The sequence below is a fragment of the Triturus cristatus genome, chromosome 8, assembly GCF_964204655.1.
Source record: "Triturus cristatus chromosome 8, aTriCri1.1, whole genome shotgun sequence".
NCBI lineage: Eukaryota > Metazoa > Chordata > Amphibia > Caudata > Salamandridae > Triturus > Triturus cristatus.
In genome coordinates this window covers 1455787393-1456679497 of record NC_140591.1, presented here as the reverse complement: position 1 = coordinate 1456679497, position 892105 = coordinate 1455787393, and the positions used below count along the sequence as shown (strand labels likewise).

Genomic DNA, 892105 nt, shown 5'->3' with positions numbered 1-892105 from the left:
GAGGCCAGCAGGCCTCGATGGATCGTTAAGGCAGCTCACCTCTCCTACACGGCACACCAGCACCCACCATCCTGCGGTCCTGGTTGCATGCTGCGGCCTAGGGTTGCTGGCTATGGCCCCGACCGCCTCCCTACTGCTGCACCTGTTTTATGGCCTATGACTGGCTTTAGGTCCTGATTCAGGGGCCGTGCAGTGTACCGATTGATCCTCCTGCAGGCCACAGGAAGCCTTAACAACTGCCCATGCTGCCTGCTGGGAACTGTGAGCGCATCCACCCCTTCGGTCTCCCCATCTTCCTGTGGAAGATTCGGGGTACTGTGAAGACCTGCAGCTGCTCCCAAACAGTGGTGGGTTGCGACCGCAGCCGCTTCTTCTGGGTCCTGGGTACGCAGCTCCCATGTGGTCTCTGCCCGGGCCCCTTGAAGGCCCATTAGATTCCCTTTCGCTTTGGTCCCCCAGCTTGCTGACCTCTACTGTGCTGGGCCTCCTGCCATTGGGTGTTGCTTGTCCCCACGCTTGATGTCCTGGCTGGCCCCCAGGGTAGTTCTCCATCAAATAACCACACCTTTGGGACCTGGCTTACTGGCCTCTTTGCCCCGGGCTTTTCTTGGACAAGTGGCAACCGCATAGACTTACAGTACCGTTTTGGCTGAAGAGACCCTGGGCTACACACCAGGTGCTGGTTTGATTGCCTGCGCCCCATCCTGTGGGCTTCACCCCGCTAGTTGTTCACCAATCCTAGATCTGCAGCAGGCCTGAAATAATAACTGGGGCTTCCCTAGGCGCTGACATTGCCCCCACTCATCAGCCCTGCCTGACTACTGTGCCGTCCCGTCAGGAGCCCCATTAGACGTGGTGCACAATGACCCAAAACATCACAAGTTATTATTTGAGAAGTGCAAAACCACTGACGTGCCTAAGTCCGTGCCTGGTATGGAGGCAGGTGCGGTTGGGGGTCCCAACACCGGACAACTGTCCTGCACCAATGCCATTATGGCGGCGCTCTGGGCTGGATTCCACACCATAGATGCCAGTTTTGACTCCCTTGCAGGCCACCTGGATCATATGACTGAACATTTGGACTGGCCAATCACTCGCTAGGACAAAGCAGAGGAGCACATTTCTGGTTTAGAGGAAGTGGCCGCCACAACAGCTAAGAGACTAGAGAAGCTGTAACTCTACCTTAAGACAGTAGCCATCAAGAATGAAGACCGCGAGGCCCACGGGCGCCACAATAATCTCCCCTTACTGGATATTGTGGAGTCCACCGACACCGGCCATTTAGACATGTTTGTGGAACACTTACTCTCTGAGCTCTTTGGTCGCCAGGCTTTCACCTCCACCTTTGTCGTGGAGAGAGCCCGCTGATCCATCGGCCAGCGCCCTTCCCCTGGCGTAGCACCGCACCCTATACCAAATAGGCTTTTGAACTTCAGAGACCGCAACACTGCCCTGAGCCTTTCACGTGAACAGGGTCCACTTCAGTACTAGGGATCTGCGATCTCCCTCTTTCCCGACTTCATGATTGCGGTGCAGGAGGCTCGCCATAAATTAATTGATGCTAAATCAGTGCGGAAGTTTGGCTTGCACTTTGGAATGCTCTACCTGGCCCACTTGCCGGTGGATGTTAATGGTAAACCACACTTTTTTGACAACCCAGCGAACACGCCCTCATATTCTGCAAACAATATGCCAAGGAACATTTGCACTCTAGACACGGCATGCCCGAGTGCTCCCCTCCTGATCCTCACGCAGCACCAAGCATTTACTTGTTCCCAAAGGACTGAGACGCACAGCCAGTGCTTGCTCTCGGTTAGGATTTTCCTCGGATGGACCTCAGGAGCTGATGGTCTGAGATGTCCAGTGGATGTCTGCTCTGCTGTTGCCCGGATTTCACTCCACTGGTGACAATGGTTGACCCTTCTCCATTCTCACTCCTACCAAATCATCCTAAAAGCGGGGCCTGCCTGAAGTACCGTTGCACCCCCCCCCCCCCCCCCCGAGGTGTATACCTCTGGCAACCAAGTGGGGTTATGCTCTGTTTGGGAATTTTTCATTGGGATTCGCCAGGCCTGTTTCTGCCTGGTGTGGGTGGGAGGGTGTTGGGGTTGGGCTATGGGTTGGTTGGTTGTTTTTGTGTTTCTACATCCTTTAATCAGAGGACAATGTGCCTTCACATTGTTGTCACATGCTAAGATCAGTCATAGGGTGGTGACGAGTAATACTGCGAGATCCACAGCAAGCATCTCACTACTTTCGTGCAACATTAGAGACCTCAACAGTCCCCTCAAGGGGAAACAAGTGCTGCAGTACCTAGCCCACCATGGCGCACACACAGCCTTCTTACACAAGATGCACCTTCCCCCTGGGACTTCTCAAACCTTTGCTTCCTTATGGGGCCCTCACCAATACTTTTTGAGCTATAGCACATGCTCGCGTGGAGCCTGTACACTAAAACATATACTCCACTTCCACCCCACCAATTTCCTCAGTGAGATTGGTAGATATGTCCTAGTAGCTGGCATCATGTCAGGGCTGTGTGTACTGCTAGCTAACATTTCACCCCCAACATCATCACCCCTGACTTTTGCCAGTCACTCATGTCCCTGATAGGAGCGTAGACGCGGATCACATCATACTGGGTGGTGATTTTAAAAAGCTCCTTGATCTTCAACTATACACCACTGCAACCATGACATCGAGTAAGCCCCACTCACTATGCATCCTCTGCAACCGCTGTGGCACTTGCATGCTCCACGAGCCCTGGCGCCTACTCCGACCCTCTGCCCCTGCACATGAGTTTTACTCTGCACCCCACAATATGTGGACCCGCATTGACTAGTGGCTCATATCCATCCTCCTTACCCCGTGGCTGGGTGCAGTCTTGCACCTTGTGTGGACACGCTCTGATCACTCCCCGGCCCAGATGACCTTACACATTCCAGTCAGGGGAGGGTGGTTTGGAGCGGCAATGACGATTCCCAAGCATGGCATTGCGCGACGAGGTTTTCCAGTCTGAGCTTCATTCTGAAGTTGTGGAAAACTTTGAGCTTAAAGTGGGCTCGGTCACAGCACAGGACACCCTGTGGGAGGCCTTTAAGGCCTATATTCGTGGCATCTATATTTCTAAACATTCTAGGGTGCTCCATGACATACGTCAGAGCCTGGTTTGCTTGGAAACTGAATTGATGGAACAAGACCAGGCTGATGCCCTGCAGCAACACACAGGGCCGGACTGGCCGTAGCGGGCACCGGGCATTTCCCCGGTGGGCTGCCAGAGTTAGGGGCCAGTTTTGGGCCCCTAGGCGCCGTTTTTGTTACAGGGCCGTTTTTGCAGCATAGTTGCAATATCGGCTGCTGTAACAATCGGCCTCAACTGGCCCTGGCGAACAGCTCGGCCGCACCCCCAACCCCTGGGGGGTCGGCTGAGTACTTTGCCAGCCGGTTTTCATTCCCAGTCCGGCCCTGGCAACAAGAGCCGCAATTACTTAGGCGCACTACTCTGTTAGCTGAATCTCATGATCTCGCTGATCATGAGGCAAACTTCTTGGGGCAGTTGCTAGGGCTCGCAGCTATGGTGAGGGAGAACGACCTGGCCGCACTTTGGCTAGCTTGCTTCGCCCACCCATGGGTGCCTCTTATGTCCCAGAAATGCAACTAGCAAATGGAACCCAGGTGATTACCTATGACGAGGATCAAGCCACATGGCTCAGGATTACACAAACCTTCACACCTCCTGTCCGGCTGTGAACACTACTAACCTAACATCGTATCTTGCAGAGATAGTTATGGTTTGGCTTATGAACGCCCAGCAACAGTTTCTGCTGTTTTCGTGTGAGGAGATAGTGTAAGAAATTGATTGACTTGATGGGTCTAAGGCTCTCGGCCTGGATGGACTTACTGGGGTCTTTAATAAAACCTTTAAGCACCTTCTGGCTCCCCACTTCCTCGCCATGTATGCGGAATCTCTTGGACAAGGTGTACAAGTCTTCCAACTAGAGGCCCCATTTCTAACAGTCTAATCCTGCGAACCCAAGGTAAGCTTCGACAACACTTGGGCCAGTGAAACTTGCCATGGGCTTGCAGTACCGAGCTTTAAGTTTCTCCTGAATCTGCATACTAAGTATGAATCCCGGCCCCTAAACATATATAAATATTTGTTGGGTTGTGTTCTCCCAGTCTATGTACAGTGGGGGTGGCTAGGTGCAGGGCCTCGTCAGAGACCAGGCCCTGTGGCCATCCTACACTGTGTATGGCCATCAGAGGTGGTCCGTGGGAGTTGCTTGTCCACATGGGGGGTGGCTGCTTACAGCCAACCCCTGCTGTGCACGGTTAGTTGTATGTGCCATGTTGGTTACATGATCTGGTCAGAGGCCAGGGCCTGTGGATAATACCTGCTGTGTAGTTCGTCTCGCTCACTTTGCTACTTTTATGCATTATCACACGCCCTCTCAGTGTCATTCACCCATTCACTCCCTATCCATCATTTGTACTCTGTCACTTGCTCTCACTCACATACAAGAAACAACATTTTTAAATCTTTTTTTAAAACCTTAAACCATTGTGCTAACAAAAAAATTTCACTTGAACAATAAGAAAACAATGTACATATCTTCTGGTGGAGAAACACTTGATTTGTGCTTTCTCTTCTACTTTGCTCTTGGAAAGGGACGACCTTGTGACACCGCAGGAAATGCAGTTCCACAATGCAAAGCGGGGATCAACGTGCTCTATCAGGACACTTTCAGGCAGCCTCTATCCAGGAGGGATGTCGCGTTTCGTCTTTGAAGATGATGTACTTGCCTCTTCAGCGTCACACTCCTTCTTTTTACCATTACAACTTAATACATAGGCATGAAGGCTCCTTTACCGTCACCAATTTACAAATATTACATTGGAGGTTTACTAGTTTAGGACTTTTGTCTTTTATCAATGATTGAGTTTTATGCTATCAGAAAATGATTGGTCCCCTGACAAAGGGTTCAGATGGTTGGGTGTTACAATTTAGAGTACATAAATATCCTCCTACAAATATATTATAACCATAATATCGGCTAGTATAATTGCATGACGGTAAAAAATATATAGGTAAGTATACATTTACTCAGATAATGTCCTTTCACGTTTCCAGGCAGGGTTTACTGATACAATTAGCACAATAAATCAAGTACTCAAGTTTCCTATATTGCTAGATAAATATATCACCCTAAAATAACAAGTCATATCTGTATTTTTTGTCGACCTCAAAACTGTGCTTGACAGTATTCCTGAACCCTCTCTTCAGCAATCCTGCAGTGAACAGATGTCCCTTTGGGTTTGTTAAATCTTATCATTCAGTTGTACTAGCAGAAATATGCAAAGATAAGATGGGGACAGAATGTAGGGATAACAAAACACTTTCAAGTAAGCCAGGGTGTTTAGTGAGCATGTTTGTAGATTCTTACCTCTTCCAACAGTCTTGTGGGACATTTAGACAATTGTAATTGTATTTATATAGCACTTACTGCCCCTGACAAGGAGTTGAAGTGCTTTTCAGGGACTAGGACGCTACTCCGGAACCCAAAAAGGATTAGTGGTGGGTTAGTATAGGGAAATGTGTTCATGTAGCAGTGCACATGTGAGTCTGTTAGTTGGATTCAAAAGGATAATGGAGGGATAGAAGAGGGAAGGGTCTAGAAGGCTTTATTTGGGAGATCATAGTAGTAAGACCCCTGAAGAGGCGTCAAGGTGCTCTTTGACTAGTAGCGCGCTATCCGGAACCCAAAGAGGATTAGTGATGGTTTAGTATAGCGAAATATCTATTAGTTTGAGCGGTGGACATGTGAGTTTGTTAATTGGATTGAATAGGATAATGGAGGGATAGAAGAGGGAAGAGTCTAGAAAGTGTTGTTTGGAATATCAGGGAAGTAAGATGTGGCTTGGGATGAGTAAAAGGAGAGATGGAGGAGGGAAGTGTGTCCACAAAGGGAATAGCGAAATAATAGTAGTAAAATGAGGTTTGTGATACTGAAGGAAGAATTTAGAAAGGGTTGCTTGGGAGATCATTGTAGTAAAATGAGGTTCTGGGTGATCCAAGGAGGGATAGAGTAGGGAATAGTCTAGAAAGATTTATTTTGGTTATCATAGTAGTAGAATGAGGTTTGGGAGGAGTCAGAGTGGGGGTAGAGGATATATCGAGAGAGGTACAGGGTGAAGGAGTGTAGTGCATTGGAGAGAGTCAAAGGTGTTTTTTCTTTTTTTTTTTTGTGTTGCCAACTTGTGTTGCCTTGTATCAACATCCCAGAAAATGCAGCCCCTGGTTGTGTTGATTAGGTTCAATTACTCTATCTTTATCCCTGTTGTAATGCCTTTTTTCTTTGTTGCTCTGCCAAGTTGCTCCGGTTTACGTCACATGGTCGCATGCCCCAAGAATGTATGGCTCACAAACTCCTCTGCTAATTTCAGGATTTTGCCCAGTGCATATTTCACGATAGAAGCATTACTACATAGGAATGAGACACTGCTACTTGCACATACACTTTCGCATGGCAGTCCCAGCATGCATCTACGCACACTCACACACATTACACATCGATTTCCCTTTCTTCCCCACACACACAATGTCGCCTGACACTTCTCTTCCTAACTCTTGCTCCCACACACAACACATGTGAGTCACTTCTCTCTTTCACTATGCATGAAAGTTTCTACTCAAGTACCTAAAAATGTCAGTGCTTGCACACGCTCGCACGCACACACACAGACACCTATGCATATCCACTGCCTCGCACCCACACACAACAAAGCCCATGCATATAGACACACACAAACACACAATACATGACAGTCCCTTACATACAAACACATACACCTGCTTTACATGGCACATGCTAAGCTCACATATATGCGCTATATAAATACAATATACACCAAATCACCAAATGAGTATTTTCAGAAAATCAAAAGATTTCCCTCCCCCCAATGACATCAAGCATGCAATACAAGCCCTAGTGATACTCAGGTTGGATTTTGGTAGTACAACACTAGCTGGACTAACCAGATCCAAACCTGCTCCTCTAAGGGCCTCGCTCAATTCTGCCGCTAGACTCATCACTCGGGCAAAAAGATACAACCACGTCACCCCGGATTTCAAATCCCTTAACTGGCTTACGAAAAAAGAATCCAACTAAAAATTGCCTACATGACTCATGAAGCCCTCCATCACTATACCCCCAACTATCTTGCTCAGAAGCTTGAGCTCTCTGGCGGTTCCAGCACATCCAGAAGCTCCAACACCTTTCTTCTGAAACCTCAAAGATTCCACAAGAAGAAGACCTACCACCGTGCCTTCTCTGGGATTGCCCCAAGAATCTGGAACCCACTACCTCCCAAAATCAGAACGAATCCCTCAATCATATCATTTAAGAAAGAAGTCAAGGAACTCCTTATGAACAAACTTCTTCCCTAGATCCCATGACTAGTCTCTTCAGGCGCTCACATGATTACTTATCTCCAGCTACTTTGTTGTGCTTTCCGTGCAGTAATGTCTCTACTCCCGTGCTCCTCCACACTGCCTGGTACTTGCAGGGGTCTGAACTATGACAATATGTTGTTTTTAATGACGGAACTATGATACTCGGTTGTTAGTGAATTTTGAATTTTTACTGAATGTGATATTACTATTTTTTACTGCTCTGCTCGCTGTAGCTCTCTAAAGCGCTCTGATACCTGCAAGGGTCATGTTCGCGCTATATAAAATGATTAAAATAAATGAACAATACATACACAGCGATGTATAGCAGGCCTCCAAACAGACATACCTATAACTTAGTCATTACATACTCACACATTGCAGCACACACACATCTATATATATCGGAATCCATGCTTGCACATAAGTAGCTGCACATAAAGACAGCATTCACACCAAAAGCAACACCTCAAAAATGGAGTGGTTGTCTCAACATACGTGTTATAGATAGCAGTTATTTTTATCTCTTTCTCTCACACAATACCTGGCAGACCTGTGACTTTCATATATACACACATTTATACATGGGAGTTCAGGCGCACACCCAAGCAAAGCAGTCAGCCCATGCATACATGCACACCTATGTGGTGATATCTACACACATTAACATGAGATTAGTACAAGCTTTACATGGCACCTCCTACAGATGTAAACACGTGTGGCAGGCCCAGCACAAACGCATACCTGATCATAACAACCTTCGTACTGAAATCACACACCCAACTTCAATACAGCAGTTCCTGTTAAGTCTCTCTCTGACACACACCTACATGTCAGTTCACGCACAAACACACCTATACATGACAGCTTTACCCACTACACCTGTACTCTACAGTCTATGAACACACTCACGCAACTATGCCTATACATGACATTCCATTCTCACACCAACTCCTATATATCACGGTGCCTAAAAGTACACACCATGAAATTTTCAGACAATGCTCACACATCCACACACACCTATGCATGACAGTCCCAAGCTACCAATCTAAACATGACAACTGAGCAAGCACACACACAAATCGCCCAAATTTGAAAGCGGGAGTCGAGGGGGTTAGAAGCAGCGGTACTCGCAATGGGCGCGGACACACCTGCAGCCCCTGTTCTCCCCTCTGCAGCCTCCTGATTGCCCCTGCAGTCTCCAGCCCTCCCCTCTGCAGGTCTACCTTCCCTGCTTTTGCATTCAGCTCTCACAATGGTTGAATTGTTTATCTGTTTCACCATTCTCACAATACTGGTTACTAAGCTCTGGTTTATTCTACTCATAATTGCAGCACACGTATTTCACACAACAATCCAATTGCTTCAACAAATGTTTAAAATGCTAATTTGTGTATTTGTTATGTTTTCCTTTGGGCATGCCTGAGTTAACATCGAAAGGGTAAATCTATTTCTACGATTTTTGGGGGGAATCAGGGTCGTCATGTTCTGAGGTTGCAGACACCATCTGGTAATTTGTAAGGTTTAGAGGTCCAGATGGCACACTGTGAGCTAGCCCGGAAATTGGTCAACACATTCTGATGGTATTAGTGGACCCAGTCCCCATAGTTTTAATGCTTATGTTGCCCAAACATAAAGTCTTACTGAATTAGTAGGAACCGTACAACACATACACCGCATGTTCCCAACTGTGGCCCCCGAGTGCCCTTCCTGACCTGCCTCAGAGGCAGACTTCTATCACATGGTGAGGTCCTGCTTCGGTATAGGATGCTTCTGGTTGATGATATTGGAGATGTTGTCAGACACATTGGAATGCCCAATGCCCGATGACTCTTTAATGTGCCTCCTAGGGATTTCCACACGGGTAAGAGCAGATGCGCCCTATGATTTATAGACCTTGCGCATGTGCTAAAAAAACACTGCATTGCCATGACCTGGAAGTCTCCGGAAGATCCACCCATGCAGGCATGGCTATGGAATCTGCTTAAAAGGGCAACGGTGGAGGTCACAACGTAGCACACATTGCCAAGACAGCGAGGGGGACCATCTACAAAGGAATGCCCGGGAATCGTAGTTCTAATGCTGGTAGCTAAGACACACAATAAGACCATGAGAACCATCACAGCCAATAGATACAATAGAACACGTATATAACATCGCAGGAGCCACCCCTCCCACTCATGTAATGCACATGGGTTGTGTGTCCTCTAAATCCTGCCGCCTGGTGTCTCTGGACTTCCCACCCCCCCTCGACTACCAGGTTGTAAATACATGCCTGAAAAGTCCTCATACTCACACTAGTCATCACATCTACCGCCCAGCTCCCTTAATTAACTACAGAGCGCAATGATGTCCTGTTGCTGGTTCTCCAAAAAGGGACAGAAGGGGTCAAAGTGCCTCCACTGAAACATGATTAGGAAGTTTAAGCCCCAGTTGGGCGTTTTTATGTTTATTCTCTTTACTGTTTCTCCTTTTTTACATTCTCCCATGACACACAGATCTAGATAACTGACATGTGGGCACAGAATCTGCAAAATTAGGCTATACGTTGCTTAAAAATGCACTATTTAACCCCAAAGTCTTCAAATTTTTCTTGGGTGGACAATCCTCCCGTAACCCTCCAAAAAAGAGGTCTGGTCACTTGCTTCTTTTGCTCCCTACAATTTAGGGAATTATGCCCCATCACTTTCAACGATCATGTCTGCCCCCTAATATAGGTGGTATCTAAAATAGACATTTGCTTGTGGTATGTTGTTACACTAATCTTGCAGTTGTTATGGAACTTCTGTGACGTTAATTAATGTGATATCATCAGGAATACGGTCATGTGACCACTTCCTGGGAACACTCAGGGCCAAAACTAATGTATCACTTATGATGTCATTAAGGTCAAAGGATGTGTGATGTCACTTTAACTGCCCCTGGCATTTTGGTGAATCGACATCCATGCATTGATATAAGAGAGGCTACTTCTATAAGTACTTCTAATAAGTCTTTACCGAACCATACACCATGCTGCTTTCCATGGCAGTCAAAAATGATCTTTTCAGAGAAAATGTTCAGGAATTAAGGGTTTTATTGCATTTTACACATGCTCTTGAATTGTTGAAATAAGCAAAATGTGTGTATGTCAGCAACAGAGCAAGGAATTGATGAGGCACCCGACAACAAACCTATGAGTATAACAATTAGCAGCCAAATGGTTTGTCCAGAAAACACTGCCTCTCAACAGTGACAATGTGAAACCCAGGTTTAAGAGACCTATTTTAGAAGGCGAAAGAGAACAGGCCCTTCTTTTGATACTAGCAAGGTGAATAAAACAGTGCAAGCCATCATAAAAAAGAGATTACCTGAGTGACGACTGAATATGAGCAATTTATTACATCAATGAGTTCATAAGATTTGATTTCTGCCCTGTGCACATGAGAGCAATGAGACCGTACAACAATATGCATTTCACAAATACTGGGAGAAGTGTCTGGGTACAACTGAGGAGGAGCGATGGCAGAAACCTTGGCAACACAATATGCTTGCTATATAAATATTTCCTATAAGTACCGGCAACGAGACTAATGACCCAAAATTTTCAAAGAGCAAATTGACAAAGCAAACGAGGATAAACGTACATCAAATGCAAATGTCCTACATTTCCCTACTTCTTAGAGAGGGAACAGCAAGAGATATAAGAAGTATAGGGGAAAGGGATACCTTGAAAAAGTACACACAAGATCTAAGGGAGAAAGCCCTAAAGGAGCAGGTACCACTCCCTATCAATATAGAAAGTAACACAAAGTATGTTCTCTCAAGAAATGTGCGTCATAAAGACATCCACTAGAAATCGCCAAAGGTATCGGTGTCATGCGGGGGAAGGAAAAAAGTCATTTTCTTTAAGGACGAGAACCCTCACTCACCCGAATGTGACATGCTTCATCATAGAGCTCACTCCTCACACCCGGGCCATAAGGTCCCAGGTGTGGGCTACAACTCTTCACAGTGAAAATGAAGAGGAGCTGAGGTGTTTTCAGTGAGAGAGGCCGACAAACTCTGTGAGTAAGGGGCAGAGTGCAAATGAAAAATGTGAAGATATTAAAACTGTCTAAAAATAGCGAACTTATGACTCCATGCGAGTGCAGCACACTCCCGTTATGTACAAAATGTGCTAAATTGCTTTGCAAAATTCTGTCTTTCAGCTGGATTTCTGATTGTTGTCATAAACTAAGTTCTTGGTGTATAATACACAAAAAAGATTCAGAAAAAGCTGCATGTCAACAACTGCTTGCTTAACAGGGTTACAGACATAGATCACGTGGGTGTCCGCTTAAGCTCGATTACTACCTGAAAGAATGTAGAAAATGTTAAATCTTGTTAACACAGCGAGCTGGGACTACTGCTAGGTTTGTTAGGAAATTAATGGGTTGAGCTATTGTCCGAGCCCAAGAAGTGCGTAAGGCCTAGGTGGTCTATGGTCTCCTATGGTTCCGAACTTTGGGGTTCCTCAAATGTTTGCACTCTCAAGAACACTAAGAGCTGATTTTTGAAAGAACTTTTATGCTTACCAATAACTACCCCAGGATACCTCTATTATTAGACATGGGCAGCAGGGATATGGATTCCATCATAAAGCTGAAATTCCTGCTTCACAGGGTAAGAATGTGGGGTACTGGTGATACACAACACTTTCAAATTGAAAAATTGCAGAGATCAACCGAGTCATTCCATTATTCAAGCATGTCCCCTTTTTTAAAAATGTTTTAGACCTCATACAACTTCAAGACGCCGAGGTCTTGTATATCACATTTAGATTTGGTATTTAACCATTAGCGACTTTTACTTGGACATGGCCAACAGCTTCAACATTGTTAAATGCAAAGCCCACTTTCTCTACCTAGTTGAACAAGTCCCATAAAGAAACTGCTGATTTAAGTGCTGAGAAATAATGGAATTCACACTTACCACAATGCCCTTAGAATCTACCAAATAAGACCTCAATGGGAATGTTTTTACTGATTTCAGATGATGCCACTCAGCATATCAGATTATCTGGACATGCGAATTAAAGAGTTGGCTGTACAATTCAAGCAATTATTGTAATGTCAGAGTTAAATTGTTTTAGCAGGGTATATTAAGGAGATTACACATCTGTGTGTTTCCACGCCACCAAGAATGTACGTATAGTTTTTTGCTTTGGTTAGAGTCAACACACATCTAACACTGACAATACTTTGGTAAGAAATGGATTCTTGGCCTTTGGGTATGAGCAATGAAAGTTTCAGGTTGTGGTTAAATTGTCCACTTGACAACAGGAGGCATTTACTAACCAGTGGGCGATTTCTATTTTAAAGAAAAAGATGCACTTTATAATAGATTGTTGAATAATTGAAATTTTCAAAGTATTATATTTTTACTTAGACTTGCAACCTGTACTACTTTTGGGGTTACATGCTGTGTTTTTATGAAAATGTTATCGATTAAGTATCCAAAATAATCGTATTCGTATGGTATCTACATATTAACTATTCTTAACTCCTCATCTACGTACTTTAAAGATGAGGAACTTACCTCGATGTTGTATAAATAGATCTGTAGTTCACACTAGTAAATCCATACTCGTCTTCACAATATTTTGACTATGATATTTCTGTAGAACAATATTTAAAACCGTGCTAGATACACTGGTAGAATACTACTTAAATAGCCCTCTATGCATTAGGGTGGGTTAAGGATGTAAATATTTGATCCGAAAAATGCTTATAATGAATGTTCAGACTGAAGATATGATGATGTATTAATTGAATAATAAACTGAAGATGTACAATGTTTTTCAATTGAACAGTGGGATGAAATGTTGTACTTTGAAAGTAGCTTAATATATTTTTTCAAATAATTAGTTCTTTGAATGGTGGCAAAGTGGACACATATTGATTTGGGTTATTGCATATGCTCTATTAAGTAAATGTAAAACATACCATGTGTATTTGTAAAGAGCATGTTCACCTAGAAGGGTATCTTGGCGCTGAATAACAGATGTTTATTGTTACCCAACTCAATGGTACTCATTTAATCAGGGTCAGAAGGATGAAAGAATGAGTGGACCCGTGGGGATTTGAACCTGTGACCATGAGTTCAAACACAGGCCCCTACAGTGGATGCCTAGTCCTCTAAGTCAACAGACCCAGTTGGGTCTGGAATACCTGAAGAAGCTGGAAGAAACAGAATCTTCTACATTGCCATATATAGTTTTTTCTTTTGAAGCATAAACTATCTATTTTTCATAATTATCTTCTGTTTGTTAGACAAGGCTGTAAGGACTGTAATGCTAATCATATAATACATGGGAGCCTGCAATCCCGGTATACAAGCTCATCTCTAATTTCCTTATTACGGGTGACTTGTGCTGCCTCTAGTCTCTTGTAATAAAGAAATGACGTAGTCGTTTACCTGTAATAAGTTTTTTCAGTCACAATACCTGGTATCAGAGAAAGCAGTAAGGTGTAAGGCAGGTCACAGCATAATTACAATCACAGTTTAAAAAAAGGAAAACTGGAGCTGCTGTTCCTTCTTCTGGTATGCTTTTCTAAAATGAAGTGTTCCACTGAAGGGATAAATTTATGTCAATGTCTTTATTATTTTCCACACCATACATCATAACCGGAAAGAGAGAATCTCTGCATACTTCCATACAGCATTTTTATTAGTCTGACTTGTGTGAATCTGAGCCTAGTATCTTTTTGCAAAAATTACTAACTGCTTTTTGGTGTGTTTAATTTCGCAGTACAGATTCTGCTTTTATTTTGTGTGTCTGCAATGAATATGAACGAGCAACACAATAAAGATCTAAGTGATTTGAGGGAAGGGAGATTGAATGGCCATGCATTATAAGACATAAAGGGGCACATGAATCAAGCTTTTTACCGGTTGCAAACGGGCCGATTTGCAGAAAAGCCATTTCCTATGCATCAACCCAAAATGCATTCGCAAAATAGGTAATCGCAATTTTTCTGATTACTTACTTTGAGAATGCATTTAGGGAATTGCAATTTGCGATTGCCTAAATGCAATGCAAGAAGCATTTTCAAAATGCAACTTTGCATTAAGGAATCGCAAATTAATATCAACTTCGAGTTGATGTTAATTTGCAAATCCTTAAAAAAATGCACAAAATTGCATTTTTCTAAGAGCCATGTGGCACATGCACATCTGCACACTTACCTTTTTTGGGGGTGCGTGAGGGGGGCCTTAGATACACTAGCACCCTTGCAATTGCATTCGCAATTTGTGATTACCTATTTGGTACTCGCAAATTGCGAATACTTTCCCATTCATTCCTATGGGCCTATAGGAATGAATGGGAAAGCATTCCCTAATAGCGAATCGTAATTTGCGATTCGCTATTAGGGAATGTGTAGGAATCGCTATTTTTGCAAAACCTACATGCATAAGGAACTGTGACTCCTAAATAGAGATACCTTAAAAATCGCTATTAAGGAATCGCAATTCCTTATCTTTTATTTTGTTTCTAAATATCTTTATTGACATCTGGAGCAGAAAAATAGGATGCATTCTCTTCGACAGGTTATGAAACTGTACATCATAAGAAGATCAATAAATGAAAGACAAAAGGGAAGGAAGGAGAGACAAGTAAAACAGGCCCAGCAGTGCACAAAATGTATACATACAGTGCTGTGTACCTTATACTAGCAAGACTTAGCATATTATTGCTTTCCACTATCTCTTCCTCTACTATAACATACTGTTTTAACTGATGTCATTTTTACAACAAACCTTTTATTTAAAACTAAACTATCCCCCCTCCTTACCCATACCACCCCCCTCATCCATGTCCGTGTGTGCAACTTCCTCTTTTATATCTATCTTAATACGGCATTCCTCCTATTACCATCATGGGTTGTCTTCTCTTAAGTAGGGGACACCCTATTGTCTTGCGGTCTCTCAGGCTCTAAGTTATTAGGCTGGGAGCTAGAAGGTGTTCTGTCCATCTGCATATCTCTTAGCATTACCCTCCATGCCTGTAAGTCATCTTCCACTGTTTCATCACGTCTGATCCGCTGCATTCGGACCATCTCGACTGTGGCCCATTCATTTACATTCCGTACCCACCCTGTCACATTTGGTGGGTCATGACTTAGCCACGAGATAACTACCCGTCGCTTTGCCACACCAATCCCAAAACCATGAATTTCCTACTAAGATTCTTATTTTTTGGTCGGGGCAGCAAACTCAACAGGACCGTACGTATCTCCTGAGATAGCACCCACCCTGTCGCCTACTGTAGTATAGTCAAAACCTCGGTCCAATGAGGACCAATGGCCGTGCAAGCCCATCAAATTTGTATAAAATCTGCTTCTGCGGCCCATCATCTAGGACACCACCCTGAGCGGTCCGGATATATCCTGTTTAATCTTTTGGGTGTAGGATATACTTGGCGAACAAAATTATATTGTCAGTTTAACCCCTTCCCCGCACATGACGGAACGGTTCCGTCATGACACGACCGTTGTCGGCCGCTCCGCCCACGCGGCGCTGTTTCCCCGCCTGTGCGGGGGGACAACGCAACTGGGCGGAGTCATGACGGAACCGTTCCGTCATGAGCACAGCTCAACTGTGGCTCATGACGGAGCGGCTCCGTCATGAGCACAGCGCCACCGCGCTGCCCCCCCCCGCACCCCCCAGCGCCGCGGCGGAATTCCCGCCGCGGCGAAGGGGTTAAACTGGTTATTTGAGCTCACCTGCTTTACCCCCTCATGAATTTTGATCCAGTCCTTCGGTGTTATGGGATCTTTCACTATTGCAGCTCACCTTTCCTGTACAGGGAGTGTCAGAACCATTTTATCTCCACGAATTGCCCGATACAAGTGTGATATAAATCTCCGTTCTTGGGCCATGTATAACAAAACCTGCAGCACATTAGCCGCGGCAGGCTCCTCGGGTAAGGAGGGCCATATCTCCCTAGCCACCTGAGCTATTTTCTCTTATTGCAGATGATGGAGCAGGTCGTACAAAATGTTGTATACCTCCCCCATTTCTGCATGAAAATACTAATTAAATAATCTATTAATTATAATATTATTAAGTGAGTTTGCATGTTTACTAATCAACATTTATTAACATAGAATTACATGTGGGATTTGCAATTGCATGGCTAAAATAACTTCTTATAACTAAAATACGTACGCATATTAACAATAGTAATTGTGATAATTAGAAAGCTGCATGATATATGTTGCTTTTGTGACGTTTTGTAATGTTGCCCAGAAGGAAGATCGAATTGGTGAATATAAATGCTTTAAATGTTGCTATACGCTAGATAAATACAAGCACATAAAGGGATTAGTAAGGGGAAATCATTAGATTTATTATTTGTTTATATTAATTACTCTTTTGTTTGTTTCGCTTAAATTAGCATTTGGGCCTAAAACAAAGATGGCTGCCGAGACACCACGAGAAGTGGCCATTTTCTCATGTGGCGCGGAATGAACAGCGCCTGCGCGAGAGTTTCCATTATCCTCGCAGTGACCTCTAAACATAGTACCCCAGCAAGGATGGTACATTGGACGTCATCCAAGAAAGGAGAACAATGACTTTTACATAGAGAACTGGAACATCTCGATACATTTTGCCGGTGACTTCACCCCTTGAACTGTACTGAAAATCCTGGGAACCGATCGGACGTTCTAAACCAACCAATCAGAACCAACCTTTATTCGTTACTTTTATGTAAAATTTTCCTTCTAAAACAAGACTAGTAGGACAGGAAATACTACGTAGCTGCTTTTTCCAATTTTCCCATCTATCACTTTGACGGACTGATTGACGAACTGACGCCTGCCTCTTCGATGACCTAGATGCTGCCCGATGACTGCGAACTTTCCAAAATCTACGGGCTATGCTAAATGCTTGCACGGCTTCTGGTCCTTTGATATTTTGGGACTGTAGCGTGTTGAGCTAAGGACTTTAGCTTATCCAGATTAGGTAAATATGATCCGCGATTTATATGAATTAATCAAGAAATTCTGAACTTTATCGAGACAAATGCAAATATAAATTTCCTATAATAATTTTAAGATAAACTATTATTGATTAACAAGAAAATGAGTTTGTGGTCTTTCTATTAAGGAGGAAAGGATTCTGAATCTTAAAATGTGTTTTAGCTGGTTCTAAAATCACCATCAACCAATCCAACTAAATTGGTCCATTGGCTGAAGTGGGAGGAGTGTCTTGATGTTTTGGGATTGAGGATCTGTAGGAAAAAGGGCGTTAATGTATATTTATAAATTACTTTTCCTTCCCTATAGGTTATAAGGTACTTCCCCCACATGTCCAGCGCTTGAATTACTCATCCCTCCTGTGTGTGCAGACTCCTGAGAAAGACGTATGTTGGTGTTATGGGCCCCACCAGCGAATGTGTGTATGAATGAATCTGTGTGACGTCGGGTCTGTGACGCAGGGAAGGTATTGGTAACAGGTTTTTCCCCATTTCCCCGGTCTCGCGCTGGATCACAGAAACTGCCCATTGATCAGATCAAAGGTGTCTACCGCCTGTTCTCGTGTAATATATTGTTTATTACTATATAGGTCCTGCATCGTTAGACATCCCTCCCCCCCCCCCCCCCTTCTACACACTGACATAGAAGATGAAATATTGGCGAATGGCTGCACTACCCATAGGGGCATGTCTGGGGCATACAACGCTCTGCGCCCTCCTAACTGTCAGTTACCATATTTCCTTGATGTGTCATATTATGTAGGGGCATGTCTGGGGTAGTCTCTTCCCCATCATCAATAATTCAGGTAATGACCAGTCACCAAAAGTCCCCGCCAGCAGTCTCTTCTCCCAATTTTCGGCTTTGTCCAGCCAGTGCACAGCATGTTGCAGCTGCGATGCCATATAATAGAACTCTAGGCATGAAACCTCCAGACCTCCGGCTTGCCATGTTCTCTGCAGTGTGGCCAGACTCACCCTCCTACATTTAGCTCCCCATAATAGCTCTACCAGTAGGCTGTCTAGGGTTTTTAAAAAATTCAGGGTATTCTATAAAGGGAGTGCTGCATCGCATAGAGGCAGCGCAGTAGAATGATCATTTTTATACTGGCCATCCTTCCCATAAGTGATAGAGGCAGTCCCTGCCAAAAGCGCACTGAGCCTTGTATTCCCTTAATTACTTTCCCTATATTAAGTGCCAGATATTGCTCCTCTGTCTTAGCCAGTTTCATCCCTAGGTATCTGGGTTCAGTCCACACCCACGGGAGTCCCACCTCTGGGAGTGCTCCATCCGAGTGCGAAGCCAGCCTTCCCATTGGGATCAATTTTGATTTCTCAGGATTTGTCTGTAATACAGAGACCCTCCCGAAGCCTCGGAGAACGTCCGAGGGTATCGGAATCGCTGCCTCAGGCTGTCGGAGGTATGCAAGAGTGTCATCCGCATACATGGACACCGCGTAGTCAGTCGCTCTCAAATGCAGCCAAATCCCTCCTCAAAGCTGCCGCCAACAGCTCCATTGCTGTTTCAAACAGGAGTGGCGATAACGGGCAGCCTTGTCCGGTATCACGTTGCAACATAAAGCCCCTTGAAACCAACCTTCCCACACATATTCTAACATGAGGGGCGGAGTACAGCAACCGTTTCCATTTAACCCTTTCGCTGCGCATGACGGAGCGGTTCTGTCATGCGCATCAGTCGCGCTGTGCGGATGACGGAACCGCTCCGTCATGGCCCCGCCCGCGCAACGAACCTTCAGCACGGCGCTGTATTCCGCGCCGCGCTGAAGTGGTTAAGAAATTGTACCCCATCCCCATTATTCACAGAACCTCCCACATGTATGTCTACCCCACCGAATCAAATGCCTGTTCTATATCTAGTAACGCCAGGGCATAACCTTCTTTGTCTAGAGATGGGGAGTTCCACACATGGGCGAGCCTTCGTAGATTTTGGGTGATTCTATGCTTAGGGATGAAGCTCGCTTGATCAGAACAAATTAAGAGGTGAATATATGGCTGCAGTGTGGCCGCCAGGGACCCACTCAGGATTTTTACGTCTATATTCAGGAGGGAGATTGGTCTGTATGAGCCTGGTAGTTGGGGGTCTCCCTCTACCTTGGGTATCATGACTACTAGGGCTTTCCTCATTGAAGTTGGAAATGTTTGTTTCTGAAACACTTGGTTCGACACCTCCAGCAGATAGTCTACCAATACGGACGCACATTTTTAATAAAATTTGGACGGTAATCCGTCACTTCCGGGACTTTTAGATTGCTTTAGAGTTTGTATGGCTCCCATTACTTCTTTTTTGGTTATCTCATCTTCCAGCAACTGACTAGCATCTCTTTCCAGGCGGGGTAAATCCAGGGCAGCCATGAACTCAATCATCCTAGCCGGAGTGGGGCGCCCCGAGTACGCCCCGGCCAGGTGGTCTGCCAAAATGTCAAGAATTTGTTATTGGCTATACACTATATTCCCATCCTTGGACAGCATCTGCACTATGGGGGAACCCAACGTTTCAGTATTAATCAGCTTGGCGGGCAGAGCCCCAGATCGGTCCCCTTCAACATGCAGGCGCTGTCGTGTGCAATATAATAACATTTTTCTAGCATGTGTAATATCTTCAGCAGCTGCTCTCGTACCGTTCACCACTCATTCAGACGTTGGGGGGCCGTCGGGAGCAACGCCTCTATCTCGTCTAGTTTCCCTTCCTGAACCTTAATGTCCCTTTCGAGCTGCTGGCGGACACTGTAGGTTGTGTTAATGCAGATCCCTTGTATCACTACCTTCGTAGCCTCCCACTCCATTGCTCTCGAGGACGCTGAACCCCAGTTTGTTTCAAAATACCTAGAGTTCCTCTCCTGTCTTGGCAGTAAAAGGTGGCTCCGTGAGTGCTTCGGTCTGGAGCCTCCAGGTCAGGATCACAGACCTCTGCCTCCCATGTAAGGATAACAGTAGGGGGGAATGGTCTGAGACATATCTTGGACTATACGTTATTCCTCCCACCCTAGAGACTAAATCCTTAGATACAAAAAATTGATCTAGCCTGCTAAATGTATCAAGGGTGGAACTCCTAAATATTTCTCCCCAAACGTGGACGGACCACTACCTAATATCTTTCACAGTACGGTCAGTTCTTCCCACCGCTCAATCCAACACCGTTGTGCAGTATCGAAAAGGGAGAAACTGGTCCAATTTAACAAGGACAGGCGCTCTCCTGCCAACGCCCTCGGTGAGCCTTTTTCAGAGCTTAGGTACAGTGGAGGATAATTATAACACCTACCAGAAGTACGTCACAGCTGCATTAGACGAAGTGCTCCCCATAAAAAGACTCCAAATCAGAAACAAAATTTCAGCGCCTTGGTACACAGAAGATCTGAGGCAGCTCAGACTTCAATGCAAGAAGGCAGAAAGAACATGGAGAAAGAGCTATCTGGATAAGGATAGGGCCACCTTTAAGATAACCTTGAGGAGGTACAAGTCGCGCATCTTGGAAAGCAAGGCCAATTTCTATGCTCAATCCATCCTGCAAGCCCCAAATAGAATTACGGAGCTCTTCAGAATTGCTAGAACCATCTCTGCCCCATCCTGTCTGGAGAATAGAGTCGAAGCTTCACAAAATTTGTGCGACGAGATTGCCACCCATTTTAAAGACAAAGTGGCCAAGATTGTCGTCCGCTTTAAGGACAACGAGGTGACGACCCAGAACCCGGGTAACAAGACATCTAAGGGGACCCTGGACCACCAACACTCCTTGGTTTCCTTTCCTGTTATGTCGGCCTCTATTTTCGACTCCCTGGTCAGGGGCATCTCCTCCGGCTCACCCCTCGACCCTCTTCCCCAGAAAGTGTGGAAGACCTATGGTCATCTCACCTTTCCCTGGCTGCGCCAGATCTGCAACCAATCATTGGAAACAGGATCGGTTCCAGAAAGCTGGAAGCAGGCTGTGGTGTCCCCTCTTATTAAGAAGCCCTCTTTAGACCCAACTAACCCGGCTAACTTTCGGCCCATCTCCCTCCTTCCCTTCCCAATCAAGATCTTGGAAAGGGTCGTGAGTAGATCCCTTTCGGAATTTCTGGAAGAGTATCAGTTACTAGATAAGGACCAGTTTGGTTTTCGCCCTGGTCATGGGACGGAGTCGGCCCTGGTCACAATGCTGGACAACATGCGAATGCGGGCTGACACCGGGAGCACCGCGGTTTTAGTGCTCCTGGATATGTCAGCCGCATTCGACACAGTGAGTCACACTATCCTGCTGGCAAGACTGAGGGATCTGGGTGTAAAGGGCCGAGCACTGCAGTGGCTCCGCTCTTATCTGACAGGGAGGCAGCAGGTGGTGACACTGGGGTCGTTTACCTCTGAGAAATCCCACGTGGCCTATGGAGTACCACAGGGTTCCAGCATCAGCCCCATTCTCTTTAATATTTACCTGCAACCACTGTTTGCAATTATCAAAGCGTTTGGGGTTGAGCTGATAAACTACGCAGATGACACACAATTGGTATTTTCGATGGAGGGAAAACAGGAGGTATCACTGGAGCAATTTCAAAACTGCATGAGCCTGACAACAGATTGGCTGCGAAGTAACTCCCTGCAGTTTAACGGTGACAAGACTGAGGTGTTGTTCTACTCACCACTAAACCAGATCCACCATCTGCAGTCGGAGTTTAGGCTTGCTCCAGATGAGGCTCCACTGGTTCCATCAAATACCATTCGTAATCTAGGCGTCTTGTTCGATAATGATCTGCAATTGAACTCGCAGGCGAACAAGACTGCCAGTGTGTGCTTCGGACTAATACGGGTACTCTGCAGGATTCTTCCATTCTTGCCAGGGGATATGCGCGCTCTGATTGTAAGGAGCACAGTACTCAGCAGAATGGATTACTGTAACTCTCTGTATCTGGGCGCCCCCCAGTATATTTTGCTGGGATTACAGAGTACAGTCGGCTGCAGCAAAGTTGGCGCTAAATCGCAGACGCGACGCCTCTTCCACTCAGGCGCTGCGCGAGCTCCACTGGCTGCCAGTCAGAGAAAGGATCCTTTTTAAATCTCTCTGTCTGATTCACAAAGCAGCACATGGGAGGGGTCCAATTCCCCTGCAGGAGAGATTCTCACGCTATCTCCCCCCGAGACAGCTGCGTTCTTCCAACGCTAATTTGCTGTCACAACCCAGATTCAAACGTGTCAGGCTGGGGGGGAGGGCATTTAGCGTGGCTGGTGCTCGGATATGGAACGAGCTCCCTCCGAGGATCAGGCAGCTAGACTCCTTAATGGAATTCAGAAAGAGTCTTAAGACCTGGCTCTTTCCAGTAGCCTGATTGCCTACGTCGTTGCCTATTCCTCTCAGCTTAATTTCATCAACTGTTTTGTCAAGCGCCAGGATACCCGTAGGGTGATAGTGCGCTATATAAGAGCATATACAATACAATACAATACAATACAATACAATCTGTCGCACGGGTATGACAAGAGAAGATCCTACTGTTTGGGTATCTAATCCTCCATATATCTACCAGTTCCAAACCCCTCATAACATCCTCCAGGGCCCTAGTCATACCTGGCTAAGTGTTTGCCCGTGGGGGCACCCGGTCCAGTGTCCCATCCAGCACACAGTTGACATCTCCCAGCATGATTACACCATCCCCCAGGTATGGGATCGCTGCGGCCAGCACCTCAGGGAAAAAACCTGGAGTGTCTAAATTAGGAGCATATACATTAATAAAGCAAATCTCTTGACCATCAAGTCTGCCATACAGGATCACATAGCGCCACTCAGGGTCAATCACATGGTGCACGTGTTGGGAGGGGGTCCCCGGGGCCACCCAAATAAGAACCCCTTGGGCAAATCCCGAGTATGAAGTGGCGTACAGCTGCCCTCTCCCTCTACGTCTTATGTAGGGTATCGTGTCACCCCAAATGAGTTTCCTGAAGACCTGCTGCAAAGATTTCATATTGTCTTAAATAAGCATACACCCTTCTCTGTTTTTCAAGCATTGCCATACCCTGTATATTCCAGGTAAGCAGTTTCATCACAGTGGGAGCCATGACCATGTGTGATTTGTCTTACTTTGGTTCCCCATCTATCCCTCTCATATCGCGATTGGTCGCATATCACTAAGCTACACCCCAGACATGGATCCCTTGAATCCTCCCATAACCAACAAATAACAAACATAACTGGTTGTTCACCCCAGCTTTCCCCCACCCTCTGGGCAGTGAAGTGGGTCTGTCCCTCCCAACTTCGCAGAGAGTGAGCATCCCCCTCGCCCGACCCAAACCCACCCGGATTTCTCAAACAAAATATTTATCCACTGCAATGTAAGCCACAATTGTACGCTATTTGGTTCTAGATCTTCTAATAGGCAGTGGCCATGACCCAGTAAATAAGTGCATTGCAAGTGACTAGGCACTCAACAGGTGCGAGAGCAAAACCTCTAGCCCCCCGATCTAGCCCCCAGTCTCTGCTGAGGGGCGTGGTCCTACCCAGTCACAGGGTATACCTATATTACTATTCCCCACACAAAGTAAATGAAGAGACACATCTATAGTATGCCCCCCCCCTATTTTCCACTTATCTGATTGTGTTGATCGTCAAACCTGTACCTTCTCCATATAACTTGGGCTTAAGAAACATTCGTATCGGGCACAATGTCCGATGATGTCATATCTGAGTCCGATAGTCCCTCCGCCACTTGCAAGGTGCCATCGGCACACATCTTGACCCTTCCAGACGAGCTGGTGTCCTTTTGTCGTTTCCCTCTCGACCGTCGTCGCTGTCTCCCAGTAGGGTCCGTCGAATCCGTTCCTTTCCCCGAGTTAGTCTGCGAGTTCCAACAGTCACCGTTCCCCCCCCTAGTGTGTCCATCCACTCAGAGGCTTCTGCCACCGAAAAGAAGAACAGGGGCTTTGCCTTGGTGTTCAATCCGGAGTTTGGCCGGGAAAAGTAGATTGTATTTCATTACGGCTTTTCTCATCCATTTCTTAACCATCAGGATGGTGCGCCTCTGGCCCTGCACCCGCTATGTATAGTCCAGATAAATTGCAATCGGGCGGCCCTCTAATTGCATGATGCCCTTTGTGCGAGTAGCCTGCAGTATTCTGTCCCGGTCACTGTAGTTAAAGAACCGGGCTATGATGGCTCTCGGCAGAGCCGCAGGTCTCGGCGGGGACACCAACACCCTGTAAGCCCTTTCGATGTTGAAAAACTTGGAGGTTCTCCCAGGAACAAGTACCTTCGTGATCCAGTCCTCCAAAAATAACTCCATGGAAGGTCCCTCTACTCGCTCCGGGAGTCCCACAAAGAGTAGGTTATTCCTTCTCGAGCGCCACTCCTGATCCTCAACCCGGTCGTCAAGTTTGATCGTTTTCCTTTGTAGCTCTATGACCATTTTACAAAGTAATTTCACCTCCGTCAGGAACGTTTCCACATGTTCTTCCGTTGTGGTGACTCTGTCGGAGACCTTGCTCAGGTCACATTGAAGAAGATTGACATCTATCGCCACCACATCAATCCTTGTCACCATGTCATCCCTGATGGTCAGTATAGCAGCTAGAATATTGACTAATGAGGGGTCTCGATGGTCCTCCGCCGGGCCCCTCCCCTTTGTGGCGCCCCCCTCCCATTGTGGCATCCCCCCGTAGGTCCTGTTGGTTGGTTCCCTGAGGTAGGGTCTGTGCGTAATTTAGAATTTTGTTGGCTTGGGACCGGTTAGCCTTTCCCTTAGCCATATTTACTTCTTCCTCCTTGGTGACCTTAGGATACTGATAGCGTGATCAGCAATCAGCACTCCGAGTCCTTATTGCCCCCTACCTTTGTAACTGTCTTCGTTCGTGCGTTGCCTCTACGGGGCCCCAGTGTCTTGATGTCACTAGATTCCGCCGACCGGGCCCCTCCCCCTTTAACAAAATAGTGCAGTCCAGTGGGGCTGGTGAAATCAGCCCCCTTTGGTAGCAAGCCGTCCTGCTCCTCACCACGGGTTCTCAAATGATCACAGAATGCTAGCCAAAAGGGCGGGGCGAAACTCACCTCCATCTCAAAGCCCACAGTTCAGCTGGCTGCTCGAGCTCAGTCCTCCCAGAAGCAACATTTAATAGGGTGGGGTATTCCCAACAAGGATGGGGACCCCCTGCTCCCCTGCCAGTCTTTGGGTATGCCGGTCCAGCCCTTGTTTCTCTCAACGGCCTCAAACTCCCGGCAGGCCTTTAACTACACTCGGCGCACCCCCGGTTCCGGCAAGCCCACAGCCGGTCCTCCATTTATTTCCAGGCCTGCAGTTTTAAGATCGGCCTCTCCCGATGGGGGGACCCGCCCCGGCCAGCAACTCGCCCTCTTCCTCCCGGGTCGGCCCTGGCACGGCGAGCGTCGGAGTCTGATTCTGCCCGTCTCCCTCAGGGCTCCACAAGGCCGCAGTTGTCCAGCCCCACTATCAAGTGCCGTCATCTCGAAATCCGCACTCCGCCCACCGGGTGTCTGCACAGTCATCCCGGAGCTCCACACAACACCGGCGGGGTCTCCAGTCGCGAGGGCGCCCGTGGCAGCCAAGATGGCTGGCTCGTTCTTGCTGCGCCATATTCCGCCGTCCTCTGCACCTCGCCACTGGTTCCGTGCCGCATTTCCCGTGCCAGGTAATACCTCCTGGCTGGACCGGTGTTTATGGGGTCGGTGCAGAGCTGCACCGCAGGATTTTTACGGATCTCCCCGTGTTCCAGTGGAAGCACCGTACAGGCACATCCTATGCGGCCATCTTGCTAGCCATGCCCCCCACAATTCCTTATCTTGATGCATGCGCCCCAAAGTATCCTCTGCCGTACATTATAAGAATATTGCAAGTCACCATGAAGTTCCATGTCTTAATAAATGAACTTGACTTTGTTCCTCTATATCATCATGGAACTCCTTGGTGACTTGCAATATTCTCATAATGTATTGCAGTGAGTACTTTATCCCATATATAACCTGCATCAGTGATGCAGCATTCCATGTAATACAATGCTGCAGTTTGGTCTAGTATTTTCCGCGCATCTCTGTTCCTTATCCAGAACAGCCAGTACCATGTCTCTTACGTCAAGTACCATTGGGTGGGACACTGCTGCAATCTGCTTCTTTGTTGTTGCAATTGACTGCTATGCAGGTACTTCCAGGTCCCATCTAGGTGTGCTGAAAGTTGCATTCTTTGCATTCTCCCAGTCCCCTCGCATATATACAGTGCAAGTGCCATTGATGTGTGTCCAAGCCGCACGAGACAATGGCTTTCTGGCCATTTCACAGCGCCTTGGTAGCTTTTCCTAGCTATTGCACTTTTGTGTATACTCTTCACCCCGCCATGTACAGCACCTTTACCTCGTTTTTTTGCCCTTTTGCCTCATTGTTGTTGCTTCGTTTATTCATCTGTTCTCGAATCTTCTTTTGAGAAATTGAGGATGTTTTTTATTTTAATATAATTGTTTTCCTAAACTGCTTTCGCTGGATACAGTGTTGAATATGACAAGATTTTTCTACCATTTCGTGCCTTTATTATGTTAATTTTGGCAACACCACTTAGTGAGACTTTTTTATCCCAGACATGTTTCTTTTTCATGCTTTTGCCATTTAGTCTCCATATATGAACCTTTTCTTTCAGTTTAGTTTCTCGTGCCGTTGTCCTTTTTGTTGTTACCCCTTTTTCATTGGCATTTGTTCATTTTCACATATAGTTTTTTTCACTCAATTGTTTCACGCTTTATCACAACCATGTTTTTTTGCACTTATTGTCACTCCTTTTGCTTTGTGGTGTTTTGATCCAAATTCTTATTGTTTCCCAGCCCTGAAGAGTCACAGTTGTTTTACTGTTGACGAAACACGTGTCGGCTGGCGCTCTTTGTATTGATGAAAGACAACATTTTGAATTAAAAAAACATCTTTCCATTGCTTTTTGAACCCTGTTATCTTTGCTATGATCTAATTTAATTATATTGTCACGTGTGCACACGATTTGCTTATAATAGCTTTTCCTAGCTCTTTGCCAGAAATCGTCCCTTCTAGGGCCTTTGTTTATTAAACACCCAGCTTCACATCTATTGCTGGCAAGTTACAGTTCTTTTTTTTTTTCTTCATACTCTTGGCTGTTTTATACACAATAAACTCTGAAATGTTTGGCGAAGTTTTCGCAAAGCTGGAGGAACAGATAGCTTTCTCTGACTCAGGTTTCATACACTTTTTGCACCATTCTACTGACTACTGCAGATAAGATAACTGCACCTGCTGACCTTTGCAAAAAGGACACCTGAACTAACTGGCAGGTTCAAAACGTGTTTTGCACCTCTGTCGGTGTGTATGAGGTTTCTGAAGTGATTTGTCAGTGAAAGTGGCAATGTTCTCTACGTGTAAGCAAACGACACACAGATGATGGATAGAATGCAGAGCAAATCAAACATTCACCCCTAGTCAATAGATCTGGGTTAAATCCATTGTTCTTTTGCTCACCATGCCACTCCAGTTTGGAGTTGGCAGGGTATGCCCAGACCTGGGTCCCTTGCTCACTTTGCCACTGGATTCAAGCTAGCCTGACTGATGAGGGGTGTTACCCCGAAACCAGTCCCAGGATGGTTGTTTCCGTTCCAGGGAAGACCGGGCTTGGCAGTTCAGGCTGGACTGTTCCCATGAGGCACAGGGTCATGACTGATTTGCATATAGCTGTGTCTGAACTGGGGTGGCGAACTGAGCTAAAGAACGATGATGGATTCAACCCAGATCTGTGACTGGGGGTGAGTGTCTGAAAAGTTTCAGCGCTCCGTCCATCATCTCCTTGTGTTTGCAATGTTCTCTACCTGTAGCCATCCTGTAGTCTGTGTACTTTGGGGGCACTGTTATATGGTTTCTTATCACCAACATATGCTGTGAAGTGTGTTTAATAAATCAGTGGCTACAGTGAAGCCTAGCAGTGAGGGCAGCCGCGATTTTCACTATAGTCTTTTCTGTCAGTCAGGCTCACCTGGCTCGCAACCGGAACCTAACGCTCCTGGCACTGACTGCGGTGTTAATTTATTTTACTATGAGGTCAAATGAGGAGGAGGCTGTGCTGAGCAGTGGGCACCTGCAGAGTGAGTGAGTGCTGGGGCACCAACACACAAAAGGCAGAGGGAAGGTGTGTGCAGTTCACTCTTCTTTAATGCTCCGACAGACTTATTTGTGCACGGCGATTTTAGTTCACTGCACAGATCTAACCCAGTCTACCCCGGTGTTAATAACCAACCACTGACTATCTGCAGCTCTGCACATGGCATCACCGTGAGTGAGAATTGGTTTGTTTATTAGTGCTGCAGGTGCAGTCTTGAGGCGCTGCATCAAGACAAAGAACGGCCAGAGCTCAGCTGTGTGTGGCGAACAGAGACCCTGACAGCATTGCACACAAAAGGGGCGAGATGAGGAGAAGTGTCAGTAAAGGGCAGAGACCTTGACGTGAGAGCACTTACGGACGGCTAAGGAGAGATGTGTTGGGGATGTTGTGTGCTATTAGAATCACAACACAGACACTAGTTGTATGGTTAGTTATCTTGCCACGAGCATGTGCACCCGGGCCTTTTTATTAGCAGGGTCACGTCACTCGTGACGCCTGTGATGGGTGGGTTCGGGGTGCATGTGTGTCCAGCCGTCGAGGGAGGGGCTGGCAAACTAAGTGCCTGCTGAGACACTAAAATGAGTCCAGCTCCACACTACAGGTGACGGGGGCCTTGACATCATGTGGGGCATGCAAGCGTGGTCTGAGATTTATGTGAGAGGGCAACATTTTCACATCAGAGCATAAAAGGCGGGCTGAGGCATGATGTGTTAAGAGGGGGCAGGCACTTTGTCATCAAAGCAGACATAAAGAGAAGAAGTAGAGATGTGTGTGAGAAGGACAGAGACCTCGAAATTAAAGCATGGGGTGTTATTAGCCCAGACCCTTAACTCCAGAGAAAACAAAGGGGCCTGAGATGTGTGTGAGCGAGACAGAGTCCTTGACATCAAAACTGGCAATTGGGGCCGAAAAGATTATCGGGGCAGAGACCTGGACATCAAACAGGCGCAGGTGGACGGAGTCGCTCTGAGGAGACATGTCCATGACCAGTGTTTTAAATGGAAAGATACAATTGCAGGTACTCACTATTTGGAGTACCTTCTTGCTCCCCAGAAATGTTGGTACTCTCTCATTATGCAGCAGTGCTTAGAAGTGCAGGTACTCTCCCTTTCAAATTCAAGAAGTGCAGGTACTTGCCCATTTAAAGCACTGACTGGTACGGATATATATGTGTTTCAGTTTATATGCAGGAATGTAGAAAATAAACATCGCAGGTTCACTTTGATGTAGGCATTATTTTTCGCAATAAAATGAGAAACAATATACATTTTCACTGTCAAATCTACAGATTTCGAAGTGTTTTCCCGGCAATTTTCCTTTTCTCCTGTGGACATTTGAACACATTCCTGCACATTTTACATATAACCGAGATTTGGAATGTCGTTATCTATCGGCGACAAATTACAAATCATGCTTTGATTTTTTTCATCTGCTGAAGAGCCCAAAAATGTTAGTTTAACTGCAATGATCGTCTGTTTTCTTTTCCTCAATAAAATTATATGCCTTTAAAAACCAAGTACGCGAGAATTTGCTGTTTGCAAAATAGTCACTAGATGGCGCTGTACACTAACTTTACACTACATTTATGCACGTGTGACCAGCTAAGTGCAATTGGAAAGGTTGTATTATTTATACGCCGCTTCAGTTCACGCTCTTCAGGAGAACATTTGTGGAGGGACAGCATCAGGGCTTTAAGTGGGCCAAGTCCTCCCGGTGCTCAGCACCCACAGTTCCTTAAAACAGGGGCTGAGGTGCTGAGATGGGTCCCCTCCGGGCTCTCATTTTTTGCCCTTAAATCTGCAGCACTACCACCCTTCACTGCCTTTGATGTCACTTCAGAGAGAGTCGTTAGTTCTTTCAGTCTCATCATTTCAGAACTGAAGCATTTTCAATATTATATACAACGAAGCCATAGTTGTTGCTTACTTATCTTATGCAACTAACAACCATCGACAAAGCCAATAGTTCTTCCTGGCTTGTTGTAGCTGTAATGTTACTTGTTGTATCATACATCTGGATGCAATGACAAACAGCAAAATACCCGTCGGGCATCACACTATGCTAAACACAGATTTATAGCTTATGTGTTTTTAAGCCACATCCTTCGTGACACCAGCCACGCCCCTTTGAGAACCCTCCAGTTTTTGCATCCCACTTAAAGCCCCGGATAGCATCCTACATCTTTGGGGGGGATTGCTTGGGTGGAAGTGTTCGCGGCTGCCATATGTCCCTGGGGCTACGCCGGCTACCACGTTTCCTATCTGCTTGCGTGTGACATTTTCAGGTTTGAAGTACACCAATGTGTGACATTTCCAGGTCTCATGTGTTAAACTTCGAGGACAAGTTCATCAACAATTTGCAAAAGAAATTCATCCTTAGACCTTTACAGTTTGATGTCAAAATGTCCCTTCTGAAACTAGACGACAGTATCTGTTGCATCACAATTCTTGTCTTGCATATAACAGAAAAGCTAAAGTATAAATATGAGAACACTCAAACATCACATTGCATCCTGGAACTTGTAGTTTCATTTTCTTAGAGTTTTGAGTTTAAATGTTCTCGTGTGCGAAAAGGGACGCTGGCTAAACCGCTATCACCCAGGGATGGCTGAAGATGTCAAACATGCAAACTGTGATCAGCTGAGCCACTCACATGGCATGTTAGAGAAACCAGATGAGCTCCTGGCTGTGCCAAGGCCACCCCTGGTCTCAGATGCAGGCTGTGGGCCAGCTCAGCTCTGATGGCGCCCAGCTGGAAGTGATGATGAAGAAGAGCCCGTCAGCAGTTCTCTGCTCCTTCGCAAAGAGCCCACGAGCAGCATTGGGGCACCGTGTTCGGAAACAGACTATTATGTCTCCTGCACGTTTTGTTTTTTCAGAGCTGGACTCACAGATGCAAACAATCATAATGCATTGGCTACTGAAAGCGGGGATTGGGCTCAATGTGCCCCATCACCATGAGAACCGCCTCTCCTAACATTACAGGCAGCAGCTAAGTGCTGGCAGATTCAGAGCTGTAAAGTTATCAACACATGCATGGTCTGTAGTGTCGCGGTCTAGTTGACGCGCACTACGTAACGGCGGAAATGCGCGTAGCGGCCATATTGGACGCTACTGCGCATGCGCGAGTTAGCGCGAGGCGAGAGAAGCGATCGGAGCCTGTTGCCCGGCGCTCTCTCGGATGTGAGATAGCAAGTACTGTAATAAAGGTACTTATGCACTAGTCCTGGCTCTTGCATATTATTGGGGGTAACCAAGCACATTACATGGTCGAGTGTCTTCTCTCCTCAGGCACTCCAGAGACCAGTTGCAGCCTCTGAAGAGCAGTTTCATTTGCGTGATAATTGAGTACAGTGCGATGATGCAAGGGCATTGTTGAATCCGCGTTACAGTGACCCCTGATGAGTGACACTTGACAGGGCTGTGTCCTATGTTAGTCAGGCCCGGTTCTAACAGGTGGGCCGGGTGGGCCAGGCCCACCCAAACAGGAGCCTTGGCCCTCGCAGTGAGGGCTTGAAGGCAGGGGCGCAACGCCATTTGGCCCAAAGTGCTTCAACCCCGCCCCCACTCTTCCCCTCAAACCCCCCCCCACCCCCCCCCCACCCCCCGCTGTGTGTCAGCCCAGGCTGAGGCAGCTTCCTGGGCGCGCTCACACACAGACAGTTTGAGATTATCTCAGCCGCACCCGAGTACTTCACAGGTCTTTAAAAGACCATTTACATGTGAATGAGGCTTTGTTTATTTTTTCATTCCTTCATCTCCACATGGCGAAAGGGACAAATCCTTTCTTTGACAATGGTAACCTTTGCCTACTGTCCTGCTGCATGGATTTTTCTTTTTCTGTGCAGCGCAGGAGAAAAGAAGTTTGTTTATTCCTATTCACCTTTCCTGTCCCGTGCAGCAGCTTATCACATCAGGCTGTGACACAAAGTTTGACTAATGGAGTAAGTAAGAGAATGTGTTACTATTTGTTTTTCGGTTAAAAATGTGCACAGGAGCAGCAGGACACATACTTCGTGTGTGCTTCATTTAAACAATTTTTATCATTATCATGGCCGATGCAGGACAACAATAAGACAATACAAAATGCCCAGATAACGCTGGTGATTAATGATCCTGCTTGAGAGCAATCATTTGTCTGTTAGTAGTTTTTAAATGTAGATGAACTGTAGTTTATGTGGAAGCTCAGTGGGTTACTGCCTTTGTCACAGAGATCCTGTTGTTACTTGCAGTTCAGAAGTTACAATCCTAACAGGACAGTGACCAATGAACTGTCATCAAAGAGTTGCATACAAACATGAATGGTATAGTTAGAACTTCGCTTTTTTTTGTTTTGTGATATAGTTAGAACTTCCTCAGTCTTTCATTATTCTAATGTTGCTAAAATGAGTATGTTTGGGCAGATATAAATTTTTATCAGTAAAGCTGACCCCATGGAATACTCTTTAAATCCTAAGGTTGTGTTTCCCCAGACCAAACCCTCTGAAAATATTCTGCCCACCAGTATGGATGACGTGATTCATACACCTTGTAATTCTCATTGGCTTATGTGACATTCCCTGTAGACTGATTTACATACTTGTATGATTCATTGTCTCTGTATAATGTGTGCGTGGTGTAAAGTACTGACACACTACACTGATATGAGTTGTGCTATACAACAAATGAAATGCATATGAGAGGGGGGCTACGTAAAGATGAGGGACACTGTTGGAGGGTGGCAGTGAGGGAATCCGAGGAGGAGGTAGTGGGAGGGGCTATGGAGCGATGAGGGGCACTGTTGGAGGGTGGCAGTGAGGGAATCCGAGGAAGAGGTCATGGGGTGGATGGGGGAGCTAGGGAGAGACAAGGGGTACTGGTGGAGGGTGGTAGTGAGGGAGTCTGAGGAGGAGGTCATGAGGGGAGGGGCTACAGAGAGATGAGGGGCACTGGTGGAGGGTGGTAGTAAAGGTATTTACGGAGAAAGAGGTTATTGCTGCGGCGCAAAAAAGACTTTCGCATCAGCGCCAAACCCGGCCTTGTCATGGCCTTTCTGTTTTTGTTTATTTAATTAGCAGTTGGGCCATAAGGGCTACTGTGGAACATACTTTAAAGTGCATGCTAATTATATTTACTGCTATATTCAATGTTTTAAGTTTGAAGGTGATTTTACTAATGTTTTTACCGGGAAAAATGAAAGTGGAAGATGGTGTCTGATACGGGGCTGGGGCCCAAGGTCAACTGTGAGATAAGGTGCACTGGAGATGAGTAGTGGATAATCAAGCCTGTAAGGGAGTGCGTTGCAGAGTCTAGGGTCAGGCGGAGGTAGTAATGAAGAGGGATTCTCCCTGAAGGCTCGCACACAGGGGGCCAGAGAAGTGTCAGTTGCCTGATACTCCCACCTCAGAAACCTCCTCTTCCCATCAAAGGAATATTACATAGAAAAAACACTTTTTGAGAGTGATAATATTTAGAAAGAGATTTGGAAAAGAGTGTGTTTTACTGGGCCTTGTAAGACTAAGAAGAGATGAAGGAGGGCCCTGAAGCAGGCCTGCCTAGACATATATGCGACACATCGAGCCCGCAGTGGCCCACCCAAATGCACCCTTGGCCCACCCATATAAAAATTCCTGGAGCCGGGCTTGATGTTAGTAGTGTTTTGATGTGTGTGTGGACCAAAGTTATGTTCTTATCATGGTTTGTTCTCTGCACCCAGACTCGTGAAGTGAAATAAGTGAGAGATAGGATGCTTATCTTGATACTTTGCTCTTGTATGGACTGAGAATCATGTGTGGATGAAGTGTGGCCGGTATGTGTTGTCGTCATGTATGTACAGCTCCAATTGAGTATTTGGGCTAAACATGAGGGTGCGGAGAGAGAGAATGAGTGACAGCTGCACAGATGGTCGCTCCAACCATTCACAGTCTGACTGGTTCTAGTTTCCGGTGGGTCTTATCCTGAGACCTGTCTTGCCCGTCTCCTCCTAGTGATTGTCTTTGTTGGCTGTCCCCTAGTTGTGGGATCATATGGCACAGGGCCGGCATTAGGGTGGTGTGACCGGTCCCTCTGCCCCGGGCGTCAAGCTAGGGGAGGCGCCATGTGTGCTCATAAATCGGCTCCATTCGCATCGCCCAAAAGCTTGCAGTGCGCACCGTTCTCCCTCTTTCATTTCTGCCACGTGGGTCCTCGTGGAAATAAAAGAAGGACAACTGTGTTCAAGCGTGCCATCACAGATTACGTAGATTTACTGCCAGACCCCGCCGTTACTGCTCTGCATTCTCAGAACAAATGCTGTCCGTGAGTCAAAGAAAGTTGTGTTCCTTTTCGTGGATTAGCAGAGGTACAGAAAGTGAACTTCTTTCTTGGTATTGCATTAAAGTTCAGTTTGCTCACATTAATTGTTCCACCAAAGTGTTTTACGTGATGTTCACCTGTTTCAGTTAGAAAATTTGCAATTGGAATTCAGCTCGAAAAAAGCCATATTGTAAGTAACATTTTACATAGTACGGCATTTAAAAGCTATACAGACAGCAACATTCAACTTGGTGAAGTGTTTCAGATTTGCTGCATGCTGTAAAAGGTTAGACCTATGAATTAAAGTCACACAGAACAGGAAGATTGCAATTATATAAGTGAACTAAAAACATTAACTTTTCTGTCTTGATGAATGGTATGGTGACATCAAGTTTTGCCTTCCTTACTTTCAAAAACAGTTCAATAAATATGAACTACCAAACACCAATGGCATTTTGCTTCCTAAAGTTCTTTTTTTGCTAGCCTCAAGACAGGAGAACATGCCTGCTGCAAAGAACCATACAATGCAGAGTCCTGAATTGTATTTAAGGTAGATAGCTCAGTGTGTTACTGCTTTTGTCACAGATCATTTTGTTACTTGCAGTTCATAGGTTCAATCAATCAATCAATCAGGGGTTTATATATATAGTAGCGTACTACTCACCCGTGAGGGTCTCAATGCACTGGGGGGAGGGGGGGGAGCTCCAGATCAGTCAAAATTGAGGTCCTTCCTGAAGGTGTGTAGGGTTGGAGAGCGTCTGATGTTCACGTGGAGCTCGTTCCAGGTCTTGGCTGTGATGTAGGAGAAGGCTCTCCCGCCTGTTCCACTTCTGCGTATGCGGGGGACCTCTGCCAGGGTGAGGTCGGTGGAGCGGAGGTTCCTCTTGGGTACATGGAAGGATAGTCTCTCGTTGAGGTATTTGGGTCTGATGTTACAATCCTAATAAAGCACAGTGACCAATGGACTGTCGTCGAAGAGCTGCATGGTATAGGTTAGAACATTGTTTTTTCCACCAGTCTTTTATTATCCTAATGTTGCTAAAAAGGGTTCGTTTTGGTAGAAATATATTCTTATTAGTGAAGCCAACCCCAACCACTGTGCCATGTTTTAAATCTCTAGACATAATGATCTTAAAATATACTGTTTACTGGTATGGATCACATGTGATTCCTACATCTTGTAATCCTCATTGTGTTATGCAACGTTTCCTATAGTCTGAATTCCTCACATATGATTCATTGTCTCTATATAATGTGTGTGTGTGATGTATGGGTCTCTGCCAAGGCGAGGTCAGCGGAGCGGAGGTTTAATTTTGGGTACGTGGAAAGAGACTCTTTTATTGAGGTATTTGGGTCCGATGTTGTGGAGGGATTTGTAGGTGTGGGTGAGTAGCTTGAAGGTTACTCTCCTCTCGATGGGAAGCCAGTGGAGCTCTCACAGGTGCTGGGTCATTTTGCTCATGTCGTGGGGTGCCGAGGACGAGTCTGGCTGCGGTGTTCTGGATGGTCTGGAGTTTGTGTAGCAGGAATTTGTTGATTTATTGAGTTGGTTTTCCCATATCTCTTTGGACTTAAGATAGACAAGATGTGCTGTTTAACTGCATCTCCTGATGAAACGTAGAGCTCGATGCGACGAATTCCAGAACACAAGTGCTCTCATTATTGCTACCCTACAAATAAGCCGAGGCCGCACTAACATGGAATAGTTATTTACCGCATTTCGGTTTTTGACATTTCGTAAATACTGCATTTTAGTTCATGCTCTTTATCTTTAGAGAGGTACAAAAGGGGGTGGTGATGGATGTAGCATCAGAACCAATCAAACACTCACACCCAGTCAACAGATCTGGGTTTGATCCATCACCGTTCTTTAGCCCACTCTGCCACCCCAGTTCAGACATGGCCATATGCAAATCAGTCTGACCCTGTGCCTCATGGGAACAGTCCAGCCCGAACTGCATTTTAGTTCACGCTCTTTATCTTTAGAGAAACACACAAAGGGTCTATTGTAAGACTACGTTTCCCATGATGCCCCGTCTTTTTGTAGTTTGTGGGTGCAAACGTCATCATATCGCGCCTAACCGAGGCTAATGCATGACAGCTGTGGTAACCTGGCTTACTTAAACAAGGCATGCCCCTGACGTCGGTACCTCCGTTTCCAGCTCAGAAGCCATCAGGGGTACCGACGGACAGGTTAGTAAAGCGCTCTAGCCATGTATTTCCTAATTTCTAGAAATGCAAAAAGCGCATATGCTTGTTACCACGTTTTACTTACTGATATGCTATGGAGGGCTTAGTTCACACTACAGTCGGCACACACACCGAAATAGATCCTTGCGGTTCTGTATAATAAGTGCCGCTTCCCGCTTTCCTGTGATGGCAGCAAAGTGGGTGTCTGCCATAAACGCATGCACAAAGTGGTCTCTGTTCAAATGACTCACTGGAGTTATTCCTGCTAAAAGGGTAGATACTTTGATTAGAGCGATATTTTAGCATTGGCTATAGAATAGAGATATACATGAGAAACGCCATGCCACGTGCATTGAGTGCACCACTTTCACTCTAGTGTGTGTTTATTCTGGTAGAGCGCTCTAAAAGTACTTAAAGTTAGGGAGCGTCACAAAATGCTCATTTTGGTGGACCCGCATATTTTCCACTAAATGAAACATACAACCAGACCACGCTAGCAATGAAGGTATGGTCTTCTTCTTTTAAATCAGTGTTATGACACTGAGACAATTAAGAAATCTCTTTGGCTCCGTTGGAAACCAGCAAAATTATCAGTGTATACAGATAGGAACACTACATTATTGAAAGAAATGGATGTGATTTACTGTTATTTGTGGCTGTTTTATAGTTCTGTCCAGAGTCACTCAATGCAGGTTCTGTATAAATTAGAGGGTAATGATGGGACAGATTAGGGTGGATGCTCTTTTTCATTATCATCATTTTTAGGCTTTTCCCTCTTGTTCGCAGAGCGGGGCCTCAATTCCTGAGCTGTTGCCAGGTGAGGTGAGGTCCATTCCTCGTAAGATACGGGTAAGCACAATTTTTTTAATAGCTCATCACACAATATATGTGATATACGATAAAAGATGGTTACAGTGCCACCACTTTTCTGCAGTGTTAATGTGGCATAAGCATTTGACTTAATGTTCTGTTTTCCTAGTACCACTCTTTTGTTTCAGGTGCTAACCGCATCCTGTAAATTATGGAGGATCTTCACACCTGAGCATCAGGTTACTTGGTTGTATTTGTTCCAACCTTGTGCATTTTCATTCACTATCTTCTTGTATTATTTTTCACTATGCAGTAGCAAACCTTTAAAATGGTCCTGAAGAAGGCCAAGGACAAACTGATATTCCTGAAGGCTGAAACATGTAGACCAGAACCACTAACATTCAAGCAGTTATTTTGTTAAAACTGCTTTTGCACTGTTTTTAATTTGGATAGCAGAAGATGCCTATTAAACTCTTTTCTTCTACTATCCAATTTTATCATCACTATTCACTTTCATGCACTGCGTCCGCCATTCTCATACACATAATATCTATTCACATCTGTAGGATCTGATACCAGCTCCCTATATTTACCACACTATATTTAAAACATCTGTGAGCTCCCTTCTCTTAGAGATAAGGTTGTAGCCCGTGGTTACACCATTGTGCAACCAAGAGGAGATCCCAGATGATGAAGCATGTTACTTCGGTGAGTGATGGGAATCCGTCCTTTTTTAAGGATTTTCCTTTCCCAAGGATTTTCCTTTTTTAAGGTAGTGTCCTCTGACAATAGGAACACACCTCTTTAGGTCTTTGTTTACTATATGGTCTGTCTAGACCTATTAGACCCATGGATAGTTAATTTGTTTTCTGAGAATTTAAAGTAGCCTCTCTCTTTTCCACATTTCCAATGATTTCTTTTCAATTGTTTCTCATCCCATTCAACTGCTTACAAAAACACGAATTAAGGAATTCAACTTTCACAATGTTTTTCTTCTATTTAGGCTTAGTCTTTAGAAACTTCGTCTTTGCATGTTTTCCATTTTCTCAGAACATTCTTTTTTCCCTCAGAGTTAGTCAATCTCACATTTATTCAAATTCTTTTTCAACTCAGTTCCGTGTCCGAGCAGCATTTCACCAATATTCTACTGTCCTCAATGCATGCATTGACAAGCTTCGAGATATTTTCTGTGTGTTTTTACTTCTTGACCAGCTTACTAACTAACCGTGTCTATTCTTTTCCTTAGGATCTCCAAAAGGGTCAGGAATCTGACCCAAGTGCTGGAGTCCCATGACCCATGTCCAGAAGAGCTCTCAGCCCATGCTAGATCTTCAGGAAACAGGAGGAGCAGGTAAGCATCAACCTCCAGGGCTTTAAGTGGGATGAAGATCGGGGGGTCTCTCAAAGGGTCGTGGCCAATGTAATTAAGGGCGTGGCTTAAACACACTTAAGCTAAAATCTATGCTTAGCATAGTGTGCCTCCCCGACTTGTATTTTTCCGTTTGTCATTGCATCCATATATATGATACAATAAGTAACATTATACCTACAACAAGTCAGGACTATTGGCTCTGTAAATGGTTGTTAGTTGCATAAGATAAACAAGCAGCAATTATGGCTTGTATATAATATTGAAAAAGTTTCCACTTAAGGCCCTGGTGACACTACAACAATGTTGCTGCTCCTGAGTTTCAAAAAAGAGAAGGGAAATCCAGAGAGAAAATGACTCTCTGTAAAGGAATTTCCCTTCTTCGGCAACGCTCACCTGGCATGACGTCATGCCGTAACTTCTCCACTAGTGAGAAGTGATCAGTGTAAGCTCACGCACATCGATGTGCCTGCTGTCACTGCAGTCCAGGAAAAAAACCAGACCGCCTGTGCCAGGGCAACAAACAGAGCTTAATAGAGACCTGTTTTGAGGCCCCCTTTAAAAAACTGCCGGTGCTCCGCACCAGTGAGACCTGGCCCACTTAAAGCCCTGCCAACCTCACAAGAAACCTCCTTGAGTTATCAAATAAAGACTGGCTTAAATAGCTTTCCCTCTGGAAGATTAGGATGACTAAACGTCTGTAAATTTCAGACTGTCCGTAATTTGGACCTCACGTCCGTTGTCTGCGAGGATCCCTTTTACGGACGCCTTTTGTCTGTAATTATGGCCATTACAAGGAGCAACACTGCTCCCCTGCGAGAAGCCTCAGCCCCCTGATGGGGCCGCGTCACACTCCTCCTAGAGCACAAGAGCAGCCCCACCCTGCCCATTGTAATTCTGTATGCCGGCTAATTGCCACATACAGAATGACAATGGGCCAGTCTGGGCTGGTAAAGCATGTGGTGGCCTCCTCCCACCTCAGTATACAGCAGGGCATTCATTCTGTTAGATGGATAAAAGGTAAAACACCAATGCTGCAACGTGAGAAAACAGTTTATATAAAGAAGCATGTGAAACAAGTTAAAAAGAACGGGTTATAGTTCTTTCACTGTCATCATTTTAGAACTGACTCATTTTCAATATTATATTCAACAAAGCCATGGTTGCTGCTTTTTTATTTTAACTAACAACCATTGACAAAGCCAATAGTCCTAGCTTGTTGTTGATGTAATGATACTTGCTGTATTATATATCTGAATGCAATGACAGAAACAACATAATACCAGTCGGGCGGAACACTATGCTAAGCACATATTTTTAGCCTAGGTGTTTTAAACCATGCCCTTAATTACATCGAACACCCCCAGTTTTTTTACCCCACTTAAAGCCCTGGAAACAACACCATGTCACAGTCACCTCACGTCCTGGCACTGTGCATCATGCATGACTTCTAAGTTTTCAGATTGCCTATGTGCAGGGGCATAGTGAACCCTCACCCACCCCTTGCTTTAGGAACTACAGCGAGGTGGAGTTCTTGATGGGCCTCTTCTGTCTGCAACTCTGCAGACAAAGCCTCAGTGCATAATGTGAAAAGGTGGGTGAGTAAAGACGTGAAGGAGTGTGTGAATGGCTGGATGGATTAGTGAAAGGATGAATGACATTGTGAATGGATAGATAATGAAAGAAATGATGGATGGATGAGTGAGTGGAAGGATGGATGAGAGAAAAAGTAAATGGATGGATGTATGGGTGGAAGGGTAGATGGATGGATGGGTGAGTGAAAGGATGGATGGATGGGTGAAAGGGTAGATGATTGGCGAGTGAATGGGTGGATGGGTGAGTGAAAGGATGGATGGATGGATTGATGAATTGATAAGTGAAAGGGTGAATGGATGGATGGATGAGTGAAAGGGTGGATGTAAGGATTGATGGAGTGAAAGGGGGGTAGATGAAAAAAGGATGGATAGATGAGTGAAGAAGTGAAAGGATGGATGGATGAGTGAAAGGATGGAGGAGTAATAGGGTCAATGGATGGATTCATGAATGGATGAGTAGATGGGTGGGTGGAATGATGGATGAATAAGTGAAAGGGGTATGGACAGAGAAAGGGAGGATGAATGGCTGAAAGGGTGAATGGGTGGAATGATAAGTGACTGGGTGGATGAATGAGTAGGTGAAAGGGTAAATGGCTGGATGGATGAGTGAATAGATGTATGGATGGAAGAGTGGATGGATGAGTGTACGGATGGATGGAGGGATAGATGAGTGAAATGATGGATGAAAGGATGCGTGGTGGATAGGTTTGCAAATGGTTGAATATGTTTGGATATTGATGGGTACACAGATGGAAAGACAGAATGAATGGTGAAAGACTGAATGTCTCAATATAATGTGTGTGTGATGTAACACACTCCGACACCCTGCCCTACATACTTATTATGAGTAACACTGTAAAAGAAATTAAATACACATGAGAGATGGTCTATGTGAAGATGAGGGGCACCATTGGAGTGTGGCAAGGCCGGACTGGGCATCAGGTGTTTCCCTGGGTGGCTGGAAAGGGGAGGCGTTTTTGTTAGTGGGGGCTGGCACTGCAAAGTTCCTTGTATATCCAGTAGTTTTCAATCGATAATAAAAGCGGCCTCACTTATATTCAGGTGTGGTTCATCATTGTCTGGTGACTAATGTACCTGCTGGAGCTAGATGCCAGTTTTGAATCGTCTAAGGTAGCAAGCTGCGGGCATACTGAAAAAGTTTGAAGTGCACGATTATCTCGACCTAATATAAACTTATTTTGACTTGTACTTGTGTGGTTGTCTATACATATTTACTTAGTTATATACTATTGCACAACCTCCTCTGACGTGTCTGTAAAACTTACCTTTTGTCCTGAATTTTGACCTCCTATCCTGAATTTTTGTCCTGAATGCTGACCCTTTGTCCTGAATTTTTACACTCACCGTCCTGAATTTTCACCCATGCCAGTTGGTCACCCTATCCAAGATGTGAGGCGTCCCTGTAACAGTGCGAGGTCTCCTTGTGCAAGGAAGGGTGGAAATAAGGCTTAGGAAGCCTGTTATTCAGTAGTTAGATATGGTGATGTATTGATAATAACTCTTATTTTTGTATGCCTCTGTTAGGTGTTGACTCTCTTCCTTTTCTCTACCAGGTTATTTTGATGCGGTGCCAACCGGCAATGCCCGCAGAAGAACACAACAAAAAGACCCAGGTCAATGCCAAGTCTGGAAATGAAGGTTTCCAAACCTTCAATCTAACTAAAAAAAACTTGAAAGAATGTCCTGCTTTGGGGTTGATGATGTCTATTGTCCTTTCCAAGATAAGGAAGCATTACGGAAAAGGGGGAGGAGGGTCCTGCTGGTGGACATATTTGTGATACAACGGTCTTTGCACTTCAGCCCTAACAATTTCTCATTTTTGTCTTCAGCCTTTCTCTCATTCTCTTGTTTGTCGGTGGGTGACTTTACTCGTGATTGGCCATCATTATTTCCACATTAAAAACATAATTGTACACATCTGCTCACTTGAGTTTCCCAACATTTGCTTGGTCTCTTAGGTTTAAAACCATATCTCCCATATTACTACTATGGGCCTTAAGACTTTATTATATAGATTAAGTAGGAAAATATAGTGTCCAAAATAAGAAACAAACTATCACATCCCCTTTTGCTCCCTCCTCCTTTGCTCCCGACCCACCCAGACACACCCAGGTAGTCACAGCCCTCCAGGACTGTGGTGCGCTAATTGACGGCCATCGGTGGTGTCCACCAGTCTTTGGTACACGGATCGTCGTCATCCTTTCCTTACTCCTCTACGCTAGTGTCGGTGCCTCTATCCTGTTCGGGGTCCTCGATGTGGGTTCGTTCCTGTGTTTTGGGTACATCTTACCTCTCTTGGTTCTCCCTCGCATCTTCTTCACAGGTGTCTCTCTCCTCCTGTAACACAGTCCTTTTTCAATGTTGCCTCCTATGTTTTGTCATTCGTTCTCCCCAACTCTCCCTGTGAAAATCCTTTCTCCCTCTTCACTACCTCCTGACCTTGTTCTTTTTTTCTTTCTAGGTTCGTGTGCTGCGAAGCTGTCGGGGTGTGAGGAGCGGCTATCCAGTGTTCAGGTAAGTCATTAACTTTGTTGTCACTCTATGCACTCCCATGCTCCTAACCCATGAGGTTCTCCAGTAGACTATTCTTCATGTCATTGCCGCGTCTACAGTGACTATGTTCCTTCACTTGACACCTTGTGCAACCACCGGGGTTCAAGGAGATGAGCAGTTCTGGTTCTGGGGCAAGCACAAGAAACTGCCAAGCTCTTCATTCATTAACCACTTCTAGGTTTTCTCCCACCACCTTACATTGCCTTAAGTTTCAGTTGAATGGCCCGTTGTGTGTGGGAGTATTTACACCATCGCATGCATCGCATGTGGGTGAATCATGCAATCTGAACTGGAAGGAAATTATTGAATAGCAAATGGAATCTCAAGATTAATGTTATGGGCCAGACCTTTCACTAGTGAAAGGGATAGATAGTTCAATGCATGCCAGTGTGAATGTGGTAGATATGAAGAGAAAACACATGTGGAAAGGCAAGGACAAAGGTGGCAACTAATCAGATGTGGATCAAAAGCACATATTGGAAGCAATCCAGCTTAGCCAATAGTTGAGAAGTTCTGAAATGCATGACAATTTTGTATTTTTACAGGGTGTGTAGGGCACCTGTGAGAGTAAGCCATATTAAAGAGTAAATAAATGATGTGAGTGAAGAGGTATCAAAGTTTATTTTGACAGAGGATATCAAGGGCAATGCCGGAGCGTTGGCACAGAAAAAGGGATTCTTTTGTGAGGTGCAAATAGATATTATGAACGTCATCATGATTGCGGATTCAGGTTACCCGTAATTATCATATACATTCAAAACCTTTTGTTCAAATGACAGCTCTGAAACGGGAAACTAACTTTACAACGCAGTCAGCACAATGCACTACATTTACAACGCAGTCATTACAATGCAACATCCTTTACATTCCATGCCATTACAACGCAGCCATTACAACGCATGTCACTATAACGCATGTCACTACAACGCATGCCATTACAACGCATTATAAGGTAAGTAATGGGGAATTGTAATTTTTAACCCTACACTATCCAACACTTACCCTACTGCTGCACTCACTGTAGTGGGAATAGTAATTTTTACCTCTACACTATCCAACACTTAAGTAATACGTGTTGTAATGGTATGTGTTGTAATGTAATGCGTTGTAGTGACATGCGTTGTAAATGCAGTTTCTGAAAATGCGTTGTAAAATCATGTGTTGTAATGGATGTTGCGGTGTAAAAACTGCATTGTAAAGGCATGCGTTGTAAATGTTTGCATTGTAACGTCATACATTCCTCTGAAACCATTAGTTATTAAAGCTGTAGCATTTGGGGACAATCCCATCAACATTTTGACAGGTATAATATAAAAATATAATATATAGATGTCCTATAAAAATCCATGAGGCTGTTGAGGGCCCATAGATAAACCCATAAAGGGATGAGTTGATCAGGGCAGTTTGCATTGAGGCCTGGCACTAATACTCCAGTGATGTTGGTGGAGCAAAACAATCCATCTTTGGATAACATTTTTAAACATTTTAGGGCTATTTTCTCTGACAAAATCAGCTGTGTTACAGGGGTTGAGAATAAGATTATGTTGGGAAAAGGTTACTAACTCCATCTCACACAAGATAAGAAATGTGGTGGTCAGTATGAGAGGTGATTTGAGGGCATTATTGGATGATTTATGTGCACAGGAGATTATAAAGCCTGATGATGATGATGCGTCGTGGGGTTCTGCTTATGTCATAGCAAGGAAGAAAGGGGGCAAATAAAATTGTGCATAGATTTGCGCTCACTTAACAAAAATATTTTAGCTCAATTCCAACCGCTCCTCAATATTCTGGAAATGTTAGCAATGATGGGTGATGCTAATTTATTTAAACCATAGATCTTAAGGCAGCGTACCATCAAGTACCTCTTGAAGTCGACTCTCAAATCTTGCCAAATTTGTTACTCCATTTGTGGCTTATAAATATTTGTAGATGCCATTTGCACTTGTATCTATGGCAAGTTCAATAAAAAAATGTATGTCCTCACCGTTTAATACTGCTCAGGCCTACAGGCTTTCCAGGCCGATATTTTGATATATATATATATTTTTTTTTTTATATCAGTTGAGTATTTGGGAAAATAAATTTTGTAAGAAGGGAAAATGTCGAAGTGTGATTTGGTAAAAGCAATAATCAAGGCACCTGGTCTCACTGACAAGGATGAATTGAGGTACATCATAGGAATGGGTGTTTAAAATTTGAGGTTTGTGAAAGGGTATATACACTTAACTGTACAATTGAAGAGAATGCTAAAGAAAAGAGAAGTTAATTTGGGATGAAATAGCTCAACAAACTATTCAACAAGTGAAGGATCTGACTGACTGCATCTGTGCTTAAATACATTTCAGGACACAAATGTGTGGTTACTGTTGATGCAAGTGCTGTGACGATTGGTGCTGTATTGAACCAGTTTCCGAAAGGCAGCAAAAATACCACTGTCTTTTCATCCAGGACTTTAGGCAAAACTGAGCAGAATTATAGTACTATCAAGAGAGATGCCTCAGCCCTTATTTAGGGCATTCAAAAATGTAAAACATTAAAAAACTACAAATTTAGTGATTGTGATACAAAATATGAACATAGAAAGGGTGATAATGGATTTTAGTCACAATATAAATCATCTGTTGGTGGTGCGATACTAAATTTAGGAACTGTGATAAGATTTAAGGCGATTTCATGGTATGAAAAATAATGATCCTCTGCTCGGACTTACTGAGCCATGTTGGAGAAATTATGATTTTCTCAAGAAAATGATGTTGTGTTCTAAAAGCCTAAAAGAGGGAGCGTTTTCTATAAGTTCACAAGTATCTTCTACAGCCATTTGAAAAAAAACCTGATCAGCAGAATAAATTGAACATTCAACTGCAGCAGCACTACGTAGCCAAAACATACAACGCTACGCTTAACCACAATCTTAGTACAGACCCAGAGGCGTCTAACAAAGACTTACATTTTACAGCAAAACGAATCTCTAACACCTTGTCAAGAATCATCTTGATGGGAGCTCCTGGACCAAATCGCATCCCAGCTCAACTTCTTTAGAATGACATAGATCTATGGTCTTCCATTCTCCTCCCACTATACCACACATGTTCAGCTAATAGGCACATCCCCGAAAGTTGGAGCGGCTCAATACTACATCCAATATTTAAGAAGGGTGATAGAGCGGATCATGGCAATTACCGCCTTATTCACTGCTTGATATCGAAGCCAAGGGTTATGCCTCACTCCTCCTGAAAGACTTGGAGTCCTGGGTGGAAGAAAACAAACGGATCCCGTTATGTCAAACCGGCTTTAGAACAAACTCATCAATGACAGATAATATCATGGCCATATCCTTTTTAATTGAATAAACCCAAAGCCATAACCTTCATTACGTATACGCTTGTTTTATTGATTATTCCTCCACCTTTGATTCAGTGGACAGGAACAAATTTTGGCTGAAATGACAGAACTGGGGCTTTGCAAATAACCTGCTGCGGACAATACTGTCGATATGCACCTCGACTTAGGTGAAGATGAAGCTTTCTGAAACAGTCACAAGAGGGAAAATACAGACAGATAGTGGATTATAGAAAGGGTGCATCCTGGCACCCCTTTTATTTAATCTGTACACAGTTAACATGTTTTCGGTCTTACAACATGCAAATCTAATTCGACCAAAAATTGGGGCATCTACGATTACATTATTACAATATGCTGATGATATGGTGTTATTGGACAAAATGACTGTCAATGAGGCAAAGACAAAAGGTGTTGTCTTCGAACGACCAAAAAAGAAAGCAAATACTGTTTGGAGTCTGGGCACCCTAAAAGTCCAAAGGACACTGTTTTATATTATAATTATTTGGGTATGTTGCTGACAGCAAAGGGAGGAACCAAAACTAACTTAGGCCATCTTAAAACCAAGGGCCCGATTACGATCTCGCCAGGAAAGCCCTCCGTACGACTCGGATCCAGAGGGCTTTCCGAGCAACTCCGGGAGTCCGAAAAAGCGAGTACGATACAGCCGCATGCTTACTGACTCGGTTCGCTTAGACTCCCATTAAACACTATGGGAGCCTGTGTCCAGGAACGATTCGGTCGACGCGTACGCGATCTCCGCATCGTACTTGGTCATTCGGACCTGTGTATGATTTGGTTGGAAACAAGGGCTACGAATTGGATCCGGCAAAGCCAAATCCGATTCGGAGGCCTTCGGAACGGCATCGTAATCGGGCCCGAAGTCGGCACTGATCACTACGAGATTCAGCCAACTCAACACCATCTTAGAGAGCCCATAGAAAGCACCAATCAGACAGGTTCTCAAGGCCTTCCTTTTACCAGCACTTAACTGCAACCACGAGGTCTTTCCAGACAAACTCACCAAAACCATTGACAAATTGCAACTCCAAGTACACAAGAGAATCTTTAGATTCCCAAACCACACAAGAGGTTACATGATCAGATTAGAACTGGGTTTGGAGGCGCCAATGTGGTCTAATATGGGAGTGTTCCTAAAATTCTACCATAGGATTATTAAGTGTCCACCGAACACCTTGAAATCTATCCTCCAACAGATCTTCATCCTAAAGATGAACCTTTGGTCGAATTATCGAAACAAATCAGTGGACATACTCCAAATAGATCTGACAGTGCTAAACAATAAACTGCTTTCACATTTGTCCCTTGAAAAAATCCATGAAAGGCAGATGAAAACGCAGTCAATGCTATCTGATTTGGCAAAATTAAAATCAAAGAGTACCCCGGTATTTGCAGCAGTGGCCACTTCATACGACACCGACGAACGGCTGTATCTGAGACCACAGCCACACCTTCAGTGCACGATTGGAAAGACATGTTTAAAAAACAGTCATGGCTGCAAGGTTGATGTGCCTACAGACTAAAGAGATGAACCCAAAATGGCACTCCCTTTCCATGATAGCTAAGGGCAGACTTTGCGGATACCAAAAGGAAACGTTTAACCACCTTTTGTGCTGCTGCCCTGTGCTCTTGAATACCCATTGCACCCTGCTCCAAATTTGGTTTTTCACATAGTGGAACCGTGTGACTTGGCAAAATTTGGCAAATACAACAGCCTTTTACAAGTATTACTTAAAGACACTGACAAGTCTGATCACCGCCCTAACTAAGATCACAGAGAACAATTGAATTTCAACATTTTGTATGATTGGCTTTTAATATATGTTTGGGTGGACCTTTTAAATGCTGTTTTACTAGCCGTTCTCCCAGTACATGATCAGACAACAATTCATTTTATGGCTTCTAGATCGCATGCACTTTAAGCGCTGTTTTGTCTTAAACTACCTTGCACTGGTTCGAGCAGACATTCATCCTCAGGTATTATCTATGACTCTCAAACTTTCACAGGACTTATTTCAAATTGATTTATTTTTGTGGAATGTATCTAATGTGGCCTAGTATGTGCAATATCTCTGAGCCTATTTATGCACGTGAAAGCTACTTTCACAGTCTTCATTCTCATCAGACAAAACCTGATCTACATTTAAGCTTTTGTATGTACATTGTAATGATTTTAATGAATTCTGCAATAAAGGAACTGAATGACTGACTGACCTACAGCAGGTTGTCAGTCCATTCCCCAGTGTTCTACTGCAGCTTCAACACAAGTTCCAATGAATAACCAGAATGCTAATCATTGCATATTCATGACAAAATTGAAGCCTGCCCAAATGCCATGTTGCTGGTAAAGGAGCTGTAGAATGAAAATCATTTTATATAGATTATACTGCAGTAAATTAACACAATGGAGGGGTTCATTTTGTCATAGAAACAATGGTCATTGCTCTAGAACATTGAAATGATAACACGTTTATAAATTCTCAAATATCTACCTCATCCTTGCCAGAACAAAGTCTTGCAGGCTGAGTGAAACATACTTCAAGAGCAATCTCTGAGAAGATTCCCTAGTGTTCTACTGTAGCTTTACCACAGAGTTAGAATGAACCACAAGAGTGTCAACCTTCTATATTAATTACAAAATGGAAGCCCTGTTGCTGAATGGGAGATGTTGAATTTAATGAATTTCATATAGATCAGGCTGAAGTAAATGGGACATGAAGTGTTAATTCAGATAGGAAACTATCTGGTTACTAATATGTGAGGGATAAGTATAGATGTTTAAACATTCATGGAGTAATGCATAACTACATTGTGAACGAGTAGTTAATAGGATAGGGTAAAATCCTACCTAAGCGCAGTATTCCCTGTCCACATCTCTTTCCTCAGATTATCACCCTCTCTGTTGCTTAATATCTCCTCAATTGTACAATAGTATCATTTTAATAGGCACATACGTTTTTTGAGTTTTAATCTTCAATATAAATGTATGGCAGTAGTCTTTTTTTTAACATATTTGAAATTAATAGATTTGTGTTACTTTGGCTAGTGACACCCTTCAGATGAGTTGCTACTTGGTAATTTAGTTTCGTTTTTGTTTGACTTTTTCCTCAGTAGTTTCATATCCCTGCATGAGTGTAATGGCTTTGAAATCATTTGTATTGTGAGTTAAATATAAGGAATCCATAAAACACGTAAGAAATATAGATTTATGGTGTATAAAAAAGTTGCAGTGTGTACTTCATAATTGACTATATTCAAAGGTATTTAATTTACGTATTTCCAAAATTAATGAGGTAGAACAAAAAGAACAATAAGGCCCCTATTTTGAAACACTGTCCAAACTGTCATGGACTATGCAAGATTTGGAACACTTTAAAATATATATTAAGAACAAATGCAAAATAAATATACTGAATTGTATTTGACCATCTTGCAGCAGGAGAGACAAGAACCAATCTTATCTACATATTTTGCTGTCATGTCCAGGAGCATTTCTCTCACAGACAGGTTGTGTGAGCTTGGTGAACACTCTAGTTGTTTATAAGAACTCTGTATTCTTCATAGGAAGCTGTTAGGGGAGCCGATGTAGTGATATGTGGGTTCATACTATAATGGAGCTTGTCTTGGACACTAGCTATGAATCTCCTGGGTATATATTGACTGGATACAAGCAAATCAAAATGCAGCACTTTGGTAGTGTACAGCTGTGTGATGTACAATATTCAATTTCGATCTCTTTTTTCGCCTCCTGTTGGAAGATCTGGTTGTGATCTCAAAGAATGCCAGCGTTGCTGTTTCGCCTGCACTTCACATACCACAATATGATTGTTCACACGAAGGAGGAGCAAGGCATGGCACAGATGGGGCATTTTGGAGAAAATGACTGTTATCATACATGAAAGGACTATCGCCCATTCTCTCTCGGGCGGGCACATCCATGTTAATCTAGAAGCACCAGATAATTATGAAAGGAAGATAAGTTGGGAACCTATGGACTATATGTTAGTCAGGGGTGTTAGCGCTGTTCTTCTCACCTCATATTCAACACTTGTAATGCAAGAGATCCCTGATAACGAATACTCCATAAAATATACTTTAGAGAGCTACCAATAAATAATTTAATGGATGCTTTCGATATTACTGTAAAACAATTCATAACATGTCTCCCTGCCCTTAGCCTACCCATTGAGGTCTGTTGCTCAATATACTATTGTCCGAGAGGGCAACATGGCATCTTTTTTAATGACCCAGGGCAAATTGAGTGGCAGTGGTGGTATCTGGAGAGCTAGGTCAACCCTCACGATAGGTACTGTTTTTGATTGGGAGGAGTCTGAAAATTTAAGAAGAGATGATAGTCTGGGTCTGGTTGGTTAGGAGACTAATGTGTCCACTGTAGGGGCCTGTGTTTGACCTCGTGGTCATAGGTTCAAATCCCAGCGGGTCCACTCATCCTTCTGAGGTAGATAAAATGAGTACCATTGAGTTAAGTAACAATAAATATGTTATTCAGCGCCAAGATATCGTTGCGGTGTACATGCGCTTTACAAATACACATTATGTTATGTTATTTACTACTGACATGAGATTAAAGCGGGTTTCTAGAGATGTGGAAGTCCATAGTGTGCTTCTGTTTTCTTTTACTGAGGGCATATTTAGTGAGAAAACTGTGAGCGATCTATTGTGGTCACCTAACCTTTTTTTCACAGGGATGGCTGCTACTCCAACAGTTGAACAGATTCTGTGGGTGCTGGGTATCCCTTTAGAGGTATGCCCGTTTATGTGCCATTCTGGTTAAATAGGCATGTATAATCAATTCATTTCACAACTCAATGGATTTCCCTGTGTCTCTTTTTCAAAAACCTTGGATGTCTAAAATTCCTTGATGCAAAACTCAGGCCCATCAACAATTACATCACAGTTTGAGCAAGATAAGTGAGGCCTGAGTGAGCTGATCGTGTCATCAGTTTGACATTTTTCTATCCTATCAGGTATTCCAACCCACACACGCGGGCATACGGATATTTTGAAGAGTGGGAGAATGCACAGCTGTATAATATTTCTTATTAATACTTGTTTTGTATCGTTTTACAAGCAGAATTATGAGTGGACCTTCAAAAGATGTTTTCTAAACGTGGACTCATCATGGCGAGTATTATTGTTTAGAGTGGCGGGATCCAATGAACGGCCCTGTCCCTGAACCCTTATGTCAACGCATCAATGTAACAAGACTTACACTGTTGCAAACAGGGGAAAAAACACAGGCCAGGGTGAGAGAGAAACACTGGATTGGAGTCTACCTCTAATGGATTTATCTCAGGTACGGGTAAGTATCGGAACTTCAGTGACCGTGGACTCCACTCAGACATTGGTAGGTGATGGACACCAGGACGATAGAACCAGCTATGAGAAGCAGTACCCATGAACTGTATACCATGTACCCTCAACCGTGAGAGCAGCATTAGGAGGGGTTAAATGTGGTTTGTAAGTTTCATCAGCGGAGGTCATTATCCCATATATCTGACCCACCTAAATACCAGAAAAAGACCCCAGGATGGCAAGAAAACCAACTGAACCGGAGCTCAGAAGGCAGAAGTTGAGTGTATACAAAGAGGTTTCTTGATATGACAAACTCAGAAACTGAGAGAAACTGCCGGGTCTGGGGGTGCAGTGGACAAATGCATCCACTGTAGGGGCCTGTGTTTGACCTCATGGTCACAGGTTCTAATCCCGGCGGGTCCACTCAGCCTTTCATCCATCTGAGGTCGATAAAATGAGTACCATTGAGTTGGGCAACAATATACATCTGTTATTCAGCGCCTTGAGACTTTCGGGTGATACGTGCGCTACACAAAAGTACATGTTATGTTATGTTAGAGGAGAACAGTGGATAATCCTAAGCACCAGAGAACAAAAAACAGGGATAACAACAAAGTGGGTTTACTCAATGTTGGGTGCGAGCTAGAACAAAGTGTTGTGAGCCACAACAACCCTACGACACATTGCCAGGCGTCTGCTCTTTATTGATTTTGCCTTTAATACTTGTTCCTCCTAATCTTACCTGGAAGTGCATCATAAACCAGTGAGGTAAAACTAAATTGTGTGAAGTAGTATGTATATATTTTGAGCATCCGTAGGCTTGTTCTCCAGAGTTTACAAGCACTTTTAGCCCTACGCGTAATCCTGTGTTTATGCTATTAGGCAAGCGTGACATATGGCACTATGCACTCCGATTTTGCAAAGTGGATAAGCAACCTCTTCCTCAGTGGAAAAACAATCTTGTATTCTTTTTTAAAATATATAGCCTGCCAAACACTAACATTTATTTTATTTCCAGTGGCACATACATGCAACCATGATAGTTGGGGCTCTGCCATAACAGAAAATTAGCTGTCCCACAGAGGACATGGAGCTATGATGCACTAAATCCTGCAGTGATAAAATTAAGCTCCAGACCCTCAGAGTGACAGCACAAACTAAGTAGAAACGATACAGATGTACTGGGTTGAGTAACCCATCACAGAGAGCAGTTTCTGCGTTTGCCAGGTGGGTGTGATAAGGCTCGCCTCTATTGGAGAACTTGTGACTCAAATGACCCTCTTACAGATATACACTAAAGGTCAGCTAGCCAATGGCAGTGCCCCTTGTCACACTACGTGTGATTGACACTACAGGGTCTGCAAAATTTACAATCACCGTTCGGCTATTAGAGATGACATTAGGAACAACAGAAGGGAAACATTTGTGAAATCTTACTTAAATAGTATTATTTTCTATTGTATTTATGGCGTGCTAATAGGGTAGAGGGAGTAGAAAGATGGTGTTTTTGGTAGACCTGGTGGCTGGGTCTGGATGTATATGGATAGGCTCACGTTAGGCATATATAGCCTTCTATGATTAATTTGTTAATGGCATCTCTGAGAGGTTTGTTATAGCATCCACACAATCAGACCTTTTATGGTCAGGATAGTCCACCACCACAGGTTTTTGTGTCGTTTGGGTGAGTTTGTGAAAAGTAGGTTCCTACAAGGTTTAGCACTTTAAACCACACAGATAGGTTTTCCCGATTAGTCAACTACCCGAAGGGCATATGGGGAGCTTTAGGACATATTTCCTAAATGGAGCCATTTAGGACCAGGAGAGAGTTGGATAAACTGGGGAAGTGTGGAGTTTTAATAAAATCCTAGGGGAAAATTGATGTGTTAATGAAATGTGAGGAGGTAGCATAGCTGATATGTAGAATAAGTGAAGTGTAAGGAGGCAGGAATCATAGTGGGGAAAGAGAAGCAAAGGAAAAATAATACAAGATAAAGAGAAGAGTGCAGATGCAAGGTACTCCAAGTGAAAACTACTCAAACTAGTGGAGTGGGAGGATAACATGCATGTGCATAATTTAGAGAAGGTACAGTAAGTAAGAGCGTAAAACATTCCAAAATTGGGGGCTCACCCGTTAATGATATGGGGCAGTTAGTGTCGCAGAAGCGACAATCAACCGTATTTGGAGAGAATTACAAATTGTTCTACAGAGGCAGAAAATATGTTACATGTATAGGAGCACAGGTCCATTATGCAATCTGGTTTTTACACAAAACAGAGGCGAACTAGGGAAATAATGTTTATTTAGCATCATTTCAAGGGAAGCCCAAAGGGGTTGAGCTCAAATGGTTGTTTTAAAGTATAGATGTAGCAAGGCAGATTTGGATGGGAACAAAATAAACAGGAGCGCACAAATCAAAATGGTAAACAAAGGGGTAACAAATAAAATGTAATTTTACCCATAAAAGTTTTAGTAATAACTACAGGCATTATGCGCTTGAGCAGAAAAACAGAAATAGGATTTACACTAAGGTGAGAGCAGCTAAGTAGGACTAATAAGTTATAAGGCAGCTGCATGTAGTTCTGAGGTTACTTATACTTAATGTCCCGGCCAAAAACAAAAATGACCACGGAGGGTGGCTCACGGCCCCATCCCCCCCCTTTTTGAATGACCCAACAGTGTCTTGCTTTACTGGTCACCTTGTGTTACATCATTCTTCTCCACAATGCATTTGAATATGTAGAATTTTTCAGTGCTTAATTTGTAAAAAAAATGAGTGCCCGGGCTCTTGTACGGAGGGCACAGCAGCTTAAGCCATCCATTGCCCCTGCCAGCACTGCCAAAGTAAGTGCCTACACAACACCTAACCATCGCACTTTTACAAGTTTGAGAATTGATACTATTCCAGGCCCCCAAAGCTATAAGAATGGCTTAGGAGGCAGGTATTATTCACTGTAAAAGTAAATTGAATCAACAGACATCTGCTGTTGTACTCCCACCTAAATTAGGCGGACAGCTCATGCCCAAGCTAAGATAGCCGTCCTTAAAATACAAGTGATTTGGGAGTTCCCTAATTTAGAAACTTGGGACGGCCTCATTTTCAGGTTGGCCTGATGAATCAGCATTCCTGTTTGCCTGAAAACAGTCATTTGGGATTGGGCTAGAAATGGAAGATATGAGGACTAATGGTGGATTTGGGGATCTAAGGGCTACTACGCCCTGTCTTTCCCTGAAAATCATGTTTGATTTTTGTGAACTTTTGTTGACAAGGTAAGTATTTTTCTTATTTCACCTAGGTTACTATAACTGCTGTTGTTTTCTGAATTTTTTCGTGGCGAGACATTTGGTTTCTGATCAATTTCTATTGATAGGACTTAGATTCTACTCCTCGCATACTGGGTTTTTGGTCAGTGATGGTTAACACAGCATCCCTAAAGTTTTACTTTTATGGATAGTGGTTTAGGGATCTCTACCAGCCAAGGTCAACTACACTGAATTCATCACCTATACCTTGCTTCCTTATCAGCATTATTCAGCATCCATATCTTCTACTGGACAGATTTAGTAGCCTGAAATATCATTCAAAGGTGAGTTCTTTCTTTCCTACAGAGGGTCTTCCAACCATCATGAGAAGAGGATATATCCCATCGCAGTATGTATATGTTCTCATGCAAAGAACCCAGTTGCAGGGTCCTGGGGTCTTGAATCAATTCTAAGCTACTCAGAAATCAGTAGAACATCCGTCCTTTAATGCTAGGGCAGGCGGTTTGGGTATCATAAACTTTTTTAATAATATTTTTATTTCTACAGATGGATAGAAGTTATAATGGTGCTACAGACACACCTGAGGGAGGACATGACAAGGACAGAGGGTTCAATGAGGGAAGAAGAAAGAGGTGTTGGAGGGAGGCAACATGAAGATAATCACACTGAAGACAGAACTAGACAAGTATGAGAGGGATACACTCTAAAGAGGAACAGAAGCAAGTGAGGGATATAAGAGAGAAAGAAAATAGGTGAAAGCAAGAGAGATACAATTACGATCCACTCATACTTGGGGCCTCATGACAATGGCGGGTGGACTGCAACTGACAGGCCGTATGTGGCAGTCCACTTGACATCCAGGCCATCGGCCCGACTGTTGGATTACAATACCGGTGGTCGGAGCTCAGCGGTCGGGGGAAAAGACCGCCGCCTCCGACAAGATCAATCGGGGCGGCGGACAGAATCCTATCCCTACAGTAGATGTGGTGCCTGCGCATGCTCTACCATTGGGATTAGGATGTCCCTTTCTGACTGCCTTTCCCTAGCGGTCCACCCACAGATGGTGCCCATCAGAAAGTGTATGTGCACAAAGTGCTGTTTACCAGTGCGGCTTGTGCTGTGACCTTTTTCCTGGGCCGCAATACGTTCCACAGTAGTAAAAAGCACTTTCCGACCTGCTGGTGGTCTAATCCAAATTGGGTTGGTGGGACCGCTGACTCAATGTCGGACGGTCTCCTAACGAAAACAATGACAGTCAGCGTTCTGACCGACTGCCATCATTATCATGCCCTTAATGTTAGGTTTAACCTCCGAGGCGATGTACATATATTTGATGTCATGTGACATAAAATAATTTTATCATTTATGGAGATGACCAGTGCCTCATCTTGCATTGACGGGCAGAAGGCTCCGTAAATTGTACATTAAATGGGAGGAGTCAGTCCATCATATCATCATGGAATGCCCTTTGCTGCCAGACCCAAGGTGGAAGCTTATCTTCTTGCTCTTGAAAGTGTGGACTAACCTCTAGCGGAATTTGGCACATAAGCTTTGATGTACTATAATTTCTTATATCTCGGGTGGATTGCCTTAGAGTAGTTAAATATTTATCAATCACCTTTCAAACATGTAGCAGCATCAGTGAGTAATGTGATTGGTTTAGGAGATATAAGCATAACCCAAGAGTTAAAAGGTCCACGGAAGGGCTGTTGGTGTAATTTTGTTTGCTAATCTTGGTAGGAATGACATGGAATAATGATGTTGCCAAATATTAGCAAACGCAATATCATGAATGTTAACATTGCAACTGTCGTGTGCCTGCTTTATATATTAAACAATATAGAATTTTAATGTATATGAGGTGGTGAGAGCTACTGGAGCGAGGAACAGGGTAAATGGAGGTGCACGCTGGATGAAGATGGAAGAAGGAGAGAGCCAGGGTTAGAATGAGAGTCCGGGACACAGAGGGAAAACTACAACGTGTAATAAAAAGAGACTAAAGAGAGGATAAATTCCAGGAGACTAAGACATTGGCGAGAAGGAGGGGTGTACGAAGACTACACTGGAGATAGGAATAGAAGAAAGAGACACATTTGAAACAAGCATTGGCATAGCCAATTGGTCTCGCCTTTGGGACCTTATAAGTGTTTAGCCATGTAACAGTTGCATAACTAAATACTTATAAGGTCCCAAATGCGAGACCTATTGGCTATGCAAAGCACGGCCGCGAAAGTGAATCTGATCGCGATCACGATCACGATCAAACATCAAAGCGGCCGTGCGCCGTGAAAGTATTCGCGGTAAAGCACGGCGCGCGCGCACATGCACTGTAGCTCCATGCTGGCCTGGTAGCACTTTTTGGAGCCCTCTCAATAAGTCTCGCCAGACCAGCGCATGCGCTGGGTCAGGCGAGACCTAAAAAGATGTAAAAAGTGAGGAGGAAAAGAGCAGTGAAAATACTGTGGAGAGAAGAGGAGACAGAGAAATGCAATATAATTATGGCAGGGAGTCAGACTTACACACATAACCCAACATTAATTCCAGCAAGTTATCACACTCCTCCATCATGCTTTTATGGATTTTTATCCCCAGAATGTGAAATAACCATGTAAACCTGGAAATACTGGGTTCAAATCTACATGGTTTTGCACAATTTTCGAGTCCATGACACTCCCAGTCTCCAACAATTCTGAATAAGTGGTAAAAGGGAGCAGGGGGCCTTTTGCTGGTGAGGGGGTGTGATGGAGCAAGGTTTCGTAAAGAAGAAACTTGCTCGCAAGCAATACTCTCAAATAACATGTAACACTTTAATCAACCTGTTTGTAAATACTAATAATCGCATTACACATGTTATACAGTATCTAGGGGACGCTTGTCTATGTGTATTAACAAGTAACCTGAATGTCACTAAAATGGCTGACAAAACGCGGGAATTTCACTGCGCATGCGTCTACTGCATCTACGTAGTATGGCGTTTTCTATTCTTGGAGGGAAACTTTTGCAGCTATGCAATAGCTTTTAAAATGGCTGCTTGAAACTCACATGTTAATGCGCATGCTTTGCGTAAACTCAAACTTGCAAGTTCTACTAATTGCTAATGCAAAATATATAAATAAGTAAATGGGATTAGAGTAGTGATAAGTGGTATACAGTGAATTCATTTATCTTCATATTCTAACATGTTTTTCTCTGACTTTATTATTAGTTCGTAATTGGGCCTCAGAAGGGGATTGAAATCCCCACCCCATGTGATCTGTGCGCATGCTCCCTGAATCCTGCCCGGAACCATGATGACATCTTCGAAACCCAGCCAAAGTCAAGCTAGGAACGATCCTATGGGAACTTAACCCATCGACCCGGACAAGAGCAACAATTTTAACAAAATATATAAATTGTATTGATCGTAATATGAAATGCGGGTGGGAATAAAGCTTTGGGAAAGTAAATTAAGGGGTGGAAACATAGAAAAATGGTCTTAAGAAAATATTACATTTGGTATGGTGTGATGAACTCACCTCCTTGCCCTGTCCAATAAGAATAGGGGAGAACACGAATATTGAAACATTTGGGGGTGGTACACGAACACAGAGCAGTATAATTGAGGTAAAGTTAGTTAGTTAGTTAGTCAGAGCGAGATCCTGTCTGTCAGATGCAGATCTAGACCCGACACGTATGCTGCCACAGACGCTGTCCGAGATGCTGTCTCAGACTCTGCAGATGCCAGAGACCCTGCTCGAGAGACTGAAATACTGATTGATAATCCAATCATCTAGAAGGGGAGTTGCGGAAGAGAAATTCGAGGAGAGTAGAGCCAGAGAGAGGTGCGACGCTGGCGCTGCACTTAGGAGAAGTCACTTTCCCGGTCCTGAACCTGTCCTGAACTCTGTCTTCCACCTGCCCTGGTGGAATCCACCTGACCCTTTCCAAGAAGTTGGGTTCATCTATCACCCTAGGTAAATAAAATTCTGTGAAAACTGTCCTTGTACCTGCTCTCTCTTTTCTCCCTTTACAGGTACTGTCATCATAATATGTTATTGAGACTTAATATTGAACTAAACTTGATTTTGTTTCCTAAATGAAGCTCGATGTTAATATGTATTTGGTCTTTGACTCACAAAATTATTGACTAGATATAACTTTTAAAACTCTTTGAGTCTGTGGTTATTGAAGAAAACCTTGAATGTTATTCTTTTCCTATACAACTAGCTACTAGATTCATTGACCAGAAGAAATGTATTGAAGTAGTTTGGAATGGTAAGATTTGGGTGAAGATTGCAAAATCTTGCAGGTAAACCAAAATTGACTCCGGCGGTACTACTAACTTATTGTGTGAATATTTATGGGCCCAGGTGAATATCTGTGGTGTGTGAGTAACCCGAGCTGGTAATCTGCTGGATCAGGTGTCAAAGGGCAAGGCGGGCTGTGGGCTGGGTGGAAAGAACGTCTCATCCTCTCCTCTGTGCTGTAGGAGGGAGTTTGTGCTTGGACCCTCCTGGACCTACCCATGAGTTTACGAGATGACATTTCAAACTGGTGAAGTTGGGCCACGTATTCCCAATCCCAGTATTCTCAGGTGCAGGAACACCGGGCCAAATGTGATCAGCTGGAGCAGTAACCCCTCCACCCTCCGGTATAATGCACAGGCCGACAGCCATCTCCACCTTAGCTTAGTGGCTAGGCACGGTGAGCAAAAGGAAAACTTCTGAACATACCCACAACACTCATGGCGGAACAATCGGGAAGAAAAATGTTGTAGAAATGCTTGAGGCCACCATTACTGCCATATTTTTGCTCACCTATGCTTTTAAAAAGGGGGGCCGGCCTTATGCAAAAGTGTTCTCACTCCGAAAAGAGCAGTCTACTCTGAACTGTATGTCCTCATACACTCTATATGGTGAACAAACTTCAACAGACATGCTTCTGACTAGTTGGACCTCGTCAGTGTGGTGTATCTTGAGTCAGTAGGCAGGGCCTGACAGGGGAACCAAAAACACCCCTAATAAAAAAGGGTAAAACCAGCCCAGCTTGCTTAATTTCCTCATGCACACTCTTTCTTTCTGTAGTGTCATGTGAGTTAGCAATGAGGAAACACTTGTGGCTCCTGATGGACTCTGTAGAACTGTGACATAAGCATTGGAGAGTAATGAAGTGAATGTAGGTTTAGAATGTTGAATTCATGGTTACACGCAGTAGAATAAAAACGTGTTATACTAAGCTCTGTGTGTGGCGTAGTCATTGGCGAGTACCCAGGCTGGGGAGGACGCAACACTTCCCATCTATTCTCTCTCTTTGCCCCTCTCTCTTCTCTATCTCTGATTGCTTTCTCTCTACCTTCTTCCTCGCTTCCACTTTCTCTTGAAGCCTTTGTGGTTGCTGCAATTAACCTTGGGGCCTAGAGAAAGAGACAGAGGCACCAGGAGCGGTCCTGGACTTTCAAAACTGGCATCCAAAGGCTCCAGCCCAATGGGGGAATGACTGGTGGAATAAAAGGCCTGTGTGACTGTGACCATAGGTGCTGGAAGTAGGGGTGCTGCAGCTCCCTCAAAGTAACCATGCTGAAGTTCAGAAGATGAATGAGCAATAAAGAAGCCTTTAATTTTGCTTTTATCTTGTTACATTTGCCTGTATCCAAATACAGAGGTCAAATGTCAGGCTATGTCTTCTGACAAATTGCTGCTTATTCTTTTAACATGGAGATTGGTGTTTACTTTTCTTTCTCTGACTGCAGAGCTGGACGAATTTGCAAAGTGAACTATGTGACAATCTTTCTGGGGTACAGGGAATGTAAAAGCAAAGGCTGTATGATGTTTTCTAACACACAAAATGTAAATATCTGCAAATGAACTGTACAAATATTTCAAACATAAATCAGCAGTTGGCAAAGTACAAATAATTCTTTTTTTTTTTGTAATTCTGAAGTGTGATGGAAACAAAGAGTTTAAATGGATCAAACCAAATTAAGCCACTTTACTTGGTGATGTGCAAATGGTAAATAACTGAAGAAACATGATTTCCACTCATCCTTTGTGCACTATTTGTTTTATCAGTAAAAGTGCACACCAGTGCAGATTTTGTGGCCATTTCAATGGAAACTGTGCTGTATGTAAGTAAGTGTACTACCACGCCATATTCTAGTAATATTTTGCAACAGTGTATTCCAAAATGCACCACTGGCTACATACCACACCTTTATTGTTCTCCTGCTGAATGGGCGTGGCTCAGTAGCTACACTTGTTCTTTGTGAAACGCTTGTATTTTTCACAATACCTATGACTTCAGTGATATAACATTAATGGCAGCACCCACACTTTGAACATTGTTCCAGCACCACTGGCTGTGACAGCGCACAGAGTTCAAATCAGGACATTCACAATTCACCGAGGGAGACTATTGTCGCTCACGTGATCTCCTGTTCCAGAGGCTGCCAGGCCACAGGTGCTGCGGCATCATCTGCAGGTTCCAAAGACTCTTCCACCCGCCAACAGACCTGGCCCTTCCGCTCCCAAATTTGCATGTCCACACAAGGAGGAGGAGGAGGTACGTTTATCTTAACCTGAACGGGTTATAATGTTTGCACATTCAAATATTGTTCTCAACTATGATGTATCTCTCATTATTTCTGTTTATCTCCCTCATGCCTGACATTCTTCTCCACCTGTGCTCTTCCTGTTCTTGCCTGCATCCTCCCTCTTTGAGCAGTCATTGTAGAGACAATCTTATCTGTCCCAGCCTTTCTCTTCTCTGCCCTACTTATTTCTTAACTTCTTGCCAACACTGAATAATGACTTGTCCATGAAGAGCTAGGGAAACACATGAATGGTCATTTGACAGAATATGGTTTGGGAAAACTGAATCGAAGATCTCTCAGTGATATACCACCAAGAAGCACACTCCGTGGAGTTGGTAAAGCTAGTTAGATAGTGGAAAGTGACCCTGACTTCTTTGTGTCTATGATTCAGAAGGATCTGTTAAATACTATTCATATAGTTATTACCACAGAGATTTAATCACTATCATAGCACACAATAGGCAGAGGATGACATTTAGAAATATGAATCAAGAGAAGATAATCCCAGAATTCCTTGAGATTTGTCTGTCAATCCTAGATGTTGTATTAGATGCGACTATGGTTCCCTAGGAAATTTAAAAAGATGACTGCAAATGATTGAAAGAGTCCTAAAGCTAGTTTTAGCAAGATCCAGCTCTCATAATAAACGTCTAAAATGCAAGAGCCAAAATGGTAGTATGATTTGGATTGCTGCGAAATTAGGATTAGGCTTTCCAACTTCATGAAAAGTTATTTTAAGGAAGATAGGTCTCAAAGAATGTTACGCTTAACTTTAGTTTGAAAAATACTGGGGAAAGCTGTAAGAGGCTCCAGAGAGTGTCAGACCCCATTCACTGGGCAAGGAGGGGTTATATGGCCTCAACTGTGGGGTTGCCGTTTATCTATGATGTCCAAGGATTTGTCCTACAATGGCTCTGCAAACTGGGCCACGCACAGCTCCTTCATCAGTTGCCTTGCAGTGGTAGCTATGGCAAAGTAGGTAGGGGTGGCATGCTAAGAACTCAGCAGTCACCCAGCAGCACAATAACTGATTGTCCAGCCAGGTGCTTTAATTTATAAAACAAAAGTACTTTATTAGACATAAAAACTAATACTACACAGGTTATAGCATACAGGCACAGTTTATTGGACTACGTACTGGGCTACTGCACCTCTATTGTCTCTGTACCTCTCTCCCCATGGATTCCTCTCTTCCTCTAAACCAGGCATTTCTCCCTTCTTGGTAAGAATGTCTCTATTAGCATGAATCAAGGTACAGGTGCTGATTACTCCCCTCTTCTATGTTTAGTGCACTCAGTTTGTCACAGTTCTCAATAGTCTTTGGTATCTAAACCACAATGAGGCTCTCTCTCTGAAGTTCAGGGATGAGGAATGCAGCCAGATGGTGAATATGTGCCATCCGGTGTGCAGACATAATATCGTGTTTTTAATATCGACTGGCAGAAATATCGAGTCAGAAATATTGTGAGTCAGAAATATCGACAGCAAGAATATTGTGGTCAAGAATATCGACTTAAGGTAAAAATATTGAAGTGTTTAATATCATTTACAAAGATATCGTTGTTAAAAATATCGATTTTTTTAATTAATGTTATGTATTTTAGTATATATTTTGAATTATGTTATATATGTTTTTGAATAAGAATTGTTTATATTTTTTTATATATGTTAATGTTGATTGATTTTTGTATAGCGCTAATCACCGGCAGGTCTCTAAGCGGTTTTGAGAGAGTTGCCAGAGGTCATAAACGGGTGCATGGCCGCACAGTGACGTAAGTTAAACAGTGTCCAGGGCCTCCCTGAACAGGAACGTTTTGAGCTGTTTCCTGAAGGGGAGGAGTGTGGGTTCCTTGCGCAGGTATTCAGGCAGTTGGTTCCATAGTTGTGGGAGCAAGACAGAAAAGGCTCTGCCCCCTTTGGATGCGGTATTGCATCCTGGGGTGACCAGGTGGCAGGCCTCAGAAGACCACAATATGCAGCCCGGAACATAGTTCTTCAGGTATTCTTTAATGTAGACAGGGACTTTGCCATAGATTGTTTTATGGGCAATGCGGATACCCTTAAATTTTGCTCTTTGCTTGATGGGAAGCCAGTGCAATTTGCACAGCAGAGGGGAGGCATGAGACCCTCTTAGCAGCCTAAAGATCAGCATGGCTGCATCATTCTGTACAACCTGTAGTTTATTAATACGTTTTTGCGGAAGGCCGATGTATAAGGCATTGCTGTAGTCTAGTCTGGAGACAATTGTGGCCGATACAATCATTTGTATAGAGGCAGTTGAAAGGAGGGGGACACGTTTCTGTAGCTGTATAATGAGCCCTATGCAGGTTCCGATCACTGTGGTGACTTGGTTGGCCATGGAGAGTTCTGAGTCAATCTTTATGCCTAGGCTTTTCACGGCATGTGCTGGTGGCACCCAACTCCTGTGGCCAGAAACGGTCGCTCCAGGGGTTGTCTTTTGTGGGGATTACAAGTACTTCCGTTTTATCAGGGTTGATTTTTAGTGAGTTGGCAGTCAGTCATCCAATTCACTGTGAATCTAAGGATGTTTTGCGCCACCTCCTGGGCATAGGTGGAATTGTCAAGAGGATGAGCTGGGTGTCGTCCGCATAGTTGAAAACACGGCAGTCCATGTGGGCTAGGGCTATCACCAGAGGCTGTAGGTAGATGTTGAAGAGGAGCGGGGACAATGCGGAGCCTTGAGGGATGCCGCAGGTGAGGGTGCCTCTGTCTGATACCCGCTCCCCTAACTGGATCCTCTGGGACCACTTTGACAGGAAGGATTCCAACCACTGGTGTGCCGGCCCATGAATGTCCAGGTCTGTTAGTCGATCCAGCAGCCGAGTGTGGTTGACCGTATCGAACGCCGCTGTTAGGTCTTATAAAATCAGGACGCTCGGTTGTTTATTGTCGGCCATAATTCTGAGGTCATCAAGAACAGATAACATCACCAGTTCTGTGCTGTGATGGGCTCTAAACCCAGCTTGTCGCTTCTGGAGTAGTTGGTGTTCCTCCAGGAAGGATGAAAGTGTCTTGAGAACGTGTTATTCTACCACTTTCGCCAGGAAGTGGAGCTGGGAAATGGGCCTATAGTTCTTGAGACTAGTGGCATCTGCTCCAGGTTTCTTTAGCAGGGTGGTGACTCTGGCCTCCTTCAGGTTGGAAGGTAGGTAGCCAGTCTCCAAGGAGTTGCTCAGTAAAGCGAGGAGCTGCTTTTCCAGCCCAGGAAGAGCCATTCGGAAAATCTTCGGCGGGCAAGGGTCTGCAGGAGAGCCCGACTTTAATGCGATTCATCAGTTGTGTCAGTGATGTAAAGTCCAGTTTGGGGAAGGTGGTAAGTTGCTTGCAGGGAAGAGGGGGGGCGGAATCTGGACTAGGGAGCTTTGATTGATGGGGGTATTATCAATCTCGGAGAGGATGTCCCTGACCTTTTGAAGGAAGTAGGTCTGGAATGTATTGCAGTCTAAGGGTGCGGCTGCGGATTTCACCTCAGACTTTTGTCTGAGTTCTTTCAGTATTCTGAAAGTCTCTTTCTGGTTGTTAGGCGCGTCTGTAATTCTCGCCTCGTAGTATTCAGCTTTCCTGACCGTGATGGATTTTTTATACGAGGTAAGTAGGGTTTTATAGGTTGTCGTAAGCCTTCCGCCACCGCCTCTCGGCGTGGCAGAGGCTTTGCTTCAATTCCCTCAGAGTCTCATTAAACCAGGGGGCCCCTTTCCCTTTGTCTCTCACTCTATTTCTTCGCTCCGGTGCCACTTTGTCTATGGCTTCGCTCCCCTGGTCGAGATTCCCTGATTTGAATTTAGGGGGGGGGGGGGGGGTGCCTGAGTAGGGTGTGTTACATTTTTAGTTGTTATTAAAAAAAAATTTTAATTTTGCGGTTTTTAGTTCCATAGTGGGTTGTGGGTTTATAGGGGAATAGGGTGGGAAGTAATTTAACTATATTAAATTAATTGATTATATTTTATTTATTTAATTCAGATGTTATAGTGTTAAATGTGTAACGTAATTTATTATTCATTAATTAATAATCGGTTGTTAATTAATATTAATTAATTAATTGGTAATTCATTATTTAGGTGTGTGTTTTGGTATTTATAGGTATAAAGGGTGGGAAGTATTTTTTTTAATTGAATTAGTAATTGGTTGTTAATTAAAATTAATTAATTAATTGGCAATTAATTATGGTAATTGCGTAATTAATTTTAGGTGTGTTGAGTTTTATAGGGTTAAAGGCTGGCAAGTAAATTGTATTGATCATTATTTGTTAACTGATATTAATTAATTTAATTAAAAATTAATTATGGCAACTGTGTAATTAATTTTAGGTGTGTGTTGTGGTGTTTCTAGGGGTAAAGGGCGGGAAGTCATTTGTGTTTAATTAACGTATAGTTGTTAATGTTAATTAAGAAGACAACCATAATGGAATTTTGTAAAGGATGTGTTGTGGTGTTAGCTGATGTGGCATCTGTTTTCCACCACTAAGTGTGCTTAAAAAACAATTGGTACATTTTCTACAGAACAGTGCACAGGCTCCCAGTCCTGACTTAATACAAGCTGTATTTGTGTACAACCATGTTCTGGGGTTTTGACTTGATAATTCCCAGCCAAAATGTCTCAGTTATGTGGTGAAATATTAAAATTCTCTGAGTTTTCTGGAAAGGCACAAAAGAAAGTCCATCTTACCAATATCCTTTATGAGTCACAACTTACATTAACTTCATCAGAAGGTATGTTATTGAAATCTTGAATGTAATGTGGTACTTTGTTGAGTATAAAATCAACAAAGATTTGAAGTCAACAAAGAAAATCTCCATCTAAGTATCTGTTTAAGTGATCTGTGGCACCTCCCTTCTGAGTCTGTTTTGTCCCTGATAGGAATATTTCTGGTAAGTACACGCTGGAAACAAAGGTTTGGCAGCATCATTTTGAATGTCTTTTGTACAGAGCTACAAGTCCTTCTTCACCATAGATATGGGGGAGATGTATCTTGGATTAGTAATAAAGGCAAATGAGAGGATCTTGAGTACTAAAATAATTCTGAATCACCTCCCGCTATTACCTAATCAAAAATAGTAGCAGAGTAGAAAGGAAGGCATCCTTGCTGCTCTTTGCCCTTGTGGACTGAATTATATTGAGGATAGAAAATAGGGGATAATGACCACCTATTACTTGTTTGCTCTTTGTAGAAAGTAAGGAGGACCTACTAATCCTGCTAATGAGGGGAGAGAGTATTCAGATTTATAAATTACCTGTACGTTACCACCTACCGATAACTGAGGCTGGGAGTTCTTTCTAAGTTATGCACATGCATTGGATGGCACTCAGGGAATATGCGTGCAAACATCAATTGGAAAAGATTTGCTTAAAGTGGCTGTATTTGTTTTACATGAGCCGGTGGTACCCCTGTTGGATTGTCAAATAAATTATGGATGCTATAAATGTTACACTATTAGAACGTTGAGAGCTTCACTGAAAACAGTGAAGCAGCTCAGGGCCTATAATACCTGGTACGGGCCTTCAGCTTCAGTATACCAATGCTTGTCTTTTTGTTTCTCCCTATTTATTTTAGGGGATTCTACTTTCAGTGGGTGTAAAATTCTAAAATCATTATGGCCTTCTGCACCTGGGCTAAACCAGCTGTTAAAGGTCCTTCCTCTCATTATAGGCCCTTGCCTCCACCTCAAGCCTATAACTCAGGTTCAGGGTCTTTAACCATCATTATAGCCCTCTGCAGTGGGCTACAGTAGAACACTAGAATATTGAGAACTCCTCTGGGCCAATAATAGATGGTATAGAATTGTGACCCACCATTCCAGTGTCCAATCTCTGTTTCTCCCTGTTGAATTTGGATCAATGTACCATCCTCTGACTGGAGTATACTATGAGCATGAGAACCTTTCTGCTTTGAGCAATAATTAAGCAATATTATCCAACAAGGGGCGAGGCACTCAGAGGGCAGAAGGAGAAGCCTATTTCCTTCTCCACCATGCTCAATAATTACCTGGGAGTGTTTGCCTCTTGGGTAATTTTGCTATTGTAAATCAGACCTGTGAAATTTATAGAGATTTTGTGGTAGATAGTGTGTTTTTTAAGATCGTATTTAGGTTGAAAGTTATGAGAGGCATGCCTGTTGAACTTTTTGTTGAAAAGGCTCCATAATTTCTGAAATGCATAGTACTGCAATGTCTGGTTTTGAAACTCAATTCAATTTCATATCTTTATTCGAATTTTTCAAATCCATAAAAGCAATCACATATATACAATCCCAAAAAGTAATTATAATTCTAAATATATATTTAAACAACACACATTGCAGGGTTACATATTATTTGGCCACAAGATTATTTCAAGGGTTTTCCATTGTTTTGCGTACATGGGTTACAACTCTCAAGAAAGTGCTAACAAGAAAAATCAATTCATCAGTATGCAGGGTGAGCAACATCACATAAGACTGCTCCAGGGAAAGTGGTCTTTGTTTCTTAAAATCTGGGAGTAAAAACCATTTAATATATTTAAGATAAAATTTACAACAAAAGAAGAAATGTAAATCATTTTGTAAACTCACTCCATCACATGGGCATAACATACTTTCGGATTTCGATGAAAAATAACCTAATGGAAAACATAATAAAAATCTAACAGCACCTGCCCTTAGACGGAGCAGTAGTGATCTTTCCCAATTTGTCATTGGTAGAGTGAGATACAAAGGAATTGGTTGTCTATACAGGTCTTTGTTCAAATAAGCCTGGACAGTTGATTTAGTTAATTCCGCTTCCAATCTCATATTACTATAAAGTGCATACAGTGCAAACTTAGTTTCATTGTTTTGAAACTCATAAAAAGAAGCATATACATTTCAGCCAGAATATTTACTGGTGGTGCTATAATTATTTAAGTCTTTGTTGCAAATTCTGTAATGAGATAACCCTGTGAAAAATGCTGATGCTCTGCTGGTATTTGATGAAGCATATTTGAGAGAAAACATTTGTTCTCGTGATTTTCGCATTAAAATCACAGTTAGGGGTCTAGAAGCTAAATTGAGGATGCACGTTCTATAAATCCAAAAAATCTTCCTCATCCATCTGATTAAAAAAAAGTCTGACATGATGAGCAAACCAGGTTCTTCAATCAGCATCAGAAGCCTGTCAGGTGGTTCCCCAGTGTTTGACTTGATGATTCATCACAGAAGCCCAATGAAAATCTTGAATGCTAACATTACATTGATGACAAATGTGAGTCGCTATTGCTAGAATGAATAGGAACTGTGCAGTAAATGAAATGTGATTTAATTATGTCATGAAAATTATGGTTAGTTTATCAGAAAACTAAAATGAGGACACAGTGGGGCTAATTTACAAGCCCTTTGCACTGCCGGTACGCCACTTTCACCATGTTTGAAGTGATGCACCTGTGGCTCGTAAATAAACCCCGGTGTCTATAAATCAAACATCTTCTCAGGCAAGTCAGAAAAAGCCTAACGCAGTGAAACCTACTTCCAACAGCAGCAGCAGTCTGTCAGTTGACGCCCCTCGGCTCCAAGTTAACTTTACCATTGAGTTCTAATGAGCAACTAGAATGCTAACATTTTATATTTCTGACAAAAGGGATGCCATGTTACTGGAATCGAATCTGTTGAATTTAAAGCCTTTCCTATAAAGCAGGTTGAAGTAAATGAACAATGGGTGGTAATGCAGATATGAAAGCAGCTGTTTCAAAAATATATGAGGAGGAGGAAGGGATTTTAGTAATTGATGGCTTGATATTAAAGAGGCAAAAAATAGTTAATGAGGGCGATCCCTACCTAGGTTCAACATTCCCTTTCCACACCTGCTTCCTCAAACTATACATCATAGGTATTGCTTAATACTGCACTAACATTTATCCAAGCATATTTCTATTCGGTTTTAAGACAACAGATATAATCACAGGATTCTTGCAGAAGTCTGCAGCTACAGAGAAACACAGAATATGACTGAAAGCCTACACCCTCTTGAACCCCCTCTTCTACCTACCCATGCATGGACACCTCCAGGTGTCAAGATACAGAACGGCGCACCCACTAACTTTCTGGGATGTGCTGAAGTTCTTGCAGGAATTATGTGGATCCCAGAGCCACCTACCAAACCCCTTCTTTTTCCGCAGCCTCCCAATGAACAGAGGACGAAGGGGTTAGGATGGGGAAATGTGATCAGGGATTAGGGAAGGGGCAAATGTACGAATAAGGAGAACCAAAAAGTTCCAAGAATGGTATTTTAACACTCTGTTTCCCTGATTTCCTCTTAAACTATAAAAGTGCTTTGATCTCTGATATATCCCGAACTTGAACTACTTTGTCTCTATTATGTCCCTACCTTGTTCTATTCTGTCTCTGAATTATTCAAACGTGTTTGTCTTCACAGAATTCTCCCTCTAAAGTTTTGTTGATTTTGTATAACTTGCTCAATTAGCTGAAAAATATCCTAACAAAATAAATATTTGGCAGCACTTGTACAATAATTGCTTTAGAAAAGTGACACATATATACATATGATAGAAGCTTTTGACAGGTATTTGTACTAAGTAGTAAGCATGACCATTCGAGTCATTATAGCTTTCTATATGACTTTTTCACTCAATTAATTGTTATGTTTATTTATGAAATCCAATTGTTTACTGGTGTTTGAAACTCTGTTCTGTCCGTCAGTGCATTGCATATTTGCTTTATTTGAACTTTTGATAAATCATGTTGGCCATCTCATTTTTCAATACACATTGGCAGATTGTATGTACATTTGTGTTTACAAATGTGAATCAGGTTATCATGACAAATTGTGGTCGGCCCAATAGGGAGTAACCTTTAAATAGAGCTGAAGATGTGGCCCAATCAACTAATGATAGGTTATGGTTATTATTATTATTATTATTGTTCTTCTGCACCACAATCCAGTTGCCTATATGTAGAGAGTTACATGTCACCAACTACGCTGCTAACTCTATGATTTGTGTATTTTTTCAATTGATGAGACTTTATTCCGGTCCATATGTTTTTGTAACTTCAAGTGCATGAATTAGCACTATGCTGTTTATGATGTCTTAGGCTGGTTCCAAAATGTAATTGTAATAACGACACAAAATAGCAAATGTGAGTATTTCTTCAGTTTTTATAGTAGTGCCGTATCTCTCCAGTCAGGTGATGGTTGGTGTTTTTCTTTAAATTCACCGTTATGCACGTAACGCGGTCAAGTGATCAAGGGCCGAGTGGCCCGAAACGCGTCATGAGCTGTGCATATATCGTCGATTAAATAAATACGAAATGTGAGCATTGGCGATTCAAGTTGTCCGTTCCTATTTGTGTGCGTGATTGCACATTTGGAGAGTTTTCGAAGATTTCAGGAGGAAGTTGGCTTGCTTCCTAGCAACGGACCCCTCACCCGGAAGTTGGCTGGTCGTATCTACAAGCTACAAAGTATTCCGCTCTTGTAAGAGCTCCACGGACCAGCCCCCTGCTTAACCGCCATATCGTGCATGCCCTATCGAAGAGAGTGTCAGAAAGTCGGAGGACCGATCGAGACTCCATCGTACTCGCAGTAAGTTCACGAGGTATTCTATAGCAGGTGGGAAGGTGCCACGAATGCTAACATAGTGTTGGAGGAAGGAATCCACCACACTAACGAATTGTATTGTCCATAACGATATAACGATATAACGATATAACGATATAACGATATAACGATATAATTGGTCCAGCCCTACAAAGCCCCTCGTTCTCTCCGCTCTGATCATCAGCATCTCCTCCAGGTTGGCAGAGTGAAAAAGGCAAGAACCGGTGGCAGAAGATTTTCTATAAATGTGGCCTCTCTGTGGAACGCATTGCCCCTACAGCTGCGCTCGGAAGCTAGTCTCCTTCGGTTCCGTAAACTTCTAAAAACTTTTCTGTTTGCTGTGTAATCCCCTCTTCTTGGCGGTAGCAGCATGTGCTGGCAAGCGCTGGGATGCCGTTCGGTAACCAGGCGCTATATAAAACTCGGTAATAATAATAATAATAATAACTCTAGTGCCATGTCTGAAGACGCGTTACGTGAGCGTGAAAAAGCAGCTGAGGAATTATAACCAACTTACCTAAAGTTCCTGAGAAAGCTAATTTTAATGCATACAAAGAAAAAAATCAAAGCAAGGATGATGTGAGAACTTTACTCAGAGCGCTGGAAAAAAATAGTAAAAGTGAACTAACAAAATGGTGGGAAGTAAAGTAATTGGAAAAATATCATGAAGCAGGCAGGATCCCACGTGGGTTACGTATAATGCTTGCCCCAAGTTTCAACAGTCCCAACCCACTACTATTAAAGGAATGGGCAGAGATAAATTTGGAGGCTTCCATGCGTCTGGTATTTCTACTTATACAATATGCCCGCATAGATCGGGATGCCAATTTAAAAGAAACAGAACGTCTTAATTCAGAATTAACTATAATTCAAAATACATCTAATAAAGACATCATCGACAAAGGTATTGAATAAATGAAAAATCGCCTCTCCAAACAAGAAGAAGTCATTAAGAATAGAAAGGCGTTCAAATTTGCGCGTGACAAGAGAGATTATGAACTTGGACAAGTGTCCACATTTGCGCACAAGTATGATTATTTGAGAAAATCCAAAATTAGCGGTAAGGAGCCTAACAACAAAACGCCTCCGGTCTCAGTAGGAAACACCAATGCCTCCACATCTGACCTTAGTACCTATCTGAGTGATTCCGATTCCAACCTCAGCGGCGACTCCACAACAACCAATAGAGAAGATTTAGGCCATTTAACATATGCTGAAGAGATTGATTTTTTAGCAGAAGACCGGAAAAAATCACTGCGATCACGGAATGTCAATACACAAATAAACAGAAAAGAAACTACCGCAGACGAGAGAGGCGCAAATGCAACAAGAGGCAGAGGAAGGGGGCAGCATAAAAAGAGATGGCAACAACGTTAGCATCAGCTGAACAAACTATTGTTAATCTAACTGATGTCGAGCTTAGTAGTGCGGAAAAACAACTACTAGCTCTTGGTCTCAGCTACTGTCCCGAAAGCAATTTCAACTATAGTGAAACTAGAGTCGATGTTTTTAAATTTATCAGGAAGCTGAAACTAACCAAGTACTATACCATCAAAAAACAATTTAATAAAAATGATGATAAAAAAGAAAATGAAAAAGAAAAAAATGTTCCAATGACAAGTCAAAGAGAAGCAAATGAACCAGATCCATCAATGAATCTTGGACAATCCAGCCTATCCAATAGTAATACTGTGAATCTTATGGCAGGTGATGTGCAAGTTATGAAAACTCTTCATTTATTTAGTACCAATCATGATGACCACAATGATGTGTACATCAACACTCAAGAACTGGCAGAGGCAGAAGGCATCAATATTTCTCTTCCAGGTCAAAGTCCATTCAAACCTACTTCTATTTTTGTTCCCATCATGCCCCGTGACGCGGTTGATATTTTTCATGACCGAATTACGGAAGAATTAAAGAAAATACATAGAACACGAAATAAACAGAAGACAAACCGAGCCAATTCCAAATATCAACCACAGTCATACTTTCAACTTATGAAACAACTCAACAATAATCATGAGGTCATCATAAATAAAAGTGACAAAGGGGGCAATATAGTGCTATGGGGCAAAAAAGAATACAAACTGGAAGTCTACCGCCATTTAAATGACAAAGACTGTTATCGAAGAATCAGTGCAACTGAGTTTATGAAAATCAACAAAAACTATAAAGACGATCGCACGATGTGGAAAAGAGATAACATGATCAGTAAAGATGAATTCAATTTCCTTTATAATGCATACCCTGTTTTTCCAACTATTTATTTTATACCTAAAGTACATAAAGGCATAAATCCTGTACAGGGTAGACCAATTATCTCGGCCATCAAAAGTACTTTTGAAAATACTTCACGTTACATTGACTATTATTTACAGGACTTTGTCATTAAACTGCCCACCTATTTATGTGATAGCAAAGATTTTTTATGTAAATTAAATAATCAAGTTTGGTCATTAGAGTATCGGTTCATAACTTTGGACATTGCTGCTTTGTATACCAGTATTAGGCACACAGATGGAATTCAAGCTATAGAATACTACCTCAACAAGAGACCTGTTGAATTTTATTCACACAATAAGGTGGTAATATCTATGATACGTTGGTGCCTTTTTAATAATGTTTTCACATTTGATGGAGGATTATTCCAACAACTACAAGGAGTGGCGATGGGAGCATGCTTCTCCCCTAGTTACGCGTGTCTTCACATGGGCTGGTGGGAGGAGCATGTCCTACGGAAAGAAAATGGGGAAATTTGGAGCAAACATATAATTCGATGGTGGCGCTACATCGATGATATTTTTGTCATCTGGCATGGTACCCAAGAGGAGGCTGAGGATTTTGTTAGCAAAATCAATGTTAACACTAGAAATTTGCAATTCACTGCCAACATTGATAATTCTGTTTGCAATTTTCTGGATATCACAGTTTACATTGATCAAAATCATATTGAAACATGCTTATATCGCAAGCCCTCAGCCGGCAACAGTATTCTGCATGCCAACAGTTTCCATCCTGCCCATACTATCACTAGCCTCCCCTATGGCGAATACTTACGTATACGCCGAGCATGTAGCAATTCTTTGGATCTGATTCATCACCAGGATGAAGCAACTTTAAGGTTTCTAGAAAGAGGTTACAATCCAGGGAAATTAAAATCAGCTAGAGACAAGGCTAACAGTAAAGAGAGATTATCTCTATTAAGTAACACCGAACATTCATTGAGTACATCTCTTGAAACCCCGACAGACGACCTGAAATCCAACAGAGTTACATGCAGGTTAATTACCACATACAGTAAACAGGCTAATGACATCAAGTCCATTATTAATAATCAATGGCCCATTGTTTTGACCAACGTAGCATTGAAGCAGGTACTTCCAATCAGGCCCACCATCACTTTCCGCAAAGCTCACTCTATGTATAATGACTTAGTCAGAACTAGTCCTGAATTAACATCTAAAAGCAGTTGGTTATCTCCAAAAATGGGGTTTTACAGGTGCAGCTCTTGCCACGTCTGCCAAATTTGGCAAGAATACAACCAGTTATACCACTGCCTTCTCTGCGGAAAGTTACCCAATAAAAGGGCACTTTACCTGTCGAACCGAGTATGCAGTCTACATGTTGCCATGCACCTGTGGACTTCAATATATCGGCAGCACGAAGTTGCCAGTGCATGCTCGAATTCTTCAGCACTTGCGAGCCATAGTCCATTCCCGATCCCGCATATCCAGTTGCCAGACACTTTAAAACTGAGCATGCCAACAATCTTAATTGTCTACATTACTGTGTTCTTGATTCCGTACCTAACAATAAGAGAGGAGGAAATCGTGAGAAACGATTGCGACAACTTGAATCATGTTATATCATCGATCTTGATACTAAATATCCTCAAGGTCTGAACACAGGTGAAGATATGCATAATTTTCTCTGACAAGTCTCTGGCTAATTTCCATTTGCAGGGTGCTGGAAATGCATATTTTCTATGTTACTGGCTGTGCATATAATCTGTGGTAGTAGTAATATTACAGACTCTTTCTGTTGGGCTCTATCTTCTGTAAGAGTCATATGTTTACATGTTACAGAATAGCCAAAATGTCAAACTCCCTAAAACTTTGACTCATCACATTTATGTGCAGTTTCTTTTTGGTGACCAGTCATAGACATTGCTTCATATTCAGACTATTACTAACATATTCAATGACTTCTGTACATAGTAGTAAATACTCTTTTCTTTTAAGGGGGATCCCTCATGTCAGTGTCAGTCTTTGGTTTACTTTCTTATCATTATTGCCGTATAGTAGGCAGTCTCTTTCCTTTCAGGAACAGGTTGTCCAATAGGCTGATGTATTGTAATTTTTTCTAACACATTGTACCTTTAATTCGATTTCTATTGCACCTTAGCATTTAGCACTTTAATTATACGGCACTTCAATCATGCTATTCTGTTTATGCAGGCAAAGTTTCTTTAAGGTCAATTAACATATTTTCCTTATCCAAGAGAGGTGTTCATGCATATATTACAAATGCACTATTTATCATTGTGACAGAAATACAAATAATTTTACCAGTATAGCAATTTGGGGACTCATGATAGAAGCTTTTGACAGGTATTTGTACTAAGTAGTAAGCGTGACCATTTGAGTCATTATAGCTTTCTATATGACTTTTTCACTCAATTAATTGTTAAGTTTATTTATGAAATCCAATTGTTTACTGGGGTTTGAAACTCTGTTCTGTCCGGCAGTGCATTGCATATTTGCTTTATTTGAACTTTTGATAAATCATGTTGGCCATCTCATTTTTCAATACACATTGGCAGATTGTATGTACATTTGTGTTTACAAATGTGAATCCGGTTATCATGACAAATTGTCGGCCCAATAGGGAGTAACCTTTAAATAGCGCTGAAAATGTGGCCCAATCAACTAATGATAGGTTATGGTTATTATTATTATTATTATTATTGTTATTCTGCACCACAATTTTTATGTATAGAGTTACATGTCACCAACTACGATGCTAACTCTATGATTTGTGTATTTTTTCAATTGATGAGACTTTATTCCGGTGCATATGTTTTTGTAACTTCAAGTGCATGAATTAGCACTATGTTGTTTATGATGTCTTAGGCTGGTTCCAAAATGTAATTGTATTAATGACACAAAATAGCAAATGTGAGTATTTCTTCAGTTTTTATAGTAGTGCCGTATCTCTCCAGTCAGGTGATGGTTGTTGTTTTTCTTTAAATTCACCATTATGCACGTAACGCGGTCATGTGAGCAAGGGCCGAGTGGCCCGAAACGCGTCATGAGCTCTGCACATATCGTCGATTACGAAATACGAAATTTGAGCATTGGCGATTCAAGTTTTTCGTTCCTATTTGTGTGCGTGATTGCACATTTGGAGAGTTTTCGAATATATATATATATATATATATATATATATATATATATATATATATATATATGGATCCAAGTTTCGCACGAAGCAGAAATTGAAAGTGCACTCACTCTGGATTTGCTTGTGTAATTTCTTTTATTTGTGCAAAAGGGCCATTGCCATGCCCAACGCGTTTCGATCCATTCCTCGGACCTTGATCACGAGATAATCAATTTCCTCATTGAGGCATCATTTATTTCTACATTAGCAGTTATTTCCTGTTAGCATTACATGCTGGTGCATGTAGTTTGGCACTAATATTAAGTGACAAAGTGCATGATTAAATACATAAAGTGCTCCAGTGCTCAGTGTGCAAAATAGTGCAAATGGGTTTTATAAAACAATTTCATTTTGTATGATCTTGAGGCGTTATTTTAAAGATGTAATTGGTAAATATTTAAATTACATATCTTATGTTAGAGAAATTTTGATCGAATTTTTTTTTTTTTTTTTTTTTTTGGTTTCCTCATATACCGTTATGGAATTCTTGAAGGGAGCTTAGGCAACTCAAACTGAAAAGGTCAATCCTACCCGGCCCTGATGTTAAGCGACCAAGTTCAGAAGGAGCCATGCCTGATCCCTCAAGTTGCCACTGCTTTCCCAATCCACTCCTTTTCACGCCGTAACTGGCTCCCTGCGTTACTAGGGAGATTTAGGAACCGACAGGCCCCAGGATAAATCATAGGAACACCAAATTACCTTTACCTGTCTTGCCATGCCACCAGGGGCTTCCAATTTTTATCAAAACTTGTGGGATCACATGCCATATATGACTTACTGGTGAGAATAACATGTTTAAGGCAGTTTGAAAAGGAAGGAGGTATTGGATCCTTCCAGGCTCTGCATATTTCGCGCCTGGCAAGGAGTATGACGTAGAAAATAAACCTTGTGTTGAGATCGTCAGTATTATAAGCTACTCCTAGTCCGGAAAAAATAGTGCTAGTTGCTATTACCATTGGTATCTGGAGAACATCCCCCAGAAAGCCCTGTACTGAATCCCAATAATTTTTTATTTCTGGACAAACAGCCAGCATATGCACATCATCTGCGGCCAGGAGTCTACATCTTGGGCAATGATATTCTAGATTAGCGAATTTCATAAGTTTCTTTGGGGATATATATGCCCTATACATAGTGTACAAATGGTTCCGCTTTAATGTGGCCGGCTTCACCACAGCCTGCAAGATAGTAAATGAATCGATCCAAATATCCACCGAGTCAGCACTCTCTGATACTAGTATATTATTCCATAGCTTTTGTATCTCTGATTCAGAGATGTTCTCGGCTTCTAGCATAGCTGTGTACCAGTATGAAATTTGATTTTTCCACTTATTCTTCCTGTATACTAGATCAAATTTTGGATTAGGGTTATTGAGATTCCAGGGCTTAGTTAACCACCATCTGGACAGCTGATGATATTTAAACCTAGTAAGTGTACCCCCAGTAAGACCAGATATTGCCATCCCAGCTAAGAAGCTGCGAATCAACCTGGAGATCTCCCCAACACTCAATCCCCGCTGCCCTAAGAGGGTGAGATAGTAAGTCATCGAGGCAGGCCGGTGTTCTGGAGATTCCCAGATTGGAGCCTGCACTGAGTAATAGGGAATATCAAGCTTCTGCCTTACAAAAACCCAATTTCTAATAGCTGTCCCCAAGATCTTTAGTCTTATTTTTTTAAAAAATTTTGGGTCTCCAAACTTAAAAAGAAAATGTGATTGGCCCTGTGGTACATCTCGTAGCAGCGCTTGAAATAATAAACCTAACGATGTTGCCTCTATCTCCCCCGCCAGGGGTCTAAAGTTTTTAAAATGGAAAGCATGGCAATACACCAATAGATCAGGGAAGGCTAAACCTCCTGTTTTTAAAGTTCTCCTGAGCTTCTTCAATGATACCCTTGGCGATTTTGAATTCCAGATAAAGGAACCCAGTTTCCCTTGCAGCTTTTTGATGGATGCAGTATTAAAAGATAAGGGGATGGAATTGAATAGGAAAGTAAGTTTAGGAAGGATGATCATCTTAATTAGATTGACCCTCCCAAAGATGTTTAAGGGGAGTGATGACCATCTTTGCAGTAGAGCACAAACCTCTTTAGATACCTTATCCATGTTAGTTTTAGTGATGTCCTCCATTTTATGGGTCAAAAGGACCCCCAGGTACCTCATTTTTAACTTGGCTCCCACCGTACTAACCTCTTGGTTCCACTCCATGATTTCAGTTTTATCTTTATTAATGGAATAACCGGAGACCTCCCCGAATTCTTCAGCTAAAGCTATCATTCTAGGCAAGGCGACCCCTGGGTTTGAAGTGAACATAAGAAGTTCATCTGCATATAATGCAAATTTTAATTCTAAATCAGAAATCCTAAAGGGTTTAAATGCTAAGTCAGATCTGAGTAAACAAACAAAGGCCTCAATATACAAATCAAACAATAAAGGTGACAGCGGACAACCCTGCCTGGTCCCACGAGCAATTGGTACCCAGTTGGTTAAGAGACCGTTGATTAATATCTTTGCCCGTGGGGAGCAGTAAAGAGACCTCATAGCAGTTATGAACTTGTTTGGAAAGCCAAAGGCATCCAGAACCCTCCATAAATATAGCCAATCTACCTGATCAAATGCCTTGGCGGCGTCCACTGCCGCCAGGGTCAAAGGAAACCTCTTGCTGATGACGACATCTATCGCTGCGATAACCTGAAATGTCAGTTCATTTAGTTGTCTATCTGGGATGAAGCCCCTTTGATCCTGATGGATGATTGTCTTTACCGTTTTGGCCAGTCTGGCTGCGAGCACGCCGGCAAAAACCTTGTAGTCTGTATTTAACAGTGAGACTGGCCTATAGGATTCGATCTTTAGTGGATCCTTATTTGGTTTCAGGATTAAGGTTACAGTAGCCTCTGCCCATGAATCGGGAGCATTCCCCCCCTCTGCAAAGATTTTATTGCACAGAGTTGTAAGGACAGGCACTATTTGGTCTGTAATTATCCTATAAATTTCCACAGGGAGACCATCGGGCCCAGCTGCCTTACCATTAGCCATTCTCATCAGCTGAGCTCTGACCTCACCTTCCTTTATATCCGACGCAAGAAAGCTATAGTTCTCTTCAGCCAGACATGGAAGCTGTATCCTACTTCGCCAGTTTTCTAATAGCAGAGGGGATTGGTTTATTTTAGCAGTGTACAGCGTTTTGAAGAAAGATTCGGCCGCCTCCCTAATTTGCTCATCATCGCTTGTAACAATACCCGAGCTTCCCCGGGTTAGACTAGTGATCAAATTTCTATTTCTGTCCATCCGAGAATTCCAGGCAAGAAGGCGACCACATTTCTCCCCATATGAAAAATTTTGAAGTTTGCTGGCGTCCCATCTACCTTTGAGGACCTTATCCAAGCCCGCTTGATAGTCTGCTCGCAGGCCATCTAGTTCCTTTTGCAGGAGAGGTTTCATGCTGGATTGATTGGCTGAGGCTACTTGGAGTTCCAGCTCTTTCGATTTGATTTTACGAAGCTCTTCTTCCTTCTTCTCTTTACTCATCCTGTTCTTCACGATTGACAAAGAGGTCAACATACCACGCAAAAAAGCTTTAAATGTTTCCCAGACCACTTGTTGGGTGGCTGAGCCTGTGTTATTATTAAAGAAGTCCTCAGTCAAAATTATCAGTTCCATTTTTGTCCCATCCTCTAGTAGCATAGATCTATCTAGAGTCCATCTCCTTTGTATTTCTTTTACTTTGAAAATAATGATTAACTCCACTGTTGAGTGGTCCGACAGGATAGCTGGGGTATATTCGGTAGTGTCAACGGACGCAAGTAACACCTGATCAATAAGGAAAAAATCTATTCTGGAATGGTGGCCATGTCTACGGCTATAGAAAGAGAAGTCCCTCTTTATGCTGTTTCTAACTCTCCAGACATCCATAAGGTTATAATCTTTAACTAAGTTTTTGAGCTCTCTCCGGGATTTCACTGGGGGTGTAAATTTAACCCTCGATGTTCGATCCAGCTTGTCATCCAAAATCAAATTGAAATCGCCCCCTAAGATAACTGGCCCTGTGTAATCTAAAAGAGTTGTTCTAAGCTTCAGGAGTGCCCCTGGAAGATCTTGATTAGGGCCATAATATACAGCACATACAAAAGGAATACTCTGACATTGTAGAGACGCCACCAGCCACCTTCCTGACTGATCAGTATCATATTTCACAACCTTAATCCCTGCATTAGCTCTGATCAATATTGCTACCCCTCTAGTGCTACCATTCTGGTCTGAACATAGGACTTCTTGTATCCACCTAGCCCTTCCCAGTCCGGACTCACACTCCCTTCTCTCTAAATGGGTCTCTTCCAATAAAAAAAACCTGAGCCCCTGTCTTAAATAAATATTCCTTAACCCTTAAGAGTTTCCTCCTGTCTCTTAGGCCATTCACATTCCAGCTAATAAACTTAATTTTGTTATTCATATTAACCATTCCACCTACCACCACAAGCCCTGCTCCCTTCCATATCCAGTATATTCATTAATGTGTATATGAGAATTTTTTTTACTCCTTTTACCCCTGCCACCCTACAAGCCACCCACCCCCCCTGAGGAACCGCTCCCATACCTACTCTGGCGATCTTGTCGCCTGTGTGGGCTCCCGTGGTCTGACCTAGATCCCTCCCGTCAGTTACTTAAAAAAGAAAAAGAACAAAAAAAAAAAACGGACTCCTATATATGAGCCGGGTACCTTACCATGTCTTCTGATTAGTGAGAAAAAAGAAAAAAAAAACTTATCCCTTCTTTTTTTTTTTTTCTTTTTTTCTTTCTTCCTCTCTCCTCTCTTCCTTTCCCTTTCCCTTCTTCCATCTTTTCTTTCCTTCCCCTCCTTCCTTCCCTTTTTCTTTTTCTTTTCCCTTCCTCTCCTTCTTTTCTTTTCCTCTCCTCTTCCCTTTTCTTTCCTTTCTTTTTTTCCCTTCCCCCTCTCCCCTCTTTTCTTTCCTTCCCCCTTTTCTCTCTTTTTTCCCTTTTTTTTTTTTTCTTCCCTCCCCCTTTTCCCCTTTTCCTTCTTCCTTCCCATCCTCCCCATGCAGTGTATCTGAAAACAACAAGAAAAATCATTATAAATATATGTATATATATATATTTTTTTTTTTTCTTTTATTCATTCTTTTTTTTTTTCCTTCTTTTCCTTTTCTTCCTTCCTTCCTATCCCTTTTCTGCTCTCTTCGTTTTCCTTTCCCTCCCCTCTCTTATATATATTTTCTATTTGTTATATTTTGAGTACTCCTTATCCTCTGTTTCCCCTCTGTTCCCCCTCCTAAATGCTCCAAGTAACCATCTGCTGCCCCGTCTCATCAAACTTCATGCTTCTCTACATTTAGATCTTTTATTTTCGTTTAGTTCCCATTAGGGAGTTCTACTAAGGATTCTCTCTTATTAAAGTTATGAAGGAGTCAACTTCATGTGGGGATAGAAAGTTATGGGTCTTATTCTTCCACACAACTTTTAGGAATGCAGGGAATTTCATTTGAACCTGGGCGCCCAGGCTCCTCAGGTCGGGCATTCTATTTTCCAGATCCCACTGCCTTTGTGCTTTAGCCTTTCCTACATCTGACCTAATCAGATATTTGATAGTCTATCTGGAGGGTTGTATCAGATAGTGCTCTACTCAATATTAGCTCCTTTACTGTATAGGTGAGGAAATTCACCAGGATTTTCCTGGGTGCCTTCCTCTCCTTGTGAAGCCTATAAGGTCTCTGTGAGCTCTTTGAATTTCGGCCTCAAGGTCTATGTCCGGCCTGTCTTTTAGTACCCCATCTCTAAGCAGGTTGCAAATAAATAATTTAACATCCCCTTTCTCGACTCCCTCAGGAATCTTTAGAAATTTGAGATTGTTCCTTCTCGAATGTATCTCGAGTCTCTCAATATCCATTTGGAGATTTTTGTTTTGCAGTCTGAGAGCCTCTAGGTCCCTCTCGTGTCGCTGGGAGGCCCCTGTAAGCAGGGACACATCTTCTTCCAATACGCCAGTTTGCTTAGACACTTCATCCAACTTCGCCTCCAAATTAGCACATTGTTCGTGAATGCTTTTCTGATTTGCCTCAGAAATTGCAAATTTGGATAACAAATCCTCCCTCATATTTAGTAATAAGGACTCTAATTGAGAGAGCCTGGGACCAACAGAGGTATCCATAGTCAACTGCGGGGGTTCCCCATCTACTGGTGGAATCTCTTGTGTTTCTAAGTCACTATCTAAGACAGAATATCTGTTATTTAGAGGTAAACCCCCTTGGGCCGTGGCAGCAACAGCAGTGGGTTGTGCAATAGAAATTGAGCCCCTCGATGGTTGGGCCGGGAGTTGTATCGCATTCGGAACACTCTTTAATGTTGACTTTGATGCAGACTTAGATAGAGAAGATAGAGGAGGTGAGCTGCCCCCCTTAGAGTCCATGGCCTGCTCCAAAAGGTTTACCTCGGAGGGGCAAATTCTTAGGAAGCCTCTGTTTAGGCTCGCCAGCCCCCCCTTTTGAGCTTTTCGCCTTCTTTTCCTTCTTCCGCCCCTTAGGTGTGGAGGCGACAGTCCCAGACCCTGTCCCTGTTTCAGACCAGGCGCCTACCGCCTGGAAACCCACCTTATGGAGCTCCGAGTTTGACCTGAGCTGGTACCTGTTCCTGGCGCCCCCTGCTCTGGGAGCAGCTGGGGCTTTAGAAGCCGGGGGTTTGGTTCCTGATTCTTTGCTGCTTCTCTCTGGTGAAGGAGTGAAATCCCCTAATGATTCAGGGTGAGCTGTGTGTAATGGGCTAGAAAATTGAGAGATGTCCGAGCTCATTCCCTTCCGTGACTCCGGTTGCAGGAATGCAGGGGCTGGCTTCACGTACGGAGGTTCAATAGATAGTTCAATAGCCAGTTCGTCTAACTGTTGTCTGATATCAGAATACCCGCCCCCCCCCAATCTTAGTGGTCCTTAAAGAACATGCTCCAGAAAACTTGCGGGAGAAATTTTGATCAAATTTATATATTTTTTATATTATTCAGTAGTCCAGCAAACATTTTATAAAAGTTTAAAATTATTCACTCTATTGAGTTTTAATGTCCATTCTCTTTCTTGTTTTTGCTCTATATTGAAGGTTAATTTACAATTTGTTGACTTCAAATGAGTGCAATTGATCCCATACCCAATACTGGGATACAGTTATTCAAGTTATTTCATATTTGATTGTTGGCACTCAAGTGTGCCCAATCATTCACTCTTCTTCTGTCAGAATTCATGCTCTCTAGTGAGCTTAATTATTCTCTTTTACTTGTCTTTTTTCTCTGGTTTCACTGTAATCATAATTGCTGAGTCACTGGAAATGTTTCCATAAATGTACATAAAGTTCCTCATCCTGGTTAATGCCCATTGGATTCAATGTTCTTATTGATAAAATATATTGGATTCCTTCTGTCGTAATATCTTTTCCCGGTTGCCTCCTCTCTCAGACACGGGTACTTGTTCAATGGCATAAAATCTTAGATCCTCCCATTTGCTGTTGTGAAACTTCTCCATATGTTTTGCAATAGCATTGCTACAATCATTGTTTTTTATCGCGTTATTGTTTTCTAAAATTCTCTTTTTTATTTCACATGTTGTACTTCCAATATATTTGAGGTTACAAGGAAATTCCACTACGTAAATCACAAATTTGCTCTTACATGTTATGTTTTGTTTTATTTTCCAGTTTGTGCCATTGCTCAATTCCACCTCTTTTTGTGCACAGCAATTTTACGAGCGTTGCATTGTTTGCATGGCCAGAAACCTTCCACTTTTGTCCATGTGATGCATTGTTTATTTTTGAAATGGCTGTGATTTCACTAATCCCCTGGGTTTCGTGCCCGCCTGTATGTGATATTTGGATGGTCCCCAATTATTGCTGGTAGTGTGGAATCTAGTTGTAATATTCCCCAATGTTTTTTGATTATCTGAGTTAGCTTATTTGTCTCTGCAGTATATGTCGTTATTAATCTTATTTTTTGCTGTTTTTCATTGTTCTCTACTTTTTTGATCCTTGTAAGATTTGAGCGCTTTTCTACTCTCTGGAAAACACTCTCAATGATCTTTTTTGGAAATTTCCTCTTCCTAAAACGTGTTTGGGCTTCTTGGCTATGTTTCTCAAATCCTGCATCTGATTAGAAATTTCTTCATAATCTTACAAATTTGCCGTAAGGAATACTCCATTTTAAATTGCTTTGATGAAAGCTTTCTGCATGCAAGTTTCCATTTGTGGCAGTTTCTTTGTGATGTAATGTTGTTTTTAATATATTATCATCCACATAAATTTCAGTGTCTAAGAAGGTTATTGATTTTGAACTGATTTTATATGTAAATTTCAAATTAGCTGTGTTGTTATTCAGTATTTGGAAGTACTCCGCATATTCTTCATTTTTGCCATCCCAAATGATGAAGAGGTCATCTATGAAGCGTAACCATAGTATTGTTTTGTCTACAAATTTGTCATTTTCTGGTGTCCACGCAATTTTTTGTTCATACCACCCCATTACAAGATTTGCATAATTCAGTAAAAAGGGAAAAACCCTGTTGTTGACATTTGAGATGACCATGTCATGAGTGGTGTAATATGTGACGTCATCAGCAGTGCAATTTCTTTGGTTTTGTACGACTGAAATGTGCAACTAACTAGTTTTTTTAAATACTATTTTCTAACTATAACGTCCCTGAAACCTATGGTGTGTTCAGTGAATTTCAAAGGTATTTTAAAGGCTAATTTCTAACTATAACATCTCTGAAACCCATGGTTTTTTCAGTGAATTTCAAAGTTTTTTTAAGTGCTAATTTCTAACTATGCCTACATAGGTAGGACATATGCAGAAAGAGGAAGAAAGGCGCAGAAATAAGCAAGAGAAATGCAGAAAGAGGCGACAGAAGTCCAGAAAGGTGCAGAAAGAAGCAAGAGATATGCAGAAAGAACCAACAGAGGTGCAGAAAGAGGCCTTGTTGCAAAGTCATCCTGTGCCCCCAACTTTATGCTGACTGGTACTGATGGTAACTGACTCTGACTAACCAGGCCTGGAGCCAGTGCTATGCTAAAAGACACTTAGAATTAGGCCTGGGCGGTAAATTTCGTTCCTCTTGCGGAATTTGGGTAATTTCGTGTTCAGCAGAGAACGCGGAATTGCCAAAAATTCCACGATCCATGGCTTCGTGGAATTTTTTGCTTGTTTGCGCTTTCAAAATGCGTGTTCACTGGAGATTTCCCCCCCAAGCACACAAACAGCGTTCGCGGAAATGAAAAAAGCATTGTGAACGGGCGGAACAAGCAATTCCGCGTGTTCGTGGAATTTCTGCGTGCTCGCGGAGATTTTTTACCGTTTCGAGGAGCTTTGCGTAGCACGACTACTCAAATTCCGCTCACCCCTACTTATAATACAGTGAAAACACCTACATACACTAGGGCACACTATGGGTTGGGGTATCCCTGTGATTGGCATGACCTCCCCTGTAAGGTCTAGTACATAATAGTTTTTAAACATGGGGGGTTGGGCCTAAGACTGCACCCAAGCTAGGCCTCAGCAATAGTTTTAAACAACAGGGTGTTTGGGCTCAAACACCCTGTTGTTTAAAACTAGTGCATAATATGGCAGGGGGATTAAAACTACCTCTAAGTCAGAGGTGCAGAAAGAACAAGAGCAGTGCAGAAAGAGGCAAGAAAAGTGCAGAAAGAAGCAAAAGAGGTGCAGAAAGAGGCAAGAAAACTGCAGAAATTGGCAAGAGAGGTGCAGGAAGAGGCAAAAGGGGTACATAAAGAGGTAAGAGGGGCGCAGAAAGAAGCAAGGGAAGTGCAGAAAGAAGCAACAGAGGTGCTTAAAGAGGCAAAAGGGGTACAGAAAGAAGCAACAGAGGTGCCAAAAGAGATGAGAGGTGCAGAAACAGGCAAGAAAGGTACAGAAAGACGAAACAGGGGTGCAGAAAGAGGTAAGAGTGATACAGAAATTTTCAAGGGAGGTGCAGAAAGAAGCAAGAGCAGTGCAGAAAGAAGCAGGAGAAGTGCAGAAAGCAGCAAGAGAGGTGGAGAAATAGGGAGGAGGGGTGCAGAAAGAGGCATGAGGGATGCAGAAATTTCCAAAAGAGGTGCAGAAAGAAGCAAGAGCAGTGCAGAAAGAACTAACAGAGGCAAGAGAGGTGCATACAGATGTAGGAGATATGCACAAATTGGCAAGAGGGGTACAGAAAGAGGCAGGAGGGGTGCAGAAAGTGGCAAGAGAAGTGCAGAAAGAAGCACAGAGGTACAGAAGAAGCAAGAGAAGTGCAGAAAGAGGCAGGAAAGGTGCAGAAAGAGGGAACAAGGGTGCGAAAAGAGGCAAGAGCAGTGCAGAAAGAGGCAAGAGCAGTGCAGAAAAAAGAAAGTGAGGTGCAAAAAGAAGCAAGAGGAGTACAGAAAAAAAGTTGGAGAGGTTCACAAAGAGGCAAGACAAACGCGTTTCGGCGCTCCTGCCTTTCTCAATGAGACATTGAGAAAGACCGGAGTGCCGAAACGCATTTGTCAGTCAGGGTGATATGCTATGAATTGTTCGAGAGTCCGTCACGCGTGCTTGGAGCACCCGCCATGCTGTGAGCGGTAGCCGTGACAGGATTGGGAAACAAAATATATATATATATATATATATATATATATATATATATATATATATATATATATATATATATATATATATATATATGTTACTCTCTAGTTAGAGCTCTTTGGAGGGAGCTTAAAAACTTGCTAGAGAAATAGACATTTGAGCTAAGCCGATTCAGAGTGTCGGGTGGTCCATATAAAGTAGCTGCTGGCAGAATAGGGGTAGAGCTGAGCACAGACCCACTTGCAACTGAATAAGCTGTGTTTTGCCTTCAAACAAAGGGCTTATCACCTCCACATTGTTACTGCAGCCAGCTCTTGGAGTCAGGGCAGGGGAGTCAGGAAATTCCATGCACTTTGAAGAACCTTTCCAGAAGCTTCTCCTGTCTTCCAGAGGAAAGGCATCCGGGTATAAAATAGGACCTTTGGAACCACTCTTCAGTTCACTCCTGGAGCTGTGGAAGAGTCTCAGAGGACTGCTTGCTGCTGTGACCTGCTGAGCACTCTGCAAGACTGCTTTGCTATACCTAGAAGGACTGCTATGCTGTCTTGAGCCTGCCTTGAATCCTCACAGACTAGCCCTGCATCCAACCTGAACCCTAGACCACCAGAGTGACTCCAAGGGCTAGTTTGCTGGCTTCCCATTCAAGAGCCACAGGTTGCCCTGGGCATAGTGAGCATAGCGGGGCTACGCGGAGGGCCACAGAGTTCAGAACTAACTCCATGGAACTCGGCTCTACTACGCCACTCGCCTCCACCCCCTCATTAACAATTAATTATAAATTACATAAAAGTAAAGAAAAACCACTTACTTGGACTGTGGCGTCCCCGGGCTGCCCTCCTCCTCTTCTTCGCCGTCTCTGCAAAAACTGCGCATGCACGCGCGCCCACACATGACATTTCTTGCGAGAACGCCGCTATCCAGGTAAGTTGTTTTTCTCTACTTTTACGTCATTTACAATTAATTGTTAATAGGGAGGGTGGAGACGGGGGCTAGTCAACTCCGCTCCGCGGCGGAGTGTGCAGTGGTTAGCCGCCTTTGCGTTCTCCGTGGAATGTGGAGGAGGCCAATCTCCACGCATTCCGCGGGCGGAGCAGGCGTCTGCACCCGGGCTGAGCCACAGGGACACAAAAGGATTCCACAATCTTGAACCCGCATCTGGTCCCAGCCTGAGAAAGTCCCGAACCCCTAAGTGGTATCCCACCAGTCCTGGACTCTTGGTTCCGGTGCTACATGCGCCCAGATGGCCCAAATCCAAAATTGAGGACTTAAGAACGTTTTGGCTAAAAACTGCTCTGAGAACAAGGAGGATAAAGGGACCAACCTGCTCGCCTATCTGCCTGAGGTGCATCACCAGTCTGATTGACTTTTCGGCTTCTACTGCTATGTTCTTCTGCGCAGCAGCAAATCCTGTTCAGCGGTTCTTCGAAAAAGGGGTATTCAAGCCCCTGAAACTGTCTTGAGCTCAGCGTTCTGCCTCATCCCGCTGGGGATTATCGACTTCCAAAAAAGAGACTAAGTCCGAACATAAAAATCTTCACTGCTGCTTTGCCTCAAGGCTCCCCTACGACTATGCTCTCTCCTTGGACACTGCCTGGAGCCTAGCCTCATTGAACTTTACTTTCCCAGGAAATTTTTCTCAAAATTTCTTCAAAGACTGCAGATAAGCACTAACCGGCCCCAATTCACTTCTTGTAACTGAATCACACTCCATCGTGGTCAGCTATATTTTTCAACTTTGACCCGGTCTTGCGCGATTAGATGTCCATGGTTGGCACTTTGATCTTTTAGGTGCTAGTTTTTACTAAAAACGTTTAAAAAACTCATAACTCTGATTCTACTGTTTGGATTTGTGTTGTTTTGGTGTCAAATAGGTTATAAAAATGTACTCTATTTTTCTAAATTGGTGTGGAATTTTTCTTGTGTTGTATTTTGACTTTATTACTGTTTGTGTGCTGCATAAATACTTTACACATTGTCTCTAAGTTAAACCTGACTGCTTTTGTGCCAAGTTACTTGGGGTTAAAAACATATTAATTTACTGACTTTTTGTGGTCCACCCTGCAAGGGATTGTGGCTGGTGCTTAACCAGGGCTCACACCCCAGTCAACCAACAGCCCAATTTCTCACATCCACCTAAATAGAAAGATATTATGGATACAAAAGAAGGCTATTGTGTAATCCTAGAACTGAGTAGGCATTTGCTGTACAATTGTTATGCTGTTGGCACTTTATTTGAGATGCTTTCACTAAAGATATGATGGGCCCTATTTATGAGGTTTTGCCGTAGGGCAGCGCCGCAGGCTTTCCTGCTCCACTGGCCTACGGCAAAAGAAAAGGGCAGGAATGCGTCGTACCTATTAGATATTATAATATAAGTGCTACAGTGGTTCAGGTTTCTAGTTTAAGGAAAAGAACATTTATAACTTAAAATATGCATTTTGAAAAATCAAATAACAAAGTACCCTCAAACAGTTATCAAAAATTATATATTTTTTAATTAATGAAAAATTAGAATATACATAATTACACAGGGTGCTCACAGGGTTACAGAAACAAAACTAGCAAAGGACAAACTATAGTGTAAACAAAAATGGCAAAAGAGGGACTATTATATACAACAGCAAGCTTTGTGGGATCACAAAGACACGATACACGTAATGCTTCCTCTTATTTTTTTTGCCAGAAAGGCGTCAACGACGTTTCGACCTTATTAATTTGACAGGTCATCATCAGGACAAAAACAGATAGAGCATAACCATCAATTGTTGAGGCTAAAAAGGGAATAAATATCGTAGATAAAGGTACCAAAAAGGGTAAATATTTTGGTTATAATCAATACATGAAGGTGTAATTCCTATTAATATTATTAGAGTGACAGAACCCCAAAGCCAAGAAAGGAGTCCTGTACCTAAATTAGATAGAAAAGAAAAAAAGAAATCAAAAATTGTGTAATTTATGTAAAGAGAAATGATTTTTTTTAACATGCAATATACCAAAGGGTGTACTGGAGCAAGAACATCACCCAAAAGAGTGAATCTCCATGCATACTCAATTTGAGAAGGAAAAGTTACCGGAATTGATTCCATCCTAAACGTCACTAGACGCAAGTTATGCGCACGCTCAATTTCGAAGTATCTGTAACATGACATCAAAATTAGATAGAACTGACCATTACTTTATGTACAGACTCTATACAAGTTCAGAAAGATCCTTAGTCACTTACAATATACTCAAGACCACGGAAAATTTAAGGTGGCTTGAGGGCTACCTTCCTGCACAAAAACAATCACAAGAGGCTTTTTACTCTTTCTATCTGTGCTACAGAATGCAGCACGCATAGAAAAAGGAAAAACAAGGATAAATAAAGCTATTCCTCCACGTTGTGCCTCCCTTACGCCTCCCCTAGGGAGGCAAAATTTTGGCGTTGCCTCAGATTTACGATTTCTCGTAAATCTGGGGCAGTGTCAAAAAGCCATGGATGTTGCTAGGAACGCCCACAGCCACACCCATTGCACGCCACTTTAACACAGAAAACTGCGTTAAAGGGAACCATATTTATGAGGCAGCATTAGGCCAAAAAAAGTGGCTTTTTGCTGCTCGTAAATATGTAGCAGGCTCCTGTGCCTCTGGAGCTTCACAAAAAGTGATGCACCGGCGGTGCAAGGGTCCTCATAAATGAGGCCCGATATATTTTGAGCTTTTGTCTATTTTTCATGTTTTTTTCACCAAAATAAAATATTTGAACTTAACCTTTTTCTATGCTTCCACTACTATTTCCTCAACTCTTTATTCCCTTTACTTATTCTCATCTTTTGTTCCTTTCTTTAAAACTCAGCTCGCCTCAGCAAGGAAGTGGCATGGGTGTCTGCTGATCTTGCCCACTTATCATTCTTGATATCATTCTGCCTTAACTTGTGGTAAACATCAACACTACAAAACTTTATAGTTTATCTTTCTTGCAACCCTCTTCATGTTTCCTCTTTTCTTAATCAACTTGTGTCTCATCCCACTATAATACTACTACCTTCTCTTTCATAACCAGGTCGCAGTTTGCTGCTTTCTTTCTTCCAAGATTGATATGCTCTGTTCTTCCCCTCCATCTTTTCCAACATCCATTCATTTTAGAACTTTGCTTCCATTTTTCATGGCAATTTTTAAATATCAGCAAAAAGATTATTCAATAATTTGTAAGTGTCATAAAGATACAGGATGACAACAATACAGCAAACTAGAATTATGTATTTGTTTTCACGGCACAAATACTCCTAAAAAAAATGTGTCTCAAGAAATGAAATAAATAGGGATAGATATAGATTTTCATTTAATTTGTTAATAAAAAATATAAATTCAACCACTTCCAGACAGCACTTCAGTCTCAGGAGACTTAGCACTGTATTGTAAACCAGTTCTTACATGACTTATGTAAGTGCTTTAAGACTAATACATTCATTTTGTACATTTCATAGCAATGTTGCCAATGAGGATGTCAAACATTAGCAGGATATTAAAGTCCTTTTTAGATTTTGCTCAGAATTTTTTAACGGTTGTATGTCAGAATATCATACGAAAATATTGGGGCCTAGTCACAAATTGCATTTTGGAGTACGTTTAGTAGTGCTACAATAATAATACTAAAGTATTACAAAATGTTATTCCCCCAAACCTAAAAGTGTAAATGTCCAGCTCCATCTCTCCATTTTTAATGGAAGATCCTCATCGTAAGTTTACTAATTTGTAGTAAATGTGTCAGGAACCAGGGTGAGTGACTGGAAAAGGGCCATATTTACTGCTAAATGCGAGGTGTTCAGGGAGAAGTAAGGCGGGGTTTAGGTAGGGTTGGAGAAGGGACATGCACCCACCCACAACTGAGAAAGCACAATTGCTGTGGGGAACTTTTCAGAAGCTGTCGCAGTTGCTGGGACACCGGCTGCTGCCTTTGGGCTTCCCTGGCCACGAGTCCTGCATCCCGACAGTGAGCTGGACACCGGGGACATCTTAAGGATTTTGGGGGCCCTGGGCCAAATGGATTTTGGGGGGGCCCCTATTCAGAACAACTTTGAATTTATGATCTAGTTTCAGCTCTTTCATGCCCTCTTTGGCCAGGTCACTGACAGTGCACAGGCAGACTGGTCCAAATTCTAAATGTGTTGACATTTAATATTCAGGGATAGTGAGGTGTGTATTCAGTAATGTAACACAGCAGCAGTTTACTAATATTACTGCAAATAATCTCTGATGCCCTCCAATTTCTCCTATGCGCAGTGCTGTTTTGTTCTAAAATAAACTTTTTTTATGGACGTTACATAAAACAAACATATTTGTCTACAAAATGTCTGTAATAGACTCTCACACATTACCATAGTCAAAATAAATTAAAGGAAAATGCTATTTAAAACATTCTGTTTAGGAATGATTCAAGATCATCAGGAGAAGACTATCTCCAGAACAGGGCTGGCTCTATCAGGGGCCCCCCTTAAAGGCTGGGGCCCTGGGCCAGAGCCCACTTTGCCCATGCCTTAAAACGTCTCTACTGGACACCGCACTGCTGTCTGACAGGAGTACAATGGGAATGCTCAGACTGCCGAGGCTAGTAGTGAGGCACCTCTCTGCGGGTAGCCACGTGGCAGCTTTGAAAGCGGAGACTATACAGTTGTCGGCCGGGGCCCCGGGACTGAGTGGGCAAGGCTGCAGGTCTAGGCCCAGAAAAAATACAGGGTTAGAGCCGGACCTGGAGTGTTGCGCTTTCCCGGGGGGGAGCCAGCCAGAGCATGGCCAGGCGGGCACGACCCATGCACTGCGGACCCCGTGGGAACCTGTAACGAGTGCGTGCGTCACACTGATATCGTGTGGCAGACTTTTTGCAGAGACAAGAGTGGGCTGCCCATAGGGGACACACCAGAATGCCAGCGATGGAGGGCACCTGGACAGTAAGGCGGGATGGGCTACGGTGCTAGGCCCTTGCACATGTACATTGAGGCACCCGCTGACTGGGAAGTCACCCAGAAGTCTAGTGCTGTTGCCTCCTGCTCTGTTGACTCTGGGTGGATCGGGGCCCTCATCTCCTCATTTCTTTGGCCCAGAACTGTGAATTTCCTCCTTTTTCTGGATCTCTTGGGAGGCGAGGGCTGCCCGTGAGGTTTCCTCTGAATTGCTTGAGACTTTGCGACGTTGTGGAGTCCTGTGTGCTGCCCCTGCTTGACATTAATGTGTGGGGGGTAGTTGCCTCTCTCCCCCCAGGGACATACTGTTTCTGGTCTTTTAATTATTGCTTCATCCCACATGATACTGCTGTTTTCTTCATAGCTATTGGCTGTGAATACCCACATGAGCCTACAGAATATTCCTGGCCCCCCGTGGTTGACTCTGAGGGTCGCGCCCATACATCGCCAGAGGGGTGCTCTGTTGGCTACTCTTTGGCAGAGCTCTTCCGAGGCTGAGAAAAGGCTCCCTGCTGGTGCCAGTTGCCAGGGTGGATATTCGTCCTTGAGTAAGAATGACCACGTTGCCCCACCCACACTGTTTAGATGGACAGGTACTGGTGCATCCTGTCCAGTAGACTTTTGGGCATCTCCTGGTTCACCTCTCCTCACTCCCTAGGCACATGCCTGCGCATTCCTTTTCTCATGTGATTCTCCTGTTAGGAGGGGGCTGCCTGTGAGGTTCATCTACTGGAGCATTGTGAATTGATGTTCTTGGGAAGAACTTCTATAAGAGAACCCGGCTGAATGCTGCATGATGAGGGTAGTTGTCTTCCTCCTCACCGGGGGACACTGCATAGGACTTGAACCTCTGTGGTACTGTGGTTCTTCTACTATCCACAGACCGTGGGCCTCCCTGGGACCCTAGCATACTCTTAGCTTCTGTGGGGGACATTAGCGGCCGAGTCCCTACAGTGGTGAGAGGTGTGCTGCTCGTCTTTTGGTGTTGGGCCCCTCCCAGGGTCAATAGTGGGAGCCTTGCCTTGGAGCTCCCCGCTGATGCTAGCCACCAGAATGACCTCCTTGTTCACAGGTAGGAGCAGCTCCTCTTTCCCCACTTTCATTAATACAATGGGCAAAACTAAGGGCAAGGAGGTAGGCCTGTCCCTGCATCCTCAGGGGACCTCTGTGACAGACAGCGCACCTGCAGGAACCGACTCCGATAATGTGCCTCCAGTGCTGCAGCAGACACTGGATAAATTCCTGGTGGCAATTGCAGACTCGAAAGCCTCACTACAGTTGCAGAAAGGGTCTATTGTGGAGGAGGTGGGCTTCTTTAGGGTTGATCATCACAAACTCATGGACTGAGTTAAAGAAACAGAATAAGCAGTGGGAGAACCTGAACCGGCCCAGCGATTGTTGCAAACTCAGCTGACAGACCTGTGAAGATACTGAAACAGAGCAGAAGGCTGTAATAGAAGGAATAACGTGCGCATTGTGGGCCTAACTGAGGGTGCTGACATGGTCGCATACTTGAAGGAATGGATGAAAGTTCAGGTGGCTCCATCGGAACTCTCCCTTCTTTGCATTGGATCGTGCACACCGGTCCCGGTGTGGCCGCCTGGCCCTGGGCATCCCCCTTGGCAAGTGGTGGCCCGGTTGTTGCAATTTAGGGACGTGACATCCTATTGCAAAGAGCATGCATGTCAGGCCCCTTTCCCAAAGACAATGCAGCTTTGTCTTTGTTTCCGGAGTTCACCTTGGCTGTACAGGTCAAAATAGTGTCTTTCCTTGAAATCAAATGTGAATTGAGGGATCTTTGATATGAAGGTCATTAATAAAGTATATTTTAAAAAAAATGTGAATTGAGGGATGCCGGAATCCAGTATTCCTTGCTATTTCCAGCCAAACTGCAGGTAGTACTGGATGGAGTGACGCACATGTTTCTGACCCCAACTGACTCATGGGAGTGGTTCGACAAATACAAGATGGAGGGCTCTGCTACCAGGGCGCCTGTGTGGACACCTCCTCCCTACAGACGTTTGAAACTGAGAAGACGTGGTAGATCGACCACAGTGAATGGCCTAATGAGAGCCTTGATGGCAGCATTGGACATCGCACTTGGCCAGCAGTCAGACCCGGACGTGGGATCCACCTTTGACACAATTCTATAGACTCTGCCTCGGATGCCCCTGCCATGGACACATTGAATTTGCCCTCAGTCACACCTCGATCTGCAGATGTCTTGATTTGAAACCTGCTGTGGCTGGTGGAAAGGGAGTTATGGTTGGGGATGTTGCGCTGACCCTTGTTATTTTTTATTTATTTTTTTGTCCTCATTTATGCGATAATTAAGGTTAAGGTAGACAAGGTCCTTTAACGTGGTTTCTTTCAAGGGAATGGAGACCGCCCTATATCCGTATCAGAGTTTGGATCAAGTCATAAAACCCTCAAACTCTTTTGGCTCATCAGTCACCGCACCACCGCACTGATTTACCGGAATTTGATATATCGCATTGGGTGTAATAATTGGACATTCCTCCCTACCCTACCTCATATTTTTGTCCCAAAGTTCCCAGTACCTTGTTCTTTTCCCTATTCTTCGTGAATTATCCAGTGTCCTGACCTTTCTTACGGAGTGAATCCATTCTAACGCTATAAGTAGAGTGGTGAGAATCCAATTTACGCATATCTCGCGTCTGGCTAATAAAATTAAAGTAAATAATAAAGATTTCTGTTTTTTATTTAATACAGTAGTAACAGTGTGGCTCACTGGTTAGAGTAGGAAGACCTGGAAGCAGAGGTCAGCCCGGGACCAGGGTTCAATTCCCGGCTCGGCTGGGTCTTGAGTCCATAAATTGTCCATGGACTCGATAATTCTCGCTCCAGTGCATACTCGATTCATGGGTTCACACTCTGTGACTCTGGGCAATAGCTTGCTTAATCTCCACAATGGCCCCTCGCGGCGGGATGCCTGGCTTTCACCTTGTGGATGCCCTGCTGGGTTATCTCACAGGGAAATACCAGGACGGGTTCCCTAAGCAAGCGCTTAGAGACCGGTTGGTGATTTGCGCTATATAAATATCTGCACATTTACATTTACTATCCAACATGCCAAAAATAATAATAAGTGAGCTTACCTCAAAATCCGTTTCTAAAGCTTTTTCAATAATCTTACCCACTTCTTTCCAAAAAATTCCCAGTTGAGGACACTGGTAAAACATGTGGATGTGGTTCGCCTTCGCGCTGACCCTTGTTATGTGTTTTACTTGTGTATTGGAAGGTTTATTGTTCACTGTATGTTTTTGATATGGCTATTCTGCCTGTGGTTTATTGAACTGAGTGGTGCCTGGAGGGTTTGTCAGGTTGGGGACTACGGCTGTGCCTGGATGCTTGGTGTCCCTGAGGAGAGCAGTATCGAATGGTATTGCTGCTTGATGTGTTGTGTTGTGGAGGGCGCTAACATTCTATTTCTCTCTGCCACCCCCAACACATAGAGAATGGCATATGTGTTTCAGCAGCATGTTTGTTTGTGGTGGTGCCTACTGGTAGTGCTGACTAGCACCTGGTGTTGATCTGATTAGCTCTCCCCCCTACATGGGCTTTTATCCACTGGTTGTTGGATAATGTGCTTGTGGGGTATGTTTCTTCACTTTGTTCTGTCTTTGTTTGGACGGCTGACCGTTGTCAGTCTGCCCTGGGGTCGGGGAGTTTGGGGTTTTTACTGTTCTGTGGGTTCCGAGACTGGGTTTGCTGTCTGCTTGGGGGGTGGAAGGGTTGGAACCTGGGGAGGTTATTTTAGATTTACACATGCTACATGACCAGACCCATGACTCATACAGAAATTAAGTTACTTACCTGAAAAATTAGGGGCATGGATACTTCTGCAAGGCAGCACAAAATATATATGTGTCTTAAACGATGGCAATGCTTATAGCTGTCCTGCAGGAGACACATCTCACTGCTGAGGGGCACATCGCCTTCAGCGGCGCTAGAGGGGCCAGGTGTTCGCCACAGGCTATTCCGCCAACTCAAGGGGTGCCATGATATGGGTTAAGGCCAGTGTGTCCTTTGCCGCTCAGCAGACCCATGTTGATAGGGATGGTCGATATGTACTGGTGGATGGGAGGCTAGATGGGAGACCTTTGACTCTGAGCAGCATTTATGCCTCCAACCAGGACCAATTGAAGTCCCTCACCCAACTGTCTACCCAGCTGGACTCTCTGACCAATCGGACCACGATTCTTTTGGTGGGGGGGGGAATACAACTTTGTTGCAGACACCTCCCTGGCACGTTCCACCTCTCCATTGCCGGGGGCCTTTGCTCAAAGAGTAGTGAAGGGTTTCGGGATTGGACTGTGGGCTGTGATTTGGAGGATGTGTGGAGAGTGCAACACGCTGGGGACAGGGATTACTCTATCTATTTGAGCCTCTATGCTCTTCATGTCTACCTGGATAAGATCCTATGCTCCGCGCCTCTCTGTCCTCTCTACTACGACACTGAATACCTGGGTCGCACCATTTCCAACCACAATCCACTCCTTACAGGCATACGTTTGGGTGCCCCTCGGCCAGAGATGGCCAGATATACTCACATGGTGGCTTTGCCTAACAGTTTTAGAAGACAACACCTATGGTGATGGCCTCCAGGAAGCCATCTCACACTATTTTGAGCATAATGCGGACAAGGTCTTGAACTGCCTTGTTGAATGGGAAGCATTTAAAGTGGTCATCCATGGGCACTGCATGGGGCATAGGGTTATCTGTGGGAGTTCGGCAGGAACTAGACTGTGAACTGGTGCTGTTAGATGGGACCATACATGATTTGGGAAATCAAATTGATGCTGATCCAAATGCGCTGAGACAATTGGCTGAAGCCCAAGAATGGTATAGTCTTGCTGGAGAAACTCAGGTTTCACAATTACATTGCTGGGGCTTATGAAGAGGAAGGTAAGGCAAGCAGACTACTGACCTGCCTCGTCCGTCCTAAGTCGTGTGGGCACCCTATAGTGTTGTGATGGCCCCCACCAGGCAACAGGTTTATTCTCAGGTGGAGATCAATGGAGCTTCCCATGATTATTATACACAGCTGGGAAATGCCCAGGTGCCTTGAGCTGGGATATTGAAGCCTCTCTTGCTCCGCTACAGTTGATGACGCTACCTCCCCCTGCCCTTGAAGGCTTAGGTGGTTCTATTACACCCCAGGAAGTGAGAGGTGCGATCAGGTACATGGCCCACAGCAAGACACCAGGCCCTGATGGGTTCCTGTTGGAGTTTTAATTAGTCTTTGCTACATCGCTGGCCCCATGGTTGGTAGTTGCGTACAATACGGCCCTGAATGCTGCAGAGCTTTAGGCTACTACGAGTGATGCAGTGGACATCCCTCTCCCCAAGATGGCTGTGTGGGATACACCCACCACGGCGTACCGCCCTTTAACCATGCTGAACATGGACTTTGAATATTGAGTAAAATCTTAGCTGTGTGCCTGCTGGCTCACAAGCACATACTGATTCATTCCGACCAGTGTGGATTCATCCCCCAGTGTAGTACATCTCTTAATCTCCATCAACTTTATTCAGTGTTGTTTGCTGCCTGTCCAGTGGAGAAACATAGGGCTGGAGAAGGCATTTGACACTGTTGGTTGGGAATATCTCATTGCAGTCATGACTAAGATGTAGTTGGGGTCACGTTGGGTGTTCTGGGTAGCGCTTTTATATACTAAGCTCACCATCAGGGTACATACAGGCCAGGTTATTTCGGCCTTATATGACATTTGTAGGTGGACTAGACAGGGATGCCTTTTGTCCCCACTCCTGTTTGCCCTTGCTATAGACCAGTGGCAGCGTTCTGTTGGGCTTGGGGACAGGGGTGAGGTATCCGGGTGGGAGACACCGAACACTTGATCTCCCTGTATGCCGATGACTTCTTAATATATGTTTCCAATATGGTCACGAATGTTCCATTTATGCTCCAATTGCTGCATGGCTTTGGTGAGCTTTCGGGCCTCAAGGTGAATCTGGCTCAGACCTGTTTTTCCAGTGACTTTCAATGTGCCGAGGCATGGTTCTACGTTTCAATATCTGGGTATACAAGTCTACCATACTTTAGAAGACCTGCGGGAGGGCAATCTTGGAGTGGTGGTCCATTCCCTTGAGGGGCATGCAACCTTGTGGTGATCCATTCGACTTCCTATTATGGCACAAACAGCGCTAGCAAAGATGATCATGCTGCCTCATTTCTTGTATTTTTACCAATCTGCTAATTTGGTTACCTCCCTCCTGGTTTAAACCATTAGACACACTGTTGTGGGTCCTTTTCTGGGATGGGGGCCGCAGAAGACCTTGACCCTGGACACATTCCAACAACCTACTTTAGAGGGGGCCTAGCAGCTCCAGACTTCGAGCTTTATTACCTGGCAGCTCAACTTAAATGGATTGCTTACTGATTGGCCTGTGTGAACCTGGCTGAACTGGGCTGCAAAGGTGGCTTGTCTGATGAGGTTGTGTTACTGGCCCGCTTGCTGTGACATATGTCTGGGAGGAGCGTGGATGAAACACTATGAGAGATAACGCTCCAGTGTTTGAAGCTGTGTGTGACTCGGGACCACCTACTCTATACCCCCTCGTTACCTCTGGTGGGACTCCCCCATGATGACCCCTGTACACTCCTCACCATAGCTCAGTTGGCAAGTTGGCCAGTGGTGGGGCTGGTTATGGTAGTGGACTGTTATGAAGCAGATAAGTTGATACCTCTGGAAGTACTGTTTATGATGAGGGGCCTGTCTCCTGGACACTTTCCCGTCTGTGAGAGTCTGGTTATGGCCTGTGGAACGCTATGGGGCAGTGGTGGGACTCAGCTTCAGCCGCATCCAGTTTTGCAGTTGTTGCTCACATTGGGTAATGGCCGCCACTTGGTTAGGTGGTTCTATGGAGATCTGAAGGGCCTGGTTCGGATACCTCCGTCTGTGCTCTGAGTCAAATGGGAGAACACACATGGTAGTGTTTTGTCGGGCAGGGATTGGGCTCGGGTGCTCGCTTCGCCGCAGAAAGTGTGCCGCAATACTCGTTTTAAGGTGATCCAATTTAATTATTTTTACTAGACTTATTTGACCCTGAAGAGATTGACGTCTATTTACGGGGGCCCACCTCTGAGATGTCCACATTGAGCATTTGAGAACACGGATTTCTGTCATATGACGTCCTGCTCCACTCTGCAGGTGTTCTGGACTGCAGTAATACAGAGGGGGAATTGGACACTACACCTGAACTTAATCTGCAAGCTAGAGGGTTGCTTGCTGGGTCTGTTACCATGCCCTGGACTCAAGAAAGTGTGCAATAGATTAGTGGATTTGGCATTTATTTTAGCTAAAAGGATTATTGAAATGCCATGGAAGGTGTCTGCTGGGCCGGGGTGGCAAGATGGGAATCAGCAGTTAGGGACTGGGCGACAGTTGAAGACCAGGCTCTGCGTAGGGAGGAAGTGCCGGGCATTTGTAGATGCCCTATTGCACCTGCGTGGGCGGAGGTGCTAGCAGCATTGGATGATCCAGGAGAACTAGCAGGATCTTCCATGGAAGTCTCGCTATCTTAGATTGGAGATGAGACATGTCTAGTGGTACCTTCTTAAGGGGATGGACTTGCCGGCTTAATGGAGGGACTAAGATGCTTTGGATCTCTGAGGGGTTGTTTGGGCAGTGACTCAGCTGTGTCTGTGTGTGTTACGGCATGCCCTGAATGTATGAGTGGTGTGCCTGAGGTTTCCCCGTGGGGTAGCCCACCCCATACCATCCCGGGTAATTAACATAACCTGTGTATTTTTAAAGCGCACGTTCACCCAGAAGGGTATCTTGGTGCTGAATAACAGATTTTATTGTTCCCCAACTCAATAGTACTTATTTTATTGACCTCAGAAAGATGAAAGGCTGAGTGATTCTGCCGGGATTTGAACCTGTGACCATGAGGCTGAACACCGGCCCCTACAGTGGGCACATTAGTCCACTAAGCCACCAGGCCATTCTTGCCCCTCACGCCCTATTATTCATCCTCATGTTTCAGATCTTCTTGATTCAGCCACTCTGGACTCCCTGTTCATTTACTTTTTTTGTTATGTATGATTTTTTTTGTTTTTCTTGATTTAAAGTATTATTATGGCTTATTATGCGCTGTCAGCCATAGTGCTGTCTTTCTGTCATGTTCCTACTTGACTTTCCTTATTTTATTATTTTGTAACTGTTTATTGTCGTTTTCTTTTTTAATTATACATGTTACAATGCAGATATATACTGTTAACAGTAGAACCAGTTGAGATCAAATCCCAGATTGCACATTGCGCGAAGTCGGTGGGTATGTTCACAGTGACTATATTGGCTGTAATCATATATCAAGTTAGTGTCTAGTCAATACACTGTTATACATCCGCATTTAGTGCTACTCACTGGATCACTACATACACCATGCAGATCTGCCCCTTACAGTTCAACAAATGACCCTCCTAAGCATTGCGCAAATGTCTCCTTCCAACATTGTCGTATGGCTCCTTCTGGGATATAACTGAAGAAGGCTGTAACTATAGATTAATGATCATCTAATTAACAGAGAAAAATAACCAAAAAGGGAGGAAGAGAGTTTAGTAGGGAACGCTAAAGAACTGCACTTACTCATATATCTCCTTAGTTTCAGCTCATTTGCATCATCACAATAATGGATTATGGTATCTTAGCCATTGTGCATAGGTAATACGTGTATGATTGTACATAATGATAACAAGTCATTCCACAACCCGCTATATATCCAACTCAATCTGTATGAGGAACAATCAGAGGGACTTCCGAGGCCAGTGCTATTTGTAATGCCGTTAGGAACGTACCCCAGGCCCCCGAAATGGGATATTTACGCAACCCTAGCGTATCCTCCCTTAGCAATGAGACCGCTTCGGCCTAATTTAACATAGAGTTGGCCCACGCTGTAAGAGGGGGTCCACTGCTTTCCAGCAGTGCGTAATAAGCCTCTTAGCCACCACCAAGCCCAGGTCTAAGAATTTATAGGTTGCCCTTTGCTCCTTTTTCCTTGGAAATAAACCCGTTATACAGGCCTCCCACGTGTTCAGTAGCAGTCTGCCCGTGCTGGTGGTCAAGAAATCAACCACACCCTGCCAATAACTCAATATTCTGGGACATGACCACAACATATGTAGTAGATCAGCATCTACCAAACTACAGCATGGACAGCATACATCCTTTTTTCTGAAATACCTGTTAATGAATGAGTCTGAACTTAGCATTTCTGGGGATCTGCCCAGGACTGTCCAACAACCTGCCCCATTCTTTGTGTGTAGGGTCTAGACAGGTCTAATTCCCATTTGTGATGAAGAGGTGTTAAATCAATGCCAGTATGTGAATGGATGGAGTCAGTAAACCATTTTATTAGATGACGTCCCGTACCCAATACGTGAATATATTGCAGTAAAAGATGTGTTGGGGGTTCCTGTGTAATATCACCCCAATGGCGCTTCAAGTTACTTATCTAGGAGCCATGATTGAGAAATTGCCCCGGGGGATGCCTTCTTCTTCAATAAAACAGAGGAATGGCCTTAGCTCACTCCTTACAAATAAGTCCCCTAGAGTATGTATATTTGCATCACGCCAGGCTGCACAAGGCACTTCACGGTGGTGGTGCCGATGACATCCCAAAAATTTTCCTACCTTATACCACCTCTCGTGCTCTTAGATCCGCAAACTTGGGCCTAATCCAGACTGCAAAAATTAGGCGATCTAGATGGGGTGGCAGGACTTTATCGAACTGTGAGGCAAAGCTATGGAATCGATTGCCAGTGGCCATGAGATTTCAATCTAACTGGCAACTCTTTAGGAAGGATTTGAAAACATGGCTGTTTACTTCCACCTAGTTCCCATGGTAACACAGGCTGCACTCCCTTTCACATACACTAGCGGTAAGACGCCATGGAAATCGAGCACTCTACAAACATATATCCTATCCTATCCTATAAGCGACGTTGCAGTAACTCTGCTTCCCCCTCTAGGCATTCCCAGAATCGGCATTACGGGTGCATAGGATATGACATGCCTGGTACGATAAAGATATTATAATACAACAAGGGCACCCAAGTTAGGTCGACCAGGGACCCTGGGAATCAATTATTTCAGACAACAACGGTCCCTAGAAGGTTCACGATAGGAAACCAACGGAATTAATATAGACTCAGTCAGTACTATATTAAGTGGACTTGTCCAGCCGGACAGAGGTTAAACATTAATACATAAAGTGGGACACGAGCCTGTGTCCTATTTAACCAACCAAGAACAATACAAGACAAAACAACAGGGGACTCAGGCAAAGCTCAAGGTTTGTTATAAAGGAACAATAAATATTTTCAAAGAACAAATTGCGTTGAACACCTTTACAATATTCAAATGAATTATTTAAGACGTATAAGGTGTTTTTAGAGTGTCAACGGCGTTTCGATCCATTGGGAGAATATAAGGATCATCATCAGGACAACGAGTATTATGCCTGTACAGTAGAGCCTTAATAACCAGTATGAAGGAGAAAGGGGAATAGTCCGGAGGCAGGAATAGGCGCAGCGTCAATTAACAGCTGCGGCGGAGGACGGATGCTTCGATCGGGGCAGAGAAATGAGAGCCGTGTGTGCGTACTCGGGGGCACGATGGCCGATTTGTATTGTCACAGGCTGGATAGCAGAAACTGCATTGACGGACTCAGCATTTTTCTCCTTCATACCGGTTATTAAGGCTCTACTGTACAGGCATAATACTCGTTGTCCTGATGAACGAAACTCAGCTTGACGTGCTATTGTAATGTGTACGGTAATGCCTGTTCATTTACTGGAAAATTATTAATAAGCATTTTTTTTTTTTAAATAGTGCCCTTGAGAGACATTCAGTTCCTGTTTAGTCATGAACTTGCTTCTTTGTTTTCCAGCTCTTTATGTACAAGGATGTTGTGCTGTCATCTGCAGTTACTGCCTGTAAACCTTTCACTGCTCAGCCCTTGCTTCTCATTATTCATATGTGGCCTCTTCCTCTCTCTCTCCATCCATGAGAAAAATATCAAAAGACTGGAGGCTGCTATTTTATAACAGAGATCAACAAGGACCACCTGTGTTACCAGTGGTGGCTCCTCCACTAAGGCGGAGGAGCGTCGCCCCACTGCTTTTCAGCAGTGAAGTAAAAGAAACAGAAAATGATAATAACTTGCGTTATTATCATTTTATGTTTACTCCTGCTGCCGCTTTGCGGGCGGGGTGGAGCTGCTCCCATGACATAAGATCAGGGAAGGAGTGGTTTACCCACTCCTAAGTGCCTATGACTATTTGGCCGGCTCTCTCTGCATTACAGCCTGCATGGAGAACATGCCCAGGCCCCCATTCCCTGACTGAACATGGAACTACGGCTCTCAGACCAATCTCAACGCTGCATTGCAGCGTTGTGATTGGCTCAGGGGAGCCTGGGTGCCCAGGTGCCTCCTGCCTGCTGCTTCCTGCATCAGGACCGGAATACAGGAAGAAGAGGACAGAGGAGAGGCAGCAGCTAGCCGGCCGGCCTTCAAAGGTAAGTGTCTTTTTTTTTTAAAAAAAAAATTCATCCAGTTCCTGTCCCCACCTCACTACCTGGGGCTGGTAGCAGCCGCTACTGTGTGCTACCTTGTTCTCCCTCTTTGTTCTGTTTTTCTGGGCAATGCTGACCTTCAGCGAGAACTGCATTGATGCTGTCACTGAAGAACCAGCATGCGACTCTACCTCTGCTGAGAGTGAAGGATTACTTCAAAAGGAATGGGGAACAGCAGAGAGGAGGCTGGATCTAGGGCACCCCTAGGGCACAATGGGTGAGGGCTTGAGTCTGTTAGTGTATACAAGTCTGAAAGCGACAATCTATAGGAAGAAGCAGAGAATATATTCTTGAACGTTGGGACAGCCGGGGTTCAACGAGCTGCCAGAGGTGCCCAAATGAAGAAAAAGTTGAAAGGCAATCAGCATCCATTTTAACAAAGTTCATAAAATGAACCTGTATGAGAGCATAAAGAACACCTAGGAAGGAAGGATGCATGTTTGAGCAAATGCAGATGGATTTAGGGTCAATTTAGCGGAGGCGTAATACTAGTGTGTTGAGCTTGGAGATGACTGCAGTGCTTTATTTGTGCAGGTGGAGAGCACCACTCATTTATGGGCACCATGGCTTTTTTAATATTATCAGAATTTGGCCGTGGGCAAGAAAGAGAAAGGTAGAAAAGGCGAAAAGAAGGAAGAGACATATAGGAAAAAAGTGACAAAAAAGAATGCAGAATTGAAGGGTGGAGGTGGGGACTCTGGTACCAAGGTTTGTCATGAGCTTGACAAATTAGAGATCACATACGGCAAGGCAGCAGGAACTGAATTTAAACCCAAGTCTACATTTTTACCCAACATGCCCCACGATAATATCAACACCTTCCAGGAGATGGTCGGGACTGAGCTATTGAAATATAGACAAAAGAACTGGGCGTAGAAGATGGGAAAATTCTAACATAATCTAAGTTTATAGCAGAAAAAGGCCATGAAATACTTGGCAGCGGACAATAATGTGATTTTTCGACCTGCTGATAAAGGGGGCAACATTGTCATTTTAACTAAAAAAATGTATGTGAATGAAGCTATGCAACAGCTCAGTGACACCAGTGCGTACGTAGTCACTAATAGAGTAGAATACAACAATAATATCATCAGAATCTTGGGCAAGCTGGAAGATTGTAGAGACAAGGACCTTTTAGAATGGGAAGAATATTGCTTCCTTAAAGAGGATCATCCAATACTTCCAGTGATGTACCTACTCCCAAAGGTACACAAAAACAAAAAGAATCCCCTGGGTAGACCCATAGTCTCCTCCAGAGGAAGTGTCTTGGAGAACATATCCCGCTATGTTGATCACTTTCTTAGGGACTTTGTGATAACACTGCCCTCATATGTAAGGGACACAAAAGATTTCCTCAGTAAAATCAACACTTTGGACTGGCAGGAGGAGTACCTCCTCATGACCATGGATGTTAATTCGCTGTACACAGTGATTGATCATGAACAGGGAGTGCCTGCGTGTGCTAAATTCCTGAATCGTAGATCCATCAGATACTTGGAACACACGCGGATGCTGCTTGACTTGATCAAGTACTGTTTGACCAACAACTTTTTTCCGTTCAACGATCACGTGTACAGACAAGCCCTTGGTATTGCCATGGGCACGTGCTGTTCTCCTAGCTTTGCCAACCTATTTATGGGAGCATGGGAAGAGGAAATAAAGAATGACACCAACTTACACAACGACCTGGCCAATGTCATCTTATGGCTTAGGTACATAGATGACCTTTCGTAGTATGGAATGGCAGCGAACAGGGAGCTCTGGAGTTTGTAAGTAAACTCAACAACAATTCCTACAACCTCAAACTCACCAGTGTGATCAGTAGGAAGGAGGTAGAGTATCTGGACACTAAAGTGGAGATTATCTCCAACAACTTCCACACAAGGTTATTGAGAAAGTGCACAGTGGGCAACACATTGCTACATGCAATGAGTAGCCACCCAGACAATCTCAAGTGGAGCATCCCCTATTGGGAATTGCTCTGAGTAAAACGCAATTGTAGCTCGGAGAATGCCTTGACCATCGAACAAGAAACTATGATTGCTAGATTTGAGGAAACAGGCTATCCCAAATGGTTTCTCAAAAGAGCTGTGGACAGGATAAAAGATATTGACAGAGACACTATTATTGGGGACAAAACCAACAGTGGTGAAGTTAACGTAGGCAGCAGTGAAACCAGAGTCATACTTACATACAATGGCAATTCGGATTGTATTCGCAAAACCATTGCACGTAACTGGGACATTCTTAAAAAGGATCCTGCCATAGGAGACTTCATTCCAGTGAGGCCCAGCATAACCTACAGAAGGGGACGAAACTTACGAGATCTGCTAGTGCATATTGGCCTCACTGACATGGAACAGACCAGGGGGTGAATCTGCAGAGTTTCTTTCCATGCGGCCACAACAAGGTCTGTGGCAGCAGCTGCATGAAAAAAGATTTTTTAATACTAGTACCAACAGTATGATCCCGATCAAGCAGTTCCTCACGTGCAGCACTAATTTTGTAGTGTATGTACTAGAATATCCATGCAAGTTGAGATACGTAGGGAGCACGATACACATGGCCAAAAAAAGAGTCCTGGAGCATATGAGAGCCATAATAAACAGGGATCATCAGTAACCCATTGCCAGACATTATGAGAAACACCACTTCTCAGACAGCTCCAAACTGATAGTTTATGCAACAGAACAGGTGATCAACAACAGGAGAGGTGGCAATCGGACACTCAAACTTAGACAACATGAGTTTAGGAACATCATAGGTATGGGCACATGCTACCCCAATGGGCACAACATGGATGAGGAATTGGCTGTGCATTTGCAAGAACTATAGGTCCTGATATTTATTAGACTTTCGAGGGATGTTAGGCGTTCGGTTTTAAGGTATCAGTATCTGAAACTGTGACTGAAACTGAAATGTCTTTGTCTTACAATTTTAAGTCCTCGTGTTTCCACGTTAACTTTTTAATTGCATTGTACGTGGTGAGTACTCATTTTAACTATGCTAATTTTCCCTCCTTTTCTCTACACATGACTTACTCACAATTTGCCCTTTTCTTGTATCTCTTTCAGGAGGCAAGGAAGGGATCCAACTCCTGTACCTGTCACTACGGGGTCCCTACCCTTTTTTTTCGTGACATCCTCGCGTTGCATCTCAGCTCCCAGATAAGACAACTTTGCATGTTGCTATTTGTATTTGATTGTGTATAGTGTGCACTAGGATGAGGTTGCATATAGGGGTATATAGTACTTATTGTTCTTACAGAAGCACAGATGTGCTGTTCACTTCCTTTTCTGGGATATGGGATTTTTTTTGTATACTGCCAACTTGCTGAATGTGTATACCTGAAGATCAAACTAGGTAATTGACCGTTTTTGAAAAGGTGCCCATTATGGATGATAAGTCAGCCACTAAGGCGGATAATGTATTTCACGGATGGGAGAAAGATTAACACACATTTTCTAGCATTGGGCATACATAGGGCACTCCACCGCTATGATGAATCTACTTGATAGACCATGGAGGACCAGGCTTGAACACCTTAGGCAAGGATTCCCAGCCTACAGTTACGGTGAGGCACCACATGTACCAGGAGGCACCACTTCGGGTTTCCAAGACATGGAATGTATACACACGAACGCACACTGCAAGGCATATACAGGTATTGCCAGTTGTATGCCCTGCACAATCTGCTGTGATGCGGGCTGCAGAACCAAGGTTAGAGCACACGTACGACGCCGCACACACGCACTGCCACTTTGGAGGTGCCTGATTAGTGTCCTTAGGCCACCGTACTCCCAGCTGCAGATGGTATCTTTCATTTGTATTCCTCCTGTTTAATTTGGCAATTATGCACACAAACTGATCACTTTTGTACAATGCTGTATTGCAAACACTTTGTTAACCATACTTACATTTTACTGTTCCAATATGGCGGGTATGTTACGTTCTTGTAATGCATACATGTGTGCTTAAGTCCTATGTCTATGTTTACCCAGGAAGTACATGTAAGAAAGCAAAAGCTTTACTCCGGTGTGTGATCAAGACCGTTGAGGTCGAAACGCGTCACAGAGGATTTATGATGTCCAATAAATCCCTTTACTTTAATTGGGACGTTTCTGGAGTTTGTGGTCTGAGAGCGCGTTATACTGGGTGCTCTACATGATTGGATTGCCGATATTTCTCCACCGGCGAACGCGCCATCCCCCATGGGCTTAGGTTTCCAGAAGGAATTCTTTTTGTCTGGAATATATATAAATATGTATATATTTATTCACATTAATATTTAACATAAAATATGTGTACTGGCTTTTTAGTTTCATAAACTTTATTACTTTTCCCTATTCTTTACCACAGGGAGAACATTATTTTTCAGAAGTTTAAAGAAGAAAGAAATATACACATTAAGTAAAACAAAAATATAATCATTAATAATTATTACATTTGAAGTACAGAGTTAATTAAATGTGATTTAATTGCGTTTTAAAAACTATTTTAAGTTTAAGTTAATTTATAGATTCAAAAAAGTTGTTTAAATACTTTATAATTAAATAATAAAGATAATATAGATAGATAGATAGATAGATAGATAGATAGATAGATAGATAGATAGATAGATAGATAGATAGATAGATAGACAGACAGACAGACAGACAGACAGACAGACAGACAGGCAGACAGGCAGACAGGCAGACAGGCAGACAGGCAGACAGGCAGGCAGACAGGCAGATAGACGGACAGATAGATAGATTTTAACATTAAATTATATTTATATATATTTTAAACTATGTTAAATAATTTAATTTAATTTAACATTATTTCCCATGGGGTGTGTTTTTAAAGTCCCGGTCTATATTATTTTCTATGGGAGGATGTTGCAGAACCAGTGGTTGGACATGTGTGGTGCTGAAATTACCAATGTTTCTTTTTTCCAGTAATAAATTGCACGCAATAATATGGCTCCAACCCCTTTTTGTGGGATGGAGACAAGTAAGTGTTCACTATTGAGTAACTTTGCCCGCCCTCAGGTTTCGTAAACAGCCAAAAGTAGCAAAGTTATTGAAAAGTGGAAGAGTAAACTTACACATGTAGATTACTCACAAGCGTAAGTTACTTTAGTGAATAGTCCCATTTCTTTTACACAAATAGCGTGTCCAAAATATTGCTTACAGAAATGTAGTCTCATTGGGTGCAGATTTTCTATTATTAACTCCGATGGGGCCTTATTTTTCTAACAATACCAAGGACTCAATACTTATGTCGAACAATATTCTGACAACCATATTCCGATGGCATTAGTATTACCCACATCAAGGGTACTCATGTTATTCCTAATAAAAAGTAAGGTAGTCAAAGCATGTCTGATCAAATGTGCTCTCTTTGTTGGAAACAGATAGCAAAGCAAGAGCAGATATGACACATTTCATTTTTCCATAAAATACAAGGATTAAAATGGTTCTCTGGACTAAAGGGAGCCTGCCTCTGTTTTGTGTGGATGTGTAATTGGCTGGCTGGAATATCGTGTTCACGGAATCTCAAATGCTATTAATGCCCTAGAGAGAGATTCAATTCCTGTTTAGTTGTGAACTTGCCTCTTTGTTCTCCAGCTCTTTATGCACAGGGGTGCTATGCTGTTATCTGTCATTGCTGCCTAAAACCCTTTCACTGCTCTCCTCTTGCTTCTCATTATTGATATGTGGCTTCTCCCTCTCCCCATTCTCCATGAAAATATCAAAAGGCTGGAGCCCGCCATTTTACAGCAGAGATCCATGAGGGAGTCGGTGTTACCTTCCCGCCACCTTTGTTCTGTTTGCCAGGCAACAGCTGACCTTCAGTGAGGACTGCACTGATGTTGTCCCTGAAGCATCGACACGTGACTGTACCTCTGCTGGAAGTGAAAGATGACTTCAAAGGGACCGTATTGAGCTACAGCCGAGTGGCGGCTACATCTAGGGCACCCTTACCACTGAGGACGAGGGCTTGAATCTGTCAGCCTGTACAAGTCCAGAATCAAAAATATTGTGATCACATGGGTTCAACAGGTGCAAGTGGTTGCCAAATGAAGGAGGAGTTGAATAGCAGTCATTAGCCATGTTAACAAAGTTTGTAAAAATAATCTTTATAAGAACACAAATAACATCTTGGAGGGAAGGAAACATGTCTGAGCAAATGCACGTGTTTACAGTGCATTTAGCTGCGGCATAAGACCAGTGTGTTCAATTTGGGGAGACAGTGCTTCGTTTGTGCCGGTGGAGAGCACCGCTTATTTTTGGGACTGCGCTTAATATTTTTTCCCATCAGACTTTGGCACTGGGCAAGAAAGAGAAAGGTAGAAAAGGAGAAAAGATGTAAGAGGAAGATAAGTAAAAAATGACGAAATGAGAACGCAAGAATCAAACGGAACCTGCATGAGTGAAGGGGTTGTAGGAAGAAAAACATATGATGTGACAAAGTGCGTCTCTTTCAATGGTCACCTACATTGTTTTTAGTTTGATGCTGCTGGTTTGTTTGACTCTATGCACTGAGACACTATTAATCAGATCACAGTGCATGTGCTCTGACCCCTAATACATGTCAACATTGTCTAGCTCCTAATTGGCATATTTAACTTTCCTACAAGGCCATAGATTATGGTGCCCAAAATACACCCATGTCATGGAAATCAAAATGTCGCCTATGGACTACAACAATACTGTGCCATCTATTATTATGACCAGGCAAACAAGACTCAAGGCCTACCACTGTAGCCTGGCAGGTGCAGTAACATGAAACTGACCTGTTAAAATAAACTTTTTTTGACAGGAGAAAACCTTGCTTTTAAATATTAATAGGCCACCCCTGTCTAGTTCTTGTAGCCCACAAGGCTGGGTGCATAGTGTTTAAAAGTAGGACATGTAGAAATTGAAAGTTAGAATGTCTTTACAGTGACCAGTGCTGGAAAGCTATTTTCACAGTAACAAGGCTGATTGGCCTACAGAGAAACAATGGAAAGTAAATATATTTTCTGTTATCTCTGGATTGGGACCAGCTAGAAATATGATCAAACCACCATTTTTAGTATTTATTAAAAGCCCAACTCAATGGTGAAGTAATAAACATTAAGGAACTTTTGGAAAGTTACCTTTTCCCTGCCTGGAGCGCCAGAAGCTAATGTGCATTGACTATCCAGCAATTGCCAAATGGGTGCTTAGCCCTGAAGAGGTGTCAAAACTGCTCCAACAGCAGAAGCAATGACTTGGGTGTGGGGTGGTGTTTTCTCTTCCCCTGGCAGGAAGGCCTGTTGAGACGTAGCCAGGAACTTAATTTACTTCCAATGGGCCATCCTTGGCACAACCAAATGTTAGGTGACACCTGGAAAAGTCCCAGCTATCCTCCCAGTCATGCAGGCACCAAACCCAGTTGGGGAAGAGCTGCTTCCAGAACTGGTTTGAATTTACCAAGGAGGAGGGCACTGCTATTTATCCTGGCCACCGGCTTAGGTGGGCACACAGGCTCTGCACAAGAGGAGTAGGGTTTCTCCGTCTTGGATTTTGGGAGTGAAGATAACTGTAGAATTGTTTACAATAGGGCATGAGGAACTTAGCATATGATACAGTTGCAGCCTTGCCCCACTAAAGGACCGAATCTGAAGGTAAAAATCTTGACGAGTGAAGATGCCGAAAGTACACAACAGGTGAGAGGACTTTCTTTGGAGTGAAATCTGAATTTCTCTCATTCTGAGCTCTTCCTAACAAAATAAATGGCTTCAGCCATACCTCGGCCAATGCCTATCCAACTTCGAGAAGACTTCTTCTGATACATCTTGCTGCCTTGCTGAAGGCTTTTGATTTCTGCAAAAAAGATTAATTCCCAAGGTTAAACCTCTGGCCAGGCCAAATCTGTGTAGTATATTTGTTCCGGGCTCCATCAAGGGTAGCCTCAAATCATGCCTAATTCCCAGCCTATCACGACCATACACTACCATTATCGCTTTGTGCTTGTTCGTGCTATTTTAAAACTTTAAAAGTTTATATCTCCAGTTCCCCATATTGTATTTTCATCATTCTGGTGTCATTTTCTTTATTAGATTTTACTCTATTGTTGTAAACTATAGTGCCATTTTTATTGTGTTGTGCTTTTGATTTCCTAACTGTTTTGCTACTTCTAAATGCTTTTCACATTTTCTCTAAGTTAAGCCTGTTTGCTCTGTGTCGCTGCCACTAGGGGGTGAGCTCAGGTTTAAATGACTGAAACCTTTGACTAGACCTAATATGATAGTGACTTTATTACTTGTGGTGAACACTAATCCACTCCAACCAATAAACCACTTTCTCACATATAAGATGGAATAAAAATAGGTAGCCTTGGATACAGCCTTTACCGACGCTAGCAGAGGGCTTCAGGCCCTGGAGAACCCAAGATAATATAGTTTAAAGATTTGCATGTTATCTTTTGTGTACACAGGGCCTTATTCAGCATTAGACTGCTTCGCGTATCTTGAGAAGCATGGTCACAAAAGCGTTTGCTCATCTTTCATAACTTTTTGTAAGTTGTTCAATGTCCACTGCAAATGTCAATAAAAATATTTTAATCTTAAAAATATCAATTATAAAAGCAGCTACAGTCTTAAATTTGGTCATATAAGCAATAAAACAACTGTGATAATTTGGGAGAAAAACACAGAAATGTGTTTGTTGCTTTATTCCACAACGGATGGGGCAAGAGGGGTGGGATAAGCCAGAAGTGCAATACCACAAAGTGATATATATATATATATAGAGAAGTATGAAGTAGGGGTCATGGACTTACTGGTTGTGCTAACTTAGAATAGCTGAACGAAGGTGGGGACACAATCCCTACACCATTAATCTGACTAAACTTCACACTGAAAGGAGAAGGTACAAAAATAAAGGTATTTAAAGCAAAAACCTCTTGCTTCAGATCTCATTTAAATCAATTCAGGAGCTGTCCTAGAACACTATTTAACATTATCTGTTTTTAAACATTTTATTAAAGGTTTTTGGATTATAGCAAGCCATGCTGAGTGCTATAAGTCATAGAGCAACTTCAACAGCATTGCAGTGTGAGACACATATATGTTCAATCAAGAAACACAATAATATTTAAATAGTATATGTTTCCTCTAGATATCAGTAAAACTCCCACACGTTTTACAAATATCAGTACACAAATTAGGAAGTCAAGGGGTTCTAACAAGGGGTGGGTAGATTAGGTTCCAAGAATGTGATTTCCCATCTTCCAACTCTTCTTGCAGGTTTTCATCCTTTCTTACAATTTTAATTCTGATTTCTTCTGCTAGAGTCCACTCAGCTACTTCTTTAAGCCAATGTTCTATCGATGGCCTTTTAGGAGTTAACCAATACATTACAATATGGCTCTTAGCCAATAGTAAAGTCAGTGCACAAATGTACTCTTGATTTTATATTTTGAACTAATTACATCTATGCTCAGCAAGCATCACTGTCGTAGCATGTGTATCCCGACCCCTACACGAGTTTCATATCTATCTATTATTTGAAGCCATTATTCTGTTATATGTGGACAATCCCATACTAAGTGGAGTGCATGATCTCTTGCTCATTACATTTAGGGAAGCCAGTTTCCCTCACATGGTCAATGATGTGCAGCATTGCTGGTGTTATATAAGTTGTGTGTACATAGTTAAAATGTAAAAGGTGAAATTACATATTGCTCGATGCTTCTCATCAGGGGGTACTACACCACCCATGTAAAGAAACTGATTCTCTAGGAAGATATTGAACTAGAGGTTTCACTTCATGTCATTTAGAATACACAGTATTGGAATACAAAACCCTGATGTAGTCCTAAAGGGGCGAAACGCGTTGGCTGGGCTAATTGAAAAAAGAGTCGTTTTGGAAAAAAGAATAAAAGTTGAATCCTGAAAAGCAATTGCAAGACTCCTGAAAATTGAATTTTGTTGAATGGTCTTATATAGGATATGTTTCTGGACTTTTGATGGCTTTAATCTTGGCTGAAAAATGTATTAACAAAGTATGCGCTCCTTTTCAATATTTTTGTTGGATGTTTAATAATTGTGGCTTCTAAGCAGTGGAGCCACGAAAAGTACAGCGCATGAGTTGTCAAGATATCTATGAAAATACACTAGTGCAACGCTAAGGCCCACACTGCTGGTGTTTATTATTTTTTTCTTTTGTGGTCATAAAGTTTATTTATTAGCATTTTATTTTTCAGCAGCCCATCCCAAACTAAGTGTCAGGACGGGCCAGCACTGCCGAGTGTGAGCAGCAGGGAGCTGTGCACATTCTAATGTGCATGTCTCTTTGGCCATCTGTCTTGGGGCGGCTAGCCAGACATGCACATTTTAAAGTTCTCTAACCTAGCTGTCTTGGACAGCTGGGTTAAAGAAACTGCAGGCCTCCAGTGCTCTTAGGAGTGCTGGGAGAGCCTGCTCTATCCAATCCCGGTGCTGCATCCATGCTGTGAGAGCAGCACCAGGATTGGGTAGTGCAGTTTCCTGCATTGGGAGATTCCTGGAAGACATCTGAGGGAGGAGGACGTTGAGCTGTGAAGGTAAGTGGATTCATTTCTTTTTTTCTATCCGCCTCACCATTATCGAGACAAGCCAGCCACCACTGTCTTGTACATCTCCTCAGACCTGTCTCCCCATCTGGCATAAGGGGTAGAACTGGAGAAACTGCCTAATATCTCCTTTAAAGGTCTCCACTGCATCCGCCAAGGACTTCAGAGCCTCGATTTCCAACAATTACCCTACATTGTCACGCTCTCCATTTTGACATGTCCAGCCTATCATGCAATTGGGCAAACTCGGGCAATGAGCAAATCAGCAGATCTCTTGCGTATGGCATCCATTTGTCCCATCTAACACTGATCAGCACCATATCTCTTACCAATCTGGGTACCATCAATGGCAATTTGGTCTTTGTAAAGAGACATTTCGACGGATCATCTCTTGACAGCAACCCACCTAGTAGTTCTGCATCTATACTTTGTTCTGGTTCAAACCAACCTGATATGAACTGCAGTTGAGCTGCCATGTAGTGCTTACTCTTCTAGGTCTGGAACCCTCATCATAAGTACATATTAAAGTATCCATCTTAACTCTACTCCTCTTATGACCCCCAATCGATGCATTTAAAGCAGATCTAAATTGGCCCAGGTATACTGAGGGTATACCATGCATGCAGCAGTGAAATAAATACAAACGTCTAGGTACTATTACCATTTTTGCTATGGATATACACCCTGCCATTGATAAAGGGAGCGAAGCCCACAAATCTAATAACTTCTGCAGGCCTACAATCATTTTGACCGCATTCAGCTTGTACCACTTACTCTCTGTCTGGGTCACTATTACTCCCAGACAGGGCACGAGTCGGGGGTACACGGCGTCCACCCACTATTTTCACAGAGTGGACGCCGTCCCCCCTGCTAAGAAGTTGGGCCCCACAGAAATATGTTGAACTTGTCCCGGTGTAATTCTGAAACACCGGGACACGTTTAGCAGCTCCTGCACATTGTTGATTTCGATTCAGGGCCGGACTGGCCGTAGCTGGCACCAGGCGTTTCCCCGGTGGGCCGCCAGGTAAGGTGCTGGTTTTGGGCCCTTGAGGGCCGTGTTTGTTACCGGGGCGGAAATATCGGCCCCCTATAACAAAATCGGCTGAAACTGGTCCGAGCAAACAGCTCGGCCGCACCCCCTTGCCCCACAGGGGGGCCGGCCGAGCAGTTAGCCAGGGCCAGTTTTGGTTCCCAATCCGGCCCTGTTTTGATTCCGGGCAGCAACGTGCAAGCAGTGAGAGGCTTTTTTTTTCCTCCAGCTGGGCAACGAGCAATACAGAAGTTAAGGGGCCATCAGGCCTCCTTTTGATCGAGTATGGGACTGGAGGCGTCCTGGAACCTCACAAAATTACAATGTATTAACTGCAAGTAACACAAGGATCTCTGTGTTCATAGCAGTAATCCCCTTACCTATCAACATAAAATAAAAATCTGTGATCTGCATGTTACATGATATGCTTTGCAGGAGACTATTTTAAAAAAAATGTATTTTATTGCATTTTCAGTTTGCATATGTTATAACAAAAACATATCAGAGCATCTTTTGCAGTGAGGTCACTTCCTGTGACGCCACGTTGAATGCCACGCGTCGTGACGTCATGTGCTTTGATAACATGAGTCCTGATGTTACTTGCATACTGCCTGACTTGGTCAGTCCCCCTTCTTTTGTTTTTAGGACTTGTGCTCTGCTCCCAGATATGAAATGGCACAGTTTCCCACAGTACATCAGTAGTGATAGCACCTGTAAATAACCATTTTAGTGGAAAACGTGCTGTCTGAAAATGACAGTGCTCAACCACACGATGCTTCAGTTACATTAAAAAAAATTACCTGTCCTGCCCGATGTCCATTAAAGCTAGGTTGTCGCGAAAGTTCATCGTTCTAAGAATAGGGTCGCGATTTAAAAAAAGTTTGGGTAGCCCTGTGCTATGGTTCCATACACCACAATGCGCACCATGATCAGAGCGAGCAAGGTCACTTACGGGCCGCTACAACCATCCAGGAATGTAAAACAGAGGTGCAGGTCTCGCTCACCTACATGCTTCCGGTGTGTTTCAAAGCACCCGCTGGAGCCCTCGGGCGGTGTGGGGTGCTGAGCCCCCTTTCTAATGTTGTGGAGCAGGCAATCTGCGATGCATGGACCCGGGATAGGGCCACACGCACTCCCTGCCCGCTTCAATTCCCCTGCGAGGCACAGGTGAAAGGCGCCGCGGTGCTTTCCTCAGCCTCCTCCTGGTATCTCTGCACCCGGATGAGTCCCCGGGGGCGCGCGACCTCGGGCCGCCTTTCACCGCGGCAACAATCTGCTATGCTCGGGCGATCACCCTGTTACGGCCTAGCCCCAGCTTCATCAGGGAGAGAGGGGGTCCCTCTTCTAGTTCAGATTACAATTTATATACATCTGTGGTGAATCCCCATATCTAAATGTGCTGGGACAGGTTCGTGTTCTTAATGCAGCCTGTGTCTTGCGAGTTTCTCTAGCCTGGCAATTAACAGATGTCAGCAGGATTATTAGCTGTGCTGCAGAGAGCCACAGAAAAACGCAAACTCACCGCTGTTTAGCCAAGCCACGCCCAAACTAATTGACTTTATCAAGCAACAAACTGGTACTACAACGAAATTGCTTGTCCCCACCTCAAAAGAATGGCGAGAGACACTATCTCAATTCTTTGCAGATAAAATTTAAAAGATCGAACTATCGCTGCTGAGAAATTCAGTAGATGGTTCAACGCTCTTTCCAACTCAAAGAGCAATGTAAACTGGAGCGAGTTCAGGTAAGTCAACCAACTGAGCATATCAAGACAACAGCCAATAGGAGTCACGCACTTCTCAGATTAAATCCCCTCCACCTTAATTAAAGATTTTAGCAATTGCATTTCCCCTTATTGGATGCAGTTGATCAACTCATCTGGTCCGTGGAAAAGTTCTGAGCTGTCTGAAAACAGGTCTAGTTACCGTACTCATGAAAAAACAGGAGCTGACCCGAAAGTCTTGAACAATTTCCACCCAGGTACTTATTTCACATTCCTAGCGAAACTTCTGGAAATCTGTGTTTCTATTCAACTCTGATAAATCATGGATGGTCGCAACCGGCGAGAAAATCTTCATTTAGTTTTTGGAAGTGAATCCGGGCCATTACGGATCATGGACGAATCTCTATGCCTCCTGGACAAGGACGATTCTTGCCTACTCACCCTATCTGCTGCGTTCATCGTGGTCAATCCCAACATCATAAATGATCTCATGGAGAGAAAGGGCATACATTGATAAATTGAAGTGTCTTTAGCTGGTTCTCCTCAGACAAGAACAACCGGTCTTAACAAGTTAAACTGAACAGGACCCTATTTTATCGGCTCCCGTTGTCCAAGGGGTCCCTCCTCCTTACCTCCCCTCCTCATAGTCCGACCCCTGTCCAAGACAGGCTGGATTCACAAAATGTTCTTAAAAGCAACCTCAAAATCGGTGAATGCACCAAATCTCTCAGGACCACGCTCAACATGTCTGAACCTTCAAGTGCATATAAAAGCCACGACAAAGAGTGCGCTGCACCAGCTCAGCCTTCTCAGAAAGGTCAAACCTTTCATTCCAGAGTCAATTTTTTTAAACATGGGATAATCCCTGGTTATCTCTTGACTTGACTATGGTAATGCACTACTTACTCGAATCCCCTCAATGCACCTGTTTCCAATGAAGGCAACGGTTAATGCTGCAGTGAGACAGATCTCAGGATTGAAACGCTTCGATCACAATACTCAACGGGTCAACTCTTTCATCTGGCTCCTGATTGCAACTAGAATAATATTCAAGGCGGCCTTCATTACACACAAAGCCTTCCCTTGTGGCACCGCGGAACACCTGGTTCAGAACCTCACCCTGTCTGTGGGTAGGCGTTCTCCTCATACTGCTTGAACCTCGGAGGTTCAAGAAACAAAGAACTTTCTACCAATCCTCCTCTGGAGGTGCACCAAGAATATGGGCCTCGATCACTGCAGAGATGCACCCAATGTATTCTATTCCTAGTGATATTGTATAGCGCGCTGACACCCTTGTGGTGTTGTACTTAGTTTCTAAGACCACTAATGAATTAAATTAATATAAATTGGGCTTGTGATTGTATCTTTTCCCCTTAGAATGGTGCTCTTTGGAAGTGGCCCCATTCAGCCATTGTGATGATGAATCGGTCATAAATAAAACACAATCAATAAGACACGAGGGAGGAGGTCTATCCAGCATACTGTTGTATCATTTATGGGGGAAAATGTATTGTTATGTAAGTATCGGGCAACATCTGAAAGACTGGGGTGTTTAATGTATCATATATATTCGTTCTATTTTTGTCACCTCAACTATGTCACTTTGGTCACTGCAGATTGTTTGAGCTATTTTATATTGCGTATATGTTGGTTGTCACCATTCTACCTCTTATGAATAGATTTTTCATTAATACATGAAAGAAGTTGGCTATACTAAAGTAGTAACAAGCATTTGCAATGCAATAGGTCTCGCATTTACGCAAGTTTGAGCTATTGCCATTGTAAATGACAATGCCTTTTATTTATGTGTTGGTTTTTAAAACATAAACAAAAGGCATTGTAATTTACGATGCTAATAGCTTAAACTCTCGCAAATGCGACACCGAAGTCAGGCAAAGCACTGAAACCTGGAGCTGGCCTGGCTACCACTGCCTCCGCTCTTGGGCGCATCCCTCCCTTGTGGCTCCTTCTCCCAGCCCGCTCTGCCGTTGCTAATGACCACTGCTGCCTTCCATGATTTCACCCAAAGCAAAAAGTCGGCGGCATCCCTCCCAGCAACATTGTAAAAAAGCATCACATGGTTATTTTACGATGTTGCTGGGAGCGATGCCGCCGACACGTTGGTTTGGTTGAAATCATAGATGGGAGAAAGCCATGCGACTGCCATGATTTTATATTGGAAAAAACAAAAACAAGTTGGGCGAGCTGCGCACAACAAAATGCGCAGGCAACTTGATTTAATGTAAAAATAAATTAAAAATGAGTTAAGCGAGCTGCGCGCCCGTCCCGCGAGTGGTGGGGGTGACCCCATTGTGTAAGTGAAAGCACGCATAGCGCACTGCAAATACAAACAAAAAGCGGCTCCCATTGCTAAAGCTTGCATCTCACCAGTGGTGTTTACATTAATTAAGCAAAGAGTTCTTGCTAAGGACTAATACAAGCTATACAGTAAGGACACAGTAAAAGGTTAAGTCCTGATGGGAGGTTACTAATGAAGACAAGGCGGTACTAAGGAGGGACTAACAAGCCTATTAACCCCTTCAGTGCCACGCCCTTTCCCCCTCCTGTGCCGGGCGTTGCACTAGTGGGTGGGGTTCATGACGAGATAGTCTCGTCATGGGCACAGCGCAACCGTGCTCCATGACGAGACTATCTCGTCATGGGCACTGAGGAGGTTAACGAATCAGAAGCCAGTGTTTACGAAGGACAATGACACAAGCCAATGATAAATATGGGCAGAGAGTGGGCAAGGCTTCAAATCCATACTCCAATACAGCATGCCTCACAGAGCAGCGCATGCGCTGCCCAGGCTCGACCTAAAGACTACCTGATCATTATGGTGCATACAACACCGACTCATTGATTGGTATACATACTTACTGTCTTTTCAGTACCTTAGTTACTGAAGATTATTAAATAGCTCCTTTGGAAACATACTCTTATGCTTGAGAATAGATTCCCTGTTCCCACTGGAAATACTGAGTTTTCCCTATGAATACCTTTTTTACACTACAACACTCAGGGGTCCCTCTTAAACATGGATTGCCACATAACAAAATAAACACGCACTGGCAAAACCATAGAGTCTAGCCTATAACTGAAAGTGCTTATTCAGGCACTCAATACACCATTCTACATTCACTCTGCTACTCATCCTTGCACTCATGCATCCATTCATCCACCTATTGAATTATCCTTGCATTCGTGCACTCTCTCATCCACAATATAACACATGCACAAACTCAACAAGCATATGCAAAATAAATTAAAAGGTGAAAAGTATAAAAAACATGTTGCTGCCCAAACGTGCCGGGTATATTCTTAATTAAAATTAAACAACATTCTTGCCGTCTTAAAGTGGTTTTGTACATAGTGTAGAGTTATTTTCAGGTTCCAATATGGTCAGCGTGTTTAGATGCTTGTCACCATAAACAACTCTGGTTTACTGTATTGAGCATAAACCACAAGGCAGCCACCAGGCGTAGATCACAAAATTACAAATAGATACAAAATTACAATTGGCAAAACTATATACTATCCCATCTAGTAAATCAACAGGGATTATAAAATTGCAAATCCTCTACTGCCAGGGTTTGTCACAGGGGGTAACCAACACCAAAACAATTGCCTAGGATGGTTATCTGTGAGACTCCATATCAATCAATCAATCATCCATTTGTATAGCGCGCTACTCACCCATACAAAGACCTGTCTTCAGGCCTAATAAATGATACAAAAACATCCATTTTAAATAGTAGGAAGTATAATACTTCCTCCTATTTAATATGGATGTTTTTGCATCTTTCTACTGGTTTGCAGTTTGTTGACACCATAAAGATAAAAGACTGGTGTAGCCCTGCTGGGATTTCAACTCGTGTCCTGCAGATTATAGACCGCACATGTGGATAAGAAGGGTCACCTTCTGGGCTGCCCCTGTGAGAACAATGATGGTAACCTGTTCCCCAAAAACAAACACGGGGTCACGCGAGCTCAATTGCTATCATGGCTGACCGGAACCTCTGACCTCTTGCCCTGTGACAGGTACCCTTCATGGGGCGTGCTGTCTGTGCCCGCAGGGAGCACCCATGTTGCTTTGTAGTCTTTTAATAGACCTGCTCAGGTCAGAGCCATTGTGGCGAATGTAGGACTAGGCCTGATGCCAGCTTTGATTGTAAAGACTCGCCCTGCTAGGAGGTGGCAGGTCATCTCGCGGGGCGGAGGGCTACGCCCCTCCCTCTGATGTCAGGCTGAATACACACATCTCGGCTCCGATAATCTCCTCCCCTCCCCTTAAGAGGGATCAGCGCGTTTGAATGGGGAGGCGGTCGCATTGTATCCAAGGCAGCCGGTGACAGAGCGAGGGAGGCAGCAGGCGCCTCAGGGCAGTGACAGCTTTCATTCCAGGACAGTGACAGCTCTTTCTGACCCCCTGGGGCAGGGGCACCCTTCACCTTCTGGACCAGGATATTCCCTCTGCCCCCTGGACTTCCTCAGATTTTCAGCCAAGGAGGCCCCCATGGATTATTAAAGGTAAGTGACCACCACCTTTATTGCTGTGAATGTCCAGTTATTATGCAGCCGGTTTCTAGGCGCTGACAATATGGGCCAATAAAAGAACAAAGGCGCAGGGGTGTGGGGCAGTTTCGCCCAAGACCACACTGCGTTTAGGCAAGGTGGTCGGCGATGTGGCCGCCGGACCACGTCTCCTTCTAAGCTCTGTCTGGCTCGCATGGTTCTTCTGCGGATTTGCCTAAAGCCTCTTAGCGCCGGCCTGGTACGGAGCATGCAGGGAGGTGGTTTCTCGGAGCAGGGTGCCTGTTTCTCTGAGCCACGAACAAAGTGAACTTTGTGTCTTAATTGGCATTTTTGGCATTCGTTTCACGGATATTCCCACGTCTTTACGTGGAAAGGAGTTTAGCATTTTTGGGAGAAAATCGGAAAGTTGAGGAGAGAATTGACTGAGTCATCTTGCAGTTATTAAACAGCACTGAGACAATAATATTGACATGTTTAGTATCCGACCGAGGGCATCTTTTCCCCGGGGTGGTACATTGAAGCACCGGGATGATTTCAGGTCTGACACAGGCTGGCGGCTTTGATTGAAATTGGTGTGGGGGAAATGTGCGCTTTGTGATGCTTGGTGGGTTAATGCGCAAGCTGCAGAGGTCCGCGTGCAAACCAGGGGCAGGTTCTAAACCGTTAACCGTGTGAACCTCCTAATATTCTGAAATTATTAAGAGTTCCATTGAGTTGAGTAAGAGCACCTGTTATTTAGAGTGCTGTGGAGTCGCGGAACGAGCTGTATGCGCTCGAACAATGCAAACGTGTCTTCCTGGTGCCTTTCCATGTCTGCGGGCTGAAACGCAGCCCTTGACTTTTAATATTGATCCACGATTTTTCGCAGTAGGTTACTTTAGTTTTACCTAAAACTCAAGAGCAAGACAATGACGCCAGTAATAAAGCGTAAAATGTGCCGAGCATCACACATTGTGTCAGCCGGGAATGCAAGACTTCCAGCTCAGCTTCCCAATAATGACACTTTGCCAGTTTTATTTCTTCAGCTTGTATTTGTGAAGCGTCAATGCGCTGCTTTTCCAGAGTGAACTCAGGAGCAGCTAACAGTGACTAAAAAGGGGGATACCTTTTTATCTGTTCTGCATATAGTATCTTTAGCATACAATTTTTTAAGGTTTTAAGTACCAATGTCTTGAAATGAACTGTGCTTTTATGACTCTTAGCTGTCAAATAAGGTATCTTTTGACTTTGACTTTTGACTAAAAAGTGTGCTGAAGATGACAAGAAAGCCACATGTCTATCTCCTCTCCTTAGCAATAACAATTTACTCATTTTATTTACGTATTTTACAAAGCACCGACATGCCACCTTACAGCCACTTCAAAGCGCTTAAGTGTCATTTGTACTTCATTGGACCGACCACCCTTATAGGTCTCGTCTTATCGTCCCCTTCAAGATGTGTTGCTGTGAAGAACTATTGCCCCTGGGGTCCGAGCCACAAGCTTAAAGTTTAGGAATATTTTACAAGTCGCTCTTTGGAATTCAGAGTGAAATCGTTGGCTTCTTGGACAATATGTGTAGACAATTGTGCTATAAAGTGATCTATTTGACCACATGGAAACATTGGACACTATGTGTTCAAGGTTTTTCTCCTTTGCAGAGTCTAAGCTGTGCGAAGAGGCAAGTAAGGAGAGGGCTGTGAGCGTGTGTTCCTCCTTTCCAAATACACATATATACACCCGTCAGTAGGTTAATTCTTTTTTAAAGGTAGCACAGTACAAGTAGGTTGGAGTGAAAGTAGTTCTTTTTATTTTTCACTGACTTGAGTTCATTTCACTCATTATAATTTTTTCATAGTCAACATTATGAGAGAAAGAGAAAGAACAGCCGACACGTGTTTCGCCCCGTGTGGCTGTTCCAGCGAGACAAGTTATCAGCATCAGTTTCATACATTTTTAAAAACTTGTAGCGTGACATTGTTAAAAACCATCCAAATTTGAAAAACGGTTCAATATAATATCTTGTTTAGTCACCGGGTAAATCCGCTACAATTTTTGAAAATGTATGAAACTGATGCTGATAACGTGTCTCACTGGAACAATATAAATAGCCTTGAGAAAGCCCTGGCCTTACTCGCCACACGGGGCGAAACACGTGTCGGCTGTTCTTTCTCTTTCTCTCATAATGTTGACTATGAAAAAATGATAATGAGTGAAATGGACTCAATTCAGTGAAAAATAAAAAGAACTACTTTCACTCCAACCTACTTGTACTGTGCTACCTTCAAAAAAGAATTAACCTACTGACGGGTGTATATATGTGTGTTTGGAAAGGAGGAACACACGCTCACAGCCCTCTCCTTACTTGCTCCTTTTGAGGTTGAAAAGCTCCAGAGCCTTGAGAAAAACTCCTCCAAAACTCTAGGGATTCATATCCAGACGCAGGATCTCTGGAGCGTTCTCTTTTTTTCATAAGCGAAGAGGCAAGTGTTGCAGAAAAGAAGACAAATATGCAGTGCACCCAAGCAAGCTTGCGTTTCGCAAATCTCTTTCATTGTCCCCACAGTGATTCCGCCGCACAGGGGTTGCACAGGGTGCACCACACTGGCGCCCCTCCACCTATGGAATAGATGCTGCACCAAGGCAAGGATTGCTCAGCGTTTGTTGTGCACACATTCAAAACCTTTTCGAATTGGTTAGCACCTGTGTGCACAGGGACATCTTGAGGATTTTGGGGGCCTGGGCCAAACGTATTGGGGGGGGGAGGGGCCCTGTTCAGGACAGTTTTGAATTTATGATCCAATGTTAGCTTTTTCATGCCCTCTTTGGCCAGGTCACTGACCGTGCACAGACACACTAGTCCAAATCCTAAATGTGTTTACATCTAATATTGGAACATAGTGATGTGTTTTCAATATTGTAACACAGCAGCAGCTCAGGAATATTGCTGCAAATAATCTCTGTGATACCCTCCCATTCCTCATATGCGAGGTCCTGCTTTGATCGAAAAGAAACTTTTTTTTATAGTTGCTGCATGCAACATAAACACAACAGTTCTCTGCAAAATGTTTGCAGTAGACTCCCACCCATCACCCACAGTGGGCATACATGCCAACATTTTAGGACAGCGACGTGGGAGATTTAAAATAAAAAATCGGGAGAATGAAACTTCCCCAGTGACTTCTATTGTAGAAAATGCAATGTTCAGGCGGGAGACAGTTAAAATAAAGCCCTTTTTGGCTTGAAAAATCGGTAGTCTCTCGCCTGAATTGGGTCTATTGGCATGTATGCCCACATTAAAAATAAATGAAAGGAAACGGTATTTAAAATAATCTGTTTGTCATCAGGGCAAGACTCAGCAGGACTCTATCAGGGGGTCCCCAGAGAGCCTGGGACCCATGGTCACTTTGCCCGTGCCTTAAAAAGTATCTGCGTGTGCATGTCCAGAGCATAGTTACTTAGGCTGCGACTGGTCTGCTCCAAATAACAGTGACATACTAGGTAAGCTCCTCAATATGTGGAAAAACCAAAAATCAAAACAAGCAGCAGGGCTGAGTGACAGCAGCAGATCAGGATGCTGATGCGGAATATCATGTAAGTGGGAATAGTGTCAGAATCCCTAATCCGCTCACTCATCCTCCTCTACATTCCTCTCAGTGACTTAAGCAACCGCTCCACAGATCTGCCTGTAACCTACAAGTCACTCATGCCTAACTGCACATGTGTGAGCATTGAAAGCTTGTACTAGTCGGCCCTGCTGAGTTTGGTCTGCAGGGAATGGGGGATGCACTTGCTGCCTTCTGAGAGACAGGGAAGCTTGCTTTGCTAGGTCATGCTGTATCTCTTCCATAAGGAAGCAAAGCTTGCACTGCAGCGGCCTGCTGTGTACCTGTCCTGCGATGGGGGAAGCTTGCGCTGCTGTTTCCCAAGATGCACCTCTCCTTTGAAAATGGGAAGCTTGCATGGTTCCTGGCCATTCTATAAAGAAGGGGTCTTTCCACTGCTGTTGCCCCATGTTATGAAAAAACAAACAGACCATACTTTGAATGCACTTGCATAAACTGCCTAGGACAGTCAGTCAGTTAAGTCTTTATTCGTCCCAGACTCAACAGGCCATAAAAGTACATGCATCATCAATAAATATATTAGCAATATTAAAACAGTAGTAACACCTTAAAAACTGCCCACATATTGAAAATAGGAAGCAATACAATATCATACCTAGAGTGCACAGACGCCACGTATATAGAGTACGTGCATTGTCAGTAATCATCAATATATACACAACAGTAGTAAGGCTTAAATAAAACCAAGTGCCGTGTGCTTTACACTGATGCCCCATCACAAGGACGGGGTGCTATGGCGGGTGGACGATTTTTCATTTCAGGGAAGGCAAGAAGGTCATGGGCTATGCCCCGTCTTAGTCTAGTTAACACAAAGCGATGCTGAGTGTTAGTTACCCATGCCAGATACTGTTGACATCCCTCAGACAGACCATATGATATATAGGTGACCACAGCGGGGTTATTGAATTCTTCTAGCAATCGGATCTCCTTTCTGTGAATAAAAAAGGCAGTTTTCACTGCACTTTTCTCAAACTTGTAACAGCCAATGGGGTTAGACCGGATTGATACAGCAAACACAAATGTAAACAGACCACTGATGTAAGACAGCCAGGGTATTTTCATGGACTGCTCGAGGGCTAGGCAGTCAGATATAATAAACGTAGTGAAATGTGTTTCTTCTTTCGCCCAAATAGACTGCCAAAGCAAAAGGCGTTTTGAGGTTAATATATCCTCTAGGAAGTGCCACCCAGACTCCTCTTGTAATATGAAGGATGATGCTGATGTGGGTGCGCACAACAGACGTTGGATGGACTCTTCCATCTGCAGGGGTTGGCCCTATGTATAACCCAACAGACCTCCCCCAAAGTTAGGACAGTCAGACGCTTCAGTGGGACCTGGGGCAAAAAGTAGTTGCCGGACCTGACCAAGACACCTTGGTTTTAATCGCGGCTTTCCAGCTTGGCCAAACGGTGTGACTCTAGGCAATTACTTTTCTTCACTTTACCTACTTTTCAGTTATAATCACATTTGAGAGCACTGTGAAATAATTCGGGCAAGGATGCGCACTGTACAAAAACCTCTGTTCAATATAGTTTAAAGGACCATATTGATGTCCGCCTGTAATAACAATAAATGGCTTTTTTAGGAGGTGCAAGACAGCCAGCCTGCCTCTTCAGTCACTAATACAATTGTCTTCAGGGCAGAAGGGGGAAAGAATGTGGTAAACATTCAGGATTTGAATTGCACAGTGTCTAATCAAGAAACCTGGTTTCATTTCCGGCTTACGAGCTAGACCAAACCGTGACACGCTAGGCAATTATTTTTCTTCACTTTGTTGAGTTTTTCATAATTATCACACACACGAGCACCTTGAAATGATTTAGTTCAAGATTTGTGCTTTCTATAAATCTTTCTTGTCTGTGTTCTTTTTTTTGTGTTCAAAATATTTTATTGAAATTTTATAATGAACAGCAACAACATAGACATACAAAAATTATCAAATTCATTCCAATAGAACAGAAAGTGGTCATATTCTTATAAACTTAAAAGGAGAGGGGGGAGGGAAACATCTAATAACAAATTATTGAGTAAACAATAATTAGAGCTACTATGACATATTATCTAGTATAAAAATCGTAAAAAGCATTACAATACATAAACATACCCCTAAGATGCAAAATAGAAATCAACAGGAATCCAAAAAGAGTGATAGGAAATAGGATTATGATTAACCCTAGACAAAGATAATTGAGCACCTCTTCTTGTAAAGATAACCCAAGACCACCAAGCATGAACTGATAACTTAGAAACATCTTTCCAACAAAAGGTAATAGATTTTAACGCAGCAGAAATCAAAAAATCAAAAAGCCTACATTCAAGAGAACTTAGAGATTGTGATAATGTAACTGATTTGCAAATTAACATTTTATATGATAAGTCTTCATGTATATTTAACAATTTCTTAATAAAATCCCAAACTTCTGTCCAGAATTTTGCAATTAAAGGGCAATCAAAAAGCATATGTCGTAACGAACCAGGATGCAATTTACAATGCCAACAAGTGTCAGACTGAAGGAGTTTAGCCTGGAATAAACGTATTGGAGTCCATAAAGAATTAAATAAAATATAGGAATTGGTTTGATAAAGTGAGACAGGTAACCAACCAGAAATACTTCTAATCCATATATTTTCCCATGAGTCATTAGACAATGTAAGTGAAAGTTCATTATTCCAGAAGGTTGCAATCATCGTTATGTTACTTCCTAACGTATTAGATAATTTTTTATATAAAATGGAAACACCATTAGCTTTCAGCGATATAGTTTGGATATATACGGATAGATCAGCTGTAATACTAGTCGGGATAGCTTGTGGAAAGGAATCTAAAATTGAATTAATTAAATATTCATATTTAATACGATCAGATTGGGTTAAACCAAACCTTGTTTGTAGATCCTCAAACGGTATAAAGGTATTGTTGGAATAAATGTCTTTAAGATAAAAAATACCCGCTTTGATCCACGAAAACCAAAATCTAATGTTCCTATTTAGTTTAATGATATTGCTATACCATAATGATAATTCCACAGTGTTATACATGGGGTATAGAAAAATAGAATCTAAATCATTAAAAACCAATTTAGTGGATTTGAGAACGATAGATTTATGAAAAACTGAGGAGGTGTTAGACATAGTTAACAGCGTTGGTAATGGGAACGGCTTCACCATAGATTTTTCAATTAGGAGCCAAGAAGGTGGATTATGTAAAGGGAGATGACTAAACCATATGGCACTTTGTTTTAAAATAAAAGCTTTGTGATAAAGAAAAAAATCTGGGATACCAAATCCAGCATTACATTTAGACATTTTTAATTTTTTGTAACTAATGCGAGGTGATTTGTTATTCCAAAGAAATTTGGAGAGAAGTTTATCAATATCTTTATAAAATTTTAATGGGAACTGAGAGGGAATCATGGAAAGAGTATAAAATATTTTTGGAGCAATATTCATTTTAATAGATTCCAGTCTACCCCACCATGAAAGATGCAGCAATGCCCATTTAGACGTTTTATCTTTAATATAATCTAAGACAAAATTACAGTTTAAAGTCATTGTAGATTTTATAGATGAGGAAAATAAAATACCAAGATATTTTAATTTAGTCTTTTGCCAAACAATTTCATTCATAGGTATCATATCAGGAGTACAATAAATGTTTAAAGGGAAAAATTCAGTTTTATTAGTGTTTAATTTATAGCCAGACACCATAGAATATTTTGTTATAATCTCTAATAAAGAAGGAAATGAGGATAAGGGGTCACTAATAAATAAAAGTACATCATCAGCATACGCTAAAGTTTTAATAATAATCTCATTAATAATAATTCCTTTAATGTTATCACATTTTCTTATAGATGTAAGGAAAGGTTCAATGCCAATTAAAAACAGTAGCGGAGAAAGGGGACATCCTTGTCTAGTACCTCTAAAAAGGGAAAATTGATTTGAAATTTGGCCATTAATAAATAGACGAGCAGTAGGAGCACAATATAGAGCTGAAATCATACGAATAAAATTATCGCCAAAGTTAAAAGATGATAAAGCATGGAATAAAAATTGCCAAGGCAATTTATCAAAGGCTTTTTCAGCATCCAGAGCCATAATTCCTGAAGGAGTAGTTAACGTAAGACCCTGTTCAATGACATGTAATAAAGTTCTTGAATTATTTGCAGAGTGTCTATTCTTCATAAAACCAGATTGATCCGAATGTATAATAGAGTCTAGTACAGGGGATAATCGTGTGGCTAATATTTTGGCATATAATTTACAGTCTTGATTAATTAAAGAGATAGGGCGATAATTAGATACAAGGGTGGGGTCTTTATCAGGTTTGGGAAGAACGATAATTAAAGCTTCAGTAAAGGATCCTGAAGTAATTCCCGTAGAGCCAAATGTTGTGAAAAGTTGAAATAATAAGGGTAAAAGATGGGATTGAAAGTCTTTATAAAACTCCGCCGGGATACCATCAGGACCCGGAGATTTATTTTTTTTTAAGAGATTTTATAGCGGTTAAAATTTCCTCCTTAGTAATTGGAGAGTCAAGCCCCATTTTATCTGATGGAGAAATTTTAGGTAAACCACATGAAGATAAAAAAGAATCAACTAAAGATTCATTATGAAACTCAGGTTTATCATATAACTTAGAGTAAAAATCCAAAAATTCATTCACAATATCTTTATGAGATAAAGCAATTTTACCATTGGATCTATGAATAGAAGTAATTTGAGTTTTATCCTTTTTGATACGTAAGTAATTCGCTAACAATCTTCCCGATCTGTTTGCATTAAAACTAAATTTAGCTTTGGCCTTAGAAATCTGAACACCAGCTCTATTACTAAGAATTGTATTAAATTCATATCGAAGCTTTTGCAACTTACTTCTATATTGAGGGTCATTAGACGAAAGAAAAAGTCGTTCATATTCCGCTATTTGCTTTTCTAGCTTTTTAATATTTGCATTAAAGGTCTTATTTTCGTGAGCCATAATAGAAATAGTAACCCCTCTAATATAAGCTTTAAAAGCATCCCATCTATTAACCAATGAAGTAGTACCTTCCGGGTTAAATTGAAAAAAATCATGAATGGCAGAGAGGAGCTTTGGTTTATTAAGTTCATTGAGAGCTATACCAGAATTCATTCTCCATCTAGGCTGGTTAGTAAAGGTTGAATTTAAATTTAAAATACAAGAAACCATAGCATGGTCAGAGACATCAATGTTGCCAATCCTGGGGTTACTAACACAATTGATCAGCTGTTTCGAAACTAATATGTAATCGATCCTAGAATGAGAATTATGTGGGTTAGAAAAAAAAGTAAAACATTTTTCTGTAGGGAAGTGTAACCGCCAAATATCAACTAACTTAGTGGTTTGAAGAAATAATTTAAAAGCAAAATAAACCTTAGGGGGGTGGAATTTAGTACGAGATATTCTATCTAATAAAGGATCAGATATGACATTAAAATCACCTGCAACAATTAAAGGTACATTACCAATTTTTACAACCTCCGTTGAAAGAGTAGCCCAAAAAACAGGGTCATCTGCAGTAGGGCCATAAACATTTAATAAAAATAAGACAGAATCATGAACTTTAACCTTAACAATTAAATATCTCCCATCCGTATCTATAATTTTGCTCAAAACTTGGCAATGTGCTTTTTTCGCACATAATATAGCTACACCATTTTTCTTGCCATTAGCAGGAGAAGAAACAATATTATCAACCCATTTTTTCTTCATATAATTTAAAATTTTATCATCTATATGAGTTTCTTGTAAAAAACAAAAATCAGCTTTGCAACTACCCAGATAATCCAAAATTTTTGTACGTTTCACAGGATGGCGTAAACCTTTAACATTCAGTGACACTACTTTAATATTAGCCATGACAAAATAAAAAGAGAGAAGGGTTAGAAAGAAGAAGGTCAGAAAAAGACACAAATGTTAAGAAGAAAGTAGCTCCAAAACACACAAAAGGGAATGGAAGAAATAAAACATAGCAAAAAAGACAAACAAAACACATAAATATGAAGATTGGGACGCACACACGCTCTACAAGCATGGCCAGGAACCGCTGGAGCCCAGAATATTATGAGTTATATAAATCTGTCAAAGAAGATCATACATGAAAGAATCAAGTGATAGGACCCTGAGTGTCCATAGTTTGCTGTACTTGCTGATCCAGAAATTGTCGTAAATCTTCAGGACGCTGAAAGGATTTTGAAAAATTATCTTTCCAAATGCGCATAGTTGAAGGGTCAAAAAGGCCATATTGGTATCCAAGGCTTCTCAATCGTGGGCGAAGATCAGTAAATCCCTTTCGTGTTGCAACAGTTTCCTTGGCAAAATCTTGATGAATAAAGATTTTGTGACCATTGACCAACAATGAAGGAATTTCTCTAGCTGCTTTTCTGATCAGAACCAAATGATGATGACGGAGAACTTTAAATATCATTTGTCTAGGCTTGGTATGTTGAGGATTGCGACGTGAAGGAATTCTATGAGCCTTATCGATTTCAAATTTTTCTGGAAATTTGACATTTAAAAGACCAGGAAGTAAGTTCTCTAAGTATAGTCGACAGTTAGATCCCTCAACTTCTTCTGGTAAATTAAATATGCGAAGGTTATATTGTCTATTGCGATTTTCCATGTCCAAAAGTTGTGAGCACAGAGGTGATATTTTCGCCACAAGTGGAGTAAAAGCGTCGACTTTAACTTTATTGTCTTGTATTTTAATTGAGTTGTCTGAGATTTTCATCGACATACTCGCCATTTCCTTTCGTACATTTTTTATTTCAGTCGCAATAGTTTCTGTATTCGCACGAAGAGCCTGAATTTCCTCCAAAATTAAAGAAAGCGAGGGTTCAGATGACTCCACCACCTTTGATTTTATTGGGGGCGGTGAAATCTGCTGTTTTCTTTTATTTTTATTATCCATTTTTGAGAAAAGATAATAAAATTTGATTAAAAATGAATAGATTATGAGTAAAAAAAAAGCGAAAAGAAGCAAAGCAATCCTCCAAAATACTGGTGCAGCAGCTAAACTGGACTAGGGGTGTGGCTAGGCCCAAGCCAGGCCCTCTCCTAAAGTATGCTCCGCCCCCCTGACAGACTAACCAGGCAGTCCCTCAATGCAGAGCTCGGAGCAGGAACCAGGAAGCCAGAAACACGACTTCCCACTATGAAAACGGCCTGAAATCGCTTCACAATGCTGGTAAGCCTGTACTGACAGCAGCGACCTCCTTTAAAACAAAATTTTGACAGAAATTCGGCGTTTTATGTCGAAAAACGGGCGAAAACGCGGAGGAGCTCACCGGGTGGCGGCCATCTTGATTCGCGCGCTCGCACGTCCTTCTTGTCTGTGTTCTAATATACCATAATGTTGCTCCACAGCTTCATAGAGAAGAAGCAAAACAACAAACTTGCCTCTTGAGTCATTAATAAAACCGTCGGGGCAGAAAGATGTGGTTCACTAATTTTAATAAAGGCAGTGCAGTGGCATGATCTAAATTTTAATCTATATGTGGGACCACTGGCAACATACAGCGTATCTTGCCCCAGCAACAATACGAAAGATGTACCCCACGGCCTCTGCGGCGTGTCCGCGATGTCAGACACCTGACGCTGATTTCCTTCATATGATGTGGTACTGTCCACGGCTGCGGGGGTTTTGGTCAGAGGTTATTCGAGGGCTGGCGGTGTTGACGGGGCGTACCCCATGGAACACCATTGAGGCCTGTCTTTTAGGGCTATTCCCCCTCCCAAAAAAAGCAAAGTTGATACGCAAATTTGCAGGGTTAGGTCTGATATTGGCAAAACGTATGATAACAAAACGCTGGAAGTCTACCCTGGCGCCGCGAGTAGCCGCCTGGGGTGAGGAGATGGGCGGTGGCGGAACGGGAGGCCTTATACCAAGAGGAATATAGGGGTCAGAGGAAACGACCGATTTCACTGGACTGGGCACATCTAGTAGAACAATTCAAGGCGATGGAAGAATTGGATCCCGAGGTATCGCACTATGGTCTGCGAGAGAGTGGGTCGGATGGGTAGGAACTAATGGACTCATGTTAGTCCGTACCCTGCCTGGGTGCCTTCCTAGTGCTCCCCCCTCCCAGGCTGGGTTTCATATCCTCTCCCTCCCTCTTTTGTCTTTTCTTCCTCTTACTCCACTCCGTGTCCCCCCCTCTTCCCCCTCTCCCCCCCTCTTTCCCCCCTCATACAGGCCCCTTGTTGGGGCTCTTAGACCTGGCACACACCGGACGAAGGTACATCAGCGGGGTGAGTCTGCCATAGAGCGGCACAAGGGTTTATGGTTTTGTTGGGGTAGGGTGGGGGGAGGGTTATTGTGGGCTGGGGTTGAAATGGGTATTGCACTAGATTGCATTTATTGGAATTGTTACTAGCTTCCCCGGGATAGCAGTTTGTTCATTTCTGCTATAAGAAATGTTGTATTCTCTGTGAGCTGCTGGTATTCTTCGATTGTTGGGGTACAACATGTGAACATGATGTCTTCCAAATGACTTTTGGTAATGTTTCCAACACGCTTACTACTGGTACTATGTAATTGTAAATCATATGTGATACTCAATAAAAAAAATATTTAAAAAAAAAAAAAATGTGGGACCACTGGCAAAATTAGTGGAAAATAATAATGTTACCATTGTGTCTTACGCTGATGATACTCAGTTGATTGTGACACTATCCCAAAGCAGTGAACAGGCAGCGCCCAACTTTGCCAGGTGTTTAGAAGGGGTAGCAGAATGGATGTCCAATCACAGCCTAAAGCTGAACAGAGATAAAACAGAGGTAATGATAGTGGACAAAGCACCAAATATATGGTCCTCTGCATGGTGGCTGGAAACACTAGGTCAAGTACCTACTTCCAAAACAGAGGAAAAAAAATTGGGAGTATGGTTCGACCCTAAATTGTCCTTCGACGCCCAAATACGGAAAGTAGTGGGTAAATGTTTTGGTACTTTAAAAATTCTGAGAAAAATTCTGGACCTGCTCCCACCCAAGGAAAAGAAACCCATAATACATGCCCTGGTAACTTCCCAACTGAACTATGGGAATGTTCTCTATTTGGGAGCACCAAAAAAAGGGCTAGCCAAATTACAGCGGGTTCAAAATGCAGCAGCCTGGCTGGTTCTGAGTCTCCCCAGAAGAGCTTCGACAAAGAAAGCCCTGGCAGACTTACTTGGCTCCCGGTGGAGAAAAGAGTATTATTCAAGTCAATGTGCTATTGTCATTAGGCCTGGGCGAAGCACTACGCTACGCTCGCGTAGTTTGCGAAGTTCGCGCTACTTCGCACTACGCGAACTGCACGTAGCACAGTGCGAACACGCGTAGCGTAGTGTTGCGTAGTGCTGCGGTCATTTTTTGCTTGCTCGCGGTCCTCAACGTCAAGTTGGCGACCGCGAGCAAGCAAAATGACATCCCGGCGAGACTTTTTCCTTGTTCGCGATCGCGAGCATGGAAAATAAACCTCCCGGCGAGATTCCCAACGCGAGGAGGTCAGATTTCTCATTGCGAGGGGTCGCGTATGCTCGCGACCGCTCGCGATGAGAAACTACCAGTTCGCGTTGAGAAAGCTGCCGCTCGAGTAAAAATCTACTTGAGCAGCAGAAAACTACAGCTCGCACTGTGCAAGATGCCATTTTCAATGATTGCACAGTGCCGGTTGCTTGTCCGCACTGTGCAATCATTGAAAACAACATCTTGCACAGTGCGAACATGTTACTACGCAGTTCGCGAAGTGCTACGCGTAGCTCGCGTAGTGCGAACTTCACTTTGCGTAGCTTCGCGAAGTGCTACTTCGCGAACTACGCCCACCCTTAATTGTCATAACATTTTAGCAAAAAAAGGACGCAATACTTGCACCCTTTAATAACACAATGTATTCCTGTCCAGAATCTGTGATCTAAAGGAAGGGCATTGGTGACTGTTCCGAGAATACATAGTGCAAGAATGGGGGCGCGGTCCTTCAGATACCTTGCGGCCAAGTCCTGGAACAGGCACCCGGAAGCCCTCAGAATGGAACCATGTGAAGTGAAATTCCGAAAAAACCTAAAAACGTGGCTTTTCACACCTCGATTCTAATGGAAAGTGTTTGGGGTTTTTGTGCAACTTAGGGATGTTCCTCTGTATGTCTCATACTAGTAAGCCCGTCTAGCGTGGGGACGTGCCAGTGGCGTAACCACACGCTTTAGAAATGGATGAATTAAATTAAATAAATCCAACATTTTAATTTAAAAGTTTGTACCTCAGCTATATAACAGGGTTGCAAACAGTTACAGGGCAATGCCAGATTCATGCTGCATACTATAATTATAGTGTTCTGCCCCGTCGTACATGCCTCACCAATAGTGGACATTTGTCCCCCCCGTCCCCATTCTGATGCTGTTTCATAATTTTTGATGTGAGATACCCATAGTACTGAGGAAGACACCTGACTCCAGAGGGAACGATACTCAAGCGCCGAAACATGTTGATAGAAAACAGAATCCAGGTTGTTGCTCGACCCTTCGGTTTTGAATCTTGTGATAGGGAGACACCAGTAAAAAACATTTTAGCTCACCCAGATTTCATTTTAATGCAAGTCTGACAGTTTAACAAAGAGAACCATAACTAGGATTGGAGTACGTACAACCAGCACAGTATAATACTCTCAGATGTTCCACAATGCGAGCTGTTGAAACCACTGACAAAGCATACGACACTCAACACTTAGAAGGTGAGGGTTCATCATCTGATGTGACTACATAATGTATGGTAACCCCACAAGATATTTGTCAGTTTCTTCCAGGAGTTTTTTTCTCTTTGTATGTTTTGCCTGTTTACGGAAAGCAACAACCATTAGCACCTTTCACTCCCTCTTTTGGAACAGAGCAAACGTTAGGGGAGCGCGCCATTAGGGCACGGACCCCCGGGGTCCCAGCAACGCCCCTGTGCTTCCTTGGTGGCCAGATTGGCCCTCGCCTTCGGCAGGTATCTCTTCCGGGGTAGGAATGATGTGACGTCATTTCCGACCGGTGCCGGTGCTTGGGGGGAGGGGAGGAGAGTTTGGGAGCTTATTTAGGGCGAATCACCCGGGCACTTGTCCTCTTTTTCCCTCCAGCGCCTGCCCCGTATGCAGCTGACCCCTGCAAATCTCCCACCCTCCCATCCCTTAGAGCTAAGGTTTACTGTAGGTGTACGACGTGCTATGTGTAGTGGCGGTAAGGTGGCCACATAGATTGCCTTGCATTGTTAAAGGGCGTCCTCCTGCATACTCCCTAGGCCAGCACTGAGGGGGAGAGACGGTAAGCTCACCCCGGAGGGAATGGATACACCGGCGGGGGGGCAAGGGCGCCAGGTTACAATCTCGGGCATGGGGCTGTGGTCCCTGGTTATACCCTATCAGCCCCTCACCCATGGGCAGCCTGGTGGTGGAGTGGTGGGTCCCTAGATTGTGGACAAAGACCAGATGGCACGTGCCCACCTCTCAAGAACGTAGGTGGGTTGCACCTGCGTAGTTCTCAACTGGTGGGTGTGAGCCAGAAGGCCCCTTAGTGCTGGAGGAATAGATAACATCTTCTCAAATCTGACATAACTGCTGATGAATTATGATATTCATATGTAAATATTAATGTGGTTATGAAAGAAGTTTTTTGTAGGTTTTTTATAGTGTTGAATTATAGTCTTATTACTTATGAATTGTCGTGTTTATTTGTGATGTGTGTAATAAACATGGCCTCTTTTTACTCACAGCACTGTTTACTGAATCATTGATTTGTGGGTATGATGGGAGCGGGGCTGGGAGCAACGTGGGGGGTCCGGGTCCTATGTGTGTTCGCTACCTGTGTTGTGCCTGCCCTATGTGTGTGAGAGAACTTTATGATGTTACTTCTGCTACTGCCACATGTCCTTTACTTGTTCATTGTGTTGGGGAATACTGTGCTCCTACTTTCCATGTTGTACATTTATTGTGTTGTGAAGGTCTGTATAAAACTTTCCACTACACAAATGACTAAAAGATTTGCACTGCCAGCGCTTGTTTTAATGCACGATGTGAGTGAACCATTACACAATATGTAATCAATGTACCTTTAGTTCTACATGAGAAATAAGCACTTTTTGAGATGGACTAGACTACTTCGTAAACACTTAAATCATAGCTGGCAAGTTGCTCCATTTCATGTTTAATACTTTCAGCCAATTCTGCCATTTTAGCCAACAGCACTTTGCATGCTGGGATTTTGAGTACATAATGAATGATGAAAAGCAAAACTATAAGCCCCACATTGCAACGTGCTGTTGACTGAAACGCCATGAATGACTGATGGTACCATAAGTTGTAGTGGCACACAGCAGGCTTAAAATAAAATGTAGCTCTTGACTGGGAGGGCAGTGATAGCATTGCAAACCGGAGCATATCCCTGCGAATGGGCCAATATCAGGGCCACTTGAAGTATGCGATTGTGTAGCTGCTGCATAATCTGCAGATATAACCCCCCCCCCAAAAAAAAAAATTCTAGCTCAAGCGGTTCAAAAGATATTAAAAAGGCAGCAACACGTGTTGCCACGCAGTGGAAGGCCCATGGCAAGGTTGACTGGTCACCTTTCTCTTGTTTATTGCTATGTCTGAGCGTCAAACTGATACTAATGCGGTGCAACCTATTGCCAGACAGGGCTAACAAGTGTAAGAATGGCAAAATAATAAAATATTACTATTAGAAAATGTGTTGAACTATGCTGCATAATTTGTCTTTTCTTGCCGCACAATTTGCCCCTCCCCCACCACCACATAATTCCAGTCGCCCTGGCTATCGTCACTGGAAAATCGGCATGTTAAAAAGGATGTTTTTTACCAGATCAATGCCAGCAGCAGCAGCTCGATGTGCCCGAAGACACACCCAGGGAACAGAATGTGCTGAAGCCCCTCCTGGGGGGGGGGGGGGGGGGCTTTGTAGTGAATTAGGGCAGAGCCGCTGCTTCACCAATGAGATGCGGCCGCCCGTGTACAAGTGCAGCACGTGCTGCAGGCGCAGCCTCGCGAGGGACGCCAATGGGGAGGGGTTGTGGCCTTATGGTCAGAGCGGCCGACTTTGACCGTCATAAAAAATCGACATGTTAACCACACCCCATGCAATGGAACCATCTCACAGTCCAAGCTGCCCACGAGGGACACTTTCCGCTGGGTAAATAGCATCTCTGGCCATCCGGTGGACCAGATGGGAGTCCCATGCATGAGGACGCAGATTTCTAATTCGTGAAGTACCTATTGGTGTGGCATCACTACCCATGTCTCTTAGGATTGCGTTGACAGATCTTTGTGGCTGTAGGGATGGGTGGATACTTTCCTTTGCACACCTTCATCCCTGCATTTGCTACTGGTTGCAAGTATTTACAGAGGGAATCTTGTCTCATGAGTGTATATATATATAATATATATGTTTTGCAGTTTTATATAGTGCCAACTCGACCCAAAGGTGTTGGAGCGCTTTGCATGAGCACTAGTTATGTTACACAAGGACACATTCATTTTTGGTAGAAACGGGGAGATTGAGTGACTTGCCCAGAATCACAGGATGTTGAGCTTATGCTGAGACTCAAACCTGGTTCCCCAATTCCAAAGTAGGCAGCTCTGGTCGTTACGCCACACCCTCTGTTGAGCCAGTCATTTCTGCGAGTGCCATTGATTAGCTCCTTTACGGTTGGATCTAAAAGCCACCTTCATCACAAAGGGCTGTTTCGCAGCTACATACCTAGGGGCAGATTTACAAGCCCCTTGCGCCACTTTTGCGTCACTTTTCCCATGTTAAAAGTGACGCAAAAGTGGCGCAAGGGGCTTGTAAATCTGCCCCACTATAGTCTGTCTATCCCCCAAACAACCGCAGGCCCTAGTAACTCTATGGTCTCCAGCTTTACCCAAGCAGTGCCCCCAGTCCTTCTGTCATTCGTAAGCCACGGGCTTTTTGAAGTGCTACGTTGTCCAGGAGAATGCTGAACAGGCATTTCTTGCAGTGCGAAGCGCACAGTCTCAGTTTTAACGAGAGCGTGCTTTACAAGTAGCAGTCATTCATTCACTCATAAATGTGTGTGTGGCAAAGTGAAGCACTTCACTCATGTCTTCAGCAACAGCTTTACCAAGAAAATTACTTTTTAACTAACAGCATTTTACATAATGGGGCTTCATGCTGGAGCTTGTATAACCAGTCGTACCCCGTGACAGCCAAACTACAAGTCCCAGCATGCAAAGTTCTTTTGGCTGTGAAATGAGGACTGGATGAAGGTTTTTCTGTGACGTGACCAGGTGTCCACCTTGGAAGGGACAGTGTTGCATGGGAGCTGGGGAACCTCTTGGGCGGGGGTTCCGGGTTGCACCCCCACAAGTGATAAGGGAGGCAGGAATGGACAGTGCGGATTCTCTCGCTCCTCACTATGTGGTCAGATGAAGCACACACGCAGGGCAGCTGTTCATCGGGTGGTAAATAAAAGGCTCTTGTTGTTCTGTGCATCTGGCATGGATCACCGGACGAGCAGGTAACCTGAATTCACCTGCCGGAGGGAGCCAGGTATATGTTACTATTTGGCGAACGCCCTCCTTGTAATAACACATTTGCTCCTTCCTAATGTCTGAGGCGAACCAGAGCCAAATTGTGACTGAGGTTCTTGCTGCGAAGGGATGTTTCCCAGTAGTTTAGTTTGCATTACCCTTTTGGGGCAGCGCTGAAACTGATTTGCACGCAATTGTTCCTGGTCCATTCTGGCTCAGATGAACCCGAAACACTGGACTGGAAACACTCCGAATAACCACCAGCAGTGCAAACGAATGCAAGCATTTCATCCATCCCCTTTGTGTTCGCAAAGATATACAAAAGGGTGGGGCTGAGGCTACACGCCTGCATGCACCCCAAATAAGAGGATATATGGGGTGAGTGATGCAGATCAAAATGTACTTTAATTGTATGTCTCTTTGCAGTGGTGTTGTTGGGGTGAGCAGCCTTGATGTAGCAGGCGAGAGGCCTGTTGCTTCTGGTTGGGACTTGTGTTGGCAGAATGGGCTGGGGTGGCGTTCCAGGTCCTGCTGAAGGCGGACTCAGGTGTTGCTGTTCATCACATTGCCGCTCTGCCATGCTCATCCGTAACCCTCCTCCATCGGGCCATTATTTTCATGCTTCGGTCTTACGTCGTCAACAGTGGCATAGCAAGGGTAGGTGGACCGCAACTCCCCCCCCTTACATGTGGTGTAGCTACGCCACTGGTCGTCAAACCTTTATCAGTTATAATACCATCTTGGGGTGTACATGTGCCTGTGGCCAGGGCTTTAAGTGGGGAGAAAAAACTGGGCGGTCTCCCAAAGGGGCGTGGCCAATGTAATCCAGGTCATGGCCTAAAAACATGTAAACTAAAAATCTGTGTTTAGCATATTGTGCCGCCAGACTTATATTTTTCTGTTTCTGTCATTGCATCCAGATATATGATATCCAACAATTAGCAAACATCATACCTACAAGAAGTCAGGACTATTGGCCTTGCCAATGGTTTTTAGTTGCATAAGATAAATAAGCAGCAACTATGGCTTTTTATATGATAATGAAAAAGCTTCCGTTTAAGCCCTGGTGACACAACCTACATGTTGCTGCTCCTGAGTTTCAAAAAGAGAAGGGAATTCAAGAGAGAAAATGACGCTCTTTAAAGGATTATTTCCTTCCCCTACAACACACACCTGGCATGACGTCATGGCGTAACTTCTCCACCAATGAGAAGTGAGCAGTCTGAGCACGCGCACATCGATGTGCCTGCTGTCACTGCGGTCCAGAAAAAAACGGACCTTCTGTGCCAGGGCAACAAACAGAGCCCGATAGAGACCCTTTTCAAGGCCCCGTTTAAAAAAACTGCGGTGCTCAGCACCGGTGAGACCCGGCCCACTTAAAGCCCTGCGCGTGGCTTAGTTCAAGGCCATGTGGAAGTAGCAGGGTTTGCACCAAGAGGATTCATAGCCATGCATGTACCACAAACACACACATCACACAAAGAACTGCACAGCACAGAAAGAAATGTCTCTGTCAGATGAAATAGCAGCTACTCCAGCTGAGCGTCCCCATTTATTGAGTAAACACAACTGGGGGAATAATATTATGATTTGGAAGCTCTGACTCGAGTGAGAAACGCATTGGACCTGAGGCACAAGGGTTACTTACACTTTTGAGTAATTTACAATTTTGATTAAGTTTACTACTTTTTGGCTATTCACAAAATCCGAGTGAAAATGTTCTACAAAAGTGTAACTTACATGTCTCCACCAAACTGAAGGGCCTGGGGGACATATATGAGTAATTTACACTTTGGAGTAAATGTACTATTTTTGGCTATTCATAAAATCTGAGCACTAGTTACACTTTTGGGTACATTTATAGTCGAATTGTGTGAATAGCCAAAACGTATTAAAGTTGCTGAAACGTGTGAGTTACCTTTGAGCATCAGGCCCATTATGTGTTACTAAGAACCATAGGGTGCATGTGATACTGTATGGCTGTCTTTTAAATACGTACAGATTTAATATAGTTAAAAAGGATTACTATTAAAAAAAAGCATGTGACCCTGAGGGGGTCTCATCCTTTTCAATATAAGTACACCATTTTACTGACCCAGGAGGATGGAAGTCTGACTCTACCTAACCTGGACTCTCCCCAGGGGTTGTATATCAGAATATCTCAGTGGCGGCTCCTCCACCAAGGCGGAGGAGTGTCGTCCCACTGCTCTTTGAGCAGTGCAAAAAATGAAAATAAAATGATTAGAGCATGACGTCATCATTTTATTTTTCAGTGCGGACTCAGAGACAGATTAGGGCAGGGCGGGGCTCGGCTGGCCAGAGCAGAGGGAGGAGTAGTTTGCACTCTCTAAGTGCGCATGGCGCTTTGGCCATCTCTCTTGGGCCGGCCAAACAGTCATGCACACTTTGCATGTTCTCCACTGGCTGTAATGCAGCCTGGGTAGAGAACATGCACAGCTTCCCAGATCCTGTTTGAGCGCCGAACCACAGCACCCAGACCAATCACCACGCTGATCTCATTGTGACAGCAGCGTTGTGATTGGTTGGGATAGTCTGGGTGCCTCAGTTCCATGCTGTCAGTGCGAGGGATGAGGACGGAGGCGAGGCGGCGACGGCGTTATTCACAGGTAAGTATTTTTTCTTTTTTTTTCACCTCCCCCCACCCCACCACCCCACCCCCGTTACGTGGTAGTTGCCACTGGAATATCGTTACAACAAACAAATGATGGACGGAATGCTGACAATGCAAACATTCTCCCCCAGTCAAGAGATCTGGGTTAAATCCATCGTTCTTTTGCCCACTACACCACTCCAGTTTAGACATGGCCATATGCAAATCAGTCTTGACCCTGTGCCTCATGGGAACAGTCCAGCCCGAACTGCCAAGCCATGTCTTCCCTGGACCGGAATCAAGCATCCTAGGACCGGTTTCTGGCTATCAGCCGTCATCAGCCAGGATAGCTTGACTCCAGTGGCGTAGTGAGCACGGGTCCCACGTCTTGGAATACCCATCCCACTTAGAGCGAAAAGCGTTACAACAAACAAATGATGGACGGAATGCTGACAATGCAAACATTCTCCCCCAGTCAAGAGATCTGGGTTAAATCCATCGTTCTTTTGCCCAATACACCACTCCAGTTTAGACATGGCCATATGCAAATCAGTCTTGACCCTGTGCCTCATGGGAACAGTCCAGCCCGAACTGCCAAGCCATGTCTTCCCTGGACCGGAATCAAGCATCCTAGGACCGGTTTCTGGCTATCAGCCGTCATCAGCCAGGATAGCTTGACTCCAGTGGCGTAGTGAGCACGGGTCCCACGTCTTGGAATACCCATCCCACTTAGAGCGAAAAGCGTTACAACAAACAAATCATGGATGGAATGCTGACAATGTTCAACACTCCGTCCATCATTTACTTTGGTTTTTGCTTTGTTCGCCATAAGTTGGCAGGGTATGCTCAGACGTGAGTCCCTTGCTCACTTTGCCACTGGATTCAAGCAAGCCTGGCTGAAGACGGCTGAAATGCCAGAAACTGGTCCTAGGAAGCTTGTTTCCGGTCCAGGGAAGACATAGCTTGGCAGTTCGGGCTGGACTGTTCCCATGAGGCACAGGGTCAGACTGATTTGCATATGGCCATGTCTGAACTGGGGTGGCAGAGTGGGCTAAAGAATGGTGATGGATTAAACCCAGATCAGTTGACTGGGGGTGAGTGCTTGCAATGTTCAACACTCCGTCCATCATTTACTTTGGTTTTTGCTTTGTTCGCCATAAGTTGGCAGGGTATGCTCAGACGTGAGTCCCTTGCTCACTTTGCCACTGGATTCAAGCAAGCCTGGCTGAAGACGGCTGAAATGCCAGAAACCAGTCCTAGGAAGCTTGTTTCCGATCCAGGGAAGACATGGCTTGGCAGGTCGGGCTGGACTGTTCCCATGAGGCACAGGGTCAGACTGATTTGCATATGGCCATGTCTGAACTGGGGTGGCTGAGTGGGCTAAAGAATGGTGATGGATTAAACCCAGATCAGTTGACTGGGGGTGAGTGCTTGCAATGTTCAACACTCCGTCCATCATTTACTTTGGTTTTTACTGGAATATCGTAGCCAGAAATACAGTATAACATAAATATCATGTCCGAATTTTCATTTACATTATTAACTCCAATGGGAAACATTTTTGTAAATAATGAGGACACAGTATTCTGATTCCGCTGTTCTGGTACCAAACCCTTATGAGTGCAATGCCGTTTTTGCTCAGTGGCTACTGTGATGTCCACCACTCAAATACATCTTGAGCTTTCTTTGCTTACCTTGCCCCCAAACTGTGGAACTCCTTACCCCTAACTCTTAGGATGCATGACAACCTACTCAGCTTCAGGAAACAACTCAAGACTTATCTGTTTGCTTGAGATTATTGTATAAAGTCTGGGAGACCTCCCAGTTCTGCGAAGCCCGTCGGGTCGGCACGTGCTTGATAAATTCCTAGAATTAAATTGAATTGAGCTCGGCTCAGGTGTTGCAGAGTTCTTGGGACAAACATAAAAAGGAAAGGTGCTTTGCACTTACTAAAGGCATATTATCAAGGACGGCGTTAAAATTATAAGCGGTTTCGCTGCAGAAAACTGCCGCTAAAGCGGCGATAATGGGCTCGATAATATGCCCTTGAGAATTCCCATAGAAGCCCATGTTGACACCAGAACATGGACTTCTATTGGAATTCTCAAAGGCATATTATCAAGCACATTATCGCCGCTTAAGCGGCAGCTTTCTGCAGCTAAACCGGCGATAATTTTAACGCTGTCCTTGATAATTTTTCCCTTAACTCTTCCATTGTACTTCGCAATAAACATTCAGTAGCACCTGCACGAAATGGGTTGCGGATGTGAATACAATGATTAGTCTCAATAACCAACAATAACTAATAACCACTGGATTAACTACCCGCGCGAACCGTCGGGCTGGGCTACATTAGCGACTTTCACCTGTGTCGTGTAAAGTGACCCCGGCTATGAGTTGACCTCTGTTAATCACCTTAAATAATTCACCTCGAATGGATATTGAGTGTCGGCTTTCGCCAAATGGAGCGTAAAAACTGGAAACCGGATAGTACAGTCAGGGCCACCTGATCCCTGCCAAGGAATCTTCCCCTGGAGAACCAGGGCTGAGGTGAGATGAGAGTGCAAGTTGGCCCTGCGGTTCGGAGCGATCCATGCTCCACTGGGATCTACTTGTGAATAGTGAACTTTGAAATGTTCGACAGCATTTCAGCGTACCTTAGGGAGCCGTGCCAATGGTGGTTCACCCTCACATGCCCTTTCTCTTAAAAATATTGGAACTCCATAGATTAACTTACAACATGAACAGGGACACGCTGCACAAAGCAAGGCCGTGGCCGTGTAAGGAGAGCGCCTCGAGGTTTCTTTCAGCGCTCCCACACATTGGAAATGCTGAATATTGCATGGGTTCCCTGACTTCATGAAACAAAGTCCTTGGTCGAGAAATGCCCTTCGCTGTTATTCGCGATATGTCCTCTCTCATTCTGATGACAGTACCAGCAAGACACTCAAAAGTACCACCAAGCCTGGACCAGTGGCCAATTTGTCAAAAATATATACATGAGCGGAGGCCAAGGTTTCTCTTAGGAGCCCGTTGGTGAATGGTGAGGATGCTAAATCCCAAGGGCCATATTTATTATAATGTTCGGCCGACCTTGCACCACGCAAGAGGCCACCAGGACGACGCAACACTAAAGTCAGATTTATCAAGCCACGAAGGCCACCTGGTCTTCATCTCACCTTGTGTCTCTTTATTGCACAAACCCTATAATTCATGCCTTTGTCTTCTTCCTCTGTAAGGTTTTCACTCATGACTAACTCATCCCTTTGTCACAGTTTCATCTTTATCTGCCATCCTTCAGTTTCTCTGCCTTTCTTCCTTATATGCCTCTTGCTCCAGGTCTTGCTGTGGGTCAAATTCTGATGATGAACGAGTTCCTGGTCCCAAAAACGAGTAGCAGCTACCCCATGCAAGCACCGGCACAAATTAAGGACTGGTGTGGGCGCATTACTGGTGATTGGACCGTCAGTGTTAAGAGGAAGTCATTTCGAGAGCCAACGAAAGGCAGACAAAGCCCTACTCTGTGTATTTCATTTTAGAAAAAAAGTCCCTCTGCTCTCTTGAAAACAAAGAATGGGTGGGTTTTCCAGTGCGCTCTCTGACAACAACCCTGGGGCTGAACCACAAAAAAATAGGAAAAGTACTGGTGGAAATCTTCTCCTACGCACCCGCATCATTTCCCTAGTTTCTCGAATCTGTAGGTGTCCAGGCATGACTGCGTTAATGATCGAAATTACCTTTGTGAATAGAGCTCTAGGTGTGTTGTCTGGCTGTCCTGTCATGCATCAGTAATCACACGGCGTACACATGACACCCAGCGGTACACATTACAGCGCATTGCACACGCATCCAGCACTCACAGTGATGCCGCATAATTGAGTGCCATTCTGCTGTTTGCAAGAGTAAACGCCACTAATCCTTTGCAACACACCCTACAATACATTCTGGAAAGAAAACCGCACACTCAACCACCAAACAACAGATATGCCACACCATTGCACATCAGCACGATCACAGTATCTCCACCACTAAACCACACCACAAACTACCCTAGAACAGAACACATTCAAACAAAACTCGAAACATACATCCGGCACCCCCAAATATGAAATAAAACAGCTATTTCTGAACCTCAAAGAACTCGCTGCCATCAATTGTTTTCCACATGTACGTGTGCTGGTAATGGGCGCGCGTACCAGCCGAGAAGCTGAGTAATTTACGACTACCTTCCTTTCACACCCACAACTCCTTGACGAACTTCCACCCACAACTCATTAAGATGACGCACTCGCCTAACAGAGAACACTTCTCTTCACACTACTGACAGCACTTTTCACACGCCAAGTCAGGTTTGGTCCACGATGGAGACCCGAGTCCAGATCCGTTTGGAAAGTCCACCCCAGACTACAGAGAAGATTGCAGCGACGGAACAAGGGCAGACTCTGTACTTGAAGGAGAATGACACCACAAAGCATTGTTTTTAGGTGCATTAGTCCCTCTAGTTTAATGGAAGTGAGAAAAGACTACACACCCCAGAACTCTTTTTTTTTTTTGTAAATATATTTATTGGCATTTATGATCATACATTCTTATATTGACATAATTAAAATCTAGAAATAACAGTTATCAGTCACAGTTATTTTTCTGCTCATTTGGGCAGTGGGTATATAGATAATAGTAGTTTGGGCGTATAATATACTCCAGAGGACATGCGCAGTGCATTCTATTTCTACGTGCAATTAACAGCAAAGTTGTATCTCCCTCTTGCATCTTATATCCTTAATTATTCACTCCTGGGGCCAATCATGAGGTCCGCTGTGATGTGTTCATTTTAATCAATGCCGTTCGTCATCGTATTATGTATGCATTAACTTAATAAGTGAACTTAAACAGCTAAAATAGGGCCAGCCTGTGCATGCGGGTGTCTCTGTCATTACCTCCATCAACGGTGGAGGATAGACTCTCAGTAGGGGGGGCCCCGGGAGACCCCAGAACTCATCAGGTTATACATTGAAAACATGAATCTGGATTCATGGTTTCCTTCCATCATAGAGCGATTTGACAACCAGACAAGCCACAGAGAGAGCCCAAGGGTGGGGACTAAATCCACTGTGTGTCGTGATTCATGTTGTCACAATTAATTGTTATCAGCACTTATTTTGTCCATTTTTGTCAGAATCCTGCTGCTAGTGCTGGCGAGTGTCAGGTTTGCTGAATTCCAAGGCTGTCTTGTCTGGTTTCCTTGTCATGTTTATTTTTTGTAAACAAAATTTTATTGTGATTTTACATCCTTACGAACAACATAGTTCCAGGCTTAAAAAACACGTTTCACAAAAATCGACAGATGTTGTACATTAATTTCTGTTCGAATGCAGTTGTTTCCTCATCATGCCTCTTTCATCCACCTCCCTACAGTTCTTGCCCCTTTATCTGACTCTTGCATGTTCCTTTCAGCCCTTCATTCTCTCATCAAGTTATTGTTTTCCTTTATTTCGCTTCCTCATTTTTTCTTTTTTTTCTGCCATGCTCCCTATTGCTTTGGGTCTGCCCCCCCCCCCCCCCCCAATCCTCCTCACACCCATCAGTTTCACCCAACTGGTCCATTGACAGATTCCCCTCAGTGCTGTAGAGTACTTCTAGACTGCTGGAGAACCTACAGATATTACAAAAGTAATTCTACATGCGCTCCAGGTTCAGAAGGAATCTACCATGGGGTGTTCAGTTTACGCCCAAGATCTTCAGAGTAGCCATAGCAGATCTACAGGCTGTGTAAAATAAATCTAGATCTTCATAGCAGCCATAGCAGATCTACAGGGTGTGTAAATTCATTCTAGATCTCCAGAGCATCCATATCAGATCTACAGGGTATGTAAAATAAATCTAGATCTTCATAGCAGCCATACCAGATCTACAGTCTGTGTAAATTCATTATAGATCTCCAGAGCATCCATATCAGATCTACAGGGCATGTAAATTAATTTCAGAGCTTCAGAGCATCCATTCCAGGTCTACATGCTATGTAAATTATGTACAGATCTTCAGACTAGCCATACCAGATCTACAGGCTATGGAGATTAATTCCAGATCTTCAGAGCATCCATACCAGATCTACATACTACGCAAATTAATTCCAAATCTCCAGAGCATGCATACCAGATCTACAGGCTATGTAAATTAATTCTAGATCTTCAGAGTGACCATACCAGAACTACAGACTATGTAAATTAATTCCAGATCTTCATAGTAGCCATACCAGATCTACAGGCTATGTACATTAATTATAGGTCTCCAGAGCATCCATACCAGATCTACAGGGTATGTAAATTAATTCCAGATCCTCAGAGTAGCCATAGCAGATCTACATACTACGTACATTAAGTCCAGATCTTCAGAGCATCCATTCAAGATCTATAAGCTACGTAAATTATTTACATATCTTCAGACTAGCCATACCAGATCTACAAGCTATGTAAAATAATTCCAGATCTTCATAGTAGCCATACCAGATCTACAGGCTACGTAAATTAATTATAGATCTCCAGAGCATCCATACCATATTTACAGGGTATGTACATTAATTCCAGATCCTCAGAGTAGCCATAGCAGATCTACATACATTAAGTCCAGATCTTCAGAGCATCCATACCCGATCTACAGGCTATGTAAAATAAATCTAGATCTTCATAGCAGCCATACCAGATCTACATGCTACGTAATTTAATTCCAGATCTTCATAGTAGCCATACCAGATCTACAGTCTATGCAAAATAATCCCAGATCTTCATAGTGGCCATACCAGATCTACAGGCTATGTCAATTAATTCCAGATCTTCAGAGCATTCATACCAGATCTACATGCTACATACATTAATTCCAGATATTCAGAGCATCCATACCAGATCTACAGGCTATGTAAATTAATTCCAAATCTCAGAGCATCCATACCAGATCTACAGGCTATGTAAATTAATTCCAGATCTTCAGAGTGGCCATACCAGATCTACAGGGTATGTAAATTAATTCCAGATCTTCAGAGCATCCATACCAGATCTACAGGGTATGTAAATTAGTTCCAGATCTTCAGAGTAGCCATTCCAGATCTACATACTATGTAAAATAATCCCAGATCTTCATAGTAGCCATACCAGATCTACAGGCTATGTACATTAATTATAGATTTTCAGAGTTGCCATACCAGATCTACAAGGTATGTAAATTAATTCCAGATCTTCAGAGCATTCATACCAAATCTGCATGCTACATACATTAATTTCAGCTATTGAGAGCATCCATACCAGATCTACAGGCTATGTTAATTAATTCCAAATCTTCAGAGCATCCATACCAGATCTACAGGCTATGTAAATTAATTCCAGATCTTCAGAGTGGCCATACCAGATCTACAGGGTATGTAAATTGATTCCAGATCTTCAGAGCATCCATACCAGATCTACATGCCACATACATTAATTCCAGATCTTCAGAGCATCCATACTAGATCTACAGTGTATGTAAATTAGTTCCAGATCTTCAGAGTAGCCATTCCAGATCTACATACTATGTAAATTAATTCCAGATCTTCAGAGTAGCCATACCAGCCCTTCAGGACCTACGTTGACTACGTATTAAGGTTTGATATGCTCAATGCCCGTAGTGTCATCATAGGGAAGAGTTCGTTGGCCCTTTGTAAAATACACTGCCACCTCAATGTATCCTGTGGTGCTTTATAGCAAGTGTTATTCTTACCCAACTAAATTACATTCATCAGCGTTAGAAATGGGAAAGACTGAGTTGGCCCGCATGGCTTTAAAACGAGTGCCCGTAATATAGACCACGGTTTCTGCTGCTCGCAATTAACTCTCTCGCCTGTCCTACCGGCCAAGAGGCATGTTTTGTCATAAAAATACATTCTGGCTGGTTAATTAATTCAGCATTATCTTGTCCCTTCCTCTAGTATTCAATTTTCACTTTCTCTCCATTTTATGGATTTGCCTGTGTCTCGTGGGACTCATTGCTTTTGTTACAGATGTGCCTGTGCCTTCCTTCTCTGACATTTCCACTCATTGGTGAAGCTATTGCTTGCAGCTGTCATTTCCTCGGTGTTACTGCTGTGGAGCATTGTCTGGAAGGGGGGTGTCATGCTAAATGGAGGCTGTGGGGCCGCCTTAACATATTCATCACATTGAACCTTAACTTTGAATGGAATCAATCAGCCAATGGCACTGCGGTGTTTGACTGGCAAAGTGAATTATAAGCCAAAGCTTGTTTTTATGTCTACCTAGACACCACCAGCTGTCGCTAGACCTGTTGTTACCACATCTTTAAAACATACATAGAGTGGAAATGGCTCTCACTTCATGCCATTAGCTGTTTGTTGTGTCACTCCACCTCCATCAGAATGAAAGGGGGGATAATTTACATATCAAAGGTACACTGAATCACAAAACATTAAGAGCTAGATTGACTAAAATTGTTGGTGGTCACACACCTTCTGGTTCGCTAAATCCGAGGGTTTGTGACTCCTGAAAGGTTATTTCTTATGTACTTCACCCATTATAGGAGTCAGTGAAATTGTTCTGCCTCCTATAATCGGTTTAGAAATGGTTGCTAATTAGGTATTTAAAAGGGATATGTTTTAGGCATTCCTTCACATACCAAATTGGTACCATGTGTATCAATGGTTTGCAAACGGATGCTTGATAAAAATAGTTTTCAATTTTGAAATGCAATGACAGGGATGGTGCTCTACTGTCCCTTGTAGGCCACCGTTTCTGTCTTTGTAGCCAATCATAGGGAGTTGCAAATTGCAACTTACCTAATCCATATTTCCCTTTGCAGGTCATTTTGTGACAGCCTACGATTCGGTATTTTGGGAACCGACCTATTAATACATAGGCCAGTTTGCAATATGAGAAACTGGAGGCAAACGTAGAATCACAATTTGCGACCACTTTTTGCAACTAGAACCGTAACACAGCTGGCCATGGATTCCTTATCTCGTAGATACATTGCATACTGAAAGCATTCATTTTTTTATTTTTTTTACTTCAGCGCAGTAGACTTTGTAATATTGTGGTCAAGACTTAAAATGCAAGCTACACCTTGCAATACTTGTTAATATGCCTGGCTTGGCCCTGCATATGTATATATGACCTGTTACTACTTCATTAATAGTTTTTTAATGCTTTAGTCAGGGGTCAAAATTGAAGCCCGACTCATTGGCATTGGCTTTGCCAATGGTTGATACTCCTAGATGTTCCTGCACCTAGGAGAGGACATTTTAACAAATCTCTCAGGATTCCCAGGGCTGATCAGCCTAGGTCGACAGCTGGAAGCTGGTTATTGGGAATTGGTTTAATCCCACAGCATGCTTAATAGAAACATTCGGCCTCCTCCTTATTGGTCCATATGTCTGGGTCATGTGACCCCAGTCAAGATGCAGGGTCAATTAATACAATAAACACTAGGGCACATTTAGAAAGACAATTGATAACTGCATATGTTTACAATGTTTTTAAATTCCAGGACAAGCTTTCAGAGACAATATAGAAAAGTTCATATATGGAGAGAAAAAAGATTCCAGGAAGCAGAAAAGCTGGGCAACAATTGAACAAAATTAGATTTACCAAATCTATGGCATGCTGCTGCCCTATCAGAAACAATGGGAGCGGGGAGAGTCCTCCTGCACCACACTGTCTTTTTCTGAGACTGAAATGTCAGTCACTAAGAATGAAAATGGAAGTTGTCTGGGTGGAAGTTTCAAAAGGGCAGTGATGCCTCCTCATGAACACTAGAAAGAGCAATGGTCCAATGTTCAAAAAAAGCATTAGGCTTGAATAATGGAGTGAGGACAGCAGGAAAACACATGCCTGGCGGCTTTGCTCTTGTGCTAGAGCAGAGACCTGCCAAGGAACAGAATACGAGTTGAAGCGTTATCACCCCTGATAAATAACGATACCATGGGGTACGTTGCTTATTGGGTCCGATAAATAACACCTATTACGATTTTATGGGGAATAACATGCAGATTTTGGTGTTTCAAGCAGCAAAATCCCCTTTATACCGCAAATACTGTATATTTTCTCCTGTTAAATTTCGGCAGGTTTGACTGGACTACATTTAATGAAGGTTGAGTTATTGAACGTATCCAATAATTCTCGGATGTGTTAAATACCTTCAAACTCGTAATTCTGACCCACATGTGAACAGGTATTAACTCATGGGTCGGAATATTTCAATAAGAGAAACTCGTAATGAGCCCCCAGGTGCTCTCTCTCACCATCACGTGAAGTGTGCTAGTGTGGCCAGGGTGTAGGGACTTTGGTTCATCCGACTGGTGCTCATTCACTTTTGGGAGCACGAGAGGGGAATTCCGTAATTACCCCCTGCTTAAAATCTCGGCTCCCTCGCTTAGCAGGGGTAGGTAGAAAATGAGCATTTTAAAGACTGTGGTTTTGCGCAGGTTGCTAACTTCGACTGTTCTTCCTGTACTTTTCTCTCTGCTAAAATAATATGGCAAAATACAAAAAAATGTAAGTGGGAAAAATAGGGTATAAATTAATCAAGAAAACGGAAATCAGCAGGTAAAGCAAGATAGGACAAGCATTTGCAAAGCAAATAGGCTTTGCCTTTTAATAATGTTAGCCTTTGTTAAGGCTTTCTGGAGATGCTACTGTGCATCGGAAAAAGGAAAAAAATGCTTTCTTGCCGATGTGGAACAGTATTAGCAAAAAACCAAAAAAAACACTATAGCATGATGGTGCGTACACGCACATGCATCACCAAACATGCATTTGTGTCACATGACTACTTGTGTGTCACATGACGTGCATCATCAATGACATTTAATGTGATATTCAAGATGGCGGAAGACAATCCTGGAGAGGTAGATTAAAAAATCACTTACCTTTTTATAATTTAAGCACTGCCACCAACTGTGTTCAGTCCTATTGCTGACTTAAGAGCAAGGGGTGTGGATGTGAGGTCTGAGTGTGGCATCTCCTACAGATATCCAAGGGGGGGGGGGCGCAGTGAGCAGGAAAGGAGTGAGTCACTCTGATACCTCATTTGAGACACACACACACTGCTGTGTTTCTGAGCACTGAGCATGTGTGTTATTAAAACAGCTTACCAATGAAATGTTGGTTTAAGAAGCTTGTAACACTCCCTCTTTTATCACTACCTGAGGGCTATTGATCAGGAAGCAGTCTGGAAATGACATAATTCTTGAATTTAAGAAACATTACAAAGGGCCACATGATGCCAATAGTACACAAAGGGTCACAGTGTTAGTGTGGCACAGGGTCTGTGGACAGGGGATGCATTCAGATGTGGTATTTTCATGACATCATCAGAATGTGGCCTCTTATCTGCTCTCTCCGCACTGCCCATGCTTTGATTGGGTGTAAGGTTCTTGGCAGGAGTAGCCCAGCCTCAACCATTTGTTTTGCTGACTCATCTTTTAGGTTGACAATGGGATGCTGGCCAAATAAGTGAAGTTTCCATGAATGGGAGGGGCGGAGGAAGCAGGGCCACTTGCCTTCCACTCGCTGAGCAATCCCCTCCATCTCCCCTCTGCAGAATACAGGGGTCCGAAAGGTCTTGAAAGCTTACATATATACCCACAGCATTGATATATCATCCGCGGTGCTGCAGTAGTGCAGAGTACCCACTTTTGTCCTGGTCCAACACTGCCTTTGAGACTTTCTGCCTGTTATTGTATAGTTACACATCTGTTTATTGAAAGACTGTGTGTAGTGGAGAATCTACTATAATAGTGACTTATTAAGTTCAGTATTGGGCACCATGCTCACTTTGAACACAAAAGCACATTTGAGCAACTTTCACGCATGTGAAGTTCTAAGTAACAGCCCCCTTCAGCAATACGTGGAAGCACGGCAGCGTTTTTCAGCCTCTTGGATGGTTGCTGCCGGCACCATGTGCTATAGGTATTGCCATGGTGGGAGGCTATCATAAATAGAAGTGATAGCCAAGGCTGAATAAGGAGTACAGCAAATGCCAGTGGTTGCTTGCAGGTTTGTTTAGGGACAATGGAGAGTCAGCAGTAGCAGCCAATGTGGATTATGACAATGCAATATGGCCGCCTTAGCAAAACCCAACACACTCCATGTGGTGTCCTTCCATTTGCCTTGCCAGCCTCCCCTTCCTTAACTCAAAATTACCTACGTTTGTGTTTAAGGTAGGTACATGTTAGACCACAGTGGACCCTGCCTTTAACACTTTCCACCACCCATGTTCGTGTCTCTTGGTGATCATGGGACCCATATTAGTATACAACTGGGACATCAGAAGGGGGAAAAAAGTAATCCCCTGGAGACCATGCCAACTCCGTCTACACCCAGATCCTTTTTTCCCCATTCAGCTGCAGAGGTCTACATGCCCTATTTTCCCCTAATGTTAAAGATGCTTTCAATTTTTGTTTAGAGTGGAGGTCTGTTTCTGTTAGCCAGCAATAACACTGAACCCCCTTTTCTTGTCACTCACCAAATCTGGCTGTGATAAGTCAGACATTTAATGTGCCAATACTGCTTTTTTTGTGGAGTTTTATATCGCACAAACTCAACCCGAAGTTATACATCAGCACCAGTTGTGTTTCAGACAGGTGCATTCATTTTTTTGTTACGCACAGGGAGATTAAGTGATTTGCCCAGAATCACAGGATGTTGAGTGTCCCTGCCGAGACTTGAACCCGATTCCCCAGCTTCGAGGCTGACCGCTCCAGCCGTGAGGCCACATCCTCTTCCCTTTAAATGTAAGAGGGATCCAAAGCAAAGTTGGTCAGAGCATGGTGCATTTTGCACTTCACTTAAAAAAAAAGTTGATCATAAAAAGTTTTTTTATTGACGCCAGGACGTTGAGGTTTTCCCTCAGAAGAGTGTATACAGTGCTACTTCAGTGCAGAAAGAATAACTCATGACCCTAACTATTCCTTACCATTGCTGGTCGACATGTTGTTCGTTATGTTGCATTGGGGATTACAAGTTGTATCAGGCAGACCCTTAGGCTAATGGGTGATGAGAGAGGAACCTTGAGCGATGGCAACATTACTGGTGCGGTAAATTGAGATCTACGGAGTTGATCCTGTATTCCATCAGATTATTGTGCAGATATGATGCTGTCCGCCTCTTAAGGCTGAAGACAAACCTAACCATCAGAGCTGCTCAGGAAGCCCACTGTCGATGCTGCCGGAGTAATCCAGATACAGCTCCAACGCGACTGTCTATGAGCAGATGATAGAGTTTCAAGGAAGCTCAAAGGGATGGTCATTAATCTGTAGCACAGGTGAAACGGCTTCCACTATGATACATGTGTGATATATGTCTACATATGTGATAGATGTATATACATAAATGTGTGTGTATATGATATATGTTTTATTGTCTGTACCCTTATACTTCTGCATGGAATGTACCCCAGACCACTTTCAGGAGGTATTTGCAAACTTCATGGTTAAATCTGCCTACTGTGGGGTAGAGAGGGCGGAGGGTTGGGGCATTAGGGAGGGAACGCGGGAAGTTCGGATTTCTCCTGATATATACATTGAGGATTGAGTCCTTTATTTTTCTCTGTTGTTGGTTTCACTGCACTGATGGAAAAATTTAATAAAAATATTTATAAAAAAAAAAAAAAAAAAATCTGCCTACTGTGGAGTAGCGTGCAGGCTTCTCTAGAAGACTACCAACTGGAGAAGCATGTAGGACAGGGCAGGTTTCCCTGGTGGAAATCCCAAGCGACCACGTAACAATTTTGCAGGAAATGTGGTCCAGTGGTCCACTGGCCCAGTGGCTGATTCAGGACTCAAAAAACCCAGGTTCTAGTCCTGGTCTTGGCATGTGCCCGAAGAATTGGGCAAATCACTTAATCACTTTGTGGATAAAGTTCTAAATGTATGTAATGCAATCTAAATGTGTGACTATACAATGCAAATAATTGTATAGTGTGCTGTATATTACTATGCTAAGTACACTTTCCAAACCTCTCCCCACTTCTACGTCAAAGAGATGTACCTTTTTCCAACAGACCACAACTGTGTGCTTCGATCCTCAAGGTTGATTGATATAGGCTTCATTGTCGCCCATGTCTTATCACTAAGCCACCATGGAGGACGCAGACCCTTCAATCAGTCAACTAAGTTCAGCAAATGTTTGGCTAGAACTCTTTTTTTCTGAAGTTTAATAACGCATTACATCTCACCTGTTCAACTAGCTCCATCTTCTGTCTAGTCACCCCTGACAAGACCAGCACCTAGAAACTTGTCCACATTGAGGGCGCTATATAAGTGGCATTAGGCCAACTCAAATCTGCTTTTTGTTTCTGTGTATCTAACACGACGTATCGCTGCAAGGGTGGCATTTAGCCCTACAAAGAATCCTTGCCACCCAGCAGGGACCTACAAACAAATCAACAATTGGGTGATTAGCTGCGCTTTATAAATCCTGATTGATTGATTGAATAAATGTAAGGTAACAGGCTTAGGGTGACGAGAGAGACAAAGAGGGTCGAGGCTGGGAGTCTGTATTTAGTAACTTCCTGGCCCACAGTGAGACCAGCCGTGGTCCGTGCAGGTAACAGCGATGGGAAGGTGGGGCCGCATGGGGGGGATTTCGAGGGATGATGCTGAGGGAAAATTAATTATTTATTTCATTCTCCCTCAGTATCGTCCCTCGTAATCCCCCCAACCCGGCCCCACCGCTGTTACCTGCACGGACCGCAGCTGAGTGAGACAGAGATATGGACAGACATTCCTGGCCACTTGGTTACCAGCTGATCCTGGCAATTTAATAAGCTAGACTCTTGGCTGAACCCAGCACAGCCACCTCGGAGCATCCTGCATCAAAGCACCCGCAGTGGGTACCATTGGCAACGGCAGAGGCTTTTTTAATTACATTTCTGCATCGCTTTTCGTTACAGACGATGTTGCATAAGTGTGTGTAGAAACAAGTTTATGGGATAACATGTGATCTTAAAGGTACACATTGCTTATCATAATTAGCTGCCAGAAGAGTAAATGAAGGCAGAAATTTAAATACTGTGCTATCTACCCCACTGCAAAATGTGTTTTTATTCCGTCAAAACAAAGTGCGCAGCAGTGCTTAATTTGTAAAAACAAAAATAAGTGCCACTGCTCTGGTTAGGAGACCTCTGCAGCTTGCATCACCCATTGACAATGCCAGCATTGCCAATGACAGTCCATACACAACTACTAACCAGCACATTTCTACCAGTGTGACTATTCCGCCTATTCCAGGCCCCCAAAGTCATCAAAATAACTTGGGAGGCAGGTATTAGTTGTTTTTAATGCATACTGGCTTAATAAACAACTGCTACTCTGCTCATCTCTAAATTATACAAACTTGCTCTCCTCATTTCTAAATTATACAAACAGCACCACCATGTGGCAGCTCTCATAAGTGGCGGTGTCGACAATTAAGTGCAGGTGCCGACAATTAAGTGCAGGTGCCGAGAATCTGAAACCAGCGGCACAAATTAAGCACTGCCTAACAGACAGCTTGGTAAGATTGGGTTTACCAAGAACTTACGGGAGGCTACTGCCTGCACGTTGCTTAGCATTGGCTTTATTTTCAATGCAATTTGCTTGCTTCATATGTGATGGCTTTCCTTGTGCCATCTAGTCCACCTTGATTTTGCCTCTCCCCTAGAGCACAGTCTTCATTTTCGTTAAGCCCTCCCTGAGAGTGCATATATTTTGCAGCTCTGTCTCTTGAGTGCTTACCCTAAAATGGCCATCCCCTGGTGCTTCATGTTGTTCACTCTCACACGTGTACTCCTCGCTCTCAACCTCTTGTGTACTTCTCTTCCCGTCCCTTGAATCCGTGTTGCCCTCTTTCATGGTTGCGTTTTCCCTGCCCCGTGTTGCTCTCATCCTTGTATTCTATTCATCCTCGCACTCTTTCATGAACTTCTCCCCGCCCCATGTTGCTCTCTCCCTCAGGCACTACTTTACTCCTCCTTCATCCCCAGCAGCTCTGCCACCCACTCCTGCATTGCTTCCCCACATCCGTATTTGTTTTCTTTATGCTAAAAAATTCTTAATTGTTTTATTTAACAATCCAAGTGGCATCCGCCATCTTGGATTGGTAAATAAAAAAGTAAAGTAAATGGCACCCAAATCATCTGCTGGCACGCACATGCATTATGACACATATGTCATCATGTATGCATGCACCAGCAGAATGATGGGTCCGCCATCAGCGGTCTTGTCATTGCGTCTCTTTTTGTCAGTGCATTTTAATTTTTCCATGATGTTGTAGAGCATTGCCAAAAGGTATTGGTGAAGTCAATACCAAAGCTTTGTAAATGCTTGTTATTCACTGCTGTGGTAAATAGTGGAGAGCACTCACACTCCGAGGGAGGGAGAGAGAGCTAAACAAGAAACAAGCCTTCATCCAAGGTCGCCTGCTGGCTGAAAAAAATGTAAATCTTTGCAATTGGTTAATCTGTATATGTGAAGGATGCTTGGACACTGGTATTGGCTTTAATTGATGGAAGATGTGTTCTTTTTAAGAGGTACTGTAGGGGTGTTACTAGCCGAGCTGTGGAGTGCCTGCTTTTAATAGACAGTTATGAAAAATGTTTGCACTAGGTACAGTCTGCATATTACTAAAAACTATATTTTGGGAGCACTTTTTTTAATCTTAAACCTAAATTTTTGAGTGCGTTTTGTGGCAGCCTATTGTATCCTGTGTGTAATGTAAGTAATCATGACTTACATATTTAAGGTGCTTCCTGTCACAGGCTGGGACCTCGTAGCACCAAAAATACACACCTCACTATTTCCCATTGCACCAACCAGGATTCAGTGCTGTGGTCTGTGGTTACACAGACATCTGCAGTGATCACATTAACTAACAGATGTGTCCCACTGATACGTTTAACTTGCATTTATTTCTCATTTAAGGTGTATTATTTTATATGTACTTATCTGAAGGCGAAAGACCAATAAAATAGTTAAAGGCTATTTGGTTATTTTTAGCAATATCTTATCCCGTCCCCACGCTCACTGACTCCGACCCCCATTGCACTCAGTATCATAGTTCACATACTTTTTTAATGCACTTCGCTGATAGCAGATATTGCTTCAGGTCAATAGATCTTGCTTGTTCATTTATGCAGGTAAATGTTGCAAATGCTGCTGCTATTTTATCAGCAAAATGCAGCCTGTCCTTGCTTTTGGAGGTTGTTAGCGAATGGTGATATCTTCTCACTGTCTGACCTGCAAGCTTATGTCTTTCACTCACTGGAAACAGCATGAGAAGCTTTGCTTTGTCCCAAGGGGTTAGTCGCTGCAGTGACTGTTAGTTCAAGCAGCTAATCTCTGGCATGACGGGTTATTGTCCACTTTTAGGTCTGGCTTGAAAGCTTTACAGGGTCCCGACGTATTGTTTCAAGTTATTTAACATATTCGTAGAAATGGCTTTGCCTCCACCCAAGTGGGTGTTAAGATCTCACCTCATGCTATTGGCTATTTTGTGTATCATTCCGTCTTCCAGGAAGTGATTCAATTGGAAGGCGTCACGGACTAAATAACATTTAAAAAGTGAACTTGATCATCACGCTGTTTGCAACATTCACTGCTTCATCTCTCCTCTTATAAGCATTCCATACAGCAAGCAATCTTTTTACTACTTTATTCCACCATTTGCAAAGTCAATAGGGCGTTTAATGGAGTATGTAACATTTGTATGTGCAGCACATGAAAATTGCACTTGTGAATGCATTGGCACATTAAAGTCAGACCTATTGGCTTTGTCAGTTGTTGTTGCTACTGGAGCAGTGGCTGGGGGTGGTGTTAGTCCCCATTTTTGCTGTGCCCTTTCTGCCAATTAGATGAAGGAGCTTTTAGAACTGGATGTTCCGGTTGGCAGAGGTATGCACCCTGTCCAAGCAGCAACCACCACTCTAGTTAGTGTAAGCTAGATAAGCACTAAAAGATAACCTGTGCTCACCCTATGGTAGCTTGGCACAGAGCAGTCAGGCTTATCTATAGAGGCAATGATTAAAGTATTTGTACAAAACACACACACACACACAAAGATACTAACAGAATGAAAACACCAAAAAATACTCCACACAGGGTTAGCAAAAGAGCTTATTTTTTAATGAGAAAAACAAGACCAAAATGACAAACATCCAATAGATAGAACTGGAGTTATGATTCTATAAAGAATAAATACAATAATAGTGCTTAAAATCATAGAACGCCAACCAGGACATCTGGTCGTACTAAATCGGGATTATTCCAAAGTTAAGGCGGACCACGATGGAGGGCAGATCAGCTACAGGACGCACGCAGGTCCAGCTGAAAAAGTACCTTGGATTGAGGAAACATCGATGTCGAAGACTCGAGGTGAAGAGCAAAGGAGGCTATGCGTTGGCGTTGATCGCAATGATGGAGGCGATGCATCAATTCTAATCCACACAGACAATGAAGGCTTTGTTGACGGTCCACTTTAATTTGCAGGCCTACTCTGGTTCTACTTATTGGCTATCACTCACTGGATAGACCTTTTAAGTACTACAGAAAGTCCTGTGAAGATTTTCTGGTTTATACCTATTTTGCACCCCTAAATTCAATTTAGGTGCAAACAAAATGCTGGCACTCAGTCTGTAGAATATTAGGAATTCCAATAAAAGACTAAGCCAAGCTTCAATAACACAATATGTACATCACCCCGAGGAGCAATCCAAAGAATGTGAAATACATGTGTGTGTGTTAAATGTTTAAGAGATATTTGTAGTCTATGAAAAACTCATCTTTAAAGCAACATTGCCTTTCTATTATTATAGCATTCGAAGCACTTGCTTGGAGTCATTGGCATTAAGCGTGTGTCCTTTCATAATTGCAAATGTGCACACACACTAACACCGTCTGTTTGTGGCTTTATCCTGGAATCCAAATAACAACATCCTGGGATCAATGAACCAGATAAGTGAGGCACTTATAAGAAGGATAGCAAATGCAGTTTCATCCATATTTCTTGTCTGGGATTACTGATAAAAAAAAACTTCCATATGGGCGAGCCAACTGATTATTTTCCAAAGTGATTCAGCCATCATTAACAGCAGTACAACTTCATTTACTATGTCAGTTACATATTTGCTGTTTGCGTTGCTTTCAATGATCTGATCAGTTGTGGCATCCAGCCTATGGGCGTTCTTGTTTTCCTTGCATAATGCCCTGACACACTGTGATTTGCAGCCCTTCAGGGCCATGGCTTCCAGGAACCTGCTCCCTTCTTCTTATGCAGAGAAGGAGCTCTCGTGAATGGCTGAGCACGTGACCCCGCCAAGACCGGTTTCATTGCAATACTTCATTAAATGGAGCCAGTCAGGTTACATCTAAGACAGAGACAATCATTTGTGACACCAGTGTGTGCCCTCGGCAAAAATCTTAACAGTGTCTAATATCAGATACGTGAAAAATCCTCTGGCAAAACGAACAGGGATAGCAAAACCTGTCTGTTAATAGGAGTCTAGAGTAGAGTTTTTTTAATCATCAATCAATAGATACTTAATTCGGTTAGATAAAAAACCCACAAGTACATCACATGCATAAAAGCAAAGAAAAAAAAGTACATACGTTTTTTAATACCTGTTCATACTCCCTTCTCCGAGAGGCTCACTATATCGCATGTGATATATTGTAACGCAAAAAATAATTGCGGTCCTCACGTCATCTACCAGTACATCATCAAGGAGCGTAGACGCGGAGTTGGAAATTGACAATGTAATAAATGCAATATTTTTTGCAGATCGATGACATTGACCTCAATACAACCTCCTTTCCTATCAAAGCAAGATTTCAATTAACACTTATGAGGTGCCTGATAATAGGATCATTAATTCTCATCATAATACAGAACAGTGACAATATTTTGAGAACAAAACATATTGCAATTCGAATGAGAATCAGAGAATAATGTAAAGCTAACTTTGAGACTATTGCCGGTGAAAAAGATAAGGTATATCAACCAAGCTCACTGTTTTTCTATAGTTTTGCATGATAAATGTCTGTGAGGACAGTGTTTCATAATTAGTGGTGCCCAAAAATATGAACTCCTTTAGAGTAGTAGTAATATTAGTCTTTGTACATCCATCGGCTGCTTCTTTGATTTTGAAATGCTACACTGCTTTGTAGGGTATGCGTCTGGGACAGGAGAGTACAGCCCTGCATTTTTATATCAGTATATACTTTGTAAATAGGATCAGTATTTATATAGATAATGGTAAATGTCTGCCATTATAAAAGTGAAAAATGGACCAATTCCCATTGATGCTAAATGTGCACTGTTGAGCTGCTGGAAATATGTACTTTTGTTGCTATTAATCACAACATAACGTGACATTTACAATAGAGTGGTGATATTTTGCATGCTTGTTAATAGTACAGCTTTCTGGAAGCAGTTGTTTGTTACTGTGAAATGCGCGCCAGCTGTGTATGAGAAATAAGTGTATTTGACGAACAAAACTAACCAACTTCAATGAAGATATACTGACTATACTTATTTTTTTATGTTGTTGGTGCATCTGAACCACTTTGTAAACTTGAGGGCTCACCTGACAGTAAAAGGGAGGCACCTCTATGGATTCCCAAAGTGTATTGATGGAAAAGTTGAATCAGTCTCAACCACCGGTCATTTCTCTGTATACATTTCATTCCATTCCATTGTTTTTAGCTTGTCGGCACCAGTACATTGAGCAACAATATCCAAGATTATTATATCCCACCTCCAAAAGGGACAGTGGATTCAAATTTGCAAGTCCAGGTGTTGTTGAGCGTGTCCCATCGGTGCTACAATCGTGCTCGAGATGGACCTGACGTACGGTTCGCGACCACTGCACGAATCATGGAGATGTGAGTAGGACTTGCGGAGGAGCCATCAGTATTGGTTTATTCACCACTGCGCTGTCCTCAGAACGGTTCTGGGGAAATGAGTGGTGGGCGTAGGGGGCTTGGAAGAAAGCGCCGCCATTTGCAAGAGTTTTATGTGAAGCCTGAAGGACACCATGAAGGGATGGGGCTTCAGGCCTTTCTCTCAAATCCATCATGGTCACCTACCAGCCGCGGTCGGTAGTAGGAGTAGCTGCAGGGCGGTGATGTGGGGAGGGGGGTAGTAAACTATGGATTACGGAGGTTTACAGGTAAGCTAACATATAAATTGATAAAACGAATTTCGTTGCGATCACTGCATCGCATTTGGGGATGCAGTGCACGCAACGAAATTCGTTTTATTAATTTATATGTTAATTTACCTGTAATCCTCCGTAATCCATAGTTTACTACCCCCCCCACCCTGCCCCTCCCCCTCCCCACATCACCGCCCTGCAGCTACTCCTACTACCGACCGCGGCTGTCACCTACCAATATTTTTCAGATGGTTTTCCAGTTCGTTATGGGCCCTTTTTCTTCTGGTGGGATTCAGGGATAACTTCCCATCTCTGTAGTATTTCAAGCCCTGTGATCATTGATTCCTTGTATTGCAATGCTTCCGGGTAGTTATTGGTTGCTTCCTGCTTTCTTCCAGCTATTTCTTTCCCTTTAAATCTCTGATTTCTTCTTTTCCGTTTTTTCAAGGGATTTTCATTTGTCTTCTCATTTACATAGCCTCTACCTTGGGCCTTTTCCTCCAGTCTTTTCTCTTGATTTTCATTACTGTGCTACTTTGATCAGAAATCCCTTTCTAGAAGGTTTTTGTGGCAGTGGCTGTTTCCTCCAATTTTGCAAAGTCTTTAACGAGACTCTCTCCAACTCCAACTCTGGGGCAGATTTACAAGCCCCTTGCATCAAGCCACTGTTGCGTCACTTTTTGTGACCCAGCAGCAGCGTAAAAATGCAGCCCATTTACAACGTGATTCATCTAGGGAGATGTGTCACGTTGTGAAGCCCTCCGTCACATTATACGTTATAAGGTGACCACCACGCTGCGCTAGGCTCACACGTACAGCGTACAGCGCTTTGTCGTTGCTTGCACTTGCAATTTTTAAACCTCCTGATTTTGTATTTGATTTGCTTTATTTTCGTATCCCTGTTTTTATGATAGCCGCGCCCCCCCCCCTGGCCCTCTCACGCACTATAAAATCTTACCTGCACCGCACTTTGCGGGTCCGGGCTCACGGGGTCACGTGACGCGCCGCCGCCATCTTGGATAGGTCTATTCACCCTTCCTGGGGTCGGGGGTTAGCGCTCCAGCGATGCTGCACCGCCACGCTGCCTATTTAAGGTGAGCTTGAACGTGGGTCAGCCTGTTTAAGGTGACCACCACGCTGCGCTAGGCTCACACGTACAGCGTACAGCGTACAGCGCTTTGTCGTTGCTTGCACTTGCAATTTTTAAATCTCCTGATTTTGTATTTGATTTGCTTTATTTTCGTATCCCTGTTTTTATGATAGCCGCGCCCCCCCCCCCCTGGCCCTCTCACGCACTATAAAATCTTACCTGCACCGCACTTTGCGGGTCCGGGCTCACGGGGTCACGTGACGCGCCGCCGCCATCTTGGATAGGTCTATTCACCCTTCCTTCGGTCGGGGGTTAGCGCTCCAGCGCTGCTGCACCGCCACGCTGCCTATTTAAAACTCGCATTTGCGCGCAGCGGTGACGCGCAGCGGTCGCGCCGGAGTCAAGCCAGAGTCCTGCCCGTCAGCGTCCCGGAGGCGCTCGGGGCGGCGGGACAGGCTCGGTCACCTAGCATGTGCCATACAGGCCCACTCACGTTGCGTTATACTGCTGAGGAGCTCCGCGCTCTCCTCACTGCTTCCAGTGGCTGCTGTACTGTCTTTCCTGGGCGTCACCGCGGTAAGTCCATCTGTCCCGGTTGCGGATGGCGTCCCTCCCGTACTTTGTCTTGTTCCCCTGGCAATAACATCGCCAGTGTGGGATATCTCTGCATGCTACTAAACACCAGATCGGCGTGCAGACATGCACAAGACGTCTTTGAGCTTCTTGACACGGCTAAGCCACTGTGTCTTATGCTCACCGAGACATGGTGGGGAGAACTTTCGAATCCAGACGTCGCCATGGCAATTCCGCCTGACTATAACGTCTTCAGGAAGGACAGAGCGAAGGGAAGGGGTGGTGGAGTGGCACTGGTGGTGAAGAAAGGCACGGCTTGTACTATCTTGCCAGTGGAGGATATTCGTGGCTCGGAGTCCCTCGCTTTTTCTATCACTTTGGCTCCGCATCAATCAGTCAAGGGATTATTGGTTTATAGACCGCCGGGCCCACCTGGAAGGTTCTTTGAAGATCTTGACTCCGTTTTACTGGGACTGGCCCTGAAAGCAGAACACTGTATCGTGGCCGGAGATTTCAACTTCCGGATGGATGATCCATCCGACGCGGCCGCTATTAAAATCTCAGAGGCTATGGCACCGCTGGGATTGTTCCCTTATCTGCAGGGGCCGGCGCATGACAAGGGGCACACTCTGGACCAGGTTTTCTCGACTTCCCCTTTGGAGGTCCTAGAGATTATCCCGGTACTATGGTCCGACCATTCGCTGGCCAAATTTTCGATCAAAGGCACAGTTAAATCGGCTGTTGCCGCCCCACAGCAGCATGGTCGTACCCATAGGGCGTTCCATCGAGTGACCCCTGAGATGCTGGCTCAGGTTGCCCTAGATCACCCCTGCCCCCTCTCTGGCGACCTGACGAAGGATTTGGAGTCCTTGCAGGCATGGCTTTCTGACAGGCTCAACGATCTTGCCCCGGAACTGGCCCCCCGTCTTACTCCCAAACGAGTTTCCGCCCCTTGGTTCACCGCAGCACTGTCGGTTAGGCGGCAGCAGTGCAAGGTTGCTGAAAGAGCCTGGCGGGTAAAATATGACTCGGATGCTAAGTTGACCTATAAGAGCGCGGTTAAGGAGTATCACCGGGACATTCGCCTGGGTAAGAAAGCCTACCTGGCAGGGAGGATAGAAGCTGCCTCCAACTCCTGTAAGGAGATTTTCTCTATAGTTAGAGAATTTATTTCTCCACGGACTAACATCTTGGAGGAGAGACCATCTGATTCCTGGGCCTCTGATCTTGCTAGTTTTTTTACTAGCAAGATCCAACTTATACAGGATTCTTTTCCATCGGCTGTACCCGTGGAGCGAATTAATTCTGAGGCCATCCGATCGCTTCCGGCTGCGCCAGGCTTGACGCTGGGCGTATTTCCACCTATATCTGCGCCCGCCTCTCTAGCACTTCTGGGCAACTTGAAATCGGGCTCGCCCCTGGACCCATGCCCTGCTAAAATTTTAGAGAAATTGGCCGAGGTGGTTAATCCATTGGCCAACCCGCTATTGAATCTCTCGCTGAGCCAGGGAGTGGTTCCGCAGGCTTGGAAGCAGGCAATGGTCATCCCGCTGCTCAAAAAGCCTGGTCTGGATCCAAAGGCCCCAGTTAACTACCGGCCTATCTCTCTGCTGCCGGCTCTTTCGAAAGTTGTTGAAAAGCATGTGCAGACGGTGCTGTCCAATTTTCTAGAGTCGAATGAGATTCTGCATGCCACCCAGTCGGGTTTTCGCCCAAATCTCAGCACGGAGACTGCGCTCCTCGAGGTCTCAGAAACCATTAAAGGGGTTTTGGATACTGGGGGCAAAGCCATGCTGGTGATGCTGGACTTGTCGGCGGCTTTTGACACCGTCCCCCACGATGGTCTTCTCACAAGACTCTATGAGATTGGACTACGGGGGACGGTGTTTAGCTGGTTTTCCTCCTTTCTAGCGGGCCGCCGGCAAACTGTCTGGGCCTCGCCAGATTCCGCCGTGATGCCGCCTTTGGGAGTCGGGGTCCCTCAGGGCTCTATTTTGAGCCCGACCCTCTTTAATATCTTCATGACCCCTCTGGCGGCATTGGCGGAGTCGTTTGGGGCCCGGATTGTATCCTATGCAGACGACACCCAGCTCCTCTTCTCGTGCAAGAGAGGAGGAGACTTTGATGGGGAGAGTATCCGGGATTGCCTTGAGGCTGTGTTTCAATGGTTTCAACTGAACAGCCTCAAGTGCAATTCCGATAAGTCCGAGGTACTTTTCTTTGGGTGTGAAACGGAGCCAGATTGGCAGGCTTGGTGGCCTACCAATATGTTCCCCCAAACTTGTTCATCCCAAATGGCTAAGAACTTGGGGGTCAAGATGGACAAGGGGTTGACTATGAAGTCCCAGATCCTGGGAGTGTCGGGCACTTGTTTCGGCCTCCTTAGGATGCTACGGAGGTTTCTTCCCCTCTTATCGGAGGAGCACAGGAAGCTGACTGTGCAGGCCCTGATAGGCTCCAGGCTTGATTATTCAAACGCTCTGTACCTGGGCCTGCCAGAGTACCTGCTACAGCGGCTCCAAATTGTGCAGAATGCTGCGGCGAGAGCGATTTTTGGACTGAATAGACGCGCTAGTACTGCGGGTTTGCTCCAGACCCTGCACTGGCACCCAATCCGCAAGCGGATCGCCTTTAAGGCTCTGACCCTGACATACAAGGCCCTCCACGCGACGGGAGCAAAGTACCTCCAAAGGAGACTTGCCTTCTACCGACCGGCTCGCTCTCTGAGATCAGAATCCCTGTTTTTGGCGATCGTCCCGCGAGTGAAGAGAGCGCGCCTGGGAGGTCGCTCCTTTGGACTACAGGCGCCACAGATGTGGAACTCTCTGCCTCTTACACTTCGGGGAGCCACCAGCCTACTAGCTTTTAGAAAGGACCTCAAAACCTGGTGGTTCACCCAGTAGGTCCTGTTTTGCTTATTGTTTTTTTTTTTTTTTTTCGGTCTGTGACATTTTCTCTTTTAATGTGTTATGTTAGTAAACTGCAGCCTACCTTTAATAAAAGCGCCGGGACACTCTTTTTGAGTAGCCGTGCGCTCTATAAAAGCCATTTTAACATAACATAACATACCTGCATCAGGTATAATATATGCAGTGTGGGCGTTCCAACGCAAAAAGGCCACGTAGAAGTGACGCAGTGAAATCTAAAAGATTTCACTGCGCCACTTTTAGGATGCCACTGCGTTAAATTCTTACGCCTGCTTGAAGCAGGCAAATGGAGTGACGCAGCACAATGAGGATAGGCCTCCCACTGCATTGCTGGAGTTGTGTCGTGCTTGCGACGCGACTCCAGCAATGCGTGACTTTTGCATAAACAGATGCATCAGAATTTCTGACGCATCTGTCAATCCTTGCGCCATGGTGCGTCGTATTGTAAATACGGCGCATCCAAAGTGGCGCAAGGGTTTTTCAGGATGGCACAGGGAAAGTGACGCATCTTTACAGATGCATTACTTTCTTGTAAATCTGCCCCTCTGTGTTTAAGCAATGGCTGCCAGAGTGGCCACCAAAAGAGACTGCCCGAGCTTCAAACCTAAGAGCTTCAAATTCAAAGAATGGGCACTGTGTCCAGCACTCAAAGTGTCCGTTGTGAACAGGAGCTCAAGCAGCGCAGACACGTTTCGACTTTATTGGACCTCAAGAGCGAGGGGTGCTTGATCTCTTTAGAACAGAGAGTCCTATGCAGACCTTTTTCTTGATACTGCTTTAACTATGTAGTGATTATATCCCCTTTCTATGCAAACCAATGCTAGTGCTTTGCAACTACAGTCTGATTACTTATCAGAACCTATTTATATGGTCCTCTCTCTAAGTGGACGATAACCTGAATTGTACTTTTAACCTTACTGTATGTTCCCAGATTATTCTCTTCCCTGAGATAAACCTTTTGATAAGTTTCAATGTCTTGATTTCTCCTTGTTATTTCCTCTTTACGTGTGTACTGCAGCTTGTACCACACATGCAGATAGGAAAATGCTTCATAGAATAATTGTTGTGCAGGGAGGTATCCCTTCCTATACTAAAACTTACCTGACCACAATACAGGCACCCTTGTCGCTTGATGCAAAAGTGCTTGCATCTGCACTAGGCAGCCACAAGCGCGCCAGCACTAGAGAGTGCAGAACTGCACCATATCTTTCACACAATTCGGCATTGTAAGATCACTTACGTCACTGCGTCAAATGTAGAAAATATATCCCTTGTTGTTTCAGTTCACTCCTATTATGGTGCTATCTCCAGGAGTCGTATGATAGTTGATGTCGCAAAGTTACTGGTGTGGGGTGTGTGCATTGGCCAGGCAATCAACGCTCTTGCTGTGTGGCATCAGCTCAGATGAGCTGTGATTCTATTGGGTACACATTTTTTGGTCTAGCATCAGCCATGATCTTTTGATTTTGCTAAAACTAAATTTATAATGTACTTACATACAGGAGTTTTCAGCCAGCCCTTCACATTTTTCTTCCACCCTCTATAGCCTAGGTCATGGGCCAATTAGTTAGCCCAGTGGCTAACTTCACTGTGCGTGACAACATTCTGCCCTTTCACAAGGAGCACAACCACACATAAAGTAGTTACCTTCAGTACCATTGACTACTATGGTAACGCATGCTTTATGTGACCTAACAATATTTTGTTTTACCCAATTTATTTTATGTCTGCAAGGGCACAGGAGCTTCACTAATAATGCAATTTTACAAAAGCATCACAGAACAAAACAAGCACTGACAAAAGCCAAAAGGCTGGCACCCAACACTAAACCTATTGGATATACAAAGAGGATGACAATGGTAAAGAAAAGGTGTCAGCACATACACAATTTCAGGGAAGTTCAATAATCACATGTACAGTAGGTGTGCTCAATGGGAGCAAAGACACTATGTCATCCTATAGTGTCATGTACAGGGGAAAAAGACCCATCTTTACAGACTAATTCAAAAATGTCCAGAGCAGCACCAAAGAAGACAATATGAAGGTCCGTCAATCTAACGGGTCCGTTCAGGTAAGTTCAGTAGCAATCAGCAAAAGGTGCACATAGACAGATGGTTGGTTCCATTCATTTTTATTCCAAACGGATACACACGCTATTGAGGAGGCCGCAGTCTGGCTACACTTGGTGCTCGTTACTTATCAAGGTCCCGACCACAAGTAAATCTACCATACCGCAGACTTCACACGACTCTTTGTTGGGTCAGAGAGTTACTTATCTCTGCAGTTCCATACACTGTGGGTGCTACTATTGGGATTGAATTTCTGCTACCATTTGATGACTCTTCATGACGGACTATTTACCTTGCAAAAAGTTGTCGAATACAACAAAACACGTGTCGGCTGTAATTAACTGGTCATATGGAATAAAAATTAATGGAACCAACCATCTGTCTATGTGTACCTTTTGCTGATTGCTACTAAAATTACCTGAATGGACCCGTTAGAGTGATGGACCTTCATATTGTCTTCTTTGGTGCTGCTATTATGGACATTTTTTAACTATACCTATTGGCTTTGCCAAAGCTTACTTTTATTGTTTTTGAGCATCTAGCTCAGATTGTTTAGATGCAAAGATCGGATGGAGGATTTGGAGCTTTTCTTAATCTGCTGTTCTACGAAATAGATGAGGGGCCGCCTTTCTTGTACACAGAAGCAGCAGTCTCCTTGAATGCTGTTGCCTTCTGATCTGGTATTTACATGTGGATCCTGTCATACATGTTGCATGGTATAGTCCCCAAGGCTGTGTTCCATTGGATTGATCATGCCGGGCTCCTCGGCTCAGACACTGAATCCTCTTGTTCTCCTGATGTATGGTGGCTGTTCTTGTGATGATGACCAGCATTATGGCTGTGTCTTGGAGGCTCCCCATGTACAGGTGGTACTCATCGGAGTTTGGGTACTGTGATGAGTTTGACATGCAGATGCAGGTTATGGTGTGCCTATATGTATGCTATGTCAGTTGTTTTGCTTGTGCATCCGCTGTTTGTGAAATTCTTGGATGTGTGACCAAATGCATCTTGGGATTTGGATGAACGTCTCCTTTACTACATTGTGCAAAGTCAACGTCTATCTTGTGCCTTTTCCCATGAGTTTGTGCCCTGGTTACCCAAGCTAGGCCACCCATGCCCTGCTTTACATGGTTTTGTCATACTGAGGGGCAGCTTGAGGTCAACCTTCGAACTGGGGAACTAGGTCTGAATCCCAGCCTTCACTTAGCATCCTGTAGTGTGGGGTAAATCGCTTCCTCTCCCCATGTCTAAAATAGTGTATAACAGGACACAAACCCACTGGAAAAGACAAGAGACAGATGTTGGGTTGCAGGATTATCACCTCATTGAAAACCAATTTAAGTGACACAGATACTGTGTTTCAAGGTTGCATTTAATTTTCCTTTCATGATTGCCACAAAAATACCCATAGTGGGACCTCAGAGCCTCCTTGTTGTCCACTTTTTTTGTGCTGCTGAATGTAGTCAGTTAAGCCATTGGGGCAGATTTATGTTCCCTGGCGCATCCCTGCAAATCAGCATGGATGCGCCAGGGAAGATGCGTCACGAAAGTTTACCCTTGCGCCACAATAGATGCGCTGCATTTACAATGCAGCACATCGTGGCGCAAGGATAAACAGATGCGTGACGCATCTGATGGCGGAAGGTTTGCGCATTGCTGGAGTTGCGTCGCAAGCGCGACGCAGCTCCAGCAAGGCTCGGGGGTGCCCTATTGTTACAATGCTGCGTCAAACCTTACGCCTGCTTCAAGAAGGCGCAGGGTTTTGACGCAGCATGGCCAGAAAAGTGACTGAGTGAAATCTTGTAGATTTCACTCAGCCACTTTTCAGAGGTGTTCCTGCGCCGGAACGCCCCCCCTGTGCAGGTATGCCCACATGTGGCGCAGGCTTTACAACGTGACGCATCTCCCTAGATGTGTCACGTTGTAAATGGGGCGCAACATGGCGCAGGGTTTACGCCGCCGCTGCGTCACAAACGTGACGCAACGGCGGCGTAAAAGTGGCACAAGTCCGTTATAAATCTGCCCCATTGTGTGTCTCACGGCCACTGCAAAATTGTGGTCCTTTTTCTATGTCTGTTGTGTGTGGCAGCGTTTGATTTTCAAATTGTCGTCCCCTGGGGCAGTCCACTAACATCTTGCGCAACACAGCACAGCAAGGCAACATTCTGTGCTGGGATACATGAAAGAGAGACATCAGAAATGCAGCAGACATGTGCTATAGTTTTGTAAATATGGTACATATTTAGAAAGATGTGTTGGAAATGACCCTTTCTGCAGGGTCGTCCAGAACCTTTGTGTCTTCCTCCTCCCCTTTTTGTTGAACTCATTTTTGTTGGCGTTAGGACTCTGGGCAATTTACCACTGCTGACCAGTGTTAAAGTGCTCTTTTTTCCCTAAACATGAATTTATTGGCATATACCTCATTGGCGTATTTAGTTTACTTGTAAGTCCCTTGTAGAGTTGTATACCATATACCCAGGGCCTATAAATTAAATGCTACCAGTGGGCCTGCAGCACTTATTGTGCCACCCACTTAAGTAGGACTCTAAACATGTCCCAGGCCTGCCATTGTAGCCTGAAGGCAGTATCACACCACCATTTCGACTGTGCATTTAAAACCCCTTGCCAAGACTTAAACTTCCCTTTTATTACATATGAGTCACCCCTAAGGTATGCCCTAGGTAGCCCAATTGGCAGAGTGCTGTGTAAGTAAAAGGTAGGACATGTACTTTTAAGTTTTATGTGTCCTGGTAGTGGAAAGCTCCCAAACTCGTTTTTCATAACTGTGAGGCCTACCCTTCCCATAGGCTAACATTGGGGATTCCTTATTACATTTATTAAGCTATAATTCCTAATTGAGAGGGAGTTGATCTGTTGTGCTTGGTACCTATGGACTCGTAATGATAAATCCACTTTAATGGCAAAGTCTGATTTATTATTACAATTTTGAAAATGCCACTTTAGAAAATTGGACTTTTCTTGCTCTTAGCCCTGTCTCTGATACATGCCTGGGAACTGTTTTTTTTTGTATTTCCCCATGACAGCCACACACAATGGGAGCTGAGGTATGACTTAATGGGCCGTCCTGCGAGGATTGGAGGGAGGAGCTGTGTACAGCCTCACACTTACACCTGAACAGACTTTGTCATGTCCCCACACAAAGGGCTGCATACAACTCTGTAGTGAGTCTAAGCCCAGGGCAGGAAGGAAGGACCTCTGTGCACTTCAAAGACCCTTTCTGAAGTCTCCCCCACTTCAAAGTCACCACTCGGTAAAATAATTGGACCTCAGACAATACTTCTGGACCTGGGGATACTCTGCCAGGAAGAAGGACTGCTGTGCTGCAGAAGGACTGCCACTCTGCTGGACTGCTGCTCTGGAAGAGCTGCTTTCTTGCTGTGCTGACCTGCTGCCCTTCTGGTCTGGATGAGAAGGACTGGATCTGTATGACTTGAACCCCCAGAACCCAAAGTGAATCAAAGGGCCAGCATCCTGATCTGAAATTTCAGGGCCATAACAGACTTCCAACTACACTGTTTCTGCACCTGGACTCTGCCATCTGAGAGTTTACCCTGCCAAGTTGTGCCACCCCAGTCCTGAACCCTTGGAAGTGGCCCTAAGGTGCTTGCTCAACAAAACCGGTGCATTATCGCCACTGCAGATACAGAACTGGCACGTCACTATCTTTGCGTGACCAACTCCGATGCATCCTTTGATACTGCATGGATCGAAACAGGCACATCACCCCTGTTGCGAGGACCAGAACCGATGCATCGCTGCTTTGGGGCGGCTCGGAGACTCCGTTCCGACTTCGGAACCACCACTGCACAATGGTCTTCAAGTAAAGTCCTTGCATCTCTGTCAAAAACAACATCAACGTGAAAGCTGAAACTCTGCATCACATCGGAGCCGACGCATCGTCGCTGTTGTGCGGCAAGGACCAGTGGATCACCGCTGAAGGTGTGGATTGACATCGGCGCTTCGCTCCTCTGCGCTCCATACTAAGGTACGTTTGCTCAGCGGGCCTAACCTGGTCCTTGTCGCCTTCCCGCACTCCATCGTGGTCGGCCTCAACTTTTGACTTTTGACGATCCAGTGCGACCAGATATCCCTTGTTGGCGCTTTGTGCTTTTTGGCTCTATTTTCATATAATTCTTCTAAAATCAACACCTCTGATTCTACGTATTGGATTTTTGTTGTTTTGCTGTCAAATAATGTATTCAAATCTAATCTTGTTTTCTAAGTAGGTTTGGATTTTTTCTTGTGTAGTGTTTTCACTTTATTGCTGTTTGTGTGCTGCATAATACTTTACACATTGCCTCTAAGTTAATCCTGACTACTTGTGTGCCAAGCTACCCAGGGTTGGGCACATGTTAATTTAGTGACTTTTGGTGGTTCACCCTGCAAGGGATTGTGGCTGTTGCTTGTTCAGAGTTCCCACCCCAGTCAACCAACAACCCAATTTCCCACAATATGGCATATTTCTGCTGCCTCCCTGCGCTGGCACACTGTGCTACCTAGCAACAACCAAGCACCCTTACACCATGGTGCAAGTGGGCCTGCATTACGAGCAGGATTGTTTTTGTGCCAGAAAGAACACCTTCCTGCACAAAAATAATCCTTAAAGGCATTTTCTTTTCTCTATGTGTAATACGGAATGCATCACACATATCAAAAGTTAGCAAGGAGAAATACAATTCTTTCTCCTTGTTACGCCTGGGTCTGGGAGGTGTACCATTTTTATGCATTCCTAGGTTTATAACTCTTTGTAAATCTAGAAATGTACCAAAATTCATGGGTGGATGCATGGGAACACCCACACTCCACCCATGGAACGCGCCCCGTAGCAAGGTAATGCAAAGGAACATAATGCGCTGCCTTGCGTTACCTTGGGTTTACTAAACCATCTGGCTTTGCATGGCTTAGTAACGGTGATGCAAGTCATGTGTAAATCTAGCCCATCAATGTCCTTCTATAAAAGTTTCTTTATACATATGAAAGCAAAAAACCTAAAGAGCAGGACATTACACAGGAGTAATGTGTGTCAGTGATCGTAGATATGGGATGCCTTCGGGTAGCCATGCGCTTTAGAAATGCAGATTAATTCATTCATGTGCTGTCCAAAAGGTTTTAAATTCGGAAAGCGTTTTCATGGGCAGATCACATGTATTTCTTGGGCAGATGAACATTGTTGACTCCTTTCACTGAGCAGGTCAAAAAAGAAAATGTTCATTTTCAAATGCAACAGACCAGCAGCTTCCATGAGCACAACCATAAGAAACAATGACCCGTCCGGGTTCGCTGGCAGCGCTGGAGTGTGATGAGGGATTCTGAAATTACACCTGTGCAGAGGTGGGTTAGGTTGTTTTCGTTAAATGATCCTCTGCCCAATGTTCCTTTGAAAGATACAATAACCGCTGGATGCACTGATCACAAAGGGAATTACTCATCCCTTTACGGCAGGCGGGATCGGATTCCGCTGTGACGCATTATTGCATGCTGGTCTATGGCGGAACATGACAGGTAGGACCTGTCGTGTTGCAGCACCATTGTGTGGTCCGCGCCCCCAGACTCGGCCAAGTGAATGCGATCAGGCTTTAAAAAATTTATGCTGACTTTCTTAAGATTTTCAATTCAATCCAGCTTCTGCTATTCATTCTAGCGGACCCTGTAGAAAGGGGCTTCCCACTTTTCACCTGCACCAACTAGTGTGGCCACCCAGCTCCATGTCATCAAGGCAGCTGGCGGCATATTTACAAGGGGATTGCGCAACCGGAACGTCACTTTTTTGATGTTCCGATGACGCAAAGCCCTGCACCATATTTACAATGTGGCGTAAAGCCACTTTGTGTGGCTTGATACTGCTTTGTAAATATGGTACTCCTTCAGGCAGGTATCTGCTTGAAAGGGGCTTTCAATGGATGTTGCTGTGAGCGTTCCACCACAACGCCCATTGCTTTTTGCGCCAAAAATGAAGGTGTTAGAATGGCACAATGAGGAAAAATACTTTTGCTTCTCCTTGTTTTTGCTTTTTTTGCACTCTGCAGCACACATAGAAAGAGCAACATGCCATTACTGACTGTTTATCTGCAGGAAGGTGTCCCTTCCTGCACATAAACAGCCATTAAATAATGGTGATTTGCTATTTGTATGTGTGCTGCAGAATGCAGCACACATAGAAGAAACAGATCATCATTATTGATTGTTTATATGCAGTGTTTATGTGCAGGAAGGCATACCTTCCTGCACATAAACAATCACTCCCTGCAACGCAAGCACCCTTGCACTATGGCACAAGGGTGTCTGCATTGGCGCTAGGCAGCTAGTTTTAGCGCCAGCGCTAGGGAAAACATAGGGGTGAGCCATATTGCTGTAAATACAGCACATCCCTGCATTTTGGAAATGGCGGAGTGTGACACTGCAAAATTTGCAACAGCTCAGCGCTCCGTCATTTCCGTGTAAATATGGCCCCAGGTTTCCGGGCACATGCCCGGATTGTGAAGGTGGTCAATACATCATTGACAGAGGTCCAGTGCTTGAGGCAACGTGTGGGCAGTTTTTTCCCCTACGTTGTATAGGCATGATGTGATAGTCTGGGGCCCTTGATAGCTCAGTAGTGCAGGCAGTCACCGTCAGTGAGTCACATGTCGCACCACTGACTCTGCCCTAGCCCTGCTCACCTTGCACACTCTCACCCCTCTTACGTGACTTTTATTTCCTCCTCATGCTATTTTTTATTTTTTTCCCATTTCTTGAAGCTTCCCTTGCCAAATAGCCTTTCTGGCTCAGGTGTCCCTCGCCTGGATGTCATCTGAATCCTTCTCACTGCCCTGCAGTTTCCTAACGCCCATCTTTCTCCTTCCTACCCTGCCCTGTGTCATCCTTTCTAATGTCTCTCTCCTCTCCCTGTGCCTGATGCCATGTGCTGGAGAAGTCACTCAGTCGCAGCGTGGCTTGTGTTTGGCCTCAGGGACGTAGGACGTTCAGCCGGACTCACACATTCAGGGACACACCCACCTCTAGTTTTAAACTTCTGCAATCTATTGAAAGTGTCATCTTTTTACATATCTGTGTTGTAATTGTTACGTAACATCAAAGATAACACTTAAATAGTGTGCTATGCTGCTTCATCTGCCAAGGACTGAGGCGGACCAGGTGGGCATTATATGGTTACTTTATCCAGTGTTCTATGAAAATACAAACTTATTGAAAGACAGTTGTGCTTGGAGCCTTTCCCGGGCTTTAGCTCCTATTTTATTCCAATTGGATGATCAAGTAACTTCCTTTCTACACTTAACTTTCCAAGAATGGTGATTAAAACTGCAGTCAAGGCTAACTTCAGGAAGTCGTAGGGGTATTGGACTGAGCTACAGTATGGCACAAGTAATGGTACTGAAGAAACGTAATGTCCAGTCAGAGCTTTGTCTCTTCACGACAAAAGGGGCCCGATTTGGAAGATGGTGACTGGGTGAGACCCTGAAAATGTCCTTGTGGCTCCTAGTGCACCCGAATAAACTTCTCGTGAAGGGTTCATAGGTACAATGTGTCCTGCACAGGGGTAATGTGACACTGGCTGTGCTGGGGTGGCTGTCAGAAGATATTATGAAGGTAAGATGAAGTTTTCTGGAAGAGCTACGAGGTTGGAGAAGGAGTAAGAAGAGGCGAAGAGAAAAAGCAGAAATAATGTCTGAGAGAAGGAAACGGATGGTGAAGACCTAAGAGGGAAATTGAAGTAGGAATATTGGTGGGACGGAAAGGAGTGAATGGCCGAAGAGAGAATAAGGGAAGAAGCGTGAAGGGAGAAAAACAAAGTGGAAGCAAAAGAGGTGAAAGGCGTGAAAAAAAAAAAGACATGAACATTACAAAAAGAAAAAAAAAGTTTCTAAAGGAAGTAAAGGGATGGGAGGCTGGGCACCTAGACGAGGTGAGTGGAGCTAACAGGGAGAAGGCTGAGAAATGTGAAAAGTTAGCATGAAAGGTGGAGGGCTTCAATGGACACATGGGAGAATCATAAGTGTGGGGGCAGATTAGGGGAGGGGGAGTAATGAAACAGGCTGAGACGAGAGGTTGGAAGTAAAACTGGTGAATGAAGGCTTCTTTTACTACATATTTAGACACACATTAAATTCCAGCACTAGCCAAGTAATTAATTGCAAAAGGTCATGATCCCCAAATGTGGGTCTATTTTTTTCTGGGGTCCCTGGGGGGCTTTTTTGATCCCAACCTGCGCTACCCAGGCCCGGGCTTGTCTGTTACCAATCATTGTTGTCAGATGTGTCGGTTCAGTTTTCTCAATGTAAGCAGACACGAACACACGAGGCTGCCGATTGCAAACCCAGACTAGGAAACATGTCCTAATGAGATGGGCGCAGGTGGCACCTCCAGCGCCCAGGGTGGTGGATGCTCCCGAGGGTCTGGTAGAAATCCCAGTTGACCAGATACAAATGGATTCCACTAGACTCAACTGCTGGCAAATGGGACTTTGGACGCGTAATGAACGTACACATTTACAATTTGTTAAAATTCGGGACTGCTTTTTAATGTTTAATTAGGTCTGCTGCCTTTTTAAAATGTGCTTAACTAAAGAACATTTCTTGTTTTTTCTGCTTGACGTACATAGTTTTATACCTAATCCCCACTCTAACACTATAGAATCCATCTGTGACCGGTCAGTTGGACATGCCAGCAGAGGCAGTGCCCCAGGGCATATTTGAGGCCACATTTCCATTCCTGCTGGCAGACGCGTGCACGCCGACCCTCCCCACAGAGGTTCGTTGGTTACAGAGGCACTGAGGCTCGCCCCCGCCCCCGCCCCCCCTGCTGCCGAGGAGAGCCCAGCCGATCAGTCACCTGTCACACAGAGCAAACTGCTGTAAACCCTAAAGTGCTGCATTATTGATTTCAGTGCCACGGAATACAAGGCACACTATATCACACGCACACATGAGCGTGAACTATAACCCTAGAAAGAAGACTGCAAAATTGAACAGCTCCTGAGTATTTATAGGTCCCTCTGGAAAGGACAGCACTGATAGAGTCTCTATTAGCACCGGGTCAGAGGTCATTAAGGCTTTCAGTGTCCAGGTGCAGACACGAAGTTAATGACGCAGGCACCACACGAACGTGCCACTCGCTTCGGGCCTCGCAGGAGGTTTGGAAAGCGCTATACAAATACAAATGTATTACAATACCTGACATTATGCCCGCAAGATCATGGCTCAGTAAGTTAACGCTCCATGCTGACATCTGCAGTGATCTGGCGATCGCCAGCCTGAATCCAAGCATGGCAGACTCAGAGTTACATCTTTTCGACCTTCTAACAGTTAGGGTGACCAACTGGCATTGGTGCAAATTCAGGACGGTGAGTGTAAAAATTCAGGACAAAGAGTCAAAATTCAGGACACAAATTCAGGACAGGAGGTCAAAATTCAGGACAAAACTTCAGGACAATAGGTAAGTATTACAGACACATCAGAGGAGGTCGCGCAATAGTATATATGTAAGCCCAGCCATATTCAACCATTTGCAAACCTATCCATCATGTATCCTTCCATCATTTCACTCATCCATCCATTATACATCCATCCACCCTTTCACCCTATCCATCTGTACACTCATCCATCCACTCTTCTACCCATCCATCCATTCACTCATCCATCCAGCCATTTACCCTTTCACCCATCCAGCCATCCTTTCACTTACTCATCCATCCACCCAGTCACTCATCCTTCCACCCATCCACCCTTTGTCATCCATCCATCCTCCCTTTCTCTCTCCATCGAACCTTTCACTTAGCCATCCTTCCTTCCATCCATCCACCCACCCATCCATCTACTCATCCACTCATGAATCCATCCATTGACCCTATCACTCATCCATCCTTTCTCTCATCCATTTAGCCTTTCACTCCTTCACTCATCTATTCATCCTTTTGTCTACCTACCTACCCTCCCTTTCACTCACTCATCCATCCTTACATCCACCCTTTCATTCATCCGTCCATCCATTCACCCTTCCACTTATCAATTCATCAATCCATCCATCATTTCACTGATCCATCCACCCACTCACTCACTCATCAACCACCTTTTCACTCATCCATCCTTTCACTCATCCATCCACCGTTTTACCCATCCAGCTACCCTTCCACCCATACATCCAGCTATTTACCTTTTTTCTCATCCATCCTTCCAGTCACTCAATCCATCCATCCTCTCTCATTATCCATCTATTCAATCTTTCATTCATCCATTCACCCTTTCACTAATTCATCCAGCCATCCCTTCACTTACTCACTCGCTCACCTTTTCATATTAATTTTGTGCTGAGCCTTTTTGAGAAGAGGCCCATAAAGAACTTCACCCTCACTGCAGGAGCCATTCCAGGACTGGGACAGAAGCCACCCAGGGCGGAGACAGGATCCACCACAGGGGGGGGGGGGGGCAGGAGCCATCACAGGCGGAGGGGGAGACAGGAGCCACCACATGGGGGGAGAGGTGCCATCACTGGGGGGGAACATGATCCACCAGGGTGGGCATGCAGTATTCTAGTATCATCTTGGTCTCTTCCTGAGTGGGGTAGGGCTCCTCACCCCCTCCTGGACAAGACAATGAGACGACAGTCTCTCTTTCTAAAATGTTAGTTTTGCCACCCCCCACTGTGATGTACAATACTTAAAGGAGATACTCCAAGAGAACTGATTTAACTGATTGTCCTCCATACTTTGTTAATCAGTGTCTTTGCGATTGTGCTATTTCTTTATTTTATTACATTGTAGACTGCATGTTTGAAGAACCGAGGTTTGCTTACAATTTAGTAACAGCAATTAAGCTCTGTGAAGAGAACCACGTGCTGCCTGGTGTAATCAGGGCCGGTTCTACGATTTTTGGGGCCCTGGGCAGGAAGGGAATGCGTGAGGCCCCTCTAAATTGCAGAGACATGACGCATTCAGGGCTGTTTGCATCTGAATAGATGCCCCTGAAGCTGCAGCCCCTCCCTCTCAGTCACCTTCAAACACCTCTTAACAGCTCATCAAGGGCTGAAGGTGTGAGGGTTGCCATTCCGCTGTGCCTCTCCAATGCTGCTGGGTATCTGAGCTTTGGTACTGCATCCGACCTCAACAGCATCGGAGTCAAGCAGAGAGGTGGGTGGAAGCTGTGCCGGCTTTAGGGTGGTGCGATCGGTGCCCGGTTAAAATTACAGACAAATGGCGTCCGTTAAAGAATCCTTCACGGACAACGGACAGACAGCCGAAATTACGGACTGTCCGTGAAATTTACGGACAGTTGGTCACCCTACTAACAGTAGAATCCGTCATTAACCCCGCGAAAGAGCAGTATGAATCACTATATAAAAAATGAATTATTATGCAGCCATTGTGATTGACCTAAATGTCTTTGAGTGTGGAAAAGTCCTCAATATGCACAGCTTTGTTATAATATGGTTATTGACCTTGCACAAATTGTATTTCAGAAGCACACCTTTTGATACTCATTCATTCTTTGTTTTTTTAGGTCTCGCATGAGCCAGCGCATGTGCTGCCACAGCGAGACATTTAGTAAGTGGCTTTTAAAAATGCTGGCACACACTTTTGCTGGCCAAGCGCTTGCGGCTACGCGCGTGAGCACGCGCTCAGCCGCCAGCTTCAACGCCCGATCAGGCGCCACCTGGCTTTCCTTTATGGCTTTCCTTTACCGCGTGCACCACTCGCAGGCTCACCTCCTGCTCCCCCTCACAGTTAACCGCCCCTCCCCCGCCACAGCTGCTGCTTTCACTGTCCACTCGCATGCTTTTTTTTTCTTCATTTTAGAGCGCGCGTGTGCACACAACTCCCAGGATTGTTTTTTTTTTAACTTGCAGCGCAAGGCGTGCTCGCTTGTGTTCTTTCTTCCCACTTCTCATTTCTCATTCTGTTCCTATTCCCGATTTATCTCTCTCTACTTCCCTGGCTTACTTTGTGTCTCGTTCTTTCTTCTCTTCACTCTCTCTATCCTGTTTTTTCGTTCTTTCGTTCTTCTGACAATCTCTCTCTCGTCTCCATTCTTTCTTTTCTCACACTGTGCTGCAATATATCTCCTCTCATTTCCTCTCTCTGTCTCGCTTTCTGCCTCACTCTCCATCTCTTCTTCCCCATTCTCCCCCCTCCTTCTTTCTCTCCCTTTCCCTCCTTCGTTATTTGTCCACCCTTTCTTTCTGTGTTCTATGACTTGGTTACCCAGACCCTAACAGTAACCAGTGGAGGGGCAGATATTAGACACCAGAAGCCGACAGGAGGCTGAGACCTTTTTAAACCGCTCCTAAGAGGTCAGTCAGATCAGCGCGCGCTTTCGCAATTTTTAGCCTGCAGGTCTCTTATTCAAATACCAGACAAGAACGACTTATTCTATAATCGTTATGAGGTTGGTAAATTCAATCCCGTTCACCTGGGTTACAAGAGCGCGTACTATTCACAGTGCCATGAAATAGCAAAATACGTCTTCACTATTAACGATGCCGGTTAAAGTCGAGGGCGTTGCCTCCTTTCCTGGGAGATATTTAACTTTATGTAGTCAAGTCTCTGAGAATTAGGACTAGGGTTTTGTGCTTCCTGCTAATACATGGGCCCGGACTTACAAAGAAGTCACTTTTGTGACGCAGTGCACTTCGGACCTGTGCCCACGCACCTTTATAAAGGATGGCAGATTGCCACACTGCTTTGCAGCACTTTATCACACGAGTGCCCAGGCCCCACCTTAGGAAACGTGGGCCTTCATTTTATGAACTGACACAAAGCCATGTTATGACTATCTCAAGGGATTCATTTGAAGTTTGGATGGCATAATGTGCGCAGCAGGCATCATATGCACTAGGTGAGCTTTTCTTTGTTATTGTGAACTTCCTTTCTGTTCTCTTTGTTTCTCTGGAACACCACATTCTTTCAAATGCTTTTAGGGTGACGATACACAGTGCTAGTGCCTTCCGAGAAAGAAAAAGTCACTAACCTTGTGAGGAGATCAAGTGCCAAATTGAGTGTGTTCTTTCATCTATTAAAGATTTTGGGGCATCATTCACAAATGTGAACCTCTGAGGCAATGGGTTTGGGGTAGCACGTCAGCGATCCAAGGTTTGGAAGTGCTGGCCTGGCTGCATTATCTAGTTGCTGGACCATATGTGTCAATATAATGCTGTTCCACTTCCATGTGCACGTCTGATCTGTAGAAATATCTCTTTTCATAAACTAATAAACCTAGTTTATAAAATCTCTGCAGGCATAAACCTTCAATTTTCTGAGTTGTATGACAATTTGGCTGATGTTCTAGAAGTACCTGAACATTTTGTGCAACTTTTGGGATTTGCACATGTGCATTTCATAATTCTGGAAAATCCATGTGGTGTTTCACCAATTTTTTTTTATAATTTCTTTCCCATGGAAAACATTTTTCTATGTGAAATATTATGAAACGGGGTTTTCATGACCTCTTCCCACACTTTCCGTACTGCCTACTCTTGTATCAAGTATTGCAAAGGTTTGCAGTTATACGCAAAGCGTAGTCTTCATCGCTGTTCATTCTATATGCATTGCACACATCTATGACATTCGGGTGAGATCACCTACTTCCCCTCCCTAGGGTGTCGCTTTCAAGTGCAGAAAATCCTCAGATCTCGCACATTGTCTGCATTTATAGCTGCACATGTGAGTACCCACAGATCCTGACATATCAGTCATTCTGATTTTACTTGCACAAGTGCTACATTTCCCTCACATATTATGTGCAGAAAAACATTTGTGAAGTGAGTCATCTGTCTCCCAGGCATTCTGTGTCCCCATGTGTGAACTGCTGCAATGCCCTTAGTGTCCCAGTCAGGTCTCCATGGCTCAGTGGACTAACGCATCCACTGCAGGGATCTGTGTTTGATGTCATGATCACTGACTTGTACAAGTCTGCAGGACCATTGAGTTCCATTGAGTTTGGAAACCATAAACATGTTTTATCTCTCAGAAGTACTAGGATATGCCTCTTTGTGAACATATTCTCTGCAAGTAGACTGGTTATATTACTTTATCAAGCAGAAGAATCAAACTTCTTAGCTCTGCACAGTCACACAGCGTATCATTGGCCAAAAAGTCTCAACACAGCAGTGCTGGCACTTATAACAAGCATTGGCATAGCCAATAGGTCTCGCCTTTGGGACCTTATAAGTGTTTAGCCATGCAACAATTGATGTTGTAGCAACAAGAATATTGTGCTGCATAACTAGGTCCCAAAAGCGAGACCTATTGGCTATGCCAATGCTTGTCCTTATTTGTCAAGCCTATTGGACTTGTAATTTGCTTCTTTGTGTTCCAGAAAGCTTATAGTCATGGCACCGCTGGCATCTGAAGGAGTCTTTGTGACTTCGAAAGTGTGTGCATTGTAACATCTGTGCATTGTATTCTCACTTACTGCGAGTACATGCAGCAAAGCCTCAACTGTCAGTTATCAGAAGACCTAGTCCAAGATTTACAAAGATTTTGCATCACTTTTTTGATGCAGACCCGAAGCAAAATCCATTTTGGTATTTTACAAAGCAACACAAATGTTAATCTGTGTTGCTTAGTTTTAAAAAAACGTATTTACACTACCTTGTGTTACTTTTCATCAAGGAGACGTTTTATGGGTGGTGCATGGGTGTTCCCATACATTGCACATGAATTTTGGTGCAAAACTATATTTACAAAGAGTTGTAGATGTAGGTTTGCACCAGAATGGTGTGTCGCCTGAGGATGGGGTAGCAAGGAGAAATATCCTTATTTTACGTCATTATTTCCTGTTTGAATGTGTGCTGCAGAAATATGCAAAGAGGACAAAGCTTACAAGGATATTTTCTGAGTAGTAAAGTATTCCTTCCTGCACATAAACTATCCTGACCGTAATGCAGGCATCTTTGCACTATGGCGCAAGGAGGAAGGGTGCCTGCGTTGGCATTAGGCAACCCAAAGTGCACCAGTGTAGAAAGAGAGCAGGAATGTGGCGCAGTTCTGCGCTCTCCCTTTCATGAAACGTAGTGCAGCTACTTCCCTTGCTGTTGTGGGAAATGTTTCTAACTCCTACCCCTACTGTGTACAATTCCAATACAGTGGGCTTTTGGTCATTCCATTGACTACAATTCATTGGCATGTTTGCATCTTATCCAGTGGTTTTCCCCACTCTTCTTGGGTTATTCCTTTCCCTGGTGCACAGCATATTTACCATCCATCCTCTGCTTGCCTTCAGGAAACTAGGGGCCAGATGTACGAAAGCTTTTTACATTTCTTAACAGGTCGATAGGAATGCCAACCCATTAAGAAATGTAAAACAGCCTCGTCATATGTACAAAGGCAAAAAACTGGTCGCAATTTGCTTTTTCTGCAATGTAGAAATAGCAAATTGAGACAGCGAATTAGGAAACGCAAATAGAGATTACCTATTTGCGATTACTAAAGCACATGTACAAAACATTCCCTAAATGTAAGTTGAGCATTTAGGAAATGCTATTACCATTGACTCAAAGTAGACGGCAACTATGTACAAAAGTAAAAAATGCCTCTAGTGCAAATGTGAACTTACATGTGCACTATGAATTCGGGGTGCCTCCACGAGGGGCCTAATCCCAGAGGCACCCTTGGGTTTGGATTTCCTAAATTGTGATTTCCTATTAGGAAATCACAATTTAGGAAATACAAACATTTTCTTATTTGGCCCTACAGAACTGATATTTAGGAAATGCAAAATAAGAATTTCATACATCTGGCCCTAAGTTTGTTTGTTCGCTTTTACCACTCTTTGGGTCCATGCTCATTGCCCCTTGAACCCCCACCCCTCTGCACACTCCCTTTTGCTCTTCCAATTCCTAACTCGTTCATTGCTTAATGCACCCCACCTTGTTATGCTTGACTTTTTCTAAACACCCCTCTTCCCCATTCCACCCTTACCCTTTCCTGCTCACCGCAGACTCTCATTGCAATGTTTACTTACTAACCCTTCCTTACCACACTTTCCACTCCTCCATTTCACATGCACCTCTCCTAGTTCCATGTTTAGGAAAGAAAGGAAATGGCTTTCACTTTTTAGGAGGGCTGCTACAATTTGCTACTGGGTTTCTCCATTCTGTAGAGACACTTTCTCACATCTTTTATTTGATTTTATTTCACTTACCACTCCAAGGTTGGTGTCCGCCATCTTTAAACACTGAATTAAAAACAAAAAACAAAATGACCACCACAGCATGACATATGCATGCACATGCATGGTAATGCATGCATGTGTATACGCCATCACACTGGAGCCTCCGTAGCATCTTGAAGAATAGGCATGGATGCGTGTTTATTCAAGCACGCTTACAGATCCATGCACTTGTTTTTTCTTCATAGCTGAATAGCATCAGCAATATGAATAACCATTTTTTCCATTTTACCAATGTTGAACAGCATCGACAAAAAGCATTGGTCTCTGTCAAAGTGAACCCGCATTGACAAAGCCAATAGGTCACCACTCACTTTTATAAGGCGAGACAGGTTGGGTTTGCCAATGCTTATTTCTTTTTCTTTCAGCACTCTACGGGAGAGCATGTGTTTTTCTGCTCTCCCTTCTTTGTGCTGCTTTCACTCTCAGATCCCCCACGCTCTCTTTGGTTTTTTAGTTCAACGGCTTCTCTCTCACCCCATCCACACTGCTCACAAATTGCTCCCCAAAGGCTGCAATGAGTTGTATCTGCTTGTTCATTGCACATCTGCTACTCCCCATCCTGTTTTATAAACATTATTATTATCATATTTTAAATTTACTATTTGAAAATGGGTATCTGCTATATTGGAACAGTAAATTAAAAGCAGTACAAAAGGCCATTGTAGCATCATGACAAATGGATGAATGTGCATATTTTGTCAAGCAGAGGCCGGTCATTTTGCCTTTATTTTTAGGTCTCGCATGGCGTTAGCAGTGCGCATTACGCTGCTCTCGCCATGCGAGGGCTTCTTAGAATCAATACGGTTTCAGAAATCGTGTCTCAGCTCCGCCTGCAATTTTCATTCGTGCGCGTCATTTGTCGTCATGGATTATGCTAAACATAGTGTAATGATTGCACCAGAGGCATTTTAATCCCTCCTGGTTGGCACCCGCCCACCGGGATTGGATCTTTTACTTGCGGCGGGAGACAGTGTCTCTTAATTAGCCACTAAGCACTTTTTTTTGGTATTACCGCGTTTATCTTCAACAAATGGCTGACCAATTTAAACAATGGGTTTAAATTGCATTGTGACGCTGCAGAGGCAAACATTTTTTTTTTAAAGTGTACTTTTGTTTGGATGTTAATTGCTGCAATGTCCCTTCCCTGCAACCCATTCTGGCTTTAAAGTGCAAGCAGTCCGGCACACCACGCTTCAGCAGTGGGGCATAATGCTTTTGTGCAATAACGGCGAACACTTCTTGTTTTTATTTTCGGATCGCCATGCATGCTTTCACTTTCACAATGCCGGACCGCGCACACCACTCGCGGGGCCCTACCCTTGAGCGGTAATGGCGCCCGCTTCATGTTAACATAAGGTGCCATGCCTGCTTAAGTGTGAAACACGCCTGGTATGCTTGCTTTACCATAGAGCCGTGATGCATTGTTTAGTTGCCCCAAGCATGCCTGCTTTTTATGCACTTTTCCTTCGCGTCACTTGCCAGCTGGAGCCTGCCCTAAGCTCGGGCTTGTGTTACACACCCTTCCCTGAAACAGCAGCCATACCACTTCCTAATTACAAGTCCAGCATTTGATTAGCAGACACCGTAGCGGGCTGCCATGGACAAGGCGAAGGACTCGCACGAGGTGCAAACTCAGCCATTAAGCAGCCTCTCTCCTTTAACTCGGTACAAAGGCGAGGCGCAATACTCCCTTGGGCAGGGCAGCGGCCTTGCCTGTAAACTACTCCCTGCTCAGGAACACGCAGACATAGCACTGCAACTGCGTCCTTGGTGCTCCTGACCCGGACACCTAATTTCATGCGGCGCTTTTCAACTGCAAATATCAAGGGCCGGCTTCCTCACTGCACATGTAATGCAGCTGTATATAGTACCCATCGAAAGCCAGGCTTCGTCACTGCAGATGGGTGCCTGCTGCATGCCTGCGTCTGCAAACAGCTAATTTCAGATGGTGTCTCTTTCGATTCATATGGGCATCTGCTGTAAGTACACCGCCAGTCTCAAGCGGCACGCTTGCCAACTTTGTGAGACCAAAAATAGGATTTGTCAGGTTTTAAAACTACTAACTAGCATATGGATGAAATCACTGAAAATTACACTTGTTGGTCAGAGGATGACGTAACATGAATTCACTCTGTGTTTTTATTTAACTCAATATCTCTGCCCAAAACGTCCCCAAAAACAGAAACGGGGAGAGACTGTGGTGTAACGGCCAAAGCTGCCTACTTTGAAGTTGGGCATCGACTCAACATACTGTGATTCTGGGCAAATTACTTAATCTTCCCCTTGCCTACCAAAAATTAATGTGTACTTGTTTATTTTGAAACTGGGTCCCACGACGCAAGAAATCGCCATGGCCTATACATAAAGCTCGGCGTTCCTGGTATTTGAGGACGAGCGGGCGGCAGAGAAGTAACAGGACTCTATCTTTTATTCTTGCCCAGAGAAGACAAGGACGTCCGCCATCTTTGTCAGACACACCTGAAGGTAGGCTCTCAATCAAGCAGGTTATGTCACCAGGAGCCAATATTCACACTTTGTTTAGTCTGCCATTTAATTTTCATAAAGGCTTGCAGTTGTGTTAAGGTAATTTCATTACCCGGCCCCTGACAGTGCATGAAAGTTTTTCAGTAGGGGAGTCTGTTTGTGGGGCATTCACTGCCCACACTTGATTACCTAATGGGAAGTTGGTTTCAAGAGCGCTGTGGTGGGCCCAGCCAATATGTTTACCTTAACATATTATGGTAATTACATTATGCACACTTCTGCAGTGCTTTTAAAAGCAGCTGTGTTAGGCCTCACGCTGCATGTTTCTTTTTCCACAAGAGGAGCAATCCTAGTTCCGTTCCGTAGGTGCAAACATGTGTGAATATTACCAGTGCTGAAATTCCCCAGAACATTTCACAATTATTGCTCAGGCATAAGTACTGTGCCGAGGGGGCCCCCTGCAGCTGGGCCCCCCCGCACCGCAGGGGATGCGGGGGCCTGTGTTACACCCCTGCTGCAGTCAGGACTTTCACAATTACACAGGAAGGGGCGGGAATAGGGAGCTGTTACTAAGTGCGTGAACGTTTGTTTACGAGTTTTATTTATTTTTTTAAATAAAAAATGTTCTACTTTTAAAATTGCTCAGTTTCAGGTTAGAAGCTTTGTGACACCTGCCTTAGTACAGGGGAATTCAGAAATTGTGTCCAGTAAATGAAGACTAAAACACACATGTTTGAAACCAGGATCTTATTTTGAGCAGCAGCTCCTACATTTTTGACATCTGTGCCCCCCTCCACTGAATCAGTACTTCAAGGCGGGACCCCTCAAGCCAGGGACCCCCACCTAAGCAATCTCTTTGATTTCATTGTCAAAACAGTACAAAACATACGGAAACAAGTATACGTCAAACAATTACACAAGTTCCAAAATATTTTATTTAAATAACAAACAATACAAAAATTAGAGCTTTCATTTTTAATGGGAATCTTTTCAATATTTGCTTTTATTTTTAAAAGAAAGGATATGCAAAATTTTTGCATATCGCGTTGTCTTTTTTGCTCTTCATGCATGCTCATTTTGTCGGCGCTCGCCAGTACTTCATTTAAGGCTACCAAAGCATCCACCTTAGGCCCTGTTTGTTGCAATTGTGCTGCTCTAGCAAATCAAGCTAAAGATACCAACTTAACGTTTAGCCTCCGATTTCTAACTCCTTCACATTTACCTAACATTTCCAAATTTTATATGTTAATTATTTTTTGATAGGGCCGTTCAGTTGTACATAATGTCTTCTTGGTTATAAAATTGCTTATAACACTTTTTTAAAATAACTTTTTAACATGCTGCACAGCAGCGACGCTGCTCTACAACATAGCTTAAGGACATTGGCAAAGCCAATAGCTCTGTATCATTTATAAGGTCCCAAAGGCGAGACCTATTGGCTATGCCAGTGCTTGTTTCTTTTTGCTAATGATGTTCAACAACAACAATAAGCACTAGCAAAGCCAAAGCTTCAGCAAATGCCATTTGCGGAACGACTATTAGGTTTGCAACTGCTTGTTTAGACTGGTCTAGGGAAGCATGACGCTGTTTTCCTGTAAATTGTGGATACACTTTACACATGTGACCTAGGTGAGGAAATATGTTTTTGCTTCAGGCAAGATTGCACGTCCCATTAAACACTGCTGTAGAATTATTTCTCGAATGACCTGTGGCTATCAGTGCAAAGGTCTTCTAGAAGTGTCTTTTTTCTGGGTAAGAACCAGAAGGTACCAAACAATCCAAAAAAGAGCCTACATCAGATTTTTCCATCGTTTGCTGAATGGACGGCACTTCACGCCAAGCAGAACGCGAGCCTGGTGCCTTCTAGCATCGCAGATCTCTCCTAATCTCTCTGGCTGTTCTCTAGGTTTGGACTAGACTAGGGCACACCAAAAACAGATCAAGGCTCATATTTCCATCTACTCAAAAATAGGACTTTGTTGGATGTACTGATGAACTGGTTAGTTTGATACTGAAAACATTTTCACAGCCACCTTTGAGTTGTAACTTCTTCAGTTTTCTACCAGAAAACAGCAGTTCTAACTTTTGGCGTTGGGGCAGGACACAGGTTCCCTCCGACTGGATATTTGCAGGTGTCCCTGTTGTTTGGTTATAATCTTCTGGAGACTGAAAATGGAGACCACCTGTCTGTTTTAGGTTTTTTTGTGGAGTTTTTACACCAGCATTTAGTACTTTTCTAAAAGCTTGCAATCTTGTCAGATAGTGAACGTGTGAGGTTTGTCAGATGAAACGACTGGCCTACGCGCCTACCATTACACCATTTGGACAAGCCAAGAAGCCAGTATTAAACCTCCGGTGTCCTGCGCCCAGAGTCATCATAAATATATTAAGTTGTGTCTCATTGTCAAATGTCTTATTTCCATATTTAAGAAAGCAGGTGAATCCTGTGCTTCTAGCCTATCTCGCGCGAATGAATAGTAGTCTGTAGACATATCTCTAGCCACGGAGGTACATATACACACATGACAGTACCACACAGAATTGGGAATAGATTTTTTTTAAATATGTAAAGTATCAAAGCTGCTGAGCTATCGGGACACAATCAGTATTGGAAACATAACTAATGAGCTGTAGCCTTGTGACTGCTTCCGCTCTGCCCCTACCGCTGTGACCAGTGTTAAGAATGTGGCACACCCCATCTGGACTTTGTACCTTCAACCAAACCTGAAAAATGGAGCAGAGGTGTAGTCTCGTAGAAGGCTGTTACGTATTTACGTTTTTAGAAGCACAGGGCAGGCGCGAGCAGTACGTGTCTGCAATAATCCACATTCCACAATGATAGCAATTGCCGCGCGCCGGAAACAATGTCATGAACCATCCTGCAGTGGGGACTTTATAATACTTTAATATAAATACAATTCTACAACCTCTGGCGAGGGTGCAGATTGTTAATGAATGAATACGTTCGTACATTTTCTCCACAAAACAACTAATCAATCAAAAGACTATATATGTCTAAGAGTGTGTATGTGCGTGCGCACACGTGCACAAATATGCACAGAATCTTGATAATTGGCATGCACTTTTACAGCACGTGCAGGACACCAAAGTAGCGTCTACTATGGGAGGAAAGTGTAAATCAAAGAAGGTGCTTAGTCAAAACTGAAATGGGTACGAAAAATCGTATACGAAATGGCTACCTGATCTGTGGCAAAATTGAAATAAGCATTGGAAATGCAATAGGTCTCGCATTTGGTTGAGTGAGCTAGCTATTACTATTAGCATTGTAAATGATAAAGGGCCACATGCATCATTGTAAATTGCAGTCGCAAAGGGGCAGATTAGCAAAATCATCCTCGACTCCTCCCTCTCCATGTCCAAGCAAGTCAACGCCGTCTCCTCCTCCTGCTACAACACCCTACGCATGCTCCGCCGGATCTACAAATGGATCCCGACCGAAACAAGAAGAACAGTGACACAGGCCTTCGTCAGCAGCAGACTGGACTACGGCAACGCACTCTACGCAGGAATCCCAGCCAAACACTAACGGCGACTACAACGCATCCAAAACGCCTCCGCCCGACTGATCGTCAATGCCCCCCGCCGCAGCCACATCACCCCTGTCTTGAGAGACCTGCACTGACTCCCCATCGACAAGAGGATCACTTTCAAGCTCCTCACCCACGCACACAAAGCACTCCACAACGCCGGACCAGCCTACCTGAACAGCAGACTCAGCTTCTACACCGCCAGCTGCGCTCCGCCAACCTCGCCCTCGCAGATGTCCCCCGCATCCAACTTACGACCGCCGGCGGCAGATCCTTCTCTTACCTCGCCGCCAAAACCTGGAACACCCTCCCAACCCACCTACGACAGACCCAAGACCTACTCGCCTTCAGAAGACTCCTCAAGACCTGGCTCTTCGAGCATTAGCGGCACACAACCCCCCCCCCCCTCACCCCTCAGCGCCTTGAGACCCTCACAGGTAAGTAGCACGCTTTACAAGTACCCTGATTGATTGATTGATTGATTGATTGATTATGTGGAATGTATTTTATTTTATGTTGTGGAGTGGTATGTGGAGGAGTTTAATTATGTGGTGTGCTGTTAAATTTTGTGGCATGACGTGAAATTTTGTGGTGTGGATTGGAAGTATGTGTTGTGGTGTGTAAATATGTTTTTGAGTTTTCTTATTTAGTGTTGAATTATGTGGTGTGGATTGGAAATGTGTTTAGTTGAATTTTGTGGCGTGGAATTGTATTGATAGCTCTGCCTTTCTGGTGAGGAAAAAACAAATAGATAGGAGCTATGCCCCAGATCTGTGTATTTGGGTTTAAAGAAAAAAAAAGCATTGGTAAATGCATTAGGCTTACATACACTTTGGTAACCAGGTCAGAAAAGCAACAATAGGCGCTCTGCACTTCGTCTGGGGAAAAAACCCCAAGAATATCTTCAAATGTTGCTCAAAGGAAAAATGAGTTGGTCACCAAACAACCCTAATTATGTCCCTCAGAGGGGTATCAACAAACTGATCCGAGCACTCAAGTAGTAAGTAAAAGTCAATATTCAATGCAACAGCAACTGATGAAAAGTCCCCTTTAATCCAATTCATCTGTTCGAGCCAAAGGAGATGTAATCCATAAATCTGTGCATAAAAGACTAGTTGAAGTTCACTCAGCCAATAAATTCCAATCAATAGTAGAATTGTACAGCCAGCATAGAACAGTTCCGCCAACACGTTTTTCGTCAATAGGCATGTGATACCTCGACTTCTTCAGGGCGGTGAACATTTAAATAAGGAATATCAAAACCAAGTATACAAAACCAAAATTGGCAATAACCTTCACCCACCACAGGTGCCAGGGCTGAAGAAGAAAAAGAGAGAAGAAAAATAAAAAGCACAGAAGAAAACGAAGAAGAAAAATTGAAAAGCAAAAATATAAAGTGGACACTGATAGTAACAATAAATAAACAACATGGGTCATTAGAACCCATCGTGCAGCAACACATTCGAATTAAACATGATAGACAAATGATAGTAAAATCAAAGTAAGTATTGATGCAATGTAGGCATGGAACATGTGTGACGAGTCTCTGCAATATATACTCTTTCCGTGACAGTCTGACACATGGTAGAACCATACTCCCCAGCACGCAAGTGTATTTGTGCCACAAGTGCCAGGCATCATATTTAGTAGAATGATGAAATAGGAAAAGTATCGATGCAAGAGTGTCCATAGTAACCCGCTCCGTAAAACATAAAACGCATGCTCTGGATGCCAGTTAGGTGACATTTCAGGAAAAACATAAATAAACACACCCACTGTGTATATCAGGGTCCTTTCCATGAAAAACATGCAGAAACATTCTGTATAAATAGAATACTTTTTATGTAAAATTTGCATAAACATTGACCTTTGTAAATTGGATGCATTTTCCTGGAAAAGCCTGAGAGATGAGCAATGCAGTGTGACCAGATATTTGTGGTGAACTGCATCTTGCCTATTTTTACACAACTTAATTGGCTTCCAATCAAGTGCTATTAGATTAGCTCAGCCGCTGCTCTTGGGCTGTCGGGCAGACCATGGCTGTGTAGTGCTGGTCATACAGTTCATCGCTCGGTCTTGCAGCTGTGTGAACTCTTGTCCCTGTTTGTCCACCTCAAGGATTACACCCGGAAAGGGAAGTGACATGTTGGACCTGGGATTAATGGGTCCTTTTGCTCAGATGTTCCCTCCTTCCGGGAAGTTTAATGCAAATATTTACCACCAGCTATAACCAGGTGCTAAATAAATGTGGGGAGGCCATGGGGGATTGTCGACAGAGGGCAGGTGGCGGGAAGTGCCTCTGCCTTGATTCCCCTGCTTTTCTAGGTGTGGCACTGATGGGTGGAAAAGCCCCATAAGGACTGGAATGCTGGGTCCCAGTGACCACAAGAGGTGTTCTTTGTTTGGCGTTGAGTTGGAAAATGCCCCACTTTTGGACTAAGAATGTCCCACGGTTGATTTTTCAAATCCTAGCAGTAACGGGGAGCACAGATTTGTGGACAATCCTATTCTTTTTTGTTTTAAAATGTAATTTTGGTGGAATTACAGCATGGTAGGATTTACACACCTGCAGATTAAGTTGTGATGCCATTTCTTCAGAACCAATATGTGCCTGGTATACAATTCCCATGTTTTGTCACATATAAGGCAACATTGATGTTTCTATGGGATTGAACATTAAAAACTGATTGAATCTAGATTTCGGTGTCTGTAGAAAAAACAAGGCATCTCTTGCAACTCAAGACATATGTTTTTCTTGCATATCAATACATTTTTATCGGAACACCTTTGCTCCCTTCTCTTTGTGACAAAATTAGTTGATGAATCATTTTAATGAGTTTTTATATTCTTTGCTTTACTGACTATTTAATGTGTTAGTAAATAAATAGTTTTCACGTCTTGTTTATTGGTGAGAAATTGGGTATTCAAATACTTAAATGAGGTGCACCTTGCGTATGTCACTGTGTGGGTGTGTGTGTATATATATATATATATATATATATATATTACCTACTGGCGGTCGCCAGTAGGTAGTTATAGTTAGGACCCTGTTTCCATAGGAAATCCGCAACATTCTATTTGGAATAACTTTGGCGCCGGTCGACGAATCCTCGTGAAATTTTCAAAACTAATGGGGCGCTACGCTCCGCTCCTACCCTGAAAGTCTCGGGGGGGATTCGTCAAGCGGGGGCTGAGAAAAAAGGGGGGTCCCAAAACGCGTTTTCCCCATGCATTTTTCCATAGGACCTTTAGACACAGCTACAGCCCGAACGGCTGAACAGAATTACTTGTAATTTGGCAGAGAGGTAGTCCGCAGGTCAAGGAAGTGCCTTTTGTAGGTCTGGTGTAAATCTGTTTAGTAGTTCCTGAGAAAATAGCATTTAAATCAATATATATATCTGTGGCAGCGCTCCGTGCGCTTACCGTGCGCTTACGGTAAGCTTACAGTACGCGTACGGTGCCGTGCGCGAGCGCGATTCTGATTGGTTGTTAGATCAAAGTAAACATTCGAATCGGTCGAAACCAGGAAGTATCGGCCGCCATTTTCTGTCTGTCGCACTGAAAAAAAAAGGTTGATAACATGAAAAGGGGGCAACGAAGAGAGTTGCAGACCCCCTAGCGTTCGTCAGGGGGTTCACGAAGGACCAAAAAGTATGAAAAATAAATTTAATAATTTTTTTAAAAAATCGCGGGGTGCGCGTACGGTAAGCTTACCGTACGCGTACGGTAAAAAAAAATTAAAAAAATTAACAATCACATTTAATATATAAATCTAAGGACCCCCAAGGGAGAAAAAAACAATTGATATTTTGAAAAAAATGGCGAGGCGTGCACGGTACGAAATGCGCAATGTGGGTGCTCGGTGCGCGAAGCGCACCGAGCGCCCATAGCGCGCGCTTGGTGCGCGAAGCGCACAGTGCGCGCAAAAATTAAAAATAAATACATAACTTAGCATTTAAAAAACCGTACAAATTCACAGAAAAAACCATAGGTTTCACACACGTTATAGTTAGGAATTAGCATTTAAAAAACCTTGCAAATTCACTGAAAAAACCATAGGTTTCACACATGTTATAGTTAGCTGTACATTTCACTCGTAAAAAACCAATGAAATTCCACGTTATAGTTAGTGCAGGCAACTATAACTCACGCGACCGCAATCCTCTGTTGATGCTAATACTGTATCTTTAGCTATACATATATTACAAATATTTATTTTTCATAAAGACACATATGTCATCAGTGATGTAATATCTGACATCATCAGCAGAGGATTGCGGTCGCGTGAGTTATAGTTACCTGCACTAACTATAACGTGGAATTTCATTGGTTTTTTACGAGTGAAATGTACAGCTAACTATACCATGTGTGAAACCTATGGTTTTTTCAGTGAATATATATATATATATATATATATATATATATATGGACAATTACGTTGTTTGCTTTTGGTCACAAAACAATGTGTCTAATTAATTGCAAAGAGAGGGCAGAGGGCAGTGGCCATAGATGAAATGGCATTCTTGTATTTAAATGGAGTTTCACAAATCTCCTTTCATCTTTCATTTATTCAACCATTTTAAAAAGCATTGGCAAAGCCACTGGATCTACATTTTTGGGGACGGAGGGTTTGCTACTAGCAGGGCGATTGCGTTTCCTCAGCTGTACTTCTTGGGTTTCATGTATATGTAAGCTTTTGCTAAACAGACTGCATTAGCCTTGGTAAGCTGTATCCTCACAGAACAGTGTCATGAAAAGGAGTCAGAAGTTGAAGTTGGTGCTGTCAGTGGTGAACTTAAAAGGCATCAAAAGTCAAATATAGCAAAATAGATGCTTTTGCTGAAACTGTCTCCCAACGCAATCAGCTTGGTCATTGGAAGGAATTTTGATGAAACCCTGCACAGTAAAAAATGTGCCACCAAAAAACAGTGAATGAAAGTGTAGTATTTAAATGCTATGAGCAGGAAGCTGGAAATTGAACCAAAGGCTGGTTCACTACGGAATCAAAGTCAAGTTGCAGGACAAAGTGAGGTGCCTTAACAGTGAGTGGTTGTGTTGTTTATAAATGCATCACTGTGCATTGGAGTACAAGGACATTTTCAGAAAGGAAAGGGGATTTTCTGAAAGGTAGTGGAAAAGTGCTACATAAAATAGAGTGGTTAGAATTATTAGTTTTATACAGTACTGCAGATACATGCGTGTTTATATTAACAAAATGTGAGATTTTTACAATTTAAAAGTGGAATGTACCTAATATGTCTGAATTTGTAGTGGGAGTTTGTTTTCTTTTTCTGCCGGTGTAGGAGTTTTTTTTCCAGATGTGGTGTAGCCAGACCACATCAATAGGTCTCATTTAACACTTAGCAAGATGACAACACCCATCACATCCTGGTACAGGGCACCGGCCATCATCCTGCCCCAATCTGTTGCTAGTATCGCTAAGACATATTACACGTTGTATGCCACCTTCCAAACCCATTAGTCTCTCTTTTGCTGAGCGGGATTGTAGGCGAAATGTAGCGTCAGTCAATCGCTTACCACCATTATTAGCCAGCGACATATTTCACTTAGCGAATGGGAATTTGTGGAGTACTCCCCCCAAGAATTGATGTTTGAAAACTGTACCTACTGATGCCTTTTAAAACACAAATTTGAAGATACATTCGCTAGAATACCCTTAGGGTGTTTACTTTTTTTCTGAAGAGGAATGCAGTTAAATAATCCAGTGCTTCAGCGCCGGGTCATGCACAAGTGCTGTGGAGTACCGTTTAGGTCGAGCCTGCGAGCCATGCTGTATTGAGTTAGGGATGTGAAGCCCCACCCACTCTCCAACCATATTTTTCATTGGCTTGTGTCATTGTCCTTTGTAAATGCTAGCTTCTGATTCCTTAATTGCTTATTCCTTAATTGGGGAGGGGCAGGGTGGTGGGTTGTAAAATGCGGCATACGGCCGATTTCAGGTAAGTTACGGAAAAAAATAATAATAATTTCGTTGAGCGCGCTACATTGCCAAATGTAACTTACTTGAAATCGGCCGTATGCCACATTTTACAACCCTGCCCCTCCCCCGCTCCACGTCACTGCCCCGCTAACACGCCCTATACGGGCCGTGGCTGTTAGTACCGCCTTGTCTTCATTTGAGCTCTCCCATGGCTGCTGGCCCTTTTACTTGTGTTGCGGCAAGGTATGTTTGAATTTGTCTGTAAGCACTATTTTCTTTAATAGGTTTTGCCCTACTGCAGGCATGATATGGTTTCCTTACATTCAGCGCGCCATGAGCGCTTTCACTTTCAAAGCAGCCAGGACAATGGCATGCGCTTGTTTGCAGTGCCATAGGTCTCGCATTTACAAGAGTTTGAGCTATTGGCATTGTAAATGTCAATAGCTTAAAACTCTCGCAATACGAGACCTATGGCATTGCAAATATTTATTTTTATTGTCAAAGCCCCCATGCCACACTTTCACATGCATGAAGGTCTTGTCTAAGGAAAGGTGCGCAGCCGCTATTAAAATGAAACCGCAGCATGGGGGCTTTTACCAAAAAAAAAGGCATTTGTTTGTTTTTAGGTCTCGCTGAGCCAGCACACATGCGCTACTCAGAGAACATTTAGTATACAGGTTTTCAAAGTGCTACCCACATGATTTTGCAGGCCTGAAGCTTGAGTTCACGATGGCGTGCACGTGCACAGCTGCTGCTCGCACTTCCTCCTCCCTTCTCCCCCTCCCTTTTCGTCAGCTTTAATCGGGCTCCTCTGCTGCTGGCATTCCTCCCTCCCTTCTCGCCCAGCATTTCTTGTCACCTCGGCTTGCACTCACCCTTCCTTTTTCCCCTTTCGGCCGCTTTCGGCCGCTTTGATGTTCTCAGTGAGCCGCGTGGCCAATGCTTGTGTTGTTATAGTGTCTGGAGCTCTGGGCCACTGTACGAATCGGGATGTGGTGTCTGGAACGAATATTGTGCACCCAAAACTCCATGAATGCAGTCGTCATATGTAGACATTTTCAGAGCACACACGCGATGTTCGCCGTTTCCAACCACATTTGAGATTATATTTTACTTCTTAAATAATTAATTTATCAACTGTCCACTTGCTGATTTGTTCAAATGTAAGATGTGAAGTGTGATAATAATAATACTAAAATAGCACACGCTAATGTTTAACATAGCACTTCATATCAGAGGCACTGTTTGTAAGAGCCCTCAATGAAAGGTGTTAGCTTTGCACATATTAAAGCTACTTTATTTCCTACAGTCGGAAGGACGGAAGACAGAGTCCAAAGTCTCAAAGTTGTGACCTGCGTGTTATGGGATCAATGGTTTAACTCACTGAGCCATGGAGCTGCCTTACAAACCACTTAATAGGAAGTGTTAACCAATGAGAAGCCATTTTACGAGCCTTACAATAACTAATGATTGAATTGCCTTGCAGGATAAATTCACATGTTTGCAGCAAGTGCACAACCCGGACTCAACTTGTGTAACATAAGACACTGTAATTAACACTGTCTGCTGGTGCCACCACACTATCCTGCATAAAATACTCGCTGGTGAACCAAGTGTTAGATGCAGTGCTTTGCAATGGGTAGTTTATGCTTCTGACTTCCTTTATGACTCAGTGAGCAGGGATTATGCACAGATCTCTCCAGCAGTCCATTACTTACATGAGCATCCTTACCAGCCTCACGCACATCCTATGGCGTACTGGACACGCACACAGATGCTTGCAGAATGTTCCCTCGCTATTAAGTATTATTTGACCAATTATCACAGGTAGAATACATTTTCTCTCCACATTTTCCTTATGAACGTTATCCTTATCAATTTATTTCGCCCACGGTTTGTGTAATTAATGCATATGTGCTGGCAGACCAGGCACACACTGTCATTGGCTCTGCCCACCCTAACCCCCCCACTCCACTCCCACCCTCACTCAATTTCTGAGTTCCAGCTGCTTACTGTTTCCATATTCCACACTGCATAAACACGAATCACACAACACATTCACTTTAAATAGCCCACGCCTACTGCCTTTGTCAATGCTTATTGGTGGTAGCCATGCAGATCTCCAACAGTAAAGTTTTACAAAAAAAGCACGACTAACACAAATGAAGTACTGTCAAAGCAAAAAGGCTGGAAGCCACCGCTAGACCTGGTAGCTTTGCGGGTTGTTGTTGCTTTTCAAAGCTTTAAGTGGGCCGGGTCCCTCCGGGTCTCTCAGACCCGGCAGTGATTAAAAACACTGATCTAGTTCTGACACATGAAAGTAAAGCACGTTACAGTAATCCACATCAGCAGTTTAGTTCCCCTTTAGATTTCACATGTTTCATTTACTCTTGCATTCCCTGAGAGTGTTAGCTATTTTCACAAAGTGTTTCATACAAAGCAGTTTTTTGTGTTAAGCCACACCCCGAATTCTACAAGCCACGCCCATTTTGGAGACATTTTTTCTCCTACTTAAACCCCTGCTGGTTTTGCTTTTATGGACCAAATAGAAGTCCAGACCAGCAGCTTTGTTACACGGCAGCCCACTGCTTCTGCAACAGTACAGACCCATGTCTGTGTGACAGGCAGTGAGTTTAACAGCTCTTCTAATTGGCTGCTACCATCCAATCAGAATGGTCCTAACAAAGTGTGCTTTTCTAATAAGTAGAAGAGTGGCCCATCAGATTGCTGAACGAAGGCCACATTGAATGGTCACCTTTGCAACCAGTAAGAATAGTTCCATATTTAAGGGCCATTCTGATTGGGTGTCGGGTGCCAGTCAGAATATCCTGTGTAGACAATGTCTCTGTGACTGTGCCACTGTGTTTGTGGTCCAGGAAGGCCATACAACCACAGCATCACTCAGGGCTACCAAAGCATCAATCAGCGCCACCACAGCATTACTCAGCGCCACCACAGCATCACTCAGGGCCACCACAGCATCACTCAGCGCCACCACAGCATCACTCAGCGCCACCAAAGCATCACTCAGCACCACCACAGCATCACTCAGGGTCACCACAGCATCACTCAGGGCCACCACAGCATCACTCAGCATCACTCAGGGTCACCTCAACATCACTCAGCACCACCTCAGCCTGCTCTCAGAATCTGGCATCTGTTGATTCTCCCCTAGAGTCTGGCCACTGCTAGTTTTATAATACAGGTACTAGTTCCCAACCTTCACCCTCCGATTGTTTATGCCCCCTCAAAAAAAAGCTTTAACAAACAACCATTGGAATAGGCAGAAACAAGTTGCCAGCATTGCAAGAACAAAAGAAAACTGAGGACATTTTTTATTGTAAATACTTTTTTTATTATGGTCGTTCAGTTGTACATAATGCCATCTTGGTCATATATAAGGTAACAAAAATGCTTCTGACACTTTTTTATGAAAACTTTTCAGCATGCTGCACAGCAGCCACACTTCTCTACAGCACAGCTTAAAGACATTGGCAAAGTCAATATCTCTGGCTAAACACTTATAAGGCCCCAAAGGCGAGACCTATGGGCTATGCCAATAGGCCTTGCTTTTGGGACATTATAAGTGTTTAGCCTTGCAACAGTTGATGTTGCACCAGGGATATTGTGTTGCAGAATTAAATACTTATAAGGTCCCAAAGGCGAGACCTATTGGCTATGCCAATGCTTGTTTATTTTGCAAAAGTCACCATGCCGTGGTTTCACTTTAATAGTGGCCGCGCCCCTTTTGTTAGACACAGCTATATTTTTTTAAAAAAGGGGCGCGGACTTCATGCACATAAAAGTGCAGCATGAGGGCTTTAATAACAAAAAAAATATTTGCAATGCCATAGGTCTCGCATTTGCGAGAGTTTAAGCTGTCGGCATTTACAATGCCTAATGTGTTCTGCCCATTGGGGCAATAGGACTTTGCTCCTCACCCCTATCATGGCCCGGGCTGCTGTGGCTTCCCGAACAGACACAGCTCTTAAGCTGATGTGTGCTGTGCTACTCTGGAGAACGGGCCGCAATGAAAACTTCTTAAACAAAGTATTTTGCAGTTCACCCAGAGGCTGAAGTGCGTTAAAAACTCACAGGGACTGTGATACTGAGCCAAACGGCGGCAGGGTCAGTGAGTTTCAGGGTAGAGCTAGAGAAGTGACTAAAAAGAGCCAGATATCCTGCCACTAATTTATGTACCTTTCACCTTCAGGTAAATACATGTAAAATATGTGGCAAAAGAAAAATAAACGCAAATCAAAGTAAGTGATGGGAAATGCATTCTTTTTCGTAACCATCATTGCAGATGTCTGCCTGTGTAACCAGACAGTCAAAGAACTGAATCCTGGTTGGTGCACTGGGAAATAGTGACGTGTATTTACAGTGCGACAAATCCCAGCCAGTGACTGAAGGCACTGTGAATATGTAAGTCATTACTTTAAAATGGTATTACACACAGTATTAGAAAGACTTCAGCAAAATATGCAGAGGGATTTAGAGTTTAAGATAAGTGTGGCAAAAATATATTTGTTAGACCTGGCATCTTTGGCGTGGTTTCCCCTGACTTTTTGCCTCTACCTCCTGTATTGTTGACGCTGTGCTGGATTTCATTTTTGCTGGTTTAGATGCTTTGGGCACTTTGCCACTGCTGATCAGTGTCAAAGTGCAAGTGCTCCCTAGGTAAATTGTTATATTGATTGGTTATCCCTGATTGGCATATTTGTTTCACCTGTCAGCCCCTAGTAAAGTGCACTGAGTGTGCCAGGGCTGGTGATTCAAACGCTACTAGTGGGCCTGCAGCACTGATTGTGCCACCCACAGGAGTAGCCCTAAAATGGTGTCACAGGCCTGCCACCGCAGTGCCTGGGTGCAGTTGCTAACTGCCATGCTGACCTGACCAGTGTCCACACTGGCCAGGCCTAACCCTTCCCTTTCTGTACACATTGGACACCCTTATGGAAGGCCCTAGGTAACCCACTGGGCAGGGTGCAGTGTATGTGAAAGGTAGAGCATGTATTGGGGTAGGTGACATGCTCTGGTAGTGAATTACAGCCATTTTCGTTTTTCACTATTGAAAGGCTATCTTACCCATAGGCTATAATGGGGAATGCTGAGTATAATGTTTACCTGCATATGTTCCCATAGGAGCAAGATAGAAAGCTAAAGTTTGGTATCCCTGAATTCAGAATTTAATAACACATCTTTTAGGAAGGATGTTTTTTAAATCCTGTGTGTGAAAACAGCACTTTTAGAAGGTGGCTGTATTCCTTTTCTGCCCTTTCTGTGTGCCTTGTCTTGTTTGTGAATTGACTATCTGGTTTGTGGGTGACAGGGACAGGGGTGGCTCCCAGAGGCTGGATGAGTCAGCCCAGGGCTGAATAGGGAAATTTCTCCTGTAGATGGGTGGGAGGAGTAGCACCTGGGCCTGAATAGGGCTGTGCCTGCCTTCCACAATGCTGGCTCCACCCCCTGCTGGGCGGCTGACGACCCTGCCCCTCTCTCTCAAAGGAAAGAAGAAACCAAGTAAACAGAGTGCTCCAGGACTGGCCAGAACTGCTTCTGACTAGGCCAAGACCCCTCTGCCTACAGAGGACAAAGGATTTTGGGGTATAAGTATTGGGACCCAGACTACAGAAAATTAGATCATCCTGGAATCAAGAAGGAACCTCTGCCAATGAGAAAGCTGGAAGACTGAAGAGGAAGGACTGTCCTGCTGTATGTTTGTGGGCTGACCTGTAGTTGCTTTGCTGCCAAGGAGAAGGGAAGAACTTTGCTGTTGCTGTGTCCCCTTGCTTGAAGAGATCTCCAAGGGCCTGAGAAGAGCTGGCCTCCTGTTAAGAAGTCCCAGGAACAAAAGGACTTCACCCCCAGCTCCCCCCTGAGCTCTGCTGAGTGAGTTCTGCCCTTCCTAGAGTGCTTGATCCAATTGTGGGGCCTCAGGAAGTTGTGCCTGCTGTTGGGAAGCTGACCAAGAAGAAAGAAGCAAAGGATCTACACTTTTTCATGCACAGCCGGCTTAGCGAGAAAATTTTCGGCGCTCCTCTTGTTAGCGGGCAGAATTTTATCGCTGCGAACATCGTCGCAGAGCCTGTGCCGCTGAGCCGGATCATCGCTGGTGAAATCGTCGCCCCGCTCGTTACCGGGCCGAATTTTGTCGCTGCGAACATCGACGCAGAGCCAGCCCAGATCCTCGCTCCGCTTGTTAGCGGGCAGAATTTTATCGCTGCGAACATCGTCGCAGAGCCTGTTGCCGCTGAGCCAGATCAACGCTGGTGAAATCGTCGCCCCGCTCGTTAGCGGGCTGAGTTTTATCGCTGCAAACATCGTCGCAGAGCCAGCCAAGATCCCCGCTCCGCTCGTTAGCGGGCAGAATTGTATCGCTGTGAGATCGTCGCAGAGCCTGCTGCCGCTGGGTGAGATCATCGCGGAGCCAGCCAAAATCATCGCACCGCTCGTTAGCGGGCAGAATTTTATCGCTGCAAATATCGTCGCAGAGCCAACCCAGATCATCGCTGGTGAAATTGTCGCCCCGCTCGTTAGCGGGCCGAATTTTGTCGCATCGTGCCTTAGCGAGTAAATTTGTACCGGAAAAGCTACGCCTTGGTATCCATACAAGTATCGCCTCACTCCCCATACAGACCGGATTCGTCGCCCACGCCCGCTGCATACAGCGGGGTTGTCGCATCACCTCCCCAAGGTCTCAGGACTGACGCTGTTGCTTGTTTTTCGACGCCTGAGCGCTGCTAAGAACTTTTATCGCATCACCAGGTACTGTTGTCTAAAATTGATGCTAAGGTGAATGATTTTGTCGCTAACCTAAGAACTCTTTTTGAAACCATATTCTTGAACTTTGTATGTTGGATTTTTGTCGTTTTGGTCTTGTGTAGTTTATATAAAAGTAGTTTATTTATCTACACTGGTGTGGAGTCCATTTGTGTTTTTTTCACTGTGTTACTGTGAGTGTTGGTACAAATACTTTACATATTGCCTTTGATAAGCCTGTCTGCTCGTGCCAAGCTACCAAGGGGGTGAGCAGGGTTTATCTAAAGAGTGTATCCCCCTTACCCTGACTAGAAGCAAGGGTCCCTATTTGGACAGTGGTACCTACCTCTGCCAACTAGAGACCCCCAGATCTAACAATATTCATAGTAATGTGCTATGACATTGTACCTAGCGCTAACATTTTTAAATGTTTCCATTAGAACAAAATGCTTCAGACTGATAACACCCTTAAATTGCCTCTCAAAAAAAGAAAGAAAAAGAAATCTTTGTTACCATGAAGCCTTAAATGACTCCAACAATTAAAGCCATATACTAGATCACAAGAAGCCTTTAGGATTATTATTTATATAAAACTTTTTATTTGGGACAAGGTGAATACACGTTAGACAACATTCACACATGTGTATGTGCGGTTTTGTACCGGCATGAACTTGACAATACATCTGAAATCACATGATAGTTACAAACCATTTACATTGGGGCCGCTAATACCCGGCCATCCCGGATCAGCATCCCACCCAGGCTCCAGGGGATCACATATTCCTCCCCTGTAGTTATTCCATTTTCCCCTATTCTGCCTCCATTTGGTGGGACATCCCCTGGATTCATACACAGTTTTCTCCGTTGCCATACACCAGTCCGTGTCCTTTGGCCATTCAGCCAATGTTGGTGGTTCCCTCGCCCTCCACCGTCTAGTGATATTCCTCTTGGCAATTACCATCCCAAGTGTCACACATATCCTTTCTTTGGTGCGTAGGTCAGTAGGGCGAAGCCTTTAGGTTTATTGATTAACCAATTGCACACATTCATATTCCTTTGCGGCAGCATGCATCCGGGCAAGAAGGCTGGGTTCTTCTTTCACTGTCTGCTTCTCCCTTGGCTACATAGAACAGGTAGAGATGGGCAAGCCAACAAATGAACATGAAGAGCCAAGCCAAGTATTTCTTTAACATGCAGGAATCTTTCACCTTAGGACATCAGACTATGTCACTGTATTGAGAGCCATTTATTAAAAGTAATAATGGGTTTTTAAACATGAACTTGGAAATATTAATGTCCGCCCAACCTGCCAAGATGGTAATGCCACTAGTGAAATAAGAGGCAAGTCAGTTTTTATGTGTACACCATATGTGGACTAAATTCTGATTATGCATGGACCACGTTTTTGAAGGTAATCTCATGTGTTAGAAAGAGAAAAAGGAGGCTCGTTGAAATAAATTATTTGCCTAGAATCACACAGTTTGGTCAAGCAGGGAAGTTGTGATTGATCCCTGGTTTTCTGGTTTCACATTGTGAATTTCAGCCTCTAGATCGGCATCTTTATCTTCTTTTTTACATCAAAGGTCACTACTTATTTTTATTAATTCTTTCTGCATAAGGTTAGACTGTGGGTGGCAGAAAGAAGCCACAGTGAAGCTTGGCTCCCTTTGGGCTCGAGGATCAAACGGAACCTAGAGCTGAGGCAGAGCCATACATCTTACTCAAGCCCGGCTCTAGCTTTGAGTGGCTCATCCACCCCTAAAAGTAGGAGACCCCTCCCTTCCCTTTCAGTTTGCGGCACCTGAAGGTAAGCATAATTCGTTTTAGAATGGTTGTTTTTCATGTGATACTGTTTTACTGTTATAGTAAAGTTAAATATGATTAGGGAAGCTGTTTCCAATAGATTCCACCCACTTCAAACACTTAGGTAATCCAAAAGCCATTTATACGTATTTTGTTTTATATTTTCTCGTACCCCCATGGTGTCATGTGCTCGTTGCTTAATCAGCCCACTTTCAAGGTGCCCATAAAAGCATGAACCCAATTTAAAAACTATGTGAAGTGGAATTCTATTCCTTATAATTATAAGAGGTTCCGTGTTCCTGTACTTGGATTTATTTGGTGGGGAAACAAAGAACCCTATTTTACTAGCTGGAAAATGCAACTGTTCAAAACACTTGAGGGCTGCATTGTAGTCAGAAACTTTCTATAACCCCTGCCAGAAACTCGGACAAGGCACGGATGAGGGCCCGCAAAGCCAACATTCTCTGATCCTTACCTTCACCCTCCTAACCCTCTCACTCAATCCCTGCCTTAAAAGAGCCCAGTGCACACTCTAACAGCTGCCCCTTGCACCCTTTTACCACCTTCTCAGAGTAGGTGGTAAATGTGTGTGTTAACCCCACAGAAAAAGGAATATCATGCGGAATCCAGCCTGGGAATCTGGTCCGCACATTACTATTAGGTTGCTTTTCAACAGTACTGGTAGCTACTAGTGCGGATTTTACAACCCACCAGTACTGTTCTGTCAGTACTAGCAGCACCCCTAATTTTCTTTGCAACAATGCTCAGTGCGCTTACAAGAATGTCAACTCAAGGATTCAGTAACTGATTTGTACCCTTAGACTCATGCTAAGGTGGGAGCTGTGCTGACTAACAAGTTGGGTGTACCTGCATTTAAAAACAAGCATTATAAATGCAATAGGTCTCAAAAAATGTTGAGTTTGAGCTATTGGCATAGCTCAACGGCTACCGGGCAGAAATTGCCACTTTGTAGGTGCCGAACAGACCATTGGTCTGTGTAACGGCCTGAAAGCCTAAAACGTTGATAGCCTATTAAATAAAAAGGCGGATCAGGATGACCAGGAGGAACCGCAGATGTATTGGGATGGCCAACGCAAGCAAATAATGAGTGAAATCTCCTGGGCGTGACCCAAGCACGCAAAGGGCGGAGAATCAGACCCAATGCACCAATAAAAGCCCCATATTTCTAACTGGCACAACAATGAACAAATGGCAATTCATGGGCATGTCAAAAGCCGATAGAGGAGATACCAACAGGTCTTGCAGACAGCGCATGTACGCTGCCTAGGCTCAACCTAAACAGTGTTGCCCATGAAGGCACTGTGGCCTTAAACATTTTGTGGTCCCATGAGGTCAAGTTCTGCCCTGCCTCACTCCAGAGGAAGAGACTTCTGCAAGGCCGCTATCTTGGGCGTGGCCAGGCTATAAAAGCGGACTCGATCCTCCTCCTCTTAACATCCGTACTGCAGGGTTCAGCTCTCCTCCCCCTCAAATCTGGTAGGATTAGGAACTCAGCCGTCCGGGGTAGGAGAGTTTACTTACCTTATTAGAGCTGTAAACCATGAATATCTAGGTTTAACCTCTCTCCAACAGTTGCAGGTTCAATTCCCTGGAGTTCCCTTTGCAACCCCCTTTCCCTTTGTCTTATTGTGGTTTGCCATCGAGTTCATCCATGGCTACCACCTCAAGGGATGGCCAGCACCGTGTACCAATCCGCTTCCGGCTTAAGTATACCAGGGTTGTGACTTATATGAAGGCATAGAGGGCTGCTTAAAGTGCCCAGGGATAGATAAATAGGGCTGAACAGCCTTTCAGTTATCAGGATTCACTACATCTGCAAACACACAGCAGGGGTACTTCAACACACTTAAATCTCAACAAAAGACAGAGAATGCAAGAATCTATCAGAATGTAATAGAGAGAGGAAGTCAAATGTTATTGTCATTTCTACAGTATTTTCCCAATCTTTGAGCACAGATACTATTGAAAAAATGCTTTTTAAAATTTTCCTAATGCTTTAAACCCAATGAAAAATCAAGCTCCATTTAAAAAAACAGAAACTGAATGGAAATATGTTGTATTCTATCATGAGCTTCCATCAGTGATTATAATTAATGTCCCAGCCATCCGTTCATATTGCTTTTTCCTTCCACAAAGTCTGGTTTGGTGAAATTGAATGCACTCTCAAGCCTCGTAACTGCGTGAATCCCCAAGTTTACACCTCCAAAGTGTAGCTCCCTTCAACTGCGTGCACTTTGTTAGCCCTATATTCTCTTTGGTTCGAACTGCATATACACATACCTCTCCATCGATGGCAGACATTGGCTTGTGCAGTCTCCACTGTCCTCACACGTTTCTCTTACACACATGATTAAGCTCAACTACATGCTTGTTTATGACAGTTTCAGCCATATCCACACACCAGAACACTTCAAATGATTGTACTACTGAATATCCACACCAACAATACAGAGGGACAAAATATCGAAAAGGAACTGCATATAGAGAAGTATAGATTCACTATTGTTAACTCCACATCTAAGTAACATGAAGATATATTTACCGAGTAGGTACATGTATGTGGAATTAGGTATTGAAAATCTAGACTTTCATACCGATCCATATTTTATTTGCAATTTGCTGTTCTTAATATTCTGCCTCATCGATATTGAGGTTTCAACATTTAGGTGGCACACCCTTCAAACATAGGCCAGACTACACATGCATGCCAGCACGCGCGGGCACACACACACACACACACACACACACAACTTTTCACTAACTCATTTTTTCTTCAAATTCATGCAGAGGCATAGCAATGAAACATATTACAAGCACATCTCTCGGTCTGACGCATTACATCAAAAATCTCTTCAAATAGTAACACACATTGTTTCATCTGGGGCACTTCACGGAGTAGCCTCTTTGGTGCCTCCTTAGGAGTATGAAACACTATATAAATTCAACTACAATATGATACAATATACTCAAGCCCTACAACCCTGCAAGTCCTTGATAATGGCAATACACAGCTAAGCAAAACTCTATTGACAGAACCTATCCCTGCCTTCTATAAACATACAGACTTTACTTAGACCCTGATTCAAATTTGTATTTTAAATTCTGACTCGTGTACCAATGCATCTTTTGCACACAGATCAGGGTTGTGTACTCATTACCACACTCTGCAGTTTTCTCCTGACAAATTTCACCAGGTAAAGCCTGAGGAAATCAATTAAGATAAAATGCTACAGCATAAATATTCCTCATGTTAGGCTTAAGGTGGGGAATGCAAGAGAAGTTAGTTGTGCTACCCAATACATGCCCCACACCAAACGATTGGCAATTACTGTGTGCATTAATTGCCACCTCAATTCTATATAACTTGGAACATTGGCCTTAGTCACCAAATATGTCTTTGGGCTTTTATCTTAATGCTATGCACATAGGTACATAGCTTAGAGAATATTAGTTTATTTTGGGGTTACCAAGTCCATCTAGCTTGCCCAATTTTCTACCTGCTGTAATTTCATAACCTCTAATAAATCTCCAAGTCTGTCTTTGCCCTGACAATACAATTAAATAGCTTAAACAGAGGGTAGGGGTGTGTGTTTTGTGTGTGATGGCACCCATCTATTCTCTGCATTTTACTGTAGTCACCAGCTTTGTATTTGCTCTGTGATAACATTACAGAGGATAGACAAATAGATAATCAAGATCATGCATAGGCATTGATTATGCATAAAGATCATCAGACCCTCCTGACATGCCAAATGCCCTGCCTACTATGACCTTGTTGACCTTGCTTAGGGGTACATTTAGAACCTGATGGACAGTCTGCAGATCTGTCAGGGTTAAATCATTGGCCTCCGCCTCTCAGGCAGAGGAGCGCCCACCCTATTTAGAGATCCCCACCTCCCTGGATAGGATTTCTGTGCTGTGAGGGCAGCTGTCATGGTAGCACCCATTTCAGAGCACTGCAGGCTTGCTGAGCAGTCACCATTTTTTATGCACCCTCTCGGCAAACTTCTTAGTATTGAGAAGATAAACTCTCAAAGATGGAATGTGGCAAACTTCTTAGTATTGAGAAGGTAAACTCTCAAAGATGGAATGTGGCAAACTTCTTAGTATTGAGAAGATAAACTCTCAAAGATGGAATGTGGCAAACTTCTTAGTATTGAGAAGGTAAACTCTCAAAGATGGAATGTGGTAAACTTCTTAGTATTGAGAAGATAAACTCTCAAAGATGGAATGTGGCAAACTTCTTAGCATTGAGAAGGTAAACTCTCAAAGATGGAATGTGGCAAACTTCTTAGCATTGAGAAGGTAAACTCTCAAAGATGGAATGTGGCAAACTTCTTAGCATTGAGAAGGTAAACTCTCAAAGATGGAATGTGGCAAACTTCTTAGCATTGAGAAGGTAAACTCTCAAAGATGGAATGTGGCAAACTTCTTAGTATTGAGAAGGTAAACTCTCAAAGATGGAATCTGCCAAACTTCTTAGTATTGAGAAGATAAACTCTCAAAGATGGAATGTGTTTTCTCAATACAAAACACAAATGGCCTGATGCACAGGGAGCTTTGGGGCCCATTCTACATTTTTGCTGCTGATATCCACCATGCCATTGCTCTGTTACGTTCCTTCTCTTTTGTTGCTTCCTGTATTTGAAATGCACACTTCTTTGCCTGTGTAAGATGGAGGTCATTCTATGTTTAGGAAAGCTCTTGAAATGCATCTTCTAGAGCTATTATCGTCATATCTCTTCTGATGTTGTTAGTTCAGTGCCAAGATGTGCTAGAGCAACTCAACTCATATCCTGCATGCATATGCTTTCTGTATATTTAGTTGGTTCCTTTAAGCACTAAATGCAGAGGCAGTGGCAATTATAAGGCAATTTTATAAGGAACTGAGCAGAAATGTTGTTTTGTGACTCTTGTCCTTTGGGGATGGAGCACTGTTGCCTAAGGTTGAATGAGAGAAATCTCAGATAAGTGAAGTCTAAACATAAAATGTATGTCTAACCAGACTCCTGCCCCTGCCGCCTAAAGCAAACACCTCTAGGATCAGTTTCTCAGAGTGCATTGTAAGACTGATGTTGAATTTTATTCAAAGTATGGCTTATGGATTTTTTCTTCAGAAAGGAGTATATGTGGAGGCCGGGCACCACCACTTCCTTGTGTGGGAATTGCATTACTATGTGTTGCCTCATCGAACTGGTGTAGTTTGGTAGCGAAATGCTTATGAAGCCTAGTTCTGCTGTAAAACTAGGCCTGGGTCTGTAAAAAGCAGCATAACTTTGAGATTGGGTGTAATTGGCTACAAATGCAAACGCATTGCACAATGAAAACACTACTTTGTGCACTACATATTCTAGTGTTGCAATAACAAACTGGTAACCATGTTGTGTGCTTGGTGTCTCTGTTGTGCTCCATTCAGGGTTGTCCCTTTCTCTACCCAGGCCAAGCTAATTGTTATAATTAGTATAGACATTTAGGAACAGCTACTATCGAGAATTTGGCCATTCTTCTCGAAGGAGTTTTGGAGAAATTTGTGACGCATTTTTATAATGCACGTTGCACCTTCAGGATTTAGAAACATAGGGGCAGATTTACAAGAAAGTGATGCATCTGTAGAGAAGCGTCACTTTCCCTGCGCCACCCTGAGAAACCCTTGCCTCACCATAGATGCGCCATATTTACAATACGGCACACCATGGCGCAAGGATTGACAGATGCGTCGGAAATTCTGACGCATCTGTTGGGGCAAAAGTCACGTATTGCTGCAGTCGTGTCACAAGCATGACGCAACTCCAGCATGCATTTTGAGGTCTATTCCCACTGCACTACATCACTCTTACGCCTGCTTCAAGTAGGTAAACGGTTTTGTAGATTTCACTGAGTCATTTTTGCGAGGTTTTCCTGCGTGGGAACTCCGACCCTGCATATATTATACCTTACACAGGTATAATGTGATGCAGGATTTTACAACCTGATGCATCTCCCTAGATGCGTCATGTTGTAAATTGGCCGTATTTTTTATGCCGCCGCTGCATCACAAAAGTGACGCAACGGTGGCGCAAAGGTGTCGCAACGGGCTTGTAAATCTGCCCTCATAGACATTTTTGTGGATTTGACACTTTATGTGCTGATGTCTTCAAAACAGAATTGAAAGCATGGTTGTTATTGCTATGACATGTGCTATTACGAGGCACAGATTTGTTTCTGTTGGAGGGACTTCTTTGCAGCACATTTACAATCACACACAGATTCTATACATTCTAGAGTTTGAAGGAACACTTGTATCCTTTGTTCATGCCATCTTATTTGAAAACTGCTCATTGTGAGGGTCTAACTACAACTATTTTAATTCGATTTAGGAATGGCATATGTTTCGCTCAGGATAAACAGACTAAAAAGATATATTTGGGAAACAGTCAGGCAGCAGTGTCTTTTAAAAAAAATGAAATATAAAATATTTCATGAGTTCACTGTCATTTTACAGAGGGAATTGTTAAAAAGGGCTGTCGTCTTGAAACTGTTTAGCAAGTCCTTTGTTTTGAAATCTGTAAAAGATGCATTTTAATTGCGAAGCACTCTTTCCCCTTATTTAAAGATCTCTGTCACTAGTCTATGAACATTGTCAAATCCACGAAAACATGTCTGTTTTAATATTTGATTAGTATGTTTCAAATGCGCAATTTATCATTCTATCTCCTGTTACTGGATATAAGGATAGCTTCGCCCCATTGTTTGAAGTATAGACTCCCCCCTCAAATGGGGGAAATATCCATTACAACACAGTCATTACAACACACCACCTTTATAACGCAACTGTTACAACGCAACTGCCTTTACATTGCCTGTCATTGCAATGCATTATAAGGTAAGTAATGGAGTTTTTTTTTTTTAGGGTGGGTATGGGTTTTGGGGTACATGGGACTAATATTTTTTACTGCTACACTATGCAACACTTTCCCTACTGTTACACTCACTAGAGTGGGAATAGTAATTTTTACCCCTACACTATCCAACACTCACCCTACTGTTGCACTCACTGAAGTAGGAATAGTAATTTGTACGCCTACACTATCCAACACTTACCTCTCTGTTGCCCTAAAAGTATTATGCGTTGTAATGTTATGCATTGTAATGGTATGCGTTGTAATCAAATGCGTTGTAATGGTAGTTTAAAAAAACGCATTGTAATGGCATGCATTGTAAAAGCATGCATTGTTATTGTTTGCGTTGTACCATCATATATTCCTCAAATGGTTGACCTGTTAACGCTCTACCACTGAAGGTTGTGTCTAGCGGCACCCCTGATTCTATTGAACCCCTAATCTAGCACACATGGTAGCAGTGATTTGCAGGTTAAATCATTGCAGTCAGCGCCCATGGTGGCATGGAGTCAGGCATGGACCTACCAGAGTTTTTCCCTGTGCCCCATATGGCCAGTCCAGCCCCTGGCTCTGTTAATACGTAGTTGGGACCCATTTAGAACGACCACCTCCCTGTAAATCAATACAGATTGGATTTTTCTTGTGTTAAATTAATGCATTCTGGGTGTTGTCATCTTCTTTTTAACTGCTTAGATTACTACTCCTGAAAACAATGGTCTGTAGGTGAAACGTTCAAGACTGGAGCCAGTGTTCGCAGTGACCTGCAGTGAGGTGGTCACTATAGACACGTTAGTGAGTTGCGTGGAATGTAACAGGGCTGTATGCTGCCTTCGAGCGGTGCATGTTTCACATTCGTCCTGGCCAGCAGTTAATGAGTCTTGAAAGGGATTACCTCTTCGTGGAATCCCTGAACCTCATGACCAATAATGTGACTTAAATCAGGACACAATGCACGGCCTATCCAACAGGAAACCGTGTGAACCAAAGAAATCCAAGGCAACAGCAGACTCCGTGCCCTCTGGACCGTACGCCTCTGTACCTTTACTGCAAGGAACCTCTTCATAACAACTGCCTGGCTCGAGGCCCACAAGCAAGCACAGGAAGATTCAGAAATACGATTTACTCCAGACTACGCTATAGCTTGTTTCACAAAGGACCTCCGCACTCATAGAGGAGGCCCTGCAGTAATGGGGGAGTCTCTGCACTTGGGGCGGAATCCCTGCGATGAAAATTCTCATTGGGGAGATTCCGCCACGAGTGCATGACTCCCCCACGACTGCGGGGCCTCCGCCACGAGTGCAGTGTCTCCCCCATGACTGCGGGGCCTCCGCCACGAGTGCAGAGACTCCCCCACGACAGCAGGGCCTCCGCCACGAGTGCAGAGACTCCCCCATGACTGTGGGGCCTCCGCCACGAGTGCAGAGACTCCCCCATGACTGCGGGTCCTCCGCCACGAGTGCAAGACTCGGCCTCCGCCACGAGTGCAGAGGGTCCCCCATGACTGTGGGGCCTCCACCACAAGTTCAAGACTCCTCCACAACTGCAGGGCCTCTGCCAAAAGGGCAGAGACTCCCCCATGACTGCGGGGCCTCCTCCACAAGTGAGAGACTCCGCCACGACAGCAGGGTCTCCGCCACAAGTGCAGAGACTCCTCCATGACTGTGGGGCCTCCGTCAGGAATGCAGAGACTCCCCCACGATTGCGGGGCCTCCATCACGAGTGCGAGACTTCCCCACGACTGCTGGTCCTCCGCCACGAGTGCAGAGACTTCCTCATGACTGCAGGGCCTCCATCTCGAGTGCGAGAGAAGAGAAATATTATTGTATGTTCTATTCTCTATGCCGGCATGGTAGAAGAGAAAAACAAGTAAATTAAATTATTACATCAGTTCTAAGAAAATCAAGGTTAGATAAGGGTAATTTATGGCCAGTGTGTCAGAAGAGGCAGGAAATGGACATACTAGATGTGACTAGTAGCCTTCACCTGCTGTCGCATTCCATATTTGTATGAGTAATTATTTTTTCCTTAAGACCCTTCGCAGAGTTGTCCTTAACCAGTGCTTAATTTGAGCCGGTGCTTTCCAGTACACGGCATTGGCACTTAATCATCAACACTGGCGCTTTTCATGAGCACCAGTTAAGGACACATTCATTTACAGGGAGATTAAGTAATTAGCCCAGAATCATTACTAGACTTGAACCTGGTTCCCCTGATTCTGAAATATGCAGCTCTGGCCATTATGCCACATCCCCCCATACTTTCATGGTTAGTGGTTGTTTCTGGTTTAGGCGGTGCTAACAGGAGAAATGGATTGGTGCAAGCTGCCTCCTGACAAGAGCCCCGTCACTTATATTTTTTTTTACAAATGAACCGCTGTCTTAACTTTTGCTGAAATTAATATCTTACTAGACACTAGAGGCGATACTAACTTATTTGGTGCTGGGGACAAAAGGGCTCCAGGCCATTTACAATTTTGCGAATGTAGTGTAGTGCCAAGACACATTTAATCATTGGCCTCTCCTTGGACAAATCACTTCTACTGGGTTATTGAAGAGTATGGCCTTCAAGTTCACCCAATCCTGGCATTCTTTGGAATGATCACCTGTCGGTAACAAAGCATTCCACTCTGCATTCCTTTTCCTCACTTGACAATTTTGTTATAATCATGCATTTTAGTACAGACATACTTTAAAGCCAACATGTCACATTTCCAGATCACTTTGCGCACCGTAGAGCATATGTTCACCAAGTGGTTTTCATTTCACTAATCAGCTTATCCACTGTATTAGTCCACTGAGGTCAAATGAAAGAAATACTTCAACTCCCAGAATGCAATGATATGTTAAACGAAACATTACGTTTATGTATATCCCAAAATCTAGCAGTCCATGCTGCACAGTGCATTCTCTACACTAAACTACGTGGCATATCTCATTTAAATGTTTTTTGTATTTTGCTTCAACGCAGATGACATTTTTGATTTGTCATTGTGGGTTATCAAACATTTTGCTCAGTCTTTGCTTCCTTTCAGAGCAGAGAATGAGTTGGGTGCAGTAATGGAACACAAGGGAGGGGAGAGAGCTTTGAAATGCATAGCTATGCCCCATGGTTGGGCTAGTGCATAGCTTCTTGCCATGGTGACCCTGGTTGGGCTGGTGCATAGATTCTGGCCATGGTGACCATGGTTGGGCTGGTGCATAGCTTCTTGCCATGGTGACCATGGTTGGGCTAGTGCATAGCTTCTTGCCATGGTGACCCTGGTTGGGCTGGTGCATAGCTTCTGGCCATGGTGACCATGGTTGGGCTGGTGCATAGCTTCTTGCCATGGTGACCATGGTTGGGCTGGTGCATAGCTTCTGGCCATGGTTTGGGTAGTGCATTGATATGAACAGTCAGAATTCGGTTTCTAGAAATCTGACCAATGAAAACAGCAGGAGTAATTTGAAGCCACCGGTGCAAAGTGAAACTAATATGTACAATCAAGCTCTTGCTAAACCAACACCAACCCCAGCGATCTCATACATCTCACCAGGCCCCTTATTATTAATACATGTCAAGAGAGTTTGAATATGAATGAAGCAAGTGACGTTCATGAGACAAAACGTAGTTATTATCCTTCAGAAAGATGTGGTATAAGGACGCTTCAAGCACCTTTATAAAGCCAAATTTACAATCCTAAACATTCTCAGTGCCCTTCAATTCCACCTGTTGTAGATTCACAATTTGGGCTACTAGGTTGCAGTCAGGGGCTTAGCTTAGTCAGTGAATTCTAAAATTTCCCAACTAAAAAAAAGCAGTGGGCTGCAGGCCGCCGGGGTGAGATGACCAAGATTCGGGATGGGCTGTTTCCATGAGGAACAGAGTAATGATTTGCCCTCGGTGGGGCTCTGTCTAGAGTGGCATGATGGGTGAAAAACGATGGGTTGGAATGCTACTCCGCGCAATCGCCACTGGTTAGACTATTTCCAAGCAGTCAACCTTTTGGTTGTTTGGTTACCAGTGACGGCCCGTGTAGGGCGTTTTACTGGGGCAGTGACGTGGCGCAGAGGAGGGGCAGGGTGGGGGGGTTGCAAAATGCGGCAAACGGCCGATTTCAGGTAAGTTACGAAAAAAATTAATAAAACGAATTTCGTTGCGCGCGCTGCATCGCATTTGGTGATGCAGCGTGCGCAACGAAATTCGTTTTATTAATTGTTTTCGTAACTTACCTGAACTCGGCCGTATGTCGCATTTTGCAACCCCCCACCCTGCCCCTCTGCGCCACGTCACCGCCCCGGTAAAACGCCCTACACGGGCCGTCACTGATTGTTACTAGTAGAAACCTGGAAATCGGAGACTGGTGCAACTTTCCAAGCCCACTACTGCCAATGTTTGTGAATTCCAAAAAGTAGTAAATTTACACCCCTTCAAGAAGTACTTCTGTGGGTACAGATTTACTACTTTTTTAGTAATCCAATCACTATACATATATTTACGCTCCAAAAAATGAACAAATTAAAAGTACTTGAGAGAATAGCAAGGCATGACACAGGCATAGCACACCCGACTCATAGATTCCAGACCAAACTATCAAGCCAAATTTGCATTTAGGGGGTTTCACACTCCAACCATCCCTCTGAAGCTACGACCCCCCTGGTTGTTCTTCCTGGGAATTCATGACTATGGCCAAGTACAAGACAACGTCCTCAAACCTCTGCCCTGGGATCCCTTATTTTAAATGTATTTGCATTGCACACATGTCTCTGCTACAAGAAGCGTTGATAGTAGAGTTGTGAAATCAGTGCATGTAGGCGGGGCTCCATATTTCCAGTCTTCACCCCTTACAAATCAATTTATCAAGTGACTAACAATCCATGTAATAAACCGGAGTCGAAAATAGAGGTGGGTGCGCCAGCAAATTAGTAGAGCAAGCCGAGTCAAGGGGCTGGCTTGTCTCTAAGGGCCTTATTTATGAAGGCCTTGCGCCACCAGTAGGTCACTTTTTCCCATTCTAAAAGTGATGCACCGGCGGTGCAAGGCCTTCATAAATAAGGCCCTAAGTGTCTGTGCTTGAGCCAAGCCATGAAAACGTTGCTACGTAGATAAAGTAAAATTATGCACAGTCTCTTCCAAATTCTAAAGAATGTATTTTTTGAAGATGCGGAAGCGTTTCACCTTAGAGGGAAACATCGTTTACATCGCATTCAGTACAACGCGATGCTCTTACATCGCGGTCGTTACAACGAACGCATGTAACCACGCGATGCCATTACAACGCAAGTCTTTACATCGACTTGCGCTAGTTGCCGTGCTAACATTACAAATAGTGTAGTTTACTATCCCAACACCTTCCCTACTGTTGAGTGGACTGGAGTTGGAATAGTAAATTACGCTTTTCTAATGTTAGCACGCCATCTAGCGCAAGTCGATGTAAAGACTTGCGTTGTAATGGTATAGCGTAGTAACATCGCAGTCGTTATAACGACCGCGATGTAACTGCACGCGTTGTAATGACTTGCGTTGTTACGTCATACATCCCACCTTAGAACATCAGATTATATCACTGCGTAGACAGACATTTATTAAACGTGATTTTGTTTTTAAACATAAACCTAGAAACATCAATGTCTCGCCCCTCACCGACATCGCCATTAGTAAACTAAGAGGCAAGTCAGTATTCATGCAAACCCTAAACCTGGCTTAGATTCTCATTATAGATGGGGCAACATTATTGTCTATTAAATCAAGCGTAAGAGATGCTTATACAGCACACATCCTGAACTCAAGTATTAAAAAGTGCACTCATTTGTGATAATAAAGAAATGGGAGGCTTTGTGAAATACATTTTTGTTGAGGATTTTGTTGGACAAGCAGGGACTCCAGTATTTATTCCAGTTTTTCTGGTTTCACATTTTAAATGCAGCCACCAGCTTTATATCCACCTATCTCCATCTCCATCTCTCTCTCCTGTTTCAAATGAAAGGTCACTATTTTGTGTCTTATTCTTGGAACATGTTGAAAAAATCGGACAATGCAGCAGTGGCGTTGCAAGAGGTGGGTGGGGGTGTGGTCCGCCCCTGGCGGCATGAGTTTTGGGGGCAGCGGCCTCCCCCCGCTCTTACCTGCAGCTGTCGCGAGGCAGTCGCTGAGGTAATTGACAGCACCCCCCTCCTGCTCTTACACACGGCCGCAGGGTGGCATAGGTCCAGCTACACCACGGTCCCGGTCCAGCCACCAGGCTAAGGATGCAGCTAGAAACATCCCTCCTGACACTACGCCCCTGATTGTCATTTAGCCCCTCATTCATATCAGCCAGACTCCCCGAAAATCACTGCACACTGTAATATTGCATCTGGTATTACATGGTCCCGGATAATTGCTAATGCTACAAAAGTTAATTACTGCCCTTAGAGGCCCCTATGGAATGTGGCATAACATGAGGAAATCAGTGTTAACGCCTTGATCTGGAGCATTTGTGCCCCGGAAACTGATGCAGTACTGCTGCATGTGGTAATACCACAGAACTCATAATATCATTTTTGGGCTGAAACTCTGCCTTCTGCCCAAAATGATAATAAGGCCATAAGTTTGCAATGAGCTCCTAACTAACCAAACTTGAGACCATGGCAGAGCATTTCATTACACATTCCTGCCTGCAGACCAGCAGAGGCCGGTAATTTTACCTGGGAGGGGGGCGGCGGAACAACACTCGTGTACATACACACTCACTCACATTCATGCATTCACATACGCACACAAACCCATATACAATACTCACTCACAAATACACATATATTCATACATACACACATGCACTAAACATACAAAACGCCTGAAACTTACCTTGACTGCCTCAGAGGTCCCAGGAGGGTTGGGACTGCTGCCTTCGCGCATTGGCAGACCTCACTTGTCATAGAGTGGGAGGGGGTCAGTGAGTCTGCTGACCCCACGCCACTCTGTGACGAGGTGTCACAAATTGACACTTGGCTCTAGGCACTTCAGGGCTGAAAACTGAAGCACCCTGGTCTGAATCAATCAGTGACGCTCCGCCAAGGGGGAGGGCCTCGAGGCAATGTTGCCAGGCTGAGGAGATCACAACTACATGGCTGTGAAATCCTCAGCCCAGCAGAGTTCACCTCAGGCAGCTGGGAGCATGAGCATGTAGTGCATGTCTACCTCCTGGCTGCCTGACCAGAACCAGAAGAGTGTCTGTCAGGCTGACCTTTGTGCAGCCTGACAGACACTCTTCTTGCCTGGGAAAAGGTGAGGGGCGTGGCCCCTCAGTCCATACTGACTGGCCTCTGCTGCTGCAGACATTGGTTTGCCAAGTAATGTTTAACTAATTTTCCCTCATTTGGGCACATTTGATGTTTAACAGCAAGTGTTCATTGTGTGTTCAATTGTTATATGTTGGGGGAGGGTGGTTTCTTTCACACCCATTCCTGTCGAGTCAGGTTTTGCATTACCTTTCCCTCTGTTGAACCCGAGCCTATCATCGATGCTTGAACTACAGATATCTCTTCTTCCAGCTGGCACAGTCTATTTTGCAGCCAGGTGAAGGTGGATTGCCTCTTTACAAGCATTTTGGATCACTATGTGGTATGGGGCATGCATAACCACAAAAATTCTCATAAATCTCCCAGTGATGGACATTTTTAATTGTGTGACTCCATGTGGAGAACTGACTTGTTACTGGAAAATTATAATTCTCTAGTCCTAGAGATAGTGTTTTCGTCTTTCTCTTTTTGAGTTCTCTTAGCAACCGCATTTCTTTTATTTGACATTACAAGTCCTGTGCGAACACAACTTCATCGTTTTCTGTAACTTTGTGTAGCTCATGGTACAAGAGTCTCTCTAGTACTATAGAGTTTGTACTCCTTCTGATACTTCAGTCCTTATAATTAGTTCTGTGCCTCAGTATGGAATTTTTCTGCCTTAATAAAATACCAAGTCGTTATGGTTAGGTCAGAGTTTCCATAGGAAAGGCATTTTTGTTTCTTTAAGAACTTTGGGTGCCATTTGACAAATCTTCAAAAAGCTTTCCATACAAAAGTTCATCCACATTGACTCCTTCATGGATTATTTTGTATTGGTCCATCAAGCGGAGGTCAAGAAAATAGGGGCAGTAGGGGAGTCCCAAAAGTGTGCTTTCCCATTTTACTTCCCACTGGACAATTTTCTCTCAGATAGAGAAAAATACCTCAACATAATTACACTAAATCTGGCAAAAAGTTAGAAATTACTCATAAATTGTTTGTCATTTGGTGCAAATTTGCTCAGCTGTTTTCAAGCAAGAGCTTTCAGGTTGGGCATGAAGAGATTAAAAAGTTAGTTATATCTGGACTGTCTGCTCTATGGGGGTTCTGCAGTATTGAAAATGAAAAACAAAAATATGGCTTTCTGATTGGCTGAGGGAGCATTTTCTCCCATCGTACATTTCGGTTCTGCAGTACAGGAAACAGAGTATAAGCGGGAAGAAAAGTGCACCCTGACCCCCAGGCACTTGTGAAGGACCCGGGGGATCATGACAAGGGACAAAATGTAATTTTTGTTGTGCTTTGGGTACTGCGTTATTACCGCCGGATCAAGTGTGGCTCCTCCGTGTTGTACAATGCTACTCCTGTGGATCCATAGCTGAAGCTTCGAACTCCATAGTACCAGGTACCATGTAAGTTTCCTTGGTGAAACCTGCTTAGTACTGTGGTACCACAGGTTGAAGCTTGAGCAGTGGGTATGCAGGAGTACCGCAATACCCGTAAAAAAAAAATAATAATAATAAATACAAATGTGGGTTGGCACTAGCAGATGGTTGGACATCCGCAGGGTGTTGGCTGACTGTAGCGGGGTTGGACACAGGGCTGGAAATAAGCCAGACACTGGGCCAAACCCTAAGTGCGCATATCCAAAGGCTGTTCCCAGTGGGGGTTGGGCACCTGCTGGGTGTTGCCCCATAGACAACCCTCTGTTGTTTAGTAAAATATGCTAGATCACATCCTGAGGTGGGCACAGTGGCATGCAACCTTAGAGCCATGCTCACAATGCCATTGTGAGATAATCCACCTCTAAGTGAGACACCTTTACTTTTTACATTATTCAACAATCTGCAATGACTCGAAATATTCAGTGGAATTCTAGAAATAAACAACCACTCCTTATAAATGCCCATACTACATAGGATTTGTCTATAGCACTGTATTACAAGTATTTAACATGGGCATGTGATATCCACTAGTGGATAATTTGTTGTCAACACAAACTTTGGCCTTTTTCTATGATTTTTTTAAAACAAAACCTACGTTTAAACTTTCCTCTTCACCCCGTATCAGATGCGCTCAGCTTTTACCATCTTTAAAATGGAGTAACAATTGCACCCCAAACTTTAGTGATTTATAAATGGTGCATCATATAACTTTACACATGCACAATCAGACTTGCCTCCAAGGCTTCCACTATTTCTACACTGTGGACCCACAAATGTACACTCAGTAACTCTATGATGTCTATGACAATGGTGCTATCAGTGGTTTTATCAATGTCTCTGGGCCCCATAAGACTTTTTGCCCCCACGGGGAATGGATGGGGGTTTCTCCCAGAGGGCAGAAAGCGCACTAGTCACGAGGGTTTCTCAGGGTATAGCATTTTTGGGGGGAGGGTAGCAGCCCCCTGAGCATAGGCCTGTGCTCTCACCCCACCCTGGGCCCAAATCGTCTCTCTGCCTCTCCTTGGGGGGGGGGGGGGGGGGTGGAAACGGCTGGTCCCTTCCGACTTGTCCCCCAGGGAACAGAAAGCCCACTAGGTTGATTTTCAACATTTTTGTGGGGGATACTGGCCCCAATGGCATGGCCTGTGCTCCAGCTGCCCAGGGTCCTATTAGTCTTTCGCCCCCTGGGGTGGTAGATGAGGGCAATCATCCTCAATCTGCCCCCTCTGAAGGGCTGACAGCCCACTAGACACCAGGGATAGTCGTTGAATGGTGTCTCTTTTTGGGAGGGGAAGGGAACCCTTGGCATGAGCCTATGCTCCCACCCGCTATGTACAGAGAGAACACCCAGGGGTAGGGACATCATACAGTGTTGGGAAGTTATGCCTCGATTGGCTAAAAACCTCAACACTTTCACAGGTGAAACAAGATTTATTCTTACTTTCAGAGGATGTGATCCTACGGAATTTTTTATTAAGTCCCAGAAAGCCACGTCAAAAACATTTCTTATATGCTGTCTATAATGACATCTGGAAAATCTCCCAAGAAGAAGCAGCGGAGAGACTACAAGAAATAGATAGGATTAATTTGGAAAAAGCATTTGCCGTACTTGGCAATGGTATGACTATGTTGACTTCCAGGATATATTCAATGGGCAACATTGTATCTTCTGCTATCGTTATACTAGAACAGGATCTGTCCATACTACAGCACGGGCAATCACAATTGTGTTCTATTATATTATTGAGCTGGACACTGCAATCTTTGCACGCAGGCTATGTGCCTTGGCGTTTCATCAACAGTAGGTCTCTGTTTTCTGCGTACAATCTAACAGAAAAACAGATGCAAATGGCACGAAGGGAGCAAAATATACAATTCTGCTTATTGAAAAACTGGACAGATTAGCTTTCACAGCGGCAGAATTACCATCCACGGAATGGTTAATCCATGACCATATAACTCTACCGGTTACAACTTTCCAGTTTCAATATTGCCTAGAACAACAGCAGGCAGGCATCTATGAAGAAATGGGTAGGGAATTCATCAGGGGAATCTTGGGAATTACCGTACAGATTTTGATGCAGTAGTGGGGTTCTAGAAGTGTTTCTGAGCGGTGTAAACTGTGAGAATTCTTTGAGTGGATCTTTCATAAGCCAGGATATAATGCTGCATCGCGCTTGTAATGATTCAGTAGCTAATTTGTCCTTTCACTTGAGGGGTGCCCCAGCAGCCGTGATTACACCAGTGTTCAGGCTACTTTTGAATGGGAGTTACCTGATGCTGAACAATCAAGGTTGTAGTGGGATGCTTCCAAGCATCGCATATCCAATAACCCTGAGCTCCAGGGTTACTTGCTGTATGCAAGTATTGTTTCCACCAACACAGACAGTCAGGGAGGCAATGTTATGGTCTTCACTAAATGTTTTTTTAATACGGTTTGATGCTTTGAGCAGAATGAAAGCCATGCTTCTACAGAAGACCGTGCCCTTAACTTCCGCTCAAGAGACTTTTGATCTCCAAATCGCAAAGGTCCTCAGCTGAGATACAGGCACTCAAACGTACGAACTGCCCCTTCCATTTTGCAGAAATGGTAAATCGTATCTTTAACATGTTTGATACAAAGGGCATCGTCCACCTATTTAAGACCATAGGTTCAGGTCTAATAAGCACCTTTCAGACAGTACACAGAGTGATACCAAACTTTATGCACCCAGTAATCTGAAGCATTTTTGGAGGACTTCCACTGATCCTGTTTCTAATAGCAGGTATCCTGATTGTATTTTTTCTGCTACGCAATGGACGTCCCAGTCACCAAGGAGATGGAAACACTACTCCTGGAGAGAAAATACCGTTATCACATGGTACAACATCTGGGCACGCCTCGCTCGAGAGAACTAAGTGCATCTTGGTTCTTTTCATTTAGGCCAGTCTGGATGGACTGCATCTTACCTGTCCTCCGATGCCTGTTCTGCAGAGAAGAATGCGTGTTGGATCTCTGTCTGACACCTCCATCATGTGCACAACCGGACGTCAATGCTTTACTGGACCCGATAACGGCCCATGTTCTGCAGTGTCCCCGGCGTACTCCCATGTTGATGGCGGCATTCCTAGAGCCACCACAGGTAGTAACGGCTCCTGTTGGTATGGACACCGGCTCCTCCTCTGACCCAGGCCTTGGATGGCACACAGGTTGCCCCAGCAACCGCTGCGGACAGTACAGAACATCATCTGTGCTCAATTGATATAATTTGCGAGGTGTTACAGGGACAGTCATCTGCAGAGGCAGGCAACAATAATGTTGCGTCTACCAGCCAGGACACATAAACATTTGACTCATTTGACTCGTCGTGTGCTGGGAGAAATTTGACCTTTTTTAAAAACAAACTAAAATTGGAACTCCAAAACAAAATTGACAATGCTTTTGGGCATGCATAACTTTTAATGCTTGTATGTAGTTCGAACTATACCTACGGACATATTAGAGCTATTTTTTTTTTTACTTTTAAAAACTGTTTTTTAACAACGCTATTGTTTTTACTGAAGTTATTTGCGTACCAGTGCCTAGTTAGTCTAGTAGTACATTTAGAATTTAACTATGTCGTCCAGTCGGATGAGGAGTGGGTGTTATATTCTATATAGGTACCCTAATATAGGCCCATGTAACAGCGTAAACCTTCATCTATATTCTTCCCTACATCTAGTACATAACAGGTTTATAGGGACTGACCCTTTACCTAGATACGACACTGCATTCAGAACGCAGGTTTTCCCTAGTTTGAAATCTCATACATTCTGCATGAGGATTCTTGGAAGCGCAGCAGGACTCTCATCTCCTGTATAATATCTATGTACAAAGTTCATGCTCGAAGTCATCCTTAGTCCGACACAGTGATACAGCGAGGTTGGACCCCTGGGAGACCTATGGGTATATATACATCACATCTTGCTAAGATAGACAGAGTAGACCGAGAATTCCCACCCGACACACTGACCAGAGACGCTGAGGTTCCTGCATGCAGACACTCCAGCTCGCAGTGGTCTAAAACATCCCTCGTGGGGTGTCCAACTCGAGACCAGGACAGGGTCCCGCAGTCTCTCACTTCAGGCAATGGGGTAGACTTTATCCTAAAGGGATTCTTGGCTCAACACCTACACCCATGCTAGGTACACTTAGGTACATCTAGTTAGGGAGGCATCTTAGGAGTACGTATCTTTTTATTATCGTGTATTTTATATACTTGTATGTATTCATGATTACTGCAAGATGGTAAAGCTTTACCATCCGTTTACTTTTATAGTACTGCTAATCGTTTATATCTTTTACTGTCTAACGGTTCTTGCAGCTCATCTATTTTACACCAGAATAACAACTGTTCAATAAAGACTTCTTGAAAATGCCCAGCCTGTTTATTCTGTGTATTTCTCTAACATAGACTAAGTAAGCACGAGTGACTGAGCGTAAGGTAGTATATTGTTTCCACGATCCTGAGGGATCATGGTTGTCATGTTCGATGGTTGCCAAAAACTATTCCCTCCTTGGTAAGAGGAGATTATAGGGGCACTGTAAGCTAGCTGATACAGAAGGCCAATATACCCGGTGGGGGTGTTCAGAATCAGTCTGACACCAATACTACAGTGTTTGCTGTCGGAACGCGCAGATCCTATATAGTTTTATAGGAACTACACAACACTATTTTCTTAAAGACCTTCAGACAAGACACTCACTTGGTCCTAAAGTAGGTTGGCAGTGGTTTCTTTACTTGCTAGCACATCTCACATTTATATTAGACCCTCTATAAATTTCCCTTCATCAGCTCCACATAGAGTGCAACCTAATCCGGAATTAATATAATAATTATTTTGTCAAATTTCAAAGCCACTAATTGTATATATGGACATAGCTATTTGAAGGTACTCGTGGTACTGTCTTGCATGCAATGCATTATGGGTAGGGTGGATTTACCTATCTTCTGCAGGGTGCAGTACCATATGTGACCAAAGGTTTATGATGCTCACTAGGGACCTCTAGGAGCAGTTTGCGGTACTGCACCTAGACAAGCACTGCTGGTGCCTTGCTCACCAGGAACCTCTAGGAGCAGCTTGTGGTACTGCACCTAGACATGCAGTGCTGGTGCCTTGCTCACTAGAGACCTCTAGGAGCAGCTTGCGGTACTGCAACTAGAAAAGCAGTGCTTGTACCTTGCTCACTATGGACCTCTAGAAGCAGCTTGCGGTACTGCACCAAAACATGCAGTGCTGGTGTCTTGCTCACTAGGGAAGTCTAGGAGCAGCTTGCGATACTGCACTGAGACATACAATGCTGGTTCCAGGCTCACTATGCAAACATTTGCAATGCACTAGGTCTCGCATTGCTGAAAGTATGAACTATTGGTGTTACATTATTATTTGCAACGTCAATACCTCAAACTATCAGTAATGCGAGACCTATTGCATTGCAACTGCTTGTTGAAACAAGTGGGTGAACGCTGGGTGGTCGGAATTTTGTGGATCCCTGCAAATTCTGGATGTTTACATCACAGAAATGCATGGAAAATGTGTGATATTAGGGTAAGTTTTAGGTTTGCAAGGCATTGTGGGTAAAACACCATCATGGGATTCACACAAGGCACACCACTCTGGACTCCCATCGGTATCTAATTTTCAGAAATGTCTGGGTTTGGTAGGTTTCCCTGGTTGGCCCAAATATTCCAGCAATTCCAGAACTTTCCTCCACAGAAATGTGAGGAAAATGGGCGTTTTTAGATAAAGTTTGAGGTTTGCAAGGTCTTCTGGGTAAACAAAGCCTTGTGAGAGCCATGCAAGTCTAACCATCCTAGGGCCCAAATTCCACAGCCACCAACATTGCAGAAAAAGGTTGTTTCTGGGTGGAAGAGTTCTATCTGTCCATGTTGCATTTCGGGCCGTTTCATGTCACGGACACTATGCCCACCCACACAACTGAGGTCCTATTTGTATCGGGATACTTGGGGGAACACTGGATGGTAGGAAATGTGTGGCTCCCCCTAGATTCCAGAACTTTTCAAGACAGAAATTTGAGAACAAATTGTGTTTTTAGACAAAGTTTGAGGTTTGCAAAAGGTTCTGGGTAAAAAACTTGGTGAGAGCCATGCTAGTCTGCCACCTTGGACTCCCTGGGGTGTCAGTTTCCAGACATGTGCAGGTTTGGATGGTTTCCCTGAGTGCCGGCTGAGCTAGGACACAAACCTCTGCAGTCACCAACACTGCAGAAAAGGGTTGTTTTTTAGATGGAAAGATGTTATCTGTCTATGCAGCATTTTGGGCTTTTTCCTGTCACAGGCAATAGGCCCACCCACACAAGGGAGGTAACATTTTTATCGGGAGACAAACAGGAGCGCTGGGTGGTAGGAAATGTGTGACTCCCCACAGATTTCAGAACTTTCACTCACAGAAATGTGAGCAAATCGTGTGTTTTTAGGCAAAGCTTAAGGTTTGCAAGGGCTTATAGGTAAAATACCTTGTTAAACACACACACAGGTCACACCACCCTGGACACCTCAGGTATCTAGTTTTCAGAAATGTCTTGGTATGGTGTGTTTTCTTGGGTGGCGGCTGAGCTAGATCCCAAAATCCGCAGTTACCCACGTTGTAAAAAAGCATAGTCTGCTGGGTCCAATATGATATCTCTACGTCGAGTTTTGGGGTGTATTGTTCAATCAGTACTTATAATCACGCAGTCAGTACTTGTAAAGCGCGGCTTATCACCCATGAGGGTATTCATGTGCTGGGTTGCTGGGCTTAGTCGAAGTGACAGGTCTTGAGTCACTCCCTGAAGTCAGTCAGCGAGGGTGATGTTCAGAGATGGAGGGGGAGGGCGTTCTAGGACCTTTCGGTGAGGTGGGAGAAGGAGCTGCCTCCAATGTGGCTATTGCAGATGCACGGTGTCTGTGCGAGGAAGGCTGAGTGAAGGTTTCTGGATGGTTGGTGGAAGTTCAGTGGGTGGTTCATGTATGCTGGTCCTTGGTCATGGCGGGGTTTGTACGCGTGTGTCAGTAACTTGAATTGGCATCTTTTTTGGATGAGGAGACAGTGGACGTATCTCAGGTGGTGGGTGATGTGGGTTTGTTTGGGCAGGTTGAGGATCGGTCAGGCCGCTGAGTTCTGTATTGTCTGGAGCCTTCTCTTGAGCTCGGTGGTGGTTCCTGCATACAGTGCATTGCCGTAGTCCAGCCGGCTGGTGATTGAGGCTTGCGTGACAGTTTTTCTTGTGTTGATGGAGAGCCATTTGAAGATTCTTCCACGCAAGTGGGGAGTTTCGAAGCAGGCGGAGGAGACTGTATCGATCTGTCATTTCATGGTGCGATTACTGTCCAGGATAAAGCCGAGGTTGCTGGCATTGGTGTAGGCATTGGTGTAGGAGTGGGTCCAAGTTCGGCAGGCCATCAAGTGTCGTTCCAGCACTTCGGTCTTGTCAGTTTTGAGCTTCAAACCGTTGTCCTTCATCCAGTCTGTGACATTCTTCATGCAGTTGTGGAAGTTGGTCTTAGGGGTGGTTGGGTCTGCTGAGAGTGAGAGGATGAGCTGGGTGTCGTCGGCATAGGATATGATGTTAAGATCATGGGTTCTGACAATGTTGGCTAGAGGCTTCATGAAGGTGTTGAAGAGGGTGGGGCTGAGGGATGAACCTTGAGGAATGCCAAAGATGGTGCTCATGGGTTCCAAAGTGAAGGGAGGTAAGTAGATTCTCTCTGTTCGTCCCTTGAGCAATGATGCAATCCACTTGAGTGCGTTTCTCCCTTGATCCCAATCTGGTACAGTCTCTTGATGAGTGTGTGGTGGGATACTGTGTCGAAAGCTGAAGAGAGGTTGAGGAGGATCAGGGTAGCCGATTCTTCCCTGTCGATGCCATCATTGGCGGCGTTCAGGACGGTCTCGATGGTGCTGTTGGTGCGGAAACTGGATTGGGAGGTGTCTCGCAGTTTGTTTTTCTGTAGGTGTTCGGTGAGCTTCTGGTTGATGGCCTTCTCTAGGACTTTGGCGGGAAAGGGAGCAGCGAGATGGGGCATTGGTTCTGAAGTTCGTTTGGGTTGGTCGAGGATTTCATGAGGAGAGGTCCGACTTCTGCATGTTTCCATGCATTGAGAAAGGTGGCTGTGGCGATGGATGCATTGAGGATGGTGGTGAGTTGATGGTTGATCTTGTTACATGTTGGGTTGAAGATGCGGTGGGTGAAGGGATCTGTGGGTGCTCCAAAGAGAATGGAATTCATGATGGCTGTGGTATTCAGTGTGGTGAGCTGTTCCCATGTGGTCAGCTGCTGAGCAGGGGAGGATTCCTTTGGGATGAGGAGGTTGAGTAGGTTGGTGGGTTGGGGCTCAACGTTCCTGTAGATGGTGGATATCTTGTTGTGGAATTGATTCACTAGAGCGTTGCAGAGTTCCTGTAAAGGAGGAATCGTGTTCTCATGGCTGTTGTGCAGGAGAACTCTCTGACGATGCTGAAGTTCATTGGTGTGGTTGGCACTTGCCTCGATACGGACTGCAAGGATGTCTTTTTTTGCATCTTTGAGTCATTGCTGGTATTTGTTAAGGGCTGACTTGAATGTGGCTTGGTCTGTAGCGTGTTTGTTGGTATGCCATCATATCTCCAGTTGTTTGCAGCTGTGTTTGATAGTACTGATTTCAGGTGCCTACCAGTTGGCTTGTTTGGTGGATCTGTGAGTTTTATATGTTTTGATGGGGGCGACTAGGCCGGCGGCATTGGTTATTCAGGTGTTGAAGCTCTGGACTGCTTTTTCCAAGTTGGTTGCCGCATCAGGCTGGGTGGCGTTGAGAGTGTCCATCCTTTGGGTCTGTGCCACTGTGCTTCAACTGCAGAAGGAGGTGTTGGGGAGGGGGTTGGAGACAGTGCACCTGTGATGGTGCAGTGGGCGAAGGAGTGCTCGGTCCAGGTGAGTTGAAAGGTACACAGTGTTCGTAGGGCCATCTGACCGACCACACTCATTGTCACTGCGACGCACGATTGGTCAAGATTAGAGGCCTGAGTTGTATTTTTTCCTTCAATTCCCCCACCCCCTTAATTCACATTAGTCTTAGCAGAGTGGCTGAAGATCATGGTCCTGATGGATGCCTGGAACTTATATGTCATTTAGGGCAGAAACATGTTGACTACACCACAGGGTACACATCCATAACCCCTGTTTCACTTTGGTGTTATCCTCTATCCTGTAGGACAGATTAATAAAGTTGAAGTACCTACAGAGTCAGATTTAAATCACGCTGCTTTTTTGTTGCACTCTGCCCCTCAAGACACTTGTGAGGTATTAATATCTTACGTGCTTGATATACAAAACATTCCTGCTCCATCCCCGAGGGGAAGGTGTAGCCCACGCTGGGTACTTTGCGGTCCCGGTGTGTTGGAGGATCCCAATGATGAAGCATGTCACCCTCGGGTGAGTGAGGGTTTTTGTCCTAACACTTTCTGCGCCCATCCTTGCCACTACTCTTTATATTTTACCATATGAATCGCTCTATACTCGTTACACAATGAAAAACCATTGTAAGGTCGTTGGTTCCGGGTACCTTGGGTTCTTGGTGAGCCTACAAGCTCTATATATCCCCGCAACCAGAAGAGTCTAGTATATATATGGGAAACAACCTTTACAATGTGGTTGTTACATTGCGTAACCTTTACAACGCGGTTGTTACAATGACCGCGTTGTTAGAACGCGATACCTTTACAACACAAGTCATTACATTGACTTGCTCTAGATGGCGCTCCAACCTAAGGAATAGTATGAGTTACTATTCCAACACCTTCCCTACTGTTGCGCTGGGTGGAGTTGGAATACTAAATTATACTATTCCTAAGGTTGGAGCGCCATCTAGTGCAAGTCGATCTAATGACTTGAGTTGTAAAGGTATCGCATTCTAACAACGCAGTCATTGTAACGACCACGTTGTAATGGAATGCGATATAAAAGCATGCATTGTAGCATGCTATATTCGGATATAGCAGCGTATTGCTTTTGTAAAACGCCCATCTTGATAAGAAGTAACAAATGAGAATGTTGTCAGAAATGGCTGACTTTTCCTACTCATTTTTCATTTCTTTTTATTTCAACAGTTAGGTTTTTTTGAGGAAACCTTCAGGGATCTACACAAATTACCCCTTCTTGAATTCAGAGTTTTATCTACTTATTAGAAATGTATAGCTGTCCGTCTGTCATTACCCATGGGTTGCACACAAGATTCCACCACAAACTGGAAGTAGGTTGAATGAACAAACATTAGAAAAAAGGGGCTACCTCTTCAAAAAATGCCAAAACTGTGGTAAAAATTGATGTTTGATACAGCTCTGCATGTTCCTGAAAGTGGTGAAGATGGTGATTTTTAGCACAACAAACCTTTCATTGATGCTATTTTAGAAAGAAAACAAACACTTTTTTGCGAAGCACTTTTTTCCCATTCCCCCTCCCACCCCCAAAAACATTTGAGGGGAATCAACAAACCCTGGGTACCGTTAGTATCCACATAATGTTGGGAAAAAAGAATGCTAATTATGCGCAGATACTTTATGTGGAAATAAAGTTATGGAGGCTAAAGTTCAAACTGTCCCATATAGCCAAAAAAGGGCTTAGCCCAGGGGTGGAAAAGGCTCAGCAGTTAAGGGTGCAAACTACAACTGTTGAATTTCAGTTTTTAAATGTTTGTTTAATTTCATTTTAACACCTCACTATAATGTCACTTTAATCTTTGTCTCTTTTCAGTGAAATTCTGTGTATTTTTAATGTAAGTGAAGATCTTATTACCGTACCTAGCTATAACATCAGTTTAACCTTTGGTTAATCTAGCAAACATAGATGGAAGATTTTTGTTTAAATTTAAAATAGAACTCCATCCTAAAACACCAGTTAAGGGGGCTTTGGGGTCCTTCTCGTATTACAAAAACAGAATATGCAACTATGCAAACTAGTGACTTAAGGTTTAAACCATGTAAAATGTGGGTGTTAAGCAACATAATATTTTGATATCTCTCTTTAGGAAAGTGAATTCAAAAAGGGCCAAGTCTTACATCTGTGACATGTGGGTAACACTGTGTGTTCAGGGATAATTTACATGCAAAGATTAAATACTCTTTAAATGTTATTTACGTTGTTTGAAATGTGTGATTAAGTTGTGAGTAGCCTGTATATCTTAAAATAAGGGGCAGAATGTAGGATTTATTATTATAACTACTATGACACTTCTTAACTGTTATGTTATACAATGAAGTCTACATAGGTTTATACTCACTATTGAGATTGAGTGTATTATTGAAGCACAAGTTTATTGGTAATGTTGGCAATAATGTCATTAAGGCTATTTAATTAATTGAAGTTCCCACATTTGTATTGTGATTTTATATATACGATGCAATATAGTTCTAAAGCGAGCGTATTATCTATGTGTGCAGTACCATGTTAGCCTATGTCGATGATACACACCTTTTGCCCATATTAGATCAGTCCGCTGCCAGCTCTTTGGATTGGCTATGAGACTGCCTGGTAGGGATCCAGTGCTGGATTTCAGACATCTTACTTAAACTAAACAGCGATAAACTGAGATATTAATTAGAGGTGCGGAAAGGGAGACCTGGTTCTCTGACTTCTGGCCGCAGCAGCTACCAACCCCATCCCTCATGTCAATAGAGGCGGTCAATCATCTGGTTGTGATTTCTTTTTTTTTTTTTTTTTTTTTGAAACCGTTTATTACAAAATTCAAAAAATATACAGAGATGGGCCTACAACCTTCAGGCCGGCCGCTAGCAAGCAAGAGGAGCATTGGATACAAACAATAGCGCCCATGCCGCAGCGAAGGGAAATGCACAGGAGTTAGAAGCGGTGGTAGCCACACCATCCGAGCACACATAACGGTTTCATTTTAATATAAATAACAACACAAGAACAAATCCACAAGGCAACCCACAATCGGAAACAGCAACATGTGCTCCCCTAGCGGGGGGGGACCCTACCAATCCATAGGAGTAGCAAGGGGGGAAAAAGGGCAAGACTGGGATTAGGTGGACTCAGTGCCCGAGACCGGGGAGATAGACCGGCTAAGGGGATGGGGCCGGTGACGGATCGGGCAATAACGGCGGGGTACAGATTCCCCCGCGGTAGGCGTTCCAGGGGCCCCATACGTTCACCCATGTCCCAGGCTTACCTCTCGCAACATACACCACTTTTTCCCGAAACATGCACCAATCCATGTTATCCTTCCATGCCGAGACAGTCGGGGACCTCTGGGAACCCCACAGTTGAGCTATGTCGCGTTTGACCACCATATATCCCAGAGTCACCCACCGCGTCTGTGGTACCGAGTAATCGGTTGGCTCCCACACGTTCAACAGGCATCTCCTCGCTTCGGGCAGCAGCGACACACGCGTAACCACCCGCTGGACCTCATGCACACCACGCCAGAATCGCTCCACCTCCGGGCATTCCCACAAAATATGGAAAAAGGTCCCCAAAGAACCACACCCACGCTTACACAGCCCGTCCACAGCATATCCCATACGCAGTAGCCTTGGCCCCGTGACATAGACCCTATGGAGTACCTTGAGCTGGACGAAGCGAAGGCGGGCCGGTATGGCCACCTCTTTCGGGGAGGCCACCGCCGATACCCAGTCCTCGTCATCCAGCTCCAATCCATCGGCCACCCATGCCTCACGAAGGTTAGTCAGCAGTCCCGAGCGGTCATTGATAAGTTTTTTATAGATCAATGAAATCGTGCTGTCCGGTACAAGTCCATCGAGCACTCTATCCTCCAGAGGGGAATACTCCGGGATGGAGGCAACGTCCGGGAATACGGAGCATAGCGCATGATGGATCTGCGTATACCGAAAGTACTCCCTGTCCTGCAACTGGAATTCTGTCCGTAGCATCTCGAACGTTTTGAATCCCCCCCTCGTCCAGAGATCACTCACCCTGCTGATGCCTATCATGTCCCACTTTTCAAAGCCCTTCGAGGTCCACAGGGAGCCCAACTGCTCAGATGCGTATAGCGGCGACGCCCGGGTCAAACGACCTTTCCACCCCATCGCCACATTAGCCGCGTGCCACACTCGTACCATGACACGAGTGGGGCCCGTCAGACGTGCGTCAAGCGAGCCGGAGTACAGCGCTCGGTTATAATCACCACCCGGCAGTAAAATCTTATCCATTTCAAAGGCCGGGTTTAGAGCAGGCCCGTACAGGCCGTGATTAATCGCAGCCAGCTGGGAGGCCCAATAATACCGTTTGATATCCGGGAGGGCGATCCCCCCGTCATACCACGGGAGCGTCAGCTTCGCCAAGGCGATACGCGGTCTACCCTCCCAGAGCAGTCGGCGCTGCAAACTCTCCACCTCGCGAAAGTAGCGCGCCGGGACGACATCCATTGTGTTCTGCAGAGCGTACAGGAAACGCGGCAGCGACATCATCTTAAACAATGCCGCCCGGCCGAGCGGCGAGAGCGGCAAGCGCCTCCAACGCGCAAAATCCTCCTTCAGGCGCTGAAGGGGGGGAAGCAAGTTCTGACTATATCGGGCCTCCGCGTCCAGGGTAATGAAGACACCCAGGTACCGAAATCCCTGCGGGGCGATCTGGATAGGACAGCCCCGCGGAAGGATAGGGTCCTCCCCAGAGAGAACATAGACGCACGATTTAGCCCAGTTGATGATAAGGCCGGAGTTAAGGCCAAATGAATGCAATACATCAACCAGCACTATCAGTGATTTACGTGGGGAAGCCAGGTACAGGAGGATATCGTCAGCATATAGAGATACGCGGTCCTCATACTCGGGGGTCCAGCGGAGACCACGAATAGAAGGTTCCCACCGCAGCCACTCCGCCAGGGGCTCCAAAGCGAGCGCGAAAAGGAGCAGCGATAACGGGCAGCCCTGCCGCGTGCCCCTGCCCAGCTCGAACGAGGCCGACACTCTACCGTTGACCACGACCTGCGCCAGCGGGCCAGAGTACAACAATTTTACCCAACTGATGAATCCTGGGCCAAACCCAAACTTCGCGAGCGTCGCCCAAATATAGGGCCATTCAAGCGTGTCAAACGCCATAGTGGCGTCCAAGGACGCCAAAATGGCCGGCTCTCGTATGAACGGGACACGTGCGAGCACCCCATGCAAACGCCGCAGGTTAAGCGCTGTATTGCGATGAGGGATGAAGCCGGACTGGTCCTGGTGAATCAAGTCACACACTACGCCGACCAGCCGATTGGCCAACACCTTGGCGAGGATTTTGGGCTCTGCATTCAATAACGAAATAGGCCGATAGGATGTGACCCGGTCCCGTGGCCTCCCCTCCTTATGGATAACCACGATAGTAGCTAGACGCTGGTCTAGCGGGAGGGAACCCGCCGAGTGGGCCGCGAGGAACATAGCACGGAGATGTGGCGCCAGCGTATCCGGTCGCAACTTATACAACTCGATGGGAAGACCATTAGGGCCCATGGCCTTGCCGGAAGCGACCGATCGTATGGCGAGGGCAATTTCTTCGGAAGTTGTAGCAGCGTCCAACGACACTCTGTCCTCCTCCGAAAGGGAAGGCAGCGCGATATCCCTGAGCAGGGCGTGGGAATCCTCTTCAGAGCGGGAGGACACCGGGGAATACACCCCACGGAAATAGTCTGCAAAGCAGGCGACAATTTCTTCTGGTTCAGTGACACTCACACCATTCTGTTTCTCAATCAACTGGACCACTCGACTCGCTCTCTCCTTTTTGTCCAACCATGCAATCAATTTACCAGCCTTGTCACCCACATCATACAATCTCCCCTGTTGCTCTCTACTGAGGCCCCTGGCCGCCTCCGTGACGAGGGCCTTATAAGCCGATTGCTTGAGTCGAAGAACATGTAATTTGTCATCCGTCACCCCATATTCTAGATCACCCCCCAACTCGGTTATCTCCGCTTCAATACGAGTCACCTCCTCCCGCTCGCGCCTCCGGGAGTGGGAAATAAGGGACAACGCCTCTCCCCTGAGTACCGCCTTGAACGCCTCCCACAATGAGATCGCTGATGACACAGACCCCACATTCTCGTCAAAGTAGCGCTTAAGGGATTTAACCAGCTCTGCGCGAATGGTGGGGTCACGCAGGTACCAGGGATTAATCGGGACCACCCTACCCTCTCCCCTCGGAAGAATATCAAAGTGCAACAAGAGTGGAGAGTGGTCCGAAATACCCCGTGCCAAGTGGCGCACCTCCCCTATCCTCCCAACGTGCGCGGCCGGAACCAGGACATAATCTAGCCGTGAGAGACTACCATGAGCCCCTGAATGGAAGGTGTACTGCAGCTGCGTGGGATGTTTCAAACGCCAACAATCCACCAGCCCCAAGGTATCCAAGAGGCCAGACAACCAAGCCTGGGCACGGGGGAGATCCCTAGGGGGGTGACGATCCACAGTTCCGCAAACCACAGCATTAAAGTCCCCCCCACCACTAGAATCCCCTCCGGAAGGCCAAGGAGGAGGCGCCCCAGATCCGCAAAGGTGGTTGTCTGCAGCCCCGGCGGGACATAGACAGACACAAAAACGGCCACTCTGCCCTCCATTCTACCCACCAAAACCGTGTAACGTCCCCTGTCGTCATGGCGCACCTCATCAATCTCCAACGGGAGCGAGTTCTTAACCATAATGCCCACACCCCTTGAACCAGACGTGAAGCCCGAATGGGCCACAAGGCGGTAGCCCCGTCTATTCATGGCACAAAAGGAGTTGCCAATGAGGTGTGTCTCCTGCAGAAAAACTATATCGGGCGAGATTCACTTCAAGAACTGCAGGACCACACCTCGTTTTATCCTGTCCCCCAATCCATTAACATTCCAGGACAGCAAGCTCAGTCCCCTACCCCCCATCATAAACAGAAGCCATCACCCGTCCCCCAGAGAGCACTTTAGAAATGATACAACGATGTTTTTGCCTTGTGGTAGAAACGAACAACACCCCACCCCAACCCACCCACCCCAACAAAACTTCCCCCCTCCCTGCACCCCTGCATGAGCCCAGACAGCCCCCCCAACTTGCAGTGTGCCTGTCGCCCCTGTATAGTGAAACTAGCTAGATCCCCTAGAGGAGGAAAGAGAACCCCTTCTAGACCCCACACAACCTCCAAAAGAGGGGAAAGAACAAAGACAGAAGCTTTGGTCGAAAGTGGCATCATAATCGTCCAGAGTGAGGTCCAATATCCACCCCTCAGTCCCGATCCAGTGGGCCGTCTCCTCCCGCCGCCCCCCCCCCACCGTCCCGAGCACTACCCCCAGACAGAGTGTCCAGCCAGTCTCCGGCCGCCTCGGGACGATCAAAAAAGTGCGTACGACCATCCACCTCTACCCGCAGCTTGGCCGGGAAGAGCACGGCGTATTTTAAGTTCATGTCCCGGAGCCGGCGCTTAACACCCAGGAAACTCAGTCTCTGTTTCTGGACCGCTTGAGTGAAATCGGGATAAAAGTTCACCTCCATATTTTCCAGCTTCATCGGCCCTTGCAGTCTGGAGGCTTGCAAGATCGCGTCCCTGTCCCGAAAGTTAAAAATCCGGGCAATAAGAGGCCGCGGAGGGGCTCCGACCTTCGGCCTTCCCCCGGGAACTCTGTGGGCACTCTCCACTGCAAAGAATTTACTCAGTCCCCTAGGCTGGAGATGGGTAACGATCAGGTCCTCCACAAAAAGATCCGCCGCCGCTTCCTCCCGTCCCTCGGGTACTCCGATGATGCGGATGTTATTCCTCCGGGCCCGACTCTCGGAATCTTCCAGGCGCCGATCCATAAGCACACTCGCCTGACGAAGTCGGCGCACCTCCGTTTGGAGGGCCGCCACCTCAGTCGTGAGGCCCGACGCGGTGTGGGCCAAAGAATCGACCCGGTCGTTGGTTTTAGAGAGATCAGCCCTCACCAGGTTGACATCCACTAGGATCGCGTCGATTTTATGGGCTAAGGTGTCAAACTGCTGGCCCACCGAGGCCTTCATCTCAGCAATGGCGCCCATGACGTCTTGCAGAGTCAACTCTGTGGGCAAATCCGGGGCATCCGGAGGGCACTCAGAGGACTTGTGCGGTCCACCGGGAGATCCCTTCGGGAGGGTGTAGCGGTCCATGATGTTGGCCTGATGTGCGGTGCCACGCCGGGTCGACTTGGCCTTCGACCGATCGCCATCTTGTTTCGTGGCCATCGTCGCGGGTCTCACCCCCTCACCAGCCATGCAGTAAAAGGCAAGCAATCAAGGCCACGGGGTCCGGGGGGTCACCCCAGGACAGCGGAGCGGGCCACAGCAGGCAGGCAGGCTGGGTCACCCAGCGAGGCCACCCCAACACCAAGAGCGCCGCGATCCCACTTGCAAAGACGGCAAGGGGGCGCGAAAGTGAAAGTGAAAGTGCGGGGTACGCGACTCGCCAGGCCCAGCCCGCCGTTGTTGTTCACTTTGCCACCGGGTCGCCCCCAAACGCGAGTCCGGGGTCAGGAGGAAAGAAGGCCGCAAACTTCAATCGGTGCTCACTCCGGCACCCGAGGTCCGATTCGAGAACGGGAAATGGGTACCACCTCGGCTCAGGCTCACCGACACAGTCCCCTCAACCGATGCAGGATGAAGACAGGATAAACGTAGGAGGTCGCGGAGGTCCTCGGGAGCCTCGCACCTACGCGGCCATCTTGGTTGCGCGCTAGGCTCCTCCTCTCCTGGTTGTGATTTCTATCTCAATTTCAGAAAGTTGGGGCTGTCTGGTTCTTCCTCTCACTCCCACTGAAAGGTTTGGGGTGGTGGTAGGTGTGTGTCCTTTCCCACCTTGACTATTGATATTCGCTCTTTCGAAGACTCCCAAACCAAGCCATTTCTAGGATGCAGAATTTGGTAGTGAGACTCATTCAGGGTCTCAGAAAATGCGCTCACGCCTTTCAAGCAAGGAAGGCAGTGCAATGGCTCTCTGTTAAAGAAAGGTTTTATCTTAAGTTTTTCTGTCTAATCCATGCAGCCTTCCTTTAGGCCGGCCCAGTCCTTCTATCCCACATGATGATCCACTAGCAGCCCGCTGCCAACCCCCAACCAGCGGTTGACCTCTGGTGTCCCTCAGCTGCTCTGGGTGCCCCAGTTCAAACGGGCACACTGTGGTGGTGGGGTCTTCCCTACTCTGGGACCCAGAATTTGGAACGATCTCCTGATGCAGGTGATTTCCATTTCTAGTGCCTTCAAATATGTGGTTATGACTTCCCTCTTCTCTAAGATCTACGCTTGATTTGTGTTCAAGCCTGGGTCTTGTTTTACTCTTTTAGCTTGGTGTTGGTGTTTTTTAATTTTCACAGATTTTGTTGTTGTTTTAGGAGCTGATTTAGAGTTTGGCGAAGGGGGGACTTCGTCCTACAGGCAACGGAGTACCCTCTCGGCCAAACTGAAGGTCTGTCCGTCTGATTAACAGATGGGTGGACCTTAAGTAAGTCAGAGACTACTCCAGCTCCGTCGCTGACATACTCCGCTAATGGCCTGATGGAGTAAGGGCCTTCTGAGGTTTGGCAATTCGGCCACCCACCCAATTTAGAGGACATAGTTGAATGGCCAATTTTCCCAGTCTGTCATTGTCTGAGTAAAACCTGACCGTAAGAGTTAGTGAAAACGGCAGGATGACCCCCACACCATGGGAGACAACTCCCATGGTGTGTGGGTAATTCGTTTTTTCGTTTAAAAAATAATATCTCACTTTTGGATTTTGTTTTGATAATAGTTTGATGGGATAAAGTAATCTGTCAAACTTTTAATACATTGACAGGAACTGTCGTCACTGCGGTTCCTGCTAAAGTTAAGAGATGTCTGCTGGGCCGTCAGACATCTCTAAAGTCGAAGCATTTTACTCCGTCGCTTTGAAGGAGTAATTGCCATACTTCAAACTATAAATCAGGCCCTTAGTCTATCTGTCTTCATTCCTAGTGCGAAGATCTTCCACTGTATTCGTGCTTAGTAAATAATATTAGTAATACAAATAATAATAATTCTACATTGGAGGAGTTAAAATATGTAAGGTTTTCTTAAATAGGTTAATAACAAATAAAGGGTAAGTCATGAATCAGGAAGTACTTTTCCAGATGGGACAGATGTGAAGGACACCCTGACCGACCGCTTGGTTCAATCTTCAAAAGTCACTGTGGCAGGATGAGAGACTTGGGGCCAAATGTACGACCCATTTTTGCATGCGCAAACAGGTTTGCGGCCCATTTGCGCATGCAAAAATACCAATGGGCCATATACAAACCCTATTTAGTGAGTCACAATTTATTTGCGACTCGCTAAATTGGATTTGCAACTCGCTATTAGGAAGGTACGTCCCAAGGGCGTCCCTTCCTAAAAGCGATTCGCTACCCTATGTAAGAATGTTTTGCAATTTACCGCCCTCTTCAAGAGGGCGGTAAAGCAGGGAAGGGGCCCCCAGGGAACCCCTTCCCCTTTGTGAATGCATGGGGAAATATTTTTAGGGGCAGGCATTGGTCCCAGGGACCACTACCTTTTTTTAAATGCTTTAAATGCTTTCCTTTAAGAAAAATGGGCTGCATTTAAAAAAAAGAAATCTTTATTTAAAAGCAGTCCCAGACATGGAGGTCTGCTGAGCCGAGCAGGCCACCATACCTGGGAGGGCCAGCCATTCCCAATGCAAATCGCGAGTGCCTCATAAATAGTGATGAGGCATGCAATTTGCGACCCCATTGGGAATCGCAAAGTGTCTTTAACACTGTTTTACATTGGCCTTAGCGACTTGCAAATTGCGACTCGCAATATGTTGCAATTTGCGAGTCTCTAATGCCAATGGTCGTACATCTGGCCCTTGGTCGCCCAATTAGGCAGGAGTGTGTGCCCTCCTGGTGCAACATGCACCCACAACGAGGGACTAGTCCAATATTACAGTGCAGTGACTGGGACTGTGACCCAGAGCATATGTGTCGCTGTTATACAATGCAAAACTAGGAGGGGGAAACGTAGCACTGTACATCAACACTGGGTTGGAGGATGATTTCAGGTCACGTATAGGAAATGGAAATATTACATGCTCATGTTACACATTGGTAAACTATAGAATCACATCACATTACACATTTTCTAAATATATGATGCATTCCTAGATAATAGCAATTCAGCATTTTGACCTGAATCACACAATTTTTGGGGGAGTACCATAGCTAGTATTAGATCTGAGCACCCATGTTACAGACGTGCCCCAGGGCCACAACGGACATTTGTACTTGTTTTTTGGCAACACTGGGGAAAATACACGTTACAGAAGGTACTACTGGTGTTTGTGCAGCTCCTTCTTTAAAACCAGTCATGTGGGCACAATTTCTTCTTACCTGCTTGTTAATAGAAATTATTTCTTTTTGCCCTGCACCAGCTCCATATTACAAATGCAGGCACAGGAGCAAACAGCCTCTCAGGAGGCCCACCTGACTGCGCTACAGAGGACATAGTGCACAGTTAGTGACCCCCAGTACTGCCTCTTGGGGGGGCATGAGGAGTTGGCCTAACGGCTAGAGCGGTTGACCTCAAATTTGGGGAACTGGGTTTGAGTCCCGGCAACGACGCTCAACATCCTGTGATTCTGGGCAAATCACGTAATCTCCCCTTGCCTAACAAAAAATGAATGTGTCCTCATGTAACGTAACTGGTGCTATGTAAAGCGCTCTGATACCCGATACCTTCGGGTCAAGTTCACGCTATATAAAACTTCGTAAAATTAAAAATAAGGGTGCTGTCACACTCCAAAATGAGACAGTCTGATTTTAGTGAGAAATGTCACCCTGATGTGCAACCAGTGCCCTGTTTTTCACTGCTGAGCAATCCCTTGAGCCGATGGTAGTTTGCACCTAAGGGTGTGGAGGGGTGTGGGTGTGCACATTTTACATGCAATATGGTCTAGAGTCCCAGTCCGCGATTGGTGCACCTAGTGATGGTAGGCTCAGCATAGAACGAATCCATGAACCTTATGTAATACGGCCCTATTCTAAAGACTTCAAGTAAGGCATTTTTAATGCTAAACACCTATTCACCATATCCCCCATCTCCTTTGGGTTACTGTCACCAGTTCCTTTACTGACCATAACTGTCTGCATGACATAAAACACTGTAAATTCACACAGAATCCTTATATTCACCGACTTTTACAGATCCCGTGCTAGTATGCCCTACTATGTTATTGTGCCATCTAAACACCCTACTCACGCCCTGGACTTGTCTCAATGGGGATGCTTTCCTGTTTTCTACCCTTACTGCTGTTTGCACAAAATGTTGTTTATACGAATGTTACCTTCATATATCTTGTTCGCTAACTCACAGTTGTCTTAATGTAAAGCGCTCTGATATCCGCAAGGATCTTGTTCGCACTCTATAAAACTCTCAAACAGAAGAGCTTTGCTTACAGTATGTACAGTCAAGAACTACACTGACATCAGACAGTTCTGCAAATAAATAACTCCCATATTTAATATTTTAACACTCTTCCTTATGTACAGTATTTCCTGGATCATGAGTTTTGAAAGATAAAAGGACCTCCAAATGCATGTAATCCGGTTATTGTAAGTAACCTCGGAGTTCCATGACCTTATAAAGGCATCCTGCCTACTAGGCTAGTAGGGATCCCTGTGCTGTAAGAGGATCACTGCAATCAAGTGGGACCACAGTAGAAACAGAGGGTCAAGGGGAAAGGCAGTGTACCTAAGAGCCTTAACCGACCTCATCTGCAGACTCTTCCCTGAGCGGCGACACTTGCACGTGACCCGAGAGAAGATCAAGGGGAGGGATAAAACCTTTCACACGCATGGGACAAGCATGCACGCGAAGGACGATGGATCCTTAAGCATTACTCGTGCCTGCTCACAGCTGGTCAGAGAAGGATGACAAAGGAATTTATTCTGATCAGCAAAAGAAGTCCCCTCTCTCTGGATAGAAATCATGGCTGACTCAGACAGCATGGTGGAATGTCCAAGACATCATGGTGGGAAGCCGTGTCTGGTGGCTCATTGGACTAATGTCTCCACTGCAGGTGCCTGAGTTCGACCTCATGGTCACAGGTTCAAATCCCGGTGGGTCCACTCAGCCTTTCATCCATCTGAGGTTGATAAAAGGAGTACCATTGAGTTGGGTAACAATAAACATCTGTTATTCAGCGCCAAGATATCCTGTTAGGGGTGAACCTGCGTTTTACAAATACACATGTTATGTTAATTCCCTGACATCGTGGTGGGAAGAAGATGAGTTCTGCTACCTGCACCCCATCCTGTAAAGGTACCCTGGGTTTCCAGGAGCTCGAAGCACAGTCCTGCTCCTACATGATCAACCTGCAAAATAACCATCATCTTTGTCACCAAGTATGGTTCTCTCAGTCAAAGTGTTACCAGTCATTGCCTTGACTTGCCAGTGCTCACCCAATCGCGGCTCTTTGAAGGCAGTAACTGGTCTCTGGCACTCTTGTCCTGGAGGATCAGAGCATCCTAATAAAAGAGGGGCAGATGTGAACCAAATATAACCAAATATATCTAATGCATCTACAAGTCTCTCCCCCCAGGATAATAATAAAGACTATCACACAAATGCTCTAAGTGTCTCACATTTGCTCTCGACTGCTGCACCACAAGCCGCAACTATGCACTGATGGGTGTCTCTAAGAACCCCTATCAGGTAATGGTAGTGACGTGGTTGCTTTCGATTGCAGTCTATATGCACATGTTCTATACACCTTGCGTGGCCATGATTTCATATTGATCTTTTCATGTTACATTTGGAACATGTGTCATGTATTTATGTATTATTTACAAGACTTATAAAGCGCATGGCTACCCACATAGGGTTTCACTGCACTATTCAAGTTCAAATGAACATCTGCCCACATGCTCCCAAATATTTCCCGCCTACTGGAAACATGGGTGGATTGGGAAGTCCTTGTTACTACACAAGCATCATAGTTTTGACACCTTAAGAGGAAAAAACAACATAAAGCATAGCTTATCATTTATTAGAAAGTAATATTAGAGCTTTTTAGCCATCCACTGATTTATAGTCCCCTGTCCCTAAGCTTACACCCTCTTCTGGGCTGCACTCCCAAGCATCTGCTTAATTTCCTCAGTCTTTTCATGACCATGGGTGGCAGCACATGCTAGCAAGATGTCCTTTCAGATGCCTTAAATCATAGGCACTATTATTGATGTTATTTTGTCTGGAGTTTTTATAATGTGCTGTAACCTGAGAGACAGACACCTAAGAAAGCGGGAGGAAGGAATAAAGGGAAAGTATGGGTGCTGCACATAGAGTTCAGAATGCTTCTGATGTGCTGTCATTGATTCTTCTAAAAACATCTCTCTGGTTGTTACAATGGAAAGGCCCTGAAGAAGGAGATTAGATCAGTGGACATTGGTTGTTCACCTAGGGCTGGTTGGCTAGGTTTAGGCGCAGGACAGTTTTGACACCTGCTCGGTGTGTCACCACCAAGTCTGGCCGACAGATCTGTTTTCTTACAGGACTAATGGGACTATTCCATCACACACAGTGGCGATGATAGGACAGAACTGCACCACAGCGCAGCCTCAATATGCCACAAAGTGCCACATGGTCATTGGCTGTGGGGCATACTCACATCATTCATACTCCGTATGACCGTGTGGGGAACTGGCATCATGTCAGTGCCACTTAGCCGGGTTGGGAGGTACAGGTGTCAGAACGTGAGCAGAAGCAGATTAGACAGAGAAATGTGTCTTTCTGCTTTGGTGTGTGTGTGACAGAAAGAGAGCGTGAGCGAGACAGACATTGTGTCAGGTGTCCCTCCAAACTAGCACTGTCCCGCTTTTATCACCACCTGACCCTCTACGTATGTAAATGCCATTTCTGTGTTAAGAGAACTGCACTGTACAATTGTTTCACCCAACTGAGCTATTTACCTCTCATATAGGGTCCCTGTAAGTTGGCACAGAAGTTAAATGTCATATATGGGCTGCAGTGTGCATTTACACTACCCACATATGTGACCGAAAGGCACGGCTTGAGAGCACTATTGTACTCCTGCTGGGCTGCACTTTAAAAGTCCCGCCCTGATTGCCTCAGTGCGCACAGGACTTCCAGACGGAGCAGCGGCCCGTCCCTCCAGTGCGACCGACTGAAGCGGTCTTCTTTTGAAGTTCGGATGCACCAACTACGTGGGTTTCAATTGTTTCCCGGCAGACTCGTCCCGGGTGTCTTCACCTATGCCGCAGCCCTTAAATTAATACCGACTCACCTGCCGAGTACTTACCTGGGGTTAACACTTCGGCCTCCTTGCTGCGGCTTCTCTCAATTCTAGACGCCACTTGCAGCATCCAACGCTGATACTTTTACAGCTGCTATTAATTACTGAGCACCGGCCTCTGCCCGGGGTCCTAATTTTTCTTGCTTACCAACCTTCCTCTCCTGATGATCCTCTCAAATCAGTGAGATCGAAACGCCGTCGACACCCTACAACACGACACTGCTGTGATTGTTCAACAATTTCACTTAGGAGTTCCTACCTCTGTTGTCAATGCGATGTATATATTTTAAAAGTCACCCTCACTCATCACATCACGCTTGCTGTCACTTTTTGTGAGCACTTGAACTATACTTTCATATTGTTGATCAAATAAATACTGTGTGTTCCATAAACTCCCTTTGAGCCCCTGTCAAATAACAACCTTGTTGCTCCCTCTGGCATTAATTACCCTTGATGCCCACTGAATATAGGCATACTGATTAACACCAACTCTAATGCAATCCTTCTCATCTATTTTGGACCTCATAGGCCATTTAGGAACCATTGTTTTCTAAAAACATTATAGTCACCCGAGGTTCTAGTATTGGGGTTCCCATGTTTATCTTATTACGCCCTTTAAAAGTAGAGCATGGTCACGCGGCAACGGAAAGTGCCTTTGCCAAGTAGAAAAACTCTGTTTGTGTAGTAGGATAATCATACCTTAAGTGTGCCTTGTAAGCCAATGTGCCTCCAACAGGAGGGAAAAACATTTCCAACACTGTCAGAGGGGAGAACTCTTTGTCTCCGTAGGAGAGTGGACAGAGGGAGGGACATGGCTCCTGCAGCTAGTAGCAGGCCAGGGCTATAACGACTGAGGTACTATATGAAAGCTTGCAGTAAACTGAAAAAGGAACTGCTAAAAAATGAAATAGGAATTCTGTGAGAAAGCAACCATGATAGGATGACTAGAATTGTGCCATCTCAGGTTAGTGCACAGGATAAGCTGGCACCTTGCTGCCACCTCCTCAGAACATTGCTAGACCATGGGAAGAAACATCTGTAAGAAAAGAAGATTCAGCTTCTGCTGGCACCCAGGGACTTTAACTGGTCTCCAGGGGTCAATTGTTTAGCCTCCCGGGGCCTTATTACGGAAGTGCCCCAGGGGCGCAACAGGCGTTAGCGCCTGCTTTGCATGCCCCCGGGCACTTTGGTATTACAGAAGGGGCCGCAGACGCTTGTGCGACCCCTTTTGTAATACAGATAGTGCTGGCACACATATAACACCAGAGGGTGTCCTCTCATTTCCATGTGGGCGTGGCCCCATGCAAATGAGGGAATCCCTTTGCCTCTGCGCCCGCACAGTATTAGAGATGGATGGATTGGATTATCGCAGTGTAAATAATTGTTTTTTAAAACAAATGTGAATTGCTTTTTATTATGTGCATGTCATTTAATAAAAATTGTGGTCAGTATGAATATAGGAAAATCATATTAGTTCCTACTCAACAGCAGTTTTCCTTCATTGTTGCATCACACGGTCGTGGAACATTAGACACTGTGCATCAACATCATTCTTCCCTCATTCAAACATATTTCTGTGGGGTTGTTATCCCTGTGGTCACCCGTTCTTATCCATCAGCAGAAGTGATTTGTGACTCTGCCCCTGCCCTATTAGCCCCTTTGAAGCAGAAGAGTTTACTCGTAACCTTTCCTTATTTTCATTTATAGTGCAAAGCAGTCTCTGCTAGATGCATTTCAGTAATGCCCATAGATTTGAAGGGACCTTTAACTCTTCATTGTTCCTATGGGCATTTTTGGTTTGGGAATTGTATTGTGTTGTGTCCTTAACTTTAATGTTGTTTGTTACTGCTTGAGCTTAACACACATTTCTCTGGGAAACTGCCTACTGATAGTGCCACAGATACCAGGGCTTGAGCAGAGATTAATTTAGAACTGTGTTATTGCGTAACCAGATTTGTGTTTATTAAGTTGGTAGGGTTTGGGAGTGACCCTGCAGAGAGGGCCAGGTCCAACAGAGGAGAATACCAACAATGTCCCCTTTAATGTTGCAAGATTGATCTTGTGACTGCTTCAGATGGGAAAAGACCTGGAAGTCATCATTACCGCACAGCTGGTCATGTCGCATAGTGAACCCTGGCAGCAGCTCTCACCTTTGAATTTGCCTTTCTGGTTGCCTAGTGCCCTCAGTCATCCTTGCCTTCACTCATTAGAATCAATAGTTACCTCAGCCCTGCCACTCATTAACTAAGCTGTGGAGAAGTGTGGCTCAACATTAGAGAGGCAGACCCTGATGCAGAGGTCTAGCCTGGGACCAGGGTTCAATTCCCCGCCTCGGCGGGTCTTGGGCTAAAAAATTCCATGGACCTGATAATTCTCGCCTCGGTGCCTATTCCAATCATGGAGTCCCACTTTGCAACTCTGGACAATAGCTTGCTTAATCTCCACAACGGCCCCCACAACGCTAAGGATGCCTGGCCTCCACCTTGGGGGTGCCCAGGAGTGGACGCCTCACAGGGAAAGCCAGGATGGGTTCCACAGCGGTATTTGTACAAGCGCCTTGAGACCCTTGCGGGTGAATAGTGCGCTATACAAGTATCAAATTTACATTTACAAAACCTGGCTCCTAGTTGAATGCCTGTTTTGTGTGTCAACACACAAATTCTTGTACACGGGGGAAGACACGTGCTTCCTGTGCTTTCGTGCCAATGTTGCTCTTCCTCTTGTCTTATTTGAGTGCTCTTCAACCGCCCTTTCATAACTTGGTCTGCTGCTGTAACATAACATAACATACCATACCATACCATAACATAACATAACATAACATGACATGTATTCGTGAAGCGTACGTTCACCCAGTAGGGTATCTTGGTGCTGAATAACAGATGTTTATTGTTACCCAACACAGTGGTACTCATTTTACCAGTCATGATGTTAGACACGTGATGCAGATGGGGCTCCGTGTTATTTCTGTTTGCTGCACTGTCCAGTGTGTTGCTAATTAGCCAAGATGCATGCAGGTGGTGTGGCTTTAGGGGACTACCTGCTCATTGACTTTTCCAATATCTTGATTTCTGCATTTAAGATATGTGAGTGTCTCGTTGTTTTTTTGTCCACCATTGTTGATGATGTGCTGTTTAGCCGAGCTGCAGAAACTGTTGTTGTAGCAGAAGTTCAGGTACTGCCAGGCCTGACTCCAATCATGATTACGTACATGGAGTGGCCATGAATGTAATACAGGAACTCAACTGGATAGGCGTGTGGGAGTGTCACATAGTATCCTGAAAGGTGGTGTAGACCAGTAAGAGTTCTAAATATAGCCAGAAATGGGGAAACTGCATACCATAAAATATTTCAGGGGTAATAATAAATAAAGAACAAAGGTTTGCAGGCTCATGAGCATGACAAACTGCAGACTCCTGCTGCCCAGGAATGCAAGCATGCGTCCTCTTACACTCCAGTGCTCAGCAGTCCCTGCAGCGCCAAGGCCCCTTTCACCTTTGGTCCCAGTGCCACCTGCAGCTCTTGGCTGCTCCTACTATCCTTGCAGCTCACAGCATCCATGCAAATATTGAGCTGTTGTTACAGCTCCTGGCTCCCTGGCAGCTCCTGGACTTTAGACTCACATTTGCTCCCAACACTCCCATACTTCCAGGGCTGAGAGCTTCCTGTAGCTCCTGGGATCCTTGCAGTGCCAAGGCTGAGGTCCCCCTTTAGCTCATGGCTTCCCTGCATCTTCTGGCCTTCCACTATCTCCCCTTAGCTTTTCAGCTCCCTGCAACGCATGGCCTCCATGTAGCTCCTGGCTCACACCACTGCTAACAGCCCACTTCCATTTCGCACCCTCCCTAGAGCTCCTGCTTTTCCTGCAGCTCCTGGTTGTGTCTGAAATCTCTGGTGCCCCCTAAAGTTCTCAGTCTCCCTCCACGTTTAGACCTCCTTGTGATGCTGGCCTTCCTGCTACTCCTAGCCTCCCTACAGGTCCTAGGTACGGTTCTCACCTCTCCTGCACCTGCAGATATTGGCCTCTTTGCTTCTCCTGACTCCCTCTGCAGGGCAGTTTTTGATCCCAAAGAAGCGCCTGGGCAGAGGGCTCTGCTCTCCACCTTGTTTCCCTGACTCTCTTGGGCACGTGATCCCCGTTCCACCTCTGCCTGTTCCTGTCCTCTTATCAGGCCTCGTTTTCTTAGCAGGTAACAGCCCTCTTCCTCCACATGCCCCCCACCCCATCACTCTCATATATTGCCACTGCAGCTTCAGGCTTCCCTTTCGCTTCTCCCTGCAGCTCGAGCCTCCAGACCTCTCTGCAGCTCGCGCCTCCAGACCTCTCTGCAGCTCGCGCCTCCAGACCTCCCTGCAGCTCGCGCCTCCAGACCTCCCTGCAGCTCGCGCCTCCAGACCTCCCTGCAGCTCGCGCCTCCAGACCTCCCTGCAGCTCGAGCCTCCAGACCTCCCTGCAGCTCGAGCCTCCAGACCTCCCTGCAGCTCGCGCCTCCAGACCTCCCTGCAGCTCGCGCCTCCAGACCTCCCTGCAGCTCGAGCCTCCAGACCTCCCTGCAGCTCGAGCCTCCAGACCTCCCTGCAGCTCGAGCCTCCAGACCTCCCTGCAGCTCGCGCCTCCAGACCTCCCTGCAGCTCGCGCCTCCAGACCTCCCTGCAGCTCGCGCCTCCAGACCTCCCTGCAGCTCGTGGGATGGGGGTCACCCACAGCTCCTTCCCTCACTATACTCATACAGGCACATGCATCATCATAGGGTTTTGCGATTCTTTAATTGCGATTATTAAGGAATCGCAATTAAGGAATAGCAAAACCCTATGCATGTAGGAATCTCTAAAGAAATAGCGATTCACACAAATTCCTTAATTGCGACTCGCAAATTGCGAGTCGCAATTAAGGAATGTCTGCCCATTCATTCCTATGGGCCTCCATGCCCATAGGAATTAATTGGAGATTGCGGGAGCAATTTGCGAGTACCAGTAGGTACTCGCAAATTGGTCCCGCAATTTCGATGGTGCAAGGTTGTCAAAATGACACCCTATTGCACCCGTGTATGTTAACTCTGCACAAATGTTGCATACACACATGCTCTAAGGGCATGTGTGTGCGCAACATGAAACTTAGAAAAATGCAAATAAGTGCATTTTTCTAAGTTTTCGCAAATTACCATGAAGTCCAGCTTCATGGTAATTTGCTCCCGCTAATAGCGAAATCGCTATTTTTTAAACTGTAATGCATTGCATTTAAGGAATCTCAATTAGGGATTCCTTAAATGCAATCGCTATCTAAGGAATCGCTATTTTGAGATTCCTTAAATAGCGATTTTTGCATTTGGGATGATGCATCCCAAAAGCAATAATACCGGTCGCAAAGGGGCAGATTCTGAGAATCTGCCCGTTTGCGACCGGTTTTGTGCTTGATGCATGTGCCTGATAGATCCCAGTCTCACCAATCTTACCACTTCAGGATTTAGCCTTTCAACAGCTCCCCCTTAATGCTGCGTGTGACTTTCCTGGATCTCTGGGGTCACCGTGACCTTTGTCTCATGACCGCAGGTCCTGGCTGCCGATCATCTTTTGATCTTTTGTAGCTTGGCTGTCAGTTTCTGGCCCAGGGTCTGCTGCTCACCTATAAATCCTCTGGAGGTGCTGCTCTTCGTTCACCTCCTGGCCTCCCTAAAACTCCTAGCCTCCCCTAGCTCCTGCTCAGAGACCCCTGCAGATACAGTGTCTCCTCGCACACACGCTTTGCAGAGGTCTCATGTCACTCTATGCCAAGCCTGAGGAGCACTTCTTGTGATGGTTTCTGCTTTGCATTCTGGGAACTGCAGTTCTGCTTACCCATCATAAATGCAGGACTACAAGAATCAGGACTCAAAGTTTAAAACGTGGACTGGATCTGCTAATTATGCCTGACATTGGAAGGACAGATGTTGTCCTGCGGCTCTTGGGCCCCATTCCTTTGCTGCTCTGTCCATCCTAGGTACCCTGTGTGCACTTCAGTCTGAAGCGAGACCAGTCCTCCTGTTGTGCTGCTTTTATCTCTTCTAGTGGCCCGGGTTCTCACTCTGGTGCTCAGTGACTCAGGGCTGTGCTGTGTGGCCCCACAACAGAGAATAGAATAAAGAAGAAGCCTGCTTCACAGCGCTAACTCTCTTCATGGCGCTCGCATGTAATTAGGCAGGTAAGAAAGTGCACGCCACTGAGTGACGACCCATAACTAGGCACTGGGACCAGCTTCCAGAGTGACTGACACCCAGTCACAGCAGGGGCTCTCATGTGGCCCAGCCACCAAGGGTTACACATGCTAATTGGCTGCAGAACTGTGTGCGTCATGCTGTCCTCTCTTCTGCATCTGCTCACTTATTGGACAGTTGACAACACATATTGCTTCACTGAGTGTAATCTTGTCTCATAGGCCAGCCTGACACTGTGTAAGGCAGCTTGTCATTGTGCCTAAATACACTGGGAGGACAGGGAAGAGTCCCTTGTGCTGGTACCTCCAAGTGAGAACCTGCCCTCATCAAGGTCGACTCTAGGGTGGTGCGATTGGTGCCAGCGCACCGGGCGCTGACTTAGAGGGGCGCCTCGTTTTCAAGTTTTAAAAGCACCTGATCCCGTGTTCCATGCCTCCAGCAATTTCCAGGCAACAATAAAAATGTCAAGATAACTCTGATACATTTTCTTCCTGGAGAGAGATCAGAGTTTTGTCTAGTTGAGGTTTTGACTGTTCATAAAATAGCACAGAGGGTTAATATGCCTGCTGCGAAGAACGTGTACCATGCAGATCACACAGTGCATATAATGTAAATAGGTCAGTGGGTTACTGCTTTTTTAAGAGACATCCTTTTGTTAATTGCACTTTCTAAGTTAATATCCTAACATAGAACAGTGAGCTACTAACTGTCATCAAATAACGTCATGTACACTGCAGAGCATAGATTTGAGCATAGATTAATGTTGCAAAAAGGATTCATTTGGGTAGAAATCGATTCTTATTATTAAAGAGAACCCCCAACTATGGTGTTCCGTTTTAAATTCTGAGTTTGTGCTTCTCCAGACCAAGCACTCTTAAACTATACTGCCTACCAGTACGGATGGCAGGTCACTCCTACACCTTGTAGTCCTCTGGCTTATGTAACATTTCCTGTACACTGATTTACAAACGTATGATTGATTGTCTCGGTGTAATGTGTGTGTGATGCAAAGTGCTTTGACATCCTACCCTGGTATGAATGGCGCTATGTAACTAATTAAATGCATCGGAGAGAAAGTGGATATGGAGACTTGAGGGGCACTGTTAAAAGGTGGTGGTGAAGAAGGAATCCGTGGTGGAGGTGGTCACTGGAGGGTGCCGGCAAACGTCGCATCGGGTGCCACCAGCGCAAAAGCAAGGCCTTGTCGTGAAAAATCCAATATCTAGGGGACCAACATCACTAACATTAAAGAGAGAAGCTAGGTGGACCTCCCTGAACCCTGAAACAACTCGCCATAACTCTGAGATCCTGTCCCTTTACTAGTTGCAAGTATATTGCATAGCCAGTTGTCGTTGTGTGTGTGTTAGAAATGGGACAGTGTGCTTTCCCTCTGTTTGCCTTTGGGTGCTTGGAATCTTCCTTACAAAGTATCTGAGTTGTAGCGGGAGGACTGCGATCCTTCATTTTACAGAATTGGGACAGAGATTAGTTAGTAATCGAGAACAGTAAGTATTTGAAAACAATGTTTTTTATTTGTTTAAAAAAAAATCTTTTTATTGACGTTATATTAGTAAGCACATAAATTCTCTGGTTAAGCAGCAGCATTTCCGACAGCAAAAATAACATCAGAGCATGCTTCACTAGTAACACCTTCTCCCCTCCTACTTCCTGCATGGACAGCATTTGGAGACAATGTTGAACTATTCTAATGTACAGTGGCGGTTCCTCCGCTAAGGCGGAGGAGCGTCGCCCCACAGCTTTTCATCAGCTAAAGAAAGAGAAAATAAAATTATAATATCTTGCGTTATTTGATATTTTGAGGGGGTATTTATAAAGCGCAACGTTCGCTCCGGAGGGAGCATCATGGCGCTGAAAAACCTGGATGCCCGGTCAAAGGTAGGTGCGAGGGAGGCTAGATGGCGGCTTTAGTCCAGTCGTCGGGGAGGTTGAAGATCCAAGTTTTGAGAAGTTTTCTGAAAGGCTTCTCTAAGGTCTGTTGTCTCAGGTGTTTAGGCATGCTGTTCCAAGCTTTGATGGCCAGGGAACTTAAAGTTTTTCCACCTTTTGACTTCAAGGTGTACCTGGCGGAGGACATGAGATTGTCATGGGCAGAACGAAGGGAGCGACTCGGGTTGTAGTGTGGAAAGCGTCTGGTTAAGTATTTAGGACCAGTGTTGTTAAAAGCCCGAAAGGCAACAGTAAGAATTTTGAAAAGTATTCTTTTATGGAAGGGTAGCCAATGCAGTGTTTTTAGGGCTGCAGAGATTGAGGATTTGCGGGGTAATTTTAGGACCAGGCGGGCAGCAGTATGGAGGACGCTTTGGAGTTTGGTCAGAGTGGATTTTTTGGTCCCAGCCAGGAGGCCGTTACAGTAGTCAATGCGCGAGATTACGAGGGCTACTGTTACAGTTTTCCTGGCCTCAAGAGGGAGAAAGTCGAAGAACTTTCTGAAAGATTTAATTATACCGAAGCATCTGCCGGCAACCGTCCTGGCGTGTTGGTCGAATGATAGATCTGCGTCAAATACTACACCAAGGTTTGTAGCTGTTGTGACAGTTTGAGGAGGGGCAACAGAGTTATCCGGCCACCAGAGGGCTGGGCAGAAGGAGGTGTTCTTTCCGATGGGGAGGATCTCTGTTTTACCAGAGTTACATCGGAGGTGGTTAGTGTCCATCCACTGGAAGACCGCAGTTAAGCAGTTTTTAAGATTAAGCTCAGCTTTATTTGAGTTGTCCTCAAGGGGTACGATCAACTGAGTATCATTGGCATACAAGGTGACGGGTATGCCGAAAGATTCAATCAAGGTAATGAGGGGAATGAGGTAAATATTAAAAATGAGGGGACTCAGGATGGACCCTTGGGGTACTCCAGAGGAGACCTTTTTCTCCTTAGATTGAAAAGGACCAAGGGCGACGGTTTGGGACCTATCGCTGAGGAATGATCCTATCCATGATAGGGCTGTGTCTGAGATCCCTATAGCCATCAGTCTGTTGATCAAGATAGAGTGTGATATGGTGTCGAACGCTGCCGTGAGGTCGAGAAGTATCAGAATGGCTTTCTTTCTCTGATCTTGCAGCGTTTTAATTGTGTCAGTCAGTTCGATCAGAGCTGTTTCAGTTGAGTGTTTAGGGCGGAAACCAGATTGTTGAGGGTGAAGTATATTATGGGTTTCCAGGTAGATTTTGAGTTCTTTATAAACTAACTGTTCAGTAATTTTTCCCAAGGCAGGGAGAAGGGTGATTGGGCGGAAATTGGTCAAGTCCACTGGGGATTTGTTAGTCTTCTTCATGAGTGGTTTGACAACACCCTTTTTCCATATGCGAGGGTCAGATCCGGAGCTGAGTGACAAGTTGACTATGTCATTGATGGTAGGGTTCACCACATCTATGATTTGGTCGAGAATCTTGGGGGGGCAGGGGTCAGAAGGGGAGCCGGATTTGCAAGATAGGATGGCTTCTCTGGTTTGGGCCAGGGTGACCGGTGTGAAATATTTGAGACTGCCAACTGAGGAATCAAGTAGGTCTGGACTAGGAGGCCCTTGAGGGGTTTGCGGAGGGGGAAAATTTCTTTGGATAGAAGCGATTTTTTTCGTCGAAGTATTCTGAAATCTTGTCACATAGATCTTGGGATGGGGGGATTTCGGGTTGAAGGGCCTTGGGCTGAGTAAAAGATTTTACTATAGAGAACAGAGTTTTTTGTTTCTGACTAGCTTCCTTGATGGCTTTTACGTAGAAGATTCTCTTGGCCGATTTAATGTTAGAGTGGTAATTTTTCCTCTGTTGGATATAGGCAAGATGGTCGTCATTGTCGTAAGTTCGGCGCCATTTGCGCTCCGCTTTCCTGCATAATAGGTGAGCGGTAGCTAAGTCAGGGGTGAACCAGGGGGCGTTGTTTTTTGTTTTCTTATGAGTTTTTCCCGATCGATTAGTGGGATTCCGGTTTTTAATTTCTTGTGTAATCCAGTTGTGGAAGAGGTCAGCATCCCTTTCTATGTTACCCGATAGAGCGGGGAACTGGGAATGAAGGGTAGGATTGAGAGTAAAGTTTTCCTGGACAGTTTTCCAGTTGACAGAATTGTCACAGTGAGGATTTGTTTTATTGATAGTTTGAGGGTGGCTCTTTGTGATGTGGAATGGGATCAGGCTATGATCTGTCCATATCTGGGGGAGAGGGGGCAGGGTAGTGAGAGAAGTGAAATTAGTGCAGACACCATCGAGAGTGTGTCCTAATAAATGGGTGGGAGAAGTGACACTTTGTTGAAGATGGAAGATTTCAAGTGTCTGTAGAAGGTTATTAGTTTGTGAGTCAGATGAAGACTCGAGGTGCAGATTAAAGTCTCCTAGGAGAGTGAAATGTGGATAACGAAGTAGGAAGTGTCCCAGAGAGTCGCTGAGGGAGTGAAGAAATTTGGAAGCATTACCGGGTGGGCGATAAATCAGACCACCTGAGAAGGAAAAGGATTGGCTGAGTTTGATGGAGAAGCCCATACCTTCTGTGTCAGTTAGGGGGTCTAAACTGAACGTATGACAGTTGAAGGTATTTTTCAGAATAATTGCAACGCCTCCGCCCCTTCCTTTCGGTCTATCTTGTCTATGAAAGGAATAGCCCTGGGGGAGTGCAGTGGCTATATCTGGGTTGCTGTCTTCAGTGAGCCAGGTTTCTGTAATCAGGAGACAGTCCAGGTCGGAGTCTATGATGAGGTCGTGAATATCTTGGCTATGTTTACACATAGACCGAGCGTTTATCAAACCACCTTTGAAGGGTGGCTGGGGGTCCTTGGTGCCGGGAAGGGGGGGGGATGACTGGGCTGGAGCGATGGGGAGTGACCAGCGGCATTGGATGCAGCAAGCCGAGCCGGATATCTTTGATAGGTCAAGTTTGCAAGAGCAGTCCAGGTTACCTCGTAGAAGGTGGAGATCGTTAGGGAGGTACCTGATAGGTGCGGTGATTAGGGCAGAGTTTCCTGCGCCTGTCGCGGTCTTGGCGCGGACGGGCGCAGACGGGCTTGCCCTAGGCGCGCCTTCGGCGCGCAAACGGCGCTCCCGCTTATTGTTATTTTATTTTCTCCTACTTCTGCAGCTTTGCATGAGGGGATGGGGGCAGGGGAGGAGTGGTAGCACCCTCCTAAGTGCGCAATGACTGCTTGGCCGTCCTTCTCAGGCCCGCCAAACAGTCATGCGCACTTTGCATGTTCTCCATGCAGGCTGCATTACAGACTGCATTGAGAACATGCCTAGGCTCCCAGTCAGCGGCTGAGTGCCAAAATACGGCGCTCAGACAAATCATAACGCTGCTAAGGCAGCGTTGTGTTTGGCTGACTGGGAGCCTGGGTGTGCTTCCTGTTCAGGCCAGTGAGGGAGGACTATGGAGGAGAAACGCGGCGAGGAAGCAACGAGAAGGTATGTTTTTTATTTTATTTTTAAATACCTGCTTCCCATGCACCCTACCCCTCTCCTGCCCCTGCCAGCACCACCCGACCTCCGATCCGTGTTGGCCGCCGCTGCTAAAGTATATGCATTGCCGTTGTGTTGTGTGTTCGCTTTTACGATTGTGGCACTATTCACAATCATTTACTTATCTCAAACAATATATAGCGTGCACAGCATATGTTGCTACATTATCATTTTCATTGTGTGTTGTATTTTGTGTACTTGCCACTGTTCTGATTTATATTTCGCACTGTAAACATATTTATATCTTTTGAGCTATTATTGAACTGTGTTGTGTACTCGCATCTCTGGCTGGACATTCACACCTTCATTGAAACTGTAAGAATTGTGTAGCACTGTATCTAGACACGCCTTACACCACATTCCTTGACTGCTTTACCTATATCTCTCCTGGGAGGTGAGGACCCTGAGGGGTGGAGGTGGGTGTAATTCCCGGGTGGCAAGCCTGCAGATATCTTATTTCTGTCTGTGGAGCAGAACTGGGACTGATTTGCTGCTCTAAGACAGGAAAAAAACCAAAAAGCACAGTTACTTCTAGAAACACTATGAGGGGCAGACAATGTATGTACCTTAATGCAGTAGTATTAAGCTAAATACATTGCCCGGTTAATGCATTAAGGTAAATGCAATGACCGGACCCCTGACAGTGCACTTCAAAGCAACCTCACAGTAGAGAAGTCTTTGCACCACGCTTGTCCACAGGGTCCTCTTGGCAGGTAAGCAGGCTCCACACACAAGCTCCCAGTAGCGGTCAGTGTGTTGATAGAGTGGCGGGGCAGTGGGGTGGGGGTTCAGGAGACGGACGGATGGACGTATGAGAAAAATTTTACAAAACTAAAAATAACACTTAGCTGCCACATCACCGCATCGTGCCCCTCTCTTCTGCAGGCACAGGCTCCCAGTGTCCACTGCGACCAATCCTGATGCTGCTTCCTTGCTGCTGAAAGCGGCGTTAGGATTGGCCTGAGTGCCAATGATTTGAGCTCCCAGTTAGACTGGGAGCCTGTGCCGTCTCTATCCAACCCGGCAACGCAGCTGGGGTTGGAGAGAGCTTCAGTGCGCATGAAGGTTTAGCCGGCTTGAGATGGCGGCCAGACTGTTATGCGCACTGAATAGCAGTGCAACCACTCCCCCACCAGCATGTCATCACCCAGGCTCCGCCCCCAGGCCCTGGCTCTGACAGAAAAAGTGAATTGATAATAAAAAGGTTTATTATAATTTTATTTTTTCATTTTTTTGGCTTCTGGCATGTGGGGTGACGCTCCTCCACCATAATTGAGGAGCCAGTGCTACAAGCTCCCCTTCTGGGAAGGCTCTGTTGAAAAACACTACCAGTGTCTGGCCAGTGTAATTAAATGTAAATGTGCGGCCTATGGCACAGGTGGCAGAAGAAATCCTTGTTTCTTGCACTTTCAATGCCCGGAACGAGGAATTCTTGTTTTGCGGGACAGTCTGCCTGCCTTCCTCCTTTTTTCAGTGCAGGACAGGCAAATGCAGAAACGGCGTAATTGCCGCAGTCTCGCATCCACTTCCTGTGGATTGAAAAATGAGAACATTGCCTACCCGTACTTAAGAAGACAACTACGTGTCGGCAAACCAAGGAACTTGAGTCCTAGTCACTGGGCAACATGGCACTCCCACTTTTGATTGTCCTTGGTTGCCCTTGCAACTGATTGGCTGGAGAAAAACAATGACATCAGAAGTGGGAGGGGCCTCTGGAGTGGAACCGATTTTCATTTAGAAGACATTTTTTGCAGATGGCACGGTCTGGTTGTTTTTAGGGTTGATGCACCTCAAAGAGAAAAGTCTGGCCCAATTGATGGGGTGGGGATAGAATGCAGTGTCACGGAAAGTTCCACTCAGGCACTTTATTAGTATGCAATGGCACAAGCTGAACCACTCTTCTAAACGGGGAGGTCTGATTTACCAGAGGCCGATCTGTATTAAATATGTGCTATTTGTCACTCTTGACCTTTTCAGACCGACTGCCATATTTAGACCAAGTCTATAAAATTGAACCTCTGGTCATTTGTGTTTTATTTCATTCTGCTGACCACTGGCCTTTAATTTCCGACCTATCGGCGTGTAATGAAAATAAAATAAATTGAAGATGACTCGTTGAGCGAGCTAGTTTAATTATCTGTGGATGTAAACACATTAACCTCTTTATATAAGTGGATTAGAGCGTGCAGTCTGCAGGGAAGCGTAATGACATTAACCTAAAGTTCTGCCTGTTGCTTGCAGGCCTCTAATGACCATTTTGCTGAGTTATCTTTTTTTCATTACAGACTTCTTTGTAATTTTGCATAGTTGTATTACCATCGGATTTAGTACAATTGAAAATTCAAGTCTACCGAAACACAGACATCAAGAACATGAGCACAGATTTTAAGTAAAAACAAAGTGAACGTAAACAACATTTTTATATTTTGGCCTCAGAGTGATTTAAAGGCAAGCTTACACTAAATGAAGTAAGAGGCTCTTGAAATGAAATATTCCAGATTTCTGCATTCGAAAAAGGTGGATGGGAAGGTAACAGCCGTGGCCCGTGGAGGGTGTTCCGTGGGGCGGAAAGGCGGGGCGGGGGGTACTAAACACCGGAATATGGATAATTGGAGGTAAGTAAACAATTAAATAAATAAAACACATTTCGTAGCGCGCGATGCATCGCAATTTGCGATGCAGGGCGCGCTACGAAATTCGTACCCCCACGCTGCCCATCCCCCGCCCCGCCTTTCGCCCCACGGAACTCCCTCCACGGGGCGCGGCTGGAAGATAATGAGGGGGAGGGGTGGACTTGGGATGGGTGGGGCTCCAAGGAGTGGTAAATGGTCATCCACCCACAAAGCTTTCAGGTCCTCCCACCCCATGTGCAGACAAAGGGAACTGTGTTTCCACTGGTGAGGCTCCACCACGTCTGCCGAGTTCTTCCTGTCCTGGTCACGAATGAGTAGGAAAAAATAACAATGAACCCCACAAACCGGGAACCCCCACCCCCCACGCATCAGGGAAATGCATTTTAGTTTCCAAAGAAAAACTTCCAGTTTGGCTGCTTTGTCTTTGAAGACTTTCAAACATATTGCCTGAGCTGTCATCTTGCCATAAGAACCCTGCGGGTAACAATCCTGTCAAAGGTCTTGTCCCGCCCCAAATGTCCTGCCAAAGGCACGTCATGAGCCAGACCCAATAGGAAGGCCCGGAAGCGCTGGGGTACGACCAGCACACAGGCTGACCCAGGCTCTGCAACCTTAGGCTCACTGTATAGGAGACCGTTCTCCCAGTAGATCCAGTGTGATCCAGACTGCTCACCAGCTGCCTGGTGTGCAGCCTGCTGCCGCAAACCCTCTAGAAAAGGGCATTCCTTCGGCTCCCTGCAGAATTCTTCTCTGTTGGGACCACCTTCTTGCTGCCAATGGGTCAGCTCAGATAAGTCCCCCAGTTCAGCCACTTGCTCCCCTGTAGGTGCTGGGGCGTCTCCCTCAAGGTCAGCCTCCTCCCGGATTGTGGGAACCTCAGGGGAGGGTTTCCTGCGCCCCTTGCCCTTTCTGTTGGCAGGCACCTTGGCCACTGTTTCAGGCTCCCTGTCCTTCTGATCACCCTTCCTGGCTGCCATGGACCGAGTGGTCACAAATGTCCACTCTGGCAACCCAAGCATCTCCAAGTGAGACCTAAGCTCCACATCCTTCCACAAGGAGTGTCTGCTAGGTAACGACCTGGAGCAATCTATAGGCATGGTAGGGCTCACAACCACCCTCAAGGGGCCTGAGGCCCCTCCCCCATTCGAAGGGAACCTGCACCACCTTACACTGGCACTCTGAGTTGTCAACTGCAACTACTTGGGGGAATGCCCCAGGAACTACTTGCTCCTCAGAGACCAGGTGGCACCAAACCGAGGTCACACTGGCTCCAGTATCTCTGAGAGCCTTTACACTCCTCCCATTGATGGTTACTCAGGCGCTGTACTTCTTAGTGTTTGCAGGCACCTCGTTTCCTGGGACCATCTCACTATCCCCAAGTGAGACAAGGGTCATTTCTGCGGCGTCCCCACCCTCTTCTGGGTACCCCTCCTCCCAAGCGCTACACTAGCCAACACCTTGGACTGCCCACCGGTGGGTGACTGTGCCTTTTTGGGGCACTTGGGATCCCAGGTCAAGTGACCCACCTGATCACAGGCATAGCACTTGTGGGGACCGGCCTCTGCAGGCTTCCCTGAAGAGACCCCCGGTTTTTTATCTACTGTGGGATGGGAGCATTTACCCTGGGCATTAGTTTGTGGCCCTTTAGAGAATTCCTGTGCTTAACCCTTGCCCCTCCACTCTTCTGCTGGGGACCCTCCCAACTTTGGTGGAGTCTCCCCCATACACCTTCTTGTGGACCCTGGTACTCAACCAGCGGTCCGCCTCCATAGCAAGCTTCCTGGGGTCAGTCAGCTTACTATCGGTCAAGTGCTGGCACAGCGCTGCAAAACATAGACTAGACAAATGCTCCCACGCAATCAAATTGTAGAGCCCTTGAAAATCTGTCACATTACTGCCCTTCACCCAACAATTCAGTGACCTACAAAAACAATCTACACATTCAAACCAAGTGTTTGCATCAATTGTCCTACTGGACCTAAACTGATCCCTGTACTTGTCAGGAGTGAGACCATACCTGGTGAGAAGGGCCTCCTTCATGTCAGCGTAGGTAAGGCTCTGCCCCTTACCCAAAGCCACTAAAGTGTCTCTCCACTCTTCTGGGAAAAGTGGCCACAATCCTGCTCCCCAATTCTTTTCAGGGACCCCATTCATGTGTATAGATGCCTCGTAACCCTGAAACCACCTTTGTATGTCAACCCACTTTCTTAATTCCTTTCCTACATACTAGGGGATGTGTATAATACTATCCGAGTGTACTGAGGAATTGCTGCCACCATCTGTGCTGGACCTACTCCTCTGATCCAGCTCCTTTACTCTAAGCTCATGGTCCAACATTATTCTTTTCTCCTCCATTGCTAGCTTGAGCTTCTTCACCTCCATTGTATCTCGCTTGGCTTCCCGCCTGTCCTTCAGCTTGGGGACAAGCCACTGCTGGCTGACCTGGGGGGTGCCCCCCTCCCAAATCACATCAACCCTGGAAGTAAGCTCCTCCACCTCCATACCTAGATCTCCAGATTGCTCACTAGCATGTATGGCTGCTAGCCATGCTCTCTGTGCCTTTTGTAGCTCCTATTTTCTCGCGAGGCCTCTGATTTGGACTTAAGGGTTTTTACAAATAGCCTTCAACTCCTTTAAGTTGTAGGTTTTCAACCTTTCCTCCTCAAAGGCTTCTGCCAGAGATACCACTAATGATGCAATTGACTCAGGCATGATGCAATGGAAAGGTCAAGTTTCCAACAAATGGCAAGGTAAAAAAATAGACCAAGAAAAAACTGTATGTGGTACTTAATTGTCTGCAATATGGTAGTAGTGTACACCAATCACTGTAGGTCAAGTGCAAACGCAAGTCCTATCCCACCACTGACATCCAATGGTAGAAATAGGGTGTGGGACGGCAGACTGGACAAACAGACGCGGAGGCTGTATATAATGAGCCAGTTGGTGTTTTTTTATTAACAAGGTAGGAAGAGTGCCTGTCGGTGCGGGTTTCAGGGAGTCTTGGTGAGGTCTTCGGGTCTCCTCTTGTTCCGCTGTGTCTGGGCTGTCCCCTTCGGTGGATGGTGTTTCTGGGATGGGCTGCATGGTTCTCCCAGGGAGGCTCATGTGAGAGACAAAAAACAAACAAAAAGCCGTCAGGGACTTTGACCTGTCTCGCCCATAGGCGACCGTAGGTCCGTCACCACACCCGGTTGGTGTTTAGGGAATGTGCAGGGCGTATCTCTTACTTGCTAGTGCCGGGGCTCATGAGGAAAAGGGGAGGGGGTTGTATAGGAGGATTGCCTAGACGTTACTGTGCCAGGCAGCAGTTAGAAGAAGATCAGACCCGACCACCAGAGCCTTCCTTTGTTACATGGGTGTGCTCTCTTAGGAGGGTTGTAATTTGAGGAAGGGGCAAAAACCAAAGGAAGAAGACCGAAACAAGAGAGAGAAAACAAACAATGTCCCTTTAACCACCCTCTACCCCGTTACCCCTCTCCAAACCACCCGCCGCCCTGTCCCGTTTTCCCCGTATCTCAGCCACTCACCGGCCCGCCGCAACTCTCCCGAGTTATGGCCACTCTCCAGTCTCCTCCTGTGGGGTCCACCAGTCCTCGCACCGCGTCTCGTCCTGGGCTTCTTCTTCTTTGCGACTCCGCTTCTTCTCGCTCTCTCCGCGCCGCTCCTTCTCTGCTCCGCACCTTTTCCTCTCCACGTCGCTCCTTCCCCGCTCCGCTTCCTTCTTCCTCCTCTCCACACCGCTCCTTCTCTGCTCCGCTCCTTTCTTCCTCCACTCCGGCACATGTGCGTCCGCTTGTAGTCTCGGTGCCCCTTTTCACCTGTGACGGAGAAGTACATCCGGGTTTAGTTCCTCCCACTTCCGCGTTTGTCATGGATGCGTCACGGCCCGGCCTGGTCCGAGCGCGAGGGAGCGGGCCTGTGTCCGGAACGTTGCGGCCATGCTGCGGGAGTCCGCAAGGCTGTTCTCCCCGGATAAGGTCCGTTCCCTGGTTTGTTGGGATGGTGCGGGTAGGGGCATGTCCGGGGCCCCCTCACATCCCTTTTCCCTTGCTGTCCTTCTAGAGGGGGGGTTTTCGCTGGGATAACGGGAAAGGAAGTCTGCATTTGGTTGTTCGGTTCCTTTCTTATGTTGGGTATGAAATCTATAGGGTTGCAACGCCAGGAACCAGCGTAATACCCTTTCATTGTTTCCTTTGTTGTGGGCTAACCATTCCAAAGGGGCATGGTCCGTGTATAATGTGAACTCTCGACCCTCGAGGTAATATTTTAATGAGTCGATCGCCCATTTAATGGCAAGGGCTTCTTTTTCGATCACGGCGTAGTTCCGTTCACTGGGGTACAGCTTTCTGCTTATAGATAAGATGGGTTTTTCTTCTCCCTGGCGGTTTTTCTGGGACAACACTGCCCCCAGACCCTGATCAGAGGCATCTGTCTGGAGGATAAAAGGTAAGGCATAGTCGGGACTGTCTAACACTGTCCCAGAGGTCAGGGAGGCTTTTAATGCGTTGAATGCCTGCACTACCTCGGGGCTGGGGTCCCTCAATCTGACTTCGGTCTTCACGGACTTCTGCAAGAGATCGGTGAGTGGGGCTGCTATCCGGGAGAACTGAGGTATGAACCTCCTGTAATACCCCAACAATCGCAAAAATGCTCTAAGGGCATTGGCAGAACGTGGAAAGGGTACTTGCGATATGGCGGTCAGTTTCTTATCCTGGGGTCATATCATTCCCTCTCCCAATAGGTAGCCTAGGTATTTCACGGTCTGGGCGGCCAGATGACTTTTGGCCGGATTGATTTTAAAGCCGTGTCTACCCAAGGTTTGGACTACGCTAAAAAGATGTGTCAGATGCTGGTCCCACGTCTCACTGTAGATGATGATATTGTCTATGTATGCCCCAGCATAGCACTCATGGGGGCGCAGGATGAGGTTCATGGCCCGTTGAAACGTAGCTGGGGCTCCGTGCAATCCGAAGGGCAACATCACAAACTGGTAGAGGCCGTCCGGAGTAGAAAACGCCGTTTTCTCTCGGTCTTGGACTCTCAGGGGTATTTGCCAGTACCCTTTGCATAAATCGAGGGTGCTTATGTATTTGGCCTTCCCTATCCTTTCTATCATTTCGTCAACCCGAGGGAGGGGATATGTGTCAAATTCGGACACTTTATTGACCTCCCGGAAGTCAATGCAAAAGCGTACCGAGCCATCTGGCTTCGGCATGAGAACGATGGGCAAATTCCACTCTCTTACAGAGGGTTCTGTGACACCCATCTGTATCATTTGTTGGACTTCGTTTTGTTTTGTCTGCGGGCCTCTGGTATACGGTACGGCCGCAGACGCACTATGCTGCCGGGACTTGTTTTGATGGCATGTTCTACCACTGAGGTTTTTCCAGGAGTGAGGAAAACACGTTCTGCAAAGGTAGCAAGGAATCAATCAGAGCGGCAGTGTTACGGGAGGGTAAGTCACCGTCAATACACTGGCAGTACAAGGGGTCTTGGTCCCTTCCGGTGGTGGCCAGGACGGGAAGGGGTCTCTCCCATTTCTTTAACAGATTAATGTGATAGACCTGGGAGGTACCTTTTTTTTTGTCTAACTTGATCTTGTAGGTGACGGGGGTTACTTTTTCTAGTACCACATAGGGTCCTTGCCACTGACCCAATAATTTGTGATCAGAAGACGTCATCATTAGGAGCACCTTGTCTCCGACAGTGAAGGACCTGTCCTTCGTTTTCTTGTCATATTGAGCTTTTTATGCCTCCTGTGCTTTTTCCATATTGTTCCGGACAATGGTTCGTATCTGCCCCAGATGGGTTCTCAGATTAGTGGCATATTCAATCAGGGGGGTAGTACTGTTCGGTTCTGTTTCCCATGCCTTGCGAGCCATGTCTAACAAGGAACTAGGTTGGTGACCGTATAACAGTTCAAAGGGGGAGAAACCTGTGCTCTTCTGGGTTTGGCATCTGATTGCGTACAATGCTAGGGGCAATAGGTCTTCCCACCGTTTGGTTTTGAGGTCAAGGAGTTTTTTTAGGGTGGTCTTCAGTGTGGCGTTGTAACGCTCGACGAGACCGTCCGTTTGGGGGCGATAGGCCACCGTCCTTATTTGTTTGATCCCTAACTGCTTGCACACCTGTTTCATTAGTTTGGACATGAATGGGGTCCCCTGATCTGTTAGGATCTCTTTCGGGAACCCCACCCGGGAAAAAACAGAAATCATGGCTGTAGCTATGGCAGTGGCATTCGGGTGTCGTAAAGCGATGGCCTCCGGAAAACATGTAGCATAATCCACAAGGACCAGCACATACCGACATCCACTACGAGAGGGTAACAGGGGGCCTATGATGTCCATCCCTATCCTGCGGAACGATTCTTCAATAACGGGTAGGGGTTTCAAGGGAGCTCGGGGGGGGGGCCTATGCCTGCTATTTTTTTGGCAAACGGGGCATTCATGACAATGCACCTTCACTTTCTTATAGATGCCAGGCCAGTAGAACTGCTTGGTTATTATTTGCTCCGTTTTTTCCTCACCAAAATGCCCACCCAGGAGATGACTATGTGCTAGATAGAGGACCTTATCCTGAAAAAGGGAAGGGACCAATAACTGAGGGTTGCTGTTCCAGTAGAGCAGACCGTTTTTGACAAAGCAATAAGGACATACGTGTAATGGGTCTTCTTGGTTCAGGGCTTTGCTCCAGGCTTCCTGTAAAACCGGATCTTCCCGCTGGGCTGTGTGGAAGTGGTGGTCGTTTTCCCACGGGTTTTCCATTGGGGCAGCTGGGAATGCATGCACGATCTTCCCTTTGTCCCTTCGTTTTTGATTTCTTGTTTTCCTGGGTTTGGAAGGGGGCCAGTCAGGATTCTCCTCTTGCGCGAAGGGTGCTATGTCCAACCATTCTCTGTCGGGGTTCGGGGCTTCTTGCAGTAAGGCAGGCAGATGGGGATAATCATTTCCAAGGATGATCTGTTCCGTTAGGCGCCGGCTGAGGCCCACTTTTAAAGCAGAGCCTGGATCCGCGGTGGTTTGTACACGTACATGGAAAGTGGGATACGTCTTTGTATCCCCGTGAACGCATTGTATGTTTACAGTCCCCTCCACTGGTCCGATCTGGGCCCCTAAATCATGGGGCCGCACCACGCTCTGTCGGCAGCCAGTATTGGCAAGTGCTGTCATCAGTTGTCTGTTTACGGATACTTCACAGCGATAAGGAGGAGGCTGGGCGGTCTGGGAGAGGCAATAATAGTTCCTTGCCATGCTGATCTCCATCGGTTTCTCCTTCTGCGTGCAGAAACGGGCTATGTGACCAAGCCCTCCGCAACTGTAACACTGTGGTCCGGGGGTAGGGGTTCTCACTAGGGGGGGACCCGGGGTTCGGAAAACAGGGGGTCCGGGGATCACTGTCACGGGATCAGGTTTTCGGGTCAGTGAAGGCCGGGAAGGGCGATGAGCCCCGCTCACGCCGGATTTCCATGTAGTCTCTTTGCGTCCCTTTTGTACTTCATGCGCTCTGCTGTAGGCACTAGCGATTTCTACAGCAGTATCCAGTGTGAGGTGCGCATGTTGTCTTACCCATCTCTGTATGGGTGGATGGAGGGAAGCGAGGTATTGCTCCAGGTAGACTTTGGCCATAATGTCCTCCTTTGTGGCAGTGGCGGGCTTCAGCCATCGGTCAGCCATGTCTCGTACTCGGAAGTATAAGGCCCTAGGGGTTTCTTGGGGTCCTTCCCTTATTTGCCGGAGTCTCATCCTATAGGTCTCATCGTCAACCCCTAAGCGTTCCATGATACATTGCTTTATTTCGGCGTAGGGGGTCGTACCCAGGATATTAGCTGCTTGGTGGATGCCTACAATTCTCCAGACAGTAGGGGCCCTAAGTATTGACCCCACTTATCCGCCGACCATGCTGCGGCCAAGGCCATTTGTTCGAAATTGTTGAAAAAGTACTCCGGGTCTTCTCCGGTTACATATTTTTGCAAAATCACTGAGGGAAGAGAACTCGGCCCTCATTGTTGTCATAGGACGTCTACGATTTTCCCCATGGCGGTATCATGGGTCTGGCCCTGCTCCGTGAGTGCCTGTTGCAGCTTCCCCCGATCTTCTTCTACAACGGCGAGGAATTTTTCCATGGCTTTCCCCAGGTTCTCTTGGCTCTCGGCCATTCGGGCGATTGCAGCCTCCATGTCCCCGGTTCATCCCACTTCTGACACCACTTGTGGGATGGCAGACCAGACAAACAGACGCGGAGTCTGTATATAATGAGCCAGTTGGTGTTTTTTTATTAACAAGGAAGGAAGAGGGCCTGTCGGTGCGGGTTTCAGGGAGTCTTGGTGAGGTCTTCGGGTCTCCTCTTGTTCTGCTGTGTCTGGGCTGTCCCCTTCGGTGGATGGTGTTTCTGGGATGGGCTGCGTGGTTCTCCCAGGGAGGCTCATGTGAGAGACAAAAAACAAACAAGAAGCAAGGAGGAGCCAAGATGGCGACCGGGACGGCAGCGTAGACTCCCGGCTCCGTGAACCTCCGCATCCCGCACGGATATCCTGCCTGAGATCCTCAACCTGTGCTACGTGGTCGTGTTTCTGAAGGAGAGGGGCTCCCGACTGTGTGACTCCGAGGTTTCTAGCCGTGCTATCGCCGGAGAAAACTGCATCTGAACTTTGCGGCCTGTGCGGCCCTGGAGCCGGGACATCGAGTGGACGCCGTGGCCGGGTGGCAGTGCGACAACAGCGGCTGGTGGTGACTGGGTGGAGTCGGCCCACCGGAGCGGTGCCAAACTCAGCCTACATTTCGGCGTGGTCACTTCTACTGCCCAGTGTCGCTGACCGAGTGCATGACCGGGGGTGTAAATCTTGGATCCTCCGGTGACTGCCCCTGCCTTGCTGGTGAGCTGCCCGGCCGCCGTCCGTGTCCTGCCCCGATCATTGCGGACCGCCCCCGGATTTCTACGGGAGCTGGTCCGTGGTGGGGACGACTGTTGCCCGCGACCACGGATAGCTTTTTGCCTGCCCCCGGAACCCGGTCACCCGCGACGTGGACATCGCGACGCTTGTCCCGGGGTCCCGGCCCCGGTGAGGGTCGGGCATACTTGGCGGCCATCTTGGGTCGATGAAGCCTACCATCCTGTCCGCTGGGCCGCAGCGGGCCTGTGAGCGTACGATTTTTGGGAGTGTGGCGGCGAGATCACAGAGAGCTGAGCTGGGGTACGGCGATCTCCTGGAGGCTCTTGGTACTCTTCACTCCTCCTTGGTTCATGGTTTCGTGATCTTGGGGAGTAAGCTCGATGGTGTGGCGTCGGAGTTGGGGCCGTGGCGGCCCGCCTGTCCGCACGAACACAGAGTCTACCCACACTGCGCACAGGAGGACGCTGTGGCGGCCACCCCTGAGGTTAGTACACGACTGGACGCCCCGGCCAGTATGCTACAGTGTGTTCGACCTTTTGAGGGCTTGATCTGTCCCGGAGGCGTTGGACCTGAGTGGGATGTGGCGGCCTCATCCCGTACATGCCCTCCTGCGACCCAGAGACAACTCCAGCAACTAATGTCTGCTTCGGCTGCTTCTGCCTTCCTGAACCTTGCGTGCAGTGCAGATCCTAGGGCAGCACTGGGAAGCCTGTTTCCTCACGCGGCGGACTGTGTTGATGCTCAGAGACTTCCACCCCACTTGTGTGCGTCGCTTCTCTGTCGTTGTTGGACATTCCTCTGCCTAGGAACATTGGATATGGTGCTGGGTCGAGGGGTTGGCATGGGCAGAATTCCAAAGAGTGGCCAGGGATGAGACTGGCCCCTCGGGGGTGGTCGCCTGGTGGACGGGCGGGCTTGGGGTGGTGTGCTCTCCTGACATGGCCACTGGCACAATAGGTGCATAATGTTCCCCATCGTGGTTTGAGAAGATTGTTTTTGTGCCGTTCCTTGTTCACCTTAGGGGAACCTTATCGTGCGGGAGGGAGAAGCCGGGGGTCTGTTATGAAGGCACTCCTCCAGTTCATAAATACTTTCTCTACCCCCCCGTCTGGTGGGGGTCCTTTCCTACTTCTTTTTCCCTATTCTCCTATATTTCGGGTCTGGTTCCAGGGCGACAGGCACACTGCTGGGGGGGGGGGGGCCGTACTCATTTGCAGAGGTGCAGGGTGGGGGGTGGGGGGAGGGGATTCTGTATTTTTTTATCCTTTTTCCATGGCCTCCTTTTTCTTCTCTGATTCTTTTTGTTTTTCTTTTTCTGGGATCAGCGTGATACACCTCCTTTTGCTATGCCTCGTTGCCGTTCCATGTGTTCACAACTTCCGGGGTGTTCTTGGGGAGTTCTGGCGGGGGACTGCGGGCGCAACGGTATACTATGTTTTTCCCCATCCTGATGTTCTTGTGTTTGCGCCATTGACCGAATAGATTGCTGTAAATCGCTAACGTTCATTGCTCTGCATATCCGTGATCGTTGTTTTCAAAATTGCTTGTCACCTGATCCTTCTGCCTTGTTTCATCATAAAATGAAAACCTCTTTCTCCTGGTGCCCTACTTACGCTGTTCACAGTATTAACAGTACGATATTGCTCCCCGAAGTGCTGCCTGTGTTTATACTTGTCGTTATTGCTCTGATTGCTTAGCGGCCGGCCCTGGGGGGTTGTAGGCCCATACTTGTTCTTATTGAACTGTCAATAAAGGTTTTCAAAAAACAAAAAAAAAAAAAAAAAACAAGAAGCCATCAGGGACTCTGACCTGTCTCGCCCATAGGCGACCATAGGTCCGTCACCACACCCGGTTGGTGTTTAGGGAATGTGCAGGGCGTATCTCTTACTTGCTAGTGCCGGGGCTCGTGAGGAAAAGGGGAGGTGGTTGTATAGGAGGATTGCCTAGACGTTACTGTGCCAGGCAGCAGTTAGAAGAAGATCAGACCCGACCACCAGAGCCTTCCTTTGTTACATGGGTGTGCTCTCTTAGGAGGGTTGTAATTTGAGGAAGGGGCAAAAACCAAAGGAAGAAGACCGAAACAAGAGAGAGAGAGAGAAAACAAACAATGTCCCTTTAACCACCCTCCACCCCGTTACCCCTCTTCAAACCACCCGCCGCCCTGTCCCGTTTTCTCCGTATCTCAGCCACTCACCGGCCCCCCGCAGCTCTCCCGAGTTGCGGCCGCTCTCCAGCCTCCTACTGTGGGGTCCACCAGTCCTCAAACCACGTCTCGTCCTGGGCTTCTTCTTCTTCGCTATTCCGCCTCTCCTCGCTCTCTCCGCGCTGCTCCTTCTCTGCTCCGCTCCACGCCTTTTCCTCTCCACGCCGCTCCTTCTCTGCTCCGCTCCTTTCTTCCTCCACTCCGGCACATGTGCGTCCACTTGTAGTCTCGGTGCCCCTTTTCACTTGTGACGGAGAAGTACATCCGGGTTTAGTCCCTCCCACTTCCGCGTTTGTCATGGATGCGTCATGGACCGGCCTGGTCCGAGCGCGAGGGGGCGGGGCCAGTGTCCGGAACGTTGTGGCCATGCTGCGGGAGTCCGAGAGGCTGTTCTCCCCGGGTAAGGTCAGTTCCCTGGTTTGTTGGAATGGTGCGGGTAGGGGCATGTCTGGGGCCCCCTCACAGGGGGTCGCCAGTTGGCAGGTTGTTACCCTGTCAGGATAAGAGGGATACACTACTGAAATAACCCCTGTTCACACCCTTGGTAGCTTGACAAGAGCAGTCAGGCTTATCTGAGAGGCAGTGTGTGAAGCATTTGCACATAACCAAAAGTAATACAGTGAAAACACTACAAAAAGACATCACACCAGTTTTAGAAAAATAACCAATATTTCTCTGTGTAAAACAAGACAAAAATGATAAAAATCCACCTTACAGTTCTCAGCAATATCAATAATCAAAAATAGACTTAAAATACATGTCCTTGTAGTCGATGGCTCCGTCCGGGGCTATCACGGCGCCGTGAACAACAACTCCAAACTGTTCTGGCGGGAGACGTCCTTTACATTGCATGCAATACATCATATGCCATTATAACGAGTTGGCCGTTACTACAACTGCATTGTTGCATCGCAAACCATTACAACGCAAGTCGTTACAACGACTTGCTGAAGGGGGGAGAAGGTGTTGGATTTAAAATCCAACACCTGCCCTACTGTTGCACAGACTGGAGTTGGAATAGTAAATTATACTATTCCAACATCTAGCGCCCCCTACAACAAGTCGTTGTAACCACCTGCTTTGTAATGGTATGCAATGTAACAACGCGGTCATGTAACGACTGCATTGTAAGGACATGCGATGTATCGCATGTGTTGTAACGTGGCATATTCAGTTCTGGCTGACCGCAGCTTCGCAGGCCAGCTACGGCGTCAGGGAGACCCGCAAAATAGTACCTTTAGAAATGCAGTGTGTCGGGCACCTCTTGTTGGGCTCCGAAGAGCCGGAGTTGGCAGGTGTCGGTTCCGGAGGTCAGTGCAGGAGTCATCGGGCCGCTGAAGTCACATGCATTGCAGATCGAACTCCTTGTGGTTAAAGTCGGGAGCGCTGGCGTTGGCAGGAGTTGGTATTGCAGTGCAAAGTGCAGCGGTGCAGCGGTGCGGTGTGCGGTGCCCTCACGTCGTGGTGCAGACAGCGGCTTGGTGAAAATCGTCCAGCGGCGTCGGTGAGACCAGGGTTGCGGTGTGAAGTGATGCAGTGCTGGTCGCGGTGCTGGCAGGTCATGGTGCAAGTGGCATCGTCGTCGTTGCTGAAGTGTTGTCATTGGATGATGAACCAGAATTGATGGCGCCGGCAGACCAAGGCTACAGTATGGGATGAGTGTGGTGTGTTGTGTAACTTACGAGCAGTGCCCTTGAACCATGGTGCAAGCAGCGGTGTCAATGTCGGGGTGGAGCGTCGTCATCGGGGATACCAGGGCAGCGTCGTTAAGCGAGGTGGTACTAAGTGCAGTGCACATAGGTGGCGGCGCAACCAGCGGCTCGTTGGCGGCATCGAACTGCGGCGTCGGTGAGACCAGGGTTGAAGTGCGGCGGTGCCCTCTGCGGTGCCTTCAGAACACGGAGCAAGGAGCATCGTCGGTGACGGCATAGGGTTGCTTTTTCTTCTGTTGCAGCACAAAACACACTGTGCTGATAGCGGAGGAACTTGAAGTCTTTGCTGTTCCTTAGACTTCTTGAGCAGGGGGCAAGCTCCACCTCAAGCCCTTGGAGAAAACCAAACAAAGAAGTTGCAGAAAGTTCAGTCCAGTCCTTACTTTACCCAAGACAGAAGCAGCTACTGTAGGCTAACACAGCAAAACACACAGCAAAGAGGTAGGTCCGCCTCACAGCTTCTCCAGTTCTTCTCATGGCAGGTTTCTGAGTCCAAAAGAGTTCTAAAATCCTGGGGTCTGTGCCCCAATATTTATACTACAACCCAGCAGAGGCACACAGGATGGCTAAGCAAGAAAATGCCTACTTTCTAAAAGTGGCATTTTCAACCACACAATATAAAAATCCTCTTTACTAAACGATGCATTTTTACATTCTGAGTTCAGGCATACTAAACTCCATTTCTCTATCTTGTCCCAATGGGAAGTGATACTTGTAAGATGTTACAAAATATCTCCCATTCAATCCTATGGGACAGATAGCCTTTCAATAGTGTAAAACGAAATTCACTGTATTTTACAATCAGGACATGTAACACACACCAGTGCATGTCCCACCTTTCACCTACACTACACTCTTCCCATAGGGGTACCTTGGGCCTATCTTAGCGGTGGCTTCAATGTAATAAAAGTGAAGGTTAGGGCTTGGCAAGTTGGTGCACTTGCCAAGCCGACATGGCAGTAAAAACTACGAGCAGACACTGCAGTGGCAGGTCTGAGATAGCTTTACAGGGCTACTTCTGTGGGTGGCGCAACCAGTGCTGCAAGCACACTAGAAGCATTTGATTTACAGGCCCTGGCACTCTCAATGCACCTTACTAGGGACTTACCAGTAAATCAAACACACCAATCATGGAAACACCAATCCATACATAATTTACGGTAGGAGTACTTGGGGCCCGATTCACAGCACTAACTTAAGACAAAATCCTAAACTTACTACCATTTTGGTATTCACAGAAGGCACTTACTCATTTTGGTATTCACAGAAGACACTTACTTATTTCGGTATTCACAGAAGTTAGGAGTCCTAACTTTAGGACTCCTAAATGCCTTCTGTGAATACCGAAAGTCTTAAAGTTAGAATTTTTCTCAGTTTAGGAGTAGTAAAGTTAGGACTCCTAACTATACTACTCCTAAACTGAGAAAAATCCTACCTTTAAGACTTTCAGTATTCACAGAAGGCATTTAGGAGTCCTAAAGTTAGGAGTCCTAACTTTACTACTCCTAAACTGAGAAAAATCCTAACTTTAAGACTTTCGGTATTCACAGAAGGCATTTAGGAGTCCTAAAGTTAGGAGTCCTAACTTTACTACTCCTAAACTGAGAAAAATCCTAACTGCAAGACTTTCGGTATTCACAGAAGGCATTTAGTAGTCCTAAAGTTAGGACTCCTAACTTCTGTGAATACCGAAATGAGTAAGTGCCTTCTGTGAATACCAAAATGAGTAAGTGCCTTCTGTGAATACCAAAATGGTAGTAAGTTTAGGATTATGTCTTAAGTTAGTTCTGTGAATCAGGCCCTTGCACTTTAACACTGAACAGCAGTGAGAAAGTGTGCAGAGACACGTAACCAGCAAAAACAGAGTCAAAACCAGGAGGTCAGAAAGCAAAAAGACTGGGGAAACACACCAAAAGATGCCAGGTCTAACATTGATTCACAAACTCATTACAATGGCACATATGTGACTGTTGCTCTGTGCACTGTACAAAGAGGCCAAGGATTGAATGAGCACGTGGTCAGCGTGCTTTTATGACACAGTGACAGGCAACGTGAGAAACCCACACTCCATCCTCAACTCCAGAGAGATTTCAAATGTGCCCCATCATGAGCACCCTTACACACCCTGAAATCACCCAGACACCTGTGGTCAAATCTGATTACAACGTTCACTGAACAAGACTCAGAAATACAGCAACAAGAAAAGGGAAATACTAATAGAAAATAGGGATACATATATGATGCAACATGAAGTAAATAAAATATGAAATGACTGAGATTGGTGCCAAGATACACTCAAACCTTCTCTTATGATCTGATGAATGAAACCTATATCTGAAGCTAACTGTATAAATTATTTCATTTTATTTGTTGTGAAAGCACAGTCCAAATAGTGTTATCTGTGGTTTTTTTTTATAGCTACAGTGTGTCCTTGCTCTGTGAACTGCAGGGTTTTCATTTTATGCAGTCTCTTCACCTAGGATCAATCTAATGGAGTTTGTTTGATATAATTTAATAAATATATTCTTAATTCGTAGTCACTTGCTCGAGGAGTGCAGGGTCCTCAGTGCAGGGTCGCACTCTGGATCATTTCACCATAGATCAATAAAGAAAGACCTTGGTTCACATACAGCAATGTCCCTTGTCAGATATTCAGAAAGATCCCAAAAAAGAGGACTGTGACCCTGATGACCATGCATTTCATTTGCAAAAAGCAGTCTCAAATTGATCAAACTGACATATATACTAATATGGTTTGCAAAACTAGGATTTGGAGTGGGTGGCAATTTTACCTACCTCATTAACTCGTTCAGTGCTCATGACGAGCTCAGCTCTTCATGAGGCACAGTGGAGCTGTGCTCATGATGAGCTGAGCTCGTCAGAACAGCGGCGCCGCCCCCCCCCCCTCCCCCCCGCACTGCGGCAGAATTACCCCCACAGGGAAGGGGTTTCATGAATGAGGTAGGTGACAAATTGTGGCTCACTCCAATTGGAAGCCATCAGAGGGATGGTGGCCTGCTAGGGTCAACAGAGCACCATGGCTGTGATTGCCTTTCAATAATGTCAACTTTGTTTTTAAACTACAACACGCTTTCTTTAACGGAAATGGTGCTATGTATAAAAATATATTTGTGTTTTAAAGTTTATTCAAGAGGTGGCAGTGGTTCTCTGGATCACAACTGGTGACTTCCAAACGAATTGTTCTTTGCAAATGGGTTGCATTGCCTTTGAGGATCTGGTAACTTTTCAGTGGCTTCAGACTGGATTTGCAGTTACAAACCATTGATGCATTACATACCAAATTGCAGTTTGAAAGGGACACCCTAAGCACACCCCTTCCAAATTGCAATTCAGCATCCGTTTCAAAACCAATTTTTCGATTTGGCAAACCTTTACTGAATCTCAAAATGGGTTTGGTACATACAAAAAGGCAATTTTGCGGTTGCAACCTCTAATTTCGCAAATAAAATGGGCTTAGTACACCTGGCCTCAAGTTTCCTAATTCAGATTTCTCTCTCATCTGTTTTTCTCCTTCAAACTTCACCTGGTTAAGCTACTTTTGTCTGCCAGCTACTTTCCAAACAGCTGCAAGACACTAGCATGGAAGAGCTTTGGAGTGGAGGAGGGGGGCGTGCACGCATGCAACAAAAATGCACAAAATGAAAAGACAGGAAGAAGCGAGGGTTGAAGAGAAGGATGAATGGATGGATGGATGGATGGAGAGGCGGAAGGAGGGACGGATAAGAAAGATGAATGCATGCAGTGGCGGCTACTCCGCTAAGGCGGAGGAGCGTTGCCTCACTGGTTTGTAGCAGTGAAATAAAGGGAAAATAAAATGATAGTCAATCGCGTTATTATCATTTTATTTTGTCCCACTGCTGCAGCTTTGCGGGCTGCTCTGCTCCCAGAGCAGGCAGGGGGGGCAGTGGTAGCAACCACCTAAGTGCGCAATGACTGCTTGGGCCGACCAAACAGTCATGCGCACTTCGCTTGTTTTCCATGCAGGCTGCATTACAGCCTGGAGAACATGCCCAGGTTCCCAGTCAGCGTCCGAGCTCCAGAGCTCAGACCAATCACAGCACTGCTAAGGCAGTGAGGTGATTGGCTGACTGGGAACCTGTGCTTCCTGTTCGGGCCAAGTAAGGGACTACGGAGGAGAGGCGTGGCAAGGAAGCGGCGACAAGGTGCATTTTTTCTTTTATTTTTTAATACCTGCTTGTTCCTGCATCCTCCCCACCCTCTACCTCCGATCCATGCCAGCCGCCGCTGAATGCATGGGCAGCAAGATGGAGAGATGGAAGGATGGATGAGAGATAGAAGTGTGGATGGATAAATGAATGAATGGATCGCTCAAATGAGAAGCAAGACTGGATGGAAGGGTTGGAGAAATAATGATTTAGAGAAGGAAAGGGAATACGGACGAAGAGAAAAAGGGATGGGTGGGTGGGTGACATGGAAGGAAAGATGGCCACATTTATTGAAAACTCAGATATACAAAACCACCATTTGGCCAGAGTGTTTTTAGAATTCACTCGGACAGGAACCGAAGTGTTTCTGGACTCGCTCACCTCACGTGCTCACTCCATGGCATTCTGGATATGGTTCTAAGTGGGGGTGCTTTCGTTTTCTGGCTACTCCCTCGGTCCCGAAGCCTTGAAGATAACTCGCTGTGTCTACAATTGTTGCATTTTGTCGTCTGCGGCTCGCACTGTGTGAACTGTTTGAAAACAAGTGCGTCCCAGGCACCTGCCTCAGGAATGACACAGCATCCTCACGAAAACACATTTTGTACATTTTTCTGATCTACACTTTGTGCTGAGCCGCACACTTTCACCACTCACATTGTTGTGCTGGTAGCCCTGCCTCCCTCCCCCACGCCTCCGCGCGAACAGAGGCGGTTTGGAATCAGGTAGAATTTAAACTTAAAAGGAAGGCCTGTGTATAACGTGGCTAAATTCAGGATCAAATAGTTTATGACGTTGCACATTTTCAATGTAAGCATGAGCGCCTTATGTATACATTCTAACCAGGCCGTCGGTTGCCCTTCATTGTGACACAAATATTCATGAATTTAGCACGCGGTGTACATCTAAACGATCATTGTGGTCTCCATGTTATATTAAAAATATTTTATGTACTTGCCCACCAGCGCCTGCACCTATAATGGTGTTAGCGCTTGTCTATGCCAGTTACTTCAGCATTAGTTCACACTACACAGGTTAATAAACTTGTGATATATCTGATTCAGTTTATTATTTATGTTGGATTAATTAAAATCATTACACTTTCTTTATTTGTATATTCTCATTTATCATCTATGTATTTTTCTACTTACTTACACTTATTTATTTATTATTACCCTTATTTTTCCCTCCCCTATTTATGTTTATGTATATATTCCCCTATTCAATTATTCACCCATTTCTTTACATCTCATTGTTTCACTGATATTCATATATTGAAATATGTATACTTATTATCTTGTTATATCTTGTCCTTTTTTCTTAACATCTTCTTTATATTATATAAGGTCCCTTATGTGATTTTATTATCTTCATTTGTTGAGATAATACTCTATATACTTAAACCGTTAATTGATAATTATATGTATTTATATTTACATATTCATTACCAAATTTCTCAATAAAGAATTTCGGGAAAAAAAAATCGTTACACGTATGACGCCGTGCAGTACAATTATGCATAATCGCAATCGCCGGCCATTGATGAAAACTTTTAAGAGGATGTAAAATACAATCAAGGGTATTGCTAAGAGGAGCACGATGCCCTGTAAACAGCAGTTAAAACTATTTAAGTATAAAAAGGATTTTAAAAAATGAGCCTGAAAGGTTTTAACAGTGTTGTGCAGTGGAAGTAGCATCCAAGGTTGTGGGGGGGTGAGAGAATGTGCAAAATGCAGACTGGTTAGTCTGGTGCGGTTTTGGAGCTCAAGGTGCTTAGCAAGTGGGTGATTGAGGGGGAGGCGGGGTCTGATTTACTGCCCTGGCCCCCACTGAGAGAGGCTCACAAGGTTGTTGCAGGGGGTGGAAAGTACACAACAGCCATTTTGTGGTGCACAAAACCGCCGGGACTTAGGGCCATATTAGCAACAACTAGCGATAATTATCGCAAACCGCGCTTAGCGTGATTTTTTTTTATCACCTCCTATCGCTGGATTCTATTGTGGAGATAACGTAGTATTACCAACGTTTATCTCCAAGGGGATAAAAAATCCAGCGATAGCGGCGATTCCCTTATTTAACGTGAGATTAGAATAGGCAGGTGGGGACTTAGCCGTAGAATCCACCTCCCATTGACTATTATGGCTAAGTCAGGTTTTTACCAGGTGTAAAATCCTGGCGTTAATCGCGGTTAGCGTTTTTTTTTATCGCACCGCGGGTAGTGCTAGTAGGCAATAGCTGTGTTAGTGACTGCTTTCAGTTGCTACCAGTTTGGGTACGCCCACTTTGCATGTCAGTAGTGATAAATATCGCTGACATGCAAAGCGGGCCCCAAACCTGTCACTATCGCCTGGAAGCTGTCGCTAACTGCTGTTAGCGACAGCTTGGTAATTGGGCGATAAAAAAATCGCCACTTTATCGGCAAAAAGTGCCGATAAAGCGGCGATCTAGCCCTTGCTAATATGCCCCCTGGAGAGTTTAGCATGCGGCCCTTGCTGTAGTCGGTGGTGACTGGCTGCAAATCCAGCAGGGTTGGATTGGGGTCAAAATAGGCCCTTTCCGTAAAACACTACTTCGGCTGAGTTTTATGAAAAGAAAGGGGGGTTTATGATAGAGGCATGTTTTCTTAACTTCAATTAGATAAAAAATATAATGCACAGATTAGTTCCCACTGGTGAAAGACACCTGAAAACTAGTGAGGCCACTTCTGCTCAGGCCCTCTGCCCCCGCTCAATAAGCATACATTAATGGGCCGGCCCAGCGAGAGCGAAGGAGTGACACCTCTGCCCAATGATAAAACGGAGGTAATGGACGCCCATCTGCCTCCATCAAGGTCACTCGGGCACCCACTGGGCCGCTGGCGGCATCTGAACAACACAGACACCGCCCCCCCCCCTCCCAGGCTGCCCAAAAAAGCAGCCCACAGCTGGAACTCGGATACCAGCCCCTCGGCCAATGCCGAATGCCCACCTTACCAATCCGACCCTGAACTCCAGGGATGTATGTAGAGAGTATAGTGCGTTACCAAAGGCTAGAGTCACCCTGTAGGGCCATTAAGAAGTGCGAGAAAGATCCCCAGTCTAGCAAGGGTTCTTGGCATATTGTCGGAAAAGCACAGATCCAAGGCCACTGTGCACCATCTAATGCCATTGGCCCGGAACACAGAAAGAAGCAGCCGATGGCGATCATCAGTAAGCTTTGGGCAGCAACACAGCAAATGGAGCCAAGATTCTTTGCAATGTTTACATAGCCTGCATGAGTTTGCCTCTGCGTGCCGGGTCCAGGCTGGGTTAAAGTCTGTGATTTGCAAAGCAATGAGCCTCATGTAAAGAATTGGTCTACATGCTTGGACGGCTGAAAGTGCCTTTCGAAAGTAGGGCTGAGCCTGTCCCGAGATGTGGGATGATGACGAGTGACTCGTGGTAGAGCTGGAGCGTAGACTTTCAATGTCCCGCTCAAAAAAGATTTGCATTACCTGCCTGTTCACAACTTTCTTCTATATAGAGTATGGAATTTCTTTGGTGTGGAGGACGGCAGCCACAATGTTCAAACTGCTGATTGGCATTCTTAATGGGGTTTGCCATTGGGAGCCCTCTCCTTAAAAGATTGATTTGAGGTGGTGTTTGAGGGAGGACTCTGGGGCCCGCAGGGCACTAAGGTAATATTTTATTAGGTCCCCCTGACACACAAAGTCTTCCTCCCGATATATACACAATTGGCACGCCCCATCAGTGCATATCTGTTAGCATGGTTAGAGGGTTTTTCTTATAGGGATACCATCAATATTCTGTAGGATCTGTATAGGATCCCGTATTCATTAATATAGCTGCGCACTTATAGGCAAGATAGCAGGTCTTACTATAAATTCATTGTTTTTTCCCCCAATTTTCTTCTTTTATTGGTCTGATGGTGGTGCAAATTGATGTCTTTTTCCACCAGTAAGGAACATCTATTGACCTGCAGGAGAACATCAGTGCTAACAGTTACACATCCGTTCTCATAAATATGCAGCACTCTTTTGCTAAATGTTTATCGACCTACTCACACCAACTTTCATTTGATGTGATGCCTGAGGGAATATTTTCTCTGCCACCTATAGGATAGTTCCTATACTGTACTAGAGAGGTAAAAAATGAAAAGGTTTCTCATACATTGGTAGAGAACTCTCCACGAATCAGGGGTTGTTTTTTTGTATTCTCAAAAATAAAACCTAACACGGGGGCGGTTGTGTTTTTTTGGAAAGCCACAAGTCTCGACACACCTGCAGCCAAAACACCATCAAGTGGAGGTGAAGAAGATCTAGAAATTTAAAGCAAGGCATCTGGCCTTTTCCATTCATACACCCAGCTCATGGAGCAACATCAGTTTCCTTCAGGACTACCCCAACCCTGGTCCAATTTAGGAAAGAGTTGAAAGGCACACCACTTTAAAAAAACAATATAAAATGTGAGAGTGGCAGTCCACCTCCACACCCCAAGGACAACTTTGTCTCCAGTCGCTGTTTGACTGTATCTGTGCCTTTTAACCTGTACAGCAATCTGCTGCCTTTTGACTTGGTTCACACTACATAAACACAACATCATACATACATCCATTAAAGTATTTTCCCAGGACAATGTCACTCTTCTACTGTGTGTGTAACAGGAGAGTTTCCCAAGTGGTAACGGCGTCAAAATGTGGTCCATAAAAACAGCCAATGGAATTGTTCATTCCTTGCACCTTCCTTCCACAACAACTCATCTTCCTTTCCAATCAACAAGAGGTTTATCTACATTGTGCTGGTGTTGCGGACTTCCTGTAGAGCACGGATGGCTCTCTAGCAATAATGGTCCAGACTGGACGGGACACTTCACACTCTGCTCACCGGGGTCCAGTCGTCAAGATCCCTGCCGGGCCTCACTCCCTCCAGGCGCTCTCCTGCTCCTGTCAGGGCGCACTAGTCGTGGCAGGCAGAGGGCTGGTGCTCCAGGCACATTGCAAGTGTTCTTGGTTCCTGGGTGAACACCCCTCATCCAGATGGGAGATGGGCAGACCTAGAGCCCCAGTCCTGGTCCTAACAGCAAGTCTAAGTCCGTCACAAGCATGATGGATAACCTGTCAACCATATTACAAGTGCCATTGGATATATTGAACTTGCAGTACGTTGGACGGGATATCCATCATGTTTGTGGTGGTGTAACCCGTCTGCCAACCTCCAAATCAGGACCTTCGTGATCTTCCCTCTCCTGATGAGACACTGCTGTGCAGCAAAGTATGGGACACATGCTTCCACCTTTTTAGTCCAATCACAAACAAATTGGTGATTTAGTGTCTGGCCTTTGGAATTTGTTTTGGGGATGTCAGAGCCTTTGAAATGGTCTTACATTTGCACAGCCTATTCTGCTACAGCAAGAGTAGATACAATTTCAAGCGACCACAACAAAGGCCAAGAGAGTAACCGGGGATCACGCCTGGCTGTCAGCCTCCACTGATATATTCCCTATTATTGTTCAAAGGACTAAGCCTTACAGTCTATCAAATTCCCTACTAGTACCAGCCTTATCAGTCCCACCATCCCACTGACAATGAGCCTAGGCTGCACTGATCAGTAACTCTTCCTGGACTCAAAGAGCCCTTTGATGTGCACAGCGGACACACTGTTCATCTCCCTTCAGTCTGTGTGTCCCACCCCAGCCCTTAGGAATTTCAGCAGATCTCCTGCAGGTGGTTGCAGTCCTAATCTCTCCAGCCTCTTCAGATCCTGGGCTTTCAAAATGGAACCCAAAGGCCTCCATGTTATTTACCATTCACAGGCACACACATGAAACACAGCACGCACATGCAAGTATCATGCGCTGTCTGGCTCTACAAGCACTCAGTGCTTGCAAGGGTGAGTTAAGTACATAGCCATGGGACTTTACACGAGTGTGCCCTATTCCAGTGAATCAGGTAATAAGGCATTTTCACATTACAAATGATTCTACCAAACAGAAACACTGGTATGCTGCCACCACCGTACTCATGTCACTTAACTCCCGGTAAGGACATTAGCCCCCTAACTTCACAAGGGTAATGCTTGATGTGCCCCTCCCAGCCTAAACAGACTGTGTCACCCATGAGACAGGCCTAGGTCATGATGCACATGCATGATCCGTGTTCGCCCATAACCAAAATTGAGTACCTGGGATTCAGATATCATCACAGCTGGGGCACTCAGGGCAGGGGAACACGCCCATCACCATGCAGGGGATTTTTCCTTCCCAATACTAAAATTATCTGAAGCGTATTATGCTTCTAATGGTATTATTTGAGGTTGAAGTTTACATGAAAGAAGCTGTGATGTGTCTGCAAGCAGGCAGGCACCATTTTTTTCTCCTGATTTTTCTCCTTCTTGAGATGCGGGTCCAGCAAGACCTTCCACTGAAATTGTGAGTGACTGTTTTCGATTGTCGCAACAGAGGATTCGTAATTCTATAAATTTGGTTGATAGTGAATGGAGGATCACTCGGGAAGAGAATTGTTTGAGAATTCAGTCAGGCACAACAAAGGTCTGCCCGGATATCAGTTGAAGCCCCAGTAGTCATTTATCACTGACCCGCATTATATAAATAAGACATAGAAATGTGGGAGTTTGTGTCTCTGATGAGGCCTGCCTCATTTTCTGGCTATGGACATTGCCGTAAGATATTGACTAGCTAAGATCCAATTTAAATATCGCATTTTGCTATGCCACATTTATCTAATTTACAATGTATTGTGGGCTGTCTGTACCTTTGGAAGTAGCAGTGAATTGATAAATATGCCGTTTTCCACTCTATCCTATGGTATCCCTTAAGTTGTCAAGGAAGGACATATACTTCTCACTCAACCTCTTTCTTGTGTTTTGGTTAAGGTAAAAAAAAAAAGTTGTGAGTCGTGGGGTTTGAGGACACTTGGTTATACCTTTCAGCTGACTGAGTATGTACAACAAAATGTACAATATGTATTCTCATCTTGACATTTTATATTGTTTCAAACTTTCTGCTACTTCTGGTGACAGCTGAGGACTTTTCTGTGTTTCTAATTCTTTCCAGAGGACTCCTTTATGTTGGGTTGTACTAATTAAATTGAATGTATACTCATTTACTTTGAAACCTCTTCAAAGTTTTTACATTTGTCATTTTTTTTATACCTTGCAGGTTTTCCAGGGACAGCTACTGATGTCATTTCTGGCTGATAATAATAAGAATGGTCATCCTGCAACAGGTAGGCTGAGATTTGGAATGATATGGCATACAGCTTACGGAGGAGGGGTGACGTGCTTCTAGAGCTGTGAGGATAGCATGCTGTTCTGATCACGGTCAATAATGCACTAACTCATGCAATCTTGAATAGATGAATCCATTGCTAAATGTCAATGCTCTGTGTTGTAAATTGAATCTTGTGTGTGCAAGGACCCGTGCGGAATAAATTCAATGCGCAAAGCGGGATGTCGTCACATGGCAGCTGTATGGCCTGCTGAATTTTATTCACCATGAGATAGTGGTCCAGTGAACCTTGAGACCCAGAAATGGCAAAAACAGAAATGTCAGGGCTGAGAGAAGGAGGCACTGCAATGCTTTTACTCTTGTGGGTATTCTCGCGTGCCAGGAGCTGTAAGCAGGAATAATGCCGGCGCCTATGCACATAGGTGTGATCCTATGCATTGTGTTCTGTTCCTCTAATACAGGGAGTTGCTGCTGCCTAGTAGCCAGTGCATCTAGAAACAGTTAGTGAGTCAGCTGTTGCTAGCAGTAACAACCCCTTTACACTTACATCTGATGTTAATATAGACAGTTCAGTACAAAATGTAATACTGACCCTCAAAGTAGCACTTTTTGTGTTGATCCTTCATTACAGCAGCGAAAAAAGTTTCTTGTGGACCTGCATTAGGTTCTGTATTAGTGAGACAAGAAGGAATATTACCCAAATCTATAGCACAGTGCGTCATACCTATTTACAGGATGACAAAGGCATGCACATATTCTTTCCATCATTACATGGCAGCCCGAAAGTGTGTTTCTTTATAGGTCCACATTCATGCTCTCATTAATGCTCCTGACTACATCTACTTCTCACATAGACGCAGATGCCTATTTTGCAAGCTGATCTGAATAAAGGGGGAGTTGACACTGTGATGCGGCTGCTCGAATCTGCAGTGTAGGGGTCCCAGAGCACTGCTGTTATTAGGGGCTGTGCTGTGAAGACCCAGGCGTGATAATGTTGTGAAAAGAAGTCATCTCAGGGTTTGTATGCAGGACTACCATGTGGTCTGCGATGAGTGGTCCATAGCCCAGAAAACCTCCAGTGATGCTAAATATTTGCCCGTGTTCTGATGAACATAACGTGGTTTGTTTTCAGAGATGGGGGTGCACCGCTTTTCCAGCCCACCACATTTTTTTGTCGGAATTAGGGCATCTCCTCAGGGCTGTTTAGTTGTCATCTTCGTCATATTTACCACTATGGTATTGTAATTGCATCTATATAGCGCTTACTACCCCTGATGAGGCGTCAAAGCGCTTTTCAGCGAGTAGCACGCTCCTCCGGAACCCAAAAAGGATTAGTGGTGAATTAGTATAGGGAAATATGAAATTAATTTGAGCGGTGGACATGTGAGTCCTTTATATGGATTGAAAAAGGATAGTGGAGGGATAGAAGAGGGAAGGGTTTGCATTTATATAGCGCTTGCTGCCCCTGCTGAGGCATTAACTTACTTTTCGGCGAGTAGCAAGCTACTCTGGAACCCAAACAGGATTAGTAGTGAATTAGCATAGGGAAATATTCTTGAGATAGAGTGATGAGAACTAAAGAGAGGAGGTTCATCAAGAAGTAGTGACTGAAGGCATATTCTAAACTCAAAAGCTTCTGTATTATCAAACAACATTCAATACAAAAACATGCATATTAGACATACAGCTCTCATCTTATATCACTTTTACGTAGAGGTGGCTAGCCATTGAAAGCTCCAGCCAGCCTCCAGCCAGATGCATGGCGCTGTTTCAGCTCTAGGTCCTCTCTGACACTCGAGCCCAAAATGAGCCAAGCTTTCATTTAGCTTCTACCTGCCACCCACGCTGTAACCTCATGCTCCAAGAATAAAAACAAAGTGGTGACCATAAATATAAATACAAATACATGTGAAAAAATATATAAAAATAGTACTATAATGTGTACTATTTTTAAACATTTTTCACATTCATTTATATTTATTTATATTTCTAATTATTTTATTAAAAATATAAATATAAATGAATGTGAGAAAATATATAAAAATAGTACATAGAGTACAATTTGCATGTTTTCATGTTGATTTATATTGAGTTATATTTTTATTATTGTTGATAATTTAATCTAATTTAATGTAACATTATTCCCTATGGAGATATAGTTTAACTCCCTACCTCCATTTTTTCAATGGGAGGGTGTTGTAATACCAGTGGTTGGCCATTGGTACTGCTGAACTTACTAAAAAAGTTTAGATCACTTTGAAAGTTACTACACAAGTGCAGTGTGTGAATACCAACTTACTCAAAAGTTTAAACTTACTCAAAAGGGGGGTTTGTGAATCAGGACGTTTTAATATGCTCTGTTTGTCTTTGAATATTTGCTAAAAACTAAAGGGAAGATTTACAAGCCCCTTGCGCCACTTTTGCGTCATTTTTAACATGGAAAAAGTGATGCAAAGAGGCGCAAGGGGCTAGTAAATAAGCCCCCAACTTTTTTTCAAATTTTTATTTCAAGCGCATGACGATTGTTTCGTAGTAAACTTTCCATACATTATGTTAAGTAGTGCATGTCATAGCCATGGATAAAATGTTTCTGAAAATGTACCATAAATAACTTCTGACAGAAAATGTTCAATAATTCTGTGCCCTAAAGTACGTACCGGGTTCTGGAAGAAAAGGACAACACTGCAGTGTTCGTGCATTGCCCGCCCGTTTCCACCCAGTGATTTCGAAGAAAGGCGCGTGTTTTCCCCAGCGGAGGCCAGGTCGAGCCAAACTTATCAGCTGCGTCCGGAAATAAATTGGTTTTGACACCTCCTTTTTAATAAACAAAGATTAGCCGGGCTTTCGGGTTCTCATCTGAGGGGTGGATTCAGAGCATCTGTCGGCGTCGTTGTGTGTGGCTGTGCTCGGTTGTGTGTGGGACTTGAAGGTGCTCCGTCGGTGACTGTGTTCTTATTTCTTGGGTGGTGTTGACTACTCTCTGTACGTTCTGTGGACCCCAAGTATTGCAGCTGAACCCCTTTCGATGTCCAGAAAAGCTAAGGCAGAAGGAGGGAGCCTGAGTGGAGCGTCTAAGACAGCAAACAATGCTGCCAGCCAATAGGATGCAGCCACTACAGACCGAGAAAGGAATGCCGAGCAAACACCTTCAGTCCTCCTGGGCCCAGGTACTGTAAAATGCTCGCTTTGACGAGGAGTAAGCAGATGCCAGGCAGAGTGTAGTCACTTTTCTGGGATGCCATGCATGGACTTAACCCTCACATGCAGGGCACAAGTCCTAAACAAGCATTTTCAATGCAATAGGTCTCGCATTTACGCGAGTTTGAGCTATTGACATTGCAAATAACAATGCCTTTTATTTTTGTTTTAGTTCTGAAAACATGCCAATAGCTTAAACTTGCGTAAATGCGAGACCTATTGTTTTGCAAATGCTTGTTAGATCTTGCCTACCTCACAGTGCAAGCTGTTCTTGTGGGAAAGACGTACTTAAGTGAGCTTACAACAACCCACCCATTACTTACCATTGATTGGTTTCTTTGTCACTGTCATCTGCTTGTTACTCGATGGCTCCGGGTATTCGTGCGCTTTATAAGATATTTCATTCATTCGTTCATTCATCATTACTTTGCTACCTTGTGTTCGTCCCTCTTGACGAATGAAACACTATGTCCACTAACATTCTAAAAGAATAAGCACAATTAATGGCCGTTCACTTCATTTTTCTTCTCTCTCTAAGGCTCTTTCCCCCTCACGCCTCTCACATCCCTATCTATCACCACCATTCGTATCCCTCTAACTCAGGAGTGTCCAAAGTGGGTCCAGAAGTACTGGTTCCATGACGGATTATTAGGCTATTCAGTGATTATGTAAATAAGTTCCATTTATGTTGATTGCAGGTATGTTTAACTTACATGGATATCCCATAATGCTGGATTGCAATATTGGAAAACTTCCCTCTCCCACCATTATTTCTTCTCTCCTCCCTTTGCTTCCTTTCTGACTTCAACGGTTTCTTATCTCTGCTCATTCTGTTTCTCTCCAGCTGTAAGTCACTTCCGTCCTCCCCTGTGTTCAGTTCTGCGCATAGCTCGGCTGGCCGATTGCGCAGCGTGGTATCGATGCCATCACGTACGCCGGTTCACGCTCTTCAATAATTCATCCTCATCTCCCAGGCCAGGCCTGCCCTTCCTACCATCAGGAGGTGCGTACAGGTGCCGCAGGGGGCCGCACGGCGCTTCTACGGAGACGGAGATGCCGAGATGGTGCAGGTATCATCCATAAACAATGGGAAATGCGGAAGGGATCCCGGGGGGTTGGGCAGGCAACCGAGCGGGCTGATGCCATATGACGGCTACAAATACATTACATGCGGACATGAGCGCACATTAGCGAAGAGAACACAGCATTTGAGGTGTCGGGCGTACGGACTCGCGTCAGTGGGGGGGCATCTTTGAGAACAAGGGTACTGACCTCTGACCTCTCACAGTGTATCATAGGACAGCTGCTTAATATGACTTTTACAGATGTCTACTATCCCATGCCACCGTTGAACAAGCTGTCTCCGCGTGCACATCTGTCCGCGCAGGCACAGCGAGCAGGAGACAGGGAGGGACAGGAGATGTGCACGCGTACACATGACCCGTACGCGTGCACATCTCCTGTCCCCCTTTGGCCAAGAAACCAACGACAATAGATCTTGCCAAGGCGAGCAGCGCATGCGCTGCGTCGCTAGGCTAGACCTAAAAAGGAAGTGGGGGGACTAACCAGGTTAGGCAGTATACAAGTGAAATCATGACGTGTGCCATCACAGCGCATGATGTCACGACGTGTGACATTGCACGTGACCTCACAGGAAGTGAACTCACTGGAAATGACATCCCAAGAAGTTACATCAGATATTAAGACCTCTCACATATGTTTATCAGGTATATCCTGAGTACAACATCTGGGCTTCAACTTACATTTCTTTCTTTAAACCCTACCACAAAGAATTGGCAACAAGGAGACGCATGGCGGTAGATCTGTTTTGCTTAATTGGTTGCAAAGTCAACATTTTAAAATAATCGATTGGGTTAAGGCATCTGCTGTGAAGATTCCCAGTAAATCTCAGGGAATAGTAATGATGGTGAGATAACTCTGGTAGTTATTGCACTTGCTGGAGAAATCTGTGTTTTGTGAAGTCCCAGATTTGAATTAAGTAGTAGAGAATGTTAATGTGTCTCCTGCAAAGCACATCATCTAACAAGCAGATGGCACATTTTTATTTTATGTAGATAGTAAAGTGGATTACTGCTTTTAACACAGAGATAGATCCTTTTGTTACCTGCAGTTCATAAATTGTAATCCTTCTAAAAGACCACAGTGAGGTATGAAGGACATGTAAATCCTACACCATGTAACCCTCACTGTCTCATGTAACTCATCTTGTACATTGATTTACACATTTACATGATTTATTGTCAATGTATAATGTGCATGTTATGTAAAGAGCTCTCTCACACCCGGCATTGGGTTGCATAGCACTATAAAAGAAAGAAAATAGTGCTATTGAAATTGTTATTTGTGTGAATACTGGGACAGGCCAACACACCTGACATTCTTATAGTGCATGCATCTATTATATACAGGGACTGCACAAAGGAAAAAGCTGCCTCTCAAGTACTTGTTAATAGATAACAAGCTGTGTGCCTTTTTTTCCCCTCCTTGGCATTTACATTTCAGTGTGAGGTTCCAGGCCACCTCCAGTCAGGATATTCAAACAAATGGAGGCCTGATGGCCCCTTAACTTTGGCCCAGCTGGAGATGGAAAAAAGACCCCTCCCCGCCTGCAAGTTGCCGCTGGGAATCGAAAGCAGACAAAGTGGAGGCGCTACCAATTGTGTCCCAGTGTTTGAAAATTACACCAGGGCAAGTTCAGCATATTTCTGTGGGGCCCAACTTCTTGGTAGGGGGGACTGCGTCCACCCTGTGAAAAAAGTGGGTGTATGCCATGTACCTGCGTGTACGCCCTACTTGTGCACTTCACATGCCCTTAGGCCAACACTGCCTTGTTTGCTACCGCCGTAGCACCCTGGGCACAAGTCAAGGGTACACGTGGGTAGACGGCGTCCACCCACTATTTCCACAGGGTGGACTCTGTCCACCCTGCCAAGACGTTGGGCTCCGCAAAAATATGCTGAACAGGTCCCGGTGTAATTTTCTGACACCAGGACACGTTCAGCCACGCCTGCATGTTGTCTGCTTTCGTTCAGAGCAGCAAGGTACAGGCAACTAGGGGGCTTTGTTGTTTTATATTCCAGCTAGGCCCCCCCAAAAAGGCGACGATAAGGGGCCATCAGGCCTCCATTTGTTGGAGAATCCTGGCTGGGAGCCAACTATGCCTCACACCTACATGCAAATGGAATAGAAGGGAGGCAAAGGCACACAGGTTGCTATTACTTCACAAGTACTTAAGAGAGGCATGGTTTATTCAATCCCTGCATATAAGAGATATGCATGCACTGTAAGATGTGCCGGTCGGTCCCAGTATTTGCACAAATAACAAGTTAAATGCCACTATTTTGTTTTATTTCTTTTATAGCACTTTTCATCACATACACATATTATACATTGACAATAAATCATATAAGTGTGTAAATCAATGTACAGAATGTGTTACATAAGACAGTGAGGGTTACTAGGTTTAGGAGTCATATGCCCTTCATAGCTCACTGTGCTATATTAGAAGGATAACAACTTACAACTTATGTACTGCAAGCAACAAAAGGATCTCTGTGTTAAAAGCAGTAACCCACTTACCTAGCTACGTAAAATAACAAGCATTGGCAAAGCCAATAGGTCTCGATAATGCCCAAGCTATTGCCGCTGTCAATGTGAATGTTTTTTAGCCATGTTGTCTAGCAGCACATCTGGTGTTCAGCATGAAAGTTACTGGAAAAAAACACGCTATGACGCAGCCAGCACCAGCCCATCAAAGCTTTTTTTTGGTGTCAGGACGGGCAGGACAATGAACTCAACATGAGGGCAAAGAAAAGGTCCCTGCGCAGTATAGCTGAGAACTTAAACAAAATGTGTCCTAGTGTACTGTCATTCTTTTGTGTTTTTTGCAGTTTTATAAAGCCTGAACTTGACCAGAAGGTATTGGAGTGCTTTACCAGAGCATGATTTACATTACACAAGGACACATTCATTTTTGGTAGGCACAATGATATTAGGTGATTTTCCCAGAATATCAGGATGATGTTCTGATGCTGAGACTCAAACCTAGTTCCCCAGCTGCAAAGTCGGTGGCTCTGGTTGTTATGCCACATCCTCTCTGAATTAATGCTATGAGGCTCGAGAGGGGAAAGAAGCATCAGGGATGGGGCAGGTGGGAGGGGGGAAAGAAGCAACAGGGATGGGGTGGGTGGGAGGGGGGAAGAAGCAGCAGGGATGGGGCAGGTGGGAGGGGTAAGAAGCAACAGGGATGGGACGGGTGGGAGGGGGAAAGAAACAAAAGGGATGGGGCAGGTGGGAGGGGTAAGAAGCAACAGGGATGGGACGGGTGGGAGGGGGGAAAGAAGCAACAGGGATGGGGTGGGTGGGAGGGGGGAAGAAGCAGCAGGGGTGGGGCAGGTGGGAGGGGTAAGAAGCAACAGGGATGGGACGGGTGGGAAGGGGAAAGAAACAAAAGGGATGGGGTGGGTGGGAGGGGGAAAGAAGCAACAGGGATGGAAGTTTACAACTCTGCTCGGTAAAGAAAGCCTGAATGATGAATAGTGGGTGACTTCAAATCTTGTCGCATTCTGCATTTGTTTACTATAAAGGAAAATTCTCTGGATAGTTTACTGTATGACTGAGGTTATTCTTTCCGCTTGAGTGACTCAGTAGCAGGAATGCTGCTGTGTCATATTTCCTACTAGATTAGGCCTTGATAGCAACATACGCTTTGAGAGTTCAGTGAACATTGGACCTCGTGAAAACCACATCTCTGCATTTACACATTATCAAAACTTTTTGGAATGCTTTGTTGGGTTCTGATAAAGACATGCTGGAAACTTTCCGTGTGGTTTTATCAGTTTTAAAAAGTGAATGCAAGCAATTTGTGAGTTCCTGGCAGGAGCGATATGCTTGTAAGGAAACTGGGACTTACAAAGAAAAATTATGGCTCCAAAGTTCAGGAATTGAAAATATAAAGCGAAAATATAAGCTATTAAACACGCAGGCAGCGTGCCGAAGCACCCAATGCTGCTTTACTATAGCCATGCAGATCACAATTATATTGGATTGAGCAACAAAATCACAAAAACCACACCATTTTGTTTGGAAAATAGAAACATGCATAACAAACTATATACAGAAAAATAGCAAAAACAGAAAAAACTGATTTCAAGACCATGACTCGAACCTGGTTCCCCAGCTCATAGCAACAGGGTTGTGGAGGGTGGGGGAAGAGAGGAAGCAATTGGACCTCACAGGAGACTGAGTGAGTAAAAACACGAGCACTCTCATATGGAGTGCTTCCAGACAAATAAAAAAGTAGCTCCAAAAATGGGAGCAGTGGATGGACACAAGTAGTTGGTCCATGCTCTAGGGGAGGGCCAAACACAAGAAGAGGCGTGATGCATGCATTCCACAGACAAATTGAAACAATGGATGCAAGAGCGACGTTGAAGCAAACAAATGGTAAGACTATTGTCAGGCTGTAGCACACTGATTGTAAACAACATGCCTGGAAGAGACAGAGCATGCACTGTCTAGCGGAGACCTAAAAATCTGTCATCTTCATGGTACATGATGTGCTTTGCAGGAAGCACATTAACCCTCAATGGTACTCTGATTCAAAACTCTAACTAGACAAAACTCAGATCTCTGTAGCAAATGTGTTAAGTCCAGAGTCATATTCCCATTATTATACTTCTCTGAGATTTACTGGGCGCATAAAGATCCCTGTAGCAGATGCCTCAACTCTATCTGACATTTTAAAATGCAGAACTTGCAACCAATTAAGCAGAACAGATGTACTGCCACGTTTCTTCTTGTTGCAATTTCGTTGTGGCAGAGTTTAAAAAATATAAGTGTGTAATTTGAGGGTCTAATTTTGCATCAGGGTTGCGTCACTTTTTGACCCGAAAGCAAAATCTAATTTGTTAAATCTCATAATTCACTCAAATGTACTCATGATAGGCCTGCTAAACATGTGTGAGCTGTTAAGATCTGATGTCACTTCTTGTGATGTCAATTCCTGTGAGATAATGTGTTGTGATGCCACTGCCTGTGATGTAACTTCCTGTAGTGTTACAGGCTGTGATGTCAGACGCTGTGATGTCACGTGCCATGATGCCACTTTTATATTGCCTAACTTGGTTAGTCCTCCCCACTTCTTTTTTAGGACTTCTACCCTTATGGCACCTATCCTATGCCTTTCACCTAGAAGGTCTCAGCTCCAGTGCCTGTCTGCCCTAGGTTCTCAGGTACAAAAATGTGACTTTCTGTGCCTCAGTCTAGCAAAGTCGTCTGCGTGACGTTGACACATGGGTTCATCACATTTTGAAGTGAGGCATTGGTCATAACACTACTGTGCCACTCCTAGCATTTGTCTAGTGGGACATCACCTGATGTTATGCTACAATATTTTCTAAAGCACCTCTCTACCATGCATCTGATCCTAGAGCACTTTCAGAATCTGGCCAACTTTTACCGTCCTGTGAGTCTCTTTTGTTGTGTTTTGTTGTGTTTTAAGTTGCTTAAGGGGTCATCATATTAGATGGTGGCTGGCGACGCCTACATTCTAATTTAATATTTTGATTTGATTCATTTTTTATCGAGGCCAGCTAAATTATGTTGTGGACCTAGATAGACTAGAGCTTTACGTGTAGTCAAGTGTCTGCCAATGGACTTTGCTTTTAGTTTCGTCTTGCTTGCCTTCACTTTTCGTCTTAGGGTGGATGCTCAGTTTATAAGCATCTTTGTCATTTGAGTAGCTTTGATTCAATGTTGTGATCAGGCGGGTGTGTTATATTAAAGTGACTTTGGGTATGGTATATTTCAGTGGCTTTCTAATGGTTATGAGGTGGATTTACGAATGGATATGTATGATATCTGAAGAAGGTTTGCAATTGGGATTGGTCACGCTTAATGGCATAGAATTCTACACACTTTAGACTGACTTTTTGCCTGAACGTGAAAAGTCCTGGAAGAGGTGACTTTTCCAGCCAGCACTTCAGTTCTTAAATGTTTTGAAGTTGTGAATGCTCCTTTCCTCTATGAATGCAAAATTTGCATATCTCCTTCCTGTGTTTCATATTTGTACAAAAAAAGATCGTCTACCTTTTCAATCAGTAAGTAGTGTGTTTTAAAGCAAAATGGTGTATGGGTAGGCGATAGAACATTGTTACTGCTCCATTTTATAATGTGTTTTAAAAGCAAAGGTTTTATCATCTAATCATTTTAAATTCAATAATAACAATTTTTGTATTTGTTGATCTCAGTTGAGGTCTGAATCAAATAAAATGTACTGATTTACTTATTGTAAAGATTGTCTACCTCTGAAGGGTGGTGAGCCCCAACCAAGCCTGAAAGGAATGTTACTCTATTCTCCTGGCTGAGAGCAGTGCGCGGAGTCATTCTCTACTGCTCCACCATCTAACCAGCGATTGTACGCTGACAATGGGATTTTTTTCAATTTACCTCATGCTGTGGCAAGAGTTTGAACAAGAGAGAAAACCAGATTAATGTGTCCATAAAACGCACAGTTCAGAAGATCAGCGAATGACTTTCTAAAATAGAAAAGTGTAACATGTTCTCACTCTAATCTTTATTCAGATAAATTAAATCGTTCCAATTAATATTACAATAATTAACATTATATTACCATAATGCTGTTTAAAATGTGTTTCTGTAAAAGTCTTTAACTCTCTTTCTTGAAACTTACAGAACTAATGTCAATGAAACAAGTTTGTGAGATAAGTTTATCGTATCCAAATTGTTTTTAATATTGGCCATTTATATATTGATGGGAAACTTTCTTCGAAGTTCTGCGAGATCCTCACCCCCGGTGTAGTGTGTTAAATTTCTTTGACGGAGCAGGGACCATGTTGTGTCTGATTCATTAAACTCTTTTGCATCAATGCATGATGAATATGTGCACCACGGAAAATGTGCATTCTCAAAGCCAGCCAATCCAAGAGGAGTAAGGAAGGATGTGGACTGTCCTCGCAGAAGCTTGCGCTACCTGGAATCCATTCTGAAAGTTTTCCCTCTGAGAAGGTGCGAGTTACTCCTGTACTGTTCCTGCTTTACGCCGAAGTCTCCTGGCTTACTTCTGAATTCCAGACATAAGTCCCTGAGCTAAGTCCCAGAATTCTGGCACAAGAGTAAGCGAGAGCAAATTTATTGTGAATTGTGTTCAATGTGTGCATCTTGCACACTAACATTGTGCACAGGCGCCTGAAGGTAGGAGGATGTACCAGCCACTGTTTGCCAGTGCAAAAGAGGGGGAGCCCTTGGGAATGGGCAGTCACAGGCAATGCGAATTGGGGAAACTTTCATACTGGAAGCCAAGTTCACAGACGTTTGCACTAGTTACAAAAAATTAGCAAATCCTTTGCTCTTGTTTTCTGTTGTGGCAAATGCCCGTGCTGAAACAGAGTACATCCCTGGTATTTGACAATGCCACTCTGTGTTTACCATCTATTTATTTTCTCTTCCAAATACCAGGAGAGTGTAATGGATGAACGCACGTTGTCAAACGCAAGAAAACACATGTATTTTTACCCCATAGAATATTAGCGATGTGCACGTAAGAGCTACCTAACCTGAGGAGAAAATACACACTTTTGCGAATCACATACGTATTATACACTTTCAACAATTAACACGTCGCCTAGGGCGCTCTGCTCTGCCTTAAGCACATTCTGCACACTGCAGATCACACGCATCATTTGTAAACTCTGTAAATGAGTTCAGTTTATTTGCTGTTTCATGTCGCACCTGTCACTTCCTAGTTTACTGCCTTATATTTCTGCCTCCAAGGCAAAGTTTTTTAATAATTTTTTCTCGTGTTCTCATATATAACTAAGGCTCCCTGTTTTCCGTTTTTACTGATTTTTAATGATTTTCTGTTTGTATTCATCTGTAAATGTGGATAAAAATGGAAATTGGGGGCTTTTGAGTGATTCTAAATACACTTTGCCATAACTGCCAGGCCAATAACTGTGTGGATTGATAGGTAAAGGGGTTAAAAAAAAGGAATTTTAGTAGCGACTTGAACAGCAGTAGATGTGCACATGGCTGATACTGAAATGTGCATATTTTCATATAAATGCATTGATATATCTTATCTTCTGCAGCAGGTGTTCACATTACTGAAACCTGGCAGGCATTCAAGCATGTCTGTATGTTTATTGGTTAAATAAATGGGGAAATATACCAGTTTCAGCCTTATTTTTTTTCACAAAGCCCATAATAAATATGGATAAATACAGATAAAGTTGACAAAAATAAATATGGATAAATACAAACAGAAATGTCAAAAAAATAAATACCATAAAACCGGGAGCCCTATATATAACCCACAAAGATGTTATATGAACAATACTCATGCTCATGTAAGCACTTATATGTTGTTTACTACAAGTTGGAGATAATAATTGTACTCACGGTTTGTCTTTTCTGATTGCTTATTTGTGCTATTTTTCCCCAAAATGCTGCCATGAAATGCTGTGGGTGTTGCTACAAATGGCACCAATGAGGAATATAGCAAACACAACAAGATGATGGAAGGAGTGCTGAAACTTTTCAACCACTCACCCCCAGTCAAGAGATCTGGGTCCAATCCACCCCAGTTCCGACCCAGCCATATGCAATGTCCGAACTGACAGGCGAGGTCCTCCATGGATTGGAAACAAGTATCCTAGGACTGGGACTGAGGAGTCGGTGTATCAGAAGTTTGCAACTGTGCCTGTCAGCAGTTCATATGTCAGTGATAGGCACACCTGTAATTTGAGGAGGAAAGTTGATCTGCCTGGTCCTGCTGCGGTGTTCAAGGTGGTGATTTCCTGCTGTTCCAGAGCATTTAGGACTATATCTGTAGATAAAATTGCTTTTATTTATAAAATTCTTTCCTTCTTTTGATTCAAAGAAAAAGGAAGGTAACTAGTTTTATCAGGTAACACAAGTTTACTGAAGAGAGACTGCCTGTTGGTGAGTTGGCACAAGTATGTTATATTTATTTGCATACATTTGTGGTTTCTTTTTTTTTGCAGAATATTACAGAACCACGGTTTTTCTCAATGAAAGTAGGAGAAGCACAGGTTGAGTGGTCTAAATAGAAAAAAGATTTTTTGAATTACATTTGTGTTTTTCCGAATAGTTTAACTATGTATAAGGTTGTCCTTTTGATGCATTGTTTGGGGTACAAGGACGAGAGGTGTTTTGAGGCATTACAGGAGTTAAGTGCAGAAGATGCACGGGGCTTGAATGAACTGGAAATTTGTATTATGAAATTGGATACACATTATTTACGGAAAATAAGTATAATACTCATGCGCTTTCATTTCGGAAAAAGAGTGCTAGGAGAAAATGCGACTGTGAGGAATATGTGGCTAGTTTGCGTAAATCAGCATCTACGTGTAAATTTGGAGCATTATGTGAGCGCTGGAAATTGGGTTACTGGTTGAGGGGTGTGAAACCCTACTCAATCAGCAACCACATTTTCTGCCAATGCGTAAAGTATTTATGCAGCACTTGAAACAATAATAAAGTGAAAACACAACACATGAAAAAAAAACACCAATTTAGAAAAAAATAAAATAATAATATTTGACAAAAAAATAATAATAATTCAATCTGTAGAACCAGAGATATGCAACTTAAAGATTTCAGGTAAGCAAAGTGCCTCAAAGAACAGCGTACCACTCGTGACTATCTGGTGGCGCAAGACCGGGTGAAAGTCACAAGTTCAGGCTGACGCGAAGGACTGCAGGCCGGATACAGGGATCAGATCAGTCCTCTGAACAAGTAACATTCAAAGGTTCAGCGCGAAGAGTTCCTTTCATGGTGGCAGGGCTCGCCAGGACCAGGGAGAGTGTTACGGATGGTCATCGCTGTAGTGCGAAAATTCTCTCGTGCATCTTGGACGGTCGTGACTGGATCTTCATGTTAGCGTCTCTGCAGGCTCACAATACTATAGCACATAGTGCACATATTGTGCAGCCAGGCGTCACGGGCGGTCGCTGTGGCACGAAGAGTCAAGTTCACTGGAGCTTCATGTTAGTGGTGCAGGCAGCAAGATCCTGCCACGAACAGGCCCATTCACGGTCGTGAAGAGCCCAAAACTTCACGATTTTTCCTTTCCCTGAGTTGGGAACTCAACTGAGGCAACACAAAGGGTCCAGGACCTGAGGGGCACCTCTTGGGGGTCAGGAACTGCTTAGGCAGGTCCAGTTGCAGGTCCAGAAAACAGACCACCTGGGCAGATGCAGGGAAGCCTTTGGAGCTTATGTCTCTGAAGCTCAGAACAGGAGGTCGGTAAGTTGATCCTTAGAGTCACTTCAGCCTGGGATGAAGGGTGCATGTCCAGTGTTCCCTCTCAGCAAGAAGGTCAGCAGGGCAGCAGAGTCACAGGGCAAGTCAACAGTCCTTCTGGCAGCAAAGCAGCACAGCATTCCTTCTTCTGTTGTATTCACAGATCCAGAGGTGTACTGAAGAGCTGAGTCTGAGGGTCCATTATTTATATATGATGCCCCCTTTGAAGTAGGAGAAATTTTTGGAGAATTCCCTTAGAAGTCCTTGAAGTTTCCTGCCTTCCCTGATCTGGCTCCAAGCTGGCTGCATGATCAATGCAGGGATGACAAGTCCTTTGTGTGAAGGCAGGGCACAGCCTATTCAGTTGCAAGTGGGAATTTTCCCAGCTCTGCTCCCATCCTGCCAGTCGATGGGCTGTCCAGGCACCCCTACTCCCTCTGCGAGAATTCCAACTGTCAACTACACCCAGTCATGTGATCCAGGAATAGGCTGCCGGCACCAAATAGTTATGGAAGGAGAATGCCTACTTTTTAAAAGTGGCATTTTTAAAATTGTAGCTTAAAATCCAATTTCACCATTAAAGATTATTTTTATTACAATTTCTCAGACACTAAACATAATATTCTTATCTGCTCTCAATTGAAAGTTACCACTTAATAAATGTAATAAGGCAACCCAATGTTATCAGTTAGGGGAGGTAGGCCTTACTGTAGTGAAAAACAAATTTAAGAGTATTTGATGACCAGAACATGTAAAAGCTAAAAGTAACATTTTAAATACACTGCACCATTCCCTATGGGCTGTTCAGGGCCTACCCTAGGGGTGACTTATATGTATTAAAAAGAAGGTTAGGTCCTGAAAAAAGGTTTATTTTGCCAGGTCGAAATTGCAGTTTTAAAACTACACACACAGGTTGCAATGGCAGCCCTGAGACATGGTTAAAGGGCTACTTAAGTGCGTGGCACAATGAGTGCTGCAGGCAGACTAGCACTTTTTCATTTACAAACCATGAAGTACCACTTTACTAGGGACTTACACGTAAATGAAATGTGCCAATTGGTTGTAAGCCAATTCCATCATGTTTAAAGGAGCGACCACATGGACTTTAGCGCTCGTTATCAGTGGCACAGTGTGGAGAGTCCTAAAAGCCAACAAAAACGGGTTCAGAAAACAGGACGTTGAAGGTATAAAAGCATATGTTGGCAAGTGTTTCAGAAATGCGAAAGGATTCTGGAGCTAAAGCTTAGGCACAGCTGAATATGGTGAGTAGTGATAAGGAAAAAAAATAAAGAAGAGGGAAAGAATAAAAATGGTGATGGAACTTTCAAAGGTATATGTTTTTGGGTGTGGACTACAGGGTCACAAGGCCAATTTAAAATATTGCCCAGCTCAAAAGACCACTTGTGATAAATTTGGGCAAAGAGGACATGCTGCGATATTTTGTAAGTCCTTTGCTCCACCAAGGAAAACTTATGAGTTAAGTGATAGTTGTGGTGAAATTGTGATGCAGTTATCTAGCACTTCGTGTGTCAATCCTTGTGAGATGGTGAAATTGAATGGCGTAGAAGTATGCATGTTTTTTGTTTCAAGTTCCCGTCTTACCATAATATCTCATAATACATTCTGATATTTGAATGAAAGTGTGGAAAACTTACAAGCACTGAATGTGAGGCCAGGTGGATCTGGGTAGGAGATTTCCATGCACAGATATTTTTATGGCAACCTTAAATTTAAAGATAGTGTCAAAGGAGAATATTTCTGTATCTGAAAAAGGAGATAACATTTTAGGATGGCCTGTGCAGAAGGATTTAGGGGTATATTTGGATCCCAATATGAAACCACTGGTGCAAGTTCGAGACGTACGAATTGATTGTATGAATGATGTTGGTGAGTTTCCGGAACTTTTCAGAAATGCAATAGGATGTTTAAAGACTTGGGTATACAAAAGCATGCACAGAAATGGTGCTGAACCTATTGTTGCTAAGGTAAGGAGTTTACCAGTTGAGGGTGGGCAAGATTTGGTGAGAGGTGAATTAGAAAAATTAGTGGAACAAGGTGTGATTGAATCAATTGAGCAGTTGTCATCAATTGTAGTGGCAATCAAGGCACATTTTGAGATTTGTCTTTGTGTTGACTTGAGGACATTCAATAAGGTGATAGTTGCTGATCATCATCCTATACCTAATTTGACAGAGTGTATATGGTAGGTGGTGCCAAGCATTATTCTGCTCTTGTTCTGGCCTCTTCCTACCATCAGGTACATGAGGAGTCACAGAAACGTACAGCTTTTATCATGCCACTTGACACATATAAGTTTAAACATATGAATTTTGGATTGGTAAACACGTCCTCAGTTTTCCAAAGGATAATGAAGGATTTATTGAAAGTCATTGATGATGCAAGATGTTTTCAGAAACATTTACTGGTGTGTGGGAATACATGGGAATAGCATAACAAAAGGCTGAGAAGGGTTTTGTCTTGTTTCCAAGGAAAGGGATTAACCCAAAAAGTGAAAAAATGCAAGTTTGAGGTAAGTGAGATATGTTACTTGGGACACATGTTATCTGCAGAAGGACTAAGTCCAAAGAATGAGATGGTAGACACAATTAGTAAGATTCCTTCCCCTGTGAACAAGGAGGAATTATTGTCTTATTTTGGCATGTTAGAATTCTATAATCACTTTTTTCCAGATCTGTCTATGAAAACTCATGCACTGAGATTCTTGCTTAGAAACGGTGTGCCATGTCAGTTGTCAAATGTGTGTCAATCAGACTTTTGGAGATGAATAGGTGTTTACAGACTGCTCCCAATCGTCAAGCTTTTGTCCTGTGACAGATTACGATAAGAGGAGTCTGATGATTACCTGATTAAGTCTGGAAATATATTTTTCGCACAATCGTGAGATTTAGGTTCTGGAGAAAATAGAACCGATTGTGTTGACAAGACTACCTCGGAGTGTATTTCCTGTATGGAATAGGTGGACACTTTCTTTTTGATGAATTGCGTGGAAAGGAATTTATGAATTATTGTTTATATTTTGTAATTTGTATAGGAATGGTGTATGTCCTTCATGTAATTTGTATATAATTGTTGTATGTGTGTGTGTATATGTATGTATATAGCATTTCGGAAACCAGCTTAAAAATTATGATGAAGTGATTTCAGATTACAATAATTAAAGTGTGCAATCTTGTGCTTTGTGGTATGTGATTGTTTCTTGTTTAAACAAAATAAAATGAATGACAGGACAATGGACTGATTATAGAGGAATTCATAGTCCCCTATTGAAGAGTGTTTATATATATTTTTACCTCCTTGCCATTTTTGAATTTACTATTTTGTTCTGGTTAGGGCTACTTACGTCATCACTGATGTAAGGGTGTTGGTGCTCTTCTTATGCAGAGGAATTAAAAGACAAGATGTAACCATTGCGCTTGCAAACCGTTCATTAAGACAGCAGTAAGTGTGTTATTCTGTGATTGAGAGGGAGGCTCTTGCTGTGCATTGTTCCTTGAAGGAATGTAGGTTTTTTTGTGGGGTGGCATGTTTGTAGTGAAAACCGATCATAAGCCTTTTCGAGAAATATTCATTAACAGAGAAATTGATTTGGTTTCTTCAAGGATTCGTCAATGGCTTATAGACTTGCAGGAATTCTCATTTGAGGTGGAATATATTCCTGGGGTACATAATAATGCAGAAAGTTGTCTCAGTGAATTTGCATTGAACATGATAAATTGGTTTAGGATGAAGAGGAATTGCTAATGGAAATTAATGTTTTTGTTGAGACAGACGGTGTTAATAAGTGGAATAAAGAAAAAGATGAGAAGATGAGACTGTATTGAATGTACATGAGGAATTAAGTATGTGAGATGGGTTACTTTTCAGAGGTACTCTTTTAGTACCTTCACAATCTTCTGTGCCACACTTCCCAGGCCGATTCAATCAGACGAGCCAGGACCCCCGGCCTGCCGCCCGATCTTCCGAATGAGTTAACTTCGGTTGAAGAGCCTTTTTTGCCTACTACCCACACTAAGGGATTAGAAGCGCCTGGATTATAGACAGCACTTCGCATGAAATTAGATGCAACTGTGGAGCCTCGAAGGCTACGTGATTAGTGATTCAACTGCTCTCGCATGCAACATAGGCCCTTCACCACCACAGAATACCTAACTGGAACCCCATCCTGAGATTTATGCTGGATGCTTACCAACTCCATAGGCCCAGACCAATTTGAATTTCTATTATACTAAGGCCGTCACCTTCTATCTAAGTCCTGATGAAGACCCGCACTGACCTATCAGTAGTGCAGTACCAGGGTTGAAACGTCGACTATTATATGGACCATTACATAGAATCTGCGCCAAAAGGAACTCTTCCATCACGCAGCTTTACTATTGAACCCTCTGGCCATTTTCGAATATTTTCGATTTTAAACTATTGTACATATCACGCACATTGTCACTGAGCACTTACTATTCACTGTGTCACTTTTATTATTACACTATTGCTTGACGGCCTTTCATGAAATATCGATGCATATATATATGAATGACGTAATTTATATATAAAGAATTTGATTTACATATGAATTGTTTTGTGTGTTGCTTACAGTAGAAAATCGTATATTATCTGAATGACGCTTGACTATGCCCAATGCGTAAAGTAATTTTTTCACCCAACGGAACCACTGTTTACCTTATAACACTTCCCAGAGGTGGCACAGATGTTCTTCCCAACTGGCACTGAACACTGCGATGTCATCCAGGTAGGCGGCACTGAAATCTTCCAGTCCAGCCAAGACCTGGTTGACCAACCTCTGAAAGGTGGCAGGGGCATTCTTCATCCCAAAGCGCATAACCCGGAATTGGTAGTGCCCATCTGGTGTGGAGAATGCGGACCTCTCTCTTGCCCCATCAGTTAAGGTGATCTGCCAGTACCCAGATGTTAAGTCAAACGTACTGAGGTACCGGGCAGCCCCTAACCGATCAAGGAGCTCATCAGCTCTTGGGATGGGGTGCGTGTCAGTCCTGGTGACTGAATTGAGCCCTCGGTAGTCCACACAGAACCGGAGTTCTGGCGTGGCACCTGGTGCGGCAACCTTTGGGACCAAGACCACTGGGGTGGCCCAAGGACTGTTTGAGGACTCAATCACCCCTAATGCTAGCATGTTGGAGACCTCCTCCTTGATGCAAGCTCTGACCCTGTCAGTCACACTGTAAGTTTTATGTTTTACAGGAGGACTGTCCCCAGTATCTACATCATAGAAACACCACTCAGTGACACCCAGAGTCAGGGAGAACAAATCAGGAAACTGTCCCAACAATTGGCGACAGTCATCTTGCTGCTCAGGGGTCAGGGCGGCAGAGAGGTTCACACCGTCCACTGTCCCATCTTGCACTTTTGCAGACAGGAGGTCAGGGAGAGTCTCAGTCTCCTCCTCCATTCCATCATCTGTCGCTAGGAGCATGCCCACTTCAGAGCTCTCCAAGTGGGGCTTCAGGTGGTTTACATGCAGGACCCACAAAGGGTTCCTAGGAGACCGCAAGTACACCAAGTAGGTGACATTACTATTGCGCTCCACCACCTCAAATGGTCCGGTCCACTTATCCTGGAGCGCACAAGGCTCCACGGGGGCATGACCCACACTTTCTGTCCAGGCTGAAACTCGATCACAGTGGCATTCTGATCATACCACTGTTTCATCTCCTCCTGGCTGGCTTCCAGATTCGCCTGAGCGAGTTGTCTGAAACGCCTGGTTTGGTTTCTGTAGGTCAGCATGAAGCTATGTACATCCTGGGGAGGTTTACTGTAAGCTTTCTCCCAGCCTTCCTTTACCATACTCAGAGGTCCTCTTACAGGGTGACCATACAGCAGTTCAAAGTGACCGAACCCTAGGGACTCTGTTGCACCCTTCTGTAAGCAAACAGAAGGCATGGCAAGAGGGCGTCCCACTTACGCCTCATAGGTTCCTCAAGACCCATAATTATGCCCTTTAGGGTCCGGTTGAATCTCTCAATCAGCCCATTACCTTAGGGGTGGTAAGGAGTGGTGAACTTGTAGGTTACACCGCACTCCTGCCACAGGTACTTCATATACTTAGATATGAAGTTGGTATCACGGTCTGACACCACCTCTCTGGGGAGCCCCACATGGGAGAAAATCCCTATCAATGCACGTCCACCACGGGGGCTGTCACAGTCCGGAGAGGAATGGCTTCTTGGTACCGGGTGGCATGGTCCACAAAGACCAGGATGAACCTGTTGCCCATGGCTGTCTTGGGATCCAGAGGCCCCACAATGTCAATGCCCACCCTTTCAAAGGGGGTGCTGACAACAGGGAACGGTTGGAGAGGAGCCTTGTGCTTCCTTCCACTCTTACCACTTGCCTGGAAAGTCTCACAGGTCGTGCAATGAGTATCTGAACTCTTGCGCATTTGGGGCCATTAAAAGTGGGTGACAAGCCGTTCAAAGGCCTTGTCTTTCCCCAAATGTCCTGCTAAAGGCACATCATGAGCCAGACCCAGTAGGAAGGCTCTGAAGCGCTGGGGTACCACCAGCACATGGGCTGACCCAGGCTCAGCAACCTTAGGCTCGCTATACAGGAGACCATTCTCCTAGTAGATCCAATGTGATCCAGACTGATCACCTGCTGCCTGGTTTGTGGCCTGTTGCCGCAAACCCACAAGAGAAGGGCACTTCTGCTCCTCGCAGAACCCTTCCCTGGAGGGGCCTCCTTCCTGCTGCCAGTGGATCAGCTCAGGCAGGTCCCCCAGTTCAGCTCCTTGCTGCCCTGTAGGTTCCAGGGCATCCCCCTCAAGGTCTGCCTCCTCTTGGACCATGGCAACTTCGGGGGCCGGTTTCCCACGCCCCCTGCCTCTTCTCTTTAAGGCAGGCACCTGGGCCACTCTTTCAGGCTCCAGGTCCTCTTGAATACCCTTACTGGCTGCCTTGGACCAAGTGGTCACACACGCCCACTCAGGCAGACCCAACATCTCCAAATGAGACCTTCTCTCCACCTTAGCCCAAGGGGAGCTTTCCAAATCATTGCCTAGCAGACAGTCAACCGGCATGGCTGGCCTCACAACTACTTGAAAGGTACCTGAGACCCCCCCACTCAAAGGAAACCTGGACCACCTTGCAGTGGCTCTCTGAGTTGTCAGCAGCAACTACAGGGTAAAATGCATGGGGGGTCACCTGCTCCTCAGACACCAGCCAACAACTGCCAGCTGTCACACTGGCTCCAGTGTCTCTCAGAGCCTCCCCCCTATGGCCATTGATGGTCACCCACTGCCTGTATTTCTTAGTGTTATCATGCAGCTGGATCCTAGGGACCATCTCACTGTCTCTTAAAGAGACTAGGGGCATCTCTGCGTGACCCCACCCACCTTGGGCACCCAACTCCTCCCCCAGGGCTACACTAGCCAACTGCCGGGGTAGTGCACCAGTGGGTGCGGCATTCACTTTCATGGGACACTTAGGATCCCAGAAGCAGTGGCCCACCCAACCACATTTATAATATTTCCTGGGCCCCTTCTGCACAGGCTTATCTGTCGGGCCCCTGGCTTCTTCTCAAGGGGAGGCTGGGAACCCTTCCCTTGGTTCCCTTGGGGATTACTTTGGGGCCCTTTCTGGAACTCCCTCTGTTTACCCTTGTCCACCCCCACTCTTCTGCTGGGGATCCTGCCCACCTTTGGCGAAGTCACACACATGACCCTTGTGGACCCGGGTACTAACCCAGCGGTCCGCCTCCTCAGCAAGCTTCCTAGGGGTAGTCAGCTTACTATCAATCAGGTGCTAGCGTAGCTCTGGAAAATAATTACTGGACAAGTGCTCCCATGCAATCAAATCATAGAGCGCCTAAAAATCATTCACTTTGCTACCCTTCACCCAACCATCCAATGCTCTGCAAAAAAAAGACACATATTCTACCCAAGTACTTGACTCCAGTTTCTTACAATTTCTAAACCTTTGTCTATAAAGCTCTGGAGTCAACCCATACCTGGTCATTAAGGCTTCCTTCATGTGGACATAGGAATTCTGGTCCTCAGAGGGCAAGTCTATCAAGGTGTCCCGCCCATCACTGAGAAAGCGCCCCCACAACCCCACTCCCCAATCCTTCTCAGGGACCCGGTGGGAGGACATGGCCACTTCATAGGCCTTAAACCATTGACCAATATTTTCATGCTTGTGGAACTCCTTAATTACATCTTTGGGGATTTATACTCTTGATTCTACAGGCACTGATGGTGCGCTGCCACCAGAGGGAGTAATATCTAAGCTCTTTGCTTTCAGCTCCAACTCCCCAAACATTCTTTCATGCTCTAAATCAGGGGTCTCCAACCTTTTCTGTAGTGAGAGCTACTTATGATCAGTGAAAATCATCATGAGCTACTAAAGGCCGAGCAACTCGCACATTGTTCCCAGAGTCCCCATCACACCCGCTTCATTGACTAAAGGGCCTCTACAGAGAAAGAGATACACATTCAGTGTATGCAATGCACAACATGAAACCAGAAAACCTGGCATCAGTCCTGGCGTTCCTCTTTAATAAATATTTGGATCCTGAGCTCTGCAGTCACCAGCTCAGTAGACTACAATCGTAAGAAATAATAGGGCTCTGCCGAGCTGTGCAAAGCTGCCAGCATGCAGAAAACCAACTGCACGTATGTCTCTCATAACTTGTCATCCACCACACTACTATGTCCCATAACACAGTAAATGCACCTCAGTGGTCATCACGCATGACATGGAAACATGTCCCATATAGGTTCACAAAACAATGACAACGCCATTCCAATCACATAGCTTACATGGCCTAGCTTGCAGAGCATGTAGGTGAGAGCTTCAGTGCGCCACTAAGGGGTAGTACATGCCATATAAATGTTGCAGTACAATTATTTTGTTACACCATGCCTTCTTGTTTTTTTATTATCAGGCCTGATGGCACCTTGATATGCTTGAATTTAGGGTGTGCACTATACAAAAATCTCTCCTGACAAACTCATGATGCTCCATGTAGTTATAACCTATGCAAGACGTATGGAACACAACTTGCCTCTTACTTCATTAAAATAGCATTGTCATCATGAATGGTGAGAGACCATGACTGTTTCAATGTTTAAAAATGATCACTTCCAAAATTGCCTTTTAAGGCACTGATATAATTTGATGTTCTTATTAAGGGGTTCTACATGTTGGAGAAAAGTTGTGATTTGTTTTTCAAAAGATGGCATTTTTGTATGACTTCTGTGTCACTTTTTGCAATATTTACAATTGTATGTTTGCGCAAAGAAGGGGTTATTACACGTAAGCTTGGCTCATGTCTCAGCTTTCACTGTTTATTGGCTGTACTTACAACTGAAAAATACAGCCACTGTATGAGTGAGGTACTTCTTATTTTAATGAGATCAGTTCAAAATGCCGTGTTAAGCCTTATGTTCATTGTGCGTTAAAATGAACACTTCATTTTAAATATCTCCCATTATTTAATTAAATTGAAGCAGCGTTTTACAGGGGTTCTTAAAAAATAAATAAATAAAGTACCTCCTGCAAGTTGTTCTTATGCATACATTGGATCCAGGAACTTAATTTTACGTTTCTCTCATTATTCCATTGAAATGTAATTAAAGGAAACGTAAAATGATATTCCTGTCTCCTGTTTGTGGCCAGAAGCAACTTGAATGTACTTTATTTAAAAAGGAAAGATCCCTGTAAAACGCTGCTTTAACTTAATGTTAAAATAAATCAGCGTTTAAAACAGATTTTTACTGACAAAATAAAGTATCTTTGCATTTTGATGCCCAGAATAAAGCCTTTCACGGGCATCTTTTTCTAAAACAAAACGTTTCTCTCTTCCACAAACCTGAGGCTGGCAGTCTGGTTGGGCCGCGCAAGTTATGCAGGATCAAAGTGCGGTGCTGGGCAGCAGAAGGCAGGTGTCGTGGTCCCCCATGGGCAGTTTAACACTGCTCATGCTGGGCCACAATCACTCGCTTCGCCTCACCCCTTCCCAGCTAAAGCTCAATAGCCAATGGGAGCAGTTGGTTCGTGAGACAGCAGGCAGGAATGCATATGAGGCTAAAAAGGCCTAAAAATATACAAAATGACCATGACAGGGTACAAAAGTGGGCACTGAGTCTCGAGCTCCAGACTGGTTGTCAGCGAGCTACCGGTAGCTCGCGATCGACTGGTTGGAGACCGATGCTCTAAATGCATTCTCTTTTCTTCCAAAGCTAACTTCTTATTTTCTAATTCCATCTGACCACCCATTTTGAGCTTGGCTAGCTCCAGTTTATGCATTCTATCCCTTTCCCTGTCCTCCAGCTCTCTTGGGGACAGGCCCTTTGAAAAAACACTGCTGCCTGCCCTGGAAGGTGCTTTCTCCCCGGTCAGGCCCACACCCCTCTAGCTGCCCATCTGTATTCTCTACCTCCTCCCTAGGCCCTTCAGGATGCTCAGGAGTATTTCTAGCTTCCATGCAGGCCCTCAGCACCTTGGCACAGTGTAGGTATCAACCCTCTCTTCTTCAAATTGTAGATCGGTAGATGCGTTGCATGCTGTTTTGCTCATGGTAACAAGAATTGTCAGTTCTTTAGCAAAAATAGAAGTCCCAAGGAAACAATTCTACCAAAATGTATGTGGTTGCGTAAGGGTCTGCACTCACTAGTAGTGTACACCAATCACTGTATATGAGTCACAAATGCAAGTCCAGAATCCTCACCGCTGACCACCAATGTTAGAAATAGGGGTCTCTAGTTGGCAGAGGTTGGTACCTTTGACCAAGTAGGGGCCCTTGCTTCTAGTCAGGGTAATGGGGCTACACTCCTAAAATAACCCCTGCTCACCCCCTTGGTAGCTTGGCACGAGCAGGCAGGCTTATCTCAGAGGCAGTGTGTAGAGCATTTGTGAACACATACAGTAATACAGTGGAAACACTACAAATGGACACCACAACAGTTTAGAAAAATAAGTAATCTTTATCTATACTTAACACAAGACCAAACAACAAAAATCCACAATACAGTATTCAAAAATATGACTTTCAAATGGTAGAAATAGCTTAAATCAATGTAGATGGTAAATGCGACACTTTACTCTCAAAGTACCTCAGATGCGTAACGCAATATAAACAAAAGGGTCGCAGGGAAGGCGATGCGTCAGTTCCTTGCTTTGGAGGAGGCAGCGCACCTGTTCCTTACTGCAGTGCAGGGGAGGTGATGTGTCTGTTCCTTACCGGAGAGGAGGGGAAGCGTCTGTTTCTTACTGCGTCCCGGCTACGATGCGACAAGATGGCACCTCGATGCGATGCAACAATCCGGTGCGATGCAACAAGATGGTGTCTTTGATGCGATGCGACAACTTGGATGCGATGCAGCAATCCGGTGCGATGCAACAAGGTGGTGTCTTTGATGCGATGCGACAACTTGGATGCGATGCGTGCACGCCCGATGGCTGTGCAGCGAAATCGGGGGTTTCTTGAGCTGCGACAGGTCCTGCGATGCACTTCTCCGGTGATGTGACGGCCACATCTGCGGCGGCGTCATGCTTCTCCGGCGATGTGACGCGCTTTTTCGGCGATGCGACAGCAAACAGCTGCGGCGGCGGCTTGCTTCTTTGGCGATGCGACGGCAACAGCTGCGGTGGCGACACGCTTCTTCCTCGTTGTGTCCCGCTACCAGCTCCCAGCGACACGCAGTCTCTAGAGGTCCTAACACAACAGCAGGCACCTCTCTGCAGGTAGAATTACCAGCAAGGAAATTCAGGGGGAGCTGGTGGTGAAGTCTTTGTGTCCCTGAGACTTCAGAACAGGAGGCAAGTTCAGCTTCAAGCCCTTGGAGATCTTCCTCAAGATGATTAAAGTACACACACATTTCCTTTTCTCCTTTCCTTGGCAATAAGTAACCACTGCAGGCCAACCCCAAACAGTTACCAGCGCAGAGGCAGTCTCCTCCTTCATCTTCCTTGGTTTCTCTCCTTGGCAAAGGTTTGTCTTGATTCCCAGAAGTAATCTAAAGTTCTGGGCCCTAATATTTATACTCCAAAATCCTTTGTTCTCTGAAGGCAGAGAGTGTCTGTACCCTGCCCAAACCAGTTCTGTCCTCCCTGGTGCAGCTCCCTGGCAGAAGGGGGAGACAGCATTGTTGAAAGCAGACCTGGCTCAGGTAGCTAAAAAGAAATCTCCTTCCCCTACTCTCTATTCTATGTTTGCTCAGGCAAGTGAAAGGAAATCTCCTCCCCCTACTCTTTATTCAAGCCCAGTCCTCTTCAGCCCAGCCCTGACTCATCAGACTGCTGGCGCCAAAGCCCTCTCCAGCCCCCTGTCACCCACAAACCAGACATGTAATGCAGAAACCTAGCAGAGGCATACTGGATGGTTAGGCAAGAAAATACCTACTTTCTAAAAGTGGTATTTTCAAACACAGAATGTAAAAATCACCCACACTAAAAGATGTATTTTAACATTCTGAGTTCAGGCATACTAAACTTTATTTTCAAATCTTGTTCCTAGGGTCAGTTAGGATTATAAGATGTTATAATCAAACTGCCCATTCTGGCCTATGGGAACAGATAGCCTTGCAATAGTGAAAAACGAAATTGGCTGTAATTCACTATCAGGACATGCCACACACATCTTGGCATGTCCTACCTTTCACATACAATGCACCCTTCCCATAGGTGTACCTTGGGCCTACCTTAGGGGTGACTAACATGTAGAAAAGGGAAGGTTTAGGGACAGGCAAGTGGGTGCACTTGCCAAGTCGACATGGCAGTCCCAGACTGCACACAGGCTCTGCAGTGGCAGGCCTGAGCCATAATTTACAAGCTGCTTCTGTGGGTGGCACAATCAGTGCTGCAATCCCACCAGCAGCATTTGATTTACAGGCCCTGGGCACTCATGGTGCACTTTACGAGGGTCTGACAAGTAAATCAAACAAGCCAATCATGGAGTCACTTTGGCACTGAACAGCAGTGGCAAAGTGCCCAAAGCATCTAGACCAGCAAAAACATAGAAGGCAACAGCAAAAAAATGGAATGGAGACCCACGCCAATGCCACCAGGTCTAACAGTACTTATCCATCTTCTGCGTTTTCTCGTATACTCATCTAATAATTACTCATGTCTTAGCCACAGCCAACTCCAGTGCCTTTGGCCTATAGCTGATCTCATTTCCCTTAGGGCCAAAGGACAGACCTAGCAAATGCACCTTTGGTCATATGGTATCAGCATGCTAATGCATGCCCCAGGCTCCCAAAAGCCGCACAGCTACATTAATTTAAACTAGGACAATCCCAAAATAAATGGGAAAACAATCATCTCTGTCAGAACCACTTTCAGAGGGCATTGGGGCAATCAGGAGCTACTGGGCCCAACCATAGGAGTTGAGCTCTTTTAATCCTGATGTACCCCTTCAGCTTTACACCTGATTCTCAGTGGTAGCGTGGGTTGAGTAGTCCAAGGCTTCTCAGGGAACGGGGGTTAAGCGGCTGAGGGGTACATGCAGGGGGTGAACACAGGCTCACAACTCAAAATATGTTCAATAGCAGCAATAAATGATTATAAGCATTTGCTTTTAGGGAAAAATTAGTATTTTCTAGCGGTAGGCGTATTCCCATTCACGATTGGCAAATTCAGGTCAGGCCTAACTAGTAGTTCGGATTCTAAAAGGTCAAGAGTGTTCCATCGCCCGAGGCGCTATTGGAAGGACAGGTTTCCCTGGGTACTTCCAGTCCTATGATTAGACTTACCTGCTCCTGCAGGAATCACACGACCGGAGCCTACTGGACCTCCCTCCCGCCAGTGCTCTCCTCTCCCTCACAGAGCACACTGGTCTTGGTAAGTAGGTGTTCCAGGCTCCAGGGGAAGATGCTCTTGAATTTTCCTGGAAGATATGCCTTCACCCAGCTTGTAGACTGGCAAACTTTAGCCCCCCGCCCTGCTAACATGCAGAAGTCTTAAACAGGGTCTCCCCCTCTCACAATCCACTTGGCTGCTTTGCAGTTGACAATTGTGTGAGCCTAGAGCTCCCCTTCTTATAGTCCATTTCCAGACACCAAATGTTATTTAGGGTTTGATTCCTTGATGTTTGTGTTGGGGCTCTGCTCCCTTTTGAAGAGCCCTCCCTGTCCTTCCTCCTGAAAGCAGTCTGTCGCAGCAGGAGTCAAGTCAAGTCAAGTCAGAGAATTTATATAGCGCACTACATACCCAGAGGGTCTCAAGGCGCTTAGAAAGGGGAGGAGGATTACTCGTCAAATATCCACGTTTTAAGTTGTTTTCTGAATGCCAGGTGGTTCTGGGTGAGGCGAAGGTAAGCGGGGAGTGAGTTCCATGTTTTAGCAGCCAGGTATGAGAAGGATCTGCCTCCCATGGTGGTCCTGTTGATGCGAGGTACAGTGGCGAGGGCTTGGTTGGAAGAACGTAGTTGGCGGGAGGGGGTGTAGAAGGACAGTCGTGAGTTGAGGCATTCTGGTCCGATGTCGTAGAGTGATTTGTGTGCGTGAGTTAGCAGTCGGAAAGTGATTCTCTTATTGACGGGTAGCCAGTGGAGGTCTTTCAGGTGACTGGAGATGTGTTCGTTGCGCGGGATGTCTAATATGATCCTGGCTGAGGCGTTTTGGATTCGTTGGAGTTTCTTCTGGAGTTTAGCGGTAGTACCTGCGTAGAGGGTGTTTCCATAGTCCAGTCGGCTCGTGACTAGAGCATGGGTGGCTGTTTTCCTTGTTTCGGTGGGGATCCAGCGAAATGTTTTTCTGAGCATGCGAAGAATGTTGAAGCAGGATGAGGATACGGCGCTGACTTGTCTGTTCATTGAGAGTGAAGAATCCAGGATGACGCCTAGGTTCCGTGCGTGGTCTGTCGGGATGGGTGCTTTTCCAAGGGCTTCCGGCCACCAGGAGTCGTCCCATGCAGAGGGGGATGTACCTAAGATGAGGACTTCTGTTTTGTCTGAGTTCAGTTTCAGACGGCTTTGTTTCATCCATTCGGCAACTTCTTTCATTCCTTCGTGTAGGTTAGTTTTGGCGGTGCTGGGGTCATTGGTGAGAGAAAGGATTAGTTGAGTGTCATCCGCGTAAGAGATGATGTTGAGGTTGTGTTGGCGGGCGATGGCCGCGAGGGGGCTCATGTAGACGTTGAAGAGGGTGGGGCTGAGTGATGATCCTTGTGGTACGCCACAGATGACTTCAGTGGCCTCGGACTTGAATGGTGGGAGGCGGACTCTCTGGGTTCTTCCGGAGAGGAAAGAGGTGATCCATTCAAGTGCTTTTCCTTGTATTCCGATGTTATTGAGGCGTTGTAACAGGGTGCTGTGGCAGACTGTGTCGAATGCTGCAGAGAGGTCGAGGAGGATGAGGGCGACTGTGTCTCCATTGTCCAATAGAGTTCGAATGTCGTCTGTTGCTGCGATTAGGGCGGTCTCAGTGCTGTGTTTTGCTCGGAAGCCAGATTGTGAGGAGTCGAGGGATTTGTTGGCTTCGAGGAAGGCGGCGAGCTGGTTGTTGACGGCTTTCTCGATGACTTTGGCCGGGAATGGAAGGAGCGAAATGGGGCGGTAGTTTTTGAGTTCGGTGGGGTCCGCTGTGGGTTTTTTCAGAAGGGCGGTGAGTTCAGCGTGTTTCCAGTTTTCCGGGAAGGTGGCGGAGTTGAAGGAGCAGTTGATGACGTCTCGGAGGTGCGGTGCTATGACGGAGTCTGCTTTGTTGAAGATGTGGTGAGGACATGGGTCTGTGGGGGATCCTGAGTGGATGGAATTCATCAGGCGGATTGTGTCCTCAGTGGAGATTGGGTTCCAGTCGTTGAGGGTGTTTACGGGGGGAGAATGTTCAGCAAATGGTTGGGTGGGTTGGTCTCCGGGTTGGTTGTCGAAGCTGTTGTGAATGTCTGCAATCTTGTTGTGGAAGAATGAGGCTAGGGAGTCGCAGAGGGCTTGAGAGGGGGTGATGTCGTTGGAGTTGGCTGAGGGGTTGGAGAATTCTTTGACGATGTTGAAAAGTTCCTTGCTGTTGTGGGCGTTGTTGTCAAGTCGATCCTTGAATGCTGTTTTCTTGGCCTTTCGGATTAGTTGGTGGTGTGTGCGGGTGGCGTTTTTGAAGGCGTCCTTGGTGCTAGTGGATGGGTCTTTTTTCCAGGCCTTTTCAAGGGAGCGGCAGAGTTTCTTGGACTTCTTAAGATCATCGTTGAACCATGAGGCCTTCTTGCTGCCAGGTTTGCTTTGACGTTTTTTCAGTGGTGCTAGGGTGTCGGCGGTGTTGGATAGCCATAGGGTGAAGTTGGCGGCGGCTTGGTTTGGGTTAGAAGAGTGGGCTGGGGTGTTTAGAAGGAGCGATGCGGAGATCTGGTCGGTGGTGATTTTGTTCCAGTTTCTTTGCAGAGTTGGTTGGAGGTGGTTGGTGGGTTTTGGCTTGTTGTAGGTGAAGTGAACGCAGCTGTGGTCAGTCCAGAGGAGATCCGTAGTGTGGCTGAAGGAGACATGGTTGCTGGAGGTGAAGATGGGGTCGAGTGTGTGCCCTGCGATGTGGGTGGGGGAAGTGACTAGTTGTTTAAGTCCGAGGTTGGCGAGGTTGTCCAGCAGGGTGGTGGAGTTGCGGTCGTTGGTCTTTTCAAGGTGAAAGTTGAGGTCTCCCAGAAGGATGTAGTCTTTGGAGGGGAGCGCGTGTGGAGTGATGAAGTCTGTGATGTCTTTACTGAATTTTGCGCGGGGTCCTGGTGGTCTGTAGAGGAGGGTGCCTCTGAGTGTGGTCTTGGGGTCGATGTGGATCTGGAAGTGAAGGTGTTCGGAGTTGGCGAGGTTGGCGTCAGAGCTGGTTGAGATGCGGATAGATTTCTTATGGACGATGGCGATGCCTCCTCCTGTGTGGCTGGTACGGTCCTTGCGTGTGATCTTATATTCTTCAGGGATGGCAATGGTGATGTCTGGGGCGGAGGAAGCGTTCATCCATGTTTCTGTTAGGAAGGCGACGTCTGGAGAGATGGTGTCTAGTAGGTTCCATAGGTCAATGGTGTGCCTGTGGACCGAGCGGGTGTTGAGAAGGATGCATTGTAGGCGGTTGGGGTCGGGAATCTGTGGTGTGGTCGTAGCGGAGATGTTGTCGGTGCCGCTGAATTTGCAGGAGTAGCAGGAGAAAGGTCCATGAGTGTGTCCAGGAGCGGCTTGGACGCAGTTGGGGGCGCGACCGGGGTTGAGGGCTAGGAGGGTGGCGGCATCGTAGGTGATGCGGGAGGGCAGCGCAGCGCGAGGGGCAGGGGGTCTGGCGCTGGGCGCGGTCCAGGCGCGGACGGGCGTAGACGGGCTTACCTTTGGCGCACCTTCGGCGCGGGTTGGGCGCGGGCGCTGCGCGTAAACGCTGCGCGCGGGAACTACTGTCATATATGGAGAGTGGAGGGGGAGGGGCTATGGCGGCTCAGCTGGGAGGCGTGGCGGGCTCAAGGGACGGAGCACAACAACAACAACAAGCTCAAAATGGAGGGGAGGGCAGAGCAGGGCGCCGGGGGCTCCCACAAACAATGCACAGGTCTACTTAAAATGAGCGAGTAATGGCAAAGAAATGCACACGCTTTAAAATCCCCAAACAGTGCAGCTTTGAAATAACGATACCACGTTGCACAGAGAGCGCAGGCAGGGGAGCGATCACTCGAGGAGGAAGCGACGAGTGAATCACAGCGCTGCGTGGTCAGAGGACGCGCTTTAATGCTAGTGGGAGGGCGGCTCAGCTGGGAGGCGTGGCGGGCTCAAGGGACGGAGCACAACAACAACAACAAGCTCAAAATGGAGGGGAGGGCAGAGCAGGGCGCCGGGGGCTCACACAAACAATGCACAGGTCTACTTAAAATGAGCGAGTAATGGCAAAGAAATGCACACGCTTTAAAATCGCCAAACAGTGCAGCTTTGAAATAACGATACCACGTTGCACAGAGAGCGCAGGCAGGGGAGCGATCACTCGAGGAGGAAGCAACGAGTGAATCCAAATCTGATAGTTCCCCAACACAGGCCAATCAAGTGATTAGAGGTTCACACCTGGATGTCAGCGACAAAAAGTTCACCTCAGGGCCCCTTCTCTTATCAGCCCCATCTCCTTCCTGAGATGTGCCCAGGTCCCATTCCTGTGTCCTCTCCCTGAATCAAAGAGCACCCTTTGATGTGTACTGAAGAGCCTGGCTCTTCTTCCTCCAGTGTTGTGTCCCATCCAGCTCACAGCAAACCAGCAATCCACAAATCATCCTGAGAGGGATTCATCTACCTTCACATGTTCCTCCAGGCAGTCCTGGGTCTCCTGAAATGGATCCTAGAGTCCTCTGTGTATTACGCTATTTACAAGCACACATATCCTACACACATGTATCCACATGCACACTGCACAGCGCCAAATACTAACTTGATGTAGGCTAAGGATGAATTAAGCACTCAGCAATGGAACTTTACATGAGTGAGCCTGTAAGCCTCACTCCAGTGACACAGGAAAAAAGCCCTAATCCCTAGTAAAGGCAGTAGCATTTCACCACCATGAGGGTAGCGCTTAGGGCACCCCTCCCGATTCAACAAGACTTCAGTCCGTGAGACAGGTGTCTATGTCTTGGTCCACACGTATGATCCATGTTTACCCATGAAAACAAAAATCGCACCAGAGATCCAGAAATTTTGCAGATGGGGCACTCAGGGCAGGAGTGTACGTACATCACCATGTGAGGGACTTTTTCGTCCCAACAATCCTTCTGACCACCGCATTTAGAAGTTGTATCCGTATCCATCTAATGCATTATGACTGGGGTTACAGACATATATGTGCTGGTACAAGTTTCATAACATAACTTTACACTAGGCATTATTTATTCTATACATTAACATGAATACGTTCTTTGACACATTCCCTGTGTGTGATTTCTACTGTGGGGCTTTGTCCCGTTGATCCCTCTATGGTAGTGTTTTCCCCCAATATCGGTGCAAAGAGCTTCACATGGAGGCCTGCACCATCCCTTCTCACCAAATCCATCATGGTCACCAGAGAGGTTGCCTCCTGGGAAACCTCAGGGATGAACTCCATCTGTTCCCAACAACTACTGTACAGTAGTCACTGACCACAATCAGGCCCAAACTCAGTGGCAGCTGCCTCGGAACGGGGTGCTGGATGAAAAAATTATACAAAATAAATGTACCTGTTGCCATCGTAACCACCGCCACTGCCGCCTCTCCTCCTTCCGCAGACCCGGAAGCACCTAGGCTCCCTGCCTCTTCCAGCCAATCACGATGCAGCATCAGCGTTGTGATTGTTCTGAGCGGCCAAACAGGGAGCCTGGGCATGTTCTCCACCGGGCTGTGCAACACAGAGGGCTGGCCAAACCATCTTGCACACTTAGCGGAGTGCAAACCACTCCTCACTCTGCTCTGATGGCGAGGAGCCTAGCCCGCCTCACCCGACCTGGCTTCGAGACCCGCAAAGAAAAAGACAATGATAATAACTCTTGTTATTATCATTTTCTTTTTTTGCGCTGCTCGCTGAGCAGTGGGGTGAGGCTCCACCGCCTTAGCGGAGGAGCCGCCACTACCCAAAGTCTCTTGGGTCTCAGTGAAGTACCTGAAGTTCCTGTTTAGGAAAAGATCTCCAGTTCTTGTACGCTAGCCAACCTTCTCCGATGGACATTCCTGATGTAGGATTTACTGAACACATAGAACCCTACCATGGTGGCGTCCACACTGAGACACAGCAGACACTTTCAAAAGGTTTTTAATCTCACATTTATGAATCCAAGTCTTCTTTGGACTATGATTTACCCATGTGCACATTGGTGAACATTCCAGTTGACCTATTACAGATGGTTTTTATTGGTTTCATTTGAGGCACATGGCTGATGCAAATAGCACAGTGAAAGACAGATGATCTTTAAACGCACGTCTTTAAATCCTACGTATGAGAAACCGCTGAATAAATTACAATTTTACAAACCCACCAGAGCGATGGTTTCACATTATGTATGCAGAAATCTCGAGATGAAACATACCTATGGGATTTCCGAGACATTGATGAGATAGGCATGGTTAAATGATTACAGACAAGACGATTAACTGGCCAGTCACTCTCTACTACCAGTGCCATTTTTTTAAGCCTACAAAAGTGGGTTTCGATGAAGAATATGGTTGAGGCTTTGCGGATTGCTACTCTTCACCATGATTATAAAGCACAGTTGTATTTTTATTTTATGAGGTTTTATGTTTTATTGACTGAAAAGATTTCAAGTGCACAATTAAAATATCGCAGCAGACAAGCACAGCCGTTTCAAGGCCTGGATAATTGATATCTTCTTTCGAAGAGATGTGTGGATTGGAAGATAACGGGAAAGTAATATCCTACTGAAAGGTCCAATATGGCGCCATAAGCCATCTGGAGGGCACATTAGCATTTAGATGGAAACGTGACACCAGCGAAGAGCAGGGAGCCATCCATTAATCCCCGTTCTCGCAATGGCTGACATTTTAACCGTGACTAATAACACCAAACTTTGGGGCCTTTCAACCAGATTTATGGGGCACTAAAATCAGTAGAGTGGCCATGAAAAGATGAACCGGCAGACGAGAAAAATGCCTCCGCCAGAATCTTCACGGAGCAGCAGCAGCAGCTAGGAAGCACACGTTGTTGGTTACATAATAAGGGGCGGGGCGCCATGTTGGTTTGGGAATCAAAAGACTGAGGGCCATATGTATGAACACATTTTCCCATAGACACAGAATGGGTAAATCCCTTTGATACATCTGGCCCTGAGTAGTTAATTTACCCCAAAAATGCAGAGGCACAAACCTTTTGTTAATAGCCTGTCATTAGGTCGGGTCTGGTGGCTCAGTGGACTAGTGCGTCTGCTACAGGGGCCTGTGTTCGACCTCATGGTCACAGGTTCAAATCCCGGCGGGTCCACTCAGCCTTTCATCCATCTGAGGTCGATAAAATGAGTACCATTGAGTTGGGTAACAATAAACATCTGTTATTCAGCGCCAAGATACCCGTAGTGGTGAACGTGTGCTTTACAAATACACATGTTATGTTTATTAGGCCTGCTAAATGCCTCAGTTGCCAAATAGCAAGGGTGGTTGGTTTCTTTCAATCTCTGGCTGTGTGCTATTTCCAATTAGTGCCCGACTTTGGGGCAAGGCCCTGTGACGCCAGTGTTTGGGGTATCAAACATGGTGTATCAGGCAATGGAGCTGAACTAGCAGTATTGGGGTGCTACATTGCCTTCAGCTAGGGTAACGAGATTAGGGACAGTCTTGCAGTTTCTTTCCTCTGTCTCTGCAAATTTCTTTCAATTTTCAACCTGCCCCAGTTTTGAAAGAGCGTCGCCAAAACTCAGGCGAAGATGCGTCTTCATGCAATCCTCTTCAGAGCTGGTTTAAAGATCTCACAAAAGAGCAATTTTACTGACAAATGTAATGCCCAGTAAAGGTAAAATTGCATTTAATAGTCCTCGTGGCCTTTTCCACATTTGTTTGTGCTGTTAGTTAAGCCAATTGTGCCCCGCTGTCACCGCCAAATTGTAGACCCACTTTTATGTCTATGATGACATGCCCTGGTTTTTGGATTGAAGCACTTAAGGTTTCTGATTAATGCTTTGAATTGTGTGATTTCAAATAATGCTCTCCGCTCCCTGCACTCAGACAATGGTTCCGGCATTACTAGTGTGAACGGTATGCGCTACCCAGGGACTTTGATAATAGGACATGACTGCGGTTCATCATGACTCATCTTCCTCGTCCATTTCTCATATTCAGTTGAATGTTGTTGTTAAACAATACCAGCCTCATTACATAAGGGGCTGATGAAATGCAGCCAGTGGTAACCAGCAATCACTGCTGGTGATAGATACTTTCCATTACAGAAAGAGAAAATACTGTTCAGTAGTCAAATGTGCTTCGCCGGGTTACTAATGCTGGTAAAATAACAACCAGGAGTAAATGCATTACCACCAGTGGGGACTGGATTATTACCAACCTTTCGCATCACAGACCAAATTAACTGCCCAAAAATGACTACTTTACTACCCAAACTATAATAAACTAAGAGCTGATCTTCAAGTGGTAGAACTCGTCAGAAGCTTGTCCAGCATGCAGCTTTGGTTATTGGTAACCACTAAACACTAAGACAGTGCTAACAGAATGTCTTGTCCTGCAGGCGCCATTCCCAGTCCCTGGAACTGGAATCTAATTTTGGGGGCTGGTCGTTTTGCCCCCCATTGGTCAGTTGTTCCCACAGGCATTTGTTCAGCTGCTACTAACATATCCACCACTCAAATTACTTTCATATTTTCACTATACTACTTCACCACTAATCCATTATGGGTTCCGGAGTAGCGTGCTACTCGCCGAAAAAGCGATTCAACACCCCACCAGGGGTAGTAAGCGCTCTATAAATACAATTACAATACAATACATGCATGAGAATGCATTCAGCTGACAGCATTTCCTACTACTGATGCTTACAATTCAGACAGTGAGTCGAAAGCGTGCATTCCTACTTAGCAAATAAAGAATACAGTCTGCGTGAGAAGAATGCCAGGAATGTGCAATAACCTCAGAATCTGGTGGCATTTCACCTAATTGCCACCACCAACGCCTGTTCGCAAGTGCATGCCTCTTAAAACAAATACACATTAGGTTATATATGACAAGGCCGTGTACTGCTCAACACCCACTGTATTTAACATCAGTAATTTAATAGCAGACACCCAGAACAGAGCCTTGTTCATAATGGCCCACGCCTACTATGAAAATGACTCTGGAGGGCAGGGTTCCCCTTATCACAGGTCTGTGTTAATGTTTTGCAGAGTGTCTTTTCAAAATAGTCCACAGATGAGGAACACAGGGCCTGATGTCAGCCTCTGTGGAGGTGCCCAAACCAGGGACTCTGCTTCATTAAGAACTATGTAAGTAGCAGTCTTACAGCTGTACCACAAGTAGCCTCAAAAGAGAACCGTAGGGCAACAAATGGCGTAATAATTGTTATTAGTGTCTAAAAGCCTTGCACAGGAGCAGCCCAACAAGTCACAAGTCGTGTGTTTCTTTCACGCTTGTGTGAACAGGCTAGCAGGTGAGAAGAGAACTACATATCTATAAGGGTTTGTCATCCGTAATGCTCATTGGGTAAATAAACTGCTGTTTTCACACTCGATTTATGAGTAATACCATCCATGAAGCTGTGGAAGATACCACGATGTGATTACTTATCATACTACCCTTAACACTGTGAACGAGTCAACTATGCATATACTAATATTTATTGGTTTGAGTACATATTTGCTGGAAACTTGCAATTTTGGCTGGCTATAGAACTAGAGGTAAAGTGTTTGGGCTCCTCCTTTCAACATGGTAACATTGGTATACTTCTGATTGGCGCATTTAATTTCCTCACAAGTCCCTAGTATATGGTACCGAGTGTACACAGGGCCTGTAAATTAAATGGTACCAGAGGACTGCAGCACTCATTGTGCCATCTACTGCAGTGGCACTGTAAAGCCAGTGGCGTAACATTAGCCCCCACAGCCCCCGCTGTGCGTGGAAGCCCCCGAGCTCCAGGGTGCCCTCTCTGGCACTGTGCACGGGTGGCGGGCCCCTGGCCTGAGAGCTCCTGGCTGGTCTGGGGGCCCTTCTTGTACTTTGCAAGGAGGTCCCTCAAGTTTCGTTACGCTAATGTGTGGAGCCTATTTTAAGGCCTACCATTGAAGCCTTGCAGTGCAGTTTTACAAGCAGATTTGACGTGTCAAAAACCTTTTAACAGGCTTAACCTTTCCTTTTAAATATTAATAAGTCACCCCTAAGTGTGCCTTATTGCCCTCACGGAAGGGTGCATGGCATTTAAAACTTGGATATGTAAAAGTGTAATGTTAAACATGTCTTTAAGGTGAAAAAGCACTAAAAGCTACTTACAGTATAGCAGGGCTGGCTGTTCATAAAGGCATTCATGCTTGACAGGTCAGTTGGGGATTTTCATATGGCACTTGGGAGTGCTTTAAAGAGGTCTCCCCTGTCACAGGCAAATGTTACCTGACGCTTGGGTAGGATCTTTTCATTGTTCCCCAAGCTTAATAGGCCCCATTCACAGCAGACCTCTTTTTGCTTTTTATAAATTACAGTGTCATGTTTGACAGACCTGCTGGGGTTATATATAACATTTGGGGCACACTTTAAAGGAGGGAAACAGAGTACCAAAAAAAATGGGTCTATCATTGTCTAGTTGCTGAAATGTCAGCGTTGTTCTGCCAGACTTCTGTCTCTGAGTTTGTTGGGGGTACAGGAACTGCCTAAAAGTGGATTTGATATTAGATGTGGGAGGAAACTGGTATTACCATAATACACTTCACACTCACACCCCCAGCCTTCAGAACAAGTTTACTGTGCCGAAGACTTTGTGGCAACCCCAGGGGTCATTCTCACCCACTAGCTAATGTCAGGCATAAATGTAGCATCTCCAGGCACCCACTTTGGATCACTCCTGAAACTGAGGAAGATCAGAAGAGGATTGAACCTCCTGTCTGCAACCTGGGAAGAGCCCTGGAAGACTGGATCTGCTCTCTCCCTCTCTTTTACCCAGGACAAAAGGTGGACACCGAGGGTCATAATGCTGACTTCCTGTTCAAACTACAGGGATTGCTGGCTGGAGGAGTCTGCATATCAGTCCCAAGTTGGGGGCTGCCCAAAGGCTAGTGCAAATTATGCAAGAACTCAAAGAAAGATGCTGCAAAAGTTTAGCCCAATTTTGACCAATAATCCTTAATAAATCATCGCAAATTGATGCATCCATGCACTTGTTTATTCATGTTGTAGACAGTTCTTAGAAAGATAAATTCATTTTTTATTTCTCTTGATTAAATAACAACTTGTATGTATGTCCAATACATTAAAATATGCCTCAAATCCCAATGCATTTCTGGTCGAACCTTCATGAGGGGAATGCTGGTAGCTTCCATCAAGAAACTTCAATGGAAGAAACTGACAGAACTGAATTGCTCTTACTTAGAACTGTGAGTTTCTAAGTGTCTCCCCTGAGGTCAGGGGACTCAAGAAGTGCGCTTCTGTGGTGTATTGGGACTAAAACCAGAAGGTAAAGTCTTTGATCATGGCAAACCTGATTGGTGTATCTGACCCACAGTCCATCATAGGCAGAATCAATTTGCGTCTTGGTCCTGTTCTACCACGACCGTTGACTATCATTGGCGCTATGTGCTTCTTGGTGCTATTTCTACTGAAAACATAAAAAAATCATATCTCCAATTCTCCTTCTTGTATTTTTTTCATTTGTGTGTCATTTTGTTTTTTAAATGTTACTCTATTTTTCTAATTCATTTTGGGATTTATATTACTGTTTTAGTACTGCATAAATACTTTACTCGTTGCCTCTAAGTTCATCCTGTCAGCTCTGGACCATAGCTACCCGAGGGTTGTGCTGGGGTTTGTTCAGTGGCTTGTTCAGTGGCTTTAGTGCCCTCACCCTGACAAGGATTGTGGTTATTACCTGAGGTGGGTACCTACCACCTGTTGGACTTGGCCCTTTTTGCAGGGTCATCACTGAACTTTATGCCTTCCTACTAGCCTTTTTTTTCTAACATGGTGTTGGTGGTTTTAGGGCTCTGGGCACTTTGGCACTGGTGAGCAGTGCAAAGTGTGTGTGCTCACTGCCCTTAATAGGCTAGCATTGGGAACACCCCCCCCCCTTTATGGGATAACACCTAAATGGAACAAAATAAGTATGTCATGTTTGGTATGTTTGGAACGGAAATAATAAATGCTGTGCAATGGTGTGCGCAGATTTATTTTCACTATTTTAGGACTGCCACTTTTAGAAGTAGTGATGTGTATTGCATGTCTGGTTCTAGAAGTGATGGGGGCTGGGGAGGTGTGGTGGCTCCAGGGAGGGCAGGGTGAGTCAGCACTGGGCTGAATAGAAGGTCTGCAATTGGAGTAGTGGGAGGAGAAGTCCCCTGTCCCTGAATAGGTCTGTGCCTGCCCTGCACAATGCTGGCTCTGCCCCCCTGTGGTGTGTCTGATTACCAAGCCCCAGCTCACAAAGGGAGGAGTGAAGCCTAGTAAGCAAAGTATTCTACACTCCCCCAAACCCAGTTGGGACTGGTTTCCCCAAAGACCCTCCCAGCAGCTCCTGCCCCCTTCTAGTAGCAGGGCAGAAGGGTGTATAAATACAGGGGCTGTGACCCCATGAGGGTGTGATGTTTTGTGCTTACTTAGAGGGGACACTCTGCCAGGAGGAACCGCCGCGAGACCCAGCTGCTGGCCCCTGAGGGTCCCTGCGTGCTGGCCCCTGTGCCCAACTTGGCCCCTCTGCCTTCTACAGGACCAGGAAGGGACTTTTGTTGGAGTGAAGACTGCTGCGCCAGGAGCATTGCCACACTGCTGGATTTGACTGTTTCCAGGAACTGCTGACCACTTCTGCTGAACTGCCCTACTGCCTGCTGATCTTGCCCAACATTGCCTGACTGCACTCCTGGCTTCTAGCACCTCATGAGAGCTGTATTCTAATTACCCAAGGGAATCCCGGCGTATGGGATTCCCCCTGGGCTGCCTGCGGAAGAGCAGGAGCCCACCCCGCATGTGGTGCATTTATGTTAATTTAATTCTAAAACTGGAGCGGGTGCCCACCCCGCGTTAGTGCCGCATTTATGTTTATTTAATTGACCGGAAGCCCACCCCGCAATTGTGCATTGTTGATGGGCCGCCGCTCACGAGCAACGACCCGGAGAAGAGTAGCACCGGAAAGCGTAAGTCAGGCACCCGCTCCTGGCTGTGGGTGGGGCCGCCATATGCCGCCGGGAGCCTCGCGGGCTCCACATCGATGTCCCGGGTCCCAGGAGAGGGCCGGGTGAAGTGAGGAGACGGCCCGTTGCTGGTGCCCAAGGAGTCCCCGCAGGAAACCTGGTGAGTGGGGGCTAAGCCCCGAGGCACCGGGAGGGCCCGCGCTGGTCTCTATCTGCACGGCTGCATCGCAGAAGCGGGCAGCTGCAACATCTGGGGGCATTTCCGATTTGAGAGTGCCGGAGGGGGACTCCAACGTGCCGGTACTTCCTGGCCTTTTTCTTTATACAGCTGCACCGCCAGTTGGCGGGCAGCCGCAATGTGGGTGCCATGCTTTGCTGTTGAGAGTCCCAGAGTGGGGCTCACCAGGCTCGGTAGTGCCAGTGTCTGCTTTCTCCAGCTGCGCTGCAGAGGCGGGCAGCTGCACCATGGGGGCAATTACTTTTGGTGCCATTCTTCTGTTTCTTGAGCACAGCTGCGTCTCAGAAGCGGGCAGCTGCAACGTGGGCCCCCAATCGGCACCTTGTTAGTGCCAGTGCTTGTTTCTACAGCTGCGCCACGAGAGCATGGGCAGCTGCAATGACTGACTGGGGTAATTTCAGTAGATATGATGTGTGCACTACTGTCCTTATGCCTAATGTAATCATGCTAAGGTGGTTATGCAGGATGTAATTTATGCCTGATCTAAGGTGGTTTATACCTAATGAGATACTCATGTGATTATGCCTAATGTCATACTATGATGCTTAGGTTATGCCTGATCTAAATGTGATTTATGCCTATCGCAGTATAAGGCTGGGTTCACTATTTCACCAGTAGCTACTGGCTGTTATACATTTCTTACTGGTGATTTTACATTTACTGTTTATGCTTTGTGATGGTTCTGGCAGCGGCCCGCTTGGCGCTGCCTTGACATAATCCCCTATAAATAATGACCTGGTGCCTGTAGGCATAGTATATATATCTGTGATTGTGATTCTAATGTGTTTTACATAATACAAAGGCTATTTTTATATAACTTTGTGTGGATTCTCTTTGTAGTGTGGCTAGTGTGTCGCCGCTGTGTGTGTGTTGTGCAAACGCTTTACACATTGCCTCTGGGATAAGCCTGACTGCTCGTGCCAAGCTACCAAGGGGGCGAGCAGGGGTGATCTTAAGTGTGTAACTCCCTTGCCCTGACTAGAACGGGGATTTCTGCCTGGCTTTGGCGCATGCCCTAGCCAACCGGGAATCCCCGTTTCTAACACCACCTCAACTAATAACCCAGTTTCTTACAATATCTAACTACAGTGTGGTTTTAGGTGCTGTCACTTATGGAGATAAATATTGTGAGGCAATAAGCATTGCATTAAACATGTGAGTTATGGCTTGCATGTCCCCCCAAGCTGAGGGAGCTGACAATGATATCCACAGAAATCCCACAGCCTGCCCACACTGCAGATGCCCTCCTTGCCCAATCTGCCCTTCTCCCAGGATGATTTATACCAGTGGCTTGTAGCAAGTGGTAAAACGTATAGTTTAAAAAAATATATATATATCTTTATTTATTTTTTCCAGTGTTTCTTGAATAATGCAGCAAACATTGCATTAAGGCACAGAATGTTCACCTAACAATAAAGACTAAATAGTAAAAGGAGGCGCACACACACCCACACTCACCCGATCAAGCACAAGGGGCAATTGCATGACATTTCCATATACAGAGAAATCACAGTAATGACTACAGTAACCCTCACACACAAAGCAGCATATCACTATTATGTCAAGGGAGTTGCAGCTTCCAATGAAAAATGAATATCATAGCATCTCAACCACCCTCCCTACACCTTGTGGAATTTGCGCGGGCACCCCTGCTTTTGTGCGTGACCTGGTTGACCGCCATATATAGGCCCATTCCGCTCTTCCATTCCAGCAATGCAGGGGCTTCAGGTGCCCCCCCAATACAATGCCACATCTCACTTGGCCACCACGAACCCCAAATTAGAGAAAAGTACATCTCACTTTTAAACTTACCAGATCCAGCGAAGCCTGCATTAAAGGACTTAGCGATTTAGGCCTGGCAGGTGGTAGGGATTATTCTAGCTTCAGTGAAGAGGAAATATAAGATTTTATTAAAGACAATGAGTTATTTATAATATGCAGATCCCTTTATTACTGACCTTGCATCAGCAATGAGAGGTGACACAGCAACGGTAAAGTGGTGTCACCCGCATTAAATGACAGTTGGTGCAGAACCAAGTGTCATCTCAATAGAAGAGAAACCAGAGTGAAAGGTGTTGAGAACCCAAGAAAGTACCAGTCAATCCAAACCCTAACTGACTGGAGGGCGAGAGTCAGGAGGTACCCACAGGAGATGAAAGGCACTGCAGGTCTGGAGGAAACTCTGACTTTAGGCCAAAATGGAAAAGGAAGGATATACCACTACCGTAACAATAATAGAGGCAGCAAACCTGTATTTAACAATAACAAGTAGAGCTGAGACCAACCACAGGGAGAGAAATGAGGGTTATTATACCTGCATCATTATCTTTAATAACATTTTAGATTTCCTTTTCACTGAAGCTCCGAAAATCCCAATTTTATCACAAGGCAATGATTCGGTGCGATGTGCAAGTGTAAAGCCGAGAAAGAACCTGGACCGCCATGTGGGATTCTAAAGCGTGCAGCACAAGACCAACCAGCAGCCCCCAGGATGTCTTCGAGTCTTGAGTCAACAAAGAATGGCTTTGAAGCCATAGCCCACAAGTAGAGTGGGATCCAAACATGGTGCCTTGACCAAAGAGCCGAAACCATTGTGTGAGTTCTTAAAGGAAAGAAGAAGATGGCTCGAGGGGCGCAGATGGGGCTTGCAGGAGATGCACTCCAGAAGACAGGAAACTATACCAAAAGCTGTAAGATCTGGAAAATAAAAGTAAAGGACAGATCATGACGGCGTCTTGGTACATGCTGAAATGTAGAACAGTGCTTTGTTCGCTGAAAAATGGGTCCCCAAAGGAAGAGGGCGCTGACATTACACTCCCTCCTGCAAGAGAGCAGACATAATAAGGATACCAGCTTAAGTGATAGGCAGTGGCGGCTGGCATGTACCGAGGGTGGGCGGCAGGGGGCACAACAACCAAACAAATAATAAAAGAAACGTACCTTGTTCCTTTCTTCCCAGCGCAACGTCCTCCTCTCTCCGGCGTCTTCTGGAAGCAGGAAACTGCACTAACCAATCCTGGCGCTCCTTTCACAGCAGGAAAGCAGTGCCAGGATTGGAGAGCGGGCTCTCCCTGTGCTCCTAAGAGCTTTTGAGGACTGTGTGTTCTCTAACGCTGGTGTCCAAGACAGCTGGGTTAGAGAACTTTAAAATGCGCATGTCTGCCAGGCCGGACCAAGATGGCCAACCAAAGGGACATGCGCATTTTAAAGTGCTCAGCTTCCTGCTGCTGCAAGTCATCAGCGCTGGCCCAGCTCAGTCCTGACACTTAGTTCCAGAGGAGTGTCTGAAAACTAAAACGGTAATAAATTAATTTTATTACCGTTTTATTTTTCAGCTCTGGGGCTTGTGGGGCGACGCTCCTCCGCTCAGGTGGAGGGGCCGCCACTGGAGATAGGACTTTCAAGAAGAGCAGAATTGGGAATTTGTATGAAAGAAAGGAAAAGGCAGCACAGTCTGTGTTTTACAGCACCATTTCATATGAAACACTGACTGCTACGATTCGCTTTACCCGAAAGCTCCTGCACCTTTGTTTCAAATAAATGACCATTGCACAAAGGCGGGTAAGAGGGAGAAGTGGTGCCTCGTCCTAAGCCCTGGAATGAACTTGAAGAGACTAAGCTCAGTTAAGTATTCCAAAAACGGAGGGAGAAATCTAAATGGGAACAGATTTGTGTGGGATTCTCATGAGAAGAGAGAACAAAACCCTAGAGATGTTGTAAATGGAAGGGAAACAAACACAAAAGTTGAAAAAGTTGAGGCTTGCCAGAGCAAGCATCAAGGCAGATGTTACAACTGTCAACCCAAATATGTTAGAAAAACCAAGAGAGTTCCTTTTGGGAAATAAAAGTGCCAGGCTTATTCTTCAGTCCATCCTTTCTCTCACAAATTGCTTCAATTCAAACTTTCATAAATCAATGAGGCTTTCCTTTTTAGCATTATCAAATCTATCATGCCTCTCCTTCTGACACTGCCCTCTCTCTGTGTCTAAAATATGCAAGTGGGTGGAACAACAACATACAGTTAAGGGCTTTTAAAAATATATCTTCTGCTTCTATGGTAAGGGTCACACCAAGGAAGCAGTGCATCCTATGTGGCAGATCTCTATGGTGTTAAATGCCAGTTCAGAGTAAGCTAAACTGCTTTTGTACACAGGTTGGTAGTTCTCTTTGGGACAATTACAATGATGGAATCTCAAGCACACATCACACTGTGCCCCAGTTTTAGTTTATTTGCTGCCATTTCTGAAATCCATACCCACTCAATAGGCTTGCTTATTTTAAGAGAGACGTAGAAGAGAATGAAGGAACAATATGGCACAATGACTTCCATAACTGCTTCCACAGGTTAAAAGCAACGAGTGGAGAATCAAATACAAGTTAAACCCTTGTGGCTAAACCAAGGAAGGAAAAACTAGGCATTTTAGGAAAGTCCTGTCCTATTTTAAACTTGGTGGCAGCACATGCAAGAGTCATTTTTACAAACAAATGAAGGTTGTGTAAGGAAACTGAAGAATGTTTATAGTATTTATTCAACAGCACCAATGCAGGCAAATTCTATGAACTTGGGACTGTGATCTCATTATTTGCATACTGAGGATTCATTGGGTTAGGCATATTGACGTCACAGAAGAGCTTATTTCAGGACTAAGGAAGCCAAATAAGTTTGGCAACAGTGTGGATTCTCATCTGCTCATTGGATCTGCAAACATGTGATGTCTTTGCTCCAAGGCAGCTCAGGTAACCGAGGCATCAGAGTATGTCACAAAGGTGCTGAGACAGGTCATAGAGCTCCCTCTAGGCAGCAGGCTGAATTAGTATACTGTATGCTGATTGGTTCTGCCAATGTATGATTTCACAGAAGCAATGCTGCAAAGCATTCCGGGTTACTACGGCAACGGGCAAGAATGGCAACAGAGCGAGTCAGAAAGAAACAAACAGAGGGCAGGGACAGGAGAAAGAAAAGGACACTTGTCAGCTCAACAACATCTGGTAAAGAAGTATGGGAGGGGTACGAAGATAAGCCTTACCTAGTATGGAGGATACCTCCAGCGTATTTTTCCAGGGAGGTGGAAGCAATCCGTGAGCAAAGTAAGCCATATGGGGAGATAGGAGCCTATCCCAGGAGTTCAGATGCCTCACTTCAGAAGGGTCATACATCAGCAAATTCAGAAAGAAGGCTTTGAAAGTGGTGTGTATGGACGTGGAAGCAGGGACACCCAGAGAACCTTGGGGGACATCTCCACCACCAGGTAAAGCACCAGGTACATTGTCATCATCTTCAGGTGAGACACATGAGGAGAACTTATCCTCCGAGTCATCAGTCACATCCTCTTCAGCCTCCCGCATATGGGCCGCGGGGCGGTAGTCCTTGGGCATTGTGTTCAATGCAGCACCATGATCTTTTCCTGAAATGTTTAACAGTGGATGAAGCCCCCTGTAGCCCAGGGAAGGCATTGATCAGCTCACTACTGTATTATACATTCCTTTAGTATTGGTGGTTTGCTCACTTTGATTGAACTCTGCGCTGTATCACTACTGTGCACTTAATGCCATTATGTTGAGCTTTATACATACCAGTACAATGACAAAACTACCTAACGGTGAGAGTTTACTGTGTGTGTGTGTATGTATGTATGTGTCTGGTATTTATATAGCAAAAACCTATTTGAAGGACATTGGAGCACTGCACAGTGTCCACAAGATAGATGCAGTCAATGTGAAATTAGAGGGGTAGCTGGTTTCCAAGAGCACAAGTGGACAGTTTTTGCAACATGATGCGCTCTTTACTGAGGTACGTCTTAAGCACTTTCCTAAGTTGTAGCAAAGGTTAGTGCCATCCTGATAGATATGGGGATGCTGTTCCAGATCCTGGTGCCTAAATGGAGAATGTTGTGCACTACTTCAACTCCATTCCGAAGGTGTACTGGCCACGTCTCGGCAGCGAGCCATTGGAGATGGTGCTCTTGTCTGCCAGACTGCCAGAGCTGCCTATTGCATCACCTTTACAGAAACAGGTGGCTGAAGAAGTGATGCATGCTGACAATGGCAGCCAGTGGAGTTCCATTATGGTCAAGGTGATGTGGCATATGTCGTCAGACTCTTAATGAGGGGCGTTGGTGTCTGTAGGATGCTCTCAAGGGGTGCCAGGGAGTAGGGCATCCCATCACCCAGATGTAAGAGTAGGAGGAGTTGAACTGCTGTTCTGAAGTCACTTTCATGAAGAAATAGATTCAGTTTCATAGAGAGAGAGCTGGAACCAGGCTGCCTTAGTTTTCCTGGTGATGTGTCCCCTGAGGGTTTGATGAGTGAATCTGACAGACTCAGCATTGAGTGAAAGTTGGGACTCAAATCCTTCCATGTTTATGTAGCTGAGCCAAGTTTGAAGTAGTTGTTGTTTGTGAGGAACAGTAGGAATTCTGTTTTGGTGGGGTTACTCTTCAGGTAGGTACTGGACATTTTAGTCTGGAGGAGGTGCACGCTGAATTTGCAGAGTTGGATATCTTGAGCAGAGAAGACCTCCAAATACAATTGTCTTCCATCGGCAAATTGGTGAATTTTGATGTAATCTGTAAATAAAGCATCCTTTGGATTCCATGTTGAGGTTAAAAATTACTGGGGACAAGAAAGAATCCTGAGAAACTCTGCCGGTGATGGGGATCTTTCAGAAGCTTGTGCTAGTTCTATAGGTAGCAGGAGAACCAATGAGGGAGGCTCCCTGTGAATCATATGTGAGGCTTCTGAGTGTGGATGAGGGTGGAGTGGTCAACATAGTGAAGAGAAGCTCAGCGGGTTGGTAAGATGAGACAGGGGTCCTCTTTAGCTGCGGTCAGGAGGACATCATCTATGATTTAAAAGGTAGCGGTCTCTCTGTTGCAGCGTGATCTGAAGATGTATTAATAGCCATTCTGGATATTGTTAATGTTTATGTGTTCTTGAATTATGCATAGACTGCTTTTTCAGTGACATTGCTGATGAAAGGTGGATGGGAGATGGGCTGGTAACTGGCAAGGTCAGGAGGATCTAATGTGGGTTTCTTCGAGAGTGGAAGGATGTGGCTTCTCTTGAGAGCTTCAGGGAGCTTGAGTGAGGGAAGGTTTCATGATAGTGAGTATGGGCCAGATAGCTTCACCAGTGAGTGCTTTGATGAAGGATGGGGGACTGACATTGATTTCAAAGATGACTTTGACAGAGTTGAGGATGTTGGCATGGTCTGTGATAGAGATAGGTTAGGAGGATGGCCATTCTGGGATGTAGCAGGAAGAGAAGTGTGTGTCAGAGATGAAGCATGTTTGGTGTTATGATGTTCTTGATTTCTTTATTGTGGCATTGCACTTTTCTATGTACACTAATTATTAACTGCACATCCTCTAATTAATAGCGAAATTTAAAATGTTGAAAGCTATGCTCCAATCGAATTATTGTATCTTTAGCCATGCTCATAAAGCAGTTGTGGAGTTTCTCTGCTGAGGAAACCAGCTTTTAACTTGGTTAGAAAGAGAAGACGGGGTGGTGATCCCATCCTGCGATGCCACCCTATATTACTGCACCAGCTGCAACATCATACAGTGCTGAGATTGTTTCTATGAACTACCAACATACAATTGTTTTTGATGTAACGCTTCTGCTACAGTCACGTGGCACTCCTAATAATGGTTGCTCCCCTCATTCAGGTAAATAGTGTTCATTTTATTTACCCATAAAAATAGTTATATGAGAATATTGTATACAAAAATGTTGCCTGACATAAATAATGTGATCAAGTATCGTTTAATAAAATATCATCCCATTGTGTATGGATTTTCTCTTGTTCACTCCAATTGAATGATATTTTAGTAAACAATTTGTAGGACTAGATATTTATGTCGGACAATATTCTGACTCCTATATTCTGGTGCCAGAATGACACACGATTTAGTCCTCCGCGCCAGAACACACACCTGCAATGTGCAGATTGCACATTCATTTCTCCACTAGACACATTAACCCACGGAATTATCAAAAGGACTGCTATTAAGGTGCTTTATTAATTTATAAATAATGTTCATTTACATGTGTTTAAGTTAGCATAAACTAGACTGCTAAATTAATTTAATGTGCCTTTGCTTATTTGCACTGTCGTCTATTTTAAAGTTGCGGAAGAAACTATGGCTTTTTTTAAAGTTGCACAAACAAGTTTCCGATGTGCATGTTTTCACCTCTTCTGTGTTTTTCCTTTTGCCGAAATGGCCAATATGGGATTCTGTTGTACCTGCTCCTGTTGTACCTGCTGCGGTACAACAGTTTCCTTTCCTGGAGTGTTTTCTTGTGCTGTATCTATCTGTGTTCCTTAGGAACAAGCCATGCTGAGTATGTTGCAATAATGAAGGCTGTTGTTGCCCGAGCCACAACCGTATTTTCTATTCGTTTAGTTTGCTTCAGAAGTCCAATGTCATTTCTATATGTGTACGGTAAAGGGGATTCGTATTTATTCATGAGTTAGGCATAACTTGAAGCTGCCTGTTTTAAGTTACACAATTAATACGATGTTGATTTGTTTATATCATGTATCTTTGCTCGGAGAAGCCCTCTAATGCCACTTCTTGCTATGGCGAAAGCGTTGTTTCCCACTTCTCTGAAACTATATAAAATGCATTTTCTGTATGTGTGCCAGAGCTTTCCCTGTGTCCATGCCGAGCAGTCCCCATGTGAGACTGTTTTCGGACTTTATTATTAGGCTTTTGCTTTGAACTGACGGTCTATCTGCTGATTTATCTGTTTCATTTACTTACAAACCGAGTAGGTTTATGCTAATTAATGACTGAACTATATTTTGAATATGGCTAATTACCTTATATTAGAACATCTCTCAATTGGTTCATATTCATGCATTATTGGTGCCGATTTGAATCCGACTAACCACTTTTTGCCTGCTGAAAAACCTTGATAATTTAGACTTTTAATATTGTCCTGTGATGGTTTTCTTCATGTGTACTCGGTCCCCTGTCCCTTGCAGCTCACACAGCATCAATTCTGCCTATCGGCCCTTTAATTTTATTGGTGCAAAGAGCCGACACCTACCTTATAGTTCGCGAGTATAAGGTACACCAATGAAATGTTCTCCAATTGATGAAGACAGCTAATTGTTTATACTCAGCTGGCTGTTTTAAAAGCTTGAACATTAAAAAATGAGCACCAACTTTAGATCAGATCATTGACAGAAGAGGTGCACCAGACAAATTTAGGGGCATATTATCAAGCACGGCGTTAAAATTATCGCCGCTTAAGCGGCGATAATGGGCTTGATAATATGCCACAGAGAATTCCAATAGAAGCCCAGGTTGACACCAGAACATGGGCTTCTATGGGAATTCTCTGCGGCATATTATCAAGCCCATTATCGCCACTTTAGCGGCAGTTTTCTGCCGCTAAAGCGGCAATAATTTTAACGCCATTTCTTGATAATATGCCCCTCTGTACCTCAGACAGGGAGATCTTGCATGATGTAATAGAAAATCACAACTTGGTCGATGTCTGATGCTTATCCGATCCCTCAGATAGAGACTGCACATTCCTATGGCAAATTCATGGTACATCGTCTCCGAGAGGTTACTTCCTATTACAGTGTACAATCATTTGATTTCATTTTAACCCTGAGATATTACCCCGGGGCAGTGCTTAATTCGTAAAAATAATAAGTGCTAAGGCTGTCGTCAGGAGGCCACTGCAACTTGCGCCACACATTGCCCCTGCTATGCTGCCAATGATAATGGCACCGGAAATTTGCCCGTGGGTTTATTGATTCTTTTGCCGATTGAACTTGATATGCGCCTAGGCCATATTTCTGACTCCCCCACTGTACTACTCGAGGATGCCAGAATCAAGTATAAACTAACAGATGAAAAACGCATTGTCGACTCACATGTCCCCTATATAGACAGGAGAATGATAATTGATAGATTGAGCACAAACCCTCTGAGGCAGCAAGAAATGGAATCTGGTGGGGTTTGAGGGACTCCTCTGTAGCAAAAACAATCTTCCACGGAAGGACTTCAATTGGAAAATGCTGTTGCAGTGCTGTTGCAGCCACGATGGTGGAATACAGTGCTAGTCCCACAATCCTTCTTTGCCACTGATTAGAAGCTAAGAAATGTGCTCTTAATTCTCATTTTACAAGGCGGTGAAGAAGTCCCTATTGAAAATCGAGTGGAAACATTATAAACAGGAAGAAAATGGGCAGAATGCTGGCTTATCAGTTAAAACAGAGGGAATCTGTTTTATATTGATTCTTCATGTAATATGGCTGACAGTTGTCATTAGTCCTTCCTTAGTGTTCTTATCTCCTTAGCCTCCCAGAATACCTGTGAGTGTTCTAACTTGTACCAGAGTGTTCTACTCTTGTCAGTTGATGGTCTGGTCAGCTGGCTAGGTGTAACGCTCTGCTGTGCTATCTTAATAAATCTATCTTGTAACTTGAAGACGTGTCCTGCTGCCTACTTAATCTACTTACAACATTTTGGCGACGATTTGGCTGACCAGACCAAGGAGGAAGCACAGCGCAGCACGAGCAACACCTCGCAACAAGAACCCAAGATTGCGTGCCACCCAACTGCAGCAAGAAACGAGGAATAAGAAACAAGGAACCTGCTATATTCCAGAGACAAGAAACTCGCTGTATGAAAGAAGTCTTCAACCGCAATAAGAAGAAACCGATAGAATCACCAAGAAAATTAGAAATCAGCCACAGTTATTTAAAAAAAAAAAAGAAAAGGAATAGAAAGTAAAACTAACTTTAAGGACTTTGCCACACTGCTTCATGAGGGGTGACTTTCCGGTAGATGTATGATGTTACAACGCATGCTTTTACAACGCATGCTGTTACAACGAAATTTTTACTACGCAAATGCAGTGACAACGCAAGTCTTTACAACGCAAGTCTTTACATCGACTTGCACTAGATGGCGTGCTAACATTAAAAAAGTGTAATTTACTATTCTAACTCCAGTCCACGTAACAGTAGGGAAGGTGTTTGGATAGTAAACTACACTATTTTTAATGTTAGCACGCCATCTAGTGCAAGTCGGTGTAAAGACTTGCGTTGTAATGGCATGCGTTGTCAATGCATTTGCGTTGTAATAGTTTCGTTGTAATGGCAGTGCGTTGTAAAAGTTGCGTTGTAAAGGTTGTTCCCCCTTTCCGGTGCAAGTGCCAAGAGACGTTCTGCTCAATCACAGGTGAGCGATCCTACTTTACATTGACTGCCTTGCAGTTGTTGCGCAGAGACATCCTTCTGCTGAGCGGTCATCTGTGCTCTGATGACATCGGAGTATCTTCGCGGGTTCTAGCGGAGAGGCAGCGTCTGTGCGTTGTCCCATTTACCGGCGTCTAGCTGGAGAGGAGAGCAACGGGAAACGTCACGACGCGACGTCAGTCAGCCATCTTGCTGTTTCGTTCCCATGGTTACGGGAACAACGCAACGCTGCGTACTGCCCGCAATGAGCTCTGTGCTATCAGGAGCAGCGACAGCATAGTTGAGGTAGCGAAAATGGCAACGTCTACCAGCCGTTTTAGAGGCAGTTTATATGTTTTGAAGCGTCACGACTCAAGCCTGCCCAAGCTCGAAGAAAAGAACTGACATTTTGCTAGGCAATCTCAAGGTAAAAGAAGCCCAAGCGGTATCTATGGGATGAGCTACCAGCCGTTTTAGAGACAGTTTGGGATGCGCGTGCATTTTGGGACAGATGCCATTTATTTACTGCATTGATAATATTTGAGATCGCTAGCCTCCTACCACATGCACAATCACAAAAAAAAAAAGGGACATGTTCCGTAAAGTACTTTCGTCATATAGTGTCAGTGACAATTTGCGTTTACACACCACTAACTGTATCTTAGCTACTTGGATATATGAACCACAATTGAGAGGATATTGCGTGCACTCGTAGGTGTATTAAAGCCAGTAACAGTGTGAAATTCTGGACAACGGTGCCATCTTGTGGACTTTTGAAGTATTTAATGTGTGGTTCCTTTTCATGAAACCAGCAATAGGAAGGTTACAATTTGAACCTGCATTTGAAAACCGGGACAATTCTAAAGCATTTTGTGTGAAAGTGAGAAGGTCCCGGAACAAGGACAGAGTCCAGAACCGGCAAAGTCAAAAACCGGAAGCAGTAGAAGGTCTCACAACTAGAAGCTATCACAAAGAACTAAAAAAAAAAAAATAGAAATAGAAGGTCTCACAACTAGAAGCTACACAAAGAACTAAAAAAAAAAAAAAAAATTACTGAGACCAGAGAAGAAGACCAAGTAGAACATCCCAATATGGTCCTATGAATAGAAGCTTGTCAACATGTCACAGAACCACGACCGGCAGTAAAGAAAGGCTCAGGACCGGCACAAAACAAGTTTCAGAACTAAGTCTTTTAGAATCTGAAATGGGCAAAGCACCATTAACAGGGGCAATCGCCCCACAACTAGCATCTGCTCGACACAGAGAGCTCTAGAGCAGGGTGAAGAGTTCAATTAATTGAAAGTGAGCCCATAAGCGAGCTGTCCCAAGCTGTCCCAGAAGTAGGATTGGACAAAGGCTGTTCAAGAGGGGACAAAGGTCGTGCAAGAGGGGACAAAGGTCGTCCCACAACAAAGAGCGGACACATTTTTTTTTTTTTTAAATCGTCCAAGAGAGCACAATGCTTATGACTGGTATGGCGACCAGAAGCAGGTCAGAGGACCCAGAACAGGGTCTAACGTTCCACATCTGGAAGTTGGTCAGGAAGCTCTTAACTTTAACTGAGAACCAGGAGGGGACAAATGTCTACGGTTTGGACAGTGGGTCCAGAACCGGGAAGTGTACTTTGGGAAGAAAAAGATTCCACAAGCCAATCCAGAGAAAACTAAGGACTGAGGGAGTGAGCCTCGGACCAGGAGCGGGTGAGGACAAAGCTAGTCCCAGGACCGGTAGAACCAGGAACCGGGAGAGGACAATGGTAGTTCCAGGACCGGCAGAACCAGGAACCGGGAGAGGACAAAGGATGTCCCAGGACCGGAAGGAGACAAAGATCCCAAAAGAAAGAAAAAAAACAAGAGTACAAAGGTTCCAACCTATCTGGAGGGGGACAATGGATGTCCCACAATCAGTACCGGGAGTGGACTAATGGAAGTCCCAGGACCGGCAGAACTAGAAGGGGACAACGGATGTCCCAGAATCAGCACCGGGATAGGGAAAAATGTGTCCCAGGACCAGGAGAGTTCACGACCGAGATTCGTGACGACAAGAGTTCCAGTACCACGACAGAAAATCGTGACAGGGGGTTCTCTGAACCGGGACAAACGTTCTGCGACTAGAACCGGGCCTATAGCCCACAGTACTGAGACAGTTTGTCCACAGAGAAATTAAATTCGAAGGAACCACATCTAGAGGCACATAACCCAGGAGAAAGAACCAGAACCAATACACCTGTTCCAGAACTTCATCTTGGACTGTAAGAGAACTGGCTCCAAACCGTGCATTGCTAGGAAGCAGCGTCTCGAGGAAGCCTCTCATTGTTGCCAAGGAGCACTGCGTTGGCACAGCAACCCTTCTAGAGCACATCATCATGCAACATGAAATTACACAAAGCGACGCCAGGCAGCCATTTTGTTGCTTCTTATCAAAAGGGTTAGCGGAACACAATGCAAACGAGCGTCATCGTGCCTGTCTCTAATTTCTATGTTGTGAAGCAGGAACGAATTTGGTAAGCGAACTCTTGCTTTAAACGGACTCCCTGAATATACGTTACAAAATATAAGAGTGACAAAAGCGCAAGCACTGCCTTTCTGATGCCTGTGTACTTTGGGAAGAAAAGATTCCGCAAGTTGCGCTATGGGCTTGTAAGAGTCTGACGCTTTCAGTGTTGCCATGGAGTTTCACATTTAAAAAAAAAACACTTTTACCTGCTTTCTGCACACGTTTGTCAAGGGATCTGACTTCATATTTAGATCATATACTAAAGTGTTCAGTCCTGGTTCAAATCAATGGTATAGTTCTTGGAGGTTGAACAACAATGAATTGGATGGTGTGTGCACTGGTAAGTGTATTTAAAGTCTGTAACTGTGTGAAACTCTTGACAAGAGTGTCACCTTGTGGACTATGAGGTATTTTATTTTCATGAAATCTGTGTTATCGCACACACAGGGAAATAGAGAGACTTGCTGCAGGTGTATGACTTTGTATTACTCAAAGACTGCCACGTTGATAAATTCTGACTTAACAACCAGAAAATGTAGAGGCTATCATGCCAGTAAACACAGCAATTTAAGATGTGGTCATAAGGGTGTTGGAGTGACCTAGTGCCATTGAAGTTAAAAAAAAAAAAAACACTTAGCACCGAGTAAACTAAACCAGAAATGAGATGGAAACACTCAGTACCAGCGAATTAAAAGCAAGAACATTTCTGACAGCCCATATTGGGGGCAAAAAGCTTAAGATCAGCTTGGAGACACCAGAACCAGATACAGATGTGGGAAAAGACTGGTTCCAGAACCATGACTGTCTCAGTACCAAGATGGAGAGCCTGGACAGAAAGTCCCAAAACGGGGACAAAGATCCCAGTGCTTAACACCATGAGCGGACACATGTCCCAGAATCAGAACAGAGAGAGCCTGGACAGAAAGTTAAAAACAAAAAAAAAATGGGGACAAATGTCTCAGTGCTAACACCAAGGATGGACAAATTTCCCAGGACTAGAACTAAATGGGGGCTCACAACCTTGGTAATGGGCCCTGAACTAGACAAAGACAAAGCTAGTCACAACTAAGACTATGTGTCCATCTTTTGAAGAGAGAAAACTTCAAGCTAAAATTTAATCTCATAACATCACATGTGATACTGCACTTAGAAATCTTGAAGAGTACCTAAGTCTGGAGTTCTCAAAGAGTATCTAAGACTGTAGTATCTGTAAAGCACGGAGGTGTATTTTGAACTGTTCTTCTTTAACTTGGAGCGGAAAGTGTTGGTGGACGGAAACGGATTTGAGAGAGTGGACTGTCTATTCCTGATTTTGTCAGTCTAAGGGGAGTAGGTAGTGGTGATGCATTTTAGTTGTTTTGAGTGTTGTGTCTCATCTCACACTTCACTGTTACAATCTTTGCCCCAAAATACTCTTTTGCCTTTGAACTAAAAATAGTTCAAGAAGTCGTAGACCTCCTATCTGTCTTAATGATTATTGTTGTTGTCTCCCATACTTTAAGCTTCATTTTTGTGATTTGTTTATTTATTTATTTTTTCTGTAAAGGAGGTAGATATGTTGTATATTGATTCTTCATGTAATTTGGCTGACAGTTGTCATTAGTCCTTCCTTAGTGTTCTTATCTCCTTAGCCTCCCAGAATACCTGTGAGTGTTCTAACTTGTACCAGAGTGTTCTACTCTTGTCAGTTGATGGTCTGGTCAGCTGGCTAGGTGTAACGCTCTGCTGTGCTATCTTAATAAATCTATCTTGTAACTTGAAGACGTGTCCTGCTGCCTACTTAATCTACTTACAACAGAATCCCAGTTAGACATACTAGCGACACCTGATGAATAGGGTAATCCCCTAATGCAGACCGAGGATATAATGGAGACCTTTGCTTCCTTCTCTGATCACCTTCTAATGATCTGACCTCAGAGAAAGAGTTCTTAAGGTCTGTCCATCTTCTTCCCTCTTTTAAAAAGGATGGGCGGAACTTGCACAGATGTGAACTTACTTTAGAGGAGATTAACAGTGCTATCGCGAACCTGCTGGCGTATATAGGTCGAGGGGAAGATGGCTTCCCTGATGAATTCTTTAAAGCCTTGAAAACTCTGTTAAGCTGGATTCTATATAATGTCTTTAAGGAAGCAGATACTACAGGGTCCTTAGGCCTTGTATTCAATAAAGTCATCATAATTATTCTCCCAAAGGAAGGGAAAGATCCCTGGAATGTGGAAGCTAAAAGCCTTTATCTCTCATAAGCGTCATCAAACAGACTGCATAAGGTCATGCCCACACTGATTCACTATTCTCAAGTAGTATTTGTCATTGGCTGGTCTTTCAAGAACCCTTTAAGAAAGCTTGTGCACTAACTGTGGGACTCCAAGGAGTCACATGAAGATGCATTAGCCATCTCGCTTGACGCCAAAAAGACCTTTGATCAGGTAGAATTGGGGTATCTGCTTCCAGTACTGGAAACATATGACCTAGCTTGGAATTCATCCCCAATGTTAGGGGTTTATATCAGACAACAACAGGAAAAATCTACTGTGGGGGTTTTCTGTCCCTCACTATTCACTTAAATAGCGGCACAAGTTAGGGGTGCTCATCATCCCACCCTTTTGTTCCTCTTGGACTAGGAACCCCTAGAAAGAGCCATAAGAACTTTATCACAGATTTGAGGGTTGCCATTCGGAATGGGTCCTCTTCTTTGATATCATGTCTTAAATCTAGAGGTTGGTCATCTTTTGTTAGAGCTGGGAACAATTGAACCTTAGAATCCTGTGATTTGATTTTGAACACTAAATATTTTTTTTATGGAGATGACTTCCTCATGAACAATGCAGACCCTAGTCTGTAGGAGCAAAAACCACACCCCAAAAGTTTGGACACCCCAAATTTACCTCATTCAGTTCTCCCACAGTTTGATATATCGGAGATGGTGTTAAACCTCAATTTCATGAGCAATATGTCCACGGGTGAAGGTACCTCCCCAAACATCAAGGGTAGCGGAGTAAAACAACTCAATAAGTAATGGGGTCCACTCAGTAACTGAGTTCTAAATCAAATAAAAGTCAAAGGGTTTTATTATAAAGTTCAAAAATAGGCAGTACAAAGTTAATGCCATGAGTGCTCTCAGAAGCAGAGTTATAAAGTGTAGGGAAAAACCCAAAAATATTTTAAGTCCCAAATAAGCAGCAAAATCATTTGATGGATGCACAGCTTCCGTAGTCGAATAGGAGTCTCCTCTGGGTCACCTCCAGATTGAGGGGTATTTATACCTAATTCTTGCACAGGATATCAGCAAAACTGCGACATCATTGTGGTGTGAGCAAAAGTATAATTTCTTTAGCAAATCAGAACACAGGAGTAATGCATGTCATTACCATATCACCTAAGCACCATCCCGATTCTTAAGAAAAATATTCAACACCCTTTATGGTAATGTTATCTGGAGATGTTTGAACAAATATGAAACATTGGCAATGAGACTTTCACTCAGTGAATAAATCCAGTGAAGAAATGAATGAGATAGATACTTGTTGTAAACTTACCTCCACACCATGGGAACTTTCTACGTGAGCAAAACAGTACAGTCATACAAATAAATAAACACAGGTAATCTCATTTTGTGTGTGTGATGCAGAGTTTGTGAGGAGAGGATATTTACGGGAGGGAAAGAAAGAGTGAGTGACAGGGACGGAACCCATCTTTTCCAAAATGGCGTTTTTTTACAGAATTATGGCATACATAAAACACATGAATAAACACACACCTACAAATCATAAGAAATGTGTTTAATTTGCAATTATACTGATTCAGTTTGTAGATGTGGAATCACACATAAAAGGCATTAATTGTCACTATTAATACACAAATACAGAAACTCAAAAACTGTTTCGTGAGTCCTCGCCTTGATGTTCCTGTTATACTCCTTCTCCCAGTTCTGTGGGAATAAGGTAACCTTGCAAAAGCGTCAGGTGATGCCTGTGCCCCACTCCATATCCAAAGCTAGTATAGCAGGCTGAAATCTAAAGTGGGTGCCAAAGGGTATGCCTTGGGTTATCTGGGAATTCTTCTCAGGAGAGGGCTGACCCACAGAGTCAAAGATAGTTTCTACCTGTTGATAGGTAAATCCTGACTGGGTTTTGAGAAGTGGTTGCGACTTGAGTTAGCTTTCTGAGATAAAGTGCAAGTGATAAGCATGGTTGTTGCACTGAGTTTCAATTGTGTCCCTGGGATGCTGCCAGGAAAGGTCCATCAACATCATGTTCTCAGAAAGCAACATGACACCCCAGGATTGACGGTAGAAGGCGCTCCTGTGCACTGGCTGCGTGTTAGACACAGCCAGACTTGCACTGCTAGACCAACTGGTAGCCTCTGAGGGCCTGAAGCTTTACTGTGAACTCCCATCTGAGATCAAACACAGAGCAGAAGCAGTGGATGGGACTTGGAACTGTGAAGCTGGCTCTCTATTGGCTACAATATGGAGGGCCTTCTGGGATGTGGAGGGCATTACCATATCTCCATCAGCACACGCGGCCCCCCTCCACAATACGAAGCGGCTCCTCTAAACACCCAAGAAGATGGTTGGCAGCATTGGCAGAATGAAGACGGGAATTCTCAGACACCGGAAAGGATCTTCTCCGGCGACCTACACAGGCCAGGCGAGGTCAGCCGAGGACAGCCGGCTGCAGGGGCAAGAAAAACGACCTGGAGGCAGATGCCGGTTTGTAAGCAGGTAGGGGAGCCATGGCTTAGCCCCTCATCCGTAGTGTCTTGATGACGAGCATGCCTGCCTGTCTCTGCAGTTTTTGGGGATCTCATACTCTTTAATGTCTGACCTGCTCTAGTCGGAAGAGGTCAGTGTTTTACACCACTATTCCTATACGATGATATTGTATGGGGGTGCGCCCTCCCTGGGAGCAGAGGGCTAAAGGGAGACGGTACTTCCGGGATGCAGAATACACAAAAGAACCCCACTGCGTAATGGGGCTGGCGTTGGTTGATGAGGCACTTCCGTCACCCCTGGTTATCGGCTCTGCAGCTGTGGCTGGTATGTCTGTCAGGTTAAGGGATTACAGCTATTAGTAATGCTCAGTATTTTGCTTCTTGGAGCCATTTGAGCAAGAGTATTTTCTGTAATAGTTTCCAGGGTCGGGCTGGAAAAGAAAATAGGCCCGGGCACCAAAATAAAAGCCCCCCCCAATCATTAATTAGATCGCTTAAAAAGTGGGCCATGTTTGCTAACTGGGGCAGTTATTAACCTGTAAAGACAGGCCTTAGAAGTGTTTTTGCAAGGCATGAAAGACTGCGTGGATGTCAGCTTGCTGAAGGCAAAGATTGCTTCAATTTCTGGGAAATCAACAGAGTAAACCGGCCCAGCAGACCATGAACTAGGCCCACAAACAGCAAAAAACCGTTCCACACACTGACCCCTCAGACCAACCCATCGGCCACTGCCTGATTGCCCTATGGCCAGTCCTACCCTGTCACTTTCCTACAGTTTTTGCTGCATACATCAATTCACTGGATATGTCAATGTCCCCAAATAAAAGCATGTTTCTTCTATAAAAACACTAAAAAATGTATGCCCAAAAAATTAAGCACTAAAAAATGTTAGGCATTATTATATGTATGACATGTTCAGCAGACACGCCTATTATGAGAAAAAGAATTCATGCTTATATTTTTCGTGAAGTACAGCATACAAACCACAAGAGGGCAACAAAAGGCAATAAACCAGACTAACCGCATCATTCATATTAATATGGTGAATTCCTTTTAACAGACGACTTGTGGCCTTATTAAAGTCTGGCCGATGAATTCTCGTTTATAAAGGTAACTCGTTACTGCACATATCGGGATTACGGGGCATATTATCAAAACAGGCGATAAAATTATCGCCCCTTTAGCGACAGAAAACTGCCACTAAAACGATATGCTCTATGGAATCCCAATTGAAGCTCGGGTTAGATGTCCTTCACATCTAACATGGGCTTCAATTGGAATTCCATAGAGCATATTATCAAGCCCATTATCGCCGTTTTACCGGCAGTTTTCGGCCGCTACAGCGGCGATAATGTTATCGCCTGTCTTGATAATATGCCCCTATGAGTTTTGAGTTAACACTCGAAAGTGAAACCTGTCGATATTTATCGGGGTAAAATGCCTGTTAAGTTGCGTATTTTGGTGCGGGAAGCCCCGAAACGCACGTTTTTTCCCAAAAAGTTGTGATAGGCAATATTTGTCTCACATGATAATTAATACTGAAAATCTCGATGCCATAGGTGCAATAACCATCTCATACGATAACAGCCAACTCGTAACGAGGGCCTATGTTTATATGTGTGTATATATGCTTTGCATAGTTTCTCGAAAATCCAAAACCTACCATTTTGTCTTGCACGTTATACTTATATTCATCAGACTATGTTTAATGAAATGTTATGCACATTTTAACTGTTGAGCTAAAGTGTGTGTTTTTATTTTCACCATTTAGTTTTAATAATGCAAGATATATTCCAACCATTAACAAAGCCATTAGGTGTGACCTCTGTATAAGACATGCACACATAAAGACACACAGCATTCATGTACACAATAACACTTACGTGCAAATACGAAGACATCACATCGTATTTACATGCATTCCTGTACAAACACTGGACCAAAAATAGCCTGCCTGACACAATAGTTCACCATAGTTTTTAAAATGCTCAAAGTCGCAATATGTAAATGAAGTTGATATATTTCATATTTCTTAATTGAGCAATTCATTCATATCAGGTTATAGATATTCTGGTCTTCGTATTTCAGCTCTCAGTATGCGCCGACGCGTTTCGGTGAAGACCACAATTTCAGTCAGATCTTCCTCAGGGCACAAAAAATGTAAAATATTTCTGAAAAGTATCCATACATATAAAAGTGGAGGGATTGTTACTTTGGTCCTTGTTATGCTTAAAATGATCACTACTTTTCGTTTTATTGTTGCCTGGAGTACGTATTCAGAGGAAGGATGAATGTGATGTGAATAATATGCTTCTGGTTTAATTATGAGTGTGACTGTGATGGTGGGGTAAAGCATATGGAGGTCCTCAGAGTGAAAGTATGATATTTTTCATTGCTTATGTAAGCATTTAGCCTGTATCTTATCAGATACTATGTGCATTTGCATTTATTGTGAGTGATTTTTATTATACATTGAAGATTATGAAATCAAATGACATCCATTGCTTTATGATTGGAGTATTATGAGGCGTATGTTTTGAATCACATGGCTCTATTGTGACTTTGAGCACTTTCAAAACTATGGCGAGATATTCTGCCTAACTATTGTATCAGGCAGGTTAATTTTGGTTTAGTGTATGGCCTTTTCACCCCTGCTGTCCTGCCTTTGCATTGATGAATGCAGGGACCCTCTTTTTATTGTAAAGAATGCATCCCTGTCAGAACAGCACACGTAAAGCATCTCTTGACATAGACCAGGGAACAAGGAGGGAATGTTAAACACAGACCTACAGGGACATATAGACACAAACCACTAACTTGTATTCACAGTCATACACTGAGAAAAGTATTATTTTGTGTTGGTTACACGTATAATACTTTATAATGCCCTAAAAATGCCTCCTAGTACATGATATGACATCAGAGAGGTAAGCAGAGAGAAAGAGAGAGAGAGAATGTAGAAAATGCCTTATAAATAGAATCATCCTCCCCTAAATGTTGTAGTATCAGTAAGAGATCTGTGGAGTCTGGCTGGCAAGAAAGGAACAGAAGAGGAAAACAGGAAGCAGGAAAGGGAAGAATTGATCAAGTGAGGGCAGGAGGTTTAAATCAAGGAGTGTGAGGGATGGCAGGGCAAGCATGGGAGAGGCAGGCACCGATAACCACAACCCATCACGCAGACACTGACACACGCAGACAAAGTACAAACAGGCATGAATACAGTCTCATACTGCAAAAACAATCAGACATTGCACACTCAGGCACGTAGAGAGGAACAGGGAGACGAACCGACAGAAGGGGCGATGTATGAATGCAGGGTTCATGTCTGACGAATATTTAGATCATTTGATGATGAAATCAGATTTGAGGAAGAGGAAAGATTGTTGGCAGTTTGTAATCAATTCTTGTAATCTTCCTAGAGACATTGCTTCTACTGGGTGATGGAATGCTTCAGTCCATGCATATTCAGTGACTGGAATGATCACCTGTCTCTGTAACAATGCAATGCTCTCTTCCTAGTTCACCCTGTGCCTTTTTTCTGCAAGCATGCATAACTATCATTGCAACATAATTGTTAATTTATTTATAAATAACACAACAGAAGTAGGTTCATGAGGTCACTATCCTCTGTCAACACAAACGAATATGCATCCCGTCCCTGAGTTTCCCTCTGACAAACTATTATGTACCCAGTCCCTGGCTTTTCCTTTAGTAAATGCTTTGGTTATTGAATAAAATGAAAACTGCAACTCCCAGAATGCACTGATTTGTTTAATGATAGTCCACTGACCAAGAAGATGGTGCTCAGCATACACTGAGCAAGTAATCTGTATATTTAAAAGGCCTGCTGCCTAGTTTCTATGTTTTTTACACTTCTTAGTATCCAGCCGATGGTGGCTTGGCAACGGTTGTGCCGAGAGCTACCAGAGATGATGAGGTAGTTTGCAAGATAAGCGGGAGTGCTTGTCATGAAGACTTTGTAAATGATGCCGGTGTTTTTGAAGATAGTGCGAGCTGGCAAGAGGAGCAAATGGAGTTCCATCAAGATGGGTGTGATGTGATGCTATTTCTTCAGGACCTGTGGAGTCTGGGAGGCCAAGGAGGCATTACGACCACATCGTTGCGAGAGTCTGCAGGCTTGAGCAGCTGTTCTGAAGTTCCTTTCCAAAAGAAACAGTTTCACATTCGCTATAAGAGATCGCTGATACCAGGACAACTTTGCTTTTTGGCAATGTTTTTCTTGAGGTGAGACTGGTGTCCAAGTTGAATCTTAGTTAACGTTGGGGTTCAAAGCTGTCAGTGTTCATGCCATTGAGCCAGATTTGTACCATTTCTTGCTTTTTATTCTTAGCAAATAATAGGACTTCTGTCTCCGTTAGGTTGTGCTTCAGTTGGGCAATGGACATCCAGGTCTGGGTGAGGTGCATGTAGTGTTTGAGGCATTGGATGTCTGGAGGTGAGGAGACTTTCAGGTAGAGTTGTGCATCTTCGGCGTATTGGTGAATTTTGAAGCTGTTATCTGTGAGTAGGGTGCAAGGGGCTCCTTGTAGAGGCTGAAGATTACAGGATAGATTATGGAACGTTAGGGGACTCCACAGATGATAGAGATCTTCTGGCATCTGTAGATGCTCAGGTGAACAAAGTGGTGTTGACAGGAAAGTTTAGAAGACAATCGGTGAAGGACATAGCCAGGGAATCCCATTGAGGAATCCAGGGTGTGGATGAGGGTTGAATGGAAACTGTGTTGAAGGCAGCTGAGAGGTCCAGCAATATCAGGAGGCAGGGCTCATCTTGATCTGTGGTCAGGAGAACGTCATCTGTGATTTGTAAGGCTACAGGCTCTATGCTGCTGCAAGAGCCTAAGCCAGACTGGTAGTAATGCAGGATATTGTTAGCACTAATTTGTTCTTGAAGTTGAGCGTAGCACTGTTTTTCAGTGATCTGGCTGATAAGGTGTAGGTCAGTGAAGGACTGGTAACTGGCGAGGTCATCAGGTTCTAATGTAGGTTTCTTTAGGACTGGGAGAATCTGGCCTGTCTTGAGAACTTCTGAGAAGATGCCTTGAGTGAGAGAGGCAATGACAGTGGAGAGTCTGGGTGAGATAGCTTCCCCAGTGAGAGCTTTGCTAAAAGACAACATTAAGACATCATCTAGTTAGGAAAAGACTTTGAGGGAGTTGAGTATATCAGCATGATCTGTGAGAGACAGGACTTTGGAGCATGACCATTGTGGGGTTCTATGAGAAGGGGTGGGTGTAAGGGGATAAGGAGGCTTGGTGTTGTCGATGTGCTATCAGATCTTCTTTCCTTTCAAAGAATAAGAGGTTAATGCCATTGCACATGTCTGTGGAGTGTGGGGTAGGTGGGTCAGTGCTTAATTGTCTTGAAAAGTGTTCTGGTTCTGTTGGTGGCTTCATTGATGGTGAAAGATCACAAGACAGAGTAGCGGACGCCACAAGAACCCAAACGTAGCGTTGCAGGCAATGTTGTGAATGTTTCTGACTTCTTTATACTGACATTGTCCGGCATAGCCACACACTACCATGGGACCTTTGTTTCTTAAAGGGTTAGCAACCCAAAACTGCTTCATGCCCAACTTGCAATTTTTTTTCCCCAAACACCACCAGCCTGTCCTCTAAAATGACCAAGACAAAACCCCCATTTTCCTTCTTAGTATTCCCATTATCTACTGTGATTACACAGCTTCTATTTAGGTATTCATCCTGTCTATCCTTGATCTATGTTTCTTTCTTTTTGTAAATGTGTTATGAGCACACGTCCTTTCTTGCCTAAACCCAGGTGCAGATTCGAGTGTGTGCTTTGTGCCTGTTTCCTAGTACTGTGATTCCTGACACCCATCTTGATAGGCAATCTTTATCAAGCCTAGGTAAATCATTTTCAGTATTTCAGTGATTTGCTTTTGTGTCCAGTCATTCTATAGTTGTTTACATTTCAGACGAGTCTGTATGGTCTTGGATGTGAATTTTTTGTCTTCATAGCTCGGCTGTTTAATGAGAGAAGTCTAGCCTGGATTTGTGTTTGAGCTTGGCTGTCAGATGCTGGATTTCAGGATGCCTAAACTTTCTCCCTTGGATCAAGCATGGATTACTGACCAGGGTTACAGAACCATTGCCTCCAGTTCTAGTAACCACTCAAAATATTTGATGTGCTCAAACTTTGTTCCATCTTCATGAGACGCTAGAGGTATTCAGCTCATCTAGATTATAGATACTCTGAACTATGAGACAGGCGAAGTCCATACTCCACTCGGGTGTTTCTAGTTGGACTTGGGACAGCTGGTGGACGGGTCTCCTCTCCACTTCAGCCGTTCCACTTCTCTCCTCATCACTTCTCACAGGTTCATCTGAAGTGTCCGTGGTTCAGTGTCGTGCAGCTCATGCTCTTTCACTGGCTTCACCAACATCATGATGTCCCAGTGTGGACCTTTGGTGGATTCTTCAGTGAGTTTCTTTTCCTGGATTCATGGACTGGTTCTGATGTCTCTGCAATGTGCTACAATTAATTCACTTGCTCATGCTGTTAGCCTAATTTACAGCACTGAGCCCTGCATTGGTAGGTCATTTTTGGTATCTGAATAGGTCCAACATGCTGATGTGTGTGGGATGCTTCTGTATTGATCTGGTACTACAGAGGTGGTGGACTCGACTCTGTGATACTTCGGTCTTTCAGTCTGGTTCCATGTCCAGTTCACATCCATGCGCAGGTGAGGCCTGGTGAATAATAACTAAATGCCCTCTGTAGTCTGCGGGTGGTGCTTGGACCCACCAGCAGACATCCTGCACAGACAGGTCACACTCGTTTGTATGAGGACCATCGTGAGAAGATGATTCCACTTGGGATCCATCAGTCAATATTGACACTATGATGATCCATCTATTCTGCTACATGTGCTGAATTCCTGCTCTGCTGGAGACTTAGGGCCTGAATAGTGACATAGATCTCACTGAGCCCTCGACAGCTCTGGGGCACAGGTCCCTTGGGCAATTCCAAGTAGTGGTTCAATCTGGGCAAACCACTTCACTCCAGGCACAGGACCCGAGAGACCCCAGCACTCTCAGTGGTACGCAGAGTTTACCGAACTCCTGCAGGAGGAGTCTGGTCACTCCACAGTATGTCCCTGAAAGGCGACAGAGTCACCCCTGGTGTCGTGCGATCAGTAATTATATCACACACTGGATAAAGGTAATTCACACAGCAGGTCACCAATCTGGAAAACACCTGGGAGCAACTAAGGATATTCCCTACTAAACAGCTCCCTCCGAATATCTAACATACGTGATTCCAGCACCTATAATCTGTGTAAGACCACCATCTCAATATTCCAACAAACACTCACCCTCGGGTGCTATATTCTGGCGACGAGGTTTGGTGCCAAACTTTGGCAGAATCACAGGAACTGGGTGAGGTATGAGTAGTGAAGACTTTTCATTAAGACAAAGAAATTAAGTGCCTGCATGTGGATAACCAGGCCCAGAAGTCACCATTGCTCACAAATAAAGACAGTGCTTTAAGGCTGTGTGCCATGCCAGAGGCGCAACTAGAGCCAAATTTCGGGGGGGGCTGAGCAAAAATTTCGGGGGGGGCTGAACTTTAAGCAATAGGCAGAGTGGAGCTACAGGGGCTCTTAGAAGGGGTGAAACAACAGCGAGGCCTCATTGACATGCAAATGGTCTTTTAAAGACCTGTGAAGTGCTCGGGTGCGGCTGCTTTTTTGCCCGGGAAGGTGTCTCATCCCGGGCTGCCACACACGACGGGAGGGGGGGGGGGGGGCTGAAGCCCTTTGAGTCCAATGGGTGTTGCGCGCCTGTGCCATGCTCAGAGACTTAAATGCTGCATCCTCCCTGGATAGAAGACTATGCCTCTGTGCGTGGCTGTGTGCTAGTTGGGGTGAGGCCCTTTGCTTGGCTATGGATCTCAGGTCCCACTGTAGACTTCTCCAGTGGACTGCTAGAGCCAGCTGCAGCATCAAGGGTGCTACTGACTTGCTATTCTGCTGGGATGCTGATGGGTCCAGTTCCATTTCCCATCCCACATACTTTCAGAGCTAGCTCAGGCCGCAGAAAGAGACCGAGGGCAGGTTGACCATTGGGAGTCTTACCACTCACTGGTGCCTCTGGAGCACGTACGTGTTTAGTAGTGCACAAATTACTTTTGAAGAATTTTATGAAATTTGACGGAAATTTCACAAAATTACTCTTTTCATATGAAATGTGGCTGAACAGACACACGACATACGAGTAGGAGACAAGTTTGAGTAGGAAATGTCTCTCAGTAAGACATTTTCTGAACGAATCAGTCTCCGTCACATGGAAATTACGAGAAATGACGTAATGCTAAATTTTGAGAAAATTGGGCAATTTTGAGAAATGTTTTCCAGGAATTATTTTCAAGTTTTGTGATTGTAATTAAAATGTTGCCAAGGCCTAGTATTGCCCTGTTCTTCGGACTCTAAGGGGACTGCCTCATGATCATTTGTGGACCCATTCCAGGCTTGAAGCCCTCTGACAGGTTCTCTCTGAACCCACTACACCCAGTAGGGCTACTGGATTGGAGCCTAAAGACTGAGTCTGACCTGATGGCGGTCGCGAGTGCTGAAGGAGCGTCCAAACACACAGAGACAGGTGTGTGCAAAGAACAGCCAATCAGACGCCACTCTCCCACTCCCCCACAAGTCCAGTCCCTTTCACAATACCTCCACCATCTCCTGAGTCCCTCTCTGTGCCCTTGGGTTCTCGAAGCCTGTGCACAGCAAGAGACTAGAGGCCAAATTTACCAACCGTTTGCACAAGCGCACCATCATGCAAAGCGGTGCAAAGTGTTGATAAAGTATTTACTTTCCTGAGTGCAAAACGTTTTACACTTTAAAATAGCCTTTAAAATAATGCTAATAGTGATTTGCACTACTTTGCGTCAAGGGAGCAAGCATCCCATGAGTGACCATGGGCGCTCCCTTATTACCACTCATGGTTTTTGATGCAAAGCCCTGTCTTCTAACATTGTTACACAGGGCTTTCTTTGAATTTTTCCTAATTTTTAACATATTGAATGTGTGCTGCACTCTAGAGCACACTACCAATGTGTGAAAAGTTTAAAAGTTTGTCTAGGCATAGTATTTAGTGCAGAAAGGGTAGGACAAACCTGTGCTAGACATCACGCGCACACCTTTGCACTATGGTGCAAGCCAGCCTGCGCCATATCGTAATAGAAATGGCTATGCGCTGTTTTCCTCCCATAGAGCAATGCAGCCCAGCAACCTTGGTTGTTGCTGTTCCCTTCTTATTTTTATTAGCTCGTTCCTTGAGTTTCCAGATCACACCATATATACTCTGATGAACGGAATGGAATCCCTACATAGAGAATTTTCAGAATGCTCACAATGGCAGCCCCAGGCAGCTGAGCGCTGTTTTACAGATGGATCTGAGGATCGGTGGACGAAAAAATCTGCACCATGGACCTGTGTTTAACCCCATATTATTCACATATGCAAATCCAAGTAGGTCACCTCGCCATTCATCCTTCCGAGGTCGATAACATTTTTAACATTGAATTGGGTCAACATAAATATCTGTAATGTGGTAGTAGCACAGGAATGAATGTGTTCTCTATAAATACGCCTGTAATGGATGCCCATCGTGACCCCAATCCTTTAACCCGATGAAAACATAGGGCTTTTAGGATGTTTTTCGCATCCACCTTGCACACTTACTGCACCATTTAATCACTAACGTGATGAAAGTAATACGATGTGTAAACTAATGTAAACATATGTGAATAGCCAGAATGCATGACCTTGGTAGATGGGGATCATATTCCCAATGACAATTGTGCCCCCTGCCCCCGGATCCCCCAAATTGTCACCACTAACTTAAACTTTTTACTGCATAAAGTTTGCAGTACTGGAGAATGTACCCACACTTGTAAGTGGAGTTTACTGATGGAAAAATATGCATACCCTGATTAATGAGCATTTGGGTTTTCAACATCGCAGTCCCATGATGCTGTAAGTGGTTCTTGCGACTTAAAGATGAATAAGGGACACATTACTCCGTGAAGATACACATGAATTTCAGTATAATCCTTTCCGCCCCATTCCTCCTCATTTATATGCATCCAATACCCTTATCGTATTTGTTTTGTGAATTTAACCTAATATCACAAAGCATCATTCATGCACGTTCCTCTTCTGCAAGGTGCAATTAGTGGTGTTCTGCACATCACTCCTTTGTGACAGGCCAGTGTCGCCCACACTCCACACACTTTTGGTATGTGTCATTCTAGCGACTATGTTTTATTTAATCGTTAGGCGGATGAGGGATGTCTGCCAAAAAAACTGGGCATGAACCGTCTGTCTGCCCTAGTTTCAGTGCATACCTGGCTGGCACTCTAAAAATGGGGGCGAGCATTCCCCAATGCATGGCAGATATCCCGCATCCAGCACCCTCTAAATAACCCCATGTACCTCATTTCTCCGCGTATTCTACACTCCACTGAATGAAGTGAACCACGTTTACATCCACCTGAGAACAGAGCTTCGCTAAATAGTAGAGTAGTCCTTCTTCTGTGTTGATGTTCATTATAAGGAGGCGCGAGGGAGGGGCTGTGTTTGCAGTTGCCATGGTGTCCATGTTACAGTATGATATCACGCTTCATTCATCAATGAATTATTGAAGGCCTACTTGGCAGCCATCATTGTGTGGGTGACAGCAAGTACAGAAGCCAAGGTATGGTGTTGCTGCGGTTCACAGCTGTTGTGGAGAGGCTATCAGAGCATCGCAGTGACGTCACTCACGGGCCAGGGGGATGGGGCGTCTGGCGGGGATTCCCTCGGTCGTGTACAATCACCAAGGCCAGGATCCAGTTAGTCAGGGCTGCTAGAATACTAACAGTGTGTAGTAACCAACTACAAATAGTGCAGAAATACCCTCTGGCGCCAGACTGCTGACAGGGTCTCTCTTTATTGTATTAAGTAAAAGAGAAACATCTACAAATTTTGACTGTACAGCCTCCTGTGCAAAACACCGGGTAACACTTATCAACAAATGTGGTAGGGTTGCGATGGTCTACTCAGAAGAACAACGTAGCACAAGAGATACCGGAGAGTAAAATTACTTCGTCATCTCCGTCCTCGTGCCATTCCCCATGCAATGAGGAGGCTTTGTCTCTACCCCATACCAAATCCCGTCTAAATGTCAAGGCCATCATGGGGTCATCACTTCCTGTGTTTTGTCTGTGCCTGCTTTGCATTGAGGTCGATTCACAAAAATGCCAGGGGTAGCAGAAGTGACATCACATGCCCTTCGTCCCCAGTAACATCACAGGAAGTGACATCATATGGCCTTTGATATCTTCCCAGCAGTGAGGCCATGTGACCTTTGACCCTGATGATGTCACAGGAAGTACATCACTAAAGGTCTATGTTAGAACTGGGGTCACCAATTCCGACACGGTAGCTTGGCGCGAGGTAGGAAGGCACCCGAAGGCAATGTGTAAAGCACTGGTGCAGCACTCACCCACACGGACTCAGCCACGCGCACACAATGAAGGACACCACAACAGGTTGTTTAGTAAAACACAAGATTCTTTATCTATTTCAAATAGCGAGGGATCAATTAATTTCGGGAATAATGCAGTTACTTAGCAAGGCAGCAGTAAATTCCTCTGGGTATCTACATTCATTAATCATAGAACAACAACCATTTCATTCAGTCACGTAGGTCAGTGAATAGTAGGGCAACCATTAATTCATCACGAGGAATAAATCAGTGCATTTCTGGGCAACAGCCAATTCATCCTGACAAGTAAAACAGTGTATTCCAGTAGATCAAACAATTCATCAAGCCACAAGAATCAGGGACTGGCAGGGCAACAATTAATACATTGGGATTAAGACGGGCAGGAACTCACTTAGGAGCACAACACTCTTAGCCTTCTCAGGCCACAAACAGTTCAATGTGACGCCATCACGGGTGCAATTCCCTTTTGGGGGACTGAATGGAACAAATCAAGGCAATTTGGGGTGCTCCTAGGGCTTACACCAGGGGTCAGTTCATCCCAGCCAGGTAGCGGGGAATCACTGGTAGTTCCCAGGATCACAGGCACTTCATTTGGTTGGCCAGAGGCGTGTCCCACGTGCCGGCCACTTCAGGCCCCAGGCCGGAGTAGGAGCAGTACATAACCCTCCCCCTCAGGGGCCGTCTCAGCTGCCCCCTAGCCCCAGCAGCGGAGCAGACAGCCGGGGTGGGGCCTCCGGGCCCGGGGACAAGTACCTGGTGGAGAGGGGCACACACGGGGCTGCCTCTGCGCTTGCGGGCCTCCCCGCAGCAGCCCCGCCCCTCCTAGGGGTTACCTGGTGTATCCGGGGCCGCGATCGGCCCTCGCGCTGTCGTCCGGCTCGGGGGGAAGCCCTCGCTCGGTGTTGCGGCCGCCACCGGGTTCCGTCCTCATTTCTGGGCCCGGCAGCCAATCCGGTCGTGGCCTTTCGGGGGCACGACTTCACCCGCCAATGGGAGTGCGAGTTGGGCGGGGGTGCGGTCGGTGACGCGGCCGGCACCCCCGTCACGTGGTCAGGCCCAGCACGGCCTCCTCCTCAATCGCGGCAGCACTCCTAGGCCTCGAGGGCCACCGCGGGGTCCTCGCGCAGTGCCGGGCCACGGCGGTGTTGATCAGTGCAGCACGTTCTAGGGGCCCGACACTGGAACTCAGGTACCCGGGGCAGCGGCGGTGCCTTGAGGGCTCGCAGCGCCTGGCAGACTCGGCGCTCAGTGTACAGTGTTCGCAGGGGCGTAGCGCCTGGAGTGTATAGCGCTCACACAGCACAGCGCTCGACAGGCACCACTGTCTCCAGGCACCACGTGCAGGCAGGGGGGGCACAATTCCGGCAGTATAGCGCTAGGCAGGCACAGCGCGGGGTCCCGGTCAGCTCTTCCTCAAAGTGCCCAGTTCTGGTAGCCCAGCACGTAGGGGTCTCAGCGCTTTACCTGCAGGTTGTAGATGGCCCACCGCGACAGTCCCGGTCAGCGCTTGTCTCAAGGTGGAAGGTAGATGGTAAGCTCCCCTGGCAGGCTTATTGGCGAAGAAGGGGGATGAGTTGGCAGGCATCAGAGGCAGGGTAGGTTCCTGCAGCACACTGGAGATTGTCCCCTGGGTTGCCCCCTCACCAGGCAAGATCAGTAGGCAGGCAGAGTCCCTCAGCTAACTTGGGTACAGCAGGGCCTAGACTCAGTCAGTGCCCAGTAGTGTAGGTATCTCCCCTAGGCCCAACCGCCTACGCTCCGGCAGAGGTTCCCCCCAGGTCCAGTGGTGCCCCAACTGACTAGTCAGGTTTCCCTCCTTTCCTCTTATACCCCCAGGTCAGGTGACCCTCCTGTAAAGGCGGCAAAGCATAATCCCTCCCAGGGCTGGAAGGTTCCAGGAGCTTCCACATAATAGTCTATGGGACAAAAAGGCGGGATGGAAAAAGATACTGTATCAGAATGTCCCAGACTGCTCCTAATCACTAGTGTGTGTATGCAATGGCCACTCCACAGTAGCAGGGGCCTGTGGCAGCCATGTTGTTAGGAGAGAGCACCTGCACCTCAGCACTGTTTAGCAGTGTTCAGGCGCCCAGAGACCTAGGGCCAACAAAAAGATGGCGGCAAAAATGAGGCAGCAAGGGAAAAAAACGGGGTAGACCACCCTAGGGCTGACAGGTCTAACATGCGTCCCCCCCCCAGCCGAAAGTGGGGAGAGCTACCCAGCCTCTAGGGAGTTCTCTTCACTAAGGCGGAAGAACCGGGAGAGACCGTCAGCGTTGGCGTGGGCTACTCCGCGTCGATGTTCCACCCGAAAGTCCATCCCCTGTAGGGAAATGGTCCACCTCAACAATTTGGGGTTTTCGCCTCTCATTTGCATGAGCCAGCGAAGGGGTTGGTGGTCGGTCTGAATGAGGAAGTGAGAGCCAAAAAGATATGGCCTCAGCTTCTTCAGGGCCCAGACCACAGCAAACGCTTCGCGTTCGATGGTACTCCACTGCTGTTCCCGGGGGAGTAGTCGTCGGGAAATAAAGGCCACTGGCTGGTCTTGGCCTTCCTCATTCAGCTGAGAGAGCACAGCTCCAATGCCATGCTCAGAGGCGTCTGTCTGCACGATGAATTCCTTATTGAAATCCGGGGTCCATAGCACTGGGGCGGTACACAACACGTGCTTCAGGGCCTCAAAGGCCTCTTGACAGGCAGCCGTCTAAATGACTCTACGGGGTTTCTTTCTCGATGTCAACTCAGTCAGAGGGGCCACGATAGTTCCATACCCCTTGACGAACCAGCGGTAATAACCCGCGAGGCCGCGAAAAGCCCGGACCTCCGTTTGGGTTTTGGGGGGCTCCCAGGCCAGGATGGTCTCAATTTTGGACTGGAGGGGTTGCACCTTACCCCCGCCCACCAGGTGTCCCAGGTAGACGACAGATCCCTGTCCGATCTGGCACTTGCTAGCCTTGATGATTAGGCCAGCCCGTTGCAGAGCCTGTAGCACCTCCTGGAGGTGCTCCAGATGGTCCTCCCAGCTTCTGCTGAAGACAGCTATGTCGTCCAGGTAGGCAGCTGAGAAGGCCTCTAGGCCAGAAAGCACCTGGTTAACCAACCGCTGGAAAGTGGCCTGAGCATTCTTGAACACGAAGGGCATCACCCGAAATTGAAAGTGGCCCTCTGGGGTGGAGAACGCAGTCTTCTCCTTTGCTCCCTCGGCCATGGCAATCTGCCAGTATCCGGATGTCAGATCGATGGTACTTAGGTACCGAGCTGCTCCCAGCCGGTCAATCAGCTCATCCGCCTTAGGGATCGGGTGAGCATCCGTCTTGGTCACGGAGTTCAAGCCACGATAATCCACACAGAACCGAAGTTCCGGTGTGGTGCCCGGTAGGGTCGCTTTCGGCACCAACACCACCGGACTAGCCCAAGGGCTGCTGGAGGGCTCAATTACCCCCAGCTCCAACATCTTGGCCACCTCACCCTGGATGCTACACTTGACCTTGTCGGACAGCCGATAAGACTTGGTTTTTACGGGCGGCCTCTCCCCTGTGTCCACGTCATGGGTATACAGATGCGTGATCCCAGGAGTGAGGGAGAACTACGAGGCGTACTGCTCCAAGACCTGGCAGCAGTCCCTCTGTTGCTTGAGGGTCAAGGATGGGGAGAGGACCACTCCCTCCACCGATCCATCCTTCTCTTGAGTCGCCAGAAGGTCCGGAAGAGGCTCACTCTCTTCCTCTTCGCTCCCATCCGTCACCATGAGGAGAGCAAGCTCCGATCTCTCGTGGTGCGGCTTCAGGCGGTTGATGTGGAACACCCTATGGGGTTGTCGGGGGGTCTTAAGGTCAACGACGTAAGTGGTCTGGCCTCTCTTCTCCACGATGTCGTACGGCCCAGTCCACCGGTCCTGGAGGGCACTAAGCTCTCCGGGCTCCATGACCCACACCTTCATGACGGCTTGACTAGCCTCCAGTTTGTCTGAGTCTTCCTTCCACAGCTTGGCCATCTGGCTGCGGAATGCCAGCATGTAGCTGACCATGTCCCGGGGAAGCTTCGTAGAAGTCTTCTCCCACCCCTCCTTCACAAGACTGAGGGGCCCCCTAACGGGGTGGCCATAGAGCAGCTCAAAGGGGCTGAACCCGAATCCCTTCTGTGGCACCTCTCGATAGGAAAATAGCAGATAGGGTAGGAGGACGTCCCACTTCCGTCGCAAGTCCTCCGGCAGACTCCGGGTCATCCCCTTCAGAGTCTTGTTAAAGCGCTCTACGAGCCCGTTAGTCTGGGGGTGGTAAGGAGTGGAGAACCTGTAGGTCACTCCACACTCCTTCCACATGGCCTGCATGTAGGCCGACATGAAATTAGTGCCCCTATCTGACACCACGACCTTGGGGAATCCCACACGGGTAAAAATCCCCATCAAGGCCCGTGCCACCGCAGGTGCAGTGATGGTCCTCAGAGGGATCACCTCCGGGTATAGGGTGGCATGGTCCACTAACACCAAGATGAACCGGTGTCCCAAAGAAGTCGGCGGGTCCATCGGCCCGACAATATCAATGCCTACCCGCTCAAAAGGGGTACCGACAACTGGGAGCGGTTCCAGAGGGACCTTCAACTTGGTCCCCGTCTTGCCACTCGCCTGACAAGTCTTACAGGTCTTGCAAAAGGTTTCAGAGGCAACTCGCATCCTGGGCCAGTAAAAATGTGGGACCAACCTAGCAAAGGTTTTGTCCTGGCCCAGGTGTCCTGCTAGTGGTATCTCATGTGCCAATTCTAGCAGAAAGGCCCGGTAGCACTGGGGGACCACTAAGGCCCTAGATGACCCATGCACCGGAGCCTTAGGCTCACTGTAGAGGAGACCATCCTCCCAGTAAATATGATAATTGCCGGTCTCTTGGTTCGCTGCTTGGGCTTCGGCCTGTCGCCGCATACCTTCAAGCGTGGGGCACTCTCTCTGTGTCCGACAAAATTCCTCCCGGGTAGGCCCTCCTTCCACCTGCCACTCTGCAGGGGTCGGCAAGTCCCCCACGGGAACAACATCCACCTCTGCGGACTCCGGGGTCACCTCCGCGGGCTCCCCATCCATCTCACAGGGTGTGACTTCCACAACATCCTCCTGACCAGCATTGGGCTGGGCCATTGTTCCAGGCTCCAAACCGGGTTGAGTTCCTTGCCGGGCAGCCATGGACCTCGTGACTACGCAAGTCCATCCTGGTAACCCCAGCATCTCAGCATGAGCGTTGAACTCCACCTCCTTCCAGGCAGTATGTTCCAAATAGTTTCCGAGCAGACAGTCCACTGGCATAGCAGGGCTGACGGCCACTCTCAACTGACCTGAGACTCCTCCCCACTCAAAGGGAACTTGGGCGACGGGGTAATGACTCAGGCTGTTATCAGCCATTACCACCGGGTGGAATACCTCAGGAATCACCTGCTCTGGGGACACCAACTGACGCCTTACCATCGTCATTCTGGCACCCGTGTCCCTCAGAGCCTCCACCTCCTCCCCGTTAACCCGTACCTTCTGCCGGTACTTGACAGTGTTCGAGGGCAACTGGGTCACTGGGACCATCTCCCTATCCCCCAGTGAAACCAGAGTCAGGCCGGTTCACTCACCCCCCTCCTCTAGGGACAACTCCTCCCCCAGCGCTACACTAGCCACCCTGGGGCTCTTACCACCTGTGGGGGCTGGGGACCGTTTGCGGCACTGGGAATCCCCCTTGTAGTGCCCAACCTCCCCACATTCGTAACACCGGACAGTTCTGGGCTGTTGACTCTTGTAAGGGTAAGTGGGTTTCGGTGATCCAGATTGAGGTGGGGAACCTACCCCCTTCCCTTGAGGTCTATTTTGGGGGCCTTTGAAGAACTCCTTACTTTTATCCCCTCCTCTTCTGGTGTGCGCCCTGTCCGCCCTTCTGGGTGTCTCCCCCGGGTCCCTTGTGGGACACCCGGGTGCTAACCCAGGTATCTGCCTCCTCCGCATGCTTCCGAGGGTCGGTGAGCTTGCGGTCCACCAAGTGTTGACGTAGCTCTGGAAAACATTTATCGAGGAGGTGCTCTCTTAAAAACAGATTGTACAGCCCCTCGTAGTCGCTCACTTCGCTGCCACGCACCCATCCCTCTAAGGCCTTACGTGCATAATCGCAAAAATCCACCCAGTTTTGTGTGGGAAGCTTGTGGCTATTGCGGAACCTTTGATGATATTTCTCGGGGGTGAGACCAAACTTCCTGAGCAGGGCCTCCTTCATGACAGGGTAATTGGTTCGATCCTCTCTGTCTAAGCCCAGGAGCGTGTCCCTCGCCACGGGAGGCATGTACCGGTACAGACCACCCCCCCAGTAACTCTCGGGCACCCTATGGGCTACCAAGGACACCTCATACGCCGCCAGGCACTTATCTACGTCATCCCCAACACTAAAACTGGCCACCACCTTCCTCGGAAGATGGATCTTAGACTCTCGTGGAACCTCAGCGGGTACGCTGCCACCATTCCTGTTGCCTTGCACCCCTAGCTGCAATGCTTTCAGCTCCAACTCCTTCAGGCTAAGCTCATGCGCAAGCTTCCTTTCCTCCATGGCTAGCCTCTTCTCCTCTCTCTCCTTCTCCATCCTAGCAAGCTCCAACCTCAATTGCCTCTCCTGTCCTCATACTCCTCCACCGACACACTCCCTGCTGACACACTACTGCCTGCCCTGGAATGTCTCCCTGGCAACACATTGTCACTAACATCCACCTGCAGTAGGTCCAACTCTCCTGGAGTGCCCGGTTCTGCCCGAGCACCCGGCTCCCCTGGCGCGCCTGGCTCCCCCTGCCCGTCTTCCCCTCTCCCTCCCGGGTGGGCCAATACCCATGCCCTCAAGGCTTTCTGCAGCTCCTCTCTCTTGACGCCTCGCCTGACGGACACCCCCATTCCCTGACAGAACTCCTTCAGCTGCGCCACCGTATACATTTCTAGTTTGGCCAGCTCGAACTCCATCCTGACAGGTGGGGCCCCAGACAATTCAAGGGAAAACACTAGGACGTAGGCAACAGGTTCACAGCAGGAGCCTATACACTCAAACGGACAGTGAAGGGCAATTCGCTTGCTTTAGGATAGGTGTCCAATTACGGCGCACACTGAATCCCTGTAGGGTACTGCACAAGCGCAAGTCCCAATCCCACCGCTGCCATCAATGTTAGAAGTGGGGGTCACCAATTCCGACATGGTAGCTTGGCGCGAGGTAGGAAGGCACCCGAAGGCAATGTGTAAAGCACTGGTGCAGCACTCACCCACACGGACTCAGCCACGCGCACACAATGAAGGATACCACAACAGGTTGTTTAGTAAAACACAAGATTCTTTATCTATTTCAAATAGCGAGGGATCAACTCATTTCGGGAATAATGCAGTTACTTAGCAAGGCAGCAGTAAATTCATCTGGGTATCTACATTCATTAATCATAGAACAACAACCATTTCATTCAGTTACGTAGGTCAGTGAATAGTAGGGCAACCATTAATTCATCACAGGGAATAAATCAGTGCATTTTTGGGCAACAGCCAATTCATCCTGACAAGTAAAACAGTGTATTCCAGTAGATCAAACAATTTATCAAGCCACAAGAATCAGGGACTGGCAGGGTAACAATTAATACATTGGGATTAAGACGGGCAGGAACTCACTTAAGAGCACAACACTCTTAGCCTCCTCGGGCCACAAACAGTTCAATGTGACGCCATCACGGGTGCAATTCCCTTTTGGGGGACTGAATGGAACAAATCAAGGCAATTTGGGGTGCTCCTTGGGCTTACACCAGGGGTCAGTTCATCCCAGCCAGGTAGCGGGGAATCGCGGGTAGTTCCCAGGGTCACAGGCACTAATTTGGTTGGCGAGAGGCGTGTCCCACGTGCTGGCCAGTTCGGGCCCCAGGCCGGAGTAGGAGCAGTACACAACCCGCCCCCTCAGGGGCCGTCTCAGCTGCCCCTTAGCCCCAGCAGCGGAGCAGTCAGCCGGGGTGGGGCCTCCGGTCCCGGGGACAAGTACCTGGTGGAGAGGGGCACACATGGGGCTGCCTCTGCGCTCGCGGGCATCCCCGCAGCGGCCCCGCCCCTCCTAGGGGTTACCTGGTGTATCTGGGGCCGCGATCGGCCCTCGCGCTCTCGTCCGGCTCGGGGTTAAGCCCTCGCTTGGTGTTGTGGCCGCCGCCGGGCTCCGTCCTCACTTCTGGGCCCGGCAGCCAATCCGGTTTCGGCCTATCGGGGACCCGCCAATGGGAGTGTGAGTTGGGCGGGGGTGCGGTCGGTGACGCGGCCGGCACCCCCGTCACGTGGTCAGGCCCAGTGCGGCCTCCTCCTCAATCACGGCAGCACTCCTAGGCCTCGAGGGCAGCCGCAGGGTCCTCAAGCAGTGTCTGGCCGCGGCGGTGATGATCAGCGCAGCGCGCTCCAGGGGCCCGACACTGGAACTCAGGTACCCGGGGCAGCGGCGGTGCCTTGAGGGCTCCCAGCGCCTGGCAGACTCGGCGCTCAGTGTACAGTGTTCGCAGGGGCGTAGCGCCTGGAGGGCATAGCGCTCACACAGCACAGCGCTCGACAGGCACCACAGTCTCCAGGCACCACGTGCAGGCGGGGGGGGGCGCAATTCCAGCAGTATAGCGCTAGGCAGGCACAGTGCGGGGTCCCGGTCAGCTCTTCCTCAAGGGGCCCAGTTCTGGTAGCCCAGCGCGTAGGGGTCTCAGCGCTTTACCTGCAGGTTGTAGATGACCTACCGTGACAGTCCCGGTCAGCGCTTGTCTCAAGGGGGAAGGTAGATGGTAAGCTCCCCTGGCAGGCTTATTGGGGGAAGAAGGGGGATGAGTTGGCAGGCATCAGAGGCAGGGTAGGTTCCTGCAGCACACTGGAGATGGTCCCCTGGGTTGCCCCCTCACCAGGCAAGATCAGTAGGAAGGCAGAGTCCCTCAGCTAACTTGGGTACAGCAGGGCCTAGACTCAGTCAGTCCCCAGTAGTGTAGATATCTCCCCTAGGCCCAACCGCCTACGCTCCGGCAGAGGATCCCCCCAGGTCCAGTGGTGCCCCAACTGACTAGTCAGGTTTCCCTCCTTTCCTCTTATTCACCCAGGTCAGGTGACCCTCCTGTAAAGGCGGCAAAACATAATCCCTCCCAGGGCTGGAAGGTTCCAGGAGCTTCCACATAATAGTCTATGGGACAAAAAGGTGGGATGGAAAAAGATACTGTATCAGAATGTCCCAGACTGCTCCTAAACACTAGTGTGTGTATGCAATGTGTTAGGAGAGAGCACCTGCACCTCAGCAGTGTTTAGCAGTGTTAAGGCGCCCAGAGACCTAGGGCCAACAAAAAGATGGCGGCAAAAATGAGGCAGCAAGGGCAAAAAACGGGGTATACCACCCTAGGGCTGACAGGTCTAACAGTCTACATTCTACAATTAGTGCAACATTAATAAAATAGATATAACATTGTAACCTTTGTCATATCATCCAATGTCTCTTCCATTCCCCATCTCTACCTCTCACAGCTCTGTCTCAGGATCCCTCTCACCTCCATAGCTGCTATCTTATTTCCTTCCTTCCCCCATCTTCCTCTAACCTTCAGCATTTCATGTCGTACTCATCATTTTAACAGTTTTTTTTGCATCACCCTGTGATGTGTTCTCTCCGAGTTCACTTCTTAATCACACTCTTATAACCAACTCTCTCTTTTTCTCACAGTTGCATTACTTGTTCTATCCAATTACCAATTTTCATTACTATTTTCACATATTTCCCTCTTATTTTCTCACCTCTGATTCAGACAGGTTCTCGCTCTTTCTTCTTTCTCTGAACACCCTTCGCTTTGATTTGGGTTCAGAATTTGCCTCTTCAATCTCATGTTCACCTACATCTTTCCCATTTTCCCTCCCAACTCCACCTCTCTCAATATCACCACCATCCCGTGCTCCGTTAGACAAGCTGTCATGAGTTCTCTGTTCCCTCCCATACAATCTTCATGGAACACTTCCGTGTGTGATGGTATATTGCTACTTGCCACAGGAATTACTCTCTGTTATGCGAATTAGATATTGTAATTACTTCCTTTTTTAAATGACTCACTAATGAGCTTTAAGTGAAATAATTCTGAGAAGCAAAATAAACGTGCTGCATTTATTTCGTGTTTAAACGTCACACATTGCTATACAAGCCCTTTTAAAATTGCTGTCAAAGTGTATGGCATTCTGTCTATGTTTATTATGTTTTTTAACTTTTAATGGAGCATCAAGATGGTGGATTGCAGATTGAAAAAGGCAGTTGTACTGCTGAAACGCGTCTCTGTGTTCCTGCATCTGAGGGAGCTTAACCCAATAAACAGGCTTGCTTCCCTTGAGCACGAGTGCCTGTTTTCATTTTTGCAATGGAGTTTGGAAACTTCGCCAGTAGATAGTTATAGTTAGGACCGTGTTTCCATAGGAAATCCGCAACATTCTATTTGGAATAACTTTGGCGCCGGGGGCTGAGAAAAAAAAAAAAAAAATATATATATATATATATATATATATATATATATATATATATATATATATATATATATATTCACTTAAAAAACCATAGGTTGCACACATGTTATAGTTAGCTGGACATTTCACTCGTGAAAAACCATTGAAATTCCCCCGTTATAGTTAGTGCAGGCAACTATAACTCACGCGACCGCAATCCTCTGCTGATGACGTCAGATATTACATCACTGTATTTAGACACTTATTTACCCATGTCTTCTTCCATTAATTTTTAGCTATACATATATTACAAATATTTTTGTTTCAGAAAGACACATATGTCATCAGTGATGTAATATCTGACGTCATCAGCAGAGGATTGCGGTCGCGTGAGTTATAGTTGCCTGCACTAACTATAACGGGGGAATTTCAATGGTTTTTCACGAGTGAAATGTCCAGCTAACTATAACATGTGTGAAACCTATGGTTTTTTAAGTGAATTTGCAAGGTTTTTTAAATGCTAATTCCTAACTATAACGTGTGTGAAACCTATGGTTTTTTCAGTGAATTTGTACGTTTTTTTAAATGCTAAGTTATGTATTTTTATTTATTTTTTTTAAGGTTTTTCACCGTGCGCGTACCGTACGCGCACGGTGCGCTTTGCGCACTGTGCGCCTACGTTACGCATTTTGAGGAATTTTTCCGTTTCTACCATACGTGCACGCTACGCGTACTCCGCGATTTTTCGCAAAAAAATTAAAGGAAATTTTGGCCCTTGGGGGTCCTTCTGGGACCCCCTGGCAAAGGCTAGGGGGTCAGGAACTTTGTTTTTCACCCCCTCAGACTGCGAGAGACAAAATGGCGGCCGACACTTCCTGGTTTCGACCGATTCGAATGTTTACTAAGATCTAACAACCAATCAGAATCGCGCTCGGCAGCGTGCGCGTATGGTAAGTTTTACCGTACGCGCACGGTGCGCGCTTATAGATATATATATGCTTTTAAATGCTATTTTCTCAGGAAATACTGAACAGATTTACACCAGACCTGCAAAAGGCACATCCCTGACCTGAGGAGTACCTCTCTGCCAAATTTCAAGTAATTCTGTTTAGACGTTCGGGCTGTAGCTTGGACTAAAGGTCCTATGGAAAAATGCATGGGGAAAACACGTTTTGGGACCCCCCCTTTTTCTCAGCCCCCGCTTGACGAATCCCCCCGAGACTTTCAGGGAAGGAGCGGAGCGCCCCACCTACTTTGAAAATTTCGTGAGGATTCGTCAATCGGCGCCAAAGTTATTCCAAATAGAATGTTGCGGATTTCCTTTGGAAACACGATCCTAACTATAACTATCTACTGGCGACCGCCAGTAGATAATATATATATATATATCCAGCAAAACATTCAATCTTTCGTTTTTCAAAGATTGCGCCGAGCCCCAATTCGTTTCATCAGCGTGTTTTATTTCATTTTAAGCAATGGCAAACACTGCCCGACGCGTTTTGGAACCATAGTTCCTTGGTCACAGGACCAAGGAACTATGGTTCCAAAATTCCTCTACACTTGCCACCAGCCATTCCTCTTTGTCCTACTGAAAATCATCGTCACTGTGAGGCAAAGGCAAACGAGACAGACAATCAGCATTAATGTTTTTATGACCAGGTACATACCTCAAGTGAAAATCATACTCTTGCAGACGATACAACCATTTCGCAATCCTTGGTGTTGCTCTGGACGCACCCTTGGTAGTAAAAATGTCAATAAGAGTTCTGTGATCAGTTCTTAGTTCAAATGTTGTCCCCCAAACATATGTTTTAAAATGATTGACGCCCCACCAGCATGCTAACGCCTCTTTTTCGATTACTGAATATGTTGCTTCAGCCCCTTTAAGGGTGCATGAGGCAAAAGCAATGATGCGTTCAACTCCTTCTTTCCTTTGCATGAGTACAGCGCCTAAACCATACGCGCTGGCGTCCACCACTACTATGGATGCATCACGGGGATCATACGGTTTAAGACCTACTGCCTTTACTATGTCAGACTTGATTTTCTCAAATGCACGTTGACACACATCTGACCATGCAAACGATGTACCCTTTTTCATTAAAAGTCTTAAATCATGCACCTTGCTTGCAAAATGCTGAACAAATTTGGAATAATATTCAGCGAGCCCTAGAAAGGAACACAATTGTTCTTTGTTGGAAGGTGCCGGAGCTTTCTCAATAGCTTCTAATAAGTTCATTTTTGGTTTAACCCCATCATTAGATATCGCGTGACCCAAATAATCAATCTGCTTGACACCAACTTTACATTTATCTGCACCCAAGGTCAGACCAGCTTCTTGCAATCTATTTAACCTCGTTTAAAATGTCATTATGGTTGCACAAATTATCACCCCACACTAAAACATCATCTTGGAAAACTCTCACATTGGCCACACCCTTTAAAATACTGCTCATTAGCCTCTGAAAGACTGCGGAAGCGGATGCCAATCCAGATGGCATGCGTAAATACTGGAACGCACCTTCGGGTGTTATGAATGAAGTTAGGTGTTTTGAATCGGAATGCAGCTTAACTTGATGGTAAGCATTGGATAAGTCTATGGAATAAAAATACATGGCATTCCTAATACTGGCTACCATTTCATTGATGCGTGGTAATGGATGGCGATCAACCCAGATGTTATTATTTAAATCTCTCAAGTCCACACACATGCGCAATTTGCCATTAAGTTTGCGTGCCAAAACTATGGGACTAAGCCATTCTGAAGCTTCTATAGGTTCAATGACTTTAGCTTCGCATAACCTGTTTAATTCTTCCTTGAGTTGAGTGCGTAATACAAATGGAACATTTCTAACTTTATGGACAACTGGAACGCTACCAGCTTTTAGTACAATGCGATGTTAAAACTTGACTAAACATCCCAGTTTGTCACTAAATAACTTGGGAAATTTTGGTTGCCAGTTTGATATTGCGCTCTCATTAGTCAATAACACTTGGTCAGGGTGATTAGGATCTAAAATGATACCTACATTCTTTTGTTCTCTCCAACCCAATAAAGCTCTCCCATGTTCCACAACATAAACCTTGCCTTGGGTGGATCTGCCCTTGTATGATAAATGACACATAAAATATCCTAGTAAGGCTGATTTAGTTCCACAATACCCTTCAGGTTCTACATCTGGTGGTGACAACACAGATTTTCCATTAGTTTCCCACATTCGCCTATTAATTATAGTGTACGGTGAACAAGAATCCGCCCATAATGGTGTGATGACTTGATTGATTGACACAACACATCTGGGAGGTGGATACCCTTCGGATATTTCATTAACATTGTCATCACAAATCATCATAATTTCTATGTCATCTTCATCTTGATCATCATCATAATACTCATCATTATGATGTGTTCTTACAACATTTACAGAACGTTTCCAGCTTTCATTGTTCCCAGTTTTGCACCATCTGGAAAAATGACCTAGTTTTTTATATTTGAAGCATGTAACTTTAGAAGCAGGGCACCTTTCAAAATCAGCAGTGTGACATTGCTACGGATCTTAAAGGGAGTGTGGTGGACTTGTTGTAATTCGGTGGACCAGTTCCAACTAGAGAGTTCTGGAAATGCTTGCACGAAAAGCTTGATGATAAATGCCCTTATAACGGCACCTTCAACCCCCTTCGGGATCCCCAGAACCCTCAAGTTATTCCGGCAAAGCCTATTCTCCATCTCCTCCATTTTCCACTGTAAATCCACAACCTGGGAGCATTGGGCATTAACTTTGCTAGTGGCAACGGCTACCTCGGCCTCCGTAGATACCACCCTCTCTTCCAGATTGGATACTCTGTCCGCCGTGTTAGTACAAACTTTAGAGAGCTTCCTAACCACTCCCTGCATCTTCCTCATAGCGGCCTGCGCCATACGATTATCCTGGCGGGTCTCTTCTCTGTGAGCCAGTATCTCCTGATGAATAGTCTCCAAGAGTGACCGATGAGTACTATCCGCTGCAGGACCTCCCTGCAAGACTAAGTCGGGAGAGTGATCCCAACTTAATTCTCGGTTTGAACGACCAATATTTACAGGCTGGTTCTTTACTACCGGAGGCCGCACTGTAGTTACAAGGAGACCATTCTCAGGATCGGATTCTGAGTCCAAATAGGAGCTGCGTTCTTCTTCCTCAGACCACTCCGCCCCATCAGAAACAGAAAAATAGTATTCGCTCGGCGCTTTTTCCCTCTCGGTAATAATTCCTCCTGGTAACGTGTCAACATTCTGCGTCTCAGTATTTACTGATGTTCCTGACTTTAGCTGGGCTCTTACACAACCACCCCCGGTGATCTGCCCCAAAGTACCGCCACACCCTTTCCCCATATCTAGAAGGGCCGGTGTGATCTCTGCTGGGACCGTCTCCTTTGCGATGGCTTCCGCCTCTGCGGGGGCAAGGGCCAAACTTGCTATATTGACTGCGGGTATATCAGAGGATAGAGTCAAGTCGGTACCTTCATCGGTAACCACCGACGTATTTACGCCACCCTCTGCTTCCTTAGACCCCTTCTCCTTCTCCTTACTGACTTTAGGAAATATGTCCGCTATCGATGCTGCCGCAAGTCGGGTTCTGCCAGCTACCTGCTGCCTTTTTTTTGTTTGTTCCGATGGTGTTTGGGGTCCTCGCAGGGCCTCAGCTACCTCTGCCTCGGCTTCCTCCCTCTGTGATTTTTTCTTCTGGGACAGCAATTTAGAGCCAGCAGCCGCTTTGGGGGCCATGATATCCTTCTGAATCCTCACGCACGGCGAGCTCCAGCCAAGACAACCACCGTCAACAATCCCTCGCCGTGGTCTGGATGCCACCTCCCTCCGTTGCTTGGAAGCCTGACTCCACCCTCTCTCGCTCCCGCGGAGCTCGCGGAGCTCGCGGAGACCGTGAACGGAAGAGAGGGCTGCGATCGTGGCCAACACCAAGCGGACGGACTGCCTTGAGAGCCTACAGCCAGTAAGTGCCGTCGGCATTACCGTTGTCGTTTTTCTTCTGACCCCTGCTTGCCGAAATCGAGGGGATTCGTAGTTGTGAGCTAATACTTCATGGGGATCAGTTGCTTGCCCTCACTGCCCTGCTGCAACGGCCACAACTACGCGGCCGCCATCTTGCTCCGTCCGATTTAGCTGTCTGCTCCAGACTGGAGAATGGAGAATGAAGCTGAGGAATTCCAATCTGATGCCACAAAGCCAAGGATTCCCTCAGGAAAAATGACGGCAGAATCTTGTTGCGGCAAGACATTGCAGGTATTTCGTTTTGAAAGACAACTAGGCAGACTATTTACTTTTAGTTCCGAACTTCGGATTTGCCCGCAGCAGTTTGGCATAATATCACACGTAGGCTCTCAACAAATCGGCACTAAACACACCAATGGTACAGCGACACGGCAAAATTTAAATCAGCATACATTCAGTTTAGTTGAACGCTTAGTTAAACGTTCGCAATGAGCAAAGTTCACTTCTTTGTAGAAACAGTCAAACCTCCAGTAAATCGTGCAGACGTCCTCATTACAATGGACCTGTGAAATAAATGGTGAAAGTTGCAAAACGCCCCAGGAGTTGTTGATTTCCAATAGAGATCGATAAAACTCACAAAAATGTTCTTCTTGCTTGATTGGACCACACCATCAATGGCATCTCATCCTCGTCTCCACTTTTAAAATTCACAGGAGACTTTATGGAGGCAAGAAGTAGTTTATTTGTAGCATACAACCCCTGGGCACAGAGGTCCTTCTTCCCTCAGTAACTGCTGGTCTGCTCTGTGTCCCCTGGATTCTATAATCCAGAATCCAGTGAACATGTCATCCAGCAGCAGGGTAACTAAGGTACAGTTGCTAAGATACAACATATAACTGGGAGCCTTAGTCATAATGTATTAAGAAGGAATTGCCCTCTTGAACACCCCTTCATCGCCCACTCCTTATCTGCCTGCATTGACACCTTACTTCTGTTCTCGCTCTGGCTGCACTCTACTCTGAGAACCTCACAGGTTAAGTTCGGATTGTTTTCTCCTTGCCTCCCAGCCCTTTTCCCATTCCCGTGTCATAAGAGCGTATGGTGCAATAATATACTTTATCTTTCTTTCTCTCCATGCCTATATTCAAACCTCAGTGACTTATACTGATGGTGTAACTCTTAGAACTGCCCATCCTTGCTTACAATGGTTGTAACTGCTAGCCTCCAGTTCCATTCCTTCACCATCCAACCGACTCCTGGACCCTCAGCACAAACATTAATGGCAGCAGTGTAGCATTTTTCACCTCTGCTGGCAGTGTAAGGGTGTTTAAAGTAACGTAGGCTTTATCACATGCCTTTGGGCTAACTGGTTTGGTTAGCATCCTGGTAGCATGGAATTCCCTAGTCCTACCCCACACTCATCCACATGTTAACTTCTTCTTCTGATGCCATGTCCTCCCCTATAAACTCAGGGTCTTATTTACAAGGCCATTGCGCTGCCGGTGTGGCACTTATTTGACGGATCAGCAGCGCAATAGGCTTCCCCATATTTATAAGGCCACGTAAAGTCACCCTGCGTGACTTTTCATGGTCTTGTAACTATGGGCCAATTTCACATATTACTCTCAATGGCGTAGCTTCAAGGTGGTGTTTGGGGTGTTACACCCCCCAAGCAAATGTATTTTCTGATGAATAGTTGGGTACAGGTGCTTTCAGTTGGGTATAGTGAGGTGTCTGTCGGATTTCACCTCAGATTTCTGCATGCACACTCTCTCGTCTCTGTTTTGAAAGTCCTAAAAAGTGTTATTTTACAAAATATTGTGTTTCTCTGACTTAGTACTCCTATCCAGCCGTGGTCGGTAGAAGGAGTAATTGCAGGGCGGTGACGTGGGGAGGGGGAGGGGCAGGGTGGGGGGTAGTAAACTATGGATTACGGAGGTTTACAGGTAAATTAACATATAAATTAATAAAACGAATTTCGTTGCGTGCACTGCATCCCCATATGCGATGCTGTGCACGCAACGAAATTCGTTTTATTAATTTATATGTTAATTTACCTGTAAACCTCCGTAATCTATAGTTTACTACCTCCCACCCTGCCCCTCCCCCTCCCCACGTCACCGCCCTGCAGTTACTCCTACTACCGACCGCGGCTGCTCCTATCAATCCACATTCCTCTTCCTTTCCACTGCCCCTTAAACCCCTCTCATGTGCCCTGCTTGTTGTATAATGTATTTAAACATCATATGCCAGCATGAGTGCCGGGACATCTGACGCTCTCACACCCCTCATTCATAATGACCAAGCTGCACCCCTGATTACTTTGTGTGAAAGGGACATTCCATGGGTGTTGCTGTGGGTGTTCCCACGCAACATCCATGGAACCAGACACGTTCCCAGATTTACAAAGTTTTGTAAAGCTGGGAATGCGTCAGAATACTACGCCTCCCCAGGGGAGGCATAGGAGTGGGGCAACGAGGAGAAATACTTTTATTTCTCCTCATTCTTTCCTCTTTCTATGTGTGCTGCGTTCTACAGCACACATAGAAAGAGGAAAATGCCATCAATGATGATTTTTGTGCAGGAAGGTGTTCCTTCCTGCACAAAACTATCATCCCGTAACGCAGGCACACTTTCAACATGACACAGGGGTGTCTGCGCTGGCGCATGGCAGCCATTTGTGTGCCAGCGCAGGGGAAACACACAGATGTGTTGTATTGTTGTTAATACGACACATCCCTGTGCTTTAAAAATGACGCAGCTCAGCGCAGCAAAATGGCTTACAGTACAGCAATATTTTGTAGTAAATGAGGCCCTCAGTGTACTTGCCCTTTGGGCTCGCTCGCCTGGTTCTGAAACCATTGCCCCTACCTTACAGCTCGTTTTACTCTTTACTGTCTGCCAATACCTCTAATAAATTCAGTTTCTCGCACCCTATCTATTCTCAGTCTTGAAACTGTACCATTCCCACATTTATTGTGGGGTGGTCTTAATGTTACACTTAATAATGATATATATGTTTAGCTGATTGTGTTATCTTTACCTATGCAGCATAGAATATCTTGCACTTTTTTCTGCGTTTCGATATTCTGTCCTTTGTTGCCTTAAATGGCCATACAACAATTGTAAAATGAGTGATAAAATAAGAAAAAAATGAAAATAAATTAAATAATGCACAAAACAGATTTGAAAAATTGAGGAAGAGAAGAAAGTTGACTTTTGTATTTGAGCATGTTCTTTAATCTTGCTCACAACTCCCCAAAAATATGTTGCAACAATTTTGTCCAAATTGAAATTTCATTGGTATGATGGTGAGTTGAGGTTCGAAGACCCACCTAGTATGGCATGAGATGGTGTAGTGAACTTTGATCTGTGGTAAGTGGCTAATCAAGACATTTCCACGATAGCCTTGCTATGCATTGATGCACTAGGAGAAGTGCTTTGCTTCATTAGAGGCAGAGCTGCATTGATAAAAGGATTGGCTTGGGTACTGAACTTATGTCTACCCTGGCAAATAAAGATTTTGTGTTATGGAGGAATTAGGGAATTAAAATGCATTATCAGATCATCAAGGATGGCCAGGACTAGTTGCAAAAGTCTTGTTTAATGTGATGAGTCCACTACCTTCAATGTAAAGGCCAATCAGCGCACAACAGTTTGCCAAGCAAATGGTCCTGAAGCTAGATTGTAAAACTAAGATGTGGGCATGACAGGACATTTTAGTAGATCACACCATTTCTTTTAGTTTGAAGTCTGGGTACATTTGCGTTTTTTCAACAGCAATTATAAAGATGAAGGAGACTATTTCTCTGGATGAATAATGCAGGATCCTGATGCAGGCTGTGTCGATCAGTTCTATTTGACTGGGTGTTTGGAAAATTTATAGGAAAAATCTTCAGAACGATACCTAGTGGCGAGCTTTCAGCATTCATCAGTGTTATGAGGGGTCAGTGGATTGAGGTCTATGCGATGGAGAGGCATCAGGGGTAAGGCTTCTTGGGGGCACCGAGATTTTGATTGTTTCAAGCTACTGTATGAAGACTTACTGATCGCAGGATACGGTTTGGTCCTAAGATCACCACACTCCTGTCCAGGAAATATAGGAGGATCCCTTGATGGCCATTTAAAAGAATTGTCACAATTTGTTGGATTAGAAGTCAATGGACTCATCAACCAACATGTTCATTCTGATGTGTGAACAGTGGTTCATTTATTAGTATTATATCAGGGAAAGGATCAACCAATTTCAGGCTTAGGACACAAATCTGAAAAGGCCTTTGATTGAGTGGAATGCACTAAGCACTTGGACATTTGGGTAACTATAGCAGACCTATTACAGTCCTCTATTACAAGTCAACAGCACATGTGCTAATTACTGTAAGTAGATTAGAAATCTTTTGATTGAACAGAGGGAAAATGCGATGATGTATTCTCCACCCAATTTAGTTTCACCTGATCCTACAGTCTTGAACTTTGGCATTTCATGGAAACCCCAAGCTTTAGAGTATAGAATGCAGCGACTCTGCATTTTATTGTTCTTTTTGTCTATTCTGGCAAAACCAAACCAATAAAGTTTGCCAAAGTGAGACAGTGGCTAAATACTTCTGGTAGATCATAAAGGTTAATGCGGATAAAGGTGGATTCAATCAGCCAGATTTCCAGATCAGACATGAAGCTGCTTTGATTTCTTCGCTGTCTGTCCAAGGCTGTAAACGAGGAAAGGGTAGATCCTCCTTTTTGGCTGAGTACCGAATAAGTTATTTTGTCATATGGAATGTGACATCTGGTGAATATTACCAGGAAAGGTGAAAAGAAAATACTCCATATGCTGAGAAAATGATTTACACGCTGTGGAAGGAAGGCAAGTAAGATTGCTGACGTAATGGAAATCTACATGGCAAGAGATACCTGTGGGCAAAGTCCTTTATTACATTGGATTTGAGAAATATTTGAAGCAGAGATTTGAAGGTTTCTGGTGACTCAGTGGCAAACGGGGTTTCTTCTGCACCATCCTCCTGGCATAGCTTTGACTCAGAAAGGGGTGGACATCCTGGGTCAAGCAGAAATAAACGGACATCCTAGATATTAGATGAGTGAGGAAGACCGTAGCTGGCTAGCAAAGATATTGTCCATAAGGAGATGGACTGTCTCTAAAAGAAACAGTAGATTCCAGAAATGGAAGACAAGCCATGCCTTGGTGCCCACCTGTGGAATGCCAACAGGGCAAGGCCCGAGACAAACCAAGAAGAGAAAGCATGTACAGAACAAACGAACAGGGTTTCTTGTCTCCACTGCAGAGGTGAGCATAACACTTAAACTTATGAAAGTACATTTTTCCTCCTCATAAATGCACCCCTTTCCCCAGTATTTGAGCATACCGGTTATCACAATTGGACTCTTTCGGGAAGGTATACTGTCACCGGTGTATGAGATGAAACTGAGGTAAAGTGTACAGTTTGAGGCACACAGTATTGATTGACTCCATTAAATTGCACAAAGGTGCATCATAGACCTCAGCCCAATGAGAGAAGGAGCGTCAAGGGAGAGCTAAGGCCCAAAGATGTTGCAAATGGCAAGCCAAACAAGCCCTATTGAAAGAATGAGGAATGCTTCAAGTTATGTGCCCAGGCAGCTAACAAGAGGCCATTAAAGCAGGAGATGTGGTACAAACAAGGGGAACTCTTCCTGGTAGCAGATGAAAAACCTAAAAATCTTACTTGGCCAGTAGTTTGGGATAGTAGACCTCTGCTGAGGTGATGAAGAGTAGGTGAGTGGAGATGGCACTCAATATTATGAGGAATAGGGGTCTCTTTGTTTCCAGTACCACAGGAGGGCAGACCCTGAGAGAAATGAACCACCCTTTGACACTTAATCTTCCCTGGTGCACCCTTGAGTGATCTGGTCTCCTGCAGACAGTTGCAGGCTTATCTAGGCCTTGGAGAGTCAGCATCAGCAGTTTTCTTCTGGTCTCCCCCCAGGTGCACCAGCAAGACAATAAAGGTAAAGCTTGCCAGAAGAGTCCTCATAGTTCCTCCTCTCCCCTGGGAAGACTGTTAGCAGGAACTAGTGGGCAAATGTATTATTTTTTCATGTAAAGCAGCAACCAAAGTAGCTGGGCCACTCTGCGCAGCACTAAATAAAATGAAGAGAGCAGGACAGCACCATACCTACTAAGATATGAAACTGGTTGTCTTCCCAACCGCTGGCGCACTTCATGGCTGGCTAGCTTCATGCACACACCGTTGCGCTACAGTGTACATCTATATGCATGAGTGTAGCATAGGTGTTATACAGAGACGGTGCCCTTATAGTTCTAATGATGGTGGTCATAATGGTAATAGTGGCGGTTCTGGTGGTGTAAGAAGGTTATAATGGTCTTGTAATTGTGGTGGTAATCTAATGGTAGTGATGGCAATGGTGGTGGTAATAGACGTGGCGATAGTGGTAATGATGGTGGCAATGGTAGTGTGTTAATGGGGGTGGTAGTGGTGGTGTTGCACTGAATGTGTGACATAAAGAATTGAATGTGTGATGATTTAGTGTATTTTCCAGATGTAAAATAGTCCCTCATGTATCGCAACCTCTGCACACGCTCTGTAGTGAAGACACATGCACAGAGACAAAGGAGCTCACAGAAGGCGCACTGTGCTCTTACATAGAGATGGCACTCAGTTAGTGCTTCCTCCAGAGGTGCCCTTTAGAAGGTAGTAAGGGGATCACAGGGAACCCTTAGGCACCCCCCTGCAGGCAGCTCATGGGATTACGCTTGAGAAGGAAGTGTGTGTGAAAATGCCAGGTCGCTGGGATTTCGCTCACCGCCCTGTTTTTATGCATATATTATTTTTTTTTGTTTTAAGAGTTAAAGCCCATTGAATGGGAGATAACTGCAGCCTGGATTTACCATGTCAAATTTGGCACAGCATTCCCAATTCCTTGAGGTTTAACGCACACATTTATGATCAGCACTGGGCAACTGGTAAATGTGCGGAGGAAGCAGATGTGGGGTGTGGCTGGAGAGCCTTTAGAGGGCAGGAGATAGAAGAGGAATATTTTGCCTGGCAGTGGGGAACAGTGCACACTTCCTGATGCCTTGGCAGAGGTGTGGGCAGGATCTGGGCAGCGGAGCTGGCTGCAATGCAATCCCTTCCCAATGCAATTTCAGGCTGGATTGTCCAGCTGGTAAACTTAGGTCTTAGACCACATGTAACTTGGGGAGCGGAATTTTTCACAGAAAGTCTGCTCCACACAACTCACAATCAGGGTGAGTCGCCTGTACTTGGGCTTAATTTGTGCAAGTTGTTGAAGGTGGTTCGCAGCAGCATTAATTTTGGGGCGGGGCAGGACTTATTTTTCATTATCAGACTTTGGGGCATATTTACAAGCCCCTATCACCACCAGAGCATCACTTTTTTTGATGCTCCAGTGGCGTAGCACCATTTTCAATATTTACAAGGTGGCACTAAGCCACTTAGCGTGGCTTAACGCCACCTTGTAAATATGCCCCTTTCCGCCGCAGTCCTTTGCGGCAAAGGGACATGCAATGGGTGTTGTGTGGGCGTCCCACCGCAACACCCATTGCTTTTAGACACTGCCCCAGATTTACAAGGAGGTGCAAATCTGCTGTTGTGCAAAAAAACTCCATGCAAGAGCAGACGCTAGAATTGTGCACGAGGAGAATATGCTTTTATTTCTCCTCGTTTTTCCTTTCTGCAGCACACATAGTAAGAGCAAAAAGCCAATAATAATTGTTTATGTGCAGGAGGGGACACCTTCCTGCACATAAACAATCATTCCCTGCAACACAGGCACCCTTGCACTATGCTACAAGGGTGCCTGCGGGGGCGCTGGGCAGCTAATTGTGGTGCCAGCGCTGGAGGAAACACAGGGGTGCGCTGTATTATAGTAAATACGGCGCATCCCTGCGTTTTGAAAATGTCGGAACACGGCGCTGCCAGATTTGGCGCAGCTCTGCGCTCCGACATTTCCTTGTAAATATGCCCCTTACTATCTAACAAGTACTCACTGGCCTCCACGCGCTGTGTTGCAATTCCCGTTGAATGCATTTGCTTGTTACTCGTCAGTAAACCATGCCCTCGGTGGCTCCCCTGCAGACTGCGCTTGCTTCTGTCTTTGCCTTTAAAAAGCGAAAAGGTTCTTTTCTTAATAACGTCACTACTAAATGCATGGTGCTCCCCATGCATCCAGGAATCCCTTCGTAAGTAATGTAACGTATTTTACTTTTGGCCGCAAGGCATCTTAGTAATAAATTAGTAATACGTCTTGGAACAGGTTCCTCAAGAAAGGCGATGAATCAATGAATTATTTACAGTTGAGTTGCCATAGAGGTGGGATATCGCTCTCCGGTTGGAGGCCGGGCCGCCAGCGCCAGGTTTTGGATTCCAGGGCCCTGCTGGTCTGTGAGAGGAGGCATTAGGTTAATGAAAAGCCATGGGCCACATGGGGCTGACTTCATATGCAGATTAATAAGTATCTTCGCAGGAGAGAGACCTCCAGGCTGAAGCTGAGTCAGACCTTGGACAGAGATGAAGACAGAGCGGGGGAAGTTTTTCTGTAACTTGGAAAACCTCCACGCGCCTTCCCACTGGACTGCGACGCGTCAACGTGCAAGGTGGTGAAACCTCTACGCATACCTGAGCATTTCATGCAAGCTGGGAAGGGCCATTGCTCCAGTACTGGAATGAACTGGCAGATCAGAGGATGAAGCTTCTAAGCACCTCAACGCCTTAGGGTTACGCCACCAGGCATTGGTCCAAAGAGTGGCTTGAGGTGGACATGGTTGTGGCCTTCGTGTGGACTTCAGAAAGTTTAATAGATTTGATGGTTGCGGCGCAGCACCCTTCACCATGTATCAAAGGCGCGGAGTCGAGGATGAGTTAGAGAAGGATCAAGGCAAATGGGCGCTGCTCCGGAATGTCAATCAAGCGGTGAAGCCAAGCACTCTACTACCGGTGAGATTCCCTGGCAGTGTTGCTTATGTGCTCTTTGGGACTTAATGCAGAAAACAATTTTTTGGTCGTAATTTACACCTAAAGTTGAAGGAATAGGAGTGCGCTTGGTAATATGAGAGCTGCTTAGATTTTCAGTTTTTTGCTTGGTGGAAATGTTCGTTTGTGATCAATTGTGCAAATGGTGCTGCAAGATTGCACTGCGCTAGTTTTGCACTATGTAGTTTGGTAGTAGGCGCTTGAGTACATCGTTATATAGCTTTGACCTTTTAAAAGTACAAAACATTTTTTTAACTATGTTTGATGTATCTGTCTGGTTTAAAAAGAGAATACAGTGGCCCGAAAACATAAAACATGTTTAAATGGAATTAAAATGTGTTACCTGTTGCTAGTACAACAGTGTTCACGGGTGATGGGCTCACAGGACAGCTGTGAATACTCATTCATGTGTGTTATGTCTGGTCTCGTCAGAGTGGAAGGGAAACCAAAGCCTGCAGTGGCAAAAATGTTCAAACGAGCCTCACGCTGCAGGAGGCGATATCTAGGATAGGGGCACGGGAGCAAACTTGTAACTAGAATGGCCAGTCTGGCCCAGGGTTTAGTAGTCTCCACTTGATGTCTCACAGTAGGTCTCGCCTATGTGATATCTATTGGCTTTGGTGGCGTGAAGTGGAGTGCCATGTGGTGCTGCGTGGCATTGTGTGACATGGCACGTCCATGGCGTGCTTTCCAACTTTCTTGAATCTAATGGGATCCTGCATGCCACCCAATCGGGCTTTCGTCCCCATCACAGTACTGAGACTGCGCTCCTGGAGGTCTCGGAAACCGTTAAAGGGGTTCTGGACTCCGGGGGCAAAGTCATGCTGGTGATGTTAGATCTGTCGGCGGCATTCGACACCGTTCCCCATGTTGGTCTTCTCGCTAGACTTTTCGAGATAGGCCTACGGGGGACGGTGTTCGACTGGTTTTCTTCTTTTCTTGCCGGCCGCCGGCAGTCGATCTGGGCCCCGCCGGATTCCGCCGTGATGCCGCCTCTGGGAGTCGGGGTCCCTCAGGGCTCTATTTTAAGCCCGACCCTCTTTAACATCATTATGACCCCATTGGCGGCGTTGGTGGAGTCGCATGGTGCCCAGATCGTATCCTATGCGGACGACACCCAGCTCCTCTTCTCTTGTAAGAGAGGAGGCGACTTTGATGGGGAGAGCATTCGGGATTGCCTTGGGGCTGTTTTTCATTGGTTCCATCTAAACAGCCTTAAGTGCAATTCCGACAAGTCCGAAGTACTTTTCTTTGGGTGTGATACAGAACCAGACTGGCAGGCCTGGTGGCCACGGGATATGTTCCCTCCGTCCTGTTCCTCTCAGGTTGCTAAGAATCTGGGGGTGAAGATGGATAACAGGCTCACCTTGAAATCCCAGATCCTGGGGGTGTCGGGCATCTGCTTTGGCGTCCTCAGGATGCTGCGGAGATTTCTTCCTCTGTTGTCCATGGAACACAGGACGCTGACTGTCCAGGCTCTGATTGGGTCCAGGTTGGATTATTCCAACGCTCTCTACCTGGGCCTTCCAGAGTACTTGTTGCAGCGGCTTCAAGTGGTACAGAATGCCGCTGCAAGGGCAATCTTTGGCCTTAGCAGGCGATCCAGGGCCTCGGGCCTGCTGGCAACTTTACACTGGCTTCCTATTCGTAAGAGGATTGCTTTTAAGGCGCTGACCTTGGCCTATAAAGCTCTTCACAAGGAGGGAGCCAAGTACCTCCAAAAGAGACTGGTTTTTTACCATCCAACCAGGTCCCTGAGGTCGGAAGCCCTGCATTTTGCTGTCGTCCCCCGGGTTAATAAAGCGCGCCTCGGAGGCCGCTCGTTTGGATTGCTGGCTTCTCAGCGGTGGAATTCTTTACCACTGGCCCTGCGGGGAGCCAGCAGCCTATTAGCTTTTAGGAAAGGCCTTAAAACCTGGTTGTTTTCTCAGTAGCTGGTTCTCCGTGAATCTTTGGCCCATTCTTTTGTTAGTTTTAATTGGTGTTATGTTTTTTATGTTGCAGTATTATCTCTTTCTCCATTAAAGCGCCGGGACACTCTTTTTGAGTAGCCGTGCGCTATAGAAATGAATAAATAACATAACATAACATAACATAACATTGTGTGGCATGGAGTGGAGTAGAGTTGCACTGTGTGGGTGTGGAGTGCCATTCTGTGGAGTGAAGTGACATTGTGCAGTGTGGAGTGGCATTGTGTGGTGTGGAGTTGCATTACATGGCTTTGCGTGGAATGGAGTGGAATTGTGTTGAGTAGAGTGGAGTGACATTGTGTGGCATGAAGGGAGTGGATTGGCATTGGGAAGAGAGGCATTGAGTGGAGTGGCATGCCGCAAAGCACTTCAACGCCTCATCAAGGTAGTAAGTGCTACATAAATACAATTACAATTGAATGGAGAGGAGTTGCATTGAGTGGAGTGATGTGGCATTGAGTAGACTTGAAGGGAGTGGAGTGGCATTGTTTGGCATGGAGTTGAGTGGCATTGTGTGGAGTTAAGTGGCATTGTGTGGCATGCGGTGGAGTGGAGTGACATTGTGTGGCGTGGATTGGAGGGCAATAAACAAAGTAGAGAGGCAATATATGGAATAGAGTGGCGTGGAGTGGAAGGTAGCGAGGCAATGTCTGGCATAGAGTGGCATTCGGTGGTGTGAAGTGAAGTGGTATTGTACTTATATTGAAGCAGGTGCAATTTTAGACCAGAGACAGCTAAAATAAAGTCATTTTTGGCTTCAATAATGTAGAATCTCCAGCCTAAACCGGGCCCGTTGGCATGTATGGTGTGGGCGCACACCGTGGCCATCTTAGAATGGGAATAGAAACCTCTCCAAGATGATCCTCATGTGAGCACATGCATGTGTATGCATCACGTTGCATGCACATTTGCATTGAAACACATACAAACACTTTTGTTGTCACACACTGGTGTTCCTGAAGCAAAGAAGCATTGAGAAAGTCAGTAGGTCAGCACTCACCTTCTAAAGATGAGGCCTGTTGACTTTGCAATGCTTATTCAGGATTTCTGTCATTTTTCGCACTAGGGTCAGAATTTCAGGAGTGTCATGGTTATAAATAGGCTGGTGTCCTGCAGACGGCCTTGTCGCTGTTGTTTGTGAGGCATTAGCACTTTGCATACTGTGACGTACAGTTTCACCATTACCGTCGTAAATATGGTCGTACCAGTTCCTCATGTTTAGTGCTGGTAGTCGAAAAACCAGGACTGGGTAGAAGTGAAAATTATGACATGGAGCCAACTAACAGTTATGCGTGGGTTTTCTATATGTGTGTGTGTCTGACCCCTGAACTGTAAGTTGGGGTCCTCTGTTTGTAAAGTTTTGGTGGTGCTTGAAAGAATAACTCCGAGTTTCAGAAGCAAACTGGCCTCGGAAAAAAGTGCATGGTTGGTAGCAGCGCTCTCAGGTTTCTTTATTCTATGAATCAGTGTCTCTTTCTAGTGCAAGGCTTTTCTTTGCAATCTTTAATGGAATGAATAAGACTTCAAATTTCTGAAAGCAAAGAAAAAACAAGCACTGGCATAGCTTATGGTCTGGCTTAATGTGCAAACGAATACAAACACAGTAATGCACTAATCCTAACAGACTTTGGAGGAGATTTACTAACTTTTCATGTAGCGCACTGCAGCAGCCGCAAATGCTGTGCTGCGCTACGTGAAAAGGAGAGCGGAGGAGAGCGCCCTATTTACTAAAATAAGGCACTCTCCTCCCCTCTCACTAGTGCCAGTGCTGAAATCAGCTGCCGTGTGCCACGGAGACACCTTTGCACCGTGATGCAAGGGTGTCTCCGTGAGTCTAGCATAGGTTTTGTACTGGAAGTGTAGCCTTCCAGTATAAAATACTATGCTGAGACTTCAAATCTTTCCCCTCTTTGTATGCGTGCTGTACAGCGCAGCGCACATGCAAAGTGGGAAAAGGAATGAGAAATGAAAGCAGTTATCGTTCCTTGCACCTACTTTAAAACGGCACAGTTTTCTCACACTAAACCCAATCTACTTCACTTAGTAAATTGGATTTAGCATGAGAAACCCTGGGTGGTTGCATGGGAACGCCCATGCTCCACCCTTGGTACACCCCTATTGCGCAAAGTATTGCAAATCAGCGCTATGCGCTGCTTCGTGTTACTCTTCCGTTATTTCCAGCACTAAAGTAAATTGGAAAAAAAAGATTTTGTGCTGATTTGCGTCACATTTGTGAACATTTTAGTAAATCTCCCCACTATGTGTATTGTGTCACTGTGTAATCTGGTGCCTCGAACTGCAATCTTCGGGATTAAAAAACAAGACAAATGCTGAGGAGACAGAGAAAGAGGCAGGTTGCAAACAGATACTGCACAGATAGTCTGTGCACATTTGTCCATGCCTGCATTTACATAGAGTACCACAATAAAGCCAGCCCTGTTAGCTTTACAAATATTTACTCAATGAAATGCCCTGAGTGTGAAGAGTATACTTAGACATGCGCTCAGAGCTCACTGTGCTATGAGCCTCAAACTGTATCTCAAAGATGTATTTATTTCATTTATTTTTAGAGGTTTTTTTAAGTGGGAATATCAAACAAGTTTATTACAGTGTGTACAGTGAAACAGTTTCATTACATAAGGCCTAAGAATAATACACAGTCTAAAAATAACATGACAGAGCCAAAATCATAAAGTTCACCACTCGACTCAATGTTCCTTTTTCTGGCTCCATGCTTGTGAGAGCACTTGCAGTAGGACGGTGGGGAGAGGGGACCTCAAATATCTAGCGGGTCAGGTGTTGAATCTGGTGGGCGCGTTGAGTCGGGGTTGTCGTCGGGCAGGAGAGACCATGATTAGATCATCAAAGGAGGTATCTGTTCCCACCCTGTTTTGGCGCCGTCTAGATGGGTAGTGGCGCCTGCCCTATGTATATCTGTTTCCTTTTAAATTTCCCCTCATTCCAACGAGTTGCCCCTCTTGCGGCTATAGCTCCCTAGATCCTGAGAAGCCAGTACTTAAGTGACATGCCTGGGAGGGTGGGGAAGGGGGGATGTTGGGGTTCACATTTTTTCTGTGCCTGATCAAGGACATTTGTACAGGACTTACTCAGGGCTCTGCACGAACTATGGGTTGGGGAGCACAAGGGGTGTGCCTTGTTTCTCCGATTAAGTATAAAATGCCCAGGATTATTTTGGACTGCAAATAAGTCTGTTAAAAAATTGGTATGAACCATCTTCTGATGCTATAATTGTGCCTTAACTAATCTGCTTGATACTGGGCGACTGACGATTATGTGGGGCAGGTAACTTAAACCCCTTGTTTCTCTCCACGCTTCATGACCTCTTTGAATGTATGGTAAACCAATAAAAATGTGTTTAAAAAAAAAAAATCAAAGTAGGAATCTGTTTAGTTAAATTCTTTTGACCTCTGGCTTGAAAGCCATAGTAGATGGGTTTGTACATTGAAAGTGAGTTCCAGATTATTTGCAGAGAAAGTGCCGGCGTAGGTTATTTTTGTTGTTGTTGATCTTGGTGGTTCCAGAAGTAGGATTTTGAGCTGCGTAGGGGGTTGCTACCTTCTGAAATGTTGTGATTGCGGGCTAGATACTTGGAGGTGCCATAGTGCAGTGCTATGTGTGTTAGGCATGCTATCATAAGTAGGCCCTTGGCTTCCATTGGCGACAATTGTAGAGACATGAGAGAGGGTGTGATGTGGTTGAAATGTCTTGTTCCTGTTATCAGTAGTGCTGTTGCATTTAGGGTCGCCTTGAGTGGTGCAAGATGTGTTTTCCGTTTGTCCCTTAGTCTATCACTTCCATAGTCTAGTTTGGATATGACCATGGATTGCGCTACAATGTTGAAGTCTTATGGTGGAATGAACCGTTTAACCTTCTTGAGGAAGCTAAGTTGGAGAAGCGCACTGCGCGTGGATGAACTGATGTGGGCTTGCATGTTAAGGTTTTTGTCAAGGTTCATGGCGGCATATTTACAAAGGTTTATCGCCACAGGAACATCACTTTTTGTGACGTTCCTGTGGTGATAAACCCTTGGCCTTATTTACAAGGTGGCGTTAAGTCACTTAACATGGCTTAACGCCGCCTTGTAAATACCGCCCTTTTTTTCGCTACACTTAGAGTGAAAGGGGTGGGCAATGAGTGGTGCGGTGAGAGATCCGTCGCAACACCCATTGATTTTGACACTGCCCCATATTTACAAGGGTGGCGTAAATATGGGGCAGCACCAGAATGAAGACTAAAACTAGCCTGGTCTTAACATGGCGAAACGAGAAGAAATGTTTAATTTTGCCTTTTTTTTGCTGTTTCTATGTGGGTTGCATTGTGCAGCACATGTAGAAAAGGCAAATCGCCATGAATGATTGTTTATAGGCAGGAAGGTATCCCTTCCTGCCCATAAACAATCATTCACTGAACGCAGGGATCCTGGCACTATGGTGCAAGGGTGCCTGTGTTGGTGCTAGAAAGCTGAATTTAGTGCCAGCACTAGAGAAAATGCATGGGTGTGGTGTATCATTGTAAATATGGTGCATCCTTATAAAGCCATACGGACCCTTAGGCAACCCGCCCTTACACCCCTCCGGGAGAAGTGGGAAACGGACTTCCGTAGGCCATTACACTACACAATAGGGAGTGGATTCGTGCATTGGAATTCACTAAAAAAGTGTCCCGGAACTATCGCTTTACAAACATACATACAACATATATTGCACCAAGCGTATCTTACTCCTGAAAAGTTACAGAAATACTTCCCCGGAAACTCCTTCACCTGTCCTAGGTGCCCGGAGCCTAATGCCTCATTTCAGCACATGCTATGGGATTGCCTGACACTCCACAGTTACTGGGACAAAGTCCACACCACACTTAGGACGGTCACGGGACTCCCAGACCTATACACATGGGAGGCTAGTGCCCTTGGAATCTGCAAACTCTGCAAAAACATGAAAGTAGAAATGCGCTTTGTGTCCTTGGTGCTCCTCCTGGCGAAACGGTGCATCACTATGCATTGGAAAGCACCGGGAGGCCCTTCCCTGGTGGCATGGGTGGGTGCTGTTAAGAAATGGGGCGCAGCTGAAGAGGGAATACTCGGCACGGAAGAGGTTAAAAAGATTCGTAAACATCCCATTTCTATGCCTTGGGCCATGTTACTTCACTCCTTCACACAAGAAACACTGCTGACACCGGGATCCCAGTCTACCGGTTCTCTGGGGGCGCTCGTGGCCCCTGCGGCTGCCCGGGGCGACTCGCGGAGGGCCAGGTCGCCCAGCGGGTCGCAACTGGCAGCCGCGAGCGGACCATAACTATGTCTCCATGGAGGTGACCTCCGGCACTCTCCCCACTCCTCCCCCCTGCGCATGCCTGCCCAGACGCCTGCCACAATGCACCAACCAGGCGATCACCCCTAAACTGCAGCAGTGTGCGACACAGTGTACCCCAGTTCTACACCCCGAGTTTGTTGAAGTTTATATTAATGCTGGCATATCACCACCCCTACGATATAGTGCTAGCAGAGAGAGCACGCCTCACATCCCAGCGTACACCAAAGGCTGCCTCGCGTGGTTGCTGACACTACCCCACCACTTATCCCTTAGACCCATCATCGACTCTGAGGCTAGGCGAGAGATTATAGACCACGATGTTACCTACCCTCATGCCAAGATGTAAAATGAGAGTGAGATTTCTCATGTCTACCAATTCCATTGTTACTATTGTGATGTACGTGAATACAGAAAATGCCAATAAAAATATATTTTTTTAAATATGGTGCATCCTTGTGTTTTCAGAATGGTGGAGCGCGGGGTTAGCAATTTTAGCTTAAAGCCGTGCTCCGCCATTCTATTGTAAATATGCCCCATGGTGTTGTGCTTTGTGTGTTTTCCAAGTTAGCAGCCATGAAAACCCTGTTTCTATTGCTCTGATTTCATGGGCAAAAAGTGCTATTGTTCACTGTATTAGCTTGCAGTCCTGTTTCTATACGGCCGCCACTGTATAAAAAACGGATGGTTTGCACTGTTCCCTTAAAGCAGAACCAAGGGTGAAATTGCATATGATTGGCTTCAGCAGTAACAAAGTGAACAAAAAAAATGATGCACAGGAATGAGGGCAAGATTTATTATCATTGGTTGAGAATAATTCAAGCTTCCCACCCACTAAAGTTTTCTTTTTCTCAACGCTTACAACCTTGATGGCAGTTTTTGCAGTTGTTGTTCCTGCTTTGGTGATAGCTGTTGTTGGTGCTATAGTTTCTGCTGTTGTGGCAGCTGGTGTTCTTGCTGTGGTCCTTGCTGTGGCTACAGTTGTGGTCCATGCACGTGAGGTTGTTGTCTCTGCCATGCTGGCAGCTGTTGTTGATGTTGTCCTCAATGCCATGGCGCCGGTAGTGCTCACTACAGTGGTCCCTGCTGTAGCGACAGCTGTTGTTGCTACTGTTGTCTCTTCTGTGGTGACAGAAGTGGCTTTTGCTGTAGTCGCTTCTACAGACAACATTTGTGGCGTCAAAGATTTGCAGTAGATCGCAGTGATGACTGCATTGGTATCTTAGAGCCTGGTTCAGCAATTGGTTCCCATCCACTATGAGTGATGGCATTTTAATTGATTACATGTGCACATTCCCCTAAAAAGAAATACAATTCAGTTCCAGGGCTTTGTCAATGCTGCTGTCTTTTCATTGTCATCTTTGTGTGTTTAGAATATGTCTTTGGGTTACAGTAATTTAAAGCCAATAGTCCCTTTTCTTTGCAGCAATAAGAATTATATTTTCCTGTGATTTGCAGGAAAGAGTTTCTATTCCCATCCTAAGTACTCTTACCTGCTAAAAATCACCTGTACTGCTCTATTAACATTCAATGCAATAGTTAATTTATTTCTCAATTTAAAATTTCTTTGCAAGCTTATGGTCACTAAGTTTAGCCTGCAGCATGCTTACTTTTTATTTTGTTGGCATATGCTAGCATTCAAAAATAAAAAAATCTATCCTTCGCATACATGCCAACATTTTGGAAGAGGAAAGTGGGGGATTTTTTTTAAATAATCGGGAGACTGTATTTATCCCATTGACGTCTAATAGAACATTGGAATGTGGAGCACTCCATTGAAGATAATGGAGTGCTCCGTGCTTCTACGGGCCGGTAAACGTCCACAAAGCAACAATCCAATGTTGTTTTCACAAAGGCCTCTCGGAGGCCGAGGGGATTTAAACCCCCTCGGGCTCCGAGAGGCCTCTGTTTCATTTGTAAAAACACCCCGCAAACGCTGTTAAAGACTTAACCCCACTGCTTCTACCTCTCTGGACCAAGATCATAAATAGCTCACTACGACAAGGTTGCATCCCGAATACCCTCAAAGCCGGGCAGGTATCACCCATTCTAAAGAAACCCACGGCCGGCCCAACGGATCTAAACAACTACCGCCCTATAACCAACATTCCCACCTTGTCCAAACTATTAGAAAATTGTGTACATCTCCAGCTAATAAGACATATTGATCACTTTGACCTACTTAACAAATACCAATCAGGTTTCCGAGCAGGTCATAGCGCTGATTCAGCTATGACTCATATAATTGACGATGCTCTACAAATCCTTGATCAGAATGGAGCTTGCCCACTCATCTTGCTAGAGCTCTCTTCAGCCTTTGATACGGTCAAACATGAGAATCTGACAGATCTTCTGAAACACAGAATGGGATTAGCGGGGTCAGTGCTAAACTGGTTTACCTCATTCCTCCAAAACAGGTCACAACAATTCAAGGTCAACAACTCCCTGTCCAAACCCGTCCCAGTAACTTTAGGAGTCCCACAAGGGTCCTCACTATCCCCGACACTGTTCAAACCCTTCATGGAACCACTCAGCGATATTCTCCACGCGTCTAACATTCAATGTCACATGTACGCTGATGACACACAACCATACCTTAAGATCCCTACCCTGGAAGACATCAAATCGCTTAACACAACGCTTGGAAAAACCCAGACATGGTTGGCAGAAAACCATCTCAAATTGAATGCCCTAAAAACCGAATTTCTTCTAATCGCTCCGCCCGCCCAAGTTCCCATAATGCAAGACTGGATCAAACATATTACTGCCCTCAACGGCCAACCAACCATCGTGGACTCAGCTAAATCACTGGGAATAACACTTGACAGAAACCTCAATATGTAAAAACACATCAGCAATGCAACAAAAGGAGCATACATTCAGATAAACACATTGAGGAAGCTGAAACCTTTCCTGCCGGAAAACGACTTCAAGCAGGCAGTACAAGCTCTAGTCATACCCAGAGTGGAGTACAGAAGTATCTCTCTCTGTGGCCTGCCCAAAGCTACAACGGCCCCTCTAAGAGCCGCAATCAATACTGCAGCGAGACTCATTACCGGTTCTAAAAGAAGTTCTCACATTTCTCCGGACCTAAAATCCTTGAATTGGCTACCTTTTGAAGCCAGAATTCACTTGAAAATAGCATGTATGACTCACAAAGCCATGCATCACAAGGCACCCAGTTATTTGGCACAAAAACTGACGCTCTCTGGTGGGATCAGATCCTCAAGAAGTGCAGAAAACTTGTTATTGAAACCGCAAAGATTCAACAAGAAGGAAATATATAACCCAACCTTTTCTGGGTTGGCCCCCAGAATCTGGAATGCCCTTCCCCCTTAAAACAGACTTAATTCCTCTACTGCATCTTTAAAAAAAGAAGTAAAAGTGATTCTCATGGCGAAATTCACCTGAGCATGGATTAAAGAAACTTTGAGAACAAACGTACCCTCACTATTGAACTGTATTATGCCAACGGACCATCCAGGCATTCTAGACAGTATATCTACCTTTAGCCAGACTCACCGGGAAAGTCATGTGATGTACCTTATTACTTTGTATTTACGAGATGCTATGTATATGCGCTCTGACCTGCATTTAACCAATGTGTAAAGAATGGTACGTTGTAACCCAGACACTCACCTGTAAAGCGCTCTGATATCCGCAAGGGTCTTGTTCATGTTGTATAAAACTTTCAAAATAAAAAAAATTCAAAAATTCTGCCCTCTAGTGGCAGAATGTTCTAATAGCCTTATAGCCCTTCGTAGCTGGGCTGTACTGGCTATTGAAGTCCCGCTCCCTTGTTAACGCTGGAGCGGGCCTTTAATAGCCGGTATAGACCCCTACGGCGGGTTATATGGCTATATTGTGGCCTGCTCAGGCCTATCTGTGTGTATGGGACTTGCAGGTGTGCTGCTGCAGGATCAGATATGAGAAATGCAAATAAATGTTTTAGATCAAGCCTAGGCAGCACATGCGCTGTCTCTCGAAATGCTGTATTCAGTTTATGGGCTTGCAGTCTGCCTCCAGATTCTGATTGGCTTTTGTCAGTGTCCCTTAAAAAATGGTGCTTCTAATTGGATAATGGTTCCTGCTTGTCCCACCTTTTTCCTCAATCGTTTTCTCCCATGAATTGCCCCCAGGACTTGTCCTCTTCCACTTTTGCCATTGTATCTACTGTCTTTAAAACTTTTTTTTTACATTCACACTGAGCACTTCCGGCGCCGCACACTGCAATGCCGCACCTTATCTTTAATATGGCGTCTGCACCTTTCTTGTTTTTTTCACATATCCTGTGCCCATGTGTCTCCTCCATCCTTATTTCAGGTTGCTGAGGTCACTTCCACTCCTGTTCTTGTTTTGGTTGCTCAGCTTACCCTTCAAGCTGCTTCCGCAGTGTGGCTAACTCTGCCTCCCGTAGCCTCGGCCCTGACCAGCTGGTGCTGCTGCTCGTCTGCTCCCCTTTGCACCCTCGGTAGTCCTGTGTGCAGCTTCTGCACGGTCTCCTCCCCCTGTCCTCTCCTGCTGCTGCTTGTGGTCTCCGTCTGTGCTACTGCTTTCCTTTCCACCCGTCCCATAAGTTTACCCCTTTGTGGAGTCTTCTCTTCTTTATAATGTGCTGGATTACCCTTCTTGATCCCGTTAGCATTGTGCTGGGTCACCCGTGTTTCTCCGTGAGCCACTAGTACACCGCCTACCTCAGAGCAGGGGGCATTGCGGTCTGTGCCTGTTCCTCGTGATCTAGAGTGTAGACAAGGAAGAAGGGTTTGCTGCTCCCCTCGGAGCCAAGCTCGGCGAAACCTTAGTGGTGTCATCCTTCCACACGATGGATGGCTTAATGCAGTTCATTCTCCAGCTTGGGACGACATGCACTGCTATGCCTTTCTGCAGGCTTTCGGCCATGAAAATGCGGCTGCCCGAGGCCACCGCAGGAGGCCACTCAAGAGGGCAGCCCTCTAGTGGCATCGGGCAGCCCACAACCCCCCCCTCTGAGGAGGCAGGGACTCTGGCGGAGTCCCCTTCCTGGGCACGAGCAATGCTGCGTCATGCACGGTGCACGAGGCGAGGCGAGGGGTACATAGGCCCCCCCCCCCCCGCCACGCTGACAGCCTCTTTGTTGCACCGGACACGCCGCAGTCACTGCCTCGCTGGACACACTGTCTCCCACCCTACCGCTTTTCCAGCGTGGCTGGTGGCAGGAAGTATGGTGAGAATGTTGTAATGTGCTTTTTTCGTTGCAGGTGGAGTTACAGGGCGATCTGGAAGCAAATGAGTACCAAAGGGTACCTCTGCGCGGCATCATAGGGGGTGCCAGAGCCCAGAAGCCTCATGGGAGGTTCCTGGAAAACCGTGTCGGCACCCCGTTAGTCCTTCAGGCGGTTGTGGGCCTGAACAACCGGGGGCTTGCCTTGCTACGCTCCGCCCTGAAAGGGGCGTGAGTAATAAGGGACCATGTGTCACGTGATCCGGGAAGAGGATCACCAGAAGGGGCAGCACAGATGGGGTTCGCCCCAGTGCTGCTTGGCTCATCAGGCGGGCAGGCGGCCCAGATGGTTGCCTGCCCTTGGATCGCCCGTAAGATAACCCACCATATTACATAACGTTGTATGTAATAAACCTGCATCATTTTTCCCAAAACAAAATCTGTGTGGTGTGTACTTATTTGCATGCATGCTATGTGCTTGGGAGTGTTGCCATGATGGTGCTAAGCATGCTATCCCGACCGCTAAAAAAACCCAATAAAACAGCACAGGCAGATACATCGATTCTCCTACTATAAACCTCCCTGTAACTCGGTCGCCACCTCACCCAAATGTGCTACCACAGCACATCGCAGCCTGCCACACTGCCACATAAAACATGTGTAACTACATGTTACTGGGCGTACAGCTATAAGCACGGAAGTGAAGAAGTGATAACACTGCCAGTGACATTATCAATTACACATTATTAAACCGCTCGGCTAACTTGACGATTTATGCCTTCTTTCTCAAAGGTAGAAAAAGAAGTGTGGAGAGTTTTAGGAAGGAGGGACAGGCAGGTAACATATTTTTCTCTTGTCAACACACAAGCACACAAGTGTTGGAGCTGCTACTAAGTTGCCACGGGCTGTAATGGGTGACTTAAAATGCTCCTACAATAAAAACTGATTAATAGGAGTGTGCCTCTTAAAAAGCTATGCAGCCTTTTTCGCCACAGTCTTTGTCAGGCGACTCTAAAATAGGAAGGTGGTATTTGAAATGAGGCTGTATTTTTTATTCTGGTAATAAAAGGGACTCTCGTGCCGTCTCAGCTGCTGATGTATTTCTACGCTTATGTGAAGGGTATGAGTAGAACGCTGCATGCATGTTGGTGGTCAGCCCGCATCTCAGGTTGGCAGATCTCTCAGTATCTATGTATGCCGATTACCACATATCAAGTCTTGGCACTCCTGGGCGTGCATTAAGAAAGAAAAATGAGTCTTTAGTTGCATAAATTAAAACAAATGGACTAGCACACTCAGGGCCAGCTTTAGCGCTGGTGGCGCCAGGTGCGGCAATCACTTTTGGCACCCCACACCCCAGGAACGCCACCTTGGATTCTCTCACTGCCACTGGCAAAAGTGCCCCTCGGCTCTCTCCAATCATAAGATATTGCTAAACACAGTGCCCCACTTGAGGTCACAGCGCCCCCTCCACAGGTCAGCGCCTAGTGCGGCCGCACCAGTCGCACTGCTCTAAAGCCGGCCCTGAACACACTTTATAATGATGTGTCTAAAAAACCATCAACGCCACAGACCGAATAGATTGTGCTGCTGAGCTGCTCCTTTCTCAATATTGCGCTTTTGTGCACTTTTTTTATTGGTAAAATGATGACCACTGCATCATGGTGAGCATCATGATACCTGGGCAGATATATGTCATCATACTGGAACTGACCAAATAGCAAAAAAATGCAGTCATAACGCATGTGCATATATGCTTGGTGCTGGGGTGGTCCTTTTTTATGTGTGAGTGTTTTTTTTAAATAATATTATTTTTGCCTTTGGTGTTCTTCCCATTTGCCTGTTGCTGCATTCAAGCTGTTTTAAAAAAAATATTTTCTCCATTAAAATTTTTAGATGGACATTATTTTTTCACTTACCATATGACTAACAGATGTCGGCTTTTCTTCGAAAATAGTGCAATAACAGGAGAATCCCCTACTTTGACACTGAATATCAATACCCAGCCTTTATTTTTCCGTGTTTTCCTTTGACAATTTGCTGTCTGTTCTTATGACCATCTTTTAACTCTTGGTGGCAACGGGTACTGCAATTGGCATACTTGAGTAGTTTATTATAGATATTGACTTGGATGCCGGTGACGCGACAATACAACAGTGATTCTACTATCCCACTGAATAACACCACGCAACATATTTACACTTAACATAATATCACTCAACACCACATAATTTAACTCGACCTATTTACACTCTACTCAATACCACATTAATACACCCCACATAAATCTACTCTTTGCCACATGTCAATCCACATAAATGCACTCCACACCATGCCACACAATTCCACTCAACATAATTCCACTCAATGCCACACAGTTCCATGCCACACAATTGAACTCCACAAAATTCCATTCCACACCAATTAATTCCACACCAAACCACATAAATCAGCTACACAACACAATTCCACTACCCACCACATACATCCAATTCACAACACAGGATTCCACATCATGCTATAAAATTCAACACCACATAATTCCACTCGATTACATGCCACTCCACAACACACAGTACCACTCCACATAATTACACTCCATAACACACTTTCTTACTCCACATAAGTCCAGTACACTCAATGCCACTAATTACTATCCACATAATTCTACTGCATACCATGCCACGTAATTTCACTACACATAACTCCACTCAACACCGCACAATGCCATGCCACACAATTACACAACAAACAATTCCAATCCACACCACATACATCCACTCCACTCCATACCACATGGCTAAAACACGTTGACAATTCCAGTAGCTCTCGAAAACGCAAAGCCATCCACACTGTTCCACGCCACTCAATTCAACTCCACACATTTCTGATCCACAGAGCATAATCCAAACCACATAATACAACTCAACAACACAATTACACAATACACCACATGCATCCAATCCACACCACACAATTACACATCGTGCCACAAAATTCAACAACACACTACATAAGTAAACTCCAGTACATAACACTCCACAAGATAAAATACCATTCCACATAATTACATTCCATAGCACACAATCCCACTCCACATAATTCCAGTTCACTTAATACAACATAATTACTATCCCCATAATTCACCGACCACATTCAGGTCAGTGAATTACATAGTGTGCCTGGTGGCCACTCTCGTCACCAATTCAATGTGCCAACAACCCTTCGGGAAGTAACCAACCCTCATATCACTGCTAGCAAACACAGGCTACATAGGCTCTAAAACATCTGCTAAAGAGAATGTAGAGTCACGGCTAAAGCTGACATGTTAAGTTAACAAGACTGATAGCCCTCAAAAAACAGCACAAACGGATGGTTTAGGCAGGCAAGCATGACTAAAGGGAGGCAGAATGGCTGCATGTGTATTCGCTGATGAGCAAACCAGGACAGGCGGATCTGTGGAGGTACCTAAATAAAAAAAACCTGCCCTCCGACAATAACAAGACTGAACGCTGTCCCTGAATTCAAGTGGATTACGCATGTCCAAACGTATACGCTGCCGCAAATGTACCAGAAGTGGATTTGGCGCCTCGATGATCGCCTTGAAACAGGGTACCAGAATTTGCTGCTACGCGGTGCCAGATATTTCCGGAACTCTGCAAAAGATCAGAGCCACTGGGGCTCACAGCCCAGTTGGGATACCTGCAGTAGTCGTGAAAGGTATCTTGAGCTGTGGCCTGCTATACTGCTTTCCCTTTTCCAAACCTGCAAATTGACAGTGCAGGTTCCAGAGAACTGGAGGGGAACTATCTTGAATCCCATTTATAAAAAGGGTGACAGGGCGGACCTGTCCAACTACCACCTTATTGCCCTTCTGGACATCAAAGCTAAGGCCTACGTGTCCCACCTACTTAAAGAAATTGAAGGCTGGGCAAAAGCTAAAGACCTTATCCCATTCACGAAAAAACTGGTTTTAGGGCAAACTCCTCAGCGTTGGACAACAACGTGGCCCTTTCCTAACTGTCTCACATGGCAAAGGGTGAGAAGCAACTCACTTTCTTTGCACGCTTTGTGGACTACTCTGCAGCCTTTGATCAGGTAGATAGGAGAGCTCTATGAAAAAAAAGCTACAAGGATGGGCATTCCAAACACTTTACTCCTAGCAATTGCATCTTTATATACCTCGACCTGGGTTAGTCAAGTTAACACCTACGACTGTCTTGAGAAAGATCATGACTGACAACGACCTCAAGCAGGGCTGTGTGCTTGTGCCCCTTTTATTTAATCTTTACACGGCCGACATGAGTGCAGCACTAAAGCAGGCCAACCTTATCCCTCTGAAGATTGGGAGAACCAAGATTCCTATAATGCACTCTGCCAATGATATAGTCCTTCCCAACCATTCGAGAATTGGTTTCCAAAGAGCTCTGAATGTATTACATAACGTCAACATGGCCAAGCAAATGACAGCAAATGGTTCCAAGGCCAAAATACTCACCTTTCGAGTGCTCTGTTAGCCGTGGAGCGGGTGAATTTTAGTGCACAATTAGATTTCCTCAGACCACAGCCCTATCGGTCGAGTGCACTAAACAAAGGCTTCTTAAAACAAATCCTTTTTGCTAGGCTAATGGGCCTACAAATCAAGGAATTAAACTTGAGATGGCAATCTCTCAAAATAATAGAAAACTACCAACTTTGCCACCATAAAAACAAATCTTTTATCCATCTTGTGGTCGCCCTGTACTTCTTACACCATGCCTTAAACTGTTAAAACCACTGTTTATCGCTCATGGTGCCCAAACTTGTACCAAGGTAGTACATTTGGTGTTTGGGAAACAGCCTTTACCACGAAGCATTTTCTACGCATTACGTTTACAACGGTACACTTACCTCGTAAACGTCTTCACAACGCGTAATGCTTCAATGACCATCTTTACCACGCAAGCAACGTCATCACGGAACAACGTCTTCCTAATCCGAAAAAATGCATCAGTTTGTTTTCAGTGTCGGCGGAGACCTGCGAAAAAGACAAAAAAAAGAAGAAAGGGGGCTTGGGGGGGTCTCCCCCCCCAAAAAAGAAAAAGCGGGGTAAAGGTAAAATCAAGGTAAAGGCAAAGCGTAGAAAAAACATTCCGTTGTAACGCATGCGTGGTAAAGGCATGCGTTGCAACGGAATACGTAGTAACGACATATATTCTTGGTGTTCAGCATGACAGAGCCAGTGGACTTAGCAAAATTCGGCAAATACATGGATTTCATGAAACAGAGTTTAGAGAACACTATCTCCTAAAGAATGGGCCTGATCGCTTCGTCTGGGAAACTTGCTCTGCTCATAAATAAATGTCATTTTGAACCACACTTGTTTCCACAGAGCTGCAGCTTGGCTGTGCTGTTCATACCACGTGTTGCGATTCCCCCACTAAACTAAGCATGTTTTGGGCAGTGGAAAGTTCGAAAGACACGAATAGGCGGGCATGCGCAGATCTCTGCAGCAGCTGCTTACTGAGCAAGTCAAAGTCAGGGGTTAAGCTAGGCCAAATTAACTCTTTGCAGTCTGAAATGGCAACAGGCAGCCCACAGTGCCACACAGCTTGTCATCGTGAAGCACATTAATTTGGGGAGCTTATTGGAGGACTTTTTTTTCATCATCAGTCTTTGACCTGTCTAAAGAGTTAGGAAGGAGAGGATGGAGAGGAAACAGTGGAAAGCAGGGGTGAAAAAGAACATACAACAAATGAAACAAAGAGACAGGAAGTGCAGGTTAGTAGAAGAAAAAGGAATAAGGTGGAATCAAAACTAGGCATCTTTGCATTTCATTCACCTGTTTCAAGGGGACTGTATCAGTTAAGCGAGGTCACGGGTGCGTCATACCACAACAAAGTAGGATCAATTACAACAGGCCCTCCTTGTTTACCCGCGCATAAGACGACAAGCTGGCATCATATTGCTCCAGTGGTAAGAAGAAGAGGGTGGGTTAATAAAAGCAGGCAGCTACAGGAAGGAAGAAGTAGGGCACCAGGTGCAGAGAGAGTAAGAGAAGGAACAGAGGAAGGGAGAAGGAAAGAGCAGGAACACTCGCAAATGGGAGGTCAGGCAGAGCAGGGATGAGAAAAGAGGGGCGGGGAGTGTAAGAAAGGGAGATGCACGCAGTCCCAGTGGAAGCAAGAAGGGCAGAGGGAGCAGAGAAAGCAAGAAGGGACAGAGAAGGGTTATAAGCGCCGCCTAGGCGGCTAAGTGCCCAATAGGAATAGGAGATGGAAACAGATACGGAACACCTGTGACTGGTTCAGAAAAAAATTGGTGGCCATCTTTGAAGGGAATACTGCGAAACGAATCTCAGTGGGATATTTTTTTATTTTTATTTAATGGGATTTTATATAGCGCGAACTTTACCCAAAGGTGTCAGACCGCTTTACAAAAGGACCAGTCACATTACATAAGGACTTCTGAGTACATGAGTTACATAAAAGATACAAATAGAAAAACTCTAAATCCACAAAAGAATGGTAGTGAGTACATACGTCTACTACAGATACTAGTGGTTAGAGTTGCATATATACAAGTTGAAAATTAACTCAAAGAAAAGATAAAAACAGAAAAACTCTAAATTCACATAGGAATGGTTGTAAGTACATAACGTCTACTACAGATACTAGGGATTAGAGTTACATATATACAAATTGCAAATCCCTCAAGATTACATTTTAAAAAGCGATTAGGGTTGAACAATTATATATTACATATTTACAGAGCATGACATTCTTGCCATCGTTCAGCTAGGAGTTCAGGTGGTGTTGCACTTAGAGGCGGTGGTCTTGGGTCCGTAGGGATCCCCCAGGTGGAGATGGCCGTAGGGGTAGAAGGCCGGGTGGTGGTAGGCGGAAGCAGCATACGGGATCCCCGGGCTAATGTTGGTGTCGATTGGTGTCGTGACTGGGGCCCCTCTCATTTGCTGGTCCCTGCACCACATACCTTCTGTCCAGGGGAAGGTTTTCGACACCGGGATCCTCCAAGGGCACCGCACTTCTCGCTGTGGACCCAGGCGTGCAGAATGCCGGGCCCCGGGGGAAGCAGAGTCGCAGACTAGTCTTCCCCCGGGGTCATTCGCGCAGGGGTAGGACCAGGTAGGGTCAAGGGGTGGAGTTAGGGGGTGGGTATAAGAGCGCAGGGGAGGAAGGCGACTTCCTCTTCCTGCTCCCGGCACCATCGGGAGGGTTTAGCAAAGGCCACCCACCCACCCTGCAGTTGGGTTGGGGTTTAGGGTTGGCTAAAGCGTGCCAGTTTAGGACAGGCTGCGAGGGCTGGCGGTACTTTGGAGGGGTGGGGGGAGTCATTAGTGGGCACACCTATCCCTCGGGGGGAAGAGTGAACGAGGTGGGGGTAATGGAGGCATGAGTGAAATGGGCCGATGAGAGCGGGGCGGATGCAAGGAGGTTTGTGGAATGGTGAGGAATGGAAGGGGCATGGAGTGGTACAAAAGGGGAGTGTGGAGTGGGTGAAAGGAGTGAAGGATTATAGAGTGTTGTGGGGAAGTTGTTATTCAGGTAATGTTTGGTTATTGTTTATTGTTGTGCAGCCTGGTCCTAATAAATGGCCTTTTTACGCTTAAGACACGGTGTGGTCTGTTTATTGCGCGAACGGACGGCCCCTTCGCACAGCTCTAGTTCAGTCGCAGGGGAGACAGTCCTCTTCGCATGCCTTCCCAACTAGCCCAGCCCTCCGCATGGCGTCCTCGTCACTTGTCGACCGCCGTACTCTGCATCACAGGACGGGGGGATCGGATGCTGCCTGTCTGTCACATATTACACCCCCTTTGCTTGGGCACCTCTATATCGCCGATCGGGAGACTCTCTCAGCGGCCAGGACCTGACTCGAGCACCCGGGCTTTTCTTTACATCCAGGCCTCAGTGTAGACATCAGTCCGCCGGGATTTTAGCCTGTCTAAGCTCGGGGTCTCGTCATAATTTCATGCCTCACGGGTCAGGATACCAGTTAGGACACCCTCCGAGCACCGTATGGCAATCCATGTCGGGGGTGAACTCCGGATTTTCAAAAGGATATTTCAGCCGACCATAGTTCACACAAATAACAAATGAATCCCTCTACAAAAAATAAAAACCTGTGAAGATGTCTTGGTAGCCGAATTCCTCAAAAAAAGGAGGAAAACTCCAACCATAACTAAGAAGTGCAAAGTAAAAACCAAAATAAAGGCTGATAAAATTTCAGGCATGGCAGCAGCGATGAAAACATCACAATGAATGGGAAAGTAAATCATTCCATGCTGTACACTGGAAAAATAGGAGCGTATCTTTACCTTCATTCAACAATGTAATAAAAAGCTCCAAAAAGTACATATACTCCTCTCCACATGCTTTACATTCCGCATGTGTACACCCCAGGGACGCAAGAGTACGTGCCACACACAGCTCATGTCAGATGTGGTGCAGCGATCTGGAAGCTGGAAGACACTATTGAAAATGACAAATGCAAAACAATGGCTGCACAGGGTAAAAAGTTTAGGCACACACCGGTGGAAACACTGTTGTCACCAAGTGTCCGGAGTGACAAGGCACTGATTGGCCAGCACTGGCCGGACTCCCAACCAACGAGATCTGCGCATTTCATGCTGCTGGGGAGATGCAACTGGCTGGGGAGGGGGCAGCCCTGTAGCAAGAATGGCAGAGGAGGAGGGATGGTCGTTAGCGCCTCCTTTGTAATGGAAAACAAAGCACCAAAAACCTAACTTAAGATGCAATACAATACGTCACCGAAGCTGAACACGCACCCACAGTGTAGTCCCTGCTCTGTGGGAAGAATGAAAGAGAAAAAGGAGGGACAAAGAGGCAGGACTGACCACTAGCAAGCAAGGATTTCTAAAGGACACTGAAACAAACAAATGAAAAGCAGGGGGATGGCTTTCAGTCCACAAGAGAAGTATATACTAAAGTATATACTAGAGGTCTTGAATGCTCGACCTAAAAAGGAGGGACAAAGAGGCAGACTGACCACTAGCAAGCAAGGATTTTTAAAAGACACTGAAACGAACAAATAAAAAGCAAGGGATTGCTATAGTATATACAAGAGGTCACGAATGCTCGACCTGACTAGCCACCAAGGCTTTACAACTGAAATAGCAAGGTCCTCAGCTGTTTCCTAAACTTCAGATAAGATGGCAAACATCTCAATGCTGAAGACAGAGAGTTCCAAGCTTTTGTTAAGAGATAAACAAAGGTTCTACCACCCTGGCAGGATTTGTTATCTTAGGTACCTGTAATGGAGAGGCTGAAAAGAGTGAAAAGGAGTGTATTGTCCCAGAAGGTGAACACCAGAAAAATAGGTGTCGAACAAGTAGAGGACTTAAATCATGAAGGGCCTTTAAGCAAGGCCTTTAAGCAAATACAGAGACTTTTAAAGAGAACATGCTTCTTTACTGGGAGGCAGTGTAGAGTCCGCAGGTTTCCAGATCTAGAGACATGACGGCATAAGTTGAGTAACAGCTGTGCATCAGTGTTCTGTATCAGTGCAGTTGTTGAGTAGTATAGTCAGGAAGACCAAGGTACAGGGCGTCGGAATAGGCAAGTGGAGCACCTATTACTGCTTGAAGGATGGATTAGTGCACCTTGTTTCGAAGAAATGGAAGAATTGTCCTTAGACCCTGCAGATGATAAAAACAAGAAGTGACATTCCCTACCTGTGTCAGGAATGACAGTTTGTCATTCAACATGAACCCTACATTTCTAAATGTCCTAGTGTCAGTCTAGGTCATTGGTGTACAGTACCTGGCCACCGTCCTGAGGACCAGGTAGAAGGTGGACATTCCAACATCATAACCTCAGTATTATCTGAGTTCAACTGCCATGACCTTGAGTACAGAAGGAAAGATAATGCAGGCCTCATCCCTGATGCCATACTGCCTGAGATCACTCTTTGTATTGTTCACATTGTACTTACATGTTGGATCATAAAGCTTGATCATATCAGCAGGTGGTCGTAGAACTCAGGAATAAGCTAGGGGAAACTCTGCAAAGCATGGATTTGGATGTAAATTTGATAGGGGGTCTGAATATCATTAAATTATGCCTAGCTAAGAAGGACCGAAACCAGTTCACAGCCGGCTCTTTCACTCCACCCTGCCATCAGTGTCCCCCAGTTTAGACTTCTGTATCCGCTTTGGTCAATCATTTGTGCTTACCCCAGACCTACTTCACTTCTATGTAGGGCTGGAGGGTTTATTCTATACATTAATAACTTTGACAACCTTTTTTCTGAAGCTGTTTTCCTGAACCTCACTCCTTTTACAGTCTCTGGCTGTTGTGCCTATGTGCTCTTTACTTCTAGTAATTCATTTTAAGAGTGTGACTGTCTCTGGCAAACCCTCCTTGTCAGTTTGCTGCCAGTGTGTACATTTTGACTACCATTGCTCAGTTTTGAAGGAAGTTCATGGATTGCTTCTGATCTAGATTTGTCCTCCTGGACTGATTGCACAGTGCACCCCCATATTGAATTGTCTCATCTCATGACACGCAGAGGAGCATCACCCCCCTGCCCGCAGAGGCAGACGAAAAAATAAAATGATTATCATTTTATCTTTCGTCCGTCAGACCGAGTCTTGTGAGTAGGGCCACAGCACTGCAGCAGGGGGAGGCGGAGTGTTGGGCACGAATATATGTCGTTACTACGCATTCCGTTGCAGCGCATGCCTTTACCACGCATGCGTTACAACGGAATGTGTTTTCCACGCTTTGCCGTTACCTCGATTTTACCTTTACTCCGCTTTTTCTTTTTTTGGGGGGGGAAGCCCCCCCCCCCCAGGCCCCCTTTCTTCTTTTTTTTTTCCTTTTTCCGCAGGTCTCCGCCGACACTGAAAACGGACTGATGCTTTTTTTCGGATTAGGATGACGTTGTTCCTTGATGACGTTGCTTGGTGGTGAAGATGGTCGTTGAAGCATTACGCGTTGTGAAGACGTTTACGAGGTAAGTGTATCGTTGTAAACGTAATGCGTAGAAAATGCTTCGTGGTAAAGGCTGTTTCCCGTTGGGCACGCTGTCAGTGCGCATGACAGTTTGGCCTGCTGTCTTAGGACGGCCAAGCCATCATGCACACTGACTTCTCTCCAACTAAGCTGCCTTGCTGGGTGGAGAGACCAGCAGGCACAGGCTCCCAGCTCCCGCTAGAGTGCCAAACCAATGCACTCCTCCCATCCCAACGTTGTTCTCATGGTGAGAGCAGCGTCGGGTTCAGCCGCAGGGGAGTCTGGGAGCCTGTGCCCTGAGGAGCACAAGAGCGGTGAGGAGAAGAGCACTGGGCATCAGTTAAGTGTTCTTTTTGTTTGTTTGATTGTTACTGTGAGGAAATATGAATTTTGTGATCAGTTATGTCCCCTATCGTAGACCCCAACGGCTCCATGTACATGCTATACGTACATGTATGTTCCCTCCTGCTCCAGTTTTGAAGACGCAAATATATGTGCGTCCACCGTCAACATGTCCTCTTTCAGATCCACTATGAATGGGTCAGATATTCCTTTCCTAAGTATGAAAGGCCACCGACTTTATGTGGTTCACTTTCCACGTTTTACAGATTCAGGCGAGTAGGCCCGAATTCTGTCATCAAGCCTTTTCCTGCCTTCTGCCTCTGAAAGCTCCAGTCTGAGCCTGCATCTGTGACCATGAACTTTGTCTCACTCCCTGCGCGGCTAACGGTGCCTGATCCAGCCCGTCGCCTGCCAAAAACTGTATTTCACCTTCAAGATTATCTCCTCCGCCCCTCATCCGATGCATTCCTGTCTAGCAGTTTAGGTAAACATTCCTCCAGCTACCGTGCAAAGGGGCCAGGCCTCGCTGTCCTCATGCAAGTAATTCATAGCCCTGTTACCATGGAATATTCCTATCCCCTCGCATCTAGTGTAGACACTTAGACGCTTGTACACGCACTAACAGTCAGTATAGTCAGTATAGAATAAGATTCTATCCTAAGAGACCTCTCTTTTTGGATAACACAGTTCTTTAAACATAGGATATTAGATATGATTTGGGATTAGGTTGACATAACCCCAGACTTCTGTCTCCACATGTAGAGCTAAATGTCAAGTCCCTTTCTCCCTCTAGTTGCACGTCAATCACACGTCATGCGGCTGCGCGCGCATCTCTGCCAAATATTTCTGCTGACATTGCAGGATTCTCTTATGGATCCACCCATTTGTGACATCATGTATAATGACGTTTTCTAGTTACGCCTATTCTAGTTACGCATGCATATTCTATTTTGTCTTATCAGTTGATACGCCTACTACATCTGTTTCACTGTAATGCCTTTTCTATAAAAATGATTACCTGTCAATAATATATGCCCTTCCTTCCTGAACTTTCGTGGTGATGGAATAGAACGCCTACAATTCGAATTGTATTCCTTTGTATAGGAATAAAGCCTTTTTAAACCCTCTAATACCACGGATTCTGCCTCTCATTTTACTGAGTTATTCTTAATAGACTTTACCGCATGAAAAATAGTACCGGTAACGAAATATTTACCACATAAATTGGCGCCCGAACAGGGACACTTTCTCATCTCAGGCCCGGTCTCCTGCCACAGCTGAACGGACAAAAACGCGTACCTGCAGGATTTCCTGTATCTCCCTCCGGCCAAGCGGGGACGACTGGGGCTGCGATCAACACCCAGACGAGGCGGTGAGAAGTGCGAAGTATCCCGACCAGAGCCTAGCTGAGAGAGCAAGATCCGAGGTATACAGAGACCCGCCAGGTTCCGAAGTTCCGAGTCCAGTCCGGTCCAGTCCAGTTTCAGTTCCGTTCCGAGGCCTTCCGTTCCGAGCTACCCGGTGAGTACCATTACCGGGGAGGCATTTAACGTGCACATAGTCTGTGCCGGTCAAGACGGGTTTGGGTACACAAATCCGGTCTGCACTGTTTTAGCAGTGTATCTGTACTGTTTAGCAGTATATATAGTATGTTTTGCATATAAATAAATATAAATAAGTATTATCTAGTGTCAGTATTATGTCAGTAACTAGTTTTCTATTAGTTATCATTGTTCGTAAAACTGTTAAGTGTTAAATGTTTTAAATACGTTCTATATACTGTGGTGTGAATGACTGTTCATTATTGTGTTTTCTTGTATAAAGTGTGTTCTAGTAATAAGGTTTAAAAATGCCGCTCTTTTCGAAACTAAGACAGATCAAAACTAGAAAAGGTGTACTCGAAGAAGCTGTTCCCATCCCACCTAGGGACACTCCAGGGTACTTTATGTATCATAAGCATGGCCTAGATGCCGTATTATTTCTTGATTTATGGGTGGACTACACCAAAGAATTACCAGAGAGTCAGAGATGGCCCGCAGCGGGGACCTGGGATGCAGATTGCATCATGAGAGTAGAAGAAGAATTATGGAAAAAGAAAGCCAGACAGTCGCAGAAAGATGCCGTTGAATTATGGCGTAAAGAATCGTATAGACGTACAGAAAAAGCACTCAGACAAGAAGAGAAAGGTAGAGAGAATTCAAATAAAACCCGAGAAAATCTATTACTTGAGGAAGGTACCCGAGTACAATCAGAACAAGTAGGCAGACAAAGAAACGCCCTTATGAATGGTATGTATCCACTTCTGGCCGAAGGGTTACCTAAGGCTACTCCGGAAATACCAAAAGACTTGCCACCTCCATTGTTTCCGATAAAAGCACATCCCAAGGGGCATCCTAGAACCGCAGAAGATGTTTTCCTTTCCTCTTATTTAGATGACGCAGCTCCCGAGTATGCAAATACCGTACCACATAGACCGCTTACCGATGATGCGCATCGCCAAGATTCTCCGTCTGTACCTCCACAACAACCAGCTCTGACACACATTCCGACAAGCACATCTGTTTCTACCGCTTTTCCCGCAACGACGGTTGCTGTCTCACCTTCAACAAATCCTTTCACGTCCAGCACCCCAGATGGTGCTACAGGAGGTACAACAGACATTTTTTCTACGCCACCCAGAGGAAATAAATTTTCCCTTAGAGAATTAGCACACCAACGTACGCCCAAACTAGCAACTCCCGACATGCTTAAGGAACTTCTAGTAGATTGTAGATATGATCCTGTGCCCGGTAAACGAGATGAAATGCTGCTGTCATCATTACGTATTCGACGAGCTGCAATATATTTAACGAAGCTACCAGGAATGGCTACACATTTAGAAAATATATATCACTTTGTCCAGTCAGGACGAGGTCCTGAAAGTATTAGCAGAGCCATGGAGTACCAGAAAGCGGAGGTACAGGGACAACTGTTACGTTTCCTCATAAATTGTGTAATCAGAAATCAAGACCGGCCTGGGGTAAATCCGGAAGAAATGCAAAAACTTGTCACTTGGGGCCAGAATATATCAGAAGGGAGACATGATAAACAGTTCAGTATAGTAGCTATGTACCGAAAGATCCGCAAAGAAGTAGAACGAATACACGAAGAAAGATTAGAGATAGACGCCGCTGACCTAAACAGAGAGGAGGGGGAGCAAGAATCAGACCAAGTAGATACAATAGCTTATGTAGGTAGAGGAAGATCCCATAATAATACCAGAGGTTTTAACGACCCAATACGTCCAATACGTCCAGAATGTAATAGACATCTTCCAAACCCTATGCTAAATACGAAATCCCCTGAACACTTATTCCAAGCCGCTGATAAATTACTCCGAGATCGAAGGGGATACCACGTGCTTGATTCCATGGACGAACAAGAATTAGCCAGGTCCGCAGTACAATGGGCTGACAGTCCCGGCGAATACAATGACGATGTACTTGCACACACGTTTCTGAATCTAGACCCATATGAACAGCGTTTAGCTAGTATATACATGATTCAACACCTCCTTATATTATATAAAGGCCAACACTCCGATCCAGGACCCTTACCTGACATATTGACAGAACTACTTACGAATATATGGAGAGGGTCAGGTACTGATTTGATTAAGGAAATTCTAGAATCCCGAAATCAATATTTAAATTTCGTATGCCCAGAACACGTTCCAGTTCCCATCATGGGAAGAAAAATGTATCACATAGATAGACAGAATCCGTTACGCGAAGTACACCCAATTAGAGGTGCCGGTGATAATTTTACACGCGTGTTTGTGTACACGCCTATAACTAAACTGGAATTATTAGAAATGAAGAAAGTAGTACCCAGCCATGACAAGGACCCAGCAGGTTTCCACCGTGAGATAAAAGACATGTTACTCATGGGAGAGTATACCTACCCCGACATTATGAAAATATTAAAGGTCCTATTACCTGCCGGTGTTTATGAGAAACTCAAAGAAAAGGAATGGGAGGTGGGAGACCAAAAGATAGATTGGACAGCATTAGAAAACGAAGAAAAGGCCCGAGCTGCAGGAGCAGGGCTTGGGGAAAAGACTACAGCATTAGCAGGATTACTAATACAGGTACTGCCACGTTTATTAACTACGAAAAAGGAAGACTGGGGTGCAATCTCAGCCTGTAAACAAAAACCAGATGAAGACACTAGTAATTTCTATTCCCGATTTGAAAAATGTTTTAGTATAAATAGTGGCATAAAAGCCAGTAGTGAGTCATATCCACATCTGTTTGTGACAAAATTAGTTGAAAATTCTCTGCTACAAGTCAAGAATAGAGTATTGAAATTCGAAAGTACCTGGCAAGGTAATACCCCATCACAGATGCTACAGATGTTACAATATCACCACACTAGAATTAGAGAAGAACAAGAACACGAACAAAGACGTATGAAAGATACAAAAATGAAAATGCTTGTTGCACAATCAGTTCCAGCCGATAGTCATCAAAAGGGGGATTCCGCAGGTCCTGCGAAAGGGACATGCAACTATTGTAAACAACCAGGTCATTATATACACGATTGTCCAGTCCTGAAACATAATATTGCCACAGGTAGAACGCATGAGAGACCACGTCCACCTAGACAGGATCAGAATCAACAGCAACTGCCTCAGCAGGCACAACCTAGGTTAGCTCCGCAACAATTAGCTCCGCAACAGGCAGCTCCACAACAGATCGTAGCACCACCACAAGCGCAGCCTGTTGCTGCAACACAAGCAACAACACAACAGATGTATCAGTACGCACAAACAGATTATCCCGATTATCAGCGATACTCATGAGATAGCCTAGAGAGGGAAGTTGGCTTACCCCTTATAGAGGTTCCAGTAGACCAAGAGGGACCTTATGTACATAGTGAACTATTAGGGGAAGACAGAAAGTTTTTACTTGATACAGGGGCAAGCAGAACAACTATAAGACGCAGTGAAGTTCCAGGGGCACCCCTCTCAGGCTCACAAAATATTTCCCTTGGATTCTCAGGAAAACCTATAATAAATGACGTAACACAACCTCTTCCACTTACAGTCGGTCCATTGACACGTACTACAGATTTATTGCTTACTAAATCATGTCCAGAAAACTTGTTAGGTATAAAAACATTGAAAGCTCTAGGAGCCATAATATGTTGCTCCCCGGAAGGAGTACGACTATTTTTACGTGACTTTAAAGGTCACTACGTATCCAGAGACATGGATCACCGACTGCAGAATTTACCTACACATTTATGGGCACAAGGCCCCACTGATGTTGGTTGCATGAACATTACACCATATCGAGTCACACTAAAGACAGGAGTGGTACTACCACGAATGCGACAATACAAGTTACCACCAGATGCTGTAGTGGCTTTACTGCAAATCATTGACGAGCTCATTGCACAAGGAGTGGTTGTCGAAACCGACTCCAATGTATGTAATTCCCCGATAATTCCGATTCTTAAAAGAACGGATCCAAAAGCTCCGCCAGTATACCGATTAGTTATTGATCTGCGCGAATTAAATAAATGCATTGTACCACAATACCCCGTGGTCCCAGACATCTCCTCATTATTGACAGCCATTGACTCAGAAGCAACATTTTTCACTGTAATTGATCTCAAGAATGCTTTCTTTAGTGTCCCAATTGATCCAGAAAGTCAATTTTTATTCGGTTTTAGTTTAAATGGACGAAGTTTTAAATTCACACGCGCACCTCAAGGATTTACAGAAAGCCCCAGCATCTATAGCCAAGCACTGAAACGAGAACTTGACAGTATCCACATGCCAGTTAACACTGCCTTGCTTCAATATGTCGATGATCTGCTGATCACCGCCCGAAGCGAACCTGAATGTGAAAAAGCGTCACTGACGGTTTTAAAATTTCTGGCCGACAAGGGGCACAAGGTGTCCCCTTCTAAGCTGCAATTCTGTGTCCCGCGAGTTGTTTATCTTGGGCACTCGCTGTCCAGGGAGGGAAGGCAGCTTACACCCGATCGCATCCAGTTAATTGCTAACATGCCACCACCCAAGACACAAAAGGAGGTGCGGGCTTTCATAGGCCTCACTTCATACTGTAGGCAGTGGATCCCTCAATATGCATTTCTAGCAAAACCACTCATCCAGTTGACAACACAGGAGGCAGCCACATCGACTGTCCTCCCTTGGACTCCAGAACATACACATGCCTTTGAAAGCTTAAAGAAAGCTTTATGCCAAGCACCTGTCCTAGCAACACCATGTTACAGTAAACAGTTTACACTCTTTGTTACAGAACGCGAAGGTACTGCTTTATCAGTACTCACTCAGGAACAAGCAGGATCACACAAACCATGTGCTTATTTCTCTAGTACATTAGATCCAGTAGCGCAGGCACTTCCAGCGTGCCTGAAATCAGTGGCAGCAACAGCTTTAGCAATCAGACAAAGCGATGCCATAGTGTTAGGACATCAATTGACAGTACAAGTACCACACGCAGTAGAGGTTCTCTTGAACCGCACACAAACACAACACTTGACTATAGCGAGACTCACCGGTTACGAATTAACATTGTTTCAGCCACACATAGAAATCAGACGTTGTAATACGTTAAATCCTGCCACACTGTTACCAGTAGGCGGAACAGATCCATTGGCACATGATTGTGTCGAAGTCATTACTATCACGACGAAACCCAGACAAGACTTGACAGACATCCCTTTGTCAGATCCAGACTTGACATTATATGTAGATGGGTCATGTATGAGAACAAGTACAGGAGAGTTAGTGGCCGCTTACGCAGTCACAACAGACACTGAAGTCATTGAAACAAATTGTATTAACACTTTGTCAGCTCAAGCAGCAGAGCTCATCGCTCTGACACAAGCCTGTATTCAAGCCACAAATAAAAAAGTCAACATATACACAGATTCACGTTATGCATTCGGAGTCGTCCATGACTTCGGCGTACTGTGGCGAGAGAGAGGTTATTTAACTTCTCACGGTGCCCACATCCAACACGGACCCCTCATTCAAGCCCTATTAGACGCGATTCATCTACCTACTGCAATATCGATTATGAAATGCAAAGCCCACACAAAGGTTACCGATATCATTTCTCAGGGTAATGACCTAGCTGACAGAACAGCTAAACAGACTGCTCAGAATCAGACTCACACAACTGACATGACAAAGACAATAGTCCTGACACCAACACATTGCATGACAGTTAAGGATCCCGCCCTTGATATAATTGACATACAGACACATGCTACACCAGAAGAAATAAAGAAATGGACTGAATTAGGAGGGATCCAAACAGATCAAGGATGGATGACGAAGGAAAAATCTATATGGTTTCTTCCCGACTCAATGGTCCAAGTCATCATTAACACAATACATAGTCCAGCGCACCTAGGAGAAAAAGCTATGCTAGACAGCATTCAACACATTTGGTTCAACAAACACTTGCGAGCCGCAGCGAAACAAAAAGTTCGTACCTGTATGATATGTTGTCAGTTTAATCCAGGTAAAAGTATCCCCGTAGAACAGGGTGGATTCCAAACTCCCGATCATGCTTTTGAAGTCCTCCAGATGGATTATATCCAGATGGAACGATGTCGAGGATTCAAATATGTTCTCGTAGTTGTCTGTGCTCTTTCCCGTTGGACAGAAGCATACCCGGTTTCAGATTACACTGCCCCGACTACTGCCAAACAGCTAGTTCGAGAATTCTTCCCACGGTACGGTTTACCACGTGTTGTCTACTCAGATAACGGCCAGCCGTTCTCATCCGAACTAATGAAACACGTTTCCCTTCTATTAGGATACCAATGGAAATTCCACTGTGTCCGACATCCCGAGGCGGCAGGTCTCGTGGAACGCCATAATCAAACTCTGAAAATTAGATTGTCCAAAATATGTAGAGAGAAAGGAGTCGATTGGATAGTAGCCTTACCAGTTGCGCTCTTTTACATGAGAATGGTAGCACATTCTCGAACAGGGCTATCCCCGTATGAGGTGATCTTCGGTAGACCACCAAATATGTGGGGGACGCCTATACCTCGTAAAATCACTGATGTTGACTGTAATATGCTGACAGATTACCTGGCTTCCTTGATGTCTGCACTACAATCTTGTCGTTCACAGGTATCCGCAGCTTTTCCCGACAATACTGAGGTGAAGCCTCATGACGTGGTTCCTGGTGACCTGGTTTTGGTCAGGAATTTCGACCGGAAGACCCAACTGGATCCTAGGTGGAAGTCACCGAAGTTGGTTCTACTTACCACAAGGACAGCTGTGAAAATCGAGGGAAGGAAAGGGTGGTTGCACTCGAGTCATATCAAGAAATTTTATGGACTACCATCCAGCGTAGAGACTCAACCCTGTATTCCCTCACAGACAGACTCAAAGCTCCCTTTGGCTGAATTAACGAAACCAGAACTGTATAAACTAAAATTGAGGTCTAGTAAGTCAGACAATTTGATTGTTTAAGTCCTCTCCAAGGTGAATCGGTTGAATTTGTCTCTGACATGTATCCTCTGGACCGGAATAGAGAAAGAAATAATCAAATGCTGCTCAAGAAGCATGCGTATTGTAAATCATTTCGTAGTCATTGTACAGTAACATTATTAATTTTGTTTTTTCTAAGTCTTCTGATCATCATTGTCAGCATCCTATTGCACATGTATTATCCTATTCCTAAGCGTGCTTATAATATAACTGCAGAACATTCTTTTAGTGAATTACCTCCACATGAATTGTCCTATAGATTTGCGCTGCGCAATAACACATTCATTAGTATGCTACATCATTCCCATCAAACCAGCAATGCCACAAATTGTTGGATATGTGGCCGACTCCCTCCCTATCAGAACTATAAGGGAGTTTTGCCCCTCTTTCCCTATCCGTTCACACACAATGGCTCCTGTGGAGCATGGTTTAGTTTGATTAATTCCCTAGATTCGAATTCCGCAGTTTATCAAGATAACTGGGTATGGGGAAACCTGAACTTAGTTTTGCTTAAAGTCTGCTACCCTAACAAGGAGGGACTTCCCAAAAGAACAGGAACTGATCTAGAAAATGAAGTATATGGATTAGGTAATTTTACACTTAACCTCATGATCCTGAACGTTGAATCTGAAGCTACACCAATCTTGCCCGCCATGTCAGTATTCCCAGTAAAAGGGGAATTATGTATAAGAAAGAATGGTTCCATACACATGGGCCATAGTAAATGCACCACTGTAATACAATTCAGTGATCAAGGCAAGTCTACATTTAGAGCTTCTCGTCATTCCTACTTTATATGTGGCCAGACCGCATATATACGTCTACCTTTAGATTGGGATGGTACCTGTTACATAGCATTCCTTCTACCACCTGTTTTCCTAGCTCCTCCTGATTATCACAGAAATACCCATTTAGTACACAATAGACAGCAGAGAGATCTCCCAATTGTTGATTACACTGAAACAGCATGGGAAAAATACACAGATTTCAATAAAGGTTTCTTTCCCTATATAGGTACAGTCACTAATAGTAAGCTAATACGTAGACTAACCAGAACCCTTGAAGCAGTAGTGAACGAAACTATTTCCGCCTTAGGCAATTTAACAGAAGAGCAGTCTGCTATGCGGATTGTTGTGCTTCAAAATCGTCTTGTCCTTGACGTCATCCTGGCCGATAGGGGCGGAGCTTGTAGGGTCATCGGATCAAGTTGTTGCATTTTCATACCAGAAAATTTGCCGTCAGTATATAAAGCCATAACTCGCCTTCATAAGATTGTAAGCCAGATACACCAGAGTCCAGGCACCTGGACTTGGTCCGGTTGGTTCTGGGGCGTGTTGTCAGCCTGGGGATGGAGAATGCTCTCCTTCCTAGGTATTGGCTTTCTCATACTATTCAGTTGCTGCTTATGTCTACAATGTGGGCCAGCGATTTGTGGTCTGTGTGCCACCTCGTGTATCCCACATCCAAGTTTTCGTTCGAGATCCCGGAAGAAGAAAGAAGAGCAAATGATGCTATATGAACAGATCGATGGATTGATGAAGATCGATATCTCCTAAGGGTCCGAAGGGGACAAGGAGGGAATGAGGAAATATGAATTTTGTGATCAGTTATGTCCCCTATCGTAGACCCCAACGGCTCCATGTACATGCTATACGTACATGTATGTTCCCTCCTGCTCCAGTTTTGAAGACGCAAATATATGTGCGTCCACCGTCAACATGTCCTCTTTCAGATCCACTATGAATGGGTCAGATATTCCTTTCCTAAGTATGAAAGGCCACCGACTTTATGTGGTTCACTTTCCACATTTTACAGATTCAGGCGAGTAGGCCCGAATTCTGTCATCAAGCCTTTTCCTGCCTTCTGCCTCTGAAAGCTCCAGTCTGAGCCTGCATCTGTGACCATGAACTTTGTCTCACTCCCTGCGCGGCTAACGGTGCCTGATCCAGCCCGTCGCCTGCCAAAAACTGTATTTCACCTTCAAGATTATCTCCTCCGCCCCTCATCCGATGCATTCCTGTCTAGCAGTTTAGGTAAACATTCCTCCAGCTACCGTGCAAAGGGGCCAGGCCTCGCTGTCCTCATGCAAGTAATTCATAGCCCTGTTACCATGGAATATTCCTACCCCCTCGCATCTAGTGTAGACACTTAGACGCTTGTACACGCACTAACAGTCAGTATAGTCAGTATAGAATAAGATTCTATCCTAAGAGACCTCTCTTTTTGGATAACACAGTTCTTTAAACATAGGATATTAGATATGATTTGGGATTAGGTTGACATAACCCCAGACTTCTGTCTCCACATGTAGAGCTAAATGTCAAGTCCCTTTCTCCCTCTAGTTGCACGTCAATCACACGTCATGCGGCTGCGCGCGCATCTCTGCCAAATATTTCTGCTGACATTGCAGGATTCTCTTATGGATCCACCCACTTGTGACATCATGTATAATGACGTTTTCTAGTTACGCCTATTCTAGTTACGCATGCATATTCTATTTTGTCTTATCAGTTGATACGCCTACTACATCTGTTTCACTGTAATGCCTTTTCTATAAAAATGATTACCTGTCAATAATATATGCCCTTCCTTCCTGAACTTTCGTGGTGATGGAATAGAACGCCTACAATTCGAATTGTATTCCTTTGTATAGGAATAAAGCCTTTTTAAACCCTCTAATACCACGGATTCTGCCTCTCATTTTACTGAGTTATTCTTAATAGACTTTACCGCATAAAAAATAGTACCGGTAACGAAATATTTACCACAACTGCCCCTGACCCTGCTGCCTCATAATTTTTATCGGGCGCCAGCTGCTACTGAATACAATGCAAATTTATTATATAAATATTGGGATCATGAACAGAGATGTAAGAGAAAGCATAGTACAAACCATCCTTATATAAATGAGGAATACAAAGATAACATGACCGAAAAGAAAAAGGCAAAATTATAACATTAATGCACACCGAGATGAAAATTATACAGCTTTCATTTTAGGAACAAAAAAGCTGAAGAGGGAATTTGAAGGGATGCAGGCGAGGAATATGGCAAAAAAATGACCTGGTTAAAGCCATCTTTAGAACCACATAAAGAGAAAATGTGAATAATACAGGCCAAACTATCGGATACAATTTACCTTTATCAGATATGAAATCGTAGCTATGTGTGTAGATCAATCAATTAGGGATTTGTATAGCACGGCTACTCACTCGTGAGGGTCACCGTCTCAAGGCGCTGTAGATGGATTAGAGTGGTCTATTCTTTTGTAAGTAACTGTCAGTGGCATTCCGCAGTTTCCTAGATGTCGAGAGGACATGAACTTGTTTGAAGCAAGCATTGTTTGCACTTCTAATGAAACATACCCAAGACCACCCACCAACTGTGAGAGGAGATATTGGAAGAACATTTCCACTCGCCAGTATCAGTTTTACACCAATGGAAAGAAGTAAGTCGATTAAGTTGAGTATCAGAAGGAGAGAAGCTATTAGCTTGTGTCAAAGCGTGTATGCCCAGAAGAGCCGTGGGGGCGTCTATGATTATCTGGGTGTTAAAAACGTTTTGGATCGTGTCTTCTATATTCCGCCAGAGGGGGTGGACTTAGTTACAGGAGTAAAACATACGCATGGTGTCTCCGGGAGCTACTTTACAGTTCCAGCAAAGGTCCGAATCTGTTAACTCTAATCAGTGCAATTTCAGAGGTGTCCAATAAGTGTTCTGAATGATCCAAATCTCGCGCGCTGGAAGCGAGACCTTGACAGCTGAGGCAGTGTTAGCTTATTCTTTTAATGTTTTAAACTGCACTTGTGTTTTTTAACTGCATAAGGAATTGTTGCACCACTGCGCCCACCTGTACGCTTCAGAAACCTTGTATTTCACCACATTGCTCCCCGGTCCACCACGGGATTTCCCGCTTGCTGTGGAGGGTGCTGCGGTCACATTTACTTATGGGAAAGAGGTGAGGGGAGGTGGGGATCAGCTGTCAGCAGATCAGCTGTTAATAGTATAAAATTGAATGGCCGACGCTTCGCGCAGCGCGCTAAAGGCAAGACATCTGCGCCCGGCCGCGCCCGGCCGGGACCAGGGGCCACAACCCCTGTCCCTTTTCTTAAAGACATAAGGATTTACTCCCAAAAACTGCTACATGAACTTCTGCCTAAGCCAAAATTGAAATGCAAGTCTCTTAAAACAGGAAGTTCTATTTCTAATTGTCCCTGCTGTGGTTTTTCCTTCACCACACTACCCAGCAGGGAACATATTGCTACTACCTCTACCCCCACGAATTTTATCACACAGATGCCCTTCTCTGTTAAAAATAAGGCAGCTCTCTTAAAGGAATTCACCTTTTTAATATAAATTGTAGGTCACTTCCCAAACATAAGGAGGATATCTATGACCTCTTATTGAATATACAACCAGATGCCATCTTCCTTACGGAAACATGGCTAAATGAGAGCTCAGGACCAGATGTTGCGATCGCCCTACCACCCAACTATACAATCATTAGAAAGGATCGGGTGGATAAAATTGGAGGTGGTATTGCATTAATTTTTAATAATGTTTATACATGCAAATGGGAGGACATACCCTTTAAAGGCTGTGAAGCAAGTTCTTTTAAACTTTCTCTCACATCTCAGTTCACTCTCTGGGATTTTGATTTATCGACCACCGGGACCTGCAGGTTCATGGGCATCGACGCTCCCTGAACTCATTGCCCCTCTGTTGTTAGAGGCAGCAAATTTCACTGTCTTGGTAGACTTAAATATTCATTTTAATAACCCCACATGCAGTATTAGCACCGCTTTGATGGCTGATTTGGCAGCCATATATGTTCTACTCTGCAACTCAGGTCCCACCCATAAGGCAGGATATTTATTAGACCCCATCTTTTCCAATATAGCTAGTATCTCATGCCAGGCTGCCATCCCTATACTCTGGTCAGATCATTGTTTGGTCGGTTTTTAGGTGAAACTGGAGCTGCGGTTTGAAAACTCATTTATTTCTACTACCAAGGCGGGGTCTAGGAACTGGAAGAATCTAGATTTAGATCTATTTAATCAACATCTTAAGAATAATATTTCTGCCATCACTTCAACCAATATAGCAGATGCGGACACCACCCAAACTTGGTTGAGGACATCTATAGATGCATGTCTTCCAACTTCTAATAAAACAATAAACAATCATCGCCCTCCTGCTCCTTGGTTTTCGGGAAAGTTAAAAGTAGTAAAAACCAAATGCAAAGCACTGGAGAGACGTTGGAGGAAGGACTACGCGCTTGAATCCAGACGTATTTATAAACTGGGGAAAAAGGATTACCATGCCCTGTGTAACGCTGCTCGAGCTGAGTACGTAAATAACACCATTTCATTGGCACATAACAGCCCTAAAGTCCTATTCAAATTATTGAAAGATCTGTCAGGCGCAACTTGTCAACCAGCGCCACCTGTGCTAAATGAAGCTCAATATGAGGACTTGTCAGAGTTTTTTATTGGTAAAATAGAAAAAATGTACACAGAATTTAATACTACGGCAACTAATGTGGAGCTGCAAATAAAGATCACTTCCTCTACATCAGGCTGTGCCACTCTTGCAGTGACGCAGGCCACTATTGCAAGACCTTGCAATACACTTGAAAACTGGCTGCCTCTAGATATTCCCTCCTTCAGCCGCATCCTAAATAGCCTTAAATGTGGCTCTCCCAAGGACCCTCTCCCCATTCCCATTCTTCAAAATTTGGAACCTCCACTACTCAATTTTATTATGGAGCTGCTTAACGCATCACTACGTGAAGCAATAGTAGCTGTGGCATGGAAACATGCCATGGTTCTCCCCCTTTTAAAAAAAGTGAATGCTGATCCGGCGGAACCATGTAACTTCCGCCCGATTTCATTACTTCCAGCTTTTTCTAAAATTTTTGAAAAATATATCAATCAGCAACTGACGCAGTTTGTTGATTGACTCCCCAAAAATCCTACATACATCACAATCTGGATATAGAGCTGGCTTCTCTACAGAATCTATGCTCTTGGGAGTTACAGAAACTGCGCCAACGTCTTGACATGGGAGAAACTGTGGCACTCATATTGCTTGACTTGAGTGCTGCTTTCAACACTGTGTCACACACTGCCCTTCTATAAGTCTTACACTCTCGGGGCATTGTAGGATCAGTACTCAAGTGGCTGACGAGCTTTCTGTCTAACCGGACTTTCCAGGTTTTTTCTCTGTCCGCAAGCTCTAAAGCCCATGCCTCTCCTTATGGAGTACCGCAGGGTTCTATCCTCAGCCCATTGCTTTTTAATATCTATGTTAGTCCCCTGACTACAATAGCTGAAGTGGCTGGGTTATCCATATTCTCGTATGCTGATGACACCCAGCTAATCTTATCTCTGTCCACCAAGGAGGCATCTAATGTGTCCTCTCTCCAGGTAGGGCTGCAAAAGATAGCTAGCTGGATGCATACCAACAAGTTGAAATTAAACAGGGGGGAAAGCTGAAGTTTTAATCCTCGGAAGAATCAAAGATCTCTGGAGCCCCCAACATTGGCCGCCTCAAATGGGTGATCTCCCACAACCATCACAATCAGTCCGCAATCTAGGCATAATCATAGATGACCAACTATCTATGAGGCAGCAAGCAGTCAAGGTCGCCTCAATCTGCTTCACAATCTTAAAATGGCTCAAAAAAATACTCTTGATGTTGCCTAGTTCCACACAAAGAACAGTAATACAGGCCTTGATTGCGTCCAGACTGGACTATGGCAACGTCCTGTATTTAGGAGCCAATAAGGAGGTGGTTCGAAAACTGCAGGTAGTCCAGAATTCTGCGGCCAGACTGCTTTGCCAGTTACCTAGAAAGGCCTCTATCTCAGGTTCTCTCCGTGACCTCCATTGGCTTAGGATGGAGAATCACATTAAATTCAAGGCCCTATGCTATATGCATAAGATTAAATCGGGTTCAGCGCCACAGTATCTAAGTGCCTTGGTACACCCTTACCTCCGTACTCGTCTTCTTCGATCCTCTACTCCCGCAAAGTTTCAAGTCCCCAGGATCAAACGATTGCGTATGCGTGGTCGGTCTTTCTCTTACTTAGCTCCTTCACTGTGGAATTCACTTTCCTCACAACTCCGGCATGAAACCATCTATTACAACTTCCGCAAAGATCTAAAAACATGGCTATTCAACCAATAGTATATCTCTCTCTTCTTGCGTGGGTCCAATGTCGCCAGGAAACCTCCAGGTAGCTGTGTAGGTGTGTAATAATAATAATTTGTGAGTGAACAAGTGTAATTTACCTATGTATGGGGAGCTCCAGATCTTTGTCCATGTAGAAAAAGGACTTTCAAAATCCGGACTTAGATTGAAAATAGAAGTCCACAATTTGGTATTGCCATTTGTTTCCCGTGTGTTGGGAGATTTCAGAAAGCCTATATATTTTGGAACCAGCATGTCCTAGCTTTTTAAAATTACCTAAGATAAAAGGGAGAGAAAGATGATGAGTAGTACCTAATTTTCTAATAGCGAATTTTATTTTAAGAAAGGCATATAAATCTTAATTTTAGATAAATTGTGTTTGTGTTGGATTTTGGTAAATGATATAGGCTCTTTTTCAGGACCAAGATCTTTAAGGATAGAGATACCTTTAATCACCCACTCCCTCCACCAGTCAAGTTGTCCTAATATTGATATGTTTATTAAACCACAGAGACGCAAAGTCTGATTTGGGAAGTTGTTATGAGATATTCCTGTTTATGGAATGTAGGGAATCAATAGTAGCACATATAATGGGTAATGAGTAAGTTAATTAAGATAGTTGATATTATGTATACATAAGAGAGAATATAGTGGGAGAGGACTAGATAAGCCCCTTTCTATGTGAAGCCATGTAGGAACATTGGGAGTAGAGGTAGAAAACCACCAAGTGCCTTGTCTGCCCAAAAAAGCTTGTTGGTATCTAAGAAAATCTGGAACTCTAACGCCTCCTTCCATTTTGTCCATTCTCAATTTCTTGAAGAAGATCCTTGCTTTTTTGCTCTTCCATAAAAAGTCCATCAGGGTGTTGTCTAGTGCTTTGAAGAACCCATTGGAGAATTGAAAGAGGAGCATACTGATTGGGAAGTTAATAATAGGTGCTAACATCATTTTAATGGTTTCTAGTGTGCCTCACAAGTGATACATTTTGGAGACCATTAGTGCTTTGGTTTTAGAAATTGTTCTGTCTTCGTTAATTTAGAGGGTGTCTGTATTTTCAAGAAAAACATCTGCACAGAGGACTGCAATTCAACACTGGTCCTCTCTTGGTGTCATTATACGCGGGTGACACCATTCTCTACGTTAGACACCCACAGGTCAACTTGGATCCCCTCATTCGTGAGATCACCCGTTTTGGCCTGTACTGAGGTCTGCGCATAAACTGGCACAAATCCACAATTTCCCCCCTCACAGCCAGCACAAAACAGTGGGAACTCGAGTTTCCTCTGGATTGATGTCCGAACTCCGTCAAATATCTTGGTATTCACATTCACCTAGATACCGAACATATTATCCACCTCAATTATGGACGTGCTGTTCACAATCTGGAATCCCAAATCGATAAGTGGCTCAAACTTCCGCTTTCTATGACAGGCCGTATTGCCCTTATCAAGAGTGATTGTCCTCCCCAAATTTTTAAATCTTTTTCACAATATCCCTATACCCCTTTCCAACAGTTTTTTTTTTAACACTCCGCTCCCATCTGATCCGGTTGGTCTGGGGCGACAAACGGGCCAGGGTTCGCTGGCGAGTCTAGACTCTCCCATACGATAGAGGGGGCTAAAATGTGCCTGACCTGCAGCTCTATTATTTGGTAGCCCAGTGTAGCTATGCGCATTCGTGGTTTCTTCTTGATGCCAGAATCCCTTATCTTCGCCCGGAATCGGATCTGGTACTACCGGAGACACTAGTCTCCATTCTGCCCAAAGGCCTCCCTCGAGACCCTACTGACATTCAAACGGTCTCCACCACTAGTTGGGCATGGGAAAAACTCAGGCGAATCACACACACACCTGCTCTTTATTCCACCTCCCTGCCACTCCCCAATGCCAGACTCCGGCCAATCACAGAAGAGCGACTCATACAGCGCACACTTGCTAAGTTTCATATCGCTAAACCCGGTGACCTCTTTCCAAACGGACATGTTTTTGACATTACTGATGCAGCTCGTTTCCCTGACTCCACCTACATGGATAGATTTGTTTTGTTGCGGATGCGATCTGCCCTTCGAGCCACGTTTCCAGATTTCCCCCTAGAACCTCAATCTTTCGCCCCGCTTTCACTGGTCATCGACAACATTCATGGCGTCCATCTAATATCCAAACGCTATAAATCCTGCGCTGCTCTCATCCCGTTAAATGATGACAAAATCCACAGAGACTGGGAGGGAGACCTAGGCAATGTTATCACAGACTAACAATAGAAGGCATGCTGTGCGGCCACGAAAAACATCTCACTAAATAGTCGACATAAATTGATCCACTTTAAATTCCTTCATGCATATACATCACTCTAACCACACACATGCCATAATTGCAACGCAGCACACGCAGACTTTGCCCACGTAGCATGGACGTGCCCCCGTATATATTAATTCTGGACAGACATACACAAAATATTAAGCACCATGATCCACATCCCACTAAACCCGCTTCCCGAAATCGCCCTCCTTGGATACACTGCCCAATTTCCCAAAAAAGTTCGCAATTTTGCAGCCATTTGCTTGCAATTGGCTAAAAGAGAAGTAGCTGTTCACTGGGGTAGCAAGACCGCACCCAAGGTAAAGAACTGGATGGGTAGTTTAGCCTCTTGCTCCACGCAAAGCGAAATATATGCGACCACGGTCCCCTCAACCTCGAGGCCCAAAGACATCTGGAGCCCGCTCAGAACGTACCTGTCATCCTTACAACGCAACTCCCCCTCCAAGGCGGAACAGGGTCTGGGTCCCAAACGGTGTAGGTTGAATGCCCCTAACATGCACCATCATGTTGTGCGGGCTCTGATTCTCTACTGTACTCACTTACTGCTTTCTTGCTCCATGACTCTATGGCTGACAATTGACTAGCATACGACCGGCTTACGTAGGCCTACTCGCCACACCACGCATCACTCACACTACTGTTGTAATCATGTCGATTCTATTGGTATTAACTGTTGTATTCGTCCTGGCTCGCCAAACGGGACGTACTATATCTTCGCTATTGCTCACTATGTAACTGTGGATAATCATCTGCATCATTCAACTGTAATAAAACATTTTTAAAAAATAAAATATTTAGAGGGTGTCTCGCAGTTTTTCCCCAAACCACATACCCACACATTTTAATGAAGTACTTTGCGACTTCAATGTATATTCATAGGGAAGACTTCAGTCTTCTTTTTGCTAAGGGTGCATTCAGAGAAGTTTGCATAGTTAGAAATTACCTCTAGGCTTATTGGCTTCATCAGTAAAGACTAAAACGTCCTCAGCATACGCAGCAACTTTTTGCAAGCCAGATGGAAAGCCTTGATGATATTATCAGACCTCATTAGTTCTAGTAGAAGTTCAATGGAAATGAGAAAGAGAAGCGAGGATAGTGGACAGCCCTGATGCGAACCTTGTTTCAAGGAGAATTTATTAAATGTGCAAGCATTAATCCGGACTGTACCCTGCAGTTTGTGGTATAGGGCAAAAGCCATTCTAACAAAGGTCTCGCCAAGACCAAATTTCAGTAAGGTGGTCCTAAGAAAAGTCAATTAAACTTTATTAAAGGCCTTTTCTGCATTTAAAGCTATTTTGGCCACTGGAGAGTGTAAACATTTTGCTTTTTTCCAAAGCATGACACAACGCCCTAATATTGTCACATGCCAATCTGCCTTTGAGGAATCCTGATTCGAATGGCTGTATCAATTTACCTAAACCTTTGTCCAATCTTGTGGCTAACCCATTAGCAAAGATATTGCAATCAATATTAATTAAGGAAATTGGACAGTAATTTTTAATTCCAAGGGTGTCTTTTCCATCTTTAGGGATAACAACTATTGTAGCCAAAGAAGCTGTGCCTAGAGTCTTATCTGTTTCTCCGAAATGAAGGAATAAGTTATGAAGTGGTGTAAGTAATGATCGCACGTATGTCTTATAAAAGTTACTCTTGGAGCCGTCCGGACTAGGGCCTTTGCCTAGTTTTGTACTTCCTATGGCTTTGAGGATTTCTTCTTGAGCTATAGGTTTATTAAAGCATTCCCTAAGGCAGGGGTCTCCAACCTTTTCTGTAGTAAGAGCTATTCCTGGTCCGTGGAAACCATCGTTAGCTACTAAAGGTTGAGCAACTTGCACATTATTCCCAGAGTCCCTTCAGGCCCAGCTTCATTGATTATCGATAAAGAGATACCCATTTAGTGTATTCAATGCACAATATGAAACCAGAGAGCCTGGTATTAGTCCCGGCTTCCCTCTTCAACAAATTGTATGCTCCTGACCTCTGCAGTAACCAGCTAAGGAGACTACAATCATAAGAAATCATATGGTCCTGCAGAGCTGTTCAAAGCTGCAAGCGTACTAAAAACCAAAAACTGCACATCTCTCGATTACACCTTTTAATCCCCCACACTGCTACATTCCATAACTCGGTAATCGCACCTCGGTGGTCATCACGCACAAGATGCAAACACTTCCCACATAGGATCACAAAATAAATACAGCACCTTTCCAACACACACCCTACATGGATGAGCTTGCTGACCTTGTAGGTAAGTGCTTCACTACCCCACATAAGGGTAGTAAGCAAAATATAAATTCTGCAATACAATTATTTTATTATAACATGCCTCCTTTTTATACATTCTCACACAACGGGGCCTTGAAATGCCAGAGTTCAGGATGTGCACTGTACAAAAACTCTCCTCACAAACTATAAATTTTCTCCATGCAATAACACCCTATTCCACATGTATGGTGCGTATGACTTGCCAGTTAATTAATTAATATAGCATTGTTATCAGTGATGGTGGGAGTCCATGATTGTTTCATATTCAAAATCTACCAGATATGTAAAATCATGTTTCTGGTTCCGGTTTGTGGCTAGGAACAACTTGCAAGGTACATTATTTATTTAAAAACAAAAGATGCCTGTGAAATTTTGCTTTCATTTAATGATTACATTAAAACAGTGTTTCAAATAGGTTAAAAAAAAAAAGACTGCTCTTGTTTTAGATGCATTGAATAAAGCATTGCACAGGCATCTTTTTTCTTTTTTAAATAAAGTTCCTCTTGCCCACAAACCTTGATGCCTGTCTGGTTGTGTCTAAGGTGGCCAGTGCTGCATCTCTTGTGCTGTGGTATGTAGAGACAATTGTGCCTACAAAACAGCTGCTATGGCCGCTAAGTTACGCAGGATGAAAGCATGATGCTGGACAGCGAAAGGCAGGCATCGTGATTCTCCATGGGCAGGTAAACATTGCTCATGCTGGGCCGAAGTCAGCGGCTTTGTCCCACCTCAGATAGCCTCAAATTACCAGAGTGAGCAGCTTTTTTGTATGACGACGGTCAAGCATAGACAGAAGACCTTAAAAGACCTAAAAAATAAACAAAACAACGATGATAAGGTACTGAAGTGGAGGTCAGTACGTGAGCTTCTGACAGGGTGTCAGCGAGCTACCAGTAGCTCACGATCGACCAGTTGGAGAATCCTTCCCTAGAAGCTTGGTCCAACGTAGGCAGTGCTAATTTATCGACGAATTCCTCAAATAAAGTAGTGTCAATTATTTTGGTGTGTAATCAATCAATCAATCAGAGCAATAGAACATGGCTAGTCACCCATTAGGGTCTCAAGGCGCTGGGGGTGGGAGGGGTTCTGAAGTTCAGTCGAACAGCCAGGTCTTCATGTCCTTCCTAAATTGAGGCAATGAGGGTGTTTGCCTGAAATACAGAGAAAGAGAGTTTCAGGCCATTGCAGCAAGGTAGGAGAAGGATCTTCATCCGGCTGTGGCCTTGTGGATCCGTGGGTTCGTGGCCAGGGCCAGGTTGGCAGAGCGGAGGTGTCTGGTGGGAGTGTAGAAGGAGAGGCGTGGTTGAGGTATGCAGGTCTGATGTTGTTGAGGACCTTGTAGGTGTGTGTGAGGAGCTTGAAGGTGATTCTTTTGTTGATTGGGAGCCAGTGGAGGTCTCTCAGGTGACAGGAGATGTGGCTGTGGCAGGGGATATCCAGGATAAGTCTTGCGGTGGTGTTGTGGTATATACAAATTCTTACAGAATTCTCAAACGGAATACAAGATATCCGACAGTGATGTGACCATCACGACAGTTGAGGTTTTCATTGAAGGAATAATATGCTTGTTTCATCTGAATTTCAAATACTTAACAAGGAACCTGCCTTCCTTATTCTTCTTTATCATTTTTTCTGATTTATTTCACCTCAACCCACTTAGGAGCTTTCTTATTCAATATTTTGTTATATAATATTATTTAAGGGTTTTCAATTCTGGTAGCGCTATGGAACCTTTAGAATGGTTTAGTATGAATTCGAATTATTTAATTATAGCCTCTAACAGGCACATGCATCAAAGGAAAAACCGGTCGCAAACGGGCAGATTCTCAAAATCTGCCCCTTTGCGACCGGTATTTTTGCATTTGGGATGCATCATCCCAAATGCAAAAATCGCAATTTAAGGAATCTCTAAATTGCGATTACTTAAATTGCGATTGCATTTAAGGAATCCCAAATTGAGATTCCTTAAATGCAATGCATTAAAGTAAAAAAATTAGTGATTTTGCTAATAAGGGGAGCAAGTTACCATGAAGTTGATCCTCATGGTAATTTGCAAAAACTTTGAAAAATGCACTTTTGGGCATTTTTCAAAGTTTCATGTTGCGCACACACATGCCCTTAAGGGCATGTGTGTGTGCAACATATGTGCACAGATCAATTTCAAGGGTGCAATAGGGTGTCATTTTGATACCCTTGCACCCTTGAAATTGCATGAGCAATTTGCGAGTACATACTGGTACTCGCAAAGTGCTCATGCAATCTCCAGTTCATTCCTATGGGCCTGGAGGCCCATAGGAATGAATGGGACGGCATTCCTTAATTGCGACCCGCAATTTGCGAGTCGCAATTAAGGAATGTGTAGGAATCGCTATTTTTATAGCGATTCCTACATGCATAGGCTTTTGCAATTCCTTAATTGCTATTCCTTAATAATCGCAATTAAGGAATCGCAAAAGCCTACGTTGATGCATGTGCCAGTTGATCATTTAAACATAAGCTATTGTGTTTGTTTTTAGCTGATATAAGATTTATCATGCTTCCTCGTATTGTAGCTTTTAGAGAATCCACAAGAATTCAGGCAGAGTCTCGTCTATCTTATTTTCATTTATGAAGGGTGTAATATCAGTATGGATGGCAGAGTTCATGACTTTATCCTCTGTCAGCAAGTCATTCATTCTCCACCGTTTAGAGTTTGGAGTGGGTGCCCCAATTTGTAGTTCAAAGGATATGCACTTGTGATCTCAGTTCATGATTGGTTCTATTTGTGGGGAGATTGAAAAAGTTGCTCATCAACGAGAAAATGATCAATCCTAGAGAAGGAGTCATGAGGATGGGAATAAAAGATATATTCACTACCAGTAGGTTCATGTATTCACCAAACATCAGTGAGATTGTGTGAAGTACAGATATTTATGAGTTGTGAATGTGAAATTGGATCTAAATTTTATCTGAGATAGTAGGTCCAGAGTACTGTCAAGAGGGAGGTTAAAGTCACCACCTAAAATTATACCATTACCTTGTGGAAGGTCTGTAATGGCTTTATTAAGAGAAGACCAGATACCAGATATCAGGGTCGTCGACGGTAGGAGCAAAATGTTAATGATGTAAAATTCAATATCTCCTTTCTTAGCTAAAATGATCAGTAAACTGCCTTCTTTGTCTCTTTGATAAAAGGTAGCTGAGATTTGGGATTTTTTTAAATGAAGGTTATAACCCCGTTTTCCTTGTGGGATACTGGCGAATCAAAGCAATCATGTTCCCAGTGATATTTAAGTTTAAGGAATTTGGCATGGGCTAGTTTTGTTTATTATAGGAGTAGTAGTATCCCCCTTAAGTGTATGACAATAATCAGCTATCTCCCTTCTTTTAACTTGGTGGTTGAGGCCCTTAGTATAAAGAGATAGCATTTTAAGAGTCTGTACATTGATGACACCCAAAGCTCTCTAAACAAAAGAGAAATATAGAGAATTGTAAGAAGGATCTCCTCAAATCTTCATGTTTATTCATGCAGAAGGCCGCTATCAAATAAGAATGGTATCTATAAGGTAATATGATTATGAGATTATAACAATTATGTCTTATAAAAGCTTCACAAACAATATGGAACAGAAGTTCCATCAACCAGATCATATGGAAAAAGGATTAGATGGCGGAAGAAAGGGGAGGGAAAAAAGAGAAAGTAACATGTAAGAAAATACAAAAGCCCACCCATCCTATCCCAAAGGAGCACCAAAGCTAAATTATCCACCTATCAGTACTAGAAATAGTGGAAACATGAGCGCTGTGAGGAGACGTTCTAAACATAATAACTGTATTAATTCTGAGAGAACGGATGACAATGGGATCTATTAAAACAGTAAAGAAATCCTGGTGGAGTCAATAGAGTCAAGTAACAAAACTATACTCAATCAAAGTCATGCCTCACTGTATGAAGGGAGATTTAAGTGAGCTTGAATCAGTATAGCAAACGTATGCAAAACTTTTCGAAAGAGTGTCAATCATCTTACATGCAACATCTCTCTATTAATTTTACACACTCTGGGGTGACAAGTAGCAAACGATATGTAAATAATCGAACTGTTTGATCCATACAAATGTTAGGTTCTGTTATGTTAAAGGAATTTCTTAAGCGCATGCACACCGAGCGGTTTCATGGTGCTGAGGGCGGAGGGGGCGCAGCATTGACGGGGCAATTACCTTACTGATATGCTTGGGAAAATAGCCAGGTTTTGATCTTTTTTCTGAACTGAGCATAGGGGGTTGCCGCCCTCACTTCCACGGGAAGCGAGTTCTAAAATTGTGGGGCCAGAACCGCAAATCTGAGCCCCCATTGCTTTTTTGGGTTTGAATGGCAGAGTGGACTGTAGGTTAAGATTGGATGAACGCAGATCTTGGGAAGGGGTATAACGCTCAATCCTTGAGGAGTTAAAGTCTGGGCCATATCCAACAAGGGCTTTAAAGATGGTACAGCCCAGTTTAAAGGCTCAAAGTTGTACATCTGGAAGCTAATGTAGGCTCTTCATCAGAGGTTTGACGTGATGTCAGCTAGGCTGATGAGCGAGTAACCTGGCTGCGTGGTTTTGCACCAACTGCAGACGGTGTAGTTGATATGCCGGGATACCAACATATAATGAGTTGAAAATTACCAAGGCTAGAACAACCAGAGTCAAGGCCTCAGTGGTCAGGAATCTGCTTATCTTCCGGATTCTGCGCAGATGGAAAATGCAGGCAATTACCACTGAGCTAACCAGGGCTTTCATGGACAGATTGCTGCTAATCACAATCCCCAAGCTCTTAACAGAGCCAACTGGAAGTGGGGACTTACCCAGAAACGGATGCCAGAAACTATAGTTCCACGGGTTAGCTGGACCCCCGGTGAAAATGAGCTCGGTTTTATCGGGATTCAGTTTCAATTGAATGTCATTCATCCAATTACTGATGAAACTCATGGTAGACTGAAAATTAGACACTGAGAAAGTGGAAGAATTTAATATCAAACACCAGCTGCAAGTCGTCAGCATAGATAAATGTTTCAACCATTCTTTCACGTAATGACCGGATATGGGGTAATAAGTATAAATTAAAAAGGAGGGGCGACAGGGAAGACCCCTGAGGTACCCAACAGGTCAGTTTAATTTTTTTGAATGAGAAATTGGCCAGGCAGACTGCTTGAAATCGGTGCTAAGGAAGTAGAAAATCCACTTCAGCGCCAGACCCTGGATCCCGCCGCTGCTGACACGGTTGATCAGCAGACCATGATCGACTGTGTCAAAGGCAGCCGATAAGTCAAGCAGTACCAAGGCCTGGATGAGGCTCTTATCAGCCCCTCTTCTGAGCTCATCCATAACTGCGAGAATGACTGACTCAGTTGAGTGAGCAGGTCTAAAACCTGCCTGATGAGGGTCTAGGAAGTTGGAATGTTTCAATGAAGGAACTAAGACAATTCACTATGTAAGCTTCCAAAAATGTTCCTAGGTAAGGCAGCAGCGAAATAGGGTGGTAGTTACTAAGAACCAGGGGATCAGAGTTAGGCTTCTTCAGTATCGGGACATTTTCAGCACTTTTGAAGGAGTTGGGGACAATACCATGTTTAAGGGAATTGTTGAAGAGTGCGAGAGGAGGGTCTGGGCAATTAAGGAAGGCTTCACGTAAAATGTGAGGAGGGCAGCATTCTTTGGGGGAGCCGGACCTGACTTTGCTAAGAAGGACCGCAAAGTTTTATTTTGAGATGGGGGGGATTTGATCGAGTGAAGATGATTTTTTATATAAGACTGGAGAGGCCATAGAAGAAATAGGAGACGGGATACTTGCCTTAATCGTGGCGATTTTCTCAATGAAATGGAAATTTAGAGAGTCTCATAAAGATTGTGAAGGAACAGGTTTTGCAGTGACTCTATCCGGTTTGGCACATTCGTCAATTATGGAGAAAATATCCTTGGACTTGTTTGCCGAATTTATGATTTTTGTAGGAAAATATTCAGCTTTAGTCTGAAGGATTGCGTTTTTATATTCTTTAAATCATTTTACATAAAAAGCCTTTTTGTCCGAAGAGTAATCACGTCTCCAGCTAAGTTCAGCTTGCCTTAAGGCTAGTTTGTTCAATTTCAAGTCAATTTCAAGAGAACCATCGTTGGGCGTCATGGGGACGCATAATTTTAATTTTCTTAAGGGGGCAATGTTATGACTGGCAAGTTCCAGCCACGTCTTGATGTTTGTTTCCTGGATGTGGAGAGACTCTTGTGCAATAGGAGCTGTGGTGGCTAGTAAGGAACAGAATTCCCCAATGTTAGCACGGTTCCAATTTCTGGCCAAATGATTCCTTGTCAATGAGTTTTTAGCTAGGGAAATACAGGAGATCGTGAATGTGATGAGATAATGATATGATAATGATAAAAATTAAGAAATTTCCAGATTAGAGGTCCAAACGTGATCTAAAATATGTCCCTTTATGTGGGTTGCTGTGTTCACATGCTGGGTGCAATTCATTCCCAAGCGAAGATCAGTAAATTCTATAGATTCGGTGCTTTCCCGTATATCACTAGGCTAATAATTAAAATCTCCGATTATAAGGATTCTGGCATGGTTGATAGCCAAGTGGGAGATCATATCGCCTAGCAATTGAGGGAATATGGGCATGAGATGAGGGGGACTATAAAATAAAGCGCAAATAAAAGAGGACAAGGGAGATTCAAATTTAAGTATTAAGCTCTCGACTGAGGGGATACATGTGATACCTAATGAGGTGAACTGGAGTTTCTGATTTATAATGGCCGCGACCCCTCCTCCGGTTTTACCCGAGGACCTGTTAGCCTGAAGAATATAATAATTATCAGGGACTGCTGCCAAGATATCGGGGACAGACTCCGCGGTAAACCACGTGTCAGAGAGGAGGAGGATGTTCGGTTTATTCGAGTCGACTAGCTGAAAAATTTTGAGCTGATGTTTAACCATTGAACGAGTGTTCAGGTAACAGATTGTAATTCCCCTCACCTCCTGGTGTTTAGGAGTAACTAAGGCTGGCAGGACCTTATCATTGGCGGGAGAACCCCGGCCCCTGGGGGACAGGGAGACTTCTGGATGTGTGAATTCCTACTCGATCAAGTTTGGTCCCGGTCTCATGTTCAATGGGCCAATTCCCCTCCAACCATTTCAATTCTAATGCCGAGTAACTAAGAAAACGGGCATGGTGAGAGGCCTCTGGCCCCAGTCGGCCACGGACGGGCGCAGACGGGCTTGCCTTTGGCGCGCCCACTGCGCTACGAGGGAGGCTTGCAGTTTAAATAGGCTACAGGCACTAGAGTGCTGACCGACCTCCTCCACCCCAAACAGCTCCCAGAAACCGCGGTCCGGGATTTTAGAACACCGGCACCCTCCACAACAAGCGGGGAATCCCCGAGGTGGACCGGGGTGTGGGTGTGATCACAGCAAGTTAAAGTGCAGAGTGCATGTAAGAGTTTCAGAAATACACAGTTTTTTTAAAAACAGTCAAACGAGTTAAAAGCAGTAAACAAAAATCAATGCTAGGCAGTAAATTTCACCGAGACTTAATCAATTTCAGTAACTGCCTCGCGTCATACAATGTGGTTAGTCATTGGAGAATGAGTTCTTTGTTCGTAGATTGACCCGATTTAAGTTTTAAAGGTGAATCTGACAGCAGCGGTGTAGATTTAGGTCTTTATTTGGCCCATTTTAATTTCTTTAGAGATTTCTGCTCTTTAGCTCTGCTTTCAGCCATGGTGATATGTATAAAATGGGCAACTCATGCGTAATGTCTCTGATGGAAAGTGGCATATGGAGCAGAACAGGAATTGTAAATCAAGGGTTCGGTCAGACAATTGAAGGCAATGAGGTTGAATTGTAAACCGCAGGACGTTTGCAGACAGCTTCTGAACCCCAAATCAGACAATAGGAAACGTCACATAAATGACTAATTCTAGAACCAGCAGAGATTTAATTTATTCCAACACACCATCATAGTGATTGTATTGCCAGTGGATAGTGTAAACCACAGGTTTTAATGCAAAAATAAGTAAGAATTATTGATGGTGGGCCTTTTGCCACACCGGATGTTGCCTGACCTTAGCAGCAGAACATTAATATTTTCCTCAGCTCTGGTGGACAGAAAATCTGGAATTTATTGCAGACACCGAGGCTAATATTATTGCATTCAACTTTAATGCCACCACGATTCAGCAGCCCCTTTAAAGGACTAGGAACACAACAAAGATCCAACTTAACAGAACAGTAGAACACCCAGCTATCTCCCTTCTTTTTTAGTGATCTGCTTCAAAACTTAAATAGGCACAAAACATCTTCAATTCCAAGGAAATATATAAAGTTCACAACAAAGCTCAATGTCCAAGATCAAATAAAACAGTCCTCCAGAACATTTAATGATTTTTTTACGTCTTCTTCAGGTCCTCTTCTTCTTTATTGTTGTGCTCAAGCTACAACATAAGTAACAACAATTAACTCTGAGCTGGGTAAAAGGGAGGGATAATATTAGTCTCCTTGTCTTTAATAAAATCCAGAGTTTCTGTCCACATGAGCTGGGGAAAATCTACATTTTATGGCATGACCGGAGGCTAATATTATTTCAAGTTTAAAGTTTCTCCAGCAAACAATTAGCCGTAGTTTCAACAGGTTTAAATAAAATCTCCAGAAAACAGTATTATTCGACCAATCTGCACATTTTCAAATGTCTTGCAATGCACTTCTAGCATGAACGTTTTTGACACTGACTCACCCCTCACAGAATGAGCACCAAACATGCTAACATCCACTCCAGAACTCTTCATCATCTCTTTCACCCAACGAGCAAGTGTAGGTGAAGAAACTGCTTTATGTGGACATTTAAAAGAAATGTGCAACTGTTTCGCCCAACCAGCCCTTAATTGTGCTGTCCTCCTCTCATACTCCTTCACACCACGCACCACACACAATTTTTCATGCTTATAAAAATATATGGATAGAAAATAGACATTGAATTTGTCTTTGTTCTTTTATTTAAATGAAAATGCTCTCCTTCAGGTGAATAAATCTTGTTTGTAACGTCCAGGGCCCTAACATCTGAAGCTCGCCTAAAAGAAAGTAGACACAACAAAGCTGTCAACATATGGGACGACACCCTCAAAGTCAAAGCATTGTTTGACCCCAATCCTTTCAAATATTCCAAAATCTTAACCAAATCCCAAACTGAATTATACCTAGCCACTGTTGGTTTTGAAATTCTTATACTCCTCAACAACCTTCTCACCAACACACCCTGACCGACCGTAATTCCATTATGCAAAACATGTCCTGCAGCAATCGCTGACCTGTACACATTAATCATCTTGTAAGACAAACCCCTTTTAAACAAAACTGTCAAATAATAAACCACTTCCAGTACATCCACTGAAATTGGATCAAATTCCCCCTCCACACACCAGCAAACCCATTTTTGCCATGCCAATCTATACATCTTCCGAGTTCCTCATGCCCACAGGACTCCCTAATAATATTCGTATGTGCTCATGAAAGACCCAGCACCTCTCAGACACGTCTGAAATTTTCCAAGCCACCAGTCTCAACTGACCTGACATAACCAGCTCATGTCTCTAAATGACCCAATAGAATGTCCTGAAATGTTGGCAATAGGACTGGTAATTCCATTGACATTTCTAGGAGTATTCAATACCAAAACTATGATTTCCAAAGAGGTGTCACCAACACCAGTGTCTCCTTCCTCTTCCGAATCAACCCTGTCACATGAGTAATCATCACAAATGGTGGGAAAGCATAAGGTCTAAGATCCCTCTAATTCTGTCGAAATGCATCTATCCCTGCTGCCTCCAGGTCCAGTCACCAACTGAAAAAAGTCTGTAACTGAGCATTGTAAACAGATCCACTTGACATGGGTCCCTGAGATCAATTAACCTCTGCAAAATCAGCCTGTTCAGCGTCCAATCGCTGGAATCCCTGTAATTCCTTGAACGCCAATCCACCTCCACATTGCTCAACCCTGGAATAAACTCCGCTTGTACTAAATATTCTGTTCAGACAATATTCTCAGAAGACTTTTGCCAGATCCGCAGCACCAGGATACCAGCAAGGTGACAGTTTGAGCTTTAGAATTTAATTAATAATAATCCTTCGATCTTGGTCCCTCCAACAAGTTCACACACCTCGCTGTCGAGACATTGTTCATCCTCAACAAGACTGGACACATTGCTTTGTCCTTCATAAAACTCTTTATTGTGAAGGTCCCTGTCAGAAATTCTAGACCATTTATGTGAAGCTTGCTTTCCTCCTCTGACCATACTTGGCCTGTTGCAACTGTACCACAGCGTGCTCCCCAACCTGCCAAAATCACATCTGATTCTATAACTATTTGGGGACTCTCCCCAAAATTAGATCTTTCATTCCACGTCTCCATATTCCTTAACCACCAACCAAGTTCTCCTTTCGCCTCATCCATGAGTACAATCTCCTCTGAATACTTCAGACTACCCCTCAAATGCCTGGCCTTTAATCTCTGGAGGGCTCAATAGTTCAAAAGACCCGGGAAAATAGCCTGTATCGTTGAAGACAACAAACCTATTAATCTCTCTGACATCCTCAATGATATGGGGACAGGCACAGCCTATTTTTAAAGAAATGCACTTGAAATACAAAACGCTAATAAATTACAATGTTATTAAATTCAAATGGTACTCTCCGACCTCACACTGGATCAAACGTTTCAAAACATAAACCACATACTCTAAATTAAATTATAACAAACAGTACTTCAAACAAGTGCATACATATAATGAGTTCAGAACTCTTCAGTTCTCATACAATCATCTCAATCACGCAGGCATATAGAGCTGCCAGTTGAGTACTTATCTGTACAGCAGCAAAAAAGAAGGGAGATGGCTGGGTGTTTTACTTTTTTCATTAAGTTGAACTTTGTTGTGATCCATGTTCGTTAAAGAGGCTGCTGAATAGTGACATTAAAGGAGAGTGCAATAATATTACCCTCCGATCTTGCCATAAAATTGAGGAATTTGTGGTTTAAAAACACAGTCAGCCCTGAAAAGGCAGATAAACGAATGAAATAAAAGTTTGAAAACCCATTTTTTCCAAAAATATGGAGATCCCCCAGTAAATAGTAATGAATGCACAAAAATCATGGTGGCGGCCATTTATTTTGCCTGACCATCACGGAGCACAGATCAGACCTCCGGTATTACTGAAGTAAGTTAGATGATCGAGAAAGGTCGTCGCTGCAGTTGGAGCCTAAGCAGAGTCTGGCAATGTCGAGCATTGCTCCCCCTCCTCGCCATCCTCCCTCGCGATGTGGAGGAGAAGCTCTCGGCTGGGTGGAGAAAGCGCTCAGGGGCCATCTTAGTTGTGCACTAACTACGCTCCCAGGTCGTATGCTAGCTCCGCCCCTCAGTCACTTCATTGTTTTAAATCCAGAGGGCAGAGATAGCGCTTGAGATCCCCTGACAAAAACAAGTCTACTTGAAGAATGTTGGTGGCACCCATTTGTTGAAGGCTGGAAAGCAACATTGGATGTTGTCAAACACTGCTGGGAGGTCAAAAAGGACCAAGGCTATGACAACTCCACCATCCAGTGTTTGCTAAATGTCATTGGGGTTCTTAATGATATCATAGACAACTCAAGCTCCTCTCTTGTTTTCAATTTGATGTCACTCAACCCCTCTGGGTTAAAAACATCACCCGTACTCATTGTTACCCATCTATAATTCTATATATTATTCTTCATGGCACTCTACAAATGCTCACTGCAGTGACGTTTTCTTTATAGAAGTACCAGGGATTTCAAACTATAGGCATGGCTTGTATTTAGCAGCTCTTGCTGCCACAGCTTTGCTGCGCAGTTTCAATTGTAATCCACAGGCGTTGGTACTGCCCGCTTCACTGGTACTTCAGAAGGATGAAAGTTAGAGTAATTCCTCTGGAATTCATACCTGTTACTTCCAAACTGCACAGATTGCTGAACCAGTTTCATTAAGATTTCTGTCCCTGATTTCTGTCTGTTATGAAATAAACATTTTGTTTCTGTGTTAGGCAGTACAGGAAGCGTAACCAATATGTTAAGCTTGTTACTAAAGCGCCTGGTACCAATTCTATGGTAGTGAAGCACTTTGTGGCATAATGATACAAAGTGAAATAAGAAGCAGAACGGCCAGAGGAACCCATTGCACAAATGTTTCATCTAGTTTACGCAAGATTACCCCCTTTTCTGATCTTCCAGTGCAGAACAATAAAGCAGAAACATGAATTAATTTGTTGTAATGTATGAAGGTAATTCATTATGTGGGGTGGTTGCCCTATTTACATTAAGATTCTTTCTTATACTGTGATCTTAGTTCTTGGCTCCAAAGCAACAAAAGACTTTATCATTTAGTTAATAAAAATGATGTGAACACTACGAATCTGTTTCCCGGTGGAAATAACCAGTGTTTGCACACAACTCGATGGAAGGACAAAGGGGTAAAATGGGCTGCAGAGTAACGCACAGACCTCTTCAGCGGATGCACTAACTCGCCTGGGGTGTACATGTAAACTTATACCGACATGCTGTATGCTCCTTAGGCGTAGGTATGGGAGACGCAGCTGCTCGTTTGAGCTGTAGCATGCTGCAAAATGGCATGATGGCTTCAGCTTCGATGCATCTTACCAATGACTTTGTGATTACTCACCACATTTTCAGGACATCTCCTCTCTTGGAATACCAACTCCATGGCTCTGTGAACCGATTGGATGACACAAAATATTGAAACTGCTCAGGTGCAATATTATGCATGAGTAAATTATCATTATTAGTGAATTGCAAAATGTGAATGCTCCCCTGTAACACAAGGCATTTGCATGTGAATCAGGCCCACGCTCTACAAAAAGTTAGACACTGCAAAGCAGATAAAAAACAGGCTACTTAGGTGCTTTGAGAGAGGGTAGAGCAGTAAAACTAAGGAAGTCATGTTAAATAATTTCAGACTTGGTGGCCCAAAAATCACAACAGGGCTAAAAATAGTTGTCTTGATAAATTCATAAGGACTTAGTAACATAAGACATTTCTGATTTCAGCGTTATTTATAATTGATTTACAAAACAGTCCGTGTCTCATTTTTAAGATTTCCACGTAAGCTAAATTTCCATACAATGCAACTAACTGAACAGTATTCATGGCATTTGTGTTTTTGAAGGGTAGAGACAAACGACTGAGATAGAGGTGGCTTCCAAAACACAGTGGGGCATATTCTCAAGGATCTATCAGCGAGTTATCGGCACTTTATTGCAGCCAAAGTCACGATAAATTAATCGCCCCATTCACAAGCTGGTGCTAACAGCCCATATCACCAGTTTACCTGCGATAGAAGTCGCAAAAAATATTGCCACAGATGAGCCCGGCAACTAACGCTAATGATATGCAGAGTAGACGTTCCCGTGTAAACAGCTGCGACAACACCACTCCACAACATTCTCCACCACCAGCCAGGTCGGCGATAAGATCACAAAACATGCGATAAGGCGCATTAGCAGCAGGATTTTAACACCTGCTCTTACCTGGTGTAAAATCGGACGACAACCGGCACCAGACAAGGGAGCACAGCCCACAGCCACACATGAAGAACAACAGATGCCCTGGAGCAACTGAACATGCAGCCCGGAGCCCCAATAGGGCAACAACACCCACCGCCACCACCCCCAGGACCCCCCCCCCAGCCCCCTCCCCTTTGGACAAAGATATTGCACATCAACACCATGAAATCATGAACCAAACAATTCACCTGAAGTCGCACAATCACAACACCTAACATATATGTCTGGACAGAAAAAGGAAAATCATACATTCATCTCATAATATCCAAATAAGACGTTTGTTACAGAATAAACCCAAAACAACAATTCTGAAGAGTCATGGCGGGTCTTGTCAGGACAATTCAGTAAGTCACAGCCTGCAAGACAGAAATCTAGATAAGAAGGTGTGTCATGCGCTCATCAAGGTACAGAGGGAGAGAGCGAAATAGAGAGAGAGAGAGAGAGATAGGGAGAGAGAGAGAGAGAGAGGGAGAGAGAGAGAGGGAGAGAGAGAGAGGGAGAGATAGAGAAAGAGGGAGAGAGAGAGAGAGGGAGAGAGAGAGAGAGGGAGAGAGAGAGAGAGGGAGAGAGAGAGAGAGAGAGAGAAGGAGAGAGAGTACCGACACTGCGGACCCAGGCTTTACTGCTCACCTGCTGCTATTGTGTCTCCAACCACGTGCCGGTATACACTGCAGTCTCCCAAGTCCCTCAGGTCCCTCATCTGAAACAGTTTCCATAGACATGAATGGCAGAGTCCATACAGTTGCACACACCATCATCGCTTGCCCGCCCCTCCGCACACAGGCTGCTAGCCCCCCACCACCCAGCGATGATTGCCCGCCCCTGGGCAACCAGGACTCACTGCTCACCTTCTGCCACCGGCGTGTCTCCAAGAGGGCCCAACACGTGTCGGTGGGAGCTCCAAGCGCGGGGCACGTGACCAGGGCAGCCTCCACATCATGCAGCCCCGCACTGAGGGCCACCAGGTCACACACTTGATTCTGGGTCTTGATGACGCAATTGCAGAGACCATATCAGTGCACACGGCATCATCGCAGGCTGCACACCCGCTCAGCTCTTGAGGTGCCACTAACTCTGTGAACTGCGAGGCAACGCCACGTTCCGGGAGGCCCTTACTGCCCGCTGGCTCAGGCCTACACAGCGGTCCAGCAGGGCTCACACTAATCTTAGCCAGTTCGGACCGCCAGGACGGCGCATCATTGCAGGCTGCACACCTGCTCAGGACTTTAGGTGCCCCTACCTCATTGCACCGAAAGACACCGTCCTGTGGCGGTGTGCCTGTGCCTGCCGTACAGTATCCCGTGCCACCAAGTATGTGCACCGCAAGCCAAGCCATGGACCCCTTATGATTGAGTCCAGTGGTGCGTACGCCATCATGTCACCCCCGGCACTGGGCAATGTGAGGTGGCAGGGCCCTAGGCCCTCATGCATGAATGATAACCACACGGAGACAGTTAGAGAGTGGAAATGGTATCCAGCAAGTGCGCCCGGCCCTTTTTATTGGCAAGGTCACATGTTCAGTGACTCCTGTGATGGATGGGTGTGGTGTGGGTGTAAACCAGCCGTGAGGTAGTGGCTGTGGCAGGCTGACAACTAGACCTGTGAGCAGCAGATCCCTATAGGGAAGACCTGGGACCTGTAGCGTTGTCGTCGTCCCCTGCGAGCGTAAGCGGAGTGGGCTGTCCTGGCGTATGCCAGTCCAACGTAAGGGTGTGAACAATGACGCCGGGGCTCTGTGCGTGGTTCCGTCCTGGGCTGGACAAGGAAGTAACTAATGGATGTGTCCCTGTTGTAGTGTCGGCGCCACTCGGACCGCAATCGGCAATGTGTCACCTTGTGACCCAAGTCCCACAACATGAGCAACATGGACGTAAGGGAAAATCAATGACCCTACATTCATTCATACTTCCACACTTGAAAGATCATAGACATGACACATCTGTGTTAACATGAATGTTTATTGCACATTCAGTGGAGTGTTGCAGCTGGAGTAGTACAGGGCCATGCAAACCCCACTTTACATTGTTGGCCCGTGGAGGGCCAGCCAGAGTCCTTCAGGGAATGACAAGTACATCAGAAGAGGAGGAGTTCAGTCCACAGTCTGATAACTGTGTCACTGGTGACTAAACAGAATATGGCAGTCCATGTCGAGGTCCAAAGTGAGTGTCGCAGAGTGCATTGGGGGACAGTGGAAGGTGATGATGCAGAGGGCAGAACCAAGCAGAAACAGACCACATGGCGGAGATGAATGCTACTGCCTCCTTCTGACCACAAAGGCAGATTCATCCGCATCTTCATCCTCTGCTGTTGCATGTGCCTCACATGTGGTGTTCTGTCTCCAGGACTGTGTGGCAGACACCTCAGGGGCCGGAGGCAGAATGTCTGCCGCACTGTGTGGCACTGACACATATGGGGCCGGAGATGTAGATGGGGTGGTAGCAGCAGCATGCATCAGTGCCAGGTCTTGTGGCAGCAATGCCATCAGGAGGGTCTTTAGGGCATTGACGGACCCAGTTACCTCTCGCTGGTGTGCAGCCGTGGCAGCCGCTCTTTCTGCCTGCGTCCCGTCCATGTACTCATGATCCTCCGCATGTGTCCCAACTCCCGGGCAAGATCGCTGGAGGCACTCTGACTAGACAGTCATTCTTGTCGCAGAGTCAGGACTCTAGCGATGTCAGCCATGGTTCGTTGGAGAGCATGGAGTGGACTGTGGGTGTTCGCTAGGGACTGTGAGTGGTGTCTAGTTTGGCTGCCATGTGGTCGAACCCCACCTGCACCTGTTCAGCCAGCTTCTCCTGGCACCCCTCACACATGGCGTTGGTAGGCCATGTGTTCATCGTGGGGATCCTGGGAGGCAGCCGTGGTGGTGGGTGCTGCCTGCTGTGTGTCCTGTGCAGGGGGTGGGTTCTCCTCAAAGCAGCTGGGCTGCCCTGCTCCTGGAAGTGGGCTGCGGAGGCTCTCCATGAGCTGTTGGAGGGCGTCGGAGTCGAAGGTGGGGTGGCCCTCTTCGTCATCAGAGAAGAGAGGTTTGGCCTGCTCTGCAGGAGGTGTTGGATTTCCCCCTGCAATGTGAAGGGGAGATGCAGTTTAACATTGTGTTCACATGTATGTTGACGCATTGTACAGGTTTACATTCAGACTGCATGACAGTGTACATTGTGACTGTTTGAGGGGAGCTGACTATTTGATGCGGGACAGTGGACATTCCGACAACATCACGGATGTGTGTTTGTACTTGTACATTGTCAACTCACATTTCCCTGCAATGCCAAATGTGATTGGCCAGTTTCTATGCACATGCGGCACCAGTTGTGTCCTCTGTTCTGTTGTGGACATGTTGCAGTTTGTACCACATCATTGTCAATGCTGATGTGCTCTGCATGTAAGGTGTGTGTGCCGCATTTTGGGGGAGTCGCCCCTGCAGCTCTGATTTAGCTGCCCCTTATCCCTCACATGCGGTGTGCCTCTGGCTTCTGTGCTTATACAGTGCTGAGATGTTGCATACTTGGGTGAATTGGTCTCTTGGTGGGAGTTGGGGGTATGGTTTGTCCGCAGATGTGCTATGCTTAATTGTGTATGTGTGCCATTGTGCCCAGTTCCCCCTGTACCCCCAGTCCCTGTTCGTTACTCACCCTGTTGCTGTTGTGTCCGGTCATGTTGAGCAGTGTCCGGGCCATCAACTCCTACCACCGTCTCCCCACTGATGACTGTGGACACCATTTCCTCCATCTCGTCCAGCTCCTCCTGTGGCGCTGGACTCCCACCTCCAGTCTGCATTGCTGCCTTCCGGTTGTTTGCGAGTTTCTGCTTGGTTATGCGCTTCACATCATTCCAGCGCCTCTTGACCTCTTACATTGTCCTCTTCAGCACTCCGACTGTATTCACCTTGTCCACAATGGTTTGCCATATTCAATTTTTAGTTCCCTGTGACACAGTGGAGGTGAAGAACAGTAGTTGATGGTGTTCTATCACCTCCGTTATCGGGATCCTGTTTTCCTGCAGACTGAATCTCTTCTTCCTACTCTTCTTGTCTTTGCCCTTTCCTGACCTCGAGGTCCCAGGCTGGTCCTCCGGCGTGCTTGTGGGGTTCTGGTTGTCCTCTGTACTTGCTCCGGCTACCTCCATTGTGCTTCGCTGTTGTTTAGCTTTTGTTTGTAGTTTTTTTCTAGTTTTATAGTGCATTTTCCCACATGACGCGTGGGAATTGCAGGCCTGTAGCTGGTTTTCGCTGATTTTTGTATCGCGATTGGCGTCATCGCTACTATTTTCACGTTTGTGTTTCGCGTTTTTGCAACGTCGCATTGATTTTAACATGTTCATTTGATGCGTTATCGTGAGACTATCGCATGGTACCGCAGTGTTGAGAATACCACGTTGACACGGCGTTATTTTGCCGCGATAGACTGCGATGTGAAGAGTTGCGTTAAGCTACTTTTGTGGTAGTTATCACACGTTCTTGAAAATATGCCCCTGTGTGTGGTGGGTATAGGCATGTGTGAAGGACTGAGGGCTTTGAGGCATTCTGCTATACTGTTTAGGCTAGGATCACTGTCAAATGTATATTATTTGTTTGCTGTGAGCTTCTAATTGAGATAAGGTCATGTTTCTTCGTCAAAAATGAATTGTGTTACGTCTCATCTTTTTTTTGTATAATAATTCACATATATTGGCTGAACATAATTTAAAAAAAGGTTAAACGATTAAAAATACCTTTCTATGGTATCCATTTTAAATAGCTTGGGTGTAAAATAAAGATTAAAATAATACTAGTATTAAAAAGTTCTTGATTTATTACAAAATATCCTACTTGTTTTATATCGTGGACTTGAAGTAGATATACTGAAAGAAAGAGGGGTGTGCTTTTATCTTTAGAAACGTTTTGATGTTCATCTATAGGATCTCAGTTTTGCTGTTAATGTACCTTCGGGTCAGAGCTGTCTCTCACCAGGGGACAGAGAAAAATGGCGCCCAAGAAACCTATGAAATGCCAGGGATCAGCAGCTCTGGCTGTCATTCCGCTCTTCATCATTCTCTGTCTCCCCATCTCTTCGTGCAGTACCTTCAGCTCTTTCCCGGAGGAGGCACAGAGACTGCCAGACTCCTTCCCTCCCCATTCTGTGCACTTGTGCTCCCCATGTCTAACCTCTGCTGTGGTGCAAATGTGTGTTTGACCCTACTTAGGGGCATATTAACAAGGAACAGGGAAAGTTAACGCTAAGGGCGCTTAGCGTTAATTTTTTTAACGCCCGCTATCACCTGGTTATCGCGTTATTAACAACGCTAACCGCCTAGGCGATAAAAAATCCAGCGATAGCGGCATTTTGGGAGGTTATCGCTGGTAATGCAGCGATAAAACTACAAGGATAGGGATATCCTTGTTGATAGCCCATACTTAGCCATGTAATCCACCTCCCATTGGATTACATGGCTAAGTCTGAAAATTAGCAGACGTAAAAAAGCAGCGTTAAACGTGGTTAGCGCTGCTTTTTTTGTCTCTAACAGGGTTAGCGTGAAGCTTGATAATAGGAGAAATGTCGCTTAGCGACATTTCTCCTATTATTTTGCTCTGGAACGCCCACTTTACATCTCATTAGAGATGCAAAGGGAAGCGTAGTGAAAAAGGATGCTAACATGCGATTTTGCATGTTAGCACCCTGTTGTTGATAGGGCGATATTTTTATCTCGGCTTCTTTGGCTTTTAAAGCCAAAAAAAGCGGACATAAAGTCCTTGTTAATATGCCCCTTAGCTGCTAACATACCACTGCATTGAATAAAATAATAGTGTTTGTGCACGTTCATCTGTGGAAAATTACTCTTTCTTTTCCAATGTTGTATTTGCTTTTTATCCAAGTAGAAGCACTGAGACATTTGTTACAATCATCAATGAAAAACTGTTAGACCTGAGGGGTGGAGGTAGACCTGCGGCTCTGAATCATTTAGATCTGTCTGCAGCACTTGACACAGTAGAGCACAGGCTGCTGATGAGTCACATGGACCACTGGTTTGCATTAGTGAACAATCCATGGAGTGGATTCCTTCACTTTTTGAGAATAGAAACCAGCAGTTCAATTGGGCCAGTTTACTTCCGCTATCATGCTGACGGGCCAGGAAACACATAAGGGCCCCTGTCTTCGCCTCCTTTACCCCATCGTACCTGAGAGCACCATTTGGTGTTGAATGTACACCCATGAGGGTGAATCGGTGTATGTCTGTGCCCGTGAATGTTTTTTATCAAAAAAATCTTTTTACTGACTTTGATTCCCGCAAGTCTTTAAAAAATGTGATAAAATATGCTGCTTTTCTCTACAATGTAGTGAAATTTGCAAAAGCAGCGTCCCATAACTTCACCTATCTCTAATTTAAAATGCATACAGATTTTGCATTTGCACACATGCTTCACTTCTGAGGCTCACATAAAATGCTAAAATTTGAACTGAGATGAAAATGTGATATGAAGACAACCTTAGTCTGCTTTCTTGATCACAGTTCACAATTTGTAAACGATTTGTTGCTTTCAAATTTTAAAATATAACTCAAATGCAAACAAAAAGGGTGGATATGTCATGTGTGACACCATTAGCCAGTGCTGACTTTACCCAACATCACTTTGCATGCTTGGGTTTTTGAGCTCTTGCATTCAATGTTGAGAGCAGAACTACTTGTGTGCAACATGCTGCAGGTTAAACATGCGGATAGACTGTACCTGTCACTTATAACATGTGGCCTCTAGGAAGTTAAAACCAAGCTTTCCCCAATTATCTTTCTCGCATGAAGCAAATGATTGACAGCTGGAGTAGGGACCCCTCAGTATCACCTCTGTGCACCAGAAAATTTAACAGTGCTTTACAGACTTGCACTGCTGACACACGTAGTGGCTGTGATATTAGGCATCTGGGGCCGTATTACATAAGTGCCCTGAGGGCACAACGGGCATTTGCAGCTGCTTTGCGTGCCCCGGGGCACTTTGGTATTACCATCTGTAATACCGATAGCGCTGGTGCACATAAAGCGCGAGTGCTATCTTCAGGGGGCGTCCCCTCATTTGCATCAAGCGTGCCCCATGCAAATGAGGAAATCCCTTTGCCATGCCGTATTACAGACGTGGGCACAGAGGCAAAGAAGCTCTTGGGAGGTGCACTGACAGTGCGCCATCTAAAAGGTGGCGCACTGTCAGTGCACCCCCTGATAGAAGCCCTTTGGAGGGGGGGGAGGGTTTCCCATGGACTCCACTGACATCCCCTTGCAGGCGGGGGCAGTCACTGACTGCATGCAGTCACTCACTGCACCCGCCTGCAAGGGGATCTCTAATCCCCTGTAAAAGTGCAGGCGGGTTGCCTTCTGCACTGTGAAAACAGAGAGTGGCTTCAAAGTAGCCGCTCCATTTTTCACAGGAATGTGCTGCCCCCAGGTCAGCGCAAGTTTGCAGCTGCACTGGGGGCAGCACATTTCATGTAATAGGGCGCACTTTCCCTGTTTACGCCTGGCACACCTGTTTTAAGGTGCTCTAGGGCACAAACAGGGAAAGCGCGCCCTTTACATAATAGGGCCCCAGAATTCCTTCACACTGAGCGAAGGTCGTCCAAGTGCAGTGTCACCATTACTACTTTTAATGGATTATTACAAATGATGAAATGCGTAATATTGATATTACAGTATTATTCTAATGTCAAAATCCATCTGTAATAAAATATGAAGAATAGGAGATTATATCCTATCACACATATAGCACAGTAATATATAATGTTATTGTAAAATTGCTGTTGTGTTAAAAATATCCTCACATAAAAGTACAAACGTTCAATATTGAAGAAATAAAACTTCTTTTTTGTGAAGCAAAAGACAAGAGAAGATGTGATCATATTTCTGAAAGTTTGGCATGTGGACAGGGGGTATTCTCCTCTAGGTATGCCGACACAAAACTAAAAGTGTGGGTGTGTTTAGCTGATTGGGCATCTTGTACCTCAAACGAAAAACTCTTAAGTACTGTTTTAATATTTGTTTCGGAATTGGCCATGGTCTGTTCTCTTTTAAAATGTGAAAGACTGGATGTATAAAATCATGCTGTTTTTTATCATATGATGAGAAAAAACAGCAGAAAATCCCTTTGTTACATATGACTCGGGCCTCTCCCCCCGCCCCTTTTTTGGAACAGTGCCAGGTTTCCAAAATGTTGACCTTGTGTTCTCTATTAGTTTATAGACATGCAGTAACATTGTTTTAAATGCACATATATGGTCATGCTGCAATGAATGTCTAAAACAAATTGTCGACTTTTTATTACAGTTTAGCTATGACATCACTCCTCAGTTGTAATAAGAAATAATTATTTACAGTTGAATATTGAGTTATTAATCCCACTCCCAGCCAACAGACTCTATGAAAGACAGGGCGCTGAGAACATTTGCCTTTTCATTTCCTTACATCTGAATGTGTTTTAACCCTCAAAATTCAGTGATTAAGCAACAAAGGGCATTTTTATTATTTTGTACATTTGTTGCAGTGTTGAAGTTCAAAACAGACTCTAGGAATCTTTCTACATGTAACCACTAGTTTTAAAGTAGATAGACTGTTGAATTGAATGAACCATAAAATAAATTGAATTTAAAATGTGGGTTTATATAAAATTACAAGCTGCATATCAGATTATTTTCATAGGTTGCATTTAAAATGAATCTAATATATCTGAAACCATAGTACCGCTTTAATAAGATGAGGAGACAAAGGTTCAAAGAATTGTTTTTGGTAAACCCTATATCATAAGGACTAAAATAACACTGGCTCAAATGATATTGCAAGTGACGTACGAATTCTATGACTTTATAACTGATCTCTCCCTTTTGCCTTCGTCCTCTGTATCCTTGTGCAAACTGCTGTATGACTTGCAATATCATTGTAACACAGTAAGGGGTACTTTATCTCGTATACTAATAGGAAATGTAAAGTATCATAGAAATCCTTGCAATCATGGTTTCTATTGTCTGAGCTCTAGATTATCTTTAATGTATCTATATCACACTTATTTTGCAAGTGCTTTTGTGCATTTAATAGTATTCTAATATACATCATGCCTATTGTCCCTATGTCCTCCTATGCTATGTACCATTGATAGCAATAATTTTTACTTTATGTTTACATTAATTTTGTCTTTCTCTTTCTTTGTGTTGTTTTTGTAGGGGGATTATGTCTGGCTGGATCTTAAAACTGGTCGCGAGTTCGATGTCCCTGTCGGAGCTGTGGTCAAACTGTGCGACTCGGGGCAGATCCAAGTACTCGATGACGAAGGCAATGTAAGTATGGAAAAAAACTTTTGATGGGAGCAAACTATGGAACCAGCCAATTGGAATGCAGCACTCTTCAGTGTCGCGATAATCCTTCGCAGGTGTGATAGGTGACCCCTGTGACAATCATCAGAAGGATTGTACTACTGATTATCGACCCCCGTAATATCCTAATAGAAGGATAACAAGGACAGAATATCAAGGGAGAAAATATTGAAAGGTAATTGCAGATAGGAAAGTATTGTCTTAATATTCCTCACTCCACATCTACGTACCTTGAAGTTATATGTACTGCATAGGCACATATATGTGGAGATAGGTATAGAAAATCTATATTTACTAACTTGACAATATTTTTTCGATATTTTGGCCTCGATATTACATCGCCCGTTGATATTCCGGGGTCGATAGTCGGGGTGCACATCAAGAGAAGGATGTGATGCAGTCGACTGCAGAGGTCTGCTCAAACTTTTATAAATAACTTAGGCCCTAATTACAAATATGGGGCAAAACTTAAATGTCTGTGCAGCTCCTGTTTGCTCAGGGAGTGGAATTCAAAGCCCTGCGAAGTTCTCCACAGGGGACTGCCTAGGTGAAGTAAATATAGCCCCCCACAATTTTCCCCAGGTTTATTTCAGTAGGTCAAATCTGGTGAAATTTACTATGCGTAAATGCCTGGTAATACCAAAAACATGTGAAATTAGGTGCGGTAAGCACGAAATTACACTGATGAGTCCACATTTCTGAATAAAAACTGGGAAGTAGACAGTATTGACCAGGCATGATAAATACCTCACCCCATTGTGTTGGTGCTTAATCAGGGTCTTGGTAAGTTTGCAAATGGAAATAGCAAGAGCCTTCATAGCACTATTAAACATTGTTTACTAAGAGATTAAGGTGTCCTTTTAATGAGAAAATAAAAACTTGTTTTGTAGAATATAAATATATGGCGTTTATATGAAATACTTTATCGTTTTAACAGTCAGGCGGTGCGACCGGTGTCACCGCACCGGCTGCTGACTCTTGGAGGGGGCATCGTGTTTGGAAGTATTTTATGGTTTTAAAACCACCTGCTGCTGCATTGCTGGCCTCCACAATTTTCAAACCAAAATTAAAATGTCAAGATAACTCGGTGATTAATGATCTTCCTGGAAAGAAAAAGAGTTTTGTCAAGTGGAAGTTTTTCCTCATTTTATGGTAGCACAGAGGGTCAATGTGCCTGCTGCAAAGAATGTGTACCATGCAGATCACAAAGTGCATATAGTTTAAATAGGTCAGTGCTTTTGTCAGAGAGATCCCTTTGTTTTCCTCTGTCTTTCATTATTCTGATGTTTCAAAAAGGGTTCATTTGGGTAAAAAAAAAATTGTTATTATTAAATGTAACCCCCAACCATGGTATTAAGTTTTAAATACCTAGTTTGTGCTTCTCCAGACCAAGCACTCTTAAACTGTACTGCCTACCAGTATGGATGATGCGCAACTCCTACACCTTCAAAACCTCTGTCTGATGTAACATTTCCTATACACTGATTTACACACCTATGATTGATTGTCTCTGTGTAGTGTTTGTGATGTGAAGTGCTCTGACACCCTACACTGGTATAGGTGGCACTATTAAATACATCTGAGAGAGAGAGAGTACTCAGAGAGACTTGAGGGGGCACTGTTAATGGGTAGAAGTGAGGGAGTCTGGGGGGAGCGCCCTTGGGGGTGTCAACAAACATTGTCGCACAGGGTGCCACCAGCGCTAAAGCCGGCCCTGTTTACAGTGATCAATAAATATTTTTTTGTTGCCAAAAAGGAGATACTAGCTTGTGCGTGTGAATCTGTTAGGCGAGTACCTGATGTTTATCATGCTTTGTTTCAACTACATAGATAATATATGTAAACATTTTTAGATGGGCCCTGAACTATTCAAAGAGTATAGGGCTCTTTCAATCCCTGGCAAGGGGAGCGCCAAGCAACTGGAATAATGGAGACCCCGCTATTGCTGGCCGAGAAACGCCCACACTGTCATTTAAAAAAACTTCCGCCATACTGACAATTAATTTGGTCAAATATGCTGACTCCAACATAGCAAGGGCACTTTCGACAAAAATGTAATGCTGCACTGGCTCCTATGTCATGGTGACCTGCTTGGCTTTTTTTTTTTTTTTCAGAAACAAACCCCCAAAGCAGGCGGTTGTTTTTGACAAACCCAAAAAAAGTGCTTGATGCACAGGGAGTTTTCTCCCTGCGCTTCAGGGACATATCTGTATCTTTCCTGTTTGTGATCACTGTGCCCTTCTTTGAGGTCACATATAGATGAAATCATTGTCAGAAAGCAGCCCTATGTAGGATGAGCTTTTTGACACTGAAATACCTGACCGCTAACGGGCCACTGACAGGCAGTGGTTGTAGGTGGGGCCAACCAGAACTCATTTGTGGGGACCAGGACTTATTTTTCCTCATCAGACTTTGACTCCGAGAAAGAGAGAGAAACCCACTTATGGGGTAAAAGAAGAATGAAGAGAAAAATGGAAAAACAATTACAAAGGGAGAAGCCGGGATGAAAAAGAACCTGCAAAAGTGGGATAAAAGAGGCAGGAGGTGGAATCAAGACAATGCAGCCATGGTATTGAGCACCCTGACGTTCAATAGAGCCAGCTACACGCAGTGGCGGCTGCTACCGAATGGGGGTGGTGGGGTGGGGAGGGGAGGGTAGGAATACAAAAAAATATATAGCTCTTAGCTGAATAAGGCCACCATCCTCTTCTCTTCTGACTCCTTACAGCACGGAAGCAATCAGACTCCCAGACTCCCCATGTCAATAACAATGCTGCTGTCACCAGCATGGCAGCAGCGTTGTGATTGGTCTAAGCGGCCTGGTTTGACGCTCAGACAGGAAGTGGGAGCCTGTGCATGATCTCCACCCAGCTATGCAATACAATTGCCTGGAAAAATGCTAATTGCGCATGACTGTTTGGGCCGCCCAAGACGGCCGGCCAAACCATCACTCGCACTTAGAGAGAGCTCGCCACTCCTCCTCCTGCCAGCCCCGCCCGCACCTAGAATGTATAATTTTAATTTTCCTTTTTGAACTGCTCAGAGAGCAGTGGGGCGGCGCTCCTCCATCTTTGCGCTGGAGCCCCTGCTGGCCACACGTTTTTGTGCAAAACCTTGGGCCACTACACTATAGAAATTAAGCACAGGCCACTCTATGAGGATCTCCAACAGAAGAGCCAGCTGAGACTCTGTCAGGAGAGACACAGCGCTTCCCCCTGTAGAAATGAGGCATGGGAACTGTCAGGTGGGAGAAATTTGCAGCAGATGTCCTGTTTCTTCCCACCTCTAAATAACGACCTCTGTATATAGCAGTACTTGCATGCTTTCAGTGCTGTTGTTGTGTGGGTGTATATTTCATTTTATGTTACTTCTGTATGTGGTGTACTCTTCTCCACTGCTGGTTTTAATGTGTGGACTTCACAGGTAAGTTATTATTTCATTTATTAAAATGTTCTGGGGTGAAGGAATTTGCACATGGTCACATTTATGCTACCATTTGAACTAAAATATAAATATATGAATGGTGATTAGTGTGAAATGTGTCATTTTGGAGCACAATATATGAGGTTATTTGGGGTATAAGCTTTGTGGATATGAGAGTAGTTCATTAGAGAAACCTTTTCGTTCTTAATAGAGTGAAAAACTACTGCAACAAAAATAGGCAAGTTGGTGAAATTGGCAGGGCTTCTATGTGAAAATATAGATATAATTAAAGACTACCCAAAATATAGGTTCGTATATGCAGCTCAAACCCTTTCAATTTAGGCCTGTGTGGAGTTTGCGGAACTCCCTCAAGTGACCAAGAAACTCCGCCGCGCTATGTGGAGTCCTGCAAGTGGCGGAGTGCGTTAGGTTTTGCCGTTCACGCTGATATTTAGCGCTGTGTGTTTGTCCCACGCTGGAAAATCAGCACGAATGGCACCGTGTGCAGCGCAAGAGGCCGCTGCTACTTTCTACTGCTTGAGTAGCTATTCTACTCGAACGCCAGCTTCTTCAACGCAAACAGAAGGTTTCCCAACGTGAGCGGTCACAACCATCCATGACCGCCCTCAGTGAGAAATCTCGCCGGGAGGTCGTCATGGATAAGATTTTTCTCGCTCACACTCGCCAACTTACCGGAGCACTGAGTGCGGAAAACTCAGCAAATTCTGCAAGCGGAGCGGAGTTCACAGTTCAGGCCTAATTAAATTCCGTAATCCATGCAAACTCACATGCACCTATATTCACAATGGGCTTTTTTACTGTTCCACTCATCAGCTGCGGATCATTCAATGTGCGGATGATCTGGTCATCCTAGACCAGACAAAAATAGGCATGCAACGTGCTTCTGGATGAACAGTACAAGTACAATATAGCCAACACGCCATCAGTTGACGTCAATAAAACTAAGGTCATGATCTTCGGACGAAGTTAAACGAAGCCCAGGCACTCTTGGTAGCTGGGGCAGTTAATGATCTCCTATGCTGGAAGGTACAACTCCCTTGGAGTCTGGTTATCAGCTTCTGGCAGTTCCAGCACGCACATAAACTACATCCGGAACAAAGCTAGAACCTTACAGTTCGCTCTGTGTAAATTAAACACAGGTCTATATAGTCCATGCGCTGAGTCATTAAGGGAAAATTGATACCTTATTTCTTATGGAGAACGGGCTTCTCCTGCTAAGCTTGCAAAGTTCTGGACAAGCTGTAAAGTATTACATACCGACAGATATATCAGCTGCCTAAGTACACACAAGGAGCTCAGATGTGCTTAGAGTTCGTCCTTCCGATACAGGATTTAGAATGCAAGTCAGCAACTATCAAATATTATTATCAAGTGATACAGGCAACTTCTGATACAATGAAAATGGTGATCCAAGCGGGCAATGCAGAGGCAATGTTTGCGGGCAAGATTTCTGGTTCTCCCCATCGAGGAATACAGAACATCTTGGAGGAATAGACCAACCATCTCCAGCATTGCAGATTTTGTGACTATAGACGAACATCTTTTCTGCACCTTTTTTGCTGTTGCCCCGAATTTTTCCAGGCACGTCGCACTTTACTAAAAACACTTTTTGCAAAAAACAGAGGGGCAGATTTAACATGGTATTGCGTTGCCCTTGCGTCATTCATGGTGTCGCAAGGGATGCAATACCTAAGTTAGATTTACCAAGCAACGCAAGGTCGCCGTGCATGCCCCTGTGTTGCTTGGTAAATCTGGTGTAATGCAAGGCAGCGCCAGGCCCAACCTTGCATCACTCTTCCCTGGAAAGGCGTTGCAAGGGTGGTGCCTGGGTGTTCCCGCGGATTCACCCATGGATTGTGGCGCATTACCAGATTTACCAATACTGGTAAAACCTGGGAATGCGTCAAAATGCTATGCGTTTCCTGGGGAAGCGCAACGAGGAGAAATATCTTTATTTATCCTCGTTGTTTCCTCCTTCAAAGTGTGCTGCATTCTGCCGCAAACTTAGAAAGAGGAAACGCCTCAGATGATTGTTTTTGTGAAGGGAGGTGTCCCTTCCTGCACAATAACAATCCTGCATGCAACACAGGCACCCTTGCACCATGGCACCAGTGCAGGCAGATAACAGGAATGCCCCATATCTTGGTAGATATGGGGCATTCCTGCCCTCTCCTTTTCACACAGCTCAGCGCAGCAAGTTGTCTTAGATGAATGATAAATCTGGCCCTGAGTTTTTCCCTGTAGAGAAGCCTCAAGTTTGTGCTTCAGCTCTATGACTTAAAAGAACTAGCCCGGTTTGGCAAATCTATAAATACAATTTATAACAGAATGACATCTTTAAAAAAAATCATGCTGATCATTTTATAGACTCATTTCATGATTTTTATGCGTTTGTAACTCTGCATTGCTTTTATGTGTTTTATTGATATTGTTTTTAATTGTCAGTTTTAATTAACTGAATCAATAAACATTTATTACTGCTACTGTTCCAGTCCTAGCCTTTATGAGCAAAGCTTCATGGTGCATTTAGGTGGTGCTCGAAATTGATGTGAACAAATATTTTAAATGGTCTTTGTATTCACACATTTATATCTTTCTATCGGGGCGTTGGGGGAGAGGCTTTTGGTATCCATTTTCACATCTGCATTAAGGTGTTGCATTCTCGCTCGTCCACTCTCTCACTTATACCGTGTACTTGTAAAATGAACATTCACCTTTGGGTCTCTTGGCACTGACATAACAGAGGTTAATTGTTACCCAACCCAGTGGTACTCATTTTATTGACCTCAGAGAGGTGAAAGGCTGAGCAGACTTGCTGAGATTTAAACCTGTAATTATGAAGTTAATGCAGATCCCTGGAGTGAATGCATATTATGTTATGTTATACGTACTTGCAGAGCACAGAGTTTCCTAGAGCTAAAAGCAGAGGCAGAACTTGCCGGGCCTGGAGCCCAGGAAAAGAGCAAAATCTTCAGTTTTTCTTATTAAGGCTCTGATGTGAATGGACAGGTTGTTCCAGGCATTGGGAGCAAGTTCAGAGAACACGCGACAGCCGACTCTTTGTGCAGGAGATGTGCGCGAGGTCGGTGTGTGGAAGTTGATGCGGCTGTTGAGGTAGGCGGGGCCTACATTGTGTAGGGCTTTGTATCTGTTGGTGAGGAGCTTGAAAAGTGCACATCTGTGAATGGGGAGCCACTGAAGATCTTTGAGGTGAGGGGAGGGAGACTGAGTGTGAGTCTGGCTCCCTCCAGAAGTCTAAGGGTCAGCTGGACAGTGATACCAACATACAGTACTTTGCCATAGTCCAGCTTGCTGGTAACGAGGGCTTGGGTGACGGTTCTAACGTGTTGATCGGGAGCCATTTGAAGATTTTCTTGAGGATTTTGAGAGAGTGGAAACAGGAGTCAGTGAGTACGTGACTTGACTGGTCTAAGCGAGCAGATTGTCAATTATTATGCCTAGGTTCTTGGCTTGGGAGGATGGACAGAGGGTGGGACCGAGATCCACTGGCCATCAGGGGAAGTTCCATAGCGAGGTGTCTCTGACAAAGAGTACCACTTCCGTATTGTCATTGTTGAGCTTCAGACAGCTGGTCTCCGTCCATCTGGCTACTTCGGACATGCAGGTGACCTTGGTCCAGATACCAGGTGTTTCATCAGAGATAGAGAGGAGCCATTAGTCCTCCGAGCCACCAGATCCAACGTTCTTGGGACAAGCAAGTGCAGTGTGTTTCACTCAGAAGAAGAGTGGCACATGCATTAAGGTCTGTGTTTTCATTGTTTTATTGCATAGGCCTCGCTTTCTTTGTTTTATAACATCGCTTTTGAATGATCTACTTTCCACTTTTGGCTTTGAATTCGTGGTCTGCATAGATGCATAATTGATGCATTTATCAGAATGTCCTGATGCTTAAGCGTTAACATGGTGGTCAAAAAGGGATTACAATCAGAACTCTGATTCTATGGCGATCAATCTCAGAACTTTAAAGAAAGATTTCAAAACCATGTCTTTCCTGTCCAAGTTAAGGAATATACTTGTAAACTTTGTTCCTACAACACGGCAAGGACCATAAACCAATGTGGTTCCTGTATGTTTGAATACAACTGCACAGAGCAAATGGATCCTCCTGCTATTCTCTGCAAAGAGTCTGTGCAGGCTCCAGGCCTTTGTTTTCTTGGATAGCAACCATAAGACCATTGTCTATAAGTGGTCAGGTTTCTTTGGGTTCTATGCTGTCTCTGTGCCTTTTGCATGAAAAACATTTTATTTGCCTGTGTCTTTTGGCCAGCCGGTTGGCTACAACAGGGTCTACCCTTCATCTGTTAGTGTGGGTGCAAACTATATGATTTGCCATTTCCCCTACAGTCCTTTGGGAAATCTAGGGTCTCCATGAAGTGAAAATAAATGATGAGTAGGAGGAGGGTAATGATAATACACAAATGGATGAACTCCTATCTGGACCTCTGCATATCAAGTATTGTCACACTCAGAAAACCTGTGGTAGAGAGTCTAGTGTCCTGCTGGACACATAATGAAGTAGCCCTTCCCCAGAGGCTGCACTAACACCCATCCCACACCCTTCCATCACAGACATCACAGGTTAGGTGACCTGCTTGTGGCCAGTTGAGTAACTATTCCTGCTGTGTCTGTGTCATCCTTTACTTTAGTAAGACGCCCTCCTCACTGGTCGAACTTTTAAATATGGTGGGCAAGATTCTGATTGCATTGCATGGAAAGTCTACTTTGTTTTGGCTTGTTTAAGGTGCGTTTATCTTTTCTCTCCTATACGATCGAGCATGGGCTCTGTACTGATTATCCGGCTGAGTCCTGAGGAACTGAGCACTTGTCACTATACTTATGGTGTTGCTATTCAGAGTACAGATTCATCCTGAGTATCAAGGAACACAAAAATAGGGAAGAATTCAGCACACATCTATTCCCCGAAGCCTGCATAAAATGGTTTAACAGGCAAAATATGACACCACAGCACAACCCCAAGTAATTGGCTCAGTTCCCCACCCACCTAGTCCATAGTTGATGGTGGCAGTCCTTATAAATGTATAGATCACATGGTGTCACTTGCTGTGTCTGAGTGAGCCATCACCCATAACTCCAAAGCCCTCAGCATTTTTGACATTGTTAAATGCAACCTCCCCGTTCTGTGCTGTCTCCATATGTAAGTGGTGAATGGACACCACGTTGTGTCAAATTTGGCAACTCTGTCTCTGAAAATCACTGTTAACTTTTCCATGGCGTAGAGATTTCACACCTTCCCTCACCACATGTTGAACGAGGATGCTGATGGTTGCTTCCACATCTGTCAATCGTGCTGCTAAAAGTAGGTGGGAGAAAAGACGCGCTGTGGAGTCATCGTGGGGAAAGTTCTATCCATTCCTTGGTCACCCAAGAGTACCAAAAGCGGGCTGCGTTGCAAAGAAATGCTAGCAATAGAGTGCAATGTGTTGAGGACCTCGCCCCAAAATATCTGGACCATCGAGCATGATAACCATGTATGTAAAAAGGTGCCCCTTTCCACGTACTCTTTCCAACAGAGCTTTGAGCCCACAAACATCCTATGGAGTCATGCGGATGTAAGGTACCATAGTGTGAAGAGTTCTTCTTGTAACTGAGGCAAATGGGGAGTTGCTATTTATGGGGATTTTCTAGACACATGCTGTGTCAGAGGAAGCACCACATTTACCATCTGTAATTAAAGAAAGCCATTCCTCAGCAAGCACTGTGTGCTAAAATGTGTCCTCAAATCCACCTACTCCCTATTATCTTCTTGTTTCTCTCTCTCTGATCAACAAGCCAATAGAGCTATGACAAACTGAAAAACTGGCCCCTCTGCTGGTTTGTCTATACCTCTGAGATTGTATTTTTTAAAATTACAATGGTTATCCATGGTCATACTTGTACTAGAATCCCAAAAAGCAGCCTCCATCTGACCATCCACATAATTTATGTGGAACAATTGTGACATGTTGGAAGGTGTCATCAGGAGAACCTCACGGTTCTGAGACCCCCATGTCTAGACACTCCATGGCTACTTCAACAGAGTCACTTGTGTAGCTTTATGCTTAAAAATAGACTATCAGACTCAGACTTGGAATTCTTGTCCACTCAGTGCACCATCTCTAGATATATCCTTAGCCTTTTTTTGGTGGTCTTGTGGCCTTGATCATAGGACCTATTTTATTTGGGCTCCTGCTGCAGTTGAGAGACCTGTGAATGATCTTTTATTTGAAGCTTTATTTGTAAGGGACTTTTCTACCCACCTAACTTGGTCTATTGATGACTCTGCCTTTTCTGACCATCACTATTTTCTATCAACTAGTTTGCTGGTATGACCTGCTGGTTTCGGTCAGCAAGGTGAGAAGGACCATTGTGCTGTCTTAGCTGCTCTCAGAAGTAATCCAGGAGCCCTCCTTCAAATGAGGGTTGTCATAGCTCCAAAAGTCCATTGCCTTCCTTCCATTCAACCAGTCATCAAAGATTTGTCCATCCTTTGCCTCCAAGTCTCCCAGAGGCCACCCTGGCTATTACTCACACTCTTAACATTTTTGTGTCATGGGCTGTGGTGTACCCACATTGTTTGATCATAGCATCCTTCATTCCGTCTTCCATAGTCCTTATCTTAATCAAGATGTCTTATTGAATGGAAGGATGATCCAGAAAGCCCATTACCCTCTACTCTGCACTCAACGTTTACATTCCACAAATCAACTCAGAACTAAACAATCATGCCAGCACATCTGCTCCAATGATGTGGTTCACTACTATACTTATGAGACTATAGGGGCTTCATGAGCTACTATTTCATTGTAAATTATATTTTCAAATGCAAAGATTTGTACATCAGGATATGATTTAAAACCTACGTTTTAATTGGTTTGAACTCCCTGCTCTGTCCGCTGACCTCTTTTCTCCCTTTAATTGGAGCATGGCGTTGGGGTATCACGGGGAAAAGAAAAGTAACTGTGGGAGGGGCGGGGGCGTCCCGAAGAAAAGAACAAAAAATAGAGCTCAGAACTTGAGCCCCGTGGAAGGGGCTGGCGTGTTCGACCGCATTGATAACTTACTGAGTGTGAGGAGCTTCTTGACCCTACTAATGTTATTGATGCTACCATCGGTCCCATGCCCAATGCCCCTCATCCTCTATTTAGCCCCCCAAACTCAAGAACTGGATGCATCCTGAGTATGTTCAAGAAGGCAGTTACCACAAAACAGCCATTTGAAGTTACCGATGTGTCACCTACGATCTTGCCTAGTGATACTAGTACCCCATTTATGATCACAACAGATCATCCATGCGGTAACAGATTCCTACCCCTCTCAGATCCACCTGAACCACTGGACACTGCCACCATCACAGGGGCTCAGGTGGCTAGGGAGGACATAGAGGTCAGTAGGCCATACAACACTTTTCGGGCTAGGGGAGGAGGGATGGAGGCCTTTGAACCACTGTTTTCCAATTTAGACCTGTATAGGGAAATCTCTGCTCTGAAAGAAACAATAGGACCTTGTCTGACCTCATCAGTAAAGCTACTCAATAGAATAGAAGGGCCAAGTGGCCTTGGGCCACTGCCCGTAGTAGAATCACTGAGGGAAGATCCAATCCCAAAACATCCTCCACGACCCACACAAAATGTTCGGCCCACCATCTCTGTACCTTCGACAAACAGTAAAGACCACTATGGTATGGGCCCTCCCAGCGTACCACCATCATGGGCAAAACGTCAGGAAAGGGATAGGGGGTCAATGGGGAGAAACATACTACATACAAGGGCACCTGCACAGTGAACATTTCCCCCTAGAGAAGGAGGGGATGATGCATTCACTCCTCTAAGGCCTCCCCCAAATTTCCCTAGCCACCACCAGCATGTAATCCATATGATAAACGTACCCAAGGCTGACAAATTCACGAAATATAAAAACGATGAGTCTATTAAGAATAAATCCATACATTGGATCAGGCACATAAGGGGTGTAAGTCCATGATTAGGGGTGACATCCTGAGAGCAAGAAGATGCGTCCTAACTAATAGTCCAGTAGACACCATAGAATTTACACTAGCGGATGAAAATCTAGTGCACAACTTAGTTGCCCTGGAAGTTAGGACTTGTCCCCCATCCACTTCGAATATTCATCTCAAGCTGCACACCCCTAGCTACGTCCCCAAGCCCATGCCTAATTTTAACCCTTTGAGGGTATCTCCTTCGTCGCCCCTAGCCAAAATTGATTGACTACAACTAGGGTCTCCTCATAATCACTTGACAGCTAGAACTATCGACTTTACTCCCAACATAGCTCACCCTTCCTCTAGGGGGATACATCTAGAAACTAAGCTAATGACTGGCTTAGAATTCACTAACCTCACCCCACAGAGGCGGTTAAGCGTGGGAAATGCTACTCAGGCCTTAGAAAAAGCCAAATTCTACCACACTATGCTCCACGAAGCTGAGATCTCTGGCGCCCCTGCTACACCAGAATAATCACAACCCACAGACCTGTGTCAGCCTAAAATAGCATCATGGAACGTGGCTGGAATAAGGAACAAACTATGCCTACCCCAATGGCTTGAGTTCACCAACTCGCACAATAGCTGCATTTTTCAGGAAACCTGGCGTTTAACATCCATACATGTGCCAGGTTTCACGAACCTTTACAAACCAGCAGTAGCATCTAAACAAGGCCGTCCCACAGGAGGATTGATGATTCTGGTCAAAGAGCTCCCTACCAGTAAACTAGATATCTTTGTGGCTAGCCTAAGGGGTAAAGCAGGACAGAGCTTAGCCATTTATTACGTCTATGCAAGAAGCTCGAGAGGGGGCAAGTCACGTATCATACAAATTTTAGACGAGATGCTAGATGCAAGGCGAGCCTCACACCCTATAAATATAGATGGTGACTTTAAATTAACTTTTGAGCCCCTTTACAGGGAGGACATCCAATAAGTTGAAGAGGAAGATGCATTGTGATTAGTCCCCCCTCTTGACCTCCCACCAATAAAGAAACTGTCCCAAGCAGCCCTACAATGAATGCATTGGCCCTAGAACATAGGTTGCGGGCCACAAACCAAAGAACGCGATCTGATTGAGGAGGGGGCCTGACTTTCACTGGCCCAAATGGTGCCAGTCATATAGAAAATATCCTTGTCGATCTTATGCTATGTCCAACAGTAATCAATATGGCCGTAGTTAAAAACTGTGAAAGCAACCACAACTTACTTAGCCTGAAGTTTGAACATCCGTGGGGTGGAAAGGGTAGCACAGTGATAAATAAATTGATCATAAAAGAGGTGATATTAGCGAACGACAAACGTCGCCTCAATTGGCCTATGATCATGAAGGACGAGTCTAAACTTAACACCCTAAAAAGAGACCTTGAGGTCCACTTGGATGTGATTCAATCTCCACCAGATGAGTTGTCCTCACTGATGAATATTAGTACCTTGTACCCAGAGTTTTTTGATCGTTTGGCTCAAAACTTCACTGCCAATCCTCACAATCGTGGTCCGAAACTGAAAGATGCAAACATGGCGAACCTTTGGTTTTCACAGGAATGTAGGGCCCTAAGGAAATGACTGGCCACAGCTCTCAGACTCAGGAATATGCCCTTGATACGTGTCCTAAGGAGGCTTTACAAACTATCTCAAGCAGGGGCCAAGCAAGATTGGGACTAGAAGAGGTGGGAAGAACTCGAGGAGGCTTGTGCCCAGTCAGATACCAGGAAATTTTGGGTTCTCCTGGGTAAGGGTTAGCCAATAACATTGCAGCCAACGTGTGGCACAAGCACTTTAGTGCCCTATATACAAATATCTCCAACCAAGACATAGGGTCACTCTCCACTGACTCATTCCATTTCACACAGAGACTTACATTTACTAAGGAGGAAATCCTGGCCTCTATAGAAGCAATAGTACCTTCCAAAGCACCCGGTCCGGATGGAATTCCGGGAGACATGGGCATTAAACCACTCCTATTCTGGCAGAGATTTGTCACCACCCATAACTGTCATCATACGCAGCTGCCTTTAACAAGGTTTGCTCCTTGGATACACCAAATAAAATAGGATGGATCTAGCACATCAGAAACCTCATCTCTAGTATTGGGGTAACAGGGCATAGCGTCAATTGTCCCTTACCGCTCACCAATAAACAAATCAAAGTGTTGTCTTGGGATTGGGTAGAGCAGAACAATACTAGGGACAGCAATCGGGGCAGACTAACGGAGGAATTCAGGGACTTCAAAGTTAGTAGTTCCTTGGAAAGCTATCTTGATCTTATCAAGGTGCCGGCCGAAAGGAAATGATATATACAATTTCGGCACAGCAACTTGCCTGTAAATTAATTTACGAATTCCTGGACATGCAATGCTGCCCATTACAAATGTTGCCCTTGCTGTCGTGCCCTGACCGAATCAATAGGGCACGTCTTCCTTGCCTGTATTGCTTACACTAAACCCAGGGCCAAATTTGCAAGCAACTTGGAACCCGCGACTCTAGTGCAGCCTTGCGCATACTACAATCAGATACTAGACCACTATTTGTGTGCACAATCGCGAAGTACCTGGGTCATATATGGGGAATCTGAAGGAAGGCCCTGAGACTAACTCCAACCTTATCTCAACACGCTTATATCATGTTGGTGAGGTAATTGAACCTGATTACGAGAATACACACCACTGTATGATCTTATTAGGTCCCCACTTTTTCCTTTTTATGTTGGCCAAAGCACAACTAAAATAGTCTACTTCTTCACTTATTTGTAATAAAGTTTTAAATGGCCTGCTGCACCCTCAAATTAGGTCTCATTTATTCCTCAACTGACAGTCGTACGGTTATTTTTAATAATCTTATGATAGAATGACTATGTTTAAAAAGATGAATTGTATGCTTATGCTTTGTGAAGGCTTTTAAACATCTTTTATAATTATTTTAAATCCCCAATGGGCTGTACATTTGTATTTGTACTTTTATGGTAAGATGACCGAATAAAGTTTTATTGATTGATTGATTTAATATGCAGTAGTCAATGTTTTCCAAGTTTTAGTCTGATGTTTTATGAATAAGGCACTCTTTGTATTTGTCACTGCAATTCATTCACTTTCTTCATCAAATAAATATTTCTAAGATTATTTTGACACAACCACAAATTAGAACGGAGATTTTCTGTTACAGCTGTAACTGAGGCACTCTCTTAGGGGCCCTGGATCTGAGTTAAATGTTTCGACGTGGAGTACTCAATGCTACACAGTTCACCCTTTTCTCCAATTTAAAGTTATGTGGTATTACCGGTTTAGAGGTGCAGTAATACAACATTGTAGTAGGGGTACACCACATCAGTTACATCCAGCATAAAGCTGGGTTTAAGTAAGTGTATATCAACAAATGTGTAAAACCTAATGGGAACACAGGGTAGATTTACTAAGATTTGATGCACCGAAGTGCTAAACAAATTTTCTGTGCTATGTTGCATCAAATTGCGAGAGCAGAACAATGTCATATCTACTAAGATATAGCGCTGTTTCTCTCTCCCCCAACGCTGGCACAATTTTGGCTGCATTGTGCAAATACACACCTTTTCGCCACTGTTCAAGGGTATGTGTGTGATGTCTTGCATAATCCCAAATATACACTTTGCCACAGTTTGCATCGTTTTGTGACGCAAACTCATCGTAAAGTGTTAGTAAATCTGGGCAACATTTTACCCAAGTTATCCACAATTAAAACTTAAGTTTGAAGTACCTGAAGCGCCCAGGTGCCTCCTTAACATCTGGGAAACCACTGACCTCACCACCTATACTATGAACTGGGTCACGCTTGGATGCATGATCGCCAATCGAAATATAGCCCAGCTCTGGGGTGCCCCGCATCCGCCCACGGTTAAAGCTTGGGAGAGAGATTTAGACTGGTGCATGCTAAGAGAAAAAACAGTATACGTAGCCCGGGGTTGCCCCCGCAAATGGTCCAAGATTTGGTCCCCCTGGAATACATACCGGGGGGAGATATGTACCCCTCCCTGTGTGGCTGATGAGGATGATCCCCCATCCCTGTGACTTCCAGTATAAGTGAATTGTTGTAGTTTATGTAATCTGATTTCACTGTAACCCTCAATTGGTTCTGTGAATTTGTACCTTTATGTCGAGACTGTTTAATTAAAAAAGATTTATTAAAAAACATTTTTTTTTAATGTTTGAAGTACTACTGTCAAATCAGGTGCTGTAATCAAATTACTGAGTCATGATATCATGATATTACCACAAGTGAACTGAAAAGACGTCTAAATGTGAGCATAAGAACATGGAGTTACTGTTTGTCACAGCTTTTTTGGGAATAACCAAGCAATAGATGGATCACCCATTACTTGGGAGTCTGCCACCAACTAAACCTGTGGCTCCAATGAGAGTTCAGGGTAAAACTAAATGAAGTGGACAATTGTTTGCAAAATGGTTCATAAATGTGGAATGTAATCCAAATCCATCAGTGCCCTTATTCTGGGTTTTTAATTTCCCGAAAGTTATAACTGTTGATTAATATTTTTTACAGGAGCACTGGATTTCCCCTGCCAATGCCAATCATATCAAGCCCATGCACCCAACCTCAATTCATGGGGTAGAGGACATGATCCGCCTTGGTGACCTGAATGAGGCCGGAATTTTACGAAATCTGCTAATTCGCTATCGGGATCATCTCATCTATGTAAGTTAATTAATGTGAGCAAGAGATCTAGCCATTCATGCATTCCAATAGTAAATCCTTAGATTGCTTGAAAATAGTTTTGTTAACAGTGGGTAAGAGTTTAGTGCTACAGTGTGAAATAAGAGCAGATAAACATTTATAAACCTCTGTTATTGAAGTATTCACTCAAGGACATGTGGAAACTGAACTAGCTATTTTGATCATGCTGTTTAATAATCATTTTAAGGGGTTTATTCAATTCATAATGATTTATATAGTTTGACACTTTGATTAACGTTTCTTATTTTCTATAATTTTCAGGGTCATTCACAATCTATGTCAGATATCTTGAAGGAAAATTTGATGTTATTTTAATTATTGTGTATTTTTTTTAATAACCATGAAAACATTTTTTAAATACACTAGCTCTATGGGCAATACCAATACAAGTAAAAACAGAATTTCATTTAACATGCTCAAGCATGAATCAAAAGAGTACTGTGTTAAATTGACATCTTAACTAGAGATTGCTAAATTTCAATACCTTGCCTGTGGGAATTGTGAGGTTTTGAGTCATTTAAGCACTATGCCTTCAACACTAATGGAGTTCAAAACATTGCAGGAAACGATTGCCACAATAGAAGTCAGCTGGTCCTGGGTCTGCGGAGCCCTTGATCTGAGTAGGTGAGATTCTTAACAGGGAATGAAAAGTCTGAGCCCTTAATGATGAGTATTGGAGTTATTCAATTTAAGTCGTTTTTAAAATACTCTTTATTTATTTATGGACTCCTGGTACATAGGTCACCTTTCAGAACAAAATGGAGTGGGTGACAACTTGAATGCAAGGGTGTCTATTCACAAAGATATTTTGGAGTACATAGAGTATTACTTCTGTAGTACTCTTTTATGTACTCGTACATGCTTCTGTGAACTGGCCCTGAAAACACCTAAAATTGCAATAAAAGGTAATATGCAGGGAATAGCCACATACAATTAGTACAAATAGAAAGGACTTTTGTTAGACCTGGCACCTTGGCGTGAGTTTCCCTTCCACTTTTTGATGGTGTGCCTCGATTGTTTTGCTGGTGTTGTCCGCTCAGGGCACTGCGCCACGGCTAATCCGTGCCGCAGTGCAAGTGCTCCCTAGGTAAAGTGTACCTGTAATTGATGTTCATGATTGGCTTATTGGATTCACCGTCAGTCCCCAGTAGAGTGCACCAGGGGTGCCAGGGCTTGTGAATGCCAATGCTGCTGGTGGGCTTGCAGTGCTGGTTGCGCCACCCACAGGAAGCGGCCTTGTAAAATGTGTCTAGGGTCTGCCACCGCAGACCCTGTGCGCGGTCTGGGACCGTCGCGCTGACTGCGCAAGTGCCCCCACTTGCCAGTCCCTAAACCTTCCCTTACCTACATATTAGCCACCCCTCTGGTAGGCCCGAGGGCAGGGTGCATTGTAGGCATAAGGTAGGACATGCCCTGATGTGTGTGGCATGTCTTAGTAGTGAATTACAGCCCTTTCCGTTTTTCACTATTGAAGGCTACCTGCTCTCCATAGGCCAGAATGGGCTGCTGGGATCACGCCAACGCTGTGACCCCAGTGGACTCAGAGAGCATGGTAGAGTGTCAAGTTTAGTATGCCTGAACTCAGAATAATAAAATACTTCTTGTAGTCAAGTTTATTTTAATATCCTGGGTTTGTAAATACTACTTTTAGAAAGTTAGTATTTACTGACCTGACCATCTCAGTCCGCCTCTGCTGTGTGTGTGTGTTCTGCCTAGCAACAGTAAGGAGCAGGGTGGGGGGATCCCCAGAGACAGGTTGGCTGCCAGGTGGTGGGTAGAGAGGTGACACCTGGATGGGTGGGAGGAGTACACCTTGACTCTTGAATAGACCTGTGCTCTGCCACCACAAAGCCGGCGCCGCCCCCTGTGGAGCGGCTGATGTCTCTGCCCTGCTGCTGAAAGGAAAGAGCAGAGTCACCATAACAAAGTGCTCCAGAACTGGACTGAGCCAGGCCCAGGCCCCCTGGCGCTAAAGAACAAAAGAATCATGGTATAAAAGTAGGAGCCTGGCTCCTAAGAAATCGGAATCCTGTTTTACCACAAAGAACCTCTGCCCGACTAGAAGGAGAAGGAGACGCTGGAGGAGCTGGCCTGCTGCTTGCCTTGCTGAGAAAGGAGAGGAAGAGACTACTGAAAAGACTTTGCTGCTTTGTGCTTGAAACATTCTCCAAGGGCTTGATCTGAGCTTGCCCCCTGAACTGAACCCCAGGACCAGTGGGTTCTATGTGCTTTTGCTCGTCCTCCGATTCGAGCCGTGTGTGCATCCCGCTGGAAAAGAGACTGCGCCCCTCATCGCCCCTCCTAGGGCCGTGACACTCAGGAGCTCGCCTGCCGCAACCCAGTGAGAGCCCCGCTCCGTCCGGAGCCGCTCTCTGTCCCCGGGCCAGGCCGCCTGCACCCCTGTCACCGCCTGCCACTGGAGCGCGCTGAACGCGCTATCACCCCTCCCGCCGGAAGCCGTCCGACGACTGTGATCTACGCCGGGTCATCCAGCTGCACTGACTGTGCCCTGCGACCCCGCTTCGCTATCCCCGGACATCTCAGGCCGCGCCGCCCCCGCTGTGGAGACCCTCCTGCACCGCCGTGCTAAAGGGTCGCTGGCCGCGCCTGCCTACGTGCCCACACCTGCTGATTGAGGACCCAAGAACACTTCCCAAGCTGAGAGTCGCACCGACCTGTGCCGACTCTCCACCTCACGAAAGAAGTTCCAGTATCGGGCTCGGGGCCCGCAACGCCTTATTTCCCCGTTCGCAGGAGCCGATCTCTGTGAGTACTGGAACCACAAGTAACATTTGCAAGAGACTGCAACGTATCTATTTGAAACTACGAACAAAGAACATTTGCCTGCTTTACAACCTGGTGGCCTAGCGAAAACGTTATTGGTCTTGTGATAAGTCTGCTGAGATATATATACCTATTTTTACATAAAGAAGCGTATTTTTCTACATATCCAAGTCTGGTGTCCGTTTCTGGGGGGATTGATGTATTTACTGTGTGTGTGATTGTAAGTGCTTAACCAACAACGCCTGAGGAATCGCCTTGGCTGCTCACGCCACGCACCTAGAGGGTGAGCAAGGGTCATTCAAAAGGGGTTATCCTGCGCCCTGACGTGGAGGAGAGGGTTCCTGCTTGACACAAGGGCAACCTTGCGCCAACCAGAGATCCCCGACTCTAACATTGTTGGCAGCGGGTGGGATTTCGGATTTGCACTTGTAATTTGCATACAGTGAATTATTAATCACCAGATAGTGAGAGCAGACCAAGTAACGCAGCCACAGGTTTTCATTTTTGGAACTTTGTTGAGACATCTGCCATTACTGCAACCATGCCTAGCTCACTCTCCGCTGGAAGAGCACTCTCTGTGATTTCTGGAATAGATGAGGTGGATTGGGAGAGACTGGAAGGCTACTCGATGGAGCAATTGAAAGGCTACAGTGTAAAATTCCGAGTTCCCCATGCTGGATTCAAGAGGAAGCCCCAGTACACCAAGGCGTTGAGAGCCTGGAAGGAGTCACGAGACCCACGGAATGCGGGGGACATCGTTCCACCCGACAACCTTGAGGAGCCCAGCAGAGTCCGGTCGCCAGAGGAGCTGGCAGACAGGGCAGCAGACAGGGCGCATGCAATGGAGATGGCAAAGTTGGCAGGACAAATGGAAATGGAAAAGCAGAAGTTGGCCCTGGAGGCACAACAACGCCAAATGGATCATGATATAAGATTGAAGGAGTTGGAGCTGAAGGCGAAAAGTTTGGACACCGCTCCTTCTGGTGGCAGCACTCCACCGGTGCAGGTAGAGTCCAAGGTGTACATCCCCAAAGATGTAGTAAAGGAGTATTTTAGAAAGGATGACATAGGGCAGTGGTTTAGAGCCTATGAGGTGGCCATGTCTTCACACCGGGTCCCTGAGAAAGACTGGGGAGCGGGGTTGTGGGGAAGGTTCCTTGCTGAAGGGCGTGACACACTGTTAGATTTACCCTTAGATCTCCAAGCCTCATACCCCCATATGAAGGAAGCTTTAATGACCAGGTATGGGTTAACTCCTGAGCTATATCGACAGAGGTTCAGGGAGACTAAGAAGATCCCTGAGAGTACGTATGTGGAGTATGTAACTTTTTTCTGCAGGGCACTGGATGGTTGGGTGAAGGGTAGCAAGGTGAATGATTATCAAGGGTTGCTTGATTTAATTGCATGGGAGCACTTGTCCAGTCAATGTTTTCCTGAGCTACGCCAGCACCTGATTGATAGCAAGCTGTCCAACCCGAGGAAGCTTGCTGAAGAGGCGGACCGCTGGCTCAGCACCAGGGTCCACAAGGGTCAAGTGGGAGACTCCGCCAAGGGTGGGCAGGGTCCCCAGCAGAAGAGTGGGGGGGACAGGGGTAAACAGAAAGGGTTCCAAAAAGGCCCCCAAAGTAATCCCCAAGGGAACCAGCAGAAGGGTTCTCAGCCTCCCCCACCCCCGCAGCAGAACGGGGCCCCGACAGGTAGACCTGTTCCAAAGGGGCCCTTCAATTGTTATAGGTGTGGTGACCCGGGTCACATTGCCTCTGATCCTAAGTGTCGCCTGTTTGGTAAGACCGCACCCACTGGTGCTCCACCCCGGCAAGTAGCTAGTGTTAACTTTGGGGAGGAGGTAGCAGTCCAGGAGGGTGGGGGTCCCGGGCAGATGACCCTAGTCTCGCTAGGAGACAGTGAGATGGTCCCTGAAACCTACTTACCCTCGAACACTAAGAAATATGGGCAAGTAGTGACCATCAATGGAAAGAAGGTGGACGCTCTTAGAGATACAGGAGCCAGCGTGACCTCGGTGAGGCAACACCTGGTGTCTCAAGAGCAGATTGTACCCAATGCCTACTGTAGGGTTGTCAATGCTGACAACATAGAGAGTCGTTGTCCAATGGCTCAAGTTCCCTTTGAGTGGGGGGAGGTCTCTGGTACTCTACAAGTCGCTGTGAGAACTGACATGCCTGTAGACTGTCTGCTAGGGAACGACCTGGAGAGCTCCCCTTGGAAAAGGTGGAGAAGACCACGCATCTGAGGATGGTGGGTCTACCCGACTGGGCGTGCGTGACCACCCGGTCCATGGCAGCCAGTAGGGGTGTTGAGAGGGTCCTGGAGCCTGAGGGAGAGGTCCAGGAACCGGCCTTAGGGAGAAGGCGCAGGAGGCGCGGGAAACCGGCCCCCGAAGTTCCCACGGCCCAGGAGGAAGTAGACCCTGAGGGGGATGCTCTGGAGCCTACCGGGGAACAGATTGCCGAACTGGGAGACCTGCCTGAGCTGACCCATTGGCAGCAAGAAGGAGGTCCCTCCAGGGAGGAATTCTGCAGGGAGCAGAAAGAATGCCCTTCTCTCGTGGGTATGCGGCAACAGGCTGCAGACCAGGCCAATGGTGTTCAGGCCAAAACACATTACGTGTACTGGGAGAGTGACCTCCTGTATTCCGAGTCTAAGGCTGCTGAACCTGGGTCAGCCCGTGTGCTGGTGGTACCCCAGAAGTTCAGAACCTTCCTACTGGGGCTGGCTCATGATGTGCCTTTAGCAGGACATTTGGGGATGGACAAGACCTATGACAGGCTTGTCACCTACTTTTACTGGCCCCAAATGCACAAGAATTCAGATTCCTACTGCCGAACCTGTCAGACTTGCCAGGCAAGTGGTAAGAGCGGAGGGAAGCACAAGGCTCCTCTGCAACCTTTCCCTGTGGTCGGTACGCCATTCCAACGAGTGGGTATTGATATTGTGGGGCCTCTGGACCCCAAGACAGCCCTGGGCAACAGGTTCATCCTGGTCTTGGTGGACCATGCCACCCGGTACCCTGAAGCCATCCCTCTGAGGACAGTGACGGCCCCCGTGGTGGGACGGGCACTGATGGGAATTTTCTCCCGAGTGGGATTCCCTCTAGAGGTGGTGAGCGACAGGGGGACCAATTTCATATCCACGTATATGAAATCCCTGTGGAAGGAGTGTGGGGTAACTTACAAGTTCACCACTCCTTACCGCCCCCAAGGAAACGGGTTGGTTGAGAGATTCAACCGAACCCTCAAAGGCATGATCATGGGCCTGGACGGTCCAATGAGGCGTAAGTGGGACGTCCTCTTGCCATGCCTGCTCTTCGCTTACCGAGAGGTGCCACAGAAGTCTCTAGGGTTCAGCCCCTTTGAGCTTCTGTATGGTCACCCGGTAAGAGGACCTCTGAGTTTGGTAAAGGAAGGCTGGGAGCAATCTCCCAGGAAACCTCCCCAGAATGTATATAGTTACATGCTGGCCTTCCGAAACCAGACTAGGCGTTTCAGCCAACTTGCTGAGGCAAATCTGGAAGCCAGCCAGGAGGAGATGAAGCGGTGGTACGACCGGAATGCCACTCTGGTAGAGCTTCAACCTGGACAAAAGGTGTGGGTCTTGGCCCCAGTGGAGCCTTGTGCACTTCAGGATAAGTGGATAGGTCCATTTGAGGTTGTGGAGCGCAAGAGTCCTATCACCTACTTGGTGGACATGCGGCCTCCCAGGAACCCTTTGAGGGTCCTACATGTTAACCGCCTTAAGCCCCACTTAGAGAGGACCGAAGTGGGCATGCTGCTGGCCACTGATGATGGAATGGAAGAGGAGACCGAGCCTCTTCCTGACCTCTTAGTGGCCTCTGAGAAAGATGGGTCAGTGGATGGAGTTAACCTCTCACCCACCCTGACGCCCGAACAACAGGAAGATTGCCGCCACTTGCTGGGGCAGTTTCCCGATAGGTTCTCCCTGGTTCCTGGTGTCACAGATTGGTGCGTCCATGATGTGGACACAGGAGACAGCTTACCCGTGAAGCACAAGGCTTACAGGGTAACTGACAGGGTCAGAGCTTGCATCAAGGAGGAGGTCTCCAAAATGCTTGCGCTAGGGGTGGTTGAGTCCTCCAGCAGTCCTTGGTCCAGCCCCGTGGTCTTGGTCCCAAAGGCTGCTGCGCCGGGAGCCACACCTGAACTCCGGTTCTGTGTGGACTACAGAGGACTCAATTCAGTGACGAAGACTGACGTGCACCCCATCCCCAGAGCTGATGAGCTCATTGATCGGCTGGGGGCTGCCCGGTTCCTCAGCACGTTTGATTTAACGTCTGGGTACTGGCAGATCGCCTTGACCGATGGGGCCAAAGAGAGGTCAGCATTCTCTACACCAGATGGGCACTTCCAGTTCCGAGTCATGCCATTTGGAATGAAGAATGCCCCTGCCACCTTTCAGAGGTTGGTCAACCAGGTACTGGTTGGGCTGGATGCGTTCAGTGCCGCCTACCTGGATGACATCGCAGTGTTCAGTGCCACCTGGCCCGAACACCTGCGCCACCTCTGGGAAGTGTTGATGGCTCTGCGCCGAGCAGGCCTCACGATCAAGGCAAGCAAGTGCCATATCGGGCAGGGTTCCGTGGTGTACTTGGGACACCAAGTGGGGAGTGGCAAGGTGGCACCCTTGCAACCCAAAATTGAGACCATCCTGGCTTGGGAACCCCCCAAGACGCAGACCGCAGTGAGGGCCTTCCTGGGGCTCACTGGGTACTACAGGAGGTTTGTCAAGAGCTATGGAACGATTGTTGCCCCCTTGACAGAGCTGACTTCCAAGAAGCAGCCCAGGAACGTGATTTGGACTGACACCTGTCAGAAAGCTTTCGACACCCTGAAGACTGCCATGTGCACGGCGCCCGTGCTCTTGGCCCCTGACTTCTCCAAGGAATTCCTAGTGCAGACAGACGCTTCAGAGCATGGTGTAGGGGCTGTTCTCTCACAGATGACTGAGGAGGGCTGGGACCAACCCGTAGCCTTCATCAGTAGGAGGTTACTTCCACGGGAAAGTAGGTGGAGTGCAATTGAGCGAGAAGCATTTGCTGTGGTCTGGGCGCTGAAGAAGCTAAGACCCTACTTGTTTGGGTCTCACTTCCGGGTTCAGACGGACCACAGGCCCCTCAGATGGTTGATGCAAATGAGGGGCGAGAACCCGAAGCTGTTGAGGTGGTCCATCTCCCTACAGGGTATGGACTTTACGGTGGAACACCGTCCTGGTACAGATCACGCCAACGCTGACGGTCTGTCCAGGTATTTCCGCCTTAGTGACGAGGAACCCCCTGGGCAAGGGTAGTTCTCCCCACATTTCAGCTGGAGGGGACACGTGTTAGACCTGGCACCTTGGCGTGAGTTTCCCTTCCACTTTTTGATGGTGTGCCTCGATTGTTTTGCTGGTGTTGTCCGCTCAGGGCACTGCGCCACGGCTAATCCGTGCCGCAGTGCAAGTGCTCCCTAGGTAAAGTGTACCTGTAATTGATGTTCATGATTGGCTTATTGGATTCACCGTCAGTCCCCAGTAGAGTGCACCAGGGGTGCCAGGGCTTGTGAATGCCAATGCTGCTGGTGGGCTTGCAGCGCTGGTTGCGCCACCCACAGGAAGCGGCCTTGTAAAATGTGTCTAGGGTCTGCCACCGCAGACCCTGTGCGCGGTCTGGGACCGTCGCGCTGACTGCGCAAGTGCCCCCACTTGCCAGTCCCTAAACCTTCCCTTACCTACATATTAGCCACCCCTCTGGTAGGCCCGAGGGCAGGGTGCATTGTAGGCATAAGGTAGGACATGCCCTGATGTGTGTGGCATGTCTTAGTAGTGAATTACAGCCCTTTCCGTTTTTCACTATTGAAGGCTACCTGCTCTCCATAGGCCAGAATGGGCTGCTGGGATCACGCCAACGCTGTGACCCCAGTGGACTCAGAGAGCATGGTAGAGTGTCAAGTTTAGTATGCCTGAACTCAGAATAATAAAATACTTCTTGTAGTCAAGTTTATTTTAATATCCTGGGTTTGTAAATACTACTTTTAGAAAGTTAGTATTTACTGACCTGACCATCTCAGTCCGCCTCTGCTGTGTGTGTGTGTTCTGCCTAGCAACAGTAAGGAGCAGGGTGGGGGGATCCCCAGAGACTGGTTGGCTGCCAGGTGGTGGGTAGAGAGGTGACACCTGGATGGGTGGGAGGAGTACACCTTGACTCTTGAATAGACCTGTGCTCTGCCACCACAAAGCCGGCGCCGCCCCCTGTGGAGCGGCTGATGTCTCTGCCCTGCTGCTGAAAGGAAAGAGCAGAGTCACCATAACAAAGTGCTCCAGAACTGGACTGAGCCAGGCCCAGGCCCCCTGGCGCTAAAGAACAAAAGAATCATGGTATAAAAGTAGGAGCCTGGCTCCTAAGAAATCGGAATCCTGTTTTACCACAAAGAACCTCTGCCCGACTAGAAGGAGAAGGAGACGCTGGAGGAGCTGGCCTGCTGCTTGCCTTGCTGAGAAAGGAGAGGAAGAGACTACTGAAAAGACTTTGCTGCTTTGTGCTTGAAACATTCTCCAAGGGCTTGATCTGAGCTTGCCCCCTGAACTGAACCCCAGGACCAGTGGGTTCTATGTGCTTTTGCTCGTCCTCCGATTCGAGCCGTGTGTGCATCCCGCTGGAAAAGAGACTGCGCCCCTCATCGCCCCTCCTAGGGCCGTGACACTCAGGAGCTCGCCTGCCGCAACCCCGTGAGAGCCCCGCTCCGTCCGGAGCCGCTCTCTGTCCCCGGGCCAGGCCGCCTGCACCCCTGTCACCGCCTGCCACTGGAGCGCGCTGAACGCGCTATCACCCCTCCCGCCGGAAGCCGTCCGACGACTGTGATCTACGCCGGGTCATCCAGCTGCACTGACTGTGCCCTGCGACCCCGCTTCGCTATCCCCGGACATCTCAGGCCGCGCCGCCCCCGCTGTGGAGACCCTCCTGCACCGCCGTGCTAAAGGGTCGCTGGCCGCGCCTGCCTACGTGCCCACACCTGCTGATTGAGGACCCAAGAACACTTCCCAAGCTGAGAGTCGCACCGACCTGTGCCGACTCTCCACCTCACGAAAGAAGTTCCAGTATCGGGCTCGGGGCCCGCAACGCCTTATTTCCCCGTTCGCAGGAGCCGATCTCTGTGAGTACTGGAACCACAAGTAACATTTGCAAGAGACTGCAACGTATCTATTTGAAACTACGAACAAAGAACATTTGCCTGCTTTACAACCTGGTGGCCTAGCGAAAACGTTATTGGTCTTGTGATAAGTCTGCTGAGATATATATACCTATTTTTACATAAAGAAGCGTATTTTTCTACATATCCAAGTCTGGTGTCCGTTTCTGGGGGGATTGATGTATTTACTGTGTGTGTGATTGTAAGTGCTTAACCAACAACGCCTGAGGAATCGCCTTGGCTGCTCACGCCACGCACCTAGAGGGTGAGCAAGGGTCACTCAAAAGGGGTTATCCTGCGCCCTGACGTGGAGGAGAGGGTTCCTGCTTGACACAAGGGCAACCTTGCGCCAACCAGAGATCCCCGACTCTAACAACTTTGTCCTCCATCTGTTTTTACTAATAGGAAGTTAGATGTTTCGAGACAATTTACAAAGGCAGGTAAGAGTATGTAAAAGAGTACTCTTGTAATACGACTTCCTGTAGTCATAAATACTTTTGTGAATCAGCCCCAGGGTATTGAGAGGTTTGGATAATTCAATGTGCCTAAACACTGTAGAAAACTAAAAAACGAGTTAGTTTAATCTTGCAGAGGTCTGCACCGCGAAGTGTCTGCCTCCCATCCAATTAAAGTGAACTCAAGCGCCGTAAAATTGAGCTCTTTGGTGAGTTCAGTTGCAACTGAGATAGATACTGGGACCTCATGGCATTAATGAAAAAAGCATTGTCAAAGCCAATAGGGTTTACCTATTTGAAATCTATTGTCGTTGTAAATATTTTTTCACATGCTGCACAGCAGCTGATCTGCTGTGCAACATGGCTTAAAATTAAAAAAACAAAGGTGCTATGACGTAGCAGAGGCGCAACTAGAGCCAAATTTCGGGGGGGGGGCTGAGCAAAAATTTCGGGGGGGGGCTGAACTTTAAGCAATAGGCAGAGTGGAGCTGCAGGGGCTCTTAGAAGGGGTGAAACAACAGCAAGGCCTCATTAACATGCAAATGGTTTTTTAAAGACTGCCAATTCTCCTTCCACTCTCAAACTCGGACTTGGGCGAGTTGCAGAGTGGATGCAGACGAATCTCCTGAAACTAAACGGAGATAAAACTGAGGTGCTCATTCTGGGTAAGCAAAAACACCTCTGGGGTCCTTCACACTGGCCGGCTGGAATGGGCCCCCTGCCTGTTCCAGCTACTCAGGCCCGCAATCTCGGTTTCATATTGGATGATTCACTCTCCATGCGTCATCAGGTGATGAAGGTAGCGGCCACATGTTTCTCTATCTTAGGATGGCTGCGTAAAATCTTATGGATGCTTCCAGAAGGATCCAGACACAAGGTGGTCCAGGCCTTAGTCACCTCTCGCCTGGACTATGGCAATGTACTCTACCTTGGCATCACCCAGGAGCTCCAGCGAAAACTTCAGCTGGTACAGAACTCCGCGGCTCGCCTCCTCTGCAAGGTCCCGTGGAAATCTTCAATCTCCCCTTTTCTTAGTGACCTTCACTGGCTCCGCATTACAAACCGGATTAAATTTAAGGCTCTTTGCTTTTTGCACAAAATCACGCAAGGGCGTGCCCATGGCTATCTTTTGGCTCTGGTCCAACCTTATTCCCCCCCACGCACCCTCAGATCGTCCACACAGGGTAACTTTTTGATTCCTCGTTTCAAACTGTCTAGAATGGGTGGTTGTTCCTTTTCTTGCATCGCCCCCAGATTGTGGAACTCTCTCCCGACCATATTGAAACTGGAACCATCTCTCATCAAATTCCGCAAAGACCTGAAAACTTGGCTTTTCTCTGCACAACACCTCTGACGGGTATTTCTTGAATCTATTGGCGCCGGGAGACCCCTTGTGGGTAGCTGTGCGCCCTACAAATTCAATACAATACAAGTGCTCGGGTGCGGCTGCTTTTTTGCCCGGGAAGGTGTCTCATCCCGGGCTGCCACACACGACGAGGGGGGGCTGAAGCCCTTTGAGTCCAATCGGTGTTGCGCGCCTGTGACGTAGTCAATGCTGGCCTCGTCATAGAGTTTTTTTCCTGAAGTGGCCACACAGACATACCTTATGCCACTGACTAACTGTATTGCAAATTGAGTCTATCGATCTGATACGTATTGGGTTTTCTCGCTGACTGCTGCTGATCGCCGACTGCGAGGAGGACGCCGAAAGCGCTGTCTCGCGCCTTCGTAGCCTCTTGCTCCCGGCTCCTAGCCTGCTTGAGGCGCTGTGCTGTGCCAGGATTCACAGCAGACGGCGGAGTGGAGCTGTGTGCACGGAGCAGAGCGGGCTGCGAGGCCCGTAGTGGGGGCCGAGCAGGTGTTGTAACGACGTTAGTTGGCGTGGCGCCATTCAGCCTAAGATTTCAGCCTCCAAAACGATAGAAATGACAGAAACTACAGCTACAGCTACAACATCACAACATCACTTCAAGATCATGGCCACGGCCGGTGCGAGCAGCACTGGGAGCATCTGGGAGCCCCACGGGAGCAGCTGGGAGGCAGGTGAACCTCAGGGGGGACAAAGTGGTGCGAGCAATCTGAGCAAACTGAGCAAGCTGAGCCAGCTGAGTCAGCTGAATCCAAGAGGCGACTCGCTGCTAACTGCTATTTTACCGCGAACACACTGCTAACACACCGCTAACAGACTGCTAACCGGCCAAAAGTGTTAGAGAATGCCGCTGCCCGCGTCCCAAGCAGTGGGACATCAGCAGGGCAGCATTTTAGTGGCCGCCCGTCGGAGCCTTCCCCCCTTGCTGCCTCGTGCGCGAGGCCTACGCCCACTGGGTTATGACCCCCTATAGTGTCGAGCTGGAGGCGGGCCGTTGGGGGCGGGGGGGGCGCGGCTTGCCCCCCTACTTAGGGGGCCCTCTCGCCCAGTTCCTCCTCTGTTTCCTGCGCGCCGCTCCTGCCTGGACACGCGTTTTCTCTGTTTCCTGTTGCACTCCTGGCCACGCGGGATCGTGGTCTCCTTTGTGGCGGCGTCGCGTTTTGATTGTGGTCGGCAGAGTTGGTGCGACGGGGCGTGGTGCGGAACGGGATCCCGAGGTGAGGTGTCTGGGGCCGGGGGAGCGTGTGGTCGCTGCCGGTGGTTGGCGCAGGGAGGCGTGTGTGCTTTGTTCGGCCTGCCTTTCCCCGCGCTAGGTGCCGGTGGTTGTGTGCGCTCCCCGGGCAGCGGTGTCTGGCGCCTCCCTCGGGTATGCAGGGGTTTCCGTGAGTCCGGAGTTTGGTGGGCACATCGCCCGGTTCGAGCGTGGTGATGTGCTCGTTGGAGGCTCCATCTGGTGGCTGGCTGGCTGGACCGCTTTTCGACCGCCCCCCCCCCCCCAGTGCGTCGTGAACACGTTTGATCGCATATATTTATAGGGGATGATTTCTTCCCCGTTGTTGACTGCAGGGGTGGTCGTCGGGTCGGTGCAGAGCGACTTTGTATGACCCGCGAGCTAATTGTTTGTCTGCGTGTTTTAGTTGTGAATACCCGGCTTTGATGAGCAGCTGGGCGTCGTTTCCGGAGAGGGCTTGCGCCTTTGGGTATGGATCGACAGAGGATCTGGAGCACCTGTGATAGTGTAGATGCTGTGGAATGCGCCGTGAGATGAACGCCCGGTGCCTAGTGTAGACATGGCAGGGTGTGTTGGCTACGGGCAGGGTCGCGGGAATTGTGTGCCAGCTCTTCAGAAATAGCATAAAGGCATCTAGGTGTGCATCCTGATAAGCCTGTAAAATCCCGAATGAGTCACAGGCAGCACAGAGGTTTCAAACATGAGGCTGTAAATATACTCTAGCTAAATGCCCACTCCCACATCCTCAATGCGTGTCATGGGCCTACTGTACATTTTATTTGAAACACCCACACGGAAAATATTTCTCCCCCGTAACATTGTTAATCACCATTGGCTTCAGCGGAATCACTCGCCACATTAAACCCTTCTTGGTTGCGGAAACGGTTGAGTGGTATGACAACGCAGCTTGCATTTATTGTTAGTCAAGCATCTTTTTGTTAAACAAATCTATCCATTGTTTTTCCCCAAAAATGTTCTACCATGCAATTATAAATTAACTGTAAATAAATCAAACCCGCCGTGTTTTTGAAATACAGAAGCACACCCGGCAGATTTCTGAATTTACACTGTGCACATGTTAATCATTCTCATTCTAGCGCAGCGTGGCAATAGTTTTCTCGCACATTGTAGAGCCCTGTTCCTGATGTCTCTTTGTGCTGTTGGGCTTGTGTTTGTGAATTCGGCGGAGGTGCTTCCGGGGTGCGCCTCATGCCAGCGAAGGGCCGGCGGCTGCGCCTAGAAGCCTTGAGCGGGCCTGCGTGGGAGCTATGCGTGACGGGATGCAGCTGCGCCGGGCACTTGCTAGCAACTGCGGGCTACCCCCCCATCAGAGCCGCGCTTGCCTCGGAAATGAGGAAATGACTTGGGGTCCATGTGGCAGTGGAGTTCGACGGGACAGGGTTGTTATGGCCGTGGAATGAGCACTGCGTCCAAAAGCTACCGGATGGCCTTTGTTTGCGAGCGGTCTCATCTGGCTGCGGGAACAGCGATAGTCACGTGGGTCATAAGTTGGCAAATCTCTTCTTTACGATCGGGATATTCGAGCATTGGAGGTGGTGCCCAGCCCCCAGTGCTGTAAAGTGCGTTTTTAACACGGCCCTCACGCAAAACGCGCCGATGCCTTTCTGGTCGATTCCGCGCATTCGAAACATGCAGCATGCCAATCCCCCAGTGCCGCGATGGGGGATTTATATACGGCGCTCCCGCGTAGCGCTCCAACACCTTGTGGCCTTCCGGCTGAATGCGCGCTATATATCTTGCATGATGCTAACCTCCTAGTGCCGGGATGTGAGATTTAATACGGCGCGGGCGTAAAGCGGCCAATGCCTTCTGGTCAAATTCGCGCTAAATAAACAGGCAGCATGTAGGGGTTGGCTGCTTAGAAGGTTGATGGTGGAGCCAGGGGTGCATTGTGCACGGGCCTGCTGAGATGAGTGCCGGGTAGGTTATAGTTGGGCTCGTGTCATGCACGGGGGTCAGTGGGTGGTTGCTTGTGAGAGAGGCATCCTTGTTATTGACAGATAAAAAATTTTGATTTAAGGTCCCAGATGCGATGGCGTGCTGCGAGTTTAAATGCGGCGCCAAGCAACGCGCTCCGTGATGTGGCAGCACACATCGTCAGTGGACGTTTGGCTACACCTGAAGGGTTTTAAGAATGTTATCAATTTTACGATAATGCCTGACATTCTTAGGGCTTCTCCGTTCTTTGTACACTTTTGGTTGCACGGAGGGATGAGGCGAATGTTTATGTCCGTTTTCAGCATACTGTATCCTGAGGACCGGGATGACTCAGCTTCAGTAAGGGACGCTGCAGAGGGCAGTCACTACATGCGCCGTATTGCCCAGTCCTCCCCGATCCCTAAGACTTAGGATGGGGGAAATGATTCTTAGTCAGTCATCAAAAGAGGTACTGATGCATTAGGGACTCTGCGTGGGTAATGAGGTAATTACGCCAGACTGCCGTGTCCATAGGTTAGGTTGATTGCAGTGAGTGAGCTGCCGCCTTAGATCGGAGAGTCCAGGTTCGAGCTCAGAGCAGTTCGACATCCGGGAGCTTGGTCCCATTGAACATCCCCCCGCGCTTAACTGAGGGTTTTGAGTTGGTAGCTGGCCCCTTGTAGAGCCAAGTTTTAACTGTCCGAGTCTCGCTAGGCCTTCGGGCCCATGGCGCACTGGTTTCCTGTGCATTGTTTACTTATCCGCAGGTTGGGGATCAACCAATAATTGGGCTTGTTGGAGGTAGTAAACCCCCCCCCCCCCCCTTTTTTGTAGTAAATATAGGGACGCAATGGCTGCGATGAATATGTAATGTACCTGGGCTCATGCGTAGCGTTTCAATGCCTTGACATCTACATACACGTTACATTTGTAGAATAGATAGGTAACTCACAATGTGCGTTAGATTAATGCTAGTGAGGGCGGAGCGACCAGGTGTCCACGGGGCTGAATGCCATAGTCAGTGCCGGAGCAAGCTGGGTAGCCCGGCAGAGTAGTTTTTTCCCAGAGGCCACCATCACTATTCACACTATTGTCCCCAAGCTTTCCTTTGGTTCCTGGCTTCATGTTGAAAATGCATGGCTTTATATTTCTAATGTACTCCTTTGCGGCCCACTCGCCATTTGACTAGGGAAGTAGGCCCAGGCTGATTGTGATTAAGTTTTTCACATGTGGTCAAAGATTGGTAAAGGTTGGATTTGAAATACACGGTTGTTGGATAGGCACCAGGGCCAGATGACATTCCAGTGCATTGTGTCCTGGGAACCAAGGATAGGGTCCAATTTTGTAAGCACGGGGAGCGGTAAATATTTGGTGTCACTCATGAGATGCACTGTGTTGGGGTGAATGGTATCTGAGAGTTTTACTCCTGCAAATAGGACATTGCCCAATAGGCAAGCCAATGGCACATCAAGGGGTCCTGGTGCAAAATCTAGAAAGTCAATTTGTTAAGTAACCCACCAATACTGCTCTAACTTATACATTCAGCGATGTTAATGTGTTGACGTGAAATGTTCACCTTGGCCACGTCACGACCCACAAGAATTAAACTACATGTGGCTTCCCCAGGGATCCTCTACAGGGACACCCTTTGGTGGAACAAGGTTTAGCGCACCAGGTCACCTATATTGGAACCCCCCCACCGCCAGAGATTAGGTCCGCACAGACCTCATGACTTCCCGCAAAGTCTTTACAACATGGCTAGTTAGACAGGTACATGAGTAACATACCACCCTAACCGGTTTCAGAGTAGCGCCAGGGAACCAATTTGGTACGAGGCCCATCAAATTTGGTATAACATAACAAATGTTGGATTGGTTTTCATAATCTTTTAGGAGCAGAACATAATGTGTTTGTTGCACAAACTGAGAGATTCGAAAACAGCTGTGTAACCACACAGGATGTTTCACAAGGTGACAGCAAGCCGTACTGTGGGAATAAACAAATAACGAAAAAAGAATTTACATTATTTTGAAATTAATTGAATGGAAGTTAACAAGTTTAACGATATGTTGGACGGATAGTTATGGTTAAAGGTGAGATAAGGTTACATCGTTTAACAAAAGCAATCCTAAATTGCAGTGCAAGTTCATTTGAGTTCATTTCTCTCCAGTTCCCTGGGAAAGGTTTGGGGGGGCCAGGGTGATAGTTGTTACTAGTTTAGCTTTGGGCCAATGGTAGTTTTTGTCAGCCAGATTCGGAATAGCTGGTATTGCAGGACACCAGAGGCGGTTGTGTGTATGTCCAAGTTAGGAATGGCATGCTTTGCCGATTAATTGATTAAAGGAATAAAGTCGCATGGTCTAGCCCGAACAGAGCAACTGTTACTAATCGCAATGACATGGGTTCACACGCACTCGAGAGCCCCCCCCTTTGCATTTATTCCCTGGTATCTTTGGCCCATAATGCAGCATTTATTAGGATTATCCGGTACTAGGGGGGAATCTCGTGGGCATTAGTTCCATGCCGGTGGGTACAAAGGGACGAAGCTGTGTCCCATGTGGGGCAACAGGATAAGGGAAGGTATACATGTAGATATATGTCCCCTGGCAGCAGGTGTACAAATATGTCAAGGTTCAGCCTAAAACCCAGTCTCAACCATGATGCAATGGTCAGCTTGTGTAAAGGTGTAACACAGAAATTGAGCGACCAATGTTATCATTGTAGGTTCAGCGCTTGAGTCAAGAGATGCTGCTGTCTCTCATCTTTGCCTTGCTATTTAAAAACAGCTGGGGGTAAGGTTTCATGCAAATTAGTCATAGTAGCAGCTTAGTATTATAGAAAAGTCAGCAGCCGGTGCTGTGTTGAGGCAAGTTGTAGGCCTGGGTTTTGTGTGTCATACATAACGTCTTGAAGGTATTTTGTGAGTTGCACGCTTAAGTCAAGAGATGTGGCTGCCTTCAGCCAGCCTAGGTTAACACCCATCTACTCCAAGCTAATTGTTCTTGGTGGTATTGGGCCGCTTTTACACAGCCCAGTATATCGCCCCTGGGGTTGTCAGTGTCGTGAATTACTAAATCTCACTGAACTGGAGGTGTGGCCGGGTTTTACACTAGCAGAAGTTTGGGAGTGCAAGCCTCCACCTAGGGGGTGGCTGGCTGAATCTGATGAACTACTTCAAATGGTTCATGGCACTGCACGTGGGAGAGTGGCAATGACCTGTGCATACTTCAACCAGACTCCCGTGAACGGCATGCCCTCAGCTACATGGTGATGATTGAGAGAGCAGAGAGCGACCATACTTCTTGAATTGTGCACTTAAACTTTCTAGTAATGGAAAGGGCTTAACACCTTCTGAAATGAGCATGACCAGAGATGTGCTGCTCTCCACAGACATTTGACAGGTTAATGTGCAAGGCTGGCGGAAAAGCCAGATGTATTGTCGTCATTTAAGGCGGACGTGACCCAGGTATTGGCGTGATAGAGGCACTGCCTGCTATGAAGATATGAACGAAATCATCACTGGGGCTCACAACTTATTATTTGATTAAATAAGACGTTTCATTTTCAAGCCACGATGTCGGTGCAACGAATTACCTATAGTACAGCAACAACGGTATAACATGGACTGTAGGCAAACCTATTAACTCCTTTCAGCAGCGATAAAGTCCCGAAGCTAGCTTCTATTCAACAGGCAAGGAAAGTGGTTACGCTGTCCCAGTGGAGAGTAAGAAAAGATTGGGATACACAGCGGGACTAGTATGAGACGCTATCGTCGAATTCAATGTAACATAATTTGCAAGTAGAAAGGCTAAAACAAGGAGATGTTGCTAGAGATATGGGTCAGTTTGTAATAAACAATAGGATAATAAGTTGTGTAAGGAAGAAATTGAGACACCGGTGATGTCAGCTTGTGTTTATATACGTAGGTAAAGTGGTTAACTCACACGTTACCTTCACCCTGCTTATTGTACTGTAGCTGTTGGGAACACAATTCCTAGCCAGGAAGGCACCTAATTTGGCCAATTGAAAAATCTTATTAGGATTGCAGGTCCACGAGCGCCTATTTCACCAACGCCTTGTTACCCATGCCATATTTTCCAGCCTGAGAAACAGATTTAGGTGTTGCTCTTCTCGCTCAGCTCTCCTTGGAGCCAGGGAGGTGGGATACGTTCACAAATTTAGTCCTCGAGCTGAGAGATGTATGCTTCGGCAGCTCAGTCAGTCAGTACCCTGGACGGGGTGCACCTGTCCAGGGTAGGGATGGACATGTTCCTGCTTGACGTACAGGAGGCACTGGCTAGCAAGGGACATCAGTAACACCTATTAGGAGAGGGGGGCTCTGGCAGCGACGGTAGCCTCCCCAGAGCTGTGGCGGAGTTACAGGGCGATCTGGATGCAGACGGGTACAGTAAGGGTACCTCTGCGACAGGCGGTACAGTAAGGGTACCCCTGTCCGGCACAGTAAGGGTGCCCGAGCCAAGGTCCAGGAGCCGAAGGGGTTCTGGGAAGACCGCGACGGCGCCCCGTTAGTCCTTCGGGCGGTTGGGGGGCCTGACCAACCGGGGGTGTGCCACAACACGCTCCGCCCCTGCCGGAAGGGGCGGGAGTAGGAGACAGATCACGTGACCCAGTGGATGATCTGTAAATAATTATGTGCCACACTGCCGGGCATCGACCCACCGTGTGTGCTGGCTCACCAGGCGGGCGGAGCAGCGAGGGGCTGCTTGCCCTGGATCGCCCGTAAGATAACCCAATTTTATTATCATACTGTGTTGTATGAAATAAACCTGCAGCAGTTCTTCACCCACAAATAAAGTGTCAGTGTAATCTTTGGGTGACGTCTGTGTATGCGTGTTGACTGAAGCGGATGACGGTGTGGTCACTAGCCAAAAGTGAGACTGAGCAAGCCCCCTGCACGAGAACTAGAGCACGGGGAGGCGGGCGATCACTGATCACTACCAGAGGCGCAACTAGAGCCAAATTTCGGGGGGGGGGGGCTAAGAAAAAATTTCGTGGGGGGACTGAATCTTTTAAGCCATAGGCAGAGTGGAGCTGCAGGGGCTCTTAGAAGGGGTGAAACAACAGCGAGGCCTCATTAACATACAAATGGTCTTTTAAAGACCTGTGAAGTGCTCGGGTGCGGCTGTGTGCGTGCCGGGAAGCTGTCTCATCCCGGGCTGCCACACACGACGGGGGGGGGGGGGGGGGGGCTGAAGCCCTGTGAGTCCAATGGGCGTTGCGTGCCTGATCACTACACATCTTTACTCACCTCATCCAGCCCCTTTCAACCACAAATCAACCTCCAAGGCTATTACATCTGGAGCCAAGAGGCAGTCAAGCGGCACATAGCAAGCCCAGAGCAGGTATAGGGCTGGGCCCTGAGAGCAGTGAGAGCTGAGAGGAGCTGAGAGGTGCGGTGTGGCGCAGTGCAGAGGGCCACGAGAGAGCGAGGAGGAGAGCGAGACCACCTTTAGTGGAGGTCGTAGAGCAAAGAGCCCAGGCAAGCCCGCTGAGGCGCCCTGACTCGGTCAGGTGAGGCTTGCGGTGCTTCCAGCGAGCCCTGCTCTCCCCCTCCTCTTTCTGGATCTCTGTCTCCCTATCTCTCGCCGACCCTCTTGCTCCACTACCAGCCTCGGCAGCCACGGCACTCCGCATTTCTACATTTTCTCTCCCCACCTTATTTCATCATCGTCACCACTACTATCACAACCACTATCACTACTACCACCTACCACCTACCGGACTCTCAATTGGTGGGACTAGCCGAATTGGAACCATTGTACAGAGTTGAACTGGAAAAAAGAAGAGAAGAAGAAGAAGAGGAAGAGAAAAGAAAAATGGAATAAAAGTAAAAAAGTAAAGCAAAAAGCAGAGCAATGAGGTCGGGGAAGTCAAGGGACCAGTGGGCATCTGTTAACCCCCCCAAAAGAACGAGGAGAGCAAACAAAAAAACAAAAGAAGGACCTAATGAATGTCAGTGAAGATGGCACGGGAAAAAAAGAGGGAAAGAAGGAGGAAGAGGAGGGAGAACTTCTCTTGATTTCCCCTCTGCTCACAAGCCCCAAACTTTCATCAGATATTAAGGCGAGAGGGGCCGCAAGTGCATTCCCCCTGAATAAATCCGTCTCCCAGCCCAAAATCTATACAAAGTTTTCATTTATTAAAGACGCCGGCGCAGCCCTTTGCCTAAATAATCACAATGCAAGCAATCTGCCAACTCCACTACAACCCATGAAGCAACAACCACAGGCGGGGTCTGAGAGGTATCCAGCCAATCCCGGAGAAGGGGGAGCTGTGAGGAAGAGGTTGCACATGCAAGCAAAGAAGAGAAAAACAAGGGACTCGAAAAGACAGCCCCATGCAGTCAAAATGTGCAGGAACAGGGATGCAGACAGGAGCAGGCAGACCCTAATCTAACTATAAACTCAAAGGGCTATGGGTGCGATGGCATAAACGAGAACGAACGAGAGGGTCAAGAGGCGATTACAAGTCCCAATTTTGTTCTAACAAACAATTGAAAGAGGAGTCTTACAAGCCTTGACAATCCTACAGCTAGTGAATCCTTAGACTCTTTAAAAGGAGGACAAGGACCACCCAGAAACTCCGAGAGGCAGGAAGGGTCGGAGGTAGTAGCACCCTGGGGGCTCAGTCACCACACCCGGCAGGGCAAGGGTGATGCGCAAAACAGTGAATACATGCAGCATGGCGATTTAGCACCTACAGAGCCAGAGGACAGGTTGGCACCGCAAGAATACAAGAGGAAACTTGCAACGGTGGCAGATATGAAAAAAGGGAGGCAACTCAATACACTAACTATACGGGAAGCCACAGTACAGAATTGCCTTGCACTCCAAACAAATGAGCAACACCATGAGTAACAATTTGAGCAAGTCGAGCTAGGCGGCGCTCCAAGCCAAATTGAAACTGACTTTCCGTGCCTAGCCACTGTAACTAATATACCACCCGTACCATTCCAGGTCACAGATTCTGAAACCTTGTATCTCACCCCTGAGGAGTGGGAAGAACTGGTAGAGTCCTACCCCGCGGCCCCTCAGGGGGAACTATCAGGAGGGAGCAACATCACAGATACCGCAAACTCCGGGAAGGAAACACTAAAAGTAAAAGAAGATATTTGGTCATCACTTCTGCACACAATGCAACTGTCGGTAAATACCATCCAATATCAGTCGGATAAGATGGATCTCCAACTTTCCGTCCTTAACTTCCTGTCAATTTTTGTTGCCAATATCGACGGCAAGTTAGCAGAGCTCAACAACTTGGTTAGAAGGGCACAAGCAGAGACTGAATACATACAACCTAACTGCTCCTGCATAACAATTGTGGACAAGTTGACAACACTTCCATGAGCAATGGACAATCTCCTCTCTGACATCAGGGAGGTCGTAAAAAACAATCCATTATATGGTCCTGCTAGAAAAAGAAGGGAAATGTGGCCGCCATTGATAGCAGGAACCCAGCTATTAACCCAGGAGAGCCCAAAGCCAACCCAAGAACTACAGCCATACAGGGAAACGGCAGACACAATACAGGCGGTGCCCGACACCAGCCAGCGAAATGGAGGAATCCAACCACCACTAATTACGAACATAATGCCACTGGATGAACATTCGCAAAATGAAATCGCACCGGAACATCTCCGATCTGGAAAACAGGGGAGAAAGCAGAAAAGGAAGGGCCGTAACCAAACTCCGAGAGGCAGGAAGGGTCGGAGGTAGTAGCACCCTGGGGAAAAGCCGCGGCAATAGCTTGGGGCAAGAGTAATATTAATGAGAACATGATACCAGACCCAAAACAAGATAGGCCGGCCCAGATGAGCGATGATACAGATAAGGAATATGAGCTAAGAGAAACTGAAAACCAGGAAGGGAGGAAAAAACCCAAAAGAAAAATACCCCAAAACAGAAAGTCTGCTACCAGCCCCGCCCAAAAAAAGGAAGACGGAGGCCCTCGAGGTGGCCCTCAAGGGGCGACAACTGCCGCAAGCTCCACCGACTCAGAATCAACGCACGCAAATGAAATGAGTGTTCAAAGTCAAGCAGAAGTAACTGAGGAATGCCGTGGTTCAGGGTAGGTCCTTACTATTGCACAGAATAGCCCAACACAGGAGAAGGGGCAAGCAGGTACCCCCACATTAGTGTTTCAACCGGAGTACAAATCAGAGGGCACAATAGACATTTTAAACAGGGGGAACATACTACGCCTACTGAAAAGCCTTAAAAACATATCCTCCAGCGACCTAGAGTCAGTAGAATTCACAGAACTGCCAGGGTACTCAGGGGTAGAAGTAACAAAAACAGTATGTGCTACAGCAGAATTAGCTGAGAGACTGCTAAGAGAACAAGCAAAGTTTAACTCATGGGGAATAAAACTTTGACCATTCTTAAAACCAATATATCCTGATTCTCTGACTCTTGACAGCCAGCAATGGGAAGAAAACGGACAGATCAATCCGAATCCTAGCTCTCTCTCAGTACTGCGAGGAGCTCGGAGCAACACACCCGAGAATTTAGCCCATAGAGAGCAGAGTAATAAGAGACCAACTGTCATAAAAAGCCCAACCCTGCAAGACTGGAGTTGGCTATCCAGAACCATAAACGTTAAAACCAAAAATCAATGACAATTAAAGCCAAAGCCAGGAACATGTCCAACGTCTTCAACCTGTGCACCTGGCCAAGGTGATAAGCTTATGGACTCAGAATTAAACATATATTAGCAAAGATTTGATATCATTACACTGCAAGAAACATGGTCCGACGCTCCACCTGCATTGTCGGGCTATAACTTGAATTTTCTGCCTCCTACACAGAGCTCATCGTTTGGCCACAAAGAGGGAGGCCTTGCCACATACAGCTCGTTAAAGAGCATTGCTGCAGTAGCACCCTTGGCTTATAAGTTACCCCCTCCGAACGCAATGCAAGACCTGCGAGTGTCTACTCGTGAACGGAATAAAAAGGTAGCTATAGTCCTGATAAACCTCTATCTACACCCCCGGGAAAAACCTAAGGGAGCACAGCAGCTGAAGGAAGAACTCATAAAATTACTAAAAACTGAGAAAACCAACAGCTTGATCATTAGCGGGGACTTTAACCTAAATATGCTCAGCAATTTAGCCCCAGACATCACTGAAGAGGAGGTCCCTTTTGTTTGGGAGTCAGGCCATCAAGATAACACCTCGGGAGGTAGAAGCTCGAAAACAGCTAGAAGACTCCTGGCAAACTTAGAAGAGCTGGGCTTTCGAGCACTCAATGGTAGATTCCTGGGAGATCGCCCCCAAGCAGCTACATTTCACAGCACTGCGGCTAGCTCTACAATTGATTTTACATTCCTATCACGCAGTTTGTATCAAAGGGTAAGAGATTTTCATATTGGCTCAATGGACCACAGTGACCACCTCCCGCAGGAAGTCACGATTGACGCTCCCACAATATTATCTCCCCCCACCGCCAACACACTAGGCTCAGAATACTCTACCAACGAAAGGCGGATAAAGTGCAGAACGAACGACCCAGAAAGTCTCCTATCCCAAGCTAGATGGGCTTTAGGAGAGGCACAAAAAGCGATTTCAGACTTAATTGAAAGTTGGAAGCTGTTCACAAAAATACTACAAGATAACTCCAGAATAAAAAAAGGAAACGTAAGGGCTGAAGGAATGGGCAATGTCTCAAAACATAAGAGCCATCAAAACTTTAGAAACAACGCTCAGCTAAAAAAGTTAAAGACCTTGATTAACCAAACTTTGCGAAGAGTGAGGACAGACCCTGTCGCATATCAAGCGTTGAGACAGTTAAAAGACGCTCACAGGAAGCTGATCTGGCGACTCAAAAAAGAAGCCGATGAGGCCTTTTGGGCAAAACTTCTATATGACGCTAAAACAAAAAACAGTGCGCAGTTTTGGCAAAAGATCAACAGCTTGACTAGCGAGCGGAGTCAGGGGATCGAATCCCATGCCACTGAAGAGGCTTGGTCAATCTACCTCGGCGAACATTTAAATGAAGACCTAGAATTTAGGAATGGGTCTTAGAACCACAACTTAAAGAAGCTCTAGCACAAAACCAGGAATTTCCATTCACGAATGCACAGATTTGCAAAGGAATCTCAAAGAGGAGACGCAAAGGTGCACCAGGTCCAAATGGCATTCCTCCACTTTTGTTCAAACAAGAGCCGGAATACTGGGCTGTCGTCTTCAGACCAATGTTTGAAAAAATTCTGCAATCCTCAACAATCCCACCATCCTGGAGGGCAGCAATCATCTCCCAAATTTACAAAAAAGGAGACAGGAATGACCCAAGAAGTTATCGGCTCGTAGCCCTTCTCGATAATGTGGCCAAATACTATGCGGGCCTCTTACTCCAGGAGCTAACATCTTGGGTGGAAGGAACATTGGCAATTCCACATAATCAAACCAGCTTCTGCAAAAATATGGGGACGACCACTAACATACTGGCACTTTCTCTTTTGATTGACTCTGCACTCGCAGCAAAACAACCTCTATATCTGTGCTATATTGATTACAGCTCTGCTTTCGATCATGTCAATAGAAACCTCCTGTGGCAAAAATTATAAAAGCTTAAAATGCCGCCGCTGCTGTTAAACCAATTAAATCTTTTGCATAGTGATACCTGGGTCCAGGTTAAACTAGGGGCAGAGGAATTTCTATCCAGGAAGATCACTACAAGCACAGGGGTAAAACAAGGATGTGTGCTTGCACCAACACTATTTAATCTCTTCATGGCTGAACTGTCAATCTTGCTGAATGAAAGCAATTCACATGCACCTACGCTAGGGGGCACCCAGTTGTCCAACTTCTTCTACGCGGACGATCTGGTGCTCATTAGCCAGACCCCGATAGCCTAGCAGCGGCTGCTGGACATCACATCGCCATTCTCTACAAAAAACAAGCTTAGAATCAATCAAGAAAAATCTAAAGTCATGTGCATCAGCATTCACAAAATGAGATTAACGAACAATTGGTTCTTGGACCCAAGGAAGCTGGATGTTGTAAGCGAATACAGATACTTGAGGGTAATTTTAGATTCCAAGGACGGCTTTAAACCACAATGCGAGGCCATAAAAAAGAGAGGAATAATGACCGCGGTATCCCTAAGAAACCAAGATCCAAGAACCAAGATCACCGGCTCAAGCCTCCTTCCCCTAATAAAGGTCATTCAGGCAAAACTATCACTTACTGCAGCGACGCGATGAGAGGAAGGGACGCTGAAACGGTAGATGGTATGGTAGCAAGAGCACTGCACATGATTTTTGGCCTCCCGGGGTACACATCACCTGCGCAGATGAGGCTTGAATTTGGACTTGCAAAGGAAGAGCTGGTACACAAAGGAGCATATTTAAAAAGCTGGCACAAAATAAGCAGGGAGAGGCAAAAACACTCAACGCTCTCCTGTGGAAGGAACTGCAAGCCAAAGAAAACTGCCCAGCAAGGCTTTACCTCGAAGACGCAATCGAACGGTTGGGGCTGCGTCAAGTATGGGATCTCCCAGGGCCTCTAGCGGGCTTTAAAAAAGCAGTAAATAACACTTTCAGAAAAGAATCTCTCTTGTAGGATAAAGCCTCTCTGGCCGAGTGTGCACACGGCTGGTTTACTATACTATCTTACACCAAACTCAGGCCCCAAACATATTTGCAGACCAGCTTCACTAAAAAGATAAAAGAGAAGTTTTTTAAATTTTGCCTAGGACTGTTGCCCTCTGCAAATCATTTGGCTCCCTTGCTGTGCCCCTCAACACCAGCAAAGTGCCGCCTCTGTGGCAATGGCGAAGAAAACATAGTACACCTCATAACCATCTGCAAGAATTTGCTACAAGAACTCCGGACCCTTTTGAGACCACTATTCAATAAAAACCGGATAAGGTCATGCAGGCAAGCAGTCCTGGCATGCTTCTCCAGGGAGGAAGTCCAACTGAGCTGCCGGTTGGTAAAATATCTTGAAGCTGCAGAAACTCACCTTAATAAAGTGAAATAATAAACAGAAAAAGTCAAACTGGGCTGGGTGCAGAGCAGAATCTAGCGCTAAAATCCTCATGAAGAATGCCCTGTCTTGCATCAGCGGATAAGCAGGATGGACAGTGACGGAACCCAGCGCAATCTTTGTACCCCAAGAGCCAAAGTAACCGGATGGCAACATGGGCCTGGACGGCATCTTGGTGTTCATATAGCCCTACTACTATAAACTTTAAATCCTTGAATAGTTCATGGCCAGAGTTCAAGTACCGAATAATTACGGCCTAGTTGCCTAACTGACACTTTTAGTTCTTCAAGCAATCAATGCTTTGTGTTGTTTCAAGGGTATTAGCAGGATTTTCTTTTTTCTTTTTACTCTACTGTTTGCTCTCCTTGTAGTACATGTGGTAATTCTCTCCTGGGTTGGTTGAAGTAAGCACAAGTTTATGCAGAGGATCATTTTTTGATCCACAGCCACATTAAGGGCTTTGAGAATTAACTGGATTGAATAGGAATGTAAGTTAGCCCAATTTAGGTAGAGGGCCTCCCCTGCAAAGTTTCTACTGGCAGAATAGAATCGAGTCAGTTCTTCGGCTAATCTTATATTTTACCTACATTTTAACAGTCTTAGCTTGATTATTTTAACTGCAGTTTTCTACTTACAGTTTACCATAGTATTAAGGTAATTCGTTATGGCTGCTTCGAAACATGAAACTATTTTAATTGATGATGGTTTGTAATGGTTTTAATTAACTGTACACTAAAGTATTACGTGCTTACTTACATAGAGTTTTTTTGTTTGTTACCGTGGCATAGAGCTTTTTTTAATTTAAATTTCAAATAGGCAGAACCGATTGGCTTTACAAATGCTTTGCCATTTCATCTTCTGGAGTGCACAGTTTCGCTTTTGAATTTTCATTTGGGTGAACACCACGGCTGCCAGACACAAGGAAAAGCACCCCCAGCATTGTATAGGCAGGGGCATGAGCCCATAAAAGCAAGGGGTTTCTAGATTGCATTATTCTCTGCTCTTTTGTACACCACTCTAAAGTCATTATTGGCGTCACCAGCTAGTGTGTGTTTAAAGTGTTTTTTTTAATGAGCTTTGGACTGCTGCCCAGAATGCCTTGGCTTTGAACAAGTTACATGAAAAACAATCAGCACTGTTTTATGGGCTGGTTTAATATACTAATCCAATAATATGAGATAAAGTTGTATATGGGTTCGAACATGCAGTAGCTGATGCAAATTAAATTCATTGTTTGAGGAGGGTGCCAGGAACGATGTAGGAAGAGCGTCGGGGAGGAGAGGAGGCATCCTCCAGATGCACGTGTAAGGAGTGCTAGGTACATTTGTTTTTTAAAGTACATTCCGAAGTGCGTAGGCAGTGGAAAGACACTGGCTAGTGGCTGGAGGCTGTACTTGGGCCATGCTCCAGAGCATGGACAGGCAAAGCAGGAAGGCATGCAAAGTGAAAGCAGATGATGTGCTGAGAAATCAAAAGCATTTGTAAGTAATGGGCGGAAGTACTGGTAAGTAATGGGCGGGTTCTAAGCCCCTTTTAAGATTTCTTTTTTTATACAAGAGATTTTGTAAGCACAGCACAAGTGCTGTGCAGGCAAAACCTAAAAAGGGCATTCGGAAGCCTTGTGAGCCATACATAACACTTTAACCTACAAAGCATAGCCAGTTTGAATGTATCCCTCATAGTTAAATGTGAATGTTTGGCCTGATCGCTTTAGGTACAAAAGCAGAACAGGTTTGCGGTGGAACAAATTAGACCAATTTAGTTTAAAAGATTATTTAGTCTAGGGACATTTAGTAGATACCAATTCAAATACCAAGGTCCCAAATTACCGACAGGGTGCACTATCCTGTTCTGTCCTTCGGTGCACCTTTACCTAGGTGCTCCAGATGTAGACCCGGTCAGTGTGCCCTATCACAATAAATGCCCTTTGTCAGGTCTTATTTAAAACCAATAACCAAAACTTAATGTACATGAAGGGAAACTGACTATAATTTGGGTGTTCAAAAAACATACTATACCTGCCAGCTAAATTTGTGTACAAGGAAAATGCCTTGTAAATGTTACTTTTGAGAGCCCATCCTGTCCCAGGAAGTAATTGGCAGGACTCCAGGTTAGTGTGTGATGATGTTATTGCTGAGTTCATTTCCAGGTCAATTTTAATTTGTGACCGGGTTACTGTTGCTATTTTGGCTATTTGTATGGTCAATTTCGTGGTGTGATCAGCAGAAGAATTTACTTTAGAGTGGATTTACCTCAATCTGGTAGGCCCGCATGTGCAGCACATCCACCAAGGGAAGTTGTTTTTTGAAGGGAACTGTCGGTACTCAAACCTACCTTGCTTACCTCTTGAAATTGTAGCCATTAAATTCCCAATTGGTTAAATCTACATATTAACCTTGTACCGAAAACTATGAGTCTGAGCCCATCAAAATTAGAGCTGAAGAGTTTGGTTTCTGTTAGGCTAGAAGTAGCACACTTATCTCTTCAATTTTTGCAGTTATATCTCATATTCAAACTCAATATATAAACTTATCTGGCTTGCAGCCCATTGTACCCACGTAACATATGAAACTCTGGATATAGGAATGCTAGCTGTGGTTGTTGCTGCCAGAGTTGGTAGTGATGAGACTGTAATGATTTTCTTACCCTGTGCAATGTATAATGATTGTAGTCTGTACTTCAGTGAAAACTTTCTCCATTAGAAACTATCTTGATCACAGAGTTTCATTTGTTGTGTCACATCTGTAAATGTGCAGAGGAGTACATATTCTTTTGTAACCCTCTAAGGTCCTCACTATAAATGGGCTGTAATATCAAATGGGGCTGATAAAGAGAGTTACCAGAACCACCAATGGTCTAAATTATAGTTTATCACACACAGGTTTCAGATGCTAAAAACGTCAAAATCTCAGTGTAAAACTGCAGGGGAAAACGTATACAGAAACACTGATCCCTGCATGCTGCAAAAGGTTGTAATCACGGTTATTTCACAACCACCAGAATTACTAGTAACCCCAATAATGGTGCCTCCAATCCATTGAAACATTGGTAATTTTAACAATCCACCCGTAAGAAGGGCTTAAGACTTTGAGTGTGCTTTTCCTAATGGTCCCTTTCTGGAAATGTAGGGCTATTAAGTGGTATAGTGTTATTACTCTCACTCTAAAACCAATTCATGCTGGTAGTTTCTTGAATGTATTCAGGCGCTAAAGTGTTTCACACTTTTCCAGGAACTGCGGTGAAGTCCTTTTTCTTCGATGTATAGTTTATATAACATACCAATTTTTTAATTTCTGGAAATTGATGTTGTAGCTCGCACACACACGTATTGTGACTGTGTTGTCTACAAGTTGTAGGTGTGCCTCGATGTTGTTCTCAGTAATGTGTAGATCAGCTAAATATGACATTACACTCACATCTTCCTGTAGTAATTGAACAGTACATCTTCCTGTAGTAATTGAACAGTACATGCTAAAAGGATTCCTGGGCTATTTTAGTACCTTTGTGGTAATCAAGTAAATCCTTGTGTCCTGCTGAATGTGACTGCAGTTAGGTAATATGATTCAAGAGTTGTCCTTTGTAGTTTGAGTGAAAAATCTGTTAGCTACATCTATTGTGCTTTTATCTTTTTTGTATGCCTGTTAAATCCACAAGCATGTAGTATGAGCATCTCTGCAAATGTTTTGCAGTATTGGCTCAGGTTTTGAAAGGCCATAACCAATCTCTTGCCTATGAATCCATTCCTCTGGAACAGCACTGATCAGCTCAGACCATTAATGTGACAACCCTCATCAGTGGGACTCTTCTTGCTTTCTGTAAGAAATTGAGTTATTGAATGAGGGGGGAGGAAAACTATTCTCAAGCAACAACCACAATCCTTATCAGGGTTGTTATACCTGTCAGCCTTAGGGTGGTCTTCCCCCAAGTCTTTTTGTCTTACTCCCCCATTTGTTTTTGCAGATCTCGTTTTTGTTGCCCTTAGGACTGTGCACTTTACAAGTGCAAACCACTGCTAACATGCATGCGTTCACTCCCTAAAACATGGTAAAATTGGCTTGGATCCAATTAGCATGTATAATTTTCTTATAAGTCCCTAGTAAAGGGGTACTACCTGTACCCAGGGCCTGTACATGAAATGCTACTTGTGGGCCTCTAGCACTAATTGTGCTACCCTCTTAAGTAGCCCGTCAAACGTATTTCAGGCATGCCATTGCAGCCTGTGAGTGCAGTTTTAAACTGTCTTTTCGACCTGGCAAGATAAAACATTTTCTAGGCCTACACCTTCATTTTGAATACATATAAGTAAACCATAGGGTAGGCCCTACACAGCCCATAGCTTTGTATATTTAAAAAGTTGGGGGCATATCAGCAACAGATGGCGATAAATATCACAAAGCGCGCTTAGCGCTTTTATATTTATTGCCGTCTATCGCTGGAAATTATCACCTGGTTAGCGCGTTATTAACAACGCGTTACTCCAGGGCGATAATATTCCAGCGATGTCCAGGGAAATGGGCCAACATCGCTGGAATACCAGCGATGTTGCACTCAAAACGGGATAGCCTTGGTGATACGACCCTGGGGTTGTATCACCATAATCCACCTCCCATGTTAGGTATGCCAGACGTTAAATTCCTGCGTTAAGGCATAGTTAGCGTGATGATTATTTTCGCTAAGGCTCTTTGCTGATATGGCGAAGCTGCCTTAGCGATAATTTCCCATGTAGTTTTCCCAGCCATGCCTACTTTGCATCTCATTAGCGATGTTTATCGCCGAGATGCCAGGCATTGGGAATTCGGCAGCTAACATGCGCTAATGCATGTTAGCGCCGACTTGTTGATAGGGCATTAAAATTATCGCCGGTTTAGCGGCAAAAAGTGCCGCTAAAGCGGCGATAATGCCCTTGATGATATGCCCCTTGGACATGTACTTTTAACTTTTACAGTTCCTAGTAGTGAAAAACCCTTACATTTGTTTTTCTCTACTGCAAGCCCTAACTCTCCCATATGATAACATTGGTTTACCTCATATATAGACCCCCTGGCCCGCTACTAGGTTTTACTAGCCAACTGATGGAATTCATTTCCCTACATGTCATTTCTACCCGAAACTTCATACTCCTGGGGGATTTTAACATCCACAGTGAGAACGCCTTCAATCCTGACGCCAGAGCTTGCCTAAAAGACCTGGCCACAATTGACCTCTTGAAGATCAACAACGCCCCCACCCATTCTTCAGGACACACATAAGATCTTATTTTAACCAATTCCACAAATATTATCTGTGGGGAAACATGTCCTCTGACCTGGTCTGACCACTCTCTGGTGAATTTCCAATTGATAAGTCCCAGAAATTTCTCCATCTCTACATCTCACGCCACACGCTGGTACAGACCCTGGCACAAACTGAAGCCTGACCAATTCCTGACCCCTTTTTGCTTGTGGAACATCGATACTAACACATATAGGGCCATATGTAGATAGCTAAATACCGGTCGGTAACGGCCGAAAATCGGTAATTTTCCTGTTACGACTGGTATTTAGCCCTTTCCAATGTAGGAGGCAGGTTTTAAGGATTCGGTAATTTACCGAATCGGTATTTTAAGAAATCGGTAAAATCCCGATTCGGTAAATTACCGAATCCTCAAATCCTATGTAGGGAGCACTCAAGGGAGTGCTTTTTTGTTTCACGGATTCGTTATTTACCACCAACTACAGGTTGGTGGTAAATACTGAATACCTGTTAAAAAGCACTTTTGTGCCTTTCTAGATATGCCATGTGGCAGACATACATGCCCTTAGGGCATGTATGTGCGCCACTTGTGCACACATGCACGATTCAGGGGTGCAACAGGGTGTCAATGTGACACCCTGCCACCCTTGAATCTGCTCCCCCTATTACCCAATCGGTATTTACCGAATCGGTAATAGTCAATGGCTTCCCATTCATTCCTATGGGCCTCCAGGCCCATAGGAATGAATAGGAAGGTATTCCTTATTACCGATTTGGTTAATACCGAATCAGTAATACCGAATATTACTGAATCGGTAAAATGTACTGATTTTTTTTACCTACATTATATTTACCGATTCATAAATACCGAATCGGTAAAATTCGGTATTTAAGAATCGGTAAATATAAATTACCTACATATGGCCCATAGTGTAGAAGAACAGTTAGCTCATTTCAATTCCATTGTACAAGCCACCATTGATAATGTATCTCCTATGAAACCACAGACCCACCCTCCAAAACAACTCCCACTAGCTGGTATTCCCCTACCCTCCGAACTGAAAAGAGCCAATGTAAAAAATTGGAACGGAAATGGCGACACTCGCACAGTTTCCAAGACAAAGAGAGATATAAAGCCACACTGTCCTCTTATCATAAAAATCTTAAATCCGCGCGTAAGTTACGCTTGGCTAATCAGTTGGAGCAAGCTGGGAACAATTCTAGGACCCTTTACCAGATCCTGAAGACTTACACAAATCCCAGCGCTTGCGAAACTGCAGAGACTCCCTCACAGTTGCTGTGCGACAATATAGCTTCCTTTCTAACCCAGAACATTGAAGCCATCTACCATAAAATCATCACTTCCAAGGAAATCCCATCTTACCCTACTACAGTATATCCTGCCTCCCCTAACAACACCTCGCAGCTCCTTTGCTTTCCCTTACTCACTCCGGTAGAGGTTAAATCTCTCCTTACCAAAACTAAATCTGGATCCCCCCTAGATATAATCCCAGCAAAAATCTCCTCCAGATTATATGAACATTTAGCCATACCCATCTGTACCATTCTCAATAGTTCCTTGAGGGCTGGCAGACTCCCCCCAGATTGGAAAGCAGCTCAAGTTGTACCCATTCTTAAAAATCTTAAGATCCCCACTACTGAGATGTCCAATTACCGTCCCATCTCTCTGCCCCCTCTTCAGAGTAAGTTTATTGAAAAGCACATAAACAGGCATCTGTCTGATTTTGTTGAAACCTCTCAATGCCTCGATGTCTCCCAGTCAGGTTTCCGGGACAAGCACAGCACCGAGTCCGCCTTGATAGAGGTAACTGATAACATCAGAATGGCCCTGGACAATGGTCAGGCGGCACTGTTGGTGCTGCTTGACCTATCGGCGGTGTTTGACACCATCTCCAACCATATCCTACTGGAGAGACTTCGGGGCATTGGAGTATAGGGGGTTGCACTCAAATGGCTGACAGACTTTCTAACTGACAGAACCCAGACAGTCACATTGGGAACCTTTAGATCGAAAACCACAAAAGTCACCAAAGAAGTACCGCAGGGCTCCTGCTTGAGCCCTACTCTTTTTAACATTTATGTTACTCCCTCGGCCAAACTAATGAGAAACTTAGGGTTCAGTCCCATCTCCTATGTGGACGACACCCAGCTCCTCCTCACCTTTGATAAATCTAGCCCTGATATACAACTTATCTTTTCTGAGGGTATGAAGTCCATTGCTGCCTGGATGAGGACCAACTTCCTCCAACTGAATGCCGAGAAATCGGAGATCATGCTGTTTGGAGGAGCAGCCATAAGCTGGACTCCAAGGTGGTTCCGGAGGAGCTGGGCACTGCCACTTCTCCTAAAGAAGTGGTTAAGAATTTAGGAATCAGAATCAACCAGAATCTCTCGCTCAATGCTTACCCCACTACTACTGCTGGTACCTGCTTCCATACACTCAGTTTACTCGGAAGAGTATTCCCTCTGTTACCTTCTTCTACAAAACAACACTGAAGCAAGCCCTAGTATTAAGCCTTCTGGACTACTGTAATGCACTGTTGGCCTCGGCCAACGAGGCTTCCTTAAACAAGTTACAAGTTGTCCAGAACACGGCCGCCCAACTAGTAGCAAACACCCCTCCCAGAACGGCATCTATTCCACTTCTTAACAAACTCCACTGGCTTCCTGTGAGAAAGTGGGTGAAATTCAAGATCGGCTGCATTGTTTTTAAAGCCCTTAATGGTCTGGGGCCTTCCTGCCTGTCTGATAAACTTTCCAAGTACACCCCCCCATGGCCCCTTCGATCCAAGCTACTCCTTTGCACTCCAAGAATTAAAAAGGCTTGCAAGGGTGGCAAAGCATTTACTCATCTTGCCCTGATTTTCTGGAGCGAACTCCCCCTCCAGCTTCGCGACTGCCAGAGCCTTCCTCAATTTAGGAAGCTTTTAAAAACTTTTCTTTTCTGAGTCCCTATGATTTGGCTGTAGCATACCGTCCTAAGCGCAGAGATACCCCTTACGGGGTGATTCAGGTGCTATAGAAATTAATAAAATATCAAAAATACCCTATTAAATATAATAAGTGCTAACTTTCAATTGGGAGCAGGTAGGACTGTTGAGTTTGGTGCCTAAATAATTGTAATGTAAACCTCTCCTTAATGGTAAAGTCACATTTTAAGCCTCAATTCTGAAAATGCCACTTTTAAAAAGTTGGGATCTCCCTGTCCTAACCATTTCGTGCCTGCAGCCTGTATCCTGGGTCACATGACTCGGTTTAGCTGGCAGTTGGTCTTTGCGTATTGCTACCAGACAGTGGCACAAAGAGGAAATAGGTGTTGGCAGCTTGGTACACCTCTGTCTTGATGAGGGGGGTGAGCTGACACCTACCACACTTAAACATCTCAAAGCCTGTGCCACAGCACACTATCAGAGTGTTTGACATTAGTTGTTTGTGTTCCCAGATACGTTAGGGCCTGGGCAGGGGGGCAGGAAATTCCAAGCACCTTGGGGGATTATAACCCACTAGAAACCTCTCCTAATTCAAAGCTGGCACCAAGGATAAATAGTGGACCCTCAGACCCAACTCTTCAGCACACCTCTGGGCCTGTGGAAGACTCATGAGAACTGCTGTGCTGTTCTTTGCAAGACAGACTTCTAATCTACTGCCCTGCTGTTTGAGTGAAAAGGACTGGGCCTGCATCTTGATCCCAGGACCACCAGAGTGACACCAAGGGCTAGTTGGCTGGCCCCCTGATCAGAACCTCATAGACAGAAAAGGCTCCAACCATTTGTAATTCAGTACCTAGACTCTGCTTCCTGTGAGTCTTGCACCCCCGAAATGGGCCTGGAGGTGCTCTGCTCTGCCAGCCCAGCTGTGGTCCTTGCAGACCCGACTCAGTGCGACACATCACCCAACAGCTCCCTGGAACCGCTGTTGCACGACGCATCTCAACACAGAACCTTCCATTGCAACCCCGCAGCTAATCGAAACCACCACTGCATGATGTACCTCAATGCAGGACTCAATCGCAGCCCTGCAGCCCATTGGAAACGCCGCTGCGTGACACATCCTCTATGTGGGATCTTGCAACGCTCCGCATCCCAATTTAAGATACTTTGTTCAGCAGACCTAACTTGTTCCCTGTACCTGGCCTGCGCTCCATCACGGTCGGCCTGAACTTGTGACTTTGTCCATGTCCAGCACGGCCAGATAACCACAGTTGGCGCGTTGTGCTTCTTAGCACTGTTTTCCCCTAAATCTTTCAAATTGCATATCTCCAGTTCTATTTATTGGATTTTTGTTGTTTTTGCCTCAAATATTTTATTACATTTTATAATAATTGTTTTAATTGGTGTGGGATATTTGTTGTGTTGTTTTTTTCACTTTATTGCTGTTTGAAGTTTTGCATAAATACTTTACACAATGCCTCTAAGTTAACCCTGACTGCTTTGTGCCACTCTACCAGAGTGTTAAGCACAGGTTAATTTGGGGTTGTTTGATACTTCACTCTGACAGAAATTGTGGTTGCTGCTTGAGTAGGGTTTCACCCTTCTTAACCAGTAACCCAATTTCCTACAAGGGCAAACCACAAAAAGTAATTAAACTAACATGCTTAACCCTCTGGTAGCTTGGCACAAAAGCAGTCAGGCTTAACTTAGAGGCCATGTATAAAGTATTTATTCAGCACACAAATGGTAATAAAGTGAAAACATAGCACAGGAACATCTCACGTCAATCTAGAAAAATAAAGTAATTTTCAATAAATAAAAGATAAGAACAACAAAAATCCAATTAGTAGAACTAGAGTAATGCAATTTCAAAGTCTCAGGTAAAAGTAGCACCAGGACAAAGTCATAAGTTAAGGCCGATAGCAATGAATCGCGGGCCAGGCACAGGACCGAGTTCAGCCTCCTGGACAGCATACCTGGTTGTACCTGGGCTGAGATGTGAGGACCTGTGTCACAATGCGTCCAGTTACTTCAGTTCCGATGGGACTGCTGTATGGGAGCTGCGAGGTTAAGCATCAAGTCGCATTGTGCTGTGTTGGTTCCGATGAGGCAGACGATCAGGAATTGTGAGTTGCTGCAAAGCGTCATCCTGCGTCAAGTTGCGTTGCGCTGTGTCTGTTCCAGTGAGGCTGCTTGTCAGGAGTTTTAATGTGCTGCGATGCAAGGTCCTGCATCAGTTCAGATGAAGCTGCCGATCAGGAGCTGCGAGGTCATACACTGTGAGGTTGGTCATCGAGTTGCGTCAGTTTTCAGGGAACACTCAGTTGGGCCAGGAGGAGTACACTCTGATGCCAACCAAGGGCCCAGGGCCAGGGCAATTCTTGGGGATCAGGACTCACTACAGCAGTAGGGCACAATAAGGTCCAGTTGGGTCTGACCAGCTGGGCAGATACAGGAGAGATCTCTGGAGCTTATTATGTACTTGTAGCTCACACAAGAGGCCAGCCAACTAGCCCTTGGGGTCACACTGGGGGGCCTGGGCTCACGTAGCAGGCGCAGGCTTCCTTCCTCAGGCAGCAGGGCAGTCCTTCCAGCAGCAGTGCTGTCCTTCCTACAGCAGGGCTGTAAAGCAGCCCTTTTTCTGAGTCTTCACAGGTTCAGAAGTGATCTGATGAGAGGGCTCAGGAGGTCAAAAATGTTTACCTGGTGTCAACCTTTGAAGTGGGGGGCTCCCTATACATCTGGTTTGGGAAAGTTCCTCCTTTCCCTGTCAACGATTCAGGTAGTCTAGGGTGTCAAAAGGCTGGTGTCAAGTTCCTTTGTGCATGTGCTCGAGGTAGCTCTTTGAAATGTAACTGGAGCAGGAAACAGCTCCGTCCCAACCACCCTGGCAGGTTTGCCCATCCTGCCAACATCTAGTCTCACTTTGTCTCACCGTCTGGGAGGAATACACAAAGGCCAACTCCCAATCTATTCCCAGTCATGTGACCCAGGACACAGGCAGCAGACACCAAAAGGTCAGGACACGAAAATGCCAAATTTCTAAAAATGGCATATTTACAACTGCTCCCAAACACTTTTTAAGTGTACTAAGGTAATCCGATGTTTTCCTATGGGAAGATGGACCTTGCAATAGTGAAAAACAACTTTGCAAGCTTTTCACTACTCGTACCTGGAAAACTTAAACCCATATGTCCTAATTTTAAATACATTGCCCTTTGAGACTTTAGGGCCTACCTTAGGGGTGACTTATATGTATTAAAATGAACGTTTTAGGCCTAGAAAAGGTTTATTTTGCCAGGGTGAAATGGAAGTTTAAAACTGTACTACAGGCTGCAGTGGCAGTCCTGAGACATGATTTAAAAGGCTACTTTGGTGAGTGGCACCATGAATGCAGCAGGCCCACTAATACCATTTAATTTGCAGGCCCTGGATACATGGGATAGCATTTACTGGGGACTTTCAAGTAAACTAAGTGTGCCAATTAGATGTAGGCCGATTTTACCATGTTTAAGGGAGAGAGCACAGGCACTTTATCACTGGTTAGCTGTCGTAAAGTGCACAGAGTCCTTAAGCCAAGAAAAATGAATTCAGCAAAACAGGATTAATGAATACAAATGTTTGGGTGACTACCACCCAACAGTTTTGGATCTAGCACTGTCAAATGAGCACCAATAGTGGGGTCCACATTTTCAGGTGTATATGCTATTTCTTCTTCTTCTGCTTCACCTGCAATTATTTATTAAGATTAAAAAAATCAGCACTGACGATTTTGGGGATATGCTTTGTAACTGTTAAGCATCTAACAAATCTTAGCTGCCCAAGTGGACACTTTTCCTAATTCTGAAATATCTCTGGACATCTCTGGATTAGTTGATACATGTATAAAAATGTGTGATCTAGCAGGTTGCAGGGTTGTACCGCACTTTGGCAGCCATGATAGGGCCTGGAATTATTGGGAACACAGCTGTCAGATTTTTGCCTCAGAAGGAATCTGTGACTTTGTTGGAGAAAAGAGAAACTAGCAGGTGTCTCTAAATCCTCCCACTGAGTTGTGCTCCACCATGAAACTCAGAATCAGCACACACATAAATGTTGGTATTTTACTATATGTATTATATTAAATTCTTCTACAAGTCATATGGGTAAAAATAATCAGTATTATTAATATATCAGTGAACACAATAGAGAACAAAGTAAAACACTCCAATCATATTTCATCACACATCCCTAACCAGTTAGTCTATTTCCTCAACGGTATTACATTTCACTTATAGACAGCATGGTTACTTGTATAACCATTAGTAGACTAGCCGTACCCAATTGTCAGTGTCTATAGAGCAATATGGAGTACTCACATTTAGCTTCTGGATCTACTGTAAACACATATAAAATCCTGTGTTGTATCTTTTAGTTTCCTCCAGCACAAAACTAACACAAGGTCATTCTTGCATGGAGGCAGAGTCCTAGCTCCAGAGAATGGAAAAACCCCTTTTCTGGCTATTAATCATGAGCATTTAAAAATGTGACAATTGAACATACATACCTTAGTAGTTATATGGAAAATGTAGCGGCTCGCATGAGTAATGGCCTGTTTTTTAGTTCTCAATGATGTGTCATGCACTCCAGTGAATTCAGTGCTCAGACAGTGACAGTGGTAACATACATTATGGCTTGTGTGGCATGTAACATTATTTCAACATATAGAAAGGCCAATCCACACACTTCAATTTTCTTGCTGAGTAGATGTGGCTGGAATAAGCCAGTCAGACTCTTTTAACCAAGGGCCAAGATTATGAATGTGCTTGTTCTCTGACAAGGTACAGATGGAGGTGACTCTATACTGTGTCGACTGGGTCCCTATTTTATAGACTAGGCTAGGGTGTTATGGACTTTCTGTAGTTTAGCCAGCTAGTAATCAGGTCTGATGTTGAAGGAACTGGCAGAGGTGTTTATAAGAGGACTAACTACCACTGAGTACGGTGGAAGGCATGGAAGGATAGTATTTCCGTATCTGTGGCTTACTTGGAAGCTGTCTCCAATGATCAGTGTAATACTTCTGGAAGTCATACCGAGATTACTGTGATGACAGGTTCAAGCTTTTTAGGTTTGGCTGCAAACAGCTTTAGCTATCTGCCAGAGCCCATCAAATCAATTCTCAAAAGAGTACAATAGGAAGTATATATAGAGAGAGTGTGACTTAGGGTGAGCCCTCTTCAGCCATTGGCTTTCTTGTATTTTTCAAAGTTTGCCATTGCTTGGATTCTTTTTACATCCTACCAAAGACATTTCATAGATGTTTGTATTGTCCCATTTGACTTTTCATGATACCTCAAGTGAAGGAGCATCTAGTAGTCTTTTTGCTTGTGTCACTACAGCTGTTACATTATCAAAAATATGGAAGTTTCACCTCTAGGCTGGCAACCAATATTTTGTATACATTTGACAATAAGACTTGGATGAGCTTCTTACGTCAGCTGTATTTATCATCATTCAATTTATCCCTCTTAATGTGGATCCTCCTTTGATACAATGATTATTCGGTTTTAATGTGTTTGTTTTATGAAGCTGTTGGTCACATTGACACTACGATAGCAGCACATGAGTGATGGGTATAAAAATGTGTTGAAACTGTAATGTTGGTTTACTATTCACAAAATATGAGCGAGCAGTCAATTGTTAGAATCAGCTCATCAACAAAGACATTGGATATCTATCAATGCAACAATTGTGCCCAAAATTAGGGGTCCAGTGAAATATCTATTTGTCTGACTGTCTCTCTATCGAACTCAGTAAGGCACAGTTCTAATGCTAAATGTTTAAAATCTCATATATTGTCTTCCATAGCTTTTGTTTAATTGATACTTCTTTTAATGCTCATGCATGCTTCCGGGAGAGGTTTCCAGCCTTAGTCTCGCGTAAATTGAGAACGAAACGTTCCAAGACTTCCAGGAAAATATCCTAGTGCAGAGCTAAATTGCCTGCAGGGTTTGTCCAATGGGCAGTCAAAGAATGCATGGGGCTATTTTTCTAGAAATCCTGAAATTTTCAGTTTTTGTCAAACTCGTCAGTCTGAAATGGTTAAAACTCTTCATATGAGTGAAAGATTTAATGGTATATTTAATGACACAACATGTATTCTTCCGATTTCCTTCTGCCTGTCACCCTAAGACTAACTGTGGTGGGCGGGTAAGTACAACCCCCATTCAGTTCTATCATGGCATCTGTTTTTATTAAGTCATGGTGATGATCTTCATTGAGCCATCTCATCACTAGCACAATCACAAAAAGTTCGCTTCCACGGCATGAGCGAGCGAGCGGTGCCTCTACCGGTCTTTGAACATCTTTCATCCTTCCCTTCCCTGTGATCATCAAACCCTTCTGCTTTGGTCGCCAGCATGGTGCTTGCAGCATGTAGTGCACATAGTGAAAGTCTACTCCATTCCATTGCACCCTACCACATTAAATCATACAATACTGTGCACTGTTTATTAAATTGTGTTGTAGTTGTTGAGATGTACACTGTTGCTTCATGAATTCCTTGATGGGATAAAGTTGTTGGAGTTGTGTAAGTATTATCGCAATTGATTCAGCGTGGTTGGTTGATCAGCATTTTGTAAACAGGCAGAACAGAGTGTGAAACATGCAAAGCATTTCTGTACATGGTGAATGGTCTATTGCAGTTGTAGAGTCCACCACTGTTTTTGTGGCTGAGGATCAGAGATGTAATGGTTGGCTGAAAACAGATGAATCATGAGCCTATCAGCATTCTTCATAGGTCTGCTACTCATTAAACATTTAGACTGTTTAGTTGTGTAGTATGACTATGTTTTGGTGGATGAGCGTAAGGTATTTCTTTTACGGCCATGGTTATAGCAACAGCTACTGTACTGTTTGGTGCTAGTTCAATGAGGAACACTGTAGGGTTGCATCGATGAGCCCAAGCTGTCCACTTGCACATGACACATGTCCCTTGATCTCTCTTGCAGACATACACTGGCTCCATCCTGGTAGCAGTGAACCCCTATCAGCTACTGCCAATCTATACCCCAGACCAGATCCGGCTGTACACCAATAAGAAGATTGGGGAAATGCCACCGCACATCTTTGCCATAGCGGACAACTGTTATTTCAATATGCAACGCAACAATAAGGACCAGTGCTGCATAATCAGGTGACTTCTAACATGGGTGTCATGGTGGATGGTTATTGTAAATATTGCATGTATGCTCCCGGTGGTGGTAATAGTTGTGGGTGTAGGAAAGGATTAGTGGTGCCACAGGCCCCAGAAAATCTCAACAAAACTCTGCTTCCCAAATACATTTTACACCCCACCTTAAGAGGCCCTTCCTCTTGAATTGACGTTATGCGCACTCTTTCTGGGCCTACCTGAAAGCCTCATCTCCATCTTCTTAAATTAACTACACAGACACCCAAGCTGGAGAACTGAGGGATCTGCTTACAGATCTAAACCTGGTCCAACACATTCACTCTCCCACTCACCAGAAGGGTCACAGCTTGGACCAAATCTGGACATACAACGTACCATCATTCTCTCCTATTATAAGCCCTTGCATCTGGTCAGACCATCATCTTATCCAGTTCCCGCTAGAAATTCATGGGCAGCACAAGGCCAAACCTCCCATGGGTAAAGAGTTCCGCAAATGGAAATCCATGGACCGCTCTGGGTTCATGGACACGTTGAACAACACCCTTCCCCCATTAGACGAAGATCTGGAGGTTGACGAGAGGGCACTGTCCTCCTGGCTTCTCCATGCAGCAGATCTGTTCGCCCCCTCTGTATACCTACCTAACATTAGAGGTAATGATGCCCACAAATGGTTCACTCAAGAACTTAGAGCACTTAAATTAGGGGTACGACAGAAAGAAAGACAGTGGAGAGCTACCTACTCTTCACAGGATAGGGAAACCTTCTGCGTCACTAGGAAAAATTATCAAAAAATTTTAAAACAACACAAACTTAATTTCTTCTCCTCAAAAATTTTATCGTCATCCAACAAGTCCAAAGATATTTTTAATATAGTTAATGAACTCTGTGACAACGACAGGACAGCCCCTTCAATAGCTCCTACGCAGAAGCTATGTGATTCTCTGAATAATTTTTTCAGAGAAAAAATTGTCACTATCAAATCGAGCATTGCTAGTTCCCCAACGTCACTTCCTTTGGATGACGTCTTTTACAATCCCTCTGTATTAGATACCTTCCCGGTCATTGATGGTAAAACTTTTTCTTCACTTTTGACGAGGGTAAAGTCCGGATCCCCTAACGACATCTGCCCCCCCCACATCTTTTCGGAAATCGGTCAGACTATCCCTCAGGGGATTCTACCCCTACTAAATAAATCACTGACCCAGGGCAGGGTACCTACTGGCTTTAAACACGCTCTGCTAATCCCTCTAATTAAAAAACCAGGCCTGGACCCTCAGGACTCATCAAATTATCGTCCTATATCCCTGCTGCTGTTCCTATCCAAGCTCACGTCTCCAATTGCCTTTCCAACTTTGTGGAAACCACTGGATTTCTGGAGCCAAATCAAGCTGGGTTCCGTCCAGGCCATTCGACCGAGACGGTAACCCTGGCAGTCCAGAATACACTTCGGTGTAACGCAGACAGGGATGTCCACCAGGCACTGGTGCTTCTTGACCTGTCTGCTGCATTCGACACGGTCGACCATACTATTTTGGTCGGCCGTGTCGAGCAGGCAGGCCTCAGAGGTGCTGCCCTGAGCTGGGTGGAATCATTCTTGTCCGACCGGACTCAAGCAGTGAGACTGGGCACTTTCACAGCCCCTAGAATTAAGAACGATTGCGGGGTCCCTCAAGGCTCATCCCTGTCCCCCCTTTTATTTAATTTATACTTGCGTCCCCTTTTGTACTCCTTGAGGAAATTCAAAGTGTGGATCTTTAATTACGCAGATGATCTGCAATTGGTTTTCCCCCTGGGGTCGCCGGATGCTGTCACTGAGTTTAGGGAGGTCATGGCTCATATCCAGAGATGGATGGGCCTTAACCACCTAAAACTTAACCCAGGCAAGACTGAATTGATCTTGCCTGGGAAGAGCGAACTCAGCTGGGGACCTCAATTTTGGCCTCTGGAGATGGGAAACCCCCCCTCCAATTCCCGCACAGTTAAGAGCCTTGGAGTCACCTTTAGTGAAGACCTCTCCCTGAAAAGTCAGGTAGGGTCAGTTGTTTCCGCTTGCTTCTTTCAGCTGCGCAAGATTAGAAAGATTGCCCATTTCCTAACCCATTCTGCCCTGATACAGGTGACCATCGCCCTTGTGCTGTCTAGGCTGGACTACTCAAATAGTTTATATTTGGGCCTTCCAGCCGGGCAGCTCAAGAGGCTGCAGCTGGTTCAAAATCAGGCGGCCAGGCTGATCTGTGAGCTTCCTAAATGGCAGTCCATCAGGCCAGGCCTGGCAGACCTGCACTGGCTGCCGGTAGCCCAGAGGGCGGCTTTTAAAACCGGCTGCATTATCTTTAGGGCATTACAAAGTAAAGGCCCCAAATTTATCATCAATTTGCTTGCCAGATACACCCCCTCCCGCAACCTCCGCTCTGGTCACAAAAACTTTCTCATGGTGCCGGTTGTTAGGAAACAACGTCAGGGCGGCAGCTCTTTTCATTTTCTTGCTGCCTCCCTCTGGAACTCCTTGCCAGCTTCTTTAAGGTCACACGAGGATATTCTAGCCTTTAGACTAGCCTTTAAGACTTGGCTTTTTAGAGAAGCTTATCCTTAGACGTTCTAAGTTGTCCTCCTGTTGTTGTGTTATGCTCTGAAAACCTCCTACAGCGCCATGAAGCCTACGGGCGTACGTGCGCTTTATAAGCTAAATTTAACATAACATAACATAACATAACTACTGTGCAAATGTGTGCATAAATGTTTTTTTTAAATAGTTGTGTCCACAAAGCATTTCACTGTTTTGCAGTGTTTGTTTATATATATCGTGAACCTCAGTTTATCTTCCATGTGTTTTCCCTCCCATCTTAAACTTAAATAATAACCAAATAATCGAGGGTGATTGATCAAGCAATATGACAAATGTGATGTTTCAAAAAGGTGAGTTTTGAGTTTTTGGGCTTGAGTAGCTGAAGCCTTACATAAATTGTGTTGCCCTCAATCTTGGCATGTCCCACATCAGCTCCTCGCTCTATTTTGTTCTTCACTGGTGCATCATGGCAGACTATTGGGACATGATATGATCGACAACCCTGTTCAACGTTGTATGCTGCTTACTTACAACTGGGCTGCTCCTCAGCAACACATGCAAGATCACCAAGCTGGGATAAGCAGAGCAGAGAATGTTCTTTTGCACATCAGTTACTGGTTGAAGTTTGTGCCACAACAGGAAAGGACTTATTCAGGCGAAATGGAAGAAAGACAAATACAGTAGAAGTAGTCCTCAAGGAGAGTGCCCAGGCGGAAGTGCAAGACAGGGAGGTGCCATAGAGAGGAGGGACAGAAGGAGGTGGGATGTGGTTCCTGCACCCTCCACCACAACATGTGCAGGAGGAGTAGGCACACAGAGAGTGGAGAGGCAAAAAGAGAGAGAAAGGTAGAGACAGGTAAAGAGGGAATGAGAAACAGAGACTGAGTAAGAGAACGGGAGTTTGGAAATTAAGGGGTAGTGTGGAGATAGTGGTAGAGAGAGCTACAGCAAGCTGCATTGGACACCAGTGTTTTTTACTACATTTTTTGTTTCACATGAAAACATATGACTTCCCTTATACCTTAATAAACAAGGGGCGCATTGTCAATCGTAACCTGCCACCTACACTTACCAAATTTAGGCATGGTTTAAGTAGTGCAGGGAAGGTCATTGCAATTTTTAGTACCTATCTACAGGTAAGAATTTGCATTGTTTGCCAAGTTGGCCGCTCCCATAATCAGGATTAGCTTTTCCAACCTTTTGCAATAATGGCTGCCTAGGAATCCATACATCTTAGAGACTTTCAAAAATCTCCTTATAGAAAAATCTGCAAATATTGCTTTTGTGTCTCAGGATCTAGTGGTGTAGAAGACCCATTCCACTCTGTGCTCATATGTCACACTTACATTTGCAAAGTTTTCTGAATCAAGCCCACCATACTCAGGCTAAAATGGCACCAGACTGCCTAAATGCACAATATAAAATGGTGGTTGTAGAGTAGTTTCACTACACTTGCACCCTAAATTTTTCGAACTATACATGTAAAATTACTTGAACCAAAATGTCAGTTTTTCGGTACTGAATTCATATGTGTATGGATCAAAAAATGTTGTGATTATTTGTGAAATAGTTAATAAGAATTTACAAAGATACGTATGGAAACGTACTGAAATAGTGGAGAGAAGGATGGACAAATAAGAACTTGCTCAATTGTATCTACAATCCACTACAATATTTTAGAAGACCTCTTTGTGAACACTGATTGACCAAGTTAGGGATTAGAAACTGATTGACTTTGATGATCATTCACCTCAGCACAGACACTGAGTAACATAGTGACAGGTCAGCAGCGCTATTCTGGAAAGGATTCACCTTGCTCCGATTAAGTTAATTTGTTTCTGTCTCATTCCTCCAGTGGGGAGTCTGGTGCCGGAAAGACAGAAAGCACTAAGCTGATCCTGCAGTTCCTGGCAGCCATCAGCGGTCAGCACTCCTGGATAGAGCAACAGGTACTGGAAGCCAACCCCATCTTGGAAGGTGAGAATAATTAAGACAAGCTTTTGCAATGCAATCGGTCTCGCCTTTAGGACCTTATATGTATTTAGCTAAGCAGCACATTAGCCTGGGTGCTGAAACATCTACTGTTCTTTAACATGGAAGGAAAGTAAGCACCAAACTGCGTGACACGCCAGGCATGGGAACACATGGAGAGAAATATTGCATTTCAGCGGGAAATGGTATAGTCCAAAACTCTGTTTTTAATATAAAAGCAGGGCCTTTGGTGGTCATGCCACTGAAAATACAAGATTTGAAAAAAATATTATTGTCTACAGGTGCTTGTGGAAAACAATTTCTATGGCTGGAATACAGAGAATGCTAAAGTGATTCTGGTATTTTACTGACCTCTGCAGTTCGTTTGCTATCAAGAAAATTAAATAGAGGTAGTTGCCAGAAAAATTCAAAAAAGAAAGTCCCTCAGCAGAAAGCAATTCTGGTATTTTACTGACCTCTGCTGGTCGTTTTCTATCAAGACAGTCAAATAGAGGCAGTTGAACAGAAAAAAAGTCCCTAAGCGGAAGCAGACAAGTCCTAGGGCTAATCTCCAGAGCCCACAAAGTACATACACATATAGGTATATACTAAAGTATACACTGAAGTATATATACTAAAGTATATACAAGAGGACTCGAATGCTCGCCCTAAAAACCCCTAATTACAAAAGGGTGAGCTAAAACAATAGAGCTCATGGGATAAAACTAGAGTTTCCTTTCAGTACACTCTGAAATATGGAGAAAGAGACAAGAGACAATTATCTTGTGGTTGTAATGAATTGAAAATAGCCAGTTTCCATCGTTGTGCAGAGGTGTGTGTGTTATGTGTAGCATAGGTTTTGTATTGGATGGGTATCCTTGAAGTATAAAAAACTATAGTATGATATACTGTGCCATACAGTACAGCTCACATGCAAAGGTTGAAAAGTTTACACAAATAAAAACATTTCTCTAATTTGACACCTGCCTCGAGGAGGTGTGTTTTTCTGTGGCATTCCTCAGGACCTATAATAGCAGATCTAAGGTAACAGAACCCTGAACCCTATGGGTGTGTAAGCAGCGGCGGCTCCTCCTCAATGGCGGAGGAGCATCGCCCCACTGCATTGCTCAGAGGCATCAGGTGAAAAATAAAATGATGTTCTATCATTGTTTTATTTTTCATTTGCCGGCTCTGAGCCAGCGCGTGCAGGGAGGGGCGGGCCCAAGTCATGGGAGGCATGAGGAGGAGTGCTATGTGCACTAAGTTCTAAGTGCTCATGAGTGTTTGGCCGGCCATTTCAGGGCGGCCAAACACAGGTGCACACTTAGGTTTCTCCAACCTGGCTGCATTGAACAGCCGGGCTGCGGAAAGCCCACAGACCCCTTGTCTCTTACTCGGAGCGTCTTTTTAGTCCGCTTAGGCCAATCCCCGTGCTGCTTTCTTTGCACAAGAGCAGCATAGGGATTGCACAGGGATTCTGTCCAAGGGGCTGCTGGGACCAGGAAGAGCACAGGAGGCGCAACGCTGGAGGCGGCTGGAAGCGTAAGGTAAGTTCTTTAAAAAATAATATTATTATTTATTAACACCCCCCACGTGCTCTCCCCCTTCATTTGCACACACTCCCGCGTTCCCTCCACCCACCCCATCACCCTTTGGTTGTGGCAGCCGCCACTGTGTGTAAGTATGACTTGCATGACTGTATGTGTTTGTCCCACATACAATAGCAAGTTTGACTAAAATTAGTTGTTAAAGATTATAGCATAGGGATATGCTTCTGACATATTAACACAGGGATATGCTATTATGGGCCCTGAAGAAAGTTACAAGACCCTATTTGTCTGAAAAACGGCGGGTGAAACGCGTAGACCCATCTCTTGATGCAGGGGATCACTAATTGTCCCCATAGACCTCATCCTTGTTTTTAATCTTGTCCGAGCATCTTGAAGAAGATTTAAATGTGTAGATGGGACTCGAGACAATTTTATGTTTAACACAGATCCCATCACCAAACGTAACTCTAATATCATCTCCCTTTTTTTTAAGGTCAAGCCCACCCAGATAAACAGGTGTTCTGGGTGAGGACTCAATGATGAAGCATGCCACTAGTTCTAGTGGGTGAGAGTCTTCTTATAGATTGGAAGGATTCCCTTTTGAGGTCAGGTTGGGTTGATTTAGTAGGTATCTGAACATTTAGTGCTTTCTCTCCACATTAAATAAATACAGACGGTCACAAATTAAATTTATATGCGGTGCATGTACAAGCTCTGTTTATCACATTCAAGCCAACCCTCTTGGCTTTGCCTGTGCTGGGAAAAAGTAGCACAAGGATTGTTTTCTGTATAAAATGCGTATGGAAAATAAAAAATTGAGTGTTTCAAGCAGTGTGATGACCACATGCACTTTTCAAATCTAAAACAGTCCCTTGTGCATTCCAGTGGAAGCACTTCCTAGATGGTGGAATGATTCACCAAGTAGCGAATAGCATGAGATGAGAATGGTGAAAGAAAAATAGTCCTCTGCGTGGAGGCAAAGCATACTCTATGTATATTAAAAAAATTGGTAACAATTCGTCGTGCAAACAATTACACTTTCAAGTCAGACCTAAAAATGTCCCATGCTGAGTTCTGCAGACTCCCTCGCCTTCCTTCTCTAAGATGAACCCTACACACACCAAGCATGGAGAACTGAGAAAGGGTAAGTAATGCTACCTCCATCTTCAAGAGAAATACAAAACTTATTTTCTTAAAAGCATAAGGTTAATTGACATCATTTAACTTTTTTAAACATATTTTATGAAATAATAACATTATTTTGACATATTCCAGGGATACTGATAAGGTTTATCAACAATTCCGACAAATGACAAGCACTGAAATACAAAACAAATGTTTAATAGGCGGAGCAGTTAAGGGAATCTAAATTTAGAGAATAGCAGATGACGACTATATTTTACTACTGTGTTTCATGCACTGTTAGACACACACACTCATACGTCAGGGGGGGTTAATATATTTTGAAAACGTACCTGACCGCTGGGCCCGCCTTTTCCTGCTCTCCTGCCTCAGGCAGAAACAGGAAGCAGGCGGCCTCCCTCCCCTCCCCTAAGTCAATCACAAAGCTGTAATGGCAGGGTTGTGATTGGTTGGGACACCGACCAGCCAGGCGCCTAGTGGGAGGCCATTTTCTTCATGTAGGCTGCATGCAGCCTACATGGAGGAAAGGCAGAGTGCGCATGACTGGTTTGGTCGGCCCTAGAGGGCCAACCAAACAGTCAGTGCCCTCAGCAGTGGGCAAGCCACTCCTCCCCTGCTCTAGACCAGACCAGCCCACCCCCAACTAAACCCTTCTGTTTTCTTGCAGTGCGACAAGCAGAAACATAACATGGTAGTTTTACCATTTTATGTTTCTGCTTCTAGCACTGCGAGAAAGCAGTGGGGCAACGCTCCTACGCCCACATGGAGGAGCCGCCCCTGTCTAATGCCCAAGATTCTTGAGGGCATTGACAAGCACTGTAAGCATTTAAGTGTGACTTCATGTTAATGAAATTGTATCTTTCTCATCACAACACTGGCCAACAATTTTTTTCTAGTTTTCTGAAGCTTGTTGTACTCACAATACCTAGCTGCAATGTCATATTGCCAACATTTGCTTTTCAGCTACTGAACAGTTGCTTTAAATTTAGGATTATCTGACTTCTTTAGCAATCACTGTTAAGTTCAATGAAAACAGTGATTATTTCAATCAGATAATGGTCCCTCGTGTTTGTTTGGCATGTGCTTTTTTCAGCTTTTGGCAACGCAAAGACTATTCGCAATGATAACTCCAGCCGCTTTGGTAAATACATCGATATCCATTTCAACAAGAAAGGAGCCATTGAAGGGGCAAAGATTGAGCAGTATCTGCTGGAGAAGTCTAGAGTCTGTAGACAGGTAATATCCCTTAATTTGCCATTTAGTATCAATATGGTGTTCTCTTCACACTTGTGTGGCTTGCCAACCTAGGCAGAAACCAAGCACCCACCCATATTCACCTTTCTTCATGATCCTGGTCATGTTATGGCCCGAAGCTTGACTTGTGTCAGTGTGGTTTGATTTAATCAATTTGAAGGCAGTGTTCACCTTATAATCCCTCATTACAAATTGGCTGGAATTGTGTGCTGGAATACTGGGGGGACCAGAATCACTGACTCCAGGCGGTATGCCACACCAAATTATGGCAATTGCACGTTTATTCCCCAGAATAGAGAATAACAGCTCAGGCCCGGTGTGACCAGATCCCTTATGGTGTAGTTGTTCCAGATTCCTGCTATAACACTGCTGACATTTTTTTGACTTTTTTGAGGAGGCAAAGAGTGTCAGCTGGCTGGGGTATTGGATATTGTGGGGGTGCAAGGTTGTACCGCCTACCTCGGGGAGCCTTGTGTGCTCGCCCCTTGCTGCCGCAGGACTTGGGTGGGGCTGCTCTCTGTAGCCCCTAGCCCTGCAGCAGGAAAGCCAGGCCTGGTGTCTCCAGATCAGAAAATATCGACTCCAGAGTGTGCAGAACCAATACCTCCGGGCCCAGGTAGACTTCATGCTGAGTTATCGCTCTAGGTGAAATACCCTAATCCGCAATGAGAGCCTTAGTGCCTTCTTGGCACTGAAGATAACCAGAGAAGGCGCTGGAGAGACTCCATTTAACAAAGTGCTGCCTACCTAAAAATAAATGTCTTAACAACCTTCCTAAAAGCCAAGTGATTTTTGTTTTGACGCAATGTCAATGGGAGTTTATTCCTCAGTTAAGGGCCTAAAAAGAGGAAGGAAAGCCCACCTTAGCAAGACCTTTTCATTCCTCCCATGCATCCTCTGGGTGTTTGTATGTCTCAACTTAGCAATTTAGCTGGGTGTTACTGAGGCGGAAAATAGGCCTGGAAACCAAATGAAAAGTGGCCCCTTTGAGGGAATTTGATAGCTAAAAAACTGACCCATATTTGCAAATCCGGGTAGTTTTAAAGTTGCAAAGGCAAGCAGTATAGGTGTTTTGCAAGGTATGGGAGACTACATACATTTGTGCTTGCAGCAGGTGAGCACAAGAAAGAAATAAACAGTAAAACACCAGTCCACTATACCATGACAACACTAAAGAACCGGTCTACCAGACCATTAAAGAGGCCCAGAAACAGCCAAAAAAGCCTGCACATTGATATGTCGGACCAGCCCTTCGGGCCCTGCCAGAAAGCTCCATTGACCAGTCTGACACTGCAGGTGAGACACAGCTGAAGGCTTTTACGGGATCATTTAGACCCTGGATGATGATCCTCCGGTCCAAACTGGGGGTGGGGCGCGGGCTGCAGGGGGCAGTGGACATGGTCTCCACTCCCTCATGGAGAACGGTTAATCCTGTTTAATTCCTGCCTCCCCATCTTTAATCTCTGTGCTGCAGGGCCTGTGCTCCAGCTGAATACTAACCATGACTTTTGAATCCAGCAAGGCGCCTGGCAGGCCACTACTTGGAAAGACACAGAATTACCAATGTTTGTATATTTTTTCCCCTTGGGTCCCCTCAACCAGTTCTTTGTTGCATAGGGTGGGAGTTTGCAGTTTGCTGAGAAGCTGGTTGCCAAGGAGGATGGGGGTGCACAACCTAGGAATTCTGGGCAGCATATGTAGGTACTAGGACCCTTGTGATTCTGGGCAGACTCTGAAGGGGTACCACATGATATGCGGGGAGTGTAGTTCTGGGAAGTATGTGCAGTACGTGAATGAATGTTGGAGAACAAAGACACGTTCAACCGTAGCTCCCATGTGTGGCATAATCTATTTGCATGCTCCAGGGCTGGGGAAGAAGCTACAACTAGTGACAAGTAGGAGATGTGTGCCTGCTAAAAACAAGACTGCTTCCACTGAGAGTTTCTAACAGTACAGCAAACTGCTTGTGCGTGCCCTGAATCGATGCAAAGCAGTCTACGACTGGCACACATGGAGTCAAAGCCTTGCTCCAGCCCACACATGGCCACAGAAACAATCGAAGGCCCCGCAGAGGAGCGTATTTCAAAACACCCACCAATACTGCCAGCAGAGGTGGCTCCTCCATTAGGGCGGAGGAGCGCTGCACTACTGCTTTCTTGCAGTGCGAGAAGCAGAAACATAAATGGTATTTTAAATACCATTTATGTTTCTAATTCTCACCCTGCGAGAAAGCAGAAGACAGGGCGGGCGGTTGGATATGCCTGGTTGAAGGCGGGCGGGCGGGCGGGACTGGGAGGAGTGGCTTCCCACTGTTGTGGGCCCTGACTGTTTGGTCGGCCCTCTGGGGCCAACCAAACCAGTCATTCACACTCTACGGGGCCGATTCACAGAACTAATCTGAGACAAAATCCTAAAATTACTATTTTGGTATTCGCAGAAAGCATTTAGTGGTAGTAAAGTTAGGATTTTGTCTTAAATTTGACTTAGGACAGACTTAAGATAGATTTAAGACAGACTTAAGACAAAATCCTAACTTTACTACTACTAAATGCCTTCTGTGAATACCAAAAGTAGTAAGTTTAGGAATTTGTCTCAGATTACTTCTGTGACTCGGGCCCTACATTTTCTCTATGTAGGCTGCATGCAGCCTACATAGAGAAAATGGCCTCCGTACACGCGGCCAGTAGGGCGCTGTCTGCACCAATCACAACGCTGCCATTTCAGAGTTGTGATTGGCTTAGGGGAGGGGAGGGAGGATGCCTAGTTCCTGTGCAGGAAAGCAGCAGGAAAAAAGCGGCCGCGGGACCCGGCCAGAAGCGGAGGCAGCGTGGGACCCGGTAAGGGTTTAACATACATTCATAGCGAAATTAATGTCACCGTTTCCCCTAAATCTTACGTGTTTGTATTTTCAAATGTGGTTTGTGTGCAGCACTCATTGAGACAGATTTCTCTGCTTGTGATCGGTAGGTAGTAGCCCCCTTTCCTCCTAAGTAAACACTGGACAAGCACCAGATAAAAATTATGTTTTACAAATGCTGCACTTGTGTTTCCTATACTCAGTTATCCCCTTAGGTATACAAGAGACACGTGTGATTTACCGCAAGCGAAATGGCATCTGAATTTTCCTTCTGCGTTTATGTGTGTGATGGTGTTTGTTATATATACTATCCCTATGAAGGGTGGAGGGCGCAATGTATGTTAGTTCGTGTCGATGAGCGAGTGTACTGGCTGTCAGGATGGTGGGTAGCTTTGTGATTATCGCCGTTGTTCTCCCCTCCCCTCCATCCTCTGGGTTCTCTGAATGGGAAATGCAATTCAGGGTCTTTGCAAGTCCAGTTGTACACACCTAGTTGGCGGCAGCGCCCTCCCCCTCAGCCTGTTTACAATGGAACGGAAAGATGTCCTTTTCTGCTCCACATCACCTGTGGAAAGCACGCCCACAGTGGCGCATTCGGAAGGGAGCATAGTATGAAGTTAGACACCGGCTGCTCCCACACTGCCGCGGTTGCTGGGGGCCTCCTGGCCCCCGCCTACTGTCACCTACTTATGTTACCCTAAGCTGGAGAGCTCGACACTAAGGTCACCCCCGTTTTTACAAAGGATTAGGTCCCACTCATCACGATTGAGGCTCACATTGGGGTACATCCCAGGCTGAATCTCACCCCTAGAATGGAGGTTGGGACCTGATTTTCAAATGCAGCAGGCCTGCGTAGAGTTTTACTCTCTTATTTTTTAACCCCCCCCCCCCCCCACGGCACCCTCCACCGCGCGAACCCCCGCGCCACCGGCCTCCCCAACCGCGAGTCATGTGAGCCGCCACTGACTGCCAGTGAGGCTGTTGGCAGAGACGCTGCACTGCACCCCGAACATAGAGTTACTATTCAGAAGAAGCAAGAAAATAACTACAACGCCAACAAGGTACAAAAACCAGGGAGCATACTCACAGTCAGGGGTGATTGAAACACACTGTGACACATGCTTCGGGACGAGGCTGATGCTTGCAGAAATTGTCGGGGCAAGTTCTGTGACTTTACCGATGAGGAACTCATGTACCTTAGAGTCATCGATGGCTGCCTTTTAGATTCTTTTAGAAGGCTCATGCTGAGAGAGAAACTCAGTCTAGAGAAAATACGGATGGCTGCGGAAGCTGAGGAATGAGCAAAATGATAAGCTTCTGACATGGAAGCAGGGACAGCACACCATGTATCAGCATTGTCCATTAAAAGCAACCACAAAACAGATGTACATAAGTAGATGTCGTTGAAGAAGACAAAACTGTGCTTCCACAGTGGATTTTTGTTTACCCATGAAGGCAAATATCCAGCTTACAGCAAATCTGTAAGGATTGTGGGAAAGAGAACCACTTCATAAATGTGTCGAGCTAGGGAAATATCAAGTGCGTCAGGACGGAAAGAAAAAATTGATGCAAGAATGTACCAGAAGCACTCTTGCCACGCCCACAAAGTCAAAAAGCAGCATCAGCTACGACAAGTAGAGACCAAGCAAAAGCAATCATCGTCCAAGGTTCTTCAACATCGCTATTCAGTACCAACAAAGAAGTTGAGTGTGTGCTGATGATGTCCACCAGAAGACGGTGTGCATATGTGGGGTTTGCTACCTGTGAAAAAGACAGAAGTTCAAAAAGAACTCACACAAAGCGCCGAGCTTCTTACGGACACTGTCCCAAAATTGAATTGACAGTGAATGGTCACCCCATAACCTCAATCATCGACAGAGGACGTCAATTAATAATATGCCAGTGAAAAAGTTAAACAGCCTCTCGTCTGTGACACACCTCACTCCTTCAGACAAAAAGGTATACTCCTGGGCCTCTTCTAAATCGTTACGAAGCCAATGGTAATTCACAGCTGCAATGCAACACAAAAGGACATCAGTATGAGCCACCATTCATGTCCTACAAGGAACCTCGTCATGTGCATGCTTGCTCAGTTTTGCCTCAGTGGCTAATATGTGGTTAATATCCCTCAACTACAACCTGTGTGTTCAGCCTGATATCATGAGCCAATTCCCGTTGTTGTTTTATGGCTTCCATGGTGGCTCCACCCTATAATACGAAGAACGTGATTTTATTGCAGGTTCTTGGAGTAAAAGTTTTGTTATTTACAGTGTTGCAAATAATCAGTGCCACAGTTAACCAACGTGATTGTTTTATTGACCTTGTGAAAATGAAAGTCTGATTCAGTCGAGCTGGATTTGAAAACTGTGATCTGTATGCTGAAGCTGGTTTTCTACAGAAGACCACATAGCTCACCAAGCTGCCATTTCAGAGTTGTGATTGGCTTAGGGGAGGGGAGGGAGGATGCCTAGTTCCTGTCCAGGAAAGCAGCAAGAAAACGCGGGCGCGGGACCCGGCCAGAAGCGGATGCGGCGTGCTACCCGGTAAGGGTTTAACATACATTCATAAGGAAATTAATGTCACAGTTTCCCCTAAATCTGTATTTTCAAATGTGGTCTGTGTGCGGCACTTATTGAGACAGATTTCTCTAAGAGCTTGCGATCGGTAGGTAGTAGCCCTCTTTCCTCCTAAGTAAACACTGGACAAGCACCAGACAAAAATGATGTTTTACAAATGCTGCACTTGTGGTTCCTATACTCAGTTATCCCCTTCGGTATACAAGGGACACGTGTGATTTACCGCAAGCGAAATGCCATCTGAATTTTCCTTCTGCGTTTATGTGTGTGATGGTGTTTGTTATATATACTATCCCTAGGAAGGGTCGAGGGCGCAATGTATGTTAGTTCGTGTCGATACTGTATACCTGAGATGTTTGTAAACGCTCAAGTCTGATTATGAGTTTAGATGTTATTTATCGCCCCAGATAAATACCAATACCATGGGGTGCACAAGGTGCGTTATTTATCCAGTGCGATAAATAACACCTATTACGAGCTATTGGGGAATAACATACAGGTTTTGTTGTTTAACGCACCAAAAACCGCATGATATGGTAAATACCGTCTGCCTGTCCCTTGTTAAGGTTTGACCTCTCGAAATGTAATAATGGTTGCGTTATTTAATGCATCTGATAATTATCGGGTGTGTTAAATATCTTCAAATTCGTAAATCCGACCTGTGCGTAAACAGGGCTTTATGTACGTGTCGGAATTAACCAACCCACTTGGCCCTATTTGTTCATAATGTGCAGTGCCTCAGTCGAATATTGCTGCACCCACAAAAGCTTACACTCTTTCCTAAGAATTCTGGTTAGACTTAAGGTGCATCAAACTTAAGCTTGCCATCTTCTTCACCAGGATTTACTGAGGTGGTTGGCAGAGAGTGGCACCCTGGCAGTCTACAATTATGTACCTATCCACTGACCCATCAGTTGTTGATGCTAAGCCCAGGATTGAAAATTAGGTGTTTGATAATCATTCTCTGAACCTAGGCTCTGGGTACCACATTTCTGGAAAGAAGATGAAGGTGGGGATGGCGCAGCGATTGGCCATGGGATAGTGCCAATGTTTGTTTATTTATGTTGGTGTTGTATAGTGTTAACATGCCACCTTACGGTCACTTTGGAGGTGCTGTACATCAAAGGGTATGCACCGGGGGAAAAACTCTTATCCTGGTGGCCTCTTATCTCTGATACACACACGCACATGCGCACACACCCACACTTTGTATTATGGATGACGCTGCCATTTTATCTGTGATCCCTTCCGTTGCCCGCTTACAATTCACTTCTATAAATGTCAATGTTTAATGCACCTGCTCGACAAACTTTTTTGTTCAGAGAAAACAACCTACCAAAGCAGGAGTTGGTTTTCTCTAAATAAGAAATAGAATTCAATGGCACCAAGAAGCAGGGAGTATTTTTCTGTGCACACAGGGGGCATTCTTCATTGTCCCTGCATGTATCCATCAAGAGTCCCTTGGTGGACTTTGGTAGAGAAAATAAATGATCCACCATTTATAGATTGTGGTGACCACCACTGTGACTTTGTGGTGCTGTAGCAGATGGACCGCTGGGTCAGAGGTTAGATTTGGCAGCGCCAGCACAAACTCCACTATCAGTAACTCAATGATTCCCCCACCTCTAAATGGGTCGGGGGGACAGCAGATTTGGTGAGGTTGGAAGATCTCTGGTATTACCCCTGCTCCAGCAAACTCTAAATGAGGCCCTTACTCACCCTCATGGTCCCACCTCCACTTCCAGCCTCAGCTATTTGTCAAGCAATGTGGTGTCAGATGGAAATATAATGGATCCTGTGTGCAAAAGATGGATCCGCACCCCAACTAGAGGGTGCCAAGAGCAGCTGCCCTGCCAGACCACAGGCAAAACACTTTGGAGGTTCCGTCCTACACCAGTTGTTTGTACACAGCAAAATGTGGAGGTTCCACTAATATGCTAGGGTTCCAATGAAGGAGATGGCAATGCAGTCAGTGACCGCACCAGTGTGGCGCACTCTTCTGTGGTTGGGAATTTCTTTGCCCCAGTAGCAAGTTGGCAATTAAAAGGTGGCCCTAAGGCAGGTGAAAACTCTGTCACCTAAAGCTGGGGTACCTTAATTCCAGCTGATGCTAAATGAATCATGAATTCTGAATAATACAATGGACTTCCCTTCCAAATGAGAGCGCAGAAGCAAATATAGAAACTGAAAAGTGAGACCCCAAGGTTAAAAAATAAACTTCTAATTGCACTTGGGTTTGCATACAAGCAGAAGACTAATCTTGAAATATGAATGGCTGTATCTAAGCATACATTATAGATTTCTCTTCTTCTTCTGAACACATACAACAACAAAAAATCTCCATGTGTCTATCTAGGCGCAGGATGAGCGGAATTACCATGTGTTTTACTGTATGCTGCAAGGAATGACCCCGGACCAGAAGAAGAAGCTGGGTCTGGGGAAGGCGTCCGACTACAACTACCTCGCGATGGTAAGAGAACCTGTGCTGGGTCCTGCTCCGGCCTTAAGCCTAGTGCTGGATGGGAACAGGCTGCTGGTCATTGGAGGGCTCTGCTACACTTGTTGGTCTTTTAGATAATGTTGGAGTGTCCATCGTTGTTACACAAGGGCTGGTACCATGGAACATTGATAGGATATCCACTGACTTTGTAAATGGGTTTAGCTCACATCAGTTGTACGCCATTTTATTACATGCCGCTCTCCTGTAAATTATGCAAAGGTTTGTCGATCATAGACCCACGTTGCACGCCCCTGATGAAAATTAGAATGTGTTAGTGCATCCTTCAAATTCATATTCTATACCTGGCTTCATATTTTAGTTTTGTGCTTTTAAGCTGTAATCTTATTTTGCTGCTATCTAAATATATATCTTTCGCCTACCACTAACGTGGCACAGACAAATGGAAACACACATACTCAAATATAGATCCAAGTGCACACATAAAGGTATAAATACACGTGAACACACCACCAACTCTACCCATCACTGTAAAGACCTGCAGTTTAATCAGTCAATCAATCAGTAGATTTGTAGAGCCTTTTTGTCACCCGTGAGGGTATCCAGGTGCTGGCAGGGTCCAGTAGATTAGCCGAATAGCCAGGACTTCAGGGACTTTCAGAATTCTTACATTGCTGGTCTAGTTCAAGCACCACAAAATAAAACAGATAATGAATTGCACTAACTTTACAAAAACACTATGAGGCAGCCCTCATGGATTACTGAAAACTCCGCAAAGAATGACTTTGACTACTGCTTTACCTCTCTGTCTTACTCACACACACACACACACCCTGTTACTATCCCACACAGAAATGTAGTTACACCTACCATGGACCTAATCATGACTGGACCACAGTTTGTGAGTGCAAATTGCACACCACCAAGGTTACAATAGCTCAGATTTTGCTAATAAGCTGGAGTGCAGTATGTGTCCAAATATACAGTCATGGGGTACACCCCTTAAACTGCCTATGCTATTCCCATTTGCTACTTGAGCAGTTTGCACCCACAATTTGTATCAGGTTTTTCCTTCTACAAATTAGGGGTGCAAAGACCCACAAATTACACCCAGATAACAGTCCCCTTTTTGGAGCAAGCAAGAGTTTGCAGTCAAAACAGGCATAATAGGCTCATCAGAAATGAACTGGCCCCTATATTTGCTAGTCCAGCCTTTTAGGGGGGGCCTTTAAACACCTTATGATATAGGTGATATAGGTGTTCCTTCACCGAGGAAAAACTCTAGCTACTCTGTTCATCCGATATTATGGACACACACAATTGTGCGAGAAAATTTACAGGATGGCCTCACACACCATCCATGTGTCAGGCTTTATTATCAGCCATCCCACATTCGCCAAAGAATCCTCTGATGGGAAACGAGCCCCTACTGGGGCTGTGCTTCAAGCATTAGCAGGAAACAGAGGAGAAAAAGAAAGTGAACGGGGTTCAATACTTAAAATCCCTACCACCTACCGGTTAAATTTTAGAACCTTTATTCCTTGGTGGAGGAGGGATGGTTAAAACGCAGATGGACTCCTTGTTATGGTGCTAATTGTCTGATTATAAACAATCAGCTCTGTTTAGTTAATTGGGTTGAAATGATTCAGCCCCCAAAATGGCCCCTACAAGGGTCCCGGGCTTCCTTCAGGACCAAATTGAATCCTATATGTCCCTACAGTGCTTCCCTATTACATGCATGCTAATTTGCATGCTTACAAAACCCGGTTGGCCCTTATTCCACTCCGAGTCCTTTCTGTGCCAAGAGGAACCTATCTAGAAGACATAAGTATGGGTGGTTAAGTGAATACATTATGTTGCGGGGATTCTGCTCATGCACAGAACTATGCACAGGAAACCAGGACCTCAGTGAATTGTGGTGTACCAAAAAACACACCACAGTACCCAGAACCCCTATCCGACTAGCATCAGTGTCTCATTCATTCTCCGTACTACAGCGAAGCTACCAATGATTAGACAACCCAGAACAAGCAACTTATGGTACTCTCAGGAATGGTGGGAATCAAGAACACTCTTTCGCTTTTATTTTCATACCAGTCCACATTGTGAGTAATCAAGAGACACGGAAAAGTTTAAAATGTTTATTTTTAACTACTTGCTCTAAGATGCAGTATATTGGATAACATAAGCAGGCATATGATTAGAAATAAAACAATCAGCATTGTTACAATTCCATAAAACACAAAGGGAGAAATCATGTTATAATAATAGTGGAAACAGTTCGTATAGCGCCTTGTGAACCACCCTCCCCAGGCTAGGAGCTAGGTTTTATAATAAGAGAAGGTCTCTAGGTTTAAATGGGGAACCCCATACCTCCAAGATCAGTTGAGGTGAATCACATCACAGGATCAGCAACGCTCTCTGTAGTTGGAAAGGTTTTTCTCCAAGTGCCAGAATCGTGCATGCAATGTAATATTAAAGGCACCGGAGTTTCAGATATTTGCAGCTGTGTGCGTGTTGTGTCTAGAGCGAGGGCCGATCAACCTGAAGCAACAGCATACGTTGTTATTTTACCTTGAAGACTTCTGCACATAGTGTACAGGCTAAGGTCGCAGTGTAAGTCTAGGGATGTGAAAAAAAAAACAGACTGTTCTCATGTGAAGAAAAGCAAGCAGTTTAACTTACAATAACAGTTACATGTGGTGTCGTGTGCAAAAGCGGCAAAGTGGCGAAATGGCGTTTAACTTCTAATACGCTTATGCTAACATAGCAATGTGTGCAAGCAGAACCCTGTCTTCACTACACCCTCCCCTGATCGGACCACGAACAAAAAAGGGGAGCAATTTAGGAACGCAGAGTTCAAGTTCGAGTGAGACAGAACCAGGTTCATATTTTGCCAAACCGGATAATTGGAAGTGATAAGTTCGAAGTTGTGAGGTAAAATAAATAAAATAAAAACACGAAAAAGGGGCGGTATACTGCCCACCTTGGAGTGGAAAAAAAAAGTATAAAAATATTGTATTACAGTGCACGTTGAAGATGGACAATTGCCAATTGAATCCATCAGCGTATAGGCACAGTATGTTGCAACAGCCTCCATGAGGAAGTCATCAACAAACGATTCAGCCATCCAATTTAATAAAGTAAACAAACATACATGTTCTTCGATAGCCGGAGCCTCTAGCACCATCAGAGGACAACTTGCGTGTTCTTCAAGGTAACTTCGTGCCAGGAAATCATGTGCAGCAGCACATGTATCCCAATTCCCTAGAACTCCATGCGCAGCCGCGCAGGCCATAATCCCGATACCTGAACAATCCAACTCATGAGCCACTAAGGGACTCATCAGTCGATCATAATCCGGGGCAGGAGACGCCGTATTGGAGAGGCACAAATCCAGAGCCCATTCAAATAAACAATCTAGGCAATGGAACACAGGTTGCATGCAAGTAAAGTATGAAAACCGGAAGGATAATCCATAGGCTACACTCAAAGTGGCCAGAGGTAGCATTCCATAGTATTCAAGCATCCGGTTGCGAAGCTGGAACAGCCGGGGTAGGCTGTCTTGTGACACAGATTGTGCAACCATTTTGGAGCAAACAAATCAACAGCAGCACACCGGCAGCCAAGGTGAGAATTAATGGTAACCCTCCGAAGATGCTGGAAAAAATAGAATGAAAAAATTCCGGTATCACTCCAAATATTGTTTGGAAAGAGGTCACAAGGCTGGAGCCCACAACTTTGAAAAAATGCGCCAAGCCAGTTGTTGACGAGGCATTGAATATAGTGTGAATCAGAGCACCAAAATAAAGTGGGAGATCAGTATTGAAAAGCGCATGCACCTCGGTGCGTGTGTTAGCTACGTGAAGGAAAAATGTTCCACGAGAAGAAGTTAGGGCGACTTCTTTTTGGGACAATAGTGCCCTTATTCTGCTCATCTTGTTGAACTCTGCTTTCAAGGTCGGTATGGAAGGCCAGATGGGAATGTCGAGTCTCCCATGCGGAGGCGGGAAAAGCACATTTTTACAGCAAACTACACGTTGGGAGACAATTACCATATACGGAATCCCTGCCAGCATCCCGCAGCACGCTTCATTATTTAAAAGCAAATAGCTACCGTTAGCTAGTAATGTGAAAGTGGGTGTTATAGCTGGCACTGGATTTCCCTTTAAGATGCAAGCTAAATTCGGGGCTTGGGTTTTACACGTGCCGTGCAGTTGTATATTTTTGCACACTAGTGAGTGATCAGGTGTAGAAGTGCACTCTTCGCCTTTTAAATAAACTTCTTTACCCTCTCTCAGGCACCTGTATGTGAATGGGAGCGACCAAACTTCATGGAGAAAAGCGCTACCTAATGGTTCATATCTGCCTAAGGCATAGTGTTTCATACATGAACTGAACTTAAATAAGGGAAAATGTTGTGTTATTAACCCATGAATGAGCCATACAGCTGAGTTAGATTCGGCCGCAGAAAATGGTAAGGGTTCCAACTTTTCAATGTGCAAAAGCGAATATGTTGCATCTTTCATGGACAAGAAGTATTGTTTGTCAGTCAGATTAAATGGTTAAAACAGAGTTGAGGTATTCATATAGTTCCAAGGAACTTTCCCAGATTTCAATGTTTGTAAAGTCCATGCAAACTGCATAATGGAACGTAATTGATTTTGACCATGGTATAAAACAGACATTTCATCCTGAACAATATCCACAACAGATGAAACAATATTATCTAATGTGTAAATTCTGGAAGAAAGAGTATTAATGCTATTATCAATGACAGCAAGCACTTTTTTCTAAATTAGCTTGATCAATAGCCCTCAATCTAGAAGCAGCTTCAATTTGTGATAATTTCCAAACTTCATTGTAAATAGCATATACCCATATTTTGGACCTGCCTCCTACAGGGCCTCTAACAAAGTCATTCAAATCAACATTGTCAGTCAATTGGGACAAATTGAAGTTTAACTGATGCTAAGGTGGAATGTTTAAGCCAGTGTTGACATAATTTTCCTACTGAATAGGTAGTAACAGAACAAGACTTGTCAAAACAGGGATCCACCCTAACCTGTGTATAGCCTGGTGTCAAACCCAGAAAACAATTTTGGCATGAATCTGAACTTTTTTGCCATATCAACCATCCTTCAGGATCCAAGCTGGAAATGTTGATGGAGGCATTAGTAATCAGGGACTGCAAATCATCAATGGACATATCTGTGTGATTGTCCCAGGTAGGATAAGCACCCAGATCAGGAATGGTAGTGGCATTCATTTTTTTTAGAAGTAGCCAATCCAAAGCAAGTGGTTTGAAAAACAGTAGAATTCAAAAACAACATGTGGTTAGGGATGAGGCACGCACAATGCAAAGCTTCTATGCCTTGCACCTGCCACATTTTGGAACCCCAAACAGAGTTAAGATCAATGGTATCCTTCCAGAGCTCATAGCCTCCTATAGCTAATTGATCCATAAATGATTTTGAGTACAGTAATTTAGTGTGTGTGAGTCTGACTTTGGAAGTTGACTGAGTAGTCATTTTGAAATAAAAGGCTTCAGGATTGGATAGATCAAAATCAGTAAAATGTGTACATTTTTCCAATAGAGTACTCGAACTACCGTCAATGGGAGCTGGGCAGTGTTCCCATTGCATATAATTAACTACATTTCTAAATGTATTAGCTTTATGCAGGAAATGATTGCCATAGTGTTGATAACAAAATAACTCCGCATAATTTGCTGAGTCTAAGTACAAATCTTCAGCATCAAATGCTGCATAATATTTCAAATCAGAAGAAAGAGCCTCAACGGCTTAAACATCCCAATCATCAGAGCATATGTTTTGTTTCACAACGTCCCCCATAGAAACACAAAGTACATTGGGTACATTAATCACCTTCGTTGGGCCATGAATTTTAAATTTTACAGTATCACATACAATCCCATCTAACACAGGCCTAGCAGTGATATTGACAAAAGTCTGGTCCCTCTTCATGATGTGTGATGAGGATGATGAGGAGTGGGGTGCCAAAGTTCCATCAATTATTCTAATTGCAGATCTTTTGGCAAGATAATGTCCAGACGAAAAAAGACAACCACAAATCATTTTCGACAGTAGAAAAGCTCATTTCAGCCGAAGTGTACAAAGTGTGACTTGTAAGCAATAGGGACTGTGTCTCCCTCATTAAATGTCAAGTACGTGAAACCCACTGCGCCCGGCACAATATTACGAGGTTTGTGTGGTTGTCACGTGTCAGTAAGTATTTAGATTTAAGAAGATCAGACTGCAAAGATTGCAGTATAGCTGAATGTTCAGGAAGCCAGCATGATTGGGTAAAAGTAGGTTGTATCAAGGCATATAGCGGCTTGATATGCTGGACATAATCGGGAATGTAAGTATGCCCGAAATTTTAAAAAAAACAGTAAAGATTGTAGTTTTTTCAGAGTTGTAGGAGTGCGCAAACATGCGCATTTTTCCAGGAAATGAGGTGCTAAACCTCGCCCTTCGTTGTTGAGCTCATAGCCCAGGAACAACACTGTATACTTTGCAATGTGCGTTTTGCAAAGTTAAATTTGTAACCGAAGTCCGCAAACATGACAATGATGCGGTCAACGCGACACAGATGCGGCCATAATTCGTCTGTGAGATAAATATCATCAACATATGAGTAGGCATCAGGTTCGATGCTCTCTAACAGAGAGACAACACGTGCAGCAAAGACGTCCATGCTGTTTTTATAGCCAATGGCTAATCTTTTGAACTGTTTTTGTTTGCCGCCAGTAGTAAAGGCTGTCCATTGGCTACTAATAAATGACAGATTATGACTAAAAAAGCCATTGGAAATGTCAAGTGTGGTCTTAAACCTTTTTCTCACGAGACTATCAACCAGGGCAGAACTGTGGGTATTCTGTACCGCGCACGTCCGACAATGAGAGTTCATATGCCGATAATCCAAAACTAGACGGTACGACCCATCAGGTTTGGTTACAGTGAAAAGAGGATTATTCATGGGTGACACACATGTCTCAATTACACCTTGATATTCCAACTGTTTAAGGATTTCCGCAACGGGAGCTTTCACTTCTCGCCTCATGGGATATTCATGGGATATTGGGATTGTGGCAGTGGCATAGACCGCAATGGAATCTCATGGCTAGCTGAAAGTTTACCCCAACCAACTTGAGTACGGTACAAAGTCGGTGCAAGCACCTGAGCCCACTCTTCTGCAAAGTTCTGCGCCTGCTCCTTGGGCACAGTGTGTGCGAAACTAGGGAGGATTACCTCCTCCCCTCTCGGAGCGGCTAAAGCGAAAGATGGGGGCCAGTCCACCTCCGCTAACAAAATGTCATATTTTCCCAAAAAATCCCTTTTATTGTAGGTTGTATGTCATCTTCAATTAAAAGGACTATTTCATATAGTCTGTCAGTGGGAGCCACTCTAGTGTCAGCAGTTTCTACTGTGATGAACGTGTCAGTTGCTGTTGCCTTCAGATACAGACGCAGTGCTTGCCGCACTAATGTAACCTCCGCTGCGCTGTCTAGCAGCGTTAGTTCCCATGTCAGGTTCCGAAGCTGTGTTCTCACTATCTGTGGCATACCTTGCTGTTAATGCAGCAACTTTCTTTTTCTGAAACTGAGGGCGTTGACATGGAAAGTCGTCCTGCTTGCCTTTACCATCAGCTGGGCAGGGCTGCTCACATCCTTGCGGGGCACCCCGACCTCTGCCGTGTTCTCCTCCACCGGCTTGTGAGACTGATGTTTCCTGTGAAGTACGAGGAGAACGTTGATCAGGAACCTAAAATCTATCAGGAGACCTAATTCTCGCGCGATCACGCAATTCATATGTGCACTCAGTAGACACTGGTATTGGTGACGCAGGACGCGACCCTTATTTCTGTTGCTGCTTTCCCTGTTTTTTATTTTTCCAATTTTGTTTAGGAAAAACTGGACAGTCGTCTTTAGTAGACTTAACCTTCTGAGCTTGCGGTTTTGCTGCTATTTTAGCAAAAGGCTTAACACCCAAAATTTTGTTGCCAATGGTCTTATAAGCCTCCGCAATAATCTTCGGTAACTGCCGGGGCTTATTGGCGTCAGCGACGAGGCGAAACTCATTTGACACTTGAAAGTTAACCGCATCTCCCTTGACGTTAGCAAGGATGAGATCAGCAATAACGTCAAACACTCCGACAAGCCTCATTCCTAACTCGACTGCCGCCTCTGGACCGTGCTCATCCTGAACACGCTTAATCACAGAGGGCAGTACAGTCATAGACAGTGTGCCGAAGCACTTCGCATAGACTGCTGAAAATACTTTACCCCAGTTCTCACAATCGGTCACCTCAGGTTTTAAGTCTTTCTGCAAACTAATCGTCACGGGAGTCGTATTAGGAAATACCGCTTCCAGCTGGTCAAATTTCTCAGCAAGCCAATAAGGCATATCGTCCTTATTCTGGGGGCGCTTGCCCATTACCGAATTAACCACGATGGGACTAATAGAAATCCGGGCCGGTCCAACTGGTTGCGTCGCAACCCCAGGTGCTCCCACCTGGAGGTTGTGTGAGACGTATTGCACTAAAGCCCGGTGTACCGCTATCAAGGCGGTATGTAGCTGACGTACGTCGTCCACCGGGGCTTGCAAATAACATGGATTTGGTGTGGACCCGGCCAAGACTGTCCAAGTGGCCCCAGGGATATACAAGGGGCCTAACCGAACCAGAGTTACGGCGTGGGGGCAGGGCGCCATTAAACCAAATACGATGCTGCCATGCCGAAATCGGAATCTCCTGTGTCCTATATAGTTTGTAATTCACATGTATCGCAGTGGGAGTGTAAGTATGGAATGTTTCATCATCCACATTTACTGCAGGAAATGTAACCCAAGAGTAGAAAAGCTCAAAGGAGTACGCTGCATCAGCACTCACCACAAAGATTACTGACCTACCATCGTCGGGCACCCCAAACTGCGTCAGATGATGCTGGAGCGCTGTGGGACTATGCGGTGCTATATTAATATCACCCATAAGGACACCAAGAAGAAAAACCATCTATATGAAATGTAGCACAAAAAGGGCAGTAATTCAAAATGCAAACCTTTCTAATTATCAAGCTTGAATGAACCTATAATCTATCAATATAGGTAGACTAATCCGTCACGTCTGTCAACCGGAAACAGAAGTGAGGGTGTTGTCGACTAACATAAGCACTACTGCTAAAGTGTCTTGAATATAAGACCAAACGTTAGGTGCGCCTTGTTGCGGGGATTCTGCTGATGCACAGAACTATGCACAGGAAACCAGGACCTCAGTGAATTGTGTTGTACCAAAAAACTCACCTCAGTACCCAGAACCCCTATCTGACTAGCATCAGTGTCTCATTCGTTCTCCGTACTACAGCGAAGCTACCAATGATTAGACAACCCAGAACAAGCGACTTATGGTACTCTCAGGAATGGTGGGAATCAAGAACACTCTTTCGCTTTTATTTTCATACCAGTCCACAATGTGAGTAATCAAGAGACACGGAAAAGTTTGAAATGTTTATTTTCAACTACGTGCTCGAAGATGCAGTATTTTGGCTAACATAAGCAGGCATATGATTAGAAATAAAACAATCAGCATTGTTACAATTCCATAAAACACAAGGGAGAAATCATGTTATAATGATAGTGGAAACAGGTCATATAGCGCCTTGTGAACCACCCTCCCCTGGCTAGGAGCTAGGTTTTATAATAAGTGAAGGTCTCTATATTTAAATGGGGAACCCCATACCTCCAAGTTGAGTTGAGGTGAATCACATCACAGGATCAGCAACGCACCCGAATTTCAGATATTTGCAGCTGTGTGCGTGTTGTGTCTAGAGCGTGGGCGATCAACCTGAAGCAACAGCATACATTGTTATTTGACCTTGAAGACTTCTGCACACAGTGTACAGACTTAGGGCGCGGTGTAAGTCTAGGGATGTGAAAAACAGACCGTTCTCATGTGAAGAAAAGCAAGCAGTTTACCTTACAATAACAGTTACATGAAGTGTTGGGTGCAAAAGCGGCAAAGTGGCAAAATGGCGTTTAACTTCTAATACGCTTATGCTAGAATAGCAATGTATGCAAGCAGAAGCCTGTCTTCACTACAATTACACACATATACACCCACACAACATTAAAAAAGAAACATTCTACAGAGTAGCCAAAGTGCGGTTGTTTAAAAAGATTTTGAGTGGACCACTTGCATACCCAAATACAGTCGCCCTTGTACGAGTATCGTGACTAATACATGCGTTCACACACCCGTGCTCATGCACACTCAATTCTAAAACATACAATGTCTGGGCAGTGTCTTAATCAAGCCCTGTAATTTGCACATCATTGTAATTTTATCTTTATGTCCTTTTGCGAAATCTATGTACACGACATATATGTAAACCCACCGACTCACACCGCGATATTACCCTGTATAGCTAAATCATGTGCCTCATAAAGGGGTGGGGGAGGGAGTCCTGTAGTCACACCCTAAAGAAGTTTACACACGTTCGATGGCTCAAAGTTTAAACAGAGAAACAAGAGAGTGCCAAGCGATTATGCGCAATATAAGAGGAGCGCTTGTCACATGTACGGCTTACTTCGTCAAGGATCTCTCTCGCCGGATCACCTAAAGTGTTTCCCTATCCTCCTCCCAATGCTGCTGTCTTGTTTGTGTTTTGCAAGCCTTGTAGTGCTTGGTGTCCCTTCAATGACATCATCGATGAGTGACAGGCTATAGATCATGGGAAATTTAGTCTCAAGCTACTGGACTCGTTTGTCATTAGAGGATTCTTTGGTGAACGTGGGATGGCCGATGATGAAGCCTGACACCTGGATGGTGTATGAGGCATCCTGTAAACTTTCTCGCACAATTGTGGGTCCATAATATCAGATGAACAGAGTAGCTAGAGTTTTTCCTTGGTGAAGGAACACCTATATCATAAGGTGTTTAAAGTCCCCCGTAAAAGGCTGGGCTAGTAAACATAGGCACCCGTTCGTTTCTGTGGTGGAAGTTATATTGATAGGGAGAACACGAACTATGTCCCCTGGCTTTTAGGGGAATCCTCTCCCTCTTCCTCAGACCTATCAGTGGTTGGGTCCATTGTGTTAAACAAAACATGATAGGTACATCACCATCAGGGCAAAAGTGAATTGCTTCATTCTATATATAATATCTGTATGTGCTGGGTACTGTAACTCAAGGTCCACATTTTCTATTGATTGACAGGGTCATTGCACCACGTGTGATGGCAGGGATGACACCAAAGAGTACGCTAACATACGCTCCGCCATGAAAGTCCTGATGTTCACTGACACCGAGAACTGGGAGATCTCCAGGCTCCTTGCCGCCATACTACACATGGGGAATCTGCGCTACGAAGGTAAGGCTCGAAGCCACAGGCTTGTCTTCTTGGGTCTGGCAGCAGCCATCTTGGGCACTCCTGGAATGCTTTGGTGCCATCTTTTGTCTCAGAGGGCGATACCTGTACAGTTCTCTCCATCACTTCTGATACCCACAAGTATCTCGACTGGTTTGTGCTGTAAAAAGCCATCCCAAAGTCCCAATTTGAAATCTTTTTTGTGTGCTGGAGAATACCCAGTTTTTCAAATCTGCTGTATGCTTGATATCATCTCCGGACAAGGAATTAAAAACATGATGTAATTATGTGATGGTTAAGTGAAGTCAGTCAATTGAAGAGTAAATGATGGATTAAATAAATCTGAAACTTGCACAATGTTTTGTCAGTTATATTTCCTGTAGTGTTTGTATTGCTTTGTGAAGGATGCTTCAAAGCCTTCTTGATCACGTATTTTCCTAACAGCGCGAAGCTACGACAACCTGGATGCATGTGAAGTGGTTTACTCTACATCATTGACAACAGCTGCATCATTACTTGAGGTGAGTGTATACCATACAATGTAATAGCATTTATTCTTAAAGTGTAAACAGAACATTCAGTGCAGTGGAGGGGTTCCAATATTTAGGTATCTGGGTCACCCACACCGAGGCAGCTCATAGGCACCTCAATGCACATATGATGGTGTCAGGTCTTGAACAGAATAGACTGCCCCTCTCGGTGATGGGTAGGGCTGCCATCGCTAAAACGCTATTTCTCCTGCATTGTCTGCATCTAGTCCAGAATTCATTGTTTCCACTGGCACTGCAGCAGTTTTCTAGACTGGACGGCCTGTTAGTCTCCTTGATTTGGGCTGGGCGCCGCGGTAGGGTTGTGTTATCCTTGCTCGGCAGGGATCTGAAGGATGGGGGATTGCCAATTCCTGATATCATATTATACTATTCTGCAGCACATTTACAGCATGCTGTGAGGTGGCTGACTGAGACATATACATGGGAGAAGCAGCTCTTTCGGGGCATGCTTGGTGTGGACACATTAGCTCAACTCTTGATGAAGAGGGGTCGGTCAGAATACCCGGTTCCATATTTGGTCAGAACCACTGCAACGCTCTGCGAACAGGTGGTGAGAAAGGTGCTTTGTCAGGCTCCCTTTGATAGGGAATTGCGACTTTGGGGTCTTGCCCCATTTCAGGCTATTGAGGACAATATGTCTATGGAGCAATGGAGAGTGGGGGGGCTGTCAGGTGGTGGGCCATCTGTATCCTGCTTTTTATTTCATTTCAGGAGGCTCAGGAAACTTTTGGAATAAGCCCAGGTCACTTACTGCACTATGCTAAACTGGAGAGTGTTGCAAGGGAACGGTGTTTCACTTTCGGGCTGCGCTGCAGGCGTCAGAGGTGTTGGGGGACCTGGTTCGGTGGAGAGAAGGGCAGCACTTGATTACCCTGTTTTATAAGGCCCTCAGGGGGTACATGTTGGAGAACCCTGCGCGGCACATCGCGATTAGGAGCAGGAGCCTGAGTGTCAGATATCTGACACTGACTGGTCACATGCCTTAGAATTGGTGCACACTGTCTATTGCAATAACAGGTTTAAACTGTTACATTTTAATTTTCTCCATCGCACCTATGCGACTCCTCACAAATTAAACAGAATGGATCCCTCTAGGGGAGCTCAAATTATGCGATGTGGTGAGAAGGATTCCACCTTCCTGCATTTAGCTTGGTTATGTGTTGGGGTTCAACAGTTTTAGAGGTTGGTGGTCCCCAGGTCAGAGGAGTTTACCGGGTTGGTGATTACTCTGGCTCTGATGGCTTGCCTGTTGGGAGTGGTGGCTCGACGGAAATGGCAGAAGATCCCCTATAGACTTGCAGAGCTCGCCCTTGTGTTGGCCAAAAGTAGAGTAGCCATAGGGATGTTGGGGTCCAGGAGAATACTGTCTGGCCACTGGCTTAGAGATCTCCTGGAGTGGGGAGCAGCGGAGGAATAGTGTATGCATCTGGCGCGTACAGATGAAGGGGCAGTGGAAGAGGTACCGGCATGGGGACAACTTCTTGACCAATTTAACGATGATTTGGCTTCTGATGTTAGCAATGATGTTGAAGGCGGACTTATTAACTATTCTATTCTTTCATAACTAATGTGACAACCGTGTTAATGTCCAGTACATCGCACTATGATTGGGTTATATGGCTGGGTTTATGTAGTACAGTTTGATATTCACGGTGTGGTTATCTCAAATGACGCCTGTTCTGGACTCTTGTATCTCTGTCTGCCTGGCAACTTACCCCTATGATCTTGTGACTCTTTAATGTATGGTTTGTATTTGTTTTGTATGGAAAACCGATAAAATATAGTTGAGAAAAAAAGGATAGAAACTGCAGAAGTTCCCCATACATTACAGGCAGTTAAGCCCTGGCGACAGTTAAAATAAGGTGGTTGGTGGTCACCCCCCACATGTAGGAGCCACTACTCAATGTAATATTAAATGGATCCAGTCAGAGTAGATATACACAGTTATTTACAGCATACTGAACATGTCTGTGGTCCTCTGTCTGAACTGTCACCCTGCTCTTATACCCAGTGTGTGGGCACCATTCTAAGGTGACGTGTTGCTGGTGGTTTCAAGCCACCGTCTCCTCCCAAATAATTGAGGACCTGACCCACCCAGGGGAATATCCAGCCATGGCTTCAGTTTGGCCTGCAACATCCCTGTCTTACTTTTTGGCTCCTTAGGTTCTGAGCATATCCTCGTCAGCACTGTAGGCACCCCAATGTGTGTCTCTCTCTCACGTCTCAGAGTATTTAAGCCCAAGCAGACTTCAAAATCACCCATCCATCAACGTGGTCAATCCTACTCTCACCCTGTGTACCCAGGTAAGCCCAGGTGATCCATCAAACCTCCCTTGGCTTACCAGGGTGTACCAAGAGTTACTTTCACAGTGCTGTGGAGAGCACTGTTACCTAAAGGGACAAAGAGGAGCTCGCACATCATTCACAGTGATGCTGGTTACTCTTGGGAATGTGTGGTATGAAAATATTGCACTTTTAATATCAGCCTGTACATAAAATAAATTCCATATATATTTACTTACACTGTATCCTCAATTTAAGTAGATCTGAAGTTAGAATAGTACATCAGGCCTTCTCTGTGGATGAATACCTTGATGCTTTAGTGATTGGCAATATATTTTGGAATCTGTATATGTGTAGGTCGATATTTTTGTCCTCTTTATTTTGACATACGACCACTCTGACCTAGTCACAGCACACAGCTGAGTATAGTCCAGCTACAGAGGGCTATAAGGCTATTAGAAAATGTCCCCACTACAGGGCAGAATGTTCTAACAAATAAATCAAAGGCCTCACAGCGCCCAAGGGAATTAAAATCCCCTCGAGTACTGTGAAGCCTCTGTTTACAGCAACAGCTGTGAATAACAACATTGGAATGTTGGAGCTTCGGGATTCTACCTGCCATTAGAAGTCCCGATCACTCCATTGTTTTCAGTGGAGGTCCCAACATTCCAATTTTCTAATTTACATTATATATCAACGTTTTGTATTGGCCGGAGGACCACTGAAGATAGAAGAGTGTCATAGGGCTAATAATGGCTCACATACATCCTCTGCGCCAACATCCCATTGCTTGTCTCTGTATTTCTCCCTTTTTAAATTAGAACATAACAACTAGAATAGCCCTTGGCCGCCCTTGGTTATAAGGTTATAGTAAACCACACATTGACTGGTCAATTGGTTGGCCAAGTCAATACTCCACCATTAGTTCTTCCAAAGATTAAGTAAATCATCAGCAGTCAGAGGATTCCTTTCAAAGCTTTGTCTCAGCTATGGTTGATGCTGGTGGAATTGGTGTCTTTGCCTCACAAAGAAGTTAGCTTGTAAAGCATAAATCCCATTACCCTCCTTGCCAGTGATGTGTGGTACTGGGCCCTGCAGAGAGGACGTCGTACAAACGACTTGGTTGCCACAGAGGGCAAGGGTGTACTCTACAACTATGGTCAAAGGGAAAAGCATAGTTCAGTGATCTGTCTATGATGGTCCTTGCACGGAGTTGACCTTGAGGTGTGAATTAGAGGTCATATTTCAAATGAAATTCCCATCTATCAGCTTGCAAATTGGAATGGGCCGAAAAAATGAACAACAGACTTAATCTAGCAAATGTTCTAACGTGTTTTCAAGTTGTGGTGGCTGTGATGCTGCCATGTTATACCCAAGTCTCCTCCTCTGATGTCTGTGCTGTTTATTAACAGGTTAACCCCCAGGACCTCATGAACTGCCTGACTAGTCGAACCATCATCACGCGAGGAGAGACGGTCTCCACCCCTCTCAGCATGGAGCAAGCGCTGGATGTTCGGGATGCGTTTGTTAAGGTGGGGTCTTAGAAGTGACTAGGTTGGTCAGGCTGCTTCAGGCTACACCTTTGCTGATCTACACTGCAATTCCATTGGTTGATACAGTAAACTGTAAAATGGGATTGCCCTTCTTTGGCCCTAGCGTCATCTTACATAATGCTAAAGTACCTGTGCTCTCATAATGCGATTTCATCACCCGTGACATCACGTCATAAACTTAGTCGTACAATTTCTTATAATTCACAAGATGCTAGCATGTAAAATCCTATTTTCTATTATTTGTGAATAATTTTGTGTAAGTTGAAAATTGGTGCTATGCAAAATTATTTAAATAGTATTTTTTTTGTTTCAGCTTTCACTAAATATTTTCTCTTTGTTTCGCGAGTTCATTTCCTTTTTAGCTTTCTAGCTTACAGCATTCTGTTATGCTTTGTAATTCTTTATAATATAGTGAAACACCTCCTGTGCGAACCTTATGATAATATTATATACTTTAGTGGTATCGTTCATAAGGTTTATACACAGTGTGCAGCACCTGAGCACTGTAGCTGGTGTACAGGCCCCTCCATGACCCTGTGAACAATGGCCTGTCAGTATCACTTACAGCCAGCTCATAGGAAGTATCCTCTTCAATAGATGCTTACAGCCAGTAGCCATGGTGAGGAGGAGGCAGGTGCACAGTGAAATATAAGCCTCGACTGCTGGTTTCTCACTTTGACTACATGTTGCTCTGAATATTTCAGGGAATATATGGGCGCCTCTTTGTGTGGATCGTAGACAAGATCAACGCTGCCATCTACAGACCACTCTCACTTGAGCCCAAACTTGCCCGGCGGTCAATTGGTCTACTTGACATCTTTGGCTTTGAGAACTTCACGGTGAACAGGTAAGATGACAGTGGTGACAGGACATATCATTACTCTGGATAATAATTCACGTAGGGTATGAGGAAGGCTATCATTACTTAAGAAGTACTCTATTAAAATATAATTAAAGCAGTAATGAACATTCTAGAGGGCACTAACCCGGGATAATTGCCCACCACCCAAGTTATGTCTTCCTAAGGCGAGGGCACATAATCCGGGTAAAGGGCAAATATGTCAATGACAAAGCCCTCTGAAATATTCATTAATTTGTTATTGAACACGGTCCCTGGGAGCAACAGTGGTTTAAATAAACTACCTGGGAGTCATAAAATGAGTAAAAGCTAATACTGGCTGTGTGCCTTTGACAGCTAGGCAATGCCAGATGAGCTAAGCAACAGCATGAGCATAAAGAGCTTAGGGAGTCAGACTCTGACTGGCTGATGGAGTTTAAGAATTCAGAATCTTATGAGTTGTGGAAAGTAGGCCTTTATTGTTGGTTAAGACCCTCTCCCTACACAAGATGATTGGCAAGCACAACCTGAACATACTGTTGCATATTTTTTTTCTAACCATCTTTATTAAGTTTTATAGTAGCATCATGCAGTCATATGACAAACGTGCGACTCAGTCTTACACATCAATGCTTAATGACCCCACTATGGTCCCTGTACATATATTGTATTACATCAGGTCTAACAGATTAACAACTAGAACATATTTAACATTAAGCCATGACAGTTGCAGTTTAAAAAAAGGGGATTAAAGACAGGGCAGCAGTCGCCCTCTCGCATGTTCACTCTCAGCTTATTCCCACCTCCATTCTGAAAGATATTGTCATGCACATGCAATATGGCACCACCCCTCAGCATCCCTTTGCGACACATCTCCCACCATTTTGCTTTCTAGCTCAGGCCAGGGGGGGGAAGGAGGCGACAGTCATACAGAGAGTGGTATAATTTGGCAACTGGGTAAATGTCCCATTCTCAATCAGTGAGACCCTCCTAAAATGCCTACACCTCCTCCAGCAAACTGTACCAGTCTGCAGCTTTAGGGGTCTTGAGCAGTCCTCGGGTCTCCTCTCGCTTTAGCGCTATTGATTCAGCCCTACCCCACTTAAGTGTTGCTGCGCACCAGTGTCTCAACCCGGGGAGCGTGTTGCTTTCCAGTGCATGGCGATTGACCTGCGAAGTATGAGCACCGCTAGGTCTATAAAACGGATTGATGTGCTCCCTCCTTTACTGCACCCAAACAGTCCCAAGACTCCACTCACCATGGTGCAGAGGTCTCCACAATCTATGATGGCAGTTAGTGCGTCCATGACCTCTCGCCACATATCAGCTGTCACCGGGCAATTCCAGAACATATGCACCATATTGGCATCTGGTTCGTGGTACCGCGGGCTATTCGGGGCAGAGCCAAATATTCTGTAGAACCTCGACAGGGTTAGATAGGCCCTGTGTCAGATGTTATGTTGGATGTACTTAGCGTTGTGGGAAACTTTGCGCGAATATAGCAGCACCCTCTCCCAGTCCCGGCCTATATCCCGCTACCATCACCTTTTGGGTTAACAGCAGGGGTTCTTGTAACGTGTGTGCAAAGGCTCGAGTGAGTCAGGTTATGAGACAATGGACCTCGCCTATGGTGTGTAAGGTGTGAACCAACAGATGGTGATCCGTCTCCATGTTAACAATCTGCCAGTCGGCCTACCTCGGCCAACAATCGGCCATAGGCCAAGAAATGGCTCACCGGCAGTTTGCAGTCCGTCTGTAGAGCATGCCCTTTTGTAATAGAGCACCCAGGGTTCTTCCCTCCCAACCTGGTCCCTAAATGGTCTGATGGAGCCGATATGGATCTCTGGGGAGTATTGTGACATAGTCAGCATTAGGTGCAGGCTTCTGTGGAAGCTGTTATATGCTGCTCACAGCAGATAGTCGACCTCCTGGGGATCCCTTGATGTGGTAGGAAGTTCTCTCGCACCACCCGATGTGCGCGTTCCACAGAAGGCAGCTCCCATTCATCCGATAGCGGCCCCATCAGCCAGCAGGCAGGCCATTGCAGTTGTGCCGCTAGGTAATAATGTTCAAAGTTTGGGGCCCCAAGGCCCCCTTTTCAACTGCCAGTTGCAACTTGTGCCGAGCTACTCAGCGCCTGCCCTTATGCAAGAGGAAGCCCCTCAGCATGGTGTGTAGGGTGGGAAGTGTGCTCCGGAGTATGCCCACTGGTAGGTTATGAAAGAAATATAGCAGGCGTGGGAGCATCACCATTTCAGACAGTGATACTCTGTCCTTTCACAATTCTGTTGCATGTCCATCTTAATATACCACGCTGATGTGAAAATTGTGCCATCTGTTCAGAGGACGCATTAGTAAAGTCAGCATTTTGAAAGTTGGCAATCATGTCACAGGTTGTCACATCTTTTTGCAGATCTCTACTGTACTATCTCTTTAGTCCTAGTATTAAAATATGAAGTCCTCTACATGTATCTATAATTTTCCTTGATGAAAGTTACTTAGCTTCTTTGGAGGCTTTTCATAGCGTTGAGGAAGACATGCCTGATATGGCAGTAATAGAGCCAGAAGCTCTCAGGCCCTCAGCCACAGTGTGTTGTACGCCTGTAGGTGTTATCTAAGGGTCAACAAACTCGATTTCTGCATCTAAAACAGAAATCAGGACCAGGATCATGTGAAACTGCACTTGCTAATGTAGAAAATCCACCTTTCTTGGTGGACTTTGCAGCAGGATTAAGCAATGCCTACAGATTTACTCTTCTTAGAAAAAGGTTGCCTTGTGGAGGGAAAAGGGCAAAATGTACTCTGCTGCCAATCCAAACACTGAAATGTCTGGCAGCATTTTGACCACATCTGATGCCAAACCAGACCACTGGGAGAATATTTTCATTTCAGAGTGTAGTGATCATATGCAGGCATTAGAGGTGTCTGGCATCTAGGGGGCTCTATTGAGCAGGAGTACCGGTGGGTGGTTGTGTTTACTGCGTTTCAGAGGTAAGTCTACTGGTTGTGCCAGGTGAGGTGAGATGTTTGTATCCTCTACTACTGTTATCAAAGTCTAGGTCAATACCCTGGGGGACTTGTAGCATTGTATGCTGCCTGGTGGATGATGGCCACACAGCAGGGGTGTTTAGTGAAGGGGCAATGGTTGGAGAAGGACAGGTGACAGAGGTTTGCACATAGGGTTGTTGGGATGAAGTGGTGACATTTTTAGGGCATTGTAAAACAACACTGATGGAGCTCTGACGTCGCAGATGCTTGTAGCTATAAGACCCTTGCCACATATATGAACTGACGAATGTACTGTTTGTGCCCCCTTTGATTTGTGACTGGCAAGGATTGCAATGTGGATGTCCCAATTTTCAATGAAAATCCAAATTGAAATGTCATTTTTCAACATTGTGACTGGACTAAGCTAGGACATGGAAAGTCCTTATGTATGTCAGCGTTCCTTGCCTCAATATTTTACAAAATGTTTATCCACCTGTCAGTACCATAATGCATTGTTGAGCTATGGGTTGGGGATGAATGTTTTCTCTGTGTATTTAGGCACCTGGGGCAGATTTACAAGCTTCTTGCAACACTTTTACGCTGCCGTTGCGTCACTTTTGTGATGCAGTGGCAGCGTAAACAATATGCCACATTGCGACACATTTACAACGTGACACATCTAGGAAGATGCATCACATTGTAAAGCCCTCCTAAAGCCCTGCGCCACATTATACCTGCGTCAGGTATAATGTATGCAAGGAGGGCGTTCTGACGTAAGAAAGCCTTGTAAAAGTGACACAGTGAAATCTACAAGATTTCACTTCTACGACGCCACTGCATCAAAACCTTTATGTCTGCTTGAAGAAGGCATAAGGAGTGACGCAGCACAATAGGAATAGGCATTCCTGAGCACTGCTGGAGTTGCGTCATGCTTGGTACACGATTCTAGCAATGCGTTACCTTTACGGCAACAGATGCGTGACGCATCTGTCAATCCTTACACCATGGTGCGCCACATTGTGAATGCGACGCATCCATGGTGGCGCAAGGGTTTTTTTGAGTGACGCAAGTAAACTGACGCATCTCTGCTATAACGCAGAGATGCGTAAGTTTCTTGTAAATCTGCCCCCTGTGTGCCCTCTGTTATGCTGACAAGATATCTCAGTGGATTAATGTCAATTGCTGGCACCTACTGTGATCTGCAAGTCATGAGCTTGAATCCTGGCAAGCCAATTCAACCTTTTATCTTTCTGAGGTTGTTACATTGAGGACCGTTGTATAGGTTAATGGATATCCCCATTGTCTACAGTTTTTAGAAATGGCGCAAGTGTGACATTAAGCACTATCCCAAAAATAAAATACTACTATGTGTCAGGTTGATGTTCTGAGTTCATTGTTAGGGTTATCAGATAAATCTGTGTTGGTAGGGCACCAGGTTTCCAGGCCTGGACTTTGTTCAACAAAACATTGTTTTGAGATGTTGAGTCCAATCGATGCAGCTGAAGCAAAATTTGTTCATAAGTCCCATAATTGCTAAATAAAAGCCTTGGGTTAGAAAAGTGGCGCCTTGGCCACATGGCATTATCTAGATGCATGCTCTTTGCTGGTACCTACCAGAGTGGCAGGATGCATTGTATTAGCCATCTTCTACATGTCAATGCATCCCTCACAAATGTTATGATAGATCTGTGTGTTTACAAAGAGTGATGACTCAATGAGCTCTTCATTCCCTGCATCAACCCCGTTGTTAAACTCATTGAAGTTCCATGTAGCCAGGTTGTGGTTGTTATTCAGTTCTTGCTTACCGGGCGACTCATCGATGACTCAATTCAATTCATAATATTCGATCTATTTTTATAACAGATCATAAAATCAACATTTCATCAAATACATTTTACTGTAGAAAAGACAGTAAAAAAAATTAAAATATTTTAAGATTATTACACATTGCAGCCCTAGTGATAATATTCAAGACCATATAAAAGACTAACACAATCTTCATGGGGTATTTAATTTTTCTAGTTCACCTCTCTATTAGGAATCCAGTTTTTGCAGTTATTTAAATCAGCATACCCCAGTTCTTCCTCTTTCGCACACATGCCCATAGAAACATGCTACAGAAAAGCAGAAAAAGGGTTCAGAAAGCGCCTTTAAAAAGTACAGTGCCACCGTGCATTGAAAAAAATAATGGTGCCTTAAAATCGTAAAAATAAATGCTTTTCTCTCAGTTTGATAAAATGTACAAAATAGAACTACAGTCTGTTTGGGGAGAGTGGTTGTCACAGGGGCAAAAGGGCAAGTCAGAATGTTTAAACTTCCGCACTTGAAAAGCCAACATCAGGGGGATATAATTCAGATGAAAACGCAACAATATGAATCTATGATGAGCATAGGCAATACACGAGAAGTATGAGAATCCCTCGCCAGATCCAGATGGAATAAGATCATACGCCTTTTGTTGGTGATTCTTTTCCCTCCGAAGAAAGTTGGCCCGCTGTAAAAACAGATCAGTAATTTTCTTTTTGGAGGTCTTCCTACAGAGTGAGGGGTCCCTGAACAGCTCTCCTTCCCCAAGTGCGGTCAGCTCAGCTTCCACATATCTGAGCCATCCAATCCCATTGTAATGGTCCAGCTTCAGACAACTGCCAATTATGCGTTGAGTTAAATTGACAGTGGACCTATTCGAAAGCCACAATAAAATTGCAGCCAGTTTAATGGAATCCAGTAAGTACGGTAACCCCAGCTCAAGATGTAAAATATAATTCGAGGATGGGAGGGGTAATGACACCCGGTTTAAAAAAAAAATGTCTTCCATACTTTGGAGATGGTCTGAAGGAGCCATCCCCCACACTCCCGCTCCATAAGTTACCATTGCCTTCGTTTTAGCACAATAGATATTTTTTATCGTGTCCAGCGGACTGGTTCCCAGCTTCCTTGCAAATCCCTTAATAGCTTGTAGACTCCTTTCCATACCTAGAGCCCTTGCTGCCACCAGATTTTTCCAGGTGTGGTTCTTATCAAATAAGACCCCCAAGTATGGGAAGGAGTCCACCACTTCGATTTTCTTTGAAGCCAGCTGGAAATGGGGGGATTTTGCTCCTCTTTTGGCTCGAGCTATAATGACAAAAGATTTTGTCTCGTTGACCCTAATATCTAACGATGCCATAAATGCAGCGTATGAGGTTATAAGAGATTGCAAGGCGACCCCTGTCCTATCAATTAAAACCGCGTCGTCAGTGTACGCCAATATGGGAAGGGGGGTGTTATCAAATGCAGGAACATCCAGCGGTGAGCCAGTCCGGACGGTCTCCACCCCGTTTGTATAGATGGAAAAAAGAAATGGGGCGAGGACACATCCCTGCCTGACTCCCCTCTCGATTTTAAATGAACGCGTACATTACCCATTTGCGGTGGAATTGGCGTACAGCTGGCGAATAAAGCGGATTATCAAGGTGTCAACCCCCATCCCATCCAGAATGGGCCATAACTTCTGGTGAGACACACAGTCGAAGGCCGCGGAGAGATCCATAAATGCCATATATATCCTCCCCCCTTTCACGTTGGTATATTTGTCAATACATAATGATAAATTGAGGCATTGATCCTATGTCCCCTTTCCCTTCATTGATGACTCAATGCTATTCTTTTCTTTATGGAGGTTGACTCTCGTCCCGGCTTCTGTTTTTCTCTGTGCCCGTATCCCCCAATCACCCCTGCAATCTCCATTCCCTCCTGTTTTTAGGCTTCACCTACAGTTGACGCACAGAGCTATAATTTTAATATAGACTTGAATGGTGTGGGCTTGGTGTCCACTCTCTGTTCCTGATTTGATTGTTTTCTTCCTTGTTCTTGTGTCTGTCCTCCTCAGGGGCTGGGTTTGTCTCCTGCTTCTGCATGCTCCTGCTGCTGCTCTGCTTGTCAGTGCAAGGGCAGCTTTCCTTTAACTCGTTTTTGACTTGCACTGCATTGTTTCACTTCCACATTATTTCTTTTAATTGTTTGTCTTTTTTATCGACCGGTCTATGTTTAAAACCATTAAACATGCACAGTTTATCTTCCTTTTCCATATTACTCATTTAATGAGTGAATCACTCAGCAAGGTTGTGCCATGTTGGTGTACACTCTGTGAGTTATTCCCACAAGTGATTGTGGAAAAGTCAGTGAACTGTAATTACAGCCATGGATTGACGATTTTTGCAATTATAGAAATACTCTTCAATAAATGGCCCCATGAGTTTAGATGTGCAGTTCATACAGAAGTAGAATTCTCAGTTCACGATTGTGTGAAGTTAAAGGCATCAATCTGTTGAAAATGTGGCTGAAGGCCAATTAGCATAGTACTGCTGTTGTGCTTTAGGGTAACTATCATTTACAGGAGGTTTGGTATGATCATTACACTTCTGTGTGCAAGAGGTAATCCATCAACCAACCCCACTACAAGGGGTATCCATGGCCAAGAACAACCTTTACACAAACATCTCACGACAAGAACGTACAGGATCCAGTTTGCAATGCAAATGTCACAGACGTCAACAAACAGTGCCACAAGGCCAAATAATGGCAGACTGTACATTATTCAGATGACAAAAACATAGTTTAATCTCTGAGGTGCATTTATGATGCTAGCAAATGAAACAAAATCTATGTTTTGCCCTTCAGTTCATAATGTGAATTAGTCTGAAGAATAAATATATATAACAATTGTGGATATTTGCTGATCCCAGAACCAGTGTCCCCATGACATCAAAGATTTGAGTGAAACGGATAACTATGTAGGAACAGATTTTAAATCAGAAGAACTTGATATGGAAAACACTACTGTGTTTCTGTAACTTTAATAGCTATAATGCATATCTTATCAATTGCTACAATTTTAACGTTTTGTACTGCTAGATTTTTTCCTGTTAAAAGAATTGACATTAGTGGCCCTCTTAATTGAAGATTTGCCACCCTCCCCATGCGTCTTCTAAATAGGGATGCAGCCCTTCTTCATATCACCCTAGAAACACACTTCCTTCCGCCCTTGATAGGGATACATTTGTAAATTTCCCAGAATGAAAAACTACTTGCAATGGGAATACGAATACCCACAAATTCATGGTTTAAGGTGGGACCTCCCTGAAACACTCACACTCTGGTCCTGAATTTGACAATACTGGTGGAATTTTTTTTTCAGGTCCCATTTATGAACCATGAATTAAGAACATGATTTTCCTGTCTAAAAGGCATTTATAACCAGGTCCTAAGTTCCCATACCTTTAAAAATGTTAGACCTGCATAGTTGATTAAAAGTCAACATTTGAGGATTTGAAAATGTATGAAATCAAATCACTGTTTCTTAACATAGCAAAAATAAGACAAACTAAAAATTAATTATTTGAAAATTGCCAGTCATCACATTAAACGTGAAATGATCTCTGACATTTGTAATATCAAGTTTGTGGTTATCAAAACACGTGACCATACATTAGATGCACATTGGGGTAGCATAAAAATTGTGCCATGTTTTATTCAAGATAAGCTGGTAATTTAGCCACTGGTAGAACGTACTCATTTCAGATGGGCACAATCCTGTTGGCCATTCCACAAGGCTACCACTAGTAAATACAATTATACCAGTGGTTAATTGATAATGCACTTTTATAGAAAATAATGGCAAACCAAAAATAGTAGAAGTTAAAACTAAACTAGGATCAAATTGAGCTTTACCGCCTTGACCAGACAAGAACCAGCTGCCACTACCTAGAATGTCTCTATACATTCGCAGTTAATAGTAGAAAAGGGCAACTGGGTTTCTGTCACCGCTCCTCAGTTTACACTCCTATTTGTAGCTATAATACAAATAAAGTCAGCAGAGTGGTACTCTTGGGGGTGTGTCAATTTACCACCATTCGGAAACAGCCAATGCTAACAGCACACATGGCAACCATTGACTCAGCATGTATCTTACCTTGACTTCCTATGATCTCTGTTTTCCTCCTGCTAGTTTCGAGCAGCTGTGCATAAACTTTGCCAATGAGAACTTGCAGCAGTTCTTTGTACGCCACGTGTTCAAGTTGGAGCAGGAAGAGTACAACTTGGAAAACATCAACTGGCAGCACATTGAATTCACCGATAATCAAGACGCCTTGGATATGATCGCCATCAAACCCATGAACATCATCTCGCTCATCGACGAAGAAAGCAAGTTCCCAAAGGTGGGTTTTGAAGTTGAATGCAGGAAGTAGGCCTTCTAGGTGACACCCATTGTGCTACTTTGACCAATCAATTTAATAGTTTTTGACTTATGCCATTGTAAGAGTGGGATGGGTGAATGGTTAATGCTTTATTTGACAGGTTTAGATGTCCCACACAAAATGGGTTCACGATTACAGCGATATCAAATTTTCTTTAGGACAAGCATCTTAAGGTAGAATCATAAATGTAGAGGCCATTTGCATTTTATGAAGTTATGCTCCCAAAATCCTGTGTCTGAAACATAAGACCAGAGTCTCAAAATGCGGTAAGAACATGCATGTTATGCCTTCACAATTTTACAGCAGTATCTTTACCATGCAGTGTGTGTGGGTGTGCAAATTTAAATGCTCAAAGAGTTTTTACCCATAGTGTGCTGATGTAATAAGAGGCGTTATGTCACTGTAATGACAACAGAAATTTCCGGGAACAACAAGCAACTTGTCCATTAAACAGCCAGGTCATGAACTTTCAGTGAAATTATACCATTTCACTGTTCTGGCAGGGATGTGAGGCAATGAATTCCTCAGCAACAGCTGTTAAGGTCCAACCTCCTGCTTAACATTTCTAGAAAGATCTGATCTTGCTTTAACAGTCTCAGATTTGCAGGCGCAGAATTGCATCCACTGACATAGGAGCTAATACACAAAGGGGCACATGCATCAGGGTAGGCTTTTACGATTCCTTAATTGCGATTATTAAGGAATTGCAAAAGCCTATGCATGTAGGAATCGCAAAAAAAATAGCGATTCCTTAACATTCCTTAATTGCGACTCAAAAATTGCGAGTCGCAATAAAGGAATGGCTTCCCATTCATTCCTATGGGCCAACAGGCCCATAGGAATGAATGGGAATTGCATGCGCAATTTGCGAGTATCCAAAAGGTACTCGCAAATTGCGCATGCAATTTCAAGGGTGCAAGGGTGCCAAAAGGACACCCTGTTGCACCGCTGAAATTGATATGTGCACACATTTTGCGTACACACATGCCCCATGTGTATGTGTGTGTGTAACCTGCAACTTTGAAAAATGCACTTTAGTGCATTTTTCAAACTTTTCTTTAATTACCATCAGGTATAATTTTCCGGTAATTAGCGGACCATAATAGCGAAATCGCTATTTTAAATGGCATCTTGCATTGCATTCAAGGCATTACAATTTGCGATTCCTTAAATGCAATTGCAATTTGCGATTTTTGCATTTGCGATGATGCACCCCAAATGCAAAAATACCGGTCGCAAAGGGGCAGATTCTGAGAATTTGCCCGTTTGCGACTGGCTTTTTCTTTGATGCGTGTGGCTCAAAAGCATTTATGAGTATGAGAAATAGTACTACAGGGCTACTCTTTTACACATGCTTACATACTTTTGTGAATCAGCCTCATAATGTCCAACTCCCGGTTAGTAAAAGTGCAAAGAGTGCACAGTCCTTGCTATTTGTACTAACTGTGTATGAATATTGTCAAAATAATTCCATTTTATTCCCACTTCAAATGTTTTGGGGCCAATTCACAAAGGCACGTTTGAGTACATAAATCAATACTACAAATGTAGTATTTTATGCATTCCAAAATGCCTGTGTGAGTAGGCCCAATAGTATTCAAACATAAAAAAAGTGAACTAACCCAATACAACCTTATGCACACTGTGCAATGCCTTGAATTGAAATAATTGGAAGTCTGGTGACTAATGTAAGTTCAACAGAATTTTAGAAATATGCCAATAACAACAACGGCTAAATGGGCCACAACCTTCTGCACACTCTGCACCTGATTCAATATCTGCTGCAGCACCCATTACAGTAGTCCAATATGGAGGTGATTGATTCCACGTTCAAATGAGAAGAGAAACATGGTTAAACCCCGCTCATCAATGGTTCACCATTAAAACTTTATGGTTTGGAAGTCAACTTATAACAAGCATTGGCATAGCCAATAGGTCTCGCCTTTGGGACCTTATAAGTGTTTAGCCATGCAACAGTTGCATAACTAAATACTTATAAGGTCCCAAAAGCGAGACCTATTGGCTATGCAAAGCGGCCGTGAAAGTAATCGCGGTAAAGCGTGGCGCGCGCGCCCGCGCACATGCACTGTAGCTCTAGGCTGGCCTGGTAGCACTTTTGGAGCCCTCTCAATAAGTCTCGCCAGACCAGCGCATGCGCTGGGTCAGGCGAGACCTAAAAAGGCCAGTAATATAAATGTGACTTATAAAGCACGATCTCATGCCCTAGGGCGTCTTGGCGCTGTTGAAGTCTGATGTAGGCTGCTGCAATGTCATTGTCGGATCAAGCAGGCGCACAGATATCTTCTACTCCTGTGTGAAAAGCCAGGTCTTTAAGGCTTTTCTGAAGGAGAGTAGAGAGGGGGCAGCTTTTAGTGTCAATGGGAGACTGTTCCAGAGTATGGCAGTGGCCCTGGAAAAGCGCTTTCCACCCCAGGTAGCTTTCCTAAATGGGGGACAATCAGATTCCTGGCTGAGCCTGATCGAAGTTTCCTTGCTGGATCGTACCATTTAAGTTTCTTCTTAAAATGGTCTGGCCCGAGTCCGTGCAGTGATTAAAGGCCAGACAGAGAGCCATGAAACTACAGCGTTGCTTGACTGGCAACCAGTGTAATTTCCTAATCGCTCCTCTGGCCGACTCGTATTTCGGGATTTTAAATAGGAAACGAGCCGCAGTGTTTTGCAATGTCTGCAGCCTCTTAAGGAAACCCGTTTCAAGAGTAAGAAAAGGACTATTGCAGTAATCAGTCCTTGTTAGGACCAAAGCCTTTATTACTATTTTCATAAGCTCGGGGGGGGTCAGAACTTTTTTTAGAGTAAGATAAAGACTATTACAGTAATCAATCCTTGTAAGAACCAATGCCTTTGTTACTATTTTCAGAAGCTCGAGGGCAGACATTTTTCTATCTTTTTTATAAGCCTCAAACAGCAAAAAGACGCCGATGTTATTTTGTTTACTTGGTCCTTAAACTTAAATTCTTTGTCTACCAGGAAACCTAAGTTTTTTTCTTTATCCAGTGCCCACAGCAATGCGCTACCTGGCTTCTGTTTAAATAAATAAAAAATTAAAACCAGGTCAGAGTTCAGCATCCGCAGAGTGTGCTGTACCACCTTATCAGACGCGGGGGGGGGAACAAATTGCATACCAACATCTTATCACTGAACATAAAAAGAAATCTGATTGTTATCTCCTTCAGGTCAAATTTTACTGTTATTTTTACATCTGTCTCAAGAACTGACCAGATACTGGAAGTTTTCAGGAGAAGATGGAGCATTTCTCATACAGTCAGGCAGCATGTTGCTGAATGACACACTCGGGGCATAGTTGAGCCTACTCACTGCCTAGACCGCATTGCCGTTTCTGCCCTCATGGTCACCTGGAAGGTAGTTCTGCGGGTCACGTGGAGTAGTGGGTGAGAAGGGTGGTAGCAGGGCTGCAGACTTCAGCGCTGAGCAATGGTGTTAAACTAGGGCTTCTTCGTGGACCTAACCAACATTATAAGTTCCAGGAAAGGGGCATTGACAAGTCTTGCAAACTGTCCTTTCCTCGATTGTGGTCTATCTAGAGAATTTTAACTGTGGTTTCCAATCGAAGATGAGGCTGATCTTTTTCTCGGGATGTCCATTCCTGTTTGAATCCTAGATCAGGAGACTTCTACAATTTCCCATATATTTCATCCTGTTCTTCGCCCACTTGCCAAGATTTGTGTCCCCGATTTTTGCTTGTTGTGCTATAATCTCTACAGGATCTACTTCTGGATGTTGTTGCTTGGCTCTGTCCTCTTCCCTGATGGCCTTGGGAGTTTGGTGCCTTGCTATAAACTTTAATATTAATCTTCATCTTCAATCAAGAACTACATGATTTTCAATGAGACTTTTAACATTGTGTGCATTTTTTCTCTCAACTGGGACCCTCTTAAGGACATGTTTGCCACCTTTGACGTGTACTAATCTATGCAGGATGTTACCAAGGGTACAGGGAGGTGTCACCCTCGCCTTAGGACATTCAAGAAGTGGCTCAAACAGACCATCTTTCTGCTCGTCCTGCCCTTGAAACTTATGCACCATAACACTGAAACAGTGGCTCCAAGGAAACATTTGTTCACAATAAAAATATAAGTACATCACTGGCACAATCTCAAAACTCCTATTTTTCTTGCATACTTTTCAGCTTATTTTGCTATTTGTTGTTTTATCTGACGCAGATACACTTACTATATCTTCAGTTATTCATGACAACATATACTGTGTTAATGAGTCTTCATGAGCATTGAGAATTCTCTGTCTTTTGTAATTTAGGGTACAGACACCACTATGCTGTACAAGCTGAATTCTCAGCACAAACTGAACACAAACTACATCCCTCCAAAGAACAATTATGAAACACAGTTTGGCATTAACCATTTTGCTGGAATTGTCTACTATGAAACAAGAGGTATGTGACATAAGCACACGTATCCTGACTGCCAACTGTGGCATGATATATCATGTAATTATTATCATCCCACTAAGTATTGTAAGATTGTTTTCTTTTTTATTTGAAATACATTTTCTACAATAGCCAAATAGGGTACATTTCAAGAAAGCTTGGTATACATCTTCTAATCTAAAGATACACATGTAGAAAAAGATAGTTAAAACATATTGAGAGACATAACAGAGTAACGTAGAGAGGGTGTGTCAAAAGACAGTTCGACATTTGTGTAATCTGTCTGCCTATTTAGAATAAAAACTATAGGTTCTCTACCTAAGCGTTTAGTATTTTCCTGTAGTGGGTGTGGTTTATAAATGGGCATTGGCAAAGGCAGTAGATCTGACTTGCACTTTTAGTCCTGATTAAATTATTTAAAAAGTTACCTGGAGTGAAATAAAACAAATACTATTGTTTTCTGTTTACAATACATCTATGAGATATATAATTTATGTATGATGATCCTTTCTAGTTGTGAGATGTAACAAGATCAAGGACTTCATGGGGGATTGATTGATAGTCCAAACAGCCTTTAGCATGAGGTGAGAGAGAAATTCTCCTCTAAGTGTAGCTGAAGCCTACTCTATATTTTAAAGAATTGGTTTCCCGTTCCAATGGTACTCTCTGGAAAGTACGTACACTAGGCAGTGGCATGCTAGTTCAGCCTGCCAAAGGCTTAATAATTTGAACAGTAATCATCTTGATCCAAATATCTACAGATTTTAACCAATCTATAGAGTTTGACCAAATTGTAAAAATACACATGAATTACATCTTAATTGACAATTTGAATAATTCTGTACTGTTGGAACTTGTAGAGAAAATATTTGTTTTTTAAAATTATAATATAGTCATCAATATTAGCTTATTCACACCCTTCTTCTAAGTAAATGACATATAGTTGTAGCTTCATTTTCTTTTTAACTTTGAGTTGTCCATCGTTGTCAGGAATGGTTATTTCACATGTTTACTTTAAGAGCATTGTATCAAAACAGTAACTGTTATAAACGTTTTAGCTAGTCCTAAAACAAATGTTAGATTAGCTATGTAAAATGCACTGTTTATGCACATTTAGGGCACATGATTGTTTAGTTCCCAAAGACAGAGAGGTTTGTCATCCAGCCTATTGTCATCGATAAGATTGGTAGCGTTGAGTTTGCTAACAATAATTCACTTCGTCGATAATGTTGGTGGTGGACACATATAGAAGAAAACTAGAAGATTTTCACATTGAGTGCAGGTACAATTTATAAAATCCATATATGTTCTAAACCCATGGAGCATTTTAAATCTTAATCAATTATTGTATGCATTTTTATACTATTGAACATTGTAATTTCCTCATAAAATATCACGGTGTGAGGCCCATGAGGCCCCATTATCTCTGTGCAATATAGTTGCTACATGAAGATGGAGAAATGTATTACTGCATAGAAGCACCTTTTTTCTTGAATTTTAGTTCCTGTTAAGTTTCTCTGAAAACTTCGATTTGCTCTTTTAATGCACTTACCATGTATAAATGACAAGATACCTTTCAACTCAAGTATGCCACAAACCATTCATATCATTTATACGAAAAACCAATATGCTTATATTTGCAATGCCACAAGACAGCCACTAAATGTTAATGAAATGCCACCTATATTTTATTAAATAAAAAAACGTTAAACCATTAAAAATTATTCATCATACAAAATTCATAAATCTACATATTATTAAAAAACATATATCATTATTCAATTGCAGATTTTACATAAACAGCCTATTGATTAATAAAGAGGGAAATGCAAAAATTCATCAAATGTCAACACAAATATTATATCACATATGTAAATACTATGAATCATACGTACACCGTATCCATGTGTTAAAAACAATAAAAAATGTTTTTCCAAAAGAAAGATAAAACAAGAGAAGAGAGAGACAAACAACAAATACAACAATACACTTATTCGCGGTTCGTGGACTAATCCAGGTCAAAACAACTCAAAAGCCGGACATATGTGCAGGTCAAGTATTTTTATCACAATGACCAGCCAGTACACTGGATTTAGTTTATCCCAGGCGTTGACGCGTTTGGGTGGTGCTCGCAAAGTAATGGCCACCTTTATCAAGACAAATATAATATGCCTTTCCTTGTAAAATCTTCAGACAAATACCCAAGCAACTGCTTGGCATGACGTATCATGGGATTTTGTAATTGAAATAATGGTATCACTATAGCAAACGGTGGACCCACTTCCCAACAAGAAACACTTACGCTTTTAGGACCCTTGACCAACTGGTAGGTCGCTCCCCACCCCGCCACAGCTCCGCGTGCACCCCCGCTGTCTCTGCTGCTGCCGCCGGTGAATCGAGGCCCTCCACCACCCGCAGGCTTCCACCTGCGCCTCATCCCGGGTGGCCAGTGGTGGCGTTAGGTTAGTTTTTTGCTTGCTGCCTATTTCTTTGTGCCCGTAACTGTCTGTGCTCCCTGCCCCCGCTCGCCACCTTGCTTTTGTGCCCCTTTTATTCTGTACCCCTCGCCAACTTCTGTACCCCCGTGCTGACTTTTGTCCCTCTGTGCCCCTTTGTTTTTGTACCCCTTTTGCTCTTCTGTGCCCCGTGCCGGTCTCCTGTCCCCTGTCCCCGCCGCTGCCTCCCCTGCGGCCCTACCCCCTCCACGCCCATTCGTTACACCCGTCCCTCGCCTCCCGCCTCCCAGCTGCTCCTCCCTCTCCACCTTCCCTTATATGGCGGCCGCTGTGCAGCCACGCTCAGCGGGCGCGCCGCTGGCGCGCCAAAGGCGCGCCCAAGGCAAGCCCGTCTGCGCCCGTCCATGCCTGGACCGCGCCCAGCGCCAGAACCCCTGGCCCCCGCACCAGCCACGAAGACCGCCTTCGCTACGACGCCAAAACCCCCATCGCTCTCAACCCAGGAAGGACCCACACCTGCTGCAAGGCCGCCCCAAGGCGCACCCACGGCCCCTTCACCTGCCGGAACTGCAGCTTCTCCTGCCCCGAAAGCGCCAAGACACCTACCACGACGGAACCCAACCAGCTTAGATGCATCCTGATCAACACCCGCTCCGCACAAAAACACGCCGTCGAACTCTGGGACCTACTCAACACCACATCACCAGACGTCGCCTTCCTGACCGAGACCTGGATGAACGAAGCCTCCTCGCCAGACATCGCCATAGCCATCCCCGACGGGTACAAGATCACCCGCAGTGACCGCACCAACAGGGCCGGAGGAGGAATCGCCATCGTCCACAAAACCACCATCAGGATCTCAACAAACACCAACGACATCCTCAGCACCACCGAACACATGCACTTTCAGATCCACACGGACCCCAAGACCACCCTAAGAGGCACCCTCGTCTGCAGACCACCAGGACCCCGGTCCCAATTCTGCGACTCCATCGCCGACCTCATCAGCTCGCACACGCTGTCCTCCACCGAATACATCCTCCTCGGAGACCTGAACTATCACCTGGAGAACAACAACGACAGCAACTCCTCCACCCTGATCGACAACCTCGCCAACCTCGGACTGAAAAAGCTTGTCACGACGCCGACCCATATCGCCGGCCACACGCTAGATGCCATCTTCTACTCAAGCCCCCACGTCACCTTCAACCACGCCTCCGAACTCACATGGACAGACCACCACTGTATCCACTTCTCCTTCCGAAAACCCCTCACACACCACTGCACACCACAGACCCTCCGCCGCTGCTGGGTTAAAGTCACTGAAGAACAACTACAGACAAGCCTCGCACTCAACCCTCCGACGAACCCCACCAACCCCGATGAAGGTGCACTCCCCTCGAACGCTGGATGAACAACTGCGCCAACACCATCGCCCCGCTGAAAAACCCTGCCAGCAGAGACACCAGCAGAAGAGTCAGCTGGTTCACCCCGGAACTCCTCGACTCAAAACGAACCTGCCGGAAACTGGAAAACATATGGCACAGCGACAAGTCGCCAGACAGCCGCGCTGCCCACAAAGACGCCATCCGCAACCACCACCACCACCTCATCAGGACCGCCAAGAGGACCTCCTTCACAGACCGCCTTGACAACAACGCACACAAGAGCAAGGAACTCTTCACCCTCGTGAAGGAACTCTCCAACCCCAGCTCCAACGCCAACGACATCCCACCATTGCAAGCCCTGTGCGACTCCCTCGCCGCCTTCTTTCACCAGAAAATCACCGACATCCACAACGGCTTCAGACCCCGAACGACCCATGCCGACCGCACCGCACTGAACTCACAGCTGACAACCTGGGCCAACGTGAGCACCGAGTACACAATCAAGACCATGGGAACAATCCACTCCGGATCCCCGTCCGACCCTCTCCCGCACCACATCTTCAACAAAGCCGGCAATTCCATTGCACCCCACCTGCACAAAATCATCAGCCTCTCCTTCGAGACCGCCACCTTCCCTGAGAACTGGAAGCACGCAGAGATCAACGCCCTACTGAAGAAACCCAAGGCGGAACCGAGCGACCTCAAGAACTTCAGACCCATCTCCCTGCTTCCGTTCCCAGCTAAGGTCATTGAGAAGATAGTAAAAACCCAGCTCTCCCGTCACCTCGAAGACAACAACATCCTGGACCCGTCTCAATCAGGATTCCGCAGCAACCACAGCACCGAGACCGCCCTCATCGCCGCCACAGACGACATCAGGATCCTACTAGACAATGGCGAAATGGCGGCCCTCATCCTCCTGGACCTCTCCACCGCCTTCGACACCGTCTGCCACCGCGCACTACGCACGCGCCTCCACGACGCAGGGATCCGAGACCAGGCCCTGGACTGGACCACCTCCTTCCTCTCCGGCAGAACCCAGAGAGTCCGCCTCCCCCCATTCCGGTCTGAGGCCTTCAAGATCATCTGCGGCGTCCCTCAAGGATCTTCCCTCAGCCCGACGCTGTTCAACGTCTACATGGCGCCACTAGCACGCATCGCCCAAAAGCACGACCTCAACATAATCTCCTATGCCGACGACTCTCAGCTGATCCTCTCCCTCACCAAGGACCCCCTCACCTCCAAATCCAACCTCCACCAGGGAATGAAGGCAGTCGCACACTGGCTGGAGGACAGCCACCTCAAACTGAATACAGACAAAACGGAGATCCTCATCCTCGGGTCCAACCCCTCCGCATGGGACGACTCCTTGTGGCCAACGTCACTGGGGTCCCCCCCGGCCCCCACCGACCACGCACGCAACTTGGGAGTCATCCTCGACTCGAAACTCTCCATGACCAAACAAGTCAACACAGCCTCCTTCACCTGCTTCAACACCCTCTGCATGCTCCGCAAGATCTACAGATGGATCCCGACAAACACGAGGAAAACAGTCACCCAGGCCCTAGTCAGCAGCAGACTCGACTACGGAAATGCGCTCTACGCTGGAGCCTCGTCCAAGCTCATCAACAGACTACAGAGAATCCAGAACACCTCGGCACGCCTGATCCTCGACATCCCACACCGCGACCACATCACCCCCCACCTGAGGAACCTGCACTGGCTCCCCGTCGACAAAAGAATCTCCTTCAAGCTCCTGATCCACGCACACAAGGCACTCCACAAAACCGGCCCAGCCTATCTCAACAGTCGACTATCCTTCTACGTACCCAACAGGAAACTCCGCTCCGCTGACCACACCCTGGCCACGGTCCCACGCATCCGGAGAACTACTTCCGGAGGCAGATCCTTCTCCCATCAAGCCAGGACCTGGAACACCCTCCCCCTCTACCTGCGACAAACCGAAAACCTGCTGACCTTCAGAAGACAACTCAAGACCTGGCTCTTCGACCAATAGCAGCAGCATCCCCCCCCCGCGCCTTGAAACCCTCACGGGTATGCAGTGCGTATTACAAATCATTAATTGATTGATTGATTGACACTCGCCACAGTTGCTTGGGTATTTGTCTGAAGATTTTACAAGGAGATGCATATTATATTTGTCTTGATAAAGGTGGCCATTACTAAGCGAGCACCACCGAAACGTGTTGACGCCTGGAATAAACTAAATCCAGTGTACCGGCCAGTCATTGTGATAAAAATAATTGGACTGCATATATGTCTGGCTTTTGAGGGTTTTTTTTTACCTGGATTAGTCCACGAACCACTAATAAGTGTTTTGTCGTATTTTTTGTTTGTCTCTCTCTTCTCTTGTTTTATCTTTCCTTTGGAATTTTTTTAAAAATAGTTTTTAACACATGGATGCGGTGTATGTATGATTCGTAGTGTTTACATATTTGATATAATATTTGTGTTGACATTTGATGAATTTTTGTATATCCCTCTTTATTAATCAATGTGCTGTTTATGTAAAATATGAAATTGAATAATTATATGTTTTTTTAATAATATGTAGATCTATGAATTTTGTATGATGAATCATTTTTAATGGTGTTAACGTTTTTTTATTTAATAATATATAGGTGGCATTCCATTATCATCTAGTGGATGTCTTGTGGCATTGCAAATTTAGGCATATTGTTTTTTCGTATAATTGATATGAATGGTTTGTGGTATACTTCAGCTGAATGGTTAAAAATTATTTAGTTACCGAAGGGAATTTATATTCTTCTTTTACAAAATAACACCCTGTCCCTTTGGTACGTGGGGCCTCTCTCGCTCTTTACCAAATAACAAGATACTCCAGAGGAAAAGATGTAAGGGTAGAGGTAAGGGCATTTATTTTGAAAAGTAAATCTCATGGTCTGGTGTATTGTATGGGGTCATTTAAAGGGCTGGTAAATTTGATTGATCATTTTAGCTGGAACCTTCACAAGGGGGCTGAGTATGGTTGTAATAATGGGTTTTATTATAGCTGATCCACACATTAGTCACAGCAGAAGAAATGTTCTAATTGCAGCTTTTCCTACAGAGGAAACCAATAATGACAGCAGAAGGTATTTTCTAATTACAGTGTTTCATACTGAGGGAATGAATCATAAGTTCTTTTTTAATAATATTCTTGAATTTTATGGTTTGACTTTTGTGTTAATGTATAATTATTGTGACTACAGAGTACTATGCAATTTAGTAGATACATTTGAATAAGTGTTACTGCTGATACAGTAGATGACTCAAGGAACATATTTGTTTGTAGTTTATTTCACTCAGGTAGTTTGTTTTTGTGCTTCACACCTCCTTTAAGTAACTTGCTAATTTTACAATGCTTCAGTCCATAATCCTTAATTAGGATTTCTGGTTTATCTTGAAGCCAGATATACCAGATGTTCCAAGAATATGCGCTGTAGGGACTAACTACGCAGGAGACACATGAGTTGTCAGGTCCAAATACTGTATTTGAGATGCCTCCACAGGTGAGACATAAGTTGATATAAGCTTAAAGAATAGACAAGGGGCATTACTGTTTGCCAGTAAATTAAGAAAAAATTACAGAATTTTCTTAATTGTTTTGAAATAGAATACATAAATACAGAATGGACATCTGTCTACTGACCCAATAGCAATCTCTTAAATAAGTCATTTGTGCAATTGTCTTGTTGGCATAAAATTGAAATATTGAATGGTGAGTAGTGTAACTCATAGAAGCCTCTGCTCATATAATCTGATCCACCGTCCTATGTCCTAAGTTAAGAGTGCTTGCTAGCTCTAATTTGTTAATCATGTTTATGGACACATGTGGTTAGAGAAGTAATCACAGAGGAAATATGAATGGGGCAATAATTTGTCACCAGATGCTGCAGTGTTGAAGGAACCGAATATTTGATACAATTGAATTAGGTATAAGGATATATCTTACTGGCTACTAAAAAAAAGCTACCTTTAAGTTTGAGTAACATTTTTGATCTATGTCTTCTCCATTTCTACAGGGTTCTTAGAGAAAAACAGGGACACGCTACATGGAGACGTCATCCAGCTTGTTCATTCCTCTAAGAACAAATTTATCAAGCAGATCTTCCAGGCCGATGTTGCAATGGTAACATGCCCACCAATGTTTTGCAATGTAGACTATGGAGTTTAAGTTATAAGAAGTGTTTTATAGTGTTAGTGCAGTGTGACGCAAATGGATACATTTACATGTTGCTAAACCAATTAAGTAATGTATTGCAAACAATACCTAGTGGTATATCACTAAAGAGGACTTAGGAGGTTGCCATCATTTGCATGTTGTATACTTTATAGAAAAACATGATGACTCCTGAAAATATTAGGAATGTTGCCTTGATTCTCCCTAGTTGCCACATTAGTTTGTAGCCTACCTGCATCACTGAATCAAAGCAAATGCGCAGACAAAATAATTAGGGGAAAATTGTAAACTATACAGAAGACATTAACTTCAAAAAGGGATAGCAAGTTCAGTGTGCAAAATGTTGACATTGTTTATTGAGCACAAATTATCCTAACTGCATTTATATAATATTTCAGTAACTTTCTCTCCATACAGACTCGTCAATCAATAATATTTTGTGAATATTTGTATTCAATAGTTTTCCAGTTATTTCATGTCCTACGAAACCTATGTAGGCTGGCTAGGAGATGTTAGTTTGTTCTATTTTTACGTAGGATTGTCAATATCCCAGACCAGACTGCCTTGACTCTTGCTTTGTCTGAGGCAAATTACTGGCCTTGATCATAATGAACTATGTTGCATGGGAGTATGGGTTTTATGACACATTGGCCTCTTGAGTCTCTCTAAAATATGGCTTCCTCTTTACACTGACTACATTCAGAGTCAGATTTATTTTATTTTATAGTCATTCAGGATTAAATGGGTATGAGGCATGTACTTAACTGAATACACTGAACATTGATTGTATAATTGATTCATATCCTCTGCCCTTTATATGGGTCCCAAAGTGCTCAGTCAGTGTCTAGTAAGTTGTGTTAACCACAACAAATAGAGTCTATTTGTTTTATATTCATGGGGCAGATCCGCATGTGTATGTGGTCAAAAGAAGCATCAGTACAATGTGGGCATTATGTTAAAAATACATTTATATCATAATTATTTATGTAATTATTTATTTGGAGCTATAAATCTCTTGATAGTCATATCAGGGTGCTAAAAGGCGAACAAAGTTCATAGAAAAACAAATGGGGTCACAAGACACAGTATTCACTTACTGATTAATGAGCTGATGATGCCAGTAAAGCTTGTTTTCATAGCTTAATGCAATCAATGGATTAAAAGGTTTCGAAGGTTGCACACTAACTGCAATGCTTATAAACTCACAATATTTATATTAATAAAGAACAACACCTAAAAGTGAATTTGTAATTAACAACAACATATCTACTAATTATTAGTACTAAATTCATTGTCATTTCTGTCAAAGTGGTATGGTTAATGTGATATGTAATCTCATCTGTAAGATGATGTGCAAATTTTGTAACTGAATCTGCTTTATAGAGGGTGAAGTCATGATCATTTAATTGTTGTGTACGTTATGGTTTTAATGAGTTTTGTGTGAGTGTTGGATTGTGCTCCTCACCATAAATTGCAAATTTCAGTGGTTTTTCAGTTTTAATTCAGAACCATCATCCCATTTGAACAGTTTATTTTCTTATGCAGGTAGCACTATCCATGCTCCTGGAATATGTATACATAAATATAAATATAGAGACACAGACACAGGATTGCACCCTGGATCCATTGCAAACATTATACTTCAGCTTTACAAAAAGCTACCAAGAGGGTTGTTAATGATCCATATCTGCATTAGAGCAAATGCTACTCTGTATTCTTATTGGTATACGTTATTACGACAAGACACAGACAATAAGCTAAATATGACAGTAAGGCTACTTGAACAATTGTATTCCCATATTTCATTCTCCTTTATGTATAGGGAGCAAGCTGTGAGTAAGGTCAGTTATATTCAAAAGGAAGAGTTAAAGTAATTATCAACATTTATTTCAGTCACTTATTGAAGCAAACCTACATTGAAATAAAATGTGGCATTTCACACAATTTGTTTTATAATTAACAAATAATAAAAAAAATAGTTGGGTACATGAATGGCCCTTTTTCATCATGTTGCAGAGCAATTCTGTTATGAGAATCAAAAAACAAATGTTATGAAGTCTAGTTCAACCATGAATTTCCTAAGAAAAACCATCAGCACAAAAAGCATATTGTGATACACAGGCCTTTAGCCAAACATATATACATTTTATCATAAATTAAGACAATAACCATATTCATACTGTAAAGATTACCATATAAACTAGTAACTGTAGGTCATAGAAAAAGCAATGATCCCTAACCTCAGAGATTTTATATACTGAATATCTTTGCAGTTAGAGCCTAGAAACCTGGTACTTTAGGTTGTTCACTTGACTATCAACTTCATGTTCTGACCAATTACTTTGGCTTTTACCATAGCATGTCAAAGACAATAATCAACACATTATTTTTAAATTATATACTATATATTCTTAGCACATATAGTTAAATCTTGATTTGATTGTTTTCACATGTGTTTATTTAATGCCATGTCACACCTCAATATGCGACTGAAAATTCTGGCATGACTTTTTGAATTGATCACAGTCTTTATTATGCCTATCTCTATCTAGTGCGCTTATATCTTCCCACCTTGGTCCCTCATGGTCCATACTTACATACCACTCCAATTGTGAGGAGGAGATGTGGCTTAACAGTCTGAGCTGCCAACCTGGGAACCAGGTTCCAGTCCCAGCGTAGACTCAACTAACTAGGATTCTGAGCAAATCACTTAATCTCTTAGTGCCTCAAAAAATTGAATTTAAAAGAAATGAATCTGACCATGTGTATTATAATCTGGTGGTCATGTAGAGTGCTCTAATGCCCCTTTTGCGAGTTTGAGCTATATAAAACTGCAAAAACATGTTTTTTAAGAACCAAGGGGCCTATTAGGAAGTTCCCCCGCCACCCTAGCGGTGCACGGACCAGCCACCAGTGGTGAGGCGGTCCCGCACGGCAATTAGCATGCCACCGCCACTGTGGCGGTGGCATCCTCTATTCCCAGCATTGTGCGGGCGGTGCTCGTAGCACCACCCGCCACAATGCTGGGAATGCACAAGGTGACAGGCACGGCGTGGTGCCTGCCACCTTGTCCGTGACAATGTAGGGGGGTACCATAGATACCCCCCATGTGCACCCTTAACCCCCTCCCTACCCTGGGGGCCTGCAACGGGCCCCCAAAAGCAAAGTCTGCATGCCTTTGCCGCCACGGAGGGGCTGCTTCCCGCGCCTATGCTAATATGGATGGCGGTGTCTAACAACACCGCCACCATATCCAGCCCCTTTTCCGCCCGGTCGACTGTTCGACTGGCTGAAAACCGGCGGACGGTCTTTCCGTCCGGCGGGGTCCCCCCGCCCTATTAATATGGCGAGGGAAGTGGGTGGCGGGCAGGGTATGATGTAGGTAGGATCACCACCGCCATGCGGGCAGTGGCGATCCTCCCTACATCATAATAGACCCCCAAGTGTATACTTATTGGAATGTATGGATCTTCAACAGCTGTAAACAAATATCTTAAACTAATTTGATAAAGTGGAGAGCATTAGACAGGGCCATTTGGTTTATAGGTTCTTCCACCATCGATTCAGGAAGACCATCATGCACTATATTTTTCCATGACTTAATAATCAAGCAAGGATCTAATTGCCATAGTAAAACCTAGATGGCAACACTAAAATATTTCTGAAAATGAGCTCTTGCTACATATCTGTCTCAAAATTATTAGTTCTATCATGTGGGACTCATGTTTATTGATAAAGAGTAACTAATCATATAGTCTTAACCAGATGGTAATAACATGTCTCTATAGCCTGACCATGCAATAAACACTGCATCAATATATTTGACCTAGGATTTAAAAGTAACACCAACATGGATCATATAATTAGGTTTCTTTTTAATACACAAAGATAGTTGCATAAGAATGAACAAATTTAGACCCTACATCTGTTCCCTTAATTTGAAGGAAAGTGACACTCGAAAATAGAAGGACTTGCAAAAAAGATTCAAGTGTATGAAATATACAGATTGGCAACACCTATCATACCTTATTCTTGATTCTGTCACTTGCTTTCCTTGCATGTGCTGTATTGACCGATCTGCATGTTTTGAATCCAGAATAAGAAAGATGTTAGTGGTCATTTATGTATATCCTGAGGACTTCCATGGAAAATCAGATACACCTTTAGCACAATTCAGAATCATTAACGGTGGCTTAAGGAACATAATCATATGAAATGAGTGAGATAAAAACAGTGTTTGATTCCTACTTTTTATTGGCTATCCTGGAGGTTAAATCGAGAAGACAAAAAGACAGGTGTCATCAGGAGTCCTTATTGTCCAATATGGGAAGGGCAATGAAGGGATGAGGACAATTCACAAAAAAAGCTAATGCCTTCTTTTTGAAATAGGTACATTTTTGTTATGCTATCTCTTATTGACATTTTTACTTGAGAGCTATTTCTTCCATTTATAAACTTATGCTATTAAAACAAGTACTGTTGACATTATCAATTAATGAATACATATATGAAGATTTTTGCAGATGTTGCATGATTATTCTTGATTTCATGTGCAGATGATTTCATGGACATTTATGTTTTGAACATATTAAAAAATGTAAATGCTTTGTTAAATGGTTTTGCTAAAATTGCATGTACAACAGAATTTAGTGTTTGATACCACCACTATTTGTCATGCCTTTTTGGTTACTGTATTCCAAGGTTTTGCTGGTGCAGAGTTTCTAGTAATTTGTTGCTCCTATGATTTTTCCTGCAGCAGTGTGTGACACGTTCCAGAAAGCATATAGCCATGATCAGTTAACTTAGGCATATGGAGCCCCATAACCACTACTTTGTATGTTCTGTGTTTAACATGGTAGCCAGTACAGTAATTGCCGTACATGAGTTGTGTGGTACAACTGACCGCTTCGTTCTTCTCTGGTTCATTAGATTTGCACTAGTTGAAAGTGTTTTAGTAGCTTTTTGAAACAACCTTTTACTTGGTTTTGTATGGATCCAAGCAAGACTGCACCGGTGTACTGATTGGTTGAAGTTGTGCTGGAAACTCAACTTTACTGTGAAATGTGATGGTAAATGGTAGAGGTTTTTCTTGCAAGTTTCATGTTATTATTGATTTGCTCATAATCACATACTATCATGAATCTTTTTATATCCTTTGAGATATGGCAGTTTAAACATAAGAACAGAGATGTATTTTATTCCAGGATGAATCATACTACAGTTAATCATGTGGTTTTGAAAAACAGAAGCATTGTGATTTCTGGGTGTATAGGGGTGTCTTTGGATGTATGGCCTCACACATACTAGGAAAACATGAAACAGTCCCAGTTCTAATTTCCATAAAATACATTTTTTGATGACAATTACATGTGAGAGTTTCTGCCACCCAAGAATGTGGGTGGAGTGTGCAAATGAGTGACAACTATACATAAAACTAAACATCCAACACAGATCTAGCTCTAATGAGGTGTCCACTAGTCAATTTAATTCCTGGGATATTAAGCATGCTGGGTGATAACAGAAGGTTGTTCCTGCATACAGTGCGGTACTCTAGTTCAACCAGTTGGTTACTAGGGCTTGAGTGATGGTTTTTTTTGCTGATGAGGAGCCATTTGAAGATCCTTCGGAGCATCGGGAGACTGTGTAAGCAGGTGGTGGAGACAGTGTTGAGCTGTCGTTTCATGGTGAGTTTGCTCCCCAGTATGATGCCAAGGTTGCAGGTGTGGTCTATTGGCGAGCATGTCTGAGCTCTGTAGGTCGCCAGGTGTTGTTCCATGGGGTGGCGTTGTTCCCAAAGACCAGAACTACGGTCTTGTCAGTGTTGAGATTCAGATAGTTGGATTTCATCCAGTCGACGATGTTCGTCATGCAGTTATGGAAGTTGGTCCTTTGTGGTCAAGGGGTCTGCTGAAAGCGAGAGCATAAGCTGGGTGTCATCAGCGTAGGATATAATGTTGTGGTTGTGGGTTCTGAGGATGTTGGCCAGGGGCATTATGTATATGTTGAAAAGGGTGGGGCTGAGGGATAAACCTTGAGGGACACCGAAGATGGTGCTCTTTGGTTCTGAGGCGAAGGGTGCCAGGTGGTTTCTTTGGGTTCGACCTGTGAGAAAGCATGCAATCCATTTGAGGGTGTCACCCTGTATCCGGATGTGGTGAAGTCTCTTGATGAGTATGTGGTGGGATACGGTGTTGAAAGCTGCTTAGAGGTCCAGGATAATCAGGGCTGCTGATTATTCCCTGTCTAGGAGAACACACATAACAAGTCATCAGTGGCGGCGATCAGGGCAGTCTCGGTACTGTGGTTGGTGCAGAAACTGGATTGTCGAGCAGGTTGTTTCTCTCCAGGTGTTCGGTGAGCTGACGGTTGATGGCCTCCTTGAGAACTTTGACGGGGAATTGGAGCAGCGAGTTGGGGTGCTAGTTCTTGAGTTTGCTGGGGTTGGTGGAGGGTTTATTGAGGAGGATTATGACTTCTGCATGCTTCCATGCATCAGGGAAGGTGGCTGGGGTGATGGATGCACTGAGAATGGTGGTGAGTTGGCAACTGTTTTCCTTGCTTCCAAGGTTGAAGAGTTCATGATGGTAGTTGTGTTCTGGGTGGTGAGCTGTTCCCATGCAGTGAGTGGACGGTCAGGGGAGGCATTCATTGGTGTAGGGAGGCTGTTGAGGTCAGTGGGGGTGGGTTAGAAGTTTCTGTAGATGGCGGATATCTTAATGTGAAAATAGGTCGCTAGTGTGTAACAGAGTTCCTGGAAAGGGGAGGTCATGTTCTCGATGGCTGCCGGGCAGGAGAACTCTCTAACGATGCTGAAGAGTTCCTTGGTGTGGTTGATGAGGTTTGCCAAGGCATATGTTTGTGTCTTTGAGGTGTTTGCAGTATGTGGTGAGGGCTGATTTGAAGATGGCTTGGTCTGTGGAGTCTTTGCTGGGTCACCATCTTCTCTCTAATCATTTGAAGCTGCAGTTCATTGTCCTGAGTTCTGGTGTGTGCCAGCTGGCTTGTTTGATGCATCTGCCACTCTTGGTTGGCTTGATGGGGGCGACTCTGTCGGCGCAGTTGGTGATCTAGGTGGTGACGTTTTGGATGGCTTGTTCCAGGTTAGTTGCGGGGTCGGGCTGGGCGGTGTTAAGTACGTCTGTCCATTGGGTCTGTGTAACCTTGTTCCAGCTGCGGAGGCAAGAGCTGGGAGACCTGGTGGCAGTGAATGGGGATCCTGCGATGATGGCGTGGTCGGTCCAGGTGAGTTCTGTGGCATGACTATATTTGACTCTGTTACTGGCCATGAAGATTGGGTCCAGCGAATGTCCTGCACTGTGTGTGGGGTCGGAGACCAGCTGCGTGAGGCCGATGTTGCTCATGTTTTTCAGGAGGCTGGTGGAGTTGCTGTCTGTAGAGTCGTCGAAGTGGAACTTGAGGTCGCCGAGGAAAATGTAGTGCGTGGAGACGATAGTTAGTGGTGCGATGAAGTCAGTGATGGCATTGCAAGAGCCGAGGTGTGGTCTTAGGTAACTATAGAAAAGGATGCCTCTGAAGGTCATTTTGCCATCGGTGTGGAGTTGGAAGTTAAGGTGTTCCATGATCGTGGTGGTGTCGTCTTCGGTGGTAGTGCTGCGTATTGTTTCTTTGTGAAAGATGGCAATACCTCCTCCATGTTTGTTTGTGCGGTCCCAGTGCGCCATCGTGCAGCTGTTGGGCATTGTGGTAGTGATGTCAGGGGTGGAGGAGGGACTGAGCCAGGTCTCTGTGATGAAGATTACATCGGGTGTGGGTGTTGATTGTGCCCAGGTTTCGTCAGCGTGTTTTGGGAGGGATCGGATGTTGAGGAGATGTAAGGCAGCAGTTGTTGCGGCAGCCAAGGACCAGGGCTCGGTGAACTACAGAGGAGAATCTGTGGGTGATCGGAGCCCCAGGGTTCTTGACGCTGGGCCCGGTTCAAGTACGGATGCGCATAGATGGGCTTGCCTTTGCCGTGTCCGCTCTGCAGCCTCTATTAAGTAGGTCCTGGGAGAGGAACGGGGAATGGGGTGGCAGCAAGCAGGAGGTCTAACAAGCAGAAAGAGCGGGCAGAAAAAGAGCAGGCAGCTCCTGCATGACACAGTCACTTCTGCAGGATGCAGCACACATTCAAAAAGGAGGTAACGAGGAGAAATAAAGATATTTCAACTCGTTGCGCCAGCCTCAGGCAAGTGTACCAATTGGCGCAAACCCATGTCTACAAGTCTTTGTAAATGTGCCTTTGCATCAAAATCTATGAGTGCATGTGCAGGTATGTCCATTCTTAATCCATGGAACACTTACCTGACGCAGAGTAATGCAAAGCAGATCAATGTGCTGTGTTGTGTTACTTTGTTTAACAAGGCAACACATATAACCGTTTGTGTTGCATTGTAAATACTGCAAAGGATTCTGTGTCGGGTGTGCATCAAAAAGGTGTCACAAACCCGATGCAAAATCTTTGAAAATCTAGCCCTAAATCTTTAGCTGAGCATCGGTTGCAATATTACGAATGCGGCAAAATGTTACTACATCCCACAAACATGGCACATGAGATCAGGGTGAGAGCATCGGTCATACCCTTATAAAGAGGACTGACACACATGTTGAGCAAGGAGCACCTGGAAAATGGATAGCTTAGAAGGCGTAATACCATAATTGATGTGCTGAAGCCAGGTACAGCTTAATTTCTTCTGTGACAAATTGTACTAGACTCACTTCCACTGAAATATGTTCCATTTATTTCTCTCTGACATTTTTGAGATATTTCAGAAGACTGCTAAAGTGTATGGGTTATATTTATAACATGAACATCTAATGAACACAGTACATTGATATAAAGTTAGATCAGCGAGGGATATAAATGAAGAGAGTGGTGGCCAGTAAAAAAGCCTTAGGACAGGAAAATTAGCACCTTGGACATAATCCAGGATTCTTAATGGGGATGTCAACTACATCATGAGATACTATCCTATCAAGTTAGGACTTGCAAAAGGATACTTTCAGAATGGGAATGACTGCTAGTTTCACCAAAGTCTTTACTGAACCTGAAGGCAGTTTATGAAAAGTTCAGTACTTATGTCAGTGTCCATTAGATTTGTTTTGCCAGAGAGGTTGAAGATGTTTTTTAGCTAAACCAAGCTCAGATGATTGCATTTGTGAATGTTAATAAAATCTTACAAACAGGTAAATCTTTTCTTTGACTTAAATATTAACCTCACACTCAAGATCCCAAAGATCCTCTCTGGTTGATGTTTGTTCTTCATCTCTTCATTTTTTGTCTTTTCCCTCCCTCCCTCTCTCGACCCTTTCTCCTTTTTGTATTTGTAGTTTCTCTGTGGCTATTCATCCAGCGCTTTTGGTCAGACTTCACCCCCCTCTCAAAAGGTAACCAACTGAGGTCCTCTTTTTTATGTCATCTGTAAATAGCACAGTCCATGCTTGTGCTTGCATCTTTACTCTTTCTGCTCTATCTTACTTCTTTCTGTTTGGTGAGTATGTTATGGTAGTTTGTTGAATTCTGTGCACGGCAACTACATTTTTGTAATCTAGTGGTTGGCAAGAGACAGCTCCTCTTACCTGTATTCTAATTTTCCTTATTAAAACATAGTTCCTTTATGCCATATGCCTATCGTAGCAATGGAACCATGTTTTAAAACTTAGACTGAAAAAACTCAATGTTGTGACTGCTTGAACAATAGCAAAAGCCCATTTATGGCCAGATGATTGCTTAAGCCTCAAATTCATTTATTGGAAAATTATTTGAGAAAATGAGTATGCTAAAAATTGTCTAATTCCATATTACCCAATGGGAGCTGTCAAAACTGCCCAAGGCATGAGCTATGGTTTTAAATGGCAGGTGGATGATGTCTCATCAAATATATTTTGATGGTGCCAGTGTTTCTTACTTACTTCTAGCATATGCCATAGTCATTATTTTTAGACTGAAAGGATTTTGAATAAAATAATGCACTCCCAAATTAATATTACACAGACGTATATTTTGGTAATTAGTGAATATGTGGCATTTTCAAACGTGGGTTAAGATAACATCAGATACTTTACTGTAATTAGTAGGGAACTTATGTTACTAGCATTAAAATATTTATGATATGTACAGTAGAAAAACAAGCACTTTGATAACATTAAGGAAATAATACACAATATGCTGTTGTGGGTTTTTGCAGAGATGGATTTCCAGAGGCTCCCTAAACTGGGACAATGAAGGAGCTCCAGCCAGGGTATCCATTAACATTCATCACAGCTCATTTTTAGACTCAGCACAGATTGATAAACTATCATCCTCCACATCCCTGGCACAGTGGTACTTCAGTAGCTCCAGCATCCTGCCCCTCCAGTGTCCAAAGTGGCTAGTTAAATAGGTATCTTCTATTTGTTTTATGTTTGTTTAGTTCCTCAACATTTACACTCTATTTCAATTCAGAATACAAGTCTAAAGATCAGAACTGAGTTAGAGATGTCAGCCCAACTGTGATACCCAATGGCAGCAGAGTCTATAACACAGTATTACCATGCAGATGCCCCCATCGGAGATATGAAACCTTTTAGAAGTTCCTCAATCATTTCCATGCCAATAATATCCAATAGCATATTAACATTTGTCAGAGTAAATTGAAAAGAAAGTTAAGTATTTAACACTAACACCCTGACTCTCTGCGAGTGTGTTGGGGCATATATGTAAATTTAAAGGCAGAATAACTGCACCTCTCCAACAATATTAAGCTTGGCCGAATGGCCTCCACTTTAAACCAGACAATAATATTTTGATTCTTTCAGCAGCTGGATCAGAAATATTGGGTGCAGGAAAACAGAGCCACTAAGAATCAACTAGGACAGAGTCTCCTTGGGAATACTGATCTGCTGAATCTGAATGAGAGCCTTTCTGAGCAGACTAAGATTGATATCAATGAAACATGCTCATAAACTTAGGAAGTCCTAGGTGCTTCAAGCCTATATCAGTTCAATTGAGTGCATGTATCCACTATTTAGCATCATCTGTGATTTCTTCATGTTTCCATAAGTAATGTATTTCATCTGTCCTCCTTTTTGTGCTACTCATCCACCACTATGTTCTGCACTGCAGTAGACTGGGTTGGTTTAGAGTTGGGTGTTAGTGGTAAACCCTCTCATTTGTGGAGGAACTGTGAAATAATTACTCAGAGATTCTCTGCTGGTGAAGAATCCTCTGATTTGGTAATAATACAGAGGAGGTCATTCTAACAAGATGTTCTTGACTGACCAGGAGTCCTCCAACACTTGACTAACCACTTACTCCACAATGTGAGGGTTTCCCTTAACCACCTAACTTGGGGCTACCAAGGTATGGAACTCTCTGCCTAACAATATTCACCATAATGAATCAGAGCCGCTATTTAGGAAAGTGGTGAAAACGTGGCTTTTCAGCCAAGGCTAATATTCTCAGGGTTTTCTGCTGTTGTGCCATCTCTGCGGACCGCCTATTGCTATAGCACCGGAACACCTCTGTTTGAGGCTTTAGAACCCCAAACAGATTTAAGATCAATGGTATCTTTCCACAGCTCATAGCCCCCTATAGCTAATTCATCCATAAAGGACTTAGAATACAGTAATTTAGTATGTGTCAGTCTAACTTTGGAAGCTGACTCAGCAGACATTTTAAAATAAAAGGCTTAAGGTTTAGATACCCTGAAATCAGTAAAATATGTAAATTTTTCCCTAGAGTTTTGGAGCTGCCTTCAATGGGAGCTGGACAATGTTCCCATTGTGTATAATTAACGACATTCCTAAATGTATTCACTTTATGCAGGAAATGATTGTTATAATGTTGGTAGCAAAATAACTCTCCATAATTCGCTGAGTCTAAATACAAATCTTCAGCATCAAAAGCAGCATAATATTTCAAATCAGAAAAAAGAGCCTCAACGGCTTGGACATCCCAATCATCAGAGCATATGTTTTGTTTCACGACATCCCCCATAGAAACACGAAGTACATTGGGGACATTAATCACCTCTGTAGGGCCATAAATTTGAAATTTTACAGCATTCCATACAATCCCATCTAACACAGGTCAGGCAGTAATATTAACAAAAGTCTCGTCCCTCTTCATGATGTGTGATGAGGAGTGGGGAGCCAAAGTTCCATCAATTAATCTAATCGCAGATCTTTCGGTCAGATAATGTCCATTTACTAGACGAAAAAAGACAACCACAAATCCAATGGACATAAACAAAAAAATAGTTATGAGCACCAGCCAAAGGGGGAATTAAAAAATGTCTTTTAAACCAAACATCAAAAATAGAAATTTTCGATGGGGCATTCGATGTTGTAGAGTTAGTGTCAAATGAAAAACGTGACTGGTCAACTGCACTTGATTGCAAACCAGGCAATGACACATCTGTGGGATAGGTATACTCAGTATCTTCATGAGGATCACTAGCCGGTGGAGTCAATAAAGTATTAGTAACTGTATGCATCTCGATGTCAATGTCAGGCCTGTTTGTATTTGCCGGAGCCAAAACAGAATTTACCAGTATTGCTGGACAAGAGACCGCTGGAGTCATACTAAGAAGAATCGGCCACTCTTTGTAGTTTGACATTGTCAATGGAGATGTACCTGGTATCCTTACGACCAGGAAGTGGAGGTAAAATGACTGTTCTTGTACCCTGCATGCCAATCACTGGAACAGGTGCACGATAAGAGGGGCCGAACTCCTTCATGTTCTCCACCTTCTCACGGACCAGGTCACCAACTCAAGGTAGCCAGCCAACTACCGGAATCTGAAGTGCAGCATCAGTTGTGGAGGGCAAGTGTTCCTTTGCAAGGCTGTCTTGTAGATTCTGTAACAGAATGATCATCTACGTCAAAGGGTGCAGCCGGCGCCGCCTTGTCTAGACCACCAAGGTCAGGGACAACATTTTTATGCCAAAGAGCATTTCGTATGGGGTCCGCCCACCCAGAGACCTTCTAGGGAGATTATTAAGTGCACATTGAACGCTATACAAATGGGCCAACCAGTTCCTGCCAGTACCTAAAACCCTAGCTGTCAAGGATTGCTTTAAGTCACGGTTCATTCGCTCCACAACAGAATTGCCCTCAGGCCTATATGGAGACGAAAATTTGACCTGGACCCCCAAAGATCTCATGGCATCCTTGTATGCCTTAGAGGCGAACACCGGACCCTGGTCCGAATGGAGGGTACCACATGCATAAATTCCCACAAAGACACGCAAATCCCTGATGACCGTTTGAGCCCTACGTGCGCCAGGTATGCGCAACATGGGTCCTGGGCTCACTATGCCACTGGAATCAAGCTATCCTGGCTGAAGAGGGGACCTGAACTGGGGTGGCATGGTGAGCAAAAGAATGATGGATTTAACCCAGATCTCTTGACTGGGGGTGAATGTTTTGATTTGTTCTGCATTCCATCCATCAATTGTGTGTCTTTTGACCGTTCGAGCATCAGCACTCCTTTGTGGCCAGACCCATAGAAAACGTGTGCACGAATCCACTGCAACTAAGATGTACTTATACGCAGTATCTAAGGAGAAAGGATCACAGTGATCCAAATAAACACACCCAAGTGGTTTATTAGATATGTACAACTGTGTTTGAGGTGGACGCGCAGCAATCGAAGGTTTAATCTGTTGGCAAATGTCACAAGTAAGGACATAATCACAAGCCTGTTTATACAATTCGCGCCACCAGTAACGTTGTTGTAAGATAGTAACAGTCGCTGAGACGCCTGCATGGGCTGAGGCCATACCTTCATGAGCGGCTGTTATCAAGGAAAGTCTGTGATCCACGTTGGGAATCAACCTGTCACCAACGTCGTTAATTCTCACATAGAAACCTTTATCAGGACTTAAATGATAAGAGTATTTAGAAGGGAAACCCGAGGGTAATTATCACCCTTCCCTGTTGCAGCAATGGCTGCCAAGATGTCATCATAAATCTTACTTTTGGATCTCGTAACTGCTGCTACCAGATATGTTGCCACTGCTGTTTTCGCTGCTTCATCAGCTAAACTGTTGCCAACAGCGTGTACCCCCACGCGCTGGTGACCAAGATTATGAATTACATTCACGAGCGGCAGAAGTTGTTTCTTAAGTTCTGCAACTTGAACCCGCAGCATTTTATATTTGATTGTGGTACCTTTGGAATCACAATATTCATTTTGAGACCAAAAGAATAAATTGTCGTTGAAAGATTGAACACAGTAGTAGGAGTCACTCACAATAAGAGTAGTCACTTGATGATCAGCAAACTCTAGTGCAAGCACCAGAGCACATAGCTCTCCCAGCTGGGCGGTACAATCACCCAATGTCTGCGTATGCACGACATCAGACTTGAATTCTCCATTCACAAAGGTACCAGCCACTATTGCGCAGGCAGCTGAATAAGCATGCTTAGATCTCGTCGCCGGTTGCGCCGAACCATCAGTGTAAATGATACAATGGTAATACTCAAGCGGGCGCAATGACAGAGGAGCTGGATGAACAAATTCATACTGCAAATACTCCTGAGTCTGCAATGAGGCATCAAAGATGAATGTGACATCCGGAGAAGTGGCCCATTGTATCCAACGTGGATGCAAAGCTTTAGAATTTGGTACACTTGCCTTCGCCACTGCCTCAAGGGCAGGATACGGTCTGACAACCAACATGTGTTTCCCTTGCGATAACGCTCTCTCTTTCAGAATCGCCATCTGTACTGCAGTTAATACCTTCTCGACGGTGGAAAAGCGCATTTCAGCCGAAGTGTACAAGTGTGACTTGTAAGCAATAGGGACGGTGTCCCCCTTCATTAAATGTCAAGTACGGGAAACCCGCTGCGCCAGGCACAATTCTGATTATGAGGTTTTTGTGGCTATCACATGTCAATAAGTATTTAGAAGCAAGAAGGTCAGCCTGCAAAGAGCGCAGTATAGCTGAATGTTCAGGCAGCCAGCAAGATTTGGTAAAAGTAGGTTGTACCAAGGCATATAGCAGCTTGATACGCTGGGCATAATCGGGAATGTAAGTACGCCCGAAATTTAAAAAAACAGCAAAGATTGTAGTTTTTCAGAGTTGTTGGAGTGTGCAAACATGCACATTTCTCCAGGAAGTGAGTTGCTAAACCTCGTCCTTCGTTGTTGAGTTCATAGCCCAAGAACAAAAATGTATACTCTGCAATGTGTGATTTTGCAAAGTTAAATTTGTAACCGAAGTCCGCAAACATGCTAATGATGCGGTCAATGTGACACAGATGCGGCCATAAATCGTCGTCTGTGAGATAAATATCATCAACATACGAGTACGCATCAGGGTCAATGCTCTCCAACAGAGAGACTACACGTGCGGCAAAGACGCCAGGACTGTTTTTGTAGCCCATGGATAATCTTTTAAACTGTTGTGGTTTGCCGCCAGAAGTAAAGGCTGTCCATTGACTACTAATAGAGGACAGGTTATGGCTATAAAAGCCATTGGAGATGTCAAGTGTGGTCTTAAACCTTTTTCTCACGAGACTGTCAACTAGGGCAGAACTATTCTGTACCGCGCACGTCCGACAATGAGAGTTCAAATGCCGATAATCCAAAACTAGGCGGTACGACCCATCAGGTTTGGTTACAGTGAAAAGAGGATTATTTATGGGTGACACACATGTTTCAATTACACCTAGATATTCCAATTGTTCAAGGATTTCTGCGACGTGAGATCTAGCTTCTAGACGCATGGGATATTGGGGTTGTGGCTGTGGCAAAGACCGTAACGGAATCTCATGGCTTGTTGATAATTTATCCCACCCAACCTGAGTACTGTACAATGCCGGAGCAAGCACTTGTGCCCACTCTTCTGCGAAGTTCTGAGCTTGCTCCTTCGGCACAGTGTGCGCGAAAGATGGGAGGATTACCTCCTCCCCTCTGGGAGCGGCCAAAATGAAATCGGGGGGCCAGTCTGCCTCTGCTAACAAAATGTCATATGTAGAGGTCAGATTTTCAAAAAAAATCCCTATTATGGTACGTTTTATGTCACCTTCAATTAAAAGGACTATGTCATAAAGTCTGTCAGGTGGAGCCACTCTAGTGTCAGAAGTTTCTACAGTAATAAATGTGTCAGTTGCTGTCGCCTTCAGATATGGACGCAGTGCTTGCGCACTATTGTAACCTCAGCTGCGCTGTCTAGCAGCGTTAGTGCCCATGTCAGGTTCCGAAGCTGTGTTCTCACTATCTGTGGCATACCTCGCTGTTAGTGCAGCAACTTTCTTTTTCTGAAACGGAGGTCGTTGACGTGCAAATTTGTCCTGCTTGCCTTTACCATCAGCCGGGCGGGGCTGCTCACGTCCTAGTGGGGCACCCCGACCACTGCCACGTTCACCTCCACCGGCTTGCGAGACCGATGTTTCCTCTGAAGAACGAGGAGAACGTTGTTCAGAAACCTGAACTCTATCAGGAGACCTAATTCTTGTGCAATTGAGCAATTCATATGTGCATTCAGTAGTCACTGGTATTGGTGATGCGGGACGTGACCCCTGTTTCTGTTGCTGCTTCCCCTGTTTTTTGCCTTTCCAATTTTGTTTAGGAAAAACAGGACGGTCGTCTTTTGTAGACTTAACCGTCTGAGTTTGCGGTTGCGCTGTTGTTTTAGCAAAGGGCTTAACCCCCAAACTATTGCGGCCAATAGTCTTATATGCCTCCGCACTAATCCTTGGTACCTGCCACGAGGCGCAGCTCATTCGACACTTGAAAGTTAACTGCATCTCCCTTGACATTAGCAAGGATGAGATCAGCAACTACGTTGAACACGCCGACAAGCCTCATTCCCAACTCGACCGCTGCCTCCGGACCGTGCTCATCCTGAACACGCTTAATCACGGAGGGCAATACAGTCATAGACGGTGTGCCGAAGCACTTCGCGTAGACCGCTGCAAACACTTTAGCCCAGTTCTCACAATCTGTTACCTCTGGGACTAAGTCTTTCTGCAAACTAATTGTAAGGATCCTGTGTTTTTCCACAGGAGTAGAATTAGGAAATACTGCTTCCAGCTGGTCAAATTTCTCAGCAAGCCAATAAGGCATATCGTCCTTATTCTGGGGGCACTTCTTGCCCATTACCGAATTAACCATGACGGGACTAATAGTGATCCCGGCCGGTCCAACTGGTTGCGTCACATCTCCAGGCACCCCCACCTGGACATTGCGAGAGACGTATTGCACTAAAGCCCTATTCACCGCAATCAAGGCGGTATGGAGTTGACGTAAGTCATCTAGCGGGGCTTGCAAATATCGTGGATGTGGTGTGAACCCGGCCAAGACTGGCCAAGTGGCCCCAGGAATGGAGAAGGGACCTAACCGAACCAGAGTTACGGTGTGGGGGAGGGCGCCATTGAAACAAATACGATGCTGCCAAGCGGAAATTGGAATTTCCTGTGTCCTATACGGTGTGTAATTCGCTGGAACTACCGTAGGAGTGTATGAGTGAAACGTCTTATCATCCGCATTCACTCCCGGAAAAGTAACCCAAGAGTAAAACAACTCATAGGGGAACAATGCATGGGCACTCACTATAAAGATAATAGACATTCCATCATCTGGGACCCCGAACTGCGTCAAATGACACTGGAGAGGTGCTCGACTATGCGCTGCAATAGCAACTTCAGCCATAAGGACGCAGAGAAGAAAAACAATCTACATTAAATTGTAGCACAATCAAGGGTCAGTAATTCAAAATGAAACCGTTTTAATTGTCAAGCTTGAATGAACCAATAAGTCAACTATATAGGTAGGTTTAAACCGTCACTCCCGTCAACCGGAAACAAGAGTGAGGGTGTTGTGGACAAATATAAGCACTACTAAGGCGTCTCAATCATAAGACCAAAACGTTGGGTGCGCCATGTTGCGGGGATTCTGCTCATGCACAGAACTATGCGCAGGAAACCAGGACCTCAGTGAATTATGGTGTACCAAAAAACTCACCTCAGTACCTAGAACCCCTATCTGACTAGCATCAGTGTCTCATTCGTTCTCTGTACCATATCGAAGCTACCAATGATTAGACAACCCAGAACAAGCAACTTAGAATACTCTCAGGAATGGTGGGAATCAAGAACACCTTTTCGTTGTTATTCTCATATCAGTCCACAACGTGAGTAATCAGAGACACGAAAAAAAGTTGTAAATTTTTATTTTTAACTACGTGTTCTAAAATGCAGTACTTTGGCTAACCTAATCAAATAAATGATTAGAAATAAAACCGTCAGCATTGTTACAATTCCATAAAAAACAAAGGGAGAAATCATATTACAATGATAGTGGAAACAGGTCCTATAATACCTTGTGAAACACCTTCCCCTGCCTAGTAAGCTAGTTTTATTATGATAATAGAAGGTCTCTAGGTTTGAATGGGGAACCCCATACCTCAAAGATCAGCTTAGGTGAATCACATCACAGGATCAGCACTGCTCTCTGTGTCTGGAAAGATTTTCTCCAAGTATGTCAGCATCATGCATGCAATGCAATATTAAAGACACCCGAGTTTCAGATATTTACAGCTGTGTGCTTGTTGTGTCTAGAGCGTGGGACGAACAACCTGAATTCAACAGCATGCATTGTTATTTGACCTTGACGGTTTCTGCACACGGTGTTCAGACTAAAGTCGCGGTGCGCGTTTAGGGATGTGAAAAACAGACCGTTCGCATGTGAAGAAAAAGCAAGCAGTTTTACGTATAATAACAGCTACCTGTAGTGTCGTGGGCAAAAGCAGCAAAGTTGCAAGATGGCGTTAACATCTAAAACGCTTATGCTAACATAGCAATGTGTGCAGGCCAAACTCTGTCTTCACTACAATGGGGTGCCTCAAACATATTCCACAAATGCAACACACACATGACAGTACATGACACATTGGTACCATAAACAATTATACTGGCCAGTACTATGCTACAGTCTACAGAAAAGTCTTGGACCGGTGTTACATCCCATCATAGTTTGCGGACTCTGTACAGGGCTCGCGAACTATGAAACTCACGCACCCATGTTGAGTCTCAATCTAGAGTTGGCCGAATCTGTACTGAGGTTGAGGAAAGTGTCTGCCAATTTTGGTTGGTGAGTCATTGGACTTGATTTTAAGTATGGACTGCTAAAACATTTTAAAATGCAATATATTCTCATTAAATATGAGGTTTAGGGGTGGGCCGGGTCAGATTGTGCTTTTAGGGGTGTGGGCATTTATATTGGACTCAAACCTCTTTAGAAAATTTTGAGTCTGTGGACTTGAGCTCAAAACCACAGACCCAGCAGGCGAACAACAAAGGCAATGCTGCCTTTGAAATCCGGCAACCTGCTGCAGAGTCATTGGATTGCTTGGCAACTTTCCATGTACCTACCTGTGTGTAGTTAGCATCCTGAGAACAGAGCAGCCGCCACAATAAGACGCGTCTTACTGCACTTTCTCCCTCTGAAGTCCATGTCATGCACTGCCTTCAGCAGGGCATCCGGTATCTCTGGCCCAGGGGCGGAGGTCCATGATTTCAGCATACAATATGACGCAAATGCCAAAACTGGAGCAAAAATAACGCCCTTTTATGCAGGGTGCCAATATCATAGAAAACACAATGTACTGCAACGTTTAAGAAAATTGGAACATTGAGAGCTGTATTGAAGGCAATGGAGCATCAGCGGCCAAGAAACAGTGATATACTCCCGCTGTCATCAACATTACAGTGCCCTAATCTATAGCCTCTGCCTCTCCTGAGAGCACGCGCGGAGGCAGACAGAGGCTCTGTCCAAGGAAAATGAGCTAAGGGTCCCTCTTCCTTCTCCTGCAACTCACTCTCTCACCTGTCCTCAGGTGTAGTGATAGCTCCTGTGTCTCCCCCTACCTTCCCAAAGGAAGTCACACAATCTGAGAGAACCTAGGGAGAGGTAGGAGCTACAGAGGCTCCTCTCTGCATCTTTTGACCTTTGCTGCTCCCCCTTCATGTCATTCACTGCATAGCCATACACACCGATATTTGCCTTACTCACTAAATTGGGATGGGCCACCCTAATTGCGTGATTATCGTTACCAACTAACATGATATGTTACTTTCTTTTCGGAGGGCTATGGGTCATGTTCTCAGCTATACATGTCACTGAGTAAGCTCCTCTCGTGTGCTCCTAGGGCTTCATGGCACTAAAATCTTCTGGTGGATGATGAATCACAAGGCATGTTTGTTTGATCCATATTTCTGTGGTCAGCTCATGTGATGCTGCATCGACCTTGGTATGCAAAATAAAATCTGGTACAGCCTTATCGCATTATATTCTGCTTTCTCAATGTTTCCTCAACAATTATGAGTTTACTCAGGAGAAAATAAGGAAATGTAAAACAAAAGGGTATTTTAAGTGAGTGTGTGACATTTAAGGGCCTGGAGTTAATTAAAGAGGCAAAAACAAGTAAAATGCAGAACATCCACTGAGATGTAATGCTTCTTGTGTAGAAAGTGGAGCACCTTCTGAATGCTGTTATATGAAAAAATGCATGTTAAGAAACATCTTAATAGAAAGATGGCTCCCAGAGTTAAAGACTCTCTGCTGACATCAGCGCTGATCTCACATGAATCCTGGGAATGTCAATTCAGGCTTCATTACTGAAATATGTAGCAAGCTTCTGGAACCACTTCTTTGGAGGCACGTCCATCTTTCCCTTCTATAGGTTTCACATCCAGGCTCATAAGGGGGCACAGCCAGGAGCTAGGGTGGCAGAGACCGGTCCAAACACAGCATTGTCTGTTCTGCCCTTGGGATGTCATACCTGTGGGCACTACATGTCGGACTGGTAAAGGCGGACATTGGTCATAAATGCTGTTCTGCTCTCAGGGGTTCTAAAATATTTCTTTTTTACTCCAGAAATCATGGATATTTATCAAATGATGGTAACATTTTTTTGTGTAGAGGATACAAATGATTGAATGTAATGTGCATTTATTGATTAAATCAAATGTTTACTGAAACACTGGCTTCTGAAGAAAGCTACTTTGTAGCCCTGTTGAGGACTGAAGGGGAGTAGCTGGCTAGCAATCTTCCCTTTTTCTACTGTGAGGGAACATAATGTGCATCAGACCAGGGATCAACTTGTCTTTACTCCACTATGGACTTAATTGGTAGCAAATTAAATCTCTTCACATAAATGCTGCATACAAACCTACATGTACTGTGCATCTAGCTCTTCTTTCTATGAAAAGTCGTGAGTCGTGAAGAAACAACCTGAACCTCTGCAAAATCCTAAAAATCCACCTTTTAAAAGTGATATTTTAGGTCTCTTTCACAGACAGTTTTTAAAAAAAATCTTTTTATTAACAAAGCTCGAAAGACCATATCATACATAAGCATTTCCATTAGTACATCAGGTATCAAAAACAGAGAATTGCTGACATTATGTTCATGAGTGAAACAAGCAGTGTTGCTACCTTCTGGCACCCCTCTAATCCCCTGCCCCCAGCCCTCTATACTTTCGCCATGGCATCCACACTTTTTCCCACTTTTTGACACATCCGCTACTTTTATACACTGTTTCTTCTGCCCTCTGGTACCAATCAAGATCTTGTTTCCATTCCTGTCACAGACAGTTTTTGACCCATTGCTTCCAAAACTGAACAAATATTTAGAGGAGTTATGTCAGCTCCATGCTCATGAATTGATGGATTTGTTGCCTGTCTCAGACTTTTCTTGATTTGATGGCTTTCATACCAATTCTTGTGTTTGTCCTACCCAGGAGCATTTCGTTCTCACAGTGTTCTGACTAGGGGTGAGCGGAATTTGCGTAATCGCATTACGCAAATCTCTGCGAAACGGTAAAAAATCTCCGCGAACATGCAGAAATTCCGCGAACACGCGGAATTGCTTGTTCGGGATGCTTTTTTCCTGTTCAAAGTTGCTGTTTGCGTGCTCGGGGAGAAATATCTCGCGAACACGCATTTTGAGAACGCGAACAAGAAAAAATTTCGCGAAGTCGCGGTAAGCAGAATTTTGGGCAATTTTGCGTTCTCCGCAGAACGCGAAATTACCGAAATTCCGCAAATTCCGCAAACGGAGCGGAATTTGCCGCCCCGGCCTAATTCTGACTGGATGAGTTGTATTCTTTTGCCGCTGACTTCAAGGGAATCTTTTCACATCTGCAGTAAAGACAGATCCCCTTCCTTTCTTCCCATCAGCTTCTCCTTTCACATTCTAATGTTTTTTATTTTACCAACTTCCTTTGATTTTGACAAGCAGTGATTGAGAAGTAATTTAAAGTCGTGCAGCAGTGGACGTGTTAGTGAGCAGTATTCCTACCAACCTCATGAGCTATTGCAGCGGTTCGTAACTTTTTGCCCCCTCTGAATAACTACTGGGAGCTGTGGGGCCCTGCCTAAGCAATTTATGCAATGTGAACCTCAAACCAATACACAAAAATACAGAAACAAATATACATCAAACAAATACACAAGTTATTAAATTTGGGGCCTGGTTCACCAAGTTTACTGACACTGTGATTTACACTTTGGAGTAGGTTTCCTACTTTTTGGCTATTCACAAAATCCAAATGTAAATATACTTCAAAAGTGTAATGCACATGTCTCCACCAAACTAAAGTGCATGGGGGTTATACACTTTTGAATAACTTACTATTTTGGGTAAGTTTACTACTTTTTGGCTATTTACAAAACCCAAGTGTAAATTTACTCCTAAAGTGTAACTTACACTCAGATGCTGTGAACAACCAAAAAGTAGTAAACTTTCTCAATAGTGTAAATTACTTAACAATTTGTAGCCCCCCACCTCCACCCCGGCCATTCAGTTTAGTGCAGGCATGTAAGTTACACTTTTGGAGTAAATTTACACTCTGTTTTTGGGAATAGCCATAAAGTAGTAAACTTACTCAAAAGTATAAATTACTGAAATGGTTAGTTCCTTTGTGAGTCAGATCCATTGTATTTAATTCACAAATAATTATATAAAATTTTTAATTTTAATGAGAAACTTCAAAATGTATTTTTATTTCTAAAAAACGAAGGAATATTCCAGATTCTAGCTGCATATCACTGACTTTTTGCTCCTAATACATGCCATATTTTTCTATGTCCATATGACTGCGCCAATTGAGGCCTCCAATCGTCCATACTAAATTCTATTTGTAGCACTTGTACTGCTCCCACAAATCAAGATAAGGATACCAACTTAATATGTAGCTTCCAATTACAAATCCCTTCAAATTTAAAGAGCCTTTTAAAACTGTCTGTTTTCAATGTTGCTTTTAGTGTACATGCACCTTATTAATCTGCTACTGTAATTTAATTTCTAAATAGGCAAGAGCACGCTTTGTGGACCCCAAGAGGTCTGCGAATCACAGGTTAAGAACCGCGGATCTAGTGTGCTGGGTCTCTTCTGTGTATGATTTGGTCTGCACATCTGTATGTTACCATGGAGACTAGTCAAAGAGTTTGTATCTGCTGACTCAGTTGGGGCTCAGGCAGTGAGATGTTTAAATATTTACTTTAAAGGTGTCTGATCTTTTCATGCAATTGGCCTAAGCACAGTGTCTTTCTATGACTTTAGGATGGGCATGGATTTACAGGAAATTGGGTGAAAGATTCCTAATAGCTTTCCTTATTTTAAGAATGTAATTCTTCTTTGTGGTCATGATGAACATTGCCCACCTAGGCCCTGATGTTATTTATTAGTCACCGGGGCGAGGATCTTTCTAAGGTGAAATAAAGGGAAATTGTATACAGTTTATAAAACTTGAAAAAAATGAGTAAACTATCTGTTATGTTAAATAATGTCAATTAATTTTATATACTTACTTAAAATGTAGAACAAAATAAAAACAGCTGCAGCAATATTAACGATTGTGAATTAAATATTTAGTTATGAAAAATAAATTAAAGTAACATTATTTTTCTGAATTATAAATTAAAAGAGCAATTCACATCTGATGTAAAAAAATAGTTGCTATTATGTATTAGCAATCATTAAAAGTGGTTTATAGAATTAATTAAAGGTAATTTGATTATGTTTCAAATAAAACCATTGTTACATAATTTTTTTAATTCACAAAATGTTATTTAATATGATATAAACATAAATATGTTTTATTTTTAGATAATGATTTAAACATTACATTAAAATTATTTTCTTTTTAACTGTAATATTATTTTCTGTTGGGTTTTATTCTAAGTCCTACCTACATGATTTTCTATAGTAGGTTGTTGCAGTATCAGTAGTTGGTCATGTGAGGGGCTGAACTTACTTTTGCTCCTTTTTGGCAGTAGCAACTTTACACTAGTAAATGTGGCTCCAACGCAGACATGTAGAGTCTACATTTTTTTCTAGTAACTTTACACAAGGATTTTGTGATTATCCCAAAGTTGTAACGTTACTCAAAAGTGTAATTGTTAATTTTCTAGTAGTAAATCTGCACATGGAGATTTACCTTTGTGAATCAGCCTCTCTTTGTGTTCATATGAGAAACACACAAGGCAGGTGCACATGCCTCATTCCAAAAATTCACGAAAATTGTATCTTCATCTGTAGCACTAAAACTACAAGGAAAAGTAATTGGTAGTAAATATTTTGAAAGTTAAAAACGTTCTTCTGACTTGTGCGTGCGTTTCAGTTATTCAGATTATTGCCTGAGTCATTTTAAGTGTTAGCACAACAAGCTTTTGGCAAGGGGTGATCCAGCTGCAGCTGCATTGGACACCTTCAAGACTGAGCAGTATCTTATAGCGCCTTGAGGCCTTTGAAGTGCCGCCGCTACTATCCCAATGGGAAATCAGCTGTATAAAGCACTCTTTAATTTAGCACGTAAAACATGCAATTTTACTTCCACCTGAGCTACGTATACATGGCATTGAATATCTTACTCTCTTGTAGCCAATACCACTCTTGGTTGCGTGGCTCTGCATGGCTTGCTAAATCTGGAGTAGCACAAGTCGTTGCCTTGTGTCACTCTGCCCCAGGGAGGCGTTCCATGGGTGGTGTGTATGTGTTCCCACGCATCCACCCATGGATTTTGGTGCATTCCCAGATGTACCATGAGTGGTAAACCTGGGAATGCGTCAAGGAGACAGATCTTTATTTCTCGTCATTTTTTCCTGCATTCTGTAGCATAAATAGAAAGAATAAATCTGCGCCAATGTGTCAGATATATAAAGACAAAACTGCTTTGAATTCAAATGGTACAATTTTTGGCACAGTACTATCGAAGCCAAAGAGAACAAAGTGGGTTACTGGCACATTTTATAGGATACGCCTTCTCTTTATGATTAGTAAACATTTCACCCGTAATTATAACTGTGCTTTGGCAGCTTCGTGGAGATGTGGCTACACTCCATGATTAGTATTTCAGCTGTACTGTTTTGATGGTCCAGGAATTACAATAAGCCCCCCTGTGAGATTGGTTGGCAGAGTTAAACAAAGTCTGACATCTATGGTAGGTGCCAGTCCAGATTTGTAGTACTTGGATAGAGTAACATATTTTAGAGCTTGGACCCACTGTCTTTGCCAATGGGTGTTATCTCTAGGATCCAAGCCCTTCTACACACTATCTCTCTAACCTTCACCCCTCCATTCCCTCAGTTCTTCTTCTTCTCCTAACAACCCTTCCTTTTTCCACTCTCTCTTCAAATGCAACATGCCAGCCAGTGGTTAGTTTGTAAAAATAAAAAAGTGCTGCGGCTCTCGTCAGGAGGCAGCTTGCACCAGCCCATTTCTCCTGTTAGCGCCGCCTAAAACAACCAACTACTCACCATGAAAGTGGGGAGAGGATGTGGCGTAATGGCCAGAGCTGCTAACTTCGGAGCTGGAGAGCTAGGTATGAGTCTCGGGTTGACTCAACATCCTGTGATTCGGGGCAAATCACTTAATCTCCCCGTGCCTAAAGCGCCTGTGTTGATGATTAAGTGCCGATGCTGAGCACCAGAAACCACCAGCTCAGATTAAGCAATGATACCAGCTTGTTCTCCCAACTGAGAGGAATATTGATGAACAACCTGAAGCCATTGCTCAGAATTCCCTGCCCATCCTGTTGAAGTATCTGGAAGTCAACCATAGAAGTGACTAATTGTAAATTTGTTTCTGAGTGGGTCGGACCCATACAATCTCTCCTCTCATCTAAACAAACTATTTATTCTTCCAGCCAAGGTAACTATTACCCTATTTCTAATCTGATGTTTCCAGACAGGTTACTGGTTTGGGCGGTAGCTAAATAAATCTAGGCTCACACCACAGTCAACCCATTACTTTACCCACGGAAGTAATGATGCAACTTATGCTGGGGACTACTAGGGCTATATCTGCTGAGTGATTATCTCTATATTTAGCGATTGGGGGAGCCACATATACTAACATTTTGTACTAGGTTTGCGTAACTAAAGTGACTGGTGCAAAATGTTTATTTTGAGATTTACTTTCCAGTGCTAAACTTGTTTTGGGCTGGAAAGTTATCAGAAAGTAATGCAAAGCAGGGCTTTCTCTCGCATGAAATAGCCTGACTTTACTAATCAAAGAAGAACATTAGTTTTAAGTATTTATTTCAGTATTTACCTTAGGGTATTTTGTAGTGATAAAACATATTGACTGTTTCAGAGCATTGGAAACATGACATGATTGCAGGATTTGGATTTTCATTCACCTAAGATCCCACCATGATCTTGTAACTTTGCCAATTGCAGATCTTCACTGGGGACATCCTCCAATGGAGATCTCTCTTCCAGGGCATATCACTCTGTAAATATTTCTCCCGGTGCTTATCTCATCCCATCAGATCTGGGCATGTTACTCCCCTTTCCCTGACTCCTCCAAAAAGTGACACACCAAAAGTTTTCCATTACCAGTCTGCGATTATCACTGCCGAATCTTAGAAGTGGGCCTAACGGTCAGAGCTGCTGACTTTGAAACTGGGGAACCAGGTTCGAGTCTCGGCGGCGGCTCAGCATCCTGTGATTCCGGGCAAATCACTTAACCTCCCCATGCCCACCAAAGAAATGAATCTATCCTTGTGTAACAAAACTGGTGCTCATGTAAAGTGCTCCAATACCTTCGGGTCGAGTTTGAGCTATATAAAACTGCAAAACAAAAAAGTGGATGTGACGGGAGAGCCCACATGCACCACTCTACATCAGCAAGTTTAGGCTTAATCACAGGACTGACAGGAAATCGGGATTGCTCTCTCTCCATTGAATGTAAGCTGACCATGAATCTTCTGTCCTTCTCCTGCTGCTCTTGCTGTCCAAGTACAATTCGCAGACTCTATCCACTGATTTCTCCCAACTCCCAAGAGCGGGGGAAGGGCTTCAGACAATTTATACAGATCCCTCTTCTTGCCAACAGAATAAGACAGAAGAGCAGGCATTTCTGTCTGTGCAACGGGCACAAGTCCGGTTGAACATTCGTCCCAAACAAAATCAGGAGGGGGCACACTATATTTTGTTCTCCCAAGACACCTGAAATCACCCTTAACACATTTCCCCCGCCCCCAGCCTCCCCCAAAAAAAGACCCAATCGTCTTCACCTCATTATTCTAATTCTGCTACATCTTTAGTGCCTCTCTCCCACTACTGCCCTTATTTCTCCTCAGCCTCCTATTGTACATGCTACCTTCTCACTCTTTCCTTGCAGCTGCAGTGCTGTTATCTTCCAACACACAAATCTCTTCCCATAAGTGGGTCTATACCTCTCTAATAACTATTTGCTCCCCCTCCTCCAGAACTCTCCTCATAGCTGTCTTGTACCACAATGCCTTTACCTCACTCCCTCTTCCAAAATACAGATTTGGCTTTGTAAGTACTTTTTTTCTAAGTTAAATTTGGGATAAAGTCCCCCCCGCTGGACATTATAAGAATATTGCAAGTCACAGAGGTGTTGTGTGACAATAGAGAGGAGCAAATGCGAAGGTCAAGTTCATTTATAAGAACTCAAAGGTGACTTGCAAAATCCTTGTAAGGTATGCAGAGGGTATTTTATTCCTTATAATACATGGTCACGCCATACCATCACCCTTCCCATAGCCTACTTGAATCCTTGGTGTCCTGCTCCTTTATATGAAAGAGATATGTTTGCAGACATGAAGAAGAAAAATAGATTTCAATCATTTTAATGTAAAGTAGCTTAAAAAGGGTTAAAGATCACAATGCGTAATAACATGAGGAAGACGATTTCTTTCCTACAATGCACTGTGCAGGAAACACATTATTAACACGGTGCCATAAATCCCTCCTTTCTGCTGATCACTATTCATTGTACAAAAACAAATCATAAAACGGAAAGGCCAGTTTTCGTTTTCTTTGTTTAAGCTTTAGCTGTAATGATAACCCATGACATACCTTTCACCTTGGCTGTTGGCTCTGACACTGGGCATTATGATGCGCAACTCAGCTGTAGTAAATTATTATGGTTGAGTAGCTACGTGGTTTTCATATTACAGCTTATTAAAGTCGCCACAACTCAACTGTACTAAGAACATTAGAGACTGGTTTTCATGCTTGGATTACAGACCCCTCCCCATGTATATTATTAATGTCACAACAACCGCATTAGACTATGTAGATACTAATTACGAGAAATATTACCACAGTAAGTATATACTTTGGTTTCGATCGATTTTAAGTTTATAGCAAAGAAAACGTGAGCTTGAATATAATCTGAAGTGGGAAATGCTGGCCTCGTCCACACCTGGTTCTTCTGTCCTGGCGAGTCTCACAGCGGGGCAGAACGCAGTGCGTGTGACCTGACCTCTGACCTTCGCCCTGTCCGTAGCCGGGTGACGCTCGCTCGTCCCAGGGACGGGGCGCGCGCAGGCCAGCGGCAGAGGAAGAGCCCCGCGGCTGTTATCTCTCTTCCACTTCCTGAGCCTGATCTCTCTGCTTGCTCTGCTTTAGGGAGCGGAGACCAGGAAGCGCTCGCCGACCCTCAGCAGCCAGTTCAAGCGGTCCCTGGAGCTGCTGATGCGCACCCTCAGCGTCTGCCAGCCCTTCTTCGTGCGCTGCATCAAGCCCAACGAGTACAAGAAGCCCATGGTAAGCGCTATACTAACTGTTTAATAGCTGCTCTTCATCAGTGGCACTTTATTCTGCTTGGGAGAAGGAAGGGGTGTTCTCAGTGGCCGACCTTGTCTTCTCTCTCACTCCCTAACACTGACTGACTGTCTGTCTGTCTGTCTGTCTGTCTGTCTGTCTGTCTGTCTGTCTGTCTGTCTGTCTGTCTGTCTGTCTGTCTGTCTGTCTGTCTGTCTGTCTGTCTGTCTGTCTGTCTGTCTGTCTGTCTGTCTGTCTGTCTGTCTGTCTGTCTGTCTGTCTGTCTGTCTATCTATCTATCTATCATTGTATATGTATATATATATATATATATATATATATATATATATATATATATATATATATATAGTTACGTGAGTTATGCATGGTAGTGTGTGCGATTTATAGTGGGAAGAGTTTTGGTGCCATACATGAGGTTTCGAGTGAAACTCCGAATATGTTCCCAAGAATTTTGTGCTGCAGGGAGTAACGTGATAAAAATGTAAACCAAGAGTGATAGGCACACGTTTGATTTCAGCACACAGGGCTAACGTTTGTGTTTCTAATTGTATCTGCTGCTAACTATTGTCAGACCAGTGTATGTGACCCAAAGCACGCAGGGACTTTCGCCTGGAGGTTTGTAACACTTTACACAAACCCCAAATTAACTAAAATGCATAATACTATCATACTTCGTATCATTAAGTGCAAGTACCGTAGCTGCACCGTCCTTTCTGTCGTGGTCTTTTAGGAGGATTTAGATATATTTTGTTAAATTTGTATAAAAATCAAGTGATACAGATGTACCCACATACATCGACTGACCGGTTGTGAATCAGCAATAGGCAGAAAATACATGTATCTCAGAGGAGAGGAGAAAAGAGGGTGGGGAATGGAGGGAAATGGGGTAAAGGTTCAGAGCGGGAAAATGTGATTACCACAGAAACTGATGTTATTCCTGGCCTGTGGTGGCGACAAGGCATGTGAAGGTGGTCTCGAATGGTTTCGCGTGAGTCGGGTTAGTCTGTTGGGGGTAAGCGCAGTATCCGCAGGTGGCGTGGGCAGGACCGTTACCGGTATTCCACAGATAGGTACTTCAGACAAGGTTACCACACCTTATCAAATAGGGGAGGCGGTGTGTAGCTACTGCCGTCAACGTCTCCATCTCCAATATTTCCCATAATTTGTGCAGCCAATCTAAATGTGTAGGTGTGGTCTCGGTCTTCTTACCCCAGCTAGCAAGGAGGATCTGTTTAGCTGCTCCCAGCGCCAGGGTAATTGCTTTGCCTCTACTGGACCGCAATGGGTAGGCGTGTGGATTGGGGAGACCCAAAAGGAGATAACTAGGAAACCTGGGAATTTCAGTTTCAAACATAGTGTTCACCACCTCCAAACCCCCCTCCCAGAAGAATTCCAAATTGGGGCACTGCCATAAGAGGTGGGTAAGGGTGCCCTGTTGCCCACAGTGACACCAGCAACTGCACCTAGCTGCGGGAACCCAAGTGGCGATCCTGGCTGGGGTAAGATACCAATAGTGGGCGATCTTCAATAACATTTCTTAACTAGTGGTGAGGTTCATGATGTAGGATGTCATTCCACTCTTTGTCTGTAAAGGGGCGCCCACATTCCATCTCCCATCTGGCCCATGCGGGGGTCTTTACGGGACTCGGAGGTATAACAAGGAAGGCATAAAGGTCGGACAGGAGTTTTTTGTCAGTAAGGCGGGCGTGAGCACCCTACTAGTGTGTGGTCGAAGCCAGGGTTGTGTTACCCAATGTGCGCCTGTCAGGTACTGCCATTGTGCTATGTCGGGGAGTTTATAGGCCGATTGTAATGTTGGGAAGTCCAGCAGGTGGAAACTCTGGGTTGCCTGTCAATGGTGTCTGCGGGAACAAGGACATAGAGAGGCCATGTCTCAATTGTACTCTGTCCCAGACCCCAACTGTGGCCCTCACTACTGGTGAGACATAGACACCAGCCTGGCCTTTGGTGCTGCGGTAGCCACGGTACCTTCCAAATAATAAAGCCTGCGTTCGCCTGGTCTAAAAAAGCACCAGTGTTTCTCCATGTAAGATTTGGACCATTCCACAATATAGCGTAATTGCGCCGCTTGATTGTAGCAGCACAGATTCGGAATCCCCAGACATCCTGTCGACAACAGGAGGTAAGCACAGGCTCTGGCCATTCTGGCTTGCTTGCCTTCCCAGATGAAGTCCCAAATGAGGCACTGTAGCTTGTTCAGCATCCTCTGGGGTGGGGGGGGGGGGGCTTGAAGGGGGAAGGTCTGCATGACATAGAGGATTTGGGGTAGGATAGTCATCTTGACTGCTACTATTCACACAAGCCATGAGAGGCCATGAGACCTCCATTTTGTAAGGTCAGACCGTGTGTCCACAAGAAGGCTCCCATAGTTGTGGGAGGCTGTGGCCACAAGCGTTGAGTGGATCCGTAGCCCCAAATAGGGAATTCCGCATTCCACCCACTGAAAGGGAAATTGTGTGCTAAGCCGGGCCTTCCCCAAATCGGGGATAGTCATACTGAGGATCAAGGATTTCTGCAGGTCGGTCTTGAACCCGGAGGCTCCACTAAATGCAGTCAATTCTGCCATCACAACTGCTAAGGTGTTTTCTGGGTCAGTGAGGGTCAAGAGGACATCGTCCGAGTATAACATAATCTTATGATCCCTCCCACCCATTTGGATACCCACCAGGTGAGGATTGCCCTGGATCCGCTCCGCAAAAGGTTCCATGTAGAGCGCAAAGAGCAAAGAGGACAGGGGGCAACCCTGCCTGGTTCTCTGTGCGATGGCAAATGAAACTGACTATTCATGCTCACCCTAGCTCCTGGTGCAAAATAACAAGAGTGGACCCATTGGCGGTCCCTTGGGCCGATGCCCATGTTCCCCAGGACTAGGTGTAAATAGGGCCAGTGTACTCGGTCAAAAGCCTTTTCAGCTTCGATCGATAGCATGAGAGACGGCACACGCGAGCGCTGCACTTTGTCCAGTAAATAGCATAGTTGTTTCATGTTGTCATTACACACTCGCTCTGGGATAAACCCGGCCTGGTCGGGATCAACTAGTCCCTGAATGTAGCTGGCCAGTCTATGGACCAGAACAGTTGTAAAGATCTTTGCGTCCACATTCAAAAGAGAGATTGGGCAATAAGATGAACAATATTTGTGGTCATTGTCTGTCACTGTGGTGGATGCTAGACGCATGGAGTCTGGCAGTTTGTCAGTTGCACTAAACGAGTTAAACATCTGTGCTAGGATGGGGCCAACTGTGCTACAAAGGCCTTGTAGAATTCAGCGCTATAGCCATCTGGGCCATGTGCTTTGTTAGGCTGCAATTTTTGAATGGCAGCTAGGACCTCCTGCGGTGTAATATCTGTGTCCAGTGCGGTGAACGTGTCTGGGTTGGCCAGGGGGGAAGGTGTCTGGGATAAGTTTGCCCTCACGTCCAACTCCGACAGGAAGTCCACTGTATAGAGGGAAGCGTAAAAAGCCCCAAAGTCACTGGCAATGACCTTGTCCTGGCATCGCGGGTAGCCCTCTGCCCCCGCAGTTCGGGGATTCTCCAGTCAACCGCCTGTGCATGGAGACGATGTGCCAACATACACCCGCCTTGGTACCACCAGCATATTACTTCTGTCAGATTCTGAGCAAGGCATATTCCGCCCTCCCCATGTCCAACGCCCACAGTTGTTTTTGCGCTGCCGTCAGTTCTGCCGTCAGCTGACGGCTGACCACTGCTTACCCGGATCGGTTGTGGGTGATCTCAAACTCCTTCACCTACATTTCCAGATGGAGCCGCTTTGCCTGTCTATCCCTGCTATAACCCGTAGCAAGGGCAATAAAGTCATGTGTGTCGTTGGTACGCAAAAAGGCAGTTATGGCCGTTAGGGTGTCAGCTTGACTGCGGTCATAGGTGGATTCTTACATTTTGCCGCCAAGTTGGAGAAGCTGGTGAATGCCCACCTTGGTTAAACCGTAGAACAATGGGGGAGTGGTTAGAGAGCGCTGCTGTGCCAATGTCTACACATACCGTACTCTGAGTCACGCGTGGGGATGTGAAAAAGTAGTCAATGCATGCATATGTCTGGTGTGCGGCTGAGAAGGTGTAATCAGTTGTTGTGGGATGCATATGTATCTATTTGTCGGTCAGCCCCGCTTCTCCCAGCCATTGTGTAGTGCCCAGTGTAAGGCTCCCGTCCTGGCCCAACCTCAAAGTAGACCTGTCCCCCCGAGAGTCCATCGCTATATTGAAGTCCCCGCCTTCTCTGGTGAGGTCAGCAGTTGGCCTAGTGAGTCCTTAAAAAAAACCTCCTGATGACCATTGTGTGCATAGAACATGGCTAAGGTGTACCTGGTTCTCTGTATTAAAAAGTGCAATGCTAAGAGTCTGCCCGGAATCTCTGCAAAGCCCTGCTCCACCTGCCCTGGAAAATGCGTAGCAAACAGGATTGCCATTCTGGCCTTCTTGGTCACCCTCAATGAGAGGTTCTGGCAGTCGAACCAGCAAGAGCATAGCCGTCGCCAGTCACTCTGTATCAAATGGGTTTTCTGCAACATGTAGACATCGCATTTAGAGTGCTTAAGACAGGAGAGGGGAGCTTAGCTCTTAGCTGGTGCATTGAGCCCCAGACGTTGAGGCTAAGTATAGACAGTACCATTGAGATTTAGGTAAGACTATGTTACGCCACACCTTCGTGGAAGCCTTGTGTCGGGCCAGCTAAGGAATTTACACAGGGATGTCAGGGGCAAGGGGAGAGAAAAAGGATAGACAGGGCATGGAAATACTTGAGAAAGAAAGGGGAAACAGTGACCTAGAACATCCCCCGCCTGGGGACAACAGAAAACCAATTTATGAGGGTCCATGTCGTAGGCGAGCTCACCTGGAACTTAGTACCTCCTTGATGGAGCTCCGCTGGCAAGATTGAGGACTTGGTGAAGAGAGGGATTGGGACCAGAGAGCCAGTAGCAGCGGCCAATGACAGAACCAAGAAGGTTCTGTTAGCTTGTGAGGGCAAGCACAATGTCGGGTAATAGTCAGTGGTCACCTTCTGCACCCACAAGATCGCTTTCCTGTTGTAACTGCTGCGGTAGTCTGGCTTGTTCTTCACGGCTGTCTGCTTTAGATGGCTTAGTCAGCAATCTCTTCTTCCATCTGGTGGAGAGCCAGGAGTCAGTGTCCATGGGCACCGTATCCTGGGTCAGCAAGGTTGCACGTTCGGTAGGCTGCAGAGCCGGCATGTCAGGGAGTGCTCGGAGATCTTTGAGGGTGCGAATCATATGAACCTCTCTTGTCACACACAAAAGGAAGGCGGTAGGGGTGGCCCCATTTATATCCAATGTTCTGGTTCTGGAGGAAGTCCATAAGTGGCCTGAGGACCCTCCGTCACTGTAGTGTAAGTGGGGAGAGGTCCTGAGAGAGCCACAGCCTGTGGCCCTCGAAGTCGATGATTTTCAGGTCTCATGTAGCTGCCATAATGACTTCCATCTGGCGGTAATAATGAAGGTAAGTAAGTATATCCTGTGGTTGGCCGGGCATACTAGCAGGCCGTCCGGCATGATGTGAGCGATCCAATACGATTTCCTGTTCCTTCAGGGAAGGGCCACATGTTTGCAGAGACAAACGACAATGTCCTCCAGGCTGCCTGGAATAGCTTTTAGAGGGGCTCCCTTGATACATATGTTGGAGTGGTGGGATTTTTTCTCGAGGTCTTCAAGTTGGTATCATAGCTCCAAGTTCTGGTCACGTAGCTCCAGCAACTCCCGACGATGGCCCTCCAATTTCTCCTCCAGAGCATTCTGCCCCTGCTCCAATTATTCCACTCTCTGGCCCACCGCCTCCACATCATGGTGGATCTCCTTAATCTCAGTCATAATATCCTATTTGGCTTGGCAAAGTTGTCTCCGAGGGTGCCAAACAGTTGCTCCAAAAATGCTTTAATGATAAGAGACTCACCATGGGCCATATCCTCCTCTCGTGTGTCGTCCGTAGGTAGCTCTGGCGCTATGGCCCCAGGTGTCAAGTCTGTTTTCTTAGCGGCAGTTTTAGTAAATATGTCTTTCACTGTAGCATCGTTTTTTGGGGTGTGGTGGGAGGACATGGCTGAGCTTCGAAGGAGTCACAGATCACATGAGTCTCTGCATCACCACGTTGGCGGTCCTCAACTCCAGTGGGGCACTCCAATACCAGTACGTTCCAGGGGCCAACCGTCGGACAGTCCCACATCGACCACCACTGGCATAATGCCAGGGATGCCTCACTACACCAGGACGCACCACCCTTAGCGGATGGTCTGTGCACCACCAATCGCCAGGCGTAGGCTATGGGACCACTGGGCCACGCTGCTGCATGCAAGGTTCCCTTTCTACTCCACTCAGTTTCCTGCTCAATGTGGGTACGATACCCACTTCAAGGGGCCATAGGAACCGCCCTGCTACTGATGGTGTCCAGAGTATACACAGTAAGTGGGGCCCTCCCCATGCCCCTGCACGGGCGCCGATGCAGAAAAGGTCCGTGAGGGGCAGGGGAGCCACCACCGAGATGGGCCAGCCCACCACCAGTGGGCAGCAGAAGGTCTCAGCCATCGACCCGCGTGCCCCCACTCGATGAAGCAATGGCAGGCAGCTGTGTGCTTGGTGCTGCCGCCGTGGGCGTCCCGCAATCCTGTCTATGACACCACACGGCCCGGCCAATTCCACTGCGCTGTAACATGGGCCATTAGTCCCCTGGGGGCCACGTGTGCAGTACCGAAGCTCCCCCACTCCGGCAGACCATGTGGTGCCAGCTCACACGCCGGGCCACAAGTCGGCAATAGGGGTGGCACAAAGAGGACCAAGAGACCACAAGGCATGGAGCAGGCCTTGACCGCAGTTCCACAGCTAGGGGGCTTCAGGCCATGGTCGCACACCACTCTACCCCCCAGGTGTGTACATCGTCCACTCACCCTTATGGTGGTCCGGAGGTGGCACCATCCACCGCGGCCAGAGCACGGCGCTTCAGGTGAGCCAAGGGTGTCAGTCCGCCAAATAACTCTCCGCCGCTTAGTCCCCTCGGGCACGGCTTCCTCTCTGTTTTGGGGCGCCCTGCAGTCACAGAGGGCCGTAAATCGATCTCCCTCGACCACTGCCAACACTCTCAGGGGGAGGCTTGGACGTCTCGCAGGTGGATGGGGGCAGATGTGGGTGCAAGAGTCCCCCTCTGCGGCTGCTTCGGAACGGTAACAAGGAAATCCAGCGTAACAAGGAAATCGGTGGAGCTCCGAATGATGCGATTCACTTGGTCGCCATCTTGGACACACCCCTGTCCTGGTCTGTTAGCCAACATCTGTTGAATTCTGGGACTTGTAGTTGCATTTTGAACAGTCCAAGTAAGAGTTGCAGAACCCCAGCATGTGAACTGCTGTTGGCTCACACCTCAGAACTGGGTACTGGTATCACACATGAAATGGGGCCACTTGACAGCCATGAAGCATATGTTGCATATGTGTCAGTTGTTTATAGTTCTTGGTGATTCAAAGTTCTGTCTCCAAATCTATTTACGTACATTGTGGGTGTTGCATGAGTACTACAGATATGTCCTGGGTAACTGTTTCTAGAAATATTAATTGCTTGACTTTGTCATGTGGATGGGTGGGCATTGGGGCATGGATTTACAGCCAGCGAAAGAAAATGCAACCCGCTTACAGAAGCAAAACCAATCACACTCCAGGGCTGGTTGATGTGCTCTGACACTTGACCGGTTCAAAAATGCATGGTAAAGGGAGTGTTCTGTAACGGAATGCTTTGACCATCTACCGATAATATTCATTGCACCAGGCTAAATTATCCTCACCACATTAATTCTTATTCTTTGAGGGGAGCCCACTTCCAACAAGCAGTTGCAAAGACAATATGATTGGGTTTACTGTACCAATGCATGCTGTGTTGACACTAAAGAGAAGAACACATGGTAGGAAGCGAGCAGGAGCAGAAAGGAAGCGCTATAGTTGTAAACTTAGATCAGTTTAAGCACTCGCATAAAGGCAGGATACACAAGCAGCCAGTGGCATTAAGTCCGAGATGAATACTCAGCTCGACTGAGCCAGGATGCCAACCAATGGCTGAAAAGAAGCTAGTCGAAGAAAGACAATGGTTGAAAGGCACAGACCTAAAGCACACGCTGTACAATGCTAGAGAAGTAGGTCTGTCTGATAGCTCTTCTGTCAAAGCCGAAGGGAGCTTGCACTACATTTATCGTGTGCATCTATAAATGTTATTTTACAGTTTTTTTAAACAGCCGCCTCCATCTTTTCTGATTATGAAATCCCTCCTTCTCCATCAAAGCACCTGTCTGCGTCAAACAACATTGTCCTTGCACAGAGGCTTCAACCCACAGGATCGGGGGTGGTATTCAGGACTGTGACGAGGAAAAAGTCAACTAGGTTTAGTGAAGATCACCTTTAGGTAATCTATGCACTATTCCACAGTGCTTCTTCCATGTCTCAGAGCTTACTCTTTGAATAGTACCAAGCAGAATCAGGTGAATTATGAGTGGATCCCCAGCATCCACACTGACCCTGTCCTGATGCTCGGAGGCTCCACCTGTGTTTATCATAGACTGAACATAACCTAAGCCCAGTGTGTCACCAGACCCAAGACATCAGTCTCAAACGTCTCACTGAGTGCCTCTCCCTCCTTGTTTGCAACAGAATACAAATATCACAGAAAGCCCAGGTGGGCGCATTGCAGATGTCATGTAAAGATACACCTTGTTGTAATGCTGATGGCATAGCCCACCAGAGATGGAGCTCTGCGGCAGCTCGCTCTGAGTGTTCTACTAGCTTAGCCAAATAGGTTGGAACAATTACAAGCTAGAGCTATGGCCAAGAGTTGCTGATAAATGCTTCTTTGCCTGCTTACCAAACTGAAATGCCTCAAGCAGTACACCACACAACATGAATCAGTGTGCATCTCATATATGGACAAACCCAGGCCACTTCCAGTGATTGCAATAACAAATTCTCCTCTGTAGAAAGATCAGGAAGTGAAGAAGGTGCAAGGGACACTTTTTGTTTAGCGTGACACAATAGTTGTACTTAACGAGGAAATTACAACCCATGTCCTACGATAATCCTTTCAGAAAAGAAGATAACCTCAGGTTTAAATTAGAGAAGCACCCAAGATTCCCTACCAGATGGGCCCACAGAATAGCCATCAGGAAGAACACCTTTGTCAAAAGAAAATACAACACAATGTATACCACTGGAAAGCAGCAGACTCACCTGGCCCGGTCCGTGTTTGCTCCACGTCGTCACTGATACTGCCGCCACCGCCAGGAGTCCAAAGGGGGCCAAAATCTCTCCACAGCAGCGGGTCCAATCTACCGCGTCGCCGCCCCGGGACTCAAACTCCCGGCAGCCCCAGCGGCGGCGCGTTGAGCTGACGCTCTGCAAGCGCCAGGTGGCGCCTACAAACAGCGCGGAGGCCGGCGGAGCTGCGGGAAAGCAGCAGACTCACCTGGCCCGGTCCGTGTTTGCTCCACGTCGTCACTGATACTGCCGCCACCGCCAGGAGTCCAAAGGGGGCCAAAATCTCTCCACAGCAGCGGGTCCAATCTACCGCGTCGCCGCCCCGGGACTCAAACTCCCGGCAGCCCCAGCGGCGGCGCGTTGAGCTGACGCTCTGCAAGCGCCAGGTGGCGCCTACAAACAGCGCGGAGGCCCGCTTCGCGGGACGCGCGCGGGACGTGCCGGACGAAGCCCGGGCAAAGGGCGGACCCTCTGTGGCCCTCAGAGGACCGAGTGAGGCCGGGACGGGCCACATTATTTGGCTGCCAGGTATTTCTCTGATATTAACTGGACCTGGTGATCTACGTAAACCCATGAACTAAGAGGCGCTACTGCGTAGGCTAAGAAAGTGTCTCTTGTGTTATAACTGTTTCATTTGGCTAACTGTTACTCTTATGTAGGCGTTTGTTCTTTTTTATTTTCCTACTTGTTTACTTATAGCCTGCAACTGTTTAATTAAATCCTAATAAATCCCGAGGTATCAACTACAATGTCAAAAACGACGTTAGGAACCAAATCTGTCACTGCCACAACACTAGACAACTATTTAGTAAAAGTAGTTACTAAAATAAATAGTGAAAGACGCAAATCACTAGGTCAGGGCTCTACCCCGACCACTATCTCCCCTTCATTGATCAGTTCACCCATTACGTTATCCCCGCCATCTCACGGTGTGAATTGTTGCAACGAAAACCATGATCTGGTAACTTTGGGTGATCTAGTTCCTATTTCCTCTGATATAGAATTGCCTGAAGCTAATAGGGATGCTCCAAAAGATATAAATGAGGCTCCATTAGAGGAATCCCCGGACCCGATAATACAGAGAGTCCTGAGACCCCGCAAACATACCCAATCTAAACGGGGACGTACACGAAGTCGCTATAAAAAAACAGGTCCCGTGTCCCTAACTGGGGACACTTTGAGGGAAGCTTCATCCAATAATCTAACAACAAAGATTGATTCTGATCAACTAGATTGTCTGGTAGGCATTTTGGAGGCTAAAATTCTAAAGATAGTTGAACCTTTAGTAACTAAAATTGGTGAACTATCGGCAGAAATTGAAAGTCTACGAAATCTCGTAGGCCCTCGCAGTAATCCACCTGTGAAAGCTAGTAGCGCAGCTGGGGGTCCACGCGGAACTGTTGAGCCACATAAGTCCCTAAGGAAGCCTCAGATTGTGTTGAACCCTCAGATGTTGTATCCATGACAGTAGTGAATAAAACTACATCTTTAGATAGTTGCCTAAAGAGCAAGAAGGAACCCAGGTTTACGCGCATAGGAGGAGCACAACCAGACTTACCCCCTGAATGTGCCCCTTTTGTGGCAGTGTTGACAAATGTCCCACCCCTGATGGATGGTGACCAGATAAATAAACCAGAATCCCACGAATCTCTTAAGAATAAATCCGTTTCGTGGTTAAACAAACAGTGTGGGTTTCCTGTGCAATTATCACATCAGATATTAACAACTAGAAGAGTTTCATGGATAGGGCATTCTCGCAAGAATACAAAGGGGGATTGCGTTATAATAAACTTCAGTAATCCTTCTCTAGTTAATAATGCCCTATTAAAAGCTACCCTGCTCCCTCATACTGATCAGGGTATTACCCTCCGACCACTGGGATACTTTTATAGGCAACAAACAAATCAACCCATTAGTGACCCTTTGAAGGGCAGAGCATTTAGCTCTGAAGGACAGTTTATTCACGGTGTTGTTACATTTAATCGTTTTCAACCTTTGAGTGATTTAGAATCAAATGATTGACTTCATCACGATTGGGTTCCTCCTATATCCATTAGGGAAGCTAAGCTTCCACACTGACATTGGAGGAGGATCAGGGGATAAGTGGAATTCAGTCAAGCACGGGGTGGAGGGTACCCCAAATGTTATGACTATAGTGAGGAATGTTAATGATGACAATGTGGATAGCATAGCTGATGTCCCATACCAGCCTGTAGGTACAAGGGTCCTTAGCTGGAACATAGCCGGCCTTAATAGTAAAGCGCATGAGCCTTGTGGAGGGATTGTTTATTAGGCTGTGAAATCATTGGGCTACAAGAAACCTGGGACACGGAAAGCACCTTTTTGCTGGACGGGTATTCTGCTTTTTGGTCACCTGCGGTGGTCTCTTGTAGGGGGAGGGCAAAAGGTGGACTTTTAACCCTCATCTCATTGACACTTGAGGGTCTTTATAGCAAAGTGGAGACAGGCTCGCCTTATTGCCTTGCAGTGGTAATTCAAACCAACTTTAACGGGAAATGGCATATTGTCAATTTTTATAATTCTTTTACTAAGAGCACGCCAAATGAACATTTAGTCAGTCTATATGATTTTTTGCAAATGTATGATGATAATAATAAGAATTCCTATTCGGTTATAGTGCTTGGTGATTTTTTTAATTATAATGTATACCACTGGTATGGATGGCTGAGCCTGAAAGGCCTGTGGCACCATTGGAAGATCCCATGATGATTCCTCCAGACCCACTAGTCTCTAGTTTAGTGTTTCCCAAATTGTGGGTCGCAACCCAATTTTTGGTGGATCATGAAAGTCCAAGCCACAAATAAAGATGACTTTAAATTCAGTATTGTTTTGCTGCGCTTCAGTGAGATAAGTAAAATGTTAGATTATGTTTCCTGACAAATTTCTTTTTTTTTTAAATGAGTGTTGTGTTTACGAACTCCTCTCACTTTGCAGTCAGAGAAAGAAAAGTAAAATGAATTGTGTGACAATCTTGGTGTAGGAAGGTAGGATCCTTCTGCTTGGTTACCCCCACATTTTGCCTGGTGTTATGGTTTCTGACTAGTCTGACTGGGATCCTGCTAATCAAGACCCCAGTCTATGTGCTTTCTCCCTTAAATTGGTTATGGTGGGTACTTGGGTACATCCCAGATTGGCTAATGGTGTATCCTTAGAAGTCCCTGGTATATGGCACTGAAGTACCCAGGGCATAGGTACACCAGCGGTCCCCCATGGGCTGAAGCATGTATTATGCCACCCATGGGAGACCAATCAAATAGTGACTACAGGCCTGCCATTGCAGCCTGGGTAAGCTGGTGCTAGCATCACTTATGATAAATATAGGTTTCCCTATATCTGAGGTCACTGCACTTAAAACCTATAAATCACCCCTAAAGTAGGCCTTTCAATCCTGAAGGCAGGGTGCTGGGTTCTAAGTATTAGGGTGCCCCTCCATGAGCAGGAGACCCCTACAACCTACGGAGTCCATTTTCCCGGGTTGTAAGTGAATCAGCCAGATAACATATAGAGGGGCCATTCGTCATTATGCGATGGCCATCTCTAAACTGGTTGTAACGAACCCTGTCATGTTTGGTATCAAACATGTTGGAATCATACCCCCAACACCGTAATCGGAGTGAGAGGTATAATTCCATGCACTGTAAAGATCCTCTAGGAGGCCCTCAGTGCTCCCGGTACCAGCCTTCTAGAACCGGACAGCAAGCTAGGGCTGCTGCCGGCCAGAACCATGTTTCTGCCCTCCTGCTGCTGAGCCAAGCTCGAGCAGGGGACAGCAGAACAATAGATATTCTGTCACAGGGAGGTATGACCACCTCCCAGACAGGGTTTAGTGTATTGGTGCGGTGTGTGGGAGCTTGCCAGCGCCACTGACATTGCTTGAAGGGCACACTTGGTGCCTTCCTTGCATACTCCAGTTCAAACCAGTTCAGGGAGCCGTTGACTCCTGCTCTGGCGTGAAACTGGACAAAGGACACCCTTCCCACTGTCCAGCCCCTCCTCTGGGAGGGACCCCTGAATCATCCCAACCTTTCCTTAGGGTATTTAAGGGCTTACCTGTGGGTGGGTCCCTGGATTCGTTGAGGGACAAGATTCATATCAAGACACCACTTCATCTTTGAGCATCTGGGCACTCTGGACTGTGCTGTACTTTGCTCTGGGCATCCAGACTGCAACTGGGAAGACTCCTGCTGCCCCTGGTCTCGTCGTCCTGCTCGTCCACTGCAACTTCTGTGCCTGTGCTCCATACAGTATCCCTCCAGGGCCTGTGGACATCCAAGACACCTTAAGGAATCTCCCTTGAAGTGAAGATCTCACTTCCCTGCATCTACAGGCACCACAACCAAGCTGACCGGTCCGCTGCTCCTGGACGCCCACTGATTCTGAAAGGCTCAGCAAGACAGGTGGTGTTTCTACACTCCCTTGAGGCCTGGACTGTCTTCTTACCGAGTTTGAGGCCAGTATCTCTCGTCAGAACCGCAGGAACCAAACCCCTGTGCCCCTTGTCAAGTTGCCGCTGCAAAGGCTTGTTTGCTTCCTTGCTCCAAGATCTTCAGGCTACAAGTAGCCCCAACCTCACGTGTCTTCTGTGACCAAGATCTTTGTCCTCAACGCATTGCTTGCGCTGTGCGCCTGCATCTTTGTTGAGCTGCTCGAGGTCCTCTTGCGACTCCAGTGCCTCTGGACTGTGTGTTCTTGCGAGGGTCTTCTTTGTTTCCTGGGAGCTCCGTTGATTGCTCGGGGCCTACGCTGACTCCCCTGCTTGTGGTGAGTCCCTTGGACCTTGCTGGTCCCAGCTTTGCCCCTTTTTCGCTTGTCACATTGGTTTCAGTTGCAAGGCTTGTTGGTACTCCCGACAGACGCTGACCCCTCAACTCGCGACATCCGACATGGGACAGCTCGTGAATGGCTCCTGGTCTTCAACAGTTTTGCCTGGTCCACACAGCTGAAGCTCTAAGGTCACCATCAACTCTCCTGCAGCACCCAACATCAGTGGGCATTCGTCTTCCGTGCCGCCTGGTCACTCCTGAGTGGCATAGACTCTGTCCCCTCTGCTTGCAGGTACTTCTCAACTTGAATCCACCTTTGGGTTCTATCGGACACTTTCACCTTCTTTGCCAGCGGCATCTTCCTGAAGTCCTCCTTTGAGTTTGACGGCAGTTTCTGATGCCACTTCGCATCTATGCACCTGGGTGTAGGTATTCTGGTATCTAGGATATCCACGGTTGGGGTGACTCTCCAAACTTCTGTCTTCCACGGGGTTTCTTCAGGGTCCACTGGAAAGGGTCCTTCTTCTTTAAAATTGCGACAGCGGCTTACACATTGACTTGAATTAAGCACGCGGTCGTGTTCCCACTCTGCACACGGCCTCCGTGGGGTTCCTGGTTACTTACCTCGGATGGTTCCTTGGGTCCCCAGCACTTCTACGTCTTCTGGGTATAGTCTTGACTTGAGTCGTGATTCGCATACCACTATTTTAGTATATGGTTTGGTCCACTCCTGGTGACCACTGTGTATATTGTGCTACTTACCTGTTTTCTTTACAAAGTATTGTGTGTGTTGTGTATATATTTGGGTAGGGGATATTTGTATGTGCTATTGAGTGTCTTATAATACATTCCTATTTTTATAAACACACTGTCCTTCTTTTTCACTTAATCTATACCTATACGATTACACCCTGGTAAAACAAGCTGCTTTACACTCTACACTCCTTCTGGACTAAGCCTGAAGGTTGCTCTCCACAGCTACCACTTTGAGAGCTTTTTAAGGTTGTGTAAGACCACTAAAATCATAAGGATTGACTGGATTAGTGCAGGGTGCCCACTTACATAAGTGTGCACCATTTACTAAGCCAGCCTATAAGTGTGTACCATATACTAAGCCAGCCTCCTAAACTGGGGTACAGAGAGTGTGAAAGGAAAGGCTGTAGGATGTAATTTCTTGTCACACAACAAAATGTACATACCTGTAAATGAACTGTGAACATTCAGCAGTTTGGAAAGCAAAAGTGAAGCACGTTTTTTGTAATTCTGAAGTACAATAGAAACAAAGATTTTAATAGGATAAAAACAAATCAAGGCGCATTTTTTTGGTGATGGACAATGATAAATATTCACTGAAACCTGATTTCCACACATTACCATTTGTGTGCAATATAGTTTTATCAGTAAAGCTGTATGTCTTTGCAAATTTAATGGCCATTTCAATAGAACATGTGATATCTGTAAATGACAGTGCGAAACCACTCGATGCTTTTGTTACAATAAAAAATCACATGCCTTATGTCCATCAAAGCTAGGTGAGTCGTGAAACTTTGTCATGCTAAAAAGTGGGTCATGCTTCTTAAAGGTTTGGGAAGGCCGCTCTAGTTATTAAGGTTTCATAGTAGCCAGGCAATTAGCAGGTTAATATGTAAGTTATCCTCCAGGTGAACAGATTCTCTGACTCCATGATCTGTGTCCACAGACAGTTGGCTTAAAGGTAGAGTAAGAACCCTTCAATTAGGAATCCAGAAGAGATTACTATTCTGAACCCCTTTTCCCTTTCACCAAAAAACAAAGGAACTTGAAGTCCTGTGTCAACATTATGCTTTCAAGGTTGACCATGCTGCACTCAGAAGCCATCTGTCTGGGACAGTCCCTGGTCATCAGACACAGGGCCGATGATGTCCAAGCAATCAGACAAAACCAGTTGCACAAGAAGAGACCACAAGAGCGACTGGAGCAAAATTGAAAAATCCAGAGAGCCCAACAGAATTTGCCACTACAATGGAAACCATCATCTTAGCAGAAGTGGAACAAAAGTAACTTGAGTTCCTTCCCTGTGAATCTTCCCATTCCCTGAGAATCTGAGGAATTGGATGGAAGACATATGCTGTCCTCCTCGTTGCTGGAATTAGAGTGCATCCAAACTAACCTTCCATCCGAAACCCTATAAGGAGTGCAAACTGTTTTGAGTCGGGCCGGACAAATGTCATGGTGAGTACTTCTTCCACCTTACAAAAAAGAGCAGTAGTCAGATGTCTGCCAAAGTAACTCGTATTTAATATTTGATGCGTGGATGCACATAATCACAGTACTAGGATGGCTATAACAAGAGTGAACATTGTACAAAGATCTGCAGGGTTATTTATACATTTATACATGTTGCACGGCCTGGTGATGCGTAAAATATTTACAGAAGGAACAATCGCTTATTAGGTAACAAGGGTAAAGCTTGTTTCTTTTTTCATTTCATAACAGAAAATTGAACAAACGGGCATAAACATTAGAAGTGGACATTGCTTGTTCCTTCTCATACATTGTCAGACAATCGAACAATCAAGTATAAACATTGCAAGTGGATAATTGCTGAGCCTTAGACGGGCAAATAGCAGGTATGTAAACACCAAGTGTGTAAAGATACCAGCAAAACAAGTTGGTTTGTGCTGACTTGAAACACTAGTAGAGAAAGGCACCAAAGTTTGCGATTGAATATTTTGGGGAAATACAAAAAGGAAGACTTGATGTTCAACATAATGAATAAAAATGCGTTTTTCACCATGGTTCCATCCATGCTCTCTTCAGCTTTAGCTTGGCCACAACAAAGTGATGGTCTGACACCAAGTCTCCTCCTCTCATCAGTCTCACATCCTGCAGGGACCTCCGGAACTTCTTGGCAATGCAGACATGGTCGATCTGGTTCTCTGTTAAAAGGTCTGGTGACACACAAGACAATGTGGGTGTCTTCTTTTATGTGGGAATACACTACTGCCTATCACCAGACTGTTCAGGGCACAGAGATCTGCAAGCCTTTCACCATTCATGTTCATGTTACCAAGGCCATGGTTGCCCATGACTTATTCGTACCCAGTGCATTATATTGCATTAAATATTATTGCATGCACTACATCAACCTAACCAATATAGGAAAATATAAATTAAGTATAATAAGTGACTGTAATAGGTAGCGAGGTTAATTTGGTGATTTTGCAGTAAAATATTAATAATATATTTACCATAACAATGTAATGGTAAGCAATTTGCTGTATTAGATATTATTGTGGGCTGATATCATTGACCTCAATATAGTGCCATACAACCGAAGACAGTGTTCTCTAACATCTGTTTGGGATCTCTGTTCTTTGTGTTTGTGTGTTTCAAAAACAATCACATTTACTTATAGTTCACTATTGTTCAGCAACATAAAGAGTTATTTTGCTACATTTTCCTGATACCATGTTTCCAGTGGTGTTGCATGTCACTATATTGTGGTTGAAATATTGAACTAAAAAAAATATTGTATCTACAATCTTGATCTTATGTCTATTTATCATGTAAGTATATAAATACTAGTCTTGACTCCACATCCACTTACCACCCCATACCTTCGATATATGTGTAAGATCAATATTGTGGCTGCAATATTTTTGGGGCCAATATTTTAACCACAATGGAGTAATAGAATGCATTGTTATACTTACTATTAATTGCATTCTATATCTGGATAGAAATAGCACTTTATTTATGTTAATACCTTACTATTGTATATTGGCATTGTGTTGTCTGATCTCAGATAATTTAGCCACACATTTGAGCTAAACTGGAGTGAATTATGAGATGCAGCACTAAGATCCACAATGGACTTGATTATGAGTCAGTTGTGTATTCCGACTCTTGAGAAAACCCTTGTTTTCACATTTGTTAGTATTACGAGTTTGAAGGTATTTAAAATAACTCTTAACATACACTGAGAAAAGGGATCATAAGTAAACTCTGGGATTGTGGCACTTAACAACTGTGTTGCTCACTGATGTAAGGCTTGTCTTTTCGAAGGATATTTTCTTCCAGTTATGCTCTCAAAAAACTAAAATGTCCACTTGGGCTAAAGGTTCATTGTGTCTTCCAGCAATTTACTGATTTAAATGTTTTCCCCCTTAGCTGTTCGATCGGGAATTGTGTGTTCGGCAGCTGAGGTACTCAGGAATGATGGAGACCATTCGGATCCGAAGAGCTGGATATCCAATACGTTACACATTTGTTGAATTTGTGGATAGGTACCGTGTTTTACTTCCAGGCGTGAAGCCAGCATACAAGCAGGTGAGATACTGTTTGCTCACTGTTTTGCTGTTCATTCTGTTAGAAGTATGCATGTTTTTGTAATTGCTTTGTGTGCTTGATCTGCAACTTTTCCAGGATCATAACAACAATCCAGTAGTGTATATTGTCATGCATTTTCCAAAAATCAGTAAACCTGAAGAAGAGAAGGTGTTATCTATTGTGCACCTGGTGCAATAAGTAGGGTTTCTCTATTTCGGAGTCAGGAAGTTCCATAGAAGCTCTAGTTCTTTTATTGTGTACTGTATTCCCCATCGAACTGTGGTGGATTGTCTTTTTGTGTTTGTATGATGTTGTGCACTGGCTCTACTGCCAAAGGTCAACACCACCACAAGTACTTAATAATAGGTTTGAAGATATTTTCTGTCTCGAAGTTTTGTGAACATATGCAAAAAAGTGGTTTTCCTCCATTCAATATTTCTTGTAGGGTGACAAGGAGGATCTGGGAGGCACACCACATTGTAGCTGTATGATAGTCTTATTTTTTAGGATTGGGATGAACTAATTATAATTCGTTAACTCCTGGTTTAAAGGACTCGGCCATACCATAGGGTGTGGCCAGGATTCTCATTGTGGCCAAGATTCTCACCCACCTTAATCAGTTTAAGGTTTATGGCATGGTTTAGTATGTCATATGCTGAAGGTAATTTGAACCAGTATCACCGATGTATGGCAGTCTTCATGAAGGCAGAAGGGGTGATTCTGTCTTTAGTTTGTACGTGTCACTTATTTCCCTCCAGTATAACCAAAGCCTGTCTGACGGACATAGAGAATACTCTGGCATTCTACCTAAGCCCAAGGATAGCAGATTACTTTCCTTTTTCTGGATTTTTCTGGATGATGTAGGTTTGAAAAAGATTGTGGACTGGGAAGCCCTCTCAGTGCTGAAGTATATTTGTATGAAAAGTGGTATTGATTGCATGCATTCTTTTCATGGACTAGGTCCTGCTTGTGGTTGCTCATTACACTGCTCACTTTGACACACACTGGTGCATTGTCAATCTCCTGCTGCAGGTAAATTGTGAAATGAACAGTACCGTAGTCATTCAGTTGTGATATGGGAGAAGACTTTTGTAACTAAACAACAAATGTCTCACTATTAATTAATTTTATGCCTAGCAAGTTACAATATGTGAATCCTATTGCACCAAGCTCCAGTGGCTAATTTCCAGTTACCTTTTTCACTAGGGGGATCTTCGAGGCACATGCCAGCGGATAGCTGAAGCAGTGTTAGGAAGAGATGATGACTGGCAAATTGGTAAAACAAAGATATTTCTTAAGGTGAGACTCTCCTTTCAATTTACTGTGGTGTGGAAGACTTTTTAAAAGAAAATCTTGCCTAAGAAGAACATCTGAATTTTAGATCTTTAAGAGCATAGCTTGTATTACAAATTATTTGAAAATTGCCTACATGTCAACACCGGGTGCTATTTCTCCTAACTTCTAGCACTACAGCAGTGTAATAATAAATATTTCCATTTCATGGTGTCATAAAATTGTTAATACTATTACTCTCAACTCAATGGTGTTTAATTTATGTGAGATGCAGGCCACATTTAGAAGTCAGCACAGAGTGCTTAGGTCTCTAAGACCAGCTGGTGTTAATCCTTTCTTTCATATACTCTTCAAACCTGTCAGACCTGCTTTCTGTCACACTACTGCATTTTTGAGCCTGCATCTGGACCAGTAACAGTCAGTCATGATTTCTTTGTATACCCAGAGGGGCAGCAAGGTCTGAAGGATCAAACTGCTACTCAGTACCAAGTTTTCAATCCAACCACAAGGGTGAATAATGTTTTGCATATATGCCCCCACAACTCTGAAATGTACTTCCTGTCAGTTTGCACTAGGATATTTACAACAGGAGAGTCCGATCTTGCCTGAAGCACCATTTCCTTGGTTAGCCAGAAAATGTAGTCTTCGACTTATCTCAACCCAGTGCCAAGAGGTAGTTCAATCCATATAGTTGAGCTTTCAATTATAGCTGGTCAATTAGTCCTTCAATCAATAAACTACCCTTCAGCAAACAACTCCCTTTATTTTCTGTGCAGCTATTTATTTTCTCTGTACTGACGCACATTTTTTAAATCAACCATTTAGGAGCTAATTTCGCAATGCAGATGTACTGGAAATTGTGTAAATAGTCTGTTGTTTATCAAGATTACAAAATACTTTATTGCATTTCTCAAAAAGAGAAACAGAAGTAACTTTATTCCTAAATAGCTTACAACAAGCAATACCAGATAAGTATGGATGTTCATAGGTGATCGATCTTCATAGCCAGTTATGTAATGTTATTCTGTACAAAGTGAATTGTGTGCATGGTTAATTTGATGATTGATAACAACCCAAGGACAACTGGGAAAACTATATGTTTCCAAGAAATGCATTGTAGTAAGGCACACTTCACCTCTTTTCATTTCCTGGCTGGCAGAGATTGAGGGGTTTGACCTTCTTTTTGTGTTTTTGTATTTTGTTTTGTTTTAAAAATAAAAATGACATTTCTCTTCTAAATCCTTCATAGATAAACATCTCATTGAGGCTCCTGGGTGTGGGAATACCAGGACTGATTGATTCAAGGGTTAAACCAGGTGCTAAAACACAGTGTAGGTAGACTGTTCAGAAAGAAGACACGCTGAAATAGTAGAAATTTGGACCAGGACTAACGAGATATAGACCGAAAGTAAAGATTTTAAGCTGTGCACAGCAGAGGAAGTCCTTGCACAATACCTTGCACAACATGTTTGAAATGTGTTAATTTTGTCAGGAAATCACAATATCGTAAGGGTTATCAGACAGCAAAATGTCAAGGAGGCAGAATGACCTAGATGTCAGTGGGTCTGCCAATTATAGAGATACTAGCAATGGGAAGGATTTCCAAGGATTTAGAGTTCTTCGGGGTGCAAAATCAGACATAGGCCTAGCAAGAAATTTGCAACTGAGCTCTCTTCCACCTCCCTCTTTGAGGTACTCTACTCCACCCATAGGACTTGGGGAAATATAACAAAACCATTTATTTTGAAGCTTTGCACAACCTAGGCCCTCTTTAAGTGTTTTGCAGACCTAACTGGCACTTGTCAACCCGGCAGGGCACCACACATCATGTGACGGTTGTGAGAATGGAAATCACACTTCTTGACGAGCTCTCACTCAAAAAGGAAATCTCTGTGGGAGGGAAGCACCCAGCTGTTCCACAAGGTCTTGTACCTACAGAAATACATATGTATTGTAGATTTTCCATGTGTTAAAACTCTTCATAGGTACAAATGAAGGCATGTTAAGAATTTTGGGAATGTATTCTCACCAAAAGGATGCTTTGGGGTTCCCTGTTTTATTTAATCATTGATTTGGGCTTCAGGCATCTTAAGGTTTAAGCAACATATCCCTTAAGCTTCAAGGGTCTCAATTAATTGTCTTGAGGGAAGAGAAGAAGAAAGAGAGAAGGATGGCATCTACTTGCTTGGCTCAGACTTAGTCATTGCTTTTGAGAATATACAAAGAGTTCGGAAGTCTGAAAAATACATAGAGGTTGGATTCATCTTGTAAATGTTAAGCCGAAGAATCCATGAGCATCGGCTTCTGAGTTACAGTACAATCTTGTGCAGACATATACATAAATCCAGTGAATACTGTAGTGTAGAAAACAAGATCAATCAAAATCTTCAGTAATAATGAATATTCTTTATTACTTTCGGAAACAAAACCAGCCGACACGTGTTTCGTCAGGGAAGGTAATCCCACGACTCTTCAGGGCCCAAAGCCGGTGAACAGTCCAACCCGGCTGGGTGCGTGACATGCGCATCGGCTTCTGGTCAAGCTATGTTCTGCCCCCAGTAGAGAAAGAGTTGAACAAAGGTGGTTGCAGTAAATCCATGCTCATGGAGTAAAGATGATCTGACATGTGGTGAGGAGAGACCAGGAGAATGTACAGTATATTTTTCAAAAGCCTGTAATTTCTCTTCTCCCTACGTTGAATGGGAAAAATTCTATTTCAAAAGAAGGACTTCGGTATGTTTTCCTTTGTCTCCTAAGTGTAGGAATATCAGTCATGGACTGGTGAACTAAGGTTCTGCCCTGTACAGCAAGTACAGTGGCTTCTCCTAATATCCCCAAATTCGTTCAAGCAATATCAAGACCCTAGACATCTGTTTATTTGGGCATGAACCCCAGATTTATAGGGAAACACGATAAGCCATGTCGTTCCTGATTGAACACAACTCATAGCTGGCACCAAGATCGTTCGAAATATACATAGTTTGCATCATGTAATGTAGAATTTAAATAAAGATGATATTCAAAAACTAAATGAGTTTGCCCTACTGAAGCAAAAAGGAAATGTTTTTTGAAAGACACAATGCTATATAACGCGTGTTTCTTCAAATATCACTAAATATATTGTGTATATATATAAAGTCAGAAAACCTTGATGAAAATAAATTCAACTTGTGGAGCAAACTATTTCAGCATCAATTTCTCTACCTGGGGATGGTGGAATCAACACAGACACAGGTGCTTAAATATAATCCACATTATTTTACAATTCAGCTTCAATTAGATCTTACCCAATGTCTGCAGATCCAAATTTGTAGAGAGTACATTTGTACAAAAACAATAGGTGGTTACCACTCTTTGAACACGTGACTACTTGCCTCTGTGGAGCACAGGGTTTGGCTGGTAGACTATTTAGAAATCTAAAAACTATCTTTCAGAAGACAACCTGGTTTTGATTGGGCTTTGGCCAGTTCTAGTTAACATAGAACTAAAATGTAGTGGTATTCTCAATATCATTCAACAATCAAAATTGAAATATCTTATTATGCTCTATGAGAAGCCACAGAGATACTCTTAGCCGCAATCTTTAAAGATCTTTTAATGCTAGAAACAACATAAACATCTACCTGGATTAAAGCAATTTGTGAGGGGCTGCAGGGAAATAGGCTTAAAAAAGATCCCTTCACCTTTTGGAAAAAGGAAGCATTGGAAGTAATGAAGGGCTCAACCTTTTATCTTTCAGAGGTGCATATATTATCTCCCTTAGCAACTTCATAAAACACAGAGAGCTTTCACTCCAGCTATTACTCAATAGATCACCATCAACTGAAATGAAAGAGAGTGCTGACTCACTGCACATGAAAACAGTATCTTGTTTGTCAAAGAAAAAATTGGTACTCTTTCCAAAATCTCAACGTCAGGAGGGATTACTTCCAGAACCAGCCGCGTCTGACCATAATTACCCGCCTCTTGATTAACCTACCCCACATGTGCTTCTCTGCCTATCATTTTGGTGATTGCAGTTCAAGGTCACTTATCTGTCAGACCTGTCCTTCCTTAGCTGCATTGTCACCCCCTGTGAGGGATCTTCTTCATGGTCCTATAGACCATCTGACAGTGCCGTTGTGCACTCTGCTGTGCGTTACGGCAGGATGCTGTGTGGTATAAATGCCAAAATAACATAAATAACAGGCGCTGCTGGCCTGTCCTATGTTTAAGAGTCTGTGCAGGATCTGACCTTCAAACCTCCCTGGTTGGAGAGGACCTAAATCCTTTCAAAAAGTTCTCAGAGATAGATGAGTAATGCCCATATTTAGGTTTTGGCCAAAGGAGCCCAAGATCCGCCTCACCAAGGTTCTGCCATCCACCTCCCAGCGGGCAATTTATTGGAGGGCTGTGGCTGAAACGTCACAAATCGAAAGGAGGTGCCCCTGTCACCATCGCAGCAAGATGTCTGCCAAAACACCACCCACCACGTGGTGATTGGGGGACTGCATCCTTCACCCTGTTTTCACTTGGCCTGGCTAGAAGGAAGGACTAAGATCTGCGGGACGCATCCTATCTCCCCCCGCCTCAGGGAATCAATCCCTCTGACCCAACCACCCCTCTTGTCAAGCCCACAGCTTTGGTTGAGGAAGAGTTGGTGATACAGGGGCATAACACATGCCCCTGCGGCACAGGGTGACCCCCAACCTTTCATACCCCCCCTCTCTCCCAAAACAAGTCTCAAATGTTGCACTTTTTGCTGTTCACCCTTTAACTTCCTGAGTATTAGTAAAACATTGTGTCAGGGTACTTTTCAGAAAGTGGACTCTGAAATCTATCGAATAAGAGTATCTCCACTGGCGAGTTATTTTCTGTACCCTCATATAAATATGTTTATGATTTCTCCCAAAAATATAGTCATCAGGGTATGTCAATGCGGCTCTAGGAATTCAGCTAAAGGTTAACATAGAAGCTAATGACAATTAAATAAGCAACTAGTCGGCATTGTGGGCATGAGGTGTTGACGTGTATGAATGAACGAACTGGTAAAGCACAGGTTTAGGATCTAATTTGTCACAATGTAGCCTCGCGGCTAGAGCGGTCGACCTCGAAGCCGGGTTCGAGTCTCGGCAACGACGCTCAACAACCTGTGATTCTGGGCAAATCACTTAATCTGCCCGTGCCTAACAAATATGAATGTGTCCGTCTGTAACGAAACTAGTGGTTCGTAGAAGAGCGCGAGGTGGTAATAAGCGAAAAGAGATGATTAAGAATGGAAAACAGGAGTTGTAAGAACAGCAAAAATGATTTGGGGGAGGAACAGAAAAGTTACGTTTATGCTCTTTTGAGAAGGGGTAGCTGTTTAAAGATGTCAGCAAGCATGCTTCTGTCAGCGGGTCCAGATCAAACCATTACAGTTTAGCACTTTAAGAGAAACGAGAAGTGGTAAACATTGATTTAAGAGGTGAGGTGTGAATTATTGGCTCTGCTTCTTTCTGGCCACACGATTGGACTCTATTTTTCGTTGTATGTAACACCCTCCAGCTCTTTCCGGTTTGGAAAGACGTACATTTGAGTTCTGTGTTTCCTGTTTGGACAGCTGTGGAAACTGATAAACTGTAAGGAGAGGAAAGCGACAGTGAACGGGACTGAATGACTCTTGGAAATGTAGGATTTTAGGAAAAAGCGAGGAGCAATGCATGACCAGATCTGTGTTTGTCACTATGGGAGTTGTTGACATACAAGCTTCAGCTCCGTTTGGGAAAGCAAGTGATATGGCGTGGGTGGCACAGAACAACTTAAATGCATTAGATAGATATAAATGCCTTTTTAAGAGTAAAACTTTTTAAGCTTTCTCCTCCTTAAATCCTAATTCCACCCTAACACAAGATAGTGGGAATCGAAATCCTCCCAATATTTTACTCTAAATCTCTCTTTAATGTGATCCTGAATGTTGAGGCGTGCGCTTATAGAACGCATCCCTCTCTTGGGGTCTTCGGACAAAGGTGGAGGCCAATTCACAAAAGCACTTATGAGTATGGAAAGTAATACTACAGGGGTATTCTTTGCATACTCTGATGCGCCTTTGTGAATCAACCCCGAAACTTCCTATTAGTAAAAGTGGGAAGAGAGCACAGTCTTTACTATTTGTACTAAATGTGTATGACTATTCCATGAATATTCACATTTTATTCCTATTTTATATAATATTGAGCAAGTTCACTAAGGCATGTAAAAATTCATCATTTAGATTTTTTTTGGGGGAAAGTAATTTCTTTTTCTATGCTCCCTTTAATGTTGAAACATTTCTCGGTGAATGTATAAAACAAGCTTTGGCAAAACCAATAGGTCTCGTCTAAGCATGAGCTGCTGGCTATGTCAATGTTGTTTTTAGCCATGTCGTACAGCAGCGAGTAGTGCAGCTACTGTGGAGGGAGGCGGAAACTAAAAAAAAAAAAAAAAAGCGCCATGACACGGTTGCCTTGTCTGCGTCATAGCGCCTTCTTTTTTACTTTTGCCAAGCAGCACAGCAGCCAAGCTACTATAGCTCCTGTTCAACATGGCTAAAAAAAAATCCCATAGTCAGTGTCTCTCTCATAGGCAAGATGTATTGGCTTTGCTAATGCTTGGTGCTCTATTGGGCAGATGGGTGAAAGGGGCAAGCAACATTGTGGCAGAACACACAGCTGAATAAAAAAAAAAATTAGAGTTGGAAAAAAAGCTCTACGATGCTACCAGTAGTGCCTGCGTCTAAGCACTTTTTTTGTAATGGCGGGTAGTGGCGGGGCCAACATGCACAGCAGGAGTAGAGCGGGATAGGGCAAGGAACATGGCAGACAGTGGGAGGAGGGCAGGTGGGGGCAAGCAGCATGATGGACATCAGGAGGAGGGTTCGAGGGGGCAAGCAAAATCACTGATGATGGGGGGGGGACAAGCAACATGACGGCATTGTGGTATGTGTAGTAACAATATTTAAAGTGCTTAGTGCTTATTTTTATTCCGCTAGGTTTCTTAATTCCAATTATAGGCATTACAAGGACTGCTCATTATTTCCTTCAAGGTACCTTGTTTAATCATTCGATCAATTTCTGCTGCAACAGCAGCCTTGACTTCACCTTTACCTTTACTGGGTCTACATTTGTCATTAACCCCACTTCTTTTCCAGTGAAATCCCACACCTCTGGATTCACAGTAATTTTTAATTCATCTGGTAAATTATCTTTTGTTATTATTGAATACATCTCGTCTACTTCGGTGCCTTGTATTAACAGCATTATTTTATAGACACCGTCTTCATCAGGGGTCTGAATCGCAACACCATTCGGTGTGCAGAAAATTGTGCAATTCATTTTACACAACAAATCCCTTCCTAGTAAGGTCACTGGACTAGAGTCACACACTACAAACGTGTCAATTTCTCTGAAATTGCCAATGCGCCCCTCCAGGGGTTCTGTGATTGGTGTTCTAATCTGTTTATTTGTGACGCCTACTACTTGGATGGCTTCTCCCGAGAGGGATAGGTTTGGGATGTCTGCTGTTCTCACAGCAGAACAGGTAGCACCAGTGTCCAACAAAAAGGTAATATCTTTTCCTTCTACCTTCCCATCAATATGGACCTGACTGAACTACCGGTAAGGATGTGCCAAGTACGCACTGCTCCTCCCCCTCCCTCAGGCACCGTCATTGATCATCTCCAAAAAGGTGACTGTCCTGCAAAAGAAACGGTGAAGTTGCAAACATTTTCTTACCACTTTCTCCTGGAAATCCGGTGTCCGCACTGTACTTTGCTCTGCTCACAAAATTTGGCATAGGGGCAGGTGGCAACTGACTTTGTGGATTTACAACCTGCTGTGGTTGACTCATTATCACCTCATTCTGCGTCTGTGGATTTAAATTTTGATTTGGGCCATTATTAGTCTGAATATTTTTACACTCTTTTTTCCAATGCCCCAATTTTCCGCACCCATGACAAGGAAATTTCTTCTTGACTTCCTCTCTTCTCATTTGTCCCCTAGGTTTTCCCCCATTGTTATCATTCTGACCCTGTCCTTTCACTTGATCATCATTCTGACTATTTAATTTTTGTTCTTGATGGTCTGCCAATTTTACTTGTGCCCACATCACCTTTTCTTCCAACTTTTTACATCTATTATCAATGTCATCTCCTCAATACCGGTCCTAGGATGCTTGTTTCGAGACCAGGGAGGACCTGGCTTGGCAGTTCGGGCTGGACTGTTCCCATCGGGCACAGGGTCAAGACTGATTTGCATATGGCTGGGTTCAAACTGGAACGGCATGGTGAGCAAAAAAACTATGGATTTAGGCCCAGATCTATGTACTAGGGTGAATGTATGACATTGTTCTGCATTCTGTCCATCAACTGTTGGTTTTGCATTTGTCACCCCGAGTGGGAAGGGTATGCCCAGACGTGGGTCTCGTGCTCTCCATGCCACTGGAATCAAGCTATCCTGGCTGAAGAGGGGTGAAACCCTGAAACCGGTCCTAGGATGTTTGTTTCCAGTCCAGGAAGGACCTGGCTTGTCAGTTCAGGCTGTACTATTCCCATGAGGCACAGGGTCAAGACTGATTTGCATATGGCCGGGTTCAAACTGGAACGGCATGGTGAGCAAAAAAACGATGGATTTAGGCCCAGATCTCTGTACTGGGGTGAATGTATGACATTGTTCTCCATTCTGTCCATCAACTGTTGTTTTTGCATTGTCACCTCGAGTGGGAAGGGTATGCCCAGACGTGGGTCCCGTGCTCTCCATGCCACTGGAATCAAGCTATCCTGGCTGAAGAGGGGTGAAACTCCGAAACCGGTCCTAGGATGCTTGTTTCCAGTCCAGGGAGGACCTGGATTGGCAGTTTGGGCTGGCCTGTTCCCATGAGGCACAGGGTCAAGACTGGTTTGCATACAGCTGGGTTCAAACCGGAACGGTATGGTGAGCAAAAAAACGATGGATTTAGGCCCAGATCTCTGTCCTGGGGTGAATGTATGACATTGTTCTGCATTCTGTCCATCAACTGTTGTTTTTGCATTTGTCATCCGAGTGGGAAGGGTATGCCCAGACGTGGGTCCCGTGCTCTCCATGCCACTGGAATCAAGCTATCCTGGCTGAAGAGGGGTGAAACCCCAAAACCGGTCTTAGGATGCTTGTTTCCAGTCCAGGGAGGACCTGGTTTGGCAGTTCGGGCTGGACTGTTCCCATGAGGCACAGGGTCAAGATTGATTTGCATATGGCTGGGTTCAAACTGGAACGCCATGGTGAGCAAAAAAACTATGGATTTAGGCCCAGATCTCTGTAGTGGGGTGAATGTATGACATTGTTCTGCATTCTGTCCATCAACTGTTGTTTTTGCATTTGTCACCCGAGTGGGAAGGGTATGCCCAGACGTGGGTCCTGTGCTCTCCATGCCACTGGAATCAAGCTATCCTGGCTGAAGAGGGGTGAAACCTCGAAACCGGTCCTAGGATGCTAGTTTCCAGTCCAGGGAGGACCTGGCTTGGCAGTTCGGGCTGGACTGTTCCCATGAGGCACAGGGTCAAGACTGATTTGCATATGGCTGGGTTCAAACTGGAACGGCATGGTGAGCAAAAAAACTATGGATTTAGGCCCAGATCTCTGTACTGGGGTGAATGTATGACATTGTTTTCCATTCTGTACATCAACTGTTGTTTTTGTATTTGTCACCTCGAGTGGGAAGGGTATGCCCAGACGTGGGTCCCGTGCTCTCCATGCCACTGGAATCAAGCTATCCTGGCTGAAGAGGGGTGAAACCCCAAAAACGGTCTTAGGATGCTTGTTTCCTGTCCAGAGAGGACTTGGTTTGGCAGTTCGGGCTGGACTGTTCCCATGAAGTACAGGGTCAAGACTGATTTGCATATGGCTGGGCTCAAACTGGAACGGCATGGTGAGCAAAAAAACGATGGATTTAGGCCCAGATCTCTGTACTGGGGTGAATGTATGACATTGTTCTGCATTCTGTCCATCAACTGTGGTGTTTGCATTTGTCACCCCGAGTGGGAAGGGTATGCCCAGATGTGGGTCCCGTGCTCTCCATGCAACTGGAATCAAGCTATCCTGGCTGAAGAGGGGTGAAACCCCGAAACCGGTCCTAGGATGCTTGTTTCCAGTCCAGGGAGGACCTGGCTTGGCAGTTCGGGCTGGACTGTTCCCATGAGGCACAGGGTCAAGACTGATTTGCATATGACTGGGTTCAAACTGGAACGGCATGGTGAGCAAAAAACCAATGGATTTAGGTCCAGATCTCTATACTGGGTTGAATGTATGACATTGTTCGGCATTCTGTCCATCAACTGTTGTTTTTGCATTCGTCACCCTGAGTGGAAAGGGTATGCCCAGACGTGGGTCCCGTGCTCTCCATGCCACTGGAATCAAGCTATCCTGGCTGAAGAGGGGTGAAACCCCGAAACCGGTCCTAGGATGCTTGTTTCCAGTCCAGGGAGGACCTGGCTTGGCAGTTCGGGCTGGACTGTTCCCATGAGTCACAGGGTCTAGACTGATTTGCATATGGCTGGGTCCAAACTGGAACGGCATGGTGAGCAAAAAAACGATGGATTTAGGCCCAGATCTCTGTACTGGGGTGAATATATGACATTGTTCTGTATTCTGTCCATCAACTGTTGTTTTTGCATTTGTCACCCTGAGTGGGAAGGGTATGCCCAGACGTGGGTCCCGTGCTCTCCATGCCACTGGAATCAAGCTATCCTGGCTGAAGAGGGGTGAAACCCCGAAACCGGTCCTGGGATGCTTGTTTCCAGTCCAGGGAGGAGCTGGCGTGGCAGTTCGGGCTGGACTGTTCCCATGAGGCACAGGGTCAAGACTGATTTGCATATGGCTGGGTTCAAACTGGAACGGCATGGTGAGCAAAAAAACTATGGATTTAGGCCCAGATCTCTGTACTGGGGTGAATGTATGACATTGTTTTGCATTCTGTCCATCAACTGTTGTTTTTGCATTTGTCACCCCGAGTGGGAAGGGTATGCCCAGACGTGGGTCCCGTGCTCTCCATGCCACTGGAATCAAACTATCCTGGCTGAAGAGGGGTGAAACCCCGAAACCGGTCCTAGGATGCTTGTTTCCAGTCCAGGGAGGACCTGGTTTGGCAGTTTGGGCTGGACTGTTCCCATGAGGCACAGGGTCAAGACTGATTTGCATATGGCTGGGCTCAGACTGGAACAGCATGGTGAGCAAAAAAACGTTGGATTTAGGCCCAGGTCTCTGTACTGGGGTGAATGTATGACATTGTTCTGCATTCTGTCCATCAACTGTTGTGTTTGCATTTGTCCCCCCGAGTGGGAAGGGTATGCCCAGACGTGGGTCCCGTGCTCTCCAGGACACTGGAATCAAGCTATCCTGGCTGAAGAGGGGGGAAACCCCGAAACTGGTCCTAGGATGCTTGTTTCCAGTCCAGGGAGGATCTGGCTTGGCAGTTCGGGCTGGACTGTTCCCATGAGGCACAGGGTCAAGACTGATTTGCATATGGCTGGGTTCAAACTGGAACGGCATGGTGAGAAAAAACCGATGGATTTAGGCCCAGATCTCTGTACTGGGGTGAATGTATGACATTGTTCTGCATTGTGTCCATCAACTGTTGTTTTTGCATCTCCGCAGTACTTGGCATATTTTAAAATTTCGTCAATAGGTTTTACCTGCCAGCACAACATGTGCTGCTGAATCATCTGGGAGATTTCTGGTCTTAAACTAGACACAAAACGATATACAAAATGTCCCATGCCCTTGTCTCCGACATTCTCAAATCCGCTATACTGCTTGAACACCTGTAACAGACGCTCATAATAAGCATGTACAGTCTCATTTATTTCTTGTGTTGTCCTATCTAATTTTACCCAATCTGTTTCTTTTGGTGGGATTTTCCCTTTCAAGAAAGTGATCACCTGGTGATATTTCTTCATCACCTCCTCTGAAGGGGCTCCTGCTTTCTCATCTCTCGGGTATTCTTCACTAGTCCAATCAACTGTGATTTTACATTCTGTCCATAAATCAACGGGCACCACTATGTCAAAAAGACCAGCCAAATCCTTCAACAAAACCTTTGAAACCTTCACAATCCTTTAAACCTGCCGTTACCATTCAACAGGTTTTTCTCTTAACTTTGGAAAATCATTAGTAAATGACAAAATATCTTGTCGAGTCCATGGAACATGTACATACCCTCCTCCTGGAACTTCTCTCATTGGACACAATCTTTTTGCCTTTCCAGATTCTTTCTCTAAGAATTCAGAGGTTGTTCGATTTGCCTGTGCTTCTTCCTTTTTCCACATCCACCTAGCTTTCCATTTATCTAAGTCTCCCTATTTTTGTAAACTGGCCATCAATTTCTTAATCTGTAATTTTCTTCCGGACACAGTCATATTTTCTAAATCTTTAGCAGTAAATTCTGCTCTATATGGCTTCTGTAGTACTTTTGATCACCCTATTTCAATCCCCATTTCAGAGGCAAGATCTGTCATTTTTTCATGAAATATCTTCATCTTTCTAGTGATGCTTCTACAAATGAACAGTAATTCTTCCTCACTGTAAGCATTTAATCTATCTAATCCCACATTTCCAGCTACCGTTTCCTCCAATTTTACTTTCAGTTTGTAAATATCTAAAAATCTTCATTGTTTGTTTCGGTTTATCCATTCCCTGTGCCCATCTCTCTTTCTTTCGGGGACACTATTGTGGCACTTTTAGTTCCTGTAGATGTTTCTAAACGTATCTCTTTTGAACAGCTAGGTGTAACTCTTCTCGGGTGTCATTTATTTGTCCTCTTATCGGTAAATCCATTAGTGAAATTACCGAATCACACTCACTGGCTTGATCATCAATTATTATATTTTCTTTTCTATGTTCAATGGTAGCAGTTGTCATGACTGGTGGTTTGGGACTGTTCGCTTTATCCCCATACAATGGAACAACATGACCTATAGTCCCTGGTATAGTCAGTGCTTCGGGGTGTGTACTCAATTTGATTAGTTTCTGTATCAGTTCTTCTCTATTTTTATTTATTGCTTCTCTTTCCTTTTCCTGAAGTACCCTTCCATTCATTTGGTCATGTATCACTTGTGGAACCAAAGGTATTCCCAAAACAGGGGCACTCGGGGTAGTTCTACTTGGTCCTTCCTGATATGGTGGATGATTTTTCATTAGGATGTCCTCCATAAATTCATCTTCTGATTCCCCATAACCTGTCCTTGTTTAATGCTTAGTTTTCTCTGCACACTTGCTCCCTGACTTTTCCTCACCTGTTAATACAGGATACAGTCCTTCCATAATCATTGCTTGTCTCCATTGTTTCATCTGGCTCTCTTGTGAATCACGCATTTGTCTGGGAAAAATCCCCTATAACTCCTACTACTTCTGGATCTGTCGCGCTCAAATGCCTCAGTCTCCCATTCTTCTACTGCCTCATATTGTGTTAATCTAGGTCAGGCTCTAATTCATTCATCTGCAATCTCAAATTATGAAGAATTCTCCCATTAAACGTACCATTTTTTGGGAAAGCTAACACTCCATTATTTTTTAGCGTATTCTATCCAATTTTCTAACCACACACAGGTATGGTAGCCTCTCTCTCCATCATCATAAATGAGACAGGTGTCTTCGGTGGAGGGATAAGAATTCCCTCTCTAGTCTTAATGGGTTTATCTTTTTTGAAATAATTTTAAATTTTCTGCATCAACGACATTTTTCTCTTTTCCCCATACATTTTAGGTGATGATCTTTTCATATATTCGTCTCTTGCAAATCCTAAATCTCTCCTGTCTGGGCAATTCCCTATTAATGTCGGATCGTATTTCCACATACAAACTTCACTGTCCAATATTAATACGGCTTCTATTTTTACAATCAATTAGATTCTTACTCACACTCCGAGTTTTGACCAATCCCAGTGCGGCTTTTATTCTTTTTGGCCAATACAACTCAGGCTCACAATATTCGTCTAGCCAATACCAGCACGTCCTTTCTGTGACATCAGTATCACTCCTCATAACTGACCCCTCCTTTACAAATTCGCGTCAGTCACATGCCTGCTGTTTCAGCCAATCCCAGCGCGGCCCTCTGTGATGTCAGTGCACCTCCGGCAACTGACCCTCCCTTCACAAAGTAACACGAAAACTTATTTTCTTACAACTTTGCATTCAAATTTTCATTAATAAAAACGTAAAAACATTTGCTACTCTGTCTGTTCCGCTAAAACCAAAGGACAGCTGATTTCTTTTGCTACGAGTAAAACCTTCCGTTTACTCTTCACACACTGCGAGTAAAGCCTTCCGCTTACCCTTCACTCAAGCTCCAACGAACCTGTTACTCCTTCGGTGTTACCCTTTCTGGGTGATATAAGACCAAAGTTTCAACAGCGAACTCTTTTGCTATCAATCACTCTCACTTTTATGCGAAAATAGTCCCTAATTTAACACTGCCAGCCCTGCATAGCTTCTCAGTGCTATTCCAACAGACGAGTAACCTCACTGCAGTGTGGCTTCCATTTACCACCCGCTATTCACTTCCCGGGAATTTCCAGACAACATAAAACATGACACAAACGGGTTTGTTAACCCCTTCGGTGCTCATGACGGAACGGTTCCGTCATGAGCCACGGTTGAGCTGTGCTCATGACGGAACCGTTCCGTCATGACCACGCCCGCGCAAGATTCCGTCAGCACAGCGGCGGAATCTGCGCAGCATGGAAGGGGTTAAAACATAAATCAATGATCTATAATCACCATACTAATCAATAATAACCATCCTCTGCTACCAGAAAACGGATCCAGCGGGTTACCAACCTCAGGTACTCAAACACAATATACTCACCTGGGCCCATTAACACAAATTCACATTGGCTAGTAGATACCGCTGGGGGTCAATTCTTTTTATAAATGCCTTTTTATGTGATTTAGTTACCTGTCAGATTTTAACTAATCTTTCACTGATCAAAAAGTTCTTTCCTGGGTCAATGGACCTATTAGTTGGAACTAGTTGATGGTGAAATGACATAGAATTTATATTTCCTATTATTTGAAATAACCACAAACTCTGGAGAAGTTTTAAATGTTTATCTAGTTAATTCATGTGAGCCAAAACAAGAATTCAGTACGTTCCATTTCTCCAAGGAGGAAAAGTCAATTAATATACTCATCAGTCACCTATATTAGAATGCCGTAAAACAATGACAGTACTTCAGAAAGGAGAGGATAGAGAGAGCAGTACAATGAAATACTACACAGAGATATATTTACCTAGGATGGTGTGCAAACCAACCCCTTGGCCAAGGAGCTGGGAGGGTCCTCTGGGAAAGATCAGGTGACAAAGACTTCAGGACAGGTTTCAGGACAGGATTCAGGTGACCTCCTATAGATCCGACGCCTGCGTCTCACCCCTCTCTGACACTATCTTCCTCCTCAATTCTTCCACGATCTTCTTCTAATTATTTTCTTTAATTCCCTCCTCGATTCTTCCGCGATCTTCTAATTAATTTGGTTTAGGCTCTAAGTTCTCCGATTCGATTCTCCTTCAGCATTCGTTCAGCTCTCAGACAACATCACGGTCTCTCAGCATTCTGGTCTTGCTGCGAATCTACTGACTAACTAAACTACCACAATTATACCCTTTTTGCTCATGTACCACCCATTAATGTTTCATCTTTATGAAACTTCTAATTCATATTGGACTGGCAAGGGGGGATGATCATCACACCATGCTAAGTTTTAATAATTTTCTTTGGCTCTTTGTTTAATGTTCCCACACCTTATTTCTCATTCCCAAGCTTTATTTCCCACCCATATTCACATCTTTATCAGTCAAATGTATATTTTTGATATTCATTTCTATTCAGCTCTCAGGATGTCCATCAGGTTCCCAGGCCATGTAGCGATGCTGGCTTTGGACGGGTTTCAAGTTCTACATCACGGCTTCCCGACTTGTCATTACTGCGCCTGCATGAGGGGTCATATGTGACATGGACTTCAGTCTCACTCAGAGGCCCAATTATGAACTAATAGAGAGGTCAAAAAGAAACGTATTAATTTCAGAATGAAATGATTTCACTGTATACCGCCTATCTTTACTCTAAATCCCATTTACTTATAAAAGTTTTCCCCGCATTAGCGTTTAGTATAAAGCTTGTTTTAGTTTCAGAAAAGCAGATGCTTAGCATGTGAGTTTTCAAGCGTCCATATTAGATGCATTTACCCAGGTGGAGGAAACAGTTGACGCATGCGCAGTACAGTTTCCCGCGTTAGCAGCCATTTTAAGTATCACTCGGGTTACTTGTTAGTAAAACACGTAGGCAAGCTTCATCTTGCTAAAAATTTAATGAGGTGCATGTTAATTTACAAAAATACTTTAATAATACAGTGTTACGAGTTATATGAGAGGATTGCATCCAAGCAAGTCTCTTTTATAGGAATCCTTGCTCCATCAGCACGCCGACCTGACTAGCTAATTTTCCCACCTGTCCAGGTGCCAAAGGGCTCTGGACAAAGGGGGTTGGCTTCCTCTCCTGTGAGGGGAGCCAAATTTACATTTTAAAGGCGGGAACTTCTTTGAAGCTCGTCGACCTAGGAGTGCTAATCAGCAAGTCATCCTGAGGGAAGAGATGTGAACACCCTCTTCCCATGCAGGCTTTGTTTCTGACCACCTGAGAGCAAAGGCCCTCACCCTGGGAGGTCAGAAACCTGTCTTGGGTGGCAGGCTGGCTGAGACCAGTCAACCAACACTCCAGATGCTGGTACGTTTTCAGGGGCACCTCTAAGGTGCCCTCTGTGTGCATGTATTAATAAATCCAACACTGGAATCTGTGTGGGTTTATCAATAAGCAATGTTTGATACCAAACATCCCTATTTTCAGTGAAGTCATCGTGTAGCTGGATAACTCGTTTTCACCGGTGTCCAGCACATGTTCTAAAACAACTCTACATCTCTACATCTCTGCTCACTTGCACTGGGAGTAATGTACCTGACCAGCACAGGGGCATATCTGTTCATGCAGTTATGCCCTTGCATGTAATACAAAGCACCCGGCATTAGGGCTGTAAAGCCCGCTGTAGGGGTGATTTAAAAATACTGTATGCAGTGTTAGGGCACATGGCATACAGGGGTATTGCCTATTGGGGGAAACCAATGTACAGTTTTTGGGAAAGAAATCTGGCACTGGGGACCTGGACAGCAGGAACCCAGTGCACTTCCAGCAGCAATCACATCAAATACCAGGCAAAAAGTGGAGGTGACCATGTCAGAAAGTACCACTTTCCTACAATGATCAACTCTTCGTGGGTTATGTGGGAGCAAAGAGAGGGAAAGCTGTACAGAAAAGAACCATCTCATGATGGATTGTCCAGTGTATTAATATCTTCTACGCATCGATCACGAAATAGCACTCTGAGGACTTGCAGGCTCACTCTAACAGAGCCAAGGCTGTGACCACTGCGTTAGCACATGGCATTTCTCTACTAGATATCTGCCAGGCAGCAATGTGGGCATTCCTGCACACATACACAAAACATTGTTGCCTGGACAGTCAGGCCCGTTGTGATGGGCACTTCGCCTATTCGGTCCTACAGGTTTTATTTTTTTATTCAGATTCGCAGACCCACCTTTGGGGAGGTATTGCATGAGTATCTATTCAAAGGTAAGGAATGTGTGGCTAGAAATCTCCGTCAGAAGAACAAGTTGCATACCTTCAGTAACGCCTTATCTGCTAGAGACTCTATCTTGCTGCAAATTTGTTCCCGACCCTCCCATCCTCCCTGCTCTGTAAACCGGTTCAAGTATAACGGACACTCCTTTCAGGACCTTTTATCTTTTCCACACCAGTGGTCCCTTCTCATTGTGGCTCTGTGCTCCTGGCATAGAAAGTCGCAAAAGTAACTGATGTCAGCTCGCTGAGGTGGCGCCTATATAGGTACAGTGCGTCACTTCCGCTGATGCAGAAGCAAACAATGCCACCTTCCAGTGCACAGGGGCACTGCTCAAAATTCTTACGGATCCAGTCTGACGTCTAGGGATATTTAAAGGTAAGGAATGTAGTAGTGCCTCTACAAGGTAAGGCGTTACTGAAGTTAAGTGGCTTGTTCTTTTCAACTTGTTCACATCACTTCCCCATTGTACTGGTGTGGTTAAGTGGAGAAAAAGGCTTTTCTAAAAATATTCCATATCATCAGCTGTTCTTGGTCGCAGAGTAGTCCCCTGGCACCATCACACCAGAATCATAGTTGTAGAAAATGCGACTATGCACATTCTTTTAATCCTGGACCATCACAGGAAGTAGTATCATAAAACCTTTTAGCCCCAGAAAATGGCCATTGCACATACTGGAATTTCTTCATGTTTTCTTTGTTTCATAATCATATACCCCTGTGGGTTAACAAGTCCAGAACAGGTATGACAGCCCTGCTCCTTAAGAGAGTGCATGGTATGAATGTTTACTATGCAGGGATTTCTGGAGCCCTGAAGTAGGCTGTTGACCAGGCTGAGGATCTAATCAGGCCAAAACATGTTGGATGTATGAATCATTGATATTTAATTAACATCCATATCACATATTTTAATCATATTTAGGGTACCCACCAAATAAAAGGAACTTCCTTGGGTATACTCCAAGATATTGTTACAAAACATTTGTATCCTTGCTTCTATCCAGTTGACATTTATCAGGAAGTCCCAGGACCGGTTGAATCCTTCAAGATGGTATGTACCTATCTTAACATGGGAAATTTGCCAATGATCAAGTATGCCACAAAACTAAGTGGGTGAGGTGACTTACCTGCATGATGTAAGAGGATACCATAGGTGGGCCCTCTATTCATAAGACCTACGCAGTTGTTGCATAGGGTATGTTTCTTTAGGGAGGATGTGCATAGATAGGTCTTGCTCCCTCCCTTTCCCTTTTAGTGGAGTTTTAGACCCTGGTTCAGTGCCATTAAAAAAAACTAAGAAATAATGTAAAAGTGGTTAGAATGCATTCTTTTCTGTGTGTAAACAATGTCTGAATATAGTTTTCAAGCAAATTATATTGAATTCTAAATATTATAAACAATATTGTGAACAAGTTCATCTACTTATGAGCCACTTGAATTGTCAAGAAAACTGTGAAAAAATCAAATACTGGATTAACATATTTTTTTCTTCTTAGGACCATCATGATATGCTTCTGGAGATTGAGAGGGACAAAGCAATCACCGACAAAGTTATCCTCATCCAGAAAGTTGTTCGCGGATTTAAAGACAGGTAAGTTGTGAACTGTAATGATATTTAATGAGGGATGTTTTCATGGCTGCTCCAAAACAATATCTAATTTAGCAGTATGCACAACTGAAACACCAACACAGTATTTTGTAAGTACAGAGTTTTCAATAAAATGGAAACAAAACCGGATGCTAAGAAAAAGAAATTGTGAGAGAGAGTAGGACAACCACAAGCACGTTTGTTAGTTATACAGGGAAATTTAAACCGTACCAGATTGTATGCCAACACCGAGATAAATGTGCACTCGGGTATATAGTTATACCTTATTCAAGATTTTGCACCCTAAACCTGACCCAATCCCTACTCAAATTGTGTCCCTCTGGGACCAAGGAGACAGACAAGTTCGCTGGTAATGTTTACAGAAATTAGATAAATATCTATGAGTGGCCAAAGGTCTCACTAGTCCCAAGGGACCAATTCAAGTAGGAATTGGGTCAGTTTAGGGTGTGAAATCTTCCAACAACATGAAAGAGGTATGAAACATGGAAGAGGTATAACTGTATACCTGAGTGCACACCTATCTGGGTTATTCGATGTATGGGTGCACCTTTTGGATCCTGCTAAGGACCCACTACACGTAGATTAGCATGATTTGTTCCTGCTGATTTGTCATAGATCTGTAGAGACTAATTGGGCAAGAAATATGTCGACCATTTAGCTGAATATTGTGGAACATTATTTCCCAATATATTCCAGCTTTGTTTCTAACACTTGACAGGGAGCCCCAGAATAAAGTACTCATGGAGGGGTACTTTAGTTAACTTTAATTTCACTTCCACCAACTACAGATTCAGTCAGCACTGGGGTTTGGAAGGGCACAGCAACCATATGCTGAGTGAGTTCAGTTTTCACTGAGCCATGCCATCACTTTGGAAAAAAAAATACTCCACCTAGGTTAAGTAATATCTAACATAATTTGACCCATATTGCTCTACTTTACTTTGTTAAAGAAGGATAGCACTTTATAGAGCTTTAGGAGGCCTGTTCTCATGTGATGTGAAATTAATCTATAACATTGATAAGAATTCACGTCACAACTGTTGTAATTAATGATATGAGTGTGGGTATATAGTAGATGGAAGCCTGCAATCAATGTATAGAAACCTGTTGCCAGCTTTCTTATTACACTCTAGTTGTGACATCATTAGTTACTTGTAAACTTGAAAATGGCATTGCAACTACTTTTGAGCTGTAAAATCTCAATGTTTTCTGCCAGAGATATTTTATGCTCTAAAAAGCAGTTTCCAGTGTAAAACGCTTAAATCTCACTCAAACAATTAAAAGTACGGCTGGCTTGCCAGCCATCTTTCTTTCAGATTTTCTACAGGACCACAAACAAAACCATAGAAATAAAGAATACAAAATTCTACCAATGAGTTAAATACTACATTGGAAATACGCAGGTGTTTGAAGCAAATTACTGACTTTTATGTTACCTGCAAAGCATCTCTGGAGACTCATGGAACTCTGTGACACTTGTTAATGTATTTGAGGAGGGCCAGACTGGGGGACATAAATCGGCCCCGGCAGCAATGTTCAAAACAGCCCTGCTCTCGTCATCTCCTCGCGCTATCTCTTTCTCTCTCTCTCTCGCCCAATCCATTCATTCCCTCTCTCTCGCCCTTCTCTCCTCTCTTTATTCTCCTTCTCTGACTGCTTCCTCGACCTTTGCTCTCCCTCCCTCCCTCTATCTCTTTGTCTCTTGAAGCCTTCCTGTGCCTACTGGAATTATTATTGGTGATCTGAGGAAAGTAACAGAGGCACAAAGAACAGCCCTGGGCTTTCAAAACCGGCCTCCAAGGGCTCCAGCCACCTGGGGAAATGCCCAGTGTAAAAAAAAAAGGCCTCCCAGAACGTGCGGATTTTGTTTTGTTTCACTGTAGGGAAACTATCTGTTTCTGTAGAGGACACCCTTCTAATTTACTCTATAAAATATGGGGCTGTTAGTCTACTAATTTATTTCCATCCTATAAATACATTTACTCATGTTTTTGACAGGGGTACATTTCTGTATGTTTCCAGGGTGAGGTACTGCCTATTAAATGGACACAACTACCCACAAACCTATGAGTCTGTGAGCGTTCACATACCTTTTCAGATAACCCATAACACAAAAGCCTAACAACTCATCACAGCACCAAATGTGTAAACCTTTTCAGATAACCCATAACACAAATGCCTACCAACTCATCCCAGCTCTAAATTTGTAAATGCAGAAAATCCACAAACCCGGCAGACTATTCACTTTTGCTGATGCACTTTGCAAATCCACTAATCCTGATAATGTCAATCAGGATTCTAAATTCACACAATGTGGTCATCTTGCACCCCAAGTCCAAATTAGGCATGTAAAATGTGCAGTGAAATGGGCCAATAGGAAAGGGTTTCCTCGTATAACTAAAATAAAGTAACCTTTTTTGAGTATCATCAAACAAATTAGAAGCAGTGTGGGGAATAAAAGATTCAGAGAAATGCACAACTAGTTAAAAAATCCAGTTAGTGAAAGTGTGGTATGCATCATTAATATCTAATTTCTAGTGAGGCACAGATACACCAGACCGCCATAGCAGGGCATGATCATTTTGAAAAAAAATTATTGCTCATTTAGATATTAGTGGGTGGTCCTCCCACCTTCTCCCAGGTCTAAAACACACCACTGTTCCTCTAGTTATTTAGTCCTGGCTGCTGGTGGCCTTACCCCTTAATTACAGAGGTAGATACCAGCATGGTAGTTCAGAAACCATCATGCAGATGTGCATTCTCCACTGGATTGCCCTAAAGGGCTGCCTGGCAAAGCTTTTAGCTGGTGGATAGCCTTGGGCCCCTGGATTTCCAATGGTGGTGGATCGAGTAATCAATATGATTAACTTCCCTGCTGGGTGCAAATACCCCATGGCAGAGGATAGTCCAGGGAATAACTTCACTTGTAACACACATGCAGTGGTTAGGGGCACCAGGTGTCTCTCAGATCTTCACCCTGTGACATGTGCTTGGGAGGACAGGGGGAGATACTGTATGAATTCCTGTCCCAGCCTCGGGGAGAGTCTGCTCATGCCAGGAAGTGAATCCCAGAAATTCCCTGGTCCTAGCACTCTGTCGAAGGATCCCCACCTCAGATCAGGAATAACCCATCACCATCCCACTGCCATCCTTCATTTCCATTTAGTCAAGTCCGAATAAGGACGCACGTAATACCCCCACATTCTAACCTGGCAGGTGATTGGTTGATTGCTGGCTTGACGGAGTGCCGGGATCCTCACATCCATTTAATTGAATCCCCACCGTCACACCTGCCTTGCAATTGGAAAGCTGGTGGCTGAACCTTGGCAGGTGATACTGCCTCCCTCCATCAAATACTCAATAGCATCTATATTTCTAAATGAAATGGTACAGTTTGAAAATCAAATAGAATAGCAGCTTTAAGAATTTAATGCTATATGGAAATGGAAAGATACTTTTTTTAAACGTCCTACTATGAGTGGAACTTGACATTATAAAAAAATAATTCTTTGGCATCAAATTTTGCAGGTCCAATTTTTTGAAAGTTAAAAAATCTGTCTTGCTGATTCAGAGATACTGGCGGGGGCACAACTGCAGAAGGAACTACACAGTAGTAAGTATTTACAGAGCATATTTCACCTCTGCCTTTTTCTCCTCCCTCAATCTAATATCTTGTATCCGACTTCATTTTTTGTTTTATGGTACAATGCACAAGGAACATTTATTGAAATACAGTCATTTGTAAGGGATATTATCCATAGCCATCCTATTTTACAGTACTTTCTTTTTGTTACTCATAGGACATGGTGTTTAGAGGAAAAGGCATGTACCTTTTAACCCTCTCTCATGGTGGGTGTCTTTCGGTCCACCTAATTAATTTCACAGCCTGTAATTCTACCTAAATTAACTCAGAGGAAAAGCTGTCCACCGAATAAAAATCATAGAAAATATATTCATGAAAAAAGTCACAGAAAACATGAAGTCTGTCACAAGCAGCGCAATGCCTCACAGGGGCCATCAGTCAAACAGACAGCTGCAGCTCAGAGCTGGAAACAAAGGCATTTGGTCTGCAATGATGACCGCCACCAGATCTCCAAATTGGAAGAAATGCCACCTCAGTCAGGTAAACTGTGACTGCACAAGGAATGGGAGATGGCTGCACACAGCATAATGGAATGATGTTTCAAAGAAAGCCTTGATTGGTTTATTCGAGGAAGGAATGGGTGGGTGAGGTTAGATCAGAAAGGGCAGGCAGAAGCAGGAACAGTGATATGGCATAGCAGATTCCCCCATATAAAAAAACCACTAAAATATTTAAATGACATATAAGCAGTGAAAAGAGAGGAAACTAATTGAGATAATAGTAAAACTAATCATTGCAACATGTTAGAAACGGTAAATGTGATGAGTAAAATTAACTAAAATAAATGTGTATTATGAAAAAACTAGAAAAATGCTACAGATCCGCCTATGATAAACAATAAAGGCAATTGAAATTAAGAAATGATTGCCTCTATGTACCTCTGTATGGTTTGACACAGGTAAATTCCAAAAACATGGAACCATCATATGCAGCCATTGCTCATTTTGTCACATGTACAGTATGTTCTTACCTCAGCCTGAAGTATGTAAAGTTGAAGTATTTCCATACTAAAGTTGAAGTACTTTTATACTACCAATGTAACTCTTGCATCGTCTACTATAGATAAGAAAGTCACTGATTTTACAGATAGTACAAAAAGGTCTGATTTACTTTGATTAGATACTTGCGTGCTCCTAGCAGCAATGTGAGAAGTACCTGTCTAAATAATCAATAATGGGTAAGATCAGTGATTCCAGGAGAAGGTCTACAGTGGGTGAAAAAAGTCTGGTACAAGTTCTCATTTCAGCCATGTGGTCAATGTACCCTATTGAGGATACTTTAACATGTAAGTGATAAATGATCTGCTCTTTAAAAAATGAATGAGGCTGAAGATTGTAGACCAGTAAGATTATCTTCAAGTTACATGGACACATAAAATGACCAACAGAGTGAGAAATGGATTGCCTTCATATGGTTTCTGATGAAGAGAGTTCAAGAATTCACTGACTTTCTTTACCTTAAATGTTAATCTATGACTCCAGATTTCTTGAGGCTGAAAGCATGTCATGCGTAGCAAACAAACATAGATATCACTACCTGAAGGAGGCTCCTTGACAAGAGTATTCATTTGGTAATTCCCTTCGATAGTGTTTCGCACAATAATCTCCAAGCTTCAGGGCCATGGGAACGATTGCGAAATACCATATATTAGCCAAATGCAAACAATTCTATGCCATAATGCTCCCAAAAAGTCCAGTATTGTGCCCTAAAACTATTTGAGAATATATCTCCCAAAATATTGCATCGCAGGATGGTGACACAAAGTATGGTGTCATTGGTGAAAATAGCTTGCTAAAGTTTCTGAAGGCATCAAATTTGCTACATTTATTTGCATGATTAGTATGTGTTAACATTTAGACAATTTTGTTCTTTCTGGGTGGACCAATTGTTGCTTTTTTGCACATCACAATAATAACACCTAAGTCCTGGACCACACTCTCTAAAACCCTAGGTATAAGTGACTAACTAAAAAAATAATTGTTAATCTTTTCTCTTTCAATCAGATGAAAATTGGGTTTTTGAGGCTGCAGGCCCTTTACCGTTCTCGCAAGCTCCATAAGCAGTACCACGTGGCTCGTAAGCGGATCTGCGAGCTTCAGGCACGATGCAGAGGATTCCTGGTGCGGAAGGCCTTCCGACACCGACTCTGGGCAGTCTATACCATCCAAGCCTACGCCAGAGGCATGATAGCACGCAGGCTGTATAAGCGCCTGAAGGGGGAGGTAAGCAGTGGCTAGCCCACAGGGTAATTTCTTGCATATTTACAATCATGTTTTAATTATTTAGTAGCCTTTCACTGTCAAACAGCTGATTTTGAAAAATATCCCACGCAATTTATAGGATTGGAGGGAGCTGGGAAGTAAGGCACCTTTCACTCTTTATACTGGTTTAAAATAGTTAGTACCATGAGACTCTGCTTTCCTGTGCCTTTTTGTTTATGAATGCAAAAGTAATGGTATGTAAGAGGTGGGCACCAAGCGCCGATTCATAAAGGTTGGTGTACTTGCAAGTATGGTTGACTCTTTTGGTGTACATGTAAGTATGGTTGACTCTTTTAGGACTACTGACTTAACTCATGAATTTCATAAATAAGCCAGGAGTACTTTTGCCTTAATTCTGAAATTCATGAGTAATGTAAGACTCTCAGCAAACTCTTTGTTAATCAGGGCATTAAATGGGGTGGTACATCCGAATATAAAATGGAAGCCTCTCTTTCGATGGCTTCCGATTGAGGCAAGATCTATTTACAAAACTGCCTGCATCACACACAAAGCCTTGCACATGTCCTCCCCTCGTTACCTGGCAAATAAACTGAAATTGTCCGGAGGCTCTCGACCCTCTCGTAATGCGGAAAAGCTTCTGCTTGAGCCCCCTGTCTTCAAAAGGGAAAGATCGATGGCGCAATCCTTCTCAGGCAATGCGGTGAGAATATGGAACTCACTTCCCCCATTGCTCCGTGCCACCTCCTCTACCCGGATCTTCAAAGCTGAACTCAAAACTTTTCTCTTCCAAAGACACTTTCAGAACTAATACTTTCATACTCCGGCCCCTCTTGGAAATTCGCTCTTCATTGTAAATTTGTATTTTTTCCTGTGCACCCCTCACCCCTGCATGCTGTGTTGGATTTTGTGTTTGTGTACCCTTTATTCTCAGGCCCCTCTTGGAAGTTCGCTCTTCATTGGTAATTTGTATTTTTTCCTGTACATTCCTCACCCCTGTGTGCTGTGTTGGATTTTGTGTTTGTGTACCCTTCATTTTTAGTCTGTGTAATGTTATATTCTGTACCACTTTTCTCTTGTAACGTAACTAGCTCTATTGTACAGTGCTCTGACACCTTTGGGTAATGTCCGCGCTTTATAAAAATGCACTAAATAAATAAATAAAATAAAAATAATATAGAGTGAGTTCCTCCACCTCTATTTTTCTGTTTTTCCTTTGTAAACCAACCCAATTGATCAGTCTGTTGTGGAAACAATTCTTATTTTCTGCACCCAGGTCACATCAGAGAAACTAGCCAACCAGCATGTAATCATTTTTTTTATTTCCATAGTCACATGGATACCAATATTTGCATCTCTAAAGTTTTCATAATTCATGTACTATACTGTTCATTTTCCTTTTAAATAGATGAGGCATAAACCTTTGTATTATACCATGCATGTCCCTGATGACGGTTTTGAAACCAATCTCCTTTGTCAGTGTGAAACTGCTCATAATATAAGTTGGATAGTTTTGTCTATATGGCATGGGGAAATTTAATGTCACTAGTCACCTTGTAATAAATTATTAGTAGTAGTTATCATTGTCATTTTTATAACAGACTCTGAAACACCTAAAAAGACTGTGGAATTTTAAAGACTGTACGCATGAATCTCCCTATTCTATACAACATAACACTCTATTTGGGCCACCACTACCTGCCAGTTTCACCTCTGCTGCTGTAGAAATCACAAAGTGATTAGGTGCAGACACCTCCTCCACTGATATTTGTAGCATGTGTCATCATTGGTGTCCACTCCACACCCAGGTAGTTTAATATCATCTAAGTGGACTCCACTGCTTTTGGGACTTCCGGTGATTAATTGTCTGGATAATTCTGGGGATCGAGGTTTACTAGAAATGTCTACAGGTATATGCGGTTCAATAGCACCCTACTGTGGGTCTGATGAGAATTCATTGGTGACTGAGGAGAGGGCATTTCTCTGTAGTCACACATTCATCAAGGTGTAATGCTGGCAAATTAATCTGCATGATTGCTCTTCATTGCCTTATTGCTCATGTACAGTAGGGTGCTACTGAACCTATTAAATGGCCCAGGTAGGAGAGTGTCTTTTCTCCATGATTGAGTTGAATGTTGAAGAATGCACTCATATTTGAGATCTAACAGCACTGACGAAGGCCTTTGACCCATTTTAAGCAGAATTAAGGCTGAAACATGTAGGCAAAATATTCATATTATTGAAACATTACTTCCAATAAAATCCCGAGTCTCATGTTTTTAATTATGTCCCAAGTACCCATTCAATAAAAAGGATATTGGGTGGTTAGATGGTTAGAAAAACAATCCAAGGAGCCTATTTTACAACCTGTCAGGTGAGTTTAGCTTCACGTGTCGTGCCCCTATCTGAGACTCCTTCGAAGAGATGGGTGAGGGCTCTTCTCTGCCTAACTGTACCACTGGCCTAACTCTCAGCACTCTGTACCCTTCCACTACCAGCTCAGATTAATCAAGTTCATACTGAAAACCTGCGTTTCAACAGGATTGGCCTTACTTTGGATATGGCGCATCTCCATGCAAAAACAGACCCACGTGCCCAGCTTCAGTACAATCCACTCAGCTCCACCACAGGTTTTGGAATTTACAGACTTCCTCTAAGACTTAGCCACGCCTTCCACCAAACAGTAGTCCCTACCAATTTACATAATATGGATTCAGATCTCGATAGGCAAGATGTTGAGTTTGTAATACTTTATAAAACAACAATTGTTATGACTAGATTTGGAAACTATTGAGAAAGTTTCACAGCTTAACTAATGCATCTTTGTATAAGTTGAGATTTTCCAAATATTATCAACAATATATCTGTAAACGCAAGTAGACCCTAGCCTAAGAAAATCCCACTTACATTCTTGTTGGGTTCATTTGACCAACATTATTGCTAGTACACATGCTTTACCTTCATGTGCTTTAAAGGAATTTCTCAGACATGCTTCTCTGCTGTAAAGTCCACCTATGTTGTATTATACTTTTTTTTTTAAACTGAATGTCTCTCATATGTCTTTGCAAGGAGGTTTATATACAATCATTAACCAAGTTAAACATATGTTTTCCAGTATCGCCGTCGCCTGGAAGCAGAAAAGATGCGACTTGCTGAGGAAGAACGTTTTAAAAAGGAGATGAGTGCCAAGAAGGCTAAGCAAGAAGCTGAAAAGAAACACCAGGTAAATGCAAGATTCTGTATTTGTCTAACAATTGAATATTTTCATAGAATTTAACTCTCCAAAAACCCTTTAAGTATGTATTAACCATAAGAAACCAGTTTCTCAATTTGCAATGTATTGTACATGCTACATACACAATTTCAGTATACTTAAAACTCCTCGAAATCTTCAAAGATACATTCATGATGCTAATAATTTAATTTAGGAGAAATATGTTTATGTGATACAAAGTTAAAAGCATTTATCATGATAGTCTACATGTGCAGATTCTATTCAAACAGTTCAATATTACTAAAATCATATGCAGTATCACTGTAATTACATTCAAAGCTTATGCCTGTAACTACACTTAAACTACAGCATACAGATTAAGAGTCAACCTATTGCATGACATATAATGCAAACAAATACACAAAGCTACAGAGGACTGGAATGTATCTACAACCTCTGTTATTCCATCTAATACTGCCGACTTTTACTTGCAACATATTACCAAGAAAATGATAGAATCTTTTGATTCTTATCTTTCCCAAGGAGTCCGCATCCTTCATCCTGCGGCCTCTGGCTGGGGGCTGAGGGGGTACCTAAGGGACCCCCATGTAAAACCCTGCGCTGTGTGGCTGGCACCATGGGGTGCCTACCACAGGTTGCAGCATTTTACATACAAACCCCATTTCCCCATAGGAGCCTGTGTTGTTGGCCGGAACACTGGCTCCCATAGGAAACAACAGGACTCTGGTTGCATTGTAATCGGTTGGGCGGATCCGCCTACCGCGAGTCGGTCAGTTCCTAAATCTGACACGGTGTTGGACGGAAAATGTCCACCCCACATCATAATGAGGCCCTTAATGTCTTAAAATGTGTTTCCAAATTCTCTCCCTTCTAACCAACCAAAGGTGTTTTTTAATCTAAATTTATAAATTCTTAACTACAAAATTAATTATTCTTCTCATCTTTTTTCCATAGGAAATCCGTGTAGTCCAGTTTATCGCTTACTGTTTACTGTTTGAAAGAAACACCCTTATACACATGTAATATAAACAAGTATTGACTAATCAATTGTATGTCTCTTCTGTGAGAGCTATTGGCATTGGTAATGTTTTGTACCCATGCTGTACAGCAGTGCAAATGATTTGCAGTGTTGCAAAAACTAATTTAATAAAGCACTATGATGTAGCCAGGGCTAATGTGCTTTTTTTTATTTAAAAAGTGCCTTAGCACTGGATGCATCACAGTCCTTTTTTATTATTATGATTTTTAACCATGGTGCTATACAGGAAGGCTACAATGCATTGCCAAAGTGGTCCATGCCCAGTCTATACAGCACGATCAGAAGGCAATGGCAGAGAAAATAGTCTCAAAGGTGAGGTCTATTGGCTGTGCCAAGGCTTGTTAGGTTTCGGCACAACATCCTGTGGCTCTGAGGAAATCAGTTAATCTTCCCATGAGTGAAAAAGAAAAGAAATAGGACAGTTGGCAAAAGAAATCCTATCACATAGAGAAAGCATCACATAAAGAAAGCAATTGTGCCTGTTAGAAATGGGATTTCTGGTTGGCTAAGGCTTGCGCCAAAGTCAGGCAGAAACCACCACTCTAGTCAGGGCAAGGAAGTTACACGCCAAAGATAACCCCTGCTCACCCCCTTGGTAGCTTGGCACGAGCAGACAGGCTTATCCCTGAGGCGATGTGTAAAGCGTTTGCGCGCGCACCCAGCAACAACACCCAAGGCCCACCACAAAAGAAACTCCACACAAGGTATTATATAAAAATAACCTTTGTATTATACCAAAACACATTAGATAAAAACACACACTTTACAATGTGCCAACAGGCATGGGCAGAATTTACAAGGGATTATATATACAGGGGACAGGGCCACATGGACCACTGTCAGGAATTAGCACTTTGTAGAAATAGCACTTAGAACGTAGGAATAATATTTTAGAACATAGCACATACAATCACTGTAGCACTAAAAATAGAACATATAGCACACAACCAGTAACTACTGGTAACAAGTTAGTACTACCTACGCAACCCTAACCACCTTAGGACAATATCGCGCAGGGAACTAGGACCTCACTAGCACCACCTGTACTAGGAGTAACAAACAACCACCTAAGTATCGCAATACCTGTAGGGATAAAAGCACATTACACATGACGCATAAAAACATTCAGAGGTGTAAACACAAGGCACATGACGCATAAAAGCACAACCTACACTAGGAAAGACCTTCCCCTACGCATAGGTACAGCTAGCAATCAACATAGCATAAAGGCATTGCGCAGGCGCAAAAGTACATATGTAAACATCAACAGGTACCCTAGGTGAGGGCACGACACAGCAAAACTGTCCCCAGGCCAACCTGGCCCTTCAGGGGCTCAAACGCCCTTTGTCCACAAAGTCAGGGCTGGACTGCGCAGGCTGCGCAAGCCAATGAGCGCAGGGGCACAACCTAAACGTGGCAGCTGCCCACTAAGTGCTGGGCAGCTGTAGGAATGAGCGTGGGCACCACTGTGCCGTCTTGGGGCAAATAGGGCAGGTGTTGGAGCCTCCCTGGGCTCTGAGAAAGCAATGCCCCCTAAACAGCGTGGGAGCCTCGTGGGCTCTAGAACGATGTGCCCTCAACGTTGGAGCGCCTAGCACTCTAAATACTCATGCCCCCTTGGAGCCTTGGCTTCTAAAACAAATATGCCTCCAAACGTCGTAGAGCCGAGAGCGGCTCTGAATCAACCAATGCGCCCCGTCGTTGGAGTCCCGCTCGGGTGACTCGCGAGCCTCGCCGGCTCTCAAATAATGTGCCCCTTTGGTTGGAGTCCCACTCGGGGGACTCTTAAATAGCAATGCCCCCGTTGGAGTGGTCCGCAACTGCGGTGACGCCGGGGGGGACAGGGGCAGAGACCACAACCACACGGAGTCCTGCTTACCTCGGACTCCCGCGTGGTCTGACACTCCGTCCTTCTCTCTGGTGCCGGCTTTCCCTGCACGGTCGAGCAGCCGAGCCGCGCTGCCTTGCTCCTTTCACGGGCGGCTTGTGGGGCTTTCGCCAGAGCGGGGTAGGCTCCCGCCTGGCTCCTCTGTGGCTGCGAGGCTTCTCCTTTTGTTCTCGCGGTATTTCCTGGTGCCGGGACTTCCTGCCCGCTCTGCGTTCCAGTGACGTGGCGGTAGGAGTCCCGGTTGCCAGGCAACCCTCCGGCTTCTCGTGGCGCCGGCGGTAGCGGCGAAGAACTTCTCTCCTCTTTACCGAAGCGCGGGGTGGGCTCCCGCCTTCGGTCCAAATAAAAATACAACGATGGCTCCTATTGTTTAGGCACACAAAGCGGGGTGGGCACCCGCGACAGCACCAGTATGCGGGGTAGGCACCCGCTATCAGAAATAAAGCACTCCTGGCGCTGAGGGCAAAGGTGGAAGCGCTTTCTGCGCTAAAGGAGAGTCCAGCGCTCCCAGGCGCTGGAGGCTTCAGCAAAAGTCCCAAATCAAGCGCTCTTAGCGCTGAAAGTCAAAATGAAAGCGCTTCCAGGCGCTTTGGGGGGAATAAAAGAAAAAGAGAAGGTCCAGCAAAGTTTTAGGAAGGGGGCAAGGCTGGGCCAGGGGCCAGCTCACTGGGCCCTCCAGGTGTCAGGATCCCTAATGTGAGTTCCAAAACGAAGCGCAAGGAATTAAGTTCAATGGGCGCTTCAGTCTTGAATGGGTTTCAATGGTCGAGTTTGTGGCATGCCCGCATTTCCAAGATGGCCGCGCAGACGCTGAGGTCGGCGGTCTAGTTGCTAACAGATCCAGAGAGAGACGATGTGACGCGCGCGCGCCTGAGGTAGTGCGCACTTCACCAAGATTTTTCCTCAGAGAAGACGTGTTCGAGAGAGTTCCCAGTTCTGAAGAGAATACCTTGTCAAAGACGTTTTCCAGAGTGACACAAGAGAGTTGTGTCGATACTTACCGAAGAGAACAGAAAAGCCGCAGAGTCCGTAGAGGCTACTTACTGAGAGTAGAGTTCGGAGTTTTCCTCGTTGCTACAGGAAACAAGACACGAATTCTGCAGCACCTGAAGAGAAGACAGAAGAAAGCTAAGTGAATAATTGATAGATTATCTAAGGTCACATAAAAATGATAAGTAGTGTTTGGTGACGCGATAAGTAAGACTTACCAGGGACAACAGAGATCAGCATACCGAGTCCTAAAAAGAAAAGAAGAAAATTATAGTATTTACTGAAGAGGTTACTAAGGGAAAAAATAATTAAGGACAATAAGAACTGTTAACAAAGAAAGTAAGGAGTAAGACTTACCTGAGCCATAACAATTCACAGTAACCATAGGAGAGGAAGCAACTGGAGAAGTTTAAGCACAAAAGAATCATCTAGAAGACAACAGTTATTAGTATAGCTAGAAGCTATAAAGAAAGAAGAGAAACCGCGAGAAGAAAGATTGATGGTAGGTCAAAAGAGGAGTTAAAAGATATTAAGACTACAAGATAAATAGGTATAATTAAAAAAGAATATATGTTTTACAGATAAATAGTGACATCAATAACAAGAAAGAAGAAAAAGGCAGAATTGAACAAGAAGAGAGGCACAGAGTTCAGGATACTGGGTAGGTAGGAAACACCATTACAAAGAGAAGAAAAGAGACAGAGTAGAGTAGAGGAGGAATAATAATATAATGTTGTGTGTTTAGTTACCTCAGGAAATCTTCAGTAGCAGAGAGATAGCTGAAGAAGAATTCCAGATAGGAAAATCAGAAGGTCCAGAACCAGTCTCTTCTCTCGTTTGTTATTTTATCCAATTTCCCCCTTCCCCCTTGCTGATCAGTTAGAGCCAAAGATATATCTTGGGGTTGAGTGATTAGTAGTGGGAGTCGGGAAGCTAGCAGCTTCTGTTCCTGTACAAGACAGCGGCAACCAGCGGGAAGCTGAAGGTGAGCCTTGACACCAGGGCACGGAGGCAGTCCCAAGTGGCGGTTCCTCCTAGCCTCCAGCAGCAGCAGCCCCCTCCTGTCAGGATCCAAAAAGCAGAACAGTTTCTGTGGGGACACAGCCCCATTTTTATACACTAAAACCCTTTGTTCTGGGTGAGGGGGAAAACCAGTCGCAGCTGGTTGGGGAGCACCCTTGATGTGCTCAGCCCCTCACTCTATTCACTGGCAGGGCTAGGGTCATCAGCCGCACCACAGGGGCCGGAGCCAGCATTGTGTGGGGAAAACCCTGCCATATTCAGGACCCAGGTGTACTCCTCCCACCCATCTAGCTGCTGATCTCCCCATTCACCACTGGGTGACTTATCCTGACTCTGGGGAATCCCTAGCCCGTCACATGACCTCAACCAGCCAGTCATGCGACAAGGCACACATTTCACACTGCACACCGAAGTGCCCACTTCTAGAAGTGGCACTTCCACACTAGGTACATGCACGCCGCACACATCATCGCGCAGCATTCAATCACACGAGTCCGCACATACCAAACTCGGGCCTGCACACCCCACGCATCAGGAACTACTAGGGACACATACATTCCCCATGCATTCCTATGGGAGGGCAGGCCTATCTCACCACATGCACTCAGAGCGCGCACGCACTTTACCCTGGGACACAGGGAAAGTGCGCAGAAACCAAAAAAATCACCACACCAAGTCACCAGTAAAAAGCAAAAAAGTTCAGGGGTGAACCTGCCAGAAGGGCCAAGTCCAACACAACCCCCTTCCTGCCAAAACGCAGGGCAGACCAATCTCCACCGTGATGGACTTCCCTGCTTGGGGCGATAGAACACGGACGCGGGCCCGCAACTGCAGGGACACCCTCCGGTTCTACGCCACGGTGAACCTATGGAATTCTTTCTAACACCACTGTCTGGACCAACTGGGCTACCCCACTGGTACTCCCAAGCTGTCCGCGGCCAAGACCAGGCCCTAGGCCACCCAGGTGCCACTGGTCTTTGCCTAACCATAGAGTGGGGGGTAGGAACCCCTGGCACATAGCGTCCATTCTCCACTCTTCCTGTCTGCAAGACAGGACTAGATTGCCACTGGTTCTCCAGCCTAGGTCTACACCCTCAGGCGGACCAGGAGTCTCAGGGAAGGCTCTCCTCCCCCTACCTCTTCTCCTAGGGTTCCTCCTCCTCTGGCGAGGGGTACACCTAGAACGCCATTCCAACCCAGGGTTTAACCCCTCAGGTTGTACCGGGGCCAGAGGTGGGCTCTCCCACCCTCTGCACCCCCTTCCAGAGCCCTGCTCCCTACCAACTGGGGCGATACCTCTGGAAGAAGAACCGGTCGGGACGCTGGTTACAGACGTCCCACCCTTCAGGTCAGGCTGATCCTGAACCTGGCCTCCCAACCTCCGGCCTAGAACCTTTGGTGGAATAATTGCCTGGCACTCCAGGACTTCTGGGGATTTCCACTCCATCCCCCTGAGGCTATCAAATGACACATATGTCGAGCGACTGTCTGTCTGGCGCTGATCTCCCGTCCCCTGTCCACCTGACAGTGCGCGGAGATCCCCCAGAACAGAAGTGGTGTCACCCTGGTCACTACACGGGATCCTAGCCCAACTGGGAAGTCCCTGACCCACCGGCTCTTCCACTGGGGAACTCATCCCCCAATCACTCACGCTGGACTCCTGTACCCTCCCTACCGGAGCGGTACTGCCAGACTCCAGAACCACAGGAGCCCTGTTTACAGGCGCTCCAGGTCCTCTACTCACTAAGAGATCTTCCTCAAGTGGACTAACAGCACAGCCTAGGTCCCCAACTTGGTGTTCCCTCATGAAACCATCCAAGTCCTGAGGCAGGGTTTCGGGCATCTGGGGACCCTCGGTCACCCCCTTACTCCCGCTCCACTGAGCCAGGCAGTAAGCCCCTACACCCTCCTCGCTATCCTGGGACCTAGCTGGGCTACACTGAGCCTACTCCACCACGCTGGGCTGGAGGATCTCTGACCCACTATTGTTGGAATCACTCACTAATGACTCTAGAGGACCTCTAGCACTTTCCCAATGGTCTGCTTTTTCTGCAAGCTCAAATGGCTCAGACAATCCACACCCCAACAGGTGTTGGCGCAACCCCGGCACACAACAACTGAGCAGGTGTTCTTTGAGAACCAGATCATACAGGTCGTCATAAGTACGTTCCGAGTTCTGATCCACCCAATCGGACAGTGCCTCATTACATCCCTCCAAAAACTCCTCCCAAGACTGGTGAGACAGTTTCTTACTGCCCCTGAATTTCAACCTATACTCCTCCTCTTGGGAAACAGGTACCATACTCGGGGAACTGGGAATGGGACTCTCTGTACTGCACTCTATATCGCTGCCACCACTGGACTCCACCCTCACTGGGGAATCCAGAAAACTACCACTGTGCTCAGGGGACAGGGAAAGGGATGAGGCGCTATCTCCTACGCTGGACCCAGCAAGGGACTCCCTACCCACGGGGTCCTCACTCTCTACTGGCGTCCAGGTACTGTCATCTTCTTCTGAATCTTCAGGGCTCCCCACAGACCCACCACCCTCCAGGTGAGAGGCCCGGGCCCTGTCTTCCTCACTGCGCTCACGTTTCCATTCACCTGCTTGCCATCCAATCATGTGGTTCCTCAGTTCATACACAGTGTCTGACTCTCTCACCCCTATGTTTCTCTCTCTACAGAACCTTTCCAACTCCTGCATACTGTAATAAACTAGATCACTGGGATCAAAAGCAGGCTCCATTCTGGCAGACGTTCTAGAGAAAAGATCACACAGGGAACCTAGGGGTCTGCGTTTAACACAGGAGTACACAATTCACAAAGGATTCAGCAAGCTCTCTATCCCAGAGAACCCACACTCACTTGCCTAGTGCCACACACCATTCATCCACACCCACAACCCTCCCCTCGGACTGGTAAGGCAGTTTCTACCACCCCCGATTCCTCAACCTGACCACCACGTGACACAGGTACCAACTCTGGGCGCAGGGCGGGGGACAAATGTACAGGACACTATTACGCTGCCACCACTGGATCCCACCCTCTGGTGAATCCAGAAAACACAATGCACTAAGGGGGATGATCTACCCTCCCGAGCTAGGGACACCTAACTCATAGTGCACAAGAAACACATTTCCAAAGAAATGACATTTAAAAACAAACTTAAAACACTAATCCCTATACCATGTGATTTATCTAAATGCAGAGTTTTGCAGTGCAGCCAGTCGCTGCTGCGGTACAGCGCAAATGCAAGTCCAAATCCCACCGCTGATCACCAATGTTAGAAATGGGATTTCTGGTTGGCTAAGGCTTGCGCCAAAGTCAGGCAGAAACCACCACTATAGTCAGGGCAAGGAAGTTACACGCCAAAGATAACCCCTGCTCACCCCCTTGGTAGCTTGGCACGAACAGACAGGCTTATCCCTGAGGCGATGTGTAAAGCGTTTGCGCGCGCACCCAGCAACAACACCCAAGGCCCACCACAAAAGAAACTCCACACAAGGTATTATATAAAAATAACCTTTGTATTATACCAAAACACATTAGATAAAAACACACACTTTACAATGTGCCAACAGGCACGGGCAGAATTTACAAGGGATTATATATACAGGGGACAGGGCCACATGGACCACTGTCAGGAATTAGCACTTTGTAGAAATAGCACTTAGAACGTAGGAATAATATTTTAGGACATAGCACATACAATCACTGTAGCACTAAAAATAGAACATATAGCACACAACCAGTAACTACTGGTAACAAGTAAGTACTACCTACGCAACCCTAACCACCTTAGGACAATATCGCGCAGGGAACTAGGACCTCACTAGCACCACCTGTACTAGGAGTAACAAACAACCACCTAAGTATCGCAATACCTGTAGGGGTAAAAGCACATTTCACATGACGCATAAAAACATTCAGAGGTGTAAACACAAGGCACATGATGCATAAAAGCACAACTACACTAGGAAAGACCTTCCCCTACGCATAGGTACAGCTAGCAATCAACATAGCATAAAGGCTTTGCGCAGGCGCAAAAGTACATATGTAAACATCAACAGGTACCCTAGGTGAGGGCACGACACAGCAAAACTGTCCCCAGGCCAACCTGGCCCTTCAGGGGCTCAAACGCCCTTCGTCCACAAAGTCAGGGCTGGACTGCGCAGGCTGCGCAAGCCAATGAGCGCAGGGGCACAACCTAAACGTGGCAGCTGCCCACTAAGTGCTGGGCAGCTGTAGGAATGAGCGTGGGCACCACTGTGCCGTCTTGGGGCAAATAGGGCAGGTGTTGGAGCCTCCCTGGGCTCTGAGAAAGCAATGCCCCCTAAACAGCGTGGGAGCCTCGTGGGCTCTAGAATGATGTGCCCTCAACGTTGGAGCGCCTAGCGCTCTAAATACTCATGCCCCCTTGGAGCCTTGGCTTCTAAAAAAAATATGCCTCCAAACGTCGTAGAGCCGAGAGCGGCTCTGAATCAACCAATGCGCCCCGTCGTTGGAGTCCCGCTCGGGTGACTCGCGAGCCTCGCCGGCTCTCAAATAATGTGCCCCTTTGGTTGGAGTCCCACTCGGGGGACTCTTAAATAGCAATGCCCCCATTGGAGTGGTCCGCAACTGCAGTGACGCTGGGGGGGACAGGGGCAGAGACCACAACCACACGGAGTCCTGCTTACCTCGGACTCCCGCGTGGTCTGACACTCCGTCCTTCTCTCTGGTGCCGGCTTTCCCTGCACGGTCGAGCAGCCGAGCCGCGCTGCCTTGCTCCTTTCACGGGCGGCTTGTGGGGCTTTCGCCAGAGCGGGGTAGGCTCCCGCCTGGCTCCTCTGTGGCTGCGAGGCTTCTCCTTTTGTTCTCGCGGTATTTCCTGGTGCCGGGACTTCCTGCCCGCTCTGCGTTCCAGTGACGTGGCGGTAGGAGTCCCGGTTGCCAGGCAACCCTCCGGCTTCTCGCGGCGCCGGCGGTAGCGGCGAAGAACTTCTCTCCTCTTTACCGAAGTGCGGGGTGGGCTCCCGCCTTCGGTCCAAATAAAAATACAACAATGGCTCCTATTGTTTAGGCACTCAAAGCGGGGTGGGCACCCGCGACAGCACCAGTATGCGGGGTAGGCACCCGCTATCAGAAATAAAGCGCTCCTGGCGCTGAGGGCAAAGGTGGAAGCGCTTTCTGCGCTAAAGGAGAGTCCAGCGCTCCCAGGCGCTGGAGGCTTCAGCAAAAGTCCCAAATCAAGCGCTCCTAGCGCTGAAAGTCAAAATGAAAGCGCTTCCAGGCGCTTTGGGGGGAATAAAAGAAAAAGAGAAGGTCCAGCAAAGTTTTAGGAAGGGGGCAAGGCTGGGCCAGGGGCCAGCTCACTGGGCCCTCCAGGGCAGGGAGGCAGTCCCAAGTGGCGGTTCCTCCTAGCCTCCAGCAGCAGCAGCCCCCTCCTGTCAGGATCCAAAAAGCAGAACAGTTTCTGTGGGGACAGAGCCCCATTTTTATACACTAAAACCCTTTGTTCTGGGTTCAGGGTGAGGGGGAAAACCAGTCGCAGCTGGTTGGGGAGCACCCTTGATGTGCTCAGCCCCTCACTCTATTCACTGGCAGGGCTAGGGTCATCAGTCGCACCACAGGGGGCGGAGCCAGCATTGTGTGGGGAAAACCCTGCCCTATTCAGGACCCAGGTGTACTCCTCCCACCCATCTAGCTGCTGATCTCCCCATTCACCACTGGGTGACTCATCCTGACTCTGGGGAATCCCTAGCCCGTCACATGACCTTAACCAGCCAATCATGCGACAAGGCACACATTTCACACTGCACACCGAAGTGCCCACTTCTAGAAGTGGCACTTCCACACTAGGTACATGCACGCCACACACATCATTGCGCAGCATTCAATCACACGAGTCCGCACATACCAAACTCGGGCCTGCACACCCCACGCATCAGGAACTACTAGGGACACATACATTCCCCATGCATTCCTATGGGAGGGCAGGCCTATCTCACCACATGCACTCAGAGCGCGCACGCACTTTACCCTGGGACACAGGGAAAGTGCGCAGAAACCAAAAAAATCACCACACCAAGTCACCAGTAAAAAGCAAAAAAGTTCAGGGGTGAACCTGCCAGAAGGGCCAAGTCCAACAGTGCCCATGTCTTGTCTTAGTGAAAATACATTTGGAAGCAGGTGACATCACAGCAATCAAGCTGAATCAATCAGTACTTGGTCCATAGTCTATCCGAAAGCAGATGAAGTGAAACTAGCAGGCACTGGCCAATTAGAAGTCAGTAAATAAGAGTAGCAATGAGCCAACAAATCTTAAGCAATGGGTTGGCTGCAAGCCCCTTGTATACAATATCTCTCGCAAGACAGAGCGCATGCATCGCCCCCCTCTCTAGCACATGTAGCTTTGTAATAATAATTGAGGGTCTCTAGTAGCTGTTCCAAGGCATGGTGAGATTAAGTGATTTGCTCAGAATCGCAGGATGTTCAGCCGACACAGAGACTCAAACCTGTATCCCCAGCTCCAAAGTCAGCAGATTTGGCCGTTGCGCCACACCCTCTCCCTTTGTTTGCACTCTACAATGCTCTACGCATAGATACATGTTCTAATTGAATGTAGTGTAATAGACTTATTTCAATTTCATAATGTATTCAACTAAATTTCATTTGAATTTTGTGGCTCCAATAGATTGGAAATACAGTGGGAGGATGGCAGTGACTCTCATTGGAGCTGAGCTATCGGTGGTCAAGTTGATCAATTCCCTGCCAAATGATCGATAAGATTAAACTTCCAAGAGGACTCTATCAACACCTATTATTTTGTATTCTCCATTGTTAGCTACCAGATTGCACTTAAGTGTCAATGTTTGCTAAAAGTGAACAACTAAATTTGATGGGAGCAGTATTATAAGAAGTGTAAATTAGAAATTGTATATCTAAAAACCTCTATACTGTAGATTATTTTACTCGATTCCACAGAATAAGTCCCTGTGTGTTAATTAAAAAGGTGTAACGGGTACAAGTAGCGGGTCCGACCATTTAATTATAAGTCATAAGATGCATATTCAAGTTTATACTTGTAGGCACCATGAGTGTAATACTGTTGAAGGAGGGTTACTTATAGGAAACAGGATAACATGAATGATAATCCCCGAATTTTTTAATAATTTGATGGAAATAGTAGTTACTTAGTAATGGGAGTGTTCAACAATAGGAAAATATTCAGCAGATTATAAATGAGATCATTTTTAAACTTCTCCTACAGGAGCGCCTTGCCCAGCTGGCCCTGGAGGATGCTGAACGAGAGGTGAGGGAGAAAGATGAAGCCCGTCGGAAGAAGGAACTTTTGGACAAGATGGAAAAAGCTCGCAATGAGCCAGTGAATGACTCAGAAATGGTGGACAAGATGTTTGGATTTCTGGGAACGACTTCCTCTTTGCCAGGCCAGGAGGGTCAGGCACCAACTGGATTTGAGGTATTGGTTGAGCTGGATGCTTTTTGGTTCACTCGTCTGACTAACTGCATTTGATACAATGTCAGGAATTGTATTGTCATCACTGACAAAGAAATTCAAGAAATCAGAAATAATAACAGTTTCCTGTTTGAATACCTAAATAGCAAAAGTAATATACAACATAAAGGAAGCAAAGGAAAAATACTGAAATTGACAATATATGTTTGTATGGGCACAAACGTAGACTCATAATTGATAAGTTTGAATCACTCATATTTTATGTTTGTCTTATTTATCATTGTAAGGCTGATTTACACACATGAAAACAATTAGAGAGTGTACCACAAAGGTTTAAGAGTCGACTAAGACACATAGGTGCACATTTCAATTAATGTAAGCAGCAAAAGGAATCTCTTTCAAATTTCAAACGTTTCATAGACTGTTTCCAATTTAGCGCTCGTGAAAATGTCATACACGGCACACAATCTCAATACTAAATCAGTCACTGTACTATAGATCAGACTTTACATAAAAGCAGTAACTAGGTGTAAATTGAAGGTGTTTGCCATTTCAAGCATCAAACCTTCCTAAGAGTTAGTTTGCTATTAACATTTTTTTTATTTTCATTGATAACGTCCAGGATGTAAAATCTTCTATTCAGCCAGGTTGTATATTAATTGTCAAACCACAGAAACCTCCTAATCATCGGGAGGAACGACTGAGAAGCATTAGGTGATCCACGAGGAGCGCACCTTGGAGTATGTGGGACTACAGGAGATCCTGAGCCCTTCCTCCATGGGGCACAGATGACCCACGGTTAGGGGAAAGTGCGGGATGACAAAGGTCAGACGGTTTAAAATTGGCATTAACAGGATTACATGCCAGAATATGACCCTGTGTTCTGTACTGACGAATGATAAGAACTCTTGTGAGCTAAGAGGCAGAAACATGTTGACAGTCTAAGTGGGGATGGGGTATTGGTTCTCCTAGTCTCCACACTGGTTTTTAATACCAAGTGATATCTCTCACAAATTTAAAGGAATTGTTGGTGTATCATATTGTTTTTAATATATTCGTATCATAGGTTCAATAGTTAGAAGTGCCTCCTTTACTATAAAGTGTAGGCCCGTTCTTCATCAAACAGGGTTTTTGAAGAGCGAGGTGAGTCCTGTGATAAAGCATGACATCTAGTGGCGTATGAGGACCACCCATCTCAATTTTTTGTGTGTCTATAGATAGGCTTGAGGTGGATGATCACTTATAGAGGAATAAACTAACATTTACTTGAGTGGCTTTTCTAGTGCTTAAAGTATACAAATTGTCCCATTGTTATGTTGTGTAGATTGCCATCTTTTGGGACATTATCAAAACCCTCCCTTAGTGTTTATGGAAATATACTCACATGGTACTTTTCAATGCTTTCTCATCTTGTTCTACACCTACTACTAGAGTTTGTCAGTCGTAGGGGGTGGAAATAGTGGACAAGCACTGGTGCATACATTTGTTTTCTTTCAAGAAAGTTCTGTCGCAGGCTTGTTTGTTTTGTAGTCTGTTGTGTAGAGCAGCTGCAATAATGACTTGGGGTTTACATAGTTTAAAACCATGTATGGACTTATGCCATACCACCTTTGCAATCACCAGCTGCCACTGGTGATAAAGGCTAAGCAAAATTATTGTTTCTCGTGAATAACCACAAAAGTTTGATTTCTTGGTGTTTAATCAAATGTGTGGTGATCCCCTCTACCAGACAATGTGGTAACCTCCCTTCTTCTGCAAGCCTTACAAATGCAAATCTACCATTATTCTAGATGTTTCTCAGTCGTAAAAGGATTATTTGGATAGAAAAATCTGCAAAAAAATTGTGAATTAGGCCCTATATGTTTCTTTAATATCATAAACAAGTTTGATGCTAGCCTTTTAAAGAATAACCTCTGATACAGTCTTGTTCTGGAAATTGTAGCGACTACTGCAAACTTTGAAAAGTTGTATTATTTTGAAAGGCCAGTAAATTCATACAACATTATTGACACATCTGTGTTGTTATGGCACAAATATTATGTTGATCATGAAAATCTGTAAGTGTAGAAATAGGCAGACCATTCACCTCTATTGACTTGCATTGCAGGATCTGGAACGCACTCAGAGTCAGCGGGACATGGAAGAGGAAGACTTAGATGGAGCCTTGCCAATGCCAGAAGAAGAAGAGGAAGACCTCTCGGAGTACAAGTTTGCCAAGTTTGCAGCCACGTATTTCCAGGGCACGACCACGCACACATACATCCGCCGGCCCCTGAAGCAGCCGCTTCTCTATCATGAAGATGAGGGGGACCAGCTGGTAAGCTACGTCATCCAGTGGTGTAGCGAAGGTGCCATGGGATCTAGTGCAAGAAAGGAAAATGGGTCTTCCCTGATTTGGTAGCAAAACACTACTATATTTGGGGTCCTTTGTTAATCAGGGCTCTGTGTCACTGCACCTGCCCCGTTATTCACAGCTATGCCCCCTGGTGTCATCACCTGGATGACATGGTAGCTTGTGCTCTAGTTATATATCAGAAGATGTGCATGACAGTTTATCATGCAAGAGGTACTTATTATGCTAGCCTACATGTTGATGTTCCATTTAGTAAGAACTTGTACTGGGATTGCAGCATCATTCTTGAACATCTGCAGTTCAGTTATGATTGTAAAGTGGCACTGGATGTGCCCTGTTATATTCAGTCCGTTCCTTTACTTTTTCTACTTGACAGACATGGCTTGGCGCAGCAATTGATTACTCATATTTTATATTGTTCGAGATTCAGTGGGCGGACTTCCACCATGGTCTTATTGCCACTGCCACCCATTGTTTATCCAACCATAAATAGACAGTTCAAGGGTTGCTGGTTTTAGTTTGTCACTATAATAGCGCTGTAACTGTGTTTTTTAAGGGAATACATATATACTTGTTCTCTGGCAGTGCCAAGACTTCATATCTCCTGAAGATGAAATGGATACAATTAGTCTATTGGGTTCAGATCATGAGGCAGGGAAGTTTTGCCTGTATGGAATTTCAAATGCAATATTTCTGACAAGGGTTCATAGAGAGTTTGTTATAATGGCCTCTTTATAAGTTCCCCAGTTTTAAGAACGAGGAAACCAGAGAACTGGAATGTACAATTTCAGCCCTTATCTAAAAACCTAAATGCAGGGACTACAGGTTATTTTCCTTAGAAGGAGAATAACATGTAGACCTGGGAATGCCAGGTCCAATTATGCATGTTTTCCTCCTTCTGGGGGAAATAACAAGCCCACACCTATATGCCATTTGTTAGAAGCAGGTATTAAATGAGTGGGAGGGCAATTTTGAGGTCTGTGGTGTGGGTGGCAGGGGCAAGGGGCATGTGGAGAGCAGAACATGTGATAGTAAAGCTGGATGGAGGATTTGATGCTCCACGTTGTGCATGAGGAGGATGCTAGGTTCAACTGCCCCTGCACCACAGCACAAAGTTATGCGTTTAAGTCTTACTGGGCCCCGGATTACCATTTGTGGGATTTTCCGACAGGTAATCCTTGGCCATGAAACACTGGGCTACTCAAAAAGACTTGCAGTGACATCAATTCTTGGCCAGTTATTGTATTACGCTGCGGTCACATATAATGTGACAATATGTACTGTGTAGGTATCTCCACTGCCTGAATAGGAACTTGACAAACCACTATTAACCAAGAATACTGTGGAAACATCCCAGCAGCTGCACCATTGGTTACCTAAAAGAGGATTCATCCTAGGGTTGCTTGATTTACCACCTAGTGTCCAAAATCAAAGTAAAGTCACAAATCACTGTTATATTTCATTCATTTATCCTGTAGGAATAAATGTAACTCTACAGAACACCTGCATATTCTCAGGGACACCGGTTACACAGGAAGAATCCAAACTAGCAAGTTTGCAAAATACTGAACTAGAGGTGCGGTGTACTAGGTAGGGTTGTAATGGATGCTTTTTGCACACAGACTGGTTTGCAACACCGTCTTCATTTTGAACTGCACCTAATGTACTAATCAGTCCCATTGCAGAGAGCCGCAAAACTCCTGTCTACGTATTATGCATGAAGCAGAAGCTAATTTGGAACTCTTTGCAAAAGGCTGCAATTGCAGGAAAGGAGGCCTGCAAGGGACAACAGACATCCAGACCTGCATTTGCTTTTAATGAATGGCACCATTTTGTTAAAGTATTACCAAAAGCTCACACTCACACTATAATAGCTGTCCAACTGCAACAGCTTCCACTTTGCAAATAGAATACCATTTTGTTTAGGAAGTCTATACCAGGTCAATGGTTTGCAACTACAAATGCAGATAAACACCATTGTCACATTCTATTGCAATGCGCAGGGGATGTCCCTTTCACGCCCCTCCTCCTCCTAAATGACAGTCAGTCTCAAACGGCATTCTGCAAGTCAGAAAAAAGATACTTTTTTAAAATTTTGGATTCATGTTTGCTATACTTTGTAGATTCCCCTTGTTTTTTTGTGTGGTCACAACGCCTGTCATTTTTCGAATGCTAGGCTTTGAGACTTTATTAAGGCTTACTACATAGTGTCCCAAGTGAGATTATCTCTTGTTCAGAGAAGTACCAAGAAACTATTTAGTGAGCAATACTGTATTTAAATGGGTATTGTATTTAGGTCCGTGCAGGTTGATGCCCGGTATGCTGCCACTAGAATCTGGTTCTGTGTACCCACATGCTTTAAGGAGCTACAACATCCACTTTGTCTTTTCTGGAGCACTATAGGAAGGGAGAAGACAACTAAACAGAATCACCCACAACCAATAAATAGGTGAAATAGCCCAGTTTGGTCTCTGAATCATACAGCCATGCTTTCTGAACTGTTCAGTATTATAAATTACTCTGCACATGTCAATATAGATATTTTTAAATGCGCATGTTATTTGTATTTTCAGGCTGCTCTTGCTGTCTGGATTACCATTCTACGCTTCATGGGAGACTTGCCAGAACCAAAGTACCATACCGCAATGAGTGACGGAAGTGAGAAGATTCCAGTAATGACAAAGATCTATGAAACACTGGGGAAAAAAACTTACAAAAAAGAGCTGCAGGCTCTGCAAGGGGAAGGGGAGGTTAGTATTGAACCTTATATGTGTCACATCCTAATTCAGTCTCCTGGCGTGTCTGGCAGAGGATAAGCCCTTCCATTTCTGTCCTTTCAGAGTGCTCTTCTGGATGCAAACAAGAAGAACAGTGTGCGTCATAAACTGGTCTCTCTGACACTAAAAAAAAAGTCCAAACTGACAGAGGAGGTGAGCAAAACTCTTTTTCAGACACATGTCTACTAATTTCATCAATCAGTTCATCAAGCCATGGCTGATCATGCAGTGTATGAACAGAACCCATCTATCATCTCGGTATCTCTCTAGGGCAATACATCTTTGTCTATTAGTCAAGCATAAATAAGCTAGCATGAACAGATTTGTTCCAATCATGAGTGTATTCTCTTCATGAGTAATAGCTCGTAGTTACCCCGCAGGGCCATGCCACAGAAAATGTTTGCTGTACATAAATATGATGGCGGCAAATCTCCAAGACCCAATGTTTAAAAAGGAACCACAATTCTCAATGTATGCATTTTAGAAAATGTATGGATGTATGTTTGCTATACTTTCTAGATTCCCCTTAGTGAGAACTATCTTGAGCATGACTGTTAAGTCTGTGATTTTTTGTCTGAAATGTCCCAGAACTAAGAACCACTTATATTTTGATTTAATTAATTCTACAACAAGAAAAGTACACCAAATCCAACCCAGTAGACATGGTCCACTACTGCCAAAGCAATCATGTCTCCATCTTCAAAGAGCTATAAACTGTAGACTCCTAGCTGTCCTAGATTTAAACACAGAACAATACATCTGGATCTTCAGGGGTACAATAGAGCAGGGATTCTGGTACTAGGAAGGTAGGCGAATACATTTGTGGGGCAGGGAATGTTGTGAGTAAGATTATGGGGATGTGACTCGCCAAAATTTCTGACTTATTATGGGGATGTAACTCGCCAAAAATTCTGACTTATGTAGGTCATTAAAACAGGGTATTATTAGCACGAATTGCCTGAAGTACAGTGTTTTAAGTTCTCTCTTGGATTTAAAAAGGAAGGTGTGAGTCTAAACGGTAGGGCATTCCATAGTATGGGGTATAGCTTGAGAGTGTGTGCCTCTGCACTATTTCCTCATTGCATCAGGTTAAAGGTTTAGATTTGAAGCTTCGAGTCATGCATGCATCTGTATCCTTATTCAATGGACTCTGCCTTTGATGGCAGGATTCTTGGACAAGCAGAGTTGCTCTTTGGTTGTCAAATACTTTTATACTAAACAGTATATTTGAACATTGTGCATCCTGTTACAGACCAATGTCAGATGGGGCAGTTTTTTCACTTTGTTGACTTCTTTATTTCATGTGGCAGCCTGAAATACTATTTTTCATCTTGAGTGCTGTGTAGACCTGCAAGCAATGTAATACCATCCTAGGGGTAAGACAGCACTATGAGTTGGAGCAAAGTCTGGAAAGTAGTATGAAAGTATTTGGTCTCCTAGGAGTTCCGATTCCTACTCTTAATAATTATTTCTTGCCTGAGTTTTTTTTTTACCATCTTAAAGGTTTCTTAAATTTGTATTGATTTTTTTTTATATAATCTTATGCTCTTAAATAAGGAAATTGCCATTACCATGGTAGGTTATTTATTTTGTAAAGTTACTATGCATGATGTTGATGATTTTATGATGTTACGATTTATGGTACTACCTTTATGTCCTATTATGTATGTGCAATATTTCTTCATGTGGACCTCATTGGAGTTCCAAATCATGAATAAATAAACTTTGACTTTGATAGAAGTATTTGGTATCGATGGTTTGGCCTGGTGTGGGAGTTGTAATTGAAATTAGGCTGTCTGTTCTTTTGTGTTATCTGTGTGTAGGAACTATTGCTGTTGTTTTATTACAGAGGTACTACATACAAAATCCCATGTTGCATCCTTACTAACTTAATCCCCTCCTGATCCTTCTCCACCCAACATGGAAGAATACAAGTTTAGTAAGACATCTCATCTAAGAGTTTGTCAGGGGTTGGTCCGTTTCATTTTTTGACTCCCCAATAAAATAGTATTTCCAATACTATATGTTTATTCATGTGTAACTCCAAAACTGCTGAACTAATGGTCACTAAATCTTTAAGGCATAGTTATCTTTTAAATATTTAGGGCCTTTCCTTGGTTTGGTGAAAATCTATTCAACCTTTTTGAAGCTATACGCCAAACTATAAGTGTCCAAGACACATGTCAAAGTATGCATATTTTTAGGAACTCAGCTAGACAGTGCTTGTGCTTTTTCTTCGATGGGTCAATGCAACCATAACCCCTTTTCCCAATTGGGAGAGTCTGCAATAAAACGAATTTCATGCAGGTAGAGTTCCTGAAATACATTTGGCAGTGGAGGTGTGTAGCCTAGCTGGCCTAGAAATCACAGACCTGCTAAAGCCTGTAATCATCCACAGTCAAGAAATAGTTCCCTTTTTTATCAGCATGTGTTTCCTCATACTCACCTGACCAAATGTTTTCAAAACATGTAAACTCTGACCCCATTAGAAAAGGTACTGACACAGCCCAGACAGTCCCACCAATGATAACCTCCCTTCCTGAGTGAGGTTATAGAGAACTATTTGCTAACACTCTTTCCAGATGCCTATAAACAACAACCTGCTCCAATAAATGAATACATCCTCAAAGAAGCTAACAGAATGGAAAAAGAAGTGCCCTGGTTGCTTGACAAAGGAGCTATATTTCTTTTATAGAGAACTATGAGAGCTAATTTTTAAAAAGAAAATGTGAGATTTGTATAGAGCACCTGTACCACATCAGTATTAGGGCGCTTTCCTATAAAATGTACTAAAGTAACAGGGTTACAGCAAGATGAGGCTGAGGTAGAATATCATAATAGTTAACACAAGAACATGTAAAGAGTTGGAGACCAGCATGAGAAACAAATCATAATTATATTGCAGAATATTAGAGTAAGTATTGTTTGAAAAGATGGGCCTTCATATGTTTTTGGAATGTGGTGAATGGTGTCTGAGTTCTGAGGGCTGGAGAAAGTGAGTTCCAGACTGGTGAGCCGCATCAGAGAAAGATTATCTTTCAGCAGTACAGGTTTCAATCTTGGGGGTGGGGAGAGGCGGGAGGAGTTTGGGAAGGAGAACATTGTGACTTCTTAGTTCTCTTTGACCCTCAGAAATCTTGAGCAAATCTTCAAGATGAGGTGGAGTGTTACCATGGCTGGCCTTGATGTTCTCCCTTCTCACTTTACTGCAACCCTGAATGTAATTATGGGCTACATGGGCAGCCAATGTAGCTAATGAAGTAAAGGGAAAATGTGATCAAATATACCAGCAGAGTGAACTAGCCTAGCTGTCGAGTGGAGAGAGGAACTCCAGCCAGTAGAGAATTGCCAAACTTAAGTGATAACATAAACAGTGCATGGGCATCTGATTTTTAGCAGATTGGTTGGGATAAGGGGGTGAATGTTTATTAGTGTATGGAGATGAAAGCGTGTACCATTTTCCATCTTGCTGATACTAATAGAAAACCTTAGGGCCGGTATAGTGTGCTGCAATGAGATTTAACTAGTGAGGTTGGTGTAGGTGCAAGGCCTTCCAAATTTAGAGACTTAAAAAGCTTGTCGTCAAATCGGCTTTTTGTAGAGGTTGAGAGGAGGAGAAATTCAGTTTACCGTGAGTTAAGAAGAAAGAAGTTCTGGTGCATCCGAGATTGAAATTGAGATAGTTTTTGAGAAGGGGTAGGAGGATGTCTGGTAAAGTAAAGGATTTTAGGTAAAGCTTAGTGTGCCCATATATTGATGAAAGGTGTAGCCAGAGGTATTTAAGATCAGGCTAAGTGGTTCCATATAGAGATTAAATAAAGTGGGCACTAGGAGGAAGCCTTGAGGGTCCCTCGCCGCGTATGCTTCTAATGGAGGAGCAGTGATCACTCATCTTCACCAGCTGTGATCTATTAGTTATGCAAGTGTCACACTCGTCGAATATAAGATGAACATCATCTAGAACTTTTAGAGCTGCTGTTTCAGTGATGCAGCTGGGCCTAAACCCAGATTGATTGCTAGCAGTTGATAGTCAGAAATGAAAGCATCAAGTTGGTGTGCTGACAAGAAGAGGGGTTGTGATTGTTTTCTATGCGATCTCCTTCGAGATCAAAGTTGTGGCTTTTTGTGATTCTCCCATTTGTTCTCAGTTTTGATGAGGGAACTTATTGCCTTCGCGATCAACTGTGAAATCTATGGTTGGCTGGGTTGAGGCCACAATTTTGTGAGTTGTAGTGGGGCCATGAGATCACCATATTTGTCGACAGTGCAGTCATATTCAGAGAATAACTGATCAACAGCTTCATAGGGGGTTATATGGAGGTTAGGAAGAGTGTGTTCTTGCATGGTATGGTGGGTGAGTTTATGTATGGGCCAGGGGAGTTTTTTGTGTGCCACAGACTCAAGAAAATGTAGATTGGACTTTGAGAAAATGTGGAAAGGAACTGGAAAGTGGTCAGACCAGTAAAAGAGAATAGGTGGAAGACAGCGGACTCGATCGGAGACGTCAAAAATTATGGCAAGGGTTTTGCCTTTAGAGTGTGTGTGCAAAGAGATGTTTTGTTGAATATTGTGATTTGGGAGCATTTGATTTTTAGTAAAGTATTCCAGTAGCTGGTCAATGAAGTTAGAGATGTTTTGGGGTGGATGGTTGGTTGTGTATATGAAGAGTGTGTGGCAAGCCGAAAGAGTGAGAGATAAGTTAAGGTATTCAAAAGTGCCATAATTGTTGGAAGGAACTTTCTTACCTGTTATTGAATTTTTAATGACCACTGCCACGTCATCTCCAATTATTAGTGTCTGTTTGATCTAAAAATATTGTGATTTCGCAAAATGAACATATTAAGGATCAAGTTTGAACATTCAATAAGCCGGGATTTAGTGATGAGGACGATATCCAATTTGCATGCATGTATTGGTACCTAGCACTACCCTGGTTAGCAGGCAACGGAGTACCGTACATTACTTGGATGAATGGAAGATGATCTACAACATTGTGTACATAAAGTGAGTATTATAGAAATACAATTCACACATTACATTTCACAAGTTTTGTTTTAGGCAGAGGTAGATTAAGGGATTTGCCCAGGATCGCACAATGTTGAGTCAAGTGCTGAGGTTGGGATTCAAACCTGGGTCCCTAGTTGTAGGCAGCTCTATATTCTAGGCCACATCTCCTTTGTTTATGGTCATAAATTAGCCTAAATAACTCATTGAACTGGGCATTTGCAAGCATGCATCACATGTAGAAGTTATGTGGGGGGAGATGGATTAGATGAGTTTGATAAGAATGAGGTTTTTGGCCCTGAAACTTCAAGTAGATAATTTACACTATGGTCTGATTGCATGTTATTTTGGAATGTATTTGTACTGGGACTGTAAGCAGAAGGTGGCTATGCAAAGAGTGGGCAGAGGTGAAGCTTAAGAGGAAGACTGCTGAATTTGAAGGCCAAAAGGCTAAGGTTACAGAACAGTGGTGAAAACAGATATGGATCAACTGTGGAAAATGATTGCCAACAATTTAGAGTGGCAACAAGCAGTTGTTCAGCCGGTGGTGCTGCAAGGCCACATGAGAGAAAATTATATCAACTGAGGGCATTACTTAGGGTTTTGCAGGAGTGGGAGGAAAGCAATAAAATGGTGTCCCTCCTGGCTCACTAAACGTGTATTTTCCTCACTCTGACTAAAGTTATGGAAGCTGCTAAGTAGCCGCTGGCGAAGTCTCCGCTGGCTCTGCAGGCGGAAACCCTTGACCAGTGGTCCGTTTTCCACAGGATCGCTGGCTCACAGTGACCGTCATTCCACCCTCTGACGAGCGGGCGACCATCACTTATTTTTGATGCCCAAGTGGCTTTCACATGCAGAAAAAAACATCCATATGTGTTGGGGCCATTAGTGTTTTGTGTTCCAGAAACAAACGCCTGCTTTGGGAGTTTGTTTCTTGAAAACAAAGAAAGTTTGCAGAGTGTGTACTTTAAACATAGAAGCCCACACAATAAACCTTTCTGCTGTAAAAAGAATAGCTGTGGTGGAAATTCACTTCCTAACTGGTATGATACTTTTCAGGCAGGAAGGGATCTCTAAATAAGATGGGTAAGCCTTCGTGCCGGACTGGCCCTACAGGGCATCAGGTGTTTACCCGGCAGGCTGGAAGAAGGGTGGGGGGCGGTTTTGCAGCATTAGGGGTGGGTTTGTTACTGGGGACTAGCTTTGTAGCAGCTACAATATCGGCTCCCAGTAACAAAAGCAGCAAGCAAGCGTTTCTAGCCTCCCGGGGCCAGGCCGTGCTTCCCCAGGGGCTGGTCCCAGAAAATTGCCCGGCTGCTTTGGGTTCCCAGTCTGGCCCTGGTGGACCTCTGCCCCCTGGCGGGATAGCAAGCCACGTGCGAAAGGGCTAAATAAAGCCTTAGTCTTCACTTGTAAATGAGAGACAGCAGTGTGCTTTACTAATGGGAAATTGGTACCCAGGATTTAATGCAGACTGATTTAAGTGCAAGGTTCCCGAGGAGCCGGTTAAAAATCAACAATCAGTCAGCAATCGTGCCTAGTTGCGAAGGGGGGTGAAAGGTAGCAGCAGTGGCTGCAAGCATTACCAGGGAGGGTTTGCTTGCTATAAACACTCAGCGAACTCAAAGTGCAGGTCATCAGTCTCTAGTGCAAAAGCACCCGGAGGCGGAAGTGAAGTCAGAGGGAGGTGAATAGGAATAGTTAACTCGCGGATGGAGATCCAGTAGATGATCTCCTGGAGTATATTTCAGATTAGAGGCAGTGGTTAGCAGGCTATACAATAAGTCTAGGACTGTTGATGGCAAAAGATTTTAAACTGAAGCCGGCGTGCGTTCCATGGTGTTGGTTTGCAGTTTGAGGGCCAAACCTGCCTCAGAAGAAGTCTGCTGTGTGCCATCCTTTGTTTTTTAATTGGAAGATAACTGTTGACAATGGCTTTAATTAAAGAAAGCTGTGTTCTATAGATTAGCTGAGAGAGTTACAACCATGAAAAGTGATCTGCTTGATTTCCTTTGCTCATATGCCTTTCTACCCACTTCCTATATCTAGAAAGCAAATACATTGGGCGTAGGTAGGGTGACCAGACCAACCGACGTCCTGGATTTTCCCAGACAGACCAACTTTTCCCACGTCTCATCCTGTTGTCCCAAAACTCTTTACTGTTTTACATACATGTCCTGGTATATGAGAGGGCCATTTCAGCATACATGTTTGCATTGCCACCGGCCACAGTTGGCTTTAGAGCTGGTGGCTCCCGGTGCAACAGTCATTTTTGGTGCCCCCTCCCCCTTGACCACCTCCTCGTATTTCCCTCATGACCACTAGGCAAAAATGCCCCTCTCTCACATACATTTAATTTGTTTTAAAGCGCTGGTAAAGGTTGACTTTACTAATAAGAATGTATATCTACCCAAACAAACAAACTTCAGCAACATTAGGAATAGATAATGAAAGACCAACGGGTAAACAGAATGTCCAAACCTATTTTATGCAGTGTGCATTCCTTCCTTGATGACAATTTATAACAGTCACTGTTCTATATTAGGGTTGTTTCTTTGAACTGCGATAGCAAAAGGATCTCTGTGACAAAAGCAGTAATCCACTCAGCAATCCACGTAAAATACAGATCTGGGATCTGCACGGTACGCGTTCTTTGCAGCAGGCATATTAACCCTCTGTGCTACTTTATGGTGAGTCAAAACTTCCCCTAGACAAAACTCTGATCTCTCTCTCTCTACCAGGAACATTAATCACAAGAGTTATTGTGACCTTTTTAATGCTGCCTGAAAACTGGACGCACAAGGAACTCTGCTCATATGTTATTGCTAAACACAACGCCCCCCCCCCCCCGAGGTCAGCACCCGCCTTCCCAGGTCAATGCCCCCTCCCCAGGTCAACACTCAGTGTGGCTGCACCAGTTGTACTTCCCTAAAGCCGACCCTGCCAACGGCCCTCTACCCTTCGTGTTACACTGTGGACAGGTTACTTTTCTTAAAAGACTCTCTTGCTGTGCTGCTTTGCCTCTCTGGCAGTACAGTTGGTTGTAATGAGGGGTAAATCGTAGCCTACAGTGCTTAATTTGTAAAAGAATGAGGGGCATATTTATAATGCAGTTGTGTCGCCCTTGATGCAAATACGAAGTAAGGTCTATCAAGCTTCACAAGGCCACCTTGCTTGGCCCTGAGTGGCTCGATAAATCTAAATTACTGCAACATATCGCAAATCACTGCGTTGCGTTACGCGGCCCATGGAGGCATTCCATGGGTGGAGCGTGGTTGTTCCATAGATTTTGGTGCATTTCCAGATTTACCAATACTGGTAGACCTGGACATGCATCATAATGCTAAGCCTCCCCAGGTGAGGCTTAACGAGGAGAAATATCTTTAATTCACCTTGTTTTTTCCTCTTTCTAAGTGTGCTGCAGGCGCCCTTGCACCATGACACAAGGGTTCCTGTGTTGGCGCTAGGCAGCCAAAAGGGCGCCAGGCAAGGAAAGGACAGGAATATGCTGTATAATGTTGAATATGGCGCATTCCTGTCCTTTTATACAGTGCAGCAAGGTGGCTTACTGCGCTGCGTGAAAGTTTGATAAAGATGCCCCTAAGTGTCGGTGTCCAAAGCTCTGCTACAATGCGTGCAGCCGTTGCTAACAAATGTTAATGCACCTAATTAATGTATGTCTTAATTTTGCGTCATGCCTTTTTAATCCACTACCAGACACTCCCTGCCCTTTATCTCACTGTTGCAGATTTTTGCTTTCTCCCTTTGTGACGGTTGATCTATTGTTTTCTTCATCCTTATTTTCCTTTATGTGTTTTTTACAATTATGCTCACAGTCAAAGTCTAATGTGGAAAAATAGGTGTCGGTCCTCAAAATTGAGTGACGGTGGACTCCACCAGCAACCATTGGCTCAGTTAAAGCACTGGTAGCCTGAGGAGGCTTACTAGCCAATGTCCAGGCCCAGTCGTTGACTTCATAGCATGGGGGGGATAAAATGTTGTTTTCCAATGTTTTCGTCATACAGCTTTTATCACACATTTCTTTCTAATAACAAGTCAGAGAAATGTGCACTAATGCACTGTGTTTTTTGGTTTTGTAAGTAGAAATTTCAAATGTTTTCAATTACGGATCCTTGGGCTACTAAAAGCTTTTGAAAATGAAATAAAGCAAGAAACCTGTGAAACTCTGTATTTTCGAAGGTATCTCCAGCCTGTCTCACTTTTCTGCTAGTGCATTCCTTCCTCCATATTGGGTGCGGAAGTGTCCAGCGTATGTCCAAGAGAGCTAGATTCATGCCAGGTTTTCAGGGTATACACATTAAAATAAGTTTACATAAAATCGATTCAAATGGAACTTATTTACTTAGCCAGTGGGTATCCTGAAAATATGGAATGGGTCCGTCACTCTTAGACTTCCTGTAAATTCTTCTGGGCCCATTCTATGTGGCATTATTTAGTCCTATTTCTATGTCCACACCATGTCCCATGTTTTTTTGTTATGAATATCTGGTCACTCTAAGTGTAGGTCTCTTGTTTTGTGCTGTGCATGTGATGTTCATCCAGGGGACAGCTATTTAGTACATTTGCTTCTGATCTGCCTTTATATGGATGTTGAAACAGCTGATTGGATCAATAGGTATCTTCCAGCGACAGCAGAATCTGATTAATTAAAATAAACAACCGTGCCATATGTTTGTGTGTTCTCACGATCTTAATGCCAGATAATGGTGGTTATAAGCCTGTACATGGAGATCTTCATAGAGTACCTTTGAAAGAACATAGCATTAAGGAATAAACACACAACATTAAGTGCAGGCAAATTTGCAGTGTTAGTCAAATCCAAATAGTTTTAGTTGTGCTACCTTTTATTGAACTAGCTCAGAATAATATACACAAATACACTTTTTAAAGTCTCTCCAATGACGGCAAAAGGCAAAAGTAGTAGCCTTTGTGTAGGAAAGTGCCCCTTTTTGTAATGGTCACCTCCACTTTTTGCCACTGGTACTGATGATTTTCGACTGATGCATACTGGGTCCCTTCTAACGAGGCCCCAGGTATCAACCAGCCTGTCACCACAGATGAGTTTCCGACCCCCTGCAGGTGAGAGCCCACACTCTCTGAGGCCAGAAACAATGCCTGCCCCGGAGGTGTTCTCCAGCAGGATGGCTAGTGATTTAGCATATCAAGTCCAGGGGCTTCGTTTGATCTGTGACCGCGGCTTCCCCCAGACCTGGGAGATGCCATTCCCTGCCCTGAGGCTCATTTGGCATCAGGCAAGTGGGAAATTAGCTATGTAAGTAGACACCACCAGGCTAGTCACACCCCTAAGGTGGGCTGCCTGATGTGGTCCACGAAAGAAGGGTTCCACCATCTTGTTTTTTGTGTAATTAGGAACTTTGGGGTAGGGTTATGCCCACTCCCGACAGGAAGTGGTCATATAGAGGGTGTAGTGGCCCCAGGGGTAAGTAGCCCATTGGCTCCTACCCTTCACTTCCCTTAACACCCCTGAATTTAGTAATTAGGTGGCCCCTGACACCATGAATTCAGATTCGACTGCCTGAAAGAAGAAGGACAAAGAAGAGCCGAAGACACGAGAACTGTGGGTTAGGTGTGGACTTGGCGCCAAACCCTGCCTGCCTGCTCCTACCCGACAGTTGCAAAGACCCGACTCGTCCTGCATCTGTGCATCCTCCCAAAAGCTTCAGAGGGCTGCTGCCACTTCACCAACCATCCAGCATCTCCCTTGAAGTGGCGGAGCCACTTGCCTGCAGGCACCGACCGCATCGACCAGGTACACTATTCTGCTAACCCCCGGTGCCACGGAGGAAGCTGCAGCCGTAGAAGATGGATAGCTCAGTGCTTCAGGAGGTCAGATCCGTCTCCTACCAAGTTTGGAGATGCCAGGACCCCCAGGAGTACCCTGCACCATCACCCGGGGTACCGGAGCCCTTGCAACAGCCAATGCTTGTTCAAGCATGGACACCAACACTACCAAGACAGAGCTACCGACGTGGGACATCAGCATCAGAGAGGCCATTATCAGGAGTGGCCCTGTTGTCCTGTTTGGTCCGCAATCTCCAGGTTGACCTAAAAAGTGAGAGGCTCCAACACAAGTGACCTGCCGGACAAACCACCTCTGCCCCACAGCCCGAGTCCGAGCCTACAAAAGGTGCACCCTTGCTCCAGAGACCCTCAAGAGTCGAGCCCCACTTTGGGTTCTGCAGGACTCGTCCCCCAATCCCCACTTACATCCTTTTTCTTGTTACAGATTTCCCTATTGAATTCCGCGGTAGAGTTTGAGCTTGCCCTCTGCACCGGGACAGACCAGGGCAGGTAAACCGAAACTGCTGGTGGTTGAAAGGACCTTGACCCCTACTTACCTGAAGTCATCCAGAAGAACAACCCTGTAACTCGATTGGATCAATCAATCAATACATTTGTATAGCGCACTACTCAACCGTGTGGATCTCAAGGCGCTGGGGGAAGGGGTGCTGCTACTGCTCGAATAGCCAGGTCTTGAGTAGCTTCCTGAAGGTCAGTAGGTCCTGGGTCTGCCGTAGGAGGATGAGGAGGGTGTTCCAGGTTTTGGCGGCGAGGTGGGAGAATGATCTGCCGCCGGTGGTCGCTCTTCGGATGCGGGGGACGGTGGCGAGGGCGAGGTCGGTGGAGAGGAGCTGGCGGTTCGGGGTGTAGAAGGTGAGTCATCTGTTGAGGTATGTCGGTCCGGTGTTGTGGAGTGCTTTGTGTGCATGGGTGAGGAGCTTGAAGGTGATCCTCTTGTTGACGGGAAGCCAGTGCAGGTCTTTTAGGAGGGGTGTGATGTGGCTGCGGCGAGGGATTTCGAGGATCAAGCGTGCAGAGGCGTTCTGTATGCGTTGTAGTCGTTTCAGGAGTTTGGCCGAGGTTCCTGCGTAGAGGGCATTACCGTAGTCCAGTCTGCTGCTGACGAGGGCCTGGGTGACCGTTCTTCTTGTTTCAGTGGGGATCCACCTGTAGATCTTGCGGAGCATGCAGAGGGTGTTGAAGCAGGAGGAAGAGACGGCGTTGACTTGCTTGGTCATGGAGAGTGTTGAGTCGCGGATGAACCCGGTCGGTGGGTGTTGGTGCTGCTCCCAGTGCGGTCGGCCACCAGGAGTCGTCCCATGCCGAGGGAGTGGAGCCGAGGATGAGGACTTCCGTCTTTTCTGAGTTCAGCTTCAGGCAGCTGATCTTCATCCACTCGGCGACGGCTTTCATTCCTTCGTGGAGGTTGATTTTGGTGGTGAGGGGGTCCTTGGTGAGGGAGAGGATCAGCTGGGTGTCGTCGGCGTAGGAGATGATGTTGAGGTTGTGCAGTCGGGCGACGTGAGCGAGTGGTGCCATGTAGATGTTGAACAATGTCGGGCTGAGAGATGATCCTTGGGGTACGCCGCAGATGATCTCGGTGGCTTCGGATCGGGAAGGGGGAGGCGGATGCTCTGGGTTCTGCCGGAGAGGAAGGAGGTGGTCCAGTCCAGTGCTTTGTCTCGGATCCCAGCATTGTGGAGGCGTGTGCATAGGGTGCGGTGGCAGACCATGTTGAAGGAGGCTGACAGGTCCAGGAGGATGAGGGCCGCGGTTTCGCCGTTGTCCAGTAGGATCCTGATGTCATCAGTGGCAGCGATGAGGGCAGTTTCGGTGCTGTGGTTGCTGCGGAACCCAGACTGGGACGGATCCAGGATGCTGTTCTCCTTGAAGTAGCGGGTCAGTTGTCTGTTGACGGTCTTCTCGATGACCTTCGCTGGGAGCGGGAGCAGGGAGATGGGTCGGACGTTCTTGAGGTCCTTGGGATCCGCCTTGGGTTTTTTGAGTAAGGCGTTGATCTCGGCGTGCTTCCAGCTTTCCGGGAAGGTCACGGACTCGAAGGAGATGTTGATGGCCTTGCGGACATGGGGTGCGATGGTGGTGCTGGCTTTGTTGAAGATGTTGTGTGGGCATGGGTCTGACGGAGAGCCGGAGTGGATGGTGTTCATGATTTTGATGGTGTCGTCGTCGTTTATGTTGGTCCAGGTGAGCAGGGGAGTGGTGAGGATGGTGTCCGTGAGGTCGGAGGTCTCGGTGACTGTCGGGGCGGTCAGGGTGTTGAAGCTGTCCTGAATGTCTGCGATCTTGGGGTGGAAGAAGGTGGCGAGGGTGTCGCACAGGTCTTGCGAAGGTGGGATGTCGTTGGTGTTGGAGCTGGGGTTGGAGAGCTCCTTCACGATGTTGAAGAGCTCTTTGCTGTTGTGTGCGTTGTTGTCTAGGCGGTCTTTGAAGGAGGCCCTTTTGGCTGATCTGATGAGGTGATGGTGTCTGCGGATGGCGTTCTTGTGGGCTGCGTGGCTGTTCGCGGTGCCATTTCTTCTCTAGTTTTTGGCAGGTTTGCTTGGATGCCTGGAGGTCCGTGGTGAACCAACTGGCTTTCTTGTTGGTGTGTCTGTTGGAGGGTTTCTTGAGCGGGGTGAGGGTGTTGGCGCAGTCGTTGATCCACTGTCTAAGGTCGTGGGCAGCAGTTTCGGGGTCGATGCGGTCGACGGGTGGGCTTCGGGCGGGGATGGTGCTTAGCTGGTCTTCGGTGACTTTGCTCCATCATCGGCGAGGGATCTGTTGAGTGCGGTGGTGCGTGGTGGGTTTCCGGAAGGTCAAGTGGTTGCAGCGATGGTCTGTTCTGTGGAATTCGGTGGTGTGGCTGAAGGAGACGTGGGAGCTTATGGAGTAGATGGGGTCAAGCGTGTGGCCGGCAGAGTGGGTGGGTGTTGTGACGAGCTGTCTGAGTTCGAGGTTGGCGAGATTGTCAATCAAGGTGGTGGAGTTGGTGTCGTTGTTGTTCTCGAGGTGGAAGGTCAGGTCTCCGAGGAGGATGTAGTCTGTGGAGGCGAGGGTGTGCGTACTGACGAAGTCGGCGATGGCGTCGCTGAACTGTAGCCGTGTACCGGGGGTCTGTAGATGATGTAGGTGGTTGTGTCCTTTCTCGGTGGGTGTTTTGGTGGCTCGGAGGCTGGTGAAGCTGCAGCTCCGGCAGGAGAAGGGTCCTTGGGTTCGCTTCGGGGCGGCCAGGAAGCAGGGGTGTGATCGTCCGGTGTTGAGTGCGTGGAGGGTACTGGCATCATAGCGGAGACAGGCGTCGTGGCGTTCATGAGGGCCAGGGGTTCTGGCGCTGGGTGCGGTCCCTGCGGCGTGCCAGCGGTGCAGCCGCGCAGCAGCCACCAGAAATAAAGGCAAAAAAAGACTAACACAATACAGGATCAGAGGCACAATTACAATAAGGCTGACAGAAGAGAAAGGGGTGCAGAGAGCTTACGGCCTACCACTGGCCACCAGGAATGAGGCGCAGGTGGTAGCCTGTGGGTGGAGGCGGGCCTCGAACTTCCTACGGCGTACCTAATCTCAAAGGTCTTGGTGACTAAATTAATATAAAAATCTGTTATTTTTCTAAATTGGTGTTGGATTTTCTTTATTGAGTGTGTGTCTCATTTATTGACTCTGTGTGTGCAACAATGCCCTCTGATAAGCCTAAGGCTGCTCGACCACACTGCCACAAATAGAGCACCCCATGTACATTAATAAGGGATACCTGGACTCTCTACACAGTGCACCTCATTTTGTTACTCTATATAGAATGCCAGCTTCCTACACGTTGGTGCAATTCCTTTCAAACATGGGAAAATCTGTAGTTTACTTGGTTGTACAGAAAAAAGAGGAGAAAAGAAGTCAGGCCTGTGTCAGACATGTAGGTATAAGAGGCAGAACCCAATTTCATAAATCACAGTTGAAGAGAAAAGGCATTTTTCAAAGGAATGAATTTCAAAATTGCATCAACTTTTGAAAACTCACGCTGTTACGCCTTCTCTAAATGAATTAGAATGCTGGATGTTTGTGCCCATTTGGGATTCCGAGTTTTGTGGTAATGTTTACTGCTTGTGGTATCACCACAGAAAAGTAGAAGAGCAGTTGTAACAAGGCCTTTATTTATTTTACCTACTAGCACTGGTACACTCCATTAGGGGTAGCCATGTTCTTAATAAATCCCTTTACTACGAATAGAAATTGATGTTGTATCTAGTAGTACTCTGTGTTTAAATCCCTGCCTTTCTCCTCTCCATTTCTAGATCCTTTCTTGTTCATATCCACAATACAAACTGTTCTGTTCTTTACAGAGAAATCATCTGAATGCTGAGTTTATCTTAGAATCCTCTTTATGCTTCTCTTTCATGTAGTCTTGTTTCCCTTCTCTTCTCGCCTCTTGGGGCCAGGTAACAAAGCGACTTCATGACGGTGAGTCCACCCTGCAGGGAAACAGCATGCTGGAAGACCGTCCAACCTCCAACCTGGAGAAGCTGCATTTCATTATTGGTAATGGCATCCTCAGGCCGGCACTCAGGTTAGAATTTATGGTGAATGCAAACTTTGAACGCATTCTGATTTGAATTCTTCTGTTCTGAAGACTTCATCTTCACACTGGCTTAGTGGGGAGTAGAACACAGTACCTTATTTTAAGATGTAGAGCTGAAATGTTTGTCATCTTTGTAGTGTGACCAAAAGGTACCTGTATGGCATTGGATATTATTTTGTGTGAGTAAATAATAGTATGGCATCATGCTTCAAACCAAGGAGGGAAAAATCACAGCAAAAATGTTAAGATTAAAATGAGCTTGGCTAATCCCTACTAGGACAAGCATTGGCAAAGCCTATAGGTCTCAGCTCTAAAAGGCTGAGCTATTGGCTTGGCCAATGCTCTTTGCTATTAGCATTCAAATGCATGTGTCACGATGCATGCACACGCATAGCTGGCAATCCTGCAATGGATGTTCTATTAAAGAAAACCCATTCCAAAATGGCCGCTGATGCGCACAGATCCATGACGACTCATAGAAATAGATGATTGGTTGATCAATTTTTTCTTTAATAGATTGCTTTGTTATAGATAAACTATATTTCTTCTTACAGGGATGAAATCTACTGCCAAATTTCCAAACAGCTTACTCAGAATCCATCGAAGAGCAGCCATGCACGAGGCTGGATCCTCATGTCTCTCTGTGTGGGATGCTTTGCTCCCTCGGAAAAGTTTGTAAAGGTAAAGAGTGAGGGGTATGGTTTGCATAGTGAAATATATGTTTAGGTTTGTAAAAAAACAAAAAAATTATTTAACTGGGAAAAATACTGTTGATTATGTAGGCCACTTCATGATTACTTCCTTTTTAATGAAAACATTTCTAGTCGGTAAAATATTTATCTGTGGATGAAAACCCTGAGCATCAAATATTTGAAAAATACAATATATGAGTACAAAAGTTTCTTAAGTTCCTCGTTCATTTATTTTCTTTCTTCACATTTCAATTATTGGTCTTAATACACTTCATCGTCATCCGGGTAACTTCTGTAGCCAACACGTGTATCGTCAGTTAGGTATATACACCTCTGACTTCATCAGGGCTGCCATCATCAATTATATAATACGTAAACATGAGTGGTTAAAAAACAGTTCTTCAGTTATTTCTATGAAACGTTAATAATCCACTCCTCTTGTTATTGTTTGGGAAACTCAAGAAGCCAGAGAGTAATTGCCTGTATCTCGTTGTCACATCCAAAAGAGAGTACCACGAAAGAGTGGTACCACGCCATTACACTCACATGGATGGAGTACTCTCTTTTGGATGTGATAACGAAATATAAGCAATTACTCTCTGGCTTATTGAATTTACCATATGATAAAAATAGGCATGCTTCCAAAGGGAACAGTGAAGCTCCTTAGGTGTAGCAGTGATGAGAAACCTCTCATACCTTCTTTTTCTGGGGCTGTCCCATGAACCCATTCTGAATCTTAACAGACTCGCAGAATGGCGTTCTGTCCCTTTTTTATAATTTTGTTTATTAATTTTAAAACACAACATCGAATTACATAGTTTCAACAATAAGAACTGATCATCTTTTACAGAGCATCTGCAGATCAATCATATCAAGCAAATCAATAAATCGTTTGCGATTCATACCCCCTCCAACCAAGATCCTCCCATTATTGCCATCCCAACGTTTTCAGCACAACTGCAATCCATCTTGCTCTAACCCTCCTTCATAGGGGTTTATTATTCGGACTGTCCAGGAATCTGGTCAACATTTCAATCCATTCAACCAAGTTCTCCGATAGTCTATCATCCCTCCTTGCGGCTTTCATATGCTGTTCATTTGTCACTTCCCATTTCAGCATGTCCTTTTTCCTTTTGCCTCTGTTGGGCCACGGGGCATGCGCGATGTGTTGCTATACACCGCTTAGTCTGCGCAGTTCCTAATAATAGCATATTTGTTTTCATTTTATAACCCTTCTTATCAGGAAATATTCCCAGTAAGCATTGCTTTATTGATTTCTCAAGGCATGAACCAGTAGAATTTCCCAAACTCTCCACCACATCCCCCCAGAATTCTCCAATTTAGGTGCAGGTCCAGCTCATATGCAGGAAACCCCATCGAGCTGCATCTATCACAAGCAGACACTTTATCAGGGCATAAATGCAAGCTTTATAGGGGTACAATATGTTTTGCCTAGATAGTGAAATTATTAACATAAATTGGGCATTAGGGGATATAGATTTGACTTGCTCATAATATGCATTTCTCCAGTCCACTGCAGTCAGTGTTTCCAGCCAATACTCAGCCATCTCTCAAACGCTATATTTGTGCCGCCCCATCTCAAAATAGTGAGCACACAGTTGAACCGAGCCAGATCTAGGAATCGATTCATTACATTATGCTACGACAGAGCCTCTGAGAAGGTATTCCATATTTCTCTGGCTGGATGGGCTACCCTCGCATACTGCAAGAACTGTCCCATTCCTAGCCCAAATATTTAATGAAACATCAAAAATCTACCCATCAAAAACAAGTCACCCACCACCCGGCATCTACCCTTTACAGATAGAGAAAGTAATATCCATCGTCACGCTGAAAAGCGGCCTAATGAATCATAAGGGCATATCTTCTACAAACGTTGTTCTTCTAAGCACCAAGCATACTACATATGCCTTATGAGATAATGGGCTCACTGTGGCATTCCTTTCTCCATAATGAAGGCCTCAGTTAGGGTGTAGTTTCCATACTTGCTCGCAGGGAGCAGCTTCCCAATTCATCCTATCCTCAGACCATTGCACCGCATGCTACAGATGCACTGCTACATAATACAGGAGTAAGTCAAGAAACCTCAATTGTCCCCTCACCCATGAAAACATGAGCGTGTGCTCTGTGCCTGCTTAAATAAAACCATGCTGCCATTCCATCTTTACAAGTTGTGGTGTCTGCGGGCTCCACCAAAGTGTGTTAGTGTAGATCTTGCAAATAGTATGAAAATAAATTACAGACCCTTCAGCTTTTAAGCGGCTGTGGGTGATCTAGCCATTACTGGAGATGCCCCTGTGATCTGAGTTTATGATTATTTCTAATCGATTTATCCTACAATTTTATTTCTGAAGTTCATTATATTAGCTGCCTAATGCTTGCTGATCAATCAACCTTGTTAGATTCTGAAATCTTTTTAGTTAAGGCTTGTTATCTGTTGTCTACAAAATCGACACTTCTAATAAAAATAAAAAAATACCTTAAAATTACAAGGCTACATGCATAAGATTTGTAAAGCCTACTGCACTTTTTCAGTCATGACAAAACCTACCCAGGTTTATATAATGTTTCCTAAATCTCTCCAGATCTACTCCTAATTACTGATAGTTATATACGCTTGTTTGTGAGCAGATCATGGGTATTTCTAAGGCTCCCTGCTTCTCTCAAGCTAGAAAATTTGTCTAAACAATCTTTCGGTGTTTTCCTGGAGGTTTTAGGTCGGGGTTGGTAAGTACCCTGAGATATGCTCAATGGCTGCCTATATATTTAGTGTTAACTTAGGGTAGAGAGTGAAATTATGATTATTTGGGTTTTAAAAAAGTGATTTTTGTGTAGCTCAACAGAATTTAAACTGATGGCAAAGGTCACTTAGGAATATGGCAGAATCTCCAATTTGCTTTGTGATTTTAGAAATTAAAGGCCTTTTCAAAGAGGCTTTGTGCTCTCTTTTTCAGCATTGGAACATTGACTAAACCCATCATGTTACTGCTTAGCTTAATTAGGCCCTATAAATGAGACATGTCCATGCCCATAAAATGAAGGCATGGTGCTGATGCACGTTATAAGGATGTCACTGATCACACTTGGTGTTAGTGGTTTACCTAGATTCCATCTCAACTTATGCATATGTGCTGTAACCATGTCTCTACATGTTTCTCACAGTATCTAAGAAACTTCATCAATGGAGGACCTCCAGGATATGCTCCCTACTGTGAAGAAAGGCTGAGAAGGACCTTCGCCAATGGAACCAGAACACAGCCCCCAAGCTGGCTCGAATTACAGGTATGATAGGTGACCTTGTAGTTGCATATTGCTACTGTGGCAATAATGTCAGCCATGCTGCAGGGTCTGACATAGTTGTATTTAAAAGAAAGTACAGTACATTCACTATTTTGGCCTCAGTGCTTACATGTAAAGAAGGGTCATTTGTCAATCAGATTATTGAGGAACTAAATTTCGCCGTGCCAAAATATTATGGCCAAAACATCAAATACCATAAAAACTGACATATGTATATTCAATCAATCAATCAAAAATCTTTATTTTGCTAAATTTCATAGCATATGAAGTGCAAAAGAGTACATAAAATAAATTTTACAGTATATATAATATTAAAACTGAAACCATTAAAATACTATTATAATAAATGCAATACAATCCATAAATACGTCTAAATAAGGAGAGAAACTAACCCATTCTTAAAAGTCATATCATTGAATCCATGTACACAGTGGCTCCTGCAATAGTTGCCCATCTAAAGCTGTCTGAGCTCTCCTTTTCTTCAAGGCAGCCCACAATTAATGAGGCCAGGGAGTAACATACCAAGGGATCTGCCAACATTTGGAGAAATTAGAGGGTGAGTCAACATCATCTGAAGTATTTTTTTCAAAATTGGACTTATAAATATTTTCATTTGAAGAGTATAAAAACTGCAAAAGAGAAGTTGATGTAGGTCTGTCTGTGTTGACGTCCCATCACAGGGGCATAAAGTCAGATCGCCTTGAGAATGTATGTTGTTAGGGTAACCCATCTACGGTATATAGTTCAATCGAAATCTCACTAGAATGAAGCTGTGCTGGGGATTACAGACTGTAGCTAGATAGGAGTGTACAATCTGGGAAATGGGAGGGGACTTTAAATAAAGCTTCACTGAATGGGCCTCAGAATGCACGTCCGGTTTGCATTTAAAAACCATTGTGCTGCTCCCAGGCATCAGAAACTTTATTTTCAAACCGGCATTTCCATTTCAATTATCTTCATGGTCTGACATGTTTCGGAGCTCCTGCTCCTTAATCAAAGGCTTGCTAACAGTCCACAGAAGCAGTAACACAACCTCTTCTCACCTCTGCATGGATTTTAAATGCAAACCGAACTTGCATTCTGAGGCCCACTTCAGGAGTAGAATATATTTTCAATATTAATGAAGTAAGAACACAGAACCTACTGGAGGGAGATAATGGTCATAACACAACTCCCAGCATGCATGAGCACTGTAACTCGCCTGGGAGGCCCACCGGAGGGCAATTATCCATCAGCATGCAGAAGAGGGTGTGTTACTGCTTCTGAGCAGCAGGGATACAGAAGGAAGGTATATAGTTAAAAATACGTATAGGTATACCTAAAGGATTCCTTCATTCACCTGGGAGTATGGATACAAAGTTTATCGTGTTTTTTTTTTTTATTGAACGTAATCTGTTCAATTAAGTCTCCTTTGTTCATGGCAACATGTTTTGGCTCATGCTATGAGCCCATTTGGGTCTGGGGGCTTCGTCAGGGCGTGTTGAATGTATTCAAAAACAATACAGTTCAAGGTGGAGGGTCCAAGGGAAAAACGTTTAAAGACCACTAAGGATTATTTCCCCTAAGAGATACTAAAGAATACAAAGAAATCCCAGGTTCTAAACATGATACTATTGATACGTGTTGAATGTATACCTGTCTTTCTACGCATGCTTACCATGCACACATGTGAAGCCTAAGGCTTTCACCTGTCTGTCTTCTGTCCTTGAGGATTTTCCCTGAGACAAAAAGTTTTTTTTCCGGTACGGTTAGAGGTCGACCTAAAACATTATATATTAATTATTCATTAAAATTAAAACCTGGTCCAAGTTTACATTTTAGACAGATGTGTAGTTATTCCATAGCCCATACTTATATTGGTACCCAGGTTTTTCTGTTCTTGAAAGAGGGGAACAAATCACAAAGTTTCGATTTTTAAATGTAAAATTCTTAAAAACTTCTTTGTAAATACTCCAACAAATGAACATTACGTACTTACAGTTAAGTTACACGATAACACCACCATCACGTTTTCTATCCCAGGGAGGTGTCCCCCTCTTTCAAGTGTATGGCGAGTAAATAGATGTGTACAGGAAATGATGTACTTATGCAGATGTCTCCCTCTAACTATTTTAGCCAGTTTAAGAATAATATTATTCCTTAAATCACTTAAAACTTATACCTCCACACACAATTTTAATCTACTGGTTTCATACCTGCACCAACATCTCATTGATCACTTATTATCCTGCTCCTCTGGAAAGGCTTTAAATTCAACAATTCCTTTTTCAACAAAATGGTGTGCCTTACTTTTGTCTTGAATACATAATGTTACTGCTCTGGTTGTTCATTAGAAAGCTGGTGAAGTTGCTGTTGATCACTAGTGAGTTAACTGAGACCTCTCCTGGTGTTGGAAGTTCATGTTTTACTCTGTATGTCAGAATGTTTTTCTGACGTGGATGAGGAAGGTATTCAGTAACTCACAAAAATTTTGTAATTTTAGCTGTCGAGACAACTAACCAATATTTATAAGGCAAAAATAAATGCCTAATTTTTTTAATATACTGCAGTATCCTCTGATTATTACAGTTTTTATGCCATCAAAATGGAATTTAGGGATGCCACATTTTTTTCATAAAAGCAGAATGTTAGTGCTCTAGTTGTTCATTTGAAAACTGTGATGAAGCTACAGTTGAAAATTGGGAAATCAACTGACAGGCTCCCGCTGGTGTTGGAAATATGTTTTCACTCAGCAGACCAGAAATATTTTCAGACATTGATGAGGAAGATATTTTAGAAGTTATAGAAAATGTTTCCTCATTTTAGCTTTCATGAGCATTAACCATAATTTCGGTGATAAGATAACTCTCCCCTCCCCACATCTTGTTCATTTCTAAAGAAAATGCTTTCATTCTTATAGCTGTGATTCCATCACAATATGTGTTCTCTAGGTGTCCATTGCAACACAGGTGAAGCTGTATTAGAACCCACACGGCGGGGAGTGGAGTTGTTTGAAATGCGTGGGAACCCAAGCTTTTTATTTTAAAAACAAAAAACATTTGCTGTGGATTTGAAGTATTTTTAAAACTTTTTTTCCCCCTGGGACCCCACCACAAAGCCTAGGGGGTCAGGATATCTGTCCCCCACCCCATTATCTCTTTTCCTTAGGACTCGAAACCAAGTCCCCAGTCCCGAAGATGACTGCCACTACGTCCTAGCTGTGGTGGTGGCAGACAATCAGATCTCAGTTTGAGATCTGTCGGCTCTGCGGATCCTCTGCGGCCTGATATATGCAATTTTTTAAAATCTTAATTTCTGAAAACTACTTCACACCGAAAGACCAAAGCACTCTTTGTGGACCAAGATCTAGCTTTCCGTCAAATTTGGTGTAAATCTGTTTGGTGGTTTAGGCTGAAGCAATGTCTAAAGTTCCTATGAAAAAATAGAACGGGGAAAACATGTTTTGGGACCTCCCTTTTTTTGGCCCCTGCTTGACAGATCACCCCAAAACTTGTCATGTGCAAACCAGTCAAAAAGTAGCACTTTTTTGAAAGTTTTGCGAGGATTCATCAAACGGGGCCAAAGTTATCAGCAACACAAAAAATGAATTTCTATGGAAACTCAATTCTAACTAGAAGTACCACTGGGTAATACACGCACGATTATTATGTGGAGTGGTTTTAAGACCTCACCATGTAATAATGTCCGAATCTCCGTCAGGTCTAGTTAGATTCTTTAACAAAACCCTTAGCTCAGTCCTGGGTAGCTGTGGCACAGAACAGTCAGGATGCTGTATATTCTGAAGACGCTGAAGATATGCGGTAAGTGTTTCTAGGGCCACCCTGGTATGCACAAACGTCAGGTGTTGTCTCTAGCCTCTGGAATAATCTCCAACAATGCACCTGTGCAGTCCAGCATAGGTCCAGTCACCACTGATCAATTGGTGTCCCTTGCAGGTAAGTAAATCTTTATTTTGGGGGGGGATCAGATTCCACTCTGACTTCAGTCATGGGCCCAACGGACTTGAGGACACATTGTGAGGGGTCAGGATTCAGTCTCCCAGCAAGAGTGTCAGCGTCCAGCCGCAGTGAGGCTTTCCTGGGTAGCTGACCTCCCAAGGGCAACAGGTGCAGTCCAGTCCTCCATGCAGCACCTCTTCGCTGGGCCCAGAGAGCAGGAGAGCAGTCCCTTTTCGGTCTTCTTCCAGTCCAGTAATGATCCGTGAATTGAGTGACAGGGGTGCCATGTTTATGCCATCTTTGTATGTGTGGGAGTGGAAGACTCACTAGCAAATGGGGTAACAGTTCCCATGGGGCAACCCTTCCCACTTTACATCACTTCCTGGGGATTTGTGCATAAAGCTATCCGAGGGTCTCCTTATCTGCCTGAATGCAAAATAGGCTCAGGTCTTCATCCCTTGTGAGGACCTCTGGGCAATCCCCTAGCATGTACTCAGCATAATGAGCCACTCTTCCTGGAAAACCGGTACTACAAATGCTTTCATCCCTAGAAGGAGATGCCAGTCTGTCTGCCTATATGTATGAGTGGGTAGGCTAAGGTGCAATCACCATTTGCTTCACTGAAGTAGGAGCCTCCTTGAAATTGGGCCGTCTGTGGTGACCAACTGGTAGTCATCCTGCAGGAGGAGCTTACATCTCCTCCCACCAACAATTTTCTTTGTTCCCTGTTCCTAGCAGGGGGCAGCCTGTTGTCTCAGGGGGGACAACAGCTGTAGACAGTCAAGAAGGGCTCCCAGAGGTTTGTTTGGGCAGCAAAGTGGTGATTTTCTAAAGTCACCTTTGCATTAAAAGTTACTTCAAATCTGACTTCAGCAATAAGTTGTGTTTAATGCAACAATTAATTTGATACCTTGATGTATCATGTTTGGTGGACCCCTATGGAAGTTAGCACGTGAGCAAGTAAAACTCCATGTTAGCCAATGGGGCTACCAGCCTTACTACAGTAAAAATAACAATTTAGATTTTTTTTTTACTGTCAGGACATGTAAGGTGTAATTTTGACATGTCCTTTTTAATATCAGCACCCTGCCTTATGGGCATATAAGGCCAACCTTATAGATATTAAAAAGGTGGTTGTGAACCTCGCAAAAAGGGTTATGTTGCCACCTCAAGTTGGCAGGCTGGAAGCTGCTGGGCCATACTTTTCCGTCTTCACAACAGTGGTGGCAAAACATGTGCTGCAGTTCACTGGTGACACTTAGCTTACTTTAAAACGTACTTACTAGTCCTTAGTACCTGGAGTACCATATACTAAAGTCTTATAGTAAATTAACTATAGCAGTCAGGTATTAGCCAATCGCACATACACTTTTGAGTGTTCAGATATATATATCTAGCCCCTCAAAATATATGCATCTATCCCAATCCCAGTACAAAAGCCTGAGTCTAATTTTCTTATTACAAGCGACTTGTGAAGCATCTAGTCACCTGGAATAAGAAAGGATGTAGCCACTCAACTGTAATATATTATTACTATTGACTTCTGATGTCACAATGGCTGCTGCCAGCAGCCAGGGTACCAGGCAGGTCACACAGCATAATTACAGTTGCATTTTAAACAAGGACAGTGGAAACCTCCTTTGTCTTCTGATATGTTTTTCTAAAAACGAAAAGCTAGCAGCAGAAAGGAGATATTTATGGCAACATGTTTATTTAGTTCTACATTGTAGGTCAATTACAGGAAAGATGGAGTCCCTCTGTTTTAACACAATCTGAGCCAACATATTTTTTAATTCAGCTTACATGAATCTTATCCGAATATATTTTGGCCAAATTAACTGGATGTACAGATTCTTCATTTATTCTTGAACATGGAAAATCAAGACACTAAGACTTTAAACTCAGTAAGAGTCATGATGTGACCATGTAGTACAAGAAATAAAATGCCCTCTGCCTTACATTAAAAGCATATTACAAGTCAGAGTACCATGACCTTCTAAAGGAACTATTCCTTCGTCCTTATTCCTCTGTATGGTCATCTCTTCAGTGACTTGCAAAATCTTTATAATATACGGCAGGGGAGAACTATACACCATATATAATGTACATCTATATATATAGATAATCATCATCAAGAAACACATGTGGAATTAAATCTATACTTATCTTCCCTATATATTTACCAACACAATATTGTGGTAGTCAATATTTTGCTCACAATATTTAGGCAGAACACTATTAAAACCTTGATATTCTGGTGGAATAGTGATGGTCTTGATTGGTGTTAAGAGCTAATACTCTGTTATTTTGCTGGTAAAAGAAAGTTATTACATCCTCAGGTTTCGTGGATGCTGATGCTACATGCTTATAGATTTCTGAGGTACCCAATCATAGACACTTAGTTGTAAGATGAAATATGGCAGAAACCTAGATTACAGTCTGGAAGCTAATGTGAGTCTTCTGACCTCACACAGGAGCGTTAGACTTATATCCCACCTCTGATGTTCCCCACAAAAATCATATTCTCTAGTGTCCATGACTGAGATGTAAATTACATAAGCCCTAAGTCATAGTTATATACGTGATGCATCGAGAAGTTGGTTCCAATGTTACATGATCCAGCAAACTGATAATGACTTGTTCTTGCTCTCCAGTCATAAATTAGGTTTTTCCCATATTAGCACGTGCAATGGAAACCACAGTCTCATTTCTATCATACAATAAGTTAGACTTTTCCCTCAAGAAAGATGCTGTGCATCAAAAAAACTCTAAATGCAATGTGAGTAATGTTCTAAGGCATGTAGGTTCTGTTTTCCCCCTTTTTCCTGAGATCTTTATTCTCGATTTAGATTTACAAAGTACATATTTTCATAATGCATTAGTTTCAAGACTGTACCACGCATGATCTCATTCCACCTAATTGCTGCTATGACATGCAATTGTGCAGGTTATTATTATTTAGTGCTCATTGCCTAGTAACAAAGGCACAGGGCACACTACATATTTCAACATACCTCTATCATTAGTACTATGATTATATCAATAGCCACATATGTAACGTGATGTAATAATAATTTGCAGACATCTCCCTCTCAAAGTGCTATTAAGAAAGTTGCATAATGGCATGGGGTATCTAATACAAAACATTAGTATTGCTTTGACTATTTTTTCTGAGCCACAGGTCAATCTGTCTACTGAATACATTAATAAGATTTCCATTGATGATTATATGGAGGTAAATATTTTTTAAACATGTCAACTTTCTGTCGTTCCTCATTCCAGAATTTTTCTGAAGATAGTACTGTTTGCTTATATATTTCTTATTTAAGAGTCTTCAGAAAGTAATAAATTACACTCTGAGGATATAAAATGGATCATTCGATTTGCAGTTTTCTTGAGAGTAATATTTAATTGGTTTATAGAAAAAACTTCCCTCAGGAACGTAAAAAAAAAAAAACGCAGTCATTTAAATCCAGGAGTTACCGAAACTGAGTTGTAGAAAAATAACTTGGTTAAGCAGGAAGTTTCAAATGCGACAGTACACAAATAGACATGAATCAAAGAATTGAACGATCACTAGATAGCAGATATGTTGGAAAGATCCCATAACACTATTTTAGAAGATTTTTTTAATCAATCCTGAAAGTGAAATGTTGGGCAATTTTAAGGCTGTATGCTTTTTTTCACACAAATATTGGGGCTCATCCTTAACTTGCAGACTAAAAGTGGCCAAGTGAGTATCCATTTTTCAACAGAATACAGGATTATGGTCAAGACCCCAAACTTTTTAAGTAGAGCAAAGTTGGCTGTGTGTGTGAACAATCAAAAACGTCAATGATATACCAACAGTGGGGCCAGAAATGAATGAAGTAGGGCCAAGAAATAAATGAAGTATTTCTACCTCCGTTGTTGATGTACTCTTATGCACGTCCGGATACAAACAGTATAAAGGCTCTAAATAAGACAACAGGAAAACACCAGAGAGATTGGAGGAAATTGCCATAATCAACCTATATTGGAATTTTTGGGCAATTCTCAAATTTGCAGCAGATCTTACAAGAAAGTTTATAATGAAACAACCTCACTTCATATGAGTAGAAAACCATTTAAAAAAGCATATATTCAAATGAAGACAATGAAGTAGGAAGCCATTTGTGATCGATTCTTACAAAAGTATATATGTTTATTATCTTTTACGTTATTGTATTTTTGTGCTGATGTAAGTGAACCTTTGAAGCTCATGTTGCATTATTAAAGAATGCTAATCTGCATAATCCTGATGAAATAAAGCAGGTACCAACACATTACCTTTGATTATGCTGCAGGCTACGAAATCCAAGAAGCCAATCATGCTGCCTGTTACATTCATGGATGGAACGACGAAGACACTTCTTACAGACTCAGCAACAACAGCTAAAGAGCTCTGTAACTCACTGGCAGACAAGATCAGCCTGTTGGACCGGTTTGGGTTCTCCCTTTACATAGCACTTTTTGATAAGGTAAGCCATGCTTATATGATAATTCAATAATTCTCTTTGAGTGGTCAAAATTGATTGGTGTGTAGGTTTCGAGTGAGTGCGGTGGATAAAGTAGCCATTTGTGATCTGACATTCCACAAAGTGATCCACAGATTCAGCATTAGTGGAATTATGAAGTGCAATGAACACTAACAATAGTGGTAAAACCTCGCCAGTGCAGTCGACCTTCCACTGTCATAAGTTTACGGTTAGAGGGAGGAAAGGTATTCCTATGAAAAGCCAACACATGCATATGTTTCTGGGTTTTCACAAGCATTTTGCAGTCAGTTTCCCTCACTGGAAAGACACATACAATGTATCCTAATAAAAGCAGACATAAGTGACTCTATAGGGTTGAAAAGGCAAAACAGCACTCCCAGATTTCAATGGGTAGGGAGAGGAGGGCTTGCTAGTTTAGAAGAAAGATGTACCCAGCAGAATACATAAATAAACATTTCAACTAGATTTAGTGGGATATTTGCATGAGTAAAGTAGTAGTGCTCCTGAACATTTATGATTGTTGTAGATTTCCAGGGCTACTCATAGGGTTCTTTGTGAATCTCCAAAAGCATATCCAAGCTAAGGAGAAAACCTACAAGTATAGACTCCTTACTTTTACCTGTAGGGCTTTGTGATGCAAGCTAAAACTTCCCATATCAATTCTGGATTGGTTTCTGATGTATACCATCCCTAACCAACAGTTTGCCAGAAAAGAGTCCCTTATCACATTATATCATGAGAGCTAAACTGAAGTTATCTATCACTACACCAAAACTAGACTTGTGCTTGTTGTGAAATAGCCTTTCAATGCGAATTGGAATTTGATTACATTTCCATCTAACATACCAACACTGCTAGGAGATGGGGAAACGGAGGGCAGAGCAACTCACCAAAGTGTAAAAAAGCATTGATAAATGCAATAGGTTTCGTCTATCTGATTAATATTAAGTTTTTTTTTGTTGTAAGTTTTAGCTCAGTGAGCAGTTGTGCAATATAATTTACTGAAACTCTGTAAAAGTGTAATGACTTGTTTATTGAGAAAGGCAATATATTGTGCAGTAACTGGTGGTAATATAAAGCGGGGATATTAGGTGAAGGGTGGAGGATTTAACTAAAATGAAATGCAGCCCACAATGTTCTCCAAATAAAAATTTGGGCAATATGTTTTAGTACAGGAGTGATTTAGGGGGTGGAAAGGGGCATCTTAGAAAGTAGGAACTGTGTACTTCCTGGATGCCAATGCAGCTAGTGGTGCAGGGTTTGAGCACAGTGATGCAGAACCTGCTGTACTTTAGGGTGCTTGCTGAAAGGGGGGCACAACCGATGGGCATACTTTGCAGAATGAAGTGTATTTTTTCAAGTCCCTTTACCCATCTGGGTCTTTGTGGTGGCTTTCCCAGTATGATCGTGTTTAGTTTTATGGGCCGCATTAGCAGATCAGCCCTTCCCTTTACAGGGTGAATATTGTGTATGGCCAGTGCTCGGGTTTCAGTGGGAGGTGCAAGCCCGTAGAGATTCCAATTGTCAAGATGATTGCCCCTCTGTGAGACTGCATTAGATAGTCTTTGAGCAGAGGTGAAACCCTATGCGGAGTTCTCCGTGCTGTCATTTATGCTTATATCCATCCGCTTACAGCGGAACTTTACAAAAAAGCAAAGACACGTCACAATGTAGTCAGTCACTCAAGGTAACTTTCAAGCTGGCAGAGCAGACATTGTGGAAAGTTAGCTAATAGTTTTCATTTACTCCATTTATACTTACTGAAATACTTTCTTGAAAGAAAGGAAGTGGGTGGCGCTGATGACACCTGTGAGTTCTGAGATACATTCAGAGCTGACGCCGAGGTGGTCCCACAGAGTTTTGAGTTGCACACTCACAATGTGGTCCCACTGAGTTTTGAAGTGCACTCTCACAATGCACATAGGTCGGGTTTGGTTCTGATACAGTTTGTGGGTTTTGGGATGCTCGCTCATGATGCACAGATAGGGGTGTTGCACTGACAGTGCACAGATGTGGGCGGACTCCATGTACAGTTCCCGTGTTTTTTACAGATGTGTGCTTGGAGCAAGCACTCCCCTCACAGCCCCTGGGCCCCTTTGTGGTGCAACCTATTTCAGCGTTGTGCTTTGGATGATTTCTCCAGGTGCCCCTTCTGATGTGCACAAACTCAGTGACTTTAAATTGGGTGGTAGAAGATCTGGTTGCTTGTAGAGCTCGGAGATTGCATACTGCGGTGTTGGGCGCTAGGTAGAAGTAAGTTATGGTCGACCTCTCAGAATAGAGTCCAACTGAAGTGTCTTGAATTCCTTATGCATCCAAGGCCTTTCATGTGGGGATACTGGGGATGGGCTTATGGCTAAAAGCGGGGCTTGGAGAACAATGTCTTCCAAGCCTTGTGAAAGAAATTAAATTTACAGCACGGAGTGAAACAGAAACAAGGGAAACAAATGAAAGACACCGGATCGGACGGTGAACAAAAACGTTTGAATAACCAATTAATCCTCCTAATAGAAATGTCAGGCCTTGAAAAACAAGTACAGCACAAGCGCTGTGCAGGTAAAACCTAAAAAATACAAATTCCACAAAAGCGAATAAAAACAGTACTTGGCCATAGGACACTGATAAGAGAAGCACATGAGAGGAACAACATCAAAAAGTATGCTACAGCCAATAGAAACGGAGGGAAAATAAGTGGCAAGCACACCAACTGATGAAATGTAAGGACCGGATATAAGCCCCTTTTAAGATTTATATTAAATACAATAGATTTCACAAGCACAGCACTTGGCAGGTAAAACCTAAAAATGAGAAAGAACCTTGTACTTCCCAGGTTGTGTCACAGAACATCAAGACCAAAAATATTGTTTGGTCAAAATATTGAGGACCAAAATATCAAGAAGGTAAGCGTATAAAGTTAAGTATAGATGTACTATTCTTATCTCCTCATATGTGTAAAGGAGCAAAGATAGGGAGGTAAGTATAGTAAACCTATGCTTACCTACATAATTTTACTTTCATGATTTATTGTTCCTCAATATTTTGGCCATTATATTTTGGACCCATGATTTTCTGTAGACTATATCCTGGTAGAATACTATTTCTTACTCATTCCTTCCCATCAATCTGCTATCCATTTTTTATAAACATGTTTTCTACCTTCCTCCATGTCTTATCTCACTCCCACCTGCCTTTTTTCTTTTTGTACTGCTCTACACAAGTTTTCAGTATTATCTTATGTGCTCTGGCAAAGAGGAGCCAGCTTTCTTGCTTTTCCACTCTTCATCACTACCTCCAACCACAGTGTTAGGTTTATAATGACGATAAGGAGAGGGGCCTGGTATTTTCCCAACATTTTGTGATAACCGACATTTGAGGTAGACAATTACCCCTTGCACAGTGACTACATACAAAATTAAGTTTCCTCACCATGGCCATATATACGAATGTTGTATTCGCTACAAGTGGTCACAATTTGCGCACGACTTTTGGCAAATACAATGGTATTTTGCAAATCTACCTTTGTACAAATAGGTCAGGTCGCAAAAAAACAAAATTGTAGTGGATCACAATTTGATCTACCTCATTAATATTAATAAGGTTGGGTGCAAAGTGCGACCCACTATGATTCGCTGCCATGAAAGGGATGGACATCTGCTGATGTCAGCAGACAACTATGTCTGTGACTGCTTTAAGAAAAAGCAATCTTATTTTCTTTAAATACCCTTTTTTTCTTAAAGGAAAACAGGATGTGTTAAAAATAAAAAATGAAAAGTTTTGCAGCCTTTTCTTAAAACTAAGCAGGGGTCTTTGGGATCAATATCTACTCTTAGAAAAAGTTTCTATCAACATTCACAAAGAGGAAGGGGCCCCCTTCCAAAGGGTTTACCACCAACTTCTTGTATTTGTTAAATTGTCAATGTATTGCGAATGGATTTCCGTCACTAAAGATTACTACATCTCATTGCAAATCGCTATTTTGAAGGGACACCCTACACAAATTCCCTTCTATATAGCGATTCGGTATGTACTCCAAACCCAAATTGTGGTTTGATTACTTGTTACCGAATTGCAATTTTGGTTTTGTACATACCAAAATCAGAGCATTTGTGACTGCAGAATTCCTTTGTACATCTGGCTCATATTCCTTGAAACTCATATAGTTACTTGTATTTGCACTACACTGTCTGTTTTTTAAATATCTTCTAATAAAACATGCAAGTTTGGCCTTTCTCAACACAGCTATTTCTGGAAGCAATCTCAACATTATGCTAAGTGTCTGCATCTTTTGTAGATTTTCATAATAACAGTCTCTATTATTGAGGAAAGTCCATTATTCAAAACTTGTACAAGCATCTATCTCTACACAGAACTTATATTAGGACAGAACGAGTATCTATATGGCCATCAGTGGAGGCATAGCTATGTCCAAATTAATTTTCATATGAATTTTTACAGTATTTTTGTATGTCAGTTCTAATCTCATCAAAGAACTTTCTGGTCAATTGTTGAGTATCATTAAGATGAGTAATATAACACTTGCCACTTACAGTACTCCAAAAGATATAGTTTTTTTTTTTTATTGATTAGGTTGTATATAACCTGACCAGTGCCAAAGGAATTTAAAGCTTCCTTTCTTTCCCTCATACTTCTAGCAATATCTGTAGAGACATCTCTGACTTTAGATTGACATTTATAGTATTTAAGGTGCCTTCTCAGTTTCAGTGTATCTGGGGTCTAGAGTGAGAGTCATTAGTTTAGAACTGGGGTGTAAGATGGAGTCATGGTGGAAGTGTAGCTTTGTTGTGTGAGACATTGCCACTCAAGAGTGGCCCATGTGCATGCCGTTTCGATAGTAATGTTCTAAGGGAAGGGATGCATTCATTCTTCCTGATAATTCCATCTTTCAAAACCTTTCCCACAGCTCTCATGGTTCCCCTATGGTCTCATAAAATAGTGTTCACCATTAAGCAGCACACATTATTAAGCATGTGCTAGAATGGAACAAGTCCAATGCCCCCACCACTTTCTACTTCTCCCTGCTATAGGCAAGACCAGGAGGCGCCCAGAGCTCAGACCACACATTTGGAGAAGGACTTCCTGTATATCATTGCAGTTTTGATTGTTATCCAAGGAGGGATGAACTAATCTGCTCAGAAATATTTCTCTCACGGGCTGGGCACAACATCTGCCTGAAGCCATAGCCTAGGAGAGGCCCAGTTCAAGGCTGACCTCCCCACATGGAACTCATGGACAGGAGAGTCACTCCTGCCTAGCTCTTGAAGTAAGGTGGTCCCTGGACATCTTCAGAATAATTAGGAGCACTTGACCCAAGAGAGGACATGAGAAAGTCATCCTCCTCATCATCATTGAAAAAGAAAGCTGTCATCATTTACATCCACTTTGGGAAGAGGAAGGTGTTAAGACGTACAGACGGGGACTTTCTTTCTATTCTTGTGCATCTAGGGCACGGGGATGGTGTGTTGCTGAACTGCTTCCCTGTGGGTCTGGAGGCCTACTTTATGCTGCAGGTCAACAAGCCAGTGTGATGCCTGGGAAGTACTGTGTTTCTTCCCTGCTGTGCATTCCACCTTACCACCTAACAAAAGGTGTAAGGCCCACAGAAAGGTGTCTTCAACTCCCAAACATCCAACCCGCATCCAATACAAGGGCGAGGAATCCTGCCTAAAGATGTTCGAATACACCCACAATGACTCTTGATCCTACCTAATCCTTGACTCATCACCCCCTACCTGGCAGGGTCAGTAACCACTAGATATTACAATGAGAAGAGACTTCTGAACCTGCTTGATTTCCCACTGGCACCAATCGCGTAACCCAAAATGATGGGGACCCCATGCAGAATGTGAAAAGGGGCCCCTGAGTATCTAATATCTCACTGATATACATAGGCTTTGGGCTGAATTGGGGCCCCCTGAAAGTTTGGCAGCCCCTTGAATGTTTAGGGAGCCCCCATGCGATGCAGGGGCCTGCGTAACACCTTTGGCTTCCACCTAAAAGCCCCCCATAAGTGGAGGTGAAATCATGTAAGTGTATTAACAACATATAATCAACAGCCACAAGGTTATCACATATGGGCAGAGTTTATTTTCCAATGACTGGTCACTCATCACTTCACATTCATAAAGCTATTGATCAACAATCCAACAAAGGCCTTAATACACTTGAATCAGAGCAAATGCATCTGGGGGAGGAGTCTGTCTTGATGAAAAAGCGCAAGAGTCCGAGGATGTAGTGTTATTGCATCAGTGTATGGATGCAGTCTTAGATCTATTCCAAACTCCAGAAGAACAGGTAAGTGGGTGACTTAGTTCAGATAGAGAGACCGGTCTCCTTGCATTCACTTCAACAAATGCTTAGGTTTGTGTGGTCATCAGAGAGACTCAGAAATGTGCAGTGATACGTTGAGTATTATAATCAAGTAGTGGTGTCTATCAATGTATTTCTAAATCAATATTAATTACTAAGGTGATTATTTGTTTCCTGTTCCATAATGTTATTCCAGGTTTCTTCTCTTGGAAGCGGTAATGACCATGTGATGGATGCTGTGTCCCAGTGTGAGCAGTACGCCAAGGAGCAGGGGGCTCAGGAGAGAAACGCCCCCTGGCGCCTCTTTTTCAGGAAGGAGATCTTCACGCCATGGCACAACCCGACTGAAGACAATGTTGCCACAAACCTCATTTATCAACAGATAGTGCGTGGTGTGAAGTTTGGAGAGTACAGGTGTGATAGGGTGAGTTATTTGTATTTTCAAACTTAGCGTTCTCAAGGACTAATATCTTTAGTGGTACAAATACCACCACAGCATAATTTGTTAAGGCTAACATAATGGCATCAAAGAGACCATAGGAAAATCAGTCTCATTTGTCCAGAAATACACTAATACATCAACACAAAAATTCTATTCCTACCAAGCAGAAAAATGCCTAGGGATTCACCTCCATCTAGTTGCACGTGGCGTATGTCATTAATTTCACTTTTGTGTTTGCAGCAGATTTGCACCAATTGGATTATTCCATACACCTACAGTTGGGCTGACATCACTGGGTGTCTGTGGAGCACTTTCAGCTCTTGACTGTAACAATTTGGTTCTTTTAGTCAAAACATAAGAGTCAATTCACAAAATAAAACAAGCATTAGAAATGCAATAGGTCTCGCATTTTTTTGAGTTAGCGCTATTGGCATAGCTCAACAGCTACTGGACAGAAATTGCCACTTTGCAGTTGCTGAACAGGGCATTGCTCCGTGAAACGGCCTAAAACGATGTTGATAGCCTACAAAAAAAAGGCAGATCAGGATGACCAGGAGGAACCATGGACGTATTGGGATGACCAACACAAGCAAACAATGAGTGAAATCGCCTGGGCGTGACCCAAGCACGGAAAGATGGGCGAATCAGACCCAATGCACCAATAAAAACCCCATGTTTCTAAATGGCACAACAACGAAAAAATGGCAATTCAGTGGCATGTCACAAGCTGATAAAGGAGCTCACAACAGGTCTTGCATACAGCGCATGCGCGCTGCCTAGGCTCGATCTAAATAAACCTTGATCTATGTAAGTTACTCTAGTGCAGGCTGTCAAGTGTTTTAATTATTCACAAATATTGAAGTTCAATATATCATAAGTATGTGTAAAGCACCTGCTCGGACATCCTTCAAGCCCATGCAGAGGAGGTAATTTCAAGATGATTTATTCAAAAGGTTTAATACAGGAATTAAGTATAAATACAAATGCAGCACCCCAAAAGGTTCCGTTCTTCATTACTGAGCCCTTACTCACCTGAGGCCTCCGGTAGGCTGTGGCAGAATTCTCACACACTCATATTCCAAATTGCATCACACACTCAAAGGACATCCACAAAAAAACTACAGGACATAGTACAAAACTGCAGCACACAGGACATAGCAGTGCATACACAACCCTGATCTTTATTGTAACCCAAGGCATTTTATCCTCAGGATTCCAACCTCTGAACATAGGGTCAGACGTTGAACTCTGCAGCAGATGTATCAGTCTGCTTAGCCACCAGAACAGGTCCTACACCTGTATATATTATGTATGTGCTTAGCCACTAGAACAGGTCCTACACGTGTATATATTATGTATGTGCTAATGTGTGTGTGAAAATGGCCGCTGGTCATTTTCCTTGTATGTATGTTAGAGTATGCAGAGCTGCAAAATTGCATAGTCTACAGCTCAACAACACAGCATATTTTTTAACTTTGCTAACTTAGCAAAGGCTAAGGAAGTGGGGCCACCTGCTGCGCAATACTAGAACATCTGCCCCTAAAGATTGAGACTTCAGAGGTGCACACCTTTGCTCCACTCATGACTAAGGTCAGTACTGAATGGTAGCAGGTTAACTGCCCCAACTCGAAGTCAGTGTTGTCCTGTTACCAAATAGTTCCAGGCAGACAGATGTCCCACCAATCATGGACAGGATATCTGCCTACAGGAAATCATCACCTGCAGAGGCTCTGGCAGGCTCAACTTCACCTTAAGTAAAGATTTCCAATGTTACCCGACTCTACAGAAAAAGTCTAAACCTTTGCATTCCCATAATACTTATAATAATTTTCCTATCCATACATATTTGTTTGGTATCCATGGCACATGATATTACACGCATATGGCTAGCAAAAAACGGAAATTTGTGTGTTATGCACTTATTTCTTTACTATGAAAATGTTCTAGAACTCTCTCCATGTACTACATATGCCTTGTGTAAAAGGGATATATTTGTCCGGCTACATTCAAATTTTGCACTTCTAACACCTGGACTGTTTAGGGTTTAAGTTAAACGTGTAGAAAATTGTGAGGTATACATTACAAGTGTTTGTAAATAACCACAGGGGTACATCTGTGTTGAAGTTCACCTTTTTTCATTGCATTTAACTAAGAAGTCATCTTACACTTTCTAGGAATCTCTAATCTGCCTATCTATCCTTTCTAAACAGGCAAACTCGGACCTATGCATACATGAGTTGAATGCACAGTGGCCGTGTAGTATATTCATAATTTTCCTTACAAATTCACATTTGGAGTGGCAAATATTTAGTATACACAAGTATCTCCCTTCCATTAATTAAACCATGTGGAACTAACTATAAACCATCTATTCTCATCTATATGGTAATGTACGTTCTAAACAAGAACTCTAAGGGTTACCTATATTACCTCGGGATGCTCTGGGACCACCTACTACCGGCACACCATCCCCAATGCACTAGGGTATCGTACGTCACTCGTGTCAGGGTACTGTACACAACTACAGGAAATAGTCCTGCCAAAAACACTGTGGATAGTGCATTAGTCACTACACTTGGTTGTTGTTTTACCTACTTCCCATGAGCCCTTTGATCTTCATCAGAGGGAATGTGTCATTTTATATTCTTTCATCAAAAGTTTTAGGTTTATTTTATGGTAAGTTGCCTGAGTGCCCATTTTGGTTGGCTGACTACTACATCCTTACTGGCTGTAGGATGTTCTGGTACTTCTATGTAAGTAAGAGTGTTTGTGATTTTTAGCACTAAGAACACCACATTGTTCTACTCAACTCAATGTTTCTTTCTCGCGCTAGGAAGAAGATTTGGCAGAGCTGGCCTCCCAGCAGTACTATGTGGATTATGGGTCAGAGATGGTGCTGGAACGGCTGCTGAACTTAATCCCTTCTTACATCCCAGACCGAGAAATCACTGCCTCGAAAAATGTGGAAAAATGGGCTCAACTAATAATAGCTGCCCATAAAAAGGTAAGAGTGTGCACGGCTGCTTGAGGACGTACACTTTGGGTTAAGTAGGAGTGCATCTCTTAGTAGGAGCCACTGAGCCAGAGCTTAATTTGAAAACAAATTAGGTGCCAGGATCCTTCTTGGAAGGCCAGTGCAGCCTGCAGCACCCATACCCTGCTAGCGCTGCCAATAGCAGTACAAACATAAGACCTAACCATCGCACTCCTTCAAGGGTGACAATTCATCCTATTTCAGGCCACACAAAGCTATCAGATTTGGCACGAGAGGCTGGAATTATTCATTTTCATAGTATATTGACAGGTGTTGTGTTAATCTCAAAATTAAAAAGATGGAGCCACCATGTGGTGGACTGTCGCTAGACAATTAAGTTCTGGTGCTAAGCACCGTAAACCACTGGCTCAAATTAAACACTGGTAGGAGCAGCTTGTAATTGAGAACATATGTTCCCTTGAGAAAGATAAAAACCTGGATGTGCTGATTTAGCTACAATAAGGAGGAGTCTGTCAGGCCTTTTGTTGTAGTATTTAAAAATATGTAATACAGGATCAGCGGCACCAAAAAACGCTGGGCCAGAGGCAAGGAGCTCCGGTTACTCTCCTCCTGCAACAGCCCAAACATAAATAAAGTTATTCCAAGTACTGCAGCGCTCCTTCCACAAAATGTTTTGATCTTTCTTAGCAGCAGTAGCAAGACATGGTACTGTGATTCTGATGAGAAAATAGCTAAGCAAGCTGTTGCATTACTATAATTTTTTTAACTGCTACACTGAATGATCAGATTTTTCTAAAAGTATTGAATTGAATTGTTGAAGTTAAAAGGATAATTTTTAAGCCAACTGGTATAGTGGCTAACAAGACTAAGAGGAAGAAAATCCATACCATAAACATTATTGTGAGGGGGAAACACACTAGAGCAAATATAATTTTGCCAGAAATGTTTCAGTTATATATATATATATATATATATATATATATATCTTTATCACACAGCAGTGAAATTGAAATTCCTGTGACCCAACCACCCAACTGCTGAGACCTAATGGTTTCCAAACATTTACTGCAACTTGCTTTCTCAGTATCTCCAGACACATGTTGTCCCATTATAGTACTGCAAATTTTGTTACTATTGTAAGAGGAGGTTGGGCCAGATCCTTTGACCGACTTCATGGGTGATGTGGTGTTTATTGTTTTAACATTGGGGTGAAAGGGATCAGCGGTCGGCAAACTAAATGTCTGCTAGAAAGACTTGACACTTAACTATAGTATTTTTGTGATTAAATTGTCCAGTGCACACTGGTGTGTTTTGTTGCAGCAATTTGTAGGTTATTTACATGAATAGAATCCGTGAGTTTGAAGATCAACTTACCCTTTGTGCTGTCCCAGTAGAGATTGTAATCCATTGGAAATATCTAGCAATAGGGCACTTTGATGTGGTAGTCATGAAATCAGTATATAGAATGATGACAAATTGTGTGCTTGTTCTTGGTGGCAGGTCACAGATTATGTCGAGAGTTACTTTAAATGTGAGTAGATAAGGGGGAGCGCTAGAGGGCGCTCAGCGGAATGGCTGCCATCTAAGACAGCTCCGCCGGTCAGGTTCAAAATGTGGCGATAAAATTATCCTGCGGGCTGGAAACTGGCGGAGAAAGGCTGAATACAAGGTCGGAGCACATTGCCCATGCGAGGATATCAGTGAGGGGCAGGTAATGAGCCTACAGCAGTGTTAATTTGTGTTGAGAAGCTAGGTGGAAGGCGTGACCGGCTGGCGACAAGATGGCGGAATCCTGAGGACCCAGGGCTTCGGAGACAGTGAGGAGCGGCGAGCGGAGGAGTGCATGGTCGGAGCGGGATGATGTACGGCCCACGCTGGGGAGGTGAAGACCGAGACCCCCCGCGCTATAACTGCGTGCAATCCATGTGGTGTTGAAGTCGGGAGGCTGCTGGGTCTGGAGCGATGGCGCGAAATGGCGGCTGTCACTAACGGAGGGAACCTTTGCCGGAGAGCGCGCGGACAGGAGATCGGCATGGTGCGAGCTCGGTACAGTGAAGCCCCTGCACGAGATTGCCCTGCGCATTGCCCAGATATGCGGAGAGAGCATGCATACTTCATGAGGGCGTGATGTATGACTGTATGCCCTGGAAAAAAAAACGGCTGCCTGGTTGTGTGATGACTGGCATGTACTCAAAGGAGGTGCAGGACGAGACGGTGTATTGGATGGTTGCATTTCTGACTGCAAGCCCTGACAGCACTTGATGCGAAGGAAGGAGTGGCAGACGGCACCCAGCCTATCCTGATGTCATTGAATACAGCAGCAAGGTGGAGGCTGAGCTGATCGGCTGACGTGTCTGACGGCTGCTCCCTTGAGCGTTCGGAAGACAACGGTCTGAGGCCGCTGGGAGCAACGACCGTTGCTATTTACACCACGGGCCTGATGTTGGTGATCTGATGGCACGAAATGGCTGTGTACAGGGCTCTGATGACCACCTAACCTATCGTTCAGTCGAGGGGAGCCGGAAATAGAGAGATACATCTATTAGCGGGGTGCGTTGCTCTGCTACTGGAGTGCTAGACAGGTGGTGAGAATGGTCGTGCATCGGGACGCCAGACGCTGCTGGACTTGCTGGCGGTAAGCTGGTGCATCTGTGCCGGGGCACTCCTCGGTTCCTTCTATATCGGTATCTCGGTGTCTGGAGGTGGTAAAATGGGGAAACCTGATAAACATCGATCAAAACTCCCATTTGAGGTAAAGCGGCAAGCAAAGGGTGCAACGGCAAATTCGGACGCCAAGCGTGACACTGACACGGTGGCACCTACTGGAATGGAAGGTGTTCTGCAGGCTATACAACAAAGTCTGCAGGACATAAACGGTAAATTGGACACTATCACACAGCGTGCCGACAATATGGCAGCCAAGCTGGATAGGCATGGAGAGCGATTGGTGGAGGCGGAAACTCGTATCACTGCGGTGGAGGATGTGTCGCAGGTCACGGCCCAAAAATGTACAGAAATGGAAAAGCTACTGGAAGTTATTAAAAATAAGGCGGACGACTTGGAGGCGAGGTCTAGACGCAATAACGTCAGAATTACGGGGGTTCCGGAATCCACCAATACTGGGTGGATGGAAACCTATGTGGAGGAGCTGATTCGTAGCGTGTTTGACGCTGAGCATCTCTCATCGATTTTTTTGATTGAGTGTGCGCATAGATCTCTGGCTCCACGGCCGAAGCTGGGCGCGCCTCCCAGACCTATAGTTTACAGAGTCCTCAACTACAGGGATCGGGATGCTATATTGAGAATGGCGCGAGAAAAGCAGCAGATAAATCACCAGGGTAATGCGCTGGAGTTTTACCCAGATTTCACAGTAACAGTCCAACTGGCGCGGAAAGAATTCAACCCGGCGAAAAAGAAGCTGTGAGAACTAGGAATTGAATATGCTATGCTCTATCCCGCACGGCTGCGAGTGAGACATGAGGGTCGCGCAGTGCTTCTCCAGACGCCAAAAGCGGCACAGGACTTCAATAAGAGGCTCGGTGCCAAACGCAAAGAACAAACACGAGTGGAGCAGAGCCGAGATTCGGATTGAGAGATGGCGAGTGATAGGCTCAACATTGAACACTGGGCGTAAAGGACTGGTGTGGCTGATGGCTGTGCTGAGGTAAAGATAAAGTCATGTCTATTTTGGATATATGGGTGGGCTCTAGTAGTGCACGTAGGCTGGGGGCAATCTGGAGTAGAGTAGACTGTAAGTATAAGCAATCTGGCCTGCAGTATTTCTGGGCTCAGAACGGTGGATATGTCCTACTCCATACTGATGGCAGAGCAGTCGTGGCCAGGTATACTGATGATTCCAGACGGGGACAGTAGTGCACTGTAGCGAGGGACCGCTTTATTGATTGCCCCTACCAAGCTATAACTGGCAGTCTTGAAATCAACTGTAAGTGGAGCGTCGGGGTGGCTAGGGCGGAGGGCGGCGATTGGATTGAGGCTTGCACCCTGATATCGAAACGCAGGTTTTCAGTAAATGCCAGTCTCACCAAGGTGGGAGCCACTGAGCGCTGAAGGGCATACGCGTGGCAATGAAGGGCTGTTTGATATAGTAGGTTGTGTAGATCAGGTGAGGCAGACCGACAGATAGTATGCCAAGTGTCATGTTGCAGGAAATGTTCAGCTCGAAGTATTAATGTATACCTGACCACATCCATTTAGTTGGATGGAGATGTGTGTTCTTGGTGGACCCCCTGCGCGGGAACTCCCCAAACTAAGTTAGATTATGTTATGTTCCTTCTATGGGATCTGTCTTTGGCATGGTTGGGATGCTAAAGTTGGAGGTGGGTGGACGGGTTGGGAATTGTTTTGTTGGCCAAGGTACATGAGAAACATCGCTGAAATCCAATTCTACGTTAAGATGCATATTACCGTCAATCTGTACATAGAACCTGGATGGGGTGCAGACTGTACACATTCTAATATGCTGGCATAGATGTTACTAGCTGAGGATGGCAGATGCGAAGTCAAGTACTAAGCATTTAAACTTGTTAACATGGAATGTACGGGGTCTTAATAACCCCAAAAAAATCAGGCAAACACTCGCTTATCTGGATGGATTGCACATAGACATTGCTCTCTTGCAGGAGACACATTGCGCGCCGACAGCCCATACTAATATTGGGCGTAGATGGGCGGAGACAATACACCACTCATCATATTCATCATATTCCAGAGGGGTTATCATCCTGATTAAAAAGGGGTTGCAGACATTTGATATAGACACTACTGTCACGGATGATCTAGGGCGCTTTGTTCTTGTCACAGGTACGCTGTGGGGACAGAGACTCGCTATCCTGAATACATATGGTCCGAATGTTGATGATCCTGAATTTTATCATACTTTATGGTGTAAACTTAGGGACCTACAAGACGCCCTTTTGATTTGGGGAGGAGATTTTAATATTGCACTATGTGACGACATTGACAGATCAGGTAAAACAGTTGAGACGCACAAAAGGGCGCTGGGTAAATTGAAAGATATTATGGTTGATAGGGGTCTTAATGACATTTGGAGACTCAGAAACCCAGAGGGAAGGGAGGCCACACATGCATCAGCTGCACATAGTAGTTGGTCCCGCATAGATTATTGGTTAGTCTCTGATGACATAGCATTATGGGCACGATCTGTGAAGCATCTGCCCAGGACATTGTCCGATCACAACCCAGTGTTCCTTTCCTTAGAAATTCCAAATTATGTGCCACCCCCTTTCAGTTGGAGGTTTAATGCAAAAGCTTAACTGGATCCCGTATATGTAATTAATATAGGACAGGCGGTCAAGGAGTACTTTGATCAAAACGCACCCACAACGGAAGATCCTGGCTTGCTATGGGAAGCTTTTAAGGCTACGATTCGTGGAATCTGCATAAGTACTAATGGTGGCATCCTTAGGGATATAAGACAGCAACTGGTAATGCGTGAAGACAAGCTGCGGACTCTGGAGCGTGAATACGAGCGTACACAAAATACCAAAATATTGGGTGAAATTAGAGTTATTTTATCCGAATATCAAACTTATGCTAACGACAAACTCAAATATATAGCAAAGCGGCAGATAGCGAGGTCCTATGGTGAGGGTGGTAGGTCCGGTAGATGTTTAGCGGCTAAAATATGTGCTGGCCATGCACCACAGACTATCCGGGCAGTCCGGAATGGGACTGGGGAATTGCAATATGGTGCACAGGATATACTAAGGGAGTTCATGACTGCGTACGGGACACTGTATGCTTCGCAGCGCACGGCATCCCCGGATGAAATAATGGATTATCTAGACGATGTAGCGATAGCGTGGCTGTCGGACACGCAACGGGAATATCTATCTCTGCCCATCACGGTGGAAGAGGTAACGGAAGTTGTTAAGTCTCTGCCAAATGGGAAAGCACCGGGCCCAGACGGGTTCACGTGCGAATTTTACAAAACCTTTATTGACCAATTGGCGCCCCATCTGGTCGAGATGTATGGAAATGCCCATGAAAAACAGATGTTGCCGCCAACACTGAGAGAAGCTTTATTAATGGCGCTACTAAAACCGAACAGAGATCCAGAATATTGCGATTCATACCGACCCTTGTCCTTAATAAATGTGGATACTAAGATCTTGGCCAAATTACTCGCTACTCGACTACAACCCTTAATGACCAAATTAATCTTACCGGATCAGTCAGAATTTATCCCCTCACGATCTACGGCTCATAATACACGGACGTTATTTGCGTTATCACACTATTTGATGGCTACGACTAAAGCAGCGGCTGTACTTTTAGATGCGGCTAAAGCATTTGACTCTCTTGAATGGTCATATCTTCACACGGTATTACGGAGAATGGGGTTTCCTCCTATGTTTCTCCAGTGGATACAACTACTGTATGCTGCGCCCACGGCGCGTATAAGAGTTAACAAATATATTTCTGAGCCCATTGCTATTGAAAGGGGAACTAGGCAGGGCTGCCCAATGTCCCCGTTGCTGTTTGCGATAGCACTTGAGCCGTTGGCATGTAAAATTCGGCAGGGACATCACTATTCGGCGCTTCAATTTCTACAGAGACCGTGACACATATCGTTATATGCAGATGATATGTTGCTATATGTGCGAGATCCTGAGAATTACTTGAATCCCCTGTTGAGGGAATATATTAAGTTTGCGCAACATTCAGGCATCAAAATAAACTGGTCCAAATCCTTGATTATACCTTTAACGGACAGCACCCACCCGCACCTCATGGACTATCCACTGAGTGGCAGTCCGAGCCGGGAAAATATCTGGGCGTTTGGTACCATCGAGACACTGAAATCGTAATCCGTACTAATTATGGTAGGGCAATTGACGCACTGGAGGGGAAAATAAGGCGCTGGATTCAGCTGCCGCTATCGTTGGCTGATCGCATAGCCATTGTAAAGATGGTAGTCTTACCTAAGCTATTGTATCTTTTTAATAACATACCAATACAACCCCCAACCAAGGTGTTTCGTCGGATTACCTCCATGGTCCTTCAGCTAATATGGGCGGGTAAACAGGCTAGAATTGAACTACGAGCTCTCACACTGCCGTACTCTCAGGGATTTTCTGCTTTATTATCTCTGTGCGCAAGCACAATATGCACATTTCTGGTATCATAAGGTCCCTTACCTCACACATGTTCCAATTGAAGAAGGAGATGCCCAGCCAGTTCCATTAAACGCTATCATAACCCATCATAGGCCCCCGCTGCATAAACGCGATATAAACACTATAGACACAACAAATAGGGCATGGCGCACCATGGGTAGAAAGGCTAACAAACTGCCATTATACGCTCCTGCTCTGCGGCTGCACTGTCATCCAGAGCTTTCTGTCACTCAAGAAGAAGTAGGCATGAGTTTGCTAAGGCAAGTGGGCCTTGATACTATGGGGGAATTATACAGTAATGGGGTTTTTAGAACACTGGATGAGCTTTCATCTATTAGCAATCAAACTTTATTATTTAAATTTAACTATCACAGACTGCAAGGTGCCATGAAGAAGCTGTATCCATCTTATCCGGTGGAGCCACCAGCATTATCCACCCTGCAGTGGCTGATAACCTCTCCTACGGCTAAACATATGGTGTCGACACTTTATGCTAAACTGCAAGAAGATATAGCGGACACTACACATAAAGCGCTGGGAAACTGGAACAGCTGCCTTGATGATCCATTGACAATGGAAGAATGGGCTGTGACTTGCTCACTAACTGGTTTGTTAACACCTAATGGAAATTTGCGCATGCTGCACTACAAGTACCTTCACCAGACTTACTATACGCCTGCTCGGCTTAATAGATACGGTCTACGTACTGACTCTAGATGCTGCCGATGTAATGCAGAAATGGCAGATTTTGTACATCTGGCATGGTCTTGTGGTGCAGTTGCAGAGTACTGGTTAAAAGTAACACAGATATTGGGTACTATGGTGGGCATTAATGTTGAATGCACTATTTGCACATGTCTGCTGGGCCTGATACCTGGGTACGTGCTCAGAAGCATAAGTTCTGTGTAATTGCATTGCTCTTAGCCAAACGGAGAATATCATTAAGCTGGAACAGCAGACAGGCTCCCAAGGTCAAACACTGGATCCACGAATTAACGTATTGCAAAGATAACCTACAAACGTATGAAGAAGAACTACCAACTGGTTCAAAACCAAGAGACTATTGGAAATACCTGACTCAATATTTACAAGTGTACCAAGTAGATTGATTGAATGTAACAGCTGCACTCTAGAAAAGGTGTTTTCAGGTGACATTGCACAGCTTTGGAACTGGACGACGGATGTTGTTGTACTGAGGCCGAGTTGTTAAGTTTATGACTGGAAATGTCTATTTTGGAAAATGCTAATAATTGTTTTTTTTTTTTAAATGTGAGTAGATAAGGCCTGAGGGAGTGTGCTAGTGAGTGTTTGTTTAATATCAGTGTGACTCGTTTTCCCTATTTGGGAAGTCATAGTATGTAGTAATATTGTTAAAGTAGATAGTTCTTGGTGGTGTCAGCTATTGCCTGTTAATGCTGAAAAATGACAGAGATTTGACATATATCCAATTCTTGTAATTACCTCTCCCAAAGTTTTACAAGGCGTAAGCGTAAGGAGTGTCAGGGGGAAAGAATGTGACTAAACAGGGAAAGATCTTCAGATTGTGTGTGTGATAGGGAAGACCCTCCTTGTCCTCCAAGCCAAGAATGGTAAGAGTGGAGGACTCCTCTAACAGACACACAAGAGCATGGTTCTTTAGTACATATTGAATATATATATATATATATATACACACACACCAGTATGGTGTTCTTATCAGCGATTCAATGAGCAAGCGGCATGCAGTACACAAAACAGTAGTAGAATGAACCGTTGGGAAAAGACCACCTAATGAGCCTGCCGGGGATAACAGCAAATCAAGGGAAACAGAGGAGTACAAACAAAGTTCAGGAAATGGGACCTAGTGAGCAAAAACACAATTATGTTGCCAGCCATGTTCTCCTGCCATGAATCTACTTAAACGCTCTGACTTGGATATGCAACCTGGGAAAAAAACACAAGTCCTTCCCTGCTGAACCAAATGTCCCACTCCCTGTTGCTTGGAAAACTTGGCTACTGAACTAAGTTCTATGGTATCTCCCTTTTAGCCATCCCTTCCACACAGAGCATGCCTGACCCTGACAGAGATTGTCATCTCTATCTCAACCCATGAATCGTGCTGACCAGTGGCGACCGGCACTTCAAGTAGAAGGGGAGGGCGTGCGGGCCACACAAACACATATATACACTTACCCATCTATATGCATATTCACTCAAATCCCTGTGCATTCATTAGTGTGCACACACACCCACCACTCCCTAGCTCGCGCACACACCCATTCACAGGACACACTCACAATTGCATATAAATTCATACAAACACACAAGCATGCACGCATCAAATATAACACTTACCTTCCGCAACAGCTTGGGCTAGGAAGGCTCTGTGGTTCCAGAAGAGTTGGGACTGCTTCCTCCCCTTATTGGCTGAACTGAAGTCAGTCAATGAGGGGAGGCGGCAGTCCCTACCTCGTCACAGAGTGGAATGGGGTTAGTGAGACTGCTGACCCCACCCCATTCTGTGACAAGGTGTCTATGATAGACACTCAGCCCTTAAAACTGAAGCGCCCGCGTGCAAGGCTAACAGTGACGCTCCCCCTTGTCACGAGGCACAGGGCTGTGACACCTTCAGCCCTGTAAAGTTCAGCTCAGACAGCCAGAGGTCGGCACATTAGCACGTCTAGCTCTTGGCTGCCTGACCTGAAAATAAAGAGTATCTGTCAGGTTGACCTTTATGTCGGTCAAAAGGTGGCGGGCATGGCCCTTCTGCCCTTAAGGAAGAGCTGCTGCTGGTGAGGTCAAGTTAATCCAGATGCATTTGAGGACAGGCAGGACAAGGCACTGTTCTTGAATGAGGTTTGATAGTTCTTGATGAAGGCATTTGTTAACCTATATTTGTAGATTAGACAGTTCAGCAAGTAGATGTATTGACAGATATGGGGTTACTATACATATGATGCCTATTTATGGTATTTTAGTGGGCGGAATAGACACTGTTCTTTTAGACACATGCAGGACAGCTTTTACACTTTAGTTACAAAAGTGTTCCTGTGCCGTTTCTACCATGATCTCATATACAATGCATGTATAAGTAACTATTTTGTATTATTGGAAGATATGGGATGGCTGTCCCGTTGCATGTCCCACTACATGCCAAGTACTTTCTTTACACTCACTTTCATTAAGATTTCAGGTATCTGTGCGGAATAGAGGACCTCAGTGATCTGCGAACACAGGTAGCCTAGGTATAGACTATGTACCGGCCATAATCTTTAATGGGGTTAATACCACGTCTTTTATTTTTGGGTTGGCTGCTACTCCCAACTGGGAATGTATCACAGAGGACTAAAAACAAGCATGTTACATGTGTACACATTCTGCCATATGGCATGTGTGTCCAGCCCCAGGGCAGCTCCAAGTTCTAGGTCCTCATAATTGCCCTAATTACGAGTGACCTGTTAATTCTGATGGAGCTGGTAAAGAGAGTACCGGCCCCATCAGAAATATGAAATATATGTTTTTTTCGCTGATCTATTTATTTGAAAGCAGACAAAATCTCTGTGTGAAAATTCAGAGGAAAATTAGCAATTACCAGGGGAATCAGACCCGAAATTATTCCTCATTGATAAGGGGACTCTAAGTATTCAACTTGTAATGGCACTGATCTTCTCCTCCCACACAGTTACAGATACCCTAGATTGCCAATACACTGGGAATCAGTACCTCAGATTATGTGGAAAATCTGGGACGGTGTCTGGGTTCACTTGTATAGAGTAACCCAGTTTTTATGTTATACAACTTGAAAATCTTATTATCGGCCCCAATCTACAAAGTCATTTGTCCACATAAGTTGAACATTTGGGCACAAATGGCTTGTTTTGTAATCATAATATGTGTATTTGCACTCACGAGGTAATGTATTAACAGAATATTACATGACTAAGATGTAATATTGTCTGTGAGCAGATCAGCTCACTGGATGTGGGGTAGGCTTTCCAGGACACAGGTACAACTTGGAATGTAGGTGATCAGTCAACCTGCTTGAATTAGGAGGTTTTTCATGTGAAATGTACATTCCCATCAAGAATACATTTGCACATGTATTCTCTCAACTGCAAGAGTAAATCTGTATTCATTAGAGGAATGGAGAAGGAACATTTTCAGAATTGGTGGGGTGGGAAAATATTCTCCAGAGGATAACATTTAAAATACTGTTGCACTGTATGAATATATGCATAGGTGTAAGATTCCTTCCCATGAGAGGAATTTGCATATCACAAAATAATAGAAGCAGTCAGTGTCACAGTTTCCCAAGAGTGCTCCTAAAATACTATGCAAGTTCAAAAAAAGACACTTTGTAGCAGTGTTATTTTTAATGTGGGGTGGTGACGCCATGGAGGTATTTAAAAGAATTTTGTTTGTAGGGCATTGTGTATGGTCACCAAAACCAACAGCTTTGTCAAGGACCGTAAAGTCATAGTATAGGTACTATTTGTAAATTTTAAGTAACTAGATGCCCTACACATAAAGCGATTCAGGAGTGAAAGCCTTTTATAACAGACTGATTACAGGTTAGTTGAGTAAAACAGCATGAGGGTTTGTTTCAATTTCACACTATTGTGAAAGTTCTAATTGTATTTTTCTCACTATCATATTGCAGTGGTTTAGTATAAGCCATTTGTTGAGGCTTCATGAAGATAACTTCCAAAGAAGATCACTTCTCCTTAGCTGTCAAACATTGTTCAGTCTCATGTCTTTGGCTAATTATGTTATTACATTGATTGCCCTGGATAAGTATCATGGCCTTTTGCTGAGAGCAACTGGAAAAATGAAATGGATATACCACTACCATTGCAGGTTTTACATGATAAAGGTCATTGATGTTCAGGCTTATTAGGGCCTAGAAGGTTCCAAGGGATAGGAACTCAACCCTGTCAAGGGCTGGTCTGCTAAGTGATACTCAGATCAGCTTCTACGTCCAGAGAAATGGCTGCTTATCTTCAGAGGCAGTGCTAGATGCCAGAATGATAACAAGCCGTCTAGCAATGCTCTAGAAAATAACACAGAGATTGAGAAAGATCAACAAAAGGAAAAATTGCAACAATTTTAAGACAGATAAGAAATGAACCTGCTATTTTTGTAGATCTACCAAAATTCAAAGAAGGTTTTAGTTTCATTGCTAACAATGCTTCGCGACATTGGATGGTTCTTGGAGTAGAAACTGCGGCTGAACAGGTTCAGGCCTTGACCAGAGAAATAGCCGCCCTCAAACAAGAAATTGCAGGGGATTCAACCTTGACCAACGCTAAAAGTGCTCTTGAGAATCTCGTAAAATCACTTAAAGACTTTGAAACCACTACGCAGAATAAAAAATTAGATAAACTCTCCAAAGACATCAGGTTCTATGAGAAAAAGAACACATATCCCTATCTCAACGAAGACTATTACAAACAGGATACCTCTGGCCGCTTCACAGGCAGAGGACGAGGGGCCTTCAGAGGAAGAAGGAATTACACCACTTTTTCCGATTCTACGGTTAGTTCTGACAGTGATCCAGAGACTCCTGGCCCCAGTTACGACTATAACTACCGAGACAACTGGTACCCCCCCCAAGGTTATTTCCCTTTTTTAGGGGAAGGCCAATGGAGACCACCGCGAGGACGAGGTGGCAACTGGCCAAGAGGGCCTCCGAGAGGCCAGCAGAATCCACCGAGCGCCAACTGGGACAGAGGCCGAGGGACAACCCCGAAACAAGTTCGATTCCAGCAAGAGAACCACGGAGAGATATCGACGAGGCGCAAAGTCTACAGATGGTAGAGCCCAGTGACAGTCCGGTGGTCAACATCTCTGCATATAACCTCAACGCTGACGAACAGGCGGTACTTTGCAAGGGCTTGTCTTTCGTCCCAACTGCCCATCCGAACTCATTCAACCTTAAAACTGAACTCCAAGGGTTTTTTCGTAAGATCCGTCTCAGGTATTTTTTTAAAAATAAGGAAGACAGTCTACCCAAGTCGGTCACTGGATTAAGGCCTCCATCGAAGTTTTTTCCACCTGCCAATGCTATGAGTAGCAGGATTTTGGCTTACGAGAGCATGGTTCTGAACGATGTTGGTACTTTACTTTCAACATACAAACACACCATACCGAATACCAGTAAGTCTGAGAAAGCGGCTCTCCAAACCCTCCGAAATAACAAAGATATTGTGATCAAGTCTGCCGACAAGGGCGGGGCTATAGTGGTGCAAGATACGACTGCATACAAATCGGAGATTCTACGGCAATTACAAGACGGTGTCAGTTACTCTCTGTTGAGGTCTGATCCAACGAAGGACCTGATGGAGGAAATCCATTTAATAACTCTGGACGCTTTAAACTGTGGTTTTCTAAGTAAATTGGAATACGACTATCTGAATCAACAACATCCACGACTACCTACCATCTATACGTTACCCAAGATACATAAGGATATCCTACATCCACCAGGTCGCCCTATAGTATCTGGCTGCGGATCACTTTTGGAACCCCTATGCAAGTACATAGACATTTTCTTGAAACCATTGGCAGAAGAAACAGAAACATACCTTCGAGACACCATGCAAGTTATTGCAATGATTGATCAACAACCTTTCAACCCATGTGAGCAGTTACTTGTCACCTGTGACATAGTCTCGCTATACACCAGCATTCCGCAGGAGCCTGCACTGGCAGTTATGCGGGAAGTATTGGATCTAAGACCAGCACCAACAAGGGTACCTACAGATTTTATCATAGCTCTCTTGACCATCGCTATGAAAAAGAATTTCTTTTACTTCCAAGGAAAGTACTATGTACAAACAAAAGGAGTCGCGATGGGGGCTGCCTTCGCTCCAGATCTAGCGATCCTATATATGGATAACTTTGAGAAGCGGTTCGTCCTCACCAACAACCCCTTTTTGGCACATGTCAACACTTGGAAGAGATATATTGACGATATATTGATGATTTGGAATGGTGAGACTATCCAACTCAATTTGTTCCACCAATGGCTAAACCAGTGCGACCCTAACATTCAGTTCACCATGCAGTCCAGCAATCAGGAGATACCCTTCCTCGATTTAAAAATCTTCCACGAAGATGATAAACTTCTTACTACCCTATATAGGAAGCCAACGGAAAGAAATTCGCTACTGAGATACAGTAGCCACCACCCCCGCGGCTTGCGCGACAATCTCCCAGTGGGACAGTTCCTGCGGATCCGCAGGAACTGCACGAAACGATCGGACTACACTACAGAATCTGAGAACCTAACAGCCAGGTTAATATTAAGAGGTTACCCAAAACGCCTGGTTAAGAGGGCCCGGAAGAGGGCATGGTACAACCCACGGGACACTCTGCTCTCACCCAAACATCCCAATACATCACGTCAAAATAACAAAATGATATGTGTTACAACATTCTCCACACGCAGTAATGCAGTGAAAAAGATCATCAATAAACACTGGAACATTATATCCACGGAGATTGACCAACCTGACCCACCGATGCATTCTTTTAAGAAAGCAATGAGCATTAAGGACCATGTGGTGCATTCCTTCCTTGAGGACCCGGTTGAACCAACGATTCGGTCACTCTGGAGTTTACCACCAATCATAGGTCACTTCAAGTGTGGTTCGTGTAAAGCATGCCCCACAACTATGCAATCTAAGAAATTTGAATACAAGCATCAGACCATTACATTACAATCACATACCAACTGCAATTCTAGCAACGTCATCTATGGGATCCTGTGTCCATGTGACCGACTATATATTGGCCAGACACAGCAGAAAGTCAAGGCCAGAATCCTTCAACACCAAAGTCGAATCAGATGTAATGTGACAGGTGCACCCTTAGTCGATCACTATCACCAACTGGGACACCACCCCGAAGAAATGAAATGGATTGTTTTGGAAAAGACAGAACTGGGACCTCGGGGAGGTAATATATCCTCTATCCTGCTTATTAGAGAGTCAAAAATGATGATCCGCTTTGACACGATTCTAACTGGTTTAAATGAGCAAGACCCGAGTAATGCCCAATTAGCTACCCTCGGTAGCTCATGAACAAGGTTCTTTTTTGCTCTGTTCTCCCCAGCCCATTTTCTAACCTGTGGTTAACGTTATTTCTGAGACATTGTATGATGTTGACCATGAGCCTTTTTTGACCAATGTACGTATTATGCACATGCATTTTTTGATTGTTCTTTTCCCACTGGAACCATACTTTGTCATATCCAGCAAGCTTGTATCCATTCACATGTATCGACATGACCAATTGACGTCTTTTTTCAATGTAATCACCTTCTATTTCTCTTGCATCCTCATCTGAAAATGTTGACCGATATGAGCTCATATGTCTGTTTTAACAACCATTGGTTGCCTTTTTCATTAATATGCTGTGCCGGTTTAATGTGTCATTTTTCAACCTTGAGACGCTTCGAACCAATGCATTCATTGTATAACAGTCATTTCATTTATGTGTTTTCTTAATTGATCACGAGTTTTACTGTATGCTCTTTATTATATGTAATTTTGCAATCCAAAAGTGCACAATCGTTTGTAAATCAATGAGATCCTTTCTCATTACTTTTACGTGATCCCCTACGTGCATATTTCACCATCTCAACCCCAATCCGTTGATTAGTTTGATCCCCCGGGCCCCGACGAGGCCCTTTCAGTCTTGCATTCTATTAAATGATATTCATTAACACATTTAATCTGACATTATCCTATTTACTCTATTTATTTTGTCCGGGATTTCTTTTACCCACCTTCTATCTTCTAACCTCGCATTTGAACTACTCGAATGGTCTTTCTTCTATTCTCCAGTTATTGGCAGCATCCTGCTGCTGCACCCGGTTTAACGTCACGCGGTTCCAGCGTTCTCCTTATCTGGGAGCCGCTCCGCGTCCTCAGTTAGCCGGTAGAGTCGAGCGAGTTCAGTCTTGCACGCCGTCTCAAGGTAAGGGAACTTTTTGGAAGACACTCCGTTTACTTTGATTAATTTGACCCAGATTTTTGTCCCTGTCCACATGTTTAGTCCCCCGTTTCACTCATAGTCATTTTTTGCCTTATTCATTATTGCTATGGTTTTTCACCTGTACGTGCTTCTGGTCAAACTTCAGTCCGGTTAATTAGTCCTCGGGCACAACACGATTAATCGCCTTTTTGTTTACTTTTTGGGTATAAGCTAGTCCTGCTGGATTCGACTCATTAATTATACATTTTCTCAGTTTTGCTATTGACTGGACTTGTTAGTCCCGCTTTCTGACATCTTAGTATACGGATGATAATGTGGGTGACCTGGTCCTGTTAGCTCTGTAGTTCTCTATTGTAGGACCACCTATTGTTTCACTCGTTTATAGAACGCTTTCTCCATTTGTTTTTAGAGGCTGTTTCCTCGGTGATTCGTCTCACCCTACATACCGATTACACAGCGGTGTGTTTTTGATGGAGTATTCTATTCCTCCCTTTTTTCAAAAAATACACGTGAGTTTAGATTTATTTGGAGTCATCACCCACCTCCCGCTTTTAAAACCAACTGCATTGTTGACCTTACTGTCGCTTTTAAATTAATTTTTAGGTGACTTTCACTCCCACCTGACTTTTTGAGCCTTCTGTGCCCAGATGCCAAGCTGTCACTGACTTGATGTCCTCTCTTTTTCTGGTAATTACGGCAGTCATATCCTTATCCAGTCCTACAGTTGAATTTCCGCTTGGCACTATTCCTTTTTTAACTCCCACCCATATCTTTGCATAGGTGCCTACCTTCCCCGGTTCACCATCCTCTTTGTCCTGAGGAAGACCCCACCTGTAAGGATTTAACCTACCTACCTTTGAAGAGGGGTCGAAACGTCGACATCCCATCATGCCAGTACCCTCAATAGTGCGTCGAGCACTGTGAACTTTCACTTGTATATGGCCTCCTGGCAATAATATTTGATTTTGTCAATGAATGACTCTTGAATATTTGGCACGACACTAAGGTGCCCAACAATTGATTTGTACCATTGCTTTGAACTTGTCTAAGTCACTTATTCTACTACCCTACCCAATTCTTCACTCCCTCCCCTTCCCCGTGGCACCCTGCACATTTGTAAATAGTGTGATTTACTTTATGCATTTATATGCCTGTTCCTAGTGTGATTAAATAACACTATGGTTTTGTCTTAAAATTGTTGCAATTTTTCCTTTTGTTGATCTTTCTCAATCTCTATGTATACTCTGGGACCACTTCTATTCCACTGTTTGTTACCCAGGTCCCAGTGATTATTGGGTTTGCCCTTAGTTCTAACGCTAGAAAATAACACAGCAAGAAGGGGTAAAACTTGAGACCCAAAGAATCCTTCAGGCTGAGCAAGGACAGAGACTATCAGAGAAGTCGACGTTGTACAGTGAGCAGGCAACAGAATGAACAATTGTGAGCTTCCTTAAATAGTGTAGAACAGGATATGAGCTAATAACAAAGAGGTTTGGCCATTTTGAATTGGTAAAGAACAGTGATCAAAACAAATATGCCAATAAAAAAGGAATAATTTAATTTCCTGAATATCACTAATTACTGCAATTGTGCCTTTCCTTCATTTTATCAGATACCTAGAATAGGCTACATTAATTAACGTATCCTGATTCAATACAAATAAACCTGAACCACCTATCCACAGGACAGAGGTGGTATTTCTTCTGAAAAAGGGAAGAGTACACAAAAACTGCATCACACAAAGAAATAAACTTAAATGCATGAAATTCAGATTGTATTCAGTGGCGGCTCCTCGGCTAAGGCAGAGGAGCGTCGCCCCACTGAACAAAAGGAAAAATAAACTGATAATAACCTATTGTTATTATCATTTTAGTTTTCCTATTGCAGTCAGTGGCTCTCGGGTGGGGCAGGGCTGTCCAGAGCAGGGGGAGGAGCGGTTTGCACTCCGTAAGTGAGCTCATGGGCCGGCCAGTCATGCGAACTTTGCATCTTCCCCTCCAGACTGCATTACACAGCCTGGTGAGGAACATGCCAGCCTCCCATTCCCGTCTGAGCTCTAAACCCTGGCGCACAGACCAATCACAACACATTGCAGCATTGTGATTGACGCAGGGGAGCCTGGGAGCCCGGGTGCTTCCTGCTACTTCCTGTTCCCGGACCGGAGACAGAAAGAAGAGGATGGAGGAGAGACGCAGGCAGACGTTTTCAGGTAAGTTTATTTTTTCGTTTGTTTTGATTAAGGTTCCCACATTCAGCGTATGCCAAAAGTCTGTATGCGGGAACTTGCAGAAATCGAAGTTGGCACCAGCTAAGGATGCTAAAATGTTCTCAGTCCAGTGCGCAGAGAGAGGGATCCCTGCTGGGATACTCCGCACCGCAACAAGAGGAATTGCATCTGGATGCAAACTCTGCACGGGTGCACGAGAACCCACGGTGGGGTAGAGTAGGGAGAATACCTTACACTCTGCCTTCCTTTAAGAACACCTGGTTTAAGAGGATTTTTTGGAATAGAATTGTTTAATCAAATGGGGATCATGGGCCTGGTCATCTGTTTTCCGAGAGTGGTCACAAGGGTTAACCCTTCCAATCAATACGATACTGAAGTTTATATCTAAAATATCGTGAGTCACAGATTTTTTGAACTTCGTATTCAGGCCGTCCATCAACTAGAATAGGATCAGATATTTTCTTAACATGAGAACCCATTCTGCAAAGCTAATGTTTAAGATGTGATACATGAAAAGATGGGTGAATCCTGCATGAAGGAGGAAGTTTGAAACGTACAGTAACTGGGTTTGTAGTTTTAGAAATTTCAAAAGGCCTGTAATGTCAAGGAGAGAACTTAGACCATCAGATAGAACGTGATAAATTGATTGATGACAGCCAGAGCTTTTTGCCCACATTATAAGCTTGACCGGTTCGTCAATGTTTGTTAACCTGGGACCTTTGTTTGTCTTTAGAAATTTGTAAAGTAACAAGGGGTTCAGAAAAGGTGCAAGGGTGAAATCCTGTCAATGTGAAAAAAGGAGACTACCCTGTGGAAGAGTGGATTGTATTGTTATATGAAAATATGGCTGCAGGTAGGAGGGATTTACAGTTGTCTTGAGTAGCAGAGATACATAACATTTAAGAAACTCTTCAAGAGTTTTATTCAGTCTTTCAGTTTGGCCATTAACCAGAGGATGAAACCCAGAGGTCAAGGCCCTTTGAATGGCTAATTTATGGTGCAAGAATTTCTAAAACTTAGAAACATATTGAGGACCACAATCAGAAATGATCTTCTGAGGCAGTCTATGGAGTCGAAATATGTCAGTATAAAATTATTTAGCCATTTCTGAAGCGGTTGACAGTTTAGGAAGAGCGGAAAAATGACCCATTTTAGTGAATGACTCTATAGAGACCACGATCATGGTGCATTGTCAGACAAAGGTATATCTACAATGAAATCAGTTGAAATAATTTCCTACGGTTCAGTAGGTATCGCAGGAGGCCAGAGTAATCCAGGTTTCTTTTGATTCAGATTTGCTTTGCTTGGAAACTGCACAGGTTTTGATGGCTCTTATGATGTCTTGATGGAATGAAGTCTAAAACAGAATCTGCACACTCCGTGTATTCCAGTTGACAATTTAAGCAAGGTAGTGGGTGCAAACGAATAAGTCCCCCTGAGTAGGGATTTCAAATTATCGACAGTTAGCACGTTCCTGAATAGGAATATGTCATTCGTGATGCACTCGGTTTTAGAGATAACGTCTCTTTTTATAGATTCAGCTGATGACTCAAGGTAGTTTTGAACGTCGTCAAAGTTTATTAGACACTTTCTTTAGTGTAATTTCATGGAATTGTATTCATGGTATCATTAATCCAAATATCCATTCATCGTATCATTAATCCAAATGCCCAATGCATTTCGGGCTTGTTTAAGCCCTTCTTCAGGGGCGACGCTCTGAAAGGACAAGTGTAGGAATCAGTCTGAGAATGAGATCATTTTAAATAAAACGAAGCAGAATGTGCCCATCAAGCCTTGGGGTAAAAAAGGTAGTGTCATGTCTAAGGAAGCCCTGCTTCCAAATCTTATCGTAAAACAAAAATCGTGAAGAGATTGTGAGAAAGATAAGAACGTGTATTTCAAACTCACCACGGTGCTGATCACGTATAACGGAAAAAGAGACGTGTGTCTGGTGTATGTAGCGTGAGGGTTAAAGAAGAAAACGATTGTGCAGTTTCAAACAAACACCAAGCAAAACAAATGTCTAGAACACAGGGTGTGTAGCATTCATGGCGGTGTTAATAAACTGTAGCTACGCGTGTATATCAGAGAAAAAAAAAAAAGTAGAGCACACGCAGTCAGAAAACCTCGTAATCAACATATCTTCTTTCCATCTCACACGACTTCAAATTCTGACACTCCAAAAAGGAACTTCCTTCGTTCCCACTTACCATTCGAATCAACTGGAGACTGAAATCAGTCTTTTCAAATTCATGCGTTCGCTCAGACTTAAGCACTACTTTCGCAACATCCTAAACATCCAAGACACGCCACGGAATAACACCCTAATGGGACTTCGTAACAAGAGTACCTTCACAGCACCCATGAGTCACAAAGTACTGGATGCCTTTGAGACCATTGTCGAAAAAGATCTAAAGAAGATTGGTTACCATAACACAAAGACTCATAAGAACATAACCCAAAAAGAAGAACATGCTTTAAAACAACTAGCCAACAAACAAGAAATCACCATACGTCAAGCCGATAAAGGAGGGGCATTAGTAATCATGGACACAGCTTTTTACATGGAAAATGTCAATGAACATGTTAAAGACCCACAGACGTACATGGCAATACCAATGGATCCCACCAACGAATTTCTTGATGTATTGAAAGTCATTGTAAACACAGCCTTGGAACAGGGAGCCATTAATGAGGAAGACAAAAAATATCTGATCAAAACTCATCCATCTACACCCTACATTTACATGCTCCCCAAAATGCACAAAAACGCAACAAAACCATCGTTTAGACCCATAGTGTCTACCGTTAATTCATTGCACGAACCTGTTGGGAAATACCTCGATAAACACCTCCAAGCTTCGGTTCAATCAATGACTACCTATATCAAGGACACTGCCCACTTTCTTAACATCCTAGAGTCTGTTCGTGATATGACAACCATGGATACCATCTTATGCATCATTGACGTAAAATCACTTTACACTTCCATACCACATGACAGAGGCATTGAGGCTATTGAATCATTCTTAATGACCACAGACAAACCAGAGAATCTGAAAGTATTCATCATGGAACTCATGCACTTCACCCTTTATCACAGCTACTTTGAATGGGCAGGATCTTTTTACATTCAATGCTCGGGTACTTCCATGGGTAATTGTGCCGCCCCGACCTACGCGAACCTCTATATGCATCGCTTTGAATTGGACAACATTCTATCTAAACAGGATTGGATCAGACACCTTATTCTTTACAAAAGGTACATTGATGACATTTTCATATTATGGAATGGGTCTCTTAACCAACTTGAATCCCTAATTGAATCTCTCAATACAGTAGATCAACGCATTCAATTTACCCACTGCATCAACAAAGAATCAATACCATTTCTTGATACACACATCACTATCAATCAAGGATATCTCACCACTCAGGTATACACCAAACCCACTGATCGAAGTAATCTTCTTCATTATCACAGTTTCCACCAACCATCACTCAAGCAACACCTACCCTACTCTCAACTCTTGAGATTAAAAAGAATCTCAACCACCAATGATCTCTTTGAATCAAGTAAACGTACCTGCATCTCTAAATTTGAACAACGAAAGTATCCCACAAAAGTTCTGGATAACGCCATTCTCAAATCAGAGAAATCTACCCGACAAATGTTACTGTTACCTAAATCTACTAAAACATCAGACGAGAGAATGACATTTGTATCCAAATATTCAACACAAAGTTTCAACATAAAAAAAACTATTCTCAGATATTGGCCAATGCTAAGCACGGAAGTAGACTTTAACAACATCTTTGAAGTACCATCCAGGTTCGCTTACCAAAGATCACGCAATCTGAAACAAATAATATCCAAAGTGGATGAATCGATCACAAGCAATTTCAAAGGCACTTTCCCTTGTTTAAACTGTGGCAATTGCAATTCTATTATCAAGGGTACCACCATTCAACATCCGCTACAAGGACACTCAATCAAACTAAGAGTCACAGCTACATGCAACAGTCAGAATCTCATTTACATGTTGAAATGTCCATGTGGCCTGGTGTATGTGGGCAAGACGGAGAGAAAGATTCGTATAAGAATCAACGAACACAAAAGCAATATCCGGACACAACAGGCTAAATCTCCTATCGCCACCCATTTTCATCAGTACCAACACAACATTTGTCAACTTCGTTTTTTGGTTCTTGAACTAATCCCCCATCTCAGGGGACGAGACAATTGTCAACATCTACTGCAAAGAGAAATATTTTGGATCCACAAGCTCAACTCTACGTATCCAAAAGGTCTCAATGAACGTTACGACCTTGGCTGCTTCCTATAATCAGGTCCTTTTTCACACACAGATACAATGCTCCCTACTTGGACTCCTCAGCACCTCTGGTCCTTTGTAATTTTCATGTTAAATGCATTATTTACCCTGTAACATTTGTTTATAATATGTTCTTTTCGCTAGCAATATCCCTCGTTGTTGAATTGCAACCATGGCAAACCTCTTTCTGATGTTGACATTACTCTTACAGTAATCTTACTTTATTTTATGTCAGTTTATCCCCTACTCCTATTTGAATCTCTGATATCACCTTCCTTTTCCACCACGGCAGTGTTAACCTGCATGCTCACGCATCCACGTCACATTTTACCTTATTACACTTTGGAACTACTAGTCTTTTTTATGTAGTTCCAATCATACCGTCATTCCACTCACTTTACGTGGTATTATACCACATGATCATGACCTCTCACACCATTCAGTGTACACTTAATTTTCTTATTTTCTTTCTCTTAATTAACTAGCTTGACGACGTACCTACGTTCTATTCACGACTTTACTCACTTTATCTCAGCACCCTAAACTCGGGAACTACTAGTCTTTTTTCTACGTAGTTCATATCTACTCGCGTCTAACTTGTGACCCTACTTAATCACGTGGGCTCATACCACATGATTACGATCGTTTACACCGCCCGGAGTACAATGTAACGGTTCTCCCGGCTCCTTGAAGGTCCGTCAACGTTCATCACAATCCGTAAGTCTGCCTTGCACTTCTCGATAATTGTTTAAAACTGCATATCCCTCTTCTAGCTTGACGCTATATTTCATTATCACACTGTTTTTTTTTTTTTCTCTGATATACACGCGTAGCTACAGTTTATTAACACCGCCATGAATGCTACACACCCTGTGTTCTAGACATTTGTTTTGCTTGGTGATTGCTTGAAACTGCACAGTCGTTTTCTTCTTTAACCCTCACGCTACATACACCAGACACACGTCTCTTTTTCCGTTATACGTGATCAGCACCGTGGTGAGTTTGAAATACACGTTCTTATCTTTCTCACAATCTCTTCACGATTTTTGTTTTACGATAAGATTCGGAAGCAGGGCTTCCTTAGACATGACACTACCTTTTTTACCCCAAGGCTTGATGGGCACATTCTGCTTCGTTTTATTTAAAATGATCTCATTCTCAGACTGATTCCTACACTTGTCCTTTCAGAGCGTCGCCCCTGAAGAAGGGCTTAAACAAGCCCGAAATGCATTGGGCATTTGGATTAATGATACGATGAATGGATATTTGGATTAATGATACCATGAATACAATTCCATGAAATTACACTAAAGAAAGTGTCTAATAAACTTTGACGACGTTCAAAACTACCTTGAGTCATCAGCTGAATCTATAAAAAGAGACGTTATCTCTAAAACCGAGTGCATCACGAATGACATATTCCTATTCAGGAACGTGCTAACTGTCGATTGATGGAATGAAGGCCACCAAAACCTTCTCCTGACCAGATCCTCAGTTACACTTTGACCTCGGAGTCCTGAAATTAGGGCATCATGTTATAATTACAGAACATATTTTTGAGATTGCTTAGTTGGAATAAAAAGTTTACCTTGAACAAAAATCAATCTATTATTATCTCTTAACTGCAAATGAATCTATTTTAAATCCTTTAGAAGAAAGAACATAGCCCAAATAATTGACAAACTCATTTTTTAACAAACAATTCTTGGGCTTGGCTAATACCTTGCTCTCCCTACAATACTGTAATACCTTTTTAACATAAAATCTCTGTTCCTTAAAAAAATTAAATATCAAAGTAGACTTCATAGACTGAAGGATCAGATTAGAGAAAATAGAATTCATGAATCGTTGAAATATAGTAGGGGCGTTACATAAGCCAAAAGACATTACTCAATATTTAAAATGCCCAAATGGAGTCCAGAAGGCAGTTTTCCACTCATCTCCAGATTTAATGCAAATGAGATGGTAAGCTGCTCTTAGGTCAAGTTTTGTGAAAATCTTCACTCCTTGAAGGACTTCTAGAATGTCTGAAATAAGCAGTAAATAAGCAGTAAAAGATAATGACCCTTAATATTTATCTTGTTCAGACCCATGTTATCAATATTGAGCCAAAGTTCCGAGGTTCCTTTTTAAGATGCAAAAAATAGAGAAGCCCCAACAGGAGGCTTGAAAGAAGCAACCAGTCCATTAGCCAGATTAGCATCTAGGTAATTCCTAAGAGCTTGTCTTTTAGGAGGTGACAAGGGACAGATTCGCCTATAGGGAATGATGGCATCTGGTAGTTGATGGCACAATCAAAAGTTTGATGAGGGGACAACTCTTTAGTAGAAGATTCTTGAAATACATCCAGAAATTCTCAGTAGGTATCAGAAATTTCTGTGATCTGAATTACAATCGATTATTGTCAACCAGTGTATTTCTTAGGTGTTCAGAAAAGCTTTGGCTAACAGTGCAATGAGCTATACAAAACTCAGATCCCATAAACAATGTCTTTGCTGACCAGTTGATGTATGGATTGTGTTTTATTGTGTTTGGCTAAGCGACCGATGCTCACCGATTGATTCTCCAAATAATAGGACAAAGAGGAGAAGATATGAAATCAAAAACAATGTCCTCATAGTGCACAGCTATCCTAAGAGGTAATGGTTTGGTTTCTTCCACAACTAAGCCAGAGGCCACTAGAATTCCATCAATGGATTCAACAGCCACTTGTACTTCTTTTTTGTTAGTTGCAGTATGGTGAAGTGAGGTGCACTGAAAAGTTCATTCATTCAATGCTCCAAAATCAATAAGAACTGGAACAGAGTGATGGCCAGGTTGCATTAAAAAGTCCCCTTGTAAAAGAAGAAACCTGGATGAATACAATGGAGAAGACAGGGGTGTCTGGTTGTCATTCGCCTCTATTTTCTAAACTACGGACAAGCTCTTTAGTTTCTTATTGACATCTACAATGACATCATTTATGACAACACTGTTCATGTTACTTTAGGTCTATTTAGGTGTGCCAAAACGGAATGGTTGTTTATCCTGTAGCCTATCCTGGTTACAAGTGGATATGACACCCCTCGGTGTTTAACAGAGCAGAAATTGAGGTAGGAGGTGGTGGGTGACCATCCCATTTTTAGTGAGGGTTGGTTGTTCGGGATGGAAGTGGCTATCTTGGGAATGAACCGTTTTTCACCACTCTCATGAATTTTAAGTGTTCTTAGGTGCAGCACCTCTTAGCTTCTAGAGAGTTCCAAAAGTTTTTTGCTTGGACCAAAAGAGAAGATCCTCCTATGGATTCTTTAAGGCATCCAAAGGTCTATAATAGAACAAGATATCTTTTTTGTCTGTACAGTTAATATTTTATTTGAAGGTATAGGGATCCTTTTTCGTGCATGGCTCTGTGTGCAATGCTAGTGCTTTGAGAATTGCTCTTCTCGCTACCTGTAGCAAATGGAGTCCTTGTAGGATTGGTGACGTGTGCTCCCTAGAGTGCAGGCAGAGGAGTAGTCGTGTTACAGCATTCTGATTTTGTTGTAGTTTGCATATAATGAATCCGTGAAGCCAGGATAGATGCCAATCACATAGCTGAGCTTTGATATGAGAAGTGGGAGCATGGTCTGCACTTTTGCTCCTTACCAATGTGAAGATTCTGTGCAAGGTTTTCAGTTTATGAAAGGTGCTTCTCGTGACTATGTTCAAGGGATCTCTGAGTTCGGGGATAGGCTTTAATCCACGATCACTCCTAAATTCAACACCTCTCTTGAGGTGGTTGGAGGGGTATGTATTTCCTATGGTCATATATTCGTAGGTTGATTTTTGCACCGTTGTACAAAGGGCATCTAGGTGTTTATGGCACAGTCCAGATTCCTGCAGGTCTTCTGGGCTGTTCATTTTTAGGATGCTGTTAGTGTCATTTTAGTGCCATCTACACAGTTGTAGAATGAGAGATTGAAGGATTGGCTGAGGTCTGATTAATGAGAGAGGTAGATATTGAATGAGAGAAGGGAGATAATGGATTCTTGGAGAACCCCACAGTGTAGTGTGTGAGAAGCTGGTATGCAATTAGGCAGAAATTCCAAGCTTTTCCTTGAAATAGGAAATAATCCATTATAGTGCATTTGCCCATATTCTGATATTGTTCAGCCTGTGTTGACTGTATATAATGCTGCTGATAGATTTATTTATTTATTTTTCACATTTATAGAGTGCACTGTTACCCAGAGGAGTCCTGGCGCTAGTTGAGAGAGTGTGTATAAGCAGGGGGTTACTGTGTGAAAAGCCAGGTCTTTAAAGCTTCCCTAAAAGACAAGAGGTCCGGTGGTTGTTTGAGGTTTAGTGGTAACGCATTCCATGCCTTTGCTGCCCCTAGAGAGAAGCTCCTGCCTCCCCAGCGGGCTTTCCTAACTCTGGGGATGACTACCAGACCCTGCTCAGCTGATCTCAGAAGTCTTGTTGGTCTATGCCACTGAAAGAGTTGGGAAATACAGTGGGGGCCTAGGCCATGCAAGGCCTTGAAAGTTACGCAAAGTGATTTAAAAATAATTCTCTTGTGAACTGGTAGCCAGTGTAGCTTAGCCAGGTCCCGAGATACAGAGGCGAATTTAGGTGTGCCTGTGATTAGTCGGGCTGCAGCATTCTGCAGAATCTGGAGTTTGTTGAGGAGCCCCTGTTGGGCGTTCAGCAGAAGGCTGTTACAATAGTCCAGCTGGGACATCACCAGCCCTGTGACCACGGTCTTCTTATGCTCATCTGCAAGAAACGGCAAGACTTTCCGAATGGTTTTTAGGACAAAGTGAGTTGCTGAGGAGAGTGCATTAATTTGGGGCTTAAAGGACAAAGAGTTGTCCATAAGTACACCCAGGTTTTTGACCTTTGGGACCGGAGCTGGAGGAGTGCCCATTTCCTCGGGCCACCAACGTGGGGACCAGAAATTATCGCTGGACCCGAACAGCAAGACTTCGGTTTTTGTAGAATTTAATTTGAGGCAGTTATCAGCCATCCAGTTACTGACTTCCCGCATACAGCCTCTGAATCGATCAGCTGTGCTGTCAGTTTCCCCTGGTAGCAGAGATACCACTATCTGAGTATCATCTGCGTAAGAAGTTAACTTGAAGCCAAAAGATCTGATGACTGGTGCCAAGGTGGAGACGTATATATTAAAAAGGGTGGGACTCAAGGAGGATCCCTGAGGGACTCCGCAGGGAAGCATGAAAGGGTCTGATTCGTAGTCGTAGATCAATGGGCAGTAGAGCAGCAAACCCATTTTTGTCCCCGATGAATTTTAGATCATCCCAAATAGATATCAGGGTAGATGACCCTACCTGGTTTAAAGCCAGGTTGCTGATCCAACTTCAGGGTATTAGTTTCAGTAGAGTTGGAGAGTGGTAAAAATTTCCCTTTAAGTAGTTTATCCAGAACTGGACCAGTGGATCGTAACCAGCGGTTTGCTGGGTTAAACATGTTAAGGTTTGTCTTCTTGCTGAGTGGTTTGATGAATAGGGTTTTTTGTTCCAGGAGAAGTGTCTAAACTCCATTGATTTGTTTAGAAGGTTCCTAGTTACTTCTTCTACACACGTTTTTAAAGTATATCTTTAAAGATATTTCAAACACCAGGTTCTAAAAGTTAATCATGATTGTCAAGTTACATTGCTGAGGTCAGAGGGCATGTTGGAGAGGGATAGAGAAGGCAAATTCATGTCCATCCATCCATGGGTTCTGTTAGGTATGGGTGTTGTGTGGCTGTTTTGTCCTTACGGTAATTGTACAGTTTCCCTATTCTTGATCTAAATTTTGTGGCACTTTTCATCACAGAAGGCATCTTCTGGCACTTTAGGTTTACAGAATCCTGCAATGATCTTTTAGGGTTTCTTTGATGAGCAATCTGCCTCCATGATGCAAGTGGATTAGTGGTGTCTTTTGGTGGTCCTCATGGCTGTTTTGTATACTGTGTTGTATCACACAGTCAAACCTTGTATTTTCCATTCCATGATTTCCATAATTTGTATCATAGAACATTAAGATGTGTTTTCATTTGTTTAAATGTGTAATTGTTCCATGTGTTTTTTCTTGGGGCTGCCCAGGAGGAGGTTTTTAGTGCCATCAGGTAGATCAGTCCTGAGAAAATCCATTTGTAAAAGATGGGTACAACATATGGATACTCATTGATGCTTTTGCTAGGTGGCAGTGAAGTGCTGGTAAGCCTCATCTCTTCCATTGTCTATATGTGGTGATGATGTTGAGTCTTGCCTTTGGCATCTAGTTGTTCTTGTGATCTGGCATGGAAATTTTAGAAGAGATGATGTGGTGGTCATGCCAGTTGATAAGGAGCTTATCAGTTATACATGCCTTTTCCAGAGGGGAGAATATGATTTCAAGAGTATGGCCAGCAGCATATACATGTGGCCTGATACCAATTGCTGGAAGTTGAGCTCCTCTAGACTGAAAGTAATGTAAATTTCTTGTAGATCCTTTTTCTCTAAACAAGATACGGAGGTATCCCAGGAAATATAAATTGTGATGTTTTAGTAGGGACCTGCTCCTGTGCCCAGGAATATATTCTTTAATGTTCAATTGCAGGAATGCAGACTATAGGTTAAGGAGCTGGTAAGATCTGGGGTGGGATGACATCTAACTAACAGGGATTCCCAGTCTGTTCTGTTGAATTAATTGGTGCAGGGATTATTTTATTGATTTATTTTGAATGACTTCCATGTCTGCTTCCATTTTGCCAGCGTAAGTTATGCTGATAACTTATATCCAGGTGAAGTGGCTTTGTGGTAGATGGGTGCAGACTTGTTTCTGGGACATGGTTCTGTGACCAATACAATGTCTGGCTCCGGTGCTCGGAGAAGATCAAATATATTACATCTGTTCTTGCTCATGCATCTTGTGTTGAACCATGAGCAATTTATTTGCTGATCCTTTATCTTCTTGTTGCGTGTAAAGGGGTAATGGCAGGTACTAGGGGAGAAATGAAGGCAAGAATTATAAAAGTCTATATTTACACACAAACACACAAACACACATCTATAAACAAATATTTTTTTTAAACTCTTCTACCCTTTACCTCTACCCATCCCTTAAACCTAAAAACTCATTACTAGACCCTTATAGCCTACCCACTCCTTAAACCTAAAAACCCCTTACGTGTACTTCTACCCTTGCCTTAAACCTAAAACCCCCTTAGTACCCGTTAACCCTAAAATCCCTTTAGCATCCTTTCTTCTTAACAATCCCTTAAACCTAAAACTCGTTACCACACTTTACTCCTATCCATCATCCTTTAAACATAATAAACCCTGACTATCCTTTCACTGCATCTATTTATCAACCCTTGAAACCTTATTTTTTATGACATAAGCATGTGTGTGTGCCTGTGTGTGTGTGTACTATGTCATTTAAAAAGAATATAATAACTTACATGCATGATAAAGCACCACATTATAAAATAGGCTGCGTGATACGTAACTGTGTGATAAAGATTGTGTGGTAAAGGTGCTGTATGGTAAAAAAGAACTTGTTCTAAAGGTGACATTCCTTAACTAATGCTTCTAGCATATCTTGAAATGTAACTCACAAATCTGTCCTTTACACTCCTTTCATTCACCACTCTCCTAATCTCTGCGTCCCATATCATGATATCTGACCTCAGCAGTTAACACACATGACTGGGAAACACTTCCCACATAGGCTCAGTACTTAACATAACACACGTCCAACCACACACCCTACACATGTTACATAAGCTGTATCTGAATGCTACAGTACAAAAGTAAAACTTTTTAACTGAGAAATCCATTAGATGATTTCATTACCATCACATCCATAACTAACATTTGTATTGTTGGTTTGGCCTGTAGAGGTAAGTATGAGGCGATATAGAGGTATTTAGGTATTTCCACCTGAAAAAAAACACAGCAGTAGCAAAATACTTGTGGTTGTGGATTAGTAGTGATGTTTTTTCTTGGTGATTGGTAATATTATCAAATAGATGAGCTCAGTGCACATCTGCCTGTGCTTGAATGTCGAGTATAACACCATGAAAGGTCAGTGTGAATGAATGAGTAAACATCCGTGTACAGTGTGCTGCATAAAAGGAAACCCCTCTAGAGTTATACATTTTCTTGCTATAGAGGGAAATGGACTTAGAGACTTATAGTTTCAGGACCACACAATTTTGTCAAGTGGAAAATCTGGACTCGGATCCAGGTGTCCCAGATCCAGAGTCTCCAAAGTAAGATTTAGCCAACCCAATATAGGTGATCATGCTGCATCTTTCTATTGTAACACACATAGTAGTGGATGTTTTTCAAAATCTGTACAATGCACTATATAACATGATTCCACAGCTTTTTCGCCGTAGACAAAAGAGAAGTCTACAAGTTCAAAGCAGCATTTAATTGTCAGCTTCAGGATGTTTCCCTTTCAAATTTATTTATGTTTTTTACCCACAGGGCATTTATACACAGAAGAGAACAGACTCTCAGAAGGTCAAAGAAGATGTTGTTGATTTTGCACGTTTTAAGTGGCCTTTGCTATTTTCTAGGTTTTATGAGGCCTTTAAGTTTTCAGGTAAATATATATCTTTATATTTATTTGTGGGTTATGTTTGATAAACATTTGACAAAGGTCATGTTTTTAGCACTTTTAAAATCACTTCAGTCTATGTTACAATTTTTTCAAAAACACTACAGGGCTACCCAATAGACTCCCAGGAATCTGGGTTAATCACATATATGGATATAACAAATATCCGAGGTCTGCACTTAATAGGTTTTTCTGAAATCAAATTCAACTTTCCACACCCTGCAAAGCATTTAGGTGCACAAAATGTTTTATGTACCCGACCTGGTATAATAATACCTGTAGGGCAGATTACAATCTGTTTAGTTCTTCGCAGAGGTTGGCCGTCCAGAACTTTACAATTGTATGCTTTACTTGTGTGTACTGTCTACTTTGTGAATATAATGGCAAACAAACCTGCATCATTTGAAAACATTTCCTGATGATTTAAACATGCTTTGTTACCATTATGGGACTATAGCTCATTCCTACTAACTACGTTTGTGTTCTCTCTTACAGGACCCAGTCTGCCCAAAAACGAGGTCATTGTTGCTGTCAACTGGACAGGGGTCTATTTTGTTGATGAGCAGGAGCAAGTTCTTCTTGAGCTGTCTTTCCCTGAAATCACTGCAGTCTCCAGTAGCAGGTAGTTGTCCTTTCTTTGCAAACTCCATGAGAGCGCATTGTTGCATATAGTTACGGAAGGTGAAACCAAACAAAGAGCAAGAATGGACGATGAAGAAAAACACTAGGAGATTATTACACATAAAAGAAAGTTGTGTTCTTTCTGACCAATGATGATCTTTGCATTTGTTTAGCTTGTGCCCACTATTTGTAGGATTTGTGATGTGCTTGTTTCATGACCACCTTGACCCTCTTCTTCGTTCCATTCATTACTTGATTCCGGTTAGTAAGTGAATCTCCTTTAGAAGACAAGCAACCCTGTGCTACATTTGACTATTTATGGTTAGAAAGTACGGGATCAGCCTCCCGCGCTGCCTAGGTTAGGATATTGCAGTGCCTCCTTACCAGAAGAAATCCTATTTTGTCTGTCCTAAAGGGCAAGCATTACAGCGCCTGTGAGTGGAATGGCTGTTACAGCTTTTTCATAATTTGCTTCTTTTGCTCTGGGTGATCCATTTCTAGGTACTTGCAATTTTGGGTATAAAACAATGCTTCTGAGCTTGGGCATGAATTTATTAAACTAGAGTTCCACTCTTGGTTGGTGGAGATGTCTACTGCTAAATCCCACTGCAGTCCTTGCACGCCTTTGGGCCACACTGCATTGGTCCACAGGAGGATGAGCTGTAGTTGCTTGCACACATCTAGTTAAAGCCTAAGTGTGTTTTATTGGCCCATTTGGCTCTGTGGTCATTAGTTTAGAAATTTCCAAAGATTCTGGGTCTTAAAATTGTGAGGGTTCTGGCTAAAGTCTCCAAATGTATGTTAGGCAGACAACTAGGTAGTTAGGTGATCCAGCAGAGAAAAAGGCAATTGTTTGGGCCAACGTCTAGATGAAATGTGTGTTCTATGAATGTTAATTGAGGATATGATGGGCACATGAGCGACAGCTTACTGATCATGGTGCATGAATATTATCTGAATGTAGATGTGAAAGTGGGGGAGGAGGCAAATCATTCAATGTGAGGAGAAGACTAAGAGCCTGATTTAGAGTTTGTTGGAGGGGTTACTCCATCACATCCTCCTTATTGCCAGTGCATTATGTCCTTTGGTACTTGTAATAAGGAGCACAGAATATTCGTCATGTTTGTGATAGAGGATCCATCCATCAAACTCTGAATCAGGTTGTAAGGCAGAGATTTAGAATTTGTCAGCCCGGCTGCTATACCACTGTTGTGACAAAGGCAGCGCCTCTTCAATGCTAATAGCAGCCTGTCTGCCAAGCTTAAAGATGCTCACCAAAGAAGTGGGGATTTTTCCTCTGCATGGCAGTAGCCACTTCAGGTAAAAACATAACTGGAACGAAGCAGCGTGGCAAAACTCTTATCATTTTGTGAGACCTGGAGACAACCCCTCAAATTGGAGCAGAGTATTCCATATTCCGTATTGGTTTTCATACAATTAATCGTTCTCCAAGATCTATGTAACTCATTGGCTTTTCATTAGAAATATCTGCGACATCAATGCCAGATGATCTCAAGATTCTGTATTTACTACCATTCCATCCACACCACTCACTAGTCTACCTGCCAATTCCCTAGCTTCACAATGTTAAGTACTGACACCCTAAAAGCGAGTAGCCAAATGAGATGTTCCGGATCATGTTTGGATCCCATGCCTACCAGATGCTTCTGCCCTGACAGAGGTCCTGTGCGTGCTAACTAAGGCATCCTTACAGACGGATACTGGGCCACAAGCAATTCAGCAAGTAATTATTTTGTTTTTGCTGGAGAAAACAAATGTTCCTTTAGATCTATCTGTTCCACAGAAATTCAGACCTATATCCACCCTGCTTTTCATTGCTAAAACCATAGAAGCAAAGGTCAGTGATGAGCTGCTGAGCTATCTGGAAAAATCTAGCAACCTACTGTTATGACATCTTTAGTCTACTTTATGTCTTTCCATGGGCACCAAAGCTTTGGTGACCTCGGACTGAGAGATGACTGGAGAACTGCTGTGTTGCTTATTCTAGGCCTATCTGCAGCATTTAACACCATAGAACACAGTGTTCTCCTTGACTATCTGAACTAGGTACTAGGCATTTTGGGCACTGTACTGCAGTAGATTAGATAATTATTAGATCACTTCTCTGTGACTGGACCCGCTGGGAGCATTGGGGTGCCTTTTCTTCACTGCCCCACTAGCAAACTGCAGTGTCCAACAGGGGTTTCCAATTTCCCCTGCTATTCAACAGATGTCTACTTTCCCAGGCCTAATTCATTGTGGACTGTGGTCTATGGTGTCAGCTGTATGCTGATGATTCACAGATTCTGCTCCTAGTACCCAGCTCAGATTTGTTTGATGGTCCAGCCCTGGATTAAGAACAATTTGTTTTGCCTGATTGTCTTGACTGCTCAAGCCTATCAGCACTGACTTTCACCTGCCTCAGCTGTTTAAACTCTGCACTTTCTACTTTTTAGTTTGTAAGGAATCTAGGGGAGATTTTCGACAGCATTGTCTTCTTCATACCACTGATGAAAGCTGCAGTAAAGTCAGCTCACTTCCATTTCTACTCCATTTCATAATTCCACTTCCCACTGGAATTTAAAAAGATGAAGCTTCTGACACAAGGTATAGTCATATCCCAGTGACACTAGTGCACAGATAGCATAGACTTGGGAAACTGGTCGCCAACCTACAGTCAGTCCATTAAATTTTTTTTTGGGCCGGGTTATCATAGAAAGTTGCGTAGAACTGGTCTGGCTCGAAATTCCTAAGACATTCTACTACAGTAATTCATGCCGGATGTGGAAATGTATTAGGACTTGTGCGCTCGAGTACTGGACAGGCCTAATTATCCGCCACCCACCCATGAGCTGTCTCTCCTCTAGCGGCAAGGTACACATGTGAAAAAATGAGCATCGAGTCTCTCACCTTTGCAAGAGCCAAGCTATGGAACGACATACTAAACAGTCGATGTGACATCTACTTCTTTTTACCACTTGATCGAAGACCTATCTGCAAGAGAAAGAAAAGCAATCCTATCTCCTAATGCTTACAGAACTGTCTTTATCTGGGAATTGTTCGAATATTATATAATCAGTTTTTTAACTGGTTTGCTGTAACCAAGGAACCGAAGTTCATATAATTTATTGTATATGCAACGCTTTGTATATACAGAATATTTTTGCATTAATATTACTAATGGAACAATTTTGTATTATTATTTGCATGTGCACCTTAAAGCTCATCAACATTTGCATTGCTGCTTTTTATGAATAATAAAGTTTACTATTGTGAGAGCCCACTGAGAGCACAATAAACATCTGTCAAGTACACCTAAGAATGAATAGCTGAAATTGTCCAGGGGGGCAGTGGGTGTTTGTGCTTGTTTTTGCACTCCAGAAGCAATTTTGAATTATGGAAATGGGTCACAGATGTTTCTTTGGATGCTCCTCTACTTTTGTAATACTCATATCAAACTTAGAATGTCACTACTAAGGCGGCCCAGTGTAATGGATGCATGGATTGTTGTTGTCTGTATACTTGATGAAGCATGGGGTTGATTAAAGCTGGAGAGAGAATAGGGCCCTGACAGTACCTACCTGCTGTTGCTGTAATCTGAGAGCCTAGTATGAATAAAGAACCTACGTTCTACCTGAAGGCTGCAGACTCTTGGGTGAAGACTCAAACCTCCCCTACTACAATATTTAGAGGGGAAATTGTTAAAAAGTACCTTCGTGGAGATGCAGCAGGATTCTGGTGTCAGTTGGGAGCTAGTCCTGAGTCAAGAGGGGACATGCCTAAAGTTGGAGCGAGACCTTGTACCAGACACGTATAGTCTGGGGCCTTGTACCAGACACGTATAGTCTGGGGCTGCCCACCCTCAAATCCAATAAATGTGATCTTTAGCAAGTATTGTTTTAGGTAATACATACATGGCATTGCAAGTTAAACTACCGTCACCTTTGGTAGTGCCATAGTGCAGCATGTGCTCAAGCTGCACGAGGGAGAACCATGATTCTTAGCACTTGGATGTGGTGTACAAGGGCATGTTCTGAGAGCAAGCCCCCACGAAGAACTCAGAGGGCGTGTGTCTTAGGTTTGAAGTAAGATAAGCAACGCTGAAGAACCCTACTTCTTATGGGTCATTGTTGCATTGGTTTGATGTTTGTCCTATGTGTAAGGATAGAGGAGTATGTTATAAGGTGATGCGTCCGTGTATACATGGGTTGAGAGGCTATGCTTTAGAATGTTGAGAGCAGATACTTTGAGAATGTGACGATGTATGGAATGTTGATGTCTGGGTGCTAGGGGAAGCTTGCATGTTGATTACAGTTGGAGGGAGGATGAAGCCCTAACAAACGCACTCAGGTTGTAGCTGTAACCTAGGGGACTAACATGAAATAAATAACTTACCTCCTACCTGAATGGTCCCACACTCTTGTGTGAAGACACTGCCCTCCAACTACAACAGTCTTCGTCCATAGTGCTGGGGCAGCGAAGGCAGCACCTCTGCAGCCCGGCAGGGGTTGGCTAGCCATACTTTGGGACTCATTTAGATTTTGGCGGACAGGTTACTCCGTTACAACGGTGACGGATATTCCGTCCGCCAAAATATAAATCCCATAATATCCTATAGATTTATATTTTGCCGAACGGGATATCCGTCACCTTTCTGATGGAGTAACCCCTCCACTGACATCTACATCGGGCCCATAGAGTGCCCTCCTGCTTGAGCTAACCATTATTCACAAAAGTGCTCCTGCAGACATAGATTGCACTCTATCTGTGAAAGTTTAATGGCAGCGGGGTTGCATATCAAAGTGGAGCAGTCTTAATTTTTTTGTTTTCTGAAACAAACACAAGATTTGTTTCTGAGAAACAAAAGAAATATGGACATGCAGAACTGAGTTAGACGGGAGGGGAGAGGGTTGATTTATGTTTTAGATTAGATTTGAATGCAAAGACGGGAAAGAGTTGTGTATTACAGTCAGAAACAACCTGTTAGGTATTACACTACTGTGAACAGTATTCGTAAATGAGTGCAAACATGTCATGGAGGGTTCACTATTAAGGCTATTTATGTATACCAACTACTGCACTACAGATGCTTGATTAAGAACAACTGTGTTCACAGTGTAGGATCCACCATCATATTGTTTCCTGTTTTATGCTCTTGTGTTTGAGATTAGGTGGGTAAGGTAAGGTAATGTGATTGTTACTCACGGAACAAGCCTTTTGAATTGTGACCACAGTTTATTTTGTTGATATATATTGTTTGGAGTAAGTATTGTCTACAGACTTCCCCTCACTGTACTTTTTCTTGATACCCCTCAAATCCAGGGGTGGTAAACTGCAAGGACAGAGCTTCACCTTGGCTACCATTAAAGCAGATGAGTATACTTTCACTTCCAACAATGCAGAGGACATTCGTGATCTGGTTGTAACCTTTCTGGAAGGACTAAGGAAACGGTCCAAATATGTTGTCACGCTGCAAGACAACCCAAATCCAGGTGAGCAAATTAGTGACATACCCTAATCGGAGAGAATAATAATTCTCGTTTCAAAGGGAATCGCTTTTTTATCTTTGTGTAAAGAGGACTGTTATTCACATAACATCTCTTTATTGTAATTAATCTGCCATGTTTTTTTTACATCTGCTCTTGGTGACCACAGAGGTACAGAAATGTACCTCTGTGGTCACCAGGAGCAGGATGGCGCACAGATGGGTGCTAAGCATTTTCTTTTTAACAACACTCCATTCATCCAGATCCCCTTCAACAGACGTAGTGTTTTGGTAAACAGAACTTTACATGCTGGTGTACTTACACATCCAATAGTAAATCAGACAGACCTACAATATCAAAATGCTTCATTTGTATTGGCTTCTAGCCAGCCTACGTCTTCCCAGGAGAACCATAACCAGTACCTGAGAAGTTTACATGAGGGGCTTGTAGACCTACACATTTAGTTATAAATTGAATAGAGGAACCCTAGCAAAATGCTGCATTTTGACTGTTCCCTAGTTGGTTATTATCTATCCTAGAGATTCATGTTTAAATGTATATACAGCCATAAATGTTTAAAACATCAAACGTCTATGCAAAGTTTGTTAAACAGCTGTTTTCATTAACCCCTGAAAAGCCCTTAAAGTTATTAATTCCTATTCTAACAACATGGCGTTCGGGAGTGCCTCACTTTGTCACATATTTAGAATCTTGGCACTCTAGTTGTTCATTAGTACTCTTGATGTACCTGCAGTACTGACAGACAGCTTTGTTGTTGGAAGTATATGTTTTATTCAGTTTGTCAGACTTTTTTCTTACATAAGTAAAGGAAGATATTTTTGAATTGGTAGAAAATGTATCCTCATTTTATCTGCCGGAGCACTAACCATATTTTTTATGAGAAAACCGTTTCCCCTCACAGATGGGTCGTTCAAATTGCAGGACTGAATGACCATTTTTTACAGTATGATATTATCGTACAACATAACACAGTTCCTAAAATGACCATGGCATGTCCAGCAAATAATGCATATTGTGACTAAAATGTGTTATCACACTTACGATATACTCCTTTTTGTGACAATCAAATCCAGACAATCACTAAAATGCTTTTCAATAGGACAAAAGCAATGGAGCCTTGTCAAAAGTGGGGCAGACACTCCCAGGTAGGAATCTAGCTTTTCCTTGGGCCCTCAGACTCAACCAGATAAAATAACTACCTGGAAGTGTCCTTCCCATGGATAATATTGCTTAATTAGAACATCTAATACAATATCCCCGGCATCTACTGGTGACTGCAAAAATAGGCCTGAATCAATGTAGTCATAGAGACATGAGGCCAGATGGCAGCTACGAAACATGTTTTCCAATCATGAATTATAACTCTAAGCAAAGCATGGAATTATTTAAAGTTCATAGTCATGTCACAAACAGTTTTGGCCCTCCTTGAGCACCTCAACAGTCTCCTTTTTGCTCTGGACTCTTGTGCAAGGACAGGGAGTGCAAAAGACCTTAAAGTAAACAAGGTTGTTTAGTTTCTGTTCCTGCTGCAGACTTCATGACCATGAAGACTAGGGATAGGATGACAGTGCCTGAGATGCGAAAGGTCAAGCCAGCAGTAGCACCTGATTCCACCACGCAAGCCTAATTTACGGCCGTAGGAACCATGTGTGAACAAAACACATGCAACCCTTTATGAAATAGTGATAATCTGTCAGTGAGTGACAACATGTTCTGTGTGCCTCTACTTTTTGGGCCAAATTATGACTTCTGCACATCTAGAGGTGAGCGTCATAAGATCAGCACACAAGAGGGTTTTTGGAATAGGCTACATGCATATTTTGCACATATTCCATGTGGAAATGTATCTTTGTGGAATGATTCTTTTGGGCTCAATTGATGTTTGCTCTCATAATGAAACTATAATGCACAAAAAGCAACTTTGATCTCAAATTCCATATCATGACACATGGAATTTTATAATCATAAATTGCAAATACAACAGCAGGAAATGTGTGAATATTTTGTAGCTACTTCAGAGGTCAAATATCTTACGCCCGAAGGATGAAAATTTAACGCAGCAATAATTCACTGCTCCGTCACACACTCATCATATTGCACTCTAAACTCAGACATCGGAACTAAGTTGTGCAAGCTAGTTGTACATTACTCAGTACTTTCATTTTTCTTCTGTTCACTCTTGTAGGATTTCCTCAGTACTACATCCTACATGTGTTACGCAAGAACGGTTTCACTGTAAATTTGCCCACAGTAACTTTTATGGCTCTCCACCAGGTCATGTTCTCCAAAAACATATAGGACTTGATTCTCAAACAGTTTGCTGTGACTTACTTGTGTTATACATCTCAATTCCCGCAATAAGCCAGGAGTACTGGCTTACTCCAGAAATGTATGAATAAGCCAGGTGTATCACAGGAGTAAATTACTTTTATTGTTACACCGATATTTGTTAATCAGAACCACAAACTTTAAATGGTTTCCCATTAACTTGCACCTTTCTTTCTAGCCACATTTGACAAATCACCTTTCAATGGAACAGTATTCTTGGCTCTTAAAAACTCAGAAGTCACATTCATTGGCAAGAAGCCTAGGCTGCTTTTGGTCTTTTTGGTCTTTGAATTTTTGCTGTGTTGATTCAGTGGACCCATCCATCCACAAATCTGTGTTGTCAAAATCTACAAAGATAATAACAATAATCAATTCTCTAGACTGACTATAGCACAATGTAATGTTTTATTAATTTGTTATGAGGGTTCTGTGTTTTATATTATTGTGTACATCAATACTGTCTGACATAAATACTATGTCTTAAATATTGTTAATAAAATATGTCCTGCTTAGTTTACATTTTCTATTATTAACTCCGATGAGGAGATATGCTGACAATGATATTTTTTTATAGTGTAACGCTACAAGTGAAATGAATAATATGTATCTGTTAGGACCATAAAATGTGGTATCCTTGTTTGCATACTTGCAGTTGGAGAAGACTCCGGGTTTCTCAGTTTCCTGAAAGGAGACCTGATTATCCTAGACCACGATACTGGAGAAGATGTGATGTCCTCTGGCTGGGCCACCGGGATGAATGAAAGGACTAAGCAGAAGGGAGATTTTCCAACTGAGTGTGTGTATGTCTTGCCTACAGTCACTATGCCAGCGATGGAGGTTGTTGTAAGTAAATAGGAATGTAACATTTGCCGTTACTGCATACATCTAAATGTGTAGCAGGTACAGTAATTTGGCAGTGCAATTAAAACCTAGCATTCTTGAAAACACTGCTATAGATGGCACCTAGGGCCAGGCTTAGAAGAACAGATCGCATGCGGAGCTCATCAAGATGTCCTTCCTTACTGGGAACAAACTGTGGCACCCTTATGTAAAACAACAAATGCAATCAATCATTAATGTTAAATAATACTACATGAAATTATTTGAAGCACGCACAGATTTATAAACCTTAGATATACATGGAAAGCGAAACTAAAGATGGCCAATATTTAATAAATGTGTCGGAAAAGGTGACCTATTCATTTTGTAGAAAGTTGAGTCAGAAATGTATTCCTTTGTTCACAAAGCAATGCCTTTATGATGATCTCAAATGTATCACAGAAGGATGAGTGAAGGAGGAGCCAAGGGTGTATGTAATACAAAGAAATGTGTATCAGGAAGCTAGCACATTATTCAATGGCTTAGTTTCTGAAGCTTACTGGCAGCTTCTGTACTTTGTAAATAGTTATAAACATTCGACAGAGAGTCCAGGCACTGACTGTCCATATGGAAAATAAACTGGGTATCATCCACATAAGGTTGTGTAAACCCAGAAGAGTAGATCATCTCTGAGAGCATACAGACATGCAAGTTACAAAGCATTGGGGAGAGGGACTGATATTAAAAAAGAGGAAATTATTACACTCAGCAGGGAAGTAGGTAATGTAAATAAACCAAGCGGAGTCATTTTGTAATTGGCATTTGCAAAGCATAAAGCATTGTCCATTGAAATACAATATCTTTGACATCGCAATTTCCCTGGTTTTGAAACTATACCCCCTTCCTACCACACTCAGCCACACTTATTACAACTGTGTGACTACATTGCATATACATTGACCCATGTAAAAGTGCAGCTGCAGCCATATAAAGTGGAGAGGCAGGGGTGACTAATTAAAATTAAAAAGACTTCTCTGACTCTGCTGCCTGCCGGCCGCCTCGGTGACCCTCTGCCATGCAACACACAGACCAGGCTCACAGACTCCCCCACATAATCCCGACGCTGCTCTCATGCTATACCAAGCATGATAGAAGCACTGAGATTGGCTTGCGTTGGCTGGTTTGATGCTTGCTCAGGCACAGGGAGTCTGTGCCATTTCTCCACCCGGCTGTAGAATACAGCTGGCTTGGAGACACCTAAGTGCGCATGTCTGTTTGGCCACCCTACGATGGCCGCCAAATCAACATGCACACTTATAAGTGCCCACAACTCCTCCTCCATGCCATGGCCCTGCCTGCCCTAGACTGGCATCGGCCCAGACAGTAAAATAAAATAATAAAAGCATTTTATTATCATTTTAAATTTGATGGCTTGCAGTGGGGCAACGCTCCTCTGCCATTGCTGAGGAGCCACCGTTTGCTGCAGCTTATGTCAGAACCAAGTTCTGCAAGCATGCACCAGATCTAAAACCATTAATCACCATTTTTTATCAACTACTTCCAGGGCTGTGGCCTATTTGCGTATTCTGTTGGACTCATAGGAGCTTTATCTAGAGTGCAGCTATATAATATACTCTGGGCACGTAGCGGCAATATGTACTGAGTTCTTCTTCTGAATACATCTTGGCACTGTACAGTTAGGTCCATACTTATTTTTGGTATCAACTTTTCCTGTGGAGATCTGGTTAATATACTTGTAGCTCTGATTAATATACTTGGAGATCTGATTAATATACTTGGAGATCTGATTAATATACTTGGAGATCTTGTTAATATTCTTGGAGGGAGATTTAGGTGAAGATGCAAGGAGAGAGGGAGCAGGGACATTGGCAGAGCTGGGTATGCCTCTTGAATGGCTCCCAATATTTTGGAATGCTTTTGAACCTTATTGTTAACACTTTGTGAGCAGTTATTTTGTGCCTCCAGCATGTTGGCTGACTGCAGCATTTGTGTGATGTGATGTACTTTGATGCCGCCTTGAGTATGAGTGCTAGAAAAGGCAGACGAGGAAGGGGTAGGGGCAATAACAACCCCTTTATATAGGCATCCATCAACAAGAACATGAAGTCTGCCTCATAAACCTATAATTCGTTCCTTCATGAGCCTCCTCACAAGATTCAGAACACATTATTCTAATTTCATTTGTTGTTTCAAATGTTCTGAAATATTTCAAACGCAATATTCTTGAACCAAAAGATCCCTGTGCAAAAACCTTGCAGGTTTGTTGTATTCCCACTAATCTATTATAGTATTTGAGGTATCCCCTTCCTCAGGCCCTGAGTTGCAGTTGGCATTCATTTTCACATTTATATATATTCCTTGTTTAGTACAGAGTCAATGAGTGAGACCCCCCATCCAGAGAGAAGGACAAAAAATATAAAATTTCATTGATGTTTATTGGAGGTATGGTACATGTCAATCTTAACTTAATGAGGACTCCTTGACATTTTAAGTCCCACTGGCCTGATTTAAAGGGGTAGGTGCTATTTCTAGTCAGTGGGCAAGATTGAGAGTAACAAAAATTTGCAGTGGGGTGATAGTCTCCAAAATAATTCAGTAGCCCTCATAGGCTTTCCAGCATGTACCTTCGCAAAGCCTATTTGCACCTGTTTGAGCATGTAGGTGCATTTCACACTCAGTAGTTATCATATTGTGTACTACAAAGACCAGAATGTTGTACAGCAACAAAGTATCTTATCAGTCCTCTTTCTGTATCCCATATCCTGTTATGTCCTAAGTGGACTGATATCTGAGAATGTTATCAGGAGATTGCCATGTGATAATGAGATCGCGGAGGTAGGCAGCAAAACCATGTATATTCATGTTGAGGATTCCAGGCTACAGGATTATCTCTATGATCTTAAGTAGTAGGGGCATGTTTACAAGCCCCTTAGGCTGCCATAGTGTCACTCTTTGTGACGCTCCGGCGGGGCAAACCACCAAATCATATTTATGGGGCCACGCAAAGCCACTTTGCGTGGCTTTTGAATGGCCTCATAGATATGAAGTAAGGCAAGGCAGCACAAATTGCTACATTGCCTTACTGTCTGCAAGGGAAGCGTTCCATGGGCGTTGCAGTGGGGGGATTCCACACAACTCCCATGAATTTTGACGCTTTCCCAAGATTTACAAGGACTTGTAAACCTGGGAATGCGCCAAAATCTTATGCCTCCAGAGGTGAAGCATACCGAGAAGATATATCTTTATTTCTCCTCGTTTCATCCTCTTTCTATGTGTGCTGCCGGAAAGGGGGAAACGCCTTTATGGTTTGTTTCTGTGCAAGAAAATGCCCCTTCCTGCACAAACGCAATCCTGCCGAAAACACAGGCTCCCTTGCACCATGTGCAAGGGTGCCTGCGTTGGTGCTAGGCTGCCGATAGGGCACCAGCACAGGGGGAAATGACAGAAATGCACAGTATTGGATACATTCAGTGCATTTTCACCCTTTCACTTTGACGCAGGGTAACACAGCAAGGTGACTTGATACACTGTCCTGCGCCAAATGCCCATAAATATGCCCCTGGATGTCTAAGCATTGCCTCAAATTTAATCCCTCTATGCGTTCTGTGTAGGTAACATCTACAGGCAAAAGGCACAAGTGGAGATGGGTGTGGTGCACTTAGAGGACGCGGTAGCATGAATGGAGAGGTACTTTTCAGTTCCTACTCTGACTTCATGGCTCAGAAGTGCCTGTGGAACGTCTTTCTTTATCACAAGAAGGACGATCAGTAATGTTGCCTATCAAATAACCCTTATCCATCCCTTCACCATGTTCTTGCTAGAGTTAGCATGGAATGTTGAGCTCAGTGTAGATTGTCGATACTGGAGGTGCACTGAATGTTCATGATTTCCTTTTGTTTGGCATTGTATCATTTGGTTACGTGTAATTATTAACCAGATAAAAGGGTGTGAAATTGTGTCAATTTGCTTCTGTGCTATACATGAAAATATGGGAATGTCTTTAACTGCAGAAGGAAAAATTTAGGAACATATATTTTCCAAAGAGAATAGTCTGTAAGATATGCATATTTTAAATACATATAAAATAAGCTAAATTTGTTACATATTATAAATAATTATAAAAGTTTATGTTAAAGTTGGTACTATGCTAACAAATAAATCATTGTTAGACGGCATTGACATATACAATCTGGGTAGTGCAGCTATTAGGCCATCTAACCTGTCAGATGTATGTACCTGCCTAACACTGTCAATTAATTTAGAATGCAGACTAACACCATTAGTTAGTGCCAGCATTCTAAGCACTCTTATTTGCAGGGCCAATTCCATCTAATTCAAATTACACTTCTGCCTGTCTTTGTTCTCTATATTATCACCAAAGTCTCCTAATGTAATTCAGCTGCATTCTAGGTTGTTGGGCAATCAAAAAGATTGTCTCTATCTGTTACACATAGTACACATCAAAGATCAGATTCTTTATCATGCAGCAGTGATCTAATCCTTGTCACATCTTTGTTCATTAGGCCTTGGTCACAATGACACCGGACCAACGACAGGATGTGGTCAGAATATCACAGCAGGCGTCATCAGAGAGTGAAGAAAAAGTGAAGCCATATACACTGGAGGATTTTTCGTATGACTATTTTAGGTAAAAAGCATAAAAGCAATAGCCTACTTAGTAAAATATGAAAATATTATGTTATATTGCAATGCAAATTTATTGCAAGAGGAGCAGGTGGAAGGGTTTATAAATGATGACATAGCTTGCTAGATAATGTAAGGTGCCTGAAAGATGAAGGGAGCCTCTTAGCAATAATATGGTTCATTTAGATTTCAGCTACAGTTTGTTTTATTGAAAATTAAATAACTATATGTATATGCTCCGCCTAATGTTGGTGAAAGTTGGATTTTGCTAATGAGAAACAAGACACAGAAACATGGTGCTTTTCTAGTTGATAAGTTGTAAGAGAATATTCACCAAATATAAACAGATGCAACAAACGCCAACCTCAAAGTGTTTTCACTACATTTAAATATGGTGGAATAGTTGCTTTTTTAATGGCAGAGACTCAGGCGGCTCCACCATTGAACATACGTTTGTGGTGATTCAACCAGCACTGCTAAACAGCCTACTCCTTGGTGTCTCCCCTACTCAGCCCGGGAACGAAAAAAACACAGTGTCAGAAGACCATTTTTAATTTTAAAATGGTGTTCTGACACTATGTATTTTCTTTCCCGGGCTGCCACAGACGACATGGCAGTCTGGGCAGCAAAACACAGGCAATGTTCTCCAGGAGAAAACTCCTGGCACACAAGGAGCATTGCTTTCTAGCTTTTTCAGGAAAAAGTTCAATTTAGTGGCTTGTGTTAGAAAAAACAACGCAAAAAAAGCTGTCAATTATTTTTTCCACCATGAGTGCCCCAGCTGTTTTGCAAAAAAAGAAAATAAATGAAAATAAAAGCATCCACTCTTATTGCATGGGTCTCTAAAAGTACTTTACCAGAATATTGAATTTGTTCTGCTAATAGTTTGGACCAGACCATCGACTAACACAATTAGTATTCTTAACACCACATACATCTACCTTGAATAAATATATATATTCAATGCACATAGATGTGGTCTTAAGAGTAGTAAACTTATGTAAATATATAACGAAATTATGTACTCAATATTCTGACATACTACTACTCTTAATTTGCCAAAAGTATTGCTTTAGCCAGCTCAGAGACTTAATGGACCTCCCGTCTCTAAATGACTTGGATATCAGCTAAACCGGACTGAAGGGAGTGGGAATAGCAGAGGGCTATTAGCTCTGGTCTGGTTTTATTATCAACCTTGCTGATGACATGAAATTTAATTTTGAAAATAAATATTGATTAAGTAGGGTTCATGAAGGAAGTTTTTGTTAAAAATGCTCTGGTAAACTGTGCCACGGTACATTTCCCATAGGTTTTTATGAATTTATTTTTGTAGGTTTATGTGGTTATGAACAAGTCCCAGAGGACATGAGAGCCCAATTTTTATGTAGTAGTTTTGAGAGACCACCATTTACTCAGAAGGGCAGGGGATGACACTGTCAGGAATACAGCTGTTTAAGCACTTACATAATGTATGAAATAATGACAATAATATTCGAAGCCATTATGGCATATATGAAAACTCAGTCATCATACTCAAATGGTGTTTTTTGGAAAACCATCATTTGTGATCAGTGATCCAATTTCTTTTTAGATTCCTAATAGCAAGTTAACAAGCATCATAGAGCAGTGTTAGAGATCCACGAGGTACGTGGGATGATCCAGGTATTTCTGTAGACATGTCTTTGTAAGGTATGGTTAAATTGGTAGAAAGTGACAATGAGTTCCAAAACTCATGCAAAAGCTTGTGAAATAGTTAACCTCATGTTGAAGCATTGGTTGTGGAAGATATGGTTTCCTTTACTTCAAACTGTGTATGAATCCCCGGAGATGGTCAGTTTATTGATAAATGTGTTGGGCTGCATAGGTCTAGTCTAGGGCTTTGGTGGTAAAGTAGACCTGTTGGCATCTCGCCTCAATCAGGAGCCATTTTTGCGAGGGCAAGAAAGGCATACTATGATCTCTTTTATGAATAGTACAGACTAAAAGGGCTGCGGAATGAAGGGCAGCTTTCAGAGGTACCAGCATTTTTAATTAAATCAGTTAAAATCACATTACTATAATGTGAACAGGAGAGGTCAAGTGAGTGCAATGCTAATTTTAGCTCCCTCTGGGTTTACTTTGTTATCCAATATAAAACCTAAGAATTTAGCTTTTTCAACGATCAAGGGCTGGAATTCAAGTTGCTCGATATTGTTTATCGATTTTTCCCCCAGTTGGACATTTGGATTGGTAGGAATACAGTTTCACTTGTGGTATTTTCATTCTCCTAGTAAGTTGGTTAAGCAGGATTTCTTAAGTGAGTGGTCAGAGTATGAGGTTACATTGATGTACAGCTATGTCTCTTCCACGTTTTAGTTTATTTAATTATTTACTTTTTTTATCGCTTGCAATAGCTGATGGAGCACTGAACAGCAAGCCTACAATACAAACAGTCCAAGAAAAAGCAGCAATTAATAATAGAGCTCATCCAATATTAAGACAGAAATAGTTGGGTCAAAAAAGTCTTTAAATTGCTTTTTAAAGGTAGAAGTGAGTGGTGATTGGTTGCTTACTTTTTACTACCAAATGTAACATTCCAGTGTAACATTCCATCGAAAAATAAAAAATAAACAGAAGTGAGGTAGTGTCTGGTGGAAGAGAGTTCCTTTACATGGGGGTAACAACAGAGGAAGCCTGATTGAATGTGCATGCCTTCTTGGCTAAGGGGATGATGTCAGGACGGGCAATGGATTTCCTGCGAGCGTTGCAAAGGCCTTCAGATGTTTGTGATACAGAGGCAAGATAAGAGATTGTTGTGGAATGTAGCGAGAATTTAAAATACTCCCACTTTGAAGTATACATCTAAAGGCATCAGGCCAGTGAAGCAAGCATGACAGGCATTCCCAAAAAGTTATCCTCAATTACACATCCCTCTATCTTCTATCCTCTCATCTTTCACTCCTTTTCATCGTTCTATTCATCCATCCTTTTAAGAATCCATGCATTCGTTCTTCGATCCAATCGCTCTTCCTTTACTCTCCATCTTTTCACCCTTCCATCAGCCATCCATCATTACACCATAGCTGAATTATTGTCAGGATTCCTTCCTTTTAGTGTTGCCTCCATTTCATTAATCTTTTCTTGTAGCATAATCTTTACCTTTCCTTCCTTTCACTCTTCCTCATGTTTACCCTTCCTTCCTTTAGCCCTTCCTTCCTTATACCTTTTCTTCCGTCCTTTCACATTTGCTTCTCCCCTTTCCTTCATTTCACCCTTTCTTCACACCTTCCTTTTCTGCTTCTTTCCCTTTCCGTCTAAACATCTGTCTTTTCTCTCTTCATTACTATTTTTTTACTATTAGGCCCAGTTACATCCCCATTTTTGCTGCTAGAGTGTGAGGTTCACTACACCATTGGATGTAAGCCTTGCACGTAAAGTAAGTCAGCTTAAAGTTGATGTGTGCCTCAATGGGCAGCCAGTGCATTGTTCTGAGTGCAGGCATGATATGGTGAGGTGTCCTTATTCAATTACTAGACCTAGTGACTGAGTACAGTAGGGACCTCAGCAGAAGGAGATCACATATGGGAAGTCCCACTAGCAGGATGTTTCTAATATCATTGCGTATAGTCCCAACAATTGAACTGCTACACGAAAAGCTGTTGCAAGAACATATGGTTTTCCTCTGCTGAAATAGTGCGTTCTGGGTTTTTGGCAATATGCGTCTCCATAGTTAAGTTGGTGTCAAGCAAGAAACTCATGGCAGGAATGACAAGTGTACTGATGGTGCTATTTCTAGTAATTCCTGAGAGTGAAGATTGAATTCGAAGCTTACACTGACCTGAAGAGAGGAGACTCCCTATTACTGATATTGAATTTCAGATAAGCTTAAGCCATGTGGGCCTCGATGTTTGATAGACAGTTCTGCAGTTACATAACATCAGCTTGAGACAATACATTAAGATATGCAGCAGCATGAGCTATTGACATCTTCTCCAGCAGCAACTCTTTGAATTTCCTCAAGGCTTGGCTGCCTCCGTGCTGTAATGTGAACAAAAGCCAGATTTATTAGATCTGAGGCGTTTGAAGCATTTAATATGGAGTCGTAGTTGTTCAGAAATAACTTTCTTAAAACTGTTCCCTACAAAGGAGAGACTGGCTACCAGATAAAAGTTGCAAAAAACGAAGTGATCCAAGTAAGGTTTTTTTCAAGAGTGATGAGAGAGTTTGGTCTTTAAGGCCATCCTATACTTTGCTTTAAAGGTACATTTATTATCAAGAGGGGCATGGGTGTCAAAGAAAAGTTTGGAGAGAAATTTGGCTCAAATTACAATCTTTGCATAAAAAGTGGTTTAAGTGACTTAAGTGATCTAGAAAACTCAAATATCAAGATTTCAGAGAAATAAATTCAAGTTGGACAGTCCAAGACACCGCCAAAAGCACAGCAGTAAGACCTTATATATCAGCTTGAACTACCTTAATATTGCAATGTAAACATAATCACATTTTTGATGATGCGTATTCTCCCGTTCCTCTGACCGAGGATGTGCGGCTTGTGGACTATGTGAAGTCCTTGATGAGTTTCTTGCTTACTCTTGTCTATACATTGTGTGTTTTGGTCCTTTCACCTTGTTTGGATTTGCTCTTACGCATGCGCACCACTTGGTTTCCCGCTGCGTGTCTGATTCCCTGGTTTACTTTTTTCAGGGGAGTGGGCAAGTGTTGTTGGGGGCCCTCGTTTCTGATGTAAACATACAGCTTGTTTTGTTGCTGTCCTGTTTCGGTCCATTGCTTTTCTTTGTTTTTTGGGCCCTTGTGTCCCATTGCTGTTCTTCGGGTTCCATGTCCGTGCCTTTTGGTGGATTTTGTGTGAGTCCTGGTGAGGTGTCAAACTCTGGTTGCAGCTGTGTGTTTGTGTTTACCTTGCTCCTCTCTTGGGGGGGGTTTGTATTTTTCCCCACTCTGTGGGTGTTGGGTTCCCCCTTTGTACCTATGTGTTTATGGGCTTGCTTCTGTGCGCTGTGCGTGTGTGAGAAGGGTCTGTGGGATAGCCTTAGGGCTAGTGCGGCGGTCCCAGTCGCTGAGGTTGCCGGTTCGTGTTTCGACATTGCTGCTCTACTTCCCTTGCTTCTGGTCTAACCACTCTCATTTTCGGGTTTTGTGGTTTATTTGTTTGGTACATTGGCTTCTGCGTACTTCTGGTCTGACCCTCTGTCTTTGTATTTATTGCCTCCTGATCTTTCTGTTTCCAGGCGCGAGCCATTGTGCTTTGTGTAGGTGAGTCTTCGGCTACCTCCCTTGGTTGCGTTGCTTCCCTGTTTTGTTTGCATGAATGAGGTGCTGTGGCCTGGCAGTTGAGGTTTCTGGCTCTTCCTCCAAGGGTTGTGAGTTCCTTTCCTGCTGTCTCACTTATTGTGAGTTCTTTGTCGCGCTTGAGTTGTTGTTACTTTTCTGTGCGGCTGGGTGCTCGCTTCGGCGGCTCGCTTCCTTGTGGAGGGTTCCTGGGATGGTTTGCTTGGTCCCTGTGCGGGGTGGTCTCGCTCCTCCATGCTGCATTCCCTCCCTGCCGGGCTCTATATGCTTTCTTCTGCATGGGGGCCTCTGGAGGACATTCACTTCCTTTCTGGTGGCTTGGCCTTGGGCCTGATCCCTTCCACTCTTCGGGCTCTGTGGGCGGCCTTATGGGTTTTCCGCTTTTCGCTGTTGGCCGGTTGGGTTCCCTTGGTGGCCGGGTTTCTTCGGTGTCGTTTCCGACACCTTCCTGGGTCTATTTTGCCTTGTGCCTGCCTGGGTTCTCTCCTTGATGTCGCGCTTCCTTCCAGGGGGTCCTTTGTGCGACTGGGGTCCATGTCCCACCTGTTTCTTTCCTAACTGGTGGGGTTGTGGTGACCTTCGTTGTTTTGGTTGTTCGGTTGGCGTGCTGGGTTCCTTTTGCACCCCTGTCCATTCTTGCAGCTCCTGCTAGTCTATTTGATTGCGTCTGGTTCCGCTGCCCCATTCCTCTGGTGGTTTCGGCTCTCTCACGGTTGGTGGTCCACCGTGCGGTGTTGCTGTTTCTGTCGGTCTGCGTCTCCTTTCGGCTGTGGCTTTTTGGTTGAGTCGCTGTGGTGGGAATGTCTTCTGTTCCTTCAGTTCCTCTGTCTGGGCTTTTGCTCCCCTCTCGCTTTGGGCTGTCCGTTGGGCAGCTTTGGTGTGTTTGGACTGGCTTCTTGCTTTCTTTTCTGGGGCCTGTCTCGGGGGTCTGGGTTTTCGGGCGTCCCGGTGTTTTTCTGTCCCGGGCTGCGTCTTCCTGCACGTGGTTGCCTCTCTCTTGGGTGGTCCTTCCACTCGTCTGGTCTTTTGGGTTTTCCCTCTTTTGTGGGCGTCCCTTTCTGGTCCGTTGGTTTCTTGTGAGTTTCCATGAAGCCGCTTGGCTTTGGTATGTGCTCACTTTGTTAGTCACGTGTCGAGGAAGACTAGCGAGGAGGTAATGCTCCGGTTACTTACTGGTAATCTTCATTACTCCGAGTATAGTCTTCCTCGCCACATGAATTCCCATCCCTCCCTGTCTGGCTATTGGCTTCATGTTTATGCTTGGTAGTTTCAGGTTGAATGGTTGGGCCGGCCCGCCTCTTATAGAGGTCAAGGTGTAATGGGCCGGCCATATTGGGAAGGATTGGGAGGCATGGGAGGCTGACTTTTTGCTTTGGAGGGTTCTGGTGTGGAGCAAACAGATGAATAGTCTGATATCAGATTGTTGAACAGTTTTGGTTAGAGGTAACCAGATGAGTATATTAAGAGGATTTAGCATCTTTAATAAAGTATGTTTCTCTTGTGTCTTTTGTTCCTTTAGCCTTGGGTCAAGTCACAAGTTTGGAGAGAGCGTCTTTAATTTATACTCTTTAGACACTAGCTGTAAGACAGGTTTTCAACCATTTCACTGCTACATCATCACCCCTTTTTGAGAGTGAAAAGGAAGATGTCCTGGTCAAAGGCTGAGGATAAATCTAATATGGTTTGTAGTCAATTGTTATTTCATTAAAAACATTCTATGGAGATCAATTACTATTACTGCTAAAGGTTCAGTTCTGTGTACTGAGCAGAAGCATGATTCAAATTCACCTAAGAAATTGTTGGCTTCAAAACATTCCTTTTGTTGTGTACAACAAAGTTTACCAATACTTTAGTTACAAATGATAGGCCAGTAATAAGGTAGAAGTACTCAAGGCATTTTTTTTTTTTTCCAAGGGGATGAGATACCCAACTTTATAGGGAGTCGTGTGTCATATAATTTGTGAGGAATTTGTGCATGTTTTCTAACCAGGTTTGAAGCAACGTGTAGCAGGTTTAATTTGCACAATTAGAATGTACCATATCAACTGATAATTTGAGGCATAAGTTTCTCTTGAATCTTTAGGTTTGTTTTAAATTGGTCATTAACAGTTTGATTTATTTGATCTATTGATACTGAAAGATTTCAAAGAACAAGGTGATTACCCTTTAGACGTATTAATTTTGTTTTAGAAATATTTAGCATATTTGTCGCATTTCTCTTTTCTGATTTCTGGCTTTGTTATGTGAATGCAGGACTCTTCGAAATTTCAAAAAGCATTGTAAATCTGCATTTTGCCTTATTCAGTTGGGTTCTGAAGTAGTGTGCCTTGACATGTATAGAAAAGTGTTTTATTACAGGGTGCGATTAATTGTTATAAAAATAGTAAAATGAAAGAATTTCTTAGTTTTTAAGGGGTGCACTAAAGTCAACATGACCTAGCCAGCATGTGATTAAAGTGCTAGATCTGCTTAGGAAAGTTACCTTCTCTCTTAGATCTAGGGGTTTGGCACAGGTCCTGCAAGCTTGATAATTCTTTCTACCCTCTGATAGACTAATTGCCCTTCAAAAGTGAAGCTTGGTGATGGAAAAATGCTATTGGTGTAGCGTGCACTGCTGAAGGTCAAAAGCAGAATAAAATGTTGATGCAGCCACTGCATTGCTTTAGTAACAAGTGGGTCTGAAAGTCTTTATGCAGATGATTCGGTAGAGTATGCTATATGTAATTGTGGGGGTTTTATTGTTTTAAAACACCAGGATAGGGTCACTGCCTTCATCAGATTTAGATCTACCTTGATGAGTTACAGAATCCTTACCCCCTGCTGTTGTAAGTAAAGATTCTGCTGCCCAACAATGAAGTCCTCAAGCAAAGGTGCTTAGCACCAGTCTGACACTCTTTCTGTTTCCTGTTCATTGTTTGAAACTGGTAAGCCAGGTTTGAGAAGCATACAGAAGTTACTCTCAAGCCACCCGGCAGAGACTCAAGATTTGAGCTGTCAAAAATTGTTCTCTTCCTCAAAACTAGAGGAACACAGTGCTTTAAGCGTTGCCAGATTCTTTTTCATAAGTGCTTGCACCCCCAGCTAACAGACACAACATATAGAATTATAGATGGATACAGTGAATTATGGGGATGTTTTCCACTGAGGGGTTCTAAGTGACATGAAATAGACAGCAAGAGCGAAGCTTAAGTTGTCTTTGATGTCATTCAGAACCCCTCAAAACATCCTGGTAATTCACTTTTTACCTATCTATAATTTTATGTCATATATGGCCCCCTTAATCATCCACCCCTGCTTTCATCTGCTATAAAGGGGCAGAGGAGTAATAGGGGAGCCGTACTTAATTACCGAAATAGGAGAAAAAAACTCCTTACCTGCCATCCTTAACCAACCCCCACTACTTTCCCTGCCTTCCTCCCCCTTCTGCAGCTGTCCTTTATGCTTTCAGTCAAAGCTCACCTGCAGTACTGCACCGACAGACTCCGAGAGCCCTGTCAGCCTGGCCTGAAAGGCCTTTATGGTGTAGCAACAGTTGGAAATGAGTTTTGTTATTAACTGTTGCTACATCATAGTAGTGAGTTACCAGAGTTAGAATCTGGAGTAAAAAAATAGAGTTTCTCTATGAGAGCCATGCATAACAATGCATGAACCAAAGCCTTCAGAAGATTAAAATATACCAGTCCACAAGACACAATAGCGAAGGCTTTGCTCTGGCAGGCACAGAAAATGGAGCTTCAGATCGACCTTATCCAGTCAACAGCAACAAGCATAATGGGCACAGTTACCAGGTTAACTGTGATCAAACTTAAACTTGAGCAGGCGGAAGTGGGCCAACACTGCTCCTGCACCCAACTAATGGCCAAATTGACCTCGCTACCGGAAATTCTGAGGGCCCTATTAGACAACGCCAAGAAATTGTCAGTCGGTGGACAGTCAAAGGGACAACAGAGTGGCAGCAGTTTGCACCCCAATGCTCGTAGGGGACTTAGAACATCAGTCGGTATCACCCTGCGGCAAGGAACGCATGGAAGTAAATGACATTTCCCATGCAACCTCGAGCCCCGACATAGACTTCCATCTAACAGCGAGCATTAGCCACCCGGTTCCCAATGTTCTCTCGATAGACAAACCCTTTCTTAGCCCTCAGCAGGCTCCCAACGTTTACGTCTCAGGGAAGCCTATTCTATCTAGAAGAGCAAAAAAGAAGCTGAAAAAATTGTCCAAACAACAGCGCTTACAGAATAGGCTCCAGATGACATCAGGCACAGGTACAAGAACAGGAGCAATCTTCCAACAAGGAAAGCCGGCCAAAACTTTTTTCCATCTTTAATAAGAGATCCCAAGTATGCATCAGGATATAGTGGCCAGCACACAGGTAAAGGAACAGCCTCCTATACTAGAAACAGCTCAGTGCACTCAAAGAATTCCTAGCAAAGACGGAGATCAATGTGACCCGATATTGATTCCATCACAAACAATGGCCACCCTGGGATCCCCGGCTGATATACCATCGATGCACCAAACCAGCCAAGTTAAACAAACAAAAAACAACAGAGAGCACAACAACCCGAGCCGGTCTGTAGCTCAAACCACGGTCCTTGGCCCTCTGCCCAGTGCAGAAACATCAATCGCATATAATGGTGCACACCCTATTTCCATTCTGCCTCCCCTTCAATTAGCTTAACATCAACGTTAAGTCAAACCGATCCGCCTCAAGGAATTTCTATGCATAGGACGGTCGAATTGATGCGGGACAAGGAACAGGCACAAAAAAATCTGCGAAGGGGGATCTTAAACAACCAGGCCCCAAAAGAAATTCAAGTTTACTCCAACACACAAAATCAACTATGGAAAAAAAGGCCATTTGGGGGCACAGTTGGAACACCCCACTTTACACTCATGCTGGGACTGGCAAATTTCATGAGTACAGTACCCCAGCGCTACGGGAACACAGGGAAACAGGTCATCCAGGAGAACCTCCATCCTCCTGTATTAAAGGGGCCGGGCAAACAAACGTAGATAACTTCTCAGCTGGTCTGTCATTTATCCCTCACTATGTCTCCAGTGAGTCTGCGGACATTCTGAACCGAGGGAACGTGATAAAACTATTTCAACACATTCCATCCCACGTGCACCTAACTTCAGCAGAGCTGCAGTATTAGAATTTATTCATATATCTGGGACAAGGGCTTCCGAATCAACAATTACATATTGGGACACAATAGCCACTAGAGACGCAATACTTAAAGAGGCCGCCACTTTTGACGAATGGGGCATAGAACTTGAGCCCATCCAACCAAGGAAATATCCTCATGTTCTACTAGAGGACCATAGCTCTCCTCCTAGAGGGTGCATATTGAAGGGAGCTTGGGGTGCCACCCATGATTGGCTAGTGAGTACGTCACTGGCAACCAATCCATTAACAATCCACTGTGGTGAAAATAATCGGTTTATTTGCTGGCAAGCTGCAGCTCTGAACTATGAGGGAACACCAAGATACCCAGCTATTGGGGGCGTTATCCCCTCTTACACCACCTAACACAAGGGAACCCCTGCCCTGGCATTAATAGTTTCCACTCAGGCCAGAAAATTGGCAGTAAATGACCAACTCACCATTGCCTCATGGAACGTGGCGGGGCTGATTTCAACACTCCACTCCAAATCAGGGCGCACATTTTTAAACAGCCTAGACGTCCTATGTCTCCAGGAAAAATGGTCACTGAGTCCCACTACAATCTACGGCTTTTATGAAATCTTTCAACCGGCTACTCCAACAAGTATATTTGGGCGGCCTTCAGGCGGCCTTTCAGTCTTTTTAAAACAATCTCTCACAGTTGCGATATGCCTACCTAGGCAGACTGATAAGAACGTCCAAGCCTTATCCAGCAAAGGTTTAAAAAGCAACAAGGAGACTTTCGCATTGATTGTTATAAACTGTTACTTGAATCCCTGCAAAATAACAAAAGTACGATCTATAGGGACCTTATGCTCAACCATTAAGTCAATTATTGAATCCCATCCGACACATGAAATAGTATTAGTAGGAGACTTTAACACCAAATTCCTGGGACACCACTATAATAATGTCCGACAGAGGAACAATGAACATGATTAATTTAACAATCTCCTTTCTACATTTGACTTAAAATCGGCAGATCAGTCCCCGACGAATGCCCCTCCTACTTTCAAGAAAAGCTCCACAATCGATTACATCTTCCTGTCCAGCAGCTTAATTAACCATCTTCAGAACTTCAATGTCAAATATCGCACAGAATGCGATCATAACCCGCTGGTAATTACTCTGAACTTAAAACGTCAGATAGCCGACCCAGGCCAGGAGCTAGGCTGTCCTATAAAGATGAACCATTGAACATGGTAAGGAGAATCAAGTGGAAACCGCTACACTCGCCCTTGGTGGAGGTGTGGCTTGACAACGTCAAATCTCGACTATGGGACCTCCCAGGGAATACTCTCCTATTAAACTGGGATCTGCTGGCCACAACTCTCAAGACATACGAACAAACTCTTGCCTGCACGGAGTATCAGCCCCACGCGTAAGAACTTAAGGAAGAAATCCTGCTTGTTTAAATTTAATCCAACACACAATAATCTTCTGGCAGTCAAGGAAGCACGGAATAACCACAAAAAATAAGTTGGGCCTCGAAACGAGCTCACCAAGAGGAGGAATGGAAAAGGATATTTGTAATGCTTAAAGAAGCATCCTTAGCTCCATTCTGGCAGCATGTGAACACCTTAAAATCTCTCGGCGCCTCAAGATCAAATGCGGTCCCGAGACTTGCGTGGGAGAAACATGTGAGAACCCAGTTTCTGGCACAAAACACCCCAGCTACCACGACCATAGCTGCTCAGAATGGAGAAGAACATCAAACCCAGATCCAACTGAAGGAAATTGCCAAACTAATATAATCAATGAAGACCAGTGGGGCGCCTGGCCCAAATGGGCTCCCTGCGGGAATTTTTCTATCTGCAATAGAGGGCTGGTCTATGCTATTAACCTCATTATTCAATAGTGCATGTACAAATGGTAAAACACCTGAAAATTGGAGGGGTTCAACACTTTCTCCAATCTATAAAAAAGGTGACCGTTTAATTCCAGCCAACTATCGTCTAATAGCCTTGTTAGACCTGGAAGCTAAAGCATACGCATGCATTCTTCTGGAAAAACTGGAAAATTGGGTAGAAGAAAACTAGCTGCTCCCCTTTTTTCAAACTGGCTTCCGAGGCGTAGCTGCCACAACTGACAACATAATTGCTTTATCGGCCCTTAGTCACCAAGCTACTCAGCCAGATCAACCTCCACTCTTCTGCTGCTTTTTCTCCCAGCTTTTGACAGGGTCGATCGACAACTGTTGTGAAAAAAATTAGCAAATGGGGCATTTCATCTTCACTTTTCACAGCCATAAACTCCCTATATTCGGAAACGTGGGTTCAGGTGAAAACAGGCCCCACATCTCTCTCTCAGCTAAAATCAGTACAACCGGAGGTCTGAAACAAGGTTGCGTATTGGCTCCCCTCCTTTTTAACTTGTACACTGCAGACATGGGAAAAGCTCTCGCCCACAGTAGCCAGACCCCCCCTTGACTAGGTGACTGTCCCCTACACATTCTGCAGTATGCAGATGAAATAGTAATCATGGACCATACTAAAGTGGGCCTTCAACGAGCCTTGACCAGCTTATATGAATACAGCACAGTGAACTTTCTTACCATCAATCTAGAAAAGACCAAGATTATAACAATAGGGAGGCAAAAGCATAAAAAACAGATCACATGTAATATAGGCCTCAGGTCTATTAATTCAGTGCAGAAATATAAGTACCTGGGGGTCTGGTTTACATAAACAGCAAGACCCACCGCCCATAAAAAGGAATTGACTAATAAATCAACTGCCATAATATATGGGCTGATAAAATTGAATAACAAGCTAAAAAGCCCCTCAGCCGTGGGCATCAGAAAAGTCACACAAGTTTCTCTTCTCCCAGCACTTTCGTACGGGCATCAAGCATTTCCTGGAGCCTGCTCAGAAACTCCAGAGTGGGTGCAAAGTGTGGCCTATAAAAATTTCAACTTCCAAAACATCTATCTAGGGCGAGACTCAGGTTGGAGATCGGACTAGTCAAACAATCTCTAACTCTTAGGCTGATTTTCGAAAATATTACATCCGAATCTTAAAATCGCCGAGGGATTCCTTTAAGAGCTGCCTTAGAGACATATTCGAAAACAAAGGATCGCCATGGAATAAACAGGTTACGAGAGCCATGACCTCCCTTGAAATTAACAAACTAGCTCTTGATCTCCCCTGCATTTCATACGCCACCTGGAAATCGCGCATTAATAAACAAATCCAGCTAGTCTCCTTCCAGCAAGATCAGGCCACATTAAAAACATTATGTTTTCTGATTCCGTTAAATGATTCATATGCAATAAACAAACCTCAGCCCTATTTTGCTGTCCTGCTCAACCTCAAAGCCAGGAGAGAGATCATGTGTATGCGACTGCTGGTGTTGCAGGGATTCTGCTTATGCACAGAACTATGCGCAGGAAACCAGGACCTCAGAGAATTGTGGTGTACCAGAAACTCCCCTCAGAACCAAGAACCCCTATTCGACTAGCTTAGTGTCACATTCGTTATCCGAGATTTAGCTCGGCAGTCCCAATGTATTGACAACCCAGAACAAGCGACTTAGATACTCTCAGGAGTGGTGGGAATCCGAAATACCCGTTGGTAGCTATATATCAGTCCACAACAGAATAACAAAGACACGGTAAAGTTTAAAGAGTTTATTTTATAAACCTCGCGTCCTAAGATGCAGTACTTTGGCTAACACAAGCAGACAAATGGTTAAGATCAGAACCATCAGCATTGTTACAATACCATAGAAAAGGAAAGGAGCAATCATAATATTAATAACGGTGGAAAGCGACCACCCTCCTTTCTCTAGCAACTAATAAGTTATTATTAGACTATTAGAAGGTCTCTTAGGCTTGCATGGGGGACCCCATACCTTATAGATCAGCTTAGTAGAATCACATCACAAGATCAGCTAGGCTCTCTCCTGCAACAGCTCTTCGTTTCGAATGCAAGTGAAAACATGCTGCTCTGCAATATTAAAGGACTCGTCTTTCAGGTATTGGCAGCTGTATGTATGTTATGGCTAAGAAGTGGTACGATCAACCTGAACACAACAACCTGCACCGTCTAGTGACCCAGACTCGTTCTGTACACGGTGTACAGACCAAGGTCACTGCTCACTGTTAAGGATGTTAAACAACAGACGGTTCTCATGTGAAGCAAAGTCGAGTCAGCAGTTCTCGAATGAATAATATGTAACAACAGTGTCGCGTGCAAAAGCAGCAAAAGCGGCAAGCTGGCTTTCTAGCAGCCGACGAGGTTATGCTAACTTAGCGTTGTACATAGGGAGTGATTAACCCATACTACACCCCCCCTTGATCGGACTACTAACCACTAGGGGCGCATTTATCAAGAACGCAGAGTTCAAGTTAGAAAGAACGGAACCAAGGGCATGAACTATAAGTCCATATAAGGTAAGTGTAAGTTCGAAAAGAAAAGAAAAATGTCAAAAACAGAGAAATGATGTCTTCAGGGGAAAAAAAACATGAAAAAATGGGGAAAAATGACATCGATGGATGCACCATGAGTTGACCAAGACAAAGAGTCAATCCATCAAGGTATAGGCACAAAAAGTTGCAACAGCCTCCAAGAGGAAATCATTGGAGCGTTCCGCAAAATTATCCGCCATCCAATCCAGCAAGGGAAAGGAACACACGTGTTCACTCACAATTGGAGCTTCCAGCACCAAACGAAGACAACAGGAAGGTTCCTCGATATAACTGCGTTCCAGTAAGTCAATCGCAGCCTCTTCAATGGCCCAATTTCCAAGGACTCCATGTGCCGCGCCCAAGGCCATAAACCCGACACCAGAACATTCAAACTCATGAGCCGTTAAGGGGCCCATTAGTTGACCAAAATCCGGGACAGGTGACACCGAGTTTGACAGGCAGAAATCCAGAGCCCATTGGAATGGACAATCCAGGCAGTGAAAGACTGGTTGCACACAAGTAAAGAAAGGAAACCGGAAGGACAATCCGTAGGCGACACTTAAGGTAGCCAAGGGCAAGGTTCCATAGTATTCAAGCATACGGTTACGGAGATGCAACAGCCGGGGCATGTTGTCCCTGTACGCAAGTTGCACAGCCATTGCGCAGGACGCAAAACAATAGAAGTATTCCAGCTATAAGGGCGAGAATCAACGGGAGACCTCCGAAGACGCTGGAAAAAATAGAATGAAAAAATGCGGGAATCACACCAAAAATAGTCTGAAAGGAGGTCACGAGGACGGAGCCCATAAGTTTAAAAAAATGAACTATGCCAGTCGTAGACGAGGCATTAAAGATAGTCTGTACCAATGTTCCAAAATGGAAGGGGAGGTCAGTATTCAAAAGCGCCTGCACCTCCGTGCGGGTGTTTGCCACGTGAAGAAGAAAAGTTTCACGGGACGAAGTCAAAGCGACCTCCCTTTGAGACAAAAGAGCCCTTATTCTGCTCATCTGGTTGAACTCTGCGCTCAAGGTTGGAATCGAAGGCCAGATAGAAACATCGAGCCTGCCATGCGGGGGTGGGAAAAGGACATTTTTACAGCAAACAACACGCTGTGAAACAGTCACTATGTATGGTATGCCCTTTAGCATCCCGCAGCAATCCTCATTATTTAAAAGCAAATAACTACCGTTAGCAAGCAGCGTAAATGAAGGGGTTAGAACCGGCCCCGGCATACCGTTCAGGACACAAGCCAAATTAGGAGCGTGTACATTGCAAGCACCATGCAATTGTATGTGTCTACACACTACAGAATGATCAGGGGCAGAAGTGCATTCCTCACCCTTCAAATAAACCTCTTTTCCCTCCCGCATGCATCTATATGTGAACGGGAGCGACCAAACTTCGTGCAGGAATGCAGTACCAAGGTGTTCATATCTGCCAAGAGCATAATGTTTCATGCACAAACTAAACTTAAAAAGCGGAAAAGGTAAAGTGATTACGCCATGGATAAGCCACACGGCCGAATTTAACTCAGCAATCGAGTAAGGTAACGGTTCTAATTTCTCAATGTGCAGTAATGAATAAGTAGGATCCTTCATGGACATAAACTGTTGTTTTGCCGTTAGATTAAAAGGGAGGAACAAAGAGGAAACATTCATGTAATCCCATGGGACCTTCCCTGCCTTTAACGTTTGTAAAGTCCATGCAAACTGCATAACAGAACGCAACTGATTCTGGCCATGATACAACACAGACAAATCATCCTGGACAATGTCTACGACAGATGAAACAATATTATCTAAAGTGTAAATTCTAGAAGACAAGGTATTTATACTATTATCAATCACAGCCAATACTTTTTCCATATTGGCCTTGTCAATGGCACGTAATCTGGATGCAGCTTCAATTTGCGACATTTTCCAAACCTCGTTGTAAATAGCATATACCCATCTTTTGGACCTGCCGTAGGACCCTTAATAAAATCATTCAGATCCATTTTGTCGTTTAAACGCAACAAATGAAGTTTAACAGATGCTAATGTGGAATGTTGCAGCCATGACTGGCATAACTTACCCACAGAGTAGGTAGTCACAGTGTGTGTTGATTCAAAACGAGGATCAACCCTGACTTGAGTATACCCAGGTGTTAAGGCTAGAAATCGACGTTGACAGGAATCTGCACCAGTTTGCCATACCAACCACCCATCAGGATTAAATGACGAAACATTAAAGGTGGTGTTGGGAATGAGGGACTGCAACCTAGCAAGGGAAAGGTCTGTGTGATTACCCCAACCGGGATAAGCACCCAGATCCAGGATCGAGGGGGAATTCAATTGGTTAGATGTGGCCAATCCAAAACAGGTGGTCTGAAAAATAGATGAATTCAAAAACAAAATGTGGTTTGGGATAAGACAAGCGCGATGCAAAGCTTCTGTTCCCTGAACCAGCCATGGTTTAGTACCCCAAACCGATTTAAGATCGATAGTAGCTTTCCAGAGCTCATAGCCTCCAACAGCCAATTCGTCCATAAAGGACTTGGAATACAACAATTTGGTATGTGTCAACCTAACCTTAGAGACGGTCTCAGCCGCCACTCTAAAATAAAAAGAGGTCGGACTAGACACACCTAAATCTGAAAGATATGTGAACTTGTTCACCAATGTGGCAGAACTGCCATAATAAGGGGCCGGACAGTGTTCCCATTGTGTGTAATTAACAAAATTACGAAAAGTATTTGCCCTGTGTAGGACATGTGTGCCATAATGTTGATAACAAAACTGTTCACCATAATTTGCAGAATTTAAATACAAATCTTCAGCATCAAATGCAGCATAATATTTTAGATCAGAAAATAGTGCTTCTATTGCTTGTACATCCCAATCATCAGATCGGATATTCTGTTTAACCACATCACCCATAGAAACACGAAAGACATTAGGCACATTAATCACTTCCGTAGGTCCATGAATTTGAAACTTAACAGCATCCCAAGTGATCACAGGCCAGGCAGTAATGTTCACAAAAGTCTGGTCCCTTTTCATAATGTGTGATGAAGAATGGGGGGCCAAAGTTCCATCAATTAATCTAATCGCAGATCTTTCAGTCAGGTAGTGTCCATTGATAAGTTTAAAAAACACTACCACAAAGCCAATTGTCATGAACAAAAAAATACATATTAGCACCAGCCAGATGTAAGTCCATGGTGCCACCAAAAAATGTCTCTTGAACCAGGCAAAAAATATAGAAATTTTGGAAGGGGCAGTGGAAGTCATTGATTCGGTGTCAAAGGAAGAACGTGACGGGGTAATCGCTGTCGAATGTAATAAAGGCAACGGGACACCTGCAGGATAAGCATACTCAGGATCATCAGGCAAACCACCAGCAGTAGGCGGCATAGAAGGAGCAGTAACTGCATGCATCTCAACGGCAACCTCAGGCATGATGTTTGAGGGCGGCATCACAACAGAATTTCGCAGAATGGAAGGGCAAGAAACTGATGGTGTCATACTATGGTGAATCGGCCACCCGCTGTAGCTTGACATTGTCAATTGAGATGTACCTGTTATCCTTGCGACCAGGAAGTGAAGGTAAAATAACTGTACGTATACCCTGGACTCCAAGCACCGGGAGCGGTGCACGATAAGAGGGGCCAAACTCCTTCTTGTTCTCCACCTTTTCACGGACCAGGTCACCAACTCGAGGTAGCCAGCCGACCACCGGAATCTGGAGCTCAGCTTCGCATGTAGAGGGTACATGTTCCTTTGCTAGAGTGTCTCTGGCTTCTTGAAGATTCTGCAATACAGCACAGTGATCATCTAGGTCAAAAGGCGCGGCAGCTGCCGCCATGTCTAGACCCTCAAGGTCCGGAACAAACATTCATACTCCAAAGAGCATCATGTATGGGGTCCGCCCACCCAAAGACGTTCTAGGGAGATTATTAAGTGCACGTTGCACGTCATACAAGTGGGTTAGCCAGCTTCGGCCTGTACCTAAAACCCTTGCTGTCAAAGACTGCTTTAGGTCACGGTTCATTCGTTCCACAAGACTATTGCCCTCAGGCCGGTATGGAGACGAAAATTTGACTTGAACCCCCAAATTTCTCATGGCTTCTTTGTACGCCCTAGAGGCAAACGCAGGGCCCTGGTCAGAATGAAAGGTACCACATGCAAAACTCCCAACAAAGACACGCAAATCCTTGATGACAGTCCGGGCATCAGTACTCCTTTGCGGCCACACCCACAGAAAACGTGTGCACGAATCCACTGCAACCAAGATGTACTTGTACGCAGTATCAGAGGAAAAAGGACCGCAGTGATCTAAATAAACACACGCAAGTGGCTGATTAGATATATACAGCTGTGTTTGTGGTGGACGCGTGGCAGAAGAAGGTTTCATCTGCTGGCAAATGTCATACAAAAGGACATAAGCCCGTGCCTGTTTGTACAAACCATACCACCAGTAACGTTGCTGCAAAAGAGATACAGTAGCCGAAACGCCGGCATGCGCAGACGCAACACCTTCGTGGGCAGCTGAAATCAGAGACGGTCTGCAGTCCGCGTTGGGAATCAATCTGTCACCAATGTCGTTAATCCTCACTAACGGGACGTTATCAGGACTTAAGCGATAATGGTAGCGAGAAGGGAACCCTTTTGGAAAGGCTGTCCCTGTCTCGGACGCAGCAATAGCTGCCAAGATGTCATCATCAATCTTAGTTTTGGATCTTGTAACTGCTGCTACTAAATATTTTGCCACTGCGGTTTTTGCTGCCTCGTCAGCCAAACTGTTACCGACAGCATGGACACCAACACGTTGGTGACCAATAGTGTGAATTACATTCACGAGTGGCAAAGCTTCTTTAAGTTTTGCCACTCGAACCCAAAGCGTTTTGTGCTTTACTGTGCTACCTTTCGAATCACGAAAGTCATTGTGACTCCAAAAGTGTAGATTCTCGTTGTATGATTGAACACAATAGTACGAGTCACTCACTATAAGAGTAGTGACTCGAGGATCAGCAAACTCCAGTGCAAGCACCAGAGCCCTCAGTTCTGCTAACTGCGTGGTACAATCACCCAATGACTGCGTATGCACGACATCAGATTGGAACTCACCGTTCACGAAAGTACCCACCACAATTGCGCAGGCCGCTGAATAGGCGTGCTTTGATCCAGTCGCGGGTTGCGCAGACCCATCAGTGTAAACGACACAATGGTACTCCTCGAGCGGGCGCAAAGTCAGAGGAGCCGGATAAACAAATTCATATTCCAAGAACTCCTGTGTCTGTAATGCCGCGTCAAAAATATATGTGACGTCAGGCGAGGTCAAGGAGGTTGCCCATTGTATCCACCTTGGATGCAAAGCCTTAGAATTCGGTACACTGGCTTTTGTGACCGCCTCAAGGGCAGGGTACGGTGTTACCACCAGCATGTGCTTTCCCTGTGATAGCGCTCGCTCTTTCAGGATCGCCATCTGAACTGCTGTCAGTACTTTTTCGACAGCGGAAAAGCGCAGTTCAGCCGAGGTGTACAGATAAGATTTGTAGGCAATGGGGACGGTGTCGCCCTCATTGAACATCAAGTAGGTGAAACCCACTGCACCCGGTACAATTCTAATGACCAGGTTAGTGTGGTTATCACGAGTTTGTAAGTATTTCGAAGCAAGAAGATCAGACTGCAGAGATTGCAATGCAGCAGAATGCTCAGGCAGCCAGCAAGATTTGGTAAAAGTAGGTTGTACCAAGGCATAAAGCGACTTGATACGCTGGGCATAATCAGGAATGTAGGTACGACCGAAATTCAGAAAACCCAGCAAAGATTGTAATTTCTTCAGTGTCGTAGGAGTACTAAGGCGTGCGCATTTCTCAAGGAACTGCGGAGCCAAGCCTCGTCCTTCATTATTGAGTTCGTACCCCAAGAACAGCACTGTGAACTCGGCAATGTGGGACTTCGCAAAGTTGAACTTGTAACCGAAGTCAGCAAACATAGTAATTATGTTATCCACGCGAGCAAGGTGTGGAAGCAACTCGTCGTCCGTTAATAGATGTCATCTACATACGAATATGCTTCCGGGTCAACCATCTCCAAGAGAGAGACCAAACGAGCAGCAAAGACCCCGGGGCTATTTTAATAGCCCATCGGGAGCCTTTTGAACTTCTTTTGTTTGCCACCCGAGGTAAACGCCGTCCACTCATAGCTATGAGGGGACAGATTATGGCTATAAAAGCCATTGGAGATGTCAAGTGTGGTTTAAAATCGTTTTCTCACGAGACGATCGACGAGAGCCGAACTGTATGTATTCTGTACAGCGCATGTCCGGCAGTGCGAGTTTAAGTGCCGGTAATCTAAAACTAGGCGGTACGATCCGTCAGGCTTCGTCACAGTGAATAAGGGATGCATGTTTCAATTACTCCCTGATAGTCCAATTGTTCAAGGATAGACGCGACGTGAGACCTAGCCTCGCGACGCATGGGATATCGGGGTTGAGGCTGGGGATCCGACCGCAACGGAATCGTGTGGTTGGGAGAAAATTTGTCCCAGCCCACCTGAGTACGGTACAACGCAGGTGCGAGCACCTGCGCCCACTCCCCGGCTAACCTGTTAGAATGTTCCAGCGGCACCGTGTGCCCAAAGGACGGGAGGATCACTACCTCCCCTCTAGGAGCATCTAAAACGAAAGCCGGGGGCCAATCTGCCTCCGCCAAAAGGATATCATAGGTGGAGGTTAGATTATCCCAAAATACCACTTTAATTTTACGTTGTATGTCACCCTCAATTATAAGGACAATTTCAAACATCCGTTCAGGGGGGGAATCGCGAGTATCAGCAGTTTCAACACTTACAAATGTATCAGTTGCTGTCGCCGCCAGAAATGGACGCAGCGCTAGTCGCACTACTGTAACTTCCGCCGCGCTGTCTAGCAGCGTTAGCGCCCATGTCTGGTTCAGAAGCTGTGTCCGTACCATCTGAGGCATATCTCGCAGTTAGAGCAGCAACTTTTTTCTTCTGAAACGGGGGTCTTTGACGTGCAGACTCGTCCTGCTTGCCTTTACCGTCAGTCTGACGGGGCTTCTCACAACCTTGAGCACCCCTTCCTTTCCCACGATCTCCGCCACCGGATTGAAAAGCCAATGTTTCCTGTGAAGAACGAGGAGAGCGTTGTTCAGGAACCTGAAATCTATCAGGTGACTTAATATTAGAACGATCGCGCAAATCATAAGTGCGTTCACTTTGTATCTGCACCGGCGACGCAGAACGAGACCTCCATTTCTCTTGCTGCTTCCCCTGTTTTTTAACTCGCCAACTTTGTTTTGGAAAGTTGGGCTTTTCGTCTTTGGTAGACGAACTCACTTCAGGTTGCTGTACTACAGTTGGAATGATCACGGTGGGCTTCACACCCAAGGCGCTACGACTCACCATTCTGTAGGCTTTCGCTATAATTTTAGCAAATTCCTTTGGCCTGTCGGCCGGATCCACAAGTGCCAACATATTGCACACTTGGAATTGCATGGCATCTCCTTTGAGGTTGCCCATTACCATGGAATATACCACATCGAAGCTGTCAACAAGCCTCATTCCCAACTCAATGGCTGCCTCCGCACCATGATTGTCTTGGACCTTCTTGATGACAGAGGGTAGTACGGACATAGACGGAGTGCCATAGCACTTCGCATAGGTCGCAGCAAAGACCTTGCCCCAATTGTCACAGTCGACAATATCCGGGACCAGGTCCGTTGGCAAAGTAATAGTGAGTATCCTGTGTTTATCCACAGGAGAAGTATGCGGAAAAACGGCTTCTAATTGATAAAACTTTTCAGCAAGTCAGTAAGGAAATTCATCCTTATTCTGGGGCGCTTGCCGACAACCGCATTAACCATAACTGGACTGATGACCACCGCGTGATGGTCAGCCATGTGGCCCGCAACTACAGGTGCCCCCACCTGTACATTGCGAGACACGTACTGCACTAACGCCCTATGGACCGTAATCATGGCAGTGTGTAGCACACGCAACTCCGCCACCGCCACAGTCATGTAGCGGAGATGGGGTGTACAACCGGCCAGCACCGGCCATGTGGCCCCTGCAATAGACAACGGGCCCATTCTCGCCGGTACTACCGCATGGGGAAGGGCGCCATTAAACCAAATAGTATGCTGCCAGGCAGTGAGTGGAATTTCAAGTGTCCGATAAGGGGCATAGGCTGCAGGCATCGCTGTGGCAGTATATTCGTGGAACAAATTGTCGTTTGCATCCACTGCATCGAACGTCACCCAAGAGTAAAACAACTCATATGGAAACGCCGCATCAGCCCCTACCACAAAAATAACAGCCAACCCTTCATCAGGAACCCCATAGACCCGTAAATGTGCGGTCAGGGGAACCCGACTATGTGCGGCAACGTTGACCGCCATCGGGACACACAGAAGAACAACAACAAGCTCTACAGTAGCACTGGGGTTCAGAAAAAGAAAACCTTTTTAATTATCAAGCTTGAAAGAACCTCGAGTCGAAACCTAGGTAGGTTTAAGCCGTCACTCCCGTTGTCTGGAAACCAGAGTGAGGGCGTTGTGGACTAATAAAAGCACTACTAAGGCGTTTCAGATCAAAAGACCAAACGTTAGGTGCGCCATGTTGCAGGGATTCTGCTTATGCACAGAACTATGCGCAGGAAACCAGGACCTCAGAGAATTGTGGTGTACCAGAAACTCCCCTCAGAACCAAGAACCCCTATCCGACTAGCTTAGTGTCACATTCGTTATCCGAGATTTAGCTCGGTGGTCCAATGTATAGACAACCCAGAACAAGCGACTTAGATACTCTCAGGAGTGGTGGAAATCCAAAATACCCGTTGGTATCTATATATCAGTCCACAACAGAATAACAAAGACACGGTAAAGTTTAAAAAGTTTATTTTATAAACCTCGCGTCCTAAGATGCAGTACTTTGGCTAACACACGCAGACAAATGGTTAAGATCAGAACCATCAGCATTGTTACAATACCATAGAAAATGAAAGTAGCAATCATAATAATAATGACAGTGGAAAGCGACCACCCTCCTTTCTCTAGCAACTAATAAGTTATTATTAGACTATTAGAAGGTCTCTTAGGCTTGCATGGGGGACCCCATACCTTATAGATCAGCTTAGTAGAATCACGTCACAAGATCAGCTAGGCTCTCTCCTGCAACAGCTCTTCGTTTCGAATGCAAGTGAAAACATGCTGCTCTGCAATATTAAAGGACTCGTCTTTCAGGTATTGGCAGCTGTATGTATGTTATGGCCAAGAAGTGGTACGATCAACCTGAACACAACAACCTGCACCGTCTAGTGACCCAGACTCGTTCTTTACACGGTGTACAGACCAAGGTCACTGCTCACTGTTAAGGATGTTAAACAACAGACGGTTCTCATGTGAAGCAAAGTCGAGTCAGAAGTTCTCGAATGAATAACATGTAACAACAGTGTCTCGTGCAAAAGCAGCAAAAGCGGCAAGCTGGCTTTCTAGCAGCCGACGAGGTTATGCTAACTTAGCGTTGTACATAGGGAGTGATTAACCCATACTACACTGGCACTGCCAATTATGGACTTTGGGAGGGCCGGGGCAAGCCAAAATACAGAAGGAGCGTGCCGACTGTGTGATTTCAATCACGAATCTTGGCTTCATCTTTTGTGCTGCTGTCCGTCTTTAGCCACGGAAAGGAGGCTTCTTTTGAAAGAACTATGCCTAAGAGAAAAAGCAACCACCTGTCATGAGGCCTCGGCAGTATGCTTCGCTCAAAAATAACCTTATATCCTGGCCAGTTGTGGAAGATTTGTCCAATTGATCAGAGACGCTATATACCCGAGAGCTGCCCCTCATTCTAACCCTCGCAAGATCCATACGTTGATACTGGACTATTTTAACAAAAACGCATGGGCATGGTAACAAAATCATCCCAGTGGATGCGAGGAGTGAGGTGGCTGTTACTCTCATAGGGGACCAGCCAAACATGTGAGGAAGCCCAGAGATAAACGTCAGGACATAATCAATGCGCTTATCTCGAGGTTTAAATGTTTATGATCTTTGTTGTGTTCCTTTAATGGTTTTATTGTTATGCAATGGTTTTAATTAACGTATGCAATAAATAAATTTACCTTACCTTACCACTGCTACACTTTAAGATAAAAAATAAATAAATAGATTTTTTCAACAGTCCACCTGGTTAGGAGACAAGTCCATCTGGTCCTGGGGTCTCCTCATTACTTATAATGTCCTTGTTGCAAGGGACAAAATTGCCACAAGGTCATTCATGCTTCGTTCTCTAATAGCACAAATATTGTAACTTCAGAGCTTCTGATTAGAGTGGACTTACTGCATCTAGAACACTAAAAACAAAATAATTCTCAAAGCTGGGATAATCCAATTCTGAGGTAGGATGAAGGTAGAAATAACTGAATAAATGTGCCTCTGAGTGAAAGGAGGAGATTCACCCCTTTCATGTCTGTAGTCAAGCTGGGGAACTGTAATACTTGCCAATATACTTCTGAGTTATCCCCTCCCCAAAGCAAAACAGATACAATTAGTTAAGCATACACTACCAGGTGATATAATTGCACTTCCTTTGGGTGAAAAGGCCTGGCTTCAACCTTCATCATGGAATGTGCCCATCTCCGCAGGTGTGATTGCAAGAAATCAGTAAACTGGTTATAATCTATCTGATGTAGTCCTGGAAGTTTCTTTGCTTTGATTGGACAGAATAGTTCTTTTTGCAGTACAAAGCAACAACTTACAACAGCAATTCAGCTTGTGGGCAACAGGCCTAGAATATTTATAGACTTTTATTAACACGTCTAAAGCTAGCTTCTGACATGCGGTTAAAAATATGGTTATTTAAATATTTCTACCCACTTTCTCCTTTTGAGGGCTGGTTAAATATAGCTTGGGAAATACATATTGCTAATAAATCTTTTCTCTCTTATGGATAGACTGAGATCCCTGTGCAAGCTGGAAATTTCCCTTCAAGTGATAAGGACCAAATCATGAATTGGTTTTGGGATAGGTACTAAAAATGATCTGGGCCAAGGTTTGACTGGTTTGCAGTTGTTTTGGGACAACTGATCTCAAAATGGAAGTTATGCGGTACAAACGTAGACCCACTGGGTAGCAAGTGTAATCACAAGATCTGTTGTACCTTTAGTAATGGCAGCTATGCTACACTAGGTTCTGTGAAGTTGAATTAGAGGTCTGATATTGGTCACAAGCCATCCACAGTCATAACAAAAGTTGTGAGGAAAATAGCAGTATCTGTTGCATATGGTAAAATGTTCCCCCCTCATTGAAATGTTTGTATTAATTATAACTATTACATGTCTTTCACTATAATACTTGTGTGCCCATGCCAATGAGCTATCAAACAGAGCAGCTGTTTGATCAATAATTCCCACAGAATTGGAGAGACGAAGCAGCCCTGCTAGGTTCCGTTGTGTATTGCAGTTGGATCCAGCATTATGCAATTCTTCCTCAATCTTTCTAACAAATTGGCATTTAGCAAACTCACATGTGTTCTGTTGTTACAAATGAAGGCTGTTCTCCAAAACACATAAATCATACATAACGAATGGCTGAGCCATATGCCATAGAAATAGCTTTATGATATTTTAGAGTAAAGATGATGTAAAATGTGAAACTATGATCTATTTGGGATCAAGCTAATTATGCCGTAGGAACCTTGAAGAAAAGGGTACAGTCTCACATCCAGAATCTTTGGTAAAGACTCGATACCTGTATCGATGGGAAAGATTGATCAGTAGGCTTCCCAAAATGTTGGGTCCTTCCAGAGTTTCAGCAGTAGATTAACAGGATGCAGAGTTCTTTCCTACTGAACTCATACCTTCCAGCAACAAAGCCTGATCTGAACATGTTGGGTCTGGATCCAAAGAGCTAAAAACCTCGGGTCTGCTTTTGAAACCAAATCATAAATCTACTCATCAGAAGCAGTTTTATAACTATGCTTGTAGGCTACACCAGATGTCTAACTGCTTAGCAACAGAAAAAGATATTTCACTTACACTAAAGGTATTTAAGGGATGCAATCAGCTTGCAAAAAACTATTCAGGCTTCAACCCTGCTAAACAGAAGAAATACTTCTCTCTCCGGCAATGCCCTTTTAGAAGATTGAAAAGTAGGTGACGGGCCGTGTTTAGGAAAGGATCCATTTGGATGCCAGATTCACACAACATTTGAAACATTCTTCTCTGCTGCCAAATGCTAACTGGAAATTGGCAAGAAATCTCAGCTCCTGAAATTTGTGAGTGCTAATTGCCAACAATTAGATTACATGCTGGCAACTTAATTCCGTGACTGACGGCCCTATTTAGAGTTTGTGGGTACTTTTACGCATGTCCGTTCGCCATATTACGAATGCATATTAGTCAATGGGACTTGTAGTATAGTAACCTAATTTTCACAACTAATCAAATCTGCCAAACTCTAACTAAGGCCCCAGGTTAAAAAAAACCTGTAACAATATTTAACACCATGCCAAAGCTCCACTAAAATATCCACACAAAATAAACCTGCCTGCAATCCTTGCCATCTTTCTTACACTGATCCACCCGACATTTACATAAAAGGCATCTTCCCAAGCCTGCATTAGATAATAATGGCTTTACTGAACAAATGGAGGAGAGACAAGCTTGTTAGTCCTTCTAGACCTCATGCATCAGTGCAGCATTTTTCACTATTAACCCGATGATTCTGTTTTCATGGATAGCAAAACAACTTCTACAACCTACTGGATTCTAAACCAAGCTGCTCTTTTCTCAGTGCCACAAGGAACAACAAACTTCCCATTATCCACATTTCCAGAGTAATCACCACAAGAAACACAATCAAGCACCTATGTTAGGCATTAGAGCTTGATAGGTGGTGCTATATTTTTTAACCCTGCTCAAGTTTCTCTATTGTAAAATTAAGCACCATAGTACCTCATTGTCACAGGTGTGCTATATTGCTAAATTAGCTTTTGTGATGGTCCTGTTCTTCAGTAGCAGATCAAATATGCTATCTACAGTTGCCAGACATCCATCTCCTGTGTACAGAACAAAACCAGTATTGTTTGCCCAATTATGTATCTTTAACAATCAGCAACAACAGGCATTCCTGAATGTTGTTTACTGGATGACCCTTTAAAAATTCCTGCTGTCTTCTTAGCTGCAAACATCTAAATGAACAAGGCCACCTCACTTAAGAGAGTAAGTTCAGTCTTCCAGTGCTGGGATGGTGAACATGAAAGTAAATGTCTGATAAAACAATGCTTGCAGAATGAGAATCCCTCCAGTCCTTGCAATATAATTAATGTTGATATTTCATTTAGCAAAAATATAATGATGTTTACTTTCCCATTGTCAAAGAAAGTAGAACTAGGGCTAGATCCCCTGATTTCTCAGTCTTTCAAAATACATGAGCACCCATTCGCTAATCTCTTTATTCTCCTGTGTTTCCTTTCAGGCCCCCTCCGAAGCATACGCTGAGTCGAGTGATGATAACCAAGAATCGGGGGAAAGACAAGCTCTGGTCCTACACTCGAGACCCAATCAAGCAGGCTCTCCTGAAGAAGGTCCTGACCAGTGAAGAGCTGTCGCAGGAGGCTTGCATGTCATTCATCGATATCCTTTGAGTGATATCTTAAGGCTTGAAGGGAATCTCTGACGGAGATTCTAGGTGGGGCGGGCAGAGGGTAGGATTCTCCACTGACCCATATTCTCTTAAAAATGAGTGAGCATTTCCTATTGCACTTACGTTGTCTGCATGCATGGACTGTCACTGAGGCTCCCGTTTCACGACACGGTTGAACTACTTCCACCATCCTGCATGACATGAAGGAGCTAGTTTGTTATAGTTTGTTCCACACCTCATGTCTGTGACTCTGAGCTGGTGGTGGTTTTGAGTCTCTACTAGCTGCAGTGGCAGGCATTGATTGATGAATAATTAAGAGATGCAGGCCTGTAGTCTAGAGGCTCATTGACACACATGCTTTTCTAGGCATTTGTGGCACTTCAGACTTTATGACTTTACAGAGGTCATCCAGTGAATGACATCACAATACATCTTAACCTGTGGCTTGGGTTGGTTCTAACTGCAATCTGTTGATTTAAATTGTTACACGAAAATCAGTACAGAATAATGGGTTTGTTCGAAACACATCATATGAAGGTCCCTGCCTATTTAGTTTTTGCTTATGTACACAAGTGGATTGTATTTTGAGTGTAACATTTTACATTCACATTTTGTGCTCACAAAACTTGATTTTCGCTCTGAATATTACACCAGTGTGGTTTAATGGTTCCTGCCAGCGAATGTATGTGTTTGTGGATTTTGAAGCCTTGGAAAGTTGATGGTATTAAACACCAATATGCCTGCAATTTTGTGCAAAGTATTTACCCACCCTGGATATGTTTGCTTTTTTAAGGGCAGAAGTAAATTTATTTCCAGGATGGGAATGGGGAGACGACATGCCAAAGATGAGTGGGTGATACAGGGTATTGGGTTTCATGATAGGAAACACTATTTTTGCTGTGGATAAATAACCTCAGTGTTTTAAAGTGCAATTAAAGTTGTGTGTTACTTTGATGCTTGTGTGTACACATGCATAAAAGAGTTCCTTGGGAGACCTAATTTACCAAGTAAAAAAAGTTACTAGTGGAAGTGCTCTTGAAATGTTTCTGGTTAGCTCTTCATTCCATTGTTAATTAGTTCACTATGCATTAGAAAAGGGGGTCAACCCATTGAAATTAGTCATGACTGCACTGTAATAGTGACAGTTGAGCCTGAGCTGTTGCACTTCACATTTGAACTTTAAAATAGGTACCTGCAGGTGCATTTTAGCCTTGCTGGGAATCATTGGAGACCCAACTACGCAGCAATCTAGTGGCCTAATACTGAGCATTCTTCTCTCACTTCACAAATCATATTTAACAAGAAGACATTCAGACATTCGGTGACTCATACACTGCCTGCCCATCATCCACACCTGGATGTCCGATGCCTATCTGAACCTCAGCCCAACCAAAACAGAATTTCTGTTATTTGCCGTGAACAACATTCAAGAAGCATTACAAATTTAGCTCAATGACATGAACCTTGAGGGCTTCGAACCCAAACTTTTGCTGAATGCCAAGTCGCTTGGATTCACCTTCGACACTAACCTCGCCCTCAAGGAGCGTATTGCCCAAAAATACACAGACGGCCTGGTACGAGCCTCCTTTTCTAAAGGAAGAGAAACCATTTCTGCCAGAGAGTGACTTAAGAACTTCTGTTCAAGCCCTTGCACGCTCATATCTAGATAGTGGTAGCACCCATCTCCATGGCCACATGGGCTCAACACTGGCACCCCTTAGGGACATATTACACACTGCAGTATGTCTCGCCCTGGGCTGCGTAAAATATAATTGGGAACTTCAGTGGCTCCCCTTGCTGCCCGGAGCATCTTTAAAACCTCACCATTTACAAACCATTCATAACCAGCACTCCCACTTATCCTGCAGACCGGCTCATTATGTCTGGTGGTTCTCAGCACACCCACAGCTAGGACACCATAAAACTGCAATCTAAGAAGCGTGAAAAAGAAAAAACAATGCAGGATCTGGAACAATTCTTGTTTCCATCAGGACCGCATTAACAGTGCTCCAAATTAGGAACAGTTGAAGACACACCTCTTCAAAGAACACTACATTACAATGCATTAAGCGTCCAATTACCAGCTATCGCTCCAATCACTTGTTGACTTTATGCGTGTCATTGACCATGCGCAGTGCTCTGCTGCCTTTTGGCTAGGTTCATGCTGTACACATATCAGATACATACATACAAGAACATGATTGAGAGAGATGTATAAATGAATCATAATTGTTGCAAATTCCTCTTGTTTTACACCCACCATGTCATTGCAGAAGGTGATTAAACATATGGAAATGAATCTCTGCCACATCGAAACTGAAACCAAAACAAGAGTTTTGCAGAATGCTACCCAGATAAAGTACCAGTATGTCCAATACATTCTAGCATTCACTCAATCAAATTATAGTTTTTCTTGGTGTGTCATAATGTGTTGTTTAGCGTAGTTTGTTCTAGGTGTTGGTTTTCTGAAAATCAGCCTTGTGCTTGCTCATAGTGATGGCTGATCTCCAAAACGTTTACTGTGGTATACTGTAATTAGTGTACTGTACTCAGTAAAATGTCAGTGTCATGCTTTAGATTCCCATAAAAAAGTTTCCCATTCCATGGAAAAGGCGAGCTCTTCATAGAATCGGATGTGGGTGTTCTGTATTGATTGTTATGCACAGTAACCATAAAAATGATTCATCATTATGACTACACCAGTGCATAAGTAGTACCCAGCCGCCATTTTGTAATTTGAGTGGAATACAAAACTTGTGCACACAATGTCTGAGGATGCGTTTTGGAGGTCCCTTTTTTTATCTGCCCTGGCTCCCTTCTTTGCCTAAACCTGCAGGAATCATATCTGTTATTCTCGTTTTGAGAATGGCATTGCCCGAGTCACTGCTCCCATAATACTGCTGTGCTTCAGAGATAGAAACAGAGTGCAGTACTTGAGGCCACACAGAGAACTCTCTGGTTACTAACCACTAGTAAATGTCTCACTGTGATGGTGGGGAAATTGGTGGTATGTTATATTATGTTATCTTTTTCTTGTCCTCCATCACCATCAAAGTGACTGTTGGATCCGGTGACCTGTGGCGTAAATTTAATTCGACATTGTGACACTCAACAATGAGCAGCTATATTTCCTAAAGGTTGCATAGGTGCTCATGGTACGCGAGTCAATTTAACACTGCACCTACGATCCTTTCAAATATTTAGAAATGTGATGCTGTACTATGCATTGTGTTGTGTCATGCGTGCGTCTGTGCTAAGCTTTAGTAAATAAGGGCCTAAGTTTTTCACAACAGCATGTGGAGCTTAACTCTGTGGGTTTGGGGCCAAAGAGTACCACAGTGTGAAAGCCTGAAACGTAACTGACCTGAAACTCACGGCAACCTAGCTAACTAGTTAGACTTGCCATGTCTAGAACTGAAAATTGCTGCTAACAACAAACTCTTAAGTGCTTTTTAGGTTAGGCTTTGAGCACAGCTCTTAAAGCTATTGTTATCCATTCCTTGAAATGGGCATAGAATGGGCTTTGGCTGCACCCTGAGGAGTGTTTCCTTCCCACCTCAAGCCTTTGAAACAGCCAACAGGGTGTATCATTCTGCATTACAGAAAGTGCTTCCATTGGATTGCATTAAGGACTATTTCACATCTGAAAAGTACACAAAATCATCCTGCTCCTTGTCACATTAAATGTAATATCCCCATGAATTCTATAAAGAAAGTTATCCTTTTTTTTTACTACTTTTTCCCCAGCACTAGCAATGCCAACAGGGCTTTTCTTTAACCTGATAGGCACCATTTCTGCATGCAACACATGTAAACAGCATTTGTGAATGCCTGTATTTACATCTCTGGGCACAGTCAATAAAGACGTATTTGTTTTATCAGTGCTTGTTCTCTCACTACCGACCCCTTCGGAATTATCACGGGACTTATAATGAGGCTGTCAGAAATTATATATGTAGAATATAATAATATATGGAATATATATTTCAATTACCCAGTACTTATAGTTAGGGCCATGTTTCCAGAGGTAGTGGATTTTTTGGTTTGATTATAATTTTGGAGCCATTAGACTTGACAAATCTTCCTGAAATGTTCCCAAATTTGACAGAAATCTAGCTATTAGTCCGGAAATTGTGCGTTTTGTGATTTGGTGTAATTCCAGTAAGTAGATTTTAAGAGAATGATGTCCAAAAACGTAGTTTTTTCAGTGAATTTCTAAAGTGTTTTTAAATTTAAAGTAAGATATAATTACAATTCCTAAATATAACATCACTTTAGCATTTTTTCAGTGAATATTTATAACTGGAAAGAATTAACGTACAACGTAGAGCAGACAGACTGTGAGATGTATATTTATTCAAGGTGTGTAGATGTGGAGTTAAGATTAGGAAGTCTCCATTTACTTATGTGCACTTACCTTCTTGATAGTTTGGTCCTTGAGTTTTTTGGCAAAGATATTTCTGTAGCACTATGTTTTAGTAGTTGATATTTGATAAAACATTTAGTGCAGTAAACTCTTCACAAGTTGTGTTCTATTTTCTCAGTTAAAAACAACTTTAAGCAAATTATTCATAGACTGTTTCAAAATTCACAAACTACGAAATTCAAAAAGTTGTAAGCATAAAAAAAACCTACAGTACTCCCTTGTACAACAGGAGATCCCAACCAAGGATAGCTGTCATTAGAAAAGCACTGTACATCAAGTGTAAAGTGAAGTGTTTAACTATACATGAAAATGTACAATATATTTAAATATGTATGTGGAAGGGCTTTCTGCTTTACAAAATCTAGTTGGCAGAAAAATGGATGTGTGTGCAGTGGTCTGTACATTTTCTGCTCAGTATAAGCTTGCCGACTTAATTACGATGAAACATGTCAATATTGAGTTTGTAGTATACCGGGTCTCTTCTTTTTTGGTTATTACTTAACTAACTTTGAACCTATACTGAAATATATGGGGGATTATCCTTCCAAGAGGATGCGATCCGTGAATGAACTCACAGACCAAATATTTGAAGGTGCCTTGAAAGCAGAGCCACTGAAGGACGAGATTTTCAGCCAAATCATGAAGCAGCTCACCGACAACCACATAAAGTAAAGCTGGTTGCTGTTTATCTGTCTGTGACTTGCATCTCTGTTCTTGTAGTGTCTGCATGACTATTTCATTGATTGGACCCCGATGCACTTCTTACTGTATTGATTAGTTTTTCCTGCTTTTTTACACCACACTATGCAAAAGAGTTTGCAAAAATGTACGTAACCTCAAGCAAAATACTTGAATCATGAATCACTGCATGTCATCAAAATCTTTCACAAGGTAAACATGTATATAATAATGTCCCTGCCCCCTGCCCTTTCTATTGTCTCCTTTACCCAGAGGCCACTATTAAGTTACTGCCATACCACGGTTCAGGAGCCGATGCGATATTGCGACTCTCCTTCCCACTTAATTCACTAGGCAATTCCCTTTTGATGGAATACTGATCCTGGAACCCTTTTATTCACACATTGTACTACTCTGTATTTCAGGCATGCGACACATGTTTGTATTTTTGTTGATAAAAATCAATAAAAAATGGTTTAAAAATAAAAAAAAAGAGCAATGCTGTGTATAACAAAAGACGAAAACAATATGGCAGCTAATGAGTCAACATGGCATTAGCTATTACGGTAGTTTTAAAGCATATTTCTTTGTGAAAGCTCCATAGTTATTGATCTTGTACAATAGAATAAGAATTGTGATACAAAAACAGAGTTGCTTTTCAGAACCTTACAGGGCAGACCTTGAAACCCAGAACTTGACTCAACTTTATAATTGTGTATTTAAAACATTGAGTGTTTACTTGCATGGGATATGGTTTTCACACAAACCCAAGGAAAATTTCAGTTTTTGAAACATTGTACAGAATCTCAATGCATGATTCCCACTCTTGGGTAGAGATGAGAAGTACCCGAGTGGCTTGTCTAGACTGTCAAAAGAATGTACCTTTTCCCAGATTTTTGATCATCATTTATTGATAAAATCCTCTACAAAGTAGACTACTGCCTTTCTTTATGTAACTAACATTTATAGTTTTGTTGGAGGACAAAATGTTTGAACCTCTGAATTCTACAGTCTGCAACTCTATTTAATGTGCCTACTAATCCTTGTAGTTCATATATTAAATTTCGTGGGTTGCTAGACTATCAAGACTCCGGTATGTCAACAATCTAGCTTTGATGGTTTCTTATAGTTTACAGCAGATTCACCATGGACCTGTTAATCAAATCATCAAAAATGATGTGAGATAGACCAACATCAACCAGCTGATTGATTTAAATGATAACCAATGTCACGGCGTGTCTCTCCAGTTAAGTCAGGCACCAAATGAATACATCTTGGCTAAAAATATTTCAAGTCACATCAATAGCCACCAATATTGACGTTCTGAATATTTTCCAGCTCTATGATCAGTAAATCATGTGATCAAATTGTAGGGGTGTTCGGAATTATTTGTTAATTATATTTCTTGAAAAATGTACAAAATTACATAAATAAATGCTTTTAGTGCAAAATTGTGTTTGCTGGTATTTCACTTGACCTTCAACTAATGCTCTGTGTAAACAAGTCACGGAGGATATCGCCAAGAGACTGATTGATGCAGGAAAGGTGTCTTAGAGACACATAATCTGCGAGAACGAGTCTCCTGTAGGTGAAACTATGTGAAAAGGCATAAAACGACATTTAAAAAAATTGTGAATTTCATGTAAAGGGAAATTCAGGAATGTTATGGACTTTGCCTCCATAGTTTAAATGTCACCTAGGCCAAATTAATTGTTTACCACAGTGTTTTTTTAAACCTGCAGACAATGTACACATTTGTTCAACATGATACATGCTAAACCAAACTTATCTCTTCATTATATGACCTATTTTCTGGAACATGCCATTAAATAGTTTTAACACAGTAGAGAAGTGACTATTATTTCTGCCCCTCTCTCGTGCCCCAGTTGTCTTCAATTTGTGTCATTCACATTCATTATATTCCCTGGAAAGAGTCTCACACTTGTTTTCATCTCACATACTTTTCTTTTACCACAGGTACAGTGAAGAGAAGGGCTGGGAGTTGCTGTGGTTGTGTACTGGACTCTTCCCACCAAGCAATGTTCTCCTGCCTCATATTCAGAGGTTTCTTCAGTCCCGGAAGCAGCACCCACTTGCCAATGATTGCATGCAGCGACTACAGAAAGCTCTGAGGTACAGAAAGGCACAGTCTTCCTGTGTATGGATGGTGAACTACAATAGTTAAGTGAGGCAGTTTCATATCAGTAGGGATTTAGACTTGTTGGATATTGTAGAGTCTTTAGCTATAAAGCCTGATGCCCAATAGTATTTCTGTTCACCTAGATGGCACACAAAACAATGCATACACTTTTCAATTCATTGAACTTACTTGAAGGCAAACTCTCATGCGTTTTCAAAATATAGTTCACTTTTTATGTGTTATATATTACAAAATAGTGTATTTGATTAACAATTTTTTTTTAAATCGATTAATACTATTGCGTGATACATTTTTATTTCTAAATTGACTTGCACGTTTGTTTACAAATTACAGTGTTTTCTATTATGCCAGCATGCCACTTTTCTCCCAAATTAGAGAGGCAATCGTACAGACAAATAAAGTAGTGAGAGTATATTTGAGTTGCAATTAGCTACAAGTTGCACAGTCTTTACTGAGCATAGGGTGCTGGTGCAAATGTTTCATTCAATGCCATTTACTGAAAAGCACTTTAAACGTCAAGCATCGTGGCCAGGTTATTATTAGTAGGTATCGAAATGTACACAAACCAGAGATCTTACAAACTCAACATACTGTTGAAAACAAATGCCACAGCCTGAAACTGAGGTGGATAAAGTATTATACGAAACATATATTCTTAATACAGTTATTATACATATAAGAATGGTGCAGAAGAAGTATTACACTACGTAGAATAATGGAAATCTTTGTCAAAGATCAAAAAGGTACCACACTAACAAGAGTAGCTGTGGAATACAAAGAAACTCTACTCAAGCACATTGGGCTACTCACAAACAAGAAAAGATGCAGGCATGACTGCACTAAGAAAAACAACAAACTAGATACCATCCAGTGTTTAACTGGCAACCTTAACAGCAACACAAACCAGAAGACGGTGATTCACACAAAGCGCCAGCCAAGCAAATAATCACACTTTAAGCACAAAACTAGCAGAGGCAGAAATACAACAGGTACACATTACATTTACATACAGGAAACATATCCGTGATCAGACATGCCCCATTTCTCACATGCTGATATGCGCATTTAATGGTATGTAGATATATACTTTGATTGGTATATCTATTCCTTTGTGGAAATAAGCATGTAGTGCAAATCACCTTTAGAAAATATTTACATGTTTTATCCAAACGCAAGGATTTGGACACTTTGATTATACAGGGCAGACCCCTTATCACCCCCATTATAAAATAACTTAACTCGCTGCCCATTGATGCAACAATCTGCACATCGGTTCACCCACTTACCTGAAGACAAAACTTCAAACTACTGGAGGGTAAGAAATGCCAAATGCAAATCACAACTCCTAGACATTCTGGACTCCAGGATAACTAGAACTCTCAAACAAGTCTCTTCATGTCAGTGGCAGCACTTCATAATTGTTAGCCAAAGGCCAGAAACTTTGATCCTAACCTGCTCTCCATTCAAAAGACTGACCTCTCTAGAATCCCCCTTAAAGACTAATAAGCTCCTTCCTTCCACCCTATTTATATGCCTCTGGCAATTCCCCAGGAATGGCTACCACTTTCTTGTCCTGTGCCCTACCAATCTCCTTGGAACCGGTACCTTGTTAATTGTAAAGAGTGCCCGTGTCCATGTGGCCAGAACCACGCTACACAAATACCTTGGAAAAAAATGATAGTGATACTATCCTGCTCTCTCTGTCTTAACAGAATATTCCTCTGCCCTCTATGCATGTTTATATGGACATATTGATGACAATGTGACAGACTATTATATTGCCACCACTGCTCCAAATACTCAACTGCCACCACTGACCACTTCCATCAGTTGGATGCCACCCGTGTAGCACTAAAGCCAGCTGAGCCAGCCACAACATGCTGAACACAGAAGCCCTGAAGGGAGGGAGGTCAGGCTGGCCAGCCAGACTCACCAAAAAGAGCAGTAAGTGTAAGCACATTATGACATGGAAGTGCCGGCACTTTCCCCTGAAAAGCTTTGCACCACCGCAGAATGGACCAGGAAGGTTCTCCTTCAAGCAAAAGAAGAGCAATCATGCAGTGCCTAAAAGGGTCTGCACATTTAAGTACAGGTGCAATGAAAAAACATGGCTAGTTCCTGACTGCCCTAACTCTGAAAGACAGAAGTAAACTCCAGGCCTTATGCATCTCTTGCACCATTCATTCAGACTTTTTTTTTTTTTTTAAGTTTGAGTTTATTGAAACCACAAAAATATGACAATAAATAACCATAGTATATGATAGGAAATAAAGATACTGGTTACAATAAACATCGTATCCTAGAAGAAAAATAAGGGAGGGGGAAGAGGGGAGGAAGATAAGAACAATATAAATCTGATTTTAACAATTGCGAAGCAAAATGAAACAGTAAGGAGGAAGCATTGCATGTAATAAAAACATCAAAAAAAAAGATATATTCTATAAAATCATATGAATATAATATGCAGAATAGCAGTATTTACACAGCAAAAAGACAACGAAACAAAATTATGGCGGTTTACGGACATCATCTGATGTTCTCACAATAATATTAGTGTAATTATTTGACGAGGCCGTGGCAGATAAATATGTTGTGAAAGGTAGCCAAAGCAAATCCCGTTTAATTGCTAAGGACACAGGGGTAACATAATTAGTGTCTAATCTATGATGGAAACAAAGGGCGTTCCACCAGGCTCTATAAGTAACTTTATCCGCGTGTTTCCAATTGGAAGTAATTAAATGTAAGGCTATAGCGAGTAGCAGATCAATGAGTTGAGAATGAGGTGGGGAGTTAGTCCAAGAGGGAGATAGAGAGCCTAGGAAAATATTCGAAAGGGAAAAGGGAGTCTTAGTATTAAAAATTTTGTTAATTTGGGACCAAACTAAATGCCAAAATTTGTCAATGTTGGGGCATTCAAATAACATGTGTTTTAAATCAGCCTTTAAAATTGGGCAGGACCAGCAAGAGGGCGGTGTAGCAGGGGAGAAGGAAGCTAAAGTTGCAGGGGAAAATAATAAACGCTGATTTACAAAATAAAGTGTTTCAGTGGTATTGGCCGCCCGTGAAGTTTTGTGAATTTTTAGCCATAGCTTGTCCCATAAAGAGCTAGGCCAACATTGCGAGAGATCTTTTTCCCATGTCAGTTCAGTCTTTGTTTTGCACCGTACCAAAGAAGATAAAGAACATTTGTAAAGAGAAAATGCAGAAGGGGAGGTATTTATTAAAGGAAATAATGTAGAACATTTGTGAGGAATATCAGGAGAGGATGGAAGTAAAGAAAGATAATGACAAAGAGAAGGAAGTAAAAGATCATATTGTTTCTTGGCAGAGTTAGAAAGAGTAAAATTGGACTTAAGATCTGAAAAAGATAAAGGTTTATTATTAGATAAGAGTTGAGAAATCCAGGTCAACCCTTTGGAATGCCACGATTTCCAATAGAAAGTCCGATTTTTAATGCATAACAGTTTATTATGCCAAATGGGTTGTTGAGAAAGTGAAAGAAGCGAAGGATAGGAGGAGGGTAGAAGGGGAGATAAGAGTTTATGTGTATAAGAAATGACGGAATGACGTAAAAAAGAAGTGTGAGAAGTGAAAGCAAGAGATTCAGGAAAGCTAAAGGGGGAAGTGAAGAATTTTTCCATGCGTAACCAAATCGGGGGATATGTAGAAGAGTCGGAGGAAAGCCATTGAGAGGCTTGTTTTAAAGAGAATGCATAATGATAAGATTTAAAGTCAGGAAATGTAAGTCCTCCATTTGATTTGTCTTTTTTGAGAGTGGATAAAGCTATTCGAGATGGTTTACCCTTCCAAAGGAATTTTGATAAAATGCCATCAAGTCTTTTAAAATAATAGTCTGGAATATGAATAGGAATCATTGAAAGAGAATATAAAATAATGGGAGCAAGCATCATTTTAATAGAATCTAATCTACCCCACCAGGAAAGAAAAAGAGGGTGCCATTTAGTGATTGAGTCATTTAGTTTCTTAGTGAGATAATCAAAATTCTGTCTCAGCGTGTCCTAGATAGAAGGGGAAAACCATAAACCTAAATATTTTAATTTTGAAGGTTGCCAAGAAAAGCCAGTGTGAGTAAAATAATGTTTGAGGCACAAAATATTAAGGGGGAGGACTTCACACTTATCCCGATTTAAACGATATCCTGAAATCTTTGAAAACTCATCTATTTGAGAAAGAAAAGGAGAAAGAGAAGTATCAGGATTGGAACAGTATAAAAGAATATCATCTGCGTAAACAGACATTTTGACTTGATGGGAGCCTAGTTGGAAGCCCGTAATTTGTGCATCCTGTCTAATTTTAGTAAGAAATGGTTCCAACGCAACTACAAATAAGAGAGGAGATAAAGGGCAACCCTGACGAACGCCTCTAAAAAGAGAAAAATATTCAGAAACCTTACCATTAGCGAAGATAGATGCTTTAGGACCAGAATACAACAGAGAAATCAATGAGATCAATTTGGAAGGGAACCCTATCCATTTCAAGGCATGGAACATAAAGTCCCAACCTATCCTATCAAAAGCTTTTTCAGCGTCTAGAGCTATGGCAGCAAGCGGGTAGTCTATGGAAGAAGCCTTGCTAAGGATATTAAAAAAGACTCTAGAGTTGTCAGAAGACAAACGACCCTTTACGAAGCCTGACTGTTCCGGTCCAAGAAGTTCGGGCAGAACAGGGTCAATACGCAAAGCAAGAAGTTTAGCAAAAATGTTGTAGTCTGTATTGACTAAAGATATAGGGCGATAGCTTTTACAAAAAGAAGGGTCCTTGCCCTCCTTGGGAATTAAGCAAATCATAGCATCTTGAAAAGTGCCGAGAGACGATCCATTTTCAATAAAGAAGTTGATTCATTCAGACTTTTAATCTTGAAGGTATGTTCTGCTGGTACCACAGTACTTCTACGCTATGTGTGAAGCAGGTCTGCTTCTCTGTGGCAAAATCAGCACTAGACAAAAAATACTAATGAACTAAATATATCTGAATGTGGCTACCATGAAGAATAAAGCATTGTTTCAAACCCTCCAGGCACACTTTTGTTTTCACTTGGAATCAATTTGTTTAAGTGACCAATTCCTGTTGCTTTGTTTCAAATCCAAGCAAACTTTCTGCATTGCTCCGCAGTGTAAGAAATACTCAAATCTATTATTTAAATCCATGAATACTTGATTGGAATATGGTAAATGGTTTCTGGTAACATTTTTGTCTGTTCACTATTTTTTAGAAATGGATCAAGGAAATATCCACCCCATCTCGTCGAGGTTGAAGCTATCCAGCACAAAACTACGCAAATATTCCATAAGGTTTACTTCCCTGATGACACAGACGAGGTACCCTTAGTTTTAATGTTTATTTGTCGTTTATCTGTTTTTTTGTTTAACATCTGTTTATTGAACAAAAGCAAATATAAAACATTACATGCCACAGGAAGCGAAGGATAAGGGCGAGGGGATATCAAAGAAACAGCAAGGAAATAGAGGTCCCCAATTTGAGGCTCTGACATACGGAAGAGGGGGGGGTAGAAAATTCAAGAGGTGACATCACATACGAAATTGGGACAAAGCAAGAGTCCTGGACTTGAAACTCAATCTTATGGGGAGGGTTCTCTTGCAGTTCTCAGGGAGAGGCCGTGGAGGGGACCAAGGGCCCAAGGTCCAGTATGGAGAAGTTTGACTATCCTGAAAGGGTCCCGGCTATACGTAGGGAAGCAAATAAGGACTCAAAATTAGCAAAGTTAGGCGAAACAGGGCCCCCGCCCATTCATAAGGCACAGTAAATCATAAGGCACAGTAACTATCTGTTTTTTAAGATTTTTATATGAGATGCTATTGGTCATTCATACACCCATTAACATGCTACTAATGAATGACCTTGTGTCAATTTTGAACGTTTTGTATGACAAATTCTATGACCATTTCATCTCATCATTAATTATCATTCTAATGTAATTTTGATTTTTTTTAATGCAATTGTGTTGTATATGTTTGTAGGCCTTGTTTTTTTTGTAGTAATGCCATTTTGTGATGTAAGGCTTTGTTGCCAAGACTAATGTAGTGCAAGAAAAATTAAATTCTAATTCATAGTAGCTTTAACATAAAGTGACTTATGCTGGGAAGAAGCTTCCTCATGGAGAGTCGGCTCTAATCCTCTGCCTCCCTGTTGTGTATTCTGACTTGCAATATATTTTACTGCTTAATGGTCTCTAATTAATATGAAGAACATGTTTACTTGTGCCCCCGACAGAAGCAACTATATCCTCCTGTGATGAAGCACCCAGTTATTAAAGATAACTCTTTTCTTGTTTTTGCATTTCCTAACGATGATCTGCCATCAGAACATGTTTAATCATGTGTGATGTGATGAGAACTTATTTTAAAGATACAAGTATGCTAAAAGCATATATTGTGAAACTACTAACACAAAAAATAAAAATATCAATTAAGAAAACAGAAAGCTGGTGTCTAAACATGGAAAAAACATCTGAAAAAAACATAAGTGAACTAGGAGGAACATTATCCATAAACATACAAGCTCAGTATAGGAAAAACATGTGGGCCATGAATTAACAGTGGAAAAGACAAATAGACCAAAAATAAGACACATAAGAGTGTAATGCAGGTACAAGCCATAAATTGACTCACCCCTTTTGGTGAAATACAAACGTTTCAGCTACCGGTGGGTAAAACCTGTAATAATAATAGAACAGTCAAACTCTAGAGGAAGATTTTTTCCCACACAGTTTATGTGTAATTCAGGCTTTTCGGAGGGAAGAAGGCATGGTGGAAGCGTTGGGCTGCAAGGTAGCCCTCGCCCCCCGAACACACAGATTTAGGTTACAATAGATACAAACAGACCTTTTCAGGGCTGTTACCTTCTAAGAGCACATTATTCAGAGCTGGAGAGCTGTTGGGTCACTGAGCCTCTTTCAATGGAAGGTGGGAGTGATCAGCATCCGAATCCTGACCTTGCTAATATATGAGGTCTGTGGGTGCCCTTAGAAACATACAAAATATGGGGACAGTGGATGGGTTAAAGGGGTGTCTCAAGATCAGGAGTTTGCCAAAATGTTGTTATATGTCTCTTGTGCAAGGATTCTTATTCTAGCTCATGTTAGGATTTGTTTCTCTTCCTTGTAATAGTGTTGTAATTATCAAATTAACCAATTAACAATTAACAATGGAGTAACAACCCACGTGAAAGTAAAAGATACCGTTTTAATTAGGAAAATTAAGTAAATATGAAGAAAACGGTTAAAGGGAAAATATGGACAGATGGACTTCGGGAAAATAAATACCTCAGGTTAAATATAAAGCAAACATGTTAAAAAAAATCATGATAAGACTCCTTTTGGGGTAAACATTCCCTAACCATTCACTCATCAAGTAAATAGAAAGGAAGGAACATTCAGTATCATGAAAGTAGTCTGCTATCAAAAGCTGTCACTAGAGGGCAGTACTGCAGGCTTCCCCTTTTTCTCCCTCATTCTCTTTCTTTCTCTCTTTCTCTCAAGTTCTCGTTCACTCCCTCTCTCTACCTGTCTCTCTACCTCACTCTCTCTCTCTCTCTCTCTCTCTCTCTCTCTCTCTGAGAATTCAACAGCCTTCAGATATGTAGATTGGTATTTCAGCCACGGCAGTAGCTTAAGCATTAGTTCTTTATGGTTACATCTGAATTGCTCTCCACGGAACCAGTCCGCTTGGAAAAGATGAGAATTTCCTTGACAGAAACCAAGATCATAGAACTCCTCCCAGCACACCTTGTAACTGGCAATTCTTACTTTAAGAAGATGTTACCTCTGTTGCAGGATGCTCGGAGCTCGGAATAGCCATGAATGTCCAGACTTGAGGGAAAATGTTCCACAGTAGGACCCAGTGAGCCTAAGCAGCCCCACTCAGCCACTACAAGTCAACCCACAATTCCAAGTGCTTGCTGTTAAACTGTTCAGATTCAAGCAGCTTCTAATGGGTACCCAACATTTCATCAAAGCACTCTGCCCAGAAGCGAAGTTTACTAAATCTCCACTTTCAAAACAGTGATAGGTGAAGTGCTTGAATGAATCAGGTTGCATCCCGGTCCATCTTTCTTGCCCAAAATCCCCACTCAGATAGAAGCAAGCCATATGCAAATCAGCCTCGGTCCTGCTCCAGTAGGAAGAGTCAGCTCAAACTACCAGTTCTTGTCTCCTCTGAATTATAACACAAGCAACACCGACCTAGTTAGGCTTAACCAGTGAGGATTAGCTTTAGTCCTGTGGCAGAATGAGCTTGGGAACGATCTCTGGGCATACCCATCAGTTTTACAGCTTTGCACTAAAGAAAACAAAAAAGTCATTGGTGGATAACTTCAATTAATATTAGTCCCAGTCCTGGTAATTACTCAGGGTCACATTCTAGTCACATTCTAGCCATTGTTTTTTTTTTTGCCCAGCATGCCACCTAAGCAAGAATCAGTCATGCAAATTGGTCCCTCTAAATGGTAACACAAGCAACCCCTGAGACAACTGTGACTGGCCTCTGTCAAGAGTGGTGCAGTGGGTGTAAAATTACGATGTTGGTTGGATCGACTTCCGTGGTCCTGTCGAACGCAGTCGGATTGCTGCGGACTCACCGGAAGCAGTCGTTCTGACTGCCGGATTACGATGCATGCATTCTGTACTCCGACCAACCTAGAAAGACCGCCGACTCCGACAGCCTTTCTCTGGCCGCCGAGATGGCGGTCGGAGAGCAACAGCATCCATAGGGCAGTACAGAGATCTCCGACCGCCATCCGGATTACGATGTGGACTTTGACGACCCGAACATGGTAGTCTGACCAACTGCCTCGAGTCATCAGAAACAATGGATTTGAGGTGCATACAGCTTCTCTACAACCGTCTTCACTGTGGTTCCCTTCCTCCAGGTCCCCCCTACATCTGAGCAACTGCACCCCGATGACTACGATCCTGTAGGCGCCACAATCCAGTTAAGTGCTTATGCAGTATGTATAACCATTGACTGGACTGTGCACATTCCGACACTCTCCAGCAATTGCGTACATGCTGCACAAGGCATAACCACACTTAGTCGGATCCGCTATTATGAGGGAGGTGCCGTCTGTATGAGACTCTTCATTTCTAAGAAGAGCTGCCCCAGATGAGAGAATAGCTAACCTGGGTAAACAGAGCCAATACGCTGGGACCAAAAAAGAATAAGACAACAGAGGACTAAAAAAAAGAAGCCATTCAGAGGCAATGATTAGACAATTAAATCAACGATGGCACAGTAGCGGAATCCCCACGAGTAAGCAGTAATATTCTCAACGCATGGGAAGTTAAACTTATCTTCTTGGGAAAGACCAAGTAGTGCAAAAGATATATTTTGGAGCAGCGAGAAAGCGTACGAAATTAAAAAGGAAAAACTACTGCTGCCTATACAACAATATCAACACAGAAATATTATCCCCCACCGACCTGCCCGTTACCGAATTACCAAGTAACAGGTCTTGAAGTAGATGGTACTAAAAGAGGATTAAGCCATCGAAACGCGCGTCGACCAGTGTGTATGACACACCTCAGCGCTCAGCACTACATCAGAGGGTTGAGTCTCTCACCCCTGCTAGCTTGTACTTGTGCATGCGGCCCAGTTCTGGGGTGTGTAGGATGTATGTGATGGATGTTAGTGAAACGAATGTGAAGAGTATAGAGGTATAAATGGTATGGGGATTTTTTTTTTTGGAATTCTTTTAGATAATTCTTTTGAATTTTTGATCACTGTCTTTTCTGACTTTGTATGTTTATTTTTTTAGAATGATCCTGACCATAGTCTTGGTTTTCTAAACGTGTATATATATGTACAAATTATCATATTGGTGCAAAATGTGGATTATAAATAAATAGAATAATTTTGGGATGTTTTCTCTTTTACATTTGGAAAAATTGAAATGAATTGCATTCACATGCTAAAATGGTGGAAAAAAATAAATGAATTTATAAACAGACACAACGATTATGTTGATATAGGGGTGTTTTTTGTTTGGTATATGTGAGACCACATTATTTTTGATACAAAGAAATATAGGTCAAGAGGGATTTTGTGTATTATAGTCTTTTGTCCTTTCCCCCTGTTCCCTGACCTTTGAATTAATCGTGTAGGGGGTTGCCTTTCCTTCATTGATAACCACACATATGTCATGCATGTGTGTACAATTCACATGTTTTCTGTGATATTGTACGCATTTGTTGCAACATATTCGGGGATATGCGCTCCGCTGTAGATGGGACTGCAGTGGTGGCAGCGGTTGCGTTGTAATACGTCGGTTTGGAAACTTTCTGGCCTCAGAGGTCAAAAAGGGCCAGTGAAGACAGTGGTCCGGCATCATAATTAGGCCCTATGAAGTCTAGTGCTGCCCTAAGTGATCGCCAGTGGCTGATGTTAATTCAAACATTCCTTCTATTACTTTGTTGTTTGTTGCAGCAGACCTGCCACATCAGACTCATACCACACTATCCCTAGAAGACAAATCAATAAACTGGTATTCCCAGTTCTGGAACAAGTCCCTAGAGCAGGGATGCAAGCTAGACACAGGCATCACTCTTCTACTGTTTCTTCACAAACAGATGCAAATTCTTCACTGTCACAGACCTAAAATTCTTCTTTTATGGGCCATTTCCAAATGTTGACCTGAAGAACAGTGACTATGCCAGAGATTGCAAAATAGTAACCCATACTTAACTGTTAGAAATGGGGGTCTCTAGTTGGCAATGGTTTGCACCTTTGTCCAAGTAGGGAGCCTTGCTTCTAGTCAGGGTAAGGAAGTTACTCCCTTAGACAACCCTTGCTCACCTCCTTGGTAGCTTGGCACGAGCAGGCAGGCATATCTCAAAGGAAATGTGTAAAGCATTTGTGCACACATACAGTAACACAGTGAAAACACTACAAATGGACACCACACCAGTTTAGAACAAGCATTTGCAATGCAATAGGTCTCGCCTTTACTGAAAGTTTCAGCTATTCGCGTTGCAAATGATAATGTTTGTTAGATTTTATTTTGTTAAAAAATATCCCAGCAGTAGCATAACCCATAGTAAAAAAAACTACACAAAGCAAGAAAAGGATACAGTACTACAGGCTGTTATTAGGTGTCTTTGTGGAGGGACCTCTATTAGCCATATAACGTACTGCACCCTTATGTATGTGGTGTGTAGTGGAATTATGTGGGTTGTATTGGATTAGTTAGTTGTGTAATTGTGTGGCGTAGAATTGTGTGGTGTGGATAGGATTTATGTAGTGGAATTATGTGGTAAGGTGTACTGTGGAATTATGTGGGTAGTAATTATGCATTATTTAGTGTACTGGAATCCTGTGGAGTGGGATTCTGTGTTATGGAGTGTAATTTTGTGGAATGGTATGTTCGAGGCATATGAGCTGCAGAATTCATATCTTTGCATAGATTACCATCTGGTGTTGGGCTTGGATGCTTGCACCTTGTTGTTTTCTTGGAAGAAGTCTTTTGTAGTCACGAGCTAGGGGACTTCTCCCTTGGACGATAGTGCGCATGGGCATTGACTCCATCCTCGGATTGTTTTTTTCCACCATCGGGTTCGGATGTAACTTCAGCGCTCCGGTTCAGTACCATGTTTTCCAAACCTTTTTGACGCGCAAACCATCGCAAACTCACCGGTATTGTTTTCGTTCGCGTACCTTTCGACGCGCTAATGCAAATACTCGATTCCGGTCGCCGACGCTGTCCGCTGGGCCTATCGACGCCATTCGGGCCTACGGCTAATGGAAAGGACTCCATTCAAAAAATGCCCCCAGTGTGGAGCTAAATTCCCACACAGCGACCAACACAAGGTCTGCAACCTTTGTCTCTCGCCCGAACACGAAGAAAAAGATTGCCAAGCCTGCGCCTCCTTCCGGTCCAAGAAGACTATCCGTGATCGCTGGGCTCGACGACACGTTATGGCGCACCAGGCTGCACCGGTGACAGAAGACACCTTCAATGAATGCCCCGACATTCCAGAGGCAGAGGATTCGGAGGATCTCGACATCATATCCGAAGCAGATGACTCCGATGACCACATCACTCCAGGTCAACGAGTGAGTACAACTGCCCCTGCCCCGACCCCACCCGAAATAAAGAAGGCTCCAGTCAAGACTTCGCCTGAAGGCCTTAGTCGCGACCGAAAGAAAACTTTCAGAAGCCCCGCCCCCAGGCCCGGCTCCGAAGACAAAGGAGAAGCCTTACGGTGGCTTGGGACCGTGCAAGCCACACGTCGGTGCCCCAAAAACACCATCGGTGCCGAAAGCGGGAACACATCCTACTCCCGCTGTCTCCAAAAAGGCCTCTGCACCGAGCACCTCGGCACCAAAAGAACAAAAGGCCTCGGATCCGAAGACACTTCCAAAACCTTCGGATCCCAAAAAGATTTCGGACTCGACACCGAAGCCGAAGGACCCAAAAACCCCTTCTAAGGCTCCAGAGCAGAAATCTAAACCACGTTCGGAACCGAAAAAATCAGCACCGAAAGGAGACGCTAATGAGGAAGAACTGTTTCTACCAGACCCTATCGTCCCTAAACAGAAGACACTACATGTGGACCCTAAAACAGGCCAAATTGTCAGTATCCCCAACAAGAAGAGGAAATTGGACACCCCTCACATTCCTGAGGTGCCTGTGAAGAAAGGAGACTGAGCAACTTCACCATTAAGACCCTCTTCTCCTGTTCTTCCTACTAAGCTTTTCTCTCCTCCAAAGTCTTCCATACTCCCTCCATACTCACCACCACCACAGGATGATGAGGACCTAGGGGGTGGGGGTGGACATAATGACCTTTCAATGATGCTGATGATGACACTAACATACCACAGGACACATGGGATGACTACAATGACCCTTTAGATCCTCCAGACCTTCCTGATCCAGATGCATATCCAACAAGGCCATCTCCCCCAGATGACAACATTGGGTTTAGTCAGCTCATTGATAGGGCTGCCCAATATCATGGCGTTCAAATGTATTCAGACCCCACAGAGGAAGTCTTCCTGGTAGACACTTTTGCACAAAAGACAGTACAAACATTACCCATGCTGAAAGGTGTCATCAAACATGCTCCAGACGTCTTTAAAGACCCTGTCAGGACCAGGATTCTCAATCCTCGGATTGACAAAAAATATATACCCGCCCCTAATGATCCTGCCACCATTAAAGGCCATCTCCCCTTTGACTCCCTGGTAGTAACCAAAGCTAGGAAGCGTGCCAACTCTCAGACCTCCGGTGATGCTCCACCTCCAGACGAAAGAGTCTAAATTATTAGACGCTTCTGGCAAACCAGTTGCCTTCCAGGCAGCTAATTACTGGAGGATAGCTAATGCACAAGCATTACTTGCCAGATATGATAGGGCTCACTACGACGAGCTTGAGGGCCTCATGCAGCATTTGCCTGACCAATACAAGGCCGAAGCCAATGATTTGATTCAGGAGGGCAAGTTAATCACAAACGCATCCATGAAATGTGCCCTCGATGCAGCAGACACTGCATCTAGATCAATCAACACTAGTGTGTTATTACGAAGACATGCATGGTTGCGCATTTCTGGGTTCAAACAAGAAGTGCAGACTACTATCCTGAATCAGCCGTTCAATCAGGAACAACTTTTTGGCCCAGCTGTATACACAGCCTTAGAGAAAATTAAAAAATACACTGAGACTGCGAAATCTATGGGAGCATTACAGTCTCCATCTACACAAGGCTCCTTTCGTCGCAGTGAAATGATAGTCGAGATCCGCTTTTAAGTTGATATGAAGGTTTAATCAGTGAAACAGCAGGATCTATAAGACAGCACCAACCGCCTCTATCTTTCCTTTCCACCATGGAATGAGTGGTGCATCATACCATGCATCACACCATTCCATGACACAGGAAAGGTTCTACATTCCATCACCAGCTCCCATAGAGCTAAACATAACACATCCCCTTCCCACCCAAATGAAAGAATAAAATATAACTAAAACAAAATCCAAAAACGAAAATGCAATATAAAACATATTCAAACAAAGCAACATTAGTACAGTACATGGTCCATCATCTAAACATACATTAAGAGAAGACTCAACCAAGTTGACATTAGTACAGTACATAATCTTTCATCCTAACAGGTACCCTCCTAGACCTGAATGGATGCCGTTCGGATTCCCCTCCAACCTCCTCACCTCCTGAATGATTTTCACCCATTTCTGAAAAATCAGAACACTCTGCACTCTGGGAAACACCAGTGTGCAAATCAGAACACTCTGCACTCTGGGAAACACCAGTGTGCCTGACCAACCTAGACATACTCCACCAGTAACCCGTGTCAACCTTTACCACATTTTTCTTGGTGGCTACAATGATAAAGGGACCCAAATAACGTGTTTTACCTTTGAGAGTATGCCTGGGATTCTTCACCAAGACCTGGTCTCCCACACACCATTTCTTATACTTAACATTCATCCTGGAATCATAATTAGCCTTGTATTTGCTTTGATATTCAGAAATCCTAGCTTTCCTAGTCTCAACAGACAACTCTTCTCCCAAACTAGAAGGTAACCAACTGGGATTTAATTTGGAAGAAGCTTTCCTCCCCCTCAAAACCTCAAAAGGAGACTTTAAAGTAACAGCATTAGGCGTAGTACGGTGAGCCCACCAAGTATCCCTCAAAACAGTACTAAAAGGCAGCTTAAATTCAAGAGCCCGTTGAGCACATCCTTTGATCACTCTATTCATTCTCTCAGCCAACCCATTAGCTTGAGGTGAATATAAAGCTGTCTTTTGATGGACAATGTCAAAGTCTTTAAGGAAGTTGTGCATTTCATGGGAAACAAACTGCACCCCATTGTCAGTAATTAAGAACCTAGGAACCCCCTCAGACACAAAGACATCTTTCAGGAAATCTATCACCGTTTTAGTATTAGCCACCGACACACACTTGGTAACCACCCATTTAGATGTATAGTCCACAAGAACCAAAACAAATCTCTCAAAAGAAGGTAAGAGCTCAAATGGCCCCACAATGTCCAGACCCAGCTTTGACCATGCCTTTTCAGGAACCACCACAGGAGACAGAGGAACATTGCTGGGAATATGAGACTTGTCATTAGAGGCACAGGACACACAATCTTTAACCACTAGTTCAATCATCCGATCCATGCCAGGCCACCAGTATTTTTCTCTCACACGGGCTTTCGTCAGACTCCTGCCCAAATGTCCCTCATGGGCAAGATTAATTATTTTGTCCCTGAACACACAAGGAGGAATCACCCTTCCACCTCTCATGAGATTATCACAACAAAACGACAACTCTTCCCTCACAGTCCAGTAAGGTCTCATTTCCTGATCCAGGATTTTATAATCAGGCCATCCATGACTCACCCATCTCTTCAGGCAAGCAAATTCTTTGTCACTATTAACTCCCTCCGCCCACTCCTCAGTTGAGAACGCAGGCTCAGCAACCCATGACACACATTCCACTTCACTGCAATCCATGGACTCCCCAACAGGTAAACGAGAGAGACAATCCGCAGATTTGTTACTCATACCAGGTATATACCGAACAACAAAATTGAACTCCTGTAGACCTTCACTCCAACGTTTAAGCCTGGGTGTGATGTTCTCATTATGCCTGCATGAGAAAACTTGTACCAGAGGACGATGATCTGTTCGAACCACAAAAGGAATTCCCCAAAGGTAAAACCTGAAGTGCTGTACCCCCCAAAACACACTCAAAGCTTCCCTCTCAATACATGAGTAATTAACTTCAGCATCCTTAAGGGCTCTAGAGGCGAAAGCAATTGCCCTATCCTCCCCATCCACAACCTGAGACAACACAGCCCCCAACCCCTTAAGACTGGCATCAGTTGTAAGCAAGGTCTTCCGATTAACATCAAAATGACCTAGGGTAGGCATTTTTCCTATCCCCATCTTTATACAATCAAAAGCTTTCTGACAATCGTCAGACCAAGCAAATTGTGTCCCCTTCTTAAGCAAGACCCTGATCGGCTCAGCAACACTAGCAAACCCATGTATAAACTTGGAATAAAACTCAGCGAGTCCCAAAAACGACCTCACTTGGTCCTTATCTTGAGGAATAGGTGCTTTCACCACACTTTCAGCCAATTCCAACTTTGGTTGTATCCCCTTCCCAGAGATTACATGACCCAAGTAAGTTACTGAACTCACACCTATCTTACACTTCTGTTTTTTAACCGTGAGTCCAGCATCCCTCAGCTTCTCCAATACCGTGTAAAGGGTTGTACAATGCTCCCTCTCATCTTTCCCATATACCAAAATATCATCTTGAAAGAACATCACATTAATAACTTCCCCCAAAACCATCTTCATAACCCTCTGGAAGCATGCCGCTGCTGATGCCAACCCAAAGGGCATACGCAAAAACCGGTACGCCCCCATGGGTGTTACAAAGGATGTGAGATGTCTTGAGTCCTTGTGCAGTACGACCTGATGGTAGGCCGAGGATAAATCCAACACACTAAATACTTTGGCCTCAGAAAGAACACTTAGGGACTCAGCAATATTTGGCAAAGGTTGCCGATCCACCCAAATCCATTCGTTCAGTCCTCTCAAGTCCACACACATGCGGACACTTGCTCCACCATCCTTAGGGGCAAGAACAATGGGAGCAAGCCACTCTGAGGCTTCAATTTCCTCAATTACTCCTAATTTGAGTAATCTCTGTAACTCAGCCTTCAGTGGTTCGATCATCATGTTTGGCACCCTCCTCACCTTGTGCACACAAGGAATAGCTTTCTCCTTGAGGACAATGCGATGCTCAAACCCCTTCAGACAGCCTAAGCTATCTGAAAATACTTCAGGAAATTTCTCAAAACAATCAGAACTTGAGTCCCAAGAATCTACCAGCATCACCTGATTATTAGGATCCTTAGCACAAGGGTTAAGCATGATACCAAGATCACGCTGATGCCTCCACCCAAGCAAATTGTCACCCCTTTCAGCTACATAAACTTTCCCCATAGTACACCTATCTTTAAATTGAATAGATGCTTGAACATAACCTAAGACATTGATCTTGGATCCCCCATAGCTGACAGGATTGATATCTGGCCTCAACAATGCTACATTGTCCAGACCTACACACTCATCCCACTGTTTGTTACCAATCATGGTAAAAGGCGATCCCGAGTCAGCCAACACAGAAAAGTCAAACCCATCAACCATAATTTTACACTCTGGCATGGTTATACCATCTGCATCTATTTTTCCATCGTCAGCCCTAACACTCAACAGAATGGTACGCACAATCTCCACATTCTTCTGAGGGTTGCGAGCTCTGTCAGAAGCTTTGCAGACTCTCGCATAATGCCCCTTGACACCACATTTGTTACACATTGCCTCCCTCGCATAACAATGCGGATAATTAGAGAAATGTGAGAAGCTTCCACATCTCATACATTTAGGTTTAGAGACTGAAGAAGAGGGCTTATCAGAAGAAGAACCACTATGATTGTCACGTTCCACTTTACTTTGAGTGCTCTTCAAGGGAACGCGCACGCGTACATCCTTCTCAGCAGTCTTCCCACCAGAAGACGCAGAAATCTTCGCTAAACTGTTGCAAGACTCCAAATTGTCTTCTTCTTCTTCCTCTATGGCATGTACCTCATTAGGTTTCTGACTTTTCTCTTCCTTGTTTTTCCTAATTTCCTTAACCCATTTTGAAGTGTTCTCCATACCCTCAACAATGGCTACAGCTTCAGTCAAAGAGGGATTTTTAGATAAGAGCTTTTCCTGAACTCGAGCACTGTTAGTGCATCTTACCAACTGATCTCTTACTAGCGAATCCGCAAGATCACCAAACTCACACGTTCGTGCAAGAGTTTTTAGAGCTGCCACATAGCTGCCCACACGTTCAACTGGACCCTGGATCCTAGTAAAAAAATTTGTGTCTCTCCAGAACCACGTTGATACGTGGACCAAAATACTTTTCCAACATAACTAGGGACATCTCAAACACATCGCTAGGAGCAGCATCACCTTCGCCCACTGGAATGAGATCCATGCTGTCATAAGTGTTTCTTCCTTCTACACCCAAGTTATGAAGTAGTATAGCCTGTTTCCTGACAGCTGAAAACTTCTCCCCACCAATGGCTACAATGTAGGAGTCAAAAAGGTTTTTCCACCTTTTCCAGGGCAAAATGGGATCACCCTCTTCGGACAAAAAGGGAGGTGGTTGTGACATACTAGAGGATGAGGCTAATGCCATTTTTATTAAAAAAAAAAAATAGAACTAGTAAAGGATTTTAAATCCCCCAATCCTCTATAAAATTTCACCAAAACTCCACCAAAATTCCACCAAAACCCTTGTTCAAATGTCAACTCTATGTAAAAATATACCAGAATACATCGGTATTGTTTCCAAGCAAAGCGTGTGCTCACGCTTAAAGTTTTGTTGACAACAACGCTTCGTTCATGACTCTGTTTATCGGGTTGTTGCTGGGTAACAGAATGGGCCAATCAGGAGCGTTGAGGCGTTGCTAGGTGACGAGCGTCTTGAACGTGCCGAGACGTGCGTTGCGTTCCAGCCGACAGAACCAGCACGCGAAGACCAGCGCGAAGACCAGCGCGTGGAGTTAACGGTACTTTTTCCTTTTTTTTAAAAATATACTTGATATAGTTCAAAATTGTCCAAAAATAGCAACGAACTCACGGAGGAACCTTCTTCCTGTTGGTTACTTCTTCGACAGGAGCGTTACTTCTTCGTGTCGATCACGAGTCTCTGCCGATCACTCGGGCCGCAAGAGAACTCGAAGAGACGTTAAATCCAGTCAGGGGAATTGGTGCTTCGCCGTGCTGCCTGTCCCCAATCAGGCATAGTCTTCTCGTCGCCAGTGAAATGATAGTCGAGATCCGCTTTTAAGTTGATATGAAGGTTTAATCAGTGAAACAGCAGGATCTATAAGACAGCACCAACCGCCTCTATCTTTCCTTTCCACCATGGAATGAGTGGTGCATCATACCATGCATCACACCATTCCATGACACAGGAAAGGTTCTACATTCCATCACCAGCTCCCATAGAGCTAATCATAACACGCTCCTTTTATAGGGGCGCATCCAAGAATATCAGCACAGACACTGCTTCCTTCTCCTATAAATGTCCCACACAAACATCCCCCAACAAGGGATATTTCAGAGGTGGGAACAGAGGAAATGACAACAAAGGGAGATGCCGAAGTAACAACACTTGCACCTCCCCCACTAACAAACAATTACTTCCCTCCACTCCCTCAAGACCATTCCACTCCGGTCGTAGGGAGACTCTCACAGTTCCTACCTGTCTGGAATTCCATCACTACAGACAGGTGGGTAAGACAAATTATCCAGTATGGTTACTGCCTAGAACTTACTGCAACTCCCCGGAACATACCGCCCAAACAGCGTCCCATGTCCACGGAACATCTAACGCTTCTCAAACAGGAAGTTCTCTCACTGCTTCAAAAGCATGCAATAGAACTAGTTCCCCAAGAGCATCAAGGAACAGGGGTTTACTCCCTGTACTTTCTAATCCCCAAGAAGGACGGTATTCTCAGGCCAATACTGGACCTTAGACCTCTCAATTTCTACATACAGTCAGATCACTTTCCCATGATCGCTCTCCAACAGGTCCTTCCACTGCTGCAACAAGGCGACTTCCTTGCCACATTAGATCTCAAGGACGCCTACTTCCATATTCTCATACACCCTGCTCACAGGAAATATCTAAGGTTCACAGTGGACGACCAACACTATCAATTCAAGGTTCTTCCATTCGGGGTAACCACAGTACCCAGGGTCTTCACAAAGTGTCTCGCGGTAGTAGCCGCACACTTGCGAAGACAGCAAATCCATGTGTTTCCATACCTGGACGTTTGGCTGATAAAAACTAAGTCACACAGTCAGTGTGTTCATCACACTCACCAAACAATTCAGCTGCTACACAACTTGGGGTTCACAATAAACCACGCCAAGTCACATCTACAGCCCTCCTACCTACATCAGTATCTAGGGGCCACAATAGACATTTCCAAAGCTCTAACATTCCCCAATCCAGCCAGGATAGCCAGTATGCAAACCCTCATCACAAAATTTCAACCCCAACACTCCCTTCCAGCTCGAGTGATTATGCAGCTCATAGGAATGATGGCCTCTTGCATTTTCATAGTGCCTCACACAAGACTTCAGATGCGCCCCTTACAAGAATGCTTAGCACGTCAGTGGAACCAGGCTCAAGATCAACTTACAGAGCTGGTGTTGGTGGACAGCCGCACACATCGCTCTCTGCAGTGGTGGAACACACAAAACCTTTCCAGAGGGCGGCCGTTCCTAGATCCAGTTCCACAGATAGTGCTAACAGCGGACGCATCACTCACCGGCTGGGGAGCCCATCTCCTAAACCATCTGCTAAGTCGTCAGACACAGCATACACGACTGGGAACTTCATCCTCAAGTTCTTCAACCATTTTTCCAAATGTGGGGCCACCCAGATATAGATCTGTTCGCCACACACGGAAACGCAAAATGCCCAACCTTCGCCGCCAGGTTTCCACACCCGTTGTCCAAAGGCAATGCGATATGGATGACCTGGTCAGGCAGATTTTTTTACGCTTTTCCGCCACTCCCACTCATTCCACTAGTGTACGCAAGCTCAAGCAACAGTCTCTCAAGATGATCCTAGTTGCTCCCACATGGCCACGACAACCATGGTTCACAACACTCCTCGAACTCTCAGTAGTCCCACACCAAAAACTACGTCTCTCCCTAAAGCTGCTGATGCAGAACCATGGAGAGATAAGGCAACCAGATCCAGCACAACTGAATCTAGCAATCTGGCTCCTGAAGTCCTAAAGTTCGGTTACCTTAACCTCCCACTGGACTGTATGCACATCAAAGAAGCCAGACGCCCTACTACTAGAGCTTGCTATGCAGCCAAATGGAAGAGATTCGTCTTTTACTGCAATAACAACAAAATTGACCCGCTAGATGCTTCAATTCAGAACATCATTTGCTACATCTACAAAGATCTAATCTAGCATACTCATCCATAAGATTACATCTGGCTGCTCTTGCCGCCTACCTGCAAAACAGACAACATTTGTCATCGTTTAGAGTACCCGCTATCAAAGCCTTTATGAAAGGCCTTAAAAGGATAATTCCTCCCACACTGCCACCCTCTCTGGTGTGGAACCTAAACATTGTCCTTACTAGGCTCATGGGTCTCCCATTTGAGCCTTTACACAAATGTGAACTGCAGTTCCTTACATGGAAAGTTGCTTTCCTTGTCGCAATCACCTCTCTTAGAAGAATAAGTGAGATCCAGGCTTTAACCATACAAGAACCATTCTTACAAATACATCGTAACAAGGTAGTTCTTAGAACAAATCCTAAATTCCTTCCCAAAGTAATCTCTGCTAATCAATCTGTAGAGTTACCAATCTTTTTCCAAAACCCAGATTCCGTAGCAGAGAGAGTTCTTCACACACTTGACGTCAAAAGAGCTTTACTTTATTATATTGACAGGACTAAACCTTTTAGAAAGACAAACCAACTGTTTGTAGCTTTCTCTCCACCTCATAAAGGAAACCCCATCACCAAAGATGGAATTGCCTGATGGATAGTCAAATGCATCCAAATATGCTACCAGAAGGCAAAACGCACATTAACAATTCCCCCCGGAACGCACTCAACACGCAAACTAGGGGCTTCCAAGGCCTTCTTAGGGAACATTCCCCTAGAAGACATTTGTAAAGCAGTGACATGGTCTACTACACACACCTTCACCAAACACTATTGTGTAGACGTGCAGGCGAAGCAACAGGCTTCTGTAGGCGAGGCTGTTCTTAAGACACTTTTCCAAACCACTGCCACAAATACAGGTGACCACCGCTAGGGCAGACACTGCTGTACAGTCTATTCAAAAGTATGAATTCTGTAGCTCATATGCCTCGAACCGAAAATGCTACTTACCAGTACGCATCTGTTCTTGGCATGTAGAGTTGCAGAACATCATACCCCCACCTGCCTCCCCGGAACCTGTATCTGTTCCAGTGTTATCTTACTTAGATACATTCACATGGACATCTTTTCTGTTTCTTACAAATCCATCATTTCCCATCATGGCAAAAAACAATCTTAGGATGGAGTCGATGCCCATGCACACTATCGTCCAAGGGACTACAAAAGACTTCTTCCAAGACAACAACAAAGTGCAAGCATCCGAGCCCAACACCAGATGGCGATCTATGCAAAAGTATGATATTCTGCAGCTCTCCATGCCAAGAACAGATGCATACTGGTAAGTAGCATTTTCCTTTGTGTTGTGGAGTGGTATGTAGTGGCGTTTAATTATGTGGTGAGCTTTTGAATTTTGTGGCATGATGTGGAATTGTGTGGCATGGATTGGATTTGTGTGGTGTGGACCGTATATATGTGGTGTGTTGTGTAACTGTGTTGTTGAGTTGTAGTGGAATGGTGTTGTGGAGTGGAATAATGTGGTTTGGTGTTGAATTATGTGGTGTGCATTGGAAATGTTTGGAGTTGAATTGTGTGGCGTGGAACTGTCTGGATATCGATGCGCTTTTGTGACAAAAAAGAACAAATAGTTAGGAGCTAAACTCCAGATCTGTGCATTTGGGTGTTAAAAAAAAGAACAAGAGTCAGAGTTATTGGTCTTGTAAATGTAAATACCTTACTTATGTATTATGGACTGGAGTGGATGTATATGGTGTGTAGTGGAATTATTTGGTTTGGATTGGAATTGTTAGTTGTGGCATTGTTGTGTGGTGTGGATTTGTATAGTGGAATTAGATGGCATGGTGTGCAGTTGTATTATGTGAATAGTAATTTGGTGTTTGTGACTGTATTGGAATTTTGTGGAATGGCATTTTGTGTTGTGGATTGTTATGTAGTGGATTTTTATTATGTACTGTGCTGTTGAATGTTGTGGTATGATGTTGAATTCTGTGTTCTAAATGTAATATATGTGGTGTGTAGTGGAATTGTGCTGTGGAATTAAATAATGTGGTTTGGTGTGGAATTATGTAGTGTGAAATGGATTTGTGTGGAGTTGAATAGTGTGGCATGGAATAGTGTGGCGTTCAGGGAAAATATGTTGAATGGAATTATGTGGCATGGTGTGGAGTGTATTTATGTGGATTGTTATATGTCATAAAGTGGATTTATGTTGAGTGTATTTATGTGGTATTGAGTAGTATACAATTAGGTGGAGTTGAATTATGTGGTGTTGAGTGGTATTATGTGGATTGTAATCATGTTGTGCGGTGTGGAATTGTGTGGCTCTAAATTGTGTGTTGTTGAATTGTGTGGCATTGTTTTGATTTATGTGGCGCTGAATGAATGTTGTCTATCTACAGCAGTGCCTACTGAGTACATATTAAAAAGCCTTCCATTTAAAAACGGTGAAAACATCACGTACAATTTCTAGAAAGAAAGCTGCCCTGTTTATAGTCCTGAGTGAACAGATTTTTTTTTCATTCAAATAAAGGAGGAGTCATTTTGTAGAAACCTGTGGGTTATGTTTGTTTCCTTATAACAAATAGCCCAGATGTATTGGTTACATCTAATATGCCCCATTTACAGGTTTTGTGTTGCCTTGAATTTTGAATTATATTGTAGACACTTTAGAAAATAACGAGTTTAAAAAAATACAATTTTTACAAAAGCAGCACACTATCTCATATTAAAGACAGAAAGCATTGGAAGATATCACAAATACTTTTTATGATAGGCTAGTAGTGTGGGATTTTCACGTAAATGTTTGTTGAAAAATAAAAAATAAATGAATGATTTCGACAAAAATTCCACACTGTATCATAATATAATAACAGAAAAGCAGCACATGTTTCCTAAAAACAGACATAGCCTTTGATTGCTGATCCTTATCTTATCAGGGCTGTCTTCTTCCTGGAGCACCCATAAAAAAGATTGCAAGTAGTATTAACACTTAGCAATAAACTCTACTGAAGAATAACAAAATACTGGCTTTCACAGAGCAGTGACATTTAGATTTTCTAAAGCTTTGTGTTCAAGCAACTGAAATGTGTGTTAAAGAAAAACACTCCCTTTGCATTAAAGCCAGAAAACTGCATTAAGTGACAGTAAATGAAAGATGCAAGCTGTTAATGCACATATAATAAGCATAACAAGATAATTTATAAAGTGCTCTCTCTTCTCCCATGTCCACAGAGACAGCGTATTTTGGACACAATGTGTCTTTAATGCATTGCTAAACTGTCTCTGCGGACATAGGAGGAGGGTAGGCACTTCATAAATAATCTTACAACTAACAGGAAAGATTATGCTGTTTCCTTTTTTTTAGAAAAAATGAAAAAACATTGTAAAAATGCATTTAATGTCGGTACATGGAATGCATTTTTACTCAACTTTTTCATTTGTACTTAAAAAGCGTGACAGCAGTCCTTCCTGTTATTTGTTTAGAAAACAAAATTCTGTGGTGTCAGCATGTATTCAGAAAGCAGCAGGAATGTTGCTTTAACAAGATTACTTATAAAGTGCCTACCCTCCTCCTATAGCCGCAGAGACAGATCATTTTGGACACAATGTGTCTTTAGTGCATTGCTAAACTGTCTCTGCAGACATAGGAGAAGAGAGGGCACTTCATAAATTATCTGGTTCTTTGAAAAGTGCCACTCTTCACCTTCATGGAAGTTGTTTTTAACATCTGAATGGCTGCAAAACTCTTGTATTTGAGAAAGAAAAGGTGACTGTGGGGAAAACTACATTTAATGTGGGTTTGCCAAAAAAGTGGTTTTTCCAAGTTTAATCTTTCTCTGCACTCATGCATTACTAAACCCTCTGTTTACAACTCGCATTTCTGCAGGGTAATTTAAACAAGCAATAGGAGGTAGGGATGTTGGTACTAATTAAAGCTGGGTGAGGGTGTCAATGTAAAACTAACAGCAGACAGCATCGATTAAAGCGTCTGTGTCAGAAGAGTTGTAAACATTACCTTTGGTTCCCGCCGACCGCATCGGTGCGGGCCGGTTGTGGCAACTGTTACGGTATGAAGTTGAGCGGTGTGGTGTGTGTTACCCTCGGTTCGCGGTGAAGGCAGCGGGCCGGTGACGGTCGTCCAGTGGTGTCGGTGAGATGGGGGCGGCGGTGCAAAGTAGGGTGGTGCTCATTGCAGTGCTGACAGGTCACGGTGCAGGCCGCAGTACTTGTCAATGGGGGCAGGCGTCAGTTGGCCCAGACTGCAGTGTGGGACAGGGCGGTGTGTCGTGTGACTTACGAGCAGTGCCCCCAAACCACAGTGCAGGCAGTGGCGACGATGTCCGCTTGCAGTGTTGTCGATGGTGAGACCAGGGTGGTGGAATGAACCAAGGCGGTGCAGAGTGCTGTACCCACAGGTCACGGTACAAGCAGCGGCTTGGTTGCAGCGGTCGGTGTCAGTTAGACCAGGGTTGCCGCGCGAAGTGCGGCGGCGCCCTTTGCGGTGTTTTCCGATCACGGAGCCGGCAGCAGTGTCGGGGACGGCATCGGGCTGCTGTTTCCCTCTGTGCCAACTGGAGCACACGGTCCCAGAGGTGGTACTCAGAGGAAGGTGCAGTCTTTGCTGTTACTGAGACTTCTTGATTAGGGGGCAAGCTTTAATTCAAGCCCTTGGAGATACTCAGTAGAAAAAAGTTACAGAAAGTTAATTTCAGTCCTTTCTCTTCCAAAGACAGAAGCAGCTACTGCAGGCCAACACAGCAAAGTGGTTGTCTCTCCTCACAGCTTCCCCAGCTCTTCTTCTTGGCAATTCCCTTGATCCAAGCTACTTCTAAAGTTCCGGGGTCTGGGCCCCAATATTTATACATTTTCCTTTGTTCTCTTGTGGCAAAAGTCTCAGCTTAGTCTAAACCTGTTCTGTCCTCTCTGGTCCAGCTTCCTGGCAGGAGGTGGAGACAGCATTGTGCACAGGAAACAGGGCCTATCGGATGCAAGTAAAACTCCTTCTACTACCCTAAATGCAACCCATGTCTATTCAGCCTAGTTCTGAGTCATCCAGGAAGGGCTGGACACACCTCAACCCCCCTTTGGCTGTCTACAGTGAATGCACATCCCCAGTCACTCCAAAACCAGACCCAGCAGAGGCACATAGGATGGCTAAGCAAGAAAATGCCTACTTTCTAAAAGTGCCATTTTCAAACACACAATTTAAAGACCAAATTTACTAAAATATGTGTTATTAAATTCTGAGTTCAGAGAACCTGAACTCCAGCTTTCCATTTTGTTCCCAGGGGAGTTATACCTGTAAGATGTTACAAAGTATCTCCCATGCTCTCCCATGGGACAGATAAACTTTCAATAGTGAAAAACGAAATACACTGTATTTCACTATCAGGACATGTCACACACACCAGTACATGTCCTACCTTTCACGTACACTGCACACTGCCCATGGGGGGTACCTTGGGCTAACCTTGGGGGTGACTCGCATGTAAGAAAAGGAAGATTAAGGCCTGGCAAGTGAGTACACTTGCCAGGTCGGCATGGCAGTTTAAAACCGTGCGTAGACACTGCAGTGGCAGGTCTAAGATACATTTACAAAGCTACTGTATTGTATTGTATTGTATGGAATTCTTGTATAGCGCAGCTGTCACCCAATGGGTATCCTGGCGCTTAGAGACCAGGGTGGATTAGGTCAACGAGAACAGGTTGAACTATTAATCAGGTGTATTACTTCCTATTCCTGGCAAATAGCCAGGTCTTAAGACTCTTCCTGAAGCCCATCAGGGAGTCTGCTTGTCTGATGTTTTGGGGTAACTCATTCCAGAGACATGATGCTGCTGTACCAAAGGCCCTGCCTCCCATCCTGGCCAACTGTAATCTGGCAGTAGATACCAGGCTTTGACTTGAAGATCGAAGAAGTCTTTTGGGCTTGTACCAGGAGAATCTCTCTTGCAGGGCTATCGGGCCTATGTTATGCAGTGCTCTATATACCATACATAGAGATTTGAAACTGATTCGGTCTCTGATGGGCAGCCAGTGAAGGTCCCTCAGGGCCAGGGTGGCAGAAGAGCTACGCTGTCTGTTAAGAGCTAGTTTGGCTGCCATGTACTGGACTCTTTGCAGCCCCTGCAAGATGTATTGAGGGGCACCCAAATACAGGGAGTTGCAATAGTCTAATCTACTCAGGATTATGCTTCTAACCACCAAGGATCTAGCCTCACTGGGTAGAAGAGGTAGGATCTGCCGAAGAGCTCTTAGCAAGGCAAGGCAGATACTGATTGTTTTATTGGCCTGAGATTGCATCTGAAGGTCCTCGTCCACCATAACACCCAGGATGCGAACCGTTTTTGTTGCCACTAGGGGATCGTCCTCCAGCCTAAGCCTAAACTCACACGGTAGGGGTTTAGACCGTCTTGCTGCAGAGCAGTACAGCAGCTCTGTCTTCCCCCCTTTAAACTGCAAAGAGTAAGACTTCAGCCAATCCGAGACCTGGCGCATACACTCCTGAAAGGCGTCCATAGACACCACGTGCTTCCCTTCCAGGGAAAACACCAGTTGAGTGTCGTCAGCATAATTAACCAGGTCGATCCCATGAGAGTTTATAATGGGGATCAGAAGGTGTAGATAGACATTAAAGAGGATTGGACTTATTGACGAGCCCTGAGGCACTCCATAGCAGATGGGAGACTTAGGGGAGGCGAATGGCGCCATGGTTACCACCTGTTGTCTGTTTGACAAGTAGGATTGCAACCATTTCAGGGCACAGCCCTTCACTCCCAGTCTCTGTAGCCTTGCCATCAATACCACATGACTAACTGTGTCAAATGCGGCCGACATATCCAGTAACACCAGCACCGAGGAGTCACCATTGTCGGCTCGCATTCGTAACTTGTCCAACACAGTTGCCAGGGCGGTTTCCGTACCATGACCAGGCCAAAATCCAAACTGGTCCCTGTCCAATAGATGGTTTTCTTCAAGATAATGTGACAGGGACTTACTAACCATCTTTTCCGAGATCTTAATGGGGAACGGCAGGAGGGATATGGGTCGAAAGTTGGTTGGTATTGTTGGATCCAGGGATGGCTTCTTCAGCAGGGGGGTTACCACTGCCTGTTTCCAGCCCTCAGGGACTACTCCTTCACTCAAGGATTGACAGCATATTTGTCGCAACCCTGGGAATAGATCAGGTCCATACTCCTTCCAGATCTTATGAGGAAGAGGGTCAAGGGGTGATCCAGAGGAAACACTCCTGGGCGATGTTGTTAAAGAGCTCTTCAGTAAGGGGTTGAAAGTGCTCAAGAGATATATCAGTCCAGGCTTCCTCGTCAAGTGACAGGGTGCTGGTGATACCCTGATCAAACCTCCCCACAATTTTGGCGACCTTGTCGTCAAAGAAAGTGGCGACTTCGTCACATAGATTTTGTGATGCCTGCACTTTATTAGCCAGGCATACGGGGTTAGAGAGGTCCCTCACGATATTAAAGAGAACCTTTGTACCATTGGATGCTTGTAGGATGGAGCTGGCATAAAACTGTGATTTGGCCCCGATGATGGCCTGTTCATACTGCGCCTGTGCTAATTTCAGTGCTTTATTATCTATTTCTAGATATGATCTGCGCCACCTCCTCTCAGCCTGTCGGCGAGCAGACCGTAGCGATTTCAGCTCCTCACTAAACCAAGGGGCCGAAGGTTTTCCCCTATACTTAATCTTTTTCATAGGGGCATATCAGTCAAGGATATTGGTGATATAATTACTATAGCTATAGTTATTCTTATCTACTGAATCGCCTGGGTTAAAAAGGGTCTGTTTTGGGAAGAGAGGGTCTGGACTGTCTTTTGGCAGTTTCGCCCAGTTTCTCCCCCACCGATAGGTAATTTGATCTTTCCTATAAGTTGTGGCCTTGGGTATGGTAATCCTAAAGTATATAAGGGAGTGATCGGTCTAGCTTAGAGGCAATATGTTAAGCACTTCTGTCTCGGACTGATTAGCAAACACAAGATCGAGCACATGACCTCCCCGGTGAGTTGGCTCTTGTATTAGCTGGTGTAAACCAGAATTATCGCAAATTTGGCTCAGAGCTTGCAGGTGGTTCCCTAAACTCCCAGTATCCCAAAGGTTAAAGTCACCTAGGAATAACAATCTGGAGTGTGTCAGAGCCAGGGCAGCAATGGTGTCGAATAGTGCCTGGTGTTGAGAGTCTAGGCCCGGGGCTCTGTAGCACACCAAGCCTGCCAACAGCCTTCCCTTTGGCTCTTGCTGTATGAAGCCCAAGAGCTCATATCCTACAATCTCGTTTATCTGCAACGGTACAAAGTTCCATCTCTCTTTAAAAATTACCCCAACCCCCCCTCCTCTCCCTGTAGTCCTTGGTTTATGGAAGATTTTATAGCCTGCTGGGCACGCAAAGCCAATCTCCACAGAGGAGTCCGAGTTAGTCCAAGTCTCTGTAATGAATAGTACATCCAAGTTCAAATCTTCCAACAAGCTGGAAATCTCTTGGTGGTGTTTTATCATAGACCTGCTGTTAATCAGGCCACACAATCAGTGCTGCAGACTTATTAGTAGCATCTGATTTACAGGCCCTGGGCACAAACAGTGCACTGTACTATGGATTTACCAGTAAATCAAATAAACCAATCATGGAAACACTAATCCATAAACACAATTTATACAGGTAGCACTTGCACTTTGACACTGATCATCAGTGGCAAAGTGCCCAAAGCATCCAGACCAGCAAAAACGAAATCCAACACACAGCAAAAATCAGAGGAGGCAGAGGCAAAATGATGGGGAAACCACGCCAAGGATGCCAGGTCTAACATTAACACTCTCAGGTTTCCTACAGTATGATTTAATCTCTAAGCAATTCTCACAGAGGGCTTGCGAAAAAATACAAATTGTAGATTGCACCTTCACTGAAAAAGAGCTCTCGCACAAGCCTGATCCTTCCTCTCACCCAACCCACAGAATCCACACAAGCCCTGAAAGATGAGAAAGGTATTTCTTGCTTCCCAGCTTAAACGAAGGGTGGGGTCTCTCACAGAACTTATAGGCTGCTCATTAGAAGACAAATCATAGTTTCATAAAGGATGCCAGTTAATCCACAACACTTCTGCCCCCTCTTTCAGCCCAAGTGCTGAGAAGCCTTTCAACTCTGATGATGGCGTATAGGTGATAGGCTTCTCCTAGGATGAGGTGAATCTTGACAGCAGTCTTGGAGGTAAGTATCACATTATGCTTCAGCTGCGAATAAGTTCCAATTTAGGAGTCCCAGTAAGCAGAAGGATCAGAATCAGAAGGTGCAGAAGGAGGCTTAGGCTTGAGTGGAATGCTAAGATTACCTGAGGATAGGTTATGAGTTAGGAGGTACCTGCATGGGACACAAGAGTATTAGTTGGTGGGGGAGCCATTTATGGCTTTGAAGGCCATGATCGACATAAATGGTTGTAAAATTAACAAAACATCTGCAGACATAGAGTACATGTATAGGTGCAGAGCACAGTTCTTTTTTCTATGTTTTCCTCCTATCTAAAACATTATCCATGCAAAGAAATTGCTTCTCTTGCACACCATTAAAAATGAAAAAATTGATTTGTTTGCTCCATTTTTGTACATTCACTGCACCACTTATGCCTGTTTGAAATAGACAAAACTCAGGAGAGCAGAAAATCCATCCAAATGATGGATTTTTTCTCAGCTGTGAGTGGTGTTTTCCCTTGCTGTGGATCAGGATATGTGATTTAGAGTCATGTAATATGTTTTGAGATGCTACACCCAGATTTGAATTATATGAAAACAAGGACTTCTCTACTCAGTGTGCCGCTTGACATCAGGAGAACATTCATTTGAGATAGACCCAAACATTGTCACAGAGCATCATACATACATTGAGGTCTTTCTGCTGAATGTGGTGGAATACCTGACTCAAATTTCTTGATTGGAATTGGTAGAATGTTCTGGCAAGGGAGCCTGCTAACTCCACCTATCATTTCGTAGGCTTTTGAAGTAGAGTCCAGTACGAAAGCCAAAGACTTCTGCCAGGACATCGCTACCAGGCTGCTACTGAAGTCCCCAGAGGGCTTCAGCCTCTTTGTGAAAATCTCTGATAAGGTAAGATGCTTGTGCTATAGAACAGACTTGAGATGATGACAAAAGGAAAAACAGTGCCCTAAGGATTGTGCAATCTGAAATTAGGCATGCAAGCAGAAGCTCACTACTCTTATCACCATAAATCTGAAATCAGAAACGATGTTTTAGATGCATCAGAAATTAGACTTTAATTATCATTCCAAGGAAAAGGTTCAGCCTTAGCCTTTGATTGAAACCTAATATCTAACAGTCATTGTTTGTTGTGACAGTGTAAATATGTTGTATACATACCAAAAGTCCCATGTGTATATGTGCATTTGTTGTGCAATTGCTATGTAGAGACACTTATTTAAAGCACATAAATGTTGTTATTTATTTATTACAAATGTGCCTTATTTGAAAATTCCACATTCATTCCTGTGTTTTGAATTTTTCAGTTTTTAATATCCTCTTCTGTTATTTTGAACTTTTAATCTTTTATGGCTCTTGTTTAAGGTGAGAGCTCTAACTTGTTGATGGTTTTTGCTATTTCACGTACACAGTTTTGTCTTGTCTTTAAATTAACAACACTAAAAACTGTTGGCTATATTTTAATTTGTAAGCAGCAAATTGCTTGGTGCTTTATGTTGGTATAATATTACTCCATATAGAGTATTTTATTGTTGTCAGTGGTATTTCAATAGGTAACATTTAACACATTAATTTTAAGTACTGCTCACAGAGACCTATTTAGTGTATGGTGATCTTTGCTCCATTTCACAGGTGCAACAAAGGGACGTTCTCTGTTGTCCTGGTGGACTAAAGCCCACAGCTTTTCAAATTCTGAAGCATTACTGTGCTGGCACCATGTTCAATGCTCCGGAACAGCTAATGTTTTTGTTTTTCACAAACAAACTCTCAAAGTGGGAGGATTTTTATTTCAAAAACAAAAAATAAATTTCCCTGACATGCCGAGAGATTTCTCTGAACATGTGGGTGTCATTAGGTCTCGACTAGGCAGTGCATGCACTGTCTCGTCGAGAGATGCTGTATACAGTATAGTGGGGGAAGCACCGCCCACTTTCTGCCTATCTTTGTGATTGGCTGAAATCCTAAATGCTGCACTCTGATTGGTTTTCAGCAACTCTATCCCGCCTCCTGACGGTCATGTCGTCATTTTTCTCCTTCCATAGCTATCAGCCCCTTTACTTTAAAAACTTTTTTGTTCCCCCCTGCCTCCCCCGTTCCCTCCCGCAGTCGTGGCTTCTCTTCCCACCACCCCCCACTCCCATTCGTACCTTCTTCGACGCCTGCACTTTTATTTACAATGCAATAGGTCTAGCGTAAATAAGAGTCCTTTTGCATTAATAACTGCTTGTTTTGTGCTGGGATTGGCTGGGGGAGTTTGCGCGCTTTTTTGCCTGACCTGTCCACAACACATGCGCATACAACATTTTTCATGCTGAAGGAGTTACTTTAATGTTTGCAACTCGGGCCAATTCACGGCGGATGGCAGAGACAGCACAAGCAGGGAAACGAAACAGGACAATGAGAGGCACGCCGGTTGAGTATGCCGGCGGAGAGAGCAGTTTAATTTAATTATGCTTGTTTCCCTGCGCCGGCTCCCACTACTGTTTTTTGTCTTATTTTAATCAATAGATTACAAAGAGATCTATGAGAGTTGTATGCGTGCGTGGGGTTATATGGGGGTGTTGACTGAATGCCAGCTTTTGTGTCTCAGTTCTGGCCCTTTCTCAAGCGTGCGTGCTTAGTTAGCAATGCCTCAGGGAGACTTAACTCTTCAACGGAGCCGTAGAAATCACCAAGACACACATTTCACCCACCCACTGGCGCTCTCAGCTACCTTGCTGTGCCCGTGGATTTGTGGATGAACCGAACAGCAGCAACGTCGCACCTGCGTGTTTTGTATCTTTTCTGCGGCCTTTTGTGTTTCTTCCTACTGTGTGGTAGGAGCAGTCAGTGGGCTGCATGTTGCCTTGCAAGCCAGGCCAGCCCTAATTTCTCCGAGCCCTGTATTGCAGTTGGCTTTGCAGCCACAAACTCAGGTAAAACTCCGCCAAGATCACACGAAGCGCCCGGATCCCGGAGAGCAGCGCCGATATCACATGCCGCACCGGTGCACGGTGGTGGAGGCAGGTTACCGGGGCGGGGGTGGGGGGCTTGTGTGTCTATAAAAAAGCTTGCGGTATTTACCTTAATACCTAAATATTAACATAAACCCAGTGTGAGCCGCACCACATGCAGACGATAACAGATACACCGCCCCTCCGCCCACAGGTATTTCAGAGCAGCCGCTGCATTCTGTGCCATGCTCTGTAGGCACCTCGCAGTTATTTCACCGCTTTGTGCCCGCCGAGCTGCTAAACTTGTGAGCGGTGCCAGGCGCAGCAGTGCCACGCGTATGGCACCCGTATCCATCTGTTGCTGCCTGGAGGCCAGACTTGTCGCCTTCTCAGGAGGAGGGGGGAGTTGGCACAGGGATCTCTGTTATGTGTCATGCCATTGGTTAGTCCTTTTCAGTGGTTGTTACTGACCAGTGTTGTTTCACTTCACAGCCAAAGGGCTGATTGCCGGGATAACTGCAGGTCGGTGTGAGTTTAATATTCCTGAGAGCTTCGCAAGTCTGCTGGCCTGTCAGGACTCTGTTCCCCTTAATAAAGCGCATGTCAGCTTCCTCAGAGAAGCGGGTCGGAAATCATATTGATTATCGCTTAACGATAAAGCTAAACCGCATGAAACACCTACTAATCTTCAAATGTTAGCTTGAAATTGGACAAAGAAAAACTGATGTGAAGTTTGTGAGGTGTGTTCAGAATTTCCCCACGTTTCTCATTCACCAATGTTACTTCTTTGGAAGACTCAGTGGCAGGCATGCAGGGTGATGCAATTTGCTGTCAAATGTAAAAAGCATAAAACACATTACCGTAAAGTACAAGGGGCTCATGGTTAAAGATCCCTCTCTTTAGAAAGACCATGTGTGCCTTAAGGAGCTCATGCATTCTGGGCAGAAAGCGACAATTTTTATTTTTTCACTTTTTTGCCCTACATAAATCTTCATTGCAGTAATTTTCATTTTTTTCTTTTTCTTTAGTGTTATAGAGAGGTTCCACAAAAACGTGTGGATGTTACGGTTGCAAATTTAACTATTAGTGATAAGGACCAACCACACACTCCGGCCTGGAATACAGTAAATAGGATAATTGGTGGCAATCCAACAGGGTACTTCCGTGTTGTCACTAATCCGACTATTGATAGAAAATAACCAGCAAACGTCAATAAAATACCAGAATCACGTTAGAATTCTCTAAATTCCAGTCCATAGAAATTGTCATGCATGAGCAGCTGTAGACAATATATTTTTTTTCAAATCTTGTATTTTCAGTGATATGACCACAGAAGGCCCTGATTGTATATTAAAAACAGAGCTTTGGACTATACCATTTTCTGCTAAAAGGCAATATTTATCTCCATGTGTTCCCATACCTGGCGTGTCACGCAGTTTGGTGCTTACTTTCCCTCCATGTTAAAGAACAGTAGATGTTTCAGCACCCAGGCTAATATGCTGCATAGCTAAATACATATAAGGTTCCAAAGGCGAGACCGATTGCATTGCAAATGCTTGTTTATTTTGGTTCCTGTTTGGGACCGCAAGACTTTTCGTCTGCCCTAATTAGGATGGGTGCTTTGAGGTAGTGTGACTGAGGACCCAATGTTAGTTAAGTTGTTTGTCAAAGCTTTCCACTGGTGAAAGAGATACCACCAACTCTGATTTAGGTTTCCAGTCTGACCCTGGTTGCAGTGTGTACCACAAAGTTGCGCAAAATCTGACCTAATTACTTGCACATTTTAAGCATATTAAGGCAAGTCATCATGTTCATGTGGTACTTTTGCATTCCCTAATGCAATGCAAAATAAAACTGGGGGACCTGGGGCTATGTATACTCTGCACATAAAATATAATTTGTGCTGTTTTATGCAGCCAGGTCCTGGGACTGGATTAAAGAGGTGCCCATGGGTGCAGCAGGAATTTACACCTGCATTTGTATTCCCAAACGTCTTGAGGCTTTTACAGCCCTTTCTGCAATACCTTCCATCTAGGAGCACATTTTGCTCCCATGTGATGTCACAGGGTTGTTTCCTCATTTGCATGGGGGTGATGCCTATACTTCCAGGAGGTCTTCTTACTGCTCTACATAGAAAGGGGTGCACAGTACATGGAATGGGCATGGGAGCTTCATGGGGCACAGAGAAACCCACAGAGACGAGTGTAGTCACACACTTCACCCACCTAGAAGGTGTTCTCAAAAGGCATGTAGGATGGGTTGCTGGCAGTGAAAGGAGTGGCGCTTTCAAGTCATGACTTAATTTTTCAAAACTGTGCTCTCCCCTGTTGAAGGGCAAACCTGAAAGTTCACACTTGCACTGAGGAAAGAACATATTTTTTAATTCAGTGTAATAGAAGACCAGGCATCGCTTTAGTCTAAAACAGCTCATGGTTTTTTGTTGGTACAACAGACATACCAGTCACTTTTTCTAAACTCTATCCTACTGCATCAGATCAACTAAGAAAATGGTAACTTGTAAGTCAAGAGTTTGCCTTTTATAGTTTAAACAAGTTTCTTTTTCGTCTAGGTGATTAGTGTCCCAGAAGGAGACTTCTTCTTCGACTTTGTGAGACACCTCACTGACTGGATAAAGAAAGCGCGGCCGGCGAAAGATGGTAAGTGGCCGATATTGAAGAGGGCTGTTTTGCAGTGATGTGGTCTGTATTCATCTACATGTGGAAAAACCATGATACCTCAAAGAAGGTGAATGGGGTTAGAGTTTAAACAGGATCACTGAAACAGAGGTGAGATTTGGAATGTTCTCCTATTTCAGGAGACATACATTCTCAAAACTCATTAAGAAGAAAAACATCATGCCTGGAACTGAAGAAGAGGTAAGAATAGGGTAAGGTCTACAAAAAGAGCCATGGAGTGTCCATGGGAAATACTTGTAAGTGTATGGGTATTCACTAATGGGTTTTTATGTACAACATATGTAAACAACTACTTTAAAAGGCAGGAATGCCTTTCCATGATATGTATGGGAAAGGAATTCTCTGCTTGAAAAAATATTTACATTGTGCAGCAAAAAGCAACACAGGAAAAGATAATCAAATGTGCATTTTCATCATGCGTACCTCTGCAGCATTAGCACCATGCACTTGAGAACATATCCATGCATTGCAAATGAAATTTTTGTGACTGCCTGACAGTGAGAACACCACCCAAAATGATACTTTCTCACAAGTCCACCATTATGCTGCCGGATACCACACCTCCCTTTTCTTGATTACACCCATGACCCATTCTTCCATCAGCATACACTTCCTGTTTCTTTACCTCCCTCTTGTAGATTCCCTTTCATCCCACCTTCCTCCATTTTCAAAGTATTCTTGTCTGTTTACTCCTCCCCCTTTTTTGCCTTGCTGCCTCCTGCATTGTGTCAAAGTGGAATGTTGAAAATAATCCCCAGCTGCCAAGCATAAGTGCCTGTGCCCGCCACCAGCAAGCATCGCACAAAAATGAGTAGTGCTCTGATTTGTGTGCACTGCAATGTTACACTCTTTGGGACATATTTATTAAACGTTCATGCAACGTCAGGCAGCAAGCAAAGTTGCTGCACAGTGTTGTGTGAAAGGGAAAGAGCTGAACATAAGATATGCCGCTCTTCAGCTCTGTTGCTGTTCAGGTGTACTTGAGGCTGCCTAGCATCAATGCAGATGACACCAGAAAGAAAACTCCTGTGCAAATGTTAGTAATATACCTCTAGAGGTTATTGGACAAACGTTTCCCCCTAAATGTTTAAATCCATCCGTATGTCCAACTGAAAACTCTGAACTTAAACTGACATTTGTGGTTACATTCTTTCACATCTCAACATTTTCTAATGGTCTCTTTTATGCACCTTGGGATAAGCCTGGGACAGATATTTATCTTTACAGTGTGTATGTCTGTATATGGTATTTCTGTAGTGCTAACGTAGCCAAAAGGCAGTGTAGTGCTGCATATGGTTAAAGACAAGCCTAAGTCAACAAGTAATAGGAGAGGTAGTTGGTTGGTGGACTGCTAATGCATTGTGATGTAGTGTTCTTTAAGGAGGTTTTTAAATCTTTCCTAAAGCAGAGCAGCATTGGGGTGGTCCTTAAGGAAATGGGGGTGATGTTCGAGATCTTGGGTGCATCGATTTTGTTTGCCTTTTTACACTTCTTATTCTGCAGTCAAATGTTATTTAGACTCAGCTTAGTTTTAAAGAAAGTTGTTACATCTCTGTAGACCAATTCCTTCAGTTTCTGAGTGCAATGAAACGTGCATAACAAAAATCTCAGATGTTTTGAGTCTCCGACCTCAGACCTGTATGTCATTCCATACATGTTAAGTTAAATCCATCAGGGGAGATATATACAGAATCACTGTCAAACTTCCAAAGTGCCATCAAAAAGCAAATCATTACAACATATTCAAGAATGTTGAATGGATGTTAGTTGGGTTGATTTTTGCCGTTCAACAACACAACTTAACTAATTAGATGAGAATGTGTTAAAAATTGTTCTCATCTTGTAAAAGCAATTCAGTTCAGTGCATTAAGTAAAGCTGGGTTTGAACTACATCTAGATTTGGCATATACTACTAGCTTACACCGCTTATGCTCCCATACTCAGTTGATATGCCTAATATATAGCTAAGTGTACCAGTTTCTTGAAGTCTGAGGTAGTTAGTTGCTAGGAGTTGTCTGGTCATTCATGTGGTGCTGCACAATTCTGCGATGTCTCTAGTGGCTACTTTTTATGATGATAAGTAAATTGCTGCAAGGCTTAGCGTCACTTTGCACCACACCTGCACCAGTGCAAAACTTTAGTAAGTAACCCCCTCAGTCCTCAGCATAATCTATCCGCTAAAGGGCAAGATTCATCTCTTTGGCCATCTGTATCTCGGTACAAAGAACACATAGCATACACCTTGTCTGGAGAATTATTATAATAGAAATATTGTTAGCACCATAGGATTGTGTTTGTTTATAAGTGACTTGCTGCATGTTCATTTTCTAGCAAACATTATATCCATAAAACTTTATTTAGGGTGAGCCATCGATTGACTGATTCTTGACTGGTCCCTAAGATTGGTAATTACAGGCCACTGGGTCAGCAGATTTTTTTTCACATATAACAACTCTTGTCTTGTTGTTAGATGCTATTCATCTTGTCTTCATGTCACACTTTGTGAATAAAACAATTACAGCCTTCTTCAAGCTGGCTTGCCTGCCAATTTCTATTTTTACATTTTGAATTTTATGTTAATTATAAGCTTATTTATGCCACAAAAACAATTTGATTTTTAACTTGTCTGTGGTTTGAATTACATTATTTGCTACTGTGATGAATTTATCCTTCCCTTTTGTACAATAATTATGATTAGGCAATTGGATGTATTAGCGATAATATTTTCTATTGTTTTATGGGTGTTTGCCTGATATAAACAATAACTTCAAGTGAAGTAGATGATAAACAATAACTTCAAGTGAAGTAGATGATGCCAGGGTCGGGGATGCCTGGTTTCACCTTGGAGATACCCAGAATGGGACCATCTCACAGGGATAGCCAGGACGGGTTCCCCAGCGGTCTACAGTGCCGGGACGCCCCGTTGCTGGGGCAGCTGTGCGCTTTACAAGTCTACTACATTTACATTTACATTTACATTCATTGCTGGACCATTGTAATCCTAGAATCTTTAAATGATCCAGGAGTAGGAGAATTACTTAGAAGTCCCAATTATAGAGATGTATTGCACTTTCTTCCGGCCAGGGAGGGCCATCGTCGAATGTTATTATTCTGGAATAATATGGTTTTTACTGTCTGTCTCAGAAATATTGCATCAAAGCCATAATTTGATTCCTGTTTTCTCATGATGAAGTATATTTATTATTATAAAGATAAATATTGTTAATGATTTTTTTATGATTTAACAAATCTTTCTATGCTTCTACTAAATAAAAAAAAAGAAAGAATTACATAGAAGTCTGGTGATGCGTCTAACATTACACCAGGAGATTTGCCTTTAAAAGATATAACAGCGGATAACAACTTAATGGGAAAGCAAATGTCTGGCTCATACTATGGAATAAATCGGATGTTTACCTAATTTTGGGAGACAAGGGATTAGGGGTACAGACAGGGACTTTGATTTTTTCACTAACATGCAATTTGGTTAGATTGAGATTTAGATTTAGAACACAGGTATCTTTTTACCCATCGCGAACTAGAGTACCCTCGGCAAGAAGTTGTCACCTACTTTTTTAAAGTCTGTCTCCTGCTTTTGCGCTGTTGAGTTTGTACATTAAATAACTGAAAGGAAGATTAGTGAGCTTGGAACAGAAAACATCAATGTGCTTATCTTTTTACCATAAAACGTGCAAAAATTTGGTTTTAATTGATTGAGCCAAGATACACATCAACTTTTCAGAATGGGAAGATACGCAGACCAGTTCTATTTTATGCTGGTCTGCATGGAAATCTTATAAAGCAATACATGATGGGTTCAAATGAGTTATGTCAAGATATAGAAGAGAATCAATTACCTAAAGAACAGGAACACTCACTGAAGACATTTTTCAGACACCAAAGAGGAAGTCCTTACCCCCTTCCATGAATGCAAGCTATCCAACCTTATATTTCTAGATCTGTACGTCACAGCTGGCACACTAATCTCTCTCAAAGGCTTCAAGATTGAATAGGGTGCATAAAAGTGCCATAACATTGTTTCATCCCTTCCTGTCTAACCTTAGTCATCAGGTGAGAATTTGGATCTCTGGATTCATCTACTTCTAAGGTAACTCATAGAGTACTACAGAGTTCCTCCTTATCTCAATCACTGGTTACTTTCTACATACATCCTGTGACACCAGTACTGAGACAATACCAGATGCATTTTAAAATTTGTGTAAATACTACCCAAATTCACACCTGCTTGTAGAATGATCCATGCAGTCAGGCAAACATCAATGTTATCAGATGCATAACGTCTAACAATAAATGAAAGATACTTTTCTCTGGCTCAAACGATAAAACTGAGGTCTAAAATCTGAGTGATACTGGTTTCGAATCTTGACTAAACAACTGGCTCATAAACATAGGAGTTTCTTTAACTAGATCTCACCTTTGCTCTCCAGAACCATGCAGTTGTAAAGAGCAGCAACTTTCAACTTCCTATGTTATGGAAATCATCCGCTCACTCACTGAGGAGCCACAGATAAAATTTGAGGCTATATGCTGTGGACATGAGGCTTCCAAGCACAAGACCCAGGCTAGCTTCTTTCTAGTCCCCTGCTAGAGCTGAGCTCTGACCAGCTACCTCCAACCAGATTAAACAAAGGGGCTTAAAAGATCAAAATGTTATGTTATGTTATGCACTTTTGTATTGCGCACAGCTGCCCCAGCTAAGGGGCGTCCTGGCGCATGGCAGGCAATGTGCAACAGATAGCAGAAACACAACACAGAAAAAAGATCTATTTAAAAAAGAAACGTTTTCAGAGCTTTGCGAAAGGACAAGAGGTCAGTCAGTAGCCGCAAGTCCACTGGGAGGGAATTCCAGAGTTCAGCCGCCCTCACCCGAAAAGAGCGACCACCAGCCCGACACAACCTGTATCGGGGGACCACCGCGAGCGCCTGGCTTCCCGATCTCAAAGCGCGGGAAGGAACATACCACGACAGGAGGTCAGCAAGAATTGGCGGACCTACTCCCCTCAAGATCTTAAACGCCAAGCACAACACCTTGAACTGGATGCGTGATTTAATGGGGAGCCAATGCAAGGATCTCGAGACACCTGAGACAGAGCTCCTTCGGGGTAAGCCTACAATGGCTCTAGCCGCGGCATTCTGCACTCGTTGAAGGCGGGTAGTCTCCGCCACGTTGGTCCCTACCAAAAGCGAGCTGGCATAGTCCAGGCGAGATAATACCGTGGCCTGGACTATCAGCTGCCTGGTACCACGGTCAAAGAACTTAAGAATGGGCCTCAGCGACCGCAAGATGCCAAAACAGCCGGCCGCGATTTTCTTCGAGTGGCCCTCGTAACTGAGAGCGGGATCCATCCACACTCCCAGATTCCTAAGTTCAGTGACCGGGAGAGGGACCGGCCCCAGTTCAATGGGCCACCACTTGTCCCCCCACAGTTCCGCCTTCCTGCCAACGATCATGATCTCGGTTTTCTTCGCGTTGAGCTGGAGACAGTTGTTCTTCATCCAGCTTGCCACCGCCCTAAGTCCACTCTGAAACCTGGGGGCATCCCGATCCGCATCCCCGCTGATAGTCACCGCTAGCTGAGTATCGTCAGCATACGAGACCATAGTCATGTCCCATTGCTTGACGATCTCAGCCAGCGGTCTCACATACAGATTGAAAAGCGTGGGACTCAGCGAGGAGCCTTGCGGGACCCCCTGTCTCAGAGGAAGGAATTGGGACTGGTACGGTGGCAGCGCAACGCTAAAGAAACGATCGTTCAGGAAAGAGCGAAACCACTGGAGGGCAGAGCCACCCAGCCCGACCTCCTCCAGGCGATGCAGCAGGATAGGATGGGACACGGTGTCGAACGCGGCGCTCAGATCTAATAAAACGAGCGCCGCTGTCTGCCCCGCATCCATCACTGTGCGTAGGTGTTCAGCCATGGAGAGAAGGGCAGACTCCGTGCTGTGACCAGCACGGAAGCCATTTTGGGTGGGATCCAAGATGTTAAACTGGATGAGGTGGGCCGAGAGAACTTTGTTGACATGGGCCTCCATTACTTTGGTAGGCCAGGGAAGCAAAGAGATAGGCCGATAGTTTTCAGGCTTGTCTGCGTCCAGTGAGGGCTTCTTTAGGATGGGGGAAACCATCGCCCGCTTCCAGCTACGGGGGACCGTGCCCGACTCCAACGAGATGTTGATCAGGGAGTGTACCACGGTCCGACCCACGAACGACTCATCTCTAAAGAGAGCCGAACTGAGAGGGTCGGCGGGGGACCCAGATTTCACCTGCTTAGCCAAGATGTGAAACCCTTCCAATGTCAACAGGGGAAGCGAGTGCAGGGCTGTGTCTCCACAGATGGAAATCGGAGACTCAACTGGGGGTCCTGTGGAAGGAAAGGTCATATAGATGTTTTGGACCTTTTCCTGAAAGAACACCGCAAGAGCCTCACAATGAGCAGTAGAGCCGGTCGTCGGAGCATCGGGGCGCTTAGCTAGAAGATCCTTCATCAATTTGAAAATAGTTTTCGAGGGGTTAGAGCTGTTGCCGACTTCGGCAGTATAATACAGAGGTAGATTGATGCACAGGAGTCTTGGGACCTATGGCTAGAAACGCCATGACTAATAAGGTGATTGCTGAATTCAGCCAGCTGAAAAATGTTTTTTTAACTCTTCATGGTGGCTATAATACTGGATAGGGGATCTTCTTACATTCTGTTAGACTCTGACCATCCTGATTTATTGTCTTTAATTAGGTGTAAGTCAGCACTCTGAAGTGACTATAAAATGACACTCTTAGTACAATATACAAACTTGTTTTAAATACATCTCTGATATATTTTTTAGGTTTCCCCTCAATGATGCTATGCAGTTGCAAATTGAGGTAAAATCTATTGGTAAGGAAGAGAAAAATGGACATTTGGCATGTTACTAGGCATACGACACAACACATTGCTAAGTGACTTCAAATGTGTATCTTTTTGTTTGGAGAGTAGATGTGCAGCAAAGCCTGCACTGTCTCTACTTGCCCATGGAGATGCACTTGTGGAAGGGAGTGAATCCCTCTACCAGTGCCTTCATTGTGGCTGCCTCCTCATCTCCTTGGAACATATGATGTCTCTTTACACCCTACACTAACCCCATTGCATCCCCATTTCGCTCAGTCAGGCATTTTAGCCCTCTCCTGCACTACCTCTTGGTTACCCCCTCCCAACACATTGCTTTGTCTCGTCCCATGCTCCCACCTCACCTAGGCTGCCTGATGTGCTCCCCCTACTGGGAGAACCAAGCCCCAGCAGTATGCTTACTATGGCGTAATGGTGGTAATCACGGTGAATTGAGGGCAGCCTTGGTACTATTTTACCAACATGCAAAAGTAAGTAATTTTAAGTACACAACGTTTAGGTAGGGAGAGAAGAGAAGAACCATTGCAAGTGAATAGATGTATCTAGTTTGTTAGTGTACATGTTTAACTAGGCTTTCTAAACACAAGACAAATCTCTTTGCCATAGCCCGGGTTTTGGGGAGAGGGCTGGACAAGGCAAAACCAATTGCATTTTAACTGGGTATTCTGTATGTGGAATCTACAGAGCACAGATGGATTTAAATATTTGAAATGGGTAGCAAATACAGTGATGTTGAAATTGTCATTATGTCTTACATTTATGGTTTTGTGCCCTATTGCTGCATTATTTTACCCTTATAGTGTGTTATAATTCTGCCACTTGTGCTGAGTTATGTTCTCTTTTGCAGGTATAGTGCCTTCCCTCACCTACCAGGTGTTCTTTATGAAGAAACTCTGGACGAACACAGTGCCTGGAAAGGATTCTATGGCAGATTCCATTTTCCACTATTATCAGGTATTAGATTGAAAGAAGAGCTGCAGAAAGATAAGAAATATCTTTTGTGTGAAATACATCTGTAATTCATGTTAACAGAAAATTGCTTGCCAGGATGGATAAAAACACACCAAGTTTATAGTAAAAGATTTACAGTGCATTCACCATCTCTAACATACAACCTTCAGATGATAGAGTAGCGCTTATTTTTTTTTTAAAGAAAAGAGAATACCGAAATGTACTTCCTGTCAACTCCACTGACACTCTTTACATTCAATCTGCGTTGCTGTGATAGTGCTTGCCATGTTGCGATGACACACTCCCTGCTGTGGCAGCACGTATCCTGCACACTGCACTGTTGTGACAGAATTCACTCAGCACGGGTGTAAATTGAGTCAATCTGCACTCCTTGAGCAGCCCTTAATATGACAGCATTTCTGTGACTATGATGCAGCACAACTCTCCTATGGTTACACTCATCTTCGACTGCTGAGACAACCCTCACTGTGTACTGTTGTGGCATTAACACTGTTGTGCACAGCCACAAAAGATGAATCAAGGGTGCATTTGCCAAATAGCCCTGCTATGCCTGATTTGACCAATTCTCTGGCCATGATTCAAAATTCACCCAGGAATTAAAGACAGTCAAGGACCCACTCAGGAGCTCACTCAAGCTTAGAGACAATCACAATCTCTTTCAGGTAGAGACATAGCTCACTTAAGGCTAGTGACAGGTAGGAACTTTCATGAGCATACTCATGGGTTGGTGACTTGAGCAATCACTCAGGAGCTCATTTAGGGTGAGAGAGAGTTAGAATCCTACTCAAGGTTAGATATAGGTTCCCACTGTAAGAAAATAAAATATTCATTTAAGGATGGGAGTACACCACAAGGAATACTTGCCAAGGTAAAACACAGATTAAGTAACGTTAACTTGGTAAAAGTATTTAGTAGTAACACATTTTAAAAGTCAAACACAATACCATAAAATGCTACACCCAATTAATAAAACTAAAAATATGATGAGTAAAATTACATCAAAATGACAAATCCAATCGGGGGAACCAGAGATATGAATTTTTAAAGATTTTCAAGAACCTGGTTCTGGGAAACCAGTAAATCCTCCAGGAGAGATGTAATGTGCCTCTCCTGTCAAAAAGCTTTACAAAGAGCAAGAGTCCTTTGTAGGGGTAGGCAGAACTCGCAAAGTTTCACTCTGCAGAATTCTGCTGAGTTACAAAAAAACTCCACTAGATTATGCGGAGTTCCGTGGGCGGAATTGGCATGTGATGCTGATTTTCAGAGCCAGGTACTTGATCTGCGCTGCAAAATCAGCGCGAACTGCACCATGAGGCGCGCCAGAGTGCACTGCTTCTTTGCTGCCACTCAAGTAGATTTTCTCGCATGCACTCACCAACTTTTCGTTGGCAAGCTGCACACGAAAAAAACTCCGCCATGTGGTGGTTGGCGGAGTTTTGATGGAACTCTGCATTACATGCATAACGAAGAGTCGGCAAAACCCTGAGAACTCTACCGGTGTAGCAGAATTTATCACTCATCCATAGTCTTTAGAGCTTATGTGAAGAAGCTAAAGTTTATCTTGGGTGCCTGCAGTGCTTAATTTGTAGCCAATGACAGAACCAACATAACACCTAACCATCGCACTCCTACAAGTGTGACAATTCACACTATTTCAGGCTACTCCTTCACACTATTTCCAGCTCCACAAAGCAATAATAATGGCGTGATAGGCTGGTATTAATCATTTTTAATGGTTGTTTATGGTTGTGACTATTTCTATGAGCATACATGTTGTGTTGTGTATATATGTGTGATATCGACCATATATGTTAACCATGTACCACACATGTACAAACATCAAAGTGTACAAATGTGTATCAGGCGATTGCTGCCCACGTCGGGCAGTGACATTGAAGACATGCTTTATATGTACATGCATAAATGTCCTTTCTATCAAATGCTAATTAAAAAGAAATGGTTAAAAAATAATATTAATTTTTAATGCCATTTGACCTAATAAACACGGTTGTTGTGCACATCTCAGACAGCACCACTATGTGGTGGACTGTCACTAGAGCCGGTGCTGACAATTAAGGGCCAGTGCCAAGCACTGGAAACCGCCGACTCAAACTAAGCCCTGGGTGCCTGACCCTGCAGGACTTAAGGATCCAACTGTAGAAGGCTGCTGTGATTAAGGTATACTTATCCATGAACTAATGAAGTGGTAGGTCTTTAATGTTCTTCCAAGTTTGAGATGTTTGTTTTCCAGTCTCAGTTGTAGAGGTAGGCAATTACAGACTGAGGAGCCATTGACTTTAAGAGATTGGCCACCATACTTCTTGTATCTAAACTGTGTTTTTCCAGCAACAATAAACAAATTTAAACATAAACTGTTAGGTTAAAAATAAGCAGCGACCGGGGGACTTGAGGTTCCTGGTCAGTTGAACAACCAGGTTAGTTTGGTAAGAAGCTATGGAGTACCTTGTGTACAATGTTATGTGTTTTAAAGGTTATTTGTTTTTTTACTGAAGGTAAATGAAGTAATTTCAGGGTTCGTGTGATGGGACTATCCTATTTCAATCCAAGCAATAAGGGAGCTGCATAGTTTTGAACTCTTTGGTGGTTTGAGAGAGATATACTGGAGAGACTGGTGTATATGCTGTTGCAGTAATTCAATGAAGATTAAGATGGTTTTCTCAGTAGAAAAGTGACTGACATGTTTTAGCAGATGTAGCTGGCGAGATGCAGTTTTGGAGACCACGTTTAATTGGGGCGTGATGAGAGATACTATTAGCACAGCTCCAATATGCTATGGGTTGTGCTAGTGCAGCTACCAGTGCCTGAGCTGTAGTTCTAAATCAAAACATATTTTTGAGCTGAGGCTCAAAATTTTGTTCTGGAGCACAGCACCATTAAACACAGGTAAGAACGTGTGAAGAACATATGTGGATAGCTGCCGTGTCCAAGTTGAAATATGTTGTTAAGCCGTTAGTATAAAATGTTTTCTTTTCAGATTTCTTAATTTCCTACAAATAAACATCAATCAAACATCTGACATATTAACATAACTATCTGTATTTTTCTAGCTTGCCATAATGTTGGTACTGATAGCATTCAGCAGAAATCACAGCATTATGTGATAAATAAACCTACAGTAAAACCAGAGGCTCGGCCAGCTTTTAACAACTTTAGTTTATTCAAACTGGTTTTTGGGTTGTGCTCACATTACTTTAAACTCTCTGCAGCACATTTGTGGGTGCTTCTTAATTCTGTATTCATCTGTCTAGGAATTACCGAAATACCTACGAGGTTACCACAAATGCTCTCGGGAAGACGTGCTCCAGCTAGGAGCTCTGATCTACAGGGTCAAGTTTGAAGATGACAAGTCCTATTTCCCAAACATCCCAAAGATGTTGAAGGAGTTAGTGCCTCAGGATCTTCTTCGGCAGCTTACCCCAGATGACTGGAAGAGAGTAAGTGTTACTGTTTTAAGTCAAAGGAAATATTTGCGATTGGTGTGTGGGAAACTCTCTCCCTTCATTGTAAATCTACACAGTTTCTTTATCATGTTGTTGTATTCCTTCCCTTTTATTATTTTCTATGACATAAAGGTTATATGAGATGGCTGAGTCAGTGATTACATTGCAATTTAGAAATGTGTCAGTGTATTGCCATGAGCTACTCTTGCTAATATGACACAAAGCCTCTTGTAACCTACTTGAAATTCACCAGATTGAACTTTGGGTTCATGTGAGCTGTTGGTTACACTTAACACTATATTTATGCTTGGTAAATTTCCAAACTTCCTAATCTGTATGTTGCCAAGTTCCTGTGAACTCCAAACCGGAGTATTTCCTGCCAGTGCTACATGACAAATGCATCTGGCATAGCAGCAGTGGTAGCAGATAGGAGAGAGTGGCCTGGAGTGGGTTAAGCATTAAAGGGGAGGAACCAGTGCTTAATTTGTTAAAGAGTAAGCGTCGGGACCAAAGATTCGCTCAGAAGCCAGCAGCTGGCGCTACTGTATGTCTGTGTGCTTAAGACCAAGGCTGCGTACTCTTGGCTCCATTTATGCTTCTTTACACCACCACCAAACACTCCCTGCCCCTTTATCTCACTCTTGCAGGATCTTTTTCATCCCTGCTATCTCCCTTCTGTCACGTTTTTTCTGTCTTTCTCTTCTCGCCTCTTTTACCCCTTATGCATTTTTCTCTCTCTTGCTCTGGGTCAAAATCTGAGTAGAAAAATAGGTGCAGACCCCAAAAGAATAACTGCCAATGGTCTTTACCTCCAACCACCAACTCAAATTAAGCGCTAGTAGTAACCCTGGGTGAGATTATCTGGCCAGTGTCAGAGAAGTGAACCCGGGACACCTCTATCTGCATCAGAATTCCTAAAAAAAAGACAGAGGGAGGAGTGGGGCAGGAACAGTTCAGGACAGGCCAGCTGGCAAGACCTAGCAGGGATGGAAAAATGGTGAAGCTCCCAGGATGAATTCGCCTAAGTCACTCTGGGGTCATGAGTCTGTGCTCCGTTTATGGCTGTTATCAGTTATTACCAATTTTAGTAAAAGGTTTAGCTGCCTCAAACTCAAGGAGCTTGAAATCACACCATTATTAAAGAAAATATATCATTTGTGCACAGTCAGATAATTTAAGATATGGATCAATTGTGTTTTATGCAGCAAAGCACCTTCACTACAGAGAAGTAGCTTGATAACATTGTTATATATTCGGCCAACTAGGGGACCAAATCTTTCTTGGAGTGTATACTGAATGACCTGTCATTCATCCCATTTGCTGTGCCATTGACATTAGACATTGTTGGCCATTCTGTCCTGCAGGACAGCATATGTTGGTTTGCTGACCCGCACTCCATCGTGGTTGGCCGAAAACTTTGACTTTTGCCCGGTCCACCGCTACCAGATAGCTGTGAATGGTGCTTTAAGCTTTTTGGTGCAAGAATGCACAATTTTTAATTAATCTTTAAAAATTCATATCTCTGCTTCCCTACATTGGATCTTTGTCATTTTAAAGATAAAATTATTATCTATTGTTACATATTGGTGTTGGATTTGTATTGTGTTGTTTGCTACGCTACCAAAGGTTGAGCAAGGATTAATTTACTGAGACCTCACTGGATCTGCTAGAGACTGTGGAATTATTACTGGCTGAGGGTGAATATCCCCACCTACTAATAACCCATTTTCTTATATCAAGAGTAGGCCTGGGCGTAGTTCGCGAAGTAGCACTTCGCGAAGCTACGCAAAGTGAAGTTCGCACTACGCGAGCTACGCGTAGCACTTCGCGAACTGCGTAGTACCTTGTTCGCACTGTGCCAGATGTCGTTTTCAATGATTGCACAGTGCGGACAAGCAACCGGCACTGTGCAATCATTGAAAATGGCATCTTGCACAGTGCGAGCTGTAGTTTTCTGCTGCTCGAGTAGATTTTTACTCGAGCTTCAGCTTTCTCAACGCGAACTGGTAGTTTCTCATCGCGAGCGGTCGCGAGCATACGCGACCACTCGCAATGAGAAACCTGACCTCCTTGCGTTGGGAATCTCGCTGGGAGGTTTTTTTTCCATGCTCGCGATCGCCAACTTGAACTTGCTGATCGCGAACAAGGAAAAAGTCTCGCCGGGATGTCATTTTGCTTGCTCGCGGTCGCCAACATGACGTTGAGGACCGCGAGCAAGCAAAAAATGACCGCAGCACTACGCAACACTACGCTACGCGTGTTCGCACTGTGCTACGTGCAGTTCGCGTAGTGCGAAGTAGCGCGAACTTCGCAAACTACGCGAGCGTAGCGTAGTGCTTCGCCCAGGCTTAATCAAGAGAATCAGAAAACTGGCAAAGGATAAGTAGTGGACAACATGTTAAATAGGAAGTTGCCATCAACATGGATAAAACAAAATATTTTTAGGTGATTGTATTCAAGATAACAGTTATGGTACAGACGATGTGGAGCTTAGTGACCCTTTACTGACTTTTAGCCCCTTGAGAGATTTTGAAGGCGAGTATGCAGACCTGTTGAATTTGATATTTCTGCAGTATATTGGATAAGGCTCACTAATATTTTGAGTAGTAGGATAAAAAACAAGACATGGTTATAGCTACCCTGCAAAAACACTCCAACAGTGTTTTTTTAGGGACTTTCACCCACAGATTGTCTGTGATGTCCTTCATCATCGAGTCTCTCATCCAGAAGGATGGTACATTTGAGTGGGCTTGACCTTCCTGATGGAGCTTTTGCCTTTTGTGTTGTCCTTCAAGCTAGTGAGAATAGTCCATGTTATTATCATTACCCAAAAGCAAATACTTTTTAACATAGGTATAACTTAGCCTTGCAACATGCATGACACAATTATTCTCTATACTCATAGACACCTTCCGAAGCCTGATCACTGCACCTCTCTCCAAAGGATTTGCTCCCAGTCGCATAAATATGCCACAACCACTCATTTCTAAGGAAACCACAGGTGATCAGCTAACTTTTAACTGCCTTATCAAAGCCACATCTGAGTAAAAGAGGTGAGCAATCAATTACAAAAGTATGTGGAGCACAATCATCTCCTACAAGACCTAAAACCATGTTTCAGGCCCCAGAAGTGAACAAAGACTATGTATGTGAATATCATGCATTCAGTGAATGCAAAACGCCATCCAGATAGTCCTTAATATCTGACTGGCCTATAACACTGTGGATCAAGAGTTCCTATCTCGAAGACTCAATGGACTGATGATGGGAGCTGATGCTGCCTTAGGCTGGATTTGTTTCTTCCTCCAAAGCAAACATGCAGGCATGCATTACACTGCCGGAATCATCAATATAAATTGTACATGTGATGTGCCACATGCCACCCACACTCCACTCTCAGTGGTCACTATTTATAGGCTGCCACTGTTAGGCATACTTGAATATCACCAGTTTGTTTCTAATTGTTGTTGTTGATGACACCCTTGTCCATACTCCACTAAGTAACAAATTGGAGAACCAGGCAAACACCACTGGATTAAAAGAAACTTTGATCTGCCTAAACAGAGCAAAGACCCTGCTGCTGTATGCAACAGACCTTGCGGAATTCAACTTTGGGTTTTCTACTGACAAGACGGGTGATTCCACAGTCATGTCACAAAAAGCAAGAATTCTATAAATCATATTAAACGTAGAGATATTGTTCATACATCAAAGCAATGCTGTCAATTTACACCTGTGTTATGGGAAATCTTTCCACTCCTGCAAATAATCAAGGAAGATAAATACAACTCTATTGATGGAACATATAGGCTGATCTAAAATAGTTTACAGAGGATTCGAAAACAAGCTATCAGACAGATTTGTAAAGGCAATGAAATCAAGTGTCACACAATGACTGAATGTTCAGAAGCGCAGATATCGAGGCAGCTCATTGGGCATCCAGCATACCAGACCAGACTGAGGTGTGGCTTTCACTCAGGTTTAAGAGCAGAAGAGCATCAAAGTTTCTCAGGCCAGGGCTTGTCAGGCTGATTACTATTTTATTTATTTATTTTAGAGTTTTAAAGAGCGCGAACCAGACCCGTGAGGGCTTTAGAGGATTGACAGGTGGTACAGACAGTCTTAGGACGGGTGTATACAATTGGGATGGGAACAAGTAGATCCATTATGCAAGGAAAGAAATAATAGGCAGTAACATATCCCGGATACATGAGGGATAAAAACAAGTAGATACATTATATAAGAGAGCGGCTGTCTCAATTCCCGGGTGCGATGCCCAGAAGTGCCGGGTAGGTATCATCCGGAAGAGCCAAGGGTAATCCGAATAGAAGGAGAAACAAAATCGCTGAGGTGATTGAAATGCAAGCGTTAAGTGAGGAATTTGCCCTTAAGGAAAGATTTGGTCTCCTTTTTAAAATGTGCCAAAGATGGAAGTCTTCTGATGGTGAGCGCGAGTGAGTTTCATATTCTTGGGGCGGCCCCAGAGAAGGCCCAATTGTAAGTTTTTTTTTCCTGCAGGCGTGCTGGATGAAACAAAAGGTCTTTGGCTGATCGTGAGTTTCTGGATCCTCCGGATATCACGAGTTTCTGGACGAGAAAAGCTGGGGTCTTGGAGTATAGCGCCTTGTGAGTGATGCAAGCCAGTTTAAGTTGAATTCTGGCCTCGAGAGGAAGCCAGTTTAGAGCTTTGAGGTAGGGAGATATATGGTTGAATTTCTTTGAACCAGTTAGGAGTCTGGCGGCGGCATTGAGGCAGGCTTCCAATGAGGACAAAAAGAGTTCTTGGGTAGACCTGCAAGGGTAGAGCACCCATATTCTAGTCTGGAGATGGCTAGTGCCTGGGTTGCCATTTTTAGGTCGGTGGTGTCAAGGAAAGGTTTCAGGTGTCTTAGGTAGCTCAGGTGAAATCTGGCAGTTTTGGCCATGGAGTTGATATGGTCACACATATTCAAATTGCAGTCTAGGGTTATTCCCAGGGATTTAGCAGAGTCCACAATGATCGGAGGGCAGTTTAACTCTGTGATAGCCTTGATCTATTCTTGAGTGTCTGAATTGGTTTTGGGTGGGGAGATATGGAGAAATTCAATTTTTTTTACGTTAAGTTTGAGCTGGTTAGAGGTGAGCCAATGCACCGTCAGCTTCAAGCCCTCATTCAGGGAGTGAATGTCCTCAGGGGAAGAGATTTTAATGTAGACCTGTGTGTCGTCGGCATACATGTGATAGGCGATGTTGGCGGTGCATAGCACCTCTGTGAGCGGTTCCAGGTAAAGATTGAAGAGGGTAGGGGACAAGGTTGATCCTTGGGGGACTCCAACTGTGATCGGAGAGGGAGCGGATAAGTTGCCGTTGATAAGGATTCTCTGTGAGCGATTTTGGAGGGAGGACCTAAACCATTCAGTCCCATCCGGAGTTTGAGGAGGTCCAGGAGCGTTTCCTGGTTGATCGTATCGAATGCCGAGGATAGGTCTAGGAGGATTAGGTGACAGGTTTTGCCTTGGTCAAGGGCTTGGAGGGCATCATCCACAATGTGAAGGAGGGTGGTTTCCGTGCTGTGTCCAGGTCTGAACCCGGGTTTGAAGTCATCAAGTAGTCGGAAGTTGATAATGTGTTGGCTCAACTGCTGTTGCACACATTTCTCCAGAACTTTCACTAGGAGTGGGATGTTCGATGTCGCTCTATAAGTTGTCAGGGAAAGCAGGATCCAGCGCGGGTTTCTTTAAGATGGGGGCGACTTGTCCGGCTTTGAGAGAGTCAGGTATCGATCCCTGTAGTAGGGATGCATTACTTATTGCAGTCCAAGAAGAGATGATTGTCTGAGAGACGGCGGCTAGGCAGTTAGAAGGGTGAGGATCATTGTAGTGATTGTTCGGGTTTAAGGAAGATTGAATTTTTTAGACAGAGTGTTCGTCATAGACTTTAAAGTAGGACCAGTGCGCTAGGTTTTTGGGTGAAATGTGGGAGGGCAGTGCAGAGAGAAGAGGTAAAGCCGGCATAGTTAGGGAGTGCGTTGCGGAATTAAGTTAGTTTCCTAGTGCAGTGATTTTGTCACGGAAGAAGGAGTAAAATTCCTCGCAAGAAATTAGAGATTTCGGGGTTTCTTTGGAGGTTTTAGCCAGCTTGTTAGATTGATGTTTGACCAGGTCGAATAGCTTGCGAGGTCTGTTCGTGGCGTTCTCCAGTTCTGTTCTGAAGAATTCTTTTTTTGTGTTGAGGATTTTCCTATTGTAGGCGTTTCTGGACTGACGAAGCAGTTTTAGATGGGCTGCTGACGGGTGTTGTTTCCAGTTACGTTCTGACGGCCGGAGGGATCTCCTCTCCATGTTGAGGGAACCATTGAACCAGGGATTCCTGTCTTTGATCTGGGTTCTTTTTAGTTTTAGCGGAGCAAGGTAATCGAGAATGTTGGATATCGCTGTAGAATAATGATCAGTGAGGTTGTTGACTGTAGAAAGATGGGGGGGGGGTGGTAGGTTTGACTCACAGTGGGCAGCCAGTTTCCTGTGGACAAGGTTCGTGGTGTCTCTAACCCAGCGTTTGGGAATCATAGGTTGTGGTGTCCAAATCTTGTGGGTGCCAGGTAGAAGGAAACTGATAGAGTGGTGGTTGGACCAATCGCATGGGTCTATAGAGAGAAGTGTGACCGCTGAATCCATGGCGATCATTCAGTCCAGAGTGGCGCCTTTCGAGTGAGTTGGGAGTGAGCAGGCTTGGATAAGGGCTTGGTCGGCCAAGAAGTCTCTGATGGCATTGACCTGAGGGTTCTTGGGGTTGTTCCAGTGCAAGTTGAAGTCGCCTAGGAAAATGTCATTAGAGTTAGGGGAGGCCTTGGCTGTGATGATTTCCATGAGGAGTTCGGTGAAGGTGTCATTAGTGTCTGGGGGGTGGTAAAAGATGTGCAATCTGCACAGTTGGGGGGGATGTTGGATATGGAAAGTGCAAGGTATTCGCAGGAGTCTGTTGGATCAGTCAGAAGTTCAGTAACAAGGAGGTTGGAGCGGTAGATGCAGGCAATGCCTCCCCCTTTTTTATGGGATTGCCTGTCCAGCCTTACGATGTTGTAATTGTGTCAAGACCGCTAAGTCTGATATTTGGCTCAGGATGAGATCGGTGACGTCTGAGGCATGCTTTACTGCTGAGCGGCAGTTAATTAGGAGGCCTGATAGTGGGGGGTCGTAGTGAGTGTCTAGAGTAGGGGCAGAGATTGGTACTATCGCTAGGTTGCTATTGATCACTCCTCTGTCGCGGAGGGTAGCTGATCTGTTGGGGTTGGATGCAACCGTGTGGATAGGGTGTTCGTCACTCATATCTGGGGGGTATGGGTAAATCAGGGCCGAATCGTAGCTAATGAGGAGGTCTGCTACTTCTTCCTCCGTGCGGTCTAGAGGGCTAGGTGTTGTGGTGGCGGTTTGTATGTACTAATGAGGAGGGTCAGAGTTTCCTCATCAGAGAGGTGACAAGGCTGCTTGCGAGGGCGCAGGGGTCTCAGGGCTAGCGGTAAAGGGTGAGCGGGAGGCTCGGCGGAAGGGGGGGAGTAGAGTTCTGCGAGAGCTTGAAGTTCGAGAAGGAGAGTTCTGTGCGGCGCAGGAGGTTCTTTAGATCCAGAATGGAGTTGTGGATGCTAAGGGTTAGTTCCGTAGCTCTGCGGTGGAGAGTATCTAAATCCCAAAAGGAGGGATGCTCTTGCTGGCAGGGGGCCGGAGGAGTGGGAGCGATTGTGATGGGATGTGCTGGTAGCCTAGCAGTGAGGCTGAGTCGGCCAGTGTCATGAGCCCTTGCCGGAGTTTCAGTGTCCCTATGAGAGGGGAGATTTTGCGGGCAGGAGTTTAAAGGTATGGGAAAGCCTCTATTGGCAGGAGCTAGTAGCATGGTAGAGGGGCTGGGTCGGCTAGAGTTGAGAGTCCTAGATGGAGTTTCCGAAACCGTGAGAGAGGGAAGAAATTGCGGGCTAGAGTCGATAGACCTAGGAGGAGTTTCAGACACCATGATAGAGGGAAGAGCTTGCAGGGGGGAGGTCAGAGGTATAGGCACACGTCAGTTGTTATGTGTTAGTGGCCTGGTGGTGGGGCTAGGTTGACCAGAGTCATGAGTCCTAGGAAGGATGGTTTGTGACGGGCTTGGTACCCTTGGCGGATTGGGCGAGGGATGGTGCGGGAGGAGTGTGGACGGAGGTGGAATGTGTACATAATTTTTAAGGAGGGTGAAGAGGTCCGCAAATTTAGGTGGAGCTTGGATCAGGATGATGCCATTTTTATATAGGGTGATGGTGAGGTCGGCACGAAGGTTTGAGGAGGGTGCGGTTCTGTGAGTCTACAGCCGTATGGAATGTTCCTGGCTTTGTGTACCTTAAGGAGGTCCGAGAAGGCTTTACGCCATAGGGATGTTTTCCTGGAGTAGAAGATGAGGTCAATAATGATTGTGCCCTTGTCTGCGCCGAATCGCAGGTCGGAGACCAGGGTCTCGGGATGTCTTTTCAGGATGGAATGTTTAAAGGATTTAGCAGCAGTTTTGGCGTGATTAGCAGGATAGACCAAAGTGTAGGTGGTGTCACCCAAGGAGGTCAAGCAGGGTCCTGCTATGCTGGAGAGAAGTGGGGAGGCTTCCACCAAGGAGGTCCGCAGAAATATCAGGCTCTGGCCGTGAGGAAAAAGCTTCGGGGACTACGCAGGAAGACTGCAGTCTAGCAGGGAGTCCCGGAGGACGGGAGCAGAAAAACATCCAGAGGCTGGACGGGGTCGAGAGAGAGGGGTGCCTTAGGGGGCATGATTTCAATGCAACTCACAATGGATCTTTGGAGGAAAGTCAGGGGAAGATCAAGATACTTTCTGAAGATTTTGCGTGAACTACTTTCTCTGTTATGGTAGCCTGCCACCCTTTTATTGCTGCATGTCATCTTCTGAGCCCTCTCTGATATAATAAATTCTGTAGAAAACAGAGAAAGCGGAACTAAGTGTGAATGTATATTGCATTTTTGCTTCAGCAGTGGAGTGTGCATTGGTAACGCCTTTTTTTTATAAAAAGAAGAAATTCGAAAGCCAGCCAACCTCAAGATCGAGCTTTAAAAGATACACAATTAAAGCAAAAGTCAGTGCTGCTGAAACGGAATGGCCGCCGTGACAATTCTCTAATATTTAACCTGACCAAATCCACTCCTTGGCTGAAGGTAAACAGTTGAGCCCATAGTCAAGTTCGATAGGGACTTGTGGCGTCGAGTGGGCGTTGCAGTCCTATGGGTCGTGGGAGCCAGGTATCCCAGCTCCGAGCCGGGCAGAAGGGAAGAAAGGCAGGCAGTAAAATGGCGCCGCAGACCAAGTGCCCACAATCCTGGATCAAAACAGCAAGCCCTGGCCAAGACGACCCAAAGGCACCAGGATTTGTGGCTGCGTGTGGGCATTGCAGTCACATGGATCGCGGGAGCAGTTCACGCCGGCAGCCCCCGCGGGGCAGCTGAGCTCTGGGCTGGATGCAAAAGCAGCAAAGCAGGGCTGCGAAACGGAGACACCAATCCAATCAGAGGAGCAGGTTCCGGTCAGACTCCCAGCAGCGATGAGAAGACTACAACAATCGGGAACAGACCGCGTAGGCAACCACCACCTGGCAACGGAGCCAAGGGACCGACAGAAGGGCAGCCAAAACGGTGTCCGGGATCAATGGCGTCGTTGATCGTCACTCCCCTGCAGGAGAAGGGCCAGAGGAGAGATGATCCCATTATCAGGTGCTGGGCGCACAGTCCCGGCCAGGTCCTCTGGGGCGAGAGACGACGGCAGCGGGTCCTTCAGGACGAAGGACGACGGCAGTAGGCTGGGAAACGTCACAGAACAGCCCAGGCCACCGGGAGGCCAACGGGCCTCTGCACACCATGCAAACTCACCAGCACCGGGGGACTTCGATCTCCAGGAGGCCGGCTCGGGAACTGGGAAAGCCGGCACTGACAATCCAGGGCCTAGCCTCCAGCAGCAGACCAGCCACGGAGCAGCCACTGACCAGCCCAGAACTGCCAGGGTCCGGGCAGCGCAGGCACAGACCAGAGCAGCAACAGCAGTTAATCGAGGTAAGTTAACTGTTGATATCCGCTTCAGTGGTATACATCGGCAGAGTGCCCAGTCCAGTTCGAGGGTAGGCGGGTGGGGGGCTGGTGGCATGGTTTTTACGGGGATAACTACCCAATTGGTAGTCCCCAAACCAGGAGCTCCTCTGGAAGCTCCTACTGGGCGGCCATCTTGCTGCGGAAAAAAGACTACCTAAGAAAGACTCTAAACTTTGGATTTGGTTATACTCTTCCTCCCTTTGACTCTCTCCACTGCTTAGATACTTCCAGCTAACTATCCCAACACTCTGTAGTACAATTATCTCTCCTACCCTTTGTTAAATTACTATTTATGCGTACTTAACTTTCCACCTGTTATCTCCATTGACTGCTGAAAGCCCTACATGTAATCTGTGAGGTTCTTGCAGCGTTTTCTCCTACTGGCTCTGGGGAAGAGATGACTTCTACTACAGAGTGGTTTAATAGAGCTTCGCATTACATAACGAAATAACGAAAAATTATATTTCCTTTGACAACCGTTTTGGAAACTTGGGGTTGGTAGTCACTCTAGAGTGAATTAGTAAATGCTCCACCATTAAGTTGGTTACTCTATGTTTACAAAACAGTGATGCAGGCTTAGGATAGAGAGTGGACAAAGTACTGCACGTAGGGCTAAGACGAAGAGACAGATGAATTTATTAGGGCAGCAACTGCAGATTGCTTGTAACCAAAATGAATATACGAGGATAGCAGGGATGACATTCACATTAGAGTAGAGGCATTTCATTGAGATATTTGATATAGCATACACCTATTTCCAAGAAGTGGAGTGTTTTACAGAGTACAGTTGTGTTGCAAATAAAGCATCTTAAATATAACATATATTACATAGAATCATTGCTGAATACTGTCTGGTTGAAGCCACATTACAGGAGAGCAAACAGGAATTTTTAATTGGGACAATATTAACCAGAACTCTGCTAGATGGAGGCCTTTGCAGTTGTATTTTAGAAATATGTCACAATTTGTAGTAAATGGCGATACAGTGATTTCTGCAGGATCTCACTGTTTTGATGACTGAAGGCAGGATTGGATCCCAGGCCTCCAGGTTCTAAGATTGGCAACTTCACCACTAGTCCACATCACCTTCCAAGCATAGATGCATCCTTTGAGTTGTGTGCAAAGAAATGCTGAAGATCCAGCCACTGGGTGACCATAAAGGGGGTATCAAGTCAGGTGAATTAATATTAGGGTAACTGAATACAAGTACTTATGTACCATTAAAGTGCTTTTTAGTTCTGTGGAATAACAAGGTCTATAGGTGGTTATGGAATTATTACCTACTGGCAAGTGTTGGGAGTGAAAACGATGTTGAGTGAGAGTAAAATAGTGTGATTCTCAGTCACAATTGATAGATATGGGGCACATATATGTTGTATTGATATGGTTTGTTTTTAGATGGCTGAGCCTCATGCACAGGAAGACATTATCAAGATTTAGTGACTCTGTCTGGTCACAAGCTAAAAGATCTGTGATAATTAGTTTGTGTAGAATATGATATTTGCCCTTGTTTTGTAAATAAAATGTGCTTCATGTGATAACAAAAAGCGCTTTCCTTTCCAGTCCATCGTGGCGTATTTCAATAAGCATGCTGGGAAAACCAGGGAGGAAGCCAAACTTTCCTTCCTCAAGATTATCTTCAAGTGGCCTACATTTGGATCTGCATTTTTTGAAGTTAAGGTAGGACAAAGGCACAGAGCAGGATTTGTTCTTTGTAAAAATCTGAAATGCAAAACCTGCATGAACTCTCTCCCATATTGGATCTAACTTGGATTGGAGAATATCTTGCAGTGTGTACCTGGGATTATGGCATTCTGGGGCAGAGAAGTTAAATGTGTTTTTTCAGGAAAATATAATTGATTTGTGTGCTGAACATTGGCTGGATTTCTAAGTACTGTGCTTTAGCTCTTCAAGTACGTCATAACAAGCTTCTTTACTTTCTCACAGCAAACAACTGAGCCAAATTTTCCAGAGATCCTGTTAATTGCTATCAACAAGCACGGGGTCAGCCTAATTGATCCAAAAACCAAGGTAAGACCAGATTTAAAGAGGCATAATATAGAATACTGTTGCCGCTCTCTTTTTCTCTCCAGCCCACCACCATGTGCTGCTACTATTCTCTGTTGCCATCTTTTTATTCCACAAAATCGTGAATATTTCCTTTCCTACTCATATGTTTACTTCTTTAATAGTCAATAAATTCGCTTTCTCAACACTGGGTAGAAGTCCCACAGTGCACAATTATATAGTTTGTCCAAGCTTTAACACAAATAGGTACCAAACGAGTTTTGTTTTAAACTATTATGTTATTAACAATTTTCTTCTTGTCCATCAATTCAAAATCATTAATGACATTTTAATATATATTTTCTTTTAACACATTTATCCATTGTTGATTCAAATTATGGAGATCAACAGCTAAACTGCATGGTCCAATTTCAAAACGAAATTCTTATTGAAGTCTTCTATTTCTGGATTTGTATTGCAACATGTCCCCAATACATTTCTTGAAAAGGTGAATCTGAGAAGTGCGAGAGTTGTGATATACTGTAGATCCGCTCTTATCCACAGAGCAGCTATTGCCTTATTTTCCACGGTAGTATAACTAGTGAGATGCAAGTGAAGTAGTACGTAAATATGCGTGCACACTTATGGAGTGTCATCAAATTTATCCTCTTGTTTAACATGTACACTCCACCCTTTAGTAAGATCTCCACCCTGCAATAAACGCCGCCATGTTAAAAAAATATCTTAAAAGTGTACTGAAGTGTTGCAGCGTGTGCCACTCTAACTCACAAGTACAATGCTACCCATCTGCACGCTGTGACTTGATAGCATTAAGACCCAAACCTAGGTCAGAGCATTTTCTTTCCTACTACTTGCTTTATAATGACAGACACTGATTGCTTATTTCAATAACCTTAATGGTTATGTTGAAGGTAAATGCTTTGTTTGTTTGTGATATTTAATAGAACACTCTCATCAGGTTCGCTTTGTTACTGAATGAGCAAATGTTTTGTTTCAAACCAGGCATTTTCTGGACTCTGAAGCTACCTGTCTTTCTTGTCACACCCTAAAAGAGAATGTTATGTTATGTGTATTTGTAAAGCACACTATCACCCAAGGGTGTCATGGCGCCTCTGGGTATTCATGGAAGCAAAGAGTTCTGAAAAGGGGTGTTGCCCTCTTTGTGTTGTGCCAAACTCCCTGGTCAGGCGCAGATACAATTAATGAAATGTTCTTGTCTCTAATTATTTAACTCATTGTTCTTCTGACTATGCTTGCAGGATATTCTCACAACCCACCCCTTCACAAAGATTTCCAACTGGAGCAGCGGGAACACCTATTTCCACATCACAATTGGTAACCTGGTGCGAGGAAGCAAACTGTTGTGTGAAACCTCACTGGTAAGGGCTAGGAACATCTAGGTTCAGAGATTGGTGCAGGAAAGTAACCCTTTCGATGTCTCTGAATATTACTTGAATGTAAAACTATCACCCCAGTAAGTGGAGTAAGTGATCAGCGGGTGCCTCAATCAAACAGAATTCATATATTTTAAAGAGATTTACAGTCACCTACCATACCTGTGCGACAGAATTAGAATTTTGTTCCACCATAGAAATTCCCTTTTTGAATGCTGATATATTGGGTTTTATTGTCTGATTATGTATTGCTCCATTTGAGGCTCACTTGTATAACAGAAGTGTGAAGAGAGGAGTGTTTCAATGGACTGTCACTCGTAAAACAACCCAATTTACAACAACACTAGTAACTGTAGGTTGCCTAGCTTACACATACAGAAGGCAAGCTGTCTGCGTGTGTTTACAGTGTGTTTGATTCTTTTTGCCCACCTGGTGTGGGTGGATATGGACCTAGAGCAATTGCCATACAGGCTTTGAGTTGATCTCTGTGTGCATTAAGCCACCAGCAATGCTTGCACTGCCTTGGAAACAACCGCACCAGAGCTAGTACTGGAGTGATAACTGGCTACACATTAAACATACAATATGAATTTACCAAACTCACACCAAAATCCTACAAAACTGGTACTGATGAATGTGTCTAACCATTAATAGGCACAAATGAAAGCTCAGAAGCAAATATGTGAAGGGGCAGAGTTATGAATACTATGCATCAGTGTAATGTCACCAGAATTGATGCAAACGAGAATTAAATATTGATTTGTTGTTTGCTCTCCAGAGGAAAACGTATTTGTGCTATAATGTTGCCTATAAGTAACTCAGTGCATTACAAGGGAGCGTCCCTTGGGTGGTACATGGGAGTTCTCATGCTATCCCCAATCGTTTTTGATGCAAAGCCGTAACTGCTAACAATGGTACAGAGGGCTTTGTTCCAAAAGTTAACTCCTCCTGTGGTGTGGTTCAGTGCAGAACTCAAGCAGTTTGAAAAGTTTTTAGGTTAGTCTAAGCATAGTATTTTGTACTTGAAAGGTACTCTTCCAGTAAAAGAAAACGTATACTGGACAGCACGTACACACCTTTGAAGTGTGGTGCAGAGGTATGTGCTTGGTGCTGGGCAGGCTCAAGGAGCACCAGCACCAGGGATTCAAGCAGCAGGTCATTGTAGATATGTCACCTGCTCTCTCTTCTAAGTGCAATACAGCACAGGAACTCAGAAACTTTCACCTTCCTATTTCAATTTTGTGGCTGGATGTTACCAATAGGGGTTATTGAGCGCTCCCTGCTACAAACTGAGGCATCCGATAATCATTGTCCACTGTGAGAAATTGGCTTGTTGGTTGATTGGGGGTGTGAACCCGGTCAAGTAGCAACACAATCCTTGTCAGGGGGAGGCACAAGCCAACCCTAAATTAACCTGTGCTCAACCCTCTGGTAGCTTGGCACAGAGCAGTCCGGCTTAACAAAGAGGCAATGGGTAAATTATTTGTGCAACACTTCAAATAATAAAGTGAAAACACCACACAAAAAGGATTCCATTCCAGATTCGAACAATAGAGACATTTTTAATAAAGAAAACAAGACCAAAATAACAAAAATCCAGTCAGTAGAACTGGTTATATGCAATGTTAAATGTTTCAGTGAAAATAGCTCCAAAAAGACGGCCCCCACTGTGGATAGCTGGTCGCCCTGACCGGGAAAAAGTCACAACTTCAGAGCGACTGAGATAGAGCGTGTGCCGGCTATTGGGACTCACTTATGCTGGCTGAACAGAGTAGCTTAAATCCTGGATTGCTGAGCATTGCATGGTTCCACGTAAAAGATGTGTTGTGCAGCTGAAGGGTTGCGTCAAGCCCAACATGCGGCAAGACTGCGATTCAAGGTCCTGCATTGTCTTCTAGGATCCCGTCAACAAGGCCTTGTGATGCGAAGTCTGACATAGAGGATGCATCTCACAGTTAGGGCAATACGTCGGTTCCGAGAAGCTGTGATGCAGAGTTCGGCATTGCTGTCAAGGCTGCTGATGTTGATGAGGGATAAGAGGGCCTGCGCTGAGGATGCATGGCACAGCAGCAGTCAAGATGAGACTGAGCAATGCTGGTCTTTGTGACTAGTTGAACCGAGCAGCAGCTGAAATGCGTTGGTTCTGCTCAGGATTGCACCGTGCAGCAGACAGGATGCGTCAGTTCCGCTGGATCCACAGAGGCTGTCAGAGCACCTTAGGCCCTCTTCCTAGGGTCTAGGTCTGGGGTGGCACTACTTGGTAGGTTGACTCACAGATAGAGTCCAGGTGGTGGGGTCAAGGTTGTTGGAGCCTTCTGTCCCCGAGGCTCAAGTCAGGAGGTCTGTCAACTACCCCTTGGAGTCACTCTGGGGTCCTGGGTTTAAGAGATGCAAGTCCTTCTGACCTAGGCAAGACGTTAGAAGGCATCAGATCAGCACAAAATGGCAGCAGTCCTTCAGAGCAGCAGTCCAATAGAGGGGAAGTCCTTTGAGCAGCACAGCAGTCCTTCTTTCTGGCAGAGTATCCACAGGTCCAGGAGTGTATTGAAGAGATGGTGTCTGAGGTTCAATATTTAAACCGAGTTCTGCCTTTGAATTGGGAGAAGCTTCTAGAAATGTCCTTTGAAGTCCCCTGGCATCCTGCCTTCCCCGTCCTGGCTCCAAACTTACTACAGGGGGAATGCAGTCCTTTGTGTGGAGACAGGACACAGCCTTTTCAAGTGTAAGTGAGGCTGTGCCCAGCTCTGCCCTTTCATCCTGCCAGTGATGGCCCATCCACGCACACCTAAGCTCTCTATTGTGTGTCGTTGTCTAGGACGAATACACAAAGCCCAACTGTCAGCTACACCCCGTCATGGAACCCAGGGAAAAGCTTCAGGCACTAAATGGCTAAGGCAGGAAAATGCCAACTTTCTAAAAGTGCCATTTTCAAAAGTTTAATTTAAAATCTGACTTCATCATGAGAGAGGATTTGTCATTACACAATTCCAAAGACACCAAACATTATTATTATTATTATTATTATTATTGATTTGTAAAGCGCATGGCTACCTAGATAAGGTTCCCAGCGCTAGCCTCTTCACTAAACCAAGTACAATCAAACCATTACCTGACAATTATAGTGATTAAAACAGCCACGTTATAAGCTGCATCCAAAAAGCTATGGGTAATTTGCAGGCTCTCAGTGAGTGTGGCAGATCATTCCACAGCTTAGAGCCTAGATAAGCAAATGCCTTGCCAATCTGACAGGAAGTCTTAATCCTAGGAGCCATTGCCAGGGCCTGATGGATAGAACAGAGGGCATGATTTGGAACGTATCTAGACATCAATGGTCTCAGATACATTGGCCCAGTGTAGGCAAGGCACTTGTGCATGTAGCCTAAGGTCTTAAATTGGACTCAATGCTCAATAGGTAACCAGTGCAAAGGATGTAGCAAACTGGCTGAAGAGGTGAACCTGGGTGGATGAAGAGGTAAACGAGCTGCCACATTTTAAACAATGTGAAGCAGTTTGAGCAAGGATTTTGCAACACCCAGATATAAGATGTTACGGTAGTCCATTCTGGAAATCACCAGAGCCCGGACTACTGTTCGTTAAACAGAAAGGAAGGCATGCTAAGATTGTATTAAGCCATTTATGGATGCCAAAGCATGTGGCAGTCACCTTACTTATCTGGAGACGCTGGGCGGCTTGTCATCTAGCCCTACTCCCAGACTTTTCACCACCTGCACTGGTGAGGGGCTCCTACCCATAGAAGATGGCCAAAGATGAGGATCCCAAAGTTGGGGGTGATTGCCCACCAGCAAAACCTCTGTCTTGTCTCCATTCAGTTTCAGCAAATTTATGTTCATCCAAGCTGAAGCTTGGGCAAGGCATGTATTAAGGGCTTCTGCATTGCAGTTATCCTTATCCCTGGTAGATAAGGATACCACAATTTGAGTGTCATTGGCGTACGAAAAAAGTGTGAGCCCATGGGATTCTACAATGTCAGCAAGAGGCCTTACATATAGTTTGAACACGAGTGGGCCAAGGGTAGAACCCTGTGGCACCACCGAGGCTAGAAGGTGTGACTTGGACCTGTATTGATGTGAATGTACCTGAAAGGTGCGGTTATACAGGAAATTCTCAGCCACAACAAGGCTGTGCTCTGCACACTCATTCCTTCTAGTCTGTGAAGCATGGTGGAATGATTCACTGTGTCGAATGCAGCACTGAGACCAAGAAGAATGCCTGCGCTGAACTGCCTGAGTCTAATTGGCCTCGTATATATTGCATCACACCAAGTAGGGCAGACTCAGTGCTATAGCCAGCTCTGAAACCTGATGGTGAAGGATTCAGTATCCCATTTAGCTCAATATAGGATGTAATTTGCAGATTGACATGTTTTCCTTAGCTAGGGCAGGCAATAGTGAAATGGGCCTATAGTTTGACCATGTTGGGTTTTTGAGTAGAGGTCTGACTAAGGCCCTCTTACATGCTAAAAGAACAATGCCTTCCGTCAAGGAGACATTCAGAAGCTGGGTGAGATGTTCCATAGTTGGCATAGCCAACTTATCCAATACAAAAGGTGGGCAAGGATCTAGCAGGGAGCCTGACCAAAGTGGCAGCGAGCAAAGAGATAGACGCTGACACCTCTAGTGTAGTAGAAGTATTCTATGCACTAAACAAGCATGGAAAAGTTAATCAGAACAGGCTGTGGATGTTTCAGAAAATGTGTTAAGAATATCTTCTATTTTCTTTTTTTTTTTAGAAGAAATCCACAATTTCGTCATTGGGCTTGTGAGAGGGGAGTGAGAGGGGAGTAATAGGGCCGTACTAGCCTGGTCAGACAGACTCTTTTTTTATTTTATTTTTTTAATTTGTTTTTATTGGTTTTACGAAACAATGAATCAAGCATCGTACAGCAATGTATAAGGACATATAGACATGTGATATAACATGACCTATTTACCATCAGCACAGGGTAATACTCTTTAACAATGTTAAACATCCAGAAGTGTCTTCAAATGGCAACATACAAGGATCCAATACCCTTAAAAATGAATTTTTAAACAGCATGTCGATACAAGTCATTCTCAGTATCCTGGTGTGTACCAGGATGTTTGGCGAAGCGAATGACAAATTATGAAAGCCTTCAGTATATAATATAATGAAAAACATCGTAACAGAAAACAATCACCCCACCCCCCCTCCCTCCCCGCATGCTCGGCCTTTAACATCTAACAATGGTATTTGCATATCATCCACTACCACATGTGTATGCATTTCGGCTTCAAAGTCTGTCTGAATGGAGCTGTATAGTCCTGTTAATTTACCTATCACAGCACACAGGTAGCATGAGGATCCCAAGAGTCCCATAGTCACAGGTCAGACCCCTCTGCAACGGCCCCAGCGTATCCTAGTAAGACAAAATATCTATCGCACCGTATTCTTCCAGCATTGCATACCAACTTAGTGAAATCTGTGTTTTCCTTAGGCCCCTAAATTCCTCCCTTTTCAATTCAGTCCCTTCTGCTCTACCCCATTTCAACATTCCAGTATGCCATTCCAGTAAGGACGGGGCTCTAGTGGCTTTCCAGCGTGTTCTTATGGCTCTCTTGGCCAAAAGGAGCGCTAGGTTCGCAAAACGTGAGACAGGGTTGCCCTTCTTTTCACGGGGTCCCAGACCCAGTAAACAGTATTCCAAGGTGTCAGTCCAGCGTACCGGGGCCACTGCCGTCAATATCTTGCACACCGTCGCCCAGTAATGTCCCAGTCTAGGGCAGGCCCATACCATGTGTACCAATCCCGCGTTGGATGTGTGGCAGCGTGGGCAGTCATCATTTGCCCTTGAAACATAGCGCTCAGTCTGTGTGGGCTTAAATATGCCCTGTGTAGCAACATCAACTGTATAAATTTAAACTTGGGATTGCGGGAGACCTTCTTGGGGAAACCCAATATAGTGTCCCATTCCTTAACCGTAAATGTACGACCCACGTCCCTTTCCCACTTGTCGCGTAGCGACTGTAATAAGATCGCCCTCTCAACTCGAATCCCATGAGTGAGCCATTTTGTCAGTCGAGCCCCGTTACCCATTAGGTACTGCATGGTAAGAAGTATGTTCGCAGGTGGTTCAGTGTCTTCGGGCGACCATGTGACGCGTATGTATCTAGAAATATGTGCGTGTAATAGGAACAATGTATCTGGGGCCCCATGAACACGTACAAACGTTTCATGTGACATCAATACACCCTCCGTAAAAAAGTCTCCTTGTGTAGTGATGCCCGCCTCAGTCCACACCTTTAGAGCACGGTTAGAGGTTACCACGGAACGTGTGGGGATACCCAGCAGCGGAATGGTGGGGGCATACGGTGCCTTCCGTCCAGTATATCTTACCGCACTCCGCCAGTAAGTGACAGCTAATTTCAATAAGTGGGGCGTCGACGTCAACGGGGGGGCCTGTGGTAGTAAGAGTCTGTGGATGATCCCCTTATCCCTATCTCATGCTAACATATCCAGCTTGTGTAAATTGCGACCTGCAAGCCAATATGCCAGCCATTTCAAATGGCTGGCATAGCAATACGCATGTAAATCCGGCACCCCCATACCTCCCTGTGGCACAGGAAGTTGCAGCTTCGCCAGGCTAATACGTCTATGACCTGTGCCCCAGATTAGCCCTGTCACCAGTGAGTTCCACACTTTAAAGGACCTCATGGGGACAAGTAGCGGCAGGTTGGTGAAGAAATAAAGGAGTTGTGGCAATTGTACCATTTTTGTGATGGCTACTCTGCTCGCCACCGACAGGGGCAATGAGACCCAGAATTGAATCTGGGATTTTAGAGCGGCAATCGCACGCCCCAGGTTGCCATCCAGAAGGTCCGAGGTAGTGCGATAGATTTGTATTCCGAGATATTTAAACGTGTCGGGTGCTATGTGAAAGGTCCAGGGACCGAACCTGAAGATCCCGTTCCTCTCAGCGCTGTCAAAGAAATACACGTATGACTTGGCAGCATTGATAGCCAGGCCAGAAAGACCTTGGAATGACTTAAAAAATGGAGGGCATAGGATGAGGAGCAGCGCCCATATCCTTGATATAAAGAATAAGATCATCCGCATATGCCGAGACAGTGTGGAATGCACGATCCCGGGTTATACCCCGACAGCCTGCAAAAGTACAAAGTCTGTGTAGGAGTGGCTCCAACGCCAGGATAAACAGAAGAGTCAGAAAAAAACTTTATTTCGGCTATCAGCCATAAAAGTTCATAAATCACAATGATACAAAAACAATAAATATAGAAGGATAATACAGAGTTAAAAATGTAGATATAAGAACATACGAGCAAGCACATAAACCCTCACGAAAAAAAAAGGCACTATATTTAGGATGGGTAATATCTCAGGATTTACCTTATTGTGGTAGTAGTCGTTTTCTGGTTAACCACATTGAGAATAAGAATTTGGCAATCACCGTGACAAATAAGGGAGAAGGGTCATACTTTAACAACCTAAACAGGTCTCTATAGTTCCTAGTACCCGTATTTTTTGCAAGCTGAATAATACATTTTCGACGTGGCGTTTTATAGGCTGGACTGAAAAATATGACATGGGCCTCTGATTCTTCGTGAACACCACACCCCGGGCAGGACTGTCTACTAGAACCAGCCCACTTGTTTGTTCTCGAAAAGAGGGGAAGAGAGCCATGCCTAAATTGTATATATAATTTCTTGGCGATAACCGGGTGGATCAAATCTAGTGCAGGCTCAAAACAATAGCCATTTTTTACCTCGAGAAATACCGAGGACAGGTTAGGGCTATTCACTGATCGAAAGACCTGAGTCAGATTGTATTCCTCCAGGGTTTTTGCCAGAGACTTTTTTGAAAGAAAAGGGCACGACTCCTCAGGTGTGAGCCAAAGATCTTCTCTCCCTATTGCCCTCAGCGATTTTTTTACAAATGCTAGCCAGGGGATGGCGCCTGCCTTTGGAATCAACAAAATAGATTTAAGTTCCTCCCGAAAATTAACAAGTTCGGGGGTACTCCATAGTCGGCGCCAATACATTACCGGTCTTGAGGCGACCAAATCCGCAATAGGTTGTATGCCCAGGTCCATCCTGAGCGGCTGCATAGGAGTGCTCATAGGAAGTGCCAATAATTGTCTAAAAAATTGGTTTTCTGACTTAGTTAAAATCTGTACTGTGTTGTGGCCCCATAGTTCAGCGCCATAGGCCACCACCCCCCTCGCCTGGACTTTGTATACCTCCACCAGTGGGCTAATCAACTTTAATGGGCTATTTTTGTGCATCTTTATAATTCCTCCAGTTATCTGTGCAAATTTTAGATTTACTTTTGAGATCTGGGGCCCCCAATTCATTTTGTTATTGAGTGTCAACCCCAAATAATCAAAGATGTTCACCCGTTCTAGGTGCAGACCATCTAGTTTTGGCGTAGGGCGGTTTATAGTGTCTGCATGCAGGACCATATATTTGGTCTTGTTCACATTGATAACTAAATTCCTTTTCCTGCAGAATGAAGCGAATCCGTCCAGGATTCTTTCCATCCCCATGGGAGTCCTAGACAGAAGCAGGGTATCATCTGCAAACATTAATGCAGGTATTTTCCTGCCCGCCAGCCTAGGTGCGTCTGTCTCTTAGGGCCAGGATATCCTCAACCAACCCATTTAAAAAAAGAGAGAAAAGGGTTGGAGCTAGTACACAACCCTGCCTCACTCCCTTCTCTACTCCGAATGGGAGCGTAAGTTCTCCATTTAGTCCGAACCTCACTCTAGCAAAGGTATCTTTATGTAGTCGCTCTAGTAGGTCGCATAGGTAAAGGGGGACTCCCATCCCTTTTAACAGCTCCCACAACTGGCGGCGATCCACCATATCGAAGGCAGACTTTAAATCTACAAACGTGAGATAAAGGCTGCCCCCTTCTAAAATAATGGATTTCCAGTGAATCATCTGTAACCTGAACAGTTGGTCCACTGTTGACATTTTGGCTCTAAAGCCCACCTGCAGAGGGGTTAGAATGTTAGAATCACCCATCCAAGTTTGCAATCTCCCTAAAAGAATACACGCAAAAATCTTCTGGGCGACATCAATTAGGCTGATCGGCCTATAATTTGCCGGATCGAGGGGGGAGCCCTTTTTGTGAATTGGTATGATCTCGGCACCCGCCCATGTAAGTGGTAGCGGCATTCCAGCTAGAATTGCATTAAAAAGACCATATAGATAGGGCACCCAGATGTCCGGTTCGCTCTTAAATAGATCACCTGGGATCCTATCTAGGCCTGGAGCTTTATTTGGGAGGACTTTACTAAGTGCCATTTTAACTTCGTTAAACGTGCACTTTTGAGCCATCCCCTGGCTATGTGGTATAAAAACGTTAGGGAGGGAGGGAGGATGATTTACTGCTAGTGTCTTGGAGGTGTATAGATCTTCAAAATGACCACGCCATATTTCTTCCCCGATGTTAGGTTGGACTGCTTGCTGGGAGCCTGACAACCCAGTTTTAACCAGATTCCAAAATGACCTTGAATCCCTGTTCTTCAATGCAGAGGAAATCTCCCCCCATCTGCTTATTTCCCATTCCTTTTTCGCTTCTTCAGTCATTTTCTTGAAATATGCCCTCGCTCCCTTAATTAGTGGCTTATTGCCATTTTTGAGAGTTGTCAAAAGCATTGACTTGGCTTCCCTGCAGGATTTATTATACCAAGTATTATTCCCCCTCACGGGTGCCGGTTGTCTCCTGGTTACCCGATGGAAGTGGGTCTCTAGGATACCACAAAGTTCTAAATGGGTTGATCCTATCAGATCCTGATCTAGATGGCCCTCTGTCAAGGCAACTTCACCCAAAAACTTCTCCAGAAGGGGATAGATCTCAGTATACATAGCGCTCAGATCCCTTTGGGATTGGGCGATCTTCTCCCATCTGACTCTTCGTGCACCACAGGCTGTAACCAGGGGGGCTAAGGTAGTTAAATCATTAGCTGGATGAAGGCAGCTAGTAAAACCCTCCATAGTTACAACGATGGGGTTATGGTCACTTTCACATCGTTTCTTTACTTGAAAGTCCAAAATCCTAGGCCACAATCCCATACTAAGCATTATGTAATCAATAATGGAGGTTTGCCCATTTCTTTCAAAAGTAGAATTACCTGGGTTGTCTGCTGGGAACCTTCCATTACATGCCCTTAACGAAAAGGTGAATGTGATCGAAGTAAGTTGGAGGACCAAGGGTGTCCAAGCCTTCGTAGAATAAGTATTAGTCGGGGGGATAGCCCACGCTTGGTCCTCTTCCTGGGATACTGGGCTAATCAGCCCATTCAGGGGTTCATAGTGACAGTTAAAGTCACCGCCAATTATAAGATGGTCTACGTTAGTGGATGTGGTCAAAAATGTCTCCAAGCTGGTAAGAGTACAAGACACTTGGCCATAGTTCACTGGACGGGAATAGATATTAATCAGGCTCAACTCCTGGTTATCCCGAAAGGACATGGCTAGGCACATAATATCAGATGAATCAGTGGTGATTTTCCTGATTACGCATCCCAGGTGTGTTCGCACCCAGATGGTCAACCCTCCTGCTGGCCTCCCCCGTTTAGACCTCACTGCCGATTCCCAGTAGGTGGCATACCCAAGGCGATGATGGGGCTTCAATGCCCATGTTTCCTGAAATAGGCAAAGATCATGTTCGTCGATAAATTCCCCCCAGTCGGAAGAATCTAACAGGTGGGATAAACCCGCCACATTCCATGATAGAATTTTTAACCCCTCTACCTGATTGGTAGAGTGATTGGCAAGATCTGAGCAATGGGGGATAGATGTGTTCCCAAGGGAAATGCTTGGGATTTCCCTAATATTATCGATTAGCCCTGATTTAGTGGGAAGCTCTGAAGGCATCAGATTGGTAAAAGGAATAACGGGGTGGGTCACAATTAACTTTGAGAGGGATGACTCCTCTAGCATCACCTTAGTTTGCTGGATTATCACTTGGGAGTAGGGAGATGCATGCCGACTCACCCTAGCATTCGTCTCTACCTGCATTGGGAGAGTGGGCCCGGGGTCAGAGTCAGGCATCAGTCAATCAACACAGTCCAACAGGCTAAACCTATTGTGACATGGAATGTTGAAAGGTATAACGTGTGAGTCCGCCTCTAGGATTCCGCTGTGGCCATAGCCCATTCCCGCTCTTGCCCTGTGTGAGTTTGATGAAACCATCCTATGATTAAATACTCCCAACGGGTAGAAGTGTGATAGAGAAAAAGTTTGGATTCCATCAGCCAATCTGGCCCTCCCCCCTTCCCCCACATATTTCACCACCCTTTTATCCCTAAAATTTACAACAATACAATCTCCCCTTATGGATTTCATGCCCGACCTACCCAAGACACTCTACGCACCATCAAAATTTCCCCATTTAGTTTGGGTGGTAGAGGTCTGTTTTCATTCAGCCAGTGGATTACCTTATACTTCAAGGACAGGAATGGTTCGGCTCTATCGGGGGGGGAGCTCAGGAACACCTGTTAGGACCACGACATATGGGCTACAGTCTGGGGGGAGATCAATTCTTTGTAGGTTCCTAAGGTTGGGGAAATATTTGAACTGGGGTTTACTGAGGGAGAGGGTATAGGTTGGGGTGGGGGCAGGTCAAACGGCCAGTGTTGCCTGTGGCTTGAGCCTGTTGAGAGGGGAGAGAAAGAGCAATCCTCCCATCATTGTTGGATGGTATATCCCTTTCTATTGAAAGTGGGTTGCTATGAGGAGAGTAATCAGCACCCGGCTCACTTGAACTGTTAGTGGATGGTATAGCTAGTTGGTGGCATAATACCTTCTGGGCTGGGTGAGCAATTACCACTGGATTAGGCTGAATGGAGACAGCTATCAATGCTATTTTGTTTTCTAGTATAGATAGACGCTTAATTAAGGGAGATAGACTCCCATCAATTAAGGATGCCATTTTTTCCCAGAAAGCATCCTCAGTCAAGCCCCGTAGGTTTTCCTCACCTATAGATGTAAAAATGGGGGGCACTACAGGGTCCCGGATAGGGGCTCTAGGTGGATCAATTTCCTTTATGGGGATGTTAGGGACTGGATTAGAACCTATCATACTTTTTTGTTTTTTCTTAGAGGGACATCTCATGGGGGCCCCTTCACGTTTCTTCCCTTTTATAACTGGTGGCTTCTCCCCAGGGCATTTACTTCTTACACTCCGGTCCGACATGGACCTTGTTGTAGCACAGTTAAAAATAGAAGCTGGGGAAGGGGGTTCAGCCGATGATGGGTTGACCTCTGGAAACCTTGTAGCAGAAGGATTAGGTATAATGAGACCAGCAGAGGAAGCTGACTCTGTTATCAGTAACTCATCTAGTGGGCCATCTGGTTGCAAGGAGTCAGATTTATCAGGGGAGAGAGCGGACATGATGCCTCCCAATGAAGAGCGTTTCCCTAATAAGGGGTCCAGGGATAATCTACGTTCAGTGGCCGCAATCTCATAAGCCAGAACGTTGCTTGCACGGGTAATAAAATTATCCAAAGTCCCCGCAACAGAACACCCCTTAGGAGCCAACCTCAATAGTCCAGTAGCCATAGTATTTTTACCTTAAAATGTGCTGACCAAGAGGAATGGCCAGCGCAGCCTCGTACAGTCTCGAACGGCCTCAAACGGCCCGCTCTTAGCCCGGTCTTCGCCCCGGGCTTCGTCCCGCTAGCACGAAGGGAGGGACTGGTTTTAAAATAGGAGAATTAAGGTGGGCGGGAAGAGGCCCCAGCTGCTCCGGAGGTGGAGATGCGCAGGGAAAGCTGGTCCTCGCAGTCCCACCAAACAATACAATACAAAACAAGTCTCACCCCACAGGAATCAGGCTGGTTTGAAACAGAGCGCCAGTGTTCACAGGCAGAGAAGGCTACTTATAGCAGCGAGCGGCACCTGCGAAGCGGGGGCCGCGAGTCGTGTCCACGCTGGTGTAGGAGGAGGGCGGGAAGAGGCCCCAGCTGCGCCGGAGGTGGAGATGCGCAGGGAAAGCTGGTCCTCGCAGTCCAACCAAACAGTGCAACGCAGAGCGAAGTCTCACCCCACGGGAATCAGGCTGGTTTGAAACAGAGCGCCAGTGTTCACAGGCAGAGAAGGCTACTTATAGCAGCGAGCGGCTCCCGCGAAGCGGGGGCCGCGAGTCGTGTCCACGCTGGTGTAGGAGGAGGGCGGGAAGATGCCCCAGCTGCGCCGAAGGAGGAGATGCGCAGGGAAAGCTGGTCCTCGCAGTCCCACCAAACAGTACAATACAGAACGAAGTCTCACCCCACGGGAATCAGGCTGGTTTGAAACAGAGCGCCAGTGTTCACAGGCAGAGAAGGCTACTTATAGCAGCGAGCGGCTCCCGCGAAGCGGGGGCCGCGAGTCGTGTCCACGCTGGTGTAGGAGGAGGGCGGGAAGAGGCCCCAGCTGCGCCGGAGGTGGAGATGCGGAGGGAAAGCTGGTCCTCGCAGTCCCACCAAACAGTACAATGCAAAACGAAGTCTCACCCCACGGGAATCAGGCTGGTTTGAAACAGAGCGCCAGTGTTCACAGGCAGAGAAGGCTACTTATAGCAGCGAGCGGCTCCCGCGAACCGGGGGCCGCGAGTCGTGTCCACGCTGGTGTAGGAGGAGGGCGGGAAGATGCCCCAGCTGCGCCGAAGGAGGAGATGCGCAGGGAAAGCTGGTCCTCGCAGTCCCACCAAACAGTACAACGCAGAACGAAGTCTCACCCCACGGGAATCAGGCTGGTTTGAAACAGAGCGTTATTTCAGTAGACCAACGCTAGGCGAAAAGCAGCAGATCACTGTACAGGTCCAAGACAAAATTTATGTCTGGACACCTGCGCCAGATCTTTGAGGTGTATATTTAGTCCCTTTGAGGGATAAACAACAACGGTGACAAGGGGCAGCCTTGTCTTGTCCCCCGAGCCACTACATATTATCCTGAGACGTGCCGTCCCGTTCGTGCCCGCGCCGTGGGATTCGTTTACAGTAGGCGTACCCATGCTATGTATTCCTCAGGTATGCCAAAGCGTGCGAGGGCATAGAACATATAATCCCATCATAGGGAGTCAAACGCCTGCCTCAGATCAAGGGATATGCAGCCTTCTGTAGTTCCCGTACCGTGTGTGCCTGACATAACTTGGTGTAGCCGTCTGATGTTGAGTGTTGTGCTCCTACCAGGCACAAACCCACATTGATCGGAATGTATCAGCGCGGGTATAAACTGATTAAGGCGAGTGGCCTATAACTTACTCAGGATTTTATAGTCCGTGTTGAGGAGTGATAATGGTCTAAATCTCGAAATAAGCAAAGCATCCCTCCCGGGCTTCAAAAGCGAAACCACTAACGCCTGCAATGTAGTAGCGGGGAGCCCGCTTCCTTCCAATGATTCGCGGTAAAGACATTGTAAGTGAGGAGTCAGCAAGTCAGCGTACATTACGTAAAATTCGGCCAGAAGACCATCATTCCTCGGAGTCTTATTATGTGGTAACGCCTTAATTGCCTGTTGTAATTCCTGTCGTTGCGTTGATGTTGTGTAAGTTGAGGGATGCGTATACCATCAAAAAACGGTTCAAAGTTAGTGTCAATAAGGCCGGGCAGTGGACCGTACAGGAGTTCATATTAGTCTTTAAACGTGGTATTGATGTCTAGCTGCGTGTTTACCACTAAATCTATGTTGTTCCGGATTTCTAATATAGGTGTGGGCAAGGGGGCGTTCTGGACCAGCCTCGCCAACAGTGGCCCCGATCTGTCAGCGTGTGTGTGTTGTTTTTGTGTTTATAACCTGTAATCCACTACACGCAGTTCTTCAAGCAGCTCCGCGTATTGAATGTTAGTTTCTCGCAATGGTGTCAATTGGTCATTTGTCCCCGCAGCCTCCCCCTCCAGCGCGGCCAACCTGCCCTCCGTCTCGGTGAGCCGCTCTATAAGTGCGTGTCGCACTCCTGATTTGGTGCTGATTGCCACCCCCCTGATGACCGTTTTGAAGGCATCCCATTCTACCTGTCGGGAGCTAGCAGACCCCGTATTGTTGGAGAAGTAATTGACTATAGTTTCTGAGAGGATAGTGCAGAAGACTTCATCTTCCAGCATCTCAGGCTGTAGTTTCCAAGTCAGTATCGCAGTTGGAACTTTACCCCACTGCATAGTTAATTCCACAGGGTTATGGTTTGACAGGGTCTGAGAGGGTTTTCCCCATATGGAGCACCGAAGTAATGGACTCTAACAGGGCGCCGGAGCATAGGAATCGATCCATCCGAGTGTGTAGTCCATGTGCTGGTAATTAAAAAGAGTATTCCCTGTTTCCAGTGTGTTTCGCTCACCATACGTCCTGCAGTTCCCAGCCTTCTGCCCAGCCCCTAAGCGCCTCCGCTTGTTTTTTGCTTTCAGTAGCATATAGTGGGGGATGGGACCTGTCTAGATCAATATCTAACACAGCATTGTAGTCGCCTACAATCACCCAGGATTATGCCGCCCATTCCGTCAAGGCTGCACCCAGTGTAGTCTGATATTTATCCTGATCGATGTTCGGTGCATATATACAGCCCATAACCACATGCGTCCCATCTAATAAGCTGTGAAGCAACACATATCTACCATTTACGTCTATTTTCTGCTCTAAGAGCTTAAAAGGGATAGTATTCCGCAGCCACACCGCTGCTCCCCTGGAGAAAGCTGAATATGTTGTAGCGAACAGCTGTCCCCTCCATTTTCTCTGTAATTTGGCTGCCTCACCACTACTAAGATGAGTTTCTTGTAAATAGACTATGGCAACCTTCCTTCTATTAAGCTGTGCCAGAACCCGGTGTCTTTTATGAACTGAACCTAGCCCTTTCACGTTCCATGTGCAGTAGGTGTACGTGTTATGTAAAGCCATCGTGGTGTCAAAGGTGAAATTGCACTGTGACCTGTGTAGATCGAGACCCTGTAGATAAAAACTGCAGAAAAGCCGAGCATGTCACTACACAGAAACTCCCCAATACTAGGTTCCCCCATAAAACCACAGAGGACCAAACAATGAACAAAAGTCCAACATGGACTGCAGACAAGAGATGCGTTATCGCATTCGCCAGGGGGTGGAGGCCAAAACCGTGTCAGTTCGTGAAAACAACATGATGTGCATTCAAGCATGTCCTGATTACATTGACATACTTCCTTGTAAAGCATATGCGTTCCGGACCCGCTAAGCAGGCCTCAACAGCGATATATACAGTGCATATACTACATATACATTACCAATCCCGGGCATCTCGAAGCAGAACATCAGAAGTCTCTGGCAACCTGGGAAGTGATCGAGGGAAACAGTGTCATGCTAGCGTCCGATTCAGAGCGTACCGTGTCGGCATCAGACGAGCGTTCCGAAGATAGAGCAGCTTGGGCATCATGAACCGCCAGGGCCGCCGCTGTAAGGAGTGCATCTTTCTGGCTGGTCGTGATTTGCTCCGAGGTTGGGCCAGAGTCCACAGGTACCATAGTGTTGCCATGACCTGATCGGGGTAGTCCAGTCGTTCGTATCGGGGAGGCACGACGTAGTTGTCGTGATGGCAGTGAAATCTGAAAGTTCTCTGGTGTAAAAGTTATTTCAAGCCAGTCCGCCACCTCTTCAGGGTTCTCAGAAAAGTACGACTTCTGACCGTAGACAACCTTCAGTCTAGCCGGGAAGAGCAGTGTGTATTTCAAGTTGCGGTCGCGCAGTTTTTTCTTCACCCCCAAGAATGTGGCCCTAGCTTTCTGGACTGCAGGGGCCAAAATCCGGGTAAAGTGAAATTGTCTTGTTCTCGAAGCGTACGGGAGCCTTCTCCCTGGCAGCCTGCAGGATAGTGTTGCGGTCCTTGTAGGGTAGAATGCGCACTATCAGCGGGCGAGGTGGTGCGCCCGGCCGAGGAGGTCTGGAAGGCACCCGGTGCGCTCTCGCCACACTGTACAGAGATGTTAGGCCTTCCGTCAGGATACCAAACATGTTCTCTCTTTGCTAGATACAGTACCTTTTGATCCTTCAGCAGATTTGATGGTCACATATGACGTGGAATCGTTATATAGAAACATTCCACAGGATGACACTCTTGAAATTATTGAACAATTGCTTGAGAATCATCCTCGTGATGATCAGACACCAAATCTGTTTGTAATGCAGTGTGCTAAATTAGCACTTAAAGACAACTTCTTCAGCTATGAGGGAAATCTATATTGGCAAACGACTGGCACTTCGATGGGCAGTAAGTGTGCTCCCAGTATGGCTAATCCCTATATGTATGGGTTTGAAAGTAAGGTCATCTTTGAGATTGGCAATCCCTTTGTACAACGCCTGAAACTGTGGAGACGATATATAGATGATATCCTGGTCATCTGGGAAGGTGACCAGGACTCTCTAGATCTATTTTCCCAATGGCTGAATAACCAAGACCCTAATTTAAGATTTACTGGTGAATCCAGCAACAGTTCTGTATCGTATTTAGATCTACGACTGTTCCCTAAGAATGGGAAGATTCAAACCGAACTATATCAGAAGCCTATGGCCAGGAACTCTTTATTGAGTTATTATAGTTTCCATCCACGGGCCTTATTAAATAATCACCTGATAGGACAATTCGCAGGAATTGAAGTGAGGTGTCACAGTATAGGAGACATGCAAAAAACCTAAGTGAAGAATTGTTGGCTAGGAATTATCCAAGTAAACTGGTATATGGGGCTGAAAAGAGAGCACGTAATAACCATCGAGAGTCTCTCTTAGAGTCATACGAGAAACCTGAAAATAAAAGGTTGGTCTGTGTGACCACTTTCAGTAATTTGTCAGACAATGTCAAAAAGGCCATTAATAAAGCTTGGCATATTTTGAATACTGGGACATTGTCTTTAGAAAGACCTTTGTTTGCTTTTAAACGAAGTAGTAATCTTCGAGATTTACTAGTACACACTAGACCAAAAACTGAACTACGGGAGACTAGACAAACCACACTTTGGGGTGCTGTACCTGTGATAGGGCACTTTCCGTGTGGGTCTTGTTCAGTGTGTCCCTTTACAAAAAAAGTGACACAATTGGATTTAGGTCTTCGGACCCCTTGGATATTGAATTCACATACCAATTGTAATACGAGCGGGGTCATTTATATGATCACATGTCCTTGCTCATTGATTTATATTGGTATGACCACCAGGAAGGTAAAACAAAGGATGGTGGAACACCGTAGTGCTTTTCGGTGTAAAAAAACGAACACCTGTATGACAAGACACATTATTGATAAGGCACATACTGAGGATGATTTCACTTGGATAATTATCGATAAACCTAAATATGACACTAATATGGGGCCTCTGGATAGAGTACTCCTTCATAGGGAACAAAGATGGGTGTTCCGTTTGAGAAGTCACATTTTGGGTCTAAACGAAGACATACCATGGAATACATTATAGCTAATTACATTCATTGACGGCTGTGCAATTGAGTTCTGATTGTTGACTTAATACCACTCTTCTGAAATTGGTAAAGGTTGCCTCCTTCTCTGTTTCTACTTTTTTTAATTATAATTTTCATTGGGGAGTTATGATTACTACAACTCCCACAATGCAGTATGCTGGTAGGAACAGTAATCACTATTCTTTCATACATGGATCGTTTTTTATTAATTTTATTTTTAGTTTTGAGGCAGATAATATTGATTTCTACATTTGATAAGAGCCTGATGACTGTAAAAGTGCATGCGCCAAACTCAATTGTAAACACTGTGAATTGCCGTATATACGGTCCGTGAACCGGAAATAGTTGGTTTTACTTCCGGGTTGAGTAAGCAATAACGCTTTTAAACGGAGCCAAAAAACATGATCTCCCCTCCTGTTTTTGGCCTTTATCCGCAGACGAGCGATGCTGGGACAACTGGTGAGCGTAAAAATGTTGGCCCATATTAATAAGCATATACTGTGACAGTATGCGTCTTAATCGAATACGAAAATGCCCTTCCGTACTAATAGGTCTCGCTCGTAGCAACAGAGCGGTTGGCTAATGTTTCAATGCGAGTATTTGTTCACATTGGTTAGCGTACGAGAAATATGTGCGCGACCTAGGCCTTGACCATTTTAATGGTTTATATGTAAAGTTGACTAAGAGTTGGGAATTAATGTGATATGGCTTTGGATTGAGTTTAGGATAAAAACACTTCTGAAATGTTTTCTTTAACGGCCATTTCGAGGCTATTGATTTCATTTCTGTCCCGTTATGAATGAGATAGAAGATGAGATACAGTTCTTGTTCTTTTTGAGATCGATGAATGGTTAAGAAATAATATGAAGTGTTTCTTAGTGACAATATGAGAGTTTAAGAGGACCCTTCACACCAGTTTAACATTTTGTCCATACGTTTTTCTAAAAAGATTGATCCTTCACGACTTTTATGTGTTATTTGACTTTGCCTCCAGGTACCTGCATACAGATAGAGGACCTGTGTAAGGTAGAGGTGGATATTTTTATCCGCAATTGGTGAGATTAATGATTTGTTAGTGTGTTCTCACAGTGGTGATGTTTGCAGGCACAATTTTCACATCACTTGGGTAATAGTTGTTTTTGATATGAATATGTAAATAACTTAGAAATGTTGTTTTTTATGTGTTACAGCTAGAAGACCAGACTGCAGTTGGTCTCGACAATATACATACATGATATAAGTATGGTTTTTGATTTTCACTTTTTAGCAGAGTGACAAGACAGTGGTCCTGATGAATGCCATGAACTTTTGATCACCTGGCAGAAACATGTTGACCCAGTCAGATAGGAAATATCTTTAATCCTATCGTCACACTACTTTTTATTGCATCCATTAGGAAAGTTATTAAAGTTTGGTTTCCTTTTTAGATGTTTTTAAGACACCTTTGATATTATTTTTTGCACTCTGCCCCTCATGCACTGTTTTTCATTGGAGTGAATAAAACACCTCACGCTCCTTTCCAGGAGGAGAGTTGTAGCCCACACGGTGCACCTTGCGGGCACTGTGTGCAAGAGGGAACCCAATGATGAAGCATGTCACCCAAGTGGTAAGTGAGGGTTCTCGTCTTTAAAAAGCACATGCTCATCTGAAAATCTCTTGAGCTTAGGGTTGTACACATTGTGATTCAGATTTTTAGTGATTGTTCCATTAGGTACCTGTTGTGAGTAACAGGCCTTCCGTCACCACATGGTTTCTCAGCCAGTCCTCCACAAACTGTGTGGGGTTGGATCCCTCGCTGCGTTCCGGTATACCAAATATGCGAACGTTATTGCGGCGGGACCTCCCTGCCGCATCATCCACCCTGTCCCGCAAACCATTTAGTTGTCACTGGATTTGGTCAAGTTGTTTGGAGTGCATAGTCTGCTGGGGTATAAGGTCATCCAGTGCTAGTTTATTCGACTTGACCTTATCGGCTAGCTTTTTGTGATCCGCCTGTAGTAAGTTGAGACTAGTGGACATCGTGTCTTTGCGTGTCTCCAACGCCGTACGTGAGTCGCGGATCACCTTCAGGATCAAGTCCAGCTTGGCATCATGGGGGTCTGTACCAGTAGGAGGTATCACGTCATTGTCAGAAGCGTTAGAGGGATCACTGCCAAACGTGAGCTGCGGTGTATCATCTGCGGTGGCATCCGCATGTTTGTTTCTGGTGCGACCCATCGCGCTTCAACGGCCCTCCGGCCGTCGCTTTCCTAGGATGGTCTCTTGAGGTGGTCCCGAGGGCCCCACTCCGCACCGACCACACACCCAGTGGAATACAGGCCTGCGGCGTGCCCCAAGTACTCTGAGAGGCGCAAGGATCGTAGGCCGTGAGCATTCAGCTTCTTCTGGTTTTTATTGCACACTCCCGGTGTACCCTATCCGGGATGTCAGGCGCCATATCCCCAGTGCTCAACAGGATAGCCTGAGTGGTGTAAGGTGTACCATATCAACAATGCAGGCGTGTGTATCTCCCCATTTCCAGGGCAAGCCGCAGGCGAAAAACATCACAACAGTCAGTTCTTGCGTGCATTGGACAGGGTGGGCAGGGGTGTAAACACTCGCAGAGTCCCCATGCAGCAAAGCGGAATCCAACTCAACAAGGATGCAGTAGGTATCTCTCAATCGGGCCAGTGTATGTAAAGTGCCACCATATAATGCCACGCCATCACTTGGGGCAGGGAGCAGAGGAGATCGGCACAGTGTTGGGAGCGGCCCTCTGCAGGTTTCGATATCGCGCCTCTCAGCACTCTCAGTCAGTTGATCATGCTCCAGGCAGCGGGGGAAGTAGGGGGGTGAAATGCCCACAGACCCCACTCACCACAGTGTCAAGAGTGCCAGCACGTACTCAGTCCCCTCTGAAAGCGCTAACAGCCTCCACGCTCATTCATGCCAGTTCTGGGTCGGGCTGGTTGCGGCCGCCATTTTGTCCGCCGGAGGCTGCTACCGTGGCACAGTAGAGTGTAAAATGCAGCGCTCACCTCCAATGACGTCTCGACTCTCCCGAACAGGAGCTGCCACCACGCCCGCACTACGGCCCTCCTCAGTAACAGCGGGAGCACCGCTCAATCTGCCAAATCCGACGGGCAGCCATTCAACATACGTGGATCTGCCCCTCTTCCTCCCTTGTCGCCAGTCGTCTAGGATCAGCGCCGATATCGGCAGTTTGCATCAGGCGCTGGGAGCCTTAATCCGATCTGCAGGTTCCAGAGAGGTTCCGCCGCCTTAGTATATTCGACCCAACTCCGCAGGTCCGGTATTATGCAGGATAATTAGCTATGTGTCAGGTTAGGAGACGGAGCTCTTTCACCTCACGTCCTCCATGCCCGGCAGTTGGCCACGCCCCCTGGTCAGACAGACTCTTTGCTACCCTAAAAAGAGTTTTAGGGCAGTTATTTGCCAATGCAATTTCATCCAAATAGTAATAAGCTCTACTAGCGCACCAGTTTTTCTGATAGTCCTTTAAGACCATCCTATAATTTTGGTCACCTCATTATTGTAGGTTTTGTGCAGCATTCTTTACAGACCTTTACAGTTTTTTCAGTTGATGCAGGGCATCATTGAACCACGGGGTAGGAGGAGGATTCTATGATATTTCCTACATGTAGGAGCTACAACATCCAATGAAGATTTAATCCACTCGTCTACGCTATAGGAGTCCACTTCCATAGTGGCTCAGTAAAGGGCGGTTAGCTTCATGAACTAGTTACCTGTTTCCATTTGGGAATGACAGCCTATTAAATGAAAAAATATACCTCAAGTGTTAGCCTATGGGAGAGGTAGGCCTTGTAGTATTGAAAAACGAATTTAAGAGTTTGTCACTATCAGGACATGTAAAACTTAAAAGTACATGTCCAACTTTTTAAATAACATGCACCCAGTCCTCTGGGCTGTCCAGGGACTACTCTAATGGCGATCTATAGGTATTAAAAAAGGTTTGGGTCTTGCAAAATGTTTATTTTGCCAGGTCAAAAAGGCAGTTTAAACCTGCACACACAGGCTGAAATGGCAAGCCTGAGACATGTTTAAAGGGCTACTTAAGTGGATGGCACAATCAGTGCTGCAGGGCCACTAGTAGTATTTAATTAACAGGCCCTAGGCACAGGTTGTGCCACTTTATTAGCGACTTACAAGTAAATTAAATATGCCAATTGTGTATACGCCAAGTGTACCATATTTTAAGGAGCGAGCACAAGCACTTTATCCCTGGTTAGCAGAGATAAAGAGTGCAGAATCTTAAGGCTAGCAAAAACAAAGTCAGGAACCAAAAGTGTTGAAGTTGAAAAATTAGGGGGAAAACTACATCAAGGATGCCAGATCTAACATTCACTCATTACCAGACAGACAGTAAAGTTGAAATGATGCACACAGCAGGAGTCCTAAAGTAAGATGGGAAAACCCCATGATGAAGCATGTCACACTATGTAGGTGTTGGTCCTACCACCTGTGTGAGTGAGAGGACACAGGACACACACACTGACAGATTTTGTTCTGTGTTTGCAAGCTAAGAATTCTACAATAAGTCTGGGCACACACACACTCACCTGTTATTGTTAGCTGAGTCTGAAGTCAGAAACATACTATAGTTCAGAAGCCAAATAAAAATGGTGGAAGGCAGATGTGAGAACATTTGCCAGTTTAGCAATCACAATGGAAAAAAGGCATTCCATCTTTACTAGATTTTGAATGCAATTTGAAAAGATTGTGGTTTATTATTGTATTAGATAAAATTATCTTCTGTCATCACAACTTTTGATGACTGTAAGGTATAAGCTCTGTATGACAAATAACATGTAATCAAATTATTGTTGTATAAAGGTCTGTACAAGATTGGAGCCCATATTTTTTAAGTGTATGCATTGTCCTTGCATCACAGAAAGGCAGCGCAAGGAAAATGCAAAGGTGTTAGTGATATTACAAAGCCACGCAAGGTCTGATTTGCGTGGCTGTAAACAAATATAGTGCAAGGCAGCTGCTTGCACTGAATTATGCTCCATTCAACTTGGGAGGCGTTCCATGGGTGGAACGTGGGCGTTCGCATGCATCCACCCATGGATTTCAGCGCATTTCCATATTCAAAGACTTGTAAACCCGGGAATGCATCAAAATGCTACACCTTACCAAGTGAGGCACAACGAGGAGAAATATGTTTATTTCTCCTCGTTATTTTCTCTTTCCATGTATGCTGCATTCTGCAGCACATGTAGAAAGAGGAAAACACCTCTAATGATTGTTTTTGTGCAGGAAGGTGCCCCTTCTTGCAGAAAAACGATCCTACCTGTAACACAGGCCCCTTTGCACTATGTTGCTAGGGTGCATGCGTTGACTCTAGGTAGCACACAGTGCACCAGCACAAGGAGAGAGCAGAAATGATCCATATCTTTGTAAATATGGAGCATTTATGCTCTCCCCCTTTCATGCAATCCAGTGCAGTAACTTTGCGTGCTGCTCTTCCATGCGTGAAAGTTTAGTGAATGTACCCCTGTACCTCTTTACGCTCTCTTTCTAATTTCATAAAGTTCTCAAATCTATTATCTTTATTTAATTCCTATACTTTGCCCAAAGGCACTAAGGTCTATCTTTGAAACTGGCATTTGGCGCCAAGTTAAGCAAATTATTTAATATCAAACCACATTGGCTGCTGCAATGCAAATTGTTCAGTTTGGTGCTGAATGTGCCAGTGGATGTCAGTAATCTTGAGTAGTATTTTTTTTATTTACTGCAGACTATTTCCTTAGGCAGAAAGTTTTCTGCATGTGGATGTGAACTGTATACCATGTAAAATGGACCATTTCTATAATCTGTTCTTGGAAAAACAAAGTTGCGCTATTAACCAATTGTAGTTGGATCACATATTTCACCTAGAACTTATCATTTATATTTCAGGGCTACAAGATGGATGATCTGCTGACCTCTTACATAAGTCAGATGCTGACAACAATGAGTAAACAGAGGAGTGCAAGAAGTAGCAAGTGAACTGATCAGAATAAGAACTACTGGCACTTGGCGGTGGATTTGATACGCCAGTCACAGTCGGTAGGCTATCCGTGCAGCTGGGGAAAGACCTTCTCCCCACAGGTTTGGAAAATGAGCCGGACTCCATCCAGCAGCTCGTCTGACTCAGACATTGATGAGCCGGCTGTCACTTCTCCCTCCAGCGAAGACGATTACTTGTGACAGTGGCTGGGAACACTCACGTTGGATCTCAAGGAAATTTTCTTGACAAGCAGAGCTTTGAAAGAAGAAACAAGAGGTCTAATCAGAAAAACAACCAGGCTAACTGTTTTGGCCAAGGTAGTGTTGAATGTCTGGATCTAACCACCTGGTTTGGTCGAGGCAGGTTGAGGTTCAGATGGTTAAAGAAGAATTGTGTCACTGCAAACATCTGTGGGGTACTACATCTGTGGCTTGTGGATGGTGCCTCTATCAACTTGAACTGGAAGTTAAGAACAGTTTACAGATGGACACAACTGAACAATGATTCTACAAGCTGCTGAAAGTGCATTTTAAAATACATTATTTTTATTGCAAAAAGTAAACATAGGGTCACATTGTGATGAGATCATGAGAGATATACATAAAATCCCAGGAAAATATTTCGGATATTTACATAAACGCTAAAATTCTCATCTTATGTGTTTATTTATTTAATTTAAAGGGCTGATTGGGGCCTTATTATGGAGTAATGATCCATGAGAGTGACCAGGAAGAAGGACCGCACAAAATTCACTCAAAAGATGTCTCCTTGCTCCTGTTTCTCCTGAATGCTGTGCTTCCTTGGTGTGATAAAATTAAAGTGAATATTTCGGATAAAACTTGGCATCAATTGACACACTGGTTCTCTGGCCCTGGTTTTTGTTGTCATCCTCTGTCATCTAATGATGGTAGCTGACACAAATTATTTCTGATTAAATACTATAAGAGTGAAAAATATTAAATGTTTGTGCACGTTTGTCCTGCTAATCAACATTGTATACACACATCAAATACACCCAGAACAAATAAGAGCATTGCTTTTTGTAATACAATGCATTTAAGATTATCTAAATGCACACTATTAAATATGGGCATTGCCAGAAACTAGAAGAAAGATTTTGTACTTTGACTGCTAAGTATCATTGAATTATCTGGGGCTCTGATTTCCTAGGTAGGTTCTGAAGTTGACGCAAAAGGGAAGGTTATACATTACATCAAGTGAAGTCATAGCATTTTCAAAGTTTTCCCTCAGTTGTCCCCCCATCTGTCTAAACTATTCTCTCTGTGGCCTCCTCCCCCTGATTCCAATATTGTGCTCCAATTCAGCCATTTTGGTTGGGAATATACCACCCTCCCTAAGGCCACTATTTTGGGGGTGGGGAGCAGTGGCCCTACTACAGCGGTTAAGGCCCATTTTGTGGGGACTCCATACCCCTTGGCGAGTGCAACATAGGAGCCCTTGTCCCACACCAACTAAGCATTTTTATTGGTAGCCATTGCTTGACTTGCATACTATTATGCTTTATGTATAATATGTTTTATGTAAGACTGGGTTCTTTAGTGGTACACTGCACCACAAGATTTGCAGTGATTTAATTGACATCACAAGATCCATTTAATTATGGGGTCTGTAAAGTGGAATATTAGGAGCATATGGAATGTCTGGGGTATGCTTTTTTGTAACTATCCATCAACTAGAAGACATGTCCTATCCATATAATCTTAATGCCTACATTTAATAATCCAGTTAATGCAGTTAACTTGATAAACAACATTGAGATAGGATATCTAGGATAGCAGATTTAGGGATACCCCAGCCACTAAACATCTCTCTATTTGCTAGTACAAATATTGAATGGCGCACTGAATAAATACCCCTTTTTCAGATAAAAACTCCCTAACAGAACTACCACTGCAGCATGTGACTCAAAAATGTATTGTGAACCGTTAAATCATACATGTATGGGTGCGTGGAACCCCTAAAATGTTGCACCCCAAAATATTACCTAAACTGCACACCCTCCGGTTGATGGATCAGAGACGGAGTTGAACCTTTTTTTTATGAGGCAATGTGTCCCCGACCTAAGGAACCTCCTTACACATAAATAATACAGTCAATTAAGAAAAGGGCCTAGTGATTAACTTAGTTCTAGATCAGAAATAAATGTTAAAGATTTATTACAAAAGTTGTGGTACAGAAATGTACTGAAATCATACATTCAAAAGTGAAAAATCATATGTCCTAAATGAGCAGCAAAATCAATAGAGAAGCATCAGAAAGTCTTTTCGATCACCCCCAAATTCAAGAGTTCATACACTCTTTTTCTACGTAGGGAAACATTAAAACTGTAAAATCATCATGTAAGTGTTACATTCTCAGCAAATCAGAACACAATTGTATAGAGTGGCATATTGTCTTAGCACCTAAGTACTATCCCAATGCATGAATATTAATTCTGCCCACTCTATGCTAATGCAATCCAAAGATGGCAGAACAAAGTAGTTACAACAACAACAGCATACTATTATGAATTATTAAAGTAAAGTGAACTAGTTGAAAGTCCTAGAGAAAAGATACAGTATTGTGACCATGCTGAAAAGTTTTCATGAAGAACAGCGAGGACAAGGTCAATGGAAATATACAAACATGTCTCTACATGACAGCGTACTGCAGAAATAATGATCACTGAAATGCACTGGGGTAGGACATTCACTTTGAATACCATGGTGATTAACCCTAAATAGGTTCTTCACCAACCAAGAAATCACCACTAACAACATAACTTCTTTCACACTCACTCTCACAGCAACTCTATTATCCTAACTCCTGTTGGCTCATGCCGCACCATATACAATTCAGCCTTTCTCTCTTGCTCCATTCTCAATCTCTGATGCAAATCTGAAGACCTAAATTCTTCCTTAGCCTTAATCTGCTCTCTGAGTCTCTTCTCATATTTCCAGTCCCACAAGATTTTCATTTATTTTCCTCTCATTTTATTTCTTAACAAATTGATGTCCTTCTTTACTATCACTGAACACAATACTTCTGTTTAGTCCTTTTTGGTTTATGATTAATTTGTGCAACTTTTTTCATATATTTACTATAAGGTAATTTACCCCCATTTTCTTTGGAAACAGGATGATTCTCCAGCGAGACGTTGAAGTCCAATAGGTATGGTGATAGAAACTCCTACTTATTAAAGATACTAACAAGCACATTGCATGGGAGACCATAAGACATTGGTAGCTGTAAGTAAGGAGCAGCTTCACCTGCAGAAGGTAGAAATGTGCACATGGTGCAAGTCTTAGCCCCATGTTATTAATATATTCACCTAACATTTTGATATATGCTTTATCTCTAAATCCACTAATTTTTTCCTATGAGTCAGTGAATAATATTCAAACTCATTTTGTATTGATTTTTTTCTTTCTTTTTTGTATTATTTTTTCAGAAAAGCAGTAATTTCAATTAATCCAGAAAAAGAAAATAACCGATACAAACTTTTCTATATATAATACATATATCATTTCGACCAAGTAATACCTTACAAAATATACCATACCTAGATCTTAAGAAGGAGAAAGAAAGAGAAAAGGAGAAGAAGAGAAAAGGAAAAAAAGAAGAGAGAAGGCCAATTTCAGCAGAGTACCGTAATCATTAAAAAAGAGGGAAAATACACCAAGATATAATATTTTCTACTGATCCATCAATGGTCCCCAGACTTGACTAACCCTTTTCTTCCTTCTCCGACATTTACATTTATACAGAGCCATCTCCAGATATATGCGTGGATGAGCCTGGTATACCAAGCTTGGTATGTCGGAGGGTCCACATCCTTCCATTTTGATGCAATCATTATACGAATTATTGCTGTTACCATGAAACAAAAACATACTTGAGTCAATTCCAGCTGTAAAATCTCATCACAGCCTAATAGCATCATGGTCGATTTTAGAGGAACAACCTGCCCTAAAGCTTTATACAAAAAGTTTTTGATCCCCTGTTTCAATGCATTTAGTTTGGTGCAATCGGAAAACATATGGACCATATCTTCAGAGCCCTGTCCACACCTTGGTCATTTTCCCTTTTCCCCCATGCAAACAATTTTGCTGGTTTAAAATATAAACTAAATACGGTTTTAAAATGTTGGGGTTTTAAATTAGCGGATAGAAACACATTCTTAGACAACATTAAAGATCTACTTAAATCAACATCCTAATTCTCTAGTTTTCCTGCCGAAACACTTTCGGTCCTGACTAAGTCATCAGCATTAGCACTTATCAGGATGGAATATAAATCCTTTTCGAGCCGTATTGATGGTCTGTGATACGACAGGTCTGATTGTCTCCCTAAGTTGATCATACTTAAAGAGTGATCTGGAGTCCACACTATATCGTTCCAGAAGTTCTATAAGCGACATAACTCCATTGAAATCAATAAGATCTCCTAAATTACTGATTCCAGCCTGTTCCCAGGTTTGACCTATTTTGTCATAGAGTGGAGCCGTAAAAACTGGTGATTGCCACAATAATAAGTATCTCGGAAACTTAGGGTTTTCTAGAATCTTACACACTTTGTGCCAAATGTTCCAGGCTGCTCTAGGAGGCTTGAAGAGTGTTTTCTTGTAATAGCTACCCTCCAGCTGCCTCAATAAGACCCCTGGTGCTGAGCCACCTATGGCTAGCTCAAAAATGGAGGGATGGATTTCACTTTCCTGTCCTCCTGAGATTGTTTCTGCCCACGTTTTAGATTTAAACAATATGGCCATTTGTTGCAGCGTTTTGGCCCAGTAGTAATATAATAGGTTGGGAACAGCTAGCCCCCCCAGGGTCTTGTGGTAGAGTCAGAAATGTCATCGATCTCCTGATCTTTGTATAACTCCATATAAATTGTGAGAAAATCCCGTCTAATTTCTTAAAGAAAGCAGTTGATGGTTCCAGCGGAATACAACGGAATAGATAAAAAACCTTAGGAAACATTACTATTTTAAGCACATTGCCTCTTCCTATAATAGACAGATGTAAATTATCCATTCTTCTTCTCCACATATCTTCTCTATGAGCGGAGCCGAATTAATATCCCATATGGATCCAACATCCGCAGAGAGATTTATCCCAAGGTATGTAGCAACCTCTGTCTTTCGTGGATCCTGACATGAAGTAGTTTTAGTACAGACAATCTTAGTCTTGTCAGTATTCAAGCCATGCCCTGATTGCCTCCCAAATACCAGTGCCAAGACTTCAATCCTTACTATTGCTCCCACTGGGTCAGGGGTGACGACAGCTATATTGTCAGCATAAGCTAGCACTTTTGTGTTATATCCCCTGACCACTATTTGTTTAACTGCCTGATCTTGTAAAATTGATTTAATTAGTGTATCTTTATAAAGTGCGAAAAGGATTGGAGAGCAGGGGGCAGCCCTGTCTTGTAACACGAGCAATCGGAATCCTTTCGGACTCCCTACCCATCAATTGTATCCTTGCATAAGTTTGTACATACATAGCCCTTAAGGCAGTTAATATACGTGGTCCGAATCCATTAGTTCTTAAATTACCCCATAGGTATGCCCATTCAACCTGATCAAAAGCTTTTTGAGCGTCAAGAAGAATTAAGGACATCTGTTCCCCTGAGGCTTCCGCTATATCAAACAATGATTTTACCCGGCGGACATGATCCATAGTCCCTCTCCCTGGAATAAAGCCATGTTGCCAGGGGCTAACCAGAGAGGCTATAATTCTTGCTAATCTAATCGCCATGATCTTAGAATATAATTTCTCATCTGCGTTTATCAGAGAAATGGGTCTGTCTGAAGCTGGATCCTCTGCCGCCTTTCCCTTCTTCAGGAAAATACCAATATTAGTCCCCTGCCAGGATTGAGGTGGGATCCCCTTCTGCTGTACGGCCAAGAACAAGTCTAAAAGAAGAGGGGCTAACTCTACCTGTAGAGCCTTATAGATTTCAATCGGGATCCCGTCAGGGCCTGCCGACTTACCAGAGCCTGGAGTGCCTCGATAACTTCATTTATTGAGATATCTTCCTCTAGCTTGTGAATAATAGGGGAATTTGCATCAGTTCCCGTGCATACTGCCATTGGAATTTCGGCCCTAGTCCGATACAAATCCCCATAGAAATCTACAAATATTTTAAGTATATCTTGTAGTTCTGTAGCCTTTTTCCCGTCCTTCCCTTTTAGTCTCGGGATATTATGTGCCGCTGCCCTTTGTCTTAGGCGAAGTGCCAGGTGTTTCCCTGTGGTCTCCCCATATTCGTAATTATCTCTAACATGAGTTTGGTATGCTTCCACCACTGATTTACTATAAAACCCGTTAATTTTAGCCTTAGTTCTTATGACTTCAAGTTCTAACTGGGTTTGTCGCTCCACCTGTTTTCGAGCAATAGCTGCTGTATGCTCTTCCTCACACTTAGACAGCTCATCCGATAGTTGGTATATTTCCCCTTTCTGTCTCTTCCTACATTGCCCAACAAAACTGACTATCTCCCCCCTTAATCCCGCTTTAAACGCATCCCAGACGATTTCTCTGGAGGTGCAAAACCTATTTATATCAAAGAACTGCTGGGTCCACCCCCTGATGTGCTCTATGAATCCTTCGGTAGCCAAAAGTTTCCTATCGAAGGTTCATTTTGTACAAGGTCGATCATGGCCCTGTACCATGATTTCCAGCATCAGAGGGTTATGATCCGACAGAACCTTAGGCAGTTTCCTAATGTTGGCTCCCTCTATAAGAGAGAAGTAATCGAGCCTGACATGTTTTCTATGTGGGCAAGAGAAATATGTATAGCCTAAGTCACCCGGCTTTCTAAGGGACCACATATCAACTATCCTATGGCTAGCCACCAGCGCTTCTAGCGCCTTAAAAACCTGTGGCTTTCTCCCCCGATACTCTTCCCTAAAAGGACCATTTGCATCCAGATGGATATTAAAGTCACCACAGATAATGAGGGGGGGGGGGGGGCGGCCAGGAATCCAGCTCCAGTTCTATTTCTTCCATCAAGCCTGGATCATCTAAATTTGACCCATAAATCGTACATGGTGTTAAGCCACTTGATATTGAGGCGATTGCCCACCGGCCCCATTTATCGAGTAGTGTACATTTTATAGGCAGGATCCGATTGGAAACATGTACTGCGACACCTCTGGTCGTGGTAGATAGTGATGAACATATTACCTGAGTATACCCCGGGATAACATTGAGCCCTCTCTTTTGCCAAGGGATGTGGGTTTCTTGTTGGCATATGATATCTGCGCCCAGGGATCATAATACCCCACTTACCCTACCTCTCTTACTCCTATCATTCAAGCCCCCGATGTTTACAGAGCAAATAGTCAGCCTACCCATCCCAAAAACTTTCTGGGCACCCAATTTGGTTATCGTACCATTAAATCATGCTTACTCCTGCTTCCCTACTTAAGTTCCACCAACATTCTACTTTTCTGTGCTTTTCCCCCTACTCCACCCCACCTCCACGCCCCCTCCCCCTATCCCTCCCACCCCCTCCCTACCCCGCCACCCTGCCCTGTGACGCAACAGACCTATTGCGGTTTGTGGATGATGGTGGGTGGTGCCTTCCCAATAGTGGCATCTGTTATACATATATGTGACTTATGTGATACCCCCAAACGACTCCAATATCATTTTATCTTATAACAGCTAACTAGACACACTGAAGACCTTACATTTTCCCCTTGCATTTCCTGTAAAAAATAGTGTACCCATAAGAGAGTAGAAGAAAAAAAAAAAAAAAGGGGAGAGACAAGCAGACGACTTGACACTAAGCAATAGAGAACCAGTTAGTCAAGCCTATCCTAGTTAATCAAATAAGTCTCGAATCCCTAGTCCTAGTCAAAGTCACAAAATGATATCCCCCCTGCATTTAAAAACTCTTTTGCTTTGATCTCCGACGTGAAGAATCTGGTATGATCATTTCAGATTATTTTCAATCGGGCCGGGTTTAAAAGGAAGGCCTGTGCACCTTTCTCCTGAAAGGGTTTAATCATTTGGCGCAAACGCCAGCGGCACTCAACTGTGAAATGGCAGAAATCCGGTCTAGAGAAAAATGAGAACCCATCCACAGAACGCTGAGCTTCGGGTCTTGCCTTTTCAAACACATTTTGTCTCAGCAAAAAGTTTCCAAAGTACACCAAAAATGCCCGTGGCTTGACATCTGGGCTAACTGGCTTTCGAAGAGTAAACCGAACTCGATGTGCCCTTTGAATTAACCTGAAACCAGTTCCAGCCTTCTAGTTCCAGGAAGGAGTTCTGCAACAGTTAAACCATGTACATTTGCACATCCGACCCCTCCTTTCCTTCTGGAATTCCCAGAAATCGTTAATTATTTCATCTCTGACGATTTTCGTTCTCTTTTAGCTTCCACTGGACGTCCATTAATTGTGCTTCATGAGCTTCTACTTGATCCTTCGAGCCTGCTATGTTCATCTCCAAGGAGGTTGTTTTTGACTTCAGATCCGTCATCCAGTCACTAATGGCGTTACAAGTTTTAGCAACTTTCCTTACCGCCCCTTGAAGTTTACGAGCGGCAGTCTGTGAGCGTCTGCTTTCCAGACAAGCTTCTTCCCGATGAGCTGCTACACACTGCAGAATAGACTCCAGTGTTGTGGGTATTGGGGGTTGTTCATCACTGGGGGGTCTTATTGATGCCCCCCACCAGCTGATCCCAAAGGGAATAGTCTCACTTCAGTTGCCTCTGGTTGTCAATTCTGCCCACTCTGGCGTGCGTCTTCCGAGTTGTGGCGATAGAATCCTTGCCGCTAGTACCAGGTACACTATCCGTCTCACTTAAATCTGAGTTGGACCCAGTGCCTGACCCTGCTTCTGACCAGTTGGCATCTGACAGTGAAAAGATAGTCCCCCTGGTCTTTGCTTTCCTCGTAGCTCCTGGATAGGGGGATTCCGCTCAGACACCTGAAGGGGTAATTCGATCCCTTGTTGAGGCCCTTTTTTGACCCCGTGTTCTTCCCCTTCATGGTTAGGCCATCTTTTTCCTGTTGATGGACCATGTAGGAGAGTAGGATCTGCACCTTATGTTGCCCCCACTTTTCTTCTGATGTTTACACTGGTTTCTGGCTATAGTCTGGCTGGGACCCTGCTAATCAGGGCCCCAGCCTCTCTGTTCTCTCTAAACAACTTGGAGTGCATATTAGATGCACTAATGATTGGATACTGTGGTACCTTATGAGCCCCTAGTATATGGTACCAACGGCATAGGTACTTCACAGGCCTACCAGGGGCTGAAGCATGTATTATGCCACCCCTGGGAAGCAGACTAAAATCTGACACCACAGGCCTGCTACTGCAGCCTGGGTGAGGTAGTGTTAGCACTCCTCACTGAGATATAGGTTCACTATATCTCACCTGCACACACATTTAAACCTATCAATCACCCCTAAGACAGGCCCTATCAATCCTGAGGGCAGGGTGCTTGGTTTCCATGTGAGGGGGTGCCTCTGCCTGAGCAGGGCCCCTCTGCAGCTCTCAGAGTCTATTCTCTGTGGCTGTTTGTGAATGCGGTCAAACCATATACTCTTAAGTGCATTATAACCTTGCAGTAAATGATAACTCTGGGATGGCTGCATCAAAACATGTTGTGTTTGGTGTCAAACGCTATGGAATCATACCCCCACATCAGTAACTGGGGTGGGAGTATGATCCCACCCTTCTAGAGGGATAGATATGTACCTACTGTGGAAACCCGGTAGAATCCTGAAGAGCCCTGGCATCACAAAATGGATGCCACCAGTCACAGACACTGGGCTACCCTCCTGCTGATGACCGAAACTCGCAGTGGAGGAGGCCCAACAATAGGCATCCTGTCACAGGGAGGTGTGGTCACCTCCCAGACAGGGTTTAGTGTATTGGGGCTGGGTGGGTGCACTCCTAGAGTGCTTTGAAGTCCTGCACTGGGGGAGCAGTAGGCTCCTCTGTGCATATGCCAGCTCAAACCGGTTCTGGGGCTACCTGACCCTGCTCTGGCGCGAAACTGGACAAAGGGAAGTGGGTGTAGGGAACCCTTGCCATTGCAAACTAGATATCCCTGGACGACGCTCTGAAGAAGAATCATGGACCTTCGATGTTCCACTATCTCTGGAAGACGGAAGAATCTCCCCTGAGTGACTCCCCTGCTTGGCAGGCACCCAATCTTGAAATCAATGGTCGCAAACTTTCCCGCTCCCGCCAGAGTCCGAAGTCCCTGCAGCCCTGGAAGTGGATTCCCTGACTTCTCCAAGGCCATCGTGAGTCCCCAGCGACGCTGAGGCAAGTGGACCCCACGAGTGACGATGAACCGCAATACCTGGGTACCGTGCACTATTTTTGAGTGCAACCCCTTCACAACGTTCTACAAACTTGTGCATTGGACCACGTGTGGTCCAAGCCTCCAGCAGGATTTCCACCAAAGATCAGAGGCCTACCCCATCCCGAGTGACCGTGGGCCCCTGTTGAGTGAATCCTCCCGAGGCGTCTTTGAGATCCCTTGCCGGTTGGCTTGTGGGTCCCCAGAAGACTTTTCTACAGTTCCAAAGGGCTACCCTGGTTGCCCCAGGTCTGCCCTGACTTACCTTCGCTGAGTGAGTCCCTCAGACCTTGCTGGTCTGCACCGCTGACTTTTTACACTTTCCACGAGACTTGCTGTTGCCAAGGCTTGTTGGCTCCAATCTGGTCGCCGACACCGCAGTAAGCTGCAGACTTTGTGGGACACGCTGAATCCAGCTCCTGGTCATCGTTGACGCTTCCTGGACCTCATGGCAGTAGAGTCAAGACACCCATGGATCACCTGAAATCACCCGACGACTGTGGGCATCCATCTTCCTTGCCCCGGGTCACTGCCAAGTGACTTTGAACACTGTCCCCTCTGCTTTCAGGTCTTCCTTCCTCTGAATCCAGCCTTGGATTCAACTGGACACTTCTCCTGCCGTCACAAGCAGCAAATCTTCTTTGGCTCCCATTGAAAACGACGCCGCGACCCGACACCAAAAGGCACCTATGCACCCGGCTTCCCTGGGTGAGGTAACTCCAGCACTACAGTGCTTCTGTGGGCATTGGCTCTAGAACTACTTACCCTGTAAGTGACTTGCTTGTAGACTCTCCCGAAGTAGCCTTAAAATCTAAATTTCCAATCGCGACTTGCTCCATTGAAGTCAATTGGGATCCGCGGCTGTGTTCTCACACTGCATGCGTCTCCCGTGGGTCCTTTACTTACCTGCCTTGGGTGGATTAGTGAGGCCCCAGCGCTTCTGAAGGCCCTAGACCTTGTCCCTTCTCAAGTCGTTATACTTCATTCTCTTTTTTAGTATATGGTCTGGTACGCCCCTAGGGCCCCAGCCATATTTGTGCTTAACTTGTTGTGAAATGTTGATTTGTGCATATTTTCCTGACTTCTAATCTCATAAAGAGATTAGCAGAGAGTTGTTAGTAATAAATACATATATATTTTATATATATATATATACCTGTGTGGTGTCCTTTCATTTAGAGATTCAAGAGATTATAAGGTAAAACAAGCTGCTTTACATTCCTCTAAAGACTTAGCCTGAAGGCTGCTCTCCACAGCTACCACTAGGATAGCTTTCTTTAAAAGGTTGTCTTAAACCTATCTACCATGAGAGTCGAATTGTACTGGTGCAAGTTGGCCACTTTAACTAGTGACCAGCATATACCAGGCCAACTTCTCACATACCAGTTGACCTGTTTCCAGCTGGCCTGGCTTTATTTGCCCGGATATCCCTGTATCTAGCCTTTTGCAACTGTCCTCTACCTCATCTGGGGCCCCTTCATTGGTTGTTGCCAACACTGATTCCCAAGCTTGGTCTTCTCCCCCTTCATACTGTATTTGCTCAGCTACAAGATTGTCCTGGGAACCAGATTCTGGAAGCCCTGCTTTATGCACACTGAATGTCTCACCCTCGACTTACGAGGGCCCCCCAGGCTCCCCTGGACCCATCAGGGACTTACCGGTCTGTGTAGTGCACTGACCGCTTGCCAGGTCCGGGGTCTCAGTCTGTTCAATCCGCTGTCCCACTCCCTGTGTTGAGGAGCTGCTCCCTGCTCCCCTGAGCATCTCGATCACTGTAATGCTGGTCCTAAGTGGCTGGGGATGCGCACCCACGCCCCTCCCCTTCTCATCAGAGGGATTCCTCACCCCCCGGGTCTTTTGCCTGCATCCCGTCTTTGTCGCAGCGGGTGCCATCTCCGACTCTGCCGCAATCCTCTGTGGGAACTCCTGGGGGCCAGCATGCAAAGTTGCACCTCTCCCTTTCACGTTTGTTCTCAGCCCCATGACTATCGGAGAACCGAGCGAAGAACCGACCGCTACGCTCCGCCTTGAAGTGAGGACCAGCTCCCGCTCGAAGCTCCTGCAGCCGGCAATCAGCTGCTCGGCCCGCTTCACCAACACCGCGACCCAGCACCGCAGTCCAGGTAAGGCCCAACCGGGTTCTGTGAGTCTGCTAGCCACCTGGGGCTCATCATTCTAGCCATTCATCACCCTTTTTTCATAAAGAAAATGCCGCCACCTTGGGAGCCACCTACGGCCGACTCACTTTGCCACCATCTTGCCACACCTCCCCTCACTCATTTTGTATTGTAGTCAATTTACCATCTGTGGGGACAATTTCCACCAACACAACAGTAGGCCAACTGAGTGTATTAGTATCAATATGAAAAAGATAAAACTAACAATTTTTCAGCATATGCTGTATGCCTTTTTAATTGCGATCAAACACAAAAATGAAAAGGATGTAGTACACCAAAAAGGCAATTTAAGAAAAAACTTTTACAAAACAATAAGAGATCTTATAAACAATATAAATTCAGCTCCACAGTCACACCCTTCTTTTCAGTTCTTTCACTCATTTTTTCAAAGCTTTTTTTTCTCAAAAGTTCAACCTTATTTCACCACTAGTAACATTTGCCAAAAGATCAAGGTGACTCTTCTTCTTCCAACTAGTTTTTGAAGATGAATTTCCAACAGTTAACTCAACTATAGATCTTTGTATATGGCTCTTCCTCAGCCATAAATGCTAGATATGCCCATTCAGGTGAAGCTTACTTTCTGTTTGGAATTCTGTTTCTTGTTGGTCTTTTAATAACAGATGATTCACTCTCACTGTTCTCTGAATCAATTTCAACTGTGTCTGGTTCTTCTTTGATCAATTCTAGCCTTTCATTTGGACAAGTCTTTCTTTCACAAGTAAACCTGCCTTTGTTGTTTCAATTCTTGCATCTTCGCTTGGGACTACTACTGAGTCTTTTTCTCTCAGAAGTGAACTTTCTCTTTGATCTGCATTAGCACCTTGGCTCACTGTGTACCACTTTCTCCCTCTGGTCAATCTCATTACTCAATTTTGTTTTGCTGGAACCCTTCACTGGGAAGATTAGAGATTACTTTTTTGCTGGCACTCATGGCTTTGCAACAGCTCTTCACACTGACCCTCAATTTGAAACTGTCTACTGGTACTTTCACCAAGATCTTCACCTTCACTTTCACCAGTTTCAAACTTTTCTTAATCTCCCCCTTTGAATCCACGCTGCGAACTTGAGCTTGACTCTGTGAATCAGTGGTTGTTATCACCACCCCTTCATCTGCTGCCTTCACTCTTCTTGTGTAAGTGTTGTGGATCCATTGTGGAATGCCGGCAAACTTCACAGCAGTGTTAGTCTCAAGTACCACCTGATAAGGTCCCTTCCACCTTTCTTCAAGGTGATTTTTGCAGATATGCTTCCTTACAACAAAAAAATCACCTGGCTGCATTGGGTGACATAAGAGTTTTTTCACACAATGGTGTTGCCAAATTTACCTGGTAACCAACAGATTTTACAACATCAGCTAGACCTTTGCAGTAATCCAGCAGGATGTCATTAGTAATTGACATAAGGGTAGCCGAAGGAATGTGGGCCAATCTCTTTGTTCCGCCCATTAGCACTTCATGGGGCGAGGGACCGATCTTTTTGTCTGGGGTACCTCTAATACTCATCAGAACAAGAGGAAGAGCTCTTACAGACTAGTAGATGCACACACTTTCACCACTTTATTTTTGATGGTTCCATTCACCCTCTCCACTAGACCAGATTATTTATACAATGGACCCTTTGATTAATCTGGAGAGCTTTACTTATGAAATTGAGAATCTCATTTTTTAAATGAGTCCCATAATCTGTCTCAATAGAGGTCGATAGGTCAAAACGAGGAATGAATTCCCTTAACGTTAGTTTGGCAACCGTCATGTAGGGTTGGCCTCAACTCATTCGAAGAATAGGCAGACAATAATGAGAATATACTTAAGGCCATTGCGAACTGGCATCTCAATGAAGTCTGTCAGCAGTCACATAAATGGGCCCACTGATTTGCCAATATAACTCAAAGGCACAGCAGTCCTTTTTCTCTGATAATTTTTCTATTGAGATACCTCTGGTATAAATCTTCTGCAACACTACCACATTTTGGATTGGACTAGCATCCCTCCCACATGTGTTTGGCCATGTAAATATCTGGCCATGCAATTCAGCATTGAATTTGGGAGAATATAATCATATTTAGGAGTGACCCAAACCTCATGAAATATTCATTTGCATCTGGTCTTTTCCTGCCTCTGTCATTCATCCTCTGGTATCTCCTCCTAGTGTTCCCACTATCAACGTAAATGAGCCTATATTTGGTTCAGCAAGAAACAATTTACATTTTTATTAGAACTTTGATTCATTTTAATCTCTTTCTTGTATTTCAATCTGCTCATTTGATCTCAAAGTTTCATTGTCAAGTGTACAGTATCTTGTCACCTGGTCTTCAATATATTTGTGACCCAGTGTGACTAAATAACTTCCAACCTTATAGGAAGCACACTTGACAACTGCAAAGAATTTTGGCTGTTGTATTGCCTCTAACAAATCAAGAATACAGAAACCGTCCCTGATGGGTGTACCAGTGGGCGGTTCAGTGACTAAATATCGAGGGACATAATATAGAATGCCCAAAATATCGACTCCAAAATATAGAAGTACAGAATATAGAATCCCTATCTACAAACAGGTAAGTACTAAAATATCGATTCCAAAATATAGAATGTTAAAATATAGTTAGCTAAAATATCGAATTTTTTAAATGTATTAAAAATAATATAAAAGTAATTAAATATTAAAAACAATTAAATAAAACATACTTAATATAATATAAAAAAGCTTAAAATGTAAAAATAATAAATGTAATGTAAAAAAAGTAGAGATTTTGTTGGATAGTGAGAGCGTAAAAATGACTATTCCCACTCCAGTGAGTGCAACAGTAGGGAAAACGTTGGATAGCGTAGGGGTAAAAATGACTGTTCCCACTCCAAAGAGTGCAACAGTAGGGAAAGCGTTGGATAGCGGGAAGGGAAAAATTACTATTCCCACTCCAGAGAGTGCAACAGTAGGGAAAGCGTTGGATAGCGGGAAGGGAAAAATTACTATTCCCACTCCAGTGAGTGAAACAGTAGGGAAAGCGTTGTATAGCGTAGGGGTAAAAATTACTATTCCCACTCCAAAGAGTGCAAAAGTAGGGAAAGCGTTGGATAGCGGCAGGGTAGAAATTACTATTCCCTCTCCAGAGAGTGCAACAGTAGGGAAAGTGTTGGATAGCGGGAAGGGAAAAATGACTATATCCACTCCAGTGAGTGCAACAGTAGGGAAAGCGTTGGATAGCGTAGGGGTAAAAATTACTATTCCCACTCCAGAGAGTGCAACAGTAGGGAAAGCGTTGGATAGCGGGAAGGGAAAAATTACTGTTCCCACTCCAGTGAGTGCAACAGTAGGGAAAGCGTTGGCTAGCGTAGGGGTAAAAATTACTATTCCCACTCCAGTGAGTGCAACAGTAGGGAAAACGTTGGATAGCGTAGGGGTAAAAATTACTATTCCCACTCCAGAGAGTGCAACAGTAGGGAAAGCGTTGGATAGCGGGAAGGGAAAAATTACTGTTCCCACTCCAGTGAGTGCAACAGTAGGAAAAGCGTTGGCTAGCGTAGGGGTAAAAATTACTATTCCCACTCCAGTGAGTGCAACAGTAGGCAAAACGTTGGATAGCGTAGGGGTAAAAATTACTATTCCCACTCCAGTGAGTGCAACAGTAGGGAAAACGTTGGATAGCGTAGGGGTAAAAATTACTATTCCCACTCCTGTGAGTGCAACAGTAGGCAAAACGTTGGATAGCGTAGGGGTAAAAATTACTATTCCCACTCCAGTGAGTGCAACAGTAGGGAAAGCGTTGGATAGCGGGAGGGTAAAAATTACTATTCCCACTCCAGAGAGTGCAACAGTAGGGAAAGCGTGGGATAGCGGGAAGGTAAAAATTACTATTCCCACTCCAGTTAGTGCAAAAGTAGGGAAAGCGTTGGATAGCGGCAGGGTAGAAATTACTATTCCCTCTCCAGAGAGTGCAACAGTAGGGAAAGTGTTGGATAGCGGGAAGGGAAAAATGACTATATCCACTCCAGTGAGTGCAACAGTAGGGAAAGCGTTGGATAGCGTAGGGGTAAAAATTACTATTCCCAGTTCAGAGAGTGCAACAGTAGGGAAAGCGTGGGATAGCGGGAAGGTAAAAATTACTATTCCCACTCCAGTGAGTGCAACAGTAGGGAAAGCGTTGGATAGCGGGAGGGTAAAAATTACTATTCCCACTCCAGTGAGTGCAACAGTAGGGAAAGCGTTGGATAGCGGAAGGGTAAAAAATACTATTCCCACTCCTGAGAGTGCAACAGTAGGGAAAGTAATGATTTAATATTAAAATAAGATTAAATTAATTATCAATACCAATAAAAAGTTAATTAAAAATAATTACCAATTAAGAAAAATTAATTACCATAGAAAAAAAAGTAATTACCAATTAATAAAAAATAATTACCAATTAATAATTAATTATCAATTAATTATCAATACATATAAATAAAAATTAATATTTACTTTATTACAATTAATTTACTTCCCACCCAATTCCCCTATAAACCCACAACCCACTCCCAATAATAAAAAATACAATTAACATTATTAGCCATTAATCAATTAATACAAATTAATTACCAATTAATACAAATTAATTACCAATTAATACAAATTAATTACCAATTAATAATTAATTATCAATTAATTATCAATACACCTAAAGAAAAATGTATATTTACTTTATTACATTAAATTACTTCCCACCCAATTCCCCTATAAACCCACAACCCGCTCCTAATAATAAAAAATACAATTAACATAATTATCAATTAATTCATATAAATTAATTACCAATTAATAAAAATTAATTACCAATGAATAATTAATTATCAATCAATTAATTATCAAAACATATAAATAAAAATTATTTAATTTACTATAATTAAATTACTTCCCACACTATTCCCCTATAAACCCACAACCCGCTACGGAATTAAATTACGCAAAAATTAAATTACATAACATTCATTACTTTAAAAAAATTAAGCATACATTACAAAAATAATACATAATTTTAACACATAGACTCCCATACATCACACTAAAAAAAAAAAACGATATTATGGAAATCTATATTTTTAAACTCGATATTATGGAAATCTATATTTCATACCTCAATTTCGATATTCTGTCCTATCTATATTTTGATAATTCGATATTCTGTCCTATCTATATTTTAGAGTCGATATTCTGTCCTGTCTATATTTTGGATTCTATATTTTGGTCGTTTACCCCAGTGGGCGACATAAAACCTCTTTTTGGCCACAACTGACGAAAATCACAGACCAGTCCAAAACAACACTGGCTGTCTGTAGAAATTGTCACATTCAGATTATTTGCAAGGCAATAAACTCTTATCAATGCAATCAACTATGCCACGTGTGCTGAAGTTACTTAAGGCAGGTATCATGCTTCAGCAATTTTGGAAATAGAACATAGTGCCTAGGCAGCCTACAATGCTTCATGGTTGTCTCTCAAACACGAGCCATCTACAAACAATCAGATCAGCCATTTCAAAAGGATTTTCTTTGATGTCTGGTCTTGTTTTGGTACATAATTCTTTAACACTCACACAGTAGTGCTCAGGTTCACTGTCATCATCTTCATCATTATTGTCATCATTTCCATTTCTATCTTCATTGCTGTCAGACAAGATGCAGCGTTGCAGGATCAAAACACTACATCTTCTGATAGAAATTTTCTCGAATGCCAATATGACTTGCTCATATCTAGTAATGCAACTATTTGTGATGTGGGTCAACTGAATGTGGAACAAACACAATTAACATATGTTCCATCTCAATTCCTTCATTTTGTTCAATTTTAGTGCAAACAGCTGCAACTGATTTCATGCAGCCAGAAACAGCCACAGCTACTGGATCCAACACAGCTGATAAGTACACTATTGGCCTCATGACTACCTCATGTTTTTAGGTCAGAACTGACAGTGCCTCTCTCATGGCAAAAGAGATAAAACTTCATATAATCAGGCATTCCTTTTTTAAAATTTTTATTTTTTATTTTATTTAAAGGGTACAGAGAAAATTTTAAAAAAAAGTTTACTACATACAATATACATTGCATGTATACATTGCTTAAACTTTTAGAAATAGAGGAAAAGAAAAAGAAGAGAAAAAAAAGACAGAAAAAGAAAGGGACAGGAGACGCATAGTGATAAGGAAAAAAAAACAGAAGAAAAGGAAAGAAAAATCATCAATTCAGTTTTAAATCTAGCTCCTATACATGAAATCAAGCAAATCTGTTCCATATGCAGTGAAATTTCTGGAGTGAGCGCGTACCTCTATTTTTAGCGAGTGCGCACTCCCTCTCATACGGATTCCTTCATAATGGCCCACCATTCAAATGCAAAAGGAGGATTCGGCGAGAGCCATACTCTTGCAATGCAGAGGCGGGCAGCCACCAAAATATTAGAGATGAAAGATCTCAATCCCCTGTTAGCGCACTCTTTGCAGCCTAACAACATTTTTTTAACAGTGGGAGAGAAATCCAATCCCAAACGATTCTCAATAATTTTAACCATTTCCACCCAAAAATTAATAAGCATAGGGCAGGTGAAAAAAATATGTACGATGTTAGCGGCTGCCATTGCACATTTCAGACAGAGCGTCCTACCGCCACAGTCTCTCCATACCGTTTGTGCCCATTTTGCAATCTTTTCAGGAGTATAGTACAACATGCAGATAGTGCGAAATTGCTGTAGTTTTAAATTGGTAGAATGAATAGCCCCATCCAAACTACCTAAAGCAGAGGTTATTTCTGCAGGAGTAATGTCTAGCCCTAGAGCTTGGCTCCACTTATTGGCGATGGCAATCATCCCCCCTATATTGAAAAAATAACAAATACATTGCGCTGATTCGTGGTTTTTGATTAGTATGTAGTAAATATGCCATTAAATTGGTTTATGCGGTATCTGACTCATTTGTTGTCTTAAAAAATGGTCTCTTAACTGTAAAATAGTTGTGGGAGGTTAAATACAGACTGTAAGCTAGCAAAAGTATGAAAGCCATTAAGATCGTACAGTTGCCCAAGTCGTTCAATGCCATAACCTGCCCAAAGCCGCCCAACAGTGTCATGGTATACTTCTGGGAGGATAGAGTTGTCCCATAGAGGAAAGTTAGAGTCACCCAATAAATCGTTTGAGGACAAGGAACAAAAGTTTAAAATTTCGTGCCATATACGCACTATGTCCCTAATGGTCTTAAATGAAACTCTTTTGTAATAGTTCGGGTTATTCGGTTTGTACAAAAGCATATTAGCGTTCAACCCAAGTGCAAGATAAAAACAAAAATAATGATGATTCCAAGTGAGCAAAATACTTTGAAGGCACAGTAAATGCCATTCAATAATATAGCTTAAAATCAGGGAGCTGAAGTCCTCCTAGTTTATAGGGAATTTTAAGTGATCGAATAGCTCGATGTACATGCTTATACCCCCATAGAAAGCTATTAATCGCACCTTCCAATTTCTTTTAAAAAAACATTAGGAACGCGTAAGGGAATAGCCCGAAACAAATACACAAACTTAGGTAGAATAGTCATTTTAATGATATTGCATCTGCCAATTATTGAAATTGGAAGTTTATTCCAGTTTTTCAAACTTCAGAGAACAGACTGCAACAATGGCTCATAATTAAGCCTCCATATATCTTCAACTTGAGAGGAAACACGTACCCCAAGGTAAATTGCAGATGTGCACCCCCCCTGATATTGGTAAATTTGAGTCATAATTAATAAGAACCTGGGATTTGTGAGCATTAATTTTGTAGCCTGAAAAGCGGGCAAATTTTTTTGCCTCCTCTTGGTTTGAGTTAAGTGCCGTCGCCGGGTTAGAGGAAAAAAACGCGATACTGTCAGGATAAGCAGTGACATTTAATTTGTGTGATTCAACAATAAATGGAGGAATGACACCCCTGCCAATTGCCACGCTGTATCTGAAAAGGAGCAGAGCAAAGGTTATTATACATTCATTTGGCTTGTGGGTTCCTATATAATGCTCAAGTCCATTTGCTGTATCTGCCATTGAGCCCGTTGGCCATTAATGTGGCCCATAGACCTTCCCATACCATGCCGTCAAATGCTTTCTCAGCATCTAGTAAAACCATCCCTACCTTACGTGCAGTTTTTTTTGTGACATCAAAGGCAGTAATAGCAGTATTTACATGAGCGGTAGTATCTCTGCCTAGTATAAAACCATGTTGCTGGTTCAAGACTAAGCCGGGCATAAGAGGGGCTAGCCGATTAGCCAGGACCGTAGAAATGTTTGGGGCGTCAGAGTTAATAAGCGAGATGGGATGGTATGATCCACACTTCTCAGCTGGCTTTCCCTTTTGGAAAAAAATAAAATGTTTGTCATATCCCAGGAGTTAGGCACCTTCATTCGAATCCCAATCTGATGCATGACATCGTTTATCAATGGTAAGACAATGTTCTTAAAAGTTTTATAGAACTCAATGGGCTTTGCCCGAGGGGAGAGCAGCCACAGCTGTCAGAATCTCTTCGTTAGTGATTTCACTATGAAGAAGAGCAGCTTCTTCCTCCCTTAGGCGTGGGCGATTGCAGTTTTTTAAGTAATTATTGAGCTCTATTTCATCAGGTGAGCAGGTCAGAGTATAAAGTCTCTGATAGAATTGGGAAAATTGGTCTGTTATCAGATGAGGAGATGTATACCTACTTCCATCCTCTCCCCTGATGGCTTTTATCTGTTTTTTTGAGTTCCTATCTACTATTTGGTATGCCAGTACTTTCGCAACTCGATGCCCATATTCATATTGCATAGATAGATTTTTATTAAAAACAACTGCAATCTTTTCTTTTAGCAGCCTGCTCATAAATAGACATTTATCTTTTAATGATATATATATCTGCTCCTTATTTGGGCCCCCAAGCCTAATCTCCTCAGCAAGACAGGCTTCTAGCTGCGTTAAAGCATGGCAAGCCACCTTCAGGTCAATATTGTTTGTTTTATTTTGGAGATAGATGTATTGCTGGGTAATCCCCAGTGCATGTGCCTTCATTGTATCCCAAACCCCAAAGGGAGAAGCTAAGCTCATGTTAGAATGTAAAAACTCGGAGAAGTTTGGATAAATAAAATAAACCCCTCGTCAGTCAGCAGGTACCTAGAAAACGTGAAAGACCGTTTACTCTTATCTGTCATTGCTAGTTGAAGGCTAAGCAATATAGGGTTGTGATCTGAAGTAATCCGGGGCATACCTCAATTTTAACAGCCGTTTGAATATTACTATTGACAAAAGCCAAATCCATTCTGGAGTAATGCTTGTGTGGGGCAGAGTAGTAAGTATACCCGGGTAATGTAGGGTATAGTGTCAGCCATACATCGACTAAACAGTGCAACCGGGCCATCTCTAGAATTGAACTTCTAACTTTTGCCATTCTTGGAAAAGCTGCCCTATTAGTGAAATCAATCCTATAATTCATGGTACAGTTGAAATTCCCCATGATTATTAATTCTCCCTTCCAATCTAATAATTCCAACATTATAGTATCAAAAAGAGTGGGATTATCTGCATTAGGCCCATACACTGCACAAAATACATATCTTATATCCCTAATTTTGATTTGTAAAATTACTCATCTGCCACATGGATCAGAAGAGACCTTAAAAACATTACATCCTAGTCCTTCATCTTTGAAAATAGCTACCCCTCTGGTTGAGGCGCCCTGGGATGTACAATCCACTAACTCAAAACCCAACTGCTTATACAGACCCCTATCTTTGTAAGCCAGGTGCATTTCTGTAACAAGCACAATATGTGGCTTATATAGTTTGAGCTCCTCCCTTACTAGTTGCCGCTTGGTTGCTGCATTCAGCTCAGCTACGTTCCAACACATACATTTAATTGACCCATCAGTAAATGTTGTTAATTTAAAATAAAAAAATACAGTAAGCATCGTCTAGACTCCCATCCAGTTCTCTGTAATAGTACTCTACAAAAAAATCTAGGAAAAAAGTACCCCATATCCCAACTATTTATTTGTGTATTATTTATATCATATTTACTTAGTACCCTTTGACTCCCCCCCCCCATACCCACCTTGGGCCTGAGCACAGGCCTTTATTGAGCCCACCCCCTCCCTTGCCCAAGCCCTCCCTGCCTCCCAGTTTTCTAGGAAAGGAATCACCCCCTTTATGGTTGTTGATGAATGACAGCCACCAAGGAGCCCAGCATCCCAAGCCCCCCCTCAAGCAGCATCAGTGCTATACACAATTAAACAAAAAAAAAATTAAGCAGGGAGAGAAAAAAAGGGAAGTTTTTAGGTGATTTTAGAATGATTGATGCTATTCAATAATATTTCGTTGCCCCACCCCTATTTCTTTCCTCTTACACCCCTTTAATTTTAACGTTTTTTTTTGTCCCCCCATTTTTTCTACCCCTTCTATTTCCTTTCCATCCCCCCATTATGCACTCTTAAAGGGACCTAGGTTACAAAAAAAAAGATCACTTATTTTTGGGAGTATTTTTGCCAGCGTGTTAATACTTGACTAGCGTCCAAATCCAAATGGAAAATCTGGGCCTGTCCGTCTTTAATAACCTTCAAACAAAAACAAGCCAGTGCCTGCAAAAACACCTGTGCACCGGTAGCCTTCAATGGATCAATAAGCGGTTGCATCCTCCATCTGTTTTCCGTTGTTCCCTTGCACAGATCTGACCTCACCATAAAATAAATTGAATCAGCCACCGCAGGTGTTGAAGGCTGGGCTTCAATAGAGACTGCCTGTTGCAGAAGGAAGTTGTGAAAGAAGATGAGGATTGGACGTGGTCTCCATGAGTTAGAATTAGCCTGGTCATGTTGGTTCAGAATTAGCCTGGTCCTGTTGGTTCATAAAAATAGGTAGTCTATGCGCCCGTTGTATTTGGGAGCCCCAGTCCCAATCTGCCAAGTCTGCGAAGGCCGTCTGAAACAGCGTACAACGAATGCTATTGGGTCCGATCCCTCCTTTCCCTCGGGCACTCCAAACAGCCTTAAATATTTCCCGTGCTGTTGGTTTTCCGTGTCCTCAATTTTCCCCTGTATGACAGCTAGATGATCATCGTGAGAGAGTGTTAGGTTAGTGGTGGCTGTCACAGCTTTTTCATTATCTGCAAGATGCTGCAATAATTCAACAATGTCGGTAGTAAGAGAGGCCACCTTGCCGGTCACTTCCGAGAGTGATTGCTGAATCGACAGATTGTCCACCCTAAGCTGCGTATAATGCTCCTGTGCGTCTGCTCTTTGCTCCCGCAAGGCCTGAAACATAGACCGAAGTGATGGCTCGTGTGGCTCTGGCGGGTCGCCACTACATGCCAAAAGCTTAATATCTTGGTTAGTTCCCGATCGGGGAGGATTGAATGTTGGCAGTGTATGGTAAGTGTTGTTATTGCCTGTATCAGGGGAATGGGTAAGGTCCCAGCTAGCATTAGGTTTGCTTTCCAAGCCAGAGTTTGAAAGTCTCGAAATTATTGCTCTGCCACTCCCTTCGCACGTGCTGCTGCTTTGGTACCCTGTAGTCATGGTTAGCTTTGAGAAGCTATATTTATCTTACAGCTACGTAAAGGTTTGGCAAACCTTAAAAGTGTGTTTTTTTTGGGGGTAGGAGAAGCACTAATCAGGTCGTTGGAATCCTCCAATACATCTGATGTTGGACAATGCTCTCTCTGACGTAGTCAAGATGCAGCAGGGGAAACGTTAGCATCCCTAGACAGGATAATACTTGTGTCATGCAATTGCTCAGCTCTTTTTGAAGGAGATGTCAGCCCCCCCCCCCTTCTAGCAGCTATTGCTGGCCCATCTATTGAATTAATTGTAGCAATAGTCTCAGTATCAGCATTTGAAATATGAAATTTTACCAAATTGCCAAGCCCTTCTATCGAGGCCGGCAATAATGGAAGGGAGCATTGTTGCAACAATGTAGCACTAGCAGTACAAGAGCCAGAAATAGTAACATCATGACTGGCCTCTTCATTGGTGGTGTATTGCAAAGTAGCCTTTGAGAGTGCTAACGGCGGCTGAGGTAGTGAGTATAACTGCGGACCCTCTTGTAGAGGAGTTTCAGAACTGCTAAATTTTGAGTCCAAGTGTATAGAAGCTGGCAAATCATTTAAGCCATCTGAACTCTCACTGACCTGTTCACAAAAGTTCCTCTCTGCACCTGGATGATTCGCCACCAATGGAGCATCTGCAATATCCATTTCAGGAACCGCTGGAGATAAGTCAGCCGCTTTACCAGATTGAAACAGCCTCGCAGCAGACTTCCCTATACGGGACACGTTCCTTTTAGCCTGTAAATCCAGGGGGCAAGTCTTAGCGCCTCCAGCCGGTCTCGTCGGCGCGGTTGACTCAGCTCCAGCAGAAGCAGCCATGGGAGTTCCGAGCAGAGCGCCCACCCTTCGGGGAGCCAGTCTTAGGAGGAGCCATGCACCGGACTGGAGGCAGAAAGAACGCAGAAAAGCCAGCACTGAAGCAGCTCAGTTGGCGCGGCTTTAGGTAGAGTCTCCAGAGGCGGCATGGAGGCTGAGTAGACAGGTACTGCATTCGAGCAAATTAATGTTGCTGCTACAAAGGTTTTTTTCCCTCCTTAAAGAGTTTCTATCATCTGAATGGCAACGGGGGTTCAAGCAATTTGAACAATTCATTTCGGTAGTGTTAACTCGGCTTTACTTGAGAGGGAGCGGAGTCAATCTGCCATCTTCCCTTCCCTCTGATAATTAGGTTTGGAAAGGCCAATTTCCCATAATCAGGCATTCCAAGGGTGGGTGCTTTATATAATTCTCTTAAATCTCAAAAGGCCTTCATACATTCATCATCAGATGGTACCAGATCCTTGATATCCCTGTGAGCTAATCTTATTAAAGCTTTCGCAGTCAACAAAAAGTTTGGAATCCACTGATGACAAAAGCCAACAATTCACAGTAACAGCTTCACCTCCCTCTGGGTGGTTGGGGAACCTATCTTCAGGATTGCAGAAAGAATTTCTTTCAATATTTTCCTGGTTTCTTTCTCAAAGTGATGACCGAGATAAAACACTTCTCTTTTACAGTATTGCATCTTTATGGGGTAAACTTTGACATTCAGAAGTGCAGCTGTGTTTAGTTTACAGTACACTTTTGTCTTTGATGCCACCAATAGTTCATCAGTATATTGAACCAGGGCTGAGTGGCCTGGCAATTGTAGATTCTCAAAATCTTTCTTTAGGATCTGACAAAAAATCGAAGGACTTTCAGTGTACCCCAGAGGGATTATACACCGAACTAAAACTTTATTTTGGGACTGGAATGCAAAGGAATGGGTATCCTCATTTAGAGGAAAGGAGATGAACACTAGGCAGAAGTTGATGACTGTATACCATTCTGCATGTGTTGAAATTTAGAACAATATTACTGCACGGTATCACCGTTTTATTCATTTTTCCATGGCCCTGCACTATTCCCCATTTACCACTCGTGTTTTTTAATGCCCATTATCTGTGAATTGCAAGGACTACCCAAAACCTCTTGCCAAATTCCTTGTTCTATTATTTGTTCACGAAAGGGCTTCATTTACTCTTCTGCTTCATTTGAAAGTCTGCACTGCCTAATTCTAGGGAAGTCAACATTTGGTTTTTCAATAATCCTGACCGGTATTGGCCTTTTTTTGTCAATGCTATCTTTTTGCTACGGAATCCATTACCTCTTCTTTGACAGTATGTCTTACATCCAGAAGCAAATTATTTTTAATAAGAACTGGGAACAACTGAACTATTGAAGCTTGTGAATTGATTTTAAACACTGGGGGCATATTTAGGATCCCTTTGTGCATCACGTTTTGTGATGCTCCAGCGGCGCAAACCTTGAAATCATATCTATGAGGCCACGCAAATCCACTTTGCGTGGCTTTGAATGGCCTTATTATTATGAAGTATAGCAAGGCAGTGCAAATCGTTGTGTTGATTCACTCTGCGCTTGGGAGGCATTCCACGGGCATTGCAGTGGGTTGTCCTAAGCAAAATCCATTGATTTTGATGCTTCCCCAGATTTGCAAGAGCATGTAAACGTGGGGAAGCGCCAAAACCTTACGCCTCCCAAGGTGAGGCATAACCAGTAGAAATAACTTTATGCTCAATTGCATGTGTGGCTGTAGATACACATGCTCTGCATACTCCTGCCACCTAGTATTGGGTCCGGTGTTGTGCATGTTGTTTTTCTTCAAAGAAATCTTTCGCATGGGCATTGACACCACTGTTAGATAGTTTTTTATTCGCCGTTGGGTTCGCGCTTATATACCTCCGATCCGTGTTTCGACTTTGTTTTGGTTCGATTCTGCAGTTCTTTTCTCAGTCTTCAACAGTATTGTTATTGCTCACGCTGCTCCATCCGTGACTGATAAAAAAAACTCTGCCTTTCAACTCTGTTTGAACGAAGCCCCTTCGGGCCTACCTCCCCCATTATTACAAGTCTTCCCAAAAATGTTCTACTAATTGAACACATGCCCTTTCACTTCTCCTCGTGTTGCCACTCAAAGTACCCTCACACAGACCAGCACTCGTTGGTAATTTGTGTTTGTCACCCGAGCACAATGAAGCAGTCTGCGCACAAGTCATTACGCTCCCAGAAGACCCTTCGGAATTGTAGACCTCGTCGCCTCAAGATGTCCTTCAGAGCTACAGATGACAGTCTGTACATTTTCGGTGAGGAGCATGCCCAAGAGCAGCCATCTTTGACGAGGAGGGGGCCTTCTCTGTCGATGAAAGTTTGGACTCCGAACTTGAGGAGGACTTTGACATAGAGGACATTACACCAGCTCAACAACCTGTGAGTATGCTTCCCCCTGCTCCTGTCAACCAGTCCAATCCTACCAAAAAACAATCAGCACTACTGGTCTCAAAATCACAGGTCCCCGGGTCACCACTGCTTTCTAGCCATGGTTGGCACTGAAAAACCGCTACGGACTCCCCGCTGTCGGGCTCAGCACCGTAACTGCACACCAGATTTTTTTTTATATCCAGGTGCATACTGGAAGTATACTGGCAACAGCTGCACTCCTCCACCACCTAAAAGGAAACTTACGTTTGAAGAGGCTCTGGACATGCGAGTCCCTCCTAAAAGAAGACTATGGACAAAGCTACCAGTCCACCACCTCTCCCACCTTCCATACCAGCTCCACCACTACCACACTCTCCTACACCACCATTTCCTCCAGGAGAGCCACTACATGACTCCCCAGAAGGGTCTTCACAGACTGATATTGGTGGGTATGGTGGGCCTCAGGGAGATGATCCCACAGCAGACACAGATTCTGATGTTTATCCTGCGTGCCCTTCGTCTCTTAAAGATGCGACCTCTTACTAGGTTATAGCAAGGGCTGCTGCTTTTCATAATGTGGAGCTTCATAAATAACCTTTAGAAGACAACTTCCTCTTTGACACATTATCTACCATACATAGGGCTACCCAATACCTGCCTATGTTAAAGGGCATGCTTAGATATATTGATGACATGCACCTTCATGGAACCTTAATATAGTACTCACAAGACTCATGGGACCCCCTTTGACCGCCTACACTCATGCCATCATCAATTCCTATCTTGAAAGGTGGCATTTTTAGTTGCCATTACTTCACTCAGATGTGTTAGTGAGCTACAGGCATTAAGCCTAGTAGAACCATTCATCCAAATACACAAAGACAAGGTGGTTTGTCGAACTAACCCTAAATTCCTACCTATCGTAGTCTCTCAATTTCACCTTAACCATTCCATTGAACTGCCAGTTTTTTTCCCCTCCACCGGACTCTGTTGCAGAAAGAACTCTGCGTTCGTTAGATTTCAAAAGAGCACTTATGTTCTACATTGATAGAACCAAAACCTTCAAAAACAACTTTTTGTTGCCTTTTTACCACCACACAAAGGCAACCCTATATCCAAAGTAGACATAGCCAGAATGATAGTAAAGTGCATTCAAACTTGCTATGCTAAGGCCAAAATACCTTTATTTCTTCCTCCTAGAGCACACTCTTCTTCCACTCTTCTTCCAAAAAGGGAGTAACCATGACCTTTTTAGGAAATATTCCCATAGCTGACATGTAAAGCAGCTACATGGACCACATCACACACTTTCACCAAACATTATTGTGTGGATGTTTTAGCATACTAACAAGCCAATGTAGGAATGGCAGTGCTACTTACGCTTTTTCAGACCACTGCAATTCCCAATGGTTAGCCACCACTTATAAGGAGAGACTGCTTTACAGTCTATGCAGAACATGGTCTTCAGCCACACATGCCATTGAATGGAATATATGTTACTTACCCTGTAAGCGTCGGTTCGTGGCATATAGTGCTGTAGAATCACATGCACCCCATTCTTCTCCCGGAACACCTGTAGCCATTACAGTTCCTGACACTTACTAGTTTTCAATGTTTATACATTCAGCATGGTCATCCCTTTACTGACATTTACTTTACACTCCTTACTAACCCAAGGGAACCAACAATGAAGTCTATTACCATTCGTATTACCACCAAGAGGAGGAGTCACTCGACCTCACGACTCGAAAGACTTCTCGGAAGAAAAACACCTTGTACAACTCCGGACCCAACACTAGATGGCAGGAGTAAGCAGAGCATGTAAATCTACAACACTACATGCCACAAACAGATACTTACAGGGTAATATATTCCTTCTCCTCGTTTATTCCTCTTTCCATGTGCGCTACATTCTGCAGCACACATAGAAAGAGGAAAACGCCTCCAGGATTGTTTTTGTGCAGCAAGGTGCCCCTTCCTGCACAAAAACAATCCTGCCGACAACAGAGGCATCCTTCCACCATGGTGCAAGGGTGCCTGCATTGGCGCTAGGCTGCTGAAACGGCACCAGTGCTGGGGGAAAGAACAGGTGTGCACTGTATTAGATAAATACAGTGTATTCCTGCCTTTTCACTTTGACGTAGCGCAGAAAGGCAACTTGCTGCACTGCCTTATGTCAGTCTGCAACCTCTATTTACCCCCAAATTAAGCTCATGTTTTTTTCCTATAACTATGAGCACTCACCAGACACCCATGATCTCATCTACGGCTTCCACTTGTGATATGATTATCCTCACTGAAACATGGTTTTGAATTGACTCCGTAGCGACACTCAATGACTTTCCCTACCCCATCCCTTAAAGTTACCTCAAATAAGGGGTGGGGTAGCACTGGCAAATCTGAATCACCTAAACTACAGCAACATCCCCGACATATCATATACATCATTTGAGTGCTTATTTGCCGCTGCAGTACTGACACCCTCATCTTTTTCGCCATAGCAATAGATTATCTGCCCCCTGAGCACACCCCCAGTTTCTCAAAACGACACTCCATCTACCGTCTGAAGATACCAAAATCTTGATCTTGGGTAACTTTAATCTATGGGTTGGCAAGTCAGATAAAAAAAAATCCGGCAGAACTCCCTGAGAACAAGCAGACCCTATGCTCCTCACAGATGGTAATAGGACTTTCTCTTTGTTTTTCTAATAATAGTTTTCTACCAAATAACTGAATAATCAACACCTCCCACTCCAGTGGCCCATTCCCATTGACAACCACCTGAATCCGCAAATCAAGAAACCACACCTAGCTCCAGAAGCCCTTGTCAACACCTGTCCCCTCACCCACCTCCCCCTCCATGGAAAGGTTCTAGATAAAATAACAGTGGTGCTTCAGCGCTTCAACACCAAGGACACATCAATTCGCAGAACACTTCAGGCTTGTCAATCACTTCCCACCTCGGCTGTACCATGAAAAACTGCAAAAATATAGACCATTGATGATGTTTTGATGATTATACACAAGGGTGTAACCTGCCTACTGTTCCTCAGTGATCTCTCAGTGATTTTCATCACCACTGACTGGTAATGTTCTGCTTAACACTCTACCAGACAACATTATCATAGCAGTTCTCAGTTGGTTAATCTCCTTTCTTACAGTCGGATAACAATATATGCATTACATGTGCCCATGTATCCCTAATTAAGGAAAGAGGCCTTTAATTTTTTTAATGGCACTTTTGGTGATCCTAGAAGCAAACTAAGACACCGCCCCACAAAGCCTCTCCTGTGATCAGAAAAAGTGTGATAGAGGTACACAAATTATGATAGAGGGAGGTCTGAATCCTTCTTCAAGTCACTCTCACTTTCCAGCATGTGGTCACTAAACCAGGTGCTCACCTATGTTTGTTAGGCAGGTGTATCAGAGGTGTGTCAGTGTGGCAGAGCAGGCTTTCCTGCAGGTGTCCTAGGCCCTCTCATGATGCACATGTTAATCATGTGTTTCCAATTCAGTTCATTTCAGCTGGGCTGCAGATCGTCTTAGATCTAATGCATGTTTTCTCTTTGAGTCAGTCTTCGCATAGGTTTTCACATAGGGTAATAAATGCAATAACTACAACAATTATTTGAACCAATTAGAATATTTGAGGATATTATAGCTATAAAAACATAACACTCAATAGCAATAAGAAACTCACACAGATGTCTCTAAATAGGCCCGCAATAACATTACCTCATCACTTCCCGCCGCGGCACAAAGGTAAATATGCACTCTTGTTCCTCTGACCAGCTGTTGAGTTGGCATAGCAGCTCATGTTATGAACACAGATTGTATTTACATGTGTTG

The 892105-nt window shown here is 44.4% G+C and overlaps 1 protein-coding gene across 1 annotated transcript; it reads left to right on the top strand.

Annotated features, from left to right (window-relative positions):
- The first annotated feature begins 122713 nt into the window (after positions 1-122713).
- On the top strand, positions 122714-861937 carry MYO7A (myosin VIIA). The gene is made up of 50 exons (XM_085623258.1): positions 122714-122893; positions 286441-286507; positions 449272-449385; positions 465415-465567; positions 507762-507946; positions 512365-512486; positions 516267-516409; positions 524217-524330; positions 535554-535707; positions 536149-536225; positions 539951-540070; positions 540796-540938; positions 549904-550114; positions 554450-554585; positions 562470-562576; positions 571955-572011; positions 591504-591641; positions 609874-610032; positions 611239-611331; positions 630472-630566; positions 634113-634197; positions 636231-636449; positions 639562-639669; positions 651874-652083; positions 654188-654397; positions 657007-657183; positions 657274-657363; positions 672465-672592; positions 673159-673285; positions 676480-676599; positions 684881-685054; positions 691596-691823; positions 694675-694845; positions 725978-726095; positions 726606-726732; positions 732054-732223; positions 735219-735409; positions 739930-740054; positions 768404-768561; positions 773512-773665; positions 775653-775808; positions 781070-781175; positions 806844-806957; positions 811569-811656; positions 819445-819551; positions 822839-823024; positions 834678-834794; positions 835062-835145; positions 836402-836521; positions 860869-861937. Exons 2-50 carry the CDS (start codon positions 286490-286492, stop codon positions 860956-860958), a joined length of 6597 nt encoding a protein of 2198 aa, XP_085479384.1. The 5' UTR covers positions 122714-122893; positions 286441-286489; the 3' UTR covers positions 860959-861937.
- Positions 861938-892105: the final 30168 nt, after the last annotated feature.

Bases quoted from the DNA above. Each gene is read 5' to 3' on its own strand.
- MYO7A (XM_085623258.1), top strand. The intron at 652,084-654,187 runs GTATTGGTTGAG...CTTGCATTGCAG, and splicing joins AGGCACCAACTGGATTTGAG to GATCTGGAACGCACTCAGAG. The intron at 775,809-781,069 runs GTACAGAAAGGC...ACTATTTTTTAG, and splicing joins CGACTACAGAAAGCTCTGAG to AAATGGATCAAGGAAATATC.